The 961,336-nt window shown below is 46.0% G+C and overlaps 26 protein-coding genes and 2 long non-coding RNA genes across 59 annotated transcripts; 14 read left to right on the forward strand and 14 right to left on the reverse strand.

Annotated features, from left to right (window-relative positions):
• The first annotated feature begins 12,242 nt into the window (after positions 1-12,242).
• Positions 12,243-128,328, forward strand: KIF13B (kinesin family member 13B). 2 transcript variants are annotated; one of them, XM_033053673.1, is made up of 41 exons: positions 12,243-12,357; positions 23,329-23,422; positions 56,165-56,177; positions 57,619-57,679; positions 59,252-59,344; positions 59,922-60,102; positions 60,497-60,584; positions 62,801-62,935; positions 64,530-64,642; positions 65,041-65,152; positions 70,655-70,867; positions 74,287-74,397; positions 77,423-77,557; positions 79,548-79,678; positions 80,726-80,812; positions 81,424-81,614; positions 82,181-82,391; positions 83,477-83,639; positions 84,597-84,743; positions 85,176-85,325; positions 85,949-86,077; positions 87,054-87,224; positions 88,102-88,259; positions 89,974-90,106; positions 91,084-91,218; positions 93,749-93,778; positions 94,287-94,386; positions 94,703-94,829; positions 96,131-96,186; positions 96,698-96,822; positions 97,933-98,109; positions 99,513-99,605; positions 100,860-101,012; positions 101,919-101,996; positions 102,468-102,521; positions 103,321-103,341; positions 109,406-109,523; positions 110,314-110,447; positions 118,789-118,851; positions 120,286-121,255; positions 124,386-128,328. In XM_033053673.1, the coding sequence occupies exons 1-41, from the start codon at positions 12,303-12,305 to the stop codon at positions 124,667-124,669; spliced, it is 5,793 nt and encodes a 1,930-aa protein (XP_032909564.1). In that variant the 5' UTR covers positions 12,243-12,302; the 3' UTR covers positions 124,670-128,328. The 2 variants fall into 2 exon arrangements, with proteins under 2 accessions (XP_032909564.1, XP_032909565.1); XM_033053674.1 differs by lacking the exon at positions 103,321-103,341.
• Positions 128,329-139,738: 11,410 nt separating this feature from the next.
• On the reverse strand, positions 139,739-246,483 carry HMBOX1 (homeobox containing 1). Of its 11 annotated transcripts, none has more exons than XM_033053918.2 (11): positions 246,304-246,483; positions 203,430-203,513; positions 190,667-191,146; positions 187,787-187,872; positions 179,274-179,384; positions 171,745-171,898; positions 153,302-153,384; positions 151,542-151,637; positions 150,091-150,179; positions 149,881-149,949; positions 139,739-145,871 (listed from the first exon to the last, which is right to left on the reverse strand). In XM_033053918.2, exons 2-11 carry the CDS (start codon positions 203,450-203,452, stop codon positions 145,734-145,736), a joined length of 1,329 nt encoding a protein of 442 aa, XP_032909809.1. In that variant the 5' UTR covers positions 203,453-203,513; positions 246,304-246,483; the 3' UTR covers positions 139,739-145,733. The 11 variants fall into 11 exon arrangements, with proteins under 11 accessions (XP_032909809.1, XP_032909806.1, XP_032909804.1 ...); XM_033053915.1 differs by having other exon boundaries at positions 149,848-149,949; positions 150,091-150,185; positions 203,455-203,513; positions 246,304-246,481; XM_033053913.2 differs by having other exon boundaries at positions 149,848-149,949; positions 246,304-246,481.
• A 346-nt stretch (positions 246,484-246,829) lies between these two features.
• INTS9 (integrator complex subunit 9) lies at positions 246,830-305,383 on the forward strand. Its single transcript, XM_033055860.1, has 17 exons — positions 246,830-246,923; positions 250,721-250,848; positions 255,004-255,064; positions 257,165-257,227; positions 261,545-261,684; positions 263,237-263,323; positions 267,913-268,033; positions 269,676-269,810; positions 272,274-272,385; positions 278,093-278,273; positions 279,679-279,739; positions 287,061-287,232; positions 291,492-291,616; positions 293,720-293,887; positions 303,332-303,430; positions 304,207-304,344; positions 305,180-305,383. The coding sequence occupies exons 1-17, from the start codon at positions 246,915-246,917 to the stop codon at positions 305,354-305,356; spliced, it is 1,977 nt and encodes a 658-aa protein (XP_032911751.1). The 5' UTR covers positions 246,830-246,914; the 3' UTR covers positions 305,357-305,383.
• A 7,187-nt stretch (positions 305,384-312,570) lies between these two features.
• On the reverse strand, positions 312,571-427,198 carry EXTL3 (exostosin like glycosyltransferase 3). Of its 5 annotated transcripts, XM_033054670.1 has the most exons (9): positions 410,199-410,423; positions 391,095-391,168; positions 355,430-355,532; positions 342,477-342,584; positions 332,677-335,251; positions 318,557-318,684; positions 314,509-314,653; positions 313,955-314,083; positions 312,571-313,325 (listed from the first exon to the last, which is right to left on the reverse strand). In XM_033054670.1, the coding sequence occupies exons 5-9, from the start codon at positions 334,822-334,824 to the stop codon at positions 313,116-313,118; spliced, it is 2,760 nt and encodes a 919-aa protein (XP_032910561.1). In that variant the 5' UTR covers positions 334,825-335,251; positions 342,477-342,584; positions 355,430-355,532; positions 391,095-391,168; positions 410,199-410,423; the 3' UTR covers positions 312,571-313,115. The 5 variants fall into 5 exon arrangements, with proteins under 5 accessions (XP_032910561.1, XP_032910560.1, XP_032910558.1 ...); XM_033054669.1 differs by lacking the exons at positions 342,477-342,584; positions 410,199-410,423 and adding an exon at positions 427,152-427,198; XM_033054667.1 differs by lacking the exon at positions 342,477-342,584.
• A 5,525-nt stretch (positions 427,199-432,723) lies between these two features.
• On the reverse strand, positions 432,724-479,029 carry FZD3 (frizzled class receptor 3). Of its 3 annotated transcripts, XM_033055368.2 has the most exons (7): positions 478,960-479,029; positions 474,328-474,764; positions 455,028-455,224; positions 453,177-454,194; positions 439,117-439,265; positions 438,149-438,382; positions 432,724-436,230 (listed from the first exon to the last, which is right to left on the reverse strand). In XM_033055368.2, exons 2-7 carry the CDS (start codon positions 474,559-474,561, stop codon positions 436,017-436,019), a joined length of 2,046 nt encoding a protein of 681 aa, XP_032911259.1. In that variant the 5' UTR covers positions 474,562-474,764; positions 478,960-479,029; the 3' UTR covers positions 432,724-436,016. The 3 variants fall into 3 exon arrangements, with proteins under 3 accessions (XP_032911259.1, XP_032911260.1, XP_032911261.1); XM_033055369.2 differs by lacking the exons at positions 474,328-474,764; positions 478,960-479,029 and adding an exon at positions 474,227-474,249; XM_033055370.2 differs by lacking the exons at positions 474,328-474,764; positions 478,960-479,029 and adding an exon at positions 473,723-473,737.
• An 11-nt stretch (positions 479,030-479,040) lies between these two features.
• FBXO16 (F-box protein 16) lies at positions 479,041-513,719 on the forward strand. The gene is made up of 10 exons (XM_042779100.1): positions 479,041-479,123; positions 479,249-479,347; positions 486,460-486,586; positions 491,353-491,388; positions 497,232-497,438; positions 498,327-498,491; positions 500,019-500,224; positions 505,962-506,054; positions 509,958-510,171; positions 512,147-513,719. The coding sequence occupies exons 1-10, from the start codon at positions 479,041-479,043 to the stop codon at positions 512,276-512,278; spliced, it is 1,362 nt and encodes a 453-aa protein (XP_042635034.1). The 3' UTR covers positions 512,279-513,719.
• Positions 513,720-518,876: 5,157 nt separating this feature from the next.
• On the forward strand, positions 518,877-592,472 carry ELP3 (elongator acetyltransferase complex subunit 3). Its single transcript, XM_033056068.2, has 15 exons — positions 518,877-518,950; positions 520,401-520,500; positions 522,168-522,306; positions 523,671-523,741; positions 526,103-526,166; positions 527,315-527,383; positions 528,801-528,955; positions 553,785-553,946; positions 556,856-556,982; positions 572,912-573,105; positions 577,350-577,440; positions 578,138-578,203; positions 580,902-581,129; positions 581,705-581,786; positions 592,021-592,472. Exons 1-15 carry the CDS (start codon positions 518,923-518,925, stop codon positions 592,095-592,097), a joined length of 1,653 nt encoding a protein of 550 aa, XP_032911959.1. The 5' UTR covers positions 518,877-518,922; the 3' UTR covers positions 592,098-592,472.
• Positions 592,473-597,308: 4,836 nt separating this feature from the next.
• LOC116994647 (serine/threonine-protein kinase pdik1l-A-like) lies at positions 597,309-606,608 on the reverse strand. Its single transcript, XM_033056512.1, has 4 exons — positions 605,399-606,608; positions 602,919-603,129; positions 600,670-600,914; positions 597,309-597,402 (listed from the first exon to the last, which is right to left on the reverse strand). Exons 1-3 carry the CDS (start codon positions 606,155-606,157, stop codon positions 600,679-600,681), a joined length of 1,206 nt encoding a protein of 401 aa, XP_032912403.1. The 5' UTR covers positions 606,158-606,608; the 3' UTR covers positions 597,309-597,402; positions 600,670-600,678.
• Positions 606,609-611,281: 4,673 nt separating this feature from the next.
• PNOC (prepronociceptin) lies at positions 611,282-624,597 on the forward strand. 3 transcript variants are annotated; one of them, XM_033056518.2, is made up of 4 exons: positions 611,282-611,374; positions 616,851-616,985; positions 620,486-620,849; positions 623,856-624,597. In XM_033056518.2, the coding sequence occupies exons 2-4, from the start codon at positions 616,866-616,868 to the stop codon at positions 623,894-623,896; spliced, it is 525 nt and encodes a 174-aa protein (XP_032912409.1). In that variant the 5' UTR covers positions 611,282-611,374; positions 616,851-616,865; the 3' UTR covers positions 623,897-624,597. The 3 variants fall into 3 exon arrangements, with proteins under 3 accessions (XP_032912409.1, XP_032912406.1, XP_032912408.1); XM_033056515.2 differs by lacking the exon at positions 623,856-624,597 and having other exon boundaries at positions 620,486-621,344; XM_033056517.2 differs by lacking the exons at positions 611,282-611,374; positions 623,856-624,597 and adding an exon at positions 613,766-613,844 and having other exon boundaries at positions 620,486-621,344.
• Positions 620,969-622,055, reverse strand: LOC116994648 (circumsporozoite protein-like). 2 transcript variants are annotated; one of them, XM_033056513.2, is made up of 2 exons: positions 621,954-622,055; positions 620,969-621,727 (listed from the first exon to the last, which is right to left on the reverse strand). In XM_033056513.2, the coding sequence occupies exons 1-2, from the start codon at positions 622,053-622,055 to the stop codon at positions 620,969-620,971; spliced, it is 861 nt and encodes a 286-aa protein (XP_032912404.1). The 2 variants fall into 2 exon arrangements, with proteins under 2 accessions (XP_032912404.1, XP_032912405.1); XM_033056514.2 differs by lacking the exon at positions 621,954-622,055 and having other exon boundaries at positions 620,969-621,374; positions 621,554-621,591.
• Positions 624,598-628,912: 4,315 nt separating the features above from the next.
• On the reverse strand, positions 628,913-643,219 carry ZNF395 (zinc finger protein 395). The gene is made up of 10 exons (XM_033053707.2): positions 643,181-643,219; positions 639,956-640,301; positions 639,155-639,294; positions 638,272-638,357; positions 636,602-636,939; positions 635,356-635,456; positions 633,229-633,469; positions 632,747-632,863; positions 630,881-630,981; positions 628,913-630,198 (listed from the first exon to the last, which is right to left on the reverse strand). Exons 2-10 carry the CDS (start codon positions 640,289-640,291, stop codon positions 630,087-630,089), a joined length of 1,572 nt encoding a protein of 523 aa, XP_032909598.1. The 5' UTR covers positions 640,292-640,301; positions 643,181-643,219; the 3' UTR covers positions 628,913-630,086.
• Positions 643,220-644,995: 1,776 nt separating this feature from the next.
• On the reverse strand, positions 644,996-645,818 carry LOC116994262. The gene is made up of 2 exons (XR_004417444.1): positions 645,223-645,818; positions 644,996-645,139 (listed from the first exon to the last, which is right to left on the reverse strand). It is a non-coding gene; the product is annotated as an uncharacterized LOC116994262 (long non-coding RNA).
• A 5,085-nt stretch (positions 645,819-650,903) lies between these two features.
• Positions 650,904-651,737, forward strand: LOC116994267. The gene is made up of 3 exons (XR_004417447.1): positions 650,904-651,154; positions 651,597-651,613; positions 651,720-651,737. It is a non-coding gene; the product is annotated as an uncharacterized LOC116994267 (long non-coding RNA).
• A 10,938-nt stretch (positions 651,738-662,675) lies between these two features.
• Positions 662,676-703,787, forward strand: NCOA1 (nuclear receptor coactivator 1). Of its 3 annotated transcripts, XM_033056443.1 has the most exons (22): positions 662,676-662,780; positions 668,250-668,355; positions 669,803-669,969; positions 670,594-670,688; positions 671,914-672,091; positions 675,743-675,922; positions 678,252-678,347; positions 679,397-679,537; positions 680,938-681,085; positions 682,178-683,342; positions 684,548-684,722; positions 686,350-686,490; positions 688,189-688,315; positions 690,277-690,436; positions 691,978-692,355; positions 692,455-692,571; positions 693,696-694,059; positions 694,852-695,002; positions 697,644-697,809; positions 698,710-698,799; positions 703,381-703,440; positions 703,578-703,666. In XM_033056443.1, the coding sequence occupies exons 2-21, from the start codon at positions 668,270-668,272 to the stop codon at positions 703,423-703,425; spliced, it is 4,170 nt and encodes a 1,389-aa protein (XP_032912334.1). In that variant the 5' UTR covers positions 662,676-662,780; positions 668,250-668,269; the 3' UTR covers positions 703,426-703,440; positions 703,578-703,666. The 3 variants fall into 3 exon arrangements, with proteins under 3 accessions (XP_032912334.1, XP_032912332.1, XP_032912335.1); XM_033056441.1 differs by lacking the exon at positions 703,381-703,440 and having other exon boundaries at positions 703,578-703,786; XM_033056444.2 differs by lacking the exons at positions 686,350-686,490; positions 703,381-703,440 and having other exon boundaries at positions 703,578-703,787.
• Positions 703,788-708,209: 4,422 nt separating this feature from the next.
• On the reverse strand, positions 708,210-710,502 carry PTRHD1 (peptidyl-tRNA hydrolase domain containing 1). The gene is made up of 2 exons (XM_033053699.1): positions 709,954-710,502; positions 708,210-708,422 (listed from the first exon to the last, which is right to left on the reverse strand). Exons 1-2 carry the CDS (start codon positions 710,218-710,220, stop codon positions 708,252-708,254), a joined length of 438 nt encoding a protein of 145 aa, XP_032909590.1. The 5' UTR covers positions 710,221-710,502; the 3' UTR covers positions 708,210-708,251.
• CENPO (centromere protein O) lies at positions 710,199-714,847 on the forward strand (the record flags this gene model as incomplete). Its single annotated transcript, XM_033054485.1, has 5 exons — positions 710,199-710,287; positions 711,141-711,232; positions 711,625-711,818; positions 712,599-712,719; positions 714,576-714,847. Coding segments are annotated over exons 2-5 (642 nt in total), but the record flags the coding sequence as incomplete, so codon positions are not given.
• A 4,822-nt stretch (positions 714,848-719,669) lies between these two features.
• Positions 719,670-758,900, reverse strand: EFR3B (EFR3 homolog B). Of its 2 annotated transcripts, none has more exons than XM_033056085.2 (23): positions 758,843-758,900; positions 749,514-749,590; positions 746,556-746,683; positions 745,219-745,369; positions 744,284-744,405; positions 742,612-742,761; positions 741,513-741,647; positions 740,628-740,706; positions 739,227-739,362; positions 737,433-737,615; positions 735,481-735,610; positions 733,773-733,824; positions 732,250-732,422; positions 731,249-731,324; positions 730,011-730,172; positions 728,582-728,710; positions 727,995-728,062; positions 727,241-727,368; positions 726,392-726,483; positions 724,883-724,931; positions 723,239-723,345; positions 721,784-721,833; positions 719,670-720,867 (listed from the first exon to the last, which is right to left on the reverse strand). In XM_033056085.2, the coding sequence occupies exons 1-23, from the start codon at positions 758,847-758,849 to the stop codon at positions 720,720-720,722; spliced, it is 2,532 nt and encodes an 843-aa protein (XP_032911976.1). In that variant the 5' UTR covers positions 758,850-758,900; the 3' UTR covers positions 719,670-720,719. The 2 variants fall into 2 exon arrangements, with proteins under 2 accessions (XP_032911976.1, XP_032911975.1); XM_033056084.2 differs by lacking the exon at positions 758,843-758,900 and adding an exon at positions 750,845-751,199.
• Positions 758,901-763,208: 4,308 nt separating this feature from the next.
• On the forward strand, positions 763,209-769,984 carry DNAJC27 (DnaJ heat shock protein family (Hsp40) member C27). Its single transcript, XM_033056702.1, has 7 exons — positions 763,209-763,426; positions 763,750-763,832; positions 764,689-764,758; positions 765,499-765,663; positions 766,142-766,264; positions 766,813-766,973; positions 768,366-769,984. Exons 1-7 carry the CDS (start codon positions 763,340-763,342, stop codon positions 768,496-768,498), a joined length of 822 nt encoding a protein of 273 aa, XP_032912593.1. The 5' UTR covers positions 763,209-763,339; the 3' UTR covers positions 768,499-769,984.
• Positions 769,985-772,359: 2,375 nt separating this feature from the next.
• ADCY3 (adenylate cyclase 3) lies at positions 772,360-797,354 on the forward strand. The gene is made up of 20 exons (XM_033055421.2): positions 772,360-773,040; positions 778,408-778,557; positions 780,115-780,245; positions 781,021-781,132; positions 781,623-781,750; positions 782,512-782,670; positions 782,772-782,934; positions 783,709-783,816; positions 784,153-784,295; positions 784,372-784,533; positions 786,526-786,613; positions 787,197-787,313; positions 787,665-787,918; positions 788,072-788,153; positions 790,710-790,868; positions 793,102-793,248; positions 794,067-794,180; positions 795,014-795,140; positions 795,225-795,349; positions 796,778-797,354. Exons 1-20 carry the CDS (start codon positions 772,360-772,362, stop codon positions 796,958-796,960), a joined length of 3,333 nt encoding a protein of 1,110 aa, XP_032911312.1. The 3' UTR covers positions 796,961-797,354.
• A 1,963-nt stretch (positions 797,355-799,317) lies between these two features.
• On the reverse strand, positions 799,318-802,894 carry POMC (proopiomelanocortin). The gene is made up of 3 exons (XM_033056804.1): positions 802,796-802,894; positions 801,223-801,399; positions 799,318-800,000 (listed from the first exon to the last, which is right to left on the reverse strand). Exons 2-3 carry the CDS (start codon positions 801,340-801,342, stop codon positions 799,455-799,457), a joined length of 666 nt encoding a protein of 221 aa, XP_032912695.1. The 5' UTR covers positions 801,343-801,399; positions 802,796-802,894; the 3' UTR covers positions 799,318-799,454.
• Positions 802,895-810,477: 7,583 nt separating this feature from the next.
• Positions 810,478-825,861, reverse strand: LOC116994319 (L-gulonolactone oxidase-like). The gene is made up of 12 exons (XM_033055924.1): positions 825,795-825,861; positions 824,057-824,158; positions 822,943-823,068; positions 822,585-822,679; positions 821,283-821,373; positions 820,410-820,595; positions 816,815-816,922; positions 816,043-816,119; positions 814,684-814,833; positions 813,612-813,776; positions 812,407-812,497; positions 810,478-810,781 (listed from the first exon to the last, which is right to left on the reverse strand). Exons 1-12 carry the CDS (start codon positions 825,795-825,797, stop codon positions 810,653-810,655), a joined length of 1,323 nt encoding a protein of 440 aa, XP_032911815.1. The 5' UTR covers positions 825,798-825,861; the 3' UTR covers positions 810,478-810,652.
• A 4,107-nt stretch (positions 825,862-829,968) lies between these two features.
• EPHX2 (epoxide hydrolase 2) lies at positions 829,969-844,947 on the reverse strand. Its single transcript, XM_033056806.1, has 19 exons — positions 844,802-844,947; positions 841,764-841,848; positions 840,538-840,697; positions 839,204-839,394; positions 838,524-838,646; positions 838,145-838,219; positions 837,257-837,352; positions 837,068-837,146; positions 835,455-835,489; positions 835,337-835,363; positions 834,481-834,566; positions 834,285-834,396; positions 834,127-834,201; positions 833,510-833,555; positions 832,804-832,906; positions 832,578-832,647; positions 831,828-831,908; positions 831,000-831,058; positions 829,969-830,241 (listed from the first exon to the last, which is right to left on the reverse strand). The coding sequence occupies exons 1-19, from the start codon at positions 844,900-844,902 to the stop codon at positions 830,157-830,159; spliced, it is 1,689 nt and encodes a 562-aa protein (XP_032912697.1). The 5' UTR covers positions 844,903-844,947; the 3' UTR covers positions 829,969-830,156.
• Positions 844,948-851,412: 6,465 nt separating this feature from the next.
• On the forward strand, positions 851,413-860,444 carry CHRNA2 (cholinergic receptor nicotinic alpha 2 subunit). 2 transcript variants are annotated; one of them, XM_033055225.2, is made up of 6 exons: positions 851,413-851,643; positions 852,632-852,777; positions 854,061-854,105; positions 854,217-854,326; positions 854,888-855,983; positions 856,852-860,444. In XM_033055225.2, exons 1-6 carry the CDS (start codon positions 851,562-851,564, stop codon positions 856,975-856,977), a joined length of 1,605 nt encoding a protein of 534 aa, XP_032911116.1. In that variant the 5' UTR covers positions 851,413-851,561; the 3' UTR covers positions 856,978-860,444. The 2 variants fall into 2 exon arrangements, with proteins under 2 accessions (XP_032911116.1, XP_032911115.1); XM_033055224.1 differs by having other exon boundaries at positions 854,061-854,326.
• PTK2B (protein tyrosine kinase 2 beta) lies at positions 859,394-896,484 on the reverse strand. Of its 6 annotated transcripts, none has more exons than XM_033055217.2 (31): positions 895,852-896,484; positions 881,440-881,723; positions 880,540-880,718; positions 880,360-880,447; positions 879,779-879,858; positions 878,617-878,679; positions 878,066-878,120; positions 876,210-876,350; positions 875,236-875,310; positions 875,051-875,152; positions 874,475-874,592; positions 872,514-872,553; positions 872,363-872,409; positions 872,107-872,160; positions 871,059-871,156; positions 870,877-870,961; positions 870,003-870,103; positions 869,796-869,911; positions 869,038-869,138; positions 868,859-868,948; positions 867,634-867,838; positions 866,661-866,769; positions 866,495-866,560; positions 865,444-865,569; positions 863,574-863,720; positions 862,756-862,791; positions 862,433-862,457; positions 862,160-862,206; positions 861,503-861,646; positions 860,776-860,856; positions 859,394-860,692 (listed from the first exon to the last, which is right to left on the reverse strand). In XM_033055217.2, exons 1-31 carry the CDS (start codon positions 896,057-896,059, stop codon positions 860,477-860,479), a joined length of 3,327 nt encoding a protein of 1,108 aa, XP_032911108.1. In that variant the 5' UTR covers positions 896,060-896,484; the 3' UTR covers positions 859,394-860,476. The 6 variants fall into 6 exon arrangements, with proteins under 6 accessions (XP_032911108.1, XP_032911107.1, XP_032911109.1 ...); XM_033055216.2 differs by having other exon boundaries at positions 862,433-862,460; XM_033055218.2 differs by lacking the exon at positions 895,852-896,484 and adding an exon at positions 895,575-895,638 and having other exon boundaries at positions 862,433-862,460.
• A 1,314-nt stretch (positions 896,485-897,798) lies between these two features.
• On the forward strand, positions 897,799-909,652 carry DRC1 (dynein regulatory complex subunit 1). The gene is given in 16 exon segments (XM_033053714.2): positions 897,799-898,159; positions 899,877-899,970; positions 900,593-900,705; positions 902,332-902,515; positions 903,242-903,379; positions 904,216-904,302; positions 904,882-905,004; positions 906,107-906,246; positions 906,326-906,460; positions 906,544-907,036; positions 907,039-907,206; positions 907,329-907,418; positions 908,345-908,413; positions 908,492-908,664; positions 909,189-909,329; positions 909,402-909,652. Coding segments are annotated over 16 exon segments (2,577 nt in total). The 5' UTR covers positions 897,799-897,845; the 3' UTR covers positions 909,517-909,652.
• A 1,074-nt stretch (positions 909,653-910,726) lies between these two features.
• Positions 910,727-917,409, forward strand: TRIM35 (tripartite motif containing 35). Of its 2 annotated transcripts, XM_033055167.2 has the most exons (7): positions 910,729-911,021; positions 912,288-912,729; positions 913,843-913,938; positions 914,573-914,803; positions 914,893-914,915; positions 915,201-915,322; positions 915,932-916,575. In XM_033055167.2, exons 1-7 carry the CDS (start codon positions 910,936-910,938, stop codon positions 916,489-916,491), a joined length of 1,560 nt encoding a protein of 519 aa, XP_032911058.1. In that variant the 5' UTR covers positions 910,729-910,935; the 3' UTR covers positions 916,492-916,575. The 2 variants fall into 2 exon arrangements, with proteins under 2 accessions (XP_032911057.1, XP_032911058.1); XM_033055166.2 differs by having other exon boundaries at positions 910,727-911,021; positions 914,573-914,915; positions 915,932-917,409.
• A 4,950-nt stretch (positions 917,410-922,359) lies between these two features.
• On the forward strand, positions 922,360-931,098 carry STMN4 (stathmin 4). 2 transcript variants are annotated; one of them, XM_033055168.2, is made up of 6 exons: positions 922,360-922,462; positions 925,484-925,541; positions 926,893-926,988; positions 928,033-928,238; positions 928,329-928,520; positions 929,211-929,680. In XM_033055168.2, exons 1-6 carry the CDS (start codon positions 922,364-922,366, stop codon positions 929,337-929,339), a joined length of 780 nt encoding a protein of 259 aa, XP_032911059.1. In that variant the 5' UTR covers positions 922,360-922,363; the 3' UTR covers positions 929,340-929,680. The 2 variants fall into 2 exon arrangements, with proteins under 2 accessions (XP_032911059.1, XP_032911060.1); XM_033055169.1 differs by having other exon boundaries at positions 922,362-922,462; positions 929,655-931,098.
• A 2,140-nt stretch (positions 931,099-933,238) lies between these two features.
• On the reverse strand, positions 933,239-940,936 carry LOC116994435 (angiopoietin-related protein 7-like). Its single transcript, XM_033056134.1, has 6 exons — positions 940,528-940,936; positions 938,825-939,047; positions 937,176-937,313; positions 935,958-936,174; positions 934,579-934,774; positions 933,239-933,799 (listed from the first exon to the last, which is right to left on the reverse strand). Exons 1-6 carry the CDS (start codon positions 940,900-940,902, stop codon positions 933,653-933,655), a joined length of 1,296 nt encoding a protein of 431 aa, XP_032912025.1. The 5' UTR covers positions 940,903-940,936; the 3' UTR covers positions 933,239-933,652.
• Between the last annotated feature and the right edge of the window lie 20,400 nt (positions 940,937-961,336).

A 961,336-nucleotide genomic window follows, 5' to 3' on the forward strand; every position in this document is an offset into this window, starting at 1 on the left:
ATGCCACTTCAGTCTACAATTTCTTAAAATATATTTCTCTTTAGACACAAACCTTTTATGTTTTTCTCTGCTATAATTTTTCAGATTTCTCCTGAAAGGAGGAAGCTCTTGAAGAACACAGGAATATCCTTTTCTCCATCACTTCCCAGTGTTTTGTAGATTCTCTGACAACCATTTGACACCCTGCTCTCCTGACTGTTGCCATCAGACTTTTTCTGTCCCTCACCCTCCTGCCACCAAAATTATTTTAGCAATTGGTGCCAATTTATTTCTGAGAGAATTATTTATTTGCATTAAAATACCCATGAAGACACAGCTGTTTGCAGTACAGCTGCAAAAACTGCACAATTTTGAGTCATTCAATATCATATTTTTAAAGTACCACACCACCTCTGCTAAATTGATGAGGTTTGGGTGGGAATGATTTCAAGCTGCAGGATAATGTCCCTGTGCATTTCAATTGCTCTGTTAAACATTAATTCTTAGGGGAAAATTTGTTTTCCTTTCCATCAAACCATCATAGGAATACTTTTTTAATTGGTTTTTTTTTTTATTTTTAGGACCAAAGTCTTGTTGTTTAGTGGAGCTTCTCTCTACTAAAGTTTTCTGTCCTAAATTTTTATTTGGGGCATTTCTCTTTTCAAAATTTTGCCTTTCATTTGCTATTTCTACAATTCCATGTAGGGCTCCTCTTCATTTGTATTTTTGTAGTTTCCATCTCGCTGAATTCCTGCTTCCTGAACATCATCTCCACCAGTGCAACAGATTTTCATCCTTTGAACAGAAACACCATTTCCTGAGATTTTGAGTTTACCTTTTTGAGTTTATATCAAATACAAAAGCAACAACACTGGGAAGGATTTCTCTCCATGTAGGCTTCCCCTGTTTAATGGGATGTTTTTCTTCCACTGCAGTTTCAAGTAAAACTTAAATATACCTCAGCATAATAATTCAATTTGCATTATTGGGCTGCTTATATTCTGTATTCTCCAAATTCTGGTTTTAAGGTATTTCCCACCAGTGTTTAGTTGAGGTTTTCAGCTCCAAATTCAGCCTCAGATTCCTTCAGCCCTCCAAACCTTCACATTATTCTCCCAGTCTCAAATTTCTTTTAGGGCACCAAATTTCTGGCACAGAGCCAGCACGTGGGTAGTGCCATTAATCCCTTCTTTCAGGAAGAATTTCTTGTCAATGAGAATTCCTTTGCAGGAACAATTTCTCCATGGAAAAGGGTCAGGCTGGAACTGCCCAGGGAGGTTTGGAGTCCCCATCCCAAGGAATGTCTGGATGTGGCACTCAGAGCTCTGGGCTGGTGACAAAATCAGGATTTGTCACAGGCTGATGGCCTTGGAGGTCTTTTCCAACCTAAATAACTCTGGAAATCTGTAAAGAATAGCAGAGATGGTGTTAAAACCACGAGTCAAAAGAAGTTCCTTGCCTTCAAACTCCTCCAAAGAGCAATCAAACCTTTTATTGGAAAAAATAACAAGAAACCCATCCCAGGGGGATGAACTGGGGCAGTTCTCAGAGCTCAGATGAATTCAGGGATTTCAAAATGTTGGAGAAGGATCTGTGACTAAAGACATGCCTGGAAGCTTCTGTGCTGGGAGAGGATTTGAAGGAGGTTTGGGCAGGGATGGAAAATCCTCCCCAGCGCTTTCATTCAGCTGCTCATCCAGAGAGAAGCCCCCACCAAAAGCCCAGAGCTTGTTTCATGGTTTCACATTCCCATGCATCCTTGGGAAGCATCTGACACACTCTCTTTGCACAAACAACCACAGCAGCACTGCACAGATGATTTATTTGGTTTCCCAGTGGGTGTGTAAGTAAATTAGCAAAAAATAAATGTCACGCGGCAGTGACTTGCTCCGTTTCTAAAGGCTCCGTTTTCCCTCTGTATTCCTGTTTGTTTAACAAGTTCCTAATTAAATTCTGCTTTCTGCCATTCCAGCTGATGTGACGGCACGAGATGAAGTTGTTCAGGATTCAAACCTTCCTCGATTTCTCGTTGTGGTGAGATAAGAGCAGTGCCTTGCCCTGTGTGTGGCTGGAACTCTCAGAGCTCCAAAATCCCTCCTGCTCCCACGGGTTTGTCACTGCTGTGAGAGGATCAGGCACAAAAAATAATGTGTGGGCTCCCCCTTCTGCCTGAGAACATCAGTGCCTGGGAAAAAATTGGGATGCTGGAATGGTTGGGTTGGAAGATGTCACATTTTATTTTCTTTTTTTCTCCCAGAGTCGGGATTAAATGCTGGAGAGATGTTATTTCTTGTTCAGACCCAGATGTTTATTAATTCTTATCTATATTACAGTGAGTTCTGCAACACTTCTAGCTAACAAGCTAAAAATGGAGCCATCTCTCTCTCTCTCTCTACAAGGCTTTTTTTTTCCCAATTAGGAATGGACACCTAAATTATTTTTACTTTTAACCCAATAACTAATCACCCACAATGCAGATTTTTCTATCCAATTACAAAAATACCAGCTAGACCCATGAAGAAGAAGGTGAAAAAGAAGGAAACACAATTCCTTCCCAAAATCCCACCCATCCCTGCCCTCTGGCAGATAAAGGAGGGTCAGGATGAGTTTCTGAAGCACCAGGTTCCTGTAAAATACACCAGGCTGAGCATCTCTGAGCAGCTGGAATATCCTGATCCCAGAGTTTCTCTGAAAACCATCCTGGTGCAGGCAGGGCAGGAGAAAAGCAGCTCCACTGACTCCTGGGATGGGTGGAAAGACAGCAAGGAGGATCAGTGCAGATCTGTAATCCAGAACATGGAAAAGGTTGTTTGGAGTGGGAGTGATTTCCCTTTACCAAACTGAGCCTCCCTGTGCCCCAGAGTGAGACCAGCATCAGCAATGATTTATCCCTTTATATCTTTGATACTTATTCTAGAAAAGCAAAATTGTCCTCCAGGTTCTTTTTTCCTTCTCTTTCCCACTGCAAAGACAGGGGAGATGACTGATGTCATGGAATCATAGAATCTTTAAGGTAGTAAAATATCATCAGTGGCAGGCACCATGGTCACCCTTAATCCACATCCACACGTTTTAGGAACATTCCCAGGAAAGGTGGCTCCAGCACTGCCCTGGGCAGCCTGTTCCAGTGCTTCAAACCCTTTTCTGTGATTGGACCCTGTATTTTTAGGAGCTGAGGTAGGACAGGAAGGTGCCTTCCTGATCCTTTCTGAGCCTCCAGCAAGTTTCAGAGCAGAGCTGCAGAAAATATGGAGTGGGAAGCAAACAATCTCATCTATTTAAAACACAGCTTAGAACAGGAAGACAGAATTATCTGAAGGCTGGGATTAAAACCAAAACTGACTCAAACTGGAGATAAAGCACTGGCAGCTCTGGTTATGGAAAGAATTGAAGGTTTAGGGAAAGAATCAGTGTGTAAATTCATAATTTCTGTAGACCAGAGGGGTCAGAGACTTCTCCTTGCTCTGGGATATTTCATTAAATACAAATTCTGATTTGGGATAAATCTGGCCAATCTGAAATCCAGTATTTCTGGTTCTGCTGTGAATCAGTGTTCTCTTTTGCAGGGTGATTTGTTTAGTTAATTCATGTGAATATGCCACTTGTAGGTGCCTATTTTAATCCAAGGGATGTGCACAGCATCACCCATGAGCCCACATGAGTTATAGGTTGGAAGAATAAGGGATGGCCCCTTCCTGCACACCAGAGGGGTCAAAAACTGGCCAAGAAAGGGATGTGCAAAACTGGAAATAAAAGATCACCTGTGAAAGTCAGAGGGGAAAAGTTCCAACTAACTCTTGGTGAGCAGCACAGCTTTCCTTCTTTGTTGTTTTTTTTTTTTTTTATTTTTTTCATGCTGTTACTTCATGATTTGAGCACAGATTAGCAGTGACTTGGCACTCAGAACACATTCAGTGAAACCTTTAGTGCTACAAGAGATCCCTGGGACAACTGGAGACAGTGAAGGTTGGCTGCAGCTGGCACATCATTTCCTCAAACACAACATCTGGATCAGCCCTTGGACTTGTCAGCTCGGCTGAGCCTTCCTGGTGCTTCACATTTTGATGCTTTTATTTGGCTTTTTGTTATTTTCCCTTCACAAGGGAGAGGAAGCAACAGAGGGACTCAGAGAGCTGAGGGTCTGGGCAAGGATTTCTGTTGTGGATTTCTGAAAACTCCCATTTTTCCACATCTTCACCAGTGCCAATGCTTTGTGAAGGGAAAAGGGAGGTGGAGAAGGGGATGGAAAAGAAGGAAAAGCCAAAGGGCAGCATGGCACAGAAAGATCTGGGGACATTTTCATTCTGGAGCCATTTTCTCCAGGTGCAATTTGTTGATCCAATATTTGCTGAATGTTGAGAGCTATGCTGAAGCTGTTTGACAATGGATGAAGGAGGTTTGGATGTTTGATATGACCAGGGAAGGGGACAGAGCTGGGGAAGGGGCTGGAGCACCAGGAGAGGCTGAGGGAGCTGGAAAGGGGCTCAGCCTGGAGAAAAGGAGGCTCAGGGGGGACCTTGTGGCTCTGCACAACTCCCTGCCAGGAGGGGACAGCCAGGGGGGTCAGGATCTGCTCCCAGAGGAGGGGAGGGAACAGCCTCAAACTGTGCCAGGGGAGGTTTAGATTGGATATTAGGAACAATTCCTTCCTGGCACAGCTGCCCAGGGCAGTGGTGGAGTCCCCATCCCTGGGGGGTTTAAGGCCATGTGGGTGTGGCACCTGAGGAGTGTGATGCTCATAATTAAATAGTTCTTCACCATTTTAAAAACACAAAAATGATGCTCCTTTCTACTGCATTCAAGAGAGGATTTCATTCTTTTCACTCAGATGTTCCCACATGTGAGAGAGAATATTTCTGCGTTTTCTTAATTTTGCAGACAAAATGAGTGAGGGACCAGAGCACCAAGATCTCTCTCTCTAAAAAACCTTCCCCTGCTCCATGTTTGGAATTAGGAACAGCATCACCCAGCTCCTAAACCCAGCAGCACCAGGGAAGCAGAGCCAGCATCAAGATCCAAACACCAGAGCTGGGCTTTGTCTTCCCAGTAAACCAAACTGGAATGCTCAGCCCTCAACCTGAGCACACTGGGTAATGTCAGGGGTGTCTCAGGAGCTCCAGACAACCACCTGTGGAGTTTAAAAGTCTCTGTAGCCCAGCCTGAGTAACGAAGAAGGAATCAGGAGTCGTCTTCTGTAGTTTCCAGAGGTTGTTTATTTTATCTAATCTAAAAGTTCTTTCCCTGACTAGCTGAGGTCTGTTCAGCAGGTCAGGGAAAGTCCCAGACACACTTTTATTATCTTTTTATTATCTTTTTATACTATAAACTACGTAAACATTATTTACAATTATCTTCCAATACCTATCACCTATATTGTACAGCCTGGTTCTACTCTAAACCAATCCAAAAGTGCCAACATCTCCCAGAAGATGGATGCTAGGAAGAAGGAGAAAGAAGGACAGAACAGCCCAAATTCCTCCATCTTGACCCCAGACCCCTATTCTAAAAAATCTTAAAAATTTACTTTTTCACCTTTTGATAAACTAACTTACACTCATCTTATTTTTTGTGGCTTGTAACTCTTCATGCAAAGGTGGTAATTTTTCCCAGGGGTTGAAATCAAAGGCACAGGGGTCCTGGGCTCTGTGCCAAGGTCTCTGAGCCCCCTGCCAGGGTCTGAAGCCATCCAGGGTATCCAGAGGGATGTCCTGGGTTCCCACAGATGGGTGCCTTAGGGAATATGGAATGTCACAGCTCTCCCACCCAGAAACATCACAGGAACTGGGATTTAGGAGCCAAACCTTTGGTTTGTTCCATGGGCACTTTTCCAGGGCAGCCTGTGACACCAACTCTGAGCAGGGCTCTGCCAACATTTGACATTTATTAAAGCCACAGCCCAGTGAGTGATGTAATTACCTGGACATTTCCATTTTCATGTTTAGTAATTCCAAATGAAAGTCCAAATAAAGCCCATTTTTCACAAAACATTACAAATTTATCTCTTTTTTAGCACTCTCCTTGTGGTATTTAACCATTCAATAACCACTTAGTGAAAGTATTCAGGTTATATCCACAGTACTAGCAGAAAAATGCTGTTTCATTCCTTCTGTCCCACAATTTTTAGTGCATAATAACCAATAAAGCAAAAAAAAAAAAGGGTTCCCAGGTCTCCACCTCTCTCTGATAACCGAGTTAATCTTGTTATTTTAGATGAAACATGGCTAAAATAAATCCTACCTCATGTCCTAATGGCCACAAACCTGGACAAAACTTGGGAAGGGCTGTGGCAGGATGAGAGGAAATGCTCTGCCCAAATTCAGGATGCCAGGGCCCCATCTGAGCAGTGCCAGCATCCCTTTGCTCTCCCAGTTTCCCTCTCAAATGAGCTGGACCCAGGGATTCCAGCTCCCAGGGATTCCAGATCCCAGGGATTCTGTGCCAGCAGGAATGGATGTTCATTCTGCAGGGGGTAAAAGAACATCCCTGTGCCAGCTCTTCCTTTAAAATCAGCAGGAAAAAAAAAAAAATAACTACACGAAGAGAGAACAATATCAGAGCTGATTTTGTTTTGCTCCACAGCCACCGGAGGTCACTCTTGCCTCTGGAGTCAGAATGGAATTTTTTGTGGCTGGTAAAATCCTATTTCATCAATAAATCCTGGTGACAGCATCACCCCACTTATCACAATTTCACAGGTTTCAAGGTGGAATCACCAGCTCATCAAATCTGGGGAGATCTGGAGCTGGCACTTTGGCCTGCGGTGCTATTTGCAAAAAAAACATTGAATTATTTTTTATTATTATGATTGCTGAGGTCTGGATTTAGACCGGGTGTCTGAGGGAAAGGGATGAGGAGAGAAGTGGGGATAGGTGAAAAAAAAAACCCAAAATCGTGGCTTTTGCAGGTGTCTCCTGCAGCAAGAACATGATTCAGCAGATGAAGCTGTAACACATTCCAGCCTTTGAAGCCAAGGCAGTTCAGGTCTCACCGATCCTGAATTAGGAGGAGATAAAGGCTGCAAACATTACACAACTCCCTAAATATGCATTCTTCAGAGTATCAGTGACTGCCTGGTGCTGGGGGTTTTGCTTTTCTGGGATAACAAACTGCTTTTGCAACAGCTAAACCTGCTACCCTGCTAAATTTTGTATTTTTCAAGCTTTCTAGAGATTCTCCATTTCCTCCAAAGACAGAAAATCTATTTTATTTTCGTGGAATCTTTGGGGAAAGAACCCCCCCAATAAAATGCAACATGAGGGGTAAAACCAGTTGCTTTGGCACAGGTTGGATCAGCAAACTAGCAGCTGATAAGGATAATAAAAATTTTTAGTCAACCAGAGGAGAAAATTCTCATTAGGGGCCTCATTCTACCAGCACATAAATTGCTGATATAACCTGGTCCTGTGTTGAAATCCCACTATTAAAGCACAGCTATAAGGAATTTCCCTTCCATAAACAGGACATGGATGGGATTTATGGAAATATCAGAGTAATGTAAGAATAAGCATCGTGTCCTATAATGCCATAAAATTTATGGGCAGGACTTTGAACTTTGGAATGACTTTTAAAAAGTGGGAGATGTCTATAAAAAGTTTGTTTGGGGCTTTACACTGTTATATTTTGCTGCAGGAAGATGTCAAGGATTCATTTATTTATCTGGGGTTTCTGTTCACAGTGAGGGCAGCAGGTCACACACAAATGCCTTTAAAAATCCATCTCATGATCAGAGTAATTCAGAGTTGTGAATGGCCTGGGAAACAATCAATCCTCCAAATTTACAAAGTTCCTATTAAAATAATACAGCACAGAAAGTATTTTGCAAAAATTGAGGTGAAGCTCCTGAACTTTTGCACAACGTGATGCGTGAGAAATTTCAGCAATTCCTCTGGAAATAAAGAAATAAATTTTTCTAACAAGCAGAATTTTGACACAACTGATTTTGAAAAATTGATTTGCTGCTTTTTTTCAGGGTTTGGAATTTTTTTTACTTGTTCTTAATATTGGTTTTCCTTGGCACTTTCTTTCTTAATTAAAGAAGAAATAAAATCATAACAAACTTATCTTCTGATTTTGCCCGTGCCTCCAAATTTCTACTTCATTTACACAGGTTGAAAAGCAAGATAAACCAGAAGACAAAATCAGATGAAAACTTAGAACAAAAATCTATGAAAAAATACACAATACCAACAGTTATTATTTTTTAAATGCTTCACTGGCTGAGGATGCTCTGGATGCATCCCAGGGCTGTCCACTGGTGCTGAGCTTTTCACAAAAGTGGTGAGCACTTCTAAATTTGACTAAACCCTGCTGGGATGCCCTGGTTTGGTTTTCCAACACCTGAATGATTGATGGGCACAGAGTAGGTCTGCAGCAAATCCCTAATTGATGCAGCAGAACAAATGGAAAAGTGGATTTAAAACTCGATTTGTGGCTTGTTGGGGTTTGGATGAACGGACAGCCAAAGCACTGTTTGGATGTTTTCTGGCTTGCACGGAGATAAAATTCTTTCTAGATGATGTGAGAGCTGAGAGATTTGTATCTTCATCAAGATAAAAGCAAAAATATTTCTTCCCTGGCCAGGCTGGTGATAACGCGCACCCCGGGCAGGACGGATTTAACCACCTATTTCTGGAGAACAGTAATCAAATTTAGCTCTTAAAAAAATATAAAAATATATTTAAAAATGAGATGAAGGAGCTGTAGGTGGGCACAGCAATAACTGTGGCTCCCCAGCCCGATGAAAACAGTGTCGCATTGAGAAACTCGATAAATGAATGGGAGGGACAAGCAGCGCCTCCCCCAGCCAAGGATGTTTTGTTAATTAAATTTGCATTTAAATAGCCAGAGCTAATCTGGGAAGTCAGCCCCTCATTACAGTAACTAGGAAGGGGGAAAAGAGCCGGAGACAATTCCCTACAAGATGGGGTTAAGTTGGCGTTTCACAAACTATTTGCCCGGCTTGTCCCTCCCAAGTGAAAGCTGCCACCCCTCCTCTTCCCTCCCAGCATAATTAGCATGTTCCAGGGCTGTGAATGGAAACAATATCCTCCCTCCAAGCTGTGCCCCTCCAGGGAGATGCTTCCCACAGATTGTGGAGCCCTGAGCCAGGGAAAGGGCTTGTCGAGGAATTCACAGTGGGGTAATTACACCCGGGAGCTGCTGGTGCCACTGCGAGAGGAGCTGCGGGGCTGGGATTGCAGGGCAACTCCAGAGGCAGGACCTGCAGAGAGCCTGGGGAATTTATTGCTCCAGAGCATCTTCCCAGAGCGCAGAGCAAAATTGAGATGGGTCCCTGGACTCTAAGGATGTCTCTTTTCAAGACCTTTACAGAAAGTACCAGTGGTTATGTGTAAATCTATTGAGATGGGTATCTGGATTCTAAGGATGTCCCCATCTTGAAGAACTTTGCAGAAAGCAGCAGTGGTTATGTGTAAATTTATTGATATGGGTCCCTGGACTCTAAGGATGTCTCTGGTTTGAAGAACTTTGCAGAAAGTAGCAGTGGTTGTGTGTAAATCTATTGAGATGGTGTCTGGACTCTAAGGATGTCTCTTTTCAAGAATATTTCAGAAAGTAGCAGTGGTTATGTGTAAATCTATTGAGATGCATCTCTGGATTCTAAGGATGTCTCTGTTTTCAAAAACTTTGCAGAAAGTAGCAGTGCTTATGTGTAAATCTATTGAAATGGGTATCTGGATTCTAGGGATGTCTCTGTCATGAAGAACTCTGCAGAAAGTAGCAATGGTTATGTGTAAATCTGCTTTCTTCCTGTCTATTAGAAGTGAAGGAATGCTAAAAGAGTGATTTTTCAGGTTTTAAAATTCTTTAAAAAGAATTCTTCATCTGGAGTAGAAAACTGGAGCAAAGCTTGCAAGAGCTGTGATTGCAATTATAAAGCAGTGGCACTTCTATGGAGCAAACAAATAAATAAAATAAATAAACAAATAAATAAAAAAGGGGGGTGTGATCCTTCCCCTAACAGATTTGCTGTTTAATTTTACCTAAAGCAATGATGAGAGGAGAGATGCAGGAGGAAGGGCTGGCTTTGGGTGACACCTGCCATCCCCAGCTGTGTGCACATCTGGCTCCATCTCATTTCTCTAAATCAAATCCCAGGTGACTCAGCCCGAGGTAAAACACCACCCACCCTCCACTGGGCAGCTCGGCTGGAAAGTGGGGATTAAATTTATCTCCACGGTTTCAGAAAACCTTGGTGCGGTTTTGTCGAGGCCCCAGCTGGGAAATACCACAAGAAGTTCAAAGCTGGGTTTCATCCTGTAATTGGATCCTCAAGTTCACAAGTGCAAGGACCAACTGTGCAGGCTCAGAGTGGGATGTCCCCTCTCCCAGGGAGCTGCAGAGACGATGCTTTCCCTTGCTGCAAATAAAAACTCAGTTTGTGCTTCAAGTTTTCACAACTCTGCTTGTTCTGACCTGTTATTTAATTTTTTTTTTTTTTGGTAGCTTCAAGACATCTTCCCAGCCCTCATGCTCGCTTGGGATGCTCTTAGGAACATGGACATTAATCCCAGTATGACTCAAATGCCAGCTTAATGTTCGTTTTCTCTTTGCTTTGACAAGATATTCTTAAGATCAGACAGGTATGAAATGATAAATACTGAGTGCAGTTCTTCTGGGCAAAAAGTGCCACCTGCCAAAATCTTATCTTGAGCCCACTTGGAAATGTGTTGTTTATTTATTTCTGTCACAAAACCTCGCTCAGTGTTGGAAAGCCAAAGGATTACAACTGTGAATTTGTTTTTTTTTCCCTGTCCTTGCTGAAATCTGCCCTTTCAAAACAACATTGAGAGAATCCTTGTTTTGAACTAAAATAGCAGCTGCAAGGGTTTTCATCCATGACCATTTAAATGAGGTTTGGGGGTTTTTTTGCATCTTTGCATCACAGTTTCATTCTCAGTCTTTGCAATAGGTGGCTGTGGTCGAGCAGCTGAGGGGTCCAGTGAGGATAAATTGTGATATTGTTCAGGTTCTGTCTGTTCCTGCTGAGGTTTTTACTGAGCTGCACTCACCAGGGCTTGCTCTGTGAAACCTGGACCCATGGTCTGTACACTGGGTTATGGCTCATGATAATTCTCTGGGATTCTTGGCACAGGAAAGATGTGGAGCTGTTGGAGTAAAACCAGAGGAGGCTCCAAGGAGATGCTCCAAGGCTGGAGCCAGGCTGGGAGAGCTGGGGGTGCTCACCTGGAGAGAAGGATCCAGGGAGAGCTCAGAGCCCCTTGCAGAGCCTAAAGGAGAGCTGGAGAGGGGACAAGGGATGGAGGGACAGGACACAGGGAATGGCTTCACTGCCAGAGGGCAGGGATGGATGGGATATTGGGGAGGAATTGTTCCCTGGCTGGGAGCATGGTGAGGGTGCCCAGAGAAGCTGTGGCTGTTCCTGGATCCCTGGAAATGTCCAAGGCCAGGCTGGATGGGGCTTGGAGCAACCTGGGATAGTGGAAGGGGTCAGGGTTGGAGCAACAGGAGCTTTTAATGTCCCCTCCAGCCCAAACCATTCTGTGATCTTTGATGTGATGTGACTTATGGAGCGATTTCTATTGGACAGAAACCCCATGGATCACAGAGTAAATCCCAAGGTGAGGTGTATTAATTCCAGTGGCAGTGCTGTTGTCTGCTCAACATGAAATACTCCATCCTGAGATGTGATTGTTTCCCTTGCAGCCACCCACTCTATAAATGCAATTTTGGCTGCACCTCCTCACAAATCCCTCTGTTCTGAAGGACTCCACATCCGAGCATACAATACATTGGTCCCTTGCTTCAATATGGACACTGAGGGGATGGAGAATGTCCAGGGGATGGAACAGCCTGGAGCAAAGGAGGCTCAGGGGGAACTTTTCCCTCTCTGGAATTCCCTGACAGGAGGGGGCAGCCGGGGGGGGATCAGGCTCTGCTCCCAGGGAACAGGGACAGGAGGAGAAGGAACAACCTCAAGCTGTGCCATATTGGTCATTATGAAGAATTTCTTCCCAGAAAAGCTGGTGCCCAGAAGTTCCACCTGAACATGAAGAAAAGCTTTTTCCCTGTGCACTGACCAAGCTCTGGGACAGGCTGACCAGAAAGGGAGCGGAGTTTCCCGGCCGGGACAACGGGAAGGACTACATCTCCCAGCGCGCACCGCGGCGGCCCGTCGGAGCTGAGCGGGCGTGGCGCTGCGCGATGCACGCTGGGAGTTGTAGTCCGGCCGGCATTGGCCCGGCCCGGCGCCTCCCTCACCGGCGCTCCTCCCCGCTCCGGCTCTCCCTCGGCAGACGGAAGCCGGGCAGGGACGAGGGAGCCGGGAAGGCTGGAGCGGCAGGATGGGGGACTCCAAAGTGAAGGTGGCGGTGCGTGTCCGCCCCATGAACCGGCGAGGTGAGCCCCCCCCTTGTCCCTCAGCATCCCCCTGGCCTGTCCTTGCCGGGGCGGCCGGGCCGGGGGTGCCGCTCCTTGGGGACAGGTGGCCGTGGGGACAGGTGTGTCCCAGTGTGGGGAATCGCTGCGTGTCCGTGTGTGTTTAATTATTTATCGGGAATAAACACACCCCGGGTAGGCACGGGCGGGTGTGCGGCCGCGGCCGCGCTCTGCTCACCCTCCTCTCCCGATATATTTTTATTTTTTTCCTAAACCTCTCTGGGTTTATGGCTTTATTTTACCTCGCCTGTTCTCTCCGCACACCTCGTGCACCTGCTTTCCTGCTGGGACAGCGCTTCCTTCTTCCTGCTTTGCGGTTTTGGGGGAAAATTCTCCTTTTCCTGCGTTTTGCCCTCGGTGCTCCAGTGGGACGCTGTTCACCAGATGACAGCGACACAAGGACAAAAAAAAAGAAAAAAAAAAAAAAAAAAACAAGCGAGAAAATACAGAAGAGGAATCGAGAATTGACAAGATTTTTTTTTTGTTATTGTTGGGTTTTTAATTTTTTTTTTTCAGCGAAACTTGCCTAAGGGTTATGTTAATCAGACCGTGGTGTGGGCAGCTGTTTAAATGTTTATTACTTGTCTTAATTAGAAAAACTTGCTCTGGATGATGAGGAAGTGAGTATGAAAAGGCAGCATCAGCCAAGGAATGGGAAGGTGAAGAAGGCAGAAATCCAAGAAAATGTAGTGTGGCTTTTTTTAAAATCCCACATTCTCACAGGAGCATGCCAATAATTCTATATAGGGAAAGGGAATCCAGTGAAGTCAGGTTAGTAGTTGAGGCAAAAAAAAGAGGGAGAGGGGAAACCTTTTATTGTCTGCATGATCTGACATACAATATCTTTTTAATGCTTTTCTGTAAAAAAAAATAAAAAGGGTTAAAGTATGGAATGATTGAATGCAGTGATTCTACACCTGTAAAATATCAGTCCACAAGAGCTCCCACTTCCAGAACAAGAGATGGAATTGATGGTTTTACAATTTAGGAAAATTGAATTTATTTTGACCAAAAGCTGCATTTTGTTAAACAATCAGGTGCCAGCTCCCAAAACTGAGGAGGATCCATCCTTAGAGAATTGGTTGGAAGAGATGGAGCTGGAAGGTGGTGCCTGGTGTGGGTGACAAATTTGGGCTTTCCTCTTGCTCATGTCCCTTTCCTGTCCTTTTCTTGCTCATTTCCTTGGCTGTGTCCTGGCTGCTTGGTGTTCCTCACCCCTGGGATCAGACAATAACTCAGGTTGGAATTGTTGGAATTATTGACCTCTGGAGCACGTCAGATGAGATGGGGTCACACAGGGCCTCGATCAGTGAAGTTTGGAATCTCCCAGGGTGGCTGATGCACCTCTCCCTCCCACATAAATCCTTCATCTGCTCAGCCCTGAGTTTGTCCACATGTCCCTTTCCAGGCAGGAACTGTGAGGAAGTAAAGGAATATTAGAGGAAATCTAGATTGTATCTCTTTCACAGAATATCCTGAATTGGAAGGGATACACAAGTCCAAGTTCTGTTTGTCTTTTATTCTGTATAAACTTAAAATTGTTCTGGAGGGGATGACTCCTGTCAGGAGGCTCATCCAGGAGTGAGGGACATTTGAATTTCAGTCCTTGGTGCCTGAACCCCCCACTCTTGGAAGTTTGCTGCTATTTAACATCCTGTTATTTGTGGGTGATGCCTAAATCCATTTAAGTCAAGCCTAGAAGATCCACGTCTTTTTCTCCCTCAAACAAAATGTCCTGGAAGTGTTGCTTTGTTTTGTTTTGTTTTCCCAGCAGATTATTTGTCAAAGTCCAGATGTCTTGGTCAGGTCTAAACAACTGATACCTCCCTATGGCATTTCTGGTGCTTATTGAATTTATAGAAACAAACAGTGATAGCAAAACTACAGTTTTTCTTACTTATTTAATGTTAAATTGAAACATTTGTGCTACTGCTTTTCTGAAGAGTCATCCATTTGTAAGTCTTCTGTGGCTTTGCTTATTTTTTTTTTTTTTTAAGCTTTGAGGCAAGAGGCAGCTTTCCTGGAAGCTCTTTCATCCACATTTTGTTCTGAGCAGTATTTGTGTGGAGTTCTGGGGCTTTGGACCTGAAGCAAGTATTTGTTTTCTTCAGGATCACGAGTAATGTTCTTTCCTTGCCTCTGCACCGAAGGGCTTAACATTGCAAACCTGTCAGATGGCTGAGACTGTGGAAAGTTCAGCTTTGAAATGTTCTCAGTGTTTACTTGTGGTGGTGGTGGTGGTTGTCTTTGGTGTTTGAGTTATGAATTTCTTAAGGCTAGGGTTTATTAGGTTAATAAAAGTGGTGTGCTTAACTGTTGGGAGTTTTTACAGCCCATAAAAGTCTAATGGGTTCCTTGCCTGCATGTGGAAGGGATTTGTGTATCAAATAATTGGTTATTTATAGCACTCACATTTCAAGGTGTTTGGATTGAGGGTCCTGCTTCGTTCTCATGCAGAGTGGTAATCTATAAACTCAGTTTATAGTGAGGGCAAGCATTCCTAATTGTACTTGGGTTTGGGGTTTCTTTTTGCATCCAGGCTGCTTTATTTTGTATCAGATTAGAGCTCGATCCTACCAAGCCTGTGTGGAAGCTTTGTTTTTACAAAAATGCTGCTGTGTCCACAGTGCCATGTCTGAAGCTGGAGGCTCTCCTGGGTGGCAGCTGAGGCGTCTTTTTTTTCATCCCTTCTACTTTGCAAGCTGGGATCTCGATTAACAGGCTTTTATGAATTAAATAATTCAGTACTGCTTTGTTAGATAAGGCTCTTGGTCTTTTATTTTCTTGGCTCTGTAATTCGCTAAAGTATTTCCTAGTGCACTGCAGTTATTCAAATGGGGGTTTGATAACAATCAGGAAGTTCTTTTGCTGTTTTACTTAAGAGTTGCAGTGGATTTCCTTTTATGAGTGTTGTGTTTGACTTCTCTTAGCAGATACTCATCATATTTCAGGTAAATGCAGATCTCAAGCCATACCATGAAGCAAAGCAAATGACAGCTGAAGGGTTTTTAATTAAGATTTTTCTCACTGGATGCTTTGTTTTCAGGTGATGTTTGGAGATACAGGCAGTACATAATATATTAACTCATTGTGCTTTAGAAGCAGTTCAGTGTCGTGTTAATTAATGCAGATAAAAGCTTTTCTGTTTTAAAAGAACATGATTTATGCTCGAGGATATGGCCAATGACACTTAAGCCAGTCCAAGCTGCTACATCTCACTTGGGTCAATGTTTTTGGAGCAAGAAAAGCAGGAAAGCAGCTGTCTGTATTCTAGCAATGCTGCTGAATTAAATCCTGTTCTAGGATTGTAGTGTGAGATCTGCAGATCCAGTTTAAATATCTGGATTGGCTGTAAATACACATTCAGGTATTTGTTGTGTTGATATTTATATTTATCCAGATTATCAGTGTTCAAACAGGGATCTTCTCATGCTTTGATGCTAAAGGTTCTGTTTCCTTGTGAGGAAGGAATTTGCTTCTGTATCTGTACAAGCTTCTGATCACTGTGTCAGGTGGTAATTTTATGTCCTCCTCCTCTTCTTGGAGGAGGTTTCATTTCCAGCTCCTTGAAATGTTTTTGGGGTTTGAGGTGAGGAGGCGGGGGTTGTTCCTGTGCTCTTGTTTGTTTGTTTTCCCACGGAAATTACAACAGGGATAATTTATCTATAAATTGGAGTTTGTGCAAGCAGGTTTAGAAGATTAATTACAGTATGAGAAGGTGTGAAATGGCACCTGTTGTATCTGATGGCAGTGTGCAAACCACAAGGCTTTTCTTCAAGATTACCCTTCCCATGCACGAGTCCTGGAGTTTGGAATATTTCCTGGTGATGGTTGATAAGCTATAAAATAGTGTTTGGGCTACAGGCAGGATTAACCTTGAGATAAGGTGCCAAATGGGTAAAGGATGCAGAGTTAATGTTTCATCTTGTGAGGCAATTGTATTTTAAGAGCTCCTAAGCTGCTACAGCCTCACTCCCCACAGTCAGAGACTCCCAGACATCCAAGGTGGATTCCACAAAGGAATTCCAGTGCTAATTGCACCTTCCCAGCTCCAAGTGCAGGGGGAGGTTCCCTTGCTGCTCTGGTTTCAGGTGAGCTGCTCCTCCTGAAGATCAGATACACCTGGAATAGCTCAGTCTTGGATTTTGGGTGCAAACTCATTTCTTGCCTTTTAACTCCAGAGTGTTGAAATTCCTTGGAGCTCACCAGAATCCCCAAACTGATTTATTGACTCAGTCCTGGGAGCCCAGGGCTGTTTGCAGCAGCAAGGTCCATGCCCAGATACATGAATTACCTCCACTAAAGCTGTTTGGGAAGCTCTGTCCTTGCAGAAAATGAAGCAGCAGAGGATAGAACACATTTTTTTTCAGCATTTGAACACCATGGAATTAACATGAGAGGACACCTTGCCTGTTCCATGTGCTCATGAGGTTGAGTTGACTCTCCCCTCATGGGCAAACTTTGATAGCATCCCCTTCCAGATGCACTTGTACATATTTAATGATCTTTAATTGCTTCAAGCTGAATATTTCATGAGTTACATTTGAGCAGTTCATATAACAAGAGAAGCTTGAAAGGTGCCTTCGTGTTGTTGGACATAAAGTGAAATGACTGTGTTTTTGTCACAATTTATCACTGTGTCTTGCAATCAATTCCCTACAAGCGCTTTTACACTTTTTTTTCCATATAAGCCCTCAGCATTGTCATGTAGATGGAAGTTATTTTCACATTCACTCATCTCCTCAGTTAGTTTTGTCTTTATTTGTGTTGGCTCCTACGTAGCAAAGGGCAAAGAGAAAAGTCACTCTTGGGGAAACAAATATTGGCAGGGGAACTTGAGGACTTGTTGTCTTTGAACTGGCTTTCACATTTCCTTTTCAACCCAAAAAACAACAGAAAACCCCAGACAACAGCCTCTCATTTTTTTTTTAGTTGATTTGTGTGGATAAACAAATATTTTAAGTTACTGTTTAAACATTTCTCAGTGTTTTTGCCATTTTCATACCAAGAAAGGTATGAAAAACCAATTGTAATTTCTTACCCAATGCAACTTGACGGCTCAGGGCACAACATTCCAGGACTAACCTCCAAGGGAATGTTAATCTCCTGAAAATTTACTGGCAATTTAAAATATAAAATTTCTATCGTCTGTCTTCACAGGAGATTATTTGAGCTTTTGTATTTGGGGCCAATTTTGGCTTATGAGCTTAGGAGAGGCACTTTAAACCTTTCACATTTTATTTGTTATACTTCAGTTGGCTTTTCCAGCTTTTGTGAAGCTCTATAAGAACAGTTGTTCTGGTTTCCAGTGACTCTGTAGAGCTTGAGGCCCATCTCTAAAAGGTGCTGAGGTGTCACTGAAGGTACAGCTGCCCTAAATCTGGTACTGGGACCAGGAGGAATTTGAGATAATTTTTATTTGACCTGTCTTACAAGGTTCATGAGCCAGATTCCTGGCTCTGTTTCAGTGGGGTTCAGGATCAAATGCTGTTGGAAAACTGTCAGCCTTTATAAACTGTTTCTAAAATTGAGGTCTAATGGAAAAATTTATATGGAAATCAAAGCTCTTGATTAATTGGGAAGTGTTTTCCCTTAATTCATAGAATTGTGGAATGGTTTGGGTTGCAAGGACCTTAAAGCTTATCCAGTTCCAGGGATCCAGGGGCAGCCACAACTTCTCTGGGAATTCTATTCCAGTGTCTCCCCACACTCCCAGGGAACAATTCCTTCCCAAAATCCCATCCATCCCTGCCCTCTGGCAGTGGAAGCCATTCCCTGTGTCCTGTCCCTCCATTCCTTGTCCCAGATCCCTCTCCAGCTCTCCTGGAGCCCCTTTAGGCACTGCTGCCATCTCATAAAATGTGAAAAAACAGGGAATATAAAGTGGAAAATGTGGAGGGTCACACAATTTGTAACAGATCTTTGTGGTACTAAAAGCTCTTGCTACTCCATGCCCCCCCCAACCATGAATTTAAACCCCCCTTATTTCCTGTGTCATTGTTCATTTTAGGATTATTTCAAGCTGCCCTGCAATAGCCATGTCTCAGGATCATTTTGTTTGGGTCTGACATGCAGTGACCTGCAGTGGGATGGTTTTTAGGGTGGTGGCTGAGGAAGCTGCAGTGTCACCACGTGGCAGTTCAGGTGTTCTTGTTGTGCCACCCTAGAGCTGGGTACAATTATCCAGCCTCTGTTGTCAGTCCATGAAAACAGTTTCTGCCTGATCCATAAGCAAAGACAGAAATTTCCCAGAGGTGAAAACATCCAGCATTTTCCAAAATCTCTGCCCCAAACCTGATGAGTAGAATTTCAAGTGGCACCTTTGCCAGGGTTTCCTAACTCTGTTGTGGAAAATCTGCTGTGGTGAGTTTATGATTACCAGGCACTGCTGTTACAGAGGGACTGGAAATTCTTACCTGTGGTGGGAATGGGCCAGTGCCTGCTGGATCCACTGGGTTTGCTTTTCCAGCTTTCTCTTGCTTGCTGACTTTTTCCCCCTGTTTGAATTTCTTAGTGAAAAAGCCCAAAACCTGTAGAGGGAGTGAATTACTTTTACAGCACCCACAATGATTTTTTCAAAAGTAGTAATTTGGGATTTATACAAGTGTGGTTTCAACTGAATCCCAGTTTTAGAAGTTTTGTGAGAAGCTGAAAAATCAAGGGAAAGGGGAAGCAGAGTGGTTTCATTCAACCCCCACCTTCCAGTTTCACAAGTAAAATAAAAACTCATCCAAGGAACTCTCTGTGAGCAGCTTGGACACAACACTTAACAATTATTACACTCAGCCCAGCTTTGCTTAACATTTCTACAGCTGTGAAATGTAAATGTGGAGAAGTGACTCAGATAAGTATTCCCCTTTTATTATGGATGTCACAGCTCTCTTATTCTGGCTGTGAAAGAGATTTTCATTCTCTGCAATAAATGGTTCTTGATGTTGAGAGTTTGAGTTTTAATTCTTCAGAGAGGAATTAGCTGATTAGTTTCTTGATTTGATGAAGCAAATGAGTAGTTGATTGTGTTTGCTTGGTAATGACTGAAAGTTGAAGCAGGTTAGCAATAGTAATAGGTAAGATTTTCTTTTTGTTTGAGGTGCAGAATTTGGGCTAAATCTCCAAAGTTTGATAGTGAGCTGCTTCTGTCATCTTTTAATTTCACTTTTAATTTCTGAATTTCATGCTGCCTGAAAAAACCACACCTGAATAGTTGAAGAAAATAATTCCAAACTTTGACAAGTGAGTCCTTACTACAGGATGAATTAATTGGGATGTTTGGGATGCGCATCCTTACGATCTTATCTTGGTGCATCCCAATTTTGCTTGTTGTTCAGGAGCAGCAAGTACCCAGCTCACCTGGGAGACACTGAAACTAGTAAAAGTAAGGGTGGAGTCCTTGTGTGATCATATCCAAAAGAGCAGGCAGATAATTTGACTATAAGGCCAGGCTGCTTTAATGATATTAAAAACTTAATGAGGTGGAAAATGATGATAAGTTTCAGTAGTGGCTAATGCAAGATTCATCTCTCAGTGAATTAAAGAATCAAGCATTAAAGAATTCAGAAATCTGCCAAAGAATGTAATGGAGCCAGAATGTGAAGAAAGTGAATGATGTGCTGTTCAAACAGGATTTAAACTGTTTCTTCAGCTGAAAGGAGAGTTTCCATGTGAGCCTTTGGCCAGGGTAACTGGGGTAAGCAGCCTTAAGGCTGTCTGGATCCAGACCCAGCTTAGAGGCTCAATATAACTGTTTCTTAGGGGTTTGTTTCATGTGACACCATGAACTGCTGGAGCAGTTCACCTCTGCTGGGACAAGATCTCTGCCAGCTCCTCTCCTCCCTCTGCACAGCTCTCCCCAGCTGTGTGCATGGCCAAGCTTTCAGTGGGCTGGTGGAGCTCTCCATAGGATCTGGGTACATCCATTTTCCATGCTGAGTTTTTTCTGCTGCTGAAGTAACTTGAGATGACTTAGAGGATCTGCTGAGCTAGGTAGTGGCAGAAGGTGAGCAACAGGCACAGGAGGGAAGGGCTGGAACCTCTGGTTGGAAATAGCTGCTAGTCTGGCTCACCACATCTTCCAGAAACGTGCAGCATGCCAAGGTGTGAGGGGTTTTAACATTACCTGTGCCAGGGTGATAATCAAACAAGGACAAATTGGCTTTGAGCCTTTTTTCTTGCCAGGACTTTAAGGAAGTCTCTTATCCTGCTTGTGTGCTTTCTCAAGGGCATTTCACAAAGAGAGGTTTAATGAACACTGCTGAGATGGGGTTCACTGGGCAGTCATGGATGCAAAACCTGCCAGGGGTGTTCTCTCTCAAGAGCTGCATTAAAAAAATGTGGCAGAAGCCATGCTGCTTGCAGAGCTTGTGCTTTGCATGAGGCAGGTGAAACCCTTCCTCAGGAGCTGGGAAAAGCAGGTCACTGCAACACAGGGTGTTAATCACTAACCAGGCAGACCAAGATAAAGTGCCTTGTCGGATATGGGACGTACAAAGAACGTGGTTTCATCTGAGCAAGCATGTGTTGCATATTAATGATAGGTAAATTGGCTTTCAGGGTGTGGGGGGGAAATTAAAATAAACACTGGCTTCTGGAACTCGTCTGGCTCTTCCTCCTGCAGGAGCACAGTGTAATAACAGAGGAGCACTTCTGCTCAGGAGAATTGCAGTTTCTTGTGACTGCCTGCTTTGGCTTTCTTTGCTGCATGGCAGGTAGCAAAAATGTTTATGGAAGAAATTCCCTCTTACTGTGTGACTTATCAGGAGAGAGAAGTCTGCAAGATGCTGTGCAATAAGAGCTGTGGTCTCTGCCTGAGAGATTTCCAGACTGAGTTTATAAGGTGCTGTGAGGTGAAAGAGCAAGTACAGGTGACCGAGGAGGAAAGAGCAGAGATGAAGGAGGATGAGGATTATAATTAACATGATTAGACATGAGCGTATTTGGGTGATTCAGCTGAGGTGCTGAACCCTGTGTGGAGGTTATTCAGCATAGCCCCTCGTCATCCCAGCGTGGGAGGGTGTGAACAGTGTGTCATGGCCATTGGAACCAGCATTGGGAGCCTTTTCCAGGGCCAGTGTCACTGTGCAGGGACTTGTTTGTGTCCAGGTTTCATGTCCTGGGTGTCTGTAGCAGTGACTTTGGGTGTGAACAGTGTTATGACCATTGGAATCAGCATTGGGAGCCTTTTCCAGGGCCAGTGTCAGTGTGCAGGGACTTGTTTTTGTCCAGCCCCACGTCCTGCAGCAGTGACTGGGTGTGAACAGTGTTATGACCATTGGAATCAGCATTGGGAGCCTTTTCCAGGGTTAATGTCACCATGCAGGGACTTGTTTGTGTCCAGGTTCCATGTCCTGGGTGTCTGTACCAGTGACTTTGGGTATGAACAGTATGTCATGGCCTTTGGAATCAACATTGGGAGTCCTTTCCATGGCCAGTGTCACCATGCAGGGACTTGTTTGTGTCCAGGTTCCATGTCCTGGGTGTCTGTAGCAGTGACTTTGGGTGTGAACAGTGTCATGGCCATTGGAATCAGCATTGGGAGCCTTTTCCAGGGCCAGTGTCACTGTGCAGGGACTTGTTTGTGTCCAGGTTTCATGTCCTGGGTGTCTGTAGCAGTGACTTTGGGTGTGAACAGTGTTATGACCATCGGAATCAGCACTTGGGAGCCCTTTCCAGGACCAGTGTTATCATGCAGGGACTTGTTTGTGTCCAGCCCCATGTCCTGCAGCAGTGACTGGGTGTGAACAGTGTCATGGCCATTGGAATCAGCATTGGGAGCTCTTTCCAGGGTTAGTGTCACTGTGCAGGAATATGTTCATGTCCAGCCCCATGTCCTGGATGTCTGTAACAGTGACTTTGGGTATGAACAGTGTGTCATGGCTATTGGAATCAACACTGGGAGCCCTTTCCATGGTTAGTGTCACTGTGCAGGGACATGTTTGTGTCCAGCCTCCATGTCCTGGGTGTCTTTAGCAGTGACTTTGGGTGTGAACAGTGTGTCATGGCCATTGGAATCAACATTTGGGAGCCTTTTCCAGGGCCAGTGTCACTGTGCAGGGACTTGTTTGTGTCCAGCCCCATGTCCTACAGCAGTGACTGGGTGTGAACAGTGTTATGACCATTGGGATCAGCACTTGGGAGTCCTTTCCATGACCAGAGTCACCATGCAGGGACTTGTGTCCAGCCCCACGTCCTGCAGCAGTAACTCTGGGTGCAGGCTGTGTGCTTTATCCCATACCTAACTCTGTTTGTCACTGGGTGGATACCTTGGCCTGCTGTCAGTGTTATCTGAAGCTTTTATTTTGCTTTCCCCGCCTCTGTGGCCGAGAATTCTCACACACTCCAAATATCCTCGTTACTCATAGTCCCCATCCCACTGCTGAGTGTCACTTGGGAGAGCTGCACTTGCTGGGAGCCTGTGGGGGAAGGACAAGCCCTTTTCTACGTGCTTACACCTAAATTATTTTTGATGGGACTCGAATTTCTGGGAGCAGGTGCCCCAGGACTGACAGCTGGCACCGTATCACAGCAGTGGCTGGGGAAAATGTGCTGCAGATGGCAAGGGCAGCTTTCCCCATCAGCCTGTGAGGCATTGAGGGAGAGCTCAAAAAGAAGAGCTGTCAAAGTGGTACCAAGCCTAAATGGTTCTTTTCCCCCCCCAGAAGAAATTTCATACTGCCCTTGTGTATGCTGATTGTCCTTCAGTGAAACCCCAGTGCTTTTTCTTGCTTTGAAAAGAGTGCTTGCTTTAAAGCTGGACAGGATCCATCCCATCAGAATATCCCTAGAAGTGGAATTTGGCAAAAGTCCTGTTTCTATTCTCTGGCTGATGGGTGGCTGTCAGACTGCATGAATAAATTTGGTGTCTGGAGGAAGTAATGGTGTATATAATCCCAGTGCTTTAGGAGCAGCACTTGACACTCTCTCATTTCTTTATAGAGCTTGATCTGCATACAAAATGTGTGGTGGATGTGGATGCAAACAAGGTTATTCTTCACCCTGTAAACACCAACCTTTCAAAAGGAGATGCCAGGTAAGATTTTTTTGAGTTGGGAAGGTCAGGTTGCATAAATTAAATGTGAGTCTAACAACTAGGAAATGTAAGCCTTGATAGAAGGCTTTTAGTTTAAAAATTATATATATATTTCTGCAGTGTAGTTACCATCATTTATAAATTAAGGCTGATTTTTACCATGCTGGGAAATTGCTTTGAAAGCCTTGTGCATTTTCTTCCTGCACCCAACAGTGTGTTAGTGGTTAATGAGTCCATGAACATTCATTTTTTTCCTCATGTGTTGCTATGGGACAGGAGAAATTTAAATCTGCAAAACAATTTGAGCGGAGCACAGTTTTGTCATTTTGGAATGAAATTAATTTTCACAGTTGTTTTCTTATAATGGGTCATGGTGCAAGAAGGTGAAAGGGAGCATTTTGGAGAGATGTAGCTCTAGGAGTTTCTTGACAGTGGGGCATTCCATGGATCAAAAATCCGTGGAGAAGTGGCTGAGGGAAGGGACCAGTTTGTGTCGGAACTGGCATTAATCTGTTAAATTACTGTGAAACTGAAAAGTCATGTAGTAAGTGATGCACTTAAGCTTGTGACTATTTAATTGCTTGATGCAGGGGGAGGACATGAAAAAAAATCCCTGCATGAAACAAAATAATGGTGCAGGAAAAGACAAAACCTGTTGCTGGATGTGTGCAGTCAATCATCTGTTTTCTGGGGTGGGAGAAAGGAAGAGTTCTTAAAGGTAACAGGAGAAAAATTCAGTTAAATTTAAACAAAGCTTTTGTATGTGTTTTCATGTGATGCTGAGCTGTGTATCAGGGGCCAGTATTCATTAACTGATCTCTGATAATTTCAACTCCTCAAACCCAAGTGGTAGCAAATGGACAAGTGAAGAGATCATCAGGTGCAGGATTTACCTTCCATTGTCATTAGCTGAAAGATTTATTACAGACAGTGGGACTGGAGCTTTAATAAGTTACTTAAAACCACAGAGGCTTTGTGGGGGGGGGGGGGGGGGTGGTGTTTTTGTTTGTATCAATATCCTCCTCCTCCAGGAACATGTGCATTGTTCAGCTGCCAAAACCCTGTGTTGATTTGAGCCTCTAAAAATGGCAGGAAATTGAGATTCTCAGGAGCCAAGTCAGCCACAGCTGGATTAAAAACATTCCTCATAGTTTCTCTGAAACATGGCAATGAAATGCCTGGTTTATAGTCCCTAATATGTGTTTAAAAACGTTCATGGGGCAACCACACATCATGCAAATCGTGTCCCTTGGCAGGGAGGGCTGGGTTGGCAGTGGCTTGAGGTCCCACACGAGGTGGTGAGCTCAGTGTGAGAATCCAGAGCCAGAGAGAAGAATGCTTCATTTGCATCCTCACAAATGGCCATTGCTAATCTAAGCAGGAAGCAGAGGAAATTTATGTGGGGTGGTTTAATAGGAGAGGGGAAAGTGGAGGCCCATTAACTGCACTCTGGGTTTGCCTGCACATGGTGAGACAACAGATCCCAAAAACACAAGCTGGAGAGGTGAGGGTTTGGAGCAGGGTCCTTTTGGAACAGGTTACACCCTTGAGAGGCTGCTGCTGAATTGTCTTGGCTTCTGCAGCTCCCTCAGAGGAATCTTAAATTTATCAACTCAAGGAAAAGGTTAGTGATAGTTGCAGTTTTTCTAAGTCTGCTCAGGTTTTGCTTCCATTCCCAAATCCACCATCAACTACTTCACCTTCTGTTACAAACTCGATTCCTTTGGATTTCAGAGTTTTCTGGTGTCTCAAGTGAGCTGGAAGGAAGCTGACAAACCTTTTAACTAAACAGGGAAAAGAGAAGTAATTAATATTGTAAATACACAGTTTAGCTGCTTGCAAAGCAGGGCAAGTTTGGAAACCTCCAGAGCTTTGCTGCATTTCTCACTGGGATGCCAGGGTCAATTTAGGAACTGGGAAAAGAATTTTAGAAACAGAACTCCGTGCTGTCACATCCCCACTTGTCATGACTCAGCCTTGCTCTGGCAGGGAGTGACATTTGGAAAAACAACCCATGACTTTTGGATTTAAGCATTTTTTTTTCCCTCACTTCCATCCTCTCTGGGAGAAACCAAGCCTGGGAGATGGGGAGAAGCAAATAAATCCCCCAGCTTGAGGTGTGTGGGACCTGACTGCTGCAAATTGTGTCTGTGCAAGTGCCACTGAAATGTTCTCAGGTCTTCAGAAAAGTGTTTCAAATTTGGCATTAAAAATTAAAGAATGTTTTGAAAATCCAGGTGATAACTGATGGACTCACTTCTTACATCTACAAACTGAATATATTATTTATACATTTCTCTAGAGACTTGAAGATTAATAAGTACATGTAAAACACTTGCTCTTTAAAAAAAGTCTCTTTTCATATGGCTGAAAAAAATTTGATTCTCTCCTGTTATTTCTTAACCAATAAGTGACCTTTCCTGAGCTGGAGAGAGGCAGCAGTTATTTTATTGAGCAATCCTTAATGTTGTTCTGCAGGTTTCAGTAACTTGATCCCATCCAAAAGATCAATTTTAAAATCCATGGCATGACCTCCAGGCTGGGCAGGCTTTGCTTATTAACCTTGGGCTGTTGAGGGGGTGGCTTTGGTTGGGTGGTGGTTTCTGATGTTAAAATTAAAATTACAGTGTGTGCAAATGCTCACCCTTTTCTTTAGCTGCCTGCACAAAATTAATTGTGACAGATCTTGGAGTTCTGTCACAAATTTCCCCAAATGACCTCTGTGAATCCAAACCTGCCCTGAAGGATGTGTGAAGCTCCAGGGATTCTCTGGGGATGGATAATATCATTAGCATGACTTGTCCTCTCTTTTGTTTGCCTTCCTGAGCTGTCTGCTCCCTCTGCTCTCCCTGTTGCAAAGGTCAAGGCTGAAGTTTCTTTATCAACTCTGGGATTTACTCTGTGCTGCAAAGATTACTCACAGCATTCTTACTCGGTGGCTGGGGCTTGGAAGAGGGTGTGAACTCATTGTGATTGAAGTGAATAGATAAGTCCTGGGCAACAATTGGAATGTTTATGGGAATTAATTTTTTTGGAAAATCTCCAAATTTACTCTAATTACTCCAGGTTCCTTTGTAGCTTTTTTTTTTTTTTAAATTTTAACTATCATTTTGCCTGTGCTGTAATTTTACATCCCCCATACAAGACTTGTTAAAAGATGAATTTTTTTTTTTTGACAGGTCAGACAAAGGAGGTTTATTCTGTCTTGCAGACATAACTGTAATAGATGTGTAACTGATATGAGCTCAGAGATCAGTGGTGTATCAGTCTGGCACAGCCCTGTGAATCAACCCTGGTATTTGTGAAGCAAAGCATTCATTAAATCTGCCCAGCAAACCACCTCTGAGCCTTTTTATTAAGAGAAAAATGCTTAAAAATGAAGCAAGTGCTGACTTCACTGTACTTTTGTTGCAGTTTGTGGTTTCTAGCTGCTTTCCCACTTGTTTTGCAGAACAGAGAGATTCCAAAGACTGGCACAGGGTAAAAACTCTTCCAAGGAATGAGTGCAGCTAACTGGAGCTGACAAGTGTGTTAAAGCAGCCTGGGTTTTTCCTCTTCAGCTATTGTGATGTCTTTATAATTAGTGCTTTGTAGTAGATAATTCAGTAATTGAGGATCTTTATAAAGATTTGCTTTTAAGGTATCTATTTCTGGATTTAAACCAGTTTATTTTTCTATACCCACACAGACAGGTTTTTTTGCTCATCAAATTGTGGTGCTTAAACTCAGTTTGGTTTTTTTTAAGGAGTTCTGGAAATTGAGGAGTCTGTTGTTATCTTGCAGCAGCTGAGCTCAGTGATTTCTGCTTTGATGAGGAACTGGGTGTATATTTTACATAGGAAAGAATATTTTTAGAGGATTCTTCTGCTATTCCAATTCTCATTTTCTTTCTGAGACACATGACAGTCCTGAAGAAGGTGGTGAGGAGATGGGGCTTGGAGCAACCTGGGGTGGTGGAAAATGTCCCTGCCCATGGCAGGGGTTTGGAAAGGGATGAGCTTTAACATCTTTCCTACCCAAATTATGATTCAGGTGGGTAATAAATTGCTGATTTCAGGTGGATGATGGACTCCAGGCAGCAGTTGGGTTAAAATGAACAGCCCAGTGTGTTCAGACTTTCCTGATTTTTGTCTTTGAACTGAAGTTCCTTTCTTCTCTTTTGAGTCGTTTTGAAGAAATGAAGATTAGGGCCAATTCAGACAGAATCCTGGCAGAGACTTAGATATTGAGAAAATGCTCCCAGAAAGCAAGAATTAGGCTCTCAAGGACTAAGCAACATTAGTTCACCCTTTTTGAAGGGTTAAGCACAAAGTGGAGGAGGCATGGCAACAAACACACGTGACTCCGAATTTTACAAACAAACAGTTTGGTTGCTGAAAACTGGAATGGGATGTTCTTGCAAGCCCACACAAGCTCTGTGTTAGCCAGGAATCCCGTGCTGAGGAGGCAGGAGCCATGTGGGGAGGCAGGATAAGCTCCTGCTTGGCACAGCCTGAGCAGTTACACAATGTTGGGTCTGCCCAGAGCAAGGTGAAGCCGCCTTTCACCTGCCTGGGGTGTGTGGGTGACTCCTTAGCGTGACTCCAGAACTCCCCTCAAAGCTGCTAAAAGCTGGAAATAAGTCATGACTTAGCAGCTCCTGCTGTGGAGAGTGTTAGAGAGCTCAAACTCCCTGGATCATCATGGGAAATGCTAATTTTAGTGTGGACGTGCCTGAGTGGTGAGGTGGCAAAGCTGCGTGTAAATCTTGGGCAGAAATTATAGATAAGGGGGTGTATTCAGTGGGGTAAATGGACATTGAGTTAAAAAACAATTATAAATTTAAAAATACCTCTGTGGTGTGACAAGGTATTTATATCACATATTTCAGTGAGCTATCCAAGGAATAGATGTGGCTTGATAAGCAAAAATCCCAGTTAAAGAAGGGTTTGGCAAAAATTGAACACACGGTGGTCCTGTTTATCTTTGTTCTTTATCTGACATTTTTTTTGCACACAAACATCCAGAGTTGAGATACTTAGAGAGGAAATGCTGACAGGATTATATAGATTTTCTTAAATATGTAAATGTATATGAACTGGAAAAGTTGACTGGTAGGAGTAACCAGGAAAAATTGATTTTTAAAAAAATAACTCATGGCAGCAGGAGCATGTTGGGGTGCAGACTACACTTCCACCCTAGGAAAGAACACACATGATCAGGAAAGGAAATGCTTGATCAGAAAAGGAGGCAAATGTATGAAGACATTGCTATTTATGGAACTAATCTGCAGAACTCCACACTCCCAAGAAAACAGGCAATTACTGGTAGACAGTCATGGAAAAATGCCCACATTTTCTTGAAAATCACCCAGGATCCTGGCTGATGTTAGGCAAGAACCACTTGGAGAGCTGTCTCATCTCAGGCATCTGTGTCCCCAGCTGTTCCTGCATTTGGCTGAGGAGTCTCAGCTGTTGGACACCACCAGAAATGGAATATTGGGCTTGCTGAACCATTTGCATGCTGTGGTACGGTTGCTATTTCACAGCAAAGCAGTTTAAAGGGAGAAATATTATTCTCTTTGAAGATGGCTGAAAGCTAATTGCTCTGCCTTTGCTTCTCCATATTTTTCCTGGCATTGTATTAATTCTGTAGAAATGGCTCAGAGTGGGGAAAATTCAGATTGGGATGTGTGGGAGGGACATACAGTTGAATGGCTGCCCTGGCTGAAGTGTCACACTGGTGCATGAAATTGTGAGGATGAAATTTCTGGGTTAGATGTTACCTCACCATTGTCATGCAGGGGACAGATCTGTGCAATATTTTCATGTGCAGCAATATTCCAGGATGTTGGGGGAGCAGGGAGTGTGTGTGTATTCCCAAGGGAGAGAGCTGACATCCAGAAGAGAGGGAAGTCTGCCCCTCTTGACATCCAAACTGGTGGTTTTTGGGCACAGAACAGCTCACAGGAAGTTCATGTTTGCAAAAACAGCACCATGAGGTTTTCCTGTGCTGCCAGCTTGGCCTCTGTTACATCCCTGCTCAACCCTCACTTCGAACTTGTTCTGCAAAACTACAATTATTTTCTGCTGGATTTTATTGGTTACTGAACAGCCTAAAGAAGGGAGAATAAGGCTAATTTAAAATTGACAGTGTGATTTAAATGACTGAGTGAAATTGAGGTGAAATCATTGCTTTTTCAGTCTACTACCAAAGCTGATTTTGTAGGGATTGGTATTAAACCTATAATTTCGAGGTGAGCTTGTGCTGGGGGAAGTTTAGGTTGGATATTAAGAACAATTCCTTCACTGGGAGGATTTCAAGCATTAGGAGGGGCTGGAGTCCCCATCCCTGGAGGGATTTGGAAGTTGTGTGGATGTGGCACTTGGTGACTGGGCTTGATGCTCTTAGAGCATTCTCATAATTCTGTGTGCATCCAGCTGCCAGTCATCTGCTTCTCTCAAAATTATCTTCTGTTGTAAAAATTATAACTTAACACTTCCGATGGATTTCTGCAGTACCTAGAAATCATTTTGTTAAGAGTGTCCTGGGGACACAGGGCTCTGCCACTGCACCTCCCAAGGCTTTGGCTGCACAAGGGAGGAATTAATTTGCACAAGGAGGTGATTGCTCACCATATAAAATCCTTATCTCATGTGAAATTGAGAAGTGGGAGTTCTGCCAGGAGAGAAGGGGGTTGCTGCACTTCTGAGTTGTGCTTTTGAGGAAGTGTTTGCTCCAACTCACGTGCTCTGAAAAGTGAAAATCCAAGACAGAAACCCTCCATTAATTTTTGTGATGGATAAAAAATAAACAGAGGTTTTGAACTCTGCTTGTGTGTGTCAGTGTGCTTAAATCAGCTCTGTAACCTATTTTGTGTTGCTTAAGTAAATAACTGGTGAGTCTTGTGTTAATGATTTCTTTTATAGCTGATTCCCTTCCCACCAGCTGAGTCACACCTATTTATGTTTACCTTTTTTATGGCAAACACAGTCATATCTAATTAGGATTATCTGCTATTTTAGAGCTTTGTGCCCATGTGGCAAGTGAAAACTGCTTTAATGTGAGCCATATCCTGAAGTGAGAACTGGGGGGCCACGTCATCCTTGGCCTCCTCATATTCCTTAGATGAACAAAGAGGCATTTTTGGATCTTGCTGCTCATTTGACCAAGTTGGTAGTAACCTGCTGCATTTGAGGGAAAGAGCAAATAGATGAAAAAATGAATTTGTTTCAACTCATGTGATCTGAAGTACAACCCTCAACTCGTGCTTTATTGATTCTTAATCACTGGTGCTTTTTCTCCTTAAAACCCCAAACATTTATGAAATACCTGCAACCTTAATTGTTCCCTAAATTGAAGGGTTCTAGCTGCAAGTCCTGAAGTACTTGTGGGATTATTGACCTGCTTGCAGATGGCATTTGGAGGTGGGTGGTGATAATTGCTGGGCATCCCATTTTCAGGAAAGCTCCTCTGGACTTGGCAAAGGCTTTTGGCTGGGATTTCTCCAAGGAATTGACTTTGCTCTAGCAAAGAATTTACTGCAGTCCCTTCCCACAGTGGTACCAGCAGTAGGAGCCACTTCCCAGAACTGGGTTATTTTCTCAAAAAAAACCTCAACACAACCACAGAACAAAACCAAAACCCCTCTTGGTGCCATGTTGAACCTATTAGAATGGATGTGTTTAATACTGGACTGGAATGTAGCTTTTATTGAACCATTTATGGCAATTTTGAGGGAACTGTCTCAACAGTTTTGGTTTTCAGGCCCTCTTGTGTCTGAAGCTTCCAGTAACAGGTTGTGGAAGCTTCAAGGAGTCTGAAGTTTTAATTGTTTTCTTGACTTGTTAAATCTACAAAACAAATTCTTTCTGTTTTCCATGAGCTGGGGCTGCAGGAATGCAGCATCTGCTGCTCTTGCATGGGCAGCACCCTTCCCTCTGCTGGGAATGCTTTTCCTTCCTGGAAAAAATGCTCTGAAAATCTGTTTATGGCCTCCTCCTAAAAGGAGCACTAAATTTTGTGCTGTTGCACTTTTGGAAGTAGCAAACTGTCTTCCCTTGATTGTAATTTGCATTAAAATATGTTGTGTCTTTATCCAGTGTGGAGCAGGACAGGTTCTGGGGGTATAAATCTGGCTGTGGGATGAGCATTGCATTCACTGGGAGTATGTGAAATAAAATGACATTTTAATTAGTGCTCAAAAGTTCAGGGCAGCCTTGATAAGCACAAGGTTTGATAAGCATATACTGCCTTACAAAATTAATTATCTAATTGGAGCTCCTTTGAGGAGAGGAGCAGTCAGGGTAAGAGTGATTTTTTTTTTTTTTTTTTTTTGGCTAAAGGAAGAGGGCTGGACATGAAGGATATCAGGAGAAGGATGGAATTCTCTAACAGTTGATTTAAGTTTTGCCTCAACCCTACCACATGCTTCTTATCTGACTGTGAACTACAGATTCCTCTCTTCCATTTCAAACTCTAAAATAAATCTAGCATTTCCCCCATTTTTTTGGTTGATATCTAGTCCAAGAAACATTTTACTGTGTGGGAGGGTGGCTTTTTATTGTTTGAGGAAGATGGGTTTTGGTTTGTTATTGTTGTTGTCTTGGGGTTTTTTTGTGTTTGGGGATTTTGTGGTTTTTTTTTTGGTCCAGCAAGAAGCTTCCTGTGCTGGTGTATAATTAATTAGGTCACATCCCTCAGTGGGGCCAGAACTCTGGGCCTTTATATTGTGGTAGTGACGTAAGGAAACCCTATATCTTAATGTGTATTGTCTGAGCTTCTTAGGCTCATCCACTTAACTTGAATTTTCAGCCTTTTGGAAAGCACAATACCATTTTCTTCCTTTCTCCTCAGGGTTTGTAGCCTCCTGCCAGCATTTTGTTCTGTCCCTCAGCAGTTGTAGGCTTACTGTGCTGATCAGATAAATGAAATGAAGGAACAGGATATCCACTCAGCTTTATCTGAGTGGGTCCTGCAGTGATGAGCACTTCCAACTTCTCTGGATTTTTTTAAAGCTTTAAAAAATACACATTACTTGTGTATGTTTATGGTCTGAATTTTTATCTGTATTTGGGAGCTAATATCATCACTCCAAAAATAGGAGCCAATATGAATAACTCTGATCAAACTGTCAGAGGGCAGGGATGGATGGGATATTGGGAAGGAATTGTTCCTGGGAGGATGTGAGACCCTGGAATAGAATTCCCAGAGAAGCTGTGGCTGCCCCTGGATCCCTGGAAATGTCCAAGGCCAGGCTGGATGGGGCTTGGAGCAACCTGGGACAGTGGAAGGTGTCCCTGGCCATGGCAGGGGTTTGAAAGTGGATGATCTTTAAGGTCCTTTCTCACCCATCCATTAAACAGGTATTACCCATTGTTTTCTTTTTTCTTCTTCTGTTAAACGTTTTCCTGGTTTGAAGGCTCTTCTCCCTATCCTCTGAGCTCTTGGAATGGTATTCACCATCAGCCAACTTCCATGTTGGAATGTACATATGTCACTATCCATATATCTCTGATTCCTTCCCCAAAATAAAAAATGCACCTAAAGATAATGTCTTTGCAGAGTTTGCAGCCATGGCATCATGGAAAGGGAGAATTGTGATGTGCTATGCAGAAAATTCACAGGTGTGAAGTAAAAAAAAATTGGAGACAAACCATATGCAGATTTTGTGGCAGAGAAGAGAGAAATGGGGGATGATTGTGAAAGGAAGCAAATTTCTGGTTGCTGAAACCACATTTGTACCAGCTGGGGCCTACCAGCATCTCTGCTGCCTACAAGTTTTCTTATTTAAGCTCTGCCCTGAGCAGCAAAAAGACTGTGAAGGAACTTCATGGAGAAACCTCCACCCTTGCAAATCCTCTCTCAGAGTTTTCACACGTGGTTTTATCTCTCCCTGCACCACTGAGGTGTCTTCCTGTGCTGCTAAGAGTTTAATTGAATTGCAGGAGGAGCACTGGCAAGCCTTTCACAGGGTTCCCAGTGCAGGAATTATATGGGATTAGTAGAAGTATGGCAGGTTCACACTGCACAGGAGTGCAAGTGGTGCAGGGTAAGCTCAATTCTGTGTGCTACAGTAATTTCACAGTTATAAGCTGTACATGATTATAAGCCACATGTCCAGGTGTCAGCAACTGTCTTGGGTTACAATACAGAGTGTGATAAAAGGTATCTGTTCTATCACCATCTGTTGAGGGTGGGGCAGTGATCCTGATCTCCATGGGAGATATTCTGCTAATGGGCATCCATTGAAACCAGGCAGGGCATTGTTCTTTATCTTTTCACAACCCATCCTTCCTCCAGCCAGTCATTTTCTGCTCATGGCCATTCAGTCCCACTGTGTGACCTTCTCTGGACTCTCTGCAGCAGCTCCACGTCCTTGTTCAGGGTGCCCAGAGCTGGATGCAGTGTCCCAGGTGAGGTCTCCCAGGTGAGGGAGAATCCCTCCCTGCCCTGCTGCCCACACTGTGGGATGAGCCCAGGGTAGTTTTTGCTGTCTGGGCTGAGATTGTTGTGCACTCTGTAGTCAAACATTTCCTCACACCTTTATTTTCTTTGTCCCCTGGTCCCTGTTCAGGTTTCTCAGGTGACATTTCCCAGGTCAGGTCAGGTCATGCCAACAACCCCTTTCCAGAGGCTGTGGCTGAGATTCCAGGTGATTCAGCTCTTCTGCTGAGCAAGGAGATCACCTGGCTGCCTCCAGGCCAGAGATGTGAGAGGCAGAGAAGTCCTGGAATACTCTGGAATTTCTCTTGGAGTGATGGCAGGCTTACTCATGGCGGTGTTGAACACAGGGATGTGCCTGTGGAGTCACAGTCTGGAAGGGAACACAGGCTGCTCCATCCCTCCCTCCTCAGGGAGGGTCTCCTGGAGCTGTTTACCCAGGATTATGTCCAGATGTTTTTTATAATTTGTGTAGCTCTCTGTGCATTAATAAAACCATAAGTTGTTTGTATACTGCTGAAGAGTGACCTGATTCCAAGTGGAATTTGGATTGCACCTGCCTTGCTGAGATGTGGGAACTCAGCAGACAGAACTCAGTATAAATACCAGCTGTCACTGGGTAATTGTGTCCATAATTAATATGTTTGAAAGTGAGAGACAAGTTCATTTTCAAGGCAGCAGTGATGTCAGCAGCTAATTGTAGCCTCATTTGTGAGGGGTTGTTGGCAAGCCAGAAGTCTGCACCTTTTGGTAAATTATATTTAGCAGAACATCCATCCAGAAACTATAAAAATTAATCACAATTCTCTAATGTTTGTCTTGAGTAATTATCTTCTAAATGAAAACTTAGTTTATACCTCTTGTTGAAGTGGTACCCAAAGAAATTCCAATTTAAGCAGTGCTGAGTGCTACTTCTCTTACTGGCTGCTTGTGTGGGCACAACCTCTGCAGGCAGGACATCCTTTGTCCTAAAAAAATCAAGGATTTTCTTTCCTTCAGTCATTTTTCATTTGGGGAAGATCTTGTCTGGGAGGTTCTTCACCAAATCAGTGCTTATAATCTTTACAAAATTTGCCAGACACCCTCCATGGCTTTTGAAACAACTTTTTTTCCTTACATTTTGAACATCAACTACTTGAACCTTGATAATGTCAAATGCTGATAAAGTGCTTTTTAAGCTTGCTGTTAAGAAAAACGTTGGATAGGAGAAGATTTGAACAGATTAATTCAGACACTGCAGGTGAGGTAAAAAAAGATAAATGTTTAGGAGTTCATCTGCTCTGGTCATGCCTGTGCCTTAGACTTGCTGCAAATTTTGGCAGATATAATCCCAAAAACTTTACTGGCACTAACAAGTTCTAAAACTGTTGCCAAGTTGCATAAAAGTCATTAAGCCTTGTTTATTGTCAGGATTAATGCTTAGAAAGAGCTTGATTCCTTCAGGAAAAGTATTGAAAATCATCCTTGCAGAAAAAATAAAGTTAATTTTTATCACAAAAGAAAGTAACTTGACAGCTTAGTCTCTCCTGGCATCTTAAGGCCAACAAGAAATTAATTATAGCATAGTTGTGGTTTCTCCTGCTGTTTACCCATCTGTGGACAGTGGTTTATAAAATATTAGGAAAATGGATGAAATGGCCATAAGTTAAATATTTTTACTATTTTGCAAATGGTTGTGCTTGGAATTATGACTGGAGTTTTGGAGCAAGTTTTAAATCTTCATTTGCAGTGGAACATAATGAAAAATGAGTTTATATTCAGACTTGAAAGTCTATTTTTGGGAACTCAAAAAGGAGGAAAAATCTTATGCTGAAACAGCTATTAAATTTTTAATTATGATTTGAAGGATGTCATTTGAAGACCTTTTAAAACCTATTTATAAATACAATTCTTTTTAGAATACAGTACCAAAGGCAGTATGGAAATTGAGTAATAATGGCAGAAGTACAGTATAAGATATTTGTTCTCCCTTAAAAGGAGATATTCAGTTTATTACTTGAATTACAAGTCACATCAGTTTGCTGCCCAGGAAGCAGAGATAGATGGATTATTGAATTTTTGGGTTCCTGTCAGCTGTTAAATGCTGCAGAGCAGTTTTAACAGCAAGCTGGGGTGGTTTGGTGCTGTGCTGGGTCTGAGTAGAACTTTTCCACCTATGAGCTGCTAATGCAAGGTATTTAACTTGTGAGGAGGCATCCAAACCCAGCATTTTCTGCCCTTTTGGGTGAAATCTTCCTTTTTAAAGAGAGTGATTTTCCTGCTCTGCTGTTCTTGCCTAGGTGAAAACAGCTGCTCTAAATGTTGTATTAATTTTTAAGTAACACACAGCTATGAGTTACTTCACCACTAACTTAAGAGTGGCAGCTTTGTCTGCTGGCTCACAATTCTCCCCAAAACCATAAAAGAGTTTTGTTTTAACCCCCCTGCCAGGTTTACCTTGCCATTTATCAACTGAAACAATGCAGCCACAGAGAACTTCAAAGTCTCTGTGCTTCAGCAGTGATCCAGGCAGAGCAGGTTCCTTCCTGTAAACACTCACTTTCCATGGCTCAAAGTCTTTATTTTTAAAAACATCTTTATTAGGAATGATGCTGTGTCCAGGAGTTTTTCAGCATGTGCTGTGGGAATCTAAACTAGTCTTCCCATTTGGAAGAGTTGGACAGGGTGGATTGAATTGAGATTTTTTGTTGATTTTTTTTTTATTAAATGGTTTTTCATGCTGTAACTTTTTATTCCTAGTAGTTAAAGGTAGACCTTGCACACAGAAGCACCAATGCATTCCATGTTTATCTGGTGAATCACTGCTTCAAAACAGCCTCTTCCCTTTCATCAGGTTTTTAATTAGCAGTGCTTGAGGACCTGATGCAGATGGAAATGTTGTTGATCATCTGAGGCTGCTTATTGCAGTGAAAGATTCACTGCTGCTAAGTCTTGTGGTGTCAGCAATAAAAGTGATGCTGGTTCAACACTGCTCACTTCAAATCCTACAAGGTAAATAGGGGCCAATTGAGTTGTTTGAAATGACAGATATTTTCTCATAAGCTGAGTGATTAATTATTCCCTGTTCTACCTTCTGTCCCACTTGGTTACTGATAACTGTCTGCTCATCTGCTGGCACTTGAAACTTTGGATACCATGGAGATTTTGGCTGAGGATCTCTGCCATGAGGGGATCCCTCTGTAAGTGGAGTGTTGGTGTTGCAGTTTCCTTGATAGAAATGTGAAGTACCTGTTGATAAACTTTATTAATAGACTTAATAGCTTTCTATTTAGCTAAATCCAAAAACCAGAATTTTTATTTCTGCCCTTTGGTACTTGAAAATTAGGTGCTTTTAAATTTTTTTTTGCAGCAATTCTGTGAAAACAAGGTTATTTTTGGTGCTGTAGCCTTGCATGTTTGCTCTTTGCTGTAGGATTTTATTGGAATAATTCAGTAAAATATCCATTCCCATTGTATAAACCAGGTACTCTAAGCTGGGAGTATGGTATGACTTTAGCTGTTTATTCCTTGTTTCTTCATTCTTGATAAAATAATCTCATTGAAAGGTTTGTAAGACACCTTAGGATAGGACTGAAGATGAAATGTGATATTTTGTGTGTAAGATATGTTCTGTCACATTACTGAAATTGCTTTGTTTGCTGAAATCTGCCTTTACAGCACAGGTTTTAGAGGCTGAGGGATCATAAATATTGAAGTATTTAATGTGCTGGAACAACACAGGACCTCAGTGCTTAAAAAAATGTGGTGCCATCACCTTGCAAATCTGTCTTGTGACAAGGGAAAGGTGGCACAAAGACCAAGTGTATGAAAGCCTAAAACTAGAAAAACACAAATTGGGAATTTATCTGTACTACTCTTAAGGACAAAGGTTATGAACTGTTGGAACTGTGACAGGTAACAGTGAGTTCCTGTTGGCAGCAATGAGGACACCTTTCAAAAGGGAGCAGTGATGGCCAAATGCTGCATTTCTTTCCAGCTTTGGATATTGGATATTCTGAATATTGAAAGGACATGATGACCAGACTTAGTGTGGTGCATGGTTGTGGTTCAGGTTGGAAGGGACACTTTTCCCCTTTGTCATGTCCTTGCAATGGGAACGATGCAGGAGGCATCAACAGACTTGTGGTTCTTTGATTTTGTTCAAAAAATTAAAAAATAAAGGAAAGCTTTACATTTATTTCATCTATTTCTGAATCATTTGTGTGTGCACAGGTAATTGAGTTAGTGAGCCACTGGGCAGATGAGTCAAGAACCCAAACTCAAAAAGAATCTAAGATTTAGAACATTTAAATGTAGATATTTTTAAAATGTGGTGCTGTGGTATTTTGATAGGACATCTTTAAGAACATAAAGCAAATAAACTCACTGGGCTTGAAATACTGCCTGCTTCATCGTGTATTGGTAATTGATAGATCCCTGGGCTCATCAGTTAAACTAAGCAGGCTTATTTTTATTTTTATTTAGCTTTATTTGCATCAAGTGCAGGGATGTTTATGTGTGTACTTGTCTATGGTTTTCTATCTAATGAAGGGTTGTTTCCCATTAAGGGTTATGTCATTTGAAAGGTTTTCATACTGAATTTTTCCTTTAAGTGCTTGTAAATCATTAGAAAAAATTGCATTTTGCAGTTGAACTTAAAAAAGCAGTTCCATTGGAGAAGAATAAATAGGGGAAGATATTGAGAGATCTGATTTTTTTTTTTTTTCCCTGCTAATTTCTTTTGGGTTTGCTCAGTGATTTTTAGGCAGGCCAAGTCCTCTGCCTGATTTCTGAAAGGAACCTTGGACTTGACACAAGCCAGGACCTTTTGAAAGTCTAACACAAAAGAGCTTGAGAGTTGAAAAATCACTCTCTTGGTATTGGAAGCCACTTCAGCTTTAAAAATAAAAATCATTCTAGATATTCCTGATGTTTGTAATGTGCATGGGGTACAAAGGAGCTGTGGGGAATTGCAGCACTGGCAGCTTTTCAAGTAACCTCTTACAATACAGCTTTATGCCTGCAACATATTTTCTCTTCCTTTCTTTTTGCAAGTCATGTTTTAAGCACATTTCTTTGCCTTTCAACTCTGGAAGGCAAATGTAATGTTTGAAATGCTGTGTTGTGCTTGGAGAGGCTGGATTTTCCTCTTATTCTGTGAAACAATAAATGGAAACTTGCGTGTTTGGAATTGCACAACCCAACTCTTCCCCCTGGGAGCATTCAGGCATTAAATCCCTGATGGGAAAATTGAAGTTCAAGGACAAAAATAGAGGTGTAAGGAGGGAGATGTGTGCAAGGAAGGGTTTTTATCAGGTATTTGCTTTTAACACAAAGATGTTTTGAAGCTCTTCTGTGTGGACCAAGTGTTGGAATTCATTCCAGCTCTGATTCCTGTGCCCTGTGTTCACTAGGTGAGGTGAGGCTGCTCCAGTCTTGCATAAATACTAATTTATGGATTCTACTGGGGGAGGAGGGAGAAAACAGCACAGAAACTACCTCTCCACCCCTTTGATTTATAATGGTGCCACTTGTACAAAGTGCTTTATTCCCTGGAGATTGATTTGCTGGACACTGTGAGCAGCAGTGCTTTGCTGTCACCACTCAGTCCAGCCCTGAACCAGGGCCAGGGCAGGTTGTCCCCAAGGATAAACCCCCTCTGCTCATCCTAAACATGTTGGAGTAGTGATAAATCACAAGAGAAACCCCACTTTGTGCTACTGATTAATTCAGCAAAGAAATTGGGTGTTCAAATATGGTTCAACATCCTCTCCTCACCCTGTGCTTAAAATAGCACCTTAAATTTCTGTATGGCTTTATTTTTATGGGAGCTGGTTAGGAAATCCTGGGTTGCACCTTCCAAGAGCGTGGGCAGTTCTAACAAAGGCAGTGCCTGTTGCTGAAATACCTGTAGACAGAAATTTTCTCTCTGTGTCCTGTTTTCCTGTGGCATCAAGTGACCAAATTGAATATCCAACATCTTTTCTGTGTTTGTTGTTATGCTTGGACAGACTCATTCAATCAGCTGCATGAATGAGCATTTAAGGGTTTTATAAGCCAATGGACAAATTATGGTAATTAGACATCTTGTCTATTTTGTTGTCCTGGCTGCAGAACAATAATGAGGTTAAAGGGATACTGTCAAGGTGACAAAGGTACCAGATGTCTCACCTAAAACCTGTAATTTTTCTGCTATATATATCTGAATACTTTGATTTTAGAGTGTTCTTTCTGCCTGTATTAAATTTCATGACATTTAGAGGCAGAGAGAAGGGGCAGAACAGTACAAATGTGTGGTGTGAAATCTGTATCAGCTTCTTATTTCTTGGAGTTTGTCTCTTTTAACTGCTGTCAAATAACGTGACAGTCTCTAAAGTTAATTTTATACAATGGGTCACCTGTGATGGTTCTAGAAATTCATATTTCACTCCTGAATATGGCAAGCATGCATTTAATATTACAGAAAACTGAATGGAATAGAGAAATGGGTAACTATTGCTGCTTAGGAATGGGCTTTGCTAAATAATTGTGTTTACATGCCTGAGAATTTGATGCTCATAATCAGAGGTGATTAAACAAAAAAAAAATGCAGCCAACTAAAAGCCAACCAGTTTAATAACATCAAAAGTGAATAAATTAGCTGATATCATATGTTAAAATCAAGCCTGTGTTCAAGGAGAACCAACAGTGGTAGCCAAGGACAGCAAGGCTGGGTCTGAAGCTGATTTCTGAGTAACTCAGCTGGAACACCTGATCTGAACTTTACATCAGTATCCATTTACCTTTTTCCACTCTCCTGTGCCTTGTCAATTATTGTATTTAGTTCTGATGGTGTCACAGGTTTTTTATCTGAAAGTCTGATACTCATTTCAGATATGCAAGTTTGTTTTCTTTTTGTCAAAGTCCTTTCCTTTGCAAAAAAAAAAAAAAAAAAAAGAAAAAAAATGCTGAAGGAAAAGGACTTGTTTTACCCACCACTTTCAGGGCTGTGTTTTGGGGAAAACAACTCTTAACAAACTATTTTTTTGCAGCACAGGCATCATCCTAAAGCATGTGACCTTGGATAACCTCCCAACCTGCCTGCAGAATAAGGACTTTTCCTTTCTTGTTTCTTTTGGCAGCAGGAGGAGGAGGAGGAGGATAACCTGGTCTGTCCACAGGAGTGGGGTCCAGCCTGTTTTTAGTGCTGGCTGTGCATGGATGTCCTGACTGTCACCAAAGGCTCTGCAGAAGGGGCTTTGCTGTCTTTAATTGCAGATTTTGGCTTCTTCAGAATATTGTGATGGCTTTATGAAGTAAATAAATATTTAAGAAAGTATTAAGTCACACAGCCATGGGTTGTGTGAGACAACCAACAAGGGCAAGGAATGTGGAGAAGGAAAATGTGTGTGGCTGTTCAGAGTGATTTAACCCTGGTGTGTGCTCATCTCCCTGATCTCAGCCCTGTGCTCCAGATGAGCAGAGAGACTGGTGACTCTCAGAGATCATTTTGGCTTTTGATTTCCCCCCTCTCCCTGTTCAGAGAGGAAATATTTGCTACATGTCTGTGTTTTCCCTGGTGCAGCATTTCTTTCAGTTTGTCTCTTTAAATCTCTGCTAGCAAACTTCTTTGTGAAGTTACCAGATAATTAGAGATTGGAGATTATTATTATTTTTTCCCCTCAGTTCCTGCTTTTTTGACTAAATGATGGTTTGTAGTGGTGGACAAAATGTGAGCTCTGTGGAACAGCTAATCCACAAATATTCTGTAGTTTATTTTTAATGAGACTTCTGGTCAACTTGCATGTAATTCCCACCACTACCCCCACCAAAACAGGTTGATAATGTTTTCTGTAGCAACTTGTATGTGTGGCTGGGTTTTGGTTTTTAAGGAAGGAACTGAGTTGATACATCCCCACAATTTGGGGGAGTTACAACCAGGGAAACCTCCCCATGGAAATGAAGATGGTTGAGTTTTAAGTGGGCAAAGAATTGTTGTAACAAGGAACTGTTGTTAGAAATCATTTTTTTAATGATACAAATGGGAAGAAGAAGAGTTGACCTTCAAATTCCATGTTGTGTTCCAAGTGGGATTGTTGGGTTTTTGCAGTGAGTGAGAAGCTGCTTTGTGACTCTTGAGTGATGCAGCCAGCAGGGATTCCTGCAGGACAATTTTAGAGGAATAATTGATTTAATGATTCTTGTTTTGTCATTCTGTATGAAGAGCTGTGTGTTGAGCATTAGATGTATAATCTTTAATGGACAATCCAGTATTTGGCTTCCAGCTTCTCAAAATTGTCTGATGTCTTTTGGATTTAGAAGAATAAAATATGAGTGGTTATAAGAGCAGTTGCTTCAGATTGAGAATAAACCAGTTCTGTTCATCTGATAAAATTCCAGTGTCTGCCTGTTTATCAACACAGATATTCATAGCTGCTCTCTGTAATTCAGGATGAGCTGAAGGTATTGTTGAGCACCTTTCTGATCTCCAAATTTAATTTAGCATTAGCAGAAATAATGCATTTCTTGGTGCTGGGTATGTTTAAAATAATTAAAAGAACTTCTCAAGATATAAGTAGACATCTGCTTTTATTCTTCTTTTAGGGAACTGCAGCTCTCAGTGCTAAATCATGATAGTGTCACATAAAATGCTTTTGCATGTGCTGTCCCATATGAAACACAGTCAAGCAGGCAACAAGTTGCATCTAAAAGCAAAATATTTTTCAGCCAGAAGAGATGAGCAGCAGGCAGCCTGGGAGTTCAAAGTCAGAATTCAGCAGGAAACATCCTCTGGCTCTGTTCAGTGCACATGAAAGCCTCACATCCCATCCCTGTTTATGAATACCAGCAACTTGCTGTGTAGCCCACACTTGCAGGCTAAAAATAACTTTTTTGCAATGCAATCTTGGCATCAGGAGCTGACAAGTTTATTTGGTATCACCTTTAGGTGTTTTCTTTTTTTTTTTCCAGGGAAATTAATGGTTCCTTTGCTGTGTATGTGAACTATCACACTATTTAATCACTGAGACCACGAAATACAAAACTCTTTTCCACATGGCACGTACCAGAGTTTGTCTTCCAAGTAGATCCTTGGAAAAGGAAGAGAGAAGTTTTAAGTGAAACCAGCTGTCAGCAAGTGTCTGCTGCTGGTGGCTACTGTGGAATGAAAGAACAGTGTGAGGAGGTAAACAATAGTTCAAATTTTGGGTTGGAGTTGATTTTTTTTCATCTTATTTTAGGTTTTTACACTTCTAGAATTTCAACTTTCTGCAGAGTGTGTTGTGCCCCTCATGAGCAGAACTCACGTGGAACACAGGCTGTGTTTCCCTCATAAAGGAATGATACAAAATTTGCTATAATTGTGGTGATAGATTATTTTTAAAGGTTGCAAAAGTGCAGATTGTAGTGAGGTGGGGATCAGCCTCTCCTCCCAGGTAACAAGTGACAGGATGAGAGGAAATGGCCTCAGATTGTGCCAGGGAGAGGTTTAAATTAGATATTAGGAAAAGTTTCTTTGTAGAAAGGGTTGTCAAACATTGGAATGGGCTGCTCAGGGCAGTGGTGGAATCACCATCCCTGGAAGTGTTCAGAAAATGTGTGGATGTGGCACTTGGGGACATGGTGTAGTGGTGACTGTGGTGGTGCTGCTGGTTGATGCTCTTAGGTCTTCCCTGACATTTAGGTGAAGAATTTAGAAGTATAAAAAAGAAATTCCCTCAGATTCCAACAAGGAGATGTGATTGCTTTTCTTGGTTATTAGGGGATTCTCTCTCTTTAATGACATTGCTTTTTGACAGAATTATCTGGTGACAGTATTTTTACAGGGCTATAGCACATGGTTAGTGATGAGAATTAATATATTTTGATATTTTCCTCCATTCCCAAGTATCCATTTTGTATTAATCATTTGTGGCAGTGGGAAACAGCACAGAGGTCCCAGTTTCTGGGTGATGAATTGCTCTGTTCACTAGGACTTCCTATAAAACCAGTTTATTATGGTGACATCCACAGAAAAGCCAAACAACTGTTGTCCTCATTCAGGATGGACGTTGTAGATGCTTTAGTCCAGAAAAAGCTTTGGAGCATTGAATTTACAGCATTAGATCTGTCCTGCAACTGGAACAAAGCCATTTTAGATGAGATCTAAGAGGATTTTTAAAAGGTGGTGAGGCACAGGTGCCCAGAGAAGATCCCCTGGATCCCTGGGAATGTCCAAGGCCAGGCTGGATGGGGCTTGGAGGAGCCTGGGATAGTGGAAGATGTCCCTGCAGGTTTGAATGAGATGTCCTTTAAAAGGTCCCTTCCAAACCATCCTAAAATTCTCTTCTCAGTGACTTCATGAGACTCATTCACACACAGCCCTGGGGCAGCATTTCTCATTATCCAGCTCTGGTCTGCCTGCTGTTTCCCCTATTTTCAGCCCCATTATATTTTCTAAGGAAGGGGAAGGTACTGAAGAGCCACAGAGCTGCATTTGTGCAGCACAGAACACTTGACCATACAATGAACTTTTAATTGGCCTGAACTGAATGTAACCCAGCACATGTGTAATGTCCTGACAGTGACTTTTATTTTATTTTTAAATATCTACAACCTTAACCAGCTTTTGCTCCACAAACAGCATTATGGAAGGGTTTAATTCTCCTTTTGGGGTGTTCTTTTTGTTTGAGGGGGAGGTGTTGAAAGGGATTTCAAAAGAGGAGATAAAGAGCTCTGGGAATAAGAGCAGCACAGGAAGTGAATCCATGGTGTTGCTGGTGGGAAGCTCTTAGAAGTAATTAGGGATAAGAGTGAGGCAGGAGGAAATCTGGTTGGCAGCTGTGGCACTTCCAGCAGCAACTCTGACCTTGACTTCTGGGTGTTCTGAGGCTGCTGGGGAAAGATTTGCTGCCAGAACTCCTGGGTTTTACCTGAATTCCTTTGGAAAATCTGCTGGCAACCTGCAGAGTGAAAATTCTCATCCCATGGCTAAAGGCTCTGCATCCCTCCTTCTCCTCAGGCACAAAAATATGTGATAAAAATTGGTGATAGACCAGAGGACTCGTGTCTGCACTTTTTAGAAGCCTGATCTAATCCTGGAGCACCAGGAGCAGTGTCCCAGTGGTTTGCCCAAGGGTGGGAATTGCATCCTCCTTGCAAACATTTCTGTGCCCTGCCCTGGACAAGCAACTCTGACCTTGGCTTCTGAGTGCTTCTGCTGGGGAAAGATTTGCTGCCAGAGCTCCTGGGTTTTACCTGAATTCCCTTGGAAAATCTGCTGGCTACCTGCAGAGTGAAAATTCTCATCCTGTGGCTAAAGGCTCTGCATCCTTCCTTTACTTCAGGCACAAAAATATGTGATAAAAATTGGTGATAGACCAGAGGTCTCATGTTTACATTTTTAAAAAAAACTAATCTAATCCTGGAGCTCCTGGAGCAGTGTCCCAGTGGTCTGCCCAAGGGTGGGAATTGCATCCTCCTTGCAAACACTTCTGGGACAATGTGAGGGTTGGCAAAAGCCAATAAGTCTGGCCAGGATCCAGGCCCAGGAGGTTGGTTGGCAGGAAAGTCCATGGTGGGATTTAGTCTGACACAATTTACTTGGCTGAAAGGGAGAAGTGATGGTGCAGGGTGCGTGTTTCACCTTGTTAAATATCTGCTGTTAAGTTCTGCTGCCAGAGCATGAAATGATAACTTAATCCCTGATTGCTCCTTACAGCCCTGCAGGCCACAGTCTCTGGAGGAATGTTGGTCAGCCAAAAATGATGTGTAGCTTCAGCAAGCCCAGTTTCAGTGCCTTTTCCAGCTAACTCACTTCTGAATTAATTTGGGGCCAGATGGTTTTGCACTCTCCATGTCCTACCAGTCACACTCCTCTGCTGATGCCTGTTCCTGATTCCTGTTTTCCCCAGCATGAATAAATCAGCAGCAATAATGAACAAACCCTTCAGCAGCTGCCACACTGGTTTTTGGGGTGCTGGGTGTTGGTACAAATGTTTAGTGAAAGAATTTTTTGTACACAGGAATGACTTATCATTGGAACAAGAAGTAAAGAGTTAAAGCATATTCAAAATTACTTTCCTCATTAGATTCTTCAGGATTATCAGATTGCCCAAATGAGAGCTTTCAGTTGGGCATGAAAGAACTGCAGTGCTTTGAAACAGTTCTGTAGTGTGTTGACTCAAGAATAGTTCACAAAATATCTCCTGGACTTAAAAATGACCACAGCCATTTGCTGAGGTGAGAGGGAGAAGAACAGACAAATCAGATCAGGTTCATCATGGGGCCAAAAGATGAATTTGGGAAATTTAGGGTGCAGAGGAATGCTACAGTGAATCAGCAACAACTATTTAGGAAGAAATAATTGTGCCTTTTCCACCAAATAATGAAGAAATCTATATTTCTGGAGTCTCTCTTTCCTTCTCACACTAAAGATGTTGTTTTTTGTCTTCAGAACAAGTTCTTGATGCAGATCTGTTCACTTTAATGCAATTCTAGGTTTAAGCAAATCTTTAATTCTGCCTAGAGCACTCTGACATTTTTTTCAGCAGTCTGGAGCCATTAGCAGCGCAGATGCAGGACATGGGAGCTGAGCTGTCATGGTGAAGGCTTGCCTGTAATTTTCATAATATGCTGTATTTTCCCTCTGCTTTTCAGCAAACAGGTCAATTATAGCTTATTTCTCATCTTCATGCTGGGAAGGAAAAACAGTTGATTGGAGTGGCACACTGAGTTTAAGGATTGCTTTTCTAGGTCAGCCAGAAAAGAGCTTGGTTCAAAAATGTTACTCTGGAAAGCAGCTCTTTCTTGCTTTCTTTGGGACAAAATTTGTGTTTATTTCCTCATGCCTCTGTATTAAGATTTCTGGAATTGGAGTAATAGAATTGTAGAATTGTTTAGATTAGTAAAGATCTTTAAAATTATGGAGTCCATTAGCCCAGCACTGCCAAGCCTACCATTAAAACATGTCCCTAAGCACCACATCTCTGCATCTGTTAGATCTCTCCAGGGATGGTGATAAGGAGATTTATTGATTGCTGCCTGCTTCCTTATCTCCATGCTGTCAGTCAGGTTGTCTTAAATGGGTTGGAGGAATACAGACAGCATTGAAAACCTTGATCAGGGAGGGTGCAGAGTCTGTGCTCTTGGGAAGAGCAAAAGACAGCATGACATCATTTATTTTGAGACATATAAACACTGATTTTACTCTAGGTTTCTAATACATGTCAGGCTTTATTGAAGTGCTCTTTTTGAGATGCCAGTGCCTTGACAAGCTGCTGTTCTCGTTTGCAGCATGGTTCAGGTGCTGTTCTTTCACCTCCCAGGCTCCTTGGATGCTGTTTGGGGTGAGGGTACCCAGATCTTGTGCAGCAGCCCCTGGTTATCACTGTGATCATGGATGAGTTGAGTGAGGAAATTCGGACAGTGGAGCCAAGACAAATCACTTTTTAATGCTAATGACCAATCCTTCTTGCTTACAGCTCTTACCTTCTCCCTCCTCCCCATCCACCACCATCATTTGTGGTTTCCAGTGTTTGTATTGTAAATAAATACTGCTCAAATTCCTCATTTGGAGCTGGATCCAAAACAGACCAAAACAGACTTTACCACATGAAAATAACACTGTGGTTAGCAGGCATCTGCTTCTGGAGGCACCAGGAATGACTCTGAGGTTTTAATTTTGGCACTGTGTATGTACCCTCTTCATCAGCTGGAGATCCAGGGATACTGAAATTGCATCAAGATGCAGAATGTACCCATTGAAATTCCCAATCATGTAAATGCCCTGTGCATGCACAAAGCACACCATCAAGATTGATTTGTCTACAAAATGTGGCCACAACAACCTTCACTTTTGACCACTTCAGACATTTCCTACTTGCTTAATGCCTGGTGCATGTGCTAAAGGAGTTGGAGAACCAAGTCCAGAGAGAGAAAAGTTCCACAAGGCAGACCTGTGGGACCAAAAAAATAAATTGAAGGAAGAATTTGACTTCTTGTTTAGCTGGAAGGTGTCTCCCAAGTTGGATCTGAGGTTATCCAACACAGATTGCCTGGATAGACACGAGGATAAATGACTGAAAATTCTCTGGAAATGTCAGAAAACATCGACTGTCAGGTGTTAAGAGAACAGAGATGCTGCTGGTAATTCAGTGGAGAGTTGATGGGGAATTAGCAAGTGCTCAGAGACAACTCTTCTACACATTTGTGCTTGGAGGGAGTCAGTGCCAATTTAAAAGAAACAGAAAACATTGCCTACATTTTCAGAATGCTCCTGCTGAGGCATTTTTTTTCCTTGAGTTGAAGGGTCCTTAGTGTGGAATGATTGATTAATGGGAGGGTGAAGAGCTTATGGAGCCTCCTGCAAATGTCTCTTTTTAAATCTTTTTCTCTTCCTTGTTTGAAGCAGAGAGGGGCTGAAGGAGAGTTTAAAGAGAAATCCTTCCCTGTGAAGTTGAGGAGGGTCTGGAATAGAATTCCCAGAGAAGCTGTGGCTGCCCCTGGATCCCTGGAAATGTCCAAGGAAAGGTTGGACAGGGCTTGGAGCAACCTGGGACAGTGGAAGGTGTCCCTGCCATGGCAGGGGGTGGAATGGGATGATTTAAGGTCCTTCCAACCCAAATTGTTCTGGAATTCTTCTCCAAAGAATACTGGATGCACACATTTGTGTTTAGGATATGTGTAAATATGACAGAGTCCCTGGAAAAATCAATTCTCTATCATCTGGTTGATGTGTTTGTGTTGTCAAGGAAGACAGAAACTCAAACTGGTTTGAGGTAGAGGCTGTAATGAATTTGTGGATTGGGTGATCTACCAAAGGTGGCAAACCCATTCTTCATGGACCTGAGAGAGCTCTTGAAATACCCTTTCAAGGATTAAATTCCTTTTAGTGCCAATCCTTTGCTTCCCATAGGAACCAGGAGCTCATTCTGGGATTAATCCTGTGGCTTGGCTAAAGTTACCCTGGATGTGAATGCTGAGTTTGATGCTGTACAACAAGATGACCATATATTTATTTTCCTGTATATTTTCCATGTGGGATCTCCTGGAGGAGTTAAAAAGCTGCCACATCCTAAGGAGGCTTTTCCCCCTCCCTCACATGGTTATAAAAAGGTAGTCATTAAAAAATACTGTAATTCACAATAGCAATTGCAAGTTTGGGGACTGGCTGTTCACCAAACATTCTCTAGAGCACAATGGTGTCCTGACATCTGAGTATTTACAAACAAAAGGATAAAGTTGTAATCCCCTTGTCATAACAGCAGCTTTATGGGATCCATGCTCTGCTTGAATGTGGTCAGGACTAAGCAGATTATTGTACCAACAATACAGAAAATTTAGCTCCAAGTACAAAATACCCCCCCAAACCCACAAAGCTGCTGCTCAACCCGAGTTCTTGGGCTTTGTGGAATGTTTTATTTTTGTTTTTTTCTTTTTTAATTGTTTTGAGTGAGCTGGCAAAAATTAGTTTTGTCAGTAGAAACTAAGTAACCGCCAACTACGCCTGGAATGCCTCGGAGCACTGGAGGAATTTTCCAAGGAACAGTGATTACCTTTGTTCCTTTTACTTCAGGCTTTGAACTGTGTATGCTCTTTCACAGTTGTTTTTTGGGTCCTTTTTTTTTTTGAAAGGTATTTGGGGATTTTGTTTTAAAGAGGCTGTTTCTGATTGCAAAAAAAAATCTTTTGCTCCAATAGGTTTTCTCTCAAAGAACTCAGTGTTGCTGTGGTAGTAATAATTTGACTCTATAAGAAAAATATTAATTGCAGGACATCATCAAAAATTGGAGTTTGGTCAGCCTCAGCATTTTGGTACCACCTGGCTTGCATGTAAAAATGGAATAAAAATATTTATAAACTGTTATACAGTTGTGAAAGCAGACAACCTTAAGCACTTTACAATCTGAGATATTCTGTGAAAATGGATTTTTAAGTATCGTAGGGTAAGCTTGAAGTGACCAGATTTGATTTAGTTGGCTTTTCCTCTCATTGTATATACCTGGCAGCAGCAAAATGAATTGTGAGTTGTATTTGTCTGATAGGCAGAAGCAGAGGAAACAGCTTCTCAAATAATTCTAATTTTTATCAGCTGTCATACTACTGTCTTTCAGTTATGTCTGTGTTAGTAAAATCATTAAATATATTCTCTATGTTTTATTTCACCATTGGCTGGTGCTGGTTTTTTATGCCATGAAAGAAATTCTGCAGCTGAAATTTTAGCAATAAAACTCTGACCACTGCAGTGCTGGCTCTTCAAAATACTTCATTCTGAATCCTTTATTCATACAGGGAAAAAACCCAACAACACACAAACTCCCAATTAAAGAATCTGCTTCAGAAAGATAACTGGGCTCCCAAACTTCAAACAAGATCTTCCTGATTTTCATTTTATTTGCATCTGCTACAAGCTTTAAGACTTTCTGGTGCTGGAGCTCTTCAGGAATTCCTGCACCACTTCTCAGTTCTCCACCCTAGGAAGGTGCTGTAGTACAGAGAGGGATAGGGAAGCTTGGAAATCATAAACCCCAGTTACTTCAGAATAAAAGACTAAATAATAAAATAAAATCCTGTCTCTTGTTCAGACAGGTGTCTAGTGCTGAGGCAGTGAGAGCATTTCCTTTGGAATTCCATTTATTTATACCCAGTATTTGCCCTCTGAGATATAACCAGGGGATTTAAAATTATAGAAAATCCTGAACTGGAAGGGCCCCACCAGGATCATGCAGTCCAACCCCAAAATCCCACTCTGTGCATCCCTGAGAGCATTGTCCAAACCCTCCTGGAACTCTGGCAGCCTTTCCCTGAGTCACCATTCCCTGAGCTGTTCCAGTGCCTGATACCTTCAAAAACTCAAAACCTTCCTTGAAGGATGAGTTTTCTATAAAACCTTTTAATCCATGAAAACCATTATGTTTTAACCCACTGCTCTTCAAACAGAGCTTTATTTCCTTAGCACAGCTCAGTGCTGAGATGCTGGGAACAGGATATTTGATGTTTGAGGTGATGATGTTGATGATTTGATATTTGATGTTCCTGCTGTGTTCCAGTAGGGAAGCTCATGGCAGGGGAGTGAGAAGGAAGAAGGGAAAACAGCTTTTATTCCAGTGGAAGGATTGAAACATGATGATCTTCAAGGTCCCTTCCAACCCAAAACCATTCTGTGATTCCATAAAAACACTGTACAGGAACCACGAAAGAAATTGTGCTTCAGTTTTCCATGCTATTTTGAGCCATACTTAACCAGGGAAAGAAAGGAAGGAAAGATTTGAGGGGATGACAAACTCTGCCCAACTTCAGTTCTTTCATTTCATGGAATATTGGTAAATGATGCTGTCATGCCTGTCAGAACCTGGGATAATTATTGTACAGCTTCTATCTGCAACAGCTTTTTAATAAAAACCCAGAATTCCAGAATGACTGGATCCAAAGAGTAAATTCTTGTTACACATCATGTCAACTTTATTTTCAATAATAATATTTTTTAAGCCAACTGAGGACATAAAGATGTGGCCTCACAGAATGATCTCTGGGAGACACTGATACCTTTCCACTTGTAAACCTCAAGGAGTTTTTCCCCTCCATCAGTTTGTTTTTCTAGTTACATTTTTAGCTGCTATCTAGAGTTTACGCTGGACAGCTTCTGATTAAGGGCATAAAATAGCACTAATTACACTGAAATTTAATATGGTTGTTTTTGTGATGGTTATGGAAGATTTAAATCAGGAAGCAGTAAGAATTTCTGGAGAGATTTGCTGAGACTTTCCTGATTCATTGTTGGAATTGCTGCCTCTCTTTTTTTTCCTTTTGTTTCTAACCCTCAAATTTGTATTACATTTTGCTGGTCCAGAAGCTTCCAAAAATGACAAAATGTTATGTTTCAATTCTATAAATCCAGCACAGCCTTGTGCCACTTGGCAGTATCACTCCAATGTACAGTTTGGATGTTGTTGCAGTTGCTGTTGCCACAGGAAATGTTCTTTTTTTCACAAAAACACAGAGAAGAAAACCCATGCCTGGCATGTCAGCTCCTGTCCTAGAGCTTCTGGAGCTCTTTTCCTTGCTTCTTGCCTTGCCACCTCCCACCTTTCTCCTCCCTTTGCCCCATCTGCCTGTTTGTGATTTGGACAAGCAGGGAGATGTGCTGTGACTGATTTAGAGCATGTGCTGATTTGCCAGCTGGCTGCTATCTCAGGGCTCAGCCAGACAGGAGAGAGAGGGGCTGAGCCCCCCCCTGCCCAGCCTCTGCTCCTCTGCTGGGCTGTTTTCCCCCTCCACATTTGCACACTCTGAAATCCACTTCAGCTTACTAAACCTTCCCTTTTGAACATGGAAAAACTGTGTGTTACTAAAATGCCTATAGTTGGAATTGTGTTTGAATATGGGATTTAATTATTCTGTTAAAAAATGAAGCAGTAGTGGTATTGCACATAGATTTGATGGGACCTGCTCTGATTTTATTCATATTTTTACATTGTGCTTAAGATCTGTGGAACCACCAAAATGTTCATAGGAAAGCAAGCATGTCCTGATCAAGAAGCTTTTTTAATGTGTTTGGGGATATTATTGTTTCTTATTGCAAAAAAACCTTTTGCTCAAATAGGGCAGTGTGGTTTCCTCCCAAAGAAAACTGTTCAAGAGGTAGTTTAAATAGAAATTATTACCCAAGCTCCATGTCTGCATTCACTCTCAAAGCAGCAGAATTATTTGAGTTGGAAAAGACCTTAAAGACGATCTCGTTGCAATTTCCTGCAGCAAATAAAATACTGTTAAAGGCAGGATGTTGTTTTGGAGTAGTCTTCCTCCTTTTTTAATTTTAGAATTAAATTCGATACTTTAGATCCCCCCTGCTTGTGTTTGACATTGAGCTGAGAAGAGATAAAAGAAGGGAGTTGGTGAATTCCTGTCAGACTGGATACAAGTGAAAACAAGTAGCTGGAAGCATCTCAGTGACATCCTGCAGTGGCTAAAAGATAAATTTTCCCTCCCTGCCTTGGATGCTTGTCTGTATCTGGGATAGATGTGAATTTTTGGCTGTGAGCCGAGGAGCTGCCTGCAGCTCAGAGTGGCAGCAGCCTTGGGGAGGGAGAGGGGCTGGAAAAAGGGATAAAGGGACAGGACACAGGGAATGGGTCCCACTGCCAGAGGGCAGGGATGGATGGGAATTTGGGAAGGAATTGGTCCCTGGGAGGGTGGGGAGGGCACAGGGTGCCCAGAGAAGCTGTGGCTGCTTCATCCCTGGAAGCTTCTCTGTGCCGGAGCCTCCCCACCCTCATGGGGGACAATTCCTTCCAGGTACCTTACTCAAATTTCCCCTCTGTTTGAACCCATTCTCCCTTGTCCTGTCCCTCCAGTTGCTGATGAACAGCCCCTCTCCAGCTGCCCTGTCACCCTTCAGACACTGGAAGGTGCTGTGAGGTCTCCACACAACCTTTTCCAGGCTGAACAATCCAAAATTCCCCAGCCTGTCTCCTTAGGGGAGGTGCTCCAGTCGTTGCTCCACCAGTTCCACGTCCTTCCCATGCTGGGGACACCAGAACTGTGTGCAGCATTCCAGGTGGGATGTGACAAGAGCATTGTAGAGGGGGAAAGTCACCTCCCTGTTCTTTGCACGTGTTCCTGTCATGTGTGTTTTGTTTTTGGAGATCCTTCCCTGTTTGATGGTGATGCTGTTCTTGGTATTTACAGTAATTTCACGATTATAAGCCGCACCATTTTCACTAAAATTTTGATCTGAACCCGAAGTGCGGCTTATAATCAGGTGTGGCTTATATATGGACAAAGAATGAAAAGTTACTGTTTTAGTTTGGAGGACAGGTGTCTGCTGAGAAAGGCAGGAGCTTCTCTTTGAAATGGAGAATGTAAACCCCCTCCCTCCAAATTATTATAATTTTGAAATCAAGGGGCTCTCAGGCAAAGATATGGGAATTAGGAATAACAGTTCTTTACTAGGGAAATTAAAATAGAAATACAGCACTACAAAGAAACAAACTCCAAACCCAGTGGAGAAAGGGGCTCCCTTAGTGTCCCAAACCCTCTGTTTTTATCTTGGTAAGAAATGTTGGGCTCTTCCCCCTGGCTGGAGCAACTCCCAATGGGATGCAGTAATTTTATCAGTGCCACAGTGGGACTCAATGGCCATGAGCAGAAAATGACTGGCTGGAGGAAGGATGGGCTGTGAAAAGATAAAGAACAATGCCCTGCCTGGTTTCAATGGATGGCCCATTAGCAGAATATCTCCCATGGAGATCAGGATCACTGCCCCACCCTCAACAGATGGTGATAGAACAGAGACCTTTTATCACACTCTGTATTGTAACATGTGGCTTATAATCAGGTGCAGTTTATAATCATGAAATTACTGTACCTTTTTCACCTCTGGGATGGATGGGAGCACTTGGATATAAACACTCAGCCCTCCCAGTGTGTCCTTGCAGCCAGCCCAGCTGCTGTGGGTGCTCTATTTCCCCATCTCCTCATTTCCCAAGGGATTTTGGAATCAGGCTAAAAGTCTTTTCATGGGTTTTTGGGCCCAGCACGCAGCTGCAGCGTTAATGGGCTCATATGTGCACAGCACAATGCTGTGTGATGCAGGCTGCACCCTTAATGCTTTCCTTGGGGAAACATTTGTCCCATTTATTCTCTTCATGGTCAAAAGTGCATCAAACAGGCTGCAGCTCTGTGTAGCTCTGCTTTGTCCCAAATGCTGCACGCTGGGTTTTGTGGGGGCGTCTGTTGGTTTGGGTGTTTGTGCAGCCCTTCAGAAAATGAGATTCTTAGTTCAGACTAAAGGTCTTAAGTTAAGCTTGATGATACATAGCCCTGTGTAATCCATTGTCTCAAAATTGTATCTGTGACAGAACTTCTCAGATTATGTCCTTATGGCTGCTTTAACCCAAATACTCAACAATATGCCCTATATTGAGGCTGGGTTGTTGCAATTTAATCCTGCCTTGGAATTGGGCTGGGGAATGTCAGCAGGGCAGTGTCACATCTGAGTGCTAAGCTCAAATCCAGGCTTGCTGTTCCCTTTGTTTTACAAGGAGAATATTCTTGTAGGAACAGTAATTAACCTGCCCTGTAAGCAGAGCTTCTCTCAAAGCAGTGAAGTCCTGCAGCAAAGTGCTCCATGAGCATTTCAGAGCACAGAGAGCCATGAAAATGCTCCTGTGTCTCTCTGAGATGGATCCAGAGGGGCTCTCTGGAGTCTCCTGTCTGGATCAAAGCCCCAGCAGAGGAGATTCCCTCCATAAAATCCACCCAGGAGCAACAGCCAAGAGTCCACACCAAGCTGGCTGCCAGGGAGAGCCTTTATTTCTGCTAAGCCAGATGGCAGAGGAAAAGGGGTCATGTTGTCATTGCTGACTTGGGTGGCCCTGTGACACGAGGTGACCTTGACTTAAATAATCATCCTGCTCTCCTGCTCCTGTCCTGTCAAACAGACACAGCAGAGATGCAGGCTGAGTAAAAAGAGGTGATGGATTTGCGTGAAAAATAATTGTTTTTGAGAGACAGTGCTCAGAAAATACTATTTTTAAACTCAAGTGAGCAGCAGGAGCTCTGAGGGTAATCCTGCATGGCTCCCATGCCTTCCTCCTGCTCTGCTCAAAAGGAATCAGTGTTGCTTGTCACAAGACTTTACTCGTTGCTGATGTCAGGAGTTCCCTAATGTCTCTTGGAAGGGAATATCAGTGGTTTGTTGTGTGTTTGTTGCTTTTCTCCAGCCTCTGATGTGGGGAGGCTGCATAACCTGCAGTCATCAACTGGGGCTGTGCTGGTGTTTTAAAGGTCACTCCAGTAATTTTGTACTTGCTTAAAAACAAACAAACAAAACCCCCCAAACTTTTAAATTCTGCACATAACAGCACAGAGGAATTGCTGTTCTCTGCTCATTCTTTTGGGGAAGCAAATGTTTGCTCTGCTGTCCCAGCAACCAGAAAGAGCTGGGTTGGGCAAGCCCAGGAGCTGGACTCTGAAATTTCCTCTTGAATAACACTCCTTAAGTTCCTGTTCAAGTGGTTTTGGAAATTTTTATGTTGCTTGGGTACTTTGTTTTTACAAGGCAGTGACACCCAGAGAGAGGGAGAGGTGTCACAAGAAAAATAAACCTGTGAGAGAGTGAGGAAGAGATGCAGCATGAGGAAAATCAATGGCTTTGAATTTTAAATCAACTCTAAGCAGCATCTCAAATCTTGTCCCTAAAAGCCTTTATAAATTAAGGAGAGATCTGAGGAGACAAATTAACTTTTTAAATACAGCATTCCAGTGATTAATGCTAGCACAACTAAGCTAAAATCACTACAACTAACTGTCCTTGTTTTTCTTTTGTCTTTTCTTCCCCTGACCTTGTCCCAAATCCTTTCCACTCCTGATGCATTGGAGCAGGACTCACCCAAAGGTAAGAGCTTTTATCAGTGTGTGAGAGTTCTGCTATCACTTGCTCACCCTTGGGTTATCCAAATATTAAAAGCATTTTGCAGAGCTCTGTCGCTCATCAGCTGCTGAGTAAGAAACTCCAAGCATCTCCTTGCTGCAGAAATGCTCTGTACAGCCTGTGCCAAGAAATGAGTCAGAGGAGCAAATGAGAACATCCACACTCAGCACTGCAGGCTCTGAATGGAGGAGATTTGTTCTTTGTGGGCTTTTTAAAAGCTTTTTCTGGTATTTGTGTTAAAGCAAACTCATTTTGTTTTTGTGGTCCCGTGACTTTGTGCTTGTTCTGAAGACTCTGCCCTGGCAATTCAGGGTTCAGCTCTCATGTGCTCCTGCAGCCACTAAATGTTCTGAAGGCTTGGGATGCTTTAATAATATCTTTAGCTGCAAAATGAATTCAAAGGAAAAAGAAAAAAGCACCTTAATTTTTAATACAGGAGTTGTTGTATTCTCAGAGGATATAAAATAACTATTTTATCTCTTGATGCTGGTACATCACTGTAGTGGGGGGGAGGGAACAAAGTATTTTTGAAGATAAGTTATTTAAATTTCAAGGATTTTGCTATGTTAAGGGTTTTTATAAATGTTGGTATTCAGCAATTTAACAATGCAGGACATCCAAAGGGGAAAGAGCAGCTTCCATTAAGCTTAGAGGGGAAATCCACAACCAGAGAGCCCCACATCTGAACTTCCCTTTTCCTACATCCTACAGAATAAATTTTACCCATGTGAATGTAGGTCAGACATTACCCTAATTAATATTTTTCCTTGCAGATACATACCCAGGGGAGCTGGTTTTGCAAAACAGCTCTGTTTTGCCAACAAAAACATGTCCCAAAATACACATTGTATTATTTCAGGTCACCTTTCCTTTGATGGATTTATGGCAAAATTGGAAGTTCTCTATTAAAAATATTACAGTGCTGTTCTTTTCATAATAAAACTGATTTACTTTCTATTATTCTTTGCAAATATTAGACTTTGGGTTGTCATGGAATGTAAATAAATACATATTTATCTTGTATGGAAAGAGCTTCCTACCCTGAGGCTTGTTTTTAATTTATGCAGACAAGAGGCAGGAGGAGATGGGAGGCAGAAAGAGCTAGAGGACATCTGTCAGTTTGCAAAAGAGAAACTCTGGTGAAAAATGAATTGCAAGGATGGGTTGGGAGGGAGAAATGGAGAGGTCCTTGACATCCACTGGGTTGGCACAGAAATGAACAAATAGAAACAAGGAACAAATAAAAGGAGGGGGAAAAAAAGGAAAATTGAGTGTTTGTTTAGGCTTCAAACTCCTAGAAAAGCAGGAGTTCAGTGGGAATGTGTGTTGAGTTCAGAATGTGAACAAGGTGGTGGGTTTGGCAGCAGCTGTTCTAAGGTGTCCTGTCCTGGTTGTTTCCCTGCAGGTGTTTGCCTATGATCACTGCTTTTGGTCTATGGATGAATCTGTCAAAGAAAAATATGCAGGTAATGATATTTACTGTGGTTGGCTGTCTCCAAATGGAATGATCTGCCTCAAGTGCAGCCCTTGCTGCAGGGCTCAGGCCATATGGCACAAAGTGCTGGCCCTTCTATGACTGGCTGCTGTCAGAAGGAAAAGGGAACTCTTCAATCATTCCAGTTTCTTTTCTCTAAACATGACAGTGGCAGTGGGCACTGCCACCCCTTTGCAGTGCAGAGTGGAGAAACCCAGCACAGTGATGCTTTACTCCTACTTTATTTCAAATATTGCTCCTACTCCATCATTTTAAATGCATCAAATCCATTTATTTCTTTTGAGCAGCACTGTTATATGTAATTTCATGTTTTTCAGTGCTGATGGGAGTTTGGCATCATAGTAAAACCTAATAAAGGAATATTAATATAAGCCTACTTTCATTTAAGTGTATGTGAATTCAGATGCTTTAGTGAAAATGTGTAATGTATTCAATAAAAAGTTTTCTGTGTATTACAATAATGCATTTTGGCATATAGTTACAGTAAATATTAAATATATTTGGACTTATCACTCCTGTAATTTATTCTTTTCATAGTTGTTATCCTTTAAAAATTGGGAACCTGTTAATATTTATTTTGTAAAAATCATAAGAAAAATCAAAGACACACACTTCTTAATTTCTTTAACAAATAACTAATGAATAACCTGTCAAGGCACTGAGAAAAATATGACACTTCCAGCCATACAAATTGCATAGGAATATTACATACTTTGTTTCTCAAATTAACAGTGGTGCCTATATAATTGATATTTTGGTCTGTTATACAGTGGAAGTGTTACCCCAGCTGAACCTGGCACAGCTCTTGGTGCTTTTGATGGGAATTCAGCCTGGATTTGGCTGTAAAGATAGGAATTTCAGTGAGATAAAGGAAGAGCTTAAAGGAGCATTATTTGAGAGGACTTTTCAGTCCTTTAAAGTTCTGACATGCCTTGTTCAGCTTTGAGTTTTTCTGGTTGCAAAATTAATTCTGCAAATAGATTTTGTTCAAGTAGTTACTCCCCAGGTATTTTAAGCCTGCCTTCCTCTGCTTAAAAAATGATCCAAAAAGCTCAAAGTTCAATTACAAAAGAAGTGATGCACCTTACTTTTTGCTAGTGCAAAATATCCTATGAATATCCATAACTTCCACATACTTGTGATTCCTTCTCTGCAAAAATCTCCTTGTGGTATTATCCCATATCTTCCACAGTGAAATTTTCCAGTGCTCTGTTGATTCCCTTGGATTAAAATCAACTGACTATCATTAAAATGAGTATATTTTGAGGAGGTGTCATTCCCCAGCAGATTAAATTCTGCAGTTGCTCTTAGATTCTCTGCTGATAAAACTTCTGAGTAGGAACCTTGATAGGATGTTGCTTTAATCCCAGCCCCAAAAATCTGGAGCACATCTTCTGCCCCTCCCCAGGGAGCAAACCCTGGATGTGATTTAGCAACAGCAGGAAAACCCTCACAGCTCTTACCTAATTGTCCAAGAATCCAAATGGAGGGACAAAAATCTCCTGCTGTGTTCTAATGTTGGCTTGTGTGTGGTGTTTTCTAGGTCAAGATGTTGTTTTCAAGTGCCTTGGAGAGAATATTCTTCAGAATGCCTTTGATGGCTACAATGCTTGTATCTTTGCCTATGGGCAAACAGGTGAGTCCCAGAGGAGGGAGAAGTGTTCCCTCCAAAGGTGCTGTGCTCTTTCCATTCTCTTGTGACATTGTTTGAGGAGAAATACCTTCTCAAGTAGATAAGAAGTGTTTTCCTCTTTTGTAACATCAGATATGAGGTGGGCAGGATGAGCAGTAAGGTTTTGTTGCTGCTGGCTACCCTTATTTCTCACACTTAGAATCTTTGGCATGACCTTGAGCTGAGAGCATCGCTCAGATTTTCTGCTTCTGTGGTTAAAAGAATCTTGGATTGTCATTTTAATGTAATGTTTAAAGGATGAAGAGTTGTCTCATTGTGGATGTTAGTGGTTTCTCATATCTAGTAATGCTATATCTACCTAAAAGTTCTCCAGCACTCTGAAGCAAATTTCTTGTTTTCCTTTTAATTAAAATAGTCTTTAGCTCAGTGGTGTTTGGGTTACTTTGAGGGAGAAAACTGAACAAATATCTTTCACTGAAATAAAAAAAATTATTTTTTTAACCTCTTTTATTTCCTATCAGTATTGTGCACAGCAGGAACCTTTGTTGCATGTTCTCTAATCACAACTTCCCTCACACAGGCTCTGGAAAATCCTACACCATGATGGGGACTGCTGATCAGCCTGGATTAATCCCTAGACTTTGCAGTGGGCTCTTTGAAAGAGCACAGAAAGAAGAAAATGAGGAGCAGAGTTTCAAAGTGGAAGTGTCCTACATGGAGATTTACAATGAGAAAGTCAGAGATCTCCTTGACCCCAAAGGGTATGGAATTTGTGTGTGAATGGCACTGTGGTATTTGTCCTACACTCTTCCTTTCCATAACCAGTTTGCCTTAATGGATCCCATCTAAAACATTTGCCTAGGATGGCTTTTGCTGCTTCCTGATCTCAGCATCTCCTCATTATAAATCAAAATAAAGTAGCAAGACTAAAAGCTTGGAGTAAATGTACCTTTTGAGAAGTGACAGCACTGTCTGTGTCAGCTCTTTATGTGTTATAAAGCTTTTTTGTGTTTGCATTCTGGCCCTTGCTCTGTGCTTCAGTGGCTATTTGTGAGGCCATCCTGTTGGAGATGTGTCAGTGAGAAATGCACTTTGTGTAAATGTTGTCTTAAGTCAGTCATGTGCTTATAAATCCCTTTTTTTTCCCCCAACCAGAAGCCGTCAGTCATTAAAGGTTAGAGAACACAGTGTTTATGGCCCTTACGTAGATGGCCTATCCAAACTAGCTGTTGCTAGCTACAAGGTAAGGATCAACTTTATGAAAGGCTTATCTTCACATCCTAAACACCAGGTGCTGTCCCTTGAGCTGGACAGAATTACAGTAATTTCACGATTATAAGCCACACCATTTTGACTAAAATTTTGGTCCAAACCCGAAGTGTGGCTTATAATCAGGTGTGGCTTATATGTGGACAAAGAATGAAAAGTTGCTGTTTTAGTTTGGAGAACAGGTGTCTGCTGAGAAAGGCAGGAGCTTCTCTGTGAAATGGAGAATGGAAACCCCCTCCCTCCAAATTATTATAATTTTGAAATCAAGGGGCTCTCAGGCAAAGATATGGGAATTAGGAATAACAGTTCTTTACTAGGGAAATTAAAATAGAAATACAGCACTACAAAGAACAAACCCCAAACCCTGACACAGTCAGAGTACAGCCTGACACCCGTCAGGCAGGGTGTTGGCAGCAGTCCCATTCCATGGTGGCTGCATCCTCCTGCAGTGACAGATGTGGCTCAGTTGGAGCAGTGCTCCTGTACAAGGTGCAGTTTCCCTCCAGAGCTCCAGTGGGGATGTGGAGAAATCCGGTTTTCCTCTGGAGTCCAGTGGAGAAAGGGGCTCCCTTAGTGTCCCAAACCCTCTGTTTTTATCTTGGTAAGAAATGTTGGGCTCTTCCCCCTGGCTGGAGCAACTCCCAATGGGATGCAGTAATTTTATCAGTGCCACAGTGGGACTCAATGGCCATGAGCAGAAAATGACTGGCTGGAGGAAGGATGGGCTGTGAAAAGATAAAGAACAATGCCCTGCCTGGTTTCAATGGATGGCCCATTAGCAGAATATCTCCCATGGAGATCAGGATCACTGCCCCCACCCTCAACAGATGGTGATAGAACAGATACCTTTTATCACATCCTGTATTGTAAAGTGCAGCTTATAATCATGAAATTACTGTACTGAAATGCTCCTTTTCAGCAATCTTAGAGCAAGAGAGCTGCAGATTGTTGTGTTGTGATCCCTGGGGAGAGCAGGGCTGAGAGCAGAAACTCCCTTCATCTTGTGCTGCTCAGGAATTCTGGAAGTCATTCAGCTGTTGAATGGAGCAGATTTCCTCTCAGCCTTAGGATGAGTGCACACTGTCATGAGAAAGTGTTCTGTGATTAATTCCAGGCCCAGCATTAAGCAGAGACAGACTCTCAGTGCCCCACTGTGACACTTTTTGCCTGTCATGCTCTGCTCTCAGTAATTTCCATTCCACACTCTGGAATTTTGAACTAACCTTGTTTACCAAGGAAGAACTTGAGAGCATCACATGAAACTGCCTTGCAGGATAGTAAAAGTTTGTATGTGCATTCACAAAATGCCCTGTTTTATAAGGCATTAAAAATTATTTTTTTTAAAAAAAGTTTAATTAAAAACCTGGTTTTTACCTTACTGTGGGGAAAATGGGATGGAATCTGTCAGCTTAACCAAAAGCATTAACACAGTGCAATCCCACTACTGCGGTTTCTCCAGGTGTTCATCCACCTCTCCTTGGTGGTTTCTGCTAGGACAGGACACATTTCCTGCTTTGCCTTTCCATGTTGCCCAGCAGCTTTGTGTAATCCAGAATTTGGAGTCAGTGGTCTGTGGTGGTCCTTTGTTTGTTCATTTGAGTTGTTTTAACATCACCCAGCTAGAGATGCAGAAATAGAAGTTGAGCCCAAGACCCTGATAATAACTTTTAAAATATTTTACACAATTGCTGTCAAACCCCAAAGCTGGGGAGCTGCACCATTCTCAAGCATCACAACAGATTAAAGCACATAATAAACTCTTCAAATTTGCAGGAATATAATGACCTGTTCAGAGTGGTTCTGTTTTATAAAGCTCTGAACCTTCTGTCAGTATTCCAGATTCTCAGACCAAGATATGAGGCTAAAATGTGACAGAGTTCCAACACAAGTTGCTGTTTCCTCACTTCTTTCTCTGCTTTTGAGTGTTGCTGTGTGCAGCCAGCTGCATTATTTTTGTTGATAATTTAATATCTAGGTCGAGGAGTGGGTGAAGTCATGACACTGTGGAGTTTCTAGGTTTTAAAAGTGGGGAGGGGAATCACTTTTATTTTTCTCCTCACATTTTTCTGAACAAACAAATGAGAGGCTTAGTGAGAAAATGCTGTATTTCACCAAGATGAGCTGAGTTTTGGAGGCAATTGGGAAAGATTTTAATGCAGATATGCTCATGGCTGTGAAAATTGTATTTAGGACATTGAATCCTTGATGTCTGAGGGCAACAAATCTCGGACTGTGGCTGCCACCAACATGAATGAGGAGAGCAGTCGGTCCCACGCAGTCTTCAAGATCATCCTCACCCACACCCTCTATGATGTGCAGTCAGGGGTAAGAAAATCCACTTGCAAGGTCCAGATGTCAGGCTGGGCTGTGTGTCTTGCTTTAATGTGTTTCACAGGGAAAGAAACACTTGGTGAAGCAGCAGTTTGTACTAAAGGCCAAAGATAAAACAGGTGAAAAATAGAAATGCAGCTGAGTGTACCTCTGGTGATCCCCTTCTCCTGGTTATTTAATGCAAATTTGTATGAATTTTCAGCTTTCTAAACTTAAAAAAATACTAATTTGGAATATTTTACATTGTATGCCATTCATGCTTTTATGTGTATATATTAAATATTGTAAAAGCATTTAAAGCTGCAAATATTTATGTTTCCTGATACATAAATAAGCTTTGGAGAGGGATGTGTGAAATACATTATGTCAATATTACTTAGTCCCTCACAGAAAATGGTGATAAACTGGAATGAACTGAAAGAAGTATCTTTAAACTTCATTGATAGATTCTGTGCTTGAACAATTCTTTAATATTTTCTAAGCCTTGGAGAAATTTTGAGTATCCACAGAGCAAATCTGAGCCTAAATACTGGATATGTTGGAAAGCATTACAAGAATTTGGGCTTTTTTTCCCTCCTAATTTCTCAGTTTCCACCAATCTTCTTATCCACATAATTTTCCTCATTTTTTACTTGGATTTTTTTTCCCTTTGCACTTGAAATAAGCATCTTACTGTGCTGAATTTTTTTTATTTTTCCATAATTTGTCATTCCAGTTTTGCTGTGGCTCTTCTGCTTGTTTTTCACACCTGGTTTTTGTGTGGTCCTGCTCAACCTGGATGCACCTTCCAGTGACCCCTGTGGGAACTTCTGCAACAGATTTCCCTGTTCTCCCATCTGCTGCTCCTTTCAGTCCTGGAAATGGCACTTTCCATGATCATATTTTGATAGGTTTAGGGGTGACATTTTCAGCTTTATTGATTCTAATTATCCCATTCATTTATGGGAGCTCAGCACTTTGCATTGGGAGGTGCTGAAGGTGCAGATGCTGCAGAAGAACATGTCTTGTTCTCAAAGACAGCTGGCTCTTCAATTTCCAATTGATTTAGGGAATTCATGGAGTGTTGCAGAATGTCATTTTGGGTCAAATGAGTTGAAAGGATTTGTAACAAAATCTGTGTTACAGGTTTAAATACTCACATAGCTGGGATCATGGTCCAGGAGGCTGATTGTGATAATTTGTGTAAGTTATAACATGGTTCTCATCAGGTTCATTCCTGGTCACTGAAAAGCAGAAGAAACCCTGGTATGAAAGCCAAGGATTTTAGGAGATTGTTTTCAAGATGGGATTGTGAACCTCATGTCTGCTTTGGCATAACTCTGAATTTTTCATGGTTCAGCACTTCATTAGTGTGCCCTGTGTGCATCTCCTCTGGAGATTTCTGAAGATATCAGAGTGATTTCACATCATCCATGACTTCACTGCTGCTTCTGAGGCAGCAGGTGGTGACTTAGCACAGGTCACTGCTCAAATCCAGCCATTCTCAAAGGGCTTGGAGCAGGAGATTGCACCAGAAATGAAGTTTGATTCCTGTTGTAAAATATATGTGAAGTGACCTAACAGGGGCTGTCCCTGCTTCCTTCCCCAGACATCAGGTGAGAAGGTGGGCAAGCTCAGCCTGGTGGACTTGGCAGGCAGTGAAAGGGCAACCAAAACTGGTGCTGCAGGAGACAGGCTGAAAGAAGGAAGCAACATCAACAAGTAAGAGTTGAGATTATTTATTTTCCCTTTTTCATCACCATTTCCTGCTAAGTACAACCTACTTCTAAAACAGGATGAAGCTCTTTTCTCCTTTCCTTCTGTTTCTCCTTCTCTCTGTTTCTCCTTGTGACATGCAGTACTCTTAGATATGGGAATAAGATCTCCATCTTTTAAAAAAACATTTGTGTTCCTGCACCTGCCATAAATTTCATTGTGAAGAACCTGATTATTAAGACTCAAACTCAAAAAAAACCTCAAAAAATAGGAGTGGAGATTTTGTGAAGCGAGAATGATCAAATTTAAACTATGATGTTTTCAGAGAGAAACTCACTGTCTAAATATGCATTTGACTTATGAATATTTACCCTTGGTAATAACTGCTTGTGTTCTCTGGGCAGATCCCTCACAACTCTGGGGCTGGTAATTTCTGCCCTGGCAGATCAGGCTGCTGGCAAGAACAAGAACAAATTTGTTCCATATCGTGATTCTGTGCTCACTTGGTTACTTAAAGTAAGTAATTTTTTTTTTTAAATCTTCTTTTTTTTAAAGTGGAATAAAAGAGGGGAAAGGGGGAGAAGAGTCTCATGGAATGAAATAAAAATTCTGTGCTTTTTGCCTCATTTTCTGGGTTTTATGTTAACCATAATTGTCTTTGGAAAATGAGCTGGATGTAAGCCATTAGTATCTCTGCAGATTAAATATGTTCCCTGTCTTCTGCTGACCTGCAATGGCCTAAGGATTAAGGAACTTTAAAAATAAAATTAAAAGCAGTGTATATTTTATGGGTCAGTGTAAGTACAGCTTCACACACAACCTTGGGGCTGGTTTAATTTGGGTTATTTCTGCATGCAGCTGATTTTACATACTGGTGTGATTAGCTCTGAGGATGTTGATTAGGACTATTACCTTTTCCTAATTGTCTAATTTAATTGTTAAGATATTCTACTTTTGTCAGCAGAGTATAATTGCAGAGCATTTTCCCAGTTTACAGTCTGAGGAACAGGTCAGGACACTTCAGAGCTGGTGTTCATGTGAAATGAGCAGTTAAATCATTTTCTGAACTGCACAGGACTCTTCCTTGCTCTTATTTTGTGAAGAAAATGAGTGTATCATGATGGCACTTGGATGAAGATCTGTACAGTCTAAATGTGGAAACTCAAATTGTTAAATATGAGATTTATATATGTCAAATTTATTTTTTTTACCTCTTGTGCTTTGTTTAGTTCTTATCCAGGAACAACTGAGATACTTACTAGAAAAATAATCTGAGAAGAAACTGATTTGTGGCATCACCAGCCTTTCTTTGTCCTCTTTTATACATTTTGTTGTCTTGGTTTCCCCACCCTTTCTTAGCAATATTTTTAGGTGTTGGTTGAATTTCACATCCCTAGGATTTAACTGCACATGTGGAAAGAAAAAAACAAAGTGACTTGTAGGTTGTACAGAAGTGTGGAGATAAAAAAAAAAAAACCAGCATGTTTTTCTTGCAGAGATTTGAAAACAAAGTTGAATTCAGTGCTTAAATAAAACAAAATCCCTGCTTTCTTGTCACCCAAATCTTCATTTTTCTCAGTGTTGCCTTTTAGCATGGTTTGTGAAATGATTTATCCCTAACATCAAATAGCCATGTAAAAATCCAAATGGCACAACACAATATCTGAGTAAAACAATTGCTCACAGCACAGTGTTCTTGCACTGAGGCTTTTTCAGTGTTTAAATACATTTTTTGCCTCTATATTTACACTGAGTTTTTACTCTCATAAGAAACAAGTGATTTTTTTTTTGGCTCTCTGCATTGATGGCAACAAAGCCACTGCTCAGCTTCACTTCTCTCCAGTTCTCTCAGGGTTCCTGATGTGGCTCCCTCATGAATTTCCAGCCTTGTTGGAATTAGTTCTGCTGCTCCATTTCTAAACAAATCCAGGGAGCAGACTGCAATTCCTGTTCAGCACCTGTCTGAGGCATTGTGGCCACTGGGACTGGGAGCCCACTTTTGTTCTGCCTCCTCTTTGTGTCCAACATTAATGGCAACAAAAGGGTTGGGTGTTTTTAACAACATTTAAACTTTTTTTTTTTTTTTTAATTAGAGATCAAAGGAGGGGTTTATTCATTTAAAGAGGCCTGTTTGGAGAAGCCATGGCATGGTGGGCTGTCCTTTCTCCTTGCTTTTCAACTTTTAATTATGATACCAAAGCAGACTGAATGTGTTCTAACTGCAGGAATAGCTGTCATGCAGTGTCTCTCCCCAAAGCTAAATCAGTTCAGGAGACCTCAAGATCTGGCACTTTTTGCTTAATTTTGTTGAGGATCTTAGACAAAAGTGCCAGGTGGAAAATACCATTGCTTGAGCAGTGGCATCAGGTTACATGCAGGGAGCAAAATACCTTTGTCAGTTCTGTAACTTCTTGTTTTAATCAAATTGTTTTGGCACAAACATCTTCTTTTCCTGTGTTAATCAGAAGCCTGATGGCTGCTATTAAAAACATCATTTCTGAGCTCTACATTTTGGGTTGTTTTCACAGTAATCTTGCTGCCTGAGGAGAAAAAGCCAGTTAATTCTTAGAAATAACTTATTTATTTCCATTCTGTCTAACACATGCAAGCCCAGCCTTGCCAGGCTCATTTACACTATCTTCATTAATTAGAGGCTGATTTGCTATTTTTTCACCTTTCTTGCTTATCATGAAAGAAACCAGTGAAATCAGCACATGGGTTTTATACATAAAACTTTATCAGACAGTCTGGCATTGGGCTTGAATTGCTACAAGAGGACTTTGCCCAATTTATAATGGGTGTATTGTGGGTGCTGGTGTATCAGTGTTACAGTGTCAGCAGAGCTGTAATTCAAATAATGAATTCATCCTATTCTGGAGTTAATTAGTGCAGTGAAGGACATTCCCAAAGTGCAAACTGTTAAAGTTGAATTTGAGAGGGGAGTACCTGTCCAGCTCTCTGCCAAACTTTAACTTTTTATGTGGAGCAGGGATTGCAGTTGCAGGGTGTCATTGCTAATTTTTGGCCAGGAAATCCCCTTGAATGATTCATTAGTGCTCCTGTAACTCTTAAACTTTTCAGTTTAAAACAATTCTGTGGTACAGAGGGAACCCTCCCAAGCCATGGATTAATTTGGAGTAAGCACTGGCTAATCCTTGGATGAGAAAAGTCATGGTGACATCAGTCAGAAATCTGTTTTTTGGCACTGATTTCTGTGTAAATACACTTACCTGCATGTCCTGACTGTGTTGAACACTATAAATACAGAGAGATTTACATTTCATATGAGCTCCATGCCCTTTTGCATGAGCAGAGACAGCCAAGTGCTGCCAACAGCCTGGCTGCTGTCAAACTGGTTTAGGCATCAAAAAGAGAGTCTGGGGGAAATACTTAAAGGGGCATTTTAATGATTGCTGGGGAAAGCTCCACGTGGGTTTTGGAACTGAAATGGTTTGACAAGCAGCTAATGCAGTCAGATTGTTCTAATGGCAATGCCTGACCTACATTTCAGGGGTTATTGAAGATGAAAATTAAGAGTGTGGTTTGTCTCAGAAAGAGATACTGGGTAACAAACAAACAAACAAACCAACCCCAAAATTCCAAACACACCAAAGAAACCAAACTGCCAAACAGAAAAAGAAAAAAAATCTTCTGCACAATTTAAACCAGAATATTTTATCTTTATACATCTATATTTGGCCAAAATTGTAAGCCATAATCTTATGGTGAATAAAAAGATTAAATCCTTCCTTCCTTGTTTCCTTCCTTGTTTCCTTCCTTCCTTTCTTGTTTCATGCCCTTCTTCTCTCACAGCCCAATTCCAGGAGGTAATTCCTTATGTAGCTCAGTTTAAATTTGTGAGCTGTGCCAGTGGGAGGAAGGGGAGGGCCCCATTCTGAATGTTTACAGGAATAAAATCAGCTGTATTGTTTATGAAGAGATATTTCAGTGATTTATTTCTTGAAGACATCTGTCTTCTAGTCTTTAAAAATGAGATCATCTGAATTCATCATTTTTCCTGAGCTCCCTTGGTAGTGGCTGAGAAGTTCAGTGCTGAAGTGTTTACATTTCTGGTTTGTAAAGCAGAAAACACAGAAAGAAACCTTTGAAGCCTTTACCAGACCCTGTAAAACCCAAAACAGGGCAATTTTTTCATTCCTGTCCAAGAATGTCAAAAGCCAAGAACGACATTTCCTGAACGAGCTTTCACAACCGAGCACTGAGAATCACAGCTTTTTCTTACATCACACAGCTTAAACTCTTAAATTAGAAAAACCAAACTAAAAATGTTGATTTTTGTTAACATAACCCCTCAACCTTTCAGGACAGCTTGGGGAGCAACAGCAAGACAGCCATGGTGGCCACGGTGACCCCAGCAGCCGACAACTGCGACGAGACGCTGTCGAGCCCTGAAAATCAGGGCTTTTTCTTAACTTACACTGCCTAAACTCTTAAATTAGAAAAATAAAAATAAAAATGTTGATTTTTGTTGATATAATCCCTCAACCTTTCAGGACAGCCTGGCTGGCAACAACAAGACAGCCATGGTGGCCACGGTGACCCCAGCAGCCGACAACTATGACAAGGCGCTATTGGAAACTGAGAATCACAGCTTTTTCTTACATCACACTGCTTAAACTCTTAAACCAGAAAAACTAAAATAAAAATGTTGATTTTTTAACATGACCCCTCAAACTTTCAGGACAGCCTGGCTGGCAACAACAAGACAGCCATGGTGGGCCTGGTGGCCAACAACTACGACGAGACGCTGTTGGACACTGAGAATCACTGCTTTTTCTCAATTTGCACTGCTTAAACTCTTAAATTAGAAAAATCAAAATGAAAATGTTGATTTTTTTTAACATGACCCCTCAGCCTTCCAGGACAGCCTGGCTGGCAACAACAAGACAGCCATGGTGGCCACGGTGACCCCGGCGGCCAACAACTGTGACGAGGCGCTATTGGAAACTGAGAATCACAGCTTTTTCTTACATCACACTGCTTAAACTCTTAGACCAGAAAAACTAAAATAAAAATGTTGATTTTTTAACATGACCCCTCAAACCTTCAGGACAGCATGGGTGGCAACAGCAAGACAGCCATGGTGGCCATGGTGAGCTTGGTGGCTGACAACTACGACGAGACGCTGTCGAGCACTGAAAATCAGCGCTTTTTCTTAATTTACACTGCTTAAACTCTTAGACCAGCATTCCAAAATAAAAATGTTGATTTTTTTTAACATTACCCCTCAACCTTTCAGGACAGCTTGGGTGGTAACAGCAAGACAGCCATGGTGGCCACGGTGAGCCCGGCGGCCGACAACTACAACAAGATGCTGTCGAACCCTGAAAATCACAGCTTTTTCTTAATTTACACTGCTTAAACTTTTAAATTAGAAAAACCAAAATAAAAATGTTGATTTTTGTTAACATAACCCCTCAACCTTCCAGGACAGCTTGGGTGGTAACAGCAAGACAACCATGGTGGCCATGGTGAGGTCAGCGGCCGACAACTACAACAAGATGCTGTCAAGCCCTGCAAATCACAGCTTTTTCTTAACTTACACTGCTTAAACTCTTAAATTAGAAAAATCAAAATGAAAATGTTGATTTTTTTTTAACATGACCCCTCAGCCTTCCAGGACAGCCTGGCTGGCAACAACAAGACAGCCATGGTGGCCACGGTGAGCCCGGCGGCCGACAACTACAACGAGATGCTGTCAAGCACTGAAAATCACAGTTTTGTCTTAACTTACACTGCTTAAACTCTTAAATCAGCAAACCAAAATAAAAATGCTGATTTTTTAAACATGACCCCCTCAACCTTTCAGGACAGCCTGGGTGGCAACAGCAAGACAGCCATGGTGGACATGGTGACCCCAGCGGCCAACAACTATGACAAGATGCTGTTGGAAACTGAGAGTCACTACTTTTTCTTAACTTACACTACTTAAACTCTTAAACCAGCAAACCAAAATAAAAATATTGATATTTTAAACATGACCCCTCAACCTTTCAGGACAGTTTGGGTGGTAACAGCAAGACAGCCATGGTGGCCACGGTGAGCCCGGCGGCTGACAACTACGACGAGACGCTGTCGACGCTGCGCTACGCGGACAGGGCCAAGAACATCGTCAACCACGCCGTGGTCAACGAGGACCCCAACGCCCGCATCATCCGTGAGCTCCGTGAGGAGGTGGAGAAGCTCAGGGAGCAGCTCACCAAGGCTGAGGTACCAAGCTGGCAGCCCTACAAGTCCCCAAAACCCCTCTTGGTTCTCCAGAAGGAATTCCGTGTTGTAGGGTGTCCAGGGGATGCTTCAATCGCCTTTTATAGAATTTTTATTTGGTGTTTTTTTCTGCATGTCCTATCTTGAAACGTGGATTGGAATGGTGGAGTCACCATCCCTGGATGTGTTTAAAAAAACACTGGATGTGGCACTTGTTGCTGTGCTCTAGTTGAGGTGTTAGGGGATGGGTTGGACTCTGATCTTGGAGGTCTTGTCCAACCCAATGATTCTGTGATTCACTGAGACACTGAACACCTTGTTGAGCATTCTCTGTGATGCAGAGGACATGGATAGTTCCAGTTAGGACTGGGTGATTTCTAGGCAGAGCTCTGCCAATATATTTTAAGAATTCATCAGACCACATCTGTGAGATGTGGCTTCAGTTAAATAGAGTTTTCTTGTTTGTTTCCAGCTGTTGGATCTCTTACAGGCACTAGGCAATATCTCTCTACCGCTCCCTGAAGGGAACTTGTAGCCAGGTGGGGTTGGCTTCCTCTCCCAGACAACCAGTGACAGGATGAGAGGACACAGCCTTAAGCTGCACCAGGGGAAATTTAGGCTGGACATTAGGAAAAAATCATTCACAGAAAGAATGCTTGAGCATTGGGATGGGCTGCCCAGAGTCACCATCCCTGGAGGTGTTTAAAAAAAACTCTCAATGTGGCAGTCAATGCCATGGATTAGTTGATAAAGTGGTTTTGGGTCATAGGTTGGACTCAGTGATCTCCAAGGTCTTTTCCAGCCTATTTTGTGATTTCTCCTGCAGTGAAATTTCAAGAGAAACACAGTCTAAATGTTAGATGAGGGCCAAGAATTACTGTAATTCTGAGTTCTGTTCCCAAAGGGACAAAGCAATGGTGATGTAATCCCTGTGGTTTGCACTTCAGAAAAATTATGATTACAACATTTGCATCACGAGGTATGCAGGGAATGCTGGCTGTGATCCTGCAAATGACTTGTGGATTTTGGACTCTCCTCATTTGAGCTGTGTGTATATCAGTTTCTTTAAGGTGTCTCAAGTTAAATCCCATAATATTAAATATCTAAAAATTCCTCTAAAATGTCAACCACAAACTCTGAGAGTTGCAAATAATCCCCGTTTGTTTAGTTTTTTAGCATTACTCCCAAAATAATGGCAGCTGTCCAAAGCAATGAAGTAGTGTTTCCTAAGGATGAAATAATAAATATTTCCTTTCCCAAGTATTAAAATCCCACCCTAGTTGTCATCCCAGTGGCATTGACAAAGAGCAGGGAAAAACCAGAGCAATTTGCTGTTAAGAGGCTGCACAGTAAAGGTCAAACCCCACATTCACAGCCTTGTGCTCCTTTCACTTCATTACATTTGTTGCCCATCTAATTGTTCTTACAGAAATGTGCATAAATAACTTCCTGAAGTGAACAAAAGCACTGACTCATTATGACAGGTTACATTTTCAAAGCTCATTTCCAGATATAGAAGTTGCCAAGTTGTGGGTTTGGGGTTTTTTTTTACCTTTTGGTGTCAGTGTTCTTTTCTCTCCCAGACAGCCAGAACAGAACTTGACAGCTGACTTTCCTCTCACAGAGTATGGAATTATCCTCTTTTCCCCTTTCCTTTTATAAGCCATGCATTTTGATTTTTTTTTCTTTTGAATTAGCATCATGTTTTAATTTGTCTATGCCAAGGCCACCAGCTTGTCCCTCCTGGGAATTCACCTGCTTCCAGCAGAGAAGCCTGGCTGGGATCAGGCTGAACCCATTTCATTGTAGGGAATGAGAGAGAGTTACCCAGGTCATTTTACAGCTGAAATGTGTGAAAATGTTCACTGATTATCCAAAGAAATGGACAAATTAAACCTTGAGAATGTCTGGGCTTCATCATTCTGCCCTGGTGGTGTCCACCCTTTTGCACTGATCACTTTTCTGGCATTATGAATTTTTGTTTGGAAAGTTGCCTTGACTTCCCTTCCTGTATGGAATTCATAAAATCACAGAATGGTTTTGGGTTGGAAAGGACCTTAAATCTCATCCAGTTCTACCCCCTGCCATGGGCAGGGACACCTTCCAATATCCCAGGTTGATCCAAGCCCCATCCAATCTGGCCTTGGACACTTCCAGGGATCCAGGGGCAGCCACAGCTGCTCTGGGCACCTCTGCCAGGGCCTCCCCACCCTCCCAGGAACAATTCCTTCCCAAAATCCCATCTATCCCATCCATCCCTGCCCTCTGGCAGTGGAAGCCATTCCCCCTTGTCCTTCCATCCCTTATCCAAAGTCCTTCTCCCTTTTACCCTCCCTTTTATTTAAAAGCAGAAAAAGCTCACACAGGACACATCAGCTGGCAGTTCCTAGACTGTTGTGTCTTGAGGCAGAGGAAACTCCTTTCTTAAAACAGGATTTTCCATCCTGGCACTTGCCCCTTTTCTTGAAGGAACTCTCTTTGATCTGGATTCCTCTGAGGAGTTTTGGGTTTGTGGTGAGGGAATGTCTGATGCTGGAGGATGATGCTCCTATTGTTTAATTGGCATTGCATAAATGCCAACCAGCCAAACCCATGTTCCTCATTAGCAGTAATGAAATAATGACATGAGGAAGTCTACAGGCTTTTTGATCAAGGTTAGTAGAGGAAGAAATGCCAGTGTGGAGGTGGAAGTTTAAAAATAATAGAATAGTTTGAGTTGGAAGGGACCAACCCCTTGCCATGGGACACCTTCCACTGTTCCAAGGTGCTCCAAGCCCCATCCAGCCTGGCCTTGGACACTTCAGGGATGAGGGGATGCTGATACCCTTTCAGTTTTTGGGGGATTATCTTCTTATTCTTAAGGTAATCCTTCTTTGAAACATGGGCCTTTGAATATTTGGCAAAATAGCAAGAAAATGGAATTCTAGTGTCCAGAAGCACATTGTAAAGCTTCCTTGGATACTCACTCTGTAAACTGTGTGTAGAAATGTGGAGGTGGATAACCAGAAGAGCTGCATTTTTCCTGTAGAAAAATGAGAAATAAAAATATGTTGGTGGTGTGGCAGTTTACTGGGAGGTGAGGTATCATTCTGAGGGGACACAGCCAGAGCAGCAGGGTCTTTAAAAATGAAACTGGTTTTGATGTGAGAAATAAGATGAGTTTGTGCAAATCTGCCAGTATCATGTAATTGGTTTGTGTTGGGGCACAGAAACTCCGTGTTAACATCTGTAATTGAAACTAATTAAAAAGAACTTTCTGGTGGGTTCTGCAATGTGTGTTTTAAAGCCCCCTTTACTTACTGCTAAGTGTGCCTTGAAAAATGAGTCATGTTGCCTTTATTCCCCCATCTGTGTGGCTGCAGAGGGGGAAAAACACAAAGCACAACAAGCTTTCCTTGTTTCATTTGCTTCCATTCCTGCAGGCTATGAAATCACCAGAATTAAAAGAACGATTGGAGGAATCGGAAAAGTTGATTCAGGAGATGACCGTGACCTGGGAAGAAAAACTACGAAAAACTGAAGAGATAGCTCAGGTTTGCAGCTTTCTTTCCTCCTTCCCTGCCCCCATTTTTTATGAAAAATAGGTTTGTTTTCTTTGTCTGTCAGTTTATGGAGGTTGTCTGAGTCTCTCCCCACATTTATGGGTAAGTAGGTCAAGCTTGCTGCCCTTTTGAAAAGCTTCACTTAATTCCTGTGATAGATGGGTGCCTCCCAGATTACCACCCCAGTGACAATAATAAATTGTCACTGTATGCAAATGGAGAAGTTATTTAAAAAAAAAAATAAATAATCCACGGGTGAGAGGATTACAGGGGTTTTTATATTGTTCAGGCAGGAAAATTGTTTGTGATAAGGGAGCATTGAGAGCATTCAGTGCAAGGTTATGGACTGAGTGCCTCAATGCACCAGGCAAAGGGCATTCAGAATGATAAAAAATAGAGCTCTTGAGGAGCTCTGTGTGTTTTAACAGCTCCTAAACTGATATTTAGGGCCTCAGAGCATAACTGGAGATGATTACGTTGGAAAAATGATGCAAGTCACCACGGTTATTGCATGACACTCCTGCTCCTTCCCACACAAATGCTGATGTGGATATTTGCAGAGGGGAGCTTTGGAGGGGGAGGACTGTTGGGAGGTGATGAATAGTGTGTAATAAATAAGGGGAGAATGGAGCCTCTGGTACAAAGCCCTCTTGTAGATGCCACAATCAGAATAGCCTGTGTTGACTTTGGTTTTAAAGATCCATTGTAAGAAGTGCTGCCTGTGAGGGCTTCCTGCCTTTCAGTGCAATTCCTCCCTGTGTATAAGGGTGGCAAAAAAAATAAAATAGAAAATAATAATAGTCAAAAAATCCTGCTCTTATCCTACACAATAATTTCTAGGCATTGAATGTGTGAGGTGATTGAAAAACTGAAGTAATGGACTCAGCTCTGCAGACTAAATGTGCCTTGATGTTTGCATGTTGCTGCTTTAAATTCCCAGCCTGGTAGGATGTTTCAGAGCTGGGAGTGTCATGAGCCTTGAAAAAGGGATATTTTTTTCCAGAGGAGGAATAAGGACAGGTGTTTGTGCAGCACAGGCTGTTCCAGGACTGTCTGGAAGTCAGTGGAAGCCACTCTGTCACTCCCCTGCTCACCTGGGCAGGGGAGGGAAGATGTTACAGGAGGTTCCTGAGTCAAGATAAGGACAAGGAGAAATCAATCATCAATTACAGTCAGGGGCAAAGCTGATTTAACTGGGGGAAATGAGTTTAATTTGTTACCAATCAGATCAGAATAAGGTAATGAGAAATAAAAACTAAATCTTCAAACACCTTCTCCCTCTTCTCCTTTTTCCCTTCACTCCTGATTTTCTGCTTCCTAGCTCCAGGTGGGACAGACATACAGGAAAAGGGGGCTGTTCTGTATTCTGTTCCTCACATGCTGAATTTGCTGCTTTTTCATCTCTCTCAAAATGTGTCAGGGTTGACAGGTAGGGTGGAGGGATATTTGTAAATATTTGAGGAAAAGATGATTCCTAATAAAGAGCAAGGACCATCAGAGAGGCATCAATAAGAGTTCAAAGCCTTGAACACCAGCCACATAAACAGGCAATTTTTCACATTTGCAGTGAGCACTTGACATACTTTTAATGGGTTTTTTTTTTTTTTCAATGTTTAAGTTAATTAACATTAGGTCTTGAGAAAAAATTAACAGGAACTGGCTCTTTTTCTCTCAGTTAATCCTGTGAGATTCACATTGTGGGCCAAGTTCTCCTTAGGGCAACATGTGCTTTATCTGTGTAGATAATAAGGATTTTTGTGAACTTCAGAGCCTGGCACTGGTGATGGGAAGAGAGATGTTTGACATCACACTGCACTTTCTCCTCTGTTCTTTGTTTTCTCTCTCTCACACACACACACACATGACTTTTCCTTACAAGGACATTATGTTGGGATTGGAAGCATGTGGGGAGACAGGGAGCAGAAAATCAAGAGCAAGTTGTGCCATTTCTTTGCAATTTTAATCTTGATTAGACCTGGTATAACTGAGAATGATCCTGAATATTGTGGCATACTCAGTTTATAAATATAAAGCACGCTGATAGGTAAAGATAAACATCCCAGGATTATTCCTGCATTATCTAATTTGATATTTTTAAAAGTCTCAGCAGCACAGGGAGAGCACTGTAGGTCTCTTGTGTGGTTTTTTTTTACTTATTAGTTTCACCCTCTCCTGTTTTCTGTTTCCTCCAGTAATCCTGTGAGAACCCTCCCATATTTATTTCTTTTTTTCTTTTTCTTTTTTATTTTTTTATTGCTATTACAGACAGTGAGTCTCACTTCAGCTTCTCTCTGATCCTGGGAACAATCCTCAACTTTTCTGATCCCAGTGAATTTTTTCTGTACAAGAATCCCTTTCTGTTCCTAAGTCAGAAATGTTTAATGTTCCTCTTTCATTTCTCTGGTCTCACCCAAACCCTTCCCTTTGAGAGATGTACATTTCTGCACAGTAATGCTTTGTTGGGCATTTCTATGAAGTCTTTTGACAAGAACAAAACACCATCCAAAAAGCTGCTATTCTTGTTCAGCAGGAAGTGTTCTTTGCATTACTTAAATAGCAGGTTGCCAGTTTTTTGTCATTTTGATTGCTCTGGAACAAAGCATAGACATGGAGCTTGGCTTGGCGAGGATTTAACTTAACTTGTTGCTTTTTAGCTGGAAAAGGGAGAATAAAGGGCTCTAGAGATGGCTTTGTGGCAGTGTTTTGCTGTTGCAGTGAGGTCATGGAGAAGCTCTACAGTGCTGCTCCCTGCTGCTTTCATTTCCCACTGGGAAGTTGGGAATGCATGGCACCAAAGCTCCCAGAGCAGAGGGCAGAGCACAGGAGGAATCCCAGCCAGCCCTGCTCACAGCTTCCTAGAAATGAACCTTCTGTGCCTCACCTGTGGCAGAAGGAGGAGTTTGCTGTTCTAGAAGAATCCATCCATCATTTTTACCTGGTGGCCTCTGCAGAGGGGAATGGATTTCCCAAGGGTTGTGCATCAATCCCATGAATTTTGATGGCTGCTCTCTTCCAGGAGCGTCAGAAACAGCTGGAGAGCCTTGGCATATCCCTGCAGTCCTCTGGAATAAAAGTTGGGGATAATAAGTGCTTCCTGGTTAATTTGAATGCAGATCCAGCTCTCAATGAACTCCTGGTGTACTATTTAAAGGTAAAAATTTATCTTTGCGTTTACAAATTTTTTAATGTCAGAGGTGGGCCTCTAATTCATTTGGCAGAAGTGTACTTGGAGAGTTTTATAAACTGTATATCTAAAAATACTAAGAATTTAAACTTTTTTTTATTTCAACTAATTCTTTGTAGCACAGGAAAAGTTTGGGGATTTGATGTTTTTGTTTGTTTTGGTTTTCTTTGGCAGTTTTTGAAAAGAAATTTAGAATTTCTCTTTTGAGAAATTGTCTCCGTTCTGGGATGAAGCTTTTTATTAGTTAGGCTTTTTTATGCAAACTTTCACAAGCTTTTAACCCTGAAATAGTTTTATATGAAGGTTGGGGATATCAGTAGTCAGCTTCTCCACGTGTAATCCAAATTCTGGCTACTGTCTTCAGTTTATGAAATGTATTTTTAATCCTCTTCGTGCAACTTGCCAGGAGTGAAAAACAAATTCTGTTCTGCCTCAGCATTCTAATGTGCACTCCCTGTTTCTGATATTAACCATCAAACACATGATGTGACTTTTGGACCCTGTGCTGAAATATTTGGGCAGTTTAATGTGGTTTTTACAAATTGTAGATGGAGGACTCAGGAGGAGAAACAAGGTACAACCATTTAAAAGTCACATCTTGGAGTGCAGGGTCTAAAAATTTCACAGCAAACAAGTGGTTTGAGCTTCACATTAAATCATGTCTGCCCTTTGAAGTGGGGTAGGAATTCTCAAAACAGCCACAAAATCAGCAATTAGGCTGAAAGATGGATTTGGATTAGTCAGTCTTAGGAAATTTGTGATCCTCTTTTATATCAGCCACCTTGGCTCTGTGATATCTCAGTAGAAACAAGGGGAAGCACTTTTTCCATGTTGTATCTGCTAGGAAAAAAACACTTTAAAAAGGAGAAAAGAGCTGAGGTTTTGGGAGAGGGTGGCTCTTTCCCAGACAATTTGCATGTAAAAGTCCAGAGTGTGACTCAGTGACAGATACTGGGACAGATCCCACTTTTTCCCAGTGGTCACTGGGAACAAGGACAAGAGCAAGGCAAAGCCTTTGTCCATCACTGCCAGCAGGAAAATCTCAGCTGCTTCTGTGCTCTTTTCCTTTTCTAGGGAAAACTCCTTGGGGTAGATTTGTTTCCTGCAATTTGTCTTTATTATTTTTTTAATAACCCAGATTTGTCTTTCTCCTGGGAAATTTTGGTGTAAAAATCCCCATGCTTTGAAATGATGATGTTAAAATCACTTGCAGCTGTTTTCCCTAAAATCCTGTGATTTAACTCTCTTGTTTCTCAGAATATTTGCCCATGTTCTCTCTGAACTGTGAGTGCACCAGGTCCTTCAAGTACTGAACAGCCTGAACTGACCTGTCTAAACTCCTGTATCTGTTCCTCAAAAGTTGTTTGGAGATGCCTAAAATAGAGATTTCTGTCCCAAAAGGGGGATCCAGCCCTGGCAGTGGTGGAATCCCCATCCCTGGAAGGATTTAAAAGCCATGTGGATGTGGCACTTGGGGACATGGGGCAGTGGTGGCCTTGGTGGTGCTGGGGGTTGGTTGGATGGTTTTAAAGTGTTTTTTCCAACCTCAGCAATTTTATGTGTGGGATAATCCTTCATCTGCCAAATCCCCCATACCTTGACTATCCAGGAATTTCCTGAGATGTTGCTGTACCTCCATAATCACCATGGATCTGCCACTGTGAACCTCCCTTAATTCCTGCCTGAAATCCTTTATTCCTTTGGCTTCTACAACATTCCAAGGCACTGAATTCCTCCATTAAATCATAAAATTCTCTTCATTTTCATGTGCAGCTTTTGCCTCTGAGTGCTCCCTGCTTGTTATGGTCAGACAAAATATTTATTTGATTCTCTTTCTACCTCTCAGCTGTTGAATTTTGGGACCAGATGACACAACCCATCCAGAAGGAGAATGGGTGAATTAGACCCAGTGAAGCTCTGCAATCCAGTGCTAACATCTGAATTCATTTTTCCCCAGGAGCACACGTTGATAGGCTCAGACAACTCTCAGGATATCCAGCTGTGTGGAATGGGAATTCTTCCTGAGCACTGCATCATAGACATCACCCCAGAAGGCCAGGTTATGCTGACCCCTCAAAAAAACACCAGGTGAAGGAATAAAATGCAGCCACAGCTGCTTGATAGTTGTCATTTTATCCAGTCTTTTATGATTAATTGGGGCACAAAGATACTTGGAAAACAAACTTCTCTATCTCCTTCATAGTAAGAAAAATTCTGCTTCTGGCATGCTGCTTTTACATTTTAATTGTCACCTGTTCCTCTGTCAACTCATGTTCCATTCCAGTGAGATTTCTCTCAGGGAGGGGGTTTGTAGCCCAAATTTTCAAAGAGAAGATGAGGAAATTGCCTGTGCTTTCAGCAAGTGCATACTCACTGATTTGCAGCTGTGTAGATGTAACTCCTAGCAAAATTTGAATTCATTTTCTAGGAAATCTGTTGATATGCAAAGAGCTGCTGAAGCATTTGTTGCTTTATTCAATTAAGTAGCTGTACTTGAGAAGCAGCTGGCATATTCAGATTGATCACAAAATGACATGCAGAGTCAGCATGTCCAATGGTTTCTTGTTAATGCACAAAATTCAAACTTCTCACATTTACCCTGATTTGTGGCACATTGGAGCACGTTGGACTGGGTGACAAATTTGAGATTCCCTTCAAATTTGAGTTGTCCCACAATCCTATTTTCAAACTTAATCTGACTCTGAAATAAAAGTACTTTCTGATTATTTTAATTAGTGTCTTTTTCAGTAGCAAAGGTGTCTATTGCCTTATTCAAATATTTCTATTTCATGTCTGTATTCCAGAGCAGTGTGCAAATGGTTTTGTTCTAGTGCCTTTTCTTTTTTCAGGCTGCTCATCTTTAAGCTCTGATTTTACTCCCCAGACACAGCTGGAGTAATATTTGTCTAAAAGTTCTGAACTTCATGAGCTTAGGAGGTCAAAAGAAGCTGAATTAGAGTTGTGTATGAAACAGCACTGGGTAGATCAGTGAATTTTCTGGGAATATTTTGCCTCCTTGCAATCCATAAATCTCTTCTCCTGCCTTTACTTGTTGCAATAATGAAAGGAATATTAGGAGGGGAAAAATTAAGCTTGATATAAATATATTTACTTTAGATTTTTGTCTTTTTGCAGGACATTTGTAAACGGTTCTGCTGTCGTGTGTCCCATCCAGCTCCACCATGGAGACAGAATCCTGTGGGGAAACAACCACTTCTTCAGGTACCAAAATCATTAAAGGAGTTGTAAATTGGCTTAAGGAATGAGTAAAGATGGGGATTATAAAAGCAGTACTGATGTTGGTTTGGTTTTTAATGCTAAATGTTATTACAGGGTCACTGTGCTCTCTGTCCCAGCCATATCTGTGACCTTCCTGTATCAGACAGGATCACTGGTAGATGTTTTCTGTTCAAGATTTTACTTTGAAACTCTGAAATACCTCAAAAATCAGTGGATTTGAATGATAATCTAAAATTTCATTGCTTTATTTTGTGCTTAAAAGGAAAACCCACATTAAAAAGTGAGATAACACTTCATTATTGCCCCTAAATTATTTGGATGTGGAATGACTAAAAAATGTCATGGTTATCTAAATTGTATTATTGGTAGTATCAGGTACTTAATTATGGGAATGTAGAATAGATTAATTAGTTCACCTTCTGCTCCTGTTTTTGCCCTGAGGAAAATTGCACCCACAGGGGATCAATACAATTTGAAAGGAAAAAAAATCTTCTGATTTGGAGACTACTGAATTTTAACAATTTTTGAAAGCAACCCTGTGTTTCAGAGCTAAACAACTGATAACTCTTTAAAATTTTTCCTCTTATTTAAAGGCTGAATTTGCCAAAGAAGAAAAAGAAGGCAGAGCATGAGGATGAGGAGAAGGACAACTCCATGAAGTGCAGTAACAGTGTGGAGCAGCTGGATATAGATGGAGACAATTCCAGTGAGGTGTCCAGTGAGATCAACTTCAGCTATGAGTATGCCCAGATGGAAGTCACCATGAAGGCTCTTGGTAGCAATGGTAAGGAGCCACAAAAATCACTGGGAATGTGTACAAAATATGAGGATAACCACGGACTTTTTCCCTTATAACTTCCTTTTGGAGAGTTTTTCTTGTGAATGACTCATCCCAGTCATTTTTGTGCTTGAGGAGGGAAAAATAACCATGGCAGACTGTTTGGTTTGGCAGTTCTTGCTGAGGGGAAAGCCAGAAGTGGAATGCTGGTGGAGCTGCAGTCTCAAATCAAAGTGTTTTCACTTGGCTGTTTATTTTTCTTGTGTTATGTCTCACTGAGGCATTAACTGCAGTGATTCCTGTCTCTGAAACCGTGTTTTTGAGTTTTTGTGCTCTCACGTTGCTGTCCCAGAATGACATTATTTTGGGAAACAGGATGACTTTTTTTTTTTTTTTTTCAGCTTGGGCTTTTCCTTTCCTTAATCCTCTTAAATCATCTGCCCTGTGAACAATTCTTTTCAGAATTCAGCAGCACTTTTTAAACACACGCTGCAGCAAAACTGACACCCGTACTCACACCACACATCCAGCATGGATTTCACTGCAGTGCCTTATTTCCAAATTCTTCCTAGACCCCATGCAGTCAATCCTGCAGAGCCTGGAGCAGCAGCACGAGGAGGAGAAGAGATCAGCTCTGGAGAGGCAGAGGCTGATGTACGAGCACGAGCTGGAGCAGCTGCGGCGGCGCCTCTCTCCCGAGAAGCAACATTTCCGCAGCATGGACAGGTTCTCCTTCCACTCCCCCAGTGCCCAGCAGCGCCTCAGGCAGTGGGCAGAGGAGAGGTGGGTAACCCCCTGTGACCATCAGAGGGGTTCAGTCAAGTTTTTGCAGTGAATTTCTAAGATTCAGTACAGTCACAGCAAATTTCTGTGAGGACGGAAAATATTTCTGTAAGGGTCACAGAGTGATGGAACAGGTTGGGTTGGAAGGGATCTCAGAGACCATCCAGTTCCTCCCCTTCCATGAGGAGGACACTTTCCACTATCCCAGGTTGCTCCAAGCTCCATCCAACCTGGCCTTGAGCACCTCCAGAATAAACAGGCTTAAAATGGTGGAAAATACAAGAAATAATGAGTTCCTGCTTGTTACTAAGGAGAAGCTCTGTCCTGGTCAGCAGCAAATTTAACTAAAGATGGGGTGATTGGATGGAATTTTGAGGCTCCTGTGTGAATTTGTTCTTTCATGGGTCATGCCTGACTCAGCTGCTGGAAGGTTGTTTTTCCTCTTGGCTCAGATCCAACTGTCTGACCTGGGCAGGTTCTCACAACCAGAAGAGTGCAAATAAAAAAAAAAAGGGAGTAAGAGGATGATACAAAGAATTTTAATCCAAAAATTGTAAAAACCATTTAATAACCACAGAGGGGTCACTGTCCACTCTGCCTCTTCCTGAGTGGTGGCACTGAGATTATTTACTTCAGCCCCATAATAATATTTTGCACTATTGCTATCAAAAGAGCAGCTGCAGGAGGAAAATGAAACCCCAAATAAATGAGTGTGGTAAAGACATTGTCATGAAAAATGCAAATCTGATATATATGGATAGAAAAGCAACTTTGGAAGTAAAAAATATTTCAGAGAGCCTGACAAGGGTGCTAACTGTGTGCCTGGGATGTTTTTTGGCCCCCAGATTCCTGGGCTTCACAGTTGCCCCAAAGTCCAGGACTTGTGCATGTGAGGTTGCTCCTGGGTTTTCTAGAATGGCTCATCTGTCCAATTTTTGTAACAGCCCCACTCTAATGTCACCTGTCCCTTCCCTCTTTAATCCTCACCCACAAGCTCCCAATTGCCTCCTTATCCATTTATTTTGCTTTCAGTACCTAAACCTCATGATTTTTCCTGTCTCCCCTTCCCAATTTTCTTCTTCCAGAGAAGAAATGCTGACCCACAGCCTGAGGAAGCTGAGAGAGCAGATTGTGAAAGCCAATTTGTACGTGAGAGAAGCCAATTTTATTGGAGAGGAACTGGACAAGAGGACAGAGTACAAAGTGACCCTCCAGATCCCAGCTTCAAGCCTTAATGCCAACAGCAAGGTACAGTCACCCTGCCTGAACTGAATGATTGTTTAGTAAGTTTGGCCCTCAGTGTTCAGATTTCTTTGACTATAATGGTTGAGTTAATTTTCCACTAATGTGCATTAAACACATCCCTGCTACATCCTTATCTTATTTTATATCGTGAAAATCCTTAAAAGAGAAATGTTTTGGTGCAAGACCTTTCCCCTGGTGTTGAAGTTCCCCCTTGCTGCTGTTGCAGGGTGACAAAGTCTCTGCAGGTTGGGTAACATCTATTGCAAGTGTTTACTGTCCCTTTGTGCACATTTGACTTTGCATCATCCCAGTGAGCTGCAAAAATTCTGCCATCCCCATCGTGGAGGGAGGAACTGGAGCAGAGAGGATTTGGATTATTTGGAAATTTTGGAAGGGGGAAGCTGAACCCAGACTTTGTGTCTCAGGCTGGCTCCCTAAGCTGGTGTTATTTCTTGAAGCCAAATCAGTATTTTGGTGGCACTCAGTCCTTAGTACAGTAGATGGATTTTATTCCAGGATTATAATTTTTTTCAGTTGTTTTAGTTGTTTTTCTCACAGTCTTGAGGGGAAGACACATCCAGAAACTGGATGATAAAGGGGGTTAAGTGTCTGCACTAGCTGAAAGTTGCAGGCAGTTGTAATTTTAGCTGGAGCTCCAGGCCTGCTGTGACTTGAGGATATTTGTGAAATGCTTAAATGTTCCCATTTCTAACACTTATGCAAGTTGAAAATCCACAGAAACCAGTGCCTGTAGCTGTGAGGAGACTTCCCAGTTAGAGTGAGCACATCAATACACTGTGACAGCTGAACTCAGAGCCTGCATTTGGCTGCTCAAGCCAGAATGAAAAAAAAGAGGAGACTTCTCCCAAAAATATTCTCAAATTTGTGTTAATGTTAAACTCTTTTTTTTCACTGTTGTGACACGAATTCCTTCTTGGCACCCCTTTAATTGTTTTGCAGAGAGGTGCAATTCTCAGCGAGCCTGCAATCCAGGTGAGGAGGAAAGGGAAAGGCAAACAGATCTGGTCACTGGAAAAGCTGGAGAATCGACTGGTGGATATGAGGGACCTTTACCAGGAATGGAAAGACTGTGAGGAAGACAATCCAGTAAGTGAAAAGCATTCCTGTGATGACATTCCTGGTAGATTTTCAGGAGGATTGTTGGGTGGAGGTGGGGAGGGAATATGCAAAGAGCTGAGTTTCCCTGAGGTTTTGCTTTTCCTAGTACTGAATTGATCCTCAGCATTTCATTAACCCTTATCTTGCTCTGATCCCTGCTTGCATGCATAGTTTGGTGAGGGAGTGGAGCACACAATAGGCAGCAGCAGATAACAGCAGCAGTTAATGTTCAGGAATCTGATAAAATTAAAGAGAACTTGCTCATGACAGCTTTACCCAAAGTAAAATTCATTTATATTCTTTTTATGTAATCTGGCCTCTTGATTGAGTCTTTATCTTTCACTGGGCTGGTTGTGCAACACTTTGAAAAGTTTTGCTGGGAGGTTTGGTTTGCTGACATGACTCTGGATTTGTCTGCAGGTGATGAGAGCTTATTTCAGGAGGGCTGATCCCTTCTACGACGAGCAGGAAAACCACAGCCTTATTGGAGTAGCCAATGTTTTCCTTGAGTGCCTGTTCTATGATGTGAAGCTTCAATATGCTGTTCCAATCATCAATCAGAAGGGAGAGGTTTGTCATTCTTTATAATCTGTCCTTACTCAGCTGTTTAATGACAGCCTGTGGGATTTTATTCCTACCAGGATGGAGTAGATAATTTCCAGTTTCATGTGCACAAGTTCTCTGCTAATGATGTGGAATTGTGTAATTCCCATAATACTTTACTGGAGTTTTCAGACAGCTCTGAATCCCAGCACAGTGATTGTGAAAGCAGGGAAATGCCCAAAATAAGTCCTTAGGGTGAGAAAAGCTCCACTGGTTTCACTGCTTGCCATCAGAAAAATAGATTCTTAAATATATTCTGTAAGAACAACTTCAGAGGCAGCAGAGCACACCAGGCACCATTCTCCATGCTCTGCATCAAGTGTGCACTTTGCAGACTCCCCAGAGGCTGGTTTGAAGGTGAGATTGTTCCCCAAGTCCCCCCAGTGACTGATTTCTTCATGACTTTTGCAACAAAGGCTTTTTGATTCTCGCTCCCAAGCGCTCTTCACGTGGTGCAACAAATGCAGAGTGCAAGGAATAAAGGAATAAATGAATAAAGGAATAAAATGTTGGCTGCTTACAGACTGGGAGGGGGGTGAACCTGTCACAGTTTTCTGGCACACAAATAATTGTGGCTCCTGTGCTGGCAGGTTTCAGGTCGTCTGCACGTGGAAGTTGTTCGAGTGAGCGGGGAAATCGATGACAGGCTGGTGGGAGGTGAGGACAGCCCTGACTACTCAAATGACAATGACATCCAGGAGAGAAAACTTGTCTGCAGGGTGAGTTCCAGATGTGTGCCAGCCTCTGAGCAACCTTTTCTCTTCCCATCCTGAGTCAGAGAGAAATCTTGGCTTCTGGATGTTGGATGTCACTTTGTGACCTCGTTTTGTTTCTGGAGTGGCTGAAGTAACACAAGATAATTAATTGGGGTTTGTTCCTTTAATTAATTGCATTTATGTGCCAAAGGCTCACCCCAGGAAGTGTCTTGGAATCCAGGGAAGATCTTTGTATTAGGATTGGCACTGCAATATCCAATTCAAGAAGAGCCACAGAATCTGATAAGCTCCCATAATTCTAGGAATCATTATTTCTTTTTCTCTCAATATTTCTTTCTCTAAATGTTAAATATTTTTCAAAATATGTGCAGTGTGTTTATTACTGTTAGTAATAAAAAGAAAATTAGTAGGAAGTATTTACTAGAAGTTCTGTGGGAAAGGAAAGGAAGTCCAACTCATTTGGTCTTAATTTGACAAATGGAGAATAAAAGTTTATTAACTATATGGTGAATATGGTGGCTTTGTTTAGATCACAGTGAGAATTCACAACATTTTATTTCTGTTTGACCTTGATTTGATGAGGGGACAGGCTAATTTTGCATTCTTTGATGTTGATTTTGGGTTATTTCCAGCATCACAATGTAAGAGCAAGTAGTATCTTAAGCCAAGGATTTTTGGAGCATAAAGGAGCCACTGGAAATAGGAGTTTTTAAAATTGTATTCCTCTTCAATTGCAATGGGTTTGGTGCATTTCACCATTAAAAATGAGCAGAATGTCCCTTCCAGGAAATAAGAGCCTGGTGACATCTAGTGACTGTCTTCAGCTGCTGCACTCCAAATATTGTCCCCAATGTGTATCAGTGAAGAAATTTTATTTGCTAAATTGTTTTTTATTTGCTCTTCTTATTTTTCTTTAATCCTTTGATTCCATACCTTGATGAATAAATGCTTTTCATTTTTTTTCTCACCTCCTCTCCAGATTAAAATACTTCAAGCTACAGGTTTGCCCCAGCACCTGTCCAACTTTGTGTTCTGCAAATACACATTTTGGGATCAAGTGGAGCCAGTTATTGTTGCACCTGAGGTGGATCCTTCCCAGTCCTCCATCAGCAAGGAGCCACGGTGCATGGTTGTCTTTGACCACTGCAATGTAATTCATTTTTCTGTTTCATTCATTAATTGTAAAAAGCAGATTTAGGTTTGTGTAGCACTTTGATCTGCCCCTTTTCTCACATTGTATTTCATGATGCCCTAATCCCATTTTTAATTTCATTATTGATACACTGGTTTCTTTTAATAAGAACTTGAATGTCTTCAGAGTCCATTTAAGTTTGATTTTTCTACACTGTTCATTTGTACAAAAAGTGCTGAAGGTGAAGTGGGTTAATAAAGAAAAACATCAGTTCATCAGAGACACATTAGAATTTATGCACAGTAAAATTCACTGTGGGTGAGAGATATTTGATGTTAATAACTGAGCTGATCACTCTAAACTGATGAAATGAAGAGAAATGTGCCAGTTCTGGGCCATGGGGCTGCTGTGGATGCTCAGGTTGGGTTGTTAGAGGTCAGAACAGACTATTTAGGACTGACTCTTTGTTCCCTCTTTAATCAAGACATCTAAAGTCAGCTTGGATGAATCCCAGCCAAATCACCCCAGTTCTCATTGTGTTCTATCACTCCTCATCACACTGAGCAATTTATTCCTCTTCCCATTTGTGAAATGGATGCAACACCTGTACAACCTTCTGATGAGTTTTCATTTTCTGCTTCTGAACATTACAACTTTGATTTTTTTTCTTCTGAGCCATTGGCTGTGGTCATTTTTCAGCTCCTTATAAACTTTAATCTTTGGGAAATCACATCCCATTGACCTCCCTCCTGATTTTATAGACTGAGGCAACACTTCCTTTCCCCTGGATTGTGCCTTGAGAACCAGGAGGATTCTGCTAAAACCTTTTATTAAAATCAAAGCAGTAAAATCTCCCAGCCTAGCCACAGTTACCAACTGATTTGTCCCTTCCCAGGAGGTTTCTGTGAATATTTCTGAAGACTTCATGGAACATCTTTATGATGGTGCTTTGGCCATTGAAGTTTACGGGCACAAGCAGAGCGGTGACCGCAAAAACCCAGCCCTGTGGGATTTGGGAATCATCCAAGCCAAAACACGCAGCCTTCGGGACAGGTAAAGGTGCAAAATACATCTTGGGCAAAAAATCAGTCTGAGGTGCCCAGTTTTGAAACAGCTCTGGGGTAAGGACTCAAAATTTTGGACTGGAAATCCGCTCCATTCCTAGCCATGAAATGCCATCCCTGTGCGATTATAAGCCGCACCATTTTGACTAAAATTTTGGTCCGAACCCAAAGTGCGACTTATATATTGAAAAAGAACAAAATGTTGCTGTTTTAGTTTGGAGGACAGGTGTCTGCTGAGAAAGGCAGGAGCTTCTCTTTGAAATGGAGAATGTAAACCCCCTCCCTCCAAATTATTATAATTTTTAAATCAAGGGGCTCTCAGGCAAAGATATGGGAATTAGGAATAACAGTTCTTTACTAGGGAAATTAAAATAGAAATACAGCACTACAAAGAACAAACCCCAAACCCTGACACAGTCAGAGTACAACCTGACACCCGTCAGGCAGGGTGTTGGCAGCAGTCCCATTCCATGGTGGCTGCATCCTCCTGCAGTGACAGATGTGGCTCAGTTGGAGCAGTGCTCCTGTACAAGGTGCAGTTTCCCTCCGGAGCTCCAGTGGGGATGTGGAGAAATCCGGTTTTCCTCTGGAGTCCAGTGGAGAAAGGGGCTCCCTTAGTGTCCCAAACCCTCTGTTTTTATCTTGGTAAGAAATGTTGGGCTCTTCCCCCTGGCTGGAGCAACTCCCAATGGGATGCAGTAATTTTATCAGTGCCACAGTGGGACTCAATGGCCATGAGCAGAAAATGACTGGCTGGAGGAAGGATGGGTTGTGAAAAGATAAAGAACAATGCCCTGCCTGGTTTCAATGGATGGCCCATTAGCAGAATATCTCCCATGGAGATAAGGATCACTGCCCTCACCCTCAACAGATGGTGATAGAACAGACACTTTTTATCACATCCTGTATTGTAATGTGTGGCTTATAATTGTGAAATTACTGTATTACTCCTTATTGCCTCAGTTTGGATAAATATTCAATATTGTGGTAATTCAGGCTGCAGGGGAGTGTTGTTTGTTTGCTGCCACCATTTTTTGTCCCCAGAGTAATCTTGTAGCATTTTCTTAAATGTGAGTTGTTTTGCCTCTTCAATTAGAAGGCAGCTCTGCATCTTAATTTATTGGCAGTTACTTCTCTTTTTACTTGCAGCTTAAGCTTATGTTGACTATTAAGCTGCATATAGGGAAATTTAAAATAAAAGTGAGGGAAATATGGCAGAGAGGAAAAGGGTGCTAAGTAGTGAGCACCTCTATCCTTTTTAATTTTGAAGCTCTACAGAAATGGCTGTTTGTCATTAAGCTCTGGGAAGGGTTGGAGAGAAGGCAGTGATATGAGGAAGGTCAGGAAAATGCTCTGTATCTTGAGAGCTTGTGAGACAATGTCATATTTCATTCTTCTGTCTTCCATCTCAGTCTGATTGCCCTGACAACTTCTGTTGTCAGGCAGGAGTTGAGACCAGAGCTTAAATGTGGAATTGGGGTTTGTATTGGAATCAGGAAAAAAATAAAATTCTGATGTTTGACTAAAATTGCTGTCAGGAAAATTCAGAAGCACTGCACAGCTGCTACCTGTGTGCTCACCAACAGTGCATTTATTCCTGCTTCAGTCACTCTGAACTCAGTGTTTGGATGTTTTAATTCCCTTTTTTCTGGGGAGAAAACCCCCAAGCAGCCCAAAGGACCAACCCAGCCCTTGTCCCGCAGGTGGAGCGAGGTGACGCGCAAAGTGGAGCTGTGGGTGCAGATCCTGGAGCTCAATGAGAACGGGGAGTACTGCCCAGTGGAGGTCACCCCAGCCAAGGATGTCAGCACAGGAGGCATCTTCCAGCTCAGGCAGGTGAGGTGGCACAGGCAGGCTCCCAGCTGTGCACAAAAACACCTGGGCGCTTGGCTTTGGATGGGAAACATCGAGCTTAGGTGCAAAATGTGATGTGCAAAGCAGATGGGAAATGGGAGACAGCAAAACTCAGCTTAAAGGTGATCAAAGCCCTCCCTGTCACCTTTTTGCTCTGTCCTGTGCCAGCACCTGGCAGAAGGGACATCAGTCTCCACTGAACTTCATTATTTTTTAAGGAGGTCCCTTTTATTGGATCCTTCCAGCCAAGCACTCCTTTGTTGTTGGAATTCTACCTGCTTTAAATTGTTAATGCTTAACTGAGCAGCTCACATTTTTAAATGGGATCACTAAAAGTTAGATACAGGCTGCTCCTCTGACCTCACCAACTCCTTTGATTTTTATATTGATCTTATTTTTTATTTACTTTTTCCCCCCCCTTTTAGAGTTTTAATTTGCTTTGCTGCATCTGTGGGTCAGAATTTTCAGCCAAGGAGAGCAGAGTCAGGAAAAGTTCACTGAAATTCCAGTAGCTCACCAAATTTGCTCTCCTCTTTTGTAGGTGGGGAAAAGATCCCCTTTTCTGCCTTCAGAAATATTAAAAATGAAACCCTATAAGGGAATGTTTGAAAACCCTCCAAAAAAGTAAACTGGGGAATTGCTGAGTGCTGAACTTTTATCTTTCTCTGTAAATTGATAAATCTGTAAATATAAATCCTTGCAGCAGGAGTGGGATCTGAATTGATAAATCCTGTAAATATAAATCCTTGCAGCAGGAGGGGAATCTAAATTGATAAATCCTTGCAACAGGAGGGGGATCTCTTGAGCACTGGGTCATTGGGATTGCAGCACTTTGTTGTTCCCAACAGAAAAATATAATAATCCTTGCCAATGGCTGCCAGTAGAGGTCTCTCTGGAATTAAACTTTCAGCATTATTCATTTTTTTGAAACAAGCATTTCAAATTGTTCTTTTGGACAGGGGCAATCTCGACGAATCCAGGTTGAAGTGAAATCTGTGCAGGAATCTGGGACCTTGCCACTGATGGAGGAATCCATATTATCTGTTGGCATTGGCTGTGTTCAGATAAAACATACCAAGTCACAAAATTATCAGGTAAAACTCTGAATATTTACTGTCAGTGATTTCCAAGAGCTGGAAAGCATAAAGGGAATTATTTTCCATGGCAAAAATAATACTTCTGCTTTTGGTTGGGTTTTTTTTCCTATCTTTGAAAGCAACACCACAAAGAAAATAAAATGCAAACATTCCTAAAATCCATTAGGAACTTTTCCTGTAGATTTTATTTCAAATATTAGACATGAAAAGCAATATGAAGTATTGAAAATAAAAATTAATTTATTTACATTAAAAAATAAACCAGTGCAACCCAGATTAAACAGTGTCCAGTTAGAAATGTTAGAATTCCATGAACCACTTGTGGCCCACAGTGGATGCTGGGCAGTTGTTTGACAATCTCACCCACACTGGACCTCATGTGTGTCCCTCTTTTTTTAGGTATTATCTTCCTGCAGTGCTCCTGAGAGTTTTTGGTGCACTTTGACTTTGCCCCCCAGCAGATAAATGAGAATTCAGTGACTCCCTGGAGCTGGCAAAGCCAAAATCTGGTGCAGCAGAACAAATCTCTGGACTTGTTTCATTTGCTGCCCTGCTTGAGACAAGGCCAGCCAAATGGAAAAGCAGGAGATGTCCCAAAAAAGTTATCCCAAAATTGACAGAGATTATTCAATCCACTTCTGCTCCCCTTTTTTTGCTCAATCAGGATGGTTTTCCTTTGAGCTCTGAAATACTTGGAGTTTCTGTTGTCTCCTCACTGGGGCAGTCCTTTCCCATTCTGTGTCTGGGGGACAAAAAGGGGAATTTTTTCACTTTTCCAGCAGCATCCTGGGCAGGTTGTTCCTGTTATTCCTCATTATTCTGCTGCTGGTTTTCCCTGCAGCTTTTCCATCACAGCAGCCCCACATTTCCTTCCCATAAAGCCAGGAAACTCCTGAATGGAGCAAGTTTCTCTCCTAGGACAGAGTGATTGATTCTTGCAGTTTTTCCTTGACCCACAACCTACAAGTGCCCCTTTCAGCCTGTTCTGTAGGGAAAAGTCCCAGGGGAACATCTTGTCTGCCTCACCTTATTTATTCCCCAGTGAATTCCTGATCCACTGACCCATTCCAGACTCATCCCCCAGAGATGGCAATCCCCAAAATTGTACATTCTGTCAAGAAGAAAGACTTAAACTCAACTTGAGAGAGAGAAACCAGGGAGTTGTGCCTGACACTGATAACCCCCATGGGAAAGAGCCAGAAAATCAGATTTTATGAGACCTGTTGTTTACAATAGGCTTTTGGATTTTTAGTCCCCTCATTATCGTTTCTCTTATCTCAGGTAAATCTCTGGAATGTGAAAGATTTTTCTAAAGACCTTGAACTGAGGAAATGCCTCTTCTCTATGGCTTTTTAATTTTAGCTTAGCTAAGTTTTGGCTTTCATGATTATGGTAGAAAAGTAGGCTCTGGTGGCTCGTTATTGCTTAACTAGATAAGTAATAACTCCTTGAGGATTGGAGCCTTCATTTCCTTTTCCTTTCCCTGCAAGGAGGGGCAGTTGTGCTCTTTGCAAGTGGCTCTGCTTGGGATGAAGGTCAAGAATTAAAAGTGGTGTCAGGCATCAGAAAATAATGGGAATAAAAGGTTGAAGGTCTGCATTGTCCCTCCTGGTGTGTCTGCTGCTCTAATTCCCTAATAATTATAGGAGATTTTTTACAGTTCTTCCAGTCATTTTTACACATCTCAGTTTTGGGTTGGAGCATGTCCAGGGGAGGGAATGGAGCTGGAGAAGGGGCTGGAACACCAGGAGAGGCTGAGGGAGCTGGGAAAGGGGCTCAGCCTGGAGAAAAGGAGGCTCCAGGAGGAATTTTCCTCTCTGGAATTCCCTGACAGGAGGGGACAGCCAGGCAGGATCAGGATTTCTCCCAGGAACAAGGTCAGGATGAGAGGGAACATCCTTAAATTCCACCAGAGGAGCTTCAGGTTGGATTTTTGGAACAATTCCTTAATGGAGAGGGATGTCCAGCCCTGGCACAGCTGCCCAGGGCAGTTGTAGAATCCCCATCCCTGGAAGTGTTCAAAAATCTTGTGGATGTGGCATTTGAGGTTCAGTGCTCATGGTGGTGCTGTTTGATGGTTGGATTCAATGATCTTAATTCAATGATCTTTTCCAACCTCAAAATTTCTGGGATTCTGGGATTCTAAACCAGACTTTGATTTTTCAGCACTGCTGTAACATTCACACTTAAGTCTTAGAGATAAAACAGCATTTTTCTTTGCTGTCCAGGATCAATAGGTTTTAAGCTTTTTCTTTCTTGTATTCCACTTTCTTTCAATTGTTAAGACTTGTAATAGTTACATTACTGTGAGTTTTTCCATTATAATTATTGGATTGTTCTGGTTGTTGTTTAGATGAGATGATAGCAGCAAATCTTTGGGATGTCAGTGTGACCATGCCATTGCTAGACTCAAGACTTTTATTTTTATGTAAGACTGTTAATATTGCTTAAAATACCTTTTGCATTCAGTGTGCTTCCTGCTATCAAAAAAAAAAAAAAAATTACTTTTTTTTGTGTTTTGACCTAGGAAGAAGAAGATGAAATGGACAGTTATCAGGTAAAAATTTAAAATTATCTCCTACAAATGCAAAATTTTTCAGATTAAAGCATATTAGAGGAGGAACTGGATGTTCTTAAGGGGGTTTTGGGGTTTTTTTTAAAGGATATGAGTACATGAAAAAAATTTAAGGGCATATTCATAACAGTGGGGTGGTGTGGGATGGGGATGGATTCCTGCTAAACACTGAGGGGAGTTTCCAGCTCCAGTGGTTAGTGAGTTTTGGAGTAGTTTGGGGGCAAAGAATTCTATAAAATGAAGGGTTTTTTTCAGCTGGGTAGTACAGAAAAAAAAAATTAAGGAGTTGGCAATCTCTTCAGATAAGATGTGGAAAGTTGAAGGGTTTGGATGTGTCTTCCTTATCTTCTGCTTGGGTGTGGGATGAGCAGAAGGGTTGAGAAAATGTGTAAACCACAATCAGGAAACCTTGGCTTTGCTGGGGCAGTATTGAACAACTCTAATGAAATGTATTTGATATGAATATTTGATATTTCCCCCCTGTTTTTAGGACAGGGACTTGGAGAGGCTCCGTCGGAAGTGGCTCTGTGCCTTAACCAAGCGCCAGGAGTACCTCGACCAGCAGCTGCAGAAACTCGTGGGGAAGCCTGGTAAGGAAAATGCTCTTAAAGGGTAATCACAGTGAAAGGATGAGAGATGTGCCCACAGTTTTTATATTAATATGTTGTCAGATTTAGAAGGGATGTTCATGGAAAGCTGGGTCTCTGAACTCAGCAATAATTTGCTTTTTTAGGGGGTGAAGTTAAAGCTGGAGAAGCCTTTATGAAATTGTTGTTTTGGGGTGTTTTTTGTGTGCTGGGTTGTGAGCTGAGCAGGATTTGTTCTGTCATGGGTGCTACAAAGTCAGTGCCACGTGCCAGAGGCACTCAGAGCTGCTCTGTGTCCTGACTCACATCCTGCTTGCAGATAAAACGGAGGACGACGCGGATCGGGAGGCTCAGCTTTTGGAGATGAGGCTGACCCTGACAGAAGAAAGGAATGCTGTGATGGTTCCTTCTGCTGGCAGTGGGATCCCTGGAGCTCCAGCAGAGTGGTAGGAACTTCCATTCCCAGAGGAGGGATGTAAAAATGATGCACAGCCCATTCCTGGCTTTGGATTGTGGCCTTTATTTTTTTTTTTTCTTCTTCCTCAATCTGGCCTCTGCACCCTGCATGAGCAAAGTTGTTAAAATTAGGCCTCTTGCTTAAATTATTTTATCAGGTTGTGTCTTTGAAATCCAGAAATGCTGTTTGGTAAACGATGCTGTTATTGATCAGGGTGTAATTATAACCTTCTGAAAAAAGGAATCAATATTTATTACCACTGCACTCGGCATTTAAAAAAATTAGCTAATATGTTAACTACCTAGTTCATTCACTTAAAAGGCTGCCCTCTCATCATAAAACTGCATCTCCAGGAGCATTTTGTTGCACTCCTGGTTGGAGAACAAACTCTGTTTAGTCAGCAAGTGTTCCATGTAATTTTCTGAACATTAAAAATAGTAGAGAGCATTAGACTGAGGCTGCTGTGCTGGATCAGCTGTGAGCAACCACTGCAGATAAGGATTCAGGCTTGTTTCACCTCAAACTCATCTTCACTTGCTTGCATCTCCCTGAATATCTTCTCTGAGCAAACCTCTCACAGTGTTTATTGGTAGAATTGAGTGTTATGGTATCTTAAAGTGAAGTTTGTCAGAGCTTCTAAAACATAAAAAGATACTAAGTTCTTGTAGGAAACACATCAACTTTCACATCAATGTGTTCCATTAGGTTTGAAAACAGGGGAGCTGCAGGAAACTTGCTCCAGGAAGAATCTGGTTTGCACCAGAGGAAATGTTCAGTATGATTCAAGCACTTTATACATTACATAAAACTCCATCCTCCTCTTGTTCACTATAAATTCATCAGTTTTGGTTCTTCAATATTTGTTTTTTAAGAGTAATAACTGTGTGGAGTGGCAGCATCAGTGTTAGTTTAAAATCTGAGACTGACTTTTCTGATTCCCCATTTCCCTGCCATCTCTAAAGTAGAGTGGTTTGCATTTCATGAATGTGTGTGTCACAGTAAATAAACTTAATTTTGCCATTAGCATTTAAGAGAGAGAAAACACTTCAGAAAGCAGAGGTCAAAGAAGATAATTCTAAGAGGGCTGATATAAGAGAAATACCAATTTGTTTGAGTCTCTTGGAATCTGCAGCAGTAAATTAAAATAAAGAGGTTTGGCAAGGTTATCAATGGTCTGGCTAAAAATTGCAGACTGAATGCAATGTCCTGGGGCTTTGGATCATCAGGGACGTGTGCTGGGTAAATCTCTGTTACTTTAAATGCCACCATTGTCCCTGTCTTGTATTTTAGGACTCCTGTGTCTGGTATGGAAACTCACATTCCTGTTATATTCCTTGACTTGAATGGTAAGTGGTCCTTAAGATTAAGGCAGAGTAATTTGGAAACAAATTTTATTCATCCAGTGTCGTTACAGAATTGAGGCAAGCTCTTAAAATTAACAGAAGCCTGGAATGGAAGGTGGATTAATTGAAGAATTTTTCTGAATCATATTGCTTAATGTTTAAAAAAAAAATATTGTGTATGGAAGGAACAATAGGTTTTAAAATTATCCATTTCATTCTCTTAACTTTAATGCCAGATGAGCTCAGTGCTGAAAATCCACCTGTGGGCAAGGAAGGGGTGTTTGCCACAGGGGGAGATTCCTGCACATTTGAGTCTGTGTCCCCAAATCTTTGTGCACACTCTCTGTGTAGAAATGTGGTTTTTTTGAAGTGGAACAATGCAGGTTTAATTTTGTAAGTGAAGTCTAAGTAGCCAAGCTGGGGATGAAAATGTGAATTCATTATTTGCTGATTTTTTTTAAAAAGAGTGATTGCTTTGTGTTTCCTCACCTTCCACATCCCCTCCTGTTTGCAGCTGATGACTTCAGCTCCCAGGATAACCTGGATGACCCAGAGGCAGGAGGCTGGGATGCTACTCTGGTGGCAGAGGAGGAGGAGGAATTCTTTGAGCTGCAGATTGTGAAGCATCACGACAGTGAGGTAAGGGAAGCTGCAGAGCAGGGAATTTCAGTCTTTTAATTGTTCTTTTTCTATGTCCACAAGTGAAAATAATACATCAGATATGGCATAGAAATGATACAGCACTTGAATGTTCACTTAGCAGTATAACCATGATTTGGAAAAGAGTAAAACTCAAGGATCTTCCTTCATCCAAATCCAGGCATATTCCAAAAGCCTGACATTCAGTTTGTGTTTAACACAGCAAAACCCCTGAGCAAATTAGAGTGCAAAAGCCCCAGCTAAAAAACCAAACAATCTTAATTGCAAACATTTTTATCTCTGCATTGTTACACTCATTATCCTCCATTTTGCCACATATCTAATAGTTTCACAACTTTATAAATTGGTTGGTTTATAATTTCTACTGTTAGGTTTAGAATCTAAGGCTTATTTAATTCCTTAAAGCTTTGCTTCTTTCTCTGAAATTTTTTGTTTTTCAGAGTTTTATTCCTGGTATATTCCTGGTTTATTCCTTTATATCCTCTTAGGGATTTTTTTTTGGTCCTGATTTGTATTTAGAGCCTGGAAATTTGGCTGCCAGGCCAGTTTTCTTAAGGCTTGAAGATAAACCATTTAAATTTTTAGTAATATTTATATTTTAACATCCAAGAAGAAAAATTCCAGCTTTTGCTGTATTGCTAGAAAGGCTTCAGCAAAGTTTTTTCTCAAATACAGACAGGAGAATTTTTGTGGTGTGATGGAAGATTTCCACTGCAATCTCTGGTGCTCTCTGCTTTCTCTTAATAAATTAAGCCAAATGGTCCTGCACTTCTGCATATTTTATAATTTATTTGCAATGATCCTGGGTATTCAGAGATCTTTTTTTCAAGAGGAAATGTTCCAGAGTTTGAGCAAGTTGGCATTTTTAATCCCAACGTCTTCATTTGGCAAACTGATCTTGATTTTTAAATGGCCTCTTCTAAAGTGTGGGGATTTTTTTTCTTCGGAGAAGCCGGCTCTCAGAATTTATGTATTATGTATTTTTGCTAATGATGCTTAATTAATTACAGTTAATTACACACCTAATTATGCTTATTAGAGGATACATTTATTTTTATTTTTTTTTTCCTCCCCCCCTCCCTTTTGCAGGTGAAAGCAGAAGCCTCGTGGGACTCCACAGTCCACGACTGCATCCAGCTGAGCAAGGGGACGGCGGCGGAGGAGAGGGTTTACCTGATTGTCAGAGCCACTGTCCAGCTCAGCCACCCTGCAGAGATGCAGCTGGTGCTGCGCAAGCGCATCTGTGTCAATGTCTATGGCAGACAGGTGCACATCCTGCAGCCCTTCCCACTCCCCAGCACTCACTTTCCCTCTGCTCTCCCCCCATCTCAGCTGGAAGCAGCGAAGCTCTGTGCTGCCAAGTTGTTTCCCTGGTGTCCCTTGTGTTGTGGGTGATGACACAGCTGTTTTTTTAGGGCATCTAAATAAGATAAATTCATTTTTCTCTTCACCCTAAAGTGCTTTCTCACTGGGAAAAGAAGAGTTAATTTCTCATGAGCTCAGAGTTCAACTTTTAAGTTTTTCTCTTCAGTATTTCCCTAGCCCTATATTAAGTTCACACATTGCTGCTAACCATTTGTATTTACACCACCAGTAATTAGAAACCAACCAGGAGTAGTTGGAGGAGAGATCCCTCCTGTTAATTCACCAGAGTTAATCACTCTTGGTCCTTTATGTTTTCCAGCTGCTGCTCTTACAGTAATGTGTAGGTGAGAGAAGGATGTTTGATAAATGGCAGGCAGTGAAGTTGTCATTCCATTTGCAGCATCATGCCCTGAAAATAATATAAATCCTGAGAATGATGGGGGAGGAAGGAGTTTGTTCAGCACTGTCTGAGAATCCAGCCTCCCCTGGCAGTGATAATGACAAAGCAGAAAGCCTGGATTGTTATTCTGGTTGCACATCTGTAGTTAAAATCTGAGCAAAGAGAAGAGGTGTGGTCACACCCAGAAACCCTGTGAGCAACTCCCAGTGCTGGAGGTAAAACCCCAGTTCTTGATGCTTGGTGCCTTTTCTCAGCAAGGGAAGAACAGTGAATTTTTTGTCATGTGGAATGGGAGACTGTACAGAACAGATCAATTGAAGGTGCCAATAATCACAATCGGGTGAAGTCCTCATCAATTCTGTTTTCTACAGATGTAGTCAATGCCGTTTTTTACTTTCACTCCACACAGAATCTTTGGCTTTCTGGCTGTTTTTCTAAAAAACCCTGTCAATAACCTTTCCTGGGAGTTTGTCTCAGCAGCATCTTTGAATGACTCATCTCTGCATTAATTCAACAGTCCAGTTCTTAACCCTGCAAGGCGCCAAGTCAGCATAAACAATGACCATGCCCCTTAAATCATTCTTCATAACGATCTCTTTGGTCAAGAATTTAATGTCTGTACTTGTCAATATTCAAGACAAGTCACCTAGGGCTCTGTCAGGAAAAAAAAAAAAACCACCTCTAAAAGCAGCTGATGCTTGGTGAAACAGTCACCTTGCAAGGAGGGAAGTGAATCCTTCTCTGTATCCACAGTAAGCAAGCAAATTATTTTTTCCAAGTTGAAATCTTTAGCTCTTACATATTTGTTGGTTGGATTTTGGAGTTTGGGCTTTCATTGTGAACTGTATTTATTTCAGCTGAAATCTGTTTAATCCATGTTTTCCTCATGTTTCCTCCCCTACAGGGGTTTGCCCAGAGTTTCCTCCGAAGAATGTCCCCCCGAAGCTCCATCCCTGGCTGTGGAGTCACTTTTGAGATAGTCTCCAACATTCCAGAGGTGAATAAGAAATCAGAGTGTCTCAAACTGCCCAAGAGCCTCTAATTTTGTGGTTTTCCCCCTCATTTTGAGCATGCTGGCTCTTGCTGCTGCCAGCACAAACTGTGGTTTGTGAAAGATGGAGCCTGTCCTTTTACACACTGTGACTTAGCAGCAACCTCTGTCTTATCAGTGTCACTGTGTATTTTGTTGAGTGAGCATCTATTTGCTCAGGTCCTTGAAGAGGCAGTTTCAAGAGAGAGGGAGTTAAAAAAAAAGGAGGAAAAATAGGCAGGTGAAGTGCCTGCTGCAGGGAGCACGAGAATCTGTGGGGAAAAAAAATAACAAAGTGGCTTTTTCTCAGTAATGTCTTTATGCAACTCTTGATTCCTGAGCATATTCCCAGCTAGATGCTAATCCTTTCCTTCCAGAGAGATGCTCCATCAGAGCACTTGTGAAAACATTAACACATGAAGAGCCAAAACTCTGATTGCTGCCTGGCTCTTTCATGTTCTGCTGCATTTTGCACTCTGTGTTGAAATGCTTCTCAAGCAATGTTCCACTTTTTTTTCTTCTTGCAACTCACTTGAAATTTTGTTTCCCTCTCAGGTTCGATAACGCCCCAAATGTGCTCGAGCACTTTTTAATTATGAAATGTCTGAATGCAGCCCTTTTGCTAATTAATGGCAATGTCTTGCTGTGAGACTCTCAGAAAGAACCCAAAAAGCCTCCAAACAATAACCACAGCTTGAGATGTCTGTGACAGCGGCAGGAGCACCTGTGCAGGTTGCATGGCACACATTTGGATCAGAACCTTAGATTGGCTATTAGGAAGAAATTTAGAAAAGATATGAGGAAGAAATTTAGAATAGATAATGAGGAAGAAATTTAGAATAGATAATGAGGAAGAAATTTAGAATGGATATGAGGAAGAAATTTAGAATAGATATGGGGAAGAAATTTAGAATAGCTATTAGGAAGAAATCCTTTTCTCCAAGGAGGTGAGGCAGTGAGGTTCTGGACTCCCCATCCATGGAAGTGTCCAAGGCCAGGCTTGGAGCAACCTGGGATGGGGGAAAATGTTCCTGCCATGGCAGGGGGTGGCACAGGATGTTTTAAAGTCCCTTCTAACCCAAACTGCCCCCTGATTCTCACCTGCCCCTGAGCTTAAGGACGAACTGGTGCCGCGTGGTTGAAAAACGCGTTTTCTCCGTGAGCGATGTGGGAGATTTGGGGTTTGTTTTAAAATGCTGCCCTCTCTTTCTGCCTCCCCAGGATGCTCAAGGGGCTGAGGAGCGGGAGGCACTGGCCAGGATGGCAGCAAACGTGGAGGATGCAGCTTCAGCTGACTCTGAAGCCTACATTGAGAAGTACCTGCGCAGCGTCCTGGCCGTGGAGAACATCCTCACCCTGGACCGGCTGCGCCAGGTCTGCCTGCAGGGCTGCAGCCCTGAGAGCACTGTGTGCATTCCAACATCCTGCTGAGAGCACACAAACCACCAAACACCCCCAGAAACCACCCCAGTGCACACCCAAAGTGGGCCTGTGGCAGAGGTGCAGGGAAGCAGAGATGTCCTCTCTCAGCTCCAGCGCGGATGGGGCTGGGAGTTCTCTGCTCAAGGCTCAATTCTGGGGTGCTTGGTTTGGTTTTAAGGCTGTTCATTGCTAATTCTGCTTCAGGAAAAAGAGTTGGGTGGCCTTAGGTTTTGTTTCTGAAGCTTTAGCAATAGTTTCTGCAGTTGCCAGTAGAATTTTTGTCATTTTGCCCACATTCTACTTTGAATTCACCAAACCATCCTGCCAATAAAAAAAGACATTGATTGGGTTAATTTTAACTACTATAACTTGATCTGTTTACCAGGAAAAATACAGGAGAGAAAAGCATTTATTGAAAATTGTTCTCCTGGATATAAATTATGCAAGCACAAAGAGAAAAGTTATGCAAAACAAGCTGGAGCTTGTGCCTGCCCACTATAAATTCACAGGGAAGTGTGATGCACTTTAAATATTGAAAGCAAGTTTCCTGTCATTTATAATTAGTTTAAAGGATTAAAATAGGAGCTCAGCTAGGAGAGTCTTAGTCTTTGCATATCTCTCATCTCCTAGAATCAAGACTAGCTGCAAAATCTTAACATGTGCCAATCAGCAAAATACCAGATGTTAAAATTTCTCCATTCATAATTTTAGCTGTGTAAACTTTGCAGACAGCAGCCTGTGCCACGAGGCAGCTTAGAAACATTTGACTTGTATAGACAAAGCTATCCTGGGACAATCAGAGCTTTCATTCTTGCCAAATACATTTATTTTCTTTGTTTTGCTCTCTGTGACTGCCAGGAAGTTGCTGTAAAGGAGCAGCTGATGGGGAAAGGAAAACTGTACCGCAGGAGCCTGAGCTCCCCCAACGTGAATCGGGTGAGTTTTCCCTGCTGCCACCTCCAGCAGCTCCACTCTTCATTCTCAGGTCCTGGACTCATGGAATAGAGCAATGAATTTCCTTCTTTTTGACCCCTCTTTGCTATTTTTTTTTTCCTGAATATTGGAGATTTTTCATTTCCTTTCCAAGTTTTTTTTTGTCTTTTTCTTTAGAAAAATTGAAAAAAAAGTTACAAGTATATGCTGAACTAGCTTTGTACCAGAGTTGTGCATAAGAAAAATGAGACTTTTGCTGCCCAAAATTTGGAAAGGAATCATTTGATAGAACTGGTAATCAAACCAGTGTCAAATTCTGGCTCCTCCAAGCCAAGAATTAAATTCTCACCTTTAATTTTGATCCTGCTTTAACCACAAAACTGTTTCTTTTCAGCATTACTAGTCATGAGGCATAGTTATGAATTTTTTAAAGTTCTCTTTAAGGAATAATCCTGCTTCTTTTAACTCTTCCAGCTTTCTGCAAGCCGCCAGGATTTAGCCCCCCCTTATAACCTGAGCAGTTACAGGGTGAGTATCTGCAGATCTCCTGGGGAAACTGAGAAAAAAAGGAAATTACTCCACCAGTGAATAGGAGAATAAATGGGAAATATCTTTGAAATATGAACTCCTGGATCCTTGGGGCAGAAATAGGTTTGGATGTGCTGCTCTGGACCTGTCTGGGGAAGTTCCCAGGTTGAGCATTGTCCAGCTTAAGAGCTCTTCCAGAGCTTTCACCTGGGGGGAGGGAAAAATTCTGGGAGAAGGGAAGAGGTTTGAGTCTGTATGTCAGCTCAAATCCACCTCTAAACAGAGGAAAGGCTGTGAAGAAAATCCCTGACCTCCCAATAGTCCTGAATTTGTGGTGGGTGATAATTCAGCCCATTTCACTCCTTAAAAACACCAGTACAGACCCAAAGCATTTCTTTAAAAGGTGAAAAAATTAAATTTAAGCTTATTTTCCAAAACCTAGATCAACTGAAGGATCTCCTCCTGATAGATATTCTGCCCAGCAAGCGTGGAGTCATTTTGAGGGGGAGAATCTGGTGGTGACAAGGCATTTTAATGCATAATGCAGTTGCACAGAATAATAGAATTTTGATGTAGTGCTCCAGCATTGGTTGCTAAATCTGCTACATCTGATCCATGGAGAGAATGCTAAACTGTTGTGCAGGTGATAAAGTGTTTGTAGCAACTTCTGTTTGGAGAGAGCTGTGGGGTGTTTCAATGTTGTAAGGTTTTTAAAGCAAAAATTAAAGATTAGGATTCTTAATGATTTCTGTTTTTCTCCTCCCTTCCCCTCAATGATTTCTCTCATTGCATGTTTCAGAGTCCAAAGGTCCCAGCAGAGGTAATGCATTAGGTCCACCTAATGAGTGGGATAATAATTTTATCCCACTATAAAGTTGATTTTGCTCACTCACACGCTTTTATTTCCTGCTTTGAAGATGCTGCTGGTGGTGTCTCATTTGCATAGCACAGAGCAAAGGAGTTTTTTTCCATTGAAATGCTGTCATTAATGCAGTGTGAACGGGTACAAAGCAGAGAACTTTTCTCCTTGGGTGCATCTGATGGGTTCTTACAGAGCTGGAGCTGTTCAGTGCCATTTCTCACAGATTTTTGGACAGGGTGAAGTCATCTCAGAAATAACCCCTTCTCAGCTGAAAAAAAAAAAAACCAGACATGAAAGCAAACAAATATCTAAATGTCTGCCAGTGAATATTAGCCTGGAGATGAGATAAATGTTGAGACTTTCAAATCTTGCTCGGGCTTTATGGCTTTTATAGTTCAGTGTGAGCAACTCTTGATTTCTGTGAACAAATAACTTTAAAATAACAATGGAAAACATGCTTTTCCTTAGTTTTGTGTTAGTGCTGTCAGAGGAATGCCCCCTTTTCCCAAGCTTTGGAATTACTGGCAGTGGTTTGCATGAGGTTTTGCAGCTCTTGGCCGTGGCTGTAGTTGCTGACAGAGACTCTGTGCTGCAGGAATGTGGAGCTGAGGTGGTGGAGCTGCTCCCCTTGCTTGCAGTGAGCTTCAACCCAAGGCACTTGTTCCTCAGGACATGGAGGTGCAGCCTCCCCAGCTGGGAATTCCTGCTTTTGGGTGGATCTCTGGTTCCAGCCCACCTTGGGCTGGGCTTGGCACAGCCTGGCTTAGTGGAAGTGGCAGGGAGGTGGAATTAGGTGATCTTGAAACCCTCCCAACCCAAACTGTTCTGTCATGCAATGATCCACTTTCAACAGGAAGGTGAGCAAAAGCTTTTGGAATCCCAGTGAGACATTTAACAAATCCTTTAATGCCCCTTTAGCACACAGGCATCCCAAAGCTCACTGGTCAGATCAGTCCTGGGAATAGCTTGATAGGCAGAGTTTTGGTTAAGCTGGATGCCTTTGTCCCTTGATGAGAAATTTGGTGGCAAAGAAGTCTTCTCCAGCAGTCATGGACTGTTATTTTATTGTTATTTTACCAGGAATTGGGTCTTATTTATTATAATAAGCCAATCCCAAACAAGTGATTTAATGTATCACAGGGAAAAAGCAGTCACAGGAAAAGTAACAGCACCTGAACTGGGTGCAGAATATTGATGGAAGCCCTTGGCACATTCCAGAATATTCCTCTCCTTAACTTTTATTCCATTACTTTACTTCTCTCTCTGTCAATCCTTGCATCCCTGTTGCCTTTACCATGGATTTTTAGCTTTGTGGAAAGGGCTCCAGAGTCTCATTGCTCTGTGTAGAGCACCATCCATGCTGGTAAAATTTGGAATGTGGATGCTGCTCCATTCTCAGAAGAGCCAGGGCTCATCCCCCTGTTGAAAAAATAAAGGAGTATTAAACATTTAAACAAGATTATTATGTGAGTTGAAATAAGAATTAAAGATGGTGTCAATGCAGCTACAATAGGCAGCTCAGGAATTGCAAGAATTAGGGCATGGATTCATCTTGCAGACTTTGGTAGTGAAAACATTGATGGTCACATCTTGAAGAGCTGGAAAAGTCCTTCTGCAGGACTGGAGGTGTGGGATGGGCACATTTTGGGAGAAAAACACCTTAAAGAAAATCCCAGCATGCTGACAGCAGCAAGGGATTCCAGGGAGCAGGGTGAGACACTGAGCTGTGCATTCCTGGGAAATATTTAAGTTACCACTGAGAGTTTTTAATTTCTGAATTTACTTCAGAAGAGTTTTAGGGACTTTAATATTGGCAGCAGGACTGTTCATGGCCTCACCTCTGGGTTCTGTCTTGCTTAAGTGAGAAAAAGGCAAATTTTACTCCTGGCAAATTTTACTCCTGTTATCACTGCAGATGTGATCAGGGCAGAGTGAAGAGTTTGATTTCTCCTTGCACATCAGGTTTTGCAGGGCTATTGAGTGTCTTAGTCTTGATATCAGAGGCAGGGGGTGAATTTTCATGTTCAAGGGGGGCTTTTGTTGGAAATTTAATTTCATTTAATTCAGTTGGATGCTGAATTAAAAAACTGAGTTGACTAAACTGGATGAATCTGAGGCACCTCTGAGGTGTTCTAAATCACATACTGGTGAAAAATATCATGAGTTTCTCTTAAAACACCTCTGACAAAAACCATTTTGTCTTGGACAGACAGCTGTCCTTCCTTTCCCATAGCTGAAAATCCAAGTAAGACAAGATGGTGCCATTCAACCTTCAGGTTTTTCTGGGAACCAGAGGGGTTTTTTTTCAGCCAATTGATACCATGTAGATTGAACCTGAATAATCCTGCTGTTCATGAGAACAAGTGCCTTTTGTCCCAGCTGTGTGTCCCAGCTGTTTGCTTGTATTCCAGTGCTCCATGGTCACCTTTTCCTAACTGCTGAAATAATAAAACACAAGAACTATTCATTTCTCTTACCCAGTGGCTGCATTTTAATGGTCTGTCAACTTCAAGGAAAGATTTGTCAGGTAAAGCCTCCAGATGACTTAGGTAGTGATCATCCCTACCTGCCCTAAAGGTTTTGTGCATGAAATAAATTCACCAGGGTTTTTCATGCATGATGTGTGAAAGAAGGGAAGGCACAGGAGGAGAAGGAGAAGGTGTTATAAAAATAAACCACTCTGCATTAAAACACACCAAGGGACCTGCATTCTTCTGGTGGCTACTTTGATTTGTTAAATTAAATCACTTGACCTCTGTTTGGTCACTTGGCAGAGAGCAAATATATTCATGAAACGATGACTCCTCTGGGCAAATGATTTATAAGCTTCCTCTCTTCCTGAGAAAGAAAAGATTCACAGCACTTAAATAATAATAATAAGAAGAAGAATAGACTTAAAACTTGTAGTGCTGCAGTTGGTGAATGCACATGGGAGAGTGCTGGGTGATATCCAGATGGGAAACTTGGGAACTTCAGCAAGTTAACATAGTCAATAATTATTATTATTTTTATTTTAGTGAGGATGCCATGGGTTATCTTTCATTCCAGCTTAGTAAATTCATTCATGAATTACCTTTTCCCTCAGCACAACTTCCAGTTGTCACCAGTATTTTGTTTCCCAAATGTTTCTCCACCCATTTCCCTGATTAACCTAATTTTGATGGTTTGTTGTCATCTCAGAGTTGAGGATCACAAATCTGACCTTCAGGCTAAAAGCCATGATCTCTACACTCTCTCCAGAGCAGGTGTAATTCAAAAACCCAACATGCCTTAAGGAATAAAGCACACAAATCCTTTTCTCATTCCTGTTCTCAGGACCTTCATTTAGCCTGGCAAAATACTGAAAATTATTTAGAAAATGTAGTCTTCCATAGTATCAAGGCTGAAGCAACATTTTTGAAAGATCCTAAGAAAAAGTCACCAAATGCTGCCATTCTTCCTGGGTAGGGTGAATATTCTGAAAGTGTTCTGCTGGTTCTTAACTACTCCATTTCTTCAGCATTCCCCAAACTAGAAAATCAAGATACTTGCCTGAAATAATTTTTTTTCTTGGAACAGTCAGTGAAGGACACTTCTGACTCAACAGATCATGACTCAGAAAATTATTTAGTTGCTCTTTACCTGCACTGAGTCCCTGTTGGAGTAAGCTACAATCCTCTTGAGTATTTGTTAATATTCTTCCTGTTTCTTCTTTTTCTGTGCTCTCCAGCAGCACTTGGACTTGGCTCAGGATGTGTCACCTTGAGCCATTGAAGTGGATCACTATCTCAGAATCCAAAAGGATCACTAATCAAGCTTTGTATTCTCCAAAAATGAAGTTTTCAGATGCTTTTCCCAATCCAATGCCAACATCTACCAGGCTGATGGCAGACTAAGCCAGGAGGCAACAGAACCAGTATTTCAAGATTATTCTGAGTCTTGTGCTGTTTGGTTTGAGTCTTCTATTTTTTAGAAATCTCTGCACATGATAAGGCCACCTGAGAGAAATCTGCACTAATAGAAACACAAAAGGAAAAAAAAAATTGAGTTTGAGGATGAGGAATAGGAAAGATGGTTTCATGGAAGCATTTGGTGGAATTTTCCAGCCTCAGATGTGACTCCTGGATGTGTGTAAGACATCAATGAGTTGCAGGTCCAGGATGATGCTGGAATTGGAAGTTTAGGGCATGGGCAGAGCAGGAAGCTTTCAAGAAGGTGTTAAACACCAAAGTCCTCCAAAAGAGCAGAGTAAACAAAGCTTGGCTTTGAGGATGCCTCAGTGGCCTCAAACATCCATCAGTTCTCCCAAATTTGTCTCCCCAGCTGGAGCAGGAGGGCTGAGGACAGGTCCTGCTCTGCCCAAGTGAGGTTACTTGCTATTCAAAGCAGGAGAGCTTCCCTGGGACTGACTTATAGATCCAAGTGGAAATGATTCCTGCCCTGGGCTGCTCACCGTGACCTTCAGCCCATTGGAGAAATCTATTCCTCCTATCCTGGCTTATTTATTATTTGTGAAACATTCATGACTTCAAGTTCCAGTTAAGATTAGTTTGGCTGCCTGTCATTTTTATGTTCAAGGTCAGATTAATTCCTTGCATCCAACAGTGGGGAGTTTGTTGGAAAAGCACATTTTCCCCCTCTTCCTCCAGGAAAAAATACATGAAACTGAAGTTCTGGGATGCAGCAGGTCCTTCCATCCCTTGTAATTATTCAGATGTACAATAAAATCCAGATTTTGCACCAGCCATAGCACAACTCTTTACCAAAATTTAAAAAAAAAATGGGATTAGATTTTTAGATTTCAGTTTTTATCATTTTGGCTGCACCACCTCTGGATGTGGAAAAGTGAAGCTTTGCAAGCTCATCCTGAGAGCATCCTGACAACACTTTCCTGCAAGACCCTGAGACTTCTTGAAGAGTCTGAGGCTGGACTTTTTTGACCCATAGGCTCATAAATGGGTGTTGAGTTGCCTTCAGGTCTCCTGTAAATTATGTAAATGAGAAGGAAGTGTTTTGACAGTGTGGTTTTACATCTGTGCCTCCTTCAGGTGTTTTCAGGACAACCCCATGGAAATTCCAGCAGAGACACACCCTGGCCAGTCACTTGGAGTTATTGCAGATGAATTTATAAATTATTTTACCTAGTAAGATGAGAGAATTAATAAAAAATGTATTTTGACACGTAGATTCTTGATGCTCACACCCTGATGTGAAACAGTGGCCTGGGGTTTCTCTGTTAGCAAAGAGGCTTTGGCACTGAGCCAGATTCTGCCTGTGGGTTTGAGAGGAACTTCCAGAACCATGATGGAACTTTGTAAAAGCAAGAGAAATTCTGGGGTGCAGAATGGTGTGTGGGAAAACCCAACCAGAGAACTTTGGGATCTGGGAGGGCAAAGGAGCTGCTCTTTTCTCTGTCCCTGTTTCTTCCTCATCTGCATCAGGCTCTTGTAGGGCTGAAAATTTCTTGTTTCCTCTTCAAACCCCCAACCTGTCCTAATCTTTTTTGTGGCTCCTGCTGTCCACAGCTGGGATATTCCAGCTTTCTCTGTCCCAGGCTGTCTCAATACTTTGCAGTGCCTCAGTTGCTTCCTCTTGATGTGATCAACTCCTTTCTCTGACTCCAGGCACAGATTTCCATCCTTTAGGTCCTGTACTTGTTTAAAGTTCTGTCCTCCCCCATTTCCTGATGCTGCTTCCACTCCTCCTGATTAGATACACAAAATATTCAGGAATTTTGGGCAGACAACACCATATCATTTTCACCTGGTTGTAACATACTCAGCTTCCAAAACACAGCAGCACAAGTGGGTGAAATATTACAGCTGTGAGGTCTAGAAATTAACTTTTTCTGTGCCTTAATGCTGAGGGTGCTCATCTTTGCAGGGCTGGGTGTGCCAACTAAAAAAGCACCTCTGGGGCAGGGTCTTTGCTCAGCTCTGGCACTCTGAGCTTGGCACAGGGGCTGTGCAGGGTGTGTGAGGTTTGCTGTGCTCCTGCTGTTGTGCTAACTTGGAAAAAAATCCTTTTTTTTTCCTCCCTCTAGGGTCGGTGGGAGAGTCAGCAAGATGTGTCCCAAGGTGCCACAAACTCCAGTAGAGGCATTAGCCCATCTCGAACCTCCCTGCCAGGCTCTGGGCAGCAAAACCACTCTCCTGATGCAGGTGAGGGCTCAGGAAACTCCTGATCTAGGTAAGGACTCAGGAAATTCCTGATCTAGGTAAGGACTCATGAAATAAGGGCTCAGGAAATTCCTGATCTAGGTAAGGACTCAGGAAATAAGGGCTCAGGAAATTCCTGATCTAGGTAAGGGCTCAGGAAATTCCTGATGCAGGTGAGGGCTCAGGAAACTCTGATCCAGGTGAGAGCTCAGGAAATAAGGGCTCAGGAAACTCTGATCCAGGTGAGGGGTCAGGAAATTCCTAATCTAGGTAAGGGCTCAGGACACTCCTGATCCAGATAAGGGCTCAGGAAATTCCTGATCCAGGTCAGGGCTCAGGAGACTCTGATCCAGGTGAGGGCTCAGGAAATAAGGGTTCAGGAAATTCCTGATCCAGGTAAGGGCTCAGGAAATTAGGGCTCAGGAAATTCCTGATCCAGGTAAGGGCTCAGGAAATAAGGGCTCAGGAAATTCCTGATCCAAGTAAGGGCTCAGGAAATTCCTAATCCCCAGGTGAGGGCTCAGGACACTCCTGATCCAGGTAAGGGCTCTTCTGCAGCTCAGGGAACTTCCTGAATTTGGGATAAAGTCACTGCAGCTCTTGAGTGTCCCAAAAAGTCAGAGTGCTTTCCCTTGGTTAATTCTTTGACCACAGAAGTCATCTTAGACTGGGAAGAAGTTGTTTAAATTTTTTATAGAGAGTTTTGGGTCAGCTTTGGTTTGTTGTTTGTATTTTTTTCCCCTTTTTGCAAAGAATAACTCTTTTAATGTATTAATATTTTTTTCTCCAACAGGTATTGGTAGCCTGGCTGCTTCCTACCTGAATCCTGTCAAGTCCTTTGTGCCTCAGATGCCAAAGCTGCTGAAGTCCCTGTTCCCTGTTAGAGATGAGAAAAAGGGCAGGCAGAGCTCCCCCTTAGCACAGCAGGTAAAGCATTAAATCACCCACAAAATCCAATATTGGTGAGTGCTGCTGGCCTTGCTGGCACAGAGCTGTTTTATAAAAGTTGTTGCAGAGCAAACCAAGCTTTTAGGCACAGCAAAGCTCATGATCCATTTCCCCTCCATCCTGCCCAGGGATGCTGGAGCTGCTGGAACTTATTGACACACACTCAGCCCACTTGGCTTTTTACAAGTGCCAGCTCCACTCCCAGGGTGATTTATAGGCCTCCCACTCCCAGCAACAATGGGGAAATTTATGAAGGGCACTTAGTGTTGTTTGTGTATTGCCAGGAGGAAAATGTAATTCTATTTTTAATTCCTTATTTCACATCCCCTCCCTCCCAGCCCTCACCCTAGCTCATGTCACCTTTTACCATCTTTTCCTGTGTACTGGGGGCAGTTGCTTTTGTTCCTTCTTATCTATTCCACATGTCAGGGAAACCTTGGATTTCCTTTTTTACCTTTTGGATGTTGTGCTGCAAAGCTCCCACCTGCTCCAGATGTGGCTTCTGTGCTCTGAGCAGAAGTTGATGCATGGTCAAGCTGACTGAAAAAAACACCTCTGTCCTCTAAAAATAGAGAATCCCATTGTAAATCATATAATCTCCTTTATTTGTGAAGCTGTAGTTTATTTTCTAAAGGAATGTTTCCCTCTAGAGTAAATTTTGAAGGTTTAACAAACTGCTGTGAGGATGAATCTGGAGCCAGATCTCCAGAAAGTTTCTGCCCAATGCTGGCTCTGCTCTCACCCTCATAACTCAGACTTTTCCTCACCTCTTGCCATGCAGCCAAACATTTTAAAGAGTATTTTCTTTTTTCTTTTTTTTTTTTTTTTTTGTGCATGAATCCAGGTATTTTGTTTGCTACAACTAAAATTAAACAAGAACCTCCCAGGAGCACAGGAAGTTGTTTTGGCATAATGGAAATGCAGTAAAATAATAAATAGAGCAAAAATAAATCTACTAACACTTAAACATTTTCAAAAGTAATTTCTGGCACATATAGCACAAATAAGAATGAGGCAGTTTTGAAATATTTTTAGCTTGATTGGGGATTCATTTTGCATTTTCATGTTGCCTTTTGCTTGGTGTTGAGGCTGAAATTGTACAAACCTCCTCATCTATGAACTGTAGAGAATTAAAATGAAGGTGGTGACTTTCTTTAAAGGTATTTGGGTATGGAAAGATGCAAATAGGTGCTCTTACAATTGCAGTGAGAGCCTTTCACACCTTCTTGAATCCTCAGTGAATCAGTGAGAGCTGAGAGGAGAAACGAGGCCTCATTTCCTGCCTCTAGTCTCAACCACCTGTTCCCACTCCTTTCTGCTCAAGATCAGTCGTGGATGATTTGTCTAGAAATCAAGTTTTCAACTACAGAGACATCTCTTTAATGAGGTTTTAGTTTATGCTATGGAAAGTCAACCAGGTCATGATCTCAGTGATTTTTAATAGGAGAGGAAATGCTATTAATGCTTTGTTTTTTTAAAAAATAAGAGGAATATGTGATGCTTCCATGCTTGCACTGGAGAGCAGCCCAGGGTTTCCATGACCAGTGGATCTGTGTAATAGAATGAATTTACAGTAATTTCACCATTATAAGCCGCACCATTTTGACTAAAATTTTGGTCCGAACCCAAAGTGCAGCTTATAATCAGGTGTGGCTTATATATGGACAAAGAATGAAAAGTTGCTGTTTTAGTTTGGAGGACAGGTGTCTGCTGAGAAAGGCAGGAGCCTCTCTTTGAAATGGAGAATGTAAACCCCCTCCCTCCAAATTATTATAATTTTGAAATCAAGGGGCTCTCAGGCAAAGATACGGGAATTAGGAATAACAGTTCTTTACTAGGGAAATTAAAATAGAAATACAGCACTACAAAGAAACAAACCCCAAACCCTGACACAGTCAGAGTACAACCTGACACCCGTCAGGCAGGGTGTTGGCAGCAGTCCCATTCCATGGTGGCTGCATCCTCCTGCAGTGACAGATGTGGCTCAGTTGGAGCAGTGCTCCTGTACAAGGTGCAGTTTCCCTCCGGAGCTCCAATGGTGATGTGGAGAAATCCGGTTTTCCTCTGGAGTCCAGTGGAGAAAGGGGCTCCCTTAGTGTCCCAAAGCCTCTGTTTTTATCTTGGTAAGAAATGTTGGGCTCTTCCCCCTGGCTGGAGCAACTCCCAATGGGATGCAGTAATTTTATCAGTGCCACAGTGGGACTCAATGGCCATGAGCAGAAAATGACTGGCTGGAGGAAGGATGGGCTGTGAAAAGATAAAGAACAATGCCCTGCCTGGTTTCAATGGATGCCCATTAGCAGAATATCTCCCACAGAGATCATTATCACAGCTCCAGGAGAATTTGGACAATGCTCCCAGGGATGCGCAGGGTGGGATTTTGGGTTTCACTGGATGATCCTGGTGGGTCCCTGCCAGCCCAGGATATTCTATGATTCCATGAAAAGTCAGTTTTCCAAAGGAGCAGCACTGAACCTTTTCCCAGGTTTGAAGTTAAGTTCACCACAACTATTCCAAGTGGATGTGCTACCACATCTCTGATCCTGTCCTGGTAAAAGGGGAGATCAGTTCTGATCTATCATTATAAAAAAACACACTTTCAAAATTATTTCAGCAGCTTTTTATTTCAGTCCTGCCCATAGAACAGCATCAAGGTGAGCGAGCCCACCCAAAATTAGCTTTACAAAGGGATCTTCCCTTGTTTAGGGTGCTTGCTTGAGCTTGAAAAAAAAACCCAAAAAGGCAGAGATTCCAGTCAAGGTGGTGGCACTGAACAAAATTGCTGTCTTTGACCTTCTGCTGCAAGTTTAGTAACTAATCTGGAGAATAATGAACCGCAATTAATGAAATCTGCTCTCGTATTCAAGTGTGTTTCTCAGACAGCACATAAAATAATTGAAAGAACTTCCTGCTCTCTAATTAGTTAGATGGAATTAATTTGGCATAATAGGATTCTTTATGTAACTCGCAGAACGGCTTCCGATGAAGCTGTTTATGTACCTAAAAGATTGGGTTCTGATGGAGCTGTTTATATACTTTAAAGTTAGAAAATGCCTATTTTCTCCTTTATCTGGTGCCTTTAAATTAATTGCCAGCAGTCTGTAAATAAAAAAATATTTAAAAAAAAAAAAAAAAGAAGCCAATAATTTAAAGCTTTCTCGATGGCTGGAATTGCTTTTTATTCCCCCAACCTGTTCTTGAAAAAGCTGAGAAGCACAGAGTGCAAGATTTGGAGCCTCACTGCTGATGGGGGGAGAAGCTTAAAATCTTTGTGTAAAATATAGAGGTGGAGGGAGAAGCAGAGTTTCATCTGTCTGTGCTTAATTATATTATGCAGGAATTGAAACTCCTTTTTTTTTTTTTTTTATTCTCATGCTGAGGCTTTCCCAGTGTGCACCAAGCAGAATTCCTGTTCTTTTCCCTTGTGACCCCGTGGTTCTCCAGGAACTGCCTCTGTAATCACATTTCAGGGCATCACTGGGTGCTGGCATTAAAAATGCACACATTAAATTCCAATTTCTGGGTTTTTTTGGCATTCCTGTGGCCAATTTGGTGAGTGGATTTTGGTCACCTTCCTTTTTTGGATGCTCAGATGTCTCAGATTTATTTTTTTAAAAATATAAACTCTTTGAGTTTCCATATAATTCATTTTTGCTTTATGCTGTAACCACATGGAGAGGGCAGCTGTCACTTCTTTGCCTTCCACCTTCTGATGCAGACATGGAAATTAATGTTAAAATGCAGTTAATGAAAGGCTTTCTAAATAGACAAAACCCCTTTTTTTGGCACTCCATTAAAAAATAACAGTTTCATGGATGGCCCTGGTGCACAGTAGAATTGCTAGAACTGACATTCCTTAATCAAATGTAAATAATATGGCCTCAGAGAACCTTCTTTAACATCTTAAAAGCTTTTTTTTTTCCCAGAGTTTCAAGTGAAAAATCATTTAGATGCTACAATCAGCAGAGCTCGTGTGTCTCCTTGTGACTCAGTTGTTGGTGTTTTGATTTCTTTCTGAGCTCAGTTTTCCCTGTCATCCTCAAATACAAATATTTTTTTATGAGAATCAGTGTGGAAAACTGGATTTGGAAGTTTCAAACCACAAAGTCGAATTTCTTTACAAACTAACTTAGAAATGGGCATGAATTACTCTTTTAATCTGCCAGGACCTAGAAATGAGCTGCATAGGGAATGGTGTGGTTAATTTTGTATAAATTCTACTAGAAATGGGGAATTCTGGAGTGTTACTGTGAGCTGAAACGTTCCACATCCAGAATGTGGAGTAAGAGGGGGGTGATGGGTTAATATTTAAATGCAGAGTGTGTTTAGAGAAGAAAATGAGCAAACACCAAAAAACCCAACAAATTAACTTGCACTGGATTTCAGCTCTCCTTGTGGAGAGCAGGTGATTTTGTATTTGAGTAATTAATGACTTTGCCCTCAAATTAAAAATAATTTTCAAGAGGAATATTGTTGGGGGGGTGTGTCTTTTAGAAATTGATTATTTTTTGGAGGGGGTAATTTGGAATTCTCCGTGAATTTCTGTGCACACCTTGTGGAAGTATTTTATCTTGAGTGCTCCAGACTGATTTAAATCTCTGTTTAATGAATTTAAATCTCTGTCCTGCTGCAGAAGTTCCCAGTAGCTGCTGTTAAATAATGATGGGGCCATCACACTGTCAGTGGGAAGGTCCTTGCTTCAGCCACTCCTGGGAAAGCAAGGAGAAGAGCAGTGGAATTTTGGGATAATGTCCTTTTAGGACTGTATCAGCCTTGGCTAAAGCATACCTGCCATTCACAGGGCAATTCTTGGCTGCACTGGCCTGCTCTGCTCTCTTAAATGCCACTGAGCTTTTTTCATATCAGCTGTTAATACTGAGGGATTTTCATCCAAGTGACACCAAACCAAAGGCTTTGCACTGAGGTCATCACTCACTGCTGCCAGAGGCATTTCACAAAGTGTTTAATCCCAAATGTGTTTTGGGAGCTCCTGGAGGAGGTGGCCATTCCACATGTGGAATATATGGGATGAAAAAAAAAATGTTCATTCAGGATTAATGGTGGTGCATCTGTAACTGGGCAGAGACACACAAATGCTTTTGGGCTCTAATTTGGACACCTCAGAGAATGTGCACAGTGAGCAGAAAATGTGCATTTGTAGAGATCAAAGATTCATGGAATCACCATGGAATCCTGCAATGGTTTGGGTTGGAAGGGACCCTGAAGCTCTCCCAGTTCCACCCCTGCCATGGCAGGGACATCTTCCACTGTCCCAGGCTGCTCCAAACCCTTCCAGCCTGGCCTTGGACACTGCCAGGGATCCAGGGGCAGCCACAGCTTCTCTGGGAATTCTATTCCAGGACCTCCCCACCCTCCCAGCCAGGAATTCCTTCCCAATATCCCACCCAGGGAAGCCATTCCCTGTGTCCTGTCCCTCCATCCCTTGTCCCCAGTCCGTCTCCAGCTCTCCTGGAGCCCCTTTAGGCTCTGGAGGCAGAATCCCCCCCTCCCCTGCTGCCCACACTGTGGGATTATCCCAGCACTTGGGGGATTTTTGGGATGTGAGTGCTCCCCCCTGGGGCATGTCCAGCTCCTTTATATCCTCATCACCTCCCTGCACAGAGCAGCAGCTCCTAGGAGAAGACAATCAAAGATGCTTTAAAGTGAAAAGCTTTCATGTTCTCCCTCACTCTGTGATTTGTCAGCTTGGTTGAAGAAATTCTGCCAGAAATCATCACTGTAAAAGGCTCCTGTGTTGCCAGTGGGTAAATAAGAGACATCAAGTTTAGCAGCCACTGTCTACAAACATTTCATGATAGAATTTGGCTCTGCATCCAGAATTATTTTTCATCCAGCAACATCTTCCCAGCTAGTCCCAACACTTTGTTTTCAGGGTCTCCTCTCCCCAAGGAATTTGGATTTCACCCCAGCCCTCGTGCCCCAGCGAGGCTGTTCCTGCCCTGCTGCTTTTGTCAGCCCCAAAGCTGGGCAAGTGCCACCTCTCAAATTGCTTTTTTCTCCCTGGTTTTTTTTACTGGAACTTGGAGATCTGTCGTGCTTTCAGGAGGAGAACTTGATGAGGAGTGATTAAAGCCTAATGGTTTTCTTTTGCTGTGTGATACCGATTGGATTTTTAGATTTTTATGGATTTGGAGAGATAAAAAAACCCAAATGAATTTTTTACTCTGTTTATTTGTTTTAGAGGGAGAAAAGGGAATCAAAAGAACTGAGAGATAGCTTTAAATACTTTTCCTTATTCCAGTTCTGAGCTGGAACAAATTTTATAAAATTTTATAAAACTTTGTAGTGTTTCTTCATTGGTTTATTCTGATCCATCTGCTTCCTGGAGCCCCAGACCCTGACCTAGTGAGGATCTCAAAATGCACAAACTTGTGCACACCAAACAGAGCCAGTCTGCTCTGAACCCTGTTCCAGTGGTGAATTTTTATTTAGCAGGTTCAGGAACAAGCAAAAACCCCTCCTCCTCCCTTTGCTTGAACTGGAGCTTTAATGTCTTCAAAAAACTTTATTTGGGTCCATGGTGACCCTGTTGGGGTTTTGCCCATTTTTTCTTTTTTTATTTTATACCTTGATCCACCTTGGTTTTTAATGCCTGGCAATCTCTGTATAAATAAAAACTTCTTCTCTCCCATGTTTGTTCCTCTTGAGGGTAAATCATAGTCCTGCTTTACTGGGCTTAGAAGGGGTGCAAGAAGAGATTCCTCTCTCTTCAGCTGGAAGGTTTCAGTGCTTTAAACAGAATGTTGAGGTCTGGGAGCTGAGCACTGCCTGTGTGTTTGACTAAAATTTTGACTAAAATTTTGGTCCAAACCCGAAGTGTGGCTTACAATCAGATGTGGCTTAGATATGGACAGAGAATGAAAAGTTACTGTTTTAGTTTGGAGGACAGGTGTGTGCTGAGAAAGGCAGGAGCTTCTCTTTGAAATGGAGAATGTAAACCCCCTCCCTCCAAATTATTATAATCTTGAAATCAAGGGGCTCTCGGGCAAAGAGATGGGAATTAGGAATAACAGTTCTGTACTAGGGAAATTAAAATAGAAATACAGCACTACAAAGAAACAAACTCCAAACCCAGTGGAGAAAGGGGCTCCCTTAGTGTCCCAAACCCTCTGTTTTTATCTTGGTAAGAAATGTTGGGCTCTTCCCCCTGGCTGGAGCAACTCCCAATGGGATGCAGTAATTTTATCAGTGCCACAGTGGGACTCAATGGCCATGAGCAGAAAATGACTGGCTGGAGGAAGGATGGGTTGTGAAAAGATAAAGAACAATGCCCTGCCTGGTTTCAATGGATGCCCATTAGCAGAATATCTCCCATGGAGATCAGGATCACTGCCCCACCCTCAACAGATGGTGATAGAACAGATACCTTTTATCACACTCTGTATTGTAACATGCGGCTTATAATCGTAATAAACTTTGTAATGTGTCTGCCTGATGGAGTTTTTCCCCTCAAAATCTGAACCTGCCCTTGCAGTGAATATTTAACAGTGCTCAAGAGATGTTTCTGCCTTTTTCTCCTCTCTCCTTCTCTTCATGCTTCCCTTTCCCAAGGTTCTGCACTGACCTGCTGGTTCCTTCCCCTCCTGTGTGACAGCCCAAGCTGACAGCATAACCTCAGATTTATATCAGGTGTCACAGTGTGCTGCTCAGCTCTCAGGAGAGGGATTATTTCAAACCTGCAACATAAAAACCTGAATATGGAGCAAGGGGGGGCTGTTTATTGTCAGTGCCTGTGTGTCCAGCCCTGTGCAGCAGGCAGTGGGAATGTCCTCCTGGAAAAGGGGATGCACAGACCTGCATTCTGCCCTGCTTTTGGAGTTTGAGCCAATAATGCTCAGATCCAAGCTGAATTTAGAGACTGGAAAAGGAGAAAGAGTTCTGGGGATCAAACCATAGATCCTTCAGGATGCAATAACCCAGCACCACCCCCATGGTCAGGACCAATCCATGTCCTCAAGTGCCACATCCAGAAGTTTTTGAGCATTTCCAGGGATCCAGGGGCAGTCACAGCTTCTCTGGGCACCCCACCCTCACAGGGAACAATTCTATCCTAATATCTAACCTAAATCTTTTTTAGCTTAAAACTAAAATCTATTCCCTCTGCCTGTGTAAAAAGCCTCTCTCCCTCTTTTTTTGACAAACTCCATTTGAAGTACTGAGAGTCTGGTTTAGTTTTTCATCCTTACATGACAAAGCCTTGCTTAGGATCCCAAAATTTCAAACACCAGCTTTAACATTTACCAATTTGCCAATAATTAATCCTTTCATCGAATGATCCTCTTCATTTCCCTCCCCTCAGGCTGTCCCAAGAATCATGGTTCAGTCAGCCACTCTGGATGCCAGTGCTGCAAGGATAAAACAGGTGAGCACATCCCAGGATGTGAGGATACAATTTTTATATTCACCTGCCAGAGGTGGCCAAAGCTTCAGCTGCTTCAAACCTGTTGCATTTGTGCTGCTGCCTCGCTGTGAGACACTGAAATTCTGCTGGGTGTTTTAGGTCCTGGTAAAATCTCCTCTCCTATTCCTGGTTACACTTTTATATTTGAAAGCATTAGCAGATAATTAGCTGAAATTTAGCTGGTTTGCTGCTTCAAAAGGAAAATTTCTAGGCTCTGACAGTGTCTATAAGCAGGATGTGGCTGTTCTAAGTGTGGAGCTTAATTCCCCATTTTGCCATGATACCATGGAAAAACTTGCTAAGCTGGAGAGAAAATAAAGCCTGTGATCTCTCAATTTCAGCAGAACTTCAGTCTCCTGAGCAGCACATCAACTTCCTCCCACTGTGCTTTCATTGTCTTAAAAAACTCTGTTATCCAAAGGGAAAATCCAGAGAAAGAGCAAAGCTCCTGAGTCCACATGGACACCACCCTTGCCATAAGAAAATGAACAATATGTTTTTAATCTGCTAACATATTTTTAAATTTTTTTATTACATTTCACTTAGCAATAGCAAACCTTTGGTTCTGAAATTCTAGTAAGCCAGTCAAATCCCTCTTTCTTCAAATGCTGCTTAAGTTTCCAGTAGAAAAGGCATTTTGGGAATAAGCTGAAAAATCCTGTAGTTTGGGACACTCAACCACTAGATGGGAGAAATCACAAAATTGTGAATAATGAACAAAAATGCTCACCTGAGACAGGATTTGTTCAGATCTACCCATCTCCAACCTCTTTTTTTTCCCCCCCTTCCTATTAGGACTCTCCCCCCTCCCTCCTTCCCAAAGAGATTTAGAGACATCCTAATCTTTTAGAGTACATGTGCTGGCAAAAGATATTGATCTATCAGATTTAGGAAACTTTACAGCCAAGAAATACATCACTGAAATGGGCTGTTAATCTCATGAGGTGCAGTTAATTTCATCCTCTGGAAGTGCGAGGTGCTGGCAGCACTGAGGTGGGAATGGCATTTGGAAATGGGGACAGAAATGACACTTTAGGTGCAGGGGGATGATTTATCCACCCAGAGAGTTAAGCCAAATAACTGTGAGAGACTTATGGATCACAGCTTGCTTTCCCTTCCCTATAAATCCTGCTGTTCAAACAGCAAATGACCATTCCTGTAATATAAATAATTTTTCAGTAAATATTGGGGAGTGTATTTCTTGGGGTTGACATTTCCCTTCTTAATGGAAGGAGCGAGCTGACAATCCTCCCAGGCTGGCAGGGCTGACTTGGGATCAGCTTCCATCTTCTGGAGATGGCAGCTGCCCAGGGATTTAGATAAGCTCAGAGGTCTGGTGTGTGGGTTTTATTTGGGATAACAGAGCCCCACGTTCCCTCTCCCCCTGTGTTCCAGATGAACCAGGAGGAAGCAGCGAAGCCGCTGGAAACGCTGGCGCAGACGCCCGAGGTGGACAAGAGTCTGGAGAAGACACCCAAAGTGCCTTTGCAGCAGCCCACAGGGGACAGCCAGGCCCAGGACAGCCAGGAGGGACCTCCAAGCCCCCTGAGTGAAGCCTCCAGTGGGTATTTTTCCCACAGTGTCTCCACAGCCACCCTCTCCGAGGCCCTGGCAGCGGGAAGCGACGCTGTGGCTCAGCCGGGAGGTCCAGCACCTGCAGGGAGTGACTCCCCTCAGGCTCAGCTCCTTTCTGATGTGCAGGGACACTCAGACAGGGCTTCTGAGAGCTCTCTGGCCACAAAGAGGGAGAATCCCCCCACCTTCAGCCTTCCAAGTGCTCCCCCCAGACCGAGGGACGGCCCTGAAGTCAATGGAAAGTCGTGCACTTCTCCTTACCCCAGCGAGCAGGGAAACGATGCCTCTGCAGCCACTGATGCAAAACCTCTTCTCTCTACCTCCACTCTGAAGGAGTCAATATCCAAACAATCACTGGAGTCAGCAGGACAAGCCAGGAAAAAGGAAACATATCCTGGGGCTTCAGAACTGGGGTTTCCCAAAGCTCATCCTGACCAGCCCAGCGCTGCAGCCTCCCCCTTCAAAATCCAGAAGGTGAAAACATCAGAGCTGAGATCCTTTACAAGCATGCTGGGGGCAGATGCCACGAGTTCCCTGGGCACAGAGGAGCAGCAGGAAGGAGAAAAGAGCACATCCAGTGCCCGTGGACTGAACCACAACGGGTCAGAGACAGCGGAGGAAAAACTGGAGGTGATTTCTGACTCAGAAGATACCAACGAAATCCCTGAGTGGCTGAAGGAAGGAGAATATGTCACAGTTGGCACAAATAAAACAGGCACTGTGAGATACATTGGGCCCACAGACTTCCAGGATGGAATATGGGTTGGTGTGGAGCTGGATTTGCCTTCAGGTAAAACATCCCCTGCAGCTGGTGTGTCCCAGCTGGCAGAGCTCATCCTAAAGCTGCTTTTTTGGGGGGTTATTACCCACTGTGGCTTTATTGCCCATTGCAGGGGGCATTTTGAAAAGGGAAATGTAAAAGGTGTTCCCTGCTGTCACCTTATTCCAAACCTGCTCTCACTCCCAAGCCCTTTGAGATGCCAACCCAAATCATTCTGTAATCCCTGACTGTCCCTTTTCAGTCATTCCTTTTGGCTTCTTACACTGGAAGTAGGAATCAGAATTCCTTTTCCATGCCTTTTGGTAAGCAATAGCTGCAGGAGACAGGCCTTGTGTCTGCAGGATTCTCTCCTGGGCTTCTTCTGTGAGGATCAGGGTGTTGAAAGCCCAACAGGAGCTGTGGGATTTAGCTCAGAGGGACATTGAGGCTAAACGAGTTGCAAAGTCTCTTAATAGTTATTAAACTGTAATAGGATTTTATTTTTAAGTAAGCTTTAAAATTGCAAAAGACTATTTCTGTGTGTGTATATATATATAGTGAATATATATATATATATTTATTTTATATATATACACATGCACACTCCTGTATATGTGAAAAGCAGTGGGAAATAATCATCCACTGCCCACCAGGTCATACAGATAATTTGAGGTTTCTTTCACCACCTCATTTGTTCTCCCTGCCTGGTTCTTGCCTGTACAGCTGTGGAACTCCCAGGTTTTAGGGTTCCCAGGATTTTTTTGGAGACCAGGGTGCAGTTCCTGTGCTGTTGGTGTGGGAATGGGGTGTCTCCAGCTCAAGAGGATGGCTGGGATTTGATCCCTGCTGAAATGCAGGGGAGGTGCAGTGGCAGTGAGAGAATTTGGGTTACCCAGGCCATGTAAAACTCCTTATTCCAATCCTTTCAGCCAAGTGCAGCATTCCCAGGCTGGGTGGTGAATCTGCACATCCTGCACTCCTCCCTGCTGCACATTTCCCTGGGCTTGGAGCAGTTCATCCAGCAGAACACTGTCCAGGATCCAGAGCTCCCAAATCTCCCTGTGTGCTCATTACACCTGAACTGAGCAGTGACTTGCCAGCTGGTTTCAGAAAACTCTCTGGAGTTTTCCATCCTGGAAAGCAAACTGCAGCTCTTGATTCTTTTGCAAGCTGTAGTAGTTCCTCAGTTCTGGATTTGTGCCTCATTTTAAATATATATATATATATTTTTACAGCTTCATTTCAGTTTTGGAAGGTCACCTTCCCTGTCAGGCTACTCCAGTGCTGATTCTGTTTGCACATCCCAGTCAGCAGCAGATTCCATGGAAAAGTCAGGAGATTTTTGGACTGTTGAGGACTCAGCTGCTGATGTTGCTGGAATTTTTTCCACCCCCCTTCTGTTTCCACAAGAATTAAGACCCTGATTTGTTGGAGCATATCTGGACCTGGGCATCCAAGTCCTGGCCACGTGAGGGTGCATTGGACCCAACTGATGGTGGTGGAATGGAGAAGGAAACACCCCAAAAGCCAAAGGGGTGACTTTATGTCATTTAAAGAGCTGTTGGATCTTTCCACCTTCCCTTTATGCATGGGAGAAATCCCTGAACAGTCATCCTGAGAATTTTAAAATGAGAAATAGAAAGATCTCAACAGCACCAGCATAGGGAGATTATCCTTCCTGTTCTGTGGAGGGTTTACAACATGGCAGGAGTGACAATCCTCAACTTGAAACATCAACTCAGACAGCCAGAAACTCTTTTAAATGCCTGCTATCCCTTCCTTCCTGGTACTTTGGTAATGGAACTGACTGTTTACCACTTCTGGAGAAATTACAGAGCAAGTAGGAAGGCAGTGTCCCATTCAGAGTCACTCCATGCAGTGGCCTTGCTGGGGTTCAGCAGGAAAATTTCACCTCCAGGGTGGATTTTTAGGGAACAGTCATGCTCCCTCTCACCACTTTTTCCTTGCCTCTTCCCTGGGTGCAGTAGCACCAATTTGCACAGAACAAAAACCCATTTTGTAGGATAAAAACCCTTCCCTGTGAGGGTGGCACATCCCTGGGAGCACCCAAGTCAGGGGGTGCTGGGACAGTGGAAGGTGCTGAGAGGGAAGGATGTGAGATTAAGAACTTTTGATGGTTTTGACACGCCTTTTGCTATTTCTAAATTATTAAAGTACAGTAATTTCACCATTATAAGCCGCACCATTTTGACTAAAATTTTGGTCTGAACCCGAAGTGTGGCTTATAATCAGGTGTGGCTTATATATGGACAAAGAAGGAAAAGTTGCTGTTTTAGTTTGGAGGACAGGTGTCTGCTGAGAAAGGCAGGAGCTTCTCTTTGAAATGGAGAATGTAAACCCCCTCTCTCCAAATTATTATAATTTTGAAATCAAGGGGCTCTCAGGCAAAGAGATGGGAATTAGGAATAACAGTTCTTTACTAGGGAAATTAAAATAGAAATACAGCACTACAAAGAACAAACCCCAAACCCTGACACAGTCAGAGTACAACCTGACACCCGTCAGGCAGGGTGTTGGCAGCAGTCCCATCCCATGGTGGCTGCATCCTCCTGCAGTGACAGATGTGGCTCAGTTGGAGCAGTGCTCCTGTACAAGGTGCAGTTTCCCTCCGGAGCTCCAGTGGTGATGTGGAGAAATCCGGTTTTCCTCTGGAGTCCAGTGGAGAAAGGGGCTCCCTTAGTGTCCCAAACCTCTGTTTTTATCTTGGTAAGAAATGTTGGGCTCTTCCCCCTGGCTGGAGCAACTCCCAATGGGATGCAGTAATTTTATCAGTGCCACAGTGGGACTCAGTGGCCATGAGCAGAAAATGACTGCCTGGAGGAAGGATGGGGTGTGAAAAGATAAAGAACAATGCCCTGCCTGGTTTCAATGGATGGCCCATTAGCAGAATATCTCCCAGGGAGATCAGGATCACTGCCCCACCCTCAACAGATGGTGATAGAACAGAGACCTTTTATCACACTCTATTGTAACCCCAGACAATAGCTTGACATGTTCCAATCCATTCAAGGTTTTAATTCAATTCCCGCACTCTGGCTGAAAGATTCAGGCAGGCCCTTGACTCACTGAGTCCAACAGAAGGATTTGAGCTCCCCTCCCACCCCAGAGCACTCTGTGACTCCCTGATTCTCTCTGGCAGGCAAGAACGACGGCTCCATCGGAGGCAAGCAGTATTTCAGGTGTAACCCTGGCTATGGATTGCTGGTGAAGCCGGGCAGGGTGAGGAGAGCCCCGGGCCCCGCGCGGCGCCGCAGCTCCGGCCTGAGGCTGCAGGCGGCCGAGAACAGGAGGAGTGGGAACTTCTCTGGCTCAGCCTCCAACCTGGCCTCCCTCACTGCCCTGGCCAAGGCAGAAGGAGGATCCACGCTGCGGCTGGAGAAGAGCCAGAAGAACGCCGAGAACAGGAAATCCTGGGCGAGCTGAGAGAGCCCAGCCCAGCACACGCCCTGGGGCGCGGCCGGGGGAGCTTCGGGGAGCAAAACCAACCATGCCAGCTTCCAGCTGGTGGCAAACACTAATGAAGGGTTTGTTCTCTCTGCTCTGGGTGATTGACAGATAATTCTTTGCCTCATCGTGGTGCTGGATGCTTTGTTTCCTGTCCCAAGCCCTGGCACCTCGGGGGGCACCGATGGCAGTGGGGCCGGCGCTGGGTGGGTGTAATGAGCTCCTTCTCTCCCTCCTTTCAGAGGAAATTTGGTCAAACCACAGCACAGCTTCCACAAAATCCTCCCCAGGCACCAGTGCTTCCCTCCAAGTGCAGGCACTTCCTGAAGAGCCTCCCCAGAGCAGCAGCTCTGTTGTGATTCCCCAAGAGCTGTGTCAGTGTCGTGTAATCCATGAAAGGGCAACGTGGGAATCATTCCAGAGAGGCAGAAAAGTGGGAGCAGAACTTGGTTTGGAGATAAAGAACCCCCAAAGTCCCTTTGTTTAAAGCAGCAGCCCTTGGGTTATGTGGCTGGGAGCGGTGCCTGTTTGGATCAGTGCCCTGTTATCCCACTCTCCTGTGGAAAGCAGTGTGGTCTTCCCAGCTGGTTTGTTGGGAATGGGAGAAAGGCCATGACCAGCTCTGTCCTGTTTTTGAATTTTTGATCATTCAATGTTGCTCTCACCATGACAGGATCCCCTCTCTGGCCTTCCCCAGAGTGGCAGGACTTTCTCCTTGGTTCCTCCCTGTGGGCTGAGAGGATTTCTGCAGAGGTGTCAGCCCTGAAGTGCTTCCCTGTTCCCACCCAGCCTTTGGAGACACTCGGAATTTTGCCAAGCAGGGGCTCTCTGTCCTCATAACAGGATCAATCCAGTCTATTTATTTTTATTTATTCTTTTAGAACATGAAATGTTTGCGCTTTACAATCACCCCCTGCCCGCTGCACAGAGCCCTCCCAGCACCATCCAAAGAGGAGGTGCCTCTGTGGTTCCCAAAAAAAGCCTTCCTCTTGGAAAGGGGGAGCTTTGGGCTGCCTTTTATAAAACCTGATTTTATTTGTGGCTGGTTTTTAGCTGCCTGTGGCACAGGGGACCTGTCCCTGTCCCTGTGTCCGTGCACTGATCTGGTTTTCCTATCAAATCCTGAAAAGCCACAGATTTTTCTATCCTGAGCTGTTTGTATCTTGTTCAGTCATCATGGGGGGATTGGACAGCCTGAGCAATAAATGTTTTAGCTACGTGGGGACTATTTAGGATGCTAAATTAATAATTAAACTTTAATATCTCTCCAGTTGCTGCCCGTGGGTATCCAAGTGCCTTAAACATCTGGTTCCTAGGTCCAAGGGAAAGCTCCATTGGCATCAAAGGAGATAGGGATGCTTAGTGAAGGAGATAATTATGCTGATTTACTGTAATTAATATCATTTATGCAGAAGGAATAAAATTAAAATAGAAACTAATCTGTAGCAGAAATAAGTGGGCTGGGTTCCGATGCAGCCTGCGTGGAGCTGCCAGGGGTTGTGCATCCTTCCAGCTTGGTGTAAGTAGTTTCAGTGTTTCCTACATTTTCCTCAAGGAACCTTAATATAAAATGTACAGAGCAGCTTTTTAAAGATATTTTTAGTGTACAGTTTTCCCCCTTTTCCCTTTGCACGAAGCTCCTGTCCATCCAAGCCACGATGGGGGAGGAATTTGGTAGTGAGGGATTCGGGTGCTGAAATCCCAGGTTTTAAAATCAAAACCGGTTTTATGATCACAGTGAAACTTTTAATTCTGGGGTCTGAGGAGTCTTGCCAATGAAAGACCACCCACTAATGAATTTGATGCCTCTTCCTCTGCCTTGTTGGTTCTGTGAACTCCACCCTGCCCGTGTTTTTAATTGCACTTTGTTCTGATGTGCTGCCGGAAGAAGCCGATGGGAAGCAGCCCCTCCCAGACTCGTGTGTTTTTAGTCTCAGCATTTCAGATCCTTGGATTTAGGGATGTTTCCAAAACTCCTCCCTGTTTGCTCAGCAGCCCCTTTGGGGGAGATGCAAAGGGAGGAACCTCCAAGTCCCTTTTGAAGCCTCTTTTGTGCTGCTGGGTGGGAATCCAAGCTTTTCCCAGAGCCCATGGAAGGTCCAGGCTGCAGGAGGGAAGGGCAGGAGCAGCAAATCTGTGCATGGGGCTGGGATGATGCCAGGAATGAAGAGCAGGAGGAGCCCACAGTGCCCTGGTTGAGGGAGGACCTTGCTCAGAGTTGGTTTTCACCATCTCCTCTGAGTTTGGAAACAAAACCTCTCCTCCAATTGCACCCTAAAATCACTTTTTTTCTGACCTCCAGAAAGCCAAAAACATTGAATTTGGCCATGAGTGTGTTCCTGGAGGATTCCCTGACTCTCTCCTGCTCCTCACAGCTTTCCTGGGCACCTGAAGTCTTTTCTAAAGGTGTTTTTCAAATTTTTGGCACAGTGAGTGCACATTCCTCTACTCAAAGCCATCCTAATTTACCCCAGCTTAGCCAACTAAGCAGAAAAGAGGTAAAAATTACCATGGAGGTAATAATATCTGGTTTTTTACTGATAATATGGTAAGAACTCTACTCTCAGCCTAAAGGAGGAGGTGCTCTTAACTGGAACCACCAGCACTGAGGCTGCTGTGTGAATAGCTATGCAGATTTTTCCAAGATTTTCATGCACTTTATACAGGGAAGGAGAAGATTTCATGCAGGAGAGTGTCAAGTTTTATCAAATGTCTCATCTCTGGTGTCTGGGGGGGGCTCAGTCCTGCTGGCTGGGCCCCTGAATTGTGGGTGGGTCTCTTGGAAATTGGTGCTGCTGGGTTGGGAAGGCTCCATCCCCCCCTGATGTTTGTAGGGCTGGGATGTCTGTGCCACCAAGCCAGCCAAGAGGAGGCAGCTCAGAGGGACTTTCTGGGGTTTTGTCCACACCTTTTTCCTGTGTCAGGCTCAGCTCTTGAGGTGTTTTTGATGTCCATGTCCCAAACCAAGCCTGTTCACCCCGAGGTTTTGGCTCTTTGCTGTTCCATGACGCTGTTGAGCAAAACGAACAGAAGCAAATTCTGTGTGGTGGCACCGCCCAGGGTCCTTGAACAGAGGGGTTTGGGGTGGAATGTTCAACACCCCTGTGCTCTCCAGACCCCCCTCACTCCTCCCCTCAGTGTGGAACCCCTCCCAAGCAGGGCCTGGCTGCTGTCCCTGCCCTGTGGAGCTGCTGGAGCCGTGCCCAGCGATGCTCCCGCTGTCCCCCTGCCAGCTCCTCCAGTTCTTTGCACAAGGTTTTGTTCTCCCAGTGCCTTATCCTGGGGCCAGCAGCCAGGCTGGGCAGCCTGGGGGTGCCTGGAGTTCAGGGGATGAGGCAGTGAAGGACAGTGTGGGCTGGTCACACATCACAGTCAAGTGTCTTGTTCTCCATCCCCGGATCCATCTTCGGTTTCTGCCCTCTCCCATTCCCAAACCCTGGGAGCCATTCCCAGCTCGTGTGTCCCTGCCAGGGTCAGACACTGCAGGGGTTCAGTGTACTTTAAATGAGCTGAAATCCAAAGAGACTTTGTAATGAGCTGTAAAGTTTTTAATTATTTCTGTACCATACTAAATGACTGTAATGTTGTATCATACGTGCGATGCCGCCTGCAGGACCTGAATAAACGTCTTCTGTAGAGCCTGTGCTTTGTTGTTCCAGTTAGTGGCACCAAAATGTTTAGAATTGGGATTACTTGGGTTGAAACAGCTTCCAAAATTGATTCCTAGCACTGCCAAGGCCAGCACTGCCCCATGTCCCCAAGTGCCACATCCTCAAGGTTTTAAAATCCCTCCAGGGATGGTGATTCCAGCATGCCCTGACCCTTTTGAGGAAGAGATTTTTTTCCTAATACCCACAGTGGGATGAGGATCCCAGGGACTTCTCTGCCTCACTCCAGGCTGGTCTGTAGGGAGGTCACTGCCACAACCAACCCTGCCAGCCAAAAAAGGCCTCGGGGTGATAAGATCCCCCCCAATCAACATTTCATTATGTCCTTGAAAGCCTGGGCCACATCATTTCCTCTCTCTTTGGCACCATTTCTCCCCCAAACTGGGCTTCATGTTGGAGACAACAACCAGGGTTTGTCTGGGGTTATTTTGTGTAGTTTCTCAGTTTCTCTTGGCTTTCTCCTAAAGCAACAAACTGCGTTGGTCCCCCCTCCCCACTGAAACTCAGCCAGCAAAGGATATTTTTATCAGCCCTGTCTTGCAATCAGCACACGAAAACAGCTTTTTTTTTTCTTCTTTAAAGGCACTTCTCTTTTATGTTTTACCTTCTGAAAGAAAAAACCCCTCTTTGGCTGAAACACAGGAGCTGTTTGAAGCGGCATCGCTTTGTTCAGAGCGGCTCTTCCCGGAAGGTGGCTGTGGCACCTTCCCCGTGCTGCCACGTTCTGTTCTGCAGCCAAAGCTGCCTTGAAAAGGCTCCCATCAAAAAGAGCAGGAAAATAATTTTTATAAACCTCCAAAACTAACAAAGAACACTTTTTTTCCCCCCACGTTTTCCTTCAAATTAACGCCGCTTCCATCTCTCCTGGCTTCAAACATTTTGCCATGGGAGGCAGCAGCCCCTGAGTGGGGAGAGGAGCTGCCCTGCCACGAGCTGGGCACATTTCCAAGGGGGCTTTGCTCACCTTTGGGCACCAGCCTGGGATAAATTATTGGTTTTTTCCCTGATCAATGTGGTTTCCCACCAAAACAGGCACAAAGGGCTGCAAGTGCGGCTTCTTTGCAAGCACAGACCCTCCAGTGTGGATTTATTCCTCTCAAAGTTTTTTAACACATCTCCAAATGGAGCTTTTCTGTGTTCCTGGTTTTCATGCAACATCCCAGGTGTTGCCACAGACACCCCCAGAAGGGTTTTTCCCATCCCTGGAAGTGTCCAAGGGCAGATTGGATGGAACTTGGAGCAGCCTGGGACACTGGAAGATGTCCCTGCCCATGGCAAGGGTGGCACTGGATGAGCTTTGAGGTCCCTTCCATCCCAACCTATTTTGGGATTCCATGATCCTCAGCCCTCCAGAAAATTCCCTCTGTACACACAGCAGCTGTGGCAGCTGATGATGGGGAGGGTTAAGATAAATTTTATCCCCTCTTTGATGTCTGAGAGGCACAAGGAGCAGTCTGAAAGGTTTTTCCACCTCTGAAGTCCATTATTCATCATCTGCCCCTCTCCTGAGTTGCCTTTCCCCTGTTTTGGGGTGTCCATCCTGAGCAAACCCTCCCAACCTCATCTGCACATCCTGATTTTAACCAGGCTGGCAGGACCCAGATGAATCAATTCCTGTCCCTTTGTGTCCTCTCTGCCACCCAGCTGAGCCTCCACACCACCTGCAGGAATTTTTTCCCATTCTGAGGAAGCTTTTCCCCACCCACCCACCCATAAATCCTCTCTGAAACCCCCCAAGCCCAACAAGGAGCAAAGAGCAGCCACAGCCGCCTGCAGCCCTGGCCTTCTCAAAATTCCCCCTGTGCTCAATAATTCAACATCTTTTGGTTTTATCACCGAGTGGTTTGCTCCCCCCAGACCTTCAGCTGCTCCAACAAGAGATTTTATTGTTGGGGTGGGACTGACAGGGCCCTTGGAGGGAAAACTCCAAAACTTCCCCAGGCAAAGGAGGGAAAATTCCACTCTCAACATATTTGAGTGGGAAGAGCCCCAGAAGGTCTCTGCAATCAGCTCATGGCTCGAATTTGAGCTCATGGCTCAAATCCCAAGTGATTCCACTGCTTCAAATCCATCATCATGTCCACCACCTTCCAGAGGGGGAGTGCACCAAGAATTTATTTCCCCCAAACAAATTCAAATTTTCTGTTCATTTTGTTCTCAGCACACATTTGAGGTGTCACAGACAAGCCCTGCACAAAAAAGACAATGGAAAAAAGGGTCAGTGTTGAGTTATACATTTTTATTTTCTAATAGGTACAATACTAAAATAAACACAAATTAAAAAAAAGTTTTATTAAAACAAAACTGTACAAAAAAGCAGTTATACTACATTTTAATTACAGAACAGTCTACTGTCCAAAAGGCACTAATCCAGAATAGGAGATACAATGATACAGGACTCATTTGAACTATTTTAATCAATACAATAGAGCACTTGTTTCTCTGTCCATTCACATACAGAAACAAGGACTTTTGCTACAGTCATTACACATTGTTATAAATATGAGCCCTACGTGGAAAGGTGCAGCATCGCTCTCTGCCATGGGACAGCTCCAACAAACACAGGGATTAAAGTAAAAAATGAAAAAAAGAACACAAGGGGAGAGGCTGATGGTTTGTTTTCACAGCACCTGCTGCCAGGGGAAGGTGTGATGGACACTGACCCTCATTTGGGATGGATTTCCTCAAGGGACTGTGGTGGGACTGAACTTCCATCATCTGCCCCAATATTTCCATCCACTGCATCCTGCTCTGTCCAGTTTCCTCTGGCCCTGCTTCCCTGGACAGTTCTCTGTGATGGATAAATGACAATTCCAAGCACAGCCAGGGCTCTCAGGTTTCCTCTTCTCCTCTCAGGGAGCCACCAGCACCTTGCAGATAAAGGCAGTGACTGGGAGAAGGGTTTGGAATGTTCTCAACACTCAGAGCCTTCATTGCATGAGCAGCTGGGCCCCTCTCAAGGCTGCTCCAACCTTCCCAAAGCAAAGAGTCAAAGTGTCCCAAAGCCACCAGGGGGGTGGGGGATGTTCCTGAGGGGGCACAGGGAGGGAACAGGAGCTGCTCCATCCCCTCCATCCCCTCTGGGCTCTGAGCTCACCCCTGGCACCACCCTGGCACTTTCTTCCCACCACGAGGGTCTGCTCATCCTCCCTCCCAACCCATCCAATCCATTTTTATTTTCCCCAAAAAAAGGGTGAGGAGCAGCAGCAGGCCATGGAAACGTGCAGAGGAATGGAGCAGCACTTATTGAACTTCAGGAGGAGGAGCAGCCCCACAACAATGGAACATCTCCTCTTTCACTGAACAACACCAAGGTGGATCTAAGGGGATGATGATGATGATGATGAGGATGAGGATGATGATGATGATGATGATGATGAGGATGATGAGGGCATCACCTGACTGACATTCCCTGTGGAGGAAGGAGGTTGGACACGCAGCAGGAGAGGGATACTGCACCTTTGGAACAGTGTCATACACATAAGACAAAGACAGGCATCTGGATGTTAACAAAAATAAGTAACAAAGAAATATGATTAAACAAAATCTCTTCTCACATCATCCTATACTACATCCTCCTTCTGCTTAGCAGAAAATTGTACGTACACAAAAATACAAATACACAATTTTGTAGAACAGTCTGATTTTAATATATTTATATATATTTATATTTATATGAGTGGCAGGTTAGTTCATTATATAGAGCTTTTTGCACTTTTGGCTCATATGCAACAAGGCTTTATAAATTCAGCTTTAGCTTTCATTCAGGTTTTATAGCTTCTTGAACATTTGTTTTCACATTTAAAGCAGCATCCAATTTGCAAGAGGAGTCGGTGGTGGCTACAGCAAGGATCAGAGGTTATTTGGGGGCTGGGGGAGGAGAATATACATTCCAGTGTGTGTGTGAGTGTGAGTGTGCACTAGTGCTCATGGCAAAGTGCCCCAGAGGGTGAGCACACCGCTCCAGGAGCCCATGGTTACCTCTTGAGGTAGGCAGGACACCTACAGCAGATGAGACAGGGCCCAGCTGGGCCAAGCAGCAGCTGGGGCAGGAATGGACAGGGCAGGGATGGGACACAGCTCAGGTGGCACTGGCACATCTGGGGACAGGGAGGTGACAGCTGCAGCAGCCCAGACAGGAGATGGACACAGTGGGACAGAGTCAGGACACACAGAACTGGGCTGTGAGGAACCTCCCCTGGGGTTCTGCTCTGGTTTTCTGTGGCTCTGAGCCTGTCCCACTGTGTCCCCACTCGAGGGTTTGCAGCTCTCAATCCACCAACATCCACTGCCAGTGACAAACACTTCTCAGGGAAAACATCACTGCCAAAAGGCATCCTGGGGGCTCTGTGTGTGCCACAAGGAGTGGATTCCATCAGGAAATGCCTGATTCCATCCCCAGGGCTCAGTCCTGCCCTCTGCAGAAATATCCTCACAGCTTTCCTTGCCAGCAGCCCTTTCCCACCTCAGATGTTGGCAGAGTGAAAACATTTTGTTGCTGATGAAAAATAAAACTTCTACACACGGATTGCTTTCATTTGCTGAACCCTTCAGTGGTACTGAAACACCTTCACAGTGTTCTGTTACCTCCTTTCACTCTGGCCAGAAGAAATCCTCCTTAAATGGAATTTTTTAAAACTATCACTGATACCTTTATTCTTTAAACCCACATAAAATTCTCACCTTTACAAAATTATTACCACCTGCCAATAGTCAGGATTATTTGGACAAAATGTTTAGCAGGTGCCACTATGATAAACCTAGAATTATTGGAAGAAACTGCCTTTGGGATTCCAGAGAGGTTTTGGCTGCCCCATCCCTGGAAGTGTCCCAGGCCAGGCTGGACAAGGCTTGATCAACCTGGGATAGTGGGAAGTGTCCCTGCCCATGGCAGGGGGTGGCACTGGATGATTTTTAAGGTTGTGTCCAGCCCCCAGCACTGTGTGATCCCACAGGAGGTGATTCAAGGAGCTTTTCCCACCCAGAGGGGGATGTTCATCACACACAGATCTGCAATCCAAGAGGCAGTTTCCTGCTGAATTCCATCCAAGCTTCCCCCCTCTTTGCCATCCACCCCAAATGAGAGATTGTTTGGCTGAGAAATGAGATTTCCCCCCCCAAAAAAAAGACTGAGAACCAAGGGGGGCAGCACGAGGAGAGAACAGGGAGATTTTTCCAGCTGCATTCTGCTGGGCTCCAGCCTCACTGGAGGGATGTGCAGAGGGATGCAGGGAGGGAAATGAGGTCTAATCCTGTTCCTCCAGCTCACTCTGGAGTCCTGTTCCTCACTTAGGCACTTTTTAAATTGACACTAAGGAAAAAAAAAAAAACAAACCTCAAAAATTAAAATGAAAGAAGCACTGCACGTATCTCCCACCTCCCAGGCTTTCAGCAGCCTTGGGAAAATCACAAAGACCAAGAGGAAGACAGCCAAGGCAAAGTGTCAGGAAAAGAGTGCTCAAACTGACAGAACTGAGTTTAAATCTGCTACTCCTGCCTCATCTTTAAGGGACACTGAGCTCCAGAACTGCAGCAGCAAAATCAGGGAGGTTCTGGTGAGATGCAGGAAGAGCCAACAGCAAGGGAAAAGGGGTTTGGTTTGGGGTTTTTACTGGGGGATGGAATGGGGAATCTGTCCCTGCTCACAGATCAACAGGGCTCTGAGTCCACAGTCAGCAGCTTCAGGTCAGCACAAGGCTCAGGATCACCCCAAATTCACACAGAAGCAACAAAAAAGAACAGAAAATTCAGTGGGTACACTGGAAGGTGGGAAGCTCAAAACCCAAACTCTGTGATTTTTAATTTGGAAAAGTGACTTCAAGATTTTCCAATGATTTTCAAGCCCTAAAGCAACTTCTGAATAATAGTAATAATAAAAATAAAAATCTGCTGTGGCTGCAATGAGGGATCCTAACCCTGGATAAATAAAGGGAAGCAGAGCTGTGCCAATCCTGTCCCAAACACATTAAACACATTAAAAGCAGGCACCCAAACTGGGAAAATCCACTGCTCCAATTAAGGTCCTACCACAAAGGCCAAATAAATTAGAACAAAAAAAAAAAGCCAGGTTGGACAGGGCTTGGAGCAACCTGGGGTAGGGGAGGAACCAGAGCAGAGGAAGGAACTGGGGGAGCTCTGAGGTCCCTTCCAACCCAAACTATTCCATGATTCCATGAAAAAAAACATTTCCACTTGTCCCTCTCCCATGGTCCAACCCCCTGATTTCACACAGGAGAACCTGCTGTAAACTGGCTGAATGTATGAGCTGATTTAATTTTAATTTATTCTTTAAACAGGCCAAAGTAGATAAAATTGTTCTTATTTATTGAGTATAAACTTTGACTTCAAGTAAGTAATGGATACAGCACCATCTAAAAGGCCAAAGGAAAGGGGAATGTTTCCCAGTAAACAAATCTTTCCAGTAAAAAAAAAAAGATAGTCTGATAATAATAAAAAAATTATATTTAAAAATTGCTAATTCTGTGATTTTCTAATCAGGAAACTGCAAGGAGGGAAGGGAGAAGGGTCTGAGAGCTGGGAAACCTCAGAGCAGAAAGTTTGGAAGGTTCTGTTTAGCACTGGACAGGTTTTTATAGGGTGGAAACAACATCAATCCCTTACTTGGAGGCTGCAAGGACAACAGCTTCAGGTCAGAGCTCTTCAGAACAGGGAAAATGGGATTATCAGGGATAAATTATTTCTCTGAGAAGCACTGAAATCTGAGAAAATAATGTGACAAATTCAGTAGCAAGAATCCACTTCAGAGGGAAGCAAATGGCTCAGAGCAGTTGAGGAGGCTGAGCTCAGACTCTGCACAGGAATTCCTCGATTTTCCACAGAGGAAATGAGGAGACATCAGTTCAGCAAGAGGGTTTGTGCTGGCTCTGGGATTTTTTGAAGCCCTCTGACAAAATGGTGTTTGTGAAAATCACCACTGAGGCACTGCAGCCCAAAGAAATGGTTGTAATTGATCCAATTCTATTTATGCTGAAATTTGTGTTGTATGGAACTGGGGTTAGAGACATAAGGCACGACGTGTTCTCTGCTGGAAAGTTCTTGCTGCAGAGAACCCCTGCAGAACTCAAATCTCTATAAACTATTCAATATTCTGAACAAGTTCTAAAGGGAAAAGACACATTTTATCTCTTTGGAGTCATAGATTTACAATTAAGGCCAGAAGGGACCAGACTGTCACCTCCAAGGAGACCCTGCAGGTCGGGTGGCCTCCCACAATCCTGATGCAAACTCCCATTCCATTTACTTCATAAAACTAAAATAATTAAAAATTGAAAGTGTCTCTCTATTCTGCATCTCTCCTCACAAATTTATCACATCTATTCAATGGATTTATAAACATTCCCACATCTCCACAGAATTTATTTTCTCCCAGGCTCTGGAGAAAGAGGAAGTGGAGATGCTCCTGCTGCTGTTTTCACTCCCTCATTTTACCAAGGGACAGTCTGGGGCATGTTGGGCTTGAAAAGATCTGCTCCCAGTGCATAAAGGAAATGGGAAAAGCTGGTCAGTGAGTTATATTTGGAATTCCTGGCTCTGGTTAGCTCCTGAAGGGTGTTTTCCACCCCGTCCCTCCAGCCCTGTCAAACAGAGACAGCAGCAGCTTCATCAGCAGGCAGAATTAAAAAAAAATTCTATCCTCAAACATGCTTTGAGGAATGGAATAAATGCTTAATATTCTTAATGGAATATACTGGGTGAGAAATATTAATTAATAATTTACTTTCATTATCTCTTTGCCCTCCTTGAGCAATCTGACGGATAAACTGTGTAAGTAAAATGTATTTTTAAATCTCAAATGATGTCAAATATATCTCAGAAGGCTGAATCCAACCTCTTAATTAAAGAGGTGGGTTATTTAAGCTACATATTCCATCTTGCCATAACAAGGAAGACTTTAATTAGTTAAGGAGAGGGGAGAGGAGGACAGGAAGCTGAATTGAGGGCAGTGACAGCAGCAAGTGAATATCTAAAAATGTGTTTTCTAAAACTGAAGTTGTTCCCACTGCTGCTCTGAGTGCAGTGGTGGGAACTGTGCTGGAAGAACTGAAGTACCCACGGGCACAGGTCTGCTCTGAACTGGGATTCACGAGGATTTCAGTGCAAAGAAGCTGAAAAGTAACTGGAAGATTTCAATAAGAGCTTCTCTCTGGAATTTTTTAGTGATAGGAACCTGCTAGTTTCACTAAATTTGACTCAGAGTCCCTCTAAGCATCTTTACATGCCAACAAAATGTGGAAACCTGCCCTATAAATGGAGAAAAGCAGTATGGAAAAATGTGGTCAAGAAACTTAAGGGCAAAAACGGAGCACAGGCTCTGCAGTGCTCACAAAAACAGATTTAAAAGGCACAGAACACCCTACAGCAGATGCTTTTGGAGAATGGGAAAATAATGATATTTTTGGGTCACCAGCAGATATCCAAGGATGGTGTCCAACCAACTCTCCTGTGGGGGGAAATGCTGGGATTTTTTTTAAGGAAAAAGGGAGTTAGCTCCTGTCACTACACTGTGTTAGTTAAAGGAGCAGAGCTGGAGGAGAACATGGCAACAAGTGCTGCTAAGGCTTCCAAAGAGGGAATGGGAATTTGGAGTGGCAGCCAAGAGCCAGGGACATTCCCTGCTCCCAGGAAACCTCCACCTGCATCAGGTGAAAACTCAGGATGGGTCCAGTGGAGTTCATGGCTCATCCTCCTCATCTCCATAAATCCAAACTGAGCCAGAAGAGCTGGAGCAGGCCCTGGGCAATCTGTTCCCAGGCTGTCACACAAGCCAATGTCCTCTTTGTCTCCCCAACTCACTGGGAGTGCCACAGGGAACACAGAATCAGGAGGAGCAGCTTTGCATAGAACACTGAGCTCGGTTCAGTCCCTGCTCTTGTAAGTCACCATTCACTGAGGTCATTATTTGAGTTTACAGAGGAGCTGTGTTCCAAGTGTCACTAATAACACTGGTATTAAAAGAGAATTAGGGGGGCGGGAGATCTTCTGTTTTCAATCACAGAAAAGACAGAAATCCTTTTAATCACGGCCATGCCAATCCCCGTGCTTCTAAAGCTGCTAATTACCCGTCAGGGACACCCAGCCATTGAAAAGAGCTGCCATCCCTGTGCCTGCCATACTCCCATGCATTTATCCTGCCCATCCCAATTACCCTGGCTGCAGGCTGAAAGGATTGAGCACAAGTGTGCTGCCTGTTTTGATCAGCACAACACACCCGCTGCCATTGAGCACGCAGGGAATCAATGGCACAGGGAGGCTTCTGCCAAGGCAGCTGAGGGAGAGATGCTCTGCACATACAGAAACATCAAAAGCACATCCCAGCCTGCTCCAGCTCAATGCCTTCAGCTCAGTCCTGCTCCAGCTCTTGGCTGAAAGAATGGCAGAGAGCTGCAGCCATCGAGCACGTTGGTTCTTCTGCTGCAGCAGCCTGATTACATTTGAAATGTTTGGTGAATTTTCCCCTGTGTTTCAAATGGCAAATTCTTTTCTAGCAGTTGTGGTTGTTCCATCCCTGCAAGTGTCCAAGGCCAGATTGGATGGAGCTTGGAACAACCTGGGATAGTGGGACTGGATGCTCTTTAAAATCCCTTCCCACTCAACCCATTCCATGACTCTCTAATATAAAGCTACAAAACAAACAACCCCAGGCTATTCCTAAGTGACAAAACCTAAGACCAAGGATGGCAATAAACTCTCTAATAGAAGAGTTTAAATTTTCCTCCCTCTGCAGCTCAGTCCTGCTCGAGCTCTTGGCTGAAAGGATGGCAGAGAGCTGCAGCCATCGAGCGCGTTGATTCTTCTGCTGCAGCAGCCTGATTACATTTGAAATGTTTGGTGAATTTTCCCCTGTGTTTTAAATGGCAAATTCTTTTCTAGCAGTTGTGGTTGTTCCATCCCTGCAAGTGTCCAAGGCCAGGTTGGATGGAGCTTGGAACAACCTGGGATAGTGGAAGGTGTCCCTGCCCATGGCAGGGTTAGGACTGGATGCTCTTTAAAATCCCTTCCCACTCAACCCATTCCATGACTCTCTAATATAAAGCTACAAAACAAACAATCCCAGGCTATTCCTAAGTGACAAAACCTCAGGCCAAGGATGGCAACAAACTCTCTAATAGAGGAGTTTAACTTTTCCTCCCTCTGCCTCAATGGCTTCAGCTCATTCCTTCTTGAGTTCTTGGCTGAAAGAATGGCAGAGAGCTGCAGCCACCGAGCGCGTTGGTTCTTCTGCTGCAGCAAAGAATGTTTGAAATGTTTGGTGAATTTTCCCCTGTGTTTTAAATGGCAAATTCTTTTCTAGCAGTTGTGGCTGCTCCATCTCACTGGGGCTTGGAACAACCTGGGATAGTGGAAGGTGTCCCTGCCATGGCAGGGTGGGACTGGATGCTTTAAAATCCCTTCCCACTCAACCAACTCCTCGATTTTCTGATACTAACTACAAAACAAACAATCCCAGGCTATTCCTAAGTGACAAAACCTCAGGCCAAGGATGGCAATAAACTCTCTAATAGAAGAGTTTAAATTTTCCTCCCTCTGCAGCTCGTTCCTGCTTGAGTTCTTGGCTGAAAGAATGGCAAAGAGCTGCAGCCATCGAGCACGTTGGTTCTTCTGCTGCATCAGCCCGATTAAAAGAGGCATTTGAAATGTTTGGTGAATTTTCCCCTGTGTTTTAAATAGCAAATTCTTTTCTAGCAGTTGTGGCTGCTTCATCCCTGCAAGTGTCCAAGGCCAGGTTGGATGGAGCTTGGAGCAACCTGGGACAGTGGGACTGGATGCTCTTTAAAATCCCTTCCCACTCAACCCATTCCATGACTCTCTGATGCAAACTACAAAACAAACAATCCCAGGCTATTCCTAAGTGACAAAATCTCAGGCCAAGGATGGCAAGAAACTCTCTAATAGAGGAGTTTAACTTTTCCTCCCTCTGCCTCAATGGCTTCAGCTCATTCCTTCTTGAGTTCTTGGCTGAAAGAATGGCAGAGAGCTGCAGCCATCGAGCGCGTTGGTTCTTCTGCTGCAGCAAAGAATGTTTGAAATTTGGTGAATTTTCCCCTGTGTTTTAAATGGCAAATTCTTTTCTAGCAGTTGTGGCTGCTCCATCTCACTGGGGCTTGGAACAACCTGGGATAGTGGAAGGTGTCCCTGCCATGGCAGGGTGGGACTGGATGCTTTAAAATCCCTTCCCACTCAACCAACTCCTCGATTTTCTGATACAAACTACAAAGCAAACAATTCCAGGCTATTCCTAAGTGACAAAACCTCAGGCCAAGGATGGCAAGAAACTCTCTAATAGAAGAGTTTGAATTTTCCTCCCCCTGCCTCACTGCTGCCACTGAGACAAACTTCCACTGGTTTGATTTGATCTACATTTGTTGGACAAAAACCAACATCAAATCGCTGTCACCCTCCTGACAGGCCTCAAAACATTCAACCACGCTCTTTCAGTGGTAACACATTTCTCACAGAGGAAAAAGGATCATTTCAATGTATTTTAAATTTGGATTTGTAGCTGCCACCTCTAGAATGCCTCTGGTTTTCATGAATGTGCAATGTCTTTAGTCAGACAGTTTAAACCCCGTAAATTTGACAGCAGAAAAGAGAGGATGAAATGAAGGTTTTAGGGCTGTACCAAATCCCTTTTGGCCAATAACTGATCCAATATCCTGAGTAAATATCCCAGCTGCTCAAAAGCCCAAGGGAGAATGTTTTAGCTTGAAATGTCTCTGCAACTCTTTTTGGGAATTGCAAAGGTTTTTTTTGGTCAGGCCACCAACCTTCCCTTCCAAGGAATCACAGTGAAAACTCCACAAAATTCCATTCAAGTAGCTGGGATCAGGATCCAAGCCCTGACTGCTGCTCCAAACACACAAAATCCATGTAAGGAACATATATTAAGGTCACTGACATGGGACACAATTTTAAGACCAATCCTGCCAACAAAGATTCCTGCCAAATGCCAAAAGCTGCACCAAACCAAAGATTATTGCCTATAAGCTTAAGACTTTGATCAAAATAATATTATCTAGTTAAATAACTTCAAAGAGTGCAAGAGCTACTTGAGTGGGAAAACTCAGATAAAGTAAGAGCAAAGTTTTGACAAAATTAAAATTTGCTGGTAATGAAACAATGAGTTTGGAAGAAGCTGATGAGTACTGGAAAATGGGAGCTGGAGTGGGAGGAGGAACATTATTATTACAAATATTAATTAAAATGAGTAGGGATAATCATAGGAGGGGCTGGAAACCATCCCCATCTGAACACCCACAGCTCAGGATTCTGGGCAGGGTCTCACACTGAATTTAGCAATTTGCAAAGGGAAGTGTGACTCCAGCTTTGGGATTCCAGTTAGGATCACACACAGGGAACCAACATCCTGCATCAAGGCAGCAATTCTGAGTTTGGAAAATTCTTACACCAATTTTAGTGGGTTTATCTGCATGAAAAATAAAACCTATTTCAAATACCACATTGCTTTTCTTAGAAGTGGCCAACAGCGTAAGAAAAGGGGGATCCAAGTGAGCATAATCTGATTTCTTTTCCCAATCAAACCCTTTCAGCTCCTAATAATCACCAATTTGTGATTTACTGACCCAAAATTTCTGGCTTATCACAGTAGTTACCAGTGGGTTTCTATTAACCCCAATTTTTCCTGTGGAGTTTCTCACTTGCACTCACAGCAGCAAGACAAAGACAAGTCTTCATGAATGAAGGCAAAAACTGATCTACAAATCACAAATGTGACAAAAACATGAAAAACTTACCAGTCTGATGTTAGGCAATGAAACAAACAGAATAAGTCAAATATCCCTGAAGAACTGTGTAAACAGAGCAAATAATTAATGAAATCTCTAACTTATGGCTTGATTGGAGCCTGGAGCCAGACCCTGCAAATAAAGCTCCTCTCTATTAGTAAACTAGCAAAGATCATTTTTATGAACAGCAAAACAGTAAAAAAAAACCTCAACAGATTGAAAGAATTTCTTTAAACAAGACAACATGTACAAATCAGAATTAGGGAACACCTCAACCTGAGCAGGTCTGCACAGAATCAGAGAATGATTTAGGTCAGAAGAGACTCTGGAGGTCTCTAATCCAACCCTGTCCAGTTGAATTTTGAGTATCCCCAAGGATGAGAATTTCACTGACTTTCTGGGCCATTTCTACCACTGAGCATGAAAATATTTCTATTTATATTCATCTGGGATTTTCCTTAATGCAACTTTAGCCCTCTGGCCCTCAGGTTTTTGCTGGGCACCTCTGAGAAAAGCCTGGCTGTGTCTTCTCTGCAATCACAAAATATCCTGAGTTGGAAGGGAAGACCCACAAGGATCATCAAAGTCCAACTCCTGATCCTGCACTGGACTCCCAAGTTAAAACTGATTTATTAAGACAGTTAAAACCAAAAATCTGGGATGTCCCAAAGGCAGCCTGGACAATCCCAGCTCCTGCAACCTCCCACTGTGTGACATGTGCTCCAGCCCTCCCATCTCCCCCTCAATGGTCCCACAAATGATGGACAGAGGGGTCTAAACCCTTTCCATGACCTCCTGAATGAGATTCCTTAATTGCTGCAAGGGTGCACTGCACACTCACATCCAGCACAGGGTTTCACCAGAACCACATGTGTGTCTGCAGAGTATGCAGAAAATCAACAGAAAACAAATCTGCTGATTTTTTTATCAATTCATAAGGCTTTTGCAAATGTTTGGGATCTCATACTTCAGGAAAAAGGGTGGGGGAACTAAAACAAAAATGCAATACCAAAAAAAATCCAGAAAAGAAGTGGAGGTAGAAATTGTTGTTTTAAGAAGACGGTCAGAGAACAACAACTCAAGTAAAAGGACTTTATGAGGGACAAAGTATCAGCCAGAACTCACTCTACAAAGCAATCTGTGACCATCACAGATGAGGAGATTCTTAAATTAACTTCTCTGTTCACAGAACAAAAAGTCAGCTCGGATCTGCCACCAGAGCCACTTCAAGGGAACCCCCAGAGGACAAACTGCAGTGACCCCAGCCTGGCTACAACAAACTGCCACTCCACTGCAGTGCTACCAAAATGAGGCTTCATTTCCAAGGAAAGCCACAGACAGAATGACAAAGACAACTCCCATATTGTGGAAAAAAACCCCAAAAGAAAGAATTCCAGGATTCCTGAATTCCAGGACACACCCTCCACCGATTCTTTCACTTACTCCAGATCACATTCACTGCCAGTACCATCACATCAGCACCTGTCCCACTGCAGATAATTCACCTCAAACCAAAAAGGGACTGACCAACTGCTGAAATGGCTCCTTATAACTTGCAGAATGAAGGGAACAACCTGCCAGGAGCACCCTGGGGACAGCTGAGTGCCACTCCTTCCTCTGAGGTGCCATTCATTCCTCCTGATGCTCAAAGAGAAGCCAGAACACACACCCCAAACCTCACCCCATGGAAGCAAGGGGCTGATCCCCCAGATATTTGATATTTTCTCTGGGAAGATGATGATGTGGGAAGGTAGAAAACTGCTATGTACAGCCCAGGAAGATCTGCCAGTCTCCAGTCACCCATAAAGGGTTTTTCACCTGTTTAACCTTCAGAGAAGATACTGGTGGGGGATGTCAGCAGCTTCCTGACAGTGACAAACACAATTAAGAGCAGATTATTCCACATTAGATGGTACAGACACACAATTTCACTGGTGTTACTTTGATCCTGCATCACATGAACCTATAATCAGGATACAGAAGTTCTAATACTATTTTTATTCTTCCCTATTGCTTTAAAAAGGCAAAGCCTCAAACAATGCCCTTTTTTTTTTTTTTACAGATACTATAGTAAGCAATAAGCAATATTTCTTTTAAAATTGCAGCTGTCCAACAGTTTGAGTCTGTTCTTTTTAAAATGAAACAGCCAGAACAAATGGTGGTGGCAAGCCCAACGTAAAGAGGTCATCGATTATTAAAATCTCTTTACTATAAATCGTGGATGTTGCTTGTCAGCCCAGTGTGTGACTGTGGAATGAATAAGTAGGTAAAATTCCACTAAGGCTCGAGTTTGCTAGATCATTCTGCTGTGCAAAAATAGAAATAAAAGCTCTCCCCATCCTTTCACTCCTTAGTACCAAAACATTCATACAGGCAGTAAGAAAATAACTGCAGTGGTGCAATGGTCACTGATCCCAGTCCTGCCTTTCCTGAGTCCACCCTGACACTACTCATGAATTTCTCTACTCCAGAAATGCAATAAAACAGAGAAAACAGACGGCTTCATTCTGCTCTGGTGATCTACATCTAAGGAAAACACATAAATTTTCCAATGAAATCCATAAGTGGGAGCTGAGGCCAAGCCCTACCTACAGATCTTCCAAGGGACAAGGAGGTGGCAGGGCAGTGCCCTGTGAGAGCACTTTGGGACAGAGGGGAAGCTGATCTGGAGGGCTCAGCCTGGAGGGGTCACAAAGCTCTCTGAGGTTAAGAGGGAGGAAGGGATGAGAACAAGGCAAGCACCAGGAATTCCCTTTGCTCCAGCTCCAAATGGAGGGGAGCAAAGGGAAACCCATCCTTCAGCCTGAGCTGTTTCCCCCTCTTTTATTCCCAAACTGGGAAGATAAAAGTGGAATGTGGAGGAAACACTATGCAAATTTTCTGTCTGTGTCTCCATACAAAAATTTCTGTAGGTTTTGGATTTGTTCTCTGTTAATGTAACACAGCCCTGCCCGTCTCTAACACTTCTCGTGCTGTTTCCATCAAAATGTTTCCTCTTACCGGCAGCAACAGATCATTTTATCAGGATGCCAGGAGATCATTTCCACACAATGCTAGCAGATGTAATTTTCTTAGATGCACACACAGTTCATCATTTAGATACTAGATGACAAGGTGATCGCAGGGTGACTCTGTAATGCAAGTTTGCTGTTTGGTATTTGGAATTCTCAAATGATAAAAAAAAGACTTATCAAATATAAATATCTTTAAGAAAAAAGTAACAAAAGTGCTACATATGATCAAGGAAAAAAATTCCATTAGTTCCTGCTACTTAGAGTAGGTTTGCTTTACAAATATTACCACATCCATTATCAGTATGGCTTCCAATTATTAATTAAATTGCTCGTAGCAGTATAGCTTTCTCACACCTTAACAAAGACAGAGTAAAGAGAACACAAAACATTCACACCCCATTTCTCAGGTAAGAGATCCTCCTGCTTTCAAACAAACAAAAAAAGTTCATTTTTAGGAGAGTATTTATGCTCTGATGGTTATCTAGCAAGGGTCAGGTGTTGAATTCTCCTTTCAGGCTAGTCAGGACGTAGGCATTACTTACACGGGCGTGTAAAAATCCACTCACCCATTCATGACCTTAACAACCTTCCTGGAAAACATTGCTTCAGAAAGTGGCAAAGTGGGAAGGGAATAGGGTGGGGACAGAAAAGGTGAGAGAGGAGGAATTAAAGGTGAAATTGTTAATGACAGGTGGATAAAGAGTCTAGACCTCTTCTGAGCAGGCACTGCCAGCCACGGCAAGAACGAGCAGTGGTTCTGAGAAGCGGACTGTTGTCCATTAGACATTCAGCTCCTTTTTTTTCATTTGATCCCAAGGCTGGGCTTCAACCATGGTCCCAGAGGCAGAAGGCAGCACTTCTCCACTAAGCCACGCAGCTTGTGAGAGCAGAGGATGTCTGTGTTGGACATGTGAGCATCGACTGAAATGTGGGAATGTGTTTCCAATGGACATTCTCAGCACAGCACCCGAAAGGAAAGTCACTGTATGAGCAGTGAGGCACGGCTTATTGCAGCTGGAAATCATTTATTCCCATGCTGGAGTGGGGTTTCTAAGTGTTCTTTTTACTCTCTGGTGGTACTCCCGGCCTGGTGTCCATGGACCCTGTGCCACTACCTCAGCTTGCATCCCTTCAGTCTCAGGGCAGGGAAAGTGCACGGACTATCGGTCTCAACACCATCTCTAAGGTTATCCAAGATTTTAAGTGTAGCCTAAGACTTGTAATTGAGGGCTGTCTAAAATACCTGGAAGCACTTTGAATGCTAAGACAGAGCAGCAAGATTTTTTTTTTTTTTCACCTTTTTTTTTTTTTTTTCCTTTTTTTTGTTTTTTGATTTTACCTTTCTAGCCACTGGGGGCCGGGAGAGGGAGGTTGGTTGGTTGATTGATTATTTATTGGGAATTAATACTGAGAGAGTATATGCAAAGGCTGAGGGCACCATGCCATCTTCACAGAACAAGACCCTAACAGCTAACTGACGTACAAGAAACTGCAAAGTTATACTGTAAGAACACATATTAAGGACCGAGGAAAGTCTGCTAAGGTGCTACGTCTAAAACTAAGTTACTTCTGCTTGGACCCTCCCCTCTCCTTGGCATCAGTCGTCGTCCAGAGCCTCTGTCTTGATCTCGTTGGCTCCTTGCCGGGCCAGCGCCAGGATGGTGTGGTTGACTGCTGCCATCTCCACAGCTAAGGAAATGGGGTCTTGGTGGTCACTATGGCTAGTGCTGTCATCCTGGCAGTCATGTGGGAAGGAGCAGAGAGAAGCAGGGTTATTGCAGGGCTCCGGAACCGCGGCGGGGAGAGGGAACGCGCCGAGAGATCGGGGGGGGACGGAGCGGGGGCACAACGGGGCTTAGGAAGGGTTTATTCACTGGGTTAGGACTGGTTTCATTCACTGGGTTAGGACTGACTTCTCTCACTGGTTTAGGACTGGTTTCACTCACTGGTTTAGGATTGGTTTCCCTCACTGGGCTTAAGATTAGTTTCTCTCACTGGGTTTAGGATTGGTTTCCCTCACAAGGTTTAGGACTGGTTTCACTCACTGGGTTTAGGATTGGTTTTCCTCACTTGGTTTAGGACTGGTTTCCCTCACTGGGTTTAGGATAGGTTTCTCTCATTGGGTTTAGGACTGTTTCCCTCACTGGGTTTAGGATTGGTTTCTCTCATTGGGTTTAGGACTGGTTTCTCTCACTGGGTTTAGGACTGGTTTCACTCACTGGGTTTAGAATTGGTTTCACTCACTGGGTTTAGGACTGGTTTCCCTCATTGGGTTTAGGACTGGTTTCTCTCACTGGGTTTAAGATTGGTTTTCCTCACAAGGTTTAGGATTGGTTTCTCTCACTGGGTATAGGATTGGTTTCATTCACTGGGTTTAGGACTGGTTTCCCTCACTGGGCTTAGGATTGGTTTCATTCACTGGGTTTAGGACTGGTTTCCCTCACTGGGCTTAGGATTGGCTTCCCTCACTGAGTTTAGGACTGGTTTCACTCACTGGGTTTAGGAATGGTTTCTCTCACTGGGTTTAGGACTGGTTTCCCTCACTGGGTTTAGGACTGGTTTTCCTCACTGGTTTAGGACTGGTTTCCCTCACTGTGCTTAGGACTAGTTTCTCTCACTGGGTTTAGGATTGGTTTCCCTCACTGGGTTTAGGATTGGTTTCCCTCACTAGCTTTAGGATTGGTTTCTCTCACTGGGTTTAGGATTGGTTTCTCTCACTGGGTTTAGGATTGGTTTCTCTCATTGGGTTTAGGATTGGTTTCTCTCACTGGATTTAGGACTGGTTTCCCTCACTGGGTTTAGGACTGGTTTCCCTCACTGGGTTTAGGACTGGTTTCTCTCACTGGTTTAGGACTGGTTTCACTCACTGGGCTTAGGACTGGTTTCACTCACTGGGCTTAGGATTGGTTTCCCTCACAAGGTTTAGGACTGGTTTCCTTCACTGGGTTTAGGATTGGTTTCTCTCAGTGGTTTAGGACTGGTTTCCTTCACTGGGTTTAGGATTGGTTTCTCTCACTGGATTTAGGACTGGTTTCTCTCACTGGTTTAGGACTGGTTTCCCTCACTGGGTTTAGGATTAGTTTCCCTCACTCTGTTTAGGATTGGTTTCACTCACTGGGTTTAGGACTGGTTTCTCTCACTGGTTTAGGACTGGTTTCTCTCACTGGTTTAGGACTGGTTTCTCTCACTGGGTTTAGAATTGGTTTCTCTCACTGGACAGACAAAGGGGAGCAAGGCAGGGAGTGGGGGACTCAATTCTAGAGGAAAATATTGAATTATAAAGACAGAAGTGATGCACGAGATTGATTAAAGCAAATTAAGACAGGAATCACTGGGCACAGCCCAGGTCCAAGCTTATATTGGAATATCCAGTTCTGGTCACCCTGTTTAGATCATCCCTGGTCATGGCAGAGGGTGGAATGAGATGAACTTTAAGGTCCCTTCCAACCCAAACCATTCTGTGGTTCTCTGATTCTATTTGATGCCACAACAGAAGTCAAAAAGGCAAATAAAAAAAAAACATCCCCAGGGAAGAGGCTTCCTCATGAGAAGCTAAACAGAGTCAAGTCCTCCAGTTTGGGGAAGAAATATCTGATAAATGTTTATTACAAATAATTGGAAAATAAGAGGACAACTGTCCATGGTTTTTTATGATCTAATAATCAAAGACACTGGCTGGAATGATAATGTGATCCAAGGCAGCAGTGGCAAGCACTGCTCACTTAGCACAGTTCAGGATTCACTGATTTTTACATCAGACAAAAGTAAAAATGGCTTTAAAAGGCAGGGGTTTAAAAAATCCAGGGAAAATTAGTCTGCTAGAAATTATGGAAGCCTCTTAAAAATACTGACTTCCAGAAGCTGGAGGCTACTAGAATGAAATAATTCTATATATTTTAGAGAAGTACTTTTTCTTTAACTGCTACTAGTGACCAGAACCATGAAATAAACTGAGCTTAACCCTTGGTTCAGGTCAGTATCCTGTGACAACACTGAATTAACACAGATACAGGGGAAAAGATGCTGGAAAACTCTTTGAATGCTAAGAAAACCAGTGACTGAAGGGGACTGGAACAACCATAAATAAAATAAAGAATTTTGGAAAAAATCCTGCTTTTCCCCTCTTTAAAACAAGGCACTAATAGTTATCCCCCTGTGATATTGGATTTTTAAATTATTATAATTTACAGGAAGGAAATCAAGGGATGAACTTGTGTGATTTGAAATTTAAAACGTTAGAACATTTTGAAATTAAGATGATGGGTGGCAAATGTTGAGGAAGACAAAAAAAAAAGCCAGGATTTGGTAAAATCCTGAGGTTATTTAGAAGGATTCATTCATTCATAAAAAAGGTCTGGTAAATTTTAGGGCCTTTCAGAAATGTTTATCATGGTACAAATACAGAACCCTAAAATATGGGTTTTTAGGCACTTTGTTAGTGTTTAGATGAAATTTGTGTTTGAAAGTTTATTAGTGGTGCTGTGGAAACCAGAATTTCTGGGTCTAACAGTTATGGGATGTTAAATGGTCATCAGGAGAAGTTGCCAATTAATCAGCTTTGCTGCTAGTGATTAATTAAACCTCATAGAGGAGCCCAGATTACTGAGAAATGTCATTTCTAAGGCCTCTAAACAAAGATCTTTAAATTTTAATAACCAATTTATTTCTCTTTTCAAAGTATGCTGGTTAATGCACAGAAGAAAAACATAATTTGGGAGTCTCCATCATGCTCCACCTCAGCATTCCAGTCCTGTATCTGTCTCACAGGGAATTTTCTGGGCTTGGCAGTGGTTTCTAAATATTTTATGGCAGTCCCAGAGCAGTTTCTCATCACTGAGAGGCAGAAAAGTTGGTCCCACCAAATCTGTTGGTGCTGAGCTGTAAAAAGGGTCTCAATCCCCATCAGGAGCAGAGCAGCTCTGCCAGGGATCTGCTGAACTGGGTCAGAGCCAAGTGTGCCAGGGACTCATTCCAGGACACTCAGCTGCTGTTCCAAACACCAGCAGCCTTTGGAGAGGGAGAATTTCTCCCAAAAGAGGCACTGAAAAATGATCCAGCCCAGCTGGATCATCAATACCTGTCAGGAAGGGTCACCAACTTTAGGGTAAAGTGTGGGAAGGGGGATTCTTTAGCTAGAGAATTTAAAAAAGAGGTTGCTGTCAAGGGTTAAAAATAACCAAGAAAAAGAGAGACCAGGCAAAAATTAAAATGCAACAACAAAACAGAACAGAAAAAAAAAAAGACAGGTAACATGTAAACAATCAAAATAGTGGCACACTCTTGCAGGACAATATGGAACAGGCCAAATAAAGGGTCAGAGTTTAGTTAATCAAATCTTTTCCCCCCACCCTTCACCCTTTGTCTGTCAGTGTGTGAGGGGTGACCAGAGGGAGCTCAGCACCCTCAGCGCTCAGAATCCTGCTGGGAAAGGCTGGCACAAGGAATTCTGAAGGGTCCTGGGCAGGGCTCCCTCCTGCTCATGTCTGGGGCCGGGTCAGCAGCTCACAGTAGGTGTGAGGCATTTTTTGAGAAAGAAATCAGAGGTGCAGGAGGTGCCCAAGTTTTTGACACACAGGACTGGGAAAGACTCGTCCATCCCTTCCTGAGGGAGGAGAACTCAGAGTGCTGGGGAAGGAGAGCGTGCTATGGCTGAGCTGAGGCTCTCCTGCCTTGTCTCAGACATTGTGTGTGGTGTGAGGGGTGTAACTTGCTTGTTTGGAGCAGATCCTCCTGTCTTCTTCTACCTTCTCTGCTTCTCTGCCTCCCTCGGAACATCGTCCCTCCTCCTCCCCGTTGCGTACTTGCCAAGTGTCCTGTTGTGAGGCAACACATCCACGTGGGTGAACACTGCACTGCCAGCCTTTCACAGTGACACAAAAGCCACACAAAGCAGGATTTTTCAAGGAGGGGAAAAGGCCTTTTTGGGTGTTCTGAGTGGAGGCTGCAGCGCTCACCTGCTCTGAGTAGTCGTTGCCGTCCACGTCGTCGCTGTTGGAATGACCTCCTGGACTCTGTACATCTATCCCATGGCTCTCCAGGATTGCTGCTTCTTCGAAAAAAGCAAATGGATCCCTCATTTATCTGATGCATTGGAGTAGCTGAAGTAACTAGGGGGTTTTTTTTCCCCTTTTTCAGGAAGTTGGAATGACTGGAGGAACAGTTCTTAGCCCCATTGTTTTCACCCTCTGACATTTGGGAAGGCAGCACAGGTACAAACACTGCCTGAATCCTTCCCTGGCAGCTACCAGACTTGTCTGGGAGCACAAATCCCTGTCTTCCAGCCAGTCCTAACAGAAATCAGTGTCATTTCTGACAAAGGAATCCCCTGGAAATCTTCCTCCATAGTTTGGACTGGCAGGACTCAATAGACAGGAGAAATTTCTGAAAGCACTTCAGATATTTGAAAATACAAAAATCCATCTTCCAGTAGGATTCATGTATCTAAAGCTCCCTTTGGTTCTTTTTAATCTTTTTCCAAATCTCCTCCCCAAACACTAAACTCCACCCACCTTGGACAGAGTTTGCTTTATGCCCCCATCCCTTTGAGAAGCTGTTTTAACTTGTAGAACAATAAATTTAGTTAAACTTCAGTAATGTGTTAAATGATGCAGTAAGAGCTTTTTTCTTATTCAGAAATAAGGCAAAATAGTGGAACATTTGAAATTATTAAAAATACTAGAAATAAGCAGATAGGGAAGTCTGTTCATCCATGTGTTGCAAAAGTAATTCTGCATAATATCTCAGTAAGGACATAAAACTTCTTATGAATGGCAGGAGTTTGTTGAATCCAGGCCACTGAGGTGATTTATTGTCCTTAAAATATCTTATCCTCATCAGAGGGTCTCCTCCCTGCAAGTTGAGAATCACTTTTGATTTCCTCACAATCAGCTAAGAACCCACAGGGTTAACTCTGAAGTGACTTTTGTTTTTTTCCTGATCATCCACAAAAAAAAGATTGCTTTTTATCAGCCACTTGTCCCTGGGCAAAACCTTGGAAAGCTGTCAGGGGCAGAGGTATAACCAGGATAAACACCACACTCAGTTTGTGAACCTGCCAACATCTCTATCTCCTTTATTTGTAGTTTTGATTTTTATTTCAGATTTGAGTTTGGATACTCAAAGAAGGGAGTAAAAAATTCTAAAAAATTCGTATCTTGCTTTTTAAAGCTGATTTTCCAGTAAAACTTTGTAACTGCATCACTTCTCCTGCACTGATGACAGAATTCTACAAATCACATGTATTGCACAAAAAATCTGGAACAGCAAGGGACTCGTTTTCATAATTCCTCCACATTTCTCCCGAGGCTGTCAGCACCTCTGGTGTTTTCACTAATTTATTCTTACGTAATTGTCACCTCTCCTGAGCAAAGCCCAAGCCCTGCAGGCAGGCTCTGTGATACATTACCAATATTGGCTCTTCTCTTGATCTCCTTCCTCCTGTTGGCAAACCAGTTGTACACTTTGAGGGAGGTGACTCGCTCCAAATCCGACAACTTTTTTCCTAGGAAAGCAGCAGAGGGAGAAATAATAATTCAGTGCTGTTACTCACTGGGTTCCAGTGAAGCTGGGGCTGCCACATCCCTGGGAAATGTCCAACCTGGGATAGTAGAATTTGTCCCTGTACCTGTCCTAGGATCTGCTCACCCAAAAAATTCTGGGATTCTATGGGATAAACCTCTAGAACACAAATGGACAAGTTATTGTAAGTGAGAAAAAAGTGTGGATCAAATTCCTGTGTCCAGGTGCTGTGGCATTAACTGCCAAATATCTTCTTTTTAAAAATCTTTTTTAAAAAGATTCTTCTTTTTTAAAATCCTCTTTTTTAAAAAAAAATCTGAAATACAGGAATTTCTTTGCAGCTTCAACCAACTCAATCCAGAGCCATGGGAGAATGAAGGGCTGCTTTTCCAATTCATGTACAAAACTGAAATTCCTGCCACAAACCTTGTTTTACTGTGTGTCAGGAGGGTACAGCTCATTGTTTCAGACAGCAGCAAAATGAATGAAGAGGATTTGTGTCACCCTTGCAATCTGCTTTCCTTTCTCTCAGCACCCATCACACTGCCCCAGCTGTGTAAGGACACTCAGCATCTTTTGGGAGAATGGGGGTGGAGGTTGGAAACCAGATCACTGGATTTTTACACTTAAACCAACCAAAAAAATTCCCCAAACCCAGAAAACCATGCCTTTATCTGGTCATCAGTATAAATAAGGGAAAACTGGAGGGATTCTTTAGTTGCTCTTGACCCTATATAAAATATTCCCCACATCTGCACCCTCAAGACAGGGTTGAGCCCCCCCTGCTTCTGTTTCCTTCTCAAAGTTTATTTATTCAGCATACAAAACACCCATGTAATTGCAGCAATCTGCACACTCAAGTAAGTTAGGAGAGATGAGACAAGTGAAAGAAAGAAAACTCTGGGAATTGATAGCTTGGCTGCTGCCTAATGCTTTGCCTCAGCACCACTGGCAGTATTTCACTGCTCCCTGACATGGACTTGCAGCCTCAAGCTGCACCAGGAGAAGTTCAGGTTGGATATTGGGAACAATTCCTGCCTGCCACAGTTGCCCAGAGCAGGGATGGAATCCCCATCACTGGAGGGATTTAAAATCCCTGTGGATGTGGCACTTGGGGACACAGATCAGTGGTGGGGCATGGTTGGACTCCATGATCCCAGAGGCTTTTCCATCCTAAATAATTTTGTGATTCCATGTGCATGACTCACGCCTTAGTTGCCTTCTCATTAATTTTTATTCTGGTTGTATGAAATCTAAATATATCCAAAACACAAGTTCTGAAATCTATGTAAATGTTTGGTTAGCAAAACTAAGCAAAGGCAGGTGCATCCACTAACACTACACTGAATATTCATTCTCCTCTTCCAAGTAGAACTTCTCCAGAAACAGGGAAAATGCAATTTGTTGACCTGAAGATAAGGTTCTCCATTCTCAGTTCTAATATGAGATCTCTGGAAGCTGTAAAATATTGAAAAACAGAGAGCTGAGCTCCTTCCTCCTCCAAAAACCTGATTTATCAATCAAAGGCTGATGACCTTGGAGGTCTTTTCCAACCCCAAATCATTCTGTGATTCTGCAAAAATCAGTGTGAGAACAAAGGTGCTGAAAGTTCTTTGTTTTTGGGAAGGACCCCCAGCAGCTCCTCACCTGGTTTTTGTATAACTGCATTACAGGCATTGGCAATTTCTTCTCTCTTTGCCTCGTCAGGATATTGATTCTCATTGAAGTAACTGCAAAAGGAGACAAAAAACCATTTTTTTTCTTAAGAAATCAGAGCATGAAGATACCAAAGCAGCTCCACTAAAAGGTGTCAGCTGCTGATTTATGCATCACTCCTCCAGAGGTACCACACAGTGAATTTTATGGAGAAAGTAACATCCATGTCTTCATGGAATGAAGGAAACTTCTAAAATCCTTCAGATGAATGAGTATTAGCTTAGCATTTGGAATATTATAGGACATAATGATAATAATAATAATAATAATAATAATAATAATAATAATACACCCAAAAATGTAAACAATTCAATGGATATCAGAGTTAAGATTGTCAAGTGAAGACACCACAAGCCTTTATTATCATTTATTTATTATTTATCCCCTGACACACCCTCTGCTTATGTAGAAGGAGCTGTTTAATATTTATTTTGATCCCTGTTCATATATATTTGTTAATATATCCACATCCAGACATATTTTTAATATCTGTATTATGCAAAACCCCACAAATACAGCAGAGGCAGATATGGTGTGGAGATGCTATGAAAGATTTCTACAGCCAGATTATTTTTTTAAACTACAATTAAAATTTTTTTCAATCTTCCTCACAACAGTGAGTCCAGCATGTTTCTAACAGTATTTTTTCTGGAATAATTGTGATTTTATTGTACTTTATATGCAGTAAACATCCTATAAAAGTTAAAACTGCTTCCTGTTTTACCTCACTGAAACTCTGCAAATTTTAATGAACTGATTTACATTCCACAGAGCTTATCAGCTCTGCATTAAAACCAACAAAATGTCCTGATCACTTCAATGGACTCTGTTAATCACACCACAAGCACAAGGGACTACCACTGGTTTTTCTGTAGATTATCCATAATATATAATCCTTAGATTTCTTTTATCAACCCTGATCAGCAGCAGGTCTGGCTGTTGGACAGCTGCTCTGGATTTGAAAATAAGATATTTATTTCCTTAACTGTAGAACATTTGGAAGTAGGAGATTCAGGCATATTGAGGCAATTATTATTTCCCATTATTCATCCAGTGGATTGGCCCCAGTTAATTTCTATGGAAATCCAGATTCTGTTCCATACAGGAACTGTTTGTGTCCAAACTCTGAACACTCAGGTTGAATTTCAAGTGTCACTACTTCATCCCCCTGCCCACAGAGTCATTTACACTCACAGCTGTGCCCAAAATGGGAAGAGAAATCACACATGAGCTCAGAGAGCTGCAGCACTCAGCTCATTCCAGGTGATCTGCTGGAGGAGAGCAAATGGAACCACAGGAACAGCTCAATCTCCTCTGAATGAATGGCAGCTCTGCCTTGAACTTTAGTTCAAGTGTTGGAAAAGTTGGGAGTTTGTCAGCCAGCACTTCCACTGTTAGAGTGTGTCTGGGGTTACAATGCAGAGTGTGATAAAAGGTATCTGTTCTATCACCATCTGTTCAGGGTGGGGCAGTGATCCTGATCTCCCTCGGAGATATTCTGCTAATGGGCATCCATTGAAACCAGGCAGGGCATTGTTCTTTATCTTTTCACAACCCATCCTTCCTCCAGCCAGTCATTTTCTGCTCATGGCCATTGAGTCCCACTGTGGCACTGATAAAATTACTGCATCCCATTGGGAGTTGCTCCAGCCAGGGGGAAGAGCCCAACATTTCTTACCAAGATAAAAACAGAGGGTTTGGGACACTAAGGGAGCCCCTTTCTCCACTGGGTTTGGAGTTTGTTCTTTGTAGTGCTGTATTTCTATTTTAATTTCCCCAGTAAAGAACTGTTATTCCTATTCCCATATCTTTGCCTGAGAGCCCCTTGATTTCAAAATTATAATAATTTGGAGGGAGGGGGTTTCCATTCTCCATTTCAAAGAGAGGCTCCTGCCTTTCTCAGCAGACACCTGTCCTCCAGACTAGGACAGAGTGAAATAATTGCTGGAATTATAGAGGGAGTCAAAGGGGACTCCCTGACACAGGATTGGTGACTTTGTTCAGCCTTGTGAGAATTCAGAATGAACATCACACCCTCTGGACATGGTAATTTTTAAAGTGTGTTCTCCCCTCTTCCCTGTCCATGCCCTTTCTGTGATTCCAGCCTTTCAAGTGATGTGTGTGTTGATCTCAACTTCCAAATTTCTGTTCAAAGGGCTCGAGTTCTGTACAAAGGTGCATTTTTGGGGGGTGGAGAGCTTGGAAAACAGAGCAGAAAAAACTTTTTCCAGTAGTTAGTGATGGAAGCAGAAGCTCAGGATCCCAGTTCAACAGCTCCATGAGAATATTTCAGCTCTCCCACCTACAGAGCATTGCCCTCTGCCCAGAACTAAGAATCATTTCCTCTTTTAAGCACCCTGAGATAAAGGAACATCAAGAGATGCCAGCTGAGAACTGCTGCTGTTATTTACAGGAACACACTGCCTGCCCTGGAGTCCTAACCAGGCCAGCAACATTTATGGAAGAAATCACAAAATACATAAAATTATCAATCAGGGTGGCCTTGAACTGCCCATTCTTGTTGATGCAAGAAACGGAGACATTAATTAAAGCAGCCAAGACAACAGCAGAGCCACCAGTGACACTTTTCTTGTCACCTAGCTCAACACTGTCCCTTTACCAAGCCACATCCAGGTTTCTGCTGCCTCCAACAAAGAGTAAAAATATTTTCTACCAACAACAAAACTTCAGGCCATGCTTACAGTTCTCTGGGATAACAGGAAATATCCCTGTGATTGAGAAAACTTCAGAATTGGACAATGAATCAGACACCTCTTCTAGCAAATGAGGGAGTTTTGTGTATTCCAATCATTTCTGTGATGCAGAAACTGCTGAAGCAGTAATTCTTATCTCAAAACATTTTACAACTGAGTTATAAAAAATTCATCTGCCTGACATTTTTCATCATTCTGAAGCGTTTTCTTTAAATTCAAACAGAAATTTCTGATCTTTTCATGTAAAGTGTCTCAAAATTTCTACAAGAAAAGTGATTCTCACTAGAAAACATGAAATTCTTCTCATCCTACATCTCCAGTTTATGACAAAGCATCAAGAATCTCAGTGAGCTGTCACACAGCTGTCCTGGTCATTTTTTGTGGGGATCCCAAAGCCAAGTGGGTACCAGCTGGAGCAGTTAAAACTCTGTTTCTGCATGGAGAGTAATTTTAGAACCTGTCTCTCCTTCCCCCTGCTGGATTATTATTATTATTATTATTATATGATGTGACTTCACCTTCCCCCACACATTCAACCTCCCTATAAACCTGACCAGCCCTCAACTTGTGCTCCCCAAAACTGAATTTTCTCCTCACAACTGAATCCCAGGATGGGGTGGGGTGGAAGGGATTAAAGATAATTTCAGTTCCACCATCCTAGGTTGTTCCAAACCCAACCTTGGACACTTCCAGGGAAGGATTTCTCCCCAAAATCCAACCTAAATCCACCCCCTCTCAGTTTAAGGCCATTCTTGAAGCTCTTCTCCATGTTCATATTGTGATTTTAGTGTTTGAAGAAGCAAACTGCCTTTTCAGAGCTGTGAGAAAAGGTCTCACAGCTCCAGGTAACCCAAAATATCCAACCCTAATTGCTGATTTTCCTCCTCAGCCTCCAAATTCCCTGTGCATAAACTCTACCAGCATTTCAAGGTCTTGTGGCTGGCATGCCATGACCCAAAGCTCAGCATTTAAAACCTCCCACCATGTGGCACCTGAGGATGTGGCTTTGTGGTGAACATATCTTAAAGGTCTTTTTCACCCCTAATGACTCTATGGTTTGATGATTCTATGATTCCTTGAAAATAGATGAGAATAATTAAGTTTTCAAGATAGGGAAGCCATGGAAAAAAATTCAAGACTTCATCACTGACTATTTTGTTTGCTCATGTAGAGGTTGTGAAAACACTGAGATTTTTTTGGACTCCAGTTCTTCTTGTAGTAAATTAATTATTCTGCCTCTAGTTCTGTTTCTTATCAGCCAGGTACACAGGGAAAGAATGCAGGATGTCTGAAATTCCCTTCACAGCCACAAACCTGCTCACAGTCTGAAAAATATGAAGCAATATGAACTTAAAAAGAAAGAAAAAAAGAAAAGGAGCAGGCACAAGTAACTCCTGCAAAGGCACACTGCTTTCTAGACAAAGGGCAGCTGTCAGCTGAATACCTTCCATGAAGAAACCAAATGATCTCTTTTGTAGAAAATGACAGTGGAGGATTAAAATGAAAAGTGGCCAAATAATTTACATGAGATGAGAATCCATATGATGGTAAAGAATGTAGATATCCTTGAAGCTGTTTCATTTCAATAACACTGAAGCCTAGAAAAATTGCAGATTCAGAGAAACCCTCTTTTCTTTCAGGGATAATGTGCTTAGGACAATGATGGAGAGGGAATCCATCTCAGCCCAGGGCTCTGGAATGGAAGGAGAAGCCTCCCCCCACTCTTTGCCAAGGTGCCCCTCTCTGAATTCCTGCAATAGCTGCCAATCTTTTTTTTTTTTTCCCTTCTGTTCTCGAGGCTGAGATATCAGATGCATGAAGCAATGCCTCTGTAGTGTTCCTGATAATCCACACTGGAAGTTTTGTTGCTCCCTATCAGCTTTGCAGCTGCCAGGGAAGTGTCTGAAATGACAAACACAGAGTGGCAGAAGGATGGGTGGGGTCAGTGCTTTTCCAGATAAGGAAAGAGATAAAGCCCTCCCAAAACTGATCAAAAGACCCCAAGTTGTGGAAATGTTTAGCTCACAACAGGACCTAATGGTTAAAACTTCCAAGTGTGGCAGGGGTTCAAAGTGGAGAGGCTGAGGTGTGTTGCAGGGTAAGAACTCACTCAGAGAGGTCACTCAGGTATGGACACACATGGAGGAGGGATAACTGACCTTGCAGTCAATGGGAGGCAGGAATAAACACATGGATCCTGAGTGAGGAACAGCAGATGTGCTGCACTTTGTGTTTCCCACTTCCATCCCAGTGGGAATCTCACTGGGAGTGAAATGTCCTTGTTGGGGTTCCAACTGGAGAACAGAGTCACAGAATGCTTTGGGCTGGAAGGACTTTGAAGATCCCTCCAGTTCCTAGGGACACCTTCCACTATCCCAGGCTGCTCCAAGCCCTGTCCAACCTGTCCAACACTTCCAGGAATGGGAGATTCATCTTCCCCAAAACCCAGGCTGCAGTCCAGCTTAACCCAATTTAATCACAGAGCAAAGGGAAGGATCCCATCCTCTCCTCCATTCCCTTTTTGCAGCAATGTTTTGTGCCCTGCTCCAGCTCCCCACACGTGCCAAGAGCAGCGTTTGTGCAGCCAAGGGGGGCGGGAGGACACGGCTGAAAGAGCAGCTGGGCCCAGCTCCTTGCACAGCAGCTCCCAAAGATCCTCTCCAAGGGATGCTGAAAGCAAAGGCAGAGCCACAGGCTCGGCCAGCAGCCCAGGGAGGGATGGAAAAGCAGAACTGCCCAGCTCCCACCCCTGTGCATGAACAGAAGCTGGTGCTGTCCCCAGGGATGGAGCTCCCTGCCAAACCCTCTGGTGTCTCAGAATACACGAGGTGAAAGCAGCTCCTCTGGCTCTGATAAGATGCCTGTAATTTCACCTCCCTATCTGCTTTCCCTCCCAAGAGTTCCTCTGCTTTCCACTGACAAGGTACAGAAAACACTCCAGTGCAGTTACCTATTTATCTCTCATTAGTGCATTTATCACCCCAGTATCACCCAGCAGCCAGAGGTCACTGGTGCAGACTTTGTGGCTTTTAGCAGAACTATTATTCAGCCTGTCAAATCAATGGAAATATTTCTGAAGTTAGTTTGTCATCTGTGCCTGAGATCTTATCTCAGCGTGCCATGAGACAGGCTGTCAGAGAAGTGACATTCAGAGCATAATCTCATCACAAAGTGTAATGACTGGTTTCTTTCCCAGTAAATACTGGCCCAGAGTATCACCAGTGCCATTCTCAGTGAGGTCAGCAGATGACACCACCGGTTTGATCTGCTGATACTTCACAGATTCCCTGGTAACGACACTGGTGTCAGCTAAAGCCACAATATAAAGTCATTTTCTATTCCTGACAGCAAAACTAAAGCTCAAAGATCTCCCCTCCACAGATAAACTCTGATGGAGCTGAGAACTTCCCCCAGGACTGCAAAACATAACCAGGCAAGGGTGGGAAGTGCAGCTCTCTGGATGAATTTCAGCTGAGGCATCAGCTCAACCAGACCTTCTAAGCAGCAAAACAAATTTAAGAAAAAAACATCCCTAACTCAGAAAAACTCCTGATAAACACCTGCAGCTCTCTGCTTTTTTTTCCACAGCACCATCATTCAGCCAATGGATTCCACAGGTCCAGGGATTTATAGGAATGGAGAAACCACTGCAGGACTGCAGCCTGACCTCTTCTACAGCACTGACAAGAGGTGCCTCAGCAACTCTGGAATTTAGCTCAGATCTTCTGTCCAACCTGCAGAGAAATCCAGTCCCAGCACTGAAAACTGAGGTCCCAAATCAAGTCCTAACATAAAAATCCAATGCAGAGTCTACTGTAACTTTAAATCACCTTTAGAAATAAACTGTAAAAATCCTCATTGTTAAAAATCTCTCATTCCCAACCTGAGCTTTCAGGGTACTGCCACACTCTGTCCAGGGACAGCACAGATTTTTAAACCTCTCACTCTAAGAAATGTTTCATTCTTGGATTTCTTTGCAAGTGCAAATCTGGAGGAGAGATCTCACCAGCACTAGATCACTTAGAGCACCAGACAGAGAGAAACTGAAATTATTTCACACCTCAGGATGTGTCTGCATACATAAATTCCAGAGCCATGTCAGCACACATTAAAAACCCTGACACAACAGAGCTGACTCTCAATTCTGGTTTTACAAGTCATGTCTAAACTCCAAGAGAGTTGTTTCACTGATGTTTCTTAGCAGGAACCTCCTCTGCCACGTAGATTAAAATGCCAAAAATACACCTTGGACAGGAGTGGATAAAGCTGCATGACCTTCAAAGCTAACAGAACAATAAGGTTTTCATTTTTTCAACATCACTTTCTCAGAATTTTGACAGTGGTCTCCAGGACCACAATCCTATCAAGCTATTAATATTATCCTGAAATTTGTTTAGAAACAGAATTAACTGATAATAGCTCTGTAAGCCTCGTACTTGCAAAAGATAATCTGTGCCTCCTAATCTCTAGCACCCTACTGTTGAGATAATTAACAATTAAAAAAAGAATAGTGAAGACATCCGAGGTGGTGATTTACTCTTCCTCCTAATTGGATTTGGTGATAAGAGCATTTTTGAAATTACACAACAGGCCTCTTCTGAATGGCAGGATTTGGAGTTTGCAGCAATTTGAAACACACAGGTACTTTCTGCTTAAGGCACCTTGAAAACAATGACAGGTGAAATTCTCAATATGCTTAAATTTACTGGCACCACCAGAATTTCCAAGAGAGTTCAGTAAATTGTTCATAAAATAAAAGTGGAGATTTTTTGAAGCCAACACATGGAGACAAGATAAAGTGAGAAATGTCCTGTGATATTTCAATGAGGTTGGTGTGAGCAAACAGCATCTTCAAAGTTCTTCCTAACAAGGCATCTAAGAATGAATAACAGGATCTCTTGTTCCTTTTTATTTACTTGAAATATTTAAATTGAGACCTCCATGCTGCAGGGATATTTATGTGCATTAAATCTGCTGGAGTTCATGAGTGATAAACAAAACCCTTCTGCAAACAACTGTGGAACAAACATCTCATCTTCATTTTTTAACGTGGTACAGGGTAAGAGTTATTCCAGTTCTGTTTTGGATTATCTGGTCCTCACAAGCAAAGCCCAGGCAGGGTCACCCATGGGTGAAGATCTCCCAGGAGGGATGAGGCACTGCAGGAATCAGCCCTGGCCCACCCACTGGGAAGGGTTTTGCTGCTGGAGACCCAAAATTCCAACCAGACAAACTCCAATCAACACTGAGGGTATCACAGACACCACTCACAAGACAGCACACGATTCCAAGGCTTTATAAGGCAACATAAATAAACAGCAAAACTTGGTTTTTACATCACTCAGTGCAGAATATCTTTATTTGCCTCTATGGAACAAAATATTCTACTGAGCAGAGTCAGCAGCTTTTGAGTTCATCTGGCTGGGTATTCCTAGAACAGCCACAAAAGTGGGAAGCTCAGGGCTGGATGTGTGTGAATAATGTCACAATTAATTCAGCTAAATGAAAGGATCCTACAGGATTCCACAGACCAGGACAATTCCTGCAGCACCTGAAGTTTTCCAGCACCTGAAGTCAAGATGAAACCTGACTTTGGGCTCAATACATGTATTTTTCCTAACACCCAGGCATTTCCAAAATTGTTATCCAGGTAGTAGAAAATGTATTTAATATCAATTTATTCTGTACCTTGCAACCTAAATACAACACAACAGGTGGAATAAAGCAAAGGAAAATGAGAAATAATGAATGAACTCAGTAATGCCAGGGAATTAAACTATTACAGACCAACTTCAGGAGGTTCTTCATATGTAACACAGAATAAAAAGAGATTTAAGGGAAGTTTTAAGCCATCAGGAAACTTAGGGATCTTTAAAGAATATTTTTTTCCTGCTGGCAGCAGCAATATCTTATTTTTATTTGCTAAGGATTGTTCAGTGACCACTCACCATCCATAGGGAGAGTAAACAGTTGAATTTATTATCCTATTTTTTTACAATTTTTTTTTTTGCCTACAGGATTGTGACTAGTTATCTTGGAAATAATAAACTCCAAATAATCAAAAGATTGTTTCATTTACCAACACTCATCATGTCTTGGATTTTAAGAGCACTTTTTACACCCAGATCATCAACAAAAGCATTCTGAAATTGTCTTTTTTCATCTTACTCTTTAATATCATTACAAGAATTTACAGGTAGAAGAACAGCAAAGTTCAAGGATGCAGAGCCAAGAAACCAGATTAAATCAATCCACAGCTCCTTGCTCCAAGATTTGTGCTCCCTGCCCTGAGCCATGGTTTCTGCCATGAGTTTAAATGTCATTGTTACCCTCACTCACATCAGCTGAGCTTTTTGAGGACAATCCTTTTAGGAGGCTTGGCTTGGTAGCAAAGCCCCAAAAACAACTGAGGAATTGTTGACCAGAAAAACTCATTATTGTCAGCATTTCTGGACTTTACTGAAGTATTTGATAAAGTGACAAAGGGGAAATTATTCATGATTTCAGAAAAAACAAAAATTAATATAATTATGAGATAAGGTAGAAAGGAAACATCTAACTAAGAGGAGGCTGAAAAATTAAACTAATGGCATGGGAGACAACAATCAGGGATACTCCTGATGCATCATCTTTGAAGCATCTTAAAAACAAAACCAATTAATGATCCTGACAGAAAGGCTGATGGTGATGAATCTGCTGAGAGCAAAGTCAGAAGCCACATCCACACAGTGAGCTGAAGCACCACCAAAAGCAACAGAGAATCCTAAGGGCAAGAACTAAACAGAAATTTAACAGTGCAGCATCCAAGGTCACCCACTTTGGGAACAACAGCTTCAGAGGCACAAAAAGATCATCAGCTGGGAAGATCAGGGTTTGTGAAGTCACTGTGACCAAAAGATTGGATGCAACAAAAGCACCAAAAAGGCCAAGCCTGACATAGCTGAGGATGCTGCTGTTCCAAATCCAGAGAGAAAAGTATTATATAAAAGGCAGACAGAGTTCCTCACACTCAGCAAAGTATTCAAAACAAATGATGTGTCTTCCAAAGGAAAATCAAACAAATAAGAAAGCTGTGCTATCCTGGATCACAAAAAAAAAATTAAACCCAAACAAAGAATTAAAAAATTATCTAGGATGTGGTAGTGACTTTTGTGGCTTAAGCCCATATGGTTCTCTGATAGAACATTCCTTCAGGTTGTTTAAAGTGCTCCACAGCCTGACCAAGAGCCCATAAATACATGATGCAACAACTTCAGAGTCTGACTTCGGAATTTTCCTCCCTCACTTCTCCTGGTAATGGCTCTCTTTATTACTTGTGCAAAGACCTCACATCTGTTACTCCATGGCAGAGTTTCCTCTGGCTGGACTCTGTTCAGAGCTGCAGTGAGAGTCACACTGCACACTTCTGGAAAGCAGGAATGGGAAAATCCAACCACACTCTGGGCTGGAGGGTGCTCCTGGATCCTCCTTGTTGGCTGCAGCAAGGGCAGAGGTGACAAAGTGCCAGTCTGGTCCTGAATCCCTTCTGAGTGCTTCCCACATCACTCAGGAGGTAAATTCTGTAATTCCCTTTAGTGGGTTTGCTCCAGAGATAACATTACACAGCTCAGAGCAGCTCTGGACAGCCCTGACATTATGAACAACCACAAGAAATAGCTGAACGTGCCAGGGGCCACCTCACACAGTTTGTGTGACAAGTTTGTCATGGCTTTCCCTCCCTCCTGAATCCATGTTAAAATAGCTGAGAAAATAACAACTCAGCTGATTAATAAATCTCTGTGTTCCCAATTCCTTCTGTGTCCTTTAAACAGGAAGAACACCACCATGAAGGACTGAGGCAAATCACAGCACCAGATTTGTATTTTTACAGTGTTCTTGCAGCAGGCAGCACCTAGAGGTCTCAACATGATTGTAAAGAGCAAGAGGTTCTGTGCATGAACTCAGCACAAGCCCTTGACTCACAAAAGTGGTGCCCTAAAATGACTGGCACCAACAGTTCCATTAAATACAGTTCTGCAAGGCAAATTACTTCCACTGGATACAAAGAAAGCTGGCATTTTTGAAATTCACAGCAATTAACACTCCCACGACCAAACTTCATTTGTTATCAAAGCACTGCACACAGAAAGGAACAAATTCCAACTCCTGTTGTACACGACCAGGTCTAAACCAGTAGCAGTTCTTTAGGAAAGGCTATTCCAAGAAGAGAGACTCTCAATCAATACACAAAAGTGATCAGTTAAAAAAAAAAAAACAAAAAAACCCAGATGTTAGGCTGAAGGTCAGAGAACAACAGGACTTGTATTCAGGTGTTTGTGTAAGCTGGAATATTTACCCTGGAAATATGGAAATCAGCTCTGCTTGGGTCCCCACTCACCTGCCCCAGGTCACTAAAAATTGAATGTAAGAATAGAAAAGGTCCAGAGAAGAGTGACAATTAATATTATTAGAGGCAGGGGAAGCCTTGGTGTCTGAGAAGAGATAAGAGAGTGACTGTTAAGTTCAGAGAGGAGATAAACCAGCAGCACATTGATAGCAGAGAATGATCCTGGATAAATGCAATGTTCTGCCTTATTCTTTCTCATGATACTCATGCCAGAGGGACCTTTGACTTTTTACACACATTTTAGCATTTAAAATGAAACTAGGTATAATCAGCTCTCCAGAAGTACCCTGAAGACCTTAGCAAGATTTAGAAGGAATTACATATTTATATGAATAATAAGAATGCCCAGAGCTGCAAGAGCAGGATTAAAAATACAAGATAGGAGATAAGAGCTTTTGTCCACAGCCACATGGCTGCTGGCCAGGTGTGAAGCAGGCACAGGGTGGAGAGGACAGGTAGGAGGAATGATAAACACCACAACTTCAGAGCTGGGATGAGATCCTGCTTGTCACCTTCATGAGCAGGGGACAGAACCCTGAGGATCTCAGTGGTGCTGGAGAAATGCAGCAGAGAATCTGGACTGAAGGAGAATTGTCATTCCTGAAATGTGGGTTTGCTGCACCAGCCAGTGTTGTTACAGATCAGACTGACAAAGCTGCTTTTTCTAAATGTTGATTTCAGTTATTCTGACCTTGGCAGATTAAAGAATTTTATCTGAAGTCTGCTGCAAGGAGCTGCCCCTCCTGCAGATCACCTTTTTATTATTTTTAAAAAGAGAGACAGAGAGAGAACACAGGATACAAAAAGCACCTGAGCTCTCTAGAAAGCAAAATAACTCATTAGATGCTGGATCCTTGAAGAAACCTGAGTCTGGCAAGGCTTTGGACAGACATCCTTGCATTCTATTTTACTGCCTGCAATCTGCCAAACAACTGGGATTTGCTTACAGCTGATTAGAATAGGAAGCTTGTATATTATGCATGTCTGAGAGGGAACAGAGCTTGATCTAATGCAAAATAAGGCAGATCCTGTGTGCCAAGCAGAAAATGGCTGCTCTTGCATTTTATGAAGACACAGAGCAATGACCCTGAGCCAAACCACTTGAACCTTCACACAGGCAGATGATTCTTGCCTGTGTCTGAATGGCAAAGTGAACTTTGCTGGGTGCCTTTGCAAAGTGCCTTCACTCAGATCTCAAAGCATTTCAGGAGCACAAACAGCAAAGATCCTAAAAAAAACCAAAAACCATTCCCTGTGTCTCAAAGGACTTAATGAAGTTGAATCTCCCCCTAGAAGTTGCTGACTAACAAACACCTTATGACAGGATTGAAAGAGCTGGGAAAAAAATATAAAGAAATCACCTGATGTTTCTCTCTGCATTAAGATCAAGTAGCTCAGAACCATCCTGACAGATTTCAGCTGATTTGCTGCTGAGAAATGTTCTGTAGCTCCTGGAGGTAATAACCTGCTTAGTGCTGTGCCATTCCTGAAGTCAGGAAGTTTTTCCTAATGCCAATATTCCTTGGTAACCCAAGAATTAGAGGCTTTTGGCACTTTTCCCTGAGCTTGACTCATCTCCCAAGCTGGTAGTGGATATTTTACAGCTGAGAACAGCGAGTCACCAAAAGGTTCAAGGACACCTGAGGGTCACAGGGACAGCAGAGGTAACTCCCTGCCCTCCTCACCTCCCAGCACACCCAGGAAAGATGAGCAGCATTCCTGAGCCAACCCGTGGCCATTGTTATATTGATGAGAAGCTGCTGTTCTGTTTCTAACAATGCAGCAGCCTAATGGAAGGGGCCAAAGGACATTACTTCCTGCTCTGCTGTCAGCTTGGAAAGGGAGAAACGCAATGAATCCCAAACTGAAATCTCCTTGCACAGGAAACTTAGATCCCCTATGGGGCCGGTATTAAGGTTCTGCTGGAAGACATAACTAAGAGTAATGGGATGAAATTAAGTAAGAAAATTTCCTAACTGAATTTCAGGAGCTAATCGAGCTCTCGTGCTCCCCAGGGAAGCCGTGGAAGCCCCGGCGCTGGGGAGAGCTGCGCTAAAAGCGCTCTCACAGTCGGAAGGGTTTCTAACGAGGCACGTCAGCCTTCATCTCACTGGGGGTCAGGACCATGGCCAGGACACCTCCTCAGGATCAGGGTGGGATGTGCCTCTGCCAGGAGGGGAAATCTCTCAGCACAAATCTCTCAGCACCATGCTGCAGTGATTGGTTTTGGTGTGGAGATGACCTTCCTCAGTTCGGGTCTGCTTTGGAGGGGAAACAAAACCACAGCTGGTTAAATCACACAGAGATGGGCAGTGGTGCCACAGTGATCCTGGAATTATGGAATGGTGTGACCTGGAAGGGACCTTAAATCTCATCCTGGTACAATTCTGACACCTTCACTATCCCAGGTTGATCCAAGCCCCATCCAGCCTGGCCTTGGACACTTCCAGGGATCACAGCCTGGAATATCCCAATATCCCATCCATCCCTGCCCTCTGGCAGTGGAAGCCATTCCCTGTGTCCTGTCACTCCATTCCCTGTGTCCTGTCCCTCCATGCCTTGTCCCCAGTCCCTCTCAAGCTCTCCTGGAGCCCCTTTAGGCTCTGTAAACAGCTCCAGGCTTTCCCTGGATTCTTCTCGTCTCCAGAAGAAACCCTTAACACTCTCAGAGGAAAAGATGCTCCATCCCTCTAATCCTCATGTACCTAATGCTCTCCTGAAACTTGGGAAAATCAAAGGATGCCAGTACAACCATGCCTGTAAAGAAACCAGGAACTCATCCACCTCAAACCAAACAAAATCAGAATTAAAACCAAGCAGACCAAACAACTCCATGGAATCTCCATCTTTTTGTTAAACTTCCTGAACTTCCTGGTGGCTCCAGCTGTGCATTCCTGTTCTTTGCCCTGGCACAACAAGCCAAAACAATTCAGGAAGATACAAGGGGAAATAAAGAGGATTTATTTTTCCTGAAGCAGGCTGAATTGGCTGCTATTTCCATCAGACAAGAAACATCTCTGGCACGGAGCAGGAGCAGGGAAACTGAGGAGGAGGAATTGAGAAGGGTGTTGAGGCAGGGTAACACCTAAGGATGAGCTGGTGACAAACTGTTAATGCAGCTCAGCTACAGCAGGAAACTGTACCCCCCTATCTTGGGAAATCTAAACCCATTTCTCTTCTGAATAAAGCCAAGTGAAACACCTGACTCTGTTTTGCCACCTATGAAATGGGGATGATGGGGATCTGTAGCATCTCAGTCTTATTTCATCTAAAAACACCTTTATGAAAGGAGTTTCAGAAGCACAGACAAGTGTTAAAATAAAAACCCAGAGCCATAAAATCAAACCAAATAACCCTCAACCAGAAAGCAAAGTCCCTGCTCCCTAGACAAACTGAAAGATGTTCAACTGATGAATTATTAATTTTTGTTTAGGGCAGAATTTACAGTTATTTTTAATTTAATCTTTGGATAAAGCATATACTTAAAAAACAACACTCAGTCTTTAACAACACTCATGAAAAGTACCTTAAAATGGGTATAAAATCACTGATTCTACTGCCAAATTAGTTTTTTTTTTTGCCTGGAAAACAAGATAAACTTCTACTCCAACATATGATTAGAAGAGAGGCATAAATCACTGGGGGGGGGGAATAATAATAATAATAATAATAATAATAATAATAATGATTCATTTAAAAAAAGAGAAAGCCCTAAGGCAATTTTCAATTTCATACTTCTGATGAGAAAGGTTGAAAAGGAGAAGCAGAGAAAAGAAAAGAAAAAAAACCCACAACATTATCTTTGGGACAAGACATAACAAAAAAAGAACACCAAAGTGAACCAGAAAGAAGCTTTCAAGTTTAACCTCAGGTTTGCACAGAAAGGACTCTTGCAGTCTTAGCTCTGCTCCCAAAGGAGGGCAAAGCCACACAACAACATCCACACACTCAAAACTCAGCATATTCCATGAGCAGGAGGCTCCAGAAGAGAACAGGTCAAGGTTGGCATCAGTAGCACTGCAGTTGTCTGAACCACACCTAGTCTGCAGTTAAATATAGAACTTTACTTTCTGGAACCACTGCTCCTCTTAACCTTCAGAGCATAAATATTCAGGGAGATATCTACAGAAAAATAAAAAAGTAAAGGGATAAAGAGACCTGAATCTATTGTCCAAAAAAAAAAAAAATCTAAGACCAGGGATTAATAAACTACCCTGGGAGGATTCCAAAAAAGCAGTGAAGGCTGGAGAATTGAATTACAGAAACCACAAGCAGCATCCTGGAAATCCAGTATAAACCAATTAGTTCCTTTAATACACATAGCCTGTAGTCAGACCCTCAGGTACATCAGACATTGCAGGATATGGCCCTAACTCCAATCTTCATTCTATCAGGTTGGCACCAATATAGTAATTAATTGAACTGGAATTTTTTGTTGATTTAAAGCAAGAAACTACCCCTTCAACCCTCAGCCTTCTCATTCAGTTCATGGATCAAATCCTGACAGGTGCTGTGCATTTTCAATAGGAGAGCCTGGTCCTAAGAACCAAATCCATCAGAATTTTGGAATCACATTGAGATTCTTCCCTTGAAGTGCTCTCAGCTGCTTTGACACACAGACTTCCAGCAACTCCAACTTTCACCAACTGAATCCAAGACAAAAGTAAAAGCAGGGGGCACAATTAAGTGATGGAGCAGGTCAACACCCTCATCCTCAGCCAAAAAATGTTCACACAGCATCACAGCAGCATTTCACAGGGAAGGAGTTTTGCAGAGATTCCACCCTCTTATCTTCTGGCATTAAATTAAACCATCAAAGTTAGTTCTAATTGCAGAGAGGAAGGTGCACAGAGCTCTCCTCTGAGTGCATTAGTGGGATGGAATTGTCTCCTGGATCTCTGTTTCTCCTTCCTGGACAGGTATCAGCCCACATGAACAAGCATTTTCCTGAGGTTCCCAGAGCAGTAGCTCCAAACCAGGTGCCCAAACCCTTGTGTGCACCAGCAGGACACACAAACAGTTCACTGAAAGTTGCATTTCATTAGGGAAAATTCATCTCAGTCCATTAAACTCCCTATACTCAGAGTGAAAACTTAATCCTGCAGAGGAAAATGCAAATCAGACAAACAGCACCAGCCCACAGGCAATGCCAAACACCATTTTAGTGGCCAAATGTTTATCCCTGACCCTGGGCCATCAAGGGAACCTGATCTGCTTGGCCCAGAGGGGTCTGGTTGCCTTCATCCTGCTGCTCTTATGAGTCACATCATGGCCAAGCCTGGACACCCCCAGTGACCTGTCAGTGAAATTAGTGACTTTTTCCCAAGGGCTCCCATTTTTCTCCCACTCTTTCAAAACTTGTCACATAAACCAGCTCATCCTTACAGCTATTAAAGCACAACAGTTAAACAACCATATTCCCATTGCTTTATGGTGTAGCTTTATTGTCACACAACATTTTTACTGTGTTCCTGCCTCCAGTAAAACTCCTCAGCTTTGCTTCCCAGTATCCCACACAAGGCTGTGAAAAGCCAGCACCCACAGTGACCAAATTAATATTAAAAGCCAGGATTAAGGCAATGTGGCAGGAGCAGAATAAGGAGGAAACCCCAGCAGCAAAGACCTTACAGAGCACAAGAAACAAAGAACAAAACCAAAAACAACAAAGAAGAATTTAATGAAAAATCAGATTGGGTGATTATGTATCTGCATTCACAACTGGATGATTTCCAGGGTCAAGACCAACTTGATTCTTTCAATACCAAAACACAAATCTTTCTAAACAGATGTACTGAAATACATTTAATTTCTAGAGTGTCCCAGCAGAGGCTGGCTTGAGGAGAGAGGTGGATGAGGAAAGGGTGGTTTGCTCAGCTCTTTATCAGCAATTTCCCCAGCAAAGGAGTCTGAGGCACAATCAGGGCTCAAACACCAAACTTTCTGCACTTTGGGCCAGACAGAAACCAGGAAGAAAAACATCCATGCCCAAAACCATTTCACACAGAGGGGGGATCAGAGATGCTGCTGCCCTGAAGGCACACAGAGCTGTGGTGGTTCTGTCCTTCTGCACACACAACCAGGACAGTCAGACAATCATTTCGAAGTGTTAAAGATCCTGTCCTGCCCCTTGTTCTGCCTCTGTGGAGGGGAACACTAGAAAAACACACTATCAGATCACAGGGCTTTGCATTAGTTGGGTCTAACAAAGCAGAACAGATTTCAAACATTTACGTTATTTCCTCTGGGGAAACATCCAGGCAAAGCCAAAAACATCAATGCCAGATAAAATATCAGTGCCAGGCCAGAATAGGGAAACAAACATTTCAGTTACTGGTTCCAGTCTTGCAGAGACACAAAAGTGTGTCCAGCCTGTGTTCCTGAGGGAGCTCAGCATTTCAGTCTTACCTCAGGCAAAAGATGATTCCCTGCTCTAATCAGTTCCCAAGACCCCCATGCAAGCAAGAGGAAAGGGAAGCATGAAAGAAATGGTGAAAGCACATCCTACAAATCTGCTGGCTGAGATCTCACTGGGGCTGCAGACCCAGGAAGAGTGTAACACACACAGTCATCCATTCCTTCCATGGGAAGGAGCCTCCTCACACTCTCAGAGGGGGAAAAACTCCTCCCAGCCATTTAGCTCTGGATAGAAATTAGAATTCATTCCTAAACTACATCCAAGCTCCCCAGCCCTTTTCTACTGTACAACATTACCCACAAAAGACATTCCTGTAAGCAGAGGGAAAGGTAAAGCATAGCTGGGCTCAGAGAGGAGAGTTGGGAGCTCTAATGATCACCTCTGCATATGGATTTGAAAGACCCACTTTGCTCTGAGCTGCTGTAAAAGGGTTCTAAGAGGCTTTTTGGACCAGGAATTTACTGCTTGTTAGGCAAAGTTCTGTGTCCTGAACAATTACAGTGCTGCCAAAATGCCAGTGTCCACTTTAAAACATCAGAGGACAAGTCAGGAAAGTGCAAAGGAGAAATGCAGAATGGAAAGAGCTTGCAAGACCCTCCCAAGAGAGCCTGGATCAGGGTAAGTGGAAAAGTTTCTACAAAAGCAAAGGAAGAGCTGAGCACCAACATGCTCAGACTGAGCTAAGGACATGATGTACAAAAAAAAAGAGACACTGTGCAGAGCAGCATTAAAATTTTTTAAACATTCTTTAAAAAAATCTTAAACTTATTCCAGCCTTGCACTACAACACATCCATAAAAACAACACTGGGAAAAGGACCCTTGTGTTGGCTTTAGAAGCCCCATGTCCAAGCACATACCTCTCCATAACAGCCAGGCACTCCTTTCTCCACGTGAACCGACTGCCTCGCCGTAGTCTGAAGGTCCCAGAGGTAGCTGTGACTGGGGGAGGTGTCTGTCTCCATTCTGGCTCTTCTATTGGGATGGGAGCTGGTCTCATGCTTAGTGTAGCCCCTAAGGACAATAAACACTGTGTTTCCCAGAGGGTTAAAAGTCAGGCCCATCCTCTCACTCCTGCTCGTGAAAAAAAAAAAAAAGAAGACAAGACAGGTGATGAAACCATTCAAACTGGAAAGAAAAAAAAAAAAAAAAAGTAGAATTATCCAAGCCACCTTAAAGATACACAAAGCCAGCTAGGATTCCCATTTCCCAAAATCCAAAGCAGAAAGGGATGACCATGGAGATCCAAGGGGATGACCATGGAGATCCAAGGAGTGGACCATGGAAATCCAAGGAGCCGATGGTAGAAAAATCTGCTCTGTATTCATCAAGAGGAAAAAGATCACACAGAAAGGGTGAGCTGTGCCCCAGCTGGGATTCATTTAGGTTGTGCTGCCACCTCAGCTGTCAGAAAATAGGAAATAGCAGTTTCTATTTAATTGTACAACAGTCTCGGGAAGAAAAACGGAAATTTATACTGAAGTTGTTTCAACATGTCTGAAGAGCTGAGGAAATACCTGAAGCAGCTCCACCAATAGGAACACACCCTGTGGCCTGGGCAAACGTGGGCTCACGAGTGCCAGAGTGGCTGAAAAAGTCACTGAAAGCAGATTAACATCACAGCCTTCCTCTCCTGCTCCCCTTCTGTGGATGCATTTCTCCTTTCTGTGAGCCTGAGCTGGAAAGCATCAGGCACAAGCCAGGATTTGGCAAGATGCCTTCAGGAAAGGCCCCTTTGAAACTTACCCCTGATCCTTTCCACAGCAGCCTCTCAGTTAATAAATCAAGATAAATCAAGACACCCTGGGAGATCGATCTTTGCTACATCCTTGGTGAGGATGGGAAGCTGGGCTAGGACACGAGGACAGAAAGCAGGGGATGTTCTGAAGGACAGCTTTGTGCTCAGTGACTTCCCCTGCAGGAACAGAGCTGTTCTAGTGTGTAAAAAAAAAATTAGAAGAAAAGGTTGTGTGAAAAGATAAATCACCACCTATACTCCATAAGCATCCTGAGCTCCAGTGGAATTCCTGCATGGACAGATCCAGGAGAAGGAGCAGCAGGGCAGTGAGAGCAAACCCCTCAGAGTGCTCAGGCTCACTCAGAATGGTTGGGATTTAATCATCAAAACACACATTAGTGCAACAATACACAGAGGAGTGAAAGGGTCAAGGGAACATTAAAGAGTTTAACCAATACACAAATTCCTACAGCTAAAAAGCAAGAAATGAGCTGTTCAGCCACTTGGTTGTGTTCCTTTCCAGAAATGCACACCAAGTCTTTCCCTTCCTGCATCTGTGCTAGGTAGTGGAGCCCAAAATAATTGCTGAATGTTCCCCAGGAGGAGTCAGTAGGAAGTGAAGCCCACAATCTCTGCCTTGCACACACAAGGCACGGTGCCTCTCCCTAATTCCCAGCTAAGGAGCCTACACAGATTACCAGGTTCCACTGAAACATGAAATATTTCCTATAGTGCCAATTTACTGGGAGGCCATTTCAAGGAGAGCTCCTTATCTAGTCTTTCTGCTACTTGCACAGTTTAAGGGGGTTGGGTGGATATCAAGTTGCTTTAAATACACTTCAAAAACTTGAAAAAAAAATAAATAAAATTTTTAAAAAGAGACAGAGGAGAACAGGAAAAGGAATTAGCTTTCCCTGTATTGTGTTAGCAATATACTTCCCCTGTCTGAAGATTTGATTTCACAGGGAGGGTACAGGAGTATCAGTGAGAGATGCAGAGTCCTTCCATTAAATTTGCCTGAGATTTTTCAGACAAAGGTTGAAAAAAAAAATCTGCATTGAAAGCATAAATTTTCTGCTGCTGCTACAGGTATGTTCACATACTGAATATAATACAGCTTTTTGTTTTAGTAGCCTTCCTAGATCAATTTAGCCATTTCTCTTTTCTATGGGGTAACATCAATATCAGCAGCAGATAAGAGAAGAATATGCTGAGAATTACAAGCAAGAACCCCCACACAGCCAGAGAGGAGGATCTGAATGCATAAAGAGACCCAAAATGGGCTTGGATGAATGCTTGGAAAAACATGATATGGGATGCTCTGAGCTCCTTGCAGAGCCTAAAGGACAAAGGATGGAGGAACAGGACACAGGGAATGGCTTCCACTGCCACAGGGCAGGGATGGATGGGATTTTGGGAAGGAATTTTTGGCTGTGAGGGTGGTAAAATCCTGCTAGAGGTTTCCCAGAGAAGCTGTGGCTGCCCCTGGATCCCTGGAAGTGTCCAAGGCCAGGTTGGATGGGGCTTGGATCAACCTGGGATAGTGGAAAGTGTTCCTGCCCATGGCAGGGGGTGGAATGAGATGACTTTGAACCCAAATTTATAATTTATGATGTGTACATTTGGTAAGTAACCTATGGAGCTTCTCCTCATCCCCCTCTTCAATGAGCTCCCATTTATTCTGCTGCTCCAACACTCCACCACAATATTCTCACCCCTCAGCTCCACTTCTTTCTAACTTAGCAAGTTCCATCCTAGTCACCAGTTCAGATTCTTTTTTTAAACCCCTCAAACAGCTTTTAAGGAGAAGTGAAACTTCTCTCCCTGAGCAGCCAGAGTGAAGAAAAGGCAGCACAAGGTTTTCAGTGTATGCATCAAACAGCAAGGCAGCTCTGAGGGGTGCAGAGGTGAAGTGCCTGGGAAGAATTCCTTTCACACACACAAATGAAAGGAGCCAGCTCTCACTCCCTGCCACTGCTCAGCACCTTTTCCTACAGCACTTGCTTCTCTGGGAATGTTTGTGTGTGACTGAGGATGCTGCAGGCAGGTTTGGGGGAGATGAGGCAGGAGAGGTGCTCTCCAATCGAAATGCAGCTCTCTCCATGTCCAAAATTCCTCCCTGCACATCCCAGAGCCCACCCTGAAGGAAGGGAGTTGCTCTCAGAGCCAGCCCAGGGCTCAGGCAGCTTTGCCATGGAACAGTCACAGAAAGCCTCAGGCATCTCCCAGCTCCAAGAAACCATTTCTTAGGAAGTTTTACTGTACATTATCCTGGTAAGAACAGATGCCTCACTGTATTTTTAGCCAGGCTGACCCCAGATCACACAATAAACACCTCTGGGTCAGATTAATCTATGCTGGATTGAAATCAGCACAAGGTTCCCTCCAGAGCCCATGGTGGGGAGGAGAAGGAGCAGAGCAGGGTCTGTTTGCTCTGCTGTGGATGATACAAATCCTCCAAAGCCATCTTCCCCTGGCCCCTGGAACTTGCTCTAATAGATAAGGTATCCTAGATACCAAGGCTGAACCAAATTCCTTATGAATTTGGTCACTCTCTAACACCTTGGAAGATAATTGGTTAGAAATCAGTTTGTGTAATTGGATGAATTGACTCAGATTGGATGCTTTCTTTGTATAAACATTTTACTGGCTGTAGTTTGAATCCCCCTTGAACCTATAAATGTGACTGTCTGCCCTTTGTCTCTGAGTGATGCTGCATGACCACCCTTCCCATGAAATAAAGATTCTTGTGGAACACAAGGAAGGCTCCAGTCTTTCTCTGCTGGCTGATGTGAGCTCCTGGGAGATGGCTGATGGATATCTGCACTCTCAGGTCCTGGTAAAACAACCACTAGGGACAAAAAAGAGCTTCCACTTGGAACAGCACAGCACCAACCATCCCTTCCCAGTGCAAAGCTCCTGGGACAGCCAGCCCCTGATTTTGGGCTGGCTTTTCTTTCACAGCTAAACAAGAACCGCTAGGGAAATAACAAAAGAGATGTTACCTCCTGATAATAACTCCCTTTCATTTTCCCTTTTGTTCAAGGTGGAAGAGCCCATGCTTCTCTCCAAGGTGACCACAGCTGCCTTTCTGTCAGAGCAGAGTGGCAGAAGTAAATACTCAGCCTAAATGGAAGCAGTCTGTATCCATCTGTAACTCTAACACATCATTTCGAGGTGCCAGCTTCAGTTTGCACTACACAGAGGCAGGAGACAAGCTGAAGTCACTCCATAACAAACTTCCCACATTGCCCAACACCCAGTGCCAGGGAAAATACTCAGGCTAACAACCATCAATCTAAAAAAATAAGATACAATATTTATCTAAAACCTATGGGCTCTGGAAAAAACAGTGAGAATATTGCAGGACACTACTGACTTCTGAAATATATAAAATTTATCTATTGCCAAAATGTTTTCAGTTCTCCACAAACACAGGACAGACAAGTGGTGCCTGTGTGAAAAAAAGCTCCATCTAAATGAAAAGCATCCCTATTAATTGGAATAAAGACCTTTTAAACACCAGCATTTAGTATTGACTTCTTCCCTCCAACAAAAAAAAAAAAAAAACAACTGCCTTTCACCCTAACTGGCAACTCCTTCCAGAAAAATTTACAATCAGCAGCACACTGGAATTCACAGCATTGCCATTAACTCTGACATCACTCCTACCAAGAACACATTGATTAAGACATTTTTTTTGAGCAAGATTATTGCATCCAGTGGGACAAGTGGGTGTTTTGCTCTTGTTCCATGAGACTTCAAGTCTCCTTTGCAACATTCCAGTCTGGTGCTGTCTGGACACCCACCACCAAGGACAGGAGAAATGCACAAGCTGCCCATGCCCAGGCAAATAAACAGCACATTCAGGAGCTCAAAACCAGCTGGAAAAGAATGCAAGGGATGGAATTGTTGAGTCTTGTCCATATAGGAGCAGCATCTGAACAGCAGCAATGCCCTAAAACTGCCCTAAGTCTTTTGGTTGGCAGATGCAGAACTGCTTGTGGATGATTTATAGCATCACACTGCACATTTAACAGCAAAAAAGAAAAATAAAATATCTTGTGATATATTTTTAAGTAGTAATTTGCTGGTGCAAGCACAGTAAAGGACAGGTCCTGCTGTGAGGAGCTGAAAGGTCTCACCTGTATCCAGGAGATGGGAAAGGGAGATAAAAGGTGAGTTCTACAAGTTACACAGAAAAATTGGCAGAGCCAAGAGATATCCAGTCCTTTCCACACAAACCATTCTCCCTTCACAATTTAGAAATTGGTAACATCTGCTGTCTAGTCCTTCAAAACTGGCTCAATTTTTGGTTTTCTTTCCATTACTACACAAATTCAGTCCAAAAAATAGATTTACTCTGAAGATCCAGTTTTTCAAGACAAGGAATTATAGAAATTGGGGAACCAGTAGTTCCCCAAAGCCTCACTTTGCCCTCTGATAACTCAATCCTCCACACAGAGCTGACTTTCTCTCAAAGGACTGAGATTTCCCTCCCAGCAGCTGGAATTGGAGAAGATGGGATGTAGGAGAACAGAAAGCCAAATGCCACCTCTTAGTAAACCAGCAACTAGAAAAAACCACATGGCAGTCATTTCATTTCTCCAGTTTCTTACAAGGAGAACAATTTTTCACACTCTACAGAGAGTGTGGTGATGGCATCAATTTTTTTGGGAACATGGCAGGAAGCTCCACTGATTTCCTCATTTTCTGGCTCTAAGCAGGACACCAGACCAGCTATTCTGTCTACTACTCACAGGATACTCTAAGCAGTACCCAAAACTCAGCTCCTGATTGGTTTTTTAACAGTGATTTAAATCCAGGACTCTGTGGACAAGGTTGGCACCCCCCATTACACATTTGTTCATTCCCATGTTAATTATTCTTGGCTACCTGCTGTGACCTGCAATACAATAGACGGCAAAACTCAAAGTGGATTATCCTACAATGAATAAATAAATACAACCCCCTTTTCCCCAGGTAAATATTCCTTACAGAGACAGGAAAACTCCACCTCAACCTCTAAAAAGAAACCAAGTGCTGTCTGGTTCTAAAAGGAATTTAAGTGCATCCAAATAGTCCCTTGGCTTAGGCAGAGGAAACAATTTGCCTTTTACACTCCTTGAAAATGCTGTTTAAGATCTCTTATGGGGAAAAAGGTTACACTCAACCACTCTTCAAGGAGTTTTTCCATGCCTAAAGCAAAGCAGAGTTAGTGTTGATTCATTTCAGTTTCAGCCATAACTTCAGTGTGGGAACTCTTCCTTCCTCAGACACCTCTCAAGAGCAAAAGGACAAACAAGATGTGAGCTCAGGGATATGGGGAAAAAAAGAAGGTAAAGAGGAAAAGTAAAAATTTTAGAGCTAAGTTGAACAATGGTTCTGCTATTAGCACAAAATATTATTTCCTAAACAGCTTCCAAATAAAGAAAGCAATGCTGGGAAAAATCCACACAACATCTGGAGACAGTTTTGGTGGTTTTTAAACCTTCCAAAAACTCTCAAGTTTTCTCCACTACTTTGGAGGCAACACCTTTCATCAGAAGGAAAAGTCTGGGAGTTACTTTGTAGGGTAAAACCTGAGCTTTTCCAAGCAGCTGGTACTGGATGGTTGTACCCAGGAATTCTGCTGATCCTCACAATTCCTGCCAGTGCAAAAATCAAGGCTTCTTGGCACTTTAACTCTTTCAAACGATTTTTAGAAAAATAGAACATGAACATCTTAAGATGCTTGACATAAACAACAGGCTCAGCTGTCCCTCTGAACCCACCCAATTTAAATCTGAATTATTCTCAGGCCAACTGTCAGCTCTTGATTTTCAGTTTACACACAAAGCAGAAGTTTTGAGGCTCTGTTTCCACTGAAATTTTTCTTAATAGAATTCTGGATATTGAAGCCAAGTTCACATTAGAGAGCCTGTGTTTTAAGTTCCTTAAAACAATTACCCAGTTAATTTAATCAAGCCAATGTTTAAAGGAAATTAAACGTAAATATTTTGATCTTTACAATAAAACTGTTAAAAAGGAAAAATAAGAACTGTGGTCAAACAAAATCTATGGAGAAGAACAATACAAGGAAATTAATTCAACTGTGATTCTGAAGATTGCTGGTTAGTTAAAGATAATGAGGAGCTTTACTTCTCTTTTTGTATTCAAGATCTATTTTAAGATTTGGAGAAGCAGGTGGGATTTGAAAGACACATCTCCAGCTTATCACTGGAACTATCAACATCTCATCCATGAGCTTGAGATCCAACCCAAAACCCTCTGAAGAGCCTCTCTGACAAACTCTGTGGGGTTTTTTTACTGCAACTTCATATTATGCAGCCATTATGAATGGTTTCTATTTGTTCATTCTGAAGAGTCTCAGCTTATATTTCACATTATCTGATTACAAATTCACTGGCTGCTTCTGATTTTCAGATTTAGTGAGTGGTGAGAGGGACAGACTGCTCTGGATGAGGCAGCTCTGCATCATTTATTGCAGAGCAAAAAGCAGATTTGTTCCCACCCTCCTAAAAATTAACCTGGTCAGAGGGAGAACCTCTGGAGCACCCCAAACCAAGAAGTGAATTATCAGTGCTAATAAACAAAAGGTTTCCATCCTGTAAATAAACAGCAGGAGATGTTTAGGTTGCATTTGTTTACCAGGATTTGTCTTCTCAAGCTGGTACCATCTGTAAAATGCCCTTTTCTTCTGTTCACTCAGGTCTGACCCCTGCTGCAACAGCCAATGGGAGATCCGGCTCTGACTGATACCTGCAGAAACCAGAAGAGAAAAAAAAAAAAAAAAAAAAAGAGAGAAAAAGTTCTTTACCAAACATTTTAAGTGGTTTATCTACTGCTAACAGGTGGTGGTGTCTTACAAAGCCCAGGAAGTTGTGATGTTTCAATCCCAGAAAAAGCAGAGTTGAAGCTTCCCTGCTCTGTCCCAAACTGCCCGAATTTCTCCCTGTTCCCCTGTTCAATCTTACTCAAGGAACACTCAAGGAATCTTCATAATCAGCCCAAAACCAAAGAGGGTAAAAATTGAGAAGCCAAAGCTATCACAGACTTGAATTGTCCACATCTTCCCTGACTCCTAAACTTCATGAAATGGGAACAAGTCCTTCCCCACTATTATATATAAAAAATGATTGTTAGGAAACCCTTATCATTCAATGCTTGAAGAAGAAGGGAGATAAACACAGAAAACAGTTTATGTGATATAGATCACATCAGCCCAGAAATGGAGCAAACCAACTGTCAGCAGCTGCAGCAACAGCCAGAAAACAAACCAGACAGAGCAGCTGTCTGTCAGCAAAGCAGGAGTCAAGCTCCAGGTACCCAGGCATGATCAGGGACAAAATGCAGTTCTTAAAGCAAGAGTTCTAAGAAAACAGTAAAAAGGGGGGAAAAATCCTAGAAGTTAATACAGTTATTTCCAAAATGTGACAGGGAATTAAGGATCAACACAGGAAGGGCAAAAAGGAACTAAATAAAACAAGAAGTGCATGAAGAGGTCAGCAATTTAATATAAAAAATGCAGAGTAACTGAAGCACTGCTTCAGAACTCCCTGTGCCTTCCACAAGGCCCTTCAGCTATCAGAACAGGTTAACAACATCCAGCCTCTCCTGAGAAGTGAAGTTTTAGGAGGCACTCCAAGTACCAATATACTGCCAACACCACCTGTGCCACCACCTGCTTGGTGATACCACCTGGGCAGGTAGAGGCTGCTTTGCACAGAACCCAAACCACCTCCCCCCTCTAGAGATGCATCAAGGTTTTAGAAGCTCTCATAATCATATTTAACTCATCAAAAACAGCTCCCTGTAGTTTTACCACTTCTGATGTGGGGGGTTTTATGCTTTTTTTGTGTGTGTGTTGAAGGTAGTTAACTTTAGACTGTCTCAACTTGACTCTCAGGTATCATATCCAGGTGGGTTTACAGCAACCAGATTTTTTTAAATCACTGGGTTTGTGCTCTTAATTGTTCTTCCTCAAACAGAATTCTGGAGGCTATGAAGTTTTAATTGTCCTGGGGGAAAGGGATGGGTGTGTTTTGTTCCTCACTGCTGTTCAGCAGAGCTGTGCCCACAAAACAAACCCTGATTTTGCCAGAACCCACTCCCAGGGATTGCCTGACAGAGCTCAGCAACAGCTGGGGCAGCCAAGAGCTGCCTACCCCAGGGCCCACAGTGGGATCTAAAACTGAGTTTATACTACTGCAGCAGTGGAATTATTCAACCAAACACAACCCTCAGCCCCTGCCAAGTTTACATCAAGTAACTGCAAGCACACAAGTGAATACCAAAAGGAGGCCCTGTAAGCTGATAACACTCTCTGGCCCAAAACAAGGCTGAAATCCTGCCAATCATGCCTGATCACCAGTGGAAAGTCCAACTTTTGAAAATTTGCAGCTCTTGACCTATTATGATTCATAAAAGCCACTTCTTGTCCTGGGCTGTGGGACACAAAGGTTTGTGTCTCAGTGCTTTTGGCTGCCCTGCTCTCATTAATTAATCACTGGGTGACAGCTCCAGTCATTTACTTGTTTACTATGGCCCACTTACACTTATTGCAGTGAATTAGTGTGTGTTGAGTGTCTGGGTAACAACCTAAGATACAAACACAAAGCACTGGTAGATAAAAATTATAAATAGAGATTACATGTCTGCCATGTGGAAAATCCAAATTCTGCTCAAGAGGTTTCCTGTGTCACACGTGGCACAGATGTCACCACTCCAGACAATGTGCTGGAGGGCAAGGCACAGCAGCAGGAGCCAAAACACTCAAGCTGGGTCTTGCCATGCTTACTTTGATGGAATCACAGAAAAATTTGAGTTGGAAAGACCTTTAAAGGTCATCTAATCCAACACCCCCTGCAATGAGCTGGGACATCTTCAACTGGATCACATTGTTCAGAGCTCTGTCCAACCTGACCTTGAGTATTTCCAGGGATGGGGGAGACATCAATTTCCTGACTAACCTGTGCTATCTTCATTATAAAAAGCTTCTTTCCACAAATTATGCACTGTCCCAAAGTCCTGAACTGCATCAAAGTTCTCCCAAACAGAGCTGGAGCTGTGCTGGGATCCTTTTGTGGCTGTCATTTATCCACAGCAGCTGAGTCCTCACAGCCCATAAAGCTGCTTCTGCAAAATGGTTTTAAGATAAAATTTTAAAATGTTTTTACAGATAAAATTTAGGTGTACCTCAGCAAGGTTTAGAGGCCTCCCCAAAACCATATCCCAACAGCTTGACCAGCCCAAGGTCACATGTAAAGTCTTTCAGAATTCATCCAGGATCTCACAGATCCCAGTGCTGTGGGATCCAAACCCATCCTTAACTCCTTTCAATGTAAAAAAACAAATCCCTCAAACTGTCATGTCAGGGTTTCTTGCATCTCAAGTGGGTTTCACACAGCTGTCTCCCAGGACAGTGACCACCAGGACCCTCCTGTCACTTTGTCTCTAATCACATTCTGCTTTAGGGAATTGCAGAAAAAAAAGAAATCATTCTGCTGCCAGAAGCAATTAATGAAATAACTTCTCCAGAACAGTGCAAACCCAGCTGTGCTGAGGAAATTCCCTCTCCAAGTGAAGCAGGGACCCCAAGGAGGGCTGTGGTGCTGTGGGCTCAGCATCAGCAGGGCCAGGAACACACTTGGTTATGGACAGCAGCAATTTTCTCACAGAAAATACTGAAATAAAGTGGTAGCCAGAAAGGATTATTGCAGTTCAGATACTGACTGCTTGTGTCACACTCACTCCTTCCCACAGCAGGTCACACACCCCAGTGATAAAACAGTCTGTGCTTAACCTGCCCAGCCCTGCTGTCTCCTACACAACTGATTTGGGCAGAGTTTCCCTTCCAAATACATCAAATAAACTGCAAAATGCATCGTCAAGAGAAGAGCAGTGCTATGTGCAGCTCAAATCTGCTCACAACCCTCAACTCTGCTGTTCATCAAGTCTTTGGGAAGTGGTTTTCACCTTCACAGATTTGTTCAGCAGCTCTGCTTTGCATTTCTTTCATGTTTCTTTCAGGAGAGGTTTTCAGAAGCCCCTGGAATACGTCAGACCCGGAGAAGAAAGTTAACTGCCTGTGTTTTAATTCTTCACTTTGTAAGCAAAGTCCCAGATTCAGAGAACAAGTGCTTGCAAAGGACATCTATCAATTCAGGAGATTAGCAAGGCTTGTTTACAGAAAACCTGAAAAGATCAAAATCATAGAGAAACAAATCTCTGTGCTGTCATGAGTATTAAAAAAAATTTAAAAAGCAAAAAAACCAGGAAGGAAAATGTTTCTCCAAATGCAGTTTCATGCCATTTGAGAGGATCAGCAATTCAGGAATTTTCTGAATTCTCTTCACAATGGAACTAGTTAAGTTTCCCTGTGTACTGGCATTTGCTCAGCATCCCTGTGTGTGGATTCCAAACCTGTGGGGATTTTATTTGTTCCAGCAGTGCTCCAAGGCTGCCCTCCACTGCACGTGTGTTTAGCATCATCTAAAGCCAAGTCCTGGAGATCTCCCAGCAATTAAGGCAGAGACAGGAGGACAGGGCTGGGATGTACAAGCAGAATAATTGGGAAGGATACCAGAAGTGCACCCTGGAAATCTCTATGTGTATTTAAAAACAACTCAAAAATTATTTCTACATTTTACTGTTAATGGGTTTGGGTTTTTATTTTTTTTTTAATGGTGGTTTGGTTATTATGTTTTTAAGAACTGAGAAAACTGAATTGAAATTTCTGCTTTGTAGCATCAGGAAAATAAGGGTGGTTTTTTCATTCCTTCACTCCATATGTGTAAAAAATAGGAAAGGTAATATTTCCAAACCTTGCAGAGGCATCATCCATCAAACCACTTTAGCCCATCTGCAGAGGGCTCATCCCTGTGCTCTCCTCCCTCTCTCCTTTACTGTAGAACAGAAAAACATCAGTTCCTGCAAACACTTCCCCACCCTCCAGCTAACTTTGGGAGCTCAGCATCCCTGAGACAAGTTCACATTTCTCCCTTCACCCTTTACCTCCTGGCCAACTACAACCACGTGGCAATTGAAGCAAACTGCACCACACAATTTCAAATGATTATTTGATCAAAATTTGGGGCAGAAGCCCCAGCCCTGAGCAGGCTGCAGAGATGTTAAAAGCAGCTCTGAACACCAGGGTAGGAAATTCCGCAGGAACTATTATTAGCTCCTGTTTATACTGTCATTTTTCTTATCAGTAGGAGATTATTTATACAGAGCCCAACCCAAGTGCTTCTTGTTTATCTTATTACAGACACCATTAAAAAAATTTCTATAAAAAGCAGCTCCTGTTTTTAGGACCAGCACTAGTAAGTGTTATGCTAAGTTTTTGCTTCTTATCAATCATCCCTTTATTTTCAAGTCACTTTTTAATACCCTGTTACTATTTTCCAACTTGCTCTGTCCTCTCCATACACCAGGCAGCTCTGTAGAATTTCTTCCAGGTTTAATTTTTCCTGTCAGCTTCATTATCTAAATGACTTTTAAAGTTTCTGCAAATTTTATAAGGATTAAGAGAGCCTCAACATTTTTCTACTGCAACAGCTGGCTTTAACCTTCAGCTCTGTGTTCCTCTCTCCTGCATGCTCCCTCTCCATCATCTGCCTTGTGCTACAGCAGGAAAAACAAGAGGAAAAGCTGTTTATTGATGCAGAGCTGCCCTGTAGGACTGTGGATTCTCTAAGTGCTTTGCAATGTCATAATTAAGAAGGGAAAAGGAAAAATGTGTTTCTGAATGGAAGTGTAGTTTGAAGAATTAGCAAAATAAGATGAAAAGTAGGTTTTGGGGGGGTCACAGTTGCAGTTGATGTTTCTACACCAAGGACAGAACAAGTTACAGAATGGGGATAAAAAAGGACTGGGGAAATAGAGAATTGGTAGAGGTTGAGAGGAAAATTTGCCAGCAGAGCCAGCCAAGCCAAGCTCTCCTGGACAGAACCAGCCATCAATTTTCCACTTCTTTCCTGCCTCTTCCCAGGGCAGAAGGGATGAAAACCAAAAGTTAATTTTTTCTGTTTTCCTCTTGCACAAGTAACTTTTTACAGAAAATCTTTGTGAGTAAGACTAAGGCTGTAAATCCTGAGGTGATGCCACTCTGCAAAGCCTCTGCCTACACAAACTGGTTTTTTTTACTGGACCAGAAGTGGTTTTCAGACATTCCTTGGGAGTCTCTGTCCCAGCTGAAAGGGATGTTGGAGGCATCTGAAGAATACAAAGTCATGCAGCACTCATCAGGCCTGAGACAGCTCTGGGAGGGAGAGCCCTGGGACGCTCTGCTCCGGATCTCTGAGCTATTTCAGTCACTCCTCACCACTCCCTAATTTTGAGAGGAAGCTGATGTTTCTCCCTGCTAGAGCACACTCTTTAATCTGGTCCTTCCAAACATCTCTTTGAGATTTACCTTTTCTCTCAGATAAGCCATGACTATGCACTGAAGAGTGGCATGGAAGTGCTACACATCTGCTCACACAAGGCCAGGGCTTTATTTAAAATGAATCAGCTCCCACCAAGCACAGGGAGGATGACTGAGAGCAAAGATGTACTGGCTTCCCATTAACACAGTGCCTTCAGCTCAGCCCTCAATCTGTCCCACTGACACCCTGCAGCATCTCTCTGGTCCCTCTGTGAGATCCCACTCGTGGCACACAGGAGGGGTGAGTGGGAGGGTGTGAAATCCAGTCAGCCCAACATTTCTTACCAAGATAAAAACAGAGGTTTTGGGACACTAAGGGAGCCCCTTTCTCCACTGGACTCCAGAGGAAAACCGGATTTCTCCACATCACCACTGGAGCTCCGGAGGGAAACTGCTCCTTGTACAGGAGCACTGCTCCAACTGAGCCACATCTGTCACTGCAGGAGGATGCAGCCACCATGGAATGGGACTGCTGCCAACACCCTGCCTGACGGGTGTCAGGCTGTATTCTGACTGTGTCAGGGTTTGGGGTTTGTTTCTTTGTAGTGCTGTATTTCTATTTTAATTTCCCTAGTAAAGAACTGTTATTCCTAATTCCCATATCTTTGCCTGAGAGCCCCTTGATTTCAAAATTATAATAATTTGGAGGGAGGGGGTTTACATTCTCCATTTCAAAGAGAAGCTCCTGCCTTTCTCAGCAGACACCTGTCCTCCAAACTAAAACAGCAACTTTTTGTTCTTTGTCCATATATAAGCCACACCTGATTATAAGCCGCACTTCAGGTTCAGACCAAAATCTTAGTCAAAATGGTGCGGCTTATAATCATGATAATCACTGATACAGACTTGGATCTGGTGATTCTGATTCAATGACCCCATATGTGGCAGTCCCAATGACCAAAACCAACCACTGGCTCCTTTTGGAAAGAATCCTTTTGTGTAGTTTTCCTCTCTTTGCACTGCTTCTCTTGCAGGGGAAGCCAGCCTGACCTGCTGGGTGCTATACAGAAGTTAATTCAGAGATGGGCTCTTCCAGGACTGTATTCAGGCAAGGAATGAACAAAAGCAGGAGAGTCACCCACTACCTACTACAATTTTAGAGTTCAGGTACAATTTAAGCAACTCAACTTACACATTAATTTTTGAAGCATTAGTGCTAACATCTGGTAAGGCAAATAACATTCCTGACATTTACACAAATTGTTAATCTCATGCTTTTCCAGATGAAACTGAGACCAGGGAAGGACAAGTCATTTCACCCAGGATCACAGAAGAGTTGGAGACATGGAAGGAATCCCTGGCTCTGTGGCTCAAACACCAGTTTGTACTTGCTCACCTCAACTGCTGCCATGTCTGCAAACCCCACAGTTCCCAGACAGGTGGGTTCCTATGACATTTCAAATCCTGGAGATATAAAAGAACAACTTCTCTTCTACTGCTTTGGCATTCCCAGACATCAGGGAACCTTCAAAATTATCTGTTTCAAGATCTTTATCCAAGCTTGGGTTAAAAAGTTAACAAATCTTAGAGGAGTAACATAGGCTTGAGCTTTCTGAATTTTATCATCAAGTCTTCATCCTAAAAGAAGGGCTGGAGGGAATTCAGGAAGGGAATGGAGCTGGGGAAGGGAATGGAGCACCAGGAGAGGCTGAGGGAGCTGGGAAAGGGGCTCAGCCTGGAGAAAAGGAGGCTCAGGGGGGACCTTGTGGCTTTGCACAACTCCCTGCCAGGGAACAAGGGACAGGATGAGAGGGAACAGCCTCAAGCTGCACCAGGAGAGGTTCAGGTTGGATATTGAGAACAATTCCTGCCTGGAAAGGGCTGTCCAGCCCTGGCACAGCTGCCCAGAGCAGGGGTGGAATCTCCATCCCTGGAGGGATTTCAAAGCCCTGTGGATGTGGCACTTGGGGACATGGACCAGTGCTGGGGGAGTGTCAATGGTCTTAGAGGGCTCTTCCAACCAAAATGATTCTGAGGCTGCTCCAGGCAAGGCCTGTGTGCCTGGAAGGCAGAAATAATAACACCCCACCCCATGGAGGAACAACTGGACTTTGTTACCCTCTCTGTAAAGCTCTGGGAACACACCCAGGGAGGAAGTGGCACCACTGCACTGAGTTCACCTGTCTGGATGGGACAGAGAAGGCTCAGGGCACAGGACACCCAGAACCCTGCTCCTTCCAGGTAAAACCTCAGCTGCTCTGCTCATCCCTCACCCTCCCTTTGGATTTGCATTAATTGTGACTCAAAGGATGGAAAAAACTTCCAACTCTCATCCTCCAATGCCTGGCTGCAGAGCACCAGCTATAGCTGTGTCTCCTGACTATTCATATACTTTTTAATATACAAATACACATTATCTCTCTCTCTCCATACCCAGAGATGCAGATATGCATCTATTTGCTGCACTCAACAACAATTTAAGAATTAAGGAAAACCGTTTTCATTTTAAGATAAGAACTTCAGGCTTTATTATATGCTGTAAAATAAAATCTGCCAGCACAAGCCACAGGAAAAAAAAAAAAAAAGAAAAAAAAAAAAGTGATTCACTGGGGAAGTTCCATGATGTGCAGGACAATGGGTCTTAAATCAAAGGCATACATTATCATGACTAAGCTGACAGATCTGCACTGCAATGCAGAAAGCCAAGTGATATTCCAACATCTGCACCATGCTCAGACAGGCAGCTCAGACACAGAGATTCCCAAAATGAGGAAAGGACTCCCCCAGCTCTTACCTGTTACCTGTGCAACAACTGCTTGGGAAATTCTCCGGTTGGCGAGGAAGGCTTTGATTTCCTCCTTTATCACACTGCTGTCCCTCCTACCAAAACAAAACAACAACAGGACACACAAAAAGAGGGACAGACCAAAGTGCACCTGCAGGATGCAAAATTTCCTTTATTTAGGAGACAAGGAGTGGGGAAGGCTGGCATTAAAACAGTGCCTCAGTGCTGGACACTTCTTTTAACAAGTGTCACGTTTGATCAAAGTACCATAGCAGGAGAATGGATGACTCATGTCCCATATAATTCATATTAGGTGCAGCACTGCCATATGGAATGTACAAAGTTTCATTACACAGGGATGAATAAATCTCTCATACCAGCATAAAAGCCTCACTCATAAAAATGAGGCAGAAAAAATAAAAAATAAAGGATAGCAGGGGCTGCATGGTTAGTTACCCAAATGAATATGCATGCACCAACCTCCTGCAGCACCCCAAGGAAAAGATTCAAAATTTTGCAACCTCTGTCCTCACACCCTTCTTTAGCCCTCTACTTAGTCCAGAGCTTGCACTGAATGAACTGAGGTCTTTGTATGGTTTTTACAAGGTCTGCACAGGTAGTTCAGAAGGGGCTGAAACTGTTAAAAAGCAAATAAATTGGAGGTTGCACATGTAGTGTGATATGCAGCAAATTTCAATTGCAATAAACACATACTTTTCCCCTCCTCTTCCTCTCTCCCTTCCTGAGAAGGGCATTTATGAGACATTTCCCTTCTCTTTCTCCCCTCCTGCCCCAGCTACACTGAAGGCAGAATCATGCTTGCAAATGTAAAATGCAAAATGCACACTGTGCTGTGGGTTCATTTTTATTTATCTACCCTACACTCATCTCCCATATGCCTGCAAACACAAGTCATTTCAGTTTAAATAAGCACTAAAAGCATTACCTGAGACTCCCTGCACAGGAACCCAAACCTCAGCCATGGGAACTTGGCACTGTGCTGTACTCACCCCTTCCTGCATGATTCCATCATCCTGCAGCCAACAGTAAATGAGGTTGATTGGCTTTTCTTACTGCTCATGTCTAATCCTTTCCTCCAAAAGCCACATCTTTCCCTGAAATCTCCAAACTGCTTCCAACACATTTCCATCCTGGAGCTTATGGACCCTAGTTCTCCCATAGCTACTTCAGGAATGGTGCAGTTTTTTTGGGGGGAAAGGAATAAATTTCGACATTTTGACCAAAATTGTTTTGAGACATTTGGCCTTTCCTCATTTCTTTCTGCTCTCAAAGCCCACTGACTTGGACTTTCATCCTCAGGAGGATAATCCCCTTCTTTCATCTTTGCCATAATGCTGAAAAGGAAGCTGCTACAAGTAAAGGAAGGTCAGCCTTGAAAAAACCCAAATGGCTCTCAATGAAAACTTCTGCTTCTTCTTTATTATTTGTATTTTCCTGCACCACTCTGCAAGTCCCTGCACAAACTATAAATAAATATGCATCCTGTCCAGATCCCACTGGAAAGCACTGACCAATCCAAGGTGGATTTCCTACTCTCCCTCTATATGGAAAGAATTACAATAGGTGTGAAATAGTGGAGGAAGAGCCATGTGAATTGATATTTGATCAGAATCCTGAATAAAAGTAGGGTGGAAAATGAGTGCTCTAACATCTATCCAAATTTTTGGTACAGCACCAGAAAAATTATTTCAACAGTGAGACTTGGGACACCCCCACAGGGCCAGGGGCTGCCTCCACAAGGCAGGTGAGAGATTCTGGGATGGTGACCCTTGGAGCACCTGAAGCAGCTCCTGCTCTCCTGATAACCATCATCAAATCCTCACAAATTGGTGTGAGCTGGGAGAGATTTCAGGTCATTCAGCCCAAACCTGCTGTGATAAGCAGGGGTATCTTCAACAAGAGCCCTCTCCTACCTGACCTTGAATGTTTCCTGGGATGGGGCATCCACCAGCATTTTACCACTCTATAATCCCTATTTCATCAACCTTCCAATGCACCCATTCCTGCTGAGCCACTTTTCACCTCCAAACCTTTCACAGACCTTCACTCACCTCATCAGCTCCAGCATTTTACCACTCTATAATCCCTATTTCATCAATCTTCCAATGCACCCATTCCTGCTGAGCCACTTTTCACCTCCAAACCTTTCACAGAGACCTTCACTCATGCCTTGGGTTGCAATACAGGGTGTAACCACAGTCTGTATTCTATCACCAGTTGTTAAACCAGGTGGGGCAGTGATCCTTGTCTCTGTGGGAGATATTCTGCTAATGGTCCAACTGTTAAACCAGGTGGGGCAGTGTTCTTTGTCTTTTCACAACCCATCCTTCCTCCAGGAGATCTCTCCTGTTCATGGCCATTGAGTCTAACTGCATGACTGATAAAATTCCATCATCCCATGGGGAGATGCTCCAGCAGGGGGAGGAGCCAAGCATTTCCTACCCTGATAAAAATCTGAGATTTGGAACACCAGAGCAGCCTTTTTCCACTGGGTCCCAGAGGAAAACCAAACCTTTCCAAATCATCACTGGGAACTGCACCTTGTGCAGGAGCACTGCTCCAACTGAGCCACATCTGTCACTGCAGGAGGATGCAGCCACCATGGAATGGGACTGCTGCCAACACCCTGCCTGACGGGTGTCAGGTTGGATTCTGACTGTCTGTGTTTTGGGTTTGTTCTTTGTAATATTGTATTTCTATTTTAATTTTCCTAGTAAAGAACTGTTATTCCTCATTCCCATATCTTTGCCTGAGAGCCCCTTGATTTCAAAATTATAACAATTCAGAGGGATGATATTTACATTCTCCACTTCAAAGAAAATCTGCCTTTCTCAGCAGACACCTCTCCTCTAAACCAAGACAACTCACCTCATCAGCTCCTCCACTTTGTCGTCGATGTCCAAGTCCTCCTCGGAAGCCTCGAAGCTGTAGGACCTCTGGGCCAGGCTGTTGGCCAGGGGGTAGCGGGTGGGCGACATCTTCCCGTTGAAGGCTGACAACCTCTCGTTACTCTCCCTCCCGTTCTGATTTGTAGTGCAAGGCTGTGGGGAGGTGTCGTAACTGTTGCTCGGGGACGGCGACATCCCGGAGTGCTGGGTCTGCGTGGAAGCCGTGGCCGTGGAGGACGATGCCGGCACGTTGTTGGTGCTGTTGCTGTAGGAGCCGCCCCCGTAGCCAGATCTCCTCCCGAATTTGTCGCTGTGCTCTTGGTCCAGGCGGTCCAAGGTTTCCAGGGCGTGCAGGATCTCATGCCTGGTCATTCCCGTGCGTCTCAGGCGCTGCAGGAGGTCGATCTGCTCTATGGTGAATCTTGGCTCGTCTGTGTAGTGAGACATGGTTTCCAGCAAGCTGGAAATGAGGTAAAATACAAAATAATTCAGTTTAGTAGTTCTACATGGGAAGTACAGTAATTTCAGGTTTATAAGCCACATGTTACAATACAGAGTGTGATAAAAGGTATCTGTTCTATCACCATCTGTTCACGGTGGGGGCAGTGATCCTGATCTCCCTGGGAGATATTCTGCTAATGGGCCATCCATTGAAACCAGGCAGGGCATTGTTCTTTATCTTTTCACAACCCATCCTTCCTCCAGCCAGTCATTTTCTGCTCATGGCCATTGAGTCCCACTGTGGCACTGATAAAATTACTGCATCCCATTGGGAGTTGCTCCAGCCAGGGGGAAGAGCCCAAAATTTCCTACCAAGATAAAAACAGAGGGTTTGGGACACTGAGGGAGCCCCTTTCTCCACTGGACTCCAGAGGAAAACCGGATTTCTCCACATCCCCACTGGAGCTCCAGAGGGAAACTGCACCTTGTACAGGAGCACTGCTCCAACTGAGCCACATCTGTCACTGCAGGAGGATGCAGCCACCATGGAATGGGACTGCTGCCAACACCCTGCCTGACGGGTGTCAGGTTGTACTCTGACTGTGTCAGGGTTTGGGGTTTGTTTCTTTGTAGTGCTGTATTTCTATTTTAATTTCCCTAGTAAAGAACTGTTATTCCTAATTCCCATATCTTTGCCTGAGAGTCCCTTGATTTCAAAATGATAATAATTTGGAGGGAGGGGGTTTCCATTCTCCATTTCAAAGAGAAGCTCCTGCCTTTCTCAGCAGACACCTGTCCTCCAAACTAAAACAGCAACTTTTCATTCTCTGTCCATATATAAGCCACACCTGATTATAAGCCGCACTTTGGGTTCGGACCAAAATCTTAGTCAAAATGTTGCAGCTTATAATTGTGAAATTACTTTATAAATTTTGGTGCAAAACTTTAAGACACACACGCATAACAGCTCCAAAATCCACCTCCAAATGACCTCAGCCAGACACCTGCCATTAATGTTAATCTCACTACACAGCAGAAAGGTTTGTTTTCTTTGGAGTGCTCCAACAGCATTTCAGACCTCTGCTGACATCCCCCACATCTGCACCAACCCTGCAGTTTGTGCCCTTTTGTTTTTGATAAACTGGTGCTACAGAGACTGTGGCTGCTCAGTAATTAAGGCTGCAACTTGATTCTAGACAAAATTGTGTTAAGCACCCATCAGACAGGAATCTCAGATTTCTGTGGTGGCCACAGATCTGAGTTTTTCTGGACAAATTTTAACCAGTTGTGACATGAGATTTATGAATCTCAACTCTTTTAAATCTAAACTACAAAGAGTTTGAGTTGCCCTAACTTTTGTTGCTACCTTAGAAAAAAAAGAAGATAAAAACACACCCAGCGGAAATTCTAGTGGCCTGCAGGACCCAAGTTGATTTGACTGAAGTTGGATTTCTGAAGTTAGGAACTTTTGAACCTGGAATGTTGTCACAAATTGCCTGCCCTGACAAGGAAAGTGCAGCACATCCAATTACTCCTGAGCTTTCATTTAAAGAAATAAGTCTTCAGCCTTTTCCCCTCCAAAGACTGGCTTCTCAGGCAACTCGACCATCCTGGTGGCTCAACAAAATCATTTTTAACTCCTGAACTTCCCAAGGTGTCACAACAATGAATATTATTTGCTGTACAGCCCAGAAATGGAAATGAAAAAAAAATCACAGTATGCTCCCTTAATCACGCTCCTAAGTCTGCTGGCTACAGATCCAAATGTCACACAAACAACGAGATCTCCTCCTTCAGAACTCTGGATCTTGAGAAGAAGGGATGGCAGATGGAGGGCAGGCAGAACTTGGCAAGCAGAATATGGCATTTTCCATCCTTCCCAGGAATCTTCTCGTGAGTCAAGGGTTTATTGCCATTCCTGCAGGAGAGCAGGGTGGAGAGATCACTCAAACTCCAGGAGACGTGACAGAGCTGATGTACAATCCCTGCGAGCCAGAGCAAACCCCAGCTCAGGGAAAGCCAAGGGACAATTCCAAGGACCCTGTGAAAGCCAGGAGAGGGACAATGGCTGTCAGGCTGAGAGACCTTCCAGGGACAGGGCTGCCCCATGAATTCTGAGGATGATTCCTCATGTCCACTTCTGCCCTGGCACAGAGAAGCTCCCAACAGGAGTCACAGCAGATCCACAGTTGGGGCTGAAGAACAACACTGAGAACTGGCTTGTTGGAGTAGAGCTAGAAATACAAAACCAGGATGCACAAATCCACAAAAATTACTTATCCAGCAAAGATACTCAGCCCTTTGCACTGCTCTGTGGGAGAAGGAAGCAGGAGGACAACACAAGGGGATGACTCCCATCCAAGAAAATGCCTGTGTGAGAAGACAGACGTTCTACATCCACATCAGCGCTTCAGCCCAACGGGAATGTGCTGTCCTCACAAAATTGATTACTGGAAACATCCAGGCCATTTTCAATTTTCCAAGACAAGCACCCAGACTGTTGAACCACAGGAGGGCACGGCAGGCAATGCAGCAGTCGACCTGAGGCTGACTGGAATTGTAACAACCACGATCTGGAAGTGGCATCCCAGCCTGAGACCTTCAGAGCTTGACAGGGAGCATTTGGAACCAGACTTTGTGTTCTAGGTCTGGCCTCTGGGGGAGGCAGGGCTGCTCCATCCTCCTCTCCCAGCTTTGGGAGAAGTGTCACACACTGACTCATCACAGACAGCTCCCAGCAGCACGGTTTTCAAACAGAAAATCTCTTTAACCATCTGGCCTTCAGGTGGGTTGCACTGGATGTGACATGGGCACTTCTCACCTGTATTTCTAATATCACAATTTCCTGGATCATTTACTGTCAATACCAAGTTTCATGTGCTCAAGTTCTTTGTTGAACTGGAGAATTTAATGAGCCAGAGTTACCTCCACTCAAAATTCCTACTTTACAGACTCTTCAACATTTAATACTAAAACATACTCTAAATTATTTAATCATCCATTTATCACAGACACAGAAACCAGAACTTTTGTCCTTGTTGCCCTGTGAACTAAGAAACTCCCATCTGACAAAAGCAAGACTTTCCAGATGGCTTCAACAAAGTCAAGCAACACAGAATCATGGAGTTACAGAATAGTTTGGATTGAAAGGGGCTGCAAAATCATTTAGTTCCACCTAGAAAACTAAAGGTGGACTTAAGGTAGGGACACCTTCCACTATCCCAGGTTGCTCCAAGCCCTGTCCAGCCTGGCCTTGGACACTTCCAGGGATCCAGGGGCAGCCACAGCTTCTCTGGGAATTCTATTCCAGGGCCTCAGCACCTCCTGCAGCAGTGGGTGGCCATGGCCAGCCATTCTCTCTAAAATTTGGGTGTCATTCCTAATTTGTCTAAAGTGCCAGGGCTCAGCTCCTGGCTCTGGGTGCCCAGGCCAAATTAATCTCCTTTAGTGAATTATACATAATGATTTGGTGAATCCTAAGTGTCCTTTAGTGAATTCCAGCTAATGAAGTGCAGAGTTCTCACATGCAGGGGTTGAACTCCCATGGTTTGGGGCTCTATGAGGGAAAGAGCTCCAGCCTCAATTTTTCCCTCTCTGATACAACTGAGCTTCTGCAGGAATTTCAATTCACAGGGATGCAAAGGCTGCTGGGCAAGGCCACCCTCTGCCCCAAGAATAAGATATTCAATGACTTCCAACTTGTATTCTGGAATTCTGTTCATCAGTGGACTTTAAAACCCTGCAGAAAGTAATGTAAGAGCAGCAAACCTACTGTCCAATTAACCCCATGATTGTGTTTAACACAACCACTGGAAAAATGTGGACAACTTGAAAAAAAAAGACAAATTAAAATCAATGATCTGCTTCTCTGTCCATGCAAAGAATTCTTTCAGCCCTCCAAGACTTTTCTGGGTACTTTTTCAACCCTTAAGAGGTAAGAACACCAAAATGAGGGTATCTCCCTGCTGCTGTCACTAATGTCACACAGAGATGTCCACAGAGCCTTGTTCATATTTGCACACTCAGCATATATTGCACTGACACATCTCACTGGTCTTCCTGACCTGGAATTCCTGTTCCCATCTTCACCTGCTTTTCTGCACAGCCATGAGATCTGGAAATAATGCTCCTGAGGGACTTCTATGTATTAAAAACAACTGCATAAACTTGGAATTTTCCATTAAAAGCCTAAAACAAATATTGCAAAATGTGGCATTATTGAACATGTTCCAACATTGCCAACTATCCACAACTTTTTAATGAGTAACTACAGCAAGCATTATTTCCAACTAATACTCGAGCACAGCTTCAGTTATTTTCCCTTTTTAAAATATTTTAATAAACTTACCCTGTTTAAAGATCAATTTACAAAGCAGTTAATTAAATCAGCCATTTTAGAATCACCCTAATTTCATTCAGCTCATTAATGAGTGGATATTCTCCACCACTTCATCCCCCCCACACTGCAGTAAGAGGCTCTTATCCTCCTGCACTCCTCTGGCTACCTGTAATTCAATTTACTTCCCCCTCTTTTTCCTTGTGAAATACAATCAACTGCAAAAGTAGCAAGGAATAAAATAAGATAGAGACAAGCAGAATGATTGGGGGGTATGGGAGAAAATCAAGTTGGAAAATACTTTTCCTGAGAACACGGACTGTGGACTGACTTTGCTGTAGGCAAACTCTGTGTAGCAAAATATCCTCTACATCCCAAGCTTTATCTGCTATCAATACTCTCACCACTGACAATGGGCTGTCAAATTTCCTTGGGAAGACACCCAAAAAAAGAAAGATAACCAAGGGAGAACAGCTGTGCTTTTTTCTCCCTGAAATTTTGCATGCAAAACCTCTGCAAATATCTAATTAAAGCTCAACACTAAAAGTGACTGATTTTTTAACAACTGAATTTTGCCCTTTAAAACAAAGTTTCTTTAGGTTCTTACAGAAAAAAAGTAAGTAGCCTAAAATATCAAACTTATTTACATTTCTTACATTAAGTTGGCAATCAGCCCCCCAAAAGATGGTCCAATTGTACCATTCTAAAGAATTAAAACTTCATGCTCATTGTACCATTCTAAAGAATTAAAACTTCTTCCATGGCTCATCCAAAAGCAACCTGAGGTACCTGAGTATCACACTGAAGGGAGAACTCCAAGGAGGCAAATAAAAAGGAATTTATTTTCCCTCCCAAACCTGCAGATAGAAAATATCCAGCAGGTCCCAACCACCCAATGCAGCACCACTCCTCCCCTTCTAAGGGGACTTTGTGGAGTGGAGGATAATCAGGGTCTGCACTGCCTTTGCTTCTCATTCCATCAAGGTTTATTTAACCTCTTTGATTTTAAATGAATTTCAGCCTTTGGATGTGGGGTTCCCTCCCCAGTTTGACTGCTCTGATCTCCAGTGGGGATACAAGCCCAGAGTGCTCTCTTCTCTTATTTCCTTGCAGTGTACAGAGAAAAGTAAGGAAAACCACATCAAGGGTTTCTCACCTCCTCTCACAGCCCAGGCCCACGCTGATACAAGAATCATTTAGCCAACACTTAACTTTGTAGGTGATGGAGCACAGCAGAATAATCCCATAAAAACAGCGACGAGCTAAGTCCATGTCCAATTGAACTCGCAGAAGTTCAAAGCAATTCAATTACCCGGTTGGGAATAAGGCCAGACAGCAGCCTTAACACCTCTAACACTTGAGAAAATGGCTCTGGACTCTTTAATGATCACAAGAAATCATTTTTTCCACTCTTCTACTCACTGTAGATGAGTAGGAAGCACTCTAGCATCACTGAGGAGATGCTCTTCTGCAGAGGTCCTTCTCCAATTCCCATTAAAATTCACTGCTTTATCTAATAAGCAAAGCTCAAGACTTCCAAAACCAGTTGTGCTTTTTGCTGTTAAGACCTATATTTGATATAATCTGCATAATATGGATGTGGGCAAAAGCCAAAGTGTTCAGAACAGGATCCTAAGTCTGGTAATTGGTTTAAGAATGATTCTGATCAAGTCCCATCAACTGAGGAGAGCAGGATGGGGAGAGATGCCAACATTTACCCTTCTGTACCACACAGCACAGGGCAGGACCTCCCTGCACTGCTCACAGGGACATCCAGGATCTGTCACCTCATTTATTACAGCACCAGCAGCTTCCACAACATCACAGGCACCTCCTTGGTGTCACTCAAAGCCATCTCAGCATTTAAATGGAAGAGCAAAATCATGACATAAAATTGTGGCTTTCCAGTTGAAACACCTTCTTCCAAAGTAAATAGCTAAAAAATCACTTTCTACAACTTGTTAATTAAACCAGAGTTTTAACTACCATCATAGTGGAAAGTTGAACTCCTTAACCTGCCATATTTTTCCTGTGTGTCTGTACATTCACTACTGGTGAGAACTGGAGCCTTAACAGCTCTGGAGGTGGATATCCTCCTGATATTAAAAATGGGCATTAAGGATGGAAATTTTGGGGGGGTTGATTTTTTTTAGGGTTTTTTTTATTTTTTTTCTTTTGAGACTCACCACTTGAATTAAGAAAAGAAGTTAAATTCATGGCATCTCTGGTGAAAATGAGACTTATATTCAAGATCAAGAAGAAGAATACAAAGATTACTAAAATAACAGCTTCAATGTTGTAGTTAAGTCCTTTGACTAAAAAGGATCTTCAGCAAACATAACTTCTGTGTGAAAATAAACAGAGGGAGGAAAATGTTGGCAATTCCACGAATTGGAGGAACTACATTCTGTTCAAACTTAGGTGGTTGTTCTGCCATGTTCTGAGGGATTTTTTTATTCTCAGCAAATGTGTAGCAAAGACAAATCCCCAGTTTCTCCCCAGTAGTTGGTACAACACTGTGGGTTTGGCATATTTATCATATTTATCATATTTATCTTATTTCTGAGATCTGAGGACCAAGCATACAATGCCCTGGTGGGCAGGGGGGGCACTGAGAGATGAGGCTGATCAGGGCCCCATCCAACCCTTCACCCCATCCCAAAGGATGCAGCTGCTTCTCACAAGACACTCAAAAGAGGAGATTTCACTGACACTGTTCCACAAGCAGCACTGACATCACCAAAAAAGTCCCAGAATCCTGGAATATTCTGAATTGGAAGGGACACACAAGGATCATCAAGCCCCGAGGCAAAGACTGTGACCATTCCAAGGCAGCTCTAAGGCACTGCTGGAAGAGAATTGTATCCCATCTTCTGAAATTCAAGCTTTGGTCTCTTCTGTTTTTACTGAACAAATCAGAGGGTGGTGAGGTCCTGGCACTGCTTTCTCAGAGAAGCTGTGGCTTCCATCCCTGCAAGTGTCCAAGGCCAGGCTTGGAGCAGCCTGGGACAGTGAGTGACATCCCTGCCACTGGAATGAGATGATCTTTAAGGCTCCTTTCAACCCAAACCATTGTGTGACTCGATGATTCACAGCAATATCAATACTGCAAAACCAACTAAAACTTTGCACCACATTAAGCAAAGCTGCCTTCCAAAGCAGGAGCTGATGCTGTGAATTCTGGGGCGTAACAGAGGATTAAGGATCTGACTCATCACTTATGCTCATCAGTTGCAACTCCAGTATTTTCAGAGGAGTTGTACCAGTTTTCAAGAGAGAGAGAGAAAAAACCTCAGGCCTGAAGTGCTCATCATGTCAACGAACACAGAGCCATCCTCCTCCTTACGTTTGCATAATTATCTCGCATCTCTGCGTTCTGATTTTCGAAAAAAAAATAAAAAATAAAAAATAAAAAGCCTCTACTCCCATTCACCCTGATTCCCAAACAAAATGTAATTCTTGTAATGACTGGGAAAGGAGCTGTGAGTGAGTGTCAGCAGCTCTGTTTAGGGATGCAAAGGAGCAGCTCTGGAATGCAGAGCTCTGCCTCACGCCTTCCATCCAAACGGGGACAATTAATAAGAGCAGCCTGAAACTTCTGAAAATAAATCCGGCGTAATCAAATACTCACCGCTCCACAAATGAGAGGAGGCAAGCTGAGAGCAGAATATCAACACATATCTTCAGGAGGCTTGGAGTTTCTCAGCTGGTTAAAGAGCCCCAAACCCCAACTCACTGTTCTTCCCCTTACTCTCTGAAATTCTCTGCTGATAAAATAATTTTAATGGATGCTGGCAGTGAGCAAACCCAGTCGTTTTGCCACTTGGGTGAGTAACTTACTCTGCTTTACATCTCTGGGAAAGAGAGAGAGAGCTCCAGATTGATCTTACAAGGCAAAAATATAATATAAATGGCAATTATTGTCATAATCCAAGTCTTACAAAAGGGACTGACCTCTGACTAAGCACAGGGCTGGCAGCCAGATACTTCTGAATTCTACTCAAGGCACACACACACTGATTCTCACTGACACCTTATCTGTCTAACCCTAACCTTCCCCACTTCCAAAATCTGGGTTTCCTGCTATTGTTGCAATTCTACAGCAACAAGGCAGGAATTCAAACTCTGAGTCTGGATTCAAGGGCAGAATGAAGGATCAGCAGGACTAACAAACACAGAGAAAAACTCCAGTGGCAGCTGAGTGCTGAAGCAGGGCCCAAAGCCCAAACCTGTGCCAAGAGCAAGGAGAAGCTCTTGGATTTGGGAGCCAAAGACTAAACTTTGGATATATAAGCTCTGTAACAGCTCTCAAAGTAGGACCTGTGTGCTTTAGTTACAGTAAATCTCATGGACACATTGAAATAGTGCAAACCATGTGAAGAAACAGTAATTTAAAAAGTCATCAATAAAACTGAGACATGGGGTTGCCCCAGACCAGACTGACCCATCCCTGGAAGTGTCCAAGGCCAGGTTGGATGGAGCTTGGAGCAACCTGGGATAGTGGAAAATGTCCCTGCCCATGGCAGGGGGTGGCACTGGATGAGCTTTAAGGTCCTTTCCAACCCAAACCATTCTGGGATTCTATGAAAATTCAGAATTTTTAGCCATAAAGATGCTGTCTTCTGCCTCCTCCATTTCATTTCAAAATTTGACCAATCCTTTATTTAATTTCAGGCAGAATCTCAGAACTCTTCTCCATTAATTCTGCCACCTGTGGCATCTAAATACTCCAATCACAAGATACCTGTGAGGCAGGGAAGTATCACTACATTAATTCTTGTGCCCAAGAGCTCTCAGAGAGGGGCTGGACTTTGGACAAATCCAAACAACTTGTTCAAAGTCACACAGGAATTTTGCAAGAAGGCAGAACAAGAGCCTGGCCAAACTTTGAGCATTTTCTCACCACACACAGAGGGTCCATCTATAGCATCACACATGACAAGGTGTAGGACAACTGTCAAGCAAAGCCATCACCAGGATTTCCACCACCTCTTCCACACATGAAGAAAAAGAGACATTCTGAAGTTTTTCAGGCACCTTCAGGATCTGTCACCAGCACTAACAACTATAACACTTCTTAAAAGAGAAATTAATTACTTCAGAAAACTAAAATCCAAACCCAGCAAACAGCTGAACCTCACCTACCCCTGGTTTTGTGCTTAACTACAAAGCAAATTATTTTCCACTAGAAAAATAGTTTGCAAGTGCAGAATTATTGGCACAGCCTTAGTGAAACCAGAGATTACACCTGGAGAACTCAGGAATAGATAACAGTGTCTCCTTGAAGAAAATAAATCATAACAGCAAAAACCATGGGCTTCTGGCCACTGCTGCTTCCACACTGGAGTTTTAGTTTAGTTAAAAGCATTTCAGAAAGAAATGAATATCCTAATTAATGCTCTTAAAGCAACAAACATTTCTTTGTGTAAGCCAGACCCAAAGCAGGGAAATTTCCTGCATGGCAGACAAGACCCAGGCTACATTCCACACTGGCAATGCCACCACTAACCCATGTCCCCAGGTGTCACATCCACACAGTTTTTAAACCCCTACAGGGATGGGAATCCACCCTGGGCAGCTGTGCCAAACCCTTTTGAGGAAAAGAACTTTACCATTCAACAAGATGTTTTCTTTCAGTCACTTTTGCTGTGAAATCATGAATTACCTTAAAGTAAAACCAAAGCTCAGGCAGGACATTGTTTCAGTTAAAGCTAAAAAAAGCCAAATGAATGCTCCCAGAGTCACCCACTATTTACACAACACCTTGTCACCAAAGACAAAAGGAGAAAACCAGTTGAATTTTCAGGAGAAAATCTTGCTCTTTTCCTCCTGCTGTTTTTCCTAAATGATGACAAGGCTTCAATCCAGTCCTTCTCCATCTGCATTATTCACCCTGATTTTCTTTTACTCACTCCCCAGACACCCCTGCCACTGCTGGCACTTAAATTCATAAGCACTGGGCTGATAATTCAGGTAAATTTGAAGTGAAGACAGTGAAACTGTCTGGTTCTTTCAGAAATCACACTTTGAGGGTTGTAAAACATACTGATGGTCATAGCTCACTATTAACACATATTAATTAATCAATATGGACTACAAAGCTCAAGTAATTACTCCCATATTTATGGGGAGTCCAATAGAGATAAAGCTGTGATGGCTACAGGACTTAGTTTTAGATAAATTCTTAATTCCTGTGAGGCCAAGATCAAGAGTTCTGTGCTCACATCATGCCCCAAACTCCTCTCCAGCACTGACTCTCATCCTGCTAAGGGTAAAAATGAGGCAGTGAAATGGTAACTACACCCAGGTGTTTCCTACTCCTAGGAGTAACTCAGCTACTCTCTTATTTTGAAATTCTTCAATCCTAATCTTCATCACTATTTAAATTCAAACTTCAAAAAAATTTTAAGGCTCCATTTTCTTCTTTCCCCTTCAAAATCCCATTTATCCTTTTTTTAAGATATCTGTGGTTTAATCTGGAAACTTTCTATCTAAATGGGTCATCTTGGCCCATTTCCTCTAATTTAATACTCTCTAATCCCCTCCAAACAGGTTCCTCCCAGTTAAAAATTATTCACCTCTACTTCTACAGCATCTTTCACGTCCATATTAACTGCACACACACTGGAATAAACCCAGGAAGCTCCAGAAAAGTGTAAAGGGGCAAAACATGACTGAAATCAAGCTAAAACACAAGAAATTCAAACTGTGCAATTCCCAGTCTGGAAATTTCTGGCAAAAGCCTGACCCAAAGCTGTGAGATGTCCTTGTGCTCACTCAAAGCACAGAGGAGCTCTGAGGTCACCCCAGCCAACCCAGAATTAACTGGGATAACAAAAGATGCGCAGGGTGATGTGGCCTTACCTCCAGACTTCTCTCCTGCTGTGAACCAGATCTTTACAATTTCAAGTGGTGATTTTAATACTGAAATGCCACATACCTGCAGCTAAAAGGAAGAAGAGGAGGTGGCTCAAGGGACTGGCAGCAAAGCAGCAAACCACCAGTTTTGAACTGAACATTAAGCCACCAGCAACAGAAAATCACTAATTAATGGCTTTTTTTTTGGTTGGAGTTTGGTTTCCAACATTAAATCCCTGTCAGTCATTATTTTTTTTTGTTGTGACTCCTTCTACAGAAGGCTGTGACTGCACTGCACAGCTCAGTCTGACAGAAGGAACAATCTGAAGTCAAGAGGTCAAAGAATCTCAGGAATCTGATTGCAGGGGACAAGTGTTTGGTTGTGCCTGTAACTGGGATATTGAGAACAGTGGCACAGGAGTGGCCATGGGAGATGAGTGACAGCACAGTGCAGGTCAAGCCCTTCAAAATTTGAATTAATTTGCTTATTTATTGAAGAAACAGCATGGAAACCAATTAAATTGAAGATATATGATAGAAGTAATTAAAAGGAACAAAGTGATTTCAAATTGCACAATGAGATTTGGACAATCTTGACTGGCACTGGGGTTCAAGATACTCAATTTGCTTGGACCATCCAGCACCAGGGTTAGGTGAGGTGCCCCAGGTTCTCTGTTGCTGCCAGAGGCCACAAATTGAGGGTGGCTGATCCCTTTCAGCAAATCCAGAATGCTGTTAAATTCTTTATCCCTCGCATTTGTTCAGTTGCTGCATGAATATCTCTCCTTTAACACTGATTTTTCTCTGATCAAGACTGATTTTCTAACAACAGCATCATTTTCCTTCTGTTTCAGTGACAGAAATGTAGAAGCACAAACAACACATGAGCCACACCAAATGAGGAATTCACTGTTCCTACTCCCTGATTTAAATATCCAGTTATTTTCCTATTCCTGGTTTAAATCTTCCACTAAACCAGAGAAACTCTCCAACTCAGCCAACTGCTCATAACGACTGTAACCATTCCTCTGCTCTTTTTAGACAATTTAACAGAAGAACACCACAAAATTACTCTGAATTGTTCTGAGTTTCTTCAGCTTGTACTTACACTACTGGAAAAGTTCTGAGCATACTTTACATGAGGATGGGACGCTACAAAGCCTCTTGAGGGTCTTCAGTGTTATTCACCATTCTGTAAGACACAAGGAAAAGATGCAAGAACATTAGAGATGTCTGGGAGAGGCAAAGAGATCCAATCACATCATTCTGGATAATCTGTCACTAATCCAGACTCACAGACTTCAATGCACACAGCAGATTCTTACAGAGAAAGTTGATGTCTGGTGTTGTAATCAGTCCAGAGACAAAAATTTAAATTACAATTGATTTCTTTTGGCCACAAGTAAATTAATCTATGCAATCATTTAGCCTTATGACAGTTACCTACCCTTTTAACTCACAAAAGCTATTAAAAGGATTATTTGGCCAAGAGCTCAGGAGACAGGTACTGTGCTCTGAGGAGGAATGACCTAATAGAATTTTCCTCAGCTATCACTGCTGATGTCTTTCTCCACAAACTAACAGGGACTGAAAGTGCTCCAAAAGTCAAACTATTAACCAAGAGGACAGAGAAAAGCAGGATGTTACATCCAGGCAGAGCTGGGATGGAAAATGAGTGGATACAGCAGGACAGGGATGATTTCCTCTGCTCCACCTGTAACATCAGCAATCCTGGATGGCTAATCCATGCAGAGCAGTCATGGATGGCACATCCTGGCTCTGCTCAGTGGTCACAAATGCTCCAGATATCAGAGAATGACTCCTCCTCCCTCAATACCTGCTGAAGATGCTGGGGAAGGACAGAAAAGCCTTCTAAGGTCACAGATCCCCAGAATGGTTTGGGGTGGAAGGGACCTTAAAGCTCATCCTGTCCCACCCCCTGCCACGAGCAGGGACAGCTTCCACCATCCCAGTCTGCTCCAAACCCCATCCAGCCTGGCCTTGGACACTTCCAGGGATCCAGGGGCAGCCCCAGCTGCTCTGGGAATTCTATTCCAGGGCCTCCCCACCCTCACAGCTGGAATATCCCAATATCCCAATATCCCATCCATCCCTGCCCTCTGGCAGTGAAGCCATTCCCTGTGTCCTGTCCCTCCATCCTTGTCCCAAATCCCCCTTTAGGCTCTGGAAGGAGCTCTGAGCTCTCCCTGGAGCCTTTTCCAGGCTGAAAATTCCCAGTTCTCCCAGTATGGCTCCAGTCCCTGGAGCAGCTCTGTGACCTTCTCTGGTTTCACTCCAACATCTTCACATCTCCCCTGTGCTGAGAACCCCAGAGCTGGACAGAGAATCCCACAAGGTCTCACAAAGGAGGAAAAACCTCCATGAAAACATCAAGTCAAATTGTCACCTCAGCACTGCCAAGGGCACCACTGGCCCATGTCCCCAAGTGCCACATGCACACTGCTCTTAAATCCCTCCAAGGGATGATGATATCATCTCCTTGTGGATTTTTTTCTTTTCTCCACCATGAAAAAACTCATTAATTTCCAAGGCTGGGTTGAATGAGCTTCCCCAGAAGTGGCAGCACTCAGCTGTTGGTCACAGTTTTCCTGGGAGGTTTAAGCCTGTCCCTAAGATCCTTCTCCCACCCAGCTGTGGCCAGGAAAAGCTCTGGGTGTTCCCAGGGAGGGGAGGTGCTGAGATTTGGCTGCTGCTCTTCCAGAACAACTCATTTGGCCCACACTGAGGTGCTGAGCTGCCTCCTTCTCTCCAGGAAAAGAGGTCACCAAGATGAATGGTCCCAGCACACCCTCACAGGCCACATTCTGTGAGCTGAGAACCAGTGACACCAAACCACTGCTGGATGGAAGAGCCAAACCCACCCCAAATCTTTTAGAGAAACCCCCCCACCAAACCCCTCCTCTGTCAAATCTCTTAACTGCATTTTAAACATATTCCCCCAGGCAGTCACAAAAAATATGAGATCATGCTGCTGACTTCTTGCCAAATTTTTATACAGAGAGCTGTTTTGTTTTCCAAAGAGGAACAAATTAGACTTAAATATATACAAACTTTCTGAAGGTCAGAGGGGCTAATGATAAAGAACTGGATTCCTCAGAGAAAGATCTGCTTCCAGAGTGAGGACTGTGCATGTAGCAAAGTAGAAAACCCAGAAAGAAAAGAAAAAAAAATCACCTTCCTTCATCATGAAATGCAGGATTAAAAGTAGAACACAAGGAGATGAGATAAGAGAAGCAAAGAAAAGGCTGCTGTAACTCAGGTTTTGAGATGACAAAAGCAGGAGGATGATATTAGTGATAGCAATGAAAGAGGAAAAAACTGGTATGGACCTCAGATATTTCAAAGAAGAGCCATTAGGATCTAGACCAAATTTGGGATGTGATTAGAGGAGGAAGATGAGTTTTTCCAAGAGACTCCAGATCTGTGAGTGCAGACACAGGACAGGATTTCCAGCAGAAATAAACAGCAGCAAATCCATGAGAAAACAGGGATAAATCTCTGGTTTTGCTACATTACAGTGTCAGAATGCAACCACAAACTGTCCCAGCCTAAGTAAGGAAGGACAATGTGCCTTGGGAGCAGGAGTGGTGAAAGAAAACCCAGCTCCAGAGAAAGGAGAGGAAGCTGATGCTGCCTCTGCTGCCAGCCCGAGCGCCGCTATTGAAAAGGGGCACAAACAGTCTTTGACTCCACGTTGGTCTAAAGTTCAGTGGCACAGAAATACCTTCCCCACCCCCAGACACATGTGAGAAGTTGCTTCAATGCTTTTGTCACTTAAGGGCACATCAGGCAGGGAACAAGCAAACCCTTCACCTAAAATCTGAGTCAAAACAATTCAATCCTGACCAACGTAAATTGCATCAGCGACAGATCCTGACTCTGAATCATGACTCAATATCCTTCTTTTCCCTCAGTCCCCTTTTTAGCACAAACCAAAGCACCAAAGCAGTCTGAGCACAGCAGCCAAGGCAGGTGTCACCACTCTTTGTGGTGATATGGGAGTAGGAACTCACAAACCTTTGCCCTTTTCGCATTATTCATTAAATAAATTATCTGCTAGCCGAGGGAAAACACAACCAGCTCCCTTCCTATTTCTGCTAGAGACAATAAAACAAAAAAAAGCCACTATTAATATGGAAATCATGGCTGCAGTTGTAGAATCAGATGTAATGAACAATCTTGTCCCCAGCTTAAGTTGCTATAAAGGCAGCTTAAATTTACAATGGATGAGTCTTTGTGGCAATCTGTTTTTCAGATATTAAAAATCTCATTTTCTCAGTGCCAAGGACAAGTGGAAGTGTGAAGCACTGGAGTATCAACTCTGCATTTGTCTCACTTGACATGAAATCATTCTCATTTTTGTTCTGATTTTTAATACATTCTTGGGATCCCCTTCAGTTTTCTTCATTTCTCACTGTGTGCAATTAAATGTTTTGAAGCAGAGCTCACCCTGATCCATAACACCCTGCAGAAGCAAGGAGAAAGTCACTTGGTAAAGATGAGGCTGATATCACTTATTTGGAAGAGAAACTCATTTTCTCTTTTAATTTCTGAGTGACTCACATAGTATAAAAATAAAAAAAACCCCATCACTTTGTATTTCACTAATACCTTCCTTGGTGAGCTCTTCAAATGGGCTTTACAAATAACAAACTAAAAGCTTTTGTCCTTGGGGAAGACAAACATCACCATTTTGACATAAGTTAAAACATGAACAGAGGGGCTGAAATCTTGGCTTAAAGCCACCCAGGGCAGCATCAGTGGCTGAACACAGCAGAGGCCCCAGCACTGCAATTGTCACACCACTCCTGAAATGCAGAACCACCAAGGACCAGAAATTCAGCCCCAAGAACAAAGTCCCCAACCCTGGAGGTGCCAAAAGCACAACTGGATGTGTCTGGTCTGGGTGACAAACGTCTGTCAGAGGTGGGACTCATTCCAACTGGATGATTTTGGAGATCTTTCCCACCCTAAATGATTTTGGATTCAATTGGCTTCTCTACATTGAGGCCAGTGTGAAATAAAGCTGTTACCTGGTTTAACTTCTGTCCCACATCTTGCCTCAAAACCAACAGGAGAGCAAGGATCCATCACTCTGGTTTATTCTGGTGTTTAATCACCCTCTCCACTACAAATCTCTACTTGATTTCTACTCTGAATGTGCCTGGCTTCACATTCCAGACAGCAGCCTTTCCCTGCCAGCTCCAAGTCCTTTATTCCTGGGAGATGTTCAGACAGGCTCTTATTTACCCAGAGCTTTCAAAAGTCCAGGTACTGCATTTGTATCAACACTCAAATTCAGCTGGGTGCACGCACAAAAGTAGGACTAGTGTCCAAAATACTGGAGCTAATCTAGGACTCTCTAGCCCATTTTCCCAAAATAGGCATATTAGGGGGGAAAAAAATGTAAAAAAAGCTCTGCCATATGACTTGAGGATGTGTTTGATTTGGGAAGCAAGGCCAGGAACTTCTCCAGGCAGTGCCACCTCCTGAGCACACCCCAGCATCCAGTTCCACGTGGAAATCCTTTGATCCAAGCTCCCTGCTCAAGCAGGGCCACCAAATCCACTTGTTCAGGACCATGTCCTGAGTATCCTCAAAATTTAAGACTTCATTTTCTCTGAGCTACCTGCACCAGTGAGTGGAAAGCAGCACAAGATTACTTCTATGAACACAAAAATCCTTGGGAAAAATGCTCAGGAGTCACCTCCAGTCATTGCTGTTCTCATTCTTCCTGTGACTGTGTTGTTTACCAAACCTTTCACAGTACAACCCTGGAGCAGGCCATATTTTGGGATTATGGTGAGGGAATGCAGCAGCTCCTTGTCAAGTTAACAAGTTTACAAGTTTTTTATGGGATCTCGTTTTTTTCTCTGAACTCTGAGGGGAAAACATTGGCAGAAACCTCTCCCCTTTAGAAAACAAACACCTCACTCTTATGATACAGCCACAGCTTATCATTTATTACAGGTAAATGCAAAAAAGATAAAAAAAGAAGATTTTTCCTGCAATATGCTCTGCAGCACATTTGCACAGGACAATTAACCACGGATCACAGTCAAAAGTGTTTCTCCCTTCTCCTCCCTCCCCAATCCCATGCAGAAGAAACCTCCTTGCCCAGATTTACTGGAATTTCCTAGAGCATGGGGCAGAGGTCAGGCTCCATTTTGAGGCAGATTTGCAAGAGATGTCACTACAGAAAAAATGAGGTCACAAAATCATGAAGTTTCCCAAACTCTAAGGTTTCCAGAAAGGCAGAAATGACCATCTGTATTTCACTGGAAAGGATCCTGAGCTGCTCCAGAACTCCCACAGATCCATCAAAGGCAATGCAATCCCAGTAAAAGGATGTAATTTAGTATTGCTCTGTCCTTGATGGCAGCTGGAAGTGAAATGCTGTCACCAAGCCACCTCTGCAGACCCATCTGAGCACAGCACCCAGGCTGTGCTTTGGTTATTGCTCACAAATGAGCTTCCAGCCTCAACATCCTGCCCACCCACACTCCTGTATCTCCTGGATTGCTGCATGCTGACCTCTCCAATCATGGTTAAAAATTTGCCTGGAATCAAAGACTAGAATTGAGTTGGCTTTTCCAGCTAAAACTGAATAAAATGGTGACATGTGAATGTCATCAGCAGAAGAATGGCAGTGAGGCACAAACTCCTGATGAGCAGGGACAGCCAATGACTGCTACAACTCCATTTCCTTAGGGATCAAACAGTCACCTCAGATCAGTCTGACCACTGAAATGGGGGAGAAAGAGTGAATTAGGAGCCACCTGACTCCTGCAGAGCTTCAAAGGCAAGACAAGACCTGGAGTGGAACTGAGATTTAAAGCCCCTACATGACACCAGCAGGGCCTGGTGACAAAAGTGGTGACATCTTGACAAAATCGATGGATGGGAAACTGCCAAGTCCTTGAGTCCAAGCTTGGGCCAAACACACAATAAATGAAAAAACCATCCCAATTAACACAAATTACCTTGGCAGTTTTCTGTGAGCCCTGGACATGTCCAGTGAAATGAGGTTCTCTATTTCCAAGCACAACACCTGCATGCCATGAATCCACTGCCCCAAAGGGGATTCAGGATTTCACCAGAAAGAGAACTCACAGATTCTGTGGAGGTTGTGGTTAGGAAAGGGTTGAGTCAACAATGGACACTGCAAAAGGTACAACAGCTCCAAGAAATCCAACTGGACAGGAAAGGACCTTCCTTCATCCATGACTCTCCAGAACACCTCAGCAGATGCCCCAAACTCTCTTTAGTGGAATTCCAGAATCTACACTTGGCATTGGGTCCTTGACAGAGGGAGATTCATTGCAAAACAAAGGCTTTGAGATGTGTTGATTGAATCAAACTTGATTTCCTTTTTACTTGACTTGATTTTTAACTTTTCCTGTGCCAAATCAGGGAACACTTCCAAAAGCTGCATTTTTTCATGGAGTGCTCCATCATGCTTAGAATTTGCATTTGCATGGATGCAAAACCCTTGGCAGGCACAGAGAACTGCAACTACACAATCCATTGAAGATGCCCAACACAAGAGGCACATTCAGGTGAATTGAGTTCAAGAACCTACACACAGTTGCTGACACCAAAAAAAAAAGAAACCAGAATTGTATCTGCCATCACTTGTACCAGGAACAAGTAAGATGAATAAGTCATGCCTCACAATCCTTTATTTTTACACTGGTGTATGGCACAAGAAAAAGTATTAGGAGGAAAGTGGTATCACTTGACAAGACCAAATTCACTGCATAAAATTTAAGTATTATGTGTTTTAAAACAGGTTTTGGATTTAAGATGATCATTACTTTTTCCCAAAAAAGAATGTGATAAAATGCTGTACAAACAATAAACTTGGTAGGAACTTTACAAAACACAAAATGGTGTTCTGAAAAACGCTGTGAGCTCTCAGTTACCTGTAATAAAACAAGAATGCAGCTCTTTTTCACCTCCAAAAAAAACAAGTGTACATAAAAACTGTGCCATAAAAGGAGGCTGAGTGCCACCAGGGTCTGCCCTGTGCTCACAACTGCTGGGAGGTCACAGGGCACCCAAGTGTTGTTCACTTCAGAGCACCAGGAGCTGTGTGAGAATCCTGCCTCTGCCAGGGATGCTGGAACAAGGCTGGGATGTGGCAGACGTGTCCCTGCTGCAGCAGCACACATCAAACACGTCCCCTCGCCCCGCTCCACCCCGTGCCCTTGTCAACCTGTTGTGCTGAAAATATCGATCCGTGGCTCCAGCGTCCCTTCCTGCTTCCCCTCTTCTTCCTCCCGCCTGACCTGCACTTTGATCAGCTTCCCCTCGAAAGGAATCATCCCTGGCAAGCAAAGGGCTGATCAAAGTTGCCTTTTTCACAGCTCTGCCAGAAGCCTGAGGGGCTCCCCCACCCCTGCAGAGGAACAGGGAGCAGCAGATAAGGGAGGGAGAGGATGAGCTGATGGCCCAAGGTAAAGCTGTACTCTGGTGACTTTACACCAGACATTTCATCTTGTTCTGATGTGTGCAGAACAGACATGACTTGTCCCTGCTGGAACTCACTGATCTGAGACTCAGGCACTCATTCCATGTGTGCCACCCAGCTGGGAGCTGCTGGTGCCCTGCTCTGAGCACACAGCACCCTCAAATTGTGAAACAAAACACCAATTCCAAAGGCAAGAGTTGGAAAATCACGGGATCACAGGATGGTTTCTTCTGGAAGGGATCTTAAAGCTCATCCAGTGCCACCCTGTGTCATGGGCAGGGACACTTTCCATTATCTCAAGTTGATTCAAGCCCCATCCAGCCTGGCCTTGGACACTTCCAGGGATCCAGGGGCAGCCACAGCTTCTCTGTGAATTCCATCCCACATCCATTCCATCTCACCACCCTCACAGCCAACAATTCTTTCTCAATATTCCATCTGTCCCTGCCCTCTGACAGTGGGAAGCCCTTCCCTGTGTCCTGTCCCTCAGGTTCTTGTCCAAAGTCCCTCTCCAGCTTTTTTGGTTGGCCCCTTCATACCCTCCATTTAACACTTTTCTCCCCAAAAATAAATCAAATATTCCCAAGCACCTACTAGAAATGGCAGCAACATTCAAGCAAACATCAACTGGATGCTCCAGGAGCAAGCACAGCCACTTCCCCTACCTCAGCCCAGACCACACACACAAATGGAGATCACTCACCAGCTAAATATTATTCTTTCAAAGGCCTTCTCCTGCTTAACATATTAACAGGATTTATAGGAGTGACTGTCTGGAACACTGCTTAACAATGCTAATAGCAGAGTTCCAAGAAATCAGTAGTTTGGCAATTGTAAATCCAGCAATACACGCTGAAGTATGTGCTCACGCTTGCTAAACCTGTAATCCGAGTTCTCTCTTTTTTTTTTTTTTCCCTCCCCATAATAAGTGGTTTAAATTTAGTAGGAATGATTCACTTGCTGCAGGTTCACTTTATTTCTTTTCCTCTTTTTTTTTTTTGCACTTGGAATCCATCTTGGATGACATCTAACAGGAAGGTTGGAGGAGGGAGGCAGAACCTGGCTTTTTAAAGAAAAGCCGATCCATTACACTGAGCATCTTCTGTAATTTTAAGTTAAGTACCTCCATAATTCCAATTTTCTCCTTCAATAAGCAGCAGATACAGGGCAGACAAAGACCCAACCAAGTGATGGTTGTGCTCTAAAAGCTGAGTCCAGGCTAAAGAATAAACCATTCCCTGTGGTCTTAAATACTCCATCCCCAGATGTTCTGGGATCCCAGAATTCCAGAATCACTGAGGTGGTTGGAAAAGACCTCAAGATCATCAAATCCCACCTTGTCACCCACTCCAGAGCACTGAGTGCCATGTCCAGGCATTATTTGGACACCTCCAGAGATGGGGACTCCAAACCTCCCTGGCAGTCCCTTCCAATGCCTGACCACTCCTTTGTTTCAGAATTTGCTCCTGATATCCAGCCTAAACCTCCCCTGGCACAGCTTGAGGCAATTTCCTCTTGTCCTGTCTGTTTTTACCTGGGAGAAGAGGCTGATCCCACCTGGCTGCACCCTCCTGTCAGTTGTAGATCCAGCTGGGACCCTCCTGTGCCACTCTCATTCTAACCAGGCTGAGCAGTACCTTTGCTTGGGGACAAGGAAACATGGATTCCCAGGACGGTTTGGGTTGGAAGGGACTTTAAAACTCATCCCATTCCAACCCCCTGTGACAGGGACACCTTCCACCATCCCAGGCTGCTCCAAGCCCCATCCAACCAGGCCTTGGACACTTGCAGGGATCCAGGGGCAGCCACAGCTTCTCTGGGAATTCCATCCCAGGGTCTCCCCACCCTCACAGGGAAGAATTTCTCCCCAACTCTTAGTTTGAAGCCATTCCCTTGTCCTGGGAAGGAGGGAGGCAGCAGAGCAGGTGAGAGCTTTGGGACAGCACTGGAGGAACTATTACGGCAAAACTTTGCTAAATATATCAGCAGTGTAAAGTAGGTGGGTCAGAACATCCCTCCAAGAGAAATCCAGATTTGGAAGCACAGCCCAAGTGACAAGCTATACCTTCAAAGTAGGTATAAGCACAAACAAAAGGGTTTTAAGCAAGAACACTCAGAGGATTTGGAGTTTCCCTGCCCCCCCCCACATATATTTTCAGCCAAAAGCACAGGTCTGCAATGGAAAATACTCTTTAGGAAACAGGACAATAAATGGATGCACAGAGAGGTGAACTGACCTCCAGTCACAACTGAAATTATTTAGGAAGCTCAGGACCAAATTTAGTCTGAGCTGTTGGCCTAAACCCCCTCACCTGTGAGTGGGCTGAGACTCAGCAGCTCATTCCATGTGTGACACCAATGCTGTGTATTCCTGAGCACACAGGACTGTCAGAACTCTAGAAACCAAAACACTGATTCCAGGGTCAAGGATTACAGAATCACAGAATAGTTTGGAGCAGAAAGGTGATTTAAAGCTCACCTTGTTCCAACACTGACACCTTCCACCATCCCAGGCTGCTCCAAGCCCAAATGTCCAACCTGGCCTTGGACACTTCCAGGGGCACCCTGTGCCAGGGCCTCCCCACCCTCACAGCCAAGAATTTCTCCCTAATATCCAATCTAAACCTCCTCTCTCTCAGAAAGAACCATTCAGCAAGACAAGGACAAGAAGCTGAGGTTGTGTGATGGAGGCTTCTGAAAAACTGATGAATTTCATTGGGCTGTGACAGAGTTCTGCTGAATCTTCCAACAGGAAATCCAGCTTCAGCTGTGGGTATGTATTGGAAGTGTTGATAAAAGCCAAAATTGCAGAACATTTGGAAATGCATAATTTAGTAGAGGACATTCAGTACAGATTCATAAAAGGAAGGTCATGCCTGACAAATCTGCTGAAATCCTTTTTATTATACGACCAAATCGTTAGGTTAGACAAGAGTGAAACAGTGGACATAAGTTATCAGGATCTCAGGAAAGCATTTGATTTTGTACCTCTCAGGCTGATTTACAAAGTCATAAAGTATTGTGCAGGGAGAAGGAATTGAAATGGATTAAAGGACATTTTAGGGATAGGCACAAAGGCAGCAGAGTGAGTGGAAGGAATCTGAAACAGGTGTAAAGGTCAGGCTGCTGCTAAAGGTGTAAGAACAGGCTCTGAGAATTGTAAAACTTCAGCTCAGCTGCCATTTGAGAGGAGAGAACACCTGGATTTGGTGGCAGAACTGCAGAAGGGTATTACTAGTGGCAGTAAATTTGGAGGAAATGAGGTGCAGAAAGGTGACACTTGCAGAAGTGCTGCACCAACCTGTGCTATTCACTCACCTGGACCAGAGCTGAGGTGTGGAGGGAACTTCTGCCTGGGAATCCACACTCATTTTCAAGAGGATTCAGTAATTTTATGGTCATTAATAAAATCTGCAGCTACGCATACTGTGGTAATGATTTGGGTAATTAAATCTGAAGCTTCTGGGAATTAAGCTGATGGCCTGAAAGGGTCAAAAAGAAAACTCCTCTGGTGCTTAATCACAGGAAGAGCTTTACAAGCTGGATGGGTGCATTAATTGTCCTGTAGTGACCATGATGTGACACACAAAGCTACACCCAGTGGATCTCTGAGCTCCACAGAAATCACCACAATTCCCTTCATGCAGGACACACCAAAATAAACCAGCGTGGCATTGTCAGTCCCTCTGAGACAATTTCACACAGACAAAAAGAACTCCCACTCATCCCAAGGTTTTCCACAGGGTGCTGGTAAGATCTTCTCCTGAAAAATGCCAATTATTCTGGTGGCTGATAGGCTGGACATGAGCTCTGCTGCTTGATGATGATGCAAGGAGTTTTTATCCTTTTGTCTTTTCTTCCCTAAGTGAACAGCAAATCTTTACAACAATGTCCTCCTGAGGCAGGGTACAATTCCCCACAGAAAACTGAGCCTCAGCTGCTGCTGCTGCTGCTTGGCTCAAGGTCAGCTGAGATAAAGATGAGAACAGAACGTGGATCTTCTGATTCCCACTCCTGTGCCCTGAATTCCAGGCCACAGTGCTGCTGCCACCACCTGTGGGGACAGCTTTTCAATCTTGAAGGCTGTCAAAAGCCAGCAGCTTTTCTAAGCACTAAAAATCACTTTAAATAAACTTCAGTTTGAAAAAAAAAAAAAAAAAAAGAAAAAAAAAAGTTAGGGGAGAACAGGTGGACTCCTGTGACACCAGAATTCTTCAATGCACAAAGAATCTTTCATCTCACTGTTCTGCACGGCACCTTTAAATATTCTTCTACATAAAGGCATGATATGCAAGAGCAAAAGAATAACTGAGAAACAGTAATCCCTAACAGATCAACTGTGCTTTATCTACACAGATTCTGCTTTCATAAAAGCACAGAGGAAAGAGAGGGGGGAAAAAAAAAAGTACATTCTTATTGTTTTCTGAAGCTTAAAATAACCACAAAGTGAGAAAAATCAAAGCTGTTCCATAGAACAACTAGGAAAAAAAAAGTCTCACTGAGCATTTGAGAAAGACAGTAAATGGCAGAAGATGGAATTTGAGATTTAGTGAGTGCCATGGTCACCAAGCTCAGATCCTAAATTTGGTCTGTGCTTAAACCAGGGTGGTTAAATGGAAGGATCTGCTAGAATGTATGTGCCCCATATATATAATTATAGCTTTCACTGGCAGCAAGGCTACAGCTCTGGCTGCCATGACATTCTCCATTTTCACCTGCTAACTTCTCTGAAAACTTTCTTTTTTTTCCATATATAATGCAAAGTCTGCAGGAAAGCTGCTAACTGTGAGGCAGTCAAGGTAAAGGGATGGAAGAATTAGGAAATCAACTTGCCATCAGTTTTTTCTCAAAGCTGATTGATTATGCAGTTTTTGCACTTCCAGAAACAAGCAGAAAATGTATTATCTACTACAGCTGGCTTATGAACCAAACATTTGACCTCAGATTAAGCACAAGGTCCAGGCTGGTGCTGGGGACAGCAGCAGCAAAGTGGCCAAAATAACATTTAAAAACCATCAGTTTATCCCCCACATTCAGATATTTTCTATATTCCAAAGCAATGACCTGTTCTGTACACCAGTGGGTTTGTCCAAACCCTTCTTAACTCAGCCTGTGTTACTTGCTGCATCCCAGTGCTGGAAGGAAATAACCAAAACCCATCCAAGGAATTACTCCAGCCCTGTCTTCCATCATTTCCACCTTCACACCTCAAAGAACTGGGAATATTTTTTATATTTGGCTATTTACACCCCTGCAGGGAGGTTTGTATTTATAGGTTTATGTATTTTTATGGACATATTTTATTTTAAACACAAAGATTGAAGAGTCCATTAATCTCATCCCATTCAGTTACACTCTGAAACAAGAGAAGCAGCAGTTGGAAATAAATCCAGATTTACAAATGTCATTCAAATATTAATTAAAGTTACAATAATTTGCAATTAATTACAGGTGCAAGATCTTTTTGTGGTGTGAATGCTTCTGTCCCTTGATTTCCAGCTGCTGGGATACCAAGATGAGCCAGCAGCATCTCCCCAAAATATATTTCAAGAGTCATGGTTGTACCACCAAGGAAGTGCATTTTCCCCTGCAACATTGGCTACTAACAAGAAAAATTCAAAAATATCTGTGCAATATCTCCTGTGTATCAGTGACAAAATGAGCTGCTGTTAACAAGCTCCCAGATTTAAGGGCAATGAAAGAAAAAACCCAGGATTTTTAATTCAAACATTTGATTCTGAACTCTTAGATAAGTTTCCAGACCTTCTCCAAGTTCATGGGTATTGATCAAAAGGGCAGCCAAGCCATTCAAATGTCTACACCCAAAATCCAGGTGGGAATAAGTGTAAAACTTTTCCTGTGCAAGTTTTTAGACCCATCCCCATCATCACATTATGGTTTTTCTCTGAGCTGGACAGGTACAGACTTGGAAAGTTATTCTTCCTGTCTGAGAAGTAAAAATTTTGACTCCAGTTACTCAAGAGAGGTATCCAAGTTTGGAAATTGGATGTCCACCAGAGGACTGGAGGATATATAAATCAACACATCAGGCCTAAAATGTAAAAGCTACTGTTTAATGCAAAATGCCAAAAATAAAATGTGAGTTCCTCTAGACAGTCTGCAACAGGCAATTATCTATAAAACAATTTTTCACAAAGTTCTGCACATTCCTGCTGACCAACAATTCTGCTGCCAAGCACAGGAGACGGAAGGATGAGTTTTTATCTTTTTAGTTAGTTCTAAGAATATTATCCAAAAGACTGACTTATATAAAGGGGGGTACTTTCAACTTCATTTATTACTTATTTCCTTATGATTCTCTACACCCAGTTGATAATGCACTGGCACACTTATCTCTTCTATAAATTTCTGTCACCATCCACCCAAGGAGACAATTTGTTAAGGCAGTTTAACCCCTGCTGAAACATGAGTTACCACTGAAAGCACAGCCAAATTCCCATGCCTGAGGTCAGCCCTAGAATTTAAACAACTTCTGGAAGACATTCCAAAGTTACAGCAGCAAGACTGCTGCAAGTTCCTCTAGAGAACACAACAGCACAAAAGTCACTGGCTGTGAGCTCTCATCTCTCAGTCAAAATAGATGGAGATTCCTAGACTGATTTTGGATTTAAGAAAAAAAAAAATCGGAGTGGGACAGACAATCTGGGATGGTCTGGGCTCAGAGGGACCTTAAAGCTCATCCCATTGCATCCCCTGCCATGGCAGGGACACTTTCCACTACCCCAGGCTGCTCCAAGCCCACCCAACCTGGCCTTGGACACTCCCTTGGAGCTGTTTTAGCTTTTCCCCTCTTGCTGGCACTGGATTACACATAATGAGCTCTACAGGAGAGGGGTGATGGAAATAGTGAAATACCTGCATCACTGGAAAGGGTTAATAATGACACAATGTTGGTCAGCATCCTGCAGTTCTCACCATTTCAGGATTTGAGAAAGAAAAGGAGAAGTGGGTAACTCTGACAAGTGTCTTTTTTTAGGACTTCCTTTAGAAGCCAAAGGAGAAAGTGAAACATCTCAGCCCTCTCACTGTCCTCACAAAGTTCACATTTGCTCTTATTTCAGCTCCAGCTCCTGGAGTCAAAAGATTTGAAGTGAAAAAATAAAAGCTGAGAGATGTAAAGTAAATAAATATATCATACACCTTCCTGTGTCCTTCACTTTGCCAAACTCTGACTTAATAAGAATTTATTTGGTGTATGTGATGCTGTACATAACAAGCAGCAGTTAATATCAAAAGACTACTCAGCCTTAATACTTTGGAATATAAGGGTCTTGCCAAAAAGCCAAACAGGATTGATCTAAAACTCTCTTAACCTGTAAAAATTCTTTTGGGGCCACTTTTACCTGTGAGTGAGACTGATCAGGCAAGAACCAGTAAGGGGCCCTGGTGAGAAGACAAGCTCCAGAATGAGAGTCAAGGATTATCAGGAAAAATGGTAGTGGAGAGATTTGGGCAGGGGCACAGAAATGACACCTGAAGGCCCAAATTTTGCCAGTCAGATAAATCACAAAATCATTTAGATTGGAAAAGACCTCCAAGACCATCACATACAATCTGTGACCCACCATGACCTTGTCACCAGCTCAGAGTGCCACGTCCAGCTCTTCCCTGGACACCTCCAAGGATGGGGACTCCAAACCTCCCTGGGGAGTTCCACACTTTCCATGGAGAAATTCCTCCTGGTGTCCAACCTGACCCTCCCCTGGTGCAGTTTGAGACCATCCTGGCAGCAGAGCCCAACTCCCACCTGGCTGTCCCCTCCTGTCAGGGATTTGTGCAGAATCACAAAGTCCCCCCTGAGCCTCCTTTTCTCCAGGCTGAACAGCCCCAAAAGCTGAAGCCCTGGGTGTGGTTTCTGCCACTTCTCCAGCTGCCTGACTTCCTGCAAGGAATGTTTTTACTGCCATCACAGCTTCCTGGGCTCGTCTGCCCAGTCTGACCCTGCAGGATCCGATGTTCTCAAACGGCCTGGGCACGATTTCTGCGCGGTTATTGCGGAGCGTGGATGCACTGTAAAACATGGAAGGGCAGGAAAGGCTGGCTCCACATCCACAAGGAGAAAACTGACACCATAAGTCAACATCCAGTTGGCTGGGGGAGAAAGGGGGATGACACACACGGCATAGAAATGGATGAGATCACAGCCTCAGCGCCCACTCTGAAGCAATCGAGTAAGACTCGCCCTTAATATTCTTAAAACGTTTTTATTTTTCAAATATAAGATGTGGAAGTGCCCCATTTTTCACTGGCTGAAGCCAAACTTGAAATAACAAAACAGTCCTAAGTAGTTAACAGGCTACAAAACTGCCCCTGATTTCCAGGCAGCGCTGCAGACTTGCAGAGTAACACTGTGTACCCATTAACTCCAAGTCCACAATTTGGCCAGAATTTGTTTTGCTGCATTACAGCCAAATCACTTTTTGTGTCTGTCTTCCTCCTACGTGGGATTGCCTGAGCAGAACAGGATGCCAATGCTGAAAGCACTGCCTGTCTCAGACCTTACCATCTCTGATTAAGAAGGCTCTTTTATTGCAGGATCACTTAGACTTTACAGATAACTGTTGCTGCATTGAGATGAAGTTACTGGCAGGAAAAGCTTACGGCAACTCAGGGAACAGCAACCAGAATATTAAGGCTCCCCAAGTGAGCTATTTCAGAAGTCCAGCACAGAAATTATCTTCCTAATATCCTTTTCTTGCTGAAAATCAGGTTGACTCTTTCTTGGACTCCCCCACAGAAGATGAGAAAACATCATATTCCTCCTTTCCCGTTGGGTTTGCACAAGTGGGGTGGGTTATTGAAAGCTTCACTTTACAGGTCCCTCCTCTTTGCTTCCACTGTAGGAATGCTTTCAGAATTCATCTCTCCATCCTTTTCCTGCCATGAACTTCACACATCTTGTTTCCAGTCCTGTTCCTGCCCCACACTCCCATGCTGTTGTGGTTTGCTCATCCAGCTGAGCAGGAGGAAGTGAGTGTGTGCTCCAGCTGGCCAGGAGCTGGATCTACAGGGGCTCCTGAGCAGGGATCAAAGACTGCAGCTCCCACATCCACATTTTTGAGGGACCAGACACAAAAACACCACCAGGAATCGAGTGTTTCACAGCAATGGACAAGAAATCCTCATTTTTTTATCCTGAAGGATATCCTTCCACTCCATTTTACATCCACCACTCTCTGTATTATGAGTATGGGGAAACAGCTCTTCTCACTTAATTTCCCTTCACCATTTGACATTTCTATTCCATCTCAACTTGTTTTTATAGCAAATGGATATTCCAATATATAAAGCATCTCATTAAGCTGCATCAGGCACCAAAATATGATTTGTAGTCAGATATGGCTGGAATTTTTGCACTCTGAACTAAAAATCTAATCTAGGATGTGACAGAAGCACCCAGAGGTGTCAGGTCATATGGACCATTAACTTCCCCCTTCCAGTTTTACAGATCTGAGGAGTAACAGTGTTTTTGCATTCACATAAAGGCTTTTTGTCCTCATCAGAAAAAAAAAAATTAAGTGTTTTCTAACTTATTAAGCAGAGCTTAACATCTGCAAGAGCTTGGATCTTGCATCACTTTGTCAATTCCAGCAGCAGCCACTTGAGTGATGGCAGGGACAGCTATTTATCACCCCATCACCAAGGAACACAAACAGCAGCAAATGAATGACCTGACAATACAGAACTCAAGTGAAACCGAGAGTGACAAAACCTTGGGACCTCACTTTTGCCCTGATTTACAGTGCAGCACATCCAGCAAAGGAGTGCTGGTTCATCAGCATGGGGAGGGTGTTTGGTTTAGTAGTACAAAAGTCAAAAAGTTAAAAGAATTAATCCTAATTTTCTGGGAGGGGGAAAGGGAGGTTCTGCAGCTCCTTTTACCCAAATGCTGAAAAGTTTCAGCAGAGGCACTGCACTCTAAGCAGCACCAAGTTTTGATATTGTTGAAGATAGGAATTATCAGCTCAACCTCCAACTGTTGCTTTCTTCTCCTAAACATAAATATTTACACAGTGCTGAGGATGCAGAGTAATAAGCAAAGAGTTAATTACCACAGGATTTAGGGGGCTCTTCAGAGCTGGACAAAGCTATCATCCTCCCATCAATGTTAACAAAGTGTAATAGCAAATCCAAACAGAGCAGAATCTCTTGTTTGTGCTTACTCCATCTCCACTGAAGCTGCTCTTAGGCTGCAGTAAATCTTGTGGCCCAGGAACAAAAAAATACAAGAGTGAGAGAGTTTTGGTTTTAATCACAAGAACACAGAGCAGTGTCTGCCTGCCTCGTTAGCTTGGGGAATTTAAACAGTGACCAAAGCACTTGAACTCATCTGCAAGACACACTCCACACTCAAATTAAAAAAATCTGCTGCTGAAGTCCTTCAGAGAGGAAATAAAAAATTCAATATGTATTCCATAGCTTAGTGCATTTTTCACCTTGGCTACCAAACCAGGATTATGTTCACCATGAAAAAAATACTAGCAAACTACCTGAATTAGAATTTATAAGGCAAGACGTAAAATTGTATTTTAATGTTCTTAGAAGTTATACTGCAATTTTGATCAACTGCTCCAAAATACAAACTCAGTACAACATTATTTAAAATTACATGGAAGGTATTTAGCAGCATTAGCTGTTGCTGTGTTTTGGGAGGCAAGAAAGGAAGGGAAATAAATCCCAGTCCTGGCTGGTGAAAACTATGGCAGAAGCATTGGGAAGGAGAGTCAAGTGCTAAAGCACTTTTGCCCTCTTTGGCAGATATAAGGAATAATTTGTTCATTTATAAATGTAAACCTTACAGAATTTAAATGAGGATTTGTTGAATTATGTACCTTCAGGACATATTCCTACCTCACTTCCCCTACCAGCTAAGCATTCCTGCTCCTGCCCAAAGAAAGAAATGAAGGAATTAACTTCAGAGCTGTACCTGTTTGCAAATAAGCACGCTTCAAATAGTTACCAGCCAATGAAAATCAACCTATCTTTAGGAAAATAATGAAAGTACAATCCCAAAACAAGATTAAAATCAATGATTTAAATCAAAGCTTCCCTCTTGCTGATGTAAATCAAAGTGATTTAAATCACCAGTTTTGATCAATTCACTCATTTGCATAACATTGATCGTTTATCCCTTAAAATGTCATCTAGGGGCCAAAGTTAGCTGGGTGTTTCTCTAAATCTCAATTCCACCAGCATAAATAAAGCTTTTGTGTTCTTATTTAAAAATTAATAAAATTCCCTATCAGCCCTAACATTTCCATTCCTGATGGGGCAGCCCAAGTGGTTTGGATAAACAGAGGTGATTCCGAATCCAAGCGGAGCCACGTCCCCCTGCCAGGGCTCTGGAGACATCCTGCCCATCACCAAACACACACAAACATGCTGATGGGACAAACAAGTGTTTACAAGATGCCTCAGCCCATCAATCCCCTTTAATACAGTTGGGTAGCCAGGGGTTATTGATCCATGGTGGTAAATTTTCACAGCAGGCTGTTTTCCCGCATTGATCACGGCGGCAAGGCAGGGATTAACAAAGCGCGGGAGCTCCTTCACTCCAGGAAAACTGATTTTGCCAAAGGCACTGCAAAGGTTACCCAGAACTGCTCCATCCCTGGAAGTGTCCAAGGCCAGGATGGACAGGGCAGGGAGTGGAACTGGACAAGCTTTAAGGTCCCTCCAACCCAAACCGTTATGTAAGATTCTATTCATCTTGTGAAAACTGGATTTTCCTCCCTGTCCTCCCCTTGGTCTTTCCTACAAAAACTATTTTTGATTTGTACAATCCTCCACAGCTACCATCACTTTTGTCTCATTTCCTTCACCCTTAGACTCTTCAGCTGAAATTTTCCAGTCATGCTGATACTGTCCAAACCCTTTAAAACATTGACTCTTCTCCTTGGTTCTGCTTCTCTCCTGAAGCTTCAGCCTCAAAGTACAACAAGGAGGGAAACACTGGAGAAGCTGGAAGGAGGTGAGAGCACAAAGGATGGCAGGATGATACAGACTGAGGGTGGTGAGAGGTTGGGATGGATTTCCCAGAGAAGCTGTGGCTGCCCCTGGATCCCTGCAAGTGTCCAAGGCCAGGCTGGATGGTGCTTGGAACAACCTGGGATATGGGTATTCTGTCATTCTATAAATTTTCAAACACACGAATCTACTAAAAATTCCAACAATGCTCTGCTCACACAACATTTTATGCAAATAACAGCTCTCAAAAACAAAGAATAACCACTGAGTGCTTTTACCTATTTTATTGGCATACACAAAAACACGACTGTCTCGAGTACCCAGCAGGTTTTTTTTTAAAAGCAAACATTTTAACGCAACAGCACAAAGCCAATAACTGTATCCTGGTCACTTTGATCCAATTACAATACATTTTAAAGTATTACAGTACTTTAAAGATTAAATAGTGCTGCAGCTTCTCCATCTAAAGTTACCATGCTGGAAAGTTCTTGGTTAGAGAACGCCAGGCCCTGACTGTGTGAGCTTTTCCACTTGGGAGATTCAAAGTGGATTTAGCAGGATTACCAGCATACTTCAGCATTTTCAGGATCAGAGCTTAAATGGTATCTCCAACACACATGTGGGACAAAAAAAAAAATAGTGGAGGAAAAAGAATTCTGTTCCTAAGAAAACCAGGAAGCTATCGATCCTAAGCAGCTTTGTGCTTCTGACTTCAAACTAAGAGGGAAGGAATGAAAACAAATACTTTGTGTTTTAGGGAAGGAGTTTTATCAAAATCAATGTATTTATGATCTAGTCAGTTATCACTAATTGGTAAATAAAACAAAATATGCAATAGGAAATTACAGCATTTTTAGATTACAAAACTCAGATTATACTAAAGGCATTTTTTTGTTCGACACTGGGAAAAAACACCAAACTTTATAAATATTAGATTATTATGCTGACCCAAAATATCCTTGCTGGACAAACCACCAAAAAAACCCTACCTCAAATCCCTGTGTGCAGCAAACACCATTTCCCCCCATTTTTAAAAAGCAGAGGGAGCTTAGCTACCTTCTGGAGAGCAAACAGCCCAGCCCTATGGAACAGGAAAAGTTAACATCCCAAAAAGCAAGCTGTTCTTATGGCTGTGTACAGACATTTCCTGCCTCAAGATCTTCAAAATTCACTCCCCAATGCACTCAGAAAACAGGAGTTGTCATAAACTGATGCCCAGATTTGTTTCCCAACCTTTTTTTCTCTTGTTAAACTGCTCATAATTTATTTTTAACTACTGCACAGAAGCTGCATCTGTCGAGGATGCTCTTTTTGCAAGCAGAGCTCCTGCTCAAGAGACTGCAGGGAGACTTGCCTGCCTTGCCTTCAGCAGAGTTAAACCATTGCTGAATAAGAAATTATTCTTCTACACAATAATTCCAATTTTAACCTTTACAGCTCTGCCACCTGCTTTGTCAGGAAAGGGACAAGCCCAGAGAAGCTGTCACATCCCTGGAGTGTCCAAGGCCAGGCTGGACAGGGCTTGGAGGAACCTGGGATAGTGAAAGGTGCAGGGCTCAAACCATCCCCTGATTCCATACTGCTGCCATCTCTAATGTCTCACATGAGCACCAGAGGATTTAGAAGTAGATGCTCTATGTTTAACTCACATTTAGAGCCTTTAAAAGTTAAAGGAGTGCAACAAATGATGCCAGGACAAGCATTATCTACAAAGATAAACGAGCTCAAAATAGCTGGCAGAGCCTTTTCAGGGCCATGGACACGGATCCTGCAGTAGGAACAATTTAGGAAGTTCCTTCCCACCCATCTTCCAGAGACTCATCTTAAAAACTGGAGCAGGAACAGCAAACTAAATCATGTCATTGAAACAGCTGAAGGCCTTCACACAGACATTACATTAAGAGCTCACTCTCAGCATATTATTTCAGGTATTTTTGAAGTCCAGACATGTCATGAATACATTCTCAGTTGAAGGGTCTTACCCCTCAAGGAAAAATCCCTGGAATACTGAAAGGTGGGCAATGCCCAGAGTGTGAGCATCCAGCAGGGGACATTTCCTCTCTGCAGCTCCAGGACAGCATCAGCTCTCCCTCAGAGGGTGCTGAGGCCCTGGGAAGTTATGGACTCCCCATCCCTGAAGTGCTCCAGGTCAGGTTGGACAGGCTCTGCTCTGAGCCAGGCTGGGAGAGCTGGGGGTGCTCACCTGGAGAAGAGAAGGATCCAGGGAGACCTTGGAGCTCCTTTCCAGACCCTAAAAGGGGCTCCAAGAAGGCTGGAGAGGCACTTGGGACATAGACTTGGAGGGACAGGGAAAGGGAGAATGGTTTCTGCCAGAGGGCAGGAAGGGATGGGATATTGGGAATTAGGAATTGTTCCCTGTTAGGGTGCTGAGACCCTGGCACAGGGTGCCCAGAGAAGCTGTGGCTGCCCCTGGATCCCTGGAAGTGTCCCAGACCAGGCTGGACAGGGCTTGGAGCAATCTGGGACAGTGGAAGGGGTGGGACAGGATGAGCTTTAATGTTCCTTCCAGCCCAACCCACTCTGTGATTCCCTAATTCAGTGACTGCCTAGTGCTTGGTTCCTCATCCCACTGAAAAGCTGCAATCAGAGGAGCACCCAAATTTGGGATGTGAGATCCTAGAGCAGGCACAGCAGTGCTGGGCTGTGTTTTCACCAATCCCACATCCAGCTCAAGGATATCCATGGAGCAGGGCTGGGGCTGCTGCCACACGTGGCCTTGACTTCACAAACACAGCTGCAATACTCACAAGCAAAGGTGCATCTGCATCACTGCAAAGTCATGCAGTTTAAAAATAAAAGCTTGAAAATGACTTTCTAATTTGAAATAATTTAAATTAGAAAAACGGTTTTAAGATGCGTATTTTGCAAAAATTTTCCAAGGGAGAAGAATCTGGAGGCAGTGAAGCAGTGGAAGCCACTCAGTAAGCACTGGGAACCAGTGTCTGATGAAGTGCCAACCCATCTTTCAGGCAGAATCCTTGTCTGCAAGTACAAAAGAACAAACATTTTCTTTTTACTTTGCTTATTTAGCTCAGTTCAATGACTGCAGCTTTCAAAGTTGAGAAATCAGCTGGGAATTGAGAAAGCAAGAAAAACAGTTTCTCTCTTTTAAATGAGGAATAAAAATAAGGTAAGTTGATGAGCTCTGCCAGCTCTATGGTTTTGAAGGACAAGGTAACCAGAAATTAGGTGAAATTTAGCTTAGCAAGACTCACTGTATTTAATAAATTTATTTTAGAAGAAAAGCTGTATTTTGACAGAAGTGTAACACAGCCTTAACATCAAGTAAAACTGCACTTTCAGTTGAATTAGTTTCCATCCAAATGGAGTTTGACATGATTTTAAATAGGAATCAACTGGGAAATAGGCAGGATTAACCATGTTCTAATTCAGCATGTAATAAATGTATAGGAAGCAATGTAATTGCTCAGGTTACATCCTGACACCTGCTACAAACCCCTCAAGTTCTCAGCAGAGCCCAAGAAATCCAAGTGAAAAACAAAAGTAAGGATCAATTATTCAAACCAAAGTTTCCTTCCTTTTGAAACCACTTTGATTTGCATTGATCCACGTGCTGCAGTGTTAACTTTGTACAGCTCCCCATCCTCTGGAGCCACACTCAGGTCCATGCAACATCCATGGGATGCATTTATTGGAGGAGAAGAACTTCTGGGATGGATTTCATGGATCTTATCTACCTGGGAGACAAATCTACTGCTGCTCTCAGCAGCTGAGAGAAGGGGAGAAAAGGAAATGCTGGGAGAAGACAACCAGAGGAATTTGGGTCTCAAGTATATTTGAGTAAGCAAATGCAAATTAAAACTTTTTCTGACACTTTCTAAAAATATGAACTAGGAAGGGTAGGGCACAAATTTTGTATCTCATGGAATACAAAGGAAATGTTCAAACAGGTGTAGGAAGTTGTTTAGAAATTATTAAACTGCTGTGAGCAAGCAGAGCTGGTCACTCCCACGCTAGGAAGCTGCAAAAGCAATATCAAGAAATTTAGAAGGCAATTTACTCACTGTCAAGAAGTAGAGAAGGTTTCAGTCTAAATGAGGAATAAGGCAATTGATGAAATCTCATATCAGATCTATTCAAGACACCAAGATGAGACATCAAGACTACCACAAGGCCAGAGCTTTCCAACAACAGACTGGCAAACTCAAAGAGGACAAAAAATCTTAGAAGGGCTGTTTAAGACAGTTTTATTTTAAAACAAATGACCAGTAGTGTGCAACCTTTGCATGCACATCTGACTAAATACAAAACAGTCTTGAGGAGAAGGAGCTGGGGGTGCTGGTGGATGCTGGACATGCCCCATCCATGTGCACTCATATCCCAAAACTCTCCCATGTCCTGGGCTGATCCCCAGAGTGGGCAGCAGGGCAGGGGGAGATCCTGCCCCTCTGTCCTGCTCAGGTGAGACCCCACCTGCAGAGATGCCTCCAGGAGAAGGACCTGGAGCTGCTGGAGAGAGCCCAGAGGAGGCCATGGAGCTTCTCCAGAGGCTGGGAGTGCTCACCTGGTGAAGAGAAGGGTCCAGGGAGAGCTCAGAGCCCCTTGCAGAGCCTAAAAGGGGCTCCAAGAAGGCTGGAGAGGCACTTGGGACATAGACTTGGACGGACAGGGAAAGGGGGAATGGCTTCCCACTGCCAGAGGGCAGGGATGGATGGGATTTGGGAATTAGGAATTGTTCCCTGGGATGGTGGGGAGGCCCCACAGAAGCTGTGGCTGCCCCTGGATCCCTGGAAGTGTCCAAGGCCAGGCTGGACAGAACAATCTGGGACAGTGGAAGGTGTCCCTGCCTGAACAGAATGAGCTTTAAATAAACCTCCCCACCCAAACCATGCCATGATTCCACAACCTTCCACAACAGAACACTGCAGCACTGCACTCCAGGAGCCACATCTGCTGGGACACAGAGCAGCAATGAGGTGTGAACACATCCCATGCTGTCCCAGGGCTGAAATGGCCAGGGAGAACTGAAGCACTCTGTTTGCTGTACATAGAATTTGCAGGGTGTTTTCAGGGATGTTCTCCAATGGCCTTGTCTCCACAAATTGGAAGGATTGAAGCAGACCTCAGAGCAATTTAAATAAATCTGCACAAGCCGAGTGTCACTGTGAGTGCCTCACAAAGCTTCATGTGAAATTGGTTCCCTATCAGCTTGAATTTGTGTCTCCACACCTAGGAGCCCTGCTGAGCACAGGAGGGAACACCCACAAATTGCCCTCTAACCACTGCCCTGCACACAAGTGAAAGTGATTTATACCTGGTTGTAATTTCACCCAGTGTAAGGTGTGTAAATATAAATAAACATCCATTTGATGTACATACAAATGCATTTGGGTGTACATAAAATATACCCAAATACAGGAAAAGAAGCCAGCCACTTGTGCTCCAAATCCATAAGCTTCCCCCAGCCATTCCATAAACCTCACAACCAAATCCAGAGCTACTTTATAAAAACATAAAGTCTGCAACTAAACCTTAAAATAAATAAATAATAAAAGGTCATAATTCATCATCCTGACATCAAATCAGCAGACTGGGACTCCAGTATATCAGAGTGATGGATATAGACTTGTTTTAAGGATGGTTTAGTCTGCATTATGCCAGAACATTTATTGTTGCCTTTAAGACTGTTTCCTTTCCAAGATGTTTCAAATAAAAGCAATAGTCTTCTTCTCCCTTAACTGCCTGTCTGAGAATACACTATTCAGCAAAAACAATTTTCCCCAAAAAATCGTGGCTAGGGAAGCAACAGGACACTGAGTGCTAGAAAACACAATTTCTTGTTTTCCCTTATTTTCTCTTGCTTGCCAGGTGATCTAATAACCACTCTTTGATGGATATCACGATTTAAGCCTCTCTAAGGCAAAAATCCTTCCTAATAAATGTCCAACCACCACAAAATCTCTCCCTCCATCACTTATCACTGCTGATGTTTCACTCTGCCACAGTGGCAGGATGCTGGAGCATCACTTTCCTGGGCCCCACTGTCCCACAAAGGCCCAAAACCAGTTCTCCCAGTCCAGCTTCCACCTGCTCCCTGTGTCCCCCACCTGCCCTCTTACCCTTCTCACTGTGCTTTTCATGGGGTGAGATTAAAAAAGCTGTTTTGTCTCTCTAAACATCAACTCCAATCAAATGCTGGTCAATAAATGAATACACACAGTTGTAAGTCACATATATACATACACACACATACATATATATATTTTCATCACCAGAGCACACTGGAAACTATTAATTCTCATCTCAACCTCTGATGGTGGTAAAACACAACAATCTCAGACAGTGTACAACAATTCCTCCCTTTGCCTTAGGCCATGAGCACATTTCTTAACCTTTAAAAAAATTCCAACTTTTTGCAGACAGCTCCATGGGCCACCCTGTATCCCACTAACACTACAAGACACAGCAGATTCATAAAACCACTCCTCATTTTCACCAGAACATTTTTCTTAATTACAAATATTGACAAAAACCTGCATCACTTCTGCTTCTCAGACAATGCCAGCAACACTGACAGTGCTGGAGAACGTGCCCAGGAGATAGAACATTCAAATTTGCAATTATTTCAGGAACCTTTTTCTAATAAGTCAGTCAGTACCACCAATATGGAAAGCTGCTGTTTGATCCAGATGTGAACGAGCCCTCCTTGGGTTTGATTTCTGCTGTAAATGGTGCTTTGTAAGCACAACTGGTAATCAATTTGGAAAAGAGGAGAAAATGTAAAGGAATAAATTATCATTTCTACCTGTTTCCCTTGCTCCCCTCACCCCCAGCATAGTTTTAGACAGCCCAGGAGGGAGAGGAGCTGACAAGCCCCAGCAGAGGGAGGACAAGTGGCTGCCAGTCCTGCCAATGCAGTGCTGGGGATGATGGGTTCTAGAAACTGCCCCCACCTTCCAGGTTGCTCCTATCACTTCCTTCCCTGCAGCAGAACTGAATCAAATCTTTGTGAGTTAAAAGGGCACAGGAAGCTGTTCACAGACGTGGGGGTATTTGCTCTTCAAAGGAAAAAAAGACAAAAAACCCCACAAACCACCCACGTTACAGCAACCCCAGGGCTGCCTTCACCCCTCCTGTGAGAGCACTGCTGTATATCCTTCATTACATTTATAAACAGGGCTGGTTTTGTGTCATTTACACCGACTTCTCTTTCTCTCAGCTCATGCACAGCAGCTCCTTGGCCTGAGTTTGTAAATCCAGATCTGTACAAACAGGAATAGATACAGCATCATGCAGCATGAGGCCATAATTCCACCGGGGAGAACGCGTGAAAGGAACCCCAGGTAATTGAATTGTTTGTACATATTCACACAAATAATCTTAGCCCTCATCCTGACACTAATATGAGAACACAGGGCTTATGGAGCTTGAAATCTTCCCCTGGAGAAACAACTTTGCAAAAGCAATGGAAGAAAGCACGCTGGGTAGAAAAGGCTGTTTGTAGCTTTGCTTGCTATTTAAACCAGGCTGATTAATCTTTAAGATGCAGCAGCTTTTCAGATTTGTGCCTTCCCTCCCTCCTTCCCTTATTCTACAGCCTTTTTAGCAGTGCTTTAAAGGAACAGCACACCCAGGGCTGTGCACACAAACCCCAGAGAGCACCAGGTACCTGGGAACAAGGGACAGAAGTGGGATACAAGGAACATGAACCAAAAAAGAACTGGAATGTGTGAACCTCTACAAGATGCTTGAGCACAACCTCCAAAAACCATGACATGGCAACAGGACAGAGCCTCAAGCTGTGCCAGGGGAGGCTCAGGTTGGACACCAGGAGGAATTTCCTCATGGAAAGGGTGGGCAGGCATTGACAGGGGGTACCAGGGAGGTTTGGAGGTGTCCAAGTAAGGCCTGGACGTGGCACTCAGTGCTCTGGGCTGGGTGACAAAGTGTGATCAGTCACAGCTTGGATTTGATCTCTCAGGTCCTTTCCAGCCTCAATGATCCTGTGTTTTTATGTTTTCCAAATGTCTTCTCCAGCTGGAACCATCAGGGTTCATGTCTGAGTTTTCACTTTGGAAATGAGATTGCAGGTCCTGGTAAAATCAGAGACTGACAACCAACAGATCCTCAAAGTTAACATACAAAATAAACCCTCACTCTAAAAATCTGATACAAGATGTTAATATTGACAGCTTGCTTTGATATGCAGCAAGGTGGGAATGGAAGGCAAAAAGATATTCAGAGGAGAAATATGAATGAACAGAAGCATTTATAAGGAATGTGGCACAAAAGCCAGACCACCCCCTTCCTGAAAACCTCTTGACTGGGAGGTGATCCACCCCATAAGGTTAAATATAAATATTTTCAGGTCTGGGCTTTAAGAAGTGAAAGGTGGTCCAAGGAGGTCCTTCAGCACAGCAGTGGGAAACCTGGCTCGTGTGGAACACTGATAAAACAAGCTGTAACAAAACCCCTGTCTGCAGCACAGCACAGAAGATTTCAACCAGGAAATAAGGCAAGTGCAGCACCTCACTTTTCCTGAGTTACTTGGGAAATAAGGAATGAAGAGAGAATCAGACCACTGTTAGTCACTGGGATATAACTGCACCATGTAAAGGTTGTTTGCCTTTGCTAGAACAAAAAATCCTGCCTAAACTATAGAGATGCAATGCATATGTTGCACAAAACCAAGTTTACATAATAAAGAAAAAATATATTTGCTTTGATCTCGAGCTGCCCCATAAATTTTTAATAACAGCTGTAAAACAGAAATCTTTGGCTAGAAATCCTCAGCAGCAATGAAATTTAAGCTCCCAGTTCATTACAGGTTAAGAAAACTCATTTCCAATCCATTCCTTGTAGAACTGTTACCAACTTCTTACAAGGAGAAATGCAAATGTCATTCCCAGCCATTTATTTGTAGATTATTCTCTTCAGCCTGGCTCTCTCCAAAACAGAGGGATAAGGGACCATTCAATCTGGTTTGTCATCTTTGCTCCTATTAGCAGAGGCATGGCCAAATTCAGATATCACAATCCTCTCATTTTATATTTCACTAGAAGGATGCCTCAATCTGTTTTTTTTTTTTTTCTCTACAGAGAAACTGTTAAACCAAAAGTACTAAAAAAATAACTTCTCTACCATGCACCACAAATAGATTACAGTTTCTAGTTCAAGTGCAAAGGGACAAAGAAACCAAAATCTTTTTATATGCAGACATTAAAGTAAAAGCAGGAAACAGACTTAACAACTGGCAAAAAAAAAAAATTAACCCTTGTGCTTTCACTGATGCAACTCACAGAACTTCCTTTGCTTTCAGCTCCTTCCCTGCTAAAAAATCACCACTGCTGCACAGCACTTGAAACAGTGTGTTAACACATCCCCTGTAAAAAATAACCTTTTAGGTAAATTAGGAGGCTCCAAAAACCACAACTATCAAATACATTATCTACAAAAAAAAATTACAATAAAATAAATATGAAATTTCTTGTTCAAGTCTTACATGTGTCACTGTATGCAAGGGAAATGTCACCCAGAGGCAGGTTTTAGGAGGAAGGTTTTTAGAAAGCAGTATTTAAAGCCAGTATTTGGGGGTACAAAGAGGACAGATGATTACAGTGCTGTGTGATAAGATGAGAAAGAGTGAGTTAATGGGATATAAAACTGCATACACTGGAGACAGCTTTACAAGTTAGAGAAATGACAGGCAAATAGCAATCACACCACACCAAAAAGGCACTGACAGGTAAGGAAAAAACCTTCATTTTCCAAATGACAGCAGACTTAGTCCCTGTGTATGAAGAGTACACAGAGTTGGAGTTAAACAGTAACTGAGAGCCCAAGAGATGTTTGCAGAGAAGCCATTCCCTGCCCTCAGTGCCACTCTGGACACAGCCAGGTGTGTTGTTCTGGATTCAGATCCAGCAGAAACCCAGACTGTGTCCTGCCCTCCTCCCTGCCAGGGCTCAGCACTTGCAGGGTCTCTTGTTGCCTCACAACTTTGAACACTTCCCAAATCACTTCCAGCAAAACCATTCCTTGTTCCAGTCAGAGCATGAAGTCACACAGATGTCCATGTTCTCCCAAGTGATTCCATATGAACCAAGTACAAGAGTGATTAAACATCCTGGGTGAGGATGGCAATGGAAGCTTTGCACCTCTTGCATAAACTTTATTTTACAGCTGCTCAAATGCAGAGTTACAAACCTGCCTATCTGTGTGGAGGTGCAGCTCTCAGAACATTATTTTTGCAACATTGCTGCCCTGCAGAAAAAGAGCAGCAAAGCAGGAGCCTCACAAAGTCTACCATGGAAATGCCAATTAAACAACTGCATTCTAATTCTCCCTTTTACCAGCCACAGTGTCCAATCCAGTAAGAGTTGCATGTCTTTAAGAACTAGAGTAAAACACTTGAAAAACTTCCCTTTTCAAAAATAAGGTGAGAGAGACAACAGGGGACAGGATGAAAAGCACAAGGATCCATCTCCATGAAAATTATCAGTTTAATTTCCCCCTTTGCACAGACCACAGAACTGCACCTCTTGAGTTTGTCCAGTGTAACCCCTGCCTTAAGTGCAATTTTGCAGTGCAACATGCTCCAAAAATAACTGTGCAGGAACATGATGATCCACCTGGATTTAGGCTGGTGCTGGGGTAATGACTGGACTACAAAAATACATCTTCCTCCCAAGCCCAGCAGAGCCCTGGGGTAGGCATGGCCCAGCAGAGTGTTTCTGAAACCTGAAGGAATGTTGCTAAATCACTTTTGCTTGGTGGCTGACTAAGGCCAAAACCAAAAGTTAAGTCAAAACTGGGTTTAAGTTAAGTTTAGAATTGGGAACTGTGACTGCAAATGGTACAGGAATGGATACAAAAAAAAGACCATCAATAATAGGAGGGAAAACAGGCAAGAGAAACTCGAGGTGCAGCATCAAAACACTTAATTTGCAATTTCTCTGCTTTCTGCAAAAACCAGTCACGGTCCAAGACTCTCCTGAGCAGCTGTAAGAGCAGAGCTGTGTGTATCCAGCACATCCAAATTAATGCAGGAGAGTTAAGGAGGTCTGCCCAAATAATGTCTCCACACAATCATAGCTCAGAAGTCATAACCCCTCCCTTTAATATTAAAGAAAAAAGAAATCACATTTCCAGTCAAAATGTACTGATAATATTGCAATGGCAGCATGGTCATTCTCACTAGGAAAAAACCTGAAGGATCATCCTCTTCATCCACTGATTTGCAGGACATTTAACACAGAAAGCCAGAGCTGTGGAATTTTTCAGGAGTGGGCAAGGGGAGTTTAAGTGTTTCAATCCCATCCCTATAAAGGTTTTATTTGGAAAAGATGGAAAGTAAGAAGTAGAGCTGGGAAGCAGCATCCAGGAGGACACCAGAGGCAAATTTTAGCCATGAGGGGTGGGGGGAAGGCTGCTCATAGTAAATTGTTTTGTCAAATAACTGGAGGGAGGGCCAATGTCTCCTCTGGAAGGCTGACAGTAAGTTTGTCAGAAGCAAAAACATTGGAGAATTAATTATTCTTCAATATGAAAGGACCTAGAACTCAGTGATCTGCTAATTAAAAACAAAATATCCACAGTGTAGTTCCAGTTCAGTTCTTGTGAGAGCCAAGAGAGAGCAATCCCATCACCTCCAACGTCAGTAAAAGCTTGTGTTAAAACTTATCCCTTAAAGATATCGACATTTAATGGAAATTGCAGATATTTAGTACTCATCTACTCCATATTCAAATATCTGAGCTCACACAAAATACACAAGAGAGTCTTCACCAACTCATTGTGTTTCAGCAGCTCTGGAAATCACTCAAAAGTCACTGGTAAACCAACTAAACTTCATTAGTGCAAAGCTGCTCCTTGAAGGCAGCTCAAAGCAGTGAAGTTTGATTTTTGTTTGGGCTGGTCATGCAGTGGGTAAGAAGCAGAAAGCAGCTCTGATGTGTGAGAAGTAGCACAGACAAGCTCTGTGACAGTGAGAAGATAAATTGTGACTCTCTGTGAAGATGACAACACTTTAAATTAAATGTCCTTGTCTTAATTTCTGCTCCCACGTAGCCAGTGGGTTGTGTGAGGGACAGAAGAAAACTCAGGTTTCTCCAGCCTACCTTTCCCACAGGGTTCTGCAAAACAGGGAGGGAGCAGAGACATTTCACAGATAAACAGGAATCCAGCTGCAGGATTCCCAACCTTCTGTGAGAAGTTCTCTCCTCACAATGTCTACAAGCCATCCTTTAAAGGATCCATAAAAATAAAAAAAATCCCAGAATCATCTGGGTTAGGAAAGACCTCTGAGATCAGAGTCCAACCTCTGACTGATCCCCACCTTGTCACCAGCCCAGAGCTCTGAGTGCCACACCCAGGCCATGGGATGGGCACTCCAAACCTCCCTGGGCAGCCCCTGGCAATGCTGCCCACCCTTTCCATGAGGAAATTCCTCCTGGCACTGGAAATGCTGGACAAGCAGCAGTGTTGAAACACAAAGCAGAATGGAAGGGTTTAAATCCACCCTCCCTGAGTGTCCTGACAGCTAAAGGGAGGCAGCTCCCACAATTGTAAGACTTGGAATATCCCAGTTTGGAGAAGGTTTCCACACCCTTTGCTCCAAAGCACTGGGCAGCAATTCCTTTAAGGACAAGCAGAGGAGATGGCCATGACAATTCCATGGTAACACACCTCTAAATTAGGAGGGACATTCATTAAGGACATTCATTCAGCATTTCTCTGAGCCACAGACACCTCAGAGTGACCAACACCACCCTGAACATCACTGGATACCCTGTGCTTGGGGGTAAATCTTCCCTTAAAGCTTTTATTTTCCACTAAATTTAAAAAAAAAAACAAACCTGGAGCTTCATCCTGTAGCCAGGAATGGGCCTGAAGAGCAGCATACCTGCATTCCAGTTTCCACCCTGGGTTATTAGCCAGACTGTTTATAAAACAATTTTAAAATGCCAGCTTTTATGTATTACAGTTTTATTAATCTTGAGTGATACATCATAGGTGCAGGATGCATAAAAGGGTTACAGAAACATGGTTTGCATTTTAAAATGCTTTAGTGAAAACAAATGAATTCTCTTTATTAAATGAACTGAACCTTGCTGTGTCCTCCACGGAAAGATTTCAGTATTAGTGAATCTCCTCCCTCATTGTTCTTTTTTCCACCTTATGTTAGGGGAGGAAAACAAGTATTTCAGCATTTACAGCTCCCAAATGGTTTCTCAGTTTTGAATTAAATAGGCTGTGATATGAACTATTTGAATACACAGAAATAAAGGAAAAATTCTCTGTGCACATGCAGAAGAGGCTAGTTCTGTCAAAAACCAGGTTTACTGTTTCCTCAGACTCGGGTTCCATGTGCTCAGCCAAGAGTGACAACTACCACTCCCCTGGCTGGACTTGACTTGAGATTTTGGTGGTGGAAATACAAAGCTGAGGTTCTGCTGGAGTCCATTGCAAGAAACAGAGGCATTACAGCAAAAGGCATTTTTATATTTTTAACCTACTTATAATAGAAAAAAAAATTTCAACAAAAAAACCTGATGTGGAATTCAGGTTATAAACTCAAGTTTAGGTAATTACAAAGAGAAGGTAGAGATGCTTTATTGCTGGTTTTATCAGCCAACTTAGCTAACAATCAGCTTTTATTCTTATCAAAGATACAGATGCATCCATTTGCCATTAAACAGATCTGTTTCCCACAAACTGGACACAGCCTCCAGGCTCCAGATAAGCAGAGAATCTGCCTTCCAGCATCCAGACTACAGGAATTTTAACACCTTCCTGGAGCAGCATTTAAATTGATCATTAGTGTCAACAAACACAACCCAAATGGACTGTCCCAAACCTCTCTGGAAGCAGAGAGTCTTTTCTGCTTGTTCAGTGTTTAAGACCCTGGAGGCTGAGCTCCAGCATTGCTGCCACTTTAATCTTCATTTTAACTATTTTATGAGTCATTTACACAGCAAGGTAACCCCCCTAAGCAGTCAAATACAACCCAAAAAAGATCTGAATCCCAGTTTTGTGGTTTTACAAGCCTCAGAGGGAACAGAAGATAATACCTGAACAAGTTCCATGCTCCAAGCCCAAGGTTTTATGGAGGGAAGAGAGGGAGGGATGATCTTTCCATAGCACTGCAATGCCACAGGAAAGCACCAGGTTTAATGTAATCAAGCTCTACATTGCAGCCATATGGAAACAATTTCAGTCAATAAACAACTCCTGCAAGAAGACAGCAGAGGAACAGGAAAATCAGATGCTGATTTAACCTGGCTCAGCTCAGAGGCTGCCATGACATGAAATAACCAAAACTCCACAGCTTTGGGGTGCAGGAGTACAAATGGCACAGTTTTCCTTCCCAGCCTCCAAGATCCTGTCCTCTCCCCTTCCTTCTCTCTTCCCAATCTTTCCTCAAAGCCACCTGATAGCCAGAAGGGAAGCAGACATCCCAAACTTCAGATATGCACATTTATCTGCCTGGAATTTGCAGGTTTCAAAATAGTGACTTTCTCAGAGAGCAAATCCTTAAAAAAAAAAAAAATATATATATATATATATGTATCAACCTAAAGCACCACACATTTTACTTCTTCCTGTTAGTGGTATTTAAATGAGGTTTGGTTTCAAGATTCCATATTATCCAGGATCCTAAAAAACCAATGGCAAAAATACTGCCTCTCCTGCAGAAGACAACATTCCTGTGCACTGCTGATTCCAGCTGCAGCACCAAGGGAGTAAAAATCAGTTTGGGACAGGAAAAGGGAAATTCAAGGGAACAGCCAGCAAGTGAAGGCAGCTGCATTTTTAACAAAAAGCAAGAAGGCACAGTGCTATGAATAAATCAGAATTTCCTTGAGTGTGACAGAGGAGTGACACCAGTATTTATGAGAATAATGCCCATGAAGTGAAGGGTAATTCATGAGTGTCTTCAGAAGGAGCTGCTTGTAGAGGTGGAAAGTTCACCAGTGCCAGGGATGTGGCAGCAGATGCACCATAACCACCCCAAAAACACTGCCATTTTACATCCAGAAACAAAATGGGATGTTTCTCTCAACAACATAAGTGCAAGACTCAAGGTGGCTTAAAAAACAAACAGAGTACCAGTAATAAAATTTAAACCCCAGCAGGTTTTCCAGTGGAAGGAAAAACCACTGAGAGTACTGGGAGCAGTTTTCTGTAGATGGGGCAACATGTCTTTGTCACATTAACTCAGCAGCAATAAAAGATGATTCCCAGCAAATCTATTAGCAGGGAAACATTTAAATCAGCCTAAAAGCCATGCACCAAAGAGGCCTTTCACCCCAGGCCAGGTGGATATTCCTATTTCACCCATGCTCATCAAAGGGATGGAACAAATCTGCAAAGCTGTGAGCTGGGTATCCATCCAGGCAAAGAACAGCAAAAGAAAAATCTGTGTTTTCTCAGTAAAGAATTGCAAGAACAAGGACACCGGTAGCGCCACTCAGCATGTTTAAAAGTCTTGATAAAGGACTAACTTTGTTTTTTTGAGATTACAAATACAGTGGAACAGAGTCAAGTACATGCACAGAGAGTACTCTGGTTCTGGTGGAAACCCACATGGGCTGCTCCAGATCTGAGAGCTGTCAGTCAGCCAGTTCTTCATCCACTTCCTGGGATTGCATCATGCTAATTTCCTTTTTTTTTTTTTTTTTTTTTTGTCACTAAATTTAAGGTCTGATGCAGTTCAAACATTTTTATCACTGCAGATAAAAATCTGTGAGTAGCACAACAGGACTTTATTAGGAGGAAAGGACAGCAGGAGAAAGGAGGCTGAAAACCTGCCTTAAGTTAGCTCAGGAAAGCCAAACCCAACAGAATACAAAGGCTAATTTATAATCTAAAAAATGCAGGCTGTACTTGAGTAAAGAATGTCAGTGCTGGGGCAGCAAGGCTCATGAACAGGATTCCCTGTGCAAAAGGGCTCCTGGGAACCTTTTCAATGGCTGTGCAGCAAAAAAGGGCTGAAGGCACCTCAGGATTTGGTGTGGATCAAGCAGAGGCTGAACAGGCACTTTTTCTGGTCTCCACAACGTTAAAAATAAACGGAGACCATGAAGAATCACCGGATGAGCTGAGTGCTGGAGAAAATGCCTCAGAGTGAAACTTAAAAGCTCAACTCTGTTTCCTTATCTATCAAGTAACTTGATTACATAGTGTAAGTACCTTCATGGCAAGGAAAGTCCTGGATACTAAAGGGCTCTAATCTTGTCAGGAAAGCCTAACAAGAACCAGCGGCACAACTTAGACTAATTCAAATTAGAAATCAGCCACTTATAACTACCAAGAGAAGTGATGAGCCTGAAATTACCAGTGATGGACACTCAGGGCTGGAAAGCTTTCAAATTGTTTTTAGCCAAACATCATTTACTGGTCTCAGTTTCAGAGTAAATGATTAAAATTTAAAGGCCTGTGATACAAAGCATATAAAACATATCAGGGAAGGCAATTTAATTATCTGTTCTCGTCTTAAATTTTATGAATCTCCAATATGTTAACATCACTCAACTTCTGTGGACCAGGAAATTAAAGAGGGAGGAATAAGTTTCAAGTTCAGCAAGTTCCCTTTTTTTCAGGCTTATCACTAAACAGCACCACTCCACCAAACAGATGGAACTCCCATGAAATACAAACAGGGAATGACCAGCTATGGTGTCTGGAAACCACATGCAATGCAATTTAGGTGGGCAAACTCTGATCCTCCCAGCTGGGCCATGAAATATCAGTTTTAGCTTAAATAACCAGTTCTCATGCTGGGTAACTACAGCTCTGACACCCAGGGTTCTATTCCCAAGAGCAGCAGCACCCATTAATAACCAGCCAAGAATCTCCAAATACTTCTTAAACACAAAAACACCTCAACAGCCCTGAAAGGATTATTTCCATACTCCACACTGGAACACAGGCAAGACAAAAAGTTTGCCTTGGGTCACAAAATAAAACCTAGAGCCCAGAAAGGAAATTTCATTGCCAGGAAGACCTTCCCAACACTAGAGCACCACTTCCATGTTGCTCAAACCCCCAAACGCTGCCAGTCACACCACAAAGAGATTTCTGGTGAAAGCTGACATTGTAATCAGAGAATCTGATCATGGCAGAGAAACTGTCCAAAGTAAAGGTCAGAATAAATAACCAAGCAGGAAGAGAGCTTGGATTTGATGAACTAACTAACTGCTTGCTGCTGCCATCAGTATTACAGTGCCACAGCCAGAACAAAAAACAGATTCAGTGCTGGCCTCAGAGCTCAGAAGGAACGGGCAGCTCGAAATGCAGGAAATGACTATATGCTGCACTTCCCAATTGATAGGGCAAGGGCTTATCAGAAGAACAAAACTGGCTGTTCACAAGGCCACTGAAAGAGTGGCCTACGCTATTGTTTCAGTGCTAGTTATCCTGCTGCCCAACTAAAAAATTCTGAAGAAGTGAAAAGAAAAAAAGGCTTCTTAAATATTAAGTTCAGAAGTGGGGAGAAGACTGATACCAGGAACTCATGAGAAGTAAGATTCAACTGGGGGTAGAACCAAACATAATTAATAGAATTTTTATGCCTGGCATGTAAATTCCTTCCTTAATCCAACATTAAAATCTCATCTTCCACCACAGCAGTGACTGGGATTCATGTAAATTTAATAAAGCTTAAAAATATAACTTGTACATATGGAGAACAAAAAAATACCACCTCTGTGCTTGAGGCAGGTATCAAAATTTGTTTCCTCAGGCTGGAAGGAAAGTCTTTCCTGGAAGCAAAACTCCACCCATTGGACAAATGGAGAGCCCTGCCAGCATTCCATGGCCACACACATGAGGTGGGATCTTTGTCCAGCCCTATTACAGAAGTGACTTAGGTGTATTCATGTACAGCCTGCTGGAAGGGCTCTGCTTGGTAATGAGTTTTAGGCTGGTAATTGCACTGAAACCAAGATGAGATGATGAAGTGAAAGTTCAGAGTGGAATTCTGTAGGAAAAAGTGAACTGACCTTGCACAGCTCCTGGTTGGCTGCACAGGAAGATAAAGCAGAGCTCACTCTGTCAGCACTACAGCACTTCCCTGTTTTCAGAGCAGACTTTAACTTCACACTCTGCCTGCAGCTTTGATTCAGAACTGGGAAAGGGAAACCTCCATGCAGACAGGGAGAATAACCAGTTATAGATTATTTAATTCTTAATAAAGCACATGAAAACAGCAATTGTTCAGCCTGCTGGTGTCTGCATTAACATGGGGCTGAAGTAAAACAAGTGACAAACACATCTGTGCATTCCTGATGCAGATCAGAAGACCAACACCAAAAAAATCCTTTTAAATGAAGCAGAAGTAGTACAAAAAAAGAGAAGGGAATCCCTCACAGTCCTGGGAGAAAGTCTGCTTTTGACCTGATGGGAGGTGGAACACAATGGATTTAAAAGCCAGAAAAACAACTGAATAAGTAAGTGTTGATCCACAGAAGTCAGTGGGAAATCCTCCCATCACCATAAAAAATGATCTCTGGACTTAGATATTATCCCGTTAATGACCACATCAGGTGACCAGCAGATAAATTCCTTATAAGATTACTGTGTATCAATATATCACAGATGGAAAGTGCAACAGATTGGGAGGAGACACCTGTGCTGAAATTCTGCTGTTACATGAGTCACGGTAACTCACGCATGGCCCTCAAGCCTCAGTTTCTTCATTTGTAAAACACCAATACCTCTGTAAATCTCCACAAGTGCTTGACAAACAGAGGTAGAAAGGATTGTTTTGACATGGAGCAGCAAAGGAGGGCAGTGGCTCAGCCAGTGGGAGCCACTGGAGCCACGCTGCTCCGGCCACCACAGGAGCTGCGGCCATAAATCGATCAGCCCTGATTAGGCCGGGCTTTACAACGCTGTAACTGTCACAGCAGCTGCTCCAGGACTGTGACACGAGCCCTGCAGTGTCACACAGGGAGCCTGCACCACCACCAAGTCTCTGCTAAACCCGACTGCAACAGCAAAGAAAGGAGCTGCCCAAACCCAACAGGTTTTTTAAGGTTATCACGGATAAAAGCTTCTCCACGTGCTCCTATGAGCCCAGCCTAACGCTGTGTAAGCACCCAGTTGAGAGGGGAAGGATATACCTAAGAGCCTGTTTAAAAAAATTGATATATTCACTTGAAATCTGCAGGCACAACACAAAAATAAATGTGTTTCTCACAGTGACAAGATGAAATTTTCGGCTGGTCAGTGACTACAAAGCTGATTTTCTACTTCTGACTGCGGACCACATGACAGCCTCAAATACGTAAGAGCTTTTTATCTGCCAACTTGCAATGAAGACCACATAGTTAATGGTTTGCAACCTCCTTTCCCCCAGAAGATCTTCAGAATTGAGTAATAAAATTCCTCACATGATTTCAATGAGAGGGTTCACTTGTCAGGGGCTGTTTGGAGATAGTATCATATGTCAGGGAGGTGCCGCTCAGATCAAGTTTTCCAACCTTGTGTTCTCAAGGCTTGACTGAAAATGGAAAAAAAAAATTCAGGCGATAAAGTTTGAAACTGGAGAAAAGAGAAATAATCTCTAGATGTTATTTTCAAAATGTCAAAGTTAGCCAATTAATGAGGGGAGGAAGAAAAACTGATTAAAGCCCTGACAAACCCTTGAGATCACAGACTGATTGCGAGTTCTGCTGCAGACTCCCTGTAGGAACCTGGGCAAGTTGATCCCTCTACACCTTTGTTTGCCACCTGCGAGACAAAAAATAGCACTTTCTTTTCATATCCTGTCATTCTTGCTTGCATTGTTCCCCAAATTAAAAGCATTTGTCAAAACACTTATCTTTAGCATTAACCCTGGGAATTGCATTCACAGCTACCACACAACCCGTCTGCATGACTGAGTGTTCAAAATACAAACTCTTAGTACACTTTGCTACCCAGCCATCCTAATTTAATACAAGTCAGAAGGGAGATTTAGTCAATACAGGAACATCAGAATGCTAAAATACAGCTTTTTACTAATCTTACAAATAAAACTAGCTTTAAGGTTACAAGTTAGACTGACCCCCCCCAAAAAAAAAATTGAATTCTCCTCATTATGTCCTAAAAATCCTACTGTAATCACAGCATTGGTCTCACTGCATTGATAACCCACAAAATCATATTATCAGCACAGGTATAATTAAAGCCCAATCCCACGAGGACATCTATGGAGAATCCAATCCCTGCTCTGTTAAAATCAGCATAACGTGAAATCAACTTCAGGGACTTTAGAATAAAAGCTGCATGAAGTTATCGACAGGAGGAACAAAGGCATCTGGTTTTTTTGCAGTGAGATTCTTAAGCTGACAGTATTTTGATTTCAAATTCTAGGACTTTGCAGATGAAAAAGATTTGCTACAGATGCCAATACTGTAGCCTGTCATTCTGTAATGTCCTTAAAAGCTCTGCACAGAAATCACTGTGAAGCACAAGTTGCTTTCTTTAGATCAAAATGTGCTGTTGTTTCCTGAAAATTCATTTGTTTTCTGACACAAACAACCAAACACTTTCCCAGATCCCTTGGTATAAGGAACAGTACAGCTTCCTCATGGTTCAGTTTCATTAATTCTCCCAAATCTCCACCCAAAGACCCAAATTTCACCCCTGCCCCACTGACACACAACACAAAAAGAGCAGTCCCAAAAGTTAATGACAGAACAATTCCCGACAGTCACACTCAATAAAAATGCATTTTGTTAAAAAGTAAATTAGTATAAAAATGAATGTCAGAGCCCCACTCTTTTCCCAAATCCAGACAGCAATGAAAAAACATACCAAACATTCCCATGAACCTACGGATTATCACTACAAACACTCCATAATAATTTAGTTTTCAAAACACTGCACAGCTATTAACTTCTAATATCTTTTTTGGTAAGAGACCAGTAAGACCCACACAGAAACTGCCTTAAAAATAATCTTCCTGCAGCTGATACCAGCTACTGATTCCATGGAATTATCAGAATCACAATGCTAGAGAGAAGCACGTTGTCCAGAAAGGTCAATAAACCCAGGGAGTAGCTCAGTGAGACAGTTCTAGAGATAACCAGGCCTCACTCACACAGGATTTTCTCCCAGATTTCCTTACCCCTCCTTAAAAATCCTGCTGTTTCACCTAGGGTAGCATTCCTGTAACCCAGCTGGCAGCCTGCATACCACAATGTCGTCTAGACCTGCTCGGAGCAGTGGGATGACACAGGAGTAAAAATGCTGATGCCTGTTCTGGTGCTGAGGGAACGAGGGGAGGAAGAACAGGCAGCACGGAGTGAAACACAAGTTCCTTGTTCCCATCCTCCTGCCCAGGCTCGTCAGCTAATTCTGTCAAGCAGACAGAAAAAGTTGTGGCCCTCACAGGGCTAAGGAATGATCTTCACATAAGGGGGAAAGAACATTGCCAAAGCCCAGTTTTCACATGCAGAAACAAACCCTGCCCTACCCGGACATGCAGACAACAAATGCATCCCTGCACAGACAGCATTCTCCATCCCTTCCTTCCGAGGTGTTTTGGAAAAGAAATGGTAAAAAGGGAGATGCAAAACACAGAAATAAATTAAGTTTGCTCTCTGCTGTTGACGGATTTGGTCTCAGCGTGATGGGAGGAAAAAAAAAATGTTAGGAGTGATAAATCCATATATACCTACTCCAAACTACACCCTGCTTCCCAAGGGACACGGTATAATGGTAAATAAGTATAGATGCAGTTCCTACTAATGAGGCAGGGTACAGCAAGGCCAAAGAAAATGCAATCATCTCGGGGAAAAAAACTGCACAGGACTCCTCCTCTCCCATCCACGGAGGAAATCAAATGCCAGCTGCACCATCCCAGGAAGGAAGCAGAGCCTGTACCTGATGAGCCCTGCAGAAATGAGCGAGTCATATCACGGGACCCGAGCAGGCACTTCAGCCTTTCGCCAGCCCACAGCTCGTCTGCAGAGCACAGTTCCTCGCTCCGGTATTTTACATGGCATCATTCATGCGAATTGTAGGGATATTTTTCCCCAGTGTTTTCTTTTTTTCTTCCCCACTAGTGTGAAGCAGGGGACATAGGTAGCGTCTCTCAGATCCGTGTTCCCTGACCGTGACTTTAACGCTTTCCTCCCTACAAAGTTTTAATCTCCCCAGTTTTTTTTGTTCATAAACGTTCTGGACTTAAAAGCCACCGAATCACACTCCCAGCGTTACTTGAACAAATTGAGACGGACCCGACTCCACAAACATGCTTAAACCTTCATTTCCTCTTCCTTCTTCCTTCCCCACCCCCCAAAAGAGCTTTTTTTTTTTTTTTTGTCCCTAACACGAAAGAACTGGGGAAAAGCAGCACGTCCAACCAAGGCTCTTCCAGACCTATCGCAAGAACAAAATGCTTCCGAAGAAGTGCTCTGCAAACATACCAAGAGACACTCCACCAACTAGGAAAAAAAAAAAAAGAAAAAAAAGAAAAAAAGAGGAGGTCGAAGAACTCGGCGGGGTCTGGCTCGGGTGTGTATTCCGCACCTAAACACACTCGTGTTTTGTTTTGTTTTAACCCCGAAGCTGAGGCAAACACTCCAGCAGAATCCCCCGGCCGCTCCTGCGGTCAGACCGCTCTGACCCAGACCCATCCCCGGAACGGGACACACCAGCACTGACCCCCCACCCCTTCCCAACAAGTACAAAACAAACAAGCGTCTGACACCCCACCCAAGCTCTCCTCGCACATTTTGGGAATGACTTCCCTCCGGGTCCTCCTCCTCCCCCACCCGTTCCCGTGTTAAACTCTCCAGCGAACAGACACCCTTCTGCTTTCACGCCTTTTGCCCTCCCCGAAAACCTTCCGAAGCCCCGGGAGCTGGCAGAGGTCTCACAGCCCTGGGAGCCAGCGGGGTTTGGGGCACCCCTGAGCCCCGTTCCCCGGCCCAAAGCTGCCGAAAGGAGCCCTCGCACAGCCCCAGGCAGCGCAGAGCTCCGGCAGAGCCCGGGGGCTCCGTGCCCGGCTCCATCCCCGCAGCTCGGAGCTCCCTCCTTCCCGGGGGTCCCCGGGACAGGCACCAGCCCACCCCAAAACTCCGAACAACACGCCAACACCCCCGAACCCCAGCACCCACCCAGGCTGAGGGGGGCTCCGCCACTCCGTGCCCCACACCCGGCAGATGGGAGCAATCAGAAAAAAAAAAATACACAAATGGCAGGAACGGCGAACCCCAAAGGTGCCCTGCCCTCCCGCTGCAGCCTCCCGGGGACACCTTCCTCCTCCTCCCCGGATGCGGAGCCCCCCAAAGCCGAGGTTCCAACTCTGCCGCCCGTGCTGAGGGGCTGCCCCTGCCCACCCCTGCCCGCCCCCCGCTGCCCCCCTCACGCACATCCCGCTCTCCGGCTCGGCGCGACTCCCGGCGGTGCCGGCGGAGGGGGGACCCCTTCCCGCTGCCCTCCCTCCCTCCAGCCCACCCACCCGCCCGCCCCCTCCCCTCGCCACCGCCGCTCCCCCCCCGTATCCCCCCTCGACACTCACCTCTGGGTGCTGCCGGCGCCTCCGCCTCACCATGGACCGGCTGGACTGGGGGGGGTCCCCCCGCCCCAGATTGAGGGGGGATTAATGGGGGGCGCGGAGGGACGAGAACAATAGGGGGGAGGAAATCCCTCAGCCCCCCCACGCCCCCCGAGGACACAGCCCCCTCCCCGCCCGGCGCTCCTCCTGCCGCTCCCTCCTCCTTGCCCGCTCCCTCTCTTTTTTTTTTTTCTGCTTTTTTTTTTTTTTTGGCTCAATCACACCAGACCGACTGTCTTTGTCTGTCTGACAAGCGCCATGTTGATATCAACATCCGAACCCCCACCTGCTGCAGCTGTGAGACCCTGGGACTTGTAGTTCCCCCTCCCCAGGGTGACAAGGAGACCCGCGGCGCCGCGACTACAACTCCCAGCGTGCCGCGGGCGCGCGGCGTGCCAATGGGGCGCCGGGGCTGAGCTCGGGGCGGACTACAACTCCCGGCATGCCTCGGGCGGCCATGACGTTATCCAGGGCGGAGGGGAGGCGGGACTACAACGCCCATGATGCCCCGGGGCACGGCGGGGCGGGCAGGAAGGGGTGCGGGATTGTCCCGGTAAATAGAACCGGGGGACGCAATGAAGCTGGTGAGTGCCCGAGGTGGGGGGCCATGAGGGCGGGGAGGGGGCTCGGCCTTCCCCCGGCGGCGTGGGGGGGGCTCCCGGGGTCGCCTCCGGGCTGCGCAGTCTCAACCTCGCCGGGCGTGAGGGGAAAGTGAGGCGCTGGAGGGGGAGCTGAGGGAAAAGGGGAGGAGGTGATCCTGAGGGAGCTGGGGGATGGACTGAGGGAAAAGGGGGTGAGGGAGGGGCGGGGGTCGGCCCTGAGCTGTGGGGGAAGGCGGGGGTCGGCCCTGAGGGGAGGGTGAGGGGTGGCCGCCCGGGTTTGAGGTGTTGGATGGGATCAGATCTCTGTGGGGTGTTGAAGGAGGAGGAGAAAATGTTTCTCAGCCTTTCACATGAGTCTGGCGTGGAGCTTTCCTCCTGCACGTGTGGCTTCTGCTGGACTCCGCTAGGAACGTGAATAAATCCCCGTGTTTTGTGGTACAGATGTTTTCCATCCCCAGTGTGGTAATACAGAGAGATACTAATAAAACAAATCAGCCTGGAGCAGCTTTTCCAAGGGTGCACCTTGCTTCTAACAGGATTTTGGTTCTGATAGTCCACTCTTCTGTCAGAAAGTACATGACCCACGATGTTGGTCTCCTCTCTTGAGCTGTTTAACTTTCCTTTCCTTTCCTTGGATTCAGACGCCGCTTTGTTTTCCAGGAAGAATTTCAGTTTCACACAATGTGCTGCAGTTCTCGGTCTGGAGGTGAAAACCCAAGCAGTTCTCAGCATACCCGAGCATAATATTTGTTTTATTTAATCTGAAGTGACACCATTGTTCAATTTAAGATTGTCTCTTGGTTTTCAGACTGAGCAGTGTGTTGTAACAAAACTTCATAGAAGTAAATGTGGATTTTGGGCTTTTTAACCACTCTCCATGAAGTGTGCACAATTAATTCCAGGGGCAGGTGATCAAGGAGCTTGATCCTCCTTAATCTTACCTGTGTGATAAGGATCTGTGCAGGGATGAATATCTCCAGTGGGACAAGCACTGCAAAGTCAGGCACTTCTGGGTGTGATTGTAGAGGCTGATGGAATTCAGTGGGGAAAAGCAAACTGGGAGATGTTTAAATAAAGACCCCAGTGGGAATGCAGAGCTCTTTGAATGTTTAGTTTTGCATAGGGGCAGAGAGAGGGAAGGGGTAGGGAGGGGAAATACAAACTGTCTGGAGTCTGTATGGGAACATCTTTAGACCTGTTTTAAAATTCAGGTACTGAGAATTATGAGATTCTTCACCTTGTGTGTTTTTGGAGATGTGTCTGAGTTTGGGGTTTTGAGGAGAGGATTTGGGTTGAATTTGAACAGGGTAGAGGTGAGGGGCTAGTGGGATGTTCCCTGTCCGTGGCAGAGGGGTTGGGATGAGCTTCAAGGTCCCTCCCAACCCAAACCATTCTGTGATTGAAAATGTCACACTCCCAGGAGCTCAAATGAGCTTTGACTCAGGCAAATCTCAGTGCTCATTTCCCCCCAGATTTTAAGCTGGCATGTGATACTAATACTGGAGGAATGCACTGCAGGATTTGTTGGCTCCACTTGGAATTCCAAGTGAATTGGAATTCAATTCTTCATTGAATTGCCTTTAACCTGCACAGCTCTGAATGTTTTGGAGCTGCAGAAGTTTGGGCCACCATCTCTCCTCTGGGACAGCCAGGAAAGCTCTGAGCTGGGCTTATTTATTCCTTTTGAGTGTTTTGTGTCTTTTTTTACATTACTTTTGGAGTGAAGAGGTGACACAACCTTTGTGTGTTGGCTGCACCAGCCATAAGGGAATAAAGCTGGAAGCAAGCAAATTTTGGAACAAAGAATTTGTATTTTAATCCAGTCAGAAACATGACTGAAAGCTCTGGATCTGTTTTAAACAATAACAAGTATAAACTGTGTGGAAATGATCACATTTATAATGTTTATAGATACACACAGTGCAAACACTCCCATTCCTGGATTGTTAATCTAAAATTCTAGCAGAGGTCAGGCCCAGCAATGTCACCTGTGCAAACAGCTGTATAGAAAATATGAATTGCCTTTTTTTTTTTTTTTTCTCTTTCCTGTCACTTTGTTTGAATCTGGTAGAAAGAATCCATTGACTCCCTGGAATCCATTTACCAGAGTGTGACAGCAACAGAGAGAGATGATTTCAGCTGCTTTTAATGAAGGAAAAAAGGAAGATTTTCCAGTTAGCTTACAGATGTCAGGCTTGTGATACTACTCATGATTATAAAAAAGGCAAGAAAATGTTTTGCTGATAAAAGTGTTGATATTTCATTGCCTTTTTTAATTACCAACAGTTTAAAAGCTACAAAAATAGAACTTATTTTTCCCTTCATTTCTTTCTATTTATTTCAATTTACAGCTTCATTTGTCAAAGTTCTGGTCTGGTGAGAACTTAATTTCACATGAGTGTGTTACATTTGTGAATAAACCAAGTGAATTCCTCACTCCTTCACCAGCTTGGCTTTACTTATTTTTTTAAACTTTACTAAAAGAAAGGCAATATGTGATGTAACTCCTTAATAATTAAGGCTTTGTGAATTTAAAACAAAACTCTCTGTGATATTTTAAATTTAATATTTGGGGCTTAGCCGGTTTTGCTATTTAAATACAGTTGGGAGCAGGTTTTTGAGGAATGTATGGCTGTTAATCCAGACAGTTGCAATCCTGTGTTAACATCATTGTGAGCAGAGGTAGAAAATGAAATTAATAATCTCTCTTTTTTTCCACTTAGAGGGAAGTGTAGAACCCAAGAAAAAGACTTGAGTCTGTTCTTAGTCCTGCAGAGGTGGCCATGCTCTGCTCAGCCATTTCTCTCTAATCCCACATTCAGGTGGGGTTGCCCAGCCCCTCCTGCTTCCTGTTTGTGTTTAGTGACACAAAAAGCAGGTGAGGATTTGCCCCAGAGCTGCTGCACCTGTGCAAGGTTAAGGTAAACCAAAATAAAAACTTGTGTTCCTGCAGGGCTCCTCTGCCTCCCTGTCCACCTGGAGTCATTTTGAAATTTTCTAGCCAAGTTTTGCCAGGAAGGCTGAGTTTGGAAGAAGCTGATTTCCTGGGTTTTGGGGGAAAATAGGTGATTGCAAGGAAAAGAGATTCTGCACGTGTCCTAAATCAGCCCTTGGGATCAGAAAAACTGAAAAAAATCTGCCCCTTAATACCCTGACATAGGGAAATCTCAATGAACACACACAGCTGTGGGACACACATTCATGGGAAATCATGGATTGTTTTGGTGTGTAAGGAACAGTGAAAACAAGGGGGGAAAGGCAGTTTGTGAACTCCTCACAGAATCACTGAGGTTGGAAAAGATCTCCATGACCGAGTCCAGCCTGTGACTGACCCCACCTTGTCACTGAGTGCCACATGCAGACATTCCTTGGACACCTCCAGGGATAAGGACTCCCTTCCCAATGCCTGAGCACCCTTTCCATGGAGAAATTCCTCCTGGTGTCCTGTCTGGCTGTTCCCTCTGATCCTGTCCCTGTTCCCTGGAGCAGACCCTGACCCCCCTGGCTGTCCCCTCCTGTCAGGGAGTTGTGCAGAGCCACAAGGTCCCCCCTGAGCCTCCTTTTCTCCAGGCTGAGCCCCTTTCCCAGCTCCCTCAGCCTCTCCTGGTGCTCCAGCCCCTTCCCCAGCTCTGTTCCCTTCCCATTCCATCCTCTCAGTGTCCTTGCAGTGAGGAGCCCAGAGCTGGACACAGCATTCAAGGTGTGGCTTCACCACACACACACACCACATTATCATGTTCTGAAAGATCCTGAGTAACTCCTGCTCATTCTTCTTGCAGTACTGCCTGTCAGGACATCCAACCTTGCCATGCAACGTGCTCAAGTTCAAATCCACCACCATCATGCTGGACTGTGGGCTGGACATGACGTCCACCCTCAATTTCCTCCCGCTGCCTCTGGTCCAGAGGTGAGTTCTGTGGCCTGTCAGCACTTAGTCTGCATCTTCTTGGGTTGCAGTTGGAGTGCTGAGCCTGAAATGGTGTATTGGAAAGGAGGGAGGGGATGGGTACAAATGAACAGCATCATCTGATATCATAAATAGACTTTGTTCACTTAAAAATTCTCTTTATCAAAATAACGTCCTTTGGCTCAGTAGACGGAAGACGTTTTATGGATTTATTGATTGGTTTTTCTAGATAATTTATTCTAAGCTTCAGTAAAGTATTGCTGCAACTGCTCAGCACAAGTGAGGTCACATATCTGTCATCTTTCTGGCTTCTTCATGCAAGATGAGATAAATGGGTAACTGAGATGGAGTGCGTGGAGCCCAGCAAGTCCTGTCTCACCACCATCTTCTCAGGCTGCTCTTCAGAGCACAGACTAATGCAAAGAAAAATAGCACTTAGCAGCCCTTGGTAGTTGCCTGCATGGCATAATTGTTCCCTTTTAAAAGTTAAATAAATAAAAGGGCAGTGCAGCTGGGCATGGGATTGGAGCAGCAGAGAAACAAAAATAGAGTCTAGAACAGAATCCTGAGATCTCCTTTCTATGCCATGCTACATTTCCCCAGGTTTTTAGACTCATTTGGATATTTAGTCAGGGTGACATGTTTTGTGTAAATGGAATAAATGACAAAAATTAGCAGTTGGAAAGGTGGGAATGAGTCACTCTCAGTGATGAGAAGCAGTAGGAGTTTTCTCTAGTAACTTTGATCCACAAGGAAACAAGTGAGGAACGTTCTGGCTTCAGGGAAAGCTTGATTGAGAGAGGGAAAATACCATTGGAAAAGGGAGTTTCCTAAGTGACCTAGTGAGGTTAAAGCAGTTTGTCCAGCACTTCCTATGATTTGTTATTTTTTGGAAAGCAAAGGAAAGGAATGGACAATGTGTGCATTGTTCTGCAAGAGCGTGGAGTTCAGGATCTGCTGGAGAGAGGCAACAGATGCCCTCAGAGGGATCACTGTGAAAGTCAATTTTTGTCCCACTCCATAATGCAACTGCTGACTGCAACAACTGGTGCACTAATGGATTTTGAACAGATCCAGCAAATTTTGGAAATCCAGGTACAGGCAGAATTGCATTTGCTTTCTCCCACCCCCCTCCAAAAAAAAAAAAAAAGGAAATTGAGAGAGGAGCAAGTAGCAAAATGAGGTGATTGAACAAAGGCTTAAGAGGTTCTTTAGAGCTGCAGGAATCAGCCTTCCCCTGGGATGTGGCAGCTTTGTGTGCTGATAGCAGACCTTGGGAATGAACAGCCAAATTGCAGGTCACAACCTGGAATTCCCCAAGCACCTCCAGAATGTCGGCACTAGAATGACTCAAACTCAATAAGAGAGGATGTCAGATTTGACCCCTGATGGCCCAGAGGAATCAGAGCAAACACTTGGATTTAAATCCAATCAATCTTGTCGGTGAGGTGACTGAACACCCCTTAGAGCAAGGATTGGCCTGAGCACATGGACTTGGGCGAGTAATTGATCCCCTCTGCAAACCAGGTGTCCTGCAGAGAGTTGTGGAAATAAGTCAGAAATGTGAGGAGGAATGTGGCTGCCCCTGCAAAGTCCTTATCTCTGTAGTACTCACAGTTGTGCCATTAGAGATTAGGAGTTCATTACCACGATGTCCCAACACCTCTGAAATTCAAATGTGTGTTAAAACATAACAAGGGGTGACAGAGAGCTGACACTGTCATCAGATGCCAGGTAGGGTGACAGGAAGGACTGAGGAATTTGAACACAGGTCTGTCAGATGTGGGGTTCTCACCAGCTCAGAGCCAGATGTGCTTTTTGGAGATGGGAGTGAGTGAGACCTTAACACCAGGGGAGCTTCTCCCTGCTGTCTTTAACCAGAGATTCCAGCAGGATCCATGAACCCCTTGGATTCTGCACATCTCAGTGTGTGATCTGCAAAGCTGCCCAAATGAGTGATATTACAGAGGATCTTTTCTCAATCCTGTGTCCTACCTGGCATGGGACCCTCCTTGAGCAAATATTTTTGAGAGCCTGTGCTTTAATCTGTAGGAGAGGAAAGTGCTGCAGTGCTTGTGGCATGAAAGGGACTGGGTGTTTTTTAGTGTTCTTTGCTCTTCAAAGAAATGCCAGTGCAAAGGTATTTAGATTCCCCCTTGCCCTGGAAATGGCATTCCCTGTTCTCACCAACCCATGGAGCATGTGCAGAGCACCTGCAGCTGCCCAGCTCTTTATGCTGCTGTACTTTAAAGGAGGTTTGTCAAATGGAGTTTTCTCCCCTGTACCAAAGTCAAATGCAAAATGATAAAATGAACATGTGGGAAGCTCTTAACCTTTCCTGTCTAGCCATGACACACTTGCTCACATTATTTATGGGACAGTTCCAGCTATTTTGGATTAATCAATCACTCTATTACAATGTCACAACTATGTCAGGAGGAGCTGTGTTGCTTCTTGGCTTCAAGGTAAAGAGTCCTTTCTGTCCTGTGCTGCTTATTCTGCTTTCAGCCACACACAAGACACTCCTACTCATTTTGCCTCCCTTGACTCTTCACTCCTCAGTGGATGCCTTGTACAAGTTTAGAGCTCTTCCATCATGAATAAAGCAAAACTCTTGCTAGGTTAAATCATGGGGAGTAGGACAAGTGAAGTTTATTCTGCTCTGCCTCATGCTGCTGAGAGCACAGATGGATGGAGGGATCTGCAAGGCACAAACCTCTGACCTGACCTTGTGCTGCTGTTGAGACATTGGGCTGCAGCCCTCGAGGTGTGACCCTTCCAGCCAAGGCTCCTGTCCTCTCCTCCTGTGTCTGTCAGAGCTGTTGGATATCACAGTGCTTTGTTCTTGCTTTCTCCATAACTCTTTTAGACTCACTGCACCAATTCTCAGCCCCCTCAGTCTCCAAATTACTGCTCCTAAACTGTGCTTTTGAACAATCCACTGGGGAGCACATTTAGCCACTTCATCTTTTCTGTCATCAGACTTCTTCAGCCTTGCTCTTTATCCTCAGAAGGGAATTGCCCTTTTCTGGCACAGCTTCTCCATGACAGATCCTTCTGCTCTCACCTCTTCCCTTCTGTCTTCACTCCTTGACTCTTGGATTTCCCCTTTTCCCTTCATTGTGACTTACTGGAGTGTCAGAATTTGTTCTTTTATACTGCTGTTAGTCTGAGCACAGCATTCCTCTGAGCCCTTGAATCACTTCCTATTTTCAAGATGTTGATTTTGAAGCCCGTTTTAGGTATAACCATGCTTGTCTGTAGAGCTTGGTGCACTGCACTTGCAAAATGCATTGCAAGCAGGTTCTGTATCCAAATCTGAAGTTGTTGCAGGGTTTGGTTTCAGGTGGGTTCAATTCTCTTGTTTACTCAGTGTTTGTTGTTGTTTTGGTTTTTTGGGGGGTTTTTTTGTGTGTAAACAAACATCCATATGGGCAGAGACTGGCTTGAGAGCTAAGTTGTACCCTCACACAAAAATCAGATGTCACTGTGAAATATAAATAATTCTCTCAGTTACAGTATCAAGAAATGCTATTGCTGTCAACTCTGAATTACAATGTCTATCTTTAAATTCCTTCATTGGGATTTGAAACAATGAAAAAAGGGGCTGTGCTGTTGTTTAGAGCCTGCAGTTCACAGCAGAGCCTCCTTGGTGTGGCTCTTTGGGGTGACACCCAGGCACAAACCCATGGTTTATGTGGGTGTAAAATCCCAACCTGTGCCTATAAATGACTTAGTCCAGAGCATCAGTCTTTCCTCTTGTCCTCAGTCCCACAGTTTTACAGTGCTTTTGTGTTGTTTGGAGCACAGAGTTTGTTACTGCCCTAACTTCTGTTTATTCATCCAGTTTCACCACAGGGGACTCAGCAGCGCTGAGCCTTTTTAAAATCCTCACCATAAATGACTAAAACCTCCCTGCATGCCTCATCCTCTTAGCTCTTTTTACTTCTAAGTGTCATCATCATGATTTGTAAAAGTCATTTTGGTGAACACTTAACCACAGTGAAACTGTCTGTCTGTTTTATTGGGACTGTTACTTCCCTGAGACACAAATGGTGTTCTCTGCCTGTGTGACACCAAGGAGCAGCTCTGTGCTTAGCCACTCATAATCATTCAGTTCATATTGCAGTCATTTCTCTTCTTTTCTTTCCACAGCCCCAGGCTGTCCAAACTTCCTGGTTGGGTTTTGAAAGATGGAAGCACATTTCTGGACAAGGTACTGGAGTGATGGTTGGAATTTTCTTTGCAAAAAGCCACCTGACAGGTTGGGAGCTGCTGCTGCAGGAGCTGACTCATCCCAAAGGTTTCTCTCTGTACCTTTCCCAGCCAGGATGTCCTTGCAGAGCAGAACATTTGGAAACAAAATGCTAATAGCAACTCTCAGGCTTCAGAGGTAGCCTAGATTATAAAAAAAATCCGCTTAAAATGCACAAGTTGTCGGTGGGAATATTTTTGTATTTCATGGAGCTCCATAAATAATAGTGCTTCACCTTCTTAGTGTGCTTTTTATTCCACAGTCTCACTTTTCTGACTCTGAGGCTTCAGAGCATGCCTATAAATGAGGTTGGCTTCCTTTTTCAGGCAGAGCTATGAGAAAGGCAATGGTTTGCCCATGGGAGGTCTCTCAGAGAGGAAAAGCATGGCTTGGCCTCTGAAAGCAACATGTGTTCTGCTGCTGGACATAGCAGGGAGGATATTATCTCCAGCCTCCTGATTCTAAGACACAGAACTTCCTCAATGACATGAGAGACACAGAATTGCTTTTTTTTTTCCCCTCCTCTTTTCATTCCATCAGTTTTGGAGGCAGAATTTATCTGAGGCTTCAACCAAAACTCACCAGTGCAGCGGCCAGCTTGATCTGCCACGGGGGAACAATGAACACAAAAATATGTCAGATGTTAGTAAAATAGGCAGATACATTTCAGATGTGGGCAGCAATAGGTACCAGTGGAGAAAATGCTTAATACACTGTTCTCTGAGTATGGGAACATTAAAGGAAACAGTGATAATAGTTGCTTTTGTAGGGGACTTTGAGGTGGACAAAATGGATTGATCTGATTTTTACAGACAAGATCACAGATCAAAGACCCGATTTTTCTTCTCATTGGAGACAAAAGGAACTGTGCAGGCAGCATTTCTGTTGGTAAAATAGTACCAGCTCTATTCAGAGCCCTTGCTAACTGGCAATTGCATGGCTGCAAAGGCTCAGGGGCAGAAATGGAGTTGCTCAGTCTGAATTCCCTGGAATTTGTGTCTCCTGAGCACCAGCTTTGGTGTCAGAGCTTTGGGCTCCAGAGAATGGACAGACTGTTACTGTAGCTTTATTTGGAATATATTTAAATTTCTGGGATGCTGCTGCTGCACTGTGTGCTTGGGAGAAACCTCCAAACTCCAAATTGTGTTAAAAATTCAAAGGCAGCTTCTCTTAACTTCACCTTGACCACTGTGAGTGCTTGCAATGGTAAATTCTGTGACCCATGCTGGAAAAAGGCAAGGGAAGGAGTCAAAGGGGGGTGTTTTATCATGTGGGGTGGACATTCCTGTTACAGCACTCAGTTATAAAACTTCAGTCCTGGAGAGGCATTGAAATGTGCTGTGATCTACTTTTAATCATTTTGAACTCCCTTGAGATGAGGTTAGGAGACTTCTGCCACTAGATGTAATTGCTCATTCGTTATTAGTTGGCAGGTGCACTGTAATTATTAAGAATTGGATTCAATCTTTAATTCTGTCAGTCTGAAGCTGGCTGAGACCACTTACATTGGGACAGGAGAGGAGGCAGGGTGGGTGGTAGGGAACCTGGGAGTAGAGTTGGGAATATTTTTGTTCCACCCTGAAAAATGTGACTTTTCATGCAACAAAAGTTTTTGATGTCAGCCTTGAAAAAGAGGAAGAAAACAAGGGAGAGAGTTTAATAAAAAGTGCCATGTGGAGATTAGATCCCCAAAAGTTGTTTCATCAAATACTATACATTGTATTTAGGTTCTAATAAGACAGAAGAAGTTGTGTGTTATTTGGAACCAAAAGTAAATTCCAAGTTTGCCTTCCTGGGCTATTTCTTTTTACCAGAGTGCTCTCTCTGTCCTTCCCAAGTAAGATCTGATCCCTTCAGGTACCAAGCAGCCTCATCTGGCATGAAAACTCTTTCAGCAGATCTGCCTGCACTAAATTGTGTGTAAAAAGGGGATAAATGTCCTGTAGAAAGGGGCTGGGAATTACCTGTGGTAAAGAAAATGTCTGGAAAATCCAGAATGTGCTGCCTTGGAATAACACTGTTGTATTTTTGTGTCTCCTCTGTTGCTGTGGTGTTTTACAGGAGCTCAAGGAGTGCTCTGGCCATGTGTTTGTAGACTCTGTGCCTGAGTTCTGCTTACCAGAGGTGAGTTTGTTCAAAGCCTTGCTGAAAAATCTGACTCCTCTCAATCACATGGGAGAAACTAGTTAAAAAAAAATTATTGTTATTATTATCATCATCATCAAGTTCCTGCTAATTTATTAATACTCAGTAAGTAATGCTGCTAAAACTCTGTGTTGTTAAGGTGCCCCCAGGCTCTAGACACTGGAAAAAGGATGGAAACAACCCTTTTGAGCTGTGTTTCTGGGAGACATGGAAGCAAATATCTGACACAAGAATAAAACTGAGCTGTCCCTTGTTGTGGCTTTTTCAAAGAGAGCCTGGCTGAGCTGGGCTGGCTGACAGGATCCATGTGCTGATCTAGATGAAGGCAAGGAAAGCTGCTTGTCTCTGACCACAGATGCAGGACATGCCAGTGGAGCTCCCTGGGGAGCCAGCTGTGGTTAAGCCAGGTTGGATTCTGCTGGGCTGCACTTCTGCCAGCAGCACTTTCAGGTGAAAAACTTTTCCAGCCTCTTTGAGGGAAGAACTGGGCCTTCATATCCATGGGCATGGCTGCAAGTGGCTGCTCAAGCTGCTTTTTACTGGAATTTCTGCATTTAGAAAAGACTGTTGAAGATGTCTGGATTACCTGGAATCTACCAGTGGGTCAGGGGAAATAAAGATACAGAAAACTGAGCAGAGAGAGGTGGGGATGAATGATGGAGAGTAGTATGGGATCCTATCCCTTTCCCCAATGTGTGATAACAGCAACTCTTTTCTTTCATGGTGGGATATTTTCTCTGTCTTTCATTGCTTTTGGGCAGCTTTTTTTTCCCCCTTTCTGCCTGACCTTGCAGATAGGAAGCACAAAGCACTCCTGGAAGGGTGCTGTCAGCTGAGGTTCTGGCAATATTGTTCCTGTGTGTGGATCCCATGGAACTCACCTCTGACATCATTCTTGTCATCTTGATTCTTCCAAACAAGTTGGCAGCTCTGGTAGTGCTTTTGGCAAGTGGTTCCAAAAGATTGCAACCATTCCAACCCAGCTGGAATTGTCATAATCCAATCACACCAAAAAAGAGCAGCCCAAAACATAATAATTCTGTGTTCTTGGGAGCCCTTTGGTTACTGTCCTGGGACACTGAGGGATGTGGGAAGCATCTGTGTGTGCTGAAAGTGCCATTATGGCCCAGATCTTGGGAAGGACAGGGTTTATGTGCTGGATTCTCTTTGGAATGATTATCTGCTGGGGTTTAGGGTGCTTCAGCCAGACTTTGTGGTTACAGTAATTTCACGATTATAAGCTGCACCATTTTGACTAAAATTTTGATCCAAACCCGAAGTGCGGCTTATAATCAGGTGTGGCTTAGATATGGACAGAGAATGAAAAGTTGCTGTTTTAGTTTGGAGGACAGGTGTCTGCTGAGAAAGGCAGGAAGCTTCTCTTTGAAATGGAGAATGTAAACCCCTCCCTCCAAATTATTATGAATTTTGAAATCAAGGGGCTCTCAGGCAAAGATATGGGAATTAGGAATAACAGTTCTGTACTAGGGAAATTAAAATAGAAATACAGCACTACAAAGAACAAACCCCAAACCCTGACACAGTCAGAGTACAACCTGACACCCGTCAGGCAGGGTGTTGGCAGCAGTCCCATCCATGGTGGCTGCATCCTCCTGCAGTGACAGATGTGGCTCAGTTGGAGCAGTGCTCCTGTACAAGGTGCAGTTTCCCTCCGGAGCTCCAGTGGGGATGTGGAGAAATCCGGTTTTCCTCTGGAGTCCAGTGGAGAAAGGGGCTCCCTTAGTGTCCCAAACCCTCTGTTTTTATCTTGGTAAGAAATGTTGGGCTCTTCCCCCTGGCTGGAGCAACTCCCAATGGGATGCAGTAATTTTATCAGTGCCACAGTGGGACTCAATGGCCATGAGCAGAAAATGACTGGCTGGAGGAAGGATGGGTTGTGAAAAGATAAAGAACAATGCCCTGCCTTGTTTCAATGGATGGCCCATTAGCAGAATATCTCCCAGGGAGATCAGGATCACTGCCCCACCCTCAACAGATGGTGATAGAATAGACACCTTTTATCACACTCTGTATTGTACCATGCAGCTTATAATGGTGAAATTACTGTACTTTGGGCTAGAAAATACCCACACGTGTAGCTCTAGATAGGACAGACAGGGAGTCACTGCTTTGTTTTACTCCAGTTATCACTGCACCAGGCTGCTTCCCAGCAGCCCATCCTACAACCAGAAGATGGAACCAACTGCACATCACCATTGCAGGAACTTCAAATTGGCGTCTCAGATGATTCCTGAAATTCCCACATCTCCTCCATGAACACTGGGAAGAGATCTGCTATGATACCCAGCTCACCTGTCTGCAGGAGGCTCAGGAGTCATGGCCAGCTGCAAACACAGAGTGGAAAAGTGAGCTTATGTGAAATAAGCTTTTACTTTGTCTCCTTCCATGGCACTTCTTTTGAAGAAACTTGTCTGCAGAAGGATCAGCCAGAGAATCTCTGTATCGTTCCCAGAGCACCATTGCCAAAGCAAGGCAAGATTTGGATCTAATCCAGCAGCCACAAGGTGATAAGAGGCTGTCTCTGCAGCAGAGTACTCTCACACATGTCAGAGTGCAGGGTGCAGCCCTCTCTTTGCTTTGCAACCTTCTGCTCTCTCACTTCACATGCAAGAAACATTTTTAAGCCTCTTCAGCTCAAAGGCACTTTAGTGAGATCACCGCAAGCCCCAGGGAAGATTTCACTTTGTTTTGGTTTTGACACCCTTTTCAAACTCTCAGTAAATGCTTCTAAGGGTGCTGAGATGTGGCATGCTTAAGGTTGGAAAGTGCTGGTGTGCATCCTCCTGGGATGGGATTCGACACAGGGCTGGAGCCTCTCTGTTCTGGAGCCAGGCTGAGAGCTGGGAGTGCTCACCTGGAGAGGAGAAGGATCCAGGGAGAGCTCAGAGCCCCTTGCAGAGCCTAAAGGGGCTCCAGGAGAGCTGGAGAGGGACTGGGGACAAGGCATGGAGGGACAGGACACAGGGAATGGCTTCCACTGCCACTGGGATATTGTGAAGGAATTGTTCCCTGTGAGAGTGGTGAGGCCTTGGCACAGGGAGCCCAGAGAAGCAGTGGCTGTTCCTGGATCCCTGGAAGTGTCCAAGGCCAGGCTGGACAGGGCTTGGAGCAACCTGGGACAGTGGAAGGTGACTCTGTGTGGAACAAGTTGATCTTTAAGGGCCTTCCCACCCAAACCAGTCCAGAATTTGATCCTGTACAGTCTGGACACAGCTGAAAACCAAAACATGGACAATCCAAGCTTTGGCAGGAGTAGATCCTTTGTTACCTTGCAGGGAGAGTGTTCCTGCCTGGAAGCCCAGAAAGATAAAAGATGCCCCGTCATGGAGCTGAAGATGTTTCACCTCCTGTTCTCAGCTTAGGGATCATTGCTGCCACATCAGCTGTGATCATGGATTGAAACCATGAGCTCTTAGGAGGAGTTAAGCAGCTTGTCACCAGAGCAGTGTGTCAGCCCTCTGCAAAGCAGAGTGACCTACTTTCTTGCCTTTTTTATTCAAATTGCTGGACCAAGCCTTGTAATCAGATAATATGTGCTTGATGAGTGTTGAATTCCATTAGCTGCTCTGTAATAACTGAGTAAGAGGTCAGTAATCTTGTACATTTCTGACTTGACACCATTTGTGTTACAGCATTACCAGTAAATATTTCTAATTAAAATTCTTTTAACAATGTGTGAAATCTTCTTTCACTCTCAGAACTCTTGTCTAAGCTGTCACATCAAAATGAATTGAGCCCACCCATCCATTTTGTTGTGTCCTGTCAATGGGCTTCATCTGCTGTAGAAAATATGAATGATAAACATGCCAAGCATTTACTTTTGGAAAATATAAGGATTATCTTTAAGCATATGAATAAAAACAATTTTCCTTCATCTCTTTCCTGGGGTACAATATGATGTGCTGCATAAAAAAATACAGGACACCCTAAATCCCTGCTGCAGAAGTTTTGGTGTCTCTTCCTCCCTAAGGAGGTGCACATATCAATTCTTTGATCAAAGTAAAATAATCATGGATCTCATAACAGCAGCTATTTCATCACCTGAAAGACAGAAAAACCCAGGACATGGTTGGAGAATGGAATCATTTTAGGGGGCTTTTAAAATAAATCTTGTTAATTTAAAGGCAACATTAATCTTACAAAAGCTGAGACAGCTTTTATAAACCAGCTACATTCCTGCAATAAAGTTTAAAAAATAGAATAAGGAGTTTTTCTGCCATTTATTAAACTGCATGAAAGGGTTACAAGTTGCATCTCTCTTTGCTCTGTTTTCAGACTGAACTGCTTGACCTCTCCACAGTGGATGTAATCTTGATCTCCAACTATCACTGCATGATGGCACTGCCCTACATCACAGAGTACACAGGATTCACTGGAACAGTTTATGCCACCGAGCCCACTGTTCAAATTGGCAGGTAAAAAACCCCTTCAGACTCTCTGCTCCTCTTTCATCACTGCTGAGGAGAAGGTGTAAAGGACAATGTGGGGAGAGGAGTGGTGTCTAATGTTCCCAAGAGGCTTTCAGGCAGGAGCTGAATGCCAGCCAAGTCCTTAGTGCTGTAAATGTGTTAACTCCATGCTTCCCAACCTCTGGAACCATCAGCATTTCCAGCAGGTGCTTTGTGTTGAGTCCAGGCCACAGATGTGGGACAGTGGAATTTGAGTGGGCTGAGACACCTCAGTAATTGCCATACAGGCAACTTCAGACCTTCAAAAACCATACATCAAAAAGCTCTCCTGCTCTTCTCTGTTCCCCCATACCAAAAGGAGTCCTCCCAGTCAGAAAACTGTGTTTGTGTGGCTGCCTCATTGCTGGAAGAGTTCAAGCCCAGGTTGGACAGGGATAGTGGAAGGAACTAAATGATCCTCAAGGTCCCTTGCAACACAAACCATTCTAGGATTTTATGATTCCATATAATCACACTTCACTCCATGGTAAGGAATTCCAGCTGACTTCATCTCAAATGACAGCTGAGCTACATGAGCTCTGAACTCCAGAGAGAAGCTCTAAGAACAGTGGCAGAAATAGGAGACTGAAGTAGAAAGAGAGTGCAGTCACAACCAGAATAGTCAAACTTGCCAGTCTGTTTTTACAAAATTGTCTTGTTGATTGGATGGGTCAACACCAAATGCTGCAGGTTTGGTGAGGCCCAGCTGGAACTGAGCTCTGTTCCTCCCTCCTGCAGAGCTGGAGTAATTCAGGAATGAGGAGCCAGATTAGGCTCTCCTATCTGAACTACACTGTTAGCACTTTGGGGCAGGAGTCTTTGTCCACTGAAGGTCCTGTGCAAACTTCTCATGCCAGGGTAATTCCCCCATTGTGTGAAAACAAACAGAAACTGAAGGCCCTTGTAGGTGAAAGGAATTGTGTAAATATGAACAGGTATAGATCTCAGGGCTTTGCTGGTCCAGAGCTGGAGATAACCAAGCACACTCTTGTGGGAGAATGCACTGGTGTGGTTCTCCCCTCCCAAGTCATTCCAGATGCTGTCCTCCTGCTCCAAACTTCAAGGGAAACCTGCACACAATCACAAATGCTGTCAGTTTTGGGCAGGGAAATCTGCAGTGATAATTTTTACTGCTTGACACCTTTTTTTTTATCTCAAATACGTGCTGGCAGATGAGGAGAGTTCACTCTGACAGCATTCTTGGTTCCCCTAAGTGACAAACAGGCATCAGCTGAGGAGTTTTTGTTGTGTGTTTTGTCTCATCACAAGCAGTCAGTAATGAAGAAATTATCTTGCACTTTCCAAATAGCCCATAACCCAGTGGGCCAGATCCTCCTCTGTTGCAAGCAGATGGAATTGGAAACACTGTGGAGAAACAGGGGCAGTGCTGGAAATGGCCTCTGTGGGAAGAGCCCCTCGGAGTGTTACAATTCCTGTGGTATTTTGGAAAGATTTGGGCCAAAGTTCTCTCCTGTGTGAGAGGAGGCAGTGCTAATTTAGCTTTGATTTGTGTTTTCAGGCTCCTCATGGAAGAGCTGGTGAATTCCATTGAACGCGTGCCAAAGGCTCAGTCTGCCTCCATGTGGAAGAACAAGGAGGTGCAAAGGTAAGGAAGGAGTCCCAGGAAAGGTGATTGTCCCAAAATTTGGGACTCATTGTGAGGATGGCTCAGCTCCCACATTTGAGATTTGCTGCTGTGACTCCTTGGGTCGATTATTTCTTAAATCATTTTTGCTCATTGTTGGTTTTGCAACCTCACAAATTTGTTTCTTGGAGAAAGATCTGGTAACACCAAAACCTCCCCTGATCTCCCCTCACACAGATCAGCTCCATGATGGCAGCAGCAGCAGATTTTGGTATTAACATCATAAAAAGTTGTTGAAATGAAGAGGCTATTTAAATTTAATGACACTGCATTGGAATAATTTCAATTTAAATGGTATTTACATTCGTGTTTGCTGACATACTAACAAAGTCAAAGACACAGCTGTTGGATGTCACTGGTGTTACCTTTTTTCCCATCTTCTTGTACACCTGAACAGCAGAGCTGGGCTTTTTGGCTTTCCAAAGCTTAAAAGCAAATTAAAATCTGAATAAAAAGGTTGTTTGGAAGTGCCATGTCCATTATTCCAGCTATACATCAAAACAAGATGCTCAGAATTTTGAAAGCCTATGGAATCTAAAAATTATCCACACAGTTTACTAACTGCAGCTGATGCTTTCCTTGGGAATAAAAACAATTTTAGGTGCACAACATGTTCCTTGGAGGAGACAGTTTTGTTTTTAGCACATTTTAAAGATAGGGTTGGTTGATTAAAAAGTTATTTTTAAAAGCTGCTTTGTGCATTTTTAATTGATCTCCCATTTTACACTCCTAATTCTTAAGATGGCTTGATTTAGAAGCTTCCTAAAAGTGAATTATTTCTTACATTAGAAGAGTAGTCTTAATATTTTCCAATATCACAGAGCAAAAATTAAAAATCCAAATTACCACGGTTTTAGCTGTATATTGTGTTCCCCTGCTGAATTTAGGAGCAGTCTTTACACTGTAACACTCACACTTCTGAAGAAGACAAGGAGATGTCAAGTCAGATGTAAAAACTAAACTAATTTCAGAATAGTAGGGTTGATTTTTAAATGTTGGGGTTCACTGGCCTGCCCAGATCCACTGCTGAAGCTCGCAGTGTGTGGAGAGAGAGGACTGGAGCCTTTATTCCTGTCACACCAGGCATGTTTTGTATGCATGGCTCAAAGGAGAATCATATATCTTGCAGCTCATATAATGTCACTTTCCTGGTGGTTGTATTTTAGCAAAAGTGCTGCCTGGCACTCTGCGTGCTGCTGAGTATTCCAGAGGAGAACACAGAGAGGGAATCTTTGTTCTGATTCTGCTGCTGTAGAAGACTGGAGCCTTTTTTTTTTCCTTGAAGTGGTGTTTAAAATACATGTTCCTCTCTCCTGTTTCTGGAGCTGTCCCCCAAAATTCATAGTTCCATCCTGTAGCTGTTGTAAAGGGGTAGCAGGGAGGTGGGAGCTACTAAAGAACAGTAATTTCACGATTATAAGCCGCATTGAGTATAAGCCACACTTCCGGGTGCCAGCAACTTTTCGTTCTTTGTCCATATATAAGCCACACCTGATTATAAGCCCCACATTACAATACAGAGTGTGATAAAAGGTATCTGTTCTATCACCATCTGTTGAGGGTGGGGGCAGTGATCCTTATCTCAATGGCAGATATTCTGCTAATGGGCATCCATTGAAACCAGGCAGGGCATTGTTCTTTATCTTTTCACAACCCATCCTTCCTCCAGCCAGTCATTTTCTGCTCATGGCCATTGAGCCCCACTGTGGCACTGATAAAATTACTGCATCCCATTGGGAGTTGCTCCAGCCAGGGGGAAGAGCCCAACATTTCTTACCAAGATAAAAACAGAGGTTTTGGGACACTAAGGGAGCCCCTTTCTCCACTGGACTCCAGAGGAAAACCGGATTTCTCCACATCCCCACTGGAGCTCCGGAGGGAAACTGCACCTTGTACAGGAGCACTGCTCCAACTGAGCCACATCTGTCACTGCAGGAGGATGCAGCCACCATGGAATGGGACTGCTGCCAACACCCTGCCTGACGGGTGTCAGGCTGTACTCTGACTGTGTCAGGGTTTGGGGTTTGTTTCTTTGTAGTGCTGTATTTCTATTTTAATTTCCCTAGAAAAGAACTGTTATTCCTAATTCCCATATCTTTGCCTGAGAGCCCCTTGATTTCAAAATTATAATAATTTGGAGGGAGGGGGTTTACATTCTCCATTTCAAAGAGAAGTTCCTGCCTTTCTCAGCAGACACCTGTCCTCCAAACTAAAACAGCAACTTTTTGTTCTCTGTCCATATATAAGCCACACCTGATTATAAGCTGCACTTTGGGTTCGGACCAAAATTTTAGTGATAATGGTGCGGCTTATAATGGTGAAATTACTGTAATAGAATAAATTTGTGTCTAATAAACTCTGCTGTTGTCTTGGAGCTGGAACAAGGGGACAAATGGGAACTCTCTCTTCCCCTCTGCCCCACCTGTGCCCTGAGTTTCCCCCCCCACCTCTCTGTACATCTGGAAAACAGAGCTGCCATGCAGCACAGAGGGCACACGGGGACTTTAATGAATGTTTGCAAAGCGTTTTGAGCTGCCTGGTGACAAGTGTCACGCAGGCGTGAATGGAGCTGATTATTAGAGCACAACATCCACTGCTCCCCAAATTAGCACCTGGCTGATGGCACATGCAGCCTTGGACTGACATCCGTTACTTAAGAAAATGTGATCTTGATGAATTGGGATTTTTTTCTTACTTGGCTGTTGCTAGAACAGAATATTTATTACTTCTGAGTCTAACTTTAATTTTTCAGGCTGATCAATCCCCATTACTGCTTTACAGTTCAGCTAGTTCTACTCCAAACAGTTAGTATAAAACACAAAGTATTATCATCTTCATTAGATAAAGCACTGGGGCATTTGAAATGCAAATACTGTATAAAATATAATAAGTTCATTATAGTGGTTTACATTTTTCCATTATCTGATCCAGTCTGAACTAATTGCTTAGCTAACACTTTTATTGGGTTTTATTTCAAGTGAGCAGTCTCCTGGAAGTTCAGTAGATGTCAGCCAGGATATCTTTCACACTCATTGGGATTCAGGGGCTAAAGAGGAAGTTTGCCTTGTGAAAGGCACTTTGTTGACTTCTTGTTTGATGGTTTCCTATATCCTTTAAAGTGTTGGAATCAGGCTGTTTCCTGAGGCATGAGAGAGGCTGTGGCTGGATGCAGTTTGTAGGATGAAGTACTGCCATCCTCCTCCCCTTCAAACAATCTGGGATTTTATGTCATACATCAAATACTGAGCAGGAGGGACATCTCTCTGCAGATCCCAGGGAAGAACACAAATCCCTGAGTTTTTTAAGTGGGAATTTTGTATCCTCAGCCATGTGGATTCTGGTACCTCCCTGTTTGTGGCTGTCCCAGAGCTGCCCTCATATGTCTGGTTCATGAAACCAGTGGAGACTGGTGCCACTGGTCTCTGCCAGGGATTTTCAGTGTAGCCACAGTCAAGGCTAAGAGAAACTTCCTTCAGTCACCAAAGGACAATTCCCCACTTTCTCCATTACCTGGAGAAACATTTTCCTCTTCCCAGAAGAGAAGCTCCTGAAAGCATCCAACACTAAATGCTTCTTATGGTAGGTTAAAGGCTTTTACAGGCAATTTGCTTCAGTGCAGTGGTGGACAACTCTCCACATTGTGTGGCCTTTTGTTGCTTATGACTTCCCAAAAAAGACCTTGAAGGCTTTGTTTGTTTCCTGAAGCACAGGGTGCTTTCAGCCAGCGTGTGCTGGAATTGCAGTTATGGTTCTGGACCTGTGCTGTGGTCTTGGCAAGAGCTGCCCTTAATCCTTTCTTCAGTATCTTAAATTATGGAGGAGTTCACTGACCTAGTAGATATAACAATAAATTAAATTCCTTTAAACAAATTGATCAAAGAAACTTGACCAATTTCCATAAATCTTTGGAAATTGGTTTGAATTAGCCTTTGATTTAGCATTGGTTTAATATACAAAAAAAAAAAAAATCCTATTCTTCTTATGCATTTGGCAGCTGTGCTGCTTCCTGCCTCAGTTCATGTTGCTAAGGAAGATTTATTTCCCAGAAGTTAGCCATCCCTCTTCCAGCCTGTGACATTATAGTTCACTTCTTCCCTTGACAACGCCGGCCAGCTGACTTGCACTGTCTGTGAGGAGCAGAATGGATGGATCTTACTTTGGTGTAAAACATCTTAAATACTTCCGTGGAGGGGATTTCAAAGAGCTCTGCAGTGTCAGCTCGTGTGTCCCTGCCAGGGCACTCAGAAGGGAAGTGGGATTGAAGGCAGGGAAGTTGAGCTGGTGAAAATAGCCCAAGAGTTGTGATAACACCTTGATCACAGCTAAGGGCTGGACAGAACAGCAGCAAAGAGGAGAGCAGTCCTCAGGGTGAGTGAGGCAGCATGGCTCTGCTCCTCAGCAGGCAGAGAGTCTTGCACCTCACTTTGAATCACCAATTTAAATTTAAAATGGTAAAATCAAAGATGTGGAGGATGTAAATGGTTGTAGAAGCTGGTCCAGCACCAGCTGTTGTTGTGGATCCCCACAGAACATCCTGCTGCTGTTCACAGGTTGCTGCCAGCCCCACTGAAGGATGCAGTGGAGGTATCCATGTGGAGGAAGTGCTACACCATGCCAGAGGTGAACTCAGCCCTCAGCAAGATCCAGCTGGTGGGCTATTCCCAGAAAATTGTGAGTACCTGCACAACTGCACCCCAGCTTTTTCCCCTCCAGATCCTCTGCTGCATCTATTTACCCTGGCCTAGGCAAGCAGGACAGGATTGCACAGGCTGCCCCTCAGTCTGCCTCCCAGGAAGAGCTCTTGTTTGGTGAAATCAGGGAATATCCATTTGTTTCTCCTCTTCCTTGGGGAGGCCAATTTTAAGGCAACATGCCCTCAAATTTGGAGCTGATGGCTGGCCCACTGAGAGCTGGGAGGATGCAGGGAGTGAATGTATCCTCTCTGTCTCTAAGCCACATCCCCTTCCCAGCTCCCCCATCTCACTTCTGGGAATCTTTTGAGTGCTTTAGCCTCCACTTTGTTTCATACTGTAAATTAGGAATTGTAAACAAAACCTAATGGTTCAATGTGAACTTCAGCAACTCCTTTCCCAGGGCTCCCAGCTAATAGTTATTGTCTGTAATGCTGCTGACTATAATCCAGTGGAGTTTCCAGTATGAACTGAACCAACAGTTCCATAGTCTGCACATCCCATATGGATTGTTGGCAGCATGTGGGCCATGATCCCTGCTCTTCTTTGGGCTGTGATACCTGGTTTTGCTGCTCAGAGGCCATAAAAAATAAAAATATGGGTTAAAGTGAGTTGTGACTCCTCATTATCCAGGGATTGTTGCAGTTCATTTTTGACTGTCCTCACAGTGTGGATGCATCTCCCCTTATTTTAGATCTGTGCATCTGAGCATATCATTCTTTTTAGTTACTGGGGGAAAAAAACATATTTTTTTCTCTTCCCAAAGCTAATTTTTCAAATAATCAAACTTTAGATCCTTGGCTTACACACTCTGAGGGATGAAGGCTCCCTGCCTTGTTTTCCAAGGCATCCAAATATGTATTGAAATACTAGAAAAATCATTAGTATTGCATGAATCAGATACTTTTTCTACTATTTGGTAACCAGAAGTTGGATCACATTAGGGAAGTCTGTACATGAAGGTGTATTTTCCTTTCTCCAAACAAGTATTCCACTGAAGGAATACAGTTCCTAATGACACCTGGAAAGGAGGCAACTCTCAGGTTGCTTACACTGAAACTAAAATGTGGATTGAGTTTGCAGGGTGTTGCTAAATCACCAGCAGGTAAAATTTAAAAAGAAATAAAGTTAGAAAATGAATGAGTTTGAGGTTAAGTTTGTTTTCCACAGTAAAATTTGCAAGCCAAGCAGAGTTTCATGTCAATATAAAAGTTCTTGTCCTTCCTTCTCTCCTGCTGGCCAGTACCAATTGAATTTGGCTAAAGGAGAATAAAGTCTTCAAAGATGCAAAGCTCCCACAAACTTCTTCAATACAGCACAGGCAAGCAGAGGATCAAGACACTGGTTGATTCCTTCACTTTGAGACATTGTTCAGTGTGAACTCAGATGCCTTAAAATTCACTTTATGGAGGCCCTGCTTCAGAAAAAAGTTTTTTTCTCAGAGCATGTGTCCTGCTAGACATGAGTGGGTAAAACCAGCAGATTTCATTCTCAGCAGAACAGCTTCACAAAGGCTTTAACAGCAGAACTGCTTTTTAAATTCCTATCACTGATGATAAAATGATCTGTCCTGATTTCCTCTGGGGCTCTCTGAAGTTCATGTCTCTTGCTGTGTGTTTCAGGAGCTGTTTGGTGCTGTGCAGGTCACCCCTCTGAGCTCGGGCTACGCTCTCGGGAGTTCCAACTGGATTATCCAGTCACACTATGAAAAGGTTTCTTATGTTTCAGGATCTTCTCTGCTTACAACACACCCTCAGGTACAGCCTCTGATTTTTCTTAGTCATTAGAAAGAACTTTTGCTCAAAAAATGGGGTTATTCCAGCTGGGATCAGGTTTAGGTAACTGTTATCAGTGCCTGGACTTAATGGGCATTGATAAAGACATACCCTGACAAATGACAGGTATCAATAGTTATGAGGAAAAGATAAGTAAAATTCTTTGTTATTGGTGATTGGATGTTCACTTAAAACTGTGGAATTGTCTTTCACTCTAAAGAGGAAATTTTCAACAGAGTAAAACAAAAGAGCATTAGTGACTTTTTAAAAAAATCCATATTTGACTGAAGAATCTTCACAGACAGTTCACAGACTGCTTTATATCACTTCTGAAACATCCTTCCTTAGGAGGAATGATAGCTCAGTGGCTGCCAACTTTTCCACCCTGCTCTGCTAAGGGCAAAGTCTTTATAGTGCTGTAGATGTAATTTCCAGTAAATTAATTCTCTCTAGATCCATAAATTCTTAGTGCAAAGAAAGGCTTGAAGTTTGCAGTGCCGTGCGTTTCAGAAGTTGTCAAAATAGTTAAAAGCATTATTGCAGGAGGTATTTAAAAATAATTTAGAAGATGTGTCTGGTTTTTGATCAGTAAGTGATTTCCCCCAAGGTGGGTGTCTGCTGCTTCTGAGCATCCCTCACTTAAAAGCTTGTTCTCAGTTGAGAAACTACAGTAGATAAATGATCCTTAATAGTAGGGTGCTCAAAATGTATCAGAGCCTCTAAATCCCTGTTTCTCATCAGCCTCACTCCATCCTGGGCTGTGTTCTCATCCCCTCCTAGAGAAGGAGCAGCAGTATTTGACAATGTGTGAATAGAATATTTCTGTGAGGAGAAACTTTGCCCTGTACATAACTGAGAATGTTTTCTCCTCACTGACATGAAATGTGATTCAGTTTATCAGGTCAGACCGGCCAGGCTTCATCATTTTCCAAAGGTGAACATTTCTCTGCAAGCTTCTGGTAAAATCTCTGTCCCAGGGGCAGAGAATGGTGTGAGTGAGCTGCTGGTGGGCACATCTTTGGGACAGTTAAAATCACATTCAGTTTGTACTTCCCTTGTTATGTCCCACATCACCCTTGTTACCCCGTATCATCACTGCCTTGCATTTGCTTCCAGATGCTTTTTGAAGACAATGGATAGTTTTTGTCCTGGGGTTAATCCCTCTGAGCACCAGCACAGGCTGCTGCAATCTGGTGTTTCTGTGTGTGGATTTTGGGAGCTTCCAAGCAGCTTTTCATCATCTCTTTGATGTTTGACAGACAATATGTAATGATAACAGTATCTGGAGTGGCACAGAGTCAGAATTGTAAGCAACAAATCATTCCTTCCTCAGGGAGTGAAATGTTGTTTGTCTGTCCTGGTTCTCCATAGGATCATGATGAGAAGTTCATCATGATGAGAAGTTCATCATTAAATTCCCTCTTTTTTTTTAGCAGGGTGTGAAAACAGTCACTGCATTTTGTTTTAAAAAAGGATTTACTTTGAACATACCCAGAGCTGCTTTTCCAGCGAATTGGGATTTAGGCCTGGCACCATTGACTGTTCCCTGTCTTCTGGCAGATGGTTTCCATTGAAATTTTGCCTCCCCCTCTCCTGAGGCTGGAATTGACAGTGTTGCCACTGAAGTGGAGAACAGGAGTTGACAGCACAGGTTCAGACATGTCACTAAAAGCTTTTTAAGACATATTCTTTACATTAACCCACAAAAATCAATGCAGGCCCTCTCAGTGCAATGGCATCTGAAATTATGTGGATCTAATATGCCATAATCATTATGTACATTATCACAGGCAGATTCCATATTATTTTTTATTGCATTATTGGCATTTCATTTTCATGGACACACTGCAGAGAGTCAAAGATTGTGATAAATCTCACGTGTCAGGTCTGACCCTACAAGGGGGTGCACTCCTGTCAGAGTTGATAAAAAATTCCCCTGCATGTTTAACAGAGCAGGGTCCTTCTCAACTGATTCACAATGGCTCTGGAGAGCTGTGAGCAGGGGAATTGACCTTACAGTGGTCTTGGAGGTTCAGCAGAGGAAATCTCTTCATCTGTCTCTTCTGGCAGAAATCCTTCCTGATTGGTGAGACTGCAGAGAGTTGTTTATTGAGAGTAAATAGCCATAAAATACCACACAGCTGCCAGCAGTTGCCCATTTTTGCTTAATCAGTAGCTGTGGGATGGGCATCCCAACACAGAGTGAGGCTCAAAGTTACCTTTCCACCTTGGATTTTACCTTATCAAGCTTGGATCATGCTACATTTTCAGTATCAAGAATATGTATTTAGTGTCACGCTCATTTGCATTTTCATTCTGCTTTCATAAAAAACCAATGTGAAACAAGTTAGGTTCGAGGGAGGAGTGTGAAGTGTAAAATGTTTGCTGACTGTATCTATTATGTCCTACCTGGAGAAACTCTCCCATTGCTGATTTTATTTCCAGCCCATGGACCAGGCTGCTCTCAAAAACAGCGACGTTCTGATCCTGACCGGCCTGACCCAGATCCCCACCGCCAACCCCGATGGCATGGTGGGAGAGTTCTGCAGCAACCTGGGTAGGTCACTGAGAGAAATCTCCTGCCTGTTTTATCATCTTATTCATGGCTCTGGGTGGGAAATAATTCTGAGATTCCTGGAATTGAATAAGTTGTCCAGCTATAGCTCCTGGCATAAAACTACCTGTTTAGATTTTACGATGTGCTCCTGATGTCATTAATGCAGTAAGTGCTTGGAGAGACACAAGTTGTACCTAAAATGTTTTGGAATGGAACAGGTATATAATGAGATTTAATCATCTGCTGCTCCTGGTTTGCTAAGTATGTCACTTGGCTGCCAAGAGGCTATGTGGATATTGTTCCCAGCTGAAATATTACTATTTCCTTCCTGTGTATCAGCCAGAGTAAAATCTTTACATGATTTTTTATGACTTTCAGTTTTGAAAACAAGCACATCTGCTTCCCTTCTTACACCTGACTTTTAAATATATCAAAAGCAAACAGCACAATCTCTGTTAAAAAAAAAAAAAAAAAGTCAAGATATATTTATAGACCCCCAGAAATATAAAACCTAATCAGACGCTTTCACAGCTGGAAAAGCTGATAATTGCAAAGCTGTGATATCAGTGTGAATGGCAGCATTTTCCAGCCTGTTTGGAATGTCACATCCAGTGCTGTTCTCTCCTTTTCTCCCCTTCCCCCTGCTCAGCTCCTCTGTGCTCTCATCCTCCTTTCATCAAACCCCTTTTCCATGTCTGTCCTGCTCTATGTTGCCTGTTCCTTTATCAGAATTTTCCTTTTATTTTAAATTCCTGACATTTTACAAATAGATTTAGAAAGCTTGTGATAGGAAGATCCTTAAAAAAATTACCAAAGACCTGGCAAGACTAAATCAGACTAAATTCCTGATCTGGTGGAATGGGGTTTGGAACTGGATAATCCCTAAAGTCACTTCCAACCCACTCAATGATCCCAAATATCTGTTAATAGAGCACATTTTGGCATTTTAAAAGAATGATAATCATGGATTTTACCAAAGATCTCTCTGCCAGCATCCTGACTGTGTGCAGATGCCTGAAGAACAGCAGGGTGAGATTCTGGGATGGTTCCCTCTCATGATCTTTAAATATTTTTATTTCAGGAATTTCCTAAATTAGATGTGACTGTGTAATTAATGATGTCCAGTGGTTTTGTTCAACCTCCCCTTGAAGCTGTGTCAACACCTGGGACTTCCTTCCCTAAATGTGTGTTTTGACATGTGTGTGTATCCCATCTGCATTTTCATTGCTTTTGAACACTGTGAATTTTATTAGCCTGCCACAGATCAGCTCTGGTGACCTTGTTTTGGTAAATCCAGCTGTGCTGCCCTTCTCTGTCCTGAGGTCACTGTCCCCCTGACAGATGCTGAGTAAACAAGAGTGAGATTGTTAATTAAAATACATTTACAAATTAAAATCTTAGAGCTGTAGCTGGGCCAAAGCAGAATGCAGAAGTTGACTGTGTATAAATAAACATGTTACATGTGTCAGTGCAGGTGGGTTTTTGTCTGCACAACTTGTTCTGGTTTACAGAAACATTCTGAACTATTTTCAGGGGTTTTTCAAGTCCTCAAGCCAGTTTTTTGAATGACACAAACTCAGAGAAATGAGAAAATCATTAAAGACCAAAGGAAGATTCATGCTTAAAACAATGCCATTGTAAGAATCTGGAATTTGAGTGGTGCTTGCCAAAAACCAGCAATCTGAAGAAATTAAATAATTCTGTATTAATGCACTTTAGAGCTGTCTTTTACATGACACCAGCTATATTTATCTACCCAACCTCAGGAAATCAGAGAATCAGTTTTCTTTCAAATATGTAAAAAAGTCCAAAAGCAGTGGGTTACTGGGAAAAGCAATTGAGTAGGCAGGCTGAGCAGATTAGTTTTCATCTGTGTTTTCTCACTTCCAAAATGTGCAAGGGAGTGCACAAGCAGCTCAGAATACTCAAGGTGAAAGCTCCAAAATTCACCACAGGTGTGTGTGGGGATGTAGCAGCATGCTTGTGAAGGAGGGGGGTGAAGCACAGAAATGAAAGTGTGAAAATCCCACCTCACAATTCCCAGGATTCCCAAGGATCACACAATTTCCTCCCCACACTGTCCCACCTCCAGCTTCCTCTCCCTTTACCCCAAGCCCCTTTTTTCCCTGCTCAGCACTGCAGCAGCAGCACTCTGCAGCACAGGGAGAACAGTTTTATTTCCACATTGCCTTGGGCACCAGCAGCAAAGCTGCCAGTCTGCCTGTGGGGACAGTTGGTGATATTTTGTGTGAGTGTGAGGCTGTGTGTGTTTATAGAGAGCAGAAAAGAGCACAGTTTGCTTTTTAGGTGCCAACTCGACCTTGTGGTGGCAGCTGTTGGGAAAGCAAGGATCTCTTTGTGAGTTGTAAATTGAACAACTTGTTATGGAGCTGCTGAAGGAGACTAAATTTAAAATGCCAAGATTATTATACAACTTCTATCAGGAGAGAGCATTCATCAGTCACCAAGATAAATTGGGCTTTAAACAACTTTGAGAAAGATGTGTCCTCTTGCTGACAACTCTGAAAAGTTGTTGTAGTGCTGCAGAGAGCTAGACTGGACCTGCTGCTTGTGTGGAAAGCAATATTGTTGGGAAGGTCTGCAGCCCTGTTTTGCAGAAGCTGGGAGGTGATTCTTATCCCTTGGTGGATCCCTGGTCTGGTGGGCACCTGGCTGGAATCATTCTCCACTCCCTGGATTGTGATTTTATATCCATTACTGCTCACCAGCTCTGGGGTTTTGCTGGGGACACAAACTGGGTTGAGGTTTCCAGGGAGCCAGTGGCTATGGGGAAGGGAGAGCTGGGAATTCAGGCTGTATTTGGTTTAGCATGGTCAGGTTTCAATAGTGTGAGGCTACAGGGGTGGTTTCTGGTGTTTCCAGAAGTTTCCCCCATTCCCAACTGGCTCTAGGATGGACCCACTGCTGGCCAAGGTCGAGCCCATCAGAGGTGGCAGCACTTCTGGGATAACTGAGTGAAGAGGGGGAAAAGTTACTGTGCAGGAAAATTGCAACCAGGGGAGAGGAGGGTAAGTGAGGAACAGCCCTACAGACCCCCAGAGCTGTGAGGAAGAAGAGCAGGATCTGCTCCAGGAGGAACCAGAGCTGAGATTCCCAGCCCAGGGAGAGGCAGCTGTGTCCCTGCAGCCCATGGGGCCCAGGGAGGTGCAGAAATCACCTGGAGACCCCACACTGGATTAGGGGTGCCTGAAGGAGGCTCTGAGCCCATGGGAAGCCCATACTGGAGCAGGGTCCTGGCCAGGTCTGTACCCTGTGGAGAGAGGTGAAATAAATTCAGCTGATTTCCACACGTCCACTTTGTCCATGATGGTAATTACTCATTGATGTCTCTCTGGTTTTAACTCTCCCCACAAGCCTTTTGTTACATTTTCTCCCCTTCCTAACTGACTGAGAGCAGCACCCAGCCTCCAGCCAGGGTCAAAGCACCACAAAGGAATGGAACTCACATTTTTTGTGCCCTGACACATTCTTTAACCTCTGTTCTGCATCCCATCCCTGCTGCATTAGATGTAGATTCTTTCTTTTATTTCTGCAGAATTTTTGGGTGTGTGATGTCTCAGTGTAAATTCAGGTCCTGGAGCCAGAGCCTCAACTTCCACCTCCAGATGGCTTTGGAAATGTTGTTCTTAACCTCCTCACTGCTCTCTTCACATCCTGTTTACAGCTGGGATAGTTTGGGTTTGCCCATGTGAGGGGGATAATGTCACACATTGCTGGGATGTTTGGGAACATCTCGAGTTCTGGACAAATGGGAACTATTGCTGTACATCTCCACAAATATTTGGATGGTATAGTTTGTATATGGCCTGGAGAAATAAATCCACAACCCTGCAGTTGTATTAAAAGTGATAAACAAGGGGCCTTTGATCAGCAGTTGTTGATAGCACTGACTGCTACAAGGGGTAAAATCACCACAAATGCACGTGAAAAATCCTGCTGGGCTGTGCATCTCCCTGAACTCCAGAAAACTTCAACATTCAGCCAGAAAAAATCATCCTTGAGGAATATTCTGCCCCATCAGAGGCAAAAAGATCCTTAAAGTGCAAAATCCATACCCCAACAAAGCTCAGCAAGAAATTGAAGTCAGGGAAGTGATTTTGCAGGGTATGCAATATTGTATTTTCAGGTTTTTGTGATGATGTTACTGCTGCTGGACTGCAGGTAACAGCAGAGGATGGTTTTACCCCACTGCCACAGGTGAAATTGCTCACTGAGCTGAAAAAAGTAGTTCTCCTTTCCCAGAAGGTGCAGGTTTTTTTGTAATTCATTCTGCCAAAAGAACACAATGCTTGCTCTGCTTGCTTTTGCTGTTGTGCTCAGATCTGTCTCAATTGCAGAGTAAACCTATATTTCCTTTTTCTTCTGCTCATTTTTATCTACTCCCATGCTGTCTGCAAGTTTTAAATTGTTCTTGTTATACAGAAAGGACAGAAATATTTCAAGTTTTTAAAAAGGACAAACATTCCATCACCCATTTCTGGCTCTGAGGGCTGTTTGAAATAACCACACCTTCAACTTTTCATCTGAAATCCAAGCCCTGAGCAGCTCACCATGTGCAGTGCTTCTGGCTGAAACCTGGGAGCTGTTGTCCTTTCCCTTTGGAGGCAGCTGAGAGGTGGATTTATTTGGGGTTTATTTTGATGGTGAGCTGGTTTGTGTCACTCCTTTATCCTCCTGTGCCAGTGCACGGCTGCCCTCTCCTGTCAGGAGCTTTCCATGTGCCACCAGCTCCACTGAATTGCTCCACTGAGCCTGGAGAAGGCAGGAAATAAATGTACAGTAATTTCACCATTATAAGCTGCACCATTTTGACTAAAATTTTGGCCCAAACCCAAAGTGCGGCTTATAATCAGGTGTGGCTGATATATGGACAAAGAACGAAAAGTTGCTGTTTTAGTTTGGAGGACAGGTGTCTGCTGAGAAAGGCAGGAGCTTCTTTGAAATGGAGAATGGAAACCCCCTCCCTCCAAATTATTATAATTTTGAAATCAAGGGGCTCTCAGGCAAAGATATGGGAATTAGGAATAACAGTTCTTTACTAGGGAAATTAAAATAGAAATACAGCACTACAAAGAACAAACCCCAAACCCTGACACAGTCAGAGTACAACCTGACACCCGTCAGGCAGGGTGTTGGCAGCAGTCCCATCCCATGGTGGCTGCATCCTCCTGCAGTGACAGATGTGGCTCAGTTGGAGCAGTGCTCCTGTACAAGGTGCAGTTTCCCTCCGGAGCTCCAGTGGGGATGTGGAGAAATCCGGTTTTCCTCTGGAGTCCAGTGGAGAAAGGGGCTCCCTTAGTGTCCCAAACCCTCTGTTTTTATCTTGGTAAGAAATGTTGGGCTCTTCCCCCTGGCTGGAGCAACTCCCAATGGGATGCAGTAATTTTATCAGTGCCACAGTGGGACTCAATGGCCATGAGCAGAAAATGACTGGCTGGAGGAAGGATGGGTTGTGAAAAGATAAAGAACAATGCCCTGCCTGGTTTCAATGGATGCCCATTAGCAGAATATCTCCCATGGAGATCAGGATCACTGCCCCACCCTCAACAGATGGTGATAGAACAGATACCTTTTATCACACTCTGTATTGTAACCCAAGACAGTTGCAAAAATTGCTTTTTATATCTATTTGGATGAAAGGAAAAGTTGAAATCCGCATTGATTTCTCTCCCTGTCTCTCCCCCAGCGATGACTGTCCGGAATGGAGGCAATGTCCTGGTTCCCTGTTACCCCTCTGGAGTGATCTATGACCTGCTGGAGTGCCTCTATCAGTACATTGACTCTGCAGGACTCTCCAATGTCCCCTTTTATTTCATCTCACCTGTTGCCAACAGCTCCCTGGAGTTCTCCCAGATCTTTGCTGAGTGGTAAGTGTGCCAGGGCAGCCCCAAGTGCACCCTGAGCTGTGGGGAGAGACAGGTGCAGGTTATCTCTAAAATCCACCTGGTGAGGGTTGTGAACATGTTCCTGGAGTCACCAGAGTGTGTGTGTGTGTAAGAACATATTCTATAATTAGGGAAGGATCATTTCCTATAGGATGAACAAACTCAATCTCTACCTTCTGATGAGTAAATTATGTTCCTGACTTGAGTGAGTTTTAGCTGTGCCTGTCTGCAAGCCTTAGCCCCCCCAAATTCTACCATGATGTCCCTGGCTAAGCAAAACAAAGAGTTTTCAGGCTTAATTTTGCTAAGCCATGGCAAGAAAAGGTCAGGAGTGTCCTGGGCTGCATGAGGCAGGGCAGAGCCAGCAGGTCTAGAAAAGAGCCCTAGAAAAGAGAACCCAACCAATTGGAACTCTTCCCAAATTATTACCAATGAAAACATGTTCTAAAATATTAAATATAAGTAAGGTAGCTCTTCTCTTCTTCCTCTCCAGATTTTGGAGCTTAGGAAAGAAAAGACAGGTCCTGGAAATCTTGTGGGAATTGATCCCTCAGGAGAATTGTAGAGAGGATTGAAATCTGGTGGATTTACATGGAAATGGAGCAAAGGTTGAACATCTGTAAAACAGAGATTTAGGGTCAGAACTGTGGTTGATATTCAGAAATTCCAGCCTAAATGCCTTGCTCTTAGTATCCCTTAGACTTTATCAAAATTAGTTTGACCCAGGCTCATTTCTTTTTAAAAAAAAAGTTAAGGATGAGCCAGGCAGTGTTTCCCAGAAAAGCCACCAGGACAGTGTCACTGCAGATCATGGTAACGTCACCCAGAGCTCTGACAAACAACTTTTTTTAGCTGCTGTAATAGGATGAATCAGGAGTCTGGGTAGAGCTCATCAACAGCTCTCAATATCTGTTTTAAAGAGAAGTGATTGATGGAAAATGTCAGGTCACAGGGAGCCTTGGGGAGAGGCAGTTTACCAACATGGAACTGCAATAATGAAATGCACAGGGGAATTAGATTAGAATGAGCAAAAGGACCAAGTCACTGCCCAGAAGTGGATTTTTCTCTTGACAGATGATTTGGCTTTGCAAAAGCTGCAGATATCTGGATGAGAATGTGGATGCTGAGTTCCAGATTTGTCCTGAGCAGCAGAGGAGCTCTGTTCCATGTGTACAGAATTCCCTTTGCACCCTCTCTGTGTGATCCTGAGGTGGGGTGTCCTGTAGGTATGGGTCCTCCAACCAGAGACTGGCAGCAACAGGACAAATTGGTGATTTTGTGTTTCACATCCAAACCAGTTTTCTCCAGAAATGTAACAGTAGATGGCAGCAGATGCTGCAGGATGTACTGCACCTCTAACTCTGGCTGATTTCCTTTTCTTTTAAAGGTTGTGTCATAACAAACAAACAAAGGTGTATCTTCCAGAACCTCCTTTTCCCCACGCTGAGGTGAGTTAACCATGCTCTTGCTCACTGTCTGGATCACAGTCCACACAGTGTAGCTGTTGTTTTTCTGATGAGCTATTTAAGTTTTGTTTAATTTTTCATCAGAGTGTTTTTTCCCTTTGCTTTCTGTGATGAATTTGGGAGCGTGGGGGAGGAATGAGTGATGGTGTTCCCTAAACTCCAAAATTACCCTGTTTATTCCAGCCTATCACTTTCACAGGCTGGCCTGCTTCACTTCTTCCCCCACAGAATGAGATCTGGTGTGGGATATTTGCTCTTATCAACTGCAACCACCAGCATTCCCTTTGTCCAAGCAGTTTATTTCCAAGTCTGTGAAACTAAGAGCTTGTTATCAGAGACAGCTTAGTCATGCCAGCTCCTTCCTCCCTCACTGGAGCTGGCACCATGTCTGCTGCAGGAGGAATGGTATCTTGAAAGAGAGATTTTTATATCAAAATGTAAAGTTCACTGCACTGAGTGCTGGCTGTGACAATTTTAAATGAAATTACTTGAGCATTGTAATGAAGCAAAGAGGAATGAGGCTTCTAAATCTGGAGGATTTCTGTACAAAATAATAATTTGAGGGGGAGCTTTAACCAAGCAGACATTAAATATAACTGATGCCTTCAGAGTTGCCTCACATATCAGGACAGGAAATTCTCCCCTGGGTAGTTTTGCCACTGAAGTAAACAAGAGTCAGGCTGGGAAAGGAAGAAAAAGGATGGAGAATTTAACTAAATCCTGCTCCTGTGAGCCACTGAACCACCTGGGACATGCAGAAACCTGGCTCCTTTAGCTGCTGTGGTCCAGACTGTTTGATGAGATGTGCACAGGAGCCATGGCAGGTTTAAGAGCCCAGAAATTCACTGCTTTTACAGACACTGGGTGGTTTTTTTTCCTTTGAGAGATCTCATCCAGGGACTTGTTCTGGAAATTGCCATTACCCATCATATCTATCATCTGTAGGCATTGTTGGAAGTAGGATCTGACCAGGAGCCCTCACTCTTTCCAGATGCTTGCATGTGTTTCAAGCAGGATGTGCAGTGAATTATGTATAATCTGTTACCAAGAATAATGTGGACTGCAGGGCAAGCCACCTGTTCACCACTTATTTTATAACCAAAAAATTCATTCCCACTGATAAATCACTTCCAAATTCTCTCAGTACAAGGCTCTGCAGCCTTGCTGCTGGCTGTGCTTTCTGTCTTGCCCTCCATCCTTGCTTCCTGAGGTGTCCTTGTTGATCCACAGTGTCATTGCATTCACTGACAGCCCATACTCTGCTATACAATATTCACTGGAACTGGCAGATTTTAGTGAAAACTCATCCAAAAATGAGGAGCCAAACATGCAGCTGTCAAAGACTGGATTAATTAACCCATCTTTGTGTTTATGGAGTGATAACTCTGTCCTCTAATTCCTGGGACATTTTATATCCTCTGGGGGCCTGTTGATTGTGAGATTTTGTGAAATTATTGGAACAGCTTCATGTGTAGAGCAGGGTAATTATGCAGGAAAGGTCTCCCAGCAGTGGATCCCAGCTCAGCTCCCCTGCAGAGGGAGGAATGTGCCTGTTCCAGGTGCAGGATGGAACATCCCACAGGATATCCCTGCCAGCACCCCACATGCTTTGGGTTCATTGTTCAATCTCCAAAATCTCGCACCTGACACTGTATTTCATTCACACAATGTGAAATATCCACAAAACCTCTTCCCAGCACAACCCTGGGCCTCCACAGCCCCCTCCAGACAGGAGCTTTGCTTACTGGCACTTCAGGGGATTTTTAATGAGTATCAGAAGCAGACAGTGAATGATGGTTTCTATCAGAGAGGTTGTTAGTGGAGAATTGCTTGGCTTTTTTCAAAGTAATGCTAGGCTTGTGCAATGTAACCTGTGCTGAAATTGCCCATCATGAAAAGATGTGCTTAACTGCTCAGTTGTTGGAGGAAAATAGGGAATTACTCAGACATGCCTCTTACTTCTTAGGAAGCATTAATAACATGCCTGGCATGATACATCAGAGAGGGACAGGCCAGGAAATAAGCTTCTAATTATCCACAGAACAAGCCCAGCCCAGCATGCTGCTGGTCCTGAAATCTGATGTTCCTGTTAGTTGTATAAACAACAAGATTTAAAAACAAAGAAGGTAAAAAATCCCCCAAATCCTCGATGTTGTCCCTTGTAGCAATGAGTTCCAGCAGTTCTGATGTGTAGTTACAACAGAATAATTCCTTCCTTTAATCAGCTGTGATTGTGTTTGGCATTTCACTTAACTATGCCTTTATTATTGTCACAAGAAGGTAAATAAAAACATCTTCATTGTCTCTACCATTACTATTTTTATTTCTCCTCTCTTTGCACTCAGTTGTTTGAAGCTTTTGCATTCTCTCTGCATGGAAATTTTCATTTTATGTTGCGTGTTTTGAACTCATTCCTTGTTCTGCTCTGCTGAATAAAACCAGACCCATGTTCAGCTCTACAGAGAACCCAAAACATTTCTCCCTCCTTGTTTAATTCCACTTTAATGGAGCAGTAGATGTTCATCTTATCTCCTCCTACACAGTCCTGGTAGTTCTTGTGGTGGCAGTTTGCTGCCTAACATCCAGTCTGAGTGAACAGGGAATACTTTCCCTCTGTCGGGAGCAAGGGGTGTGGGCTGAAGGTTTGTAGGGATGGATTTGAACATCAGTTCCTGCTAAAGTTAATAAAAATGGAGTGTCCAGGTTCTTGTTGAGTCTCTCCTGCAGCCTTTTAGTGGTGCACTAACTAGAAGAGTTTCTTTTTAAAGGCATTTCTGAGGGAAGAGTTGCTCTGACTGCAAAGCCAAGAACTGGAGATCCCAAATATTTGTCAACATGGGCTGGCAAGGCAGGGGGTGGCTTTCACTTCCAAGCCCCTGAAGCCATTATATCCAAGGATCAGCTGTCTAAACAGGCCCAGACTGAAACTCCACTGTGGAGCATAAAGCAGTACAGTAATGTCACCATTATAAGCCGCACCATTTAGACTAAAATTTTGGTCTGAACCCGAAGTGCGGCTTATAATCAGGTGTGACTTATATATGGACAAAGAATGAAAAGTTGCTGTTTTAGTTTGGAGGACAGGTGTCTGCTGAGAAAGGCAGGAGCTTCTCTTTGAAATGGAGAATGGAAACCCCCTCCCTCCAAATTATTATAATTTTGAAATCAAGGGGCTCTCAGGCAAAGATATGGGAATTAGGAATAACAGTTCTTTACTAGGGAAATTAAAATAGAAATACAGCACTACAAAGAAACAAACCCCAAACCCTGACACAGTCAGAGTACAACCTGACACCCATCAGGCAGGGTGTTGGCAGCAGTCCCATTCCATGGTGGCTGCATCCTCCTGCAGTGACAGATGTGGCTCAGCTGGAGCAGTGCTCCTGTACAAGGTGCAGTTTCCCTCCGGAGCTCCAGTGGTGATGTGGAGAAATCCGGTTTTCCTCTGGAGTCCAGTGGAGAAAGGGGCTCCCTTAGTGTCCCAAAACCTCTGTTTTTATCTTGGTAAGAAATGTTGGGCTCTTCCCCCTGGCTGGAGCAACTCCCAATGGGATGCAGTAATTTTATCAGTGCCACAGTGGGACTCAATGGCCATGAGCAGAAAATGACTGGCTGGAGGAAGGATGGGTTGTGAAAAGATAAAGAACACTGCCCTGCCTGGTTTCAATGGATGCCCATTAGCAGAATATCTCCCATGGAGATCAGGATCACTGCCCCACCCTCACCAGATGGTGATAGAACAGACACCTTTTATCACACTCTGTATTGTAATGTGTGGCTTATAATGGTGAAATTACTGTAATTTGTTTAGCTTGGATTTGTTATTCTGCTATCCCAGAATCAACATGTGCTCTCTTACCAAATTCCATATGGGAGGATCCCATCCCAGCACAGCCCCAGATGAGGAATTAGGGGTCTCCTTGATCATTTTAACAAGATCCATGGATTGTACACTCTGCCCCATCCCTTTTGTGGAGGTGGAGGTTTTATGTTTATCAAGGAATGGCTCAATTGTTGTAGCTGAATTTTTCTTCTCTGTTTGATCTTTACATGGACAATTTCAGACAAAAGAAAAGTGAATCCAGATTCCTCTAAATGTCTGCAACAATAAAATTTGAGAGGTAATTTGTATTGATCAGTATGTGCCAGTGGAGGGAGGATTTGGATTTACTGTGCTCTTATTAAGGATTCTGTTAGCAAGATCTAAGAGAAATGGCTGCAAAAACCCTTTTTTGTGACTCAAAAAAGAGCCAGGATGGGAGTAATATTGATTTTGTGGTCTTAAATACCACTATTTATCTTCTTCATCTTTGATTCCCTCCTGCATTTACCAGTTCCTGCATAACACATTGAAATAAATACCTGGAACCAGGTGATTGTGGAGTATTACAGAATTTTGTTATCAATATTATCATAAAGGAGTTGAGCTCAATGATCCCTTCCAACTCTGGATATTTTGTGATAAAATTAGTGTTGATCTAATGAAGGGAGTGAGGGAGGTGAAGCAATAAATGCATTTCTCATTCCCTGATAGGAGCCACATCTGTTCCAAATTCTGGACACAGAGCACACACACACACACACACACACACACAGAGTAAATATCAGTGTATTTTGGCTCACTTCAACAAGGCTACACAAAGGCTCTGGAGATTTATCCTGTTTATAGCAGCAGTTGCTGACCCTGTAAATCAAGTCTACAGCTTTAAAGGGGAGCACAGAACCATTTGGGATTTCAGAAAAACACAGCTCTCACTCTTGATTCAGTACTTTACCAGCCCCTATCTCTTAAGCTTTCAGTCAACAGTGTAAAAAGATGCTCTGAATGTTGCTTGTGCTTTCCAGAACTCAGCCCCACTGTGGAAATACTGGCTGGCTCACTGCCAGGCATTGGGTTTGTATCTGGAGATACAAAAAACCTGCACAAATCATCACAGACTCAGTCCCTTTAATAAGTTAGGAAATTTTGTTTTGCATGTTCAGCTCCGTATATTTTTGATGGGGTGATTAGAAGAGACTTTACTGTAGGCACTAAAATCCACCAGCTGCTTTGTCACTGCAGTGAGTAGAATGTCTCAAAATTTGTTTTTGTAGCCTTTCACCCCTGCTCTGTCCACCTGTGAGAGCCAGGGATTGTGAGCTGAGCTCTGAAGCATCACCAGACTTATCAGCAAAGATCTGGCGAGATGAAAAGAAAAGATGAAATAAGAATCATCACCAGCAAGCTCCTGCAAACTGGATTAGAGCTCCTGTGTCTCTTTACAAAGCAAAGGGAGGGGATTTGAAGCTTCCATCAGGCTTTGAAGAAAATGCAGCTTTTATGTTGCAGAGCAGTGAATGTTTGGGGAGGAATGGCAGGGAAATGAGCTGTTCACTCCTTTCCACATCCAGTGCTGCTCTCACATCTTCCCAAAGATCTGAATGCTCCATACAGATAAATATCATTGGATGGAACCTGTGAAAGAAGCTACTGGAACCACAGTTTGTGGTTTTCAGGAGTGTCTTAGATCAGTGCTGGCTGCAGAAATGTCTTTCCCTGACCTATTTCCCCTGCAATGTCACATATCCCACTTAATGTTTGAAATAGAAATCATCCTCCTCTTTACCCACTTCAAACTGCTTCTGCAATTTCAGTTTTGAGGCTTTTGGCTTCCCTCAAAAAAAACCCCACCAAACAGCAAAAAGCTTTTTGAGGCCATTTCCTACAAGTTCATTTAAATGTCAGTATTTTATGGATTCAAATTTGTTTTACCCATTGTCTGCTAAGCTGCAGTTTTTATTACTGAAGCTAAGTTTAGATTCTAAACCCTGCACTCCAGATGTGTTAATCAGGAATCTTTACCAGTATAATTGCAGGAATATTTTTGAGATTCAATGCCTATCAACTGCCAGAGCAGTTATTGGGTGTTGTTTTCCAATTTCCCTCTTGAAGATTAAATAGGAATTAGCTATTACTTGTAAACTGCAGAACATGTAGTCCAATTTCTATTTCCTCCATGATTCAAGGATCCACATGGAAATGATCCATGTGCATCTACAGAATTGTGTCATAACCTTGAATTCTGAGGTGCACAAATTGCTGAGAATTCTCAGTTTCTCTTCATTTCCATGCAGGCACCTGTAAAAAGTAACACAGGACAAGGAGAAATGACCTTAAGCTGAAGTGGAGAAGGTTTAGATGAGATATTAGAGAGAAAATCTTCCCTGTGAGGGTGGGGAGGCCCTGGCACAGATTCCCAGAGCAGCTGGAAGTGTCCAAGGCCAGGCTGGATGGGCTTGGAGCAACCTGGGATGGTGCAGCCATGGCAGGGAGTGGAACTGGATGAGCTTTAGGGTTCCTTTCCAGCCCAACCATTGCAGGATTCCATGATTTGTTGATCAGCCCAACCTCCTTTTAAAACTGGCTGGCTAAGAGAGCTCCCTTCCCTCCCTGTGGTTTTTCTCTCAGCTCTTCAGTCTGTGATTTCATGTGTTAAATTCCTTGCTTTTTAAACTGTATTTACAGTTATTTTCATGCTGGGGATGGATATACCTGCCAAGAAAAAACTTTTGCATGGAAGTGCTTCACAGCCTGGTTATTAAATTGCTTTTTAAGTTGCACCTTGTTTTGCAGATTAGGAAGCAGTGGCAGGAGAAATAAAGCAAAACTCTTTGAAAAGTGCCTTGATAAATAAACTTCTCCATCTCAGTGAAGAAATCTGTTCCACCTGCAGAGCTGATTGCACTGTGTCTGCAAAACATCTTATTGCTCTTAGTTCATGTTTATTGCTGGTTTCAGAGATAGTTAAGGAAAGGAAAGCCAGGCTGTTCTTTTTCAGCAGGTTTGACTTTGTGTGAACCCTTTAGACCAGGGAAGCTCAGCAGCATCCTGCTGAAGGCAAAAGTGCCTGGTACTGCTGGGATGCAAGAAAAGCAGGTTAAACATGAGCCCAGAGCTCTTTGCAGACATGGCAAACAGAAAAAAGGAGCTTATTGTGAATTTGGCAGCTGAGCACTCTGCTCACTGCAGGGAGCTCGAAGCAGGGAGTGTTTGCAGAGTTCCCTCCCAGCCACCCTCCTGCTGGTACCAAAGAAGTGAGAGCAGGGACTTGGAGGCCCCTGGCCCCATGCTCTGACTTCCTTTTCACAACATTTATGACAGTCATGACTAAATTTGTTGGAAAAAATCTGAGGGGTATGCAGGAAGAGACTCTCTGATGAGTTAGGAATAAATTGTAGAACATTTACAATCTCATGTAAATAAACACACTCAAGCACTGAGGCATGAAAAGTTGCACTGTCTGGATTTTTGTTTTTCTTTCAGCTCATCCAGACAAACAAATTGAAACATTATCCCAGCATCCATGGAGACTTCAGCAATGACTTCAAGCAGCCCTGTGTTGTGTTCACTGGGCATCCCTCTCTCAGATTTGGGGATGTGGTGCATTTCATGGAGCTGTGGGGAAAATCCAGCTTGAACACTGTTATATTCACAGGTAAGTGAAATGCTGATATCATTATCAAATTAACAGTTTGTGCACTCTGGTTAAGTGTGGCCACATCCCTGGGGCTTTAGTCATTTGTTCTGGGACAGAAGTTTTTGACTTCAGCAGGAGCTTATCTAAATTAAGGCCCCAGGACTGGCTGCAGGGACAAATGTAATTATTGTGCCATTTAATTCAGTGTAACCCTGCAGAGCCAACCTTTACCGTGCAGAGGCCATTCCTGAGCAAAATCTTTGTTATGCACAGCAGTAAAATGCCTACAGGAAATTAATTTTTGAATTAAAAGCAGCTGGCTGCAAGTTAAACCCAGGCAAGACCTGGTCAGAAAGGAGAAACACTTCTCCATATTCCAGTGGAACCACAAACCTCTGCTCATCCTTCTCCTGCCTTTTCATCTTTCAGTGTTTCTAAAGAGGTTTCTGTCCTCTCTGCTGTCCCAGAAGTGTGCACCCCACCCAGAGGTGGCACAGGGATCTGAGCTGTTCCTGCCTTTGGGCTGAGCTTTGTTCAGCTGGATTTTGGCTGGCAGGCACATTTGTAGCTGAAGGTACAGCTCTGCCTCATTCCCCAGTGGAGCTGTTTCCTCTCTCAGGGCTCAACAAGTCTTTTAAGTTCTTCCACTTCTCTCCATCTGCTTCTAGTTCTGACCCTGATTCAAAATCCTTCAAGGCATTTCCTGCAGGTTCTGTGCAGGTGTATTTGTACCTGTCACCCAGACAGAGCCCTGCAGTGAGCATTGTCCTGATCCTGGAGGCAAATCCTTCAGGTCCTAACTCCTGATTTTGTGTCTGAGGTGCTCTGGATTGTGGGAGGTGTGGATTTTTGGACAAAATAATTAAAACTGGGAAGGAGAGTCCTGAGGAACAAATCAAACCTAGTCCCACAACAAGGGTGGGATGGAGTCCCACTGTTAAGTTTATTTTCCTTCAGTTTTTAGGGAATAGGAAAGCTGCTGGAAAAGCACAAAACCTGAAGGAAAGAGGGCTGGGAAAGAATTATTTCCTTCCTCTTTGACAAGCAAGTCCCTTTGACTTTCACAATACTGGCACCAAAAAGTGTGACAGTGTCATGATGCTCTTAAGCCAATTTGGGGATATTTATAGTGTATAATTAACCCCATTCTGTGGGAGGGGAGTTCCTGCAGGGAACTTAAATCCAGACTGGTTTTGTGCTGGGAAATCAAGGTACCAGAGCACTGAAGGTACAGCTGCTGCAGTGCCCATCCCTCCTGACCTTTGAGGCAGTTCAGGAGACATGCCCTAATTACAGTAATTGGCTAAAATTGCAGTGTGGATATGCACTGCCTTGGAAATAGTGAATTCTGCTCCAGCCAGGACTTCAATTAAGGCAGAGCTTGCCGAGCCTTTGCTGGGGTGTGTGTTCCATGAATCCCCAGGGAGCCAGTGGCATTAATCACGTTGTGAATGTGCTGCCCAGGGTGTCAGGAACTGCCCTTTGATGGCAGGAACTCTTCCTCTGTGTCTTCTGTGAGGAGAGGCTATTGACCTTTCTGTGAGAGATCCTAATCCTTCAGTGAACTGAGGCAATCGAGCACTTGTGTCAGAGCTGGCCCTGGCAGGTTAAGGCATCAAAATGTCACTCCTGACAAGCTGGGGGTGCAGCAGGTCATGGGTTTGGACATTCATTCCCACTTTGTACTTGGTGAAACTGCTTTACTTGGGTTACCTTGGAGTGCACAGTCATTCCAGATGCTTGTGGTGGGTTTTTTTTCTAAATTCATGGCTTTTGTCTCTGTTTAGTCCTAGGCCTATTTCCTTATGGTTGTCTCAGCTGGAACAAAGCACAGGCTTTAATGCTGGGTTTGAAGACCTTAGAGATTTTTTTCCAGCCTAAATGATTCTATGTCTATAGAAATTCCTAGCAGATTAAATTCTCCAGTGAAAATCTGAAGCACCTCCACTGATGCCACTGATTTCCATTATTTAATTACTTTTCTGTTTTAAGCCCAAATCTCCTGTGGATCTGAAAGAACCATGGTCCATTGGAGCAGTGTGTGAGAAATTCCTGCTTTCTGGTAATTAGAACTAAACTCCAGACCATCCTGCATCGTTAATGAACTCTGCTTGTTCAGTCCAGTCAGTCTCCACCTTTCCAATCCATAATGTAAAAAACAATGACAAGAATATAAATTAAAGCAGCCAGCAGCCAGGACCTGGCTGGGAGGGAATTCTGGTGTCACCTGCAGACATCACTGCTGGAGCAGTATTGAGAAGATTATTGATTAAAAATATTGAATACCACTGAGCCACAAAGAAATTCCAGGAGAAGACAGGGTATAAAGAAGTCTCCTTTAAAAAGCAGCTCCCTGGGAGATGTAAAAAGCAGCTCATGCACGTCAGTGCTGTACAGTGGAAGGTTTTATAACTCAGTGTCACACAGCAGTAAATCAGGAGGCTTGGGGGAAAAGCCTAAAGACCTGTAATTGTGTCAGGAAAAGTCAATATGTGTCCTTGACAAGCACTTGCTGCCTCCAGACAGGTGACTTTGGGATTTTGGGTGGCTTCAAAACCTGTGAGCCCCTCCCAAGTTCTGTTTTTAACATTCTAAATCTCCCAAATCCTGTGTTAGGATCCCTTCACTAGAATTTCTCCCTTTCCCAAGGCTCTCCTGTCCTTACTGGGGGTTCAGAGAGGTTTTGGGCTGGATTTTGTGTGGATTCCTAGACCAAGATGCCATGTCTGTACATTCTCAGAAATGCTGAAGAGGTGCTGCCTCCAATCTCTGAGTCCTCCACAACCCCAGATGGGATGGGAAACCTGTTGAATCTTAATTTTTACAACTTCACAGCACATCTCTGGGAGAGAACCTGCCTGACTTAAGCTGTTTTCCCCTAATGACTTTTAAAATGCTTTGTCTGAACTGCTCACTGATCATTCTTCAACCACCAACTTTCTCAGTATTCCTATTTTTACAGTTCTATTCATTGCTGTTAAACCTAACTGACATAAAATACCATTTTTCCATCGATATTTTTAGGCTTTGTTTCACTGCCACCACCACATCTGCTTTTAACTAACATGGCTTTTTGCCCAGAGTAATTTTTATTTCATGTTTGTGGATTCATGGCTTCGTGTGCACGTCCTTTTACAACGCTCATTTTTTGTTAATATTTCTCTCTTTAATGTTCTTTAATGTCCTAACAATTACTTTAAACTTGGGGAAATGATCCCTTTGGCAGTTCCAAACATTTGTATCATTGCCTGGTGCCATGTTCTGTTCTCTCAGGGTAAATATCCCCACATTGTGCTCAGTGGTGCTTAGCCAGCAGCAGATTTGGAGATTTTGGGATTTTTAGGTGAGCTATTAAATTGTCTTTTTGTTGGATGTCCTGCTGGTGCTGAACTTCCTCTGGTAATGTTTGAAAGGCTTGAACTGCACTTCACTCTGTCATTTGAGGCCCTGTGGTTCAGGATAATCCAGCAGATGAGATTTTCATGCATCCCTCTCTCTTTTCTCATTCTGTACTTATCACACTAACACCAGTTCCTTTTTTTCCAGCATTCTCTTTGTGCCATCCATCCCACAATTATCAGAGAGATAGAGGTGGATAATCCTTTCCATACCATTAGCTGGTGACCCCCAGAATCAAGAGGTTATTGTACCCTACACTGTGTCACCTGAGATCTACATTTGTCACTCACCAAAAAAATAATCTTTTTTCTGTAGTATTTTCAGTGTTTTATTACTCTCTGTGGGAGTAAAAGCCCATTCAGTGCCTGACTTTTCCCTGGCAAACCTCTAATCCACTAATAAAAGAACCCTTGGTTTCCCACCACTCTAAACCTGGCTCTTAGATTCAAAAGAATAAATAGATATATATTTATATATCAAGGTACCATCTTTATGCTGCATTTTTGTCATAGTGAAAACCAACTTGCCATTTGGATTACCTTACAACACTCAAAATGTCTACATTTTGCCTTCCTTTACAGGATCTGATTAAAAGTAAGAGATGATGTTTTTGTCTTGATTAAATTTGTTCTAAAAATCATGCAATAATGTGTTCAAATGAAATACTATTGCTCTGGTGCTTGATTAAGGTAAGACTAATTGTGGGCGTAATTTTCATCAAATTAATTGAAAATAATGGGTGGGGGAAGGAGGAAGGGAAGAGAAATCTGCAACAGAATTAACACTGAGCAACAGCTCTGACTAAAGAGAGGAATTGGGAAGTTTTTGTTGTTTTGTTGTTTATGGGCTTTGAGTGTTTTCCCCATTTCTCTTTCCAGAACCTGATTTCTCTTACCTGGATGCCCTGGCTCCCTATCAGCCCTTGGCAATGAAATGTGTTTACTGTCCCATTGACACGAGACTCAACTTTATTCAGGTCTCTAAATTACTCAAAGAAGTCCAGGTAATGAATTTTTTTTGCCTTTCTTTAAGTTTCTTCACACAGCTGAAATGAAATAAATGAATTGGGAGCAAATGTTGCATTAAACAAAAATGGAGACAACACCCAGATCCTTTTTCCCATGAAGAGGATCCAGCATTAAGCTCTGCTTTAGGAGAGGTCTAAGGAAAAGAGGGGTCTTGTTGTACTTGCTGTTCCACTTTGATTTGTTGGGGCTTTAGTGGCCCATCCCATTTGTTTCTACTAAAATTTGCTTTCTGACTCATGATCTAATTAAAATAATAACCAGATTTTTTTTCTGGCTGAGTTTTTCCCTGTGTTCTATCATGCACATTCTTCCAAACCTCCTAGCAATGGCTGCATCATTTTATCTCATTGTTCTGCAGCCTGGCTTGTCTCTGCAAACTGATAGTGATGCCTTGGGTTTTAGCTGTTGTGTTTTTCAGAATTAATGTGTAACTCTGAAACTTCGTCTTAGGTGTTGGTAAGTTCTCTTCACAGGGTAGTGAGACAAAACAATTCCTTTCTAGCTGGAGAATCAAGGACCTGGTACCCAAAAAGCAGAAACAACATTGAGGGAAAGGGGGCAAGGCAGGGGTGAGACTTCATAACCTAAGGCTGTGCTTGGACAATTAACTAAAACTTATAAAAGTGTAAAACTTGACTAGGATCCATCTGGAATTTGATTTGGGTGTAGCCCTGGCAGACTCCTGCACTGCCCAAAGTGCATCCTTTTAATAAATACTGATTTTATTCCTTTTGCTCTGTCTAGTCCCTGTTCCAGGTCAGCCTCTCCAGGCAGCAACAGAACTGCCACTGCAGTTTGGATAAACACCTCCTTCCATGTTAGTGCTGATGTGTTGTGCTGTCTTCAGGGCAGCTTGCACTGGCTTCTCCTTTGGCTTCCAGTGGCAACCAGCCTGTTTATGCTTTGTTACCATGCTGCTGGAAAACTGGAGCTGGAAAACTCAGGACCTGTTTTTGCAGCCTCGATTATTGACAGCCCAGGTTTCTGCAGCCTCACATGTTGACACTTGGGATGGTCTCCACCACTGTTGCTATTTCCTTCCAGTTTATCTGGCAAGGATTTGAGAGAAAAAAAACTATGTACAGTAATTTCACGATTACAAGCCACACCATTCTGACTAAAATTTTGGTCCAAACCCAAAATGCGGCTTACAATCAGGTGTGGCTTATATATGGACAAAGAACGAAAAGTTGCTGTTTTAGTTTGGAGGACAGGTGTCTGCTGAGAAAGGCAGGAGCTTCTCTTTGAAATGGAGAATGTAAACCCCCTCCCTCCAAATTATTATAATTTTGAAATCAAGGGGCTCTCAGGCAAAGATATGGGAATTAGGAATAACAGTTCTTTACTAGGGAAATTAAAATAGAAATACAGCACTACAAAGAAACAAACCCCAAACCCTGACACAGTCAGAGTACAGCCTGACACCCGTCAGGCAGGGTGTTGGCAGCAGTCCCATTCCATGGTGGCTGCATCCTCCTGCAGTGACAGATGTGGCTCAGTTGGAGCAGTGCTCCTGTACAAGGTGCAGTTTCCCTCCGGAGCTCCAGTGGGGATGTGGAGAAATCCGGTTTTCCTCTGGAGTCCAGTGGAGAAAGGGGCTCCCTTAGTGTCCCAAACCCTCTGTTTTTATCTTGGTAAGAAATGTTGGGCTCTTCCCCCTGGCTGGAGCAACTCCCAATGGGATGCAGTAATTTTATCAGTGCCACAGTGGGACTCAATGGCCATGAGCAGAAAATGACTGGCTGGAGGAAGGATGGGTTGTGAAAAGATAAAGAACAATGCCCTGCCTGGTTTCAATGGATGCCCATTAGCAGAATATCTCCCATGGAGATCAGGATCACTGCCCCCACCCTCAACAGATGGTGATAGAACAGATACCTTTTATCACACCCTGTATTGTAATGTGTGGCTTATAATCCTGAAATTACTGTAATTTTTTTTTTTTTGCTCTTCTTGTGGCAATTATCAAAGTGAGGATTAAATCCACAAACTCCCGGCGGGTCACTGCTGCACTCAGCTCCTCCTCCTGGAGCAGCTGGCTGAGGTTCTGATGTCAATCCCCCTGTGCTCCTTTGCAGCCCCTGCACGTGGTGTGCCCTGAGCAGTACACGCAGCCCCCTCCCACCCAGTCCCACCGTACAGACCTGATGGTGGACTGCCAGCCCCCGGCCATGTCGTACCGCCGCGCCGAGGTGCTCACGCTGCCCTACAAGCGCCGCTACGAGAAGATCGAGATCATGCCCGACGTGAGTACAGCCCACGGGGTGGGGTTCCTGCCCACACAGCCAAATTCCAGCTCTGCTGCCTCTGGGAAGTGCTGGAATCACTGAGTTCTTGTGGTTGGAAAAGGTTTTTAAGGTTATGGAGTTGAGCTGTGAGCCAGCGCCACTCTGCTGTGGTTGCTACTTCCAGGGGTGGAGACTCCTTCCACATCCCTTTCCATGAGGGAATTGTTCCCAACATCCAACCTAAACCTCCTCTGGTTTACTCAAGGCTATTCCCTCTCATCTCTGTTCCCTGGCAGCAGAGCCCAACCCCCCTGGCTGTCCCCTCCTGTCAGGGAGTTGTGCAGAGCCACCAGATCCCCACTGAGCCTCCTTCTCTCCAGGCTGAGCCCCTTTCCCAGCACCCTCAGCCTCTCCTGGTGCTCCAGCCCCTTCCCCAGCTCTGTTCCCTTCCCTGGACACTATCCATGCCCCTCGATGTCCTTCTTGTCATGAGGGACCCAGAATTGTCCTCAAGACTGCAGGTACAGCCTCAGAACTAAAGGTATTTGTCCTAAAGATGTCTTGTAGCTGGGATTTACAGTTGACTCTCATCATGTAAAGTACATTCTGTCAACTGGAGAGCTAGGAAATAAGCATTTTTGAGTGATAATTTCACTCTATAAACTAATGGGAACTGGAAAAAAAACAACATTGGCTGGCTGAGAGAGCTGTTCAGCCTGGAGAAGAGACCTTAGAGCCTCTTCCAGAGCCTAAAGGGGCTCCAGGAGAGCTGGAGAGGGACTGGGGACAAGGGATGGAGGGACAGGACACAGGGAATGGCTTCCCACTGGGAAAGGGGAGATCAGGGTGGGATCTTGGGAAGGAATTCCTGGCTGGGCTGGAATTACCAGAGAAGCTGTGGCTGCCCCTGGATCCCTGGCAGTGTCCAAGGCCAGGCTGGAACAACCTGGGATAGTGGAAGGTGTCAGGATTGGAGTGGGATGAGCTTTAAGGTTCCTTCCAAGCCAAACCATTCCATGATTCTGTGATTGTGAGCAAGCAAAAACTGTGTTCAGGTGAGTTGTCCTTTGCAAGAAAATCCCATCCCACAAGACAAACAGTGACCTCTGCCATGAGTGAAGCAGCCAGTCACCTCCAGTTTCAATATGAGGAACTTTTAGGCACAGCAGTTTGAATTAGTGCCCCAGAAAAATCCAGACAATCTAGGAGTTGGTAACCAGGAGTTGTTTTTCTCCTTCCCCAAATCCACCTGCTGTTAGAAATACCCTTCCCATTAAGGATCAGTTTTCAGTCATGGTAAAGCAGCAGTGGAAAGGCTCATTTGTATTCCAACAATTTCCATAAATGGTTAATTCCTACAGCTGCAGGAGCCCAGCAGGTTAATGGATTGCTTGTAGCCATCTCAAATGTGGATTACTTATCCTCACAACATCTATTAATGATTTATTAACTCCATCAGTCAAACCCAAATGTACCCATATTACAAAGGGTGACCCATATTCTGACAGACACGAGCTTAAAATATTTTTTTGACAATCCAATCAGCACAAATATGTCCTTGGATCAAAGGTGATGGTGACTTTTTGCAAGCAGACAGCACTGCCCTTTGGAAACTGGAATATTGAGTGACTTTTCACTGGAATGCAGAAGGAGGAAGCATCTTTTGGTTGAGCCAAATATGAATTGCAGAGCTGGGACCCACAGCCAGCCCACAACACCCAGTGCCACCATTCCACAGCATTTCTGTGAGCAGCCTGCCCAGCCCACTGCTTGGAGACAAGGAGAGGGCTTGAATTACAAAATATGCTTGGCTGCAGCTCCATCTTGGCATGTATATTTAATTATTTGGGAAATTTGCATCTTTATTGGATCCCATTAAACCTAAGATTGGTGAAACATGGCTTCAATTCACCAGCATGAAACCAATCCTGAGTTCAGAGTGCAGGGAGCCAGCCTGGGGCTGGGTTTGGGTTTCCACCTAAATTCTGTCATGGAACTGAGCCTTTGTAAGAGAGCCTGTCCCTCTGACTGGATTTCAGCCCTCCTGAACTTCCCAAAGCTGCTGGGAGGGAAGGAATGTGGCATTCACCAACCTGGGAAAAGCAAGCTGGTTTCTATTTCATTCCCTTTAACTTGGAGAGTCCAGCAGAAATCTGGAAAAAGGACAGAAATTATTTTTTTCCTCCTCCCCTAACAAATAACATCAGTTTATATTCACACAGGAGTCCTAATTTCAGGGCTGTCCATGCATGGGATACTGGGGACAAATTCTTCCCTGTGAGGGTGCTCAGAGCAGCTGTGGCTGCCCCTGGATCCCTTGGAATAGTGGAAGGTGTCCCTGCCCATGGCAGGGGGTGGCACTGGATGAGTTTTAAGGTTCCTCCCAGCCCAATCCTTTCTGGGATTTCCCTGCTGCTCTTCACAACTCTGCAGAAGCTGCTGGGTCTGTGGTGATGCTCCTGAAAAGACTCCTGAGAGCAAGGCTGTGCTTCAGGGCTGTCACCAGGATGCCATTCCCCAGCTCCAAGATATGCAAATCATCCTCCCAAAGAGGATCTTGCTCCTTCTTTTTAAGGGAACTGCATGGTCCTGGTAAAAAATGGATGCAGCTTCCCCTTCTGCTGAGTGGGTTGTGCAAGACAGATTTCAGACATGATGGATGGGGCTCCCTGCTGTGGGAGTATTTGCTGCTTAATGTTCCCTTTTCAGTAGTTTAGGGTTCCTGAATATAGGAATTTCTATACTGCAAGGAAAGGACATTTGTTTAATGTGGGCTCCCACCAGCCCTGGGGTTCTGTGCAGGCTCAGGTGCAATGGAAAAGGGCTTTTTATAGCTCCTAGAAACCTTGCAATGGCCTCTTATTTGTCAAAACCATGTTAGCCTGAAATGGAATGATGAAATCCACCCTGGAAAAACCAGTAATTGCTACATGTGCTGCAGGGCTGGGATCTGTGTGTGAACTAAACCTGAAAGTCTCATAAAAGAATGGCTGCTGCAATGAAGTCCTGATAATGAAGTCCTGATCAGGGCCCTCTCCTGACATCCCCAGTCCCTTTCCCAGCCCAAAGTTCTGCCTGGATTCTCCCAGCTTTTCAAAACCAAAGGGTTGGCCCAGCATGGCTCCACTCATTGCAGGCTGATGCTGTGGCACAGTGAAATTTCCTTCCCAAAACTTGCAGTGATGCAGATCCTGGCCTGTCACACTAATGGAAATTTACTGCTGGACCTTGTCTATATTTCAATCACAGGCAGGTCAGGCAGGCCTGTTGTGTGATAATGAGATTTACACTCACAGCAGCCTTTGTTTGGAGAGAGTTTTTAGCAGTCCCAAGGCATCAGGCTGGAATGGCTCTCCCAGGGATTGTGCAAACCTTTACACTTTAAATAATTTCTTTTCAGCACCTGCCTTTCACTTAAAAAAAATATATATATATATAAAATAAAAAAGACTGCTTCCTGGAAATTGGTTAGGCATTGTCTACTCACAGGAGAAAGATGGGAAATGGAAAACACCTTCTGGAGCAAACAGATAAAATTAAACAGTAGTGTGTGAGCAAATAAAGTGCCTCAGTTTAATTACAGCTGAACAATGGTGTGGATCACTCAGTGCCTGCAGCAGACACTTCACTGAGGGCTCTGTGCCTTTCACATTCTCCATTTGCCAGGTCTGCAGGACACAGCCCAGGCAGGAGATGTCAGGGTACAAGGCACAGCCTGACACCAAGTGAAAGGATCAGAAAATACTGCAGAGAAGAATTAGGAAAACAGCCATTATAATTATGGAGCTTTCATCTTGACTCCTTTTCCCTCCTTTAACCTGACATTTCCAACTTCCTTCTGTGTCTCAGGGACTGAGGACTTTTGGATTCTGTCCTTCTTTCCACCCTCAGCTCATTTTGGTGACCTCCAATCTCTGACCTCTGTGTCCCTTTTTCCCTGACTGTTCCCCCTGGGTTCAATGTGCTGCAGCCTCACCAAAAGGAAATGAAAAACCTGTTTAAATGAAACACAAGCTGTTTAAATGAAATACAACCTGTTTGCTTCTGCTGCTCCCTGCAGAATTGCCTGGAGCCTCTCTGTCAGTTGGACCTCACCTTTTGAGCTCCTTCCCAGCTTTTACCTCTCACAAAGCCAGAACCAGTGCAGATAAATCCTGATTTACACCAGCAGAGCTCAACCTTTATTTTCCCTTTAAAAACATCTCCCACCTCACTGTGGTGTCTCTTCTCTCCTGACCATTCAGCCTGAGAGTTCTCCTCCCTCCTCCTGTCTTTTGTGGGCTTGCAGTGTGTTACCCTTCATTTCCTTTGCCTTTTTTTTTGTTTGCTTTTTTTGTACCTTTTCTGTGTTTGCTCTTACCCACAGGTTGTCCTATTTAGTCAGGTGGAACTCAGATCTGCTTTTCTGCTTCCAGCCTTTGCCTGCCTGTATTAATGTCTAGGTTTGTTTTTCCTTTCATTTTTGATGGCTGGCTGCAAGGTAACACTTTTCTAGCCAGGCACTCAGCTCTCTCTTCCCAGTCAGCTTCAACAACAACATCTCATCCTGACTTGACATTCTGACCCATAAAATGGTTACTGTATTTTGAATATTCTGATTTATGCCATTTTTATGTCTTTCAAATGACTCATCTCTTGAATCTGCAAGCTTTACTGCTTTTACTTTGAAGATATTTCATGTCCTTGCTTCCCCTACCTGTCATTTTTCATTCAAATCCAAGCCTAATTTCTGCTGGTTCTGTTTTCCACCATCCTTTTTTAAGGATCCTTTTTTAAACAACTGCTTGCTCCCAGGCTCCTGGGGAAGAGCTTCATTAAACAGCCATAAATCTCCTTCATTACACTCCTTAAATACTCCTTAAACTGCTTTTTTTTGGCACAGGATTGGCAAATAGCCAGTGGTCAGAGTGAGTTCTGGTGCTTGGAATCCCAGCCAGGATTATTCCCTGGTGCTTGGTTGGTGTCTCTCTGCTTTGGGGACAAGGTTTTGGGGATGAAATTCCTCCTGCTGATCTGGAGCTGCATGTGGAACATGCCCATGGAAAAGAAGAGCTTTAATTAATTGCTGAAAAATTGCAGACTGTACCTCATGCTTCTTTTATTTCTTCACTGGACGTTGGCTCTGTGGAAGCCCAAAACCAAGATCTGGGCTTTTACAAGTGATAATTGCACAATCTTTAGGTATTGATGGTAGGATTCTTTATCCACTGAAGCTAATGAGAGTTTAAAATCTGCTCCAGAGAGAGCAGTGGGAGACCCCCAGTCAGTGAGAGCTCTGTGGGGTTGGGGGTAACTCAGCAGCTGAATTCAAACCCTTGGATTGTATCAGATGTGAGGCTGAAAGCCCAACAAGACCTGACTCAGATCGCCCACTAATGATTCTACAGATGTCCTTCATTTCTGGGATGTTCAAAGCTTTGTTCCTTCAGGTCTCATTAGCAAAATTCCCCAATTTCCATCCTGCCTGCAGTGTGCCTGTGCCTTGTTCCCTGTCCCTGCTGGTCACAAATCCACAGGCACATTTCAGTTCCCCTTCACCCCATGTGTTTGACCCCACTTTTTTTTTTGTCCCTCTGAAGGATCTGAGAGTTGCAGAACTCCTGCACTTGGCCCCTGGCTCAGCAGGGGCTGTAAAAGCAAAGCTGGATCTGTTGGAGACTCCTTTTCTGCCCATCAGAGCTCCTGGCACTTAAATAAGTAATTAATTAATTAGTAACTAAAGTCCTTTAAAAATTAAGGGCTAAGAGGAGGCAAGGAAGTAAGAGGTGAGGGAAATCTCTCCTAACAGCACCATCCAAATTTCAGTGCCATGGCAAAGACCATGGTTTTAATTCTGCTTACAGTGCTGACTCTACAGATCCTCCCTACTTGTGAAAAGGCTGCACAGCCTTGAAGCAATTCTTGTCCTATTAAAGATGCTTTCCTGCAGCCAGAAACTGGATTTGGGCTGTCTGAGGAGCAGGGAGTGGAGGGATGGAGGATGAGGCAGGTTCTCCATTCAGGTTTTTCCTGTAAAAACGCTGCAGGTGTGAGCTGTGATCTCCAGAGCTTTCTCTGAACTCAGATCTTAAAATCCTTGAGTTTCTCTAATAATTGCCAGTGGATTTTTTTTTTTTGGTCCCATAGATATTCCATCCTATTCAGGGCTAGGATCTGGATGGGAATTGCTTCATACCCAGCAAGCTCTAAAGCTGAATTCCATCATTCCCACCTAGAAATGGAAGTGCCCTCAAGGTTTGAGTGGCCAGAACCCAGCTGCAGTTACCAACAGTGTTTATAAAGTGCCTCAAAAACCTGTAAAATTCCAAACTGCAGAGCCTTTTTCTCCTGCTGCTCCCAGTAGATGCTGTTCAAGTCCCCACTGTCTCTAGAAACATCCTAATTTCCAGCCTACACATATTCACTGCTGGCCTGCACACATTTATTCCTAACATCATGTTTTGAGCATAAACACATTTTCCTTTTTGTTGGTATTTTCCCTGTGGTGTTTATGTAGAATAATCAAATTCTCCCTTTGCCTTTCTTTTTTGCCAGGCTAAACAAGCCCAGATATTTAGTTTCCCCTTACAAGACAACTCCTGCCCTAATCTACCCTTCAGAATCTCTTACTTGAACTGAAATTACCCACAATTTACAAATAGTTCACATGAAATCTTGCCTGGCCCAATATAAGAGTGAGAGCTCATCTCAGAGAGAATTACCTGACACTGCTCCTCATTCTGTGCTGGGCTCATTAATGAAAACTGGGAGTGGGCTCTGGATTGACCCTTCAGGAATTGCAGCAGCAGCCCAGGAGCTGCCTGGGAATCTCTTCAGTGCTTTCCCCACCTCAGGGAAATCCACATTTTGGGCTTTCCCATGTGCTTCTGTGGTTTGATCCCACCTCCAATGCAGAAATCCCACATTTATGCAGTTTGAAAATCTGGAAAATTAATGATGTAAAACCCCAGCTGGTCCCTGTTCTAAATACACATAATGTAATGTACACATCAGTGATTTCAGGTCCTGAAAGTTCAGGGGGATTTAACTGCTGTGCTCCTGCTTGTTCTCCATATCCAGCCCAAACTTTGCCTGTCCCTGCTGGCTCAGCCTTCCAGTGTAACCAGAGGTAAAAAGGGAAAAAATCTAAGAAGAAATGACTGCAACAGTTAAAAATGCTGTTGTACATCCAGCTTGTGTGTCCCTGGGAGAATCCTCCAGAGGACAAGACCATGTGTGCTGAAAGTCTGGTCCTGTCCTGATTTTATTCACTGATTATTCAGCCTCATTTTATTTTTACTGTGGAGTTTCAGGTCCCATCCTCAGTGCTTGTTCAGCCCCTCATTGCCAACAAGAAGATTTTTGGCTGGTGACTGAAGACAACTTAAACCTGGAGAGAATTGTCCCCACTGAACCCTTTAGGAGAATTTTGAGTGACTTAACCCAAGTTGTTCTTTATCAACATCTGAAGTTTGGCCAAGAGCAGTGTTTGTGCACAGGGTGTGTGACAAATCCCCTTTTGGGGTGAAAAATGCAACCCTACAGGAAAGAATTAATGGTAAAAATATCTTTGCTCTGCTTTAGCATGGGCAGACAGCTCTGCTAAAATCTGAAATAGCACACATCCCCCCCAGATTTATCCAAGTGTTCAGCCATGGGCAGGGGACTGATGAATGTGGTGTTAGATCTCAGTGTCCCTGCTTTGGTGGCTTTCCTGGTGCCAGCAGGTGACACTGGGCTCAGGATAATGACTGGAAGGAAGATTCATTTATTCCTGCATGGTGGGGGGCTTTTCAATCTCACACACAAAGGCACAACAAGAGCCAGCCTCTGCAAGTTGGACAAATTCAACCTTGAAATGAGACACAGCTTCCTGGCTGCCAGCAGAATTCAAGTTTGGAACCACTTGTGAGGGAAAACAGTGCAGTTGCCATAGCTTGGAGTTCAGACAAGACTTGCTGCCTCTGTGAAAAGGGTTCCTTTAATGCAGCTTTTTGGAGGAGTTCTGTGATTTGTGTGTGCAGGAGGTCAGTTGAAAGGATGGAGCAGTGCTGCCTGGCCTTGCTGGGTGAATTACTGGATGTGATTAAATGACCTTTCTTGGTTTGGGTCACTGAGTTTCTGTAATGAAAGGATTGGCTGCCACATGGAGAGGGCTGTGAGCTGAGGAGGAAATAAAAATGAATGCCTGTCCTACTGTCTTTCAGACTGTAAATAATCCAAAAGTCCTGCTGTTTAGCCTGTTTAAAACCTGCAGAAATGTTAATAGCAAAATTCTTCCATGACAGGCAGGAGAAGACTTTGGTTCCAAGCCACTCCCTGTTCTTTAAGGATCTTTCTCTTCACAGGATTTGTCACTTTGCTCTTCATCAGAGCCTGTTTTGTATTGATCCTCCTCAGGAGGGTGGTTGGAATGGAAAGTGGGAAGGCAGCAGAACTCCCTGCTGCAAGTGCTGCTATTTTTAGGTCCCAGGAGAAACCTGAAGCAATGATTGTCATTATATTTTCATTCTCTTTGCCTTCAACAACAAACCATAAATGCTATATTCAAATTGCCTGCTTTAAAGATCTTCAGCAGAGTCCCAGAGTAACAGTGAGCTGAAGTGCTCCATCAATTTTGGATTTCTAGGATTCACCACAGCTGAATACAGACAAAATTTAGGGATTTTTAATGCTTTATTCCAAGGAGCTGCTCTCAAAATGTTCCTGCAGCTTTAAGAGTGGCAGGTGACATTTTCAATTAAAAGAACTTTGCCACCATTGAAACCAACAGAAAAACCCTCTCAGTGCTTTTATGGCAAAAGGATTGGGCATCCTGGCACTTTGGATAATTTTCTTCATTCATGACCACTGTTTTCTGCAGAATTCCTTTGGAAAAGTGGCTGCAAGAGGAGCTTCCCAAGTGGCAACTTCCACTGGTGTCAGCAGGTGTTAGATCCAAACTCCAACCAAGACTGAATTTTCTGTCTTTCAGGGAAGAATTATATAAAAAGCAGTGGAAAGGGTTTTGTGCAGCATTGTTGGAATAATTTCAAGTTAATCAGCAGTGGGTTGATTGAAAACATTGGGGTTTTAAGGATAAACCTTTCTTATTCCAGATATTCTGCACTCAGGAGCAGAAAGGAAACTCACTTTGATTTTTCATTGTCCATCAGCATAACAAACATGATTATGCTGGATTAGACCATGAGTTTCACTGATTAATGAATCAATTGTCTTTTCACACCAGGCTTCTCTGTGCTTATTGTGGTTTTTGAGACCAGCCCTGCTTCCTGCAAACCTCTGCTCATGGTGTGAAATCCGTAATTTTGGGAGCTGGAAGGAGGCTGGGCAGGTCTGAGGAGCTCTCAGTCTATCAGTGGCTTTGTGTTTACAGTTCATTAGGCCATGTTTAAAAATACCACAGTGCCAATTTATCTCACAGCTGGGTTCATGCACGTTCTGAGCTGATCACTTGCTGAACAAAATCTCCTTTTGCTTCAGCTTGCAGATTCCCTCGTGCCCTTGGAGATCAAGCCTGGTATTTCCTTGGCAACAGTTTCTGCTGTGCTGCATACTAAGGACAACAAGCATGTGCTGCAGGTACAGTTTGATGGGAAAGGGAGAAAAACATCCTTCCTCTGGCTTTTCAGCCCCTCCTGCAGCTCCTTCCCAGCACAGCAGAGCCCTGGGCAGAGGTTTTGCCCTGGCATGTGTGGGTGTGAGGAATTACACCCAGAGCAGGGAGTGGGATGCAAATAAATCTCTGTGCCCTCTTTTCCTTGGCCATGTGCCTGGCTGAGATAAAAGGGGAAGTGAGATAATTCCTGAAGAGAGGCTACACATCATCCTGCTGCCTTCATGGTCAGGAACAGCATCAGGACAAAGGGTTAGAGGAGAGAGATGCCCTGGGACATCAGACCTGAAGGGACCACTGCCTTCAGCTTCCTGGAGTTTGTACATCTCAGCCTGGCACTGCAATTCCTGCCAGGAGTGCTCTGCAGGAGGAGGTGATGCCCAGGCTCTGCTCCCCTTTTCTCTCAGAGCCTGCAGGGCCTCACTGAACCCTTCCCACAACCTGGGAATGTCAGGGATGTGAAGGTGGGGTGAGGATTTCTGTCAGAGCACAGCAGACAGGCTGCCCTGCTCTTCCCAAGCTGCTTCCCTGGAAACCCTCAGCAGCTGCAATGGAATTGTTGTTCATCTGCTCCCTTCTCCACTCCTTCCTGCTGCCAAATCAACTTAGACCTGGGCTTAAAATGCCAGAGTCCGAGCTGAGCCACATTCTCATTCCCTGAGTAGTTCCTTGTCTGAATTTGCCTGTTTCCCAACATTTTGCATCCTTCAGAGTGGCATTTTTTTATCTTCTCATCCATCAGCTCCCTCCAAAGCCTCCCCAGCCCCCTGCCAGCAAGAAGAGGAAGAGGGTGAGTGATGATGTGCCCGAGTGCAAATCCTTGAAGCCGCTGCTGAGTGGCTCCATCCCCGTGGACCAGTTTGTGCAGACTCTGGAGAAGGTGAGGAATCTTCAGTGGCAGGGTGGGATTCCAGCAGATTTCTGCACATCTCAGATCTGCTGCTTTGATAGCAGAAAGAGGGGAAATCATTTTAGTGTAGCTTGAAATGGAGAAAATCCAGTGAGTTCCCAAGGTGCTCCAGGATGTCCCTGCAGTTCAGAATAGAGGGAATTGTTCCCTGTGGAGCCATGTCCTGCTGTGTGGGGTTCATGGCAGTGATCTCCTCCTGTTTCCCATGGAACCAGCAGCTGAAAGAGTCTTAAAAGCATTTCAATATCCACAAGATTTGTGAGAAGGTGCTCAAGTGAAAAACAGATCCTGGAAATGTCTCCTCTGGTGGAGGAGCCTCCTGAGGGAGCTGCACAGATTTGGTTGCTGCTCTGTGGAGTCATGTTCTCACCTGCAGGAGAAAATGGGAGATAATTAGCAGGGAAAAGGGCAGGACTGCAGACTTCCAGTGCCTAAAGGGGCTCCAGGAGAGCTGGAGAGGGATTTGGGACAAGGGATGGAGGGACAGGACACAGGGAATGGCTGCACACTGGGAGATGAGGGTGGGATCTTGGGAGGGAATTCCTGGCTGGGAGGGTGGGGAGGGGCTGGGCTGGAATTCCCAGAGAAGCTGTGGAAGTGTCCAAGGCCAGGCTGGATGGGTTTGGATCAACCTGGGATAGTAGAAGATGTCCCTGGGGGTGGCACTGGCTGAGATTTAAGATCCCACCCCAATCTGTGATTCCATGAAATTCCCCCCCAGCCCTGTGCCCTGGTCTCTCCTCTTTCCCAGTCCTTTTGGGCTGTGCTGATTTCCCTCTCTGTCCCTCTCCCCCCACAAACCCAGCACGGTTTCAGTGATGTGAAGGTGGAGGACACAGCCAAGGGCCACATTGTGCTGCTGCAGGAGGCAGAGACCCTGATCCAGCTGGAGGAGGACTCCACCCACATCATCTGTGACAATGATGAGCCCCTGAGGGTCAAACTGCGGGACCTGGTGCTCAAATTCCTGCAGAAATTTTAGCTCCTGCAAGGAGAGAGCTGGAGCAGCAGAACTGTCCAAGGAGAGAGAGAGAATTCTGTGATTCAGAGAGACCAGGAACCACCTTCCCCTTCATGGAGGAGCAAGGGAGTATTTTTAAAATCTATTTTTTAAATCTTATTTTGGAATACTTTGGAGGAGATTCCTGTTGTGTCAAATTGGGAGCTGGGAATCTTACAGGAGATGGGAGCTGCAGAGTAAATTTATTTAAAACATCAGGGTGAAGTGCTGATCCTCTGTGTCCCTCAGCAGTGTCTGCCCCAGTCCTTCACCTGCCACAACTCTGTAGGAATATTGAAATATTGTAGGAAAATGGCTTTTTGTTTCCCAGTCCCCAGATCCCATTCCCTGCCTCTCCTCCCTGTGGTGTCCATGTGTCCTTCACTGGCACGAGGAGGGGAGAGCTGCTGAGACAAAGATTGTACAAATAACAATGGGAAAAGGGGTCTGGTGGACATGGAGAATGGTGGGAAGAGCCTGGCACAAGCAGAGGCACTTTGGAAAAGCTTTGTCCTTTAGGAATTCAGGAGTTTCCTGATGGTGCAGCCTCACCTCACATCCAGCTCTGTCCATGGAGCTCCAGGCCCTTCTCTGAAGTTGCTTCCTGCTGGGTTCCTCCATCAGCAGGGAAGGAAGACACTTAGGGAAGTCCATAAAGTAGGAAAATTCCTAATGCTCATAAAAAACCTTTTGAGATTTAAGTGCCTCTTGTTTCTACCTTCCAAAAATTTGTTCTTGCAGCGCCCCCATCCCAAATCCTGGGTGGAATTCTGAGTCATTTGTCCAAAGCCATCTGTACTGCAGACCTGGGGGGCTTTTCCCTCCCCAAATCCCATAGCTGGGGCCTCACCTCAGCCCATAATATTGCTTTTAAAGGCAACCCATTTCTCAGATTTACTGCTGTTCATTTTTTATTGGATTGTTTTGTATTTATTTGGTGTTAAAAAATAAAAAGCAGAGTGAGACTGCCCAGGAGGGAGCACATCCTGTGGTTTATAAAAGCCTCTCCATGTCCATTGTCCTGCCACCTCTGGGAAATAAAGCTGCTCCTCCAGTTGATCCCTGTGGGGAGGTGGAGGAGGTGGAAGCAGCTCTGTAATAAAATCTCTTTGCCAGTGCAGTGCCCACTTCCCATTTCATTGCCATGGAGGAATTCTGGGTGTGCAGATCCCAGCAGCCACACCTTTATCCTGTGTGTGAGGAGTGGTGAAAAACTTGGGGCAGTGGAATGAAATCTTCAGCAGGGTTTGCAGGTTTGCTGCTTTAGCATCACTTACCCAGAATAAAAACTGGGATAATTTCACTTTAAGAAACTCCAGAGGGATTATTCCTAACCCAGAGAGGCTGTGGAATAAAGTCATCTTTCTGTTGATTACCTCAGCTCCAGCACTGATCCCACTGCTCCAGTGCCTTCCTTTTTACATTCCCAAGACTTTCCCACCCTCCTCAGGGGAAAAAAAGGTAAAAATTAAAAGCTTTTACATTTTTCTTCCTGTCATTTTGAGCAGGAAAACTTCTCATTGTTCCATCAGTCCATCAGCTGAGGGTGGATTGGTTTGTTAGATTCAGGTTGTGCCTGCTGGAAAAACAAACATGCTGGGAGGGGAATTCTTTAATGAGAAACCCTAATTAAACTGGAAAAAGAAATGCTTGTTCCTTGTGTACAGAGAGAGAAAAACAAACAGCATTTCTTTGTGCTGGCTCAGTCCTGCAGAGGGAACTGTGGCAGCCCAGGGAGAGGATTGCCATGGATGCACTCCAGGATTTATCCAGAAGTTCCCAATTTAATGGCCAAAGAACAGCAAAGGTTCCTGGTTTCACTCTCCTTCTTCCAGAAGGGAAAATAAATCCCTTGGGCCCCATGTAGGGTCCTTGTCCCATGGCCATCCCCATTCCCTGATCCCACATCCCTCCCTGAGCTGCTCCACTGCCCCCCTCATTAAACACAATTAGTGGGGTGTGTGGCAAGTGATTAATTCCCAGAGACTTCCCAACCCTGTGCTCCCACAGGAATAATGGGGAGGAAAGGTAAAAATCAGATTTCTGCTCTTTTGGCTTTTATGGAACAGTTCCTGGGTGAAGAGGAGTTTATTGAGTTTTCTCTCCATTGATGTGAGCCCCAGTGAAAAGAGCTGGAGCAGGTCAGTAAATGCCAGGTCCTGCCCAGGCTCACTCACTGGGATCTGTCTGGATGTGGGGAGCAGAGGGAAACTGGAGCAAGGTGCTGGATCTGTGCCCCAGCAGCAGCTCAGCCTTGGGGAGGAGTGGGAATGAGAGCAGAGGGATTTGGGATTGGCTGCACATCATGGCTGGGCAGGATCCTGGTGGGAAAGGGGGGATCTGAGAGGTCACAGGTGAGCTGGCACCTGGGAGCCATGGACAGTGACCCTGATCCCCTGAGGATCCATGGACTGTGATCCCATCCCTTGAGGATCCATGGACTGTGAGTTCATCCCTCGAGGATCCATGGACTGTGAGTTCATCCCTCAAGGATCCATGGACTGTGATCCCAATCCCTCCAGGATCCATGGACTGTGACTCCATCCCTTGAAGATCCATGGACTGTGGTCCCATCCCTCAAGGATCCATGGACTGTGCCCCCAATCCCTCAAGGATCCATGGATTGGGATGCCAATCCCTCAAGGATCCATGGACTGTGACCCCAATCCCTCAAGGATCCATGGACTGTGAGTTCATCCCTCAAAGATCCATGGACTGTGACCCCAATCCCTTGAAGATCCATGGACTGTGACCCCAATCCCTTGAAGATCCATGGACTGTGACCCCAATCCCTCAAGGATCCATGGATTGTGACCCCAATCCCTTGAGGATCCATGGACTGTGATCCCAATCCCTTGAGGATCCATCGACTGTGACTCCATCCCTTGAAGATCCATGGACTGTGACCCCATCCCTCAAGGATCCATGGACTGTGATCCCATCCCTTGAAGACCATGGAGGGGACAGTCCTCCCTGCAGGACCCATCACCTGGTGGCTTTTGTGGCACTGTTGGGCAGGATGGGAACAATTCCAGTGAAATTGCTTTTTATCAAGGAATGCATCATCCAAAAGGGAAAATCAAGGGCACTGTGTAGTGCAGAGGAGTGGAAATCACTTCACCGTGTCCCCCTCCTGGGAGCAGGGAATGAATTATTAACAGGATTAATCACCTGTTTCCTCATCCCAGGGTACAAACCCTGACACAGGGACACAGGGAAATGGAACCAGAGCTCTGGCTTCCCTCACCAAACACAGCAGGAAAAATCATTGACCAGGAGATTTTTATCTCAGGAGAAAATCAGCTCCAGCTGAGTCCATGCCCAAGGTGCTGCTGGGTTTGTTTGGGAGCCAGATCCCAAACCAGCATCCCACTGCTGCCAGGCTGGCATCCTGAGAGAGGATTCTGTGCCTTCCCTGCAGTGTTGTGGGGAGAGATCACAGGCATTGGGAGGCTGAGCATCCACCTCCTCCCTCCAGGACTAAAATCCTTTGGGGTTTCCCTGAAACCTCTCCTGGAAATAAACCCAAGCACAAACCAGGCCTTACTCCAAGGCAGAAGGGAAAAGAAAGGACACAATTCCCAGTGGGAGCAGCAACAAGGGCAGGAAACACAGAGGGGAAAAGTGACCACAGAGGAAGCAGCTGCTCAGGAGGGAGGGCAAAAAAAAACAAAAGGCAGCAGGAAAGAAGAGAGGAAATCCAGCAGCATGCAGGAAATGCTGAGGCATTCCCAGCCCATGGTGGAGGGGATCCCATGGTGGAGGGGATCCCATGGCTCATGGCCCAGCTGCAGGATTGAAGCTGGGACTCTCCTTACAAACCTTTGGTTTTCCCACTGAGCCAGCAGAACTGTTCCCAAAGGTTCCTGGCTCTGGATCCCCAGGCTGGGATGGGCAGGTTTGCACTCCCAGCACTGCTTTCATTGCTGCAAACACCCCCACAAGCAGCAGCCCCAGAACGGGGCTGGGATGTCCCTGGAAGCCACTCAGGGTCCAGCCCCTCCCTGCGGCTCTCCTGGCCCAGCCTTGAGCTCACGATGGGGTTTGTTCCAGGCACTGCCAGCCCTGAGCAGTTTGCAGCATTCCACACAGTGGGAACAGAAGCCCAGGAGATGCCTGGGTTTGGTTCTGGGTTTGGTTTGGTTTTGTTTTGGGGTGTCCCAGCAGCAGCAGCCCCATCCTGTCCAGCCCCTCTCCCAGCCCCAGCAAAGAGGCACCGAGACGCTCCCAAGTTAAACTCTCCATTTATTGGAACCTTTTACAAAAAAACTCAACATTGTGCTCGTGTTGAAGGAGTGTTCCTTGTCTCTCAGTTGCTGTTGGATTTGAAATCCTGGTGCTCAGGGCACCGTGGGCACAGGGGGAGGGCAGGGGACACGTGTGTGACACGTGTGTCACCTCAGTCCTTCTATTTACAGCGGGAAAGGCCTCGCTCCGTGCCCGGGGGAAGCAGAAATTCTGCAATGGGGAAAAGGTGCAGCTGCCAAGAGCCCTGCCCAGCCCCTCAGGGCCCCAGGAGCTGGGATGGATCCTACAACCAAACCTGAGCTTGGGAGTGAGCCTGGGAACGCCCCAGAAATCCCGGGAGAACGATGGGTGGTAGCAGGGAATGTTTGGGATGGTGGCACGGGTGGGAGAACTCTCTGGAAAAGCCACTCTCCTTCCTGGTGGGGAGTTCAGGGCCTGGAATGTCTCAGGAGCAGAAAGCTGGGCTGAGAATCCCAGTCCTGATGTTTGTTTGGGATGATTTGGGCAATCAGCAGCAGGACCAGGTGGGGCAGCACCAGCCCTGTGGGTGGGGAAGATGTTCCTGCTGGCATTTCATTTCCTCACACAACTCCATCCCTCCCAATCTCCCTTGATGAGCCTTTTTACCCCTTCAGCCCCAAATCCTTCCCCTTTAGGGACACTCAGCAAGGAGGAATTCATCCCAGGACATGCAGAGAGATCCCACAGGGACACATCTTGTCCTTGCTCCAGCACAATGGACAATAAAAAAACAGCTTGGGGAAAATGCCAGAGAGCCTGGGAGGAAGAAATCCCTGATCTCAACTGGATCAAAACACAGAATTGCCAGCCTGGGCTCCCATACCCCGAGCATCCTGAGCCCACTCAGCACCTCCCATCCCAGCCCTGCTCCCCCAGGCTCTCACTGCAATTCCCGGTGGTTTTTGGAAAGCCTGAGGGCAATGCCCGTGCCTGATAAAGTGCAGGGCGTGCTCTGGGAGGGCTGGGCTGTACTTGAGCCATGGCACTGCTGTAACGAACCCCTGCTAATGAGGGGGGAATTAACACCGTGGAAAAGGAGCTGAGGGCCCCTGGGAATGCTGGAGCTGACACAGCTCCTGACAAGTGCCACATTTCCACTTCAGCAGGGCACAGAATCCTGCCAGGTGTTCCTGGGGCATTTTGAGGATTCTGTGACACGTGCTGCATTTTGGGCATTGATGTTAAAGCAAAAAGGGAATGGAGAGGGGGGAGGAAAACATAAGAGAAGATTCCTTGATCTGTGTTTTGCTGTGGTCAGTGCTGCTGGTGAAGGCAGAGCCATGGGCTCTGCTGGGAACAGGCTGCTCCTTCCCCCCCTTCCCACAGAGAAGTGTCAGTGCTGACAGGAAAACCTGGGAGAGGAGTTGGGAGAGGCCCCAAACATGGTGCAGGAGGAGCATGGGCAGGGCTGAGCTTGGGAATGAGCCCAGGAGCTGCTGCTGGACCATCCAGGAAAAGCAGGGACATCGAGGTGACCACACAAGTGTCACCTTCACGCTGATCCAGCAAGAGCTCCAGGCTGCTCACAAACACTGGGATGTGCTGAGGGAGAACACATGAGGTGAGCCCTTCCCTCCTGTGCCAGGAGCACCCCCAGCCCTGGCTGTGCTGCAGGAGGATCTTCCCTAAGCCCCAAACACACTCCTGTCTTTAGAGGATCAGCAGGACAAGGTGGGAAAAGACACAGCCAGCAGGGGAACAGCACCAGGGCAGAGCTGGAGCCTGGAGGGACCACCCAGGCCAAGCCTGCCCCTCTGCAGGGCTCAGGGTGGGGAGCAGAGCAGAGCAGTGCAAAGGGCTCCTCACCAGGGGACACCTGAGAGGCCTCAGTAGTAGGCACAGGGCAAGAGAAGCCAGGATCTGGTGGGTGGGAAGGGCTGTGCCCTGGGAGGGAGGATGGGGACAGCAGTGGGGACAGGAGCTGCCCTGATCTGCACCCAAACACCTCCAGCCCGGCCTTGCTACAATCCCCTGGGATGGGCTGAAGGTCCAGAGGGGGAAATGGGGTGGGGAGAGGGAAAAGAAAAGAAAACAAAATAGTGCCTCAGGCAGCAAATCTAAAACACTTTCATTTTAAATAACAATAATTATCATTAAAAAGAATGGCTGCCCTTGGCTGGCAAAGGGGCAGAGCCAGTGGCCAGTGAGCCAATCCTCAGTGTACAATCCATGGGAGTGTCCTGGCAGGAGCCATGGGATCCCATTCCCTGTGTGTGTCCTTGCAGGAGCCATGGGATCCCATTCCCTGTGTGTGTTCTCTCAGGAGCCATGGGATCCCATTCCCTGTGTGTGTTCCCAGGAGTCATGGGATCCCATTCCCTGTGTGTGTCACTGCAGGAGCCATGGGATCCCATTCCCTGTGTGTGTTCTCAGGAGCCATGGGATCCCATTCCCTGTGTGTGTTCTCTCAGGAGCCATGGGATCCCATTCCCTGTGTGTGTCACTGCAGGAGCCATGGGATCCCATTCCCTGTGTGTGTTCTCTCAGGAGCCATGGGATCCCATTCCCTGTGTGTGTTCTCTCAGGAGCTCTGGGATCCCATTCCCTGTGTGTGTCCTTACAGGAGCTCTGGGATCCCATTCCCTGTGTGTGTTCTCCCAGGAGCCATGGGATCCCATTCCCTGTGTGTGTCCTTGCAGGAGCCATGGGATCCCATTCCCTGTGTGTGTCCTTGCAGGAGCCATGGGATCCCATTCCCTGTGTGTGTCACTGCAGGAGCCATGGGATCCCATTCCCTGTGTGTGTCATTGCAGGAGCCATGGGATCCCATTCCCTGTGTGTGTCACTGCAGGAGCCATGGGATCCCATTCCCTGTGTGTGTCCTTACAGGAGCTCTGGGATCCCATTCCCTGTGTGTGTTCTCCCAGGAGCCATGGGATCCCATTCCCTGTGTGTGTTCCCAGGAGCCATGGGATCCCATTCCCTGTGTGTGATCTCCCAGGAGCCATGGGATCCCATTCCCTGTGTGTGTTCCCAGGAGCCATGGGATCCCATTCCCTGTGTGTGTTCCCAGGAGCCATGGGATCCCATTCCTGTGTGTGTTCTCTCAGGAGCCATGGGATCCCATTCCCTGTGTGTGTTCCCAGGAGCCATGGGATCCCATTCCCTGTGTGTGTTCTCTCAGGAGCCATGGGATCCCATTCCCTGTGTGTGTTCTCTCAGGAGCCATGGGATCCCATTCCCTGTGTGTGTCCTTGCAGGAGCCATGGGATCCCATTCCTGTGTGTGTCCTTGCAGGAGCCATGGGATCCCATTCCCTGTGTGTGTCCTCCCAGCAGCCATGGGATCCCATTCCCTGTGTGTGTTCCCAGGAGCCATGGGATCCCATTCCCTGTGTGGAGGAGCCCTGTGGGAGCTCAGGGAAGGAGGGAAGTGCCCATCCCAATGCAGAGTGAGGCCAGAGTCCAGATCACACACCTCAGCACTCACAGCCCATCCACAGCCCTGTCCCAGCCTCCCTCCTGTGCCAGCCCTAGATGAACTTGAAGCACTTGGTCTTGTCGTGGGGCAGGCGGGTTTTGAAGAGCACGGAGTCCACGCGGAACTGGGTGTAGAGCAGGGGCATGTACCCGTACACCTTCACAAAGAAGTTGATGCACTTGTGCCGCTCGTGGAAGTGCGAATCGTCGTGGGACAGCGCCTGGGGACAGCCGGGGCAGCGGAAGGTCCAGCGGGATGTCACCTGCCAGGACACACAGGGGTGTCAGTGCCACTGCCCACACAGCCCAGCACTGCACACAGATGGAATCAGGATGGGCTGAGGTGGGTGGGAGCTCAAAGCTCATCCAGTGCCACCCCTTCCACTGTCCCAGGTTGATCCAGCCTGGCCTTGGACACCTCCAGGGATCCAGGAACAGCCACAGCTTCTCTGGGCAACCTCAGCCCACCCTCACAGCCAAGAATTCCTTCCCAAACCCCATCCATCCCTGCCCTGTGGCAGTGGGAGCCATTCCCTGTGTCCTGTCCCTCCATTCCCTGTGTCCTGTCCCTCCATTCCTTGTCCCCAGTCCCTCTCCAGCCCTCCTGCAAGGGGCTCTGAGCTCTCCCTGGATCCTTCTCTTTTCCAGGGGATCCCCCCAGCTCTCCCAGCCTGGCTCCAGAGCAGAAATCATCTCTGCCATGGGCAGGGAACCTTTCACCAGGCAGGGAATTCAGTCTGGTCTAGCCCTGTAATGTCAAACCTCAATTTGCTCTGTGGCAGGGATTTGGCCGATTCCAAAGTCTGAGCTTCCCACCAGAGCAGGATTTCCCTGGAGCAGACACCCCTCACTTCCAGCAGTGCCAGCCCTGGGCCATCCCTGGCTGCCTTACCTTGATGGGAGGTTTCCTGGTCAGGTGGGACACCAGGAAGTTCATGGCAATGTCCTCACAGTTGATGTACTCGTCCACCATGTCCCGGATGGCCTGGGGCATCACGTAGGAGTACAGGTACGCGTAGTACTGCAACAGGGACAGCACAGCAAAGTCCCCCAGCTGCTCCACAGGGCACAGCAGCACATTTGGGACATTTGGGATGTGTCTGACTCAAAACTCAAGGATCCCACTGGAGACATTCCCCATAATGGAGTTAATCCCGAGATGTGCTGTAGCCACAGCAGCAGCACCAGCCTCTCCTGGAACCTCAGAAATCCAGGAATGGGGATCCCAGCCCCTTCAGATCCTGCTCCCTGCTGCTGTGGATGCAGCCAGGCAGGAATAACCCCTGGATATCCTTCCCAGTGCACTCAGCACCGTGTTTCAGTCTGGAGAAAGCGAGGGGACAGCAGCACAGAGCTCCCACATTTGTCCTTAACAAACCACAACCCCCCAAAAGTGCAGCCTGGGGTGGCTGTGAGCAGCAAGGGGCAGCTCTGGGGAGGTCTCACCTTGTGGAAGAAGGCAGCACCAGTGAGCACCATGGAGAGCTCGCAGGAGTAGTTGGAGTTGTAGAGCCAGGACTGGTGGGGGATGTCCCAGGCGTGGTAGCGCCCCGGGAAGCCCACGATGCGATCCCTGGCCTCTCTCCACACCCTGCAAACACAAACTGCCCATGAGACACACACCTGGGAGCCCAAGGCACGCAGGGGCTGCACATGAAGGAGTTTGGTAACTGCTCATCCAAGGGCAAAAAGGAAAACACTGTTAAAATGTGTTCTTGTCCTACAGCACAGCTGTGCACAGGGAATGGGCTCCTGATCCATAAATCAGGGATTTTGTAGCTCATAAGGGCTGCTCTGGAGGTTTAAAAAAACAAAAAAAAAGCTAAAGCCAGACCAGCTTGGCCTCTTCCCCAAATCCCTGGGGCTTTCCATGTCCCAGCAGCATTAACCTCCCTTAAGCAAAGCTCCAAGACCAGGCTGGATGGGGCTTGGAGCACCCTGGGATGGTGACAGAAAATCTCCCTGCCCATGGCCAGCTCCTCACCCCAAACTGCAGCTTCCAGGGCTCTGGGCACACAGGAAAAGCCTCCAGGGCCCTGAGTGCCTCCCTCACCCCAGCACAGGCTCACAGAGCAGCCTTGGGAATGAAATCCTGAATTTGGCATGTGGAGTGTGGGATTGCTCAATGCTCTGCTCTCATCTGCAGCTCAGGCTCTGCACAGAAATCCCCCAGGAGAGCTGCAGCCCTGGCAGCAATAATTAAGGAAAAAGTCAGTGCCTGATGCCTGAACCAAATGCAGCTTCCACAGGCAGGGGTGCTGCCTTCCCTTGGATCTCCAGTGCTCCCTCCCTGCAGCTCAGTGCCCGAGCTGTGACTCCAGACTGATGAGAGAACTCCCCTGTGGACACAGAGGGCACAAAACTGGGCAGAAAGTGCCATTTTTGGGTTTTTTCCCTCATTTGGATGTGAGTTTCTCCCACAAGCCCTGTTCTGGCAGAGCTACAGGAGGAGAGCAGTGAGGAGACTGAGATTCTCTGAGTTTTCCTCACACTTATAGAGCACAGAGGGGTTTGTTGTTTATTCCTCCACTCCAATTACAGTAATTTCACCATTATAAACCGCATGTTACACTACAGAGTGTGATAAAAGGTCTCTGTTCTATCACCATCTGTTGAGGGTGGGGCAGTGATCCTGATCTCCATGGGAGATATTCTGCTAATGGGCATCCATTGAAACCAGGCAGGGCATTGTTCTTTATCTTTTCACAACCCATCCTTCCTCCAGCCAGGCATTTTCTGCTCATGGCCATTGAGTCCCACTGTGGCACTGATAAAATTACTGCATCCCATTGGGAGTTGCTCCAGCCAGGGGGAAGAGCCCAACATTTCTTACCAAGATAAAAACAGAGGTTTTGGGACACTAAGGGAGCCCCTTTCTCCACTGGGTTTGGAGTTTGTTTCTTTGTAGTGCTGAATTTCTATTTTAATTTCCCTAGGAAAGAACTGTTATTCCTAATTCCCATATCTTTGCCTGAGAGCCCCTTGATTTCAAAATTATAATAATTTGGAGGGAGGGGGTTTCCATTCTCCATTTCAAAGAGAAGCTCCTGCCTTTCTCAGCAGACACCTGTCCTCCAAACTAAAACAGCAACTTTTCATTCTTTGTCCATATATAAGCCACACCTGATTATAAGCCGCACTTTGGGTTCTGACCAAATTTTAGTGAAAATGGTGCGGCTTATAATCGTGAAATTACTCCAAAATAATCCCAAGGAATCAACACCACCAGCAGCTTCCTTGGCTCCCCCCAGCCCTTGTTTGCTGCAGCTCCTCTCAATTGTGATTGTTTAGAAAAGCTGCAAGTTCAAACCACTTATTCCCTTTCACTTCTCCCCCATCTTTGCTTTCCTATGAACATGAACCTTTTTCCTTCCCAGCTCAGCCACAAAAATCAGGATTTCTCTGAGAATCCTTCTGGGGGTGCTCACAGAGCTCCCTCCTGAGTGGCAAACTGAGCAAAACTGTGCTTTTGGCCCCAAGAATCAAAGCCTGGAGCGAAGTTTTGACAAAGCACAGTTGTTGTGGGCAGAGGTTCACTCCAGTCAGGGGAATGTGTTAACACAGGGAGGTTTGTGGGAACAGGGTGTCTGCAAGCAGGGATGTGAGTGAGAGTAACACAGGGCACTCAGAACCTTCACTTGATGCTCTCCAGGGCTGATCAGCAAAACCTCAGCCAGGGGAAGGAAAACAGAGACCAGAAAGGGAGAAAACAGAGAACAGAAAGGGGAGAAAACAGAGACCAAAAGGGGAGAAAGAGACCAAAAAAGGGCAGAAAACAGAGACCAGAAAAGAGAAAAAACAGAGACCAGAAAAGGGGAGAAAACAGAGACAAAAAGGAGAGAAAACAGAGACAAAAATAGGAGAAAACAGAGACCTAAAAGGGGAGAAAGAGACCAAAAAAGGGGAGAAAACAGAGACCAGAAAAGAGAAAAAACAGAGACCAGAAAAGAGAAAAACAGAGACCTAAAAGGGGAGAAAGAGACCAAAAATTAGAGAAAACAGAGACCAGAAAAGGGAGAAAACAGAGACCAGAAAGGGGAGAAAACAGAAACCAAGAAGGGGAGAAAATAGAGACCAAAAGAGGAGAAAACAGAGACCAAAAGGGGATAAACCAGCCCAGTTTGGATAAAGATCCTGGGATGGGGCAGGGAAGGGAGGCCAGGAATCCTGACGCCTCCTCCTGCACTTTAATCCCTCTCACACCTCATTTCTCATCTCTCTGAGGGAGCCTGCTGGGTCTGCAGGCATTTTGTGCCTTTGAATCCCCCTCCCAAGCAGGGTTTGGTCCCCAGGATGGCAGCCCCTGCTCCTGGCACAAACCTCCCCCAGCAGGAGCCCCCTTCATTCCTGTGAGCAGGAAAATTTGGCCAGGGAAAAGGCAGAGGTTCCTCAGAGAGATTTCAAAATGCAAGGTTTAAATTAAAACCTTTGGATGGATTAAAGTATATTAAGCCACTCATGCATGAAATGGAGGTGTAAGCTTGAGTTTTAAGTAAGTTTGAGAAAGTAACAATATGTTTTAAGTGCCTTAAGAAGTAAAAGCCTTTAAAGAATTTAGTGTGACAAATCTCAATGAGAGCTCCAAAACAGTTTTAGACATAATAAAAATGTAGTAAGAATATTGCTTACATTTTTCAGACAGAACAGATAGGCCACATGCATAGATTATAGGAAAAGGTTTGTATTAAAAAACAGAATTTTCATAGGTTTAGAAGAAATGTTTCAGATTTGTGTTTTTAACTCACTGGGTAATTTGTAAATAAATCAGTGTATTGGAGTGAGAGCTCTCTCTTCCTCCACCATCATCACCATCACTAGCACCACATGAGGAAGGAGAAGAGGAAGAAAAAGAAGAAAAGAGCAGGGAGCACCTGCACCAGCAGCCTCTGCTCAGGACTCTGTCCTAGGCTGCAATTTCAGCCCTCTCAGGAGCTGCTTCTGCTTCTAATCAGGACTTTTCTTCTAATCAGGACTTTTCTTCTAATCAGGACTTTTCTATTGGGACTCTGTGCCAAAAGCTTTTAGCACAGACTTTAACACTTGGGACTCTGACTTTTGAGACTGATGTGCCTTTACAACTAACAACTTTATAACAACTTGTCTTAGGATACAACACAGGATGTGCCCAAAAGTTTGGATTGTCACCATCTGTTAAACCAGGTGGGGCAGTGATCCTTGTCTCTGTGGGGATATCTCCTGTTAATGGGTCAGCTGTTAAACCAGGTGGGGCAGTGTTCTTTATCTTTTCACAACCCATCCTTCCTCCAGGAGATATCTCCTGTTAATGGTCCAGTGCATGACTGATAAAATTCCATCATCCCATGGGGAGATGCTGCACCCAGGGGGAGGAGCCCAAGCCTTTCCTACTGAGATTTGGAACATCAGGGCACCTTTTACCCACTGGATTTCAACCAGGACACAAGTGCTGAGCTGTTCAGAAGCCACAACCCCTGACAGTGGCAGCAGGAGGAGCAGCAGGGCAGGCAGAGCTCACCTGAAGCCGAACATGATCTCGTCGTGGCGCAGGTGGGCGTCGTCGTCGATGGACAGGATGGCCTCGGTGTCGATCTCGTCCCAGGGCAGGAAGCGATTGTTCAGGCTGTTCTTCTCTGTACGTACCACCTGTGGGGTGGGAGGGGTGCTTATGGGGCTGCAGGGCCCAGCTTTGGGGTTTAGGGTTTGGGGTTTGGGGGTTTGGGGCTGTGCTGCCCCACAAAGCTCGGCTCGCCCCAGCAGTTCTGCTCGCCCCCAGCCATGCACCTGTAAAATCCCTGCTGAGTTTTTCCCTCCTCCAAGAGTCACAGAATAGAATCAGAGAGTTGGAAGGAACACACCAGGATTACTGATCCAACCCCAGCCCTGCACAGACACCCCAACAATCCCACCCTGTGCACCCCTGAGAGCGTTGTACAAACACCCCCAGAGCTCTGGCAGCTTTGGGAATGTCACCATCCAGTGCCCAAACTCCCTGCAGGGAAGAACCTTTTCCTGACACCCAGCCTAACCCTCCCCTGGCACAGTTTCACACCATTCCTGACAGCCCCATCCACCCTGGATCCTTTCCCCTCTCCTACACTTTCAGCCTCCCCTGGCTGATCCAAAGCCATTCCCTCCATCCCACATTTCCCACCCCATTAAACCCCCCCAGTTGTTTCCCTGCCTCTGCTCTGAACAATCTCCATTTAAAAATTAAGCCCAGCCTGGTGAAGAGACCAAAGCATCACAGCAACAGAACTCCATCAGATAAGATTACATCTGATCCCACAGAAGAGCCCACACTGAAACCATTAACAGTGGAAATATTTGTATGGGGATGTTTGTGACAGATGGGACGATTAAATTCCCATGGAAAGCCAGTCTTGGAGCTTTCATCTGCTGATAGCTCTGGGGGGATGGAATATTGGGCAGGAATTTCACTGAAGAGCCATCAAAAGCACCAACAGCTTACAGCAGGTGAGCAAACTGGGCTATGGAAAAGCTGAGCCAGCAGAATTCCCACCCCAGGAGCTCTGGTTTCATCAGGACATGGAAAAAGCAGGGACACTGTCAGCACAGGAATGTCTGATCATCATCCTTCCCAAGGTGGAGAAGCACCACAAAACTCAGCTCAGTGTTTGGCTTGGCTGAAGGGTGACCCAGAGCCCAGGGGAGTCTCCTGTGCCTGGGAACTGCTGGAAAAGAGGGTGCAGGAATCAGGGTGGGAATGGGGGAGGAGGGAAGGAGGAGGAGGCAACTCCACACTCTGTGTTCAGCTCAGGGGTCCTTGGATGTGCTGGAGTGAGTCCAGCCTGGAGAGGAGAAGGATCCAGGGAGAGCTCAGAGCCCCTTCCAGAGCCTAAAATGTCTCCAAACATCCAACAGACCAAATATTTCTCCTTCTAGAAAATCAGTTCCAGGTCATTCAGCTCCACACCATGGGATTGGTTTGACTCCAGGAGCACAGAACCCATGACATCCATCTCATCCATTTTTGTTGTTCACAGACAAATAGATCTTAAAAAACCTGAGAAGAAACTGAACCAGAGCATAAATCCAGAGCCTGCCCAGCAATAATGTCCTTTTACCAATACTTTAAAATACATTTTTATACATAAACACAAAAAAACACAGCAAAATCAATACCTTCCAGCAAGCTCCTTGCTGGTGAGGCTTCACACTTAAGCTTTAAATGAAGTGTCACATATGATTTGATGGTGGAAACATGAGCAATGCCCGTGCCCTTGGAGAAGTTTTGACAGCTCAGCTCAGAGCTGGATTGATTCCTGAGCAAAGAGCAAACTCTGCAAGAAACCCTGAGCCTCACTGCTCATGTCAGGGGAAAAAAAAGCCTGAAGGATGCCCTGAGGAGAGCTGGATAATTTGGGGAGACAGTGAAGGAGCTCTCAGATCTGTCTCCATCTTTGCCAAAGGTCAGAAATTCTGCCCAGGTGGGCTGGGGGAGCAGAGCAGGGTGGGGTGGGGACATTCCCTTTGTTTTATTAAAGAACAGGGAGGGCTCAGATCCTCCCCAAAGGAGCTCCCTGATCATGGGTGGCAGTCAGAGCAGGTCTGGAGCTTGGCCCCACTGTCCTCAAGGAGTGGCACAGCTGGGGGGTGATGATCTTCATCCCACATTTCACATCCTCATTCCCAGCTGAGCACGTCACTCCCCATCCTCCTCTCCTGCTGCCAAGGCTTCTCCAGCTCTCCCACGTTCACTGGGAAAGGAATCAATTAAAAATCAGCCAATCCAGGCTTAACAGAGGTCAGGGAGGGCTCTGCTGGAGGACTTTGGGAGATGGCAAACTCTAGGAAAAGGGAACAACGAGTTCCAAGTATCTCTGAAGCCACCCTGTCACATACATTTCATTTCAACTCCCAGTTTGGCCAAATCCAGGCAGGTTTTGATTAAGAAAGTTGCCCAGATCAGAACCTGAGACCCACAGACTGAGATCCCTCCACAGGCACAAGTGCTGGGATTATTCACAAAACTCCTTGGAAGGAGAGGAGGGTGTGCAGGCCCATGAACAGAATAAATCACAATAAATCCTTTATTACCACAGCTGACTCCATTCCCACTCTCCAGCCAAGGTGTGAGATCAGACTGGCACTTGATGCTCTGTAACCAGAGATGGGCATGAGGAACACAAAACTCTGCCTGGTCCCACCAGACCCATCCTCCTGGCAGCTGGGTTGTTTTTTGGAAGTGAAGCTGTTTGCACTGAGCCAAGAATAAATGTGGGATGGCAGACAGGGACAAAGCACATGGCCTCAGGCTGGGGAAGGAGGAATTTCCTCATGGGAAGGGTGGCTGGGCATTGGAAGGGGTTGGAGTGCCCATCCCTGGATGTGACACTGGGCTGGGGACAAGGTGTGGATTGGGCACAGGTTGGACTGGATGGCTCTGAAGGATTTTTCCAACCTGAGTGATTCTGTGACTCTCTGGCTGCAGCAGCAATTCTGGCACTGGGGAACCACACACCTGAGGCTCCCTTTGGTGACTCTGATCTGTCCCTGAGCTCATTTCATTTCCCAGAAGCCAGAGCTGCCACCCAAACCCCTGCAGCCATTCCCAGGTGATGCCATCACAGCCAATCCCTGAGTCTGACCACAGGCACATTTTAAACTCCATTTTCTCAGTGTTTTATCACTGTTCTGGGCAGGCTGAGCTGCTCCACAAAAGCTGGCAGGATCACTGTGGCTCTCAGCCCAGACCTGAGATCAGCTTGGCTGCCCCCACCAAGGACAACCCTGGTGGTGCTGTTTGGAGATTTCCAAGAGCAGCCTCACACCCAGCGCTGCTGTCCTGCCCTGCTCACACAGAATCCTTTCCCTCCTGCCAACCTCAACTCCCACCATGAGGAAACCCTCAGAGGACAGAAACCCATCTGGCCAGCATCCTGCTTTCCCAAGCCAGAAGCACAGATCCAGGCCTCTGGCTCAGCCAGGATTTCTTCATTTTGTGAGAAATAAAATAATCATACAACACAAGGCTCCTCCCAGCACATTGCCAGGGCAGGGAGGAGATGCTGGCATCCCACCAGAGCCATGCCCTTGGGATGATGCCTTTCCTCCCCAAAAACATTCTTTTTTTTCCCAAAAGCTTGAGGAAATGAGTCTGGCACAACACAGGACTCCAAGGTGTTTGTGGCAGCTTCACTTTGACACTGTGAGCAGGGTGTCCAAGCTCCTTCCAGACACAGAAGAACAAAAAAAAACCAGATGGATGCTCTTTTGGCAGTGTTTGTGATAATAAATGGTTAAAAAAACTTTAGCAGCTGCACAAAAAGCAGCTTTGAGGTGTTTGTTTGGACAAGGATAATTGGGTGTTAACACATCCATCAATAAATGGGAATGGCTAGGACCTCAGCTCCTAAAACAACCCAGTCAGCACATCCTGGATCCTCCTGCATCCAGGGGATGTCTCCTCTCCTGGCTGGTGCCTCCCCACCCCTCCTCACCATTCCCAGCTTTGTTCCAGGACTGAATAAATCCCAGGATGGAACTGTGAGGGATAGCAGTCCTCACCCATCCCACAGAAATCCTCTGGAATCCTTGTTGGACTTGATGGCACCAAAAATATCCATTTATCTGAGCATCCATCCCAGAGCTGCCCCTTGCAGCAGGATGTTTCCTCGCTCATGCACTGCCTGAGGAGCTGTCCCTGCTTTTCACAGAGCTTTCCTTCCCCTGGCAATTCCTCACCTCCTTGTTTTCCCTTTAATCCTGCCTTGTAGAGATGGATCAGGAAGTTGCTGTTATCCCTTTTCTCATGTATTAATTATCCCCTGCTCCTTCCTCTTCACCTTGAGAGAGCCCCAGCCCCTCCCTCACACCCTGAACCTCCAGCTTTGCTGCCTCCGACTCAGAGCATTGTTAAAATCTGAATTTAAAGGATTTACAGACTATTTTAAGACTCCTCTCCAGAGGTATGAGAAGGGCATTGAGTTCCAAAGCCATCCAGAGGCAGTGCACGCTGAATGTAAATTGGTAAAACAGATGCATTTTAAAAACACGTGTAATTAAATAATGCAACATAAAACCCAGCATAAATTATCCCCTGCTGGGAACAAAACCACACAGGAAGATACCATGGAAAGGCTTTTGAAAAACTGATGCTGTGTCCATGCACAGAGAATGTACAAACACTTGGTCTCCCTTTAAACTCCTCAGCTGAGATCAGTGGATTGCTCATCTCTGAGAGGAGAAAACAGCTTGGGATACAAATAAATCTGATTATTTATTCATTTTCATACAGGAGCAGCTGTCACATCTTCCCAGAGAAACCAAAGGAGAGGGATGCTCCTTTTAACATTAAAGGGCTGCAGATTCTTATTTTTATTCTCTGTGTGCTGCTGTGAGTGGCTGTGCAATTAGAGATGCACACGGAGCTGGTTGTCCAATTAGATTTATTCTACAATTAATTGTAATTATTTGGCTCCAAGAAGGTCCCTGGGATAACACACTGTCATGTTCCAATACTTCCACTGCTGCAGCTCATTCCCTTCTCAACTTCCTCAAATTCCTGTGTGTGCTTTTCATGAAAGCTCACAGGGGAAAAACTGCAGAGTGCAAAGCTCCTGATCCAACCTCCACTGGCAGGTCTGGGATCACCAGCCAGATTCACAAGCTGCTGTTTGCTGTGAAGCCAAGAAAAGTCATTTCAAGAAGAAAGAGAGTTTTGATACTGGTAAATCAAACTTTTTGTTTGGTGGGGTTTGTTTTTGGGTTTTTTTTCCAGTGGACTAGGCAATTCCCAGATGCCAGAGCTGAAAGAGCCCAGGGAGAAGCTGGAAGGCAGCAGGAGTGTCCCCAGCACAATCAGGGCATCCATACACAGATCAGGCAATTTTCCAACCCTGATCTTCATCCTCTGTGCCTCTTCTTCCTCTCCTTGGCTGCTGTAGTGGCAATTCTAACAGCAAAATGTTCTGATGAAATGGGGACACCTTCCTCACACTGCCTGCACCAAACCCACTTTGCTAACATCAGGTCAAACACAGAGATGCCATTTGTTGAGAAAAGAACACACAGAGACAGAAAGAGGGCAGGCAGCAGCTTCTGACCCCATCCAAAAGGTGCCTGGAGCTCAGGGATGAGGAATTCCAACCCCTTGTGAGGAGGAAAAACTTGCAGGAGTTTGGCTGAGGCAGCTGCAGACCCCTGAGGAGCACATCAGGTGGGAGTGATCACTGCTCTGAACCAGCTCCCAACTCCTGCATCTGTTCTGGGAATCACAGGGAATCACTGCACCAGGCAGGGCAGAGCTGTACAAGGAACTGACTGGGAAAGCTTGGCCTTATTTTGGCAAAAATATTCATTTTCCTTGCCTGTTTCATTTTCCCAGTGGAGCACTCAGAGCTGTGTCAGGCCAGGTACAAACTCCTTGGAACAGCCACACAAGAGCCCAAGAACCACTCACAGACTGCAACACCCCAGCCTGATTTCAATAACCAAGCAAAACCCCAAAATTTCTGCAGTATGAAAGCCCAGATCTCCCTCAGCCCATCACCAGCTAATTCCTGCATTTCTGATTTCCCTGGGAAAGGCACAGTGCCAGTGCTGAGAAGTCTGGCAGCTCAGGGTGGATCTGAGAGGGGCTGTCACATCTCATCTGTGAGACAGGAGGTGGAGAAGTCCAGGAGCAGCCCTGAGCTCTCCTCCCCTTGCCAAGCCTTCAGAGCTGTGCAGCACCAGGTCATGGCTTGGGAGGAAACCCAGCAACTCCATCCTGGAGACACAGAGAGGAGCAAAGAGCTGGAAATGCAAGGGCTGTGATCCCAGGGGATTATTGGAAATTCCTCCTTTCTGCTCACTAAGTGAGGCAGAGCTTTATCTTTCCACACTTTGCTCTTTGGCTGATGGCCCAGCTGCTTTAATTACCCCAGGCTTTCCTCAGTGCAAATCCTCTGTGCTGCTGTGCAATTCCTTCTTCAGCAGGCTCTGATCTGTCAGCCAGGATTTCCAGCACAGCAGGAAAACAAAACACCTGGCAGAGCAGGTGCCATTATTTGTCATTTTGTTCACTCTTTGGAATACACCACACCCAAGGATGTTTCCAGCATTTAAAAGCTGCTCTGACCCATCCTACAAGAGCTTTTGTATCTGAGGGCACCCAAATGAACATCACAGCCCAACAAAGGGAGGAGGGAATTGGAGTCAGGCTGTAACTCACTGAGCAGCTACTAAAAATCCTGGAATATAAACTGTGATACAGGCAGAGCCAAGAAGCCATGGAGTTTGCAGCAGGTTATTGTTTGGATGGGAAGAGGACAGTGGATTTATTCATGTTTATGTGGCAGGGAGCAGCAGCCATAAAGCACTCAGGCACATAAACTCACTTTTGGCTTCCAGGTTGATTCCAGACCAGAATCCTTCTGGGGACTTCTGGGATGAGAGCTCCTTTATGGGATGCCAGAAGACAAGAGCTGTCCCAGCACCCACACCACAATCCCCAAATTGGAATTTTATCCTCATTGTTGCTGTTGTTCCATGAGCACAACTCACTGAAAAGTGCAATTTCCATCAGCTCCAGCAGCACAGGATGGGGCTGGGATGTCCTCCTGAATGTGGCCAAATAAAAAGGAATCTTCCCCAAACACACAATTTTCCCTCCAGGTGGCAGAGCCAGCCAGGGACAGATCCCAGATGGGTTTCTGAGGAATTTCCTTTTGCTCCTAGACTTCAATTTCTGGGTTCTAATTGCTGGAATCTTTTTTTAATCCCAAATCCTGCTTTACCTGGTCCATGTCTCACACCCATCATTCCACCCAGAGCAGCAGAGAACTGCAGCCATGGGCAATGTCATGTCCTTCAAAACTTGATTTATCCCAAGGCTTTTAATTGCTTCAACAAAATCCAGGAGGAAAAAATGCTTCCATCAATAATTACTGCCAAACACATGGTTGGGATGAATCCAGACTGCCAGAACCACCTCCCACAAGCCACAGTATGGGCTGGGAATTAAGGACCAGCATGTGTTAGAAATTATGGAGATCACATAAATGAGTCACAATTCCAAACAATTCCTTTTTATAAACTTCCAATAAAATCAACCTAATTAATACCAGTGTTTGAAACCAATTTGCTTTGTCACCTGCATTCAGAGCAAGAGGAAAATGAGCCCTGTTGGAAAGAATTATCCAGTTTGTGGCTGTTCTGAAGCTTTTCTTATTCCCTCTCAGCTCTGTCCTGTCACAGCCCAAGGTGGGGTTGTCCCTTGTCACACAGATAAGCCAGGCTCCCATAAGCTGAGCTTATGGATCAAAGCCATGATCAGGTTGGAAATGGAACTTCCCTGCTTTCAATATTGAGAACAAAACCCATTTCTCTTCCCTCCAGGAAGCTCAAACCCCTCAGAGCTCAGCTCAAATGAGCATTCAGGAAGCTGAAGACTTTGCTGAACTGTTTGGATATTTTATCAGTGTTCAGAAGAGAAGCTTCACCAGATTTTCCACCTTTCTGCTGTTAGAAAATCTGGGAATAGGTGAAAACAGCATTTCTGTGAACTCACATGGAGACATGGATGTTTCAGTGAGCAGGTGTGGCTTTCTCTCTGTGCCTCAGTTTCCCTCTAGTGCCCTTAGCTGATGGTCCTTTGGCCAATTTGAGGAGAAGGAAAAACATCCTCACTTTTCCTAACAGGACTAACACAGATTATTTGTTAAGTAAAGGCTTTAAAGAAAAGGCAGTGTCTGAAAACTGATTTCCCCCCTGATTTTCTCATAGGCTCTAAAATGAGATCCCCTCACTGCCATCAGGGAAAAGCTCCATCCTTTCTGATTCCAGGGATTGTGGAGGCAGGACAAGGGGAAACAAACTGCAGCCCTTGGTTCTGAACCCAGCTACTCCACCACCTGTTCTCAATGGCTTTTCTCAGGAGATGAACCTTTTCCAAAATCCAGGAAAAGCCAGGTGCTGCTTTTTGGAGAGGGGAGCACTCCCAGCAGGTCAGGGAGACCCTCAGGCTTTGTCATCATCAATTTTTGATTTTATGAAAATGGGTTTGATAAGGGAGCAGCATCTGCTTCCTCAGCAGAGCCAGGTGAGGAAGGGGAAGGTTCTGTGGGGAAAAGGGGCAGGACACTGCTCAGGGGGTGATGGGCTGCCAGCCCACCCCAAAATTTGGGAGTAAACCATCCCCTTCTCCTTGAGAGCTGCAGTGTCTTTGATGATCGATCCACAGAGCTTGGGGAGGCACCTGGGAGCTGCAGCAGACATGCAGCAACAAGCAGTGATTAAAACCTCTCTGCTGCTCCTCATCCCTTTCTCTGCCCTCACATCCAAGAGGAACTTTCCTCTTTGTAACCCCCTCATGTCCCTCACAGCTGCCTCTCTGATGTCCCAATGCCCCACGAGGTCCCTGCTGTTCCAGCAAACACACATTTCCTTTTTTCCTCTCTATTTAATCCCCAATTTCCTGACCTCAGTGAGTCCTGCTCGCTCCTTCCCTCCTGTGCCAGCGGATCCATCCGTGCCTTGTGGCACAGCATCGACTTATGGCCACCCTGGGAGCCAAGGCTGTCTCCACAAATAAGGCAGCCTGTGCAGAATGCACAATCAAATGGCTTTGCACAGCACAACTGCTCCAGCAGGACAGATAAAAGCCTGGCAAGAAAGGAAATGCAGATATCCAGGCTCTGGGACTTTATGGGAAGAAGGGCAGAGCTTGCAGTGAAGTGGATGTCAGCACTCAGCTCCATCACAACAAAGTCACAGAGGATGAAAAGCAGGTGACAACAAAAGGAAAAAATAGAGAAAATCCACCCACATCCATCCCAGTGCATGGAATAATTTGGGGATGTTTGGTATTCTGTTGGTGTTTAAACAGGTCACAATCCAAACCCTGGAAGCAGCAGGAATGCAGCCCTGGAAAATCAGTGTGGGTTTTGCTGCTGCACTGCCCCTGGAGCCAGGTCCTGTCCTGCTGCTTTTGTCCCCCAGCAGTTGTGACAGGGAGAGTTTGAGATGCACAGGCAGCTTCTGTGGGGAGGTTTAATGCCCCTGCGACACCTTCAGGCTTTCCCATGTGACAAAACCCACCCAATTATGTCCCCAGCAGCAGGCAAGGATACTTCCCTCCCTCGATTTTCCATTCCAATGCCCCAACCACTCTTCCTTCTGGTCACCAACCCCATCAGCTGCATCCTGAACTGATGGGATTTGGAGAGCTGGGGCTACAGGAAGCTTTTCTCTGTGGAAAAGCCATCACAAAGCAGCACAGGACATGGGGAGAATGAAGGGCTGGGTGTGGGTAGCAGCAGTGAGCGTGTTGGAGTTAATATTCTGAGCACTGCTTGTTCCATTAGCATCCTGTCTTCACACATGGCTGCATCTCAGCTCAGGCCCTGCAGTGACAAGCATCTGGATTTTAGGATTCACAGGTAAACTAAGCAGCAAATTTGTTCCTTCCTCTGCTGCTACACAACAGAAAAAAAACACAAATGGAGATGGCAAAACTCCCAGGGATTTCAGGCTCTGTGGACAGCAGGTGGTGCTGCAAACCTGAGAGCAGCACCCAGGCATTTCTGAGGAGCATCTAAAACTCACAAACCTTGGGCTCACAAACCTGGGATACACTGCTGGGAATGGGGAGCACTGAATCCAGACTGTTCAACCCAGAAATGGGGCAAATCTCCTGTGGGAAGGGCTCAGTGCTGAGGGACAGGGATTTTCTCAGCTGATTTTTGTGAATTGTTCCTTCTGGAGTTCCCTGCTCCCATAAGGAATCCAGGAGCTCAAAGCAAAGTTGGGTTTTTCCTGATTTGGAACACAAGGCAGGGAAAAGCAGGATAAATAAAGCTGGGACTCACCAAAGAGTTTCTGCAGAAAAGCACAAATCACATCACCAAGGAAGGGTTTGTTAAATTCTAAATTACCAAGCTGAACCAGACCCTGAGCTGGTATTTAGGCAAAGCTCCCAGGAAGGAAAAGGATTGATTGAAATGGTGTTGATCAGCATGGAGGATTTCACTCTGGATCACACATACCACAGCTTATTTCAAGCTGCTGGGTTAGTTTGGGAGGTTGGTGCTGCTCTGATCAGAAAACCAAGCTTGAGGGCCCAGCTGCTTGCTGAAGGACAAGCAGAGAAGCTCATTCTGCCACCATGGCCACCAGCCTGACCAGGTCCTGTCCTTCTCCTCCTCCTCCTCTCAGCCAAAAGCATCACTACAGATCCTGCTGAGCTCCTTAAAACAGAGACAGGAAAAACCCTTGGAGAGTCCTCAAGCTTCAGAGCCAGCTCAGCACAGCACAAAGAGGAGGGACAGTCAGGACAGCACTCCCTGCCCATGATTAATAAATGCCATGTGGAGGGACCTGTGTGCAGCCAGGCAGGGCTGCAGACCCGGATTTGCCATTTTCCACAGATGATTCCTTTCTAAACAAGCAGCTAAATGGAATGAGCCCTCTCAGCCAGCCACCAGGCCAGCAGAAAAGGACTTTACAGCTCTGCAAGTGGCTGCAGGGATCAAAGGCAGCGACTTATTGTGGAACAAAGCTGGAGGAAGGGATTAGTCACTGCTGGCAGCCACAGAGCTGGCACTGAACCCAGCCTAAGTGCTCAGAGATGCCTCCAGCACTCCCAGCCCACCTCAGCCCCGAGCAGGAGGAGAAACCAAACTGCTGCAGGGCTTTTCCAGCCTCACAAACCCAGCAGAGGGACAGGAGCTGCAAGTGCTGGCTGTCATTTCTTAGAATGTGAGCAGAGGTTGTGAAAATAATGCTTTGGGCTAAATAAGGTTTAGCCTCAAATCACAGAATCCCAGAAGGATTTGGGTGGGAAAATACATTAAAGCTCACCCCTGTCATGGACAGGGACACCTCCCACTGTCCCAGGCTGCTCCAAAGCCCAACCAACCCCCTCTGGAACATTTCCAGGGATCCAGGGGCAGCCCCAGCTTCTCTGGACAGCAAAGTTCAGCAGTGGCTGTGATGTGGCTGCTGGAGCTGGAACAGTCACACTCCTCCCATCCTGGGGAGTTCTCCTAAGGCAGTGCTAGAGACACAGACACTTGGGGAAAAGTCAGTTTGGGAGCTTGGCAAACAACATTTCTCATTCACAGCCTTTGGGTTTTGCTGCAATACTGATTAAAGTGAGAGGGGAAGAGTTTTTACAGCTTTGAATGTGAGGGGAAAGTGCCTACATCAGTTCCAGGGGCAGCCCTGAGTGACTACAAACAACTCCACATTACTTGGATTTCCACCTACTCACTTCAGGCTGGGGACAGGGACAGAATATTTGATCAGACTCCAGCACAGCTTAGGAATCTTTCTGACATTTTAGTAAATTATGCCATCTATATTTAAGTCAAAAGGGGTTTTTTTAAAAAAATCAAATATATTCTGTAGCCCTGTTTATCTCGTTATCCATGAAAGATTCAAAGTTCCAGTGCAGCTTTGAGCTTGGCTCTTGATTAATTCCCAGCCCACCAGGGAAAAGAAATCTGCTTGGGAGGACAACCCCCAAATCACAGCCAAGCAGGGTGGTTTGCAAAGGAAATTTCAAGGAATTCACCAATAAATAAAGTTGATATATGGAGTAAGGAGAAGTCCAACTCTCATGGCCTCCTCTGGACTCTCTCTTTCTGATGCTGGATTTTCTTCAATAACCTCCTGGTTTCAGGTGCTTTGATCCTGGATCATGCTGGCACAGGTGTGATGCTGCTCCTGGGAGTCAGGTGGTGCCTGGACCCACTTCAATCACACCCCAAATCCACCCTCATCCCCTTTGTTTCCCCACAAAGCTCTGTGCTTTGGGGACCTGAACATGGAGCAATTCCTTGCATCCCAAAGTTTCTGGGAAGGTTTTTGTTCCACAGAGATAGAGCACCACAGATCTGAGAGAATTGGATATTCCCCATCAAAAGAGGTTTTTTTCCCTTGTAAGGAAATCAGAATCACAGCTCCTGCCCATCCCACATCCCCACCTGCCTCTTGCACTTCTCAGCCAGAAAGGCTCAAGCAGAGCCTCAAAGTTCCTGTCCCCCTTTTCCAGAGCAGACCTTGGGATTTCTCACTGTCTGATGAAGCCCAGGGAAGTTTTCCATCATTGCCACATCCTTGTACAAATGGGACAAACTCCCACCAGGATTAAACAGCCAGTCTGGAGATGGGCTTAGCAACACTGAGGTGGATGTCTGGAGATGCTCAGGATTAACCCTCCTGTGAGAAAGCCCAGATTTGGGCTCTGTTAAAAACTGGGATTTAGAAGAAGGGGAAGAAAGCAGAGCTAGAATCAGACCAACCCCTTCAGAAAGGAGCTCTGGCACTTGGCCACGAGCACAGTGTCACCATCCACCATCCCCAAGCAGGAACACCACAATTCCCTCCTCTGGAACCAACATTCCCCCCTCCCAGAGCGTGGCTGGGAGGTGACACAAAGCAACTCTGCTGTGTCAAGTCCCCAAAAAACCAGCAGGGCTCCAGCACAACAGATGTGCAGATGAGAGCCAGGTACAAAAAGCCATTATCTTCCATCAACTGCAATGCATTTTTCCTTCACAAATAACACCCATTAGCAGCTCCAAGGAGAACAATCCCCTCTCCTAAGGAGAACCGGTTTTTTTGGCAGACACAATACAAAGATTTTGTAGAACTCGCAGGTTTAAAAGGACTAATGTGAAAGATTATTTCGCAATTAACCAAGCAATTTTCTCTCCTCATTGTTCCCGGACCATAAGGGGGTTTTTAAATGTGAGCAGAAGGATTTATTCATCACAATAATAATAAAAGGAAATATGAAATCAATGAATCTCTTTGCATGCAGCATAAAGCTCACATTGCTATTAAGCTCAGTAGCATCCTGTCACATAAACCACACGCAGTTTGTGTATTTAAGCACCATCTCCCTCTTTTATTTTTCCCTTCCCTGATTTGTAAGGCATTATCCTTCCATTTGTCCTCTAAGCACAACCAGATTCAGAGCACTCAGTTCTTGTTAGTGGCTCTGCTCCCCTGCTCTCTTTATATTTCATTTTAATTGTTAGCAATGGCCAGTGAAGAAAGTTATGCTGGGATGGCAAGGAAGTCCTAAAATAAATCAAAATTTGGGGAGAACTCACTCCTTACAAGTCAGTGCCCAAGTGAGTACATTTTCATGGGTCTGAAAATGAATGTTGGTTTTTGAAGGTGTCACTTCTTCAGTTTGGCTGGGGAAAAAAAAAAAAATCGACCCAAATACATGCAAAAAGTCAGCTCCAACCTTGGGAGCATGGAAGCTCTCACAGGCACGTCAGCCTTGGCTTGTAATGCCTGCTCTTGTAATATAAAGTGAGAGGTGAGTTTTGAGGCCTTTGCAGTCAACACTAATTCAGTGGGTCCCTCTTTTGTTTTAATAAAAAATTCATCTGGCAAAGTGCAGAAACAGCTCCTACTTAGCTATTTATAAGGTGTCAACTGTCCTGACAGGGAGGCACTGAAAGAGCCTAAGCAAAGATTTCCAACCAGCAGCAATCTTCAGCTTTAAGCACCAAAATCCACATGAGTCTCCTCAAAAGTGATTCTGCTGAGTGCTAAATACCTGGCACCTCTTGTTTTTACGAGGTACACACACCTTCAACCACGCCCTGAGCTGCCACAGGGCTCCAACATGCAAACCCCACCATGAACAAACCCACGGCAGCCACACCTTACCATGATTGGGACGCCAATGTCCGGCCACAAGAGATCCTCGGAGGGAAGCTTGGGAGAGTTCCACACCACCACAACTTTATTTAAGTAGGGGAGGCCATTGAGCCTTTCCAGGGAGTTCATCAGCACTTCCTCCCGCTCGTAAGTCAACATCACCACCGTGAACTGCTCGCGCGGGACGTTGCCGCCCAAAGCAGCCTGGAATTCCTTCCCAGAGCCGCCTGCTCCTCCGCCAATGGGTCGAAATCCAGTCCCAGACCCCAAAAACTTGGCTTCTGATGGTAAAACGGGGTCAAAGGGAGTGTAGGGGAAGAGGTGGAAAGGCCCTGGTGCAGAATTCCAATTCCTGTAGATATCCATGGCGGTGAGGGTGAAATTGCGGAGATATTTGGGAGAGGCGTAGGGCGGTTCCGTCTCCACGGGCCCCAGGTCCAGGTCACCATTGTCTGCCATGTTGGGGTCTGTACCAGCAGCTTTGCCAGAGCGGTGGGGGATCTCCACGGCGGGCTCTTCTCGGATGGGAGCGGCTGGGATTTGGATTCGAGTCCTTATGATGGCCAAGACTGTGCTGAAGACGTTGTCGGAGGTGGAGAAGTAGGTTTCCCACAAGAAGCGGCCCTGCCTCCTCATGGCGAGGAGGTCGTTGTCAGAAATGCTTCTCAGAAGAAAGTGCACTTCTGTGATTCGTGGCTTTGGTATGATTAAGGCTGCCTCGTTCCACCGGATCACGTCGTTGTAGGGTAGCTGGACTTGCTCTCCGAGAACCACCGGGATGGCCCCGACCTCCAGGGCCTCGAACAGTCTCATGGCACACCCGGCGGAAATCACCAAACGGGTGTCGCCGGGGGTGATGATCAGTGCAAAAGTAGAAAGCTTCAGTAGCTCTAGTCTGTCGTCCCTTTCTCCACACAGAGCCCACTCAGTGGGCAGACTCGCCTTAGGCTGGTTCTTACAGGTGAACTCCACCAGAACAAAGTCCAGCTTGCTGTCCTGAACGGCCTTCAGGGTGGTGATGATCCGGTCGTCGTAGTCGGCCGGCGCGTTGCCTTCGATCTCCTCTTCGAAAGAGCGAACCTCCTGCAGGCTGGAGCGCAGAGACTCGATCTTCTCCCCCTGGAAACTGAACAGGTACTTACGCTTGACCGGCACCTGGGGAGGGATTTCCAGGAAGTTGGGCTCGGACATGGCGTGGACCAGAGGGGACACCACGATGTCAAAGCCCGGTCGATACTGGGCGTCGTAGAAGGTGGACTGGGCGATCATGGCGCGCCCCGTGCTGATGTTGTAGAGGAAGTTCTGAGTCTCCGACTTCCTCGACAGGTTGATGATGAGATGGTTGTGCCCATCAGTCCTCCAATACGGCAAAGAGTGCAACTGTTGCTCTAGTTCAGTAGGTTTTGGCATTACGGGCTCTTGCATTTCCCCCACTAAAATTATATACACACAAGCAATATTTGCATTTTCAGTAACATAAACATTAGTTCTCACAGTGGCCTCAAAGGCCTGTTTAATTAAAGGGTCTAAGGAGCTACCAAAAGGGAAATCGTCACTGTTGTAGACATAGACCGGAAAGCCAGACGTCAGCGGGCAGCGCGAGTAGTCGAAGCAGTTGTGCAGCCTGCAGTTCCTGTTGGATTTCGGCAGCGGGAAGCTCGCGTCGTCCTTGTCCGGCAGCAGCCGGATGGGCAAGGAGAGCTTGGGCTGGTTCTGCGCCATCAGCTCCTTGTAGGAATGCTCAGTCTGACTGATGACGTTCTTCAGCTGCAGCAGGTCCTGCTTGGCATTCTCAATGCTCTTCTTGCAGGCCTCGATCTTCAGGTTGAGCTTGGCAATCTCGCTGTTGAGCTCCTGCCGCTTGGCCTCGAGCTGGAGCAGCTCCTCGCTGACGGACTCGCGGATGCGGCACAGGTCCTGCACGTGCTTCACCTCGCACAGCTCGTTGCCGGTGCGCGGGCCGAAGATGCGCTTGCCGGCATCGTCCGCGTCGTCGATGGTGGTCAGGTAGTAGTGGGCGATGAGGGGGAAGAAAACGAGGATGACGAAGAGGGTGAAGCTGAGCCAGGTGAGCCGGATCCGACTGGACCACCTCAACACCCAGGGCTGGCCTCCGTTCCCCACTCCCCCATTGCGCAACATCGTATAGCCAGTCATGAGTTCCGAAGCCGCCGCGCGCGCAATCACGTCGGGTCAGTAGCCATAACCAAAAGAGTTTTTACGGCGAGGGAAGCGTCGCTGCGCCCGCTCAACGAGAAGCCGACGGAAGGGGAATTTCATCTTCCTGCCGTGCCGGCGGCTCTTCCGATCCCGCTGGACTCGATCGTTGACCTCGCTGCCCGCCCTCGGTCCGCGGGCAACCTTTGCTGGAAGTGTCACAGCGTTGTCATGGCGATCCAGAGTCACAACGGGCAGAAGGAAAACACGGCGGGACCGAGCCAAAGTCCGCGGCTGCTGCCGACATCCCGCATTACCATGCCATGAATATGCAGAGGCAGCAGCCCCCGAGCAGACGCGGCCAGGAGCGACTCGCGGCGCCGTCAGTCTCTCTCATCGCTGCTGGGAGGGTGCAGCTCTGCCATTCCTGCAAGAGAACAATCCCACAGTCAGGTAAAACAACCCAAAACATGGTGAGATTTAAAACTGTCCTCTCTCAAAAGAACCTCTGGGGTGTTAGAGCCAAAATGAGATTTCAGGTTGTTCTTTAAAATGCTGTTTATTGTACCCAGATGTGGGTGTCAACCACAGCTGTGGGTTCATCTAAACCAACCCTAGTTCTGGTTACAATGCATTAGACACTTTTTTTGGTAGAGCATCTTAAAACATGACAACTGATTAATAGTTTTACTATTGCCCATAGCCTGTTATGACTACTAACATTATCATATTTATGTTACAATTTTACAATCACAAAAAGTTAATATATTACAGTTTAAGCTAGAAATTGTCTTTCAGTTTTTTTGCAGTGGAAAATTTTTGAGATTTTTCCTTTTACTTGAAACATGGCATTTTTATTTACCTTTTTTTTTTTTTGTAAAAACATCTTTAATTTGAAGCAAATTTATCTTTCACTCTGATTCATAAAAACTCCTTCCAACTCATTTTAGTTTTTTAGTCCAATAAGACTGACTCTGCAATTTTTTTTGTTTTATATCAAAACTTAGAGCTGTGGCTGCCCCTGGATCCCTGCCAGTGTCCCAGGCCAGGTTGGATGGGGTTTGGGACACCCTGGGACATTGGAAGGTGGAACTGGATGAATTTTAAGCCAAACCATTCTGTGATTCTATGAAATTCAGCTCTAGGCCAGCAGAATTAAATCTAGGCCACATCAATTTGCTGTCACTAGAAAATCTCTTTTATTGGCATCCTCCAAGGCACTGAAGTTTCTGGGATATTCTTTCACACACTGGACTTCCCACATCAGTGATGAATATAGAGCTGGGCTTAGCACCAGCTCCTGCAAGGCCTCAAGAGAAGTTCATTCATTTCCGTTTCAATTTTTAATTAGAAGAAAGTCATCCATGCTGGTGACGGTCATTTTTCACTAAATCTATTTAATGCCCCTCTCATCTACTCATCAAGAATTCCCAGAAAGAAGGTGAGGAAGCAAATCTCAGCTGAAGGAGAGATCTGGAAATGGGCCAAAAGGGAAAAAAAAAATCACCTTAAAGCAGCAGGAGGAATTTTCAGTGCTGTACTCAAGTGCACGTCGGAGAAAATAAAGGGAAATTTGATTTTAACCATGAAAAATCATCATGAAGAGGGGAAATATGTGGGGTAATAAAGCACAATCCCCAGGCCTGTTGTTACACACCCTTTTGTAGTCACTAACTTAACACTCCATGATTAAATGGGATTTCCACATCACCAGTGTGACCCAGAACCCAGTTGCACAGCAGAACGAACACTTAAAACCAAGCCAGATTTTAAATTCATGACATTGGCAAACAGCAGTGCCATAAATCTCAGAAAGCCAGGAGAATAAAGGGGCTAAAAAATCAGCAAAAGGCTAAATCAGCTTTCTTGGATCATGGCTGTGGGCAGATGGGAGGCTCCAGCCCAGCAGCAGGATTTTAGCAGGCACCAACATGCAACTGAAAGCAAAAATAATAATTTTTTAAAAGCTTTTATTTTTCTTTCTTTCCCCCCACTTTTTCAGGCCCTCTGCAGTGAAGCTCATGTTGTGTGTGTGTGCCAGTCCCTGCAAAGGTCCTTCAGCTGCCACCAGTTTTCTGCAAAAACAGCTGGCCAGGAGATGAGCTGCCCTAATAATGCTTTTCTTGAGGGAAATGCCAAAGCACACACTCACTTGAACAGCACAGAATCCAAAAATCAGCTTAACTTCCAGGCACACGTGGGGAAAACAAGCTTTGCTGGGTTTTTTTGGGGATGCCATGGGATAAAAGTGGGGTCAAACCCTGCAGGGATCATAAATGTGGATATATGGACGCTTTGCTTTAGGCTGGGCAGAAAAAAAATGCAACCCCAAAGGTAAGACTGCATAAAAATCTTATCCCTTTGTGGTTATTTTGTTCATTTAAAAGCCATAAATGATGATGAAATGGCAAACTGGACTCCCTAAAATGGCAGCTGGGGTCTTTGAAAAGCCAAATCCATCATCCCACACCTGATCCTCAGCAGCTGTTCTGCCACCAGTGGTTCCTCTGCTCCTTCCCTTCTTGACACAGGACAAAATTCATCCTCCTCACCTCAAAACGTGGGTTGTGAATTAAAACTATCTGTATGCTCAAAATTCTGAGGTTGCCAAAGTGACTTCAGCTGCTCTCTTAGAAAACACCACAGGGGAAAGAGCAGAGCAGGCTGAGGAGGGATTTAAAATGCACCACACGTGGCTTGGGATTAGTTAAAAGTATGGACTGTCAGTATGAAATATGTGCTGGTGATAAAATGAGCACTTCAGACACACTCCTGGACTCTTCTTCACTATTAAGACTTTATTCCTCATCAACTCAATAAAGCCTGAGGTTGTCACACGTTGCCATTAGGACTTATAAAAAAAAAAAAGACAAAGTAAAAACCCAATTTGTGCTTTTATCAAGAGAGACTTCAGGGTTGTATTTTTCAGCCCTGGGGAAAAAAAGCTGCTGATTCCCATCATTCCCAAAAAGAAATTTGGGAGGAGGAGAAGCAGGATAGCTGCTGGGCTTCCCAGCCAACTCATCCTTTTCACTCCCAAGTACTATTTAATTCTTCAAACTTACCAAGCTCCACACTGAAAACTCTTGTTGATGTTTTAGCATTTTTAGCACAGTGTTGCTGCCTGATGGAGCTAATTACACACACACAGAAAGAGGCAGGAAGAGCTCTGAGGAGATCAGAAGATCAATAATTACCAAATGCCAACCTGACTGAATTCTCAGGCATGACAGGTTTGCACACTGAGCACATTGTCAAAGCTCAGGCTGAATTCCCAGCTTTCCTCAGCTCCCCTGTGCCACTGAAATTATGGGAACACCTCAGGTTCTCCCTCATTCTGCATTTCTAGAAATAACCTGGCTGGTCTGATCTGATCTGTGAGTTACGTTATTCTGCAAATGTTCCAAGATTTGAGCACACCTACTCCTCCCTGCTTACACCTCTGTTATCCATCTCCCTATAAAATTAGGGAAACATTGCTCTTTTCTCAGCATATTTGTGAACAGAGCCTGGAAAATTTAAATTTATGGCCATTCAGAGCTCAGCAGAGCAAGGCACAGCTATGAGGCAGAACATGGTGGCACATGCACTGTGGGCAGGAAAATCCTCCTGCATCTGCTAAATCAGAGCTCCCAAACTCTCTGTGTGTATCCATACTCTCTTTCCCTAAGAAATGAGGGGTCTATTATCCACAAAGTCCTGCTGTGCTGCTCTCCATGGAGAATAAACTCAGATCTGGCACACCAGCTCCCTCCTGGCCAATAGACAAGGAGCTCAGGGAGTGTGGAAGTGGCTCCCCTGCTTTATCTGGCCTTGGAGAGACACCTTCTATTGCCAAGTCTCTTTTTTCCTCTGCACTAGGAATGAAATCAAAGAAAGAAAATTAAAATTCAGTGTATTCTCCCCTTCAGAACAGGCTGTAGTGGAAGAAAATGAACTCCAAACAACCCTTCAGCAATGACAAGTTTCTGTTTCCTGATGCTCTCAAAGGGAAGGATTACATCCCAAATCTCCCAATCACTTTGGGAACAGGAGCAGTTGAACAAGCAGAATAAATCTAAACCTCTGCACCAGGTGTGTGCTTTAAGGTACAGCTGGTTAGGAGCAGATCCTTCAAAGGAGCAAATGGAAAATTCACTCTGAAATGTTTTGCATGCAGCAGCCTCAGGGATCATCCTGAGGGATTTGTACCAAATCCAGAGCTCCCAGGCACAGAGCAATTCTCCCAGGCTGAGATCAGTGCTGCTACATGCACAGGTTAAAAGGCCTGGAATCTGGAAATTCCAGGGATAAACTGCATCCCTGGCTTTAGGGAGTTTTATCCAAACCAAGAACATTCTGCATCCCTGGCTTTAGGGAGTTTTATCCAAACCAAGGAACATTCTGCATGTTTGCAGCTCCATGCAAAGCCAGACCTGCTCCTCACCCACATGGGCATGAGTGGGGTTAAAAAGGGTCCTGGAAAAATGCTCCCTCACTCTGGAAAAGCAGGAAAATATGCTGAAGAAGGCTTTAGAAGTGGCATTTGAGGAACTTTTGAGTTTTCCACCCCAACTTCTTGTTGTCATTTCAGCACACCAGTCATGATCTCTGTCCTCCCAGCAGCAGGGAAAGATGAGAGAAAAAGCAGGAACAGCTCAGAGCAGGTGGAATTTTGGGGCTTTGGATCATGGATTGGTTTACAGCACACCAGGATCCTCCTGCAGGAGTTAGGAGGGCTTGGGAAAAAAGCTTTTAAATAGGATTTGAAGGAGGATATGAGAGACCCAAAACTTGCTGGACAATGCCCAGGTCAGACACATCCCCTGGTCCCTTCCCACCTAAATGATTGCATGGCTCTGTGTCCAGGCTCCCAGGTGGCAGCAACTCAGAAATGTGAGGAGGAACCTGGAGTTAAGATGTCCTGTGCCTGCCCCAGCTCTGACACTGCCTCTCTGCAGCAGCCAGGGGAAATCAGGCACCCCCAGGCTTCCATTTCTCTCTCCACAAAGCAAAGGTGACCTCAAACACTTCAAGGCACAGTGAAGAGCTGGCTCTCAGCTTTGTGTTCTCATGTGGGCATTGGGATGAGGTTGTGCTCCAGGAGATGCTGTCTTGAGAAAATACAGAAAATATAGAAAATATAGAAAATCCAGAAATGAAACCTCCAGGTGCTCAGAGCTACCTGAGCTCTGCCCTCTGTCCTCACTCCTCAGCCAAGTGCTTCACACTAATTTCTTATTCTGCTGAAAGCCAGGAGACAGGAGAAGCACATCCTGATGGAGGTGTGGTGAAACCCCTTGCCCAAGGTCACTTGAGAAGCTGTGCCAGTTTGGGATTCACTCCACGTCTCCTCGTCCTGTCCACACCACCATCCATCTTCCCAGCCTGCCTTCTTCCAGTGGCTTCCTCCTCCAGTGCCTTTCTGCTTTTTGCATAATGCATTGTGAAATCTACTTTACATATAGAGCTTTTAGCTCTTAAATTTATTATTTAGTGTTGTTTTCTGGTAATAAAGCAGTCACAGTGTTTTATTTATTCTTCCGGGCTGTACACAAGCATTTCTGTGCTCAAAGGAACATCCAGCTTAGGAGCAAATCTTTCTGTGTGCTGTGGGATGGAGTGGCAGGAAATTCTGGATGCCAAGGTCACCCCTCTCCTCTCCAAAGCTCAGAGGGCAGAGTTTTCCAGGAAAGCTGGAAAATCCCTCCAAGCTGATGTTGTAGCGCTCACACATTCCCGGTTACAAAGTGCTGAAGATATTTTGGGACGTGGGAAGCAAACCAAGGCTGCTCCAGGATGCAGTGGCACAAGCTTTTACTTGCTTCTAAAATGGATAAATTAGGTGTGGGAGGAAGCAAAGCCTCTCTTTGCTTTTACCTTGAAGTAATTAATGAACAAGAATTCTCTTGAGGTTAAACCACATCCAAGAGGCGTCACACGAGAGAAGCAGGAGGAGGTCAATTCCAGGCAGGAAGAGAGGGCTGGTTTCCCAAACACTGACTCCAGCAGACAGCTCAAATCCTTGGTATTCTTTGTGGTTTCCAGCCCTAGATAGCTCAGGCACGTTGTGTTCCCCAAGGCAAAACCACAAACCTCTCTGACCTCCCTTCCACAGCAGGAAACAAGCACGTGGCAGGTTCAGGCTCCTGCTCTCTGACACAAGCTTCAGGTCATAATTAAGCACAAATTTAAAAGTTTCATTGTCCTGGGTAAGTTGTAAGGAAAAGGAAATACTGCCTGAAAAGCACAGAAACACACACAGGGTTTTTTTTTGCTGTTTTTAACAGCATCTCACTCAGCAGGGGGGGTCTCTATGGAAAAGAATCCATCTGTGGGGGGTTTATGGAAGTTTGCTCCTTTCCTGCACATTGGGAATAAAACAGTTCTGGAGACTGAGCACCTCCACTGAGAGGCCTCTAAGAAACATGAAATCACACAGATTTTCTTGTGCACCTCAAGGGGCAGCTCAGCACTGAGTCCCCAACCCCAGGGACATGGGGAAAAGCCAAGAGAAACCTGGGAGTCCATCTGAGCAAGGTTCAGTGACATCCATCAGTGGCCAAATTCACCCACCCCAAATGGACCTTCCCTCCCTGGAACAGCTCCTTCACCTGCTCCATCCTATCCCTGCTGTTGTGTCCAATTCCAGCTTCTCCATCCACAGAATTCTGCACTTTTTGGAGATGCTTTGACACCCCCTAAATGGGATCTGTTCTGTTCCAGACCAAAAAAATCAAATTACCTGATGTGTTGGATCACCCATATTTATACAGCAGGTGGGGTTTTATCCCACATGGTTTATTGAAAAGCGAACTGGAAGTTCAAATCCCAGAATGGTTTGGGAGGGAAGAGATTTTAAAGCTCATCTCATCCCACCCCAACATCTTCCACATCCCAGGTTGATCCAAGCCTTATCCAACCTGGCCTTGGACACTTCCAGGGATCCAGGGGCAGCCACAGCTTCTCTGGGAAACTTCAGATCACCCTCCCAGCCAGGAATTCCTTCCCAATATCCCACCCAAATCTCCACTTTTTTAGTGTGAAGCCATTCCCTGTGTCCTGTCCCTCCATGCCTTGTCCCCAGTCCCTCTCCAGCTCTCCTGGAGCCCCTTTAGGCTCTGCCAGGGGCTCTGAGCTCTCCCTGGATCCTTCTCCTCTCCAGAGCACCCCCAGCTCTCCCAGCCTGGCTCCAGAAGGGTTCCAGCCTTTGGAAAATCTCTGTTTCTCCCTCCTGAGCAAAGCTGAACCAGAACTTGGAGCAACCTGGGACAGTGGAAGTTGTGCCTGTCCCTGGCAGGAATGAGATGAGCTTTAAGGTCCTTCCCACCCAAAACCATTCTGGGATTCTCAGCAGCTGCATCCAGCCTGGAGACTGCTCCTACCAAAATGGGAAGGTAGAAAATATCCAGAAGATGCTGCTGTAGCAATAGCAGCAGTTAGGAAGGGCAAAGTGACACTGCTCTGTTTATTGGAGGTCAGGCGAGGAGGGATCCAAGGAACTTGAGCAGAGCTGGAGGTGAAGGAAGGAATTAACTTTCCACTTGCACAAGGTGGATTCAATCACTGAGAGAGATGAGATGGGTTCTGGAAAGCCACAGGTTATAAAAGTTAAGCTGAGGGTTAGATTGAACCTGCTGAGAAATAAATTGATCCATTTAAGACCTACTCACCAAATATTCAATAATGCAGCATTGACCAAAGGAGGTCTCAGGCCTGTGTTTGTCATGGCCACTTCTGAGAAATGCTTTAGAATCCTTCCAAGTCACAGGTGATTCTGCCTGGTATCACCAAGAATACAGCAGGACTCTCAGTTTAAGGGCTGCAAACTTAATGAGCAAACACAGCACTTCTTTTGACCTCAAAAATTACTTTTTAGGATAAAAGAGAGGCCTTAAAATAAAAAAAAAAAAAAAAAAAAAAGCATGATGAAATGCTTCAACCAATGGCACTACTGCATGGAGCCTCTTCCTCAGCATCCCAGAGCAGATGTGCTGCACTCAAAATGTCTTTGTCTATTAAAACTGTGTCAGCTTCAGAGACTCCAAAACTCCCTGTGGCATAAACAGAATTTCTAATGAACAGCTGCAGGATACAGGAGTGGCCACACAAAATGCAGCTGCTGAGATGGTTTTCTTTGCCCCCCTCTCTCAGCAGCTTTTCCCTGCTGTCCAAATCCCATTTCCACCCATTTGTGTCTCTCCTGTCCTCCCTCTCTGCTGAATCATTTTTCCTTCTGCACCCTCCACACATCTCCTAAAGAACCCTCAGCCTCTCTCCTGCTGGAGTTTTGCTGCTGCATTCCCAACTTGCACCAAGGAAGTGCAAAAGGGACAAATTAAGGAGAAAAATGTTATCATGCCAAACCCTGTAATTCCAGAGAACAAGAGCAATCCTCAGGGAAGGATTTATCCTGAGTAAATTGAAACTCACTAATAGATTTTTGAGCATGGCTCCTTGTGTGAGCTGGGGGAGCATTTTTAAAATGCCTTTGAAACCCAAAACCTGCCAAGCTTAAAGCCTGGCCCAAATGCACTTTTCAGCTGCTCTCCCAAACCTCATGGTGTCCTCTTAGCTGGAGAAAGAGCTGCAATGATTATTAATTTTGTCAAGTGCTTGTAATGGCCCTGCAATTCTCAGCATGGTATTTGGAGTAAAATATCTGTGGTGTCAACGTGCCCCCATGAGTTCTGGGAACAGCAGCACAAATGAAGCTGAATTTTTACTGTTGGGTGCCTTCAGTTTTCCATGCAGTACCCCATAAAGAGCCTCAGTTCTCTATTTTCAGATCATTTATACAGTTACTGCTTTGGTGATCTCTCCAATTTGAGTGCAAACAGCTGATGGATTCAACATTTATTGGAAGAATAACAGGTAAGAGCAGATGCCAAAGCCCTGCTTTATTAGAACCCTCTGACAGCTCAAAGAGCATCTCATGTTAAGCAATGTGTCTTTTTAAGGTAATTTTTATTAACTGGTAGTGAACATGAAAGCCAATTAATACCTTGTGGCTTTGAGACAATCTGTCTGCTGCAATCACAGCGAGTCCAAAGGCTCCAGCCACGAGTGCTGCTGTCACTGAGCACCTCAAAACAGCCAAATATTTGCAGGGTTAATGGTTTAATTTTAACAGCAGGATGTTCAGGACAGAGCTTTGAATAGCTCACATCACAAATGGGGTTCCATGGGCAGGAGGGAAAATTCCCAGAGAAATCCTGGATATTGTGGATACACCCTGCACTCCCAGAGATCACCAAAATAACTCTGACCACGGAATCCCTCCTGCACAGGGTGGAGGGAATCCAAATGTCAGTAGAGAGGGCACATTTGGGAAGGCTGCAGCTCCTCTGGCTCCCAAATGCTGCAGGCAGGAATCTCTGACACACAGCAGCTATTTTTGTAGGGAAGAGGGGCCAAATGTCCTCAGAGCAGCTCCAAAAATGGGTCACAGTGCCAGCACAAGGCTCATGCAGATGCAGGAACTGCTTCCAACACAAGCTGCTGTCTCCCAGCCATCATCCCAGAGATCAGACTGGTTCCAGCTCACAGAACTGCTTCCAGCTCACTTCAGGGACCATTTAGAAAATAGATGCTGAGAGGTGCTAATGGATGAGCAATCCACAAATGCCTCTTCTGGCCATTCAGAGCAGTTATTATGGACAAAGAGCCAGCCCCAGCATCTCAAGCTGTGCCATCTCACTCTCAGCTCAGTTCTGATTGCACAAAATTTCCCTTCCAGCCTCACACCATCCCAGGCTGGACAGTGTGGGAGTTTCCTCCTGCCACCCCCAGCACAAAGGCTGCTGGTGGCCAGAATAAACACCTGATGGAACAGGGAGCCATTCCCAGAGGCTGGGAAAGCTGCTGGCAAACACAGCTCCACACGGAGGCATCAGCCTGGAACAAAGGCATCAGGATGGGCACAAAATCCACAACTCAATTTGGCCTCTGTAGAGAATCCAAAAAAAATATTAGGGAAGCACTAGGATGGTTGTATTAGATCAAGGCAATGATCCATTCACTTCAGCCCCTCACTCCTCATTTCCAGCTGCTTTGCTGTAAAATAACCATAAATCACAGTCATGGAACAGTTTATTCAGGACAATTTCCCCCAAACCATTAACAAATAGGAATTGTAGGAGCCCTTGAAGAACAGCAGCTGTCCATTAAAATACATTTTCTTTTGAAGCAATCAATCACAGACATTCTCAATAGTATAGTTTGAACTGTTTAAAAAAAAAGGGGAGGGAAAAGGAAAGTTAAAACCACACCAAGCACTGTTTCACAGCTTCCTGCAGCAGCAGCTTCCACAGATGAGCTCTGCAAGGTGCTCAGAGCAGCTGGGGCTGCCCCTGGATCCCTGGCAGTGCCCAAGGCCAGGCTGGGCAGGGCTTGGAGCCACCTGGGATAGTGGAAAGTGGAATGGGATGAGCTTTAAGGTCCATTCCCATACAAACCATTCTGTGATTTTAAGGGATTTCCTCTCAGCAGCTTCAAGCCCAGCCCCTGCTCTGCTCTCCATATCCACAGGGATGGGGACAGCACTCACACCCAAATCACAGCAGATCCAAAGGAACAAGAAGTGCCACCTTACCTTCTCCTAGCTGCCTGACATCCCACCACATGCTCCTCTCTGCACCAGGTACACAAATCTTTTCAATCCTGGCAGCCAGCAGAGTTGGCAGGGAAGCAGAAACACAAGGATCCAACTGCCAAGGGATAATTTCAGCACAAATCTGCACTTCTGTTATTGTCTCTCCCTTCCTGATGGACACTCTGGTTCTCCAGCACACTCCTTTTGTGGAGCAGCCCTCCCTCTCTTTTATCCAGCATCCTCTCTAACATCTTTGTTCTGTTCTCATTCCACTCATTTCCCAAATTTGTGCCTAGTTTCCTTTTTTTTTTTTAATTGCTCTCAATATGTCACTCTATATTAGTCAACAGCAGATTTATTTAAACGTGTCAATGCTGTTGCTTAGCAGATCTGACTGTGCTTTACCATTTCAGCCTCCTTCAGAGTCACATGCTCCCCTTCCCAGAGCTCCCCAGCATGTTTGGATCACCAGAAAGTTTGAGGAAAACAAAAATAAGTCTGATTCTAAAGGCAGGCCTGGGAAAGCTTCACAAAAAACAAAAAAAAAACCCTCCAAAAACAACCAAGAAAAGGGATTCTGCCCAAAAACCCACATGATTTTATTTCTCAGTTAGGAAGCAGCATCAGGTTCTGGTTTTCTTCCATTTTCTACCTTTTATCCATGAGTTTCAACAGGAGCCCATCAAGTAAATGATCACCCAGAGCTTAGGAAAGGCTCTGATATGGAACCAGTATCAGCTTTCCCCTGCAGCAGCTAATTTTAGGAACTGGCGTTCAACCAATCTATAAAAGGCTGGGAACACCCAGGTGTGAGCATGTTCTGACCTTTGAAATGAGATTTGGGTCTTTGCTGAGGCAGAGAGAGAAGATAATGTGCATCTAAACCCTGCACAGGTTTTGTGCTCAGGCTTTCTGAGCTCTCAGATTTGGTCACTGCCCCCAGATTCCACCTTGCACATTCCCAGCTCAGTAACTGAGTGGCTCCAAGCAGCACCAGCTCCACACATGAACTGTGCCACAGCTGTCCCAAAATGCTGATGGAATCATGGAATCACAGAATCACTGAGGTTGGAAAAGCCCTCTGAGATCACTGAGTCCAACCAAACCCAGCCCACCCCAAACCACGTCCCCATGACAAAATTCTTTGAAGCAAAACCAAACCTTCTGCAATCCACTGAAGCAGAACAATCCCAGATTCTCAAGGGCACCCCAAAACCTGCTGTGTGACCACTGGCAGTGCCAAGTCTGCACATCCATCAAGGGCTCCAATTGGGAGAGCATTTCCATGGCTTGGCTCCACTCCAGGTGTATTTTCCAAGCCAACCTCATCCTCTGCCCCAAAATCTCCAGTTCAACCACCACCCTGCATTCCTCCTGCTTTAGAATTCCAGAATCCCAGAATCTCAGACTGCTCCACTCCAGATGCACTTCCCACATTGCCCCTAAGCCAACCTCATCCTCTGCCCCAAAAAATCCCAAAATCCCAGACTGCTCCACTCCAGGAGCATTTCCTACATTGCCCCTAAGCCAACCTCATCTTCTGCCCCTAAAATTTCCAGTTTAACCACCACCCTGCATCCCTCCTGCTTTAGAATTCCAAAATCCCAGGACCCCAGACTGCTCCATTCCAGGTGCATTTCCCACATTGCCCCTAAGCCAAACTCATCCCCTGCCCCAAAACCTCCAGTTCTGCCACCACCCTGCATCCCTTCCAGCCAGACTGGTTTAGAATCCCAAAATCTCCAGAATCTCATACTGCTCCACTCCAGGTGCATTTCCCACATTGCCCCTAAGCCAACCTCATCCTCTGCTCAAAAAAATCCCAAAATCCCAGAATTCCAGACTGCTCCACTCCAGGTACATTTTCCACATTGCCCTTAAGCCAAACTCATCCCCTGCCCCAAAAACTCCAGTTCAACCATCACCCTGCATTCCTCCTGCTTTAGAATCCCAAAATCCCAGACTACTCCACTCCAGGAGCATTTCCTACATTGCCCCTAAGCCAAACTCATCTTCTGTCCCTAAAATCTCCAGTTCAACCATCAATCACCCTGCATCCCGCCCAGCCAGACTGGTTTAGAATCCCAAAATCCCAGACTGCTCCACTCCAGGAGCATTTCCCATATTGCCCCTAAGCCAAACTCATCTTCTGCCCCTAAAATTTCCAGTTCAACCACCACCCTGCATCCCTCCCAGCCAGACTGGTTTAGAATCCCAAAATCCCAGAATCTCATACTGCTCCACTCCAGGTGCATTTCCCACATTGCCCCTAAGCCAACCTCATCCTCTGCCCCAAAAAAATCCCAAAATCCCAGACTGCTCCACTCCAGGTACATTTTCCACATTGCTCCTAAGCCAACATCATCCTCTGCCCTAAAATGTCCAGTTCAACCCTCACCCTGTATCCCTCCAGCTTCAGAATCCCAGAATCCCAGCCTGGTTTGGGTTGGAAAAGACCTTAAGGCTCCTCTCATTCCAGCCCCTGCCACTCACCAGATCAGGGTGCTCAGGGCCCCATCCAACCTGGCCTAGGGGGAATTAAATCCCACAAACTGATGCCATCAACAGCATCTCCAGCAGCTGCTAATTCCACATTCAGAGTGCAGATCACACCCAAAAAACCAGGCTCACAACCTTGGGAAGTGATCCCACAGCCTGAGACAGCCCAGCTGAAGACAAATCCCACAGCAGGACCTGCCAGAATGGGTTTCCAAAAATAACCCAGTCCCCTTTCCCTGGTGCCTGATGTCCATTTACTTACAGCCACCTAAAAATAGCCCTTCCCACTGAGGATTGATGACAGAAGTGAAAGGAGCTCATCACTGCACAAACACAAGGCTAAAGGAGATGAAATACTTTGGAAATGCAGAGCAGGGAACAATCCCACTCTGGCCCTGAGACAGCCAGCTGGATGGGCCTCATGATTCTTCTCCAGCACCAGCTGTGATTGAATTTATTTCCATTTGGTGTGATTAAAAAGGAAGAGACAGATAAAAGGGAGAACAAAAAGTCCAAGATTTCAAAAGACACTAAAAATAAAATAGTTTGTGTGAGCTTGGCACCCTACCTTGACAATTTTTATGTGTCAGCCAAGCTCAATAACCCAAAAGGAAGGCACAAGTAATTTATAGGTGGGGAAACAAAGGCATGGAAATGTTAAAATACCAATCCAATCAATAAAACCAACAGCAGGAACAGGATTAAAGGGCAGCATTCCTGATCACCTGCCTATATCCATGCCCCAAGAACATTTTATATTTACTCTTCATGGAGCCATTTTAATTGTTGAAATTGCCTGCCAAGTGCAGATCTGATGCTGAGGAGTTCAGTGGCTCCTCAGGACAGTTCCAGTCCATTTATACAATCAAAGAGAGCCCCTCTGCACCTCACAGGGAAAAGGCACTTCCTCAAAATTCAAATGTACAAGTTTAGCAGCAGGAGGGCTGAAATGAATCCCTTTATTTAAACATGAACAACTTGAAGTGTCTCTCAGCAATTGTAAAGGCTTTATTAGAGAAGGCAGTGAAAGCAGCCAAGTTGAGAGCAAGCCAAGGTTACCTGCACTCCCTTTTTGAGTGTTAATTCTGACAGCACAAACTCACTCTGCAGAGGGTTTGTACCTGGAATAAAGAGGACAGCAACACCTGAACTCTGTGGGCAGGGATGGATGGAGCAAACCCTCCTGGAATCCATTCCCATGTGCTGTGGGCAAACTGAACCTCACTGATTTGCCTTCTGAAACCATCCTTGGCAGATTTTGGTCACCTTGACAACAGCAAGGTTTCTGATGTAGTCTCCTATGTGGATATTCAGTAGGAAAAACAATTCATTAATTGATTTCAGATTAAAACAGGAGCCTGGAGAGCTGGTGGACCCTCCAGCCCAATCCAACCTCAACTGGACAAAGCCCTGAGCAATCTCATCTACCTCTGCCATAAGCAGGATATTGAATTAGAGACTTCCAAACTTGTTTGTTCTGCAATTCAAAGAAATGCCAGAGAGAAGGGGGAATATCTGGGGATAGCTGAACTAGATAAAGCTGTAATGGATAATAAAAATAACTCTTTGTAAGCTGGTGGCAGTGAGGAGCTCCCACCACTGTGCTTCCCTCTCTCCAGCATTTACCTCTGGACACAAAAATAGATCTCTTCAATTAAGACACTCACACCACTTTCACACTAAAATTCAACGTGTTTTAGTGGCATTGTAGGACTTAATAGTTGTAGGAGGTGATGAAACATTCATGAGAGCAATGCTGTGAGATTAAATGGGACATTTAAGGGACAGCCTGTTAAGGACCCAACCACTACAATCATTTATTTCCCCAACCCTTCCATGCATCCAACATGCAGAGAGACACACAAGGTGTGCACATCCCACCCTGGATCCTGTCTGCTTGCTGTAGTGGGAGAAAAAAAATGGATTAAATGCTGTTTGAATTGCAGATGTCACCAGGTTTGGCTTTTTTTTTTTTTTTTTAATGCCTCCCTGTTACTGGAAAGTAACTCTTGAGTTTCACCAAAGTCAAAAGCTCCTCTCAGGTTCATTTCCCTTTCAGCTGCTCCAAGAACTGTCTTGCCAAAATCCATAGAAGACAAAATCTATAGTTCCTAGGATTCACATTTTGAAACGGCTCCAAACGCCGAGCAGAAGTTTCACCTCTAAGACACTCTTGCAAGGCACACACTATCTCCCTGACTCTGCTGCTCTGATCCAGATGGTTAAAAAAAATCCCAAAGCACAAGTCAGATTTTTTTGCTGACCAGGATTACCTGGCTTAATATCAGCAGCCTTCAAGGACATGGTCTAACACACCCAAATCACCAGTGCTGCTGCAGTTCCCTTAAATCCTCCAAGCCTCTGCTTCTCTGCTGGAACAGCTAACTGCTGATAAACTCACTTTCAGATTATTTCCATAAAAATGAAGGTCAGCAAATGATTAGCTAATTAAATCTGTCATCTAATTCTCAACCTTGATGCATAACTCAAGGCAGCTCCACCAGAAGAGGCTCAGCTGCCTGTCCTGAGCTGTGAGGGCTCTGGGGTCACCAAGCCTTGGGGACAGATTCCTCAGAGCCACATCCTGCAGCAAGCTGTGCTCTGCAGCCTCTCCAAGCCCTGCACCCACCTCTGCAGAGTTTGTCCAGCTCTGCTCGTGCTCCTCCAGCAGCTCAGAAATCTCCCCTTGCCCAGGGTGGCTCTGCAGTGAAAGCTGAGATGTTGCACTGATCAACTCCCAGCATCCACAACGATCCTGACTCTTTCCAAAGTCACTCTGAACAAACACAATAATCCAACAAACCATAAAAGTCTCCACTCTTGGGAGGTTGTTCTGTTTTCAGCCAGAGGAGGGCAACCACACCTGCTCACAACAGGCAGCATCCCTCTGCCTGATGCAGGAAAATGCACTTTATTCCCATTCCCAACCACCAGAAGAGTTGTTTCATCTTTTCCCTTCTGCCTTATTTAAAGAGCATCCCCCATAGAGAATCACAGAATTGCAGAAGGTTTTGAATTGGAAGAGTCCTTAAAAACCATCCAGTTGTACCCTCTGCCATGGTCAGGGACATTTTCCACTGTCCCAGGTTGCTCCAGCCTGGCCTTGGACACTTCCAGGGATCCAGAGGCAATCACAGCTTCTCTGGGCACCCTGTGCCAGGGCCTCACCATCTTCTGAGTACAGAATTTCTTCCTGAAATCCAACCTAACTCTGCCCTCTGTCAGTTTAAAGCAAGGGTTTGTTCAGGAGAGCAAAACAAATTTTATATTTTGAAGGAGAATATCCTGCAAGTAACACCATTCCTCAGCACTGGAAAACCCAGGGAAAGGCAGGAGTTTGTGACAGCTTTTCACCTCTCCCTGGGGACATTTCAACAGCACCAGGCACTGGAGTGACAGGGTGAGACACAGGGATTCACTCAGCACACAAAATGGAAATTCAGCAAGCCCATCAACTCCAGTTTTTAAGGATCCTCATTTCTCCATCATCATTATGCTCTGTGGTAAAAGGCACTTTATGAGCTCAGCTCATTTGGGATGCTGTTGCATGTTAAACTATTATTACAGAGAAAAAAAAAAAAAAAGAGGCAAACAAATCCATGCTTCTCCTCTGGCTGGGGTGGTTTTCTGTACCATTATCAGTGAAAAAGGGGAAGAAGGAGCTCTGTGGTTTTGGTTTGGGCTGCTTTTGTGTGGCCCAAATCCAGCCACTTCCATGCTCTTGAGCTTTCTCACCTGCCCAAACACCCAGGCCACATCTGCCTTGATTCCTGGTTGATTCCTGGTTGTCTGATCCTGGCTGAGGAGGTTCCAGCAGCCCCTCATGTCCCACACTGAGCTGGGGAAGGATTGGAAATCCCACTTTTACACCACTCCATGGCACTCAGTAACAAATAAATCCCATCAAACTGGGGAGGGTTATCACTCCAGCATGTGTAAAAGAGATGTTGAAGTGACAGGGAGCTTCCCACATTTTGTGGGGATAATAAAAACCAGCAGAGCAGAAAGACATCCAAAACATCACTTTTCAAAGCAGCAACAGATTTTTTCTGTCAAAGGAGAGATTTCACAAGGACATCTTGGGAATGGGTGGAATCATGGCAAAACAATCAAGCAACACAAGAGACACACGAGCATTGAGTGTTGAAAAGCTTCCAGGAGATTGATAAAATCAGAGCTGCTTATGTTGAACATCTCAAAGGGAAAGGGAGGGAGAGGAAGAGTCTCCCCCATGCAGCTTTCTCCTGATTGTACTCGGTGGGAGAGGAGAACTCTCAGCACCTTCCCTCCCATCCAGCTGCAGGCTCAGCAATTTGCAGGATTTGGGTCCTTGCTTTTGTTCCCCTCCCCATCCTCCCTCTGACAACCACGGAATGGAAAGACTGAGGAGAACACAGCAATTAAGGAGTTTGAAGCCTTGCTAGCAGCTACTCTGAATGCAGGCACATGAAGCAGCAGGATTCTGCTGGTGACATTTGGACCACAAATGAAGTCCCCAAGAGTAATAAACAATCAGGTAAAGAAATCTGGAATGAAATTACCCAGCACACCTCGTCTTCCTGGCCCCCATGAGATCCATATAAAATGTGTTAATGCATCTGATTATGATCTAAATTATGTACAGAGGCTCCTGCCAAGCACTCTGTGAAGTTTCTTTATTGTTAAGTTGGAAGCTGTTTAAGAACGGTCCAGGCATCATGTTTCAAATTAGATTTGGGGGGGAAAAAAAATTTCCTACTTTATTGCTGGCTCAAAACATGGGAGAAGATGAGGATGTGGGTTTTTTCTGCTGAAGAAAGAGCAGGGAGTGGGGACAGAACACCAAGAGCCACTCTGTTATCTGTGCTTTACTGTACCCACACATGTCAAAGAATTATTGCAGTTTTTACACATTTTCTCCTGGAAATGGGGTAAAACACCAAGGTGCTCCCATGCACACTCTCCACAAGCCCAAAAACTTTGAAAGAAAGGATTTCTGGAAGAGTTCTGCTGAGAAGGGCTGGCAAAACACCATGTGAGATTTCCCTCACACTGTGAGGGCTACACTTTGTGCTGCCTGAAGGAAGGTGTAAAAAAGCTGATTCTCTCCCCAGCATGCCACACCAGGACTGAAGCTTTTTAAAAAACAGATACACCTCTCCAAGGTGTAAATTCAAATTTTAGGAGAGCACAGTTTTATCTGCAAGCCTCAGGTGTGCTGAAAACTCCAACCTGTCTGGCCAAGCTTTGCTCCAGGGATCAGCTGGATTCCCAAATCAACAGCAGAGCCAAGGTCACCTTGCTCAGAGGAGCTGGATTTTAAAAGGAGGGTCCCTACAGTTTATTTAAAGTCTTCCATCCATCACCTCTGCCCTTCCAAGCTCACAGCTGCAGCCACAACTGCATAAATCTGGACTAAGCAGGGCCCTGTGGAAGTGAAAGAGGATAGAAATAGTTCTTGCAGGTTTGTTTTGCTCTGTATCTGGACATAAATCATACACACACATATATATATCAGACATGTCTGCACCTCACTGAATCATGGAATGATTTGGGCTGGGAAGGACTTTAAAGATTGTCCCATTCCACCTCTGTCATGGCAGGGACACCTTCCACTATCCCAGGCTGCTCCAAACTCTCTTCACTCTGTCCTTGGACACTTCCAGGGATCCAGGGGCAGCCACAGCTTCTCTGGGAATTCTATTCCTTCACCACCACTCTTAGAGTAAAGAATTTCTTCCTAACATCTCATCTAACCCTGCAGATCAGCAGGGAGTTAGGGACAGGAGCTGCCATTTCTGTGGTAATGCAGTGGTTTAAACACTCCAAAAATGCTTTAATGTAGGATCACAGCTTGGATCCCAGCCAGGCACCAGCACTGCTTTTAAAGGAGTGTTTATCTCCATAAAACACTTCCTAAACAACTTGAAAATAAAGCCTTGCTAAAACAACCAGATTTTAACCTGGAATTCTGCATGTTGGCATTCTCTGCTGCTCCAGGTAAGTCTGATTCCCTTACACAGCATGGTGATTTTCTTTTTGAGAAGAAAAGGAATTTTTCTCTTTCAGTTTAACTTTGAGGCAAGATGGAAGACCACAGCCTGGCCTCAAAGATGTGAGATCTTTTGAACTCCAAGTCAGCAGGCTCTCACAGGAGCTGAGCTCGAGGGCTGCTCTGGAATAAATCAAAAAGGATTTACTCTTTCACTTGAACAAGGCAGGGAAAAAAAAAACTCCATAGATGCACAGATAGGGGATTGGGGGAGACAGCTAACAGGTTTTTTAAAAAATAATAAAAAAAAGGCAATTCAAGAATGCCATGATGGTTTGATAGTCACAGTCCCATAAGCTAAACCATCCTGCAGGGCTGGATTTCCTGCAGGAAATCACAGGCACAGTTGCTAAGCCTGCTGGAAGCAGTTCAGCCCAAGAATATCCAGAGCAGATGCTCCAAGCACAGCTCACAAGGACAAGGAGCTCCTGGAGAAATCCTCTGCCAGGGAGTCAGAACAGAAACTTGAACTGGGTATGTGTCAGAGATGCAGAGTTCATGGCCAAAAGGGACCTTGAGAGCACCTAGGGTGCTCTGTGCTGTACCACAGCCCCTCACACTTCATCCAAGCTTTCCTGAGAGCAGCACTCAGCTTTAGCAGCCACATTTTGACTTTTGTGTAACTCTGGTGGCTCCCAGTCACAATCCACGTGCTGCTTCCCCTCCAAAACCTCAGCCAGAGCAGCTTTGTGCAGGGTGCTGCTGTGTCCTTGTGTCCCTGTGCCAGGAAATGCTGTTCCCTGTGACTCCTGTGCCTCACTTTTGTCACCTGAGCCTGAGTTTGCCTGAAGGAGCTCAGCACAGGGCACAAAATCTCATCCTCTGGCTTCCTTACAGGAGTGAGAAGAAAACTGGGGAAGGAGAAATGTGCTGCTGGCAGCAATTCCAGCCTCTGCAGTGAGACTGGAAGGCTCCCAGGCAGCCACACACCCCCACAAGAGCTGTGATCAGCACCCATGCACTAATCCTCACACCTTCACCACAAAGAGTTTGGGGACAAGAATCTGCCCAGAGAATGATGCTAAAGAAGAAAAATGTTCAGAGCCCAGCTTCCCCCTGAGCTGTGTGCAGGGATTTGGATCCTGAGGCACCCAGACACTGAGCTCAGACCATCAGTGACATTCAACACTGCTTTTAAAATCAGAACTGAAAACTGCTGAAACCAGAATATTGTGAAATGTTGCTTCTTCGCCTGCACTTCTGCCAAATGAATTTGGCTAAACTTTCAGCAATTAATGGATGATTAAATGAAAGAGTTGATGGCCAAAAAATATGTAAGGGGTTGGATTAAAGCTCTGGAGGTGACACTGTGCTGGTCCTGCCCTATTTTTACAAGCTTTCCTCATCTCACCATTATTTCAGCTGGACTTTGGGGAGGAGGGGAGTGTTGTTAGAAGGGTGGGAGAGGTTTTGGTAAATTATGTTAAAATCCAGCAAGGGAAGAAGCAGCTTAAGCCCAGGCATGGGGCAGCCTGACACTGCAGTGCTGCTTTGAGCTTTACCTGCTGTCCCTCAGCTCCTGGGCTCAGACCTGTCCCACATCTCACATCGACTCCTTCACCACCTCTCTTCTTCCTCCCAGCGCTGATCTCAAGGGTTTCCCTCCTGTTTAAAACAGAAAAAAAAAACCAGATAAAACCACAGGGATCAGAAAGAAGTCATGCATGGCCTCCAGGCATGGTGTCTGGCACTGACATTCCTTCTGGAGCTCTCCAAACAGGGATTGACAACCTGGGGGAGTGGGAGGTGGGACAAGGGCATGGAGCAAGATCAGCTTTAAGGTCCCTTCCCTCCTAAACCATGCTGGGATTTATGGCAGGGTTTTGAGCCTGCAAGCTCCCACAAGTTTGATAATTTGGGTTGCAGAGGAGAAAGGGAGGCTGAAGGACAATAAAGGGGGAACCAGGTACAGGTGAGACCACCTGGAGAAGGGATATTGCAAATCTGAAAGGTCAGCAGCTCCCTGCTCCAGCAGTTCTGCTTCCAGGCATTCCCAGCTCCCTCAGCTCACCTCACACAAAATTCTTCCTGTACAACACCTGATAACTGACAGCTCTCAGGTTACATCCATGCAATCATTTCCCACAAAAATCCTAAATAAAATAATTTTCTCCACTGTTCCACAAGTGCTAAGGTCCAAGAGGATCACTGCAATCCACCCAGCCCGACCTGTTCTGTGCCACACCTCGAGTCCCACCCACCAAATCCAGCCTCAAACCCAGCAATTCCCACCAAGCTTTTCCCCTAGCTCAAATCCTCTCTGAGCCACACCTCTGCTGCAAACAGATTAAAAAAATTAAAAGAAAAATAAAATACCTTTTGTAAAGGAAAGCTCGAGGCTCCAGGATTATTCTGCAGGCAACATTTGACATTTCCCTTTGTTTTAAAACAAAAAGGAGCATCCACATCCTGCCTTCATCCTCTTACACAGCCTCTGGGACAGCACAGCATCTCAGGCTCCCTCTCACTAATGTGCTCCACACTCCAAACCTCTCCCAGCTCCCTGCAGGGAATCAGGGCTGGTGCTGCTTATAAAGGCTGATTCCATCCTTTCTACTTCAGCTGGCAAAACACTTCCTGAGTGCCCACATCTTTGGGATACAAAGGAAGGAACGTGGTGATGATGGGAGCTCCTCTCTCCTGCCAAGCTGCAGGTCCTGGCAGGGCTCCACGTGCACACAGCCACAAAATGTTTGTAGGAACAAGAACAGCCAGGACCTTTCTACCCCTCCTTCCTCCCCTGATTGCAAAGTTCTCCCCAGAGTGCTGCAGAAATCACGAGGGAGGATTTCACAGTGAAGAGCCCCAGCTGAGGGGGTTTCATTTCCATGTGAAACATCCACTTCAAACCTCACCCACGCTGCACGAGCCCAGCATCTGCACAGCCCTCCCAGGGCTGGAGATGTTTTATGGCAAGCTTGGAATGCTGACAGTTTACTAAATAAAAATCTGCTTTTTTTTTTTTTTTTTTAAATGTAAACTCTTCACAGAATAAATGCCACTTTATGATGAAAGTGAAGCCCCTTGTCTAATAAACACTCTATAATTAATATGATGTAAGAATTGCAGCATATATTAATATTTTATTCTGATCACTGTCATTAAAGCAATAACAGCACTCAGCACAGGTTCACCCCCTCAAAAAAAAAAAAAAAGGGTCATTTCTCCCTACTCTCCACCAGGGAAGAGGTGGCAAGTCCCTGTTGTAACTTCATTTTATATTTTATTAGTTTTCACAAGCCAGCTATGCTAAAAGGTTGTGCCAGTAATTTAAACTGCAGCTGTCAGCAGAAGTGAAGGACATTGTGGGATACATTTTATTCCAGCTCTTTTATTGCCTGGCTCCTCGGAGCGATTCAAGCAGCTTAAGGATTTTAGAGGCACTGTCACAACTTTCTGGCCCTTTGCAAGCTGCTGTTTGAACAAAAAAAACCCCAAAAACTCCAACTTTCAAATTGCAGAAGCTGTTCAAGACTCAGCAACTCCTGAATGCCACCAAATCCATAAACCAGGAGGAAATGCTGATTTCTGCAGCACTGCCAGAGCACACAACACACACAAGCACGTCGTGACTGTCCCCACCATCAGGAGCCAGCAGTGCTCTGTCACAGCAGCTGGGACACTGCAAGGCAGGTGACAAGTTGGGGACAGGAGCACAATGAGGCTGGCACAGACCCAGCTCAGGAAAACCTCCAGGAGAAATTGTTTTGAAGATTCCTGAGACAGCAGGCACCTGTCCCAGCAGCACCTCAGGGTTCTGCTGGACTCTTCCATACAAATGATCAAAACCCAAATGAATTCCTTGAACTCAGCACCCCAGGCTGGTGGGAGATTTTGGTTTTCATCCTCACCCAGCTGCCCTGGACACTGCAAGGCTGACAGTCCTGGAAGGGCTCCCAGGGTCACCTGCACTGATCCTGACTCAGCATGGAGGGGACACTGCTGGAACATGGGCAGAGAAATGTCATCCTCATCCTCATCCTCACCCCATCCAGCCTGGCCTTGGATCCACAGCTTCTCTGGGTTCCCTGTGCCAGGGGCTCCCCACTCTCCCAGCCAAGAATTTCTTCCCAAAATCCCATCCAGCCCTGCCCTCTGGCAGCAGACTACCACATGATGTCGTCAGTAATTTCACGATTATAAGATGCACGTTACAATCCAGAGTGTGATAAAAGGTGTCTGTTCTATCACCATCTGTTGAGGGTGGGGCAGTGATCCTGATCTCCCTGGGAGATATTCTGCTAATGGGCCATCCATTGAAACCAGGCAGGGCATTGTTCTTTATCTTTTCACAACCCATCCTTCCTCCAGCCAGTCATTTTCTGCTCATGGTCATTGAGTCCCACTGTGGCACTGATAAAATTACTGCATCCCATTGGGAGTTGCTCCAGCCAGGGGGAAGAGCCCAACATTTCTTACCAAGATAAAAACAGAGGGTTTGGGACACTAAGGGAGCCCCTTTCTCCACTGGGTTTGGAGTTTGTTTCTTTGTAGTGCTGTATTTCTATTTTAATTTCCCTAGTAAAGAACTGTTATTCCTAATTCCCATATCTTTGCCTGAAAGCCCCTTGATTTCAAAATGATAATAATTTGGAGGGAGGGGGTTTCCATTCTCCATTTCAAAGAGAAGCTCCTGCCTTTCTCAGCAGACACCTGTCCTCCAAACTAAAACAGCAACTTTTCATTCTTTGTCCATATATCAGCCACACCTGATTATAAGTCGCACTTTGGGTTCAGACTAAAATTTAATAAAAATGGTGCAGCTTATAATGGTGACATTACTGTACTGGTGCATGGATCTGTCCCCCTTCAGCACTGTGACAGGTCCACAGCTCCCACAGCTCAAAATCTGTCAGGACAAGCAAAACTTACTTTGCAAAGAAAGATTTTAAAGTTCTTAAATCTGGACTTTGGGATTTTTTAAAGTTTGGGACATGTTTTAATGCATTAAAAAAAAGTTTTTCAGGTCACCTTTGATGCAGAGTTGTCTGGAAGGGAGAGGCTGTCTAAGGGAATATCTGTTCCCTGGGCATGGACTCAGAGCCTTGTGAACCCCCTGTGGCACCTGAATATTCCATGTTTGTACTCCAAGCCCACGGACACCCCTTTGATGTGGTGAGCTGCAGCTCCCAAAGGTCTCTGGAGATCACTGAAATCTGTGTGATGTGCATGAGGAGCCTTCCATCCTTTGAAACACAACTTGGCTGTTGTTATTTTTTTAAAGAACATTTAAATTGGTTTTTTTTTCCCATGCCTGATGCAGAGAGCAGCTGTGGAGAGATGCAGGAAGGTTCCTCTGCTCCTTGGGGAATCCAGCCCTGCTCTTCCACACATGGTCTCCTCCTGCTTGCTGCTCCAACATAAACAAATAAGACCTACATCCTCCTGGAAATTAAACCCAGCCTCTCAGATATGTACACAGATCTCAGGAAATAGGGATGGGGAATTTGCAGCCCCAGGTGGCCCAGAGCAATCCCTGTTTGTGGGGGCTGGGAAAGGCCAGAGTGGAACACACAGCACTAAATGGCATCTTGGGATATTTAAAGCTCTCAGTGTTCTTTTCTGACCTCATCTCTTTCACCAGCCAGAAAAATTTGTCCATTTTCCTCTGCTTGTGCTCACCAAAAAGCTTTTTCCTTTACTCCTGGTCACAAAAACATCCCAACCTGCTTTCAGCTCACTCTTCCCTGACAATTATCTCCACTTGCTTCCCCATTTTCTCTTCTTTCAAGGCTCTTATCCAGGCTGGTTTTTTTCTTTCCCTCACCTGCCTGCACCATCATTATCTTTCCCACTGTCAGAGTGCCACTGCCAATCTAAAAAATTTGGTTTCAGTACAGTTATTTAAGCTCATTCTCCTGCACTAAGATAGACAAATGTGGCAACCTAACACTGAAATTATTCAGGAAATCATTCCTGGGATGCTCCAACCTGAAAAACACAATCCCAGATCCAAAGGTCTGGAAAGCATTCCTGGCACTCCATTCCAAGTGCCATTAAGGAGAAGCCAAAGTCCAGCAGACATTTGGACAACACAAAACATTAAATTGAGCTCTGATATTTAAGAGCAGAAAGTTTCCCAGGCTAATTCAGGCAACTGGCAAAAAAAAAAAAAATCGGGATCCATTAACTGCATTTGCTCCTGAATTGTTTATGCACAGAAGTTACCCAGCATATTAATCCATTAATCCTCTAGAAATGAACATTTAAAGCAGAGCTGGAAATGAAGGAGTGCTTGGGAATCCTCTTATTATGAGTGGGATAACACAGGAGGGGTCTATGGGGAGAGAAATCCCCACAAGAAAACTCCACTTCAGCAAACAAAATCCCACAAACAGGGAAATTAAAACCTGTTGTTGCAAGCAGATAAAGTCAATGATTTTATGATGCCCCTGTGAGAAAGGAATTTTAACAGGCTGGTGAAGGATAAACTGTTAGCTTCTTCCATAAACCTGAACAAAACCAATTGATTTCCCAGAAATAAATTGGGAAATTATCCCCTCTGGCCCCAAGAGTCAAATCCAAACCTGCCACCAAAATTTCTCCTGCCTTTTCTTTATCCTGCACCTTCACAGACTTTGCTGGGCTGGGTTCAGACTCCAAATCCAAATTCAGGCAGGTTGGAGATACCCTAAAAGCTGCTGAGTGACTGAAGGGAAAGGGATTTAAGGTGATAATTTACCTTCCAGCACACAGGGCAGGGTGTAACTCACACTGGAAATGCTCCACTGGCAGCTCTGGGTGTTCCCAATCAACCACCCCAGATCACACAATTCCCTTTTCATGCCCTCTTGCAGGACACACAACTCTAGATCTTGACCTCTGGATGGCCAAGTGCCCACTGAAATCCCAAAGATTCCTTTAAAAAGCCCTAAATTCCCTCAGCAAGCTCAATGCTGCAAATTGAGAGAGGGATTTGCATAGGAAAAGGAGGAATGCACAGGGATTTCCAACTTAAAAATGAAGGTGGATAAGGAAAACAGGACATTTCCTGTGGAACTGTTACTCCTAACATTTATAACAAAGAGTAACAAGACCAAAGACAATTTAAATGGGGTATTAGGAATAATTTCTTCCCCAAAAGAATTGTCCAGCCCTGGCACAGCTGCTCAGGGCAGTGGTGGCTTTGGCAGTGCTGGAATGGTTGAACTCAATAATCTCAATTAAATCTATTTGATTCCATGATCAGGAGTTACTTTGAGAGCAAAGAAGGATATTTTCCTCTCCCTTATCAAACTCAGAAAAACTTTATTAAAACTTTGCACTCACTTCAGAGGCTCAAAACATTCAGGGATAAAAACTGGACTTTCAAATGAAGGTTCTTCATGTTCCTCTTCACCTGAACCAAGAGCTGGGGATATCACAAATCCTTTTCACCTTAAAGCAGCTGAGTAGCACAGAGAATTAGCATGGAAGTGAGGGATGCTCAGCAAGGATAAATGAACTGCTGCAGAGAATAACTCATCAGAATCTGTCTTGGCACCATTCTTCCTTCTCCAGCAGGAAGAACACACACAAGTGGCAACAATCCCCTTCCAGAAAATTGTCCTCAGCTCCCAGCCCACTGCCAAAATTCAAAAGGAACTGGTCCAGGCAACAACTTCCAGGATTTTATATTGCAAAGCCACCCTCTGTTCCATGAGGGCATTTTGCTTTCACAGCAGAAAAAAAGATGTCTTGAGATTTTCTGTCTTCAGGAAAGGCAATGGAAACTTTATTTGCTCACTGGTGCCACCCTCTCTGAATGTCAGCATTCCCAAGCAAAGAAAAAGCAAGTTCAAGCTCCAAAGATAAATTCAGAGGCACCAAATCCATCCCTTCCTGGGAGTTTAATCCCAGCCCATGTCTACCTTTCAATCTTACCTTCCCAACAGCTTCTCCCACCCTCTCCAAAGGGAAGGGATTCCAGTTCTGACCCATAAACACAGTGGGAGAGTTAAAAAGTTCAACTCTAGCTATTTCCACCCTGATCCAAAAGCTGCCCTGCAGCTCCTTCTGCAGGATCTCCAGCTTTTCCCACATCTATTTTAACACAGGGATATCTAAATAAGCTACTTGAACACTATTTTCAGAAATTCAGTTTTTGGAGTGAAAACATTCTTTGTTCCCATTTCCCACATGTCCATAGATGGCATTAAACATTTCTTACTGTGGGAATTGAAGCAGATTTGGCTGCTCAGTCCAACCACAGGTACCTGTGCACAGTTCCTGCTGCTGGAGGGCTGAGCCCTCTGCAAAGGGCACTGCTCACTCCATCCTCCAGTTTAAAAATCACCTGGATTGCTCCAAGCCATTTATCATCCATTGGAACAATTTATTACTCCACTGCTGCTGTGAACTCCACAGATTTTTTTGTTTTCTGTACTTGATGAAAATCACAAGGGCCAGGATGCAGCTACTCCTGAGAACTGCCATGATCACATTTACAGCTTTATCACAGCCCTTCCATGACTTTTATTTCCTATCCTGATGAAAAAAGAGCAGAGACAGGGGCTCATGTGACAGCTCTGATGCTGCCTGGTCACACAAAGATGGATTTGCTCAGAGCAGCTCGTGGAGGAACCCACTCCTCCCTATTTTACACTCAATTTCTTTTCACTACGCACAAGAGAAAATTGATTCAGCACAAGAAGCAGTCTTGAAAAAATGAATTGGCTTATCTGCTCTCTATCAACCAAAAATAACCTAAAAACCTGGTAAATCTGAGTGTTCTTACAACTTCTACAACTGTGTTTTCTGACACCTCTTTTAATAATTCTGAAGCTGTTTCAACCCAAATTAGGCCCAGGATGAAGCTCTGAAGGCACCAACATTGTCCTTCCCCAGAGGATGGGCAAGATTCTGCTCATGAGGGAATTCCTCAGATTTTAATAAACCCCAGAATGGTTTGGGTTGAAAGGGACCCAAAAGCTCATCCAGTTCCATCCCCTGCCACAGGCTGAGACATTTTCCATTATCCCAGGTTGTCCCAGCCTGGCTTTAAACACTTTTACATTTATATACAGGTAGATTTTATCATTTTTTACCACCACACACCTATAGACACAGATATATTTTCACACACAGAGAGAGCAACTCCCACTGAATTCTGTCATCCCTGCAAAACTAAATCCAGAGTTTACAAAACCAGTGCTCTGGGAAGAGTATTTCTGCAGATATTATTGCCACCAGCTTCCCCAAAATGAGTCCATGGGAACAGTGAGGACAGGATCCAACCTGAGGGTTGGATCTCCCTCTTAATTTCCTTCCCTTATTCCCTCAGAGTTTCCAAAGTGGCCCAGCTTTGGTGGATTTTTATGGGAACTGCAAAGGAGGTATTTGCCAAGCATCCAATCACTGCTCCCAAGTGCAGAGACACCATGACTTGAATTGGTCACCCTGCCTTTATTTGGATTTCTTTCTAATTTTAAGGAAATTTATTTTCTCAGTCTCATCCTCCAGAGCAGCTGAACAGTTTTCTTTACAGTCTAACCAAAAAGCAATGAGTTGGAATGTTCAGCCTGAAGTTTGGCAGAGTATGAACAACTGAAAATAGGATTTTCAAACACAGAAAAAGCTTAGGAATGCCCCCATTCCCCTGTCCCAGATTAAGAACATCCATCAATCCCCTCTCAGGGCTCTTCACCCACCTTTCTCTGCTGCTTTGCTTTGCTGCAATACCCAATTTTGACTGCCTGGTCCTTTGGAAAAGACCTCAACAGTTTATTTGTCCATAAAATACACATCATTTTGCACCCAAACCCATCCATTTTAGCCATGAAGGTGTTGCTTTCACACAGCCCACCACAACAAGTTTTTAAAAATTCCCTTTAGATGCTCATGCACAGGCCACCAGCAGCATTTCTGAGCAGACAGAACATGAATATGTGTTGTGATACATGATTCACATTTCCATAATCAGGATTTCACGTTGCTCAAAAGCAATTTGATGTTTGGGTTGGGTTTTTTTTTTTAGTCTCAAGCAAACCCAGAAGCTGGGGATGAAGGAGAGGAAGGGCAGGTCAAACATAACCAGACACTGTTTTTACATCATCCCTGCCCAATTCTATTTCTCCACAGCCAAGCAACACAAAAATTCCCTCTCACAAAAATCAAATGGTACCATAAGGAAAGCCACCATGAATAACAAGGAATCAGAAGGGGAAGGGATGGGGCAGGATGCTGATAGGATCTGATGCTCTCAGCTCATTATTTGAGGCAGCCTGGGCTCCCCATGAGGTCCCACAGAGCATTAATGATTTAATCAAGGCACCTCCCAGGGGCTGAGGGAGATGCTTATGAATAACAGCATCAAATCAAAGCCTGGGAAATCAGTGGCACCCTATGGAAAACTGATGGGATCAGCTGGTAAATCTTTAAGCCTTTAAGTGGTGCTTCTTACCAAAAAATTGCCCTGACTAGAGCTGGAGGCACAAGGAATGCTAAAAAGCCAGAAGTGGGGAGCTGGCTTCCAGAAGTCTGCAGAAAAGTGATCCAAAGAGATCAAAGATGAACTTATGGACAGTGCCACAAAAAACAGGACACAGGGAATGGCTCCCCACTGCCAGAGGGCAGGGATGGATCCTGATCTCCGTGGGAGATATTCTGCTAATGGGCATCCACTGAAACCAGGCAGGGCATTGTTCTTTATCTTTTCACAACCCATCCTTCCTCCAGCCAGTCATTTTCTGCTCATGGCCATTGAGTCCCACTGTGGCACTGATAAAATTACTGCATCCCATTGGGAGTTGCTCCAGCCAGGGGGAAGAGCCCAACATTTCTTACCAAGATAAAAACAGAGGTTTTGGGACACTAAGGGAGCCCCTTTCTCCACTGGGTTTGGAGTTTGTTCTTTGTAGTGCTGTATTTCTATTTTAATTTCCCTAGTAAAGAACTGTTATTCCTAATTCCCATATCTTTGCCTGAGAGCCCCTTGATTTCAAAATTATAATAATTTGGAGGGAGGGGGTTTCCATTCTCCATTTCAAAGAGAAGCTCCTGCCTTTCTCAGCAGACACCTGTCCTCCAAACTAAAACAGCAACTTTTCCTTCTTTGTCCACCTGATTATAAGCCACACTTTGGGTTCAGACCAAAATTTCAGTCAAAATGGTGCGGTTTATACTCGTGAAATTACTGTAATTTCATTTTCAAGCTGAACTGGACAGCAACTTTACAGTCACCAAGCTCCTCAGTGCTGCAAGATCTGCAGTGACTTCAAATTCTTGACTATTAACATATTCTCCATATTAATCTTCCCCAAATGATCCATACTGGGAATTTATGCATGACTCAGTATTAAAATCCACTGTAACTGTGTCTCTGAGCATGTCATGGAGTTTAAATAGAGGCGAGCAGAGGGCATTAAGAGGCTGCTGAGAATCATTTTCTAGCACATTGGAAAGGACAAACTGTTTTTATGAGTGTGTGTTTTACAGTCTGTTTTTTCAAATTAAATCTGAAATAGTTCCCAGATGGAAGCTGTATCACTCCAACTTCAATCTAAGGAATATTTTATTTTAAAAAATAAAAAAAAAAAATTTAGAAGAGGCAAAACTTCAGAAAATCTGACTCCACTGAAAGGCCAACAGTGTCAGAGAGGACTCAGACACTGTGAAAAAAACCTTGAGACTTTTTGCTGAGCAAAGATTCAAAGAATAAGGAAACAGTCCTAAAAGAGTAGCATCAAGGTTTGTCCTTAATTCTACAATGAGTGCATCAGACTGTGGCAAATTTCTTTACAAAGCTCCAGGCACCCACGAGGCAGCTGGAGAGAAAAAAGGATTCCCTTGCCCACTGTGTTCTCATCCACTGCCTCCAAGCAGCTCTCTTTCTGCAAATCAATATTTCCCATTATTTTTAAATATCTCATATAGCTGTAATGTGGCTCTAACACTCTTCCCAACTCCAAAGCTGGAACTCAGCTTTTGATGAGCATCAGGAATGATGGCAGAGCTCCCCTCTGATTCCAGTGCTGGACAAGATGATGCAGTTCTCTCTGGTTTTGCCAAGCAAATTAATATTAGGAAAAGCAGAGAGCAGGAGATGAAACCAGGCTGCTTGGAGTTGTAGATGAGGGTGAAAGTGCAATCAGCACTTGGCTTCATTTACACCTCCCACATATTTGTAATTTGGTTTGGACAAAGGTAGGAGGGGTTTGATTACAGGACCTCAGGGATGCAAAAAGCAACTTCCAGCCTGGCTGCCACAGGACAGGAAGGAACAGGAGGGGAATCCTTACAAACACCTGTGCTTAGAAAGAAATGCTTAATAGGAACTAAAAGCAGGTTCACATTTCCTTTACTCTCATTTCCTCTCTGTGCTAATGCTGTCCTTACTCCAGCTTCTGGCTCCTACGCCAACCTTCTTAAACTCCTCATCCATTATAGAATCATGGAATATCCAGAGCTGGACTCACCAGGATCTCAATCCAACCCCAGCCCTGCACAGACACCCCAACAATCCCACCCTGTGCATCCCTGAGAGCATTGTCCAAATGTTCCTGGTTCTTCTGGACCATGCCCATTCCCTGGGGAGCTGTTCCAGTGCCCCACCACCCTTTGGGGGTGAATCTTTTGTGACATCCAACCTAAACCTTCCTGAGACAGCTCCAGCCATTCCCTGTGTCCTGTCTCTGCTCACAGAGAGATCAGAGCTGCCCCACTGTTGGAGGAATTATTCAGCCACCTCCTCTTCTTTTTGACATCCTCCCTTCCACACCAAATCCCAACCTACATTACAAAATTTTGCTGAGCACAGAGATCCCATTAGAGCAAATTGCCACAAATGTTGCTCTGCTTTGCAGCTTAGAGAGGATGGAGTTATGCCCCAGCTCACTCCTGTCAGCACCATCAGGAGAGCTCCACTCTGCCTCATGAGGGACAAAAACCATTCTGGACAAACTGGAGAGCTGGAAGGGAAGAGTTCTGATTGAAAAACAATCTCATAACTGGGTAGAAATAGTGCTGTCAGCAGCAGCCAGACACACCATGCCAGAAAGAGTTATCTCTTCTCCAAACAATTTCAGGCAGTGCAGTCAGGAGAGGCAACACCAACTTATTCCACACTTGCTCCCTCCCAAAATCAATTTTCCAGCCACACATCCATAGTTCAGCTGCCAAGTGGCCGTGTCTGTGCTGTATTCACAGCTGTGAGCCCCTCAGTCAGAGCAGGGAGCTGGGATTAAACACAGACATCTCTGAGCAGGGATCTTTCCCCTCTCCATGTCACCAGTGCCACTCTTTGCTGTCAGGATCACTGAACAGCCTCTTGAAAAGCCCAAGCTCACGTGAGGTTCAGCACAAAGCGCAGGTTTCCAAATTAATTCTGCTCCCTGAAAACCCTAGGACACAACAAGAGCAGAATAATAATACCAATTACTGATATTTGATGCAGTCATTTCAGAGCCAATTAACATAATGAACCTCAGTCTCTTTCAGATAAGCAATCTCAGAGCACTCCAGTTAAAGGTGAGGGGCTGAAGCACAGAATAAGAATGTTAAACACTGATTGTGGAAATGGAATTGAGAAAGATTTCCACACAAAAAAAATCCAAAAATCCACCTCTCAGCCTCCACACACACACACCAAGGAGGACCTGTAGTATTTTTTATCTTTATTTTGATGGCACACTGAGGGATTGAAGCTGACAAAACAGATTCAGTATTTCTTTCTCTTCTTAGAAATGAACTGAAAGTGTGGGTATGGTGAGGGCAAAGGGCAGGAGAAAGAAAAATAATGGAATCAGGGTGTATGGCCTCTGCCTACAAACTGAACATGTGTCCTCATCCCCCATTCCTCATCCAGGACACTTCCCTCCTTTGCTTCCACCACAAATTCCATTTCTCAGCTCCTACACATTTGTCCTTCTCTGTTTCACCACAGAAGTGCTCCAGGATGCTCCAGTAAATTCATTAGGATTTCTTCCTAAACTTTGTGTAGAGTCACCCCCAAAATGCTGATCCTTGCTGAAGCACTGCACAAGAGACCTACAACACTCACAAAAACCAGGCAGCCCAAGAAGAACAAACCATAAACATGAAAGATCCAAAACACTGGCTGGGCTTTACCCTGACACCTGAAGGGTACAACCTGCCCACAGCAGGGGGTGGAATTGGATGAGCTTTAAGGTCCTGCCAACCCAAACCACCTGAAATTCTAAGCTCAATCACCACCTCCAAGCTGTCACATCAAACAGCAAACAGGGGGTTTGATGTTTATTTGGCTGCAAACTAACAAGGAACCAGGCTGAACATGCCCAGGGCTGTTGGTCACTGCACCAGAAGCACCAATTACCAGAACTTTGAGATACCTTGAAGGCACTAATTAGGCCAATTAAGGCAAGAAAGAGCTAAATGACTTGCCCAGGGCCACAGAAGGCAGTGTCCAAGTGGTGTTCAGGAGTTTGTTCACAGCCCTGCTCCCCAAACCCTGAGAGAACCCCCACACACCAATCCACAGGGGGCTGTGGGGTGAGAAAGCCCTGCTGCAGCCAAAACCCATTTATTGCCCTCTCCCTCCCTCTCTGCCCACAAAGCCAAGAGTTTTTAATGAGTGATTTCACACAAGATGTACAGCCTGACTGTGCACAATCACAGATCCCTCACCAGCTGCAAACAGGAGGAAAAAATCCAACTTCCCATGTGCAAGCACTGCCAGGGATGTCCCAGTCAGGGATGTCCCAGTCAGGGATGTCCCAGTCAGGGATGTCCCAGCCCAACCTCAGGAACCCCATCCTGTGCCAGGTGAGGCTCTCCTGACCACACAGTTTCCTTAGGAAAGGAAGCAAAACAGGATAAAGCTTCACTACCTATGACTCAGGGTATCCTGATACTCCCATTACCCTGGAGATGGGAATAACTAATTAATCAAGAGTCATGGGATTGAAATGAGCAGCTAGATATTTTGGGTTAATTTAATTACTTCACCTCAAAAGCATCCCAAAGTTCCAGCAGCAAGAGATTCCCTTCACAGCATCCCCCAGCACAGCAATACTCACACTACCTGTATTCCAGCCCCTCCTGCAGCTCCTGACATCTCCAGCGGTTCCAGATTTCCCTGGGAGAGGTTTCTGGCAGCCTCTCTGGTTTTCAGTGTTAGGATGTAATAAAGGAAATTCATGAATTGTCTGCAGCAATTTGAGGGAGATTTGTGGCCATAGCAACATTACTACAATCTATGCTGCAGGGAACAAAAGCCACTTTGATCACGTTGTTCCCACCCTCCCCACCCCACCCATAAGGCTGGAAAATGCTGTCCAGACACTCCCCAGATGCCCAAATGTCCTCTCCCACTGGCTGCCCCCGACATGAAACCACTGAAAAGGGGACTTAGAGTGACACTGGAAGGTTGTGCAGGACACTCACCCTCCACAGACCACACACCTGTGCTGCTTCAGCAAGGGGACAGTGTTTGCTTTTCCCAATTATCCACCAAACTCCCAGTGACAGCTGACTGGGCTGGGGAAGAGCTGAAAACATTCATCGTGCTGCTAATAGAAAATAAACAACTCACCCCAGGTTTATTGCTGTCAGTGCCACGTGGCTGCACGTTCTGTCCCCTCCCTGTCACTCACTGCATTTCCTCACTCTGAAATCCATCCAGAGCATCTTTAGGCTCAGACAATCTCTGGTGCCATGGTTAGCTGGGGGTCTAAGCTGCACTCAGGCCTGCAGGAACTCCTTTAATGCAAATAAAACAAGGAACCAAACCACCATGGAGGGATTAATCTAACGAGCTGCTCCCACAAGGAAGATGCCTCTGGAGAGGCTGGGCTGAAGGCAGAAATTCGTATTAATGCTCTCACTATTTTTAGCCTCACAAATCAGGGAGAGCTGACTTGTGCTTCCTGCTCCCAGCCACAACATCTGGGCTCTTTTATGGTCATTCAGGCTCTTTTTCCCACAAGGCAGAGTCTGAAATGTGGCAAGGTGGAGCTCTGGGAAAGGGGGAAGAGGCAGCAAACTTTCCAAATTAGTAGTGAAAAGCAGAGGGCTGCAGTAATTCCACGGCTGGGATAACTCAGCAGCAGTGATTACAATCTGCCCACTTCATTTGGCCCTGCAGTTTCTATTAGAGACACAGCTGGAGGAAATTCTTGTACAGGAGTTAAGGGTGAGGGGTTTCATTCAGATCCTTCTGCACAACCCCAGGGAATTCTGCTCCAGTTCCCTGGCTTGGGAATTCACCAGGGAGCTCATGGGTCACAAACAGCAGCTGAGAGGAGAAACAGAATCAAAAGCTACTTCCTGTTCAGCAGGATGGAAAGCATCTTACAAATCTGTTTGTAAGGAGACCAAAAGACATAAGTACTACAGAAAATTGATGGATTGGTGTCTTCTCACCATCCCAATTTTACAGGAAGGAAAGGGCACAGCCTTGCTGAGCCATTCCCATAACCCCCACACTACCAGGGAATCTATTTGAGAACATATGTCTTGACAGCCTCAAAAGATGATCTTGGGAGACAGGAAAAATTAATCATCTTGTGCTGGTCTGACTTCATAGCTCTGACTGAAATAAAATCTGAGCATGGGAGCAAGAAATGCCAGGAACATACAAAAACTCAAATGTGAAGCTTAACTTATTTTTTTTAAAAAGGCATTGAACCCCAACAAATTAAACACAATAAAAGAATGAAAGGAAGGAGGAAAGGTATTTATTGCTGACCCTTCAGTCAGGTAGCTCTGAAATTTGGGGTTTTTTTGGAAGAGAACATATCCCAGTACCCAGGACCTTCTGCTGGTTTTCCAGAGTAGGGGTAGCTCTTTGTAAAATACTCTGAGGTCATCAAAACAAATTAATAATGGAAGTTCCAAAACTCACTCCACATCAACTCTGAATTGCTGAGACAATGTATTAACCCCTCACAGGGGCTTCAACACGGCGTTGAATAATAAATAAAATAAAAAACTGTGGTAAAAATGGGAACACCTTGGCAGTGCTCTCTCCCATCACCTTCCCATACCCAGACCCAGCAGCACAGGATCCCATGAGTCCCTCAGCACATCTGTGGCTCAGAGAACAAAGGCAGTGCCACAGCAGCACACTGTGCCAGTTTGAAGGCCAAACACGTAACCCTGAATAAAGCAAGAGGCCAGGAAACATCCCCAGAGCTCTGCTCTGCTTTCAGGGGAAGTGTCACGAGCAGCACTGGTGCCACTGACCTACTTATCCCCACAAAAGGGCCACAGAAACAGGCAGCAGCCCCAGCTCCTGTGCCCAGCTCCCACAGCACTGAAATCTCTCTGGAAAATGCACTAGAAGGAACACAGAACAGGTGGGACCTTCCAAGAGTGCTCCAGTTTTCCCAGAAAGAACTGCTATTTTTGCCACTGTGTTACACAAGGCAGAGTTTAGGAAATCCCATTTGCACCTCTGCCTTCCAACAGCAACTTCTGTCCAATAATCTCCCTAAAGCTAAACCCTGCTGTAATCATTCCAGGAGGAAAGGGCAGACAGGATTCATTTTTTCAGGGTGAAAGCTTGCAAAGCTGCAGGAGTGATTCAAAAAATGATCATTTCCACTCACCAAGCTGAACACAAACCCAAGGATGGGGGAATGCTGAGGAGGAAGAGCCTGAGCAGCATCTCGCAGCTCCAGCCTGAGCATCACCTCAGGGATCCAGGCATGGAGTCAGGAAAAAAAAAGAGCAAAAGGGCATAAGCTCATCCATTTGGCAACTCAGGAACACACCAGATACAAGCAGGATACCAGGAGGAGCAAAAATCACCACAGGGCCTGACCAATCCCTTTGGGGTATTTGGTGAGGTCTGAATCCAATCTGGAGTTGTGGCTTCATTTTGAGTCATGTTCAGAAGTTCAGTCCTAAAGGAAACCTTGCAGACAGCAAAAAGATAAATGAGAACTCCACAGTAACAAAGCAACAAGGTGACACTGACTGGTTTAATTAATTAACTTAATAGTGCAGCCAGCAGGACCGGGGCAGTGATGGTCCCTGATGCCTGGCACTGCTGAGGCACCTCCAGCCCTGGGGACACTGCTGGGACAAGAAGGACATGGAGCAGCTGGAGCTTGTCCAGGGAAGGGAACAGAGCTGGGGAAGGGGCTGGAGCACCAGGAGAGGCTGAGGGAGCTGGGAAAGGGGCTCAGCCTGGAGAAAAGGAGCTCAGGGGTGACCTTGTGGCTCTGCACAACTCCCTGCCAGGAGGGGACAGCTGGGAGGGGATCAGGATTTCTCACAGAGAACAAGGGAGAAACAAGCACAAGAGTGGGAGCCCAGCAGGTCTCTCATTTCATTTTCAAGGGAAGAACTTCAGAAAACTCTTCCAATAAAAGTTTCCTGAACAGAAGCCATGACTTCTGAATCAACACTCCGGTCGCAGATTCCTCCTCTCTCCCAGCTGATGGTGTGATGGCTCCTTCCTTGCCAAACACCTGCTCGACAGAAAGTGAAGCTGAAGCTTCATAGCCCAAAACAGACTCTGCAAACATGTGAACCCTCCATGCAAATGAGCCATTTGTTCAGGATTCACACACAGCAGCCCGGTCCTGCTTCCTTGATCCTCCATGGATCGGCAGCCAGGCCTTGGTTGCTTGTGAGGGTCACTAAGTCAGGCCTTGGGGGATTGTGGGGGTCACTGATCCAGGCCTTGGTGGCTCATGGGGGTCACTCCAACTTAGGGAGACCTGGCCTTGGAAGCTCATGGGTATCACTCTGAGCCAGGCCTTGGTGGCTTATGGGGATCACTCTGAGCCAGGCCTTGGTGGCTTGTGGAGGTCACTGAATGAGGCCTTGGTGGCTCGTGGGGGTCACTAAGCCAGGCCTTGGTGGCTTGTGGAGGTCACTGATCCAGGCCTTGGTGGCTCATAGGAGTCACTCCGAGCCAGGCCCTGGTGGCTCATGGGGGGTCACACTGAGCCAGGCCTAGGTGGCTCATGGGGGGGTTACTCCAACTTAGGGAGACCTGGCCTTGGCAGCTCATGGGGATCACTCCAAGTTAGGGAAACATGGCCTTGGTGGCTCATGGTAGTCACTGAGCCAGGCCTTGGTGCCTCATAGGAGTCACTCTGAGCCAGGCCTTGATGGCTTGAGGGGATCACTGAGCCAGGGAAGCACGGCCTTGGTGGCTCATGGGGGTCACTAAGCCAGGCCTTGGTGCCTCATGGGGGTCACTAAGCCAGGCCTTGGTGCCTCATGGGGGTCACTCCAGGCCAGGCCTTGGTGCCTCATGGGGATCACTCTCAACCAGGCCTTGGTGGCTCATGAGGGTCACACTGAGCTAGGCCTTGGTAGCTCATGGGGATCACTCCAAGCCAGGCCTTGGTGCCTCATGGGGATCACTCCAAGCCAGGCCTTGGTGCCTCATGGGGGTCACTCCAAGCCAGGCCTCGGTGGCTCATGGAGATCACTCCAGGCCAGGCCTTGGTGCCTCATGGGGGTCACTCCAAGTCAGCAAGACAACGTCTAGGTGGTTCCAAGCAAAGGAAGCACGGCCTTGGTGGCTCATGGGGGTCACTCCAAGCCAGGCCTAGGTGGCTCATGGGGATCACTCCAAGCCAGGCCTTGGTGCTTCATGGATGTCACCCCAAGCCAGGCCTAGGTGGCTCATGGGGATCACTCCAAGCCAGGCCTTGGTGGCTCATGGAGATCACTCCAAGCCAGGCCTAGGTGGCTCATGGGGATCACTCCAAGCCAGACCTTGGTGGCTCATGGAGGTCACCCCAACCCAGGAACACAGGACTTGAACCCTGAGAGCTTCACTCAGTCCTGGATTCATCTAAATCCTTGTTCCTCATCCTGAGTGACGACGGAGAACAAACACTACAGACAGCGCTCATGGAATAAACACTCCAGAGCTGCCAGAGCCTCCATGCCCCCATCTCCTGGAGCTGTGACACTGTGATGATGTCTGGCACAGAACTGCTGAGAGGTGCCACCAAGCTGGGCAGGGACAGGAGGCTGCCTGCCATTGCTGCCGCGCCCTGCTGCCTTCAATTAGAGCGCTGCGCTGCCGCCGGCGCGGGGGGAGCTCCCTGTCTGCTCTCATTCTGTGCCGCACACTTCACCCAGCACAGGCTTCTCCAAAGGCTCTGCATCACCACAGTCATGGTTTTAGTGACTACAGCACTGCTCTGAGCAGCTGTTCCAATGCTTTACAACCCTTTCCATGATTTTTTTTTCCCCCCCATATCTAACCTAAACATCCCCTGGTGCAACTTGAGGCCATTTCCCTCACACTAAAACATAGCCTGGGAGACCTCATATAAAAGAGGCAATTGTTTGGAGGATGGTGGGGATTGGATCAGCTGAGGTGCTCACCTGGAGAAGAAAAGAATCCAGGGAGAGCTCAGAGCCCCTTGCAGAGCGTAAAGGGGCTCCAGGAGAGCTGGAGAGGGACTGGGGACAAGGCATGGAGGGACAGGGCACAGGGAATGCCTTCCACTGCCACAGGGATATTGGGAAGGAATTGTTCCCTGGGAGGGTGGGGAGGGCCTGGAATAGAATTCCCAGAGAAGCTGTGGCTGCCCCTGGATCCCTGGAAGTGTCCAAGGCCAGGCTGGATGGGGCTTGGAACAACCTGGGACAGTGGAAGCTGTCCCTGCTATGGCAGAGGGTTAAATGAGATCTTTAAAGTCCTTTCCAACCCAAACCATTCCATGATTCTGCCACAGACAAAGCAGTTTGCTTTTTCAGCTGCATTTTTTTCTGAAGTGTGGCTGCAACAAGAAACAGATACACACAAAAGGCAACTCAAAGGCACTTAGCTGACCTAAATAATGGTAATTTCCTGGAAATTTCACTTAACTACTCGGGAGTTTGCAATACTTCAAGCAATCAACACACAGTGCTCCACTGATACAAGCTGGGAGTTTCACTTCCCCATCTGAGACATCTCTGAGAAGCACCAGCTGTGCAAAGAGAAGAACCACAACACTGAAAAATCTCAGATCTCCTTTTGATTTTATGTCCCTTCTAGAAGGAGGCACTTGCAGCCTGCAGAAACTGTGAAGAAGCACTAAAGAGAATAAAACCAGTTCTTGCTTCCACTGTCACAGTTCCACAGAGCCCCACATCCTTCAAATGAGACATCCCACCCAAGAAAGGTGCCCATGAACCTGAAAGCTCAGCATCCTTTACAGATCTGGATTCATAAAAAGGAAACTGAAATGGGAATTTCACAGTAACAGCAGACAGGAGTAAAATATCTATTTTATTGCACTTTTATGTATTAGCCTCCACTGTGCCTGGTTCTGCCAACACGACATGTTTGACGTGCCTCAAATATGAATACCTAAGTGTCAATATTTGTCTTGGATTCCTCCTAAAAAAACCAAAATAAAACAAACCAGTTTTTTTGTAAAGTCTAAAGTTGTAGCCATGGGATGAAGAAATAGAACAAGTGAGTTATCACCTAAGGCAGCCTATTGCTTTTGAAATTCTTTGCTCAGCAAGAGAAAGCAGCCTCATTCTCTCTCCCCATAACCTTAAACCATGTGGGACTGCATTTTATAAATGATTTAATGGATTGAAACCACACAAACTGAGACATTTACAGCCAGTTCTCTCTCTTTTGGTGCTGATTTTAGCATCTTGTGCTGAGGGAGCCCTTGGATGGTGCAGAATTCCATCAGCCACCTCACGACCAGAAGTTGGAGTTTTTTGCTGATGTAGTTTGGATTTCCCATTGTTTAATTTCATATTAAATTTGGCATGATGACACCAATGTTAGGATAAAGACCAACCAGAGAAAGGTCCTGTGTTGTGACAAAATTAAAAGTTTTGAGGCTCCAGAGAAAGCCTGTGACAGAGACTTAAAACACTTTATATAGTCAGACTAGAAAAATTAGAAAAGGACCAATCCACCCCAAACCAGTCTGGGATTTTATGATTATCCACTGTGCTGAATTCAATTCCAAGACAGTAATTCCTGAGCTATCCATATCCAAATATCAGCAGGCAAGATCCAACCACATTTAAACTTGGTAATTTATGACAATTAAACTGCAGCACTCTAATCAAGTGGAAAGGATGATACTCAAGGTAAAAGAGCCAAGGTCTAATGTTAAGAGGGGCTTTTACAGAGAGAAGTTGTGTTTAATCTGGGCTTGAGAGCAGTGGCAGGTCCCTCTCTCCTGTTCACACTTTTCCAACACCATCTGCTGGAGTTCAGCTCAGTGCAAGTGCTGCTGTCCTTGCAGGGACTGGAGAAGGAACAAGATTTAAAAGTCAATACCTACAAAAAGAACAGCAGCTGGAGATGAGGAAATTGCCTTCCATTTCATTTCTCCCAAGTACCTACAAAAGCAGCAGCACACCCCTTTGCTCAAAGATCTCTGCACTTGTTTTCCTTCTTCCCTTCCTCTGTTTATTGATTTTACAAGGAAAACCAGCAGCAGAGTTTTTGCCAGGAAGGATGAATTATGTGTGTAGATTCAAGAGGTTTAAAGCAGACTTGCACTGAAATCTGAGAATCAAATTGTAACCAAGATTTTTCTGCCTTTACTACATCCACAAGGAAGAAGCATTTTCCATAGAACACATCCATGGGCTGCCCAAGCTTTTATTTGGACCATCTTTAAAACCTTTACATTGCACAGAAATGTTTTCATTATAGATCTCACAAAGAATAAAATTAAAGACTGAAATTTCCTACAAGCATCCAGGGAGCTTTTTTTCTTTATTACTTTACTGTGCCAGAAAAAAAGAAAAAAACACTACTTGCTTTAAAAGAAATTTTCAATTAAAACTGCTCTGCAAGACTCAAGGCATGTTATTTTATATATTTATAAAATGGATGTTGTTTATATATTAGGGAAGGCAGATTTTCCTTGGTGAGGGGGTGGATTTGCTGTCAGTGACACAAACACTCAGGGTCCAGCCACCACAGAAATGGGGAATAAATCAAAGCAAACCAGAATCCCTTTGAAAACAGCAAGAATCCTTGGGTCCTACCCCAGCTCTGACTTCACTTGGTGAAAATGAGTCCATTTTTAACTAAAAGGGTATTAATCCAAGGCAATTAGTCCAACAACACAAAACCTCTACTTGCAGAAGTGACCTTCTTTCCAATTACCTTAATTTCAACTCTGGAATTCAAACAAACCTTTGGGCAAATTTCACCCAGAACAAAAACTAAATTTCATAAACTTCAAACAATTGAACCTGAGAAGCTGAATTCTGATTAATTTGGCAGTGTATCCAAATGCAGATGAATTTCCAGCACCCTCAGTTCAACTTTTCTGCTCCCAGACCAAATTGTGATGCTGCTCTTCCTGTCAATAATCACTTTTCCACCTCCCAGAAGGCTGAATTTCCAGAGCTGTGAATGTTGAGCTGTTTAAAGCTCACAGATCCTGGGAATGGGAAGCATTACATGATGCTTAAAGCCATTAAAATGGTGTTGAGTGCTGGAGCCTGGAGCCAGCCATCAAACCAGATAAAAACCTCCAACAAAGGATTTCCAGAGGAGGCTTCTGTTAAAATAAAGTAAAAATGGGAGGCTGGGGAGTTTGAAATATTAAGGAATAACAAATCTGTTTTCCAAGCTCGTTTTACTGTGTTGACTCTGCTAAGTGAAAAGGGCTGCTTAAAGGGAGTGAATGGAATCAATCACAGCAGTTCAGGGAAAACAGGGCTCAGAGGTGGGGGGGATAACTCACTCAGCTTCAGAAATGCCAGTTTGCTAAAAAAAAAAAAAGAGAAAAGGCCACTGGAGCAGCAGACAGTGAAGGGGTCTGACTCCAGGAATGGATTTCCACCTGATTTTTAAAGGGAGGGATGGCTGAACAGCAGCTGGAGTTTCTGAGAATGGCTCACCAGTTAAATCCAGTCCCAAAAAGGCTTAGGATGAGACTGAACAAGAAGGAGAGAGAGGAAAAATCCCTCCCTTCAAGTGCTGTAATTAAGGAATATGTAAGGAAACAAATAATGACAAACTCACTTGTTGATCACCTCTGCTCCAGGAACAGAAGAGCCCCAGAGTGGAGAGAAGCTAAAAAAGGAACATGTGCTGATGGCTCCTGCTATTTGGAGAGAGAGGAAATATCTGCAAATGATACACAAGGCTGTGCTTCCATGACAGCATTACAATTTCACAGATGTAATCCTGAGCTTTCTTCAGGTGATGAAGCACTACTGGAACATTAAAAAGTCCCTTAAGAGAGGGAGTAGGAGCCTCATTTTTTCAGCAATAAAACCACAGGATGACACACACTGGAGAAGCTGTTTGTTCCCAGTGCAGGGGCACAACTCAGCAACTTCCCTGGATGCTCATCCTGCTCTGCTCACCCATGGCTGGGAGGGTCATCAGGGCACAGAGCTGCTCTTAAGCAAAGCTCAGGCTGGCAGAAACAAGCTCTGCTCTGTTTGCTTTCTTTTCCTCTCCCAGCTTTGCTCTTCAAAGAAGCTGTGGCTGCCCCTGGATCCCTGGAAGTGTCTTTATCCATGGCAGGGGGTGGCACTGGATGGGGTTTAAGGTCCCTTCCAACCCAAACCATTCCAGGTTTCTCTGATTCCCCCACCCAGGGTTGCTGGGCATGAACAACCAAGTTCCCTCAAGAGAACTGCACTGCCACAGGATAGGAAACAGGAATAGAAAACCCAACCCTGATTTCCAAATATCAGACAACATTTCCTGACGTTTTCATTTCTCAGGAAAACATCAAAAGCTTTTTAGCCAAAAAGGTGCCTGGAAAACCTCCCCCAGCTGAGAGCAGCACTGGGAATGCCCCTCCTGGACACCATTCCTGAAGGACACAGCAGGAAAGCTGCTGCCACAAGCTCAGATCTCAGCAGCTGCATAAAGAACAAATGATTATCAAGCTGCTCAGATGGACTCACCTGTTTTTAATCTAAGTTGTTGGTTAAGCAATCACTCACTCTGAGATTTTCCATTCCCCATCAAGCCCAAAGCAAAGGGAGGCAGTGGTGGCTTTCATCCCAGCCACCACATCCCAGTCCCTGCTAAGAAGGGAAGTGCATGCACTGTGGTCAGATTTATTATTTTTAAAAGCATCATTGACACACTTGGCAGAATTCAGAACTCTCATCTGAGAAGATGAAACTTGCTCCATTTGACGTGGGAGTCATTCATCCCTCCTCCCATAACGGAGCTGACACTGACAAACACAGCCACAAATCTTTGGGAAGTCACAGCTCCCCCCACCCTCAGTGGGAAGCAGGGCTATTCATTTCAATTTGGAGCATCAAACCCCTCAAGGCAAAAAGCACCAGGCAGAGAAAAAACCCACATTTTGCTGCGTGCTCTGCGATTTATGACCTGGAATTTCAAGAGGGGAAGAAGAGGAGTTCATTTTTCTGCCTCTAAAACCCCTGGCAGTAAGAACAGAATGTCACAGAGAACCCAAAGGAGCAGCACACAGTGGGACAGAGCCCAGCTCCTTCTCCCACAGCATTATTCCATGTGAAGGGCAAACAGGAGCAAGGGTTTAAGTGCTAAAGCAAACAGAGGCAGCTTTAACACCCAGGTTGATGAAAGAAGCCATACCCAGCTGCTCTTGAAGTCATTTCTTTGTACTCTTCATTCCCACAGATAATTATGAGCTTAGAGGTTCCAAGACTTCAAATGATCATTTGTGCTTCCTTCAAGTAGATATATATATATTTTTTTTTAATCTCATATGCTTTTTAAGTCAAGATTAATGAATCCTCACAGAAATAACAGTAATGGCCACAGTTCCCTGAGTGATGGACTTGGGGGGGCTCAGATGTGCTTCTGGTTTTGAACCTCAACCTGGAACTATTTAATTTATCAATTCTTAGGGGTAATGTTATTGCCTTGGAGACTACATAGCTCCAAGCCTTCCTTTAAAAGTCGATTTGAGAAATATTGATTTTTAAGCGGATTTCACAAAGCACTGTTAGCAATAAAAGCAGCATTTGGGAGAACAAAGCTGGAAGTTTTGTGAGTGGGAACTTGGGAGAACCTGAGTCCAGGGAATGCTGGAATGAATCTGGTTTTTCACATCCACCTTGAAATAAGAAATGACAGCGCATGGGTCAGCAGGTCTCTCTGGAGTGACTGGTATTTAATAAATTATGGCAGTGTTTTAAAAAGAGATACAAGAAAAAAAAAACAAGACCAAAAGTATTTTAAGAACAGAGAGACCCAAAATAAAGAAAAAAAAGACAGTTCTACACCAAGGGCACAGACCAAAAAAAGAGACACAACACGAGACACAAATCAGTGGCGGAAAGGAACAGGTTTGTTCTCTCCCCCAATTCTGGAGAATACACCACATTTTACACAGCAATTGTATGGGAAGAAGGAGCAGTGGGGAGAGAGTATCAAAATCCAAACAAGTCACAAGGCATCAACAATCCCTTGATGACAGCAGAGTAGTTTTTGTTGGCACAGCTCACGACAGCTGGAGGAATAATTGCGATGCTGAGCGAGGATGCCGAGAATATTTTGCTTCAGAGCCTCAGATGAAAGATGTTATCCACAAGCACTTTGCAAATGTTAATTAAACCCACACAGCCCCTTTTTGGCAGATCAAGAAGTATTTATCCGTATTTTGCAGAGAGGGGAATGAATATTTCAGGCACTTTTAACTTAAGGTTAAAGCTGCTCTTTGTACTTAGGAAGTGCCCCACAGATAGAGCATTAAAAACACAAATTAACCTTCCAGTCCAGCACAGGATGGAGCTGATCTCTCTCATTTCTCTGATTACTGCCCCAACTTGGCTCTGCAGAAAAACCAAACTTGGAGCTCAATAAATGAGCTTTCAAACAACTTGGTGAGCTTTGGGTTTGGACCAAAATTTCAGTCAAAATGGTGCGGCTTATAATGGTGAAATTACTGTAACCTCAGCCCCTTATTGCAGCTATTCCTACATTCCAAACAAGCTTCCTATTCCATAAAACACCATTCTCCAACAGGATAAAACAGTAACAGTGTCAATGGAAGGCAAACCAGTGAGTTAAAGCAAGCAGAACCAGTGGAAATAAAAAGGAGCAGTGAAAACATCACCAGAAAAGGAGGCACAGAGTATTTGAGGCAGGGTAGGAGTACCACTGTGTTCTGGAAAAAAAGAGCTTTTCCTCAGAAGAAAATCACTCCATTATTTGCTAAATTGACATGGAACATTTGGTATTGAAGAGAGGAAGGGTCAGTTTGTCAGATCTATAAAAGAGCAGCTGAGAACATCTGCAAAGGTCAGGAAGAAAATGCATAAGCACACATGTGAACTAAAACACCAAAATGCACAGTGGTGGCCGATGCCTGTGATCTCACAATGAAAATAAGCAAATTTGGAGTTCCTTCCTGCTAAAAAAAAAACCCCAAACCCCTGAAGCAGCTGATGTAGGATATATTTCAGTTGGAAATATATTTATGGATGCAGAAAAGGAAACCTAAGAGTAAGAGGAGCACTGGAACAGCTCCCCAGGGAATGGTGATGTTCCCAAAGCTGCCAGAGCTCCAGGAGTGTTTGGACAACACTCCCAGGGATGCACAGGGTGGGATTTTTGGGTGTCTGTGCAGGGCCAGGAGTTGGATCAATAATTCTTATAAATCCCTTCCAACCCAGAGTATTTGTTATCCAGCTCAGAGCTGCTTCTCCAATGTGCTCACTCAGGACCATAAAATAATGGTTTAATGTCGTTTTTAGCAACCAAGTCAAAGTATTTTGGCTCCTAATTCCATCAGTGCCCTTGGCTTCTGGTTACATTCAAACTGCACACAGTGAGGTGGAGATTGAGACATTATTAAAGGTGCTCTGCATCCAGAGCAATTCCCACAGAAATGTGTTTGCAGTCCACTTCATCTTGATGACAAGGCTGGAATTAGGGCAATTCCAGCTGGGAAGTGTTGCTGTGTTTTAACACATGCTGCAATTCAGGGCAGCAGCACTGACCTTTCCTGGCGGCTGCTCTGGGGTTTTTCCCACAAACTTCTGAAGGGTTTGGACTGGTTCTGGCTCTGCTGCCACTCTGCCACATGAGCAGCCTTGCTCCAAACTCCAGGGGAGGTGTGAGGCTCATGGGTGTCCAGGCAAGGGGCAGGGGCCAGGATTTGTTATTCCACGTTTCCCGATAAGAGACCCAGCACATTTTTGGCCTTCCCACACAAATCCATATTTGTATGGCTGCCAGTTCTTTATCACTTCCCTTTTTGCTTTTTTTTTTTTTTTTGGTTGCTTGTTTTAAACTTTGCCCAAGGTTACATTCAGCAAAGGCTGCTCCCTCAAAATACAGCATTAAACACACTATCACATTAACATCTGGAAATCGCATTTCAATCCTCCTTGAAAGTGAATGTTTTGCAAAAAAGCAAGCCCCAGCTGAGCAGAAAGCAGAGAATTCTTGCACCACATGAAGCATTTTGCAAAGGCCACCTTGCAGCTGTTGTCATGACCTTCTAGAGATCAATGTCCCCACCTGTGCTCCCCCTCTCCTGGGGGAGCAAACACCACACACCAAACAAGCATCACTGGTAGCCTGGAATCTGACACTGGGTATAAACAAGCTCAAAACCTTCTACAACAAGTACAACCTGCTGCACTCACCCACTCAAAGCCCCCTCTGAATTGGCTCAGACAGAGCTCAGCAGCTGCTGAATTAATTCCTTTTTTTTTGTGGAATCTACACATCTCTGACTAAAAGCCACTTGGTAACTCTCAGTCACTGCTTGTGGCCTTTCCTAATTTTCCTTTGGGGGATCAACACCATCCTTAAAGTTTGGAGGTTTTTCACCACCACAGCCTCATCTGTATTTCTTATTTACAGAATCAGACATCATCTGTAATTAAAATTTGCAATAACCCCTCTGCTGGCCCTTCACCTCTGTTATCACCCTGCAGCTGCTCAGGGCCCCTTTTTGCAGCTCCCATGTCCAAACAAACAGGAGACTATTCCAGATTATCCCTCACCAGATTTAATGACTCTGGAAAGATCCCCAGGGAAGCAGTGTTTACTGCCAAGAAGCTCCATTAAGTATCCAGCAAAAAAAAAACCAGCAAAACATTGGGGTTTTAATTGTTTTTCAAGCTGGCTGTAGCACACAGGACATCACAGAGCGTGTGCCCACAATTCTCTGCATTATTTGGGTACTGACAGCAAAGACAGCTACTTCAGGAGGAGAAACTTTACTCAGGATAAGCAAGGAGGAGGAAAATCCTGCTTTTTGCCCCACAGTGCCAACAGGGAGAGAGAATGAATGATGGGAACACCTTTCAGACAGTGACAAGCTCCATTTAGGGTGTGGGTTTGTGCTGTTGCTGAGCTGATCTCATGGCCTGGTGCTGCTGAAAAGAGATTTCCTCCCCAGCTCCCAAGCCTGAACCAGGGAGTTAGGCTGGAAATAAACTGTGTGGACTGAGAGGGAAGAAACTGGATCTGGATCAGTGCAAAAAGATCAGGCTGGGAGCAAAACCTTTCCTTGAGATCAGTTCAGCTACAATGCACAGCCACACTCTAAATTTAGAGAGCTTTCTACCTCTAAAGCTGTGTCCCATGTCCATTATTCCTCTCCCAACACAAGAATGAGCCATGCTATTTTAAATGCTTTTATACCAGCCTTGTGCTCTGCACTCTACAGGAGCACACATCAATTGTGGATAAAGTGGTTCAACTTTGGAATGTGGACAAAAACTGAGACAACGCTAATGGTGGTGAAAGAGAGGTTGCCTGGGGATGGAAATGATCAGAGATTTAAGAGGAAAAGAGGAAAAAAAAACCCCTACAGATAATTTACCTGTGCTTGGGTCACTGCTCATTAGTGCTCTGAAGAGAATCACTTCACAAGTTGTAAATTAGGCTGCTCTTGGCTTACTCCCTTATTATCCAGCTCCAGGAGCCTTTCACACACACGGGATAATGGGAACACTCACTCGGAATAAAATGAACAGAGGCAAAGAACAAAACAGGGGCCTTCATCTGGGCAGGAAAAACTATCAGGAGACCCAGCAGTGACACTGGTCTCACCAATGTCACTTCTCTGTCACTCTGCATTTCCTCTTTTTCCTGAGAAGGGAGAACTGCCCTGATATCACATTTGGGCTGTGCAGAAGTTGTTTTCTCCTGGTGATATTTCCAACAGACTTTTTCAGGCTGAGCTCCACTCTAAGAACTTTCTGGAGAGATTGTTCAAGGCAGACATCTAAAAACTTTTAATTTTGGTTATCAGGCAAAGCTCACTGTTCAACAGCAAGTAGTCAATTTTTGTCTCAATTTTTTTATCCTTCTGTAATTGTGGCTTGAAAACAATGCAGCTGTAACACTTCTTTAAATGTTCATGATTTTTTTAATGTATAAAAATAAAATCCAGCAGACAGTAATGTAGCAGTGATACCAATCAGAGCTGGCAAGGGCAGGATCACTCTTTTCCCACACACCTTCTAATCTCCTGCTTCTATCTCTGATAAAACAAACCCATTATTTAAAAGTGCTTCAGTCTAAAGGTTAAAGGTTGACAAAATCCCCAAGTTTGGAACAACAAAAGCCAACTTTGACCAGAAAAGCTGAGACAGCCAATTCAGCCCAAAACTTTTGGCACTTTTCCCTCCTTAAAGGATGAGCTGTGCAGCTGCAGCCCCGCCACCAGCAGCAGCCTGACACTTGGCCTTGCTCTTAGGATTCCATCTCAGAGGCAAAAGCACATGGAAACAAAGACACACTTGGCCAGTGAAGCCAAGAGGATCTGTATAAATTAGCTCCCTGGAGACCTGACAAAGGCTCCTTTCCCTCCTCAAAGGCATCAGCTCTGTGATGCCTCACGGTGAGCACTCCAGACGGAATTAAAAGGACTCCAAATGTGTCCACAGGGAAAGGCAGCAGCTGGATCAGCAGGATGGAGCAGAGAGTTCAGCAGTCCCACACAGGAGGTGGGAGGGAAAAGGGAAGAAGTAAATCCTCCTTTCCTCAGGGGCAGTTTCAGTGCACCCTCCCAGGTTAAATCTCTCCTCTAAAAACGCTTTCACAGGGTACAGAGGGCTCTGATCCCATTACAGATCCAGCTTCCAAAATCTTCCCCCTCCTTTTTCAAGGGTATAAACACCAATATGCAAAAAAAAAAAATCTGACTCTTCATAAATTACTAACAGAGACTCAAGTCCCACTTTTCTAGGGAATGGTCCCAGCCCCAGGGCTGCCAGAGCTCTGGGAACATTTGGACAATGCTCTCAGGGATGCACAGGGTGGGAATTGCTGGGGTGTCTGTGCAGGGCCAGGAGTTGGACTGGATGAATTCAGTATATTCTTAAATTCCAGGTAGATTTTTTTTTTGCAGGCTTGAAGCCAGCCTCAGAGGCAGAAGTGAAACCTGTTCTGTTTGGCCCCCCTTGCTGATCACTCTGGACCAAGAAGAATTTCTCTTCTAAAACGTGAAGCATCATCTTCACAGCAAGATGCCCGTTCCTTCCACATCAGCCTTTGTGCTGCCTGTGGGAGGCACAGATCTTGGCTTGCTTTTAGCTCCTGAGTCACTTGGGAGCTGGGAACAGAAGGAATGAGGATCCTTCAGTCATCAGCATCACCAGCTAAAAACACCCAGAGAGCAGCAGGTCTGAGAGGCACCACGTGCAGGAAGCACGTGACAAAAACAGCTCCAGCAGTGAAAATTTTAACAACCTTGTTATTAATGCTGAACAAACAACAACACTGATTCCCACTCTTCCTTTGATTTGCAACAGGAGGAGGAAGAAATAAAGTTGTTCAAACAGGAGCAGCTGTTCCATCAATGCTGGTATAATGGAGTTTTCAGCATCCTGTCTCAGGAGAGCTGTTGCTGTTTGAGGAGGAGCTCTGCCTTTTCAAGAGGACTTCAGAACCTCAAACACCAACCTGCAGCTAGATTTTCTCCCTAATCACAAGTCAATTATCCTGCTGAGTGATGACAGAACAATTCACTAAGTAAATCCTTCTCATATTGGGGCACTCTGTGATGGATTTGCACTGGGAAGTTCCTCACACAAAAGCAAGGAGGATTTCACTTGTGCTCCCCACAATTATTCCCTCTGAATTGCCAGGTGAACCCTCAGTGCAGTAAAAGCTTCACCTGACAACATTTTTATCCACAGCAGAAGTTCCCAAGTTTTTATAAAGCCTGAGGAGATCTAGAATTCATTTCCACCCAGCTGTCTCCAGAGTTCACTCACAGAATCAAACTTGTGCTACTGTCATTGTTTCTCACTTCCCAATCAATGCAAACCTCCTGGAGAGTCCTTTTAATAATTTTTAACCACTTTGAAATAGTTTTATTACACTCAATAATTAATATAACATTTTCATATCACAAAGAAGTTTTCATCTGTTCTCAGGGTTTGTTCCTTGCAGGGTTCTTGTCCCTGCACCATTCCTTTCCCAGAGAGGGCTCTCAGGAGCTGCTGTTGGATAAATAAAGCCACAAGTTCATAGAATAGGTTGGGTTGGAAAAGACCTCAAAGCTCATCCCATTGTTATTTAACAATGAACAAAACAGCAAGAGAACAATCAGGGAATTGTTAAGGTTGGAAAATCCCAAAAATCCAACCAGCACCACCACATTCACCACTACACCATGTCCCCAAGTGCCACATCCACATTTCCTGAACACTTCCAGGGATGGTGATTCCCCCACTGCCCATCCCAATGCTTGACCACCCTTTCCATGAAGGAATTTTTCCTAATATCCCACCTCACTTTAGCTGGGAGAAGGGCTCCCTCCAACCTCCTGTCAGGGAGGAACAAGAAGAGAGCTGGAGATCTGACACACCATGAGGATCTCACAGCTTTCACCTCACTTGAGCTCTTTCCCTGTGTGTGATCCAAGAAGAGCTGTGAGCAGAAATGCAATAAACACACAAACAGTGATTTATTCTCCCCAGCTCTAAGGCAGCTCCTGGAGGGAAGGGAGGAGAACAGAAGCCAGGCTGACATTCCAGGCTCAGCATGCAGGAGCACTCCAGCACATACTGCTGGCTTTGTGATGAGCCACAAAGGCAGCCTGTTCCAGCTCCCCCATGACACATTGTCCCTGCTCCCAGTTTCAATGGCTGCATTAAATGGAAAAGTCCCCTGGGTGATGGCAGGAGCTGGAATCTCCAAGTTCCATTTCCCCAGCATGGCTGGATCACTGCAGGGACCTCAGGGAAGTCTCCAAACCTTCCCTCACTCCAAGCTGATCCAGCTTTCCCCTACGTGGAGTCTCTCATCACAAGAGATTTACTTGGGCACAGCAAAATTCCACCACACAGCTCAGCATTTTACAGGCCCTTGCCACACTGGCTGTATTATTCAATGTACTAAAAAAAGGTAAAACAGAAATAAATAGATGCAGAGTTCCAGTGCTGTCCAGGAAGAGCTGACCTCTCATTCAGGGAAATCAATATCTGCTGCATTCACACCCTCTAAGGCCAAAAATAATGCTGGAAGCACCAGGAGAAACAGCCAATTAAGCTGTTTTTCTCCCTAGCAGATTAAAAAATTACTCTCAATTTATTACCTTCCTAAGCTACAGCTGAAATTTTTACAGTAGGCTGGCTGTGGGCTGGCAGGCTGGGCTGTGTGCAGCTTCACATGCATGAAATAAAAGAAGAATGGGAAAGAACCATAAATATCAATTTATGCATACATATATATATATAAATTTATGTGTATATATAAATTAATGTGTATATATATTGTATGTATCTTATATATACTATATATATTTTATATATAAATAAAAATATGTATTTTATACCTATATATATAGAATAAATAAATAAATGAATAGATAGATAAATGGATAAATAAATAAATAAATAGATAAATAAATAAATAAATAAATAAATAAGAAGGGAAATAATACTAAAAATCCTCCATCCTTCACCAACAAGCAAGGGCTGGGACACCCTGAGAAGTGACAGAAAATCAACTTATGGATGTAATTCTCTCCTTTTTTCCTCCTCCTGGTGTCCCCTGTGCAGGAGGACTCTCCTGCCGTGTTCAGGACTGGTTGAGGCACAGGTGACACATCCTGGCAGGCCAGGTAAGGTTTTTTTTTATTGACAAATCTGGGCAATGAAGTGATTGTGCTGCTTTGGGAGGGAGCTGCTACAAGGATTTGGTTCTTTGCAGAAGAGGAGCCACCAGTGGAGCACAGACAGAGCCTGGGAGCTCTTTGGGGTTCAAAAGTAGGAGGGAGAAAAGAAAAACACAGAGGTGGAAATAACAGTGGAGGTGTGGAAGGTAAACCTCAACAGTGGCAAAAACTGCTCTGGATGGTCCAGAGAGCTGAGATTCAGAGCTGAGGAAAACATCCAAGGGTTCTCAGCTGAAGAGAGGCCCAAGTTTCCCAGGCTGCCCACAGGGCAGGGCTTTAATCACCCCTGAGGGAGCCCTGACTCACCTCAGGGCAGCACAAAAGCCACAGATGTGAGTCAGGGCAGATAGACAAAACCACAGAGCTGTCAGCCCCAGGCACACCAGTCTGCTCTTAACACTTTAATCACATCGTGTTCCAGTCCTGCTTTCTGGAAGTCACTAAGAAAAGAAATTCCAGGAGATGGAGAGCCAGGCCCTGCCCTTGCAGAACCAGAACCACTTTGATAACTCTGATTTATATTTATTTCAATAAACTAATTCTCTAGTTTGATATTTCTTAAACCCTTTCCCCCTCTGCACTGGTTAAGAGCAGAGTGCTTCTTGTCCTCATTTAGAAGGTGCAGAGGCACCAGCAGCCATTTAGTTTCACAAAATTGCTGCAGGATACAAAGATCCATCCCATATCCTGGCTGACAGCTTCAGCACAAAGCCACACAGCTCTGCCAGGGCTCCTTGTTAACAATGTTCTGTTCTGGTGACTCAGTGCACTGGAATGCTAGCAGGTTTATTCATAGCTTTTTTTGATAGAGTTTTTAGATTAGACACACAGATCTCTGCTTTTTATTGAAAAAAAAAAAATAAAAGGTTATGGCTTATTATTACATGGAGCATCAAAATTCCTGTTTTCTTTTCTATGGCTAAACATAGAGAAGTGCAGCAGCAAAAGGACAGGACCTCAGAAACCAAAGGCTCTTTCAATCTCCTAGTAAGAACACTTAAGAGGAGAAAAAATAACCAAAAATTGGAAATAATGAGGATAGTGAAGATGGTCAAAACCATGAAGCATCTCTGTAAGGACTATTGAATCAATTAGGATATTTTAGTCTGGAAAAAGAGGCCTCTGACAATAGGAATTCACAGAATTGTATGCAATTGCAAATGGCAATCCCCCAAACATGAACTTATTGCAGACCCCCTCCCATGCTTCAGGTGAGTTTTTTGCCATATTCTGAGTTTTTAACAAGCAGACAAAAGTCTCCAGCATGTTCTGAGAAGCAGCAGGAGCTGCACCCCTCACTTCCCAGTGCTCCTCAGAGGACTGCAGCAGGTCCAGGCACACAAACCCTCCCTGCCACACCCCAGTGCTCTCCCCCAGCCCTTCTTCACTGCAGCTGTGAGCCCCTGTGAAGCACAGGAAGCATCAGAGCCACACTCAGGCTCACGTGGATGGTGCCACATCCTCACAGGAAGGGACCTGCTACAAAACTCCTGCACAGCTTGGCTCTGCTGCCCAAGCCAGCAAGCCTCAGGAGGTGTTTGAAGATGATCTCCTGAAAGTATTTTTAGATTCCAGGCCCAACCCAGTTGTTTAGATATTTAGTGTCATGGAGAGAGTCTTGCATAAGAATGACTTGTTAAGGAACAGGTTATTTTCCCTTTCTGCTCCATGGCAATCACAGACTGTTTCAGCATCTCCTCTGTTCCAGCCCTTCCCTCAGCAATCTCCTACTGACCTAAATTCACACTCCTTGCTTTAATCACACTCTTCCACCCTAAAAAGGACTCCAAACCTGAAATCCTTGTCTCCTACATTCATTCCTCTAACCCAGAAAGGCTTCTGAAAGTCAGTGCTGAGCCTGCTGCACACCACAGCAGTGCAATAAACATTGCACAGACCAAATGATGTCCTGGGGGAACCTGTGCATCCCTGGCCTTGTGCAGACTGCACAGCTGTCAGCCTGAGACTTCCTCCTCCTTAAGGGAAGGAGAATTCGATGGTATTGAGTGCTTGCAGCTCCTGGAGTCAGCAGCTCTGGCTCAGAGCACACAGTGGGATCAGAGCTGTCGATGAGCACCTTGCTCAATACCGGCACCGTTCGTCCTTCACCTGACCCTGCTGCTGCTCCCACTTTGGGTATCCACTGCTGGATTTTTCACAGCAGCTGTGTTTGGCAGGGCACAAAGATTTCCTGCATCCAGAACAAGAAGTGCTGCAATACACAGGAATAGACACCTGAGCCCAGGATGTCCTGCATGTACTGCTTGGATAGGGGGGAAATGAGGAAGCCACAGATAAGTTTGGTTTGCCTCTCTTTCCCTTCTCTCCCTGCTCCCTGGATCCATCCACACCAACCTGATGACACAATCAGTTTCAAGATTCATCATCCCACGTTTTCCTTAGGGAATCACCTGCCAGGGCTGTCACAACAAACCCAACTGCTGCAGCTCCCACACTCACCTGAATTTTACAGCCCATACTAGAGCATCCTCCTGGCTTCCAGACACCTGTATCAGGTAATTCCCTCCTTCAGTCTGGCCACACCACATGGGCCAAGCCATTCCAATAAATCAGTATTTACTAGCTCAAGTATTTACTCCCTGACAGCAGCAGGTTCTGAGATGTTTGCAGACACCTCATAAAGCACAGGCTCGTTATTCCAGCCCGTTAACACGCATGCAAGACATTTTAATGTGTAAAAATCCCCCATGAAATAAAGATTTTCTCCTCCACTTGCAGGGCAAACCTGCCATCCTTACCATGAACTGGACAACACTTTCCAGTGGTTTTTTTCCTGCTCTTTTCCACCCACCAGTCCAGGCAAGCCTCATTTGGCTGATTTCATAGCACTGCTTTATGAGTAACCCTGACATGTGCCATGGCAGCTCCCTCATCCACCCTCCTCACTCAGTCCCAACAAGGCTGGAACAGCTCTGGGGAGCATTTCCACTGCAGCAGCACAGGTGACACCTTTAGACCTTTAGTGTTGATTCCCCCACAGCCCTGAGCAGGTACCAGATAAATTGCAGCAGTTCTCTGCTCTGCCACGACTGAAAATGAGATGAGGACACAACACAAGTTAAGCCAAGGAAGCTTGTACTTTTAGGAAAACACTGTCCAATGCTGTGTCCCAATGGAAGCAATTTGAGGCTGACACCAGGCACTACAGAAAGTTTAATTCCTGAAATATGAAGGTACTCACTGTACTCTGTGATCTGTGGCAAACTGGAATCTGTCCCTCTTCTGCAGCCAGCTCTCTACTCATCTGTCTGGAGCCTGTTGGGGAGGAAAAAGAGCTGTAAATATAGATAAAGTGACCAAAAAAATTTTAAAAAATTAAAATCAAGAAGTAGGCCAGGTAATCAATGCACAACAGACACACTCACCTCCCCAGCTCTGAGGTCAAGAACTCAAAGCACCTGCAAAGCTCTCAACAAAATCTCTCAAGCAAATGCTGTGATGCTTGAAAACAACTACATCACAGGCTGCCTCTGGAGGATGTCCAGGTCAGAGCTGATCCAGCCCAGGAGAAAAGCAAAGTATTTGTACATGAGAGCAGCAGCAACAGCTCCTCCAGAGACAGTGAATCACAGCTCTCTGTGCCACATCCTGATCCCCAAAGCACCATTACACAGGCAGGGGAACAAATGTTTCTGCAGACACTGTGCTCAAGGGTTACATGGGCTCTGATCTGGAGTGCACCAAAGAAGTTCCCTTTAATGCATTTGTTGTTTCAACACACTTTATCCCCTTAATGAGGTGCCACTGAAGTTCTGCTTCAACCCATTTTGATGAAGGGAAAGATTATCCACAGAATTGCCAGTACATGTTAGTATACATCACACACAGCCCAACTGTGCTTCAGGGAGCCATTAAATCCCTGTTCAATTAATAGAGACACCTCTTCAAATGAGCATTAAATAATTCCCCACAACGTGGCAAGACAACTGGCTACTCCAGTAAATTGGAATAGAAATAACTTCCCATCTCTCCACCAACAAAATCCCCATCAAAGCTTGCCCTTAAAACAAGAGGTCAGCACAGAGGGATGGGGGGCAGCAATGTTACTACCTCAGTGCTATTGTGTGCTTATATTAAAAGCTCTTCATCAAAAAATTAAATTAAATGGATGCCTTTCATGTTTATCAATAACAGAGCTAATGGTTTTTATGTAAATGCCATTACTTCCAGCCAGAGCTGCAAGAGACTGGAGCCACACAGCCCCATCTCCCCGTGCAAGAGACTCCCTTCAGGCAGCCAATCTAAATGCAAATTACAATCAGATGCAAAACCAGGAGTTCTCTGGATGATACTGAGCACATAAAACTAGGGGCAAAGCAGAAATATTTAAGAACAGCCCTCTTCTTCTGGAAAGACCTCCTGATCTCACGTTGCTTTTCTATCCTCAACATGCATAAAAATTAAAGTATCATTTGCTTCTCATTTACAGTCATATTATTTACCAGCCTCTTTCCTTTTATTCCCTTCAGTGTTAAAAAAAAAAAAAAAAAAGAGGGAAATGTTCTTCTGGGAGAGAATGACCTCTCAGAGATGCTTCCCCCAGAATATTAAATCAGAGCGATAATAAAGCCCCAGTTGGATTTGCCAAGAACAAACTGCACTTCCACATTTTTAGGAGGAAATTTCTTCTTGGAATGGAGCTGTTTTGCAAATGAAGGAAGAAGGTGTTACTACAGGATGGTTATTAAGAGGCAGAGACACCAAACTGTTGTCAGCACAGGGAGCACCACGTTCCTGCAGCATTAAAGCTTCTAGGAGAACTTTTAAATCCAACCCTTACCTGGAGCTCAGATCCAGCCAGGATTTTGTCAGCACTGATTAAAAACAAGGTTCTAATGGCAAAGCTGAAAAGAAATCTTGGCAATTGTGCTGCCTAGCAAGGGGAAGGCACAGAGGAGCAGCTGAGATTGAAACAAAGGGCAAAAAGGTGACAACCCAGCGGTGGGGACTTGCTCCAACTACCACAGGCAGCTCCACACCAAACTTCCACTCCCAAGAGGAGCAGCAGTCCTTGGAGGGATGCTGCTAATCAACAATGGGGCTGAGTACAGGCTCATTACACGGGTGAGGGGCTGAGCACTTCGTGGAACTCACAGAGCAGAACCTGGCTAATTAACATTAATAACCACGAGCCCACTGCTGCATTTTGGGAATCAGCCAGCAAAGTGGGAAAGCAGGGGGACAACACAGCCCAGCAGGTGCCTGGTTTGCTTCTCTGGGTGTCTGTAATTAAATAATTTATCATTGTGCTCCTGTGTCTAGGAGTGAATGTGCAGCCTGCAAACAAAGCACCTCCTGTTAGGCAAAGCCTTGCTAAATGTGAAAGTTGGATTGTCTGTGGAAAAACCTCAGCTCTGCCTCTCTCAGAAACTTTCCTCATGGGCCAGCACTTCAGAAAACTCAACAACTTCATCTGTTCTGTCTCACAAAACCTCTGGGTGTCAGTCCTGGAGTTGCTCCCTTTTCCTCCTCCCATGAAGTGATGGAAGTTTTGTGTCCTCTCTAGCAAAAGCAGGCTGAGCAACTTGAGCCTTGCCATGACCATGCAGCAGTGAGAAAAGGATGAGGCCCTTCCAAAACAAGCAGATCTCCTTTTTTTATTTTTATTTTTTTTGCCTTTTTTTCTGTCACTGCCAGAACCACTCATGATTTCACACCCAGCCACAACCATGTGTGAGCAGAGTCTGATTTCACAGCCCTGCTCTGACTTCAGCTGTCAAACCACAGCCTGCAGGGCTGAGCTGTTCCTGCAGCAAAGCCATTTCCTCCCCAAGCCCCCAAAATCAGAGACAGCCACACATCCCCAGCCTCCCCCTAATGCTGCTGCTCACAGCCCTGACCACTGCCTTAGCCAGCAAAATGAAGATTTTTGGTGGCAAAAAACATCCAAGCATCACTTGAATTTTGTGATTTTGCAAAAACAAAACTGGAAATATTTCCTTTCCTAACAGCTCTTGTTCTTTGCTGTGCAATTCACAACCACACTAAACTTACTCAGCACTGTAATTTTTATTTCTCTTTTCTGTCATCACACAGCCCATGACTTCACTTGCTAAAGCCCAGGGTTTTCCCTTTGCTAAGGCTCAGGTTTATGCACAGCAAAACGGTCTCTTAAACAGTCTTTTCTTATTTCCTTTTGTCACAGGCTTCATGCTATGATGAATGTGTAGAAATGCAAAGCAGAAGTCCATACAAAAAGAAGCCAGTGTGTGAGGTGGTTTTGTCTTATAAAAAAAGAGAGCAAGGATTGACTTATGCCTCATTAAAGAGCTCCAGTCTGCATTTTTATCAGATATATTTAGACACCAATGGCTTTAAAAAAAATAAATTAAAAGCAGTTATGTTCTTAACATATGGCCCTGGATCAGTCCCATGGGTATAAATGAAAGTGGGCACAGCAGATTCTCCAAACACAGGCATGGAAATCTTTTGACCTATAAAATTTCAAGCAACACCAAAGCACACAATGGTGTGACAGAATTCAGTTATTGCAGGGCTGTGTCCTGTCCCCAGTGCTGGCATCACCACACATCCCTGGCATGTCACAGCTGCTCCAGGAAGAGGGAGGAGAGCAATTCCTGCTAATGAACACACTCAGAAAAATCATGCAGTATTCATTTTTTTTGATGGAGAAACTGAGGCATGGAAGAGGCATTTTTTGCTAGAATTAATTTCCCACCACAAATAAAACCCAGACAATCAGCTCCTTCATTCCCAAGTGTCTCTGGCAACACTGCAGTGTCATCCCCTCTTCACACCCTGCTCCCTATCCTACAAAACACACAGCTCCAAGAGAAAACTTCTTTTCCAGTGTAGCTAATTCTGGCCTGCCCAGAGCACTAATTATTAATGTTAATTATATCTCCCCAGCTTGATGGCAGTGATAAATGATGGCCAACCATGTGGGCAGAGACAAAACAACGAGGCACACCCAGAGCAAGCATGTCTTGCAACCACAAAACACACATTTCTGTGCTCTACGTGGGCAGCAACTGCTGTCCAGAATATTTTAATAGCAGAAACTGCACTAGGAAAAAAAAAAAAAACCCACAACATAAAAAAACCTGAGTACATTGCTCCTCAGTCAGAGCCAGAACATAAGAAACAAGCAATATAATTATTTCCACACCAGAAGGAAAATAAACCCAAGAACACACAGAGGGAAAGAAACAAGCCTCCAAAGTAGATCTGCAAAATAGTTCAGGGCTTCTGTGCTGGGCTGTGATTTCCCAGCACCAATCAGGGGAATAAAAACGACAGGGAAGCCAACTTTGGGGTGATGAACACCTCAGAGCCCACAGCACCTCCACAGAGCCTGCAGAGTGTCCAAAACCCTGCTCATCCTTCAGCACAACCACATTGCATTTTACCTGAAATGACCCTTTCTGGTGTGGTACAAACAGAAAGAAAAACATTGTCTTGCATTTTTTGCACCGAGCACAAAGAGCATTGACTGCTGCTCCCACCTTGTCCAGAGGTGCTCATCCACAGGAATTCCAACATCCCCAGAGGATGCATCTGGGATGACACCAGAGCCAAAATTCTGGAAGCAAACAGGAGCAGAGCCTCACACTCTTCAGGGACACACTCACTCTTCAGGGATAAGTAAAAACCCTTTAAGTATTTTTTTTTTTTTTTCCCCTTCACTTTGTTTTAAATGGCTGAAGAATTTCCTCTGTGAATGCTCCCAATTGTGGCTCACTGCTGAGTTATTTTTAAAAGCACAGAACCAGATTTTCAAGGCCCTGAATGAGGAAATGCAAAGCTTTTATTAAGCAATAATAGCCCAGACAATGGTCACAATTTCCCAAGGGTCTGAACACGGCAGCTGACAATGAGCTTTATTCCTCCACAAAAACCCCTTCACAGGCTCCGAGGGTTTGCTTTGTATGATCCAGGCTCAAGTTAGGGAGTTAAAACAGAAAGCTCTGTGGTGGTTTGCAGTGTGATTTCCTCCACCAGTGCACATCTGAGCAGAGATACAAAATCCACTGGGAAAAGAAGCCGTGCATCTCATTCCCTGCTCTGCTACCAGGACATGGATGCAGATGGATCCCAGCTGGCAAACTGGCCAATATTCCCAGGCTCAGGAGAGTGAAACAACATCTTTCAGCTTTCTTCATTGATATCTGAACCACTTCAAACTCTCTCACTGAAATACTCCTCAAACCTCAGACCTGCTAATCAGATCCAGTGGCCACATCAGCTCTTCTTCCTTCCAAGCAAGAGGAAGCTGCAGCTATGAGGAGCTTGTACAACCTCCAAACCCACCCAGCAGCCAAGCCTGGCTTTGCAAAGCCCCATTTCACTTCAGCACTGCTGGCCACAAGTGATGCTCAGCACACCTGAAGCAGCTGGACTGGCTTTCTGCAGCCAGCATGAGCAGCAGGCACTGCTGGAGCACAGAAAATCAGATTGCTTCAAGATGTCTGCTTAGGACAAGATGAACTGTGCTACAGAAAGGGCTGATTTTCTCTGCTGGTTATAAAGCAGACCTCCAGAAAGAAGGAGGAGGGGGAAAAAAAAAAGAAGTTACTTGATAAACAACCAGTTCTGTTGAAAAAAGTCCCAATCTAAATGTCTCCCACACGAGTGCTGTCCTCACCTCCAGCAGAAAAGCAGCTAACACCATAAATTCAGGAGCTCTTCCAACCAAAACAAGTGCAATTTCCATCCTCCCACCATCTCTCCCCTTCCCTGTCCCACTGAAAGCACTGTGGCTGCACAGCAAACCGAGATTACAACTAAACCTGATCCAATCTGAGCACTTAAACTGCTCTGCCACACAGCCAGGAGAGACCACAGCAGCTCTTTGTTCCAGCTCACCACAGCCTCCAGGGGTTGTGAAAACACTTCCTAATCTTCTGCAGATCTCTCAGTCAGTCCATAACCAAGAGAGCTCGTGTGCCCAAAAGGAGAAAATACTTCCAACCCCTTCAGAAATACCTGCAATGCTCCTGCACACCTCTGGCACCAGAGGTGACTGCTCTGAATGGCACAGACACCAGAAAATGCTTTCAAGTTTGTCTACATCTTGAGGAGGAAAAGGAAAGGTGGTTTTCAGGGTTAATGATAAATATGCTTTGTCCTCCTTGCTGTTTCTGCCTCCACCATGCTTTGTCTTTTTTACTGTAAACTTCAATGCCCCTTGATCCAGTGTAATAATCCCCGAATTTGCCTTAAAATGCTACTGAAAAATAATTGTGTGAAACTGCTGTGTCCAGAAAAGTGTGCAGGAATTTGGGGCATGTTCAGAAAATGGATGCACTCAAAGATTGAGGATGCCAATGGTACCCAGATATCGCCATTCAGAGAATCCACAGAAGCGCTTTTTGTGCAGCAACATCTGGAAATCACAGCATATTATTTTCCACCCTCATAATCAAGAGATTTGCTAGATTATCTCGAGCTCTGGCTGATCATGAAGCTGTTGAACCTCAGTGCAGCTGCCTGAAATGCTCACTCAGGCAGAGAGCTCGAACGAGGAGCGCAGCCCCTTCAGAGCTCACTTCCAATTAGGGAAACTCTCGGTGTGATGAGCAAAGAGCCCCTCACAGCCAGAGGAGTGGCCACAGGTGACAAATGTGCAGGCCAGCAGCCACTGAGACAGTCAGTGAGACAGCAGAGAGGCTGGGATATGGTGGGGAGAGCAGAACTTTAAAAGGCAGCTTGGCCAGCTTCAATTAACAAGCTGGATTTGCAATTCCAGACTCCAAAATTCTCCTCGGTATCCAATCATCAAAAACACCATTCCAGCATGGAACTGGGATCAGCTGGCTGAACTAATCCCAGCCAGATGCAAAACTAGCAGCAAATAGGTCAGTAATGGATCCCACAGCCCTGCAGTGGGGAACAGCCACACTCCACCACTCCTGCACCTGTGGAAAGGGTTTGGGAGGCTCCTCCCAGCTCCAAATCCGTTTGTTAAATATTTCCTCCTGTGTTTGGGGGGAAGGGAAGGCACTGCCCACCTCACTGCCAGGAAGCCTTTTCATTGCTGCTTTCCAGGTGATGTAAGGCAACAAGTAATTCACTCCTGCACAGGTAGGAGCCATTACTGACAATTCCAGATCACTACAGAACAGAAATCAGCTCGTGGAGATTACTCAAATCAAGCAGAAAGGGACAAGGTTAAGCTAAGATTCTTTTCCTGCTCTGCCCTCCACATCTTTCTGTGAGAGTACACAGGACACAATTAAACACAGCTGTTCATTTTCAGATGCAGCACAAGTCATTTATTAACCTACACAAGGTCCAAACAGCTACCACCAAAGCATGGCTTGAGGATAAATTATTGCAGGTACTTTTTAAGACACTGCTCTCAAAAGAGAGTGGTGACAGATGCCATCTTTGGAAAGATTCAGGGCTGTATCTTACAGAGCCTGCACTGCCATCAGTGACCTTTACAGTAACACAATAAATATTTTAGCATATAATGAATTTGCTGCATCACATTTGCTCTCTGAGCTGTTGAAGATCAGCCAGGAACCAATCGATTGGAGGCACAAAGCTCCCATAAAACTGAAGTTACAATGGAGCTCTTACTACCTGCAGCAGAGTTAAGGGGTGAAGAGAAAAAAGGTGTTGGAAAAAAAAAACCAACTCATGAGCTCTCCATTTCCATCAATATCCATCAGATTCACTGTACCAGCCCTGAGATGTCACTCAAGCAGGACTGGAAGCTGCATCTTTATTGTTCTGAATTCCAAAATTCATTTATGCCAGCATTTAAGCCAACAAAACTTTCAAAAATAACCTGAAAAACCCACAAGCTTCCCAGGAGTTTGAAGCTGTGTGGTTTAGCTCCAGTTCTGCCATCAGCTCCTTTGGATCACTTGGATCCCTTCAGACACCTCCCTGCATCTCCATTTCCTTGCCTGCTCGAGGTGTCAGGGCTTTGTCATTTTGCAGCAGCACCTCAGGAACACGTGGAGCTGTTCACCTGCAGAGCAGAACACACAAAGGCAGCACACACCAGCACTGAGGCTGCTCATCTGTGCCAAAACCTCAAGCAGCCAGATTGTCTCATGTTTTTTTCAGATCTCATTTTCAGTAGGTTTAGAAAAATTATCCCGGGGGTATGGCAAGGGAGCAGAACGTGGAAGATCATTTCATGACATCTGTAATAGCACAGTTAACAACACCTCATTTTTTGTCTTATGACCTCACTCACTGGGAAGAGTTTTTATCACCCTCAATATCTTCACAAACACTCCCCTTCTCTGTCTCCACCAAGTCTTTCCTTACTGCCATACAAGCCCAAGGCTTCTCTTTCCTCCCCTTGAGCTGCAGTCAAGGTAAGATCTTCATTTCCTCCACCATCTGCAGTGAAACTGCTTCCACACCCGTGCCAAACAAGCTGGAATTACACCACTAATTTCAGCTTAGTCAGCTCACCCTACACATTAAGTCAATATTTGACAGATATTTAGCAAAGACTACAATTTATTTAAACTCAGCACATCGTGCCCACCAGAAGAGATACAGGAGATAGGAGAGTCAGCAGGACTTGCTGCTTGGGGGGAAAAACCACCAGATAACCAGATTTCATTTGGCTGTCATTAAAAAAAAGAGGGTTAGGGGTAGAAAGACCAGTTTCCTGAGATCAGGCCTGCTTCCCCAGAAACAAGCAGCATTCCCAGGAGTGAGAACATCTCAGCTTTCAGAGAGGCAGGGTTGCTAAGGCAAGCAAACAAAAGGCTCCTTGTGTGCAGCCCACAGCTCCTCAAACACATCCCAGGAGCTCCAGCTAAGCCCAGGCTCCATGGCCAAGCTGTGCCCTCTGAGCCCTTCACAGCACTTTGTGTTTTCCAGTATCTTCCCAGCTGTTGCACAGCTGGCAGGGAGCAGGGAAATTCTGAGGAATAGGAATTGATGTGAGAACAATGCCAAAGAGGAAAGGAGTCAAAGCAGCAAGGGAATAAAATCATAATAAACAGAACAGATCAACTGCAAGTGGCTCGCTGCTCTTAGTTTTCAACCATGGAAGAAATAATCCATCAGCTGCAGGACAGCCCCTCAGCCTCCCACCCCTCCCAGAGTTTTTGGGAGGTTCTGCAATCCAGCTGTTTGAGAGCAGCAGGTCTGGATGCTGTGAGTCAGCTCTCACAGATGTGATCTCTCCCCAAGTGCTGTTTTCCAGAGCAGCAGCTCCAGCCCCAGTGCAGTGTCAGCACAAGGCACCCTCTGAGCTTGCTGAGAGGAAGGAAAACTGCTGAAGCCACCTCACATGCCAGGCTGGGTAATGACATCCCCAAAAAACAGCCTCAGCCCAGCTTTTAAGATGAAGCTGCTCTGAGTTTGAAGATGGGCATTTTTTGCTTTTCTATAGAAAAAAACAGAGAAGATGGAAGCAATTCCTTTAAGTGTCACTTCAATTTCTCGTGTCAGCTGCAGACACTGCAGCTCCTGGATGTCTCCAACCCTGCTGTGTGCCCTGGTTCATCCTGCTGGCTGGCAAAGTTTCCTGTGCTTACACAAGGCATGGGAGATGGTGCCAAAATTGAGGATTAAAGGAATAGGTCAGTGAAAAAATTCCAATAAACAGACAGGGAGGAAGAGGGGAGTGTTGATCCAAAGCTCCCTTTTCCCCAACCAGCCAAGTCTCCAAAGCACTACACAGACCAGAGCTCCCACCAGCAGAGAAAGTTGCTCATGAATTTATTTTTTTTTTAAATATGTGAAAATTAAGCGTTCCTTCTTTTGTGTAAAACTGGGAGAGGAGAGCCCAAACACCAAGTAAACAATTCCCAAACCAGCTGCAGAACAAGGAGTCTCCCACCCAGCAGTGCCCCAGGGACCATGCAGGGAGTGAATCCTGCTTGGCCAAAGGAACAAAATTCAGAATAAACTCCGTGCTCATCAAAGGGATGGCTCAGGGTTTTAATTCAGTCACACAGTAAAACTTAAAACCAAAAAGATGCATATCAAGGTTTATAGCAACAAAAGGTTTCCAGCAGCATTTTCTCTTGCCCCTGGACAAACTCTTGGGCTGCAGAAGCTGAAGGAAACCACACAGTGTGGACACACAAACCTACCCTGCATTTGAAAGCAAAAAGAACAAAGCCCTGGTGAATGTGGGAAATTAGAAAGCCTGACAGATTTCACCCTGGTTTATCCCCTGGCAAATTAGCTACTGTTTAAACATGGAGCTTGGGCATTACATCATCTGTTTGCAGGGGAGGGTGTTTTTTGTTGGTTTTTTTTTTTTTTTTTAAAGCTAAACCATTCTTGTATTCACAGCTTGAGGAACATTGCTCATTCCAAACAGACTCAACAAGCAGGGAAGCACACACCTAAACTGCTCTGCAAGTTCAAACAGTGAAAGATCTTATCTAGAATTCAGCAGGAAATATGGAGCCCCTCAGGTTTGTCTAATCAGATCCAAGGATGAAAAAGCTACTTTTTCAAGTCAGGATGTGCAAAACCAGCCTGATGAGGAGGCTGAAATCACCCAAGCTGCTGCTCACTCAGCTCCAGATCATTGTGGCCCAGTCCCATTTGATTCTCCAGTCATTTCTGTCCCCTGTGGAATCAACTCCAGGTTTCAGTCCTTTGGGACACCACTGAGAGGAAGGGAAACTCCAGACTGAGCTGCTGGACATGTTTCTGGCATCTGTTGTCTTGTTCCAGCTTGGACACTCATTCTGGAGCCTTCATTTTTTCCCCTGAGAGATGCTGATCTCCATCAGTGCAATTTTCTCCACAGTTGGCAGCAGCTGAATTTTTGAATTTTGCAGCACCTGCTCCTTGGCACTGCTCTCACAGAGTTGGTTTTTTTTTGGAGTGTTTGGAGGAGCAGGCTCTCACAGCCTCAACAAGTGCAGCTCCACAAAGCACACTGAGCAATGGGCTCTCCTGTGAGAACCTGAACGCTGAGAGATTTCACACAATGTGGTTTTCTGACCCTTGGCTCTCAAGGATCGTCAGATTTTCAAGTGGGAAAATGCCAGAATTTTCCAAAGGGAAAAAGGAAGAACCATTGGTCTCATCCCTGAGAAGAGCAGGTTTCACACAGAGTGGGTGTGGAGCAAGGCTCTGATATTGGACATTTTCCTACAAATCAAACCCACAGTGGGCTCTGACCACAACCCAGGAACCAGCTCACAAGAGCTCTGCTAAAACTTCATTTAAGAAAAAAAAATAAAAATTCTTTTCATTCCCTAAACCTGTTATAATTCTATGACCTCATCCCATTACAACATGAAAAAGACAAAGCAAACAAAAAAATCCAAAACCAAAATAAGAACAAAAATCAAAGCAAACCCACAAATAAAACCAACAAAAAACCCACAGACCTTTCATCATCATGCCCCTAGACATTCAAAAATACACTGAGAATTCTCTTCCTTAAATTAATAAATAAATAAATATGTATTTTGTAATGATGCCCAGGATAAGCAATTCTGGCTTTAAAAAAATCCAGGCAAACAACCACATCAAAAAGTTTCCAAAACTTCATCTGTGGAAGTGCTGTCAAACAGACCTTAACCTTTAAAAAAGCAAAAAACAGTAATGCACACAGAAAAATAGGCTTTGCTGTCAGAATGTAATTAAAAAACCCAAAACAACTCAATTTTGCTCTATATCAAGATTGCCAGGAGCTGATCTGGGAGAAAAAGTCAAGCAAACAAATTTTCTCTCTGAGATTCCAAAAGGTCATTTCAAACAATTACTAAAACACAGCACTGCAAACAACATGTGCCAATTCTTTTTTTTTTTTTTTTTTCAGTTTACAAGATATATTTACTGCTCCAGTTATTATAATAATCCCAGGGATTGTGCATGCATTACCAAGGAACCATTAAAACTGCATTTCAGAGAGAATTGAGAACTGTTTGTTTCTTTTTCCTCTGCTTTTGCATAACACTTCCCAAAACAAATCTCGTGTGCAGCTCAGCTTGGGCCAGGATGAAGACATTCCTTCCCACTGGACAGGAAGTAAGAGAGATTATTAATTTCACTTCTCAAAACAGAAAAGCAGAATTCCTAGCAAGGAGACATGAGAATAAAAAGGCAATAAAAAGGAAGACTGAAAAATCTGTACCCAATACACATTTTTCTAGCTGTCTCGCTACCAAAAACCTTCAGAATGTGGCATTTTCTTCTCTCAGTGCCACTCCAGCCCCACTGACAGGAGCTGCCTGTGTCAGCACAAAGCTCTGCAGCAAGGAGGAGCTGAAAAATGAGCATCTGATTCTGGTGACCTTCACAGTCACACACAACATCCGAGTGTTCTTGTCCGTTCAGCGTGTTCGTGTAGAACGAGGCTCTGTGCTCTGTTAAATCTCCCTCCTGGGTGCTGAGCACACTGTGGAAAATCAGAGGGTGCTGGGGCAGCTCCAGTGCTGGGGACAGTTCTGGGACAAGGACATGGAGAAGGGAACAGAGCTGGGGAAGGGGCCTTCCCCTCTCTGGAATTCCCTGCCAGGAGGGGACAGCCAGGATCTGCTCTGCTCCCAGGGAACAGCCTCAGGCTGGGCCAGGGGAGGTTCAGGTTGGATAACAGAGGGAATTTCTTCACTTAAAGGGTTGTCCCCATCCCTGGAGGGATCTCAAAGCCTACCAAAAATCCCTCAAGCAGTTTGCTGTTGGATGTTCAGACTGAATCACTTTGCTGAAGCATCCTCTGAAGGACAGGGATTGCAGAGCTGAGAGAGGGACCAAGGCCACCCCTTCTAGAGCAGGCTGTGAAATCACTTCAGCCATGTCACAAATCTCAAGTTCAGAGGTCAGTGTCAAAAAGAACCAGGCAGTATTTCCCTGCCTCACAGACACTCTGTGATACTCAGATACTATGGAAACGTTGACCTGCATTTCCTGAGCAGTTATAAAGCACAGAAGCAGGAGGAGGTGACAAAAAAGCTTGGAGTCCTCAAAAGACTCCACATAAACACACAAACACTGAACAGGGAGACCTCTTGATGCTTTTGGTAAACAGGCTAAGAATAGGTACAGGGACAGCAAAATGCCCAAGTGAGACTCCCCTGCACAGGAACACCAAGCTCACAAGAAGCATTCCCAACACTGCTCCTGCTTTCATCAGTTTTGAGGAGAGGAAATTTGCTTTGGTTCTTTTTATAACACTTGCATTTGTCAAACAGCTGCCACTTTGTGTCCCAGGGAGAGCTGCTGGAAGCCGAGGCTCAGAGATCAGAAACAGGCACCAGATCTGGCTGCACGTTCCAGGTCACTCCTTCCAAGGCCATGGAATCACACAGAGACACAAGTTAGAGCAAAGCCTGGGTCATGCTGCTGTCACCTACCCACAGAGATGCTCCTGGCATTGCCACCTGAGCAATGTCACCTGAAACACAAGCTCAGAGAAATACTCAGCACATGCAAAAACATCTTCCCCAACATTTCGTTTGACAAGGGAGAAATAATTCTGTAGTTTGGCCTTTTCTAATCAGAATCATCCTTGTCCCAACAACAATTTCCAGAGAAAGAGCCCTGAGGGGTGGGGGGAGATCAGCTTGTGCACAAAAACCTTGAGATATCTGCCAGCTCCAGCTCAATCGTTACTCCTAACTAACTACACCCTTGAGACACTGGCAAAAGGCTCGGTGCTATTCATCATTGCCACAAAGTAAAAACAGACAGAAAACCCTGGAGGCAAATGCAAGAAACCAACTGCAGGATTTCTTTGAATCTTTTTTTTTATTACATCTTGATTTTTGTTTAAAATTCTCGGATTAACATCAACAATGACACTTTGCAGATGTTACTGATTTACAGCTTTCCCCGGGAAGACTGGCAGCCTCAAACTTGTTTTAAAGGTAAGGAGTGGAAGAAGTTTGCAGACTACGACAGAGCCCAGCAGCAAAAAAAAAAAAAAACCCAAAATGCTTCTGGGTCCAGAACCACCTCAGAATCAGCTCCACCTTCTGCTTTTAACAAGCACCCTACAAGGCCAGCTCTGCCCTTTCTCCAAGTCCCTGGTTTTGTTTGGGATGTTGAGAACTTTGCAAGGAAAAGGCTTAAGAGCTAATTGTCAGATGCCACAGTAATTAGTGGCACCTTTCCAAGCATCCATCTCTGGCTGCTGTTCCGATACTGGCTCCTCCCCAATGCCCACATTGAAATGAAGGCACACAAGGTAGGCGGCAGATTCATTTACAAGCACCGAGCTCTTCCCAGGAGAGGTGCCTAAGGAAAGAAATATCCCAGCTGAACAATGCATGGGTTGGTTTTTTTCCCTTCCTATTCGCTATGGAAGTGCTGTCTTTATCCCCTAACATGCATTATTAGGTGTACAATGCACATGAGCAGCAAATTACCCCTAAATGAGGGAGACAAGATCACACTGTCCTGACTTCTGGTCACACATCACAGCTCTGATGTCACTGCTGCACTTACATCAAAGATTTCCCATTTTATAGGTCTGCCTGCAGACAAGGGCTCTGGTAGGGAATTCAGAACTGCTCTGCTCAGACTTCCCAGACCCTTCAGAAAGAGACTCACAGCACTGCTTTATATATTTAGGCTCTGCTCTCAGCTCCGAGGCTCCCCACTTGTTTGGCAGCTCCTTCTTGTCACAAGCTCCAACGCTTCCAACCTTTTCCAGGCATCATCTGCGTGTCAGCAGCACTCCCCAGCATATCCTCCACTCCACACCGACACAATCCAGAACACAGCACTTCCCACTAAGTGCCCACACAGAGCAGAGCTGCAGCATAATGACTTCCTCGTGCCTGGAATAGAAGCGTTAAAAGGCGTGTAGGAATCGCAGCCCGATGTGCTGGGACAGAGCACGGAGATAAAGAACGTTCAGTGACGTGTTACATTCCAACAAACCCCACAAAGAAGGTGGGGAAAATGGGATGGGGAGAAGGAAGGCTTCTCTTCACACTGGAAATGGAAATGTGTTGATGGGGTAACACAAAGGAGGAGGTTGGATGGGTTTTAATTGTGTTGTTTTTAATTTCCACATTGAGTGTCCAAACTTGAATTCATCATCTCTTTGTCTGGGTTTCCAAAGCACCCAACCTGTCAGGAAGTGTTCCCTGAGGAAGGCAGTGCCTTTCCTGCTCCCTGCCACTGTGGCCTTTAAACAAACAGAACTCACTTCCAGATCAACCCATCGATGCCAAATACTGGGGCACAGATTTGAGATGAGGTGGAAGGGTAGCACTGAACAGGAAAACAGCTCATCCAGAGGCAGATGTTGGAATCTACACTTCAGGCAATGCAAACAATGAAAACAAACCCCAGGCTGCCTGCACTGTCACTGTCCCTAAGACTAAAGGCAGATGAGAAGATACCTGGAAGTATTTTGAACCATAAAAGAAAGACAGGTAAAAGACCAAGCAGCTGGGCACTGTGCAAAGTTGGGGAATAAAAATGTTATTTCTGCATTGGGAAATGTTCTTGACCTTTCTTAGTGTTTCTTAGAACCCAGTGGGTTAATCCCATGTTCCGATAGCACTCTCAGAGGGGTATTTGCATTAGAAAAGTGCCACCAAAATTCACAGGGAAAGGGAGTGCAGAAGATGGCAGAGAAAACACAAGCCCTGACTCCAGGCAACAAGATTGCAATCGTTTAAGAAGCTGAGTGTAAGAGCAGAAATTCTGACATTCATTAAGAATATGTGCTTTAAAATAGTTCTTATTAGTGGCTCCAGATTAACTTCTGGTTTGGAGGTTTAGGGTAACAACCCACAGGACTGATCTGATTGATTTATAACTCTCAATTTTCTGTACTTGACTCGATTTTACCCTTGAGGAACAGATCACTTTGTAGTGTTATTGGTTATGTCAACACAGCCCTGAGAAACCATTACCCATTTACCACCAATTAGCAGGGACAGATCATCAAATCCCAGAATGGTTTGGGGTGGGAGGGACCTTAAAGCTCATCCCATTCCACCCCTGCCATGGCAGGGACACCTTTCACTGTCCCAGGGTGCTCCAAGCTCCATCCAAACTTTCAGAGATCCAGGGGCAGCCACAGCTTCTCTGGGAATCTGTGCCAGGGCTTCACCACCCTCCCAGCAAAGAATTCTTTTCCTAAAGTCTAACCTGAACCTGCCCTCTTTCATCCCAGATGGATTAGTCAGACCTCTGAACTGCTCCTGCCGGTAACAGGCATCAATTAACAAACAGCAATGACTTCACAGCAAAGGGATTGCAATTTGCACTTCAAAACTGGCCCTGCAAGTGCTGCAATAACATCAATTTACCTGGTGGGCCAGCGCTGGAGGCTTCCCAGGCAGCCCGGGGATCGATGAGCTGCACTTGCTTCTGTCTTTATCCTTCCTGAACAAACCCCAAAACCTCAAACTGGCTTTGCACCTCTTCTCAGGCACCAGCCACGATTTGCATGTGCTGAGCTGAGAGAGCCAAACTCAACCACGGCAAGGCTCAGTAATCAGCACTTTTGAGTGAAAATTCTGCTTTTGAGGGTTGCAGCCCCACAGCTGCAGCTCAGAGCCGTGCTGGTTTGAGCACAGCCTGTGTCTGCATGAGCTGTGGGGGATAACTGGAGGTCCCCATGGCAATGCTTTCCCCACTGCCAAGCCACGCAGCAGCAGAGATACTTTGTCTTTTCAAGCCTATAAGTTACACTTTTCACCTAAAAATCAATAAAAATCACCAATATTTTGCTTGTTGGGTGGTTAAGACACAAGAGTCCTGCTCTGGGTTTCACTCATTAGGAGCAACACCAAATATTCCACCCTGAGTTAGGAGCTGCTTCAAAATGTTCACATATAAGATATTTAGCACAGATTGCAGGAAAAATCTCTGGTGATGGTCCCTTCCAGTTCACTGTTTCTGTGGGGTCTCCAGAGCAGGAACCAATTCACAAAGGGCTGCCACGATCTTGGCATCAAACAGGTAACATCTGTGGTTAGCTGCAATTCCCAGCCTGCTGCAAACATTACTGTGGGCAGCACGAGGAATGCCCTGGGAAAACAGGCAAGGCAGCTGGGAGAGGTGAGAGGAGGCAAAGAGTGAGGAGAAAAAAAAATCAGGCAACAGAAGCTGCAAGGAAAAAATAACAAATAGACACAAAATATACATGGCCAGAAGGAGAGAGATAAACTGAAAGTGTCATGACATTTCAAGAATTAATAGCATGGCAAGCAAGCTCAGGAAGGGATCCACAGCAAACAAAACTTGGGAATGCATCAACAACATCCAACTCATCAGCTGAACAGTCCCAGAGATCCACAAATATGCAAGGAAGATGATGATGATGATGATGATGATGAGCTCTCCCAGCCCATCTGAGCACACAAATATAGACCCAGCCTAAGTGAAGGCAATTCAACAATCATGTTTTACTTGTTCTCAGCATTTGCTGTGACTTAACAACTGCCAAAACTCATCATCACGTGTAAACAAACAGGAGAGCTAACAGACCCCACTTGAAAAATCAGAGAATTCCAGAAAACTGCTCTGGACTTCAACATCAAGAAGTTCAAGAACTGTCTGTACCACAGCTGAGCTGGTGGAAAAATTTGCTCAATGAAAGCAAGGCGATTACCCCAGCTCCAGAATCCCTGAGCACAGAGCTCAACTCGTGCAAACTCCCATTTCTGGAAGGAGAAATGGAAAAGCAGAGGCATCCCAAAGGCCTGGCTGGGTACAGACAACACTGCATGAGAACAACTGGGCTCTCAGATGGTCGGTGAAGTTTTTGTCAGGGGGAGATGAATCTCTCTCCCCATCATCACATAATCAGCCTGTGGTTCATTTCTGATGCTATTTCTGCATAGAAACGAGCTGCAGATTACTCAGTACTCGATAAAACCCCGCCAGCCCACGTTCCAAGATGTTACTATCTCGGATATCACAGATTTCTCCATGAGAACAGAAATATCTGAGATAATCACCTGCATGTGACACTCCTCTAAGGAAACAAAGTTATTTAATCTTCCTCACACACATGAGCACGAGAAACCCAGGCACTTTAAAGGCAAGTTATCATACCGTGGTATCAACACATTTGATCTATCAGCCTCACACAAAAGCAACAAGAGGTCAGAAACTGGTCAATGTTTAGATTTTAACACGCACACAGCAACAGAGCAGCTTATCTAAAGCGCTTCTCAGCATCTCTGAAAAATTTCCAGCCCCTTCAGGCTCCAAATTGTTTGGGTCTGGAATCAGCCTGTTGGCATGAAGTTATTATTATGGCCACACAGGTAAAATTTTTGGTAAAGACCTCGATGTTTCTTGAGCAGGAAGAGACCTCATGTGGGGAAAACAGCTGGGAAAAAAAGAGTAACACAGACCTCAGCAAATAACTAGCAAATAACTCACAGCAATAATTAGCAAATAACTCACAGAAGCTCAATACCAGGCACGCTAAGAAGCCCAGAGCAAGGGCAGCCTCGTCCTTGCAAGAACCACAGGGAGAACAACTCAGGCACTGCTCAGAGTGGCAGAAATGGGGCTGCACTGGCCAGGCTGGACATGATGGTCCCTGAAACGCTGGGGATCCACAAGGAGGTCTCAGGATCCTTGCTGGATGCAGGAGGGAGGGCAAGCAGGAGGGCTGGAGGCTGTCAGCAGCACCTGGGCACCCCCTGCCACCACAGCCCACTCACCATGAGGGTCTCCAGGCTTGTGGGGACCCCTCCACACTCTGTGAGACACCCCCACAATGCTGTGAGGGATTCTCTCACAGCCCACCAGCCCTGAGGGGCTCTCCCAGCCTTGTGGGGGTCCCCCCTTGCAGTGTGACATCGCCACAATGCTTCTCATGCTGTGAGGTGAGAGACTCCCTTCACAGCCTCACCGGCCCTGAAGGAACCCCCAGCCCTGACGGATCCCCCTCAAAGACCCCCATCCCTGAGGGAGCTCAGGCACCGAGCCCCCAGCCCTGAGCGATCCCCTCACAGACCCCCAGCCCTGAAGGACCCCCCTCACCGACCCCCATCTCTGAGGGACCCCCCTCACAGACCCCCCAGCCCTCAGCAATCTCTCCCCACCGTGCCCCCAGCCCTGAGGGACCCCCGCTCGCAGCTCTCCCCAGCCCTAAGGAACCCCCATCACATTCTCGCAGCCCTGAAGGATCCCCGCTCACGGCTCCCCCAGCCTTGAGGGACGCCAGCTCAGAGCTCCCCCTCGGCCCTCAGGGACTCCGCGCCCCCTCCTGCCCCTCAGGGACGCCCCAGCCGAGCCCCCCCCACGCCGCCGCTCCAGGGGGCTTCCCCCGGACTGTACCATTCCCGCCTTACCCGGCCCCACGGGCTGCCGCGGGGGGGTTCCGGGGGGGGTGTTACGGCTCTCCCACCTTCCTCCCCCTCTCCCCGTGCGTGGTACGGTCCGCTCCTACCTCTCGGCGCCCTCACTTCGCCCTCCCGGCGGAGCCGCGAGCGGCTGGGGGGGGAGCCATAGCCGCTGCCTCGTCTTCCCGCTCCGTCCGCCCTCCCCTGCTCCCCCCCCACGGGCCGGACACAGTTGGTTTATTCCGAGAAGCCGGCCGGTCTTCTCCCCTTAAACCGCTGGGTCTCGCACGTCTTCGGCCATTTCCGACCGAACCGGCGGAAGCTGCCGAAGTGGCGGCGGAACTTAACGAAGAGAGGCGGCGATAGCCGAAGCGGGGGCGGAGATACCCGAAGCGGTGAGGGCGGGGAGCAGCGAGACTCTCGCCTCCGGAACCTGCCGGGAACAGCCGAAGCTTTTCCCCAGCTCGGCTCTCGCCACTGCGCACGCGCGCTGCGGCCGGGCGCGTTTTCCCGCCTAAAAGGCAGGCGCGCGCCCCCCGTCCCTCACACCCTCCGCTCCCCTCACGGAGGAGCCGCCATGTTGTCACTGGCCGATGCTGCCTGGACGGGGCAGCCGCGGCCCGGCCCTGTGACTAGGCAGCCCCGTGTGTCCCTCTAAAACCCTGTCGGTGTCCCCCTGGAGCTCAGTCAGTCCATGCAGCGCTGTGTATCCCCCAAAAACTCCATAAGAATGCCACCATGGAGCTCTATAGTGACGTGGATGCAATGGTTGTCACTGACTCCCTGAGATGTGTCCAAGTGCCTCCTGCTAAAAGGGGTTAGGAAAAATAACTATTGTGGGACACTGATCAGCACATACTAAAATAACTCTGTAGTTTGGAGTTTGTTACAAAACAACATCTAGATACACACTGGAGGGTTCGTGTGAGCAGCATCAGTGCTTAAATGTTGCGAAGTCAGAGGAGCCACATAGAAATCAGTGACTAGTACCAAAGAGATCATGCAACAGATGGTAAAGGAAGCAAAAGAGGGGAAAAAAAAGCAATGAATAAATAAAGGTGTGGGGGGAAGGTGAGTAACAGTGCCAGCATCATCTCACAACAAAACCATGTCCCACAGGTCCAGTCCTCCTTTTATGCCTTCTAATTTTATATATTAGGAGCTCCATGAAATGCATTTGTATCTATGGCAATCAAATCCCACACCACAATGCACAATACAACAACTTTGGGGCAATTAGGGAGTTTTTCACAGGAAGAAACGGGGGTTTATCTCCAGGAGTAAAGAGGGTCGTGTGTGTCTGGCCAAAAAGCTCCCAGGGATCTCAGATTTAATAAAACATGAGCACTTAAAACGGTGAAAAAAAACCACTTTTCCATCACTCTGCACTTTTTAACAGTCATTTACACATGTGTAAAGAATGCAAGGAGAAGCTAACTTTTATTCTGAGCTGGAAAAGCAGCGAGGGGTGAGGCAGGGGCACGGGTCTGCCCTTGGATAAGGAATACAAAATCCAATCTCACCACAGGGAACAGGAGGGCAGGAATAGGTACTGCAGGTTCAAAGGCTTAGAGAAACAATACTTTTTAAATTTTATCAGAACAAAAATTTTCAAAAGACTGTGACTATGGCACAGTATAAAGGCTAAATTAACATTGAAATCGCTGACACACCCACGTCGTCCTACCACACACATCTGTTCCCACTGTGCCACGGCTTGGGGTTTTTTATTCCATCCTGATCTACTTGGAGCTCTGCAGGTGAAAACAGAAATCATTCCTTTCAGGTCCTCACCAAGGAAGAAACACCAGTGGAGAACGTGAACTTCAGGGAAAACTCAGGAGAACAATTCTTCTTCCAGCTCCCAAAAGAAAAGAAGCTGTCAGGATCAGCAGCCAATCTGGCAAATCTCCCTTTCAGGAAGTGCTGTCAAGGCTATTATAGATTATATTGACAAAGACACCTTTGGATTTAATTCCCTTCTCTGTGTGTTTTCCCTTCTTCCTCTAACAGGAATTGGTTTTAAAGAGGGGTTTTCAGCTTCCCTTCTATCAAGTGAAAAATCCACTGCTCCCCTGCCTTCTGCTTATCCCAAAAGAAAAATTACTGTATTCAAATACCCTCATTTCCCACCTTTTCTGCCATCTGGGCTTTTATTTCTCACATACACATAAAATTTCCACATCACAAATGGACCCTAAAGGGCAGGGTCTATAACCTATCATTAATAATTATTTAAACAAGAAAATAAGTTGCTGATAAAGTTGCTCGACACTTTCCTGGCGTGAAAAAGCCTTTTACTCCTATCAGCTTCCAAAGCTGTTTTCACAAAGGAACAGACACAATTCACACTGCCAGTCCTGTTAGAGACCTGGAAACTGAAATTGTTCCCTGTGAGGGTGGTGAGGCCCTGGAATAAAATTCCCAGAGAAGCTGTGGCTGCCCCTAAGAGTGTCCAAGGCCAGGCTGGATGGGGCTTGGAGCACCCTGGGATAGTGGAAGATGTCCCTGCCCCTTTGAGGAGCTTTAAGGTCCCTTCCAACCCAAACCAGCGTGGGATTCTGCTCACAGAAACTTCTTTAGACACCTCTGTATAACTTCAGGCTGAGAACCTCCCTTGTATTTATTGCCTTTCGAGCTCCTCTACGCTTGGCAGCTGCAGCTGAACTCAGTGAATGCCATCACACCTTTGTGTACTCTCCACACAAATTCCCCACTTCCCCTCTTTCCCTTACCCACACCACATTCCCTCTCCCTCATCCCACTTCCTCCTGAGCCTGTCTTGCATCCCGGTGTCTCCAATCTGCTCTAAATTACACTGAGTCACTGCAAGCAGGCATTAAGGAACCTCAGAGCCAGCTAATGCACATTTCCATGGCACACTTCCATGACCTTAAATAAACCTCAGGAAAACAGGGAACAACGATGGCAGGGAGGACCCTGAGCTTCCATCTTTTCCCTGCTGCAATCCTGGTACATCTTTTTTAATCTCTTTCTCCTCCCTTCCACACGAGACGCTCCCAAGGTCGGATTTTACAAGTTCCACGGAATGTTTTCAGACCGCACTCTTAACCTCAGCCACTCCTATCGGATTTCATAGGATTCAGCCACTTTTTAGCCCCAGGGTGCTGTAGGTGCTAAATAGATTATCTACATCTCTCAGCCACTGTGGAACAACGACACAGCAAAGCTCAGTTTTTAATCCTGCTGAGACTCCGAGTGCGTTTGGCCATCAGGTATCCTACAGCTTCACGAGAGGAAATGTTAATCTGGAACGCTGGCCAAACTCCAGTTTGGATAATTATATTCTGACAATTTACATTTTCCCTGCAGTTTTTTTAATGGATGTGGAATTTTTTTTTTCCTTCCCTTACTTTATGCCATAAAAGCAGTGGCCTGGCCGTGCTCCTGCTGTTGGAGCAGCTGCCAGGCTTTGCAGCTTAAGCAGCTGCATTTCAGTGGTAGGTAAAGGCATCTCAGTTAAATAAAGCCCTTTGAAGACCCCATGGGCACGAGGAGTATTGTAACAATACACCCCACTGCTGGCCATAAAGCAAGGGCTGGAACGTGAAATGAAACACCCAGGGGCAGTTATCTCCTGGCAGGAGCAGGAAAGGAAAAGTCAGCACAGGAATGGACACACAGACCCTCCCCTCCCAAATCCTAATTCTGCTTTGGGCCTGCTGCAGCCCCAGCTGGGATCCAAAGAGCAAGCACAATCAACTGGCAGAATCCTGCACAGAGGAAAAGAAAATAAGCTTATAAAAGTAGTGGAAGCTTTTGGCAAGATGCTGGAGGACACTGCCTGGTGCTTAAATGGGATGAGGAAAAGAAATGCCTGTTCCATTGTTAATGAGGGCACAGTTACTGCTTTTATTTTACCTGGCTTTGTAAAAGATAAAATCATTGGGCAAGAAATGGAGTAGAAGCTTTTGTTTGGGGTGGAATATTATGGATCACACTCTGTGTGTGTCAAATTGCACTGCCACATGCTTGATTAGGGAAAAACATCCTAGATTAATTAATTAACTGGCTGTATTATCACAGAATCACAGAGTGGTATGGGTTGGAAGGGACCTTAAAAATCATCTTGTTCCACCCTCATTACCACAATGCTGTGTTGATAGAACCATTCATAACCACTCTGAGTTCTAGAAGCTTTCTGAAAGGCTCATTTTCCTATTTCAGCACCAAATATTTAAGTTCTGAGATGAAACCCTGAAATACTGGATGGATACAGACACATGCAGTACTAGGTGAGTCTCTTTCACAAAATATGTTTTTCCCCATCCCCAGGATGACCAAAAATGACTTTCAGTGTGATGGGTCACTCCTGCCTGTGGTGGAGCTGGATGTGGTGGGAGAGGATACAGGTGGAGCACATTTCCCTCCCCTTGCTCCACCAATCCAGCATCAAAAACATATCTAAATAGAACTAATCTACAGAAATAATTTTTAAAATCCCATATTGCAATACTCCTGGAAATTCCATGGACTTTTCAAAAAGACTGAATCCAGAGCAGGAAGCAGCAGCCCAGCCTGGTGACAGCCAAGCAAAACTCTGCCTGGGTCTTGGCAAAGGCTGAAAAATGGCACAAAATGCCAGCACTGCCTCTCTCCTCAAGGCTCCTTCCCCTGCATTTCTGGAAAATTCCCTTGAATTCCTGGGATATTACAGCTAACCATGCTTCCCCTTCATCTCAGCACAGACACTTTGAAGTTTTCCAGAGATACCCAAGGAAGAAGACACATCCAAATACCTAGCCAGGCCCCAAACTCCACCCTGGAACAGATGTTCTAAACACAGACACATCTGGTAACCACTGCTATGAAAAAGCTGGCAGGCATCAGCTCATTCTGCTCTACTAAATATTCCATCATTTGAACTATATTTAAACAGAAGTTAAAAAGAAACAATCATTCTGCTTGTCTATAAAATAATCCCCAAACACCTACATATTGTAGGGCATTCAACTCTTGTCTACCAAAAGCACTTTTTAATTTGTTTTTATTTTTAATTAAGCACCAAGCACTGTCTAAACTTAAATTAAAAGTGACTGCAAACCAAGCAGTTGGGTAAAATAAAAACCATCATTTTCAGCATGTGCTTTGTTGCACCAGGCTACCAGACTGGAAAAGTCAGACCTTGAGCCTGCACACTCCTCATGGCCACCCCAACTCCACTCCCAAAACTCCATTTAAATCATCTTTTGGGACACTGCTGCACGGTTCTTTCTGTGTTTGCTACAAACCCAAAGCCATAGCAGGCATAACGAGATCGTGGTGGATTAGAGTCACTCGGGGAAAAGGCTGGGAAAGGCTGTCAGCTGGGATTGTGCTGGAGACCCCCCCATCGGGTTTGGATGTGTGCAGAGAGCTTTTAAAAACGGCTGGAGAGAAGGAGGAATACTCTGAGGAACTGGCTGATAAGGGAGTCTTAAATTCCAGATACAAATACCAACAGTGGGGCTCTGTAAGAGCCAAGAGACCTCAGAACAAAACAGGCACTGAGCAAACCAGAGGTGATTCTGCAGGAGACTTTTGGCAAATAGTGAGGGTGCTGTAATAAAAGCTGCTTGTGCTCACTCAATTCAAGCCCATTTTCCACAAATTGACTCGGTTTAAGCAAAATAAAAGCAGGTCTGCAAGGTTTTCAGTTTCAAAAAGTTGAGGTAATTAAGCGGACTGGTTTGAGAGGCTGAATGGCTGAAAGGCTCCAATGGGAAGACCTTGAAACCGAAAAAAGGAAAAACCATCTGCCACTTGCATCCTGAATAGAGAAAGGGAATAAGAAGCACACGTGGGAAGTGAGGAGAACACGCTGGAGATTGGAGATAGGCAGGGTCGAGCCTCCAGGCTGAATAGAGATGCTGCTGCTGAGTGAAGAGCTGAGGGTGAGCTCTGACATCCTGCAGCCACGGCTCAAAGTGCAGCTGAAGTTCTCCTGCAACCACAGACATCCCACATTCCCTCTGGAATCAAAGACCTCCAGGCAGAATGTTCCTGCTGAAAGACAGAGGATGGGGAACAGACAAAGCTGCAGAACTGAGGCTGCACCAGAACATAAAAAACATGGGAAATCCCGAGCACAAAGCGCCCATGAAATCAAAGTTACACCCTGATAAAACAGCCTGGCACCCATCTTTGACAAAATAACCACGGCCTTCTGACAAAAAGGGCTTATTTATTGGGATTTCAGTAAAGCAAGCAGAAATCTGGGCACTGTTTGTGGATGGGGAATCGGGGATCGATAACGAACGCCGGGATCGATAATAAACACTCGTGAGCCTTAAGTGCTGCAGGGTTTGAAAAGAGCACCTTGCAATGATAAATAACAATAAATAATTGTCAGCTTTTTTGAGCACAACCTATTCCAAGGCCTAACTTTACTATACAATTTTAAACATCAGGTAAGTAAGGAGCACAGGCCTGCTGCCAAAAGCGGCGGCTCAAATAAGGAGACAGGTGGCAGCTGCTGCTTTTTCCCAGCTCAGAAGGTACTTCCTCCTTTCCACAGCTCACCCAATTCAGTTATTAGTGCACTTGAAACAGTGAAACCCACTCCAAGCTGAATCACAATGAAAATATTTCTTCACATATAAACCTTCCATGGTTTTTTTTCATACCTGCAGGATTCTTAAATGTATTTGCAAAAGCGCAGGACTGGAAATCCAGAGTCTGATCCCTTAATACTGAAGCCAACCACATTGCATAATCCCATTAATACATTTATCAGGCTCCATCTTCACAGCAATCAGGTTTTCAGCCCTTTACACAATTCCCATTAGAAGGCTCTTCCAGCACCTCCCTTGGTCTGAAGCAATTCTGCTCTTTTCCAGCCTAAACTTTTTCAGAGCCTTTTGTTCTTGTGCCAGAATTGTCATTTAACTTCAAGAACTCTCCTCCCTCTCTGGTATTTACACCAGTGTATTTATAGAGAAGGAATCTAATTTTTCCCTGCCTTTTTTTGTCACCACCTCACCATCCAGGTTCCTTTAATCATTCTGGGACCCAGATTCTCTGTTCTCCAGATCATTTCCAGCACTGCCCCTTTTCCAGCTGGAATCAATCCTTCTCCTATGGACAAGGAATGCAGAATGCATTTGAAGCAATGCCACACTAAAACCTGTTGCAGGAGTAATTCAGTTGACAGATGTGATCCCAGAATGTATCTTTATCATCAGGACATCACAATTATCCTGTGGCTGATGAATAAATCCCAATTCCCACACAGAACCCCCAGCCTTCTATCAGAGTTTGCATTACAAGAACTCACATTTGCTTAGAGACAAATGGTCCCAAAGTCAGTCATTCTTCTCCTGGGATTTCCTTTTTTCCTCTTTTGGTGACACCTCCAAATCACATTAATTTCTGCTCTATCATTAGTCAATACCTTGATTAACAGCAGGCTTGAGACCAGTCCATGAGGAACACCACTGCTAACTTGCCTGCCAATCCTTCAACCATCCTGCCTTTTCTGCCTTTAATACAGGATTTATTGATGCAAAACAGGAGCAAAATGCTTCAGTTCTGATTGATTTAAACTCTCTTGCTTTGCATTTTTTGGTTTGGTTGGTTTTTTTCCTTAATGAAAGGCTGATTTTTGCTGGTGGAGAACAACAAAGACACATTTCTCCATAAATCATGCCTTTGCCTGAACTGCAAAGCTGTCCCATTTTTGCAATTGGGCATCTGTAAAAATTAAACAACTATGCAAGTCAACACATTTGATGTTAAAAATGGTAAATGAAGTTTTCTTAATGACTAGTCTGACTTTTTCATTGTACTTGGAGTTTATGTCACAAATTTAAAAAACAATGAAAAAGGCATGTCGAACTTGTAGCTATATAAAATTAAGCTAAATGTGCTGAATACATAGTTCAAATTAAAACAAACTGGTTTATTGCACACAGAAATTCTGCAGCCTATAAATAGAACAAACTTCTACCTATTCAGCATTCAGGTTTCCAGAACCTGAAACAAAATTAATTTCTGATGCAAAGGAAGAGCTGACACACAAATAAAATGAAAAGTGGCAAAAATCATTTCACTAAATATTTTCTTTAACCCACAACCAAACACAGCCACTGTCCTCCTCCCATGCCTTTTTTCCCTCCCCATAAATCCATGGATTTGAATTCAATCAAATTTAAAGATGAAGAAAAATCCGCCCTTTCTCCCACTACCAGTGGCAGAACAATACTATGCTCTGCCTTTTTTTTTTATTTTTGTAATTAAAAATAGACTGAACTTTAGAAGTGTTATTGCACTCGAATCAGTAGAATAAAGTGCATCATAAAAAGATGCCACTGGGATCTGCTGAAGCCAAGAAAATTGAAAACATTTCGAAGGAACGGAGCCAAAAACACAGAACCAGATTTAAACTTGGCGATGCTGTGGCAGGAGGCCAGGGGAGAACAGAACCTGCTGGGGGATTGTGGAGAGGGAAATCTCCCTGCTGCTGCCCACAGCTCAGGTGTGCTGGGCCAGGTGATGGGGGGAGATCAGTGAAGCAAAGCTCCAGCCCAGCCCATCCCAGCTGTCAAACACTCTCACCACACCAAGCCATGGCATTAATAAACATCGAGCTGTTATCCACCACTTGCCATCTTCAAAGAGCTCGAAACCCAATGACTAATTCTCACAACCACCTCCTTGGGTGCAGGAACTGTTTTTAAAGATGAGAACAAAGGCAACACGGTGAAGTCATCCTAAAAAGCAATTTTTTAAACCAGAGGAGCACGAGGCTCCCAGTGACACAGCCCCCTCAGCAGGTGGAGCTTCCCTCGAGTTTCAACATAAAACACTTGTCCCCAAATCTGAAACTTCACATATAAAAACTTCACATATAAAGTTACTTCTCTAGTGTGTGTGAGGCTGTTTTTATATCTTCTCCATGCAGCAGAGGAAGTAAAATGGGTGAAGTGATGCTACAATGGAGATCAACAGGAAATTTTGGGCTCTAAAATTGCATTTCAGCTGATATGGTTTAACCAAGAAAAAAAGCATCTACTTAATGCTGCTCACTAAAAGGTTGGTAAATCACAATTTCTAGATTCTCCATCTCAATTTTCCCTCCAGCAAATAAAATTAACACCTTAAACAGATTCAGGGTTAATGGCAACTCTTGGAGAAAAGATGCACAGAGCACCTCTGTTACCAACACTCAGAGATCTCCAGAGGAGACCAGAACTAAAAAAAAAATCTTAACGAAATACCAGAAACAAGAATAAGTTACTGAAGGGAAAATAAACCCAACACACTTGTGTTATCAATAAACCCAGATGCAGCCTTTCCACAAAAGCTGCAGCGACAATCCATTCAAATGGATGGCACTTCTGTGATGCCCCTGTATTTGACTCTCTCGAGCTGAAGCAGATAAAAATTCAAAGATTGGACCTCCTTGGTATTTTTATGTTAATCTGCACAGCTTTAGGGAAATTGTTGCGACTCAACTCCAATTCACTCGGTGCAGTCAGAGCCATTCAAGTGCCTACCAGCAATTTTCAAACCCCTCCAAGTCTATCTCATAAACTGTCATCAACCCAAGGCATTATCTTTGCTGAAAAAATCTGTCTGGAGCACCAGGCAGGCTCCCCCTCGGTTCAGATAAGCACAGCAGACCTGACTCATCCTCTTTTTTTTTTTCCCCCCTTTCATCCTGATTTGTATTGTCTCCTTTACAATTTATTTTCCTGTCTAGCACAAGATCAGGCAATGTATATGTATAATGTGTGTGCAAGGGACAACAAGACAAAGTGGTTTTATCTCCACCTATCCCTCTTTCTAACAGTGCTTCATCTTTTTGGAGGTGTTGCAGCATTAAATTCAAATGAATTCTCCCTTTCTCTTGCTTTTGTTGAAAGAAAACAACAGGATGTGAGAGTCCCAGGTAGGAGGAAATACTTTCCTGATCTGGAGGAAGAAGATGTTTGTCTCCCACCTTTTTCTGAGACTCCTCCCCTCCCCGAGGCTCTGTGAGTAGCTGGGCTATCCCTCAGCCTCGCTGCCTGTTTTTCCACAACCTTCATTACCCTTCAGCCCAGCGTCTCCTTGGCAGGCTTGCCTGGAACAAACAGGGCTGGCGAGTTCAGGAGTTGTTGGGGTGAGATTTGGGCTCATTTTGTAAGAACACAACATAAACGTTGGTTATTGTGCCATGGATCTGAGCAGAGAAACCCAAGCAGTGAAACAACCTAAAGAAAAATCAGTATTTGGGTGACCTTGGGAGCAGCCAGGTGTGTGAAACACCTCAGTGATGAAGAGACCCCAGTTTGTTGGCAGCAGCAGCAGCAGAGTGACACTGCCAAGGTGCCAGGGAGCTGATGGCAGCAGGACCCTCTCAGCAGTCACAGGCTCCATCCCTTCGCTCCAGGCTGCACAAAGTTTCATTTCCTTCCATAAATCCACCTGAGATTCTCCAAGGTTTTTTCAGATGATGCTTGTCAGGCCCAGGTCAGTGACAACCCAAAAGCTCCAACTCATGAATCCTTTAAATTCTTTAAATTTCTCTTTTCACCACCATTGTGATTGTGTTTCCCTTTTAACAATGCCTTCAATGAAACATCAAAGAGCAAGGAGCAAGAAGAGTCCTCAGGTGGTCAAAGATTCATGACAAGAGACAGAATCATTCCCTTTATCCTCTCTCCAGCCCCCACTTAACTGAGTAGCCTGATAAATTGATGAATTACAGTTCAATGATCTTGCTGTGATGCCTCTTGCTGATGAATGAAGAATATCCTGCCAGAGCCTCCTGGTTTCAGGTGATGGATTTGAGCCCAGGCTGCCACACAATTCCTTATGACTGACAAGCTCAGCTATTTTCACTCTTAATCTTGATAATATTTGATTGAATAAATCCAAGGTCATCATTTCCCAGCTGGATAAATTGTTCAAAACATCACCAGCCCTCCAATTACTTCAAACAGCATTAACAAAAAAAAGTGAAGAATATTCACATGAGAGCTGCTGAGGGTTCAGCCTCATGGCTGGGAAATATCAACAACCCAAAACAAAGCTTTGCTGGAGCATGAAGGAGCAACTGTGGAGTTCCATTTGTCATCTCATGGCCCACAGCCCTTTTCTTGCAGCCCTCAAACCCCTGAGGAGCAACACTGCTCATGTTCAGTCACAGCCCAGCAGATTCTTTCTTTTTTTTTGTGTGAAAGTTTGATAGGAAGCAGCTTGGCTGAACTGGAGTGATTTCAAAACGTGGGAAGCTGGGAAAGGATAATTATTAATTGGCATCATTTTCTTTCAGCACACACAAACACTTTCTAATAGGGGGAAACCTTAAAACTCCCATAACTTGAGCACTTTGGGGATGCAACCTGATTTTTCCTTCTCATTTTCTTGAAGCAAAAACTTCTGCACCTTGGCTGCACAGAACTTTCACACAGATCTCTGCACAGCATCAGCTGGATGGAAAGATGATGTGTCATTTGTGAAATATTCCAGTCCTTTATTGTGCAAGCTCCTAATTATTGATGTCTAGGCTCTGTATTTCTGCAGTGAGATTTATGATGTAGCTCAAGGTGGTGGATTTGAACTAATTCTCCCTCAAATCTACAGATGGCAAACCACAAAAACGCTTTTTATCCTCTCAACTTCTGTAGTCTCTGAGTGCAGAAAAACCCCAAGGAGCAAACAAGCCCCTCAAAGGAGGAATCTGAGGTGAAAATTGTCCTTCCCTGCCTCCACCACCACCACAGAGGCATAAATGTCTTTTAAGCAGCTCCACACATCCCTTGGGGGCAATACAGACAGATTTTAGCAAAATTTCTCTGTTGTGTCAGGTTTTAGGGGATATAAACTGCACCAGTGCAGGCCCCCTTCCCTTCCATCCCACTGAGGCTTTCCAGTGGTGCAGAATGGGGAGTGCAGCAGGAACAGAACCCTGGAATCAGGAAAAAAAGAGACAACTGATGCAAAAAAAACCAGTGGCCACACATAACCCTCGAGGAGGGAGCCAGCAGCTGTCCCAGCAGCTGGAACAATAGCAGGAAATGCTGTCACAGAGCTGGGCATGGAAAATCCTGCAAGGGACAAGCAGAGAACAAACTGAAAGGGAAAGATTTTAAGCCTGGAAATTGAGATGGTTTTGGAGGTAAAAGCATGGTTGGAGAGTCAAATGAAGTTAATCCATTTTTAAATTAGAAAAACATGTAGAGTGAGCAGCCAGCACCTGGACTGGTGGCACAAGCTGCTCTTAACACAAACAGCTTGGAAAAAAAAATCAGAAAAATTCTCATATTTATATATACATATGTACATATAAACATGCTGGTCACATGTAATTAAAAGAAAGTAAACTTGCCCTGTCTTCTCCCTGCACTTTAGTCCCAGAAAAAGGTGGGAGACAAATCTTTTCTTGTAGAGGCTCATTCTACCTCCGAGTGGTTGTTTCCAAAGTCTGGATTTATTTATTTTTTAAACTTTCAGCTCTGGCACATCTAATTCTCTTCCTTCTGGGGAATAAAGGAGAAGAGCAGCAGCCCAGCAGGTAATGAAACAGATTCTTCTCCAACTCTACAAGCAGAAAGCCACTCATGGGAGTGGTGATTTCAGCAACTTCTGCCTCCTCTGGAGCTCTGGCAGCCCTTGGTGAACATTCCCAGCCCCACATGCCAGACCCAGCACGGGATTGCTGCTCCTGTTCCCTTCTTGCCCTGTTGGAACTTAAATTTCATCTCATTCCAGCCCCCTGCCATGGACAGAGACACATTTCACTGGACCAGGCTGCTCCAACATGGTTTTGTGTGGGGGTTCATCCCCATGGCATTCACAGAATTCACAAGGTTGGGAGAGACCTTCAGGATCAGAGTCCAACCCATCCCACTCAACTAGTGTTGGGTGCCACATCCAGTGTTTTTTAGGGATGGTGACCCCACCACCTCCCTGGGCAGACAATTCCAGTACTTCATCACTCTTTTTGTGAAAAACATTTCCCTAATATCCAACCTGGCACAGCCTGAGACTGTGTCAGCAGCCAGCATGACCCAGGCTGGGTTATCTACACTGGACAGGGATAATATGGGACAGGACTCTCTGTGCCTCGTGTCCCTCTTGGTATTTTCTCATCAAGGGTGCAAACAGGACCTCAAACCCCAAACCTGAGGATTTACAGCAAACAAGAACAGGGTTTGACACCCTTGATGCCAGGGCTGAGCCTCCCTTCCTGGGAAGTCGTGTCTCATCAGGCTTTGGCTGAGCTCTGGCCCAGGCTGGGGCTTGCCCAGCTTCCCATGACTAATTAGCCATGACTAATCATCACCTCTCCCCTCCATCGTGGCACTTCTAGGACAGCTCAGAGCCATTGAATAAAATATAAACACCTCATCCATACTGAGCATCAGGTTTGATCCACGCTGTTTTCCTCCCTTTTTTCAAGGTGATTTGCAGTTTCTTTGGTTGCATTTTAGGAAGGGGAGGGCTGACTTACTGCATAATCTCATTTTTGATCTATTATTAAATGCCTGCTTTCTTTTTTTTCTCTTTTTTTTTTTACCCTTTCTCTAGGAAGCCAGAAGTCCCAGTAGGAATTACAGTCAGAAAGAAAGGCGAACTGTGAAATGAAAGCTGCCAGAGAAAGAATTGCTGGGCTTTTGTTTGAAATTTTCAGAGTTTTCTGGTTTTTTGGATAGAAAATATCTCAGATTGGCAAACCAAGGGCAGAAGTCTGGGACAGGAGCACAGCACATGAGGTCAGTGGCACTCAAGGCAGCCAAGAACATTGGATTTTTGACCATTTTGATACCATCTGAAGGTGGATCCATTCCTAAGGCCACACTGGAGATGCATCAGGGCTGCTGAGTGATTTTCATCACCCTTTCTGCCTCCTTCCAGCCCCTCTACATCACTGGCAGCAATTCCTCCTGCTGTATTTCAGAAATAAGGAGCACCAGGACACACTCCCACCTCCCAGCCAGACGAGTCCAAAGCCAGCCTGGCTCTGCTGCCAGCTCCTGCTGAGAGCTGGATGCTCCCCTGGCCATGCTGGCCACTTGGCTGGCCAGAAAATCGTCCCCTGGTGGAGCCACAAGGCCAAACTGGGTCCCCCAGCTCCCCAGATCTGCTCTGAGATCTGCAGCTGGCACAGAGATCAGCCCCAGAGAAGGGCAGCATTTACTATTAATTGAATTAATTAGTTGAACAATTTCCTATCATAATAATTGCCTCATTAACCAATAGCAACAAAGACATCATTTAACCACCAGGAATGAGACTCAGTGACAGTCCCAGGCACCAAAGCTATTTTTTTTGGGAAAAAATCAATTTTTTAAGTGTCTTTGTTTTTGAAGAGTGGCCCACACAAGCAGCTGAGGGGTTTGCAGCTGAACTGGACAAGTTCAGACTCATTCTGAAGGAAAAAGCATCCCTGGGCCACATTCCATAGAAAACTCTCTGGTTTTTCCAAGGGAATACAGGAAGGGCAGGGATGTGACACACAGCTCCATCTCCTTCTGCAACTGGACATCCCAGCACCTCCAGGGGATGTTTGGGGAAGAAATCCAAAAAATGGCACATCTGGGAAGAGCCAGCCCTGGCTGGGAGCAGCCAGCAGATGTGAACATCCATGTGACAGCCACCAGTGCCACCACTCCTCAAGCCCCTGAAGGGTCACCAGGACCTCTCCTGGTCCTGCTGCAAGAGCCACAAAAGTTCTGCTTGAGCATCTCCAGGCAGCTGCTTCCAGGAGCCACCAGAGACCAGCTACAGATAAAACCAAGCAGTGACCTGGCACTGGAAACCCTTTCCTCATTCCCAGGGGACACAGAGAAACAGAAGAGTGGTGAACCTTCAATGCCAACTCATCCAACAGTCACAAAATCCTTTTTGGGATCCCCAGTGACCAAATCCCAGCTGTCACAAACACTGATGTGGGTGATGTGGGAGCAGATGTTCCCTCACCTTCATATTTTTGCTGGATACAACTGATGGAAGTTTCTGGGCACCAAACCAGCTGGAAAGAGCCTGTTCCCAGAGAAGTGTGCCTGCTGAAAACACCAGAGGGACACTGTGACATGAGGGATGTGTGTGCCACCTCCTTTCCCCACCTCCAGCCTGAATCCCATCCTGCCTTCCCTTAAACTCAGCAAAAAGGAGCCAAACCAAAGCAACTGTCTGCAGTTGGCTTTATCTGCTGTAAAATGTCAAACTCTTCAACGGGAATTGCAACATCTCCAAAAAGCCAAAAATGTATCAGAAAACAGAAAGCATCACCTACACCAGCCACAAATGGGCTGAAGCTGGAGGTCCCTCTTGGCCAACAAAGGGTCCTGCAGGGGGAAAAAAACCTACCTCACACATTCCCTGTGTCACCTCTGAAATTGCTTCACATGTATTTATTTATCCCAAAATGTGAGTGCACGTGTGGCAGTGCTGTGACTAATGGATGGAACCTGTGCCCAAATCCTCCCTCTCTCCCGTGTAACAGCACTTCACACCACTCGAGACATTGGCACCTACACTGAATCTGTGTTCCTGTGAGAGGATGGAATGCATTTAATGAGTTACAGAGATTTGATGTCTGCAGAGAAGCCACAGGTTCCCCCGGGCCATTGCTATGGGATCAACAGGCTCACATCCCCCCTTATTTCTTTTGCAAGAGCACAACACATCATTTGATTTTGATTTTTTTTTCCCCCATTTTTGCCACCTCTGATCTTTGGCTGCACCTCTTCATCACTCCTACACACACACAGGATTGCTGGGACTGCACAGGCTTTTCCAGCAGGGACAAACCTCTGCCCCAGGTTCATCTGGGATCGTTTTTAGTCTCACAACAATATGTGCCACACTGAAAATCCCCTCAGCTCCTGCTTTGCACTGGCACATTCCCATGATCTGCTGGGCTCCGGTGCTCGGTGGGGACGGGCAGAGAAACATCTCAGCACCTTTTGCTTTTAGCAAGAAGCGATTAAAAGGGGTTTTCCCTCCTTTGCAGCATCCCCGGGCAGAGCAGAGCCCTGCTGCAGCATCTCAGCCTGGAGCAGGGACCCTGCCCAGCCCCTTCCTGCAGCAGAGCCGGAGAAAAGCCCGGACAGAGCAGCACCAAGGGGAGCGAGGTTTGCACCCAGGAGCAGAAGTTTCATTGCAGAAGGTGAAGGTTGGAAGGGAGCTCAGAGTGCCCAGAGCAGAGCGGAACACAAAGAAACCCAGCCCCAGCATGATGAAATACAAGTTTATTTGCTTTAGCTCGCCTCCAACTTCCCTCCCTGGCTCAGGAAAAAATTTCTTTAGCGCTGCTCTGGCTGGGGGCTTTGGTGCAAAATCCAACTCAAAACACAACTCCAGAGCGAGATTCACGACACGAAGGGAGACCCGAGCAAGGACCCGGGACTGGAGCATCCTGACTTCTCCAAGTCCTGCTGTTCACATCCCAGACACGGATTGAGGTACCACGGCAGCAGCGCTGTCTCTGGAAGGGCAGCCCAAACCATTGCTGTGCTCTCGCCTCCTCTCTGACCATTCCCTGCAGGGATTTCTCCTTGTGCCACCCTTCCAAATCCTCCGATTTTCCTCGCGTTCCCCACTGCCCAAATTGCCAAACTCGAACAACTTTACCCGGGGGCAGAGCAGCCCCCGCCCGCTGTTCCATGGCACATTAAATCTGAATTTATGTTGCACCATCCCAGCGCCACCAGCACGACTTTCCCCCAACTTTGGGGAGCTGGATAAAATCCCCACTCCCCCCTCCAAGAAAGAAGCTGCCAGCTCAGCCAGGCTTCATCCCACTGGGAAAAATCCCCAAACAGCCCCAGCCTGGGACAGGGAGAGGAGGAGGAAGATGAGGATGAGGAAGGGCTGCTGCTCCCTGCTTCAATCCGGGGAGGGGCGGGGAGTCATTATAAAGTAATTACAGTAAATATCACCTATACAGTATATTATAAAATAAATAAAATATTTACATACTTAAATAAATGGAAGGAAAAAATTAAAAGCTAAACCAATAAACTATTTTTTTTTAAATAACCAACAGGAAATAAATGCAATAAAATACCGCACCACGGAATAAAATGAAATAACCCTGCGGCCCCAGGTCCCGGAGCAGCCCTTACCTGGCGGAGCTGTCGCTGTCGCTGTCGCTGTCCCCGCAGCCGCAGCCCCGGAGCCCGCGGAGCCCCCGGCCCCACTCGCTGCATTCTGGGAAGCGGAGCCCAAAAACGGGGGCGCGGTGCCCTCTGCTGGCACCTCTGAGAGCGGGGACACCGCGGGGGGACACCCCGGGACCCGCAGGGTGATTTGGGGTTCTGATGGGGTGTGTGGATCAATGTGTGTCTCTGGATCTATACGTGGTGTTATGCATGTACTTATATTTATTTATATTTACATTTATATTTAATTTATTTACATATGTATATATATGTGTATCTAATTTTATGGATATGTAGCATGCATCTATTTTCTACGTGTCTTTATATATACACATAAAATATATGCATACCTGATATCCATATTTATTTATAATTTTCTATCACATTATTCTACCTTCCACTATCCCAGGTTGTTCCAGCCTGGCCTTGGACACTGCCAGGGATCCAGGAGTAGCCACAGCAAATCTGGGAATTCCAGCCCAGCCTCACAGCCAAGAATTCTCCCCCAATTTCCCAGCCAAATCTCCCTTTTCCAGTTTGAAGCCATTCCCTGTGTCCTGTCCCTCCATTCCTTGTCCCCAGTCCCTCTCCAGCTCTCCTGGAGCCCCTTTAGGCTCTGGAAGAAGCTCCAAGATCTCTCCAGAGTCTTCTCTTCTCTGTGCCCAGGCTGCTTGTTAAGGTAATTAATGCATCTCAGGTGGGTAATTAATTCATTTTGGTGGATAATTAATGCAGCTCCGTGGCAGAATCACCTCAATATTAACGAGACTCTGTGGCCTGACCTCCCTGGGTCAGCACTTTGCTGCACTGGGATCCTGCTCAGAGACCAACCCACAACTCAGCAAAGCCCTGAGGAAAAGTGAGCCCAGTGGGGTGAGGATCCTACACCCAAAAACGGGATTGGAGCAGTCCCAACCAACACCCAAACCTGCATGAAACCAGGACAAGCCCAAATACTGCTCTGAAAGTGAGGCCTTGACCCACATTCCCAGTCTGCATCAAGATCCACTGATGCAATTCCTGGGGTTTTTTTTTCTGCAGCTCATGGACAAGACCTGGAAAAAGCCAGCAGTGACATGAGAGGAGAATTGCTGCAGGACTCTGAGGAAAACAAGCACAGCACTCAGGTGTGTGCACACTGGAGCTCCAACTTGTGTCTCTCCTTTTCCATGGCAGGAGAAGCCTCACAGGAAGGATTTGGCTTTCTGATGCCACCTTGTGTCTGCTGCAGATGTGAAGTGACATTTCAGACATGCCAGTAGCTCCTTCTGACTCAAAAAGCTGCTTTTCCAACCAAATTCCCCACTCTGCAGCCTCTATTCCCATGATGTCTTCCTGTTTCTTCCCAGGAGTAGGGATGTGGCTCTGTGGAGATTGCTCCCTGTCCCAATCAACACTTGGCCAAATTCTGGGGAGGGCTGCAAGTATTTCTCAAATCCCAGGAAATCTTGTGTGTGTGTGTCATGTCCAGAGCAGCAATGACTGTTCTGTACAGCTTAAATAAAATAAATCATTGTGAATGTCCCCAAGGATGGGGACAGGGGCTCCTTTGGGAGAAATTTTGCCTCTAACTGGTTTTCCTGGCAGCTTGGACACAGATAATCCACATCTGCTGCTGGAGCACAACAACCAGGAATGTGTGGAGATCACAAAGGCTGGAAACATTTCCATGGAGCATCCAGGTCTGCTCAGACAGACAGGAAAGAACAAAGCCAGCAAGGAGCATCTCCTCTCCATCACCTGGGGTATCTGGAGGGGGGAATTTCATCTTTTCCGCTCGATTTTAATGAGCTCAGGGGCACTGACAGCACACCAACCAAAAGGTTTATGTCTGAAATAATCTGGGGTGTGTGGCCATGGAGGGAACTGGGATGTGATGGGGGATTGAAATCATCTGGGGAGCTGAAACCACGACTGCCTCCTCCTGGGTGCTGTTTCACAGGAGCTGAGCTGCACCTGCATTTTTATATTTTAAAATATAAAAACTAAAATGTTAAATCAATGTTAATTCAACAAGAATTGTTTCCTCCCAGGGGTGCCTGTCACCCCTCGGTGTCACTGCTGTCACTGCGAGCACAGGGTGGCACCATTGCCTCAAAAATCCCGCCTGGCTCTGGGGACGCCGCTTTTCTGGGTTGATTCTCCATCCTGGCCCCCGGGCTCCCCAAATCCAGTGTCCCCGTGGGGATGAGCCCCACATTTCCCTGGGGATTTTCCTACTCCAGGTTTTTCTGCCCCGCGGTTCGGGTGGAAAAGCTGCGGTGGATTTTGCCAAACTGCCCCAAAGGCAGAGCCAGCACTCAGGACCCTGCCCTGGATCAGCATCGCGGCTTCTCCCGTCACATCCTCCCAAACCTTCCAGCTCCAGCCCTTCAAGGATTCTTGAGCATCCCGAGCACCAAATCCTCCCCACGAGCATCCCTGCAAAACATCCTCCGTGCTGCTCCAGGAGCTCTTTGGAAAGGATCCCGGCTCCTCGCTGTCCCAGGATGGAGGAAAAGCATTTAAGGATGGGGGAAACAGGATACAGAGAAAATAATTGTACAACGAGCTCTGCCACAGCGGGAGCTCTGCTGATGCCGGGAGCTCGGGGGATGCTGCTGCAGCTTTTCCTGCTCCTGCACCACCCCTGATCCCAGAACTCTGATTCCAAGCCTCGGAAGGTCTGCAGGAGCAGCCCTGGGAATTCCATTCACGGCTGCGGGGCTCCTCCCTCCTGTGCTCCCAGCGAAAAAACAAAAGTTTAAATCCTGCCTGTCACAGCTTTTCCAGCCGCAGCTGCTCCGGACGGGGATGAGAACCCTCCCAGCAGCTGCCCCGAGGCCAGCTCGGCAGGGTGAGCGACAGGGAGTGACAGGGGTCAGGGTGTGACAGGGGTCAGGGTTTTGGGGTGACCCGGCACCTGCTCGGCACCTCCCCATTGTGCCGCCGCTGATTTCTCACAGCTCTGGAGGCCGTCAGTGCAATTAGAGCCCGTCCCTTGTCCCCCTGCTCAGCACTAACGAGCTCTGGCAGCCTTCGGGGCTTTTGCTCCCTGTTCGAGCCCGGAATTAACCCTTCACCTGCCCAAGCAGCGCTGCCAGGGTCGGGGCACCCAGGGGAGCAGCAGGTGGAACAAGATTTGTGGAATTAGCAGGTTCTTGGGGGTTGCTTTTAGGCAAAAACTTTCCGAGTGGAGAAAAGGAGGTGAAAACCAAAGATGGTTTCTGGTTTGCACAGAATCATTTTGGTAGGAAAAGACCTCTCAGATGATCGAGTCCAAGGTTTGATGATCTTGCAGTGGGGACTCCCCCACCTCCCTTGCAGTGTTTTCTTCCTCCTGAATCTCCCCTGGCACAGCTCGAGGGCGTTCCTTCTCATTTTGTCACTCTTGGTCAGCCCCAGATTTTACTGCTCATCCATGGCCCTGCTCCCTCTGTGCCATCATCCCCAAGAGATTGGGCTCCTTTTTCTTCCTCATCCTCAGAGTCTGGGGACCACCACGAAAGCCCCAAACCCGCCCTGCAAAGCACAGCTTGGGAGCTGCCTGCCTCCCAAAAAATAGAGCTGAGAACAAGGCTAACTTTTCCCTAACCCCCCTTGTGCAGCCCAGCAGATGTTCTGTGTCTTTTGGCAGGGGCTGAGCCTTATCTGATGGAGCCGTTTCCAGATCTGAGGGCTTTGAAGGCACCGGGGCAATGCCGGGGCTCGTCCCTTCTGACAGATTCCAGGTGGGATTTGGAGCTGTTGCAATTCAGGGCCTTAAGGGATCTTTGCAGCACGTTCTCCCAAAGGCAGGAACCCTCTGAACGGGAAGAAGAGGAGGATGTGTCTACACCAAAATATTTATATTTAAAATACACACAGCAGCTTGGGCTGGCAACAATTTGGCACTGCAGATCCGTCCTTCTTCAGCCTTCCCACCAGTTCAGGTATCAGGATAGCTCCAGTTTGCAACACTTGTGGGAGACCCTGGAAAAGTTTTAAGCCAGCTCCTGGGATGCAGAGGTTTTGAAATGCAGGGGGGAGTGTGTGGAGGCAGAACTGGGGGCAGGAAGCAAAGGGGAAGGTGGGATCTCCTAAAACCCAAACCCGAGGAGCTGGGAGAGGGGAAGGTGACCATCCCCACCCAGGATGTCCCCGTGGGATGGAGGTGACAGCAGCAGGATGGGGGTGCAGGACAGAGTTGCAGGCACTGAAACTGGAGACTGAGCATCAATCAAAGGTGTCTGGAGTGTTACCATAAAAACCAGTCGGACCGGTAGCCAAGGGCGTTGGAAATGTGGATCCCAGCCGGTCACGCTCCAGGGCTGGAGGTTTGATGCCAGTGGGCTGGAGCTCTGAGCTGGAATAACTCCTTAAAAAGTTACTTTCTTAAAAAACAATCCTTCTATTTCCACCTATTTTGTTTCAGGCCTTTTGTTAACAATGATTTCTTGGAGTAGGTTCAGATTGGATATTAGGAAAAAATCCTTCCCTGTGAGGGTCCTAAGGAGTCCTAAAGCCCTAGCACAGATTCCCAGAGAAGCTGTGGCTGCTCCTGGATCCCTGGAAGTGTCCCAGGCCAGGCTGGACAGGGCTTGGGGCAGCCTGGGACAGTGGAAGGTGTCCCTGCCATGGCAGAGGAACAGAATTACAAGACAAATTTAAGGTCCCTTCCAGCCCACACCATTCTGTGATTCCATGAATTTGTTGTTTTTAGGATTAGTGCATGGCCAGATGCTCTTCTCCTTTCCAGCTGGAGAAGAAATCACTGAGAGACAAAGCTGGCACCGAAACAGCAAACTGGGTGTTCAGGTGCATCGGGAACGCGATCGTGACTAAAACACCCCAGCCCTAATCCCAGCCCGGGGGACTGAACTGACCTGGGCTGCGCTCCCTCCTGCAGCTCCTCTTTTCCTGTGCTCCTCCCACTCCCTCACCTGCAGGTTAAACACCTCGGGAGGGCCCAGCAGGCTCCAGGGGACTCCATCTCCTCCCCAAGCCCTGCATTAACCCCTTGGGGAGCCGGCAGGGCAGCACTGGGGGGATACACGCTGTGAGCTCTAGTGGGAATCCTCCTTTGGGTGCTTCACTTCAGAGCTGCTCACTCACACCCCACAAGTTTAAATTCAGGGAAGATGGAGCAGACCAGCAGCTCCTAAAGTTTCATCCCTGAACTATCATCTAATGAGCCCTAAAACAGCAGCAGTAATTAGTGAGAGGAGTTATTTTATCACCAGCCATGCAACACTCAGCACACGGCTTCCAACCCCAAACCACCGCGTATCCGCCCAAATCCCAGCCAGATAAATCACTCATCCCCTCCTCAGGTTGGATTTGGCAATAAGAAAACCCCAAACATCCGTGGCATTGCTGCTCCCAAACCTGTTTGCTCTCTGCCTGTGAAATTCTGGTGCTTCGAGTGGTCTGTGCTTGTCAAAGGGCGGAGCAACCCAGAGCAGAAATCCGCGGAGAGCTTTGTGTTTGCTGGAAGCGTGCCCGGCGTCCACGAGTGCAGATGGTGGGGGGAGATTAAGTCTAGAAAGTCTTTCTTCAAATCCAGAGAGCTGCTGGCCAGAGTAAAATCGGATCTTTAATTATTTCACCTTTATATCTCGACTGGGTTTTTTAAGGGGGGTAGGATTACACCGAATTGAAAACCTGTTACCAGAGTTTTTTTCCATCGTTTTATTAAAAACTTCCAAAGGTCTAAAATGAAAATGTACACCAACTACAAGGGAACCAATTTGTACACTCACAGTTAAAGTGCTAAAAATTAAAACGTTACAAAACCGACACTGGACTACTGTAAACAAGTCTACCGAGAGCCGAGTGCAAGTGGGGTCAGCCCCACACATTCCACGACTTGAGGAGGATGGATGGGAGCTCCTTCCCCTCTCCTGAGGAGCTGGGCGTTGTCACAGCACGGACACCGCCGTGCCGAGGGGAGGAAGGGCTGCCAGAGCTTTGCATGCACCGAGTTCCCCATGCACAGGCAAAACCTGGGGAAAATAAATCCTGATCCTGTTCGGAAAGAAGCGCGAGGGGTTGGGGTAAAGCTTCACATTCTGCTGCTCGGGGTGGAGCTGGGGATGGCTCTGCTCTGTGCCCACAGAGCTCCCTGCTGGGCAATACCCTGGAAGGGTGGGCACTGCTCTAAGGCTGGCCTGGCTCTTCTCCTTGTGCCTTTCCTGAGGGATTTTTTCCCTTCCGTCCTTGCTGGAACAACTCGGGAGCAGTGCTGGATTCCAACCACAGCTCAGCACTGACCTCTCCCCTAGAGCTGGTGGCTTCAAGCTTCCAGCACAAAATCTGCTTGTGAGCTGGAAGAAAAAGGAGAGCACAAAAACACTGACACCCAAACGTGGCTGTTGGCTGCTGTTGGGTTGTTCATGCTGTAAAAACGACGAGCGGCCTCTTCCATGCGAGGCAAGCACAGTTCCGAGCCGGGATATTTCACAGGGATTAAAAAAGAGGGAACACCACAAGCACAGGGGGGATCTGCTGTCAGCACAGTCAGGTTGGTAAAACAGGAGCTGGAGATCCCTGGGAATACTGGGAATACGGAGCTGTGCATTTGCAGCTTTGACGGAGCAGTTTCACAGCGCAGGGTTTGGGGCTGCAGTGTGCCTGGGAGGGACAGGGATGGAGTTTGGGGTGAGCTGGAAATCCAGGCACGGTCCAGCTTCCCTGCCTGCTTCCTGGGGACAGCATCCGAGCTGCAGGGACATCCAGGGGGGCCCAGAGCACCTGAGTGGCTGCAGAAACACCCTCCTGGCCGGGGGGTTCGGCTGGGGGGAATTTAAAGCTTGGCACCAATCCCACAAACCATGACCTGGGCTGGAGCTCTCACCAGGCAGGAAAGCACCCCAAAACCACTCCTGGTTCCCCTGCCTGAGATGGTGGTGGGGCCACATTCAGACTGGGATGCACTGGACATGATGATTTGGGAGCTGAAGCCCTGTGAGCCAGCTGGGGAAGAACCATGGGTGAGGAATCCTCTGCCAGGAGAGCAGAGTGTGCTGCTCAGGGGTTGAAGGTAGAAGAGAGGGGGCAGAGAGACAAAAATCCCAGCCAGAACTCCAGTTTGAGGTTTAACCACCTCTCTGAGGTGACAGGAGCCAGTCCCTTCAGGATCCATCAGCAAGGAATGACTGAGATATTCCCATCTGGAAGCAGCATGGGGACTGAGCCTCACCAATTAAAACATTCTCAGCAGGATCCTTCTCCAAGCTCCATCAGCATTCCTCTCCTTGTCTCTAAACAAGTCAAAGCATTGCTGCAATTTATTAAAAGAAAAAAAAAAAACAAAAAACATAAAAGTACTGGAAATTGAGCCAAGAGGATCAACGTAAACCCTTGAGATATTTAGTTCAGTTCCAGTGTTTAGGAAAACTCAGCTTCCACAGATCCAGATTCCAGGTCTCCCTGGGACAGGGCAATTCCTGGGCTGACAACAAAGAGCTTTGTTACTCCAGCTGGGCTCCTCTTGTCTCCTCCAGAAGGACAATCTGGGATAAATCTGTCTGGGAGCCTCTGATTCCACAGCACACAGGTTCTGTTGTGCCATCAGCTGCAATTAAAAGGAGTTAATTGTGGGGCAGCTCCTGCCCTCCAGGGTGGTGCACAAAGGTTTCTCAAAGTGCCTCCAGCAGGTCAGGGAGGGAATTATGGAAGGACAAAAATAAGGATTCATTTCCCAGCAGGGATCTGCAGCAATTACTGAGGTAGGTCTGCCTCGTTCAGGATGAGTCTCTGCAGATGTTCCACAAGATCTCCAGCACAATCTTCCACTTCTGCCTCCAGTGTATCCCAACAGATCCTTTCCACACACAAAAAAAGCCCAAACTGAGAATTCTCTACCATGAATCTGCAGTAGGGAGTGAAAAGATCCCTGATCCTGTCTCCTCCTCAGCCTCCAGCTGCCACTTCCTCCTTTTTCCTCATATTGGGACAGCTCCTGCCTCAGTTTCCCCCACCCATCTCTGAATTCTTGCTCAGCACATGGAATCCTCCCCAAAGCAGCCAGGAGATCACAAGGAAGGTGGGGCATCCTTGGATCACCTCCTCTGGTCCTTCTGGCCTCAGGGTTTGTAAACAGGCTCAGCTCTGGCTGTAAGAACGGGCTGTACATTCCTGCTTGGGTGACAAATTCAGCTTTTCTATCATAATTTTTTTTTTAAATAGATCAGGAACAGGCAATCTCAGCTTTTGTACATGACTCTAAAAAATAAATGGCTGAATATTATCTAGATAACTGCTTTTAAAACCCATCTCTTCCTACAGAAATTGTAAACGAGTAGAAAATTTAAATAGTCTTTTGTAAAAAAGCAAGGACAATCCAAGTTATAAAAAAATCGCTCTTGCCTGCCTCTCTCTGTGCACAGCTGAGGAAGAGCTGGTGATGCTCAGAGGAGTTTCCTTCTCCAAAATGCTCATTCCTGTGGTGTTTCCAGTGTGACCAAACGCTGCCAGATTCCTTCAGCCACCAGGAGCCCCCTCCAAGCCTCAGCACGACCCCAACACCGAGATTTCGGGGCCGGCGCCTCCCGACGCGCGGAGCCCACGGAAGGAGGGACAGAGGGAGGGAGAGAGAAGGAAGGGGGAGATTGTTTTCCACAGAGAATCAGCAATCCAGCAGTTGTGTGTGATGAGGAACAGTTATCAAATAAATAATTACCTACAGAGAGGTTTCAGAGGACACAACCAGCTTTTTTACTGAGTGATCCGAGCCAGCTCCAGGCAGAGAAGCCAATCCCGGCTTCCCCATTCAGCCCAAAGTGAGCACCTGAGAGGCTGAGGACAACTCTGAGCTGTCACCTCTGCGCTGAGGAAGGCACCGGGCAGCACGTGCAGCTCTGCCTGCCCTCAGGCACTGGTGCCATCCTCCTCGATGACTCGGTTCATGCTGGTGCCGTGGGTGATGTGTGGCACCGGGTTGCTGCTGAGGTCCCTGACGCTGCTGTGCCGGGACTGCTCGTTCAGGCGGTGCGAGCTGCTGTGCCGGGAGTGGTCGGTCAGCCGGGACATGCTGCCGTGAGGTAGTCGTTCCTCCACGCCCCTGTAGCTGCAGGGAGTGTACCTAATTCGGGGTTAAAAACACGGGAGGTTAGCGCATTCCCTGCCAGCTCCGCAGCCCCCGGGCAAAGCGTTCAGCTCCTCGCACAATGAGTCTGCTTCTTACTCCGGCTAATTGATAATTAAGGCAGTGAAACGCTCGGTGATTAATTACTCTGGAAACCTTAGCTCCACCTCAACTTGTGCCCTTGTTTACTTGGGCAGGGCCAGGAGTACTGACAGACACAAAATGGACTGAAGCAGCCAGCAAAGTGCTGAGCTGTGCTGGGGCAGCTGTGTTTTCCCAGCACAGCTCCCTCCGAGCAGCAACACCAGCCCTGCTGTAATTAATTCACCAAACACCATGGCATTTTTAGTCTCTAACAGGCAGAGGAGATGCACCAGAACATCCCAATTATGGCTGGAAGGAGCCTGTGCAAACTTCTACACGAGATGGCCTTCCCACTGTTGGGAAGGATAAGGTCTTACAGATATGGATGTATGACAGAAAGGTCTTTGAATGTAGATTTTGAAGAAGGAATAGAAATGATAGCAAGTTTTGATACAGAGGAAAAGAATTGTTGAGCCAGTCTTACTGGATAGCTAAGAAGGCAAAGAGTGAGTTGGAAAGGGCTTTTATGACTCTGAGCAGAGGATAAATCTACTTCAAACAAAAGATGTTTTTTACCAAGCAAAAGGATTTTCACAGACAAAACAAAATGCCATGTTGCAAGTAGAGAAAAGATCTCAGATTTTTTTTTTCACTGCAAGAAAACTGAAAAACAACTTCTAGCTTAAACTATGACATACTAACCTTTTGTGATTGGAAAATAATAACCTTAGAAGTTATGATAAGCTATAGGTAATAGTAAAGGTATTGATGGGTTGTCATACATTAAAATGGTCTACAATGAAAATTACAGTAATTTCACGATTATAAGGCGCATGTCTGGGTGTTGGCAACTGTCTGGGGTTACAATCCCGAGTGTGATAAAAGGTATCTGCTCTATCACCATCTGTTGAGGGTGGGGGCAGTGATCCTGATCTCCATGGGAGATATTCTGCTAATGGGCCATCCATTGAAACCAGGCAGGGCATTGTTCTTTATCTTTTCACAGCCCATCCTTCCTCCAGCCAGTCATTTTCTGCTCATGGCCATTGAGTCCCACTGTGGCACTGATAAAATTACTGCATCCCATTGGGAGTTGCTCCAGCCAGGGGGAAGAGCCCAACATTTCTTACCAAGATAAAAACAGAGGGTTTGGGACACTAAGGGAGCCCCTTTCTCCACTGGACTCCAGAGGAAAACCGGATTTCTCCACATCCCCACTGGAGCTCCGGAGGGAAACTGCACCTTGTACAGGAGCACTGCTCCAGCTGAGCCACATCTGTCACTGCAGGAGGATGCAGCCACCATGGAATGGGACTGCTGCCAACACCCTGCCTGACGGGTGTCAGGCTGTACTCTGACTGTGTCAGGGTTTGGGGTTTGTTCTTTGTAGTGCTGTATTTCTATTTTAATTTCCCTAGTAAAGAACTGTTATTCCTAATTCCCACATCTTTGCCTGAAAGCCCCTTGATTTCAAAATTACAATAATTTGGAGGGAGGGGGTTTCCATTCTCCATTTCAAAGAGAAGCTCCTGCCTTTCTCAGCAGACACCTGTCCTCCAAACTAAAACAGCAACTTTTCATTCTCTGTCCCTATATAAGCCACACCTGATTATAAGCCGCACTTTGGGTTCGGACCAAAATTTTAGTCAAAATGGTGCGGCTTATAATGGTGAAATTACTGTATATCATGAATTCTTAAACTCTCACACCCCACACCTGCAGTGATTTGAGGACAGGCTGGAGGGGGCTCAGAGCACCTGAGAGAGTGTCAGGAGATGCTCTGACTTTCCCTTCCCCCCCAGAGCAGCGCAGATTTCTGGGGTGTTCGTACCGTCCGTCCCGCGAGCGGTGCAGGCTGCCGTGGTAGCTGCTGACTTTGCTGTGCACGCTGCCGGCTTTGCTCCTCTGCTCGTCCAGCATGGCCAGCTGCGTGGACGAGGCGTGCGTGGAGGTGCCCTGCGTGGAAGTGCCCCTGGATTTGCGGATAATGGGGGTGTTGGGGTCTCTCAGGAGGGACTGGGCGAAGTCCGGCTCTTGCAGCACTTGGCGGCTCTCGTTGACGACTCTGGAGCAATTAACGCTAATTAAGTTCGGTTGGAAGTGATCACAGCGCTGTGACTGCTTTACAAACACTACAAGTAGCAAACAAGAGCATTATTTACATGATAATGCCCCTGTTTGCCTGGTTTTGAAGCACCTCCCCAGCCGGTTATTTTAGCCTTGAAGGATGGACCCAAAGTCACGGAGGAGTCACCAAAATGTTTCTGTTTTTGTGGGTCTGTTTTAAAACACCTTAAAGGACACTGTCAGCAAAGCACCCACCCATGGCTACCACAGAATCACACAGCTTGTCTCTGAATCCATGCCAGCCTTAATCCAAATTAATTTCGACTTTACAGAAGTGCCAAGAAATTCTTGTTGTCATTATCAAACTGCTCTTCAGCACCAATGCAAAGCAGAGACAAACGCTTTCTACTGCAGCCACGGTGAGAAGAACCCGGGTTTAATTTCAATTTAAAGCTCTGGTTCAGTTGGCTAGATGCACATTTATAAATAAAAAGTTTCCATTCCACCTCTCAGTAAGAGGCAGGGTAGTTGCAGTGTTTATTTGCCACTTAATTCTCATTAAAAATTTGATTTGATTCTGGGAACAAAGAATAATTAGGGACTAATAATTAGGGAGTTTTTTGAGCTGTCCATTCTGAATAGTGACTTTTCCATCCATCCCTGCCTCTGCCTCCATGACAAACCAGCCCAGGACAGCCAGGGAAGGTTTATCTGTGAAATATCCACACTCACTCTTTTTTCCTGCGCCCATGGAAGAAGCTGGCCCACTCAAAGCAGGTCTTCTTGCTTCCCACCCAGAACACCGAGGGGATCCCAACCACCAAAGCCATCAGGTACTTCATGAGGAACAAAATCAGATCTGGACGGCTCATCTGAGTGACCTGCAGAGAGAAAAAGAGAGAAAAGCAAGATTGCAGCACCCAGCCTTTCCTTCTCACACTGAAATGATCCCTCCCTGCCTGGAGCCAAAGCAAACAGGGACAGGATTCCTTTGTTCCTGGCTCCACGGAGCATGACCGAGGGGCTGCAGGGCCCAGGGCTGCCTCACACAAAAGGCTCAACTGCTGTGAGGTCCTGGCCTTTATTTGTATTTCTGGCCTTTTGTCCCTGCCCTGAATAATTGTGAAATGTTTTCTAGTCTGCACATCAGGAAGAGTCGTTCCTTTGATGGGATTAACCTACATAGGACCAGGTGCTGTGGCTGCTCTTGGGAAAAATGCCAGTGGAAGCTTCATGGATGGTCCTTTATTCCTTATTGCAGGGTTTCCCTGTGTCCCTCCCTCGGGAATTCAAGGTGCAAGTGCCTGGTTCTTATCAACCCAGCCAAACTTTCTCTCTTCAGGGAGATCAGCTGAACTTGAGAACGCTTTTCCCAAACCTTTTTACACACAGAGGGTTTGTTTGGAAAAGAAGACAAATATTTTCTGTCCAGGGAGGTCCCTAGGGAAGCTGCAAAACAAACACCCAGGGGATTTCTGGAACTGATAACCCAGCTCAAAAACTGAACTTCCAGAGCAAGGCTGGAAGAGGCCACTGAGCTGTGGAGGGAAGGAACAAACTCCTGGTGGTGTGAAATCCTCTGTGAGCATTTGTGTGATTCTGTGGAATTCCAACAATTCCTGCAACTGGGAGAACTGGGATGAAGGATGGGGAGAGGAGAAGGATCCAGGGAGAGCTCAGAGCCCCTTGCAGAGCCTAAAGGGGCTCCAGGAGAGCTGCAGAGGGACTGGGGACAAGGCATGGAGGGACAGGACACAGGGAATGGCTTCCAGAGGGCAGGGATGGATGGGATTTGGGAAGGAATTGTTCCCTGGGAGAGTGGTGAGGGGCTGGGATGGAATTCCCAGAGAATTCCCAGGAAAAAAACATTTCCCCCAGCATTTCATCCCCATTCTCCTGACCTGCCACACCTAAAATATCATTTCAGCCCAAATCTCCCCAGCTTTCCAGAGCTAAAATAACATTTAATTCACCTTCTCCTTGACCTGCCACAGCTAAAACATCATTTCAGCCCCATTCTCCTGAGATTTCCAGAGCTAAAACATCATTTCCCTGGCAAAACTTCATCCCAGCCCAGATGAGCTGTGCCTGGATCCCTGGCAGTGTCCAGTATCCACCCTGGGGTAGTTGGAGGTGTCAGGGCTGGAACTGGTCAAGTTTTGGACCCTTCCCAAATCTGTGACTCCATGATCTCAAACTAAACGACCTGGCCTTCAACAAAAGGTTCTCTGCTTTTTGTCACAGCTGAGGGAGATTTCCAAACCCCTGGAAATTTTCCACCACCTTGAACATTTTTATTTTCTCAGGAGATGAGGGCTGAGGACAAAGAGCAGATTTATCCTGATCCCAACAGAAATAAACTCAGTGCACATCCCTCAAGGACTGGCATGGCTGGAAAGTTTAATTAGGGGGAGATAACCATGAAATCTTTCCAAATCCAATCCCAGAAGCTGTTTGAGACAGGAACTGCTGCTCTGTGAGGTGAGGGAATACTCTGGGAATTCCCAAGGAACAACCAGCCCCCCCTTGCAAGGAGCTGCTCTGGCCTAGAGGGACACAAAGAATGAGGAAAAGAATGGCTGAACACTGAAATGTGGGGGAAAAAAACACTTTAAAAATGTTTAATTCAAAGTCAAATCATGCCCTGTGTCAGGGGAAATTGTCAGGAATAAGCCCCCACCCTGTGATATTCCAGTGAATGCTTCCACTGGTTTAATCCAGCAATCCCTGCTTTAATATTTTGTATTATTTCACATTTTTTCAGTCCTGTCACCACTAAGTGGAGTAAGTGGTGAAATTCATCATTTCTTAATGCAGGTGACATCCAGGTGCATTTTTATATTTAATTATTTATATTTACATTTAATGTCTGTCCCCTAGCAGCACTTCTGGCCTGAAGGGAATTTAATTTTGAATTTTTTCCATCCAGAATAAATCAGCAGTTCTAATGCTAAAGCTCACTGGATTGCTTCCACCAAGATATTCCAGTAAATCACTCAACAGCAAAACTCCTGGCTCAGCGTGCTGGTGCTGAGTGCTACAAATAATTGCAAGTAAAAAAAATTAAAATAACATCCAACAAATCTTTCAGGTGAAAGGAAGCACAAAAAAAAAAATTAAATTAAACATCACTACACACTTTTCTCCAAATTAAGCCTCCAAGCAGGCAATTCAGGTTGCAACACCCATTAAACTCACATTAATACTAAGTGACTGCACCTGCTGGAAACAATATTAATCTGCAGATATGAGGTTTGTGTAATAATTAACAACATTTATAATAATTAAAAATGAAACTTGAAATGACTCTTCCAGGTTTAAAACCCAGGTGTTTGAGCCCAACCCCAAAGCACTGGGACAGAGAGCAGTTTTAAAAAAGCAAAATTAGACAAAAACTCACTCGTGCTCATCATCAAAACTTCAATTCTTTTACTGCCCAGCTATTTAGGAAGAGTCAAAAATACAACTTTAAAGAGTGCAGACTTGGATGGGGCTAGATTTACTCACCACACATGAAATTATGAATTCACCTGGAATATTCAACCTCAGACAAAATGCAAAATATTTTCCAAATGCACCTGTGATCATGATCTGCTCTGGGTCCTTATTTATAATAAAAATATTTATAATAAAAATATTTATAGTAAATTTATAATAAATGTAACCTTGAATGGGCATCAGCACCACTTTAGAAAAGTGAAAATTGGACAGGATCCCTGGTTTTAATTTATCTTCCTGGAGAGAGGAGATGGCACAAGGAATAATCAATAAATGAGGCTCTCTGGAGATGTCTGAGTTGATGGAACAAAGTCACCTGATGCACTTTCCATCTGTGCTTCTGAAAATTAAACCCTTTGGGTTTGAAAGCAAATTTCTTTGAGCACTCCCTGACTCTATTTCTATTTACACCTGAATAAACTGTTGGTTTATTTGAGAAACCTCCCTGAAAGCTGAACTACTGCAAGGAGGAAAAGGAACTGAAATGAAGCTGAGGAGAATTTCAAACATATTTTCTACAAAACCCTTCAGTGCTGAGCCCCACACAAAGCCATGTAACAGATCCTGTAATAACAAGGAGCAGGAATTCAGAATTTACAGAATGGTTTGGGCTGGAAGGGCCCTTGAACTCCTCTCACTCCAACCCCCTGCCTGATTTTTTTTCCTGGGAGGGAAAAAATCACAGAGAGCTCAGCTCTGTGTGCAGAATTTTCTCTTCTTTTACAGAAACATGAAGCAAGCAAAGCTGTGCTGGTGGATTTTTGGAATTCACTCAGGAGAAATGACTCCAATACAAAAAGCACCTTCTCAGCCATCCCTGGAACCATTTTATTAAGAAATTCAATCTGTTCTTGCTTGTGCTGATAAATCCATGGTGCTGAAGCTACAATTGAAGATTTAAGGGTATTTTAGCAAGGTGTGCTGTAGGCATTGCTGCATTTTTGGGTTGCAGCATTTTATTGATGTACAGCTAATTTTTATTAGGCAAAATATCACATCCCTCTGTTATCCTGTAGAAATGTGGGATTTCATCATCCCCTCACCAGTGATTTACTCACCAAAGGAGCTGATTTCAGAGGAGGGGTCTGAGAGGGGATTTAATCCTAAACCAGCAACCTCAGCAGCCCAGGCTCCAGCACTGAACACAGATCCCACAGGACAGCAATTCCCCTGCAGGGGCTGATTTCACCTTCCAGTCTGCTCTGCAAGTTGTGAAACACCAATAAAGTTCCCAAGGTGCAGCTGAAAACAGAGCCTGAGGTTCAGCCAGGAAATAACAATTAGCACTTTTTATTTTTTGGGGTGTGGAAATGGCATCAGAACGGTGGTCCCTCAGTATCAGAGTGAATTCCACTGCTGATGCAGCCAATGAGGGGAAAAAAATCCTTCCTAAAGCCAATTTTAGCGTCTACATTCCTGTCAGCAGCTGAAACAATAACTGGGAACATCTACTAAGGAATTTAATTTTGTCATTTCTTCTGTTTCCCACCTTGCACCGTGGCCAGACCCTTCTGAATGTCTCTGAACCTCAATGTTCCCCTCATAATCCTCTGCTTTCCAAATTCCCCCTTTGCACTGGAAAGCTCAAATACAGAAGCAGCTCTCCTCTGGGCCTTAAAAAATGGGATAATGTGGTTTTTAGATAAAAACCTGCTTGTTCTGGACACCAGGAGCTCTTCTCTGTGAGGAGGGGAAGGGCCTGGGGCTCAGAGATCAGAACTTTCCCCAGAGGGAAGAGAATTCTGGTGGTGATTCTGTTTTCCTTCAGACCTGACTGAATTCCTGGGGCTGTAGGATGGGTTTGTGCACTCCAGGAACAGGAGGATTTGGTGATTTTATGGAGTTCCAGAATGGTTTGGGTTAAAAAGGACCAAAAGCTCATCCAGTTCCAACCCCACTATCCCTCATGAACCGTGCACTGTGCAGGTGCTTAAAGGAGATTAAAACCATCCATTTCCAAATAAAGGCTTTTTTCTTAGCCCATTTTTCCCTCCTATCTGCTGGGCTGGTGCAGAGTATCCAACAGAAAATTTGGATGAATCCAGCTTTGAAAGGTGGTGAATCCAAGAACCCTCAGCACTGTTTCAGAGGCGCTGCGTTCCTCACGAAACACCAGTGGGCAGGTGCTCAGAAAGGAGATTAAAAAAATCAATTTCTAAATAAAGGCATTTTTAAAGCCCATTTTTTCCCCTCCCATTTGCTGGGTTGCTGCAGAGAATCCAACAGAAAAGTTTTTCCCTCAGAGAATCCAAGAATCCTCAGCGCTGGTTCAGAGGAATCGCTTCCCTCATGAAACACACACAGGGCAGGTGCTCAGAAAAGAAGAGGTTAAAAATATAAATTTCCAAATAAAGGCTTTTTTTAGCCCATTTTTTCCCTCCTATCTGCTGGGCTTGTACAGAGCATCCAACAGAAAATTTGGATGAATCCAGCTTTGGTGAATCCAAGTTGGTGAATCCAAGAACCCTCAGTGCTGTTTCAGAGGCACTACGTTCCTCACAAAACACCAGTGGGCAGGTGCTCAGAAACGAGGTTAAAAATATAAATTTCCAAATAAATACATTTCTTTAGCCCATTATTCCCCTCCCATCTACTGAGCATCCAACAGAAAAGTTTTTCCCTCAAGGAATCCAAAAATCCCCAGTGCTGTTTTGGAACCATCACTTCCCTCACAAACTGCGCACAGGGCAGGTGCTCAGAAAGGAGATTAAAAACATCAATTTCCAAATAAAGGCATTTTTCTTTAGCCCATTTTTCCCCTCCTATCTGCTGTGCTGCTGCAGAGCATCCAACAAAAAAGTTTTTCCCTCAGAGAATCCAAGAATCCTCAGCACTGGTTCAGAGGAATCGCTTCCCTCACGAACCGCGCGCGGTGCAGATGCTCAGAAAGGAGGTTAAAAACATCTATTTCCAAATAAATGCAATTTTTTTAGCCCATTTTTTCCCTCCTATCTGCTGTGCTGGTGCAGAGCATCCAACACAAAATTTGGATGTATGCAGCTTTGAAAGTTGGTTCATCCAAGAATCCTCAGCAGTAATTCGGAGGAATCGCGTCCCTCACGAAACGCCAGTGGGCAGGTGCTCAGAAAGGAGATTAAAAACATCAATTTCCAAATAAAGGCAATTTTAGCCCATTTTTTCCCCTCCTATCTGCTGTGCTGGTGCAGAGCACCCAACAGAAAATTTGGATTAATCCAACTTTGCAAGTTGGTGACTCCAAGAATCCCCGGCGCTGTTTTGGAGCCATCACTTCCCTCACGAACGCGCGCTGGGCAGGTGCTGAGCGAGGTTAAAAACTTCAATTCCCCCTCTCCCCCAGGGAACACCAGGGCTGCTCTGTGTCACTCTGCTCATTTCAGTGCTGCTCTAACTCATCTCTGAATATTTCCCCTCCTGCCCCCAATCATCAATCACAGCTGCTTTTTCCTGACGCGCGCCGGCGGCCTCTCCCCACTAAAAACGTGTGAAAACACAAATTAATGAGCACGGGGGGGTGTGTGTGGAAAAACCCAAATAAAACACCTGTCCCCTCCTCTGGGGCAGCAACAACGATTATTTGATATTTCCCTGAGGATAAAAAGCAATGAAATTCAAATTAACCCATCCTTTTGTTGGGAGATCCAAAAGGGAACGTGATTTCAGAAACGTTTCCGTCACTGTCGCTGCTCTGAGGTTCAGGATTGCACTCACAATTTGTTTTCCAGTCAAATGCAGGAGGATTTGTCACTCTAAAGGAAATTATTCTGGAAATCTTGCTTGTTTTGATTTTAGCAAACACCATTTTAGCTACTCTGCAAAATTTGGTAACTGCTTCAAAGCTCAGCCAAGTTAAAAATAAATAAATAAGATACTGTAATGTAAGTTTATAAAATTATCATCTTCATGAAGAACAACTATTCTGGAAATTGAATAAATAAAGAACACTGTAATATAAACTTATAAAATTGCCATCTTCATGAAGAGCAGCTATTCTGAGGAAAAATATCCACCTTGAAATTTAAATAAATAAATGAATAAGATACTGCAATATAAGTTTGTAAAATTGCCATCTTCATCAAGAACAACTATTCTGGGAGAAAAATCCACTCTGGAATTTAAATAAATAAACAAAATACTGTAATATAAGTTTATAAAATTGCCATCTTCATGGGGAACAGCTATTCTGGGAAAAAAAAATCCACTCTGAAATAGAAATAAATAAATATATAAATAAATAAATAAGATACTCCAATATAGGTTTATAAAATTATCATCTTCATGAGGAACAGCTATTCTAGGGGAAAATCCACCCTGAAATTTAAATAAATAAATAAATAAATAAATAAATAAATAAATAAATAAATAAAAAGATATTGTAATATAAGTTTATAAAAATATCATCTTCATGGGGAACAGCTATTCTGGGGAAAAAAATCCACTCTGAAATATAAATAAATAAATAAATAAGATACTGTAATATAAGTTTATAAAATTATCATCTTCATGAGGAACAGATATTCTAGGGGAAAATCCACCCTGGAATATAAACAAACAAACAAACAAACAAACAAACAAACAAATAAATAAATAAATAAGATATTTAATACAAGTTTATAAAATTGCCATCTCCATGAGGAACAGCTATGCTGGGAGAAAAAAAAAATCCACCCTGGAATTTAAATAAATAAATAAGTAAATAAGTAAGTAAATAAGTAAGTAAGTAAGTAAGTAAGTAAGTAAGTAAATAAATAAATAAATAAATAAATAAATAAGATATTGTAATATAAGTTTATAAAATTGCCATCTTCATGAAGACCAGCTATTTTGGGGGGAAAATCCACCCTGGAATTTAAATAAATAAATAAATAAGATACTGCAATATAAGTTTATAAAATTGCCATCTTTGTGGGGAACAGCTATTCTGGAGAAAAATCTACATTGGAATTTAAATAAATAAATAAATAAGATATTGTAATATAAGTTTATAAAGTTGCCATCTTCATGGGAACAGCTATTCTAGGAGAAAAATCTACCCTGGAAATTGAATAAATAAAGAACACTGTAATATAAGTTTATAAAATTGCCATGTTCATGAAGAACAGCTATTCTAGGAGAAAAAAATCCACCCTGAAATTTAAATAAATAAATAAGATGTTGTAATATAAGTTTAAGATTGACCTCACCACACCAAACCCATCTAAAACCCATTTTTCCCAAATCTATAAGTGCCTAAAAAACACATCCTTGAGTCTTTGAAAATTAATTTAATGTCAGGGTTATTCCATCAGCTTTTTAATTTTATAGTGTAATACTGCACTGATGTATACTCAAATATAATTGTAAGAGTTATTAATGATTTATTTCTACTTTAAATTCCTCTCAGCTCCCTCTAAAAAATTGCTTCAGGAGGAGAAATTAAAATATTTTCAATCATTAAAGTCAGGTGGTTAAACCTAGAAAACAATAACAATAAAATAATAAAGAATATAAATATAATAAAATAAAACAAAGTATAATAATAATAATAATAATAATAATAATAATAATAATAATAATAATAATAATAATAATAGTATGCAACATAAGACAATTGCCAAAATAATAATTAGAATTCAAGGCTGCTACTTGAATATTTTTTTTTCCTAAGCACCTAAAGGAGAAATGGAAAAAATGGGGGGGAAATGGAAAAAATGGGGGGGAAATGGAAAAAATGGGGGGAAAATGTAAAAAATGGGGGGAAAAATGGAAAAAATGGGGGAAAAATGGAAAAAAATGGGGAAAAAATTGAATTTTCTCCATGAAAATGGATAAGTGCATAACAAATTGATGGTTTTTCACAACTATTAAAATAAATGCTATATGTATAATGTTAAAATAACTTTTTTATAGAAATATAATTTTTTTTCTTCTGATAGCAAAAGTTAAACATAAGTTTTTTAAAAATAAGATACATAAACTACCCACCTAATTAAAATAGCAGCCCATAAATATATAATAATAATAACCCTATAATATATAATATAATATAATATAATATAATATAATATAATAATATAATATAATATTACATTACATTATATTATATTATATTATATTATATTATATTATATTATATTATATTATATTATATTATATTATATTATATTACATTATATTATATTATATTATATTATATTATATATTAATAACCCTATAAGATAATATATAATAATAACCCTACAATTATCAACACTCACCAACTACAAAAAAACAAAACCACCACCCAAATTTAAAAATTATAAAAAAAATAAAACCACAAACCAAAAAACACTCATACTCTAAAAAAACAAACCCAAAATAGTTCCCAAAAACTTTTTAATATTCAAAAAAACCAAATTTGGGACACAAATAAAATCACAGATTTGGTTTGGAAATTACTTAAAGTTCCAACCCCTGCCATGGGCACCTCCCACTATTCCTGTCACATTTAAAAGCATGTTAAAAATGTAAAATAACAAAAAAATAACCATTATCAGCTCCAAAAGTCTGAATTCTTGAGGCAAAATTAACAAATTTAATCCTATTAGGATTTTAATCCTGATATTAAAACCCATGTTGGCAGATAATTGAAATTTATAGCATTAAATTTGTGTTAAAATTTCATTATTAACAGGAATAAACTGGCAAGTGTGTACTTTTATTCCCTTTGAGTGGGTGAAACTCCAGGAAAATCTCATTTAATTTTATCCCACAGCAAGGAATGAAACAAAGTGGAGATTAATAAAAAATAAAAAGGAAAAAAAAAAGAGATTGTCTATTTTTATTGCTGATAAAAAAGATATTCCCCATTACATCATCTCACAGCTCAGAATAATTAAGTTTTTCAAAACAACCAAGGCAGTTTGAATTTTTTTTTTTAAAGAGGAGATCAGAAGGAAAATAGAAAAGATTTAGAGATAAGCACAGGAACTGCTTCAAAGAACTTGGTGAAAATTATTTTGGAAAGAGTTGTGCTCATTGTTCCTGCAGAAAATCTCTTTTCTATCAGCAGAAAAGTGAAATAATCTCCAATTCCAGGAAATTCCATCTTAGGTGCTTATTTACATTCAATCCTCAAAAAATGGGCAAAAAAAAAAAAAATTTCTTCCCTCATTTTCTTTCTGGAATGGTTATAAAGATTTTTTATAATCTATATATGAATCTATATATCTTTATATATTCTGGATGTAGAAGGTGAGTTTAAAAGAGTTTATTCTCATTCATTTTTTGAAAGGGATTGATTGCCCCCCAAAAAAAAAAAAAAAAAACAAAAAAACAAAACCAACAAAAACCCACAACCCACTCACTTTTCCCACTCCTTTTCCCTAAAAATGTCCCCAAAATTTTGCAGAAAAATTCCAAAATTAAAAATCCTACAGCTCAGTTCCTCTTCCCAAGGACTCCCATTATTCCAATGTCTTTCAAATTGTTTATTTTCATTTTTTTCCACTTTAGTATCTAAATTTGAAGCCTCTCCCAGCAGAGCTCAGTAAAATTAACTTCAAATTTTTCTTTTCCCTTTTTACCTGCTTTTTCTCGTTACTCCTGGGGTCAGATGGAAAGGAAATCACAGACTTTTATGGCAAAAAGAATTCAAAACCTGACTAGAATCTTTTCCTAAAATCCAACCTGACCCTCCCCCATCATCCTGACCTTTCTCTGCTTCTGGAGAATGTCCAGTAATTTCACGATTATAAGTTGCACGTTACAATGCAGAGTGTGATAAAAGGTATCTGTTCTATCACCATCTGTTGAGGGTGGGGCAGTGATCCTGATCTCCCTGGGAGATATTCTGCTAATGGGCCATCCATTGAAACCAGGCAGGGCAGTGTTCTTTATCTTTTCACAGCCCATCCTTCCTCCAGCCAGTCATTTTCTGCTCATGGCCATTGAGTCCCACTGTGGCACTGATAAAATTACTGCATCCCATTGGGAGTTGCTCCAGCCAGGGGGAAGAGCCCAACATTTCTTACCAAGATAAAAACAGAGGGTTTGGGACACTAAGGGAGCCCCTTTCTCCACTGGGTTTGGGGTTTGTTTCTTTGTAGTGCTGTATTTCTATTTTAATTTCCCTAGTACAGAACTGTTATTCCTAATTCCCATATCTTTGCCTGAGAGCCCCTTGATTTCAAAATTATAATAATTTGGAGGGAGGGGGTTTCCATTCTCCATTTCAGACACTTGTCCTCCAAACCAAAACAGCAACTTTTCATTCTTTGTCCATATATCAGCCACACCCGATTATAAGCCGCACTTTGGGTTCAGACCAACATTTCAGTCAAAATGGTGCAGCTTATAATTGTGAAATTAGTGTACACACAATTTCTGTTTTTTATCTGAACCCCAGCCTGGTGGTGGAGCAGGAGAATCCCCAGTGTTGACCCTGCAGGAGCAGCTGCAGATTCCCACCCCCCTGCACTGGGAATTTTCCAGGAGGAGTTTCTGTGGCATCATCTCCCATGGCAAAGATGATGTCACGCCCCAGTGGATTTTTTAACCTCGGATTTGCTGGGATTTTTGTTGGGGAAAAAGCTCCTGACCACCATGACCCCAGAGAAGCTTCACACACAAAAAACCCTTTTATCAACCATGGGCTGCTCCCAGAAACATTGCAAGTTAATTAAATAACATTCAAGCTTCATAAAAATCCACTCTTATGTCACCACTGAAGGAGATCCCCCACAAAACTGATTTCCCCCTAATTTAAGGATATATTTCACTAGCATGAGCTAAGAATAAAATCATTTCCCCCCACAGCTTTGCCAATCTGTTTCAATTATAAATCTGAATTGTTTAATATGGGAAGTGTGTTTAGTTTGAGGGGAAAAAAAATAAAAATGGATGGGTTAAAAGGGAAAAAAAAAAAAAATAAAAAAAAAAAAGAAAACCAAGCCCTCTAATGCTCCCTGGGGTCTGCAGGTCCTTCAACCCAATTTGATGTGAATGAAACCATTATTGTTCTTTTGACTCCTGCTGGGCCATTCCAGCAACGGTCTGCCAGGGATTTTCATTATTCCAGCCCTCACTCTGGAGGTTTAAAATAAGATTTTGCTCCTAATTTTGCCTCTCTTGATTTTATAAATCCTTAAATTTAGGTTGGCACACGGTGGGTGTTGGGAATTCATCAAGAGAAAGCCACACATCCCTCCCTCTGTATTTTTTTATTTCTTTTTAAGCATCAGGGAGTTTGAGCAGATTAAAACCTGCAGCAGTGAAGACTCAATCAAGCCAATGGAACTGCACACACCCAAACTGCCAGAGATTTCCTGCCATAAAAATGCTCCCACATGGGATGGGAGGGAAGAGTCCCACCCTAATAAAACCTAATAAAAAACCCAAACCAACCAGAAAGGGTTAAAAGGGAATAAAAGGATTATTATCAAGCCTAAACCAAACCTTTAAGTGATATTTTATTGCATTGAAATGTAAGTTTGGGTGACTCAGCTGTTGTTTTAACTGCTTCAGAGCCAAAATGTTAATTTTTAAATATCCCTCTGTGTGCAGCTGTAAAAGAGAGGTTTGCTGTAAAACCCTCTGGAAATAAAGTTCCTTTAAAATAAATTGCAGCAAATATCTAAGGAATGTCATTCCAAAACCAATCTGCCATTTTGGACAAAATTCATCCCTGAAATGCTTTCTTTTCAACTGCAGCTGAATAAAGCAGTGGAGAATTGGATCTTGGGGCTCTCAGAGGTTTCTGTTCCTGTGATAATTTAATTAAACTGAGCAGATAAGCCTCAATTTCTTGGGAAAAAACCCAAAGCTGATGAGCTGCAAGCTCTGCTTTTCTTCAGAATACACTTCAAATCAGATTTTATACAGATGTTCCTGGCACAAAATGAGCACAAAACCTCCAGGCCACCAAAGCCCCAAAAACTGCTAGAGATGAACAAGGACTACAAAAAGCTGCCTGGTGACAACTCAGCTTAAACACCAAACTTCCAACCACCAAAATTAAACTCATCAAACCCTGGTCTTGAGGTTGGTTTAAAATAACAATTTTATATCCCACACAGCCCAGAAATTCCAGAAAAAAATCACCAAGCAGCTGATGGGAACTTCTGATTTCCCAACAACGCCCAGCCTAAGGCATGATCCCAATAATTTTGAATTTTTCCCATTCTGAGGAAGCTTTTCCCCACCCACCCACCCCATAAATCCTCTCTGAAACCCCCCAAGCCCAACAAGGAGCAAAGAGCAGCCACAGCCCCCTCCTGCCCTGGGCTTCTCAAAATTCCCCCTGTGCTCAATAATTCAACATCTTTTGGTTTTATCACTGAGTGGTTTGCTCCCCCCAGACCTTCAGCTGCTCCAACAAGAGATTTTATTGCTGGGGTGGGACTGGCCGGGCCCTTGGAGGGAAAACTCCAAAACTTCCCCAGGCAAAGGAGGGAAAATTCCACTCTCAGCATCTCCCTTGAGTGGAAAGAGCCCCAGAAGGTCTCTGCAATCAGCTCATGGCTCAAATCCCAAGTGATTCCACTGCTTCAAATCCATCATCATGTCCACCACCTTCCAGAGGGGGAGTGCACCAAGAATTCATTTTTCACCAAACAAATCCAAATTTTCTACATTCATTTTGTTCTCAGCACACATTTTAGGTGTCAAAGGACAAAAAAGGACAATGGAGGGATGGGTGCTGAATTATGTGATGCACAAATAATTCATCTTCCCCCAAAACAAATCCAAATTTTCAATGCTTGCTTTGCTCTCAGGACACATTTGAGATGTCACAGGACAAAAAAAGGACAAGATGGGCGCTGAATTATGTGGTGCACAAATAATTCATCTTCCCCCAAACAAATCAAAATTTTCTATTTTCATTTTGTTCTCAGCACACATTTGAGGTGTCACAGCACAGAAAGAATGACAGAAGGAAAGGATGGGCGCTGAATTACATGGTGCACCAAGAATTCATTTTCCCCCAAACAAATCCAAATTTTCTACATTCACTTTGCTCTCAGGACACATTTTAGGTGTCACAGCACAAAAAAGGACAATGGAGGGATGGGTGCTGAATTATGTGGTACACCAAGAATTCATTTTCCCCCAAACAAATTCCAATTTTCTATGTTCACTTTGCTCTCAGGACACATTTGAGATGTCAAAGCACAAAGAAGGATGACAGTAGGAAAGGATGGGCACTGAATTATGTGGTGCACAAATAATACATTTTTCACCAAACAAATCCCAAATTTTCTATGTTCACTTTGCTCTCAGGACACATTTTAGGTGTCACAACACAAAGAAGGATGACAGAAGGAAAGGATGAGCACTGAATGACGGGCGCTGCTCACCTGGTAGGGACAGGGGATGTGGTACTCGCGGCAGCGCTCCTGGATCCACGTGGTCTCCCACACGCCGCGGTAGGCCTGCTCGTAGAAGTAGCAGCCGATGACCACCAGCAGGGGCACGAGGTAGAGCACGCTGAACACGCCGATGCGGATCATGAACTTCACCAGCTTGTCCTGGTTCTCCTTCTCCAGCGGGATCTCGATGCGGACGCGGTTCAGGGAGATGATCCCGGCCAGCAGCAGGGAGACTCCCACCACTACATAGAGGCAGAGAGGGGCCAGCACGAAGTACCTGAGCGCGTCCACGTCGTAGAGGCCGACGAAGCACACGCCGCTAATGTTGTCACCCTCGATTTTGTTCATGGCCAGCAGGATGATGGTGAGCGTGCCCGGGATGCCCCAGGCGCTGGCGTGGAACAGCAGCGCCTTCTTCTCGATGGCCTCGCTGCCCCACTTGGGCACGGCGGCCAGGAACCAGGTGATGGTGAGGATCACCCACCAGACGCTGCCGGCCATGGTGAAGAAGTAGAGCACCATGAAGAGCATGGTGCAGGCTTTGTTGTGGGATCCCTGGGTCACCGTGGAGGCTTTGTACTGGGAAGGGCTGGAGGCGTTGCAGGCCACCCTGTCCTCCAGCAGGAAGCCGATGAAGAAGATGAGGGACACCATCATGTAGCAGACGGCGTAGAAGATGATGGGCCTCTCCGGGTAGCGGAAGCGCGTGACGTCGATGAGGAAGGTGAGGAAGGTGAACAGGGTGGCCGAGAGGCAGACGATGGAGATGACGCCGATGAAGTAGCGGGCGAAGGAGAGCTCCTCGCGGCGGAAGTACATGTTGGGGCAGGGAGGGGAGCAGTCCCGCACCCTGAGGAAGGAGTAACCCAGCTCCGGGTCGATCTTCAGCTCCCGAGGGCACCAGAAGCCGTAATCCCTCTGCACGGCCATCGGGGCCTCCTCCGTGGGCTCGCCGGCCAAGTTGAGGTCGACCAGGCGAGGATAGGGCTCGTCACAGTCTGGGAACCTACAGAGAGGCATTGACAAGGAGTTACAGTAATTTAACAATTATAAGCCACACTGAGTATAAGCTGCACTTCTGGGTGTTGGCAACTTTTCATTCTTTGTCCATATATAAATCGCACCTGATTATAAACTCCACATTACAATACAGAGTGTGATAAAAGGTATCTGTTCTATCACCATCTGTTGAGGGTGGGGCAGTGATCCTGATCTCCCTGGGAGACATTCTGCTAATGGGCCATCCATTGAAACCAGGCAGGGCATTGTTCTTTATCTTTTCACAACCCATCCTTCCTCCAGCCAGTCATTTTCTGCTCATGGCCATTGAGTCCCACTGTGGCACTGATAAAATTACTGCATCCCACTGGGAGTTGCTCCAGCCAGGGGGAAGAGCCCAACATTTCTTACCAAGATAAAGACTGAGATTTAGAACACCAGAGCAGCCTCTTCCACTGGATTTCAGAGGAAAACCAAACCTTTCCACATCATCACTGGGGAACTGCACCTTGTACAGGAGCACTGCTCCAACTGAGCCACATCTGTCACTGCAGGAGGATGCAGCCACCATGGAATGGACTGCTGCCAACACCCTGCCTGACGGGTGTCAGGTTGTACTCTGACTGTGTCAGGGTTTGGGGTTTGTTCCTTTGTAGTGCTGTATTTCTATTTTAATTTCCCTAGTAAAGAACTGTTATTCCTAATTCCCATATCTTTGCCTGAGAGCCCCTTGATTTCAAAATTATAATAAAGCGAGACAGCAGGCCTGGATGGGAGCAAAATTTTATCCTGCAATAAAAAACCAAAAAATTTTAAAAAAGGGATTGGAGATGTTCTCACCTGGTGCACTCCATGTCCTCGGGCCAGGAGACACCGAACATCTCCATGAGCTTGGAGCACTCGCTGTGGGCGCGCTGGCAGAGGCGGCGGCAGGGCAGCGTCACCCGCCCGTACTCCATGCACACCGGGGCGTACAGGGCGCACAGGAAGGGACGGAAATCCCGCGAGCATTCCAGGTTCACCATGGGGTGGAAGGGCTGGCAAAAAGAAAGGGAAAAAAAAAAAAGATAATTTAATATTCTGAGTCCAATATTCTAAATTCTATATTCTGAATTTCATATTCCAAAATCAACATTGTGCTTTTGTGGATGCAGCGGTTTTGGTTTTCTGATTTGGAATTTTTGTTGTTGTGAGATAGGATTAGGAGGAAGGTAAAACAGGTTTAGTTTTAAATGGTATGAAGAGAAACTTTATTATTAGAAATTTTAAGAGAAAAAAAAATTCAGACTATTTTTTGTTTTTTTATAATTTTTTTTCTTTTACTGAAAACATACTGAAAATAACTTAGTTTATTATCTTTAAATTTATTTTTTTTTTGGGAGAGGAGACTTTTTCTTTAGTTTATGGAGATTTTTTAATGGGATTAGTTGTTCAGAAGAATGGAATTTTACTACATAAAAATACCTTTTTTAACTAACAGGTTTTTTTAGACCTATCATTTAGGACTATATTAATTATGGGGTACATTTTAATGATTATAACAGTTCAAACAGAAGGTTTTTTATTTTTTAAAAAACAAAGGTATTTTTAAAAATTTTTTATTTTATTTTTTTCTTTTTTTTACAATTTTTTTTTTTTTGCATTTGGAATACATCACTTCAGTGGAGTCACAAATGTAACCACGATCTGTTGGGAGAAATGATTGTCAGGACAGAACTTGGGGGTTTTAGGAAGACAGGTGACCATGGGGACAATGACAATATTCCCAAGGGATATTTATGGCCTCCATTCTGCATTAAAATCAGTGGGAATTAGATGGATAAATTCCCCTGAGGGTGGATTTCAGTTTTCAGGTGTATCCATGGAAGGAGAACATTCCCAGCCCACAAGTTATCCCAGTTATTTAAATTCCCACACAGCCACAGAATTTCCAGGGCTGTAATCCCACTGAAGGCACAGCCAAGATGTCATTTCTTGCCATGAAATAAAAACCTGACAAAACAAAAAAATCCAAATAAATAGCTGGTGTCTCATGCTCCTGCAGTGCTTTATAACAGGTCTGGGTATCAATGAGAGCAACACTCCTGAGAGAAAATCTGTCAGAGTTGGGCAAATACAGCTGGTCTGGAGTATTCCTGAAGGATAAAGAAGGAAAAATAAAGAGGATTTATGGTGATAATCCACATTATTGTCCAGTGTGGCTTCATTCTGCTCTTGCTTTTTGTGATTTTTGTGATTTGTCCTTAAAACTCTCCAAGAATTAATCAGTGTTTTATTCCAAATCTCTGTGGCACCATCCAGAGCCTCACCATCTCTCTGGATATCAATGTAAGAGCAATGATATTCCTGAGAGTGGAATTAGAGAATACTGGAATACATTCCAATTCTGGAATAAAACAAACCCCAGACTGGAAAAAACATCATGAGCCACTTCTGATTTATATTTCAAATCACAGCTCAAAGGGAAAAGCTGACAATGGCTTCATCAATAGTTTTGCTCTACACAGATTTTTAGAAAAAGTCCATTATTTGGATACCAGGGTTTTCTCCACAGCCCAGCAGGATTAAGGAGGAGGAATTCTGATCCCTGAATTTGCAGTGCACAATGAACCTGCTATATATAAATACCTATAAATCCTAAATCTTGTTACAAGTGCAGCTGAAGAGGAGCTGCAGAAGGATTACATTCTCAAGCAGCAATTTCCTGAGAAGTGTTTTAAACCAGTTCAGCATTTCCTTTTTCCAAACTGTAGAGTAGAACTAATTTAACAGGAAAAAGTAGGTCCAGAAAATGGCAAATACTGGGAACTAAAAGGAAAAGTTTCACTTCTCCCTTATCACCTCTTTACTCTTCCAATCCTTCCCTCTGCAAAAAGTTAATTTTGGGAATACAAGCCACAGCCATGCTATGATTTTAATGTGGTTTTTTTTTTTAAACATCATTACAATTTACCAAGTTGATTCCATTCCCCTCATTTCTCTAACTGCCCATGAAATTCAGCAATAAATTGCTGGAGAGCAGGATGAGCCTCAAGAGTTATCAAGCAGAAAAAATGCAGCAGCAGTTGGGAAATATTTACATTTACAGGTTCATGTTACTCCAGGAACTCCTTCTGTTAGGATAGACATGTACTTGAGATTTATTTTTATTTATATGGTAATTTGTGAGTATTTATTGTCTACAGCAGAGTTGAAGTCATTGTTTGACCACATAGATCCAAGAAACTGATTCCAGGGAGTTACAACATCTGCCTGGAAAAGCTGCAGGTAAAAGTCTTTGCTTGATGGAAAGGGAAAATAAAACAATAATAGAAGAAAAATCCCTACAACTCCTGATAACATAAAAAAGAGTTTCAGTCACCCTGAGCCACCATTTGTGCCTGTGAGCAGCTCCCTCTGCAGCACCCCAAAAATTATCTCCAAATTGTCCTCCCCCCTCACAGCTCCTGAGATGAAAGGTCACCTCCACCTACTGATTTCTGAAATTTCAACAGAATTTCCTCATGGAAAAGCTGTTCAACATCAGAAGGAGCTGCCCAGGGAGGTTTGGAGTGCCCATTCCATGTCCTGGATGTGGCACTCAGAGCTCTGGGATGGTGACAAGGTGAGCATTGGTCACAGGTTGGACTTGATGATCCCAAAAATCTTTTCCAGTCTGAGATCCTGTGAACTTTAAAATCACGAAAAGGCTGAGCAACAACTCCTGATAACACAGAAAAAAGAAACTCAACTCAGCCTGAGCCAGCGTTTGTGCCTGTGAGCAGCTCCCTCTGCAGCACCCCAAAAATTATCTCCAAATTGTCCTCCCCTCTCAGCTCCTGAGAGGAAAGGTCACCTCCATCTACTGATTTCTGAAATTCCAACAGAATTTCCTCATGGAAAAGCTGTTCAACATCAGAAGGAGCTGCCCAGGGAGGTTTGGAGTGCCCATTCCATGTCCTGGATGTGGCACTCAGAGCTCTGGGATGGTGACAAGGTGAGCACTGGTCACAGATTGGACTTGATGATCCCAAAGATCTTTTCCAGTCTAAATAATGATCCTGTGAACTTGAAAGCCATGAAGAGGTTGAGCTGGAGAACAGAAGAAAAATCCTTACAACTCCTGATAACATAAACAAAGAGATTCAGTCACCCTGAGCCAGCATTTGTGCCTTTGAGCAGCTCCCTCTGCAGCACCCCAAAAATTATCCCCAAATTGTCCTCCCCCCTCACAGCTCCTGAGATGAAAGGTCACCTCCACCTACTGATTATGGTGTTCCCTATTAAAAATAAACACAGGCAGATTAAAAGGTTCTTTTCAGGCTCTTGCCCAAGGATGCAGTGCAAGTCATGACATCGAGCCGAACAAAAGGCTCTCTGTTAAACGGGATGTGCTGCACAAAAAACGCCTGGGGAGCAACTCCAGGAGGGAAAAGGGAAATGATGAGGGCAAGAGGAGACGTGGCAGGCAAACTGATTGATTGGGGAAATCAAGAGAAGGAAGAGATAAATGCTTAGGAAGAGATAAACTCTTCTTGTCCTTCCCTTTGCCATTCAGGTGTTGTGTGAAGGGACCTCAAAGAACTTTCCTCCTCCAAGGGATGAAAAGCAAAGGGGAGATGGAATGTGTAGATTTCCCCCCACTCCAAATAATTTTCTTAACAAATCCTCACTTTTGGTTTCAAAGTAAGAGCAGTAACTCAAATTACAAACACACCACGGAGCAGAGTTCCAATTTCAGCCCTCACAGCACTGAGAGATAACAAACCAAATTATTTGATTTTCACGCAAACATTTGGCTGCTATTTGGGAAGTGGCTTTGCAAGATTTAAACCAAATTCTGTTTATTTACACATTCTATTCTTTGATCAGAGAACTGAAGAGGAAGCATCCTCATAAACTCAGAGAGGGAAGGAGGGAACTTTTGTCCCCTGGGGCTCCAGGGAAGAGAATGATGCTATGACTCTCAATCGCTGGTGCAATTCCCGGGTGGAAGCAGCTGCCTCGGGGCACATCCCGGCTGGAGCAGCCACATGAGCAGCTCTTTGTCCTCAATCTTCCAGCCTTTGATGGAGCTCACTGTTCATTAAGGAAAAAAAATCGGGAATTGTGTCTCAAAGGGAGAATCGGATCTGGTGTGGATTTAACTCCTGCTTCCACTGAGCACCTCCACCCTCTTAAAAGCACAATCGCTTTTCTCTGACTGAAAATTTATTTTCCATCCCCCCAGACTCCTGTGAAGCTCTCTGGATTCTGGATTTTGGATCCTGCAGCCCCACTCCAGCTGGAAATGTTTGCTCCAGGTTCACACCTGAAGAGATGCTGGAATAAAATAAGGTCCTGCCTTAATCCTTAAAAAAATAAATCACGGAATGGATTCTGGACCCTGCAGCCCCACTCCAGCTGGAAATGTTTGCTCCAGGTTCACACCCGAAGAGAGGCTGGAATAAAACAGGGTCCTGCTTCTCCCTTAAAAAAAATAAATCAGGGAGTGGATTCTGGACCCTGCAGCCCCACTCCAGCTGGAAATGTTTGCTCCAGGTTCACACCAGGAATAAAACAAGGTCCTGCCTTAACCCAGCTGCTGCTCCCTTAAAAAAATAAATCAGGGAATGCTGACCCAGGCACAGCAGAGCAAAGAACAGGGATTTGAGGCACAAACCTGGCAGAAAATCAGGGCTGTTTCTTTTCCCTCCCAGTTTGCCATGGAATGGAAGGTGGCACGAGCACAGCCAGGTGTGCAGCAGGGATTTTGTTGCTGCTGGAACCAACCCAGTGAGTGCAGCCCCTTTTTTTCTGTTTTCTGGAGGCAGAAGGTGACTTTGCCCAAGCCTGCTCCCAGTGCTCGGTGCCAAGACACGTTCAGTGAGAATTCCTGGCACGGAGCACACCCAGCTCACCTCACCACCACTGCCCTGCTGAGAAACTGAGGGGTACTTTGATTTTTGGAATTATTTCTGCAGTGCTACACATATGAAAAGCCAAATCGGGCACAGCTCTGGCATGTTGAGCTTTTTCCCTTCAGCATGGAATAAAGTTATTCCCAATTATCTGTATGAGCCCCACATCTCATCATTTGATGGCAGCTGGAAAAATCCTGATTGCAATGAGGATTGGACTGCTTTAGGGGCTGGGAAAGAAAAAAAATCAGATTGTTTTTACCTTGGCACTACAAATAAATGGCTGCATTTAAATAGTTATTTAATAAAAAAGATATTTAATTACTGTGGGTTTAAATATTTTTCCATGCTATAAGTCGAGCTAGGTGTTGTTATTCACTTTAAAACTCAAGGCCAATTATTTTACCTGCCTTGCCCTGAGAGGGCAACAATCATGAAAAACCATCCCAAGCTTTCAGCCAAGGTTAATTTCTGCAGGGAAAAAAATAATAATAAAAGAGGATAAAGATGGAAGCAGTTAAAAGCCAGTGAATAACATTAATCTCTGCCTATAGGTGCAAAAAGCAAAGCCATCTGCTCTTGTTCTTTAAAAGATGTCTCCTGCTGCATTTTAAATTCCAAAGTTCCTCTGGAAGATGGCATCCATCTGTCAATCTGCACTTTTCCTGCATGTGGGATTTGTGTTTTGGGAATGGGGGGTCCTGGTAACCATTTATTTCCACTTGGGTTGGTGGCACAAATAAATCCAGCATCCTCTGGGCTGAGTTTCAGAAAGTGTTAAATCGAGACACTGTGCCTGGGTGAGGAGCAGACTCGGGGGCAGGAGCTGGAAATCCTGTCCAAATCCTGGTTTTCACAGAAATGACACATTGCCATCTCCTGCAGGGATGAAATCCCAGTGGGAGTGTGATCACAGCTCCCAGGCCTGCTGGGAAATGCTCCCGGGCTGCTCTCACACGGGGAGGGGAAGGAGACCCACGGTGACAAGGGAAGCAACAACAACTTCCTTCTTTTTCTCCTTCGCCTTCTTCTTTTTCTCCTTTTCTCCTTCTTTTTTTTCTCCTTTTTCTTCTCCACCTTTTTCTCCTTCTTCTTTTTCTCCTTTTCTCCTTCTTCTCCTCCTCTCCTTCTCCTTTTTCTCCTTTTCCTTTTTCTCCTTCTCCTTCTTGTTTTTCTCCTTCTCCTTTTTCTTCTCCTCCTTCTTCCCCTTTTCCTTCTTCTTCTCCTTCTCCTTCCCCTTCATCTCCTTCCCCTTCTCCCTTCTCCTTTTTTTCCTTCTTTTCCTTCTTTTTCTCCTTTTCTCCTTCTCCTCCTCCTTCTCCTTTTTCTCCTTCTTCTTCTCCTTTTCTCCTCCTTCTCCCTCCTTCTCCTTTGTCTCCTTTTCCTTCTTCTCCTTCTTCTTTTTCTCTTTCTTCTTTTTCTCCTTCTTTTCCTCCCTCTTCTTTTTCTCCTTTTTCTCCTCCTTCTCCTTCTCCTTCCCCTTCTCCCTCTTCTCCTCTTCCTCCTCCTCCTCCACATGACCCACACAATTCCAGCCAGCTCCAGGGAAGTCTCCTTGGGAAATAACAGGAGAGAGGAGTGTGGCAATTCCCTGCTCAAAAATTTCTTTTTGAGGAAAAGCTTTTGGTGGGATTTGTTATGGGATTTGACACTGACCAGATGGAATCCAAAAAAAAAAAAAACCCAAAAAAAAACCCCTGCAGAACACAACCAGACAAGCTGAATTTCCACACCTAACAAACTCCATCTGAAGAGAATTTCCTTTTTATTCTCCAAGACTTCACAAGACTTTGCTGTGGTTCCTCACCCAGTGATGCAGCAGGATGTCCAGGGCTGTTTGACATTTCTGCAGGGTTCTGACTGCCTTAAAATGTCAAATTTGTTGTCACAAAATGCTCACAAAAATCCCACTTGTCACATAAGAGGCAGAAGTTTATTTATCCTCTTCCTCTGCAGCCCTGACTTGGGTTTAAGGTGAATTAAAGTGAATTTCAGAGCCTCAGCCCCTTCTCTTGATGTGGCAGAGAAGCAGCACAAGGCTTTCAGAGCAGAATTTTGGCATTTGGGAACGTTGAAGACTGAAGGAATCATCATCCAACAGCTCTCCCTGGACCAGCAACTCCTTGGGAAGAGGTTAAATGAGTGGATTTTGCTCCTATGAAAAGAAATCTCACCTAAATCCTTCAAGGAATCATGCAGCAATATCCACAAAGTTTCTGCCCCAATTAAACCCCAGAAGTCAGGGGATAAAATGATGCATCTGAGAGCACAGCCCTGACCCACTACATCAAAATCCACAAATAGCATGATGCAAACTGAAGCAAGAACATGATCTGCTGGAATAAAATGATAAAAATTATTCTGGATAGAGAATGTTGATATTTTTTAGCAGCTGTGTCTCCATCTAACCCTGTAGACTGTGAAATCTGTTAAATTCATATCCCAGCAAAACCACACACACATGTTGGATGGCAAATTTACATCTTTGAGCCTCAAAATTAAGGATATTTCAGAGAGAAATAATTGAAATGCATTGTTTAGAATAATTCTAATAAAGTTTTTTTTTTTTTTTCCCTCATGTTGGGTTTCCAGGCTGGCTGCACTGCAAGTCCAGGACACTGAGGTGGCTTTTGGTGGAATTAATTCAAAAATCAGCAGGTTGCTGCATGTGCATAAATAATTCAGGATGGTTTTCTGTTCTCCACCAACTCTGCAGCCCTGCTGTCCCCTGAATTATGGAATCACATTCCTCATTTCTCTGCATTTACTGGAGTAAGATCCCCCAAATCAAGGTGCTCCAGCACCAAATCTCAATTTGGCAGCACCTCCCATTTAATTCTGTATTTACTCCACCTCAGCTTCTTCTCTTCTCTCTTTTTTTTTTAATTTTTCAAAGAAATTGCCCAGCCCAATATAAATTTCTCTTAGCCAATTAAGGAATTACAAGAGGGCAAGCAAAAAAGCCTCTCTGTTAATAAGAAGACTGAGAACACCTCAATTTATTCCAACAGATTAAATGAAAATTAATTTACTCTTCTAAATAGAGGAATTAAAGAGAATTAGCAGGCAACTTGAATTTTTAAGCATTTTAAAACCACTAACCATGTCTAAAAAAAAAAAAACCTGTGAAGGCAGCAGCTGTAAATGAAAATTTAAGATTCATCAGGCAACACTCTTCCATTCAGTGCCCAGTTAATGAGGGCACAGCTGAACGCTGCGGGGGAGGACAGGGGGAAAAAATTCCAAATAATTGCAATTGTATCCCCCTTTCCCACCTCAATCCCAAAATCCTCACCAAAACCCAAGCCCCTGAGTTGATTTTTTCCCAGTTAATAACTGACCAGATAAATATTTGACAGCAATTCCCACAGTGCCTCCACTTATTTGTTTCTGCGGCACCCTAAAAGGGATTTTTTTATTTTTTATTGCTCTCAAAATAGATTAAAGAACATTTTGCCCTCAAAAGAACTGGATCTGCTCCCTGGTGAGGCCAGGAGTTTTCTGTACCACAGACAGAGTTTTGGGGGAAATCTCTGGAACACTCACAAGCAGGACAAGGCCAAACAAAAATGGGATTAATAAGAGAGAGGGGACACGGGTGAGGGAAAGAAAAAAGAAAATGCAGAGGATAATTCCAGTTAAATGGAATAAAGAAAAGCAAATATCTGTGGATGCTGTGGAAAAACCTCTTAAAAGGTTTTTTAAACAGTAAATAGGTATAAGACAAGATAGAGGTTCTTGAGTGTTGTCTCTTTTGCTCTCTTTGTACTTTCAATAAAAATTAATAAAAACTGAGCCCAAACCCCACAAAAATCGTGGTTTTTATCCTAACTCTAAGAAAAATAAAAAACCCCCACTAATTAAGTGGTGCAATTAATCCATAACAGGTAGGGAACACAAAAGAACTGGAAGCAGCAGGATGAAGCAGTGTGAAAAGCAAAGTTTATTTTTTGGTGGATTTAAAAAAGTTTAATAAAAGACAGTAAGAGATAAATAGAAAAGCAAAATGTTACAACAGCTGGGTGCTTGGCATTTAGTTAAGGGCACATTTGTTGCTTCTTAAATTTATAGACATATATTTTGAATCTTTTTAATAAACTATTTTTTTATATTTTAGGAATTGTTTTACTATTACTTTCTGAGTCTGCTTTTTTAGCTGTGGTTTTATTTTTTATTAGTTTTAATTTGGGCTGTGGTTTTTAATTTGTACAGATGGTAATTGGTATATTAAAAATAGGTGTTTTTATTGGGTGTTATCTAATTAAGCAGGCAGCTTAGTTAATATAAAGAGATTTTATTAGTTGATGTTATTCTGAAATTATATCTTAAAAACCATTTCAACAGCACACATGGAGTGTTGAATATCTGTGAAAATCCAGTGCTACAAAGTGAATTTATAACAGGCAGCAGATTGGGGAGGAGTGTCTGCATTCCTTACCCAGCTCCCACTGATTCCCAGCTCAGGGATCAAAAAATCTGCTGGGAGGGGAGGCAAAAGCTGAATTTTAAAAGTTCCCAATTCCCAGACAAAAGCTGCCTTTGCCTCCTGTGGTGCCAGGGAAAAATAAAATAAAAAAAGATCTGGAGAATTGTGTTCTCTTATTTTGTGATGCTATGTAATGAAGGTTATAAATATTTATCATGGTATTGTATTTTTGGAAATATTAAATATTGTATGTGTGGTGTTGAAATGGTTTTTAAGATACAGTTTAGGAATAACATAAATTAATAAAATGACTTTGTAGGAAGTAAACTACCTGCTTAATTAGATGACACCTACTGTTAATATACCAGTTACCATCTGTAAAAATTAAAAACCACAGCCCAAATGAAGAGGAATAAAACAAATAAATAAATTAAAACCACAGCCAAAAAACACACACACACTCTAAAAAAGCAGACTCAAAAAGCAGCCATGTAAAACAATTCCTAAAAGATAAAAATATAGTTTATAAAAAAGTTTCAAAATATATGATAAATCTATAAATATAAATATGCAACAAACTAATAAATTTAGAAAGTATCTCCAAAACAAGTGTGCTCTCAGCTAAATACCTTTTACTTTACCATTTATCTCTTTATCTCTTATCTTCTTTCACTAAACTTTTTAAAATCTACCAAAAAAACATAAACCTCATTTTTCACACTGTCCCATCCAGATGCCAAGCACTCAGCTGTTACAACCTTTTATTTTGTTATTTATCTGCTATTTTATTTTATTTAACCTTTTCAAATCCACCAAGAAAGTAAAGCTGGTTTCTCATGTGAGGAATTTGCAAAGAAAAAGGAAAGGAAATGTGAGTGCTCTGTAGGATCTGTGTTTTGGCCACAAGATTTGGAAGACAGATTCCCAAATAATTAATTTTTCTTGGAAGATTTTTCTGGGAGAATTGGGGAATCTGTCATTGAAAAAGCCACAGAGAAAAACCTGCAGGCAAAGTGACTTCCCTGTCCTTTAAAGCATTTATATCAAACCTTATAATTGAGCACATTTGCAGATAAAATGTTGTCATCCCACCATATTTTTCTTTTCCTTTTTTTTTTTTCATTATTGACAACAAGCAGCAAACCTGAAACCCAAGGTCAAATTTGATCATCTCATTATCCCCTGCAGTTCCATCTCTGTTTCAGCTGCACTGTGAGGGTTAAAATGTAAAATATAAAATGTAAATATGTAGAATAAATTCAGCACTGGCTCTGCTGATTCTCAAGGACACCCAATCCACAACTCCTCCACAAATAATTGACAATATCACCGAGTCCTCATGGAGTGGGAAATATGTAATAAATATTGAATTTTCAGGGAGAAATGTTCCAAACCTGAGTGAAGCTTTGGGAGTTGGGAGGAGAAAAGGAGAGGCTGGCCAGAGCTGCCTCCTGAATTTATAAACAAAGATGTTTCTCCCAACTTTTGTCCTACAAACCCAGAAAACAGCGGAATGGAAACAAGTCTACAAATTGCGAGCAACTTGTTGAAGATAAATTTGGGGGTTTCCTCACGGCACAAAGATGAACTGCAAGGAGCCTCCCTCCCCTCGTTCACATTCAAATGAAGCAAGCCCTTTGTGCTTCTCTTTTCAAATTTCCTTGGCTGTTTCCATGGGAACCCCCCGGCTGGCAAGGCTGGGATGGAGCAGGAGGGGTGTGAAAAGGGGAGGGAGTCAAAGGGCACAATTTGGCTCGGGAGGAGCCAGATGCCAACCTTTGTCCCCCCACAAAGAGTGGGGTAACCATGGGAACGACCCTGCAGCGGCCAAAATCGTCAGGAAAAATGGGAAATGGGAAGGAAAATGGGAAAGGTGGTGGTAAAAACACGATGGCAGGGCTTTGTGAAGTTTTAAATGGCAGAAAACTTGAAGGGTTGAGCATCCAACTTGAGATCACAGAGAAAAATGGGAAGTTGGGATTCCCAAATCTGAAATGTGAGATGCTGGTGTTTCATCTGTCAGCCTAGGAACACTGCATCTCATCCATCTACCCCATAAAATAAAAAAAAAAACAAAACAGAAATAGCTGCTCCATAAAAATAGAAACATTTTGATGATTGCACCTCGTAAAAGACGCGGCGGGGTAAAACCGCGAACGGCGCAGAAAGGAAAACTTGGTGTGCCTTCAGCACTGAAAAAGGGGAATGTGAAAATGTAAAGGGGATGTAAAAATGTAAAAGGGGATGTAAAAATGTAAAAGGGAATGTAAAAGCAGCAGGTGGATTATTGGAGATTTAAAAAAAAAAAAAACAAAGCACGGAAACAACAGCAAATTGTGATTTGTGCGAGGAGTTTGGGGTGAAAATGGATAAATCTGGAGGGTATCAGAAATAAATAGATAGTGGAAGGTGTTCCAAATCCATGAAATCCATCTCAATTTCCTCTAAACTCAAAACAAAGAAGCAAGACAAATATTTCTGATATATTTCTGACAGCTGCCCCTTGGTGCTGCAGTTATTCCAGGTTTATTCCTTGTCTCCTCACTCTGGTGTGGTTTTCTCTCCACATCCATCCACCCTGTAACTGTAACACCATCAAACACCAGAAAAAGCAGGGGAAAAAAAAAAATCAAAAATCCCATTCCAGCCAAGCCACCCTGAAAAAGCAGGGAAAAGCCAATTTCCAACTCAAAAATCCCATTCCAGCCAAGCCACCCTGCCAGACATTATTTATAGTCCAAAAAATCACCCAAAGATGGGAAGGAATAGCTGGGACCTCATAATGGGTGAGAGTGCTAAAAGGCAAACAAATATTCTCAGGCATCTAAATTTGCCAAGCTACAAATTTGCAGAGCTTTGTTATTTAACAATTCCAGATAAATCCATGTGTGTTCCACCTTTGCTGGTAATTCCTCCTTAAGGCTCCACCAGCTGCTGCAGAATGAGGCACAAGGCAGAGCCATCTGCCTCCCTGACCCCAAAAACATCCCCCTGGGAATTCAGCTTGATTAAGATGTGCAGCATTGACTTTCAACTGAATCTTTACATAATTTTTTTTTTTTTCCCTCTATGTTTGCACTAAGCCATTGAGGCTTAACTTGGTTCTGCCATTTCCGTCGTTCAGAATTAATCTTGGATTTGAGCAAACAGAAATGTGGTGACAAAGTTCATCTGCAGTGTGCAAGCACTATTTTGTCATTTTAACAAAACCCCCAAACATTTCTTCTTTTCCTTTTATTTCCTCTCACTGCCATAGCCAGCATTTTAAAAATATTCAGGTAGTATCTTGTTCTCATTAATAAAAATAAAAGATCGTGATTTTGATTGGTGCTGGTTCTTTCAGGCTGCCCTGTGGAGCTCAGCCCTGGGGGGTTTTCCCTGGTTTTTTGGAGTGCAGGATGGGAAGGAACATTATTTTTAATAATGTCCCACACAGGGACATCTCCCCCTCCCCCAGCCTGGCCTTGGACACTTCCAGGGATGGGACAGCCACAAATTCTCTGGGAATTCCGTTCCAGGACATTGTCACCCTCACAGGGAAGAATTTTTTCCCTCTGTCCCACCCAACCCTGGAGAGGGAAGCCATTCCTTGTGTCCTGTGTTTTGGAACACAAATCCCACAAAATTTATTCCTGACCATGGCATTTACTGCTTCCAAAAACTCTCATCCAAAGCTCCTTGCCTTTTTCCCTCCAACCTCAGAGCAGCTCCATCGAACACAGAGCTCCGTGTTTGATCTGAATGCAAATTTCCACCTCTTCCTGTCCAGACAATCCAAATTATTCCCTCTTGGTGGGATTTGCAATATCCACTCAGATTAGCTGGAGGTGCACTGGATTTTCCTGTGCCAAGGATCCAGCTGATGGCTCCAACACGAGCTCTGCTCCCTCAGAAACCTCGTTTTACAGAACTGTCAGATCACGCTCATTTTTGTACGAAACCTGCTGGGGGATGTAACAGCTCTGGTTCTTCCCAGATTGTTCTTTCCCACTAAGGATTTCACCTTTGCATGACACTTTTGTAGATCAAACCTGAACCAGAGGCTGCTGCATTTCAAACAGCTGAGCTCCAGGTATTCCTAGAGCAGGAATTCCCAAGGACGTGATTAGGAATTCCTCGGCTCTGCAGAATCATCCCTGAAACTCCAGCTTTGCTTTAACAATAAAACAAATCTAAAAGTGCTTCTTTCCAAGGTAAAACAGAGATAAGAGAATCTAAAATGAATGAAATTGCAGGCTTTAATCAGCTGGAGCACTGCTCACATCCCTGTGATCCCATTGTTCTGAGGGCATCACAATCGTACGCGCTAACGAGAAAATTAATCCTTGCTGCAAATTAGTGCCTGAGATCAGGCTGCTTACAGAACAGCAGCTGATTAAATCCAGCTCTTCCATCAGCTCTGCGTGTCCAGGAGGCAGAGAGGAGCACAGAGAGGCAGGGAGAGCTGTGAAATTTGGGGTTTAGTGAACAGGGAAGGCAGAAAAAGAGAAGGAATAAAGGTGAAGTTAAGTGAAATATTTCCCACTCTGCATCCTCCCCACCTCTGGGGATTATCAGGACAGAAACTCCACTAAATGAGGCACTTCATACCTGCTGGAAAAATTCCTCTTGTCATTGTCACACATGTTGAGATTGGGCTGGGAATAAATACAGCTATGCCTTCTGTGGATGGTATTTTAAACACACACTCTTTTTTTTCTAATTAAAAAAAGGTGGAAAAATGGATTAAGACTCCAAAGGTGATAAAACCAGGGCTGGCAAGGGCACACAGACCTGGCAGCTCTGTGGAATTGTCCTCTCACTAAATCTGAAATCAGATCTGAAATCACATCTGCAGTTGGGTGTTCTGTGCCAAATTCACTTCTAAATGGGGTTTTTTTTATTTCTATTGATGATTTCCTGTGGGATCAGGAAATTGCTGTCCTGCTCTTCCACCTTCTTCCCTCACACTGCAAACCCCAAATCAACTTCAGGATATCCCAACTCCTCTATTTTTTCCTTTTTTCCTCTCCTGAGCTGCATCCCTGAGTGCCAACTGCTCTTTTTTTATTATAGGGAAAATAGGACTGGAGAGCAGAGGAAGAGCCATTATCTCCCTGGCCATATGGACACTGCATCAGCTCCTTTTTAGAGCCTCTGACCTGCAGTTTAATCCCAAAAGAAAATTCAGCTTCAGCCCTCTGTGTCCTTGAAAGCCTCTTTGATGCCCACCATCATTTGTGGGGTGCTGTAAAAATCAGGGTGAGGAAAAAGAAGTGGTGACAGGCTTATAGAACTCAAAAAGTTAAAATTAAATTAATTAAAATTAAAAAAAATCATCAAATTAAACTGCTTTTCTTCATCAAGCTGTCACTAAATAACCACAGGCTCCACCAAATTCCAGGTTTTCTGATCCAAATGCCCACAAAAGCAACAACAACTTGAAAAAGAAGAAGGAGGAGGAGAAGAAGGAGAAAAGGAGAAAAAGAAGAAGAAAAAGAAGGAGAAAAAGGAGGAGGAGGAAAAGGAGGAGGAGAAAAAGGAGGAGGAGAAAAAGGAGGAGGAGAAAAAGGAGGAGGAGCAAAAGGAGGAGGAGAAACAGGAGGAGGAGACCACGGCGGAGGAGAAAAAGGAGAAGGAGGAGAAAAAGGAGAAGGAGGAGAAAAAGGAGAAGGAGGAGAAAAAGGAGAAGGAGGAGAAAAAGGAGAAGGAGGAAAAAAGGAGAAGGAGGAAAAAAAGGAGAAAAAAAAGAAGGAGAAAAAAAGAAGGAGAAAAAAAAGAAGGAGAAAAAAAAGAAGGAGAAAAAAAAGAAGGAGAAAAAAAGAAGGAGGAAAAGGAGAAGGAGGAGAAAAAGGAGAAGGAGGAAAAGAAGAAGAAGGAGAAAAAGGAGAAGGAGGAGAAAGAGAAAAAGAAGAAAAAAAAGAAGAAGGAGAAAAAAAAGAAAAAAAAAAGAAGGAGAAAAAAAAGAAGGAGAAAAAGAAGGAAGTTGTTGTTGCTGTTGTTGTTACCCACAAGAACTGCATTGAGACAATTTTTGCTGCTCCCACACCTCAGCAAATCCTTCAAGGAATATTAAAAAAAAAGGGACAGGAGATAATTCTTTGGAGCAAAGAGATGTGAAACAAGGTCAGCTCCCTGGGGGGACAGGGGGAATCTGACTTCTCCACAGCTCAGGATTTATGGATTGACACATGGAGCTGTGCTGCAGCATCCTCAGGAATATTTGGGATGAAGTTTTACCAGCACTGCTAAAAACAGCAATTCCTGATGGATAAATAAACCAGGTTTATAGAAAATGTCACAGGGAAGGAGGAGAAATGAAATCAGGAAATGAGAATCCCTGGACAGCTCCCAGCTCTGGACAGCTCATCCCAAAAATTCCACAGAGTTGGGAAATTGCTGCCCTGCACTCACATCACCCCAGTGCAGCCACCACTCCTTTACTCCTGCTTTTATAAATTTATTTTTTTGCAGCAGATGCAAAATAATTCTCATTTTGTTTGTCCTCTGCCAAAAGCACTGAGGGATATTTGGGAATAAAATAAAACTCCAAACCCCTGGATGCTGCAGCTCTCCTTCCAACCTTCCTGAAGGAATTATCTTTGCCAGGAGAATTTTTTTTAAATTTTATTTATTTTTTTTTTAATCAGGAATTGCTGTGAAAAAGAGGTTCTGGAAAGCAGGGATTGACAAAGCCTTCCCTCCCATCCTGATTCTGTTTCTACATCATTTTATGTTCACAGCAGAAGAAATTTCCAGAAAATGCCACAAAAAAATAAAAGCCTTAAGTCATCTGAGTGCTCCACAAGTGACTCATTAATTAATACCTAAAAACCAAATAATAATAATAATAATAATAATAATAATAATTCCCTTTTCCACCCCCCTCAGTTCCTCTCTCCATGGCAGAAAGGTTCTAAAAAATCAGGAGAATTGTTCTGGCTCAGGCTGGAATTATTCCTCTGGGATTGAAATAAAAAAATTATTTCTGGGTTCAATGTGCAACAAAAAGGCTGAAAAAAGGAGCAGAATGTTGGCCATTGTTAGGGAAAAATGGGATTTTATTCCTAATTTTAATTCCTAAATTCCTAGGGAAAAAAAAATAAAAATGGGGAGAGGGGAAGGGAATTCAAAATTGCAGGAAGGAAAAGCAACACTTGGACACTGCAGGAAAAAGCTGCAGAGGAAAAGTCTGGGGGATAAAAACTGAGATTTTTGGAACCACAATCCAAGAGGGGATTGAAGGAAAGCAGCAGGGAAAATGAAATTATGAAATTATGAAATGGTTTGGGTGGGAAGGGTCCTTAAATCCCATTTAAATCCCATTTTAAATCCCATTCCTGACACCTCCCAAGGTGCTCCAACCTTTCCTTGGAGAAAGGAAATTCCAATTTCTCTGGGAATTCTGGGCCAGGGTTTGACAGAATTCTACAACAAAATTCACTCATCATGCTCTATTTTATAATAAAATCCATTCCTTTTGCTCAATTTTGCAATAAAAATCACTCATTTTGCTCTATTTTACAACAAAATTCCCTCATTTTGCTCCATTTTATAATAAATTTCACTCATTTTGCAATAAAATTCACACATTTTGTTCTATTTTGCAACAAAATTCACTCATTTTGCTCCATTTTATAATAAAATTCACTAATTTTGCTCCATTTTGCAATAATTCACTAATTTTGTTCTATTTTATAATAAAATTCCCTCATTTTGCTCTATTTTACAACAAAATTCCCTCCTTTTGCAATAAAATTCCCTCATTTTGCTCAATTTTGCAATAAAATTCACTCATTTTGCTCTATTTTTATAACAAATTTCACTCATTTTGCTCTCTTTTATAACAGAATCCACTCCTTTTCCTCTATTTTGCAATAAAATTCACTAATTTTGCTCAATTTTATAATAAAATTCACTCATTTTGCAATAAAATTCCCTCCTTTTCCTCTATTTTATAATAAAATTCATTCATTTTGCAACAAAATTCACTCATTTTTCTCTGTTTTATAACAAAATCCACTCCTTTTGCTCAATTTTATAATAAAATTTACTCATTTTGCAACAAAATCCACTCATTTTGCTCCATTTTATAGTATCATTTTTCTCTATTTTGCAATAAAATTCCCTCCTTTAGCTCCACATCCAGGACAATCAGAAGCTGCAGACCCATCCAAGGAGCCACTGCAAAGTTCCTCCAAAATTTAAAATAAAGGAGCTCAAATTTTAAAAATCCACCAGATTTAATTCCAAACCCTTCCACAGACAAACACACAAAAGTAAAGGTTTTTATTATTTAACAAGAGCAGTGAAAATTCAGTTTTTGTGCTGTCAGGAGGAGATGAAAAATCAGAATTATTCTTTCATTTCTCACTGATTTACCCACAAGTGCTCCCCAAATATTTTTTAAAATACAAATCCCTCATGGAATTTTGAACAGGTTGAGAGCAGGAATTTGATTCATATTCTGAATTTTCATTTACCAAGTGAGGAAATTTCTTGGGTAGGATGGAAAAAAGCCTGAAAAAATCTTGTCTAAATTCAGATTTTTAAAGGTATTTAAAATAACAAGCACAGTGATATTAAATGAGATATTAATTAGATAATTATTAATTAAATTAATTAGATATTAATTAATTATTAATTAGATATTAAATCAGGCAGAATGTGTAGCCATGGGATATTTTGTCTATTTAGAATATGATATTGGGGTTATATTTGAATTATTTAATACCTTGATTTTTTTTTCATTCTGGATTCTCTTATCAATTATTGGTGAAGTAAAGGCTGAAATTAAATGGGCAAAATTATATTTATTATTAAAAAAATGAAAAAAAAAAAAAAGAGTTTTACCTCTATTGCCAGAGCTGCTGTTTTGTAGGGCAGGGATATTGGGGTTATATTTGAATTATTCAAGACTTGATTTTTATTTTTTTTTTTCCATTTTGGATTCTCTTATCAATTACTAGAGAACTAAAGGCCAAAATTAAATAGATAAAGATACACTGATGATAAAAAAATTGAAAAAAAAAAATATTTTTACCTCCACTGCCAGAGCTGCTGTTTGTTGGCTGTAGAGGTTGAGGGAAATTAAATAGATAAAAATATATTGATGATAAAAAAATTGAAAAAAATTATTTTTACCTCCATTGTCAGAGCTGCTGTTTGCTGGTTGTAATGGTTGAGAACTAAAGGCCAAAATTAAATAGATAAAAATATATTTATAATAATTTTTTTTTAATGAGTTTTACCTCCATTGCCAGAGCTGCTGTTTGTTGGTTGTAGAGGTTGAGGGAAATTAAATAAATAAAGATACACTGATGATAAAAAAAAATTTTAAATATTATTTCTACCTCCATTGCCAGATCTGCTGTTTGCTGGTTGTAGAGAGGTTGAGGGAAATTAAATATACAAAGATATATTGGTGATTAAAAAAAATTTAAAATGAGTTTTACCTCCACTGTCAGAGCTGCTGTTTGCTGGTTGTAGAGGTTGAGGAAAATTAAATAGATAAAAATATATTGATGATAATTTTTTTTTAAAAGTGAGTTTTACCTCCATTGCCAGAGCTTCTGTTTGCTGGTTGTACTGGTTGAGAACCAAAGGCCAAAATTAAATAGATAAAAATATATTTATGATAATTTTTTTAAAATGAGTTTTAGCCAGAGCTGCTGTTTGCTGGTCATAGTGATTGAAGGAAATTAAATAGATAAAGATATACTGATGATAAAAGAAATAAATTAAATTATTTTTACCTCCATAGCCAGAGCTGCGGTTTGCTGGTTGTAGAGGTTGAGGAAAATTAAATAAATAAAGATATATTGATGCTAAAAGAAATAAATTAAATTATTTTTACCTCCATAGCCAGAGCTGCGGTTTGCTGGTCGTAGTGGTTGAGGAGGTTGGGCATGAAGGTGGAGTTGTAGGGCAGGTCCTGGCACATCCTGAGGATGATGGGCTCACAGGAGAAGAGGCTGTGAGCTCCTGTGGGGGCCACCCAGAGCCCCCAGATCCCCAGGGAGCAGAGCAGCCAGCCCCAAGGCATCCTTCCCCCCCAGCAACGGGGCCAGGAGATGTTCCAGCTCCTCATTTTCACCAAAATAATCCCAGCTTTGCCTTGAGGTTCCTCCCAGCTGCAAGAGGTTTTGTGTTCAACATCCTCAGCTCAAGAAATCTTCTTTTTTTTCCTTCCTTTCTCAATGAAATCTTGAGATTTCAGCCACATTCCCACACCACTGAGCCCATGGTGGCAGGGCAGAGCTCCAGGGGATTGCTGCTTTTCTCCTGGAGAACCTGGAGCACAAAACACAAGAGAAAAACTTGGGAAGCCAGGAAAACATGGAAATATTTCACCTCTCAACTCCTAAACTGCTTCAGGTTCTCCTGGGCAAGGCTACAAAGTCCTTCTGCAAGTTTTAAAAATTTTCTGAAGGAAATGAATGGAAGATGGAGGAATCAAATGGAAGACTGGCACCAAAATTGGCAGATTTGGGTGGGAAAAAAAGCACCAAAAATGGTGAAAACACGAGGGTCACACTGATTATTATATTAATATTTTAAATCTTTAATGTTAATAATTTTAAATTATTATTTTAATATTATTTTAACATTTAATTTTATTTTTTTTTTTCAGAAAACCCCACACAGAAACCAAGCTGTCTGTGACTCACTCACACCGATAGCATCTCAGGACTAATTAGAATTTCTAATTCTAAAACAAAAACACCAAACCAGTCACCAGCATCACCAACCCCACAAGTCCCAGCTCGCCACTGGCCTGCCCATTTTTTTATTTATTTTTTTTTTTTCTGTTGTTCCCAAACCCATTTCATCCTCTTCTCCATACAGAGCCCCCCAAGAGTACAAAAAAAGTCAATTTTTAATAACAACTTTGTCTTACATTGGAAAATCCAGTCTTGAACCAGCTGCTTTAAAGTGAATTATTGTTTTAAATGTAACAGAAATTTAGAAAACACCAAGTATTCCATCAATATTCCCACAAATATGAATAGAATCTTGAGATTAAAAAGTTTTTTCCTGGGAAAAAGTTCTTCCTATCTCTCACTACAGGCAGAAAAGAAAAATTTAATTACCAGACATGTGCTGTTATGCACATTTTTATTTACACAGCTCATCTTAGGGTCAAAAAAAATTAAGGTTTGAAACCCTTGGTGCAGTTTGTGGGTTGGACTGGATAATCTTGAGAGGTTCCTTCCAAGCTAAACAATTCTGGTTTTTTTCTGTGGGAGGGGAAAGGGTTTGGCTGGAGCTTTTTGGAGACAGGCTGGTTAAAAACAAACATAAAATTAAAATAAGAAAACCAAGCTGCTAAAGATAACCATGTTAAATTCAGTTATTGACAACTTTGCTTCTCCCTCTCATAGGGATTGGTGGCACTGAAATAAGGGAAAAAATAGAAATAGGAGAAGTTCCAAAGCCAAAAACAAAGAAGAAAAAAAGGAAAAAGAGAATTTCCTACACACCTGAAGTGGTAGAAGCAACACAGCTCAGATTTTAGCTTTATTGTGAAATACTCTGAGTTTAAAAAGCCCAAATCACCCCAATATTTAACACATGTTCCCTGCAGCCACACCTGCTTTGAGGCCAATTCCAAGATGGTGTGAGCTTGAAAATTTGTGTCCTCCTGATTTAAAAATGGCATTTCTCAGAGGGATTTTTCAATCATTCTGGGCAGAAAAAAGGAGCTGAAACTGCCTCGTTGCCTGCAGCAATTCCTGCACATCCCTGGCACCACTTACAGACCAAACAAAAAAGATAAAACCAATTCCTGCTTGGTTTGGTGAAGTTCCCTGGAAGAAAATTTGGAAATAAAAAGTCCAACCCAAACCAAGGTGTTTAATCCCCCTTAAATCCATTCCCTTGGGTTTAGTATTTTAATGACAGCTCCTCAAACTCAAAACTCAAAAATAAAAAAGCTTTTTGAGTTTGTTGGCACCTCCACAAGTCTGGATTCACAAATTTTTTGTTGTTTCTCCTCAACCAACCCCAAAGGGTTTTATTCCCAAATTTGAGTGAGGTCACCTTGCAGTGTGGATGAGCAAGGGATTTTTTTTTTTTTTTTTTGCTCATTGTAATTGAGGTGTAAAAAAAGGTTCAGAGGCAGCCTAAGATGAACTGTGCTCACACCAGTTAAAGTCTGCACCACAAAAATTGGCCAAATCCAGGTCAGGATGAGGAGTTTTTTGGGAAAAAGTCCAAGAATGCTCCACAGAAATCACATGAATGACACACAAACCAGCAGGATCCAAACAGTTTAAAGATGAAGAAAAACATGCAAAAACAAAGATTCAATCAGCCACCAAAAAAAAAAAAAAAAAAAGTTTTAACTATCCAAAAAGCAGAAAAAAAAAATTTCAATGTGTCCCTTCAGGACTTTTCCATTTCACCTTCAAGTTAATAATTAAAGCATTACAAATAAAATTAAGGATGTATTTACAGGAGGTGGGAAAGCACATCAAAACAGACAAGCTGGCCCTGGGAAAACTGAAATAATTCCGGGTGAAACCAAGCAAAAAAAAGCAAGATTCCATTGCGAAAGGAGCCCCAGGTTTTGCAGAGCAGCCTATGGATGATCCATTAATTGGTGCAGACAGATGAGTGCTGTAATAACCCTGCCAGCAGAGCTCCTCACCGCAGAGCCAGTTTGTGCACTCCTTGTGAAGCAGATTTTGTGGTTGTTTTTGTTATGTATATGAAAACAAAACACTTTCGATGACACCGAGGATAAAAAAACAAGGAGGGGAGGCTTCCCCTCCCACCACAAGCGCTGCAAATAAAACACGAGCAAAAGGAGCAGTTTGTTCGTGTGGTTGTGGATTTTTACATGATTTATCAGCAGGAGAAGCCCATGCAATTCTTGCTGGGAAGGATTAATTAAGACATGCATCAACAATTATAATAAAGAATGAAAAATCACGAGGAGAAAGGGTTGATTCCCACAAGGAATTTTTTTTTTCCCCCAAAAACTAAATGCCAAAGTCCCTAAGGGAGCAATGAGGAAGAAGAAAGAAAGGATGGGATTAAGGGATGGGGAGATAAAAAACCAAACCAGACTCCAGAGGAAAATGTCCTTTCAGCCATTCCCCACCCCATTCTGACCCTGGAGAAAAGAGAGGAACTCATTCATTGCCTTTCCCCAACCAAGGAGAATAAATTCTAATTCTCCCAGCTCCATTCTAATTAATTACTCAGAAGGAAAGAAACTCCAGCGCTGTTTGAAGGAGAACCACACCAACATCCCCCACATCCCCCATTTCAATCGGGAGAAAGAGGGAGGATGGAAAGGCAAAAACAACCCTGAGGTTTTCCACGATTGTCATGGGATCATGGAATGGTCAGGGAGGGCTTTGAAGCTCATCTGATTCCAACCACGGGCAGGGATGGCACTCGGCAGATACGGAGGGTCTGTGAAATATCCATGGGAATATTCCATGGGAAGGGCCTGGAGAGGGAAATGCTGAGGCAGCGTGGCTCGCTCAGAGCACAAGGAACAAGAGCACGGGCGGGAGCAGCACGGGCTGAAGGGAACAGCGGATCCAGCCCGGAACGGCACAGCCCTCCCGGAGAGAGAGGGACAGAGCAGGGACAGAGCCGGCATCGCCGAGCCCTCAGCGAGGGACGGTGAGGATCGAAAATCCCCCGAGCCCTCAGGGAAGGACAGTGAGGTTCCAGCATCCCCCGAGCCCTCAGTGAGGAACCGGCATTTCCACAGCCCTCAGTGAGGATCCAATATCCCCGAGCGAGGATCCAGCATTTCCTGAGCCCTCAGTGAGGATCCAACATCTCCCGAGCCCCTCAGCGAGGATCCGACATCCCCGAGCCCTCAGCGAGGATCCGGCATTTCCCCAGCCCTCAGTGAGGATCCGACATTTCCACAGCCCCTCAGGGAGGATCCCCCGAGCCCTCAGGGAAGGACGGTGAGGATCCAACAATCCCCGAGCCCTCAGCGAGGATCCAACATCCCCGAGCCGTCAGAGAGAATCCGGCATCTCCCCAACCCCTCAGCGAGGATCCAACATCCCCGAGCCCTCAGTGAGGATCCAACATCTCCGAGCCCTCAGTGAGGATCCAACGTCTCCCCGAGCCCTCAGCGAGGATCCAACATCTCCCCAGCCCCTCAGTAAAGATCCAGCATTTCCCGAGCGCTCAGCGAGGCGCGGCCGAGGCTCCAGCATCCCCTCCCCGGTACCGCACTACGGCACGGCGAGCCCTCGCCAGCACTCCCCTCCTCCCGGGGAGCGGATCCTGCCCGTTCCCGGCGCTCAGGGCCGGCATCCCCTCCGTCCTCCACCCACCCGCCGAGCGCAGCAGCGCCGGCATCCCCCGTCCCCGCGCCGCGCTGCACGGCCCCGCCATCCCCCGTCCCCGCCTGTGCCCGCGGCGGGCAGGACGAGCCGCTGAGGGCAGCGCGGTGTCCCCGCCGTGTCCCCGCCGTGTCCCCGCCGTGTCCCCGCCGTGTCCCCGTTACCTGCACGGCTCCCGCCGCCCTCACGGTCCCGCGCGCGCCCCTCGGGTGGCGGCGGCGGCGGCAGCGCCCGGCCACGCCCCCATGTTGGCCACGCCCCCCGCGCCATCGCGCTCCGCCCACTCCCCGCCACCCAACCAATCAGAGCGCGCCGGGTTGGTTGCTAGGTAGATCCGAGCCCCCGGCCGCTCTAACCCCGCTGGGGGGGCTCTGATTGGCTGGCGCCCCCCGGCGTTGCCATGGAGACGGGATGCGGACGGGCGGGAAGAAGAGGCGGGAGCTGATTGGTCAGCGCCGCCCCCTCCCCCGGGGTTGCCATAGCGACGGGATGCGGACGGGGGGGAAGAAAGAGGAAGAGGAAGAGGCTGTGTGTGCAGGAGGGAGGAGGAAGGTGAGAGAACATCGGGGGACACGGGGGACCCGGCAGGGCGCGGGAGCGGGTGTCGATGCGAGAGGACACTGCCGTGGGGACATGGAGAGGCTGGAATGGGAAGGGAACAGAGCTGGGGAAGGGAATGGAGCACCAGGAGAGGCTGAGGGAGCTGGGAAAGGGGCTCAGCCTGAACAAAAGGAGCCTCAGGGGGGGACCCTGTGGCTCTGCACAACTCCCTGCCAGGAGGGGACAGCCAGGGGGGTCAGGATCTGGGAACAGGGAACAGGGACAGGAGGAGAGGGAACAGCCTCAGGATGGACCAGGGCAGGCTCAGGTTGGATATTTGGGTGGTCAAACATTGGATCAGGCTGCCCAGGGCAGTGCTGGAATCCTCATCACTCCAAAAACCATCAGGAGGTGCACTTGGGGACATGGATTAGTGCTGGGTTTCAGAATTCTGAACAATTCTGTGCCTCCATGAAGGGACTCTCCAATGCTGGGGGCTCAAAGGCTCAATAAGCTCAAGGAATGCTTGGAAAACATGCTGGGATCCATGGACAAGTCCCATTTTTTATTATTGATTATTGATTATTGATTATTGATTATTGATTATTGATTATTGACTATTGACTATTGACTATTGACTATTGATTATTGATTTCAGCCCCAGGTCCTTCCTAATCCACCCTCCGCCCTGCCTGTACCTGCTGCTGATTAAAACCTCCTCCCATCACTGCACTGTTTATTTCGATATATTAATTTACAATCCAAATCACTCTCCTGCTTTCACTCGATTCAGTTAAATCCTGAAGTTTTACAATTTATTCCCAGCCAAATTTTTCTGTTGCTCCATTGGAGCCACGTGTATGGATGGGATTAGGGGAATGCATCCTTCAACTTCTGCATGCAGCAGGCTCTGTGCACCACAGAGGTTTTATTTCTGCAGAGCTGTGGTCACAAATCATGGATAAAATCATGGATAAAATCATTGATAAAATCATTGATAAAATCATGGATAAAATCATTGATTCTGCAGGAGTTATTTTGGGTATGGTTAAGCAGAGATCAGCCCAGGTAAAGGAAATTCTTCCTGGTAAATGGGATGAGATCATGATGGATTGTTGAGCTTTCTCCAATGGAATAATTTATTTTTAAAAACCATTTTTAAATTCCAAATTGTGCTGGAATGAGTGGAGGTATTTCCAAGTGACATTTTTCTGCTGGAAAGTTCCCTGTGGAACTTTGTGTCCCCTTCACATCCAAATTTCTTGAATCCTCCCATCCCAGCTGTGAACCATTCCACTGAACCAACATTTTCCTGATCCTTGCTCCCCTCCTCTCTTGCTGCTGGAATGTTTTGGGATCACCTGAGCCTGACAAATTCCATCCTGGGATGTGGGAAGAGTGAGCTGGAGCAATCTCTGGAATGTTGTTTTGGGCAGCCAGTCCAAAGATAACAAATCTTGCAGGGAGAGGAACTGGATGATTTTTAAGGTCCCTTCCCATCCAAACAATTCCAGGAATGAGCTCCTAAGTTGTGAAGCTCAGAGGAATTTCAGTAAATACTCAAATATCCAGCCCAGTCCAGGCAGTTTTGTGGCTTGTGCAGCTTTGTGGAATTATGGAAATTATGGAATTATGAAGTTGTGGAATTATGCAATGTGACTTCTCCCTGTGACCAACAAAAATTCTCACATCCAACCCCTGGCCCTGCACAGAATTCCCACCCTGTGCATCCCTGGAGCTGTGGCAGTTTTGGGGATGTCACCATTCCCTGGGGAGCTGTCCCAGCACCCCAACACCCTCTGGGGGAGGAACCTTTCCCAAAAATCCAACCTGAAACTCCTTTCCTGCATCTGGAAGAGATCCATGCCTGCCCCTCCACTTCTCCCCATGAGGATGTTTCAGACACTTTCCCCAAATCCTGAATTTTCACACAGACTTTCTCCAAGATCCTGAGGTATCAGACTTTTACAGATCCTGAATTTTCTGTCAGATTTTGCCCAGAATTTCAGGATTCAGACAGATTTACTCAGATCCTGAATTTTCAGTCTTTTCCCAGATCCTGAGGTTTAAGACAGACTTTCTCCCAGATTTTGAAGTTTCACACAAACTTTCCCCAGATCCTGAATTTTTAGGCAGATTTTTCCCCAGATCCTGAAGTTTCACTTTCCTCAGATCCTGAATTTTCAGACAGACTTTTCCCAAATTCTGAAGTTTCAGAAGACCTTCCCCAGATGCTGAAGTTTCACTTTCCTCACATCCTGAGGTTTAACACAGACTTTCCCCATGCCGAAGTTTCAGACTTTCCCAGATCCTGAATTTTCAGACACTTCACCAAATCCAGAATTTTCAGACAGACTTTCCCCAAATCCTGAATTTTCAGACAGACTTTGCCCAGATTCTGAAGTTTCAGACTTTCCCCAGATCCTGAATTTTTAGGCAGATTTTTTTCCTAGATTCTGAATTTTCACAGACTTTCCCCAAATGCTGAATTTTGAGACAACCTTTCCCAAATTCTGAAGTTTCAGAAAGAATTTCCCACAGATCCTGAGGTTTAAGACACTTTCCCCAAGATCCTGAATTTTCAGACAGACTTTTCACAGAACCTGAAGTTTCAGACACTTCCCAAATCCTGAAGTTTCAGACGAACTTTGCCCAGAATTTCAGGATTTTCAGACAGACTTTCCTCAGATCCTCAAGTTTCAGTCTTTTCCCAGATTCTGAGGTTTAAGACAGACTTTCCCCAGATCCTGAGATTTCAGACTTTCCCATATCCTGAATTTTCAGACAGACTTTTCCCACATCTAGATGTTTCTGACAGACTTCCAGATCCTGAATTTTCAGACTTCCCCAAAATTTGAGGATTCAGACACTTTCCCAGATCCTGAAGTTTCAGACTTTCCCAGATCCTGAATTTTCAGACTGTCCCCAAATCCTAAATTTTCAGACAGACTTTCCCCAGATCCTGAATGTTCAGACAGACTTTTCCCAGGTCCAGAAGTTTCAGACTTCTGCCAGATCCTGAAGTTTCAGACTTTCCCCAATATCCTGAGGTACCAGACTTTCCCCAGATCCTGAATTTTCAGACAGATTTTTCCCAAGTTCTGAAGTTTCAGAAGACCTTCTCCAGATCCTGAAGTTTCACTTTCCTCACATCCTGAATTTTCTAACAGACTTTTCCCAGATCCTGAATTTTCAGACAGACTTTCCCCAATATCCTGAGGTATCAGACTTTCCCCAGATCCTGAAGTTTCAAAGTTTCAGACACTTTCCCTGGATCCTGAATTTTTAGGCAGATTTTTCCCCAGATCCTGAAGTTTCACTTTCCTCAGATCCTGAATTTTCAGACAGACTTGCCCCAAATCCTAAATTTTCAGACAGACTTTCCCCAGATCCTGAGGTTTTAGACTTTCCCATATCCTGAATTTTCAGAAAGACTTTTCCCACATTCTGAAGTTTCAGAGAGACTTTCCACAGATCCTGAATTTTTTGACAGATTTTTTTCCCAGATCCTGAGGTTTCAGACAGAATTTTTCCCGGTCCTGAGGTTTTAGACTTTCCCAGATCCTGAATTTTCAGACTGTCCCCAAATCCTAAATTTTCAGACAGACTTTCCCCAGATCCTGAATGTTCAGACAGACTTTTCCCAGGTCCAGAAGTTTCAGACTTCTGCCAGATCCTGAAGTTTCAGACTTTCCCCAATATCCTGAGGTACCAGACTTTTCCCAAATCCTAAAGTTTCAGACAGACTTTTCCCAAGATCCTGAGGTTTTAGACTTTCCCCAGATCCTGAATTTTCAGACAGATTTTTCCCAAATTCTGAAGTTTCAGACAGACCTTCTCCAGATCCTGAAGTTTCACTTTCCTCACATCCTGAAGTTTCTAACAGACTTTCCCCAGATCCTGAATTTCAGATAGACTTTCCCCCTGAGGAAGTTTCAGACTTTTCCCAGATCCTGAATTTTCAGACAGACTTTCCCCAATATCCTGAGGTATCAGACTTTCCCCAGATCCTGGATCCTGAATTTTTAGGCAGATTTTTCCCCAGATCCTGAAGTTTCACTTTCCTCAGATCCTGAATTTTCAGACAGACTTGCCCCAAATCCTGAATTTTCAGACAGACTTTCCCAAATTCTGAAGTTTCAGACAGACCTTCCCCAGATCCTGAGGTTTCACTTTCTTCACATCCTGAAGTTTCTGAGAGACTTTCCACAAATCCTGAATTTTCAGACAGACTTTCCCCAGATCCTGAGGTATCAGACTTTTCCAAATCCTGAAGTTTCAGACAAACTTTCCCCAGATCCTGATTTTTTAGGCAGATTTTTTTCCCAGATTCTGAATTTTCACAGATTTTCCCAAATCCTGAAGTTTCAGACTTTTCCCAGATCCTGAGATTTCAGACTTTCCCATATTCTGAATTTTCAGACAGACTTTTCCTGAATCCAGAAGTTTCTGGCAGACTTCCAGATCCTGAATTTTCAGACTTTTCCCAGAATTTGAGGATTCAGACAGACTTTTCCCAAATCCTGAAGTTTCAGACTTTCCCATATCCTGAATTTTCAGAAAGACTTTTCCCACATTCTGAAGTTTCAGAGAGAATTTCCACAGATCCTGAATTTTTTGACAGATTTTTTTCCCAGATCCTGAAGTTCCAGACAGACTTTCCCCAGATTCTGAGATTTTAGACTTTCCCATATCCTAAATTTTCAGCTTTTGGTGGGAAATTTAAATTGGAGGGGTAATTTGTGATTTAAGGATCTTTAGCCCCAAAAAAAAAAAGAAGAAAAGGGGAAAAAAATTTAGATTTTTGTAATTAATTTATTTCCTGAGCATGGAGAGGAGAATGCAACAGATTTTTGTTTGGGTTCTTTTTTAATGTTTGGGGTTTTTTGGTTGGGTTATTTTTTGATTCTTTATTAAATTTTTAGGGGGTTTTGGTGGTTTTTTGTTGTTGTTGTTGGGTTTTTGGTTTTTTAATTTGTTTTTTTTTGTTGGTTTTTTGTTTATTTTTAGTTTTTTGGGGTTTTTTGCTGATTTTTTGTTTATTTTTGGTTTTTATTTTTTGGGTTTTTTGTTTGATTTTGGGGTTTTTTTGTTTTTGTTTGGGTTTTTGTTTGTTTGCTTTCTATTTTTTTGGAGGTTTTTTTTTAAGGGTGTTTAGTGTGCATATGGTATTTTGTTTGGTTTTTCTCTTTTTTTTGTTTGTTTGGATTGTTTTATTTTTGTTTTTGTTTTTGTAAGAACATATTTCTTTGACTCTGTAACAACATAAGAAAGGAAGGAAAATTTAAACAAAAAATTGATGTACCCGACAGATCCTGCAGTGATTTTTGAAGATTAATTCATTGAAAAAAAAGAAGAATTTTGTCTGGATAAGGAACAGGAGTCTGAGAGGCAGCTACAAAAATCCTTTTTCTGGGTGGATTTTGATGTGTTTTTGGTGTGATGGGATTTAATTCATGGATTTGCCTTTTTTTGTCCCAAAAATCCCATTATCCATCCTGCCACTTCAGCTTTAAAGTGATCTGAGGTATTTACAGAAAAAAATAAATATATATACAGGGAAGGGAGATTTTTAATTTATTTTTTTTAATGTGGTAAAGAAATTATTTGGTTTTCAGGCTGCTGCAGCTTGAGAAATGGAAATTGGAGAATGAAGGGGAAAATAAAATCCCTTTTCTCATGCTTGGGCAAGAATTTATGGAGAAATTGCTTTGCCTGAACAAAGTTTGGATATTTGGTGTCTCCAAAAAGGGGAAATTTTGGTAAATATCTGATTTATTCCTGCAAAAATCATGGAGTTGTAAAAATTGGGAAAAACCTTTGAGGTCATCAAGTCCAACCATCAGCCGTGGTTGAAATTTCAAATTATTTTCCTATTTTGGGTCATTGCTGTGCTATGAAATCATTGGATTCCCTCTTAAAATTGTATTTTTTCCATGCAAAAGAAGGAATGGCTCAGAGATAAAATTCATCTTTGTCCAATGAAATAATTAAATTTCTTGTTGAAATTGTATTTTTTCCCATTCAATCCAAGGAATTGCACAGGGATAATGCCCATGTGTTTTCTATTAAATAATTTTATTCTGTGTAAAAAATCTTAATTTTTTCCCATTAAATTGAAGGAATGGCCCAGGGATAACACCCACCTTTGTCCAATGAAATAATTAAATTCCTTGTTAAAATTCCATTTTTTTTCCACAAAAATGAAGGAATGGCACAGGGATAACGCCTATGCTTTTTCTATTAAATCATTGGATTCCTTGTTAAAAAATCTTATTTATTCCCATTAAATTAAAGGAATGGCATAGGGATAACATCCATCTTTGTCCAATTTAATAATTAAATTTCTTGTTAAATTGTATTTTTTCCCATTAAATCCAAGGGATGGCACAAGGATAACGACCATGTTTTTTCTATTAAATAATTTTATTATTTATAAAAAAATCTTAATTTTTTCCCTTTAAATCCAAGGAATGGCCCAGGGATAACGCCCATCCTTGTTCAATGAAATAATTAAATCCATTGTTAAAATTACATTTTTTTTCCACGAAAATGAAGGAATGGCACAGGGATAACGCCCAAGTTTTTCTATTAAATCATTGGATTCTTTGTTAAAAATCTTATTTTTTCCCATGAAATTGAAGGAATGGCACAAGGATAACACCCATATTTTTTCCATTAAATAATTTTATTCGTTATAAAAAAATCTTATTTATTCCCATTAAATCCAAGGAATGGCCCAGGGATAATGCCAATGTTTTTTCCATTAAATAATTTTATTCTTTGTAAAACAATCTTATTTATTCCCATTAAATTGAAGGAATGGCACAGGGATAACTCCCATCTTTGCCCAATGAAAATAATTAAATTTCTTGTTAAAATTGTATTTTTTCCATGAAAAAGAAGGAATAGCTCAGAAATAACATCCATCTTTGTGCAATGAAATATGTAATAAAATTTCTTATTAAAATTGTATTTTTTCCCATTAAATTGAAGGAATGGCCCAGGATAACGCCCGTGTTTTTTCTATTAAATAATTTTATTCTTTATAAAAAAATCTTATTTTTTCCCACCAAATCCAAGGAGTGGCCCAGGAATAACTCCCATCTTTGTTCTGTTTTCAGCCTGGCTGGTGGCAGCAGGACCTCCCCTCTCCATGGCTTTGCACCTCCCAAAAACCCCGAGGGCTCCAAGCTCCAGCTCAAGCTGAGCACCTGGACCCCCCTCAACCACCAGCTCATCAACGACAAGGCAAGTTCCAAAATCAATAAAACAACCTAAAAATCAGGGAATCACAGAATTGTTGGGTTGGGATCATCCAGTGCAACTCAACACAAAACCAACTTGAGGATTTACAGTAATTTCACGATTATAAACTGCATGTTACAATACAGAGTGTGATAAAAGGTATCTGTTCTATCACCATCTGTTGAGGGTGGGGGCAGTGATCCTGATCTCCATGGGAGATATTCTGCTAATGGGCCATCCATTGAAACCAGGCAGGGCATTGTTCTTTATCTTTTCACAGCCCATCCTTCCTCCAGCCAGTCATTTTCTGTAAAGAACTGTTATTCCTAATTCCCATATCTTTGCCTGAGAGCCCCTTGATTTCAAAATTATAATAATTTGGAGGGAGGGGCTTTAAATTCTCCATTTCTGCCTTTCTCAGCAGACACCTGTCCTCCAAACTAAAACAGCAACTTTTCATTCTTTGTCCATATATAAGCCACACCTGATTATAAGCCGCACTTTGGACCAAAATTTTAGTCAAAATGGTGCGGCTTATAATGGTGAAATTACGGTAATTCCTCAGGATTGCATCCCCTGGGTTTGGGATAATCTCAGAATCCTCAATTTCACAAATTTCCAGCCTGAGAAAAATTTAATTCATTTCGTTTTCCCCTTTGGAGGTGGGAAATGGAATAAAAATGGAATAAAATGGAATAAATGGAATAAAAACTTGGAGATTTTGGTCCCTGTTAGAAGTATGGCAATATCTTTATGATATATAAATATATTAAAAATTTAATGTTAAAATATGCAAAATTCTGATTTACCTATTGTATTGCTTCTATTTTACCAAATTTTTTTTTTAAGTGAATCTTCTTTTCTGAAAGTCACAAAATTTTGAGAGGTTTTTTTGATTGTTTTGTTTTGTGGGTTTTTGTGGTTTTTTTGGCACCAAAAGACCCCAGTTTCACCCCAGAACAAACTGAGTGTGAGTCCAAGGTGGTCATGAGTAATAAGATAAAAACTGGAGATTCTGTTCCCTGTTGGAAATACAGAGATATTAGACACATAAACTCTTTATGTTATAAAATTTAACCTGAAAAAGATGAAAAAATTCTGATTTACCCACTTAAAGCAAACAAGTATTTGATTTAAATACTGCTAATTTTTAAAAATAGCTTTTAAAAAAAGAAGGTGGATTTTAATTTTTTTTTCTGAAAGTCACTATTTTTTTTAAATTTAAAAAATTTAAATGTCATCACTTTCCTAATAATTTTCTTGTGTTTAATCCCTTACACCATTAAAAGATAAAACTTTGCCTCCTGCCTGGATACCTCTGACATCAAAATTAATTTGATTTTTCCTTACTCCCTAATTAAACTCCTCTGTATCCAGCATTTCTTTTTCCCCCTGTGGGAAGGACTTTTACCCCACTTCAAGCCAACACTTGAATTTATTTTATTTCTGATAAACTGAAGAGATTGAGCTCTTTGAAGTCCTTTCAATCTGGCAAATTCTCCAGCCTTTGATCATTTTGATGTTCCTACAACATTATTTTTGCAGATAGGCATCACTGTGAATAAAGCATGACCTAACCAGAAATAAAAAAAATCCACATTTTCCCACCATTTTCCCACCTTTTTTTTTTAATCCTCTGCTGCTTAGCAAGTTGGATTGAGCTGCAACAAAAATTTTAGGGATTAATATTGGAATTGTTGAATAATCCAATGCTTGGTGATGTTCCAGGTAGGGAGGAATGTACAAGAATATCCCAGAAAATGCTAGAAATGAATATTTAAAAATGAAAAAAACACCAGGGATGAACTTTTGGCACATGGGGAATGTGGTGGTGCTGGATTAATTGTTGGACTCAGGGTCTTTTCCAACCTTGAAAGATTCTTGGAAATTCATAATAAAAGAGATTTTCTTGTTTCTGACCTGGCAAAAAAAAATCCTTTTTTTTTTTTTTGTATATCCTTATGCTGCTCTGCACCAAAAAATAATTAAAAATAACTGCAGCAAAATTAGCTCTGATGTTTGGAATGAGGAGATGCTCCCTGAGGGATTTTTAGGGAGCTGGAGAGGGGGAAGGTGCCATTTTTGTACAGTCAGGGGTCTGCTCCTCCCTGCACTCCTGGGAGGCAGCGTGAGCAGGAATTTATGGATGGGAGGGGTGGGAATTTATAGAAAAAGCAGGGAGAGGTGGGATGTGAGAGAACAGGGAATGAGGGGCAGGGGAGGTGGGAATTCAGAGCTGGTCCAAGGCATAAATTTATGTTATAAATTTCCTGCTTGACAAATTTTGGGTAATTCTGGGCGTGTTCCATGGGTAGCTCCCGTAGATTTCTCTGGATTTTCAAATGTGGGCAGAGTGCACTTGTCACAGAATTCCAGAATGGTTTGGGTTGGGAGAAACCTAAATCCCATCTCATTCCAACCCTGCAGGGACACCTCCCACTGTTCCAACCTGGTCTTGGACACTTCCAGGGATCCAGGGGCAGCCACAAATTCTCTGGGAATTTTATTCCATGGCCTCACCACCCTCACAGGGAAAAATTCTTCCTAATATTTAACATCTTCTCAGGGGGTTGGAAAGAGATGATCCTTGAGGTCTATTCCATCCCAAACCATTCTGTGATTCCATTAAACCTCCTGGATTCAATGCTCCTGGATCAGCACCAGGGACAGGCCAAAGCCAAGGAGACAGAATCATGAAATCCCAAATTGTTCACGGTCACAACACCAGGGATGGAATCTCCAGGTGGATCTGCAGGTGAGGATGAAGCAACACCAGGAGATGGAGAATCCTGCAGGCTCCATCCTGGGAAGGACTGGAACTGCTCTGAATTCCTCCAGAAGAGCCTCCAGTGGCATTTGCAGCTAAGGATGGAGGGATTTTCCAGCTACTTGAGCATCTTTAAACCCCCTGAAGCCACGGATGTGAGAGAACAGATCCAGAATCATCCCGGGCCTCCGGCTGCATCCTGCGCTCCACAGGTGTGGAGTCCACAAAGCCTTGGAGGAGAGACATGGGCTTGATTATTTCCCCAAATTTGGGCCATTCTGTTGCTAATGAACACTCCCAAGTGCCTGGAGAGGCAGAACTCTGTGAGAGCCTCAGCTCAGATGTGTCTCCAAGAACGCTGAAAGCAAATCCGCGTCTGTCTTTGATCAAAGACCAGAAACAGCTCCCTCCCCCTGGAATTCTCCAACCCCAAACTCAGATCTTTGACTATTCATCGCTTCCTTGGGGCAAATCCTTTCCCAAGTTCAGATTGTTGTTGTTGGTTTTTTTATTTCTCTGTTTTACCGGTGTCCCCCATGCAAATAAAACAAATAATAACTGTCAACACGCAAATAAAAGAAATGTTGTTTTCCAGCCCTCGCCAGAGACGCTCCTGCTGGGAGAGACAGGGCTGAAGCTGTCAGCTGCTGCAGCAGCCATCAGCACTGATAATGTCCCTCTCTGCAGGAACCATCCCTGCAGGCTGGCAGAGCAAGAGCACGTCTGGAGTTTATAATGATCGAGCGTGTTCTCCCGCTCGCCGTTTAATCGCCGTTTTATCTGCGCTTATAAGCCGGGCTTTTCCTCCCCCCGCCTCCCTTCTTTGATCTGTGTGCTGGAAAAATCATTCCCTCACTTCCCAGGTCACCATCACAAGGCTTGGAGGTGGTTTTTGTGGTGGTGGGGGAGCCACGTGTTGGCGCTTGGGGGTGCAGCTCCCTACGGATAAAGGTCAGGAGCAGGAATCCTCCTCTGGATTTGGATACGGATCGTCCTCGGTGGGAGCTGTCCCTGCAAAGGGGCCAGGGAACAAAGGCTGCTCTTGTTATCCCATTCCTGAAGGTTTCTGCTGGAGCTGGGATGGAATCCATGCAGGATTTCGGGCCCACGGCGCCTCCAAGTCGGGATTGATGGAATTTGGAAATAAAGAAGTGGAAAAGTTCGGATTTTGGGCATCTCCCATCACTGCGTGTCCAGGAGAGGAGAATTCCAATGGATCCAGGCTGGAATGTTCACCTGGAGAAAAGAAGGATCCAGAGCTGGAGAGGGACTGGGGACAAGGGAGGGAGGGAGAGGACACAGGGAATGGCTTTCCCACTGGGAATAGGGAGATTTGGATGGGATTTGGGAAGGAATTCCTGGCTGGGAGGGTGTGGATGCCATGGCTGAGATTTCCCAGGGAGGTTGTGGCCTCCCAATCCCTGGATATTTTTTGGAAAGGACCTTAAACCTCAACCAATTCCAAGCCCAACACCTCCCACTATCCCAGGCTGCTCCAAGCCCCATCCAGCCTGGCCTTGGACACTTCCAGGGAATGTGGCACCAAATCCAGGAAATTTCAGGAATGCAGGGATGATAAATTCCCAGCAGGATCACCAAGGAACAATCAAATGTGGCAGGAGAAGAGATGTGGATTCTTTCCCTCTCCACAGGAAAGGTTGGGAATGTTGTGTCCATTTCTGGGCTCCTCAGTACAAGAAATACATGGATATATGGAATAAATCCAGCACAGTCCTGGGGAATTATTAAGGAATTGGAGAACCTGATGTTTAGGGAGGTTCTGCAATCTCCATCCAATAAAACACCCCAAACTCATGGACATGCCTGATCCTATCAGGGAGTTTGGATTAAAGGATCTCTGTAAATTTATTTTTTTCCCAAAATCAACCATTCAGTGATTCCATTGATATTTTGTGAACTGTTTTTGAAGTTGGATTTTTCTCATCATGTATTGAGCCCCCTTTAAATACTAAATTTTCTCTTTTTTTCTCGTGTTTTATAGGTATTTGAAGAAAGAAGAGCCCTGCTTGGAAAATGGGTAAACTTTTCTCTTTAAATAAATGTTTGCTACAGGCAGATTTTGGAAGTGATCAGGAGTTTATCTCATGGGAATGGAAAACTTCTCCTTTCTGGAAAAAAAAAGGATTCACTTCCCTGATGTGGCTGCTGTGCTTTTGAGGAGAGTAAAGTTATAAATTCCCTCAGCTCCCACATTCTGTGAGTTTTGAAGTTGGGAAATCATATTCCATCATTGGAATGAGCTGAAATGAGATGAAAAAATCCCAGGAAATGTCTGTGAAGCCTTCAAAGGAGATGCTGGATGTTCAGATGTTGCCATGGCCAGCTGGAGGGTCTTTGAAATATTAAATAAATGACATTTTATCTACAAAATGCACACATAGATTGGTTTGGGCTGGAATTGATTCTTCTTTATGCTTAATAAGTCACTCATCAATTTTATTTTTTTGTATCTCAGTCCATCTTTACAGGAAAATAATTTGGTTTTAAGCAATATTTGTCTTTATAGGAAATAATCTTTCCATAAGTTGTGTTTTGATAATAAGGAATTTCAAGGACACCAAGGAAATGAAATAATTGTGTTGTTACTGTTCAAAACCCAGCTTTTAATAGCAGCAAGTGGAAAACATATTTAAAAAACCAAAGTTGGAAATCTCTGGATGTCTAAAAATGCAGTGATGGAATGGGAAACAAATCCTCATTTAATGGTTGGACTCGATGATCTGAGGGCTTTTCCAAGCCTGATGATTCCCTGATTCCATCTGTGGATGATTCCCTGATTCCATCTGTGGATGATTCCCTGGTTCCATCTGTGGATGATTCCCTGATTCCCTCTGTGGATGATTCCCTGATTCCCTCTGTGGATGATTCCCTGATTCCCTCTGTGGATGATGCCAGGTTTGGAGGGGTTTCCTGAACTTTGGGGGGCAGAAATCAGGATTATTCCTGATTTTACTTGCATGCATCCAGGGATTTACATTTTTATTTTGTTACTTTTTCCTGCTGGTGGCACAGGACACCTTTGATGTTTCCCAGGGTGTTGTGGTCCATAAGACACAGGTTGAGAAACGAGGAATGAGGTGAACTGAAGGGATTTAATTTCTGTTTCTTGTGCACAGGTGGGATTTGGGCTTTGCTTCCAGGGAATAAAGGACAGGAGGAGAGGGAATGCCTCAAGCTGTGCCAGGGGAGGCTCAGGTTGGACATCAGGAGGAATTTCCTCATGGAAAGGGTGGGCAGGTATTGGAAGGGGCTGCCCAGGGAGGTTTGGAGTGTCCATCCCATGTCCTGGATGGTGACAAGGTGGGGATCAGTCACAGGTTGGACTCTGATCTCAGAGGTCTTTTCCAGCCTGAATGATTCTGTGATTTAACCTCTTGTTTTTCCTTCTGTCACCTCTCTGTGTGGAACTGGGTCCTCCCAGGTGACCTTCCACAAACCACGTTCTTGGGGCCATCTCTGCTCACTTTGCACAAGAACACTGCTCCTGAATTTGCTGCTAATAATTATTGGTATTCCCATGGCAGGATTGTCCTTGGCTTGTTCTCACTCTTACTGCCATACCTAACAAACAAACCTGACATTTCACAGGATAATCACAGAAAGATTTGGGCTGGAAGGGACCTTAAAACTCCTCACATTCCACCTCCAACATTCCTATCTTAGGTTGCTCCAAGCCTCATTTTCAATAGGAGATTCCTGGGAAGACTCTGAGGAAGGAAAGGTGGCCTGGTGACAAGAAGGAGCCTTTTCATTGTCACCTGCTCCTGGATGAAGGCCAGGCTGGACAGGGCTTGGAGCTTTAAAGTCCTTCCAACCCAACCATGGTTCTCCTGTAAAATATCAGGTTTCTTTGTGTAATTACAGAGGGGAAAGTGAAACCATGCAGATCCTGGAGGGAGAGTTCCTAATTGCTGACAAGGAGCTGCTTGGCAGCAGAGATATTTGGGATTTGGGTGGATTCAGGTATTTTATGGCAATCAGGTGCCTTGTCTGCTTCTCACCTTCTCACCCAGCTCCACCAAATCCTTTCAGAGCTGTGAGAGGATGGCTGGGGAGGGAAGGGAAGTTTTTTTCTCTTCTGGAGAATCCATTCCTCCTTTTTCTGAGCACAGGGATCCCACCCTGAGCTGGGGATGAGGGTTGTGTCCCTCTCCAGTTGGAGCCAGCAGAACCAGCAGCATCCTGCAGCAGAGGGGCCTCTCCCTCCATGTCAGCCTTGGTTATTTGTGTGTGTGCACTCATGGATTAATTGTAAACCGATCCAGCACGGCCTGGTGTCACACAATCCCCGCGGTGACATTGTTCTGGGGAAGGCCCTGGCAGGGGGAAAGCTGTGGGGAGAGGGAAGGAGAAGCGAGGGGAATCCAGTCCGACTGGTTGGGCTGCTGTAATCACATCCAAGGGGAGGATCTGCGGACAGAGCAGCCAAATGTGGGATGGGGACGTGCTCCTTAATGCTGGAAAAGAGACAAATCCTGCCAGTTTAACTCCTGCTGGGTGTTCCCAGTGCTGTGGCACTGGTGAAAATGGAGTTTAAAGGATGATGGAAGGAATTCCCCCACCGGGAAACCCACGGCAGGGGTGGGAAGGGTTAAAAAAGGAGCAACTCTTCCGTCTGCTGGGAAGTGAAGCTGGATTGTTTTGACTGGTTCACTTAATCTCTTGATGTGGAAGAGACTGAGCCCGTTCCTCCCTTGTCCCCGGGGCTCACACAAAAATTTATCAGTGCAAATTGGTGATCAGGGATTGTTTTAACGAGCAGAGGATGGGGCTGGGATCATGGATGGGGAGCAGAATTTCCCCCTTCGTGTGACAGAGAAAATCTCTTATTTCAAGCTGAGGGTGAGAAGGGGACAGGCTGAACCTCCTCTGTCCCCCTCTGGTACATCTTTGTCTGATTTTATTCTCTTTATTCTAAGTCTTAAATCCCCAGGTTCTGCTTCAGTTGTCCCTTAATACTCTGCTAAGCATCATTAGAACTGAAAGTTATATGAAAAACAGGGATTAAAAAAAAAGGGAATATTCCTTAATTCACTGTGTCTGAAAAGACAGGGAGCTTTTTCTATTCAGCTTCTCATCTCTCCACATCTCAGGAATGCCAATCCCACACTTTCCTCATTCTGACCTTCTTGAAGGTCTTGCAGAGGTGTTTGTGAGAAGGAGAAGAGCTATTTTCTTCCTGGAGTTTATTCTCCAGCACTGGAATTCATCCAAGGGAAAATAAATAAATAAAGAAGGAGTTCTTCAAAATTATCAGGGAAGAAAATGCTTCTCAATTACCTTCATTGCATTTTAAACTGTTATTCTGCCAGCCCTCCATTTGAACATAGATTCGGGGTGGGGAAGAAGCAGAGGAAAAAAAAAATCTGTTTCTAAAAAAAATCTATTTCTAATCTGTTTCATTCTAACAGGGAAAAGAAGGGACACATCACATCAAACTATTTATTTACCCATGATAATAAAAAAACCACTGGAATAACTTTTCTTCTTATTTTTTAATATTAATTTTATCTATATTTATGTTTGTACTTGTATTTATATTTGTAGTTGTATTTAAAGATTTATATTTAATTTTTGAAAGTCACATTTAACGAGGGACTTAGATGTCCCTGAGGATAAATGCAGATAAGGATGTGCAGAGATGGGACTTGCAGAGAGCAAGTTGGGAGCTGTGGAATGGTGGCTCCAGGGCTGGTTGGGGATGGCCAACCCTGAGAAGAAAATAAATGGGAAAAGAAGCATTCCTTACTGAGGGGAATTCCCCAAACCATCCTGTTTGGAAAAGGAGAGGAGTTTGGGCTGCTTGTTTGTGCTGGAGTTTCATGGAATTCCAGAGACTGGGTTGGAAGGTGTTTTAAAGCTCATCCCATTCCATGGGCTGGGGCACCTTCCATGATCCTTGGATATTCCAGGGATGGGGCAGCCACAGCTTCTCTGGGAATTCCATGGGAAGGATTTCTCCCTAATATCCCATCTAAATCTCTGTGCTTTGAGTTTAAAACCCTTCCCCTTGTCCTGTCACCACAGCACGAAGCAAAATCCACATTTCCCCCTCAGGAAAAACCTCTACAACCATCCCACCCTGTCATTCCCACTGGGAATTCCTGCTGCTCCTGCCCTCCCCAAAAATAATAAATCATCTTTTCCTCCCTGCTGGCTCCTGGCTGCAGGTTTGGATGCAGATGGCAGCGATTTTGGGGATGAGGTCGGTCTCCTCCCAGGAGATTGGAGATGTGGGAGCTGGCTTGGAAGGGACACAGATCTAGCCAGATTTCACCAAGAAAGATCCAGACATTGACTACAAGACTTGGGAAATATTTGATGAGTTAGGGCAAACCAAGCGTTCTTCACACAGTCCTTGGTGTTGTTAATTGGTTCAAGTTCTGTTCCCCTGTTGGTTACTTACATGGTCATAGTTCTAGAAAATTCTCTCCCTGTGTGTATATGTTGCCACATCCCCCTTGTTTCAGATCCTCAGTTTGACTCCATAAAGTGTTCATTTTCTGGGCACCATCCCTGTTTTATTTTCCATTAGAGTTCTTTAGTTTTGGCCAACTCTGTTGTTCCTGCTCCTTTATTTTTCGCCACTTAAACCCAAAAGTTTTGTTGTGGCCACCCTCACCCCGACAATAAGATAGGACGAAGGAAAATCCACATTTCCCCTCAGGAAAGGAGAATTCCATTCCAGGCCCTGCCCACCCTCACAGGGAAGGATTTCTCCCTAATATCCCACCTAAATCTCTGTGCTTTTGAGTTTAGAACCCTTCCCCTTGTCCTGTCACCACACCCTCTGGTAAGACAGCACGAAGCAAAATCCACATTCCACCCTCAGGAAAAACCTCTCCAATCATCCCACCCTGCCATTCCCACTGGGAATTCCTGCCCTCCCCAAAAATAATAAATCATCTTTTCCTCCCTGCTGGCTCCTGGCTGCAGGTTTGGATCTGTGGCGATGAGCTCGGCCTCCTCCCAGGCCATGGCTGCTGACAGGGCCCTTCCCTCACTCCCACCCTGTTTGCCCAGCTCTGCAAAGCCATCCCTGCTTCCCTGAGTTCCTCCCACATGGATTCCATCCTCCTCCTCCTGTACCTGCCATCAGCTGTGGAAAAATCTTCACGACTCCGCTGCCACCGCTGATTTTTCCTGGCGAGGCCTGGTCAGGCCTTGCTTTGGTTTCCCTCAGCTCCGTAGGCCCGTGCAGTGGGATTGTGAGGGAAAAAGCACTTTTTAAATTGGATGTTTGTGCTTTAAAAATACTTGACAATTGTGTATTTATAAATTGTGAGGCACTCTGAGATTGAAGTGGTGAAGTACTGTGAACTCCTCAAATTTAAAACCTTTTACCGTATAAAAACACACACTTCTATTTCACTACGCACCCATCATTTCAACTTCATCGCTCAAATTTAAAAGCCTTCTCCAAAACCTCAAGTCAAAAACAATGTTCTCCAAAAAATCAATACTAAAAACCACAAAAAGCTCAAACCCCTCCGAGTTTCTAAAATCCAACAGAGGCCGTGGACGTGTCAGGGGAGAAGGAATCAGCAATGAATTCATCACTGGGGCCATTTTACCATCCTGTAAAAACCCATCCGAGCCTCTCCTTTCCATGAGGGAAGCTGAGCCTCAGAGCTGGTCCCAGGGAGTCCTGGTCTAGGCCATTCTTTGAGGATTAAAAATCACTCTGTGGCTTCAGAGTTTCTTTTCATGTGGCCTCTCCATTTGTTCCCAGCGCTCTGCTCCCTCCGAGTGAGTCACCAGGAACGCTTTCCCTCGCCTCGTTTTATTTTAACAAGCTGAATCTCCGGTTTCTCTGCATCTGAAACTCCTGGTTTTTTTTTTTTAAATTTTATTTTTCAGTTTGACAAGTGGACAGATGGCCAGAGGAGGAGGATCCTGGTGGACCTGCTGGAACGTTGCTCCCTGTCCCAGCAGAAATTCTGTGCCAAGCAGCTCCAGGCTCGAGTCCCCGTCGAGGCTGTCGATTTTACCATGAGGCTCCCTCGGGTCCTGTCCTTGTACATCTTTTCCTTCCTGGACCCACGGAGCCTCTGTCGATGTGCACAGGTAGAAAAAAATAAAAAAAAGAAGCCAACACCTTCCTGGGGTTCAGAAAGCCAGGCCAAAGCAGCTTAAAAAATAAAAAATGGAAAAAGAGGATAACATTTATTTTTGGTGAAAACAAAAGGTCTTCTGATTTGGATGATGCTCGTTCCTCGGGTCCTAAATTAAGCCAGATTGGCCAAGATTCACAGAAGTGAAAAATAATTTTAAATGCTCAGCTCTAAAGTATTTTAAAAGTGGCATTTTCAAGGCTGATTATTCCCAGAAAGAAACCCTGGTATTTCCTGAAAATCACATTCCTCTGAAACATCTTAGAGCCCTTAATTCACTGAGAAATATTGGCTTGTGCTTTTGCAAAGAAAACACTTGGTCCTTTTAAGGAAAATGGATCCTTTAAAATGCCTGAGGGTCAAATGTTGGATGTGGAGAAGCAGAAAATTACAGATGGGCTTTGGAGCAAAATGATTAAGACTCCAAAAATCTGTTTGCATGCCATAAAATGCTGTGAGATGCTGCCCACGTGGTTTTAAATTAACAAGTTTAGTTTGCAGTGACATTATTACTGCACTAATGCAATATTCTATGTTATTTAAGGATATTTAATAATCTCAGCTTGGCTAAGCCTTGCTTTTGTAATTTTTTCTAACATTTCATGTGGATGCAACTCAAACCCTCCATGCTCAAGCAGGGAGACAGTAAGTTAGAAAATTGCTTAGAATCACTGAATATCTTGAGTTGGAAGGGCCCCACATCATGAAGGAAAGGTTTAAATGGTTTAATCAAAAAGTTTAAGCTCAGAATTGAATTCATTTAAGGATATGTGGGAATTACAAATCCAAAATCTCAGGATGCTTTAAACCCCAAGGTTTTCACCTGGCTGGGAATTCACAGGTGAGCTGGCACTGGAAGTACCTGTCAGAGCTGGACCAGCTGTGGATGCTGAAGTGCCTGCGTTTCGGGTGGCTCATCAACTTCTACCCCACGCCCTTCGAGCAGGGCGTCTGGAAACAGCACTACATCGAGATGGTGAGGGAGCTGCGCCTCACCAGGCCCAAGGTACAGCCCCAGCCCACGCCCTGCAGCTCAACTTTTGTGTTTTCCAGTCCTGCACTGTTTCCAGTTCTGAAAAAGAGGCCTCTCTGAGCTCCTCGGAGAGATTTCAAAACAAATTGAAACGTTTGGGTGGATTGGAGTATATTAAGCCACTCATGCATGAAATGGAGGTGCAAGCTTGAGTTTTAAGTAAATAAGTAAGAATCTGTTTTAAGTGCCTGAAAAAGTAAAAGTGTAGAAAACAAATCTTAAAAACAAGTCTCAATGAGAGCTCAAAACCAGTTTTAGACATAATAAAAATGTAGTAAGAATATTGCTTACATTTTTCACACAGAACAGATAGGCCAAATGTATAGATTATAGGAAAAGTTTTGTATTAAAAAATGAGAATTCTAATAGGTTTAGAAGAAATGTTTCAGATTTGTGTTTTTAGCTCACTGGGTAATTTGTAAATAAATCAGTGTATTGGAGTGAGAGCTCTCTCTTCCTCCACCATCATCACCATCACTACCAACTCATGAGGAAGGAGAAGAGGAAGAAAAAGAAGAAAAGAGCAGGAAGCAGCTGCCTCTCAAGGCTCTGCACCAGCAGCCTCTGCTCAGGACTCTGTCCTAGGCTGCAATTTCAGCCCTCTCAGGAGCTGCTTCTGCTTCTAATCAGGACTTTTCTTCTAATCAGGACTTTTCTATTGGGACTTACCGTGTCAAAAGCTTTTAGGCACAGACTTTAACACTTAGGATTCTCTGTCTTTTGAGACTGATGTGCCTTTACAACTACAACTCTGAGCTCTTTTAAAGAGAACAACAATCCCAACGCTGTACTGGGTTAGTGTGTAACTCTGACTCCATACAGAGGGTTAGCAAGCTCTCCTCACAGTTTGGTTGGACAAACAATCCTTTTCCAGCCCCAGAACCAAAAGCACTGCTGCAGCTTCAGGCCCCAAAAATACAAACAACAGTGAATTGATGGAAGCAAACTGTGAGAATGTGACTTCATTACCTGAAGCTGTAATTGGACAATTAACCTCAATATATGAGTGGACCAAAACTTATAAAAGTGTGAAAACCCATTGTCTATCTTGGGTGTAACCACAGCCAGGATCTTGTACTGCCCAAGGTGTATCCTTGGAAGGCTTTGTTAATAAATACCCACTTATTTCTCTAACTCTGTCTAGCCTCTGTTCCAGGTATCTTCTCCAGGCATCACAGCTCCTCCATGGGTGTTTGTTCCCACTGGGAAAACTGGGGGCTCCCAGCCTCTCTGCCTCTTGATCTTTTTGGGATCTTCCTGCCCCAAATTCAAAGCCCTTCAATTTAAAGCAGTCTCCCACAGCTCTCTGTAGTTGATAGAGAGAAGCTGATGCATCTCAGTATGGATTATAGGGCTTGGGTGGTGACAAGCACTGACAAGGGGCCTCTTTCTCTCCACTGACCATATTTTGAGTTATCCCCAATTATTATAACTCTAAACTTAGCCAATCTTGACTTTCACCATAAAAACTCCGTTTTTTCTTTCCATCCCTCCAATGAGACTCCTTCCAAGGACGAGTTCGTAGTTATCGATGTGCAACCAGTAAAAAGCAACGTCCCAGAGAGGAAACTTCCCCTGGCAGCACAGAGGACAAGCAGAGGGAGAAAAGAGCTCCCTCCTTGGCGTTCATCAGACAGGAACCCCACGGACACCATCCGCTACAACTACCTGGACAACTACGACCCCATCGAGCAGGCCAGGCAGGCGTAAGAGATTTTCACTTCTTTTCCTTTCCATGTTTTCTGTCCTTTGCATGTCCTCATGCTCTTTTGGCTTGCTTTTTTTTTGTTTGTTTGTTTTTTTTCTTTGTGTCCTTTCTGCACAACTCGTCAGGCTGGAACTCCTGGGGGGAATGTCACAGAGCTGGAATGGGAGGAATTAGGACGAGGGTTGGAGAGTTTTTTTTTTAAATCGAGCTTGCCAGGCTGAGAGGAATGTGTGGGTTTCACAGGGCAGAGGAAAGAATGAATTCATGGTGATGAAATATAATTCTATCGCTCAGAGGATCTGCTGGCTGAGAGGAGGCTGGATGATTGAATTGCAGGGCAGGTGTAAGAGGATGTCAGAGCATGGAAGTGATGAATGGTGTTTGTGTCTGTGCTGCCTGGATCCATCACTCCCCGGGCTCCCAGGATTACCCACATGGGGAAAAAAAGCATTTCCCTCCCAGAGCAGAGTTTTGCACATGGATCTGTGTTTGAGCTGCCACACCGTTTTCCTTTGTCACCTGTGGCATCAGAGATTTCCCAAATCTGAGATGCAGGGTCAGTTTTCTGTGCATTGACAAGCCCAGGGAGTGACCTGTGGGAAGAGTTCACCCTTCTCTTGTGTAAATCCCTGGAAACTCCACCTCTGACGCTTCCCAGGAGGTCACCTCAGCCCAGCTGACGTGAAAAGGGTGATGCTGTCATTAATCCAAGCCTGGCAAAGAGGCAATGGATCCTCTGGCTCCTGTGGGAATGCAGGGACTCGTCACGCCGAGCAGGAGATTCCTCTCCGCCGTGCCAACAAAAACCTTGGGAACCGACGGAGCCGCGACAAAAAGCGCCCGGCTCGTGTTTATCCAAATATCCAACAGAGCCAAGATTATCCCTGCACCCAGCAGCAACCAGCCCAGGAATTACCCCAGCCAGGGATTGTTTGGCCAAGCACTCTCGGAGCTCTTTCCCAACGTGATTAACTCTGCCGGACCCACCGCTGCTCCGGGTGTTCCTCAGAGATCCCTGAGCTGAAAGCCTTTTATGAATCACGTTTTAATCCGCGTCCCCTGGTCCCTGGGTATTGCACTACTTCAAAGGGAGTCCCAGTTTCCACCTCACCCTCTTTCTGTGGGATGTTTCCTAACTCTGACACCGCTTTTGGGTCCAGTTCTTTGAGGTTTTAAACTGGATATTTTCACTTCCTGCTGCAAACGAATGTCCTGATATTATTTTCCAGCCGTGCTCAGTGGTTTTGTGTGGCAGCTCCTAGAAGTTTCTGTGAGGTTCAGGATTCTCTTGTGCCATTTCTATGAGGTTTAGGATTTCATATTGCCACAAAAAAGTGGAACAAGCCTTATTTAAAGAGTTTGAAGTCGCCTGTCCCAGCGCTGAGCTGTGGGTGAGGCCGAGAACCTCATTGCTGAAATCAATTGTTGAAAACATTTTTCTGTTTTATTTCTGCTGAAATAATGAAACAGCAAATGATAAATACACTCCCTGCTTGCCTCTCCCGAGTGAGCTCCCAGCCTCTCTCCATTTGTGGAGAATGTTTAAATGGTGTTCCTGCAAATCTGCCATTTATCCGCAATTACAGAGGATTACTGCGAGGAGAGAGAGGAATTCTGTGAGATTTGCCTGTTTATCAAGGATCTGCCTTTAATATCACTTAAGCTGCAGGTAATTGCTGGTGCTCAGGCTCATCTGTGCTGATTATTCAGCAGCACAGGTGCCACATTTCAGGTGCTGACCCAGCCTCCCACTCCACAACCATGTTCTGGTGTTTCTTTTCCACAGAATGGGAATTCAGCTCTGGGGGGATCCCTGGAGCAGGGGGACACCACCTTGAGTGTCCCCCAGGTTTTAGGGGGGTGGCAGGAAAATGTCACCGTGGTCCTGGTGTCCCTGTGGGATGCCAAGCCTTGGTTTGGGGTCTCCCAGGAATCCACCTCAATGCAGGCAGACCCTGACCAGGGCTCAGCTTGGAAGGCAGAACAGAATCCCAAGATAAAAATCTCTGACCCCTGCAGCAGTTTCAGGTTCTCCTTTAGACCAGCCTGGATTCCTGGAGCTCAAGGGCAAAACAACCTCTCCTCATGTAAAATGGATGTCAGGAGGGATGAGATCGGTGTGAAACGAGATCCTGAAACAATAGAAGTGATTTCCCAGGGTTTGCCAAAGGGAACCTGGGAAAGGAAATGGTTTTTGCTGCAGTCTGGAAAGGAACAGGGGTGAGGGTTTCCTTGAGGACGTGGCAGAAACTCAAAGTGAAGGTGGAGAGAAAAGGACTGGAGGGAGCTCTTCTAGCCCAGCACCTTGACTCAGGGAATCCCCGAGCCAACAAAGCCCTTTTTTCCCCTCTTTGAATGCTGAGGAAAACTGGAGCTGTGGAGAATTCCTTGTGAATAGACAGGATCACATCAAAGGAATACCTGACGCCACCATCAAAGCAACCTGTGAGACGAGTCACTGGCTGCTACCTTGACTCCAAGCTAATCTCCCTAATTCCAGCTTGGATTTTGCAGAATTTAAAAGGTAATAAACCAAAAATAAGTTTTTCCTAATTCTTGGGCCTGGTTAAAATCTCCTCACTCAAGCTCACTCTGCAGTTGTTTTCTGTCCAAAGGGAGAGGAGTTCTTGCTGCTCATCACATCCATGGCAGAGTTCATGGAATTCCAGAATAGTTGGGGTGCAAAGAGACATTAAAACTCATCCAGTTCCAACCCTGACACCTTCCACTATCCCAGGTTGCTCCAAGCCCAGTGTCCAGCCTGGTCTTGGACACTTCCAGGGATCCAGGGACAGCCACAGCTTCTCTGGGAATTCCAGCCCAGGTGCTCCTCACCCTCACAGGGAAGGATTTTTTCCTAATATTTAATCTAATCTCTCCTCTTTTAGTTTAAATCTGCTTGTGGAAAAAGTCACATCTTGTCATGAGTGATGACAAAGAGTTTTCATCTGTTTCTTGGTTGGCCTTTTGAGTCATCAGCTGCCTTCTCCCTTCCACTGCAGCACCAAAACAACACTGCTGAGAATTCCTAGCAGAGAACTCATCCTTGTTTAGACAAAAAAATAAAAAATAAAAAGGGAAATGTGGGAAGCAGAACGAGCTACAGTCAATTCTCAATTAGGTAATGCAGTCAAAATGGAGTCCTCTAAGTGGAAATATAAAACATATTCTGCAGGCTATGAGACCATAATTGGCTCTTTAGCCTTGAAAAACAGATCAATACGTTGCAGACAGCAGCTGGGCGAGGTTTTGGCCTGACCAGTGCTCACTGGGGAGAGCAATAACACTGGGTCACAGCTGGGAGTGCCCAAAAATGGGGTTCATTTGCAATCTGGGTGATCATTGAAATCTATCTTTGTTTCTGCAGGATTTCTTTGCTGGTTGCTCAGAAAGGCAGGAGTTTGTATGCTAAAAACCATGCCCAGGAGCTCACTGAAAATCCCTCTAGAAGTGTGAAGGAGATGGGACAGAGATCCCCCAGTAAATTCCCTGGGAGCTTTGGGGTTTAGACAGGATGGTGTGGGAAAATCTGCTTAGTCACTGAGCAGAGAAATTAAGAATGGCAACAATCAGATGTGCAACCAAGGGAGTGGTGAGGTGATAGAGAAGAGATACAGACAGCCTTGAATTACAAATTGCCTGGAAGGGGTTATCAAAATCCCTCAATAGAATTATAGCTGTGACTATCGGTGTTGTAATTTATCACAGCGATGATTTCTGGTAGGTCTGGTTTGTTTTCTGCCTGAATTGTCCAAGCAGCTTTTTGTTACAAAGAAAAATAAAATAACCTCCAGAGATCAGCAAGGAAGGATTTGCCTCTCTGGGCACAAAGAAATATCGCAAAGGGGAAGTGAAAGATTTTTATCTGAGTCGAGTTAGGAAATTTTTCTGTGGGGCTCTGCTCTGCCTACAGAGGCCCAGGAGGGTGTTTCTATCAGACCCTGCGTGCACAGCTCTGCTGGAAGGCATCTGCTGTTTGTGCTGCTGGTTGCCAATAAATCAAAAGGCTTGCCTCCCACTTGACCATGAATAATGAATTCCGATTCCATGCGAGCGCTGGAGCCCCGCCAGCACACGGCCTTGTGCCTCAAGACAGGGCCCTGCGACTTCTCACGACAGCAGCCCGGCCAAAACGCCAGGTCCTTCCCCCCTCCCCAGCCTTGGGTAATTTATGGCCGTGGGCTGGCTCTAAAAAACAGTTGCATATTGTCCTGGAGTGTTTACCCGACGAGAAAATAATTACTTTCAGTAATTGTTCTGCCAGCGGGCCAGGCCCCGTTTCTGACAAAGAAACGCTCGCGTGAGAAGGACGCGGAGCAGCCCCGTCCTCCCGGATCCTCCGCTCATCTCTCCCTTTTCCTGCTGCTGAAAAGCCAGCCCAGCTCCCCGTGAGCGTGTGGGAATCAAAAAATTCCTTAGGGGTGGAAAATGGGGTGAGAAACAGCGAGTTCAGCATGGCAGTGAGACCTGCCGTCCTTTCTCCTTCTCCTCCTCACTCCTTCCATTTTCCTGACTGGAGCTGGGGTTGTGGGGCTGGCCTGACACCACAAAAACAGCAGCAGATACCTAAATTCACAATAATAATTGGCAATAATATTTTATAATAATATTACAGTTACAAACCAGGGCTGCTTTCTCCCCAAAGCATCATTTAGGATGGAAAACGCCTTTAAGATCACCGAGCCCAACCATAACCTGGACACTTCCAGGTCCACCAAAATGACCAATTAATTCCCAACTGGAATATTTTGGATTGAATTTTCTCCCTTGGCTCATTTGTATTTATAAACAAGTTGCATTTCTTCCTCAACTTCCTATTTGAAATAATGTTTATCTCAAATAAAGATTTGATTTTTGGGATGAGGGAATACTGGACACATGCTGGTGTTTTGTGTGTGTTTATGTGGTGTGATCCTGGCTTTTTACAGGACAAAATCTGCTTTTAGAGCCCATTTCCACCTTTTATATCCATGTTTTGTGGTTTTTTAGCTGCCCAGAGACACTGGGAGAACCACTGAGAGCTTCTGCTTTAAATTCCCAGATTCCATCACGGAATTTGAATGTGGAACGAACGCCTTCGGATAATGAACGTGCCTGGGTGCTTAGAAACACTGCCTCAGAGCCTGGATTTTACTCCTGATACAGGAAAAAAATGTGGCAGCTGGCCACATTCCAGCACAATTCACTTCATCTTCACACTCTGGAATATTCCTGCTCTGCCAGTTAATTATGTTGAATTTAACAGCGGCTGCATGTAGTACCAGAAATGGAATACAGAATAGAATTATTTGGCTACAAAACCACTGAATAAACACCTTGTTGGAGGGGCAGCCCCCAGCTTTTTCACACTTCAGGTCACACAGACTTCACTGAAAACTCCCAAATCGATTCAGATCAACTTCTTTCTGTGACTTAAAGATTCAACTCAACTTCTTTTCTGTGACTTAAATCACTGAGTCCTGAGCTTGCCTTTGAGTACCAGAATTTATCACAACTTTACAAAAAAAAAATCAAGTTCCCACCTTCCCCTGAGCCCTGGCAGCTGACTGTGCTCTTTGGGGCAAGATAAAAATGTGTTATGGGGCAAGATAAAAATGTGTTACAGGACAAGATAAAAATGTGTTATCTCCAGCCACGTCTTTTCAGGTGGAGATATCCCAAAGGATTTGATTTTTATCACTGCCAGGACAGCCAGTGCAGAGCAGTTATTGATATTTTTGTGTTCTGCTCTGCAGGAGGAGGAAGGGAGGAGGGCACACCCCGGACCTGAGCAGGCAGGCGCTGAGAGGAAGAAGAGAGGAGGTCGTGGATCCGCTCAGCTCCGCAAGGTGAAATCCCTGGCAGGTGTCCCCAGTGTGTGATCCTAGCACTTGGGGCGGTGTCAGCATCCCCAGGGGTGTTGGAACTCAGAGTTTTTCTCTCAGGGAAGTGCTGCAGGAGTGGGACACAAAATTCCTGCGTGGCTGCATCCCTGACATCGCTGGGGTGGGAAAGGGACAGCACTGGCAGTGCTGAGACTGACCCTGGTCCTTTCTGTGGTTTGTCAGTGCAGAGACTGACCCTGGTCCTTCCTGTTGTTGGTCTGCTCCTCCCTCTCCTCAGCACCCCAAAAATCCCTTCCCATGTTTTTTACAAGTGCTGCCACAGTTCTTTTATGACTCTTGCATCTCCCCCCAAAATTTCCCAACGTTGGGTCGCCGCGGTTTGACGTTCATTCATTCTCGGAGCAAAGCAACCCCAAACTTGAAACCTCCACACTGAGGGCTCTTTGTGCTCAGGGCTGCTAAAATAGGGCATCCTCCCATGAGAGGAGCCCAGGGAAGTCATTCCAGAAAGCTCCACGGGTGTTGTGGCTCTGGGAAACAAAGGAGGGCCAGGAGAAGGCCGTGCTCACGAGCGTGGCGGGGTTCTGGGAGCAGAAGGCAGGAACGCCTGGGAGCTGCGCTAAAAAAGGGCGGCACAAAAGAGAGGCTTTGTCTCCCAGATGGGGAAGCATCCTCCTGACCCAAATACAGCCCCTGTGTGCAAGGAAATTGGTTCTGGCACCGCTGGAGAACAGAAAATATCATGATTCAGCCTCTTGTCTTACGGTTTGCGCTCTCTGGAGAATTGGTGTCCTCCCAGCACAACTTCCCAATTTCAAATTGTTTTATTGCCAGGCCAGAATGAAAGGATCTCAGCTCAGAGTAAAAAAAAAAAAAAAGAAGTGAATTTTGTTTTCTTGCCTGGATTTTAGGAAAGTGATCTTCAAAACTAATTAACCTGCAACCCAAATTTGAAAGCATTTAAGCGATGAAAAAATTGGAGAATCACAGAATTGTTGAAGCTGGAAAAGATTTTAAGATCATCCAGTTCATTCCCAGCACTGCCAAGGCCACCAGTGATCCATGTCCCAGGTGTCACTTCCATAGGGATTTTGAATCCCAGGGCTGGCCAGCCCTAGATGAGAGCAGCACTAAAAACAATAAAGCTGAGGTTAAACCAGGCTGATGCGCAAGAAAAAGTAAAATATATAAATATAATTCTCTAGGAATAATCCAAAATTAATTTCCATTTCTTATTAAAGGCAGCGTTGGGAAACCTGGTTGAAATGAAAGACCTTTGAAAAGGCTCCTATTTAATCAAGCCTAAATAAAGAGGCTTAATGTGCAAATCATTCAGCAAATCCTTAGAAGAAGGATGAAAGAATAAATGCCCAAGGCGAGCAAACACCGAGGCAAATTAAAATGAAACCCTCAAATAGATCAATGATCCAAAGTGCAGAGTGGAGGTGAGAATAAAGAATATTACAGCCAACAATGAAGATGTAAAAAGGGGTTATTAGGTGGAGCTCCCAGCTCAGGAGGCTCAACCAAAATAAGAATTAACACCTAATTAAGGGGACATCCACTGGCTCCATGTTTCCATGTGGTGAATGAGAAAACCTGGGAGGGTTTGGAATTTTTTATTCATCGTGGAAAGCAGAAAATGTGACCAGGCTCGCTCTTGCTTTGGAATAAATGAAAGTCAATTGGCCCAATTAGAATAAAGAGTAAATTACAGCGAATGAAGTTAATTAGGTTTTGAATGAAGGGCCACATTCTGCACGTGGAACCCCCATGCCTGGGCAGGGAATTCCTGAATTCCTGCCCTCTCTTCATCCAGGAAAGGCTTTGAGGATACTCCAAGGACCCCACTCTGACCAGGAGCTGTGATTCCTGGAGAAATCACATTTCTGAAGAGAAATTTCTGAAGAGCCCAGCACCCTTCCCACGAGTCCTTCCCAGCAAATTCCCAAACATTTCATGGGAAAAGTAAAACTGGGTGGATCAACACCAGCAACAAGGGGCTGGGTCTGCCTTTGTCTGCTCCAGACACTGCCCCACCCTCACAGTTGCTCCCAAATTATTTTTAGCCCTCCAAAAATTATTTTAATCCTTAAATAACATCTTTTTGACAGAGTCAGTCGTCCCTGCCTCCCTGCCTGTGTCCTGTGCAGGATCTGAAGACAGGATTGTTTTTTTTTTGCACAGCATTTTGAAGGGGAATTGATGTTGTGAGTCAAAATCCCATTTCCAGGAGGTGGGAATAGCCAGCAGAAAAATCCAGGGTCCCAGCACACGGTCCTGTGCAATGTATATTCATATTTTATTAACCTTACCTTGAATTTTCTTTATTCGACATAATAATGTTTGTTCTCTATTCTTATCAAATAATTTGGATCTGTTAAAAATAAAAAAGAAAAAGAAAAATTCCAAGCTGTTCTTTCCCAGAATCTGGGTGTTTTTTGAATTTTTGAGATCTTTCTCAAGGAATCAACTGAGTTGTCGAGTGTTCCTTTTTTTGTTTTCTTCAATTTTTAAACTAAATAGAAGTTAAAATAAACTTCATCCTTTACACTTTTGAGTCTTCAAACACTGAGCAAGGCTGGGGATGTGCACAGGGGAGAATTTAGGCATTAACATATTAATTGGTTTGGAGAATTAATTAATGTGGGTTTAGCTTTACTGGCGCCAGTTTCTAATTGGGTCCTTGTGCCTTAAGGTAGATTTGCACCACAGCACACCTCAAATGAAGCAGATTATGGCTGTGCTTTGTAGGAATATCATTAAGGATATAATCTAGGAACAAAATTTATAGAATCAATATTTATTGATATTATTCTTTAGAATTGATAGAATAGAATTTGGGAATAAAATTTATAGAATTTCTCAGTGGATTCCAATGTTGTCAGAGTCTGAAGCTGTTGGGATGATGACTTCTCTTCTCTTTTCTCTTCTCTTCTCTTCTCTTCTCTTCTCTTCTCTTCTCTTCTCTTCTCTTCTCTTCTCTTCTCTTCTCTTCTCTTCTCTTCTCTTCCCTTCCCTTCCATCTCTTCTCTTCCCTTCCTTCCCTTCCTTCCCTTCCCTTCCCTTCCCTTCCCTTCCCTTCCCTTCCCTTCCCTTCCCTTCCCTTCCCTTCCCTTCCCTTCCCTTCCCTTCCTTCCCTTCCCTTCCCTTCCCTTCCCTTCCCTTCCCTTCCCTTCCCTTCCCTTCCTTCCCTTCTCTTCTCCTTCTCCTTCTTCTCTTCTCTTCTCTTCCTTCTCTTCTTCTCTTCTCTTTCTCTTCTCTTCTCTTCTCTCTCCTCTTCTCTTCTCTTCTCTTCTCTTCTCTTCTCTTCTCTTCTTCTTCTCTTCTCTCTTCTCTTCTCTCTCTTCTCTTCTCTTCTCTTCTCTTCTCTTCTTTCTCTTCCCTTCCCTTTCCCTTTCCCTTTCCCTTTCCCTTTCCCTTTCCCTTTCCCTTTCCCTTTCTCTACATCCCATTGCCTAAATCCCTTTCCCATTCCCATTCCTCTTCCCTAAATCCCATTCCCTAAATCCATTCCCATTTCCCATTCCCATTCCCATTCCCATTCCCCATTCCCATTCCCCATTCCCATTCCCATTCCCCCATTCCCATTCCCCATTCCCCATTCCCATTCCCATTCCCCATTCCCATTCCCCATTCCCATTCCCCATTCCCATTCCCATTCCCCATTCTCCATTCCCATTCTCCATTCCCATTCTCCATTCCCATTCCCATTCTCCATTCCCATTCCCATTCTCCATTCCCATTCCCATTCTCCATTCCCCTTTCCCTTCCCCTTCCACTTCTCCTTCCCCTTCCCCAAATCCCATTCCCATTCTCATTCCCATTGCCATTCCCCAAATCCCATTCCCCTTCCCCAAATCCCCTTCCCTAAATCCTCTTTCCCAAATCCCCTTCCCTTCCCAGCTGTCACTCCCTGCAGAGCTGGAGCCTGTCCCACAGCCTGTCCCACAGCCTGTCCCAGCCCGTCCCAGCTGGGCCTCCCCTCTCCGGAGCGAGGCCGAGGCGCTGGCGCAGAGCTCCCGCTGGAACGCCGGGATCCGCCCGCGACCCGTCCGAGCTCCGAAACGGCGCCAGAGGGGACCCGGAGACGTCCCCAAGGGGGACACCAGGGCACCATGTGAGTGTGGGGTCCTGTCCTCAGGGATGCTGTTCTGGAGACAGCATCCAAACCATGGACTCATCAAATCATGGAATGGTTTGGGTGGGAAGGGACCTTAAATCCATCCAGTTCCACTCCTGCCGTGGCAGGGACACCTTCCGCTATCCCAGGTTGCTCCAGCCCCATCCAACCTTTCCTTGGACACTTCCAGGGATCCAGGGCAGCCACAGCTTCTCTGGGAATTCCAGCCCAGCCCCTCACCACCCTCCCAGCCAGGAATTCCTTCCAAATCCCATCCAAATCTCCCCTTTCCCAGTGGAGCCATTCCCTGTGTCCTGTCCCTCCATCCCTTGTCCCAAGTCCCTCTCCAGCTCTCCTGGAGCCCCTCTTGGGGGTGGAGGACAAGGAAGAGCTCTGGATGGTGGGAATCCAGAGGACAGGGTTTCCAAAAATAAGTGACACAATCCCAAACAATTTGATGCCATTTCAGTCTGGGCTTGGCTTTGGAAGCTCTTCCAGGTGCATCCCGAAGCTGCTCAGGGTCAGGAGCCTGCTGGAAAAACCTTTTTGGGGTCTTTGGGAAGTCCTGGTGGTTCACCCAAGTTTCAGTCTGTGACCCCTGGTGGTTTTTTGTGCAAAAATGGTGAAGAACCTGGAGGGAACAAAGGAAAAGAGGATTTTGATGGAATATTTTTGGGATTTTAGGGAAGACACGGGGGTAGAGTGATGGGAAATCCTACAGGTCAATGATTATCCAGTAATTATTGGTGATCCCATCTGGATGGGAGATGATGGAGCAGGTGGAGACCTCCAGCATCCCTTTGGATCTCCCAAACCCTGCATTTTCAGCAGATCCATGGGTTAACCTCCATGAGGATGATCCACAGTGCAAATCCTTGTGATGAGAGAAAGGATCTAACCATGGACAAGGGATGAGACATCAGGAAGGCACTGGAGTGCTTGGACTGGGCTGGATTAGGGATTGGATTTAAATTGATGTCAGGAAAAATTCCTTCACTGGAAGGACTACCCAACTAATGGTGGAGTCCCCATTCTGGAGGGATTTAAAATCCACGTGGATGTGGCACTTGGTGACTGTGATAGGGGAATGATTGGAATTGATGGTCTTGGAGAACTTTTCCAACCTTAATTCCACGATTCCATGAATGAGACCTAAGGAAAACACAGGTAGGAAGCAGAACACAAACACATCCTGGCCATAAAAACACCGGATCAGGCTGGAAAATCCCATTCCCTCATGGTGCTGAAGTTTCCATAAATAGGCCCCTGATCCTGGAATCCCATGGCCTGGATAAAGCTGGGAATGGGGAGAAGGTGTTGAAGTTTCTCTGAATTTCTCCATGAGGAAAATTTCGGTGCTGTCAGAGGATGTGGGACAATTCTCACAGGGATGGGATCTCCCAGGGATTTTTCATTGTGTGATATTGGGACAGGCTGGGATGTGCCAAATCCCATCCTGGCTGCATCCAGGAAAATTAAAAACTCTGGAAGAGGAAGGGGTTAGGAGGGAAAGAATCTATCCCACTGCTGAGGGATTGCACCTGGATCAGGGACAGTTTTTTTCAAGGCAAAACTGTGTTTTGGGGTTTTTTTGTATCAGACAGAAGCAAATCCTATCATAATTCCTTCAGTGACCTCTCCCAGACCTCAGGCTCTTCCCAAAGTCAACATCCTCATTTTGGATCCTGCTCCAGCTGGGCTTTGCCAGGCCGTGTTTGCAGGTGTCAAGAAGGGACAGAAAAAGGGAAAATGTTTTGATTGGTGATTATTTTCCCTATAATGATACCATGAGCAGGAATAATCTTCCCTCTTCCTGATTTGGAAAGGTATTTGAGGTATTAAATGCCACAAAAATCCCAAGGATTGTCTGAGCATTTAAATACATTTACAATCTGAATTTTCTGAGTTAATCTGAATTCTCTGAGTTAATTCTCTAAGTTAATCTGATTTTTATCATTTCTCTCTCCTGCAGCACCTCCTCTGTTTGAGGCTCAGCCCTGGCCCATTCCTTCATCCAACCAAGGATCTGACACAGAATGAGGGAGGATCCAGAGCATCCTTCATCCAAGAACAGAAATTTATCCACCTGGCGCTGGGGAAATGACAGGAAAATTCCTGCTGGGTTTGGGATCTGAACTTATTTTCCTGCAGCTGCTGCTACATTCCCTTTTCCTTCTGGATACATCCAGAATTTGTGGAATTTTGACCATGGAGATGCTTCCTTAGATGCTTGTCAGAGCTACTGGACCTCATGGGAGTTGCCTGTGGATTATTTGGACATCCTGGGGCACATGCCATGGAAAACCTGGCGACAGAATTCCCTTCTCACATTGAAGGAAATCAAATCTCACACTCTGGATTTGCACATGGATCCATCAGGAGCTGGAATCTGCCATTTAAGAGGTTGGGAATCCCGTGCTCTCTCTCTTTCATTGCAATTTGGGAAATTCCCAGAAAATGTAACAAAGAGCAGTTTTTGAGGATAAGGGGTGACTTTAATTCATCCCAGAGAGTTGGGACAAAACTGAACCTTCCCACATTTTGGGAAATCCTCAGCATTCATGGACAAAAATCACATTTCAGAGGAAATCCCAACCACCCAATCATGGAATCACAGAATGATTAAGGATGGAACAGACCTTTTAGATCAGCAAACCCAGCACCACACCCATATCCCTTACACCACATCCACAGGAATGGTGATTGCATTCAGTGGAAATTAAGATCCCATTCTTTCCATGAAGAAATTGCTCCTAAAATCCCAACCCAACCCTCCCCATGTTCAACTCAAGGCTGTTTCAATGTGGATTAGGAGGAAAATTCTGCTCTGTGAGCAGATTAATCCGTGTCACTTCAGGGTTTCGTGGATTTTGGCAACACTGGGCACCAAATCATTGATATGACAGCTCAGTGCAGCTCCCTCTCCCAGATTTTGGTTTTTTTTCCTGGTTTTCCTGGTGCTTGGAAGGATGAGTTCATCCCAACCAACATAAAGGCCTAAAAACTGATAAATCTGAGCTGCCACCTCCCAAAAATTGAGTCAGGAACTTGCAGAGGGAATTATCTCCTGTATCTTCAGATCTGTTAATTGTGCAGCAGAACAGACTGATGGATTTTGATTAAGAAGTGAAATGTTGAGAATTCAAAGTGAGGTGGAGCAAACCAAAACATTCAGTCCCTGGAATTGCAGATCTCTCCTCACCAGCCTTTTTTTTTTTTTTTTTTTAAACAAGTTAAACAATTGCCCCATGGATGCTTCCTTGGCTTTCTAAATCCAAGGTTTTTTGGTTTTTTTTTTTTGTTTTGTTTGGTTTCCATTAGGCAACAGTAAATTATGTCAGTGGTTTGTCTTTTCCCATCAATATTCCTCGGAATTTTACAATTCCCAGGATCTGAGTGGTCTTGGAGGGAGTCTGGGACAGACTCTGTGCCTTTGCTACATCTTAAGTGCTCACTGAACATTTTAAAGCTTAAACCTTCTCTGATTTATAATAATTTTTTTTGTATTTATGATGCTGTAAAATAATAACAGAAATGTCCAGGAATGCATTGAGCCAAGTGAATTATACCAGCAGACCTACAGAAATCTTTTTAATCAGAATAAAACCAGATGGAGTTATACTGTCTCTAAACATTTTTTACACCATTCCCAAGGTCACAAAATGAGCTGGAATTTGAAATGAAGAGGGAAAAAAATCTCCATCAGCCCTGAGTGCCTGGAGCTGCTGCTGATCCTTGCCCCACTTCAGAGGAGCTCCCAGATAAATTGCCAAACTGCAGAGCTGTGCCTTTGGAGATGCGCATTTCCCTGCCCTGCTCGGCGTTTCCAGGTCCTGCCCGACTGGAATCAGCCCCAGCCTGTGATTAAAAGGCACCTCTGGAAGCCCAGGGGCCACTGAATCAGCAGCTGAATTCCAGCAGAGATCAGAATGCCAGCCCTGGGCTACAGCCCTGCTCAGATGTGGGCAACAAACCCAAACACGTCAGGCTCCCTCTGACTCCAGCTCTGCAATCCCAAATCTCCACCTGCACCTTCCCTGGTGTTCCTTGCCCCGGAGGAATGGCAGAGTTTGGTACTTGGGAGCCAAAACGAACTTTTCCTGATTATTCTGAGATATTTGGGGGAAAAAAATGTGTAACTCATGCGGGGTGAGAGGATTTTTGGAGATGCCCAGCTCTGTGTGGAGAGGTGGGAGGTGAGGGAACATCTCCCCAAAGTCTCAGCAGCAGCCTGGGAGGGATGAAGGGTTAATGGATGGTTCTGCAAGAGCCCTTGTGGCAAAGGGAGAGCAGCCAGCAGAGAGGAAATAAATGCAAGATTAAAAGTTGCTGTAATGAGTGGATGAAGCTGATAAGGAGCAGCTCCAGGGCTGAGGTGAGCAGGCAGCACGGGGTGTGAGGAGTTGTTTTTAGGGAGGCACAAGGATATGGGAATCAATTTGAAATCCAAACCTTGTGGGAGTGGATTATTTAACCCTATTTCAACCTGTTCCATCCCAGGATCTGATTTCCAAACACCCTCGTGTCAACCTCAGCAAACTCTTTAAAGTCTTCAAAATCTGCCTTTTAAATCATCCCCCCCCAGTGGGAACAGCTCCCTTCTCGTGCCCTTTTCCCTCCCTGAAAGCCCTGCTGACCCTACAGGCACACCCCAGTCATGAGAGTGGTGCCAAAAATCCTCAAACAACACCTGGGTCTGGAGATTTTCCAAGAAAATTTTAACCATCCCACAAATCCCCAGAGCAGAACACAGCCATTGCCAGCATCTCCCTTTGGTTTTATCTCTAATTTAGTGGGTTTTTTCCCCTTGCTGCCTGTCCTCTCCTCCTCCATGGTCTAGATTTTTCATCCAGGCAGCATTTCCTCTCTGCTCTGGTAGCTTCCTGATCCACCAAAATCCAGGATGCCACCAGGAATGAGATTTGGGACCTGGTGGCATCACCAAGCCCTGGCAAACAGCAACAACCAAACATTTGCCAATTCCCCAAACAAGAGCTGAGGAAATCCCTGTCTCCAGAAGCTGAAGCTCGTGTGAGTTTTAGAAGCCGCTGGATATTCACAGAAGAATCTCAAGCTGGTTTTATAGGATTTTTGCAGAATTTGGGATGCAAGAGATGCCAGGAAATCTCTGCTCCAGGCTCCTGTTTTAAGCAGGGTCAGATCTGGGATCATCCCAGGCTACTGAGGGTTTTAGGGGCTGCAAAAAAGGAGCACAGGGCACAAGAGCTGTGTGTGACACTTGGGGAATTGTGGAAAATTCTGAGTTGGAAGCATCATCAAATCCAACCTGCACAAACCCCAAAAATCCCACCCTGTGCATCCCTGGGAGTGCTGTCCTTGGGAATGTCGTCATTCCCTGGGGATCCTGTTCACTGCCCAACCCTTTGGGGGAAGAACCTTTTCCCAATCAACCTTTTCCCACTCAACCTTTTCCCAATATCCAACCTCACCGTGCTGGTTTTGCTTCCAGGGATCCCCTCAGCCTCTTCCCCTCAAAAACCCCATTCCCCTTCCCTGCTGCCCCCTCCGTGCACTCCCCGGGAACCCTCGGGTCTCCAGGAGGGATTTTTCTCCTTTTGTGAGGAAATCCCAGCTCGTTTTTCCCTTCCCCAGCCGAAGCTTTGCTTCCATCTAGCGCTGAGGGGCCGCGGCCTCCTCCGGCCCTCAGGGCGGCTCCCGGCCTGAGCGGCAATTTGGAAACAACATCCCAGGGAAAAACGGGATTTTAACGGGAAAAACTGATTTTTAACAGGGAAATAGTGTGATCCCATTAAGGGGAATTTCCATTATCAGCTGTAAGAGCAGTTACAATGATGTTTTGAATGTTGTGTCCCCCTCAGGCCCCTGTGGGAGCCCTCAGGGCAGCTCCCAGCCTGAGCAGGAATTTGGGAATTTGAGAACAAGACCCCAGGGAAAAACTGGATTTTAACAGGGAAATAGAGTGATCCTATTAATGGAGATTTCTGTCATCAGCTGTAAGAGCAGTCACAAGGATGTTTTGAATGCTCTGGGATCATCAGGACGGGAGGGACACGGAGCAGGCCCAGCAATAAAGACGAGGAAGGGCCTGGAGCATCTCCCTGCCCAGGAAAGGCTGAGGGAGCCGGGGCTGTGCAGCCTGGAGAGGAGATCCTGAAAGGGAACATCATCCCTGAGTGTCCCTCAGTGTCCCTGGGTGTCCCTGAGTGTCCCTGTGTGTCCTTGTCTGTCCCTGTCTGTCCCTGTCTGTCCCTGAGTGTCCCTGTGTGTCCCTGGATGTCCCTGTCTGTCCCTGTCTGTCCCTGGATGTCCCTGTGTGTCCCTGTGTCCCTGAGTGTCCCTGAGTGTTCCTGTGTGTCCCTGAGTGTCCCTGGGTGTCCCTGTCTGTCCCTGTGTGTCCCTGAGTGTCCCTGGGTGTCCCTGAGTGTTCCTGTGTGTCCCTGAGTGTCCCCGGGTGTCCCTGTCTGTCTCTGTGTGTCCCTGTGTGTCCCTGTGTGTCCCTGTCTGTCCCTGAGTATCCCTGAGTGTCCCTGGATGTCCCTGTGTGTCCCTGTGTGTCCCTGAGTGTCTCTGTGTGTCTTTGGATGTCCCTGGGCGTCCCTGAGTGGCCCTCTCTCTCTCTGGGTGTCCCTGTGTGTCCCTGTGTGTCCCTGTCTGTCCCTGGGTGTCCCTGTGTGTCCCTGAGTGTCCCTGAGTGTCCCTGTCTGTCCCTGTGTGTCCCTGGATGTCCCTGTCTGTCCCTGAGTGTCTCTGTGTGTCCCTGAGAGTCCCTGTGTGTCCCTGGATATACCTGTGTGTCCCTGAGTGTCCCTGTCTGTCCCTGAGTATCCCTGAGTGTCCCTTGATATCCCTGTCTGCCCCTGTCTGTCCCTGTCTGTCCTTGGGTGTCCCTGAGTGTCCCTGCCTGTCCCTGTGTGTCCCTGTCTGTCCCTGGGTGTCTCTGTCTGCCCCTGCCTGTCCCTGAGTGTCCCTGAGTGTCCCTGTCTGTCCCTGTCTGTCCCTGTCTGTCCCTGTGTGTCCCTGTCTGTCCCTCTCTGTCCCTGTGTGTCCCTGTCTGTCCCTGTCTGTCCCAGAGTGTCCCTGTGTGTCCCTGTGTGTCCCTGAGTGTCCCTGAGTGTCCCTGAGTGTCCCTGTGTGTCCCTGTCTGTCCCTGTGTGTCCCTGTGTGTCCCTGTCTGTCCCTGTCTGTCCCTGTCTGTCCCTGAGTGTCCCTGTGTGCAGGGAGGGGCAGAGCAGTCCCAGGCTCTGCTCCAGGGCCCAGCAATGGCACCAGAGGAACGGGCAGGGACTGATCCCAGCAAGTTCCACCTGCACAGGAGGCAGAACTTCTGTACTGGGCAGTGACCCAGCACTGAACAGAGACCAGAGAGGGGCTGGAGTCTCCTCACTGGGATATTCCAGAATGATCTGGGCACAGCCCTGTGCCCTGAGCTCTGGGATAGCCCTGCTGGAGCTGGGAGGTGGCACCAGGTGATTCCAGTGGTCCCATCCAACCTGACCCATCCTGTGGTTCTGGGAATCTGCAAATCTGGGGTTCTGTGTGTATGAGTTTGAGATTCTGTGATTGTGTGAGTCCATGACTTTGTGATTTCATGAGTCTGTGATTCCTTGATTCTGTGATTCTGTTATGCCATGGTTCTCTGCTTCCATTATTCTCTTATTATTCTGTGATTTTGTGAGACTGGGATTTCATGATTCTGTGTTTTGTGAGTCTGTGATTCCATGAATGTGTGATTCCATGATTCTGTAATTCTGTGAGTCTGTGATTCCATGATTCTCTGATTCTGTGAGTCTGTGATTTTGTGAGACTGTAATTCCATGATTACATGACTCTGTGAATCTATAATTCCACGGATCTCTGATTCTGTGAGACTGTGATTCTGTAACTCCATGATTTTGTAATTCCATGATTCTCTGATTCTGTAGTTCTGCGATTTTTGTGAGACTACGATTCCATAATTCCATTATTCTGTGATTCTGTAATTCAGTGATTCTGTAATTCTGTGAATCTGTAATTCCATGATTCTCTGATTCTGTGGTTCTATGAGTTCTGTGATTCTGTGTGATTCTGTGATTCCATTGCTCTGTGATTCTTTGATTCTGAGATTCTGTGACTCTCTGACACTGTGATTCCATGATTCCATCACTCTGCAGTTCTGGGATTCTGGGAGTCTGTGATTCCATGACTTGTGATTCCATGATTTCACGATTCCATGATTCTGCTGTTAAATCTGAGACTCTGTAATTCTGTGATTCCATCACTCTGTGATTCTGAGATTCCATGATTCCATCACTCTGCAATTCTGGGATTCTGGGAGTCTATGACTCCATAATTTTGTGATTCTGTCTTTGACTCTGAGAGTCCATGATCCTGTGATTCCACGATCCTGTGATTCCACAATCCCATCATTCTGTACCTCGGAGATTCTGTGATTATCTGACACTGTGATTCTGCGATTCCCTGATTCCTTGATTCCCTAATTCCATGATCCCTTGATCGATTCCTTGATCCAGGCGACTCTGCCTTCACCTGACACCCCAAATTTCCACAAACACCATCTCAACGAGGGCTACGGGGACCCCCAGAACCCCCAAATCCCGGGATTTTCCCCAAAAAATCCAGGGCGGGTCCCGCGAGGTCGCGGCGCCCCCCGGTGGTTGGTGGCGGAACTGCACCCCCGTGTGCTGCGCTGCGCTTTACGGCGCTTTCACGACAGGGGCGGCGCTGCTTTACGGCAGCGCGCCGGGCCAGGCCGCGGGATCCGCCAGGATGAAGCAAAAAAGGAAAAATGGGAAAGGTAAAAATAACAAAAAAAGGGAGCTGAGGGGCTGGAGCGTGTCCGGGGGAGGGAATGGAGCCGGCTGAGGGAGCTGGGGGGTTTTCAGCCTGGAGAAAAGGAGGCTCAGCGGGGACCTTGTGGCTCTGCACAACTCCTGCCAGGAGGGGACAGCCGGGGGGATGAGGAAAAACGGCCTCAAATTGCACCGGGGGAGCTTCAGGTTGGATATAAAGAGGAATTTCTTCCCTTAAAGGGCTGTGCAGCCCCGGCACAGCTGCTGGATTTAAAATCCCCCTGGATGTGGCACTTGGGGACCTTGGCACTGCTGGTACCCTGCGCTCTTGGAGCGCTTTTCCAGCCCGAAATTCCCACCCGACCATTCCAAGGCAGGAATTTCGGGCCAGCCCTGGGCTGTGACAAGCAGGACAATCTCTGACTCTCACCTGTTTTTTCCCCACCCCCGTTTTTCCCGTTTCCCCCTCGTTTTTCCCCTGTCTCCCCCGTTTTTTTCCTCTGTTTCCCCCGGTTTTTCCCCTTTTTCCCCCCCGTTTTTTCCCATTTCCCGCCCGTTTTCCCCCCGGTTTCCCTTTTTTTTCCCCCCTGTTTTCGCCGTGTTTTCCCACTCTTTCCCCCCCTGTTTTTCTCGTTCCCACTGTTTTTTCCCTCTTGTTCTCCCGTTTCCCCCATTTTTTCCCATTCCCCCCTTCTCCTCCTGTTTTGTCCCCGTTCCTCCATTTCCCCCCTCGTTTTCCTGTTTTCTCCTTTTTTTTCCCCATCCCCCCATTTCCCCGTGTTTTCTCTCTGTTTTTCCCCTCTTTCTTCCCCTGTTTTTCTGCCCGTTTTTTCCTGTTTTCCCCCTATTCCCCCCCCATTTTTTCCCCTATTTCCCCTCTATTTTCCCCCTATTTTTCCCGTTTCCCCCCTATTTTGTCCCTGTTTTCCCGTTTTTTTCCCCATTCCCCTCCCATTTCCCCCAATTTTTCCCTTGTTTTCCCCGTTTTCCCCCCATTGTTTCTCCCTGTTTCCCCCCCCATTGTTTCTCCCTGTTTCCCCCCCCATTTCCTCCTGTTTTTCCCCCACTCCCCCGTTTTTCCCCCCATTTCTCCCTGTTTTTTCCCTGTTTTCCTCCCCATTTTTCCCATTTTCCCTTTGTTTTTTTCCCCAAATTCCCCCCATTTCCCCCATTTTCTTCCTGTTTTCCCCCCATTTTCTCCATTTTTTTCCTGTTTCTTTCCCGTTTCTTTCCCGTTTCTTTCCCGTTTCTTTCCTGTTTCTTTCCTGTTTTTCCTCTGTTTGTCCCCCCATTTCTCCCTGTTTTCCCCCATTTTCTCCCTGTTTTCCCCCCATTTTCTCCCTGTTTTTTTCCTGTTTCTTTCCTGTTTTTTTCCTGTTTTTTTCCTGTTTCTTTCCCCTTTTTCTCCCTGTTTTCCCCCCATTTTTCCCCGTTTTCCCCCCATTGTTTGTGCAGGGGAGCTGAGCCAGGCCGAGCTGATGGTGATGACCATTGCTGACATCATCCAGCAGCTGCTGGAGGCTCACCAGCAGGGCAGAGACGTGGATCTCAACAAGTCAGTGCCTGTCTCACCTTGCACCTCTCCATTTTCTGCCAGCAAAGGCTCCAAGATCAGTAAATTCTGGGCTGATTTCCTCCTGAGTCTCATAGGGGTGGGATTTGCTTTTCTCCAAGAAAATCTCATTGCTCTTTTTTTTTTTTTCCACCTGTGTCCATCCCTCTGTGCTCCCAAATCCATCAGGGAAAGGAAACATTAGCACAGAAATGATATAAAACCAGATTTTTTTAGCAATGGGCCACTCCCAAATTTATTGACACAAACTTCTTTTTTCTTCATATTTGTGGAGCAAGAAACCCTGAATTTGTTGTTCACAGAAATTTGTTTATGTGGAGCAAGAAAACCTGAATTTATTGTAAACAGAAATTTCTTTATTTATAAAGAGCAAGAAAACCTGAATTTATTGTTTACAGAAATTTCTTCTTTATTTATTTATAAAGAGTAAGAAAATCTGAATTTATTGTAAACTGAAATTTCTTTATTTATAAAGAGCAAGAAAACCTGAATTTGTTGTTTGCAGAAATTTCTTTCTTCTTTTTTTTTGTGGAACAATAAAAGCTGAATTTGTTGTTCACAGAAATTTCTTTCTTTATTTATAAAGAGCAAGAAGACCTAAATTTGTTGTTTGCAGAAATTTCTTTCTTCTTTATTTTTGTGGAACAATGCAAGCTGAATTTGTTGTTCACAGAAATTTCTTCTCCCTTTATGTGGAGCAAGAAAACCTGAATTTATTGTAAACAGAAATTTCTTTCTTTATAAAGAGCAAGAAAACCTCAATTTGTTGTTTGCAGAAACTTCTTCCTCCTTTATTTATGCTTGAATTAGTTGTTCACAGAAATTTCTTCTTTATTTATTTATAAAGAGCAAGAAAATCTGAATTTGTTGTTTACAGAAATTTCTTCCTCCTTTATTTATGTGGAACAATAAAAGCTGAGTTTGTTGTTCACAGAAATTTCTTCTTTCTTTATTTATAAATAGCAAGAAAATCTGAATTTGTTGTTTGCAGAAATTTTATTCTTCTTTATTTATGTGGAACAATAAAAGCTGAATTTGTTGTTCACAGAAATTTCTTCTCCCTTTATGTGGAGTAAGAAAAACCTGAATTTATTGTAAACAGAAATTTCTTCCTCCTTTATTTATACTTGAATTTGTTGTTCACAGAAATTTCTTCTTTCTTTATTTATAAAGAGCAAGAAAATCTGAATTTGTTGTTTACAGAAATTTCTTCCTCCTTTATTTGTGTGGAACAATAAAAACTGAATTTGCTGTTCACAGAAATTTCTTTCTTTATTTATAAAGAGCAGGAAATCCTGAATTTTCCCCAATTTTTATTGACACAATTATAACTTTTTCCTGGAAATGTCTGCCAGGAATTGCCTTGGAGATGGACTCAGCTACAGGCTGGGTGTGTAAGGGTTAAATTAAATTAATCATCATCAAGAATTAAACATCAATCAGGAGTTGTCCCTGAAAATGGACAAACCTTGCCAAAGTTAGGATAAAACCAAATTTAGAAGGAAAACACACAGGAAATATTTTATTTTTGGGTTGATTTTTGGCATTTTGACGCCGTTTGGTTTTTAATCCTTCTCCTGGAGAGCAGAACTGGAGGAGCTCTGTGGAGATGAGGGCTGATTTTGGTGATTTTTGGTGTTTTGGTGCAGGCTGAAGACCAAAACCTCGGCCAAGTACGGGCTGCCGGCGCAGCCCCGGCTCGTCGACATCATCGCGGCCGTCCCGCCGCAGTTCCGCAAGGTTCTGCTCCCAAAACTCAAGGCCAAGCCCATCAGGACAGCCAGTGGGGTGAGAAAAAAGTGATTTTCCCCTCCTTCCCCCTCGCCCTTCCTGATCCCACCCCAAAATCTGGGTTTGATTCCCACCCAAAACCCCGGTGGCGCTGCCTTTTCCGTGGCAAAAATTTTGGGGGTTACACTCCTTGCTTGAGGTTTCTTTTCTTTGGGGGTGTCCAAGGAAAAGCTGGACAGGGTTTGGAGCAGTAGGATAGTGGAAGGTGTCAGGGTTAGGATTTAAGGGCCCTCCAACCCAAAATATCCTGAGATTTTTTGAAGAAAAAGGGGAATTATGTTCACTTTAGCAAAGCGATTCGTCCAATTCAGTGTAAACTTGATTTTTCATATCACACCCCAATTTATATAGAAACAACCAAATTTTTCATATCAAACCCAAATTCCTACTGAAACCACCAAATTCTTCATACCAGACACCTGTTTATTCTGAAACTCCCTAATTTTTCATAGCAGATCCCAATTTATTTTGAAACCACCATGTTATTGATATCTGACCCAAATTTCTTCTGAACCCCCCCTATTTTTTCATGTCAAACCCCAATTTCTACTGAACCACCAAATTCTTTGTATCAGACTTAATTTCTACTGAAAACACCAAATTCTTCCTATCAGATCCCAATTTATTTTAAAACCACCCAATTCTTTATTTCAAACCCCAATTTCCACTAAACCCCCATAATCCTTCATATCACACCCCAATTTATTTAGAAACAACCAAATTTTTCATATCAGACTCCAATTTCTACTGAACCCTCTAATTTTTCATCTCAATCCCCAGTTCCTACTGAAACCACCATATTTTTTATATCAGACCCCAAATTACACTGAAACCACCAAATTCTTCATATCAGATCCCAATTTATTTTGAAACCACCATACTATTGATATCTGACCCCAAATTTCTTCTGAAACCCCTTAATTCTTCATGTCACACCCCAATTTCTACTGAACCCTTCTAATATTTCATCTCAATCCCCAATTTCCACTGAAACCACCCAATTTTTCATATCACACCCCAATTTCTACTGAACTCTCCCTAATCCTTCATATCAGACCCCAATTTGTTTAGAAACAACCAAATTTTTCATCTCAGACCCCAATTTCTTCTTTAACCACCAATTCTTCATACCAGAACCCAATTCCCACTGAAACATGAAAACACTAAATAATTTTATTAGGAATATTCTTATTTATTGCTGGTTTTTTATCCCCTTTTAAGGGTTAACCCACAGCACTTTCAGCACAGAACATCCTCAAACAACCCCAGAGATGCCCCAGCCCCCCCTGCCCTGTGAGAAACTCGTTAATTGTGCTGATTGCTGAGGTAATTAATTTAATTAATGATTTCTCTGCCTGCAGATCGCCGTGGTGGCCGTCATGTGCAAACCCCACCGGTGCCCCCACATCAACTTCACAGGCAACATCTGTGTGTGAGTTTGGGCAGCCCAGATGTGCCAGATGTGCCCCCCTCTGCCTCTGGGGATGCTCCAGGAGGGGCTCAGCCTGGAGAAATGAGGGTCCAGAGGGAATTTTTCCTGTCTGGAGTTCCCTGGGAGGAGCCATTTGGGGTCTGCTCAGAGGGAATGGGGAAAGGAATAAAGGGAACGGCCTCAAGCTGCACCAGGGGAGCTTCAGGTTGGATTTGGGGAGTACAGTAATTTCACAATTATAAGCTGCACCATTTTGACTAAAATTTTGGTCTGAACCCAAAGTGTGGCTTATAATCAGGTGTGGCTGATATATGGACAAAGAACGAAAAGTTGCTGTTTTAGTTTGGAGGACAGGTGTGTGCTGAGAAAGGCAGGAGCTTCTCTTTGAAATGGAGAATGTAAACCCCCTCCCTCCAAATTATTATAATTTTGAAATCAAGGGGCTCTCAGGCAAAGATATGGGAATTAGGAATAACAGTTCTTTACTAGGGAAATTAAAATAGAAATACAGCACTACAAAGGAACAAACCCCAAACCCAGTGGAGAAAGGGGCTCCCTTAGTGTCCCAAACCCTCTGTTTTTATCTTGGTAAGAAATGTTGGGCTCTTCCCCCTGGCTGGAGCAACTCCCAATGGGATGCAGTAATTTTATCAGTGCCACAGTGGGACTCAATGGCCATGAGCAGAAAATGACTGGCTGGAGGAAGGATGGGTTGTGAAAAGATAAAGAACAATGCCCTGCCTGGTTTCAATGGATGGCCCATTAGCAGAATATCTCCCAGGGAGATCAGGATCACTGCCCACCCTGAACAGATGGTGACAGAACAGATACCTTTTATCACACTCTGTGTTGGCTTATAATCGTGAAATTACTGTAATTCCAGCCTGGAAAGGGTTTTGGAATCCCTGAAATCCATGTGGATGTAGCACTTGGGGACACAGAGCAGCGCTGGGGATGGTTGAGCTGGATGCTCTTGGATGGGTTTTCCATAATTTCTGTGATTCCATGATCCAAAAGTTCATTTTTCCAGCATTGCTGTGTAAACCCAGCATTGCAAAACACCAAAATCTGATTTTTGCCCACTTCTTGCTCAAGGGAGAAAACTTTCTCCTTTCATGACCCAAACCCACCATTCCAGATTAGGTTCCCACCTTGGTGATTATTAACTTATCATTAATTTCTTAATGATCAGGTGGGATTTGTGTCCCTGATCTGTCTGGAATGGCAGAGCACAGATGGAGGGGCTGCCAAAATTTTTTTTTTACTCCATTATTTTATTTTATTTTATTTTATTTTATTTTATTTTATTTTATTTTATTTTATTTATTTTAATAAATCTGATCCTGCTTTTGCTTTTCCCATCTCTTCATCTATTTCCAAACATTCCCTGCCATGAATCCATGGATCTCTCTCTGGTTTTGTTCTAAGCTCCTCTGAGCTGTTCCAGACAATTCCATCCCAATTTTACATCTCTTCATGCCCCCAAAAAAAATCATATTTGCATCAGATAAAGTGATGCTCTTGAGAGAATATGGAAAACATTCAAATTGTGGAATTAATTTTTTAAAAAATCAATTAATCTGTGTGTAACTATTGCCCCAGAACTTTATGGCTGCTCCCTAAAAGAATGCAATATCCCAGAAATATTTTCATGGATTTTGCTTCCAAAAAATCTTACTGGGTTTGAGGTGGATGCTGGGATTTGAGCTGGTTCTGGACATCCCATTCTCATTAAAATTAATTAAAATTCCTCTTTTGCACTATTATATTGTATATAATATAATAGTGCAAAATAACAATAATACTAAACAAATAATAATAAATATAAATATTAATATTGTATAATATATAATAAATTATCTATATAAAATATAATATATATAATATACATGTAATATAAAATAAAAAAGTATAAAAATTTTATTTTATAAAATATAAAACATATATATAATACAATATATTACATGTATTACATGTATTAATATAATATAAGTGTTATAAAAATTAATAGAATAATGATGTATTATTATAGTATTATAGAATTACATGATTGCATATTATATATATAATTATTTATATAGTATTATATTATTTATTGCATTAATAATATATATTATATGTTATAGAATGTATTATAATATATAATCACATATATTTATATAATCCTAATAATAGTATAGTATTGCAGAATTATAGAACTATATTAGTATATATTGTATAAATTATTATTATTGATGATATTATTATTATTATTATTATTATTTTTTTTTTTTTTTTTTTTTTTTTTTTTTTTTTTTTTCTAGAAATTGCTGGAATTTTGAGAGTTTAATTCCTGTTTTCTCTGTTTTTTTTTCCCTGCAGGTACTGCCCAGGGGGGCCTGATTCTGATTTTGAATATTCCACCCAGTCCTACACGGGATATGAGGTACAGATTTCCCTCTTTTTTTAAGGAATTCCCAACATTCCTTAAGCCTGGCTTTGGCTTAGGCTTGGCTTTACTTCTGCAACTCACTTGTGTTGGGAGAATAAAGCCAAAAATAAATACAAAAATCAAACAAATTTTAAAAAAATAATTCAGGTTTTAAAGCAGGAGTGAAATTTTTAATTACAGGAATTAATTGAGTTAAAATTTAAAAATTTTGTAAGAAGGGTCTTGAAACAGTGGAGTACAGATGTGGAGTGGTTCCTACAGAATTTTAAAAAGTACAAATTTTGCTAAAAATCCCCATTTTTTTAGCTGTTAATGCCTCTGGAATTACATTAATTCGCTTTTATCTGCAGTGATAGCTCCTTAAATTTTTATATTTCCAAACTTTTTCCTCCCCTGTTGTGTGGAGAAAGTTTACCAGCAGTTTGTGACTCAATTATTGTGCCTGGTTTTAACCAAAAAACCCCAAGCTGTGGTAGGGATGTGAGTAGGAAAATGATGATTAATTTGGTGAAAATTCCTTTTAAATCCAAATTTAATCTGTTGTGATTTAAATTTCCTTGTCCCATCAAGGAAATAGGAAAAAAAAAAGGAAATACCAAGTGAATCCAGGCTTGAAAATCTTCTTAAAATATTATTAATAGGCTTCCTTCAGCTGGTGATAGAAAAAAAAGAGATTTTAGGGATTTAAATAAGAGGAATAAATTTAATTTAGAAATATTTGAAGCCCAGACTGAGTCTGCAGGATCCTGCCTGAGTAATTTGTAAAACCACTTTGTGATTTTTGTAACACTTTTGTGACTCACTGCAGAGACTTTTTAGCTGCTGGAGAACACTAAAAATGGAATAATTTTGGTGCTTTTAGGTCATGTTGCCATCTCAGGGTAAAAAAATGTATCTTTGTAAGAACTGAGGCAGGAATTTAAATTAAATTTTGAATTTAAAAAATTGAAATTTTTTTAACATTTAAGAATTTAATTGCTTTTAAAAGAAAAAAATTTACAGAATTTTGCTTGGTGGGTTTGAAGGCTTTGGGTCAATCAGGATTTCAAGTTTTCCTTGTGCTGAAAGTTGGATTTTGGGGTGGTTTATGCTGTTCTTTGAGGGGAAAAGTTTCTAAAAAGAATTTTTTGGTGTTTTTTCAGCCAACATCCATGAGGGCCATCCGGGCTCGGTACGATCCCTACCTCCAGACTAGGCACAGAGTGGAGCAGGTAACATTTCTCCTTGGGATTGGCATGGAAAAAAAAAAAAAAAAAGAGAGAGAGAGAATTACAGTAATTTCATGGTTATAAGCCGCACCATTTTAACTTAAATTTTGGTCCAAACCCAAAGTGCGGCTTATAATCAGGTGTGGCTTATATATGGACAAAGAATGAAAAGTTGCTGTTTTAGTTTGGAGGACAGGTGTCTGCTGAGAAAGGCAGGAGCTTCTCTTTGAAATGGAGAATGGAAACCCCCTCTCTCCAAATTATTATCATTTTGAAATCAAGGGGCTCTCAGGCAAAGATATGGGAATTAGGAATAACAGTTCTTTACTAGGGAAATTAAAATAGAAATACAGCACTACAAAGAAACAAACCCCAAACCCAGTGGAGAAAGGGGCTCCCTTAGTGTCCCAAAGCCTCTGTTTTTATCTTGGTAAGAAATGTTGGGCTCTTCCCCCTGGCTGGAGCAACTCCCAATGGGATGCAGTAATTTTATCAGTGCCACAGTGGGACTCAATGGCCATGAGCAGAAAATGACTGGCTGGAGGAAGGATGGGTTGTGAAAAGATAAAGAACAATGCCCTGCCTGGTTTCAATGGATGGCCCATTAGCAGAATATCTCCCAGGGAGATCAGGATCACTGCCCCACCCTCAACAGATGGTGACAGAACAGATACCTTTTATCACACTCTGTGTTGTAATGTGCAGTTTATAATCAGGTGCAGTTTATCTGTGGACAAAGAATGAAAAGTTGCCGACACGCGGAATTGCGACTTATACTCAGTGCGGCTTATAATCGTGAAATTACTGTATTTCAATTTCTTGGACTGGCAGACTGCAGAAATGAAATTTCAATTTTTCAATTCTCAATGAATGGTGAGTTTTGAATTGTCCAGTCTCACTTCCGTTACATCTGGTGAGTTTTGAACCCCTTGTAAGATCTTTTCTGATTTTTAATAATAATAATAATTCCAAACTTAGTTCCTTTGGGTGTTGCTCAGAGAGTTGGATGTGAAAAGTTTCTCAATCCTGTTCTGCTTTGATCTGTTTCCTCCTTATCCCCAAATCCATTGGAGAATTCTCCATGAATTCAGTATTTTGTCCACCAAGATTTTCAAGGATTGAAGGAGATTCAAGGAATTTTAGATTGTTTCAAACCAGAACCAGTAACTCAAAAAATTATGATTTTTCAGGAAAATCCTCTGCACTGGGTTCTATATCTGCACTAAGTTCTTGCAGTGAAAAAAAATTACTTTTGAGAGTTTTTTTTACAAGGGGAAGTGGTTGTGAACAACCTATACAAAAAAATATTAATTTCTCATTCACGGAAGGAAACGCAGCATAACAAAATCAATGATTTCAGAGAAATCTCCCTGTTAAATCCCCTCTGATCATATCTCCTGTGTTGTTTTTAACTTTCCAGCTGAAGCAGCTGGGGCACAGCGTGGACAAAGTGGAATTTATTGTGATGGGGGGGACATTCATGGCTTTACCTGAAGATTACAGAGATTATTTCATCAGGAACCTGCACGACGCCTTGTCGGGTCACACTTCCAACAACGTGGCAGAGGCTGTCAGGTGAGGACTTGTTTGAGTTCTTTATTCTTTGAAAACATCAAGGATTATATTTATTTTTGAAGGGAATGTTTATCTAAATTTATTTTTGGGCATGGAGTATTTATAACTCTGCAGAGCAGCAGGCAGACCCCCGGAAAGGCAGCAAAAAAAAACTTCTTCCCTATGTTTTTTTTTTTTTTTTTTTTTTTTTTTTTTTTTTTTGGCATTCCAGCCAGCCCTGTCACGCCTCATCACCTCGATTTGGAGTTGTGACGAATGCCAGGGCCACGGGATTTATTCTTTATTTATTCCCTGCAGCTGGGGAGGGGGAGCTGCTCCTGCCTGGGACGTCAGGAATGACTCAGCCCCGAAAAACGTCAGCGCTCCCAGCCCCTTGCAGCCCCAAACCAGCTCCCTCTGCAGCACTAGGGTGTCACAATCTCCTCTGAACAGCTCAGAAAACACAGCCTGATCCATTCAGGGGGCAGGAAATACTGAGTTTGTGCTGCTTTTTGGACAAAAAAAAAAAAAAAAAGAGGTTTGATGTTTTGGGGGTGTTAAATGAGTGAGCGTCCCTTGGGCGGGTTCAGTTTGCTGCCTCGTCGTTGTGGGGTTTTATTTGTGATGTTATCACCCCCAGGAGAAGTGATTTTACAACTTTTATCCCCAGCAGAAGTGATTTTAGAACTGTGATCTCTAACAGAAGTGATTCTAGAATAATCTGTAACAGGAGGGATTTTAGAACTGTGATCTCTGACAGAAGTGATTTTAGAGTTGTAATCCTGAACTGAAGTGATTTTAGAACTGTAATCTCCAACAGAAGTGATTTTAGAACTGTGATCCCCAACAGAAGTGATTTTAGAACTGTGATCTCTAACAGAAGGAATTTTAAATCTGTAATCTCTAGCAGAAGTGATTCTAGAACTGTAATCTCTAACAGGAGGGATTTTACAATTTTATCTCCAACAGGAATTGTTTTAGAACTTTAATCTCTAACAGAAGTGATTCTAGAACTATAATCTCTAGCAGAAGTGATTTTAGAACTGTTATCTATAACAGAAGTGATTTTAGAACTGTAATCTCTAACAGAAGGGATTTTACAATTTTATCTCCAACAGAAGTGATTTTAGAATTTTAATCTCTAATTGAAGTGATTCTAGAACTATAATCTCTAGCAGAAGTGATTTTAGAGCTGTAATCCCCAAGAGAAGTGATTTTAGAATCCCCAACAGAAGTGATTTTAAAACCATCCTTTTGTATCTCAAAGCTGTGACTTAATTCGCTTTTTCCTCTGGAGGGCACCAAACACTTGTGCTGCTTTGCTGCTTTGCTTTTTTTTTTTTTTATCCCCCCACCTCTTGTCGCTCAAAGAGCAAACAAAAAGCACCCTGCTGCTCTTTCCAAGTGGGTTTTATCAAGGATAAAATAGCAAACAAGTTGGGCAGAGAGTTTCTGAAGGACACAGCTCCTCAGGGAAGGAGGGTGGAGGTTGTCCATTCGAATCACTGCCGTGATTCACGGTGTGGGAAGTCCATTTGTATTTTTTTTTTTTTCTGCTGCAGGTGTCTTAGCTGATTTTATTGGGCCTGAAATAATTTTTCAAGCAGCCTGGCCTTTGCTCTGTAGATAATAAGGGAACTATTTCTGCCACAGCAATTTTAAACCCAAAGTGACTCCGTGGAGTCAGAGGAACACAGATGGAGCAGGGTGACAAAAAACCTGCCCTGGCAACGTGTGGGTTCTTCAGCAGATAAATAAAGGTTTACATTTTTAACATAAAACTCATGCTAAGTGCTTGGTAAATGGAGTTTCTGTGGGAGTTGCTTGAGTTGCATTTCCTACATGTTGGAGAGGTGGAGAAAATGGGGCTGGAGATGAATCAGAGCTTTTTCTTTTTGTGCTTCTGGAGCTTGGTCGTTGCACTGTGTCACTGCAGCGTTGGTTGGGACGGTCAGTGACACTTGAGATGTTGAATTAATTTCTTTTTGTGGTGAGGATTCAGCTCCTCCACCACTTCCAGCTGTGAGGAGTGAGCAGTTCTGAGAGTGGTTTCCCTGTTCTGTGCTCTGGGATCTGCCTCCCTCACCCCTTGCTCTGAAGGGGATTCTGGAGCTTTCATTGCTTGGGTAAATCAATAATTAAGTTTGGATTTTGTAGGGATTCCTTCATGTGGAAGGGGACCTTGAGCCAGGAGAGAATCAAAATCCTGGCATGGTTTGGGTTGGAAGGGATCTTCATTCATCCCATGCCCTTCCACACCTCCCACTCTCTTCAAACCCCAATTTCCTCCTTTTCACCCTGCAATTTCTGGATTTTGTCCCAAACCCGTGCTCTGCTCTGCCCTCCCACCACAGCAACAGCGATGCACTGACCTGAGCTGAGGAATCATCAATCTGGCACCCTCCTCCCCACGTAATTCTCAATTCTCTTCATCTCCAGCAGCCCTCTGAGGCTCCTGGTCCTGCCTGATGTGATAAAAGGATGTGATTCCATGCAGCTCCCAGCCTGCCCTGGATCCAGAAATCATCCCTCAAACCCCCTTGGATTTTGGATTCCAGCTGAAATTCCAATCTACCTTCCAGTTTTCTTGCAGATAAATGCAGGAACTCACCAAAAAGTGTGATTTTTGCAGAGACAAACAGGGAAACTTTGAGGCTTTTCACTGAGAGCAGAGGAAGGAAATGAATTCCCTGGGTTTTAATATTTCTGCAGCACCTCCCTTTTGGGGTAATAAACACTTTTTCAGACCCTTCAGACAGAAATCCTTGCTCGAGGTGCTTGGGTTTGCTTGAGAAATAGGTTGGCCGAGGAGTGGGTAAAGAATTGCAGAGCCAGGGGGGATCTTTGTTTTTTGCGTGCGAGAAGACCGAGAAGTTTTAATTTTTTCTCACTGAGAAAAATTAGGAATTTCTGGGTGCCTGTCAAGCCAGGCTGTGGGCTTTGGTGATAAGCCTCCTTCCTTAGGAGCAGGTTTGGAATTATTAATAATTTTTCAATGGCCCAAAGAATCCCTGCGAGGATGGATTTTTCTCCCCGCTGGAGAAACTCATCATTTCCCCGGGAGCTGCTCCCATCAAACCCCAGAGTGTTGAGTTTGATTGCGGCTGCTTTTGCTCTTTGCTGAGGACAATCAGAGCCCAGAGAAGGTGTAAAATGCACATGCAAATGAGAATTTGCTGCTCCTCTCACCTATGACCCGTGAGTCATGAGGGGTGTTGGGCTTATTGAGCTGCCACCGTGAGTCACCGCAGCCGGGAGCTGACTCCTAATGAGGGAACGGGGCCCAAGGAGAGCTTTGGGAAAAGCAGCAAAAATCGGGAATCTGCATCCCTGCAGCTGCTGGGACTGCACCAGCAGCTCTGGCCTCTCCTGCTGAGCCAGGCTGGGGAGAGCTGGGGGTGTTTCACATGGAGATGAGAAGGATCCAGGGAGAGCTCAGAGTCCCTAAAGGAGAGCTGGAGAGGGATTTGGGACAAGGGATGGAGGGACAGGACACAGGGAATGGCTCCCACTGCCAGGCAGCAGGGTTAGGTGGGATATTGGGAAGGAAATTCCTGGCTGTGGTACTTGAACAGAATTCCCAGAACAGCTGTGGCTGCCCCTGGATCCCTGGAAGTGTCCAAGGCCAGGCTGAGCAGCCTGATCTGATGGAAGGTGCCTGCAGGTGGTTGGAGTTGGATCATCTTGAAGGTCCCTTCCATCCCAACCTTTCCATGATTTTCACCATTTCTATGTTTTCAGTACCCTTCAGAGACATGGAAATAGTTTATAATTTTAATTTTTTTGTTGTTTTAAGGGTGTGGTGGGTGGCCTGATAGGAGATAACCCAAGCTCTGCTCAAGTCTCTCCTGATATTCAGGAGACAACATCCACACAATTATTCCCATAACAGATCCAAAACTGGGACATCAATCCTTTGGTTCATTTTCCATATTGAACCCCAGAACTCTGAGGAACCATTGCTGCATTTGACTCCTCCTGGTGCAGCTCCAGCTCCTGACTCCACCTTTTCCTTGGATTTCCATCGATTGCCTGTGCCAGGAGTCCTTTTGTGTCCTCCCTACAGTGGGGGAGCAGGCAGCAGTTATCCACAATTATCCTGGTGGGGAGGGAAGTTTCCTTCAGGTATCCCAAAAGCCAGATTGATTTTTTTTTTTTTTTTTTGGGAAGAGGACAAATCCGAGCTGTGCTGAAAGAGAAGGTTGTAAATAATCAGAGTTTAGGACCTCTTAATCCATTGAGGGAGAAAACCAAGCCCTGAGCTCTGGCAGTTCCTGCAGTGCTTGGTTTGGGATGTGGAGCTCCAGATTCCTTTTTAAATCCCAGCTGGAAATGTGTCCTGAAGAGGCCAGAGTGACAAATGTGCTTTGTGTGATTATCAGATGATGGGGTTTGTGGGAAGATCGTTGTGTACAAAAGGAAAAAAAAAATAAAAATCTTGGAGAGGTTGTGGAGTCTGGAGATCCTCAAATCCCACCTGGATGTGATCCTGGTGGTGTCCAGAAGCCTCTTCCAACCCCAGCCATTCTCAAAGTGCCACATCCATTTCAGATTCCAGCGATTCTTCTGCAGCTGCTCCAAGAAATCCCGGTGGCTGGAGACAGAGGGCAGGGCTGGATGGGATTTTGGGAAGGAATTCCTGCCTGGGAGGGTGGGGAGGCCCTGGCACAGAATTCCCAGAGAAGCTGTGGCTGCCCCTGGATCCCTGAAGTGTCCAAGGCCAGGCTGGAGCAGCCTGGGACAGGGGAAGGTGTTGAGGTTGGAACTGGATGAGCTTTGAGGTTCCTTCCCACCCAAACCAGTCTGGAATTCTGTGATTGTGAATCAAACTCAGCCAAGCCTGGATTTGCTTTTCAGTATTGAGGAACAAACCTGCTTTTGAAAAATGATGCATTATAAAGTTAAGGTCTGTTCTAAGCTCTCAAAAAAAGACTTTTCTGGGAGTGAGGTTCCTGCAGGGAACTCTGGGCTTGCTGGTGCTGTATTTTAACCAAAATTCAGCCTTTTTGCCTGGCTTTTAGGACACTGGGAGGTTCTGTGGGGTAGAAACGAGCAGGTTGAGCCTGTGCCTGTACTCCACAGCGAGAAATCCTCCTGGCCAGAGGTCACAGCAAACCCATTTCACCTCGTGGCTCCTGCAGGCAGGGAAGAAGCTGCCCTGCAATTCCAGAGCTCCTTCCACTAATGCCTCTTAATTGAGCTTCCCGAGTGCTAATTGTGACTCCAGCAGAAAACGAGCCGGGCTTTGACTCACTCTGCAGTGATTCATGCTGGGGCCATCCAAGAGGTTGCTGCTCTCCTTTTATCTACCTTGACCCCCTGCTCCAGGTGACCCTTTCCAGAGCTGGCAGCTCCTCACCCTTCAGCTGCCACAGTTCACCCCGGGCAAATTCATGGAATTCTGGGCAGGAGAACGATTTAAGAAGCTCCTTCTTTGCCCTGGGTGGGGGGAGTGGGAAATTAAAAATTGCCAGGGTTTGACAGTCAGCTCCCACCCCTCGTCCTGCCATAATGAGGGGGTGCAGTGACAGGGAGGCTCTTGAAGCTCCAAATTGCCGGGTTCAGCTCCCAATTCCAGCTCTGATTCCAGCAGCAATTTTGGGATGTGGGGACTCACCGGGCCCTGTGTCCCCTCCTGTGCCTGGCTCCTGGCAGGAGGAAGGGAATAGCAGGAGGCAGCAGCATTGGAAATTGCCGTGGCTGGATCCATCAGAGCTTGTCTGTCAAATCCCTCCGGACATGAGTGGGCCAGGCAGGAGATAAGTGGCTGTTGTTTTAGTGCCAGATCGTTTACAGCAGAAAATCTGCCTAAATTTCCTTTTGTTCCCAGAGATTTGGAGCCTAGCTCCTAATCATTCTGGAAAAGCAGGCAGGTTTTCTTTGTTTCCAGCTTTGGCACAGATTTTCCAAAGAGGTTGTGGTTCCTCATCCCTGGAAATGTCCAAGACCAGGCTGGAACAACCTGGGCTAGTGGAAGGTGTTGAGGTTGGAATGGGATGAACTTTAAGGTCCCTTCCCACCCAAACCATTTAATATTTTCCATTAAAACCTGTTTATCACTGAGTGTTTATCCCTAAATGCCTTGATAAGTCGTGCAGAATTTAAGGAATTTTACCCCAAAGCTGTCTGGCCTTTGTTGCCCTCCCACTGCTTCTCATTTCCTGTTGCATTTTCCAACTTTTAACTGCTGGAGTTGATGTTATTTGGAAGCTCTCTAAGCAAAAAGTCATTTCATCAGATCCTAATCTGGTGGTGGGGAGCTTCTTTCCATCTTCTTTCCTGCCTCAGCCATGAATGGGATTTCTTATCCCATTATCTGCCCTCCTGCTGGTTGAAATATTCCATTTTGAGGAAGCCAAACCCACACAATGTATTTTTTTTGGTGATACTCTGTGATTTTGGGTTTTCCAAGGAGGATGTTGGAACCTCTTAGAGGTGTTTACTCAGGAATTGGAGCCACCCCAAAATTAGAAACATTTGTAAATCCACGTTTTTCTCCCGTGCTGGTGGAAACAGCGTCAGCCCTTAGCGGTCATGACATTGTCAGAGCTAAATAATGAATTTCCCTGCTTTTTCCTGTATGATTCCAGCAAATTACTGCTGAACACCTGCCAGAGGGAATACTTTGCTCGTTCTTGCTGCTCTGTGTAATTTGGCAAAGCACAACAAGTTCTCCGGTGACCTGCACTAAAATGTTAATGGTGGGATAGGATCTGAGTGGCCAGCTGGGGTTGGTGGCTGGAGGTGGAGCTTTTTTGGCTTTTTTTGCTTTTTTTTTTCCAAGGACTTGGCCACCTGTGTGAATTTGAACCCGGCCTGGTGATTATACGGTTTTAATTCCAATTGTGCTGGTGATCCAGAGGTAATGTGGCAGAGAGAACAGGGGGTGCTGGGCATGAATAAGGTTTTTGGGTTAATTCCCTCATCATTTACACCATCCCTGCCTTGATCCCCTCCTCATTTACACCCATCCTGCAGCTCACAGGAGCGATCTCTGTTGTATTCTCATTTCCCAAGCGGGCACCAACTCAAACATTGATTTCCCCGAGCTGCAGAAGGATGGGAGCGATCCAAAGCGATCATGCCAGGGGACCCACACTCCCCTCTCCTCCCTGCCTGCTCTCAGCAGAGATGGCTTTGCAGCCCGGATGGAAATGAGCTGGTGAAATAGGGAGATGTGGCTGATGGTTCCCTCAGCTGTGCTCTGCGCGCCTCATTGACGCTGCAAACCCAGAGCCGCCGCCTTTCAACGCCGCTAAATTAATTTGAAAGAAAACTCATTTTCTGGTGACATGGTGGGTGCAATCCATGTGGAACGGGGAGGGAAAACAAAAAAAAAAGTGGGTTTAATTTTCATGCTTTTTGCAGGGTTTTGCTGTGGCTTTGGGCAGAGCAGGGTTTGAGATACGCGAGGCGCCCGCGAGTCTGCGCTTTCCGCGGCGCAGAAGTTGGGGAAGTTGGGGAAGTTGGATGCTCCAGAGCTGGAATGCAGAGCTTGGGGGGGATGTTTGTGCTGCCTTGATTTGCTCATCCTCTGTCTGGGCCTTGGGTTGTGCAATGACCTCGTTCTTGCACACCCTTTCCCTGCTTTGTCTCTGGAGATGCTCAGTGCGCTGCTCTGAAAATTCGGGAATTAGCAGGAATTTGTTCCTTGGGTTAGAAAAACCTCCCCTTTTGTTTTTTTTCTGTGGCAGCTCTGGGGTGAGCTGTGGGTTCAGCTGGTGGGTTCAGAGCTCAGCTCAGATGTTCCTGGGAGCCCAGTGAGCCCTTACAGGAGGTGAAATTAGCAGGCAGGGATCCAGCTCCTGCTCTGACTGCCCCAAGAACCACACAGGAGGAGTTTCCATCTCCCATTTCTGGCTCCTTGAGTCATGCCAATCCTTTGCTTGATGGCAGTGTTTGGTTCCATTCTCTTTTCCAGATCATGGAATCGTGGAATAATGAAGTTTAGAAAGGACCTTTAAGGTCATCAAGTCCAGCCATCCACCAGCAGCACCAAAGCACATCCCCAAGTGCCACATCCCCGGTTTTGAGCGCTTCCAGGCTCCTTGGCACGCTTGTTCCAACCCTTCTGGGGATGAAATGATTCCCAATATCCCATCTGAACCACTCCTGGCACAGCTTGAGGCTGTTCCCTGTTATCTTGCCATTTATTCCTTGGGAGGAGAGGCCAACACCCACAATCTCTGCTTTTCCCCACCTTGGGAAGACGCAGGTGGTCGCTCACCTTTGGCTGTGTCCTCTCTGTGTCTTTCTGATTAAAACCCAGGCTGTGCCATTTTGAGGGGCTTTTTAGCCACTCCAGGAAATATTTCACCTCATCCCATCCCAGGGAGTTGCACATTGTCCCTGGAGCTGTGAGGGATGGCTGTGCCCGAGGATGATGCAGTTTTGAGCGGCTGCAGCAGCTAAAAGCTGAAATCATCTTCCAAACAATGACTCAACCACCATTAAAAGTTGTGTAAAGTCATAAAATCAGCTTGGCCAGGGCCTTAAAGCTCATCTGCTTCCAGCCCCAGCCTTGGAGGAGGAGCTGTGGGCACCTTGGAGCTACAGCAGGGAGCAGGAGCAGCTGGGGCAGCGGCACCACGAGTTCCTGGAGCTGCTGCAGCAAACCCAGGAGTGTTTTTGTGGGGAAAACGAGGATTTGTCGCATTTTTCACTTTTTTTGAGCTTTGTAGGTGAGGGACTTGCTTTGGCAAGGGATCAAGATGAGCTGGAGCAAAGCGTCTCCACTGACAGTTCCGGCTGATGACTGCTTTTTATTAGCTCTCTTTATAATTTTATGGATACAATTTCTTCGTTTCCTCAAAGCAGCAATCAAGCTGTTTTCCTTCCTCGAGCTAAATGTTTTCTCTCACGGAGTCAGATGGGGACGAGCTCCAGCTCACTGAAGAGGTGGAGAAAGAAACTAAAAAGCAAAGGGCCGGGCTGGACACTTTGTTTGTGCAGCAGCACTTTTAGGACATTGAGTTTGTGGTGTTTTTCCCTCAGGAACAACTGAGAAGTGGTTGTTCCTAAGAAAATGCAGCTTTCCTTAGGCCGCAGTGAGTCGATATCTGAGTTGAAATTGGAGTTGGGTTTTTTTCAGAGTCTGTGTCAGTCTCACCCAGCAAGAAAAAAAACTCAAATTTCAAGGCGGATTTAATAAAAGAGGCTGTCGTGTCGTTTCTTCCGTAATTTTAGATGTAAGGATTTTTTTTTTTCTTTTTTTCTTCCTGCATCCTTTGTTAGCCCACGCCTGCAACTCAGTATTGACTATTCCCTGGGAAACTTGTCTTTATAGTTATGACCTAATGGTTGATTGTATTGATTTGGCAACCGGCGGCGGAACGGTTTTTTCTTTCAAGTTTTTCCTGAAGTAATTGCACGGCAAGGATGAGAAAAACCAAGGACAAATCTTGGGCATCTCCTCATGGAAGTTTTCCACCAGGCTTTGTTTACCTGGCTGAGAGTGCTCAGGTGAAGAGCTGGCAAAGCTGAGAGAAAGGAGACCAAAATGAAATATTGACTAAATGCTGCCCAAACCTCCTGCTTGTCACACCCTGAAAGGAGCTGCTTAAAGCAAAGAGACATTTGTGAGTGTTTATCCTGGATTACTGCACAGAAATCACTCCTTGGATTGCTCCTCCCTGACAGTGGAGATGCCCTGGCACAGTTTTCCCAGAGAAGTTGTGGCTGCCTCATCGCTAAAAGTGTTCCAGGCCAGGTTGGATTGGGGTTTGGAGCAACCTGGGGTAGTGGAAGGTGTCCCTGCACGTGGCAGGGGCAAGATGATCTTTAAGGTCCTTTCCAACCCAAACCTCTCTGTGATTGTGTGATTCTGTGAAATCCCCAGATTGCTCCTGAGAAACGCATTTGGTTCTTTCTGAAACACCAGGGCTCTGAACATCTCCAATTTTCTCTCTTTGTGCTTTCCTTCTGCACCACGAGCCAGAAAACTGGTTTGGAAAATCATCCAGGTTGGGGTTGTTATCCCTCACAAAGGAGATTTTTCCCAGTTGAGCGTGGGTTTGGTAGCCTGGCACAGCTGGTTTGTAAAATTACTTTTACAAAGAAATTGGTTTAGCAGTGCGTGGGACAGGGGTGGGTGCTGGGCTTGGCAGGTGCTGGTTGGACTTGAAGGCTTTTCCAAGCTTAATAAATTCCTAATTCTGTGATTCTGGATTGGGGAGGAGCCCCAGGTTGGCACAGGAAACCTCACCCTTGCCTGTAGGAGGCCCAGATCTCTCAAACTTCTGTCCTCTGAACCATTCCTTCCCTTTTTTGTAGCTTTGTCTCACCTTCCAGGACAGCTTTTGTGGCTTCTCCTCTTTGGGTGTCGTTGCCAAGTGCTGTTGGTGGGAATTAAAGGAGATGTGCAATCTGTGGGAGCATCCTGGGAGCAAGGACAGGAGCTTTGGGATGTCTGGTTGAAACCATCCCTTGGTTCCATCCATGATCCCTTTGTCCTGGCTGCAGGAAACCCGAGCTGGGATGATCAGTGGTGTGCTAGATTTCCCGTATCTAAGATGAATTGTTGACTTTTTTTACTGACATTTGTGCATTAATCTGAGATTGAAACTCTCTGTCTCGTGGTGAAACAAAGTGTGAGCCCTCCTCACCTGATAAATTGAATATGGGACGTTTTACAAGAGCTTTGTGTATTTTCCTCTCCCAGACATATTGCAAAATGTGTTTTGCTGATGTGTTGGGCCTCGGTTGTATTTATCAGGACAAGATTTTATTTTCTTTAGCTGCTGAAACCCCAAAGCACCTCCCTCTTCACGTAGATTGAGTACAGAGAGGTTCTTGTTTCCACAGAGCTTGTTCCCATGTGTGGCAGATGAATTCCTGCCCTCTGGCTACAAGAAATGCTTTCAACAACACATTTGGGTTGTAGCTTTCTCTGGAGCATTTGACAAATCTCTGTAACTTTGCCTGGATTTCTAAAAACCCTTCACTGGATTGTGGGGGTAAGAGTGGAGGTTTTTTGTGTAGAAATTACAGGAAGATTTTAAGAGATGGATTAAATGATCAATTAACACAGCAGAGGGAGATCATTAGTGGTGTCCCTGTGCTGGAGCAGGTTGCTTTGACCTGAAAAACAATTTAGATATAAAGCATTGTTCATAAAAAAGATTTTTCCTGTTTTTACTACAGAGCAACAACCTCCAGGTTGGCTGATGTCACTCAGGAATGAGATTTAAAGTTTAGTTGATAACTGTGAGAAACACAGCCCTGGTGCTTGGTATTAGTTAAAAAACCAGCTCAGTGTGAGGAATTACAGTGATGGGAATAGAGAGAAAACTGGGAAATGGTGTCATGGAGCCGTCTCGTTCACAGCTTGAACCTTGCTCATTTCTTCACTTCAGAAATCAGGGAGGAGGAAAATGATGCTGTGGAAGCAGGGAAAAGATATCTGAGAGAGATGTAATAGAGATTTATGAGGTCCTGAGTGGCACAGAGAAGAGGAAGGAAGGATAAACGTTGATTTTTCTTTGACACAACAAGAACTGGTGGATGTAATGGGAATTAAATCCAGAGGAATAATTTCCTTGGGCAGGCCGTGGTTGGGCTGAGAGTGACCAAACACAATCTGAGGTGATCCTGAAGACCCCACAACCACTAAAAACATCAGAGAGTCCAATTCCAGACTCAGGTCTCCCTAAATTTCAGTGTGAGGAATCCGAGACCTCGTGTTGCTGCTGCTCTGCTGGGAAAAAACGTGAAGCCGTAATTTCCAGACTGTAATTTGGCTCTGCTCACTGGGAAAAGCAGAGAGCTCACATAAGGGAGGAGGAGATAAGCTCTGCCTCGCCTCAATTAGCGTTGTTTGGGTTTTTTTTTTTCCTCTCTAAACATTTATTTTTTATGGAGGCGGGTAAAAAAAAAGAGATTGCAACTCTGCTCCTGTTCCAGCCACGCATTTTCCTTGTTGGAAATATTTCACTCCAGCATATGTTAATTCATCCTGGTGTTTACAGTTACAGCTGCCTAATAATTTGTTGCTGAAAAAAAAAAAAAAAAGTTCTCTGAATTGCTGTTGCCGTGAACTTGATGGATGGGAGCACAGAAAACACCGCAGGCTCGAAAAACCCAGCAGTGTGAGAAGGTCTTGTCAGGGTTTTTTCTGTTCCATGTCCTTTTTTTTTTTTTTTTTGTTTTGCTTCCTGAGCTAAGACACAGCTTTCAGGACCTGCTTGGATGTCTGTGAGAGCAGGCAGTGATTATGGCTTTTGGGATAATTACGCATTTATCAGCCCAGCATGGCAGGAGCCGAGCGCGGCTCCGGCCCGCTTGTCAGGAGTGGCAGGATCCCTCCAGACCTTGCCCAGAGGTCCTTGATGGAAGCTGTGAGGGAAATAAAAATAAACCAAAAGCACTCTTCCCTCTCCTGCAGCCGCCATTCCTGCTCCTCGTTACAGCCAGGCGGTTAATTAGTCCATGCAAACAATCCTGCTTGGATTAGGCCTGAAGTGTCTCTTAACTGAGCCACTTGTGCTCGTGCTGTGCCATTTTATCACTGGGGTTTGGGGTTGGCAGAGCCATTCCTTGGGGTTGTGGTAAAAATATTAAGAGAGACAAGAAAATAGGTGTGTTTTATGGGTTAAAATGTGGTAAAAACATTGAGAAAGAGAAGGAAACTGGTGTGGTTTAGAGTTTTTACCTCAGGATGGATTAGGCCTGAAGTGTGTCTGAACTGAGGCAGTTCTGCTCGTGTTTCTCCTTTTTTCAGAGGGATTTTGGGTGGCAGAACCATTTTCTTGGGGTTAAAATGTGGTGAAAATATTGAGAAAGAGAAGTAAACTGGTGTGGTTTAGATTTTTTACCTCAGAAATGATTAGGCCTGAAGTGTCTCTGAACTGAGCCACTTGTGCTCGTGCTGTGCCATTTTATCACTGGGTTTTTGGGTTGGCAGAGCCATTCCTTGGGGTTGTGGTAAAAGTATTAAGAAAGACAGGAAAATAGGTGTGTTTTATGGGTTAAAATGTGGTAAAAACGTTGAGAAAGAGAAGGAAACTGGTGTGGTTTAGGAGTTTATCTCAGGATGGATTAGGCCTGAAGTGTGTCTGAACTGAGCCACTTCTGCTGATGCTGTGCCATTTTTTCACAGGGTTTTTGGGTGGCAGAATCATTTTCTTGGGGTTAAAGTGTCATAAAAACATTAAGGAAGAGAAGAAGACAGGTGTGGTTTAGAGGTTTTACCTCAGAAATGATTAGGCCTGAAGTTGTCTGAATGGAGCCAGTTCTGCTCGTGTTTTTCCTTTTTTCAGAGGGTTTTGGGTTGGCAGAGCCATTTCTTGGGGTTGTGGTAAAAATATTAAGAAAGACAAGAAAATAGGTGTGTTTTATGGGTTAAAATGTGGTAAAAACATTGAGAAAGAGAAGGAAACTGGTGTGGTTTAGGAGTTTACCTCAGGATGGATTAGGCCTGAAGTGTGTCTGAACTGAGGCAGTTCTGCTCATGTTTTTCCTTTTTTCAGAGGGTTTTTGGGTGGCAGAACCATTTTCTTGGGGTTAAAATGTGGTGAAAATATTGAGAAAGAGAAGTAAACTGGTGTGGTTTAGATTTTTTACCTCAGAAATGATTAGGCCTGAAGTGTCTCTGAACTGAACCACTTGTGCTTGTGCTGTGCCATTTTATCACAGGGTTTTTGGGTGGCAGAGCCATTCTTTGTGGTTGTGGTAAAAATATTGTGAAAGAGAAAAGTGTGGTATGTTTTGTGGGTTAAAATGTGGTAAAAACATTGAGAAAAAAGGAAATGATTGTGCTTTAGGATTTTTACCTCAGAAATTGTTAGGCCTGAAGTGTCTGAACTGAACCGCTTCTGCTCATGTTTTGCCTTTTTTCAGAGGGTTTTTGGGTTGGCAGAGCCATTTCTTGGGGTTGTGGTAAAAATATTAAGAAAGACAAGAAAATAGGTGTTTTATGGGTTAAAATGTGGTAAAAACGTTGAGAAAGAGAAGGAAACTGGTGTGGTTTAGAGTTTTTACCTCAGGATGGATTAGGCCTAAAGTGTGTCTGAACTGAGACAGTTCTGCTCATGTTTTTTCCTTTTTTCAGAGGGTTTTGGGTGGCAGAACCATTTTCTTGGGGTTAAAATGTGGTGAAAATATTGAGAAAGAGAAGTAAACTGGTGTGGTTTAGATTTTTTACCTCAGAAATGATTAGGCCTGAAGTGTCTCTGAACTGAGCCACTTGTGCTCGTGCTGTGCCATTTTATCACTGGGTTTTTGGGTTGGCAGAGCCATTTCTTGGGGTTGTGGTAAAAATATTGTGAAAGAGAAAAGTGTGGTATGTTTTGTGGGTTAAAATGTGGTAAAAACATTGAGAAAAAAGGAAATGATTGTGCTTTAGGATTTTTACCTCAGAAATTGTTAGGCCTGAAGTGTCTGAACTGAACCGCTTCTGCTCATGTTTTGCCTTTTTTCAGAGGGTTTTTGGGTTGGCAGAGCCATTTCTTGGGGTTGTGGTAAAAATATTAAGAAAGACAAGAAAATAGGTGTGTTTTATGGGTTAAAATGTGGTAAAAACATTGAGAAAGAGAAGGAAACTGGTGTGGTTTAGAGTTTTTACCTCAGGATGGATTAGGCCTAAAGTGTGTCTGAACTGAGGCAGTTCTGCTCGTGTTTTTCCTTTTTTCAGAGGGCTTTTGTGGCAGAGCCATTTTTTTGGGGTTAAAATGTGGTGAAAATATTGAGAAAGAAAAGTAAACTGGTGTGGTTTAGATTTTTTACCTCAGAAATGATTAGGCCTGAAGTATCTCTGAACTGAGCCACTTGTGCTCGTGCTGTGCCATTTTATCACAGGGGTTTTGGGTGGCAGAGCCATTCTTTGTGGTTGTGGTAAAAATATTGTGAAAGAGAAAAGTATGGTATGTTTTGTGGGTTAAAATGTGATAAAAACATTGAGAAAGAGAAGTAAATGATTGTGCTTTAGGATTTTTACCTCAGAAATTGTTAGGCCTGAAGTGTCTGAACTGAACCGCTTCTGCTCGTGTTTTGCCTTTTTTCAGAGGGTTTTTGGGTGGCAGAGCCATTTCTTGGGGTTGTGGTAAAAATATTAAGAAACACAAGAAAATAGGTGTGTTTTGTGAGTTAAAATGTGGTAAAAACCTAGAGAAAGAGAAGGAAACTGGTGTGGTTTATATTTTTTACCTCAGAATGGATTAGGCCTGAAGTGTGTTCGAACTGAAGCAGTTCTGCTCGTGTTTTTCCTTTTTTCAGAGGGTTTTTGGGTGGCTGAGCCATTTTCTTGGGGTTAAAATGTGGTGAAAACATTGAGAAAGAGAAGGAAACTTGTGTGGTTTAGGGGTTTTACCTCAGAAATTATTAGGCCTGAAGTGGCTCAGAATGGATTTGGCTTGATGTATCTTTTAATTGAGCTACTTTTGCTTGTGCTTTGCTTTTTTTCGGGGGATTTTTGGGTGGTAGAGCCATTTTTTTGTGGTAAAAATGTGGCAAAAATACTGAGAAAGAGAAGGAAACAGTGTGGTTTAGGGTTTTTACCCCAGAATTGATTAGGCTTGAAGTATCTTTTGACTGCACCACTTGTGCTTGTGCTCTGTCATTTTTTCAGAGGGTTTTGGGTGGCAGAGCCATTTCTTAGGGTAAAAATATTGTGAAAGAGAAAAGAATGTGTTTGTTTTGTGGGTTAGAATGTGATAAAAATATTGAGATAAAAGGAAATTATTGTGCTTTAGGGTTTTTACCTCAGAAATGATTTGGCCTGAAGTATCTTTTAACTGAGCTACTTCTGCTCCTGCTGTGCCTTCTTGGGAGTGGTTTCAGGTTGAAAAGCCATTCCTTGGGTTTGTGGTAAAATTATTCAGAAAGAGGAGAAAATGGGTGTGTTTTGTGGATTGAAATGTGATAAAAAAGTATTGAGAGAAAGAGAAGGAAACTCAGTGTTTTAGGTTTTTTACCTCAGAATGGATTTGGCCTGAGGTATGTGTTAACTGAGCCACTTCTGCTTGTGCTGTTGCATTTTTTCAGAGCGATTTTGAGTGCTTGTGGTTGTGGTAAAAATATTGAGGAAGATCAGAAAACAGGTGTTTTTAGGGTTTTTACCTCAGCTAGGATCCCCTTGTGGATTTTGAAGCAAGTGACACAGCAGGAGGGAGCGGAGTTATCTGTTGAAGGCATCTAATGGAAAAAAAAAAGTTGTTCTCCCTTATCTTTTAGCAAGCACAGATACTGTTACCTTATCAAAATTGGAAAATGGTGTTTCACTCAATAAATGGGTGTATTTTTAGCAACTTTTTTCAGGGTTTGCAAGCTTGAACCTTGGGAAGCTGATGCTGCTAAGAAACCAAAGCTCTCCGTGGTAGTCTTGGTGCTGGTGATAAAGAAAGCACTGAAACGTTGTAATAAAAATGTTGTAATAAAAAGGGAGCAGCATAAAGTCAAATAATTGGCATTTGAGCTTTCAGAAATGTCTGCTCTGGGCAATCATCAAACCTGCAGTTTTGAAACACGTCAGCTGAGTAAGATGCCACCTGCTTTGTCAGAATATTCCCTGATTCTGGGTTAATTCCCAGGGAACTGTGGGTGCTGAATGAATTTTTGCTGGCTGTGTTTCACAGACTGCTCTGTGATAAAGCAGAGTTGTTAAAGATCAAGATCAAGGAGATAATTGAAGTAATGGGGGAGGATGTGGTACATGAGATCCCTCTGGGTTATAGTGACAGTTTCCTCCTCAGAAACCTGTGGGGTGGATTTTGGACTTAATTCTTCAAATGTGGATGTCCCTGAGCATTGTCACTGTGTGACACCCAGGCCTGTGCTGCTACAGCTCAAAGGCACCAGAGGGGGTTAATTTATAATCTGTTAAATCTGTTTGAGGTGCTGCATGTTCTCAAATCTTTGCTCTTCCCCGAGTTAACACCAGGAACTTTCCTAACCCAGGTTGCTGGATTAAAATTCTTAATTTTTCTCACCCAACCCTCCAAACATTCCAATCTTTCCACAAGACTCTGAGGGTCTTTTCTGAGGACACTTCTGTCCTCCAAGAAGGACATGGAGGGGCTGAAGTGTGTCCAGGGAAGGGTTTGGAGCAGCAGGAGCTGGGAAGGAGGCTCAGCCTGGAGAAAAAGAAGCTCCAGAAGGAATTTTCCTCTCTGGAATTGCCTGACAGGAGGGGACAGCCAGGTGGGATTGGGATTTCTCCTAGGGAATAGGGACAGGATGAGAGGAAAGAACCTCAAGCTGCACCAGGTTCAGGTTGGATATTGGGAACAATTCCTGCCTGGAATGTCCTGCAGCCAAATTTTTGGGGTGGGTGAGTTGGTTTAGATGCTTCTTTCCTCAACATTTTCTGGTGATCACTTCCCTTTTAAGCCTCTTCTTGCAGCTTCTGCTGCTTGCTGCACCTCTCCCTGCTCTTTGGTTTCTTTTTTATTTTTCCTTTTTCTGTTCTGTGCTTCTCCAAAAGGAGTAAACCAAAAAGGTGTGACATTAACTCTGCCAAAGTCAGAGTTCTCCGCGCTCCTCCGGCGCCGCCTGGCTCCCGGCCATGCCCGTCCTGGCTGGGGATTTTGGAAGCTGCCCCAGCTCTGGCTGTAAATAATTGAGTCTTTGATCTTCAGGTCTCTCAGCTGACGAGGCTTTTGTCAGGAGAGCAGAGTTTAATGGAGAGGCTTTGTTAAGGGAGCTGCTCCGTGCCAGAGCTGCGCTGGTTTTTCTCTGAGGGAGAAAGTGTTGCAGACCCCGTGTCTGCTGCAGGAGTAGCTGCCTTTTACATCTAAAAAAATGAGTTTATTTAAGAGGCAGGCTCTGATCTGGAGGTCTGTGTAATGCAGCAGCGTTCTCCACAAATTCGCTCAAAAGATTCGCCGGTGATTAAAATTAATTTCCTCACCTTTATTTCTCCCTATTTCAGACAGTTCTGTAATCACTGACTTCACAAAATCTGTCTGCACAAATCTTCTAAGGCTTCTGTGGATCTTCATTTGCATGACTTAGCAGCTGCCTCATTTGCATAATGAACCTCTGTGGTCAGCCTATTATTAAAATTGCCCCTCTCTCATCTCGTGCTGTTCTCTTGTCTTGATTCCTGATTATTCCTCGCATGATGGGGGGGATCCTCAGCAGTGCTGTGCCACAAATACCAAATAATTCTGTGTTCCAGGGAAAGAGGGGAAATATTCCAAGGGGTTTGTTGGTGCTTCAGGAGATAAAATTCATCTCCTGTGGAGCCAGCCTGGGAGAGCTGGGAATGTTGACATGGAGAGGGATACAGGGAATCCTTGGAGCCCCTTCCCAAGCCTAAAGGGGCTCCAGGAAAGGCAGAATTTGGGAAAAAGGCTGGAGGGGCAGGAGCCAGGGAATGGCTTCCCAATGGGAAAGGGGAGATTGGGATAGGATTTGGGAAGGGATTCCTGGCTGGGCTGGAATTCCCAGAGAATCCCTGGATCCCTGGCAGTGTCCAAGGGTAGGTTTGGATCACCCTGGGATCGTGGGCAGTGTCCCAGGGTTGGTATTGAAGGTCCATGGATCCCGTCCCAAACCATTCCAGGATTCTGGGATCCAGGGCACTCAGGATCCATCCCAAGGAATTTTGATGGAATTCAGGGATGGAAAAGGGAAGGGAGACCCTGCCTGGAGTCCTGAATTCCCAGGGAAACCCCTGGATCCCAAAATTCGTTCCCAGAGAGGAGTTGGGATGGGGCTGGATCCAATCCCAGGCTGGGAGAGCTGGGAATGTGTAGCTGGAGCAGGGAAGGATCCAGGGAATCCTGGGAGCCTTTTCCAAGGGAAAACAGAGCTGGAGAGGGACAGGACACAGGGAATGGCTTCCCACTGGGAAAGGAGAGCTTGGGATGGGATTTGAGAAGGAATTCCCAGAGAATCCCTGGGTCCCTGGCAGTGCCCAAGGAAGGTTTTGAGCAATCTGGGATAGCAGGAGGGGTCAGGGTTGGATTGGGATGGGATTGAAGGTCCAGGAATCCCATCCAAACTATTCCAGCATTCCATGGTCACCAGCTCCAATCTCTCAGGTTTTTCTCTCTCCAATCAGGAAAGTTCAATCAGTGATTCTCCAAAGGTCTTGATCCTGAAATCCTTCCCTTCAGGGCTCTCCATATCCCCTTCCCAGATTTTCCTGCTTGGAAAAAGGCAATTCCCTCCTCCTGGAACCCCAGAATTCCTGCAGGATGCGTGGCTGGAGCTCTGTTGTTTTTAAACATCCAGTGCTGGCAAATCCATTATCACCACAAACCCCCTGGATCCTGAGCTCTCAGGGATGGGCAGAAATTGGGAATATCCCAAAAAATCTGCAGGAGATTTGACCCAGAGCAAATGTTTGACATCCAAAAAGATCCCAGGACAGCATTTCACCCTTTCCTTGGATTTCCAAAGCAGAAAATGATTGTCATTGACCCCGATGGTTTCTAATGGGATTCTGCTGTTTCTGCCCCCGGGCTTGTGTTTCAAATTGTGTTCAAATCCTCATTTCTCAGGGCTGGCAGCAGCCATCCATCCATCCATCCATCCCTCCATCCATCCTGGAGCTGGGAGATCAAGGATAAATCCACACTGCAACAGGATGGAAAAAAACGTCCGGCGGGTTTTTCTAGGAACGGGACAGGATTCTATTCTGAGCAGCACCGAAATCTCTGGAAAAAAAAAAATAAAAATTCAGGTTGAAGTCAGAGGATCATGAGCTTTCTGTATGATTCAGCAGCCAAATTACCCCTGACTGCATAAATAGTGGGAAATTGGATGGGAATAGGCAAATCATGTCCCAGCTGGATGCAGTTGTGGCTTTTTTTGGTAGCAAAAGGCCCCAAAAAGCTGGAGGAAAGCTGAGAATAGGGGTGGGGATGATGCAAGAATTCCAATTTGAGAGCAGGGACATGGGATGGGAACAGGGTGAGCTTTAAGGGCCCTTCCAGCCCCAAACCATCCTGGGATTTTGGGGATGATCAGTGGACAGGAGACAAAACTCCTTGGGTCTGACTCTGATTCCTCATTGGCAGCACAACCTGAAATTCAGGAGATTCCTGGAAGGAATTTTGCTGGATTCTTGTCCCATCCAGAGAGATGGAGAGGGACAAGGGGGGAATGAATTCCCACTGGGAAAGGGGAGATTTGGGTGGGATATGGGGAAGGAATTCCTCCCTGTGAGGGTGGGAGGCCCTGGAATGGAATTCTCAGGGAATTTGGGGCTGCCTCATCCCTGCAAGTCTCCAAGTCCAGCTGGGATAGTGGAAAGTGTCTGAAATGATCTTTTTAATCTCCCTTCCAACCCAAACCATTCTGGAATTTTGAGATTCAACAGCTTTTCCCACTGATGAAGGTGTTATTCCCAAGCACACATCAGTTTTAAATTTTTTTTTTCCTCTACTGACTGGAGAACACCTGGCTTGGATCTGCTTTAAACTAAGAGATCCAATTTGGTTAAAAAAAAAAAAAAACCTTAAACCCCTGCCTGTTCCATATTTAAATCCATATTTAGGAGATGTTCCCTGCTTTTCCAAGCTCCCCCAGCTCTGTTTTACAGCTCACCCCCCACCACTGGAAAATGTGGAAATTGAATATAAAACAGCACCAGATCTGTTTAAAAAAAAAAAAATAAAATATCAAATGTAATTTAGTTGTATAATGCAGCTTTGTGCTGGGTAATAATACCCAGTTCAGCTTTTATGGGCACTCTGTGATAATTCCCTGCAGAAAATGGCAGGTTATGTAAATCCACTAAAGCTTTTAATTCATGTCCACTTCTGATATTTCTTGTGTTTGGCTTCTAAACCAATAAAATCCCTGCCTTTGGTGTCAGCTTTTGAATGAGATAGACTTTCCTTTTGCAAATAGGAGAGAACCTTGAATATCCAAATGAACCTTTTCAGTTTGGGAGCGGAGAAAAGACACCAAAAAAAAATCAAATTTCTCTTTCTTTCTTCTGCAAATGACAATGATTTAATTATTTTTACCTCCCCTCTGTATTTCTATATTTTTACCCTGATTTTAGGTGTTGATAGGAGCGAGTACCTTTGTCCCAAGTTATCTGAAGATTTTTTTTTTTCCCCCCTAATTTCGCTCCAATTTCTCTCTTAATTTTTGCAAATCACGTCTCCCAAAGTGGGTGTTTGGGAGTCTGCTGTTAATGAATCACACTTTGGCAGTGTTTTCCCTGACGTGATAAACAATTGGTGCTGTTGGGCTGTCAGATTAGTGAGCCACAAACTTGGAAATGTTTCACGTAGTTTTTATTGTTATTTTTTTTTCCAATTTTTCTTTTGACAGCCCGTACCCCAAATATCTTTATGTAGATATTTGAACAGTTTGAAGGGAGTTAATATTTTTTTAATGAGTCTGAGCCCACTTGGGGAATTTGTCTTGTTGGTTTTTTTTTGGAGGTTTGAAGGATTTTGATCTGGTTTGGTTTTTTCTTTTTTTTTTTGGAGGGGGAAATTGTGTTCCATGCTACTCTGAGAGCTTTATTTCCATTCAGAAATTTCCAGCAACTGGATGATGAATCTTTACAGACTCCTAATAAAGAGCTGAACTTAGTCATCCTTTCAATTTGAGCGTGCAGGTGTGGGAATAACATCCCTCACTTCCTCAAGGTGTCCCCTTTTCCGCCATAATTTCCTATTAACACCCAAAAATCATCATTTTGGGGCCATTAAAGAGACTGATGTCCCCTGAAACATCCTGGTTTGGGACTTAGCCAGCTTCTCTCTGCAGTTCAGAAAGAAATTTCCTCTCTTCCTGCTGTAAATTTGTGCTCAAGGTTCAGGAAAAACTCTCTGGGGAATCGATTCCCCTGTGGAAAGGAATTTTCTCCTCGCTGGCGCTGGTGGGGATCGATGATTTCCTTTTGTGAACTTCAGTTTGGATTCTTTTTTTTTTTTTCCTTTTTTTCTTTCTCTCACAGGTCAGTGAGTTCCCATTTGTCATCAGGAGTGGGGTTTTTTACCAGCTGGAGTAATTAGTCTTTGTTAGATCTCCGGTGAGAAAGGGCACAAAAGGAGGAAAAAGTCGTAACAACGGATTTTGGTTTTGTTGGATTCCTTCGGCTCCCAGAGGGACTGTGTGGGATTTTTCATGGATATCCTTGTGAATCCCCTGCAGCAGCTCTTTGTGACCCAAAACAACCCCCAGACTGTATTAATGACAACCCCAATTAATTAATACAACCCAGATTGCATTAATGTGCATTTTCGTGCATCGTTTCACCCGCGCGGCGCCAAAACACCGCAGGAATTTCACCTTTTCAGCCTCAAAAACCCTCACCTGGAGGATGCCAGGAACTCTTCCCTGTGGGAGCCCTGAAACCTGGGAATTTTGAATTTTCTGTGCTTTCTGGCACTGCTTTTGGCTTGAGGCCTTGGAGAAAACTTCCAAAATTAGAATCACCGGTGTGTAGTCCGGGTAGAAGTGTTGACGGGTTTGGAATTTGGGGTTTTAGGATATAGTAACAGGTATGGACAAGATGGAGGTTCTGGGGTGTTGGCTCTTCTTCCTTCTTCCTCTTGATTTCAGGTTTTTGGTTGGATGGAAAATGCTGCACTGCAGGTCACAGATGTTTGGTCAAAAAATCAAATTTCTCTTTCTTTCTTCCGCAAACGATTGTGATTTCATTATTTTTACCTCCCCTCTGTATTTCTGTATTTCTACCCCGATTTTAGGTGTTGATAGGAGCGGGTATCCTCTGTCCCAAGTTATCTGAAGACTTTTTTCCCCCCTAATTTCGCTCCAATTTCTCTTTCAATTTTTGCAAATCACGTCTCCCAAAGTGGGTGTTTGGGAGTTAAACCTTGTGGGGAACAGCTGAGGGAGCTGGGGATGTTCAACCTGGAGAAAAGGAAACTCAGAAGTGACTTTATCACTGTCCACAACTCCCTGAAAGGTGGCTTTGGTCAGGTGGGGTTGGTATCAAGCTAAGGGAGATAGAGGTTGGATATTAAGAATTTTAATTAAATTAAGAGTGCTAAAGTACTGGAATGATCTGCCTGGAGAGGTGCTGGATCACATCCCTGGATGTGTTTAAAAAAAATGGTACCATGGTCTAGTTGAGGTTTTAGGGCTGGGCTGGACTTGATCTTGGAGGTCTCTTCCTGTGCCAGCACCACCTCATGAGTGCTTTGTCTCAGTTTTATCTGAGAGCCAGGATTAACAAAAACACGATTGAAACAATTTTTCTTGTGTTTGGGCTTGGATGTTTATTAAATCTTATCAGAAAGTACAAAGGGTTCAGCAGCACTTCCAGCTACCTGCTAGGAGTGAGGAAAATGGAGCAAAATCCAGCTGCTACAAGGTCTTTTAAAGCTGAACAGCCCCATGGAGAACTAACACCTGTATTATTTATACTTTTGACCCAATAACTCGATTCCCATGACCCTTAGTGTGACACTGGCTGACCAACCAGAAACTGCTGCCTGAAATCATGAAGAAGAAGAAAGAAAAAGAAAGATGAGCAAAAAAGGAGACACCACCCAAAAATCTCCATCTTGTCCCACACCTATTACTATATTAAAAAACCCTCAGATTTAAAACCCTTCACCATGTGAAATCACACACTTCTAATTCACTACACAGCCATGACTTTAACTCCATCACTCAAATTTGGAGCCTTCTCCAAGACTTTAGGTCAAAAGCAGTGTTCTTCAGGGGGTCAGTACCTGAGAGCACAGAAATCTCAAAAACCCCAGATTTCTGGGATCCAACATCTTCCAGCCTAGTTATTCTGTGAATTCTGTGAAAAGTGCTGTAGAGCTCACTGTGCTGTAGATAAGGATTAATCAACAGCTCACACAGGATCACCACATATTAGTGTTTATCTTCTTTTTCACCACATCTTAGTGTTTATCTTCTTTCTCACCATATATTAGTGTTTATCTTCTTTTTCACCACTTATTAGTGGCTATCTTCTTTTTTCCTCTGTCATCAGTCAGAGTGGGGATTGAAGCATGAGAGACTTGATCCCATCCACATCTTGCCTAGAGAAAGGCTGGGCTGACTCAAGTTTGGTCTGTTCTGTGCATTCCAATTTCATTGTCCAACCAATCCCTTCAGCACCTGGCTCACCTGATAACCTGATCAGCTCCTTCTCTTCATCTCCTTTTCCATGCTGTGACTCCTGTGGGCATCACTCCCTGAGCCCACCTAGAACCCAGAACTGAAGGATTTTAACCAGGTGTCCTGGTTTGGAGGACAGGTGTCTGCTGAGAAAGGCAGGAGCTTCTCTTTGAAATGGAGAACGGAAACCCCTTCCCTCCAAATTATTATAATTTTGAAATCAAGGGGCTCTCAGGCAAAGATATGGGAATTAGGAATAACAGTTCTTTACTAGGGAAATTAAAATAGAAATACAGCACTACAAAGAAACAAACCCCAAACCCTGACACAGTCAGAGTACAACCTGACACCCGTCAGGCAGGGTGTTGGCAGCAGTCCCATTCCATGGTGGCTGCATCCTCCTGCAGTGACAGATGTGGCTCAGTTGGAGCAGTGCTCCTGTACAAGGTGCAGTTTCCAGTGATGATTTGGAAAGGTTTGGTTTTCCTCTGGGATCCAGTGGAAAAAGGCTGCTTTGGTGTTCCAAATCTCAGTTTTTATCTTGGTAAGAAATGTTGGGCTCTTCCCCCTGGCTGGAGCAACTCCCAATGGGATGCAGTAATTTTATCAGTGCCACAGTGGGACTCAATGGCCATGAGCAGAAAATGACTGGCTGGAGGAAGGATGGGCTGTGAAAAGATAAAGAACAATGCCCTGCCTGGTTTCAATGGATGCCCATTAGCAGAATATCTCCCATGGAGATCAGGATCACTGCCCCACCTGGTTTAACAGATCCTGACAGAATCCAGACTTTTATCACACCCTGCATTCCAACCCAAGACACAGGGCTGGTTTTTTGGTGCAGGTACTCGGAGAGGAGCCTGACCAAGTGCGTGGGGATCACCATCGAGACGCGGCCGGATTACTGCCTGCGGCCCCACCTCAGCTCCATGCTGTCCTACGGCTGCACCCGCCTGGAGATCGGCGTGCAGAGCGTCTACGAGGACGTGGCCAGGGACACCAACAGGTCAGGGGGGACACAGGGCTGGGAGGGACAGCTGGGTGGGTGGGAGGGACCTCAAATCCCAGCCCCTTTCCTGTCCCAGCCTCATATTCCCACTGCTTCTCTGGGAATTCCAGCCCAGACAGGAATTCCTTTCCAAGCTGAGTTGGGATTTTTCCTGGAATTTGGAGAGGAGATTTTCCCTGTGCAATTCCCTCCAGTGCTTGATCCATGTGCTGGGATTCATGGAGCTTCAATCCCATCCCATTCCAACCCCAACACCTCCCAAAATCCCAGGGTGCTCCAACATTTCCTTGGAGATTCTCTGGGAATTCCAGCCCAGCCAGGAATTCCTTCCCAAGATCCCCTTTCCCAGCTGAGTTGGGATTTTTCCTGGAATTTGGAGAGGAGCAAATCCCACATTTCCCTCAGGTGCTTCATCCCTGTGCTGGGAAAAGGAAGGGAAGGATTTGGGTGGGAATTTTTCCCTCCCCTCCTTCAGGGACCTCAAAGCTCCTCCTGTTCCAACCCCTCCCATGGACATGGATTTTTTTTGCTATTCCAAACTTGCTGGAAAAGCAATTCCTGCACCCTGGGGTTCCATTTTCTCTGGTGGCTTCCCAGCCCATGGAATCCTGGAATTGCAGACTGGTTTGGGTGGGAAGGGCCCTTCAATCCCATCCCAATCCAACCCTGACCCCTCCTGCTATCCCAGATTGCTCAAAACTTTCCTTGGGCACTGCCAGGGATCCAGGGATTCTCTGGGAATTCCTTCTCAAATCCCATCCCAAGCTCTTCTTTCCTATTGGGAATTCCCTTCCCTGTGTCCTGCCCCTCCTGTTGTCCATCTCTCTTTTTTTTTTAATGTATCTATTCATTCCCTTTTATGCACTTTTAAAAAATTATTAATTTTTTTCCCTGTGTTTTAATATATCCATTATTATTTTAATGTCTCCATTCTTCTCCTATATTGTCCACCTCTTTATTTTAAAATATATATTCATTCTTTCCACCTCTTTTCCTAATGACACCAAAATAAATTCAATTTTGGGAGGTAGAACTTTGCCCAGGGAGATCCTGCAGTTCCTCATAAATCACAATTTACAAATCTGTGTAATTTTTGGGGTGTTTTCCACCTTTTTTCCATCCTCCTTTTTGGGACAGGAGAGGTGACACTGGCCAGGAATGAGAAATTCCCCAAAGTCATTCCAGGCATAGAGAACCCTTAGGGATTGAAAAAATGCATTTCCAGGAGGAAATATAATTAATTCCTTGTCATTTTGGCTCAAATAAATGTTCTGCTCTGTAGGAAAATGTGAGATTTTTTTTGCACCCCACCCCCCCAAGCAAACCAATCTCTATTTATTTATTTATTTCAAACCTGATCATTCTGAGATTTTTATTTTAAACCATTTTTTTCTTTGTTTTTCCACTTCTGGCATTCTCTCTTCCAATCCCACATTCCTGTGACCTCCCAGGAATTTTTAATACCCACAATCACAGGTGATGGCTGCATGGGCAAAGCACATTTTGGTGAATTCCCATCTCAAAGATGAAAACCTTTGGGCATTTCCTTCTCAGCCTTTCCAAGGAAGAATCCCAAAGGAATTGGGATCTGGATCCAAGAAAATCCCCCAAAAATTCAAGCTGGTTTCCTCCAGAGGGAAAGATCCACACAAGGAATTAATCTGAATTATTACAACTCTCAATTTAACAATTAATTCCTCATCAGCTCTTAAACTCCTTTTTTTTGTTTGTTTATTTTTTTTTCCCACCCAAAATTCAATTTTTAAAGGCTCTTCCAGATCTCTTTGTGGAATTCCTTAAAGGCTCCTCAACTTCTCCCAAGTTTTGGAGCACTGACTTGAAATCCACTTTGAGAAAAAAAAAACCAAACAACAAAAAAAAAGTTGATTCAAGTTGTTGAAACGACCTCATTTTGCTTTTCTGCTTTGTGTGGGGGTTGTGTTTTGGGCTGGAAACTTTTTAATATTTCGCTGGTAGCAAAATGTCAGATTACAACCAATTAGGGTAACTGTTTGGAAATTACTTTCTATTATGTTCCATAAGTCATTAGTGAGGTTTCTGAGTGCTTTCAGTGGCTGTGAGGCAGAAAAATATTCAAGAACAGAGCTAGGCATCAAATAATCAAGTTATTGATGCAGCTCCAATTCCACTTCTAATAAGAAAATAATTTTTATTTATGAAGCAAAGCTCCCATTTACTCCCCTCAGGCTACTCAAGGTCTTGAGTGATGCTGTCCTTGAACAGTCTGAGAAAAACACTGTAAAACTCCTGGAAAAAATGGTGAATAAAGCTGGGTTTGATCCTGTGGCAGAGAGGGAGGAAAAAAGATGCTAAAAACAAAAATAAAAATAATGGGGAGCAGCTGGTTTGGTTTCTGGGAGGGTGAGAATTCAGGGGATGCCCAAAGGGAGTTGGATTTATTTTTTTTTTTTTAAATCCAGAGGGATTTGGAGGAGGGAAACAAAAAAAAAATTAATAAATCACCTGCAGAGTGTCAGGAATTCCAGGATGGAAGTGCCCCAGGAATGTCTGGAGGTGAAAGGAAAAATGAATTTTCTGCAGAAATTTGACTTTTTTTGGGCTCCAAATCCCCCCAGATCCAGTGAGAGTGGAAGAGCATGGAATCCTCCTGGAATTTCACATTTCTGCAGAAGGAATTTTTGGGTGACTTTGAGCTTTGGCTGCTTTTCCTTGTTCCCATCCCTTCTCCTTTTCCTGCACCAAATTTCCAAACTGGATCCCAAATCTCCTCTCTGAGTCTGGAAAACCCTCCTTTCCCTGCAGAATCAACAATTTCAACACTCACCAAACCCCACCTGGGCTCAGTTTTTCCTCCCAGGGGGACAATCCCAATTAAACGCGTTAAAAACGGATTTTCCTGATTTTTTTCCCCCTTTTTTTCCCAGGGGTCACACTGTGAAAGCTGTGTGTGAATCTTTCCACCTGGCCAAGGATGCTGGCTTTAAAGTGGTGGCCCACATGATGCCAGACTTGCCCAACATGGGGCTGGAGAGGGACATGGACCAGTTTTATGTAAGTATTCCTTAAAAAAAACCAAAAAGAACCCAACAAAAACCAGCAATTTCTTTTTTTTTTTTTTTTTTTAACCCATGGAAAACTTTTTTTACTCAATTACCAAATTTGTTTCTAAAGGACAAACGATTTTAAACTCTTTGTTGGTTTTTTTTTAATATTTTTTAAGAAGATAAAAAAAAAGATATTTGTTGAACTACTTCATCCAGAAAATGATATCCCTGTCTCATGCAAGCCTGAGTCACTCAGCTCCCTGTGGAAAACAGCTCTTCCCATATTTACTGGGGCTCCTGCTTTTTTCCAAGGTGGTTTTCCCTGTTGGATTTAGAGTAGGACACAATTCCAAGCTCCAAATATCCTCTCTGGAAGGTAATTAATTGCAAAATTAGAGTGTGTGTGTGTGCTGTAAAGCGTTTTGGCTCCGAGCTGTTTCAATTACTTTGTCAATGATGGAGAAGGAAATATGAAATTATTCCTGGAGAAAATTGGAATGGGAGGAATAAAGAGCAAATGGTGAGCAGTGCAATGATTTAATCACTTTGGGAGATTTTTCAGGTTTGGGTTTTTTTTATTTTTGTATTTTTTTTCTCAGTCAGAATTGGGTGTTTCTTTTTTTGAAGCAGTGCAGGAATTGGAGTCGTGACAGAGGAAGCCCAGGGGGATTCCTGGGGGAGGTTGAGCTGGGTGCTGTCTGGCACTGAAAAATATCAGAGTAATGAAAGATATTGATTAAAAATACAGGCAGGAAAGCAGAAAGGCACATCTGGAAAAAAAAAAAACAAGAAACCCCAACAAAACTGGAAAATGCAGCTGGAAGGGAACCCTGAACCCTGGGATAGGAACTTTCCTTGTGCAGAATTCCTGAAGTTTTTCCAAAATAAAAACCAAAGTGAGGGATTGGAAGTGATGAGCACAAAACTCCAAATTCCTGCTCCAGATTCTGCCCCTGGATGATTTTTTTACCATGTGAAGTGTGGGCATGACACTGAATTTTCATGGAATTGTTTGTGGTGCAGAACCTTGAATTCTTCCCCCAGTATCTCGTGGAATTCTGGGGGATTGGGCTGGAATTTGTGGTGGAAAAATGGGAATAATGACCAAAAAAAAAATGGAAAAGGCCAACCTGGGCAGGTTCAGACCAAAATCTGAGATGTTTGCAAAGTGGAAAACTGAGGAGGGAGGAATTGCTGCCAGTTTTTATGATTAATTTAATAATAATTTTAAAAAAAGGAAAATGGTCATTACCCCCTTCTCATCCTCATTAAATACTTTATAATTATTTTATTAAATATCCTTTTAAATGCCAGAGAATAAAATACCAAACCAAATTTGGTGAACATAACAGGAATAAATTCCTAAAATTCCTTCTTTCCCAAGGATTCAGCTGGAGAGTTTTCTGCCTTAAAATTTTATATCCTGGTTTTGAGTTGATAAAAAACCAATTTATTGATGTGCTGGGCTGTGTGAATGTTACTCCAGGCTGGGAAATATTGAAACATTTCTGCTGCATAAAATTAATGAGGAGGCAAACAGGAATCCTGGAGTGGTTTGGGTGGGATTCATGGACCTTCAATCCCATCCTGGCACAACTTTCCACCATCCCAAACTTTCCTTGGATGCTCCCAGGGATCCATTTTCCTCTTTGCCCAGGGAATTCCCTCCATTCCCAGTTTGGGATTGGATCCATCCCCATCCCAACTCCTCTCCATGAAGGAATTTCAGGATCCAGGAGTTTCCAGGAATTTGGGACTCCAGGAAGGGTCTCCCTCCCCTTTTCCATCCCTGAATTCCATAAAAACCCCTTGGGATGGATCCTGAGTGTCCTGGATCCCAGAATCCTGGAATGGTTTGGATGGGATTGAAGGTCCCTTCCCACCCAAGCCAGTCTGGAATTATGACACCCAAATTTCTTTCCTTGGACACTCCCAGGGATTCTCTGGGAATTCCAGCCCAGCCAGGAATTCCTTCCCAAATCCCATTCCCTCCATTCCCAGCTCTCCCAGCCTGGCATTGGATCCATCCCTAATTTGGGCAGGAATTTTAGGAATTCCCTGGGAATTTGGGACTCCAGGAAGGGTCTCCCTTCCTTTTCCCATCCCCAAATTCCATAAAAACCCCTCGGGATGGATCCTGAGCATCCTGGATCCCAGAATCCCACAATGGTTTGGGGTGGGATCCATGGATTTTAAATCCAACCTCACCATCCCAGGCTGCTCCATCCTTTCCTTGGGCACTCCCAGGGATTCTCAGGGAATTCCAGCCCAGCCAGGAATTCCATCCCAATCTCCCCTTTCCCATTTGAAGCCATTCCCTGTGTTTTCCCTCCATCCCTTTCCCAAATCCCAGCTCTCCTGGAGCCCCTTGGAGCTCTGAGCTCTCCCTGGATCCTTCCCTTTCCCCAATTTTTTTTTGGAACAACAAACCCCTGCCATCCCAGGGATCCCTGTGCCTCTCTGAGCTCCAGGTAACTCCAGACAAATCCAATTTTGTCTCTGTGAGCCCCAGCCCAGGACAAGGTCGGGCAGGAGGGGAGCTCTGAGCACTTCAGCTCCTGGTGGAACAATAAATCCAGAGTTTCTCCTGGGAAGGGAATAATGCTGAGCTTGGCCTCAAAAGCTGCTGGGTGCCTCTGCAGGGCAGGTAATTACAGCTCTGTCCCTTCTGACCTATTGATTGCCCAGCCTGGGGGGGCTCAGCAGCTGCTTTGAGTCACGATAATCTGAAATGCTGTGATAGATGAGGGTGAATCTGCTGTCTGGTTTATTTTTTATTATTATTATTTTTAAATTTTTTATTAAATTTTATTATTTTAATATTTTATTTTCTTATTATTTAATTATTTCCCTTTTTATTATTTTAATTTTATTATTTCATTATTTTATTTATTATTTTTATTACTTTATTATTTCATTATTTCATTATTTTCATTATTTTTTATGAATTTTATTTTATTATTTTATCATTTTATTTTTCGCTATTTTAATTAATTTTTATTTCATTATTTTATTATTTTTATTACTTTAATTTTAATTACTTTGCTATTTTATTATTTTATTATTTTATTATTTATTTTTTTATTATTTTTATTTCATTATTTTATTATTTTACTATTTTTTATTTTTATTATTTTATAATTTTATTACTTATTATTTTATTATTTTATTATTTCATTATTTTTATTATTTTATTATTCCATCTTTTATTATTTTATTATTTTAATTATTTCATTATTTTATTATTTTATTATTTTCTATTATTTTATTATTTTTTATTATTTTCTATTAATTTATTTAAATTTTAATTATTTAATTATTTTAATTATTTAATTATTTTAATTATTTTATTATTTCATTATTTTACTATTTTATTATTTTATTATTTTATTTTATTTTATTATTTTATTATGTTGTTTTTTCCTATTATTTTATTATGTTATAATTTTTATTATTTTATTATTTCATTATTTCATTATTTTATTATTTTCTATTATTTTATTAATTTTTATTCTTTTATTACATCATCTTTTATTATTTTATTATTTATTATTATTTCATTATTTCATCATTTTACAATTTTATTATTTATTTAATTATTTTTTATATTTTTTATTATTTTATTGTTTTTATTATTATTATTTTTATTATTTTTATTATTTTTAATTATTTTTGTTGTGGGTTCTGTCCCTGTGAGTTCCATCCCTGGAGTGCCAGCAAGCTGGGATCAGTGTGATGGGAATGGGATGAGCTTTAAAGTCCTTCCAAAATAATTCTGGGATTCTCCAATTCCATGATTTTTTCACAGAAAGTGCCTTTTTTTTCCCTGCCTGAACTGGGAAATTGCAGAGGCTACCAAAAAAAAAAGCAAAAAAAAATCCCAAACCCCCCAAAAAACCCTCAATGTGGAATTTCAGTTCCTGCAGTGGGGAAATTTCAGTTCCTCCATTGGAAAAATTCAGTTCCTAATAATGTTGAAGAATATTCACAATATTCCTGATATTCCCAGTAATTCTGAAGAATATCTATCCATCTGTTATATGTAATATTTATTTTATTTTATTTATCCATTATATAAATAACAGGTTTGTTCATGGAGGGAACATTGCTGTTATTTCCTTTTTATTTTCTTTTTTGATTTGGTTTATTGGTGCTCTTCCTTCTGTCTCTGAGCCCTCAGAGGTGAATAAATCCAGGGGGGGCGGAAAAAAGAGAAAAAAAGGGAAAAGAGGCAGAAAATTGGGAGTTGGAAATGTCACAGGATGCTGCCCTGAACCATCAGATTGACCTAAAAATTATTTTTAAAATATTAAAAATTTATTTTTAAATTATTTTTTCCCTGTGTGTGTCCATCTAAAGTGTGACATAAATCAAATTCTGATTCAGGATTCAGCTGAGGGGATTTTTTTCATTCCCATCTGCAGAGCTGCTCCTGCATTCTTTAAATAAACCAGAATCTGGATGAGTTCAGCCTGAAAATTCCTTCTCTTACTCATGGGGCAAGATGGGATTTTTATTTTTATTTTTTTCTATTTTATTTTTTTTTTCTGTAGGAATTGCAGAATAAGCAGTTCCCCAGAAATGAGCTGATTTTAGTGGCAGGGCTGATGCATCTGGGATGTGAGTGATGGAGAGACTGGGGGGGACAGGAGAGGGAATGAGGGGAAATGATCTGAGGGGAAGGGATAATCTGAAATTATCTGAAATTATCTGAAATTATCTGAGGAGAAGGGATAATCTGAAATGATCTGAAATTATCTGGGGAATGAATAATTTGAAGTAATCTGAAATAATCTGGGGGAAATGAATAATCAGGAATAATCTGAAATTATCTGAGGGAAATGAGGGGAAAAATATCTGAGGGGAATGAATAATCTGAAATAATCTGGGGCAGATGAATAATTGAAATAATCTGGGGAAAATTAATAATCTGAAATGATCTGGGGGAAATGGCCTGCGGGGAAGGGATAATCTGAAGTGATCTGAAATAATCTGGGGGAAATTAATAATCTGAAATTAACAGGGGGAAATGATCTGAGGGGAAGGGATAATCTGAAACTATCTGAGGAAAATAAATAAACTGAAATAATCTGGCGGAAAATGAATAATTTGAAATTATCTGAGGGGAAGGGATAATCAGAAATAATCTGGGGAAATGAATAATCTGAAATGATCCATCTGAAATTATATGAAATAATCTGAGGGGAAGTGGATAATCTGAAATTATCTGGGGAAAATTAATAATCTGAAATTATCTGAAATAATCTGGAAGAAAGGAATAATCTGAAATTAACTGAGGGGAAGTGAATAATCTGGAGTAATCTGGGGAAAATGAGGGGAAAATTATCTGAGGGAAAGGAAATAATCTGCAATGATCTGAAATAATCTGGGGAAAATTAATAATCTGAAATGATCTGGGGAAATGAACAATCTGAAATTATCTGAAATAATCTGGGGAGAATGAATAATCTGAAATTGTCTGGAGGAAAATGAATAATTTGAAATTATCTGAAATAATCTGGGAAAAATGAAGAATCTAAAATTATCTGGGGAAATGAATAATCTAAAATTATCTGGGGGAAAGGGAATAATCTGAAATATTCTGAAATAATCTGGGGGAAATGAATAATCTGAGGGTGAAATAATCTCAGGGGAAAATGAGGATGAATTTATCTCAGGGGAAAAATTAGGTGATATATTCTGAGGGAAAATGGGGGTGAAATTATCTGAGAGTGAAATAATCTGAGTGGATATGAGGTTGAAATAATCTGAGGGGAAAAGGAGGGTAGAATAATCTGAGGGGAAAATAAGGATGAAATAAAATGGGGGAAATTAAAATTAAATAATCTGCAGGTGAGATAATCTGAGGGGAAATTCGGATGAAATTATTTGAGAGGAGAATGAGGGGAAAATTATCTGAGAGTGAAATAAATTGAGGGGGAAATGAGGGGGAAATAATCTGGGGGTGAAATAATCTGGGGAAAATGATGGAGAAATTATTTGAGTGTGAAATAATCTGGGGGGGGAAATGAGGGGAAAATAATCTGAGAGTGAAATAATCTGAGGAAAAATGATGGTGAAATGATCTGAGAGTGAAATAATCTGGGGAAAATGATGGAGAAATAATCTGAGGGTGAAATAATCTGGGGAAAAATGAGGATTAAATGATCTGAGGGGAAATGAGGGTAAAATAATCTGAAGGTGAAATAATCTGAAGGTGAAATAATCTGGGGAAAATGACGGTGAAATAATCTGAGAGTGAAATAATCTGGAGGAAATGAGAATTAAATTATCTGAGGGGAAATGAGGGTAAAATAATCTGAAGTTGAAATAATTGGAGGGGAAAAATTATGGAGAAATGATCTGAGTGTCCTTTTCAAAACCTCCAATATTTCCAGCTGTAAATAAGGCCTCTCTTTTCCTGAGGGATCTGTTTTTTCTCAAGGAGATGAAATCCATAATGAAACTAAAATATTGCCCCTCTGTCAGAGGCTTTTAATAACTGCAATAAAAGCCAGTTAAAGTACTGATCTGCATTGATTTTTGCTCCCCTGTGTTTTTAAATATAGCTCCAAAGCGTTCAGTGGGGTAAATGATTTTCCTTTCAGCTCCTTCCAAACATCTCACTGAAAAGCTGTGATTTGCAGGTGGATTTATGTCTGAAAATGAAAAAAAAAAAATTGGGATATTGTGGGGAGAGAACAGGCTGGGAGAGCTGGGAATACTGCAAAAAGTAGAAAAAAATTGGGATATTGTGGGGAGAACAGTGTGGAGAGCTGGGAATGTTACACAGAAGAAGAAAAAATTTGGGATATTGCGTGCAAAACAGGTTGGGAGAGCTGGGAATGTTGCACAAAAAAGAAAAAAATTGGGGTATTGTGGGAAGAACAGTGTGGGAAAGCTGGGAATGCTGCACAGAATTAGAAAAAAATTTGGGATATTGTGGGGGGAGATCTGAGAATGTTCTCCTGGAGAAGCAGAAAAAATTTGGGATATTGTGGGGGGAGAACAGGCTGGGAGAGCTGGGAATGTAGAAAAAATCTGGAATATTGTGGGGAGAACAGTGTGGGAGAGCTGGGAATGTTCTGGAGAAGCAGAAAAAAACTGGGATATTGTGTGGAGAACAGAGAACACTTCTGCCAAATTGTGGGCTCAGAAACTCCTGGGGTCGAGTTTAAATCAGGAAAGGTCAGGGATGGGGTTTGGGGAACAGGGAGATCTTTTTAGGTTGCACAGAAGCAGAAAAAAATTTGGAATATTGTGGAGGTGGATCTGGGAATATTCTCCTGGAGAAGGGAAGGATCCAGGGAGAATCTCCAGCACATTCCAGAGCCTCAAGGGGCTCCAGGAGAGCTGTTTTTATCTTGGTAAGAAATGTTGGGCTCTTCCCCCTGGCTGGAGCCACTCCCAGTGGGATGCAGTAATTTTATCAGTGCCACAGTGGGACTCAATGGCCATGAGCAGAAAATGACTGGCTGGAGGAAGGATGGGCTGTGAAAAGATAAAGAACAATGCCCTGCCTGGTTTCAATGGATGCCCATTAGCAGAATATCTCCCACGGAGATCAGGATCACTGCCCCACCCTCAACAGATGGTGATTTATCACACTCTGGACTGTAACCTGTGGTTTATAATGGTGAAATTACCCTGGGAGGGTTTTTAGGGCTGGGCTGGAATTCCCAGAGCAGCTGGGGCTGTGTCCAGGGGGGCTGGAGCAGCCTGGAAAAGCTGTTGGGGTTGGAATGGGATCATTTTTAAAATCCCTTCCCACCCAAACCATTCCACAACCCCACGATGTGATCACTCTGGGTGGGAGAAGCTCCTTTGTTCTGCTCTGGGATTGCTCCTTTGTCCCTAAAATCAGGATTTTTCCCCCCCACTCTCACATCAGAGTTGTGATAACACCAATCAGCTCCTGCCAGCAGCCTCCCATTCACAAAAAGCTCCTGCTCAGTAAAAAGGAGCAGCTCAGAGCCTTTTTGCAGCTGAAGAGGGTCAAGGGATGATTTCTGCACCCTGGCTTGCTCAGGCTCATTCAGCCCCTCTCTGTTCTGGAGCATTTTACACCAAAAAAAAACAGAATTTCCTATTTTTTTCTCTCTCTTTTTTTTTTTTCCTTACCATTCAGAAATTGTTTTCTGTTTTTTCTTTTTGGTTTTGTTTTGTCACTGAGACCCCTTGCTGCTGAAGTCAATAATGAACATATGGCTGGGAACAGGCAGCCAAAAATAAAGGAATAAAAGGATGGAGAGAGCAAATTTCCCAAACATTTAGGCAAAGGAACATCACTCAGTAAAACACAGATTTCAGATCTCTGAGAGGAGAAACCACAAGGGCCAAATTAGATTTTTTTGTGAGGGCTTAATTGTGGCTTTTGTGTGGGTTTGTAATTTTTTTAATTTGAATTTAAGAAGCAGAATGGTTTTGCTGTGAGCATTTGAGGGTGAGGTGGGGGGAAGAGCACGAGGTTGTTCTGATTCCCCTGATCAAAGGTGAAGTGGTTTTATTGCTTCAGTGCTGATTTTTATGAGGTTGTGGAGTAATCTTCATTAATTGGAAGGTTTTTTGTGGATAATAGACACTGGAGAATTTTAGGGACTGTTTGTTGGTTTTGTGTAACTTTTTTTTATTAATTTTTAGAGAGTATTTAAATTTAAATTGTTTTTAGCTCTACATAGCACTGTTTGTTTTTTAGTTTAATTTTAGGGTGGTGAGTGCTTTAGTGACTTCTATTAAAAATTCATTTTTGTTTTTTATTGTGACAACATGTGTTTTAATACTGATGGGTTTTGTACAACAGAGAGACAGATGATTGCTATTTATTTTTTATTTTTAGTAAAAATGATTGAGTTTTCACTTTGCAACACAGTTCTTTTAATTTTTGTGTGATTTAAAGGTGCAATTAAGTTTTATTTTTTGGGGCTAAAAGCTACAGGGTTGGGTTATCAAAACCAGGGTGGAGTTGTTGAGCTCACTGATTTTTTTTTTTGGTGGGGAGAGGAGACTTTTGAATTTCTGCACTGCAGAAATGGTGAGATTGGGATGATGAAAAACACTTTATTTCATTACTAAAAAAAGGGGAAAACCTGGGAAAAGCAAAGGTGGAATTGAGAGCAGATGGATGGAGGAATTCTCCCGGGTTTTTTTGGGACCTGCAGATGGGGCTGCTCGGGGCACTGAGCACAATCTGGACAGACCTGTCTGGGTTTGTGTCTGGGTCAAACCCTCTCCAAGGTCAGCCTGATCCCTCTGCAGGACCTTCCCAAACCTTCCCTGGAGATAAACACATCATTGGAATAAAGTAAACTGCAGCATAAATACACTGGGCTGGGTTGTAAATACAAATCGTGGTATTGGCTTTTCACAAATACTAGAAATAATGCTCAAATATTAGAAATAATGCTCAAATATTAGAGATAATGCTCAAATATTAGAGATAATACTCAAATATTAAAGATAATACTCAAATATTAAAGATAATACTCAAATTTTAGAAATAATACTCAAATATTAGAAATAATGCTCAAATTTTAGAAACAATACTCAAATATTAAAGATAATACTCAAATTTTAGAAATAATACTCAAATATTAGAAATAATGCTCAAATTTTAGAAACAATACTCAAATATTGGAGATAATAATCAAATATTAGAGATAATACTCAGATATTTGAGATAATATTCAAATATTAGAAATAATACTCAAATATTAGCATTAATGCTCAAATATTAGAGATAATACTCAAATATTAGAAATAATGCTCAAATAGTAAAGATAATACTAAAATTTTAGAAATAATACTAAAATATTAAAAATAATACTCAAATATTAGATATAATACTCAGATATTAAAGATAATGCTCAAATATTAAAAATAATGCTCAAATATTAGAGATAATACTCAAATATTAAAAATAATACTCAAATTTTAGAGATAATACTCAATTTTTGGAAATAATACTCAAATATTAAAAATAATACTCAAAAATTAAAAATAATAGTCAAATATTAGAGAAAATACTCAAATTTTAGAAATAATACTCAAATATTAGAGATAATACTCATATATTAGAGTAAATGCTGTATGTGTAGTGTTAAAATGGTTTTTAAGATCTAATTTTCTTCAAAAATTGCATAAACTAATAAAATGTCTCTGTAGGAAGTAAACTGCCTGCTTAATTAGATGACACCCAATAAAAACACCTGTTAATAATGTACCAATTCCCAACCATCTGTAAAAAATTAAAAACCACAACCCAAATTCAAACTAAAAATAAAAATAAATTAAAAAACCCCGACCAAGAAATGCAGGTGCTCTAAAAAAAAACAAAACTCAAAAAGTAGCCGTGCAAAAGTTGCTGAAAAATGGAAAATAATTTATAGAAAAGTTTGGAAATGCAGGATAAATCTGTAAATACATCCTCACAGGTTCCTGCTCTGCCTGTGGGGAGATTTCTGTGTTTATATGGAAAACCAGGAATTTTTTTATTTAGGAAAAGTCCCTTTTGTCCTGTGAATTTGGGGATTTTGAGGCTGCTGGGGAAGGGAGGAGATGGAGAAGCTTCACAGCTTTTCTTACCTGACACTCAGAGGGAATTCCAGAACAATCTGAGGTGTTTTAGGTGCTGGAGAACTGAGCCTCTTCCATCACAATTTCCTTTGATGATTCCCACAACAGGAAATTTGGGCAGCTAGAACGTGCCAGGAGCTGCAAGGGTTTTGTTGTGTGGGTGTGGATGGTCAGGAAAGCTGCAGGAATTCCCTGGGATGTTCTCGTCCCTCCCTTGGTCTTGGGATGTTTTACAGGGGATGGAAATTTTGGAATCTTCAGGAGTTTCTGCATTCAGTCACATCCATGGGAGGTGAGGAACAGATTTGGGATTGTTCAGGTTGGAGATGATGGAATCCAACCATTCCCAGCACTGCCAAGGCCACCCTGGATCCATGGATTTAAATCCCTCCAGGGATGGGGACTCCACCCTGAATCCCTGGATTTAAATCCCTCCAGGGATGGAAACTCCACCATGGATCCATGGATTGAAATCTGTGCAGGGATGGGGACTCCACCATGGATCCATGAACTCCCAAATCCCCACGGATTTAAATTTTTCCAGCGATGGGGACTCCACCATGGATTCATGGATTTAAATCCCTCCAGGGATGGAAACTCCACCATGGATCCATGAGCTCCCAAATCCAAATGGATTGAAATCTCTCCAGGGATGAGGACTCCACTATGGATCTGTGAGCCCTCAAATCCACATGGATTTAAATCCCTGCAGGGGTGGAAACTCCGCCATGGATTTGTGAGCCCCCAAATCCCCATGGATTTAAATCCCTGCAGTGACGGGGACTCCACCATGCATCCATGAGCCCCCAAATCCCCATGGATTTAAATTGTTCCATGGATGGGGACTCTAGGGATCCATGAACTCCGAAATCCCCGTGGATTTAAATTTTTCCTGCAATGGGGACTCCACCAGGGATCCATGGATTTAAATCCCTCCTGGGATGGAAACTCCACCATGGATCCATGAGCTCCCAAATCCAAATGGATTTAAATCTCTCCAGGGGTGGGGACTCCACTGTGGATCCCCATGGATTTAAATCTCTGCAGGGATGGGGACTCCACCATGGATCTGTGAGCCACCAAATCCCCATGGATTTAAGTTGTTCCCTGGGTGGGGACTCTACGGATCCATGAGCCCTTGGATGGGGACTCTACGGATCCATGAACTCCCAAATCCCCATGGATTTAAATTTTTCCAGCAATGGAGACTCCACCAGGGATCCATGGATTTAAATCCCTCCAAGGATGGAAACTCCACCATGGATCCATGGATTTAAATCCCTGCCGGGATGGGGACTCCACCATGGATCCACATCCCCCCAAATCCAAATGGATTTAAATCTCTCCATGGATGGGGACTCTACAGATCCATGAACCCCCAAATCCACATGGATTTAAATTTTTCCAGGGAAGAGGACCCCACCACTGCCCAGCCTTCCCAAGCAGGAATTATTCCCAATATCCAACCTGAACCTCCCCTGTGTATCTTGAGGCTTTTCCCCCCTCCTGTATCGAGCTCCTGGAGGGAATATTGGCACAAATATTGGAATGGACAGGAAGCTGCTCTGTGAGAATGGAAATAAAGATAAAACAGTACAAAATCAACTTCCCACCTCCACCTAAACCTGCCACATAAATTCCCTGCCTCCTGTTCTGCAGACACCCCGAGGCTGGGGTGCCATCCTTGAAAAACCCTGGAGCTGGGCGACTTCCAAACGGGATTTGCATCCTGGCAGGTGCCGAGTTCCGCCGGCCTTCCAAAGGCACGGCAAAGGCACCCTGGAACCCGCCGCTCCTCAGTCACTGGGCCATTGTCTGCGCTGCTGAATACAGATCCTATCTCAGGCTTTTAATTAGCCAGGCATTGACGAGCCAGAGAGAGGGGGGAGATGCAAATGGGGGGCAGGAAAATGGAGGCACGAGCCGCTGGTAATGCACGCAATTAAAGCGCTAAGTGATTGTTCCTTCCCCGCCGAGCGCGAGTGTCACTCAAGGCAGGAGCTTTCGAGTGCTATAAATAATCCAGCTGATGGAGATAAGGGATGGAGTGTGGGGAGCTCAGATAATGCTGGTCTTACTCACAATTTGAATTTAATCGTCTCCTTTCACGCGGAGAAGGAGCCGATTCTCGGATCGGGTTGGGGGGCGCAGTCGCGGCTCTGCGCTGCTCATTCAGAAATAGCTTTGGGTGACCTTTACTCTGAACATTTCAGTGAATTGCTCTCAAAAATTGCTGCTTTTATGCCCTAACTGGTATCTCCTCCAGCAGTTGGAACACCTGGAGAGTGAGGAGATTAAAGGTGGCCACTGAACCTTGGGGCTGCGGAGCGTTCGAGTGGAATCCCATGAAATCCTCTTGTGAGAGCTGCAGATTTGGGGTGGTTTTTGAAGCAGCTTTCTCAGTCTGATTAAAACCTCCAGGGATGGAGGATGGGGACCCCAAATCCTCAGAGCTTTCTCAGGGGTTTTCTGATTTTTAAAGGTTTTTGCAGGAGCAAAATGGGGAAATATTGAAATTCAGGGCGTCACCTCCCGATTCCATCTCCTGTCCCCTCCTTGGAATGAGAGGATCTTTCCCAAATCGAACCATTCCACAATTCTGGGATTATATTCTGATGTAACAGAGGTTGGCTTTTGGTTTCCTATAATCCTGGACAACAGTTGCAATGTATTTGGTGGGAGTTGAAAAAAAAATAATTACATAGTTATTATTTACTGTGAAAAAATCCTGAGGTTTTCTCTAATATCCCATGAATTGAGGAATGTTACAGGAAATGTTATTTTAAGGTGTGAACCTCCAGGTTTGAGCTCATCTTTTTATTACTCTAAATTTGAATTTAATTTTTTTTTTGTTGTTTTTACTTTCATTGAATTGCTGCAATAATCTCTCATATCCTCCCCATTGACCACAGCCCCAAATTCAAATTTTCCTTCAGCATCCATCTTCATCGTCTAAAATCTGTTAAATGCCTCGAGGGGGGGAGAAAACTTCAAGGAGGATTGGTTTAGCAGCTTTGAAGTTGGTCGTGCTTCCATTTGGAATATTCTGCATCTTCCAGGGATTCAGAAATTTGGGATCTGCCTTGCCTGGGTCATCTTTAACCTTTCCCTCCGGAGCAGATTAGCCCTGACTCAGCCTGGAGCTGATGGAAAACCTCCAGAGCCGCTATGGATGGTGGCCTCTGGAACAAATATTTTCGGGATTCAATTTGTCTTGGCAGGAAACGGCTCGGGAGGGTTTTTATCAGCCCCAGACACCTTTTAAGGTGTCTAATTAAAATAAAAAAAACCAAACCACCGCACAAGAAAAGGCTCCAGTTCCTCCTAAAGCTTGGCACGTGTTGGCATTTTCTACTTGCTTTGTTTCGGGAGGGAACTTAATCAAAAGCTGTTTGTGGATGGGGAGAGGTTAAGCCTGGAAATGTTGGGATTTACGGGGCTGGGGAGGAACGGCGCCGCTCCCTTATCTCGTTTGAAATTAATTACTGGGGGAATCGGCTCAGGAGTCTTTTTGAGCGAGAGCTTGAGGAATTAACAGGGAGATCTGTGGGTTTTTAAAGGCCACCAGGGAGCAGAATTATCAGCTGGGTTCGTGCTCTGACGTCAGAGGAGCAGAGGGGATGGAATTCGGGGTGGGGTGAGCAACCCCCAGCGGTGACCTTGGCTTTGCTGCCTGGAAAATAACGGGAATGTTGGTGAATCATCCCTCTGTGCGCGTGTTTGGGATTATTAACCCAGGCCCTGCCTGCCCTGCAGCGTTTTTTCCTCCTGCCTGGAGTGGTTTATTCATCCCATCCTCACCTGAGCCAGGGCACTGCAGCATCTCCTCGTTCCTTCTCCTCCTTTTCCATTCACTGCCCACAAAAGGTGGAATTTTGGGTTGCCTGAGCACAGCCAGGTTTGTTTTCCTGACCCTGGGGTCACAACCCTGCTCTGGAAGGAGTGCAGGGAGTTGGGTTTTCCTCTCTTTGAGTCTGGAGTGTGAGGGGAAATGGAATTGATCCATGAATCCAACAGGAGCCTTGGAGCTGCCCCTGGATCCCTGGAGGAGCCTGGGATCGCGGGGTTGGAATTGGATGAGCTGTGAAATCCCTCCTTGCTCTGATTCCATGCTCCAGACCTTGTTTTATCTCCCAGACTGGCTCCAGGTTGTGTCTGAGCGCCTCTGGAGGCTGAGCTGCCTGGAAAACCGATCCCATGTTCCACCTCTGCTTCCCTGGAGCTGCTCCAGGCTGGATCCAGCCCTGCTTTAGGCGGGGAATCAACCAGGAAAAACCTGGCTTATTGTGATCCCTGCCCTTTTTACCATCCTGCTGCTGGGTCTGGTGTGCCTTGGAGCTGGGCTGATCCACTTTGGGGATTTGATCCTGGAGAAGTTTGGGGTTGGGAAGCACAGGGAGCCAGCAGAGCTGCTGGGAGAGCTGGGAATGTTCAGCTGGATCAGGGAAGGATCCAGGGAATCCTTGGAGCTCCTTCCCGAAGTAAAGAGGCTCCAGGAGAGCTGGGATTGGGAAAAGGGACAGAAGAACAGGACACAGGGAATGGAGAGCTTGGGGAAGGAATTCCCACAGAATCCCTGGGAGTGTCCCAGGAAAGGTTGGAACACCCTGGAATGGGATTGAAGGTCCATGGATCCCACCCAAACCATTCCATGACTCCAGCAAAGCCCTGGGGCAGCAGCTGGTGGGGTCTCACCTTTTCCAACTGGGAATTCCTGTGGGGATAACCCACTGGAGAGGGATCAGGCCCTGCAAATCAGGAATAAATCCAGGATCAGGTCTGGCATAACGAGGCCGTGTCATCATTTAATTTAATCCTGGCTTGGTTCAGGGTGCCTCGCCTGGCTCCTGGTTTTACTTCTCCTTTGACTTTAATGGTCATTCCTGAAATTTAATCTGGGAAAAACCCAGCCTGGGTGCTCCGTGCAGGATTCAGGCAGGGAAATCAGAGCCACACTTTGTTCTCTGGGCTTGCTCAGAGTGGAGATTAACACAGAAAAACAGAATAAATCCGTTTTTTCCCGTTGTTACTCCAGTGCTGTGTCCCAGACACGCTGATTAATCTGGGAGCCGATGGAAGATCAGCACACTCATCCCTATTGTTCCAATCCTGAGCAGAGTCTGGGACAATAAATGGTTCAATATCCATTGAATGCACGCTGAAAAATACAGGGAGAGCGCAGGTTTGGCTCGTTCTGGCATCGTGAGGATTTTTTTTTCCTCGTCTTCAGATTTGAAACCCATAAAACAACTCAAGAATTCTCATCTTTACAACCTCAAAACCCCTTGGAAACGAGTTCAAGCTCCCAAATTTACCCTTTTTGATTTGACTCTTTTCTTCCTCCCTCCATTTTTCATTTTGCAGGAGTTTTTTGAGAACCCCGCGTTCCGCCCCGACGGGATGAAGCTCTACCCCACGCTGGTGATCCGCGGCACCGGGCTCTACGAGCTCTGGAAGACCGGGAGGTACCGGAGTTACCCCCCCAGCACCCTGGTGGATCTGGTGGCCAGGATCCTGGCCCTGGTGCCGCCCTGGACACGCGTCTACCGCGTCCAGAGGTAATTCCCACCTGGAATGTTCTCCTTGGCGCCATTCCGCCTTTAATTCTGGAATTACGGCCCTTCGTTATCTCCCAGCCTTAAGCAGTAATTAGGGAAAGATCTCAAGGATCTCTCTCTGTTCAGGTTGGAAAGGGCAGGTGGGATGAGCAGCTGGGAAACGCCCGGAAATTTCCGGAGGCGCCACTTCCGCCACCGGCCGGGGAAAGCACCCGGGGCTGGGATGATCCTGAGGGGTAATGGATGGATTCCGGGATGGATAATTAATGGGATGTATCCCATGGTGGATAATTGGGTGGATCCCAAGATGGATAATTAATGGGGCTGATCCCATGGTGGATAATTCATGATGGATAATTAATGGGATTGATCCCATGATGTATAATTGGGTGGATCCCATGAAAGATAATTATTTGGGTAGGTCCCATGGTGGATAATTAATTGTATGGATCCTGTGATGTATCCTGTGATGAATAATAGGATGGATTCCATGATGGGTAATTAATTGAGTGGATCCCATAATGATCCTGTGATGGATAATGGGTGGATCCCATGATGGATAATTAATGGGATTGATCCCATGATGTATAATTGGGTGGATCCCATGAAAGATAATTAATTGGGTAGGTCCCATGGTGGATAATGAATTGTATGGATCCCATTATGGATCTCCTGATGGATAATGGGGTGGATCTGGTGATGGATAATTAATTGGGTGGATCCCATGATGGATAATTAATTGTATGGATCCCATGATGGGTAATTGATTGGATTGATCCCGTGATGGATAATGGGATGGATACCATGATGGATAATTAATGGGATGGATCCCATGGTGGATAATGGGATGGATCTTTGATGGATAATTAATGGGACAGATACCTTGATGTGTAATTAATGGGATGGATCCCATGGTGGGTAATTAATGGGAAGGATCCCATGATGGATAATTAATGGGATGGATCCTGTGCTGGATAATTAATGGGAAGGATTCCATGATGGATAATTAATGGGATTGATCCCATGATGGATAATTGGGTGGATCCCATGATGGATAATTAATTGGGTAGGTCCCATGGTGGATAATTAATTGCATGGATCCTGTGATGTATCCTGTGATGAATAATAGGATGGATTCCATGATGGATAATTAATTGAGTGGATCCCATAATGATCCTGTGATGGATAAAGGGATGGATCCCATGATGGATAATTAATTGGTTAAGTCCCATGGTGGATAATGAATTGTATGGATCCCATGATGGATCTCCTGATGGATAATGGGGTGGATTCCATGATGGATAATTAATGGAGTGGATCCCATGGTGGATAATTAATGGGAATGATCCCATGGTGGATAATTAATTGAATGGATCCCATTGTGGGTCATTAATGGGAAGGATCCTGCTGTGGATAATTAATGGGAAGAATCTCATGGTGGATCATAAATGGGATTGATCCCATGGTGGATCATAAATGGGATTGATCCCATGGTGGATCATAAATGGGATTGATCCCATGGTGGATAATGACCTCACCAGACATTAACACCTTCACTTTTGCTCTTACCTTGAATTTCTCTCTCACGGTTTCCCCTCCAGCAGGGAACTGAGGCTGCTCCATCCCTGGAAGATCCAGGGAAAGGTGTGGAGCACCCTGGGATGGTGGGGTGGGATTTAAGATCCATTCCAGGATTCCATGACCCCAAATTCTGAGAGCCACTCCTTATGATCCTTGTTCCCTGGGACTGGATTTTGAGGAAAATCCAGGAACTCCCTGTGTTTGTGTCCATCCCAAGCCCAAAACCTTCAGTTTATTGAGTGGGAGAGGCACCACTGACAAAACACCATTAAAAAAATCTCCCTGCTCCAGGAAATCCGGTGAAATGGTGTGGAAAAGGTGGAATCACCATCCTGGAGCCGTTTAAAACCCTCAAGGCCGTGATTTAATTCCCCGTTGTTGACGAGGTCGTTTCCAACCTCAATAATTCCCTGATCCTGTGAAATTGTTGTTTGTTTTTTTAAAAAATGAGCTGCTGCTAATGAGTGCTTGGAGGAGAAGGCATCTCTCAGGCTGCTCCCCCATCCTGCATTTATCCCAAATATTTGGGATCTTCATCATCCCCACAGCGCTGCAGAAAACGACAGGAGCGTCACTCACCTCCAGGGGTTTTGTTTTCCCTTGGGTTTTGGAGTTTTTATGGATTTTCCTCTCACTCTGATGGTGAGGAGGTGGAAAAATGAGGAAATAAAATCTTGGAATGGGGCAGAGCTGAGAGCCAGATCCAGAATTTCCCTGGAATTTCCAGTCAGCTGCTCCACAAGAAACCCAAGGAATGCAAATATTGGGAAAACAACATTTTAAACAAACCTGGCTGGAGCTGCTGGAAGATTTTCTCATTAACTTTAATAAGATCAGCATTTAACCCCCTGTATCCTGAATTTATTTTGCATTTTAATGGGTGCTTTTTCCCACCCCCATTTGAATTTCTGGGCTCCCCAGCAGCTGGATGAGCAGCTCTGGGTTGTCATCCACCTTTTCTTGGTTGCACTTCCCTGGATTTAGATAAAAACCCAGGACAGGATCACATCAGGATTATTTTATCTGTGTTCCTGGAGGGAAAATCCACCCAGCCTGGAGTTTTTGGAGCTGTTCCATAATTGTTATTCCCTGGATTATCCCTGTGGAGCTGAGTGTCCTCCAGTCACCACGTAGAGCACTCCATTTTCCCCAAATTGCAGCTCCTAGGAGGGAATTCTGTTCCCTCTGCAGGGTCTTTATTTACTCAGAGAAATCCCTGCTTAAGAAATTTTCCTTGGAGTTCTGGGCAGGAATTATCCCCAGATCCTGTGGATTTATAGGAGAAAAAAATAATATCTCTTTTTCCTTTTCCCAGTGAGGGACACAGGGAAGGAATTCCTGCCTGGGAATCCCCATCCCTGGAATTATCTCAGGAAAGGTTGGAGCAGCCTTGGGATGGGGTTTAAGGTCCTTTCCAGCCCTTTATTTTTTGTTCTGCAAAGTGAAAGAAAAATCCTTTTTATTATTTTTGGTTTGGGGTTTTTTGTGGTTTTTATTGTTGTTTTTTGGGATTTTTTGTTTGTTTTTTTATTTTTTGTTTGTTTTGTTTGTGGGTTTTTGTTTGTTTTACTTTGATTTGGGTTTTTTTTTGTTGTTTTTTTATCCCCTTTCCCAGTGGATCAGGTTTAAAACCCTTTAACTCCTTCATTTTTTATTCCAAACCCAGGAATTGTTCATGGGTGGGAAGGAAAATCCACCAGGACCTGGGAGAATCCAGGAATTCCTTCCACAGAGCTACAGGGGGATGGAAAACCAATTGATTGATTAATTAATCAATTAATTACAGCCCCAATTCCCTGAGCATCCCAAGCTCTGGGTGGGATTTTGGGATATTCAGCAGAGGAAAACTCAACCAGGAATGTTTGGGACAACCAAATGTTCCCAATTTCCCTGGAAATCTGAGGGATTTGGGATCAACAGGTGGGATTTTATTTTATTTTATTTTATTTTATTTTATTTTATTTTATTTTATTTTATATTTTATTTTATTTTATTTTATTTTATTTTGTTTTGTTTTGTTTTGTTTTGTTTTATTTTATTTTATTTTATTTTATTTTATTTTATTTTATTTTATTTTATTTTATTTTATCAAGCCCCAAGCTGGATCCCAATCCCCAAATCCTCCTTTCCCTCTAAATAAAATCCAAATTTCCTCATCTCCAAAATCAGAACCCCCCTGGGTTCTGCTCCCAAATTCCCTCCCAGCTCCTTTCCTGGAGATCTTCACATCCCTCCCCTCCACATTCCCATGGAATTCCCAGCAGGAATTTGCTGCACAGAATTTCCCCAGTTTTAAGTGAAACATCAAAATCCCGCAATAAAAATTTGTAATTTTTCCCCAGATTCCCCAATTTCTGATCTCCAGCAGCAGATGGTGAGGAACATCTGGATAATCCCTTTTTTTTCCCCAGATTCCCAAGTGAAGAACTGAGAGAAAAAAAAAAAATTTTTAGGATTGTTGAAGATTTATATTCTTTTTTTTTCCCCATTTTTCTGCTGCTTTCCCCGTCATTTTTTCAGTTTTTTTTAATTTCTAATCCAACCAAAGCCTTGAAACAAAGGAACTCAGTGAATTTGGGAATCCAGCTGTTAAAAATGTTGGTTTTTGCTAATCCAGCTGTTAAAAATTTGGATTTTACTCTTTTTTTTTTTTTTTCTGGCAGGGATATCCCAATGCCCCTGGTCAGCTCTGGGGTGGAGCACGGGAACCTGAGGGAGCTCGCCCTGGCCAGGATGAAGGACCTGGGCACACAGGTGAGCTCAAAAAATCATCAATCATCATTTAAAATATTGCATTAAATAGTTACATAAAATAGTTCATGGGTAATTTGTGTTTCAATTTGCGATAAAACGCAATAAAATGTTTAATTACGATTTTGAAAAATAATAAATGACGAAGAAAATCCTCGTTGGTCGTGTTGAGGGAGGTGAAGTCACAACAAGAATCAGATTTGGCTTTAAAGAAAAAAAACAGAAAAATCAGATTTGGTTTTTAAAAAAACCAAAAGAGTCAGATTTGGCTTTAGAAAAAACCCCAAAGAATCAGATTTCCTAGGATTTCCTGGGATTTTCCTGGGATTTTCTGGAAATTTTTCTGGGATTTTCTGGAATTTGTCTGGGATTTTCTGGATTGTTTCCTCGGATTTTTCCTGGGGTTTTCTTGGGATTTTCCTGGAATTTTTTCTGGAATTTTTTCTGTGATTTTTCTGGGATTTTTCTGGGATTTTTCCTGGGGTTTTCTGGATTCTTTTTTTTTCTGGGATTTTTCCTGGGGTTTTCTGGATTTTATTTTTCCCCTGGGATTTTCTGGATTTTTCCTGGATTTTTTTTTTTTTTTAATTTCTGGGATTCTTTTGTGGCATTTTTCTGGGATTTTCTGGAATTTTCTGTGATTTTCCTGGAATTCTCCGGTATTTTCACCCCTTCCCCTCCTGTTCCCTTTTCCCCCCAGTGCCGCGACGTGAGGACGAGAGAGGTCGGAATTCAGGAAATCCACCACAAAGTGAGGCCCTACCAGGTAAAAATTCCTTTTTTTTTTTTTATATTCCCTGGAGCTGAGGCTGTACCAGGTAAAAATTCCCTGGGTTGGAATGTCCAAATCTTGGGAATTTCCAAATCCTGGGAATTTCCTCTTCCTGTTCCTTTGCTGATGTTCAGGAAGGACCAAAAAAATTTTTTTTATTCCCAATAAATTTAATTCCAGCAGGAATTGCTGGGAAAAAAAAAATCTGGATCAGGGACCAAACCCCTCTCCCCATCCCAATTCCCAAACCCAGCCACAAATTCAGAAATTCCTTAAGAATTCCCTTTATTCCTGCTCTTTGGAATTCTGCTGCTTTCCTCAGGCTTCCAGGAGTTTGGAGAATATTCCAAGAGTTCAGCAGCTGGATTTTTTCCAGGGAATTTTATTTTATTTTATTTTATTTTATTTTATTTTATTTTATTTTATTTTATTTTATTTTATTTTATTTTATTTTATTTATTTTCTCCTCTGTGATGAGTGAAATATTTTGTATAAAAATGACCAAAAATCACAAAAAATCACAAAAATTCTTCCCAGAGGCTGCCCAGACTCCCAGGAATCTCTTCCTGAGTTTCTGCTGGATCTGATTTAAATTGTAAATTCGGGGAGGGGACAACAAATCGCTCATCCCGGGCTTTTCCAAGCGGAAAATTCCCTTTGTTTGGCTCAGCAGGAGCAGAAATCCTGGGAAAAGGGGAGAGTTTTCCATGGGTGCTCGTTGGGGCTTTGCAAACAAACAAGGACAGGCTCAGTTTAATTAATCACCGCCCCTAATTAACAGCTCTGCCTCGCTGCCTGGGCTGGGGGAAAAATCCGATTTTTCGGAGGCGTTTTTGGGAATTTCATTTCAAAAATGGAATTGTTGCTGCTGGGGGTGACAGATCCTGAGGGGTCTGGGCCTGATTCCTGAAAAACTGAGGGATTCTGTCAGGATAAAACACATTTTGGGGCTGGATAAGGGAAAAGTTCCAAGGAAGTGCCAGAAATTTAATGGGATTTATTCACAGGGAGAAGGGGAATTGTCCCAAACGTGTCCAGGTGCAGCCTGGAGGGGGATTGGAGCAGACTGGGATTGGGATTTGGATTTGGATTGGGATTGGAATTGGGATTGGGATTGGGATTGGGATTGAAGGTCCATAGATCCCATCCCAAACCATTCTGGGATCCAGGACACTCAGGATCCATCCCAAGGGATTTTTATGGAATTTGGGGATGGAAAAGGGAAGGGAGACCCTTCCTGGAGTCCTGAATTCCCAAAGAATTCCCAAAATTCGTTCCCAGAGAGGATCAGGATGGGGATGGATTCAATGCCAGACTGGGAGAGCTGGGAATGGGGGGAATTCCCTGGAAAAAGGAGGAAATGGGATTTGGGAAGGAATTCCCAGAGAATCCCTGGGAGTGTCCAAGGAAAGTTTAGAACACCCTGGGATGGTGGAAGGAGTCCCTGGAATGGGATTGAAGATCCATGAATCCCACCTGAACCATTCCATGGTTCTGTGCCAGAGGACACCATGGGGTTCCCAGCAGTGGAATTCCCATCTGGAATTAAAGTGGCTTTAGGGAATCCCTTCCTGTTGGCTCTGATCCATATTTATGGATCCATGGAATCGATTTGAGTCTCACATTTTCCTTTTCCCCTCCTTTTCCTCCTCATCCATCCCCTCCTGGATCAGGTGGGGTTGATCCAGAGGGAGTTCATGGCCAATTCCAAAATCCCATCTGGAACCAAACTGGGATTCAGCAAATCCAAACTGGGAATCAGCAAATCCAGACTGGAACTCAGGGAATCCCAGCTGGGATGCAGTGAATCCAAACTGGGATTAAGCAAATCCCGACTGGAACACAGGGAATCTCCACTGGGAATTCAGAAAATCCAAACTGGGATTTGGCAAATCCAAACTGGGATCCAGTAAATCCAAACCGGGATTCAGCAAACTAAACTGGAATTCAGGGAATTCAAATTGGAATTCAGAAAATCCAAACTGGGATTCAGCAAATCCAAATGGGATCCAGCAAATCCAAACTGGGATTCAGTGCATCCCAACTGGGATTAAGCAATTCCCAACTGGAACACAGGGAATCCCAGCTGGGATGCAGTGAATCCACCCTGGGGTTCAGTGACCTAAACTGGAATTCAGTGAATCCCAACTGGATTTCAGGGAATTAAAATTGAAGTTCAGCAAATCCAAACTGGAATTCAGCAAATCCAAACTGGGATTCAGTGCATCCCAACTGGGATCCAGTAAATTCAAACTGGGATCAAGCAAATCCCAACTGAGATTCAGCGAATCCCAACTGGGATTAAGCAAATCCAAACTGGCATTAAGCAAATCCCAAGTGGAACTCAGGGAATCCTAACTGAGGTGCAGTGAATCCCAACTGGAATTCAGCAAATCCAGACTGGGATTAAGCAAATCCCAAGTGGAACTCAGGCAATCCCAACTGGGATTAAGCAAATCCAGACTGGGATTAAGCAAATCCCAAGTGGAACTCGGGGAATCCCAGCTGGGATGCAGTGAATCCAAACTGGAATTCAGCAAATCCAAACTGGAATTCACCAATCCAAATGGGATCCAGCAGGTCCAGACTGGGATTCAGCTCTGTTTACTCCGATCCGTATTTACGGATCCATGGGATCGGTTTCAGTCTCACATTTTCCCTTTCCCCTCTTCCCCCGCGGCTCCCGGCGCAGGTGGAGCTGATCCGCCGGGATTACGTGGCCAACGGGGGCTGGGAGACGTTCCTGTCCTACGAGGATCCGGAGCAGGACATCCTGGTGGGGCTGCTGCGCCTGCGGAGGAGCTCCCCGGAGTCGTTCCGCCCGGAGCTGCGCGGCGGCGTCTCGGTGGTGCGGGAGCTGCACGTCTACGGCAGCGCCGTGCCCGTCAGCAGCCGCGACCCCAGCAAGTTCCAGCACCAGGTACTCCCCACATCCCAAATTCCCCATAATCCTTGGGATGTGCTTCAGTTCACTCTTTCAGCTCCGTTTTTGTGTGCAGTAATTTCACGATTATAAGCTGCACCATTTTGACTAAAATTTTGGTCCAAACCCAAAGTGCGGCTTATAATCAGGTGTGGTTTATATATGGACAGAGAATGAAAAGTTGCTGTTTTAGTTTGGAGGACAGGTGTCTGCTGAGAAAGGCAGGAGCTTCTCTTTGAAATGGAGAATGGAAACCCTTCCCTCCAAATTATTATAATTTTGAAATCAAGGGGCTCTCAGGCAAAGATATGGGAATTAGGAATAACAGTTCTTTACTAGGGAAATTAAAATAGAAATACAGCACTACAAAGAAACAAACCCCAAACCCTGACACAGAGTACAGCCTGACACCCCTGAGGAATTCAGTGTTGATCTCAATCCTGCAATATTCCTGCACCAAATTTTTTTGGAACTGATCTTTGCATTCTTGATCTTGCTCGTGGCTGACAGAACTTTCCTCTTTTTTTTTTTTTTTTTTTTAATTTTTTTCCCTGTTATTCCTGCCATTCCAGGGATTTGGAATGCTGCTGATGGAGGAGGCAGAGAGGATTGCCAAGGAGGAGCACGGGGCGCGGAAAATCGCCGTGATTTCAGGTACTTCTGCTTTTATCCCTTGGGGTTTTTTTATTTAGGATATTTTTATCTTAATCCCAAAATTACCCCACTGTGGGAGCACTCCTCAGGTCAGGGATGATGCATCTGGAATTATCCCAGGAAAAAAGCTGGAGCCTTTCCACCTCTCCCACATTTGGGTTGGAATTGATGGGATTTTGGGAACTGTGGCAGCTCCAGGGAGCTTTTCCAGGTGGAGCTGTGGAATATCCGGGATCCAGCAATCCCTGCTGGGCCTGGGAGCCTTGGGAATTCCCTGGGGAGCTCTCCCACCCTCTGGAATACAATAATTTAATATAAATCATGTTGTTCTTGTTGCCATAAGGATTTTAGGGGATGCAACAGCAGAGCTCTGATCCAGAGCGGGTTTTTTGGGGAAAAAAAAAAAAAAATCCTCATTTTCTGCTGCTCCACCAAAAAAAAAAACCCAAACAACCCAAAAATGAGAAATCCACAGCTGGGAGTGGAGCTGCTGAACAGCTCTGAAATCCCAGGATTTTCATGGATCATGGATGAGGATCAAGGTGAGGGTGGGGACAACGTGCAGGAGGAGCCGGATGCTCCAGGGAATTTCCTGGATTCTGTTTGTTTGTTGTTCCCAGAGCAGCTCTGGCTGCTCCATCCCTGGGAATGTCCAAGGAAAATTTGGAATAACCTGGGATATCATTTCCCTATTCCAGTTGGGTGTTAGTCTGAACTGAGAATTGCACCCAGATTCCAGAATTCCATAATTCCATCTCCCAATCATTTCCCTGTTCCTGTCTGGTGTCAGTCTGAACTGGGAATTGCACCCAGATTCCATTTGTATCCCTGGAGTTCCAAGCACCATATCCTGCAGTTTCTCCAGGAGGATTTCCAGCTGTTTCCTGGGAGATGCTGAATTCCAATCCTCCACCTGGAGATTTTATCCAGAATAAAAACACAGCCAGGAATTTTTTCTCCGTCAGAGGAAGGAATTTTGGGGTCAGAAATGGAATTTTTTGCTACAGGAGCCTGTTCAAAGTTAAATTTCCAGCAGGAAATGATTTTCCCAAAAGGAAAAGCACAGAATTTTGGGACAGGACAACATGGGGGGGTTTGAGTGAAGTTTCGGGCTCATCCCTTTGTTGAAAATGAGCAGAAATTGTCGTTTTTGGGGGCGAAATCGTCATTCCAAGGGGTTGGAGGAGGATCTTGGAAGGTCTTTTCCAACTCCAAGCCAGCTGGGTCCTGCTCACCTTTAGGGAATGAATTTGGGAAGCTGGAAAAGAAAATCTGGGATAAATGGAAATAAGGAATTGGTGCTGGTCTGCTCCAGGACTGATGGCCTTTGGAAAAGGATGAGTGGGATTTGGGGAAAGGCAAGGACAAACCTGGAGCAGGGAATTCCTGGACGTAAATTGTGGAGGTTTGGTGATGTGACAGCTCTGAAAATGGGTTTGAGGTTGGATTAAGGGGGATTTTGGAGCAGGAATGAGCGGGATGTTGGCTGTCCTTAGGCAGGGACAAGTTTGGGATTCTCCAGAGTGTCCTGGTGGGAAGTTTTTATGTCAATATTGATGTGGTGTGTATTTATGTGGGGGCAAATCCTACAGAAAATGTAGGGACAGGAGGTGAGAATGTGGGGAATCCTTGGGATTCCTTCTTTCCTGGAATCCTTCTTTCCTGGAATCCTTCCTTCCTGGAATCCTTTCTTCCTTCCTGGAATCCTTCCTGGAATCCTTCCTGGAATCCTTCTTGGAATCCTTTCTTTCTTCCTGGAATCCTTCCTTTCTTCTTGGAATCCTTCCTTCCTTCCTGGAATCTTTCCTTTCTGGAATCCTTCCTGGAACTCTGGAATCCTTCTTGGAATCCTTCCTTTCTTCCTGGAATCCTTCCTTCATTCCTGGAATCCTTCCTGGAATCCTTCCTTCCTTCCTGGAATCCTTCTTGGAATCCTTCTTGGAATCCTTCTTGGAATCCTTCCTTCCTTCCTGGAATCCTTCCTTCCTTCCTTCCCATACCCACAGTTTCTGATCTTGGATTGGGTGGGAATTATTTGGAGATCGGATTAACGAGGAAACGAAGGCGATTTCCTTCCTGGCGATTTGGAATTCCCAGCAGTTGGAAGCGGGCTTGGATCACAGCTGAGATTTCCCAGGGATTTTTCATCCTGCAAAAACCTCTGAACTTCCCTGCTCACCTTTTCCCACAAAATCCCCATGGATTTCCCCCGGAATATCGGGATAACCTCCGGATGGGGGGAGGTGCCAGAGGACAGAGCTCTGTCCCTGAAACCTTTCCTGTCATCCCTGGATGGCTCCTCTGGCCTCGTTTGAGGCTTGACATCCCATAATTATCCCCATCTGACCCTGATCCCTTAGAACAGCGCCGATGGGAATGTGGGAGCGAATTCTGAAATGCTGGGAATGCTCCAGCCTCTCCCAGAGTGACTGGGTGTGCTCCCACAAATCCAAATATTTTGGGATCCAAAATATTCCAGATCCTCCCTGAGCAACACCCAACAGTCCTGGTGTCGTCCTTGGATTCTGGGGAGATCCAGGATTCCTTGAAAATCCCATGAAATGACAAATCTGGTACCTTTGGAATGACAAATCCGGTGCCTTTGGGTTTTTTTCTGTTTGGTTTGTGCTTCCTGCTCTGGGAGAGCTGGGAATGTTCACCTGGAGGAGGGAGGGATCCAGGGAGAGCTTCCAGCACATTCCAGAGCCTCAAGGGGCTCCAGGAGAGCTGGGATTTGGGACAAGGGATGGAGGGACAGGACACAGGGAATGGTTCTGAAGTGGAAAAGGAGGGATTTGGGTGGGATTTGGGAAGGAATTGTTCCTGTGAGGGTGGGGATGGATTTCCCAGAGCAGCTGTGGCTGCCCCTGGATCCCTGGAGTGTCCAAGGCCAGGCTGGATGGGTTTGGAGCAGCCTGGGATTGTGGGAGGGGTTGGGGTTGGATTGGGAGGATCCAAAAGGGATTTTATGCCACGGATTGTCCTGGACTCCCTATGCATCCCTGATTTGGGAAATCCAAATGAGATTCAGGGAATCCACACTGGGATTCAGGAAATCCAAACTAGGATTCAGGGAATGGAAAGTGGGATTCAGGGAATCCAAATTGGGATTCAGAAAATCCAAACTGGATTTCAGCGAATGCAAAGTGGAATTCAGCAATTCCAAACTGGAATCCAAGAGATCCCAACTGGAATTCAGCAAATCCCAACTGGAATTCAGTAATTCTGAACTGGGGTTCAGGAAATCCAAACTGGGATCCTGGACATGTAACCTGGAATTCAGCAAATCCAAACTGGGATTCAGCAAATCCAAACTGGAATTCAGTGAATCCAAACTGGAACTCAGCAAATCCAAACTGGGATCCAGCTAATCCCAGCTGGAATTCATTGAATCCAAGCTGGGATTGAGCGAATCCAGACTGGGATCTTGGACATGTAACCTGGAATTCAGCAAATCTAAACTGGGATTCAGCAAATCCTGAACTAGAATTCAGTGACTCCAGACTGGGATCCAGTGAATCCAAACTGGGATCCAGTGAATCCAAACTGGGATCCAGCAAATCCAAACTGGGATCCAGCAAATCCAAACTGGAATTCAGCGAATCCCAGCTGGGATCAGCAGGAGCTGTCTGGCTGGTCCAGGAGCAGGGCACAGCCTCAGAGTGCGAACACTGAGTCCATCACTGACTAAGCCCGGCTCAGTTAATACCCAGCTCAGTTAATCGGGGCAGCGCGGCCCTGGCCCGTCCCTGCAGCTCTGTGTCCGCATCTCCCGCTCCAGCCCAGGCTGAATTCCCTCCCCTCAGTCCGGGATCGTTCCCCGGGGGCTCGGCGCTGTCTGAGCCTCATCCCAGCTCCATCTCCGTGCCCGGGTCCCATTCGGGGGCTGTCAAGGAGAAAATGAAGGTGGCCACGGGCCAGGGATGTGTCACGGGCCAGGGAGCCGGGCTGGGGAGAGGAGAGGGGGAGGAGGGAGGGATTCCTGGTGGGAGGCAGCAGGAGTGGGGGATGCCAGCTTGGGATCATCCCAGGAGCTGGGAAAAAACATCCAGGGCTGGGATTGGTTTATTTTAACTCTCTGAATTCCTGGTGATGCCAGGCAGCCCCAGCTCCATCACTGGGATCAGTGATCCCAGGAGTTGGGAAAAAACCATCCAGGGCTGGGACTGGTTTTTGGTGTCACCAATTCCCAAATGGTTTGGGTTGGGAGGGACTTTCAAGCCCTGTCCCACCCTCTGGATGAGGTTCCACACCAAACAAAAATCAGGGAGAAATTGTGGAGGATTTTCCCCTCCTGGTCCTTCTCACTCCTTTGTAACCAGCAGAATTATTTCTGTTCTGAGTTATCTGAAGGGGATCCCTGGCACAGAATTCCCAGCAGCAGTTTGTTCAATCCTCTCAGAATTTACGGAATTATCTCCTAAATATTTCATTTTCCACCAGCTCTGCCTTTTCCTGGTGCTGCTGGGCTGAGGCAGGGCTGTGTGGGCATTAAGGAAATGTTTCCATCATAAAGGGATCAGTGAGATGGAATCTCCCCACCTGGAATCTCTGGGATGGGTCTCACCTTCAGAAATCAGTTCTGTGGTTCTGCCTTTCATTTTTTATTGGGTTTTTTTTTTTCCCCCCAAATGCTGTCCAGGTGCTGTGGTTTCTTCCTGAGTTTTTATTTCTCTGGCTGAGAAGTTGGGTCAGCCCCATCAGGGAGGTTTTCATCTCCGTATTCCCATCAAATCCTCTCTGGATTTAAGTGGAGCAGGGATTTTTGGGAGGCTGGAGGGCAATTCCCAGGATATCCCAGGTTTTCTGCCCGTGGATCAGGGGTCACAATCCCATCTCAGATCGCCAAGGCCGCCGATGTTTTGCAGTTGTTGAGCTGAATGTCACCCAGACTTCAAAAAACTCTTTTTTTTTTCCCCAAAAACCTCATTTTTCCATCACAGATTTGTGATTTCAAATTACCCCAGCTGTGGGATCGTGGCTGCTCGGGGCCATGCCGTGACAGAGCCTCGCTGCCAGACACAGGGGCTGTGAAAACAGTAATTTAAAATCTCCAGGAAGCGTTCCAGCCAGGAACAGCAAGGGAGAGAAAACAAAAAAAAATCCCAACTTGCATCTGACATTAAAAACCAGAGGATTTTGGGGGCGGATTCCTCCTGCAGGTCCAACAAGCAGGGCTGGGGCACAGCTGGGGTTTGGTTTTTGGGCAGATTTTCATTTTTGGGATCGGCAGGCAGCGATGGGAGCGGGGTGTGAGTGCGTCAGGACGTGGCTAAATCACAGCCCTGATTAACTCACAGCAGGAGGAGGCCATGGAATACTCAGCTCTCCCTTCCCTGGGTCCAATCCCTCTGGGAATATCAATCCCACTGAGGGTTGCTCTGCAGGGAAGAGCTTCAGAGCCCACTCATATCCAAAATTGACTCCAGAGCTCTGATTTAAATGCGGTTTTAATTATCTTTTAAATAAATAATACCAGATTCTTATTTTCCCAGAGGGAATGAGGTCCTGGCACAGTTTTCCCAGAATCTGGGGCTGCCCCTGGATCCCTGGAAGTGTCTAAGGTCAGGCTGGACAGGGCTTGGAGAAATCTGGGATAGTGGAAGGTGTCCCTGCCCATGGAAGAGCTTTGAGGTCCCTCCCAACATTTCCAAACCCCTCTAATTTTCCAAGGATTTTTATCTCCTGGGTATCTTGAGGAACTTCCAGAAGATGCATTGGCAATCCTCTGATTTAGAGTAAGAACCTTTGCTGTAGGGATCACTCCTTGGTTCCCTGAATTCAGAACTTTTCTGGGATCGCTCCGGCGTGCCCCGGTTTCTCAGCATTGTGATTTCCCCTCATTTCCTCGGCGCTGATAAGGCAGGTTTGGTTATCTCTGATCCTCTGGTTATCTCTGATCCTTTGGTTATCTCTGATCCTTTGGTTATCTCTGATCCTTTTCCTGCTCCCTGTTGTTCCCATTCTGTTGGAATGTGTTTTCCTTGGAGATAAATCCCAGCCCTGTGGGAAGCGGAAGCACCAAAGGAAACTCGGGGAAGATTGTGGATGGAGCTGCTGCACATTCCCAGCTCCAATTCCCAAACTCAGACTTCCCATCATCATCCAGAACACAACAAAGGGAAAAAATCCTCCCTCTTCCTGTTTTCCTGCATTTCCATGGATTGAAAGCCTGGATTTGACCCTTCAGCCCATGAATTGGCGCTGCCAGCTTGAAGAGCGGGGTCTTGCTCTGAAGAAAACCCTGGAATGTCCCTAGGTGTGGCTTTGCTGTGGGGTCAAGGCTTGGGGACACTGGTGGCATTCTCAACGTGTGACAGCAGGGCAGGTGTCACAGTGAACTCAGTGGAGATCAAAGCAAAAGGGTTTGTTTTAAAAAACCCTAAAACTCCTCTTTTTGCAGCCTCAGGCTGCGCTCCTTCGCTCACGGTGACCTCGGTGCCATCCGAGTCCTTGGAATGCTGGAGGTGACAGATTTTGTCACTTCTTTCTCCGTGACTTTTCCATAAAAAGTGAAATCCCACCTGTGGCAGAGCGTTCCCCTTGGACAGCACTGGCACGGCCTCACTGGTGCCAAGAGGAGCAGCTTTGGCCATCCCAAATCCCTGTATCCATCCCAAATCCCCGCAGCCATCCCAGATCCCTGTGGCCATCCCAAATCCCTGCAGCCATCCCAAATCCCTTTATCCATCCCAAATCCCCATGGCCATCCCGAATCCCTGCAGCCATCCCAAATCCACGCAGACTTCCCAAATCCACGCAGACTTCCCAAATCCCTGTGGCCATCCCAAATCCCTGCAGCCATCCCAAATCCCTGGATCCATCCCAAATCCCTGGATCCATCCCAAATCCCTGTGGCCATCCCAAATCCCCGTAGCCATCCCAGATCCCTGCAGCCATCTCAAATCCCTGTATCCATCCCAAATCCGCGTAGCCATCCCAGATCCCCATGGCCATCCCAGATCCCTGTATCCATCCCAAATCCCTGCAACCATCCCAAATCCCCCATCCCAAATCCCTGTGGCCATCCCAAATCCCTGCGGCCATCCCAAATCCCCATTGCCATCCCAAATCCCCCATCCCAAATCCCTGCAGCCATCCCAAATCCCTGTATCCATCCCAAATCCCCGTGGCCATCCCAAATCCCTGTGTCTGGCTTGACTCGCCGCTCATTCCAGGTGAAATCCGTACCATTTTGGTGAACTTCACATCCTTCTTCCACGGAATTCCAGGATGGTTTGGGTGGGAAAGGACCTGAACTCCCATCCAGTTCCGTGGGCAGGGACACTTCCCACCATCCCAGGTTGCTCCAAGCCCCATCCATCCTGACCTGGAACATTTCCAGGGATGAGAAATCCACAGATTCTCTGGAAAAACCGCTTCCTGTCCCGTTGGCCGATCCTTTTCCCAGTACCCTTGAAGGACAATCTTGCTCACCGGAGATCCCACAGATTATCCAGGTGGTTGCTCCCCCAAAAAATCCTGGAAAATCCCACCTCAGTGGGGTGAGGCACTGGGCAAGCTCAGCTGGCTCAGGTTATCCCTGGAATATTTTGAGGGGGAAGGAATCCACAAGCCAGGAGAAGATTCCAGCGCTTGCCAAGAAAGACGCGGAGATGAAGTCCCCAGTGTGTCCCGGCGAGTCTCTGCCGCAGGAATTTTATGAACCATTAGCAGGTCGTTAATGATGCTGAAAACAACCTCGTTTGCACTCAGCTCCGTGCCCGGTGAGCCGTGGAGAAGGGATCTTGGAGGATACTCGGATGCCGTGTCGGTATTCCAGCGCGGCAGGGCTGAGTCAGAGACGGGGATTTATGGATTTATGGATTTATCGGCTGGTTCTGCCGCGCTCCCATCCCTCTGGGCCACCAACGTGTTTATCCCTGGTGCTTGAGCCACTTCCCTCTGTCCCCTGCTCCAGGCAGGCTTCCAAAATGCATTTAATTAGTTTTTGGGATGCAAATTCCAGGTTTTTTTTTGGGGGGGTTGTCAGCAGCTTTTGCCACGGCACTCCAAAAGGGGATTGAATTCACCGTTGTCAGAGGATGTATCACTGGAAAATGTGGGGAGGGGACACTTCCAGAAAGCCTCCCCTGGTTCCTGGCCATGGGTTTCCATCCAGGCAGGTGGGATCAGAGCCTCTGGGTCTGGATGAATCCCGCTCTGCTGAGCTCAGCCTAAGCTCTGGCATGGTCGGATGCGGAATATTTAACGTTAAATCCACTGCAGGGTGAGGAATTCGGCCAGTTCTGGCTCAGAAAGCCAGGTTTTGGTCTTGCTCTTCCAATCCTGCAGGATAATTCTTTTGGGATATCTCTTGGAGGGCGTTTTCCCTGGAAAACACGGGTGTGGCTTGGAGCAGTGGGAAGGTTCTTCCTGCACGGGTCCCGCCGGCTCTGGGGCGAGTTTGGGGTCAATCAGAGCAGCAAAGATTTGGGAAGAGATCCTGTTCCATGGAGATTTTCCAGGAGTGTTGGGCATTCCAAGATTCTTCTCCAGCTCTGGAATTGCTGTCTCCATGGGGACACACCTCCAGTCCAGGCTTCCTGCAGGGTCACTCCCTCCTTGGGGCTTCTCCAGGGAAGAGTTTCCCGCTGAAGGACATTTTGTGGGATGACGATGGAGACACTTGGGACATTGTCAGTGTCCTTGATGGCTTGAACCCAGAGAGTTCAAGAGCGCCCAGCTCGTGCCTGTTAAGTTTTGGGATTCATGGAAGCAACCTGAGACGTTGCCTTCAAACCCTTCAGGTATTCCAAGGGATCAAGAAAAAAGGGGGATTTGTCCAAGAGCTCTGATGGAGGTGGGTTTAAAACCAGCGGTTGAATTTTTTGGTTGTCCTTCAGCTTGAGGTGTTGCTGACCCTTTATCCAGGTTTGTTTGGGGCTGTGGATGACATTCCAGAGCCAAAATCTGTGCTGTGTATCCCAGCTGCTCTGCTGGTGAACCGAGGGGATGTTTTTTGGGAAAGATGTTGATCATGGTTTATCCAAGTCAGAGGTCTCAGCGCTTCCAGACAGGGATCAAGAGGAGGGGAATGGATGTGATTGCGGTTTTTTGGGCATTTCCTTGGTTTCAGGTTCCAAAAGCGGAGTGAATTTGGGTTCCCCTGGGGCATTCTTGGTCCTGGCTCTGCTGTTTTGCTCAGGTGTTCCCCAGTTTGGAGTTCTCTGTGGCTTTCCAGGGTTTTCCCAGCTGCTGGAATGGGGGGGACACGAGGACATTCCAGGTCTGGGTTTCAGGTGCCTGTTCCACACCTTAAATTGATCCAGTTTGGAATCGTGAATGAATCCAGGAGTGGTTGGGACCTTAAAGACCATCCAGGTCCAAGGGACAGGGGGATGCTGGCTGGGTTTTTTTTGGGATCTCACCCCTTCGAGGAGCTCCTGGAATGTGCATTTCGGGAAGGCTGAGGGTTGTTTTAACCAAGCCTGTCCGAGCAGCCGCAGGCGCAGCACCATGGGCAGGAAGGGGTTACCAGGGTTGTTCCCTGCCTGTTCCAGCCGATTCCTGGAGAGCCCTGGAGTTTCCAGGAAGGCTGGAGAGGGATCAGAACAAAGAGGGGCTGCTCTTCTTGCCGGAGAGCCGAGCCCTCTCCGTCCTGCGCCGCCGATGACGCCGGTCCCTCCTCCCTCCCCGACGAGTAATTACTGCATCTGTGCCCACTTAGCTGAGGTGGGAAGGATGCAGAGCTGGGCCTGCCCTGCCTTTCCTGCAGGAAAACCTTCCTAAAGAGAGGAATGAGGGAACTCAAGGATTCTAGAGGGAAGAGGCTCTTGGAGAACGTTCGGAGGAGGAAATTAGATTGTGCCCACTTGAGCACCTGGAGTGGAGCTGAGCTCATTCCCAGGAATGGGAACGGGCCCGGGGGTTGTAGGGCTCTTCAGTTCCCGGCAATGATCCCACAGCTGGGCCCTTCGGCTTTGTCGTGCCCGGGGTTCTCATCTCCCGCTTTTCCGTGCCGGCTCTTCCCGGAGCTCACGGCTTTTCCCGAGACAAAGGACGTGGGGCGCAATCCAGGGCGGATGGAGCAGCTGCAGCTCCTGCCTGAACAGCACCGTAATTAGCGCGGCTGCTAACGAGTGAGCGGCCCCGCTCCGCCGCAGCGGCCGAGGCTGGAGAGGCCGAGCTCCATTCCCTCGCCATTCCTCCTTGGAAAGGCCTGTCCTGCCCAGGCCTGGCTTTTCCAGCTTTGTCCCCACGGAATTAAACTTTGTTCTTCTCCTCCTGGCAGGTGTTGGCACCAGGAATTACTACAGGAAGATCGGCTACGAGCTGGAAGGGCCCTACATGGTGAAAAGCCTGGAATGATGATCCTGTATTTCTCATCCTGGAAGAACAGGAAGGACACAACGCTTATCCTGGGAATAAAACCCAGGACTTGCTTCTGCTGGAGCTGGACTTGATGATCCTGGTGGTCCCTCTTAATTCCATGATTTTATGGAACAGGGCATCGTCTCCTCTGGGAAGAGCAGCCCTGGGATCGTCCCGTTCCCCCCAGAGAGGCTGGGGACATTCCAGGTGGATGGGCTCCAATTGAAGGATGAAATTTCAGGATTTGGGGACCCTCTGGAATGGCTGGGTGGGGAAAACGCCTCTTTCCTGATGGTGTCAGCTTTTATTGTCTCTGCATTAAAACCGGGCCTGTTATTCTGGACAGGAATAAATTCTGTGTTTGTTTATTTACACCAGGCTCAGCTGCTCCTGCCCATCCCAAGCAATCCAAATTTGATTCTTTCCCGGGAGGAGGCTGTGAGGGTTGGAGTGCAGGACGGTGCTGGTGGGAGGAATTGAGATGAAATCCCAAATTGTTCCTCTGAGGTGACACAGCCAGGCAGGAACTGAGGGTGGAAATCTCGGAGCTCTCCGGTGAGGTCGGGATGGTGATCCTGGAGGATCTCCATCAACTCATCCCAGCAGGAATTGGGATCCCCACCAGCTGTTCCCAGCTCTCCATCCCTGCTTTTGGGGAGGGTTTGGTCCCTGTCTCTCCCAGCGAAGGTGGATCCTGTAGATCCTGGGATTCTCCCCATGGAGATGGTGTGGAATTGCCTTTCAGTCAGGAATTACCCAAATAAAGCACCTCCAGCCCCTTCCTCACCAGGCTGGGGTGGGACAGCCCAGGGCAGGTGGGATCCTTTGGCATCCACAATTCCAGAGTTTTGGAAGCCGCATTCCCATGCCTGGCTTCAAACTGGGAGTGAACATCAGGAGCTCCGACCTTTCCCACCTCTTTTTTATGGGATTTCAATCAAAAGCAGGGCTGAGATCCAGTGGGGACGGTGACATTCCGGGTGTCACTGTAACAAATGGCTCTGTCAGGAGCCTCGGGAAGCTTCACCAGCGGCAAAGGCTCGGACACACAGGGAAAAACCGGGAAGAGGAGAAGGAATTCCACGATGAAAGTGATCTGGAATGACGCACGAAGAGCCAACAAAATACCCAGGGATGAATTTGTGGTGATCCAAGGAAAACTGGCATCCTTGTGGGGAGGGACAAACCCACATGGTGCTGCTGTTGTGGGTTTAAATCCAAATCCTGTTTGGGGGTTTGAACCCAAATCCCGCTTGGGGATTTGAATCCAAATTCTGTTTAGGGGTTTAGACCCAAATCCCATTTGAGGATTTAAACCCAAATCCCGTTTGGGGATTTAGACCCGAATCCCATTTAGGGGTTTAAACCCAAATCCCATTTAAATTTGTGGTTTAAACCCGGACGCGGCCGAGCCTGGATTTGTCGTCGCGGGATTTTTCCATCCCCTGGAGAAAGGGCCGCGCTCAGCTGCTGACACCATGGAATCAAAGGACAAAGGCTGCGTTGGGAGGAGATGCAATTCCAGCTCGGAATCGGCGAAATCTTCCGGAAAATTTGTTGTGCTGTCACCGCTGACACAATTATGGATCGCGCTGACGTCGGAGCCGTGACAGCCCCGGCTTTTTCCGTGCTTCTGCCAGCTCAACCCTCGGGCAAAAACGGGGAAATATTGGATCTGTTCCCTCTTTTATTTTCTCTGAACCCAAAACGCATTCGGAGCTGACCGGCAGCTTGATCAAGAAATAAAGCAATTTTCCCTCTGGGTTTTATTTTTAGCTTCCCATTTTCCAGCTCGTTCCGGGCTCGTTTCGTGCTGCGCTGGCTCAGCCGTGCAGAAACTCTCCGGGCTTGTCTGCACAGGCTCAGGGATGTTGGGAAGCGCCGCGGATTCCTTCGGATATCGAGGCGGCCGAGTTGTTATTCCCAATGTTTTGTGTGCTGGGATTGGGATAAGGGATAGCAGGGCTGGAAAATCCTTTTTTTTCTTTTTCTCCATGGGGAAAATTTCCAGTTTCGAGCTCCCTTGAGGACAACCTGAGATGTTTTCCTGCACAGAAATTCCAAGGGATTTTCCAGTTGTTGTTTTTGGGGGTTTTTTTCCCCAGTGCTCTGGAATTTTGGGGGATTATTTAAGGTTTTTGCTCTGTGAGAACAGTAATTCCTACCCTTAGGAATTCCCTTCCATAGGAGATCAGCCTGGAGCTGCTGACAGCCAAATTCCAGCCCCTCCTCCTCCTTTCATGATGGAAAAATTTTGATTTTTCGCACAAGGCCTCCCACAATTCCCCAAAACATCAACAAAACACAAAAAACCCCAATTTGTCCCTAAAACCCAACGGACCACGGGATGTGCCCAATCCCAAACCTTTGGAAGTGAAACCTGGGGCTGGGAAGACCCAAAACTTCCAGGCTAAATGTTGGAATGGAGAGAAATAGGGGGAAAAAAATGGGAAAATTTCCCAGGAATTCCTCAGGTCAGGTCAGGTGTCCAAGGAAATGCAGGGTGATGGGAATTTGATCTTCTCCCAAGGATCCATCCCTCTCTCCCAGCTGGAATTCTGGATTTTTCCTTCCTGCTTGGACAATGAAATCCTTGGGATCATCTCCAGCCCTTCTCCAAATGGGATAGGATGGATTTGGGCCCTTTCAATTCTGGATTTGGGGTTTTTCCCATCCTTTTTTCCAGTTGGTTTGGAATTGTGGGAATGTTGAGGTTCCCGGAGAAGCTGTGGCTGCCCCTGGATCCCTGGGAGTGTCCAAGGATGAATTTGGATCCCTGGGATCCACAGGGATCAGGAGATATCCCAGGATAAGGAACCCAGGGAATTCCAAAGTTTGGGATTTGGGAGAAGTCAGAGCTCCCAGAGGACCTGGAATGTTGGGACAGGAGTGGGAATTTTGGCACATAGAGACAATTCCAGAGGGGGAAGGGTTCAGGGATCAGGGATTGGTGCTGGGATTCATGGAGAGGCCAAACAGTGGGAAGTGGAGGGAGAAATCCAAGGAAAACAGGGAGGGGAAGAGCCACAAATCCTGGCATGGATGGAATTCCAGAGGTGGGAAATGGGGAAAAAAACAAAATTACAAAAAAAAAATTTGGAAAAAAATAAAGGAGGTGGCACAAATGATTCCAAGGAGATGCTCGGAATTCCTGCACTTCCCAGAAAAAAAAAATTAAAAATATTCCCATGTTTTATTGATTGGTGGAGTTTCGAGGAATTTGAAATATGGAGAGGCTAAAAATGAGCCCAGCATGGAAAAAAAAAAAACGAGGAAAAGCAGGAAAAAAACATTCCTGGATGCTGGAATTCTCTGGTTTGGGGAAAGGGAGGGAAATCCTGAAAATATCCCAGAAAATTGGGGCTGGGAGAGCAGCAGGGTAGGAGGGAGGATGGAAAATCTGAATTCCAGATGGGAAAAGGATGGGAAATCTGAATAAAGGATGGAAAAAATCTGAATTCCACATGGGAAAATGGCTGGAGAAAATTCAGGATGGGAAAAAGTTTTGGAAATCTTCATTCAGGGTGGGAAAATGATGGGAAGTGTTAATTAAGGATAAAAGAATCTTAATTCCAGATAGGAAAATGGATGGAAACTCTTAATTCAGGGTGGGGAAAATATCTTAATTAAGGATGGAGGAATCTTAATTCCAGACGGGAAGAGGGGGGAAATAAAAAAAGGAAACAAAAAGGAAACAAAAAGAGGAAAAAAGAGGGGGAAAGAACGGGGAAATAAAGAGGAAATAAAGAGGAAATAAAGAGGAAATAAAGAGGAAATAAAGAGGAAATAAAGAGGAAATAGAGGGAAAAGGGGGGGAAGGGGGGAAAAGGGGGAAAAAGAAAAAAAAAGAAAAAAAATGAAAAAATGAACAAAAGAGAAAAAAGGGAAAAAAGGAAAAAAAGGAAAGGAAAAAAAGGGGGAAAAAATTCTGGGTAAGTGGTAAAAAAGGGAGGTTAAAGTTGGGGAAAATCAAATTAAACAGCAAAAAAAATGTAGTTAAGCACTGAAAATAAATACCAAAAAACTGCAATTTAAACTAAAAAAACAAACACCAAAAAACTGCATTTAAACGCAAAAAAAAACTCAAATTAAACAGCAAAAAACATTGTAGTTAAGCACTGAAATAAACAGCAAAAAACTGCAGTTAAACACTGGAAAAACTCCAAAAACCACCAAAAAAACCACAGTTAAACACCAAAAAAATTCCAATTAAACACCAAAAAAATTCCAATTAAACACCAAAAAGAATTCCAAATAAACACTGAAAAAAATTCCAACTAAACATCAATAAAACTCCTATAAACACTAAAAAAATTCCAATTAAACACTGAAAAAACTCAAAAAAACACCAAAAAAACCTGCAGTTAAACACATAAAAAAAAATCCAGTGAAACACTGAAAAAACTCCAATTAAACACCAAAAAAACTCCAGTAAACACCAAAAAGAATTCCAATTAAACACTGGAAAAAATTCCAGTTAAACACCAAAAAACCTGCAATAAATACAAAAAATATTCCAATTAAACACCAAAAAACCTCCTAAAACACTGAAAAAACTCCAATAAACAACAATAAAACTCCAATTAAACACTGAAAAAAAATCCAATTAAACACCCAACAAATCCAATTAAACACCAAAAAACCTGAAATAAATACAAAAAAATTTCCAATAAACACTAATAAAACTCCAAGCAAACACTGAAAAAAATTCCAATTGAACACTGAAAAAATTCCAAAAAACACCAAAAAAATTCCAATTAAACACCAAAATGTTCCAGTAAACACCAAAAATCTCCAATTAAGCATCAAAAAAAATTCAAATTAAACACCAAAAAAATTCTAATTAAACACTGAAAAAATATCCAATTAAATACTGAAAAAACTCAAAAAAACAACAAAAAAACCTGCAGTTAAACACAAAAAAATTCCAATTAAACATCCCCCAAGCCAAATTCTTTACCAAGGGCAGGAAATTCCATTTCCAGGTGCTTCCTCCTGCCATTTTTTTTTACCATTCACGGGAAGAGCGGGGACAAAATGGAGCTGGAAAAGAGAAACTGAGAAATCCCTGTAGCTTTGATAAAGAACAGAGACATGAAAACACCAAAATGGGATGAAATCAGATTTTTTTGGGGGGTTGGATTTGTCTCAAAGTTTCTGTACAAATAAATTAAATTTTGTTTGTCTCAAGAGAACTGTTCCGGGAAGGGAATCCGGGAGCTCCCGCGGATTTTCAGGATGGGAATTCCGCGGCAATTCGGCGCCTCCAAGGCTTCCAGATCCTGGTGGGACTCGATCCCTGCTAAAAAAAAAATCAAAAAACCCCAAAATTCAATTTTTATGAACGTGGGGACACTGGGAAGAGGCCAGAATTACAGTAATGTCACTAAACCCCGCACGTTACAATACAGAGTGTGATAAAAGGTATCTCATCTGTTGAGGGTGGGGCAGTGATCCTGATCTCCCTGGGAGATATTCTGCTAATGGGCCATCCATTGAAACCAGGCAGGGCATTGTTCTTTATCTTTTCACAACCCATCCTTCCTCCAGCCAGTCATTTTCTGCTCATGGCCATTGAGTCCCACTGTGTGACTGATAAAATTACTGCATCCCATTGGAAGTTGCTCCAGCCAGGGGGAAGAGCCCAACATTTCTTACCAAGATAAAAACAGAGGGTTTGGGACACTAAGGGAGCCCCTTTCTCCACTGGGTTTGGGGTTTGTTCTTTGTAGTGCTGTATTTCTATTTTAATTTCCCTAGTAAAGAACTGTTATTCCTAATTCCCATATCTTTGCCTGAGAGCCCCTTGATTTCAAAATTATAATAATTTGGAGGGAGGGGGTTTCCATTCTCCATTTCAAAGAGAAGCTCCTGCCTTTCTCAGCAGACACCTGTCCTCCAAACTAAAACAGCAACTTTTCCTTCTTTGTCCATATATAAGCCGCGCCTGATTATAAGCCGCACTTCGGGTTCGGATCAAAATTTTAGTGAAAATGGTGCAGCTTATAATGGTGAAATTACTGTAATTCCTCAGTAAGAATTTCCGTTTTTCTCCATGTGGTGGGATTTAAATTCATGGAAGAAATCCCATTTTGGGGATTTTTAACACCAGAATGGTCTGGGTGAACGACGGCCTTAAATCCCATCCCATTCCAATCCCATGATCCAGGGATTTTCCAGCCTTTCCTTGGATATTCCCAGGGATTTCCAGTTGGGAATTCCTTCCCAAATTCTTCCCCAATTTGACAGGGTTTTTTGGATTTTGTGGAGAAATTGTTGGGGATTTGAAATTTTTTTCGGAATTCGGCATTTTTGGGAGGTGATTTGGAGTTTTCTTGGGATTTTTTTGGGAGGGATTTGGGGGTTTTTGGGATTTCATGGGTTTTGGGATTTTTTTTGGGATCAGTGGGATACCCCAGGAATTGGATACCTCCAGGGACTGGATCCATCCCCATCCTGATCCTCTCCAGGAAGGTATTTTGGGAATTCCCTGGGAATTCACAACTCCAGGAAGGGTCTCCCTTCCCTTTTCCATCCCTGAATTCCATAAAAATCCCTCAGGATGGATCCTGAGTGTCCTGGATCCCAGAATCCTGGAATGTTTTGGGATGGGATCCATGGACCTTCAATCCCATCCCTGTTTTTCCCCAAGGGGAAATTGGGATAATTTGGGAAGCAGGAGGCTGCAAAGTCTGATCACGACTGGCACTGCCTCATTTAATTAATCAGCGCAATTAGCAGCCTGCTAATGAGAGCTGGGTGGATGTGGAAGAGGAGGAGGAGGGAGTATTCAAGGTCATTCCCACTTTTCTTACTGGGAGCTGGGACAGAAGGAATTGTTAGAAGCCAGAATTCAATGGGATTGGAAAAAGGCTTTGGGATCCAAATTAGGGATCAAGGGAGAGAGGGGTGAGAGGGCCAGAAATGATCCCAGGGTGCACCAGGAGGAATTTTCCAGGTTTTCCAGGGAATTCTGGCGCTCTACAAACAAAGAAACTCATCTGGAATAAACACAGGAATTTTGGAGGTGGAGGAACCAAGCAAAAAAAACCCTGGAGAGGAGGAAAAGTTTGGGAAAAATCAGGATTTTTTCCCGGAAAAAAAAAAATCTGAATTGGCAACAGCCGTGAAGGAGAAGAAATTTGGAGGCTGAAGGACAAAGGTGGCACCAGATCAGGGACCAGAAATGTTTTGGGGTAGAAAAGGACAGGATCAGACAAATCCTTCATTTCCAAACAAGGAAAGAAATTCTGGGATCTGATGGACAAAAAGACTGGAAAACCCCTGGAAGGGTTTTCACTGAATTTTGAGCTTTCCAAATTCCATCCAGGCAGGTTCTAAAACCCACCAAGAACTCAAAATATTTTTTTTTTTCTCACTGAAGGACTCAGATTTCCAGTCCAGCCTCTTCCAAGACATCCTTCCAGAGCTTTCCATGGCACAAAATGCCAGAGGGAAGCTCCCAGCCCTGAGAGTGCTTTAATTAAATTAAATTAAATCAATCAATTTGAGCTGTCCTCACACCAGAATTCAGGTGAACAGCTAAAAGAAAACAAGAATTTTCCCTCCTCACTTCCAAATTTCTTCAACCATTAAGGATGCAAAACATTTTTCAAACTCAACCAAATTTTCACCAAAAACTTTTCCCTTGGTTTGGATTTTTTTCCCCATGTTGGATTTTCTCCTAATTTGGATTTTTTCCCATTTTCTCCTTGTTTGGAATTTTTTCCATTTTCTGCTGGTTTCGATTTTTTTTCCCATGACTGGATTTTCTCCTGATTTGGACTTTTTTCCATTTTTCCCTAATTAGGATTTTTTTTCCATTTTCTCCTGGTTAGGATTTTTTTCCATTTTTTCCTGGTTAGGATTTTTTTCCCCCATGGCAGGATTTCCTCCTTGTTTGGATTTTTTTTCCCATGACTGGATTTCCTCCTGGTTTAGATTTTTCCCCATGGCTGGATTTTCTCCTTGTTAGGATTTTTTTCCATTTTTTCCTGGTTAGGATTTTTTCCCCATGGTAGGATTTACTCCTGGTTTGGATTTTCTTCCCCATGGTTGAATTTACTCCTGGTTTGGATTTTTTCCCATTTTCCCCTGGTTAGGATTTTTTTTTCCTCATGGCTGGATTTACTCGTTGTTTGGATTTTTTTCCCTTTTCCCCTGGTTTAGATATTTTTCCCATTTTCTCCTGGTTTAGATTTTTTCCCCTATTTTCTCCTGATTAGGATTTTTTTCCCTATGGCTGGATTTTCCCCAGGTTTGCATTTTTTCCCCATGGCTGGATTTTCTCCTAATTTGGATTTTTTCCCATTTTCTCCTTGTTTGGATTTTTTTTTCCCATTTTCCCCTGATTTAGATTTTTTTCCCCCATTTTCTCCTGGTTAGGATTTTTTTCCCATTTTCTCCTGGTTTGGATTTTTTCTCATTTTCTCCTGTTTTGGATTTTTTTTCCCCATGGCTGGATTTGCTCCTGGTTTGGATTTTTTCCCATTTTCTCCTGTTTTGGATTTTCCCCATGACTGGATTTTTTTGGTGGGAATTCCCAAAATCCCTGCAAGCTCAGACTCACCCTCCCGCTCTAGGAGCCGGAGCGCTTCCGCTTTTTCCCGTAGGAAATCTGCTGGATCTGCACTTCCAGCTGGGAAGCATCCAGCCTTTCCTTGGGATTGAAGGCCAGCATGTGGTGCAGGAGCTGGCACAGATCCTCAGGCATGGATTCCTTGTTTTTCATAGGGATCTGCAGCTTCAGGTTGGGATTTTCCAGCAGAGCTTCTCCCAGCGGGATCAGCTCCTTGCCTCGGCGGATGTAAGTTCCTGCACACGGAGAGCTGGGTTAGGCTGGGAGGAAACACTCCCAAAAAAATAAAAAATTTAATGTTTTGGAGGGAAAAAAAATTGGGAATGTTGGTGGAAACTCTGTGTGGGGGTGGGGATTAAGAGGTGAACACAAAATTTGGCTTGGTTAAAAAAATCCTCGATTTCTCCTGCCAGGCCATGGGGAGGGAAATGAAAATTTGGTCAAATCCTTCCTAAAATTCTCAATTTCTTCTTTTTTTCTGGGGGAAGGAAATGTAAATTTGGTCAATTCCCTCCTAAAATCCACAATTTCTCTTCCTAGACCATAGCTTTGTCAATTCCCTCCTAAAATCCCCAATTTCTCCTCCTTTTCTGGAGGAAGGAAATGTAAATTTGGTCCATTCACTCCTAAAATCCTCAATTTCTCTTCCTAGGTCACAGCTTTGTCCATTCCCTCCTAAAATCTCCAAATTCTCCTCCAAGGCTACAGGGAGGGAAATGTAAATTTGGTCAAATCCTTCCTAAAATCCCCTATTTCTCCTCCTAGGCCATGGAAAGAAATGTAAATTTTTCAATTCCCCCCTAACAATCTTTTCCCCAGAGGTTGGGAATGATGATGTGACTCCCAAAAGCGCCAGGAAAATCCCAGATTCCGGCTGTGCCAAGCACAGGGGGAATTCTGGGCGGGAGCTCCTTGGAGGGAATTTTTCTGCTCTCAGCTGCAGCCATTTCCTCCTGTCTGGAAGAAAACATTTCTCAAAGTCTGGCATTTTTAATAGGAATTTAAAGAAAACACGAAAAAAGGAAAACACGAAAAAAGGAAAAAAGGGGAAAAAAGGAAAAAGGGGAAAAAAAGGAAAAAAGGGAAAAAAAGGAAAAAAGGGAAAAAGTGAAAAAAGGGAAAAAAAGGGGGGGGAAAGGGAAAAAAAGGGGAAAATGGAAAAAGGGGGAAAAGGGAAAAAGGAAAAGAGGAGAAAAGTGGAAAGGAGAAAAAAATAAAAATGAGAAAAAAAGGAAAAGAAGAAAAAAGGAAAAGAGGAAAAAAAGAAAAAGAGGAAAAAAGGAAAAAAGAGAAAAATGGAAAGAGGAGAAAAATAAAAAGAATTAAAAAATGAAAATAAGAAAAAAGGAAAAGAGGAGAAAAGTGAAAAGGAGAAAAAAAATTAAAATAAGAAAAAAAGGAAAAAAAGAAAAAAGGAAAAGAGGAAAAAAGAGGAAAAGAGGGAAAAAAGGAAAAGAAGAGAAAAGGAAAAGAAGAGAAAAGGAAAAGAAGAGAAAAGGAAAAGAAGAGAAAAGGAAAAGAAGAAAAAAGGAAAAGAAGAAAAAAGGAAAAGAAGAAAAAAGGAAAAGAAGAAAAAAGGAAAAGAAGAAAAAAGGAAAAGAAGAAAAAAGGAAAAGAAGAAAAAAGGAAAAGAAGAAAAAAGGAAAAGAAGAAAAAAGGAAAAGAAGAAAAAAGGAAAAGAAGAAAAAAATGGAAAGAGGAGAAAAATAAAAAGAATAAAAAAATGAAAATAAGAAAAAAGAAAAAGAGGAAAAAAGGAAAAAATGGAAAAGAGAAAGAAGAGAAAAAGAGAAAAAAGAGGAAAAATAATAAAAAGAGGAAAAAGAGGAAAAAGAGGAAAAGAGGAAAAAGATGAAAAAGAGGAAAAAGATGAAAAAGAGGAAAAGAGGAAAAGAGGAAAAGAGGAAAAGAGGAAAAGAGGAAAAGAGGAAAAGAGGAAAAGAGGAAAAGAGGAAAAGAGGAAAAGAGGAAAAGAGGAAAAGAGGAAAAGAGGAAAAGAGGAAAAGAGGAAAAGAGGAAAAGAGGAAAAGAGGAAAGAAAAAAATTTTTTAAAATAACAAAAAAATAAAAACTAAGAAAAAAATAAAAGAAACAAAGAAAACACGAGAAAAGGAAAACACGAAAAAAGGAAAATAGGAAAAAAGGGGGGAAATATTAAAAAAAAAGAAAAAAGAAAAAAAAAACAAAAAAAGAGCGAAAAGAAGAGCAGAACCCATCAGGCTCGGGAGCCGCGCCCTCACCCAGCAGCTCGCGGCCGCTGTCGCCGTCGCGGAAGGTGATCCTCTCGGCCATGGCCCAGAAGATGACGCCCAGCGCGAAGACGTCGGCCTTGGCCGTGGCGTGGCCCTCCCACACCTCGGGGGCCATGTAGAACGAGGAGCCGCAGGCCGAGGAGAAACGCTGCCGCGACACCGCGCCCGCGCACACCCGGCTCAGCCCGAAGTCCGACACCTGGCACCGGGATAACGGGAATGAGAGCGAGGAATGGCGGGGGAGAGCGTGGGGGATGGTTGGGGTGGGCAGGGAGGAGATGGGGGGATTGGTGGGGTTCTGAGGGGTGAGATGGGTGGGAATTTGGGGATTCTGAAAGATGAGCTCGGTGGAAATTTTGGGAATCTGAGGGATGAGCTTGGCGCAATTCGTGGGATTCTGAGGGATGAGCTCAGTGGAATTCTTGGGATTCAAAGGAAGGAGCTCGGTGGAATTCATGGAATCTGAGGGATGAGCTCAGTGGATTCTGAGGGATGAGCTTGGTGGAATTCCAAGGAATGACTGGTGTAGAATTCTGGGGATTCAAAGGAAGGAACTCGGTGGAATTCATGGATTCTGAGGAATGAGCCAGGTGGAAATCCAAGGAATGATTGGTGCAGAATTCTTGGGATTCGAAGGAAGGAGCCGGGTGGAATTCATGGATTTCTGAGGGGTGAGCTGGGTGAAATTGTTGGGATTCTTAGTTGGGAATGAGCTGGGTGGGATTGTTGGGATTCTAAAGAAGGATCTGGGTGGAATTCTTGGGATCCTGGAATCTTTTGTAGAGCTGGGCCTTTACAGGCACTGCACTAACTCAGTCTTTACCTCCAATTCCCACTTTCCCTGAACATCCAGGGAAGCAATTTGGGAAGCAAAAAAGGAGCACCAGGGAAAAATGTTCAGGTGTCCCAAGATTCATCCCATTCCAGAAGATGTGGTGTGGGAGCTCAGAATTGTGGGATCACAGAGTGCTTTGGGCTGGGAAGGATCTCAAAAATCATCCAATCCCAGCTCCCTGCTGTGTCCCAGGTGGGTCCAACCTTTCCTTGGACACTCCCAGGGATTCTCTAGGAATTCCAGCCCAGCCCCTCCCCACCCTCCTAGCTGGGAATTCCTTCCCAAGCTCCCCTTTCCCAGTGGGAAGCCATTCCCTGGCTCCTGAACCTCCAGCCCTTTTCCCAAATTCTGACTGTCCTGGAGCCCCTTTAGGCTCTGGAAGGGGCTCTGAGCTCTCCCTGGATTCTTCTTTTCTCCAGGTGAACATTCCCAGATCCTGGAAGGGCTCTGAGAGTCCTCCCCTTCTCCAGGCTGGACATTCCCAAACCCATGAAAGGGGCTCCGAGGTTCTTCCTGGATCCTTCCTGGAAGGGCTCTGAGGAGTTCCTGGATCCTTCCCTTCTCCAGATGAACACTCCCAAACTCCTGGAAGGGCTCTGAGGATCTTTCCCTTCTCCAGACAAACATTGCAGTCCTGGAAGGGCTCTGAGGAGTTCCTGGATTCCTCCCTTCTCCAGGCTGGACTCACCAAACTCCTGGAAGGGCTCTGAGGATCCTTCTTTTTTCCAGGTGAACACTTCCAAACTCCTGGAAGGGCTCTGAGGAGTTCCTGGATCCTTCTCCAGATGAACATTCCCAGATCTTGGAAGGTCTCTGAGGATTTTCTGGATCCTTCTCCAGCTGAACACTCCCAAACTCCTGGAAGGGCTCTGAGGAGTTCCTGGATCCTTCTCTTCTCCAGATGAACATTCCCAGATCCTGGAAGGGTTCTGAGGAGTTCCTGGATTCCTCCCTTCTCCAGGCTGGACTCACCAAACTCCTGGAAGGGCTCTGAGGATCCTTCTTTTTTCCAGGTGAACACTCCCAGATCCTGGAAGGGCTCTGAGGAGTTCCTGGATCCTTCTCTTCTCCAGCTGAACATTCCCAAACTCCTGGAAGGGGCTCTGAGGGTCCTTCCCTTCTTCAGGTGAACATTCCCAGATCCTGGAAGGTCTCTGAGGATTTTCTGGATCCTTCTCCAGATGAACACTCCCAAACTCCTGGAAGGACTCTGAGGAGTTCCTAGATCCTTCTCTTCTCCAGATGAACATTCCCAGATCCTGGAAGGGTTCTGAGGAGTTCCTGGATTCCTCCCTTCTCCAGGCTGGACTCACCAAACTCCTGGAAGGGCTCTGAGGATCCTTCTTTTTTCCAGGTGAACACTCCCAAGCTCCTGGAAGGGCTCTGAGGAGTTCCTGGATCCTTCTCCAGCTGAACACTCCCTAACTCTTGGAAGGGCTCTGAGGAGTTCCTGGATCCTTCTCCAGATGAACATTCCCAGATCCTGGAAGGTCTCTGAGGATTTTCTGGATCCTTCTCCAGATGAACACTCCCAGATCCTGGAAGGGCTCAGATCCTTCCCTTCTCCGAGCTGGACACCCCCATCCCCTCAGACCACCCCAGCCCCTCCCTCCCCCACCCCAGCCCCTCTCACCTTGACCACAGGCCCGCCAGGCCCGCAGGCCACCAGCACGTTGTCGGCCTTGAGGTCGCGGTGCACGATGCCGTGCCGGTGCAGGAAGGCCACGGCGCCGCTGAGCTGGCGCATGAAGCGCGCGTTGAGCGGCGCGTCGGGGCCGCGGCGCGCCAGCAGGAACTCGTTCATGGTGCCGCCCTGGCACAGCTCCATCACGAACCACAGCCAGCACCCCCGGCGCGGCTCCGCGCAGCTCCGGCCCTTCAGGCACGTCTCCACCAGCAGCAGGTGGCTGCCGGACTCGCGGTTTTCCAGGGGTTGGAAAAGGCGGCCGTGCTGCAGGACGCACTCCTCCAGCTGGATGACGTTCTGGTGCTGCCGCTGGATGCTCCGCAGGGCCCAGAATTCCTGCAGGGCCAGCTCGGCGCTCTCGGGGGCGTTGCAGGGCATCCTCTTCACGGCCACTCGCCGCTTGGTCCGGTTGGCCACGGCCTCGTAAACCACCCCGTAACTGCCCCGCCCCACTTCCCGAAGGATGCTGTACTTGGCTTCCTCCTCGGCCATCCCTCCCCCGGGAATCACGGACGGTTCGGATTCATGGCAGGGAAACCTGGGAGAGGATGATTGAAATGTTAGAAACAAAAAATCAACTTTGAGACTCGAACTCTGCCTGCGCACCGAGCGGTTTCCTGAGGAGAGGCAGCCGAAGCATATCCATGGTAACTCGGAGCCGTGCCCCGGAGGCACAGCGGGATCCCAGCGCCCGGGAAGCGCCATCGATCCGTGCCCGGCGCGGGGAGCCGGCAAAGGAAGGAGCAGGGCTCTGTGGGCACGTTCCCTGCGCGGGGGGCAGGGGCAAGGCGAGACCTCCTGGGCCACCAGGATTGACTTTTCAATCAGGGAAGTTGGTCACAGGTGCTGGTTTGGAGCTGGAGCTTTCCCTGCTCGGAATTTTGGCTGTGTCATGTCCCTGCACTTCCAGCACCGATTTCCTGCTGCTCTGCTCCTCATCCCTCTGACCCCAAACTTCACCCCAAGCTGCCTGTCCCGCTCCCAGATCCCCCTTTCCAGTTATTCCTCTCTCAGTACAAATTCCCACTGCAATCCTTCTTCCCCCTTTCTCCTCAACATCAGCCCTGAATTTATCCCTTAAACCACATCAATTCCTTCCCCCACCTGCTGCTGCTGCCTTCAAAGCCCCCACTCCCAAATCTCCCTCCCTCCCCAAACCCGCAGTCCAGCTTTCCCAAATCCCATCTCTCCACTCAGCCCTCTCACTCCTTCCCAGAGCAGCTCCCACCTCTCCAAACCCCAACCCACCCCAATAAAATCCACCCCCTCAATCCTTCCCCTTCCCCATCCTGCTTCCCTCAGCCCTTCCCAACATCTCAAGACCCCTCGCCCACCTCAGCCTCAGCCCCTTTTCCCACCCTCATCCACCATTCCCTCACTCCTGGCCTTTCCCTGAAGCTCCTTCCCCTCCCCAGCCAAGCCCTTGTCCCCTTCCCCACTTCAGCCCCTTTTACCACCCTTATCCCCTGCTCCTCTCCACCATTCCCTCATTCCCCGTTCCCTGCTTCTTGCCTAAGGCTCCCCACCCCAGAGCCGTGTCCACACCCTCAGGTGGAGCCCCTTGGATGGTGCAGCCTCATCATGCCCTCAGCGCCAGCACTGAGACCCGGCCCGGTTCCCTCAGCCCCAGCACTCACAGTCAGTGACCCGGGCCGGTTCCCTCAGCCCCAGCCCTCACAGCCCCCGGGCCGGTTCCCAGCCCTCACAGCCCCCGGGCCGGTTCCCAGCCCTCACAGCTCCTCGGGCCGGTTCCCAGCACTCACAGTCAGTGACCCGGGCCTGTTCCCAGCCCTCACAGCCCTCGGGCCTGTTCCCAGCACTCACAGACAGACCCGGGCCGGTTCCCAGCCCTCAGGCCGGTTCCCTCACCGCGCTCCCCCTCCGCCGTTTCTTTCCCCGCCCGCTCCCACCGGCGCCGCTCGCGCCGGACTCTCCAACCGTCGTAATTCCCGCCACGGCCTCTAGCCCCGCCCACCTCCTGCCTCTCAGCCAATCAGCGAACGCCTCCTCGCCACCCTCCGTGCTGCGCGTGCGCAGTGGTGGCGCGAAGTGAAAACTACAACTCCCAGCAGGCTCAGCGGCCGGCGACGGGTGCGCGCTGAGGACAAATCTCATCAAACCGCGGAGAGAACTGGTCTGTGGTTTCTCCTTCTGTCTGTCTGTCCGTCCTTCTGTCCTCTGTCTCTTTGTCCGGCGACGCGATTCCCTCATTGCCCTGCCTTGTCCCCGCATCGATGGTTTATTAAATTTAAAAAATATATATATTAATAAATATATTAATAAATACATGTATTTAAAATAAATTTATTCTTAATATAATTTATATGTATTTATTATAATGAATATTATTTATATTTCTAAATGAACATAATTCCTGTAGCCCCCTGAGTCACGGTGACATCCAGCACCTGGAAAAGAATCATAAAATCCTGGAATTTTGGTGAGACTTAAAGGTCCTCTCATTCTAACCCCAGTGCTTCCCACGATCCCAAAATTTGGGTGTCCCCCCACGTTTCCAGCCCCAGGGAATTTCCAGCTCTTCTCCTAATTCCCAGGATTTTGAGGCAGTGGAAATGTGATTTTTCCATTCAGTTTCCTATTTCCCGAAGCTTTGTACCCATGAGAGGAATTCCATCCTTGACAGGATTTGTGGCTCTTACACTCCTGGTTTTCCTTGGATATCCTGGATTTATTCCTGGATTTCTCCTTCCTATTCCCACAAATCCCTGATTCCTGAACCCCTCTGGAACTGTCTCCATGTGCCAAAATTCCTGGTCCAAATCCATCCATGGACACTCCCAGGGATTCTCTGGGAATTCCAGCCCAGCCAGGAATTCCCTCCCAAAATCCCACCCAGTTCTTCCCTCTGGATTCAGGATCTGCTTCATCCTCATCCCAAAAAAAGAAGGAAAAAAAAAATCCAAATTAGGACAAAACCTCATTTTTCCACCCCACGGTGTGGGGATTTTCCAGAAACCCGATTGATGAGGGGGGGACACGGAATTCCGAAAGAATTCCAGGTGGGAATGAGTCACCAGCTCCAGTCTGGTTCCTCTCCAGCCCTTCCAGCACACGGAGCAGATTTTTTTCCTTAGGGAATATTTTTTTTTTTTTTCCCCAGGGGGAGCAGAAGACCTTGGAGGAGCTGTGATCCCAAAATCCAGGAGAACACGGCAGGAATTTGGGTTGAAAGCCACTCCTGGAATTTTTTTTTTTTTTTTTTTTTTGCTGAAATCGAGAGTTTTTTCCCCCAGGGAAATGGGGGAATTTCCAAACTGGGAAAATTCCCAGTTGGATCATCCACTCCTGGATATGGAATGAGCTCTGGAAGTGGCCGTGGCAGGGGCTGGAGTGGGATCCTCCTTAAGGTCTTTTCCCACCCAAATTCCACAATTCCCTGATTTTTGGGCTCAGATCTGTTGATTTCCATCATTTGAACCAAAAAATGTTCATCCCATTCCAATCCCACCGTCCCAAGGTGCTGCAAAATTTTCTTGGACACTCACAGGGATTTTCTGGGAATTCCTTCTCAAATCCTATTTCCCCCTTTCCCAGGGAATTCCCTCCATTCCCAGTTTGGGATTGGATCCATCCCCATCCCAACTTCTCTCTGGGAAGGAATTTTTGGGAATTTGGGACACCAGGAAGGGTCTCCCTTCCCTTTTCCATCCCTGAATTCCATAAAAATCCTTCAGGATGGATCCTCAGTGATCCCAGAATCCCAGAATGGTTTGGGATGGGATCCATGGACCTTCAATCCCATCCCATTCCCTATCCCAGGGTGCTCCAAATCCGTGGGAATGCAGAATTCCAGGGGAACAATTCCGTATTTTCCCAGCTTGGGAATTCTCTCCACATTTCCCTGGCCTGGATCCCGTTTGTTTCATGTCCTGCTCCTGAATGGGATCGCTGCTTTTCCCGGATTTCCTGGCACTCTGGATCCTCCTGGCATTTCCCCAAATCCAGGTTCCCATCCAGCCCCATTTTCCCTGAAAATTCCCCAAATCAAGGCTCTCATCCCATTGTATTTTTCCTAAAAATTCCAACTGAAATGGGGAAAAGTTTGGGATGGGGCTGATTTGTGGGAGAAACCATCGGAGGAGAAGATTTGGCCTTCCCCAGTTCCCAGTTCCCAAATCCCAAATCCCAATTCCATATTCCATATTCCCAATTCCCAAATCCCAAATTCCATATTCCCAATTCCCAAATCCCATATCCCAATTCCCAATTCCATATTCCATATTCCCAAATCCCAAATCTCAAATCCCAGTTCCCAATTCCCAAATCCCAATTCCATATTCCCAATTCCCAAATCCCATATCCCAATTCCATATTCCATATTACCAATTACCAATTCCCAATTCCCAGTTCCCAAATCCCAATTCCCAGTTCCCAAATCCCAATTCTCAAATCCCAGATTCCATATTCTCTATTCCCAAATCCCAAATCCCAATTCCATATTCCCAATTCCCAAATCCCAATTCCATATTCCATATTCCCAAATCCCAAATCCCAATTCCCTATTCCCAATTCCCAAATCCCAAATCCCAATTCCCAAATCCCAAATCCATATTCCATATTCCCAATTCCCAAATCCAAATTCCCAAATCCCAATTCCCAATTCCCAAATCCCAATTCCCAAATCCCAAATCCCAGTTCCATATTCCATATTCCCAATTCCCAAATCCCAAATCCCAATTCCATATTCCATATTCCCAATTCTCAAATCCCAATTCCCAAATCCTTATTCCATATTCTCAATTCCCAAATCCCAATTCCCAGTCCCAATTCCCTATTCCCAATTCCATATTCCCAAACCCCAATTCCCAATTCCCAGTTCCCAAATCCCAATTTCCCAATTCCGAATTCCATCATCCTTAGAATTCCCAAAAACGTTGGAATTTTCTGCTCCTCCAGCAAATCTCAAATCTGTGACCCCCACCCTCACACTCAGAAATTGGGATTTGTGGGTCTGGAGTGGAAAATTCCCTCTGGGAAGAGTTTGGGGTTGATCTGGGACACGGTGGGGAGCGGCTCCACGGGGTTTGGGATGTGGGGAGGATTTGGAGTGTGAGATTTTGGGTTTGGAGTGTGGAATTTGGAGTGTGGGGTTTGGAATATGGGGAGGATGTGGGGTGTGGGGAAGATTCGGGATTTGGAGCATGGGGTGTGGGGTTTGGGATGTGGGATTTGGGATATGGGGAGAATACAGGATGTGGGATTTGGGATGTGGGATGCCAGATGCAGGGAAGATGCAGGACGTGGATTTGGGGATTTGGGATGTGGGGAAGATACGGGATGCAGGATTCCAGATTTGGGATGCAGGATTCGGGCTGTGGGATGCGGGGAAGATGCGGGATTCCAGATTCCAGATTCGGGATTTCCGATTCTGGATGCGGGATTCGGGATGTGGGATAGAGGATATAGGATGCAGGATGCGGGATCCGGGATTCGGGATTTGGGATGCACACTGTGGGATGCAGGATGCAGGATTCGGGATTCCGGATTCGGGATGCAAGCTGCGGGATTCGGGATCCAGGATTCGGGATTTGGGATTCCGGATTCGGGATTTTGGGGTTTGGGATGCACGATGTGGGCTACAGGATGCAGGATTCAGGATTCGGGATTCCGGACTCGAGCTGCATGCAGGATGCGGGATGCAGGATTCAGGACTCGGGATTTCGGGATTCAGGACTCGGGATTTCGGGATTCGTGCTCCCGGATTCGTGCTGCGGGACGCAGGATGCCGGGTTTGGGATTTAGGATTCGGGACGGGGATTGGGGGCCGGTCCGTGCGCGCTCCCCAGCCGGGGGAGGGCTCAGCGCCGCCCCGTGTGCGGGCGGGGGTGCGGTCCCGCTATAAAACCCGAGCGGCTCCGGCTCAGCCCGGAGTCACCGAGGGACCGGAGCCAGCTCAGGCAGGTACGGATTCCTCTGCCCTCTCCGCGCTTTTCCCCCTTTTCCTGCCTTTTTTCCCTTCCTCCCCGCCGGGAGGATCTGGCCCCGCTGTCCCCGCCGAGGAAAAGTTTGGCTCCGCAGCCCCAAAATCCAGAGGATGCAACAAGAGGCGGCGCAGAACCAGGGGATGCTCCGCTTTCCCTCCGGGATAAGCGGGATTTTGGGGTTTTTTTGGAGGGGATTTTTTGGGTTGAGCGGTTTGCCCATCCCGTATTCGCGCTCCTTTCCCTTCCTCCAGTCGCGACTTGGCCGGGATCTTCCCCCTGAAATCGCCCAGAAAAAGGATGAGAGTGGGATCTTTAAATTTTCTTTTTTTTTGTCTTTTTTTTTGTGCTGGTGCTTTGTTCGCTTTAGAGCAACCCCCCTAAAAATAAAAAAAAAATCAGGAATGAGCGGCTGAGGAGATTGGGATGCACGGGGTGAGGAGAGAAAAAAAAAAAAATGTTATTCTCTATTTTTAATTTTTACATTTTTGTACCTCCCAGCCGCCTTTTGCCGGCTCCCATCTGCCTTTCCAGTCACACCGCGGCGCCTCATTTTGGCCAATTATGGCCAATTACCTGATTGAGGGGCACCGCGAAAAGGCAGCGCTGCTTTCTCCGCCGAGGATCTGTCACCACCACCACCACCCCCATCATCCCCAAACCCCGAGAATTTCCCTGAAATCCCCCCAAAAATCCGCCAGGATTTGGGGGAGCAGGGCAGGGGTTTAGCGCTGCTGGAGAGGGAGATTCTTGGATCATAATTTGATTTTTTAAAAAATTTTTTTAAATGGGAAAAGCTTTCTATCCACCTCTGGATCAGGCCTTGGCTTCGAGCAGGGTGGAAAAAAAGAAATTTATTTTAAAAAAGGGAAATTTGTGATGATTTCACTCCGGGATGATCCCAAGCTGGGAAACGCTTTTGGGGTGTTGGGGACGATCCCAAACCCGGGATAATCCCATGGGAAGAGGGGCTGGGCGGCCTCAAATCGCCTCAAATCGAGCGGATAAAAAATCCCATCTGAGGCAGCACCTGCTGCCCCTTCCAGCTCCTCTCCCGGGGTTTGTTCCCGTTCCCGCTGCTCCCACAATGGATTTTCCCACCTCATCCCATAAAAACCTGATGGATAAACCCGCCCTTATCTCCACCGCAGGCTGGATTTTCAGAGGAAAAAAAAAAATCCCTCACAAAACCAACAGCCAAAAAAAAATCTCATTTATTTTTGATTTTTTTATTTATCGTTTCTCTCCAAAATTAATGAGGGTAATTCCAACCGCGTGGAATAATGATAATAAAAAAGGAAAATAAAGAACAACTCCGGGTTTCACCCTCGGGGCAGAGGGGATGGATGGGGTGGGGATTTTTTGGGGTGGAAAAAGGAGATTTTGTGTCCGGGGACACCTCAGGCTCCAGGGGAGTGGGACCGGTGGAGAATCCTTTGGGAAAGAGGGGAAAAATGTTCTTAAAATGGGAAAAAACGTGGGGGATAGGGAAAGAATGAGGACAAAACGTGAGGGAAAGAATGAGGAAAAATGTGGGGAAAATGGGAAAGGGTGAGGGAAAAACGTGGGGGGGGAATGGGGGAAGATGAGGGGGAAAAGAATGGAAAAAAACGTGGGGAAAAAGAGGAAAGATGAGAGGGAAAAATGTAGAGAAATGGGGAAAATACGAGAAAAAATGGGGGGGAAAAGGAGAAAGATGAGAGAAAATGTGGGAGAAAGAATGAGGGGGAAAAGGGGAAGGGTGAGAGAAAAAAATGTGGGGAAATGAGGAAAGAATGAGGAAAAATGTGGGGAAGAGGGGAAAGAATGAGGGGAAAAAACTGGAGAAATGGGGAAAGGATGGGAAAAGGGAGAAGGACGAGGAGAAAGATGTGGGGGAAAAGAAAGGGGAAAATGGGAAAGAATGAAAGGGGAATGGGGAAAGAAGTGGAGAAAAAGAATGGAAAAAATGTGGGGGAAAAGGGGAAAAAATGCAAGGGAAATGTGGAAAGAATGGGGAAAAACGTGGAGAAATGGGGAAAAATAGATATTGGGAGAAATGGAGAAAACGCATCATCTTATATATATATATATATTATTTTTTTTTTTTTTAATGGATTCGTGGCTGGCAAACTCAGGAAGGGGCTTGGAGCCGCTGCCACCCCCCTCCAAAAAAAAAAAAAAAAACCTAAAAGTGAATTTTGGGGCGTTCTCCAGCCCCGTGCCGTTACCCCCCCGGGTGTCCCGGACTCTTGGGGACACGGGGACAGGGACAGGGGGTGGCAGCGCGGGGTTTTGGGGTTGAGCGGTTCCGCGGGGGGGTCTGGCCTCTCCCGGGAGCTGTGACTCACCCGGGCGCTGTTAATGACTCGCTGGAGATTAATCCTGAATTCCGCTCCTTATCAGCTTCCCCCGGACCCTCCGGCGGGTGACAGCCGGCACTTGTCACCGCCCGCCCGCGGGGACAAAAGGTGACCGTCATGCCAGGCAGGGACAGCCAGGCTGGGGGGCTGGAGTGGCGAGGGGAGTCCTGTCACCTCTGTCACCTCTGTCTGGTCCTTGAATTGTCCCAAAATCCCGGTGCCACATTCCCATCCTGTCCATCTCTGTCACCTGTCTGGTCCTTTCATTGTCCCCTAACCCAATAATTGTCCCCATCCCCATTTCTGTCACCTCTGTCTGATTCCCCTTCATTGTCCCCCTAATCCTGTGCCACATCTCCATCCTGTCCCTCTGTCACCTCTGTCTGGTCCCTGAACTGTCCCAAAATCCCGGTGCCACATCCCCATCCTGTCCCTCTCTGTCACCTCCATCTGGTCCCTGAAACATCCCCTAAACCCAGTGCCACATCCTCAATTCTGTCACCTGTCAGGTTCTTTCATTGTCCTCTAACCTGGTACCGCATCCCCATCCTGTCCCTCTCTGTCCCCTCTGTTTGGTCCCTGACCTGTCCCAAAATCCTAATGCCACATCTGCATTCTGTCACCTCTGCCTGGTCCCAAAACCCTGGTGCCACATCTCCCTCTCTGTCACCTCTGTCCCCTCTATCTGGTCCTTTCATTGTCCCCTTGCCCTGTGCCACAGCCTCATCTCTGTCACCTCCATTCTGGTCCCTGAAACGTCCCCTAAACCCGGTGTCACATCCTCATTTCTGTCACCTCTGTCTGGTCATTTAATTGTCCCCTAACCCGGTGCCACATCCTCATCCTGTCCCTCTCTGTCCCCTCTGTCTGGTCCCCGAGTTGTCTCATAATCCTGGTGCCACATCTCCATCCTGTTCCTCTGTCACATCTACCTGGTCCCTCAAACATCCCCCAAAATCCCGGTGCCACATCCTCATCTCTGTCTGGTCCTTTCATTGTCCCCTAGACCTGGTGCCACATCCTCATTTCTGTCACCTCTGTCCCCTCTGTCTAGTCCCTTAGTTGTCCCGAAATCCTGGTGCCACATCTGCATCCTGTCACCTGTGTCCTGTCCCTTCATTGTCCCCTAACCCCGTGCCACATCCCCATCTCTGTCACCTCTGTCTGGTCCCTAAATTGTTCCCAAAATCCCGGTGCCACCTCCCTATCCTGTCCCTCTGTCACATCTGCCTGGTCCCTCAAACATCCCTCAAAACCTGGTGCCACATCCTCATCTCTGTCCCCTCTGTCAGGTCCCCAAATCCCGGTGCCACATCCCTATCTCTGTCCCCCCTGGTCCCTGAATTGTCCCCTAACCCGGTGCCACCTCCCCATCTCTGTCACCTCTGTCTGATCCCCCTTCACTGTCCCAAAATCCCGGTGCCACACCCCCGTCCTGTCCTTTCTGTCACCTCTGCCTGGTCCCTGGATCGTCCCCTGAACCCGTTGGCCAAGCCAGCTGGGACCGGGAATTTTGTGGGAATTTTGTGGGAATTTTGTGGGAATTCTCCAGGAATCTGGACCAGATCCCAGCAATCCCTGCCAGCAACAGTGACCCTGCAGGGACAGGGACAGGGACAGGGGGGTGGCAGGTCCCCAAAATCAGGAGCAGGAATTTGGGGCAGGTGGGAATTGTCCAAATCCTAAAACCAAATCCCAAACTCAGTCCTAAACCAAATCCCAAACCCAGTCCTAAACCAAATCCTAAACCAAATCTGAAACCCAGCCCCAAACCAAATCCTAAATCAAATCCCAAACCAAATCCTAAATCAAATCCCAAATCCAGTCCCAAACCCAGTCCCAAACCAAATCCCAAACCCAGTCCTAAACCAAATCCTAAATCCAATCCTAAATAAAATCAACCCTGATCCTTTTGGGATCAGCTCCTTTTTGGGATAATTTGGCCAAGGAAATTTCGGTGCAGGCACCGTCGGGGTTTGCCTGATTTTGTGGGGTCTGGGGGGTTTTGTGGGATTTTGTGGGATTTTTTAGGATTTCATGGGGTTTTGTGGGATTTTATGGGATTTTTTCGGGGGGTTTCACTGGACTTTGTGGGATTTTATGGGATTTTGCAGCATTTTTGTGAGGTTTGGTGGGGTTCTGCAGAATTTCACGGGGGTTCTGAGAGGTTTTTGTGGTACCTTGTGGGGTTTTTCAGGATTTTGTGGGATTTCCTGAGATCTTTGCAATGTTTGGTGGGATCTTTGCTGGGATTTCACGGGATTTTCACAGGATTTTGCAAGGTTTTGTGGGATTTTGCAGGATTTCAGGGGCTTTTGTGAGATTTGTGGGGTTTTGCTGGATTTTGTGGGATTTTATGGAATTTAGTGGGATTTAGCAGGATTTCACTGAATTCTGCGGGATTTTGTGAGGTATTGCTGAATTTTATGGGATTTTATGGAATTTAACTGGATCTCACAGCATTTTTGTGGGACTTTGTGGGGTTTTTTCAGGATTCGGTGGAATTTTATGGAATTCAGTAGGATTTAACGGGATTTCCCTGAATTCTGTGGGATTTTGTGGGGATTTTTTTCAGGATTTTGTGGGGTTTTATGGAATTCAGTAGGGTTTTGTGGGATTTCACTGAATTCTGGGGAATTTTGTGGGGTTTTTTTTCAGGATATTGTGGGAGTTTTTGCAGGATTTTGTGGGGTTTTTGTTGGATTTTGTGGGGTTTTATGGAATTCAGTAGAATTTCACGGGATTTCACTGAATGTAGCAGGATTTCACTGGGGTTTTTGCTGGATTTTGTGGGGTTTTATGGAATTCAGTAGGATTTTAGGGGATTTTTGTGAGGTTTTATGGCATTCAGTAGGATTTTATGGGATTTTTGTGGGGTTTTATGGAATTCAGTAGGATTTTAGGGGATTTTTGTGAGGTTTTATGGCATTCAGTAGGATTTTATGGGATTTTTGTGGGGTTTTATGGAATTCAGTAGGATTTAGCGGGATCTCATGGGTTTTTTGTGGGATTTCACGGGTTTTTGTGGGGTTATTTTGGGATTTCACGGGTTTTTGTGGGGTTATTTTGGGATTTCCCATTTTTTTGGGGCTGCTGAGGGCTCTGTCCCCACAGCCCTGCCGTGGCACCATGAGGGCCGTGCTCTGGGACCTGCTCCTGCTCTGCCTCTTCGCCCGCGCACGCGGCGACTGCCGCGACGACTGCGTGCACTGCGACCGCCTGCTCTACCGCGACAGCTTCGACGTCCTCGTGAGTCACACCCTGGCCCTGTCCCCAAAAACTCTGGGCATCCTGAGTGACACCATCTCTGTCCCTTGTCCCCAGGGGGCTCTGGGTGCCCTTTTCCCTGTGCCTGGGGGACATCCTGAGTGCCACCCCTGTCCCATGTCCCCAGGGAGCTCTGGGCACCCTTTTCACCCTGCTTGGGGACATCCTGAATGCCACCACCCTGTCCTTTGTCCCCAAAACTCTGGGCATCCTGAGTACCACCACTGTCCCCTGTCCCCAAAACCTGTGGGCACCGTGAATGCCTCCCTTGTACCCAAAAACTCTGGCCACTGTGAGTGACACCACCCCTGTCCCTTGCCCCAAAAAACTCTGGGCATTGCGAGTGCCACCTCCCCTGTCCCTTGTCCCCACACCCAGGGGGCTCTGGGCACCCTTTTCACCCTGCTTGGGGACATCCTGAATGCCACCACCCTGTTCTTTGTCCCCAGGAGTCTCTGGGTGCCCTTTTCCCTGTGCTTAGGGGACATCCTGAGTGCCACCACTGTCCCCAAAAACTCTGGGTATCATGAGTGCCACCACCTCTATCCCTTGTCGCCAGGGTGTTCTGGGCATCCTGAGTGCCACCTCCCCTGTCCCCAAAAACTCTGGGCATCCTGACTGCCACCCCTGTCCCTTGTCCCCAGGACGCTCTGGGCACCCTTTTCCCTCTGACTGGGGACATTGTGAGTGCCACCACTGTCCCTTGTCCCCACATCCAGGGGGCTCTGGGTGCCCTTTTCCCTCTTATGGGGTTTGGGGACATTTGGGGTTTGAGGGGAAGGTGCCACCTGCTGTCACTGTCACTGCTGGGTGGGCACCGGGATGGTCCCAGGGAAGGTGAAGATCCCAAATTACGGTGAAAATCCCAAATCAGGATGGTCCCAAATTGCGGTGAAAATCTCAAATCACGATTGTCCCAAATTGGGGTGAAGATCCCAAATCAGGGTCAAAATCTCAAATCAGGTGCTGGGGACATCCTGGTCCTGAATGGGCACTGAGATTGTCCCAAGGGATGGTGAAGGTCCCAAATTGGGGTGAAAATCTCAAATCAGGATGGTCCCAAATTGGGATAACAAATTTATTTGGGATAACAAATCCCCCCCCTTCCCGAAAGGAGCCAGAGACTTGGAAGCCACCACAGTTGGGAAATATCCAAAAAAAATCCCCTGGAGAAACCAAAAACTTCCAGGAGAAGCTGGAACCACCCCAGTGACGCCAAATTTTGGGGGGTCACCACCCTGGTTCGGCCCCAGAATGTTGGGTTGAAGGCACCAGAACCTCTGTGGGATCCCCTTTTCCTGCTCCTGGAGCTCCAACTGGAACCTTGGAATGTGGGGTCTCCTGGTGGGATTTGGGGTCTCCTGAGGTTCAGCTTGGGCTGAAGGAGCCTCCTGGTGGGATTTGGGGTCTCCTGGTGGGATTTGGGGTCTCCTGGTGGGATCTGGGGTCTCCTGAGGTTCAGTTTGGTCTGGAAGGAGCCTCCTGGTGGGATTTGGGATCTCCTGATAGGATCTGGGGTCTCCTGGTGGGATTTGGGGCCCCTGGGACCCCATTGAGTGCTGCTCACCGAGGATTCCCAACCCGCTCCGAGCTGGGGACAGGAACCACTTCCAGCAGAACCGACACCACAGCCCGGAGCCCGAGGAGCCCGGGATGTCCTCGGAGCCGTCACCTCCACGGGATCCATCACTTCCAGACCCTCCCAAATCCCTGGAGATGCCAGGACAGGACCCCAAAAACCCTCCTCACCGCCTCGCTCAGGGACAATTCTGATTTTGGGTTTTGCCGGATGAGCCCTCAAGGACGGGAAGAGTCGATGGAGCCACAGCCCTGAGTGACCACTGGTGACACCTCCCTCGTGGCCACAAAGAGCCCACAGGTGGCCATGAGACCTCCTGGATGTCTTCCAGCTCACTCCCCGTTGTCCCATCCTGTGGGAATTCCATGGATTTAGGGGCCCAAAGAAAAAGGAGGAACGAATCCAGGATTTGTTCTCGAAGAGCTCCAGGAAGGGCGACCCTGTTGTGAAGAACGGGGTGGTTTGAGGAAAAAAGGGATAAAAAAGGATGAAAAAAGGGGATTTTAGGGTTTGAGGGAGAGGATGGGAATTCCCACCTGGCTCAGGTGAACCCAGCTGGGCTCCAGCATTGGAACAACCCCAGCATGGAGGAGACGCCGGGATGGAGACGATTCCACCTGCAGGAGCACAACCCTTCCCTGCTGGGACTTCCAGAAGATTCCTTATGGGGTTTATTGAGTTCAGCTCTTCCGTGATTTTCTTCTGGATGAGTTTGATGGCACTGAAATCCCAAAGCAGATCCAGGACTGTGTCCAGCTTGGAAAAGGACGAGACACAACCGTGGTGGGTTTGGTGGCACCGAAATCCCACAACAGGGCTGGATCCAGTTTGGAAAGGGACGAGACACAGCCATGGTGGGTTTGGTGGCACCAAAACCCCACAGCAGGGCTTGGAAAAGGATAAGATGCAACTGTGGTGGGTTTGGTGGCACCAAAATTCCACAGCAGGGCTTGGAAAAGGACGAGACATGGCCATGGTGGGATGAACCCATGGCAGCTGAAGGACACCGGTGACCAAGGGACGCGCAGGAGTGGCCGTGCTGGGGCTGGAGGAGCCTTGAGGAAGGACAGAAGAGGGTCTGGGGAGCTCCCTGAGGATCTCTGGAGATCAGAGCGTCTCCATTTCCATCCTGCGAAGCTGTGCAGGACAGGAAGGTCACCGTGGATTTCGGGAGCAGCAGCGGCGCTTGGCCAACCCTGGGCTGGGCTCCACCTTCATCCTGGAGGACAATCCCAGGGCAGACCAGCCTGGAGGAGCAGGACTTCTTCCGGAGGAGCTCAACAGATGCTGCAGAGCTGGGAGGGCTGGTGGGACCACCCAGAGCTCCAGAGGAACATTCCCAGCTGGAGAAACCTCGGGAAGACAGCGAGGAGAGGAGCAAAGTTCTGGCCCTAGGGAAGAACAGCTGAAGGCACCAGGAGCTGCCACGGGAAAGGGACAGGGGTCCTGTCCCACCTCCATTGTCCCATCCCTCCACCATCCCACCCACCTCCGTCCCATCCCATCCCTGTCCTACCTTCACAATCCCAAACTAAATTTCCAGGCTGTAGGACCCAGCAGAGCTCGGAATGGTGGAGCAGGAGAGCAGAATTCCATGGGGAAGTGCAGAGCGTGTCTGGGGAAGGTTGGGGAGCCATGCTGAGCATCTCCTTCACCCTGATCCCTCTGGGAGCCCAGGAACAGGGTTGGAATGGGGCTGGAATGGGATTGGAATGGGGAGGAGACACCTCCCGGCACGAGGCCGTGGAAGTGAACGTCCTTTCCATGGGTGTTTTCCAATGGGTTGGGTGTGGGGATGGGACAGGAGCGCCCAAATCTCTTGGAGACCCCTTCCAACCCAACCCCTCCACCGCGCCGATCCGCGCCGACCCTCTGACCGCGTCCCTGCCCGTTTCCCTCGCAGATCTGCGTGCTGGAGTGCGAAGGCCAAGCCGTGCCCAGGGCCACCTGGGAGCTGTGCGCGGCCGCCAGCCGAGCCGCCCCGCGGCCTCGCCACCTCTCCGCCCAACGCTGGCCCGGCGTGGCCAACTCCCTGCCGCTCGCCGACGCCGAGCCGGCTGCGCCGGGCGCCTTCCCGCAGCCTCGCCGGGACGAGGAGGAGGAGGAGGAGGACATTTCGCGGCGGCTGGGCGCGGGCCGGGCGGCCAAGGGGGTGCAGAAGAGGTACGGGGGCTTCATCGGGGTGCGCAAGTCGGCGCGGAAGTGGAACAACCAGAAGAGGTTTAGCGAGTTCCTGAAGCAGTACCTGGGCATGGCGCCGCGCTCCAGTGAGTACGGCCCGGGCGCCGGCGCCGGCCAGAACAACGAGATCTAAACCGGGACGCGCCGGGGCCGCCGGCCGGCCGGCAACCCTCCACCCCGCCCGCCACATCCCATGGGTGCCATCCTACAAGGGGGCCATCACCAAGAGAAGCCGCTCGGAAACGGCTCGGGAGCGCCAGCACCAGCGCCGGGGAGGGACGCGGGGGCCACATGGGAGGGGACGCGGGGTGGCCCTCGGGGTCACCCTCAGGGTCACCTGTGGGGTCGCCCTGAGGTCAAGCCCTTCAAAGTTGTCTTTGGGGTCACCTTGGAGGTTGCCATCATGGTCACCTTTGAGGTCGCCTTTGGGTTGCCCTTTGAAGTTGACTTTGGGGTCATCTTTGGGGTCACCTTTGAGGTCGCCTTTGGGGTTGCCATCATGATTGTCCTTGGGGGCACCTTCTAGGTCACCTTTGGGGTCACCTTCAAAGTTGCCTTTGGGGTCACCTTTGAGGTCGCCTTTGGGGTTGCCCTTTGAAGTTGACTTTGGGGTCACCTTTGAGGTTTCCATCATGGTCGCCTTTGGGGACACCTTTGAGGTCGCCTTTGGGGACACCTTTGGGGTTGTCTTTGGGTCACCTTTGAGGTTTCCATCATGGTCACCTTTGGGGACACCTCTGAGGTCGCCTTTGGGGTTGCCCTCAGGGTCACCTTTGAAGTTGCTTTTGGGGTCATCTTTGGGGTCACCTTTGAGGTTGCCATCATGGTCGCCCTGGGAGGCACCTTCCAGGTCACCTTTGGGGTCACCTTTGGGGTCACTTTTGGGGTTGCTCTTGGGGTCACCTTTGAGGTTGCCCTTCAGGATCGCCTTTGGGGCCACCCTTGAGGTTGCCCTTGGGGTCACCTCTGAGGCCACCTTTGGTGTCACCTTCAGAGTCACCTTTGGGGTCACCTTCAGGGTTGCCCTCAGGCTCACCTCTGAGGCCACCTTTGGTGTCACTTTTGGGGTCACCTTCAGGGTTGCTCCCAGGGTCACCTTCAAGGTCACTTTGGGTTCACCTTTGGGGTCACCTTTGAGGTTGCCCTTGGTGTCACCTTTGGGGTCACCTTCAAGGTCACTTCGGGGTCACCTTTGGAGTTGGTGCTCCACGACCAGCACGGGTTGGTTCCCCCCAAATAAAAAAATTGGGGAAGGAAAAAAAATTTAAATTCCAATTAAACAAGGGAAACATTTAAAATAATTAGTTTGGTTTTTTTTTTAAGAATAAAAAAGTAAATAATAAAACTCCAAGGAGATTTAAAGTAGAATTTAAGAAATAATAGCAAATAAAGAAGAAAATTAATGAAAAAATTAAAATTTCAAGATGCAAAAATTAAATAATTTCAAGAGGTTTAAAAAGGATACATGAAAAATATTTAGAAGAAATAAAAAATGAGTAAAAAAGTATTTAAAAGAAATAAAGAATAAATTTTTTAAATATTGCAAAGAAATGAATGCTAAATTTCAAAAATATTTTAGGAGGAATAAAGAATAACTTTCAAAAATGTTTAAAAGGAATTAAGATAAAATTTCACAAATATTTAAAAGGAATAAAAAGTAGATTTCAAGAATATTCCAAAGAAATAAAGAGTAAATTTCAAATATATTTAAAAATTTAAAAAATATTTGAAAGGAATAAAGAATTAATCAGAATTATCTAAAAGAGATAAAAGATTGATCAAAAGTATTTCAAAGAAGTTTCGAAAATGAGGCAAAATATTGAAAGTAAATGGAATGAAAGCATTTGAAATAAATTTTAATAATGAATAAAATTTAAAGAGAAATATCTATAAAAATTAAAATAAATAAATAGAAGTAAATAAGAATAAAATGAGAATAAAATAAATAAGAATAAAATAAATAAAAATAAATTTAAAAAAATAAAAGGAAGTCAAACTCCATTTAAAAATGAACCAATTGCTGCCAAGAACGCTCCAGTCCCACGTTGCCATTCCCACAGAAATTTGGGAATTCCGGAATTCGGGAATTCCGCATCCCCTCCTCCAGCCCCACCCCAAATTTCACATTTGGGAGGATTTTCACATTTTTCCACTTTTTAAAAATTTTTATTTTATTTTTTTTCCCCCTTCCTGGGTGGCATCTCCCAAAATTCCGGGACGCGCCTCCATCCCAATTCCCGGGATTGAGATTCCCGCTCCCTCCGCTCTCAGCTCAGCTGCTTTGGTTTTTCCTTATTTTTAATTTTTTTTTCCACCTTATTTCCCCTTTTTTCCCCCTTTTAAATTTTTTCACTTTTTCCCCATTTTTTCCCCCCTTTTAAAAATTTTTCCCCTTTCTTTCCTCCATTTTATTTTGTATTTTCAAAAATTTTCCTTCTTTCTTTTCTCCATTTTTCCCCCCCTTTTAAAAATTTTTCCCCTTTCTTTCCTCCATTTTATTTTGTATTTTCAAAAATTTTCCTTCTTTCTTTTCTCCATTTTATTTCGTATTTAATTTCCCTCCTTTTTTCATCTTTTCTCCATTTTATTTTGTATTTTTTCCTCTTTTTTCCCCTTTCTTTTCTCTATTTTATTTCCTATTTATTTCCCTTTCCTTTCTCAGTTTAATTTTGTTTTTTTCCCCCTTTCTTCTCTCCATTTTATTTCCTTTTTAATTTTTTTCCTTTTCTCCATTTTATTTTGTATTTTTTCCTTTTCATTTCTCTATTTTGTTTCTTATTTCCCCCTTTATTTTTTCTATTTAATTTTTGGGGGTTTTTCCCCTTTCTTTCCTCTATTTTATTTCTTGTTTTTAAAAAAAATTTCGTTTTCTTTCCTACAATTTATTTCCCCTTTTAAAAAAATTTTTCCTTTTCTTTTCTCCATTTGATTTTGTGTTTTTTTCCTTTTTTTTCTCCTTTTATTTCTCCATTTTATTTCCTATTTTTAAATTCTTTCCCCTTTCTTTCCTCCACTTTCCCTCCTATTTTTATTTTTATTATTATTATTTTTTCCCTTTCTTTTCCCCATTTTATTTTGTATTTTTTTTGTAGCGTTCCGGCATCGCTTCCCAGCCCGGCACAGGCAAAATTAAATTCCTGCTCCTGCTCCGTCCTCTCTCTGCCGGACCCCAAAGCGCTTCAGACCCGAAAAAGCTCCAAAATCTGCTCCAAATTTCCTCTTCACCCTCTCAAATCCACATTTTACCCCGGAGCCGACGAATCCCGACGCGCGCGCGGAGCCGCGGGGGAGGGCGGGAGGGATCCGCGCGGAAACCGACGCGAAATGTGGGGAAAAAATGGAATTTTTGCCGGGAAAAATTGAAATTTTTTTGCCAAAAAAAACCCCATTTTTTTTTTTTTTTTTTAATTTTTTGAATTCAAAAATCAGCCCCAAATTCCCAGAGGATTTCCCAGCATTGCCAACGAGATTTTGGCTTCCTGCAGGATTAATTCCCAAATTTCAGGGGTCGCGTCCCAAAATCTCCCGGAATTCTGGAAACCCTCGTTTGTTTTAATTCCCCATTTATTTATTTTAATTTTGTTGCTGCCATTCCCGCCTTTTTCCGAGCGTTTTCCTTGGAATTTTGGAACCACTCTGGGTTTGGCTCCTCTGTTCCGCACCGGTCGCGTCCCTGATCCAAAAAAAAAAAAAAAAAAAGTGGGATTTTCCCACATTTTTTTTCCCAGGAGGAAAATCCAACCTGATCCATTCCATCTTTCTTGATTTATCCCAAAAAACCAAAAAAATTCCAACACCTCATTCCCGAGCCCGTCCCGCGGCGCCGCCCTTTGTCTAAAAAAAAAAACCAAAAAAAAATTCCCCAAAAAATTAAAAATACGATTTTTCCCGGGAAAAAATGGGAAAAGAAAAAAATAAAAAAAAACCAAAACAGGGAAAAATTCCAGGAAAATCCCGAGATTTTGTTGTTTTTAAATTGTTTCCTACCGCGATTTCTCCATTAAACTTGTACATAGCAAAAGGATCGAGAAATAAATCAGTTTACGGTTTCTACGACCTGATTGCGACTCGTCCCCGTTGTCCCCATCCCACGGGAATTCCATGGATTTAGGCAGGGAAAATGGGAATTTTTGGTGCTTTTCCAGGAAAAAAATCTGGGATTTGTGGAGAAGAGTGACAGAAAGAATGGGATGGAGTGATGGGAAAAAAAAGGGATTTAAAAAAACCCCAAGATTTAAGGGTTTTGAGGGAGAAAATGGGAATTTTTTTGGATCTGCCAGAAATTTGGGATTTTTGTGGATTTAGGAATGGGAACGGCCCCAAGCCCCTTGTGGTGGGGTGGGGGAGGAGGGATTAGCCCAAAAGAATTCCCAGATTTTACAGGATGGTGGTTGGTCATTAAAAAAATTAATTGGGAGGAGATTTTTGGGATTGGGTACAGTTATCCCTGATTTTGGGATCAGGGTGAAATTCCTACAATTTTGGGATTGGGGTGAAATTCCTGAAATTGGAGTGAAATTCCCAAAACTGGGGTGAAATTCCTACAAGTGGGTGAAATTCCTACAATTTAGGGATTGGGGTGAAATTCCTAAAATTTTGAGATTGGGGTGAAATCCATGAAATCCAGGTGAAATTCCTACAATTTTGGGATTAAAAATTTGGGATGAAATTCCTGGGATCGGGGTGTAATTCCTACACTTCCCAGCCCCGCAGGAATTTTGGGAATTCCATCCATTTGGCATTCTCTGGATGTGATTTTTTCAGCGCTTTTCCCTCCCTTCCTTTTTCCCCCTCCCATTTTCCCACCTCAACATCCATCCAAAAATTCCAATCCAATCCAATTATCCCGAATTTTCCGCATCCGAAGGGACCTCGGGTGGAAGGGGAGGGTCCCAGGCCAATGTGGGCTGGAATTCCAGGATTTCTTGGGGTTTTTTGGGATATTGCTTCCCATGGAATTCTCCTGGATGTCGGATCCATGGGATTTGGGAATTCCAAAGGGATTGGGACAGGTCAGATCCATGGGATTTGGGAATTCCAGAGGGATTGAGACAGGATGGATCCATGGGATCTGGGAATTCCAAAGGGATTGGGACAGGTCAGATCCATGGGATTTGGGAATTCTGGAGGGACTGGGACAGGTTGGATCCAAGGGATTTGGGAATTCCGGAAGGATTTGGACAGGATGGATCCATGGAACGAGCTCAGGTTGGATCCAAGGGATTTGGGAATTCTGGAAGGATTTGGACAGGATGGATCCATGGAATGAACTCAGGTTGGATCCGAGGGATTTGGGAATTCTGGAGGGATCAGGACAGGTCAGATCCATAGGATCAGGAAGGGTTGGATCCACTGGATTTGGGAATTCTGGAGGGATGTGGACAGGTTGCATCATGGGATTTGGGAATTTCAGAGGGATCAGATCCAGACACGTCAGATCCATGGGATGAGCTCAGGTCAGATCCATGGGATTTGGGAATTCCAGAGAGATCAGGACAGGTTGGATCCATGGGATCCAGACAGATTGGATCTGTGGGATGTGAGAATTCTGGAGGGATCAGATCTGTCCCAGGATTTGGGACAGGTCGGATCCATGGGATTTGGGAATCCCAGAAGGACCCAGAAAGGTCAGATCAATGGGATTGGGACAGGTTAGATCCATGGGATGTGGGAATTCCAGAGAAATCAGATCTGGATAGGTCGGATCCATGGGATGAGCTCAGGTTGGATGCAAGGGATTTGGCAATTCTGGAGGGAAAAGAAGGAAGAAAAAGGGAAAACTGAGAAATAAAAGGAAAAAGGTCAGATCCTTGGGATTGGGAAAGGTCAGATCCATGGGATTTGGGAATTCTGGAGGGATTGGGACAGGTCAGATCCATGGGATGAGCTCAGATTATATCCATGGGATTTGGGAATTCTGGAGGGATTGGGACAGGTCAGATCCATGAGATCAGGATGGGTTGGATCCATGGCATGAGCTCAGGTTGGCTCCTTGGGATTTGGGAATTCTGGAAGGATTGGGACAGGTCAGATCCATGGGATTTGGGAATTCCAGAGGGATTGGGACAGGTCAGATCCATGGGATTTGGGAATTCCAGAGGGATCCAGAAAGGTCAGATCCATGGGATTGGGACAGGTGAGAGCCATAGGATGTGGGAATTCCAGAGGGATCAGATCTGGATAGGTCGGATCCATGGGATTTGGGAATTCTGGAGGGATCAGGACAGATCAGATTCATGAGATCAGTACAAGTCGGATCCATGGGGTGAGCTCAGCAATGGGACATTTCCAAGTTCAAATCTGGGATTTTTATCACCACAATCCCATGGAATTCTCCAGGATGGAAAGGCCACAGAGCTGGAAGAGCCAAGCCTGGAGATAAGAGGGCATTTTCCTCTCTGGAATTCCCAGCCAGGAATTCTGGGATGGGGATTGTCCCACGGAACAGGGATGGGATGAGCGGGAACAACCTCGAACTGCTCCAGGAGAAATTCAGGTGAGATTTTGGGAACTCCTGCCTGGAAAAGGGAATGGATCATCCTGGAATTCTTTCCCAGTTTCAATAATTTCAGGATTCTGGGTTAAGAACGGGATGGATTCGGGTTTTTTGGGAAAACAAACGCTGGGAAGAGGCGGAGGGAGGGAGGGAAGGAGGGAGCAGTGGGTGGACACTGCGACCTGGCGGTGACAGCAGCGGTGACAGCGGAATTCCTGAGGGGAAAGGGAGGGAAAAGAGGAGGGAAAAGGAGGGAAAAAAAGGAGAAAAGGAGGGAATAGGAGGAGAAAAGGAGGAAAAAATGGGGGGAAGGGGGAAAGGAGGAAGAATGAGGAGGAGAAAAAGGTGGAAAAAAGGAGGAAAAGGGAGGGGGAAAGGAGGGAAGGGGAGGGGAAAAGGGAGGGAAAAGGAGTAAAAAAAGGAATGAAAAAGTGAGGGAGAAAAAGGGAAAATGAGGGAAGAGAAAAAGAGAAAATGGAGGGGAAATGGGGGAAAGGAGGAAAAGAGAGAGGAAGGGAGGAAAGGAGGAAAAAAGAGGAAAGGAGGAAGAAAAAGGAGGGGAAAAGCTGGGAAAAAAGGAGGGAAAAGGAGGAAAAAAGAAGGAAAATAGGAGGGAAAAGGAGAGGAAACAAGGGGGAAACAGGAGGAGGAAAGAGGAAAAAAGGAGAGGGAAAAAGGAAAAAAGAGGGGAAAAGGAGGGAAAAGGGGAAAAGGGGGGAAAAGGAGAAAAAAACAGGGGAGGAAAAAGGGAGAGGAAAAGGAGGAGGAAAAAAGGGAGGGGGAAAAGGGGGAAAATTAGGAAATGAGAAGAAAAAAGAAGGGGGAAAGGAAAGAGAAAAAGGAGGAAAACAGGGAAAAAGAAGGAAAAAAAAAAGAAAAAAGAAGGAAAAGGCAGCAGAAGCTCATCCTACAGGGCAAAGCTGTGGGATGAGGATGAGGAGCAGCAGGACATCCCCACCCTCCCACCCCCAAATCCTGCTGGAATCAATCACAGAGCCAGGAAAGGATCAGACAAATTTCCTTTTATTTCCTTAGAAAATATATTCCATTATTTCCTCTGGATGCTGTAAAAATGACATTTTTAACCTTTGTTTTTCTTGGTTTTTAATTTTTTTTTAACAATAAAAATAATGCTTGGAAGACTGAGAAGGAAAGCTCGGGAATCACTGGGAATTGAGGGGAAAAAATTCAAAATTCCAGCCAAGAAACTGCTGGGATTGCTGGAGATTTTGGGTTTAAAGTGTGAAAATTCCAAGATATTCCCAGAAGGAAAGGAAAATTTTTCATAAATGACTCCTCCCCCACAGAGGTTTTTGTGTTAAAAATGGAAAAATAGGAAAAAGCTGCGAGGTTTGGGTTTTGGCTGGTGCTGGGGAAAAAAATTGGGATAAAATTTTGGGATTAAATTTTGGGATTCCAGGGAATCTCTGCCAGGTAGGGGAGGGCTCAGGGCTGCTGGAGGAGGAAAAGCAGGGAAAAAAGGGGGGAAAAAGGAGGAAAAAGGGGGAAAAAGAGAAAAAAAGGAGAAAAAAAGGAGAAAAAAAAGAGGAAAAAAGGAGAAAAAAAGGAGAAAAAAAGGAGAAAAAAAGGAGAAAAAAAGGAGAAAAAAAGGAGAAAAAAAGGAGAAAAAAGGAAAAAGGAGGAAAAAAGGAGGGAAAAAAGGAGGGGAAAAAAGGAGGGAAAAAGGAGCTAGAGCTGAGCCATGGCCAGATCCATGTGGGCCATGAAAAACAGGGAATGAAATCTCCAAAGCACAGGGATAAAGACACAAGGTCTGAGGAAAACAAAAATTCTCCTTTTTTGGGTTTTCCCCTCTCCCATTTTTCTGTTTCTCCAAATATTTCAAACCTGAGCTGGAAATTTCACAGAAAATTCCACAGAAAAATTCCCCAACCTGGCTGAGATTCCCAATTTTGGATTCTCCCAATTATTCAATTCCCCCTTTTTTTTTTTTTTTTTAAGTAACTCTGATGCTTTTAAATCCCTAAAACCAAGCTGGGATTGCTCTTGGCTCAGCCAACTCCATGGGATTCCAAAAAATATTCCCAGCAAATGGAAAAAGTTGGAATTTGAGACCTTTCAGGTCATTCCATGATTCCAAACTGGATTCATTTAGGGATACACAAAAGAAACTTCTCATTTTTTTCCAGCTGCTGGAAAATCCATTAAACCCAAAAAATTCCTCAGCTTGGTTTTGAAGGAATTTGGGAATTCCTTGAAAGAGGAGGAATCCCTGAAAAAGTTTTCCTGATTTAAATTTTTTTGGGGAATTTTTCTCCCCAAAAACCAAGGGAAAAGCCACATCCCTACAGGAATGGGAACTTCCAGCTCCCCAAAAAAATAAAATCTTTCCTGGGATATCCCAACATTTTCTTTTTTATTGTTTCCCACCTTTTCCTTACAGGATCTGAGGGATTTGCACTTTTTAGGCAAAGACAGCACTGCCCCAAAACTCCAAATTTTGGGGAATTTTCCAGCAGATCTGGGAAATTCCGGAGAAAAAAAAAATCTTTGGTCCCCAAATCGCCGTGAAATACCCCGAGGATGCAAATTCCGTTTTTTCCCAGCCTTGAATTCCTCTTCAGGTTTAAAAATGGGGAGGAAAAAAAGCAGGAAAGGGATTTCTGGAAGGATTTCCTGGAAGGATTTTCTGGAAGGATTCCCACAGCTCGGGAGGGACCCCCACGGTCCCTGGGTTGCAGCAATGAGGGAATTCCCGATTTGAGGGGAATTCCCGGATTTGAGGGGAATTCCCGGATTCCAGAAAGGAATTCCTGGATTCCAGAGGGAATTCCAGGTGGGAAAAAGGAGGAGGTGGGAGTGGGGTTCAGTCCAGGAAACGCTGGCAGGCTTTTTTCCAGCGGCACGCCGTGCACCACTGGTCCCGGTGTTCGATGCCGTAAACCTTGCGGCACTTCTTGGCTTCGCCGCGGATTTTTCTGGGAGGAAAAGGGAGGAATTGTGGGGATTTTTTTTCTCTGAATTCTAATTTTTTCCCTTTTTTCTTAGAATTGTTCAAAGCTGATCTCTACTCCTAGAGAGAACTCCTTTATCTATTCCTTTATCCATAAAGCATGAACAGAAATAAAAAAAAATATAAAAAGAACTTTTAGTTTTGAACAGTTCATTTTTCAAATAAACACCTCATGAGTTTAATATGGACTGTAAACACAGCTTGGAAAAGCTGTAAAAATAAAAGGAATTAGTAAAAAAATTAAAGGTTTTTTTTCTTCTTGTGGAAAAAAGTTCCTATAACCAACACCAGGAAAAAAACTCCGCTAAATTTGTCGTGTTTTCAAAACAACAAATTTAATATTGTTGATACATTATTAAATATTGTTAAATTTAAAATATTGTTAAACAACTTCATACTGCTAATTTTTGTGCAGAGAAGTGCTTTACCTGTTAAATAAACAGGTGGTTTTTTCCGTTTTCTCCAAATTTTTTTCAATTTTCTCCAAAAAAAATTTTTCCCCAGAACGAGTTGTGGGGGGAAGGCACTGCTTGAAAGTTTGCTAAAAAAAAATGGAATAAAATGGAATTTTTCTCCCAACTACAAATTCTCACAGCTATATCCTAAAGCAAAATAAATATAAAATTGGAGTTTTTTTGGGTTCTTACCTGGTGGTGAGGGGGAGGCGAGGAGGGGAGGCCACGAGGAGCTGGGGCTGCAGCAATGGCGGCGGCCGAGGCTCGCTGAGACTGAGGGAGCGGCTCCGCGCCTGAGGGAGAAATGGGACAGAAATGGGACAAAAGGGACAAAATGGGCAAGAAAAGGCACAGAAAAGGGACAAAAAGACACAGAAAAGGGAGAATACAGGTAAAGGTGAGGGGGAGGCCATGAGGAGCTGGGGTTGCAGCAATGGCGGAGGCAGAGGCTCACTGAGGGAGCAGCTCCGCGCCTGAGGGAGAAACGGGGCAGAAATGGGACAAAAGGGACAAAATGGGCAAGAAAAGGGACAAAAAGACACAGAAAAGGGACAAAAATGGGTAAAGGTGAGGGGGAGGAATGGCAGGGAGGCCACCTGGGGCTGGAGCAATGGCAGCCGAGGCTCGCTGAGGCTGAGGGAGCGGCTCCACGCCTGAGGGAGAAACGGGACAGAAATGGCACAAAAGGGACAAAATGGGCAAGAAAAGGCACAGAAAAGGGACAAAAAGACACAGAAAAGGGAGAAAATGGGTAAAGGTCAGGGGGAGGCCATAAGGAGCTGGGGTTGCAGCAATGGCGGAGGCAGAGGCTCACTGAGGGAGCAGCTCCGCGCCTGAGGGAGAAACGGGGCAGAAATGGGACAAAAGGGACAAAATGGGCAAGAAAAGGGACAAAAAGATACAGAAAAGGAACAAAATGGGTAAAGGTGCAGGGGAGGAATGGCAGGGAGGCCACGAGGAGCTGAGGTTGCAGCAATGGTGGTGGCCGAGGCTCGCTGAGACCGAGGGAGCGGCTCTGGGCCTGAGGAGAAACGGGGTAGAAATGGGACAAAAGGGACAGAAATGAGACAGAAAGGGAGAGAAAAGGGACAAAAGGGACAGAAAAGGGACAAAAAGGCACAGAAAAGGGGATTGAAAGGGTGAAGGTGAGGGGTTTTGTGGTGTACCAGTGTGGGTTCCTCAGGGAGGGGGATGGGGAGAGGTGTGAGGGGAGAAAAAGGGCGGGAAAAAAAGGGTGGGGAAAGAGGGGGAAAAGGGCAGGAAAAGAGGGGGAAAAAGGGGGGGAAAAGCGGGAAAAGAGAGGGGAAAAGGAAGAAAAAAGTGGGGAAAAGCCAGGGGAAAAGAGGAGGGGGAAAAGAAGAAAAAAAGGGGGCAAAAGAGGGGGAAAAGATGAAAAAAGAGGAAGAAAAAGAGGGGGAGAGGACAGGGAAAAGGAGGAAAAAAGGAGGGGGAAAGGAGGGGAAAAAGACAAAAAAGGGGGAAAAAAGAGAGAGAAAGGAGGGGAAAAAGAATGTGAAAAGAGGGAAAATGGGGAAAAGAGGGGTAAAGGAGAGGAGGAAAAGGAGGGGGAAAAAGAGGAAAAAAGGGGAAAAAAGGAGGTGGAAAGGAGGGGAAAACGGGTGGAAGAAAGGGGGGAAAAGGAGGGGAAAGGAGAGGAAAAAAAAGGAGGAAAAATGGGGGAGAAAGGAGTGAGAAAGAGAAAAAAGGGGGAAAAAGAGGGAAAGGAGGGGAAAAGAGAAAAAAGGGGAAAAAAAAAGGAGGCGGGAAAGGAAGGAGAAAATGAGGGAAAAAAGAGGGAAAAAAGGAGGAGAAAAGGAGGGAAGAAAGAGGCACTGGCTCATGGTGGGCTGCCCAGTCCAGGGCACAGGTGACACTCATCGGTGACAGGGACGGTGACAGGGACAATGACAGGGACAGCAGGGTAGGGGTGACACTCACCGGTGACAGGGACGGTGACAGTGACGGTGACAAGGACGGCAGGGTGGAGGTGACACTCACTGGTGACAGGGACGGTGACAGTGATGGTGACAGGGACGGCAGGGTGGAGGTGACACTCACCGGTGACAGGGACGGTGACAGTGACGGTGACAGGGACGGCAGGGTGGAGGTGGCAGCGGCCCAGCTGATGCTGGTGAAGATGTGAGGGGACACCGGGATCTGGATGGAGGGCAGCGCCTGCAGGGACAGAAATGGACAGGATGAGGGCTGGGAACTGCTGTCACCTCCCTCCCGCTGTCACACGGGGGTGGCACCGGCGTCACCTCAGTGGGGACGTGGTGGTTTCTCCACTCCTGCACCCCAAGCCCCAAATCCCATCCATATTTCTGGTTTTCCAGTCATTTATGGAGCTCTGCTGATGGCAGAGGGGACACTCAGGGGACAGGGACAGGAATCCCTGAGGCAGAAACAGGGATGGGACAGGGACACAAATCCTGGGATGTCCCCAGCTCTGTCCCCATGGATGTCCCCGTGCTGTCCCCAGCCATATCCCAGCTGTGTCCCCTCGCTGTCCCCACATTGTCCCCTCGCTGTCCCCTCACCTGGTAGGCGTGGTCGGCCTGGATGTGCCAGAAGGAGCCGGGGGCCGAGTGGCTCAGGCCGGGCTGGCAGGGCCCGGGCTGGATGACGATGGGGGCAGAGCAGGGCACGGTGGCACTGGTGACAGAGGTGACACCGGTGACAGCAGGGGGTGGCAGCTCGGCTGGTGGCTCCTCCCGGGCCTGCACCTCGGTGTAGTAAAAATCCTCCTCACGCTCCCGCTGCTCCCACGCGGAGCCGTCCCTGCGGGGACAGGGGACAGCGGTGACATCGAGGGGACACTGCCACCACCCCTGTGGGGACAGCGGTGACACCGAGGGGACAAGGGACAGCGGTGACACTGAGGGGACACTGCCACCGTTTGGGGACACCTGGGCACTGCCACCGTTTGGGGACATCGAGGGGACACTGCCACCGTTTGGGGACACCAGGGCATTACCACCGTCCCTGCAGGGACAGAGGTGACACCGAGGGGTCCTGGCTCTTTTTTTCCCAGCTCTTTTCCAGGATTTTCCAGTGTGTTTTTCAGGAATTTCCACCCTACCCCAGGATTTTCCAGGATTTTCCAGCCCATTCCAGGATTTTCCACCCTATTCCAGGATTTTCCACCCCATTCCAAGATTTTCCAGCCCATTCCAAGATTTTCCAGCTCATTGCAGGATTTTCCAATGTATTTTTCCAGGAATTTCCAGCATCTTTCTCCAGGATTTTCCAGCTCATTCCAGGATTTCCAAGAACTTTTTTTCCAGGACTCTTCAGTGCATTTTCCCAGGATTTCCCAGGACTTTCCAGCCTATCCCAGGATTTTCCCGAGTGTTTTTCCAGGACTTTCCAGCCCATTCCAGGATTCTCCAGCACATTTTTCCATGATTTTCCAGTCCATTCCAGGATTTCTCAGCGTGTTTTTCCAGGATTTTCCAGTGCCATTTTCCAGGATTTTCCAGTCCATTCCAAAATTTCCAAGCATTTTTTTTCCAGTGCATTTTTCCAGGATTTTCCAGCACATTCCAGGATTTTCCAGTACATTTTTCCAGGACTTCCCAGCATGTTATTCCCAGGAATTTCCAGTGAGGTTTTCCAGGATTTTTAAGCCCCATTCCAGGATTTTCCAGTGCATTTTTCCAGGATTTTCAAGCCAATTCCAGGATTTTTTTTCAGTGCTGGATGGACAGCCTGGAGCTGCTCACTGCTTCCCTCTCCTCATATTTTCCCAAAGAATTCCAGAGCCTGAACTCCCCCCGTGCCAAAAATTCCCAAAAACCCAAAGGAAATTCCTGGAAAAATCCTGGATTCAAAACCCAAATGAAACTCTTGGAAAATCCTAGATTTTGGGGTCAGGAATGGGTTGGGATTTCCCAGAGGAATTCAGAATTCCAGAGGGAAAAACCCCACGGATTCAACAGAATCTGAACAACACTGGAGCCAAAAATTCCCAAAACCTGAAGGAAAATCCTGGAAAATCCCAGAAATTTGGGACACAATGGTGGCTGGGGAAGTGCCCATTTCCCATGGGATTTCCTGTAGGAATTGGGAATTCTGGGGAATTGAATCCCATGGATTTTGGGGTCAGGATTTCCTGCAGGAACTGGGAATTCCAGAGGGATAAACCCTGGAGATTTTGGGGTTGGAAATGGATTGGGATTTTCTGTAGGAGTTTGGGAATTCCAGACGGATAAATCCCATGGATTTTGGGATTGGGGTTTCCTGCAGGAATTGGGAATTCTGGAGGGATAAACCGCCCAGGTTTGGGGGTGGAGAGTAGGAATTCCTGCAGGAATTGGGAATTCCAGAGAGATAAATCTCATGGATTTTGGGGTCAGGATTTATTTCCTGCAGGAATTGGGAATTCCAGAGGGATAAATCCCACAGATTTTGGGGTCAGGATTTCCTTTAAGAATTTGGGAATTCCAGAGGGATAAACCCCAGGGATTTTGGGATCAGGATTTCCTGCAGGAATTGGGAATTCCAGAGGGATAAACCCCAGGGATTTTGGGGTCAGGAATCCCCACAGGAGTTGGGAATTCCAGAGGGATAAACCCCAGAGATTTTGGGGTCAGGAATCCTCACAGGAGTTGGTAATTCCAGAGGGATAAACCCCCCCCGGGTGTTTGGTTTGGTGCCAGCCTTACCCCAGGTGCTGGGTGCGCACGTGGCGCTTGATGCCGACGCCGGAGCGCAGGACCTTGCCGCAGCCGGGCCACAGGCACTTGAACATCACCCGGGCCGAGTTCTGGGGACAAACACGGCGTCACCGCGGCCCGGGGACAGTGGGACACTGCCACCCCAGCCTGGGGACACCTGAGCCCAGTGTCACTTGTGTCTGGTGTCACCCAGGACATTGTCACCTGTGCCTAGTGTCACTTGTGCCCAAATGTCACCCCTGCCTGGTGTCACCTGAGCCCAGTGTTACCCAGGACATTGTCACCTGAGCCCGGTGTTGCTCTTGCCTGGTGTCACCCCTGTCCAGTGTCACCCCTGCCTGGTGTCACCCAGGACATTGCCACCTGAGCCCAGTGTCACCCCTGCCTGGTGTCACCCCTGTCCGGTGTCACCCCTGTCCAGTGTCACCCCTGCCTGATGTCATCCCTGTCCAGGGTCACCCCTGCCTGGTGTCACCCGTGCCCGGTGTCACACTGCCCAGTGTCACTCAATCCTGGTGTCACCCAGTGTCACCCCTGCCTGCTCTCACCCCTGCCTGCTGTCACCCTTTCCCAGTGTCACCCCTGTCCAGTGTCACCCCTGCCTGATGTCACCTGAAAATGGTGTCACTCCTGCCTGGTGTCACCCGAGCCTGGTGTCACCCAATCCTGGCGTCACCCCTGCCTGCTGTCACCCTTTCCCAGTGTCACTCCTGCCTGCTGTCACTCAAGCCTGGTGTCACGCGATCCCAGTGTCACCCATACCTGGTGTCACCAGTGCCTGGTGTCACCCAGGACATTGTCCCCACTGCCCAGTGTCATCCGAGCCCGGTGTCACCACTGTCCAGTGTCACCCCTGCCTGATGTCACCTGTGCCTGGTGTCACCCAGGACATTGTGTCCCCACTGCCCAGTGTCACCTGAGCCTGGTGTCACCCCTGTCCAGTCCTGCCCATACCTGCTGTCACCTGGTGTCACCCAGGACATTGTCACCCGTGCCCGCTGTCACCTGACCCCAGTGTCACCCACGCACCGTGTAACCCGAGCCCAGTATCACCCCTGTCCAGTGTCACCCCTGCCTGATGTCACCCAGGCCCAGTGTCACCTGAGGCCGGTGTCACTTGTTCCCGGTGTCACCTTTTCCCGGTATCACCCGTGCCCAATGTCACCCCTGCCCAGTGCCACCCCTGCCCAGTGCCACCCAGGACACTGTCCCTGTCCCTGTCCCTGTCACCCACCTTCCTCCGGCGCGGCGCCGGCTCCCCCGGCGGGGAGGGCTCGGGGTCGGTGTCGAAGCCGTCGTCGGTCAGAGGGGACGGGGTGGCACTGCTGGCACGGTGAGGAGGGGACGAGGTGACACTCCCAGGGCGGTGAGGAGGGGACGAGGTGACACTGCCGGCACAGTGAGGGGGTGACGGGGTGGCACTGCCACCGCGGTGAGGGGGGGACGCGGTGGCACTGCCAGCGCTGCTCCAGTGGCCGCCCCCGGAGCTCCAGTGGCCGCTGGTGGTGCTGCTGCCGCTGTCGGACACGTCCCCGCCGTCCTTCCAGGGGTCACCTGCGGCCACCTGCGAGGCTGAGGGGGGACACGGGGACATCGTCAGCGAGGGGACACCGAGGGGACATGGTCACTAAGGAGACATGGGGGAATTGTCACTGAGGGGACACGGGGACATAGTCAGCGAGGGGACATCGAGGGGACACTGAGGGGACACTGAGGGGACAGCTGAACCCGAGGGGACACAGAGACATTGTCAGAGAGGGGACACAGAGCCACTGAACCCCTGAGGGGACACGGTGGCATCGTCACCAAGGGGACACAGGGCCACCATCACCTTGGGGACACGGTGCCACTGTCACCTCAGGGACAACTGAATCCCTCTGTGTGGAGGGGACACAGGGCCACCATCACCTTGGGGACACAGTGCCACCGTCACCTTGGCCTTTCCCCCCAGCTTTGTCCCCTCTGTGCCACCCCGAGGTGACACCGAGCGTTTCCCACGGCTCCCGGGTTGATTTTTTCCATCCCGATATTTTTATCCGCCCCGGGAGCCTCTGACCCCTCGGGAATGCGGCAGCTCCCAAAAAAAGCCGTGACCGGGAATTGTCCCCGTCCCTCCCCGCCGCAGGTGGCACCGAGGGGACAGCGCCGGGATCCCCGCGGAATTCTGCTCCCTGCAATTCCCTGGGGTCGGGATTCAGCACCAAAATTATTCCAGGAAAAAATCTGGGGTGGATTTTTGGGAATTCCTTCATGGAAAGGAGATTTGGAGTCACCATTCCTGCAGGAATCCCAAATCCCTGTGGAAGTGGCACTTGGGGACATTGATGTGGAATTCCCTGATAGGTGGGATTGGGATTTCTCCTCAAAACCATTCCAGGAAAAATTTGGGTTGGATTTTAGGAATTCCTTCAAGGATGGGAGGTTTGGAATCCCCCAGGGAATTTCAGGTTGGATTTTGAGAACAATTCCTGCCTGGAAATGATTTTCCAGGGAAGTTTGGAGTCCCCATTCCCAGAGGAATTCCAAATCCCTGAGGAAGTGGCACTTGGGGACATTGATGTGGAATTCCCTGACAGGTGGGATTGGGATTTCCCCCAAATTGTTCCAGGGAATTTCAGGCTGAATTTTGGGAATTCCTTCCTGGAAAGGAGGTTTGGAATTCCCCAGGGAATTTCAGGTTGGATTTTGGGAACAGTTCCTGCCTGGAAATGATTTTCCAGGAGGGGGTTTGGAATCCCCATTCCCAGAGCAATCCCAAATCCCCTCGGCAGCGCCGCCAACGCTCGGCCTCGACCCCGGCGGGAAGGGGAACATTCCCAGATTTCCTGGGGTGCATGCATGGATTTTCCAGGGGTGCACCCACGGATTTTCCAGGATTTCTGTGGATTTTGGGGCGGGACTCACGGCTCTGCAGGGCGGGGCTGCAGGACAGGCTCGTCAGCACCATGGCCGCCACCATCTCGTCCATCTCCACCGCCGCGTCCGGGCGCCTGGAACCGGGAAATTTGGGAATTCAACGGGAACGACACGCGGATGCACCAGATATTCCCTCCCCAGGGAGATGGGATGGCTGGGAGGGGAGAGTCAGTGGGGAATTAGAGGGGAAGCCTTGAAATCCGAAATGGAAACGCCCTCCGGATTGTCCGAATGATCCGGATGTAAAGCGAAGAATCCCAGGATTTGGGATCCCAAACAGGGAATGACAGGATTAGGGATCCAAATTTGGGAAACCCAGGATATGGGATCCAAACTGGGGAATTCCAGGATTAGGGATTCAAACCGGGGAATCCCAGGTGGAGAAAATCTGGGACATCCCAGGATTCAGGAGTCAAATTGGAGAATCAAGGGATTTGGAATCCAAACTGGGGAACCTCAGGTATAGAAACTCTGGGATATCCCAGGATTTGGGATCCAAAATGAGGAATCCCAGGTGGAGAAAATCTGGGAGATTCCAGGATTCAGGATCCAAATTGGAAAATCCCAGGATGTGAGATTCAAACTGAGCAATCCCAAGATTTAGGATCCAAAGTGGGGAATCCCAGGATTTCGGATTTAAACTGAGGAATCCCAGGATTTGGATCCAAAATGGGGAACCTCAGGTGAAGAAACTCTGGGATATCCCAGGATTTGGGATCCAAACTGGGAAATCTCAGATGGAGAAAATCTGGGAGATTCCAGGATGTGGGATTCAAATTGGGGAATCCCAGACACAGAAACTCTAGGATATCCCAGGATTTGGGATCTCTGGGATCTCCCAGGATTTGGGATCCCAGGAGAAGGCACCGACCTTTTGGGAACGTCGATGTTGCTGGACACGGATCTCTCGGGAATGCCGGAATTGGGCAGGGATGGGGCCTGGAGCGTGTCCTGCACCCTCCAGCACGCCGGGAATCCCGGGATTTGCTCATCCAGGGAAGTGACCAAGACCTGGAAAAGGCAGGAGAGGTTTGGGATGTGAGGGGTGATCCCAGATTCTGAGCTTGAGCCCAAAAAAATCTGCTCTGCCCACCGCCAGCAATCCCAAATCCAGGGATTTCCCAACCCTCCAAACATTGGGATTAATCCCAAATGAATTCCCAAATTTCCCACCCCCATTAATGAGAAAATTCCTCCAGGGATTTGTCACACCAGGGATTGGGATTTGGGGGAGCAACACAATGATTTGGGATTCCCAAAAACAGGGATTGGGGCTTTTCAATGGATCACAAGGATCCAGAAACTCGGACTGGAATCTGAGAGATGGAATTCCCAAGGGATTGGAATTGAGGGATTGAATTCCTTTGGAATTGGAATTGGGAGATGGAATTCCCAAGGGATTGGAATCTGGGAATTTTATTTCCCTTGGGATTGAACTGGAAAACCGGGAAGAGCTCTTGGAAGGGAATTCTGGATGTTCCCAAATCCCCCTCAGCAGGATGGAAGTGCTGAGGGACACACATCAAGCTTTGCCTCTTTTTCCCAAAAAAAATTCCCACTTTTCCCCAGAATCTGGGATTTCTCCAAAGGAAACGGATCCCATGACCCACCAAAACCTCTGGATCCAGAAAACCCTGGGAATTTTTTTCTCCTCCCCCATCCCAGGCAGTACCTGCTGCCCTTGGAGCTGCCGGACGCTTCCAAAATTTTGGAATCCGGAATTTGGCAATCCAGGATTCGGTGATCCAGGATTTGGGAATCCAGGAGTTGGGGACCCAAGATTTGGGAATCCAGGATTTGGCGATGCAGAATTTGGCAATCCAAGATTTGGGAATCCGAGATTCGGCAATCCGAGATTTGTTAATCCGGGATTCGTTGAGCTGGGATTTGTTGAGCCGGGATTTGTGGATCCGTCATCGAGCGGGGAGAGCTCCGGGATTTCGGGATCAGCCACGCGGGTGCCGAGCAGGGAGCGCTTCCCGAGGCGCCGCGAGAGCACGGCCGCCATGGCGGGCACGCTGCGGACAGACGGATGGACGCGGGAATGGTAACTGGGGACACAGGGACACAGGGACAGACAGACGGACATGGGGATTGGGCAATGAGGACATGGGGACAGACGGACATGGGGATTGGAATGGCGCATTGGGGACAGACAGACAGACACAGGGATGGCACTGGGGACACAGGGACAGACAAATGGACATGGGGATGGCAGCGGGAGCTGGCACTGGGTGCAGAAACTCTGGGATATCCCAGGATCTGGAATCCAAACTGGGGAATCCCAGGATTTGGGACTCAAATCCAGGAATCTCAGGCAGAGAAACTCTGGGAAACACCATGACTTGGGATCCAAATCCAGAAATCCCAGGACGTGGGATCCAAACTGGAGAATCCCAGAATGTGGGATCCAAATCCAGGAATCTCAGGTGGAGAAATTCTGGGGAATCCCAGGATTTGGGATCAAAATCCAAGAATCTCAGATGCAGAAATTCTGGAAAATCCCAGGATGTGCGATCCAAACTGGGGAATCCCAGGATTTGGGATCAAAATCCAGGAATCCCAGGCACAGAAACTCTGGGATATCCCAGGATGCAGGATCCAAACCAGGGAATCCCAAGATTTGGGGACCCAAATCCAGGAATCTTAGGTGGAGAAACTCTGGGATATCCCAGGATGTGGGATCCAAATCCAAGAATACCAGGATGTAGGATTCAAACTGGCAAACCCCAGGATTTGGGGTCTAAATCTGGGAATCCCAGGATGCGGGATCCAAACTGGCGAATCCCAGGATTTCAGATCCAAACTGGGGAATCCCAGGATTTCAGATCCAAACTGGGGAATCCCAGGATTTCAGATCCAAATCAGGGAATCTCAGGTGGAGAAACTCTGGGATATCCCGGGATCTGGGATCCAAACCCCGCAATCCCCAGCACAGACCCCGCCGGCTCCGATTCCCCTCCCGCTCCTCATTCCCTCCTCATTCCCTCGGGAATTTCCTTTTCCCTTCTCCCGTTTTTCCTTCCCCCTCCGGCCCTCTCTGCCCGAGGGAAGGAAAACCCTGCCCGGAGCCAAAATTCCGGCAGATTTTTTTTTTTTTTTTTTGGATGTTGGATCCCATCCCGGAACGGCCGTGCCAAGAAATCCCCGCCCGGTTTTTGTCCCAAAATCCAGCGGAGGCCCCCGGAGCCCTGTCCCAGCTGTTCCCAATCACGGATCCCGAATTATTCTGGGCGTGGATTCGTATTTCCCAAAAAAAAAAAAAAAAAAAAAACAAACCAAAAACTGGGAATGTTTTTAATGTTTTTCCCCCCGTGCTGTGTGGTTTGGGAATGACGAGCTTGGAAAATGAGGAATTTTCCTCATGGGGAAAATGTCCTGGCGCTCATCCTGGTTTGTTTTTTCTTTTTTTTTTTGGGAAAACCAGGAAAATTGGCACAAATCCCTCCCCACGGAACGCAAAAATCTCGTGTTACCTTTTTTTTTTTTTTTGTGGGAGGAATTCCCTCCAATCCAGCCAAACTCCGACAAAAACCGGAACCGCAAATTCCAGGCTGCCAAACCTGGACACAAACCAACTTTTCCTCTCCCTCTTCCCAAAAAAAAAAATCCTCTCCTCATCCCAAAATATTCTGAAAAAACATCCTCTGGGATCCATGAATTCCTGGATTTGGGGATCCACAAATTCCTGAAATTGTGGATTCCTGGATTTGTGGATCCCTGGATTCCTGGGTCCATGGATTCCTGGATTTGTGGATCCCTGGACTCCTGGGACCCTATATTCCTTGATTTGTGAATCCACGGATTCCTGGATCTGTGGATTAATTAATTCCTGGATCTGTGGATCCCTGGGTTTGTGGATCCATGGATCTCTGGATTTGTGGATCCATGGATTCCTGGATTTGTGGATTCACAGATTCCTGGATTTTTTGATTCCTGCATTTGTGGATTCCTGGATTTGTGGATCCATGGATTCCTGGGTTTGTGGATTCACAGATTCCAGGATTTGTGGATCCATGGATTTGTGGATCCACAGATTCCTGGATTTGTGAATCTGTGGATTCCTGGATTTGTGGATTCCTGTATTTGTGAATTTGTGGATTCCTGGATCTGTGGATTCACAGATTCCTGGATTTGGGAATCCGTGGATTCCTGGATCCATGAATTCCTGGATTTGGGGATCTGTGGATTCCTGGATCCATGGATTCCTGGATTTGGGGATCTGTGGATTCCTGGATCCGTGGATCCACAGATTCCTGGATTTGGGGATCCGTGGATTGTGCACGGCACGTGGGGAAGGCGGCCAAGGAGGAGGAGGAGGAGGAGGAGAATGGCCGGGCCTGGAGGGCGGCACCGGGCAGGGCACGTGTGAGGGGCGGGGGACACGGAGGGACGGACAGACAGACAGACAGACAGACAGAGGGGGTCACACGGAGCGGGATCGGGGTGGGAGGGGACTGGGATTGAGGGGAGAGACAGCGGGACAGACAGGGATCGGGACAGACAGGGATAGGGACAGAGACTGGGACAGACAGAGGGATAGGGACAGAGACTGGGACAGACAGAGGGACCGGGACAGACTGGAGGGGGGTACAGAGGGATTGGGATAGAGAGATGGATTTGGGGGGATAGACAGGGATTGGGGGGACAGACACCGGGCAGGGAATGCTCCGGGATGGGGGGACACGGAGCCCGGGCAGGGATGGGAATGTCCGGGATTGGGCACACGGAGCCCGGGCAGGGACGGGAATGTCCGGGATTGGGGCACACGGAGCCCGGGCAGACCCCGGAGGATGCCCCGAGCCGGACCCGGGCAGGACCCGGCGCTGCTCTCACCGGCACCGGCAGAACCAGAGCCGGCTGCTCCCCAGCCCGAGCCGGCTCGGTGCCCGCTTACCTCCGGCCGTGGCTGTCGGTAAAGCCCCGTTCCCTTTCCCGTTCCCGATCCCGTTCCCTTTCCCGATCCCGGGCTGAGCCGCGCCGGGCCGGGCGGGGCGGGGGCGGAGCCGCGGCCGGGCGGGAACCGCCGCTCCCGCGCGCGGGGTTTTTTTTATTTAATTATTATTATCATCATTTCCCCCCCATTTTTTCTCCCTGAGGGGTAGAAAGACGCAGAAGAACGAGGAGAATAAGCAGGGCAGCAAGCCGAGCTCGGGGGACGCCGCCCCGCCGCACAACTCACCGAGCCGCGCTCCGCGCCTTGGCCTCGCCGCCGGCCGGGTTAAAGCTCCCGGGGCCGGGCTGCTGTAAACAACCTCTCCCCACATGCTCGGCCCCTTCCTGCGCATTGGCTCCGCCGCTGCCTCGCCGTGAAACGCCCCCAAAGCCCGGCCCCGAGCCCCGGCCCCGCTGGGCCCCGCCGGCCCGGCCCGGGAGCGCCGCGGGCAGAGCGGGACCGAGAGACCCTCGCTGTCCCCTCGCTGTCCCCTGGTTGTCCCCTCGATCTCTCTCGCTGTCCCCTCGTTCTGCCCCTCGCTCCCCCTCGTTCTCTCTCCCCTCCTCCTTTCCCCGCTTCTCCGTCTCTCCTTCTCTCCCCCCGGTTCTTTCCCCGGCTCTCCCCGCCCAGCCGGGCCGGGCCGTGAGGGGCCCGCAGCCCTCGGGGCTCCGCTGTTTTAATGTTCGCAGCTCCGGTCGCTTCCTGGGTTAGGTTGGGCTTTAAAAAGTCTGGTTTTAGTGGTGGTTCAAGTTTGGGCCCTCGGGGGTTTTGGTTTTTGGGTTTTTTTTGGTTTTTTGCCTGCGGGGGTGGGACTCTCCCTGCACCTCTTACCAAGGAATTGGGATCTGCCTGCACCTCGTTCCCGAGGGATTGGGGTCCCCGTGATCCCTTTCCCAAGGAATTGGGGTCTTCACAAACCTCATTCCCAAGGAATGGGGCTCCCGTGATCCCTTTTTCAAGGAATTGGGATCCCTGTGATCCCCTTCCCGAGGGATTGGAGTGCCTGTGATCCCCATTCCCAAGGAATCGGGCACCTTGTGATCCCTTTTCCAAGGAGTTGGGATCTTCTGCACCCCATTCTCAAGGAATTGGGGTCCCAGTGATCCCCTTCCCAACAGATTGGGGTCCTTGTGATCCCGTTCCCGAGGAATTGAGATCTACCTGCACCCCATTCCTAAGGAATTGGGGTCCCTGTCACCCCCATTCCCAAGGAATTGGGGTGCCTGTGATCCCTTTCCCAAGGAATTGGGAATCTTCTTGCTCTCATTCCCAAGGAATTGGGGTGCCTGTGATCCCTTTCCCAAGGAATTGGGATCTTCCTGCTCTCTTTCCCAAGGAATTGGAGTCCCTGTCACCCCTTTTCCAAAGAATTTGGATCTTCCTGCTCTCTTTCCCAAGGGATCAGGGTCCCTGTCACCCCTTTTCCAAGGAATGTTGTTCCCTTTTACCCCATTCCCAAGGGATTGGGGTTTCCCCAGCACCCCTTTTTTCCTTTTGGTGTTTATTCCACTTTATTTTTCCCCTCCCTCCAAACCCTTCAGCTTTTTGTCGCCATGACAAAAATTCCCTAATTTTGGTGTTTGTCCCTTTATAGCGCGTCAAGGCAGAGCTGCTGTACAAACACTGGGCCTGTGCCAGCCTCTAAAAATGTTTATTTTTACCACCAAGGAATTTACACAGCCCAGGTGGGATTTTACCACCGTTGTCCAAGGTAAAATGCTGGGACAAGAAGGGCTTTTCACCCAGTTGAGACACAAATGATGAAACCTGATGCAATTTCCCAACAAAATATCTTTATTTTTTTAATTTGTAAAACAAAATACCTTCTCCAATGCACTCAAAATCTTCCATTTCCAGAAACACTCCTCAATTTCCTCCCAAGCTCCTCAGGCTTGGTTTTCTCAGTCAGCTCATTACATGCTAAAATGAAAATTAAAATTTAAAAGCGAGTTATTACATATGCAGAGGAGGTGCCTGTGAAATCCATCGCCTTGAGATCTCACCTTGGGAGGCGGCTCGTTCTGCTGCCACACCTGAGAGGAGATATTTCAAACCTGCAGGATGGGCTGCGCCGCGCCTTCCTCCGTGATCTCCCCTCAGGGCTGCCCCTCATCTTCCTCCGTGATCTCCCCTCAGGGCTGCCCCTCATCTTCCTCCGTGATCTCCCCTCAGGGCTGCCCCTCACTTTCCTCCATGTTCTCCCCTCATAGACCCCCCCTCATCTTCCTCCACATTCTCATCTCATTTTCCTCCACGATCTCCCCTCATCTTCCTCCACATTCTCCCCTCATGGACCTCTCTCATCTTTCTCCATGTTCTCCCCTCACCTCCTCCAAGATCTCCCCTCATGGCCACCCCTCACCTTCTGCACGATCTCCCCTCATGGCTGCCCCTCGTCCTCCATGATCTTTCCTCACGGCCACCCCTCATCTTCCTCCACATTCTCCCCTCATTTTCCTCCATGATTCCCCCTCATGGCTGCCACTCAGATCCCACTGGCCGCCTCTCATTTTCCTCCTTGATCTCCCCTCAGGGCTGCCCCTCATCTTCCTCCATGATCTTCCCTCATGGCTGCCCCTTGCCTTCCATGATCTCCCCTCAGGGCTGCCCCTCACCTCCTCCAAGATCTCCCCTCATGGCTGCCCCTCACATCCCATGGCCACCTCTCATCTTCCTCCACGACCTCCCCTCACGGACCCCCCTCACCTCCTCCATGATCTCTCCCATGACCTCCCCTCACAAATGGTCATTCCCCATCTCCCCCGGGATCTCCCCTCACGTCCCTCTCCCATTCCGTCTCTCCCATTCCCTCACCTTCTCCCTCTCCCCCCGCGCTCCCTCCCCGCCCCCGGCGCTGGCGGGAACGCCGCGTGCCCTCCCCGCCCCCCGCCCTGGCTACGTGCAGTTCCCCACGAGGCGCCGCGCGCGCCCCCCGCCCGCGGGAACGGCCCGCGCCGCACGTTCGCGGCCCCGCCCGCCGGGGGAGGCGGGACGGCACCGGCCAATGGCGGCGGGCGGCGCCGCGGCGGCGGCCAATGGCAGCGGGAGCCGCGGGGGAAGCCCCGCCCCTCGCGGGCGCTCATGGCGGCGGCGCGGAGCGAGCGGCCTCAGACGCCGAAGTGCGTCCCGCCGGGTAGCGGCGTTTGGCTGGCTGTCCACAGGCGGGCAGCGAACAGCGCCCGCTCGGCCCCTCAGCGCCTTTAAGAGGCGGGCTGTGCATCCTGCCGTGTAACAGCGTCCGCCGGGAACAGTGCACACTCGGCCCCTCAGCGCCCTCAGAGGCGGGCAGTGCGTCCCGCCGTGTAACAGCGCTCCCTCGGCCCCTCAGCGCCCTCAGTCCGTCATCGGCTGCGGTTTTTAACCGCCCGCGGTTCTTCAGCGCCCTCGGTGGCTTCGGCCCCTCAGCGGCCTCGGTGCTTTAGCGCCCTCTGCGGCCTCGGCTCTGCAGCCCCCTCACTCCATCACTCCCCTCCATCACTCCCCTCACTCCATCACTCCCTCACTCCATCACTCCCCTCCATCACTCCCTCATTCCCCTCACTCCCCTCCATCACTCCCTCATTCCCCTCACTCCCCTCCATCACTCCCTCACTCCCCTCACTCCCTCACCGCCCTGGTCCCCTCCGCGCTCTCTCTCATCCTTCGGCCCTCTCACTCCTTCAGGCCCCTCAGTCTCTCAGCCCCCTCATCCTCCTCAATCCTTCAGCCCCTCGGTCCCTTCATTCCCTTATTCTCCTCAGTCCCGCTCAGTTCTCTTTTCCTCACTTGCCTCAGGACCTTCACTCCATTATTCCTCTCATTCCCTTATTCCTCTCATACCTGTTATTGCCCTCATCGTGCTCAGTTCCTTAATTTTCTTCGTTCCCTGATTCCCCTTACCCTGCTCAATCCTTTTATTCCCTCAGTCCCTCCATTCCCTTATCCCTCAACCTCTCAATCCTTTTATTCCCTTCTTCCCCTTATCCCCCTCATTCCATCATTCCCTTATTTCCTAATTCCCCTCATTCCTACATTCCCTTCATTCCCTCATCCCCTATTCCCTCATTCTATCATCTTCTCATCCCCTAATTCCAGTCATTCCTTCATCTCCCAATTCCCATTCCCTCATCCCCTCATTTCCCTAATTCCCCCCATTTCATCATTCCTAATTCCCCTCATTCCCTAATTCTGAATTCCCTTATCCCCTCATTCTGTCATTCCCATCATCCCCTAATTCCCCATTCCCTAATTCCTCTCATTCCCTAGTTCTCCATCCCCTCATTCCCTAATTTTCCTAATTCCCCTCATTTCCTCATTCCCATATCCCTCATTCCCTAATTCCCCTCATCCCCAAATTCTCCATTTCCTCATTCCCTAATTCCCCTCATTTCCCAATTCCTTTAACTCATCATTCATTCCCTAATTTCCCTAATACCCCATTCCTTAATTCCCCCATATCCCTCATTCCCAAATTCCCCTCAATTCCCAAATCCCCCTAATTCCAAATTCCTTCATCCTCTCATTCTGTCATTCCCTAATTTCCCTAATTCCCTCATCCCCTCATTCCCAGAAATCCTGAATGAGAGAATTCCATGAATTCTGCCTTTATTCCCAGATAAAGAATTAGGATTTTTTTCCTGATGCCATTAATTCTCCCTTTATTCCCAAATAAAGATTTTGGGATTTTTTTTCCTGATTCCATGAATTCTGTCTTTATTCCCAAATAAAGAATTTGGGATTTTTTTCCTGATTCCTTTATTCTCAAATAAAGAATTTGGGATTATTTTCCTGATTCCTTTATTCCCAAATAAAAAATTTGGAATTTTTTTCCAGGGTGAATTTTCCAGATTTTGGTTAATTATTAATTATTTTGCATCATCATTTATTAATTAAAAATATTTATTATTACACATAATTTATTATTCCATTATCTACTTGCAAATTTTTTATTTGATGTATTTTTACATTATTCTATATAATTGCTTGTTATTTTATTATATATTAACTATATTTTATTTATTACTTATTATAATTTATTTTCTCATATATTAACTATGTTTTACATTATCAACTAATATTTTACTTTATTAATTATCATTTTATATAATTTTAAATTTTATTATGGTGTAGGGTGAATTTACCAGAGTTTGGTTTATTATTTATTATTTTGCATCATCATTTGTTAATTTTTAATTGTTTATCACTTTATAATTTATTATTCTAAATTATATCTCTGCTAGATTTTATTATTTGATATTGTTATTTTGATTTTATTATTTCTTTGCAATATTTTACTAAATTATTTAATATAAATTATTTAATATAAATTATTTAAGATTATATTTAATATTTATTTAATAAATTATTTATTATATTTATTAAATATCTACTAGATTTTGCTTTATAATTTTATATAATAATTTCATATTTTATTATACATTTACTGCATTTTATTTCATTATTCATATAATTAGTTTTTCATTTATTTCATTATTTATCCTTTTATTTTCCCCAAGCTCTTCCCATTTTAAAATTAATTTTCATTATTAAAATTAATTTTAAATTAAGAAAAAAAAAATCCACCAAAAACCCCAAATCCAGGAAAATCTCATTAAATTCCCATTAAATTTTAATTTAACTCAGCAAAATCCCAGATCCAAATCCTCTGGAAACAAGGAATCAATGAGGAAAAATTCTCTTTTTTTTCCTGGTTTGAAATTAAATAATCCCTTTTCCTCCATTTTTCCCATTTTCCTATTTTCCCTTATTTTATTCCCATTTTTCTATTTTTTCCTTTTTCCCATTTCCCCCAACATTTCCCCATTTTATTCCCATTTTTCTGCATTTTTCCCCTATTTTATTCACATTTTCTCAATTTCCCCCTTTTTTCCTTTTTACATTTTTCCCATTTTCCCCCCATTTCCCTTTTTTTTTTAATTTTCCCCCAATTTTTCCCATTTTTTCAAAATTTCCCATTTTTTCCTCATTTCCCTCCAGTTTTCCATCAATTTTCCCATTTATTTCTATTTTTATTTACCCCATTTTATTCCTATTTCCATTTTAACAATTTTCCCCTTTCCCTCTTTTTTCCACTTTACCTTTTCTCCCATTTTTTCCCAAATTTTCTCATTTTCCCCCCCGATTTTCCTTTTAAAATTTTTTTCCATTTTCTCAAATTTCCCTTTTTTGCAATTTTTCCCATTTTCTCAAATTTTCCCATTATTTTCAATTTTCCCCTTTTTTCAATTTTTCACAAATTTTTTCATTTTTTCCCATTTTTTCCATTTTTCCTTTTTCCCATTTTTTCCTCATTTCCCTCAAATTTTCCACCAATTTCCCCCATTTTCCATTTTTCCATTTCCCCCAATCTTTCCCCATTTTATTCCCATTTCTTAAATTTTCCCCCATTTCCCCCTTTTTAAAATTTTCCCACATTTTCCCATTTTTTCCCCAATTTCCCCATTTTTTCCTCATTTCCCTCCAGTTTTCCATCAATTTTCCCATTTTTTCCCTATTTTATATTTTCCCCGTTTTAGTCCTATTTCCATTTTTATAATTTTCCCCTTTCCCTCTGTTTTTCCATTTTATCTTTTCTCCCATTTTTTCCCAATTCCCCCATTTTTAATTTCCCCATTTTTCCCAAATTTTCTCAATTTTTTCCCATTTCCCCCATTTCCATTTCCTCCCATTTTTTCCTTTTTTGCCTTTTTTTCCATTTCCCAAATCTTTCCCCATTTTATTCCCATTTTCCCCTTTTTAAAAATTTCCCCTTAATCTTCCCATTTTTTACATTTTTTTCCCCAAATTTTCTCAATTTTCCTATTTCTCCCCATTTTTCCTTTTCCCACTTTATTCCCATTTCCCCCAAATTTTCCCATTTTTTTTCCATTTCCTTTTTTTCCTTTTCCTCCAATTTTCCCCATTTCCCCAATTTTTTTCATTTCCCCCAATTTTTTCAATTTTCCCCAATTTTTCCTTCCCCCCATTTTTCCTTTTTCCATTTCCCCCATATTTTCCCAATTTTTCCCATTTCCCCCTATTATTTCAATTTTTCTCCATTTTAAATTTTCTCCCATTTTTCCCATTTCCCCAACTTTTCCTCTATTTTTTCATATTTTCCCATTTTAAATTTTTTTCCTATTTCCCCAAATTTCCATTTTTTCATTTTCCCCCATTTTTCCCATTTTTCAATTTTTCCCCATTTTTTCATTTTCCCATTTTTTTTCCCATTTCCCCCCATTTTTTCAATTTTTCTCCATTTTCCCCATTTCCCCAAATTTCCCAATTTTTAAATTTTTTCCCATTTTTTTCCATTTCCCCCAATCTTTCCCCATTCCCCCATTTCATTCCCACTCCCCCTTTTTACCTTTTCCCCATTTTTGCCCAAATTTCCCCATTTCTTCCATCCCCCCAATTTTTCCCATTATCCCCTTTAATTCCAATTTCCTTTTCCTCAATTTTTCCCCATTTCCCCACTGGGAACCCCATTGGGGTCCAGCCCCAGCCCCATTTGGGGTTCAGGGCTTCACCCTAATTTGGGGTTCAGCCCCATTTGGGGATTTAGGGGTTCAGTCTCAGCCCCATTTTGGGTTTGGCTCCATTTGGGGTTCAGGGTTGCAGTTCTGGCCCCATTTTGGGATTCAGCTCCATTTAGGGGTTCCACTGGGGTTCAGTTTTGGCCCCTCTTGGGGTTCAGGGGTTTGGCCCCTTTTGGGGTTTGGCTCCATTTGGGGTTCAGCCCCATTTAGGGTTTAGTGGGGGTTCAGTTTTGGCCCTATTTGGGGCTCAGGTGTTTGGCCCCATTTGGGGTTCAGGGCTTCACCCTAATTTGGGGTTCGGCTCCATTTTGGGATTTAGGGGTTCAGTCTCAGCTCCATTTGGGGTTCAGGGGTTTGGTTCCATTTGAGGTTTTGGCCCTGGCCCCATTTGGGGTTCAGGGGTTCACCCTAATTTGGGGTTCAGTCCAATTTGGGGATTTAGGGGTTCAGTCTCAGCCCCATTTGGGATTTGGCCCCATTTGGGGTTCAGGGGTTTGGCCCCATTTCGGGTTCAGGGCCGCACTCCCACTTGGGGGTTCAGCTCCATTTGGGGTTCGGGGGTTCAGTTCTGGCCCCATTTTGGGGTTCAGGGGGCTGGTTCCATTTGGGGTTTGGCTCCATTTGGGGTTCAAGGCTGCACTTCTGGTCCTATTTGGGGTTCAAGGGTTCAACCCAATTTCGGGGTTCAGCCCCATTTTGAGGGTTCAGGGGTTCAGTTTTGGAATTCTGGCCCCATTTGGGGTTCAGGAGTTCAGCTCCATTTGGGGGTTCAGGGGTTTGACCCCATTTGGGGTTCAGGGCTGCCCTCCCACTTGGAGGTTCAGCTCCATTTGGGGTTCAGCCCCGTTTTGGGTTTGGAGGTTCAGCCCCATTTGGGGTCCAGGGCTTTGGCCCCATTTGGGGGTTCAACCCCGACCCTATTTGGGGGTTCAGGGGTTCAGTCCCGGCCCCATTTGGGGTTCAGCCCCATTTTGGGTTTGGAGGTTCAGCCCCATTTGGGGTTCAGGTGTTTGGTCCCATCTGGGGTTCAGGGATTCAGCCCCGGCCCCATTTGGGGTTCAGGGGTTCGGCCCCGTTTGGGGTTCAGCCTCGTTTTGGGTTCAGGGGTTCAGTCCCGGCCCCGTTTGGGGTTCAGCCCCGTTTGGGTCCGGGGTTTGTCCCCCTTTGGTGCCGACCCCACAGCTGTGCCAGCCCCGGCTCAAAGTCCCGCTGGCTCCTGCAGCTCCTCCCCGTGCAATTCCCGGGAAATCATTAACCAGGAACGGCCGCGGGGCCGGGCGGGGCCGGGACCTTCGGACCCAAAACTGGGACACGGCACCGGGACACGGCCCCGCCCTTCCCGAGGGAATGGGATCGGGATCGTGCCAGGGAATGGGATCAGGATCATCCCAGTGGGAATGGGATCATCCCAGGGAATGGGACTGTCCTACAGGGAATGGGATCATCCCACAGAAAATGGGACCATCCCAGTGGGAATGGGATCATCCACTAGGAATGGGATTGTCCCACAGGGAATGGGATCATCCAGTGGGAATGGGACTGTCCTGTGGGAATGGGGTCATCCAGTGGGAATGGGATAATCCTACAGGGAATGGAATCATCTCACAGGGAATTGGGATCATCCCATGAGAATGGGATCATCCCACAGGGAATGGGATCATCCCACAGGGAATGGGATTGGAATGGGGGTAGGATTAGGATGGGATTTGGGATTGGGATGGGATTTAGAATTGGGATGGGATTTGGGAGTGGGATGGGATTTAGAATTGGGATGGGATAGGATTGGGAAGGAATTGGGATCGGATTTAGAATTGTGATTGGGTTGGGCTTTGGGGTGAGGATAGGATTGGGATGGGATCCCCCAAATCCACACCCCCTTTGAGGAAATCCCAAAATTCCAGCTCCTCCTCCCATCCAAGCCCCTTTTCCTAAACTTTGGAATCCTGAAATTCCCTTCACACCACTCAGCATTCCTGGGATTCTTTTGGGATATTTGGGAATTCCCATGGTTGTGACCCCTACCCAGCATCTGGGATTTGGCCTTGAAATCCCAAATAAACTCTGGGATCCCTGTCCCAGATCCCAATCCATCCCAGATCCCTGTTCCAGATCCCTGTCCTGGATCCCAACCCATCCCAGATCCCCATCCCAAATTCCCATCTCTCCTGGATCTCTTCTCCTCCCTCATCCATCCTTGATCCCAGATTTTGTTCCCCATTCCCATTTGTCCAACATTTCCCTCTCTCCCAGATTCCTCCTCTGTTCTGGATCCCTTTCCAGGGATCCCTGTCCTTCTTGGATCCTGCTCCAGCCTGGATCCCATTCCCTAAATCCCAAATCCCTTCCCCATTCCCTAAATCCCTTCCCAAATCCATCCCCTAAATCCCTTCCCAAATCCATTCCCTGACCACCCCATTCCAAGCCCTGAAATCCTGGAATGAGAATGCATTCCTGGAGCTCCAAACCCTTCCCTAAATCTTTTCCCTTCCCTTCTTTTCCTGAACCCATTCCCTAAATCCCTTCCCAAATTCCATTCCCTTCACAAATTCCTTCCCCAACCCCTCCCCTTTTCCCTTTTTTTAACTTTTCTCCTTTCCCATTTTTCCCTTCCCTTTTCTCTTTTTGCTTCCCTCCCCTTTTTCCCCTTTCCCCTTTCTCCTTTTTTCCCCATTCCCCTTTTCCTTTATCCCTGCTTTTTCCCCTTTTTCTCCCCCATTTTTTCCCCTTTCCTCTTTTTTCCCTTTTTTCCCTTTTCCCACCCGGTGCATCCATCGGGAATCTCTGCAGAGGGCAGCACCATCCAGGACATCGCCTCCCTTTTCCCTCCCATCCAATCCCTGTTTTTCCAGCAGAACTTTCCATGGGATTTTTCCTTTCCCGGGGAGCTCTCCAGCCTGGAAAAACAGCTGGGAAAAAAAAATCGGGATTGGGAAAAAAAAAAAGGGAGGGGCTGGAAATCAGAATTTTTCCTGTTTGTGGGAATCCCATCCTGGTGCAATCCTGACACTTCCCATGATTCTAGGATATTCCAAATTTTTCTTGGACGTTCCCAGGGATTCTCTGGGAATTCTAGCCCAGCCAGGAATTCCTTCCCAAATTCACCTTTTCCAGGGAATTCCCTCCATCCCCAGCTCTCCCAGTCTGGGATTGGATCCATCCCCATCCCAACTCCTCTCTGGGAAGGAATTTTGGGAATTCAGGACTCCAGGAAGGGTCTCCCTTCTCTTTTCCATCCCTGAATTCCATAAAAACCCTTTAGGATGCATTCTGAGCATCCTGGATCCCAAAATCTGGAATGATTTGGATGGGATCCATGGATTTTAAACCCCATCCCAGACTGCTCCAACCTTTCCTCGGACACTCCCAGGGATCCAGGGGCAGCCACAGCTTCTCTGGGAATTCCACCTCACAACGGATTTTCCTGGGAAAAGCCAAAATTTGGGATCAGGTGTTGCTGGAGGGTGAATTCCCAACGCTGCCTTCACCTGGGCCCTTCAAATCCCACTTGTTTTTCCGGAACGCCGGCGCTCTCCATTCCCATGGGGAATATCGGGGTAAACAACTCCAAGGAAACGGGAAAATCGGGAACAGAGCAGGGGTTGGAGCAGCACATCCAGGTGAGGTCGGCTCCATCCGGCTCAGGTGATGAGGAATTGGGGAAATTGGGGAAAATTTAGGTGGGATTTAGGAAAAAATCCTGCTCTGGGATGTGAAGGGTGGGGTGGAATTCCCTGAGAATCCCTGGGAGTGTCCAAGGAAAGGTTGGAGCAGCCTGGGATGGGATTTAAAATCCATGGATCCCACCAATGGAATTCCAGGATTCTGGGATCCAGGATGCTCAGGATCCATCCCGAGGGATTTTTGTGGAATTCAGGGATGGAAAAGGGAAAGGAGACCCTTCCTGGAGTCCTGAATTCCCAGTTAAGCCCCAAAATTCCTTCCCAGAGAGGAGTTGGGATGGGGATGGATCCAATCCCAAACTGGGAATGGAGGGAATTCCCTGGGAAAAGAGGAAAACAGGATTTGGGAAGGAATTCCCAGAGAATCCCTGGGAGCATCCAAGCAAAGTTTGGAGCACCCTGGGATGGCGGAAAGTTGCAGCAGGATGGGATTTAAGCTGAATCCCACCCAAACCATTCCTAAATCCCAGAATTTCTGGGGACAACTCGGCCCTGGCTGAGGCAGCGCCGGGAGCTCGGGAGGGAAACCCGGGCTGGGGGCACCGGGGCTGGGAACAGCGAGGGGACACCCGGGGCTGAGGGCACCGGTGCTGGGGGCACCGAGGAGGGCCCGGAGATACTGAGGGCACCGAGGGGACACCCGGGTTTGAGGGCATCGGGAGGGCACTGGAGCTGAGGGCAGAGCGGTGGCACCAGGGAGCTGCAGGAGCTCAGGGCACCGAGCGGGCACTGGGGCTGAGGGCACGGTGATGGCACCGGGGAACTCCCGGGGCTGAGGGCACCGCGGGGGCACCGGGAATGTCCCTGGGCTGAGGGCACCGAGGGGACACGGGCGATCTCCCCTAGCCGCGGGCAGAGCAGCGGCACCGCGGAGCTCCCGGAGCTGCGGGCAGCGACCCCCGGGCCCGGCGCGGCCGGAGCCCCTCAGCGCCCGCCGCCCTCAGCCGCCAACATGGCGCCGCCTTCCCCTTCCCCTCGCGCCCCCTTCCCCTTCCGTCCCCTCGCCCCGTCCCCGTCCCGGTCCCGGCCGCGGCAGCGGCGCCGCCCCGGGCCCGCAGCTCGGCCCAGCCGGCAGAAGATGGCGGCGGCGCGGCGCAGCTCGGAGGCCTCGGCCTCGGAGCGGAGGAGGAGGAGGAAGGGCAGGAGGAGGAGGAGGATCCATCCCCAGCGGAGCTCCGCCGCCACCGCCCCCTTCGTCCTCCATGCCCAGCTCCGCCCCGTCCCGCCGGGAGGAGGGAGGGAGGATCGCGGCGAGCCCGAGCCGGAGCCCCGCAGCCTCGCCGCGCCGCCCAGCCCGAGGGGCCCCGGCGGGCGCGGGGGGAGCCCCTGAGCGGAGCCGGGGCCGCCAGCACCTCCCGCCGCCCTCCGCCCGCGGCTCCCGCAGCCCCCGGGGCCGCCGCTCCGCCCGGCCCGGCCCGGCCCGGCCGCGGGAGTCGCTGTGGCGTTGCCCGCTGTGGCCTCGGCCCTGTCAGCGGCAGGTGAGTGCAGAGCGAGCGGGGCCCCGCGGCGGAGCTCGGCCCGCGCCGCTGCCCCGCGGCTCCCGCGGCCGCTGTCACGGGGCTGCGAGGGAGGGAGGGAGGAGCGGCGCCGCTCGTTCGTCCGCTCCTTGCCCGGCCATGGCGGCCGCCGCCTCCTCCTCCTCCTCCTCCTCCCCCTCTCTCTCTCTCTCCTTCCTTCGCTCGCTGCCTCCCTCGCCGAGCGCGGCTCCGTCCCCTCCCCTCGCTGCGGGCCCGCCCTCCGCCATCGCTCCCCCCTCAGGGACCCCGCGCGCGCTCCCTCCCCTCCCTCAGCCGCCCCCGGGCGAGCCGCGGTTCGCAAGTTGCTCGCCAAAGTCCCACCGCTCTCCGGCCTCTTTCCCCTTCTCCTCAGCCTGAAATTCCCCTTCCTCACTCCCGGCTTTGTAAATTTTAATTTTAAATTTTTTTTTAATAAATTTTTTTTTTTTTTTTTTATTCCCGCTTGGAAAATGGCACCGCCGCCCCCGGCTGTGGGGATGAGCCCTGGGGTGGGGTTTGGGGAAAGCGGGGGGGAGGTGGCAGCGCTTTGTGTGAGGGTGACATTCCCGAAATATCCCTAAAAAATCTCCAGATATCCTAAAATATCCCTAAAATCCTGCCGGGGAGGAGGAGCCCACACTTCCAGGTGCCTCTGGAGCAGCATTCCCCAGCCAGGTGCATCGGGAATGGCTCCTGTGAGGGGGCTCTGTGCCCTCAATTTTCCAGAATTCCCCAAATTTTTCCTTTCCCTGCCCTCAATTTTCCAGAATTCCCCAAATTTTTCCCCCTCCCTGTCCTATTTTTTCCAGAATTCCCGAATTTTTCTCTTTTCCCTGCCCAGTTTTTTCCTTTTCCCTGCCCTATTTTTTCGAGAATTTCCAAATCGTTCCCTTCTCTGCCCTCAATTCTCTGTAATTCCCCTTTTTTTTCCCTTCTCTGCCTTCAATTTTCCAGAATTCCCCAATTTTTCCCTTCCCTGCCCTATTTTTTCCAAAATTCCCCAATTTTTTCCCTTTGTCTGCCCTATTTTTTCCATAATTCCCAATTTTTCCCCCTTCCCTGCCCTAATATTTCCATAATTCCCCAAATTTTTCACTTTTCCTGCCCTAATATTTCCAGAATTCCCAAATTTTTCCCTTCCCTGCCCTCGATTTTCCAGAATTCCCAATTTTTTCTCTTTTCCCTGCCCAATTTTTTCTTTTCCCTGCCCAATTTTTTCTTTTCCCTGCCCAGTTTTTTTCCAGAATTCCCAAATTGGTCCCTTCTCTGCCCTTAATTTTCTGTAATTCCCCAAATTTTTCCTTTCCCTCCCCTCAATTTTCCAGAATTTCCCGATTTTTCCCCTCCCTGTCCTATTTTTTTCTAGAATTCCCAAATATTTCTCTTTCCCAGTCCTATTTTTTTCCAGAATTCCCAATTTTTTCCCTTTGTCTACCCTATTTTTTCCAGAATTCCCCAAATTTTTCCCTTTTCCTGCCCTGATATTTCCAGAATGCCCAAATTTTTCTCTTCTCTGCCCTCAATTTTCCAGAATTTTTTTTTAATCACCTGGGATTTTTTTTGGGGAAAAAAAACAGAAAAAAAAAGCTTGGAATTGTCATAGAGGGTCCAAAAATTCCCATTTTTCTCGTTTTCCCAAGCACTTAAAAATCCCAAATAATTCCAAGAGGGACACAGCAAAAGGGATAAAAAGTGGGAATTTTAATTTCCTTTTTTTCCCCCCTCTGGAATTGGGATGGAAATTCCTGAAAGTTTTTATGTGTGAAAAAAAAGTGGGAATATGTGGGATATTTGGATTTTTTTGTGGATTTTGGTGGGGTTTTATGGATTTTTTTTCATGGATTTTCAGGGAAAAGTGGAAAAAATCCTGGGATTTTTGGGGAAAAACTGAGGAAATCCAGGAATTTTGGGGAAAAAATGGAAGAAATTCCAGGATTTTCTTGGAAAAATTGAGAAATTCTGTAAATTTTTGAGTTAAAATGGAGAAAATCCAGAGAAAAAATTGAGTAAATCCCAGGATTTTAATGGAAAAATGACAGAAATTCCAGGATTTTAATGGAAAATGGAGCAAATCTGGGGATTTTCATGGAAAAATATGGGAAATTCTGGGGATTTTTTTGAAAATTGGAGAAAATCCAGGATTTTAATGGAAAAATTGAGAAAATTTGAGGATTTTTGAGGAAAAATGGAGGAAATCCAGGGAAAAATTGATGCAATTTGAGATTTTTAATGGAAAAATGGAGGAAATTTCATTTTTTTATGGAAAAATGAAGGAAATCCCAGCATTTTCATGGAAAAATTGAGAAAATCCATGAAAAAATCTGGAATAAATCCATGGAATTGGGATCCCTCTGAATTCTGGATGGAAAAATGGGAAACTGGGAATGCGGGGGGAGAAAAAAATTGGGAATTTTTCCTGCTGGAGTTCTTGGAGTTCCAAAATTTCCATAGGAAATCCCATCCTTGTTTTTATTCCAAGAAATTTCCCAGCCTGGAAAATTCCAGGAATTCTCTTCTATTTTCCAAATTGGGAATTGCAGGAAAAAAAAATTTAAGAAAGGGGAAAATCCAAGGAAAAATCTCCTTAAAACCACGAAATTCCAGGTTTTTCAATATTCTTGGAATTCCTGGAATTCCTTCCTGATTTTTCCAAGGATTGCAGGAATTTTTCCTGAGTCAAATTCCTGGGAAAATTTCCTCCAAATTTCAAGAATTCCCAAAAAATTCCAGCTTGTCCAGCCCTTGGAATTCTTGGAATTCCCAAATTTCAAAATTCCCAAATTTTTTTGATACTAAAAATTCCATTTTTTTTCTCCCCTAGCATTCCCAGATTGCCATTTTTCCATCCAGAATTCCAAGGGATCCCAAATCCATGGATTTATCCTGGATTTTCTAATTTTCCAGAATTTTGGGGAGAATTTCTTCAGAGAAGGAAAATTTGGGAATAAAAATTTGGGAAATTCCCAAAATTACAGGGAAAATAAATTTTACTTTTGTTGGGAAAGAAAAAAAATCCTGGATCCATAAAATTCCCTGGAATTTTTTTCTTTATACACCAAAAATCCCAGAAAAGTGGGAGCAGCTCCCAAAAAAATTTTGGGGAATTTTTTAAAATTTTTTGGGAATTCTGAATATTTTTTCCAGCTTTTTCTGGGATTTTGGGAATTTTTTTGGGAATGGAAAATTCCAAAGGAATTTTTGGATCCTTCCCATCCTGAAATTCCAGGAATTCCAAGGATATTGAAAAGCCAGGAAGCAACTCCTGGAATTTTGTGGTTTTAAGGAGATTTTTTCCTTGGATTTTCTCTTTTTTGGGGAGATTTTCTTCCTGCAGTTCCCAATTTGGAATTTTCTGGAGCTTTCCCAGGATTTTTCTGGAGCTTTTCCTGGATTTCCTGCTGCTTTTCCTGGAATTTTCTTGGGATTTCCTCCAGTTTCCAGGGATTTCCTGGAGTTTTCCTGAATTTCCTGAAACTTTCCTGGGATTTTCTGGGGCTTTTCCTGAATTTCCTCAAATTTCCTTGAGTTTCCCCAGATTTCCCAGAGCTTTTCTTGTTCTTTCCCTGGAACTTTTCCCAGATTTCCTCTGATTTCCCAGAGTTTTTCCAGGATTTTCTGGAGCTCTTCCTGGAGTTTTCCTGGAGCTTTTCCAGAATTTCTCCATTTTCCCAGGATTTCCTGCAGCTTTTGTGGATTTTCCCCAGATATCCTGGAGTTTTCCCAAATTTCCTGGTGCTTTTCCTGTTGTTTTCCCAGAGTTTTCCCCAGATTTCCTGGAGTTTTTCTGGAATTTCCTGGAATTTTCCTGGATTTCCTGGAATTTTCCTGGAGCTTTTCCAGGAACTTTCCCAGGATTTCCTGGAATTTTTCCTGTTTTTTTCCTGGAATTTCTTTGAGTTTCCCTGGAGCTTTTCCAGGATTTCCTGCAGCTTTTCCCAGATTTCCTGGAAGTTTTCCTGGATTTCCCTGAGCTTTTCCTGAAATTTCCTGGAGTTTTTCCAGAGTTTTCCAGCATTTCCTCCAGATTTCCTAGAACTTTTCCAGGAATTTCCTGGAGTTTTTCCAGAGTTTTCCAGCATTTCCTCCAGATTTCCTAGAACTTTTCCTGGAATTTCCTGGGGCTTTCCCAGAGCTTTTCCAGGATTTCCTCCAGATTTCCTGGAATTTTTCCTGGAGTTTTCCTGGAATTTCCTGGAGTTTTCCTGGAGCTTTTCCAGGGTTTCCTTGAGTTTCCCACGATTTCCTCGAGTTTCCCAGGATTTCCTGGAGCTTCCCTCAGATTTCCTGGAGTTTTCCCAGAGTTTTCCAGGAATTTCCTGAATTTCCTGGAGCTTTCCCAGAACTTTTCCTGGATTTCCTATTGTTTTCCTGGAATTTTCTGGAGCTTTTCCAGGAAATTTCCCAGGATTTCCTGGAATTTCCTGGCATTTCCCTGGAGCTTTTCCAGGATTTCCTGGAGTTTTCCTCGAGTTTTCCTGGATTTCCTGGAATTTTCCTGGGACTTTTCCAGGAACTTTTCCAGGATTTCCTGAAATTTTTCCTGGAGTTTTCCCGGAGCTTTTCCAGGATTTCCTCCAATTTTCCACAATTTGCTTGAGCTTCCCCAGATTTCCTGGAACTTCTCCTGGAATTTCCTGGAGTTTTCCCCAGAGCTTTCCCAGGATTTCCTGGAGATTTCCAGGATTTCCCAGAATTTTCCTGGAATTGCCTGGAGCTTCCTTCAGATTTTCTGGAGTTTTCCAGAATTTCCTGAATTTCCTGGAGCTTTTCCCAGAACTTTTCCTGGATTTCCTGTTTTTTTCCTGGGATTTTCTGGAGCTTTTCCAGGATTTCCTGGAATTTTCCTGGAGCTTTTCCAGGAAATTTCCCAGGATTTCCTGGAATTTTTTCCTGAGGTTTTCCTGGAATTTCCTGGCATTTCCCTGGAGCTTTTCCCAGATTTCCTGGAGTTTTCCAGGATTTCCTGGAATTTTCCTGTGACTTTTCCAGGAACTTTTCCAGGATTTCCTGGGATTTCCTGGAGTTTTCCCAGAGCTTTTCCAGGATTTCCTGGATGTTTTCCTGGATTTCCCTGAACTTTTCCTGGAATTTCCTTCAGTTTTCCAGGATTTCCTCCAATTTTCCACAATTTCCTTGAGTTCCCCAGATTTCCTGGAGCTTTTCCTGGAATTTCCTGGAAGTTTTCCCCAGAGTTTTCCAGGATTTCCTGAATTTTCTGTGGCTTTCCCAGAACTTTTCCCAGATTTCCCTGAGCTTTTCTTGGAATTTTCCTGGAATTTCCTGGAGTTTCTCAGACCTTTTTTTGAATTATTTTCCTTGAGTTTTCCAGGATTTCCTCCAATTTTCCACATTTTCCTTGTGTTTCCCCAGATTTCTTGGAATTTTTTCTGGATTTTCTGGAGTTTTCCAGGATTTCCTGCAACTTTTCCCAGATTTCCCAGTGCTGATTTTTCCTGGAATTCCCAAGAACTCCACAAATCCCAGATTTTGCTCCGAGGATCTCAAATTTTCTGTCAAATTTGGGGGGAAAAAAGGGGGAAATATCCAGAAAAAAAGAAAAAAAAAGAAAAAAATCCAGAAAAATACTCAAATCCCAATTTTCTGGGATTGTTGGAAAAATCCAGGAATTTTGATGGAAAAATAATGGGATTTTGGTGGAAAAAATCCTGGAATTTTATCAGAAAAATCCTGGAATTGTCATGGAAAAAATCCTGGAATTGTCATGAAAAAGTCCTGGAATTTTGATGGAAAAATTCTGGAATTTTGTTGGAAAAATTTTGGAATTTTGGTGGAAAAATTCTGGAATTTTGGTGGAAAAAATCCTGGAATTTTCTTGGGAATTCCATCCCAAAATTCCAGTTGGAAAAATCCTAATTTTCTTGGAAAAGTGGGGAAAAATCCCAGATTTTTATTTTTATTTATTTTTATTTTTATTTTTGTATTATTATTTTTTGGGGAATGGTCCCAATGGATTCCAGAGGGAATTTTGCTCCTGGAATTTTTGAATTCCCAAAAAAATTCTGGAAATTTTCTGTTCATGCTTTGGATCCTTGGGGAATTTTGGGGCCATTTTTGTTTTTTTGGGGGGATTTCTTGGGATTTTTTTTGGGATTTTTTTTTATTATTTAGGAATTTTTTTTTAGATATTTTGGGATTTTTTGGGATTTTTAAAAAATCTGTGTGGGGTTTTTGTGCTCTTGGTGGATTTTTTTGGGATTTTTTTTATGATTTGGGGTGATTTTTTGGGATATTTTGGAATCTTGATTTTTAAAAAATCTTGTTTATTTTTGGGAATTTTTGATATTTTTAGGAAATTTTTTTGACATTTTTTTGGGGATATTTTGGTATTTTTTATTTTTAATACTTGTGGGATCTTGGTGGATTTTTTTTGGCATCTCTGTGTATTTTTGGGGAAAACTTCTGGGAAAAACGGTGCAAATCCAGGAATTTTCAGGAAAAACAGCACAAATCCAGGATTTTTTTTGGGGAAAAAAAGAGAAAATCCAGGAATTTTTTGGAAAAACCCGAGAAAATTCCAACCTGGCTTGGCTGGGAAGGGCCCTTTAATCCCATCCCATCCATTTTTCCTGGAATTTTTTAATTTCCAAGATTTTTTCCTATCTGGAATGAGCAAAATCCCAAGAAAATTTCCTTTTTTCTTGTCATTTTTTCAGGATTGCGACAAAAAAAACCCCTGGAAAAATCCCAAAAATTCCAGAAATAATTCCCAAAATAATCTATTTTTTTTTCCTCTGCAGGGAATTGAGATTCCCATGGAATTCCCAACCCTGAAATTCCTGAGGTTTTAGGATTTTTCTGGAAAATCCCAGATTTCCCATGATCCATCCCTCACCTCCGGAAATCCCAGGTAAGTTTGGAGCTTTTCCATTTTTTCTGATAGAATTTTTTTGTCCCAGAATTTTTTTTTTTTAATTCCTGACAGCAAAAAAAAAAAAAAAAATCCTTGAATTTCCTCATTTTTGGGGAATTATTCTGAGCAGGAAAAATTGTGAAAAATTCAAATTATTCCTGTGGTGTTTTTTTCATTGGGATGGAATTCCAAGGATTTTTTGGTGGGAATTTTGGGAGTCAGGGGTGGAAAATTTGGAATGGTTTGAGGAAAATAAATTGAGAATTTTGGTGGAAAAATTCATGGAATGGAAGGAAAAATTGGGAATTTTGAGGAAAATTGGGATAATCCTGATGGAAAATTGGGATATTCCTATGGAAAATCAGGATTGACCTAAAAATTTGGGAATTCTGAATTCCCAACTCTTCTTGCTCTGTTCCAGGATTTTTTGGGAATCTCCAAACTGGAAAAATCTGGGAATTTGCCAGAAAAATCTGGAATTCCTTCCTGGGGTTGATCATTAACCAAGCTGGCAAAATTCCCGCCGGAATTTGGGAATTTTTACTTTTTCCAGAAAAAAAAAATCCTGGAGTTTTTCCAAGGAGCTGGGATTGGGAATTCCCAAAACTCTGGAGAATTCCTTGGGCCCCTCATTCTGAAACTTTTCCTGGAGCCTCGAGGGAATTTGGCTCCACCCGGAGAAAATGTGGCCGGACCTGCTCGGCAAATTCCGGAGCCGTCGGAATTCGGGAGCGGCCCGAAGGGAGGGAGAGGGGGAAAAAAAAAAAAATTCCCTTTTTCCCCAAGTTTTCTACTTTTTCCAAAAATTTCTGTCTCTCCTATCTCTTAAAATTCCAAGCTGGAATTTTTATCCCAAATTTTACCTTATTCTGAAGGAATTTGGGATAGGAATCCCAGAAATGTGGGAGGAGCTAAAATCGGAATTTTTTGGGAATTTTGGACCAGGATCCAGACCCAGGAATTTTAGGAAATTTCCTCTTCTGTGGGAATTTTGCTTTTCCAACTTTTTTTCCTGTTTTTTTTGGTTTTTTTCCCCCAGTTTTTCACATTTTTTTTCTGCTATTTCCTGCTTTTTTTTCCACTTTTCCCCCAACTTTTCCCACTTCTCCCACTTTCCCTACTTTTCCCATTTTTTTCTGCTTTTCCCTCAACTTCTTCCCAGTTTTTCTGATTTTTCCTGATTTTTTGTTTGTTTTCCAGCTTTTTTCCCACTTTTTTCCCCTGCTTCTTTTCTCTGCTTTTTCTTACTTTTTCCTTGTTTTTTTCCCTGTTTTTCATCACTTTTTCTTGGTTTTCCCTATTTTTTCCCTTATTTTCCTCCCTTTCCCCTGTTTTTTATTGCTATCTCCTTCTTTTTCTCACTTCCCCACTTTTTCTGCTTTTTCCCAGTTTTCCTCACTTTTCCTTGAATTTTTCCTGTTTTTTTCCCAGCTTTTCTCCACTTTTTTCCTTGTTTTTTCCCCCTGCTTTCTGCTTTTTTTCCTGTTTTTCTTTTGCTTTTTCTTGCTTTTTCCCCACTTTTCCCCCAGCTTTTCCCACTTTTCCTGCTTTTCCCATTTTTTTGCTGTTTCCCCAACTTTTCCCAGTTTTCCTCACTTTTTCTCGACTTTTCCTGGGTTTTTCCCCGCCTTTCCCAGTTTTTCCTTTTTTTCCTGCTATTTCCTTATTTTTCCCACTTTCCCCCAGCTTTTCCTACTTTTGCCACTTTTTTCTGCTTTTCCCTCAACTTTTTCTCAGTTTTCCTCATTTTTCCTGAATTTTTTTACTGCTTTTTTACTTTTTTTTTCCAGCTTTTCCCCCACTTTTTTTTTCTTTTTTTCCTTTGCTTTCCCCCACGTTGCCCCACTTTTTCTTTTTTTTCCCTACTTTTCTCTGATTTTCCTTGTTTATTCCTGCAAATTCTTTATTTTCTTATTTTTCCCGCTTTCCCCACTGTTTTCTACTTTTCCCCCAACTTTCTCCCACTTTTTTCTCACTTTTCCTTGATTTTTTCCTGTTTTTTTCCTGTTTTTTCTTTGCTTTTCCCCACATTTTCCTGCTTTTTCCTGTTTTTTCCCCACCTTTTTGCCCTCAATCCCAAAATTCCTTCCTGGAGAGGAGTTGTCTTGGGGATGGAGCCAATCCCAGGCTGGGAGAGCTGGGAATGGAGGGAATTCCCTGGAAAAAGGGGGAAATGGGATTTGGGAAGGAATTCCTGGCTGGGAATTTCCCTGGATTCCAAGGTAAACTTGGAGCACCGGAATGTTGGGATATTTGGGATTGAAGCTCCATGAAATTCCAAATTCCCACAATTCCAGGAAATCCCCCCAAGCCTCTCCTTGGGGTTCCCAGCTCTAAACCTCCGTCGTTTAATTCCCAAATTCCCAAATTCTTTGAATTCTCATTCCCACTGGGAATTGCCGGGATCATCCTGGAATTCCCAGCCCCATCCCAAAATTCCCATCCCAATCTGCAATTCCCAGCCTGATCCTTTCTGGTTTGGTTTGATTGGGTTGGGTTCATCACCAGTGCTGTGCTTTGGTCCATCACCCTGTGCTTCAGTTGGGTTGGGTCGGGTTTGGTTTGGTTCAGTTCATCACCCTGTGCTTAGGCTTGGTTTAGTTAGGTTTGATTGGATGGGGTTGGGTTGGATTTGGTTGAGTTGGGTTTGGTTTGGTTTCATCCATCACTCTATGCTTAGGTTCGGTTTAGTTAGGTTTGGTTTGGTTGGGTTGGGTTTGGTTGGGTTGGGTTTGATTGGGTTGGATTTGGTTTGGTTGGGTTAGGTTGGGTTTAGTTGGGTTAGGCTGGGTTCATCACCCCTGCTTTAGTTTGGTTTGGTTTGGTTTTGTCCATCTCCACATTGCTGGGTCCATCACCAGCGCTTTGGTTCCTCCCCTGATGCTTTGGTTTGGTTTGGTTGAGTTGGGTTTGGTTTGGGTCATCGCCGGATGTTTTAGGTCATCACCTGATGGTTTGGTTCGGTCCATCAGCAATGGTTTAGTTTGGTTTTAGTTGGGTTGGGTTGGGTTTGGCTCAGTTCACCACCCCATGCTTTGGTTTGGCTTGGTCCATCACCAGTGCTTTGGTTTGGTTTAGTTTGGTTTGGCTTTGGTTGGGTTGGCTTTGGTTGGGTTGGCTTTGCTTTGGTTCAGTTCATCACCCTGTGCTTTGGTTTGGTTTGATTTGGTCCCTTACCAGTGCTTTGGTTTGGTTTTGTCCATGACTGCGAGCTTTGGTTCATCACCTCATGGTTGGGTTTTGTTCCTCACCAGTGCTTTGGTTCCTCGCCGTTGGTTGGGTTTAGTTTAGTTGCGTTTGGTTTGGTTGGGTTGGGTTGGGTTGGTTCATAATTTCTCTTGGTTGGATTTGGCCTGGTTTGGTTGGGTTTGGTTTAGGTTGGGTTGTGTTTGGTTGGGTTGGGTTTGGTTTATTTTGGGTTGGTTGGGTTGGTTGAGTTGGTTGGGTTGGGTTTGGTTGGGTTGGTTTTGGTTTGGGTTGGGTTTGTTTGAGTTGGGTTGGTTTTGGTTGAATTGGGTTTGGTTTGGATTTGGTTGGGTTGTGTTGGTTTGGGTCACCATGAGCGGCTTTGGCCATCACTAATGCTGTGGTTGGTCCGTGACCTCGCGCTTTGGTTTGGTTCCTTCCGGTGTGGTTGAGTTGGGTTCGGTTGGATTTGACCAGGTTCGGTTGGGTTCTGTTTGGTTCGGTTGGGTTTGATTGGATTTGGTTCCGTTTGTTTCTGTTGGGTTGAGTTGGGTTTGTTTCTGTTGGGTTTGGTTCCATTGGGTTAGGCTTGGTTCGGTTGGGTTTGGTTCCATTTGGTTCTGTTGGGTTGGGTTCCATTGAGTTGGGTTTGGTTCTGTTGGGTTTGGTTCCGCTTGATTCTGTTCGGTTGGGTTCTGTTGGGTTGGGTTTGGTTCCGTTGGGTTCCATTGGGTTGGGTTGGGTTCGGTTTGGTTCTCTTTGATTCTCTTGGGTTCTGTTGGGTTCTGTAGGGTTGGGTTCAGTTCTTTTGGATTCGGTTCGGTTCCATTCGGTTCCATTCTGTTCCGTTGGGCTCCATTTGGTTCCGTTGGGTTGTTTTTGGTGCATCCCCTGTTCTTCTCTCAGTGCTCCGGCTCTTCCCGACTGCGCTGGGACCCCCGGGAGCGGCTCCGAGCCGGGAATTCCCCATCCCGGGTAATTCCATGGGAATGACGCAACCGGATAATCCCAAAATCTGGAAATCCCAAAATCCAGGAATCCAGGAATCCTGTCCTGTTCCTCGGGAGCTGGGCTGGGAGAGACGGGAACGGTCCAGGGAACCCCAAATGCCTGAGAATACTGGGAATCTGAAATCCCTGGGAATATTTGGAATCAGAAATTCCTAAAATCCTGGAAACCCCAAATCCTTGGGAATCCTGGGATTTGAAAATCCATGGGAATTCAGGGAATCCATGGGAATCCTGGAAGTCTGAAATCCATGGAAATCCTGGAAATCCAAAATTCCTGGGAATCCCGGGAATCCGAAAATCCCTTGGAATACCAAGAATGTGAAATTCTTGGGGATTCCAGGAATCTGAAATTCATGGGAATACTGAGAATTTCTGGGAATCCTGTAAATCCCGAATCCCATTAAATCCATGGGAATATGAGAAATCTGAAATCTTTGGGAATCCTGCAAGTCTGAAATCCATGGGAATCCAAAATTCTTAGAAATTCTTGGGAATCCTAGGAATGCAAAAATCCTTGGGGATTCCAGGAATCCACAATTCGTGAGAATCCCAGGAATTCCGAATCAGAAATCCGAAATCTCCGGAAATACTGGAAATCCCAAATCCCTGGGAACCAGGAACTGAAAATCCTTGGGGATTCCAGGAATCTGAAATTCATGGGAATCCTGGGAATCCCAAATCCCTGGGAATCCAAAAACCATGGAAATCTCATAAATCCAAAATTCCTGGGAATTCTGACAATTGGAAATCTTTGGGGATTTCAGGAATCTGAAATTCCTGGGAATACTGGGAAGCTGGGGGAATCCAGGGAATCTAAAATCCAAAGGAATCCAAAATCCAAGGGAATCTTGAGAATTGGAAATCCCTGGGAATCCCAGGAATCCAGAATTCATGGGAATATTTGGAATCTGAAATCTGTGGGAATCCTGGGAATCCAAAATTCTCTGGAATATTGGGAATCAAAAATCCATGGGAATACCGGGAATGTGAAATCCTTGGGGATTCCGGCAATCCACAATCCATGGGAACATTGGGAATCCCAAATCTCCTGGAAAACCAAGAAGCAAAAATCTCTGGGAATTCTGGGAATCTCAAATCCCAAATCCCTGAGAATCTCAGGAATCCCAAATCCCCGCAATCCCTAAAAATCCACAATCCCTGGGAATATCAGGAATCCAGTTTGTCTATCCCAAATTGTTGGGAATTCCAGGAAAATCCCTGAATCCCAAATTCCCCAGGAATTTTCCCATTTTTTTTTTTTTAATTCCAGGTGCTCCGTAGGATCCCACCATGAGCGGCCTCGGCGACGGCTCCGCGGATCCGGCGATTCCCGAATCGCGGAAGCGCAAAGGATCCCCCTGCGACCCCGCCCTCAGGTACCGCAAACCCCGCAAATCCCTCGGAATTCCTGAATCCATTGGAATTTTCAGATCTGTCAGAATTCCCGGGATCTGTCGGAATTCTCAAATCCGTCGGAATTCCCAGATGTGCCAAAATTCCAGGATAAAAAAATCTGGAAAAACGCAGGAAAAATTGGGGAAAAATGGGAAAATATCAGGAAAATGGTAAAAAATTGGGAAAAAAAAATCTAGAAAAACTCAGGAAAAATTGGGAAAAAATGGGGAAAAAGCTGGGAGAAAACCAAAAAAATGGTGAAAAATTGGGCAAAAACCAGGAAAATTTGGGAAAAAATTACAAAAAAATGAGGTAAAAGTGGGAAAAATGCAGTGAAAAAACTGGTGAAAAAGCAGGAAAATGGTGAAAAAGTGAGGGATAAATGGTGACAAAAATGGGGGGAAAAAAAATCAAGAAATATTGCGAGAAACTGGGGAAAATGGAGAAAAAAACAGGAAAAAATGGGGAAAATAGTGAAAAATTGGGAAAAAATGGGAAAAAAATTCACGAAAAATGATGAAAAATTGGGAAAAAATCTGGGAAAAACCTGGAAAAAACCAGGAAAATGGTGAAAAAATTGGGAAAAAATGGGGAAAAAATCAGGAAAAAACCTGGGGAAAAACTTAAGAAAAATCAGGAAAAACTGGGAAAAATGCTGAAAAATTAGTAAAAAAAAGTGGAAAAAAATCGAGAAAACCTGGGAGAAAAGCAGGAAAATGATGAAAAAGTGAGAAAAAAGTGGGGAAAAAAAGTGGAAAAAAGAAGTGAAAAAACCCAGGAAAAAAGCAGGAGAAATGGTGAAAAAATGGGGAAAAATATGGAAAAAAGCGGGAAAAAGTGTGAAAAACTTGGGAAAAAAGTAGTGAAAAAATTGGGAAAATTTGGGAAAAATGGTGAAAAAGCAGATAAAAACTGGTAGGAAAAGCAGGAAAAATTGTGGAAAATTGGGAAAAGATGTGGGAAAGAATTGGAAAAAAGCAGGAAAAATTGGGGAAAAGTGGGGGAAAAAACAGAAAAAAATTAGAAGAAAAGCGTTGAAAAATTAGAGAAAAAAGTGGAAAAAATCGGGAAAACCTTGGAAAAAACTGGGAAAAAAAGCAGGGAAATGATGAAAAAGTGGGGGGGGGAAAAAAAGGGTAAAAAAGCAGGGAAAGTCGAGAAAAAGTGGAGGATAAATGGTGAAAAAAAATAGGAAAAAAATTTTTAAAAATGGTGAGAAATTGAGAAAAAATGGAGAAAAAACCAGGAAAATATTGGGTAAAAATAGTGAAAAATCGGGAAAAAATCTGGAAAAAACCAAGAAAAAAGCCAGAAAATGGTTAAAAATTGGGAAAAAAAGGGGGAAAAAAGCAGAAAAATGGCAAAAAATTAGGGGAAAATTTGGGAAAGAAGTGGAACAGGGGTGTGAAGGCTGTGGTGTGCCGGCAGCGCGGAGAAGCGGCGGCGCGAGCAGGAGCACCGGTACCTGGAGGAGCTGGCCGAGCTGCTCTCGGCCAACATCGGCGACATCGACTCGCTCAGCGTCAAACCCGACAAGTGCCAGATCCTGAAGAAAACCGTGGATCAGATCCAGCACATGAAGCGCCTGGAGCAGGGTGGGTGGGTGGGGAGGGGAATTTGGGGGTGGGGAGGGAAAATTGGGATTTGGGGAGGGAAATTGGGGAGGGAAAATGGCGCTGGAATGGTTCCGTTGGAGGTTTTGCAGGAATTTTCTTGGGAAAATTGGGATTTGAGAACAGAAAATTGGGATTTGAGGAGGGAAATTTGGGATTTGGGGAGGGAAATGTGGATTTAAAGAGGGAAAATTGGGATCTGGGGAGGGAAAATTGGGATTTAAGAAGGGAAATTTGGGTTTGAGAAGGGAAAATGGCGCTGGAATGGTTCCATTGGAGGTTTTGCAGGAATTTTCTCTGGAAAATTGGGATTTGGGAAGAGAAAATTGGGATTTAAGGAGGGGAAGTTGGCATTTAAGGAGGGAAAATTGGGATTTGAGGAGAGAAAATTTGGGATTTGAGAAGAGAAAATTGGGATTTGGGATGGGAAAATTGAGGTTTGAGAAGGGAAAATGGCCCTGGAGGTTTTTCCACAATTCCCTCTGCCAAACTGGGATTTAAGACGGGAAAGTGGCGGCGCAGACACTCCAGAAATTTTTTCCTAGAAAATCACATTTTCTGCCGATAGGGAGTTGAAAATTCCCTTTTTTTTTTTTTTTTTCCCAGAAAAAACGACAGATGACGACGTCCAGAAATCCGACATCTCCTCCAGCAGCCAGGGCGTGATCGAGAAGGAATCGCTGGGGCCGCTCCTGCTCGAGGTGGGCACCAAAATTCCAAAGGAAAATCGGGAATGCAGAAAGGGAAAATAGGGAATGAGCCAAATCCAGGTTTTTTTCTGGGATTTTGGGGTGGATTCTGGGCTTTAATCCCAGGTTTTGGGATTTAAATGGTTCTGGAATGGAATGGGATTTTCTGGGAGCTGGGAATTCCAAATCTGTTTTTTTTCCTGGATTTTGTGCTTTAATCCTGGTTTTAAGGATTTAAATGGCTCCAGGATGGGATTTTCCAGGAATTCCAAAGGAAAATCAGGAATGTGAAAAGGAAAAATCGGGAATGAGCCAAATCTGTTTTTTTTTTCTGGCATTTTGTAGTGAATTTTGTGCTTTAATCTTGGGTTTAAGGATTTAGGTGGTTCTGGAATGGGATTTTCCTCTGTAATTTCATTCTCTTCCCACTTTGTGTTGAACTTTTGGAATTCTTTCCCTTTTCCAGGCCCTGGATGGAATATTTAGGATAAAACCTTGGAATTCTCTCTTTTCCAGGCCCTGAATGGACTTCTAGGGTTTAGAATAAAACCTTGGAATTATTCCCTTTTTTTCCCTGTTACAGGCCCAGAATGGGATATTTGGGATAAAACCTTCGAATTCTTTCTCTTTTCCAGTCGTGAACGGAATATTTGCGATAAACCATGGAATTCTTCCCCATTCCAGTCCTGAATGGGATATTTGGGATAAAACCTTGGAATTCTTTCCCTTTTCCAGTCCCTGGATGGGATTTTTTGTGATAAAACCTTGGAATTCTTTCCCTTTTCTGGGCCCTGAATGGGGCATTCAGGATAAAACCTTGGAATTATTTCCCATTCCACTTCTGAATGGGATATTTGGGATAAACCATGGAATTCTTTCCCATTCCAGTCCTGGATGGAATATTTGGGATAAACCATGGAATTCTTTCCTATTCCAATCCTGGGTGGGATATTTGGCATAAAATATGGAATTCTTTCCCAGTCCAGTCCTAGATGGGTTTTTAGGATAAAACCTTGGAATTATTTCCATTTTCCAGGCCCTGGATGGGGTATTTGGGATAAACCATGGAATTCTTTCCCATTCCAGTCCCTGGATGGGTTTTTGGGATAAAACCTTGAAATTTTTTCCAATTCCAGTCTCTGAATGGGATATTTGGGATAAACCATGGAATTCTTTCCCTTTTCCAGTCCCTGAATGGGATATTTGGAATAAAACCTTGGAGTTTTTCCCATTCCAGGCCCTGGATGGATTCTTTTTCGTGGTGAACCGCGAGGGCCGGATCGTGTTCGTGTCGGAGAACGTGACGGGGTACCTGGGCTACGGGCAGGAGGAGCTGATGAACTCCAGCGTGTACAGCATCCTGCACGTGGGCGACCACGCCGAGTTCGTCAAGAACCTGCTGCCCAAGTCCCTGGGTACCGCAACGCGCACAGAACGGGACGGGAAATCTGGGGGGAAATTGGGGAAAAAATCTGGGGAAAATTGGGGGAAAAGTCTGGGAAATGTGGAAAAAAATCGGGGAGAAATTGGGGGGAAAATCTGGGGAAAATCTGGGAAAAATCTGGGGAAAATATGGAAAAAAGTCTGGGAAAATCTGGAAAAACGCAGGAAAAATCTGGAAAACTCTGGGAAAAATCAAGAAAAAAATCTGAGAAAAATCTGGGGAAAATCTGAGGAAATATGGGGGAAATACAGGAAGAATATGGGGAAAATTGGGGGGAAATCTAGGGAAAATCTGGGGAAAAAATCTCAGAAAAATCTGAGAAAAACCCAGGAAAATCTGGGGAAAATCTGGAAAAATTCTGGGAAAAAACTGAGAAAAATCTGGGAAAATCTGGGGAAAAATCTGGGGAAAATTCGGGCAAAGGTTGGGGAAAATCTGGGAAGAATATGAGAAAAATCTGGGGAAAAATTTGAGAAAAATCTGAGAAAAATCTGGGAAAAGTCTGTGAAAAAGTCTGGGGAAAATCTGGGGAAAAGTCTGGAAAAGAATCAGAGAAAAATCTGGGGAAAATCTGGAAAAATACGGGGGAAAAATTTGAAAAATTCTGGGAAAAATCTGGAAAAAAATCTGAGGAAAATCTGGAAAAAAATTGGGAGAAAATCTGGGGAAAAACACAGAAAAAAATCTAAGAAAGACCTGGGAAAAATCTCAGAAAAATCTGGGAAAATACAGGAAAAATCTAGTGAAAATTTTGGGAAAAGGTCCAGGAAAAATCTGGGGAAAATCTGAGAAAAATCTGGAAAAAACATCTGGGGAAAATACAGAAAAAATCTGAGAAAGATCTGGGAAAAATCCCGGAAAAATCTGCGGAAAAGTCTGGGAAAACTCTGGTAAAATCTGGGGAAAATTGGGGGAAAAATCTGGAAAAATCTGGGGAAATTCTGGAAAAAAATCTGGAAAAATATAAGGGAAAAGTCTGGAAAACTCCAGGGAAAATCAGGAAAAAAATCAGAGAAAAATCTGGGGTAAATCTGGAAAACTCCAGGAAAAATCTGGGGAAAATCTGAGAAAAATCTGTGAAAAATCTGGAAAAAAGTCTGGGGAAAATCAGGAAAAAGTCTGAGAAAGATCCGGGAAAAATCAGAAAAATCTAGGGAAAATCCGGAAAAAAATGTGGGAAAATCTGGGGAAAATTTGGGGAAAATCTGGGGAAAATTTGGGGAAAATCTGGGGAAAATACAGAAAAAATCTGAGAAGGATCTGGGAAAAATCTCAGAAAAATCTGGGGAAAAATCTGAAAAAAAAATGGGGAAAAAATCTCAGAAAAATCTGAGAAAAATATGGAAAAAAATCTGGGGAAAATAAGGAAAAAGTCTGAGAAAGATCTGGGAAAAAAGCAGAAAAACCTGGGGAAAAGTCTGGAAAAATTCTGAGAAAAAACTGAGGAAAATCTGGGGAAAATTTGGGCAAAGTTTGGTAAAAATCTGGGAAGAATATGAGAAAAATCTGGGGAAAATCTGAAAAAAAAATCTGGGAAAAATCTGAGAAAAATCTGAAAAAATCTGAGAAAAATCTGTGGAATAGTCTGGGGAAAATCTGGGGAAAAGTCTGGAAAAAAATCTGGGGAAAATCTGGGAAAAAATCCGAGAAAATCTGGAAAAATACAGGAGAAAAATCTGGGGGAAATATGGGGAAAGTCTGGGAAAAAAACGGAAAAAATCTGAGAAAGATCTGGGAAAAGTCCCAGAAAAATCTGGTGGAAATCTGGAAAAATTCTGGGAAAAATCTGGGGAAAATCTGGGAAAAAATCTGAGAAAGATCTGGGGAAATTCTGGAAAAAAATCTGGAAAAATTTAAGGGAAAAGTCTGGAAAACTCCGGGGAAAATCAGGAAAAAAATCTGAGAAAAATCTGGGGTAAATCTGAAAAAAAATTCTGGGGAAAATCTGGGGAAAAAATCTCAGAAAAAATCTGAGAAAAATCTGGGAAAAAATTCTGGGGAAAATAAGGAAAAAGTCTGAGAAAGATCTGAAAAAAATCCCAGAAAAATCTGGGGAAAAATCTGGGAAAATACAGGAAAAATCTGGGAAAAATCTGAGAAAAATCTGGAAAAAAATCTGGGGAAAATATGGAAAAAATCTGAGAAAGATCTGGGAAAAATCCCGGAAAAATCTGCGGAAAAGTCTGGGAAAAATCTGGTAAAATCTGGGGAAAATTGGGGGAAAAATCTGGGGAAATTCTGGAAAATAATCTGGAAAAATATAAGGGAAAAGTCTGGAAAACTCCGGGGAAAATCAGGAAAAAAATCTGAGAAAAATCTGGGGTAAATCTGAAAAAAAATTCTGGGGAAAATCTGGGGAAAAAATCTCAGAAAAAATCTGAGAAAAATCTGGGAAAAAATTCTGGGGAAAATAAGGAAAAAGTCTGAGAAAGATCTGGAAAAAATCAGAAAAATCTAGTGAAAATCCGGAAAAAAATGTGGGAAAATATGGGAAAAATCTGGGGAAAATCTGGGGAAGATTTGGGAAAAATCTGGGGAAAATACAGAAAAAATCTGAGAAGGATCTGGGAAAAATCTCGGAAAAATCTGGGGAAAAATCTGAAAAAAAACTGGGGAAAAAATCTCAGAAAAATCTGAGAAAAATATGGAAAAAGATCTGGGGAAAATAAGGAAAAAGTCTGAGAAAGATCTGGGAAAAAAGCAGAAAAACCTGGGGAAAAGTCTGGAAAAATTCTGAGAAAAAACTGAGGAAAATCTGGGGAAAATTTGGGCAAAATTTGGTAAAAATCTGGGAAGAATATGAGAAAAATCTGGGGAAAATCTGAAAAAAAAATCTGGGAAAAATCTGAGAAAAATCTGGAAAAATCTGAGAAAAATCTGTGGAATAGTCTGGGGAAAATCTGGGGAAAAGTCTGGAAAAAAATCTGGGGAAAATCTGGGAAAAAAATCTGAGAAAATGTGGAAAAATACAGGAGAAAAATCTGGGGGAAATATGGGGAAAGTCTGGGAAAAAAACGGAAAAAATCTGAGAAAGATCTGGGAAAAATCCCAGAAAAATCTGGGGGAAATCTGTAAAAATTCTGGGAAAAATCTGGGGAAAATCTGGGAAAAAATCTGAGAAAGATCTGGGAAAAATCTCAGAAAAATCTGGGGGAAATCTGGAAAAAAATCTGGGGAAAATCTGGAAAAAAAATTTTGGGAAGAATCTGGAAAAAAATCTTGGGAAAATCTGGGAAAAAAATCTGAGGGAAATCTGGAAAAATCTGGGAAAAAAATCTGGAAAAATCTGAGAAAAATCTAGAAAAAAAATCAGGAAAGATCTGGGAAAAATCAGCGAAGTAGTCTGGGAAAAGGGAGTCGGGGGCTGGGCAGGGTTGGGAACGTGGGGGGTGTTGGTAAATTTTTATTGATTATGTAATGTCTTATTTTTTTAAAGTTATTTTTAAATTTTTAATTATTTTTTAAATTTAAATTTTATTTTAAATTGTATTTAAAAATCCCCAACGACCGCAGCAGCCGCACATTCCATTGCCGAATATTAGACCAGAGCCCCAAACCCTGTGGGATTTTTGAGAATTCCCATTCCCATTTCCCCATTTTTCCCATTTTTCCCCTTTCCCAGTGAACGGCGTGCCGTGGCCGCAGGAGCCGTCGCGCCGCAGCAGCCACACCTTCCAGTGCCGGATGCTGGTGCGGCCGCCGGACGAGGCCGGCGCCGAGAACGCCGAGCTGCGGCAGCGCTACGAGGTGATGCAGTGCTTCACCGTCAGCCAGCCCCGCGCCTTCCAGGAGGAGGGAGAAGGTGGGAAATGCTCTGGGAAATCTGGGATTTGGGATTAGATTGGGAATGGGAATGGAGTTGGGATTGGGAATGGTGGATTGGGATTTGGAATGATAATGGATTGGGATTGGGATTGGGCAGAATGGGGTCAGGATTTGGAACAGGATTGGGAACGGGATTGGGGGTGGGATTGGGATTGATCTTCACCGTCAGCCAGCCCCGCGCCTTCCAGGAGGAGGGAGAAGGTGGGAAAATGTTCTGGGAATTCTGGGATTTGGGATTTGGGGTTGAGCTTCACCGTGAGTCAGCCCCACATCTTCCAGGAGGAGGGAGAAGGTGGGAAAGGACACTGGGAATTGTGGGATTGGTAATGGGATTGGATTGTGATTGGGATTGGGAATGGGAATGTGAATGGGATTGGGAATGGTGGATTGGGATTTGGAATGATAATGGGAATAGGATTGGGATTGGGATTGAGCAGAATGGGGTCAGGATTGAGAACAGGATTGGGATTGGGATTGGGATTGGGATTGGGATTGATCTTCATCATCAACCAGGAGGAGGGAGAAGGTGGGAAAATGGTCTGGGAATTCTGGGATTTGGGATTGGAATTAGATAGGGATTTGGATTAGATTGGGATTGAGATTGGGATTGGGAATGGGGTTGGGAATGGAGGATTGGAATGGGATGGAATTGGGATTTGGACTGATAATGGGAATGGGATTGGGATTGGGATTGATATTCACCGTCAGCCAGGAGGAGGGAGAAGGTGGGAAGGGACACTGGGGATCTGTGGGGTTGGTAACAGGATTGGGATTGGGAATGGGGTTGGGATTGGGAATGGAGAATTGGGATGGGGTGGGATTGGGATTTGGAATGATAATGGGAATAGGATTGGGAGTGGGATTGAGCAGAATGGGGTCAGGATTGGGAACAGGATTGGAAACGGGATTGGGATTGGGATTGATCTTCATCATCAGACAGGAGGAAGGAGAAGGTGGGAAAATGTTCTGGGAATTGTGGGATTTGGGATTGGAATTGGGATTGGGATTGATCTTCACCGTCAGCTAGCCCCACGCCTTACAGGAAGAGGGAGAAGGTGGGAAAGGACACTGGGAATTCTGGGATTGGTAATGGGATTGGGATTGGGATTAGGATTGGGATTGGGAATGGGGTTGGGAATGGAGGATTGGGATGGGGTGGGATTGGGATTTGGAATGATAATGGGAGTGGGATTGGGATTGGGTTTAGAATTGGGATTGGGATTGGGATGGAGCAGAATGGGGTCAGGATTTGGAGCAGGATTGGGATTGGGAATGGGGTTGGGATTGGGATTGGGAATGGGAATGGGGTTGGGAATGGAGGGTTGGGATGGGGTGGGATTGGGATTTGGAATTATAATGGGAATGGGGTTGGGATTGGGATTGGGATTGAGCAGAATGGGGACAGGATTGGGAACAGGATTGGGATTGGGATTGATCTTCATCATCAACCAGGAGGAGGGAGAAGGTGGGAAAATGGTCTGGGAATTCTGGGATTTGGGATTTGGGGTTGGGCTTCACTGTCAGCCAGCCCCGCGCCTTCCAGGAGGAGGGAGAAGGTGGGAGAGCATTCCTGGGATCTGGGATTGGGATTGGGATTAGATTGGGATTGGGAATGGGAACGGAGGATTGGGATGGGGTGGGATTGGGATTTGGAATGATAATGGGAATGGGAATGAGGTTGGGATTTGGGATTGGAATTGGGATTGATCTTTACCATGAGCCAGCCCCGTGGGAGAAGGTGGGAAAGTGTTCTGGGAATTCTGGGGTTGAGATTGGGTTTAGGAGTGGGAATGGTGTTAGGATTGGGATTAGGATTGGAATTGGGATGGAAGAGAACTGGGATTGGGGGTTGGCATTGGGATTGAGTAGGGTTGGGATGGGAAGGCGTTGGGATTGGGATGGGAATGCAGGATTGGAAGATTGGCACTGGAATGGGAAGGAGCAGGATTGGGATTGGCATTGGGATTGGGAGAGCAGAATTAGGGATAGGCTTCAGATTGGGATTGGGATTGGGAGAGCAGAATTAGGGGTAGGTTTCAGATTGGGATTGGGATAAGAAAAGGACAAATCCTGAGTTTTCAGGACCAAATCCCAGCAAAACCCGGAATTTAATTCTCCCAACTCCACCCCATCCCATAAAACCTCCCCAACTCATTCCCCTAAACAGGAATTCCCAGGAATTCAATCCCATTTCCTCAGATACAAAACTCCTGCCAGAAAACACATCCAGGGCAGGCAGTCCAATCCAGGAGCAAGAATTGAAATTCAGATCCAGAATTCCCGACATTCCCGATGTTTTTTCCCAGATTTCCAGTCCTGCCTGATCTGCATCGCCCGGAGGTTGCCGCGCCCGACCGCCCCGACCCCGACCGAGTCCTTTGTCACCAAACAGGACACCACAGGTAAATCCCACACATTCCCTGGAATTCCCCCAAAAATCCTGGAATTCTGGGCTCTGGAGATCGCGGATTTCTGGGAATCGCGGAATTCCCGGACGGTTTGAGTGGGATTCAGCTCCGATCCCATCTCAATCCCATCCCACCTTTCCAGGGTGCTCCAGGATTTCTTTAGACACTCCCAGGGATTTTCTGGGAATTTTTCCAGCCCAGCATTCCCAAATTATTCCCAAACCTGATTTTTTTTTGGGATTTTGGGTGTTTTTTTGGGAATTTTTTTTAGAATTTCTTTGGGGATTTGACGTTTTTGTTGGGATTTGAAGTTTTTTTAGGATTTGGGATTTTTTAGGATTTTGTGGTTTTTTTCTGGGATTTGTTTTTTTTTTGGGATCACCAGGATACCCTAGGATACCCCAGGAATTCCTTCCCAAATCCTATTTCCTCCTTTCCCAGGGAATTCCCTTCATTCCCAGCTCTCCCATCCTGGGTTTGGTTCCATCCCAACTCCTCTCTGGGAAGGAATTTTGGGAATTTCTTGAGAATTTGGGACTCCAGGAAGTGTCTCCTTTCCCTTTTCCATCTCTGAATTCCATAAAAATCCCTTGGGATGGATCCTGAGTGTCCTGGATCCCAGAATCCTGGAATGATTTGGGATGGGATCCATGGACCTTCAATCCCTCCTTTTTTTCTTTTCCCCCTTTTTCCCAGATTTTGTTTTTACCCTTTTTCCATTTTCCTATTTTCTTCCCTTTTTCCTCCTTCTCCCCTTTTCCCTATTTTCCTTTTCTTCTTTTTCCATTTCTTCATTTTTCCTATTTCTCCTTTTCCCTAATATTGTTTTTTTTTCCCTTTTCCCCTTTTTCTCCCCTTTTTTCATTTTCCCTTTCCCCCTTTTTTTCCCTTTTCCCCTTTTCCCAATTTCCCCTTTTTCTCTCTTCCTTCCCCCATTTTCACAATCCAACACCTTAACTGCAAATCCACCTCACCCTCCCAGCTCCAACTCTTCCATGACCATTTCCAACCTCCCAAATTTCCCAAACTTTTTGTTTTTCCAGGAAAAATCATCTCCATCGACACCAGCTCGCTGCGCGCTGCCGGCCGGACGGGGTGGGAGGATCTGGTTCGGAAATGCATCTACGCCTTCTTCCAGCCCCAGGGCCGGGAGCCCTCCTATGCCAAGCAGCTTTTTCAAGAAGGTATCCACAAGTTTTTCCAGTTGGGAATGTTTTCCTGGAAAAATCCAGAACGCCGGAAAATCGGGATTTGGGTTTTCCCCAAAATCGCGGCGTTGATTTTGTGTGATCGCCGTTGGGTTTTGGGTTTGATTTTTTTTTTTTTTTTGAGAGGTGGTGATGCCAAGATGGATTTTGGTGTTGGGGTTTTGGGGGTTTTGTTGGGATTTTTAAAGGGATTTTGCCATGTTTTTTTCCTGGAATTTCCTGGTTTTCCTCTCAGTGATGCCGGCACCACATGGAGCTGCTCATCCCCTTCATACTGAGCGATGGCTCTGTGCTGACCCTCCCTGGGTCCTGTTGGGGATTTTGGGATTAGATTTCCATTGGAATTGGGTTTTTGGGTTTTCTCAGAATTTTCTTGGGATTTCCTGGGATTTTTTCCCTGTTTTTCCCCAAAATTCCCAGTTTTTCCCCTCAGTGATGGCTCTGGCACGGCCTTCAGAGCCTCATCCCCTTCACGCTGAGCGATGGCTCTGTGCTGATCCTCCCTGGGTCCTGTTGGGGTTTTTGGGATCAGATTGCCATTGGATTGGGGGTTTTGGGATTAGACTGGGATTTTTCAGGGACTTTTTTGGGATATTTCCAGGATTTTTCTGGGATTAAGGAGTTTTTCCCCTCAGTGATGGCTCTGGCATGGCCTTCAGCCCCTCATCCCCTTCACGCTGAGTCACAGCTCCGTGCTGATCTTCCCTGGGTTCTTTTGGGATTTTTGGGAACAGATTTTCATTGGACTGGGTTTTTTGGATTTTCTCAGAATTTTCTTTGGATTTCCTGGGATTTTTTCCCTGTTTTCCCCCAAAATTCCCAGTTTTTCCCCTCAGTGATGGCTCTGGCACGGCCTTCAACCCCTCATCCCCTTCATACTGAGCGATGGCTCCGTGCTGATCCTCCCTGGGTCAAGTTGGGGTTTTTGGGATCAGATTCTCCTTGAATTGGAGGTTTAGGGGATTAGATTGGGATTTTCTTGGGACTTTCTAAAGATTTTCCTGGAATTTCCCAGAAATTGAATATTTTTCCCCTCAGTCACGATACCAGCACCTCATTGAGCTCCTTGCCCACCTCACACTGAGTGACGGCTCCATGCTGGCCCTCCCTATGTTGTATTTTGGTTTTTGGGATTTTCTTGCAATTTTCTCTTGACATTTTTGGAATTTCCTGGGATTCCCCATATTTCCCCCAAAAACTCCCTGTTTTTCCTCTCAGTGATGACTCTGACACGGCCTTCAGCTCCTCATCCCCTTCACGCTGAGCAGCAGCTCCATGCTGATCCTCCCTTTGTTGTATTGTGGTTTTGGGGATTTTCTCGGGATTTTCTCAGGATTTCCCAGGATTTCCCCCAAAATTCCCGTTTTTCTCCCCAGTGATGACGCGGGGCGCGGCCTTCAGCCCCTCGTACCGCTTCACGCTGAGCGACGGCTCCGTGCTGAGCGCCCACACCAAGTGCAAGCTCTGCTACCCCTCGAGCCCCGAGGTGCAGCCCTTCATCATGGGCATCCACGTCATCGACAGGTGAGGCATTCCCGGCAATCCCTCGCGATTTTCTTGGGAATTCCATGGAATTCCGGCCGGGAACGGGGTCCCAAATCACCCACCGGGAGTAGAGATGAAGCTGCGGACTCTGATCCCATCCTGAGCTTTTCCAGTTTTGGGTTTTGCTGTCTTTTCACTAGTGTTGAGATTTTCCCAAAATTCCCAGAATTGCAGAATTTTTCAGGAATTTTGTTGTTACCTAAGAAAAATTTTCTGGTGTTTTCACCCTCTGGGTGAGGAACTTTTCCCTAAAATTCAGCCTCAACATCTTCCAGCCATTCCCTGGCTGCTCAGTGCTGGGTTGGGATTGGGTTTGGGATTGGGTTCAGGATCAGGATCAGGATTGGGATGGGAATTAGGATTGGGATTAGATCAGGATTTTGACTGGGATTGTGTCCAGGACCAGGATTGAGATCAGGATCAGAATTGGGATTGGGATTGGGATTGGATTTGGGGTTGGGATGGGGATCAGGACCAGGATTGGGATTGAGATTGGGATCAGGATTGGAACCAGGATTGGGATTTGGATTGGGGCTGGGACTAGGATGTAGGGATTGGGATCGGGATCAGTATCAGGATCGGGATGAGGAGTGGGATTGGAATGGGGATCAACATCAAGATTGGCATTGGGATTGGGATGGGGATTGGGATCAGGATTGGCACTGGGATTGGCAAGGGAATTGGAATCAGTATTGGGATCAGGTTCAGGTTCAGGATCAGGATTGGGATCAAGATTGGGATCTTCCCCTCCCAAGGATTTCAGTCAGAATTTCCAGGAAAAATGATCCCTTGGAGCTGCTTCCAAGCTGGAATTCCCATGGATCCCAATGGACCAGAAATTTGGGAAAACCGATTTTTCCCAGCACTTGGGGGCTGTGATGGCGGGAATACTGTTGGAACAGGATTTGGGAACTCCAGATGTGGACAAAGGGTTCCGAGCAGCCGGAATTCCAAGCAGGAATTTTTTGGTATTCCTGCATTTGAGAGTCCTGCATGAATTTTTGGGAAAGTCTCCGGAAAACACTAAAAATTTGGGAAAACCGATTTTCCTTGGTTTTTTTCTCCCTGCAGGGATCACGGAATTCTGTCCCCACAGGACGCCCCCGCGCCCGGCCTGGCCCTCCCCAGGCTGAATCCCAACGTTTCTCCGGGATCGGGAATGGCGCTGCCGCCTTCCCTCCCTCCATCCAACGGCTCCGTCATGGCCACGCCCCCGCCCCATCCCGGCAATTCCCAACAGAATTTCGGGAATCCGCTGGCATCCAACGTTGCCTTAAACCAGAGCCCCGGCAATTCCCACCCTTTGTCTCACGGCAGCTCCCCCATGAACAGCCCCGGCGTTCCGGCGCCGCAGTTCCTGTCGCCGCGGCACCGCGGCAGCCCGGGCCTGATCCCCCGATCCCGAGCTCCTCCCGGCAATCCCTTCTCGCCGTCCATGCACTCCTCCGGAGGCGGCAATTCCCGGCCTTTCCCCGGCGCTCCCGGCAATCCGGCGCTTCCCGACGCCAACCCCGCGGCGTTCCCCTTGCGGCAGCCCAACTCCCAAAGCTCTCCCGGCCGCTTGGGCGGCAAATCCGACGGCAAGGACGGCAAGGAGATGGCTTCCGTCCTGGGCGAGATGATCCAAGGGGACGCCGAGAAAGCGCCGGAGCCGGGAATGGCGCACGGGGCCGACGGCTCCGAGGCCAAGTGCCCGCAGGCCACCAGCCACCGCCTGGTGCAGCTGCTGGCCAGCACGGCCGAGCAGCAGCTGCGGCACCACGCCGACGCCGACACCAGCTCCAAGGACGCCCTGGCCTGCGCCGGCATCGCCGGGAACCCCGCCGGGAATTCCTGCCCGTCCTCGCACAGCTCGCTGACGGAGCGGCACAAAATCCTGCACCGGCTGCTGCAGGAGGGGAGCCCCTCGGACGTGCCGGGTTTGACGCCCGAGCAGGACAAGAAGGAGAATCCCGGCGGGAACGCCACCGGGAACGCTGGTGGGAATGCCGGCGCGCATCCCGGCACGCCGGAGGCGGAGAAGAAGAAGGAATCCAAGGATCACCAGCTGCTGCGGTACCTGCTGGACAAGGACGAGAAGGAGCTGGGCGCGGCGCCGGCGCTCAGCCTGGACGACGTCAAGGTCAAGGTGGAGAAGGGCGAGGCCGCGGAGCCGTGCCCGGCCCCCGGAGCCCCCGGAGCCCCCGGAGCCAAGGTGCCGCCCGGAGACGAGGCCAAGGCGGAGCCGCAGGGACAGGTGGGTGTGCGGGGTTCTGTGGGATACGGGGATCCCGGTCCTGATCCCGGTCCTGATCCTGATCCTGATCCTGATCCCAGTCCTGGTCCCTGATCCCAGTCCTGATCCTGGTCACAATCCTGATCTCAGTCCCAATCCTCATCCTAGTCCTGATCTCAATCCTAATCCTGATCCTGATCCTGGTCCTGGTCTCCATCCCAATCCCAATTCCGATCCTGGTTCTGATGCCCATTACAGTCCTGATTCCAGTCCCATTCCCAGTCCCAATTCCAATCCTGATCCCAATCCCAGTCCCAATCCCAATCTCAACCGTCGTCCTGATCCTGATCCCAATCCTGGTCTCAATCCAATCCCAATCGAAATCCCAATCCTGGTCCCAATACTCATCCCAATCCTGACCCCAGTCCCGACCCCAATCCCAATCCACACGCACACCCTGATCCCAATCCGAATATCAATCCTCATTCCAATCCCAATCCCCCTTCCAATCCCAATCCCTATCCTGATCCCAAACCCCACCCCAATCCTGATCCTGATCCCAATATCAATCCCAATCCCGGTCTTGATCCCAATCCCAATCCCCATCCCGACCCCAATCCCCATCCAGCACTGAGGAGGGATTTTTCCTTGGAAATTCCATTATTTTCTCCTGGCTGATTCCAGGTTTTTCCTTCTTTTCCCTGGGAATTTTGGCAATTTGGGCTCTGGCTCGTTCCAGGATTTTTCCTTTTTTTTTTTCCTCTGGGAATTCTGGAAATTCCTGGAATTCTGGATCTGGCTCATTCCAGGATTTTTCCTTGTTTTCCATTGTTTAAACCTGGGAATACTGAGAATTCTGGGAATTTGGGATTTCAGGATTTTTCCTTATTTTTTTTTGTATTTCAACTCCGAAAATTTTGGGAAATTGGGATCTGGCTGATTCCAGGATTTTTTCCTCCTTTTCCAAAGTTTAAACCTGGGAATTTTGGGAATTCTGGGAATTTGGGATCTGATTCCTGGATTCTCCCTGGCTGATTCCAGGGTTTTTCCTTCTTTTCCATAGAATTCCAGGAATTCCAGGAATTCCAGGAATTTGGGATCAAGCTCCTTCCGAGATTTTCCCCAGCTAATTCCAGGATTTTCCCTTCTTTTCCCTGAGAATTTTGGGAATTCTGAGAATTTGGGCTCTGGCTGATTCCAGGATTTTTTTCCCTCCTTTCCCACAGTTCTCAGCCGAGCTGGAGCAGCTGGATCAGCTCCTCCCTTCCTTGGAAAAATCGGCACCGATTCCCGGGATTTGCGGCCCAGAAAGGAATGAATCCGGAATTTCCGGAATGTCCGGAGCAGTGTCCGGAGCAGTGACCCCTCTGCAGCCCAGCACGGCCGCCAGAGCCCCCACGGGTACGGGAACTGTGCTGGGAATTCTGGGAATATGGGGAAAATTGGGAATTTTGGGAATTCTGGGAGTATCGGAAATATGGGGAAAATTGAGAATTCTGGGAATTCTGGGAGTATTGGGAATATTGGGAATATCAGGAATACTGGGAATCCTGGGAATTTTGGGAATTCTGGGAATATTGGGAATTCTGGAAACATTGGGAATATTGGGAATATCAGGAATGCTGGAAATATTGTGAACATCAGGAATTTTGGGAATTCTGGGTATCTTGGGAATTCTGGGAATATTAGGAATTCCAGGAATACTGGGAATTCTGGGAATTCTGGGAAAATTGGGAATTCTGGGAGTATCAGGAATATCAGGAGTATTAGAATTATTGTGAATATCAGGGATACTGAGAATCCTGGGAGTCTTGGGAATTCTGTGAATATTGGGAATTCTAGGAATACTGAGAATTCTGGGAATATCGGGAATATCAGGAATATTAGAAATATCAGGAATATCAGGAATACTGGGAATCCTGGGAATTTTGGGAATTCTGGGAATATCAGGAATTCTGGGAATACTGGGAATTCTGGGAATACTGTGAATACCAGGAATATTGGGAATATGGGGAACTCTGGGAATCTTGGGAATTCTGGAAATATTGGGAATTCTGGGAATTCTGAGAGTATTGGGAATATCAGAAATATTTGGAATTCTAGGAATTCTGGGAATACTGGGAATATCAGGAATTCTGGGAAAACCAGGAATTCTGGGAATATTGGAAATTCTGAATATATTGGGAATATCGGGAATGCCACAAATTCCGGGAATATCAGGAAATCTGGGAATATCAGCAGTATTGGGAATTCTGGGAATTCTAGGAATACTGGGAATTCTGAGAAATTTGGGAATTATGGGAATTCTGGAAATTCTAGGAATTCTGGGAGTATTGAGAATACTGGGAATTGTGGGAATTCTGGGACTTCCAGGAATATCTGGATTATCAGGGATATCAGGAATACCCAGAACATCAGGAATTCTGGGAATATCAAAAATATTTGGAATATTAGGAATATTGGGAATGTCAGGATTATTGGGAGTCCCAGGAATAGCGAGAATGGCGCGAATATCAGGAATCCTGGGAATCTTGGGAATTTTAGGAAATCTGGAAATATTGGGAATTCTGAGAATAGTGGCAATGTCAGAAATTCTGGAAATATTGGGAATATCGGGAATTCCGGGAATATTGAGAATTCTGGGAATATTGGGAGTCCCAGAAATATCAGGAATTGTGGAAATATTGGGAATATTGGGAATTCCAGCAATACCGGGAATATTTGGAATACTGGGAATTCTGGGAATATTTGGAATTCTAGGAATATTGGGAATATCAGGAATATTGAGGATATCAGTAATTCTGGGAATATCAGAAATTCCAAGAGTGTTGGGAATACTGGAAATTCTGGGAATATTGGGAGTTCTGGGGATTCTAGGAATACCGGACATATCGGGAATATCGGGAATTCTGGGAATACTGGGAATTCCCAACATTCCCCCCATTTTCCCTGCAGAATTCCCATCAGCACTGACTCCTTTCCCTGTTTTCCCTTTTTTCCCTCTTTTCCCTTTTCCTGGAATTCCCAGCCCTGGGCTCCTCTCCGGCCGTTCCCGCTCCTCGTGCTCCCTTCGATTTCTGCGATCCCGGCAATCCCGGCGCCTCCCGCGGCCCCGCCCAGCCGGGCAGGAACTCCGGGAATGTTCCCAACCCTTTCCCGCCCGACTCAGGTTGGATCCCTCCCCTTTTTTTTTTTTTTCCCCATTCTTTTCCCAAGTTTTTCTGTGGGAATTCCGTGGAAAAATGGGAATTCTCATTCTTTTTTCCCATAAAAATGGAGATTCCCGCTTTTCCCAATTCCCAGAAAAGCAGAAAATTCCAGAGGCCTCAATCCATGGAAAATTCTGGAATTCCAGAGGGTTGATGACATCACCATTCCCTTGGAATTCTGGGAATTCTTTGGGATTTGGGAGCTTTTCCTGCTCCGGATCCGTAAATTTGGGATTTTCCAGTCCTGGATTCCCGGATTTTGGATGGAGAATGGAAAAATGGGAATTGTTGGGAAAATTCTGAGGAATTTCTGGAATTTCCTCGAAAATTCTGGGATTTGGGATCTAATTCCAGTGAAAACATTGGAGGGGGGAAAAAAACTCCAAAATTTGGGAATCCTGGCTGGAATTGTGCTGGAAAAATCGCAAATTTCTGCCTTTTGTTTGGGAATCCGCAACCAGAATTCCTGAAATTCCAAAACTGAAATCCCAAAAGTTTGGGATAAAATTTTTTGGGATAACCAGGAATGGGAACCACTGAGAATTCCATGGAAAAATGGGAATTGTTGGGAAAATTCTGAGGAATTTCTGGAATTTCCCTGAGAATTCTGGGATTCTGGGATGGGAATTCTGGAGCTCCTGGATTTGGGATCAAATTCCAGTGAGAACTTTCGGGGGAAAAAAACAAACTTTGGGAATTCTGGCCAGAATTGTGCTGGAAAATTCCCAAATTCCAAAATTTTCTGGGAATTCTTGAGGATTTCTGGGATTTCTTTGGGGGATTTTTTTGAGATTTTTTTAGGGGAATTTTTTTTGATTTTTGGGATTTTTTGGGATTTTGGGGGGATTCCCATTTTTCCATGGAATCCTCAGTGCTTCCCCATTCCCAATTATCCCAAAGAATTTATCCCAAACTTTTGGAATGTTGGGATTCCAGTTCTGGATTTTTCCATCCCAAATTTCTGGAATTCCAGGCAGAAATTTGGGAATTTTCCAGCACAATTCTTACCAGAATTGTTTTTTTTCCCTCCAAAGTTTTCACTGGGATTCGATCCCAAATCCTGGAGCCCCAAAATTCCAATCCTGGAATCCTGGAATTTTCGAGGAAATTCCAGAAATTCCTCTGAATTTTCCCAAGAATTCCCATTTTTCCTTGGACTCCTTGGTGATCCCATTCCCAGTTATCCCAAAAAATTTATACAAAACTTTTGGAATGTTGGGATCCCAATTCTGGAATTTCAGGAATTCCAGGTGTGAATTCCCAAATAAAATGCTGGAATTCCAGGTGGAAATTTGGGAATTTTCCAGTGCAATTCCGGCCAAAATTCCAAAATTTGGTTGTTTTTTTTTTTCACCCCAACGTTTTCACTGGAATTAGATCCCAAATCTGGGAGTTCCAAAATTCTCATCCCAAAATCCCAGAATTTTCATGGAAATTCCTCAAAATTTTCCCAAGAATTCCCAAATTTTGGGGTTTTTTTTCCCAAAGTTTTCACTGGGATTCGATCCCAAATCCCAGAACTCCGGAATCCCAAAACTTTGGAATTCCGGCACCCAAAATAAAACCCCCAACATTCCAAGCCTCACATTCCCAGGAATTTTTGGGAATTCCTGATTTCTCCCCTTCCCCTTTTCCCAATTTTTTTTTGTTCCCTGCAGGAATGCCAGAGCTGGAGCTGGGAGTTCCCGATCCCGGGTTGGGAATCCCGGGAATGTCGGAGCAGATCCCGTGGGCGGATCCCGGGATGGCGGCGCTGAACCGAGGGGCTCTTCCCAAACAGGACGAGTGAGTCATTCCCAAATTCCATTTTTTCCAGGAAAAATCAGGATATTTTACATCCAATGGACTTTTCCCAGATTTTTTTCCCCCTACCTGGAATTCCAGGAATTTTCCCCATTGGAAAAATCCCATTGGAATTCTCGGTTTTGGAATTTTTGCCCCTTGGAGTTTTCTCCCCTTGGGATTCTTGATTTTGGAATTTTCCTTGGAATTTTCCCCTTGGAATCTTTCTCCTTGGAATTTTCCCCCCCTAGGAATTTTCCCCTTGGAATTCTTAATTTTGGAATTTTCCTTGAAATTTTCCTATTGGATTTTTTTTCCCCTTGGAATTCTCCCCCTTGGAATTTTCTCCTTGAAATTTTTCTTTTGGAATTCTTCCATTAGAATTTTTTCCCCTTGGAATGTTTAATTTGGAGTTTTCCCCTTGGAATTTTCTCCTACTGAAATTTTCTCCTTGGAATTTTCACTTTTGGAATTTTTCCATTGGATTTTTTCCATTGGAATTTTCTCCCCTTGGAATTCTCCCCCTTTGGAATTCTAAATTTTGGAATTTTCCTTGGAATTTTTTTCCTTGGAATTTTTTCCCCTTGGAATTTTTTTTCCCCTTGGAATTTTCCCACCTTGGAATTCTCCCTCTTGGAATTCTTTCTTTTGGAATTTTTCATCTTAGAATTTTTCCTTTGAACGTCTCAATTTTGGAATTTTCTTTGGAATTTTTTTCTCCTTGGAATTTTCTCCTCCTGAAATTTTCTCCTTGTAATTTTTCCATTAGATTTTTTTCTTTGGAATTTTTTCCCCTTGGAATTTTTTCCCCTTGGAATTCTTAGTTTTGGAATTTTTCCCTTAGGGATTTTCCCTCCTTGGAATTTTCCCCCTTGGAATTTTTGCCCCTTTGGAATTTTTTCCCCTTTGGAATTTTCTCCCCTTGGAATTCCCAATATTGGAATTTTCCTTGGAATTCCAATTTCCCGGTTGAGAATTCCCATTTCTCCAGGTTGTGAATTCCTGGATTTTTTTTCCAGGTGTTAATTCCTGTTTTTCAGGGTGTGAATTCCTGTATTTCCAGGTGGATATTTCCTAGGGTTTTTTTTTTTCCTATTTCTGGGTAAGAATTCCCATTTTTCCAGATTGTGAATTCCTGTGTTTCTCTGAGTGTGAATTCCCATATATCCAGACATGAATCCCTGTTTTTTTCATGTGTTAATTCCCATTTTTCCATGCTGTAATTCCCATTTTTTTCCAGTTTTCCCTGTGTCAGGCTGTGCAAGCTGGATGAGCTGCTGTGTCCATGTTTTTCCATTGGTTAATTCCCATTTTTCCATGTTTGAATTCCCATTTTTTTTCCCATTTTTCCTGTTTTTCCTGAAGACCATGCCAGCTGGACGAGCTGCTGTGTCCAAGTTTTACCCTGTGCTAATTCCCATTTTTCCATGTCTGAATTCCCATTTTTCCCATTTTTTCCAGTCCCAGGCCATGACAACTGGACGAGCTGCTCTGCCCATTTTTTCCATGCTGTAATTCCCATTTTTCCATGCTGTAATTCCCATTTTTCCACCCTGTAATTCCCATTTTTCCACGCTGTAATTCTCATTTTCCATGTGTTAATTCCCATGTTTTCCATGCTGTAATTCCCATTTTCCACACTGTAATTCCCATTTTTCCACACTGTAATTCCTATTTTCCTTGTTACAGACCATGCCAGCTGGACAAGCTGCTGTGCCCACGTCCATGTTTTCCATGCTGTAATTCCCATTTTTCCATGCTGTAATTCCCATTTTTCCCGTTTTTCCCCGCTCCAGGCCGTGCCAGCTGGATGAGCTGCTGTGCCCATGTCCATGTTTTCCATGCCATAATTCCCATTTTTCCCGTTTTCCCCATCCCAGGCCGTGCCAGCTGGCCGAGCTGCTGTGCCCATGTCCATGTTTTCCATGCCATAATTCCCATTTTTCCCGTTTTCCCCATCCCAGGCCGTGCCAGCTGGACGAGCTGCTGTGCCCGCCCACGACGGCCGAGGGCCGCAGTGACGAGAAGGCGCTGCTGGAGCAGCTCGTCACCTTCCTGAGCGGCCGCGACGAGACCGAGCTGGCCGAGCTCGACCGCGCCCTCGGCATCGACAAACTCGTCCAGGTACCGGAATTCTGGGAGTGGGAATTCCGGGGGAGCGGGGACGGCATGAGGGTCAGACCCCAAGGAAGGATTTCGGGTTGGGTGCACAAAGAGGTTTTAGGAGTGGAGACCGAAGGGATTTTGGGATGCAGAAGGATTTTGGGGTCAGACTCCAGAGGGATTTTGGGATCCAAAGAGATTTTGGGGTCAGGCGCCAAAGGGATTTTGGGATGCAGAGGGATTTTGGGGTCAGGCGCCAAAGGGATTTTGGGATGTGAAGGGATTTTGGGATGTGAAGGGATTTGGGATCAGGCTCCAGAGGGATTTGGGATTGGCCTCAAGAGAGAACTTGCGATCGGGTTCCAAAGAGATTTTGGGATCCAAAGACATTTTAGGATCCGACTCCAAAAGGACTTTGAGATCTGAAGGGATTTAGGGGTCAGGCTCCAAAGAGATTTTGGGATCCAGAGGGATTTTGGGATCAGACTCCAAAGGGATTTTGAAATCTGAAGGGATTTTGGGGTCAGACTTCCAAGGGATTTTGGGATGTGAAGGGATTTTGGGGTCAGACTTCCAAGGGATTTTGGGATGTGAAGGGATTTTGGGATCAGACTTCCAAAGGGATTTTGGGATCCAGAGGGATTTTGGGATTGGCCTCGAGAGAGAACTTGGGATCAGGTTACAAAGAGGTTTTGGGATGCAAAGAGAATTTGGGATGGGCTCCCAAGAGATTTGGGGATTGGATTCCAGAGGGATTTTGGGATCTAATGAGATTTTGGGATTGGCCTTGAAAGAGAATTTGGGATCAGGATCTAAAGTGATTTTGGGATGGGATTTCAAAGAGGTTTTGGGATCTGAAGGGATTTTGGGATTGAGGTTTCAAAGAGATTTTGGGATCCAAAGAGATTCTGGGATCAGACTCCAAAGGGATTTTGGGATCCAAAGGGATTTTTTTTTGCATTGACCTGGAAAGAGAATTTGGAATTGGGCTCCAAAGAGATTTTGGGATCAGACTCCGAAGGGATTTTGGGATGTGAAGGAATTTTGGGATTGAGGCTTCAAAGAGATTTGGGATCCACAGGGATTTTGGGGTCAGACTCCAAAGGGATTATGAGATCCAGAGGGATTTTGGGATTGACCTCGAGAGAGAATTTGGGATCAGATTCCAAAGGGATTTTGGGATGCAAAGAGAATTTGGGATGGGGCTCCCAAGAGATTTGGGGATTGGATTCCAAAGGGATTTTGGAATGGGATCTAAAAAGAATTTGGGATTGAGGCTTCAATGGAATTTTGGGATCTAATGAGATTTTGGGATTGGCCTTGAAAGAGAATTTGGGATCAGGATCTAAAGAGATTTTGGGATGGGATTTCAAAGAGGTTTTGGGATGTGAAGAGATTTTGGGATTGAGGCTTCAAAGAGCTTCTGGGATCAGTCTCCGAAGGGATTTCGGGATCAGACTCCAAAGGGATTTTGGGATCTGAAGGGATTTTGGGATCCAGAGGGATTTTGGGCTGGATCCCCACTGGAATCCCGGGCTCTCATTCCCACTTTCCCCCCGCAGGGCGGTGGCCTGGAAGCGCTGACAGAACGATTCCAGCCCCACCAACCCACGCCCCCTGCGCTGCTCCTGGAGCAAAAACCGGGAATGTTCTCCCAACCCTTCCCTCCTTCCTCCTCCTCCTCCTCTTCCTCCTCCTCCTCCTCCTCGGCCTCTCCCAGCGCCAACATTCCCGCCAATTTCCCGGGAATGCTGCGGCAGAAGCCGCCCTTCGGAGCCGTCCCCGTTCCCGTCCCTCCTCCTCCTCCTCCTCCTCCCGCGCGCGGAACATTCCCGAACAATTCCCTGGGAATTCCGGCCCGGCAACCGCTCAGCCGCCCCCCGAGCGCCCCCAACCAGCTCCGCCTGCAGCTCCAGCAGCGCCTGCAGGGCCAGCAGCAGGTAAGGAATTCCCAAAAAAAAAAAAAAAATCCCAAAAAAAAACTTCTCCCAAAAAAAGGATTTTGGTTTTGAGGGAATTGTGCGTTCCCGGAATTGCAGCTGCTCCACCAGAACCGCCAGGCGCTGCTCAACCAGTTTGGGGCTCCGATGGGGATGGCCATGAGGGCCGGAATGCAGCAGCAGCAGCAGCAGCAGCAGCAGCAGCTGGCCCCACAGGTAACGGGGTTTGGGGTTTGGGGTTTGGGATTTTGGGATTTTGGGGATTTGGGATTTGGGGTCTCCCACCCCACGACTGCCCCTGAACGCGCAGATGCTGGCACAGATTTTGGGGTATAACTTCGGGGATGGTTTTGGGGCAGATTTTGGGGTATAACTTCAGGGAAGATTTTGGGGGATGACTTCAGGGATGGTTTTTGGGCAGATTTTAGGACTAATTTGGGATCTCCTGTCCTTCAGCCTCCCCTGAACACACAGATGCTGGCTCAGATTTTGGGGAATAATTTTGGAGTTGATTTTGGAATATAATTCAGGATTTCCCACCCCACAGCCACTTCTAAATGCGCAGATGCTGGTGGAGATTTTGTGGGATAATTTTGGGGTTGATTTTGGGATATAATTCAGGATTTCCATGTCCCCAGCTGCTCCTGAACGTACAGATGCTGGTGCAGGTTTTGGAGGAATAACTTTGGGGAAAATTTCAGGGGTTTTGGGGTTGATTTGGGACTCTTCCACCCCACAACTGCCCCCAAACGCGCAGATGCTGGTGCAGATTTTGGGGTGTAACTTTGGGGATAATTTCAGGGGTTTTGGGGTTGATTTTGGGCTCTTCCCTGTCCCCAACCACCCCTGAATGCACAGATGTTGGTGCAGATTTTGGGGGATAATTTTGGGGTTGATTTTGGGATGTAATCCAGGATTTCCCATCCCCCAGCCGCCCCTGAACACGCAGATTTTGGGGCATAATTTTGGGGATAATTTCAGGGGTTTTGGGGTTGATTTTGGGCTCTCCTTGTCCCCAGCCGCCCCTGAACACACAGATGGTGGCGCAGATTTTGGGGGATAACTTTGGGGTTGATTTTATGGGATAATTTTGGGGTTGATTTTGGGGTTGATTTTGGGGTGTAATCCAGGATTTCCCGCCCCCAGCCTCCCCTGAACGCGCAGATGCTGGCGCAGATTTTGGAGCATAACTTCGGGGATAATTCTGGGATTGATTTTGGGATATAATCCAGGATTTCCCTGTCCCCAGCCTCCCCTGAATGCATAGATGCTGGTGCGGGTTTTGTGGGATAATTTTGGGGTTGATTTTGGGGTGTAATCCAGGATTTCCCTGTCCCCAGCCGCCCCTGAACGCGCAGATGCTGGCGCAGCGGCAGCGGGAGCTCTACAGCCAGCAGCACCGGCAGCGGCAGCTGATGCAGCAGCGCGCGCTCCTGATGCGCCAGCAGCAGAACTTCGGCAATTCCGCCGCCGCCATTCCCATGGGAACGCCCCGCATGCCCCAAGCCCCGCCCCAGCAATTCCCGTATCCCCCCAGTTACGGTACGAGCGCCGGGAACGCCGGCGGATCCGGCTTTTCCAACGAGGCGGCGGCGCTGGGGAGCCGCGGGTCCCTCGGGAATCGCGGGATGATGGGAGCGCAGTTCGGAGCCGGGATGGGCCCGGCCGGGATGCAGCAGAACCTGTTCCAGTATTCGGGATCAGGTACGGGAATGGGGGCTGGGAGGGGGAAAAGTGGGGAAAATGGGGATGGGAGGTTGGAGTTTTGGGAAGGAATTCCCAGAGAATCCCTGGTAGTGTCCAGGGAAAGGCTGGAAAATTCCAGGATTGTGGGATTGGGATGGGATGGGGTTGACGGTCCCTGGATCCCATCCCGAACCATTCTGGGATCCAGGATGCTCAGGATCCATCCTGAAGGAATTTTTATGGAATTTGGGGATGGAAAAGGGAAGGGAGACCCTTCCTGGAATTCCCAAATTCCCAGGGAATTCCCAAAATTCCTTCCCAGAGAGGTTTTGGGATGGGGATAGATCCAATGCCAGGCTGGGAGAGCTGGGAATGGAGGGAATTCTCTGGGAAAGGGGGAAACGGGATTTGGGAAGGAATTCCTGGGATATCCCAGTGATCCTCAAAAAAACCCCAATCCCTCCCAAAAAACACCAAATCCCGAAAAACTCCAAATCTGCTAAAAAACCCAAATCCCGAAGAAAACGTCAAATCCCCCAAAAAAATTCTAAAAAAATTCCCCCCCAAAATCACATGGACTGGAATTCCCAGAGAATCCCTGGGAGCATCCCATGAAAATTTAGAACAACTCATGGTCGCGGAAGCGCCGGGATGGGATGGGCTGGAATTTCCCTTCCCACCCAACCCCAAACCCTGGACTCTGTGTGTGGAATGCTGGGATGGGTTGGGATGCCACGGGATGGGGCTCACTCCGTGTGTGGAACGGCGGGATGCCGCGGGCTGGGGCTGACGCGGTGCCGGCGTTCCCAGGGATGGCGCAGCAGAGCGAGGCCGCCTTCGCCCCCGCGCTCAGCCCCGGCAGCCCCCTGGTGTCGCCGCAGCTGCCGCCGGCGCCGCCCGCGCCCGGATACCAATCGCCGGAGCTGAAATCCTGGCAGGCCGGAGCCATGGGGAATAACGGGTGAGCATCCGCCGGCACCGCGGGAATCGGGGGGGGAGGTTGGGGTGGTGTGAACGCGTCGGAGTCACCCATTGGGAATGGCCGTTGGAATTCTCCATTGGAGTCATCCATTGCAATTTTCCATTGGAATCACCCATTGGAATTACCCATTGGAATGATCCATGGTAATTGTCCATTGGAATCTCCCTTTGAAATGACCCATTGGAATTATCCATTGGAGTTACCCATTGGAATTTTCCATTGGAGTCACCCATTGGAATTTTCCATGGGAATCACTCATTGGAATTTTCCATGGGAATCACCCATTGGAATTATCCATTGGAGTCACCCATTGAAATTTTCCGTTGGAGTCACCCATTGGAATTATCCATTGGAATCAGCCATTGGATTCATCCTTTGGCCCTATCCATTAGAATTTTACGTTGGAATTATCCATGGGAATCTCCCTTTGGAATTTCCCATTGGAGTCACCCATTGAAATCACCCATTGGAATTATCCATTGGAACTTCCCATGGGAATCACCCATTGAGATACCCCATGGAATTACCCATTGGAATTACCCATGATAACCATGCTTTGGAATTACCCATGGGAATTATCCATTGGAATTGTCCATTGTAATCACCCATTGGAATTATTGATTGGAATTATCTATTGTAGTCACCCATTAAAATTGTGCGTTGGAGTCAGCCATGGGAATTATCCATTGGAATTATTCATGGGAATTGTCCATTGGAACCTCCCTTTGGAATGACCTAATTTCCCATTGGAGTCAGCCTTTGGAATTATCCATTGGAATTACAAGGGGAGTCTGCCTTTGGAATGATCCACTGGTGTCATTCTCAGGAATTAGCCATGGCAGTCAAGCATTGGAATTATCCCTTGGAATTATCCTTTGGAATTATCTATTGACATTTCCCATGGGAATCACCCATTGGAATTATCCATTGGACTCATCCTTTGGAGTTATCCATTGGAATTGTCCTGTAGAATTATCCATTGGAACCACCCTTTGGAATTTCCATGGGAATGACCCATTGGAATTTCCCATTGGAAATATCCATTGGAATTACCCATTGAAAATATCTATTGGAATTTTCCATGGGAATCACCCATTGTAATTTTCCATTGGAGTCATTCTTTGGAATCATCCATGGAAATCACCCATGGGAATTATTATCCATTGGAATCACCCATTGGAATTATCCATGGGAATAATCCATTGGAATTATTCATTGGAGTCACCCTTTGGAAAGGTGCATTGGAATTATCCATTGGAATTTCCCATTAAAATCACCCAGTGGAATCTCCCTTTGGAATTATCTATTGGAATCACCCATTGGGTTACCCATTGGAATTCCCCATTGGACTCATCCTTTGGAATTATCCATTGGAATTGTCCTTTGGAATTATCCGTTGGAATTTCCCACGGGAATCACCCATTGAGTTACCCTTTGGAATTACCCATTGGAATTATCCACGAGAATTTTCCATTGGAATTATCCGCTGGAATCACCCACACCCACTGGACTCTCTCTTTGGAATTACACATTGGAATTATCCATTGGAGTCACCCTTCGGAATCACCTCCTGCCCTTGGCATGGGGCTGTTGACCCCTGGGAATAGGGAATGGGATCGGGAAGGGGGTCGGGAATGGGATTGGGAATGGATGGATTTAGGGTGGGAGCAGCTCCAGGGAAAGGGGAGCTTGGGGTGGGATTTTGGGAAGGAATTCCTGATTGGGCTGGAATTCCCAGAGAATCCCTGGATCCCTGGGAGTGCCCAAGGAAAGGGTTTGGATCACCCTGGGATAGTAGGATTGGAATGGGATGGGATTGAAGGTCCATGGATCCCATCCCAAACCATTCCGGGATTCTGGGATCCAGGACACTCAGGATCCATCCCGAGGGATTTTTATGGAATTTGGGAATGGAAAAGGGAAGGGAGACCTTTCCTAGAGTCCCAAATTCCCTGGGAATTCCCAAAATTCCTTCCCGAAGAGGATTTGGGATGGGGATGGATCCAATGCCAGGCTGGCAGAGCTGGGAATGGAGGGAATTCCCAGGGAAAGGTGGAAATGGGATTTGGGAAGGAATTCCCTGAGTGGACTGGAATTCCCAGAGAATCCCTGGCCACCTATCCTTGGAATTTTCCAAGAAAAAATATGGATCGTGGAATGTTCCTGGTGCTTCTCCTTAATATCCCTTCCTACCCAAACCACTGCAGAATTCCCTGAATCCCAATTCCTCGTGGAACAAAGGGAATTCCCTGGGAAAGGAGGAGGATTCTGGGACAGAATTCCTGGCTGGGCTGGAATTCCCAGAAAATCCCTGGGAAAGCATCCGAGAACTGTGGGGATTCCTGAACCCCAATTCCCTATAGAACAAAGGGAATTCCATGAGAAAAGAGGAGGAGTTTGGGAAGGGGCCGAGCTGGAATTCCCAAAAAACCCCTGGGATCATCCAAACAAAACTCAGCACGGAGATTTAATCTCCACAAACCCTCCACGATTTTTTTGGGGTTGATTTTTTTTTGGGATTCCCTGTTTTTCTGGCAAGGTGGTGTGACGATGCTCCCGGTTTTCCTGGCAGGGTGTTTTTTGGGGGTGATTTTTTTTGTGATTCCCGTTTTCCCGGCAGGGTGTTTCCCGGCGCGGCGGCGGCGCCGGCCCCGGCGGGGATGTACAACAACATGAGCATCACCGTGTCCATGGCCGGCGGCGGCGCCGGCATCGGCCCCATGGCCACCGGCATCGGCCCCATGGCGCCCATGATGGCCGGCGTCAGCCCCATGTGCTCCGAGCAGGTCCGTGAGCCGGAACGGCCCCGGGGGGAGTGGGAATGGGGTCATGGATTCCTGGGAATGGGAACAGGAATGGGATCAGGAATAGGATTGTGGATCTATGGGAATGGGGATAGGATGGGGAATGGAAATGGGAATGGAACGATGGATCCATGGGAATAGGAAATGGAATCAGGAATGGGGTCATGGATCCCTGGGAATAGGAAATGGGATCAGGAATGGGGTCAGGAATGGGGCTGTGGGTCCTTGGAGAGCTGGAAATGGGGCATGGGATTGGGAATGGGATCAGGAACAGGATCAGAAATGGGACTGAAAATGGGGCTGTGGATCCCTGGGGAGATGGGAATAGGGCATGGGATTGGGAATGGGATCAGGAATGGGATCATGATCCCTGGGGATTGGGGATGGGGCTGTGGATCCCTGGAATGGGATTGGGAATGGGAATAGGGCTATGGATTCCTGGGAATAGGGAATGAGATCAGGAATAGAATCAGGATTGGGATCAGAAATGGGGTCATGGATCAGTGGGAATAGGGAATAGGATTGGTATTGGGAATGGGATCATGGATCCCTGAAGAGCTGGGAATGGGGAATGGGATCAGGAATGGCATCAGGTATGGGATCATGGATCCCTGGAGAGCTGTAAATGGGATCAGGAATGGGATCATGGATTCCTGAAGAGCTGGGAATGGGGAATGGGATCAGGAATGGGACTGTGAATTCCTGGGATCGGGAATGGGATCAGGAATGGGCAGAAGCAGACAGGCAAAACCTGAAGCAGCCCCCGCCCCCAGCGCCATCCCCCACTGGGATCCCCCAATCCCCAATCCGCACTCCGGCGCTCCCTCCGCGCCTTCCCGAGGATTCCCGGGGCGCGGCTGAGCGCGGCCGTTCTCCCGGCAGGTCCCGGACGCGGCGCTGAGGCCTCCAGGGCTCTACTGCAACCAGCTGGGCTCCGGGGAGCTGCTCAAGGCCGAGCCCGACGGCGCCCAGGTCAGTAGGTGCTCCTCAAACCTTCGGAGGCTCCCGAGGATGGGAGGATTCCCAAAAAATATCCGGGATGATCCCGGTCTGGTGGTCGCGGAATGGGTTGGGTGTGAAGGTTCATGCTGGTGTTGGTGACAGCTGGGGGCGTTGGAGTCACCAGGGTGCCACCAGCACCGGTGACACCTCTTGGGTCGGAATCACCGTGGTGTCACCGGTGTTGGGTGACACCCATTGGGTTGGAGTCACCAAGGTCACACCAGCATTGAGTGACACCCACTGAGTGACACCTCTTGGGTTTGAGGCCACCACAGTCACACTGGAGTTGGGTGACACCTCTTGGGGTTGATGCCACCAAGGTCCTGCTGGAGTCAGGTGACACCCTCTGGGTGAGACCTCTTGGGCTTGAAGCCGCCATGGTCCCAGAAGTGTTGAGTGACACCCACTGGGTGACACCCATTGGTGTTGAAGTCACCTGTGTCCCATCAATGTAAGTGACACCCACTGGGTGACATCCATTAGGGTTGGAACACCAAGGTGCCACCAGTATTGGGTGACATCTGTTGGGTTGGAGCCACCATGGTGTCTCACCGGTGTTGGGTGACACCCACTGGGTGACATCCATTTGGGCTGGAGCCACCAGGGTCACACCAGTGTTGGGTGGCACCCACTGGGTGACACCTGCTGGGGTTGAAGCCACCGAGGGTCTCAGCAGTGTTGGGTGACACTCATTGGGTTAAAGTCACCACAGTGCCACTGGCATTGAGTGACACCCATTGGGGATGGAGCCACCGAGGTCCCACCAGTTTTGGGTGACACCTGCTGGGGTTGAAGCCACCAAGGGTCTCAGGAGTGTTGAGTGACACTTGCTGGGTTAAAGTCACCACAGTGCCACCAGCAGTGGGTGACACCCGTTGTGTTGAAGCCACCACGGTCACACCGGTGTTGGGGACACCCACTGGGGTTGGAGCCACCACGGTGACACCGCTGTACCACTGTTGGGTGACACCCCTGGGTCACACCCTTGGGGATGAGGCCACCGAGGTCCCGCTGGAGTCAGGTGACACCCACTGGGTGACACCTCTTGGGGATGGAACCACCATGGTGCCACCAGCATCGGTGACACCCACTGGAGTTGGAGCCACCAATGTCACACAAGTGTTGGTGACAGCCATTGGGGTTGGAGCCACCGTGGTCCCAAAAGCGTTGAGTGACACCCATTGGGTGACACCTCTCGGGTTGAAGCCACCAAGGTCCCACTGGAATCGGGTGACATCCCGTGGGTGACACCCATTGGGTTGAAGCCACCAAGGGTCTCAACAGCATCGGGTGACATGTTGGGTTGAAGTCACCATGGTGCCACCAGTGTTGTGTGACGTGCATTGGGTGACATCTCTTCGGGTCACACCAGTGTTGGGTGACACCCATTGGGTGACATCTCTCGGGTTGAAGCCACCAAGGCCCCAGTGGTGTTGAAGTCACCAATGTCACCTTGGGATTGCAGCCACCAAGGGTCTCACCTGTATTGGGTGACACTTGTCGGGTTGAAGTCACCATGATGCCACCAGTGCTGGTGACATTAAGGGTTGGAGCCATCGGGGTCCCACTGGAGCCGCTGGGGATGAAGTCACTGGGGTCACACCCATGTTGGGTGACACCAACTGGGGTTGAAGCCACCATGGTCCCACCAGTGTTTGGTGACACCCACTGGGTGAAATGTTTGGGGTCACCAGGGGGTGCTGGAGTTGGGTGACACCACTGGGTGACACCTCTTGGGCTTGGAGCCACCACACTGCCACTGACATTGGGTGTCACCCTTCGGTTGGAGCCACTAAGGTGCCACCAGCATTGGGTGACATTTCTTGGGTTGAAGCCACCATGGTCACACCAGCATTGGGTGACACCCGTTGGAGCCACCAAGGTGCCACCGGTGTTGGGGACACCCCTTGGGTGACACCTTTGCCTTGAAGCCACCGCGGTGCCACCACCACCAGGTGCCACCAAATCCACACCCCAAACCCCAGGAGGTCGCTCCTGGTGCCGCATCCGCTGGGAATCGGAAATCCGGGATGGCTCCGGGACCTCGCCCACCCCACGGCCAACCCCGTTCCCCAAACCCCTTGAGGTGTCACCACCCCATCCCAGCTCCCTTTGGAGCTGGTTTGTCACCATAATCCCAAATTTTTTTTCTGGATCAGCACCTGGAGCCGACAGGACCCTCCCAATCCACGAAAATCTGGGATGGCCCCACAAAAATCCACTCCACAACCAAACCTGTTCCTCAAACTCCGTGAGATGTTTCCAACCCCATCCCAGCTCTGTTAGAAGCTGTTGTTTCACCCTAATCCAAATTTTTTTTTCTGGCTCAGCACCTGGAGCCACCAGGAGCCTCCCCATCCATGAAAATCTGGGATGGCTCCACCTCCACCCACCCCACGACCAACCCCATTCCTTGAGGGTTCTCCAACCCCATCCCAGCTCCCTTTGGAGCCATTTTTCCGCCATAATCCCAAATTTTTTTTTCTTGGATCCTGAAGCCACCAGGAGCCTCCCAATCCATGAAAATCCAGGATGGTTCCATCTCCACCAACCTATTCCTCAACCCCCTTGAGGGTTCTCCAACCCCATCCCAGCTCCCTTCGGACCCATTTTTTCACCTAATCCCAATTTTTTTTCCTGGATCAGTGCCTGGAACCTCCAGCAATTTCCCCATCCATGAAAATCTAGGATGGCTCCATCTCCACCCTCCCCACGACCAACGCTGTTCCTCAACCCCCTTGAGATGCCTCCAAACCCCACCCCCATCTCCATTCCGGAGCTTTTTTTTCTCCATAATCCCAAATTTTTTTCCTGCACCGGTGCCTGACATCCACAAGGAACTGCCCCATCTGTGAGCATCCAGGATGGCTCCATCTCCATAAAAATCTGGGATGGCTCCACAAAAATCCACCCCATGACCAACCCCGTTCTTCAAACCCCTTGAGATGTCTCCAACCCCATCCCAGCTCAGTTTGGGGCCGCTTTTTGTGCCATAATCCCAATTTTTTTTCTTGGATCAGCGCTGGGAGCCTCCACATCCACAGAATTATGGAACTCAAAATCTGGGATGGCTCCAGGACCTCGCCCACCCCACAACCAACCCCGTTCCTCAAACCCCTTGAGATGTCTCCAACCCCATCCCAGCTCCATTTGGGGCGTTTTTCTGCCATAATCCCAAATTTTTATTCTTGGATCAGTGCCTGGAGCCACCAGGACCCTCCCAATCCATGAAAATCCAGGATGGCTCCACCTCCACCCGCCCCACGACCAACCCCATTCCTTGAGGGTTCTCCAACCCCATCCCAGCTTCGTTTGAGGCCATTTTGCTACCATAATCCCAAATTTTTTTGTCTCACATCAACACCTGGAGCTACCAGGAACGTCCCCATCCACAAAAATCCAGGACAGCTCCATCTCCACCCACCCCATGACCAATCCCATTCCTCAAACCCCTTGAGATGTCTCCGAACCCATCCCAGCTCCGTTCAGAGCCGGTTTTCCACCAGAATTACAATTTCTTTTCTTGGATCAGCGCTGGGAGCCTTCCCATCGACAGAATCACAGAATCCAGGATGGCTCCAGGACCTCATCCCTGACTCAACCAACCCCATTCCTCAACCCCCTGAGATGTCTCCAACCCCATCCCAGCTCCGTTCAGAGCCGTTTTTCTGCCATTATCCTGATTTTTATTCCTGGATCAGCACCTGGAGCCACCAGGAACCTCCCCATCCACAGAACTGTGAAATTCAAAAATCCAGGATGGCTCCACCTCCAGCCCGTTCCTCAAACCCCTTGAGGGTTCTCCAACCCCATCCCAACTCCCTTTGGGGCTGTTTTTCCACTATAATCCCATTTTTTTTTCCTGGATCAGCGCCCAGAACCACCAGGAACTCCTGATCCATGAAAATCCAGGATGTCTCCACCAAAGTCCACCTCATGACCAACCCTGTTCCTCAACCCCCTTGAGATGTCTCCAACCCCATCCCAGCTCCATTTGGAGCCGATTTTTCTCCCTAATCACAATTTTTTTTCCTGGATCAATGTCTGAAGCCACTGGGAACCTCCCAATCCATGAAAATCCGGGATGGCTCCACCTCCACCCACCCCAAGACCAACGCCATTCCTTGAGGGTTCTCCAACCCCATCCCAGCTCCCTTTGGGGCTGTTTTTCCACTATAATCCCAATTTTTTTTTTCCTGGATCAGCACCCAGAACCACCAGGAACCTCCCAATCCATGAAAATCTGGGATGGCTTCACCTCCACCCACCCCACGACCAACCCCATTCCTTGAGGGTTCTCCAACCCCATCCCAGCTCCGTTTGGAGCCGTTTTTTCTCCCTAATCCCAATTTTTTTCCCCTGGATTGACGCTCAACATCCACCAGGACTCTCCCAATCCATGAAAATCCCGGATGGCTCCACCTCCACCCCCTCAAGACGCCTCCAAACCCTCCCCACCTCCCTTCGGCGCCGTTTTTTCCCGCCACAATCCCAAATTTTGATTTTTTTTCCCCCGGAGCCGACTGAGCCGCAGCGCTTTTCTTTTTGTAGGACGCGAAGACCGAAGAGTTCTTCTCTGGGGTGGCTCCAGACTAGAGGAGAAGTTCTCTAGTGAGTTTCCCGCTTCACGTAGTTCCCAGATCCCGCTCCCGCCCCTTCCCCGGATCCGCTAAATCCCGGTTTTTTTTTTTTTTTTCACTTTTTTTTTTTTTTGTGTATTTTTTTTTTTTTTTGGGAATCCCTCCCAGGTGCAGCAGGTGCAGGTGTTCGCCGACGTCCAGTGCACGGTGAATTTGGTGGGAGATCCCTACCTCAACGCGCCGGCTCCGTTGGCCAATCCCAAAAACGCCGCTCCGCCGCCGCCGCCGCCGCCGCCGGGACAGGGGAAGAGCCTCCTGCAGCAGCTCCTGACGGAGTGAAGAACCCGGAAAAAAACTCGGGAATTCCCAAAAAAATTTAAAAAAAACTCGAGAAGATGGACATGAGGAGAAAAAAAAAAGAGAGAGAAAATTATTATATAGGATCTATTTTTATGGGAATTTTGATATCCAGCCCCCGCCGCCGGAATGTTTGGAGCGCAAATGGAAAATGGGGGTTGGGGGGTTTTTTGGGAAGGGGGGGATGGGGTTTGCACCAAGGTTTTTCCCCTGTTTTTTTGGGGTTTTGGGCCTTTTTCCCTGGTTTTTTTCTCCTTTTTCCCCCAGTTTTCTTCCTTTTTCTCCCATTTTTCCCTCTTTTCCTTCCTTCTTTTCTCCTCTTTTTCTTCCTTTTTTCCTTTTTCCTATTTTCTCCATTTTTCTCCTTTACCTCTTTCTCTTTTTCTCTTATTTTTCCTCCTTTTCCCTCATTTTCCTTCTTCTCCTTTTTCCTCTTCCTCCTTTTTTTCTCCTCTTTACCTCCTTTTCTTCTTTTTCCTTTTTCTTTTCTCCTTTTCCTTCTTTCTCCCCTTTTCTTCCTCTTTTCTTCCTTTTCCTTTTCCTTTTTTTCTCATTTTCCTCCTTTTCCTCTTTTCCCAGTTTTCCTCCTTTTTATTTTTTCTTTCCTCCTTTCCTTCTCTTTTCCCCATTTTTCCTTCTTTTCCCCCATTTCTCCTTTTTAAAAAATTTCCCTTTTCTTCCTTTCCTTTTCCCTCCTCTTTTCCCATTTTTCCTCTTTCCCCCTTTCCCCCATTTTCCTTTTCCTCCTTTTCCCAGTTTCATCCCAACATTCCCTTTCCCATCTCTTTTCCCTCCTTTTTTCCATAATTTCCCCTTTTTTCTTTTTTCCTCTTTCCTCCTTTTCTCCCTCTTCTCTATTTTTTATTTTTCCTTCCTCTTTTCCCTTTTCCCCTCATTTTTTCCTCTTTTCCCCATTATCTTCTTCTCCCCCTTCCTCCCCATTTTTCTGCTATTCCCCCTTTTTTTCTCCTTTTTCCTTCCCCCCTTTTTTCCTGTTTTCCATTTGTCTTTTTTCCCATTTTCCCTTTTTTCCTGATTTTTATTTCCCCTAATTTTCCTTTTCCCCCCTTTTCTCCTGTTTTCTTTTTCCCTTTTTTCCTTTTGTCCCTTTCCCCCTATTTTCCCTTTTCTCTTTTCCCTCTTTTTTCTTTTTCTCCCCTTTTTCCTTTTCCCCAAATTTTTCCTTTTTCCTCTACTTTTAATTTTTCTTTTTTTTCCCTTTTCCCTTCTAAACTTTTTTCCCTTCCCCCCTTTTTTTGTCTCTATTTTCAATTTTCTTTTTCCCCCTTTTTTTCCTTTTTCCTATTTTCCATTTCCCCTTTCCCCCATTTTTCCTTTTATCCCTATTTTCCCTTTTTTATTTTTTCCTTCTCCCCCTATTTTTCCTTTTATCTTTTCCCCCCCCTTTTTCTTTTTTCCCTTATTTTTCCTTTTATCTTTTCCCCTTTTTTTTTCCCTTTTTCTTTTTTTCCCCTTTTCCTTTTTTCTCCTTTTCCTTTTTTCCCTTATTTTTCCTTTTATCTTTCCCCTTTTCTTTTTTTTCCCTTTTCATTTTTTTCCCTTATTTTTCCTTTTCTCTTTTCCCCTTTTTCATTTTTCCCTTTTTCCTTTTTTCCCCTTTTTTCTGTTTTTCCCCTTTTCTTTTTCCTTATTTTTCCTTTTTTCTTTTCCCTTTTTTCCTTTTTTTCCCTTTCCTTTTTTCCTTATTTTTCCTTTTTCCCCCAGTTCTCCCTTTCCCCACCCCCTCCAGGCCCATCCCATTTTTTCAAATTCCCATTCCCTGCTCCAAGAATTCCCAGGAAAACACCAGGAAGAGGAAAAGGAGGAAGAGGAAGCAGAGGAAGCTCAGTCTCAGCTGGATCTGACGCGGGGCCCGGAACTAAAAAACCCCAAAAACCAGGAAAAGATCCGGAATTCTGCGGGAAAATCCCAATTTTTTTTTTGTTTTTTTGCTCAAATTCCCCAAATTTTTATTTTTTGTTTCCCTTTCCCTTCGGCTCGTGCGTACAATCAGCTTTTCTAGCAAAAAAAAATCGTGGAATTTGTCGGGTTTTGGGGATTTTTTACCAAAAAAAAAACAAAAAAAAAAAAAAAAAAAAAAGTGAAAAAACACACCCACAAAAAAAAAAAAAAGGAAAAAAATTCATATTTTGACCGAGTTTTTCCATGTTTTTTGCCGGTTTTCCCGTCCCTCTGGAATTCCCTGGGATGAGGAGGGAAAACCTCGTGTACAGTGCAAGAAAAAAGGGGGAAGAAAATGAAAAAATTGGGAAAAAAAATCGGGAAAATCTGCAATAATTTTTAGGGGAAAAATTAAAATTAAAAAAAAGAGGGAGGGGGGAGGGGTTCCTCTTGTAGATAATTATTTTTTTTTTTTTGAGGGAAAAAGATGGAAAACTTCTGGAAAACTATGGAAAACAAAACAAAAAAAAATTAATAATAATAAAATGGTTCTTTTTTTTTTTTTTTCCTGCTTGGATTGTGTTTAACAGCTGGAGTAGCTTCGGATATTTAAAAAGATAATAATAATAATAATTAATAATTAATAATAATAATAATAAAATAATAATAATTGAATTCTCTGCCAGGTAAAAGCTTTTTTTTTGTGGGGTTTTTGCTTGCAAGGAAAATTAAATTTTTTTTTTTTCAGCTTTGGTGGAATTTTTAGGGAATTTTGGGGTTGTTCATTTTTAATTAAAAATTGTGGGAGGGGGAAAAAAAGAGGAAATGTAGGGAAAAAAAAGGAAAAATTGGAGTTTGAATCCAAAATTTTGGTGGTTTCAGGGGGAAGAATTTGGGGAAAATGGGAAAAAATGGGAAAAAATTAAAAAAAAAAAAAGGAAAAAAAAAGGAAAATATAATAGAAAAAAAATGGGGATAAAACCAGAAATTCAGTTTGGGAATTCTGGTGGGAAAATGGGGGAAAAAAAAGCAGAGCTGGGGTGGGATTCAGGAATTTTTGGGGTTGAAATTCCTCAAAAATGTCAAATTGTGGGAAAATCAGGGATGTGGGATTGGGGAAAATGAGGAATTTGGGAATTTAAATGAAAATCCCAGGAATTTTGAGGAAAAAAAATCTCAAATCTCATCCTGGAGAGAATTTCTGTGATCCCAGGGGGCTCCAACTTTTCCTTAGGATTCTCTGGGAATTCCAACCTAAAAATTTCCACCTAAATTTTCCCAGGAAAAATCAGGAATCTCGAGGAAAAATTGGGGTTTTTTTCTGTTTTTTTCTCCCTTTTCCCCCTCCTTTGCCTTTTTTTCCACCCTCTCCCCAAACCCCACCAGGATTTTCCCAACCAACCTCAAAATCTTTGGGACAACAAAACCAAAATTAGGGAATTTCCACTGGGAAAAACACTTAAAAACAAAATAAATCCATGGAATTCCAACATTGCACAGCCCAAAAATGCAAATTCCCAAATTTCCTCCCAAATCCTTCCCCAAAATTCCTCCTGAAATTCTTCTCCAAATTTCCTCCCAGAATTCCTCCTGAAATCTCCAAATTCTCACCAAAAATTCCCAAATTCTTCTCCAAGTTATTCCTGAAATTCCCAGGTTTTCCCCAAAATCCCCAAATTTTTCCCAAATTCCTCCTAAAAATCCCAAATTCTCCCAAAATCCCCAAATCTGCTCCCAAAATTCCCAAATTCTTCCTAAAATTCCCCAATTTCCTTCCAAAAATTCAGAACTTTCCTCCCCAAATCCCCAAATCCCTCTGAAAATTCCTCCTGAAATTCCCAAATCTTTCCCAAAATCCCCAAATTTCCTCCCAAAACCCCCAAATGTCTCCCAAAATTCCTCCTGAAATTTCCAAATCCTTCCTAAAATTTCCCAAATTCTCCCAAAATTCCCAAATCCCTTCCCAAATTCCTCCTGAAATTCCCAAATCCTTCCTAAAATTTCCAAATTTCCTCCCAAAATCCCCAAATCCCTTCCCAGATTCCTCCTGAAATTCCCAAATTCTTCCCAGAGTCCCCAAATTTCCTCCCCAAATCCCCAAAGCCTTCCTAAAATTCCAAATTTCCTTCCAAAATCCCCAAATCCCTTCCCAAATTCCTCCTGAAATTCCCAAATCCTTCTTAAAATTCCCCAATTTCTTCCCAAAATACTCAAATTCTTCCTAAAATTTCCAAATTTCCTCCCCAAAATCCCCAAATCCCTCTCAAAATTCCTCCCCAAATTCCCAAATCCTTCCTAAAATTCCCCAAATTCTCCCCAAATCTCCTCCCAAAATCCCCAAATTTCCTCCCCAAAACCCCCAAATGTCTCCCAAATTTCCTCCCAAGATTCCCAAATCCTTCTTAAAACTCCCCAATTTCCTCCCTAAAATCCCTCCCAAAATTCCCATTTTCCCATCCCACCTTTCTTAATTTTAGAGGGAAAAAAAGAACAAAAAAGCACCTTGGGACCAAAAATAACCAACCAAATAAACAAACAAAATCCAGATTTTTTTTTTTTCTTTTTTCCTTTTTTTCCCCAGAGTCACTTGAGCAGTTTGAGATTCCTGAGGTGGGGATGAACCTGATTTTTGGGGTAGGGTCTGAGGGCCAGGCAGGTGGGAATTCCCTCGGGATTCTCCACCCACAGGCGGTGATCCAAGCCCTGCAGCTTCAGCAGCTCGGCCAGAGCCAGCAGGGAATTCTCATCTGGAGCCTGCAGGGAAAAGAAAAATTCAGGAATTCGATACAGGGAATTTTTACTGATAAATTTAAGGTGAGATTTCCCATCCCTTTGGAATTTTGGGGTTTTTTTTCACCTTGTTGCTGTTTTTTAAAATTATTTTTTAATTAAAAAATTAATTTTTTAAATTAAAATTTTAATTTTTAATTTTTTAAAATTATTTTTTTCTTTTCTGATTTTTTCAGATTTTTTTCAGATTTTAAAATTTTTTTATTTTCAGATTTTTTTTATTTTCAGATTTTTTCAGATTTTTTTTATTTTCAGATTTTTTCAGATTTTTTTATTTTCAGATTTTTTGTATTATCAGATTTTTTATTTTCAGATTTTTTTAATTTTCAGATTTTTCTATTTTCAGAATTTTTTTAGATTTTTTTATTTTCTGATATTTTTTCAGATTTTTATTTTTAGATATTTTTTATTTTCAGATTTTATTTTCAGATTTTTTTCAGATTTTTTTATTTTCAGATTTTTAATTTTCAGATTTTTTTATTTTCAGATTTTTTTTATTTTCAAATTTTTTTATTTTCTTTTTTTTTATTTTCTGATTTTTTATTTTCAGATTTTTTTCATTTTCAGATTTTTTTAAATTTTCAGATTTTTTTTATTTTCTGAGTTTTTTTCAGATTTTTTTCAGATTTTTTTTATTGTCAGACTTTTTTATTTACAGATTTTTTATTTTCAGATTTTTTTCAGGTTTTTTTATTTTCAGATTTTTTTAAATTTTTTTTAGTTTTCAGATTTTTTTTTCAGATTTCTTTTTCAGATTTTTTTGATTTTCAGATTTTTTTGATTCCAGGGATTGTGGGATTTTGCAGATTTTTTTGGAGGGAATATTTTCTCCTTCTTTGGAATTTTTTTTTTAGGTTTGGAAATGACGGAGTTCAAGCATTCCCAAAATCCTCAAGGATTTGAAATCCCCTCAGGAATTGGGATTGGAACTGAGCAGTTCCAAAGCCTGGAATAATTCCAACAGGAATTATCGTCTGATTCCCAAAAAAATTCCAGCAGGAATTATTATTTTATTCCCAGTAATTCCAGGAGGAATTATTATTTGATACGCAATAATTGCTGAGGAATTATTATTTGATTCCCAAAAAATCCAGGAGGAATTATTATTTGATTCCCAGTAATTCCAGGAGGAATTATTATTTGATACACAATAATTCCAGGAGGGAATTATTCCCAATTATTTCCAATACACAACTAAATTTATTTTGGAATTCGGTCTTCCCCGTCCCCGTTCCCGACCCCTCCCCACCCAGGGCTGGCAGCGGATTTCAGAGAGGGAAAATTCCCCTCTGTACCCTCCTTTTTTCCCCAGGTCGACCATTCCCACCTCACTGAATTCCAGAATATTAAAAAAAAAATCCAAATTTTCCAAAAAAAATCCCGATTTTCCCCCAAAATCTCGTTTTTTCCTCAGCCCGCCACCGCCCCCCCCAACATGGCGGCCGGCTTCCCCTCAGCGCGGCGTTCCCATCATGCCCCGCGGCGCCGCCGCTACCTCCAGCACCACGGTTCTCATGGCGCCGCCCTGCTCCAGGTACGCGCCGGTGTCGGGATGCTCCCGGTAACCGTGAACGGCGGCCAGCGCGGCGTGGCAGCCCTGAGCCACCACGGCACCTAGCGGCCACGACCGGGGAGGCCGCGCCAGGTCCCCGCGGAGCACCACGTACTGCACCAACACCGCTTTAGCTGCCGCCATGTTGCCGTACGGAACCGCGCGGGCTGCCGGGAGCAAGGGGTAGGGTAGCAAGCAGCGCGCCGCCATGTTGCTGTACGGAAGGGAGAGCGGCGTGATGACGCACTTCCGGCGGCGCTGAGGCGGGAAAGTTGAGGTGAGCGCGGAGCCCTCAGGGAGGGATTTGGGGTCTCGGGGGGATTTGGGGGAATTTTTTTGGGATAATTCTTTGGGATTAATCCCTGTTCCTCCCCAGATCTTCTCTGTCACCTCCTGGGATCCTTCCTGTCACGCTTTGGGATCGTCCCTGTCCCTTTCCCGCATTCAAATTCTCAAAAATCCCTCCAGTTCCCAAATTCCCAGCCCGTTTTCCCTGTGAAAAACCCCTAAAATTATGGAAAATGTCAAGGTTTTTTTTTCCATTCCCAGCCCGTTTTCCCTGTGAAAAACCTCCAAATTTATGGAAAATTAAAAGTTTTCTTTTCCATTCTCATCACTGTTTTCCCTGTGAAAAAACCCCCCAAATTTATGGAAAATTAAAGCGTTTTTTTCCCATTCCCATCCCCTTTTCCTCTTGAAAAAAAAAAAATTTTTAAAAAAAATTAAGGGAATTTTTCCATTCCCAACCCATTTTCCCTGAAAAAGAAATCCCCAAGTTTATGGAAAATTAAAACATTTTTTTCTATTCCCATCCCATTTTCCTCTTGAAAATATTCCCATTTTAAAAAAAAATCAGCAGGATTTTTTTCCCATTCCCATCCCATTTTCCTCCAGAAAATAAAATTCCCAAATTTATGGAAAATTTGGTGATTTTTTTTCCATTCCCATCCCCTTTTCCTCTTGAAAAAATTCCCTTTCTTTTTTAAGTTAATAGGATTTTTTTCCACTCCCATCCCTGTGAAAAAACCCCAAGTTTATAAAAAAAATTGAAATATTTTTTCCCATTCCCATCCCATTTTCCTCCTTAAAAAATTTCCCAAATTTATGGAAAGTTAAATTTTTTTTTCCAGCACCAAATCCTTGGGATTTTCCAGCAATTCCCCAGGGATGGATCCTGGGAAAGAAAAACATGAAAAGGAAGGGAAAAAGGATTTTCCACTGGGTGAGTTCCCAAAAATTCCCAGATTTTCCCAAGTTTCTCCCATCTCTGACCCTTTCCATGCAGGAATTCTTCAAATTCCTCCCAGAATTCCCAAATTTCCTCCCCAAAATCCCCAGATTTCCTCCCAAAACCCTGAGTTTGGCTCCTAAAATTCCAAATTTCCTCCCTAAAATCCCAAAATTCTTCTTAAAATTTCCCAAATTTGCTCCCAAAACCCTGAAATTTCCTCCTAAAATCCACAAATTCCTCCCCAAATTCCCAAATTTCCTCCCCAAAGTCCAAAATTCTCTCCAAAATCCCCAAATATTCACCCCAAATTCCCAAATTTCCTCCCAAATCCCCAAATTCTTCCCCACATTTCCCCCAATTCCCCAATTTTTCCCCATTCCCAGATGTTCTGGCCCACCTGGAGCTGTTGGAGGCTCAGCACCGGGGCTGGGCCGAGGCTCAGGAGCGCCAGGAGCAGCTCCAGGAGAGGGAGAAATTCCTGAAATCGCGAATCCAGGAGCTGCGGCAGCGCCGGGACGCGCTCCGGGAGAAAGTGCGGCAGGCGGTGAGCGTTCCTAAAAATCACCTGGGGATTCCCAAAAATTACCTGGACATTAAAAAAAATCTCATAGAATTCCCAAACAGTCCCACCTGAGAATTCCCAAAAAATACCTGGACATTAAAAAAAATCTCATAGAATTCCCAAACAATCCCACCTGAGAATTCCCAAAAAGTCCCAGGGAATTCCCAAAAATTACCTGGGGATTCCCAAAAATTGCCTGGATATTCCAAAAAATCTCAGGGAATTCCCAAAAAAATCCCATCTGGAGATTCCCAAAAAAACCTCAGAGAATTCCCAAAAAATCCCACCTGGGAATTCCCAAAAAATCCTAGAGAAATAAAAAAAAAATTACTTGGGAATTCCCAAAAAAATCCCAGAGAATTCCCAAAAAATCCCATCTGTGAATTCCCAAAAAATCCCATCTGAGAATTCCCAAAAATTACCTGGACATTCCCAAAAAATCTCAGGGAATTCCCAAACAATCACATCTGACGATTCCCAAAAATTACCTGGGAATTCCCAAAAAATCCCAGAGAATTCCTAAAATATCCCACCTGAGAATTCCCAAAAAATCCCAGAGAAATCCCAAAATTCTGGATTTATAAACAAAATTCCTGAATTTCCTTCCAAAATTCCCAAATTTCCTTCCAAAATTCCCAAATTCTTCCCCAAAAATTCCCAAATTCTTCGCCAAAAATTCCCAAATTCTTCCCCAAATTCCTCCAGAAATTCCTAAATTCTCCCTGAAATTCCCAAAATTTCAAAGAATTGATGACTCTTGGGATTTATTTTGGTTTTTTTTTTCTGGGATTTTGGGGATTTTGGCTTTTTCAGGAGCTGGGAAATTTGGGAATTGCGTCGGAGCCGGATCCGCGGGAGGTGCTGGAGTGGAAAATCCAAAAGTGCCGGGAGCTGCTGCGGCTCTTCCGCCTCACCGGTAACGGGGAAAGTGGGAATGGTTGGGAAAAGTGGGAATTTTTGGGGAAAACTGGGAATTTTTTTGGGAAAATCAGGAATTCTTGAGGAAAACCGGGAATTTTTGGGGGGAAATTTGGGAATTTTTTTGGAAAAGTGGGATTTTTTTGGGAAAAATCGGGATTTCCTTGGGAAAATTGGGAATTTTTTTTTGAAAATTGGGAATTCTTTTGGAAAATTGGGAATTTCTTTGGAAAATCAAGAACTTCTTGGGAAATGCCAGATGAATTCCTGGAATTTCCGGGATTCAATTCCTGGAATTTCCTAGATCCAATTCCCGGAATTCCTCTGCAGGGCTCAGTGGGAAGCTCCGGATGAAATTCCCAGAAATTCCCAGAATTTTCTGGATTCAATTTGCGGAATTTTCCAGATTAAATTCCCAGAATTTCCCAGATCCAATTCCAATTCTGGAATTCCCCCACAGGGCTCAACGGGAAGCTCTGGATGAAATTCCCAGAAATTCCCAGAATTTCCTGAATCCAATTCCCAGATTTATCCCAGAATTTTCCTGAAATCCCTGGAATTTCCCAGATTAAATTCCCAGAATTTCTCAGAATTTTTCCCAGAATTTCCCAGAATTCCCCCTGCAGGGATCAGCAGGAAGCTCCGGATAAAATTCCCAGATTAATTTCCCATAACTTTCCAGAATTTTCTCGTATCCAATTCCCAGAATTTTCCAGAATTTCCCGCAGGGATCAGTGGGAAGCACCAGATGAAATTCCAGATATTTTTCTGGAATTTTCCTGGATCCAGTTCCTGGAATTTTCCAGACTTTTCCCCATGGATCAGAGGGGAACTCCAAATGAAATTCCCAGATTAATTTCCCGTAACTTTCCAGAATTTTCTGGATTAATTTCCTGTAACTTTCTGGAATTTTCCACAGGAATCAGCAGGAAACTCTGAATGAAATTCCCAGATAAATTTCCCAGAATTTTCCAGAATTTTCCGGATCCAGTTCCCAGAATTTTCCAGACTTTTCTGCAGGGATCAGTGGGAACCTGTGGATGAAATTCCCAGATTAATTTCCCAGAATTTTCCAGAATTTTCTGGATCCAATTCCCAGAATTTTCCGGACTTTTCCGTAGGGATCAGTGGGAAACTCTGGATGAAATTCCCAGATTAATTTCCCATAACTTTCCAGTATTTTCCGGATTAATTTCCCGGAATTTTCCAGACTTTTCCCTGGGGATCAGCGGGATCTCCAGATGAAATTCCCAGATTAATTTCCACTAACATTCCAGAATTTTCCATGGGGATCAGTGTGAAGCTCGGGATGAAATTACCAGATTAATTTCCCGTATCTTTCTGGAATTTTCCGGATCCAATTCCTGGAATTTTCCGGACTTTTCCCCATGGATCAGAGGGGAACTCCAAATGAAATTCCCAGATTAATTTCCCGTAACTTTCCAGAATTTTCTGGATTAATTTCCTGTAACTTTCTGGAATTTTCCACAGGGATCAGCAGGAAGCTCTGAATGAAATTCCCAGATAAATTTCCCAGAATTTTCCAGAAATTTCCGGATCCAGTTCCCAGAATTTTCCAGACTTTTCTGTAGGGATCAGTGGGAACCTCTGGATGAAATTCCCAGATTAATTTCCTGGAATTTTCCGGATCCAATTCCCGGAAATTTCCAGACTTTTCCCCATGGATCAGCGGGAAGCTCTGGCTGAAATTCCCAGATTAATTTCCCAGAATTTTCCAGAATTTTCTGGATCCAATTCCCAGAATTTTCCGGACTTTTCCCCAGGGATCAGCGGGAAGCTCTGGATGAAATTCCCAGATTAATTTCCCGTAACTTTCCGGAATTTTCCCTGCAGGGATCAGCGGGAAGCTCTCCCCCCACGGCATCTCCCTGTCCCTGCACACTTCCTTCGAGGGCTCCCTGCTGGATTCCTTCCACCTGGAGCTGCAGGAACGCGGCGATTCCGGGCGCTTCTGGCTCTGCCGCCATTCCGTGCCTCCCTTCATCCCTCTGGAGCGCCTGGCCCGGGAGCTGCTGCCCCGGAACCCGCGGCAATTCCTGGGAATTCTGTGCCGCCACCTCAACACCTTCGTGGGCAGGAGGGAGCAGCTCCGCAAACTCCAGGTGAGCTTTTTTTGGGAATTTTTTTGGGTATTTTTGGGAATTTCGGGGAATTTTTTTAGGGAATTTGGGGAATTTTTTGGGAAATTTGGGGATTTTTTTTTTAATTTTGGGGGAATTTTTGGGAGTTGTTTGGGGAATTTTGGGGGGAATTTTTGGGAATTTTTTGGGGAATTTTGTGGATTTTTAAAAAATTTTTTGGGATTTTTCGGGGTATTTTTGGGAATTTTTTGGGGAATTTTTGGGGAATTTTTTGGGGAATTTTTGGCATTTTTTTTTATTTCTGGGAACTTTTGGGAATATTTCAGGAAATCTTTTAGGGAATTTTTGGGAAACTTTTTGGGAAGTTTTGGGAGTTCTTTTGGGAATTTTTGGGAATTCTTTTGGGAATTTTGGGGAAATTTTGGGAGTTTTTTGGGAGTTTGTGTTGGGAATGTTGGGGAATTTTTGGGAGTTTTTTGGGAGTTCTTTTGGAATTTTGGGGGGAATTTTTTGGATTTTGGTTTTTTTGCAATTTCTGGCAATTCTGGGGGAATTTTGGGGAATTTTTGGGGAATTCTGGGTGAGAAAGAATTCTGGGATCTTGCAGGGCCCAAAATTCCCAATTTTTGTCCCAAATTCCTTCCCAAAATTCCCATAATTGCCAAATTTCCCCCAAATTTCCCAAATTTCTCCCCAAAATTCCTCCCAAATTCCTTCCCAAAATCCCCAAATTTTCCCAGAATTCCCAAAATTCCCAAATTCTCCAAATTTTTTCTCCAAAATCCCCGAATTTCTTCCCAAATTTCCCAAAATATTCCCCAAATTCCCTCTAAAAATCTCCAAATTCCCAAATTCCTTCCCCAAATTCTTCCCTAATTTCTTCCTAAAAAGCCCCAAATTCTTCTAAAATCCCCAAAATTTCCCCCAATTTTTTTCCCAAAATTCCCAATTTACCCCCCCAAATTCCTGATTTTTTTCCTCAGGAGGAATTCCCCGACTCCGTCCAAGTCCTTTCCCAGAATTCCCTGTGCAACTTCCTGAGCTTCCGGTACCGAATTCCCGCTGAAAGTTCCGGAGAGTTCCAGGAATTCCGGGCGCAACTCCGGTACCGCGACCCCACCGGGACCCGCCCCGACGACGTCACCGCGGTCACCGGCGACGGTGAGAGGGGAATTGTGGGAATTCTGGGGGTTTTTTGGGAATTCTGGGATTTTTTTGAAAATTCTTAGGGGATTTTTTGGGAATTCCAAGGAATTTTTTTTTTGACATCCTAAGTGATTTCCAGGAGATTTTCTTGGAATTTCAAGGGGGTTTTTGGGAATTCCAAAGGGATTTTTTTTTTGGGGAATTTAAAAGGATTTTTTGGGGAATTCCAAGGAAATTTTTTTGACATCCTAAGTGATTTCCAGGATTTTCCAAGGATTTTCTGTGAATTCCAAGGGGGTTTTTTTGGAATTCCAAAGACATTTTTTTGGAATTTCAAAGGGATGTTTGGGAATTCCAAGTGGTGTTTTTTGCAAAGGATTTTTTTGGAATTCCAAGTGGGTTTTTCTTGGGAATTCCAAAGGATTTTTTTGGAATTTCAAGGGATTTTTTGGGGGGAATTCTGAGGGGATTTTGGGAATTTTCAGGGATTTTCTGTGGGGGAATTCCCTGGGATTTCTTTGCGACTTTCAAAGGGAATTTTTTGGGAATTCTAAAGGATTTTTGGGAATTGCAAGGAGTTTTTTGGGAATTCCAAGTGAATTTTTAGAAGGGCATTCCAAACAATTTTTCAGAATTCCCGGGGATTTTTATGATGAGGTTTTTTGGGGGGGAATTCTGAGGAGTTTTTTGGGAATTTTGAGTGGGTTTTTTTGGGAATCTGGTGGGAATTCCAGGCAGCGTTCCCGGTTTTTCCCCGTCAGGAGTCGCTGTCCCCGAGCACTCGGAGCTGCTCCGGAGGCTCCCCCTGCACCGGGCCCTGCGACAGATCCACGACACGACAGCGGGAACAACAACAACGGGATAAACAGATTTCCAATCAATCACTGTGGGTTATTGGCTGTTTTAATTATTGATTATTGATAATAATCCATTGTCAGTTATTTAAATTATTGGGGTGGGTGGTTATAAATAATTGATTTTTAATTGCTATTAGTGGCTGACCGTTATTGATTACTCGTTATTGGTGATTGTTCATTTCATAATCACCACTCATTGATGATTCGTTATTAGTTATTGATTATTGATTATTGATTATTGATTACTGATTCTGGCACTTTGGGGTTTTGGGGGGATTTTGGCGATTTCAGAAATTTTTGGGGATTTGGGGTTTCTGGAGAAATTTTTGGGATTTGGGGTTTTTGGGGGATCTGGGATTTTTTTTTTTTTTTTGGGTTTTTTTTGGATTTTGGGTTTTTTTGGGATTTGGCATTTTCTGGGATTTTTAATTTTGGGGGGATTCAGGGTTTTGGGGAAGTTTTTAGGATTTGGGGGAATTGGGGTTTTTGGGGGGATTTGGGACTTTTTTTTGGGATTGTGGGGTTTTGGGAGATTTGGGGTTTTTTTGGGATTTGGGATTTTTTGGGGATTTTGAATTCTGGGGGAATTTGGGGTTTTTGGAGAAGTTTTTTGGGTTTTGGTTTTTTGGGATTTGGGGTTTCTGGGGAAGTTTTGGGATTTGGGGTTTGTTTGGGGTTTTGGGGGTTTTGGGAGATTCTGGATTTTATTTTTTTAATTGGGGACATTTTTGGGATTTGGCGTTTTTTGGGATTTGGGTTTTTTTAGAGACTTTGGGGATTTTTGGAGGATTTGGGATTTTTCTTTCAGTATTTGGGAATTTTGGGGGGATTTGGGGTCTCTAGGGAAGTTTTTGGGGATTTTGGAAATGGGTGGGATTTGGGACTTTTTGGGGATTTGTGGGTTTTGGGGTTTTTCTGGAGGATTTGGGATTTTTTGGGATTTGGGGTTTTTGGGGGATTTTGGGGAGATCTTGGATCTTTTTTTAATTGAAAGCATTTTTGGGATTTGGGATTTTTTTGGGATTTGGGGTTTTTTGGGATTTGGGGTTTTTTTGGGACTTGGGGTTTTTTAGGAATTGTGGGGGGTTTTGGAGGATTTTAGGTTTCTGGGGAAGTTTGGGGGGATTTTTGGTTTTATTTGGGTTCTTTGGGGGTTTTGGTAGAATTTGGGGTTTTTTTGGATTTGGGCATTTTTGGGAAGTTCCTTTGGATTTCCCTTTTTTGGGGGATTTGGGGACATTTGTGGGATTTATGGGATTTTGGGACTTTTTTGGGGTAGAATTTGGGTTTTTTGGGGGGGAATTTAGGTTTTTTTTTAGGGAAATCCCAGCCCCACCCAAAATAAATCTCAGACACTCGGAGGCTACTCTGCCCAGCTCAGTTTTTATTGGGAAATATTTGGGAGCAAATCCCAGAATTCCCGAAGTTTTTGGAATTTGGGGTTTTTTTGGGGGGGATTTGGGGCTTTCTGGAATTTGGGGCCTTTTTTTGGGATGTGGGATTTTTGGAATTTTAGATTTTTGAGATGTGGGATTTTTGGGATTTGTGGGATTTTTTATTTTTGTGATTTGGGGTTTTTGGGATTTCGGGGGTTTTGTTATTTGGATTTTTGGGATTTTGGGGTTTTTGGGATTTTGGGATTTGGGTTTTGTTTGGGGTTTTTTGGGGAGGATTTGGAGTTTTGGGGGATTTGGAGCTTTTTGAGAGGATTTGGGATTTTTTCCCCCTGGAATTTGGGTGTTTGGGGCTTTCCAAGGAAATTCCCAGGAAATTCCAATGAAAACTCCCAGAAAGTTCCTGGGAAATTCCTAGAAAATTTCAAGGAAATTCTGAAGAAAATCCAGGGAAATTCAGAGACAATTTGGAAATTCCAAGAAAATTCCATAGAAATTCCAGGGAAATTCCAAGGAAATTCCAATGGAAATTCCAAGAAAGCTACAGGGAAATTCCAAGGTAATTCCAAAGAAATTCCAGGGAAATCCCAAAATTCCAAGGAAACTCCAAGGCAATCCCACCCCTCCCTCTCCCCCTGTTCCCAAATTCCCAAAATAAATTCCAGACACTCGGAGGCTGCTCTGCCCAGGTCAATTTTTATTGGGAAATTCCAGGAATTCCTGGCCCTGGAAATGGGGATTTGGGGAAAAGGGAAACTGGGAAATTTTGGGGGGGGAAAAAATCTGAAATTTTGGGGGGGAAAATGGAATTTTGGGAAAAAGAACTGGGATTTTATGAAAAATAACCAGAATTTTGGGAAAAAGAGAGGGAATTTTGGGGGAAAAGGGAGGGAATTTTGGGAAAAGTAACTGGAATTTTTTGGGGAAGAAAAAAACCAGGGAATTTTGGGAAAAATAAATAACAGGAATTTAAGAGGGAAGGAATTTTGGAAAAAAAGGACTTGAATTTCAGGGGGAAAAAAGCTGGAATTTGGGAAAAAAGGGAGGGAATTTTGGGAACAACATTCCAGGAATTTTGGGAAACGCCAGGAATGGGCAGGGCCAGGAGAATTCCTGGATTTTGCTGCTCCCAGGACCTTTCCCACTGGATTCCTCTTCCTTTTCCTGCTGGTTTTTTTTGGGAATTCTCGAGGTTTTCCTGGTTTTTATTCCCAGAAATCCTTGGGAATCCTTTGGGATATTCCAGGAAAAGAAAAAATCCCAGAATGGGAAGTAGGAAAAAAACCTCAGGAAATTTTCCCAGATTTTTCCCAGAAATTCCCATCCCAAAATCCAAAATTTTGCTGACATTTGGAAAATATTTGGGAGCAAATCCCAGAATTCCCTATTTATATTCCTAGAGAATTTTCCTTCCCTATTCCCTTTTTTTTTTTTTTTTTTTTTTTTTTGAATATTCAGGGTTTTTTCCCATGAATTCCTGAGGTTTTCCCACTCCAGTTCGATCCCAGGAATCCTCAGAAGTTTTTCCCAGGAATTCCTTGGGATCCAAAAAAAAGAATTCCCAAAACCCAGGGAAATTAATCCGCAAATTTGGAAAATTTGGGACTATCCTGAGATTCCCAATATTCCAAATATTCCCAGCATTCCCAGTTCCTCTGGAGCAGCCTGAGGATGGATTTTTCCCAAAAAAAATTTCTTTAGCCGGGATCTGGATTTTTCCATCCAGGATTTTCCAACCAGGATTTTCCTGGAATTTCCAGCTGGGATTTTCCAGTTGGGAATGTTCCAGTTGGGATTTTCCAACTGGGAATTCCAGGATTTTTTTGGTTGGGATTTTCCAGATGGAATTTTCCATCTGGGATTTTTCCAGCTGGGAATTCCAGGATATTCCATCTGAGAATTCCAAGCTTTTCCAGCCAGGATTTTCCAACTGGGAATTCTGGTCTATTCCATCCAGAATTTTCCAGTTGGGATTTTCCAGCCAAGCATTCTGGGATTTTCCAACTGGGAATTCCGGGATTTTCCATCTGGATTTTCCATCTGGATTTTCCATCTGGGATTTTCCAGTTGGGAATTCCAGGATTTTCCATTTGAGATTTTCCAACTGGGAATTCTGGGATTTTGCAGCTGGAAATTTTTTCCATTTGACATTTTCCAGTTGGGATTTTCTAGCCAGGAATTCTGGGCTTTTCCATCTGGAATTTTCCAGTTGAGATTTTTCCATCCAGGATTTTCCAGTTGGGATTTTCCCAGCCTGGATTTAGGATCTCCCTTCCCGCCTTTTCCACGACCGGAATTCCCAGATTTCCCTGAGAATTCCCAGATTTCCCAGACCATTCCCCATTCCCAGAGCTCCTCCCCTCCCTCTCCCCCCACCCAAAAACCTGGAATCAGAGCGGGAATCCCAGGAAAACCTGGGACAACCCCAAAAAAAAAAAAAAATCTCGGGATGGCGACGCCGACGGATTTCGGGAATTCCGTGATTCCGACGAGCGCGGCTCAGTAGACGCAGAGATCCGGGAATTTCATCTCGTACACGGGGATGGAGTGGGGCTGGGGCTGGGATTGGGATTGGGATTGGGATTGGGATTGGGGCTGGGCGGGGCCCAGCGCGAGCGGGACGGCGCCGGAGGGACTCGGAGGCGGCCTGGGGGAAAATCTGGGATCAGCCGGGAAAAAATCCGGGAAAAGAGACGGGACCGGGGGGAAGGACGGGATTTGGGGAATTGGGAATGGGAGAAAGTGGGAATTTGGGGTGGGGAAAAACTGGATTTGGGATTGGAAATTGGGATTTGGGAATGGGAAAAGGGGATTTGGGAACGGGAAAACTGGGAATTTGGAATGGGAAAAGGGATCAGGAGAACTGGGAAGGAAAAGGGGATTTGGGATGGGAAAAGGGGAAGGGAAAAGGGAATTCCAGGGGGTCCCAGTGCCCCACCCCCATCCCAAAGATCCCGATCCCAAATCCCAGCCCCTGATCCCAAACTCCTGTCCCAAATCCCAATCCCATTCCCAAATTCCTGTTCCCAAATCCATCCCCAATCCCAAATCTTGGCTCATTCCCAAATCCCAGCCTCAAATCCCAAGTTCCCGTTCCCAATCCCAAACTCCTGGTACAATTCCCAAATTCCCCTCCCCATTCCCAAAATCCCATTCCCCAATCCCAAATTCCATTGCATTCCCACATTGCTGGCTCATCCCTGAATTCCCGATCCCAAATTCCCGATCCCAAATTCCCAAATTCCCGAATTCCCTGTTCCCATTCCCAAATCCCATCCCAGATCCCAAATCCCAGCCTCCATTCCTGAATTCCCTTCTCTGATCTCAAATCCCCAATCCCACATTCCTGAATTCCCAATCCCAAATTCACAGTCTGGAATTCCCGATCCCGAATTCCCATTCCTGAATTCGTGTCCTCAATTCCAAATTCCCAATCCTCAATTCCTGATCCTGAACTCCCAATCCCAAATCCCTGAATTCCTGATCCCAAATTCCCGATCCTGAATTCCTGATCCCAAATTCCTGAATTCCCTCATTCCCAGCTCATTTCCTGGTTCCCTCACCGGATGGTGATCTCGAAGATCTGGTTCAGTTTGCTCTGCAGCAGCATGGCCTGGGGAAAGGAAAATCGGGAATAAATCAATCCTAATTCCCATAAAAATCAGAAATAAATCCCAGAAAACTGGGAATAAATCAGTCCTGATTCCCATAAAAAACTGGGAATAAATCAATCCTGATTTCCATAAAAACCGGGAATAAATCAATCCTGATTCCCATAAAAATCAGGAATTAATCAGTCCTAATTCCCAGGGAAAAATCGGAAATAAATCCCAGGGAAAACCGGGAATAAATCCATCCTGATTCCCATAAAACCAGGAATAGATCAATCCTCATTCCCATAAAAACCAGGAATAAATCAATCCTGATTCCCATAAAATCTGGGAATAAATCCTGGAAAACCGGGAATAAATCCATCCTCATTCCAATAAAAACCAGGAATAAATCCCAAAAAACTGGGAATAACTCAGTCCTGATTCACAGGGAAAAATCGGGAATAAATCCCTGGGAAAACAATACGCATAAATCAATCCTGATTCCCATGAAAATTGGGAATAAATCCCAGAAAACCAGGAATAAATCAATCCCGATTTCCAGGGAAAAACAGGAATAAATCAATCCTCATTCCCATAAAAACTGGGAATAAATCTCAGGGAAAACTGGGAATAAATCAATCCTGATTCCCATAAAAACCAGGAATAATCCCAGAAAATCAGGAATAAATCAGTCCTGATTCCGATAAAAACTGGGAATAAATCAATCCTCATTCCCAGGGAAAAATCAGGAATTCCCATTCTCAGGAAAAACTGGGAGAATACCGGAAATTCCAGCGGCGTTTTCACTCTTAGGGGCTCCTTGTTCTTAAATTTTTGGGGCCATTTTGGGTTTTTCGCCTTTTGTGTTCTCCGTGAGTTTTGGGGTTTTTTGGGGGCTGTTTTGGGCCATTTTGGCTCTTTTTGCCTCTTGTGTTTTCTGTGACTTTTGGGGTTTTTTGGGGACATTCTGGGCCTTTTTGTCCCCTTTCCCCCATTCTGTTCTCTGTGAGTTTTGGGATTTTTTTGGGGCTGTTTTGGGACCTTTTTGGGCTTTTCCCCCTTGTGCTCTCCATGAGTTTTGGGGTTTTTTTGGGGCCATTTTGGGCTTTTCCCTTCCTGTCTTCTCTGTGAGTTTTGGGTTTTTTTGGGGCTGTTTTGGGGCCATTTTGGCTCTTTCTACCTCTGGTGTTTTCTGTGACTTTTGGGGTTTTTTTGGGGGCCGTTTTGGGCCTTTTTGTCCCCTTTCTCCCCTTGTATTTTCTGTGAGTTTTGGTTTTTTTGGGGCCATTTTGGGGCGTTTTTGTGCCTTTTCCCTCCCACTCTCCCACCCCAGCCCTTCCCCTGTTCCATTCCCGTTGGAATTCCCGGAATTCCGGGATTTTCCCTGTGGATTCTCCCTGTCCCTGTGTGCATCTCCCCGCTGACCCTGGCCCCGCAGTGCGCGGCGATCTCCTCGAACGGCGCCGTCTGGAACCGCTCAACGACCTGGCGCCGGCGCTCGCGCTCCTGCTCCTCCACCGCCACGCTGTCCACTGGGAATGAAAATATAAATATAAATACAAATACAAAAATATAAATATAAATATAAATATAAATATAAATATAAATATAAATATAAATACAAATACAAAAATAAAAATAAACATATAAATATAAATATAAATATAAATATAAATATAAATATAAATATAAATATAAATATACATGTAAATGTAAATATAAATGAATGCGCTCCTGCTCCTTCACCGCCATGCTGTCCACTGAAAATTATAAATATTAATGTAAATAAAAATAAAAATAAAAATATAAATATAAATACAAATACAAAAATTAAAAAAAATATATAACAGAGGGAGAGGGAAAATAACACCAGAAATGTGCTCCTGCTACTCCACTGCCACACTGTCCACTGGGAATGAAATATAAATGTAAATATAAAAATTAAAATAAAAATATAAAAAAAAGTAAAAATAAAAATAAATATAGATATATAAAAATAAAAATAAATGTAAATATAAATGAAAGCACTCCTGCTCCTCCACCGCCACGCTGTCCACTGGGAATGAAAATATAAATAAAAATACAAAAATAAAAGTGAAAATAAAAAGAAATATGAATATAAATATAAATATAAATATAAATATAAATATAAGTGAATGCGCTTCTGCTTTTCCACCGCCACGCTGTCCACTGGGAATATAAATATAAATAAAAATATAAATGTAAACATATATAAATATAAATATAAATATAAATATAAATATAAATATAAATATAAATATAAATATAAATATAAATATAAATATAAATATAAATATCAATGAATGTGCTCCTGCTCCTCCACCGCCACACTGTCCACTGGGCAAGGAAATATAAATGTAAATATAAATATAAATATATAAAAATAAGAATAAAAATAAAAATATAACAGAGAGAGAGGGAAAATAACACTGGGAATGCGCTCCTGCTCCTCCACCGCCACGCTGTCCACCAGGAATATAAATAAAAATAAAATTAAAAGAACCCTATAAATAAAAATAAATAAAAGTAAATATAAATATAAATATAAATATATAAATATAAATATAAATATAAATATAAATATAAATATAAATATAAATATAAATATAAATATAAATATAAATATAAATGAATGAGCTCCTGCTCCTCCATGGCCACGCTGTCCACTGCAGGGGGGGAAATAAAAAAATATAACGGAGAGGGGGGAAAAATAGGAATAATAGCAAGGGAAAAACAGAGGGGAAAATGGGAATTATGGCAAGGGAAACAGCAAGAAAAACAGCAGGAAAAGCAGCGGGAAAATTGAGAAAAATGGTGGGAAAACAGCGGGAAAAGCAGCAGGGAATTTTTTTGGTCGTTTTGAGGGATTTTGGGAATTCTTGATTTGTTTTTTTTTAATCCCAGAACTCTGGGAATTCCTGCAATTTTGGGATCAAAATCTCTGAGAATTCCCAGCCTGGATTTTTCAAGCTCCTCCCATTCCCAGAATTCCCAGAATTTCCCAGAGTTCCCAGAATTTTCCGGAATTTCCCAGGATTTCCCCCTCACCGATGGCTTTTTTCAGCGTCTCGTAGGTGATCTCCTCAGCTGGGGCTCTCTGGAATAAAAAAAAAAAGGAAAATTGGGATGAGATTCCGGGAAAATCCTGGAATTCTGGATGGGAATTCGGTTGGGGGATTTTTAGAGGGTTTTCAGGAGATTTTTGGGAATTTTTGGGGGGGAATTTTTGGGATTTTTGGGAATTCTTTTGGAGTTTTTCGGGATTTTTGGGGAATATTTTGGGGAATTCTTGTGGATGTTTTGTGGTTTTGTTTTGATGTTGATTTTTCTTTTTTTTTTCATTTGTTTGGGGTTTTTTTGTTTTACCTTATCTGTTTTTGGGGCTTTTTAGACTTTTTTTTTAAATTATTTTGGGTTTTTTTGTGGACTTTTTGTGGTTTTGTTTTGATGTTGATTTTTTTGTTTATTTGCATTTTTTGGGGGTTTTTGGTTGTTTTTTGTGGCTTTTTGTTGTTTTGTTTGTTTTCATTTATTTGGGTTTTTTTGTCTTATCTGTTTTTTGGGTTTTTATGGTGGACTTTTTGTTTTTTATTTTATATTTTTTATTATTATTTTTGGAGTTTTTGTGGACTTTTTGTGAATTTCTTGGGTTTTTTTGTTTATTTTCTTTTCTTTGGGGTTATTGTTTTTTGTGGTTTTGGTTTTTGTTGGTTTTTGTTTGTTTTCATTTATTTGGGGGTTTCTGTTTGTTTTGGGTTTTTTTTGTCTTATCTGTTTTTGTTTGTTTTGGTGGACTTTTTGTTTTTTATTTTATATTTCTAAATTATTATTATTGTGTTTTTTGTGAACTTTTTGTGGTTTTGTTTTGATGTTATTTTTCCTTTTTATCATTTGTTTGAGGGGTTTTTGTTGCTTTTTTTCTTTTGTTTTGATGTTTTCTGTTTGTTTTCATTTATTTGGATTTCATTTCTTTTGTCTTATCTGTTTTTTGGGTTTTTTGTGGACTTTTAATTTTTTATTTAATATTTTATTATTGTTATTGTGGGTTTTTTGTGGACTTTTTGTGGTTTTGTTTTGATGTTGGTTTTTTGTTTATTTTCATTTTTTGGGGTTTTTTTGTTTGGTTTTTTTGTGGATTTTGTTCTGATGTTTTTCGTTTGTTTTTGTTTATTTGGTGTGTGCGTTTTTCTGGTCTTATCTGGTTTTTCATTATTATTAATTATTATTAATTACAATTCTTTATAATTCATTATTATTTGTTAATTACAATAATTTATAATTTATTATTAATTTATTAATGATATTAATTGTTATTAATTATGATAATTTATAATTTATTATTAATTAATTATTATCATTGGGGGTTTTTGTGGACCTTTTTTGATTTTTGTTGTTTTTTTGTTTATTTTCATTTGTTTGGTTTTTTGGGTTTTTTTGTCTTATCTATTTTTTGAGGTTTCTTTCTTGTTTTTAATTTTTTTTTTTTTTTTGTGTGGATTTGCAGCCCCTCCAGGACTTTTCCCCCCGCAAGATTTCGGGAATTTGGGAATTCTGGACCTGCTCTCGCTCGGGGCTGTTCCTGGACTCCACCTCCACCTGCAGGGAAATCGTCTCCCCGATGCTCTTCCTCTTGGACAGGCGCTCCTCGTCTGCAAAAACGGGAAAAAAACCCCAAATTTTGGGAAAAAAACCCCAGATTTTGGGAAATAAACCCCAAATTTGGGGAGAAACACCGAATTTTGGGGAAAAAAACCCCAGATTTTGGGAAAAAACCCCAAATTTTGGGGAAAAAACCCCAAATTTTGGGGAAAAAAATCCCAGGAAAATTCCCTAAAATCCACCTGGAATGAGGTGTTCAAGGGGTTATGGGGAGGTGGAAAAAAAAAATCCCAAATTCTATCCAAAATATGCCCCAAAAAAATGAATACCAAGAAAACCCCAAATCCTGAAAACACCAAATCCCCAAATCCCAAATCCCCAAACCACCAAATCCCAAAAATACAGCAAATCCCAGAAACACCAAATCCCCCCACAAAAAAAACCAAAAAACCCAAAACCACCAAATGCCAAAAACCCCAAATCCCCAAAACACCAAATCCCCCTAAAAAATTCCAGAAAAATCCCCCCAAAATTCCAGAAAAATCCCCCAAAATCCTCCCCAAAATTCCAGAAAAATTCCAAAAAATTCCCAATGCATGCTCAAAAAATCCCAAAATATCCCCAAAAGTCCCCCCCAAAAATGCCAAAAATATCTCAAAAATTTCCAAATAAATCCCTAACAATTCCAGAAAAATCCCCCCAAATTTCCAGAAAAATCCCTAAAATTTCCAGAAAAATCCCCCAAAAATTCCCAACCCCCCAAATAATTCCCCAAATTCCAGAATCGTTCCCGTTGTTCCCGGTTACCGGAGCTCTGGGGCTCGTAGGGCGCGCTGATCCTCTCGGCGCTGTAGCCGCTGCTCCCCAGGATTTCGCTGATTTTGCTTTGCCAGAGGAAAAATTCCGGTCCCAGCTGCTCCAGGCTGGGACAGGACCTGTGGGAAAATGGGAAAAGTTCTGGGATAATCCTGGGATAAACCGGGAAAAAAATCCTGGGAGAAATCGTGGAAAAATCCGGGGGAAAAAAGGGAAAAATTCAGGAATAATCTTGGAAAAATCATGGGACAATCAGAGGAACATCCGGGAAAAATCGTGGAAAAAAATCCGGGAATAATCCAGGAAAAAAACCCAGAAAAAGTCCTGGGATAAACTGGGAAAATCATGGGAAAAAATCCTGGGAGAAATTCTGGAAATATCCGGGGGAAAAAAGGGAAAAATTCAGGAATAATCTTGGGAAAATCCTGGGACAATGAGGGGAAAAATCCGGGAAAAATCCTGGAATAATTCGGGGAAATGATGGAAAAAAATCTGGGGGAAAAGTCTAGGAAAAATCCTGGAACAATCAGGGGAAATCCAGGAAAAAAAAAACCAAAACAAACCAGGAAAAATCCCGGGAAAAATCCTGGGATAATCCTGGGAAAAATCCGGAAAAAAACCCCTGGGAGAAATCCTGGTAATATCCGGAATATCCTGAGAAAATCCTGGAAAAATTAGGGGACGCTCCCAGGGATTTTTTGGGACTTCCAGCCCATCCCAGGGGTGGAAATTTGGGAATTCTCACTCAGGGTTGTCTCCAAAAGCTTCCTGGGGCAGCAGGAACGGAGCCTCCTTCTGCCGGGCCTGGATCACCTGGGGGGGACACGGGGATGGGAAATCCCAAATCCCAAAAAAATCCCAAATCCACAATCAAAAATACCAAATCCCAAAAACATCCCACACCCACAACTTAAAATCCCAAATCCCGCCAAAAAATAACAAATCCCAAATCCCCAACCAAAAAGATCCCAAATCCCCCAAAAATCTCAAATCCCCAAAAAATCCCAAATCCCCCAGAAAGTCCCAAATCCCAAAAACATCCCAAATCCCAAAAAACCCAAATCTGAAAAACCCCAAATCCCAAAAAACCCAAACCCCCAAAAAACCCCAAACCCCCAAACTCAAAAAACCCCCCAAAATCCCAAAAACACCCAACCCTCAAAACCCCACAAACCCTAAAAAACCCACAACCCCAAACCCCAAAATCCCTGCAAAACCTCCCCTAAAACCCTTCTAAAACCACCCTAAAACCCCCAAAATCCCAATAAAACCATCCTGGAACTCCATGATTTTTTGGGATTTCTGGGAATTCCGAGATTTTGGGATCCTCACCTCCTGTGTGTGCTGCAGGAGCGCAGGGATCCCCAGGAGCTGCCCCAGCAGGTGCAGGAAGGCGGCGCTCAGGGCCAGCAGCGCGCAGCGGCTCCGCCCCGGCAGCGACGGATCCTCCTGTGCCAGCGCCTGGAACATTCCGGAAAAGAAATCCATCAGGAACAGACCCCAGTACACGGAACGTTCCGGAAATTCCATCAGGAACAGACCCCAGTACACGGAACGTTCCGGAAATTCCATCAGGAACAGACCCCAGTACACGGAACGTTCCGGAAAATCCATTTGGAACAGGCCTGAACACAGGGAACGTTCCGGAAAATAAATCCATTGGAAACAGGCCCCAGTACAGGGAATGTTCCAGAAAATCCATCGGGAACAGGCCTGAACACAGGGAACGTTCCGGAAATTGCACTGGGAACAGAACCCAGTACGGGGAATGTTCTGGAAAATAAATCCATTGGGAACAGGCCCGGACACAGGGAACGTTCCGGAAATAAATCCATCGGGAACAGGCCCCAGTACAGGGAACGTTCCAGAAAATCCATCGGGAACAGGCCCAGACACAGGGAATGTTCCAGAAAATCCATCGGGAACACACCAGAACACAGAGAACGTTCCAGAAAATAAATCCGTTGGGAAGAGGCCCGGACACAGGGAATGTTCTGGAAAATAAATCCATTGAGAACAGGCCCCAGTACATGGAACGTTCCGGAAATAAATCCATCAGGAACAGTCCCGGACACAGGGAACGTTCTGGAAAATCCATCGGGAACAGTCCCGGACACAGGGAACGTTCCAGAAAATCCATCGGGAACAGGCCCGGACACAGGGAACGTTTCAGAAATTCCATTGGGAACAGACCCCAGTACTGAGAACATTCCAGAAAATCCACTGAGAACAGGCCCGAACACAGGGAATGTTCCGGAAAATCCATCAGAAACACACCCGGACACAGGGAATGTTCTGGAAAATCCATCGGGAACAGGCCCGGACACAGGGAATGTTCCGGAAAATAAATTCATCGGGAACTGACCCAAACACAGGGGAAAGCCATCGAAAGCTGACCCCAAATACAGGGAAATTCCAGAAAATCAACAGACCCCGAATCCATGGAAAATTCTGGAAAATCCATCGGGAACCACTCCAAACACAGGGAAAATTCCAGAAACAGCCCCAAATCTATGGAAAATTCCATGGAAAATCTATTGGGAACAGACCCTAAATCCATGGAAAATTTGGTACCTGCAGGGCGAGCGCGAGGCGCACAAGGTCGGTGATGACGCCATCTTAAGAAAACGCCAAATCCCAACAAAATCCTCAAAAAATTCCCCAAAAATTCCCCAAAAATAAAGGAAAAATTTAAAAAAATTTTTTAAAAAATTAAAAAAAATTCCCATAATTCCCCCAAATTCCCAGAATTCCTCAGTACCTGCAGGGCGAGCGCGAGGCGCACGAGGTCGGTGATGACGTCGTCGGTGGCGAGCTCCAGCGCCAGCAGGGCCAGCAGGCGGAACAGGGCCCGGAAGTGATCGCGGGAATTGTTGCCCTGCTGGGCCAGCAGGAACAGCACCCGCAGCAGCTGCGAGCCGTGCTGGGGACACAGAGGGGTTTGGGAAGGTTTTGGGATTTCTGAGGGATTGCTTGGGGGAGCTTTTTGGGGGGTTTTTTGGGGATTTGTTGGATTTTTTGGAGATTTTTTTGGGATTTTTTGAAGATTTCTTGGGATTTTTTGGGGGTTTTTGAGGCATGTTTTGGGGATTTTTTTATTTTTTAAGGATTTTTTAGGATTTTTCAGAGATTTTTAAGAGATTTTTTAGGGGTTTTTTTTATTATTAGGGATTTTTTAGGGGTTTTGGGGGGATTTTTTGAGATAAATTTGGGATCTTTTGGGGATTTTTTTTGGATTTTCTGGGATTTTTCTGGGACTTGTTTTGGAATTGTGGGGGATATTTTTAGGGATTTTTCAGGGATTTTTGCGCGATTTTTTTGAGGACTTAAAAAGAACTTGGGGGATTTTTGGGGATTTTTTGGGGGTTTTATTTGGGATATTTTGGGATATTTTGGGGGATTTAAAAAATTTTTCTGGGGGGGGATTTTTTGGGATTTTTGTTGGGGATATTTTGGGATTTTTGGGGGATTTTTTGGGATTTTTTTTGGATAATTTTGGGATATTTTTGGGATATTTTGGGGATTATTTAGGGATTTTTCTGGGATTTTTCTGGGACTTTTTTTTTCGTATTTTGGGGGATTTTTTTGGATGTCCTGGGGATTGTTTTTTGGGAATTCTTCGCGATTTTCAGGGGGATTTTTAGGGATTTTTGGAGGGGATTTTTTTGAGTTTTGGGAATTCTTTGAGGGGATTTTTGGGAATTTTAGGGGATTTTTGGAGAATTTTGGGGGGATTTTGGGGGTGGATTTTTTTTGATTTTTGGGATTTCTCACAGTTCTTTGGGATTCAGGAATTCCCGAGGAACGACCCCAAGGAAAATTCCCAACAGAGAAATCCAGGAAAAGGCAACAAATCCCAAATTTGGGAATCCCAAAAACCCCTTGGGATGAGCTGGAATCCCACGGGACCGGAATTCCCAGGAAATTCCCGGGTCAGGAATCCCCAAAATTTGAGAAAATCCAGGATTTTTCCAGGATTTCCCCGGGATTTTTCCAAACCTTCTTCATGAAGACGGAATCCTGGCGGGAACATTTCTCCACCTTCAGCTTCAGCGCCGAGACATCACCCACGGAGCTGCCGGGAAATTCCGGAAAATCCAGGAAAAAAATCAGGAATTATGGGATGGGAAGGGTCCATCCCAAAGAATCCAAGGGAAAAAAAATCCTCCAAAAGTGTAAAAAAATCCCCCAAAATCCCCCAAAAAATCACAAAAAAATCCCTAAAATCCCCAAAAAATCACAGAAGTCCCCCCAAAAAATTCCCCCAAAAATACCTAAAAAATGGCCCAAAAAATCTCAATAAATAAATAAAAAAACCCCCAAAAATCCCCAAAATATCTGTAAAAAACCCACCAAAAATCCCCCAAAAATTTAAAAATATCCCCCCAAAATCCCCGAAAAATCCCTAAAATATCCAAAAACATCCCCCCCAAAATCCCTAAAAAAATCACAAAACAATCCCCAAAAAACCCCAAAAAATTCCTACAAAACCCCCCAAAAAACCCCCCCAAAATTCCCCCAAAAAATCTCAAAAAATCCCTAAACCCCCCCAAAAATCTAAAAAAATTCCAAAAAATTCCTTAAAAAAAAAATCCCTAAAAAATCCCCAAAATTCCCCCAAAATAGTAAAAAAATCCCCCCAAAATCCCTCCAAAATCCCTAAAAAACCCCAAAACATCCCCCCCCAAAAAGCACCTAAAAAAATCCCCAAAAATCCCCCAAAAATCCCCCAAAAATCACAAAAAAACCCCCCAAAAAACTCAAAATATCGCTAAAAAAATCCCTAAAAACCCCAAAACATCCCCCCCCCCAAATCCCTAAAAAAATTCCAAAAAATACCCAAAAAACTCCAAAAAATCCCAAAAACTCTCCCAAAAATCCCCCCCAAAACCCCAAAAAATCACAAAAATCCCCCCCAAAATCTCAAAAAATCCCTAAAAAAAATCTCAAAAAATCCCCCAAACCCCAAATCCCCAAATCCCCACCCCCTCTGGTGTCACCTCTCGGGGCAGAGCTTGTGGCGGTTGCCGCGGCGGTCGATGAAGCTGCAGAGGATCTCCAGGACGAAGATGCGAATCTCGGGGTCCTGCAGCAGCGCGGCCGAGAGCAGCCGCTCCAGGAAGGCGCTGGGCAGTGCCGTCAGCATGCTGCTGCACTGGAACCCCACCGAGACCTGGGAGCCAGAGGGGGAAAAAGGGATTCGGGAATGCCACAAGGGGGAGACAAAACCACGGGGAAATGGCGGGAGTTGTGGGGAAAATCAATGAATTTTTGGGGAAAATTGATAAATTTGTGGGAAAAAAAATTGATTTTTTTTTTAAAATAAATATTTTTTATTTTAACTTTTTTTTTTTATTTTAAAATGAAATTAATATAATTTAATTTCATTTAAAAAAAAATATTCTCATGAATTTTTGGATTCGGGAATTCCACAAGGGGGAGACAAAGCCGCGGGAAAATCCCGTGATTACTGGGGAAAATCAACGAATTTTTTTTAAAAATTGACAAATTTGTGGGGAAAAAAATTAATTTTATTTTTTTTAAATCAAGATTTTTGTTTTATTTGTAAATTTTAGGTTTTTTAATGAAATTAAATTAATTTAATTTCATTAAAAAAAAATATTCTTGCGAATTTTGGGATTTGGAAATTCCACAAGGGAGAGACAAAACCGTGGGGAAATCCCGCAATTATTGGGGAAAATCAATGAATTTTTGGGGAAAATTGACAAATTTGTGGGGAAAAAAAAATCAAATTTTTTTTAAAAAACCAAGGATTTTAATTTTTAATTTTAGAATTTTTAGGTTTTTTTTATTTTAAAAGTGATTTAACTTAATTTAATTTAATAAAAAAAAAAAATTCTTCTGAATTTTGGGATTCGGGAATTCCACAAGGGGGAGACAAAACCGCAGGGAAATCTCGCAATTATTGGGGAAAATCAAAGAATTTTTTTAGAAAATCAAGTAATTTGTGGAAAAGAATCAACAACTTTTGTTTAAAAAAATCAAGAATTTTTTATTATTAAAAAAAAAGAAGTTTAAAAAAATTTTCTAATTTTAAAAAATTGTATAATTAAATTAAATTAAATTAATTAATTTTTAAATAAGAAAAATATTCTTGTGAATTTTGGGATTCAGGAATTCCCCAAAGGATGTTTTTCCCTCTGGAATAACTGATCAAAAAGTTTTTAGGTAAAAAAAACCAACAAATTTGTTTTAAAAATGCCAGGATTTGTTAAAAAAAATCAACACTTTTTTTTTTTCAAATTCTCTACATTTTGGGATTCCGGAATTCCCACAGGATTTTTTTTCCCCTCTGGAATAAGCAATTAAAAAAATTTTTAGGAAAAAATGTAACCAAAAAATCAACAAATTTGTTAAAAAAAATACCGGGATTTGTTGGGAAAATCAAGAAATTCTTGGGGAAAAATCAACAAATTTGAAAAAACAATCAACTTTTGTTTTTAAATCAAGATTTTAAAATTTTTTTAAATTTTATTTTTTTTACAATTTGTTTTTTTCCTACCTGGAGGAGGGATTTCAGGAGCATGATCTGTGTCAGGCGGTTCCGGTTTTCCCTAGGAGGAAAAAAATTCGGGATTTTGGGGATTTGGGGGAAAAATTTTGATCCCAAAAAAATAAAAAAGGGGTTGGAGACAGGGGGAAATTCTGGGAAAAGCTGGGAAGGGAAAAAAGGGGAAATGGGAGAGGAATTGTTTGGTTGTAAGAAAATTTTAAATGTTATAAAAAGGGTGGAATCCTATAAAAAATTCTCAAATCCTACAAAAAATCCCAAATTCAAAAAGCATCCCAAAAAACCCTAATTGAAAAATCCCATAAAGCCCAAAAATCTGCTAAAATCCTTTTAAAAAATCCCACAAATTCATAGAAAAGCCAAAAAAACCCCAAATCACAAAAAAACCCAAATCCCAGAAAATCCCAAAAGAGCTCTAATATTGGAAAGTCTCCAAATCCCAAATAAATGCCCAAAATCCCAAAAAACCCCAAAAGCCCAAGAGACCCCAAATCTTTAAAAAGTGCCCAAATCCCAAAAAAATCCCAAATCCCAGCAAAGTCTCAAATCTCCAGAAAAACCCAAAACTCAAAAAACTCCTCCAAATAAAGAGAAAAAACCAAATGTGAAAATCCCAAATCCCCAAAACCAACCCCAAATCCCCCCAAAAACCTCAAATTCCAAAGAGAACCCCGAATCCCAAAAATCCCTGAATCCTAAAAATCCCCAAACCCCCAAATCTCAAAACCCCCAAAATTCCAAAAACCCCAACCCCAAATCCCAAAGAAATCCTCAAATCCCAACAATCCCCAAATCCCCAAAATTCCAAGAAGTTCAACCCCAAATCCCAACAAACCCAAATCCCAAATCCCAACAAAACCCAAATCCTGAAAATCCCAAGTCCCCAAATCCCCAAAAAACCCAAATCCACCCAAAACCTCAAATCCCAGAAAAAAACCTAAATCCCAGAAAAAGCCCCAAATCCCAAAAAACCAACCCAAAATCCTCAAAAAATTCCCCAAATGAAAAAAAAAAAAAAATCCCCCCAAAATCCCAAATTGGGGTTTTTTATTGGGATTTTTTTTAAATTCTTGGTTTTGTTTTTTTTAATTGGGGGCTTTGGGATTTGGGTTTTGTTCAGGGAACAGGGATTTTTTGAGGATTTGGGTTTTATTGGGATTTGGGGTTGGGTTTTTTGAATTTTGGAGTTTTTGGGATGTGTTTTTTTGGGGGATTTTTTTTTAATTTGGTGGTTTTTTTGGAAAATTTTTTTTTTTGTTTTTTGGGATTTGGGGTTGGGTTTGTTGGAATTTTGGGGTTTTCTGGAATTGGAGTTTTTCTTGGGATTTGGGGTTTTGGTGATTTGGTGTTTCTTTTATTTTGGGGTTTTGGGGAATTATGGGGCTCTTTTTATTTGGAGGATTTTTTTAAATTTGAGGGTTTTTGGGACTTGGGGTTTTTAAAATTTGATTTGGTTTTTTTAAATTCTGTTATTTTTGAGATTTAGGATTTTTTTGAGATTTGGGGGTTTTTTTAATTTGGGTTTTTTTTTGGATTTAGGGATTTTCTGGGATTTGGGCTTTTTTGGAATTTGGGTTTTTTGGGAACATTTTCGAATTAGGGAAATTTTTTTCTTGTTTTGTGGGGAGGGATTTCCTGATTTTTTTATGGGGATTTGGGGAAATTTTGGGAATTTTGGGAACAAGGGGCGGGGCCTCACCCATCGGGTCCGGCCGGGGGCTCCAGGGAATTCCGGGAATTCTGGGAATTCTCGGGAATGGGAACTTTGTTCATGATGAAAATCATCACCTCGGACTGCTGGTACGGCGGCAGCGTCCCCGAAAACGAGCCTGGCGTGAGGGGGGTAATTAATAAATTAATTAATTATTCATTAACGGGGACAGCTAATTAACAGAGGTGAGCAGTTAATTGATTAATGGGAATGAGCAATTAATGGGAATAATAGGAATAATGGGAATAATTACAGGGAATAATTAATTAATGGGAATAATTAATTAATGGGAGTGTTCAGTCATGGGAATGATTAATGGGAATGATTAACTGGAATAATGAATGGGAATGAGTAATGGGAATGATTAATTAATGGGAATGATTAATGGGAATGATTAATTAATGGGAAGGTTGATTCACGGGAATGATTAATGGAAATAATTAATTAATGGGAATGAGTAACAGGAATGATCAATGAATGGGAATGATTAACTAACTGGAATGATTAATGAGAATAATCAATTAATGGGAATGATCAATTAAAGGGAATGATTAATGGGAACGATAAACGGGAATAATGAATGGGAATGAGTAACAGGAATGATTAATTAATGGGAGTGATTAACTAATGGGAATGATTAATAGGAATTATTATGATTAGTTAATGGGAATGATTAATTAATAGGAATAATTAATTAATGGGAATGATTAACTATAGGAATGATTAACAGGAATGATTAAATAACAGGAGTAATTAATTAATGGGAATGATTAATTAATGGGAATTATTAACTATGGGAATTATTAATGGGAATAATTAATGGGAATGATTAATGAGAATAATGAACAGGAATATCAGAAATAATGAACAGGAATAATAGAAATAATTAATGGGAATGATTAATTAACAGGAATAATTAATGGGAATGACTAATGGTAACAATGGGAATAATTAATTGGGATAATTAACAGGAATAAAGGGAATAATGAACAAGAATGGGTAATGGGAATGATTAATTAATGGGAATGATTAACTAACAGGAATGATTAACAGGAATGATGAATGGGAATAATTAATGGGAATGATTAATCAACAGGAATGATTAACAGCAATAATGGGAATAATGAACGGGAATAATGAACGGGAATAATGAATTGGAGTAACTAATGGGAATAATGGGAAAAATGGGAATAATTAACGTGAATAACAGGAATAGTGAACAGTAATAATGAACGGGAACAATTAATGGGAATAGTGAATGAGAATAATTACTGGGAATGATTAATTAATGGGAATAATTAATGATTAATTAATGGGAATGGAAATAATGAATGGGAGTAACAGGAATAATGGTAATAATTAACAGGCGTAATGGGAATAATGGGAATCATTACTGGGAATAATTGGAATGGTGGGAATGACGGGAATAATGGGAATGATGGGAATGGTGAGAATGGGAATAATGGGAACGGTGGGAATGTAGGAATGAGGGGAATGGTGAGAATGGTGGGAATGGGAATGGGAATGGGAATAAGGGGAGCTGTGGGAATGATGGGAATAATGGAATGGTGAGAATGGGAACAACAGAGATGTGGAAAAACCAACAATACGTCACGCCCTTGTAACGAGAGATAATGGGAATGGTGGGAATAATGGGAATAGTGGGAACAACAGGAAGTATGGTAATATGGGAATGATGGGAATCATGGGAATGGGAACAACAGGAAGTACGGGAATATGGGAATGATGGGAATAATGGGAATCATGGGTGGGGATGAGAGCGGGAAAAGGAAGGGGAATGATGGGGATGATGGCAATAATGGGAATGGTGTGAATGGGGATGGGACTGGGAACAACAGGAACAACCCCATAAAACCTAATTAAAAACAACAGCCAGGAATTCCCGCAGAATTCCCATCAAACCCCTCAGGAGCGCTCACCGATGGTTCTGATCACGGCCTCCTGGAAGCCGCGCTCCTGCGCTGCGCTGGTGGCCGCTGGCCGGCGGTCGGTGGCCGCGGTGTGGCCGTCGGTGGCCGGGGGCTCGCAGGCGCTGAGGGCCAGGTCGATGCTGAGGCGCAGCTGCCGCAGGAGGGTGTTGAACACCTCCAGCACCGTGGGGCCTGCGCCGGGACACACCGGGATTTACTGGGATCACTGGGATTTACTGGGATCACCAGGATCACTGGGATTACTGGGATACACCGGGATCACCAGGATTTACTGGGATCACTGGGATTCACCAGGATTTACTGGGATCACCGTGATTTACTGGGATTACCGGGATTTACTGGGATCACCGGGATTCACTGGGACACACCAGGATCACCAGGACACTAAGGGATTACCAGGATTCACTGGGATTCACCAGGATTTACTGGGATCACTGGGATTACTGGGACACACCGGGATCACCGGGAATCACCGGGACACACCAGGGTTACCGGGATTACCGGAATTACCAGAATTACTGGGACACACGAGGATTTACCAGGACACACCGGGATTACTGAGATTCACTGGAATTCACTGGGACACACTGGAATTACCAGGATTCCCAGCGATGGGAATCATGGGAGTGCCACATGTTTTTCATGCCGGAATGACCGGGATGGCCGGAATTCCCAGTGCTGAAAACCAATAATCAGGTGTTTTTTTCACACAGGAATTCCTGCAATTCCCAGGATCCCTGGGATTCCCAGCATGGGGAACTGGGAATTCCCAGTGCTAGGAAGTTTCCAGTACCAGGAATTCCTGGAATTTCCAGTGTTGGGATCTGGGAATGGGGTGTTTTTCTCATACTAGAATTCTTGGAATTCCTGGAATTCCTGGTACTGGAAACTTCCTAGCACTGGGAATTCTGGGGTGAAAGAACCATTCCATTCCCAGTTCCCAGCAGCAGGAATTCTGGGAATCCTGGGAATCCGGGGAATCCTGGGACTGTGGCATGGAAAAAATGCCCCATTCCCAGTTTTTAGGGGTGGGAATTCCAGGAATCCTGGGAACTGGGAATGGGGCGGTTCTTGCTTTCAGGAAATCCCAGAATCCCAGAAAAATCCTGGAAAACCCCAGAAAATCTCAGAAAAATCTTAGGAAAATCCCGGGAATTCCTCACTTTCCATTTCCCAAACTTCCTCCTGGATCCCCTTCCCAAATTCCCGTGGAAATCCTGAAAAAAACCCTGGAAAACCCCAGAAAAACATGAAAAATCCCAAAAGAATCCCAGAAAATCCTGGGAAATCCTGAAAAATCTTGGAAAAATCACAGAAAATTGCAGAAAATCCTTGAAAATCCCAGAAAATCCCAGGAAAGCCCTGCAAAAAATCTGAAAAATGCTGGAAAGTCCAGGAAAATGCTGGAAAATACTGAAAAAAACCTGGAAAAATCCTGGAAACTCCCAAAAAATTCCCAGAAGCCCCAGAAAACTTCCAGAAATTCCTGGAAAATACTGGATAAATCCTGGGAAAATCCTGCAAAACCATGGGAAATCCGGAAAATACAGAAAAATTCTGGAAAAATCCTGGGAAATCCTGGAAATTCCCAGAAAATCCTGCAAAATCTCCCCAAAAAATCCCAGAAATTCCTGGAAAATCCCCCCAAAAATCATGGAAAACTCCAGATAATCCCCGGAAAATCCCTGAAAATCCCAGGAAAACGCCAGAAATTTCTCACTTTCCCTTTCCCAAACTTCTCCCTTCCCGAATTGCCGCAGAAATCCGGGAATTGCGGCGCACCCACGGATCCGGAGGCGGCGATCCCGGCCGCTTCCGAGAGCACCTCGACGATTCCCGCCCGGATCGGGGCCGCGCTCCGGCTGTTGGCGTCCAGGTGACCCAGGAGCTGCTGGATCACCAGGTGGGAATGCTGGGGCTGCAGGAAAAATGGGAATGGTCCAACATCCCGGGAATGCAAAGAAAAAATCTTGGGAATGTTCATCCCAGATTGCCAGGATTGCAAAAAATCTGGGAATGTTTAAACATCCCTGAATCCCGGGAATGCTGGGGATGAAAAAAAAATGGGAATGTTCATCCCGAATTTCCAGGAATGCAAAAAAAACCCCAGGAATGCTCATCCCGGATTTTCAGGAATGCTGGGGGTGCAAAGAAAGTGGGAATGTTTTCAATGGAGTTTAAATTCCCCTTTCTTGCGGGATTTCTGCTAGAAAATCCAGGAATGTCTCAGGGAAATCATGGAAAATTTAGAAAAGGTTTCAGGAAATCCCAAGAAATTCAGTAGAATCGCAGGAAAATACGGAAAAATCTCTGGAAATCCCAGGAAATTTTGGAACACCATGGAAAATCCCAGAAAATCCTGGGAAATCCCAAAAAACCAGAAAACCCCAAGGAGTCCCAGGACTTCACAGAAAATCCTGGAAAATTGTGGGAAATGCCAAAATTCCCGGAAAAATCCTGGAAAATCAAGAAAACCCCAGAAAATCCCAGAAATTCCTGGGGAAATCCGGGAGAAATCCTGGAAAATGCTGGAAAATCTTTGAAAATCGTGGAAAATTCAATAAAAATCAGGAAAAAATCCCAGAAAAATCCTGGGAAATCCTGGAAAATCCCTAGAAGTTCCAGAAAATCATGGAAAACCCCATAAAACCCAGAAAAATCCCAGAAAAATTCCTGAGAAACCCAGGAAAATCAATGAAAATCTTGGAAAATCCCAGAAAAAGTCCTAAAAAACCTTGGAAAATCCCAGAAGACCCTAGAAAATATCTGAAAATCCCAGGAAAATCCTGGAAAATTCCATTAAATGCTGGAAAATCCCAGAAAAACATCTTAAAAATCAGGGAAAAGCATAAAACCCCCCAGAAAATGGTAGAAAATTCCTGAAAATCCTGGAAAAACATGGAAAATCCAAGAAAAATCCCAGAAAAATTCCTTAAAAACCTGGGAAAAATCCTGGAATATCACAAAAAATCTCTGAAAATCCCGAGATTGGCCCAAATTCGGGGATTTGGGGAATTTCTGGGATGGAAATCTGGGAATTCCCAATGGGAATTCTCCCAGCAGAGAGATTCCCAAAAAATCCCAGATCTAGATGTGCATTCCTGGCTTTTTTTTTTTGTTTTGTTTTTTGGGATCCCTGCAGAATTTGGCAGAGATTCCCGAGGGTTTTTTGGGAATTCCCACCTGGATGGAGAACATGATGATCCGGAAGCAGCTGCGGGCGAAGACCTGCGGCTCCCACAGGGAGTGATTGTCCAGGTGGCTGGAAAACAGGGAAAAAAGGGGGAAAAATGGGAATTCTGGGAAAAATGGGGAATTCTGGGGGGAAGGGGGATTCAATGGGGAATGGGAATTATGGGGAAAATTTGGATTCTGGGAAAAATGGGAGTTCTGGGAAAAATAGAAATGAGAAGGAAAATGAGAATGAGAAAGGAAAACAGGGAATTCTGGGAGAAATTGGAATTCTGGAAAAAAATGGGAATTCTGGAAAAACCAGGGGATTCTGGGAAAGATGAAATTAGAGGGAAAATGGAATTCCAGGAAGAGACAGGAATTCTGGGAAAAATGGGAATTCTGAGGGGAAATGGGAACTCTGGGAAAAACGGGATTCTGGGGGAAATGGGAATTCCAGGAAAAAAAGGGGATTCTGGGAAAAATGGGATTAGAGGGAAAATAGGGAATGGTGAGAAAAAAATGGGAATTATGGGAAAAAACAGGAATTGTGGGGGAAATGGGAAAAATGGGAAAAATGGGGAATTCTGGGAAGGATGGAACTAGAGGCAAAACGGAATTCCAGAGGGAAATGAGAATTCTGGGGAAAATGGGAATTCTGGGGGGCAATGGGAATTCTGGGAAAAAGAGGAATTCCAGGAGAAATGTGGATTCTGGGGAAAAAACGGAATTAGAGGGAAAACAGGGAATTCTGGTAAAAAACGGGAATGCCAGGGGAAATGGGACTTCTGGGAGAAAATCCCAATTTTTCTCCTCATGAATTCCCATTTTTTTCCTGGGAACTCCCAGTTTTTTTCTGAGAACTCCCAGGTTTTTTTTCTTGGAATTCCGACTGACATGAGCACGGGCTTGATGGCGTTCTTGATGTTGCCGTAGGCCGCTCTTCCCAGCAATTCCCGGAGGCAGCGCTCAGCCAAGTCCCAGGGATTCTCCTGCTCCTTCTCCGAGGCCTGGAGCGGCGACGGGGAGCGGCTGCGGGAAAACGGGAATGACAGGGATGATGGGAATGGGGGAATGATGGGATTGATGGGAATAATGGGAATTCAGAGTGATGGGAATGGGAATGGGAGTAATGGGATTGGGAATAATGGGAATGACGGGAATTTGGGAATAATGGGAATTTGGGAACAATGGGAATATTGGGAAGAATGGGAATGATGGGAATTTGGGAATGTAGGAATGATGGGGATCATGAGAGTTACGGGAATTATGGGAATGATGGGAATGGTGGGAATGATGGCAATGATGGCAATGAAAAGAATGGGAATAAATGACAGGATTAATGGGAATAATGGGAATGACAGGAATGATGGGAAGTACAGGAATGGGAATGATGGAAATGGGAATGATAGGAATGGGAATGATGATGATGAGAATGATGGGAATGATTGATGGGAACGACGGGAATGTGGGAATGATGGGAATAATGGGAATGGGATTGGAAAGAATGGGAAAGGGAATAACAGAAATAAATGGGAATTATGGGAATAGTAGGAATGGGAATGATGCGAATAATGGAAACTTTTCCAGCCCCATTCCCACTTTTCCCACCCTATTCCTATTTCCTGCACCATTTTCACTTTTCTGACCCCATTCCCAGATTTTTCATCCCCATTCCCAAATTTCCCACCCCATTCACAGATTTCCCATCCCAGTCCCACTTTTCCCTCCCCATTGCCAAATTTCCTGCCCCATTCCCACTTTTACATCCCCATGCCCACTTTTTTGACCCCTTTCCCACTTTTCCATTCCCATTCCCAGATCTCCATCCCCATTCCCACTTTCCCCACCCCACTCCCAATCTTCCATCCCCCCTTCCCCCGTTTCCTGCCCCATTCCCATCCCCCTTATTCCCAAACCCCAATCCCGGTGGGAATCCCCCCCCTTTTCCCACCCCATTCCCGGCATTCCCGGCGTTCCTTCCTGGCGTTCCCACCTCTGGGGGTTGCCGGCCTGCTGGAGGTTGAAGAGCAGCGAGGGCACGATCTTGTCCATGTGCTGCGGTTCCCAGATGTTGGCCTGCAGCTCGTCGTTCACCGTCTTACGCACCACGCCCTGCAGCCCCTTGATCCCCGACATCCGGATCCTGACGGGAAAAACTCCCGGAATTCCGCGGGGTTGTCCCGACCCGCCTTGGAATGGGGCTTTTCCCCGTACCCAATCTTTTCTTGATCCCAAATCCCTTAACATCCCAAATCTTTCCTGATCCTAAAATCCTTTCCTGATCTCAAAGTGTTTTCCCGATCCCAAATCCTTTCCCAATCCCAAATCCTTTCCCAATCCTGAACCTTTTTCCAATCCCAAATCCACTCCCGATCCAAAATCCTCTCCTGATCCCAAAATCTTTTCCCGATCCCAAATCCTCTCCTGATCCTAAATCCCTTCCAATCCCAAATCCCTCCCAAATACCAAAATCCTTTCCTGATCCCAAAATCTTTTCCTGATCCCAAATCCTTTCTTGATGCTGAAATCTTTTTCCAGATCCCAAATCTGTTCCTGGTCCCAAATCCATTTGCAATCCCCAAAATCCTCTCCTGGTCCCAAATTTGTTCCAGATACCAAATCCATTCCCAATCCCAAATCCTTTCCCCGCTTATTTTGTTTTTCCTGGTTGTTTTTCCCATTTTTCCCAGGTTTTTTTTCCAGTTCTTTTTCCCATTTTCCCAATTGTTTCTGGTTTGTTTTTTTGCCAGGTTTTTTTCCCTGGTTATTTTGTTTTTCCTGGTTTGTTGTTCTTTGTCTTTTTTCCCTCTTTTTTCCTTTCCCCCCCCGCCCCATTTATTTTGTTCTCCTCATTTGTTTTTCCCGTTGGTTTCTCCTGGTTTTTTTCCCAGCTATTTAATTTTCCCCATTTTTTTTCCCATTTTTTCCCCGTTTATTTCACTCTCCCCATTTATTTCTCCCATTTGTTTCTCCCATTTTGTTTCCCAGTTATTTTATTTACCTCGCTTTTTTCCCCATTTTTTCCCCCCATTTAATTAATTTTCCCTGTTTGTTTTTCCCATTTTTTAACCCCATTTATTTAATTTTCCCCTGTTTTTTCCCCAGTTATGTAATTTTTCCCATTTTTTTCCCAGTTCTTTTCCCTGTTTATTTTGTTTGCCCCATTTATTTCCTTTTCCTTTTCCCCATTTATTTCCCTGTCCCTGTTTGTTTTCCCATTTGTTTCTCTCATATTTTTACCCAGTTTATTTCTTTTTCCCCATTCTTTTTCCCCCAGTTACTTTATTTTCTCTGTTTTTTTCCCAGCTGTTTTTCCTGTATTCCCCCCCATTTATGTCCTTTTCCTGTTTCCCGTTTCCTTTTCCTGTTTCCCATTTCCCATTTCCCTTTCCTGTTTCCTTTTCCCACTTCCCTTTCTTGTTTCCTTTTCCCATTTCCCTTTCCTTTTCCCTTTCCCATTTCCCTTTCCCTTTCCCCTTCCCTTTTTCCCTTTCCCATTTCCCTTTCCTGTTTCCTTTTCCCTTTCCAGTTTCCCATTTCCCTTTCCCTTTCCCTTTCCTGTTTCCCTCTTCCTTTCCTTTTCCCCTTTCCCATTTCCCTTTCCTTTTCCTTTTCCCATTTCCCCTTTCCCATTTCCCGTTTCCCTTTCCGGTTGTTGCCGGCACCTGGCGCGCACGTCGGGGTCGGCGTGGCTGGAGTGGCACATCTCGCTGAAGCGCGACACGAAGAAGTCGTAGCTGCGGTGGTACGAGGGCGTGTCCTCCTCAATGTTGGCAAACTTCACAAACTGCAGGGTTCCCAAAAAAAAACCATTCGGGAATCACCGCCAGAACAGTGGGAAAAATCGCCGGGGAAATCACAGCGAAAATCGCGGTGAAATTCTGCCCAAAATTGGGAATTTTCAGGGTTTTTTTGGGGAAAAAACACTCCCAAAATAACCTGGAATTCTGCACTAAATGGGTAATTTTCAGGTTTTTGGGGAAAAAAAAATCTCCAGGAAAATTGCTCCAAAAATTCACCCAGAACGTGGGGAAGACCGCCTGGAATTCAACTACTTGAATTCCACCACTTTTCCCAAAAATCCTTGGGAGTTCCACAACTTTTCCCAAAAATTTGTGGGAAATCCTCCACTTTCCCCAAAAATCTGTGGAAAATCCCCCACTTTTCCCAAAAATCCTGGGAATTCTGGCAGTTTTCCCAAAAAATCTTGGAAATCCCACCACTTTTCCCAAAAAATCCATGGGAATCCACCAATTTTCCCAAAATCCTTGGAAATCCCACCAATTTTCCCAAAAATCCTTGGCAATCCCACCAATTTTCCCAAAAATCCATGGGAATCCACCAATTTTCCAAAAATTCTTGGGAGTTCCACCACTTTTCCCAAAAATCTGTGGGAAATGCCTCAATTTTCCCCAAAAAACCTTGGGAATTCCACCACAATTCCCAAAATTCCCCTCCCTTTTCCCGCCCTTTCCCCTCATGGCACCACCATTTTGTGACCCCCGAGCTCCCATTTCCAGGCCGTTTCTCCTGGGGATTCCTCCGTGATTTCTCCCGGAATTCCTGGGATTTTCTGGGAATTCCCTTTCCTGGCACTCACGGAGTTGGTTCCCAGGATTTGCAGGTTGGGCTTCTCCGACTCCAGGAGCTTGGCCACCATCTTGAGGAAGCTCTCGACGAAGAGGTTGATGCTCTGGCAATGGCACGCCATCAGCAGCTGGTCCAGAGCCTCCATGGCGATGCACACCGACCTAATTAACGCATTAATTAACACCGGGGATATCATTAATTAACACCAGCGATCATTAATTAATGCTGGGAATCATCCTGGAATACAGTCAGGGGAAGGGATGGGAAGGAAATTTGGGAATGTGGGGATTTCAGGATTTGGAAATTGGAATTTGGGGATTTCGGATTTGGGGATTTGGGAATTTGGGATTTGGGGATTTGGAAAGGGATTTAGGGAAGGGAATCTGGGAATTTGGGGGTTTGGGAAGGGAGTTTGAGAAGAGAAACAAATTTGGGAATTTGGGATTTAGGGATTTGGGGAAGGGAGTCTGGGAATCAGGAAATTTGGGAAAGAATTTAAGGAAGGTATTTCAGGAAGGAATTTAGGGATTTGTAAAAGGTTTGAAGGAAGGGAATTCCAGAAGAGAATTTGGGAATTTAGGAATGGACTTAAGGAAGGGATTTAGGAAAAGGAATCTGGGATGGGAATGCGAGAGTATGTGAATGGATTTAGGGAAGTGAATCTGGGAAGGAAAAGGAATTTGGGAATTTGTGAACGGATTACAGGCAGGGATTTAGGAAAGGGAATTTGGGAAGGAATTTAAAGATGGGAATCTGGATATTTGGGAATTTGGGGATTTGGGAACGGATTTCAGGAAGCGATTTAGGGAAGGGAATCTGGGAATTTGGGAATCTGGGATTGCGGGGTTGTGGGATTCGATCCATCTGGGATTGAGGGATTGGATCCGTGTGGGATTGAGGGATTGGATCCATGTGGAATTGGGATTGGATCCATGTGGGACTGAGGGATTGGATCCATCTGGGATTGAGGGATTGGATCCATGTGGGATTGGGATTGGACCTGTGTGGGATTGAAGGACTGGATCCATCTGGGCTTGTGGGATTATTTTTCCCTGCCCAGCCCAAATTGGGATTGTGCTGCCGGAATCCCATGGATCCGGTGAATCCTGTGTATCCCATTCATTCCAGGAATCGCATGGATCCCACGAATCCCAGTGAATCCCGTGGATCTCGTGGATGCAGTGCATCCCATGAATCCTGGTGGATCCCATGAACCCCCCGGTGAACCGCAGTGAAGCCCGCGGATCCCACGAATCTCGACGAATCCCATGGATCCCGGTGTATCCCGGTGTTTCCCGGTGCATCCCCCGAGCCCCCCGGTGCATCCCGGCGTGTCCCGGCGCTGACCCGTATCGGTGCCGGCCGACGTCGCGGATCAGGCGCTCGGACAGGTAGGCGCCGATGCGGTCGAGCTTCTCCGGGGCCGAGAGCGCGTAGAAGGTCAGCTTCTCCATGTTGGTCTTCACCAGCCCGTCCTGCCCGGAAAACAACCGGAACGCGTGGCGGGAATGCCCACCGGGAACTCATCACAGCGGGAAAGTATCAGCGAAATATCGGAGACACGCCGGGAACACATGGCGGGAAAGTACCGGGAACATACCAGGAACATACTGGGAAAACAGTGGGAAAATACCGGGAACACAGCAGGAACACAGCGGGAACGCAATGGAAAAATAGCAGGAAAATATCAGGAAAATAGCGGGAACACACTGGGAACATAGCGGGAACATACTGGGAAAAGAGTGGGAAAATATTGGGAACACACTGGGAAAATATCGGGAAAATACCAGGAATACATCAGGAACACAGTGGGAACGCACCAGGAAAATATTGGGAACACACTGGGAAAACAGCAGGAACACATACTGGGAACACAGTGGAAAAACAATGGGAACACACTGGGAACACAGTGGTAACACATAGCAGGAAAACACTGAGAACACAGCAGGAAAATACTGGGAAAATCGTGGGAACACATAGCAAGAACATACCAGGAAAGCAGCGGGAACACAGCCAATACACACCGGGAAAATAGTGGGAAAACAGCAGGAACACAGTGGGAAAATAGAGGGAAAAGAAGGGGAAAATAATGGGAAAATATCAGGAACACAGTAGGAAAATAGCGGGAACATGCCAGGAACACACTGGGAAAATACTGGGAAAATATCAGGAAAATTCTGGGAAAATAGTGGGAAAATACCAGGGAAATACCTAGAAACGCACAGTGGGAACACACCAGAAAAATATCGGGAACACACTGGGAACATACTAGTAAAATACTAGGAAAATGCCGGAAACATATCACAAAAATATCAGGAACACACTGAGAAAATAGTGGGAAAATAGCAGGAACACACCAGGAAAATATCGGGAAAATACTGGGAACATACCAGGAAAATATCGGGATAACGAGAGGGCAGGGCGGGATGGATAAATGGGGGAAAGGGGGAAAAAGAGAAAAAGGGGAAAAAGGGGAAAACCCCACAACCCCAATCCCAAATTCCCAAATCCCAAACCCCAAATTCCAGACCTCAAATCCCAAGTCCTAAATCCCAAACCCAATGCCTAATTTCCCGAATCCCAATTCCCAAACCTCAAACCCCAAATTCCCAAAACCCCAAATCCCCTCTCCAAAATTCCCTCAATTTCCCAGGAAATCTTCTCCTTCCCTTGGGATTTCCTGGCCTGGAACATTCTGAGATTTCTGGGGTTTCCAGGATTGACCATTCCAAGATTTCCGGGATTTCCAGGATCAAACATCCCCAGATTTCCGGAATTTCTGGTCTGTAACATTCCCAGATTTCTGGGATTTCCAGGCTGGAACATTCCCCTGTTTCCAAACTGGAACATTCCCAGATTTCCAGGATTGAACATTCCCAGATTTCCAGGATTTCCCAGCTGGAACATTCCCAGATTACTGAGATTCCCAGGATTTCACAGCCTGCAACATTCCCAGATTTTCAGCATTTCTGGGATTGAACATTCCCAGATTTCTGGGATTTCCAGTATTGAACATTCCCAGGTTTCCAAGATTTCCAGGATTTCTGAGATTTCCCAGATTTCCCAGCCTGGAATATTCCCAGATTTCTGGAATTTTCAAGATTGAACATTCCCAGATTTCTGGGATTTCTGGGATTGTACATTCTCAGTTTTCCAGGATTTCCTGGCCCAGAACATTCCCAGATTTCTGGAATTTCCAAGCCTGCAACATTCCCATTTTTCTGTCATTTCTGGGATTGAACATTCCCAGATTTCTGGGATTTCCTGGTCTGAAATATTCCCAGATTTCTGGGATTGCCAGGATTTCTGGCCTGGAACATTCCCAGATTTCCAGGATTGAACATTCCCAGATTTCTGGCATTTCTGGGATTGAACATTCCCAGATTTCTGGGATTTCCAGTATTGAACATTCCCAGGTTTCCAAGATTTCTGGGGTTTATGAGATTTCCCAGATTTCCCAGCCTGGAACGTTCCCAGATTTCTGAAATTTACAAGATTGAACATTCCCGGATTTTTGTGATTTCTGGGATTTTACATTCCCAGATTTCCAGGATTTCCTGTCCCAGAACATTCCCAGATTTCTGGGATTTCCAGGATTGAACATTTCCAAATTTCCAGGATGCCTGGAACTTTCTCAGATTTCCAAGATTTCCAGGATTTCTGGGATTGACCATTTCCAGATTTCCAGGATTTCCAGGCCTGGAATATTCCCAGATTTCCAAGATTTCCAGGATTGAACATTCCCAGATTTTCTGCATTTCTGGGATTGAACATTCCCACATTTCTGGGATTTCTGGCCTGGAACATTCCCAGATTTCTGACCTGGAACATTCCCAGATTTCTGGGATTTCCTGGCCTGGAACATTCCCAGATTTCCAAGATTTCCAGGATTGAACATTCCCAGATTTCTGGAATTTCCAAGACTGAACATTCCCAGATTTCTGGGATATCTCAGCCTGGAAGTTTCCCAGATTTCTGGAATTTTCAGGATTGAACATTCCCAGATTTCTGGGATTTCTGGCCTGGAACATTCCCAGATTTCCAGGATTGAACATTCCCAGATTTCTGGTATTTCCAGGCTGGAAGATTCCCAGATTTCTGGGATTTCCAGGACTGAACATTCCCAGATTTTCAGCATTTCCAGGATTGAACATTCCCAGATTTCTGGTCTGGAACATTCCCGAATTTCTGGCATTTCCAGGATTGAACATTCCCAGATTTCTGGGATTTCCTGGCCTGGAACATTCCCAGATTTCTGGGATTTTCCCGTCCCACTCTCAGATTCCCGGGATTTCCTGGGATTACCTCGGGATCCTCGGGGAAGATGTTGTCCACCAGGCGCTTGTAGCGGGGCCGGAGCGCTCCGCAGCAGCCGCAAACCCCTGGGAAAAATCCAGAAAAATTGGGAAAAATTGAGAAAAATCGGGATTGGGAACAGCCTCGGAATTCGAGGAACCCCAGAAAATTCCGAGGAATCCCAGAAAATTCCGAGGAATCCCAAGGAATTTCAAGAAATTCAGGGAGAGGACTGGGAATGAGGAAATTCCTGAATTTCTCAGCTTGGAATTCCATGGGAAAGACCTAGAAAAAATCCAGGAAAAATAATGAAAAAAATCTGGAAGAAATATAGGAAAAATCTGGAGAAAAATCCTGGAAAACATCCAGGAAAAATCTGGGAAAAATGGTGGAAAAATCCAGGAAAAAATCCTGGGAAAAAATCCGGGAAAAAAAGCCTGGAAAAATCCTGGAATAACCCAGAAAAAAACCAGGAAAAATCGTGGAAAAATCCTAGAAAAATCCAGGAAAAAAAATCCAGAAAAACTCTGAAATACTCTGGGGAAATTCCAGGAAACATCCAGGAAAAATCCAGGTAAAATAGGGGAAAATCATGGAAAAATCGTGGAAAAATCCTAAAAAAACCCAGGAAAATATCCAGGGGAAAATCCAGGAAAAGTCCTAAAATAATCTGGAAAAAATCCAGGAAACATCCTGGAAAAAACTAATACAAATCCAGAAAAAATGCAGGAAAAATCTGGGAAAATCCAGGGAAAATCGTGGGAAAATCGTGGAAAAATCCTAAAAAAAATCCAGGAAAAAAAATCCAGGAAAAATCCTGGAAAACTTCCAAGAAACATCCAGGAAAAATCTCATAAAAATCCTGGAAAAAAAAAATCCTGGAAAAATCCTGGAATAATCCTGGAAAACTCCAGGAAAATCGTGGGAAAATTGTGTAAAAATCCTAAAAAATCCAGGGGAAAAAAAAATCCAGGATAAAAAAAACCAAACAGGAAAATCGTGGAAATATCCTAAAAAATCCAGGAAAAATCCAGTGGAAAAAATCCACTAAAATCCAGGAAGAATCTAATAAAAATTCAGGGGAAAAAAAAACAGCAAAAAAATCCAGGAAAAAAAGTGGAAAAATCCTAATAAATCCATTTCAAAATCCAGGGAAAGATCATGGAAATATCCTGGAGAAACCCAGGAAAAATCCAGGAAAAATCCTAAAAAAACCCAGGAAAAAATCCGGGAAAAAAAAAAAAAAACACCTGGAAAAATTCCCCCCCTCCCCCCCTCCCTCTCCCCATCCCCATCCCGATCCCAAATTTTCCCCCAAATTCCCCAAATTTCGCCACTACCTGCTCCGGGCACGGGCAGCATCTCCCAGGAGCGGAGTTGGAATTCCGGGAATTCCGAGAATTCTCACGGATCGGGATGGGGAAAATCGGGAATTTCAGGAAAATCGGGATAAAAATTCCCGGTTTTCCCGGCAGCTCCCGGCGGCCGCATCGCTGCAAAAATGCGGGGAAAAAAATCCGGGAGCGGCTGCTGAGTCACGGCTGGAAAATCGGGAATTCTGGGGCTGGAAAATCGGGAATTCTGGGGCTGGAATTTTGGGAATTGAGGTTGAGGTGGAGGGGATTTTTTTTTTTTTTTTTTTTTTTTCGGCTGGGAATGAGAAAAGCGCCGCGAGGTTTTTTGGGAATTCGGGAGGAGCCGAGCCCGGAGTGGAATTTTGGGATGGGTAGGAATTTTTTTGGGATGCTTCAAAATCCTGGGAAGCGGCTCCGGCTCCAGCTCCTTTATTTTATTTTACTTCATTTTATTTTATTTTATTTTATTTTATTTTATTTTATTTTATTTTATTTTATTTTATTTTATTTTATTTTATTTTATGTTATTTCATTTTATTTTTATTTTATTTTATTGGGATTTTTAGGGAATTTGGGAATGGTTTGGGTGGGAAAGGAGAAGAATTCCCGATCCTAGACCCAGGGAAAAATTGCAGCTGCAGATTCCTTGGAATTCCCTGGAATTATTTTCCAAAATCCCTTCCCGATCCCTTTTTTTTTTTTTTTTCCCTCAGTGGAATCCATTCCTGGTTTTCTTGGAATTCCCGAAGTTTTGTCCCCATCGCGTCCCTGGGATGGGGAATTTTGGGATGGGGAATTTTGGGATGCGGGCACAGGTGAACTCCCCCAAAAAATCCTAAAAAAATCCCCAAAAATCCCCCTAAATAAATAAATAAATAAAGATCCCCCCCAAATCCCAAAAACGTCCCCAAAAAAATCTCAAAAAAATCCCCAAAAATCCCCCAAAAATAAAATTTTAAAAATCCCCCCAAAATTTTCAAAGTCCTAAAAAAAAATCCCGTAAAAATAAAAAAACCTCAAAAAATTCCTCCAAAAATCCTCCCCAAATCCCCCCAAAATAGAAAAAAGAATCCCCAAAAATCTCCAAAAACATCCCCAAAAATCCTCAAAAAGTCCTCAAAAAATCCCCCAAAATCCTCCAGAAATTCCCCCAAAATCCTAAAAAAAGAATTTTAAAAATCCCACCAAAATGAAAAAAATTCCTCACACAACAAAAATAAATCCCCCAAAAAGTCCTCAAAAAATCCCCCCCAAAATTTGAAATCCTTGGAAAAACTGTCCTCATTCCCTGATTTTTTTTTCTCAATTTTTATTATTATTTTTAAATTTTTATTTGTTAAGGAATTCTCGCTGTTTTCCTGGGAATGAGCAGGAAAATGTGAATTTCTAGGCCGGGGGATTTGGAATCGGGAATAAATCTGGGAAAATTCCAGCCTGGAATTCTGGGGAAAAGTGGGAAAGGTGGAAAAATCAGGAAAAGGGGAAAAAAGAGGAAAAACTAAAAAAAAAAAAAAAAAAAATATAAAAAAAATTAAGGAAAAAGCAGGAAAATAAAAGAAAAAAAAAAGGAGGGAAAAGCAGGAAAAATGGGAAAATTAGGAAAAGGAAGGAAAAAGGAGGAAGAAAAGCAGGAACAGGAAGGGAAAAGGAAGAAAAATGAAGGAAAAGGAGGAAAATAAAATGGGGGGAAAGGAGAAAAAGGAAAAAAGGGGGAAATGGAAAAAGGGGAAAAAGAAGAAAAAATGGAAATTGAGGAAAAGGGGGAAAAAAGGAGGAGAATGGGGAAAAAGAAGGAAAGGAAAATCAGGGAAAAGGGGAAAAAGGAAAATAAGGAAAATTATGGAAAAATGGGAAAAAAGGGAAATGGGAAAGGGAGGAAAAGGAGGGCAGAGGACAGGAAGGGGTTAAAGGAGGGAGGGATTAAAACCTGGGATAATCCCGAGCTCATCCCAAAATCCCCGCGGGAGGGAAAATTCCTGGGAAAAATTCCAGGAAAATATTCCTGTGGAAAAATTCTGGGAAAAAAATTCCTGGGAAAAAATTATTGGGAAAAAATCCTGGGGAAAAATTCCTGGAAATAAGTCCTGGGAAAAGTTCTTGGAAAAAATTCCTGTGAAAAAATTCCTGGGCAAAAATCCGTGAAAAATTCATGGGAAAAATTCTAGGAAAAAAAATTCTGGGGAAAAATTCCCACAAATAATTCCTGGAAAAAAATCCTAGAAAAAAATGCCAGGAAAAAATTCCTGGGAAATATTCCTGGGGAAAAAAATCCCAAAAATAATTCCTGGGGAAAAAAATCCCAAAAATAATTCCTGGGGAAAATTCCTGGAAAATATTCCTGTGGAAAATTTCTGGGAAAAAAATTCCTGGGAAAAATTACTGGGAAAAAAATGTCCTGGAAATAATTCTTGGGAAAAAATTCCTGAGCAAAATTACTGGGGAAAAACTACTGGGGAAAAAGTCCTGGAAAAACATCCTGGAAAAAAATTATTGGGAAAAATTCCTGGGGAAAAAATCCTGGAAATAATTCCTGGGAAAAATTATTAGGAAAAAAATCCTAGGAAAAAAATCCTGGGAAAAATTCCTGGGAAAAATTCCTGTGGAAAAATTCCTGGCAAAAAAATCTGGGAAAAATTCCTGGGAAAAAAATTGTTAGGAAAAAAAATCCCGGAAAGAATGATTGGAAAAAAAATCTGGGGAAAAATTCCCAGAAATAATTCCTGGAAAAAAATCGTGGGAAAAAAATAAATGGAACAAAATTCCTGGGGAAAAAAATTCTGTGTTAAAAACTACAGGGAAAAAAAATCCTAGGAAAATATCCTGGAAAAAAATTCCTGGGGAAAAATTACCAAAAAAAATTCCTGGAAAAAGTTCTTGGGAAAAATTCCTGTGAAAAAATTACTGGCAAAAAATTCCTGACGAAAAAAATCTGAGAAAAAATCCTGAGAAAAAAATATTGTTGGGAAAAATTCATGGGAAAAATATCCTGGAAAAAATCCTTGGAAAAAAAATCAGGGGAAAAATTCCCACAAATAATTCCTGGGAAAAAAAATTGCTGGGAGAAAAAGAAATCCAGAAATAACTCCCAGAAAAAAACCCCGGAAAAATTCCTGGGAAAAAATGAATGGGGAAGACTTCAGGGAAAATTCCCAGGAAAAAACTTCCTTGGAAAAAAACCCATGAAAATTCCCTGAGAAAAGTCGGGAGAATTTGGGAATTGGGCGTGTCTGGCCATGGGAGAATCCTGGGATTTCAGGAATTCAGAAAAGAGGGAAAAGCCGGATCCGAGTCCCAAATCCCGGGAAAATCCCATTCCCAAAATCCCTCCCCCCACTCCTTTTTCCTGGAATTCCCAAAAATCCCAAATCCCAAAAAAATCCCAAAAAATCCCAAACCTGAAAATTCCCGAATTCCAGACCCCAAAAATCCTAAATCCCCAAAATCCCAAATCTGCAAAATCCCAAACCCCAAAAATCCCCAAATCCAAAAATCCCCAAAACTCAAAAAACCCCAAATCCCAAAAATCCCAGTTCCAAAAATTACAATTCCCAAATTCCAGATCCCAAAAGTCCCAAACCCTAAAAATCCCAAATCCCAAAAATCACAATTCCCAAATCCCAAACCTCAAAATTCCCAATTCCCAAATTCCAGACCCCAAAAATCCCAAATCCCCAAAATCACAAATCTCCAAAATCCCAAATCCCAAAAATTCCCAAATCCAAAAATCCCCAAAACTCCAAAAACCCCAATCCCAAAAATCCCAAATTCCAAAATTCCCAAATCCCAAAATTTCCATATCCCAAAACCCACAATTCCCAAATTCCAGATCCCAAAAGTCCCAAACCCCAAAAATCCCAAACATCCAAAAATCCCAACTCCAAAAATCCCAGCCTCAAAATTCCTAAATCCCAAAAATCCCAAATCCTAAAAATCCCAAATCCCAAAAATCCCAAACTCCAAAATTCCCAAATCCTAAAAATCACAATCCCCAAATTCCAGATCCCAAAAGCCCCAAACCCTAAAAATCCCAAAACCTAAAAATCCCAAACCCCAAAAATCCCATTTCCCAAACCCCAAATTCCAGACCCCAAATTCCAAATCCCAAAAATCCCAAAAATTCCCGAATTTTCCCAGCCCAAATCCCATCAGGAAAACTCACCCAGGTTCCAGCAATTCACCCCGGGACGAGCCAGGAATGCCCCCAGGATTTGGGATTTTTGGGATTTGGGGTTTTTGGGGTTTGGGGTTTAGGATTTTTGAGTTTGGGATTTTGGATTTCTGGGGTTGGCAATTTTGGTATTTGGGATTTTTTGGATTTGGGGTCTGGAATTTGGGGTTTGGGAATTGGGATGATTGGGGTTTAGGATTTTTGGGATTTGGAATTTTTGGGTTTGGGATTTTTGGGATTTAGGGTTTGGGATTTGGGACTTTTGGGGATTTTGGATTTTTAGAATCTGGGAATTTGGGGTTTGGGATTTAGGATTTGAGATTTTTGGGGGGTTGGGATTTGGAATTTGAGGTTTGGGAATTGGGATTTGGGTTCTGGGATTTGAGGGTTGGAGTTTGGGATTGGGATCTGGAATTTGGATTTGGGTTTTGAGGTTCAGGATTTGGGGTTTTGGGGTTGGAATCTGGGATTTGAGATTTGGGATTGGGAACTGGGATTTAAGATTTGGGATTTGGGATTGGGATGGGATTTGGTGTTTGGGATTTGGGGCTTGAGATTCAGGATTTGGGATTCAGGATTTGGGACTGAGACGGGATTTAAGATTTGGGATTCAGGATTTGGGATTGGGATGGGATTTGGGGTTTGAGATTTGGGGTTCAGGATTTGGGATTTGGGATTCAGGATTTGGCACTGGGATGAGATTAGGGATTTGGAGTTTGGGATTTGGGATTGGGATGGCATTCAGGATTTGGGGTTTGGGGTTTGAGATGGTTTGGGAGGGGAATTTGGGGCCGGGCTCCCTCTGGGGTCGCTCCTCCCGCGCTCCCAAGGACGTTCGGGATCGGGGCCGGATTTAAGCGGTTGCTGGGGATTCCCAAAATCCCAAAATCCCCAAATCCCCTTAATCCCAGCAAGGGGGGCGGGGCGGGGCGGGCGCAGCTGCTGCAGCTGCTGCTCCTTAGGGACGGCGCCAAACGGCCCCAAAACCCCAAAATCCCGCCCCAAAACTCTGGGGTTTTCATCGGGGAATTTATGGCCCCATAAATAGCCCCAAAATCCCAGAAAAAACCCCCAAAATTCCTCCAAAAAATCCTCCAAATCCCACAAAAATCCCACCAAAAAAACCCCGATTTCCCCAAAAATAACCCCAAAATCCCACAAAAAAACTGCAAATCCCACAAAGAAAACCCCAAATCCCAGGATTCCACCTCAAAATTCTGGGATTTTCATCAGGGAATTTATTGTCCCACAAATAACCCCAAAATCCCAGGAAAAAAACCCCAAAATTCCACCAAAAATCCTCCAAATCCCACAAAAAGAAACCAAAATCACAAAAAAACCCAAAAATCCCATGAAAAAACCCAAAATCCCACAAAAAAAACCCCAAATCCCAGAACAAACTCCCAAATCCCACTCAAAAAAACCCCCAAATCCCACAAAAAAAACCCCAAATCCCTGCATTCCACCCCAAAATTCTGGGATTTTCATCAGGGAATTTATCGCCCCATAAATAACCCCAAAATCCCAGAAAAAAAGCCCAAAATTCCATCCAAAACTCTCCAAATCCCACAAAAATCCCACAGAAACCCCCCCAGAATTCCACAAAAATCACCCAAAATCCCACAAAAAACTCCAAAGAAAACCCCAAAATCCCAGAAAAAAACCCCAAAAATCCTCCAAATCCCACAAAAATTCCACAAAAATCCCAAATTCCGCAAAAAAACCAAAATCCCACTAAAAAAACCCCACATCCCACAAGAAAAAACCCCAAATTTCACAAAAATACCCCAAAATCCCAGAAGCGACTGCCCAAATCCCAAAAGTAAAATCCCACAAAACCCCCTCGATAATCACATCAAAAAAATCCCAAATCCTACAAAGAAAACCCCAAAATTCTGGGATTTGGCCTCAAAATCCCAGGATTTTCCTTGGGAAATTTCTCACCCCATAAATAATCCCAAAATCCCAGAAAAACAAAACTTAAAATCCCCAAGAAATTCTAGAGGAAAACTTCCAAATCCCAAAAAGAAAAACCCAAAATCCCACCCCCCCCCAAAAAAAAAAAAAAACCCACTAAAAAAACCCCCAAATCCCACAAGAAAAACCCAAATTCCACAAAAATAACCCAAAATTCCACCAAAAAAACCCCAAATCCCACCAAAAAACCCCAAATCCCACAAGAAAACCCCAAATCCCACCCAAAAAATTCCCAAATTCCATAAATAAAACCCCAAATCCCACAAAACAACACCAAAATCCCAGCAAGAAATTCCCAAAAAAATAAAGAACCCCAAATCCTACTAAAAAAAAAAATCCCATCTCAAATCCCACAAAAAAAAAATCCCCAAATCCCCAGATTTTCCCTGGGGATGTTCCCGACTCTTCCCAAAAAAACCCAAAAATCCCCCAAAACCATCCCATAAATCCCATAAATTTGGGATTCCTGGACCCCAATCGACTCCCACCCCATAAATTTGGGATTTCGCCCAGAATTTGGGATTCCTGCATCCCAAACCAATCTCATCCCATAAATTTGGGGTTCCCAAACCTATCCCATAAATTTGGGATTTCCTAACTGATCCCACCCTATAAATCCGAGATTCCCAAAACAATCCCATACATTTGGGATTTCCAGACCCCTAACGGATCCACCTCACAGAATTTGGGACTTCCCACAGAATTTGGGATTCCTGCATCCCAGACCGATCCCATCCCATAAATCCGGGATTCCCAAACCGATGCCACCCCATACATTTGGGATTTCCCCCAGAATTTGGGATTTCCAGATCCCAAACCAGTCCCACCCCATAAATCCGGGATTCCTACATCCCAAGCTGATCCCACCCCACAGAATTTGGGATTCCCAGACCCCAAATTGATCCCATCCCACAGAATTTGGGATTTCCTGCAGATTTTGGGATTCCGGGATTCCCGGACCGATCCCAACCTGCAGAATTTGGGGTTCCCAGACAGATCCCACCCCATAAATTTGGGATTCCCAGGCACCAAACCGATCCCACCCTACAAACTTTGGGTTCCCAAAGTTTGGGATTGCCCGCAGATTTTGGGATTCCCAAACCCCAAATAGATCGCACCCCACAGATTTTTGGGATTCCCGAAGATTTTGGGATTTCCAGACCCCAAACCGATCCCATCCCATAAATTTGGGCTCCCAGACCGATCCAACCCCACAAATCGCGGATTCCCGCAAGGATCCCACCCCACAGAATTTGGGATTTCCCGCAGATTTTGGCATTCCCGGATCCCAAACCCATCCCACCCCATAAATTTGGGATTCCCGGACCTCAAACCGATCCCATCCTACAAACTTGGGGATTCCAAACCGATCCCACCCCGCAGATTTTTGGGATTTCCCGCGGATTTTGGGATTCCTGGATTCTGGACCAATCCCACCGCGCAGATTTGGGATTCCCGGATCGATCCCACCCCACAAATTTGGGATTTCCCGCAGATTTGGGGATTCCCGGACACCGGACCGACCCCATCCCACAAAATTTGGGATTCTCGGACTCCGGACGGACCCCACCCCACAGATTTTGGGATTTCACGCGGATTTTGGGATTCCCGGATCCCGGTCCGACCCCACCCCACAAATTTTGGGATCCCCGCAGATTTTGGGATCTCCCCCCCGCCCCCCATTCCCGGGATGCTGCGGGGGGTGGGAGGAGGGGCCGGGCCCGCATTCCCGCCGCCATTCTCGGCAATTCCCGGCAATTCCCGGCCGTTCCCGGCGCTCCCGGCATCCCGGGAATTCCCGGTTTTCCCGCAATTCCCGTTTTTCCAGCGGCACTGACCGTACATGGCCGCGGCCCGGCCCGGGGCAGCGCAGCCCGAGGGGGCGGAGCCTCGACCGCAGGCCCCGCCCACAGACCGCAACAGGCCACGCCCCCAATGTGGGACAAGCCCCGCCCCTAAATAGGGAGAAGCCACGCCCCCAAACCGCGACAGGCTCCGCCCCCAACCGGGACAGGCCACGCCCCAAACGGGACAGGACCAAAATTCCTGGGATTTGGCCCCAAAATCCTGGGATTTGACACCGAAATTCCCAGATTCGACCCCAAAAATCCCCCAGAATTGCCCCTAAAATCCCAGGATTCAACCCAAAAATCCTGGGATTTGACCCCGAAATTCTGGGATTTGACCCAAGAACCCCAAGATTCAGCCCCAAAATTCAGGGATTTGGCCCCAAAATCCTGGGATTTGAAACCGAAATTCCCAGATTCGACCCCAAAAATCCCCATATTTGCACCCAAAATCCCAGGATTCAACCCAAAAATCCTGGAATTTCACCCCGAAGTTCTGGGATTTGGCCCCAAACTCCTGGGATTTGACACCGAAATTCCCATATTCGACGGCAAAAATCCCCAGATTTGCCCATAAAATCCCAGGATTCAACCCAAAAATCCTGGGATTTGGCCCCAAAATCCTGAGATTCGACCCAAGAATCCCAAGATTCAGCCCCAAAATTCTGGGATTTGGCCCCAAAATTCAGGGATTTGGCCCCCAAAATCCTGGCATTCAGCCCCATCCTGGGATTTTCTCTGAGGAGCTGCCTGCCCCACAAACAACCCCAAAATCTCCCCTGCACAGAAAAACCCAAATTCTACAGAAAAACCCCAAAATCCCACAAAAATACAAAAAATCCCATTTTAAAAGAACCCCAAAAGCCCCCAAAATTCAATGAAAATTCCCCCAAATTCAAGAAACACCCGCCAAAATCCCATAAATAAAACCCCACAAAACTCCCACAAAAAAACCCAAATCCCACAAGGAAAACCCAAAATCCCAGAAAGAAAACCCCCAAATCCCCAGATTTGACCCCAAAATTTTGCTATCTGACCCCAAAATTCTGGGATTCGGCACCTAAATTCTGGGATTTTCCTTGGGGAGCTTCTTGCCCTAAAAATAACCTCAAAATCCCAGAAAAAAAACCCCAAAATTCCACCCTAAAAACCTCAAATCCCACAAAGAAAACGCCAAATCCCAGGATTTTGGGGCCAAATCCCAGATCTTTGGGGCTGAATCCCAGAGAATGGGAACTGGGAATGGGATTGGGAATTGGGAATTGGGAACTGGGAATTGGGAACTGGGAATTGGGATTGGGATTGGGATTGGGATTGAGAACTGGGAAATGGGAACTGGGAATTGGGAATTGGGAACTGGGAATGGCAATGGGATTGGGAATTGGGAACTGGGAATGGGATTGGGAACTGGAAACTGGGAACTGGGAACGGCAATGGGAACTGGGATATAGGGAATGGGATCATGGGGATAGAGGGAATGGGATTGGGACCTGGGAATGTGCTCAAGGGAACCGGGAATGGGGCTAGGAATGGAATTGAGAACTGGGAATGGGAATGGGAACTGGAAATGAGAATAGGAATGGGAAATGGGAATGGGATTGGGATATAGGGAACAAGAATAGGAACTGGAAATGGGAACAGGAATGGGATTGGAATAATCAGGAATGGGATTAGGAACTAGGAAAGGGATTGGGAATGGGAATTGGGAACTGGAATGGGATTGGGATTATCAGGAGTGGAGCCAGGAACCAGGAATGGGAACTGCGAAAGGGAATGGGATAATGGGGAATGGGGCCTGGGTCTGGGAATAGATTGAGAATCAGGAATGGGATTGGGAACAGGGAATGGGATTGGAAACTGGGAAAGGGATAGGGAACAGGGAACAGGGATTGGGATTGGGAACAGGAACAGGGAATGGGATACAGGGAATGAGAGTGGGAACAGGGATTGGGTTTTGGATAATTAGGAATGGGATTGGGAGCAGGGAATGGGAACGGCAAATGGGATTGGGATATAGGAAATGGGATTAGGAACAGGGATTTGGATTGGGAACCAGGAATGCGATTGGGATAATCAGGAATGGGATTGGGATGATTTGGAATAGGAACTGTGAATGGGCCTGGGAACAGGGAATGGGAATTGGGAATGGGGCTGGGAACCAGGAATGGGATTGGGAACAGGGATTGGGATTGGGACTGAGATATTTGGAATGGGCCCTGGGAACTGGGGATGAGCCACTGGAATTCCAAAGGGAAACTGAGGCTGGGATTCCCAGCGCTGCCACTCCCAACTCCCCAAACCACGGGAATACCAAATGCTGGAATCATTCCAGTCAGGAAAACCCCTGGAGCCCATGGATCCCAACGTTCCCGACATTCCCAATCCCAGCTCCGATCCAAAATCATTCCCCCAAATCCCCCCATTCCCAGTATTTTCCCTCAGCCATTCCCAGTTTTTCCCTTCCCTGGAGTTGTTCCAGCCCCTCCAAATCCTTAGAACGAGGAGCCCGGAGTTGATTGCAGAATTCCCAGAATTCCCAGAATTATTCCCAGAAGAATTCCCAGAATCTCGGATGCTGCCCTGGGGACCAGGACAAAGCTGGAGTTTCCCCAAATCCCAAAAAATCTCCTCCCCCATTCCCGAATCTTTCCTTGGCCAGAAGAGCCGCCTGCCCGGCTCCGTAATTACAGACTTGATTTGGCCAAAATTAAATTAATTGAGAATAATTTAATTAATTGGGAATTAATTAAAATATTTGAGGAATTCAGCAGCACCGGGAAATTCCCTGGAGATCCTGAAGGATTTAGGGATTCCACGGAAATGGATCCCATCCAAAACCATCCTGAAATTCCAGGATTCCATGGAGTCAAAATTCCGGGATTTCAGGATTCCATGCATCTGTGATTCCATAATTCCATAATTTCAGGATTCAATGGATTCTGTGAATCCAAAATTCCGTGATTCCAGGATTCCAAAATTCCAGGATTCCATGGATTCAGTGATTCCAACATTCCAGGATTCCATGGATTCTGTGAATCCAGGATTCAATGGATTCCATAATTCCAGGATTCCAGGATTCCATGAATCTGTCATTCCAGGATTCCATAAATCCAGGATTCCATGGATTCCATGAATCCAAGATTTTGAGATTCTGTGATTTCAGATGGGAATTTTTTGGGATCCAGGGAACAAATCTCGACGATGGGGACAAAGAGGGAAATCGGGATCTGCCCCTGTCCCTGTCCCCAGTGTGTTCATGGGGATTCTGGGATTTGTTCTGGGATTTGTTCTGGGATTGATTCTGGGATTCCTTCAGAGATTCCTCAAGGATTCTGGGATTCATTTGGGGATTCTGGGATTGATTCTGGGATTCTGGGACACCTGTGGGATTCTGGGGTTTGTTCTGGGATTGATTCTGGGATTCGTTCTGGGATTGGTTCTGGGATTCTGGGATTGATTCTGGGATTACTTCAGGGATTTATTCCAGGATTCTGGGATTTTTTTTTTGGGTTGATTTTGGGATTGATTTGGGGATTCTGAGATTTGTTCTGGGATTGATTCTGGGATTCATTCCAGGATCCATTTGGGATTCATTCCAGGATCCATTTGGGATTCAGGGGTTCCTTTGGGGATTCTGGGATTGGTTCCAGGATTTTCCCCTGTCCTGGCTCCAGTGGCTCCCAGCTCCGGGGCTGTGTCCGGCTCGGGGTGTCCCCACCTGGGACGGACAATGAGGGGACAGAGAGGGGACACCGAGGGGATGGAATACGGGACAGGGACAGGGATAAGGGACAGGGATAAGGGATAAAGACAAGGGACAGGTGACAAGTGACAGGAATGAAAGGGATTTGTCTTTATTGGGATAAAGCCACGGGAGTTGGGATAAGGGACAAGGACAAGGGACATGAGATGGGGACAGGGACAGGGGACACAGCAAGGGACAAGGACAGGGGACAAGGGACACGGATAAGGGACAAGTAATGTGACAGGTGACAAGTGACAAAGGACAGGGGATCAGGATTAGGGACAGGGGACAGGGGACAAGTGACAGGGGACAAGTGACAGGGGACAAGTGACAAGGGACAAGGGACAGGGGACAGAGGACAAGTGACAAGGGACAGGGAGAGGCACGCAGCCAAGGGAGGGGTACACGGGACAGGAAGAAGGCGCAGGAAAAAGGGAACAAGAAAAGGGAACAAAAAAAGAGAAGCAGAGCAGGTGACAATGACAATGACAATGACAGTGACAATGACAGCGACAATGACAGTGACAATCACATCAACGCCCCCTGGCGGACCCTCCCCCGTGCACCAAATCTCGCGAGATCTGCCTCCCGCCGCCGCGAGATGTCCGCAAATCTCGCGAGAAGTCGCGCGGGACGAGCGGGCTGAGGCGGAAGCGCTGCACTCCCGCCATTGTCGCCTCCCTTCGGCCTCTGCCGCTCCAACCGGGAGCGGCACCGGTAACGGGAGCGAGCCCGGCCCCGCCATGGAGGCGGCCGCGGCGAAGCGGAAGGAGCCGCGCAAGGCGCTGCGGGTTAAAGTCATCTCCATGGGCAACGCCGAGGTGGGCAAGGTGAGGCGCTGCTATTGGCTGGCTGGCGGTGAGTGACGGGCGGTTGACCAATCAGGAGCGCGTGAGGGCGGCTGCTTCGCACTGATTGGAAGCCGACAATGTTGTTGTTTGGTTGGTAGGTGGGGCTAAGAGGTGAATGACAGATGGGAGGGCGGTGTCTCAGTGCAACACGCAGTTCTGATTGGTTGGTGGAGAAAGGGGGCGTGGCTTGGTGCTGTTATGGGGCAGAGGCGCCTTTCCCAAATCCGGGAGTTGTTGGGAATTCCTGGGAAATGCGGCTGGGGAGGGATTCCCGCGGAAATTCGCGCTTTTTCCCCGGCCAGAGCTGCATCATCAAGCGGTACTGCGAGAAGAGGTTCGTGTCCAAGTACCTGGCGACCATCGGGATCGACTACGGGGTCACCAAGTGAGAGCCGGGAATGGGAAAGGGAATGCTGGGGATAGTGGGAATAATGGGAATGGTGGGAATGGGGTGGGAATGGGATTGGGAATGGCAACAGGGAATGGAATGGGATGGAAATAATGGGAATTATGGGAGTGGTGGAGATAATGGGAATGGGATGGGATGGGATGGGAATGGGAATAATGGTACTGGGAATGGGAATGGCAACAGGAATGGCATGGGAATGATGGGAAGGATGGGAATAATGCCAATAATGGGAATGGGGTAGGGAATGGGCTGGGGATAGGAATAATGGGATTGGGAATAATGGAATTGGGAATAATGGGAAGGGGAATGGGGATGGGGATGGGATTTGGAATAATGGGAATAAATGGGATTGGGAGTGGGGATGGGAATAATGGGGATAATGGGAATAATGGGAATGGGGATGGAAACAATGGGAATTATGGGAATTATGGGAATGGGAATGGCAATGAGGGTAGGATTGGGAATAATTGGGAATAATGGGATTGGGAATGGGAATAATGAGAGTGGGATGGGAATCATGGGAATGAGATGGGAATGGGGATGGGAGTAATGGGAGTGGGAACGGGAGCCCGGCATCAACCTCTGTGGGTCAGAGCCGGGTGGGATCAGGATTTCTCCCTGGGAATGTGGGATGGGATGAGAGGGAACAGCCCAGAGCTTCTCCAGAGGAGATTTGGTTGGAATTCAGGAATCGTTCCTTCCTGGAAAAACCTTTCCAAGGGAATCCAGGGATTTAAAATCTGTGTGGGGAATTCCCGGGCTCTGAGGTCTCCGGGAGTTTTCCCCGGCTGGGCCGTTCCCGGAATTCCGGGATTCCCGACGCCTTTTCCAGGGTGCAGATCCGGGATCGGGAGATCAAGGTGAACATCTTCGACATGGCCGGACACCCCTTCTTCTACGAGGTCAGAATTCCCAAAATTCCTCCACAGGAATCCTTTCCCTTGGGATTTTTCCGACCTGTTTTTTCTCAGGGATTCTCTGGGAATTCCTTCCCAAATTCCTCCCAAATTTGGGGGATTTTGGAAGGATTTTTTGAGAATTTATTTTGGGATTTGATGGGGTTTTTGGGGATTTTTTTGGGATTTGGAGGGTTTTTTTAATGGGATTTGGGGGGATTTTTGGAATACTCTGGGATACCCCAGGAATTTCTTCCCAAATCCCATTTCCCCTTTCCCAGGGAATTCCCTCCATTCCCATCTCTTCCAGCCTGGTGTTGGATCCCCATCCTGACTCCTCTCTGGGAAGGAATTTTGGGAATTCTTTGGGAATTCAGGACTCCAGGAAGGGTCTCCCTTCCCTTTTCCACCCCCAGATTCCATAAAAATCCCTCAGGGTGGATCCCGAGCGTCCTGGATCCCAGAATCCTGGAAGGCTTTGGGATGGAATCCATGGATTTTAAATCCAACCCTGCCATCCCAGGGCACTCCAGGATTTCCTTGGACACTCCCAGGAATTCTCTGGGAATTCTTTCCCAACCCTCCCAGCCAGGAATTACTTCCCAAATCTCCCCATTCCCAAAAATCCCCAAACCCCTCCAATTTCCCACCAGCATCTCAACGTGATATTTTTCTTGGGAACCCCTGAACAAATCCTGATTTTCCCTGGGATTTTTTTTTCCCTGGATTTTTTTTTTCCCGGGAAGGTGCGTAACGAGTTCTACAAGGACACGCAGGGCGTGCTGCTGGTGTACGACGTGGGATCCAAGGAATCCTTCGACTCCCTGGATTCATGGCTGGCTGAGATGAAGCAGGAGCTGGGGCCCCACGGGAACATGGACAACGTCGTCTTCGTCGTCTGCGCCAACAAGGTGGGAGACACGGAATTCCGGGAATTCCCCAGGGGTTTGTTCCTGGCTGGAGTGAGAGTTGGGGCTGGGGTGGTTGGGAATCGGCTCTGGGACTGTTGGGATGGTCCTGGGAAGGGATGGGAATTGGATCCAGGATTGTTGGGATCGTTCCATGGGAGTTGGATCTGGGATTGTTGTGGTGATCCAATGGGAGTTGGAACTGGGATCGTTGGGATCATGCCATGGGAATTGGATCTGGGATTGCTGGGATCATCCTGGGAAGGGCTGGGAATTGGCTCTGGAATCATTGGGATTGTCCCATGGGAATTGGCTCTGGGATCGGGGCCGAGCTGGGATCCTGGGGGCTGAGATCCCACATTCCCACATCATTCCCGTGTGACTCCTGCGTCGCCATTCCCGTTTTTCCATCGCCATTCCCGCGTCGCCATTCCCGTTTTTCCGTCGCCATTCCCGCGGTCGTCATTCCGGTTGTTCCCAGGTGGACGCGGGGAAGCTGCGCGTGGTGGACGAGAGCGAGGGGCGGCTCTGGGCCGAGAGCCGCGGGTTCCTCTACTGGGAGACCTCGGCCCAGAGCGGGGAGGGCATCCAGGAGATGTTCCAGGTGGGAATTCCAGGGCTGGGATTTGGATCCAGGATTATCCTGATAATGGCTGGGAATTGGACCTGGGATTGTTGGGATTGCCCTGGGAGATGGTTGGGGGTTGGATCTGGGGATTTCCTGGGAAAGGGCTGGGAATTGGATCCAGGATTGTTGGGATTTTCCTGGGAATTGGATCCAGGAATGTTCTGGGATTGTTCTGGGAGTTGCATCCGGGATTGTTGAGATGGAAGGGATTGGGAATTGGATCTAGGATTGCTGGGAATGGCTGGGAATTGGATCTGGGATCATCAGGATTGTCCCATCCAGGGCTGGGATTATCCAGGATTATCCTGGGAAAGGTTTGGGAATGGGATCTGGGATTATGCTGGGAAAGGGCTGGGAATTGAATCTGGGACTTTCAACATCACGGGATTTGCTTTGTGCTCATCCTTGCAAAATCCCTCTGAGCCCAAACCCCAGACCCCACACCCCAAATCCCAAATCCCAAACCTCAAACCCCAAATCCCAAATCCCAAACCCCACACGGTCATTCCCGGCGTCATTCCCAGACGTTCTACTCGGCGCTGCTGGAGCTGTGCGAGAACGGCGGGCGGCGGCCGGGGCCGGGCGCGGGGCTCGGCTTCACACGGGAGCAGGCGGATGCGATCCGGCGGATCCGCGCCACCAAGGACAGCTGGGACATGCTGGGACTCAAACCGGGAGCCTCCAGGTGCGGGGACACCGAGGTTCCCATGGGGAATGGCGGGATTCCATGGGGACACCAGATTCCATGGGGAATGGCAGGATTCCATAGGGAATGAATGACAGGATTCCATAGGGAATGAATGGTGGGATTACCAGGGGAAGTGGTGGAATTCCCACAGCAGAACCTGAATTCCCTGTGGGAAAAGCAGGAATTTCCCCAATTTTCCCCAATTTTCCGATTTCCCCAATTTCCCCAGTTATTTTCTGGGTTTTCCTGATTTTCCTAATTCTGCCAATTTCCTCAATTACCCTAATTTCCCCCAATTTTCCCGATTTTCCCGATTTTCTGGATTTCCCCAATTTCCCCAATTTTGTGGGTTTTCCCAAATACCCCCAATTTTCCCAATTTCCCCAATTCTTCCAGTTTCCCTGATTTCCCCAATTTTTCCAATTTCCCAGATTTCCCCAAATTTCCCCAAATTTCCCCATTTTCCCCAATTTCCCCCATTTTTCCAATTTCCCCAATTTCCTGGATTTTCTGCATTTTCCTCATTTCCCAGATTTTCTCAATTTCCCCAATTTTCTGGATTTTTCCGATTCCCCAATTTTTCCAATTTTCTGGATTTTCCTGATTTCTCCTTGTTTTCCCAATTTCCCCCATTTTTCCCGGTTTTTCCAATTTCCCCAACTTTACCAGTTTTCCCAATTTCCCCGATTTTTGCGGATTTTCCCAAATCCCCATTTTTCCCCCCATTTTCCCTCAGGGAGGAGGTGAACCGCACGTACCGCCGCCTGGCCGTGCTCCTCGATTTCCCCAATTTCCCTGATTTTTCCAATTTCCACAATTTCCCCAATCTTCCCGTTTCCCCCAATTTTCCTGATTCTGCTGATTTACCCAATTTTTTGGATTTCCCAGATTTTCCCAATTTTTCAGATTTTCTGGATTTTCCCCATTTCCCCCATTTCCCCCATTTCCCCAGTTTTCTGGATTTCCCCAATTCTCCCAATTTCCCCTATTTCACCAATTTCCCTGATTCCCCCAATTCTCCCAATTTTCTGGATTTCTGCAATTTTCCAATTTTCTGGGTTTTCCCAGTGTTTTCCCAATTTCCCCAGTCCCTGATTTTTCCCAATTTCTCCAATTTCCCCAGTTTTCTGGATTTTCCCAATTTTCTGGATTTTCTGAATTGTCTCAATTTTGCCAATATCCCAAATTTTCCCAGTTGTCCTAATTTGTCCTGAGTTTCCCAATTTCCTCAATTTCCCCGATTTCCCCGATGACAATTTTCCCAATTTCCCATTTTTTCTCCCCGTTTTTCCCCGTTCCAGGGAGGAGGTGAACCACGCGTACCCCGATGTCCCAGATGACAATTTTCCCAATTTCCCATTTTTTCTCCCCGTTTTTTCCCCGTTCCAGGGAGGAGGTGAACCGGGCGTACCGCCGCCTGGCCGTGCTGCTGCACCCTGACAAGTGCCTGGCGCCGGGCAGCGAGGACGCCTTCAAGGCGCTGGGCAACGCCCGCGCCGCGCTGCTCAAGAACATCAAATAGAGACGGAATCCGCAGAATTCCCAGGGAAAAAATTCCCAGAGGAAAAATCCCGCGGTTCCCAGGAGAAATCCCGGGATTTCCGCGCCCTCCCTGGCGGGATTCTCCGTTCTGCTCCTCCTCCGGATGCTCCCGTGGGATCGAGGCTGGATTGGGAGGGGGAGGGAAGAGCGGAGCTGCAGAATTCCTGGTTTCTTTGGGGATTATCCCAGTTTTTCCAGGGGTTCCTCCCTGTTTTCCACAGGTTATTCCCATTTTTCCAGCACTTATTCCCATTTTTCTGTCTCTTTTTCCCATTTCTCTGAGGGTTATTCCCAGTTTTCCGAGGGTTGTTCCCATTTCTCCATGGGTCATTCCCATTTTTTCTGGAGGTTTTTCCCTGTTTTCTGTGGGTTAATCCTGGTTTTCTGAGGGTTATTCCCATTTTTCCAGATGTTTTTCCCAGATTTCCAAGGGTTATTCCCATTTTTCTGGGGGCTATTCCTGGTTTTCTGTGGCTTATTCCTTGTTTTCCAGGGGTTGTTCCCAGTTTTCCAAAGGTTATTCCCATTTTTCTGGGGGTTTTTCCCATTTTTCTGTCGGTTATTCCTGGTTTTTTAGGGGTTGTTCCCAATTTTCCTGGGGGTTCTTCTCACTTTTCCATGGGTTATTCCCGTTTTTCTGAGGGTTATTCCCATTTTTCTGGGGTTTTTCCCTGTTTTCCAAGGGTTATTCCCATTTTTCCAGGGCCTATTCCTGGTTTTCCAGGTGTTATTTACATTTTTTCCAGGAGTCATTTCCAGTTTTCCAGGAATTCTTCCCTTTTCTGGAATTATCCCCTGAGATGTGGGAATTTGGAGATTCCCAGAGAAAATTCCCAGATTTTCCTGGAGATGCTGGAATGGATTTGGATCCTCTGGAATTCTGGGAAAAACGTCAGAATTCCAGGAAAAAACTTTGGAATTCTGGGAAAAGTTCTAGAATTCTGGGGAAAAGCTTTGGAATTCTGGGAAAAACTTTTTGGAATTCTAGGAAAAACTCTGGAATTCTGGGGAAAACTTTCAGAATTCTGGGAAAAATGTTGGAATTTTGGGAAAAAACTTGGAATTCTGGAAAAAAACTTTGGAATTCTGGGGAAAAGCTTTGGAATTTTGGGAAAAGCTTTGGAATTCCAGGAAAAACTTTTTGGAATTATGGGGAAATCTCTCGAATTCTGGGAAAAAACTTCGGAATTCTGGGGGAAAAAAATTGGAATTCTGAGAAAGACTTTGGAATTTTGGAAAGAGCTTTGGACTTCTGGGAAAAACTCTAGAATTCTGGGGAAAATGTTGGAATTTTGGGAAAAATTTGGAATTCTGGGAAAAAACTGTGGAATTCTGGGAAAAAACTCTGGAGTTCTGGGAAAGATTTTAGAATTCTGGGAAAAACTCTGACACTATTTATTTATGGATATTTATGGATTTTTCCTGGAATTTTCTGGATTTTTTTCTGGAATTTTCTCCCTTCTCCCGGAGTTTTCCTTTCCCAAGAATCCCAGTCCCACCAGGAATTTGGGATTTTCCCCAATTTTCCCATTTTTCAGTGCAATATTTGGGATTTTCCCATTCCTAGGCAGCTTTTCCATGTTTTGTTTTGTTTTTCCCTAGAAAATAAAATTGAATTTATTGGGATTTGTTTGGATTTATTGGGATTTATTTGTGGATATTTTTTTAATTTGGGAGATTTATTGGGATTTATATTTTTTTATTATTTTCATTTATTGGGATTTGTTGGAATTTGATTTTTGGTTGGGATTTTTTTTGTGGATTTTTGGGGGGAATTTTGGGGAATTGTTGGGGATTTATTGGTATTTTTATTGGGACTTATTGGGATGTATTCGAATTTTTATTGGGATTTTTTGCTGGAATTTTATTGGGATTCACTGGGATTTTTATTGGGATTTATTGGACTTTATCAGGATTTTTACTGGGATTTATTGGGATTTTTAATGGGAATTTTTAGATGTTTTTTGGATTTATTGGGCTTTGCTGGGATTTTTATTGGAATTTTTTAATTGGGATTTTTATTGGTATTTTTTAATTGGGGATTTTTATTGGGATTTTTGTATTATTGGTATTTATTGGGATTTTTTAATTGGGATTTTTTATTGGGATTTTTATTGGGATTTTTTAATGGGAATTTATCGGGATTTATTGGGATTTTTATTGGGATTTATTGGGAACGTTTAAAATTTATTTATTTATAGGGATTTTTGGGGATTTTTTGGGATTTATTTGGACTGGGAAAAGAATTCCAGGGATTTTCTGAGCTGGGATGAGCTGGAGCCTGGTGGGAATCCAGGAATCCCAAAATTCCCAGAGAATTCCTGGGAATGTCCAAGGAAAAGCTGGAAGAATTTGGGATGGCGGGGTTGGAATGGGATGGGATTTAAAATCCCAAATTTTCCGGAATTTTGGGATCTAGGATGCTCAGGATCCATTCCGAGGGAATTTTATGGAATTCGGGGATGGAAAAGGGAAGGAAGATCCTTCCTGGAGTCCTGAATTCCCGAAATTCCTTCCCAGAGAGGAACTGGGATGGATCCAATGCCGGGCTGGGAATTGAGGGAATTCCCTGGAAAATGAGAGGAATTCCCGACTGGGCTGAAATTCTCAGAGAATCGCTGGGAATATCCAAGGAAAAATTGGAGCAGCTTCTGGAATTCCGGGATTTCCCCGGGATCAGGGTGAGGATGAGGATGGAGCGGGAGGAAGCAGCAGCGCAGCCACGCCCGAATTCCCTCGGGAATCTCTTCCCGGGTTTTTATTTATTTTTTATTTTTTTCCCCGGCAGCGAGAGGGTTACGGGAGGCGGGACCGCCCCGAATCCCGGGAAAAGCCCTTCCCGATTTTCCTGCCTCCATCCCGAGCTTTTCCATGGCCCCGCTCCCGCCCCGCTCCCGGGAATCTCCGGCGGGAAGAGGATGCGGGAACCGGGAAGCGCTGCCAGGATAACGGCGGGATTGCATCCCGGTCTGGGGCTTTTCCCGGGTTATCCCCTGGATTTTTCCCTGGATTTGTGGCTGTCTCATCCATCCATCCATCCCTCCATCCCGGCGGGAACGAGGCATCTCGGGAAGGAGGAGCAGGGCAGGCATCGCGACATCTCTGGGGCAGAGCTGGGAAAGCTGGGAAAGCACCTGGAAAAGGAGCTGGGAAGGGAAGGAGCCGGGAATCGACCGGGAGAGAGAAAACCGGGAATCATCACCCAGGAATCCCGGCCGGGAAGGAACCGGGAATCGAACCGGGAAGGAGCCGCGGAGGAACCGGGAAGGATCCGGGAATCGGCCGGGAATCATCCGGGAATTTGCCGGGAAAGAACTGGGAATCAAACCGGGAATCCCGGCCGGGAATCATCCGGGAATTTGCCGGGAATCAGCCGGGAAGGAGCCGGGAATCGGCCGGGAAGGAACCGGGAATCAAACCGGGAATCCCGGCCAGGAATCATCTGGGAATCAGCCGGGAAGGATCCGGGAAGGAACCGGGAATCAGACGGGAAGGAACCGGGAAGGATCCAGGAATCAAGCCGGGAATCCCAGCCGGGAAAGAACCGGGAATCGGCCGGGAAGGAACAGGGAAGGATCCGGGAGTTATCCGGGAATCGGCCGGGAAGGAACAGGGAAGGATCCGGGAATTATCCGGGAATCCCGGCCTCCCTCTCCTCACCACCCTCAATTCCCAATCCCGGCGTTTTCCCGGCCTTGAGGCAGCTGGAAAAGCGGGAGGAAGGCCCGGCAGGATGGCGATACCGCCTGTGACGCTGCGCTGAGCATCCCAACATTCCCAAAAAAATAAAACCCCAAACCCCCAAATCCAGGAATCCCATCCCTCCATCCATCATTCCAGGATGCCCCGGCCCCGCGGCGAATTCTCGGAGCCGGAATTCTCGGCCGAATATTCCGCCGATTATTCCCTGAGTTTCCCCTCGGATCCCGAGGGCGCCGGGATCCGCCGATCCCAGGAAGCTCCGGCCGCTCGCTGCCCGTGCCTGCCGCATTCCCGGCGTTTTTCCTTCTCCCCGGAATCCCTGGAAAAGCTCTACCAGACTTATTTCCGCCGCCAGCGCCACGAGACGCTGCTGGTCCTGGTGGTTTTCGCCGCCCTCTTCGACTGCTACATCCTGGGAATGTGCGCCGGCTTTTCCCGCATGGAAAAACTTTTCCCGGCGCTCGCCGCGCTGGCCGGCTTGGTAGCCCACGGCTCGCTTTTCCTCATCCTGAAATCCCGCGTGCTGCCCGAGCGCTTTTCCCAGAAATTCCTGCCGTGCGCGCTGTGGGCGCTGCTGGTGGCGCAGCTCTGGGGGCTGCTGGGGCTGGAATTCCAGCGGAGTTTTCCCGAGGTTGTGGACACGGTGGGGTGGCAGGCGTTCTTCGCCTTCTCCTGCTTCCTGACGCTGCCGCTGCGCCTGGCGCGGATCCTGCTGCTCACGGCCGCGTCCTGCGGCGGCCACGCGCTGCTCCTGGGAATCGCCGCCGCGTTCCAGAGGGGCGAGGAGAGGGAGGTGGATGGAGGGGAGCTGGCCAGGCAGGTGCGGGAATGGGGCGGGAATGCGGTGGGAATGGGTGGGAGTGGTGGGAATGGGGAGGGAGTGGGGTGGGAATGGGTGGGAATAATGGGAATGGAGCTGGGATGGGGTGGGAATGGCCAGGATCCCATGGATGGAGGAGAGCTGGCCAGGCAGCTGTAGGAATGGGGCGGAAATAGTGGGAATGGGGCGGGAGTGGTGGGAATGGACAGGGAATGGAGCACGGATGGGGTGGGAATGGACAGGATCCCATGGATGGAGAGGAGCTGGCCAGGCAGGTGTGGGATGCGGCGGGAATAGTGGGAATAGGGTGGGAATAGTGGGAATGGGGTGGGAGTGGTGGGAATGGACAGGGAATGGGGTGGGAATAGTGGGAATGGGGCGGGAATGGGGTGGGAATGGACAGGGAATGGGGTGGGAATGGGATGGGAATAGACAGGATTCTATGGATCAAGGGGTGCTAGCCAGGAAGGTGCAGAAATGGGATGGGAATGGGGTGGGAATGGAGCAGGAATGGAGTGGGAAGGGACGGGAAATGGGGTGGGAATGGTGGGAATGCAAAAGGGAATGGTGGGATGGGAGAGGAACTTCTGCATTTGGGCTTGCAGGGGCTTTCCATGGGTTATCCATGGGTTATCCATGAGTTATCCATGAGTTATCCATGGGTTATCCAAGGGTTATCCATGGGTTATCCATGGGTTATCCATGGGTTATCACTGGGTTATCCATGGGTTATCCATGAGTTATCCATGAGTTATCCATGGGTTATCCATGGGTTATCCATGGGTTATCCATGGGTTATCCATGGGTTATCCATGAGTTATCCATGAGTTATCCATGGGTTATCCATGGGTTATCCAAGGGTTATCCAAGGGTTATCCATGAGTTATCTATTAGTTTTCCCCAGGAACTGTCTGGAGAACCTGGAATGCAGTTGGAATTTTGGGAAACTGAGGCAGAATTCCCATATTTCCCCATCCAGGCCTACTTGTGCCAACATCCCTTGGAATGGCCAAAATTCCCCAAAAAAATGGACAGAAACAGTCAGAATGTGGCTGGAGCTTTCCCTGGAGGAAAAATCGGGATTCATTCCCACATTCCTGGGTGATTACCATTTTCCCAGGGATTTTTTGGGATGGAACTTCATCCCCAATCCCAAATGTGTCTTCAAGGATGAGTCGGTGGATCTGGAGCAAGGATAATCCCTGGGAATTCCAAATCCCGAATATTTCCCCGGAAACCACCTACCAGGGATTGGGTTTATTCCCAAAAATCTGGGAATTCAGGCCAAATCTTTTTCCCCCATGGATATTCCTGAGCGTTTCCTGTATCAGGATGGGGGGAAAAGAAATGTGTGGAAAATCCCTGGGAAAATCCCACAGGCAGCTCCATAAGGACCCTGTGGGAATTTGGGATTTTCCGGGAAAGCTCCAGCTGCTCCCAGCCTAAATAAGGAGGAAAAAGTGGGAATTCATTCCCTTTTTTGGGATAATTTGGGAACATGGAGTTCATGCTGAGAATCTGGAAAACACAACCCAAAAAAAACCCGGAAATGCCAGTTTTTCCGTATTTTTGGGATGCATGGCTTGGGGTTTGTGGGATAATCTCAGTGTTCTGACAACATTCCCGGGTTTTCCTCTGGAGTTTGGGAAGATCTCAGTTCCGCTTTAGGATTTGGGAAAAGCGGGATTTTTTGACCAGGCCAGCTTCGAGTTAATAATTTTCCAGAGCCGGGAAAACCTTGGGAACGGCGTGTCCGGGAATAATCAGGGTCAGTCTCGAGGGCACGGCTGGTTTTGGGGTCAGCCTGAAGGAGGATGGGGCGGGGAGAGCAGATGGAATTCGGGAAGATCCTGAGGGATCGGGATTTGGGTGGGAGATTTTCCCTGCAGGATTTGGGGTTTGGGATCAGAGCTGTTCCAGCAGGATTTGGGGTGTGGGATTGGAACTTTTCCTGCAGGATTTGGGATTTGGGATTAGAGCTTTTCCTGCAGGATTTGGGATCAGAGCTTTTCCCACAGGATTTGAGATTTGGGATGGGAACTTTTCCAGCAGGATTTGGGATCGGAGCTTTTCCAGCAGGATTTGGAATATGGGATTGTAGCTTTTTCTGAAGTATTTTGGGTGTGGGATTGGAGTTTTTCCCACAGAATTTGGGATTTGGGATCTCCTCTGTGCTGGAGCTTTTCCCACAGAACTTTGGATCTGGGATGGGAACTTTTCCCACAGATTTTGGATCTGGGATTGGAACTTTACCCGCAGAGTTTGGGGTTTGGGATCAGATCTTTTCCTTCAGAATTTGGATCTGGGATTGGAGCTTTTCCTGCAGAATTTGCAATTGAAGATGGGAAATTTTTCCTGCAGAATTTTGGGATTGGGATCTAGTCCATGTTGGAGCTTTTCACACAGAATTTGGGATCTGGGATTGGAGCTTTTCCAGCAGGATTTTGGATCTGGGATGGGAACTTTTCCCACAGAATTTGGGGTCTGGGATCTACTCCATGTTGGAGCTTTTCCTGCAAAAGTTGGGATCTGGGATTGGGGTTTTCCTGTAGAATTTGGTGTCTGGGATCTTCTCTGTGCCAGAACTTTTCCCAGAGGAACTGGGATGTGGGATTGGAGCTTTTCCGGCTGCATTTGGGATCTGGGGTCAGAATTTTTCCTGCACAGTTTGGGATCCTGGATGGGAACTTTTTCCCTTGGGTTTTAGGGTTTAGGATCTCCTTTGTGTTGGAGCTTTTCCCATAGGATTTGGGATTGGAATCTTTCCTGCAGAATTTGGGATTTGGGATCGGAGCTTTTCCCGTAGGATTTGGGATCTGGGATTGCGACTTTTCCAGCAGAATTTGGGATCCAGGATTGGAGATTTTCCCACAGGATTTGGGATCTAAGATTGGAGCTTTTCCCACAGAATTTCAGATCTGGGATTTGGGATCCAGGATCTTTTCCGGCTGCATTTGGGATCTGGGATCAGAACTTTTCCTGCACAATTTGGGATCTGGGATCTCTTCCATGTGGGAGCTTTTCCTGCAGAATTTGGGATCCAGGACTGAAGCTTTTCCTGCAGGATTTAGGACCTGGGATCGGAGATTTCCCCACAGAATATGGGATCCGGGATTGAAACTTCTGCCACAGATTTTGGGCTCTGGGTTATTCTCCGTGTTGGAGCTTTTCCTGCAAAATTTGGGATCTGGGATTGGAACCTTTCCCGCAAAATTTGGGATCTGGGATCGGAGATTTTCCTGCAAAATTTGGGATCTGAGTTTGGAGCTTTTCCCACAGATTTTCAGATTTAGGGTTTGGGATCCAGGCTCCTCTCCATGCTGGAGCTTTTCCCACAGAACCAGGATATTCCTGAATTTTTGGCCATCCCAGGGAGCGCTGCAGGGCCAGAGCGCCACCAACCCCTGGATCCAGAGCCTGGCCTGTTTTTCCGGATTTTTCTTGCTCTGAGGGCTGCAATTCCCAGGGAGCGGCACCACGGGATCCCCTCGGGATCCCCCCAGATCCCCTGGGATCCGCCCAGCTGCTACCTTTTTCCAAAACATCTCCGGGACTCTGCGCACCAGGAATCCCTGGAGAATCTTGATGTTTACCTGGAATTCCCGATGTTTACCCCAAAATGGAATCTGATGTTGTTCTCCAGGGCAGGGCCATGGCGGCTCTGCTCATCCTGGAATTCCTGCTCTTGCATCCCGAAGATCCCACGATCCCAAATTCCCATTTTTTCTCCCCAAAGATCCCATATTCTTGCTTTTTTTTCCCTCAAATATCCCATGATCCCAAATTTCTGCTCTTTTTTTCTTGAATATCCTCTGATCCCAAATTCGTGCTGTTTCATCCCAAATATCCCACCCCCCAAATTCCTGTTCTTTCATCCTGAGCATCCCATGATCCCAAATTCCCACTCTTTGTTCCCAAATATCCCAAGATCCCAAATTCCCCATTTCTCCCCAAATATCCCAAGATCCCAAATTCCTGCTGTTTCTGCCCAAATACCCCATGATCCCAAATTCCCGTTCTTTGTTCCCGAGTATCCTGCGATCCCAAATTCCCTGCTGTTTGTTCCCAAAGATCCTGTGATCCCAAATTCCTGCAATTTCTGCTCCAAGGTCCTGCAATCCCAAATTTCTGTGATTTAATCCCAAACATCCCCTAATCCCAAATTCCCACCATTTTGTCCTGAATATCCTGCAATCCCAAATTCCCATTTTTTGTTCCCGAACATCTCACAATCCCAATTTCCCGCTGTTTCATCCTAAATATCCCACAATCCTGAATTCCTGCTTTTTCTTCCCGAAGATCCTGTGATCCCAAATTCCTACTCATTTTTCCTGAATATCCTCTGATCCCAAGTTCCTGCTGTTTAATCCTGAATATCCTGCAATCCCAAATTCCCACAGTTTCATCCCAAATAGTCCATGATCCCAAATTCCTGCCATTTGTTCCCCAATATCCCATGATCCTAAATTCCTACTGTTTTGTCCCAAAGATCCCACAATCCCAAATTCCCACAGTTTCTCCCCAAAGATCCCACAATCCCAAATCCTTGCTTTTTTCCTCAAATACCCTGTGATCCCAAATTCCTGCAGTTCCCACTTTTTTCATCCCAAAGCACCCCACTGTAACAAACTCTCGCTCTTTCTCCCCTGGCACACCACCATCCCAAATTCCCATTCTCCAATCCGAATATCCCACGATCCCAAATTCCCGCTCTTTTCCTGAATATCCTCTGATCCCAAATTCCCACAGTTTCATTCTGAATACCCCACAATCCCGAATTCCTGCCATTTCTCCCCAAAGATCCCATGATTCCAAATTCCTGCAGTTTCTCCCCAAAGATGCCATGATCCCAAATTCCCACAGCTTCATCCCGAATACCCCACGATCTCAAATTCCCGCAGTTTCTCCCCAAAGATGACGTGATCCCAAATTCCTGCCATTTCTCCCCCAACTATCCCATGATCTCGAATTCCCACCATTTCTCCCAAAGATCCCAGGATCCCAAATCCTTGCTTTTTTCTTCAAATATCCCATGATCCCAAATTCCTCCTGTTTCTCCCCAAAGATCCTACAATCCCAAATTCCTGCTTTTTTTCCGAAATATCCCATGATCCCAAATTCCCACCGTTTCTCCCCCAAGTTCCCATGATCCCAAATTCCCGCCGTTTCTCCCCAAATATCCCATGATCCCAAATCCCGGCCATTCCCACTGCTCTCATCCCAAACACCCCACTGTAACAAACTCCCGCTCTTTCTCCCCCGGCGCGCCGCCATTCCGAACTCCCTTTCCCCGGCGCCCGTGGATCCCTCGCTCCGAATTCCGTGGGTGCGTCCGTCCGTCCGTCGGTGTGTCCGCGCGTCCGCCAGCTGGTGTCCAACGTGTGCGTGTACGCGTGCGCGCTGACGGTGGGCGCCATGTCGTACGTCATGGCCGACCGCAAGCACCGCAAGGCGTTCCTGGAGGCGCGGCAATCGCTCGAGGTCAAACTCAACCTGGAGGAGCAGAGCCAGCAGCAGGTGGGAATGGGAATGGGAGTGGGATTTGGGAATGGGGATGGGGATTTGGGGAATGGGAAATGGGAAATGGGAATGGGGAATGGGAAACGGGGATGGGAATGGGAATGGGGATGGGGATGGGAACGGGAACGGGAATAGGAATGGGATCAGAATCGGAAGTGGGAAAAGGAATGGGAATTGGAGTGGGATCAGAAATGGGAATGGGAATACTGGGTAAGATTTTGGGATTGTGGTGGGAGGTGGGAGCAGGATGCCAGGTGGGAATGAGATCGGGAATGGGATCAGGATCGGGATTGGGAGCGGGAATGGGGCCGGGAATTGGATCAGGAACGTGGTCATGAATGGGATCGGGATTGGGAATGGGGCTGGGAATGGGAGCAGGATTGGTAATGGGATCGGGATTGGGATCAGGAATGGGAATGGGATCAGAAATAGGATCGGGATTGGGAATGGGGCCAGGACACCCGGTGGGATTTTGGGATCATGGTGGGAGGTGGGAACAGGATGCCAGGTGGGAACAGGATCAGGAATAGGAATGGGAGCGGAAATGGGATTGGGAATGGGATTGGGATTTTGGGATTGAGAATGGGATGGGGATTGGGGTCCCAGAGGGATTTTGGGATTGTAGTGGGAGGTGGGAACGGGGTGCCAGGTGGGAATTGGGCTGGGAATGGGATCCTGGGATTCCAGGAGCTCATCCAGCTATCCCAGGCTGCTCCAACTTTTCCTCAGACATTCACAGTGATTAACTGGGAATTCCAGCACAGCTGGGAATTCCTCCCCAAATCCCCCTTTCCCCTTTCCCAGGGAATTCCCTCCATTCCCAACTCTCCCAGCCTGGTATTGGATCCATCCCAACTCCTCTCCGGGAGGGAATTTCGGGAATTCTCTGAGAATTCAGGACTCCCTTCCCTTTTCCATCCCCCAATTCCATAAAAATCCCTCGGGATGGATCCTGAGTGTCCTGGATCCCAGAATCACAGAATGGTTTGGGATGGGATCCATGGACCTTCAATCCCATCCCATCCCATCCCATCCCATCCCATCCCATCCCATCCCATCCCATCCCATCCCATCCCATCCCATCCCATCCCATCCCATCCCATCCCATCCCATCCCATCCCATCCCATCCCATCCCATCCCGTCCCCACATTTCCCTGGACACTCCCAGGGATGCAGGGATCCTCTGGGAATTCCAGCCTAGCCGGGAATTCCGTCCCAAATCCCATTTCCCCCATTTCCCAGGGAATTCCCCCCTCTCCCATCTCTCCCTGTTTGGGATTGGATCCATCCCCATCCTCCAGGAAGGAATTTCAGGATCCAGGGCCTTCACTGGGAATTCAGGACTCCAGAAAGGGTCTCCCTTCCCTTTTCCATCCCCTAATTCCACAAAAATCCCTCAGGATAGATCCTGATCATCCTGGATCCCAGAACAGTTTGGGCTGCGATGCCTTCAATCCCATCCCATTCCAATCCTGGTATCCTGGGATTTTCCCCCCCTTTTCCTGACCCTCCCTGGGGATCCTGGATCCCAAATTCCCGGCGGGATTCCCCAGGAGCGGCTGATGCTGTCCATCCTGCCCAAGCACGTGGCGGACGAGATGCTGAAGGACATGAAGAAGGACCCGAGCCAGAAGGAGCTGCAGCAGTTCAACACCATGTACATGTACCGCCACGAGAACGTCAGGTGCCGGACAGAATTCCCGCCGGGAAAACCGCCCGGGGGGGAAAACCCCAAAAAATGGGATGGATCCCACAGAATTCCCCCCGTTTGGTCGTTTTCCTGCCTGGAAAAAATTAAAAAAAGAAGGAGTTGGTCATGGTCGGGGTGAGGGGGATGTGGGGAGTTTGTGGGGCGGGGTTTTAGCCAGATCCGGGAATTGGTTTTTTTAGGGAAAATGGGAATTTCGGAGGGAAGCTGGGATTGAGTTTGTCAAGCAGCATTTTCTCCGTATCCCATATTTTTTTGGAGGAAAATAGGAATGGGGAAGTTGGATTTGAGTTTTGTTTTTTTATGAAAACGGGAATTTTGTAGGGAAGTTGGGATTGAGTTTGTAGAGCAGCGTTTTTGCCAAATCTGGGATTTTTTTTTTAGGGAAAACAGGAAAGGAGAAGCTGAGATCAAGGTTTTTTTGGTGGAAAATGGGAATTTTGTGGAGAAGTTGGGAGTGAGTTTTTAGAGCAGCATTTTCACCACATCCTGAATTTTTTTGGGGGAAAATGGGATTTGGTTTGTTTTTTTGGGAAAATGGAAATTTTGGGGGGAAGTTGGGATTAACAGGGGGGGTAAATAGGGATTGAATTTGTTGAGTGCTGTTTTCACCACATCCCAGATTTTTTTGTGGGGAAAATGGGAATGGGGAAAGTTGGGATTGATTTTGTGGAGCATCCCGGATTTTTTTTTTTTTGGAGGGGGGAGGTGGAAAATGGGAATCACGTTGGGAATTCCGCTGTTCCCGCAGCATCCTGTTTGCGGACATCGTGGGCTTCACGCAGCTCTCCTCGTCCTGCAGCGCCCAGGAGCTCGTCAAGCTGCTCAACGAGCTCTTCGCCCGCTTTGACAAGCTGGCCGCCGTGAGTGCGCCCTGGCACGCACAAAAAAAATACCAAAATTTCCCCCAAAAATCCCGAAATTCCCCCCAAAAAATCCTGAAATCCCCCCAAAAATCCCCCAAAAAATCCTGAAATTCCCCCCAAAAATCCTGATATTCTCTCAAAAATTCCCCCCAAAAAATCCTGAAATTGCCAAAAAAAGCCCCAAAAATTCCCCCCAAAATCCTGAAATTCCAAAAAAAACCCCCAAAAATCCCCTAAAAAATCCCCTAAAAAATCCTGAAATTCCAAAAAAAATCCCTCCCAAATTCCTCCAAACATCCCCAAATTCCAGAAAAAATTGCCAAAAAAATCCTGCAATTGCCAAAAAAAACCCCAAAAATTCCCAAAAATTTGGGATGATAGAGGCGTCCTGATGATGATTAGGGGTGTGGGAAAATCCGAGGATTTGCATTGTGGTGTCGGGAATTTCCCGTGGGGATTTCTCCCGGAATTCTGGCATTTTTCCCAGAAACACCATCAGTTGCGGATCAAGATCTTGGGGGACTGCTACTACTGCATCTGCGGGCTGCCGGAATTCCGGGAGGACCACGCGGCCTGCTCCATCCGGATGGGGCTGGCCATGGTGGAGGCCATCGCGTAAGGGACGGCGGGAATGGGAACGGGAATGGGAATGGGATGAAATAATGGGAATCATGGGAATCAAGGGAATCATGGGAATGGGAATGGAATGGGAATGGGAATAATGGGAATAATGAGAATGGGAACAGGATGGGGATGGGAATTGGAATCAGGATGGGGATGAGAAAGAGAAAGGGAAGGAGAATGGGAATGGGATGGGATGGGATGGGATAATGGGATGTGTGGATGGTTGTTGCCAACGTAGGCCGAGCTGTGCTGAGGCTGGAGAACGGCCACATTCCCTGCGGATTGTCTGTGTTCCCCATGGATACTCCGCATTCCCCGTGAACGTTCCCCATTCCCCATGGCCATTTCCCACTACAATTCCCATTTCCCATCCCCATTCCCATCCCCATTCCCTCTTCCTGGTACAACTCCGTCCAGGGGCAGACCCGCATGGCCCTGGACATTCCCCATTCCCATTCCCCATTCCCATCCCCATCCCCATTCCCATTCCCATCCCCATTCCCATTCCCGTTTTCGTCCCAGCTCTGTCCGGGAGCAGACCCGCACGGCCGTGGACATTCCCAGTTGTCCATTCCCATTCCCATTCCCATTCCCATTCCCGTTTTTGTCCCAGCTCTGTCCGGGAGCAGACCCACACGGCTGTGGACATTCCCCATTCCCATTCCCGTTTTTGTCCCAGCTCTGTCCGGGAGCAGACCCGCACGGCCGTGGACATTCCCAGTTGTCCATTCCCATTCCCGTTTCTGTCCCAGCTCCGTCCGGGAGCAGACCCGCACGGCCGTGGACATGCGCGTGGGCGTGCACAGCGGCGCCGTGCTGGGCGGCGTGCTGGGCCAGAAGCGCTGGCAGTTCGACGTCTGGTCCACCGACGTCACCGTGGCCAACAAGATGGAGGCGGGCGGCATCCCCGGGTGAGTGCGCTGGCCATGGTGGCCCCGGTGGTGGTCACAGTGACCCCAGTGGTGGTCACAGTGTCCCCAGTGGCCGCGGTGACCCCGGTGGCCCGCGGCAGGCGGGTGCACATCTCGCAGAGCACCGTGGACTGCCTGAAGGGCGAGTTCGAGGTGGAGCCGGGCGAGGGCGGCTCCCGCTGTGACTACCTGAGGGACAAGGGCATCGTCACCTACCTGGTGGTGGTCCCCAAGCAGCCACTGCGGCACGGCGTCAACGGCGTGGTGAGTGGCACTGCTGGGGACATGGGGACAGTGCTGGGGACATGGGGACAGCGCTGGGGACATGGGGACAGTGCTGGGGACATAACTGGGGACACCACTGGGGACATGGGGACACCACTGGGGACACAGGGACATGGCTGGGGACATGGGGACATCAGTGGGGACACAGGGACATTGCTGAGGGCAGCGCTGGGGACATGACTGGGGACATGGGGACGTCACTGGGGATAATGGGACATTGCTGGGCTCATCACTGGGGAACAGGGACACTGCTGGGGACAGTGGTGGGGACATTGCTGGGGGCAAAGGGGCATCACTGGGGACATGGAGACATAGGAACATCACTGGGGACACTGGTGGGGACATGGGTACATCACTGGGGACATCACTGGGACATGGGGACACTTTTGGGGACATGGGGACACCACTGGGGACACCCATGGTGACCATGTCCCACCACAGACACTGTCACTGTGCTCCACGGTGGGCTGAGTGACAGTGGGGGCAGCGGTGACACTGGGGACACTGGGACGTGGGGACACCCAGGGTGGCCTTGTCGCACCACAGACACTGTCACTGTATCCCCATGGTGTGACAAGTGAATCCGGTGGCAGTGGTGGCACTGGGGACACCCATGGTGACCATGTCCCACCACGTTACCCATCACCACCTCACCCTACACTGCTCTGAGTGCCACCACCAGCGCCACCTCTGCCACCACCCACTGCCACCGCTGTCACCGGTGCCACCCCCCGGTGCCCATGTCCTCTGCAGAAGCTGTCCCTGACCTCGTCCCACGGCGTGTCCCCCCCTCCGGCCACATCCCACAACGGGAGCCTGAGCCCCGAGCCCGGCCTGGAGCCCGAGGACGACGACGGAGAGGTGACACCAGTCACACTGTGCCCTCCCTGTCCCCATGGTGTCCCCATACTGGCCCCTCTCTGTCCCCTCTCTGTCCCCACACTGTTCCCCTCTGTCTTAGCTCTGTCCCCGCTCTGTCCCCACACTGTCCCAGCACTGTCCCCTCTCTGTCCCCTCTCTGTCCCCTCTCTATCCCCTCTCTGTCCCCGCTCTGTCCCCTCACTGTCCCCTTCTGTCCCCTCTCTGTCCCCACTCTATCCCAGCTCTGTCCCCACTCTGTCCCCTCTCTGTCCCCGCTCTATCCCCTCACTGTCCCCACTGTCCCCGCTCTGTCCCCACTGTCCCCGCTGTCCCCAGGTCCCCAACCCGTCCTTCCCGAACCCCCGGCGCCGCCTGCGGCTGCGGGACCTGGCCGAGCGCGTTTCGGGCGCGGCGCAGAACGAGCCGGAGCTGCACCGGCTGCTCAACGAGGCGCTGCTGGAGCGCGAGTCCATCCAGGCGTGAGTGCCCACCCCCGGGGGTCCCGCATTCCCGCATTCCCGGCGGAATTCCCGCTGATCCCACCCCGCCCCGCAGGCTGAAGGGCCACAGCACGTTCCGGCTGTCGCTGCGCTTCACCGACCCCGAGATGGAGACGCGCTACTCGGTGGAGAAGGAGAAGCAGAGCGGCGCTGCCTTCAGCTGCTCCTGCGTGGTGCTGCTCTTCAGCGCGCTGCTGCAGGCGGTCCTCGACCCCTGGTGCGGGGACAGCCCTGGGGACACGAGGGGACAGCGCTGGTGGCACCGGGGTGGCACCCCGGGGGGGTTTTGGGGCGGGTTTGTCGGGGAAACGAAGGGTCAGGGGGTCCAAAAAGAGACAGAGGAGATTTATTGGTGACAGGAGTTCTCGTCCTGAGGGTGAGTTCTTAGGATAGGTTCTTAGGATAAGTCCTGGAATTAGAATAAGCTCATAGAATGAGTTCTTAGGATAAGTCCTAGAATTAGGATCAGTTCTCAGAATAAGTTCTTAGGACAAGTTCTTGGGATAAGTCATAGAAATAGAATAAGTTCTTAGGATAAATTCTTTGGAAAAGTTCTTAGGGTAAGTTCTTAGAATAAGTCCTGGAATTAGAATAAGTTCTTAGGATCAGTTCTTAGGGTAAATTCTTAGGATAAATTCATAGAATTAGAATAAATTCACAGGACAAGTCCTAGAATTAGGATAAATTCATGGGATAAGGTCTTAGAATAAGTCCTGGAATTAGATTAAGTTCTTAAAATAAGTTCTTAGGATAAACTCAGGATAAGTCCTAGAATTAGAATAAGTTCTTATGATCAGTTCTCAGGATCAGTTATTAGAATAAATTCATAGGATAAGTTCTTAGGATAAGTCCTGGAATTGGGATAAGTTCTTTCTTAGGATAAGTTCTTGGGATATGTTCTGGAATTAGAGTAAATTCTTAGGATCAATTCTTAGGATCAATTCTTAGGATAAGTCCTAGAATTAGAATAAATTCTAAGAATAAGTCCTGGAATTAGAATAAGTTCTTAGGACAAGTTCTTAGCATAAGTTCTTAGGATAAGTTCTAAAATAAATTCTTAGAAAAAGTTTTTAGAATAAGCTCTTAGGATGAATCTTAGAATTAGGATGAGTTCTTAGGACAAATTCATAATATAAGTTCTTAGAATAAGTCATAGAATTAGAATAAGTTAAATGCTTGAGAAAAACTTCTTAGGAAAAGTCCTAGAATTAGACTATGTTCTTAGGATAAGTTTTTAGGGTAAGTCCTAGAATTAGAATAAGTTCTTAGAATTAGAATAAGTACTTATGAAAACTTCTTCAGAATAAGTCCTCAAATTAGAGTAGGTTTTTAGGATAAGTTCTTAGGAGAAGTTCTTAGGATAAGTCCTGGAATTAGAGTAAGTTTTAGGATAAGTTCTTAGGATAAATTCTTAGGATAAATTCTTAGATTAAGTTCTTAGGATAAGTCTTGGAATTAGAATAAGTTAATAGAATAGTTTCTTAGAAAAGTTCTTAGAATAAGTCCTAGAATTAGGATCAGATCTTATAATAAGTTCTTAGGGTAAATCCTTAGAAAAAGTTTTCAGAATAAGTTCTTAGGACAAGTTCTTAGGATAAGTCATAGAATTAGAATAAGTTCTTAGGATAAATTCTTAGAATTAAAATAAGTTCTTAGAATAAGTTATTAGGGTAAGTTCTTAGGATAAATTCTTAGAATAAGTCCTAGAAATAGAATAAGTTCTTAGAAGTAGAATAAGGTCTTAGAATAAGTTTTTAGAAAAAAATTCTTAGAATAAATTATTAGGATAAGTTCTTAGAGTGCGTTCTTAGGATAAGTCCTGGAATTAAAGTAAGTTCTTGGGATAAGTTTTTAGAATAAGTTCTTAGGATAAATCCTAGAGTAAGTTCTCAGGATCAGTTTTTAGAATAAGTTCTTAGGACAAGTCCTAGAACTAGAATAAGCTCTTGGGATCGGTACTTGGGATCCCTTCTTTAGGATCAGTCCTAGCATTAGGATGGGTTTTTAGGACAAGTCCTTCCCAAATTTCCCCTCTAACCCAAACCTCTCTTGTTAATTTAACTCTCAGCATTCCCATTTCCCATCCCTTCTTCCCCCTTCCCCACTCAGTTTAATTAACGTAATTAACGTAATTAATGCAATGGCTGTGATTAATTGTGTCCCTGCTGATCCCAGGATTAGTCAAGCCCGGCTGTGTGTTTGTCCCCAGGCTGGTGACAAACTACGCGACGTTCGCGGCGGGCGAGGTGCTGCTGGTGCTGCTGACGCTCTGCTCGCTGGCCGCACTCTTCCCACGGGTGACAGGGACACCTTGGGGACACTGGGGGACAATGTGGGGACATTATGGGGATTGGGGGGATTTGAGACATTGAGGACATTGGGGGGACATTGGGGATGTTGGGGGGATTGGGGACATTGTGGGGACATTGGGGATGTTGGGGACATTGGGGGGACATTGGGGGGACATTGGGGACACTGGGGACATTGGGAACTGCATGAGGACATTTTGGGAACACCTTGGGACAATCCCTGTCATACCCTGGGGACACCCTGGGGACATTGCAGCCACATTTTGGGGACAATCCTGGCCACACCTTGGGGACACCTTGAGGACACTTTGGGGACATCTTGGTCACACCTTGGGGACATTCCAGTCACACCTTGGGGACATCCTGGCGACATTCTGGGGACACTTTGGGGACATTCCAGTCACACTTTGGGGACAATCCTGGTGACACCTGGGTGCAATCCTGGTCATACCTTGGGGACATCTTAGGGACACTTTGGGGACAATCCTGGCCACACCTTGGGGACCCCTCGGTGCCATGGTGGCCACCCCTCGGTGTCCCCCCGTGACCCCGCGCTGTCCCTTGTCCCCAGGCCTTTCCCCCGCGGCTGGTGGCCTTCTCAGCCTGGATCGACCGCACGCGCTGGGCTCGCAACTCCTGGGCCATGGCGGCCATAGCCATCGTCACCGCCGCCGACGTCCTGGACATGGTGAGCTGGCAGGTGGCCACAGTGCCCCGACTGCTGGCCCGGCCTCCTGTCCCCAGCTGGGCTACCATGGGGACCATGAGAGGTGGCCAATGGGACATCGGGGCCACCACAGCAGGGCCACCACAGGGTCATGGCTGTGAGGAGTAGCCCAGATGAGGCAACTCCATCACCTTGGTGGCAGTGGTGGCCACCATGTCCCCAACTGGGCTACCGTGGGGACCATGGGGTGGTGGCCAATGGGACATCAGGGCCACCGTGTGCTGGCTGTGAGGAGCCACCCAGCTATTGCAGCTCCATCACCTTGGTAGCCATGGTGGCCACCACGTGCTGACCCCAGCCTCTTGTCCCCAGCTCGGTTGCCGCCGTGACCGCTGGCCGGTGGCCAACGCCACGGCGGGGCCACCTCGGGGCTGCGCCGAGCAGCCCAAGTACTACGGGCACATCGCGCTGCTGGCCCTGGTGGCCACCGTGATGCTGGTGCAGGTGAGCCACATGGTCAAGCTGACCCTCATGGTGCTCGTCACGGTGGCCACCGGCGCCCTCAACTTCTCCGCGTGGGAGCCCATCCTGGACCAGTACGACCGACGGCGTGGCCAGCACGGCTCGTAAGGGGGCAAGGGGACAGGGGAGGGGACAGGGAGAGAGGGGGAGGGGACAGGGGGAAAGGGGACAGGGGAGGGGGGACAGGGGAGAGGGAACAGAGGGAAGGGACAGGGGGAGAGGGTCAGGGACACTTGGATCCCTCGGTGTCCCCGCAGGTCGGTGCTGGTGCCCTCCAAGTTCTCCATCACTGCCATGATCTTCGTGGTGATGCTCAGCTTCTACTACTTCTCCCGGCACGTGAGTGCCTGGAACAGCTCCTTCCTCTTTCTCCTCCATCCATTTCCTTCTCCTCCTTTCTCCTTCGTCCTCATTCCTTTCATTTTTTCTTCTTCTTCCTTCCTTTTCCTTTGTCTTCCTTCCATTTTCCTCCTCTTTCTTTCCTTCTCCTTCCTTCCTTTCCTTCTTCTTCCCTTCCTTTACCTTCTCCTTCCTCCATTTCCCTCCTCCTTTCCCTTCCTTCTTCATCCTCCATTTTCCTTCTCCTTCCTCCCTTTTCCCTCTTTTTCCTTCCTTCCTTCCTTCCTTCCTTCCTTCCTTCCTTCCTTCCTTCCTTCCTTCCTTCCTTCCTGCCTTCCTTCCTGCCTTCCTTCCTTCCTTCCTCTCCTTCCTCTCCTTCCTCTCCTTCCTCTCCTTCAATTTTCCTCCTCCTTTCTTCTGTTTCCTTCTTCTTCCTCCCTTTTCCTCCTCTTTCTTCCCTTTTCCTTACTCTTTCCTGCCCCTCCTTCCCTTCCTTTTCCTTGTTCTTCCTCTCTTTCCCTCCTGCTTCCCTTTCCTTCTTCATCCTCCATTTTCCTCCTCCTTCTTCCCATTTCCTTCTCCTTCCCTCCCTTTCCCCTCATTTTCCTTTTTCTTCTTCTTCCTTCCTTTTCCTTTTTCCTTCCTTTACCTCTTCCTTTCTTCTATTTGCTTCTCCTTCCTCCCTTTTCCCTCTTTTTCCTTTCTTCCTCTCCTCCTTCCTCCCTTTTCCTTCCCCTTCCCTCCCTTTTCCTTTTCCCTCCCTTTTCCTTCCTCTTCCCTCCCTTTTCCTTCTCCATCCCTTTTCTTTTTCCTTCCCTCCCTTTTCCTTCTCCCTCCTCCCTTTTCCAGCCCTTTCCTTCCCCCTTTCCTTCCTTTTCTTTCTCGATTCCCTCTCCTTTCCCCCCTTCCCTTTTCGTCCCTCGGTTTTCCCCTTTTCCTCCCTTTTCCCCTTTTTCTTCATTTTTCCTGCCCTTTCCTCCCATTTCCTCCTTTTCCTCATCTTTGCACCCTAAATCCATTCCCAAATTCCCTTCCCAATTCCCTTCCCTGATTCCTTGGAAGTTCCAGGGCACTGGGATTTATCCCAGGCCCATCCACAGCACCTCCAGCTTTTCGAAGGAAAACCCTGAAGGGTTTTCCAGCCCCCACCAATTCTGGGAAGGACCTCACCCCATCATCCCATCCCATCCCATCCCATCCCATCCCATCCCATCCCATCCCATCCCATCCCATCCCATCCCATCCCATCCCATCCCATCCCATTATCCCATTCCCACCCCAGGGCCGTTCCTCATCCCAAACCATTCTCCCAAACCTTTCCTCCCACAGGAAACCAGGGGGGACCCAGGAATTCCCACATTCCCAAACCCCATTCCCAGACGGAAAAGCTGGTCAGGAATTCCCAGAATTCCCTAACCCCATTCCTACATTCCCAAACCCCGTTCCCACATTCCCAATTTCCACATATCCACATTCCCACATTCCAATTTCCCCCCCATCTTTCGCAGGTGGAGAAGCTGGCTCGGATGCTGTTCCCACACTCCCAAACCCCAATCTCCACATTCCCAAATCCTGTTCCCACATTCCCACAATTCCCAGTCGCCACAATTCCGCCATTTTCCCAGGTGGAGAAAGTGGCCAGGACCCCATTCCCACATTCCCTATCCCCAGAATTCCCCCATTCCCTTGTTTCTCCCCCATTCCTGTTTTTCCACAGGTGGAGAAGCTGGCATGGACGCTGTTCCCCCATTCCTAATCCCTGTTCCCCCATTTAATCTCCAGAATTCCCCCATTCCCGTTTTCCCCATTCCCGTTTTCTGCAGGTGGCAAAGCTGGTGCGTACGCTGTTCCCACATTCCCAGAATTCCCACAATCCCCACAATTCTCCCATTCCCATTTTCCCCAGGTGCAGAAGCTGGCTTGGATGCTGTTCCCCCATTCCCAGTCCTCATTCCCACATTCCAAATCCCCATTCCCACAATCCCCACATTCCCATGTTTTTTCCCATTCCTGTGTTTTCCCACAGGTGGAGAAGCTGGCGCAGACACTGTTTCCCCATTCCCAATCCTCAGAATTCCCCCATTCCTGTGTTTTCCCCAGGTGGAGAAGCTGGCGCGGACACGGTTCCCACATTCCCCCATTCCCACTGTTCCCCCATTCCCACATTCCCCCATTCTCCCATTCCCACAATTCCCCCATTCCCGTGTTTTCCGCAGGTGGAGAAGCTGGTGCGGACACTGTTTCCCCATTCCCCCATCCCCCCATTCCCTCATTCCCTCATTCCCTCATTCCCCCATTCTCATATTCCCACATTCCCCTATTCCCTATTCCCACAATTCCCCATTCCCACAATTCCCTCATTCCCCCGTTCCCCCCGTTCCCAAATCCCCACAATTCCCCCATTCCCGTTTTCCTGTAGGTGGAGAAGCTGGCGCGGACGCTATTCCCACATTCCCCCATTCCCCCATTTCCCCATTCCCACAATTCCCCCATTCCCCATTCCCCCATTCCCCCATTCCCACTCCCCACAATTCCCCCATTCCCGTTTTCCCGCAGGTGGAGAAGCTGGCGCGGACGCTGTTCCTGTGGAAGGTGGACGTGCACGAGCAGAAGGAGCGCGTCTCCGAGATGCGCCGCTGGAACGAGGCCCTGGTGGCCAACATGTTGCCCGAGCACGTGGCCCGACACTTCCTGGGCTCCAAAAAGCGCGACGAGGTCCGCACCCTGCTTTTCCGGCCTATATTCCCGCTTTTCCAGGCTGTATTCCCACATTTCCAGGCTGTATTCCCGCTTTTCCGGCCCATATTCCCACATTTCAGGGCCATGTTTCTGGGCTACATTCCTACATTTCTGGGCCATATTCCTGCATTTCTGTGCAATATTCCTGCATTTCCGGGCCGTATTCCCGTGTTTCTGTGCAATATTCCCATATTTCCCATCCATATTCCCATGCTTCTGGGATGTATTCCAGGCCATATTCCCACATTTTGAGCTCATATTCCAGCATTTCTCGACCATATTCCCACATTTCCAAGCTGTTATTCCTGCTTTTCCAGGTCGTATTCCCACATTTCCAACTCGTATTCCCGCATTTCCCAGCCGTATTCCCACATTTCCGAGCTGTATTCCCACATTTCCAAGTCATATTCCCACATTTCTGGGCCAATTTCTGGGCCATATTTCCACATTTCCGAGCTGTATTCCTGCATTTCCCAGCCCTATTCCCACATTTCCAGGCCGTATTCCCACATTTCCGGGCTTTATTCCCACATTTCCAACCCATATGTCTGCATTTCTCAGCCATATTCCTGCATTTCTGGGTGTATTCCCACTTTTCCAGGTGGTATTCCAATAACTGATAACCGGTAACTGATTGTCAGTAACCAATAACCGATAATGGATAACCAGTAACCAATTACCGGTGACTGATACCGGTAACCAATAACACGGAGAGAATTCCAGGCTATCCCAGGGGGGTGGTGATTCCTGGCATTCCCGGTGTGCATTCCTGGCATTCATTCCCAGCGATCATTCTTGGTGTTCGTTCATTCCTGGCGTTCGTTCATTACTGGTGTTTGTTCATTCCCTGTGTTCATTCCCGGTGTTCATTCCTGGTGTTCATTCCCAGTGTTCATTCATTCCCAGTGTTTGTTCATTCCTGGTTTTTATTCCTGGTGTTCATCCCCGGCGTTCTTTCATTCCTGGGTTTCGTTCATTCCCGGTGTTCATTCCCGGTGTTCATGCCTGGCCTTCATTCATTCCCAGTGTTCATTCCTGATGTTCATTCCTGGCATTCGTTCACTCCTGACATTCATTCCCAATGTTCATTCCCGGTGTTCATTCCCAGCATTCATTCATTCCTGGTGTTCATTTCCAGCATTCATTCCCGGTGTTCATTCATTCCCAGTGATCGTGTTAATTAATTCCCGGTGTTCGTTTATTCCTGGCATTCGTTCATTCCCGGTGTTCGTACATTCCTGGTTTTCTTTCATTCCTGGTGTTCATTACCAGCGTTCATTCCCGGTGTTCATTCCTGGTGTTCATTCCCGGCGTTCATTCATTCCTGGTGTTCATTCCTGGTGTTCATTCCCGGCGTTCATTCATTCCTGGTGTTCATTCCTGGTGTTCGTTCCTGGCGTTTGTACATTCCTGGTGTTTGTGTTCATTCATTCCTGGTGTTCATTTATTCCCCGTGTTCATTCCCGGTGTTCGTTCATTCCTGGTGTTTGTGTTGGTTCATTCCCAGCGTTCGTTCATTCCCGGTGTTCATTCATTCCCGGCGTTGGTTCATTCCCAGTGTTCGTTCACTCCCTGTGTTGGTTCATTCCCAGTGTTGGTTCATTTCCGGTGTTTGTTCCTGGCATTCCCTGTGTTGGTTCATTCCCGATGCTGGTTCATTCCCGATGTTCTTTCCTGGTGTTCCCGGTGTCAGTTCATTCCCTATGTTGGTTCATTCCTGGTGTTCGTTCCTGGTGTTCCCAGTGTCGGTTCATTCCCAATGTTTTCTCATTCCCTATGTTGGTTCATTCCTAGTGTTGGTTCATTCCCAGCGTTCATTCATTCCTGGTGTTCATTCGTTCCCGGTGTTTGTTCATTCCCGATGTTGGTTCATTCCTGGTGTTTGTTCACTCCCTGTGCTGGTTCATTCCTGGTGTTTGTTCTTGGCATTCCCTGTGTTGGTTCATTCCCAGCACTGGTTCATTCCTGGCGTTCGTTCCTGGCATTCCCGGTGTCGGTTCATTCCCTGTGTTGGTTCATTCCCGATGTTCGTTCCTGGCGTTCCCGGTGTGGGTTCATTCCTGGTGTTTGTTCATTCCCAGTGTTCATTCTTTCCCGGTGCTGGTTCATTCCCGGTGTCGGTTCATTCCCTGTACTGGTTCATTCCCGAAGTTGGTTTATTCCTGGTGTTCCCAGATGTCATTCATTCCCGGCGTTCCCCGTTTCCCAGGAGCTGTACAGCCAGTCGTACGAGGAGATCGGGGTGATGTTCGCCTCCCTGCCCAACTTCGCCGACTTCTACACCGAGGAGAGCATCAACAACGGCGGCATCGAGTGCCTGCGCTTCCTCAACGAGATCATCTCCGACTTCGACGGCGTGAGCCGGGAACGCCGGGAGTGACGGGGATAGTAACGGGAACAGGAATAATGGGAACAGGAATAATGGGGATGGGAATAATGGGGATGGGAATAGGAACGGTAATAATGGGGATGGGAATCATAGGGATGAGCATGGGAACGGTGATAATGGGAATGGGAATGGGGATGGGGATGGGGAATGGGAATAGGAATAGGAATAGGAATAGAAATAGGAGTAGGAGTAGGAATAGGAATAGGAGTGGGAATAGGAATAGGAGTGGGAATGGGAATAAGAATGGAAATGGGAGTGGGACCGGAAAAGGGAACGGGACTGGGAGCAGGACTGGGAATGGGAATGGGATTCCTGGCTGGGATGGGAACATCCAGGTGGGATCACAACTGGAATCACAGGGAATGTCCGGATGGGAATGGATACATCCAGGTGGGATCACACTGGGAATCACAGGGAATATCCAGATGAAATCACACCAGGAATAACTGGGAATATCCAGGTGGGATCAGACTGGAAATTATGGGGAATGTCCAGGAGGGATCACAGCAGGAATAATTGGGAATATCCAGGTGGGATCAGACTGGAAATTATGGGAAATGTCCAGGAGGGATCACAGCAGGAATAACTGGGAATATCCAGGTGGGATCAGACTGGGAATTATGGGCAATATTCAGGTGGGAATCAGCGGGAATAAATATCCAGGTGAAATTGAACCAGGAATCATGGGGAATATCCAGGTTGGATGGGGAACATCCAGGTAGGTGGGATCACTGGGATCCACCTGACCGTTCCTGTGGCGATCCCGGTTCCGTGTCCATGCGCAGCTCCTGGACGAGCCCCAGTTCCGCTGCATCACCAAGATCAAAACCATCGGCAGCACCTACATGGCCGCCTCCGGGGTCACGCCCGACGCCGGCGCCAACGGGTTTGGAGCCATGGTGAGCACGGGATCAGCCCGGGACATCCCTGGGATCATGGGATCGGCCCCGGAACATCCCTGGGGATTGTGGGATAGGCCCCGGGACATCCATGGGGATCATGGGATCAGCCCTGGAACATCCCTGGGAACTGTGGGATCAGCCCCAGGACATCCATCAGGATTGTGGGATTGGCCCCAGGACATCCCTGTGGATGGTGAGATTGGCCCCAGTACATCCCTGTGGATGGTGAGATTGGCCCCAGGATATCCCTGGGGATGGTGGGATTGGCCCTGGAACATCCCTGGGGATCCTGGGAACAGCCCTGGGACATCCCTAGGGATTGTGGGATTGGCTCCTTCCTCCTTGTTCCCGTCCCTGTGTCCCATCCCTGTGTCCCATCTCCATCTCCATGTCCTGTGTCTTTGTCCCCAAATCCATGTCCCATCCCCATGTCCCATCTCCATCTCCATCTCCATCATCTCCATGTCCTGTGTCTGTGTCTCCAAATCCGTGTCTCATCTCCATTTCCCATCCCCAAATCCCATCTCCATCTCCGTGTTCCATCTGTGTCCCATCCCCAAATTCCATTATCATATCCCACCTCCATGTCCCATCCCCAAATCCCATCTCCATGTCCCATTTCCATTGCCATGTCCTATCCTTGTCCCATCTCCATCTCCCATCTCTGTGTCCCATCTCTGTGTCCCATGTCCGCGTCCCATCCCCAAATCCCATCCCCATCCCCAAGTCCCACCTCCTTCCCCGTATCCCATCCCCATATCCCAACTCCCGCCGCCCCTCTGCCGCCGGGAGAAGGTGGGCCGGGTGCGATTCCTGGGAATTCCACGCAGAAGGAGCCGCGGTCGGAGCGGGAGCGCTGGCAGCACCTGGCCGACCTGGCCGACTTCGCGCTGGCCATGAAGGTGACGCTGATGAACATCAACTACCAGTCCTTCAACAACTTCATGCTGCGCATCGGCAAGTGCAGGGAGCGCTGGGAATTCCGGGAATTCTGGCACGGCCCCGGTGCCATCCACGCGTTTTTCCGCCGTTCCCTGGCAGGGATGAACAAGGGGGCGGTGCTGGCCGGGGTGATCGGGGCCCGCAAGCCCCACTACGACATCTGGGGCAACACGGTCAACGTGGCCAGCAGGATGGAGTCCACCGGAGTCATGGGCAACATCCAGGTGGGAACGGCGGGAACGGGCGGGAATGGACAGGTGGGGTCACCCCTGGAGTGTTGGGAATGAATGTCCAGGTGGGAGTTGTGGGCAACATCCAGGTGGGAATGGCAGGAAGGGGTGTCCAGGTGGGATCTCCCAACCGGGAATAATTAGGAACATCCAGGTGGGATCATCCCAGGAGTCTTGGGAATATCCAGGTGGGATCAGACTGGGAATCTTGGGAATATCCAGGTGGGATCAGACTGGGACTCATGGGCAACATCCAGGTGGGAATGGCCGGAATGGTTGGGAATGTCCAGGTGGGGTCACCCCTGGCGTCTTGGAAATGAATGTCCAGGTGGGATCACCCAGTTGGGAATCTTGGGAATGTCCAGGTGATGTCACCCAGCTGGGAATGGTTGGGAATGTCCAGGTGGGATCACTCCTGGAATCATGGGAATATCCAAATGGGATGGGGAATGTCCGGGTGGAATCACCCAAGAATGATGGGGAGTATCCAGGTGGGATCACCCTGCTGGGAATGATGGGGAATCCAAGTGGGGGTCCCGGGGGAAAAACATCCAGGTGGGATCACCTGGGCCTTCACTGGGAATTCAGGACTCCAGGAAGGGTCTCCCTTCCTTTTTTCCTGCTTTTTCCATCCCCAGATTCCATAAAAATCCCTCAGGGTGGATCCTGAGTGTTCTGGATCCCAGAATCCCAGAATGGTTTGAATGGGATCCACGGACCTTCAATCCCATCCCATTCCAATCCCACAATCCCTGGGTGATCCAAATCCACTCTTGGGTGCTCCCAGGGATTCTCTGGGAATTCCAGCCCAGCCAGGAATTCCTTCCCAAGATCCCCTTTCCCAGTGGGAGCCATTCCCTGGCTCCTGCCCCTCCAACCCTTTCCCAAATCCCAGCTCTCCTTTCCCTCTGGAAAAGGCTCCGAGGATTCCCTGGATCCTTCCCTGATCCAGTTGCACATTCCCAGCTCTCCCAGCCTGGGGTTGGATCCATCCCCTTCCCAGCTCCTCTCTGGGAAGGAATTTCAGGATCCAGGAGCTTCACTGGGAATTTGGGACTCCAGGAAGGGTCTCCCTTCCCTTTTCCATCCCCAAATTCCATAAAAAACCCCTCAGGATGGATCCTGAGTGTCCTGGATCCCAGAATCCCGGAATGAATTGGGATGGGATCCATGGACCTTCAATCCCATCCCATTCCAATCCCACTATCCCAGGTTTCTCCGACCTTTCCTTGGACATTCCCAAGGATGCAGGAATTCCCTGACAATTCTACCCCATCCCTTCCCCACCCTCCCTGGAATTTTTCTCCTCCCTGGGAATTTTCCATCCGCAGCTGCAACCCAACCGTTTCTCCGAGCTCTTCCCTCTTTTCCCGACATCCCACACCGGGGAAGAATTCCCAGATTCCCAATTTTTCCTGGCAGGTGGTGGAGGAGACACAACAGATCCTGAAGGAGTACGGATTCCGCTTCGTCCGGCGCGGCGCCGTCTACGTCAAGGGCAAAGGGGAGCTCCTGACCTTCTTCCTGAAGGGCCGGGAAAAACCGGGATCGTTCCTCGGAGGCACCACCGTGCCCCTGCCCCACCAGGTGCTGGAAAATTCCTGAGGATTCCTCGGGAATATCCACCGGGATCCGCAGCCCATCCCCCCGGCACGGCCCTTCCCGAAGGCTCTGGGATTTTTTTTTGAGCGGATTTTATGGAAAAGAGGGGAAAGGCGGATCTGGGCTTGTTTGGGTTTTGTTTTTTTTTTATTTCCGGGATTTTCCGCTGCGGGAATGCCGGACTTGGAGCGGTGGCAGCGATTCCAGGAGATCCAAACTCAGGGATGGTTGAGAAGACTCCACAGGAGCAAATCTGGGATTTGCCAGAAAGTTCCTCTCAAATTCCCCCGGAGCACAGCCGGGAGGAGCTGGGAGAGCTCGGATCCGGATCCGGCTTGGACTTGGGAAAGGACAGGAGTTGTGCGTTCCAGATCCATAAATTTTATTGGAGAAATGATGGGTTTTTATTTGTGAACCGTGGCCTGGATTGAGATTGGGATCAGGATTGGGATCTGGATTGGGATCGGGATTGGGATCAGGGTCAGAGCAGGATTAGGATCGGGATTGAGATTGGTTTTGGGATTGGGATTGGCATTGGGATCAGGAATGGAATCAGGATTGAGATCAGGGTCAGGATCGGAGCAGGACTGGGATTGGAATTGGGACCAGGATTGGGGTCAGAATTGGGATCAGGATCAGGAGTGAGATTGGGATCGAATATCGGAATAGATTCAGGACTGGGATTTGGATTGGAATCAGGATTGGGATTGGGATTGGGAATGAGATCAGGATTGGAATTGGGATCTGGGATCAGGATTAGGATTGGCATCAGGATTGGGATTGGGATGGGTATTGGGATCTGACTGAGATCGGAATCAGGATTGGAATCAAGATCAGGATTTGGTTTGGGGTCAGGATTGGGATCAGAATTGTAATCAGAAACAGGATCAGGATTGGGATTAGGATTGGGATTGGGAGCAGGATGGGGGTGGGGATGGGGAATTGCATGGGGATTGGGATTGAGATTGGGATAGGGATTGGAATCAGGGTCAGGATTGGAATCAGGATCAGGAGTGGGATTGGGATCCAGATTGAGATGAGGATTTGGATCAGGATTGGGATCTGGACTGGGATTGGCATCAGGATTAGGATTGGGATCAAAATTGGGATTGGGAAATGGATTGGGATCAGGATAGGAATAAGGAGTGGGATGGGGATGGTGATGGGGGTTGGGATCTGACTAGGACTGGGATCAGAATCAGGATTGGGATCAGGATTGGGATGAGGATTGAGACTGAGATCGAGATTGGGATCAGAATCAGGATTGGGTTCAGCACTGGGATTGGGATCAGGATTGGGATCAGGGTCAGGATCAGAATCAGGACTGGGATTTGGATCTGTGGCACCGGGAATAGTGCCCATGGAATTTGGGGAGCCGGGGGCATTCCTTGAGATGGAATTCCAAAGCCGGATTTCTGATTCCCATCCTGTATTTTTCCAAGGAGAACAGGAGGGGCTCCAGCGCTTTTCCAAGGGGTTGTTGGGTTGGGAGGGATCCCAGAATGGTTTGGGTGGGAAGGGACCTGAAATCCCATTCCACGGGCAGGGACACATTCCAGATTTTCCTTGGACACTCCCTGGGATCTAGGAATTCTCTGGGAATTCCAGTCAAATTGGGAATTCCTTCCAAAACCCAGGGAATTCCCTCCATTCCCAGTGCTCACAGCCTGGGATTGGATCCATCCTGACTCCTCTCCAGGAAGGAATTTTGGGATCCAGGGGCTTCACTGGGAATTTGGGACTCCAGGAGGGGTCTCCCTTCCCTTTTCCATCCCTGAATTCCATGAAGATCCCTTGGGATGGATCCTGAGTGTCCTGAATCCCAGAATCCCGGAATTCCATTGATGGGATCCATGGATTTTAAATCCCATCCCATTCCAACCCCACCATCCCGGGTTGCTCCAGGATTTCCTAGGACACTCCCAGGGAGCCAGGGATTCTCTGGGAATTCTTTTCCAGTCTCTCCCCACCCTCCCAGCCAGGAATTCCTTCCCAAAATCCCACCCTAATTCCCCCATTTCTGGTGGGAATCCATCCCCTGTGCCTTGTCCCATGGAAAACCTCCCAGTTTATTCCCAGAATTCCCAAACTGGGAATTCCACCTCATTCACTCATCCCAAATATTTCCCGCCCCACCATTCCCAGTCTTTGGATCCATCCCCAATTCCCATTTTTTCCCCCGTCGTCACCTTCTCCGAACGCTCTCATCAGTATTTTTTTTTTTCTTTGGGAATTTTCTTTCCCTCCTTTACAATATTTTACAGGATCCCACCATTCCAAAAATTCCCAGCTGGGATCCATCCCATTCCAAGAACCCCCAGCTGCAGGAATTCTCCCCTCATTCCCACTCGGAATCCTGGGATATTTTATTTTTTATTTTTATTTTTTAAATTAGGAAGGATTAAGCGCTAAGGGGGCACTACAGGGAGATGTGAATCCTGTGGGATTTTCCCATTTTTTTCCCCAGATTTTCCCGGTTTTTTCCCCATTTTTCCCATCACTGCCCATCCTTGGAAAAGCTTTTCCCGATGGCGTTTTTGAAGAGCGTCACCAACGGCGTCCGGATCCGCTCGGGGCTCATGAAACCCCCATAGCGTTTCTCCTTCTGGGAATTCCATGGGAATTTCGGGAATTCCTCCCCTTCCTCCTCCTCCTCCTCCTCTTCCGAGGGCTCTTCCCTCCGGAATTCAAGCTGGGAATTCTCCGCCGACTCCTCCTCGGCTCCGTTGGGATAAACCTTGACCGGCCTCCTCTTGCGCCCCACGGGTTTTCCCCACCGGAAGTGCTCCATGGAATACGAGCGCTTCCCGTCCTTTCCCGCCTCTTCCGAGCGGCGGGAAAAGGGAATTCCGGGATCGCTTCCGGCTCCCTCTTCCCGTTTCCTCGTGCCAGTGTCGCTGCCATTTTTCCGACCGAACTGGTTCCAGCGGAAGTGGCTCATGACATAGCGGCGGAGGTTCTCGGAGAGCGGCTGGAATTGCCCATTCCCGGGAAACAGCGGAGATTCCAGGGAAAGCTGGGCCCGGCACGACCCCGCGCAGGCCTGGAACGAGGCGGGGGAAAACGGGAATTCTGGGATGGGATTCCTGTTTTTTGGGGATGGTCAGGATCATTTGGGAATGGGGCACTCGGGACTCTCTGGAAGAGGCGTTCCCACAAAAATTTTGGGAATTCTTAAATTTGGGAATTCCCTGGAAAAACACAAGGAATGGGAATTCTGGGATGGGATTCCAACTTTTTGCGATGCTCGGGATCATTTGGGAATGTGGGACTTGGGATCCTCTGGGCATGGAAAATTTTGGGAGAATCCTGTGTGGGGAGGGATTTGGGAATCATCAAATTTGGGATTTTTTGAGGATTTTTGGGATTTGATCCCAAAGAATCCCTGGGAAAATTCCCATTCCCAAATGCCCCCATTTTTTGGGATCCTTTGGATTTGACGCCAAAAAATTTTGGGGAGTTTTGGGATTTGATCCCAAAAATTTTTTTTTTTTTTTAAATTTCTTGGGATATGATCCTAAAGAATCCCTGGGAAGATTCCCATTCCCAAATCCCTCTATTTATTTGGGACCTCTGGGATTTTATCCCCAAAAATGTCCAGGAAAATTCCCTTTCCCCAATTCCTCAATTTTTTGGGATCTTTGGGATTTGATCCCCAAAGAATCTCCCAAAAAATTCCGATTCCCAAATCCCTTCCTTTTTTTTTTTTTTTGTATCTTTGGGATTTGATCCCAAAAATTTTTTTGAGGTTTTGGGATTTGATCCCCAACAATATATGGAATAATTCTCACTCCCAAATCCATCAGTTTTTTTTTATTTTTGGGACTTGAGCCCAAGAAATGTCTGGGGAAATTCTCATTCCCAGGTCCCTCAGTTTCTGGGGATTTTTGGGATTCTCTGGGAAAATCCCAATTCCCAAATCCCTCCATTTTATTGGGGATTTCGGGGATTTGATCCCCAAAAAATCTCCATGAAAATTCCCATTCCCAATTCCTTCTCTTTTTGGGGGAATTTTTGGGATTTGATACCAAAAAATTTTTGAGATCTTTCAGATTTGATCCCAAAGAATCCATGGGAAAATTCCCATTCCCAAATCCCTCAATTTTTGGGGATTTTTGGGATTTGATCCCAAAAAATTTTGGGGGTTCTTTCCAATTCGACCCCAAAAAATCTCCATGGAAATTCCCACTCCCAAATCCCTCCCTGCCTCCATCCCTCCCCTTTCCCACATTCCCAACACCCCTCCCACATTCCCGGGATTTTACCAGAATTCCGGCCTCACTGCCAGGATCCCGGCACTTGGAATTCTCCCGGCACGGATCGGAAGCTCCGACGGAATTCCAGAGGATCAAGCCCAGCACCACGGGAAGGATTCCCGACCCCATCCCGGCTGGAAAAATGGGATCACGCCAGGGGCAGAGAGCAGGAAAACCGGGAAGGAACTGTAGGAAAAAAAATCACCAAAATTTGGATGTTGCTGATGGGAAATTCCAGAATTCCTTTGGGATTCACGTTGTTTTCCCTGTGCCTCAGTTTCCCTCTGGAAAAATCCCTCCCATTTCTTGGGATTGGGATAAATTTCCCACAATTCCTGGTAAAATTCCCATTTTTCCAGAGGGAAGCTGAGGTATGGGAAAAGGAAGGCATGCCAAAATACACATCTTTTTTGGGAAAAAAATTCCCTCTCAGATATTCCCAGATTTGGAAAAAATGGGAATTTTAATGAGAAAATGGGAGGGGTTTTTCGAGAGGGAAACTGAGGCACGGGAAGCAGGAGGGAATCCCTGGATCCACCTCTTTTCCCCTCCAAAAAATGGGAAAAATTCCCTCTGGAATATTCAGAGATTTTGGAAATTTTCCCTTTTTTAAATCAGAAAATGATCCCAATCCCGGGAAAACGGGAGGGATTAATCCAGGGGGAAACTGAGGCACGGGATTTTCCCAGATCTGGAATGCTAAGGAGGGAATTTTTCCCGATGTTTTTTAGGGATCCCTTTCCCTGTGCCTCAGTTTCCCTTTGGAAAACCCCTCCCATTCCCAGGATTGGGAAAAATCCGAGGAAAAATTCCCAGATATTATTTTTGTCTCTCCTGCCCATCCCTGCAGGAAAAATCTGTGATTTGCAGAGGGAAAATCTCCTGGGAATGTTGGAATTTTTTAGAGATTTATCTGGAACAGCATTTTATGGGATTGGGATAATTTTCCCATTAAATTTCCCATTTTCCCCAAATCTGGGAATGCCCAGGATGGAATTTTCCCCGTTTTTCGGAGGGAAAAGAGGTAGATCCAGGAATTCCCTCCATGTTCCGTGCCTCAGTTTCCCTCTGGAAAAATCCCCCCCGTTTTCCCATTAAAATTCCCATTTTTTCCCAAATCTGGGAATGTCCAGGAGGGAATTTTTTCCCAAATTTTGGAGCTTTTGACCCGGGACAGAGGCGGATCCAGGGATCCCCTTCCCTTTCTGGAAAATGGGAATTTTACAGGGAATTGTGAGAAATTTATCCCAATCCCAATCCCGGGAAATTGGAGGGATTTTCCAGAGGGAAACTGAGGCACGGGAAAGGAATCCCTAAAAAAAGGGATTAAAATTTTGGATAAACGCTGGGATTGGGAATTCACCAGGATTAACCCCCAAATTCCAAGGAATTCCGAGGAAAAGAAGGAAAAAAAAAGAAAAAAATCAACCGGGAGTGAGGAGGGGGAGAAGTAATTGAATTTCCTTGGGAAAAACCCAAGGAAAAATTCCCGGATTTTTATTTTAATTTTTTTTCCCTGCCCCTCCCGCGTGAAGAATCTGGGATCTGCCGAGGGAAAACTTGGGAATTTTTTGGGATTTACCTGGGAATGGGATCCCGGCTGCTCCTTCCCGTTTTTTTTTTTTTCCCGGAGCGTTTCCAGGGAGGCTCTGGCTGCGCTCGGCGCTTCCCGAGGTTTTTATATCCCGAGGGAAGGAGGGGGCGCGGGGGAAAACCGGGATCGATCCCGCCGGGGACAAAGGGACCAGGATTAGCGGGGCCCGGAAAGTTTTCCAGGAGGGATTTGGGAAAGGCTGGGGAAAAAAATATAAAAATAAAATAGAAATAAAAAAATAAAAATAGAAATATTAAAACAGAAATTAAAAAAAAAAAGAAATAGAAATTTTAAAAAATAAAAATAAAAATAAAAATAAAAATAAAAATAAAAATAAAAATAAAAATAAAAATAAAAATAAAAATAAAAATTCCCGGGATTGGGGGTGGAGGGGTTTGGGATCCAGAAGGGTTTGGGAAGGGAATCCAGGGGAAAAGTGGGAGTTTGGGGTGCTGGAATGGGGGCTTGGGGTGGGAAGGATCCCGAATCCTGCATGAATCTGTCCCAAGTTTATCCCAAATCCTAAATCCCAATTCCATCCCAAATCCTAAGCCCAAAATAAAAAATCCTAAACCGGAAATACCAAATCCCAAATCCTAAATCCCAAATACCAACCCCATCCCTAAAACCACACCCAAATTCTTCCCAGTTTTTTCCCCACCTCTATCCCAGATTCATCCCAAAGCCCAAATCCATCCCTGAACAATTTCCATCCTTCTGAATCCCATTCCAAATCCCAAATCCATCCCAAATCTGTTCCAAATGTATCCCAAATCCATCCCAAATCTCTTCCAAACCTCTGATCCTGAATCCCAAATCCCAAACCCACCCCAAACCCCAGACCCCAAATCCCTGATCCTGAATCCCAAACCACAAATTTATCTCAAATCCATCCCAAACCCCTTATCCTGAATCCCAAATCCCAAACCCCAAACCCATCCCACATCCCAAATCCATCCCAAATCCCAAACCCCAAACCCCTTATCCTGAATCCCAAATCCCAAACCCATAAAAAAATCCCAAACCCATCCCAAAACCCAAAACACTTACCCTTAATGCCAAATCCCAACCCCATTGCAAATCCCTAACCCCAAATCCCAAACCCCATACCCATCCCACATCCCAAATTCACCCCAAATCCCAGACTCCAAACCCCTTATCCTGAATCCCAAATCCCAAACCCCTTATCCTGAATCCCAACCCCATCTCAAATCCATCTCAAATTTATCCCAAATCCTAATCCATCCCAAATCCCAAACCCATTCCAAATCCCAAACCGCAAACCCCTGATATGGAACCCCAAACCCCAAACCCTGACCCTGAATCCTAAACCCCAAACCCATTCCAGACCCCAGACCCCAGACCCAAACCCCAAACCTCAGACCCCAAATCCCAAACCCCCAATCCTGAACCCCAAACACCGACCCCCTGATACCAAATCCCAAACTCCAAACCTATTCCAGACCCCAGACTCCAAATCCTCAAACCCCAAATCTCAGACACCAAACCCATGCCAGACCCCAGATCCCAAATCCCAAACCCCCAATCCTGAACCCCAAACCCCAAGCACCAACCCCCCAATACCGAATCCCAAACTCCAAACCCCACACCCCGAGCCCCAAACCCCCAATCCCTCCCTCATTCCCATTCCCTCCGTCATTCCCCGTGGATGTTTCCGTGCCCGGATCTATTTTTGGGATTTTACGGCCCCGCCAGGAGCGATGATTCCCACTTTGAATCCCCGTCCGTCTTCATCCCGACGTTTATTGCGATAACGGGAAATGCGCTCAGGGCCCGATGGGTCCCGCGGGAATCCGGCGATTTCCATCCCCGCTCTTCCCGGGATTTCTGGGGCCCTGCAAGCTCCTGTTCATCCCCCCAAAAGATCATGGAAATCTTGGAATTTCGGGATTTTTTAAAGTTGGGAATTGTGGGGTTTTTCTGGTTGAGAACTGGGGATTTTTATGTTTTTATTTTTATTTTATTTTTCTTTTAATTTTTATTATTTGTTTTTATTTTTTAATTTTTAAAATTATTTTCTCCCCAGGTTGGGAATTGTGGAATTTAAATTTTTATATATATATTTATTTTTATATTTATTTTTATATTTATTTTACATTAATTTTAATTTTAATTTGTATTTTAATTTTTATTTTTATTTGTATTTTTATTTGCATTTTTAATTTATTGTTTTTTTTCCAGTTGGGAATTGTGGAGTTTATTTTTTATGTATATGTGTATTTTTAAAATTTTTATTTTTATTTCCATTTTAATTTGTATTTTCATTTTTATTTGTATTCGTATTTTTAATTTATTATTTTTTTCCCAGGTTGGGAATTGTGGAGTTTAATTTTTTATATATATATTTTTTCATGTTAATTTTTCTTTTTCTTTTTCTTTTTCTTTTTCTTTTTCTTTTTCTTTTTCTTTTTCTCTTTCTTTTTCTTTTTCTTTTTCTTTTTCTTTTTCTTTTTAAATTTTATTTTTGTTTTTATTTTATTTATTTTTTCCCCTGGTTGGGAATTGTGGATTTAAGGTTGGGGAATAATTTTTTGGGATTTGTTCAATCCGAGGTCGGAATCTCTGGAATTCCTGAGGGAAAAAATCCGAAGGAATTTTCCCTTTTCCCTGGAGGGGAAAATTCCCGGGGTTTTTGTGGGATTCTTGGATTTAGGAGGATGTCAGACTGGGGAAAATGGGAAAAAAATGGGAAAAAATGGGAAAAATCTGGGGAAAATGGGGGAGGGGAAGGGAAAAAAAGAGGAAAAAGGGGAAAAATTAGATGAAATGGGAAAAAATGGGGGGATGGCAAAAAATCTGGGAATAAAAGGGAAAAAAGGGAAAAAAAACAGGGAAAAAAACAGGGAAAATGGGAGGGGGTGGGGAATGGGGAAAAATGGGAAAAAGGAAAAAAATGGGGAAAAGACAAAAAAATGAGGGAAAAATGGGAAAAAATGGGGAAAGTGGGGGGGAAGGGGGGGAATGGTGGAAAATGGAAAAACCCGGAAAAAAACAGGGAAAATGGGAAAAAAACAGGAAAAGAACCCAGGAGAAAACAGGAAAAATGAGGAAATGGGAAAAAACAAGGAAAAAAGGGGAAATATGGAACAAAAAGGGGAAAAATTGGGGAAAACTGGGAGAAAAACAGGAAGAAAACCAGGAAACGTGGTGAAAATTGGAAAAAAAATGGAAAAATCGGGAAAATGGGAAAAATGAGAAAAAACTTGGAGAAACAGGAAAAAAAACCAGGAAAATTGGGAAAAAATGGGGGAAAATGGGGAAAAAAGTGGAAATGGGAAAAACCAGGAAAAAGCAGGGAAACATGGGAGAAAATAGGAAAAAAACATGAAATATGGGGAAAACCAGGAAAAAATTGAAAAAATGGGGAAAAATATTTAAAAAACAGAAAAAAACCAGGAAAAACTGGGGGAAAACTGAGGAAATCCAGTAAAAAGCAGGAAAGATGTGTAAAAATGGGAAAAAACAGGAAACATGGGGAAAATCAGGGAAAAAACAGAAAAGAAAACAGGAAAAAACAAGGAAAAAACAGGGGGAAATGGGGCGAAAATGGGGGAAAAGGGAAAAATGGGAAAAATCTACAAAAAAACCAAACAGGAAAAAGTGGGAAATCAGGGAAAAAACAGCGGGAAAAATGGGAAACAAAACAGGAAAAAATGGGGGAAAACTGGCTAAAACCAGTAAAAACCAGGAAAGATGTAGGAAATGGGAAAAAAACAGGAAAAATGGGAAAATTCAGGAAAAAACAGGGAAAAAACAGGAAAAACTGGGAAAAACCAGGAAAAACAAGGAAAAATTCAGGAAAGAACCAGGAAAAATATGGGAGAATTGGGGAAAACGGGAAAAAATGGGAAAAAATGTAAAAAAAACAGGAAAAAATGGGAAAAACCAGGGAAAAATCAGGAAAACACAGAAAAAATGGGGAAAACCAGGACAAAATGGGGGAAAAAAATGGGAAAAATCAGAGAAAAGCAGGAAAAATCTGGAAAAAATCCCATTGACAGGAATGCCTTTTCCCTGTAATCGATCCCAAGAGGATCCATGGTTTATAGGGAATCAAGGTTGGAAAATCGGGATTTTCCTGGCTGGAAAAAGCTTGGGATTTGATTTTCCAGCTCATCTCGTTCCAGGTTTTTTCCATGATCCCGATTCCCAGAAATTTGAGGATGTGCCGCCCTTTCCTGGCCAGATCGGGTTCCTGTCCCACGTAATTCCTGCCCTTTCCTGGTTTATCCGGGAGCGGGGATCGCACCTGGATGTGAATGAGCTCCAGGGCCGGGTGTGAAAATCACGGACGGGTGCAAATCCCACAAAATCCCACAAATCCGTCAGAGCTGGAGTAGCGGGAAGACCACAAAAAAAAAAAAAAAACAAAACAAACCTTGGGTTTCTTTTTTGAATTTCAAGCTCGGATTGGAACTTTTTTCAGCCTTAAATCCATGATTCCCACTTTTAATAAATCCATGATTCCCGAACTTTGAAACCCCCTCAAGGTTCCAAGGTTTCTGTTATTTTTATGGGGAAAAAATGGCGCTGCCGAGGCAACAGAATCTCCGGAAAAGTCAGGATGGAAAACCCCCGAGATTCCCAATTTTTCACCGTCTGGGGTTTCCTGACTCAGATCCAGCTTCCAACCCAAAAAAATGGGGATTTTCCAGGGAATAATTAGTGGGAAAAGGAAATCCAGACGTTCCTGAATTCCAGGCAATCCCAAATCCAATGAAACCTGGATCCTGCTCTGATCCCAGTCCAGCCCCAATCCCTGGATGCAGAAATCCCTGGGATTCCAGGAATTCTGGTGGGATTTGGGATGGAGTGGGAAGTGGAGAAGTCACAAAGCAGGAGAGATGAGGAATCCTGGAATCCCAGAATTCCGGAATATATTGGGATGGGATCCTTGGACCTTCAAACCCTTTCCAACCTCACCATCTCAGGATGTGCCAACCTTTCCTTGGGCACTCCCAGGGATTCTCTGGGAATTCCAGCCCAGCCAGGAATTCCTTCCCAAATCCCATTTCCCCGTTTCCCAGGGAATTCCCTCCATTCCCAGCTCTCCCAGCCTGGCGTTGGATCCATCCCCATCCCGATTCCTCTCTAGGAAGGAATTTTGGGATCCAGGGGTTTCCCTGGGAATTTGGGATGCCAGGAAGGGTCTCCCTTCTCTTTTCCATCCCTGAATTTCATAAAAATCCCTTGGGATGGATCCTGAGTGTCCTGGATCCCAGAATCCCGGAATGATTTGGGATGGGATCCATGGGCCTTCAATCCCATCCTGTTCCAATCCCGATCCCAATCCCAGGGTGCTCCAGGATTTCCTTGGACGCTCCCAGGGATCCAGGGATTCTCTGGGAATTCAAGCCCATCCAGGAATTCCTTCCAAAAATCCCAAGAAATCTCCCCTTTCCTACTCTTAATTCCATTCCCTGGCTCCTGTCCTTCCATCCCTTTCCCAAATCCCAGCTCTCCTGAGGATCCCAAATTTCCCTGGGTCCTTCCCTTTTCCAACATTCCCCCCCCTCCCTCTGTGAGTGATCCCATCCCACATTCCCAAAAAAAACCCCAAACCCTGGAACGATCCCAACCAAACCCCAGAACTTTATCCTCAAATCCCAAATACCATCCCCTTTTCCCTAAATCCCAACTCCATCCATCCGGATCCGCCCGAGCTTTATCCCTATTAAAAAGACCCAGGAACATTTTCCCGGTTTTTTGTGCCACTCCAGGGATGTGGGGATGCTCCCCCTTTTCCAGAGGCGTCCGGAGCCGTCTCCGCCTCTGACGCCAGAGCTCGGGATGAGCTCGGATTGTCCGGAGGGTTTTATTATTCCCGAGAATAATGAGCCCATGGAGAATCAAAGGGAATAAAGCCCCAGGAGGAGCGGAGGTCAAATCCATTTAGGAGCCGGGAAGTGGCTCTGGAGTGCTCGGATAAAAAGCTCCGGATGGAGCCGGCTCTGAGGAGTCCTTGTGGGGTTTTATTTATTTTTTATTTTTTATTTTTTTTTCCAGGGAAAAATAAAATAAAATTAAAAAAAAAAAACCCCAAAACAACGGGAATGGGAACGGCGAGCGCTCGGTGAAAAAAGGCGGATAATGGATTCGATGAGTGGGAAAACGTCGATGCCGGACAATGGCGGGAAGATGGATGGGAGTTAATGGAGAGAGCCAGGATGGCATCGGACACACAGAGGCTCCGGAAAAACCTCTGGAAAAACCTCCAGAAAAATCTCCAGACCCCCTGAAAAAAGAGGGATCTGGGGAGTGGGGTGGGAATGGGTTTGGGGTCAGAATTCCGGATTTTTTGCCATCTTTGGTGCTGGTAGAATTCCTGGGAATGGCTGGAGGGGAAATAGGGAATGTTGAGGGGGGTGTTTGATCCATGGAATTCTTGGGAATGGCTGGGAATGGCTGGAGAGGAAATGGGGAATGGTGAGGGGGGTGTTTGATCCATGGAATTCTTGGGAATAGCTGAAATAGGATCAGGAATGTTTAGGGGAGGGTCCAGCCCATCCCAGCATTCCAGGATTTTTCCCAAAGGGAAAATTCCTCATTCCTCAGAATTCCTCATTTTTTCCATTCTTGTTGCTGGTGGAATTCCTGGGAATGGCTGGAGGGGAAATGGGGAATGTTGAGGGGGGTTTGATCCATGGAATTCTTGGGAATGGTTGGAATGGGACTGGGAATTTTAGGAGAGGGATCTGATCCATGGAAGACTTGGGAATGGCTGGAATAGGATTTGGAACAGTAAGGGGAGTGTCCAGACCACCCCAGAATTCCAGGATTTTTCCCAAAGGGGAAAAACCCAAACCCAAGGGGTTTTGGGATCAGAATTCCTCATTTTTTCATTCTTGTTGTTGTTGGGATTCCTGGGAATGGCTGGAATGGGATCAGGAACATTGAGGGGAGGGTCCAACCCATTCCAGAATTCCAGGACTTTTTGGGATTCCAGGTCGTGCCCCACTTCTTATCGCCCAAACTGACCCAGCTTCCTGTTTTTTTCTGAAGGAAAAAATGAGGGATTTGGGATTTCTGGGATTTCTGAGATTTCTGGGATTTCTGGGATTCTTTTCCCGAGTTGCTGGGAAAGGATGGAAACACCAGATCTGGGAGCACTTTTGGGAATTTCAAGGAGACGGGAAGAACATCCTGCCAAAAATAAACCGGGAATAATGAATCAATCCTGGGAAAAAAAATTCCATGAATTAGGGAAGTCCAAACTCCAGGACACGGAAGTTGGGATGATGCTGGAATCCTCAGATTTGGGGTGATCCAGGCCCATGGAATTCCTGGAGTTGTGCCAGGGGAGGATTAATTCAGAATTTTTTGGGAAAAGATTCCTGATCCAGAGGCTGTCAGGATCCGAAAGAGGTTCCCATGGAATGGTGACATTTCCAAAGTTTCCAGAGCTCCTGGACTGTTTGGAAAATGCTCCCAGGGAGAGGGTGGGAATTTTGGGATGAATATTCCATGATTCCTATCTCCTGGCCACGATCTCCCTCTGTGCCCATTCCCAGGAATGTTGGAATTCCGGGAAGGGATGAAATCATTCCCAAAATCTCCATTCTCCAATCCCGAATATCCAGGAATTCCAAACCCTTGCCCAAATTCCCATGGCCAGACACCTCCATGGGAAAAGTTCTGCTGCAGGAATTTTATTGAGGGGAAAAAAACATGCTGGAATTCTGTGGAATTCTGGGAATTCCAGGGATGAGATCCCACAGCTTTCCAAGAAAACACTTCCGAGCTGGGTTGGAACAAATCCCTGGCAGGACGTGAGGATTAAACACCTCATAATTCCAGGATTTTCCAAGGATTTTTTCCCAGTTTTCAGAAGAAGACTTTTTCCAGGTAGGCGTTGAGGAAGATCCCGGTGGGATCCAGCTTCTCCCGGATGGCGCAGAATTTCGGGAATTCCGGGTACATCTTCTCCAAGTCCTTCCGGGTGCAGCTGTGAGCCTGCAGTGGGATCGTATTCCATGTAAAAATCCCATTTTTTCCCCAAATCTGGAAATGTTCCACAAGGAATTTTCCCATTTTTTCCCCTCGTGCTTCAGTTTCCCTTTGGAAAAATCCCACCCATTTTCCCAATAAAAATCCCATTTTCCCCAAATCTGGGAATATTCAGGAGGGAATTTTTTCCCAAATTTAGGAGTAGAAAAAGAAGTGGATCCAGGAATTACCTCCATTTTCCTGTGCCTCAGTTTCCCTCTGGAAAATCCCTCCCATTTCCCGGGATTGGGATTGGGATAATTTTCCCATAATTCCCTGTAAATTTCCCATTTTTCCACAGGGAAACTGAGGCAGGGAAAAGCGAAGAGGATCCCTGGATCTGCCTCTGTCCCTGCTCAAAAACTCCAAAATTCGGGAAAAAATTCCCTTCTGGACATTCCCAGATTTGGGGGAAAATGGGAATTTTAATGGGAAAACGGGAGGGATTTTCCAGAGGGAAACTGAGGCACAGAAAAATGGAAGGAATTCCTGGATCCACCTCTTTTTCCCTCCAAAAATTGGGGAAAATTCCCTCTGGAATATTCCCAGATTTGTGAAAAATCCCATGCCTCAGTTTCCCTCTGGAAAAAAAGGAATTTTACAGGGAATTATGGGAAAATTATTCCAGCTCGATCCCAGAAAATTGGACAGATTTTCGAGGGGGAAACTGAGGCACGGGAAAGGGAATCCATTTAAAAAATGTGAAAAATTCCCTCCTGAAAATTCCCAGATTTTGGGGAAAAATGGGATTTTTAATTGGAAAATGGAGGGATTTTTCCAGAGGGAAACAGGCATGGGAACATGGAGGGAATCCCTGGATCCTCCTCTTTTCCAGCTCAAAAAAATTGGAAAAAATCCCTCCTGGACATTCCTAGATTCGGGAAAAATCCCGTGCCTCAGTTTCCCTCTGGAAAAATCCTCCTCATTTTCCAGGATTGGGATAATTTTCCCATTAAAAATCCCATTTTTCCCAAAAGTGGGAATCCTCAGGAGGGAATTTTCCCCAAATTTTGGAGCAGAACATCAATTGGATCTAGGAGGAAATTCCTGGTCTTCTGGGAGAAATTACGAGTTTTCTGGGGAAAATGATCCGTTTCTGGAGGAACAGTCCCAGTTTTCTGGGAGAAATTCCCAATTTTCTGGGGGAAATTTTCTCTTTCCTGAGGAAAATTCCCAGTTTTCCAGGAAAAATTCCTAGTTTTCTGTGAGAAATTGCCAATTTTCTGGGGAAATTACCAGTTTTCTGGGAAAAATCCCCTTATTCCTGAAGAAAAGTCACAGTTTTCTGGGAGAAATTCCTGGTTTCATGGGGGAAATTCCCAGTTTTCCAGGAAATTCCCAGTTTCCTGGGAGAAATTCACAATTTTCTCAGAGCAATTCCCGGTTTTCCAAGAAAAACTCCCAGTTTTCCTGAGGAAAATTCTCAGTTTTCCAGGAGAAAATCACCATTTACCAAGGGAAAAATTCTCAGTTCCCAAGGGAAAAATTCCCAGTTTCCCAAGGGAAATTTCCAATTTTCAAGGGAAAAATTTCCTTGTTTTCCAGGATAAATTCCCATTTTCCCAGGGGAAATTCCCATTTTTTCCTGGTACCTTGGCCCAGTGGGGTCTCCCGCCGAGTCTCTTCATGATCTCCTCGTAGGCGAGCCAGTACCGGAGCCGGGGAACGTCCTTCCCGTAGGGCCTGCGGATCGGGATTGGGAATCAGCCGGGAATCCCAGCCGGGAAAAAGGAGATCCCCCCTGGGATCCATCCCTGGGAATTCGGAATGCGTTTGGGATTCCGGGATCTGGAGGGATCCATGGTTCTAGGTGAGAACAGTGTCCCCAGTCCAGATCCTTTTTTTTCCATGGATTTGGGATTCTGGGATTGGGATCTGGAAGGATTCCTGTCCCCAGATTCCCTGTGGGAATGGTAAATCCCCTTTCCATGGATTTTGGATTCTGGGATTGGGATCTGGAAGGATCCCATGCAAATATTCCAGGTGGGAATGGCAAATCCTCTTCCCGTCAATTTGGGATCCTGGGATTTGGATCTGGAAAGATCCAGGATTCCAGCTGGGAATGGTGTCCTCAAACCAGATCTGTCTTTCCATGGATTTGGGATCCCAGAGGGATCCCCATGCTCAGATTCCCAGTGGGAATGGTGTCCCCAGTCCAGATCCCTTTTTTCCATGGATTTGGGATCTTGGGATTGGGATCTGGAGGGACCCATTATTCCACATGGGAACGGTGTCCCAAATCCAGATCCCTCTTCCTATGGATTTGGGATTCCAGGATTGGGATATGGAAGGTCCCATGCAAATATTCTAGCTGGGAATGGTGTCCCCAAACCAGATCTCTTTCCCCATGGATTTGGGATCCCTGAATTGGGATCTGGAATGATCCATGGTTCCAGGTGGGAATGGTGTCCCAAATCCAGATCCCTCTTCCCAAGGATTTGGGATCCTGGGATTGGGATCTGGAGGGATCCCCATGCCCAGATTCTGAGTGGGAATGGCATCCCCAATCTAGATCCTTTTCCCATGGAATCCTGGGATCCTTCTTCCTCATCCAGGGAATCCTGGGATACAGAAGATCCCAGAAAAAGGCTGGGACAAGTTTCAGCCATGGAATTCCATCCCACAAAATTCCCAACCCCACATTCTCCAGCGAAAATCCCGCATTATCCCAAAAATCCCTCCCACATCTTCCAGTCCTTCCCATGGGACAACATCCTGTAAAACCTGGGATGCTCAGCACCCCCCGAGACGGAATATTCCCGCCGGGAAAATTTTGGGAATGGGGCCGGATCCGAACCTGTACATGATGATGTTGATGTAGCAGCTGTCCCGCCGGAAGCAAGGGCTCAGCAGGATCTCATCCCGCCGGGAAAAGCGGATCTCCACCGGGAAGTGCGCCACCATCCCGGGATTCCGCTCCAGCGCCGCCTTCAGCTCCAGCAGCGCCTCCTTGGTTTTCTCACTGTTCCCGGGAAAAATTCCCAGTAAGTGGAAGGGGGAGGGCGGGGGGGGCTTATTCTGTGGGATTCCCGGGGAATGTTCTGGAATGTCCCGTGGGAGGAGTTTGGGATCCTAGGATTGGGATCTGGAGGGATCCATTATTCCAGGTGGGAATGGTGTCCCAAACCCAGATCTCTCTTCCCATGGATTTGTGATCCTGGAATTGGTATCTGGAAGGATCCCATGCTCCGATTCCAGGTGGGAATGGTGTCCCCTCTTTCCATGGATTTGTTCCTCATTCAGGGAATTCTGGGCTGGAGGAGATCCCAGGAAAGAGCTGAGGAAAGGGATGGATTTGGGATCCTGGAACCAGGACCTGGAGGAATCCATGATTCCCAGTGGGAATGGTGTCCTCAATCCAGATCCTTTTTTTTCCATGGATTTGCTCCTCATCCAGGAATTCTGAACTGGAAAACATCTCAGGAAGGGGCTGGGATCTGGGAATTTCCTTTGGAATGGACTGGGATTTGGGAATTACATGGGATTGGCCCAGTCCTGGACTGGGATCATGGAATCTCCATGGGAATGGCCCAGTCCTGGACTGGAATCTGGGAATTTCCTTGGGAATGGACTGGGATCTGTGAATTCTATGAGAATGACCCAATCCTGGACTGGAATCCAGGAATTTCCATGGGAATGGCCTAGTCCTGGACTGGGATCTGGGAATTTCCATGGGAATGGACTGGGATTTGGGGATTACATGGGAATGGTCCAGTCCTGGACCAGAATGCAGGAATTTCCGTGGGAATGGACCTGATTTGGGGATTACATGAGGATGGCCCAATCCTGGACTGGAATCTGGGAATTTCCATGGGAATAGACCTGAATCTGGGAATTTACATGGAATTGGACTGGGATTTGGGAATTACATGGGGATGGCCCAGTCCTGGACGTGCTGCCGGAAGCGACACTCGTAGGAGAAGATCCGGTGGCTCTGGGCGACGTTTTCCATGCGGGAATTGAAGAGGAGCCGGAAGAAGATGCGGTTGATCCAAACCACCAGGCTGGGAATGAAGGAGCTGCCAGGAAAAAAGCAGGAATTGAGCCTGGAATTGCTTCCTAGGGATCTGCCAAGGGATGCTGGGAAAGGATTTTGGGATTTTGAAGGATTTTTGGGTGATTTTTAGGAAATTTTTTGGTTGGTTTTTTTTTTATTTGATGTTTTCTCCAGGATTTGGGGATTTTTGGGAGGGGATTTGGATTTTTTTGGAATCACTGGGATACCCTGCACATCCCAGGAATTTCTTCCCAAATCCCATTTCCCCCCTTTTCAGGAAATTCCCTCCATTCCCAGCTCTCCCAGCCTGGCATTGGATCCATCCCCATCCCAACTCCTCTCTGGAAAGGAATTTCAGGAATTCCCTGGGAATTCAGGACTCCAGGAAGGGTCTCCCTTCCCTTTTCCATCCCCGAATTCCATAAAAATCCCTCAGTATGGATCCTGAGTGTCCTGGATCCCAGAATCCTGGAATGGTTTGGGATGGGATCCGTGGACCTTCAATCCCATCCCATTCCAATCCCACAATCCCAGGGTGCTCCAACCTTTCCTTGGATACTGCCAGGGATTTTGTGGGAATTCCAGCCCAGTCCCTCCGTACCTTCCCAGTCAGGAATTCCTTCCCAAAATCCCAACAATTGTCTTTGAAATCTCCCCTTTCCCAGTGGGAATTCCATTCCCTGTCTCCTGGCCATTCAGCCCTTTTTCCCTGGGAATGCTGGGATTGGGAATGGCCTCTCCAGAGGAAAAGCTGGAATTCCCTGAGGATTCTGGATCCCAGGATTCCTGCAGCTCTCCCGGGATCTCCCCTCTCCCAGTCCCGAAGGATTTTGGGCCTTGATCCCTCAATTCCCAAATGCTGCCCAGGACAGGTATGGAATTCCCAGGATTTCAAATCCATGGAATTCCAGACCAGATCCACGGATCAGGGGCTGGGAGAATTGGATTGGGGATTTTTCCAGCCCGAACAATTCCAGGATTCCTGTGGAAGTCTGTGATTTCTGTGGACGCCAGAGGGCAGCACAGCCCCAGCCGTGAATCCCAACCAAACCATTCCCCGGGAAAATTCCCAAATTCCTCCTTTTCCCGGGAATGGGAACACTCCAGGTGACAGCTCTGCCTTTATTCCCTGGGAAAATCCCAACAGATCCCAGCACGGGGAGAAAACCCGAGGATGAGGCCAGGTCTGGAAAATCCTTCCCAATTCCAGTGCCCAGAGGATTTTTCCTACCTGATCCAAAGGAGGAATTCCAGGAGATAATATCCAACGGCGTAATCCCAAAACCAGCTGGAGGAGGAGCAGGGGGGCTGCAAATCCAGCAGGAAAAAAACCAGATTTTAGGGATGAGTAGGATTCGGAGGGCAGGAAAGTGGGGATGGAAAATTGGGATCCACCTGGGAGCGGGATGGGGGGTTGGAGAAGGAAATCCCAACATTCCCAAATATCCCAGCTCTGGAAAAAGCTGGAATTGCCAAGGGAAATTCTGCTTCCCAGTCAAATTCCATCCCTGGAATTGCCAAGAAAATTCCAAGAGCTTGGAAAATCCCAGAATTCTCAGAGTGTGGAGTGCAGGCAGAGCCCATTCCCAAAATTCTGATTCCCACCCAAATTCCCAAAATCCATCCAGGAAACGCTGGGGAAATGCCAAGAGCTTGGAAAATCCCAGAATTCCCAGAGCATGGAGCATAGGCAGAGCCCATTCCTAAAATTCTGCTTTCCATCCAAAATCCATCCCTGGAATTGCCAGTGGGGTGCCAAGAGATTGGAAACCCCGGAATTCCCAGAGTGGCAGAGCCCATTCCCAGAATTCTAGTTCCTGCCCAAATTCCCAAAATCCATCCCTGGAATAGCTGGGAAAATTTCAAGAGCTTGGAAAATCCCAGAATTCTCAGAGCGTGGAGCTCAGGCAGAGTCCATTCCCAAAATTCTGCTTCCTGCCCAAATTCCATCCCTGGAATTACTGGGAAAATTCCAGGAGTTTGGAAAATCCTGGAATTCCTGCCTTGGAAGTGGGATCCTGGTAGATGATCCGGACGTTCTCGGAGTGCGGGAACCACAGGAAGCGGAAATATTGGGATCTCCTCAGGTGCTCCTCCAGTTCATCCAGGACCTGGAAAAATGGGAAAGGGTGGGGATCCAATGGAAATTAATCCTGGGAAATTATTCCTGGGAAATATTCTCAGGAAATATTACCAGGAATTATTCCCAGGAAATTATTCTAAAGAAATATTTCCAGGAAATTACTCACAGTAATTATTCACAGGAATTATTCCCAGGAAATATTCCCAGGAAATTATTCTCAGGAAATATTCCAAGGACACCACCATGGACTCCTCTCCGGGAAGGAATTTTGGTATCCAGGGGCTTCAGTGGGAATTTGGAATTTCAGGAAGGGTGTCCCTTCCCTTTTCCATCCCCCAATTCCATAAAAACCCCTCGGGATGGATCCTGAGTGTCCTGGATCCCAGAATCTTGGAATGGTTTGGGATGGGATCCATGGACCTTCGATCCCATCCCAATCTCGCAATCCCAGGGTGCTCCAGGCTTTCCTTGGACACTGCCAGGGATCCAGGGGCAGCCACAAATTCCAGGAAAAATCCCCATTCCCACATTTTCCATGGTTTTACTCGGGAGAAGGACTGGAAAAGGACACAGCACGCCCGGTTTGTCTCCCGGCTGCCAGGCGGGATCAGGGAATTGACCTCGGCCAGGAGAAGCCTTTGATTCCTGGGATTTCAATCAGCGGGAAAATTGAGCCGGAGCCTTTGAGGGATAATTCCGGCTCAGCGGGAAGGGCGGGAGCAGCTCCAGGAGTCCTTGGGATGGTTTTGGCTGCTGGAATTGGGATTCTGACAGAATCCTGGAATGCTGGAATGCTTTGGGATGGGATTCATGGATTTTCAATCCCATCCCGTTCCAATCCCCGCACCTCCAACGATTCCGGGATGTTCTGAGGTGGTCCTGGAGTTGGGATGGGATTTAAAATCCATGGATCCCATTCAAACCATTCTGAGATTCTGGGATCCAGGACACTCAGGATCCATCCCGAGGGATTTTTATGGAATTTGGGGATGGAAAAGGGAAGGGAGACCCTTCCTGGCATCCCAAATTCCCAGGGAAGCCCCTGGATCCCAAAATTCCTTCCCAGAGAGGAGTTGGGACGGGGATGGATCCAATGCCAGGCTGGGAGAGTTGGGAATGGAGGGAATTCCCTGGGAAAGGGGGAGATGGGATTTGGGAAGGAATTCCCAGCTGGGCTGGAATTCCCCAAGAAACCGTGGGAGCGTTCAAGGATGGATCTGGATTCCCCTGGGATCATGGGTGGCCCCTGGATCCTGAAATTCCTTCTCAGATGGATCCAATCCCAGACTGGAAGAGCTGGGAATGCGCAGCTGGAGCTGGGAAGGATCCAGGGAATCCTAGGAGCCTTTTGCAGAAGGAAAGGAGAGCTGGGATTTGGGAAAGGGTTGGACGGGCAGGAGCCAGGGAATGGCTTCCACTGGGAAAGGGGAGCTGGGGAAGGAATTCCCGACTGGGCTGGAATTCCCAGAGAATCCCTGGGAGCATCCAGGGAAATTTGGATCACCCCGGGACAGCGGGATTGGGATCTCAGCTCCACGGATCCCATCCCAAACCATTCCAGGATTCTCCGTGTCCTCTCCTGACCTTTCTCTGGAGTTTTTACTTTCCCAGGCGCTAACGAGGCCGTTACATAATCCCAGATCCAAGGGCTCCACGACCCTCATTCCCCGATATCTGAGGCTGCAATTCCAGGCCCATTATTCCCTTCCGCTCTGCTGGCCGGCTCCGGATGAAAGCTGGGATTCGGGAGGGCGATGACCGGGAATTGATAACGCGGATATTTATGGAACTGCCGCGTTCCCGCTTTCCCGAGGGATCAGGAATGGTGGGGTGAGGGAAAAGGGGGGATGGGGTCGGAGCTGGGCCCAGTGAGGATCCAGGGATGGAGATTTTCCAGGGAAAAAAGGGAGGGGGAGGATTTAGGGAATGTGGGAATGGGTTTAGGGAAAATGTTGGAAAATGCAGGAAAGAGGGAAAAGGATTTAGGGAAGGTGGAAAAGGATCCAGGGTTTGGAAGATACAGGAAAGGTGGGAAACGGATGAAGGAAAGAGGAAAAAGGATTCAGGGAATGAGAAAAAGGATTTAGGGAAAGTGGGAAAAGAATCCATGGAATGGGGGAAAAGATGCAGGGAATGGGAAAAAGCAGGGAAAGATTTAGGGAATGTGGGCAAGGATTTAGGGAAGAGGGAAGGATCCAGGAAGGTACAGGAAGATGCAGGAAAGGTGGGAGAGGATCCAGGGAAAGGATTGAAAAATGTGGGAAAGGGTTTAGGGAATGGGTTGGAAAATGCAGGAGAGAGGGAAAAGGATGCAGGGAATGTGGGAAAGGATGCAGGGAATGCGGGAAACAAATTAGGGAATGTAGGAAAGGATTTGGGAAAGGGGGAAAGGAGGCAGGATATTGGCTGGAAAATGCAGGGAAGGTGGGAAAGGACGAAGAAATGTGGGAAAGAATGCAGGCAACATTCTCAGGGATGCAGGGAATGCCAGAAAGTATTTAGGGAATGTGGGAAAGGATCCAGGGAATGTGAGAAATAACCCAGGGAATGTGGGAAAGGATTTAGGGAAAGGTTTGGAAGATGCAGGAAAGGTGGGAAAGGGTGGAAAATTGTGGGAAACAATAGAGGGAAGAGTTTGGAAAATGCAGGAAAAGCGTGAAAAGGATGAACAAAAGAGGGAAAAGGATCCAGGGAATGTGGGAATGGATTTTGGGGAAGTGGGAAAGGAGGCAGAGGAAAATCCTGGAGGATGTGGAAAAAGCAGGAAAGGATTTTGGGAAGGTGGGAGAGCATCCAGGGAAGGTGGGAAAGGATCCAGGGAAGTGAAGGAAGATGCAGGAAAAATGGGAAAAGATACAGGAAAAGTGGGAAAGAATGGAGGGAAGGGGTTGGAAAATTCAGGAATGGATTTAGGGAACGTGGGGAAGGATTTCTGGAATGTAGGAATGGATTTAGGGAATGGATTTAGGGAATGTGGGAATGGATTTAGGGAATGGGGGAGAGGATTTAGGGAATGGATTTAGGGAAAACCCTCGGCAATGCTGGGAGGGAAATCACCAAGAGAAGGATCCGGCACATTCCCATCCCACCCCAAATCCATGGAATTTGGGAGCAAATTCCCAGGGGAGGAAAAAAAATTCACTCCAGAGCCATTAAACATGGACGGAAAAACTGGGAATGGAAAAAAATCTTGGAATGAGGAGAGGTGAATTTCCATTTTCTCTGATTTTTCCCCATTTTTTCCTTTCCCTCACCCCTCTTTTTTCCTGTTTTTCCCCATTTTTCCTTTTTTTATAATTTCTCCCATTTTCCCTCCCCCCCCCCCCCCCATTTTCCCCTATTTTTTTCCCCATTTATCCTCACTTTTTCCTCATTTTTCCCATTTTTCTTCACTTTTTCCCCCATTTTGAGCTCTTTGGATCATCCCAGAATTCCCAAAATTCTGAAATTTTCTCCATGTTTTTTGAGCCCTTTGGATCATCCCAGAATTCCCAAAAATCCGGGATTTTCCGTACCTGGGTTAGGGTGGAGGGAAAGGCGACCTCGCGCAGCCGGAATTCCGGGACACACTGGAACGTGACGGACAAGATGATTCCCAGACATCCCAAATGGAGCCGGGCCGCTTGGAAGACCTCGGGATTAATGGATTCTGAACATTCCAGGATTTCTCCCGAGGCCAGGAGCAGGGAAAGAGCCACGACCTGGAAAATGGGAAGGGAATTCCATGGATTTTGGGAATGCTGAATTCCCGATCAGGATTCCATGATCCAACCATTCCTTAGACACTCCCAGGGATCCAGGGATTCTTTGGGAATTCTTTTCCAGCCCCTCCTCACCCTCCCAGCCGGGAATTCCTCCCCAAAATTCCAGGATGAGCATTGGGACCCCTGCTGCAATCTCACAGATTTTGGAATATCCAGAGCCGGATTCACCAGGATCATTCTGGCTCTGCTCTGAACATTCCGAGAATTCCATCCCTCCCCAGAATTCTCGAGGTCTTCATGACCCAGCTGGAATTCCAGGGATTTATTTTTCCATTAGATGGATGTTTGGAAAAAAGAGGGAAAGCAGAGAATGGGAATTGCTGGGATTTTTGGGATTTTCCCACTGGAACAGAGAAAATTTTGGGTTGGGATGGGAATTCCCTGTGGGAATTCTGGGAGGGATCCGGAACGGGGAAATTAATGGAATCCCAGAATGATTTGGGTGGGAAAAATCCCTGAAATCCCATTCCATGCAACTCCACAATCCCAGATTTCTCCGAGTTCCTGGAATATTTCCAGGGGCAGAGCGGGAATCCACATCCCAGATTCCCTACGCGGAATCGCCACGTGGATCCTGGAGCGGGATCGGAATTCCTGGGATTCCCGGAATTCCCAGGATCCCACCTGGGTGGGCAGAATTCCGTGGGTGATCCCGGTGTTGTGGGTCCCGGTGCCAATGACTCCGGCCGCCGTCACCTCGGACACGGCTCCTAAACTGGGAACGGGAAAAGCTCGGGATGAGAATTCCAAAGGGAAAAAGCTTGGGATGAGAATTCTGACAGATCCCATCCCTCTTTTCCAGCCCTTCTGTTGGGATGGAGACGACTCTTCCAGGTAGATTCGGAAGGATTTGGGATTGATCCAGAGAAATTCCAGTGGGGGGGATCCACAGGGAAAAAATATCCATGGAAAAATCCATCTCAAGGAATTCCATGTGAATGTGAATGGAAACCCTGGGGGGAATTCCATGGAATCCTAGAATTGTTCTGGTGGGAGAATTTGGACAAATGGGATCCTTGTGTGTATTCCAGGGAATTCTGGAATTGGAAAAATTGGTTGGAAAAATGTTTTGGAAAAATTGGAATCCCCACATGGACTCTATGGAATTCTGGAATCCTAGAATGGTTTGGGTTGGGAAAGAGTTTTGGAATAAATGGAAGCCCTGTGTGGATTCCATGGAATGGAATGGTTTGAATTGGAAAAGCTGTTGGAGACACTGGAATCCCAGATCCATGGGAATCTATTTCCCCAGACCCATGGGAATTTCAATTCCTCCTGGAATGGTCGGAAACCCTTTCAATGAGGGAATATTTCCAAAATCCAAAGGAAATTTCCCTGGCACAGCTGGAGGCCATCCCTGTTATCCCGATATTCCTTGGGAGTGGATCCCGATCCCACTCAGCTCCATTCCCAAACCCACTTGGATCCATTCCCATTCCTGATCCCACCCGGCTCCATTCCCATTCTCATTCCCATTCCCAATCCCACCTGGATCCCACCTGACTACATTCCTGGATCCATTCCCATTCCTACCTGAATCCATTCCTGGCTCTCACTCCCACCTGGATCAATTCCCAGCTCCATTCCTGATCCCACCCATCCCCGTTTCCATTCTCATTCATTCCTACCTGGATCCAACCCCAGACCCCATCCCTCTTGGATCTATTCTCAGAATAATTCCAGACCCCACCTGGATTCATTCCCAGATCCATTCTCATTCCCATTATTCCCATTTTTCCCATTATTCCCATTCCCAGTTCCCATCCCCATTATTCCCATTTTTTCCCATCCCTCCCATTATTCCCATCCCTACTCCCATTCCCATCCCCATTATTCCCATTATTCCCATTTTTCCCATTCCTCCCATTATTCCCATTATTCCCAGTTCCCATTCCCATTATTCCCATTATTCCCGATCCCGCTCACTTGGCCAGGGCCATCCCGAGTTTCTCCAGCTCCAGGTTCAGCTCCGAGAGGAGAATTCCCGCTTCCACCTTCACCTGCAGCTTCTCCTTGTCCACCTGGAAAACCGGGATCCAGTGCCATTCCCAAACTCAGGGGCAATTCCCACCCCAAACCTCATCCCAGCCCTTGATCTGGCCACATTCCCAAATCTCGGAATCTTTCCCGGAATTCCTCCCATTTCTCCTCCAGGGAGAAAATTTTCCCATGAGGATTTTCCCAGGGAAGGAGAATTTCCTTCGTTAATTCCAGGGGATTTTTTGGGATCGTGCCATCGCCAGGATATTTTCTGGGACTATTCCGGGAATATTCCGGTTCTCACCTGCAGGATCCGGTTGATTTTTCCCATGTGGATCATGAAATCCTCGGAGCAGGCAATGTCCGAGGGGGAGTGACCTCCCCCCACCACCTTCACCCGCTTCCCCCGCTGCCGGGCCAGCTCCAGGATCTGCGGGAAAACACCGGGAATGTCCCGGGAAAACACCAGGAATACCCCTAAAAACATGTCCAGAAACACCGGGAATGTCCCGGGAAAACACCAGGAATATTCCTAAAAACACGTCCAGAAACGGGAATATCCCAAAAAACCCACCCAGGGTGTATGGAAAAATACCGGAAATATCCCTGGTCCTAAAACACCGGGAATGTCCTGGAAAAACCCAACCTAAACCCACTGGGATTATCCTGAAAAACCCATCCTAAAAACACTGGGAATAGCCCGAAAAACCCACCCAAAACCAGCGGGAATCTTCCTGAAAACCAATCCTAAAACACTGAGAATATCCCAAAAACCCCCCATCCAGGATCTATGGAAAACCACCAGGAATATCCCTGAAAAATGATCCTAAAACACCAGGAGTATCTCGGGAAAATACACCAGGAATATCCCTAAAAACACATCCAAATCTATCCCGCCAAATCTATCCCGAAGTCCAGGATCTGTGGAAAAACACTGGGAATATCCCTGAAAACCAATCCTAAAACACTGGAAATATCCCAAAACACCCATCCTGAAATCCAGGAAAAACACCGGGAATATCCTGAAAAAGCCATCAAAAATCTCCTGGAATATCCCGAGAAACCCAAAATCCAAGATCTGTGGAAAAACAACGTGAATATCCAAAAAAACTCAATCCAAAATCCACCGGGATTATCCCAAGAAACCCATCCTGAAATCCTGGATCTGTGGAAAACCACCAGGAATATCCTGAAAAACCCATCCTAGGAATTCCCAAAATCCCTTTCCTTGGATAACTCCAGGAAATCCTCCCCAATTTTCCCTCCCAAGGATTTTCCCTTGGGATCACCGCTGGGAATTCCAGTGAGAGTCAGATCCCGCTGGGATTTCCCGGAGCAAAAGGGAAGAATTCCTGCTTTTCCCACTGGGAAATCCCGGATCATTCCTGAAGTTTTCCCTCCTGGAATTCCGTGAGTACCTCGCGGATTTCCTCCACGGAGTGGGGCCGGAAGAAAAGCTCTGGAGAGGATCCATAGGTGTCGGCCCAGTTCCGGAATTTCACTCCGGCTTCTCCCTGCACCTGCGTCGGGAACAAGAGATCCGGAGGGGATGGGGCCGATCCCGGCAGGATCGGGATCATCCCATGGGAATCCTGAGGGAATGAGGTCGATCCCAACAAGATTGGGATCATCCCATGGGAATCCTGAGGGGATGGAGTTGATCCCACAGGGACTGGGATCATCCTGTGGGATCTGGATCCCATTCCATGGAGATCAGGGTGATCCAGAGGGGCTGAAACAGATCCCACCAGGACTGGGATAATCCCATGGGAATCCAGAGGGGCTGGAGCTCATCCCAATGAGATTGGGATAATTCCATGGAATCTGGAGGGGCTGGAATCGATCCCAACGGGATTGGGATAATTTCCTGGAAATCCAGAGGGGCTGGATCCTGTCCCACAGGGGTTGGGATCATCCCATGGGAATGCAGAGGGGTCTCAATCCCACCAGGATTGGGATCAGGATCATCCTGTGGGTGCTGGATCCCGTTTTCCTCCCCTTCTCCCATTCCCAGCTCAGCTCCAAGGGGTGATTCCCAAATCTTTCCCTTCCCGAAATCCCTTCCCTTGGGAATCCTTCCCTTCCTGAATTTCCAAATTCCCAAATTCTGTTTTCCTCTCAAACTCCCTTCCCAAATTCTCTTCCCAAATTTCTTTCCCTTTCAAAATTCCCAAACTCCCAAATTCCCTTCCCTGGAGAATCCTTTCCTTTCCAAAATTCCCTTTCCTAATTCCCAAATTCCCTTCCCAAATTCCAAAATTTCTTTCCCTTCCCTAATTCCCTACTTCTCTTCCCTTCCCAGATTCCCAAATTCCCTTCTCTTCCCAAATTCGGTTCCCTTCCCAATTTCCAAATTCACTTCCCCAATCCCTTCTCTTGGGAACAATTCCCTCCCCTAATTCCCTTCTCAGACTCCCAAATTTCTTTCCCTTCTGAAATTCCCAAATCCCCAAGCTGTCTTCCCAAATTCCCTGCCCAAATTCCCAGATTCCTGAATTCCCAGATCCCCAAATTCCCTTCCCTTCTCAAATCCCCAAATTCCCTTTCTTTGGGAATCATTCCCTTTTCAAAATTTCCTTCCCAAAATTCCCTTCCCAAATTTCCTTCCCAAATTTCCTTCCCAAATTCTCTCCCCAAACTCTCTTCTCTAATTCCCTTCCTAAATTCCCAAATTCCCAAATTTGTTTCTCTTGGGAATCCCTCCCTTTCAAAATCCCCAAATTCCCGTCCCTAAATCCATCCCCTCGCCATTCCCGGTTATCCTAAATCCCAGGGATGGCCCCTCCCCCTCCCAGGGCGGTGCCCCCGCCCGGGAATTTCAGGAAGAAATTCCAAAGATCCCAGAAAACAGCCAGGAGCCTTGGGGGAGGGGTGGGGAGGGGCGGCCGCTTCCCGAATCCAAGAAAAATCCGGGAGCTGAACCATAAAAAATGGGAAAAAACTCCCCCAAAACACCAAAAATTCGGGAATTTAAAAACCTCGGGTCGGTAAAAAATTCCCTCCGAGGCTGATTCATCCCGGGAATTTTCGGTAATTTCTCTCCTTCCCTGCCTTGGATTTTTTAAGGGGGGAAAATTGGATTCCCAAATTTTCCAAATCAGTTAAAAAAAAAATTAAAAAAAAACCCAGGAAAAATCCCTGCTGGATTTTCCTCACCATCCTGGAGACGCTGTGGGAATTCCCGGCAGGAATTTGGGGATGATCCCGATGGATTCGAGCTCGCTCCCGGCTCAGGAATTCCCGGAGAATGGGAGGAAAAGGGGGAAGAGCCCTTCCCGTGGGAATTGCGCAATTCCAGGGGGAGGAGGGGGCGGCTGGAAAAGCGGGAGCCGGGCAGGGATCGGAGCCAGGAATTCCCAGGATTTGGGGTCGTTCGCCTTGGGGTGCTGGGAAAAGGGGGAAAAATCGGGAAAAGAGGGAAAAAATTCCAGAGATTTTAAGGGCCCAGGCTGGGAATTCTTGGGAAAAATAAGAAAAAAATTCCCGAGATTTTGGGAATGTGGGAGAGCAGGAGGGGTTCCGGTAGGGAATTCCTGGGAAAAATAAGGAAAAGCAGGAAAAGAAGGAAAAGAGAGAAAAGATTCCAAAGATTTTGGGATTTGGGAAGCACAAGGAGGGGATCTCAGGAACAGAATTCCCTGGAAAACCGGGAAAAGGGGAAAATAGGGAAAAGATCACAGAGATTTGGGAAGTTCAGAGTGGGAATTCCTGGGAAAAGTAAAAATAGGGAAAATATTCCAGAGATTTTGAGAATGTGGGAGCACAGGAGGGGGTTCGGGGCAGGGAATTCCTGGGAAAAGGGGCGAAAAGGGAAAATTCCCGTGGGAATTGCGCAATTCCAGAGGGAGGAGGGGGCGGCTGGAAAAGCGGGAGCCGGGCAGGGATCTGAGTCAGGAATTCCCAGGATTTGGAGTTGTACGCCTTGGGGTCCCGGGAAAAGGGAGGAAAATCGGGAAAAGAGGGAAAAAATTCCAGAGATTTTGGGACTATGGGAGCGTGGGGGGGTTTCAGGCTGGGAATTCCTGGGAAAACCAGGAAAAATGAAAAAGAGGGAAAATATTCCAAAGATTTTTGGGGATACAGGCAGGGAAATCCGGGAAAATTAGGGAGAAAAATTCCAGAGATTTTTGGGATTTGGAGAGTACAGGGAGGGATTCGGGCAAGGAATTCCAGGGAAAAAAAGGGAAAAAATTCCAGAGATTTTGGGAATGAAGGAGCTTGGGGGGATTCAGACAGGGAATTCCTGAGGAAACTGCGAAAAGGGGAAAATAGGGAAAATATTCCAAAGATTTTGGGGATTCAGACAGGGAATTCCTGGGAAAAATAGGAAAAGAATTCCGGAGATTTTGGGATTTGGGAAGCACAAGGGGGCGTCTCAGGTTGGGAATTCCCTGGAAAAATGGGAAAATAGGGAAAAATTCCAGAGATTTTGGGGGTTCAAATCTCAAAAATCCCAAGGATTTGGGGTCCTGGAATGGGATTTTCAACCCAAAATCCTGGGAATTATTTCCCTTGGAAAAGCCTCGGAATTCCCAGGAAGGAGCTCCGAGAATTCCAAAAGTTGGGTTTTTTTATTTTGTTTTTTTTTTTTTTCCCCAGGGGTTTTCCTTTTTTTTTTTTTTTTTTTGACCTCCGTCCCACTGGGCAAATCCCGAGATCATCTCCTGACATTCCTGAGACGGAGCAAAGGTCGGGAACAATCCCAAAATATTCCCTGGTGTTATCCATTGACAGAGCTGGGGAGGGGCACATTCTGAATTCCCAGAATTTTGGCGTGCCCAAAACTTCTGCATCCCAAAATTCCGACCTGTTCCCGGATTTCCACGTATTCCCAAATTGCAGGAATTCCTGAATTCCTGGAATGTTCCCGGTTCTCAAAACTTTCCCAGATGAGGAATTCCCAAATTCCAGAGCACTTCCCAAAATTTCCGTGCCTTCCCCAAATTTCTGTGCATTCCCAAATTGCAGGAATTCCCAAATTCCTGGAGCATTCCCAAATTTCACCCCCCCAAATTCCCAAAATTCCAATGAATTCCCAATTTCCTGTGCATTCCCAGATTCCAATCCCTTCCCAAATCCTGGGGATCCCCCACCCCCCAGGGCTCAGCAGGAGCCTGGAATTGGGATTTTTTTTTTTTTTTAATTTTCCCATATTTTTGCAGCCTGGAGTTTCCCCTCCTCCCCTGCCCTTGGGATCTCCTGGATCCATTCCCAAATTCAAGGAAAACCCTTGAATTCCCAGTGGGAATTCTTCTCTTCCTTCTCCGCTGGACACAAAAACTCGGAAATTTCATCCAGGAAGTTTTTATTTCTCGCTCCTCCTTCTCCACAGGTTTTTATTCACGGGTTTTGGTGGTTTTTTTTTTGGTTTTTTTTTTTCCCTTAATCCTGGAGAATTCCATTCCAAAGGAGCTCCCAGATCCCATTCCCACATTCCCAACCCCAATTCCCAGCACTGATCCCACATTCCCAACCCCATTTCCAGATCCCAATCCCACATTACCAATCCCACATTTTCAAACCTCAATCCCACATTCCCAGAACTCAGTTCCCAATCTCACATTCCCAGTTTCTAGATTCCCATTCCCCTAACCCCACATTCCCAATCCTGAATTCCCCATCCGACATTCCCATATTCCCAATTCCACATTCCCAGATCTCAATCCCACATTCCCAGATCCCAATCCCACATTCCCAATCCCACATTTTCAAACCCCAATCCCACACTCACAGATTCCCAATCCCAAATTCGGGATCCCAATCTCCTATTCCCAATTCCTGATCCTCCATTCCAAATTCCCACATTCCCACATTCCCAGTTCCCAATTTCTCCATTCCCAGTTCCCCATCCCTCATTCCCAGTCCCCAAACCCCAATCCCAGATCCCATTCCCTCATTCCCAACTCCAAATCCCACATTCCCATTTCCCAACCCCCCATTCCCAGATCCCAAGCCTCATTCTCAATTCCATTCCCAGATGCCAACCCCACATTCCCATTTCTCAATCCCACATTCCCAATCCCCCATTCCCAGTTCCCAAACCCCCACTCACATTCCCAATCCCAATTTTGGGATCTCAATTCCCAATTGTAATCCCAAGTCCCTGTCCCACATTCCCAGATCTCAGTTTCCCCATTCCCAGTTCCCCATCCCTCATTCCCAGATCCAAATTCCCAATTCCTGATCCCCATTCCCATTTCTCAATTCCGTATTCCACTCCCTTGTTCTCACTTCCCAATCCCCCATTCTCACATTCCCAGTCCCAACTCTCCGTCCCTCATTCCCAGATGTCAATCCCAAATCCCAACTTCCTAATTCCCAGTCCCACATTCCCAATCTCAAATTTGGGATCCCAATCCCTTATTCCCAGTTCCCATTCCCAGACCCCAATTCCCAATCCTAATTCCAGATCCCATTCCCAGATTCCCAAATCCCAATTCCCAAATCCCCCATTCCCAAATCCCCCTCTCACATTCCCAGATTCCCTGTCCCAAATTTGGAATCCCAATTCCCAATCCCTTATTCCCAGTTCCCATTCCCAACCCCAATCCCCCATTCCCAATCCCAAAATCCAAGGTCCCATTCCCACATTCCCACAAATATCTTGTTCCCAATCCAGAATTCCCAGTTCCCAATCCCTCGTTCCTAGATTCCAATTCCCAATCCCAAATTCAGGATCCCAATCCCCTATTGACAGATCCCAACCCCACGTTCCCAATCCCAATCCCAAATCCCCATCCCACATTCCCAGATCCCAATCCCAAAATCCCACATTCCCATTCCCATATTCTCAGTTCCCAGTTCCTGGGGAATTCGTTGGGAAATCTTTGGGGAATTCTTGGGAATTCTTTAAGGAATTCTTTAAGGAATTCTTGGGGAGTTGTTTGGGAATTATTGGGAGTTATTTGGGAATTTTTTGGGGACTCCTTCAGGAATTCTTGTGGAATTATGAGGAATTATTTGGGAATTATTAGGGAATTCGTGGGGAATTTTTAGGAATTCTTTGGGAAAAGGCGGCTGCAGGCTCCAGGGGGAGGGGTATCTTCCCAAGGATTTCAGGGAAAAAGGAATTGCTGGGAAAAGTTGGGATTTTATTTTTCTCTTTAGGAAGAGACTCAATTATTAATTACTGATTGTTAATTATTAATTAACAATAATTAATTGCTGATTAGTAACTATTGATTACCCACTAAAAATTATCAATTATAAACATTCATTATTAAATTGTTACGTTATTATCCATTAGTTATTATTAATTATTAATTAATCCATGAAAAAATCCCTGGAATGAGATCCAACACCTCTTCCCAAATTCCCCCAAAAATTCCCACAACCACAACAAAGAAAATCCCAGAATTCTTCCGGGAGTTTTTCCCAGATTTCCATCCCAGAAAAAAATTCCCACTCCAAGGCTTAAAGGTGGGAAAAAATTTGAAGGGAAAAATTCCAAAGGGAAAAATTCCTCTGGAAAGGTCCAAATCCAAGCTGGAGGGCAATTCCCAGGGAAGAAATTCCGGCTCAAAGCTTGGAATTCCCGGGAAAAGGAGGATCTGGGGGGAGCTTTTCCAGCCATTCCAGCAGGATCCGGTTCACGTCGGCTGGCCTGCGGGGAGAGAGAATTCCTGGGAATTCCTGGGATGGGGAAACTGGAATTCTCAGGGAATGGGGGAGCTGGAATTCCTGGGAATGTGGCACCTGGAATTTCCAGGGAATTTGGGTGATCATGGTTTTTAGGGGGCTATATGGGATCCAGAATTCCCAGAAATGTGGGAACTGAAATTACTGGGAATGTAGGAGCAGGAATTCCCAGGAATGGGGAGGGGAGATCCCAGTTTTCAGTGGCGGAATGTAGGATCTGGGGTTCCTAGGAATGTTTGGGATCCCGCTTTTCAAGGGAAGGGATGGAGCTGGAATTGGAGTCGGAATTCCCAGGAATGTGGGACTGGAATTCTCAGGGATGGGGGGACCCAGAATTCCCAGGAAATGTGGGATTCAGAATTCCTGGGAACGTTTGGGATCCCAGTTTTCGGGGAAAACAATGGAGCTGGGATTGGAGAATTCCCAGGAATGTGGGACTGGAATTCCTGGGAATGTGGGATCTGGAATTCCCAGGGAATATTTGGGATCCCGGTTTTCAAGGGAAGGGATGAGAGAATTCCCAGGAATGTGGGGTCCAGAATTCCTGGAAATCGGGGAACTGGAATTCCAGGGAATTCGGGCGATCCCAATTTCCAGAAGGAAATATAGGATCCAGAGTTTCTGGGAAGTTGGGAGATCCCTGTTTTCAGGGGGGAATGTTTGGGATCCATAATTCCCGGGAATGTTTGGGATCCCAGTTTTCCGGGCTCTGGGAATTCCCACCTCTCCAGCTGTGTCCAGTGCCCGCATTCCTCGAGGTTCTCCCGGTGCAGCTGTGGGATCTTGGGAAGGAAGGGATGGAAAAGGGGCTGGAATGGGCCGGGAGCATTCCCAGGGGAATTCCCAGATTTTTCCCATTTTTCCCAGGCATTCCCAAATTTTCTTTCCATTCCCGCCAGAAAAAGCAATTCCCAGAGTTTTTCCCATTTTTCCATGGAATTCCCAACTTTTCCTTTTATTCCCACCATTCCTGCCAGAACAGAAATTCCCAGATTTTTTTCCACAGAATTCCCAACTTTACTTTCCATTCCCACTCCTCTTGTGGGAACATAAATTCCCAGACTTCTCCCACCTTCCAATATTTCCCCTGAACCCCTGGGTTTTTCCTGGATTTCCCCCAGATTTCCCCAGAATTCTCAGATTTTTCCCAGGTTTTTCTCAGAATGCCCAGATTTTCCCAGAACTCCCAGATTTTCCCCATCTTCCCTCAGAATTCCCAGATTTTTCCTGGATTTTCCCCAGTTTTCCCCAGAATTCCCAGATTTTCCCTGTTTTCCCTCAGAATTCCCAGATTTTTCCTGGATTTTTCCCAGTTTTCCCCAGAATTCCCAGATTTTGCCCGATTTTTTCCCAGATTTTTCCCAGATTTTTTCCTGTATTTTCCCCATATTTTCCCCAGGTTTTCCCCCACTTTCCCCCCATATTTATTTGCCCATATTTTTCCCAGGATTTTCCCGTTTGTTCCCCCGTATTTTTCCCATATTTTTCCCTTTCTTTTCCCATATTTTCCCCGTTTTTTCCCGTATTTATTTTCCAGGATCTGCTCCTCACCCAGCTCTCCATGCCCTTGCTGAGGATGGGATGCAGCACCGGATCCTTCCCGGCCGTCACCAGCAGTGCCGGGATCGGGATCTGCCCGCAACACACGCACAGACAGAGGGAATTCGAGGGGATCCCAAGGGGATCCGGGGGGAAAAATGGGATTGGGGGATCATGGGGGGATCCCAAGGGGATTTGGGGGATCCAAGGGGGATCCAGAGGTGATTTAGGGGGGAAAATGGGACTGAGGGATCCTGAGGGGATCTGGGGGATCTGGAAGGGATTTGGGGGATCCAGAGTGGGAAAATGGGATTTGGGGGGATCCAGAGGGAATCCAGAGGAAATTTGGGAGATCCAGTGGGAATGGAGGGAAAGTGAGTGATCCCAAGGGGCCCCGGAGCCTCCAGAACGGGATTGGGGATTGAAATGGGGATTGGGATTGAAACAGGGATTGGAATTGGAATTAAGATCGGGATTGGAATTAGGATGAGGATGGGGATCAGGATCAGGATTTGAATGGAATTAGGAATGGGGATCAGGATGGAGATGGGGATGGGAATTGGGATTGGGGATTGGAATCAGGGATTGAGATTGGGATGGGGATCAGGGATTGGGATTGGAATCAGGGATTGAGATAGGGATCAGGATCAAGATTGGGATAGGGATGGGCATTGAGATGGGATTGGGATCAGAGATTGGGATGGGGATCAGGATTAGGACTGGGGATTGGGATCAGGGATTGGGATCAGGATTAGTTCCCACCTTCCTGTTCCTGGCGCTCAGGGCCCATTTCCAGTTGGCTCTCAGGTTCCGGTACCAGTTCAGGGGACCCCTGGGAAAAGCGGGAATGTGCTGGGAATTCCCAGAATTCCAGGAATTGCCACCTCCAGCCTGGGATCATCTTCCCTGGGAAATCCCCTTTGGATTTTCAGGGGAATCCTGGAGGATCAGGACAGGATTTTGTGGGGGGGAGATCCCGGGATCCCACCTGAATCCCGATTTTTGGAATTGTTGGACGTAATATTCCAGCTCAGGAGGCGGCAGGAGGCGGCTCCCAGGGATGTCTTCCGGGAATCCCACCAGGAGACCCCCTAGAAGGAGAAGATCCCACCTGGAATGCCCCTCCCAGACCCCCCCTTGGGATTCCCCAAATCCCTCAGGATCCCCCTTCAGAATTCCCTTCAGAAACCCTTCAGGATCCCCCAAATCCCTTGAGATCTCCCCCAAATCCCTCGGGATCTCCCCCAAATCTCTCGGGATCTCCCCCAAAATCCTTCAGAATTAATTTCAGAAATCCTTTGGGATCCCCCCATTCCACAAATCCCCCATTTTCCAAATCCCAGGGGATCCTCCATCCCCAGGAATCCCAGAGGTTCTCCCATCCCCCAATCCCACAGGATCCCCCCAGATCCCAGGGGGTTCCCCATTCCTCAAATTCCACAGGATCCCCCAAACCCCACAGGATCCCTCATTTCCACATCCCAGAGGATCTCCCCATTCCCAATCCCACAGGATCCACCCATTCCCAGGATTCCCCCATTCCCCAAATCCCACAGGATCCCCCAAAATCCCAAGGGATCCCCCAAATCCCCCAATCCCACAGGATCCTAAAAATACCACAGGATCCCCCGCATTCCCCAAATCCCACTGGATCCCCAAATCCCAAGAGACCCCCCATTCCCAGGATACCCGACCTCTCTCCCGGACTTTTTGGGAGCTGAAGTTGACGGGAAGGCGATCCTGCGGGAACAGGGAATGAGTGGCGGATCCATGGGGATCTGGCATTCCTGGGAATTCAGGATCCAGCATTCCCCTGAATTCAGGATCCATCCCTTCCTGGGAATTTGGGATCCAGCCATTCCCAGCAATTTGGGATCCGGCATTCCTGGAAATTTAAGATCTGGCCCTTCTCAGGAATTTGAGACCCTCCCCAGGAATTTGGGATCCAGCCCTTCCTGGGAATTCAGGATCTGTCCCTTCCTGGAAATTTGGGATCCAGCATTCCCAGAAATTCAGGATCTGGCATTCCTAGGAAATCGGGATCCAGCATTCCTGGGAATTTGGGATCCAGGCCTTCATGGGAATTTAGAATCCATCCCTTCCCAGGAAACTGGGATCCAGCATTCCTGGGAATTTGGGATCCACCATTCCCGGAATTCCTGCATCCCAAGGGATTTTGGAACTGTGGAGAACAGAACCAGTAATCCCAGGAATCCCAGGAAAAATCCAGGATGCTCCAAGAATTTTCCATTCCTTCGGGATCCCAATCCAGATCCCGATCCCAAATCCCGATCCCAAATCCTGGGATCACCTCTGGGCTCGTGGAGCGGATCAGGATCCTCAGGGTCCTTCCGATGTCCTTTCCCAGCTCCGCTTCCGCCACTCCCTACAGAAAATAGGGCTCTGAGAATCCCGGAAAAAAACAATTCCGGGGAAAATAAATAGCGGTGAAAATCCAGGAATTCTCACCGGCTCCTGGAAATAAAACTGATAATCAAAAGCAGGATTAGATGCCAACTTTTCCATGATATCCGTGTCGGGATCGGCCGGCCGGTACGGAGTGTTCAGCGAGGCCACAGCGCTGGGAATGCCACAAACTCGGGATCGGGTTGGGATCTTTTTTTTTAGGATTTTCTGGGATTTTCCAGGATATTCCGGGACTCACCGGAGCCTCTCGGGATAGAACAGCGCCACGTTCCAGGCCACGGCTCCGCCCCAGTCGTGGCCAACCAGGACAACCTGGGGAATTCCCTGGGGAATGGGGAAAGCAGGGATTGGATCCTCCTCCGCATTCCTGCTTTTCCAGATTTTTATTCCAATTTTTCCCGACTGTTTCCTGGCTTTTTCCTCCTTTTTTCCTTGTTTTTCCCATTTTCCCTCCTTTCCTCCCCCATTTTTCTCTCCTTTTTTCCCCCTTGTTTTTCTCCTTTCCTCCCCTTTTCTTCTGTTTATCCTCCTTTGTTTTTCCCCTTTACCCCTCATTTTTTCTCCCTCATTTTCCCACCTTTCTTCTGGTTTTTGTTTTTTTTTCCTTTTTTCCCCTTTGTTTCCCCCTTTTTTCCTCATTTCCCACTTGTTTTTCCTTCCATTTTTTTGCTTGTTTTCCCCCTTTCCCCCTCCTTTTTCCCCCATCGACTTTCCCAATTCTTTCTGGATTTTTTTCCTCCTTTTCCCCCCTTTTTCCTGTTTTTTCTTCATTTTTTTCCCCTTGTTTTTACTCATGTTCCCTCATTTTTTCCCCCCTCATTTCCCCCCATTTCTTCTTTTTTTTCAACTTGTTTTTCCCCTTTTCCCTCATTTTTTTCCCCGTTTCTCCCCCTCATTTCCGCCCCTTTTCCCTCCTTTTTTTCTCCCAATTTTCCAATTTTTTTTTCCTGTTTTCTTCCCTCCTTCTTTCTCTCATTTGCCATTCCAAGAATTTGGGGAGCAGGGACATCCCAGGAATGAGACAAAGGAAAAAAAACAGCACCAGGAGAAGGAAAAAAATCCCAATTTTTCCCAGAAATCCAGGGAATTCTCACCAGTTTATCCAAGAAAGTCACAAAATCCTGGAAAAAAAACACAAGGGAAGGGCTCAGATCCAATCATTCCCAAAATTCCCAGAATTCCAAAATCCCAGAATTCCCAACAATTCCTCACCTTGCAGATCTGTTCCTGGGAATATTCCGAGATATCTGCAGGGAAATATTTTGATTTTTTCTAGGATTTTCTTTTTTCTGTGATTTTTTTCCCGTGATTTTCTCCTTTTCTGTGTTTTTCTCCCCCCCCCAATTATTTTTTCCATTTTTTCCCCCATTTTTTTTTCCATTTTCCCCCCCATTATTTTGTTTTTCCCATTATTTTTTCTTTCCCTGTTTTTTTTCTTTTTAATATTTTTTTCCATTTTCCTTATGATTTTTTCATTATTTTTTCATTATTTTTTCCCCGTGATTTTTTTCCTTTTTTTTTGCCATTACTTTTTTCATGATTTTGTTTTTCCCATGATTTTTTCTTTCCATGTTTTTTTTCCATGATGATTTTTTCATTATCTTTTTTCCATTATTTTTTCCCCATTATTTTTTCCCATTTTTTTTCCATGATCTCTTTTCTCTGTGATTTTTCCCATGATTTTCTTTTTTGCTACTTTTTCCATTATTTTTTCCATGATTATTTTTTTCATCATCTTTTTTCCATCAATTTTTCCATCATTTTTTTCCATTATTTTGTCCCCATTTTTTTCTATTATTTTATTTCCCCATGATTTTTTCCCCATTTCTTTTCCCGTGTTATTTTCCCGTATTTTTTTTCCCTGATTTCCTTTAGCATGATTTTTTCCCATTTATTTTCCCATAATTTCGTTCTTCCATTATTTTTTTGCCACGATTTTTGGCCATAATTTTTTCCCACTGATTTTTCTTTTCCACAATTTTTACCATGACTCCATTATTTTGTTTTTCATGTGATTTTTTTCTTTTCCATGATTTTTTTCCATAATTTTCCTTCCATTATATTTTCCCATTATTTTTTCCATGCTTTTTCCCCACCATGATTTCTTTTCCATTTTTTTCCCCATTATTTTTTCCCATATTTTTTTTCCATTATTTTTCCCCATAATTTTGTTTTTCCCATAATTTTTTTCCCCTGATTTTGTTTTCTTTTCTATTATTTTTCCCCCACAATTTTTCCATTATTTTTTTCCATGATCCTTTTTTTCCCATTATTTTTTCCCCATGAAACTTTTCCCCATTATTTTTTCCATGATTTTTCCTTTTTTTGCCACGATTTGTTTTGCCATAATTTTTTCGCACTATTTATTTCCATTTCCCCCCATTTCTTTCCACCATTTATTTTCCCATAATTTTTATCCCATTCTTTTTTCCCATCATTTTTCCCCATAATTATTCTTCCCCACAGTTTCCCCCCCATAATTTTCTTTCCATTATTTTTTCCATGATTTTTTCCCATGATTTTCTTTCCATGATTTTTTCTCAATGATTCTTTTTTTTTCTTTCCTATAATCTTTTCCCATAATTTTTTTTCCATATTTTTCCCCCCATGACCAGAAAACCCCAGAGCAGAATCCCACATCTCTTTCCTCCAAGCCCATCCCAGAATTCCACGCCCACCCCAGAATTCCAAACTCATCCCAGAATTCCCAGTCCTATCCCAGAATTCCAAATTAATCTCAGAATTCCCAGCCCATCCCAGAATTCCAGCCCCATCCCTGAATTCCAAATTCATCCCAGAATTCCATCCCAGAATTCCCAGCTCACCGGGTGGAGCCGTGGATTCTCCGTATCCCTTCATTTCCAGCGCGATCACCCGGAATCCGGCACTGGCCAACGCCGGGATCTGGGATCGAGGGAGAGCAGCCATTTCCAAAGGGAGCCCAGACACCCCTGGATCCCAGAATTCCCTGGAAAAACCTCAGGAATGGCAGGAATTCCCAAATTTGCTGTCACCTGGAAGCGCCAGGAGAGCCAGGATTCTGGGAATCCGTGGCACAGGCAGATCACGGGGCCCTGGCCCATCTCCACAAAGTGCAGCCGCACTCCCGGCTGGAAAACAAAAACAAAAACAAAAATTCGGGAATTCTGCATGGATCTGGCGGGAATTGGAACCACCCAGCTTGGCAGTGAAAATTCCGGAGCACATCGGACTCAGCAGACTGGAGTTTCGGAGATCTGCACTTGGAATTCTGGAGATCAAAACTTAGAATTTCAGAGCTCAATACTTGGAATTCCAGAGCTCAGCATCCGGAATTCCAGAGATCAGCCCCTGGAATTCTGGAGCTCAGCACTTGGAATTTCAGAGCCCATCGGCCTATCCAGCCTGGAATTCCAGAGATCAGCACTTGGAATTCTGGAGATCAGCACCTGAGATTCTGGACCCCGCCACCCACTCCAACATTCCAGAGCTCCTGGAATGCCCATAGAATTCCCAAAGGTTGAAGCAGCTCCGCATTCCATCCTCCAATCCCAAAACATCGAATTCCACCCATTCCCAGATCCCAGCCTGGAATCCCACCCATTCACATCCAATCCCAGAATTCCACCCATTCCTAGATCCAGTCCTGGAATTCCACCCATTCCCAGATGCCAGTCAGGAATTCCTCCCATTCCCAGATCTGATTTTAGAATCCCTCTAATTCCCAGGTCCTGGTCTGGAATCCCAGATCCAATCCCGGAATCCCACCCATTCCCAAATCCAATCCTGGAATCCCACCCATTCCCAGATTCCAGCCTGGAATCCAACCCATTCCCAGATCCAATCCCGGAATTTCACCCATTCCCAGATCCAATCCCAGATCCTGGCCCTTCTCACCCCCTCATTCCCAAGGAATTCCGTACCCGGATGGAGACGTATCCATGCGTGACCTCGGACGGAGTGCACGGCCTCGGCAGCAGCTCCTCCTCCTTCAGGAGCTGTGGGATGAGGAGCACGGAATTCCGTGGAATTCCAAGGAATATCCCACCCAGATATCATGGGATCAGCCTGGATCCGGATCCCATCGCTCCCAAATCGCTCAATCCCAGATTTTTTTGGGGATCTTGGCATCTCCTGAAGCTTCAAACCCCAATGATTTGGGAGCCCAGAAAATCATGGAATCACGGAATTCCGGATCGCTCTGGATTTGGGATGCACTTCCAGCTCTTTATTCCCATGGGAAGGAACAAATTCCATCGGGATCTCCCGGAATTCTGGGAATTCCAGGCCATTTTTCCATACCTGGATCCCGGAGAGCTCCTGCAGCTCCCGGAGTCCGGATTCCGTATCCTGGAAAAGGATCGTGGCCATTCCCATCTCCCGCGCCGGCTTCAGGTTCTCCCCGAGGTCATCCAGGAAAATCACCTGGAAAAATCCCCGGGAATGGCCAAGGCTCAAATCCAAAGGCTGGGGAAAATCCCCCATTCCCAGGTTTGGTTTTTTTAGGGGATTGTGGCATCTCCTGGGGTTTCACATTCCTGGGAATATCCAAGGATTCAACCCAAGATTTGTGGGATTGGAAGAACATTCCATTCCTTGAATTTTTGGGATTTTGGCACCTCCTGAAGCTTCAAATCCCTGGGAATCCAAGGATTTGTGGGACGGAAAAATCCTCAATTCCCAGTTTTTTTCCGGGATTTTGGCACCTCCTGAAGCTTCAAATCCCCAGGAACCCCCAATGATTTGGGATCCCAGAAAATCCCCCATTCCCTGCTTTTTTTTTTGGGATTGTGGCACCTCCTGGGGCTTCCTAATACTGGGAACATCCAACAATTTGGAAGCCCGGAAAATCCCCCATTCCCAAATTTTTTTCAGGATCATGGCATCTCCTGAAGCTTCAAACCCCAGCAACACCCAATGATTCTTGGGATGGAAAACCCCTCCATTCCTGGATTTTTTTTTTTTTTGGGGAATTGCAGCACCTCGTGCGGCTGGGCCTGCAGCGCCTCCAGGGCGTAGGAGTAGATCCCGGGATCCGGTTTGGCGATCCCGATCCTGCAGGATTCCAGCACCAGGTCGAAGTGGCTCCGGAGCCGCGTCAGGAGCGCGGCCGTGAGGAACCGCCCGGAGCTGTCGTCCACCCAGTTGTTGGTCAGGATGCAGGTCCTGAATCCTGGGAAAAGTTGGGAATTCTCATTGCGGATCTTCTGGATTCGCGTTCTTCTCCTTGTCATTCCCGTGGATTTTGGGTTTTTTTTTTTGAGATGTTCTCATCCCGGAGTTTTCTGGTGTTTGAGGATTTCTGGGAGGAGGTCAAGGGATGGGAGTTTGGAGTTCCAGGGGGGAAATTCCTGGTGGGATCGAGGGAGGAATTGGGATGGACCAAGAAGGATCTTGTGGTGGGATCAACCAGGATCCTCATGATGGGAATGACCCAGGATCCTCGTGGTGGGATCAACCAGGGAATCCTCATGGTGGGAATGACTCAGGATCCTCATAGTGGGAATGTCCTGGGATCCTCATAGTGGGAACCACCAGGATCTAGTGGTGGGATCAACCAGGGATCCTTGTGGTGGGAATGACTCAGGATCCTCGTGGTGGGATCAACCAGGGATCCTTGTGGTGGACCCAGTGGTGGAACCACCCAGGACCTGGTGCTGTGACCAGCCAGGACCTTGTGGTGGCACCAACCCCAGCTCCATGGTGGAACCACCCAGAACCTCGCACTGGAACCACCCAGGACCCAATGATGTGACCAACCAGGACCTGGTACTGGAACCAATCGGGACCTCATGGTGTGACCAACCAGGACCTTGTGGTGGAACCGACCAGGACCCAGTGGTGGAACCAACCCTGACCCTGTGCTGTGACCAACCAGGACTCAATGGCGGCATCAAATCTAATCCTGTGCTGTGACCAACCAGGACCTGGCACTGGAACCAACCAGGACTTTCTGGTGTGACCAACCAGGACCTTGTGGTGTAACCAACCAGGACCCAATGGCGGAACCACCAGGACCTCATGGTGTGACCAACAAGGACCCAACGGTGGAACCAATCCAGATCCTGTGCTGTGACCATCCAGGACCCAATGGTGGCACCATCCCTGATCGTGTCCTGAGACAAACCAGGACCTTCTGTCGTGACCAATCAAGACCTCGCACTGGAACCAACCAGGACTTTCTGGTGTGAACCAACCAGGACCTGGCACTGGAGCCACCAGGATTTTCTGCTGTGACTACCCAGGACCTTGTGGTGGCACCTCCCAGGGGTCTCTCCTGTCCTCCATCCCGGCATTCCCAACATTCCAGACCCACCATTCCGGCGCAGGGTCCCGGCTGCCTGCAGCATCCGGATGTTGACCCTGCCCTGGGCCTGCAGGTCCTGGAAGGGCCGAGCCACGGAAAATCCGCTGGGAATGGCGATTCCCAAGGAATCGGCCTGGCGCCGGCAGCCCTCGTCCATCTCCGAAAGCAGCTGGAAAAAATACGGAATGCGGGAGAAATCCCGGTTGGAAAAAAAAACGGAATATGGGAAATTCCTGGTTGGAAAAGTCCTATAATCCAGGAGAAATCTGGGTTGGAAAAAGTCCCGGAATATGGGAAATTCCTGGTTGGAAAAAGCCTCAGAATCTGAGAATTTCCTGGTTGGAAAAAGCCTCAGAATCCAGGAAATTCCCGACTGGAAAAGTTTTGGAATCCAGGAGGAATTTCCAGTTGAAGAAGTCTCAGAATCCAGGAAAAATCCTTGTCAGAAAAGCCTCAGAATCTAGGAAATTCCTGGTTGGAAAAGCCATGAAATCAAGGAAACTCCTGCTTGGAAAAGATTCGGAATTCGGGAAATTTGCAGTTGGAAAATTAATGAAATCCAGGAAATTTGCAGTTGGAAAATCTACAGAATCTGGGGGAAAATCCCAGTTGGAAAAACCTCAGAATCTGGGAGAAATTCTGGTTGGGAAAACCCTGGAATACAAGAAATTTGTGGCTGGAAAATCTAGAGAATCCAGGAGAAATCCCGATTGGAAAAACCCCAGAATCCGAGAAATTCCCAGATGGAAAAGCCTCAGAATCCGGGACAAATCCCAGTTGGAAAAGCCGTGGAATTCGGGAAATTCCTGGTTGGAAAAGATTCAGAATATGGAAAATTCCCAGCTGGAAAAGATTTGGATTCTGGGAAAAAACTCGGTTGGAAAAGGCCAAATTCTGGGTTGGAAAAGCCATGGAAAGTAGGAAAAATCCCAGCTGGAAAGGCTACAGAATCCAGAAAATTCCTGGCAGGAAAAGTCCTGAAATCCAGGAATTATTCCCAAAAATCCCAGAATCCCGGGAATTTGTCCTCCCCTCTCTTTTGGATATTTCTGGGAAGATTTTCCAGCAGCGCAGATGAAATTCCAGGCGGGATTTACCCCAAATAAATTCCCTTTTCCTGGAATAACCTCGTTCCCAAAAAATCCCATCCCGAATCTCCATCCCAAAAATCCCATCCCAAGGGACACTCTGGGGAAAAATTCCCAAAATTCCCCCAAATCGCCCCAGTTCCGCACCTGGCTCAGGGTGATTTGGCCGCTCATGGCTCGGGAATGCGGGCTCTGGGATCCGCCGGCCAGCAGCACATCCCGCAGGAAATTCCTAACGGGAAAAAGGGCTGTGGGGAAATCCCAATCCCAAATCCTATCCCAAATCCCAAACACCAAATCCCTTATCCAAAATGGGCAGGAAATTCCTAATGGGGGAAAAGGGCTTTGGGGAAATCCCAAATGCCATATTCCACCCCAAATCCTAAATCCCAGATCCCAAATCCCATATCCCTGATCCTAAACCCCAAATCTTAAATCCTAAATCTCATCCCAAACCTCAGATCCTAAATTCCAATTCCAAACCCCAAATCTCAATTCCCAAACCCAAAATCTGCAGGAAATTCCTGCTGGGAAAATGGGCTTTGGGGAAATCCCAATCCCAAATCCCATCCCAAACCCTAAATCCCAAATCCCAGACACCAAATCCCTTACCCAAAATGGGCAGGAAATTTCTAACGGGAAAATGGCATCGGGGGAAATCCCAAATTCCATCCCAAATCCTAAATCCGAAATCCCAGATCTCAAATCCCATATCCCAAATCCCTGATGCCACACCCCAAATCCCAAATCTTAAATCTTAAATCTCATCCCAAACCTCAGATTCTAAATCCAAAGTCCGAACTCCAAATCCCAATCCCCAAACCCCAGATCCAAAATCTGCAGGAAATTCCTGCTGGGAAAACGGGCTATGGGGAAATCCCAATCCCAAATTCCAAACCCCAAATATCTGATCCAAGACCCTGAATCCTAAATCCCAGACCACAAATCCCAAATCAAAATCCCAAATCCTAAACTCCAAACCCCAGATCCCAAATCAGAACCCCCTGATCCAAAATCCCAAACCTCAAATCCCAAATCCGAAATCAACTCCAGATCCCAAACTCCTGATCCCAAACCCCAGACTCCAATCCCCCGATCCCAAATCTCAAATCTGAAATCCTAAATCCCATCCCAATCCCAAATGCCAAACTCCAAATCCTAAATCCAAAATCCCAAATCTCAACCCCCTGATGCCAAACCCCAGATCCCAAATCAGAAATCCAAAATCCCAAACCCCAAATCCCACATCGCAATTCTCAATTTATCATCCCAAGTTGTTACAGAATTTATTATCCCAAACCCCAAATTCCAAACCTCAGATCCCAATCCCCAGACCCCAAATCTTAAATCCTAAATCCCAATTCCCAATTCATTATCCCATTTTTTTTGGATTCTTGATCCCAATGTTTTTGATAATTCTTTATCCCAGTTTTTTAGGAACTAATAATCTAATTTTTTAAAAATCCATTATGCCAATTTTTGCAGAATGCGATTATTAATTCATTAATTGGATTAATTATTAATTAAGCTCCTCTGCCAACATTATCTCAATTTTTTGGGGAGAATTCCTCATCCCAATTATTTTGGGGGAGAATTCCTCATCCCAATATTTTGGGAACGGGCCTGCTGTGAGAAATGTGAGAAATACTTTGTATAAAATAAATATAAAAAATAAAATAAAATAAAATAAAATAAAATAAAATAAAATAAAATAAAATAAAATCCCCAGAAACGCCATGTGATGAGCAGAATAAATGCTTGGAATGATCACAAAAATCAATTTCAATTAGAAATAAACAAACAAATAAATAAATAACAAACGAGGCGCGGAACAAAAGATAGGAGAAGTTTCAGTTAGGCTCGCCCAAGATAAACTGCGGTTAGGCTTGCCCAACAGAAATTCTTGCTTAAGAGAACTTTGGTTTTGTTGGCTTGCACAAAAATGAGGAAATTCCGGTTATTTCTGCCGGCGTCTAGCAAAAAAATTAAGGAACTTCAACAAAAAGTTAAGGAAGTTGTGAAAATTGCATTAAGCGAATAACTGCAGTCAGATAAAGAGCTGATAAGGACGCGAGCGGAGAGAAAAGGTCAGGAAAATTAAGTTATAAAGAAAATTAAGTTAATGTTTATTGTGTTCCTCTGGCAACATTCCCGAGAGAATTACAGCTTGGAGGTGTTCTTAACCCCGCCCCTCACCTTTACCCAGGATCGCCCCATGTCCAGTAGGATTTCCCCATCCCAAATCCCACTCGGGGATCCCAAATTCCAGAAAAATTACCAGATTTTTTATTTCCCCCCCCCCCGTCAATTCCCGACTCCAAAAATCCCAAATTTCCGAGGCGCAAAACCCCGCGCGGGCGGCGCCGCCAAACACAAAATTCTCGCTTTGTTTCTGTGGCACTTAGGCAGAGCGGCCGCGGATTGAAGCGCGGGCGAGCGCGTTTCGGCCGTGCCAAACCCGGTTAATCCCAAATCCCAATCCCAAAATCCCAAATCCAAAATCCCAAATCACAAACCCAAATTCCAAGATCCTGATCCAAAATCCCAGATGAACCTCAGATTCCAAATCCCTGATCCAAAGTAACAAATTCCAAACCCCAAATCCCAAACCCAGACCCCAATTCATTATCTCAGTTTTCGGGGGGATTCATTATCCCAATGTTTTATGGATTCATTATCCCAATTTTTTGGGGAGAATTCATTATCCTGATTTTTGGGAGAATTGATTATCCTGATTTTTTAGGAGAATTCATTATCCCAATTTTTGAGAATGTGCTTAATAATTCATTAATGGGATCCATTATTAATTAAACTCCTCTGCCAACATTCCCTAGAGAATTCCAGGCTGGGAATTGTTTTACAGCCCTTCCCCAAGACCATTCCCTCGCCTCATGTCCAGCAGGATTTTCCCATCCCAAATCCCACTCCGAGATCCCAAAACCCAACTCATTCCCAATTTTTTCCCCCTGCCAATCGCCCATCCTAAAAATCTCAAATTCCCAAAGCGCAGAATCCCGAGCGGGCGGCGCCGCCAAACACAAAATTCACGCTTTGTTTCTGCGGCACTCAGGCAGAGCAGCCGCGGATTGGAGCGCGGGCGGGCACGTTTCGGCCGTGCCAAAACAAGCCGTGCCAAAACGCAAACCGTGCCAAATCGAACCGAGCCAAAGCGGGCCGTGCCCTACCTGGGCAAGGCCCATTCGCGCTCGCAGTTCCCCAGGAAGTGCTGCAGGCCTGGCTCGAACAAAACCCCACCGAGGTCGAAGAGCACCGCGCGCCGCGCCATGGCCACTGCCCGAGCCGGGACTCGAACCCGCGGCCTCGCCCTTTGGCCGAGATCAGACCACGCCCCCACCCCAAAGCCACGCCCCAACACCGAAACCACGCCCCCATCACCGGAGCCGCGCCCCCTCGAGGCGTCCCGGCCCCGCCCCACTCCCAGTTTGCCCAAAATCCTGGGATTTTCCCGCAAATTGGAGCCGCTGGGAAGGGGAAAAGGGTTTGGGGGGATTTTGAGGGGTCCTGATGGCATTTTTGGGGGGTTTAGGCGGTTAAAGGGAGATTTTTGGGGATCAAAGTGGGATTTTGGGGAGGTCAGAGGGGGATTTTGGGGGCCCTTTGGAATTTTTGGGGCGCAAATGGGATTTTAGGGAGGTGCCACTGAAATTCTGGGGTCACAGAAGGATGTTAAGGGGCGGTTCAAGGGGGGTTTTGGGGTCCGAACGGGATTTTGGAGGGAGCTCAAAGGAGGATTTGGGGGTGACAGAAGGATTTTGGGAACCACTGAAGAGTTTTTGGAAGTCCCAGTGGGATTTTGGGGATCCCAGGGGGATTTTGGGAATCATGGAGGGATTTGGGGATTGGGAATGGGGATGGGATTCGGATTGGGATTTGGGATTTAGGATTTGGAATGGGAATGGGGATAGGATACAGGGATGGGAATAATGGGAATGGGAATTGGGATTGGGATGGGAATGGGGTTTAGCAATGGAAATGGGAATAATGGGAATGGGATTGGAATAATGGGAATGGGGATGGGAGTTGGGGTTGGAATGGGAACTGGGATTGGGATTGGGGAATGGGAATAATGGGAATAATGGGAATAATGGGAATAATGGGAATAATGGGAATAATGGGAATAATGGGAATAATGGGAATAATGGGAATAATGGGAATGGGAATGAGGATTGGGATTTGGGGATGGGTAATGGGAATGGGGATGGGATTCGAATGGGGAATGGGATTTGGGGATGGGAATGGGGATAGGAATAATGGGGTGGAGGAAGGGGAATGGGAATGGGGATAGGGATGGGAATGGGATTGGAATTTGGGGAGGGGTTTGGGGATGGGAAAGGGAAAAATGGGAATGGAAATAGGGATGACAATTGGGATTGGGATTTGGGGGTGGGAATAATGGGAATGGGAGCAGGGATTTGGGGATGGGAATAATGGGAATTGGGAAGAATGGGGATGTGGAATGGGATGGGATTTGGGATTGGGAATTAGGATTGGGATTTGGGAATGGGCGGGGGGGTGGAGGTGACACCCAGGTGTGACATCATAATGTCAGTGACATCATCACGAGCTCGGGTGTGACATCACAGTGTGACATCACAGTGTGTGACGTCATGTCGTGTGTGGTGTCACAGCACATGTGATGTCATTGGGAGTGATGTCACTGTGTCTGTGATGTCACTGCCTGCGTGATGTCATCATCATCGTTGTAGTGTGTGTGTGACATCGTCGCAGATGTGACATCACGCCCACTGTGACGTCACACCCACGTGATGATGTCACACCCCCTATGGTATCTGAGACACGATGATGACACATAGTCACTCCCGTGATGATGTCACAGCTCTGACATCACACAGCCCCCAGTGATGTCACACACCCTGAATTCCCCTGGAATTCTGGAATTCTTCTGGAATTTCCTGGAGTTCTCCTGCAGTTCTCCTGGAATTCCCCTGGAGTTCTTCTGGAATTCTCCTGGAGTTCTTATGGAATTTTTCTGGAATTCTCCTGGAATTCTGCTGGAATTCTCGTGCAGTTCTTTTGGAATGCTGCTGGAATTGTCCTGGAGTTCTTCTGGAAGGAAAGGCCAGGCCCAGCCTGGGACTCATCCCGTTTTTCCGTGTGCATCCAGGGTGGGAAGAGACAAAATTCCAAGGATTCCAAAAGAATCCTTGGGCTCTTTCCATCCCGAGGAAAAATCCACTAGAAAATCCTTCCCAAATATCCCAAAAATCCCACATTTATCTGGATTCCATGGAATCCAGACAGATCCCACAGCTTTTCCCACCTTTCTGGGAAAAATCCCTGGAAAATTCCTGTTGGATATTTGGTTTTCCCTGGGTAATTCCTCTCCCTTCTTTCCCAGATCCCTTTTTTCTCCGGAATTTCCCTCTGAATGGATTTCCTGGAGCATCCAGGAATTCCCAGATTTTGGAAAAATAGGTAATGCGACCGAGGATTGAAAAATCCTGGAATTCGGGAATACTTTCATTCTGTGGATGCCTCCCATTATCTCGACTTTTCCAGTAGCCCCAAATCCCAAAAAAATGTTCGGGATTTCATGGAATTTGATATCCACAGATGTTGGGAATTCCAGGGGTCTGGATCTGCCTCTTCCTCTGTTTTCCAAGGGAAAGGGAACAAATCCTTGGGAATGTTCTCTCAGGGAGCTGGGAATTGCATTCCTGATTTTCCTCTGTGAGGAGGATGAGGATGAAATTCCCAATGGGAATTCGATGTCCTCCAGTGGGAAAGTTCCCTCCCATTCCCAAAAAATCCCATCCTTGTTCCCATGCCCTCGGTGTCTCCCAGTGGGAAAATCCTTTCCCAATCCCAAAATATTCCTGTTTTCATCCCCTCTGTATCCCAAGTGGGAAAATTTCCTCCCATTCCCAAAATTCCCTTTTCCCAGCCCTTCAATGTCATCCAGTGGGAAAATTCCCTCGAATTCCCAAAAAATCCTGGTTCCCATCCCTGTCCTCATTCCCTCGGTGTCTCCCAGTGGGAAAATCCATTCCCAAAAAATCCCAGTCTCTGATCCCTGAGTGTCTCAAGCGGGAAAATTCCCTCCCATTCCCAAAATATTCCTGTTCTGTCTCCTTGCTATCTCCCAGTGGGAAAATTCTCTCTGATTCCCCAAAATTCCCTGTTCCCATTCCCTCAGTGTCTCCTAGTGGAAAATTCCCTCCCATTCCCAAAATTTTCTGTTCCCATCCCTTCCATGTACCTCCAACATTCCCATTTTTCCCCGTGTTTTGTTGGGATCGACATGGAGGGCACAACTCCATCCCTCACATCCCACTTTATCCAGGAGAAATTCCCAATCCCTGGAGACCCCTGGGGAAAACATTCCCAAAATTCCAAGACCTTGGAGCTTTGAGATATTCCTTTGAATCCAAACCTCTCATTCCCAGCTCCAAGTCCTTCCTTGATTCTTTCCTCATCCAAAACTCCCAACCCTCTTTTCGCTCTCCCCATCCCATTTCCCAAAAATTCCCAGCAATTCCGTCCTTTCCCAGATCTTCCCAATCCTTCATTCCTCTCATTCCATAATTCCCTCCTCATCCTCATCCAAAATTCCCAATCCCTCTTCCCAAAAATTCCTGGCCATTCCAAATCCTTCCTCTCCCTCATTCCATAATTCTCTCCTCAACCTCATCCTCACAAAATTCCCAACCCTCTTTTCCCTCTCCCCATCCCATTCCCAAAAATATTTCCCTGCAATTCCATCCTTTCCCAGCTCTTCCCGATCATTCCTCTCCCTCATTCCATAATTCCCCCCTCATGCAGAATTCCTGAACCCCTCTTCCCAAAAATTCCCGGTATTTCCATCCTTTCCCAGCTCTTCTCCATCCTTCCCATCCCTCATTCCATAATTCCCTCCTCATCCTCATCCAGAATTCCCAATCCCTCTTCCCAAAAATTCCCGGCAATTCCATCCTTTCCCAGCACTTCCCGATCCTTCCCCTCCCTCCTTTCCCCCCGTCCTTCCCAGATTTTCCAGGATTTTCCCTCCTCCCCCGTCCCTGTCGTCACCGCCCGCCCGGAGCCGATCCCTCCCTTTTCCCGATCCCAGATTTTTTTTTTTTTTTAACCGGGAGCGCTCCGCGATCCCGCCTCGTTATCCCAATCCCGCTTTTTCAGCGGGAATGTTCGGCTCAGGAATCTCTCCCGGCAGCAGGTAAGGAGATTCCTTGGATTCCAGCGGGGTGGGAAAAGGAAAAACTGGGATTTTCCCGGAATTCCTGTGGTTTGGGAATGCTCGGAAAGAGCGGGAGAGGGAAACTTTCCCAGCTCCGCTGGAAGTTGCCGGTTAAAAATTCCCGAAAATCCCTCATCACAGAAATTCCTGATTTTTTATTCATTTATTTTTAAATCCATCGCCCCTTCCCTGATTGATGCCGGGAGCTTTTCCAGGACCCATCACTCCGGGAAAGCGGGAATGGCATTTTCCGGGATTCAAATCCAGCTCGAGGGATGGTTTGGAAAAATCTTCCTTGGGATGGAAGAGCTGCAGGGGAAGGTCGGGAAGGAGGGTCGGGATCTGCCAGCGCTGCTGATGCCGCGGGAAGAAAACCTGGAAAAACTCTGGAAAGGCTCCGGGAGGCAGGAATTTTTTTTTTTCAGGGAATAGAGAGGGATGTAGAGAGCAGGAAAAGCCAAAGAAAATTCCTGGAAAAACCTTGTAAAAGCACTTGGAAAAGCCCTGGAAAAGCTCCGAGGGGCAGGAATTTTTTTCAGGGAATGGAAAGGGATGCAGAGGGCAGGAAAAGCCAAGGAAAAACCTTGGAAAAACCTTGGTAAAGCTCCTGGAGGGAGAGAAAATTTTTCAGGGAATGGAAAAGGACGAGGGATCAAGGAAAAACCTTGGAAAAAACCCTGGGAATGCTCCGGGAGGGAGGAATTTTTTTCAGGGAATGGAGAGGGATGCAGGATCAAGGAAAAACCTTGGAAAAAACCCTGGGAATGCTCCGGGAGGGAGGAATTTTTTCAGGGAATGGAGAGGGATGCAGGATCAAGGAAAAACCTTGGAAAAACTCAGAGGGGCAGGAATTTTTGCAGGGAATGGAGAGGGATGTGGAAGCCAGGAAAAATCTTGGAAAAATCCTGGAAAAATCCGGGAAAAGCTCCGAGAGGGAGGAATTTTTTCAGGGCATGGAGAGGGATGCAGAAGCCAAGGAAAAACCAGGGAAAAACCTTGGAAGAACTCAGAGGGGGAGGAATTTTTCTCAGGCAATAGAGAGGGATGTGGGATCAAGGAAAAACCTTGGAAAAAAACCCCAGGAAAGCTCCGGGAGGGAGGAATTTTTTCAGGGGATAGAGAGGGATGAGGGATCAAGAAAAATCCTTGGACAAACCCTGGAAAAGCTCAGAGGGGCAGGAATTTTTGCAGGGAATGGAGAGTGATGTGGAAGCCAGGAAAAATCTTGGAAAAGCTCCGAGGGAGAGGAATATTTTTCAGGGAATAGAGAAGGATGTGGGATCAAGGAAAAACCTTTGGAAAACCCTGGAAAAGCTCAGAGGGGCAGGAATTTTCCCCAGGGAATGGAGAGAGATTCAGGAACAAGGAACCACCGGGAATTTGGGATTGATTTCATCTCCCCCTCCCCACCCCAAAATCCATCCCAATTGCCACCTTTTATTGGATGCGCATTCCCGGCAGGATCCTCTCCGTCCCCGTTGCCCTTGGATCGTCCCAGGCTCCTCTTTTTCCTTCCCAACATCCTCCAGAGCTCGGAGGAATCCATGGAATTCCCAGTTCCTTTCCGGAATATTCCAACATCTCGTTTTTAGGGATTAAAAAAACATGGAGCCTTTGCTGGATCCGTCACCGATCCCAAATTTCATTCCTAGGAAAGGGCAGAGAACGTCCCTGGAATATCCCAGAGGTCATCCCAAAGATTCTCCAGATCCCAGCGATTCCCAAAAATCTTTCGTAAAAATCCAGGGATATGCTGCTTTTCCAGGAATTACCCATCCATCTGTCCCCATGATTTTCCCCTTCCATAGATGGCACTTTTCCAAATTTTTCCAACCCTTTCATCATCCCAAAATCTGGGAAAACTGCTCCGAGGATGAGGACAGATCTGGCAAAGGCTCCAAGGTTTTTTGATCCCTAAAAATTCCAGGCAGGAGATAAAATGTGGGAAAGGGAAGTGAGAAAATGGAAATTTGGGAATCTCGGAATTCTCCTCTCACCCAAACCATTCCAGGATTCCTGGGAATATCCTGGAATGGGAATGCTGCTCCGGGGGGTGTGGGGAAATCACCTTGGGAAAGGATTTTGGGAAGAGATTCCTCCTTTTCCAGGGGAGGGAATCCATGGAAATTTTGGATTTTGGGAAGAGATTCCTCCTTTTCCAGGGGAAGGTATCCATGGAAATTTTGGATTTTGGGAAGAGATTCCTCCTTTTCCAGGGGAGGGACTCCATGGATGGATGATCCCTGGAAAAGCAGTATATCCCTGGATTTTTCCCAAAGATTTTTGGGAATTGCTGGGATCTGGAGAATCTTTGGGATGACCTCTGGGATATTCCAGGGACGTTTGCCACTCTTTCCCAGGAATGAAATCCGGGATCGGTGATGGATCCGGCAAAGGCTCCGTGTTTTTTTGATACCTAAAAATTCCAGGCAGGAGATAAAACGTGGGGAAAAGGAAGAGGGAAATGGAAATTTTGGGATCTCGGTGTTCTCTTCCCACCCAAACCATTCTGTTCCGGGATTTTTGGGAATTGCTGGGATGGTGAGAATCTTTGGGATGACCTCTGGGATATTCCAGGGACGTTTTCGGCTCTTTCCCAGGAATGAAATCCGGGGTCAGTGACTCAGCTCCATCCTGACCCAAATCCATGGAGACACCACCAGAATTCCCCGGTTCCTGCTGAGCCTCCCTCCTGCCGTTTCCAGGGGAATTTTCCGAGGACAGGATCCATGGGGAGCAGCGGCTCAGGGAGCGCGGGATGCTTTTCCCGATGGATTTTCCCATTCCTCCTCCTCTGCTGCTTCCAGGCGGGTAAGGATGGCTCCGGTTTTCCCGGGAGTTCCTCCAATCCCAGCTCCGAGCCCTCTGCATTCCTGCTGGAATCCTGCGGGGGAGAAAAATTCGGGAAGAGGGAGGGGAGCTGTGAATTCCCAGTTTCCCACCAGCCAGGCTTTGTTTACTTGCCCCAAAAATTCGGGAACTTTGGGGATCTCCTCGGGGTCATTCCTGAGGGAATTTCCCCAAAAAACCAGGATTTGAATTCTGTTTTCCATCTGCATTCCATGAGCTGGGCACCCAACGTGCCCATGGCTGATTTTAATTGAGATAAACTTGAAATTTTTGGGGAGAATTCAGACAAATCCAGCCCTGGGGTCTTTCCAATGGTGGGAAAAGCTTGGAAGGGGTTTGGGATGGGTTGTGGAGCCTCATTCCCCGAATTCCTCATTCCTGATTCCCGGGAAAAGCTGCCCTGGACCACGAGTGTTGGGCTGAGCAGAGCCCTGGCTCCCTGCATCCCTTTTCCATAAATTTTCCATCCCTTTTCCCTCCCTTTTCCACCCCTCCATCCCGCCACCCCTTTCCCACCCATTTTCCATCCCTTTATCCCTCCCTCCGTATCCCTTCTCCATCCCTCTCCATATCCCTTTTCCATCCCTTTTCCACTCTTTATCCCTTTTCCATCCCCTTTTCCAATGCTTTTCCCTCCATTTTCCATCCCTTTTCCAGCCCTCCCACCATCCCTTTTCCATCCCTTTATCTCTTTCCCATCCCTTTTCCCTCCCTTTTTCAACCCTGTATCCCTCCCTCTATCCCTTTTCCATCCCTGTATCACTTTTCCATTCCTTTATCCCAAAACCTTGGGAATACCCTCTGGAAAAAAAAAAAAAAAAATCCTCACCCATCCCTCTCCCAGCCAACCCGGTGGTGCCAGCAATGGCAGATGGGGGATGGAAACTGAGAGATGGATCTAGGAGGGGGTGAATTCCCGAATTCCTGAATTCCCAAATTCCTGGCACAGCCATGGGCCAGCGCCGGAGCCACGCGGAGGATCGGCTCTTCAAGCGCCTTTTTTCGGGATACAACCGCTGGTCCCGGCCCGTTCCCAACACTTCCGACGTGGTCATCGTCCGCTTCGGGCTCTCCATCGCCCAGCTCATCGACGTGGTGCGTGATTCCCAAAATTCTGCGTCTGGCTGCTCCCACTGGGATGTTGGGATGGGGCGGGGGTTGGGTTGGAGGAGTCTGGGGTGGTTTGGGAGGGAACTTAAGGATCATCCCCATCCAATCCCAGCACTTCCCGCTAAACCAGGGTGATCCAAATCCACCGGGACTCTCTGGGAATTCCAGCCCAGCCAGGAGTTCCTTCCTAAGATCCCACCCATCCCTGCCTTTTTTCCTTTTTTCCTTCCCTCCTCCTTTCCGATCCATGGATCCATCCTGCTGTCCCTTTATCCCTCTCTCCCCTTATCTCCCACCCCTCCATCCCTATCCCAATCCCTCCATGCCTTTATCACTCTATTCCCACATCCCCATCCCTATATCCCCCTGTTCCCCTATCCATTGATCCCTTTATCCATCTATGCCCCATCCCTATATCCCTCTGTCCCATATCCCATATCCATTTATCCCTATATCTGCCATCCCATATCCCTTTATCCCTCTATCCCTATATCCCCTATCCCATATCCCTTTCCATCTCTCTCTATCGCCTATCCCTCTATCCCACCATCCCTCTATCCCATATCTCTTTATCCCTCTATCCCTTTATTCCCCTGTCTCCCATCCCTCCATCCCTCTATCCCACACCCCCACATTCCCTATCCCTTTATCCCACTATCCCACATCCATCTATTCCCCTATCCTCTATCCCTTTATCCTTTTATCCCTCTATTCCCTGTCCCCATCCCTGTATCCCTCTATCCCATATTCCTTATCCATTTATCCCTATGTCCCTCTATCCCGTATCCCTTATCCATTTATCCCTATATCTCCCGTCCCATCCATTTATCCTCCTATCCCTCTATCGCATATCCCTCTATCCCATATCCCTTTTTCCCTCTATCTCTTTATCCCTCTATCCCCCATTGCTTTGTCCCTCTATCCCTCTATCCCCTATCCCTTTATCCCTCAATCCCATATCCCTTTATCTCCCAATCCCATATCCCTATATCCTTCTATCCCACTATCCCCCATCCCTACATCCCTCTATCCCATATCCTTTATCCCTCTATCCCTCTATCCCATATCCCTTTATCCCCCTATCCCACATCCCTCTCCCCCTTTCCCGCTCCCTGACCATCCCTCCCTCCCTCCGCCCGATCCCTCCCCTGCCAAAAGCAATTCCCTGCTGCCCTCTGCTGACCAGAAATCCCAGGAAAACTCAGATCCCGGAATTTCGGGACAATCCCTCGGGATCTCCCGCTCACCCTTCTTTCCCACCATCCCAGGATGAGAAGAACCAGATGATGACCACCAACGTCTGGCTGAAGCAGGTAGGAGCTGCTCCCGACCTGGGAATGGGATTTGGGAATGGGATTTGGGAACGGGATTTGGGAACGGGATTTGGGGGTGTCTCCATGGATCTGCTCCGCGTGTCCCGGCAGGAGTGGAGCGACTACAAACTGCGCTGGGACCCGGCCGAGTACGACAATGTCACGTCCATCCGCGTGCCCTCCGAGATGATCTGGATCCCGGATATCGTCCTCTACAACAAGTGAGCCACGATGGAGAATTCCTGGCACGGCTGGGAATTGCCTAAATCCCTTCCCGAAATCCCATCCCTTCCCTAAATCCCTTCCCAAATTCCCTTCCCATTGCTGCAGTTCACGTGATCCCATCCCATCCCACCCCATTATCCCATGGATCCCATTACCCTCATCATTCCATTATCCCATCCCATTCCCAGTTTTCACCATAGCCCGTTTTTCCCCAGTGTCGATGGTGATTTCGCGTTGACCCACAAGACCAAGACCCACCTGTCTGGGATGGGATCTGCATCCCATTAGTCCATGGATCCCATCCCATTATCCCATCATCCCATTATCCCATCCCATTCCCAGTTTTCACCTTTCCCCGTTTTTCCCCAGTGCTGACGGCGAGTTCGCGGTGACCCACATGACCAAAGCCCACCTGTTCTGGGACGGCATATCCATCCCATCATCCCATCCCGTTATCCCATGGATCCCATTACCCTCATAATCCCATTATCCCATCATCCCAGTATCCTGTTATCCCATCCCATTCCCACTTTTCACCATTCCCTGTTTTTCCCCAGTGCCGACGGCGAGTTCGCCGTGACCCACATGACCAAGGCCCACCTGCTCTGGGACGGCACGGTCACCTGGGTGCCGCCGGCCATCTACAAGAGCTCCTGCAGCATCGACGTCACCTTCTTCCCCTTCGACCAGCAGAACTGCAAGATGAAGTTCGGCTCCTGGACCTACGACAAGGCCAAGATCGACCTGGAGAACATGGACCACCACGTGGACCTCAAGGACTACTGGGAGAGTGGCGAGTGGGCCATCATCAACGCCATCAGCACCTACACCTCCAAGAAGTACGACTGCTGCACGGAGATCTACCCGGACATCACCTTCTACTTCGTCATCCGGCGCCTGCCGCTCTTCTACACCATCAACCTCATCATCCCGTGCCTGCTCATCTCCTGCCTCACCGTCCTGGTGTTCTACCTGCCCTCGGACTGCGGCGAGAAGATCACGCTCTGCATCTCCGTGCTGCTGTCGCTCACCGTCTTCCTGCTGCTCATCACCGAGATCATCCCGTCCACCTCGCTGGTCATCCCGCTGATCGGCGAGTACCTGCTCTTCACCATGATCTTCGTCACGCTCTCCATCATCATCACCGTCTTCGTGCTCAACGTGCACCACCGCTCGCCCAGCACGCACACCATGCCACGCTGGGTCCGGAGCTTCTTCCTGGATTTGGTGCCGCGCTGGTTGTTCATGAGGAGGCCGCCGGCGCTGCCGGTGCCGCCCGAGGGGACGGGGGGACAGTACGACCACCCTGGGGCGCGGCTCAGCACGTCCCGGTGCTGGCTGGAGACCGACGTGGATGACAAGTGGGAGGAGGAGGAGGAGGAGGAAGAGGAAGAAGAGGGGAAGACCTATCCTGGCCATCCCATGGAATCCCAGGAGAGCCAGTTCCACTACAGGAAGGCATCCGGGGGCTCAGCATCGCATGGATCATCCAAGGGGAAGGATGAGGAGGAAGAGGAGGAGGAGGAGGAGAAGGAGGATGAGGAGGAGGAAGGCTCGGAGCAGGGCTTGGCGCTGTCTCCCAGGATGCTGAAGGCCCTGGAGGGGGTGCAGTACATTGCGGATCACCTGCGGGCCGAGGACGCCGACTTCTCCGTGAGTTCTGGGATCCACCAATGGGGCTGGAGATCCCAAAATTGGGAAGGGCAGTTCTGGGATCCACCAATGGGGCTGGAGATCTCAAAATTGGGAAGGGAAATTCTGGGATCCACCAATGGGGCTGGGGATCCCAAAATTGGGAAGGGCAGTTCTGGGATCCAGGGTTGGTTCCTGAAGATCCAGAAATGGGAATGGTCAGTTCTGGGATCCATGCACATGGGAAGGGCAATTCCAGGATCCAGGTTTGCTTCCTGAGATCCCAAAAATGGGAAGGGCAGTTCTGGGATCTAGATTTGATTCCCAAGACCCCAAAACTGGGAATGGTCAGTTCTGGGATCCAGATTTGATTTCTGAGATCCCAAAACTACGAATTATCAGTTCTGGGATCCAGCTTTGATTTCTGAGATCCCAAAACTCAGAATGGTCAGTTCTGGGATCCCGGTTTGGTTCCTGAGATGCCAAAATTGGGAAGGGCAGTTCTGGGATCCAGGTTTAATTCCTGAGGACCCAAACCCATGGAGAAGATCCACGATCTATCTCCCACCTCCAGGCAGATTCCCAGTCTGCAGGGTCACTCGAGGGCTCCTTTGGGAATCTTGGAGATCCCTCTCCCACCCTTGGCATCTCAGAGGCCGCAATCCTGCTTTTCTCAAAGTTTGGAAAATCTCCCCCCATCCAAAAAATTTGGGATCAACTCCACCCTGGAGACCTCCATCCCCACCCAAGGATTTCTCAGAAAACTCCAAAGTTTTCCAAGTGTTGTGGTTCCTGAGGCAACCATCAGATTCCCAGGAAGAACCAGGTGGTGTCCTAATCCCAGGAGATTTCCCGGGAAAGGGATTCCCAAACCTTTTTCCACCGGCAGGTGAAGGAAGACTGGAAATACGTGGCCATGGTGATCGACCGGATCTTCCTGTGGATGTTCATCATCGTCTGCCTGCTGGGCACCGTGGGGCTCTTCCTGCCACCCTACCTGGCCGGCATGATCTAGGATCGGGCTGGGAATGCCGGGATCCAGCTGGGGATGGCGGTGACCATTGGGGGACGTGGAGCTGTGGAAAAGCTGCGATGGGAATGGAGGGTGGAGAAAGGGATGCGGTGAGAGGGGGGCTGGGGGTAGTGGGGAGCAGCTGGATGTGTCCATGGACGATGTGGGATATGGATGTGATCCTGTGATCCCATAATTCCATAATCCCATGATCCCAGGAGATTGTGGGACAGGGATAATGCTGTTGATGTCTGTGCAGAAAGGATACGGACATGACCCCATAATCCTGTGATCCCATAAGTCTGTAAACCCATGATCCCACGGGATTTTGGGACAGGGATAATGCTGTGGATGGTCTGTGCAGAAGGGACATGGACACGACCCCATAATCCCATGATCCCACAGTCCCAGGAGGCCATGGGACAGCAATAAGGCTTTGGATTGTCCATGCAGAAGGGATATGGGCAGGATCCCACAATTCCACCATCCCAGGAGGTTGTGTGACAGGAATAACCCTGTGGATGGGTTGTGTAGATGGGACATGATCCCATGATCCCACAATCCCAGGAGGCTATGGGATAGCAATAACACTTTGGATTGTCTGTGCAGAAGGGATCCGGACATGATCCCATGATCCCAGGAATATGTGGGACAGTGGTAAAGCTTTGGATGGTCCATGAAGAATGGACACGGACATGATCCCATAATCCCAGGAAGTTGTGGGACAGGGGACAATGCTGTGGATGGTCTGTGCAGAAGGGATGTGGAATGATCCCATGATCTCAAAATCCCAAGAGGTCATAGGACAGGAATAACACTCTGTCCCAGTGCAGAAGGGACATGGACATGATCCCATAATCCTATAATCCCAGGAAACTGTGGGACAGGGATAATGCTGTTGATGGTCCGTGCAGAAGGTATACAGATACAATCCCATGATCCCATGATTCCAAAATCCCAAGAGGCCACGGGACAGGAATAACACTTTGTCCCAGTGCAGAAGAGACATGGACATGATCCCATAATCCTGTGATCCCAAAATCCTAAGAGGCCGTGGGACAGGAATAACACTTTGGACCATCCATGCAGAAAGGATACAGACATGATCCCATAATCCCACCATCCCACATTTCCAGAAGGTTGCAGGACAGGGATAATGCTTGTCCGTGCAGAAGGGATATGGACACAATCCCATGATCCCATAATCCCAGAAGCTGTGGGACAGGAATAACACCTTGGATTGTTTGTGCAGAAGGGACACAGACAGGATCCCATGATCCCAGGATTCCAGGAGGTCGTGGGACAGAAATAAGGCTCTGGAGAGTCCATGGAGAAGGGATACGGACACAATCCCACAATCCCATGATCCCACACTCCCAGAAGTTGTGGGACAGGGATAACACTTTGGATTGTGCGTGCAGAAGGGACAATTTTGGGAAATGATCCCATCATCCCATGATCCCACCGTCCTAGGAGGTCCCTGCTCCTCCCAGGTGTTTCCCTTCTCCAACCCCCCAGAAAAAGCAGCTTCTCACCCCATCCCACACCGGGAAGATCCCACCTGGAAATGGGGCTGATTCCGACTGGAAAACCCACCTGGAGAGCGCCCATGGATCCCGGGATCCTCAGGGCTGGAACAGCGGGAATCTGCACCCCTGGGTCCATGCCAATCCTGCCCATTCCACCTCAGATCCCAAACCTCCTGGCTCTGACTCCTGCTGCAATCTAGCTTTCCATTCCCAACTTCCATAAATCCTCCAGGCACCTCAGAGCACCTGTTCCCTTTTTTCCAACACTTGGAGAAACTCTGGGATTTTTTCCTGGTCTGTTTTCCCCCCTGGAGCATGACCAGGAAGATTTCAGGGAACGTTTTGTGCTTTCTGGAGTGAAACCAGCCGGAACTAACAGGACTGCAGGAGGACAGGCACATCCCGAGGGTGTCCCTGACACTTCCAGAGCCTGCGGAGCTGGCAGACGGATCAGGCGTGGGGACACGTGGGGGGAGTGTCCAATCCTGGATCCAGGAGCTCCCAGATATCCAGGGGAGGGATCTCCTGGGAAGGTCACTGCTGGTTTGCTTGGGAGGATGGGTTTTACCAGGCACTGGTAAAATCTGGGAATTACGGAATTGGTGAGGTTGGGAAAGCTCTTGGACATGGAGTCCAGCCAGTCTAAGGCCACCACTCATCCGTACCCCACCAAATCCCCGTGGATTTGAATCCATCCAGGAATGATGGATTCCATGCCCTGGGCTGGAAAGTCCTTTCCAGGCTGGAATTATTCCTGATATCCCACAAATCTCCTCTGTGCATCACATCTGGAGGCCATCCCATCCCATCCCATCCCATCCCATCCCATCCCATCCCATCCCATCCCATCCCATCCCATCCCATCCCATCCCATCCCATCCCATCCCTCATTCCCTGGGAGCAGATCCCGATCCCACCCTCCTGGAAGGGAATTCCAGAGGGAGAAGTTCCTGCAGGATCCTCCTTTTTTTTTTGCCAGGCTGAGTTTTCCCAGCTGCTCCAGCCCCTTCCCTTCCCTGGACATGCTCCAGCCCCTCCAAATCCCTGGAATGAGGGTCCACCACCCCAAGCTCTGGGGTGACCCCAAATGCCTGGACCTTGACCCTTCCATCCATTTTTGGGGAAGCCCCACTTGGGGCGGGAATGTTCATCCCATTCCATGGGCAAGGACTCCATTCCCACCATCCAGAGAAATCTCCGACCATCCCAACCATTCCTTTTCCCAAGGAAATTCCAGGGAATTTGCCAACGGGGGGGAATGACAGGAAGGAAATTCCACAGCAGGATTTGGCGCACGGTTTATCTCAGCTGGAATAAACTGGGAAAACTGCGGGAAAAACGCAGGGGAAAAGCCCGAAACCGCCTGGTTCCCAACCGGAAGCACAAACCCGATGGAGCCACGATTTTTGCTGGCGGCATTTACACAAAACTTGGGAAAAAAACCACAGCTGGAAGAAATTCTCCAGGTTTGTGTCCCCCACCACAAGGCCGCGATCTGTGGGGGGATCCATCCCTTCCCGTATTCCGTAGGCTCCGGAAGCAGCTCCCGCTCGCCATCGTTAAATAAACTCTTCTGTACAATGTGCAAGAAAAAAAAAAAATGCTGACGGTTCCCTCTGGACACCATTCCCACGGGAATTCCAGCTCCCCTCACCTCCCCAAAAAATAAATCCATGCCCTCGGCTCCCGGCACGCTCCAGGTCCTTGTCCTGCTGTGCCGCCCGCGGCCATCCGTGCTCCACGGATCCATGGATGCGCCAGCATTCCCAGCCGGGAAGCCACCGAGCCGGAGGGATCTTCCACCATCCCACCCCAACCCTCCTTTTCCAGGGAAATCCCCATCGGATTCTTCCCATCTTCCGAAGAGCAGCGCAGAGACACGAGGAGCGGGAAGAGGGGAGAGCGGGAAGGGGGGGAAAAAATAAAACCACGAGAAGCCGGCTCCTCCCGGATCGCTTCCGGAATCCCTTCCCTCATTCCGAGCACGGCTTGGCCAGGTTGGCCTGGAGCTTGGCCTGGTCCACGGCGTCCAGGAGGTTCTTGGCATCCACGGCCAGAGCGTGGGAAGCCGTCAGCATCTGCCGCTGGAATTCCGAGCTCAGGGAAGTGCCGGAGTTCTGCTGCGCCAGGCGCATCTTGCCGATGAGGTTGGCCAAGTCTTTGTTGAGCAGCTTCTGGGTGCCCTCAATCTAGGAGGGGTTTTTTGGGAATTCAGAGAGGGATTCTTGGCGGGAATGTCGGCCCACCGCATTCCCGACATTCCCGGTCTTACCTCGGTGCGGGAAGAGGACGGAAGGTTGGGGAGGATCTCGTCGACGCTCCCGATGAGCTTCCGTAGGGAAAGGCCGATGTTCTGTGGGAAGGAAGGGTTGGGATGGATCCAGGGATGGATCCTGGGATGGATCCAAGGATGGATCCAAGGAGGAATTTGGGGATGGATCCAGGGATGAATCTGGGGATGGATTCGGGGATGGATTCGGGGATGGATCCAAGGAGTGATCTAGGGATGGATCTGGGGACGGATCGGGGATTGGATTCAGGGAGGAATTCAGGGATGGATCCAAGGATGGATTCGGGGATGGATCCGGTGATGGATTCAGGGAGGGATCTGGGGAGGAATTTGGGGATGGATCTAGAGATGGATCTGGTTGAACTCCCAGTGGGAATAGTTTGGTGGCTGAGGGAAGGATTCCATTAGGAAGAGGCAAGTGGTGGAAGAATCTCCAGCTGTTAATCCAAGGATCCAGTGGAGGAGCAGGGAATGCTGGGATTGCTCCAAGGACCCAGTGGAGGAGCAGGGAATGCTGGGATTGCTCAAAGGGAAGAGCAGGGAATGCTGGGATTGCTCCCACCATTGATCCAATGACCCATCAGATCACCCAGAAATGTGGGAATTGCTCTCCCAAGAAAGACACCAGGCGCTCAGGAGAGCAATTCCCACCTCCCTCTCCCATCTTCCACGGAATTCCGTGGAATTCCGGGGCTGATCCCTCGCCTACCTTGACCACCAGGATGTATTCGTCGGGAGGCACCTGGCTGATCTCGTTCTTCAGCTGCAGCACAGCCCGCACCAGATCCATGACATTCCCGTACACTGGATCATCCGTGCGGTCCAGGTTGGCCGTGGGGGCCGGCTGGATGGGCTGCCAGGGAATTTTGGGATAGGGAGGGACCAGATGGATCCCGGGAAAAAAAACAGGGAAAGATTGATGTCTGTCCGCAGAGGTTGGGGTGATCCCAGCCATGGAAGTGCCCCAGGAAAGGTTGGAGCAGCTTGGGAGAGGGGGATTCCCTGCCCATGGAATGGGATAGGGTTGAAGGCCCATGGATCCCATCCCAAACCATTCCAGGACTCTGGGATCCAGGACACTCAGGATCCATCCCAAGAGATTTTTATGGAATTCGGGGTAGAAAAGGGAAGGGACACCCTTCCTGGAGTCCCAAATTCCCAGTGAAGCCCCTGGATCCCAAAATTCCTTCCCAGAAAGGAGTTGGGATGGGGATGAATCCAATCCCAGGCTGAGAGAGTTGGGAATGGAGGGAATTCCCTAGGAAAGGGGGAAATGGGATTTGGGAAGGAATTCCTGGCAGGAAAATTCCCATCCCGTGGATTCCAGAGGTGGGAAAGGAGGATCAGGAGCCATCCCAGGCCTTACCTGAGCCGCGAGTCTCGGAGGCTTCTGGGGCGGCCCCGTGAATTGCGCTGCACCAGGAGCGAGGGAAAGGACGGAAAAATCATCCCAGGGAAATGCGGGAATGCCACAGAATCTCGGGATTTGCACCACGCTCCCTCCCCAGCCTCCCCAACCATCCCAGCTTCCCTCCCAGGATAAGCAACTCAGGAGTGTGGGATTTCACTCCTGGTATGAAATCCCAGGGAAACATTCCCGAGGTTCCAAGTGGGAATTCCAGGAATTCCAGGGACTCACTGTAATCCGTCTCCTTCTCCGGGAGCTGCTGTGGAGAAGGGGAAAGAAAAATCGGGAATTAGAGGCCACAAATCTGGGAATGAAGGGAGGGAAGAGTGAGGAGGTGTCGCCTATTCCCTCCTGGAATGTTGGGAAGGATCCTGGGATCCAAAATCCTATTTTCCCAGATAATTTTTCCCAAATAAATAAATAAATAAATTAAGAAATAAATATTTCTCAGCCATTTTTGGGAAACGGGATGAGGAGATCTGGATATTCCCAAAAAAAAGGGGTTGGACCCCAAAACCAGCCCACATTTTCCAGGGATCTCTGGAATCACTCACCGGAGGGAAGTTGTTGTTCAGGAAAACCTTGGGATCCTGGAAAAGGGAAGAAAAGGTCGAGTGAGGCATGGAAAAAGGGGGAAAATAGGAGGAAAATGGGGGGAAAGGGAGGGGAAAAGAAGAAAAACTGGATTTTTCTAAAATGGATTTTCCTAATTTGTGGGAGACCTGAGGAACATTTTCCAGCAATGGAGCAGCACAGGATCCAGGAATGTGGGATGGGATGGGGAATTCTGCCCAGGAACCCCAAATTTGCTTTGTCAACATCCCAATTCCAAAATGTAAAAGAAAAAAAAAAAAAAAGGAAAAAAAGCTGCTAAAAATGCTTTAAAACTGCCCCAAATTCCAAATATTTTTTTGGATCATGGAGAAGCTTGGTGAGGATTTGATGGAGATGGGGAAAACAAAAAGGATGGGAAAAGGATCCCATCCCAAACCATTCCAGGATTCTGGGATCCAGGACACTCAGGATCCATCCCGAGGGATTTTTATGGAATTGGGGGATGGAAAAGGGAAGGGAGACCCTTCCTGGAGTCCTGAATTCCCTGGGAATTCCCGAAATTCCTTCCAGGAGAGCAGTCAGGATGGGGATGGATCCAACCCCAGGCTGGGAGAGCTGGGAATGGAGAGAATTCCCTGGGAAAGGGGGGAATGGGATTTGGGCAGCAATTCCCACAGAACCCCTGGCAGCATCCAGGAAAATCTGGCTCCCCCTGAGACCTGGGGTTGGACCGGGCTGGGATTTCCTCTCCACGGATCCACCCTTGATGCATTCCCGGGCGGATTCCCAAGGATTTGGGGTTCCTGGGATGGCTCACCAGGCTCTGCACCTCCTGGCGCAGCCAGCGATCGTCCTCCAGCATCTCCTTCTGCTGGCGCTCCATGGCCTGCTCCACGCGGAGCCGCTCCAGCTCCAGCAGCTGCTGCGCCTCCTCCCGGCTCCGGGGCCGCTGGAAATCCTCCTCCTGCACCCCCGGGAAACAGGGAATGCCCTCAGGAGATGGGATTCCCAAAGGGCTGGAGGAGAGGTGCGCCCGGTGTGGGTGGGAAGGGTGTGGGAGAGGTGGAGGGGTGGGAGATGATGGGGGCAAGGGGGGAATGGGAAATTTGGGATGAAAGGGGAAAGGGGGGAAAAGGAGGGGAAAGGGGGGGAAAAAAAGGAAAATCGGGAAAAGGGGGGAAATGTGGAAAAGAGGGAAAAGGGGGGGAAAGGGATAAAAAAGGAGAAAAGGGGAAATGGGGAAAAGGGATGAAAAGGAGTAAAAAGGGGGAAAAAGAGAAAAAAGGGGACAAAGGGAACAAAGAGGGAAAAGGGGGGAAAGGGGGGAAGGGGAGGGAAAAGGGGAAAAAGAGGGAAAGGGAGAAACGGGGGAAATGGGAATAAAAGGGAGAAAAGAGAAGGGAAAAGAGAGAACGCTGGGGAAAAGTGGGGGGAAGAGGTAGAGGATAAAAAAGGGGAAAAGGAATTAAAAGGGGAAAATTTGGGATGAAGTGGAGAAAAGGAGGGAAAAGGGAAAAAGGGAGAATGGTGGGAAGGAAGGAGGAAAAAGTGGGGGAAAGGAGGGAAAAGAGGAAAAAAGGGGAAAGGAAATAAAAGGAGGGGAAAAGGAGGAAAAGGGGAAAAAGGAGGAAAAGGGGAAAAGGAGATAAAAGAGGGCAAAGGGGGAAAAGCTGGGATAAAGGGGAAAAGGGAGGAAAGGGAAAAAGGGAGAATGGTGGGAAAAAGGGGAAAAAAGGAGGAAAAAGTGGAGAAAATGGGGAAAAATTGAGATAAAGGCAAGAAAAGGGAAAAAGGGAAAAAGGTGGAAAAGAACAAAAGGAGATAAAGGGAGGGAAAGGGGAAAAGGAGAAAAAGGGGAAAAGGGGGGAAATAGGGAAAAGGGGGAAGAGAAAGAGGGGAAAAGAGGGGAAAAGGGGAAAAAGGGGGATAAAGAAGGAAAAAGGAAAAAAATGGGATAGAGAAGAAAAAAGGGGGGAAGGTGATAAAAGGAGGAAAAGGGGGAAATTTGGGATAAAGGAGAGAAAGGGGAGAAAGGGGAAGAGAGGAAAAGTGGGAATAGGAGATGAAAAGGGGAAAAGGGAGGGGGAAAAGGGAGAAAAAAATGGGGAAAAGAAGGGGAAAACGGGAGAAAATGTGGGAAAAGAGGAGAAAATTGTGGGAAAGAAGGTAGGGGACAATAAGGAAAAAGGGGGAAAATAGGGAAAAATAGGGAAAATCCAATTTCCAGCGAGGAGAGGCAGCCATGTCTCCCAGCACCACATCCCAGCACCGCGACATTCCCGGCATTCCTGGCTCGATGCATCCCAGATCCCAGCAGAAACGTTGGGATTACACCCATGGCATTGCACCACAGCTGGGAAAAAATCCCCAACTCCGGAATTCCAGGCGGGATCCCCAACGCGTAATTCCTGAGGAGCGGCAGTTGCGCGTTCCGCGTGCATTTTTTTTGGGAAAGCTCATCCCACAAAATCCGGGATACAGGGGAGAGGGGGAGAAAACATGCATGGAGACATCCCAAATATTGATCTTTCCACGGGAATGGGGTTGGATCCAACATGGAGCTGGAAGCAGCGGGAAGAAGCAGCAGCAGGAAGCAGCAGGAAGCAGATCCCAATGAGGCGATTTTGGAGGAAATTTTTGGGAAGATCTCTCCGGATGGTGAATCCCATTGGGAATTCTGGGCTTACCCTCATGCTGTGGCGCTTGAAGACGTTGTGGCGGCTGGGAGGCGGAGTGCGCCGGGAATGCGCCGGGATCTGGTATTCAGTGGGGCTGGCGAGGGTGGGAGAGCTGGCACAGAGCCCCTCCGGAACCTGGGAATTCCAGGAATGGCACAGGAGCGGCAGCGGGAGCGAGAGAAGCCCATGGAAAGGGGTTAGTGCGGGCACACGGACGGAGCGGGAGCACGGGAAGAGCGGGAATTGCGCTGGGAGCCAGGTTGGAAGCAGGATTGGGATTGGTCTGGCCCTAAAAACCAGCTTGGAAAATTTGGCTCCTTCCAGCCTCCAAAGAACTCATCCCGAAAAATTGGGAATGGCTGCGGGAGCTGGGAGGGTTCAGCCTGAAGAAATTCCCTCTGGAATTCCCTGCCTGGGAAGATCGGGATCTGCTCCCAGGGAATGAGGGATGGGATGAGGGAACAGCCTCCAGTTGTTGGGATATCGGGAATAATTCCAGCCTGGAAAATCCCTGGCACAGCGGTGGAGGAATTCCCATTCCTGGATGGATTCAAATCCATGAGGATTTACCAAGGAATGAGGGACACGATGAGGCAACGGCCTCCAGCTGTTGGGATATCGGGAATAATTCCAGCCTGGAAAATCCCTGGCACAGAGGTGGAGGAATCCCCATTCCTGGATGGATTCAAATCCATGGGGATTTACCAGGGAATGTGGGATGGGATGAGGGAACGGCCTCCAGCTGTGCCAGGAGGGGTTTTTTGGGATATCAGGAATGATTCCTGCCTGGAAAATCCCTGACACAGGAATGGAGAAATCCCCATTCCTGGATGGATTCAAATCCATGAGGATTCGGGGTTGGACACGGATGAGGGATTGGACTCCACAGTCTCCAAGAGTTTTTACAACCTCAACAATTCCGGGATTCCCTGATGGACAAAACCTGGAACATCCTACCAGAATGGTGACATGGAGCACCTCTGATCCCAAAATCCACGAGATCCCCTCCCGTCCTCATCCCCCCAGCCCCTATCCCTGTGGGATTCCCCAGGATTCTCACCTGGAATTGCAGCTTGGGAGCCAGGAGGTTATTCTGGGATGGCGGCTTGTACATGGGCCTGCTGGGCTGTGGGGGGGAAAAACGAGAAAAGGCGGGAATTCCTCCAGATCCAAGGCGGGAAATCCCACCTGGGTACATCCCACGGAGGGCTCTGGCCCATCCCAACCTTCGGAGGTGGCTCCTGGAATGCCGGCGGCTCCAGGATTTTGGGAGGCCGGTGCCGGTTGTTCCTCTCCTGCTCCTTGGCCAGCTCCTTCTCCATCAGGTAAATGTCACTGTGGGGAGGGCACAGGAACATGGCAATCCCGGGAATCTCAGGAATTCACGCACCCCAGGGAGTCGGGATGGAAAACATGAGGGAGAGGGAGGACACCAGAATTCCCGTTTCCCAATGAAATTTGGAAGCAGAATTCCCTGCAGTTCCCTTTCCCAGGAAGCAAAGCCCTCCCATCCCATTCCATCCCCTTCCAAAGTGCCTCCAAGGCTACTCCAAATCCAGACTTTTCCATAAAAACTCCCGATCTGAACCTTTTCCCAAATTTTCCCCCCACATTCCTACCCCTCATTCCACAGATCCTCTGGAATTCCAGGCTCACTTCAGGCTGCAGAGCAGCTCCTGGAATTTGGGCTTGGAGGAGCCTTGGAGACCCTTCGGAATGGGAATGTTTTGCTTCCTGGGAATGGATTTCTAATTCTCTTCCAAGTCCAAACTTTTCCATAAAAACTCCCAGATCCAAAGCTTTTTCCAGATTTTTCCCTACATTCCCACCAATGCATCCCACTGTGGACCACCCAGAATTCTCAGCCTTGGAGACCCTTTGGAATGGGAATGTTTTGCTTTCCAGGGAATGGATCTCCAATGGTTCTCCAATGCTCTTCCAAGTCCAAACTTTTCCATAAAAACTCCTGATCCAAAGCTTTTCCCAGATTTTCCCCCACATCCCCACCTCTCCATGCCAACGTGGATTATCCAGAGTTCCCAGCCTTGGAGACCCTTTGGAATGGGAATGTTTTGCTTCCTGGGAAAGGGTCTAAACCCAGATTTTTCCGTAAAAACTCCCAGATCCAAAGCCATTCCCAGATTTTCTCCCTGCATTCCCACCCCTCATTCCACGGATCCTCCGGAATTCCGGGCTCACCTCAGGCTGCAGACCAGCTCCTGGAATTTGGGCCTTTCCGCGGGATCGTAATCCCAGCAGCGCGTCATCAGGGTGTAGAGCACGGGCGGGCACAGGTCGGGCTTGGGGAGCCGATCCCCCTTTTCCAGGACTCCGATCACATCCTTGTTTTCCAGCCAGAAGAACGGCTGCTTCCCATAGCTCAGGATCTCCCACATGCACACGGCTGTGGGAGAGACCGGGACAACCTCAAACCATGGGAATTCCCGGGAACTGTGGGGGGGAAAAAGGGGAAAAACCCTTTCCGGGATTTTTTTTGGGGGAGGAATCTGGTCGTGCTTTGTGGAATTCCTGATTCCTGAGTGGGAACAGCAGAGGGGATGGAGATTGGGATTTTAGGATGGGAAGGGGATGGAAACATGGAGAACTCATCCCAAAACTTCCCTGAAATCCTGGGATGAGGAGGAGGAGGAAGCCTCTAATGATGGGTGAATGGAAGCTCCTCCCTAGGATGGCTTCTCCCAGGGAAAAAACTGGGATAATCTGGAATTTCAGGGTGGGATTTGTCCTTGTGCATGCCATGGGAAATGGATCAGTCCAGGGATTCTGCTCCGTGCCACAGGGATTGGATCAATCCTGGGATCCCATTCTGAATCCCACTATCCGATTCTGAATCCCAGGATCCCAGTCCACACCAGGGGAAGTGGATCAACCTCAGGATCCCATTCTGTATCCCAGGATCCTGCTCCATTCCATGGAATTGGATCAATCTCAAGATCCCATTCTGAATCCCAGAATCCCATTCTCTCTATGCCACAGGAAGTGGATCAATCCCAAGATCCCATTCTGAATCGCAGGATGCCACCCCACACCATGGGAAGCGGATCAATCCCAGAATCCCGTTCTACACTGTGGGAAGTAGATCAATGCCAGGATCCCACTCCATTCCATGGGATTTGAATCAATCCCTGTATCCCACTCCATTCCCCACGGGAATTGGATCAATCCAGAAGATCCCACTCCATTCCCCACGGGAATGGGATCAATCCCTGTATCCTGCTCCATTCTCCATGGTAATTGGATCAATCCTGGGATCCCGATCCATTCCCCACGGGAATAGGATCAATCCAAAGGATTTTGCTCTATTCCCCACAGGAACTGGATCAATCCAGAGGATCCCACTCCATTCCCCACAGGAACTGGATCAATCCAGAGGATCCTGCTCCATCCTGCTCCCAGCGCTCACCGAACATCCAGACATCGCTGGCCGTGGTGAAGCGCCGGAAGTTGATGGATTCCGGTGACATCCACTTGATGGGAAGGCGGGTGATGGAAGCTGGAATGATCCAGGAATGCTGTGGATCTCTGCCCCCTTTCCCACCTTCCGGAGAAATCCACAGGATCCCCGATCCTGCAGGATCCTACCTTTGTAGTACTCCTCATCCTCGATGTAGCGGGAGAGGCCGAAGTCTCCCAGTTTGACGCATTCCGGAGAGGCCACCAGGATGTTCCTGACGGCGATGTCCCTGCGGGGACAGGAATCCTTGGATAACGGGAGAGGGGCGGGGCGATGGGGTGATGGGATCATGGGATGATGGGGTAATGGGATAATGGGGCAATGTGATGATGGGATGATGGGATAATGGGGTCATGGTGTAGGATGGGATAATGGGATGGGATAAGGGGATGGGATAATGGCATGGGATAATGGCATGGGAAAAGTTAATGGGACGGGAAAATGGGATCATGGGGTAATGGGATCATGGGATAGTGGGATCATGGAATAAAGAGGTAATGGGATAATGGGGTAATGGGATATTGGGATGGGATGATGGGATGACGGGATGACGGGATGATAACAGCATAATAATGGGATTATAACGGGATAATGGTATTCACGGGGTAATGGGATAATCATGGGATGGGATAATGGGATCCATGGGATAATGGGACCCATGAGATAATGGGACAATGGGATCCATGGGATCCATGGGATGGGATCCACGGGATAGAAAACAGATGGAAAAGCAGAACCCTCAGCTGTCCAACGCAGCTTCCAAATTATCCCATATCCCTCCCGCCCCTATTCCTGCTCCCACTTCCCACCTTCCCAGAGTCCCGACGGGATCCCATCCCATCCCATCCCATCCCATCCCATCCCATCCCAAATCCCGTTCTCTCACCTGTGGACGCAGTTGATGGCCTCCAGGTAGGCCAGGGCCTTGCTGACCTGCAGCGCGTACAGCACCAGGGTGGGCACGGCCAGGACCAGCCGGTTCTGCTCCAGGTACTGCCCCAGCTGCAACCAACGGCACATTCCCGGCGGAATCAGTGCCTGGAACGCTGGTGGGAATGCTAGGAGGGGCTCGGGAATGGAGGGGGGGCCGCACCTCTCCATAGGGATAGAGCTCCATGATGATCCAGGTGGGTTCCTCCTCGGCGATGCCGATCAGCTTCACGATGTGGGGGTGATCCAGCTTCTTCATCAGCACTGCGGGAATGGCGGAATTCCTCACCTTGGAATGGCGAGATCCCAATCCCTGGGGAATCCCAATCCACGGAATGGGAGGGATCCCATCGCAGGAGGAAAAGTCTGGGATTTGCCAACGGGATTGGAGCTCCTGGTTTTTAGGGATTGATCCTCATCCAGGGATGCCAGCAGGGATTCCCCTCTCCAATAATCCCTCACCATAATCCAGGGATTTTTGGGGTCCTAGCCCAGGTTTCCGGGCATGGATTGACTCCCTCTTCCTCCACCCTGAATTTCAAAGGGCTTTTATTCCCAAAAAGCCACTGGGAGATGCCAGGACAAGGTTGTGCCAGCCCCCACCCCATGTGAGCCCTGGACAGAATCTTATCCCCAAAAAAACCCTTGGCAGGATGCGCAAGATCTCAAAAAACCTGGGCAGGACACTCGAGATCCCAGAAAATCCCAGCAGGACCATTGGGATCCCAAAAAATCCCAGAAGGACCATTGGGATCCCAAAAATCTCCAGTAGGACACTCAGGATCCTAAATAACCCCAACAGGACACTCAGATTCCCAAAAAACCCCAGCAGGACCCTTGGGATCCAAAAAAATTTCAGCAGCACCCTCAGGATCTCAAAAAACCCAGCAGGACACTCAGGATCCCAAAAAATCCCGGGATCCACAAAGGTAAAAAATCCCAGGATCCCAAAAATCCCTGGCAGGACACCCAAGATCCCAAAAATCCCCAGCAGGACCCTTGGAATCCCAAATTTCCCATCAGGACCATTGGGATACCGGCTTCTCTCAGGAATTTTTCCCGGTTTTCCGGGCTGCAGTCCTTCTTGCAGGTCTTCACGGCCACGTTGATCCGCTCTCCTTTCTGCTTGGAGAAGGAAAAGAGGGGATGGGACATCCCAAATCCCACCGGGATCCCGGATTTGGGATGATGGGGGAAGGAGGAAAAGCGGGAGTCTCACGGGGGTGGTGTAAATTCCCTCGTAGACCTCTCCGAAGAATCCTTCCCCGAGGATCCGGCCCAGCGTGATGTCGTCCCGGCAGATTCCGTAGTGCTGGACTTCACGGAGCCGGGAAGAGGGAGGAGATGCTGTTATCCCAGATCATTCCATGTGCAGATCCCATCAGAATTACCAGGAGATGGCCCCGGGTGACTATACAGGAGGATCCATGGATCCTGCTCTCTCCATCATTCCATGGATCCATGGATCCTGATGTCTCCATCCTTCCATGAGGATCAACGGATCCTGCCCTCTCCATCATTTTAAGGATCCATGGATCCTGCCCTCTCCAACGTTCCATGGATCCATGGATTCTGTCCTCTCTATCATTCCAAGGATCCATGGATTCTGATCTTCCCTCCATGAAGATCCATGGATCCTGACCTCTCCATCATTCCAAGGATTCATGGATCCTGATGTCTCCATCGTTCCATGAGGATCAATGGATCCTGCCCTATCCATTATTCCAAGGATCCATGAATCCTGATCTCTCCATCCACATGGATCCATGCATCCTAATGTCTCCATCATTCCAAGGATCCATGGATTCTGATCTTTCCAATATTCCATGGATCCATGGATCCTGCCCTCTACACAATTCCAAGGATCTGTGGATCCTGCTGTCTCCATCCATGAGGATCCATGGACCCTGATCTCTCTGTCATTCCATGAGAATTAATGGATCCTGCCCTATCCATCATTCCAAGGATCCATGGATTATGTCCTCTCCATCATTCCATGGATCCATGGATTCTGCCTTCTCCAACATTCCAAGGATCCATGGATCCTACTCTCTCCATCCACATGGATCCGTGGATCCTGCCCTCTCTATCCAGGAGGATCCATGGATCCCACCCTCTCCCTCATTCCAAGGATCCACAGATCCAACTCCACGGCTCATCCTCCTCCAGGACCTTCTGAGAGGTTGGCTGAGGATGGGCCTGGAATTTGGGATGGGCAAGAGTAGCTGGGGTACCCCCAATGGAGAATTCCCAAGGGAAGCACCTACTTCCAGATCTCGGCCGCGAGGATTCATCCAGGATTTCAGCATAGATTTCGGAATCTAGGGAAAAATGGGATGCAGGAATGGGATCAGGAAGCTCCAGCATCTCCAGAGGGTCCAGCGCTCCTCTGGGATGCATCCCAACCCTTTGGGAAAGAGCTGGGGGTGTCCAGCCTTCCCAAATCCCGCATGGAATGTGTCCCAGATCCCCAAATCCCAATTCCCCCCAGGATGGCGGGAAGAGGGAGGAGCCCAAACTCACCCCCGCTGACGCTGTGGGACAGCGTGGAATTCCTCTCCCCGAGATTCCTGAGGGTGGGAAGAGGGTCAGGGAGCGGGACTGGGGATACGGAGCAGGATCCCAACCCTGCACTGGGGCTGGGAATCCCAGGAAAAGGGTCAGGAGCACTCACGGGGCCGGGATCTGCGGGAGGCTGATCCTCTTCTCCCGGTCTGCAGAGAGGACATGGAAGGGTCCCGTCCCAATCCCATCCCATCCCATCCCATCCATGTATCCCATTAACCCATCCCATAATCCCATCATCCCAATGCCATTCCATTATCCCATAGTCTCAAAATCCCATAATCCCATCCCATCTCTGTATCCCATATTCCCATAATCCCATCCCATCACTGTATCCCATAATCCCATTATCCCATAATCCCATAACATTTCTGTATCCCATAATCCCATAAGATAATAATCCCATAATCTCATAATCCCATACCATATCTGTATCCCATATTCCCATAATCCCATACCATCTCTGTATCCCATAATCCCATAATCCCATCCCTGTATCCCATAATCCCACAGTATAATAATCCCACAATCTCATAATCCCAGATCTGTATCCCATAATCTCATAATCCCACAATCCCATAATCCCATCCCCTCTCTGTATCCCCTAATCCCATCCCATCTCTGTATCCCATAATCCCACCCCATCTCTGTATCCCATAATCTCATAATCCCATAATCTCATAATCCCACAATCCCATCCCATCTCTGTATCCCATAATCCCACCCCATCTCTGTATCCCATAATCTCATAATCCCATAATCTCATAATCCCACAATCCCATCCCATCTCTGTATCCCATAATCCCATAATTTCATAATCCCATAATATCATAATCCCATAATCCCATCCCCTCATCCCATATCTGTATCCCATAATCCCATCCCATAATCTCATAATACCATAATCTCATAATCCAACAATCCCATCATATCTCTGTATCCCATAATCTAATAATCCCATAATCGAATAATCCCATAAAATAATAATCCCATCTCTGTATCCCATAATCCCATCCCTGTATCCCATAATCCCACAGTCTAATAATCCCACAATCCCATAATCCCATCTCTATATTCCATAATCCCATCATTTCATAATCCCATAATATAATAATCCCATAATCTCATAATCCCATAATCCCATCCCCTAATACCATCCCATCTCTACCCCATAATCCCATAATCTAATAATCCCATAAACCCATAATCTAATAATCCCATAATCCCATAATATCATAATCCCATAATCCTATCCCATCTCTGTATCCCATAATCCCACACCATCTCTGTATCCCATAATCTCATAATCCCATAATCTCATAATCCCACAATCCCATCCCATCTCTGTATCCCATAATCCCATAATCTCATAATACCATAATCCCATAATCCCATCCCCTCATCCCATGCCATCTCTGTATCCCATAATCCCATAATCTAATAATCCTATAATCCCATTATCCCATCCCATATCTGTATCCCATAATCCCATCCCATATCTGTATTCCATAATCTCATAATCCCATAATCTCATAATCCAACAATCCCATCACATCTCTGTATCCCATAATCTAATAATCCCATAATCGAATAATCCCATAATCAAATAATCCCATCTCTGTATCCCATATTCCCATAATCCCATCCCATCTCTGTATCCCATAATCCCATAATCCCATTAATCCATCCCATATCTGTATCCCATAATCCCATTCCATCTCTGTATCCCATAATCCCACAATCCCATAATACCACAATCCCATAATCCCATCCCATGTCCGTATCCCATAATATCATAACCCCACAATCCCACAATTCCATAATCCCATCACTTTATCCCATAATCCCATCTCTGTATCCCGTAATCCCATAATCCCATAATATCATAAACCCATTATCCCATCCCATATCTGTATTCCATAATCCCATAATACCATCCCATATCCGTATCCCATAATCCCATCTCTGTATCCCATAATACCATAATCCCAATATCCCATCTCTGTATCCCATAATGCCATTCTCCCACTCTCCCATGACCCCACCATCCTGTCCAGCCCGGATTCCCACCTTTCCTCGGGAACACCACGAGCGACGTCTCCGAGCTCCCCTGGAGCCGGTAGTAGCCGTCGATGAGGTCAGCCATGTTTTCCGCCTCGGCCAGCGACGCCGTCTTGATGGCCAGGGCCTTGGGAATGCCGGGATGGGGATGGATCAACTCGGAGGGGTGTGGGGAGGGGTGGGGGATCTGCCAGTAATCCCAGTTTTCCACACCCCATATCCCGCATCCCATATCCCAAATCCCATACCCTGTATCCTGTATCCCCCACATCCCACAACCCATATCCTGTATCCCATATCCCAAATCCCATACCCTGTATCCTATATCCTCCACATCCCACATCCCCTATCCCACATTCCTTATCCTAAATCCCATATCTGGTATCTCACATCCCACATCCCGTATCCTAAATCCCAAATCCCATACCCTGTATCCCACATCCCATATCCCACACCCCACATTCCCTACCCTACCCCATATCCCACATTCCCTATCCCACATCCCACAGCTGGACCTTCCAGCAAACCCCAATCTGCCAGGCTCCCCCTGGCATTCCCAGGAATTCCCAAATCCCAGCTCTCCACCTGTGGGTTCCCGCTGAGCCCCAGGTGCAGCAGGGCCTGCCCGTCCTCCGACGCTGAGCACCGCATGGACTTGATGTCCCGGAACTCCGCCAGGCACGTGGGCTGGGAACAGCAGGGATTTGAGGAATTCAGGAATTTGAGCCGTGGGGAGCGGGATCCCCAAATTCCCGGTTGGGAATTCCCACCTTGGCATCCTTGCTGGTGAGCTGGCGGATGCCCTTGGGGCCGATGACCAGATCCACGGTGATGTTCCACCCTTGCTGTGGGAGCAGGAGCACGACAGGAGCCGGGATCAGGGGCGAGGCCCACCCCATCCTATCCCACTATCCCACTAGCCCATCCCATTATCCCATCCCATCCCATTATCCCATCCCACTTCATCCCATATCCCAAATCTCATATCCCATATCCAATATCCCATACTCCGTATCCAATATCCTATACCCCTATCCCTTATCCCTCATCCCATATCCCCTATTCCTTATCCCATATCCCGTATCCGGTACCCTATATCCAATATCCCACACCCTGTATCCCACATCCCCTATCCCATATGTCACATCCCATACCCCACATTGCGTATCCCATACCCCATATCCCACATCCCGTATCCCCACATCCTGTATCCCATATCTCACATCCCATATCCCAAAGCCCACATCCCGCATCCCATATCCCGTAGCCTGTATCCCATTGCCCGTATCCCACATCCCCTATCTCATATCTTGTATCCTCTATCCCTTATCCGATACCCTATATCCAATATCCCAGATCCCGTATCCCACATCCCATATCCCACATTCTGTATCCTGTATCCCATATTACCTGTCCTATATCCCAGATCCCGTATCCCACATCCCGTATCCCCTACCCCATATCCCATAACCCACATCACCTATCCCACAACCCATATCCCACATCCCATATCCCTCACCCTACATCCCCTATCCCATATCCCACATTCCATACCCCATATCCTGTTCCCACATCCCCTATCCCACATCCTGCATCCCACATCCCAAAGCCCGTATCCCCTATTCCTTACCCCACATCCCATATCCCAAATCTCATATCCCATATCCCACATGCCCTATCCCATATCCCACACACCCTATCCCAATATCCCAAATCCCGTATCCCATATCCCGGTGCCACGCACGACGAGCTGGCAGCGGAAGCTCTCCTGGTCGATGGGGGCGAAGGTGGCGAGGGTGTGCAGGAATTTGAGGACGCACTCCTCCTCCCGCAGCAGCGCGTACTGCTGGAACGTCTGCTGGATCATCTTGCGCAGCGGCTTCGGCTGCCGCGACGGGAACACCGGGACAGACACAGTGTCGGGTGTGGGAACACCGCAACGGTGTCGGGGACGGGAACAAGGTGTGGGGTATGGGAACACCGGGATGGACATGTCGGGGACGGGGACAGGGTTTGGGGTACGGGAACACCGGGATGGACACAGTGTCGGGTACGGGAACACCGCAACGGTGTCGGGGACGGGGACAGGGTGTGGGGTACGGGAACACCAGGATGGACATGTCGGGGACGGGGACAGGGTTTGGGGTACGGGAACACTGGGATGGACACAGTGTCGGGTACGGGAACACCGCAACGGTGTCGGGGACGGGGACAGGGTGTGGGGTACGGGAACACCGGGATGGACACAGTGTCGGGTGTGGGAACACTGGGATGGGGGTGGTGTTGGGTATGGGAACAGGGTGTGGGGTACGGGAACACCGGGATGGACACAGTGTCGGGTATGGGAACACCGCAACAGCGTCGGGGATGGGGACAGGGTGTGGGGTACAAGAACACTGCCACGGGGTCGGGGACAGGGACACCAGGATGGGGCCATGTCAGGGACGGGAACACCAGCATGGGGCCGTGTTGGGGACGGGAACACCAGGATGGGGCCATGTCAGGGACAGGAACACCGCCACGCGGCCATGTCGGGGACGAGAATAGGGTGTGGGGTATGGGAACATGGGCACGGGGCCATGTCTGGGATGGGAACACTGGGATGGGGCGGTGTTGGGTATGGGAACAGCGGGATGGGGCCGTGTTGGGTGTAGGAATAGGGTGTGGGGTACAGGAACATTGGCATAGGGCTGTGTTGGGGACGGGAACACGGTGTGGGGTACGGGAACACCAGGATGGACACGGTGTGGGTACAGGAACAGGGTGTTGGATATGGGAACAGCGGGATGGACACAGTGTTGGATGTGGGAACACTGGGATGGACACGGTGTTGGGTATGGGAACACTGGGATGGACACGGTGTTGGGTATGGGAACACCGGGATGGACACGGTGTTGGGTATGGGAACACCGGGATGGACACGGTGTTGGGTATGGGAACACCGGGATGGACACGGTGTTGGGTATGGGAACACCGGGATGGACACGGTGTTGGATGTGGGAACACTGGGATGGACACGGTGTTGGATGTGGGAACACTGGGATGGACACGGTGTTGGATGTGGGAACACTGGGATGGACACGGTGTTGGATGTGGGAACAGCGGGATGGACATGGTGCCAGATACAGGAACAGGGTGTTGGATATGGGAACAGCGGGATGGACACGGTGCCAGATACAGGAATAGTGGGATGGACATGCTGTCAGGTATGGGAATAGCAGGATGGGCAGGGTGATGGGTATGGGAACAGAGGGATGGGGGCAGCGTCAATACAGGAACAGGGTGTTGGATATGGGAACAGCAGGATGGGGCAGCGTGGGGTATGGGAACACCGGGATGGGGGCGGTGTCAATACAGGAATAGGGTGTTGGATATGGGAACAGCGGGATGGACACGGGGTCAGATATGGGAACACTGGATGGACACGGTGTGGGGTACAGGAACACTGGGGTGGGACTGGACACTTGGACATGCGAGCGGGAGTGGGGACACAGGGATATGGGAATGCACATGGATACAGGGACACACACGGACACACACACGGACACACTTGTGTCCCGAGGTGCCACTGCTGTGTCACCTGTCCCTCGTGTCCCTCACCTTGACGTTCTCCAGCATCTGACTGGGGAAGAACAGATCCAGCCCCACCTCCTTCCTGCGGAGCAGAGAATCCGGGAATGTCAGTGGGAATTCCCGATCCCGGGGAGGAGCAGAGCAGAGAATCCCGGGAATGATGAGGAGGATGGGGAGATGTGGGAGGATGAGGAACCACAGGAGGATGAGGAAGATGAAGAAGATGAGGAGTTGAGGAGGATGAGGAACTGGGAAGATGAAGAGCTCTGGGAGGATGAGGGGCAATGAGAGGATGAGGAGGATGAGGAACTGAAAGGGATGAAGAGCTGCAGGAGGATGGGGAGATGTGGGTGGATGAGGAGGATGAGGAACCAAAGGAGGATGAGGAGCAACAGGAGAAGGAGGAGGAGGCACAGCAGGAGGATGAGGAGATGTGGGAGAAGGAGGATGATGAAGAACTGGGAAGATGAAGAGCTCTGGGAGGATGAGGAGCTGCAGAGGATGGGAGGAGGATGAGGAGGATGAGGAAGGCCCCCAGCAGCCCCTCGGCACCGCGGGGGCTCCAGGTCTGGACTCACTCTAGGAACTCGAAGTTGGATTTCTTTTCCAGTGCGTTCTGGGGCAGGTCCTTGTAGAACCTCCTGCGGGACAGACGGACAGACGGGGACAGACAGACGGACGGATGGGGACATCAGCCCGTGGTACGCGTCACCCTCGTCCCTCACGGCCCTTCATGTCCCTCCATGTCCTCATGACCCCCTTGTCCCCATGTCCCCCATTTCCATCATGACCCCCTCGTCCCCATGTCCCCACATTCCCCCATGTCCCTATGGCCACCATGTCCCCAAATCCCCCATGTCCCCAAAACCCCCCATGTCCCCCTTGTCCCTCCATGTCCCTAATATCCCAATGTCCCCCACGGCCCTCCATGTCCCCACATCCCCCATGTCCCCCATTTCCTTCATGACCCCTTGTCTCCATGTCTCCCACATCCCCATGTCCCTCCATGTCCTCATGCCCCTCCATATCCTCTATGTCCCTCCATGTCCCCCACATCCCACATGTCCCCATGTTTTCCATGTCCCCACATCCCTCATGTCCCCATGTCCCACATGTCACTTCATGTCCCCACATCCCCCATGTCCCTCCATATCCCCACATCTCCCATGTCCCTCCATGTCCCCCACATCTCCCATGTCCCCATGCGCCTTCATGTCCCCTATGTCCCCACATCCCTCATGTCCCTCCATGTCCCCCATTTCCATCATGACCCCCTTTGTCTCCACATCCCCCACACCTCCCATGTCCCCATGTCCTCATGTCCCCCTGCCACCTCCAAAAGACGTGGAATTTCCCCTCCCATCCCCATTCCCATTATTCCCATTCCCGCTCCCGTGGCAGCAGAGGGAACAGGAGAGACACAGGGACACGGGGACAGAGGGACACGGGGACAGAGGGACACGGGGACTCACAGATGGACACAAGGACACAGGTTCACAGGGACACAGGGACACGTGGGGATACACGGACAAGGGCACACAGGGACACATGAGGACACGGGACAAGGAGACACTGGGACAGGGCGACACATGGCCAGGGGACACAGGGACAAGGGGACAAGAGGACAAGGGGACATGGGGCCGTACCTGAGCTCCAGACAGCCGAGCTGCAGGGCCATGGGGACACACAGGGACACAAGGGGACACAAGGGGGCACACAGGGACAGGGTGACAGTCGTACCTGAGCTCCAGACAGCCGAGCTGCAGGGCCATGCCCTCGCTGACCTTGTTGGCGAAGTTCTGCATGTACTCACTGCGGAGCTGCGGGGACAGCGCGTCACTGCGGGGACATCGGGGACACCCGGGGACAGCAGGGGACAGCAGGGGACAGGGGTGGGGACAGGGGATGGTGACCGGAACGGTGACAGGGATTGATGACAGGGATTGGTGACATGGGGACAGTGACATGGGAATGGTGGCAAGGATGGTGACAGGGATTGATGACAGGGACAGTGATGGGATGGTGACAGGAATGGTGACAGGGATTGGTGACAAGGATAGTGACAGGGATTGGTGACTTGGGATGGGGACAGGGGACGGTGACACAGGGGTGGTGGCAGGAATGGTGACAAGGATGGTGATGGGATGGTGACAGGAATGGTGGCAGGGATGGTGACAAGGATTGGTGACAAGGATGGATCCCACGCTCCGGGCAGGAATGCAACACCAGGAATGTCCCTGCATGTCCCTGGATTGGCCATTCCCAACAGCGGGACAAACCCTGGAATTCTGGGAATTCTGGGGCCCCGGAGCAGCCCTGACCTGCTGGTAGAAGTACAGCAGCGTGGTCCTGTCCTCCTGGAAGCGCTCTATGAAATCCTCCGGCAGGTACCGGATCTGGAGGTCGTACCTGGAAAAAAAAAACCCCGGGAGCCGCTCCGTGAGCTTCTCCCCAATCCCAAAAATCTGGGCAGGGTGGGACAAGGGGAGGACCAATCCCACCTCCACTCAGCTTCCAGGTGGAGGCACTCGTATTTCTCCTGGACTTCCCCGACGGTGAGGAGGGGATGGAGCCAGTGGATCTCGTCGGATTTGACGTGCTTGAGGCGCAGGCCGTAGCACTCGGCCAGCCGGATGTCCGGCCCGATCCGCCCGCTCAGCAGGATGGAGCGGATCACCTCCTGGGAAAAGGGGTCCCACGTGGGATCACAGAACTGGGGAAGGAGCTGAAATCCCGTCCCAGTCTGACCATGAAACCTCCACGATCCCAATGCTCCTTGGGTGGTCACAGGATTCTCTGGGAATTCCAGCCCAGCCAAGAATTCCTTCCCAAACTCCCTTTTCCCAGTGGGAGCCATTCCCTGGCTCCTGCCCCTCCAGCCCTTTCCCAGATCCCGGCTCTCCTTTCCCTCTGCAAAAGGCTCCCAGGATTCCCTGGATCCTTCCCTGACCCAGCTGCACATTCCCAGCTCTCACAGCTTTTCTCCAGGAGATCTCCGTGGCCTCTGCTGGAATTGCTCCAGCTCAGCATTCCCAGCTGAGCTCCAGGTGAACTCCAGGCAGCAGAATTGCAGGAATTCAGGAATTTTCCCGGAGTGAAGCCCCAGCTCCGGAGAGCTCCATGAGCACATTCCCAACATCCACAGCCCATTCCCTGGCTGGAATCTGCCGGATCCCAACCCAACCCCAGCCACATCCATGAAAGAATTGCCCCAAAATCCCTTCCCAGCTCAACGGGCGGAAAATCCCAGAAAATCATGGAATCGTTTGGGTGGAAACAGAACTCAAAACTCCTCCAGCCCAACATTCCCGATTTCTCCACCCCTTTGGCCGCTGGCAGGAGCCGGATCCAACCCCAAACCATCCCGGTATTCCCGATTCCTGATCCTTTTCCGCACGTACCCGGATCTCCGTGGCCACGGAGCACTTGACCAGCTTGAAGTTCTTGCCCAGGTTGAAGCTGTTGCTGTAGAAGCAAACCTTGAGGATGCGCATCTCCTCCTGATCCTGGTGAACCCAGGGATCCCGGTGTTCCCAAGGATCCCGGTGATCCACATCTGGTGTCCCCATGGCCTCCAGAGTCCCGGAAAGGCTGCGGGAGGAGCTGCTCCGGGGGCGTCCCAAGGGGTCGGGAATGGCGGTCATCCTCAGGGCACCCGGGGCGTTAGGAGCGGAGCATCCCTTCCCTGCGGGAATGGTGGCATGGTGGGATCGGGGACATCCCGGGAGGGAAAGGGGAAAAGGGAAAGGGAAAGGGAGAAGGGGAAAAGGGAAAAGGACACCTGGGGTGTTAGGAGCGGAGTATCCCTTCCCTGCGGGAATGACGGTATGGGGTGATCGGGAATATCCCGGAAGGGAAAGGGGAAAACGGGAAAGGGAAAAGGGAGAAGGGGAAGGAAAATAAAGGGGAAAATAAAGGGGAAAATAAAGGGGAAAATAAAGGGGAAAATAAAGGGGAAAATAAAGGGGAAAATAAAGGGGAAAATAAAGGGGAAAATAAAGGGGAAAATAAAGGGGAAAATAAAGGGGAAAATAAAGGGGAAAATAAAGGGGAAAATAAAGGGGAAAATAAAGGGGAAAATAAAGGGGAAAATAAAGGGGAAAAAGAGGGAGAAGGGGGAAAAAGAGGGAGAAGGGGGAAAAAGAGGGAGAACGGAAAGGACACCTGGGGCTTTAGGAGTGGAGCATTCCTTCCCTGAGGGAACGGCGGCATGGTGGGATCAGGGACATCCCGGGAGGGAAAGGGAGAAGGGAAAAAGGGGGAAATAAAGGGAAATGAAATAATAAAGGGAAATGAAATAATAAAGGGAAATGAAATAATAAAGGGAAATGAAATAATAAAGGGAAATGAAATAATAAAGGGAAATGAAATAATAAAGGGAAATGAAATAATAAAGGGAAATGAAATAATAAAGGGAAATGAAATAATAAAGGGAAATGAAGGGGAAGGAAATGGAAAAGGAAAAAAGGACACCCGGAGTGTTAGGAGTGGAGCATCCCTTCCCTGCAGGAATGACGGTGCCTGGTGGGATTGGGGACATCCCGAGAAGGTGGGGAGGGAAAGGAGGAGGAAAAGGGGAAAGATAAAAGGGAAAAAGGGTGGGGAAAGGGAAAAAGGGTGGGGGAAAAGCAGAAAAAGGAAAAAGGAAGGAAAAGGAAAAGTCCCCGCCATGTCCAGAGCAATGTCCATGTCTTTGTCACCTCCAGAGTGACATCTCTGTGTTTTGTCACCTCCAAAGACCTTTGTCCCCAGCACCTCCACATCGACCCCTCCATGTTCCTGTCACCTCCAGAGCCATCTCCGTGTCCCCAACACCTCCTTAGGGACACCTCCATGTCCCTGTCACCACCACAATCAGTGTCCCCAACACTTCCGCACCTCCATTTCCCTGTAACCTCCAGAGCCATCTCCGTGTCCCCAACACCTCTTGAGCGAGATCTCCATGTCCCTGTCACCTGCACAGTGACACCTCCCTGTCCTTGTCACCTCCAAACCAACACCTGTGTCTTTGTCACCTCCAGGGCATCACCTCTGTGTCACTGTCACCTCCAGAGCTCTGTGTCCTTGTCACCTACACAGCAAAATCTGTGTCCCCAACATCACCTCCAGAGCCACCCATGGGTCCTTGTCACCTCCAGAATCAGTGTCCCCAGCACTGCCACAGCCACATGTCCCTGTCACCTCCAGAGTGACACCTCCACATCCCTGTCACCTCCACAGTGACACCTCCATGTCCTTGTCACCTCCACAGTGACAGGACACCGATGTTGGTTTAGAGGTGACACCTCTGTCTCTTTGTCACCGCCACAGTGACACGTCCACATCCCTGTCACTTCCTGAGTGACATGTCCTTATTCCTGTCACCTGCACAGTGACACCTCCCTGTCCCTGTCACCTCCAAACCAACACCTGTGCCTTTGTCACCTCCAGGGCATCACCTCTGTGTCACTGTCACCTCCAGAGCTCTGTGTCCTTGTCACCTGCACAGCAAAATCTGTGTCCCCAATGTCACCTCCAGAGCCACCCATGTCCCATTGTCACCTCCAGAATCAGTGTCCTCAACACTGCCACAGCACCATGTCCCTGTCACCTCCCAACCAACCCCTGAGTTCTGCAGGTGACAGTGACACAGAGGTGACACTGTGGGGGTGACAGGGACACCAAGGCTTTGCTGGGAAGGTGCTGGGGACACAGGTGTTGGTATGGAGGTGACAAGGACAGGGAGGTGTCACTGTGCAGGTGACAGGAACAAGGAGATGTCACTCAGGAGGTGACAAGGACACAGGTGTGGCTCTGGAGGTGGCAAGGCCATGGAACTGTGTCACTGTCACCTCCAGAATCAGTGTCCCCAACACTGCCACAGCTCCATGTCCCTGTCACCTCCAGTGACAGCTCCACATCCCCGTCACCTCCACAGTGACAGCTCTGTGTCCTTGTCACCTCCACAGTGACAGTTCCATGTCCTTGTCACCTCCACAGTCACTGGTGTTGGTTTAGAGGTGCCATCTCTGTCTCTTTGTCACCGCCACAGTGACACGTCCACATCCCTGTCACTTCCTGAGTGACATGTCCTTGTTCCTGTCACCTGCACAGTGACACCTCCCTGTCCTTGTCACCTCCAAACCAACACCTGTGTCTTTGTCACCTCCAGAGTTCTGTGTCCTTGTCACCTGCAAAATCTGTGTCCCCAATGTCACCTACAGAGCCACCCACGTCCTCATGTCACCTCCAGAATCAGTGTCCCCAGCACTGCCACAGCTCCATGGCCTTGTCACCTCTTGACCAGCACCTGTGTCCCTGTCACCTCCAGAGTGACACCTCCATATCCCTGTCACCTCCACAGTGACAGCCCTGTGTCCTTGTCACCTCCACAGTGACAGTTTCCTGTCCTTGTCACCTCCAAACCAACACCCACGTCCCTGTCACCTCCAGGGCATCACCTCTGTGTCATTGTCACCTACAGAGCTCTGTGTCCTTGTCACCTGCACAGCAAAATCTGTGTCGCAAACGTCACCTCCAGAGTCACCCATGTCCTCATGTCACCTCCAGAATCAGTGTCCCCAGCACTGTCACAGCACTATGTCCCTGTCACCTCCAGAGTGACAGCTCCACATCCCTGTCACCTCCACAGTGACAATTTTGTGTCCTTGTCACCTCCACAGTGACAGCTCCATGGCCTTGTCACCTCCAAACCAACACCTGTGTCTTTGTCACCTCCAGAGTGACACCTCCATGTCCTTGTCACCTCCACAGTGACAGGACACCGGTGTTGGTTTAGAGGTGACACCTCTGTCTCTTTGTCACCACCACAGTGACACGTCCACACCCCTATCACTTCCTGAGTGACAGCTCCTTATTCATGTCACCTGCACAGTGACACCTTCCTGTCCTTGTCACCTCCAAACCAACGCCTGTGTCCCTGTCACCTCCAGGGCATCACCTCTGTGTCACTGTCACCTCCAGAGCTCTGTGTCCTTGTCACCTGCACAGCAAAATCTGTGTCCCCAATGTCACCTCCAGAGCCACCCATGTGTCCATGTCACCTCCACAATCAGTGTCCCCAACACCGCCACAGTTCCATGGTATTTTCACCTCCCGTCCAACCCCGTTGTCCCCGGAGTGACATTTGTGTCCTTGTCACCTCCAGAATCTTTGTCACCTCCAAACCAACACCACCAGGTCCCTGTCACCTGTAAGCCAACGCCTTTGTATCCCTGTCACCTCCAAACCAGCACCCGTGTCCTTGTCACCTCCAGAATCAGTGTCCCCAACACTTCTACAGCTCCACAGCCTTGTCACTTCCTGAGTGACACCTCCATGTCCCTGGCACCTTCACAGTGACACCTCTGTGTCCCTGTCACCTCCACAGTGACACAACCACATCCCTGTCACCTCCACAGTGACACCTCCACATCCCTTTCACCACCACAGTGACAGGACACAGGTGCTGGTTGAAAGGTGACACCTCTGTGTCCCTGCCACCTCCACAGACACCTGCATGTCCCTGTCACCTCCAGAGTGACATCTGTCTCCTTGTCACCTCCACAGCAACACCTCAATGTCCCTGTCATCTGCACAGTGACACAGTGTCACCTCCACAGTGACACCTCAATGTCCTTGTCACCTGCACAGCAACACCTCTGTGTCCCTGTCTCCTCCATCTCCTTGTCACCTGTACAGTGACACCTCCATGTCCTTGTCACCTACACAGTGACATCAGTGTCCCTGTCACTTCCACAGCAACACCTGCATGTCCCTGTCACATCCAGAGTGACATCTCTGTCTCCTTGTCACTTCCACAGCAACACCTGCATGTCCCTGTCACCATCCCAGTGACAACTGTGTCCCTGTCACCTCCACAGTGACACCTCCATGTCCCTGTCAGCTCCACGGGGACACCTGCATGTCCCTGTCACCTTCACAGTGACATCTGTCACCCTGTCACCTCACACCCCCCGCCATCGACTGAGATAAATTTTCCCTTTAATTTTTAGAGGGAAAAAATCCCAAAAAAATCCCAGCCCCACTTTAAAGACGTCACTGCAGCCGAAGTGGAAACGGCTCCAACCCTCCCTTCCCAAAAGTCCCGCAGGGTGAGGGTCCTGGGTGATCCAGAGGGATCCCAGATCCCGAGGATTTGGGGATTGAGGGATTGCCCCGCGTTGGATTTCCCAGCCCTGGGCCAGGCCGGGCGCGCTCGGCTCGCGTCACCCGCCGGGAGCAAAGGTGTGCCGGAGCCTCTGGAATGTGGAATGTGGAATTCTGCATCCGGCTGCCGCTGGATCCCAGCCCGCAGGAGTTCAGGTTAACGATTAAACCTCCGGGAGCCATTCCAGAGGAGGCTGGGAGAGCTGGGAATGCGCAGTTGGAGCAGGGAAGGATCCAGGGAATCCTCGGGAAGGGAAAGGAGAGCTGGGATTTGGGAAAGGGCTGGAGCGGCAGGAGCCAGGGAATGGCTCCCACTGGGAATGGGGAGCTTGGGAAGGAATTCCCAGCCGGGCTGGAATTCCCAGAGAAACCCTGGGTCCCTGGGAGTGCCTATGGGTGAGTTTGGATCACCCTGGAGTATTGGGATTGGGTTGAAGGTCCATGGATCCCATCCAAACCATTCCAGGATTCTGGGATCCACGACACTCAGGATCCACCCCAAGGGATTTTTATGGAATTCGGGGATGGAAAAGGGAAGGGAGACCCTTCCTGGAGTCCCAAATTCCCAGTGAAGCCCCTGGATCCCAAAATTCCTTCCCAGAGAGGAGTCGGGATGGGGATGGATCCAATCCCAGGCTGGGAGAGCTGGGAATGTGCAGCTGGAACAGGCAAGGATCCAGGGAATTCTCGGGAAGGGAAAGGAGAGCTGGGATTTGGGAAAGGGCTGGAGGGGCAGGAGCCAGGGAATGGTTTCTACTGGGAAAGGGGAGCTTGGGAAGGAATTCCTGGCTGGGCTGGAATTCCCAGAGAATCCCTGGGAGCACCCAAGGAAATTTGGATCACCCTGGGATAGCGGGTTTGGATTTAAGGTCGTTCTCACCCCAACCCATTTTGGGATTTTTTTCATTCTCTCCGTTCGGTTTTGTTTTATTTTTTCCCCTCACCTCGGGGTTTTGGGGTTTTTGTTCTTTCCCCCCCGGGGCCTCCGGGCCGGCTCTGCAGGAAGCCACATCCTTTGCACAATGCGGTGACACTCGGGCCTTGTCCCCTCCCCAGGTGGCCGCACCAGCGGCCTGGGACAGCCAGCTCCCTCCCCCAAGGCCTCGTCCCTTCCTGTCCCCAAAACCGATCCCAACAAAACCCAGATGAGTGGGAATGATCCCAAACCCAGCCCTGGGAACAGCGATAAGACGGCCACGGATGGTTTTTTAGGGAATGTGGGACCAAAATATTCCATTTATGGGATTTTTTTTTTTAATTCCCGGATTTCTCCCTCGCAGCCCCGTTCCCATGGGGACATCAAGGCTGCGATGTCCCCTGGGTGTCCCGTGCTGGGAACGGGATGCTGGGATCATCCCATGGAAAATCCCATGGAATATCCCAGGGAGAACTCGCGGCAGCGCCCTCATGGCCCGAGACGGGGACATCAGGGGACATCGAGGGGACATCAACATCCTCACAAACCCCGCAGGAACACGTGGGACAATCCCGTCCTCCCCCAACCATCCCAGATTTCCCCATCCCAGTATCTCCCAGTTCCACACCTGGAAAAGCTGGAAAGGCGTCCCTGTCTGTGACAGCCTGACCCCGTCTTGTCGCCGTCGCTGTCACCTGCCCTCGGCCTTGGGGACACAACCCCGAGCTCCCCGTGACGCAACCCTCGGGGCGCGGAGGCGACACTGAGGAAACGGAACCGAGCCTGGCGCTGCCACCAACGTCCCCTCCCTGCCCCCACCGTGTCCCCTCCTGTCCCCCCGTGTCCCCTCCTGTCCCCTCCTCGCCCTCACGGTGCCACCGCCGAAGTCCCCGCGGGGCCACCTCCCGCACCAGGAAGTCGCCCCGGTGGCTCCCGGACAAGTTCGGGTCCCCCCGCCCGGTGTCGCCGAGCCGGGCCGCGGGTGGCACCTCGGCGACACTTCGGTGTGTCCCCTGTCCCCTCTCCGGGCGCGGTCCCCTCGGGAATTCTCCGGGATGGGCTTTCCCGGGATCCGCCAGGTGAGGGGTTGGTCCCGGCGGCGTTCGCGGGATGCGGAATCCCCGGGATGCGGAATTCCCGGGATGGGGAATCCCCGGGGGCGAGCGGCACTTACGGAGGGCTGGCCGCTGTCCCCGCTGTCCCCTCGGGTGGCCCCTGGGATGGCCCAGGTGGCCCCGCTGTCCCCGCTGTCGCCAAGCGCGCGCTGGCGGCGCTTCCTGCTGTGACTGACGCGGGTGCGCAGAGGACGGGACCCGGAACCGGCACCGGGACCGGCATCAGAACCGGCACCAGGACTGGCACCGAGACCTAGAACCGGCACCGGAATCCGGCACCGAGACCTAGAACCGGCACCGGGACCCGGCACCGAGACCGGCACCCGGGACCCAGAACCGGCACCAGCACCAGACAGCGGCACTGGGACCCAGGACCCAGAACCGGGACCCAGGACCCAGAACCGGGACCCGACAGCGGCAGCGGAACCGGCATCAGCACCGGTACCCAGAACCGGTACCGGGAACCCAGAACTGGCATCTGACACCGGAACCGGCACCCAGGACACCCAACAGTGGCACCGGGACCCGTGACCCAGCACTTGACTACGGAACCAGAGCCAGCACTCAGACCCAGAACTGGAACTTGACAGCAGGACTTGGCACCAGAACCGGCACCCGACACCAGAACCAGGATCCGGCACCGGGGCAGGCACCCAGCACCTGACAGCGGCACGGGAACCAGCTCCAGGACCCAGCACCTGACACCGGGACCTGGCACTCAGCACTCAACACCAGCACCGGCACCAGGTCCCAGAACCCAACAGTGACACCAGAACCGGACCAGAACCAGGACCAGCACACAAGACTGGAACTGGGACCAGAACCAAGACTGGCACTGGGACCCAGCACTCAGCGACAACACTGGAACCAGCACCAGGACTGGGACCCAGCACACAACAATGGTATCAGGACCAGAACCAGGACCCAACACCCAGCACCCAACACCAGAACCAGCACCAAGACCAGGACTCAGAACTGGCACCCAGAACCGGGACCCAGCACCCAACACCAGGATTGGGACCAGAACCAGGACACAGAACTGGGACCCAGCACCCAACAAGGGCACCAGAACCAGAACTGAGACCAAGAACTGGGACCCAGCACAAAACACCGGAACCAGCACCAGGACTAGGACCCAGAACCAGGACCCAGCACCCAACACCGGTATCGGGACCCGAACCGGGACCCAGCACCAACACCAGAACCAGTGCCCAGAACCGGCACCGGACGCTCCCGGTGCCGCTGGAATTCCCGTTCCCCTCCAGTCCCCAAATCGCAGACCGTGCCCAGCGATGCTGCGATCCCAAAGCTCCTCTGCTGGGTGGGAATGGGATGTGGGAATGCTGCAGGAATTTTGGGAATGGGAGGACCCGGGACTCACCCCGGAGCTCATCCCCTCATTCCTGCATCCAAACCGGAGCCATCCCGCGGGATCCTGGCTCCATCCAGGCAAAACCGAACCCCGGGAGCAGGGAGCCGAACCCGGGCTGAGTCACCATTCCCGGGCTCTGATTCCAGCCCTTCCCGATCCATGCAGGAATTCCAGTGACTCATGGGATCCGCGTTTCCCAGGGAACAGCCAGGAGCAGCCCCCACAGCCCCCCCACCCTCCAAACCAGTGAATTCCCACTGGGTAAACTGGGAATGGGGACGGGAGATCCCCGAGGGATCATCCACAGGGATCCGACTGCCTCGAGTGGTTTGGGGGGAAAGGATCTTAAATCCCATCCCATTCCAACCCCGGCACCTCCAGGACCTCAGGGTGATCCAAATCCACCGTTGGATGCTCCCAGGGATTCTCTGGGAACTCTAGCCCAGCCAGGAATTCTTTCCCAAGCTCCCCTTTCTCAGTGGAAGCCATTCCCTGGCTCCTGCCCCTCCAGCCCTTTCCCAAATCCCAGCTCTCCCTTCCGATTCCCATTGTTCCATAGGGTTATTCCCCACTCCTGGTGGTTATTCCGCCTTTTCCAGAGTGGGAAAACATCCAAGTGGGTGGAGTTAAGAGGAAGGTTGGGCAGAGACCCAAATCCCAACTGCATCCCATCGCTTCCCAATCCCAGCTTCCCTGCATCCCATTTTCCATGTTTCCAGCCTCCTGCTGCATCCCATTTTCCTGTGCTCCCCATTTCCTCTTTCATCCCACTTTCCCTGATTGCCATTTTCCATGCTTCCCATCTCTCCCGGCTTCCCAATTCCACCTGTATCCCATTTTCCCTGTATCCTTTTTCTCCTGCTTCCCAACTCCACCTGCATCCCGTCTCCTTGCGCTCCCCATTTTCCCTGCTTCCCATCTCCTCTGCTTCCCATTTTCCCTGCATCCCATCTTTCTTGTATCCCGTTTTCCCACACTTCCCAATTTTCTTGCATCCCATCTCCCCCTGCATTCCATCTGCTCCAACTCCTCATTTTCCCCTGCATCCCATTTCTCCTGCTTCCCATGTCCCCTGCTTCCCATTTTCCCTGTTTCCCACCTGCACCTGCATCCCATTTTCCCTTCATCCCATTTTCCCTTCATCCCATTTTCCCATCTCCCTCTGCATCCTATTTCCACCTGTATCCCATTTTCCCTGCTTCCCATTTCCCTGCATCCCATTTTCCCACACTTCCCATTTCTCTTGTATCCCATTTTCACCTCCACCTACATTCCATTTTCTCTGCTTCCCATTTTCCCTGCATCCCATTTTCCCTGTATCCCACTTCCCCCTGCATCCCATTTTCCCTGTTTCCCATCTCTCCCTGCTTCCCATTTCCATCAGTATCCCGTTTTTCCTGCATCCCACCTCTCTTGCATTCCATTTTCCCTGTATCCCATCTCCTCCCTGTTCTTCCCTGCATCCCATTTTCCCTGCTTCCCATCTCATTTGCTTTCCAGCTCCCCCTGCTTCCCTTTTCCACCTGTATCCCATCTCTCTTGTATCCCATTTTCCCATATTTCCAATTTTCCCTTCATTCTATCTCCTCTGCATCCCATTTTTCCTGCATCCCATTTTTCCTGTATCCCATTTTCCCTCTATCCCATCTCCTCCAGCTCCCTGTTTTTCCCTGCATCCCTTCTTTCCCCACATCCCCTCTCCCCCCGAGCAGCCTCTTCCCAGGAATCCAACCTTTTCCCAGGAATCCGCCCCCAGGAATCCCACGCGCTGGGAATGACTCAGGATCAGAGAGAACAGGGAAGGAGCTCCGTGTTCCCGATGTTCCCGAGCCGGGAATGGATTCAGGCCCGACCATCTGGGAAGGAAAAGCTTCTCCAGGTGGGAACAGCCTTAGGAAGCAGGTCCTGGAATTCCAGGAAGCTCCCGGGAAGCTCAGGGATCCTCAATCCCACGGTTTTTGGGGGTTTTTTTTGGCTGTTGGGAACGTGATTCCTAATCCATAAAACCTCTGGAATTCCGGCTGGCTGATCCCAGCCTCCTCATTCCCAGCCCTGCAGCCAATCCCAGGAATTCCGTGGGACCCCATCATTCCATGGGACCCCATCTTTCCCCTATTCCCATCATTCCCATGTATTCATCAGTCCCAGTTGTCCATCATTCCCAGATACCACTCATTCCCACAGATCCCTCATTCCCATTATCCCATCATTCCCATATTTCCATCATTCCCATATTCCCATCAGAAATCCCACTGATCCCCCATTTTCCCATCATTCCCACATGTCCATCATTCCCATTTCCCCATCATTCCCCTATTTCCATAATTCTCATTTTCCCATCATTCCCATATTCCCTCATTCCTGTATTACCATAATTCCCACATCCCCACCATTCCCACATATCCACCATCCCCATCTTTCCCACGTGTCCCACATCAATCCCTTAATCCCCAAATCCCCTTTTTCATCTAAAATCCCATTCCCACTTTTTTTTCTTGGGAACCTTTCCTGCTTGGAATCACCCCAAATCAAACAACTCCCTGTATTTATATCGATTTTCCAGGCTCAATCCCTCGCTGGAAAATGTTGGATCACACCTGGAGACCCCAAGGCTGGGGTTGGGATCCCACTGGGACAAAAGCAGAGAAAATTCAGATCCCAGCAAACTTCCATGGAATCCACAGTCCTGGGAATAATTTCTATTTTCCTGGGATGTAACAACTCCACCCCTCCAAATATCCTGGTTTTTCTGGGAATCCCATCCAAGGCTCCTTCCTGGTGCTTCCCACCCTCCCTGGGAAGTGGCAGCCGGGATTTTCCTGTCATATTTTGGGATTTTGCTGTTCGATCCCAGGATTTTCCCGTCAGATTTTGAGATTTTGCCATCAGATTTTGGGATTTTCCTGTTGGATCCCAGAATCTTCCTGTCAGATTTTGGGGTTTTCCCGTTGGATCCCAGAATTTTCCCGTTGGGTCCCAGGATTTTCCCCATCAGATTCTGGCGTTTTCCTGTCAGATTCTGGGATTTTCCTGTTGGATCCCAGGATATTCCTGTCAGATTTTGGGATTTTGCCATCAGATCCCGGGATTTTGCCGGAAGGGATTTTTGGGGCCGTTTTTGGCCCCAGCTCCGGAGTTTTCCGATGTTTCCCGGGGGCTGTCGGGAGCCTCGGCTTCTTCCTGTTCCCCTTTTTCTGCTGCTTCCTCAGACGGCCTCTCCATGATCTCAATGTTCCGTCCTTTCCGGGATCCTTCCTGGGATCCTTCCTGGGATCCTTCCTGGGATTCCACCTGGGATCCTTCCCTGCTTTTCCAGGATCCTTCTCGGGATTGTTCCCAGGATCCATCCCTGTTCTTTTTGGGGATCCTTCCTGGGATCCTTCCTGGATTCACCCCTGTCCTTCCTGGGATCCATCTCCATCCTTCCCAGGATCCTTCCTGGAATCCTTCCCAGGATCCTTCCTGGGATCCTTTTCAGGATCCATCCTGCAATCCAGCCCTGTTTTTCCACCCCTGTTCTTCCTGGGATCCATCCCCATCCTTTCCAGGATCCATTCCCATCATTTTCAGGGTCGTTCCTGGATCCATCTCTGTCCTTTCCAGGATCTTTCCTGGGATCTTTCCCAGGATCCATCCCCCTTCTTTCTGAGATCCTTCCTACGATTCTTCCTGGGATCCATTCCTGTCCTTCCCAGGATCCATCCTGAGGGAAAACGCAGCCAAACCAGTGGGATTTTCCCCATGGGAAAACCTCCTTTTATCCATGTGGGATTTTCCTACTGGTTATCCCAGGTTTTACCCAGATGGAAAATTCCCAGATTTCCAGCTTCATCTGCCAGGAAAAAAGCCAGAGGATTCCGACACTGCATCCCCAGCCCTTGGAAAAGCTGGAGGATATCCTGGAGGTCGGGATTTGCATCCTGCTCCTGGGATTTCTCACCTGCAGCACCTCCGAGATTCCCAAATCCTTCCCGATTCCTGGTCAGACATTCCCAGCCACTTCCAACCCCCCAGGACTTTCCCCAATCCCTGTCTGAGGGTCAGACATTCCCTGGGTATCCCAATCCCAGTGATCCGGCAGCGGGATCATCCTCACGGATCCCAAGGGAATTTCTGGATCCACCAAAACCCAACGGATCCACAACATTCCAAATTCCTGCTTCCCTGCTCTGGGAAAAACCTCGATTCCAGCAGATCCCAGGGATTTCCCGACCCTCATCTCTCATATTCCCGAATTCCCCACGCCACCTCCAGGATCCCCCCCAAGAGCTCATCCCGGTTTTCCCACCTACCCGGAATGTTGGGAAGGGGATCCTGCTCCCATTCCCTCGGCTCTTCCCGGCTTTTCCCGAGGCTGGGAAGCGGCTCTCACCTTCCCGCTGGATCCCGCTGGGATCGGATCCCGGCGGGTGCCGCGATCACTTCCAGAAAACTCTTCCCGAGAGGAAAAAGTGGGAAAGCAGGAAAAACTCCGGGATCCCCTCACCTGCATGGGGTGGGGGTGGGGATCCCACCTGTGTCCCGCAGAGTTTGGGGAATCAGCCGGGAATTCGATGGCGGATCCCAGGGAATCCCTCTCCAGGTGCGGGGGGATCCCGGGTGGATCCCGGGAAAAGCGGGAGCGGCTCCCGGAGCGCGGAAGGAGCCGGGGCAGGAAGGGGGAAGCGCGGGAGGCGGTCCCGGGGCGCCGCCACTCCCCCGGGAAGCGGCGGCACCTTCCCGATCCCGGGATCCCCGGGATGGATCCTTGGGATTCTGCCCGCGGGACGAGTCCCGATCCCGATCGTAGAACGGGAATGCTGCGAATTCCAGGAGGAAAAAAGGGAGGTGGGGAGCTCCTTATCCCAAAGTTTTGGGGTGGCTGCGATCTTGGGATGCGCTGGGAATTCCAGGTGGGAATTCCTGTGGATTTACAGTCCCTCATCCAGCCGGGATTCTCCCGGCCCAGAGGATCCTTCTCACTCCTGGGGTCCCCATGATCCTGGGAATTCTACCCCGAGGATCCTTCAGCGAGAAGGAATTCTAATCCCGACCCCGATCCCAGAGCGGTTTTGGGAATGCTGGGAATTCCAGGAGGAAAAGCCGGAGGTGGGGAGCTCCTCGTCCCAAAGTTTTGGGGTGGCTGCGTTCCCGAGATGCGCTGGGAATTCCAGGTGGGAATGGGGAAGCGAGGGGGGTGAGCGCTTCCCAAAATTCCAGGTGGGAATTCCCTGTGGATTTACAGCCCCTCATCCAGCCGGGATTCTCCCGACCCGGAGGATCCTTCCCTGCTTGGGATCCACCTGGGAATGGTGTCCAGGTTCATTGCCATTCCCGCTCCCTCTCCTTCCCTGCTGCTCCCAAATTTTCCCCGCTCCAGGTGGGACAAGTGACCCCTGAAAGATGGGAAGAAATCCCGAAGGAATGCGGAGCTCCCCCATTCCCCAAAACCCCCAATGAATTCCCGTTTTTTAGAATCTCACATCCTGGCTAATCCATCTTGATTTCACTTTTTAGGGACGCCAAATCCTTTTCCCGAGCGGATGAGGCACAGAATTCCCGGGATCTTGAACAAATCCCTCTCTCCGGAGCCGGGGAAATCCGAGATCACTTCCGTGGATCCCTGGATCCCCATTCCCATCCCTGGCACTTCCCGAGCTCCGGCAGCGCCTCTCCCACGCACGGAGATGCGCAATTCCCCCGCTCCGGCTCCGGCTGGATCCGCAGGGCCGGGAATCACCCCGGGAATTCATGGATTGGGGGAGAGGATCCCCAAAAAATCCCTCCGGGAATCTCCGCGGCGTTGGGACGGGAGCAGCATCCCTCCTCACCCTCCTCACCCTCCTCACCCTCCTCATCCTCCTCCCGCTCCATCCCTCATCCCCATCCCAGCCTCGCCCACACAAAGTTTGGGAGAAACCCTCGGGAAAAAACGCAGCTCCCGTTCCCCATCCCAAAATCCAGCCGCGATCCCAAATCCCGGCCCCATTCCCGGCGCGGACTCACAGGAGAACTGGCTGAGGAGGCGGCTGAGCCATCCCATGCTCCTTTTTTTCCTTTTTTTTTTTTTTTTTTTCCAAAGACGATCCCGTCGCTCCGGGAACGGCTCCCGGGAAACCGCAGCTCCCTCCCACCCCCCTCCCCGCTTCCCAAATCTCCCCTTTTCCATTGGCACGGAGAGCTGGGAATCAAAACCCGCCGGGATTTGTTCGCAGCGCCTCTCCCAGCATGGAATTCCGGCTCCAGGAAAAAATAATAAATTTAAAAAAAGGGATTCACTTACTTTTTCCAAGGGAAAGGTTGGAGCAGGGATGAGCTCCGGAGGATCCGGCCGGGATTTGGGAGCGGGAGAAGTTGGAGCCGCTTCCAGAGGGTTGGGATGGAGCTGTTCCCACTGCCGGGAATGCTGCGGGTGCCTGCTGCCATCTTCCGGCTGGAAAACCTGGAGCTGGAAAAATTCCACGCATCCCACTCCCCGTTTCCCGCAGCATTCCGAGGAATTCGGGCCTTCCCGGCCCTGGGAAGCTCCGGAGAATTCCAACAAGGCATGGAATTCCATGATTTCCTTGGATAATTCACTTCGGCTTGAGGTTTTAGGGGGTGGAAAGTTCATTTTTCCCAACCCAAATCTTGGAAAACAGCGGGAATGAGGGCGGGTGGAAGGGGTCAGGTCATGGGATCATCCCAGGGCGCTTTTCCCGATTTTCCTGATCCCTAGGGAGCAGTGGGATCGGGGCTGGGAAAGGGATTGGGGGTCAGGCCAAAAATCCGGGATTTTCCCTTTTTTTCCCATCTCAACATTCCTGGAGGGAATTTTTTGGAACAAAGGGAATGGGAGAGGGGTCGAGATATCCCAAAATCCAGCAGGGATAATTCCATAAATGATTCCCTGGAACATTCCTTGACCCTCCTCACCCCCCGCCAAACCAGCCCCATCAGGAGCGAAATTCCCTGGAAAAGGAACATTCCCTGGCATCTCGGGAAAGGAAAAGAGGAGGATTTGGGGAACCAGAGGTCGGGAAGGGCTGGAATTTTTTCCATGTGGGGCCCTGGCTGCGCCCCCCACCCCTCCCCTCCCCCCCATGTCCCATTCCCGGCCTCCTGTGATTTCCATGGAAACTGCGGATACAAATTCCATGGCAACCCCATGGCAACGCATCCCGGGGGCGGGAGAGGCCCGGGAATGCTGAGCGGGGAGAGATCTCTTCCCTGCCCTTCACGGAACCCGTGGAATTCCCAGGGGCTCTGGAGCTCGGCATGGGGAGAAGGGATTATCCCGGAGCCTGAGGAGGATGGAAAAGCTCATCCCAGGAATGGGGAGTGGGATCCGTGTCCTGGCATTCTCTGGGAATTCCAGCCCAGTCAGGAATTCCTTCCCAAACTCCCCTTTCCCAGTGGAAACCATTCGCTGGCTCCTGCCCCTCCAGCCCTTTCCCAAATCCCAGCTCTCCTTTCCCTCTGCAAAAGGTTCCCAGGATTCCCTGGATCCTTTCCTGATCCAGCCGCACATTCCCAGCTCTCCCAGCCTGACATTGGATCCATCCCCATCCTGAATCCTCTCCGGGAAGGAATTTTGGCATCCAGGGACCTCCCTGGGAATTCCGGACTCCAAGAAGGGCCTCCCTTCCCTTTTCCATCCCTGAATTCCATAAAAATCCCTCGGTAAGGATCCTGAGTGTCCTGGATCCTAGAATCCCCGACTAATTTAGGTGGGAAGGAACCTTCAATCCCATCCCATTCCATGGGCAGGGAATTCCTCAATCCCAGATTGCTCCAACCTTTCCTTGGACACTCCAAGTGATCCAGGGATTCTCTGGGAATTCCATCCCAGCCCCTCCCCTCATTCCAAACCCATCCCCATCTCCCTCTGACTGGATCCCAGTGGCAAGAACCGGGAAGAGCTGTCCCAGTGCCATTTTTTCCTGTGCTTCCCACGGAAACGCGCCGGGATTTGGAAAATTGGGAAGGGGGCGGTGCCATGATGCTCCCGCCGTTGCTAAGCAACGAAAAGCACCCCCGCGCATGCGCAGAGGTGCTCTGATGATTTGGCACCTGCGTTGCTTGGCAACGAGATGACGCTACCGTGCCTGCGCATGCGCAGAAGCGCTGAGGTAAGGCTGCATCCATGCGTTGCTTGGCAACCAGGGCCGCTCCCAGGACTGCGCATGCCCAGAAGCGCATCGTTGATGCCGCCCCCACGCGTTGCTTGGCAACCAGGGACGCTCCCGTGTCCGCGCATGCGCAGTGCCGGGCGCGCACCTGTGCCCAGGTGTCGCCATGGAGGAGGGGCGGGACGGGCCGGCCCCGAGCCTGGAGCGCGCTGAGCTCCAGCCCGAGCCTAAACTCGATCCCAAATCCCATCCCGAGCCCGGTGCCGGTGCTGAGCCCGGTGCTGGTGCTGAGCTCGATACCGGTTCTGAGCCCGGCGCCGGTGTTGAGCCTGATCTCGGTGTTTATCCCGGTTCTGATCCCGGTGCCCGTTCTCAGCTCGGTTCCAATTTCGGGCTCCGTCTCGGTTCTGAGCCCGGTTCGGAATGGGAGCGCCGGCAGCGAATCGCCGCCCGCCGCAACCGCGTGGATGTCCGGCGCCGGTGAGGAGTGGGGGGCGGAGCCACCATTCCCGGCTGGATTCTCCCGATTTTCCAGAGGGGGTGGGGGTGGGGTGTCCCCAGCCCGAAGGGGGACAAGGTCTGAGCTCAGGGGCTTGCCCAAACCCGAGATCCAACCCAACCTCAACCCAAACTCGGGATCCAACCCAGTCCCAAGGATTAGGATCCATCTCAGAAGTACAGGATCCAATCCCAAAGACTCAGGATCCATCCCAAACCCAATCCCAGGCTCAGGATCCAAACCCAAACCAAATTCCAGAATTTAGGATCCATCCCAAATCCAATCCCAAAGGCTCAGGATCCAATCCCAAACCCAATCCCAGAGTTCAGAACCATTCCCAGTTCCTGGAACATTCCTGCAGGAGGGGACAGGGATACAGGACTGTCCCCAAAGTGTCCCCAGAGCCCACCCTGGATCCCAAACATTCTCAACTCCTGCATGAGCTCAGAGATTCCCAGTTCCAGGGATCACCATTCCAAATCCCAGCAGATCCTGAGCTGGGGCTGGGTCAAGATCCCAATTTTCCCTGTTTTTAGAGAAAACAGGGATGGAAATCACAATTTTCCCACAGCCTGACCCAGCAGGAATTCCGAATCCATGGAATCTTGTTTGTCACATTCCTCCTGGATCCTATTCCCAACAGAGACTCCCAATCCATGGAATCCTTGGAATCTCATTTGTCACATTCCCCGTGAATCCCATTCCCAACTGGAATTCCAAATCCATGGCCTCTCATTTTTATTCCCAACAGGAATTCTGAATCCATGGAATCTCATTTGTTACATTCTTCCTGGATCCTATTCCCAGCAGGGACTCCCAATCCATGGAATTGCATTAATCACATTCCCTGTGGATCCCATTCCCAATGGGAATTACAAATCCATGAAATCCGTGGAATCTTGTTTGTCACATTCCCTGAGGATCTTATTCCCAACAGGGTCCTATTCCTGATGGGAATTCCAAATCTATGGAATTTCTTTTGTCACATTTGCTGTGGATCTCATTCCCAACAAAAATTCCAAATCCATGGAATCGTGTTTGTATTCCCAACAGGAATTCTGAATCCATGGAATCTTGTTTGTTGCATTCCCTGTGGGTCCTATTCCCGAAAGGAATTCCAAATCCATGGAATCCATGGAATCTCATTTATCACATTGCCTGTGGATCCTGGGATTGCATTCCCAACAGGAATTCCAAATCTGTGGAATCTCGTTTGTCACATTCCCTGTGGATCCTATTCCCTATTCCTATTCCCAACATTAATTCCAGATTTTTGTCACATTCCTTGTGGATCCCATTCCCAACAGGAATTCCGAATCCATGGAATCTCATTTGTCACATTCCCATCCCTCCAGGTCCCTCCTTCCCATTCCCAAATCCTCTCCTGATCCCAAGGAACCTCCTGGAATTGATCCCACGGGAAGGATCCAACCAGGATCCAGCCCTTCCCAAAATTCCCTCCCACCTCTCGAGGGGCTGATCCCACATTCCTGGCAGCATTCCCAACTCCAGAGGGGGAACCCTGGATCCCATTTTCCCTTGGGAATGCTGTTCCCAGCTTTCTGCTTCCCATGGGAATCTCCCGAAGGGAAGAGAGATCCCGGTGTGCCGGGCCAGGATGGGATCCAGGCCCTTTCCAAGCATTTGGGAAGAGGTTGGGGTGGAAAAGATCCCAACTTTTCCATGTTTTCCTCGCAGGGAAGCCCTTGGAGAGGAGGTGGAGAAGGAAGAGGAGGAGGAGGAGGAGGAAGAGCAGGGAAAGGGCCTGAGGCTGATCGAGGAGACCGGGAAGGTGAGGAAGCGCTGGGAATCTCCTCTTGGATCCATCCTTGTTCCAGATTTTCCTTCTTGGTGTCTCCTTGGTGGGATAAAAAATGGGAGAGAAACTCCCCAGGACTAGGATTTGGGATCCAATGGGAATTTCCTCTTGGATCCAGTCTTATTCCTCCTTTATGGACCAAAAACTGGGAGAGGAACTCCCCAGGACTGGGATTGGGGCTGGATCCCTGGGATCCAATGGGAATCTCCTCTTGGATCCATCCTTGTTCCATCTTTTCATCCTTGGTATCTCCTTGGTGCGTCCAAAATCCAGGAGAAAAACCCCAGGACCAGGATTTGGGATGCAATGGAAATTTCCACTTGGATCCAACCTTATCCCTGTTTTTCATCCTTTATGGACAAAAAACTGGGACAGAAATTCCCGAGGACCAGGATTGGGGCTGGATCCGATGGAAATCTTTCGGATCCATTTTTGTTCCATGTTTTGCTCCTTTATGAGCCAAAAACCGGGAGAGGAATTTCCCAGGACTGGGGTTGGGATCCTTGGGATCTGATTCAGCCCTGGGAGGGGAAGGATCCGGGATTGGCGCATTCCAAGTCTGAATTCCCAGGGCTGGAATTCCTTTCCCTGGCAGGTCCTGGCCAAGCTCCTTTTCCACGGGACGCAGCTGCTGACGAACGTCCGGGTGGAAGCGGATCTGCGGGAATCGCAGAGGCGGGAAAAGGAGGGGGAGGAGAAGCGCAAGAGGTGAGCGGGAAGGAGATGGGAATTTGGGAATTCCACCAGATTCCCATGGGAAATCCAGGCTGGTAATGCGGTCCCAAATTCCACCTGGCCCAGGGAGTTTTCCTGGGCTTTCCCAGGAGAGCTGGGATTTGGGAAAGGGCTGGAGGGATGGGACACAGGGAATGGGATTCCCAATGGGAAAGGAGAGCTGGGCCAGAATTCCCAAAAAACCCTTGGATCCCTGAGAGTGTCCAAAGGTGGGTTTGGATCGTGGGAAGTGTCCCTGGATTGGGATTGAAGGTCCATGGATCCCATTCAAACTATTCCGGGATTCTGTGATCCAGGACACTCAGGATCCATCCCGAGGGATTTTTATGGAATTTGAGGATGGAAAAGGGAAGGGAGACCCTTCCTGTAGTCCCAGATTCCCAGGGATTTCCCGAAAGTCCTTTCTGAAGAGGAGTTGGGATGGGGATGGATCCAATCCCAGACTGGAAGAGCTGGGAATGTGCAGCTGGAGCTGGGAAGGATCAAGGGAATCCTGGGACCCTTTTGCAGAGGGAAAGGGGAGCTGGGATTTAGGAAAGGACTGGAGGGGCAGGATCCAGGGAATGGCTCCCACTGGGAAAGGGGAGCTTGGGAAGGAATTCCTGACTGGGCTGGAATTCCCAGAGAATCCCTGGGAGCACCCAAGGAAAGGTTGGATCACCCTGGGATAGCGGGATTGGAATGGGATGGGATTTGAGGTCCGTGAATCCCATCCAAACCATCCTAGAATTCCTCCTTGGAATTCCTCAGCACATTCCTGGGAAGGTCCTGCCCATCCTGCTCTGACAGTGGAATTTTTCCTAGTGGGATTTTCCAAAGCCTCTGTCGTTCCCTGATCCCCTTTTCCAGGATCATTCCTGGCTGCTCCCATCCTGCTTCTCCATTAGCCCCATTCCCAGAATTTGGGATATCAGCCAGGAATCACCAAATCCATTCTCCTGCTGACCTTGGAACAGTTCCAGGATGGAGCAGGACGCTCCATGAGAATTCCCAGCAGGAATCTCCTTGAGGAACCAGCTGCTGGGAATTCTGGGATCTGGGAATTTGGGGGTGGCTCCAACAGGATTTTCCCAGGGAGCTGCTGCTGCTCCAGGAATGTGGCACCTGGGGACACGGAAGTGCTGGGAATGGTTGGGATTCTGTGGGGTTTTCCCATCTGAATTCCGTCTGGGGATGACAGGATGGGATGGGATGGGATACAGGGATGGGATACAGGGATGGGATACAGGGATGGGATACAGGGATGGGATACAGGGATGGGATACAGGGATGGGATTTAGGGAAAGAATTTAGGAAAGGAAAGGGATTTAGGGAAGGGATTTAAGGAAAGGATTTAGAGAAGGGAAGGAAATTAAGAAAGAAATTTAGGGAAGGGATTTAGGGAAGGAAAGGAATTTAAGGAAAGGATTTAGGGAAGAGATTTAGGGAAGGGATTTAGGGAAGGAAAGGGATGGAAAGGGATTTAGGGAAGGGATTTAGGGAAGAAAGGAAAGGGATTTAGAGAAGGGAAGGAAATTAAGGAAGGGATTTAGGGAAGGACTCCAGGTCTGGAGCAATTCCAGCCCTATCCCAGCTCTGTGATTCTCTGCCTTCCCGCAGGCTGGAAAAGCTGGAGGCGGAAGCCAAGCGCGGCACGGAGAAGCTGGGGGAGATCAATTCCAGGTGGGCCCTGGCGGGGGATCTGAAGGTCCCGCAGGAGTTGTGGGAGCTGCTGGAGCAGCAGCGGGATCAGTGCGAGCAGCTCCTGGCGGAGAAGAACACGCTTATCCGAGAGCTCCAGCAGGTACTGGGAATGCTGGGAGAGCTGGGAATGTGCAGCTGGAGCAGGGGAGGATCCAGGGAAATCCTCGGGGCTTTTTGGAGAGGGAAAGGAGAGCTGGGATTTGGGAAAGGGCTGGAGGGGCAGGAGCCAGGGAATGGCTCCCACTGGGAAAGGGGAGCTTGGGAAGGAATTCCCAGAGAATCCCTGGGATCCCTGGCAACATCCAAGGGTGGATTTGGATCACTCTGGGATTGTGGGAAATGTCCCTGGGATGGGGTTGAAGATCCATGGATCCCATCCCAAACCATTCTGGGATTCTGGGATCCAGGACACTCAGGATCCATCCCGAGGGATTTTTATGGAATTGGGGGATGGAAAAGGGGAGGGAGACCCTTCCTGGTGTCCCGAATTCCCAGTGAAGCCCCTGGATCCTGAAGTTCCTTACTGGAGAGGAGTCGGGATGGGGATGGATCCAATGCCAGGCTGGGAATGGAGGGAATTTCCTGGGAAAGGGGGAAATGGGGTTTGGGAAGGAATTCCTGGCTGGGCTGGAATTCCCAGAGAATCCCTGGTAGCATCCAAGGAAATGGAATGGTGGGATTGGAATGGGATGAACGTAAGATCCTTTCCCACCCAAACCACTCCACGAAAATTCCGTGAGGATTCCCATCGAATTCCTGCCAAATTCCCACCGAATTCCCACTGAATTCCTGTTGATTCCAGCCTCCCCTTCCCTGGTTTTTCCAGGAGCTGGAGGCCAAGGATTCGCAGTACGAGCAGGCCCTGAAGGAGCAGGGGCATGAGATCCAGGTGCTCCTGGAAAGGATGGAGGAGCAGACCCGGAATATGCTCCGAAACTACCGGCACCACGTCTGCCAGATTGAGGTACCTGATTCCCAGGAAAACCAGGGGAAAAAAGCAGGAAAATAGGGGAAAAGTGGGAAAAAACCCAGGAAAACAGCGGGGGAGAAAGCAGGAAAACTGGGGGAAAAAAAGTGGGAAAAAAAGTTGAAAAACCCGGAAAACTGGGAAAAAAGGCAGGAAAACTGGTGAAAAAAGCAGGAAAATTGGGGACAGTGTGAAAAAGAGCAGGAAAACCCGGAAAAAAGCAGGAAAATCAGGGAAAAAAACAGGGAAACCAGGATAAAAAGCAGGGAAACTGGGGAAAAAAAGCAGGAAAACTGGGGGAAAAAGGAGGAAAACCATGGAAAAAGTGGGAGAGCTATGGAAAAAGCAGGAAATCCAGGGGAAATAAAAGGAGAAAAACTAGGAAAAAAGGCAGGAAAACCCAGGAAAAAGGCAGGAAAACTGGGGGGAAAAAGCAGGAAAACCAGGGAAATAAAGCAGGAAAACTGGGGGAAAAAAGTGGGGGAAAAATGCAGGAAAACCAGAGGAGAAAAGCAGGAAAACCAGGAAAAGAAGCAGGAAAAGTGGGGGGAAAGCAGGAAAACTGCTTTGCTCCTCCATAAAAAAAACAAAAAACAAAACAAAAAAAAAAAAAAAAAAAAAAAAAAAAAAAAAAAAAAAAACAAAAAAAAAACCTCACAAAAAACCCCAAGGCATTGCGGATTGCGGTGCTGGGATGAAATCTGGGTGGTTGAGGCTGGAATCAAGGGATCTGAGGGGCTGGGAATGACTTTGGGAAAGAGATTTGGGAAGTGTCAGTGCCCGGCTGTTCCCATTCCCTGAGATTCCGGTGTGGAATTTCCATCTCTTCCCAGAAAACATTCGAGGAGGAGCGTCGGGAAATGGTGGTGAGCAATCGGAAAAGGTGGAACGAGGCGATCCAGGCCCACAACGAGCAGGAGGTGAATCCCATGGGGAATTTGGGATCAAGGGAATCACTGAGGGTGGAAAACCCCTCTGGAATGACCCAGTCCAACCATTGCCAGCACGGATCGATCAACATCCCCAAAAGACAAATCCTCATGGATTTAAATCCCACTGGGAATGGGGACTCCACCCTTTCCAGGTGGGAATTGTTCCCAATATCCAACTCAATTCCCCCTGGAAGTTTCTGTCTTATCCTGTGGGAGTGGAGACTGATCCCACCTGGCTCCAATGTTTTCTGGGAATTCCAGAGAGGGAAAATTCCCTCTGGAGTTCCTGTTCTCCAGGTTGAGCCCATTTCCAAGCTCCCACAGCCCTTCCCAGTGCGGGATATTTTGGGGATTGGGGTGGGAACAGGCTGGGATTGGGATGGATGAGGTTGGATGGGGTTGGATGAGTTGGGATGGAGTTGGATGAGTTGGGATGGGGTTGGATGGGTTTGGATGAGTTGGGAGGGGGTTGGAATTGGTTGGATGAGTCGAGATGAGTTGGGATGAGGTGGGATGAGGTTGGATGGGGTTGGATAAGGTTGGATGAGGTTCTCCTTGTTCCCTCAGCTGCAATTCCTGGGGGAGCAGATGGACAAGGCGCTGGAGTTCGAGAAGAAGCTGAACGAGCTGCAGGAGGACAGCGTGGAATCCTACGACAGCATGAAATTCCAGCTGGAACAGGATGTGCAGGTACCGGGAATGGCCCTGGATCATGGAATCACCACTGGAAATCATGGAATGGTTTGGCTGGGATGGTACCTCAAATCCCATCCCATTCCAATCCCAACACCTGCCACAGTCCCAGGGTGTTCCAGCCTTTCCTTGGACACTACCAGGAATCTAGGAATTCTCTGGGAATTCCAGCCTAGCCAGGAATTCCTTCCCAAGCTCCCCTTTCCCAGTGGAAGCCATTCCCTGGCTCCTGCCCCTCCAGCCCTTTCCCAAATCCCAGCTTTCCTTTCCCTCTGCAAAAGGCTCCCAGGATTCCCTGGATCCTTCCCTGATCCAGCTGCACATTCCCAGCTCTCCCAGCCCTGGAGCAGCTCCTGGCATTCCCTGGACTCGCTCCAGCAGCTCCACTCCCTCAATTCCTGATAACCTGGAAGCGTGGGATGTGCCTGGGAGCTGTCTCAGGATGGAGCTCAGCATTCCCAGGGAATGCCGTGGGACCCTTGTAAAGAAGGAAAACGTTGGAAAAACAACCTTGAGCTCTGGCTGGGGGAAGCTCCAGAGATAATTTTCCCTCTCTGTATCCCACGGTTTTATCCTGGTTTGGGATCAGCCTTTGGAACAGGGATAATCATGGAGAAATCCCTCAGGCCTTTCCAGGGAAAGTCTTCCATGGGATATTAGGAATATTTTCTTCCCCATTCAGGTGTAAAATATCCCAATATTAATCCCAACAACTGCAGAATTCCCTAAGGAGGAGGAGGAGCAGGAATTTCCCTGTGCCCACTGCTTGTAGGGAAAAAAAATAAATTCTTGGGAGCAAAAATTGAAGCTGGAATTGGGATTTAGGGTGGGAATTCCCAACTAGAAGAGCCTGGAATTGGGAAGGACTTCCCTGATGGTTGTTTGGGATTTTCCTAGGTGGGATTTTGGGAATTACCCCCTGGATCCCGGCTTTCCTCCATCCTCTGGAAAGGCAAAAAAACCTAGGCCCTGCTGGGATTTAATTCCAGCTTTTTTTCTGTCCTGAGGAGTCCAAACCCTTCTGGGAGTTTCCCTGGGTTTTCCCTAAATTCTGGGCTCGTCTTTGTGATTTTTCTAATTTTTCCCTGTGGAATTCCAGTACCTGGAGAAGAGGCTCCGGCAGATGAAGGGACTTTTCCACCTGAACCAGGTGAAGCTGGAATACAACCTGGACGTGCTCCGGCAGCTGGACGTGGAGAATTCCACGCTGCGATCCCTGCAGAAAAGGAAAATCAACCGGTAAAAGCCCACCCTGGGAATCTCCTCCCTTTTCCAGCCTCTGGGCATTCCCAAATCCAGGCCTTTTGTCCCTTCCCAGACTCCAGACATCCCTCAGCCTCCTGAGGGACAAAATGGCCAACCAGGAAAAGAAATTCCAAGAGGAAAGGCAGAGCCTGGAATCCGATCTGGAGCGGATTGAGGTGCAATTCCAGGAGGCTCAGAGCCGCATGAGGTGGGAAGCACTTGGAATTCCGGACCCTGGAGCCTTGGGGAGGGTGCAGCGGGATCTGATTCCTTGGGGATCGTTTTCCTCAGGGATCTGGCGCGCGTCAGCGTCGAGAAATTCCGGCAGGTTTGGATCGTGAACGAGGAAGAGGCCAAAGCGCTGATCCGGGAAGCGCTGGATGCCAACCGGATCATCCACGTCCAACAGCTGGGAATGCCGTGGGAAGAGCCCCACTTCTGGTTCATGGATAACGTGGGACCCTTGGGAGACCGCCGGGAGAAGAAGGAGGCGATGGAGGTGATCATGGCGCTGCTGGAAGGTGGGATCCGCAGATTCCTCGGGATCTTCCTCCCGTGTCTCGCCGATCCTTGGTACTTCCGGGTGGGATCTTCCAGGATCCTGAGCTGGCTCATTCCAAGGGATATTCCCAGTCTGTGTTTTCTTGTTTTTTTCCCCCTGTTTTCCCAGTCCCAAGAAGCAGCTCTCATCCCAGGAGCTTTGTTTTCCATGGATTCCAGGCGGCTCCGAGGGAGCACAACCCAAAGGATTTTTGCTCCCGTTTCCCTCTCTACTTTTCAGGGATCAAACCTGGAAAACGGGATCAGGGCGGGAGGAGGAGTACGAAGAAAGGATCGGGACGCGGAGAAGGACGGAAGAAAAAGCTGGAGAGGCCCGAGAAAAGAGCCACATCCTGGCCAAACGTGTCCAGGGAAACCCTCTGGAATATCCTGGAAGTCATGACCGAGGAGGCGGTGAGCGCTGCTGGAGCTCGGGATCCAATCCCTTTTTTTGGGATTTTTTATTTTTTATTTTGTGGATCCCTTTGGAGTGAGAGCTGGGAGGGCTCACTGTGGCTCTGCCTGCTCTTCCCAAGGAATTCCTGGTGGAAAACAAACTCCTGAGGCCCCTGCGGGCGGTGGTGGGACCCAGGGACACCGTCCAGCAGCTCCGAACCATCCTGGAGGTGAGCTGGGATTGGATCGCCTGGGATTGGGATTGGGATTGGGATTGGAATACTCAGCACCAGGAGGACGTGGAGCTGGGAATGTGCAGCTGGAACAGGGGAGGATTCTAAAGGGGCTCCAGGAAAGCTGGGATTTGGGGAAGGCATGGAAGTACAGGAGTCAGAGAATGGCTTCCACTGGGAAAGAGGAGCTTGGGTTGGGATCTGGGGAAGGAATCTGGAACTCCCAGAGAATCCCTGGATCCCTGGGAGTGTCCAAGGAAATGTTGGAGCACCTTGGAATAGGATGGGATTGAAGGTCCAAGGATCCCATCCCAAACCATTCTGGGATTCTGGGATCCAGGACACTCAGGATCCATCCCAATGGATCCATTCCATTTTTATGGAACTGGGGGATGGAAAATGGAAGGGAGACCCTTCCTAGAGTCCCAAATTCCCAGAGAAGCCCCTGGATCCCAAAATTCCTTCCCAGAGAGGAGTTGGGATGGGGCTGGATCCAATCCCAGGCTGGGAGAGCTGGGAATGGAGGGAATTCCCTGGGAAGGGGGGGAATGGATTTGGGAAAGAATTCCTGGCTGGGCTGGAATTCCCAGAGAATCCCTGGGAGTGTCCAAGGTTTGGGATCACGGAAGGTGCCCCCTGCCCATGGAATGGGATGAGCTTTGAGGTCCCTTCCCACCCAGAACATTCCGTGATTCCCAGATTCCCAACTCCAGCCCATCCCAAGAATTCCAACACCTCCAGAGCTCCTCCAGCCCGTTCCCAGATTTTCCCATCCATGGATATTCCTGGTTGATATCCCACACCAACCCCTCCCCACCATTCCTTCCTTATCCCACATTTCCAGAGGGATTTCCCTCTGCTCCTGGAAAATTCCCTTCTTTCCCCCACCCCAAGGGACGCTGACAGAATTCCCGCTTTTCCAGACCCTCCAGATTGAAGATGAGGATGAGCTGCGGAAGCTCCTGGATTTTTTCCTGTTCCGTGGATTCCAGGTGGGATCACCAGGGGAAATCCCAAGAATTCCAGGAAGGATCATTGGAAAATTCTACCTCCAGCTTTTCTCCCTCCAGGATGTGCCAGGAGAAAATCCCATGGATGCGGCTCAGGAGCAAGGGAATGGCAGATCCCAATTCCAGAGGGATGAGTCCCAATCCCCGGAGAGCTCCGTTCCTGCTCGGTCCATCCAAGTGGACAAAGTTCTGAAAATCCTGACGGAATTCTTGCAGGATTTTCCCAAGCTGAGGTGGGAATAGGGACAGAGTGGGGCTGGTGGCACCGGGATGGTGCCAAACTGGGAATGTCCTGGGAATGTCCTAGAAATTCCTGGATTGTCCTGCTCGGAGAAGGAGCCTCCCAACTTTCCCTGCTCCACTACAGAGGGAGCAGGATATTCCCAAGGCTGGGAATAACCAGGCAGAAGAGGATCCAGGACTTGGGAAGGGAGGGAAAGCTGGAGTTTGTTCTCTATTCCCAAGGATTTGTTCTCTATTCCCAAGGATTTGTTCTCTATTCCCAAGGATTTGTTCTCCATCCCAAAGATTTATTCTCTATTCCCAAATATTTGTTCTCTATTCCCAAGGATTTATTCTCTATTCCCAAAGATTTATTCTCTATTCCCAAAGACTTATTCTCTATTCCCAAGGATTTGTTCTCTATTCCCAAGGATTTGTTCTCCATCCCAAAGATTTGATCTCTACTCCCAAGGGTTTCTCCTCCATCCCAAGGGTTTTTTCTCCTCCATCCCAAAGTTTTGTTCTCCCCCACCAGGGATGAAGGACCCCCTAGGGAGATTCGGAACCTCCGGGACAACTCCAGGGACCAGGAATACTGGGAAGCCATGACCCACATCATTCCCGAGGGGACGCTCAAACTTTGGGAGGCGCTGGGAGCCGCGCTCCTGGAATATCAGTGAGTTCCTGAGGGTGGGATTTGGGACAATCCCAGGGACAATTCCATGTTATCCCGGTGTCCTTTTCCCAGCAAAGTGCTGACCCGGAGATCCGAGCTTTCTTCCGAGGCCATCGCGCTGCAGCGGCAGAACTCGGAGCTGGGAATTCTGCTGGAGGAATATCTGGGATCGGAACAGGGCCAGTGAGCTCGGCCCTCCCATCCCTGTGGATGTTCCAGCCACAAATCCTGCCAGGATGGAGCTAAGGCTGTGCCAGGTGTGGATTTCCCTGGATTTGAGCCAGGGATTGCTGGCAGGGGTTAATAAACCATTCCCAAACCTGGATCTGGATGTGGAGCAGCTCGGGAATGGGAGAACAGCCAGGCGTCCCCGCGATCCAGGGAATTCTTGGGATCCTGGGAAGCCCCACAAAACTGTGGGATCATGGAATCATCGAATTCCAGGATGGGAGTTTAAATCCCATCCAATTCCAACCTCCCAGGATGCTCCAGCCTTTCCTTGGAAACTCCCAGGGATGGAGCAGCCACAGGAATTCTCTGGGAATTCCAGTCCAGCCTTTTCCCACCCTCCCAGGGCAAAATCCCTTCCCAAAATCCTGGAGAGAAATTCCCTCCCAAAATCCTGGGGAAAAATTCCTTCCCAAAATTCCAGCTATCCCTGACAACCCCAAGGATCCACGGGAACCCCACGGAATGCTCAAGGCTGGAATTCTGCCTGGTGGGAAAGGACAACCTGGGAACAATTCCTGCCTGGAAAGCTCTGGCACATCTGCAGGATTCCTGGTGGGATTTGAAATCCCTGCGGATTTGGGAGGACACGGATCCGTGGTGGCCTTGGCAGTGCTGGGAATTCCAGAGGGTTTTCCACCCTAAAGAATTCCCTGATCCCACGTTCCCACACGTTTTCCCACCCCAAATCACCTTTCCCTGCCCCACACCTCTCCCTAATTCCCACAATTCCAGCCCGGGATTGCCCCAAAGCCGCTCCAGAGGCCGAGGTTTTTTTTCCAGGAGGGAATTTTTCCATTTTCCCGTCCCTGCCAGCCTCCACCCCCCTGTTCTCACCAGTTTAATCTCATTCCCAGCGCGGATTTATCTTTAACCTTGGACTCCCGGCCTTTGGCTCCAACAGTTTCTCATTCCACAGGATTTTACAGAAAAAAAAAAAAAAAAAAAGGAAAAGAAAATAAAAGTTTGCTGGTTTTTCTGGTTTTTTTTTTGTTGTTGTTGTTGTTTTTTCCCCATTGTTTGGTTTTCCTTGGACAATTTTTGGCTTTCTCCCGGTTCCCATACCAGGATTTTTTTGTTATTTTCTTTTTTTTTTCTTTTTTTTTTTTTTTTTTTTTTTTTGGGGAGGCAGGAAAATGAACCCACAGGGAATATTGGAGACGGTGGGAAGTAGGGAAAAATAGAGAAAAGGGGAAAAGCAGACCCTGGAAAATCCCGGGGGGAATCATCGGGAACCCCATTCCCGAAGGAAACGGGAGATTTGGATCCCGAAATCCCCGCCCGGGAGCGCTGAACCCGCGCTGGGGGCGGCTCCGGGAGCACCGGGCGGGGCCGGGCCAGCACCGGGAGCCTCCCCCGGAACACCGGGAGCACCGGGATGCCTCGGGAAGGCGAGCGGAGCCCCCAGCGCCGCCTGCTCCGGAGGAGGGAGAGCTGCAAGTGGTGCCAGGTCCGCTCCGCCAGGTGAGACCCGACCCCGGCACCGGGAACCCGGCCCGGGGCACCCCCGGAACCGGCAGCGGCACCGGGAAGGGCCGGGAGCCACCGGGATGCCACGTGGAGCGTGGGCAGGGATTGGGCCGGGGCTGGGGGACCGGGACCGGGACCAGGATTGGGGGACCGGGGCTGTTCCGGGGGTGGGGGACCGGGACCGGGACCGGGACCGGGACCAGGATTGGGGGACCGGGGCTGTTCCGAGCGTGGGGGGAGCGGGACCGGACACCGGAATGAGCCAGGGATTGAGGGACCAGGGCTGTTCCGAGGGTGCGGGACCGGGACCCGGTATCGGGATTAGGAAACCGGGCACAGGAGTGGCCCCGGGATTGAGGGACCGAGGCTGTTCCGGGGCTAGGGGAGCGGGGACCGGGACCGGGACCGGGACCGGGATTGGCGGACCGGGCTTGTTCTGGGGTGGGGGAGCAGGACCGGGCATTGGAATGGGCTCGGGCTGAGGGACAGGGGCCGGTCCGGGGATGGGGGACCGGGACCGGGCACCGAGATTGGGGGACCGGGCACCGGAATGGGCCCGGGATGGGGGGACCGGGCTGTTCCTGGAATAGGGGACAGAAACCGGGCACCGGAGTGGCCTCGGGGTTGGGGATCCCTGGAAAGGAGGGGTCCCGGCACAGGAGCAGCCCCGGGATTGAGGGTCTGGACACCCAGGGCTGCCCCAGGTTGGGGGGACACCGGTCCGGGGCCGAGTTTGGGGAACCGGGGCTGCTCCAGGAACCGGGAACTGGGGAGAGCCGCGGGACAGAGGGTCCAGGTCCGGGCTCCGGAACAACCCCGGAGGTGGGGACCGGGACCGGGACATGGGGTCCGGAACCGGCCACCGGGGGAGCCCCGAGTTTTGGGGGACAAGGACCAGGACCTGGGGATCCAGAACCGGGAACCGGAGTAGCCCCAAGTTTCGGGAGGCTGGGATTGAGACCGGGGGATCCAGAACCGGGCCCCGGAGCAGCCCCGGATTTGGGGGGACCGGGACCTGGGGATCCAGAACCGACCACCGGGGCTGCCCCGAGCGGGTCCGGTCCAAGTGTCCCGGTCCGGCCCCGTGGCTGGCGAGGTCCCGGCCCCTTTTGTCGCCGTCACCGCGGGCCGGACCCCCCCCGGCAGCGGCCCCGGGGCGGTGTCGCCGTGCGGGAAGGAGCGCGGCTGAGTCACCGGCAGGAAACCGAGCCGGTTGCATCAGAAACAAAACTGGAAAATCCCGCTCCATCATTCCCGCAGCATGGAAAAAGGAGCCGATCCCTGCTCCAGCACCGCGGCTGCCGCATCCTCGTCCAGCCCCAAGCTGAAGGAGGAGCTGCTGTGCCCCATCTGCTACGACCCTTTCCGCGAAGCCGTGACCCTCCCGTGCGGCCACAACTTCTGCAAGGGCTGCGTCAGCAGATCCTGGGAAAGCCGGCGGCACGCGTGCCCGCTGTGCAAGGAGAAATCCTCGCTGGAAGATCTGCGCGTGAACCACACCCTCAACAACCTGGTGGAGCTGATCCTGCGGGAAGAGGGGCAGCGCCAGGGCCGCGGCGCCGCGCTGTGCCCCGTGCACCAGGAGGAGCCCAAGTTCTTCTGCCTGGAGGACAAGGAGCTGGCGTGCTTCGCCTGCCAGAATTCCAAGCAGCACGAGGGGCACAAGATGCGGCCGGTGCGGGAAGCGGCGGCGGATTTCAGGGTGAGGATGGATTCTGGGATGGATGGATGGATGGCAGGGAGAGGCGTCCCTGAAAAATTTGGGATGAGGCAGCCACGCTTCCCCGCGGGGTTCTCTGCTGCCTTTTAATTATCCCGGCTAGCAATCCTGCGGGATGATTATTCCCGGCGGTTTGGGGCCGGGCATTCCCTCGGCTCCTTGATCCCGGCTTGGATCCGGCCGCTCTGGTTAGTCCAGGGTTGGGATTTTTGGGAGTTGCACAATTCCAGGGAATAGGGGAGGCAGCTGTGGATGTGGGAGGAGGAGATGGGATGCAGCCAGGAGCTGGGAATGCTGCCAGGACACGCTGGAAAACAGCCGGTGCCGCCCTGACTCATCCCGCTGGATTTCAAATGCGGCGGGAAAAACTGGGAGTGGGAATAATGGGGGTGAGAATAATGGGAATGGGATTTGGAATGGGAATAATGGGGATGTGAATAATGGGAATGGGATTTGGAATGAGAATTATGGGGATGGGAATAATGGGGATGGGATTTGGAATGAGAATAATGGGGATAGGAACAGGAATGGGAATAGGAATGGGAATGGAGATGAGAATGGGAACAGGAATAGGAAAGGGAATAATGGGAATGGGAACAGGAACAGCAATGGGAATATGATTTGGAATGGGAACAGGAATGGGAAAGGGAATAATGAGAATGGGAACGGAAATGGGCATGGAAACAGGAATGGGAACAGGAACAGAAACGGGATTGGGAATGAGAATGGGGATGGGAATGGGAACAGAAATAGAAATGGGAACAGGAATGGGAATGGAAATGGGAGTAATGGGAATGGGAGTGAGAATGGAAATAGGATTGGGAATAATGGGAATGAGAATGGGAATGGAAACAGGAATGGGGATGGGAACAGGAATGGAAACAGGAATGAGAATGAGAACAGGGCTACTCACAGCACTGGGACAGGCAGGGATGGGACATCCCTAAAAAACAGGGAGGAGCATTCCCTAGGGAGCAAAGCTCCTCTTCCTCCCAGCTCAGAGGCGGCGCAGCCACCAATCCCGCTCCAGGGGTGGTTTATTCACACGGGAAAATCCTGGGAATTGGGGGATCCTGAGGGGTCTCCTCCCCGCAGGCCAAGCTGGCGAACATGGAGTCTTCCCTGCGGGAAAAGGCCAAGGATTTCGGGACTGTGCGGCGCTCCTACGAATCCATCTCCCGGCACAACGAGGTGTGTGTTCCCTCCCGGGGCTGGGATCGATCCTGATTCCAATCCTGATCCTGGTCCTGATCCCAATCCTGATCCTGATCCCCATCCTGATCCAAATCCTGATCCTGATCCTGATCCTGATCCCCATCCTGATCCTGATCCCAATCCTGATCCCAATCCTGATCCTGATCCCGATCCTGATTCCTATCCTGATCCTGATCCCCATCCTGATCCTGATCCCAATCCTGATCCTGATCCTGCACCCCAGTCCTGGGGTGGAGCCCTGATCCCATCTGGGAAAGGAGATCCATGGAGATTTGGGAAACAGGGACAGGAATTTGGGAAGGGCAGCATTATCCCAGTGATCCCAGGGATTTCCTGAGCACTGGGAAAGGAGAGTCCAGGGCATTTGGGTGCTCCAGAGGTGGGATTGATCTTGACCTGGATTGGGAATGCAGCTGGGGTGAAGCCCTGATCCCATCCCAGGAGAGAGTGATGGGGATTTGGGAAGGAGGGACAAGAATTTGGGAAGGGCAGCGTGATCCCATTGAATCCCTGAGCTCTGGAACCACCTGGAATCAGACCCCAGGGAATTGGGGCGCTCTGGAGGGAGGCGTGGACATTCCCAGATGGAACAAGGCGCTGCCATTCCCAGGCGGAATCAGCGCGGCTGGAGCGGCAGGTGAAGTGGGAATTCGAGAAGCTGCACAAATTCCTGCGGGATGAGGAGCAGGCGCTGCTGGAGCAGCTGTGGGAGGAGACGCGGCGGAAGCAGGATCTGATCCAGGGAAAGATGGAGCAGCTGGCCGAGGAGAGCCAGGCCCTGCTCAACGAGGCCGGGCAGCTCCAGGCCGACCTCAAGGAGGATGACTACACATTCCTGATGGTAATTCCCACCGGGATTCCCAGATCTGTTGGATGTCAGGGCTCTGGTGGCAGCCAGGATCTGATTCCCATTTTTTCCCTCTTTTCCAGACCCACAAGAACCGCAAGCGGAGGTAGGTCCCGATCCCATCGTATCCATGGGAATCTGGGAACGAGGTCCCTGCTCTAAGAAAATTCCGGTTCCAAGTCCGGGAGGTTCTGGATGTCCCCTGGGTGCTTCAGGCAGGATTGGGGTGGGACACAAAGTGGGATTTCAGGTTTTGTGGGAATCACTAAATCCCAGATTTTGTGGGAATTGAGCTTAGGAGATGCCGGGCGGTGTCGGGAAGCTTGTGCTGAACCACGGGATGTTGGGAGCCCCATCCCAATCCTTTCTCCATGGTCAATCCCTGCCCTAGGATTGCCTGCACAGCCGAGGAGCCAGAAGCTGTTCCCTCGGGAATGCTCCTGGACGTGGCCAAGTACCTGGGATCGCTCCAGTACAACGTGTGGAAGAAGATGCTGGACACCATCACGGCGGGTGAGGAACTGGGAATGTCCGGAGCAGGGTTTTCCAGGGGGTGGGAGGATGGGAAATGTGGAGATGGGATGGGATTGGACAACTCCAAGGGAGGTGGCCCAAAAGGGAAATCTGGGAATGTTACATCGATTAGGGACAAATCCATGGATAGGAATGGATCGATGCATGGATGGAGAGATGGATGGAGCCATGGAATGATAGGGATGGGTGGATGGATCCATGGATCGATCTGTGAATCCATAGATGGATGGATGGATGGATGGATGGAGGGACAGATGGATCTGTGGAAGGATCCATGGATGGATGGAGGAATGGATCCATGGATGGATGGATGGATCTGTAGAAGGATGGATCCATAGATAGGGATGGATGGATGGATGGATGAATGGATGGATGGATGGATGGATGGATGGATGGATGGATGGACAGATCCATTAATGGAGGGACAGATGGATGGATCCATGGAAGGATCCATGGAAAGATCCATGGATGAATCCATGGGTGAATCCATGGGTGAATCCATGGAAGGGGTGCACAGAGGGAGGAATAGATGAATGGATCCCTGCCAAGCTCCAAACATCCCATAAAACCATTCCCATTCCCGACCAGTCCCATTCAGCCTGGACCCCAATTCGGCTGCCGGCTGGCTCTCGGTGTCCGAGGATCTCTCCAGCGTCTCCAACCACGGCTACAAACTCTCTGTGGAAAACCCGGAGCGCTTCACCTCCGCCCCCTGCATCCTGGGATCCCGCGGCTTCTCCGAAGGCTTCCACACCTGGGAAGTGGACCTGGGCGGGCTCACCAACTGGAGGGTGGGCGTGTCCCGGCCCCACAGAGGTTCCGACTGGACTTTCCACCACGATTCCCGCTCCGGATTCTGGTACATCTACCACCTCTCCGGCAAAGATGAGTGCCGGGCGTCCAACACCGTGCGCTCGGAAGCGGCTCCAGGAAATCTCCGGCGGGTCCGGGTGGAGCTGGACTGCACCGAGGGGGAATTGTCCTTCTACGACGCCGACCACCGCAGCCACATCTACACATTCCATGAGAAGTTCGGCGGCATCGTCTTCCCGTATTTCTACGTGGGAGGGCCCCAGGGTGGCACCAAGGCGAAGACGCTCCGGATTTGCCCGCTCCGGGTCCGTATCCATGAGGACATCCCGTCCTAGCTGGGGTCTCCTGCCTCCTGGTGAGGTTTTCAGGGTGCTTTTCCAGAAAAAAAAAAAACAGAAAAAGCAGGGATAAAAATAATATTTGTTTGCAATGCCTCAGGTTTTTATCATTAATAAATATTAATAAATATTAATAAACTCTCGCTGTGTGGTTCTGTCTCCAAATCCTGAATTTCCCTCTTTGTCATGGATCCGAGCTGGGAAAACTTTGGGAAGAAGGGATTTATTTCCCTGTCAAATGAGGAATTCTCCCATTTTGGGACATTTCCTGCAGTTTTCAGGGATCCAGGAATCCCTGCTGTGAATGGGATCCTTTTCCCAGCTCTTGGAATGGGAAAATCCCATGGGATTTGGCCAGACATGGGGTGCATCCCCTCCACATGGAAAACCATCAATGGGAACATCCCTGGGAGTATCCCACCTCCTCCACCCTTTTTTTTCCCATGGCTAAATCCCTCTGAGGGGCTTTTGTCAGAATTCCCAGCTCTGGGAATCCAATGAAGATGCGTTGGGAAATGAAGGAAGTTTGGAGTTTTCATTCAGAGTTGATCCCGCCCAGTTTTTTTTCCCCCAAATCCAGGTGAGTCTTTGGGATTTCAGGTGATTCCATGGGGTAAGAAAAGGGGCCTGGGTGGCTCATCCTGCTCTTTTCCTGTCCTTTTCCTGACTTTTCCTGCCCTTTTCTTGCTTTTTTCCCCATCCGGATTCTGACAGTAGTGGGTGGTTTCCATGGTTTCCCACCATTTCCTTGGGAAGCTCCTTAGGAACAGGAGCTGGGGGAGGGAGAACAAAAGGGACACCCTGGAGCTGAAGGCGAGCAGGGCCCACCTGGGATCCTCCCACAGCGAATCCCTGGATACAGGAGAGGAGGAAAAGTAGCAGGAGCATCCCAGATCCCTGCATCCCATTATCCCATCCCATCCTATCCCTGTATCCCATCCCTGTATCCCATCCCTGTATCCCATCCCTGTATCCCATCCCATCCCAATCCCACTTCGTCCCATCCCAACCCCAATCCCAATCCTTCATTCCCCTCTCATCCCAATCCTGCCCTGCCATCCCAATCCCAATCCCAATCCCATTATCCCATCCCATTATCCCATCCCAATCCCAATCCTACATAATCATAATCAATCCCATCCCAAAACCGATCCTGCATTCCCATCCCATCCCATCCCATCCCATCCCATCCCATCCCATCCCATCCCAGCCCAGCCCAGCCCATCCCATCCCATGTATCCCATCCCACCCCGGCTCTTCCCAGAATTTTGACCATCTCCGCTCCACCTCAGGCACGTTTGGGAATTCACGGCCTGGAGTGTTTCCTGTTTTTTTCTGGGAATGTTGGGGGATAAATGTGGGGGAAACCCCAGCAGGGGTCAAGGAGTTCCTTCCAGCCTTTCCATCCCAAAACCTGGAATTCCACCCTGAAAAAAGTTGATTCTTGCTTGGAAGAGTGCTAATGATTTTCATTTTTTTCCCCTTATTTTTTGTTTTTAAATTTGTTTTTAATTTTCTTTTTTTCAGTTTTGATTTATTTCGGTTTTAGATGTTAATTTTTGATTTTTAATTCTTCTTGTTTCATTGTGTGTTTCTAAAAACTTTAAATCAATTTTTATTTTTCTGCCCTAGACTTTTAATTCAACTTCAATTGTAAAATCATTCTTTTTCTGAAATGTTCAAATTAATTTTTATTATATTGACTGTTATTTTCACTTTTATTTGAAAACTATTCTTTTCACTTTTTAATTTTTGTATTTTAGACTTTTATCTTTTATTTTCTATTTTTGCTTATTTCTATTTTTACACTTACTTTCATAATTATATTTTTATGTTTAGTTTTAAATAATGTTTAAATAAATGATTTACTTTTCTTTTTATATTTTTTCATCTATTATTTCGTAATTTATATTTTATATTAATATTTTGTAACTATTCAATCAGAATTACTCATTTACTGTATTTTAAATTTTTTAAAATTTATGTTGTCTTTTTGGGGGTGTTGTATTTATTTTTATATTTATTTTATGTAATATTTTTGGAGTTTATGTTTATATTAATTTCATATTCATTCTGTATTTTGAAAATTAATTTTATATTTATTTTTATATTTATCTGAAATTTCTTTTATATTTATGCTTTGCATTTTAGATTTATTTTAAATATGTTTTCCATTTTTTGTATTTATTTTAAATCTATTTATAAATTTATAATATTATTTCTACATTTATTTACTTTATTTATACATATATATAAATACATTTATTTTAAATACATACATTTATTTATTTAAATTCATAAATATTGATTTATTTCAATATTTATTGTTAAATAAAAATGTTTTTTTTCTTTTCTTTTCTTTTCTTTCGTTTTATTTTATTTATTTTATTTTATTTTAATTCATTTTGTCTTGTATTATTTTATTTTATTTTAATTCATTTTGTCTTGTATTATTTTATTTTATTTTATTTTATTTTATTTTATTTTATTTTATTTTATTTTATTTTATTTTATTTTATTTTATTTTATTTTATTTTAAATTTCACCTTCATCTCACATTTGTTTTTATTCATTTCTCCCACATTTTCCCCACCCCATTTTTCCCATTCTCATGCCGGTTTCCCACAAAAATCCCATCCCTTATTTCCCATTTTTCCCAGAATTCCCACCCCATTCCCGGGATCCTCCCGGACCCTCCCAGGATTCGGGGCGGGGCCTCCACAGCCAGCGGCTCCCCATTGGCTGCCTCTCACCCATGATGTCATTTCTGACCAATCAACGCTCGACACCGCACCCTTGCCCCGTCCCTCCCCTCCCTGCTGGTACCCGGAGCATCCCAAGGATTTGGGGGATTTGAGGGATGCGGGAGCCTCCTGGGGAGCTTCTCCAGGTTTCCCGGGAGCTGCCGGCATTCCCAGGGACGGGAATCATGGGGTGGGAATGGTTCTGATGGGAAGGAGCCTCAATCCCATTAACCCGTCCCATTATCCCATCCCGTTATCCCATCCCGTTATCCCGTCCCATTATCCCATCCCATCCCATCCCATCTCATCCCAATCTCGGCACTTCCCGCTATCCCAGGCTGCTCCAACCTTTCCTTGGACCCTCCCAGGAATTCCTTCCCAAGCTCCCCTTTCCCAGTGGAAGCCATTCCCTGGCTCCTGCCCCTCCAGACCTTTCCCAAATCCCAGCTCTCCTTTCCCTCTGCAAAAGGCTCCCAGGATTCCCTGGATCCTTCCCTGCTCCAGCCACGCATTCCCAGTTCTCCCAGGCTGGGGTTGGATCCATCCCCATCCCGACTCCTCTCCAGGAAGGAATTTTGGGATCCAGGGGCTCCACTAGGAAGTTGGGACTCCAGGAAGGGTCTCCCTTCCCTTTTCCATCCCCAAATTCCATAAAAATCCCTTGGGATGGATCCTGAGTGTTCTGGATCCCAGAATCCCAGAATGGTTTGGGATGGGATCCATGGACCTTCAATCCCAGTCCCATTCCAACACTGCTATCGCAGAGTGCTCCAGGATTTCCTTGGATATTCCCAGGGATCCAGGGATTCTCTGGGAATCCCAGCCCATCCAGGAATTCCTTCCCAAGCTCCCCTTTCCCAGTGGAAGCCATTCCCTGTCTCCTGCCCCTCCAACCCTTTCCCAAATCCCAACTCTCTTTTCCCCCTGGAAAAGGCTCCGAGGATTCCCCGGAGATGATCCCGCTGATCCTGGGAAGGTTTTGGTGTGGCTGGAAAAGGGATGAGACCCCGCAGGTTCCCATCTTCCTGGGGAATCCCAAATTTCCAGGACCTCCTTTTCCTGAACCTCCTTTCATCAGGATCAGCACACACCGCTGGGAAAAAAGAAAAAAAAAAAAAAAAAAAAAAAAAAAAAAAAAAGAGAAAAAGAAAAAAAACCAATTCCCATCATTGGAGCGCCCAGGATGGGACAATCCTTAGGGATGGTGGCCACAGAGTGTCCCCAACTCAGGGACTGGATCCCAAACTTCATCCCTGAAAAATCCACTCCTGAAATGGGGGACAGGAGCCACATCCAGGTGTGATGCTCCCGGTTCCAGGGTTTGATCCCAAATTCCATCCCTATAAAAACCATTCGTGAAATGGGGGACAGGTGTGACCCTCCCTGAGCCATTCCCAGCTCCGGGATCTGATCCAGGGGACAGGGAGGGGGTGGGATCCCGGGAATCTCAGAGGAGCCGCCGGCGCCAGGCACGGCCGGGACGTGCCCGGAGCCACTGAGGGCTCTTTGTCCCCAGTTTGGCCACTGGGATTTGACCCTTTCCCGGCCTTTGTCCCTCTGGAATGTGCTCCAATCCCTACCATGGGAATCCCAAATCCTGCCCTTCCCTGTGGGGAAAGGATCCTGGGAGGATTCTTTGGGAATTTCAGCTCATTGGATTATGGAATCATTGGATCATGGAATGGTTTGAGTGGGAATGATCCCTAAATCCCACTCCATCCCACCTCAAGGATGCCTTCCCCTATCCCAGATTTCCCCAAACCCCATCCAACCTGGAATCCAACATGCCAGAGCGGGAATATTCATCTCACCCCCAATTCCATCCCGTCCTTCCCGACGTCCTGCCCCCCAAACCCACCCCAAATTCCTTTCCCAGGGGGATCCACGTTCCCAAAACCCTCCCGGTGCTCCGTGCGTAACGGAGAAATCCGGAGCCTAAAAATACCGGGATGATTCCCAGAGGTGCCGGGCATGTGACCGTGAAAAATAGGCCGGGATGAGGCGGGTTTGGGGAAGGAGAGCCGGAATTTGGGAAGGACTCAGCATTCCGGAGGTGCCCTTGTTCCACCCGATTCCCTGGAGTTCTCTGCTCGTCCCGGACACGGCCCCAAAATAGTTCCGGGATCTGGGGCTCGGCCTCTCCACGTTCCCGTGGCCCGGATTTGGGATGGAGGAGGACAAGTCCGGGTGGGAATTTGGGGCTGGGGATGGGTCAAGGTGGGATTGGAACGTGGCCTGGGCTTGGGAGGGTGGAGGGGACGTCCCGATGTCCCCAAATCTTGGAGATGTCACCCCATTGTCCTCCAGGATGGAGGGGACACCCCATTGTGACCCCATATCAATGTCACCCCACTGTCCCCCCAAATTCAGGAGGACACCCCATTGTCCACCCATAGCGATGTCTCCCCATTGTCCCCCATCTTAGAAATGTCGTCCCACTGCCCCTAAATTTAGGGGACACCTCATTGTCCCCCCATATCAATGTCATCCCATTGTCCCTCAAATTCAGGGGACACCCCAATGTCCCCCATATCGATATCACCCCACTGTACCCCAAATTTGTGTGACACCTCATTGTCCCCCCATATCGATGTCACCCCATTACCCCCCACCCTGGAGATGTCACCCCATTGTCCCCCCATACCGATGACACCCCGTTGTCCCCCATCTTAGAAATGTCACCCCATTGTCCCCCAAATTCAGGGGACACCCCGTTGTCCCCCCATACCGATGTCACCCCACCGCCCCCCAATTTTTGGGGTACACCCCGGTGCCCCGCCATGTGACAAGAAGGGCCCAAAGACACCCCGCCCCCCTCGCGACCCCCAAACCCCTCCGTGTCCCTTTGTCACTTTGTCCCCCCTCAGCCCCGTCCCACTCTGCATCCATCCTTCCATCCCCACCCCATTCCCCAAATCCCCCTTTTTCCCCCCCAAATCCCTTTTTTTAAAAATCCTTTGATTTTTTTTTTTTTTCCTTTTTTAAAATCGCCATTTCTTTTTTTATTTTTTTCCCATTTTTTTTCCCTTTCCCTGCTCCAACCCCAAAATAGCTGCGGGCTGTGACGTCACCGGGCGGGGCCCTCATTCGCGCGGGCTCTCGACCAATCAGCGAGCCGGGCGGTGATGTCATGGGGGGCGCTGGGGACCCCCCGCCCGGGATATTCCAAAGCCGCGTTAAAGGAGCCGGGAGAGCGCCAGGAGCAGCGCGACCACCGCCGAGGGGTGAGTCTGGGGGGCTCCCCTGCCACTTTCGGGAATTCTCTGGGAATTTTGGGGGGTTCCGTTCCCGGCTCGGAGGGTTTGGATGGATTTGGGGGTTGATGTTTCACGGTGGGGTTTTTAAGGGGAAAAGGTTTTGGGGAGAGGGGGGTGGATTTTTGGGGTGGGGACCTCGCCGGTTTTGTCGCCCTGGTCACTCTTCGGGTGTCCCCCATCGGTTTTGGGGTGCTCGTCCCGCTCTTCCCGGGGCGTTTTCCAGCTGCTTGGAATTCGCCTTTATCCCCCCCATCCTCATCCCCATCCCCATCCCCATCCTCATCCCCATCCTCATCCTCATCCTCATCCTCATCCTCGGCTGCCCCCCAAGTTTGGGTTTGGGTTTTGCGGGGGGATCAGAGTCCTCGGGGGCTCCGCACCCCCAGAATTCCCAGAATTCCCTGAATTTTCCGAGGATCTGCAAAATCCCCACCACCCACCCCCGAAATCCTTGGGGACCACCCCCCCATCACGATTTCCCTGGATCCTCGGGGACCCCCATTCCAGCATCCCTGGGGGACCCGAACCCCCCAAAATCCCAGGATTCTGCATCCTCAAACCCCTCGGGGGAGGATACGAATCCCCCAAAATCCCGGGATTCTGCACCCACAGCATTCCTGAGGGACCCAAACCCCTCAAGATCCCTGGATTCTTCATCCTCAAAATCCTCAGGAGGACCCGAACCCACCCAAAATCCCGGGATTTCGCCCCCCAGCATCCTCAGAATCCCAAAATCCCAGGGCAGACCTGCTCCCTCTGCATTCCTGGGATCCCCGCGAATTTTTGGGAGACCCTCACCCTGTCATCCTGGGAGGATCCTCAGCATTCCCGGGATTTTGCACCCCCCGCGCCCCTCCGGGGACCCCTCGGGGGCTGCGCGGCCCCACCCAGAGCCCCCAAAATGTGGAACCCTCCCCAAAAAAGGCAGCACCCGAATTCCTGCCGGTGGCAGCAGTCGCTGGAATTTTTATTCCAGGGAGAGGGAAAAGCGAGGGGGAGGGAGGGAGGGAGGGAGAAGGCGCTGCCATCCCGCTTTTCCCCCCCTCTGGAGCCTCCCAAAATTCCCCGGAAAGGGGAGCCCCCCCCAAAACCCCATTCCCATTCCCCCACCCATCACTGGGTGCTTTTTCAGGGGAAAAAAAAAAAAAGATGGGAGATGGGAGGGTTTTTGCCTTGGAATTCCAGGTGGGAAAAGGGGGAGGGTGGGTTGGGATCTCTCTGCCTGCCACGTGCGGCTGGATGGGAATGGGATTGTGTCACTGGGAATGGGATTGTGAGGCTGGGAATGGGGTGGTGTGGTCGGGAATGGGATCACATGGTTAGGAATGAGATCAACTGGCTGGGAATGGGATTGTGTGATCAGGAATTGGATTGTGTGTCTGGGAGTGGGATGGCATGGTCGGGAACGGGATCACCTGGCTGGGAATGGGATCATTAATCCGCGCTGGGATTTTGGGGTGACAGTGGCAGATCCCCAACCACGACCGGCTCCCATTGGGAATGGGGTGGGGAGGGAATTCCCCCCTCCGAACACCTGGAAAAGCAAATCCATTCCGGCAGGAAAGGGGCTGGACCACTCCCCTCCCATCCAACCGTATCCATAGGGATGGATCCCATTTTCCATCTGTATCCATAGAGATGGATCCCATTTCCCAGCTGATCCATAGGGATGGATCCCGTTTTCCACCTGTATCCATAGGGATGGATCCCATTTTCCACCCGTATCCATAGGGATGGATCCCATTTTCCACCTGTATCCATAGGGATGGATCCCATTTTCCACCTGTATCCATAGGGATGGATCCCATTTTCCACCTGTATCCATAGGGATGGATCCCATTTTCCACCTGTATCCATAGGGATGGATCCCATTTTCCATCCATTCCTGCTCCGGTGGGCGATCCTGCAGGAACGCCACGTGAGCTCCAGGGCATGGAATGCCAGCAGATTTTCCCGTGAAAAAGCAGGAATTTGGGGTGGGAATGCCGGCAGCAGGGAGGCAGCAGCCCAGGAATCGTTTCCAGCCGGGTTATCCGTGCTCCAGGAATCCCTTGGAGCATCCCCAGCAGCCCCGCCCCGACGGGCACCTGGAAAAGCGGACGGAGATCCCAGCTGGATATTCCCACATTTTCCCCCTGTTCCCACCACCAGCAACCCCTGGAAGCTGCGGCCGGGGGATTTTTGGGGTTCCCGGGGCAGATCCCAGCAGGATTGAGGGATGAGGGCTGGGATTCTTTGGGATGGGTGGGGCGTGGCACAACCTGGAATGCTCATTCTCTACGGAGCTGCAGGGGTTGAAGGATTGCTGTTTAAAAGGAGGATTTGGGATTATTCCTGGGGTTTCATCCCAAAATCCCACCTCATTCCATGCTTTGGGGAGAGTGTTTCCAAAGGGAATGCCACCCCAAACCCGTGGGAATGGGGAGCAGCCCAGATTATCCCAGTTTCCATGATTCCCAATTCCCATTCCAAACCCTGGGGGTGGGTGAGGATGCTCCCATTTCCATGGAAACCCCAGAAAAGATCCTAGTGGGATGCAGGAGAGGATCCTGGAGCATCAGGAAGGGGGGAGCTGAGGACTGGGAATTTTGGGAAATGAGTGGGGGGATTGCAGAGGGAATTTGGGAGGGGTCCAGGTGTGCCCAGGTGTGTCCGTGTGTGGCTCCCGGCACGTGTCCTCTCTCGTGTGGGTTGGGAATGTGGAGCTGGGAAGGGCTGAGTGTGCCAGGAACATCCCACGGGATGTGTCCATCATCCCGGTGTGTGCCATCCCAATATCCCATTATCCCAGTATGAGCCAATCCCATCCCATCCCATCCCATCCCATCCCATGCCATCCCATCCCATCCCATGCCATCCCATCCCATGCCATCCCATCCCATCCCATCCCATCCCATCCCATCCCATGCCATCCCATCAATCCCACAGATCCCATTTCCCCATTCCCAGATCCCCACCACTGACCTGATCCCTTCCTTCCCTCCGCAGGCCCCAGGATCGCTCTTCCTGCAGAATTCCAAGGATTTCCTCACCATGACTCTGGCCGGTACGGCACCCCCCACCCCGATCCCAAATGGGGGGGTCCCATCCCGGGCTGTCCCTGGAATGTTCCCATTATCCTGGTGGTGACAAACTGGGATCAGAAACCCGGCACAATCCCGAGCCCTTCCCGTTTGCCCTTTGCACATCTGGATCCCCAGCTCATCCTGTTTGGAACATCTGGGGTTGGCCACCATCCAGATCCCAAATCTTTCCCTGGAATGTGGGAATCTCCCTAATCCGTGTGATCCCGATCCCAAACATTTCCATGGAATGTGGAAATCCCCTAACCTTGTGATCCCGATCCCAAACCTTCCCTGGTACATGGAAGTTCCCCATCCCTGTGATCCTGATCCCAAGCTTTCCCTGGCACATGGAATTCCCCCTATCCCTCTGATCCCAATCCCACCCCTTTCCTGACATGTGGAGCCCCCACCCATCCCTTTTATCCCAATCCCACCCCTTCCCTGGAATGTGGAAGTCCTCCACCCCTGATTCCAACCCCACCCCATCCCTGACATGTGGAACCCTCTACCCCATCCCTCTGATCCCAATCCCAAAATTTTCCTGGCATGTGGAGACCCTCATCCATCTGATCCCAATCCCACTTTCCCTGTCACATGGAGTTCTCCCCCACCCCTCTGATCCCAATCCCACACTTTCCTGGCATGGAGCAATCTCCTCACCCCTCTGACCCCAATCCCAAATTTTCCTGACACCTGGAGCCTCCCCATTCCTTGGATCTCAATCCCAGCCCTTCCCTGGCACTTGGAAATCCCTGAATCCCTCTGATCCCCATCCCACCCCATCCCTGACATGTGGAGCCCCCTCATCCCTCTGATCCCAATTCCACCCATTCCCCAATATCTGGAGCCTCCCTGTTCCTCTGATCCCAATCCCATCCCTTCTCACGGCACATGGAAGACTCCCAACCCCTCTGATCCCAATCCCACTCCTTCCCTGGCACTTGGGAGCCCCTCCATCCCTTTTTCTTCCATCCCAACCCTTTCCCTGGCACATGGAATCCCCCCTCATCCTTCTGATCCCAATCCCACCCCTTTCCCAGCACCTGGAGCCTCCTCACTCCTCTGATCCTGATCCCATCCCTTTCCTGGCAAAGGGAATCCCCCCACACCCCTCTGATCCCAATCCCAGCCCTTCCCTGGAATGTGGAAATCCCTCCATCGCTCTGATCCCAATCCGACCCTATCCCTGACATGTGGAGCCCCCTCATCCCTCTGATCTCAATCCCACTCCTTCCCTGGCACTTGGGAGTCCCTCCATCCCTTTTCCTTCCATCCCAACCTTTCCCCGGCGCGTGCAGCCCCTCTGATCCCGATCCCGATATCTCTTCCCAGCCTACAAGGAGAAGATGAAGGAGCTGCCCCTCGTCTCCCTGTTCTGCTCCTGTTTCCTGTCGGATCCCCTCAACAAGCCGAACTACACTTATGAAGGTGGGAATTCTGGGATCTCTGGGAGGGGCTTCAAACCCCCCCACCATGGTATGGGCAGGGTCACCCTTGAACTGAGCTCCAGAATTTTTCGGGAATTCAGCAGGAGGCTGGGTTGGGATCTGGAGGGGTTGGGCAGACCCAGCCACCTCAGATCTCCCAAATATTCCCAACCAGGCTCCATGGATGGGTTGGGATCCCAGAGGAGCTCCAGGAGCCCTTCATTCCCTCATCCCGGAGCGTGGGCTCCATTTTTTCCAGCAGAGACCATGGAAAAGGATGTCCAGCCCAAGGGGGATCTACACTGGGAAAGGGATCATGTTCCCATTCCCAATTCCCAAAACAGGAAGAGAGGGACATTCCCAGCCCTCAACTCTCCCAAATATTCCCAGCTTGGCCCCATGGATGGGTTGGGGATTCCAGAGGATCTCTGGGATCCCTTCATTCCCTCATCCCAGAGTGTGGGCTCCATGTTTCCCAGCCTGATCCATGTCCAGAGGCCATGGAAAACGATGTCCACCCCAAGGGGGATCTACACTGGGAAAGGGATCACGTTCCCATTCCCAATTCCCAAAACAGGAAGAGAAGGACATTCCCAGGCCTCAGCGCTCCCAGATATTCCCAGACCAGTCCCGTGAATGGGTTGGCATCCAACAGGGCTTCATTCCCTCTTCCCAGATTTTAAATTCCATAATTTTCAACTCCAGGTGATTCATCCCAATCCATGTCCAGTGACCATGGAGGAGCCTTGGGGGGCTCCTCCATGTTATCCAGGGGATCTACACTGGAAAAGGGATCACATTCCCATTTCCAATTCCCAAAACAAGGAGACAGGAATATTCCCAACCCTTAGTTCTCCCAAATATTCCCAGCCCAACCCCATGGATGGGTGGAATTTCTACCCCACCCCCCAATCCCTGAACCCCAGGGATGCATTTGGATAAAACTTACAGACACCAGGAAAAGTGGAATCCCACTGTGGAGTCCACGGGTGTGGAATCCCAAAATAAGAATTCCCGGCAGCTCATTCCGTTTTTCCCACCGCAGACACAGTGGATCTGACCTGGTGCGTGATCTCCGACATGGAGGTGATTGAGCTCAACAAACGCACCTCGGGCCAATCCTTTGAGGTCATCCTGAAGCCTCCGTCCTTCGATGGAATCCCGGAATTCAACGCTTCCCTGCCCCGGCGCCGCGACCCTTCCCTGGAGGAGATCCAGAAGAAGTTGGAAGCGGCGGAGGAGAGGAGAAAGGTGAGTGCAGCACCCCGAAAATTCCCACCCCGTTTTCGGGTTCGGAAGAGGTGTCTTTATCCCGGGAATGTCCCTCCGCGGTGTCCCCAGTACCAGGAGGCGGAGCTGCTGAAGCACCTGGCGGAAAAGCGGGAACACGAGCGGGAAGTGATCCAGAAGGCCATCGAGGAGAACAACAACTTCATCAAGATGGCCAAGGAGAAGCTGGCGCAGAAGATGGAGTCCAACAAGGAGAACCGCGAGGCGCACCTGGCAGCCATGCTGGAGCGCCTCCAGGAGAAGGTGGGCGCCTGGAAAAAGGGATTGGGATGAGTTTGGGATATTTGGGATACTGGTGGCTCTTAGGGTGATGCCCACGTCCCTTCCCATCAAAGAGCAGCATCCCACTGGGATGGGGGGGGTCCTGCCCGGGCGGATCCACAGACTTGGGAGAGGTTGGAGAGTTGGGATCCGGGTCTTGCCCATGGATCCCTTGTCCTTTTTCCCGTGTCCCATCAGGATGGGGCACAGAATCCCAGGAATCTCAGAATCCCGGGATGGTTGGGTTGGAAGGGACCTCTAGGATCATCCAGTTCCACTCCTGTCACCTCCCACTATCCCAGATTTCTCCAAGTGCCACCCAAGTTTTTCTTGGATTATCCCAGGTTTCTCCAAGCCCCATCCAACCATTTCTTGGCCTATCCCAGATTTCTCCCAGCCCTGTCCAACCTTTCTTCGGACTATCCCAGATTTCCCAAACCCCATCCAACCTTTCCTTGGACTATCCCAGATTTCTCCAATGTCTGTCCAACTGGACACTTCCAGAGACCCAGGGGCAGCCACAGCTTCCCTGGGAATTCCATCCCATTGTACTTTTCCCACCTCCGGGCTGGTGGATCTTCCCCTGGTCCCTTCCCATGGATCCGGAAACTCCCCAGCTCCGTGCTGGGAGCCGTTCCCACCCTTCCAGCCCTCTTCTTTCTCCCGAATCAGGTCTGTTCCCAACCTCCGCACGGAAAATCCCACCCTCACCACCTCCAGCTCCCTCCAAAACATCCGGAGCCCGCCCAGTGCCCTTCTCCGAACGCCTCCGTTGGGGCAGAGGCGGAGAGCGCCAGATAATGCCGGAAAATCCCAGCTAATCCCAGCTCCATGGGGCTTCCCGGGACGGTTGACGTCTCCCTCGTAGCCAGAGGGCGAGGACAAAGTGTCCCCAAGTGCCACCAGCAGCCCTTAAGTGACCCCAGGGGAGGAGAGAGGACGCTGGTGACCCATCCGTGGCGTCCCTCGGGATGAACCTCGTGCCTTCAGCCCCTCCGGAGCCGCTGTCCGTGGGGATCCCGGAATCCTGGAACCCGGCTAACGCGTGTTCCCCTCCTCCTTCCCCACCCTTCCTCCTCCTCCTCCTTCCCCTCCTCCCCCTTCCCAATCCCACAGGACAAACACGCGGAAGAAGTGAGGAAAAACAAGGAGCTCAAGGAAGAAGCCTCCAGGTAAAGAGGCGCTGCTTGGACTGACAGCTCCGGGGAGGTGCCGGAGGCTTCCGCAGCTCCAGGTCGGAATGGTGTGGGAATGGTGGACGTTCCTCTGCTTTCTTTGTTCGTGGATGTGACGAGTTGAGGGGTGAAGCCATCGGAGTCGTCGTCGTCGTCGTTCCGGGGGAGGGTGGGGAGGGAAGGGATTGAGGGCGGGATTCGGGATCCCGCCAGCCAGGTCCGGAGGGGGACAGCCGAGGGCTGAGGAGGCGATCCCCGGGAGAAATCCCGGGAATACCGAGCGGGTGGGGAGGGAACTGTGGGAAATGTGCGTCGTGTGTGACTTTAATTTGGTGCTGGGCAGGCGGGGGCGGGCGGGAATCCCTCCGGAGTCTTCTCCATCCAATCCCATCCCATCCCACCCCATCCGTGGGCTGCGGCATCTCTTGGTGTCCCTCCCTCCCTTGTTCCCGCCTGGATTTGGGATCTCTTCCCAGATCTGGCGGGTTTTTTGCCCTCTTTTGGGAAGGAGGAGAAGTTTTCCCTCTGTTGGAGGTGGTCAGGGAGTGAAATTCCCTTGCTCCAAAGGTTTTTTCTGGCTGTTGGAGATGCCTGTGGATCCTTCCCAAGGGTGACATTGGAAAGCCCCATGAATTCCCAAAGAAGCTTTTTTGTAAGAACCTCCCCCCCCCAAAAAAAAAAAAGAAAAAATCCCAATGGGAATTCTTGGATGAAATCCCCCTTTCCCCAGCTGGAAAACTGAGTGGCTCCAAGGCTACCCTGATCCCAGGGTTTTCCTTGGAGATGGCGCAGCAGGAGAAACCAGGGCGGGGCTGTGGAGACCACGACGGAAGGGAATGAGGGAAAATTCAGGAAAAAGGTGGAGAACTGGAGCTGGGATGGAGCCCTGTGGAGAACAGGGAAAATTATCCATGAGAACCCCTTGGGGACAGCGGTGGCACCTCCTGGTGACACCAGGGAGGGTGGAAAACCCCCCAGCATTCCAGAATTTTTTTGTTTGGGAAGCTGCTGTGCCGTTCCTGGGGGATCTTTGCCTCCAGCAAGGGCAGGAGAAGGATGATTGGATTTTCCAGTGGGGTGGGAAATCCCTCCATTCCCAGTTTCCAGCTGGAAGCGTTTCCCAGTTTCGTGGCAACTCCAAAATTCCAACCCGGATGTGAACGAAGGGTTTGGTCTCTGCATTCCGAGCTCCGACGCGGGTCCGGAGGGAATCACGGCTCTTTCCCAGTGCCAGGAGATGCCCACCCTGATCCCGGAGCCCTGGGAGAATCCTGGGAAGGGGGAAAACATGGGATTGGGGTCGGATCGTGGCACGAGCTGTCCCTTTTTTTTGTACACAACGGATGTAAATAAAACTGCCTTGGCCTTTCCTTTGGTTTCCATGATCCCTGCGGTGCTTCCCGAGTGGTTTTTTTGGGATTGGGGCATCCTGGAGTCGGGAAAAGGAGGGAGAGGAAGGAATTAAGGTGGGAGGCTGCGCTGTTTTCCCTCCTTTCCCCAAAAATCTGGTGGGGTTGGAAGATTTGGGCACTCCAAACTCATTCCATGAAGTTTTCCCATCCAAGACCTGGAGCAGGGAGTTGGATCCCAATTCCCATCTGTGCACTGGGAGAGGCGGAAACCAGGAAGGAACTGGATGAGACTGGATGATCCATCAGGGAATCCATGGAACTGCCAACGGTAACACATCCATTCCTCAGGGTTTGGAGATACGGGAATTCCTGCTCTAGATCCAAGGAGGAAAGAATGGGAAAGTTCCTTTCTCATCTTTGCTCCACGGGAAAATGGTGTCAAAATTTAAGAGCAGCATTCCAGAGGGTCCAAATTGTCCGTTCCTGCTGGTCCAACCCTCTCTGACCTGGAATAAAGAGATCCTGATCCTGGGAATCTTTGAGGATGGGTGATTCCCATTGTAGTGGGATCAGGCAAATCCAGGGAAGGGGATTGGGCTCCCCTATGGATGCAGCTGGGATTCCAGCTGGGACAGGAAGGGTCTGGGTCCACAGAGAGTAGGGAAAGAGGGCATGGATCCATCCCTGAAAAAAACTGGAATGGTGGGAGGTGCCCCTGCTGGTGGGATGGGATGGGATGGGATGGGATGGGATGGGATGGGATGGGATGGGATGGGATGGGATGGGATGGGATGGGATGGGATGGGATGGGATGGGATGGGATGAGCTTTGGGGTCCCTTCCCATCCAAACCATTCCATGATTTCAGGATCATCCCTGGCCTGAGGAATCCTGAGGATTTGGGGAATCATTGTTCTCCCACGGATGCCTTTCCCTATCCCAGGGTGCTCCAGGATTTCTTTGGACACTCACAGGGATTCTCTGGAACTTCCAACCCAGCCAGGAATTCCTTCCCAAGCCCCTCTTTCCCGGTGGGAGCCATTCCCTGGCTCCTGACCCTCCAGCCCTTTCCCAAATCCCAGCTCTCTTTCCCCTCTGCAAAAGCCTCCCAGGATTTCCTGGATCCTTCTGGAATCCAAGACTTGGGGAAAAGGGAGGAATTTGCACCTGAGATAAAAGCTGCGGGAAAGGAAGAATGGAAGAATTAATTCCGGAGCATCCATGTGGGATTCCTAAGGTTTGGGAATCGCCAAGCTTAATAATGTGGGAAAACAGATGGTGGATGAACAGCAGTAATGGGATCATTAATTAATTAAACTGTAGCTTATTAAGTGATCAATTAATCCCTTATCAGGGTATTGATTATCCCGGAAGAATCATGGAATTTTGGCCGGTGATCCAACGGGAATGTCACACCTGGGAGAGTTTTGGGAATACCTCACACCCTTGGAAAACTTCCAAGGAAAACCGAAAGCCAAAGGATGTTGGTTTATTCCTTTGGAATTATTTATTTGTGGGGTGATTGGAAGGCAACTTGTCCATGGATTTATCCATAAAAAACCTGACATTCCAGGGAAAACAGAGTCCGGAATATCTGAAAGAACCCACCAGGAAAGCACCAAGCTGGATGGGAGTGGCTGGGAGGGATAAATCTGACTTTCCCTCCTCAGGAAAACACGGAATAGGAAAACAGGTCATTTAATTAAATATTAATTAAATTAAATTAAATATTCATCATCAAAGATGGGGAGGGCGGAGCCGAGTCCCAACTTCCAAATCCAGATCCAGGGAAAAGGCAAAGCCCGGGAAAAAGGAGGGTTTCTGGCTGAAACTACCCACGGAAAAATAATTAATTATTCAAATTGATTATTTGAATTGATAAAAGCAATTCTAGTTATCCAGAGTAAGGCAGTGAAAAAAATGGATTTTGAATCCCATCTGAATTCCTGGTCTCTTTTTAGGATGGATAGAAAATCCATCCAGAATTCTTTACCGGAGAAGGGGCAGGAAGGTGAAAATGGAAAGAGAAATGGAAAAGTTTCCATTTTTTTTGCTTTGGAATCCTTTCATTTGGAATATTTTTATTCCCAAAACTCGATATCCAGGTGTGGAACGCAGTCCGTCCTCATTTTCCCGTGATTCCATTCCTGGGAATGCACATTGGATCTCCTGGCTTCCCTCAGAGCCAATTCCATGCATCCTTGTGCTCGTGGATCCTCAGGATCTTTGGGAACAGGATGCAAATCCTCGGGAATAAAAACCATTCCATCAAATCCCACATGGGAAATTCTGCCAGGATCACTTCCATTGCTTCCCTTGGGAAATTCCGTTGGGTTGGAGGCCACGGAGCTCCACATGGATCAGCCTGGAACTGATTCCCATCATCCAAACAACTGCATTTAGTCTTGGTAATGCCATTCCCAGGAATCACCTCCGCATTCCCGGGACATCTCCCACGCTGGAGGACTCGGATAATTCCCACAAAATCCAACAGCCATTCCAGAATCCGTTTTCCAGCACAATTCTCAGCCCTTCCTCCATTCCCAGCATTCCATGGGATGTGGGAATGGGGAACATCCCAGGATCCATCACGGGGAGAGGTGGGGCCGGAATGTGCGCGGTCGGATCATCATGACCACTTTCCGTAGGGAATAATAGTCCGTGTCCTTCCAGGAATACCAGACGATCCCATCTGGGCCCAGCATCTTCCGGTTTTTTATGGAATATCGGCCACCCTGGGAAGCACAGAAAGGAGAAGACTCAGGAGTGGGAAACACTTGGAATCATCTTCGGGATGGGATCGTCGGAAAAACTATTAATATGGGAATATGGGAACAGAGAATTTCAGGATAATGTGGGAGGAAAAAACCCTTAAATCCCAAAATTTTTCCAAAGGTCCCTCTGGAGCCACATTGGAATTTCAGGCAGCTGAATTGCCCATTCCAGAGGTTTCCATGGTATTCCATGAGGAAAAGCTGGATGGCTCCGGCGTTCAGGGCTCCTTTTATTTCTGTTCCGGAGAATTTGGTCAAGCCAGGCGGGAATCAGGAATGATCTCCCAGGGAATGAGGGATGGGATGAGAGGAAACAGGGACTCCAGCTGTGCCAGGGGAGGTTTATGGGATATCGGGAATAACTCCAGCCTGGAAAATCCATCCAGCCCTGGCACAGTGGTGGAGGAATCCCCATTTCTGGATGAATTCATATCCATGAGGATTTTGTGAGACACAGATCTGTGGCAGGATTGGAAATGCTGGGAATGGTTGGATTCAGCCTTGGAAAACTTTCCCAACCTCAACAATTCCACAATTCCGGGAGCAAATTCCTCGCTCCTAACATCCCACCGTCCCCATCCAGCTTTCCCTTGAGGTCCATCCCTCTGATGTCCCAGGGGATAAAAAAAAAAATAATTCCAAAATATTCCCAAGAAATTCCAAAAAATTCCCCAAAACTCCAAAAATATTCCCAAAAAAATACCAAAAAATTCCCCAAAAATTCCTGCTATCCATCCCACCTTGTAGTAAACGCCGTTGAGGTTGGAGAAGAAGCACTGGTGGTACCACCAGCCTCCGTGGGAAATCTCGGCGCAGATATTCCCGGAATCCGGAGTGCTGAAGCTCCTCTTGTCGTGGTACCAGGCGAAGGAATCCTCCACGGTGCCGCTGAACCCGTCCACGTGGAGCCGGTAAAAGTTTTCCTCGTCCTCGATGCTGTAGCGGGAAAAAAAGGAATTTCTCATCGGGATTGTGGGAATTTTGTTGGGATTGTGCTTTCTGACTGGGATACGGCATTCCTCAGGCAGGGCTGGAAATTCCTGCTGGGGTTCATCACCTTGGGAAGTCAAGGATGAGGAGGTTTCTGGGTGTGGTTGGGAATTTGGGAATTTTGGGATGAGATGGGTGGAGCAAGGCTGGGAAGCCACGACAAAGGAATGTGGGAGCCTTGGGAAAATCCTTTTGGTTATCAGGATCCATCCTGAGGGATTCTTAGGGAGTTTGGGGATGGGAAAGGGAAGGGAGACCCTTCCTGGAGTCCCGAATTCCCAGAGAAGCCCCTGGTTCCCAAAATTCCTTCCTGGAGAGGAGTTGGGATGGGGCTGGATCCAATCCCAGGGCTGGGAGAGCTGGGAATGTGCAGCTGGATCAGGGAAGGATCTGGGGAATCCTGGGAGCCTTTTGCAGAGGGAAAGGAGAGCTGGGATTTCGGAAAGGGCTGGAGGGGCAGAAGCCAGGGAATGGGCTGGGATTTTGGGAAGAAATTCCTGGCTGGGCTGGAATTCCCAGAGAATCCCTGGATCCCTGGGAGTGTCCAAAGCCAGGCTCGAACATCCCAGGATCATGGAGGGTGTCCCTGTCCAAGGAACGGGGCGAGGTTTAAGGTCCTTTCCCATCCGAAACATTCCCGGATTTCCAGGAGAAAAAGGGAAGGGGATGCTCTGGGACAATCCAGGAACTCCTCGACACTCTGGAATAATCCAGGATGTGGTGGATGCGGTTGGAAATATAAAACAGGAAGAGGGGAAGGGCTGGAGGTTCCAAAGGATCCCAGGAATTAAACGAGTGGGGAGGACAAAATTCCAAACCAAGCAAAATCGGGAGCCCCTTCCCAGGGAAAATTCCTCAAAATCCTTGGATTTTGGACACACAGCTCAATAACTGGGGCCCCAAAACCCAGGGAGAAAACAGGGATTGTCCACTGGATCCTGCATCTGCTTTCTCCCATGGATTTGGAATTTGGGCATGGCCGGATGATGCCGCACATTCCCTAAATCACAGCTTCAAATTTGGGATGAAATCCAGGTGGGAAGGGGAGACTGGGCCTGGCCTGGAAACCTCTCCTGACAGAATTCCCATTCCCAGGGTCTGAAATCCTGGGAATTATCCCACGTTTTACCTGAAGACCTGGTAGAAGGCGTGTTTGTGCTTGTTATTCCAATCCTCCATGTCGATCCGTAGGGAATAATCCCCTTGGCTCGTCACCCTGTGGATGTTGTCATTGCCCAGCCAGAATTCCCCGTTGAGGTCCCCAAATCCTTCCTTGTACTCGTTCCAGGTCCGGTTGAAATCCACGGATCCGTCCTGGCGCCTCTGGATGACGGTCCAGCCCCCACCTGCCGGGAGAGGATGGGAAATGGGAACATCCGGGGAAAATCCAGAGAGACCCAGACAGAAATCTTTAGGGAGGATCCATCAGCAAAAGTGGAATTCAAATCCATGGAATTGTCCAGGAGAACTGGAGAGCCATTTGGGATAAAGGGTGGAGGGGCAGGAAACAGCGAATGGAATTCCCACCGGGAAAGGGGAGCTTGGGGTGGGATCTTGGGAAGGAATTCCTGGATGGGCTGGAATTTCCAGAGAGTCCCTGGCAATATCCAAGGAAAATTTGGATCAGCCTGGGATGGAGATTGAAATGGGGTGGGATTGAAGGTCCATGGATCCCATCCCAAACCATTCTGGGATTCTGGGATCCAAGACACTCAGGATCCATCCCGAGGGATTTTTATGGAATTCGGGGATGGAAAAGGGAAGGGAGACCCTTCCTGGAGTCCCAAATTCCCAGTGAAGAACCTGGATCTGGAAATTCCTTCCCAGAGAGGAGTTGGGATGGGGATGGATCCAATTCCAGGCTGGGAGATCTGGGAATGTGCAGCTGGATCAGGGAAGGATCCAGGGAATCCTGGGAGCCTTTTGGAGAGGGAAAGGAGAGCTGGGATTTGGGAAAGGGCTGGAGGGGCAGGAGCCAGGGAATGGCTCCCACTGGGAAAGGGGAGCTTGGGAAGGAGTTCCTGGCTGGACTGGAATTCCCAAGAATCCGTGGGTTCCTGGGAGCATCCAAGGAAAGGTTATAGCAACCTGGGATCATGGGAGGTGTCAGGATTTGACTGGGATGGGATTTGAGGTCTCTTCCCATCCAAAACATTCCGGGATTTCAGATTCCTTATGTCAACTTCAAACTAAAATCATGGACTATCCCAGGACACCCAAAATTCCCACCCCATTCCAGCCACGTTTCCCAAACCCTCCTGCTTCTCCAGCCGCCTCAGGAATGTCCCCATCCCCTGGGAACGGGGATCCAGCTCCCTCATGGGACGAATCCTCCGGAATTCCAGACCTTCCGTGTCCATGTCGCACAGGACCTCGATGGGAATTCCGCGCACGGAGGGCAGGATGCTGTAAATCCCGGACCTCCGGAGCCCGTTGTAGTACACGGAGGCGCAGTCAATGGGACAATTCCGGCTGTGCTTGAGCCCTGGGGATGGGAACAGGGAAAATGGCGGTTATGGCCCAGAGGGAAAAACGCTTCTCCCACAAATCGGAAAAATATGGGAAGAACAACAACAAAAAAAAATCCCTGGATTTTTTTGGAGGTTCTGGGATTCAAATTTTGGTCGTGCCAGCCACTGGGGATTTTTTCCAGAGTCTTCTAGATCCTAAAGGAAAATTACGGAATTTTCCCAGGATTATTCCAGGGAAAATCTGAAGTTATTCCGTGGAGAATCCCAAATAGTTGGGTTTCTAAGCGGGAAAATAAATTTAAAGAAAAAAAATTAACTGGTTAAAAATGGAGAAATTACAAGAAAACATGGATGCATTGGTCCAAAAAGTAAAAAAAAAAAAAACCTAATTCATTAAAAATGGAGAATTAACAAAAATCATTGGGTTTCTAAGCGGGAAAATTTGATTTTTTATGATTAAAAAAAATCCAAATTTTGAGAGATTTTTTGGGGTTTTTTTTTTGGAAAATATTCCCTGGATTCCAGCAAAGTCCCTACGAGTCACGCTGGCCAGTGGGGATTTTTTCCAGAATTTTCCAGATCCTAAAGGGAAATTAGGGAATTTTCCTAGGATTATTACAGAGAAAATCTGAAGCTATTCCAAGGAGAATCCCAAATTATTCCAGGGAAAACAACCAAAGCCTTGGGATGGGAAGGCGGGGGGGGAGCGGGGTGGAAGTAAATTAATTCATTTAAAATAATGGAATTTTTTGAAGAAGAAAAATTTCATTAAAATTCTAGTTTTACACCAGGAATTTTGGAAAGAAAACCACAAATTGTCCCACAGAAAGCTCGAAGTTATTCCAGACAAAAAAAAAAAAAAAGTGACAAAAGAGAAAATTCAAAAGTCGTTCACTAAAACCAGAGAAATCACAGAAAATTTTGGGGTTTTTTTAGCTGGAGAAGTTTTACCAAAGCTTTAGTTCTGTGCCATGAATTTTTGAGGGACAATTCCTAATTATTCCAGGGAAAAGAACCATAAAAACAAAAAAATAAGCAAAAACAACCCCAAAAAAACCCCAAACAAACAAAAAACAAAACCAAAAACAAACCAAAAAACCAAAAAACAAAAACCACACACAAAAACAAAAAACCCACCAAACCCAAAAAACAAAACAAAAAAAATTTAAAAAAACCACAGAAAAAACCAACAAACAAACAAACAAAAAAAACCAAAAAACCCCCACCATTAGAAATAGAGAAATAACAAAAAATTTTGGGTTCCTAAGTGGAAAAAATGACATTTTTATGGTAAAAACCTCCAAATTTTCATGGATTTTTGTTTTTTTTTTTTTTTTGTAGAACATTCCCTGGATTTGGGAAACCTCCCTTCTGACTTCTCCCACATCTGCAGAGCTGGAAAACTCCAGAAACCCTCTTGGAAAACAGGATTGAGCGGGATTTAAAAATGCTTTTTTTTTTCCCCCCGTATTCCCAATCCCATTCCCATTCACAATCCCAATCCCATTCCCATTCCCGGCGCCACCTGGCTGCTGCATCTCCTCCTGGAGGCGGATGTCAGCGGGGTGGAGGCAACTGGGGTTGCGCCAGGCCCAGTCGGCCAGCGCCGAGATGTTGTTGATCTGCGCCTGGATGTCGTAGAGCAGCGTGGCCTGGATGTGCTGGAGCGTGCTGGATTCCCGGGAATGCTGCTCCAGCTCCTGCACCCTCCTTGCCAGGCTCTGGTTCCGACCCGCCGCCTCCTCGTGCTGGCCAAAATAAAAAAAAAAATTAAATTGATTGGTTGAAAGATGGCGAAATTACAAAAAAAAATTGTTGGGTTTCTAAGTGGAAAAATAAAATTTTAAAAAAGAAATTAATCGGTTAAAAATTGAGAAATTACAAAAAAATTGTTGGGTTTATAAGCAGAAAAAAATTAATTAATTGGTTAAAAGATGGAGAAATTACAAAAAATTGTTGCATTTCTAAGAGGGAAAATTTTTTTTTAAATTGGTTAAAAATGGAGAAATTATGAAAAATTGTTGGGCTTCTAAGCGGAAGAATAATTTTTAAAAGTATATTAATTGGTTAAAAATGGAGAATGGAAATTATAATGGAAAATTATCCCTGGAATGCTCCTGATCCAAGTTCTGACCCTGCCAAATTCCAGGAGCTGGGAGCGCCAATGGAAAAAATTCCGATGAACAATTTTACCTGGATTTCCAGGGATTTGGGAATGGGATGGATCTGCTTTCCTAGGAAAGCTCAAAGGTGGAGATTCCATGGATAAAACTCCAAGATTTGGGATTGATATTGAGAAAATTATCCTTGGAATTCTCCCAATCAATTTTCTGACCCTGCCAATTTCCAGGATCTGGAAACACCCACAGCAAAAAAATAAAAACAAACAAAAATCCCATTGGGGGCCCACCTTTACCTGGATCTCCAGGGATTTGGGAATGGGATGGATCTGTGGCCTCTCCAAAGGCAGAGGAGATTCCATGGATAAAACTCAAGAATTTGGGATTGATATTGGGAAAATTGTCCCAGGAATGCTCCTGATCCATGGCATGGGCAGATGTCCAGGTCCGGTCTGGGAAAACTCCCCGGGAAAGGTGGAGGAGATTCCATGGAAAAAACTCAAGGATTTGGGATTGATATAGGGAAAATTATCCCTGGAATGCTCCTGTTCCGAGTTCCAACCGTGCAAAATTCCAGGATCTGGAAACTTCCACAGAAATAAAACCACAAAAATCCTGGTGTGATCCCACCTTTACCTGGATCTCCAGGACTTTGGGAATGGCATGGATCTGCGGCCTTTCCAAGGAAAGCTCAAGGTGGAGGAGATTCCAAGGATAAAACTCAAGGATTTGGGATTGATGTTGGGAAAATTATCCCTGGAATCCTCCTGATTGTAGTCCTGGCTCTGCCAGATTTCCGGATCTGGAAGCACCCATGGAACAAATTCCCATGGACACTCTGACTGGGATCTGGAGGGATTTGGGAAAGGGACGGATCCACAGTCCTTCCAAAGGTAGAGGAAATTCCATGGAGAAAACTCAAGGATTTGGGATTGATATTGGGAAAACTATCCCTGGAATGCTCCCAATCCCAGTCCTGACTCCGTCAAATTCCAGGAGTTGGAACCTCCCACAACAAAACAAAACAAAACAAACCCAAAACAACAAAAAAACCCAAACCAAAACAACAACAAAAACCCAACAAACGAAATTCCCGTCGTGATCCCACCTGGACCTCCAGGGCCTTGAGGCGGTGCCGGTGGTTCCTCAGCTCCTCCTGGAGCTCGGAGATGAGCTCGCGGAGCTCCAGGATCTGCTGCTTGCGCTCCTCGTTCTCGTGGAGCCAGTAGGACACCTCGTCGGTGCAGCGGAACAGGTCGGGGCAGCGCCGCTCGTCGCCCTGCGGCAGCGTGGCCACGATCCGGCACTTCCCGTTGGGAAGCACCTGGTTGCTGTACTCCCCACACTGGATCAGCCCCGGGCTCTCCCGAGGATCCTCGTGCTCCCGGTAGCCCACGGGAAGGGATTTTTCCAGGGATTGGCGGCTCAGTGCGGCCATGAGGAGGAGGGAGAGTAGTCCTGCTTTTCCCCGGTGGAATTCCATCAGGGATGATTCCCAGGGCGGCTTTATGGGATCAGAGCATGCCAAGAGATCCCGGAGGCAGGAAAAAGAGCTGATCCCATAAAATCCCATAAAATTCCAAGCTGGGATCAGTTGGGATCCTCAGCTCTCTTCTGGCTCCCCACCTCCGGAGCGGCTTGGAGGGATGAGGTGACCGAATTCTTGGGAAGGGGATTCCGGAATTCCGCCTGCTCGGGATCAGGTGTGGGAAGGATTTGGCTGCTCCAGGCTGGGTATCCGCGTATTCTGGTGCTTCCTGGGAATGGAAATCAGAGCAAGGAGATGGATGAAGGAAAAGCTGACTGGGAGCTGCTGCTGGAATTCCTGGGTCCCTCCAGCTATTCCCAAGGGTTCAGGACATGGATCAGACCCCTCCCATATTCCCAATCCAGTTCAGGACATGGATTAGATCCCACTAAGCTTCCCTGTTCCATTCCAGCCATTCCCAAGGATTTGGGGCATGGATCAGATCCCCCGTCCAATATTCCCAATCCCATTCCAGCAATTCCCAAGAATTCCATGGATCAAACCCTCCTCTCAAAATTCCCAATCCCATTCCATCCATTCCCAAGGATTCAGGGCATGGATTAGACCCTCCCACATTCCCAATCCCATTCCAGCCATTCCCATGAATTCTATGGATGAGACCCCTCCCAGGATTCCCAATCCCATTCCAGCCATTCCCAAAAATTCCATGGATCAAATCCACCCCTCAACATTCCCAATCCCATTTCAGCCATTCCCAAGGACATAGGGCATGGATTAGAACTCCCTCAACATTCCTAATCCCACTCCAGTCATTCCAAGGAACTCAGGACATGGATTAAGAAGCCCCTCCGACATTCCCGATCCCATTCCAGCCATTCCCAGGGAATTCCATGGATTAGACCCCTCCCACATTCCCAATCCCATCCCAGCCATTCCCAAGAATTCCATGGATCAGACCCTTCCCACCATTCCCAATCCCATTCCAGCCATTCCAAGGGACATCCAGGGATTGGAACACCCCCACATTCCCAATCTCATTGCATCCATTCCCAAGGATTTGGGGCATGGATCAGGCCCCCCACACATTCCCGATCCCATTCCAGGTATTCCCAGGGACATCCACGGATTAGGCTCCGCCCTCACCATTTCCAATCCCATTCCAGACATTCCCAGGTAATTCCATGGATCACACCCCTCCCAAAATTCCCAGTCCCATTCCAACCATTCCCAAGGATTCAGGACATGGATCAGACCCCTCCCACACTCCCAATCCCATTCCAGCCATTCCCAGGGACATCCATGAATTGGACCCCCTCCCCCTGCCAACATTCCCAATCCCATTCCATCCATTCCCAAGGATTCAAGGCATGGATTAGAACCCCCACTCCACATTCCCGCTCCCATTCCAGCAATTCCCAAGGATTCAGGACATGGATTTGACCCTGCCCTGAAACATTCCTGATCCCATTCCAGCCATTCCCAGGGTCATCCCTGGATTTGGAGCTGTCTCCATACCCCTGTGTAGGATTTTTCCTCGGGATTTATGGCTGCACACGGAATTATCCACGTGAGGATCCCTTTGGGATACCGGATGGATCCTGATCTGAGATTGGTTCTCCACCCGGACTCAGATCCAATGGCAACGAGGAGAGATCCCATCCATGCGGGAAAACACCACCCCCCCTTGACCTCTTTGATCCCAAAAAAACCAGAAAACCCAGACAAGGAACAGGAGAGATCCCATGGCAGCTTGCCGGAATTCCCAACCTACCTGGGACGATCCCGGTCGGAGCGCCCTGGGAGCGGCGTGCAACGGATTCCGGCCGGCCGCGGAATCCTGATTCCCACTGATCCTCTCACGGCTCTAAAAATAGGGATGGGCGAGCCGACGGTGGGAAGGAGGATCCAGCGGGGCCCGGCCTGACCTTCTCAGCACCCGGATAATCCCAAATCCCCCTCCCCACGGTGTTTTCCTGTCCTGGGAATCTGGGGGGGAGCTTTCCCTCGTATATTTCCCCCCCAGTTTTTATGGGAAAGCTTCCCGGTTTTTTGGGGGTTTTTTTTGGAGCAGGAAAATCGCTGCTGGGTTTAATTCCTTACTCCAAGATTTTCTCCTGGATTTTCAGGGCTCGTTAATTCCCAGTGAGTTAATTAATCAGCCGTAGGGATACCGATTAAATATGCGAATTATTAATTAATCCCATAATTAATTAAATGTGCTAATTATCCTCTAATTTTTCCGGCTAGGGAATTCCCTCCTGGAAAAATCCCTTGGTTGTGGGGTTTTCCTGAGGCTGATTCCTGGGAAATGCCGAGAAAAGGGAATTTTTATTGGATGGAACCTGAAGTCTTACCAAATATCCACAATTAGGTCTGCCCCAGCATTCCCTATCCCATTCCAGCCATTCCCAGGAATTCCACGGGCATCAAGGAGGAAAAATCGGGAATGCTGACCCCTCGGAATGCTGAGAAAATTAATTCCACCCCCTCAAATCCCTCTTTTTGGGGCTCCAGAGGTTTTCCTGGAGCGTCTCCCTTTTCCCAGTGGGAATCCATTCCCTGTGTCCTCTGTCCCCAAAGCAGGGATGGATCCTGACATTCCCAAAATCCCACTGGGAATTTGGGCCAGATTCGGGACCGGGAATGTTGGGAACTGGAAATTTGGGATCTCCCAGGGCTCCCCTGTGGATTTCCCCTCCCCGACTCCCCTTCCCAGTGCTGGGATCGTTCCAGGCCCCGAGTGATTCGGGAATTCCGCCACTTCCAGGGATTTTCTGGGAGCTGCAGGAGCACCGGGGAGCTGAGGGTTAATTGTCCCTGGTTAATGATCCCAAGGTCATTAAGAGCAGGGAAAGCCGATCTCGGCTGGCGATGGAATTCCTGGAATTCACCTGCCCAGCCGGGATCGCTGTTCCTGCCTCCATGGATTCCCAGACTCTGGAAGAGCCGGGATCCCATCCCGAGCTTTTCCCCAGCCCTGGGGAAGTTCCGGCAGCCTCGGGAGAATTTTCCCTCCTTCCCATGGAAATCCCGGTGGGAACGGGGAGCTGTGGGATCCCCGGGAGGAATCCAGGCTGGTCCCGGATCCCGGAACGAGGCGCGGATTCCTTTGGGATCCCCTCGGGACCCTCGATCCCACAAACCCGTGACCCCACAGCCGGATTCCAGCCGGGACACGATCCCTGCGGTATTCCCGGAGGGAATTGCACCCTGGGAATTCTCCCCCTTTTCCCTGGATAAACCCGTGGGGAGGGGACCCCAAAAAGGGCCGGATTGGGGTCAAAAGTGGGGAAACTGAGGCAGGGATGGGTGCAGGGTCTCCCCAAAATCCTGTGTCAGCAAATCCTGATCCCCAAATCCTGATCCCTAAAATCGTGTCCCCAAATCCTGTCCGTCAAATTCCACCCAAATTCCTGTCCCCAAATCCCATTCCCACGATCCTGCTCCCCCCAATCCTATCCCTCAAATCCTGCTCCCCCAAAATCCTGTCCCCAAATTCCGCCCTCCAAAATCCCATTCCCCAAATCCTGATCCTCCAAATCTTTTCCCTCAACCCCTTCTCCCCCATTTCCTGCATCCCAAATCCCACCTCCTCCCAAAATCCTGCCCCCCAAATTCTGCTCCACAATCCTGTCCCCCCCAATCCCGTTCCCCAAATCCCAATCCTCCAAACCCTTTCCCTCAAATCCGTCTCCCCCAATTCCTGCACCCCAAATCCCGTTCCCCAAACTCTTTCCATGGATTTTTCCCTCTGTCGCGATAATCCCGCAGCTCCTCCCATCCCAGTCCTTTAGGGGGCACCAAGAGCTCGGGAATTGCATCCCTGGGAGCTCCCAGGGGCTGGAATTCCTTCCCCACGTCCCCATCCCTCCCTGCCCGGTGTCCCGGCATTCCAGGATTCCCTGTTTGGGCGGGATGGGCACCGGGAGATCCCGGGCGAGGCTGGAATATCAGGATGGCAGAGCTGGAGCAGGGACTGGGAGGAAAGAATGGGAAGGAATTGTTTTAAACGGAAAAGTGGGAATTTGGGGAGGGAATTCCCGGTTGGGAGGGTGGGGAGGGGTTGGAATTCCCAGAGAATCCCTGGGAGTGTCCATGGATGGGTTGGAGCACCCCAGGATTATTGGAGTGCCTGGGCTGGAATGGGATGGGGTTGAAGCTCCCTTCCCACCAAAACCATTCCGGGATTCCCTGAAATTTGGGATTCCCAGCTCTGCTCCCAGCTTTTGGCCCTCCATGATGAAGTTGTCCTCCCGAGGATCCGCAGGATTCCAGGGATAAGGGAGAGCTCCAAGCCCCCCATGAGCTCCTTTCCAGCCTGAACAATTCCATGATTCCATGGGGTTTTCCTGGCCTGAGGGGCAATTCTGATGGACACACAAATCTCTCCAGATCCCTGGATTTTAATGAAATCCTCAGATTTCTTGGCCCAGCTCAGAATTCCTCCCCTGGGCTCTTTTTTGGGAGCAGATCTCCCGCACGGATCTCTCCATCCCTGTTTGAAGCCCAGGCAGGTGATGAATGCCGATGACGTCAGCAGGAAAAACCTGGAAAAATCCCAAGGAAAAGCTCGCTTTGATCGCAGGGATGGCGAGGCCGCTCTGTTTTTTCCTTCAAAGAGGAAGAATTCCTTTTATTTATTTTTTTTTTTTCAGGATCAGAGATAAGCCAGGAACAAACTGTCAGCTCTGCCAACTCCGGCTGGAATTCTGCAAAGTCCTTGGATGCTCCTGGCAGGAGCAGGAGGGAAGGATCCCAAAATGAAGGAATCAGTTGGGTGGGAAGGGGCCTCAGATCCCAAACAATTCCAAGGGCGGGGACACTTCCCACAATGCCAGAATCTTATCCAGCCTTTCCTTGAACACTGCCAGGGATCCAGGGATTCTCTGGGAATTTCTTCTTTCCCAGTGGGAGCCATTCCCTGGCTCCTGCCCCTCCAGCCCTTTCCCAAATCCCAGCTCTCCTTTCCCTCTGCAAAAGGCTCCCAGGATTCCCTGGATCCTTCCCTGCTCCAGCTGCACGTTCCCAGCTCTCCCAGCCTGGCATTGGATCCATCCCCATCCAACTCCTCTCTGGGAAGGAATTTCAGGATCCAGGGAATTCCCTGGGAATTTGGGACTCCAGGAAGGGTTTTCCTTTCCCTTTTCCATCCCCAAATTCCATAAAAATCCCTCGGGATGGATCCTGAGTGTCCTGGATCCCAGAATCCCGGAATGGTTTGGGATGGGATCCATGGACCTTCCATCCCATCCCATCCCATCCCATCCCATCCCATCCCATCCCATCCCATCCCATCCCATCCCATCCCACCCCATCCCAATCCCACCATCCCAGGGTGCTCCAGGATTTCCTTGGACACTCCCAGTGATTCTGGGACTCTCTGGAAATTCCATCCCCATCAGGAATTCCTTCCCAAGATCCCCTCCTTTATTTCCTGCTCTGTATTCCAGGGGATTTGCTGGGATAAAGGACGGAGAATCCCCCCTGGAAAACCATCCCAGGCTGTCCCCAGCTGCTCCTGGCAGTGTGGAATTAAGGGAATTGCCGTGTCCTGCTTTCCCCTAATCCCTCTAATCCCTGTAATTACACTTTTCGCCCGTTGGAAATCGCTCATGGCAATTCCCAGACCCTTCCCCGGCATTCCCAGCTCTCATTCCCAGTGGGATCCCCTCTCCCAGTCCCTTCCCGAGGCTGGGATCGGGATCTCCCCCATCCAGCTGTGCAGAACATCTGGGTGCTCCCCGGGGGAGGGGGGAGAATAATTAATTAAAGCTGCTCATTAATCCCTGGGGCAGGAGGAGCCTGATCCCTGCCCGGATCGATCCAGGCACAAATCCCAGGGAATTTTGTTTCCGCCCTCCTGCAGCTCCTTTGTCGCCATTCCAGAGCCTGGGAGAACTCTCACAAATGTCTTGGTTTATCTCTTTTATCATAATTTTATTTCCTTTTTTATCTCTTATCACTTCCCTTTCAGAACCCATTCGCTCCTCTTTTTACACCTCTTTTACTCCTGTTTTGCACCAATTTTTTCCTATTTTACACCTCTTTTACTCCAACTTTACACCTCTTTCCCCCCTATTTTTACACCTCTTTTACCCCATTTTACACCTCTTTTACTCCTCTTTTTTAACCACTTTTATTACTATTTTACGCCTCTTTTATCCTCTTTTTAGTCCTCTTTTACTCCTATTTTACATATCTTTTCCCGTCTTTTTACTCCTCTTTTCCTCCTAATTTACACCTCTTTTACCTTATTTTTACACATTTTACTCCTCTTTTTACTCCTCTTTTCCCCTCTTTTTGCACCTTTTCACTCTTATTTTTGCACTTATTTTTCCCTCTTTTTACACCTCTTTTACCCCTATTTTTACACCTCTTTTACTCCTCTTTTAGCCTCACTTTACACCTCCTTTACCATCATTTAATTTCCATTTTTTAATCTTTTACCTCCCTTTTTTCATTCATCCTTTGCTCCTTTTTACCTCCCCATTTACTCCTCTTTTTCCTCCTCATTCACTCCTATTTTTACTCCTCTTTTACACCTCTTTTACCCTCAGTTTACACCTATTTTACTCCTCTTTCACTCCTATTTGACACCTTTTTACCGCCTTTTACTCGTCTTTTACTCTCAGTTTACACCTCTTTTATCATCATTTTATTTCCTTTTTTCTCTCTCATCACCTCTCTTTCAGAACTGATTTACTCCTCTATTTACACCCCTTTTACTCCTCTTTTTAAACCCCTTTTTACACCTAATTTACTCCTCTTTTTACACCTTTTAACCTCCCTTTTACTCCTCTTTTATGCTCAGATTTCACTTGTTTTATCATTTTATTTCCTATTTTCTCTCTCATCACCTCCCTTTCAGAAGCGATTTACTCCTCTTTTTACTTCTGTTTTGCTCCTCTTTTACCCCCAGTTTACACCTATTTTACTCAACTTTTTACTTTTCTTTTACTCCTATTTGTACACCTTTTTACCCCCTTTTACACCTTTATTTTCCTTTATTTTTCCACCTCTTTTCCTCTCTTCCCCCCCACTTGTTTCCATCTTTTCCCACCTCTTTTCCTTTATTTTTCCACCTCTTTTCCCCTCCTTTCCCACCTCCTTTTCCCTCTTTTTCCACCTCTTTTCCCCCTCTTTTTCCACCTCTTTTCCTCTCTTTTTCCGCCTCCTTTCCTCTCTTTTCTATCACTTTTCCTTTAGTTTTCCACATCTCCTCTGGGTTCCGTTTTTTCCCATCTCTTTTTCTTTATTTTTTCATCTCTTTTCCCCTCTTTCCTCCCTCTTATTTCCACCTTTTCCCACCTCTTTTCCTTTATTTTCCCTCCTCTTTTCCCCATCTCTTTTCCTCTCTTTTTCCACCTTTTCTTTCCATCTTTTTCCACCTCTTTTCCTCTATTTTTCCACCTCTTATTCCCTTCCTTTTTCACCTCTTTTCCCCTCTTTTTCCAACTCTTTTCCTTTATTTTTTCCACCTCTTTCCCCCTGTTTTCCCACTTCTTTTCCCCTCTTTCCCCCCTCTTATTTCCATGTTTTTCCACTTATTTTCCTTTATTTGTCCACCTCCTTTTCCGTCTTTTTCCAACTCTTTTCCTTTATTTTTCCACCTCTGGAAGTGTCCAATGAAAGGTTGGATGGGGTTGGAGCACCCTGGGATCAGGGGAAGTTGGAATGGGATGGGATTGAAGGTCCATGAATCCCACCCAAACCATTCTGGGATCCTCTGGAGCTGCTGGGATGACTCCAGGCTGGGATTCCCAGCAGGCAAATCCCGTGGGATGCAGCTCCACGGAAAACCTTGAGATCCAGGGAATCCTCGGAGGCGCTTCCTGAGCCTCAAGGGGCTCCAGGACAGCTGGGATTTGGGAAAGGGCTGGAGGGGCAGGAGCCAGGGAATGGCTCCCACTGGGAAAGGGGAGATTGGGCTGGGATCTTGGGAAGGAATTCCTGGCTTGGGGTGGCATAGATTGGGAATGTTCAGATTAGTGACATGGATTGGGAATGTCAAGTTTATTTGACGTGGATTGGGAATGTTGATGTTGGTGACATCGACTGGGAATTTTGGGGTTTGGTGAAATGGATTGGGAATGTTGCAGTTATTTGACATGGATTGGGAATGTTCAGGTTGGTGACATAGATCGGGAATGTTGAGATTATTTAACATGGATTGGGAACATTGGGGATGGTGACATGGATTGGGATTGTTGGGGTTGTTTTATACGGATTAGGATGTTGCAGTTATTTGACATGGATTTGGGATGTTGGTGTTGGTGACATGGGTTGGGAATGTTTGGGTTATTTGACATGGATTTGGAATGTTGCAGTTATTTGTCATGGACTGGGAATGTTCGGGATGGTGACATGGATTGGGATTGTTTGGGTTGTTTTACATGGATTAGGATGCTGCAGTTATTTGACATGGATTTGGGATGTTGGGATGGTGAAATGGATTGGGAATGTTTGGATTATATTACATGGTTCAGGAATGTGGAGGTTGTTTGATATGGATCGGGAATGTTGAGGTTGGGTGGCCAGGGCACCCCGATCCCAGTCTGGATCCCCCTCTCCCATCCATGTGGATTTTCCCGCTGCTCCAGCTCCGAGGATTCCTGCTCCTGAGTTCTGGAGCATCCTGGGGACACTGCCCTCGCTCCGTGCCGAGGTTTTCCAGAGGGATTGGAATTGGATTTGCCTGTTCTGCTCCAAGGGTTGTGGATGCAGAGCTCGAGGTCTCCTGTGGCTGGAATTGGATTAAGCTCCGGAATAAATCTTGTGAGTGCTTCCCTAATTCCTGACTGGCTCCCTAATGCCGTTATCTCCCGGGAAAAAGCTCCTGATCCATCCCTTCGGGAAGCAGACGGTGGCACCGTACACTGGAGACAATGGATCCGACATGAGTGGAAAACGGGGATTGGGGTGGGAAAACGAGAAAGAGTCCAGGAGGAGAAATCCAAATTTGCAACAGGCAAATCCCATCTCCCCCTTTCCCAGGGAATTCCCTCCATTCCCAGCTCTCCCAACCTGGCATTGGATCCATCCCTATCCCAACTCCTCTCCAGGAAGAAATTTTGGGATCCAGGGACTTCACTGGGAATTCAGGACTCCAGGAAGGGTCTCCCTTGCCTTTTCCATCCCCAAATTCCATAAAAATCCCTCAGGATGGATCTTGAGTGTCCTGGATCCCAGAATCCCAGAATGGTTTGGGATGGGATCCATGGACCCTCAATCCCATCCCATTCCAATACCACGATCCCTGGGTGCTCCAGAATTTCCTTGGACACTCCCAGGGATCCAGTGATTCTCTGGGAATTCCAGTCCAGCCAGGAACTCCTTCCCAAATCCCAGCCCAGGCTCCCCTTTCCCAGCGGGAACCCATTCCCTGTGTCCCATCCCTCCAGCTCTTGTCTCCCTTTCCAACCCTTTGGCTCTGTCCTCATCCCATATCCAGCTCCCTTCTGCAGCTGGAAAAGGGATGTGCCGGATTGGAAGCAGCTGAAGGAACAGGGAAAGGCTCCAGCTCCCCCAGGACTGGGACGAAAAGGGATGGATTTGTCCCTGTCCCCCAGAAACAGCGGGAAATGAGGAAAACATTCCTGGATCTCTACCATCCCTGGAAGCGTCCAGGGCCAGGATGGACACAGAGGAAAATGGGATGGGATAATGGGATGGGATGGGATGGGATGGGATGGGATGGGATGGGATGGGATGGGATGGGATGGGATGGGATGGGATGGGATGGGATGGGATGGGATGGGATGGGATGGGATGGGATGGGATGGGATAAGAGGGCAGAACCCAAATCCAGAGGCAGAGGATGCGAATCCAAAGGTGAAAATCCAATCCAGAGGTGGACGATCTGAATCCAGAGGCGAAGGATTCAAACACAGAGGCAAAGAACCCAAATCCAGAGGTGGAGAATTCCTGTGGGATGTCCGGCCATGGCACCAAGCGACTTCCCAAAACCACGCCGGGATCCAGAGGATCCTGGATTTTCCCTGCCCATTTTCCCACTGTCAGTGCTGGGAGAGAACCAGATCCAAACCTGGGCCGAGCTGGGTCCCATTTTCCCTCCTCCAACTCCCTGGGCTGCCCCAAAATTCCCCCTTTTCCCAGGAAACCCTTCCCCCAGGACCGTTTTCCAAGGGTTTATTTATCCCGGTGTCCAGGCCCAGCCCAGCGGAGCTGTTTACAATCCCTAATTAAATTTTGGGAAGCGCCTGCAGCCGTCTCTGTTTTCCATCAGGCACCTGCCGGCCCTAATGGGCCTCTCCTGGTCATTCCGTGTCCTTGGATTTCCTGGAAAACGATCAAAGTCTGCCCTTGCCTCCGGTTGCTGCCGGTTCCAGGGATGCGGAGCTGCAGCCAGAGAAGGATGGGGGGAGCTGGGGCAGAATCCCTTGGAATCATGGAATGGTTTGGGTGGGAATCATGAAATTTTTTGGGTGGGAAGAGACCTCAAATCCCATCCATCCCACCCCTTTCCATGGGCAGGGACACTTCCCACTATCCCAGATTTTACCAAATTTCCTCCTGTGCATCTTCTCCAGGCTGATCCCTCTGGGAAATGTTTTTTTTTTTCCATGGATTTTCCTCACCACTTTTCCCTGTCTTATCCAGCTCTGCGGGTGGAGTGGAGGGGGTGGAAGTTGCTCCAAACCCTGCTCCAAGCTTTGGGAACAGGATTTTCCACAGCAGAAATCAAGGAGGGAAAAGGTAGGGATGGATGGGACCTTGGGAAGGGATTCCTGGCTGGGCTGGAATTCCCAAAAATCCCTGGGTCCCTGGGAGTGTCCAAGGAAATCCTGGAGTGCCCTGGGATAGCAGGGTTGGAATGGGATGGGATTGAAGATCCATGAATCTCATCTAAACCATTCCAGGATTCTGGGACCCAGGACACTCAGGATCCATCCCATGGTATTTTTATGGAATTTGGGGATGGAAAAGAGAAGGGAGACCCTTCCCGAGCCCCAAATTCCCAGTGAAGCCCCTGGATCCTGAAATTTCTTCCTGGAGAGGAGTTGGGATGGGAATGGATCCAATGCCAGGCTGGGATTGAAGGTCTCTTCCCACCCAATCCAGGCTGGAATTCCATGAGGTCCGGAGGGGATTTTTAGGCTCCTGGTGCCTCCAGCAGGTTCATCCCTCCTGGGAATGGATTTGGGACAGGATCCATCCGGCTGGGACATCCTGGAATGTGCTGATGGAGGCAGGAAAACATCCCAGAGAGGGCTCCGCTCCCAAAGGATTTTCCAGAATTCTTCCCACACATTCCAGGAGGGCCCTTCCCACCCCATCAGGCACAAAAATCCCGGGATTTTGAGGCCTCTCCTGTGCTCTCCATTCCCCATCTCCTCCCACTCTCATGGGAAACCATTCCCACGATTCCTCAGCTTTCCTTGACCCAGGGTTGCTGGAGAGCGGGAAGGGACATTCCAAAGGAACGCAGGAAATCCGGGATTGGGGGTCAGGAGCGAGGGTTGGGATGGTCCCTCCCCATCCCACCGTGGGGACAAGGACACCGGTGACATCCTTGTGGTGTTCCCATTGATCCGGAGGAGTCGGAGAGCCTCATCCGTGACCACAGCGCGGCTCCGAGGGCTCGGAAATGGAAAACGTCAATGCTGGAACATTCCCAACGGCCGCGCTTCCCTTCCCAAGGTCACGGACACCGCCCGGGGACAAGGCAGTGTCCCCAAGGGCCACCGTCCACTCCCTTTTCCCAAAAAACCCACCCCTGAACTCCTGGAGATCCGGGATCTGTCCCATTGGGATGGGGAAGGGGGATGTGGTGGGATGGGAATTCCCAGATTCCCACCAGGGAGGAGCCGCCACACCCAGGGGTGGTGACAATCCCAGGATTCAGATGGGAAAATCCTGCTGGGAAAAGTTTTGGATGCGGGGATTGGCTTCAGGAGAAGGCAGGGAAAAGCAGTGAGGAAAATCCATGGCAAATAATCTCTCCCAGAGGGGGATCGGCAATTCCCGCCTGGAGGAGAAGCACACATGGAAATGTGGGAAAATCCAGCTGGGATAGAGGGGAATGTCCCTGTCCATGGCATGGGATGGGACTGGAGAGGCTTTGGGGTCCCTTCCCACCCAAAATTCCAAGATTCCATCAGGGAAGAGCCTTGATTAAGCATCTTGATCCAGGAAAAGGAGGGACAGAGCCTGGAATTTTCCCCTGGAGCCATTCCAGACTCATTCCCAGCAGGAATTCCTCACTTTGTCCATCTGCACTGGGGGATGAAATCCCTAAAATTTGGCTGGAAGAGCCTTGGTTGGGAATCTCCCCACAGCTGCTCCATCCTGGTAAAATTCCCGGGATTCTGTCGATGCCTGGGATATTCCCACTGTCCCAAGGTTGGGATCATTCCCATTCCCAGCCCTCCTCTGGCTGCCCCTGGCAGGATCTGTAACCACGGGAAGCAGCCACAAAGCCCTGGGAAGGGCAAGGAACACAGGGAACAGCTCCAGATCCTGCTTTTCCCGGCTGTGGATCCAGGCTGGTGCTGCTGGGATGGCCTGGGGAGGCAGCGGATCCGGGAATGTGGCAGATCTGGGAATGTGGCAGATCCAGGAATGTGGCAGATCTGGGAATGTGGCAGATCCAGGAATGTGGAGGATCTGGGAATGTGGCAGATCCAGGAATGTCACAGATCCAGGAATGTGGCAGATCCAGGAATGTGGCAGATCCGGGAATGTGGTGTGTCCGGGAACATTCCATTCCCTCCTTCCCTGTCAGGGTTGATTTGTGCTGGAAATCAGATTGTTCCCTGATTTCCTCCCTCCCTGTCACATCCTGTGGATTTTCCAGCCTCGCTCCCGGGGTTGTTCTGTCCTGGTTCCAACAGATCCCGGGGACAGCTCCGAGCTCCTCCAGCCTCGGATTCCTAGCACTCCGGGATGCTCCCGGATCCCGGCTCACCAGAGCCTTTGCTTTCCCTGCTTCCCATGATTTTCCTGGAAAATCCAACCTGCAGGAGCAGCTGGGAGAATCTGGAATTGTTCATGTGGAAGGAAGAGGCAGGGCCAGGCTGATCCTGCTGTTTCCGAAGGAAAAATCAGGGAATGGGAAGAAATTCTCCCTGTGTCCCAGTGGCCGGCAAAATTCCAGGCTCCAAATGCAGGAAAGGAAGGGAAAAGTTCAGGAAAATCATTCCAGGAGGAGGAGCAAGATCAGGGAAGGGAATTATCCAGGAGTTATCCAAGATTCCTGGGGAATGCAAATCCTGATTTTCCATCCTCTCTCACTCCCCAGATTCCCGTTGGAAGCAGAATTCCCAGCCCTGTGGGATGTGTTGGTCCCAAGCCAATCTGCGGCAGCCCCTGGATCCCTGGAAGTTTTCCAAGCCAGGTTTGCAGGGGCTTGGAGTAAACTGGGATCATGGGAGGTGTCCCATGAGTCAGGACATTCCTTGATTTCCAGGACTGGAAATTTCTTTGGAGCAGAAGGAATTGTGAACAACCCCTTGTGGTTTTCCAGGCGCAGGCAATTCCCAAACCTTGGTGATTTGGGATCCGTCTGAGGAACTTCGGGATTCCAGGAAATCCCGAAGGGATGGAGGAGTAACAAAGGGTCCATGGGAGATCCATGATATTCCAGGTTTATCATGGAATTTGGGAACATCCCAAAGTGACCCTGACACCAATTCCCGGACAAAATTTGGGATATTTGATGATTCCCTGATTATCCAGGGATAATCTGGAAGTGATACCTGGAGTGCTCCAGGTCCCAGTTGGAATGCGGCTGGGAATCCACAGCCTCTTCCAGGTGCTGGAAACCAACCGAGGAAAGAGCAAAAAGACTCAAGGAAAAACGGGAAAAATTCCCAAGTGGGTCCCGCTGGGAAATTCCAGCTCACCTTGGATTTGCTGGGAGGCACGTGGATCCAGAGCCAATCCCTCATCCCATGCTTCTAGGGAATGTGGTTTGTGTTTTAACTGGGAGCTTTCCCTCTGGGAAATGACTCTGCTTCCCTCAGTTTCCTTGGATGATCCCATTTTCCTTCTTTTTCCCCCCTTTTTAAGGGGGAAAAAAAAAATCCCACAGCTGGCTCAGAATCCTCTCATGATTCCCAGGCTCATCCCTGAGCAATTCCAGAATCACCTGGACCACGTCCCCCCTCCCTGCTTGGAATACAAATTCCAGGAGTGCCCCTGGATCCCGTTTATTCTCATTTTTTGGACGGAATTCCCCGGCCCATGCCTGCCGGACATGAGGAGCCCCTCTCATCCCTTTTCCGGCATTTTCCCAGGGATTCTGTGCAATCCTTGGCTGCCGGAGTGTGGGGGAAGCAGTGCCAAGGCCTGGCCCCGTGCCCGGTTCTGGGGAAAAAAAGATGGATCGGGGCTTTGCCCTTTGTTCCTGGGAATTCCGGAGCCGCTGACGCAGGGAACCGGGAGCTGTCACATTCCCAACAAGGAATCTGAGGGAGTTGGGGTGGGAAAAGGGATGAGATTCTGGTCACAGAGCCCACGGAGGAGCAGCTGGGAATGGGAATTCCAGGGCTGGATCCAGCTCTGTCCAGGCTGAGATCCCGGGATCCTGGGAGGATGGAGAGGGATAATCTGGGCTGGGAAGGGAGAAACTGGGAATTCATCAGAGCTTGGAGCCTTTGGATCATGGAATGGGTGGGATGGGGTGGGGTGGGAAGGGAAGGGATCTTCCATCCCATCCCATTATCCCATCCCATCCCATCCCATCCCATGGATCACATCCCATTATCCCATCCAATTCCATTATCCCATCCCATTCCATGTGCAGGGACATCTCCCACATTCCCAGATTGCTCCAGTCTGGCCTTGGATACTCCCAGCCCCAAATTCCCAGAGAATTCCATCCCAACCTTTCCCCACCCTCGTCCCCATGATCCCAGCTCCGGATCCAATCCCAAATCCTCCAGGGATTATTCCCAGGGTTGCCACCCCCATCCCGAGCTGGCACCGGGATTGGTACCCCCTGGATCGCGCCTGGAAGTGGGAATAACCATTCCCAGCCCACTCCCAGCCCAGGAATAACCACTCCTGCTCTTCCAGCCGGGATATTCCCGGCTCCGTCCCACCCTGGGGAGAGAAGATCCAGGTGGGATCGGGCTGGGATTAGGGCAGGACACGCCTCCATTCATTTCCTGGGATTTTGGGTCCCTTTCCTGAGTTTTCCTGGCCAATCCCTGCCCCAGCCAGGCTGGGTCCGGCCATGGAGTTTTCCATTGGAATTTCATGAGGAAAGACCATTGGGATGGGGAGATGGATCTTCCTGGAATGTTTGGAGTGCTGAGGATCCATCCCAAGGGATTTTTATGGAATTCGAGGATGGAAAAGGGAAGAGAGGCCCTTCCTGGTGTCCCAAATTCCCAGGGAAGCCCCTGGATCCCAAAATTCCTTCCCAGAGATGGGGAGAGATCCAATCCCAGGCTGGGAGAGCTGGGAATGGAGGGAATTCCCTGGGAACGGGGGAAATGGACTTGGGAAGGAATTCCTGGCTGGGCTGGAATTCCTAGAGAATCCCTGGATCTCTGGCAGTGTCCAAGGGTGGGTTTGGATCACCCCGGGATCAGGGAAAGTTTCAGGACTGGACTGGGATGGGATCTCAGGTCCCTTCCCACCCAAACCTCTCCTTTGATCCCGAAATCCTCGCTGTGCTAGCTCTGGGAATTCTGCATCCACACAGACAGGGGAAAACATTCCTCCCCATCCCGGTTATCTCCTGGAGGCAGAGCCCTGAGAAATCAGGAAAAACTTTGGATTTTCCTTGTTTTGACTGCTCAGCTCCGTGTTTACATTGCTCCGGCTTCCTCCACATTCCTGGCTCTGATTTTTTGGGACAGGGAGAGGATGTGCTGGAGATAAATCCCAACTCCCACTTTCCTGGTGGCTCCCGGTTTTCCGAGGCTCGGAGCCCAGCAGCTCCTAAAAAAAGCAGCAGGGGAAGAGAATTCCTGCTGAGCCAGAGTTCCTGATGGATGTGGAGGGAAAAGCCCCTGGAAAACGCGGGATTTTGTAGCTGACAGCACCTCTGAATTCAAAATTCCTGCAGGGACAGGGTTGGGAATGTCCTGTGGGAGCAGCAGGGATCACGGATGGATGTTGCAATGCAGGTTTTTCCCAGGAACAAAAGGTTTTCCTGGAAAATTATTTTAAAAATCGGATTATTCCATCCTGAATTCCTCATCCCCGAGGGCCTTGGGAAAATCCTGTTCCCATAAAAACTCCGGAGCAGGGATCCTGGGTTTCATCCAGACCGGGTCTACTCCCTCTTCCCTGGAAAACAGCTCGGGAAGGGCTGGGATCCCAAATCCTTTGGCACAGGGATGGGCTGGGAGCAGAAGAAATTCCCAGCAGGAATCCAGGGTTCTTTTTGGGACAGGATTGGCTGTGTGGACATGGAGGATCCTGGATCTGGGATCTGGGATCTGGGATCATTCCCACCCCGTGGACTTCCAGGATGTTCTCCAGCATTCCCTGCATTCCATAGGGATGGGAGCAGCATCGCCCTCCTGCTCCAGGCCAAATTCCCGCTGTGATCCATGGGATCAAACCCCGAGGGAAATCTGGGATGAAGCCTCTTTCCCGAGATTCCCACTGGGATGTGGATATTTCCACATGTGTTTTGGGACATCCGTGGATCCCGGATGTTGGAATTTTCTGGACAGGGTTTGGGATGTTCTACTCCTCTCCCACTCTGGAGCTGTCCCTGTTCTCCAGGAAAATCATGGAGCAGGAGGAATTTTGATCCCACCCAGTGCTGCTGTAAATTCCAGAGATCATCCCCAAAATCCGGGACCAGATTCCCTTTTCCAGATGGAGAATCCACGTTTCCTCTCAGCTGATTTTTTGGAGCACAGCACACCTGGAATTTTGGGGAAGTTCCAAAACTTTGCTACTGAGTTATCCACGTTATTCCAACAGCTCGGAACAGAGAAATCCGGGCATCAAATGACCCGGAGTGAGGATTCCTGGGATTTGCTGCACCCCAAACCCCTGGAAAAAAAATAATAATAAATAAAGGGAAAATCAAACAAATATCTCCAGGAATTAAAAAAATCCCTGATCCCAGCCCTGCTCCCGTCTCCGGGGTCGGAGCTCGGTGTTCCTGATGTGGGAATAACTTCCAGCGCTCCGCGGTATTTATAGCATCCAGCTCATGAGTTTTTAATTAAAATTCCATTTCCTTGTGCTCCAGATGGCACGGACAACCAGCTCCGTGTTTTCCCCGGGTTTTGTCGGGATCATGCGGCTCCGGCCGGGATGGGGTTGTTTGGGAGGGGGTTTTTTTGGGATGAGGGGAGGATCTCGTGTCCTGGATTGTGATTCCCGGTTGGATTTGGGGGATGGAGGGGTGGCTGCTGCTGGCCCAGAAGTGTCAGATCCGTCCCCAGGGAAGGGAGGGCGGGAAGGGCAGCACGTCAGGAAAAATCACATCAGGAAAAGCAAAGCTTTCACCGGAGCTCAGCCGGGAACGGCGGGAACAGCGGGGCTGGGATGGATCCCTGAAATCCCTGAAATTCATCCCTGAAATATCCAATATCCCACCGGGAGAGGCGGCTGGGACACAGCAGGGATTTGCAGGATCAGTTTTCCCAACTGGAATCTGGGGGATGTTTCCTTTTCCCACCCCATTCCCAGAGATCCCCGGAGCTTCCCAGGGTTCTATGGAGCCGCTCTCCAAAACCTGGGAAGTGACTCCACAAAAAAAAAGGGATTTTCATGGTTGAGGAGAATTCCCAGATCCCGGAGCTGGTGCTGCTGGGATGGAGGAAAAGCAAAATCCTGGCTCGGGTTATTCCTGACTTGAAGAGTTGTTCCTGGTTTGGGATCCAATATCCCAAGGATGTGGAGCTGGGAGAGGCCAGAGGAGGCTGCTCTGAGAGCTGGGAATGCACAGCTGGATCAGGGAAGGATCCAAGGAATCCTTCCAGAGGGAAAGGAGAGTTGGGATTTGGGAAAGGACTGGAGGGGCAGGAGCCAGGGAATGGCTTCCATTGGGAAAGGGGAGCTTGGGATGGGATCTTGGGTAGGAATTCCCAGAAATCCCTGAGAGTGTCCAAGGAAAGGGTCTGGAGCAACTCATCCTATCCCATGGATCCCATCCCATCCCATCCCACCGCATCCCATCCCATCCCATCCCATCCCATCCCATCCCATCCCATCCCATCCCATCCCATCCCATCCCATCCCATCCCATCCCATCCCAAGGATCCCGTCCCATCCATTATCCCATCCCATTATCCCATCCCAAAAGCTCTCCCAACCCACCCACGCTGTGTTTTCCAGAGGGAGGAGTCTCCCAGGAATTCCCTGGATATCTGGAAATGCAGGAGGGTCCCAGGCCGTGTCCTGTTCCCCCAGTGCCCATCCCCAGTGGGATATTCCGGCATTCCAAGATCCCTGTCCCAGGAGGAGGGATCCATTGGGGATACCCGGAGCGTGGAGCCACCTCCTTTGGCCGACCCCCAAATCCCTGGATTGCAATTCCAGAGTCCCAACCCCCTTGATCCGATTCCCAGGAAGGGCTGGGAGCTCATCCCCGAATTCTCACTCACAGATGGGATAACAGCATTGGAATTCCCAGGAATTCCCAACACATTCCCAGCTTTCCACTCCCAACACCTCTCCGAGGGTGGTGACAAAAAGAAAATTCCCGCAGGATCTTCCTGAGAAGGGTCGGGAATAGCTGGGCTGGGACACAGAGCACCAGGAACCTGCAGGAACCGCGTCAGCCAGCCCCAATCCCGTGGGAATCGCTCCTGCCGGGGCTGAATCCATTAGGATGCCGCAAAGCCAGAACCGAAGCTTTTTGGGAATGACTCGGCAGCGCCGGCGGAAGAGCGGGAGCGCGTTTGGCATTTTAGGAGCAATTTCGGGTGGATTTTTTTTCCGTTTCTTGTCCTTTTAATTCCTTTTATTTTTGGCGGTGGGGAAGGAGCAAATGGGCTGGCTGGAGCCCGGATCCATTTGTGGTTTTCCAGAGGCAGCAGAGGCCGGAGTGCGGGAGTCTCCGGGGCCCAGGGAATGACTCATGTCGGGAAAAGGGAGAGGGGACAGGGAAAGGGAGAGGGAACCAGAGGGGTGGGATGGGAGAGGGGAGTGGGATGGGGAGAGGGAAACTGGGATGGGAGAGGGGAGTGGGATGGGAGAGGGAAACTGGGATGGGAGGGATGGAAACTGGGATAAGATAGGGTAGTGGGATGGGGAAGAGGGAAACAAACTGGGATGGGAGAGGGGACAGGGATGGGGGAGATTGAAACTGGGATGAGGGAGATGGGAATAAACTGGGATGGGGAAGATGGATACTGGGATGGGAGAGGGGAGTGGGATGGGAAGATGGAAACTAGGATGGGGAGAGGGGCCTGGGATGGGGAGAGGGAAACAAACTGGGATGAGGGAGGGGAACTGGAATGTGGGAGATGGAAACTGGGATGGGAGAGAAGAAAACAAACTGGGATGGGAGAGAGGGAAACTGGGATTGGGGAGATTGAAACTGGGATGGGGGAGATGGGAATAAACTGGAATGGGGAAGATGGATGCTGGAATGAGAGAGGGGAGTGGGATGGGGAGAGGGAAACTGGGATGGGAGAGAAGGAAATAAGCTTGGATGGGGGGATGGAAACTGGGATGGGAGGGGAGAGTGGGATGGGGGAGAGGGAAACTGGTATTGGGGAGATGGGAATAAACTGGGAGGAGGAAGATGGATGCTGGAATAGGGGAGGGGAATGGGGTGGGGGAGAGGGAAACAAACTGGGATGGGGAGAGGGAAACTGGGATGGGAGAGGGGAGTGGGATGGAGAGAAGGAAACTGGGATGCGGGAACAGGGAGTTGGGATGGAGCAGCAGGACATGGGAAAAAGGAGATGGGAACTGGGATGGAGGAGATGGAAACTGGAATAAAGGAGATGGGAACTGGGAAAAAGGAGATGGAAACTGGGATGGAGGGCCCTCCAAACCCGGCCTGCAGCTGGCATGGGAAGGAATCCCTGTTCCACTGGGATGCTGGGATGGGATCCAGTGTTCCCAGTTCAAAATCCCTGTTCTGAGCGGCAGAGGAGCTGTGGGATCCGGGAGCTTTGGGATCCCGTGGGACTCAGCTCAGCAGGGAGCAGCATTTTTGGGAATAAAGATCCGGACTGTTCCCAGCAGCAGAAGTTCCTCTGCCTTTTCCCGGCTCCCGGGGACGCGGCAGCTGCCGCAACAGCTTGTGTTGGATCCGGCTGCTCCCGGCTTGGCTCGGGATGGAGCTGGGAAAATGGAACAGCCTGGCAGCCACAGCATCCTGGGAATCGCATCCAAACAATCCCTGATCCAGGAATCCTCCCAAACATTGACCCCCAACTTTGGATTTCCCCGGTGCTTCCCTGTCCCTCTGCATCCACACGGTTCCAAAATATTCCCAGGAAAAGGGACACGGGAGCACAGCGGGCACCTCCTG

The sequence above is a fragment of the Catharus ustulatus genome, chromosome 3 (assembly GCF_009819885.2).
Source record: "Catharus ustulatus isolate bCatUst1 chromosome 3, bCatUst1.pri.v2, whole genome shotgun sequence".
Classification (NCBI taxonomy): domain Eukaryota; kingdom Metazoa; phylum Chordata; class Aves; order Passeriformes; family Turdidae; genus Catharus; species Catharus ustulatus.

What these genes read in the sequence shown, in the direction of transcription:
- INTS9 (XM_033055860.1), top strand. An exon ending in AATTACTCAAAGAAGTCCAG is followed by an intron (nt 291,617 to 293,719) that starts GTAATGAATTTT and finishes GCTCCTTTGCAG; the next exon opens with CCCCTGCACGTGGTGTGCCC. An exon ending in ACAACAAGCATGTGCTGCAG is followed by an intron (nt 303,431 to 304,206) that starts GTACAGTTTGAT and finishes CTCATCCATCAG; the next exon opens with CTCCCTCCAAAGCCTCCCCA.
- CHRNA2 (XM_033055224.1), top strand. Translation starts at nt 851,562, where the DNA reads ATGGGGAGCAGCGGCTCAGGGAGCGCGGGATGCTTTTCCCGATGGATT. An exon ending in TCGCCCAGCTCATCGACGTG is followed by an intron (nt 852,778 to 854,060) that starts GTGCGTGATTCC and finishes CCACCATCCCAG; the next exon opens with GATGAGAAGAACCAGATGAT. An exon ending in GATATCGTCCTCTACAACAA is followed by an intron (nt 854,327 to 854,887) that starts GTGAGCCACGAT and finishes GTTTTTCCCCAG; the next exon opens with TGCCGACGGCGAGTTCGCCG.
- EFR3B (XM_033056084.2), bottom strand. Translation starts at nt 750,866, where the DNA reads ATGCTGCCCGTGCCCGGAGCAG. An exon ending in CGCCGCCTCCGGATCCGTGG is followed by an intron (nt 737,616 to 739,226) that starts GTGCGCCGCAAT and finishes GTCCCGGCGCAG; the next exon opens with GCCCCACGGTGCTGGAGGTG. An exon ending in GCCTCGCGCTCGCCCTGCAG is followed by an intron (nt 728,711 to 730,010) that starts GTACTGAGGAAT and finishes GGAATGTTCCAG; the next exon opens with GCGCTGGCACAGGAGGATCC.
- PTRHD1 (XM_033053699.1), bottom strand. Translation starts at nt 710,220, where the DNA reads ATGGCGGCGCGCTGCTTGCTACCCTACCCCTTGCTCCCGGCAGCCCGC. An exon ending in TGAGAACCGTGGTGCTGGAG is followed by an intron (nt 708,423 to 709,953) that starts GTAGCGGCGGCG and finishes TTTTCCCTGCAG; the next exon opens with GCTCCAGATGAGAATTCCCT.
- ZNF395 (XM_033053707.2), bottom strand. Translation starts at nt 640,291, where the DNA reads ATGGCGGCCGTGCTCTCGCGGCGCCTCGGGAAGCGCTCCCTGCTCGGC. An exon ending in AACATCGACGTTCCCAAAAG is followed by an intron (nt 638,358 to 639,154) that starts GTCGGTGCCTTC and finishes TCCCGGTTCCAG; the next exon opens with GCGCCCGGACGCGGCGGTGG. An exon ending in TGTCACCGTCCCTGTCACCG is followed by an intron (nt 630,982 to 632,746) that starts GTGAGTGTCACC and finishes TTTCTCCCTCAG; the next exon opens with GCGCGGAGCCGCTCCCTCAG.
- LOC116994435 (XM_033056134.1), bottom strand. Translation starts at nt 940,902, where the DNA reads ATGGAATTCCACCGGGGAAAAGCAGGACTACTCTCCCTCCTCCTCATG. An exon ending in TCAAGGCCCTGGAGGTCCAG is followed by an intron (nt 939,048 to 940,527) that starts GTGGGATCACGA and finishes TATTTTGGCCAG; the next exon opens with CACGAGGAGGCGGCGGGTCG. An exon ending in TCAACGGCGTTTACTACAAG is followed by an intron (nt 933,800 to 934,578) that starts GTGGGATGGATA and finishes TGTGCTTCCCAG; the next exon opens with GGTGGCCGATATTCCATAAA.
- ADCY3 (XM_033055421.2), top strand. Translation starts at nt 772,360, where the DNA reads ATGCCCCGGCCCCGCGGCGAATTCTCGGAGCCGGAATTCTCGGCCGAA. An exon ending in TACCGCCACGAGAACGTCAG is followed by an intron (nt 780,246 to 781,020) that starts GTGCCGGACAGA and finishes CTGTTCCCGCAG; the next exon opens with CATCCTGTTTGCGGACATCG. An exon ending in GCTTTGACAAGCTGGCCGCC is followed by an intron (nt 781,133 to 781,622) that starts GTGAGTGCGCCC and finishes CATTTTTCCCAG; the next exon opens with AAACACCATCAGTTGCGGAT.
- POMC (XM_033056804.1), bottom strand. Translation starts at nt 801,342, where the DNA reads ATGGGGTCGGGAATCCTTCCCGTGGTGCTGGGCTTGATCCTCTGGAAT. An exon ending in GCAGTGAGGCCGGAATTCTG is followed by an intron (nt 800,001 to 801,222) that starts GTAAAATCCCGG and finishes GCCTCGTTCCAG; the next exon opens with GCCTGCGCGGGGTCGTGCCG.
- LOC116994319 (XM_033055924.1), bottom strand. An exon ending in ACGGAATTCTGCCCACCCAG is followed by an intron (nt 820,596 to 821,282) that starts GTGGGATCCTGG and finishes CCCATTTTCCAG; the next exon opens with GTCGTGGCTCTTTCCCTGCT. An exon ending in ATCAACATCATCATGTACAG is followed by an intron (nt 812,498 to 813,611) that starts GTTCGGATCCGG and finishes CCCGATCCGCAG; the next exon opens with GCCCTACGGGAAGGACGTTC.
- STMN4 (XM_033055168.2), top strand. Translation starts at nt 922,364, where the DNA reads ATGTCATGGGGGGCGCTGGGGACCCCCCGCCCGGGATATTCCAAAGCC. An exon ending in CGGCGGAGGAGAGGAGAAAG is followed by an intron (nt 928,239 to 928,328) that starts GTGAGTGCAGCA and finishes CGGTGTCCCCAG; the next exon opens with TACCAGGAGGCGGAGCTGCT. An exon ending in TGGAGCGCCTCCAGGAGAAG is followed by an intron (nt 928,521 to 929,210) that starts GTGGGCGCCTGG and finishes CTCCCGAATCAG; the next exon opens with GTCTGTTCCCAACCTCCGCA.
- PNOC (XM_033056515.2), top strand. Translation starts at nt 616,866, where the DNA reads ATGAGGGCCGTGCTCTGGGACCTGCTCCTGCTCTGCCTCTTCGCCCGC. An exon ending in GCGACAGCTTCGACGTCCTC is followed by an intron (nt 616,986 to 620,485) that starts GTGAGTCACACC and finishes TTTCCCTCGCAG; the next exon opens with ATCTGCGTGCTGGAGTGCGA.
- PTK2B (XM_033055216.2), bottom strand. Translation starts at nt 896,059, where the DNA reads ATGCTGCGGGAAACGGGGAGTGGGATGCGTGGAATTTTTCCAGCTCCA. An exon ending in CGTGGTGTTCCCGAGGAAAG is followed by an intron (nt 872,554 to 874,474) that starts GTGGGAATCCGG and finishes TCCTCTCTGCAG; the next exon opens with ACCGGGAGAAGAGGATCAGC. An exon ending in AAAATTCCTGAGAGAAGCCG is followed by an intron (nt 870,104 to 870,876) that starts GTATCCCAATGG and finishes CCATTCCCGCAG; the next exon opens with TGCTGATGAAGAAGCTGGAT.
- LOC116994648 (XM_033056513.2), bottom strand. Translation starts at nt 622,055, where the DNA reads ATGTTTCCCTTGTTTAATTGGAATTTAAATTTTTTTTCCTTCCCCAAT. An exon ending in GTGGAGCACCAACTCCAAAG is followed by an intron (nt 621,728 to 621,953) that starts GTGACCCCGAAG and finishes GTGGCCTCAGAG; the next exon opens with GTGACCCCAAGGGCAACCTC.
- NCOA1 (XM_033056441.1), top strand. Translation starts at nt 668,270, where the DNA reads ATGAGCGGCCTCGGCGACGGCTCCGCGGATCCGGCGATTCCCGAATCG. An exon ending in AGCAGCAGCTGGCCCCACAG is followed by an intron (nt 692,572 to 693,695) that starts GTAACGGGGTTT and finishes CCCTGTCCCCAG; the next exon opens with CCGCCCCTGAACGCGCAGAT. An exon ending in CCGAGCCCGACGGCGCCCAG is followed by an intron (nt 698,800 to 703,577) that starts GTCAGTAGGTGC and finishes AATCCCTCCCAG; the next exon opens with GTGCAGCAGGTGCAGGTGTT.
- FBXO16 (XM_042779100.1), top strand. Translation starts at nt 479,041, where the DNA reads ATGTTGGCCACGCCCCCCGCGCCATCGCGCTCCGCCCACTCCCCGCCA. An exon ending in CGCGCCGGGTTGGTTGCTAG is followed by an intron (nt 479,124 to 479,248) that starts GTAGATCCGAGC and finishes CTGATTGGTCAG; the next exon opens with CGCCGCCCCCTCCCCCGGGG. An exon ending in GATCCGCTCAGCTCCGCAAG is followed by an intron (nt 506,055 to 509,957) that starts GTGAAATCCCTG and finishes TTCCCTTCCCAG; the next exon opens with CTGTCACTCCCTGCAGAGCT.
- KIF13B (XM_033053673.1), top strand. Translation starts at nt 12,303, where the DNA reads ATGGGGGACTCCAAAGTGAAGGTGGCGGTGCGTGTCCGCCCCATGAAC. An exon ending in GCCTTAATGCCAACAGCAAG is followed by an intron (nt 83,640 to 84,596) that starts GTACAGTCACCC and finishes ATTGTTTTGCAG; the next exon opens with AGAGGTGCAATTCTCAGCGA. An exon ending in CCCTGGACCGGCTGCGCCAG is followed by an intron (nt 101,013 to 101,918) that starts GTCTGCCTGCAG and finishes TGTGACTGCCAG; the next exon opens with GAAGTTGCTGTAAAGGAGCA.
- EXTL3 (XM_033054669.1), bottom strand. Translation starts at nt 334,824, where the DNA reads ATGACTGGCTATACGATGTTGCGCAATGGGGGAGTGGGGAACGGAGGC. An exon ending in ACATTGGCGTCCCAATCATG is followed by an intron (nt 318,685 to 332,676) that starts GTAAGGTGTGGC and finishes CCCACCCCACAG; the next exon opens with GTGGTACGTACAGAGAAGAA. An exon ending in GAGATCATGTTCGGCTTCAG is followed by an intron (nt 314,654 to 318,556) that starts GTGAGCTCTGCC and finishes TTGTGTTTGCAG; the next exon opens with GGTGTGGAGAGAGGCCAGGG.
- DNAJC27 (XM_033056702.1), top strand. Translation starts at nt 763,340, where the DNA reads ATGGAGGCGGCCGCGGCGAAGCGGAAGGAGCCGCGCAAGGCGCTGCGG. An exon ending in ATCGACTACGGGGTCACCAA is followed by an intron (nt 763,833 to 764,688) that starts GTGAGAGCCGGG and finishes CGCCTTTTCCAG; the next exon opens with GGTGCAGATCCGGGATCGGG. An exon ending in GACACCCCTTCTTCTACGAG is followed by an intron (nt 764,759 to 765,498) that starts GTCAGAATTCCC and finishes TTTCCCGGGAAG; the next exon opens with GTGCGTAACGAGTTCTACAA.
- LOC116994647 (XM_033056512.1), bottom strand. Translation starts at nt 606,157, where the DNA reads ATGGCGCTTCCCGGGCGCTGGGATCCCGCTGTGCCTCCGGGGCACGGC. An exon ending in CTGGCGGGCCTGTGGTCAAG is followed by an intron (nt 603,130 to 605,398) that starts GTGAGAGGGGCT and finishes TCCCGGTGCCAG; the next exon opens with GTGTCGGACTTCGGGCTGAG. An exon ending in CAGCGGCCGCGAGCTGCTGG is followed by an intron (nt 600,915 to 602,918) that starts GTGAGGGCGCGG and finishes CTCCGTGTGCAG; the next exon opens with GAACTTACATCCGCCGAGGC.
- ELP3 (XM_033056068.2), top strand. Translation starts at nt 518,923, where the DNA reads ATGAAGCAAAAAAGGAAAAATGGGAAAG. An exon ending in AGAGACGTGGATCTCAACAA is followed by an intron (nt 520,501 to 522,167) that starts GTCAGTGCCTGT and finishes GTTTTGGTGCAG; the next exon opens with GCTGAAGACCAAAACCTCGG. An exon ending in GAAAATCGCCGTGATTTCAG is followed by an intron (nt 581,787 to 592,020) that starts GTACTTCTGCTT and finishes TCCTCCTGGCAG; the next exon opens with GTGTTGGCACCAGGAATTAC.
- HMBOX1 (XM_033053907.1), bottom strand. Translation starts at nt 203,452, where the DNA reads ATGCTCAGAACTTTTCCAGTAGT. An exon ending in TGCAGTTATACAAAAACCAG is followed by an intron (nt 151,638 to 153,301) that starts GTGAGGAGCTGC and finishes CTGCTTTCCTAG; the next exon opens with GAAAAAAGTTGTCGGATTTG. An exon ending in CAAGAGAAGAGCCAATATTG is followed by an intron (nt 150,186 to 151,541) that starts GTAATGTATCAC and finishes CTTTTTTCGAAG; the next exon opens with AAGCAGCAATCCTGGAGAGC.
- TRIM35 (XM_033055166.2), top strand. Translation starts at nt 910,936, where the DNA reads ATGCCTCGGGAAGGCGAGCGGAGCCCCCAGCGCCGCCTGCTCCGGAGG. An exon ending in AAGCGGCGGCGGATTTCAGG is followed by an intron (nt 912,730 to 913,842) that starts GTGAGGATGGAT and finishes TCCTCCCCGCAG; the next exon opens with GCCAAGCTGGCGAACATGGA. An exon ending in CCATCTCCCGGCACAACGAG is followed by an intron (nt 913,939 to 914,572) that starts GTGTGTGTTCCC and finishes TGCCATTCCCAG; the next exon opens with GCGGAATCAGCGCGGCTGGA.
- FZD3 (XM_033055368.2), bottom strand. Translation starts at nt 474,561, where the DNA reads ATGAGGAGCTGGAACATCTCCTGGCCCCGTTGCTGGGGGGGAAGGATG. An exon ending in CCGCAGCTCTGGCTATGGAG is followed by an intron (nt 455,225 to 474,327) that starts GTAAAAATAATT and finishes TCTTTTTGCCAG; the next exon opens with CCCTTCCACCCCATGGTGAA. An exon ending in CACCGCTCGCGGGACGGACG is followed by an intron (nt 436,231 to 438,148) that starts GTACGAACACCC and finishes ACCCCGAATTAG; the next exon opens with GTACACTCCCTGCAGCTACA.
- EPHX2 (XM_033056806.1), bottom strand. Translation starts at nt 844,902, where the DNA reads ATGGCGCGGCGCGCGGTGCTCTTCGACCTCGGTGGGGTTTTGTTCGAG. An exon ending in CGGGACCCTGCGCCGGAATG is followed by an intron (nt 839,395 to 840,537) that starts GTGGGTCTGGAA and finishes AACTTTTCCCAG; the next exon opens with GATTCAGGACCTGCATCCTG. An exon ending in TCCGCTCCACGAGCCCAGAG is followed by an intron (nt 833,556 to 834,126) that starts GTGATCCCAGGA and finishes CTGTTCCCGCAG; the next exon opens with GATCGCCTTCCCGTCAACTT.